The following is an 812126-nucleotide window of genomic DNA, read 5'->3' as shown; positions in this document are numbered from 1 at the left end:
TTTTCCGTCTTTCTTCACTGAAGTTTATTTATTTGTTCCCAAGAAACTACAATAGTTTATACAGAGGATAATTCATACAAAAAATTATTTTTACATAAATATTCAACTTCGAAAGGAGCTATTTCAGAATTGGTCTAAAAAACAAACAAATATGATTAATCTTCTGATTGATATGGCCGTTACTTGATGAAGAACCATAGTAATTCCATAAACTACACATTACGATTTGATCTTCACAAACTTTATTTCCATTATTTTTATATAGATAGATCAGGAGTGTACTCCAGATCACTAAGCCTAAAAAAATACCAGCGTGGTCCAAACAGAACTGGCTGGTATCTCAATCGCCATAAAAGAAATAACCAGGAAAGGAATTTCTGGCAAAAACATAACAGTTTGCACTGACAGCAGACAAGCCCTATTTACCTTGAACAGACAATATGTTAATTCGGGGCTAGTACTAGAGTGCCACTAAGATTTAGCCAAAGCCCCGGTAGATATTAACATTATCCTGAGGTGGGTTAAAGGGCACGACAGGTGTTACCTTTACACCTGTCGCATTGCCGACTCTTTAGCCAAGGAAGCGGCTGGACTAAGAATTTTAGGCCCCAGTGGCCCCAGGATCACCCTGGGCGACCCTGGGAAGCTGGCGCCGAAGAAATATCTGGCGATGACCAGGAAAAATCTACGCTTGACAGTAGGATTTCTGACTGGCCACTGTCAACTAAGGAAACACCTCCATAATATGGGGCTAGTGGACACACCTCTGAGCAGGATGTGTGAATAGGAAGATGAGACTGTCAGGCATGTCCTATGCGAGTGCCCGAGTTATCGTCAATAAGAGACTGTGTGTTCGGCGAGTCTTGGCCTACACCTACCGATATAAAAGAGATGTCTCCAAGTGACCTGTTCACCTTCCTGGGAAGGACAGGATGGACGATGACCTAGGAGGACAACTACTCGGGAGGATGTACAATGGACCTAAGTGCTGTGGGCTTACACTCATCTTCTCCACTCTACAGATACACATAAAGAGATCAGGTGTACACGAGCTGACTTGTAGTTTTTGCCCAAAACTGTATATTGGCCAAACAGGGAGAACAGTTTTCCAAAGCAATAAATATCATGGAAGTAGGCTTGTAAATAAAAAGACCAATTCCACATTTGCAAATCACTTTTTAGCAGAAGGACATGAGTTTCATCATGAATACGACATATTATATTCATAAGAGAATAGGTTGAAAGTCGATCTTCTAGAATGTTTAGAAATCAATAGATTCAAGAATTCGGGTAATTTACTGAAAGTTCAATTAGAATTGAATAACTTCCCCTTACTCAATATTTTTTCAAATATGGAAACTTGGGCATAAGCTCAGGTGATTTAATTCATCACAACTTAGGTAAAACTAAGGCACTGAGTTGAGTATATCAAGCATTGAATATGTAGAATATATAGTTAGTAAAAACGCGCCCGAAGAAGCCATTGTATGGCGAAACACGTGTTACGTTTTCGTAAAACTGTGAAAATCTCACAATGAAGTGTTTTTGAATATGTTAAAAAGTTCTTTGCAGCTAATCTGAATTTTTCCTATGCGGAAAATTGTTTACCGTAATTTGATAATTCATTATATATAATTAATAACGACCCGGCCGGGATCTCTTTATATACAACTCCCACAGCTTTTTTGTCAGTAGACAATACAAAAATATTTCCTTTAGATGTTTCTCTTTAAAGAGCGACATATAATTGGTCCGGTACCGCCGCAACCGCTATGTAAATCTGTAAATCTTCGAAAATATTCATTCAAATTACATGCTGTAAGGAGATCACATTATGAACAAATACAGTAAAATGCATATTAGAGATAATTACATAAACGCGCCTTTCCCCTTCGCGGCTAGCTCTCCAGTTGGAATATTTAATAATCTCTTCTTATTCCACATCTACAACATGGAACGAACCTACATACAACATTTCAACCTCCAAAAATATAACGGTACGGAGAAACAGTGATGAAAATTTAATTTTCATATATAAAGGCACCTTTTTACCCCCACGGGTGACTTCCCAGTTGGAATATACCATACTTATATACCAAGTTTGAGCTTCCTAGGACTTATCAGTGAGGAGAAACAGATATTTATATTTAAAATAATAAACAAACGCCAAACAGTTATGAAAAGCAGAAGAATAGTGGAATTGCATAACAAATACTTAAAACGAATAACTTAATATAGACAAGAACAACGGCAAATTTTCACGACACAGTTACGAAAGGGTGGACTGATGGTTCGAAAATGTGTACGCTTAACATGCCTGCAAACAAAGGATCGCGACTAATCATTGTGCATTGCGGAGTAAGTGAAGGATGGGTTCCGAATTCTTTGAAATTATGTAGAAAAAACTTGACGACTGCAATGTTAACTATCATAAGAACATTGAAGCTAATACTTTCGAGGAATGGTTTGAAAAAAAATTGTTCCAAATTTGGATGCGAATAGTGTGATAGTTCTTGATATCGCTTCCTATCATTCGCGGCACCTCATCAAAGTACCGAATAAAAATTCGAGGAAAGATGAAATACAAAATTTTTTGATGGCTTACAATTTGTATTTTTGAAGATTACTATATCAAAAACCAACTACTTGAGAGTATTGCTGAAAAGTATGGACACACCATACTGAGACTTCCCCCCTATTTTTGTGTTTTTAATCCCATCAAGTTGATTTGGGGAAAATTGAATCAAAGCATCAGGCGTAAAAATAATTTTCCAAAATTTGATGAGTAGGTAATAAAGCTAATTAAAGAAGAACTATCTAATATTACCGAAGAAAACTGGCAGTAAAGGATTAAAAAAGTAATTTTAATTGAAAAAGACTTTATGGAGATTGGACACTTCCATATTATTGGCGGAAATAAATTCATTATTGATTTAAATGATAGTGATAGAGATAGTGAAACAGATAATATGGAAGAGAAACTATCAGAAGCTTTCGAAGAAAGTTAGGGGAGTGTTTTTGAACAGCTAACATACTTCCAGAAGTGCAATCTGGATTCCGACAGAAACACGGTACCAACACTGCTCTGTTGAAGGTTATCAATGATATCACTACTTCTCGGGACAAATCGATGGTTTCATTTTTAGTTATGCTTGATCAAAGCAAAGCATTCGATCTGGTAAACTTCAAACTATTGCTGAGTAAACTAAAATACATTGGGTTTGAATGCAGTTCTTTAGATTGGGTGAGAAGCTATCTCACAGGAAGGGCTCAACGGGTTATACTGGATAATGGTCAATTATGCTCATCTCTTCAGGAAACTTCTTCTGGTGTACCACAAGGTAGCATTCTAGGTCCATTATTGTTCTCTCTTTTCATTTTTGACTTTCCTGCCACGTTATCCCAGTGCGACGTACATTTATATACTGATGATTTTCAATTATATCTGTCAAGTCAATCTAATAATATTTACCATGCTATCACCAGGATGAACTTGGATTTAGAAAATACATTTCTATTTTCCAAAAATCATGGCCTTCGAATTAATCCAAATAAAACAGTAGCCCTATGTTTGGGATCTGATCTACAAAGAAATGAAGTTGAAACAAATTTTCATCTTTTTCTTGACAATGAACCGATTGACTGGGTGAGTTCAGCAAAAAATTTAGGGGTATATATTGATAACAATCTCTCGTTCAACGAGCACGTTAAACACATTTACAAAACTTGTTTTTTTAAACTGAAATCCTTATACAAGTTTAAGTTCCAGCTTTCTCAAGAAACAAAGCTGAAATTAGTTCAATCATTGATTTATCCCCATATTGAATATTGCAGCTCAGTGTATTACAACTTCTTACCAGACTATAATAAACACAAACTTCAACGTATACAAAATGCTTGTATGAGATTTGTGTGCTGCATAAACTACCGTAATCTGAAGCTTTATAACTCCTATTTAATTATATGCGAGCGCGAGTTTGATTGGAGCACGACCAGCTGTCGAAAGCGCTCGCATATTATTAAATAGGAGAATTATTATTGAATAGCGAAATTAGTTAGCTCCCTAACTATATTATTGAAGGGAAGCTGTTGGAAGGTAGGTTGCACTATATAGTTTACTTGAACTATACATTAGTCTTTTATTTAGCTGTTCGGATTGATTTCATATAGACTATACCTACTAGCTTCTCATGGTTTTCATGAATTAGACTTTTGGTTCAATAATCCACACAAGCAGAGTTATGAACTGATTCTGTTCAATGTTCTTTTATCTATACTAGGAAAATTCAAACAAATAATGTGGTATTTACAGTTTTATTTACAAGATTTACATTCCTTTATTTCATTCTTGTATTTGCACAACGTACATGCTCTTTAGTCTTTGGGAATGATTGTATAATGTATGTAAACAACATAATTTACGTTTTTACTGATGAACACTTCGGAGTTGATGATTGTTTGAAACTTGGTCCAGGATTATGTAATCCATTCAGTGATGAATATCAGTACCTACTTAAGGAGTATTTTCTAAATACTAAATATTTTATTGAAATGAACAAAAACTAATAACTTTTCCACTCAACATATCGAATCGAAGGCAAACTCATTCTTCTAGATATTTGTATAACTATATTAATGAAATATGGGAAATTATGTACGCCACCAACTAAGCTGAAAATTCTTTTCAATTCACGTTTATAAGAAACGATCTACAAAGTTATACTGAAAAGGAAACAAGTATGGCATTCATTCTTCTTTGATAGTAAAATTTCTGGACAAACTTCATATTTATTGAGGAAATAAATACACAAAAATGGAAAAATATTTCTGCCGTACAGAAATGTCTGAATTCAAAAATCTTTCGAAAAGAGAATCTTAGACTTGAAATCATAAATTTCACAATGGCAGAACAAAAACTGAAAGTCCAGCATATGGGAGAATTGTTTTACATTGAGTTGACAATAATTAAAATTAACATTAACTGATTGAGTATGAATATTCTAAAAGTTATTTTTAATTCACAGTTTCACCTCTGGGGTTCCACTATCACGAGTGATCAAGGAACTATGAGAATCCTTATAGTGAAATGAATATATTTCGGATCTCATTTTTAGTTACAGTCAATATTTAGTTATTGTCAACATCGTCTTATCCCTGATGATGGTGCTAATATGCCTCCACGAGAAGGGAGTGTCTCATTTTGGAAATTGTTTCTAATCATTAACTCTGCTTCGTATGCGTCACAACTGTGGTCGTTGGTGTAGTTTTGAAGCATTGAAGTAGGAACGCCGTGTATATGATAAATGCGACAATAATTGCCATAAGGGCATACATAAAGAGGTTGAGTTCCGGTTGGCGGAAACGGTTTTTTCTCAACCATTCCAATACGTCGGCCTCGGAATGTAGATCTCCTCTGTATATACTCGGGAATCGTCGTCTGAAATAAACTATCGCGGGTAGATTGGTAACGCCCCATTTTCTTGCGTATCTTGCGTCCGCCATCTTGACGAAAGTAATGTCGAAGTTGTCTGTTTCACTGTCTATGTTCTCCAGCTTTTCCAGTATGGATTTGCTGTCTTCTGAATTGATTTCATCTGCGAATCAATATATGTAATAATAATAGATAATAGATCTGCAAAGTACAGTTTCAAAAAATAATAGAAACTTTTGGTAAAATGTCTGGTGGAGAATAGAACTGGACAAGATAAACTCGAAGTAGTTGATTGTGCTGAAAACCTAGGAGTCACTATGGCTGAGAACCTTCGTTTTGAAAAACATGTGAATGAACTAATTCGCAGAGCATATGTATGTTTGAGGCTGGACAGAAGTGCTCACTTCAATGCAAGGTAGCTGGGGATGAACAAAAATGTCCATCGTGATGTAATACAAAGGCCAAAGCGCAAGCGCATTTGCGGCGTCGAGGCCAAATGGAGAAAAAGAGCTAAAGAGGCAGGAGTAGCAGCAACTATAATAAGTGCACCCTCCTCCCACACTCCACCTCCAACAGCAAGGGCACTTCCTGCGACAGGCGCCAATAGCTCCGCCTTGAATAAAGGCAAGGAACCGGCTTTCCCTGCAGGAAGGCGCCCTCACTTGTGCACCTCCACGGAGGGAACCCCAAGAAAGTTGAAGAAGCCGCGCTACGACAGTAATGTCGCTGCACCAAAACCTCCGCAGAGGCCGCTGTGAGCCACCTCAAGGTTGCCAAAGGGAGTGAGTGTTCGGCGAGTCTTGGCCTACTTATGAAGGAGACATCTCCTAGTGACCTGGAAAGGACAGGATGGACGATGATCTAGGAGGACAACTCCTCGGGAGGATGTACAAAGGGTCACATGTGGCTTAAGTGCTGTGGGCTTACATTCACCCTTCCTACTCTACAGATACAGATGACAACTCGATCACGTGAAGAATCTGTGAAGAATTTTCGTCTTTTTCCAACATTGTACTTAGATCCATTCTACATAGATTGAAAATATCATGTTTTTTCATAAATGGATCATTTTCTAATGGCCGAAAAGTTATTTTAGGTCGTATAGATGGTATGTATATGAGGTAGGTTAGCGAAATCAAAATCTTAATAAGCTGTTCTTTTCATATTGAGATCGATGTATAATAGTATCAACTGTGGAATATGCTACAATTCACACCCTGATGAAACTAACCCCATATAGTATGAAGTACCTACTGTAACTGTGGGAGAAAAATCAACTACATACTTAAAGATCTGAGCGAAAAATTCAACTTGATTATTTTTGCCCATGACATCACAAAATGATGTATGCAACATTGTTTTAATTATTTCGAAGCAGCCTGTGGTATTGCCACAAGTTTTTAGTTTCTCAAGAGCTGTTTCTATTGAAGAAAGTACGTGATACTCACAAAAGAATACTGTAACATATTCATTTTCTTCCAGAAGCTTCTCCAACATCTTCTTATTGACTTCTTCAATTTCGTTTTTGATTTCGAACACGTCTTGAGATGTTAACCAGTCAAGCACTCTATCTGCCTGTGTCAAATCTCCGTCATACACCATTGGTTTCTTCTTTCGGAAGTACATCAGAGCTGGGAGAGTATGCAAACCTTGTTCAGCCGCTGCGTTCGCGCTACAAATCTTAACGAAGTCGATTCCAAATAAATCTGCTTCACCGTCTATTTCTTCCAGATTTTCTAGGATGTTATCGCATTCTGGACAATCTTCATCGTCTGGAATTTAAAAGTCACTTGTGAATTTTAGGTGTCCGTTCTAAAAACTTGTAAAACAAACTTCTGGAAAGGAGTTAATTCCCAGATAACACTGGATATCTTATGGATATCCAATTTATGTCCAAATCAAGTCGGAATATCCTTGGACCTATTTTGGATATCCATAAGATATCCAAAAACTGGATATTCTCCCGGGAACCTATTTTGGACATCCATAAGATATTCAAAACAGATAACCATAAGATATCCAAAATTGAATATCCATAAGATATCCAAAAACTGGATATTCTCCCGAGGACATATTTTGGACATCCATAAGATATTCAAAACAGATAACCATAAGATATCCAAAATTGAATATCCATAAGATATCCAAAAACTGGATATTCTCCCGAGGACATATTTTGGACATCCATAAGATATTCAAAACAGATAACCATAAGATATCCAAAGTTGAATATCCATAAGATATCCAAAAACTGGATATTCTCCCGGAACCTATTTTGGACATCCATAAGATATTCAAAACAGATAGCCATAAGATATCCAAAATTGAATATCCATAAGATATCCAAAAACTGGATATTCTCCCGAGGACATATTTTGGACATCCATAAGATATTCAAAACAGATAACCATAAGATATCCAAAATTGAATATCCATAAGATATCCAAAAACTGGATATTCTCCCGAGGACATATTTTGGACATCCATAAGATATTCAAAACAGATAACCATAAGATATCCAAAGTTGAATATCCATAAGATATCCAAAAACTGGATATTCTCCCGGGAACCTATTTTGGACATCCATAAGATATTCAAAACAGATAACCATAAGATATCCAAAATTGAATATCCATAAGATATCCAAAAACTGGATATTCTCCCGAGGACATATTTTGGACATCCATAAGATATTCAAAACAGATAACCATAAGATATCCAAAATTGAATATCCATAAGATATCCAAAAACTGAATATTCTCCCGGGAACCTATTTTGGACATCCATAAGATATTCAAAACAGATAACCATAAGATATTCAAAATTGAATATTCAAAAAACTGGATATTCTCCCGAGGACATATTTTTGACATCCATAAGATATCCAAAACAGATAACCATAAGATATCCAAAATTGAATATCCATAAGATATTGAAAAACTGGATATCCTCCCAGACATGACTGGATATTATCTAAAGGACTTATTATTATTTTTCTGATATGTACTTTTCACCAATATTTACCAATTCTCTGCTCAAAAACCACTGATCTACCATGCAGTTCTTGTCAAACAGCTGTAGCAACACTGTAAGTGCAACTGAGCATGCCGTTTGACGTTTCATGTTGCATGTTGAATTGCCTGGTCAAACGTCAAAGGCTGGGAAAGAAAAGAGACACGTGAGGTCCGTAGGTAGTTTGTGAAGTACCTAGTGTTTTTATTAGTTGTTATGATCCCATTTAGATGTTTATTTGAATCGGTGTTTGATTGGTAAATCTTATTAAAAGCAGTCCAAGCAGGTAAATATTCCATTAAATATTTTATAACCTGACATAGCTATATAATCAAATTTTTATAGGAAAACGCATTTTGAATAGTGTTGAAAGATGGAAAAACAAAATGTTAAAAGAAAAAAAAATGCTCCATAAAATATACAAGAGAACAAGAAAGGAGTTAAAATCATTACAAGGCAGTGGAGGATCATCCACCTGTTTGGAGACTACCGACACCAATGATTCATCATTTTCCAATATAAGACCTCGTGAATATTCCAGTTCAGTTTCCTCCACTTCGAGTAGTGATGATATCACTGATGCCCAACCTAGTGATGATGTCTTGTCTGTCAGAATTGATGAGGCAAATACCCAAGGCATTATAATTACCCCTTCTAACTTCTAACTGACTGTTTGTGGATGGTGTACACATCATCAAAGGTTTTGTCTATGTTTTTGGTAATTCTTCTTTTATGGAATCGGTATTTTTTTGTTTGAAGTTGAGGGAATGTTCAATTGAGCATATTTAAATATGCTGTTTCCTTTTTTTTATTGGGAAATATTTTTTTTGCAGAAGCTGCTGGCATTTGTTGCGTATCAGAAAACAAAAAATCTACAGAAGATGCTATCAAAGCATGGTTGAGAAGAGCTAAGGAGAGACATATTTCATCACTGAAGAAAAATGTTAGTGTAGAAGAAACCCAAAACAGTGTTTTATTCTACCCATAACAAAAATATAATGAGTTTCTAAAGTTATTTCAGTGATACTGTTTACCAAAGTTTTATTAGGTTCTTAAATTATTTTTCGTCATTTTCTTTTCAATGTTCTTTATTATATAGGATAATTTCTTCATTTCCATGCTACTGTTTTCAAAACGAGTTTTTGTTAGTATATCATTTTTCTAATGGATTTTGTTTGTGCTGAATAATATGCAGACTAATATTATTTTGTACTGAAGAATATAGACTGATATTTTTGGATAGGTTTTTTTTGAGAAACTTGAACCTTCATATAAAAGATGGTTTATAATGTTGAAAATCATAAAATGATTTCTTAGGCAGCTACAGCTCCTTAAAAATTTAGTTGAATAGTTAAATTTTTTATATTAGGAATCATTGAATATGTTCATTACAAATTATTTACACTAATTCTTTTCTATTCAGTTGCTCTACAAATTATGGTATACTAGGTCCTCGAAAAACAAATGAACCATTATATTTTTTTAACTATTTTATATCTCCAATATTGAAGTAATATGTTTGCGTTATTCAATACTATATAGAATACTGAGCTTGTTGAACTGACAGTTCAAATGAAATGTTAACACAAATACACTTGAATCAACATTATATTTTGTTCTTTTTAACTGCTGCTGATAGCAGATATTTATATATGAGCTTTTCGTACTAAAATTTACTATCGAATAACATCCCAAAATGTTTTAATTTACTATTAGGAAACACTCATCACCTATTGTCCCACACATGTCGACCAAAATCAATTATAACAATATAAAATATACACGTCCATGAAAGATATCTTATAAATGTCCACGGAGAACATCTCATGGACGTCCGTAATGGATATCTTATGGACTTAACTCACGAATACTCTATGGATGTCCATGGCAGATATCTTAAAGACGTCCTTTGCGGATATATTATGGACGTCTTTCACGGATATATTATGGACGTCTTTCACGGATATCTTATGGACGTCTAAGTTGGTGGACTGAGGATATCTTATGGATGTCCATGAGATATCCTTTGGATATAAATTGGATATATAATGGATATCCATCGTACATCCATAAGATATCCGTTGTTGTATGGGTTAAAACTCCTGCATACCTAGATTCATTGACCTAATTTTTAACGAAGAAAAGAGAAATCAAACTTTCTTTATTTCTATGTAGAAAGGTTCATTCCTCTTTTCTTCATTATGATTTCCTACCACGTTACAACGGCTACATCCATCAATTTACTGATTTTTAACATTTATATGTATTCAGTCTAATGAACTCGAAGAGAATTTTGATGAAACTAATTATGCAGGACAGATTATTGAATTTGCTGACATACAACTAATAAGGGTTCTAACTGGCTGCAAATGTCTTTTTTCATATCAAAACCTCAATATTTACCTATTTCAATAACAGTAATGAATTTTTCATAATTTCTACTGATAATACAACCAAACCTCTGTCGTGCGAATATTTTTCCAAATACTCGTAATATAAGGTGGCTTAGGCTAAGACGTTGAAAAAATTATTATTGTTCCTACGAACATGGCAAGCAGAATTTATTACCAGTTTCGCCTCTGACTTTAAAACGGAAAACCAATAAGGCTTTCGCAATATTCTCTGCAAAAAAAGAGTAACATGACAAGCGTAATAGTCTTCTGATTGGTTGTTTTGACGTAAACATGTGGCCATGCCGTATCACTCAAATACAAGAAGTTAGAGTACGCACGTGGTCGGTTTTCCACATGACAAGTTTGCAAAAATTCAACGTAATTTTTCGTGTAACCCGTCGAAACTACAATGCAAGTGTTTGAAAATTTAAAAAGTGTTCGTAGTGATGTTGAACCACATATTTCATGTGTATATTTTCGAATGAATTTATTTTAAATTACCTATTCTAATAACCTAAAACCATTCTTTTTGAGTAAGTCATCAAAGGGGTGAGTCATTCATTTCATCCGTCTTGTAATATAAATTCACAGAAATTGCTTATTATATTGTGAGGTTATGATTTTTTTTCAATGCACAAAAAGCTTCTACTGGTTCTACCTATACCAATTTGTTTTTTTTTTCAAATGATATAACCTATTGTACACATATCTATACCTGTATGAAATATTCATGATTGAGGGCATAAAATAGAAAACTAAAATTTGTGTTTCTAATAGTGTTCACATGTCTATTTATTAACGATTGCTTCTAACTCTAATAAAGTTCTGGTTTTCATCTGGAATTGCAAGTGATGGTAAACACGGTTATGCACATGCAACAATTATTTATTCGATATTTAACTATACTACAGAAAATAATTCCATACAAACAAAACTCTTCCATTAAATACATATTTTAATTATACAAGATACAAATTTGAAACAATCGTTTTGAAATTTCTCGAATCAATGACAGCTGTAGGTGAATATTTCAACTTGGCACATGCTCATTTAGTTTCGACCTACGCTCTTACTTAATTTTTAGTTGAATGTGTGTGCCATTGTGCCAATTTTCTAGGTAGGCATAGTTCTTAGTTCTTAATCTTTGTCAAGTTTCCATAAACGTTCTTACTGATTTGTTATAAACGAACTCTCAGTTCTTAGTCTTAGTCTTAGGAGATATGTTGCATTAAACCACTTTGAGTCATTGAAATAATCTCTCATTTTTAACACTTTACGAATAAATCAAGTACTTGAATGAAGTAACGAGTAGGTAGGTATATGCATATTGTGAAAATCAAATGGATTTGTGGTTTGTGATTGTACAAAGTGAAATATTTCTGGAAGTCACACGGAGCTAGATCTGGTGAGTAGGGTGGATGTTACAACACAGAGATCCCATGATCGGGTAACAAATTACGTTTATGCCTTTCGTGTACACGACAAACAGTTATATCCTTACACTCGTGAGGGAGAATAGGTTTTTGCTACCAGAAATATTAAATTAATACCTAATAGTTTCTTAGACAAAAAATTCCGATCATATTCATAAGTTACTAATTCTTTCTATTCCGGATCTCTGTATGCCTGACATTTGATAATAGAAAAATAAAAAGTTCAAATTTCTTCCTTGTTTTAAATAGAAAGTTTATTTCAATCTCGAAAAATGTGATATGAGCGGATTTAAATCTGCTGTGGTAAAATTTTTTCCAGATTATAAATTACACCAGTGTTATATTCAATAAATATCTCAGAAACGATAAGAATACTAATCGTTTTCTGCGGAAAGTATAAAACCATTCTGAATTTTGAGATGTATGAATTTTTGTTGAGCCATGCTGAGCCTCTTCATATGTCAAGAACAAGAGAGCTAGCAATTGTTTCCGGTGTTCTACGAATCAGTATACAGCTTATTTCAAAAAGTCACAAATTTCATCCTTACAAAAATAAATTGACACACTGAACGGTATAGTTATTCACCCCAATTGTCGTTATTGGACTGATTTGAATTGCCACATATTCCATGTTCATGTTGGCCCTTCATTATTAGAAGGGAAACTGTATCTGAAACTGGTTAAAGATACAGTTGAACTCATTGGTGGGCGAGGTTCTATAGAATGGCATCCACGATCACCAGACCTGTCTCCCCTAGATGTATTCCTGAGGGAGCCTCTGAGAAGCAGAATTCAAGCAACTCAAATTTTCAAGGTGGCTCTTAACCCCACTGCTCGTTGGTTGAATTGACGGTGCTGCATGTAGAAAAACAAAAAATCCCCCTTCAATCTGTAATCGATCTGCCCGAGCGTTCATTCACATCAATGATACTTTTACCCAAAACTCCAATATTAGGTTTTCGATTACCACCCTGTATATCTCATCCTAAGATGTAGATATTAAAACTTATTTGAAATATTTTTAATTCATATACTATATAAATGATATTACTAGGCCTCCCTGCCTTGATCATTTCTTAATAAAAACAGATGTCAATACCCACGATAATCTAAAATCATACCTTTTTCTATAAAAATAACTGATCATCATGCCATTGCATTGATTAGGATCCTAGTTACCACTGAATGCAAAATAACACTATGGAAAACGAAAAAATATGTTAACTATGACAAATTGAGATTATATTTGAAAAATGAAATATGGTTTTATATTGATCAATTATAAGACAATAATGTTATTTCAGACATTTTCATTAAAAAACTCGAATTATGAATTCTCAAAAATATAACTGAAATGAAGATTCGAAAAAAAATTCAAAGTGAAAAGAAATAGACATCCAAAGATTTGTTGAAATTAAAAATTAAATCAATAATCTTTATGAAAAAAAAAAGTACTGTATCCCGAAGACCTTCAATTCGAACAATATAATAGTTACAAAAATAATCAAGAAAAACTCATTCCGATAGCCAAGAACGGTGAGTATAGATCACAACATCAAGAAAAAGTATTTGATTATGAACCCTTTCGAACGTAGATAACAAACACGTACATATTGCTTCTTAATGATGCCTGTTTTAAGTGTTAATTCTTATTTATACCTTGCAAACACATCTCCGTTTGTAGGCAACTAAAAATACACCGTCGATGCACCGCGCAACTCGTTATTTATAAGGCGACTCGTCGCGAATAACTTTCGACTGGGAGCGTGGCGTCTCCTGTAATCCAAGCTACTTGGAGGTCGGATTCAGCGGATGGTTTGAGGTCGGGAGTCCTGGTGCAGGGTTTCTCACGTCGACCGGGTGTCCACACTAAGCATGGCGTCGATATGGGTGTCCTGGAGGAGTCCGGGACAGCCAGGTCGGCTAAGGAGAGGCGAACCGGGCCAGGGGGGAAACCCAGCAGCCAAAAGTCTCCGCGTCGTGCAGTAGTGGGATCGCGCCTGGGAGTGTGAACCTTGTGTCAGCCCGATCAAAATAGCTAGACCTGGATCTTTTTTAATTTTTTTTCTAGATTTCTTGATTATTATCAGTGATATTTGGATTAGTTTCATATTTTTTGAAGATATTTTTGAATAGATTCATGGATGACACACATCCACAATCGTTTTTCATTTAGCTAGTAGTTTTTATGTGAGGTCGATGTATAGGTAATCAATCCATTGATTCATTAGACGATTGGATTAAGTACTAAAACTTTTCTATTTTTCGCCACTGTTTTTATATGTAAGAGCGTTATTTGAATATTTGCTCTTCAAATAACAAACAAGATGACGCGTACCTACATATAGGCATTGTCCAAGTAAATCTATAGACAATGATATAAGCATATAGGTCGGTAAATAAGATAGTAGAATACATTTTTCATTCATATAATGGACTGGAACGATTTGTAGCTTTTCACGGATAGATGGCGCTAGTAAGAAAGCGGATTATGTATGTATTCATTCTTTTGAAAATATTTTTTTAATTGTGATTTTGACTAGTTTAATATTTGTTTAAACGATGCATACTTTTGTTGGAATAATGTATGATGATTTGGTTCATGTTGCTACAAATGGCCCCTCCGTGTTATGTACTAACTGTACATATATTTGTTTTGGGGTGGATTCATCAATTTTAAATTGTTTATTGTGATTTTTCTCTGATAGATATTACTTGTGGGTTATATTGAATGGATAATAATGCAAACCGGCATCGGTAGAATGATACTAATCAGTTACTGTCAGGAATAACATTGAGAGTATTAACAATTTTGTCAAATGTTTGATCTGTGTCAGAGTTGACCTACTTTAAATTATTTCTTTTTTGGTATTTCTTTTTTATTGCACTGATTTTGTCACTTTCAGGTTTCAATTGCCCATTTTAAGAAAGGTCAAGCATCTTGTTATTCTGATGAAGGAGATTTTTATAAATGAATATTTGTGTTACTGCTTGAAGAAACTCTAGCATCAGTAGAACAATAAATCAGTTACTGCCAGGAATGAAATTGAAAGTATAAACAATTTAGACAATTTTTTTTATCTGTGTCAGAGTTAATCTACTTTGAATTTTTTCTTTTTTGGTATTTCTCTTTTATTGCACTGATTTTGTCACTTTCTTTCAGATTTCAATTGCTTATTTTTAGTCCGAGCATCTTGTTATTCTGATGAAAGAGAGTTTCATAAATGAATTTTTTTGCTTGAAAAAACTCTGATAACTGTTTAGCCTTAAAGAATTTTATGAAATTATATGGAAATTGAGCTTCTTTTCATGTATTATGGTTTTTAAAATTTTATACCTGTTTGCGTGTTGAGGCATCAATATCGAAGGTCATTATCTTTTTCTCCTTTCCTTGTAGATTAAAACGTGAGACTCGTTCATATTAGTTTATTTAATTTGTTGTCTTTCAGAAATTGTAGTGCATACCGACAAATTGGTGTTTTTAGTATCTACTCAACATGTTTTTAAGTTATCAGCTACTCTCGCATAAAATATATTAATTATGACAAATTGAGATTAGATGCGAAAAAACAAACATGGTTTTATATCGACCAATTAAATAAAAATAATGTTATTTCAGACAGTTTCATTGAAAAACTAAGTTTTAAATTCTTAAAAATACAACTGAAATGAAGTTTCTAAAAAATAAACGAAGTAAAAAGACATGGATATCAAAAGATTTGTTGAAATCCATAAATATAAATAATAATATCTATGAGAAAAACATTACTGTATACTGGAGACCTTCAATTTAAGCAATATAATAGTTACAAAAAATGACTCATTCGGATAGCCAAGAAAGAATATGTTCTGGAGAGAACGATTTTCAGCTTTGTAGATGATACTGTGTAATTCTTTTATCAGGTAGACACGTGGTCACAGTTGAAAAAAAATCCCAGAGTATACGTGATTATATACCTGACTATACCTTTTTTGCCTTTTTGACACTAGCCCGATGATGAAAATATTCATTTGATTGAGTATTGATCATTACTCCTCTTTTTGATGAAAATATTCATACTTTGAAAATATTTACAACAACAATTATTCAGGCTGAACAACACACCAGCACAGTAGGACTTGGCAACAAACTCCCGGGCTATTCTGCCCTAGCTGGTGAATCATACAAACATTGCGTCAAGAATATGATGTATGCCAGATATCAAGAGTTGACCGAGAAAGAAGACAGTAACTAACTTGTCGACACGTTTTCCGTCTTATTATGTTTTTTTCACTGACAATTATGAGGTTTCATTTGAGGCAACAAACTTTAATTCTTTCTAAAAAGCTTTGCTTGCACTTTCGTATTATTTCAAATCATGACGGAATTTTGGGTATAACTATTTTCCAGGTCTGCAGGTCAGCAAATTGTTCTCAGTAGACATTTCTCTCGTAATCTTGTAGGACAGATATTCTTGCAGGTCAGATCTGCCAGACATAAATCACGACCAGGTTAATTCTTTTCGACAGATAAATTTTCCAACCCCCACCCAAAAGTTTCACAATTCTTAAAAAATTGGAAATACATTTTACAGGTCGGAGAAAATGTTTGCAGGTCGGGTCCCCCAGACATAAATCTCGACCAGGATGATCATTTTCGACAAAAAAAACTCCAATCCTCACCCTTTGAGTATTGAAAAATTCCCCATTCTTCATTAAATTGAAAATAAACCGGCAGAAATTCTGGCAGGTCGGGTCTTCCAGATATGAATCTCGACTAGGTTAATCATTTTCGAATGAAAAAATTTCAACCGCCACCCTTTTAACATGGAAACATTCCACATTCCGTATTAAATTGAAAATAAACCTTGCAGGTCGGCAGAAATTCTTGCAGGTCGTGTCTCCCAGATATGAAAAATGATTAACCTGGTCGAGGTTCATGTCTGGGAGACCCGACCTGCAAGAATTTCTGCCAACCTGCAAGGTTTATTTTCAATTTAATGGGGAATGTGGAATTTTTCCATACTCAATGGGTGGGGGTTGTAATTTTTTTTTGTTGAAAATGATCAACCTGGTCGAAATTCATGTCTGGGAGACCCAACCTGCTAGAATTTCCGTAGACCTGCAAAATTTGTTTCTAATTTTTTGAGAATTGTGACATTTTTGGGTGTGAGTTCTAAATTTTTTCTGTCGAAAATGATTAACCTGGTCGAGATTTATGTCTGGCAGATCCGACCTGCAAGAATTTCTGCCGACCTGTAAGGTTTATTTTCAATTTAATGAGGAATGTGGAATTTTTTTTCCATACTAAAATGGTGGGGGTTGGAATTTTTTTTGTCGAAAATGATCAATCTCTGGGCGAGATTCATGTCTGGGAGCAATAATTTCCTACGACCTGCAAAATGTATTTTCAATTTTTTGAGAATTGTGAAATTATCGAGTGGGGGTTGGAATTTTTTTTGTCGAATATAAATAATCCTGTCAAGATCCATAACTGGCAGACCCGACCTGCAAAAATTTCTGCCGACCTGCAAGGTTTATTTTCAATTTAATGAGGAATGTGGAATTTTTCCATACTCAAAGGGTGGGGGTTGTAATGTTTTTTGTTGAAAATGATTAACCTGGTCGAGATTTCTGTCTGGGGGACTCGACCTGCAAGAATTTCCGCCGACCTGCAAAATGTATTTCCAATTTTTTAAGAATTGTGAAACTTTTGGGTGGGGGTTGGAAATAGGTGACTTCGTAAAAAACTCTAGTTTCTTTATTTTATTCAATATTACGACATAATTTTGATAATTTCTGAACATGATAAACAGACATTTTTTCTGTAAGTTTCCGACTTTGTTGTAATATTTGAAAGCGTTTTGAGTTGAATGATTTGATTTCAGTTGGTTTCGGATTGATAGTTGCAATTTGGTTCACTTTTTTGTGGTAACGCGGTTCAGAACAGTGAGATGTAACCCCCCTTTTCTGTAATAAGAGAGAATGTGTGTTTGTACGTATTATGGGTCCATATGTATATATATTTAGATATAAATGTATGCATAATTAAATAAGGCAAGTGGTGTATGAGTACTTATAGTAGAAAGCATAATTGCTTTTCTGGGTGTTGATCCCTTCATTATTTTTGCGAAATTGATATTTCGACACCTTCTTGGCTAGTATTCTTGAGATATATCTCCGTTTATAGGCAACTAAAAATACATCGGTGACGCACATATTATTGTTTCTTGATGATGCTTGTTTGAAGTGTTCATTCTTACTTATACCTTGCAAACACATCTCCGTTTGTAGGCAACTACAAATACACCGTCGACGCAACGCGCAACTCGTTATTTATAACGCAACACATCGCAGATTACTTTCGACTGGGAGTGTGGCGTCTCCTGTAATCCAAGCTACTTGGAGGTCGGATTCAGCGGATGGTTTGAGGTCGGGAGTCCTGGTGCAGGGTTTCTCACGTCGACCGGGTGTCCACACTAAGCATGGCGTCGATATGGGTGTCCTGGAGGAGTCCGGGACAGCCAGGTCGGCTAAGGAGAGGCGAACCGGGCCAGGGGGGAAACCCAGCAGCCAAAAGTCTCCGCGTCGTGCAGTAGTGGGATCGCGCCTGGGAGTGTGAACCTTGTGTCAGCCCGATCAAAATAGCTAGACCTGGATCTTTTTTGATTTTTTTTCTAGATTGCTTGATAATTTTCAGTGATATTTGGATTACTTTCATATTTTTTGAAGATATTTTTGAATAGATTTATGGATGACACACATATTGAAGTCCACAATCGTTTTTCATTTAGCAGTTTCCATGTGACGTCGATGTATAGTCAGTCCATTAGTTCATGAAACATTTGAAATGATTAATAGGTATAACTTTTTCATTTTCCGGCACTGTTTTTATTATTAATGGCGTTGCTTGAACAATTTCTCTTCAACCAATAAAAGACAAGATGACGCTTACATATAGGTCGGTAAATAGGATGGTAGAATACTTTTACTTTCAAATAGACTGGGATAATTTGTAGTTTCTCACGGATAGATGACGCTAGTGAAAAAAACTGATTATGTACGTATCTAACCATTCAAGAATGTTTTAAAATCATGATTCTGAACCGTGAAGGCCGGTACTGATGTCTGAGGACTTCATACCGCCAATATCTCCTTAGTCATGAACCCATTTGTCCTTCTATGACAAAAATCAGCTAAAAGGGTAAGGGAGCTGGGCTCCAACCTGAATGAAATGAAGACAGTTGGTCAGGAAAGTCAGGTTATCCCATTTGTCCTGACAAACACATGTCAAAAGGATCAGGGAGCTGATCAGGGAACCTGTCTAAACTCAATACGTCAATCGGTGTTTCAATTGTGATAAAACCGACATTGTTCATTGGTTTGAAAAATTTTGGATAGGTAATTCACGATGAAACCAGATTTCAAAAGTGAAGCTAAACTGTAAGTACTTTACTGTTATGTATTGACTGTACAGACTTTGTATATAGTATAAAGGTACATTACAAAGGTACATATAGTTGATTTGAAGTGGATTTATCATTTTCAAACGTTAACTATTGTTTTTATCTTGTAGATGGCACTCATAGGCAAAAATGCGCCAGTAATAACATTGTGAGTGTTTATGATTTTGACAAATTTTTGGTGTGTGAAGGAGTCAACCGACTGAATTTTTACGGTATTTTAATCATCTTTAGGTCATCACCCGAAGATTGTGGATACCAACAATCGAAACGTCGTGAAGTAACTTGGTTTGAAGCCTATTTTAGTTTTTTGATTTATTTTTTTAGTATTTGCTTATTTTATTCTTTTTCATTTCTATTTACTCTGTGGTCATTTTCATTTCGTATATTGTTTATTTTTTTTTTCATTTCAGGTTTTATTGCTTTATATAATTGATATTTTAAGTATTCATTTTAATTGTATTTATTCTTTCATAGATTTGAAATCATAGAAGTATCATATTAGACAATCTCCGGGCTGATAAAAGTCACCATGAAATACTGTCAACCACTTTCAAACAAACGTTAAAACTGCAATTAGTCAATAATGGAAAAATAATTTTATACAGTAAGCGTTTCTTTATAAATGTGTAATGTTTCGAGAAGCTGCGTTTTTTCGTTCTAATTTCACTGCGAAATTTGCATTAATTATAAAGTTGTTGTTTTTTTAACAAGTTTTGAGAACGGAAAGAAGAAGAGCTTTTCGAAAGTAAATCAATCATCGAAATAAGCCGAGTATATAGACAACATTTATCAGTACGACGAAGTTACTGAATGATTGCTTTTTTTTCAGTAGTTTATATTGCAACTTTTATATTGCAACGTTTCAGTTTACCTTTCTCATAGATATTTGCATAATTTTCGGATTGTAGAAAGTTGAGATCCACAAAAAAATCATGAAAACTTTGTTGTGTAGGAGTGCAAAGACACTCTTTGTTCTTCTGAAAATGGCAACCACATTTCTTGGAGATACGTTGAGAAGTGAACTCAAAATGAATACGTCAAATGGAAACAATGGAAAATAAAATAAAATAAACGTACAATACTCACAAAAGAAAACTGCCAGAAACGGAGACTCGTTCAAGAGCCTACTCAACATCCTCTCGTTGACCGACTCGATCTGATCCTCCAGCTCCCTGTTGTCATCGTCTATCAACCATTCCAACACCGACTGCTCATTCTGCAAGTCCCCCTCGAACAACAACGGATTCCCGTTCCGGAAATACACCAGAGCGGGGAACGTTTTGATGCTGTATCTCTTGGCCAGCTGCGGATCTTGTATCCGCACCAGGTGGATCCCGTACACGTCGCATTCGTCGTCCACCTGCTCCAATTCCTCGAGAATCTCCTCGCAGATGTGGCAGTTCTGCTTGTAGAAGTAGACGGCCAGGTACTGCGTGTCTTCCACCATCTTCTCCAGCATGACGCGCGTGATCAGTTCTATCCTGTCTTCGGTCCTCTGTTGGATCAGCCACTGAAGTACCTCCTCCTCTTCTTCGAGATCGCCTTCGAAAACTCCCCCGATGCCGTTTTCGAAGTACATCAGCACCGGGTAGTCTGTCGCTCCGTACTGCTCGGCTATCCTGAGATCTTGAGTTTTGACGAATTTGATGCCGTGTCTTTCGCAATCGTCGTCGATGTTTTCTAGTTCTTCGAGGATTGTGACACACTGCTCGCAGGTGTCGTCATCTGTAGGGAAGAAGTTTGTATCGTTAGAATTTAAGGGTGGAGAAAATGTAGTGAGAGCTACTTGGTATTGCTCGGTATTAAAGCAAGAGGGGCAGTGCGGTGAGAATGCTGGTAGAAATGAAAGAGATTTTTAGTGATTTAATATTTAATTTTGAAGGAAAGGTCAAGTTGAATGATTTCAGATCGACTCGAATCTTTGTTTTATTTCAATGGAAACGAAACCAGACCTGTGTGAACACAGAAACAGTCTAACAGATAGAAATGGTCCTGTCGATAAAGTCGCAACATTGAACTAAACTCGAACATGAGGTTGTAACTATGAACAGTAAAATTATACGCTGAGACTTTTATCACACTTTTGTAATCGAATGGTATTTAAATGGTTCATTTTTATGAACAAAATATATTGTATAGGGTTGCAATTTATTTCTATATATCTATATTGAAGTCTTACGTTTCTGTCATTTCTTCGTGCATATCGGAAAACTTTTTTTGTATTGAGAATGAAGAAAAGTTATATTTTTTCCCCAGAAAAAATTGTCCCATTTTGTAGCTCACAGTACATGAACCGTGTCGATTTCCACTTCTCACAACTTCTAGAAATTTTAAATAAACTTGAACTCCCCATAATTCAATTGTTGTTGACCTCATCTGGTGCCTTTATCCCTTTTGAATCGAAAAATAACGATCTACTGAAAAGATTCATAAAGACCAAAATCGTAGAAAATTTGATTTCATTCAATTTTGTTCATTACAATTTTTGTCGTAAAATTGAAAATAGAGACGACTAATACAATGATTAAATTTTACCCCCTCTTTTCTCGGGTATATATGGAAAAATATCGATTCTAGAAAAAATTTATGAGTGACAAAATGTAGGAAATTTGATTTTAGGTAACTTTGTTTCTACTATTCTTCTCGTAAAATTGAAAATACACGTGATAATACAATGATTAAATTTTACCCCCTCTTTTCTCGGGTATGAATCGGAAAATTCCGATTCTACAAAAAAATCGATGAAAACCAAAATTGTAGAAAATTTGATTAAATAGACAATTTTGTTCATTACAATTTTTTTTCGTAAAATCAAAAATAAACGAGTTCTTTACAAAAAAATCACCCCCCTCTTTTCAAATATTAATCGAAAAATATCGATCATAGGAAAGAAATTGATTGAAACCAAGATTGTAGGATATTAAATTGTGAACTACTTTTGTAATAACTAATTTTGTTTGAAATTTAAAACAAACGAATTATTCAATGAACAAAAATCAACCCTTAATTTCTAGATGGTGAATGATTGACTCGTCAGGTAACCCGGGAACTCAAATTTAGACTACCAGTGCCTCCTCTAAAGAATTTCGAAAAAAAATTGCCTGTGTTGTCAAATCCTAATTTGACTGGGCTATGTCGCCGATTGTCGTTCTGTGATGCCATTGTTTATATACTATTTTTTCATATTCGAGAATTATGTATAACTTTTATCTAAATTTGGTGTATATACATTACTATTACTATATAGACGTCATAGTCGATAATGTTCATTCCGTGAGAGCCGAAATGAACATAAAATTTCATGTTTTTCTCAAATTTCTGAAGGATTTATAGTGTGGGACAGTCTCACAAAATCAAAGTTTGGCATACTAATTTAACTCATTGGAGCTTTGTTTATTCGAATGATACGAGTTTCAAGGAGTATTTTGAGAATTATGTAGACAAAAATATTATTAAACTTTTCTATTTTTCTGCACACAAAAATCTTTTCATTTCTCACTGCCATCAGCTAAAGGTCAAAATATACTCAAACAAATCAGATAATGAAATATAATGAAAAAAGAAACAAGTGATTTTTAAAACACGAGTCCTTCTTCGCTCAGTGGTTCCTATTCACATAAAAGTATCATGCGTAAGGGAGTATGGGAACTTCATAGCAAGCAATTTTGGGATAACATGAATTTTTTTCCAGTGAAAACAGAAAATACAAAGGAAACAACGTAGTTTTTACTAATTGTAAAAGTGGTGTACCACAAAGTTCGGTTTTGGTTCCACTTTTCTATTTACTTTATGTTGACAACATTGATATGTGATCACTTATCATTCGCAGATAATCTTAAAATATTGTATTAAGGAAAAAATAAAATGTAATAGAAAAATATACAAATGGTGATATGAAAATGGTTAAATGACCTCAATGGGACGGTAACCTGGTGGGTTATGTGGTTGATGTGGATGGTTTGCTCCACTCACTCAATCAACCTATGTGTAAACCGGTGGTGTGAACCGCAAGGCCGGACGATCGATTTTCACTTTCTATCGTCCAACCCATGTTAGGAATCACACGTTTATAGGTTCGATCTTGTTAGTCCTCAGCTCGCACAAGTTTCGATTGTTAAGAGTTGTCGTTCGTAGGAGGGCGACAGCTGGTTGAAAGAAAAACAGATTTTAACAGAATTCAACTCAGAAAAAACATTGAAAAAAATATACAAACTGATTATTAAAATTATGAATAGATCAATCAACCAAGTTGAAAATTATAAATATTCGGGCCTGATGATTGACAAAGATTTAAATTATGGAAGTTATTTAAATGAAATCAAATACTCAATTATAAAGGCTGGTGGGGGCAATCAAAAGATGAAGTAATGAAGAAGTAAATGGAGAAAGAAAGGCATGAGTAAAAGATATCGTCGACCCTACATACTTAGGCTTGTCCTTCAAGGACAGATGAGTCCAGCAACGCATTTGTGGTTCAGATTAGCAGCACTGATGAGACATATGACGGCTCGAAACAGTGCTGTATGGTGTTGAATCATGAATGCGTTGCGTTTGGGCTCTAATTTTCAAAGAATGTCTTATCAGAAATGACCTAACCATATGGATTATCAGAATCTCATGATGTAATCGTTCGTGAAATATTCATATTCATATTATTTTATATTGTTTTGTTTCAACATTGTTTAGTGTCTTTATGTTTGCAAGGAGCTCAATTGCCTCATATTTCAGTGCCCTTATATTAAAAAACCTAATTGTCGTTTAGGTTCTTCAATTTTCAAAATTTTCCCAAAATTGCTTGTCAATTAGGTGGAGTAGTTTCAACATACATGTACTAAAAATATTTCCACACATGCTTCGTAATATTAATATTAAAATCGAATTCAATTAATAGATACTTCAGAAAGGACGATTGAAAATTCGGATGATATAATCACGTCGATCGTTGATCTTACAAAAGTCATGAAAACTTTCTCACAGAATGTTTGAAGCGAAGTCTTTTGACATGAAATATTTAAAAAGTTTATGTGTTTCATATTTTTTTTCTTATAGTGTTCGACACATGTATGTTAGTACCACCTACTAAACTACCACTACGGGGTCACTAGGTAGTACCGTCGACTCTCGTCTCGTTATCTTCCTCGGACCCTTTCTTCGGAACCTTCCTAGTACGCTGTTGTTGATCCTGTTGTTCACTGCACATTTCGCACAATGTCTTGTTCCCTGAGTACATCGATAGAGTTTCTCGAATAAATCAGTATGTTAGCTAGGCTGAGCTGCGAGTTTGACTGTTAGATTTTGGAAATATATTTGTTGAACCTCAAAATATTGAACTATTTGTCTATTTCGTCGACTATCATGCAATAACATTTTACCTATTTTTAGACAGTCTTACAGTCTAAGATCCCGACTCGAGTCCACCATCTCATACCAAGTTTTCCAATAAAATTAGCATTTTACTCAATATAACGCATTAATAGGCAAGTCCTGATTGAGAACGCAGGTCTATATTCTTCCATAATCATTTTTAGTTGAGAATTATTGTGTCAAATTTCTTCGATAGTACACCCATCAAGTATCCGGATAGATTAGATATCTTTTCAACACGATTTGATCTACACTCTACACAAACTTTATTTGATAAATATAATCACATGTTTCGCTAGCACAGTAGCTTTCTCAAGTGTATGAATACTTCATATTGTTCTTACATTAATATTTATATACTACACGTACCGTAATTGAGACTACCTGAACCTCTACCTAAGGTACCTGTTGAATTATGATTACCTAAAACATATAACCTCACATCTACATCAATAATAATTCTTTCTCGGATTTTAAGAAAACAAGTTCAATAATGGTGATCTATTCAAATCTAGTTGATCATTTATTAGAATGTTTGAATTTTTGAGTTTATTATTTTCCATTGCTTCCAAATGATTCAGTTTCAAACTTTTATTTTCTATGTGCAAAATTTCGAACGCTTTGTCAAAGGAATGATTTTCTTCTAGGAGAAGATTTGAATATGTTGAATTTGTTTTCTTATTTACATAGCTCCTATGATGTTCCTGGATTCGATTCCTAAATGTTCTGCCAGTTTGACCAATATATACCTTAGGGCACGTTCCACACTTCAATTTATATACTCCTGATTTCTTCTTATACAGGCACGTGGCACGAATACAATGGTTCACAAGTGTCACTAATTTCACCAAAATCGCTTGTGAGTGGAGATGCATACATCCTCTTCTATGAAGAGGAGGAAATGATTTCGCACCTTTGAGCATTTTGAAAAGTTATTTTTGAACTGTTGATTTTAATGTTATAATGAATTATATGTTATTGTACTTTATGTAAAAAAAATATTAGCTGATGAAAAAAACAATAAAACTGATATGTGAAGAAGCTACTACAGGAATTTGTACATCTTCACAACAGAAAAATTTACAGTGTCCATTAACTGGTTTCATTACTATTATTTTCTATAGTTATTGTTAAAAAGCAAATTCATGGCAAGAAAATTTGTTTCTTTGAAGTATTCACTACTATAATTGTAAATTATGTCATTATCAATATTATTTACACCAAAACAGGTTCTAGAAGTCATTGTGGATTTGTTATTTTCATCACACATATATATCTTTTATAACTGTAACAGATATCTCCAAATTTCATATGTTCCTTTGTATCGCCATGATCTTTTTTGCAGTTTTTGATACTTTGGATCGCGACAACCTTAAAACTTGTATACTTTTACTGAGGCAACCCTGTACTGTGTGTTCGTAATAAATTCACCCAAATTTTGATGCTAGAAAAGTTAATGAGGTTAAATGTAGAAATATTGTAAATGGATGATATTAATTTAAGAAATAGCTCTTTTTTACATGCTTTATGTTAGCTTCACCTGTATGTACGTATGTATGTTTTTTTGCTTGTAAATCCCAAGCTCGGGATCTGTATTGACAGAATTATCGACATCATTATTGCTTGATCTATTCGCGGGCAGGTGGCGCTGTACGTAACCTTGATATTTATTGATCTATTCGCGAACAGATGGCGCTGTACGCAACCTGCTTGATCTATTCGCGGGCAGATGGCGCTGTACGTAACTTCCTTGATAGGTTGTTCAAAAAAAATCAAAGTGAAAGATGGATTTTTAGAATAATAAGTGTTAGCGAAATTTTGTACTACAAAAAATATTTTTAACATTTCAGTTTGATGTTCTTTAAAAGCGTGTTTTTTAGCTTTTTAAAACTATATTCATTTCATTTAAACATTATTCTGTATGAAAGTCGGGATCTCACACTATTATAAATTATGTATAAAGAAACGGTTTAGTAAGATATATAATGTTTTTTTTTTTGTTGACGGAATCAATTGAAGTTGTTGGTAGTGATGGGATAACAACTCAAACCCAACATTGAATTTAGCGTAGACAAAAAGACACAATCGTTAAAACGTCATAAGAAGGATTGAATCGAGTCACAGCTCACGAAACCACTGAGGTTGAGAATGTTTTTAGCACTCATGATAAATTTAATCGAAACTTAAAAAATATTTTAAGGTTCTGAAATTGAGATCGACTGAGAGCGATTTTGGGTTCTCACTGTTTTGTTTAGCATGTCGTAGTCTAACAGAAAATATGTTTCAATGTTTCTAAAATTAAAATTTGCATGTAAAATATTTCATACTATTTGGAACACAAAATGGAATGTAACAAGGTTTGGAAGTTTTATGCAATTTATATTTTTTTGTATTCACAAATTCACAAAGAATTTTCACAAAAAGTTCCCGAACACCCTCAAAATTGAATATTATCTTTGAAATTTGGGAAAAAATAAGGCAAAACTATTGAAATATTAAAGAATGCTTGAACAATTTTGTGGTTCATTGGAGCAAATTTTTCGTGTATTTGTGAAAAATTGAAGTGGTTACCTCGGTTACCACTGTGGATTTTTGTATGTCCCGTTTTCAAATATTGAGGAAAAGCAGATTTTACCTAATACCTCCGAATGGAAATACTGGAAATATTTATTTACTGATTTTCTTCAACAATTATTACAAATATCTCATGTGTAAACTGAAAGTTGATTTCAGTACATTGTAAATATCATCACCAAAATGTATTTAGTACTAGATCTCTATCATTCGATAACTTGACTTTCATGCAGTATTTGAAAAAAATATCCTTTTGAATATTTCGGAATGAAATGGAAATCATAATCCACCTTCGAACACGGAGAATTCTATGGAGAGTTCGTTGAATTGAAGAGAAACAAAAATGAATTAAAGTATCAAAATTACCTAAAATATAATTTTAGTGAACTTTATAAAATTGATGATACCGATGATTTTTCACATAGTTGCTAGTCGTATAGAGCTAGTCTGGCGTGGAACTATACAACACCCAGTTGGTTGGCAGCAACGGTGGTATACATACCTTAAGTGGGTCGGAAAGACCCACACCCTAAATCAGTACGACAAATCAGCCTTACATCCTTCCTGTTGAAAGGACTTGAGAGGATACTGGACGGACACATCAGGAGGGTGGCATTATATGCTTCCCCAATGAATAACCACCAGTATGCTTATCAAACCGGCAAATCGACAGATTTAGCATGAAACAGGCTTGAAGAGAAAACTCTCCCAATCCCTTGACAACAAGGAGATTGCGGCGGTTGCTGTATTTCTCGATATTGAAGGAGCATTTTACAATGAACTACCTAAATCAATAGGATCGTCTCTGGCTAGGAACGGTATAGAATCGACCATAACTGGATCTATGCCATGCTGGTAAACAGAATTGCATCTACGACTCTTTAAGGCGAGGTCATTAGGTTCAGGGTCACCAAGGGCTGCCCTCAAAGTGGAGTACTATCTTCCCTTCTGTGTTCGCTCCTTATGGATAGTCTGCTTGATGCCCTCAACAGAAGAAAAGTAGATCTGCAAGCTTATGCATATGACCGTGTCATCTTGGCAAGGTCCACGCCGGGAAGCGTTGGTGTCTGAGGGAGCAGATGTCTATCAACCCCAGAAAAACTGTGATAATCCAGGAGGAGAAAATTGGACGATCTAACGCCACTTTCCTTCAACGGTAAGGTCATTCCATTTGGAACGGAGGTTGAATATCTTGGCATTGTCCTTGGCCCAGGCGAAGCTCTCTGGCTTACAGAGACAGGCTTGTCTGGCCATCAGAGGTGACATCAGTACCACACCGTCAGCGGTCATGGAGATCCTACTAGATATACCTCCTCTCTACATTTTTCTCGAGAGAGGCTAGATGGACTTCATACAGACTTGTGCACATTGCCAATTGCACAAATCAATTTAATGCAGAGTGCAACAGACTGTTGGTTGACAGTGGAAGTCACAGCGTTCTGGAATAGATCTCTGACTTCATGCTCCAACTGTCAACTACGAACTGCCTTATAAAGTACTGTTCCCGAGTAGAGAGGATTGGTTCCTCCGGGAGAAGGAAATATTAAGAGCAGATAGTTGTTGGTTTACAGATGGATCAAAAACACCTTCCGGTTCTGGTGCAGGTGTTTTTAGTCGCAGACCCAGGACAGAGATATCTATTTGCCTATGCGACTGTATTTCAAGCGGAAATTTACGCTATTGAATTGTGTAGGGAGAGATTGGAAGAATCCAACCTCATACACAAGTTAATAAAAATATTCTCGGACAGTCAAGCGGCGTTGGAAGCTCTTGGCTCTAGCGACTCTCCTCGATAGAAAGACTTAACAGATTGTCTCTGGTTTGGATTCCTGGCCATACTGGCCTGAAAAGCAATGAGGTTGCTGACTCCCTTGCAAAGAAGGGTGCTGCAAGCAGCTTCATCGGACCAGAACCTGTCATTGGCATCGCTTCAGGCTTTGCCAAACAAAGATTGAACACCTTGATGACAAGAAGATGTATGTACTTCTTAGCAGAGTCTTCCAGCATTGGATCACTCCAAGGTGTTTATTCACCTTTCAAAGCTTGATACCAAACAGTTGATGAACTACGGTATGGATGAACTACGATTTGTAACAAGCCTTCTTATAGGTTCACTGTCATTTGAATCATCACATGCAGAGGCTCGCACTGTCGGAAAACAGTGTGTGTCTGTCGCCTCTGTTCGGAAAATGATGAAACAGCAGAGCATATACCTTTTGCCTGCCCCGCTGGGGACCGAATCAGGTTTACCACTGACCATACAAACTAACCGGCTTCGTTAAGGAGCGGGGTTTATTTGGTCGAATGTGAATAGGCGTGTGCCACAATAAACCCTTGCGGGCTGCGGGAAAGGGTCGAATAGATCCACTCACTTTGGACCTAACCTAACCTAACCTAGTCGTGAAGGGTTGAACACATCCTAAAGATGATATAAATCGATTTTGTTGATTTTTATCAATGTACCACAAAACGTTTTCAATATTTCTCATTTGATTATGATAATACGAGTAATTCTGACAGAGACGAAAATAATCCACGACTTGACAAGCCTGGTCTTAGTATTCATGGTATTAGTTATCATTAATTTACTATCGAAAATAAACTAACCCGGTCTTCGTTCGGTTGTACCCATTTTATAATTTTTACCCAATGATAATTTATACAAATCACCATTTTAGACATTCAGAACGTCTTCAACTTCGTACTAGCTCTTCAACGAATTACAAAGCATTTCAATCGAGATAGTGGAGTGAGAATTTCGAAAACGAGTGAGAAAACTTCGTCGCCCAGCCCATCTCAGATATTATTTTGATTTTTCCGCGATACTCACAAAAATACACGGCCAAAGCTTCTTCGTTATCTATCAACGTGATCAATTCACTCCCCTCTCTGGCTTCTATAACGTCTCCAGAAGGATCCTTCTGCGTTAGTAACCACTGGAGTATCTGATGTTCGTCAAACAAATCTCCGGCATAAATTACCGGCTCCTTCGACCCGATCTTGAAAAAGAGAATGGCCGGCAGAGCGAATACTCCCAGTTCTTTCGCCATCTGCTTGTCTTCGATCTTGACGAAGTTGATGCCGGCCGAATCCGCCTCGTCGTCGATGTGTTCCACTTCGGCCAGGACCCTGGGGCATTGTTTGCAGTCGCTGCTGTCTGAAACAAATCATTTGGAGGAGATGTCTCATATTTGTTTATGGATTATTGACAGGCATGGAAGTGATGTATGATGATGTACGAATGATTTTTTCATATTTGTTGATAGAATTGTCCATAGTATCACCTGGATTGAATCATCAGTTATGAATAGTTATGAAGCAAGACAGTGAAGTTCGCGATAAGCAACGACCTAACTTAGATTATAAACGAGTCAACAAGCAATTTTGACCAGACTGGGCTGAACAACCATACCGAAACTTATTCAATTTCTATAATATTAGGAGCAAGTTTGAGAAGAATAAAAAAATTGAACAGAATTTGGTGAATTTCATGATATTCGGTTTATTTGTGTAAATTATGCTAGATATAGGTGATTCCACTCTAGTTTCTGTGTTTCTGAAATATTTGTATCAAATTTGAGAACATTACAGAATTGAAGAAAATTTCGAATACTTGTTTTATCCTGTGTATAATCGTGTTGATTATATGAGAATTGTACAGCTTCTTTGAATTATTTAAAACAAATTTGGTATGAGGGTCACAAAATTGGAAACAATTGAGAAAATTCATAACTTTGGCTTTAATACTGTGAATGATAAGAGAAAAACGATATTATACTCTAGTAGAAACGAATTTTAGAAGAATATCGTGGAATATCGTGGAATATAGTGTGGTAAAATAGATTAACAGGGTTTCTCAGTCAAAAAATCTGCTTTACTTAGCCAAGCTTTCGCTTCTAATGGGAAGCTTCTTCAGGGCAGTAAAACTGAGCGAAAAACAATAAATTGAACATATAAATTGACGAGAAAGTTATACATGTATAGGAATTTTTATAACTTTCTCGTCAATTTATATGTTCAATTTATTGTTTTTCGCTCATTTTTACTGTAAGTATGATTTGTAATGTTATTCAATGGCTCAACTCATTAAATTATAGGCCCTGAAGAAGCTTCCCATTAGAAGTGAAAGCTTTATAAAGGCTAAGTAAAGCAGAGTTTGATTTTTGATTTACCGTACATTTCTCCAGTCGCTAAGATTATCCACTTTTATCCACTTTATATATATATATATATATATATATATATATATATATATATATATATATATATATATACATATATATATATATATATATATATATATATATATATATATATATATATATATATATATATATATATATATACATATATATATATATATATATATATATATATATATATATATATATATATATATATATATATATATATATATATATATATATATATATATATATATATATATATATATATATATATATATATAAAATAAATAGATATGTACTTTTTGATCACTCCCACATTGATTTCAATTCAAGAGCCACCGGTAGACAGCTGTTTCAGCCTATTGGGCATAGTCAGTACCGGGCAGGCGGTCCTCGATTGAAGACAAAATGAGAAAAATCGAGAAAGTACTTGATAAAAATAGCTGCGTAAACGCCAGCGAAACATAAGTGGAACCACCTATTTCTGCTACCGCAGTTGTCTGTTGATTGGTCAAACCACCAACACTGACATAAAAACTTGACAAGTTGACTTGGGTGTCACACCAATAGGTGGTTCCACTTATGTTTCGCTTGCGTTTACGCAGCTATTTTTATCAAGTACTTTCTTGGTTTTCCTCATTTTGTCTTCAATCGAGGACCGCCTGCCCGGTACTGACGATGCCCAATAGGCTGAAACAGCTGTATACCGGTGGCTATTAAATTGAAATCAATGTGGGAGTGATCAAAAAGTACTTATCTATTAATTTTTTGATTTTTATGGAATTATTTTCCAGCAGCCTTGCTGGATGGCATTTCAGGTTAGCTTCCCAAATTTCTGCTACCGCAGTTGTCGGTTGATTGGTCAAACCACCAACACTGACATACAAACTTGGCAAGTTGACTTGGGTATCACACCAATAGTTGGTTCCACTTATGTTTCACTTGCGTGAATTAATATTGTTTATATATATATATATATATATATATATATATATATATATATATATATATATATATATATATATATATATATATATATATATATATATATATATATATATATATATATATATATATATATATATATATATATAACAATATTAATTGTTTCCAAAAAAGATTTATAGCCCTAATAACTTTACTTATTATATACGAGCGCTTTCGATAGCAGGCTGTACTATCATCTTCATGGCTCTATTCAAACTGAACGTTTTATCTTCCTATTTGTTCGTTTTTATGATTAGCATGCCTAAAGAGACATCCAGAAGACAGGAGAGAACAAATACCTGCGCTAAGGCGTTCTAACCGTATAAAATAACAAACAAGAAGATGAAACGTTCAGTTTGAGTAGAGCCATGAAGATGCTACTCCAGCCTGCCATCGAAAGCGCTCGCATATAATAAGCAAAAGTTTTTAAAGCTTCAAATCCTTTTTGTAAACAAATGTTAATATTGAAATGTTACATTTTCAAGTTACATTCCTGTGCTATGTGAGGATATTTTCTTCAGAAATTTTAATTTTAAACGAAATCTTTAACATGAGAACGACAACTTTTTGACATTGAACAGTGTGAAATTCTTTTTTTTTTGTTTCATTGTTTCAATATTACAAGATGTATTCAGGTTTTTTTGTCAGCCATAGACCCCCAGGTCAATGCTGGTGCGGAGCCTGGAGTCGACCGTTCCCCCCTTCGGTAAATATATCAGGTAAATATGAACCTGTAGGTAAGTTTGGTTATATTATATAATTAGTTTCTATGAATATCAAACAGCTATAAGAGCTTGTAGGTAAAGTTCAATATGTTTTGCGGAGCAAATGATCAGCCATAATGCCACTTCTTCAGATTCAAATTTCAATGAACTACGAATAGATGTTACCAAACTACAAATTTCAGATTTTATTTCATGTAAGTGTATGTATGTATTACAGGCGAGAACAGAAAATCAACTTACATAAAAATACTGCTACGTAATCCGACCTTTGTCGGATTTTTTCGAACATCTTCCTGTTCACTCTCTCGATATGATCCGTCAGCTCCATATTTTCCGGATCGGTCAGCCAGTCCAAAATTTCTTCTTCGTCGTCTATATCTCCGTCGTAGTTGATGGGTTTGCCTTTCCGGAAATATGTTATACCTGGCGGTACTCGGAATCCATATTTTTTGGCCATCAGTCGATCTTTCATTTTGACTATTTTTATACCGTATTCCGTGGCTTCGTCGTCAATCAGTTCGACGTGTCTTAGAATTCGTGGACTGTCGGGGTCTTCCTCTTTATCTGCAATAGAGTCCCTATTAACTGTTAACGAGATGTGACGAGGCGATTTGTTAAAAATTCGAATCAACTGGACTGTCTAGTTTTTCTCCTGATAGCATCAGCTTGGTTGATGAAACGTGTATCAGGAATAGTGTTGCAGTTCTGGTTCAGGGAGTGTTTTGTTACTCGATTGACACCCGGATGATATCCATCAGTAATGGATTGAATCACAAATTATGATAACTAAATAAATGAAAATGATTATAGTCTTACTCATGGAAAAATGTGTGATTGATGTACCAAATTTTTATATTGATTAAGCTGCCTGTCATTTACTTCTAAGAAGGAAATAAGTAACAATATTTAGTGCACGAGTTACTACTGAATTTATCAGTGATTGATTTATTTTCACTTATATTTGGTAAGTAGAATTTAATCTGATGTCATGCAAATCTGAAGGAACTGATGTATAAGGATTGTTCTGGTTCTTAAATCTCAGAAATGTTTGAAACTGCACAACAGGATATGCGATAATAATAAATCCCTGATAGTTCAGGACAGTGCCATCTACAAAGCAGAGAAGAAGAACTGGACCGTGTTAGTGAGGTTACGCGGGAAATTTGAATTGCAGTCCATCGCTGGATCTGAGTTTTTCACCAATTTTTTTTTCAACATGTTTTTGTCGTTCTAAGGAAACTTCTCATGTTTCTCATGGCCGGACTTGGCTTCTCTGGCAATTTCACTATCCATCAGATGAAAAGTTAATCAATGAAGCGGGGTGTAACATTTCTTGAACTATGTCGTAACTTTCGAACTGTATATTTGAAATAGTATATTTAATATATACATATGGCAGTAAAAATACATGATTTTGCCCCAGGTTGCAATCACAGATTTCCAAGCAAACAATATATTTTTTGAAGCCTACAGAAGAATTATAATAAAATGTTTTTCTAATCGAGAAAATAAATATAGTCCTTGAAACATGTTATCATAATTAGGCTTCTTTTATTCGATTGGTTTGTAAAGCTATTAGGACTAGCAGAGATAATCCCCTTCACCAGGAGGAGAAAATTGGACGATCTAACGCCACTTTCCTTCAACGGTAAGGTCATTCCATTTGGAACGGAGGTTGAATATCTTGGCATTGTCCTTGGCCCAGGCGAAGCTCTCTGGCTCACAGAGACAGGCTTGTCTGGCCATCAGAGGTGCCATCAGTACCACACCGTCAGCGGCCATGGAGATCCTACTAGATATACCTCCTCTCCACATTTTTCTCGAGAGAGAGGCTAGATGGACTTCATACAGACTTGTGCACATTGCCAATTGCACAAATCAATTTAATGCAGAGTGCAACAGACTGTTGGTTGACAGTGGAAGTCACAGCGTTCTGAAATAGATCTCTTCATGCTCCAACTGTCAACTACGAACTGCCTTATAAAGTACTGTTCCCGAGTAGAGAGGATTGGCTCCTCCAGGAGAAGGAAATATTGAGAGCAGATAGTTGTTGGTTTACAGATGGATCAAAAACACCTTCCGGTTCTGGTGCAGGTGTTTTTAGTCGCATACCCAGGACAGAGATATCTATTTGCCTATGCGACTGTATTTCAAGCGGAAATTTACGCTATTGAATTGTGTAGGGAGAGATTGGAAGAATCCAACTTCATACACAAGTTAATGAAAATATTCTCGGACAGTCAAGCGGCGTTGGAAGCTCTTGGCTCTAGCGACTCTCCTCGATAGAAAGACTTAACAGATTTTCTCTAGTTTGGATTCCTGGCCATACTGGCCTGAAAAGCAATGAGGTTGCTGACTCCCTTGCAAAGAAGGGTGCTGCAAGCAGCTTCATCGGACCAGAACCTGTCATTGGCATCGCTTCAGGCTTTGCCAAACAAAGATTGAACACCTGGATGGCAAGAAGATTTATGTACTTCTTAGCAGAGTCTTCCAGGATTGGCTCACTCCAAGGTGTTTATTCACCTTTCAAAGCTTGATACCAAACAGTTGATGAACTACGGTATGGATGAACTACGATTTGTAAGAGGCCTTCTTATAGGTTCACTGTCATTTGAATCATCACATGCAGAGGCTCGCACTGTCGGAAAACAGTGTGTGTCTGTCGCCTTTGTTTGGAAAATGATGAAACAGCAGAGCATATACCTTGTGCCTGCCCCGCTGGGGACCGAATCAGGTTTACCACTGACCATACAAACTAACCGGCTTCGTTAAGAAGCGGGGTTTATTTGGTCAAGTGTGAAGAGGCGTGTGTCACAATAAACCCTTGCGGGTTGCGGGAAAGGGTCGAATCAGTGATTGATTTTTTTTTGACTTATATTTGGTAAGTAGAATTTAATCTGGTGTCATGCAAATCTGAAGGAACTGATGTATAAGGATTGTTCTGGTTCTTAAATATCAGAAATGTTTGAAACTGCACAACAGAATATGCGATAATAATAAATCCCTGATAGTTCAGGACAGTGCCATCTACAAAGCAGAGAAGAAGAACTGGACCGTGTTAGTGAGGTTACGCGGGAAATTTGAATTGCAGTCCATCGCTGGATCTGAGTTTTTCCAATTTTTTTTTCAACATGTTTTTGTCGTTCTAAGGAAACTTCTCATGTTTCTCATGGCCGGACTTGGCTTCTCTGGCAATTTCACTATCCATCAGATGAAAAGTTAATCAATGAAGCGGGGTGTAACATTTCTTGAACTATGTCGTAACTTTCGAACTGTATATTTGAAATAGTATATTCAATATATACATATGGCAGTAAAAATACATGATTTTGCCCCAGGTTGCAATCACAGATACCCAAGCAAACAATATATTTTTTGAAGCCTACAGAAGAATTATAATAAAATGTTTTTCTATTCGAGAAAAAAAATATAGTCCTTGAAACATGTTATCATAATTAGGCTTTTTTCATTCGATTGGTTCGTAAAGCTATTAGGACTAGCAGAGTTTGCAATTGGCATTTCAAAGGCGACCTATGAAAGAATGGACTCCATTTTCTTACAGCATTGAAAAAAAAAGGTTCATTTCAAAATGGCAGTGAACTCCTCATAGTTGAAATCTTTATTTCAATTATTGATTTCCACCATTATCTAACAGAGACATGATTTCAAATAATTTCATAAAGAATATCGAAACATTGAAAGGGATATATTTTCTGGAGAGATACTTTTTGGGAAAGAAAGGTTTCGGCTTTTCAGTTCTCCATCTTCATACAAAAACATGTAGGAATCTTCCAAAGTAAAGAAGAAAGCTAATAATTCCTAAATAAACTCTTTGAATATCATTTTGAATATGATTTTACTAAGTTTTACTAGAACTAAATTAGTTGAATTTTGTAATTTACTCACCAATTTACTCAACCCTCAAGCAAAATTTGTCTCTCAAAATTTTTCAAGATTTTGAATGTATAAATAATCCCTCATTCAGATGTAAACTAATAACAAGAAACACCTTCTGATAAATCTATGATTTTTTGAAGGAAATCTCTCTCCAATAGACGAATGGATAGTAAAGGTATTATGTCAGAATAAAAAACATTCTTCAATCGCGATATTTGAGTTGAAAGCAAACTACCATCTTTGAACATTACTATGGCTAATGAGAGTATTTCTTCAGAACATCCGCTAGAAATATGGGTTTGATATAAGTGACAATAAACTTAAATTCACTTCAAAGTTGACAATTGGCCATGTATTTTGAAAATGATCTACCCCAGAGAAAATTTCTAAATCAAAGCACAAAGAAAGAACTATGTGATTCAATTGTTCTCTCACACATGAACTTCTGTGAATTATTTTTTGAAGTTGATATTTGGTATAAGGCGAAGACAGAGAGTGTCGCTTAAACTGAAGGAAATAAACTGGATGAATATGTATAATTGAAGACTACTACTACTACAACCTGTTTCTTCTATACTGCAATTTGCTTAATGATACTGAGTTCTCTATTAAAATTATCAGCACTATTTACCCAGTCTATATGAATCTAAATAAGTTAAAATTAGTATCAAAGTGAAGTTAGTGAAGTGCTTTGTGTAACTGTGCTACATATAAATTCAAAAAGTTACGTGAATAGTAAATATAACGCTCAGATGATTGTAAATTTCCAGTGACAAGTTATAGAAATCAACAAAAACACCTGGTCCACAAAAAGCAACGTCTCCTTATCTGTGTATCAGCTATTTGTTTTTATTTTCATCTGTAGTTTTTTCTTTTCTTTGGGTGATTTCTCTGAACTTTTTTACTTCGAACATGGCAAACAGTTGTTTCAAATGCAATGTGGAATTTGAGGAAAATGAATCATATTTTGAATGTGACTCATGTAAGAGACCCATTCATACCAGCTCAGCTTGCTCTGAATTATGCCCCAGCGAATTGAAATGTATGCAGTTGAAAAGGAGATCACTACAGTTTCTTTGTGAAGAATGTAAATCCGGTCTTCGTCAAGTTCCAGCTCTTATTAAAGCTATTTCCGACCTGAGAAAGGAAGTTGAAGAAATGAAAATGTGTAAGCCACCTATGCCTCTGAATAGCGTTAGTGAAATAGATAGAGAAGAAGTGATTTCTGAAATGCTTGAGCGTCAAAATCGTGCATCAAACCTCATCATGTTGAACATTAATGAATCGCAATTAAAGACTCAGGCTGAAAGAATCTCACAAGATACAGAAGCTGTTAAAAAAGTTCTTGAAAATTTCAATGTAAATAAAAATAATTTTAAACTGTTCAGATTAGGGAAAGCATTAGCAAACAGAACCCGTCCTATCAAAGTTATATTACAATCGCCAGACGATGCAAAATATGTCCTTAAAAATAAGCAACTCTTAACAGTCCCAAGTATTAAAATATTTAGCGATCAGACTAGAGCTCAGCGAGAGTACTATCAAAGGTTGAAATCAGAATTGCAAAACTTGATTGAAAATGGTGACAACTCAAAAACAATAAAATATATGAATAACAAACCCATGATTGTCAACAAAATTTGGAATAATCCTTCAAAAAAGTAGAAAATAATTCTAATATACAATTAAACACTGACATTATATACCTAAATATTCAAAGTCTTCTTAAAAACAAAGATCAATTACAAGGAAGTCTAGTTTGCTACAACCCAAAAATTATATTACTAAGTGAATCCCGAATAACCAATGATATTGAAGAAAGTGAACTGAAAATTCCTAATTACAATATAGTACGCTGTGACTCAAAAATTCGACATACAGGTGGTGTCTTAATATATATAAAAAGTGACATTGTGAACTCTGTATATAAAACATATATATTAGAAGGTAATTACTGGTGTAAAATTCTGAAAATTAGACTCAAACGCCCTATTCTAGTGGGATGTCTTTATCATTCACCCTCAGGATCTGATGCAAAATTCTTAGAGGATTTTGAAAATATCTGTGATAGTTTATTTTCGACGAAATTTCATTGTATTTTAGTGGGCGACTTCAATCTGAACTACTCTGATAATAGTTTTTATGTTTCTAGATTAAAAAACCTTCTCAATACGTATGGCATATCACAAATAATCAATGAACCAACTAGAGTTACTAACCACAGCGAATCGCTTATAGATTATGTATTAACGAACGTAAATAGATGTCAAGCGTCGGTGCACTCATATCCAATAATAACAGACCATTCAACAATCACTGTCAACTTTACTAATATTCATAATAACGAAAATCAAACTATGAAAAAATATAGAAACTTAAGTGAAAGCAATTTGGACCTTATAAAAATTAACTTAATATCATGTAAATGGTCTTTAAATTCTACTGATGTTGAAGTTATTTATAAAGAAATACTGAATAATTGCAAAGCAGTTATTGATGATATTTCTCCAATACAAAATTGTAGTATTAACAGTCATTTGCCATGGTTTGATAACGAAGTTCACTGTAAAATTAAGAATCGTGATAGGGCATACAGAGCTTTCAGAAACTGTTCAAATCTAGAAAAACAAAATAACTGGGAAACTTTCAAGAAATTGAGAAATGATGTTGTCAATGTGTTGAAAAGAAAAAAAGATCAATATTATTTTGAAAAAATTGATCGGTATAGAAACAACTCTAAACAAATGTGGAAAACTCTCAAAAAACTAGTAAAAGGAGATGACATTGACTTTCCAAATTGTATTCAGTTTGAGAAAACTGGTGAACTTATATTACTAAAAGATGTTATTGAAATATCAGATAACTTCAACAGTTATTTTGTTGAAAGCATAAATGAAATTGTGGCGAGCATTGACTATTCAGAGTCATGGTGCAATAAAAACTTCAATTTATACAAAACTTTCTCAGAATTCAGATTGCTTTCGTTAAATGACCTACGTAAAATTATAATTTCCTTGGATAATAAGTGCAGTATACATGAAATCCTCAACTTCAAAATATTGAAACAAGTTTTTGAGACTATCGGTCACGTTATATTGCACCTTATCAACACCTCTCTTGAAACTGGCGAAATACCAGAAAGATATGTGGAAAAAAACGACATTTTAATCAACAATCAATCGGGTTTTCGCAAATTGCATTCGTGTGAGTCATCAGTGCAACTATCTCTAAACAAATTTAAATCTGAGCTGGATAATAATAAGTTTGTTGTAGTCGTGTTCCTTGACCTCAAAAGAGCATTTGAGACCATTGATAGGTCTATACTACTAGCCAAATTGAATATATATGGAATTGAGGGCAAAGTGTATAATTGGTTATCTAATTACTTGACCAACAGAAAACAACGGGTAAGAGTTAAAGACATGTTTTCTTGTGAAATTGACAATTACGTTGGAGTTCCCCAGGGTAGTGTTCTGGGACCCCTTCTATTCATACTATATTTAAACGACATGCCATTGTTTGTCGACTGTGAATTTATGAACTTTTTTGCTGATGATACTCTATTGGCATGTAGCGATGTAAACCTTACGATGGCTATACAAAAAATGAATAATACTCTAGCAAGTGTCAACAAATATTTAAAAATTAATAAACTCAAGCTGAATGTGATGAAAACTAAAGCGATGATAATCACCACCAAGTTTAAATACAGCCAAATAGACTCTAAAACTATTAATCTCAACATTGATGATGACAAAATTGAAATAGTGAATTCAACTAAATATCTGGGATTCCAGATAGATAACACTCTATCGTTTGATGAACATTTTGAGTATATTCATAAAAAAATTTCAAAGAAATTATTCTTTTTTTCTAGAATTGTCAATAATCTTTCAACGGAGTCAAGTATCACAGTTTACAAGTCAATTGTTCAGCCACACTTTGACTATTGTTCCTCTATCCTATATCTATTCAATCAGAATAAATTGTCTCAACTCGCAAAAACTTCAGAATCGTGGTATGAGAATCATTTTGAAGTGCCGTAGAGATACTCCTATCAATATTATGCTCAATGTTTTAAATTGGCAATCCATTTCCCAAAGACTGCTATACTTCACAATGATCTTCGTATACAAAATATTGAACAATTTAGGACCATCTTATTTTAATCAGTATATTGTCTTTCATCACGATATTCACCACCACTTCACTCGAAATAATAATAACTTATATATTAACAGAACAAAAAACAAAAATACTATGAACTCATTGTTTTTCAAGGGTTTTGATCGGTTCAACAAATTACCTAATGCAATTAAAAATAGCCCATCTCTGAACATGTTCAAAAATGAACTGAAGAAATTTGTTTTAAATGAACAAATATGATATGTATTATGTCTTTGTTACCTATAGCTGTAATTTGTATAATTCCATTCATCTAATGTTCGTTATATATTTCAAATAATTATGTAATTTATCTTTCTACATGTTGCATTGAAATTTTTCGAATGTATAATGTTGCTGTTTTTGTAGTACTGTCTTTAAAAATATTTTATTGAACTTATGTTTGTCATACATTTGAGTCATTTCTAGATGTAACACATACCTTTTTTTTTATTTCTACCATTCTAGTTGATTTGTATATTATTAGGATATCCTATTTAAATAAAGATCTATCTATCTATCTATCTATCTATCTATCTATCTATCTATCTATCTATCTATGAAGATCTATCTATAAAACTTCAAAAAACGAAAAAACTGCTCCTATACCCTCCCATAAGAAAGAGATATTCAAATGTTCTTTCACATATGCGTTACTTTATTAGCACACACACAACTACTGTATTTTTGTCCACCCTGTACCAATTGGAATCAAGATGTGATACATTTTTGGAGCTCAGCTAGAGTAATCCGAAAATTGAGACAAAATGGGGGTGTTCCATTAAAAAAAAATGACGGTGACGTCATTACTCGAACGTAATTCACCCTGTATATTAGATTATTATTTTAAAATAAGGTAAATTAACATCAAAAATCGACGTGTTTCAGGATTATTTCTTAAAATGACCTGTTTAGCTAAAAATGAATTTGTTCCATACTTTACGGACACAGTGTATGTCATGGAATTGTGAATTCGGATTAATAAACGTCTTATTATTATTCGAAAAATCCATCCGGTATTGTATTATTGAGACGGATTTTTCGGTTTTATTTCATGTCCTAGAGAATATAATTTTTCTCAGCAGATGCTCAGTAATACTCACAGAACACAACCGCCAAAAATTCCTTGGTGTCAATGTAAGTGAATAGTTTGTCACGATTGATTTCTTCGATACTCTGATCATTTTTTTGATCTACCATCCATTCCAGCACTTCTGTCTCGTCCAGTAGATTTCCTGTAAAATATCTCACAATCACTCTGTACACCCTTCGTATGTTGTCTCTTTTGTTAAATTGTTAATTTTTGGAAGTATGTAGATGTCTGAGGCTATAAAAATAACATTGCGAATTCATTGCGAGCCTTGAAACATTTTGCATGAGAAAATTTTCAAAGAAGTATTCTTCATATGATGTTTTTTCATCTCGACAGATCTGTCACTTTCATTCAACTACGGATTATTTAAATCAAATTTGAATCTTTGATGCAATGAAATACAGTATCATTATTTATCGTGTTTGGAAACCGTCGATTTTTAAAATTTATTCCTGACGTGGTTGGCAAAAGTGGATCTTCTTCAGAGAATTATACACCCTGAGTAATCTCCGATGACTGTGCTCCAATGTCTGCTAATACCTGTACCTTGATTAGGTGAATTGTCAATAACCCTTTTCTATTCACCGTCATTCTGTTTGCTATTCTTGAACTTCTTAGAATGGATTTCCATATTTGATTGAGATTTATAGATTCTTTTCTGTTGAAATTATCCGCGTGTTTGTGTGATCATTGAGTTCCGTGTTTTCAAACAAAATCCTGTGGTGTTCTTTACCGAGTGCGTGTTCCGGCACAGCCGACTTCTCTGCAGCCTAGTCTGTGGTTTCTTTCACGCACCTTCATACCAAATAACATGGACACGCTTTACGCAACTTACCTAATCCAGGTACAGGTATTAGCATACCAAACTACCTGAGTGTACATAAATACGCGTTATGCAGCCGTAATTAATATCCAGTCATTATGAACTCTGGAGAAGCCACCCACTCACGCCAGCGAAACGTCAGGAAGAAATTCCAAAAATCGAAGGCCATCAAACCCGTAAAATAGTGATACTGAAAACGTCGCGTCGGCCGCGAAAGCCTTAACCATTTTGTCAAAAACTGGATATGTTTGAATCCCTAATCAATTGTTCATTTTATCATAGAAGTTATAATTATTACTACTTGACCAAGAGCATGTGGCCTTATCAATAGGATCATAAGTGAAGTTGACAACTCAAGCTACAGACAAATCATCAGTGTAATTCATTGAACACTTCATAGCTCTATTCACAAATATAACCAGCGGAATAATGAAGAACAAAAGGTATCACATTATTAATTACTGGAGGCTCATTTACATTACCACCAGTGGTTGAGTAGGGATAAATCATATATTACTTAAAATTTAACGTCAATTTCATTCATTATTTTGTAGAATAGTTTACCTAATATTCAATATATTTTCAGATGAAAAATCAAAATATTTTTTAATTTTCATGAACTCCTGTATCTTCTATTGGAAATAGTAGAATGAAGGTGATATCACTAAACCAGAATTCTTAGGGAGTGTTTCCATTGTAAGTCAGAGAAGGTTTCATTTTTATAACAATTTCAATTCAATATTGATATGTAGTTGTTTGTGTAATTTTGCATCTTGATTTTAATTTCAGCTAATATCTGTAATTCCATTCTGCTGTTTTACTGTATCTTTCATTTATGGACGTTTGCCAATACTCTTCCTTGTGTTACTATCTTCATTCGGGTTTGAAGGCCGTCGTAGTTTGGAACTGCGTACTGACAAAACGTTAGTTTTGCCAGCAGTTAGTTGACTGCAGGGGTCTTTCACCCCGTGTGGTCACCTGGATCTATACTGCAATAATAAGACCTATGTTACCGGACGGAGCCATTGCATGGGGACCGAAAGTTCTACAAGCACCGGCTTTCCAAAACTTTTATCAAACACAGCGGTCAGATACCAAGGCAATGGAATTATTTACTGGTCTGACCCCTCTGGACCTGTACGTTGAAGAGGTTACGTTAATAGCCATGTTACGATTGCGCACGGCTGGTGTAAACCTCGAAGTAGGAATGAGTCAATTGAGGCTAGGCCTATGGCGAGAAGCGCTTACTACGCAACTTCTGCTGCAGGCAGCCGGTGATGCAATTGAAACCAGGTTTGACTTTAATAAACCCTACAAAATACAAATAAAACAGAACACAGAGTCAGATGCTTCAAATGCAATACGCATATATACAGACGGCTCAAAAACCAAAGAAGGCTGAGTGGAGTTTACTCCAGATCATTGAGCCTAAGGATTAGGTAGGGAATGGGAAAAAATACCAGCGTGGTTCGAACAGAACTGGCTAGTATCTCAGTTGCCACAAAAGAAACAACCTGGAAAGAAATTTCTTGCAAAACAATCTGTACTGATAGTAGATAAGCCCTATTAGCTTTGAATAGACAACGTGTTACCTCAGGGCTAGAACTAGAGCACCACCAAGATTTAGCCAAAGCCTCGGTAGATAATAACATTATCCTGAGTTGGGTGAAAAAGCACGACAGGAGTAAAGGTAATTAAAGAGATGGGATGGAATCAAAGGATGCAGTCTTGCCAGGATTACTCTGGGCGACCCTGGGAAGCTGGCACCGAAGAAATATCTCGCGATGACCAGGAAAAACATACGCTTAACAGTAGGATTTTTGACTGACACACCTTTATGCAGGATGTATTACCAGGAAGATGAAACTGTCAAGCATGACTTATGCGAGTGTCCGGAGTTATCTTCAATAGGAGAGTGTGTGTTTGGCGAGACTTGGCCTACACCTGCCGATATAAAGAAGATGTTTCCTAGTGACCTGTCCACCTTCCTGGAAAGGACAGGATGGAGACGTAGGACAATTCCTCAGGAGGATGTACAATGGGTCACATCTGGCCTGTGCTGTGGGCCTACACTCACCCTTCCTATTCTACAGAACAGATCTCTTGTATTTACTCTGTGAGTTTTTTCAAAATTATACATTTTAACTTATGTGTACTGTTTGGAACCTTTGGTGTAGTAATGAATATTACTGGAGTTTTTTCCCAACACCAAATCGTTATTTTTACACCTCGACACGTGTTTCGATCACCAAGTGATCATCTTCAAGAGGAAGATGATCTAGAACTAGAACTAGAAACTACTCAAAACTGAAGCTATTTATGCTATTCAGGTTCTTCATACAGGTAGGTAATCAGTAATACCACCCATACAAGTGTACCACCCCAAAATAATTTTACAATTGGCCTTTCTATTATTTTACAATATGTCCTTATGTATGTTTAAATGTTACAGCTATATATAGAACAATTTTCAGCTATATAAAATTTTTTTCACAATATTGCCTATCTAAATATACTTGCAATGTGTCTTTTTGTAGTAATCAGTAAAACCAACAATATTATTTCAACAAGCTATATAGTATGCTACTTGGTATTGGTCCGTTATCGTTATTCATAATATTATTATAATATATTTATATTATTATTATATTATTATTATTATGAATAACGATAACGGACCAATACCAAATAGCATACTATATAGCTTGTTGAAATAATATTGTTGGGTTTACTGATTACTACAAAAAGACAATGTAAATATATTTAGATAGGTAATATTGTGAAATTAATTTTATATAGCTGAAAATTGTTCTATATATAGCTGTAACATTTAAACATACATAAGGACATATTGTAAAATAATAGAAAGGCCAAATGTAAAATTAATTTAGGGTGGTACACTTGTATGGGTGGTATTACTGATTACCTACCTGTATTATGTACCTGAATAGCATAAGTAGCTTTAGTTTTGAGTAGTTTCTAGTTTTATCTTCCTCTTGAAGATGATCACTTGGTGATCGAAACACGTGTCGAGGTGTAAAAATAACGATTCGGTGTTGGGAAAAAACTCCAGTAATATTTATGCATTTTAAGTTGTTCAAACTTCTGGATCCCTCTGCTGGTGCCTATACAAAGTGAAATGTAGTTGGACAACTTCCAATTGCAATTGGGATTGCACTATCAAGGGTAGCGTGCTTTGTTGTTTAAAAAATAAAAATCGACCTCATTTGGGTAATAACTCCCTCAATTCACAGGCTAGAGAGTTCCACAAAGTCTCATTTCGATTCTTTTTTCAAGTTTTAATTTAAAAAAGATTCCACAATTTTTTTCTGTAAATTGATGTTTTTTTTATATTCTGTTACATTTTCAAAATTGTTCTTTCAATACATTTTATATACATTTCATATATCCACAGTATTTTTGGTACAATTTAACGTTTTGAGTTATTCGAGAGAAATCGATTAAAAACAAAATAAAATTTGAAGTTTTCAATCGCGAATAAGACTAAAAGTATTGATATTTCAAAAAAACTATAATTTTTTGCTTTGAATATATTTTTCTATAGATTCTTGAGGTAATTTTCAATATGAAGATTTCCACCTCACCCAGTTGGGGTGGTTTTCATCCCCAGGGTAAAAGCACACATCGGGATAGAATAGATTTTTCTTTTCAAGGCGAAACAAAAAGTAATGTTTCATCAAAATGTCACATTGTTATGTGAAAAAAAGAAATGCTTCATTGGAAGTATTTCCCTATAAAATTTGAAATATTCATTCGATCAACTGATACCAGATTTTGATTTTTGTTTACTTTTTTGATCAACTTCACACATTTCATTTCTATAGTACGTAGGCATACCCAAAGACAGGCTTTTAATCAAATTTTCTAAAGGAACAATTCATTCAGGCCAGGCTTCCCTCACCTACACAGTAGATTTATAGACTCACACCTATCAGAAAACAACAATTCCCTTGGCTAATACCACGAAGGGCGTTGGAATATATCCGACAGGTGTCAGTTGAAGATACTTGACAAGTAATTCCTGCATATGCTGTTGGAGATACAACTGTCGGAATCGATTTTTAATTATTGGAACACACTAGCAGACATGTTGCGGGCTATTTGACTACTCTTCAATGCAAGGTAGTGTCCATCATCAACATGAAGTCGATGATTTTCGATAATTGAAAATCGAATTTCTTTCAGAATATCCTTCCTCGAAGTAGGCTGAACCGAACGACAAACAACATATTTGTCATCGCCCCCTCCGCCTGTCAAGGTACTAACCAACTGCATATCCACGTGGCCCAAATCCTCGTATAAGGACAAAAAACTCTCATGCCAATAGTACCTGGGCCTATTTGAAGACTGGTTTTGAATCAAATTATCTAAAATCTAAAGGAACGATTTGGTCAGTATATTTATGGACTGACACCTATCAGAAAACAACTGCTCCCCCGGCTAATACCACGAAGGGCGTTATATTATATCCGACAGGTGCAGGATTCTTTACAGAAGTAATTCCGCTAAGTGAATTCGATTTTTAATTATCAGAAATCATGGACTTCATGTTGATGATGGACACTAAATTGTACTGACAGGTGGTCAAATAGTCCGAAACCTGTATGCAATCGATTCCGGCAGGAATAACTTCTGTGAAAAATTCTGCACTGACACCTGTCAGAACTAATCCAACGCCCTTCGTGGTATCAGCCAGGGAAGTAGTTGTTTTCTGATGGGTCTCAGTGAATAACCCTACTGTGTAGGTAAAAGAAGGCTGGCCTGAACGAATTTTTCCATCAGATGATTCAACGTCATACATGAGAATGTTGATTCTAATTTGAATAAGTTTTTTAGATGCGTTCTTCGTATTTACTTGGGGTTCAATGAATACCTAATACAAAAAAATACTATTTTGGGTATCAAGTCAGTGATTTTGAAACATTATTTAGGAGATATGTAGACTACTATTTTATTGAAACTTCACTGGTAGAAGACCGTGTAAAGTATAACCTTAACCTTCTTTCACCTGTGGTATTCAGTTTTGAAGTATGAATTTCTTCAAGTTCATTGTAATAGTTTGAAAATGTCCTTATAGGATGAAACTGAAGTAACGTTAGTTACAAATATAAGTGGTAAAAACATTTTTCATGATTATCTCCTACCACGTATAACGGCTACATCCGTCAATTTACTTCAGAAAATTGTTTCATGAATGTGAAAATTTGATTTCGAAATAGCAAAAATTGAAAATTTTCCACATTGAATGTTTAAATATACACCTTACAAATTTTTCAAAAATAATTTTGTTTGTAGTTTGATATATAAACATGCAATGTTTGTTCACCGGCGGTTTATATTGATAATGATACCTACTTTTTCACCAGTAGAGATACTTATTAATTTTTTTATTGGTCTTTACAATTGCTGACATAACTTTTTGAGGTTCCATTTTTGTATTTACCCTTCAGATGAGAATAACAATCATCTACATACTCTCTAGAATACAAAGTTCTGGAATGAAGTCATAGTATAATTTGTACCATCTTCCACATCTGTGATTAGACAAAAATAAGAGAAATAAACAGTAGATAACAATTTATTTGTTCAAGAAAATGTACAGTGTTGTTGATTTTGAACATGCGAGGTGTGCGGCAGTGTTCATCGTACCCGAATACAACTAAATCAGAAAAATAAGGTGGAAAAAAGATCAACCGTAAAACGGATCATGCAAACACGTAAAGCCATCTGTGATGTAGGTGAATTCGGGGCGACAATTTTTTTAGTTACTTTTATTTACATATATAATACATGCTATCAAAAAGCTACATATCCAATAGGCAATAACAATATTATCAACAATATTTACAAGTTCAAGCTAGTCTAAAACAATAAAAAAGCTAGGACCTAGACTATGATTCAAGAGGCCGTTTTACCAACCAAAATTTATTTGATCGAGTTTGATTTTTTCTCTTACGCCCTTCAAATTCAACCAACAATAAATCTTCTACATATGAAATGAGTTTGTATGAAAATGAGTTTGCGTGATTTTGCTGAAAAGTGATTGAATTCAATTTGGTAGGTACGAGTGAAATATGGTTGGTGTAAATCATGTTTGGAGGCATATACTGAGAATATTAAGAACTGATATATCAGCTAAATGAGGACGATAGGGGTTATTTGATTTTCTGTCATTTACATGAATACTTTTCAGTATTGAATATAGTTATTTTGCACAAACCAAAGTTTTATTCAATTCAATGCCCGTGATGGTATTAGCTAGAGGAGTATGTTTTTGATATGCATTGAGAAATGTATCTGCTTGGAATAGCGATGAAAATATTATTATTATCTTCTTCGCTAATTTTCATTTGTTAATTTCATCGTTATTCTGTTAGTTTATTTGTTTATCAGTAACTGGTGTCAGTTGGTGACAGTTTACAATGGTGAATGGTTTTATTACACCGATGCATTTTTCCATGAATATTATAGGACTGCCGGAAAAGAGTGTTTGGTAATTGTGAAACACAGAATTGAATAAGAAAGAATTGTGTATGATTATAGTAACTTTTGAATAGTTAAAGAAAATATTGAGAAAATCTGTAATCTTAAAAAAAAACTTTCGGAAATGATGAACAAAACAGAGCTTCAAACGAAAAAATTATATGAATTTCCTATTAGGCGAACCTTCATTTTGTTATTCCAACTGAATTTTTTGTGGTTACAACTGAATGCTTTGTAGTTCCAACTCAATGCTTTTTTTGTCATACTCGTGATACATTTGTTTGAATAGTGTCATCATATAACTTTATTTTGCCTTGAGGATCTGACAATGACTTCGTTAAAAAAATTATTTTCAGGAGAACAAAATAATTCTGTGTTGTTCGAATGATAAGAGATATCGTTAGAATAGCTGCGATACTTTGCGATCGAGAGGTTGAAAATGGTTTTCAATTCGATGTGGGTAGAATCGAGGGGCAAATCTTTGGATTTGAAAACTGTGTACAGCACTCAATACTATCGCTGATAAATTTATTCTATTAGATATCTACTGTGAGCTTTGAGAGCTTTGGTAATATTCTTATTTTCATCACATCATTCCAAGGATAGATCACATTGGAAGATTTATGGATAAAGTTGGGCGTAACCTGATGTCTAGAAAAAATGACAATCATTTGGAGCACATGTATTTTTTCTATGTTGGCTACTCTGTGTATTTGTCATCAGTGTCAGTAGGATTGAAGAGAAGATGTGCTGCATTGCTGATGATCAATGGATACTCCAATGAATTTCTGAATACTGCATCTTAATGATCTTGACCTCCCTCAATATTTATGAAGGTTTATACATATTTGACAATATGTAGATGATGTTTTATTTGCTGTATAGCCATTTTACTCTGTGTATTTATCGTCAGTATCAACTGTTATATGTAGTTGATGTTCATATTGTTTTTTGAGTTTTATTTGCTGTTTTCATTTTATTCATTTTCTATTTAGTACTCTCAATATTCTATAGAAGTAATGGTGTGAACAGTTATCATGACAACTGACACTGGTGACAAAAACAATGTAGCCAACCCAGAATAAATACATGTGTTACAAATGGAATCGTATTCGATATGGTCTTTCATGGTAGATTGTAACATTGGCAGATCTAGATCTTCAGATGATGTGGTGCTGCAGGTTTTTCCGGGTTTTCCTGCAGCTGAAAAAGCAAATGCGCCACTGGAAGCAATGGAGTCGCCCCGGAGCGCCAATTAATTTCTATTGTTGTTTTTATTTTTATCATTGTTTTATAATTTCACAGATGAAAATAATTGAACATTGAAAAAAAAAACAATTAAAATCGAAACGAATTTGAAGAATAACATAAAGCCTTTTCCACCCTGTAAGTGAATAAATCTAAGTGAGAGAAATTCAAATTAGAAATTAGATATCCTTTTGAAGAATTCATCAAAAGAAAGTCAAGCTCAATGGTTCAAAACATGACGTTAAAAATAGTATGAGTTAAGTTCTCTTTCCATTATAATGAGAGATAATCAAATAGTAACCCGTTTGAAAACTCTGATTGTATTGAAGTATATGCCTCTCGAAAAAATATTGAGTCAACAGTGAAATGAAAATGTAGTCAGTTATCCAATATATGATTAAGTCACTCAAAAGCCATAACAACAGCAGTTTGTAGTCGAAGAGTAGGTTACACTTGGATTGCCAGAGGTCATATACAACCCTCACCATCGAGTTCACGCTTCGCCATGGAAAATTTCAGGATTAGTGTCCGTTACCTATTACCACCACCAGATATATTTACCAGTCCCGAAAAATCCCTTCTTGCCTTTCCCTTTCTCTCCCTTGGGCACGGGCGCCGGGTTCTTTTCCCTTCCCTCCTTGGTCTTGATGGGGTGGTTGGCTTTCGAAACCATTTTCAGCGGCGCCGGTTCAGATTTTTTAGAGGGGTTCGGCGTGGACGGTTTCGATGTCACCTGCTTGGCGGTCAGCTTCGGCTGGAGTTTGGCAATTTTGCTGGCCTTCATTGGTGGTTTTGGGCAGCACTGGTACGGTTGGTAGGACGGGTTCGGGAGCTGTCCCTTGCCCCCCATGCCGATGTAGAAACAGCCATCCCCTGCAGCAGGAAACATAATGTCAGAATCCACTTGGTATAAATCGGAAAATATATATAATACAAGGCGAATAGCTGTTAGTATGCGATGATAAAATACGAGACTACAGTGAAGTGAGAGTCTGACACTATGTCCTGCATGCAGTGCGATAAAATCATGCATATTTATACGAGGCCTACTCCAGAAGCTGGCTACCGTCCAGGACTGCCGGACTCTCGGACTAACAGCGAGGGGAGGGGCGGTTTCTCGAAGTGTCGAATAATTTACGATTAGGACTAGTCAAATTGAGCTTGATATCAAAATTATTATTTCACTAAATGCACTTTTTAGTTCAAGACTATTACACTTTTCCTGTAGACTGATGAAATTCTAACTGCGCGATGAAATGACTGATTACCTTATTTTTTAATAATAAAATTATTTGAAGGAAGCTCGTATTCTTTTTTTCTATGGGTCATTTTAAAAAAATATGCCATTCTAATTCAAAATGTTCATATGTAAATGTTATACAGAGTTTTCACAAACATACTGTATAATTTGAGGATGAAACAAATCATGTATTTCTGAACGAATAATCTCAATTCCATTTCGTTGTTTCATTTCATAGTTCCAACATTTTACAGAAAGATTTCTCAGTTATTTATAAAGTTAAAAGTTCATATAAGCATGGGTCCGCAAAGCCTTAATTTTTAGTCTTACTTTGGCACTTAATTGTAGGGGCGCTACCTACAGGTCTTGGTATCTTGCTTCTCTATTATTTTTACGTGAAAAAGGTATGCTTGTCAAAAGTCGCTACAAGCGCCTTTCACAATCAAGTGCCAAACTGAAACATTATTCGAATTTCTTCTATTGAAAAGTCCCCAAATACTAATTTTCTTCCAAATATCGACATTATTTCAAAATTCATTAGCGAAAACCCAAAATAAAAATAAATTTTCTCAAAAATGAAGGCCTTGTGGACCCATGCTTAGATGAAATTTTTACCTTATAAATAACTGAGGAATCTCCGTCTAAAATATTGGTTACTCATTACACATCACCGTGTATATGTCCTTCCACTACATGCACTTTTATTTAGGTCATTCGATCGATTTCCAAATTCCTCCTGTTGATTAACTTTTGAACGTTAGTGTTTGTTGTTAGGCTTTTATTATATTGGAATCATTTGTCGGGTTTGGATGCTACCGAAATGCGAAATTTCTTTCGCTAGAAAAGTAGTCAATTGGACTTGTTTTCTATCTACAAGCTAAGTAGTTCAGTTGAATACTTATCAATATTAGCTCTTGCAACATAATTATAAACTCGTTTTCTCATTAACATTACAATTAATGGTTTAAAAATTGTTACTAATCGTTCATAATCTTATCAACAGTGAAATATATGCACTTTTTCATCGAAAATATTGTTCTTTGTAACGCAATTATTTTCATTTATCATAAATAATGTTCCTGAAACAGATGAGATATTTCTTGAAAAGTCTATATTCGTACTATCAAAACAAATCTCAATCGACATGTAAATGGATAAGTATTAAAATTATTCAATTACCCGTGTTAAGACATTAGTGATTTTCGATTACATCATCTTGTAAATTCCTGTAATATCAGTGGACATTTTTATTGTGAGCTCTTCATATTGTAATTTCAACATTTTACCTACGTATAGTTTTTTCACCCTTTAAAATGTATCTACTTTTAAACGTATAATAATTATTTCTACTAAACCAATCTTCAACTCGGCCAATGTTTTCAGTTTTTACTTGAATCATTTTTTGCTTCTCATCATAGAAGCGACTCGCAGATATTTTGAAGGACATATACGGTATGAAAATCAAATACTTCTATCTCTATCGTTTATTACGAAATTATTCACGAAAAAAGTTGAGAAAGACTTGATTCGATCCAAATTGGTAGCCACGGTTTCTAATCTTAATTGCTCTCAAAAGTTTCTTGAAAACTGGATCATTTAAGTTGAATTTTAGAAAGTATTATTGATAGTTTTCATCAAAACCGAAAATAATTTACAAGAAAATCATCATAAAATCCTATCCACCGGCATTTGACATGTATTGCATTCGGATCTTTACTTTGGTTGAGTTTTTTCGAAAACTGTGTCACCCATCTCCTAACTAGTTGAATTAACTTTGCTTGAAGCAACCCAAATATGTTCAAACAATGGTAGATATATCAAGTCTCATTCAAAGTCAAGACTTGCCCTTTTAGATAATATATGAACGTAAAGATCCAACGTTTGATGAAAATACTATGAAAGATCTGTGGTAATCAGAGACAAACTCACTAGAGATGTTTTCCCAGAATTCTAACGCCAACTTAGAGATATGACAGAGTTCTATCTGATTGTATTGGTGATCACAAATAGTCGGTTGCTATTATTATTACAGAATGACTCTTCATACATATGCATTAATGTCTAAGATTCGTATGTCTTGAGTCTTTAGAAGAAGTGAGACAGGAATAGCAGCATTTGAATATCGATTGTCATTCCAAGCCAAGGTTATAGACCACAGGTCTTCTACGAAATTGTTTCAATCGATGCTTTCTTCAATGGTGGAACTACTACAGAGATGCAGACTTTTATGGTGAATCTTCTAATTCTACTTCTGTTTTACGAAAAATAGAATTACGTTGAAACGGTAACATATTGTTCGCTTCCCTATTTAAATTGAATATTTTTATCACAGCCTGAGAGGGCTACTCGAAGTCTACAATGTTCTTGTCAATTTATTCTGGCAGTAGCTGAATACTAGAGATGATTCATTTCCATTTTAACACATATTTTTGTGGAAGGAAATCGAGTGAAAACCACCGATGCTCAACCGTTGGTCTGCAAAAGCTGTTCTCATCGAATAAAGTGAAAAAAGTAACTTTGTCACTTGCAAGTTTTATAATAATAATAAATTATGGCTATTGACTTTGTTTTACTATTTGGGTGCTCAATTTCTTTCTGCTGCCATTGAAGCAAATGTTATTCTAATGCAGATGTTGTTTATTCTATATTTTTGTCTTAGTCGCAAGTTATTCGACACATCTCCACCGTTTTACCACCAAACACGATCCACTTTTACCTGGAACAAATCCCTTAACCAACTCATCGAAATTTTGCAGTCCGCTGCCAACGTCCTTGTTGTTTTTCTCCAAATCGTTAGGGTTATTGTTATGGTCTTCATCCTCGTCATCGTCATCGTTATCATCTTCATTCGCGCTAACATCACCTAAGAAATTACAGCAACATGCAGCCCCACATGCAACACACCTCGCAAACCTCGCATTTGAAGCCATTTATAAAATTTTATATTCGAATAATTTTTCGTGAAAAATGCGATAGTTACTATTGAAATCAGATGTTAAGATAGTGAAAGTTTGGTATCCTTACTTTTTTGTTCAACTAGCCATTCCAAAACTCTGTCCTCATTTTTAAGGTTCCCTATAACATTTCATTGAGATAATTAATTACCTGACCTGAGAATATTTTCGAAAAACCTATGAAAAACTCGGTCCCAAAACAAGGCTTACCGTCATACATGATTGGCACTCCCGTTTCGTAGTAGACCAAAGCCGGAAAGCTGAAAATTCCTATTTCGGAGGCCAGTTTGGCATCCATAGATTTCACGAATTGTATACCGTGTTTGTCCGTATCGTCGTCGATAGTTTCTAATTCTTCCAGAATTTCACTGCATTCTTCGCATTCATTGCTGTAGAAGAGAACGGCTAAGTGTTCGACGTCGTTTATGAGTACCTGCGAAATATTAAAGATGTAACGTTGTTATCAAAACTCACATTTCGAAACTCCTTTGACATCTGTCGAAAAAGTTGAGAAATAAATAATCAAGAAAGGAAAAACTGCAAATAGCTTTGAATTTTTTGTTCATTTTTGATGGGCAAAATTGTTAAATACGACAAGTTACTGGTAAGTTAACATTTTTCATTGTGAAAAATACTTTGATTTTACACAGTAACTTATCGGGGTAAACTAATAGTTTGCCCTTTCTACATTTGCATAAAGTTCTCCATTATAATTTTCATATTTTTCAGATTGTGGAAGGTAAAAATACGCAAAAATGGTCGATAAAAAACTGATTTTCCTCTACAAAAAATGACTTTCATTGAATATTTGACTGCAACTGTTTTGTAGTTCTGAAAAAATATGTTGAACTCCGAGATGATATTACAAGATGATTGTTATACTCGTTGAATGTTGAAAAAAAATTCAGCGACTAAGAACAAATCGCATATTTAACGATTTATTTTCCAAAGAAACATACAATATTTATAGCAGAAAACAATCAATAATTCATAAACTATACTCTGTCCAGCAAGGGGCTGTCCTCAGGGGGGGGTTCTATCCCCTATGATGTGGAACTTTGTAATGGACGAGCTACTATGTCTCTTGGACCTTAATGGGTATAAAGCACTGGGTTATGCAGACGACTTAGTCATCTTAGTCCAGGGTAAATACAATGATGTAGTGAAGTGATGCATGCAGCATCCCTTCACTATATTACAAGATGGACCGAAGAAGAAGGGCTTAACATAAGCCCATCCAAATCGACCATAGTAGCATTCACCAAGAGGGCTAAAACGGAGGGTCTCGGACCTCTAAAACTTCGAGGTGAAGAAATACAAGTGTCTGGGGACGTTAAATATCTGGGAGTAATCCTAGATTCCAAAGTGACCTGGAACCAACACTTGGACAGGATAAAGAAAAAACCGGAGATAGCACTGATGCTCGCCAGATGCATCTATGGAAAAACATGAGGGCTAAAACCAGACATGGTATATTGGCTATACACGATGGTGGTTAAACCCATAATAACATATGCATCTCTGGTTTGGTGGCCAAAGATGAAGCAGGCGACCACCATCAACAAACTAGGCAAGGTGCAAAGATTTGCATGTTTGGGAATGACGGGAGCAATGAGAACTACCCCAACAGCTGCATTGGAGACACTCCTGAATCTACCTCCTTTACACATTGTGATAATGGGGGAGGCCAGGATGGGCCAATTCAGACTGGAAAACTCACCGAACTACAAAAGTTCGGACCGAACAGAAATTTCGGAACAAGTGGAGGAGCACATATTGAATATGTGCACGGACCACATGACACCGAAGTACACCTTTAACACAAACTTCATGGCCAAAATTATAAGCCGGGAAGAGTGGAAGACCATTAGTCATCCCGAAAACATGTTTGAAAAAAACACCTGGTGTACAGATGGGCCGAAGACCAAACATGGAACGGGAGCTGGAATATACCGAGCGGATAGAAATTTAAACTACAGCTATCCGCTAGGACTATACACATCTGTCGTTCAGGCGGAAGTGAATGCTATCTTGCAGTGTGCAAGGCTTATTAAATTGAGACCTCAAAGAAATGAGCGCATCAATATTTTTGCAAGAGCGCACTAGGGGCTCTGACAAAGCCGAAGGTGACATCAAAACTGGTCTGGGAATGCCATGAAGAACTGAATGAACTTGCAAACAGGAACAAATCAACTTTGTACTGGGTGCCAGGGCATTCAGGAATCACAGGTAATGATAAAGCATGAATGAGCTAGACGCGAATCATCAACTTCATATATAGGTCCTGAACCAGCTCTGGGGGTACCAAAATCATTGGTACGAAACCAGATTAGAATATGGACCAATAAGAAGCACACAGAGTATTGGACAAAAGTACCTGGCAACAAACACAGTAGAACCTCCATTAGGGAACCGTCCGAGAAAAGAACCGAAGAACTACTTCAATATAGTAGGGATCGGCTCAGAATAATTACAGGGTTACTAACCGGTCATTGTCCGCTTAGAGGACACCTGAATAAAATTGGGCTGTATAAAGGAGACCTCAGCTGAAGATTATGCAACGAAGGAATAGAAACAGCTCTACACATCTTATGCGAATGTGAGGCACTGAATTACAGGAGACAGGTAATATATGGACGTATAAAATTACGCCCAGAAGAATATGACGAACATCCAACAGGAACGAGACTGGTGGAATGGGTGTCATGAGAAGATGGGAGAATAAACGCAATAAGCCCAAGAGGCTGCAGTGTTTTCTGGAGACTTGGACTAAATGGACAAGTCAGACAGCTCCCAAGGTACAAAAAAATACTTTGTCCAACTAAGCAACAAACTGCTCCCAAACATTACCATGCCTAGTGCACGTGGTCTCCCAGACGAAGCTACTTGTACAGAGTCGCATTAAGGAAGGATCGAAGTTTTATTTTGGTAGAGTGAAGGAACACAAATTAGCAGTTTTTTTCAGCCATATCAGTACTTGACATTTCGAAAATTTTTGAAAGTTCAAAATACCGTTTATGTAAACATCACAGGCGTTAAAACGTAACTGTCCACTCTGACACTGTAACAATGAATTCCGCCAGCCGATTGCAGTTAAATCTGATTGGCCAGCGTAAGGAGGTTTGTTTATTTTACCCAATAGATGCAAATATGCTTGATGATCAGGCTTTGATCACGCCTCTATCTTTGGGTTACTTTGTTTGTTGGATGGATATAGTTTAACTATAACATAATTGAGTACGAAAAGAACACTAAAAAAGATAAATTAGAACCGAAACTTGAAAAAGACATTGAATGGTTTTAAGCATTCCGTAGCTTATTGTAAAATTTGATACCTTTACAGTAAATCGAAGTTTGATCAACATTTGTTTTCTCCAATTTTAGATTGCCTGAATATCTTATTGAATAGTTTTGTTGGTCACCATTGATTTTGATTTTTGAGCTCATTTTCGACCAATCGAATGAAGGTAATTTGAATTCATGTAAGGATGACAAATCTAGTAGTGTTTTTGGTTTATACAAGTTGACTGTTGGCTCCTCGTAGTTTAACTTGAATATACACCCTATAATTTTGTTCTTAAGATTTTCAATTAGTTTCAATGAGGAATTTGTTGCCATTCCTCATACTGATATGAGATAATGAATGAAAAATGAATCAATTTAAGGTATTTTAGTTGTAAAACATTTCTCAATATGTTGTCTCCATGATACACTTTCATCTAGAATGAAACCAAAAAATTTAGCACTAGGAGAGTATTTGATATTTTCATTATGGAATTTGATTGGATTTTTCAAATCAATTTATAAAGACCTTTTTGATACAAACATATACGAAGATAACTGAAAATTTATTGGTATTTTACGGCATTGAAGTCATGAAGATATTTGATGAAGGTCTTTTAAAATAATAATTTTGATTTCTTGTACCCTATTTCCATTGTGAGTTGAATTGATGTCATCATCAGACATTTACCAAATAAATTAAGTGTAGCCAAAGAACTGAAATATATAATGAACAAAACAGGTCCAAATATTGATCCTTGCGGTACCCCAAATATTATTTTTTTGTAACAAATTATGTCGCTCATATAGACATCACGGATATCTATATTATGCATTATTTCCAGCACAATTTTATAGTTCACAGTGAACTATAAAACTCCACATTTTTGGTTATGGCAATTGGGTTATGGCATCTAATACTGCGGACTCACAGTTTTTTCGAAATCCGTGTTGCCCATCATATAATAATTTTGTCTTTTCAAGATATTCAAACAATCTAGAATGTTCCGATTTCTGAATAATTTTAGATAAAACTAGTAAAACTGAAATTGGTCTATAATTTGGCATTCAGTCTCTTCTTTTTACCTGCTTCAAATAATGGTTTTACTTTGTCAATTTTAGCATTATTAGTTACCAAACCTGTTGAAAAAATAGTTTATCAATTTACTCATCAGAGGTGTAAATTTTATTAAACTTTTTTAAATAATTTTTATGGTAATTCCGTCGAATCCTGAAGGTTTTCTAGAATCTAATATTTAATTCTTCTATCTCTTCTGAGTGATTTTGATTGAACTGCTGGACTATTTTGAGTAGGAATACTAGATGATACATTAGTACCAACAGTAACAAAATAATTGTTTAAACTCTCATAAATATCTTGTATATTTTCAATTTCATTTTCATCAACGGATATAAATTTAATTTAACCATTTCCATGATTTGTCTTATTACAAAGAATTTTGTTTATTGATTTCCATACGCACTTTGGAGCAGGGTTACCGAATTTTTTTTCATAATATTAATTTTTGGCAATTCAAACACTTTTTTACTAAATAAATGTTCATTGTCAGAATAACGTGTATCTTTTGGGGTGGAATTTGTCACGTTATTATTCTTGAAAGATCTTTACTGAACCAGGGTTTGGAATTTCCTATGCACTGATTTCTCTGACGAATAATTTTTGAAAATTTCTAATATTTGATCAATCTTTTTCTATTGTTTTTCACACTTTTTCGGTGCACTATACTCAATGACTTTCTATAGTTTAATAGTTGTGGTGTTACTCATATCAGATTCATTTTTATCTGAAAATATTTCAACCGAGTGTAGCTCAGCTTCTTAATAAAGCATTATACTATCAAAGAAAAGTTTTATCCGCAAGTAACTGCTGCTGCTGGAACATTCAACATTAGAAACATACCTACCTACCTGTAAAGTTTTTCTGTCAACGTTCTCTATGATGTCTGGATCGGATTCTCGTAGTTTCAGAATCCAATCTAGAATAGCTTCTTCGTGCATCAGATCTCCAGTGTATATTTCTCTGAATCTATTTCTGTAGAACACTACCGCAGGCAGAGATGGCAAATCGTACTCTTTCTGTATTCCTTCGTCGGATATTTTGACGAAATCGATATCTTTATCTTCACATTCGTCGTCGATGTTTTCGAGCTCTTGTAAGATTTTTTGGGATCGCTTGTCACCCTCTTTGTCTGGAAACAGAAAAATGGAAAAAGGTGAGAAATATGTTTTATCCCAACAAAGGTGTGCTTGTATCTGTATCTGTAGAGTAGGGAGGGGGAGTTTAGACCCACAGCACTTAGGCCACATGTGATCCATTGTACATCCTCCCTCACAGTGGAAAATTCAGCAGTTTCTTTTGTAAACATTTTTTCCACTTCAACGGAAAATATTTTCCTCGGTTCACCAATGACGTTGGTATCTACTAAATGATATTGTCCACCATATGAAAGATTTCACCTATTCGATGATTGGTATTCACAAAATTTTCAATACTCGAACAGCAATTTTTCCATCATGAAGAAAAGTTAAATGAAACTTTCTATGTTTTTTACCACTTTCACTTGTGACTAACGTTACTGAAAATGTTCTATACACGCATTCCTGTTTCACTTGTGAGTGAGGTTTCAACTTTGAAAGATCTGTAAATTCCCATATTTTCGATAAATCCTGGCTTCATTACGATAATGATAACTACAGTGTCACATATAAAGTTCGCGACATATGGAAGTTTTTTATTAATAGATATAATGAAAATATGACTTCGCAGTTAGTTTGAGCTTGAAAAGTGAGTGAAATTCAGCCACTTTCATTTTGTCAAACTGATTTTTTCGGGAAAAAAATGTCAAATTTGACATTTTTTCCCGAAAAAATCAGTTTTTTTTCAAATTTCAAAAAATGCTAAAGAAAAAAAAAGTTGTTCAGTTTTCAATTTAATATCCTTGCTCAAAATTTGGACTCTCCACTGTCACTTAGACTTTTTTTTATTTTTTTTAATTTTTCGTATCTTTCACTCTATCCATTCGAACGAAACATGATTGAAATTCCATAATTTTGATGAATACATGACTTCAATGTAATATCTTGCCCAGAAAATACCCGCATTAGCCTGTTACCAGAAAAAAAAATGAATACACCTCCAGAAATTCGTCTTTGTTGTAGAAAAGTTCACCTAGTTCTTTCATTTCATTGTATGAGAGAGCTACTGTGCTAGCGAAACATGTGATTATATGTTTGTAGAGATCAAATCGTGAGGCGTAGTTTTTGAAAAGTTCTTTTATGTGGTGAGAATATACCATATCGAGATGTTGCTTCTATTTTCAATCACCGGTATCTAGGAAGAAATATTCACTTTAGTACCGCGGGAAAGATATTGAAAACATTCAAAGAAACTGGCTGTGTGGACAATGGTTTCAAGAAATCACATAATCCAATAAAGTAAAATGAAGAAGAACAACTTAATATTTGTTCGAGTGTTGTCGAAAACGGAAAAACTAATATCAGTAGTAGCAGTGAAGATATAGGGGTTGTCAGAGAAATAGACTCTTGAAGAAAGATATTTCTATATTCGAGAAGAACTTTCATTGTCGCTGGTGATCCAACAATAATAATTTGTGGTATCAGCTTGATGGGGCACCGATCCACCAAACTGTAGAAGTGAAATAGTGTCACAGTCAAATTATATCTATTAATAAAAAAAACTCCATATGTCGGGAACTTTATGTGTGATACTGTAGATTTAGAAAATATGTTTCGCAATCTCTTACTGTTCCTTGATGACCAAAATGGCCTGTTGAAGATGACACGGACCACGGTTTTGTAAATGTCTTTGTCGATAACACAGTTTGTTTCGATTCGTTCTTAAAATTAAGTCTACCTCAGATTGACCTGCTTATTTTTCTGTAATGCTGACAAATAATTCATGAATCATGAGTAGTAGTAGTTAGAAAATTAAAATTCTATTGTTTCCATAGTCATCAGATTTAATGATTTCTATAACGGAATCGGCAACCTCTAGAGCGTGAACATGTTCACTAACCAGGAAATATCAATCGCGCTGTATCATATCGAAATTCAACTGTACTTTGTCCAATGTTTCTAGAACCATATTTTGTTTTGCCTTTTCCCTAGGTTTTTGCGTTGAATATGACTTTTTTTAAATTTTTTCTCAAAAATATTTATTTTTCATCAATTTATATTTTGTTTCCTTCAAAGTAGTCTTCCTCAGATATAATACACCAATAATACACCAATACCCGAAGCATATTCACTTTTCGCTGAGCTCTCTCAGCGACTCGGTTTTTATATCTTCAATGATCGAAAAAAGCGGTCCTTTCATGAGTCTTTTCAATTTCGGGAATAGGAAAAAATCACAGGGTGCCACAACTTGTGAATACGGTGGCTGAGGAATGATTACAGTGTTGTTTTTGGCGAAAAAATCACGAAGAAGCAATGACGATTGAGCAGCTGCATTATCGTGATGAAAAAAGCTTGAATTGTTTTTCCACAATACTGGACGTTTTCTTCATATTGCTTCTCGTAAAAGGTGTATAATTTCAAGATAATACTCTTTACTGACCGTACGACAATTTGATAAGAACTCCTGATCCAATAAGTTACAATAATCGAAAAAAACAGTGAGCAAAACCTTGACATTTGGTCAAACTTATGGTGCTTTTTCTGGTCTTGGCTCTCCTGAGCTATTCCATTGGGACGATTGGGCTTTGGTTTTGATGTCATAACTGAATACCCATGATTCGTCACTGATTCTGTAACTGTATCTGTAGAGTAGGGAGGGTGAGTGTAAGCCCACAGCACTTAGGCCACATGTGACCCAGTGTACATCATCCCGAGAAGTTGTCCTAGGTCATCGTCCATCCTGTCCTTTCCAGGAAGAATGACAGGTTACTGGGAGACATCTCCTTTATATTGGCTGGTGTAGGACAAGACTCGCCGAACACACACTCTCTTATTGACGATAAATCCGGGCACTTGCATAGGACATGCTTGACAGTCTCATAGTCTCACAGTCTCTATGCAGTCTCTGCATAGAGGTGTGTCCACTAGCCCCATATTATGGAGGTGTTTCCTTAGTTGACAGTGGCCAGTCAGAAATCCTACTGTTAAGCGTAGATTTTTTCTGGTCATCGCCAGATATTTCTTCGGCGCCAGCTTTCCAGGTCCGCCAAGGGTGATTCTGGCAAGATTGCATCTTTTGATTCCATCCCATCTCTTTAGTGATTGAGCATGGGTGTAACATTTGGCCGTAGGTGCCACTGGGTCCTAAAATTCTTTGTCCAGCCGCTTCCTTGGCTAAAGAGTTGGCAATCGATCACCTTTACTCCTGTCGTACCGTTCAACCCACCTCAGGATAATGTTATTATCTACCGAGGCTTTGGCTAAATCTTGGTGGCAATCTAGTACTAGCCCTGATGTAACACGTTGTCTGTTCAAGGTTAATAGGGCTTGTCTGCTGTCAGTGAAGAATGTTGTTTTTTCCAGTCACTAGTTATGACCTGGATTGTCGTTAATGTCATTAAACATTCTCTGAGCGATGCTGATGCGACGTGTTTTTTGGTCAAAATTCAGCAATTTCGGAACGAATTTGCTGCCACACGCCCAAAATTCAGGAAAAAATTGCATGAAATGAGCCAACGAACATGCCGACATCCTCAGTAACTTCCATAATAGTGATTTGACGATTCTCCATTACAAATTTCTTCGATTTCTCAACATTTTCATCGGTTGTTGATATGCTGAGGCGTCCAGGTCGAGCGTCGTTATTCACATCTGTGGAAAGCTTGTACGGCTTATAAACATTTTCTTTACTCAAAGTACAGTCACATATGCTATTGTCAACATTTAAAAGTGTTGATGCAAATTCTTTGATCCATTTTTTTTTTTCGATAACAGAAAAACTGAATACGCAACACACTACTAATTTTTATGTCTCTCACCACAAACTAAACAGAAACTGAGAACATATTTTGGAGACGAGTGTGGCTAAAAAATTGCTAATCGAATATGCGTAGCCCGCGAAATTTGAACATTCACTTGATTTTTTTAAAAGTCCATGTACGTTTGTGATGTTCTGGATGCATTTAAAATATTTCAATAGTTTCAGTTCTCTTGTTTTGGTCGTGAATTTTGATGAAGATGATCAACTTTTTCAATAGTGTCTCTATTGGTTCTTTCGATATGGGTGTTAGAATTTTCCGGAAGTTCCAAGAACTGCGCCAATAATTTTACTGTTAGATCTACTGAAGAGCTAATTCCAAGCCTAATGAATCTTTATACGTCAGTTTCGAATTCTTTCGAATTCGTTCCGTCAAGCTTTTAGACTATAATTTTTTTGCCGGTCTCATTATTAAGAGTATGTTAAGTTATCGAAGGTGGATGCTTCGAAGCGTTTGTTTAAGGACAAAACACAAGTACTACAGGAAAATCCTTGAGGCGCTCTTAGAGTGGTGCCTGTGCGAAAGTAGCGATTCACATTGGATTTGAATTGCTGGAGATTAAATCCATTTGGAAAAACGTTCCCAGGAAATTCATTCCACATAAACGCAGTTCTCCAGATGAAATATTTTTCAAACAGTGAAGTTTGAGGTGTACTGAGTTAAACCTCAAAACGATGAGCAGCCACAGTCCATTGCTTGTTTCTAATGGTGAAATCAAATGTGCCAAGTCACTTGAACACCTCGCGTGAAATTATCTATAAAAAAAAAAAAATCTCCAACCTTTCTTCCGTGTTCCAGGCTATCAAGGTTGCACGTGATGTTCGCGTCTCTGGATGGAATCCAGCAGCTTCAGGTTATGTTTGGGGACGGAGCTCCATACATAAAAACAATATTCCAAAGAAGGTCTGATCTGAGCTTTATGAAGCTGAGGTGTGTACAGTTTTCTGGTTCGGAACAGTGTTCCAAGCTTTTGAGAAGCAGCCTTTGCGTTTCACCAACATTGGACACCAATATGTCCAAGACATATTGGTGTCCATTTTAACCCACAACAAACGAATTAGAAAGTGGAATCCCTAATTCTCTGATTGTGAAGTTCTTCGCTTTCATTTATCCTAAGTTTGCAGCTGTTGCAAGCATTAACAAACCTAGTTCGGTTTTTAGCACTGGGATTTTTGTGCCACTGCCTGAAGGAATTACCGGAATTTGTTGAAAGTTCATTACTGTTACATGGTATTCTTTTTTTATGGTATCAGTGCCTCTTCAGCTCTATCACTTTTCAGTCTTCCTTAAGGAAAACTATAAATGTATAAAATTTTTATAAATGATAACGTTTCAATACATTCGAATATATTCTAGGTAGTTTTTGAATCTTTTTAAATCCATAAAGAGGAATAGTAGCATTTTGAAAAAAATGATTTTTACATAATTCAAAATAGATTATAAAAAAGGAATATACTTACAGAAGTAAACGACGACATGCTCATTTTCGCTCAGTATTTTATCCAACATCTTCGAATTAACTTCCTCTATTCGGTCAGGTATTTCCAAAGTGTTCTCGTCTGTCAACCAAGCTAGAACCTCATCTTCATCCTCTAAGTCTCCGGTGTAAACAAGCGGATCTTTGTTCCTGAAGAAAACCAATTTCGGGAAACTCTTGATTCCGTACTTTTTAGCAACGACCAAGTCCTCCGTGGTTACGAAGATGATACCGTTTTCATCTAGTTCATCGTCGATGTTTTCCAGATCGCGTAAGATGTCATCACATTCTTGTCCTTCCTCACAGTTACCGCTGAAGTAGACAACGACGTATTCGTGCTCTTGAATGAGGTCTTCGAGGATTTCGTCTGTGACCTCTTCGATCGTCGCCGTTTGTTTTTGTTCTATGAGCCATTTGAGAACTTCCTCTTCGTTCATTAGGTCGCCTTCGTAGATGGACGGGATCTTATCTTCGAAATAAACCAGGGTAGGTAGATGATCTATACCGAATTCTTTAGCTTCAGCATCGTTGTCTATCCTCACTATGACTATTCCTTCTTTTTCCAAATCATCGTCAATGTTTTCGAGCTCATTCAGGACTCTGATGTCTTGTTTGTCGTCTTTGTCATCTTTAATCAGAACAAAATTAAATTTAAGGGTTTGCTCTTCTGGATTTCTGAACAATATAGAAGACAGTTATGAACATATTTCTTGACAAAGAGCTTGATGAACAACAAAATGATAAAGTTAATATCGAATATATTAACTTTAATATATTTGGTCAGATAACTGAAAAGCTCATTATTTTTTTATGTGAATAATTAAAAAGTATGATTCTGGTTACTGGAATGAATAAATGTATGGTGGGACGGTAACCTGGTGGGTTGACGTGGGTGATTTGCTTCATTCACTCAATCAACCGATGTGTGAACCGGTGGTTTGAACCGCAAGGCCAGACGATCGATTTTCATTTTATATCGTCCAACCCGTGTTAGGGATCACACGTTAATATGTAAGACCTCTTTAGTCTTCAGCTCGCACAAGTTTCGACTTCTGAGGGCAGCGACAGTTGGTTAACCCGACCCGGCTTTCTAATGGTAGCAGAACATATGTGCCTATATTTTTTTACTGTCATAGTATAACAACATTCGAGAGTATTCGAAACCATTTGGGAATAGTTTGGAACATTCGTTTCTGTGTGCAGGCGGAGCTACCGATTAGTAAGAGTATATAAAGTAAGATACGTCGACTTCTCATAATTTAAAGTCTTTTTATTCCAACCACCACACCATCTTTCATCTTATATTTTCTACCTGAGCAGAGATGGGTAACTCGCCTATCAAATAATAATAATAATTGATAAAATTCACTTAAAAAAGTATATTGACAAATATCAATTTTGTATTAGGTAGGTACCTATCTATCTAAAAACAACAAATTAAAAACTTTTGTAGCTTGAATTCATTTTCTCTCGTGATAGGTCTGATTTTGGAATAACGCCCAAGATATAATTTCTAACTGGCACCTGGAAAATGAGATCACAGATAGCTAGAGATATAATGAAACATCGATATCAGTACTCTGGAAGGTGTCGGATTTTGGTTTCCCAAGACCCAGAATTTTCATCTTCCCATCATAAGGATGATGAGGAACATGTCTTCACAATTGACATAGTAGCCTTCGAACCAGTTTTCTGATCAAATGTGAATCCATGATCTGTTGCAGAAAATCTGGCGCTGAATCAATTCCTGGATTAGGGTTTTGTTCAATTAAGATGGTTTCAACAATCAGCGAACATTCCTCATAGAGAAGTGTCCATAATTGCGTCCCGAAATTATTGAAGGAACCAATTTGTTTATGAATACAAGGAAAAAAGCATTGGCAGAAGAAAAAGTTCAATAAAAGTGAATCGATTTTATAGGACTATGCGAACTAGATAGAGAACAAAAAGTCGTGATCTGTTCACTAACGGAATATATACAAGATGAACAGATCGGAAACTTTGTGAAGAACTTGATAGATAAAACTGAAAGCTCTGGAATGACATTAATCTATTCACAACACCAGAACGAAACTAGAAGCGTGTTTTGCTGAGTTAGCATCATCAGTAGTTGAATAAAGCTGGTTGACTAGGCATTTCCTGATGATGCTAACTAGGTTAGCAAAAAGTGGGTCGATAGACAGTATTTTTGTTCTGGTGTGTGAAAAGGGTTTTCAATATATATTTACTCTGTAAAAATACCGAAGATTCTTCATTACAGTTCTATAATGTACTTTTATATTTCTAATAATCACATACTCAAAAGCAAGACAGCTTTTTTCTAGTTCCTGTAGTGTATCGAAAACTTCCAAACGGTTACCCAAAGCTAAGTGACAATTTCATCCAAAGACGATTGTGGCTACTTTAGATCGGAACAAAATGAAATATCTCGGTTATGAATCTGTTTTTGTACTCTTTCATCATTATATTTTCCTATTTTTATTTATTTCACCTTGATACGTATCACCATCCACATGCTAAGTATAGTTGAAGAAGTTGAGAAAGTCTCCAATAAAATCTTGTAATGAAATTGCTGATCACTATCATCACAGCTTATTTAACTCAAGCTTTATCACTAGTCACTTCATTTTTCAAGAAAAGATACTTACAGAATAGTACTGCTAGATACTTCTGCGAATCAATAAGTAAGTCCATCATTTCATCAGTGATGTCTGGTATTTCACTATGTCTTTTTTGGTGTAGGAGCCATCCGAGCAACTCTTCCTCTTTCGTCAAATCTCCCTCATACAAATGAGGAATTTTTTTCTCGAATAATACCAAACTAGGGATGACGTCGATTCCGTATTCTTTGGCTTCGTCTGGATTATCGATTTTCACAAAAACTATGTTGTTCTGGTCACATTCGTCATCAATATTCTCCAATTCCACCAAAACTTTTTGACTCTTCTTCTGGTTCTTGTCATCTGCAAAGATTCAAAATTGTGATGTTCTGATGAATTGAAGGAAATTACTTACAGAATAAAACAGCAACGAATTGTCTTTTGTTGAGTATGATATCCAGCATTTCGTCGGTGACATCTTCAATTTCGTCGCTCTTCACTTGATGTTCAAACCACTTCAGTACTTTATCTTCATCTTCCAGGTTACCTTCGTATAGCGTAGGAATTCCATTCTCGAAGTACACCATAGAAGGAATTTTCTCGATACCGTATTCTTTAGCTTCGTCATCGTTGTCAATTTTAACGAAAACGATTCCGAGCTTGTCGCATTCGTCGTCGATATTTTCTAGTTCGTTGAGGACCTTCTGGGATTTTCTGTCATCGCTGTCATCTGAAATATAACCAATCCTTCAGTTTCTATGGATATGTTTGAATTTCTAAATTTTTTCGTGATATGTACGGTAATGTCTGTTTATGAGGGTTTTGAGACAACTGAATATTGTAAAATTTTTGTATTAGTAGATTATTATTTCACCTGCAGAAGTAAAATAGAAACTTTTTACCATTATTTTGAATAGAGGTAGAGCTGGAACTTTTGGTGTAGAAATTGTCCAAAACAAGCTCCCTTTCCAAATACCAGAACCGTAACGCTTTTCTGCACGCGCGTTTCACCAATCAAGTTGACGGCTTCAGAAAACGGAGTAGATAGTCTACTTCATCCTTCGAAGACTCCAATTTCGTTGATGAAACACGCATTGAGGAGAGTGTTGCAGTTTTGGTGTTGAATATATTGCGATGAAACCTACTTCCACAGTTCCCATATGATACTAAAGACTTGGGACGATGGTAAAAATGAAAGCTCCAGTGTCCAAAGAAATACTTCAAGAAAATGCGACTTAGTTGTCCATATTGCTTCCTACCACAATGCTCAGGTGGATCCTACTTCATATTTTCAATGGAAAAAAGCAGCGATGCAGCTATTACTAATAGAACGAGGTATTTCATATGAAGTCAAAGTCTTGAAAGCTGAAGTTTATGGGTTATTTGAAAAGCGTAAACCAGCTTATAAAAATATAGTGTCGACACGGTTCTAGCGGAATAAGACATTTCAACACTGCACCTACCACCATACCATCCGGAGTTCACCCCATAAAAAATAGAGGCACTAGTGAAGAATAAATTAGTAGCTCGTTATGTATCATTCAAACCAGCTGCAAACTAGCAAGAAGTGACAACTCAGAAGTGGCAAAACTTTTGCAAATACCTAAAGAGGATTAAAGAAGAATATATTATGGATGAGCTGCAATGAGAGTGAATGAGAACCATCCGACAAGGAAATAGAATACGATGAGTTGGATTGTCAATTATAACAATCATTTTATTATGATAACACCACAATAATAATTCAGTCCTTTCATATCAGATACAGCTTGATATAGGATAAAAATAAAAATTATGAGATGGTAGACACATCGACATATTTAAAATGTCACTATTTAACAGATTTGTACTCATATACATAGAAACATTCATTCAACACAGAAAAAAACATCTTCATTTTGCATCAAGACAATCTTTGATACCATAAAAATATTTATTATGCAAATATCCTTTCAATTTTAATTTGAAGTTTTCATTCTCTCAGGTTTGCCGGAAGATGAATTAAAAATTATATAGGTACCTCTATTAGTGTCCGACCGAAACTGGTTTTTACGACCGAAAACGGATTTCGGCAACGGTCTCAGTTTCGGCCGAAATCGAAACTTCCTTACAAGAATTATGTTTTGAGGGAAAAATAAAGAAGGTTATTTTAATCAGTTAGTCTTTATTTTTTTATCTTCAAATCACAACGTTATGCAGTCTTCGACATTTTTACTTATTAATAATCAACATAAAAACCCCTTATTTAAAAAATATCAATTGCACCTTAAAAATACTTAAAATAGGTGAGGTGTTTATTGGAGTAGGTGTAAATCCTTCTTTTGAATATTATTGATGGGTTTTCAAAAATATTGAACATAAAATTACTTATTTGAGTTGTTACCTAATATCACTTGTATGAAATTTAATGAGCCGAACATGACCGTTTCGGCCGTTTCGGTTTCGTTCGTAGTTTCGGCGGGTTTGTCGCCGAAACCGAAACTAAACCTAAACCCGTTTTTTGCCGAAACTCGACCGAAACGGAAACCGAACTTTCGGTCGGACACTAATCTCTATACGATGGTCTTTATTCATAAAATAATAAGCAGTGGGCAGGAATTCCGATAAGGTTTCCATTTTTAGTGGGGTAACTGTTTGATACATGTCGGTATGTTGCATAAATAACATTATAGATTTGACAATATATACACATGAAATTGTTGAAATTTTATATTTTTGAAAATATATTCGACACAGATGTTGATTTTATATGATAATGTGGTAGTAGATTAGAGCATAATATACATTGATGAGTTTGTTAGACCAATGGTCACTTATGGTGCAATTGCCTGGTGGCCGAAGGCTTTACAGAAAACGGCTCAGGCGAATATCTCTGGCTTACAGATACAGACTTATCTGGCCATCAGTGGTGCCATCAGTACACACCGTCAGCGGCCATGAAGATCCTTCTAGATCTACCTCCTCTCCAAAATTTTTTGGAGAAAGAGACTAGATGGAATGTATATAGAATTGTGCACATTACCATTTGCACAAATCAATTTGATGCAGAGTGCAACAGACTGTTGGTTGACGCTGGAAGTCACAGCATTCTGTAAATGACCTCTGACTTCACGCTCATAACGTCAACTACGAACTGCCGCACAAAGAACTGTTCCCAAGTAGAGAGGACTGGATCCTCCGAGAGAAGGCAATATCAAGAGCAGATAGTTGTTGGTTCACATATGGATCAAAAACACCTTCCGGTTCCGCTGCAGTTGTTTTCAGTCGCAGAGCCAGGACAGAGATATCAACCTGCCTAGGAACCTGTGCGACTGTATTTCAAGCGGAAATGTACGCTATTGTATTGTGTGCGGAGAGATTGGAAGAATCCAACCCCATACACAAGTAATAAAAATATTCTCGGATAGTCAAGCGGTGTTGGAAGCTCTTGGTTCCTACTCAACAACGTCTAAATTGGTATCAAATTTTCCTCGATAGGAAAACTTTCAACAGATTATCTCTAATCTGGATTCTTGGCCATACTGTCCTAGAAAACAATGAGGCTGCTGACTCCCTTACAAAGGAGGGTGCTGCAAGCAGCTTCATCGGTCCAGAACCTGTCATTGGCATTGCTTTAGGCTTAGCCAAAGAAAGATTGAACACCTGGATGGCAAGAAAATGTATGGACTTCTGGCAGAATCTTCCAGTATTGGCTCACTCCAAGGTGTTTATTCACCATTCTTACAGGTCAGTGTCATTTGAATATTCATATACAGGGACTCGGACTGTCGGAAGAAGACAGTGTATGTCGCCTCTGTTTGTCAATGTAAATGATGAAACAACAGAGCACATACTTTGTGTCTGCCCCGCTGGGGACCGAATCAGGTTTTGAGAGTTCGGCAGAGCCGTACTCTTACCATCTGACCTGAAAGACTACTCACCATACAAACTAATCGGCTTCGTTGAGAAGCTGGGTTCATTTGGTAGAGCGTGAATAGGTCTGATCCACAATAAACCTTGGGGGTTGCGGTGGAGGTTCGAATAGACCCACTCACTTCGGACCTAACCTAACCTAACATTGATGAGTTGATTTTCATTGAACATAGTTTTTAATTGCAATATAGCTTATGTTCCAGGAAATTTCGTAACTTCAGAAAGATGAATAGTACTATTTCTGATACTCACTTGAATACCAGTCACATATTTTCACCTAGAATAGAAATACAAACTGTTTTCTTACATTCACTTTCAAGCAATTTCTTTCACACCAATTCATGAAATTCTTTGGTAGATTATCCAGGTTTATTCGTAAGTCTTCAAAAGTATCTGAATCAGTTGTCAATCTCCATAGAGAACTACAAGATCTCAACAGATATGGTCAGGAGATCGTTTATGAATAACAAAAAAATAAGGGACCCAGAATAAATCTCTGAGGAACTCCCAGGTCCATCTCATAATATTCAGATTTATGCTCTCTGATTTTGAATGATATTTTTCTGAAGAACATGTACGACTTCAACTTTTCATGTTAGTGCTCACGTGTAGTTTTACCATCTACCTATTGAACATTTATTTATAATAATAATAATTTCTACTAAAGCAATCTATATCTTGGCCAGTGTGAACTGGACTATTACAGGTCTTTTAAAAGAAAAGTCGAGTCGATATTTTCAGTTATAACACGAATATTTTTGTGCTTCTTACCGTAGAAGCGACGCGCAGATATCTTTAACGTCATAAACGGTGAGATCAATTAACTTTAATCCAGTATTATGTAGAGAAAATCTCCACTGGAAGAACGTTGGTTCTTGATCAACTACGAAAGAATTGAAAGAATAATACAATACTTACAAAACAGCACAGCCAGAGTTTTTCCTTCCGCTATTAGTTTGTCCAGCATTTCGTCAGTAACGTCCTCGATTTCGTCTTTTTCGAGTTGTTCGACCAACCAATCGAGGATGTCTTGTTCCTCTTCCAAATCGCCGTCGTACACGTTCGGTATTCCCTTTTCGAAATAAACAACGCACGGCAAAGAATCCAAACCGAATTCCCGTGCCGCATGCGGATCATCTATTTTGACGAACTGAATGCCGTATTTATCGCAGTCATCATCAATGTGTTCCAGATCGTCTAAGACCTGGATGGAATCTTCGTCTCCATGGTCGTCTAGAATATTCGATAATTAATTAATGCATCCAAAATCAATTCTTTTAAGTAAAGTGCATCAACTACTGAGATTATTAGCGTTAAGGTGGGTTTACACGATGTGACAAAACATAACGATTTGTCTGCAACTAGAACTTTGCCGACATGTCGTAACGTGTGAACAGGAAACCGTTAAGACCTTTCGGGGTTGGAGTCAGGTTGAAGGTTGATGCAAATTTCCATAATTTTCTGGAAATCGTAGCGACAAGTCGTTGCGTCTAGATGGTCACTCCGATATATCGTTGCGATGTAGACGCCAGTTGTGTCGTAGGGCGCATCTACCTGTCTACTTTGTATACTTTTCCTCATATGTTTTTGAATGAAAATAAGCACAAATTGTTTAGTCGATGCCACTCAGCGACATCATAAATCGTAGAAACTCATACAAATCAGTATATTTATTCGATGCCATTCAACGACATCATAAATCGTAGAAAATCATAAAAATCAGTATGAGTTTCTACGATTATTTGTAGAATACATATTATTATTATTTGGTTCTGAATTATACTCACAGAACAAAACAGCCAAATGATCGACACTAGAAATCAAGGTAGTAAGAGTTTTCAAAGTAACATCTTCAATGATATCATCTTCATCTCCTGTACTCTTATGTTGGACCAGCCATTCCAATACATCTTCTTCTTTGGTTAGTTCTCCTGAAAAAAATGAAGGTTTTTTCGTTGCGTTCAGTGAATGAATATTTTATATGTATAATATAATTTTAGTCCTATTTTGTTAACAAATCAGTGAAGAGAGCTTATTTTTCTTTCATCAAGATTCACTGAAAACCATCTTCTCTGACATCAAGTAGGACGATGCTGCACGAATCACTCAGAGTACCATCTTTTTCACATCCACTGATGCAGCTGCTAAATATATGAGCGAAATATTTATTTTGTATAAGCTCTTCAAAACTTAAAGGATTTCAATAGCAAATATGCTTAAAACAAATGTTAATAATTTCTGCCCAAATTCTTGGAGTACTTTAACGCACACAATCAAATTTTCTGGGAAAACTCAGAATCTGAATGAAGGAGGCACATCATGATAATTCAATCGGACAAGTACGCAGAGAAAGAGTCATTGGAGAGATTGTAACAACTTTTTCTTGTCGTAGTACAAATAATATATCTAGTTTGTTGAAATTAATCGGGAAGAATACGATATACTATATAATTCATTATTATCTCCACCTTTTTTTATTGTACATTAACGATCTCAATGCGTCGATTATTACGAGTATGTTGACTGTACCATTGAATAGAAATTTGCCTTGATACAATCACTTCGCTGGACCAATAGTGAAAACTCTGTATAAAATATCATGCAAAGAAAATAATTGTGCACAATTCACCTTGCTTTGGAAAAACCTAATTACACCTTTGTATTTTTTCTCACATTTATGAAGTTATGCCTTCCTCCCAGCTTACTTAGAAGTCGAGAAATATTACTGGAGTTTTTTCCCAACACCAAATCGTTATTTTTAACACCTCGACACGTGTTTCGATCACCAAGTGATCATCTTCAAAGAGGAAGATTAATAGTAATATTCATTACTACACCACAGGTTCCAAATACTGCATCATGATTACTTAGAAGTTATTGATTTATATCCTGATGTTAACCTCATTAATGACTCAAACAGTACAAACTACCTTAAATGTCTAAAATATTGAAACAGACTTGCAATAGGTTTTTCTGGATCTACGAGTGGGGCGCCAGGATCATTTGCAGTTGATATAGTACGTTTCTGGTTTATTGAGGATAATTTCAGACTGATGAATCTTCTGTTCTGGTTTCGAGTGCGAAATGATACGAAACTGAATTGAACCATCACGAATCATTTGTTTTTTCTCTAGAGGCTGAACTGATGAGAACTGTTCTGTTGTGCATGCGTATTCGTATGAAAATATGTTTGGGTTGGTTTCTATGATGTTTTTTCCAATTTATTCAGTTACGTTAGTTGATGATTGGGGATACACTACATAATAAAATGAACGCGATCAACAGTGTTTTATCCTCTTCATCGTCATCCTCATCTTCTGACACAATTCGTCAAATTCTAAATGCTGCGGAACTTTTGGCTTGTATACTTTATTGAATTCTAAAAATGCGACATTTTTTTTCTACTGAAGAAGTTATCTACATCTTTATTTTCACTGTTGGGGATCAAAAATTCCTAGAGTTGATGATGTGAACTACCAAGAAACTTTTTAATGACAGTTACTTCATAATATGAATATATTTCAAAGTTGCCTGCTTGCTTGCCAAATGAAAACTCTCCATATATACGATAGATGGCGCAGCTGTCGCCTCAAAATACGTCATGGTTCAACCATAAACAAACCTTGAATGATAAAAATTGAAGTTCAACAAAGAAACATAATTAAACGTGATATTCAGGAGCCGAGGTAGCAGGTAAATTATATTCAGACGTATGACACTTATTTGACTTGACACCTTACTATTTGCTAAAGAAATTGAAAAAAATCTGTTTTACAAAGTATATACTTTTCACATCAACAAAGTCAGTTTAGAGCCTGATTTTTTAGTTTTGATCGAAGTTGATTCCAATATAGGAATTTTGTTTGAGAGTCTTATGACGGGTGTACTGTACAGCATGCCAATTATAGGAAGCGACTTCAAAGTCTCGGCTTAGACCTCCCCTAAGATGCGCGTGGTAGAAAACGATCGTAGATCAGTCTTAACGACAATCTTATGTCTATTTGAAGTATAGTAAGTGATAGTAGTCAACGTGCAACGAGAAGCTGATAATGGCATAAGCACGGACCTGCACAAAGTTTAAGAGCGTTGTGCAAAAGCGGCGGGTGTAAGTTTGGGTAGCATCATGAGAATAGTTCGTGAAATGAAAACAATTGAAAATGGTGAGTTGTCCTCTTTTTCAACGACTAATAAAAAAGACATGGAAAAGCATTAAAATCAGATTCTAACGAGTTCGACACGGGTCTTCTTCGTCGATATATAATCAATTATTACATTACTGAGAACAAAATTCCTTTACACCACATACATAAAAAATTCGTTAGTGAAAATGGTTACAAGGGATCTTATGAGTTTCTAAGGAAAATCATGAAAGAAATAGGGTTTAGATGGAGAAAAAAGAAAGAATAAACAGAAAACTGCTTTTGGAAAAAACCGGCGATTCAGCAGTTGCGAAGAAATTTTCTCAGAGACATGAAGAAATACCGTGAAGAATGTCGAACAATTATTTTTATGGATGAAACATATATCCATGTTTCACATGCACACAAGAAGAGTTGGAATGATGATTTGAATGAAAGGTTGCTTGCACCAATTTCAAAAGGGCCGACACTTATAATTGTGAATGCTGGAAGAGAAAATATATTTGTGAAACATTTATATCCAAAATTCAAATCCAACACAAAATCGGGCGACTATCATAGCGAAAAGAATTACAACAATTACAAAAAGTGGTTGCAATCTTTCAGAAAAAAGCGTTTTGGTTATAGACAATGCCCCTTGCCACAATTCAGTATGAAATGTGCCCGGACATGTTCTCGAGGAAACATGAGATGAGGGAATGGTTGAGCCGATGGAACATTCATTTCACGGATGATATGCTGAAAATTGCTCTCTACTGCATTATTAAAATAAAAAACCCACGGTTCAAGTTGTATGAAACTGATAGTGTTATGGAATATCAGAGACATACTGTTTTCAGATTGCCTCTTATCATTCAGATTCGACCCCTACAGAATTAGTATGGGTATCACTGAAACAATATGTAGCTGATAAAAATCTGGATTTCAATTTCAAATCCGTTGAAATTTTACATGACGTATTCTTCACTTCGTTTTCTTCTCAAGAGCAGTGGAACAAAAGCCGCGAAGACGCTAAACGTTTCGAAGAATATTATGTTTCGAAGGAAGCTGTTATTGATTGTGCAATAGACATAATTATTATAAATGTACAAGATGATAGTGACAACGATAGTACCAGTGAGGCTAGTGATAACTTTTCAAGCGATTCTTATCTGTCAGGAGCTGAACCTTTGTGATTTTTTGATCATAACTTCAATTATTTTTTTGGTTGGATTCATTCATCTTAATAAATATAATGTTTCCTAAGAAATTTTCATTTTGAAACCCAAATAAATTACATTTTTAGAACAAGTCTTTCTACCTTTCCTTAATAAACCTTAAATTGAATGCAATACAGACTGCTGAAAAACAAACTCATTTAATTTCAATTACGTAAATACCGCATTTTCATACTAAACTTATAATTGACCATTAATTAAAAACCATCAGCCTCTATTGCTACTTGCGGCGAGGACTGTACTCTCAGGCTACTCTAAAACCCAAATAGGCGCATCAAGTCGCACGGTAGATTTCATCCTTTTCTATTCTAATACGTTTTCTGTCAGTAGTCGCTTCCTAGATTCGACAAGCTGTACTACACTCTCGATTCAAGGTTATTAGTCAACTTACAATAAGAACCGAATGAGTAGACTTTATTGTTCACACACATACCTTCGTAGATAATTGGAATTTGATGCCTGTAGTAGACGAGCGCTGGCAGTGTTCCCAGATTATATTCATCAGCTAGAGTCTCGTCGTTGATTTTCACGAATCCAATTCCAAGTTGGTCCGCTTCGTCATCGATGTTCTCAAGTTCGAGTAATACTTTGGAACACTTCTTACAATCGGGTTTGTCTGCGACAAAAAAACTAAGTTATTGACGGATATATTCTCAGTATGCTTTGTTAATGATCCACCGTACTTCGCAAAAATCAGTATATCCCAATTACTACTGAATATAATGGAAGAATGTTCACTCAATTAGTATCGACCGATTGTGAAATCCAGTTATGTAGTGGTTCAAATATTGAAGGAAATAATTTTTGTATGTTTCTCGAATAAATATAAATATTATCACAAAAATTAATCAGGTCAATTCGGCTCATTCAGAGCAGAAAACTCCAAAATGAATATCGTGTTAATCTGATGATCGAGAAGAATTGCATCATGCTTATTAGCTTTTTCAGCATGTAATTCCATCCTTCACAGATGGTATCACATCCGTTCCTCTTTGATACAGATTGAGACCTCGGCGTGGTTATGGTTTCAAAGGCGAAGCGGAAACGTCGAAACACAGAAGTCTTTGGATGCAGTTCAACCTGAACTTCAAATTCTCAGATTGCTGACCGTGGAAACCTATCTGAACATATGAATTACTACATACCGTGAGGTAGAAGCTTCCCTTGATGAATCATGGGTCGCAATACATTCACTGGTTCATTTTTATTTATAAGCGATTGAAATATGTTTTTGAATGTGCAGTAGCCTTTTTGTTTTTTGTGATGTAATAATGATTTCCTCTAAAAATACTCTGGAAAATGACTTGGTATTTATGAGCATCGTACACATTTACGAATATATTCATTGGAAAGTCAAGAACTAGGTCTAGGTGACATGTTGAACTGGGAACTGCAGATTCCATATGCAATTATCTTACAGGTGACAAAAAGTGATTATGCACTGAAACTCACGAAAGTCCCACAAGAAAATTATTGCGATTTATCGCCTCCTAGTGTTGTGGTATTACTTTCCGTAATGAAGAAACTAGGTAACCCAGTGTTCTTTATGAAGGCTTGAAAATATATTACTTTCCTTCATTTCTATCAATATTCTAACCACCCTTTGTACTCAATCATTCACCAAAATAAAAATTCAAATACTACTGGATTCGACAATGGAAGAAAATGCGAAGCATTTATTTGAGTTGCAATAAAATCAGCTGTGTTGTCAGAGATCTCCAAACTGCAAACATTATTCTGGTTATTCTCAAGTGATCCGCGGCCAATGGTTGGATGAAAAGCTGTAGAAATAACGTCAGAAGTCGGAAAAGGAAATGTTACTTACTGCCTCCGGATTTAGCACACTTGTCCGCATCTGGACCTGAAGTGGTAAGTTATAAACACGATTTAAATGAATACATTGATGCACGAATTGAACTATCAAACAATGCTGTTATTCAAATCGAAGTGAATTCATTAGTGATACTGAAAGATTTTTTGTTTATTTACACAATGAAAATCGATTTTATTTTCTATTCCAGCTATTCGTCGTTGAAAAAAGGATTTTCAGTTATCAAACAAAATAATTTTCATCTCAATTTGAAATCGGTATATTTTTCGGGAGAGATTAGTTTTGGGAAAAAAAACTTTTAGACACTATCGTTATATTGAAAATGTGGAAACTTCCGAAAGAAAGAAATTAAGAAAGAAATTAGGTTCATAATGAACTCCTGACGAGATGTGTAGATCATGCATATGAGTTTCTTTCAGATAAAAACTGAAAGAATAAAATGAGAGCTTCGTCCTGTAATGTTATTTGAAAGATGCTGACGAGGTAAAATGACGTGTCTCATTCCGAAACTTCGAAGTATACCACCACTAAGGTTGATATTGTTTCAGGTAAATCAAATTTCATATCGGCATTCTTTCATATATTATACTAGTTGTTGCCCGCAGCTTCGCTCGCGTAGAATTTGGTAGTTGTAGTACTAATTAGTACTATGTTGCTGTATCGCTGCTGTTTCAATATTTTGACAGAATCAGAATCAACGAACTTAGGCGTGCGTAGCCTTATAGAACAATGCTTTCAATAAATTGTTCTACAGCGCGATCTAGTGGCGAATTACAGAAAAATTGATAGCCTAAAAACCTTCTCTATGAAAAATTACTCATACATGTCAAGTTTCATCACGATCGGTTCAGCGATGTAGAAGTTTATCACTTACCAACCAACCAACCAACCAACAAACATCCATTTTTATATATTAGATTGTGTACCGTTCATATGAAGGATATCTGTTTTGTTTGTTTTTTTTTCAGGAACATCTGTGCATGATCTACACAACTTTATTGAGAAATTACTTTGAACTTGATCGTTTTGTTTCCTTCATTTTTCCTTGATTATTTATTGAAAGATGAAGAAGTAACAAGTCAAAACGTTTTTTCACGAATTTTTCATTTCATGCTGAACACGAATTTCTTTACCAGTTGCGATTCATGTGAATTGGAATTAAATATCTTCCTAGGAATTGTATTTAAAAAGTGTACTTACAGAATAGGACGGCGACAAAATCTGTTTCTTCAACAATCTTATCTAGAATTCTGGCATTAACTTCTTCGATTCGGTCGGGTAAATCCATTGCCTCTAAGCTTGTAAGGAAATCTAGGACGTTATCTTCATCCATCAGGTCCCCTGGGAAAGATAAAATACATTATTAAAAGTTTCGAAAGCAGATCCTTCTCAATATTTTCTATATTATTAGGAAAAAATAAATTATTTTTTCATGCAATTTCGCGAATAGCGATTGAAGTTATCTTGAATTTTTGCATGAATTTTTGGATCAGGAAAACTTCATGAGTTTTTATTCTGAATTCAAAATAGCAATTCGTAAAAGCATAATATACTACTCAAAGCTCCTCCTGACATGCACTTTTTATTAGGTTATGCAGGAGTCTCTCAGCGATTCAGTTTTTATCTCACAATCGTCGCGAAACACTGTTTTTTTATGGGTTTCTTCAACCTTGACAATAGAAAAAACTCGCAGTGAGCACAATCTGGTGAATACGGTGGCTGAGACATGTGTTATTTTTGGTCAAAAAATTACGAACAAGCAATGATGATTCCATGATTCCGGATGTTTTTTTTCGTATTGATTCTCGCAAGCGTCGCATAAGTTCAAGATAATAATATATAATAATAATATTTATTTGTAGTTCCTTATTACATATAGACACAATAATTATTCAATCTATGAAAGTTATAATAAAAATACAAATGAGGCTAGAAACAATATGTACAGGAAGGGTACTGTTGATCTTAGTTCTAGCCTGGAAGGAAAAAAAAGCTAGAGAAAAAACAAAAAAAAAAGAAGAGAAAAAAAGGGAGGAGAGAAAAAAGAGGAAGAGAAAACATGAAGAAAGTTTATACTGAAAAGTTTATACAGAAGTATAAAATCTATGAAATCAATGACTTGTAACAAACAGCACTTAAATAAGGAAACTTTACTAACTTTATATTTTTGTGGAATATTAGTATACAAACTATATATGATATAACTGAATGATCGTCGATATAGAGTGGTTCGATGCTACTATATCTATTTATAGTTAACCTTTTCTATTCCTTAAGTTTAAATGAAATTCGGTCATATTTTCTAATACCCTATATACAGGGTCCTGCAACAGTGGCGCGGTGTTCCATATCTCTATATAGGAAGCAGATAGGAATCTAATTTTCTATAATATTACCTTATTGCTCGAGCTCGACAAAATAAAAATATTGGCGGTCACACAGGGTGTTCGATTTTTTCTGGGCGGATCCCAACTGTGTCTTTTTAAATGGCAACCTATATTTTTTATCGCTTTTTCGGTTTCTTCATAGAAAATAAAATAAACTTTATGTATATCTGCACTTCGAAAATATTGATGGTTTTCGAGATATCTAGCATGACAGGTTTTTTTTTCCAATATTCGTCACTCAGAATATTTGAAATTATAAAGTGGTGCCAAGTCCAGTTGAAATTTTTTTTTGGTCGAATATTCTACATTGGTAACTCTCTCAAACGATATATCTGAAATCGACCTGTGATATACAGGGTATGAAAAACCGCTTGCCAAATATTGTAAATGAAAATTTGCAAAATCTTCCTTATATTAAATGGAACACCCTGTATATTATTGATCCATAAGAAGCGCCAACGAAACCTCTACAAATTTCATTAAGTATTTCCTATGGCTAAGTTCAATAGTTTTTCTTAAATGAGCATTTCTTTCGAAAAATGGTCATTTTTTCAAAGCGAAATCCATTTGACGACTGATAAGAATATACAAAAAATACCCTTTCCTTAAAATATCGCCCATTCCTAAAATTACCTGTTGCTAGATGAACAAGTTGCGAATTACACCACAAAATGGACGTTCTTGAATAGTTACAATAATTTCAAAAATCTCGGAATTTGTGCCATATTCTTTCGGTCTAAAACAACCTTTCACCGAATGAAATATTTATTGGAAATCAAGTAGTCTGGCAAATGACAGAACAAAATATTTGGCTGCAAATGAATATTGAAATTTTTAGTCAATCGTGAAGTTGAACTGTCGGTATAATTTCATCAGAATGTTGTTATCAAAAAGTGATTTGATTGATATGATTTTCATATTAGGTGAATCAGACAGGAATTGTTTATTGGCAAGTAGAATTTATTCTCAACGGTATCCAGATAGAAGGCATCCAGATGAAAGATTTTTCCGAAAGGTCTTGGGACAATTCGTTGAAACTGGATCTATTAATTATTCCAAACATGAGCGCATCAAGCCAGCTACTAATGAAGATAATGAATTGCAAGTTCTTCTTGCTGTTGAAGAAGATCCTAGTAGGAGTCAACGACAAATTGGGGAAATAGTGGATATAAGTGAGAGATCAGTGCAACGAGTATTGAAGAAACATCGCTTGCATCCATACCACGTTCAGTTACATCAAGAACTACTGTATGCTGATTTCGAGAAAAGAGTGAGATTTTGCATTTGGGCCATGAACAAAATTCGTCGAAACGAATATTTTTTCAATAATATTTTATGGTCGGATGAATCGACATTCCATAAAAATGGATTTGTAAATCGACATAATTACCATTATTATGCGACAGAAAATCCTCACTTATTGAGACAGGTGGATTATCAACATAGGTGGTCGATAAATGTCTGGGGAGGCATCATTGGAGAATATGTAATTGGTCCATACTTGAGGGACATATGAATGGTGCAATGTATCTCAATTTCTTACGAAATGATTTACCAGGTTTGTTAGATGATATTCCTCTTGACCTCCGCAATAGAATGTGGTTACAACATGATGGTGCACCTGCTCACTATTCGGCAGAAGTGAGAGATCATCTAAATGAAGTATTTCCCAATAAATGGATAGGACGGAATGGGCTTGTACGGTGGCCCGCTAGATCACCAGATTTAACGAAACTAGATTTTTTCTTATGGGGATACATAAAAAATATGGTTTACGTTGAGCCACCAACTTCTCCCGAAAATATGCGACTTAGAATAACGAATGCTTTTCGCAGCATTACACCAGCTGTCTTGCGCAGGGTAGAACAGTCTTTCAAACATAGACTTCAGCTCTGCATTCAAGAAAATGGAAGACATGTTGAACATATTTTATAAAAGTTTCATTATCAACCTTAATTAAACTCTCCCTTTTGTAGTTTTGTAATTTGCCAGTTGACAAATTTGAATATCTAGAACTCAAGCTCTGAATGAATATAATAACATGAAAAAAATAGTTATTTATAATGTTTCTTTCTTTTAACTTGTTTGGTTTGATATTGCACGATTTATGAGTGAAATTCTGCATCCAATGAAAAAATAATTTTCCATTTAGCAAAAAGTGATAGGTATATACATTTATTTCGTTAAAAAATATTCGTTTGGACACCTTCTAATGTACAAAATTGAAACAAGATATCTTTCGTATATTTTTATCAGTCGTCAAATGGATTTCGCTTTGAAAAAATGACCATTTTTCGAAAGAAATGCTCATTTAAGAAAAACTATTGAACTTAGCCATAGGGAATACTTCATGAAATTTGTAGAGGTTTCGTTGGCGCTTCTTATGGATCAATAATATACAGGGTGTTCCATTTAATCTAAGGAAGATTTTGCAAATTTTCATTTACAATATTTGGCAAGCGGTTTTTCATACCCTGTATATCACAGGTCGATTTCAGATATATCGTTTGAGAGAGTTACCAATGTAGAATATTCGACCAAAAAAAAATTTCAACTGGACTTGGCACCACTTTATAATTTTAAATATTCTGAGTGACGAATATTGGAAAAAAAAACCTGTCATGCTAGATATCTCGAAAACCGTCAATATTTTCGAAGTGCAGATATACATAAAGTTTATTTTATTTTCTATGAAGAAACCGAAAAAGCGATAAAAAATATAGGTTGCCATTTAAAAGGACACAGTTGGGATCCGCCCAGAAAAAATCGAACACCCTGTGTGACCGCCAATATTTTTATTTTGTCGAGCTCGAGCAATAAGGTAATATTATAGAAAATTAGATTCCTATCTGCTTCCTATATAGAGATATGGAACACCGCGCCACTGTTGCAGGACCCTGTATACAGGGTGTCCCTGGACTTCCTCTTCTCCTCTCGGGAATGTATAGATGGGGTCAAAATATCACCAGTACTTCATATAACTTTTTTTCCTAAAATCCTTCGTTACCAAGTAACGGGCCCTCGAAGTTACAAAATGAAAAATGTTTTTCTTTGATAACTTTTCAAGTGAATATTCAAAATCATCCAAATTTTGGTAATTGACTAAACAAATGAATTCCTTCGATGAGCTTTCATGCAGGAGTCAGTTGTTTTGCTACAAAGTCAGGAACGGACTACCCCCGATGGTCCACACCCCAAAACTTTGAAATGACAGATATTTTTTAATATTTTTCAACAAATTAAGGTTACTTGGACAATTTTATGAATAAAAGTACTCGTGTGGAAAGTCGATCGGAGCAACGAGTCTTGATAAAAATGGAGTTTCACTCGACGACATCAAACCCGCTCGTCCACCATTATTTGAAATGAATAATTATCAAAGCAGAAATAATAATGATAACGTTAATTCAATAACATTCCCGAGAGAAAAAGAGGAAGTCCAGGGACACCCTGTATACCATAGATATGATTTTTGAACTCTTTCAATTCTAGAAATGTCTTTTTTATCCGTTCACGACATGACAACATGCAAAATAACTCAACACAAGAGAATTTGTTAATTTCATTTTCAAACTTATTGATAATGAATGCCGATGAGGATAAAGCATTTTCAAACTCATGTAACTTCTTTGAACACATTTTGTGACATGTTTTGTAAACCTTAAATTCACGTCCATTTCGAAACTTAAATTTTTTGCCACGTTCGTGGGGCATATTACTGTGACACCACTGTCCACCAAGCTACGATTAGTACCAAAACAAAAACAAGCAGATTAGTTTTGTTTTGATACTCATTCTTGACCCAATCACCATGCGGCAAGAACTCCTCTCAGACTTTGGAGTGCTATATGCTTTATGCCCAAAATTAAAAAAAAAAAATCCTGTCATGAGCCAACCGATATGTCGATATCTTCAGCAACTTTTCTAATAGTGATTCGACGATTCTTCGTTACAATTTTCTTTAACTTTCTCAACATTCTCATCGGTTATTGATGTGCTGGGGTGTCCAGCGTGAGCGTCGTCATTAACATCTTCTCAACCTTCCGTGAAAAGCTTTCAAACATTTTTCTGATTCAGAGCACAATCACCGTATGCTACTGTCAACATTTCAAGTGTTTTTGAGCGCTCAATTCCACCGATTATCCAAACAGTTAAAAGTCGTTGTATAGAGAAAGGGTGACATTCCTTTCCCATTTGAAACAGAAAGGTTTTGGCACCAATTTTATTATCGGAACGTACTGAAAATGATCAGCTTTTATAAAAAATTTATCCGACTTTGATATCTTGCCCCATTCAAAACTCAAGAGGGCGGGGGACTACTTAGGTCCACACTGTATACACAACGAAATAAAATATTAAATTCTCAAAGTGATCTGCTGTGATTCATTGATTCGTAAAAAAAAGCAGCATGATAGACGGCTTCTCTGTAGTATTCCTATGTGAACATACGTACATCATTTACTTAAGATTATCCAGAAACTTTTCTTTCGCTAAATGTTAATGCTGGTGCTACTAGAAAAAGGACCCGCGAATGCCTGGCATTTGTTATTTCATGAAAGCTGAAAGTTTTCAGTGTATGGCCCTAAGATAGGTGGGAACTATGGGCTCTCATGAGATAGTATCGTGATTTCAACAATAAGTAAACACGTAGCAAAGTTTTGGAAACCCTTCGCTGGATATATTTGTTAGTAACAATGTATTTGTAGTGTAACTATTTTTCGGGTTTGAAGGCCGTGGATTGGATAGAGTGTACCTGAGGTCAACAAATTCATGAAATTTAAGAGTTTTACTGCTCAAAACGGAGTTGCACAGACACAATTGGAAAACTCTTGGAAAAACATAACTTTTAAACGGATTTCAAACCCACCAAGAAATTAAAACAAAGCCTCAGGTCGGCTAAAGACAAAAGGGACCCACTATCATTAGCAGGGGTTTATCACATACCATATACTTGTGGCTGAAGGAACATGAAAGAAACTGCAGACTAGGCCAAACAGACGAATCAGCTGTGACAGAACACGCACATAGTAAAGGAAACCACAGGATTCTATTGCGAAACACGAAAGTAAATGCCCCCAACCAGGAATACCATATCCGACTGGTACGGAAGGTAATAGGAATCCACAAAAACACGGAGGATTTCAACAGAAAAGAAGAAACTGTGCACCTCAATAGAATATAGAATCCCATTCCAAGAAGTTCAAAAATAGCAAACAGCATGACGGCAGGTGGGAAAGGGTCATCGAATGTTATTGTCAATTTACCAAATCCAGGTACAGGAATTAATACACCAGACAACCTGGTGTGGTGTAATGTAAAGTAAGTCAGATATAGGTATTAGCTCACCAAACTACCCGAGGAGTCAACATTAATACTCGTTTCGCAGCCTTGATTTTCAATCACCGGAAATATTAACTCAGGGTATATAAAACTTTAAGGAAGCTAACTACTCGTGCCAGCGAAACGTCAGGAAGAAATTCCAAAAATCCACGGCCTTCAAACCCGGAAAATAGTTCTGAAAACCTCGGCTGCGAAAGCCCTAACAATGTTGTCAATGTATTTGTACCGAGAAGAAACACTGTCAATTCCCTTGCAAGGGAGTAGGCTTTAAGCTGTTTCAATGGATCAGACTGTGTCATTGATATCATTTCATCTCTTACCAAACAAACTATGAATACTTGGATTGCAAAACAAGTTTCAGAAGTATTTAATCATATATCCAATTGTCGGATTACAGCAGGAACAACCTATGTTGTCGCTATCATCTTATCCGTCATACGAATATAGTCGTTGTATTATGTATGTATTATGTTGAACATATATGTGGCCGTCATTCCAACAAATATTTCCACCAGATATATACGTATATACACACATCGGAAAAGTCTAGGGATATTTTTAAAAATAGAAATATTTTTTTTAGATCGCTTTAGGGAAAAAAAATTGACGGGTGATTATTAAACGAATTTAACTTACAACAAAATTTATTAAATGGTCAAAAATACTGAGTGCGCATATAAGCAAAACTAAAAAAAAAATATGGCTCTTCTTTGGCACCTCGAAAAAAAATCATAATACAAAAAAAATTGGAATCAGTACAAAGTATGGCCTCCACGCTGGTTTATTACGGCCCTACATCTATCGTGCATCGACAAAATGAGATTGTCAATGTCTTGTTGAGGTACATTTGCCCATTCAGCGATTAAAAGCTCTCTCAATTGAAACGTTGTGTAAATGTTCCCCACATGCGGAGTAATTCTTCGTTGAAGCATGTCCCATACATGCTCGATGGGATTCAGGTCCGGTGATTGTGCTGGCCATGGCAATACATCAACTCCTTCGTTGGTGAACCAGTCAGTCACTAGACGAGCGACATGTGGACGAGCATTATCGTGCATTAGGTGGAAGTTTTCACCAACAGCACCAGCAAACGGACGGACGATAGGTAGAAGAATGGTGTCGAGGTACTGTCGAGCTGTGAGGAAGCGATTTGGAAAAACGAGATCGGTTCTGCCGCCGATCATGATTCCGCCCCATAGCATTACTGTACCACCTCTGTATGTGTGGACTTCCTGGACGTGTCTCAAACGTTCATCATTTCCAGGTCGTCTCCACAGTCTTACTCGACGAGAATCTGGATGAAATCCAAATCTGGATTCGTCTGTAAACAAAACTGTGGCCCAATCATTTGCATCCCAGTTTTGATGTTCTTGACACCACTCTAATCTTCTACCGCGATTGCCTCTCGACAAAGGTGGACATCTAAGTGGCCTTCTGTTGTGGAGATCTGCTTCATGCAGTCGATTTCTGACAGTATCACGACCAATGGTTACCTGGTGCGTCTGCTGCAACACGTTAACCAACTCAGGTGCTGTGATTGTCGGTTGTCTTCTTGCGCTTAAGACCAAAAATCGGTCTTGAACTGCAGTTGTAGCGCGTCCTCGCCGTCACAATCGACTGACAACACTTTGGGAGACCCCCAAACAAAGAGCTACATCATTTTGTCGCATGCCACCTTGAAGAAGCCCTACAGCTCTATTCATCTCAGCCAATGGTAAGTGATGGCGTTCTATATTAAAGCACAATATTTCCAGTTTAATTGCTGAGCAAGAACTGCATAGAATGTACAAACTCGACACTTCCAGATTATTCATTTTAGCCGAAAACCTAAAGTTTGTAAAAAACTTGATAAAAGATTAGTTACCGTTTTTGCAGGCTTTGTTCAACCCATAGAAATCTACAGGGTGGTCGAGTGTACCAATTTAATCGAAATTAAACGACCTCATGCATTTATTTTTATGATATTTAGTATGTTATAAAAATATCCCTAGACTTTTCCGATGTGTGTAGATTCTTTCATAACATGATAGCGGTACTTGTGTGAGGACTAGTTGATGCTAAATTTAATCCGTTCTTACCTTCGTAGATGATCGGTTGTTTCTCCCTAAAGTATGTGAGTGCCGGAAACTTGGTGATGCCATACTGTTTGGCCAGTCGTTTATCGTTGATTTTGACAAAATCAACTCCAAAGGAATCGGTGTCGTCGTCGATTTGCTCTAACTCCTGCAGCACCTTGTCGCATGTGGTGCAGCTACGGGCATCTGAATGAAAATGAAAGATAAGAAATATATCAATTTTATATAATGGCATACTGTTTGTGTGTCGTATAAAATAGCTTCTTAAGTATATTCTGCCGTACAATATATAGCTCCTAGTACTCATTGAATATTAATCTTGAAAATTAATCTTGTACTGTGCTGTTCAAATGTTTTTACCACTGTCATTATCGTGTGACCAATTGAAATCCTATGTGCAAATTACGCTAACACCATAATTTGAATGACCACTGTACAAGAAGAAAATCAAAACTCGATTAATTAGTTGAGATACCAAAATTAACTATCAGGTAAACTTATCAACACATTTTTTTTTAATTTGTGCCAACATGGGACACCACTGAAAACACTTGGACGGTTTTGAAATAAAAACGGAGATGATATCTCCTTTTACAAAGACGAAATCGATAAAAGCTTCAATCAACGAATACTGAAGATGAACATTTTCGTTGAATATAATGGTCTTCGCTAACCAAGTTTTTGATGATTTATAAAGCTCAGATTAGACCTTCTTTGGAGTGTTGTTCTCATGTATGGAGCTCCGTCCCTAAACATATCCCGAAGAGGCCATCTGCCTGATTGGTGACGCGAACATCACTTGCAACCTAGATAGTTTGGAACATCGAAGAAAGGAACCTATGCGACAATATTTCAAGAGGAAATTTACGCTATTGAATTGTGTGCGAAGAGATAGGAAGAATCCAACTTCATACACAAGTCAATAAAAATATTCTCTGACAGTCAAGCGGCGTTGGAAGCTCTTGGCTTCTATCGAGCAACGTCTAAATTGGTAGCAAATTGCCAAAAACGACTCTCCCCAATAGGAAGACTTAACAGATTGTCTCTGGTCAGGATTCCTGGCCATACTGGCCTGAAAGGCAATGGGGCTGCAGACTCCATTGCAGAAGAGGGTGCTGCAAGCAGCTTCATCGGCATCTGTTTAAAAAAAAAAATCTGTTTTTCCGTTAACCAGCTGTCGCACCCCTACGAACGACAACCCTCAGAAGTCGAAACTTGTGCGAGCTAAGGATTAACGAGGTCTTACCTTTTAACGTGTGATTCCTAACACGAGGTTCGCTTTAGGCTTTGCCAAACGAAGACTGAACACCTGGATGTCAAGAAGATTTATGGACTTCTGGCAGAATCTTCCAGGATTGGCTTAGTCCAAGGCGTTTATCCACCCTTCAGAACTTGATACCAAATAGTTGTTGGGCTACAGTAGGGATGAACTACGATGTACGATGTCTAACAGGCTTCTTACAGGTCACTGTCAGTTGAATAATCATATGCAGAGACTCGGACTGTCGGAAGACAGTGTGTGTCGCCTCTGTTTGGAATATGATGAAACAGCAGAGCACATACTTTGTGCCTGCCAAATTGGGTTTTTAGAGTTCGTCACAGCCGTACTATTACCATCTGTTCTGAAAGACCACTCACCATATAAATTAATCTGCTTCGTTAAGAAGCTGGGTTTATTTGGTGTGTGAATAGGTGTGATCCACAATAAATCATGGCGGGTTGCGGTGGAGGGTCGAATAGACCTACTCACTTTGGACCTAACCTAATGTTACTACCTGTTATTGATCCTATGCTAAACTATCTGTTTTTTAATACCTCTAATTTGTTAGGTTTTTTCTCTATGTTAGTGACTATCCCCAATATTCCCTAGAGAAAAATTGTAGGGGATGTTTTTTTAATACCTCTAAACGTCCCTTTGATGAACCATGTGTTTTTAGCATAGTAGTTCAGCATAGGAACAATAAATAAGTAATAGGCCGGTAATAATAACCGGTAATAGTTAAGTACTACTAATAGATAGTAGTTAGGAAATTAGCATATAAAAACACTAACATAGTAGTACAATTCAGTCATAATGATCTCCTGAGGATGCTAACTTGGTTAGCGAAACGCGCGTCGAGAGACCGTAATTTTGTTCTAGTGTTGGTAAGGTGTTTCCAATAGACTTTCGTTGAAGCTTTCTCTGTAAGACAACTAGTTGAAACTAGATCCCAAAAACAAAACATTAGTGATTCAATACCAGACAGCGCTGTTTCGACCCACCATAGATCTCAACAGTGGTCCTAGGCTGAACAATGGATGCAGTTAGCAGTTTGTAAATTGCTGCAGTCGACTCTACTCTAATCTACTCAACTCTCCATTATTCAACAGTATTCTACGACCAGAATTATTACCGTTAACTAGTTGGACTTTATAGGAATGGTAAATTTGGTTTTCCCGAACACTCAGTAATGATCCTTTACTTTCTTACTTTGTTTATGATGGCAATTTTTTTCATCGCATGTACGCATTCTCTTTGTCCCCAAATATCTTTTCATTTTATGGAACCAATCTATTGTCGATTGTGACGTTAGAGAATCAGAATATTTTCTATCGATTTGTTCCCACACTGCACAGAAACCCTAAAAACATTTTGTAGGTTTTTCAGCCTGCACCTAAAGTCTTCGTTAGGCAGCCCAATTTTGCTGAGGTGTCCTCTTTGTAACCAAGGGTTCGTGAAATTGTTCGAAACCGATACCTGCTGATTTAGAGTATTTTGCAATTTCCACAGCTAGTCCATGACCAGCGTAAGGAGCTAATGGTCCATGCCTAGCATATCTATCAATTTTTTCGTTGTATATGGAGCTTCAGTGTTAAGTCATTTCATCACGTTCAATTTTATTAACTCCATATTGTCGGTTTTCTCTTTACTTGCTTTGTTTTCATTAACAATAAGCAGGCTACAAAACAATACAACTTTTTGTGACCCTCCCTGAAGACGTCTTGGTGAAACACAACCTGGATATGTCTATTAAACAACGATAAAAATAAAAACAACAATAAAAATCAATTGGCGCTCCGGGGCGACTTCATTGATTCCAGTGGCGCATTTGCTTTTTCAGCTGCAGGAAAACCCGGAAAAACCTGCAGCACCACATCATCTGTAGATTTTGATCTGCCAAAGTCCTCTCTCTCTCATAAAACAAAATGTAGGGTGTCTCCAGAGGCTCCAATAGATTTAATACTTTGCCAGAACACTTCGTGACACGACTATCGTCAAACTAACCAGTCCGTTTCGTCTTTCACCAAGGCGTAATAATGACCAAATTCAACGCCAGAACCACAGTGAACAATGACTGCATAAATATTATAACAGTGGTCTGCTAGATTGAAATGTTATCTATTTCGAACCTTCGAAAGAGTTTCTTGCTTCAGTCAGAGGTTGAGTTGAGATGGTTAAATTGACTGGTGCCTCAGTTATACTTGTTTTCTTATAATAGTCAGTTAGTTTGGCGCATGTTTGGCAATACAGTCGATCATCACCTGTCCATTTTCAGATGATTAACAATAATCTTTGCACGGACTGGTTATTAGTCATATTAGGGAACACTAGATGGAGTTCCAGAAATTCACATGATTTTTCGCTACCTCTGGAACATTTACTACAAAGTAAACGCTCCATTTGAATGGCGCGTAAAACGTCTCATCTGAACTAGATCTTACCTAGCCAGCGATCGAAACAATTACGCTGCTGTATGAGCAGATCATTTGCCAAAGTATGAGTACGTATTTCTCTTTGATGTTGATTCATCCCTGAAATTATTATCTATTCTCTAATGAGCCACTTCAATCATCTATTCGTAGTATTCGTAGGTTTCAGTAGTTTTATTATCGATAGTCGTTACCTTTCTGTAGTTAAACTTATATTGTCTGACTTTTTGTAGTCATTTCTAGCGTCTTATTAAAATATAAATAGGTCGAAATGCCAACTAAAAATACACTTTTATATATTATTCCGTTGTGATACGAACGCTTCGTGCTTTTAATAAGTTTGTCGAATTGTTCGAAATTTACGACTAGATAGGTTGAATGACGAAAGTTTGGAAGCAATAATAAGTTTGAAATGATATAAATATCACGAACTAATAGACATGAAATCGGATACTTTAAGAGTTGACGCAGTTATGCCATCATCAAACTCATAAATTTCGTATCTTTCTATTATAAAAACCATTTACAAAGTAGTTTTTTTCACGAAAAAATACAAATTGTAAAGTGTACTCAAGTACAAAAATGGTACGAGAGAACAGTTCCGTTTGTTCTGGATTTATTCGTCACAGAGGGATTATATATATTATATAATTGATTTTCAGTCTAAAACGATGGCTAATCCAAAACTATTGAAAATATTAGTCAATGGATAATACGTAATTAAAAAGCCAGCTCTTTTCCTGCGTTAACAATTATTCGTTATTCGTCGAATATTTCGTTGATGAATATATGTGAGCAAGGATAAAGAATCCTATAGTAGCGCCGTGAGATTTTTTAATGTATGTTATTACAATCTCCTGAATAGTTGAAAGAGAAACCTATGACACGAAAATGTTGAATGACATCTTTGCATCACACCAGAAATCTGAAAGTTATTTAAAACAAAAAGAAAAAACCTTAAATATAGGGTCTTTCAACAGGAAATTTCGAACTTTGACAATTATTGTTGAAGCTACATTGGTAAAATTATTTGTCATCTATTCAGTATGTTTTGCCAAATCACCATGGACGGATATAGCATTCAACAACACGTGCAAACAATAATGTTATTTTATCAAAATGGGTGTCCTGTTCGGCCAACATACCGCGCGCTTTGCCCATTTTACAGTCGCCATAATCGTCCTACCGAAAGGACTATTCGCAATGTGATGGATACATTTGAGTCCAGTGATTCAGTAAATGATCGACCAACACCCGTACATCGACTCAATGCAAAATCTGCCGAAAACATCGCCGCTGTCTGTGAGAGTGTGCAGAAAATCCAAGGCAGTCGATTTCGCGTCGCTCAAAAAAACTCGCCCTTTCGCAGACCACAGCTTAGAGAATTTTGCGTGGTGATTCAAGCATGCACCCTTACAAAATTCAACTGATACAGGAACTGAAAGTGAATGACCATTGACAATGACGTGTGTTCGCTGAAAGGCCTCTGGAGCAGTTAGAAACTGACCCTAATTTTCATCAAAAAATCATATTCAGCGATGAGGTCCATTTCTGGATGAACGGGTACGTGAACAAACAAAATTGTCGAATTTGGAAGGATACCAATCCACATGAGATCCAAGAGCGTCCATTGCATCCCGAAAAGTCACTGTTTGGTGTGGATTTTGGCCTAGCGGCGTCATCGATCCATATTCTTCTGAGAACGACGTTAGTTAGCCTATCACTGTCAATGGCGAGCAATATAGGTCGATGAATACCAACTTCTTTTACTGCACGTCGTCTTGGTTTTGTTCAGGTTGGAGCCCAGCTCCCTTACCCTTTGGACTGATTTTTGTCGAAGAAGGACAAATGGATTTATGACTGAGATGTTGGCGGCATTGAGTCCTCAGACATCAGTGCCGCCCTTCACGGTGTACCCCTACCTGGCTGGGGTGGGATGGATGAAAAAAATTATTTTTAACGGAGGACATAGCGGCCTCATTCGACAGAGTGTCGGGGCCTTCTATATCGAGAGGGGTCGTCTACAGCGTAATCTATAGCTTACCTAACTAACCTGAGTTTTCGCACAATCAAAAAGTCGCTGATTCCTCGACTAAATGGACTGCTTGATGAAAGGCAGCTGCAAATCTCTGCGGATGGCTTCATTCCGCACGAACCAAGGAGCATTCACAATCATCCTCATTAGCTCATTTTGCAATACCTCCAGAATGGATATATTATATTTCGCCGCTTGTCCCCAGACACTTGAAGCATACATGATGACAGGCTTGAACATCGTGTTGTAGATAGTGATCTTGTTTCTCAAACTCATTTTTGATCTTCTTTTGATCAGAGTGTACAGACTTGCGATCCGACCCTCGATCTTTGATTTGACGCACATAATGTGCGGGTTCCAAGTGAGCCTACGGTCTATTAGAAGGCCGAGGTACTTTACTCGCGCTTGCCAGTCAATCTCCCTTCCAGAGATTCTCACTTTTCTGGCCGGAGAAGATAGCAATCTTCCCATGGTTATCGCCTGAGTTTTGTCCGGATTCACTTGGATCTTCCAATCGAGGTACCAGCGCTCGAGGTCGTCCAATGCACGTTGCATATAGACGACGCCGAGCTCTCGACCCATGGAAGATGAGAGAAGAGCCGTGTCATCAGCGTATAGAGATATCTTCACACTCTCGGGCCTCGGACGGTCACTGGTGTAAAGAGAATACAGCGTCGGAGAGAGCACAGCCCCTTGTGGCACTCTAGCGGATTAGGCCCCGAGGCAGGTCGAACGCGTCCAATTTGTGCAGAAAGCCTCCGTGTCATACTCGGTCGAAGGCCTTCGAGATGTCTAATAGTACAATGTGTACTTTCTTTTTGTATTTAGCTCATGGATGGTGTTTTCGACCAGCCTTAGAGCCTGTCACTCAGTGGAGTGTTCTCTCCTGAAGCCAAATTGTATATCAGGCAGAACATTTCAGTCCTCAACTTCTTCGTTGAGCCTTTGGAGAACAACTCTTTCAGCCAGCTTAGCCGCCGACGAGAGTAGACTGATCGGGAGATAGTTCTGTAGGAACAGCGGGTTCTGACCCTGTTTTGACGACGATCGCATGCTTCCATCTTCTGGGTAAGTATCTGAGGGCCAACGAACTGTTTATAATGAACAGTAAGTTCTCGACGCAATTTTCCGGGAGCCTCTTCAACAACTTATTGGTTATTGAATCGATCCCCGGAGCTTTCTTGGCCTTTGCGGCCCTGATGTATCCCTTCAGCTCTTCCACAGAAGCTGGACGGATGTCATCATCGTCATCCTCCCTGAGGATTCGGTGAACCCGGTCTTCCAACAGCATATCGCGGTCGATGTTGTCATCGTCGTCAACGTTAAGCTGAAACTGACGTTTCATCGTGTCAGCAAAGGCTAACGCTTTGTCGGCGGGCGAGTAGCACACTCCGCGCTCTCCCTGAATGGGTGACTGGCCATCCTGTTTGCCGCAATTTTGTCCCCTGGAAAAAGGGTTCTTTGATAGAGCCTTCTCAAGCGATTTCTCTCTCGTATCAAGGCTTTGACAGATCCACGATCTGTGCTTGGCATTGAAGTGACCAGCAGCAATTGTCGGAATGTTGCTTCCCATCAGCAGTTCATCCAGAGATTCTAGGAGTAAATGATTGTTCTGTGACAACCCCTGCTCAGTTGAATTTCGATCCACACAGCCTCAGTTACGTGTAATCGGGCACTGACAATGCCGTACTGGACGCACTGGAGGGTTCGTTTGACAAAAATGCCAACTCCCCCAGCCAACTTCTTTTGGCCTGGTCATCTCACTTGGAGGTGATGTGAACTGGCCACCGAGATCGTGCGATTTGACCCCATTAGACTTTTTTGTGTGGTTTTCTAAGTCACAGATGTATGCGAATAAGCCGCCAACCATAGCGGTCCAAAAAGCTAACAGAGCCCATGCAATCGGTCAAATTCAGCCTGATTTATGCGCCCTCGAAAAATTGCATTAATTTATCGTTGCTCCATTCCATTGTAGTATTCATTTCGCTGGAATGATTACAGATTCAAAATAAATCATGTGGATGACTGACCTAAGGCAATTATTTAGATATGTACATATCCTATGATGTGTATTGATTGACCAACTTGAAACCGAAAACATTCCTGTCAAAAAACTTGAAAACATATTTTTTAAGGGTTGCACACACACAGCGACTCACATACGTGTTATAGTTTGCGCATAAAGACGAAACAAAAATTAGGTTGCCTACACGATACAGGTAAGTCCATATAAAAACCATTGTTTTGAAGTTGTTAATTCCGAAGAAATTGGTAAAAAATATGAATGATAACAACAACCAAAGTATTATTTCTGTTACGAAGTTTTTTCACTGTGTGCTTATTGAAAAAAAGGAAAATAAACGCCCTCAATTGAAATGGGGTGATAAAAATTATTCTCATATGAATTTCTTAGAAGAATTCACCTACAGCGAGAGGGCATCCTTGAAGACTAACTTCAAATCAAATTATCTAAAGGAACAATTCGTTTAGATCAGTCTTTACTTACCTACACAGTATGTTTATGGACTGACACCTATAAGAAAAAAACTACTACCCTAGTTAATACCCCGAAGGGCGTGGGTTTACATCCGACACGGGTCATGGTAGGATTCTTCACATAAGTTATTTCTGCATATGCTGATGATACCACCATCTTGTGGCACGGAAAAAATTCTTCAACATCAAAGGAAACAATTCAGAATGACTTAGTAAAGATAAAGGAATGATGCGACTGTAATTCGCACAATAAAGTGTTTTTAGAATACGTCAGTTATGGATTTTCATCAAGTATCGGCCGATTCCATCATAGATCACATCTTCGTTCTTAGTAAAAAATTGGCCTCGGGGTGTCATGCCGTAAAAATGGCTACATTTTCATTTTACAGAAGAGGGCAATACGATATTAATGTAAGGTATCTTCCAAACATTCATGTAGGCCGTTTTTCTTCTCTCAGAAAATACTCACTATATTTTCTTTACTAGTACTAGTGTTTAGTCTTTGAAAATTGCGAAAACTTGAATAATCCCCAGTTATATCACAGAACATGTAGGACATTTAATCTCAATCTACCTCTACATATAGCTTCCTCGAACCTGACCAGAAAATCAATTATATACGAAAGCATAACAATATATAATCATCTGCTCTTATGCCTGAAGACTATCAACTTCAAAAAATTTTGAAAATGTGTTAAAGAAGCACTACTTGATGGAGCTTACTAAAGTATGGAGGAGTACTATTCTGAGACGCACAATATATATCTATATATCACTATAATCTGTAGAAAGAACTATGCCATCTCAGAATCGGGATACAAGCATGGATCTCCCACCCAAGTCATGATTTTGTATCGTGTTGAGGACTATGTGGCGTTAGGGTGGCTAAAACTGATACGTTGTCAGCGATACACCACACAAGTTGAGGTAAAAGTTTGGAACGTGCCGAGACCTGTGTAGCATTAGGGTGGATAAGAATGATATGTCGTTAGCGTTTTCCCTTCAAGACTCAGGCACATTTTGTTGTATGTAATGTCTTGCCCTTCAATTAGACCTCTGGGGGGGTCGAGTGTTATAATGTCTAGTACTCGTGGGAACAACATAGGTTAATGATAATTAAACTAAAACAAACAACAAAATTAGAAACTGAAAATGAGTAAACTAAGTGAAAAAAATATTTTAAACGGTTTTATTGAATTTACAGCAATCTACAGTATTGATCAGATAGGAAAGTGGTGTACTGACTTCTACCTAGGACCTCCCAAATTATTTTTCAGTTTTTTCAATAAAACCGTTTAAAATGAAAACTATTTTACTTATTTTATTATAGTAATGAGAAAGACACAAATGGAAACATTTTCATTTTTCCAAAGCCAAATATCGTCAAATCATCAGGAAACACTCAGTTATGTTCTATAATAATAACTTCAAGTTCTCCCATTGGATATAAAGGGAAAACTGAAAAAGTTACTGGATAGAACTAAAAGAAATAAGGGAAATATAAATTCTTTATCATTATTATTATTGATCTATAGTTATTCTATTCGTTATTTAATTTTTTTTTATTTTCCTCTCGAAAATGTAATTGATTTATATCGAGAAACCATTTCGAAAAGAGTAACTCTTTTTATTGTTCTGTATATCAATCATTGAACAGTTTTATGAATAATTGACCTAATATAACATTTCAGAGGTGAAGTTAACGGAAGATTCAGTGAATTCGAAATGAGTATACCTGCTTAAATATTCCTATATAGACGAATTTTAGCTTCTGAACACATACAAGTAAACTGATACGTCAGTAGGCAGTGGGAATCGAAATTACGCCAGCTGTTATCATTGTAGAAAAAATAACTATATAAGCGATTTTGTTTTCCGTCTATCTTCATAATTTCGAAAGGAGATACTGTTTTGTCGTTTTTCACAACAGAAAGCCTGAAATATCTTGTTTTTCATTTATAAATTTATTTTCACTTGGCATTTCAGCATATTAAACGTGAACAAATATTCGTAGGTGGGAGTATGAAAATTTGTTTTTCATGCACAGGGAATATATTTCATACCTTTCAAGTATTTCGATTATTAGCATAAAGAGTGAATCGTTTGCCGTGTATTCACTTTTTTTGAAATTGAATTTTGGTAATTCTGAAAATCATCTGCTTTTTTTATTGTACCTGTTCCATCACTTCAACAATAATATTCGTTATTTTTGAATCTTACGAATAACTTTTTTACCAAACGTCGAAAATATTCATGATTTTCAATAACATTTATCGAGTTTTCTTTTATCAAATTCAAATCATTATACCCTGCTTTAAAATAGAGTAGTCAGACAGTTGTAATATATTATAAACTAAATTTAGGACAGATATTTGGTGCGCACTGAATCATGATATTTTTTAATACATTCGAAACCAAAAGTTTCAAATTCTCGCTGACGGTTATTTTATGGAATTCGAAGAAGAGAAAGAATATCATATATACTGAAAGATATTGGCTGGTTGAGCATGACTGATAGGAGAGAGTTACATACTGCGTTTCATGAGATAATTAATACATTTACACCCAAAAATAGTTTTTCGAACTCATGTACATAACCTCAATATAATTTATAAAATTCGACCAACTCCGCCCTTCCACACAGTGTTTTTCCGACAGAGTTGTAGATCTGTGCAAAATACTAGTATAATGAATTACCCTAACATATAAAACGTGACGAACTGAATACACTATACACTGAATACACTATAGTAATGTAATTTCGTCTAAAATGTATTTGAATATAATAAAGACGATTTTATCATCATTATTAATATTAAGCTGGTCGGGGCCCCTTCTCGAAGCTCGTGACACATTCGAGAGGGCACGCCAGCATCATCCACCATTGACGATTCATGATCTTTGGGTCAGAGAATCATGTCAAGATTTGGTAAAGATTTTTGCCTTAGGGTGGCAAACCGTCATGACCTTGAGATTCGAGATTATTATCATTATTGACCTCAATTTTATGGAATCGTGTATGTGAAGAAGCAAAACATTTCACGATTTTCTAACTTATTGAATACTCCACGTTTGAAGAAAACCCAGCAGTTGCCATTCTGAGAGAAATTTTTGCTTTCTGACTGGCACGTGCGGTACGTGAATCTCCACTTACAAAATATACAAACCATTTATGATTACCTACAAAATTTTCCATTGACGATTGATATAAAGTATATGATCTAATTTGTTTGAACCTGGCTATAGGTACAGATCACACTGAAGATCACAATATCATAACACTAACGAGGCATCAAGCAATAATTTTCAATCCAAGAGTTGAAGACAGAATAAAATATCTTCGTGAACTGTTGTGCGTGATACTGATTGTAAGATGACAAAGAAAATTAATCCCTAATCAAATAATGAACTACAACTTTTCAACATACATGAATAAAATTGGATGCCACAGAAAGATAAAACAGATTTATCGCATTAATAGATCGATGCTTGAAAGAACTTTGGTTTTCAATCCTGAGGTATGCTAAGGGATACGCCTTAAAATCTTTCCCTTATAGAAGACGCTTGCCTTCCCTTATAGAAGACCTTTGCCTTCCCGTTGGAACCTTTGGATCCTACATCAACAGTAAAGTAATTCCTGTATGAAATGATAAATACCTACATGTATTTTATGTATCCCTGTCTGGCGCAAAGAACATCATAACATTGTGACAATAGATATTGAAGAATGAACATAAAATTAGTGGACTCTATTGGACACTATTCCTGAAGGTATAGAACATGTGGAATAACGATGTGGCCAACAACAAATACCTAATAGAAAAAATAGAAGGATAACAAGGTATTTTTTAACAAATAAAAGTTCATATTTCTCCTTATAAGTGCAGATGAGGTTCATTGCTTCAACATTCATTCAGAGTAATAATTTTTATTTGTCAGCGGTTGATGAGATAAAAATGAGCTGAGTTCCAGATTAGTTGTTTCAACTTTCAAATTCAATTAGCTGAGATTCAGGAGTCATCAACCTTTTTCGAAAACTAATTGTTGAGTTTTCCCAACATTTAATACAAAATTGAAACATGATCAAGGCGAACTAGTTTAACACCTGAATGGTTCCGAGATAAAATTCGCACACTGAAGGTATGACATTTAGCTCGTGAATTTTTCGACTTTGAGAATTTTCGGTCTAAGGGGTTAGAGCTGGTTAACAGAAAAATGCATTTTAACAAACGCGGTGGAAGTATTGACATAAGTCAACCATATTTGAGGTAGCTACCAAGGTCAACCAAAAATATTTATACAGAAAGTTAGACAAATCTTACAGAAGATTTTGTGAAGCTACTGTTCAATGTCAATTAGTATTTAAGTAGTTCATAATACCGACTTAACGAATACAGATTCGATCTAATGATCAAAATTCAGAACAATCAAAAGGCTCTGAACCGAAAATATACAGGAGAAACTATTGTAGTCTTAGGTTCATATTATTTCAACCGATAGTTTTAGGAGTGGAGCTCATAGTTCATAATTTCAAGAGTAAAATTGAATGAAGTGAAAATACTATCATTATGAGGGTTGTTGCTCTGATTGACGAAATAAAAAAGTGGGCGAGGGGACGCGAAGCTCTGATTTCTCACTGATTATTGCCCTTATAAATGCCGGCTCAAATATGGGTTAGATAACAAAGTTAACAATTATATACATGGAATATGCACTCAAACTCCTCACTTTATTTACCAGTATATTATTTTATCGACGAGAGTTGTTTTCTTCAAAAAAGTCATATTTATACTATACACTCCAATTCGAGATTAGGTTAGATGAGGCTTTGAATACGAAAATAAATCCTCTACAAAAATAGGTTAGGAATTGAAAGTTAATATGTGTGTTGTCGAATGTATTTCGACAATACACACGAAGTATACATTGAGAAACTATATCAATACATGTATTTACAATTCTGGAAAATGTTGCGTCATTAATGATTAAATGGTTTTTATAATTGAATGATGAAATCGAAATTAGATACGACTTTTAGTGTTTCAAAACCAAGAATGGGCAGGCTTGAGTTTTGCCTGAATGCCTCTTACTCAATAAGTGGTATCTCAGACCGCACAAGGTTAGAAAGCTCATGATTAGTATGTTTTCTGTATCACTATTTGTTTAGTGTCCTAATATATGTTTTAAATATAGTTTCAAAAATGTTTTGCGAAAATTTCAGTAATATTGCCAGATTTTCGAATTACTCGAAGGTTTTCTAGAACACTAACGAAATGGAGTTGGAATATTCTTGTGCAACATTTATAGAAACAGGGATAGTGAGGTTAGGTTATCTATTTTTGACGAGCCAACAAACAAAAGCGTTTCAATCGACTAATGGACTATTTCCGACCACAAATCGAAGCCTTCTTCTCGAATGATGCATACGAAATATGTATACGATGAAAAACAACGGGTATCCAATTGATATCAACTGCTTAGACGAGAACTATTTTTAACGTCTTCATTATACTTGATCGGAATGGGACACAAGGTTTATTTTTACGTAACGGCAAACTTGCACGGCCAAATCTATTTACGAATGTGTGCGGCCTACATTCGCATTCCGTCAAAAGCCAAAGAAAAAGAGTAGTCCTGTGTCTGGACGGTGCCGATGAATATCTGGCACTGTTGCATCATTGTGCGGGAGGAGTATCCACAAGTGAGATCGGGGAGCAAGCCAAATTCGGATATGGCCCGGCTGGGACACTTAATACACTCGCGGATCCGCGTCTCTCGTCGCATTCAACACACCACACTCGAGAGCTACTTACACCAGAACACGGCCACGTAGTCCTTGTCGGTGAGGATGCGTTCCAGTTGTTTGGCCGTGACCTCTTCGATGACGGGTTCTTGGGTCGACGGAGCCCGTTTCGCCGTCGCCAGCGTCACTAGCAGCAGCCACCACCACATGCTGCCTTCCACTAAGTGAAGGCAAAGGCGTCGTGGCGCTCTCTCCCACTCCCACCACTGCGCTGGTCGCTCAGCTTTCGTGGCTCCCACATAGCGCGATTTCGGAACCGTAGATTGCTAATGTTGTTCTTTCTTCGGTTTTCTTGCGTTTCATCTATCCACCGCGGTGTTTATAATGGCATACCAGGTCGACACCTGTTGTGGGGTCTGGCGGACGTTTATAATTACACGTTGGAAAGAAAAAATCATAAATGTATTTTGAAATACTATCCTACTCCAAGTATTTATATTCCCCTGCAGAACGTTCTGAATTCAAGCAATAACTTGTCTTTTAGGCCCTTTTGAAGTATAGGTCCTCTTGAAATATTACCAACTGGAAAAACGTAAGCAGTGTAACATTTCATATGACATATATACATAAGAATCACAATCGCAGTCATTATTTTAATAATTGAATTATGTGTGTCATTTGAAAATAAGACTTTCTGATGAGGTTAATGAATAACACCATTTTGTGATATAAGGAAAACTTTTATTCATGTTATTGAAAAAATCAATTTGAATTTTAATACTAATCTAATGTGAAGGATGAATTTGATGATTTTTAGGTTAGGTGTTAGGAATCACACGTTAAAAGGTAAGACCTCGTTAGTCCTTAGCTCGCACAAGTTTTTCAACTTCTGAGAGTTATCGTTCGTATGGGGGCGACAGCTGATTAACGGAAAAACAGATTTTAAAACAGATTTTCAACAAGTTTGTTAATATCAGGCTCGTATTTATTCAAAAACAGCCGTAAGTCACCGCTTCGGTAATCTGCAACCGATTTCTCTTTTTAGTTAGGAACGTTGCCACAGCACTGAATCCACGTTCACACAAATACGATATGATGGGAATGCTATCAAAAATCGTTGAACGATGGACCAAAATCCAGGGTAAAATTGCGGGATTGGCTTTTGTAGCCGAAATTCTTGGTATCCATTTTTGAATTAAAATTTTATTTCCTTGTTCGTTATCAGTTCCATGAGTTCTTCTTCCAGCTGGGGTAATACTGCTGTGTTGACATTTGAAAAAGGATCCAACACCCAGTCCGGTATTTCCAATTTTATAATGTCCTGGAATCGTTCTGCGAAATTACTGTGGAGGTTCTCTAGATGTTGGCAGTAAACAAGCAAGTCGTCGTTGTTGAAGCATACTGCTGACAAATTAGGGAAATTGCGAAAGTCACATCTGCCGATGTTATTCTTGTGTAAGAGAAAAAGCTACAAAAGCACCAACGACATTTTTCGTTTTAACCAAATTCCAAAGTGAAGAATCGAGTATTAAAAAACTAGCTAATGACACCACTCACAGTATTCACCACCACGCGTACAACACTTTACCTAACTAGTCGCAAACTGAATTCACTTGTTTTCGTAATATCGTAGAATTACATTATTGGCTGGATGGCACGCGAGTTTTTATATGAGGCAGCGGGCGGGCCTAGTACTTTCGAGAATGGAGACTAGAAACTTCTCGCTTCGCATTGAAGCTTACCGCCATCTATTGTACAGTTTGACAACTATCGGACAGGAAATAGTTACTGTCTAGTCCCCTAGATGGCGTTACACGAGGAATCGCGCGTTAAGCGTAAAGGAGCGGTGAAATTTGTGTTGAGAACAAAAAACCATTTTGAAATTAGCCATCGCCCTCTAAACCGCTTCAATGCCGCTCAATCTTCTCTGTGTCCTTGCAGTCTGTTTACAAAAATTTGTTTAAAATCTGTTTTTCCGTTAATCAGCTGTCGCCCCCATACGAACGACAACTCTCAGAAGTTGAGAAACTTGTGCGAGCTAAGAACTAACGAGGTCTTACCTTTTAACGTGTGATTCCTAACACGGTTGCAGAATCATCCCAGCCTCAACCAGATAAATTCTCTCGAGAAAAATATCTGGTCGAGGCAGGAATCGAACCCACGGTCTTCCGATCGTGAGTCGGGCGCACTACCACCGCGGCCAATAAATCTATCGAATAATTTTCGGCTGAAAAAGGTATACATGTAATTGACCAAACTGACTGTATCAACGACATTTTCTTGAATGAAATAGCTAATTTAGCTTTTCAAGATGAAGCCATTGGTCACTAGGTCACTAGGGGTCACCATTGGTCACCAGGGGTCACCATTGGTCACCAGGGGCTGCCCTCAGGGTAGATTCCTTTGCCCCTTCTGTTAGCCTGTTCGATATCCTTGACAGAGGTGAGGTAGATCTCTGATATTTTTGCTTCAAAGTGACAGATCCAGGACAGAGATATCAAACAATCTGGGGAGCTTGGAACCGTAGGTGTGGAGAGACTGGTGGAAACCAAACTCACACATCGATCAAACGGCTTCGAAAGTATCAGCCTTGGCTTGACTTGAGTGGATTACGAAAAAAGGCTGTTCTCAATGGGAAGTCTCAAAAAATCTTCTCTGGTCTGAACTTTCGGCTTAGAAGGTAATGAAGTTCCTGACTCTTTTGCAAGGAAGGGTGCTGCGAGTCATTTTTCTGTCCAGAAACTGTAATTGGTCCCTTCTGAGCTACGCTTGGCTTATTTCAAGGCATTCAATAATCATAATATAATAAAAATGAATGGTCTTTAATTTTATCTTGGCGGAGTTTAGCTTACGCTATTCCACCACTCATTCAAATTATGTTACCAAAAAATTGTTAGATTACAGTTGGGATGACGTCTAACCACTTACAGGTCGTCTTAATTTGCAGAGACTTGGACTGTTGAAAGATAATGTGTGCCATCTCTGTTTGATGAAATAAAATCACACATATTCATACTCGTGGAAAAGCTGGACTCATTTGGATGAGTTTTAATAGGTGAGAGACTCAGTAAATCCCCGCGTAGAGGTTTAAATTTGGATTTACCTATCATTCTTTGTTACGTAACCTATATGTTACTTATAAAAAGCACGGCTTTATCGTTTGGTAAAGTTTATGGTTACTCCCCTTGTACATGATATTTTCACTCATTTTTATGGTTTACGGTTCTTGGACCTACTCGGTTCAATCTGTACATAAATGACTTATTCTTTCTAGAAAGTTGAGGAAACACTTTAGGATTTACAGACGACACAACAATATTATATAAGGCAAATAATTGGCAAAAATTAAGATATACCGTAGAATCAGATTTTGATACAACAAAAAACTGGCTTGAATACAAGCTATTAACCATAAATTTGGAGATAACCCAGTATATATCATTCAGCTGTAATATCATGAACAAACCACCCTTTTTTTGTATAGACCTAGGCAATCAACACTTGATTCGTCCTGAAAATAAGATGAAGTATTTAGGGGTAATTATTGATTCACATCTTGAATGGAATGAGCACATAAACTTCATTTGCAAAATGCTGCGAAAAATTCTACACAAATTTAAAACACCGCCTGAAAATTCTTTACCTCGCACTAGTAGAAAGTCATTTGTATGCTGGATAGCATGCTGAGGCGGGGCATTCCAAACACACCTTCGTTCTCTTGAAGTACTACAAAACAAATTTCTGAAACTGATACATTCGAAAATTTCACGCTTTCTTACAGACAATTTGATTTGTGAAGCCGGTTTTTGACATTCGTCAACTGTTTTATTTCAATGTAATTTTATCGTACCAAAAGAAGAAAAGTTATCTCTTACCGTTCACACAATTATAACACCCAAAAAAAAACCATGTAATTCCATCAACACAAAAATCACTTTTACAGCATACATATACTTACCTAGCTCCAAAATTATTCAATACTCTTCCCAATACAATAAAGACATTAATATATTTCATCACTTCAAAAAGTCATCGAGGCAATTTATATGCAGACTGCCAAGACAGATGATTTCTGATTTTGTTGACAAAAAAAAAATTAGAAATGAAGATTGATACTAATTGGAATTTTTCATATTTCCTCAATTGTCAGTCAGTATGTTTGTTATTTATAAGTTTTATAGCATTCTATTTTCTTGAAACAAGTGTGAAAAACACTTATCGAGTACTCATTCATTCATCATTATCTTCTTACTACATGTTTCTGTATTCTTCTTCACTACGTGAATACATTTTTTTTTTCACCGTGTTGTGCGCTGGTCAGGCCCTATCCCCCGAAGCCCCGATACATTCGGGAGGGCGCGCCAGCATTATCAACCAATGACCAATGACCAATGACCAATGATCATTGGGTCCGAGAATCATGTGCCCTGAGCAAGCACAGTGAGCCAAGAATGACACTCTTTTGCAGCTGTGCGGCTAATATTTCTGCCTTAGTGCGGCAAGCCGGTATGATTTTGAGATTCGAGAGTAGAGAAGAGATCATTCCACCAAGGACTCCAATAATCAGAACAACCATCTTGACAGAGTGATCTGGATAGTCTGCGGAGTTCGAAGAGAAAATCTCGATATTTTATCAGTTTTTCCTCCTCTTTTCTGACGATATTCGTCTCGCCAGGAGCTGAAAACTCCACGACAAATATCGTTTTGGTCTGGTAGTCAAGAAGGACTACATCAGGCCTACTAGCTTGTATGAGCCTGAGGGTGGGGAACGAATAGTTCCAATAAATTCGGCACTTCTCGTTCCCCATAACGAATTCAATATCCCCCGAAGAGTAGGGCAACACCGGTGTCTTAATTGAGTGGCTGCGGGTGTTCATAGATATCCTTCCAGAAGGATTCCACCTGACGGGCGGTCGACGGATTATCCACAACACGTGGAGGCTCTTGGAATAAGCGGGAAGGTTTCTCGCGGAACCTAAGGTTATTATTATTATTTTTAATGAATAACGAAATCTCTTCAAGCGTCTTTTTCCCTTGCAACTGAGATACAGAAAACGCTTTCTCATTCGGCATTCGATGCCGGAAAGAACTTTTCTCTGTAACACCACCATAAGGACCTTTTTTAATGTAGGTTGAGCAAAGTTTTGATTTTCTGTCGATTCCATAGTTGGTGTTTTCATATGAAGAAATATATTTGTTCATTTATTCTTTTCCTCAGATGCTTCAAGAGAATGGGGGCATATCAGATTTGAGAGATTCATTTATTTAAAATTACAGTTGATAGCTAGCGTGGGTGTCAAATTGTATATGTCTCAGTATAATCACACCCAACGACTCAATAATGTGAACCAACAAACGTCACAAATTGAATTGAATGCCCTTTACTCACTGAAGCTGTCTACTTTTGTTAGCGAAACGATATACTTTTTTTCATTATCGCATTCGACTTCTCATGTCGAATCTTCTGCAGAGATCCCTGGTGGGTAAATGTGCCTAAAAGTTGAGAAAAATTCCATGAAATTCATTGGTCATTTTTATTAATCTCATCAGTTCCCAAAGGCATTTCCAATAATCTACAATTTACAGTTTAACAGATAACAGATCATAGTTTTGAGGTGTTGAAAGACACCATTGAAGTTATTTTCACATAATAATGATAAATACATCACTTTGAGAGAGAAAATCGAGTTATTGACATCAAAATTTTTTATTTTGTCTGCATTATACTGGGGTCACATCAAAATGATCGTTTTGAATTATAATGCAACATCTATGGATCTTCGAAAACAATGTGTCTAATTAACTGAAAATTGATGAAAACGGCTCCATGATGTTGACATTGCAATTCAATTCCAATGTGGGTTTTGCAAATATATTGAACTCAATATCTTTAGGTACAAAACGATAAGCTCGACGATGGAAATTATTATCTCTTAGACTAGTCAATACAATCATTTTGTTGTACATACATGTATTAATGAAAATTATTCTAAATTATTCTAGCCTGGTTTCAATTTTACACACTTCTCAATTTTTAATGACGAATATTTTTGTACATCATTAACCTTTATCGCAATCCAAAATTTAGGTAACATAGAGGTCAGTTAGAAAAGGAAAAGAGATTTGTGCATAAAAAACATTGCAAAAATAATCGCCACATTGTATTGAAAAAACTTGAATCGAATATGTTAACAATTTTTTCATTATCTCTTGATATGTACACTCAATAAACCTTTTCTATCGTTTAACAAACCTTTCTCAACAGCTGGTAACAATATCTTTAATTTTAATTTGAAATAAAACGTAACAAGAAGCACCCGAAAGAACAACAAATAAAGAAATGCTGGCCCCTTTCAACATGAATTGATGTAAGGATGATATATGTATATTTTACTTGAATACAAATGCAACTGATATATTTTGTTCAAGAATTCACGAACATTTTTTGAATTTAATCGGAAATCGGATTTTCATTAGAATCTCGAAAGAGATTGTTTTTTGAAATTTTCACATGGTTGGTTCATTTAATGGAATCAATTCAATCATTTACAAATTTTTGTTATCCTTTCAACTCATGAGAATGATATATGACAAACTGTGGAAAAAAATTCTGGTTCCTGGAATTCCCAGAAACTTCCCCCTACATATTTGTTTCATTCTGTTTCTATGATAATATTGGAAACTGGATTCACTGTTTTCCAAAATATTTGATAATAATAATCTTCTGTCATATTTTGATAATAAAGTAGGTATAAAATATTAGTTTAGTGAACAGATGGAAGTTTAACAGATGAAAATTCGTTTCAAGTATGCAAAACATATTTTCAGATATACTTTTTCCCCGAATTTTCATTTTTGTAATATTTTAATTATTTATATACCGAAGAAGAATGTCAAAAAATAAATTTTCTTGTCAATATTCTCTCTACTGTTTAAGAAACCCGTTAGAACAATAGAGCTATTAGGTTTATATGTATTTTCCGATGTTCTATTTTCCTGGTTAGGATACCTCCCCAAACATCATTATGGAGGTATATCCGTATATCTCCTTTATTGAAAAAATGTTTTTGAAGTTTTTCATCAAGATGGTGTTCACTCAAAAACTTCGTCAAAAAAGACAGGGGTTTATTTATAATTCACAAAAGTCAATCACATTTGTCGTATTTAACGATCCTCTTTCAATATTTAGTTTCTTCTGTGGAAAATCTGGATATATCTCAAGACTTTTTCATCAAACAATGAAAATCTTCTGCTGATATTGGCTGAGGTAACTTCAACTTCAACAATTGAATAGGGCCTTATTTTTTTCAATGAATTGATACCATTTGTTTGAAGGTGATTGACAATGTTTCATGATGAATTTCACTAGTTCGGACTTCCATTGTCTAATATATTAAATTATTTGAAATCCCTGAAACAACTAAAAAAGGATAATTGAAAACGAATAGCTGAAAATAACAATTATATTGAGCAAAAATAACCTAAAATGAAAGAATAGTGAAATAAAATACAAGTAACATTAGAACGATTGAACAAAAAAATCATCACCCGAATCGAAACGTTGAGAACCAACGTGGCTTGGAATCTCTTAACTCTTTATTTTTATTTTCATTTTTTTTCTTTATAATTTTTATACTTCATTTTTTAATTTTTGTCAATCGTTCTATGGTTACTTGTATTTTATTTCACTATTCTTTCATTTCAGGTTATTTTTGCTTAATATAATTGTTATTTTCAGCTATTCATTTTCAATTATCCTTATTAAGTTGTTTCAGGGATTTCAAATCATTTTATATATTAGACAATGGAAGTCCGAACTAGTGAAATTCAATTGATACCATCTCCATTATATCATCTATCAATCTTCTCTTGAATTCTTGAAAACAACTACATGATCCTTAGAATTTGACAGTATGCTTTTCGTTTGTTACCAATAAGGAGGGGCTAGAATAGATTGTTGATAGGTATCTATGTTTATCTTTCGCATCAGAAAGGACAACACCGTTTGTTAACAAAAAAGTGATATGATGCGATTATTTTTGAAGAAGGAAAAAAAAGTGATATGAAATCAGACTGCAAGTTAGCTAGTACTCGTATACACATCTTCTCAGTTTTGTCTGTATTTACTGTACATTTATTATGTAGTGTAGCAGAAAACAAATGCCAATCTTGCAAATAATTTGATCGTGATATGTGGAATTATCAAATTTAAGTGATTCTGAAATTGAAACCATCAGTACTGATAGATTATTTTCAAAAAATATATCTGATATTGAAATACCAACATTATCACTAAGCTAACACTAATTTTTTGCAGCGAACTTATTCTATACCCTTTTGGGGATGGCTGAAACGCAAAATAAAAAAATCATAACCGTTTGATCTCATTTCAATCTACTATCCAGTAAATAATTTTACCAATACAGAGTTTAAGTTAATCTACTTGACCATTTAAGACTTATCACCAAGAAAACTATTCTTCATTGAAAAACAGAGAAAGTGGTCATTTCCATAAATTCATCTAATGAGTCTATATTCGTATGTCAACACAAAAATTTAGCCGTACGGATTATTTTTATAGGCTGAGTCATTGTTGCTCTCTCACGAAGGATTTTTTTAAATATATAAGTATAAATAGTTGGTGAGTGTTGAAGATTTAAACTTCCATCGTTCAAAAGTAACCAAAAACTACATGTGGACGAAAAAATTAAACGATTAAAGACAAAGTTTTATGGTAGATTAGAGAAATGGACAAATGTGGAAAGATATCAAACGATGAAAGATCGAATTGGAAAGCAAATAAAAAAAATACAAATTATCATGAATTGACGAAGGAATGCATTATTGAAAAAACAATGGTAACATCACCAATTACTTGTTTTGATATCTTGATATATTATTTTCAACCCAGTTTGTTATTAACTAATTGAAAATTGTAGATATATTTGATACATTTTTTCGAATAAAAAGGTGTTTTAATGAAAGGAAGAAGTGGAATTCTCAGCGTAGACTAAATCCAAAGCAAGCACTTTTTCCAATCACCAGAAATGCATTACTTTTTTCGACAAGCGTTTCATTAAACAATTTGGCTTCTTTAGGAGATGGACAAAGTTGGAGATTGGGAAAAGTGTTTCTTTTGAAAAGTCGTTCAGATTAGACATGATTCATCGATAACATCACAAGTTTTGTGAATAATTCAACAGTTGAAGTTAAGGTACCAACCATGTGGAAAACTCAAACAACTTTTTGAGATCCAACAAACAAATAAATCCGAAGCTCTCCCAGAATCTAATACCACAATTTTGGGAACAGTTCTGATGTATTGATGAATGTTGGGGTTATCGTATTAACAGTTCCTATAATATCCTCTCTTTGTTTTTATGAAAAAAATTTTGATGAATATAATCAAACAACAATCCAAAATTCTCATGTGTTTTTTATAAAATAACTCAAAATATTGATGTTTTGAGAGCTGAAAGAAATTATTTTTACTAAACTGGAACTGTTGACAAGGTTGTGGTAGGTTGAAATAAAACAAGTGTTACTTGAAAGTTATACAGTTCCTTCAAATATTTTTTCAACACTAAGAAAGCCTTGAAGTGAATTTTATAGGAAGCTGAGACGCTGCGTATTCAATTTGTTTTTGGAGTAGAATTTATTGAGAAAATAGGTAATATTCAAAGCGAAAGTATTTGCCCCCTCCCCTTCATCTGTACCAATGATCTTCGATGCTGAACTGAATCGAATAAACTTTGTAAAAATTATTACTTTTTCATTTTTACGTAATTCATAAGTGAGACAAATTAATGTGAGGGAAGTTTTGGCAACCGAAAATATGTTTGATGTAATCAATAAATCAATTATTTTTTTATTCAATAAATTGATGGTTGTAGCCGTTACTACGTGGTAGGAAATCATGACGAAGAGAAGAGATTACATTGATGTATAAGTTTGAAAATGTCCTTATAGGACGAAACTGCAGTAACGTTAGTTACAAAGTTTCAATTTTCTTTTCTTTATTTTTTTATTTTTAGAAAAATCAAGATGTACTGGGCAAAGTATTCGGGAAAAACGTCAATTTTAAGTTTCATCATCGAATTAGTTTGTTGTATTCTGCTTTAATTTTAAATATGGTAACAATATTGAAGCAATTATGTTTCGCTTTTGGGTCGAATTGCATTTCATTTAATTTTTTTAAATATAGAACATGGAGTCTTAGTCTCTATATCAAGCCCAAAATCGGACGATTATTTAAGTTATAGGAGTCATAATAACTCTGTATTATCAGTATATTGATTGAATTATATTCATTTGTTTACCTACAAAATTTTTTTGTAACTGTCACGTTGCTATGGCTGTTTCAACAACGCCAAATATATCAATTGAACTATGTCAAGGAATACTTTGTCACTTGAATTTCAAAATTGGCAGTGCCAGGTTATTGGAAATCATTTCCCCAAATAGCAACTGAAAATATTTGTATTCTAAAATTCATTTGGAATATTTTTCTACCATTGTAAATTTTCACGACCGGAGACAACTGTTGAAGCTATTTTTTGGGTTCGTTGACGGTATATATCATCAACGGCGATTAGGCAACCGATGAAGTGGTTTAGTCTCACAGCACATACTACATTATTGGTTTTTGTGTCTCCAGTTTTATCGGTGGAAGGCATGGTTTCGTTCCTATTGTTTGAAATAAGTAAACTGTGTGATTTAGTGCAGGTAACCTAAATTTATGTTAATTTCCTCTTCTTTTCAGTTGTTATTATTTTCGGGTCTCTAAATTTCTTTCATTTTACCATAGCTGCTAATAGCTGGGTGCTTCTCTTACTGCATATTCTGCTCCTGTTGATCAGTTTATATGTCGTAACCGATAATTCCTATTGCCTTTAGAGAGCCGAGTAATAACACTCATCTTCGTGGTTCCAATGTAGAGCAATTCATAGCTATATGAAATCCAACGTTGTCAAAATCCCTTCAGGGTCCTTAGCTCTCTTTCTCTGATAGTTTTTGTTAGCCTGAATTCGATTGAATGGTATGATCCTTCAGAATTGTCTCAATCCAATCCGTTAAATACTTCACATAATGCAGGAAAGCTTTAGCATTCTCTTTCTTGGCTCATATCGCCTGCTCGAATTTGGCTTCGCTATACTCATTCCCTGTGAATGCATTTTCCAGATGATTGGGTTCCTCAGATCCACAGATTTGTCTAACTGACTCAACCAAAGTTTATAATTATACCTGTGCCTGGGGATTGGATTTTCTATCCAGACAACTCTGTCGACTTGGTTTCGTGTACACTCTATTTGCGATTGTTTCTTGTGTTTCTCGTTCCATTATGAAATGGATTTTAAGGTTATGGCAGCGCAGACATTGAAGAAACTGGTTTAGTTACTCTTCTCCGTGCCGCCATATAACGAAAGGGACAAAACTAGAGACCCAAACTATAGCTTTGACATATATTGTGAAGAATGTATCTGTTACTTTTTGAAGCACTGTCATTGGTTTGAACAATAATTGATTATTCTTGTGACGAGTGATGTTATTACTTTTGATCGATTGCTGCAACAAGTGTTTTTTGTATAATTATAAAACTTTACAAATTCAATTAGAGTTTTTGGGAAAGAAATGTTTTTGGCTTTCTATTTCTTCATGTTCATTAAAAAACAGTGAAAAAAAATGTGGGAATCTTTCAAAGAAAGAAAGAAGGCAATTAATTTCAAAATAAACTCTTCACAAAGATGTGTAGATCATGCAAAGAAGTAACTTTGGGACACAAAACTGAAAGAAATAAAGTTTTATGAGACTACAGATCATTGGTCGATATTATGAACAGTCATTCAAAAATTTCCTCAGTTTGAATGTCAGCTACTATAGAGGAGAAGGAGCAGAGCTACTTTCGCTTCTCTTGAAGGGAATATAAATAGACTTTTCAGCATATGAGTGAAAGTACAACACAGACGACACGATACACACTGTACTATTATCACAGCGAAAAATGCGATACGGATATTATAGTTATAATTATTTAAGTAAAGCGAGAGTTTAGTTTTACGAATGAATAAGTATATAAGGCTCAATTTTAGATATTCTTCAGACTAGCACTGTGTTGTAGGTCATTTCTTATAAGAATAAACAAAAATAATTGGAATCGGTTATAGCTATTATTGTGCATAGAGTGGAAGATATAGAAAATTATGACGAAATATACGGTCCATGCATGAGTCCGCAAACTGAAAATTTCCTACATGCATAAAAATATCTGATATAATTTCACCTATCCAATACCTTAAACTATCTGAATCACATTTTAAGTTATATATATGAGAGGAATGTAAAAATTTGCCCTTTATTGCGATTTTTACAGTTCAATGTTGAATGATGATTATGGGTGAAGGATGATACACGTCATAAAGTGGTTATTTACTTATTGTTTGAATGTACAAGTTGGGAGGCACATTAAATATTATTATTAGAATGTGATGATGCGTGGATTTTTTGTCATCAGTCTGTTGGGACGGTCCATAAAACAATTAATATTTTACACGTAGAAGCCTATACACAGCTGTCTGTATATAAAGTCACACGGCGGCTGAACCTGGAGGAGATGCCTTATTGATTTGGAAGCGGATTTTCCTGTCTGATATCAGATTTTAGTTTGACGAATTCCTTCGCCACCTCGTCGTTTGTGCGTTGCGACAAAATCCTTAGGATCGTCCACCCTGTTTCGTCCATTTGAATTCTTTTGCCTAGGGATAACCAACATGCACAAGACCCCTGAAAAAGAAAAAAGTATTCAACTTCAGAAGGAGTTAATATGCATATGCGAAGCTTGGTCAAAACCACAACCTAAAAATAAAGCATTCATGATGGCAGCGCAGTTTCGACCCGTCATTGGTTCCATCAGGCAGAACTATGAGTGCATTGATGGATTCATTTTAACTCGAACATTACCTTTCTTGCCATAATAAATATTTCAGGTTTGTCAATGCAGAAATCGATAAGAAAGCTAATCTATACAAATCATGCAATGAAGACAATACTAGTAAATACAAAATTACAATATACACACTATACAGTGTGGTCCATTTGTATGGAATAAATTCATTTTGAGCGTTATTATGTACTATGTGGAAAAAACCTGAAACAGGTAGATTTTTATTCTTGAATTGACAATTTACAGTATGAAAATATCATTCCCCTCCAGCACCCCTTCTGAATTATAAGCACCCCCTCGAAAATTTTAAATAGCAAAGGTCGTGTAGCACCTTGTTGGAAAGGGATTTTAGTCCTCTGTTCAGCAATATGAAGTTTTTTGAGTTTGGTGCAATCATAACAGAGAATATTGATTTTTAGGTTGTACAATTTTGATAATGTCTCTAGGTATCACAAAACTTTACGTAGAATGAAGATAATACTGCCACATAATATTTAGAATGTGTTTTTCAATGTACTTTAAAATTAAATTAAATGTTCAAAATGACCACCATCAACTTCTTGACAATAACCGAGGCAATTTTGGAATTCCCGTACATTTTGTATGACTTTGGGGGTTATTTTGTATGGTCTGTTAAAATATACTTTAAATTTTACATAACCTCATAAGAAGTAATCGAGAGGAGTCAAATTGGGGGATCTAACCGGCCATTCGATCGTTCCACTTCTTCCAATCCACCTATTGGGAAAAACCTCGTTTAAATAATTTCTAACTGTACGTGCAAAATGCGGTGGTGCTCCGTCTTGTTGGTAGTAAATAGTTCGATCTATCTCACTTGGATGATTGACATCAGCAAAATGTATTTGTAATGTAGGCACTAAAAAGTTAATCAAAAAATCTAGATAAACCTCACCATTAACAGTGCCCTCAGAAAAATAAGGGCCAACAATTTCATTGTTAATGATACCAGCCCAAACGTTAACTTTTTTAGGATATTGAGTGTGAGACGCACAGATCCAGTGAGGATTTTCTCTGCTCCAATATCTACAGTTCTGTTTGTTAACTGTTCCGTTTAAATGAAACGTCGCTTCATTGGAAAACACTATTTTGTTTATGAACTGTAAATCGGCATTCATTCTGTCCATCATCAATTCACATAATTCTTGCCTTCTATCAGGATCATCTTCATTCAACTCCTGAACCAACTGAACTCTGTGAGGGTGGTATTTTTCTTTATGCAAAACTCTCAAAATAGATGATTTACTTACATCATTGTTGGCGGCAAGTTCTCGAGTTGTCTCGTGCGGATTTTCCTCAATCTCTACAAGTACATCTAAGTTTTTTTCATCAGTAAATTGAACATTTCTACCTGGTTTTTAAAAATTTTTTACATGTCCAGTTTCACGAAACTATTTTCCAATTTTGCTAACTGTAGACTGCGACACGTGTTGACCAGGGTATTTATTATTAAAAATTTCACAAACCTCCTTTTGAGTTCTTGTTTTATTACCACAACCAATTATAATATTCTTTGAGTCTCCGACAAATTTGATACGCCCACAAATATTATACTGGCATCTTTTAGTAACTTCAAAAACCTAAATGACAGCAGCATACTAGATTCATATCAATTGTTTATTTGGCTTTTTGTCTAATATTTTAGTATCTTCAAAGATTTTTTCCAGGGTTCAAGGTTAGTGAGGTGCATGTTACAGGAATGGTCTGTTTAATAGATCAGCTTATTGTCAAGAAGTGAATAATGGTGGTCATTTCGAACATTTCATTCAATTGTGAAAATTAATTGTCTCAGTTATGATTGCACCAAACTTGAAAAACTTTATTTTGCTGAACAGAGAACTAAAATCCCTTTCTAACAAGGTGCCACACGACCCCCTTTGGAGGTGGAGGTGGAGGAGGGGTGTTGGAGGGGGATAATATTTTCTTACTGTAAATTGTCAAAGTAAGAATAAAAATCGACCTGTTTCAGGATTTTTCCACATAGTACCTAATAACGCTAAAAATGAATTCATTCCATACATATGGACCGCACTGTATAAATATCCACACATATGACCGAATAGAATTGAATTCTTCCCCTCTTTTGAATCTTTTTGCTGATGTGTTGATTAATAATCAGTTTACTACATGTTCAATTTTTTTCATTTTATTCAATTTCTTTCATGATGTTCAATTTTTCTTTTAGTTCATACATAAACTCTGGTAAAATTATTAGTCATCGAGTAGGTAGGTCATGTGATTCAAATTGTTATATAAAGCACTAAATAGGTAGAATGTATTCAATATGAAAACGCCTGGGGAAGCTATTGTATAGCGAAACACGTGTTGCTGTTTTGTAAACTGTTCTTTTGAACTGTTATATCTCCTGGGATACTTAATCAATTTAATCGAAATCAACGCCATTTGAAGCAGTACACTTTTGCCAACGTAACACAAGTCGATTGATTCTGTCAGCAAGAAAATTCGAGATTCGATGAAGTTGAAGAACGCCGTTTCTGTATGGTCTTGATTGGCAAAGGTTTTACCGGTGAGGAAGTTATCGAAGTGCTTGAAAAGATGGCAGTTGGTTGGCGAGAGGTCTGGGGCGTATGTTGGGTGAAGCAGAATTTCGACACTCAATTCGTTTAATTGCTGGAAGGTAATTTGTATAACGTTCGGATGGGCGTTGTCATGGAGCACTCTTCTGTTGACCAGTGCCTGCTGGTATTGGCGCAATATTTGGTACATTTCGTCGATTTCCTAACAATATAACTCTGCTGTGATGAATTAGACCAGCTGCTGACCACCATATAGTGACCATGGTCTTTTTTGGTTGGTTTTCGTTTTTGGGAAGTGCATGGGTGGCTCATCGGTGTCCAATCACTGTCCTGAATGTCTCGTTCTGTCGTATGGGATCCACTTTTCATCACGTGTGACGATCCGGTCAAAAATAAATCGTTTTGGTTGCAAAGAAGATCAGACTTCGAAACATGACAGTTTCTGTCGATCGTTCAAATCGTAGAGCACCCATTTCTCGAGCTGACGCCCAGTTCCGTCGCAATTGCACGCACCGTTTGTGATTGGTCAGTCTCCACCAGGATCCTCGAATCTTCGTCCTGGATTACTGTAGGTCGACGACTTTGAGGCTCATCTTCGAGACTGAAATCTCCTGAATTGAATTTCTCAAACCAACGTAGAACAGTGCATTCATTAACATTATTATTGCCATATGATATTGCCATATGCGCTTTGGTTCATTTGAAGGTGGTTGACAATGTTTCGTGGTGCATTTCATCAATTCGAACTTCCATTGTCTAATATGATATAAATTGATCTGAAATCCTTGGTTGCGATACGTTGACGACACCATAATATTGAACCATGGGAATACTGAACGAGACGCCTTTCTCAAAGACAACAACAATGAATAAGGAAGTCTACAACGAATTGCCATTCTTAGACGTATTGGTGAACTAAATGGGAAACACACTGTATATGGAAAACCCACGAGACAGTATCTGAACCAGGAATCCAACCACCATCGATCGACTAAGAGAGGAATCATCAAGACTCTACTAGACCGTGCTTTCGTTCTCTGCAATACAAAAAAAGGTCTCGAAAAGGAACTAGGCGTCATCAAAAATTACCTTCAACGAAATGGTTACTCCAAAGTGATGGTGTAACAGGTTTTAGCTAGAAGACAGCAAGAACTCCATAAGGAAGAGAAGCCGCCACAACCAGTACTTGTACTTCCCTACATCAGAGGATTGTCGGAAAGGATAAGAAGGATTGGGTCCAAGTATAATATCAGAATCTGCTTCAAATCTGGAAACACTATTCGTAGCAGTCTCACGAAAAGCAGGCCACCAAACGCGGACAGCGATTCCAAGAATTGCATTTACCGGATACCCTGCGATTTCGGAAAATCATACATCGGTGAAACTAAGAGGCCATTGAAATTTTGTATTGCCGAGTACAAGATATTTCAAAGAAGCCGCATATATGTTGTCCAACAACGCGTTTAGCCAAGCTAGCGTAGAGATACGTAACGTATGGAAACCTCTAATCAAGCGGAACACGACCAACTCCCGCCAAACGGTGAGCTCCCGCTAAAAACCAATGAAGCGGAAAAAGGGGATACGTGAAAACAGTCCAATGACCTATAAATACTCAGATCTCGAAGGAATGAGTCCCAGTAATCATCCGAAGACGAATGTGGATACTAACAATCGAAACGTTGTGAAGTAACTTGGTATGGAATGTTTAAATTTTATATTTTTAATTTTCATTTCTTGGTAATAATTTTTTAATTTTTTCAGCTCGTGTTAATAGTTAATTTTTTTTGTTTTTTTTTAGCTATCAGTTTTATGTTATTTTATTTTAATTTCAGTTTTTTGCCTGATAAAATTGTTTTTCAGCTAATCTTTTTATTTTTTTACAGATTTTTTTAGGGATTTCGAATCAATCTAAATCATATTAGACAATGGAAGTCCGAACTGATGAAACGCTTTGATTCAATTTGAATTCGTGGACAAAACTCGCTCAACGACATCATATACTAATAAGATGAAAATAGTTAAAATTTAGGAAAACAATTGTCAGCATCAATGCATAGAGTTATATATGGAGCTATAAAAACACATGCCATTGAAGCGGACAAAACTTTTGAAAAAACCTTATATAAAATAAACATTAATGGATGTTGAATATTGAAAATTTTGAGAAATAATTTAGTAGAAAAAAGTCACTACGACCAATATCTTCAGGAGAAATAAGAAACTAAGGACGATATCTCACTTTTTCTACAATATCCTTGAGCTGCATAACTGCCACACCAACCAAGCGATCTTCTCTTGCGAAGTAATAATCCTTAACGCAAATGTGAAGTTCGAAGCAGTCGAGTTGCTCCTCATTTCCGATAATGCTACAAAAAATAAAGGCTAGTGAAATTCATGATGGAGATATGTTATAGTGCAGTTTGAATAATCTGTTTATGAAACTGGCCGTGTTGAAAGTGTACATTGTGTATATACTATGTTCATTTGCTGTTACTTACAAATGAAAAGTTTCATTATACTTCGGAGACCAGTTGTTCGCTTTCGATTTCGTAGTGTGTTTCCTTTTCTTATCCGCTAAATGTGGTCCTATGAGATTTATTTCTACAAATGGCCTGAACATGCCCGTAACAACGTTCCATTTCAAGTCATTTGCTGCTACCACTGAAAACAATCGAGACGTGAACCAGTTGTACAGAGTTTGAAAAAATAAGTCAGTTATGATGACAATGATCGAAGTCTCTCAGTTAGTTAAGCAATGGCATTCGTGTAGATGGAAAGCTGAATGGAACAATTATTGTAAAACCCCCCGAGGTGGGTTAAAGAGCACGAAACAAAGCACAAGTACTACATTGAAATCCTTAAGGCACTCTAAGAGCGGTGCCTTTACGAAAATAGTGATTCACGTTGAATTTGAAACGCTCTCAGGAAGTTTATTCCACATAAACGCAGTCCTCCAAATAGAAGAGTCCTTGAACAGTGAAGTTCGAGGTGTACTGAGTTGAACCCCAACCACAGTCCATTACGTATTTCTGATATGTACCGTTCTTGGTGGAATCAAATGTGCCAAGTCACTCGAATACTTCCCGTGAAAGTATCTATAGAAGAGAGACAAATCTCCAACCTTTCTTCGATGTCCCAGATTGTGCCAAGACATATTGGTGTCCATTTTAAACCTCAACAATGAAAGTATCTATAGAAGAGAAACAAATCTCCAACCTTTCTTGTATGTTCCAGACTATCAAGGTTGCAAGTGATGTTTTCGTCTTCAATTAAGCTGATGGAAACCACCAGCTATAGGGTATGCTTAGAGTCATTTGGTGTATCATGTTTACAACGGTTTTATCAAGCAGATTCATTTTAGAGTTCATGGGTGCAATCTTTGAATGTCCTACAAAAAGGATTGATTGGATTCATACATGCTTCGTATCTCAGATGTATTGTACATGTCCTTTCTAGTAATGGCTTCAAGAAGCACAAATATCTGTTGAAACAGAGGTAAAGTAAGCCATCAGTTTCAGCAATCTCATCCTATAGATGGTGTTTTCTCCTAAATGAACAGTCCGAAAGAAATAATGTTTATTTACAGTTTTTCTAAATCGTCGTCATCAAATCATACAAAAGACCAAATATGCGATGCGTAGAAGCATGAAGAAGGACATACCTGCAAAAGATCATTTTCAGTGAAACTGCCATGAAATATTAAAGATTCATTCATTATATAACAATTATTGTATTGTAAACTGTGACCAGAAGTTAGCGAAGACTTCAAGAGAGTACCACCTCACCAATCAGGGTCTGCTTCCAAGAACTGAGACGTTATTTATCACTTCCCTTCTGCAAATTAGGGAGCAACCATGAAGTATCAGTTGTTCCTATTAGAAGTATGTCTCAAGAGTATCTGAACCAAGTAAGATTTACGTTCCACTTCACAGTCGACTATCTGAGAAAGGCACCAACTACTATTACCCTACTAGAATATACGATGCCGTAAATTACTTTTCAACACGTCAAGTCAGGCGAATTTTGGAACAGCTCAATATCAACAAGACGTCTGGTCCCGATGAAGTGGCCCATCATCAAACCTAAAAAGTGCGCAAATGAACTCGTACCAGTACTTTGCAGACTTCCCATCTTGTCTTACAAGGAAGGGGTTTTCCCCTTCAGTCTTTTTCCAGAAAAGACAAGAAAAATCTTTCAAATAATCAGTCGCTTTGATATCAGTGATATCAAAAGTCATGGCGAAGGCCGTAAACCACCATATTCTCAAATATTTGGAAGGCTTCAACATCTCGAGCAATCATTGATATGGCTTTTGGAAACAAAAATCAACAGGCGACCTTTTGTCGTATGTCATCCATATTTGGAATAACGAAATCGGGAATCATGGAGAGTTGAGAGCTGTTGGGCATGATATTTTTGAGGCCTTCAGCCGTGTGTGAAATGAGGATTTGCTGGTCGAACTTTGATGATATGGCTTGCAAGTGGCTGTCGATGGATATCTCTCGAATACTAATACCATCAACGTTGGTGTTCCTCCATATTGTCTCCAACGCTCTTTTCATTGTACATCAACGAAATATTGGAAAAAAACAACAATCTAATATATTGCTTTTCTGGCGACAGCACACTTGTCTCGTCATTCCCCTTGGATTCCAGGATATCTGCTGCGTATGCACATCTTCACCGGCAGCAGGAGGTTGCATATCTCAATGAGGATCTAGAGGCATCGAAAATACAGGCATCGGTTTTCTCCTAAAAGATAAATGTCTCCGTACCGGATATAATAACTTCAGGTCAAATGATTCCGCTTCGATTAATTTGTTGCGGGCTTTAATATACACCAAAGTATGTATTGGTACAATCATGTCACTGGAATTGAAAAGGCTGCTTCTCAAAAGCTTGAAACATTGTTCCGAACCAGAAAATGGTACACACCTCAGCAACTCTTTATGCTCTATAATGCTGAGATCAGACATACTTTGGAGTATTGTTCTCATATATGCATAATCTGAAGCTGCTGGATTCCACCCAGGAAAGAGTCATCCACCTGATTGGAGACACGAACCTCGGTTGCAACCTTGATAGCCTGGAACATCGAAGAAAGGAGATTTGTCTCTCTTATATAGATACTTTCACGGGAGGTGTTCAAGTGACTTGGTACATTTAATTACACCAAGAGCGGTACATATCAGAAATACGAAACGGGCTGTGGTTGCTCATTGTTTCGAAGTTCAACTCAGTACGCCTCGAAGTTCACTGTTCAAAAACTCATTTGGATGACAGCGTTTATGTGGAATAAACTTCCTGATAATGTTTTTCCAAACTGATTTGATCTTCAGCGATTCAGATCCAACAAAAATCTCTACTTTCGCACAGGAACCGCGCTTGAAGCGGCCGAAGGTTTTCCTGCAGTGTTTGTGTTTTGTCTTCGAGAAAAAACACAAACTTAAAAAACGAACAAAATTTTGCTATTGGAGACTGAGAAGGAAAATATAGACTTTGAGTAGTACTAACAGAGAAGTTCATGTTAAAACATTCTATTTTTGAAGAAGTGTAACAAAAGTTGAACCATTGATATCGAATAATACTGTGAAATATTTGCGTATGAATATAATTGTTCAATATGCACTGTTCTATATTGTGCTCAAATTATAATACAATTACGACTAACCTTTTACAGTAACCTTGTGCTCGCCTGTTCCTGGATGAGTGAAGAGGTCTACTTGGATCGAAACTTCTCCCACGCTTCCTTCTGGTCCATCCACGTTATCTGGAAATATTTGTATGTTTATAGTCGGTAATTTATTGTGTTATTGATATACGATTGAGTTTATAATAACTGAAGCATTATAGAGCTGGACGGACTGCATAAAAATTTGAGCCATTGTATTTTGTCTTCGAATTATTATTGAAGTTTCGTTTGAAGACTCAAGTGAATTTTATGTAGGAACGCTCAGCTCTATGTTGGTGTTAAAAAAAACATGCTATCTAGAATTTCAAGAACTGATAATCTAATGGTGATTTTTTCGATAGTAGGTGAAAATGGTGGTACGAAATTGATAGTACATTCATTTCTGAAAATTTCGCATTCTCGTGTATGTGAGTGATTAATTCGAATCATACGTGATATTTTACAGTTGAGAAAGTACTATTAATGTATAGTATAGTGTATAGTAGATTCATATTACGACTCGAAGAACAATTTGAATTCATGGGAGCACCCTTTGAGATACAGATTCTGTGATCAAAAATACTTTTTAAGTGCTGGTTCAAAATAATCACGACTACGTAGTGCTCATATATATCAAACAGGACTTCGAACAAGTCTGGTTTGAAGGTCTTCTTCATATATTGCTTAGTTTTGACAAGCTTCGAGGTCTGGTTCGTAGAATGAGTTCTCGCAGAAAGGTGGAATATGAAATGTACGAATCTCTGTTCAATAAATTGATGGATGTAGCCATTACTACGTGGTAGGAAATCATAATGAAGAAAAGAGAAATGAAACTTTCTGTTTTGTCCTATACGGACATTTTCAAACTTATACAATAAACTCTCTGTTCAGTAATAAGGAGATTTCGTCTGTGTCAGTGTTGTTTCCCACTGTTTACGGCTCTTTCTCTTCGTCTTTCTTCGAGTTAATCTTTGTATCTAGACTTGGAGATAGGAGTACTGATGACCACATTCACGAGAATAAATGAAAGGAAGTTCGAACAGTCGCGTGTCAAAAATTTGGATACACCGAAAAATAACTTTCGATTGCAAGATGCATGACAGGATAGCTCATCTGTCATCAACAGGCTTAGATTTAAGGCTGCCATACCAAATGTCCGAGCCTATCATCATGTATGCTTCTGACGTCATCCTACATTCAATACCAGAAGAGATTATTCACGGTGAGTGTGGCAGAAGAATCTACCATTGCATCAAACACCTCTGAATTTTTACTCATCGACTGTCTCAAGTCTCAAGTCTTTGGATGTTGTTCGTCTGAAGACAGAATATATATTTCATGAAGAAAAATCTTCTTGGATTTTAATATAATCCAAAACTATTCATGCGACTCTTCTCTCAACTTTGTAAATATATTTACCGACTCGATTGAAAATGTCAACTTCAGTTTTTCCATTTTGAATTCTGGACAAATTTGCCTTGGTATTTTGTACAGAACCAGTTGTTTTAAAATTTGACACATAAAGTTGCGCGTGAATTTCACTTACATTTTTGTACAAATCTATTACCATGATCGCCATAGATTTTCACTTGCATACGGAAAGGTTGTTTAAATCAGTCGTGATTGACAAAAATTCGTTGGAAATAAAATTTACCATAAAAATAACTATACAAGTTTATTGAATTTTCAATGAAAAATACACTTTTGATTCAACGAAATTTAATTAAACAGATAAAATCTTGGTGGTAGAGTCATGGTCGAATGGAATTTGCAGCAACAACGTTTCGTTTGCTACTGCGGCAGAATCATCAGTGATGTGCGTTGACTGCTAGCACGAAGGTTATATCTTGAAGTCTCAGCAACGATTGACTGGTGAGCTTCGTGTTTACTCATATTTATAATTTTGGCGGATGGTGGGGGTAATGGAGGGAGTAGTGGCGCGGTGTCCATGCGAATGCTCACTTCTATTTGGTCTTCACGTTTGCAGGGCGGTTCTGACTGGTTCGCACTGTTTCTAGGTTGTTCTGATTGGTCAACGTTGTTGACAGTTATGTTGCTAGTGAGATGCCAATCGAAATTGTATTCTAGTACATTTCTAGCTCTCTTGAGTACTGGATACCACGTTTTGTTGACACGTAAACTTTTTCCTGAATCCAAGGGCCTCTTTATAAAGTCATGGGCGTTAATGCGTTGAATCAAACAGGACGATAGTGTCTGTCTTTTTCTGATAGCACTTGTTCTAAAATTGTGGATTTTTCCGGATGCATGAGGTGGCAGTAAGGGTTCAGCTTTTGTATCCTTCTGCTGATGATGCGTTCAGTAGTTCTGATGTTACAGGGAATTATGTATACCCAGTATATGTCGAAGGCTTTTTTTGTCCTTGGCCGATCTTTTCTCAGTTTCACTTTTCCATTGTGAACTGAGTGCGAGGTTGAACGGAGGAAAAAACCAATTATTCAGGTTTTTGATGAAAACCCTTGTATTATACAAGCGAATCACAATACTTTGAACATTAATATTTGGGCTGGCACTCTAATAGGGTGACTATTTCACTCCCCGAATAGTATTTCATGTCTTGAGGCGAATTTCAATATTGCGAGCCAGTGTTTATAGTTCTTTAATAACCACAAACAGTGATATTTCCAGATAACACCAACATACTAGTTAATGTTTCAGAAAATAGTTCCACTATAATTGTATTTGCTTTTTTGATGATAAAACCCAATAGGGATGAAAAAAGCATATTGCGCTCAATTTCAACCGGCTAACTTCAGCCAAATAAGATCATTTTCAATCATGTGATGACTCACGAACAAAGCGGGGTTAATATCCAATCAGGAACATAGCTTAATTAGGCACTTTAGGTATTCATTATCTATAATGTTTGGATTTGACAGAAGTGTTCGATCACAATTCTACGTAATACTTTGAATCGCAATTTTGATTCGACGCCTGATTCAATTTCATTTCAGCTCGAAGCCAATTTATCTTGCCGATTGAGCTTTGATTAGAGTCTTCCGACAGAAAAATTCTAATGGTCCTTTCACTTTTATCTTGCTCAAAGTGGGAAATAGATCAGTGAAAGGCGAAATGATTTCATTTTGATTCACAAATGGAGTTACAGAACAGTAGATACAGGGGACCTGAATTTTCAACATATGAAATTAGTATTATTTCACTGGCATGGGTTATCGATATTGTCATATTCGTATGTCATATTCGTATTCGGAAAGTAACCTGATTTGAAAATATTTCATTGTTTTTTCTCATTTTATCACTCATCTTGATTATTTTTCATTTTATTTTTATTGTTCATTTGTAATTGAAATTTCACTTCTGTATCTGTAGAGTAGAGAGTGAGTGTAGGCCACATGTGACCCATTGTACATCCCTCAAAGGAGTTGTCCTCCTAGGTCACCGTCCATCCTGTTCTGTCCAGGAAGGTGGACAGGTCTCTGGGATACATCTCCTTTATATGGGCAGGTGTAGGCCAAGACTCACCGAACACACACTCTCTTATTGACGATAAATCCAGACACATCCTGCAAAGAGGTGTGTCCACTAGCCCCATATTGTGGAGGTGTTTCCTTAGTTGACAGTGGACAGTCACATATACTACTGCTGAGCGTAGATTTTTCCTGGTCATCGCCAGACATTTCTTAGGCGCCAGCTTTCCAGGGTGGCCCAGGGTGATCCTGTCAAAATTGCATACTTTATTTTCAGTCCATCTCTTTAGGGATTGAGCATGGGTGTGACATTTGGTTACTTCCACAATTGTCCAAGTCATCAAGCCGTAGGTGCCACTGGGTCCTAAAATTCTTAGTCCAGCCGCTTTCTTGGCTGAAGAGTCAGCAATGCGATTACAGTGCAGATTGTTATGTTCTTGCCAGAAATTCCTCATCTGGTTATTTATTCTGTGATGGTTGAGATACCAGCCAGTTCTGTTTGGACCACGCAGGTAATTTTTCGAATTCCCTACTTAGGCTTAGTGATCTGGAGTACACTCCACATCCTGAGCCTTCTTTGGTTTTTGAACCGTCTGTATAAATGCGTATTGCATTTGTAGTATCTGACTCAGTGTTCTGTTTCATTTGTATTTTGTAGGGTTCATTAAACACAAACCTGGGTTCTGCCTGCAGCAGAGGTTGCGCAGTGAGCGCTTCTCAGCATAGGCTCAGTCTCAATTGACACATTCCTACTTCGAGGTTTACACCAGCCGTGCGCAATCTTTTCATGGCCATTAACGCAACCTCCTTAACGTACAGGTCCAGAGGGCTCAGACCAGTAATTAATTCCATTGCCGCGGTTGGTGTGTGTCTCATGGCTCCTGTGAGGTTTATGCAAGCCAGTCGCTGTATTTGATATAATTTTTGGATGGCCGTTGCCTGTAGAACTTTCGGTCCCCATGCAATGGCTCCGTACGTTATCATAGGTCTTATTATTGCAGTGTAGATCCAGGTGACCACCCGGGGTGAAAGACCCCATGCGCGTCCCACTGTCCTCTGACATTACTCAAGAGCCACATATGCTCTCTATGCTCTATTCTATATGTGAGAGGTCCATGTTAGCTTTCTGTCGAGGATAGTACAAAGGTATTTCTCTTCAGAGAAATTTAGTATGTTTTTGAAGTGAGGAGGTTTTAAGCCCGATAAACTTTTTTCTGGTGAAAAGAACCATCTGAGTCTTCTTGGGGTTGAACGACACTTAGTGTTCCTTACACCATGTTTCTATTATTTTGAGCCCATCCTGCGCTCTATCGCACAGTGTGTTCACAATTTTGCCGGTCTGCAAGATAACTATGTCATCTGCATATGCAATTTTGTAGAATACATTATTGTTGAAGTGATTAATCAGGTTATCCATAAAATTTCACTTTGTAGGACAGAACAATCTTTAAATGATCTAATAACATCATTCTGTTGAAAATATATTCGTCAAAATCTGTTATTTTGTTAATAACGTGTCTCTCTTCCACAGCAACAACTCTCGAGAGTCGTAACTTGTGTGATCTGAGGCTTAATAATATTTTTCATTAACGTTCGATTCCTAGTACGGATTCCTAGCATTGGATTTTGAAATTTCAAAATTTTATTCAGAATCTGAAAATGAACCGTTCGAAAAAGTTTAAATTCCAGAAATTCTAACTATACTCTCAAAACTGATATATCATCAGTCATTAAGTAATTTGTGTTCCATTCGAATATCCCTTAAATAACATGATTATGCGTCAAGATTACATATCTTCATATACAGAAACCACAAAAGCGACTGAACAATCATTATTTTCGTTTTATTTCATTATTCATCCAAACAAAAAACTCAATTTGAGTATATATAGCCTAGTAATTGTTATTTATCCACAAATATATCATGTTCGCACATGTCAAAAGGCCTCAAACACCCGGTATACGTTGCTATTGAGAAAATCGTCAGTAATATATAGGTTACGACCGAGTTCAGTGCTTTCTCTGCTCGTCACGCTTTTATTTTCATCTTTTTCACAAAAACCTCCCGCTTTTACAAAATCACCACGGTGCAATATCTCGTCAACAAATACAGTCCACTTTTCAGTAAATTGTAAAATCGACATCTAAGGAAAACTTGCCATAGCAGACGTGAGACAAGTTAAATACTGTGGTATTTGATGAATAATACAACTGAAACCTCTGGCGTTGAAAATTGATAATTTTTCTTTATCTTTTGAAGACGCTAACTTGATTGGTGAACCGTTGACGTATTGCAGTTCTATTGATTGGGAGAATTGCTTGTTTTTAAATTGTGTTACTTATTCATGACTTTCTGTTTCAGAAACTATCATATGAAAGATTTCCATCATAACATACTCATATAATGCATACTGGCAAAAAACAGAAATATTGAATCCTAGACATGCCTTAGTAGCAGTTCGAGTACCAAGTTCCAGTACGTTCATGCTGAAAAACTTGTATTGTTACCCGAACTTTGCCGAGGGTATCTAAGAAATACTGAGGTAAATTATCGTCAAAACTTGAATAAGTAAGGAAACCCATAATTGGAATTAATTGCGTGAAGTACCTGTAGAAATTCATTCAAGACCAAGGTCTCAACTTCCAGTCGGGTGTCTAGAAATAGTTAATGACACTGTTGGGCATTTGGAAAACTAGAACGAAAGCTTTCCGCTCTGTCTGATCAAAGTGACTATGGCCAATGTTCTCTTGTTTGTTGACAACAAAGTTGACGAAAAATCCTTCTCGATAATGTTTACAATTTGAAGGAAAATGTGGGTATCTTTCAATTCCAGGTTATAACTCACAAACAATAGGATTGCAGAGATTGTATAGGCACCAAGATGGTACCATGGCACCAAGATGAACTACTTCTTTCCGATTCGAAACAAGTAATGTTTTTTAGACAATAGAAAGAAGAAGGTCACTAAAACATTTCTGGAGCAGTGAAACGATACATTAGGAAGTATCAAATTTGCATTTACGTGCCACGTTAGACTTTAGTCGCAATGAATGATTTGCTTATGAGAGTGATAATCAAAATAGTATCTCATATTGAAGGATTTGTCCTAATACTGGTTTTATTTAATGATCGTTGCAGTAATTGAATACTATATCATTTAAAATAAAATTCTCGGAGATGGAGATGGTAAAAATTGAATAACTTACACATTCTTCACTATGATTCATGACTTGAACAGTTTGGACTACTTTTTATTTCTGTTTCGTAATCCTAAAAATAACGGCAAAGCTGCTTGGGGGCAAATTAGCGAACCGATTCAATCGATCTATCAAAAAACTAATCAAAGAAATCTATTGCTAGTAGCTACCAATTTCAAACTAAATGCTATATTATAAAGAGCAGATGTTGCAGTCGTAGGTTAACCATCGGATTTCGATATTCTCGTATTGACACGAATAATAATAATAAAAATGATAGTGAAAATTCAACAGAATACATTTAATTCGGAAACTTCGAAACAAGGATCATAAAAAGTGAGATTTACTGGACTTTTTAGTCATATATTATATACGAGAATATCTAAACTGATTGGAAAACGTAATCGATAAAATTCTGGCGCAATGCTTCAAACTAGCAGAAGTCGATTGTCATAAAATGTCTACCTTGTTGGATATCACTTTCCCTTCTCTTTTTTGCCTTCAAAGGCTCCTCTAGCGCTTCTAGTCCTGTTTCTGTGTCTGTTTCGTCTCTTATCGATATTTGTCTTTGCAGCATCGTTTGCTTATTATTTAGCGGCACTTGAGTAGGAACAGCAATTGTTTTAATTCGAAACGACTGTAGAAGAGTTTCTAAAGAGTTTTCTTTAAAGTATGAACTGACAAAAACTACAATTACCATTCGTTTTCATTGTATCGAACAGATTGAAAGCGCTCTGATTTTGTCTCCCACATAAAGAAATAAACTTTTGGTGGTGGTGAATGATATTAATCTCTTGGCTAATTTCATCATACTTATAAGTAGATGGACAAAAATCGTTCTATGGTAGCATGCGCAGTGGCTACCTGGCATTCAACGTGTAAGGAAAAGTGCATTCAACGTGTTAGAAAGAGCGCATCGGTCAGGAGAGCACCGACTTAGATGGAGCTGATCCGTTTCAAAGATAAGGAAGATGTAACGGGCGTCTCAAAAACTCAATATACAAGGTGAATAACAAACGGATCAGTTCCATCCAAGTCGGCGCTCTCCTGACCGATGCGCTCTTTCTTACACGTTGAATGTCAATATGCGCTCTTTCTTATCTGTCGAATGCCAGATAGTTACTGCGCACGCTGCCCATGTGCTCCTATATTTTCAAAAATGATCTACATTATCGTTTTGCACGTTTCCCAGATTGGGTTATTAGATTCAGATTCTTTATTAACCATTTGTAGTCAAGCTGTGCTTGGATATGGCAAGTCATATTACACTAAGTAGCACAAATTTACAAATTTGGTAATTCGGATAGGGACTTTCCCAAATTTTTTGAACAATGAACTGTACAGATGCCACAGTATGTGAATACTTTGATTATTAGCTCGTTATTCTCGTTCTGATTTTTTGATGAATTGTGTCACAATTGACCTTCAAAAAGCTACGAAACTGAGCGACTGCCTATGCCCATTTGAGACAAAAGCCACTCCTCTCTAGACATGTGAGTATTCACAACTACCCCGTCAATGGCAGTGTTAAAGGATCCAAAGCGCAAACGGAAACTAAGTCACTAGACTTCTGGTATTCACTGTAATAAATGACAGCAAACCGAGACCGTTAATCACATTTTTAGATACTTCTGAGCACCAAGCAACACTGCATTGCTAGAACATGAATGTTAATACCTGCACAGATGACAGTTATGAGGCAACGAAGTTGCATCACATAAAATTTTGATTACGACGAAAAACATCCTTTTTTTGATAGAGCATCGAATTGTGGATAATCTACCGGTCGCTGATCTGTTTTGATCCTATTGGAAAAGTGTTTGTGAGCAAACAAAACACTGCAGTCCTTACGAACTTCGACAGCCTGAACACAATAAATTGCGGTTAAAGTTTGAAGAGTTCTTGCCCTTGTCTTGGCAACAACGCCAATTGAACAGAATGTTCAACTGTATGGGGAGCATACATGTCTGAATATAACTCATATATACTGGTAGGGACAGAGAAGGAGGAAGCTGGCTGTAAGTCATAACAGATATACTTCGCAGGAGTATGTGATTGATTCAGTTCGATTTCCACAAGGCATTTAAAGCTCCTTTCCATTAGGTCACTGCACATTTGGATATATGAACCATATATATATTTCAAGAGGACTGCTCCCCATAATAGTAGGAGATTTGAGCCGGTTCTAAGCCTCCCCCCACCACTATGACGTATTAATTGCTTTTTTATTGGTTGTTGTTTGGTGAAGTTAATGTGATGTGACCTTGAAGGGTGTGGTGTATGGATCGTTCAGAAATTTTTTCCCGGTTCTAATCCTCCCCCCACCAATATGACGTGTTATTTGCTTTTTTTTTGTTGTGCAGTGAAGTCAAGGCGTTGTGACCTTGAAGTGTCTGGTGCATGGATCGTTCAGATTTTTTTTTCATATGAGATTTTGTGTGTGTATGTGTGTATGTGTGTGTGTGTGTGTGTGTGTGTGTGTGTGTGTGTAAGAGAATGCACGGTACAGGGTTTCATCATGTGCTTGTTTGTCTATGTACAAACATACGTCTGCATACTTCGAAGATCCTCCAAGTAATGAATGCTCCATCGGTGTGAGGGCACCAAGTTAGTAGTGGAGTGACCTCACAGCAATAACCGTTCAACGGCTAGAGAGCGACATGTTCACTCCACGACGTGTGGCAGAGTAATACGTATTCATCGGTCTGCTCTCACCTCCCTCGATGTAGTGAAGGATGTGACGTAACGCCCCAGACTCGCCATCAATGGTGACACGCAGGCGGGCGAGGACTGTGCTAACGTCTGTCTTCTCCGAGAGCGCAACGACAATTGCTTGTTCGGCTATCGCTCTCGAAGCAGTGAATGATGTGACGTAACGCATCACCCTACCCTCGCTATTGATGGTGACACGCAGGCGGGCGAGGACTGTGCAAACGTCTGCCCTCTCTGAGAGCGCAACGACCACTGCTTGCTCGTGCCGGCAACTGTTATCGCATCAAATTGGGAGATGGGCTTGGCTGTGACGTCAGGCATCTCTAGTGGATAGCAACTAGCAATGTGAACCTGTCACAGTTTCATGGTGGGGGTGACTCGCACTGTTTAATATAAAAGAAATGCCTGGCACACTATGAAATCAGTAGACGAATATATCTGCAGCAGTTAGCAATTGGTAGAGTGTTATTCAGTTCGTAATAGAAGGAAGACGGTGAGTGTATTTATCTGTTGGAAATTGTTTATATTTTCATATATATTATCATCATGTCCGTTTCAAAAGTAGACTTGAATAAAATTAATAATTTGATTGTACAGGAGGTTGAAATACTAGAGCAAAAGGCCTTATCATCATTGCCAATTGATGAAGTGTACGTAATTAAAAATATGTCAACTTATTCTACACGATTTGGTAAATCAATTTTATTAACTTTGCAAGATGTGAGCAATGATAAATTATTTAAAACATGGCTACCAAAACGTATTTCGTTGCAATTCAGTGATGACGATATATCTTGTATCAACTCATCAGGTGGTAAATATACGATGGTGTATTTAGGACAGAGCCAACAAAGTTTTGCTGGCATGAAAACGCGATCTCTAGTTAAATTCAATATGATTGAATAATAATTGTAATAATTTATAGCGAATTTCTTTAGGTCATAGCTTACAAAGTTTTTTGGTGTGAAAACGCTAACTCTAGTCAAATTCAATATGATTGAATAATAATAGTAATTATAATGAATTTCTTATTGTTTTATTAATATTCATATATTAGATGATAATTATATGGAAATATAAACATTACTAACTTAGTTGAATACACCCACTTTGTAACTACAAGTAAAATGGGAATGTGAGTATTATATCACTGAAAAATTGGAGGTTGCTTATTGTTTTTTTTTATTCGATTTCAGTTCCACCATTTAAAGATGTGGATGCAGTACGCAAGTCAAGATTGGGTCGATGTTGTAGATCTCAAATCATCGGTTCAACATTTGTCGTCTAAATTGAAGGTGTTGGGTGATGGAGCCGAACATGCAAGCAATTATGATATGAGTGTATGCTATGATGAAAAACAAATCGAATTATGCCTTCGTGATGCTGAGAAGTATTGGAGTGGTGCAGAAGTTTGTAACAAATTTTTGGATAATGAATTGGAATTGTGGCAACTTTGTGAGGTTATGATTGAACTGAACCTAAGAAGATTCCTGTATAGCCTCCAACCATACTTGCCAGAATGGATTATTCATCACTTTGAATTGAATGATGAAAATCGAGAGGAAATTGAAGATGGTCGCGAAAATGATGATTATGAGGAAGAAGTTATTTTAGATAGTCTGTATGTTCCTGTAAATCATAAATAATGTCAAATAAAAAACTTTGTATTATTTTCATGTTTTATTTATTTAAATCTCATGAAATACAATAGAAAATGATTACAAAACAATAAATATGATATAAAATACAATACATGATATAAGTCAGTTACAAATAAAAAAAAGATCATAAAAATAGTATATGATAGAGTGAAAAAAAGTGTCAATATCTGCTATGAACTGAACCATCCAATGCATTGTATGTTAAAACTGTATCATGCAAAATTAATGCATATACTTTAGTGTTGTCTGGAAACTTGGTCTTCCTCGTCTCAAACTCAATCTTTATATCAATAGTTGATGATTTTGTTGCATTCGGTTGATGGGAACAATCGATGACGAATAGTGGATTCTCTCTAAATTGCCCAATGTCCATCAGAGGTTCACTCATATCTTTATCATAATAACTTCGCTGGAAACTCTCAAAAGCATAATAAGCAGGAGCATCAAGTTTTTTATCGAAATTCAAATTCCAACGCTCATATGGATAAACTTCAGAATTCAAGTATACTCGAATACTATTGATATCAGCAGTTGTGAATTTTGTAATATCCTGTGTTCTATCTTCAGATGTGGTAGTACTTTGGAATGCGATGATGACAAAACGAGGAGTTTCCAATGCATTAGTTGTTTTGATGGCCCATATGTCTGAAGAAGTCCCACGTAATGATGGTAGTTCATAGAGGTCCCACATACGATACGCCAACTTGATTTTGGCATTCAGACCGCTTTTGTTTATTCTACTCAAAAGTTTGAGCTTGTGTTTATCATCTGGTACAATATGTCTTATTTTCCATTCGATTTTATTTATTTCCAAATCAGCATCAACCTCACCTATATACGAGTTTTTGAATGATCGAGCGATAATCAAAATCAATTCCTGTTTGGCATTCAAGATACTTTTGTTGTAATCTTCAGCAAAACCCATCAAATATTTCAGTGGTAGTTTTCCACTAAAAACATGACTGTTTGTATCCAAGATATCTTGCTTCAATTGTGAAAGTCCCCAACCAGATGTCAATAATGTGTTAGCATGAGATTGTCCAAATGATATCATGGTTTTCATTGTAGATGTTATCCCAGGTTTTCTAACAACAGCCACTTGTTCACCACCCATTTCATAACGAATTTCGTCAAAGAGAAATGCAATTGCATTATTCGAGAGATAGCATGTTTTCGCTACATCTTTGGGGGTGAATTTACCTTCTATGTAAATGAAGCTGTCGGCAATATCTAGTATAACATCTTGATTATTGATTGCAATTCTGATTTCATCCGAATTTCTGAATAGCGGTGATCCATAGGGCTTATATGTGTGCTCATGTAAACTTATGAGAGAATGATCGAGCACTGGTTCATTGAATATATTCAACTTTTCACTGTTTGTTTCGAGCACCATTGTTATTTTCTCACTTTCAATCCAATTGATTTCAAAAATTTAAGATCACTCACAGACAGAGCGTTATGTGCTAACTGTTTAGCATACACTTGTGGAATGAGCTTCTTTTTATGCACACTTTTCTTTTTATGCACACCTTTCTTTTTGATAGTGCAACTCGTTTGGGATTGTTCAATGCGATTTTGTCTATTGTAAATGAAACCCATAACAACAGTTATTCGATTTTCTTCAATTCCAAAATAATGAAAATCTCTTCTTCACTTCCAAAATCGATAAGGTTATTTTTTTCATCCAAAATACGCACTGTAATGTTGTGAATCAATTGACGACCTTCTGGACTGACAGGCATATATATAATACTGTGTGGTTCTTTAGTAAGATTGTAGCCAGGTTCAACATCAATATCGAATGAGAAAAGAATGTGAGATTCTTCACCATTTATATATGAACCTGATATTATATTGCAATCTAAGCGGATAAGTCTCACAGTTGTAATGTTTATTGGTAATGATGATTCATGTATCTGATTTGGTGGAAATATTCCATGAGCGAACCCCATCATTTCTGCTATAGAATTTGGATGTGTCAGATCAATTTCATATTTGGATCGCATTTCACATTTGAATGTATTATTATTGGCGTGTAGATAGAAAATATCATCTGCAACGACATCATTTGGTTTTTTATCATGAAACAATCTGAACATGATATGTTTCTGTATGACGGCATTGATCTCTTCTATTTCGTAAGCACCACATGGAATTTCAATTGTCAACTTTTGGGGTATCGATGAGTTGTCATTACTGATTCTAAAACTAACTAAGTTATTAGCTTCAGTTATATTATTGATTGTATTGCATCCATAGAATCCCAAAAGTCCTAATCCATAACGACTGTTCCTATCCAATTCAATTGGTGGAAAAAAATCCGCACTCAAGACACTTGTCCCGACAGCTTGTAGCTCGAACTTTCGTGACATGACTGATGAATATTTTGAAACACATTTCAATTTATTATTGTACACAGCAACAGCACATTTGAGACAATTTACACTTTTTGGAAGGTGTTGTATTGTAATAAGTATCATTTTTATTGATACCAATATTCACATCCTCTATATTACAAATACAACACATAGATTTTCGAGGTATAGGACCATCATTAACATCCGAATCTGAATTTTGATCGTGGTGGTGCTCATAACAATATCTATGTTTCATTATATCGATGTCATCTTGCAGATGCTTAGGCAACTTTTCCCAAACATATGCAATCTCATGTGCAACACATGCAAGTATCACTTCCTTAGGCATATTTGCAAGCATCACTTTATCCATTTTTTTCAAGGTACCATATTTTGAAAACATTCTAAGTGAAAACCCCATTCCCTTGATAGCCTCCCGATCCAGTTTTGGTGTTGAATCCATTTTTATTTGGAAAATTATTTAGAGAGAAACTGCAAGCACAAGTGACCACAGAGAACTGTATTAAATTTCTGTTGTCGATCATAGTTATATTTGATTTTTACATTCGAACATTTTCGAAAGAATCGAGTCAATTCCAATGGTGGGGGTAGATCTCCAAAACTATCAAAATATGTGACTTCTTTCCCACATTTTTTATATGCCACCCAATGTGTTCCTGGTCCACTTATTCCATCTAAATTAACAATAGCTGTCTCGTTTTGTTTTGGACCTGAAGATGGTAATCTATCACGCATAAAAACACCACGAAAATGTGGAATTTTCATTTTTTGTGCATAATAACTGAGATCGAGATCAGTAAGAGGCCTCTGAGGTAGGGGTTCAATCAGTTTTTTGTTTTGTTTGTGGCTTTGTATGGTTTTAAATATAGTCCTAAACCTTTACGGTATGGTTTGAGATATATTCCACTTCCGCGTTTGCCTAATGCTACAGCCTCCATGGTTTTATTGTGACGATTGGCTTCCATTAAAGCCGCTCTGCTGGCTTTTGCCGAATTCACGGCCTTGGTAATACCAGCAGCGGCTCCCGCCAAACTTCCTAGTGCGGATAGTCCAGCAAAAATTGGTATCAATGGTAAAAGTCCACCGATCTTGGGAACAGGAATTATGCGTGGTGTGCGGATTTTCTTCTTTCCACCGGCAGCTTTAAGGTATTTACGTGCCGCCTGCAATGCCACAGTGATAGCTTTTTTGCTATTATTCGTCACAAATTGATTCCCACCAGCTTTCTTCAATACATTTCGCACTTTATGGACTATCCCAGCACCAAATGCAACTTTTTTAATATTATTTTTCTTCGATTGTTTCCTCTTACATTTTTTCTTATTGGTACTACAACCCATGCCCATATGTCTTTTCGCTTTCATAATGTTGGTGACAAGTAATGCAGCTGCTCTTTCCCCAATACTCGCGTCCTTTGATTTAACCCTATCCCAAGCGCTGTATTCAAGTTCTTTGTCGGCTAAATGTCTTGCTGCAAGATCAGATGGATGCTTAGAATATTGAATATCGTGTTTTTTGCATTCAATATCTAATTTATTGATTCCAGGATCGTTACGAGCTAAACGTTGTTTCAATTTTGTACCCGGTCCACAGTATTGATATCCTCCAGGTAGATGTAATTCGAAAGGAAGTTTGTTTATTAAATCATTAACAAAACCACAACCTCTTTTAATTTTACGATCACTTTCAATACGTCCGTATCGTTTGATGGTACACATTGAAATGAATAAGCTAATAACATTTATATAGTCTCCAACCACGGCACGATGCGCATTGTAAAACAGAAAGAAAAGTTTGCTGTAGATAATCTAGATGAGAAATTTGGGTGTGGATTGAATGGACAAAGAGTATTCAGACATGGTCCACTACTTCCATCATCAGTTCGAGGACTCATTATAGGACCTTCAAATTGTGGAAAGACGAATGCAATGATATCACTATTAACACATCCACAAGGATTGAGATTTAGAAATGTGTATCTCTATTCGAAGTCACTCAATCAACCTAAATATCAGTACTTGCGAAGTGTTTTGGAACCTATAAAAGGATTAGGTTTTTATACATTCAGCAATAATGCAGAAATAGTGGAACCCTCCGACGCTAAGCCTAATTCTGTTTTCATTTTCGATGATGTGATATGTGAAAAGCAAGATATTATTAGATCATATTTCTGTATGGGACGTCATAAGGATGTTGATTGTTTTTATCTAGCACAGACATATTCACGGGTACCCAAACAGTTAGTGCGTGACAATACCAATTTCATTATAATGTTCAAACAAGATGAGACGAATTTACATCACATTTATTCAGATCATGTTTCACCCGATGTAACATTCAAACAATTCCAATTGATGTGTGTTAAATGCTGGGAGGATCAATATGGATTTCTAGTAATTGATAAGGATAGAAAAATAGATGAAGGTAGATATCGCAAAGGATTCGATAGTTTTATATACCCATGATCTTGTTTTTGAAACTTATTCGATCACTGAATATTGTAGAGGTCACTTCATCAACGAATTGAGCTATAATTTAAAAAGGGCATTATGAATACAAAAAACGATTCTGAACATAAAAACAATGAAATGAATTTGAAACGTCAACTAGTAGAGACAACAGAAGCTGTCAGACAGAAATTCAACTCTATCAAGAATGATAATATTGAAAATCGTTCGACACTTGAAAGATTGTATGAGCCCATAATGAAACCATTGAATGTTTTATCATCAAACGCTACTTCTAAATCAGCAGTGTTATCACCAAATCGTGGATCTGTTCAATCTACTTCAAATTATCCCATGAGTACTCCAATAGGAAGAAAACAATCTTTTGATGGTGTATCATCTGTGAATAGTGACACGAGCACACTTCAAGACGATATGAGAACAACTCTATTCGAAACACCATCATCGTCCCACATCGATTCCTCGGATCCTGACATCTCACCTGTTATGAATGAAAGTGGTGAAGATGTTTTGATGAAACATTTGAATAATGTAAAATCTAGAAATCCAGCATATGATGGAACATTTGGCGTACGTATGGATCCAATTACACAAAAGCTGAAAATGGGAAGTCTAGTGGTACATTTCAAAGATGGAAACATTTCATTTTGGGATGCTAATAAAGTGAAAAAATATGAATGCGCAGGTAGTCCAGAATTATATGATATGATCTTTTTGAAGAATCCACAAGATGTTGATAATGAAGAAACTCGTCAAGTATATTCCAAAATATTGAAAATAACGAATGCTCCATATAAACAATATCATCTGAAGAATGGTTTTAAAAATACAAATTCTAAAAAATTTCGTGAAGTCATCAAACCACTATTAGACTCACGACAATATCCAATTAGGAGTAGAAGTAAAATTGGTGGAGCACTCAAACGAGTGAAAATGGAGAAAACATATAATTCTAAACCTGCGAATTATGTGTACTGGAATTCACCGAAAGAGTTAGTTGCTCGCCTACGACTATTGGTAGCATCAAAGTCAGCTGGACATACCGGACATGATAATGAAATAATTTCAATAATTGAAGAATTACGTGAAGAAGGTATAATATATTAATATATATCCATAAGTAATGATCACTGTCACATCATCATTCAATGCAGTAACATTATCACTTTTTTTCTCTTTAATCATATTGAAATAGAATGACTAATGAAGTAAGTGATATCAAACGACAAGTTGTTAATGAATTACATAGACCTGCAAGACGTAATTTTCGTAGAAGAATAACTACCATCAAAGGTTTTGCAGATCTATGGCAAATAGATCTAGCTGAACTACAACCTTATGCAAAAAGTAATGAAGGATACCGATATATACTTGTAGTAATTGATTGTTACTCAAAATATCTATGGACTGTGCCAGTTAAAGATAAAACAGGTAGTACAATAACTAATGCAATGAAATATGTACTGAAGAAAGCCAAATTTTCCCCTAAACATATACAAAGCGATCAAGGGAAAGAATTTTTTAATAGAAGCTTCTCATCTCTCATGCGAGAATATAATATCAATCATTATTCAACATTCAGCACAAAGAAGGCAGCTATAGCAGAAAGAGTGATTCGTACAATAAAGGCATGGCTCTACAAGGAATTTTCGATGAGAGGTCACCACAAATGGCTTGATATTCTTCCAATTATAACTAGTAGATATAATAATAAAGTTCATCGTACAATAGGTATGGCACCCATCAATGTTGATTCAACAACAAAATTGAAATTCAAGGGTATCAATGGAATTGGAGGAAGACAAAGTAAACCCAAATTCCAATTGAATGATATTGTACGTATAAGTAAATACAAAAATATTTTTGAAAAGTCTTACACTGCGAATTTTACCACGGAGCTATTCAAGATTGTTAAAATTAATAAAACCATCCCAACGACTTATAATCTTGAAGATATGAATGAACAGCCGATTAGAGGATGTTTTTACGAAGAAGAGTTATTACGAACCGAGAATCCTGACGTATATCTGATTGAGAAGGTGTTGAAGAGAAGAAAAAATAAAGTATATGTAAAGTGGTTAGGTCTTCCTAGCGAACAAAATTCTTGGATTGATGAATCAAATATGGTTTAAATGTATCTAATAGTGACTTTTATGAATAAAGTAATATTAAAGTTCATTATTGTTTTCATTTCAATTATAAGTATGTGAATTGAAAAATATTGCAGCGGTAAACATTGCCCCAGCCATTCGCAATGTTCTGTGTATACCAAACCAAATTAATTGTATACTCCATTCCCGCTTATATTTTTCAACTCACGATATTGAAAACACATTATCATTCCCAAAACTAATCGCCGTCACTTTGAAATGCAGTATCCAACTCTTTTTGCCAATTATCTCTCACTGATAATGCCGTCTCATAAAGCTTAGTCGACTGCTCAAGCTCAGCCTGAGCTTGCATTCTCGAACGTTGATGGAATTGCTTATCTTTACCTATTTTTGAACGGAGTTCATCAGCATCTTTAGACATTCTAGCCAATTCAACCTTCGCTAATGCAATCTTGGCATCTAATGCTTCAAGAGTTTCATTATTAGCATTAATAGCTCGCTCACTCTTTTCGAGTTCAGCAATAGTCATCTGTGCCTTTACAAGACGGTATTTTGCTTTCCTTTTCATTTCCCCAAATCGATGGAGGGGACTGAAAGAAGATAGCGGTTCAGCTTTCAAATCACTCTTCATTTCTTTAGGAGTACCTTTTGGCTTCCTCTTCGATCTGTCACTTTTCGTTGCGGGTTTTTTCTGTCGCACAACACTTTTGGATTCTTTCTTTTCTTTAAAGTCAGTGACAATCGATGAAGCTGCCTTAGTAACCTTCCTCTTGATTGTTCTAGATTTCTTATCAACACCAAGAGGAAGGGTAGATGAAGAGTGTTTGAGTGATGATAATTGCGAAACGATCGGATTTTCAATAATAATTTGCTCATTTGGTTCTGGCACATCAGCAAAGTTAACGAAGTCGTTAATATCAAAATCATTTATCGAATCTTGACTGGATAAATGTAATACTGGAATATTTTCAAAATCAGTCTGATCGATATCAACAAGTGGTGAACCATCTTCAGCAATCAATAGCGGCATAGAGCTCATGATTATTAAGGTCTGAGGAATGATATGTGATAGCAATAGAATGTGGATAGGAAAGGTGATGATGTTACTGAGACCTCACCATTTATAGAAGAAAATAAACTAGCGCATGCGCTCTTTCATCAACTGGCACATGCGCTCTCTCACTAAACTATTCACGCATGTAACAATCTTTGTCATTTAAGAGGAAAACTTTGTGTTGCATGCATGTATTTTTAAATGTTGGAAAATAATACAAATAAATTCAAAATATATATATATATATATTTATTAATAATAGAGGACAATAACGATAATAAAAAATATAAAATGAAAAATGTTAATATGTCTCTGTGGATGTGGAACGTTCTTTGACTCTATTCCTCAATAGTTGTTGCTCGTGCGTCAAACACCAACATTGAAAAAAATGGATTCTCCTATTGGGGTAGAGTTGACCAACCTTCTCACACAGATCCCAAGTACTTCTACATGCATTGCATACATGATTCCAACAATTCATGGAATATGTATCACAACGCAAACAACGTTGCAGTGGAGTTGGAACGGCAGCACAGGTACCGCAAATATTTCTACAGATACCTATATTGTTAAATATTATAGGTTCGGAACACTTCAGACACTGTAACTGTTGTTGACGATAATCCGATTTTGTTCGCTTCGGTGGATGAGAAGGAGGCGATAGTTGAATCCGCAACACGCAATCACTACACATACCAGTACATGGATTGATTGAATCCTTAGGTCTACTTATTTGACAAAAGTAGCACACAATAGCCCCTGCAATCATCATTGGGTAGACACACACTTTTGGTTTTTCATTCCACTCTTTTGGAAACGGCATTTTACTAATTCGATTAGAAATATTAAGAGATGACTTACAGAAACTCTGAATGCTCTCTCCTACACCTACGATTCCTATTTATACAAATCAACATCATGTGAAAGTATAGTGGGATAACTTCTCCTACTATTCCACTCTAAACGAGTCAAGTGGGAGTCGCATCACCTCCTATATAAGTCGACTTGCAAACCTAGAGTTCATTCATTCACTCTCTACAACTGTGATCAAACAACAACAAGATGAATTCTGCAAAAATAAATGCTGCATTAAATAGAATATCTGCTGTTGATGAAAACAATTGGATAGACGAATCAGATGATGAGGATGTCAATGTTCCGCTAGAGGAAGTGATAGTTGAAGCAGAAGATGTTGGAGTCGATGAAGATGAGATAGACGAAGTTGAAAACGAGGCCAACCAAAGCGACGAAGATGATGACGTGATGGAGTTTGAGAGGGTCATGGATGAAGAAGGAGATGATGAAGGGATAGAAGCTGACACAACTGAAGGCGATGGTGCTTTGAGGATCGGTATGCGAACGCTCAATGTCAGTGAGACACTGGAAGATCCCTTGGATTTGTATTGTGCAATGGATGCATACGTATTGATCAGCACAATAGATGGAGAGAACAAAAAACTATGTTGGTGCTGCTTTCGGTTTTATTCGCATAGAAACAATAATGGAGGGTGGTATGCCCATGTCAACACCCACAACACTGTCTCAATTATGGAAATGGGGCAGAATTGGTGTGAAGCTTGCGAGAGGCCACTAACAAACTTCACCCGAGTATCTACATGTATTATATGTAATAATGTCCAACCTGTGGCACAATAACCGTGGACCTACTGGTCAAAAAAAAAACAACAGCCCTTTTCAGGGCTACATTATTCACACAAACAGTAGTTAGTTGTATGAGTATTCATAGATTATATGACAAATGAATACTTTGACTAATAAAAGTCTAAGTAATTTGTTAGTCTTTGAATATCTATACATTATATGACAAATAAATTACTACTTTGACTGAAAAGTCGATATTTGGAATTTGATAGTCATTGAATATCTATGCATATGATGAGTACTACTTTAAATGAAAGTTGAAGTTGGCATTTTGTCAATCATTGTATGCATATAATGATGAATACTTTTACATACATACATTTTGTTTGAGACTATAATGTTAACAATGGTATGAACCTGTTTCTGTTTGAAAGTATAATGATAGCTCTGAAAAGAGCTATTTTTTTTTATTGTTTCAGTCTTCAATTGTAGCCCTGAAAAGGGCTGTTTTTTTATTAATCCATGCAATGGTATGGACTAACGCTCCTCATCATCATCAGAAACAATGATGATTGTATCATCATCTGTATCTGATGATATACTGATGATGTCATCCTCATAATCATCTGAATCAGACGATATACTAATGGCATCATCATTAGCATAATTATCTAGCTCGTTATCCTCTAGATCGTCTAACTCATTGACATCCATCTCTAACTCTGCCTCTACTTCCTCTTGCATACCTTCTTCCATACGTGCCGGGAAATCATCAGGTAGATCATAGATACGTTGCAGCATTTGTGCAAAATTTGTACTGAAATGATCGAACGTTGAATCTATTCCATGTACCTGGATGGGGCCTGTACTCGTCATAGAACACTCTGGTACACTCATCGGTTCGGTGGTGGAATCAGCACTCGACATTGTGGAAGAATGATATAGAACTGGGATTGATGCTTTATTTATATTGGAAAAAAAAGGAGGGGGTGAAGTGTAAATGTAGAACAATTCAGTGTTTGAAATTCGAAAGCAATAAGAATGACAATTTTCTTGAAATTCTAAGTGATTATTATTATGAGAAACTCTGAGTGATTATTATAAAAAAAACTAATAAGGGAGAGGGAAAAAGACACTGCCCCAACCTCGCAGTGCCTCGTGTACACCAACCAAAAAGTGTGTACTCCGTGGAAGGAAAGGAAAGGAATAGAAAGGATGGGAGAAATGAGGAAACGATTACATATCATCGTCTGAATTCAGGACTTCATCAATCAGGATAGGGGATGGTGGAGGACTATCATCGGACTCATTGTCAGCGTCACCGTCATCATCGTCATCGCTGTCGTCGTCGTCTGTGTTTCCGGACTGTGTATCCCATTCGTAATCATTCCGCCAATCATAGGGATCTGGATAATCCCCATCAGACAGGTCCGCTTGATCGGTTCCAGTAACGTGAAGCACTTGTATCCGATCATCATAAATTATGTCATCATAATTCATCGAGTGAGGTGCCGTCGTGGAGGTAACGAAACCTTCATGGATAGAAGCCCAGTAAGGATGTTGATGCGCTGGGTCACTGTACGGCTCAGTAGTTGAATCAGGTTCCATGTTGAAGGTGGCTGATCAACTGAATATTCCAACAGATAATTCCTACTTTTATACTTTTGAAAGGGAGTGGGGGAGGAGTGGGGAGGAGAGGGGATTAAGTGGGAATGAATTTCAAAAATGACATGAGCTATATTCCATGAAAGAGAAAATTGAAAATACTATATGAATTATATGAAATATACTTATTGATTTCATTATGAAACATATTTTCTTCCCAAGAGATTATTTACAATAGATTAGAGAACACAAAAATTGATGTGAGGTATTTGCATAGAAGAACTTGTAATTGAAATAAAAAAAGGAAATAATAATGAGACGAAGTGAAGAAAAATGCTCCAACCATCGCATTGTTCAATGTGTACCAAACCAAAACAATGTACACCCTTAATTTCACTTCTTTTTTCTTTATTTTATTTTTATTTCCTAAAATTACAAACATAAACTTAAAACTATCTTAATTAAATATTCCTAACTAACCTAAAACTAATCTTACTACACTTACACTTAATCTATGGGAAAGTTTTTATAAAAGTCACTAACTTTTTATAAGTCTCTATCGAAGAGGTATCTGCTTCACACTTTTTCTCCAGAGATGCATACTTCCGATCTAGTTCGGCTATTACTTTTTCTGCTTCCCTCCGTCGGTTAACAATTTCAGCCATTTCGCGCTTCCTTTTAACCAACGCGGCCTCACTAGCTCGAGAAGCATGTTCTGCTTCCTTACATCTCTGTAGAAAACTGTCCAACATTTCACTAACCTCTCCGATAGGCTGTCGCACTTGTGGCACTAACACTTCAGGATTCGTCACCGGTGTTGCCAGCATCGGCGAAAGCGGCACCACCGACGGAGTGAATACGATGGGAGCCTCCTCCGATGGGGACAATACAACTGGTGGCTCCTCCGGAGAAGGCGCCCTAGGTTGTTCCACTACTGCTGCGGGTGGTGTGGAGGGCCTTAAGCTGTTTGGAGCGGTCGACCAACTACCTGCATAAGGATTAGTCCTATTGCAAGTAGCTCGGTACTTAGAAATAGGACCAACCTTCGCTGCAGGTCGTTGGCAAACCTTCTTTACAGGCCTGACTTCCTCCTCCTCCTCGAATAAGTCAGGGCTGGTGGATCTGCACCTAACTCGCGAAGTGGATGCCTTCTCCTGCTCTGTCATAGGCATGATGGATGCCACAGCGTTATTTAATTCCTGAGTGTTGGATGCCATTCTGAAAATGTAAAATAATACAAAGTTAGTAGATGTAAAAAATTAAAGTACATTGTTAACTTACTCAAACTTAGCTCCTCGTCGTATAGTACACTGCTTCTGGTTGAGTATGGCTGGACTGCTCTGGATGACTGGAGTTGTCGTACTGAATGTAGAAGAACGTGCTCCTCGGGGTATCAACATCATTGGGAGTGGAGGGAATGAGGTGGGGGCGTGCATGCGCAATGGTTGGAATATGGTGGGGCGAGAAATGGTAGGAAGTGGGCGGGGTGAGCAATGGTGGGAAGAAAGCGGGCCGCGCTCCGCGCGGCTTACGCCCCAATTCGCTACGCTCGCGCCGGCGCGCTTTGCGCGCCGGCGCGAGCGTAATGGGGCCACCGCGCCGGCGCGCTTCGCGCGCCGGCGCGGTGGCCCCCCACCCACCACCCCGGGGGAGGAGGGGGGGTGGGGGTGGGGTGGGGTGGGGTGGGGGGGGGGGTGGGGGTGGGGGTGGGGGTGGGGGTGGGGGTGGGGGTGGGGGTGGGGGTGGGGGTGGGGGGGGGGTGGGGGTGGGGGTGGGGGTGGGGGTGGGGTGGGGGTGGGGGTGGGGGGTGGGTGGGGGTGGGGTGGGGGTGGGGGTGGGGGTGGGGTGGGGGTGGGGGTGGGGGTGGGGTGGGGTGGGGGTGGGGGTGGGGGTGGGGGTGGGGGTGGGGGTGGGGGTGGGGGTGGGGGTGGGGGTGGGGGTGGGGGGGGTGGGGGGGGGGGGGGGGGGGGGGGGTGGGGGGCGGCGGGGCCGCGCTACGCGCGGCCCCGCCGCCCCCCACCCCCACCCGCGCGCTTCGCGCGCCGTGAAACCTAACCTAACCTAACACCTATGACCCTAACCTACAGTATGTATTAATCTAATCTAACCTAACGCGGGAGTAAATTCACCATGTTGGTTCAATTAATACGTCATCTGTTGGTTTTGGTTTTGGTTCTATTATTCTAACATTTGGATCAATGTCCAGTCCTGGATATCCCAGTCCACCTGATGGCCTGACTTTATGGCTTTTCTCCAAAACTTCAACTCTCTCTTCTAGTACATCATACTTTTTCATTGTAGTCCCTGTTATGTTTGACATAGCATCAAATTTTTTATTTGTAGACGCTGTTATGTCAGACATTTTTATGTCCACATCATTTGTAAGTTTGTCAAATTTACGAGTGAAAGTTATCCGAGCCTCTGCAATTTTATCGTCAAATGCTTGACGGGCATCGCGAGCAATATTACCTATTGTGGATTGTATTGCAGCTTGTAGGGCTAGAAGTATAACCTCCTTTGTTCCGTTAATTTCCCCCTCAAGATATGATACAGTTACACAATCACTCTTGTCAATTGGTTCGCTTATATTTTTCAATATTTTTCTTTGCATGTCATAATGACCATCTTTTGTTAATTTAAAACCAATCCCGGGAGGACCTCGAATGACATTACCACCCAATTTTCTTTTTCTACCAAACTTATCGATTGTTTTAGACATTGTGCACTCTACGATGATTCTTTTCAAACTGATATTTCTTTCATTTACATTATGCTATATACAGTAATTGGTTAGGAAAATAGAAATGAAACAAATAATATTTTTATCATTTTTTATTCATCTAAGTAACTTGGTAAAAGTGATACATATACAATACATAATACAATAATCACAAATAATCACAAATAAGAATGTTCCGGTTTGAAGGAATAAGCAATAATACTTCGAATTATAATTCAATTATTCATCTCTACAGTCAACAAATTGATTAGTTGGTCTAAGGCGCTCTCTTGAGAAAAAGAATGAACGATTTCAGACACCCAACGAATGTTATCATTAGGATCATTTCGATAAAATTCTATATCGCTATGACCCCATGGAAGAGTTCGAGTGGTATTCGGAATGATGAATCTCTTGTCGTCATGATACGATAAAGCGACTTTATTTTTCAATTCAGTGTAAATATCATGCAATACGCTTCTGAACGAGTTCATCTTCCTGAATATCATACCTCCCTCTTCAATGATTTTTTCATAGTCTTCACATGTCAATTCATTCTTTATAACAGATCGTTTCACACCTTTGGCCTTCTTCAGTTCACCATCAACAGATTTCACGTAATACGCTTTAGCACCTGTACCGTAAAAGCTGATTATTGGATCATTTGGGAATTCATCTTTGAAATTACCCAGAACTGACTTTGTCACTGGAATATTGAATTGGTTTCCTATTTTATAATTAGATGTATCGAACTTATTTATATTATTTTTGATAAATTCATAGAAATTGTCTGTATTTATTTTGAGAATAAGGGAGTCGGTATCAGTGTAGAGTAAGGACGCATCTTCTCCAAACTGTTGTTTGATACATCCATAGAAAAAATCATACATAACTGTTTTAGATAATTCTAGAATGGAAAATCCTAAATATAGTGGTTTATCATAATGAACTTTTACTCTAGCCAATTGAATGGCAACAAAATTTTCTGTGAAAATAGATCATTTTTTAAAATTTGGTCGAGATATGAGACAACTAGCACCTATAGTTCTTTTTATATTTTCCCAATGTGTAATGAGTCTAACATCAATTCTATTGTCTACGTTTTCCATTGTTTTTCCATAGACTGCATTATTCATTAGTTTGTAGAAATCTTTTTCAGATTTGTTATTAGACCTATTACGCATTTCAGTATTCAAATCTATATAAGGCTTCATCCAACATGATTGCTTAAACCTCAATACTCTATGTGTGTTCATCACTATCAAACCATGATTGACAGCTTGCTGTAAGTTTCTATAGTGAACAATATATTTTCTTTTGTCGTTTAAATTTGGAATTAATTTGGGAACTTTCGATTTTGCATATGGAGGTATCAAACGTTCAACTAAGAATGGTAAATCGGAATGTTTATCATGAAGTTCTTGGGGATAATGTATATCCACTTCCAATACATATCCATAAGGACTATCGATATCCACATTCATTATATCAAGATTGAGAATTTCATGAGGTGCTAACCATGAAAATTCACCTGTTGGTAATGGTTGCGACATGCTGTGACCATATAGATTTGTTGCATCCAAATATGAAATGAATGAAGATGGTTCATTTGGATTATAATCCGGTAAAAATGTATTGTTTGCTTTATGTTTCCTTTCACTACATTGACTTATTCCACCACGAATACCTTTTTGAAAGAAGTGAACCATATCAATATCAGTTAGTAATTCCAATTCAATATTAGTATATTTCAACATGGCATCCCACGATAATCCGGGTGCAGTGAAGTATTGTGCCGGATCCAATTTATATTTATCAACAGATATATTTCTAAAGTTTTCAAAAATGTCACATAATAGTAACACATCTGACTTTAAATATAAATCAGAGTATTCACCCAAATCCTGACATTCGAATAAATTCCAAACAAGTTGTGCTCTCCCATAATCATTATCTGATATATGTTCACAATTGAGTTTATCATAAAATTGATTTTTGGTTGGAAGTCTTGGATGATTCAGTTTTTCGATGTCATCAACAAAACTATAGGGAAATACACCTTTCTTTCTCATCAAATTGAAATTTTCAATTTGTGGGAAATGTTTGCGCATCTCGATACACTGATCAGATGTTAAATTTGCACCTAAATTCTCCAAAGAACTAGGCATGAATCTGAAACTATCAATGAATCTCATTTTCAAATAATTCTTCTTCACCCTACCATCTTTATCCGTATAGGAGTGTGTAAAGAGATGTTTTGTGAAAGATATATATTTTTCATTAGTTTGTGGGATGACATCCACTTTATCTTTGTTTTTATACAATTCCTTTATGAATAAATGACAATCATATCCACTGAGATTGTGAAAAATTATAGGAATGAAATTTGGCAATTTAAAATTCAAATTACAAGATGAATGAGCAGCAGGGGACCTTTTTTTTCCTGTGAGGTGACAATGATCCCTCACTTTGACTTCGCCATCAATAAATTGTTTGGAACAAATGCCACAATTTGTGGCAGAAGCAAACTGTTCCTCTTCCTCAGGAGTTTGTACATCCATAGGAATAGGAAACCTGAGATGATTTTCATAAATATTTTTCAAATCATCTTCGATTTTGCTAACGAATTTTTGGGCTGCATCCACACCCCTATACGAAACAAATTTTGATAAATCATCATTGTATGAACATTTAATCAAATAAGCAAATGAATAAGGCTCATGTTTGAATGTCTTGATCGAATACGAGTATTCAGGATTTGGTTTAGTGGTTTGAATCGGCTTCAGTACTGATTCAAAATCTGCATACACTACAAATGGTACCTTCATTTGTTTTTCAAAGTTTTCAAAAGTTAGTATATTTTCAGGTACCGTTTTCCCATATTTATTGACTTTGAAATTGGTTGATGGTGTTGTAGTACTCAAGTGATTACAATCATTTATCTTATGACGTAATAGTAATTGTTCATTAGAAAAATATAATAAACAGCCATCACAAAAATATTTCTTATGTTCATGAGCCGATAATTGGCTTGAAACTAATCTTGAAAGATCTTTGATCCAACAATAATGATTATTACCGAAATCATCTGTGATAAGTAACAAATTGACATGTCTTCTAAGTCTTCTCTGAGAGTAACGTAATGGTCCAATTATTTCATACATTATTTTACCCTTCTCGAATTTACTTTCTAAACCGTACACATTAACTGAAATATCATTCTTGTCTTCAAATTTCACAATATCTTTCAACTTTACCGGAAAATTCATACCTGTTACATCTATGACTGTACTGAAATGTGGATACGATGAAATTTCTGATGTTCTATCGATTGCAGGATGTAGTGCTGAAGTGATAGCCCATGCAAAACAATGCTGATCTTCATTACGGACATTAACCACGGCCTTCCTACGCTCAATACATTCAGGCAGCTTCACATATGAACATCCACTGAGCGGGCTGTATTTATTAATGTTCAACTCCAGAAACATGATTTTTTCACAAGTCCAACCTTAAATACAGAACAATATTACTAATCCATCCAATTAAAACTTGGTAGAAATGTTTACCTGAATCACGTTCCTGGAATTCTGTAGTTTGAGCGATAATCCCATTTCGAAATCCATCAAATAAGGAATTCAAATCAGTAGATTGATCAACTGTTCTATTCTGTGAATTAAATGATTTCGTTTCCTTCAGGTCTTGTGTTTGTAGAATATAACTCCCAAATACTTCCATATTCACTTTGATGATTTTGTGAACCCTGATGGCCGATTCCAATAATTCTATAACTTTCTGCCTGATTTCATTAAAGAATAACATGTAATCGGTGGAAACAATGGAACTCTGCACCCTGTATGTCGCAATCCGACGTTTGAAGGCGCTCTTTATAATTTGAACACCATCACTGAATTGAACACATGTATTATTCTTATGTTGTAGAGTTCTATTGTGAGAATTCACTTGAGTCAATGGAATCATCACATTACAACAATTACATGTGTACATAGGTGCTGCAGCGTCATCTAATCTCACTCGTTTCACTGATGGCCCTCCTTGGCAACTCTGGAGCTGATGACGACGAAGGTTGTCACTACGGGTAAAAGATTTACCACATTCACAAGAATACATTTTCTATGATATGTTCTCACTAACTCACTCGATGGAAACTGACATAACCAACACTCGCCCGCTTCTTAAATACCATAATCCACGTCGCCTGCGCGTCACCGTAGAGAGTGAGGGTAGGTAAGGACACATCGATGCATCCGCTAGAGATGCCTGACGTCACAGCCAAGCCCATCTCCCAATTTGATGCGATAACAGTTGCCGGCACGAGCAAGCAGTGATCGTTGTGCTCTCGGAGAGGGCAGACGTTTGCACAGTCCTCGCCCGCCTGCGTGTCACCATCAATAGCGAGGGTAGGGTGATGCGTTACGTCACATCATTCACTGCTTCGAGAGCGATAGCCGAACAAGCAATTGTCGTTGCGCTCTCGGAGAAGACAGACGTTAGCACAGTCCTCGCCCGCCTGCGTGTCACCATTGATGGCGAGTCTGGGGCGTTACGTCACATCCTTCACTACATCGAGGGAGGTGAGAGCAGACCGATGAATACGCATTACTCTGCCACACGTCGTGGAGTGAACATGTCGCTCTCTAGCCGTTGAACGGTTATTGCTGTGACGTCACTCCACTACTAACTTGGTGCCCTCACACCGATGGAGCATTCATTACTTGGAGGATCTTCGAAGTATGCAGACGTATGTTTGTACATAGACAAACAAGCACATGATGAAACCCTGTACCGTGCATTCTCTAACACACACACACATACACACACAAAATCTCATATGAAAAAAAAAATCTGAACGATCCATGCACCAGACACTTCAAGGTCACAACGCCTTGACTTCACTGCACAACAAAAAAAAGCAAATAACACGTCATATTGGTGGGGGGAGGATTAGAACCGGGAAAAAATTTCTGAACGATCCATACACCACACCCTTCAAGGTCACATCACATTAACTTCACCAAACAACAACCAATAAAAAAGCAATTAATACGTCATAGTGGTGGGGGGAGGCTTAGAACCGGCTCAAATCCCCTACTCATAATATTTGGTCGTACTACAATTCAAACAGAGCATGTTACTTGTGGTCGGTGAAAGAAGGTTTTTCTACTTAAACTCTAGTCATTTCGTGTGGACCAAAATTTACAGAAGTCTCATTCTTCACTTATTGTGAACATCCAATCATTATCATACTACTGGAGTGGTAGATCATCAAACAACTGGAATGGTAGATTATTGAGTAGTTCAGACACTTGATAGGCTCAGTGTCTGAGCGACCAGATGAATGACTTGACTGCTAAATTTGTCTAGTGAAAAAAAAAATGTGGTGTCATTATCTTAGGTAAAAAATCTGATCACGACTTTCTTCAGAACACATGCACTGAAGTCCTACCGGAATAAAAGAGAAGCGGTAATGTTGAATATTGATTCTAGATGTACGTATTGTGCCTTTGAAGCCTGACCTCTTTAGAAACTCTTCTTGAAATTTGTGTGGGACCTGTGATATTGATGTCGACAACAACAAATTCTACGATGGAAAAAAATCACTCACCTTCATTTATTTGCGTAGTGACAAAAGTTTTGATGAGCGTGTCCGTAGTTTGTGTGTAGAGTGATAAGGCGTAACGCAAACTCTGGAGCTCGGGACTCTTGTCAAGGAAGGCTTTCTTTAGTCCATTTCCCCCGGCATGGAAATACTGCTTGATGGTGTCCAACGCTACGTCCAGTACGGCGCACTGCTTAGGAGAAAGGTTCTTTTCCACCTCCTTGGAAATATCCATGACCCCGCTCAAAGCGTTTTTCACGTCCTGTTTGCCGGTCATGTGGTTCTTGAATAGTTTGGACATATCTTCTATTTTAGTATTCGCTGCCAGGTTTTTGGCGTTGTCCGTTAAACTTTTGAACATCATCTGAAACGAACAGTGGATTGTGAAACTGATTTCTGAAGTTGAATATTTTTATTGCTGCCGATCAGGTACTGAATCAGGGGAATTATTGATAGTCCGGACATTTTTCAACTCCCTATCACTGATTAACTACTGATTCAACTTGAGCTTGGGCTGAATAAAGTTGCAGGAATTTTTTAATAGAACTGGCCGATACTTGATGAAAATCCATATTAAAACTAATTAATACACTTTATTGTATAATTTTCACTATAAAGGGTTTTACAAAAACCACTACACGTGTTTCGCTATACAATAGCTTTCTCAAGCGAAACACTGTTTTTGTAAAACCCTCTGCAATGAAAATCATTCAATAAAGTGTATCAATAATTGTTTTTGCAGGAATTTACTAGAAGGTAGTTTTAAGAACACTGTGTACTTAATAAAGACTTTGTAGAACCTGTGTTTATAGTGAATAAGTATTAATGTTTCAACCAATCATATTGGCATTTTCAATGCCTCTTAATCATCTGTTTAGGGAAAATCCAAAAGAATTCAATAACAACCCTAACAAAACAATGTGCATTTCTTTACTGTCCCCCCCTTTTTTTTTTGCACGGGTGAACTCAAAAAATTGAAATTAAGGATAATGAAATTAACACATGAATACTTTATTTTTGAGTGAAATTGACAGATGAAACTTTCAAGATGGCGACTGGGCGCCATCTGGGACAAAAATAAATGGAAACGGGGAGTCTTGAAGCTCCTGACGAATGCTTTACAACCATGGCGGAATTTTCAATATTTGCCTGAATACATTGACATTCAACTACATAATATGAGGTAATAAGCTTGAGGTCAGTTCAGAAGATGCTCGAAATGGTTGCCTTGAACTTCTTGACATATGAACAGCGTATCTGATATTTCACGTCGAACATCTTCGAACTCAGTATCTCTACAAATATTTATTATTCTCTGCCGTATATCCAATATTGAAGCGGATTCAGTTTTGAAGACCTTTTGCTTCAAATAGCCCCATAGAAAAAAGTCCAAAGGTATCAGATCTGGCGATCGGGCTGTCCATTCTGTAGGACCTCGACGACCAATCCAACGACCGGGAAAAGTAGTATCCAAATAGTTTTTCCCTCGTTCAAAGTGATGTGGTGGTGATGAATACAATATAGAATATAGCATTCATTAGGATTCGCTGCGACGATTTCAGTGATGAGAGGGCAACAGTAGTCTCCAGCATATTCAAATACAGTTCCCCTGTTTAATTTTGATCAATAAATAGAGGTCCAACAATATGGTTTCCCTATATTTCTGCCCAAACGTTAATTTTTTCTGGATATTGGGTATGTACTTCCCGGAATACGTGGGGGTTGGTGAGTTGACCCGTTCGAAAAAAAGGGGTGGGACATTAAAAAAATGCACTGTATACATTCTAACAGTAGTTAGTGATCGATCATTATTTCTCGGGCGAAGTGGCATACGATAACGGCTTTCCTTTGAATATCACTATGGATATATATTCAATACATTAAAATAAAAACATGAGAGTGTTTTATATAATAGACAATAAATATAACATATACTGCGTGGTTTTTAGTGGCCAGGTTTCAGATTTTCAATTCACTTTTTCGTAAGGAGAAAAAGAGCGAAGACAGGAGAGAACCGGTAACTTGCAAAAAATGTGATATTTGTTATTTGATTTGATTGTTACGAATCAATGAACTGAAATTCAATAAAGTTTCAATCGAAATTTAGGCTGATATTTCTTGACGTTTTTCACTCCACCAACAGAGGGTAAATTCAGTATACAGAATCAGGGCAATGATACATTTTTTGTTTACTTGAATTCGTTAAGTTTCAAATCAATGATATGAGCTTATTTCAATTAACGTTCTATGAATTTCCCAACGATTATTGTTTGGCCATTCGAATCGTATTTCTGGATATTTTTCACACTACAATTATCACTAAAACTCTTCAAGAAATGTTTTCATTAATATTTGTTTTTATTTCTCTTGAGAGTTTTTCATACTTTCATAATTTTTTCGTAAATTTGAAATTTAATTTCCTCATTTTAAAGATTTGGCATTACTGATTATTGCGAGAACAATAATGTTATACGCAATCCGCATGCTAGGAATTTGATTATTTTCATTATCAAAACAGTAAGAAGAGAAATTTGGGAGATTGCTTTTTATGGATTCAAAAAATGAAAATTGGAACTCTCAACGAATTTTGAAACTTCTGTGCGTTTCAATAATCATCATATTATCATTTAAAAAAATTAATGTCATTGTTTGCTTACCGTCTTATCAGTCATAGGAGGAAGAACAACGGTTTTTTCGAGTATCCTCATCACTATCTTCCACAGTTCCTTCAGCAGTCTCTTCAATACAGTTTTCTCGCATGATTGCGCGTATAATGATAAAGAACCATCCAATAAATCCATTAACGGCCTGAGAACTTCATCCGCTTCTACTGCTACGGCATTCCTCTGAGCAGGTTGATTGAGTTGACCAGGCTGGCCACCTCCCTTGATTGCTAGCAGAAGATCCGCGAGTTCTTTCACGCTGACTGTTATCCGATTTTCTAAACTGCAGGCGAAATGTTGGGCCAGTTCGTCAAGGCTTCCATTCAGTGTCTGTTGAAGTTCTTTTAGAATATTCGCAGCATCTTCTTCCAGCTTATCGCCTCCCATAGACTCGAACATTTTCTCTAGCTGAACCCTCAGTTGCTGAATGTTATTCATCAAAATACATGCCTGTGAAAGTAATGATTGGGTGATGAATTGAAACAAGCAGGGTGGCAAAACTTACTATCCTTTCTTCCTTGAGATGTTCGGGGAATTCTTTTTTGACTATGTCTGCATAAGCTATGAGGACTTTGACAATGGTTTTTGCGAACCTTTTCATGTAACGTTTCCATATTTCAGGATCAGGGCATTCTAGTTTAGAAACTACATCGAAACATTGCGTCAGCTGCGTGAAAACGTCAACGACAGAATTCGAGAACAGAGCGTGTTCGCTGCTCTTCTGAAACTGTAACAGAAGAGGTACATGATCGATCTTTCCATCAGAGGAAACAAAAATTTTGCTGAGTCTGATCCAAAATTTTAAATTTACTCTAGAATAGTTTCAAACCTTCCAGGTTATGTAATCAGATTATCTAAAAGAACAATTCGTTCAGCCCAGTCTTCCCTTACTTACGCAGTAGGTTCATGGACTAACACCTATCAGAAAACAGTTACTCTTCTGGCTGATAACACGAAAGGCGTTGGAAATATCCGACAGGTGTCAGTGCAGGATTCTTCACAGAAGAAATTCCTGCATATGCTTTTGGCGATACAACTGCCGAAATCGATTTTCAATCATTGGAGCAGGCTCACTTGCAGACCGGTTTCGGGCTATTTGACCTCTCGTCATTACAACACGAAGTCGATAATTTCCTACAATTAAAAATCGAATTCTTTCAGAGTATCACACATCGAACAAATCTGAAGCGAACGACAAGCAACACATTTGCCATCGCCCCCTCTGCTTGTAGACGAGGTACTAACCAATCGCATATCCAAATGGCCCAAACCTCGTATAAAGAAATTATTCAAAGGAACGATTTGATCAGGCCAGTCTTCCCCTACCTACAAAGTGGGTGTATGAACTGACACCTATCAAACTACTCTCCTGGCTAATACCACGAAGGTCGTTGGATATTATCCGACGGATAGGATCAGTATGCTTCCACTGAGGGGAAATTATATTTGGACTTTCGTCTGATCAGATGATAGTGAGAAGTAAGTGAATTTTCAGATTAAAACAAAAAGCTAACGGCAGTCTTCAAATATAAAGGCGAGCTTGGTTGCCAAATTACTGTCGAAATGACTGAATTACTGTAATAAATTTCTCAAATGATGATTTTAATGAAAATGGCTACTTCGTAGTCCAAGGAATATTCAATTATGAGGTACAAGGCCAGGAAATTGTATGCTAAATATAGCTCTTTATGAATTTAGGTGAGCTAGACTTTTTAAAGTGATTGCATACAGAAAATCTTTTTTGGAACCATACATGTACTACAAAATTATTGGCAAAAGTGTAGTCATGGTAGCTTTCATTGACGACTATATTACAACGATTGCAAATACAAAGATTTCGAAAAAGCTAAGAAAAAGAGGAAACGGAATAAGTATGAGTGAAGAAAGCTCTGCCAGAAATGTTCTTGAGAAATTTAATTTGACTGATTGTAAACCAGCCCAAATTTATATAGATGCTAAAAAAATGATTCGTCCAGAAGTTAATAAAAAATAATTGAAATGATTTCAATACGGGTTTTCTACCTTGGTACTTTCAATAAAACTAGATAGTACATAGGTACCTAGTACCTAGAACTTCAATCCAATACAGGTATCTGCAAAAGAACCTAGGTACTAGGAAGGTACTCTAAATAAGTGCTTGGTTTTCTCAAGAATAATGATGAAGTAGCAGAATTATTTGACTAGTTAATCTGATCGTATAGATATGAAGAACAGACGATTGAATACGGTGGAGTAGTTATCAAGAAAGCAGTAAACTGCAGCGATGTTTAGCTCTGAAACGGAGTATATGAGACTCACTGAAGCTGCTAAAGAAGCTACCTATAATCATTTGTTGATCGAAACACGTGTCGAAGTGTTAAAAATAACGGTTTGGTGTTGGGAAAAAAACCCAGTAATAGTCATTACTACACCAAAGGTTTGAGATAGGTAGCATCACAAGCTACCTATCTCAAAACAAGCTGAAATGAAACGATTGTTAACTACAGAAGACTCAACATTTCGAGATATAGCACCACTTTGTACAAGATAAAAGGAAAAGTCGTCAAGTTTCAATATTTGATAGCGGACATCACAACGAAGGGATCTAGAGCTTCGAAGTATTCAACTTGAAGGCTACGTATCGGGAAAATGTATCGAACCTTCAAGCTAGAATTTTCTCATTCCATTCGTTTCATATGTATTATATTTCATCCGCTGTTATGGAATCACTTATATCAAATGAAGTTGATTATCTGTGGAACGAAACTTTTTTTTGATCCTGAGTCAAATATTGATTTGCAGTATAACTGTTTCATCGCGTTATAACACTTACACCATCCTTTTTATCTCTATTGAAGGCACCATGTAAATACTCTAAGGAGACGTCATCGTTTTCGTTCAACCATTGCATTACGAAGGGTTCGAACCACGCTGGATATTCTGGAACTGCTCCCTTATGAGGAGGTACGTCTTTGACGTAATTGGAGTACAGCCATTTAACTTTGAAGTGCAAGTTCATATACGCTGACGATTTACACAGCCTGTGCTGTTCGTGTTCTTCTAATGCATACTTCATGTCCACTGCGAATAGGCTCCACATTGTAGCAGCTGACAACTGGAAAAAAAAACTCGAAATTTTCAGTTTTTCACAATATGCAGGGTGGTATAGGATAATCTATTATTTTTCAAAGGCAATACGTGATATGATACGTATTGATCCACGATCAATCTAGGTCCATGTTGAGCACAGTGAAACGTTACAAATTATCAACTTCAATATAAGACCATTGACTTTCATAACCGGAGTCACGATTAAAGAGAATATAATAAAGTTGCCGTGGTCGAATGAAACCGAATGTAACGTTCGTTACTGAGACTTTGCAGTAAACGCACATACCACTGATGATGCAGCAGCAGACGAAATGTTTGGTTCCTTTCAACCACGGCCTGGTAGCCTGGATTTTTATTTTTTTCAATTATTTACGTCAAGTATATAATTTTGAAAGGGTTTCTTATGAACTACATGACTCAAGGGATCTGAGACAATGAATACAATTATATCTCATATGATTATATAATCATCAAAAGAATATTTTTTGACTTTGAAGTATTCAGTAATACACGAATATTATGTAAATCTCCACCCATCATCATAGTGAAATGAAATGAATAGCCCGGAACTGCACAATCACATAAAGGGCCCTGTCTGATAAGGTAACAATAGTTAATTTTATCATTATTAGTGGCTTGAACGTTTAATAAATTCCAAACAATCTCAAGTATTTGAGATTTATCAAAAAAATATACTGTTACTTGCCTGTCCTATATTGAGCTCCTGGGGGAACTGGTTCAGAACAGGTCCATAGCTGTTTTTATCTTCTTCTATGACGGACACTATGAGTGCTATCAATTTATGCCAGAAGTCCACACTATCCAGGCGCGGACCGTGGTCCTCCGTATCCCTCTTGGGCTCATTGGGGTCACTCTGGAACTCCCTGTTGTAGAGTTCGTATGTGTTCTCGAACAGAAATTGATATGTCGATCGCAAACAGGCCTTGACGCAATCCTTGACTACGGTACTAGCCCGTGGAGGACACGCCAATTCTTGAACTTTCATACGGAAGAAGGTGATGCTGGTAAGAAGATCCACAGTTGACTTGAGATCTTTCAGTTTGTCTGGACTGGACGCGGGGAAGTTGTTTCTGTACATGGAGAGGTCTATTCGCAGGGAGTTGTGCAACTGGTCCAGGAGTCTGACGAATTTTTCTTTCTGAAATTTACATCCATTGTTTCAATGACAATGACAATGAACAATTCTAGTACATGCCTGAGTTGAATAATAATCTAGAATGAGAATTTATGATATATTCAACCATGGAATATCATCAACGCTGGTATTCCCCAGGGAGCCATATTGTCGCCATCCCTCGAATTGGGATGAAAGTAACCAGACTCAATTGAATGGCCACAAAAACCGGATATAATAATGTTAGGGCAGACAATGCCGCTTTCTGGCTTCAATAAGTTTGTTTGGGGTTAAAATGGACACTAATATGTTCTGGCAAAATCATGTTGCTTGAACTGCAAAGGCTGCTTCTCAAAAGCTTGAAACATTGTTCCGAACCGAAAAACTGTACAAACCCCAGCAACTTTTGATTCTTTATGAAGCTCAGCTCAGACCCTCCTTGGAGTATATTTCACATGTATAGACGTCCGTCCCTAAGCATACCCTGAAGCTGCTGGATTCCATCCAGAAAAAAAGCCATTCCACTGATTGGAGACACTAACATCACTTGTAACCTTGATAGTCTAGAACATCGAAGAAATGTTTGGAGATTTATCTCTTCTTCATAGATACTTTCACGAGAGGTGTTTACGTAACTTGGCACATTTGATTTCAACAAGAGTAGTACTGTGGCTGCTATTGTTTCAAGATTCAACTCAGTACATCTCGAACTTTCCTGTTTGAAAACTCGTTTATTTGGAGAACAGCGTTCATGTGGAATAAACTTTCTCAGAACTTTTTCTCAAATTAATCTAATCTCTGGCGATTCAAATCCAACGTGAACGCACAGACACCGCTCTTAGAGAACCTTCAGCATTTTTCTGTAGTGCTCGTGTATTGTTCTTGAAACATAGGAATGCATAAAGTACAAGTTTGTACGTCAAATTAACTAAAAATATGTCCGTTGGAATCGATTAATTTCGTTCAATACTTTTTCTATTATTACAACAATACAAAGAATTTGTCGGGAATAAAAATGTGAGGAATCAATAATGTAAAGAATTTAGAAGGAAAGAAACAGAAGTCACTTCTACTCTGTTTCCAATTAATATATATGTATAAAGCCACAAACCGTGTCTGTCTGTCTGACTGTCTGAACTCATAACTACGGAACGGATTTTCATACAGTTTTTACCAATGACGGAAGAGGAAGAGGAAGATTTATGTGTATAATTCAAGAATGATTTGTGTGAAGTGTTTGAAATATGACGTGAGAAATCATAGCGATGGCTCATCGAGATATGAAAAAACAAATGACTACATTATATTATTTTTCATAGGTCTTCAAACAAGTCCGCGATGTCATATGTCTATCTTTTGAGGATAGCTCACTATACCCATTTCAATGTTTGAAATAACGGTCTCATATAATGTGGCAATTGTAAAACTGATGATGAATAAGATGTTAACCATTGAGAAATGAATAAACTAGTTATCTTAAGCATTTCATGCGCATTATTCCTCTCGCCATACGAGTGAAATCAGTATTATAGAAGTTATCGCAAAAATTGAAACTATCGCGCGAGAAAATGAATTCAAACGGCCTGACAAACCGAGGAGCCAAGGTTGTATTTTTGTTTAATGTTGTCTTTAGGTAGATAGGTATTCATCGGTCATGGTTTGATAATTCAGGTATTTGAATTATTATAGTGGGTTACGTTACGTGACATTACAATTTTATTAGACGGCTGACAAGATCACAATAACTATAAAATTATTTAGGTGGCTTGGGAAATTATTAACGTGACGTACATAGAACACTATCGTATTGAAAATGAGGTAAAATAACTTACGCCAAAATTGGATGCAGCAAATCTGTCACTAGCTGAGACCGCTGACAGGGCCGTTGTATGAGCATAGTAAGCATTTATATTCGCCAGTAGTGTACTCATAACGGCAGGAACTCCAGGGCATAGGTACTTTGTAGAAAGGCAGTGAAAATGCCTGGAAAATTCAATATCTAATGAATATTTTCAGAACTGACACCATGCTCTTCATTTGTATTTATAACTTTTTGATCTATTTATTAATAATGTATTAGTAGCACAGGTATTGTTTCTATACCTGTTAATAATGGAGGTGACAAATTAAAACCAGAGATATTCTATTAGTTTGACTCAGTAGCTCATTTGGTTGTAATTGAAACACTTCATTCATGGGGTCGATGTGATGTACAGTGCTTCAATTTGAGAGCTTACCATCGCCTATGTTTCGGCACATAAAGAAAATCTGAATTGGTCGAAGAGGAGCAATAAAATGGTCGACTTATAGGCCACCACAATCACCCGATGCATCACCTCTAGATTTTTTCCTATGGAGGTATCTAAAATCAATTGTTCATCAAACACGGCCTCGAGATTCGGAGTATTTGAAGAGGAGAATAACAGCTGCGTGTAGAGAACTTCAGGAAGACGATTTTCGAAATATTAGAAAGGATTCTGTGCGCAGACTTTATCACCGTTTAGAAGATGATGGACAACATTTCAACATTCCATAAGTCAAATTACCTTTTACTAACATTTTGGCCAAAATATCACCATGATTCCACTTGCTTTCTCCAAAAGTACTACAAAGAAAGGTGGTACTACGAAGATTTTAGGGGTTGTGTTCGCCCCTATCAGGGGATTGATGTAACTCAGTTGAAAACCAGTTTACGAAGTGTCCCTCTTGAATATAACTCTCAAATATAATTCAAGTTTTTCTATATGGGCTGAAATATAGGGGATGGTACGTTTTCAATATGTCATCCTGTGAACAAACGAAGATCTCATCATTGTATTCAAGTGAATGTTATTCCAAATGCGTCGTATATTTCATTTGTACATTTTGACAAAATGATTCGCTCAGCAAGTTCAGCGCCTATTCCCAATTGTTGAAGAAAATCATATTTTTTCAAGCATACAGTTTTTTGTTGTGGAATTGGCCGCGGTGGTAGTGCGCATGACTCACGATCGGAAGGCCGTGGGTTCGATTCCCGCCCCGACCAGATATTTTTCTCGAGAAAATTCATCCGGTCGAAGCTGGAATGATTTTGCAACCGTGTTAGGAATCACACGTTAAAAGGTAAGACCTTGTTAGTCCTTAGCTCGCACAAGTTTCTCAACTTCTGAGAGTTGTCGTTCGTATGGGAGCGACAGCTGATTAACACAGATTTTAAACAGATTTTCAAACAGATGCTTCCATCTGTGTGGGAAATCCTTTTTCACATTACATGCAACTATCAACCCATTTTTTTTTCACGCAAATATTTTTTTAACCATCGGTTTTGTGTTGATTGGGATCATCGAGGTATGTCCACTTCATGTCTATGCTTCCCGTCCCTATCTAGTCATATAGGGACACCTAACGTATGCTGGTTGTATCTATCTTTCCAAAGTAGATCCATCCCTATTAGAAACCATGTCTACTAAGGCCTTGAGTTGTCTTCACCATCAACTCTATCTAGGTATTAGACATGGATCAATATTCCAAATTTCGTCTTGATGTCGAGCCACATAATTTAAAATTGAAATGACTTCCTCAGGCAATGATGTTCAGACACAATGTTTACTATCGTAGTTCACAAAAAGCCACTCCATTTTTTGAAAATTGTTCCTCCAAATATTTACACGCTGCGCTGTTCGATTCTTCCTGTCATATTAGGTACTGTTTAAAATACTGATACTGCCTAGCCCAGAAATATGTACAATACTGAGTACCAGCTACGAGTAACGAAAATGAAATTATTGTTCTGGACTATGCTGGAGTCTGTTGAAATCTATTCATTTCAATCCATGTTTTAGCAGCAGAACTTGGTGTCAGCACCGTTTGAGAATTTTCAAAAATAGTTATATCACTTTTTCAAAGTTCATTTGGTGCACGGTTTGCGACTAACAGATTTGAAATGGATGCAAAAAATTATTGAATTTATATCCCGATAATTCAGGATTCCCAATCTGTTGAAACGATGAAACCAAGTTTTATAATTATTGTTACCCATTACTGGTCCAATAGTACCTAATCCCCGTTGGATAGAGGAAACGCATTCTCAAGATATATGAAGTGTAAACATTTTCTGTGGACTATACAATGGAAACCTTATTGGTCCATGTTTTCAAACGGCCATTTCCAATGGGACAATGATACTCAGATTCTCTGCAGAACAACTGATACGAATGGTGATGATAATGATATAACGCTTCTCCCAATAATTCACACATTTCTATTCAATAACTCAATGATACATTCGAATGGATCGGCATCTGTGGTAATTAGTTGGAAAGGTGGTTCATCTGATATGACTTACGGTCTCAAAATTTTTTTCCGAAATGTTCTTCGGTGTCCTTTGTCCCAATTTTCCATTTTTTTTATACATCAGTTAACTGCATTCATATATCTCCATGTATATAGAATTGAGTAGCTCTAGGCCTCTCCTTATCGTCAGTTGGTTCGTTTTCCAATATTTCTCAACTATATGTATGAGTTCATGTCAATTTAATTGTTGCTTTAGGAGTAAACCTAGTTTGTTTTTTATATTTCCAGTTGAAAAGCTAGCTCTAGGCCTCTCCTTATCGCTAGTTGGTTAATTTTCCAATATTTTTAAACTTCATGCATGTCAATTTATTCTTGCTTCAAGAGTAAACCTCGTTTGTTTTTCCTATTGAAACGCTAGCTCCAGGCCTTTCCTCATCGTCAAATAGTTCATTTTCTTATTGGTTTTCCCTGGTCCACAGTCCAGGTTCGAGACCCAGTAGTAGAATATGTCTAAAAATGTTCCCTAAGCTACACATGTCTGTATCTTTAAATTACCTTTACTGTATCTAATGGATGTACCCTGAAAATTTCGTGTATGTCATAACAAAACTCAATGAATGCTAACCCAATCTAACTGAACTTTCAGTTTTTACCTGAAGTAGCACTACAGGTAACTTCTTGATCAAGCTATTTTACATTCACTCTTATATTAAATTTGAAATCTAAGATGTTTCGGTACTCTTCAGTAAGCATTACATCAACTAATCATGTTGAAATTATTGAACAGGAAAACGGAAATTATAAGAGTCGCGCAGATCATAAAAAAATTATGTTTATGAATATATTCAAAACGGAAAATATAAGAGTCGCGCAGATCATAAAAAAATTATGTTTATGAATATATTCAAAATTACTGGCAAAAATTCATAATACTGGTTGATATGTAACAATTTGTTCATCAGAAGTCAATGATGCAGTCACAAATAGCTTATCAAACATCGGAATATTCACAGTAGATTTACTCTATTTGTAATAAGGGAGCCCAAGCGGGGATTTCAGGATTTACTGAAGCGCGGCAGATTAATATACTGGGGGATACCTTATACCCGGTTAAGTACCTCCACCAAATATGAGCCCCATATATAAGGCCGCCCGTGAAACATAAAGGATCAAATTAGTAGAAAAAAATTGATCATCAGAAATTCTCTAGCGCGTCAGATTAAGGTAGAGTGAGTTACATGCTAAAAAGTGTATATTCCAGTAATCTGACAATTTGAGAGTGACGTAAAGAAAAGGAAGGGCAGCAAAGTTGTAAAAAAACGTCATCTTGACATTCTCGAGCGTAGCTAATTTTTTTTTTAAGAAAATAATTCAATTCGTCGAGAAAGTTTAATGCGTGCAGCTGCGTGATGCCTATATTTACCTCTCCGCGTTTCTATTCCTTTTTCACTTTTTCTCTATATACTACTCGCTCACTCCGTCCCCACTCTGAATTCTGTTGCCATGACGCCATCACAGCTGATCACAGACTAGTTCGTGATGAAGATGATGATTAATTAATGAATTAATGGATGGATGTAGCCGTTTCTACGTGGTAGAAAATCATAATGAAGAAAAGAGGAATGAAACTTTCTATGTTCTTTTACCACTTTTATTTGTAACTAACGTTACTGCAGTTTCTTCCTATAAGGACATTTTCAAACTTATATATTGTATAAGTAACTGCAGTAACGTTAGTTACAAATAAAAGTGGTGAAGAACATAGAACATTTCATTTCTTTTTTCTTCATCAATTAATTATTCGATTATAAAAAATTACATTTTTTGAGCATTTTTTTATTATTTTTTTTATAGTATTTCAAGTATTCTACTTGAAAACATACACTAATTCATTTGCATGCTATTTCCTGAGCTTTCCAATTAATTAAGTTCAATGATAATTTTTTTTTTGTCAAATTAGGCGAATCCCTCTAGATAATCGTCAGATTATGAGACAGCACGTCTAAAACAGAAAGATGAACCATATATATCTTAATCTGACGCGCTAGATTACCTTTTTTTTTTTTTCATTTTTAACCCTTACGTTCAACCACCCACCTCATGCAAACGATCAGATTAACATACCAACATTATTACAAATACGTAGGACATTGATTGTATCAATATCTGACGCGCTCGAGTATGTCCATGCAACAGTTTTTTTTTACATATTTAATAATCTATAGCAGCTTCCCCCACCGATGAAAAGGTATATATTATACAGTGTGACCCATTTAAAATGGAACCACCCCTGTAGAATGTGCATTTTTCAATCAATCTCAATTTTTTTTATTGAAATATTGAGCATGAAAAACTGTATCTTGACACTAACTTTCACAATTTTAGTTTCATTTCCAAGGCACTCTATGGTTTTTTTTGTTTGTCAAAAACGGCAAAAGTTTATTAGGCAATTTTTGTTTTCAAATTTGACTACACCACTGGATTCGTAGTCGTTATAAATCAAAACTATCAAATTTTCATTAAAAAATATTTGTTAACAACGAAGTTACAACAACTTCAATTTTGGAAACAAAGTATTTGTTTGTAATTTTTATTCAGATTATAGACATATTTGAGATCTGACAACACTGTCAACACCAAGTAGAACACCAGTGAATTTGTACAGTGAAAATCCGAAGTCAACAGCTCAATGCGTTCTACAGTTATAACTCCTGAAAATATGGTAATGTGAGAGATTTATGGTGCAAGCGTTTTGTAATAAAAATCTGACTACGCCACTGGATTTGTGGATAATATTCCCTTAAAATCATTCATTTGAGTGTAGGTTACGAGAAGTGTATTCTAGAATAACAGAAAATTAAAAATTCATTTTCAAGTTATGCAGTACTTAGTACATTCTTCCGCATAGCCGCTAAAATCAAATTGATTTAAAGCATGGAAATCATTTATTCAATAATAAAACAGAGAGCAGGACAAAAATTGTTCCCTGTAAATTCTTCATAACTCAGCTAAAACAATCTTTTAGAGGAGATATCAATAATTTGAGGAAGCTGAACTCATTATGCAAAGGTTTTATAATAAATCAACAGTAGGCTGTGATTTTGACAGTTAATCATAAATAAAATAATAGTTGTTAGTTACGTGCATTTAATAATGGCTTTGCAAATATCATTAGAAGAAAGAATTGAAATTGTGAGAATTTCTGGGGACAATTATCATAGTGAAAGAGAAGCAGCTAGGATATTTAATCACAGACATCCAAATCGACTTCCCATTGACAGAAGCACCGTCAGTAAAATTAACAAAACATTTAAAGAAACCGGTGCAGTCAGCAAATATATTTTAAAAAATAATCACCGAAGAAGAAATTTAAACGAAGGTGCTGTTTTAGATTATTTTAGAAACCACCCAAACAGAAGTTTACGAGTCGGCAGTTTGGATTTAAACTTACCGAGAGAGACTATTCGACGATGTCTTAAACAAAACAAAATGAGAGCATTTAAACCTAAATTTCTTCACTCTTTAAAGGCAGGTGATGAAGTGAAACGTATGGAATTTTGTTTGTGGGCACAAGGCGAGTACCTGAATACAAGAAATTTTTTAAACTGCATAATGTTTAGTGATGAAGCTTCTTTCAGCACCAATGGGGTAGTTTCATCGCAAAATGCTTGGTATTGGGCTACGGAAAATCCGCACTGGATCGTAAATTGTAAAAGTCAATATTCCGAAAAAGTTAACGTTTGGTGTGGTATAGTACAAAATAGAATAATAGGTCCATATTTTTTTGATGGAAACATAAACGGGCAACATTTTTTGGAATTTCTAAATAACCAATTATCGGACGAAATAGATGAAATGCCTCTTGCGGAACAAGTAAATTTATATTTTCAGCTCGACGGCTGTTCCGTGCACAATTCGAGGATTGTTAAAGAGTGGCTAAATAACCAGTTTCCAAATCATTGGATAGGACGAGGTAGTGACTTAATTGAATGGCCACCTAGATCGCCTGATCTTACAATATTAGACTTTTTTCTGTGGGGTATTCTGACACAAAAAGTATACAGAACAAGACCAATGAATCGAGCTGAACTCATGCAAAGGATACGACAAGCTTGTGCCGAAATTACAGTTCAACAAATAAGAAATAGTGTAAACAATATTCGGAAGAGATACGATAAATGTATTGAACTCAATGGAGGTTTGGTAGAAGCCACAAAAATTTGAATGTTTACTTTTAAATCAATGTTTATTTTAGTATCAGTTTTTTCTTAATGGCAATTAATTGTTGAATAAATACTTTGAAACTTGTTTGTATACATTTTGTTTTCATCAGCTATAGAAGAAGGTAGAGTAAGTTCAGAATCTCATAAAATGTGATTTTCCAGGTGCGCTGTTACAAAAGTACCATTATTTATTATTGGGAAACTTCCAAAAAGCTTACAAGTATGACCATTAATACTTCAAGATTCTATCAAGATTTGGTAAAAGCGCAATTGGGAGATCCCATGACATGAGATTCTGAACTTGGTCTACTACTGCGTAACTTGAAAATGAACTTTTAATTTTCTGTTATTCAATTATTCAATTTTTATTTTAATTTTCACTTCTCGTAACCTACACTCAAATGAATGATTTTAAGGAAATATTATCCACAAATCCAGTGGCGTAGTCAGATTTTTATTACAAAACGCTTGCACCACAAATCTCTCACATTACCATATTTTCAGGAGTTATAACTGTAGAACGCATTGAGCTGTTGACTTCGGATTTTCACTGTACAAATTCACTGGTGTTCTACTTGGTGATGACAGTGTTGTCAGATCTCAAATATGTCTATAATCTGAATAAAAATTACGAACAAATACTTTGTTTCCAAAATTGAAGTTATTGTAACTTCGTTGTTAACAAATATTTTTTAATGAAAATTTGACATTTTTGATTTATAACGACTACGAATCCAGTGGTGTAGTGACATTTGAAAACAAAAATTGCCTAATAAACTTTTGCCGTTTTTGACAAACAAAAAAAACCATAGAGTGCCTTGGAAATGAAACTAAAATTGTGAAAGTTAGTGTCAAGATACAGTTTTTCATGCTTAATATTTCAATAAAAAAAAAATTGAGATTGATTGAAAAATGCACATTCTACAGGGGTGGTTCCATTTTAAATGGGTCACACTGTATAACATTCTTTTATTCTTATTATCTAAGCTTTGCAACCTAATAGGTCTCTATGACGCTCGAGTAAATCCCCATTTTGCATCGTGGGCTCCCCTGCTATTGTACTTATTCCCTTTTGAAATATTAATTTTTGAGGAACGACTTCGAAGTAAAAGCAACGCGTTAAAAATTGTATCAAAACGAAATATTTTCAAACACAGGAAATCTATTATTTATTCTGCTTCTTTTTTTTGAAGTAAATTTCCTTTCAGTCATGAATTGTAATATTGGACACTACTCACGTCATAGCTTGATATATGGATTCTATTCCGTATCGCATGGCGAATTCGTCGACGATTTCTTCGGCGGCGTCGTGAAAATACACCTTCCAAGCGTCGTCACCCTTATTCTCCGGCAGAGTCACCACCCCATTATTTTGTTCGCATAAATAATGGAATAGGTTTTCGTGGAGACAGGTATACTGGACGTGGTAGGGCGCCACCTTTTCCTCTCCCTTTATTTCTACCGATATGTGGAGACGGATGGCTCCCGATACCGCCGACTTATCTGTTCTTTTTTCCAAGTTGTACCAGACGTCCATTTCACCGGATAATGTGCGTACCTGTAAATATGTGAAAAAGAGATAAATTTCAATTTTCTCTATTTCTTATTTCATATATAAAGTAAGTTGTAGCCAAAATTTGATGAATTTAGGAGAGGTAATTGTGAGCACCTTAGAGACTGATGAACATATTTAAGTAGGAGAAAACAGCCGTTTCTGGGCATCCCCCTACCAATATGACATCATTGATAGCATTGTCCTTGAGTGACGTCACACGACCTTGAGCTATTGCAAGGTCATATGAACTCGTATATGGCGGATTTGAGATTTGAGTCTGTCTTAGATGAGTGACCTTGAGTTGTGACCTTGAAGGATTTCTGATATGTGATCTTGAAGGAAGTCTTTCAGCTGTGTGAATGAAACTTGACCTTTAACGTGAAATTCGACTTCGAACATGGAATTCGACCTTGAGATTAGAGTATGCATGGTAAAGTCGGGATTCGACATTGTCCTTTGTGTGTACTCTTTACAAAGATGTACAGAGTAAACAAACTTCTGTATAAGACAAAATATTTCTGAAATATTTTCTGAATGCATTTGACATTGGTAATTTCACATGTTAGGAAAGATATCAAATGAGTTCTTCATATTCGAGCTTGCGTATAGTGAAGGGAAATCATTGTTTCTACTCAATGAAATTCTTTGACTTGTCTTACCAAGAAACTATACATCCCTACGGAATAATTGTGATTCATTTATTCCGTTCTAGAGAAATTCCTTGAAGAAAAATATTGTGGAACAATCAGTGATTTTGAGATGAGGGTGATTCGCACAACATCGATTGAAACCTTCTGTAATATATTTCTGCAATGTTAAAAAAAATTCTTCGAATTGATAGACAATAAAATCCTTCAGATCGTCAGCATATAATAATTTGGGAGACTTCATGAGCCGTTGAAGGTAATTAAAAAATAGCAGGAATAGACATGATAATGTCTATCACAGTAGTAGTCGAAATGTCAGGCATAAAAACTGTCACACAACGACCAGAAAATTCGTAAATTAGCTCTGACATAGGTTAGCATCATCAGGAGATAGTTAAGCCTACAACACTACTAGCCTTTATTATCTGATGATATTCTAGTGAGGAAGAAGTGCTTTCAATAGATCACGTAAATCACAATTCTGTGGTGTCCACCATACTGGATTTGAAATGGCGACATTCAGTCATTCATGCATTGGGTGTAAACTTCAGGTCAGTGTATCGAGATTAACTAGTTCAAAACCAGGTTTGGAGATTTGCCCTATACTAACCAACAAATCAGAATAAATATAAGCTTGTAACTTTCCTGCTCATGAAAATTTTAAAAATGAAGAAATAAGGTGATTGAGGTATTGCAAAAATGAACTCTCACTATTGAAAATGATAAATTCTTCAACATCTAATTTTTTTCATCATTTTCATATGTTGAGTGTTTGTATGATTTTCAATTCTTTCCTGTTCAAATAACTGATATGAACAGTTTTTTCGTTGTGATATATAAAAGAAGTAGTATAATAGTAAAAGAAGTAGTATAGTACTGTCAATCTGGTCAAATACATTATATATTTTACCTCAATAATTGTTTGTCCCAAGAAATCGTCCGACTCTCTTGTTAGTTTCTGCCGTAGTTTACTTTTCAAATCATTGTCTTCATCCCACACTCGGACCTTGATTCTATCTGACGAATTATGGCATTCACTGCAACGATTGAAATTATCAAAGAGACGGGTAGTTCTCAGTAGTCTTGTATCAAATGTATTACATCAATTTGGGTCCATACAATATACATTCTCTCAATGTTTGTTATTTTTGATGACTTTTTTACATTCATAAACTATTCATTAATGAATTCCTTAGAAAAATACAATGATGTATCACACTTTGTACTTCCCCTATTATTGAAGAGAATTATAAAGTGTGAACCAATCAATTTCATCTCATAGAATCTATACTTGTATACTGAAAGTCCTACTATTTGTCAAAAAATACCCAGAGAAGTTCAGAGGAACATGCTATAAATCATAGTAACTTGACGAGGAGAAAAATTCACTCTAATTTCATCATACACATTCTGAACTCCACTGAAAAGGGCTGTCATTACTCGGCCAATAAATTACATGATGAATTACCATAAATTTTACTGGCAATTGAAAATGTACTGCTATTTAAAAATACAGCTTTTGATTGTATTCGTTGAATTGAACCTTATGCCTTAACTGCTTCCGTTAATCAGTTCGTTGACACGCATATAATTAATCTATTCACGCAAATGTGTGAGTCGGTGGTTCAAGCCGCAGGCTGAACGATCGATTTTCACTTGTTATCGTCCAACCAGTGTTAGGAATCACACGTTAAAAGGTGAGCAAGCGCTTAATAAAATATCTCTATACATTCAATAGTGGTGTTTCTCACCTATTTTATGTGATAACACATAATACATGTGTAGTCACATGTAATATGTTTTTTGTTGAATAAATGATTTTATTATTATGCGAATTCTAGAAGTGTAGGTCTTCACGGGACGGGGAAGGAAGTATGACAGTTGAGGTAGTAGTAGAAATATGTGTTCCATGAATTGGAAATCGACCTGTTATTGAATTTTTTGCTCAATAAATGTATTTTGAAGATAGTCACTCTGTTTAATGTTTGGTGACACACACTGTATAATAATAATGACCAACGTAATAACGGACATTTTGGTAGAGGTACCTATTATATACTTACAAATAAAATTTTTCATCCCACACAGGATTCAACTCTTGGGGCATTGTTCTTGTGCGTTTCTTAACTTTCCCGACCTGCACAGTTACATACGGATCCGAAGTTCCACTTTTATCCTTGGCAATCAAACCTTGTGCGGATTTTACTAAAGGAAAAATGGAAATTAGTCTCAGATACTATACTGAAGATACTTTTTTAATCAAATCAATTCTTTCGATGTCATGATGGAAATAATTGATTTCGATTCTATATTGGCGAATGCTTCATTGAATATTTTCATCACAACTCAATTTTGTATATCTCAGTGAAACTCAATGAAACAATCGATGAGTATTGCTCATTTATCATATGCTCATTGCCCAAGAAGTACTATCTTTTATAACTTATTTACATAATGCAACACATCCAACACATTCAAGTCCTGAACATCACGATACTTTCCGAAGACACGAATAAGACATGCATGCTTAGAGCAGGCGAAGAAAAGAAAATAGAATCACAAGTAAGCTGTTGAATTTTATTTCAACAGGGTGATTCAGAGTAACGGGAACAATTACAATATAATTTCATTTTTTTCAACTGTCCCCGATCACAAAACGGCATAAAGCAGACTGTGACATCATAAATAATATTTACGAACTAATTATTCAACCATATACCTATAACGTAGATAAAACATTATAAATCAATTTTGCCTAGTTGTTTATTTCTTATACCATTGGCAGTGTCATATATTTCACTTTAGAATGATTCAATTTTCGTATGATATTATTTCAGAATGACTAGTTGCTGATAACATCAGGATGTGAGAACAGAATCACACGAAAACTACTTTTATGTCTCTCTTGAATCTGAGTAATTTTACATACGTGTTACAGATTTTTCGCAAGTCGCCGTTTTTTCATAAAACAAAAAACTCAACAAGAAGCACTTTTTCACATATGAGATTTTTCACAATGTACTAAAGCTAATCTCTCGTATTTTAGAAAGTATTTGCAGTTTTCAAACTCAATTCGTATTTCCATTTGAAATTCTTGTTTGACATATAGTCAGTGGGCTTACTTGAAGACTGGCTATAAATCAAATTATCTAAGAACAATTCGTTCAGGCCAGTCTCCACTCCCTACACAGTAGGTTAATGGACTGACACCTATCAGAAAACAACTTGTTGTTTTCTGGCCTGAACGAATTGTTCTTAGATAATTTGATTTATGGCCAGTCTTCAAGTATGCCCACTGACTGTATGTGAAAGTTTTCTTTTCTTATACGAGGAATTGGGCACATTTCGGATATGCAGTTGGTTACCTCGTTCACAGGCAGATGGGGCGACGACAAACCTGTTGTTTGTTGTATGCTTCAGCTTAGTTCGAAAAATGATTCTCTGACGAAATTCGATTTTCAATTATTGGAAATCATCGACTTTATGTTGATGATATACACTACCTTGCACTGACGAGTGGCCAAACAGCCCGAAACCGGTCTGCAAGTGTGTTCCAATAATTGAAAATCTATTGCGGCAGTTGTATCGCCAACAGCATATGCAGGAATAACTTCTGTGAAGAATCCTGCACTGACACCTGTCGGATATAATCCAACGCCCTTCGTGGTATTAGCCAGGGGAGTAGTTGTTTTCTGATAGTGTCAGTCCATTAACCTACTGTGTAGGGAGTGGAGATTGGCCTGAACGAATTGTTCTTAGATAATTTAATTCTTGTTTGTACTGAGTGGGCCAAATTAGACACTTTCAACGGAAAACTCCTGTTTTCAAATTAGATAGATGAAAACTGATGGCTGTGTCTGCGGGTCAAATTGAATGACAAACTTAATGGTAAAAACCGTATTTCTGAGTTACAGTTCGAAAATTTACTGTAACTTTTTTTCTGTCAAAAATTCCTTTTTTTTATGGAAACATTATCGAAGCACTTTTTTGCGTAGAATTCAATGTTGCGAAAAACTATTTTTTCAAATGAGATATCTATGGTTAATGATGGAAAACTATTTTTTTCTTTGAGATATTCTGTATATTCCTGTATATTTCTGTATATTTCAATAGAGCTTAAAATTACCTTTTCAAATAAGTAGCACACTTGATGTTTTGCTAGAGTCATCTTTGGAATACATAGCTTTTAGGTTTTTCCATGAAAACTTTGAAACGCAAACTTTGATCGAGTAGGCTTTGGACGACGCGGCGAAAAAACAGAAAAAATTGTTAAGTGGTAACTATTCATTATATAGAAATATTTCCACAGCAGTAATTGAAACGCATAGCTTCAATAAAATCGATAACAATTTGAACTATATTTACTATTTATAAATGAAACTTCAACAACAATAATAATAAAAGGCAAACAATGAAATATATTTCAGGCATTCGAAATGTCTACCAGCTTCTCCTACACACAGGCGACACCTTTTCTAAACGTTTATTGCTGTATTAATTAGTCCAATAGGAAGCAAAACTTTTCATCACTACCGCTTCACATTCCTATTTAGAATTGGTTGACAATTCAAACATAAGATCTTTCAACATCCTCCAGAGGAAAAAGTCCCTAAGCGTTAGGTCCGGTGACCTGGCCGGCCAACGGATGGGTCCTTGGTTGGCTAGCCTATAATCACCAAAATTTACAGCCAAATAATTGGTGACAACTGCAGTGTTGTGAGGCAAAGCCCCGCCTTTTTGAAAATATATTTTTCTGAGCTCCCTTAGTGACAATTTATCAACAAGGGGTTCAAAATTCAGCCTTAAAATGTCTAAATATCTTTGAGGTGAGAGAGTGTCATTATAAAAGAACGGACCGATAATTCTACCCCTGAAAACTCTTGCTCACACACTATATCCAAATCTTTTTTTGACTTTTCTGCTCCACATTAAAACGAGGATTTTGTTATACCCAAGTATAATAATTGTAGGGATTGAAGAAGCCGGCTCACATAAGCTCCGTCTATCCAAATACAATTTAACGAAAAATCACGCACTTGGTTACAACTTTCCAGGAACCATTGGCAAAAAGCCATGCGCTATTCAAAATCCCCTGGTATAAGTTAATGAACCTTTTTGATCCTGTATGGCTTGAATGTGTGTTTTTTTAAAATCCTCCTCATGTTAGTTCTTGGTAGGCCTGTTGATATTATCAAATTTCGCGTTTATGTTTTGGGATTATTTTCAACAGCTCCTAAAACGACTATTTCTTCCAACTTCTTATCCCCATTTGATTCATATAATATATACCTTTCCTTTTTAAATTGACCACCATTGATTAGGTTGTGTCGCAGTCTTGCGAAACTGTCTCAAAAAGGTTGTCTTCTCTCTGGATGCCCCTCGTGATACAAATTGCTTGCTGCTTCTGCATCTCCCCCGGTTTGTATAAAACCGGGGGAGATGCAGAGATGTCATAATTCTCATACTTCATTGCGAGTGTTTTTGAAAATTGATCAAATACCACTAATTGAAGAGAATCTTCACTGCTTAAATTAAAATTGGACAGCTACCAGTGAAAATTTATATTTTGTTTTATCGCAGCAAAGATTGCTTTTCAAAGTCCACATGAAAAAATCTAAAAGCTCCCTATTTAAAAGATTACTCTAGCAAAACATCAAATGTGCTACATTTTTGGAAAGATAATTTAAAACTCTATCGAAATATGCAGGAATATACAGGAGGTCTCACGAAAAAAAAATTGTTTTATATCAAAACTATTGATATCTCATTTGAAAAATTAAATTTTTTACACCAATAAGTTCTACGTTAAAAGTGCTTCGAAAATGCTCATTTTCGAAAAACATGCTGTAACTCAGAAACGATGATAGATATCGATATGCGGTTTTCACCACTGAGTTTGTTATAAAATCTGACCCTCAGATATAGCCATTAGTTTTCATCCATCCAGTTTGAAAACCGAAGTTTTCCTTTGAAAGTGTCCAATTTGGCCCACTCTGTACAGAATCCCGATATAATACCCCTCACAAAATGGACTATAAATGTCGTATTTTGAAATACTTGCAGGAAAGTACACCCAAACTTTTTACTATATACTCCTCTTCCTGGTATTTTGAAGTTAGTGTGAAATTATTTGAATTTATCAAAGTAAAAGAACTTCAATATAGTAGGGATCGGCTCAGAATAATTAAAGGGGTTACTAACCGGTCATTGTCCGCTTAGAGGACACATGAATAAAATGGGGCTGTACAACGGATACCTTAGCTGCAGATTATGCAACGAAGGGACAGAAACAGCTCTGCACATCTTATGCGAATGTGAGGCACTGAATCACAGGAAGCAGGCAATATATGGACGTACAAAATTACGCTCAAAAGAATATGACGAACATCCAACATGGAACCTGTACAAACTAGTACAGGGAACGAGACTGATGGAATGGGTGTCATGAAAAGATGGGAGAATGAACGCAATGAGCCCAAGAGGCTGTAGTGCTTTCTGGATACTTGGAGTAAATGGACAAGTCAGGCTGCTGGCAAAGGCTATGACATCGCCCCCTACGAAGACATCATCTATTGGATCTATAGAAGACGTGATCACCCCAACTGTCATGATTGTTCATTTCAGGACAGTTCAGGGGTTCAGCCTAGTACCACTGATGAGACCTGGGTAGGTTGAAACAGCGCGTCTGGTGTTGAAGTTGATATCGTGTTTGTCGTTTATGATGGAGTATAAATGGATATACAATTTTTTTAAGACATATCATTTGAGATAAAATATTGATAAAATCTTTTATTATGTTGAAAAGTGCTTTCGCAAAGTAATTCAATGGTTTGGAAATGTAAATTCGAAGAAATAAAGGAGACAGAAAGGGTGTACTTAAAACCTGTAATACACATTATATGTAATGATACTCAGAACAAAAGACATTCATCTTCTGAACGTATGCATAGATTTTTTCTGTTTAAAATTTTATTATGTCGTTTTTTTGCATCTGAATAACCCTGTTTTTGTACAGCCGACAGTATTTAGGGCACTGTGTTTCGGAGAATCTGTATATGTTTGTTTACCTGCATTTTTTCCATGTACTTGAAACACATAGTTTAGGCTTCCAGTCAACCGAACATTACGAATTCGTAGTAATCAATGAGGCGTACCTATAATCTCATCTTTTGGAATTGGAAGACAATGCGACATTGTGGGTTCGTGGATGACGGAAGAATCCTTCTGTCTATTATTATTAACATATTCATGACTTGAAACGAAGGTTTTCCTTTTCAGTTCCACAGGCTTGGAAGTTCAATATACGTGTCTTGATTATATTTGTTCAATGAAATGTGTGAACAGAAAAAGACGTGAGCTTGAATAGGGTGTTCCAACTAAAAATGGTATTGAAGATGTCGACTTTTCGAAAAAAAAAACGAAATGTCAAGTGGAATGTTTTTGATGTATCAGTTGAACACGTGTCTGCAATTTCTATGTATATCTACATCTTCATGTTGTCAAATGTATTGTTCAAACAAATATTATACAGTGTTATTATCTTCATTCTGGTTTGAAGGCCGTCGTAGTTTGGAACTGCATCCTAACGTTTCGTCAGCAAGAGTGGCTGGCTTCTTCAGATGTTTATTCATCTTGATGATTTACAGATGACTAGTGATTTCTAGTTCGTAGATTGTATTTATGTTGACTCAGGCAGTCCGCATCTCTTGTTGGTGCGTTGCTATTGGCCGAAGTGTTATTACCTGTTAATGACGTAACATTGCATTGCGCTTCAAACCCGAATGAAGATAGTAACACTGAAAATCACGGCCGCTAAAGCCTTAACCAATTCATTAAATATAATCTACTCTAATTCAATCTTTTTCGGTGTCTCCGGATTTAAAATCTATGGTAATTAGCCTCGCGTTTGTTATTGTTATTGTTAAATACGACAAGTTACTGATAAATAGAAGATTTTTCTTTGTGAAAAATACTTCGATTTTCACGCAGTAATATATCGGGGTAAACTAAAAACTTTGCCCTCCTACACTTGTATAAAGTTTTCCATTATAATTTTCATATTTTTCAGATTGTGGAAGGTAACATGAAAATCTTGATAATTTTTGAAACTCAAGCTCAATTTCACACTTTTTAAAGCTATCGTTGAATTCTAAGAAAATAATTCATAATACTTTTTTGTTTTTTGATTTTTCGGTGAGCTCATTCAATAAAATATTTATCATTAACAAATAAATTTACACACTCAGTTCATCCTTAATAGTGAAAAATTGAATAAAAATGATCGTGTATCAATTTATAGACATTTTTTCTATTCTACTTATTTTATTTCCTTACAGCATAATACTTAGTTATTTTCGATGCATTTCATTCACTGCTTGAAAAAATCATGTTTTAAATTTCCATCATTTATAGCGAATTGTTAACTGAATAATCAAATAGAGAATTGAAACAAAATCCTGAATCCGTCAGTAAGAATGAAAGAAATTGTTATTCCATGAAAAATGCACAATTTTTTCAAACAACAAAAATGAAAAAATATCCATGAACCTTTTATCAATTAAAACAAAACAATTGGGATATTTGAAAAGGAATTTTTCAATGCTCATTCAGATATGTTTGGCATCTTTGACTTTTCGAAGCTTCAATTTCGGAAATCAATCAAGGTATTTGTGTAACGCTTGAATTTGACAAAAAATGATCAACAAAAGCATAATAAGGAGACAAATTGCCATAAAAATTAGTTTATTAATTTATCCATCATATACCCAATTTTTAATTCTTCACTATTCATATTCAATCAGTTGAAATGGTGTTTGAAACGCCTGAACCGGGCTCGAGTTGAAACACCGTAATCTCACCGTTGAATTGGGAATTCAGTCGCAAGAGGCCAGACTTTTTGTTAAATGTTCTGCTCTTGATACCTCAGTCATAATTTACTGTTCAAATTTTGCGAAATGTCACATGACATCTGTCAATGTTCATCTGTTCATTAACCGTAAATTTTTTGAATTTATTTGTAGTCATGGAATGAAATCCATTATGGTGAGATCTGGTGATTTTGGTGGCTACTATAAAGGGTCACGATCTGTCCATCTCTTCATTAATTTGAAAAACTGACCTGACAAGTTTATTGGTTGACATCGATCCAACTAATTCTGACCCAAGTGATGGACAAAAACCGATAAAATCAGCCCTTGAAAACATATATAGATGATCAACTAGAAGATCTTCATGAAAATATTAATTGTTGGAACACCCTGAAAATTAATTGACAGTGATGTGTTTGAATTGAAATTCAGTAGAACTTGAGAGAAGTAATTCAACCTTTCAGTTTGATTACAATTTTGGAAACTATTAGATCAACTTCTCGAGTTGAGTGTTATATTCAACAAATAAATTCACCTGGGGCTGGGAATACATTTTGGTGGTTTTGTCATATATTTTCCACGAAGACATTTACTTCCAAACCAATCCAGAAGAATCATTATTTTTTAATATTGATGTTTAGTATATTGGCTTTGAAATGATACTGATGTTTAAGAAGTATTATGGGTGTTTATTGGGGTACGAGTAAGTTTGTGGTGTAATTGAAAAAAGCTTGAGCAAAAGGATAATACAACCCTTTGCTGTTATTGTACCTACACATCAACTAACTATTGTGCTTGTTTTTCTCAAATTCGGCATCTCCTGTTGGAATTGATTCGTACCACAAAACCACACAAATTGACAACTTCTGTATTTGATGAAAGCCTGAAATAAAAATCCTTTACCTGAACTAGCACATGTATCCTTTTGCTCAGTTTTGAGTATTCTCGAATGTCAAGAAGTGTTGCATTGTGAAATGTGATTGTTTAATTCGAAGTCAACAAAGTAAGCGGCATAAATGATGCAAATTTATTAATCTTCTACCTAAACAGGCCTGTAGCTACATTTTACGGGCAAGCAAAATGAAGAATTTCAGAGATGAAGAGGTCATTCTTAGTAAACTTGTCAATTTTGCAAGAAGTTGGTTAGCGACTGAAAAAACTGATTCGTTCAGTTTTTCAAAACATGCTCTTTGTTGTAGACACACTTGTTGTGCAAAAATATTGTTTGAAGCTCAGCACTTTGCAAACATTAGTGTAAATTTTTGTTTGTGTGAAAGTGCGTTAAGCAAAATTGAAAGTTGAAAGGTTAGAGAGATAGATTTAGAGTGAAGTCATATGGTTGTTAGTCAGACTAGATTGAGGAGTATCACAAGGATTCGCTATTTTGCTCAGTGATTTTAGTTCCCCAAAATAACAGATTCATTGGAGATAACGTGAGAGTAGGATGAGTAAAACCATTGTAGTACTCCTCTGAAATCAATCTAACTACTCTGAAGAATAATTCTTGTTATGTTAAGAAAGTTGAAACATTTCGAATTGGAAATTTACCTTCATAAACGGGTTAACTTTCGCTGTGTGGAGGTAGTTACTGTTTTATTTCAATCAATTCGTATGGAATCGGCGAAAAAAGGGGTACCTTCTGCCCTTAAATCTTCATAATATTTTTAAGTTTGTATTCCGAAGAAAGAAAGATATCCTAATGAATATTTGAATTCCAATTAGCATTACATGAAATGAGAAAGATCTAACTCTGAAGAACTGTAGCAGTTCAGACGAGTGAGAAAATCCCCAGTAGCTTGGAATACACAGCCAACGAAATAATCATCACACATCGACTGTTCAAAGGCTTTGAAGAGAACTTCAACCGGGCAACAATATCATCAACATAGTTGATCGCGCTGGGTAGATATGTAGATCCACAGACAGTGGGTCACTGCAACTCGACCCCAAAAAGTTGAGCTTCTAAAGAAGCTACTGTTCTTTCGGACAAGCTGTGTTTTGACAGTCCAAGGATTATTCAAGGACTTCCTTGGTAACTCAGAAGAATGTATGAATGCTTTGAAATGGACTAATTCTGGTAGATTTTGCCAGGAGTCATTTGTGGAAGACAGGTTCCCCAAATCCACTGTTTTTATCACGGATCCTTGAGGTACACTACTGGAAACCTTTTAGATTCTCACAATATAGGGGTAACATTACCTACCTATTTTGAGAACTCCCATCGCATCGAATTTGTAAAAGAAATCTCCCTTGAGGTCTAATATGTAAAAATTATGAACATTCTGAAATATATAATTCGCCGTGTTGGTCGCAGGTTCAAGCCCCAGGCTGAACGATCGATTTTCACTTGATATCGTCCAACCCGTGTTAGGAATCACACGTCAAAAGGTGAACCTCGTTAGTCCTTAGCTCGTACAAGTTTCGACTTTTGAAAGTTGTCGTTCGTAGGGATGCGACAGCTGGTTAACGGAAAAACAGATTGCAAACAGATTTTTTGATGGACCAACTGCTAAACTCCTTTATTTGGTGATGACTAAAGTTACATATGGCGAAGAATTTCATGTTTCATCGCTCATAACTCGAAGTGCGATTCACTAAAGTTTGCTTGGAGTTTTTTAAGTTCAGGTACCTATTTATTCGTGTGTTCAGTAACATTTTAATAATTTTGTTTTCAAAAATATTTTTTCATAGGTTGTTACAATTTTGTTACTTCATCAGTTCCACATTATTGACGATATAGGAGTTCATTTCATTCGCATGAAATTTAATCTTCTCGGAAGAGAGAGTTGATGTGGGCTGTGTATCCAGGTTTGATTCTGTTCATGTGGTAGTAACCTTCTATTTATCTGAATTATTGCTTTTTCAAATCCGAAGTTTGCTTGGAGTAGTTGCTTAACTTTCAGTTTTATACACTAGTATACCAAAGGAGAATGTACAATCTTATTTCCTTATTTAAAACTATGTTTTGCTTATTTAAATCATCCGAATAACTTTTTTTCAGAGATAACAACGAATTGTTCCATCTTATTCAGAAGGTAATTTGATTTTCCCATATTATTAAGAAAGGGTTTCAGTATTGATATATTTTTCTATCAATGCAAAATGTTCCATGGAATGAGTAAATTATTTTCATTCCACTGTATATACTGACTGCAGTAAAGTGAATCACACGTTCAATTGTTGGAAAATATATCTGTTTATATTCGAAGGAAAAGTTAAACTGAAAAGCAGAACTGAAAATTAGGCAACTTGACGGATCCAAGACATAATTTTTCAGATAAAACAGGTATACAGCCACTGTTTGGTTATAGTTGTTTCTAATATATAGTTCTTCCATTTATATGAAAATGTGAAGCAAACAACTTGTTGATTTCATTGACGATGCACCAAGAGGAGCGAAAAAATTACGTTCAACGTCACAAATAAATCAAACGAAAGTGCCAACGAAGATTTTATCGAATATAAGAGTCATTATCATTTTTTTGTGTTTCGTATCAGTAATACTTTTGTTTAGACCATCGCCCTCTAGAAAAGTTCACAAGTTGAAAAAATTGTTAATTATCGCTATTTAAAATTAAAATGCGAGCAAGTACTCTAGGAAAATGTGTGAAATTCACAAACCCTCACAACAGACGAAGTCCTTCGATGTTTCATAATATCAAGGTTGCTTGTGATAATAGGGAAATATGGGCTACATAAGAATTCCGTTACTTTTGCCCAAATACCCATAAAACCTTTCTATTTGGCATCATAGAGGTACCGGTTCACTTGTTTTTTCAAACAGAAGGTTATACACTGAGATATTATGGCAGAGAGTCCAACAGATTCAACGTCACATCGAAACGATTTTGCAGAGGTTATTAACGACATAAGTAAACTGCATCATTATCTGTCATAATCAGTTGTCATTGGTAATGACCAATTTTATATAATCATGTCAAATCTGACGTGTTTTGATCAAGAGTACAACAAATTTGGCAAAATATTGTATATTTCATGTGACAGATAACTTATCTGTTTTTATTTCTTCAGGAATAAATCTTGAAATATAATCAATGAATATTCAATGAAAAAAAAAAGAAATGTCCACTGAAACCAACAAAAACCATAAAAATTCGACCCAGACGGTGAAAAAGGACTCCTTTATTAGTGTCAGGTCACATCGCTGTCCCTGTAGAACAACAAATAAGGAATTCGCGATCCCTGGGACTTCAACACGTATTATTTCTGCAGTGTATTGACAAAGGAATCGTCATACCTCAAACAAAAGTTGTAGCCGACGCGACGTGAAAGGCATATGTTACGTGGTGTTCCATGTTGGCCTCTTTGCGTCGTGGTACACGACGGCGAATAGCTTGTACTGCTTTTCGTCTGCAACTGTGTTTTCAACGAAACCACTATCGAATCAATTTTCAAGTCGGAATTCAAATTCCAAAGCCTTGGTGATCTTCTTGCAACCGTAGTGGCTGTAGTCGAAAAATTTCAAATGCAATATGAGGTTAACGGGAGGTTCGCAGAGTATTACTTACTTCCACGTTTCGACCTGGCCATTAGTTTTCGACGAAATCATCCCCTCTGATCTGTTTTTGGTGAGGAATTTCAACAGTTCGTTGGCCCTCAGACACTTCCCTAGAAGGTGGAAGCATGCGATCGTCGTCATGCTCCCAAAACAGGGTCAGAATCTGCTGTTCCCGCAGAACTATCGCCTGATCAGTCTACTCTCGTCGGCGGCTAAGCTGGCTGAAAGAGTTGTACTGCAAAGACTCAACGAAGAAGTTGAGGACCGAAATGTTCTGCCTAACGAACAATTCGGCTTCAGGAGAGATCACTCCACTGAGTTACAGGCTCTAAGGTTGGTCGAAAACACCATCAGCGAGCTAAACACTAACAAAAAAGTACATATTGTGCTGTTAGACATTTCGAAGGCCTTCGACCGAGTATGGCACGAAGGTCTTCTGCACAAGCTAAACGCGTTCGACCTACCTCGGGGCCTGATCCGGTGGATCGGGTCTTTCCTGAAAGACAGAACTTTTCAGGTCAGAGTAGAGGGCTCTCTGTCTGACAGCAGAGAGATCCTCGCTGGAGTACCACAGGGGGGCGTGCTCTCTCCGACGCTGTATCCACTCTATACCAGCGACCTGCCTAGGTCCGAACGAGTGAAGATATCCCTGTACGCCGATGACACGGCTCTTCTCTCATCTTCCATGGATCGAGAGCTCGGCGTCGTCTACATGCAATGTGCATTGGACGACCTCGAGCCCTGGTACCTCGATTGGAAGATCCGAGTAAACCCGGAAAAGACTCAGGCGATAACCATGGGAAGATTACTATTTTCTCCGGCTAGAAAAGTGAGAATCTCTGGAAGGGAGATTGACTGGCAAGCGCGGGTAAAGTACCTCGGCCTTTTGATAGACCGTAGGCTCACTTGGAACCCGCACATTATGTACGTCAAATCTAAGATCGGGGGTCGGATAGCCAGTCTGTACCCTCTGATCAATAGAAAATCAAAGATGAGTTTAAAAAACAAAATTACGATCTATAACACGATGTTCAAGCCTGTCATCATGTACGCTTCAGGCGTCTGGGGACAAGCGGCTCCGTCCAACATTTCCATTTTGGAAAGGTTGCAAAATAAGTTTTAATTAGGATGATTGTGCGGAATGAAGCCATCCGCAGAGATTTGCAGCTGCCTTCCATTCGGCAGTCCATTCAGTCGAGGAATGAGAGAGTTTTCGAAAAAATGGAAACTCATGAAAACCCGTTAGTTAGGGAAGCCACAGATTGTGCTGTAGATATAGAAGGCCCCGACACTCTGTCGAATGAGGCCCTCATGTCCCCGTTAACGGATGAATAACTTTTTCATCCATCCCACCCCAGCTAGGTAGGGGTATCCCGTGAAGGGCGGCACTGATGTCTAAGGACTTCATGCCGTCACCAATTCAGTTATGAACCCATTGGTCCGTCTCAAGACCAACAATCAGCCAAAAGGGTAGGGAAGCTGATCTCCAAACCTGGATGATATCATGATGACATTCTGTGGTGAGGAATATTTCAAGTGGTTCCCTGACGGTCTACTCTTTCCCAACGTTGAGAGGCAGCGTGAGGAAAGGCTGGATATTCTCAGTAATGTGATATCCGGCACGATATATGTTCGACTTGACAGTTGCCCCCCCAAAGATGTCGCTAATTGTTGTACTGGCGAAGTTGGTCCTTCTGTTAACATATCCATTCTTTTATCCCATCTGCTGTCTACGCTGGATCCAGTCTGTCTATATGCTTTGCCACATTTTATAAATCCACATCGGACCGAATAGGCTGGGTGCTCGTGTTGATGATAACTGCTTGGTCGTTTTTGGAATGTTCACCCACTCTCATGTCTTTCGTGCTAATGTTGTGAGTTTAGTGGTCAAACTGCCTCACAAAACGACACATTCCAACTATAACCGGGGTGGACTTCCTTCTCACGTTCGAAGAGATGTTTTTGCTCAGGCTGTTCAGCAAGTTCTAAAGTGGTGAACATGCGATCAGGGCTTGCAAAATTGAGTTGATGTAGTGGTAACTGCAGACCCTTTGGCTGCAAACTTATTGCCTTACAGTCGATTGTGTATGTAGATAGAAACTCGCACGTATGACAACAGTCAGGATCCACAAACTGGTCGAATCTTCTGGAGTGTTTGAAAGGACGCATGGCTAAATTGTTGTTGTACGGCGGCCTAGTCAGAAGCGACTTTGTCGAATCTGCTGATGGATTCGGACGAAACATCGGCTTTATCGGATTATTTCAACTCCGTTGGGAATTAGTTCTTTTGGGTACTGTGCGGGACGAAAGGCCGAACTTGCAAAGAAACGACCGCATATTGCAAAGATAAACATTTTGTTTCATCAAGACAACGCACTGTGTCACAAGTTAATCAAAACAATGGCAAAACTACATGCATTGAATTTCGAATTGCTCTCACATTCAACGTATTAGCCATATTTCACTCCCAGCGAATAGTGGCTATTCACAGACCTCAAAAAATGCTCACCGGTAAGAAATTTTGTTAAAATGAAGATAATATTGCTAAAACTTAGGCGTATTTTGAGGCAAAAGATAAATCGCACAACAAAAGTGGTATTGAAATGTCAGAGCGGCGCTGGGATGATTGTGTGGTCAATATTGAACAAAAAAAAAATTTTTTTTCTAGGTTAGGGATTTTTCAGCCCATGTCTCACAACCCACAGACTCTCGCGCCATGTGTTTACTTTAATTTTCAAGTCATTCCAAGTTTGAATGTATTAACACTTGGCAACAAGCCAACGACACCGACACATACATCTATTCTGACGTCACAATGTTATTTTGTCGCGTTTTATGTTATTTCTGTAGTTTTTATCACCTTTCAAATTTGTCGAATTTGAAAAATATTTTACATACGCGATAATCAAATATGAAGAGTTATTTTTCGCAAAAAATATATGCAAGTGCCTCGTTGTGAGTTCTGACATTACTAGGTACTAGGTATATCCGATGCTGCCAAATTCACTTTCCCAGAGAAAACCTTTGCTTAGTTAAATTTCACTAGTTCGGACTTCCATTGTCTACTATATAAAATGATTTGAATTACCTGAAATAACTAAAAAAGAAGAATTAAAACGCGGATTGCGATTCCAAGAATTGCATTTACCGGATACCCTGTGAGTGCGGAAAATCCTATATTGGTGAAACTAAGAGGCCATTGAATGTTCGCATTGCCGAGCACAAGAACACACACAGCGAGCGAGGGAAACCAGCAAATCAGGAATAGCAGACCATGTTCGGACCCATCAACACAACATCGAGTGGTCCCAAGCTGAGATCTTGCACAGAGAGGAACATTGGTTTAGGAGAAAATTCAAGGAATCCGCATACATGTTGTCTAACAACGTATTCAGCCGAGCCAGCGTAGAAATACGCAACATATGGAAACCCATCATCAAGCGAAAAATGGCCAACTCCCGCCAAAACGGTCATCTCACACGGAACCAGTGAAGCGGAAAATGGAAAGCGGGGATAAGTGAAAGTACTCGAACGACCTATAAATAGTCATCTCTCGGAGGAATCAGTCCAGTCATCACCCGAAGACGATTGTAGATACTAACAATCGAAACGTCGTGAACTAACGTGACTTGGAATCTCTTCACTTTTTATTTTCTTTCTTTTTTCATTTATTTATTTTTATTTATTCAATTGTTCTATTTTCACTTGTATTTTATTCCACTTTTATTTCATTTCAGGTTTATTTTGGTTGATATAATCATTATTTTCAGCCATCTCATTTTTAATTCTTCTTTTATAGTTGTTTCAGGGATTTCAAATCATTTTATATAGTAGACAATGGAAGTCCGAACTAATGAAATTCATCATGAAACATTGTCAATCACCTTCAAACAAACCTTTGCTTAGGTTCTTGTCTCATTGACTTCTACTAGGTTATTGTAATCCAAGCCAAAATTTCCATCAGATATAAAATTTCTTGTTGTCATCGAAGACGTGCAGTAGCACAGGATGGTCATGAATCTAAATATAGAGAAGAAGTTTTATATTCTGAATATGATATCTTTCAATAAATCATTGATGTATATTGAAAAAAAGGTTAGAGGGTAGAGAATATGGATATATGTGTAATTGGGAGAAAGAATGAACAGTTTTGAAGAGAGCTGTTTAATAAGTGAATCCTCATGCCAGATCCGGTCTGGAAAACAACAAGCAGACCAGCTCAAAACCTTTTGTTCTTCACGGGTGCATTGTTCGAAAGTTTGCCTGTTAATCTTCTCTTGTGGAAACCATATTGATGATCGTTTGAAATGATAAAACGTTCCAAATATCGAAGAAAGTGTTGATCAACAGTTTCCGCTTTGATTTTTGAAATCATGGGTATTGAACAACTGGCATATAGTTACTTGTATTGAAGTTGTTTCGTCGAGAGACAGCTTTAGACACTGATCACAAAAATCTAGAATCGTTGGAACTGTCGACTAGATTATTTTCTTATTCTCTTATTCTTTGTTTCCGTTTACAAACATTGTATATTTTTTGAAAAAAATAAATTGTTTTTATTATTTAGTGAAGCTGTTGGAATAAATTTAGAAGCTTTCGTTCAACATAAGGTATGTTGACTATGAGTATGTTGAAAATGTAATGTATGGTATGTTGAAAATGAGGTCAGGCTTTGCCGTCACGTGTTCCCAAGCACTGTTGAACTGATAGGTTTTTTTGTAATTGTGTCTTGTGCGATGTTTCAGTGTTCAAGTACTGTAGTTAGAACACCTCTTCTGTGTACACAATCCGAAATTTATTGTAAAGATTACTTAAATGTAAAAGTTAATTATATTCGAATATATTCATATACCAAAAGTCATTATTTAACAAATTTTTGAATTTTAAAAATAGAAGTTACGATAATTGAGTTCAGAAAATTTCTCTTCTTGAAAAGAAGTTTTTTGTTAAAAATATATCTTCAACAGTTTTTTGATATAATTTGGTTTTTACACCTACAAGATATTTACTGGCAATTGGACATCAAACACATATTCATTTCTATACAATTCAATTACCTACGTTTCGGCGACATTTGTCGCCATTTTCAGGGTTACGAGATAGTTGACATTGCTGTTCTTTGGTACTACTCACCCAAAGTGTATATGTTATATGTGCACGAAATAATCATTCACCCCTAGAAATAGATCAGAAAATATAGTGCAAACTTCTCTGTAATGAATCGATTCAACAGAAATGTTTTTACATTTGCGGTACAAAATCTTCAAAGTCTACGATACAAAATCAATCGCATTACAAACAACTCCATTCATTTATCCAAAAAAATAATTTATAAACGTCATACTTGCTTTCCCAATGAAAAATGTATATTTCCTCATGGAATAACAGTTTTAAAAATACTTGGTATTATATTATTAAATTGAGTATTGTTTTATGCAGTTGTATGTTGATATCAATTAATATAAATATTTGTTGTTGGCTTGGATAATTATGTGAATGGGTTGGTATGTAAAAGTTAAATTATGTTTTGGTACACCATGTATATAGTGAATACTGAATAAAATTAGACCGCCCATGCTCCCCCCTGTGGTTGTTATCCACTAGGCATGTTTGTAATGTTTACCGTAAACCTGAAGATGGCGACAGACATTGGTAATTGTTGATAAATGGATATGTGTTCGGTGTCCAATTGTCAGAGCAGTTTTTGATCAATACGAAAAAGTAGATTTTTGCAGAAATTTTCAATTGTTCACGTTATTCGTTGATTAACAACAGCTAAATGTCTAATTGTCAGTGCAGTGCAGTTTTTGAATAATAAAAGGAATTTTCAATTGTTCATAACTTTTGCAACTGTTCACGTGTAGATTTGAAAGTTCCAAACAGATTTTTAGATGCCATCATAAATCCAATGAGCCCTTGGTTGTATTTTGATTCACAATAGCAAAACGGCCAATTAACAGTGCAGTTTTTGGATAATTAAAACAATGTAGTTTTCTGCAGGAATTTTCATTTGTTCATTACTTTTGCAAAAGTTAACGTGTAGATTTGAAAGTTTCACACATTTTTGAGGTGCCATCATAAATTCTATGAGCCCTTGGTCGCATTTTGACTAACAATTGCAAAATATCCAATTGTCAGTGCAGTTTTTGAATAATCAAATAAATGTAGTTTTCTGCAGGAATTTTCAGTTGTTCATAACTTTTACAAAAGTTACCGTGTAGATTTGAAAGTTTCACACATTTTTTAGGTGCCATCATAAACCCAATGAGCCCTTAGTGGCATTTTGATTTACAATAGCAAAATATACAATTATCAGTGCAGTTTTTGTATAATCAAATAAATGTAGTTTTTTGCAAGAATTTTCAATTGTTCATAACTTTTGCGAAAGTTGACGTGTAGACATTTTTTGGAGCCATCATAAATCCAATGAGCTCTGCTTGGTGGCATTTTGATTTACAATAGCAAAATATCCAATTGTCAGTGCAGTTTTGAATAATCAAATAAATGTAGTTTTCTGCAGGAATTTTCAATTGTTCATAACTTTTGCAAAAGACGTGTAGATTTGAAAGTTTCACACATTTTTAGGTGTCATCATAAATCCAATAAGCCCTTGGTCACATTTTGATTTACAATAGCAAAATATCCAATTGTCAGTGCACTTTTTGAATAATCAAATAAATGTAGTTTTTTGCAAGAGTTTTCAATTGTTCATAACTTTTGCGAAAGTTGACGTGTAAATTTGAAAGTTTCACACATTTTTTAGGTGCCATCATAAATACAATCAGCTCTTAGTGGCATTTTGATTTACAATAGCAAAATGAAGTTTTCTCCAAGAATTTTCGATTCAATCAAATAAATGTAGTTTTTTGCAAGAGTTTTCAATTGTTCATAACTTTTGCAAAAGTTAACGTGTAGATTTGAAAGTTCCACACATTTTTTTGGAGCCATCATAAATCCAATGAGCCCTGCTTGGTGGCATTTTGATTTAAAATAACAAAATATCCAATTGTCAGTGCAGTTTTAAATAATCAAATAAATGTAGTTTTCTGCAAGAATTTTCAATTGTTCATAACTTTTGCAAAAGTTAACGTGTAGATTTGAAAGTTTCACACATTTTTTAGGTGCCATCATAAACCCAATGAGCCCTTGGTCGCATTTTGATCTACAATAGAAAAATATCCAATTGCCAGTGCAGTTTTTGCATAATCAAATGAATGTAGTTTTCTGCAGGAATTTTCGATTATTCATAACTTTTGCAAAAGTTAACGTGTAGATTTAAAAGTTTCACACATTTTTTAGGTGCCATCATAAATTCAATGAGCTCTTGGTCGCATTTTGATTTACAATAGAAAAATATCCAATTGCCAGTGCAGTTTTTGCATAATCAAATAAATGTAGTTTTCTGCAGGAATTTTCAATTGTTCATAACTTTTGCAGATTTAAAATTTTCTCGTATTCTTCTACTTGCCAATAGCAATAATTGCCACGATTTTCAACTTGTGAACTAGTCTACCCCAGTGAACTACTCTCCACACGGCCAAATTCGAAACGTTCATGAAGAGCATTCGGAAATAACCAGCAGGTGAACGGAAAGAGTAGAAGATTCTCATTTCAAAGTGCGTCCCGATAGAATGCAGCTGCCAATACCTGTGATTGCTATCTTGCACGACCACTTCGAAGTGCCTTCGATTGTCATTTGTTCCGCTTGCTCAATTGAATCAATGTGTGTGTCTGGGTCCACTGAAAATGTTGTTCTGCGCAACGCCACCGGAAACAAAACATTATTATTATTACGTTAAAGTCAGGATTGTTTCGGAAAATTTCCTTCGGTTGGCACCACCTAGAATGTTGCTGTGTAGGAGGACGGCTACTCTTGATTTTGTCGATCAACTCGATATATGTTCTTCTGTTTTTTTCTCAGTCGAAAATCTGCTAGTAGTAATCGAACCGACTATAGCACAGTCATGCAATTCGAAATTTTGATAAATCTGTCGTTCGCTATATGGTATCATGAAAATTTCAAAATGGATAATTTATAATATACAACATTTAAAAAGTCACCCCAAGTATTAGGTTGTTTGGGTATCTTATGAAAACAAACGATAATTGGGAAATTAAATTCTTGAAATAATTAATCAACTTGAAAAAGTAGAAACTATCTATGTTTGATCAAATAGATTGGGAAAAACCCTTTAAAGAAACCTGGTCGAAATTAACCAAATTCACTTAGGTAACAATCATGAAAAATTTCGGAGAAATCAATGGATGATGTATCGTAATTTACATTTTTGAGTTTTGATAGCTGTCAATGCTAAGGTAAAGTAATGTTAGTAAACACAGCTCCTTGACAAAAATTAGTTTGTATGGTGACTTGTCTTCCAGGTCAGATGGTAAGAGTACGGCTCTGCCAAACTCTGAAAACCTACTTCGTTCCCCAGCGAGGCAGGCACAAAGGCCCAAAGTATGTTCTCTGATGTTTCATATTTTCCAAACAGAGGCGATATACACTGTCATCCGACAGTCCGAGTGTCTGCATATGAGGGTTCAGATGACAGTGGCCTGTTCATCCCTACTATAGTAACTGTTTGCTATCAAGCTTCGAAGGGTGAATAAACGCCTTGGAGTGAGTCAATCCCAAAAGATTCTGCCAGAAGTCCATAAATCTTCTTGCCATCCAGGTTTCAAAGTTTGTTTGGCAAAGCCTAAAGCGATGTTGTGGAATTGGCTGCGGTGGTAGTACGCCCGAATCAGTATCGGAAGGCCGTGGATTCGATTCCCGCTTTGACCAGATATTTTTCTCGAGAGAATTTATCTGGTTGAAGCTGGGTGATTCTGTAACCGTGTTAGGAAGTACACGTTGAAAGGTGAAACCTCGTTAGTCGTTAGCTCGCACAAGTTTATCAACTTCTGAGAGTTGTCATTCGTATGGGGGCTACAGCTGACTAACGTAAAAACAGATTTTGAACAGACAGATGCCAATGCTAGGTTCTGGTCCGATGAAGCTGCTTGCAGCACCCTCCTTTGCAAAGGAGTCATCAGCCTCATTGCCTTTTAGGCTAGTATGGCCAGGAATCCAAACCAGAGATAATCTGTAAAGTCTTTCCATCGAGGAGACTTGTTTTTGGCAATTTGGTAGCAATTTAGACGTTGCTTGGTAGGAGCCAAGAGCTTTCAACGCCGCTTGACTGTCCGAGAATATTTTTATTGACTTGTGTATAAATTTGGATTCTTTCAATTCCCCCACACACAATTCAAAAGCATACATTTCCGCTTGAAATACAGTCGAGGTAACCCGTGGGTTGGGTTACCTATCAGGCGCTTTCCTAGGTAGCGGATAGGGAACGGCCAGGGGACTGAAGGCCCTGTCCGGGAAGCCAATGTGGCTTTACAGACGGAGTCGCCTGACTCCTGATGAGTGGCAGAAATGAGTAGGGTGAGGGGAACTAAAGCTCCCCAAAAGCCTTTGCAAAACATGCCACCTTGGACCATCCTACCCAAGCTAGTGTATTCGGCGAGTCTTGGCATACACCTGCCAATCTAAAGGAGATATCTCCTAGTGACCTGTCCATCTTCCTGAAAAGGACAGGATGGAAGATTAACTAGGAGGACAACTCCTCGGGAGGATGCACAAGGAGTCACATGTGGCCTAAGTGCTGTGCTGCTTTACAGATACAGATACAATCGAGGCTAGGGACTGAAGCCTTTTTTGAAATTTTTGTATTTCAGATACAAGTTTTCTGTGCAACAATGAACCTACACCATTTTAGTGAGAAAATTTTGGGGCAATAACAAAAATCCATTTCTGCCCAGCAACAAATCATGGAACAGTTCTGAATTTTGAAATATTACAACAAATAATATTTCAATTAGTATCGTTAGATTCGTAAAAACACTTTTTTCGAAAAGTGCTTCTCAAAAAATGGTCGCCATTTGGAAAGTAATAGTTAGACACAAAAATGTTACTTTTCCAACTTGTTTTATTCAAATATAACACACTAGTCAGTAACACTCCGCGATTGTAATTTTCTGATATCACCTCATGTTTATGTCCGATTATGCAATTTCAAAAGTGGCTCTGAAAGAATCAGGTAGGCGTAAAAACTTTCGAAAATGTCACATTCTGATCCAGAATTGTCTCAGAAATAAAAATGTTACAATGTTACAGTTTCATTCATAAATTTAGAAACGGAGCCATTTCCGGTGAAACAGTAAGTGACCGGAAAGTGAAAAATATGTGAAAACTCTCCTCTTGACATACCATTTATCTATACCAAATCTCATTTTGATACACCTAATACTCAAGAAGTTATGACTTGTCTAATAAATTTGTTGACACCTGGTATGTTCAAACTTTCATGATACTATTTAACTAACAACAGATAAAACATATGTTGACTGTGCTAGCAGGTCGATCATAACTAATGAAATTGGGGGTAGCTCTCGATTAGACCGGCATCTGGGACTGATTTGATCTACAAACCCTTAATTTCATTAGTTCCGATTATCCTACTTATTGTTTAAATCACTAGCCCCTGTGGTGAAAGAAGTGTGTAAAGAGTATGGAGAAGAGAAATAATATGCGAGTTTACCAATTTCAACAGGCAGGCCATTAATCCACACAACATGTTTTTTTTGAGAAATGCCTTATATTTTTGGCACACATTCAAATAACGTAGAAACGGCTTCATACGTAGACGGACTGAGAATTGCACAATTATTTTAATTAGAGTGCATCATTCGTTTTTCATTCGTTAGAATTCACCGTGGAATTGAAGTAAAGAAATAAAAAACTTTCCGGAGAGATTTCTGCTCTTGTCGAACATTTCAATGCGAAAGTTGTAGTGCCCTTGAGTTCTGCCTATTAATATAATTCTGTGGTGGTCGAGTAATGGAACGATGGTAGTTTTTTCGTCCATGATTACACGTATATGCTTGATAGTAAGTTATAGTAGGTGGGGCAATATATAGGCCGATATTTGACTGCGATGGACATTATCAAAGGCGTTCGTTGCCTTTGTATGCGAAAAATGAGGCATTCAAATATATAGACTATGCCAATGAACACGCAAACTAGCTATGCCACGTTGGTGACTTTATTATTATAGATTCGAATGAATTAAATAAAAAAAAACAATAGAATGAAGTAGGTATTCTCATTTTTTTGTGCTGAATGTCTAATGGAATGTCTATGAATGTCTTATGGAAAACCCTATATCTCATATTTTCTCCATCTCATACATAAAAAATGAAATTTTCATGTAGATTCCAATACAAAAAGATTAACGGAAACATCAAAATAAGATATTAACAAATAAAAATAATCTGGTGTATTTTCACTATATACCTAAATGATTAACAAATAGAACTGCTAGATACAAGTCCTAAGTCGCCTTGGATTTTGTCTGTTCATGAACTGAGCAGCACACCATATGGAGGCAATAGGCTTCAGAGTCAAACATCAGAAGTAACAGTATCATCATTATTTTTCCGCCATGTATATTGCGCCTGTTATAGGGTTTTTTTCCTGAAGCTCCAGAAATGCTAATAACCACTACTCACACAGTGATCATTGGGTCCGAGAATCATGTGCCCTAGGTAGAAGCAACGAACTAGGAAAGACAGCTTTCTCCATTTGTCTGGACAAGACTGTATGTAGCCTTGATGCGGCCAGCTGGTGTGATATTGAGACTTGAGAGTAGATATAGTGATATTCCACCAAAGTCTTCAATAATCCGAGTAACAATCTGAACAAAGTCTGTTAAGTTTCATCTGTTTTTCCTACCCTTCTCGGACGATATTCGCCTCAACTTCTTGTTGAATATAGACATACTGTGATGGTCAAGGAGGACTACATCAGGCTTATTCGTTGGTGTCAGCCTATAGCAATCCCAGGGCCGAGTTATGTCAGTGAATATCAACTTAGACCGCATGTGGTGAGTGGACAGCAAATGCATATGGATCTCAAGTACACTTGGTGTCAGGAACCTCTTCAGCACAACCAACTTCAGCCCACTCGACCTGGGGAAAGCAAAAGTCAGGTGCTTCAGTGAGCTGAGGTTTTCAGTATTCTTGAAGAAGACCCATGCATCGACTTTTCTTTATGACGATTGCTAGTCAAGCCAAGCACCAATCCATCAAGCCCGAAGCACCAACCCATCATTATATTTTCCCTGTATTATATTAGTAATAGTTAAGTTTCATTATTTCTTTTATACCCCCCATCCGAATCCAGAAAATGTGATAGGCTTATCTATAAACAGAATACGATTTTATAGAGCTATAGAATACTATGCTGTATCGACTTCTATGAGATATCGTATCTTTGTATCTGAAAAATTAGATTGTTTTTGCTAGAACGTAACTAGAAAGAATTTCATAAATAGCTAGTCCATTTAAATTGATGTTCTGGATAATTTTGAAACTTACAACTCCATTCAGGACAAGGAATGAACAAGAACACAAATTTGTTACTTATAAATGTTAAGCAATTCAGTCTTTAGCGGCAGGAAATCCAGTTTTCATCATTGTTATAACACTAACTGTCGATAGACAGTTTTGTGACCCGACTTTCCCGATTCTAAAATGTGAGATGAAAAAACCATCACTTATAGTAAGAAGAAAATATTCCTCGAGTAAATTTCCGTTTTTAAGGATAACTCTTCAAATCGTGAAAGAGACATCCATTAGTAGAAAATGTATTTACTCTCTGGATGAACTCGACCTCATAAATAGGTACAATTTGTTTTTACTGCAGCATAGAGTTACTAGACTGTAAAAGGAAGTGTCAATTCAAAGTAGTATTACTCGGTTTCATTCAATGGCCTCCCAGATTTCTTGATTCAACTTCCCTTGATTTTTTTCCGAGCAGTTATTCGAAAATTTAATTTTGAAGGTGAAGTTGATGTGATCAACTTACAACAGAAAATTATGAAAGAAATACTGAAAAGAAATCATTCATTTTTTTTACTATCGATTTGAATCATTAAGTTGAATTCCATTGAACAAAAATACAACATACACTCTTATAATTCAAATATCAACAGTTTTCATCAGAAAAATATATTTCACCCAGAAAGTTCGTTTTTTGCATCTATGACTGTATAAAATACTACTGTAACTCTAGTAATAACAAAGTCGCCAATGGTGTGCATTTAATTTAAATCAGCCTATATATTTGTCTAGAAAATATGAATATACTAAGACTACTATTTCAAAATGCTTCACTCTTCAGGATACAAAAGTTTTTGGTACACTGAGAAATGGACTACTTCAAATATTTTGAATATCAAATGATTTTCAATATATCTTTCTTAGTGTATTCGATTCTTCTCAGTCGTCTACAGTATTTTACAATAAAGAATGTTTCTTTGATGGTGGGGTATTACATACGATCTACATTTACATAGTTTCATGCTCAGACAGAGGTTATTTAGGAACAGAAATTCGATGAACTTGCAGCACGTCAAATTTTCTTCGATCCGCCCTATACTGATGAGGAGCACACACTCCGAAACAATTCTGTAGGTAATCATTTCATCAAGTCAATTGTAGATATTATTTCTCTGAGAAATTCTATGCACCGATATTGGCTATTGATTGCTTTTCTACAGTTAATTTTTTTGAAATTGATTTTTCGAACCTAAAGAATTACAGAATTTGAATATGAGATTTTTTCCATTAAACTACGTAAGTTCTGACGAAACACCATTCTTAGATGGTTAGGGTTAGGATAAGTCCAAAGCGAGTTGGTCTATTCGACTCTCCACCACAACTCGCAAGGGTTCATTGTGGCTCACACCTATTCACGCTGCTGTCACACACACTGTCTTTCAGCAGTATGAGTCTCTGCATATGATGAGATTCAGATGACATTGACCTGCGAGAAGGCCTCTTAGACATCGTAGTTCATCCCTACTGTAGTCCAACAACTGTTAAGTATCAAGCTTCGAAGGGTGGATAAACGCCTTGAAGTGAGCCTTAATAAAGCTGATTAGTTTGTATGCGGAGTGGTCTTTCAGGTTAGATGGTAAGAGTACGGCTCTGCAGAACTTTAAAAACCTGTTTCGGTCCTCAGCGGGGCAGGCACAAAGTATCTGCCCTGCTATTTCATCATTTTCCGAACAGTGCCGACACACAATGTCTTCCGACAGTCCAAGTCCCTGCATATGATGATTTAAATGACAGTGACCTGTAAGAAGGCCTGTTAGACATCGTAGTCCATCCCTACTGTAGTCCAACAACGGTTTGGTTTCAAGCTTCGAAGGGTGAATAAACGCCGTGGACTGATCCAATCCTGGAAGATTCTGCCAGAAGTCTATAAATCTTCTTACCATGCAGGTGCCAGGTGCGATGCCAATGACAGGTTCTGGTCCGATGAAGCTACTTGCAACTCCCCCCTTTGCAAGGGAGTCAGCAGCCGCATTGCCTTCCAGGCCGGTATGGCTAGGAATCCAAACCAGAAACAATCTGTTAAGTCTTCCTACCAAGGAGAGTCGTTTTAGGCAATTTGCTACCAATTTAGACGTGGCTCGATAGAAGCTAAGAGCTTCCAACGCCGCTTAACTGCTTGACTGTGTATGAGGTTGGATTCTTCCAATCTCTCCGCACACAATTCTTGGACAACAAGGAAGTAATATGCAAAAAATATGCATCCAGTTATCACGATTACTCTTAAGACCAACTTTTTTGTTCATATTCATTCATATTCGACAGACGGCTCTACAATTTCAGTCAAGGAATTCAAGGTTTTGCATTGAGAGTTTCAAAAATAAGATTTGTCTTTTATTAATCCAAAAAGATTGATTTTGGATCATCACTTCTCCCATATCCTCATATCACTAATATGGTGCCTTTTTGTCAAAAAAGAGGAAATGATTGAAATACTTTTTGCTAAACAATATTGGTATTCATTGTGACTGTAATATTCACCGATATACTAGTACATAATATTTGAACAATATCATTTGATTGGCTTTTAGAAACTTTGACCTATTTGAAGGAACCGTGTGAGTTGATTTTTGTATAGAGCTTTTAATAAATAAAGTCAACTCTTTGTATCCAAAACTTTCAGGAATATTGAAAAAAATTTACTTCGAAAAACCGAATGCTCTGCTTGAAATGTACTGTAAAAATTCGCATCGATTTCATAAGCAGCAGAAGTCTAATTATATACAGAGTGTGTTTGCATCGATATCTGACTACTGGCACAAATTTTTATGCCTGAAATTTGCTTTCATACTACTAATCATTTTAATATCACTGTGTCGTGAGATTTAGCACTTGGGTGATATGTTTCTCTATTTTCAATAATCTACTCTATTTATAATCGCACACAGACTGACAGGTGACTATTTTCTATTCTTGGTAGTGATACCAAACTATAATAGCCATCTAGGGAATCTATGATATCTTCATGCATATACTTCATAATGACATATTATTTACAGCATTTATAAAAAATATAAGTAATTGAATCGATATTTGATAAACGTTGTGTGTGATGAAAGGCCATTTGTTGAAACTGTTATTTTTTGCAAGTGAGGAAAGCAGAAGCGGTTGCCATTTGTATCATTCAGCATCTAATTACAAGTGACAATATACGAGAAAGCGATTTGTACAGATCTTCCGATACGTTTTACGAAATATTCGCTACTCAATTTCATAAACATAATACCGTTTATGAAACTACAGGAAAAACTCAAACCCCTTGTTTAATAGTGATTGTAATAGTGAATAGTAGTGATAGTAGTGATTGTTTGATATTCTGTAGCTATTGTTATCATTTCTCTGTAGTTCAATTAGACTTCGTATTGATTTTGGTGGTTGATGAATTCGATGGGGTTCGTATGTTTAAACTACTCGAAACCTAGTTATGGACACGGCTCAATCTTAATAAAATAATAAGTTGCAGTTTTCACTGGAAAGTCAAAAAAGATTTCTTATAAAGGAAAAAAAATTCTCATTATGCTTTTCTGAACTGACTTTATGAAAAACAAAGGCCAAGAATAACCTAAAGAGAGAGAGAGAGACTTTATGAAAATAATATTTGAGAATATCAGAACAACTTTCAGCACGAAAAACAGGATCATTGCGAAAACTTTTATCAATCCCGTCACTTGCAAAAACGTGGGTTTTAGTGACTCGAAATGATTGTTTTTTTAAAGTGCATATTGCACAAGTCAAGCCTGTGCAATTATTCATTCAATTCTGTAATTACTTACAAGAAACAATAGTAGGCGCCGTAAAAACACTGTCTCATGGTGATCACTCACATAAATTATAACTATTGGAAACAATAAAGACATTACTTCAATAATGGATGAACCAGGAGTGAATTAGTTTGTTATTCTTGTCCCATACCTTCTATTGGTCAAATAGGGAGAAGTTTCTCAAAATGAACCAAAGAGCATGGAAGTAGTTTTTTTGAATGAGAAGACCAACTCAAAGCATATTTTGGTAGAGAAACATGAGTTCAATCATGACTATGACGTATTACATTTAAAAGAGGGAGGTTTGAAACTCTATCTTTTGGAATATTCAGAAATCAATAAACACAACAACTAGCATCATTTGCTCTATGATAGAATAGGATTGAGTTTTTCTCCTTTGTTGAACTGGTTTTCTGGTGATGAAGAAATTAGTAATTAAATGGATATTTTATGTAAGATTTGTACATTTCATATACAAACTCATTTAACACGTGTAGAAACATGTTTTGTGAAATATTTAGTGACATTTCATTGATTTGGACTTCCATTGTCTAATAACATTGATATAAATTGATTTGAAATCCCTGAAAAAACCTATAAAAAATCAAAAAGTTCAGCTGAAAAATAACTATTGCATTAAGCAAAAAAACGGAAATTACAATGGAATAAAATACAAGTAATAGTTGAAAATTCAAAAACACGAGAGGAAAATTAAATATTATTAACCAGAAATGAGAATGAAAAATTGAAAGATTCCAAGCCAAGTTACTTCACGACGTTTCGATTGTTAAAATCCACAATCGTCTTCGGGTGATAACGTCCTTCTCTCCGTTTCATCGGTTTTAGCGGGAGCTGACTGTTTGGTTGGAGTTGGTCATGTTCTGCTTGATTATAGGTTTCCATATATTGCGTATCTCTACGCTAGCTTGGCTGAATGCATTGTTGGACAACATATATGTGGTTTTTTAGAATTTTCTCCCAAACCAGTGTTCCTCCTTGTGGGCGATTTCAGTTTTGAGAACACTTAATGTTATGTTGATGAGTCCAAACATGCTTTGCTATTCCTGATTTGCTGGTTTCTCCTCGCTGTGTGTGTTTCTTGTGCTCGGCAAAGCAAACTTTTAATGGCCTCTTAGTTTCACCGATGTATGATTCTCCGCACTCGCAGGATATCCGGTAAAAGCAATTCTTGGAATCGCAGTTCGCGTTTGGTGACCTGGCTTTCGTGAGGCTACTACGGATGGTCTTCCCAGATCTGCAGCAGGTTCTGATGTTATACTTGGACCCACTTCTTCTTATGCTTTCCGACAATCTTCTGATGTAGGTAAGTACAAGTACTGGTTGTGGCGGCTTCTTTTTCTTGTGAGGCTCTTGCTGTCTTCTAGCCAAAGTCTGTTCCACTATCCTTTGGAGTAACCATTCCGTTGAAAGTCATTTTTGATGATGCCTAGTTCCATTTTGAGACCCTCCTTTGTATTACAGACCCGAAAGCACGGTCTAGTAGAGTCTTGATGATTCCTCTCTCAGTCGATTGATGGTGGTTGGATTCCTAGTTCAGATACTTCCCTGTGTGAGTGTGTTTTCGGTAAACAGCTGTTTCCCATTTAGTGTCGGTCCTCTTCACCAAAACATCCAAAAATGCATTTCGTTGAGGACTTCTTTCTCCATTGTGAAAGGGATGAAAGGACTCACGTTGTTGATGTGCTTCTTAACCAGACTCAGGGCTTCTTATGAGCTTTTTCAATGGTCAGAGTTTCAAACCACTCCATATATATGTTGGCTATAACCGGTGAAAGTGGTGATCCCATTGGCAGTCCCTGCTTTTTTTTTTATTGTTACTTGTATTTTATTTCATTGTAATTTCCTTTTGTTTTGATTGATATAATTGTTATTTTTCAGCTAATCTTCTTAATTTTTCATAGATTTTTTCAGGGATTTCAAATCAATTTATATCATATCAAACAATGGAAGTCCGAACCATGAAATGCACCATGAAACATTGTCAACCACCTTCATACAAATGTTTAGTGACAATTTCACGAATCACATGTACATAATGGAGTCTGAAAAAAAGTCGTAAAACATTTTAAGTGTGTGGTAGACCAAATATACTGATTATCACACAAGATATTAATTGATGAAACTGCACGGAAAGTGCTATGTGGATGTAGGACACAATATATTAAAATATTTTCAATCTTCATTTGCGAAATTAGTATGCAATAAATAGAGATAACCTAATTCCATTCCAATTATTCCATTAGAACATGGTAATTTTTTATTCCCTCAGTTGATTAGCCGTCGAACGCGTTTCATACACTTCATCAGTGAAAAAAAATATCTACCTGTTTTCATAACGAATGGGAATCTGTTCAACTAGTATATAATTGCTTCCATCCCATATTCCGCGATGAAAATCAAAGAACACATTGTTCATTACATTGTTTATTCACCCATATCGGAATTGAAGTATGTCAATAAATAAATGAACTTCAATGAACTTAATGTCGAACATTTCAAAAATGTTATACATAATGAATGAACAGTTTTTTCTAGTGTATTACTAACTGGATATAATTATAAGTATTGCTCGCCTAATGAGAAAAAAATGGTCGTTTCATTAATGAATTGAAAATATCGGAGAATTTTAAATTGAGATAAACATCAACTATCCAAAGAGATATTAACCGATTCTTATAAACTATTCAGAAATTAGAAAGCCATAATTACATGGAATACGAAATAACACAAATGAAATGAAAAGAACGAAAACTTCATTCTATTATGAAGAAATATTTTGCTTTCAGGAGTTAATGAGAATTCCTCTTCGAAGTGAGTATAATCACAAAAGATTTCAGAAATTTTTCGTTTCTGCCGAAGGAATAATTTCAGTTTAATTACAGTTTTCAGGATAGCTTGTAGCCTACGCCAGTAACAACTTCAATAAAGTTGCTCCGTTACGAATCTTTTATCAGTCAGGTTCTCAACTTACGTATTCAAAAAATACTTTATTGTGAGATTTCCACTGAACAGTTTCACCAAAACGCAACACGTGTTTTGACATACAATGGCTCCTTCGGGCGTGTCTTTAGTGTAAAGAACAGAATATTCAGTAAGAGAACTGATCAATGCAAAATCTTCTGAGAACCTAATTTTGCCGACAAAATGATATTAATAGATCAGAACTTCAGTTGTAGTCTGTTTGATACTGCTTATAAATCGTAAATGCCATAATGGAGTCCCTGTAAGGAAATATAATGAACAGAATAAACAGTGAGAGAATATATCAATGTAAAATCTTCTATGAAATAAATTTTGCTGACAAAATGATATGAAAAAATCTGGAATTATGCATTCCTCATGCTCTGAAGCCAACATAACCTTTAACGAAGACCCAATCTATAATGTAGGTAGAAGACTCGAATGACGAATATCAATGAGGCTCCCCAAAGCGGTGAGTTGAAAAGCCAAGTTTTTATGTCGACCGCTGAATGGGAATCTCTTTCTGTCCTTATCTGCAGATTTCATTGCCAGCATGCAATTGGATGATGATGATGATCGGAGTGGGTTAAACCTTATTTTGTCTGGAGATTGTTGAGATCACTCAGATCAAGAAAACAAGAATGGATATTAAAATGTAAGGCACTACTGTCGATCAAAAACATGTAAATTTGCATTTTGTAATTAATTAGTAATCTTTAAATTGTTATACTCGATCATTGATAGTTTTTTTCCAAATGAGTAAACTAACAAGTCCGCAGTTAGTGAAAAAGTATTTTGTTTCATAACGTCATTGAAATTCCAAAATCAGGTACTGAATAGAACATAATTATTTTTATCCGAAATAAACCGATAGAGGTGCCTTTTGGTAGCACTTTGAAATTTCCAGAATATTTTGCTTATGTAATAGTTTTGTTGAGGATATTCGGTTTTTAATTTCACTGAAGTCTAGTCATTTGAAAATTACTTCAGAGGCATTGGAAAACGACTGTCAAACATTCAAAGATATCTGATTTATATATTTGATACACTTCATTGTGGAATTTTCTCTGAACAGTTTACAAAAACGCAACACGTGTTTTTTTATATAACAGATTCTTCAAGTTTGGTTAGTATTGTGTCAAATCAACAGTGTTAAAAAATTGTGGTACCACTAACTGTAAATTTAAGAAAATAGGGGAACATTTTCAAAATATTCCATATGTCCAGAGAGAACTCATTTTTCAACCTTTTCAATGTATGCTATTCGATTTTCATTTGAAAAATCCGAACATTCACTTCTGTGGGATTCTATTGAATTCTCATAATGGAAGGTGGGTCAAAAAGTTGTCATAATCAAATCAAATTTCTGCATACAAAATCTATGAGAGTCATTAAGATTTAATTTTTTTTTAGATTGGTATACTCTGTTATAAATAAACGCCTAACTATTACCCTTCTGCTATTTGAAATCATCAAGTAATTGTTTTTCTTTTTTTTTTTCAATTTTTCCTGGGTTTTCAATGAAGAGCAATCTTCAAAGTTGTAATATTACCGACTGAAATGTTCAATTAGTCAGTAACTTGTATTTACAAGTTTTGCATACAAACCAAATGATTATTTATATATGCAGTTCTAATTGAAATTTTTCTTTTCATTTAGGATTCTCAACATGAATTCAATTAACCTCCAATTTCAAACAAGTCAGAAATTAGGTATCATCGGAACTAGATAATATCAAATATTAGAACAGGCATGTATTTATAAAAAGTGGCGTCTTGAGGGTTTCTCGCATGAGAAAGAAATAAAAGCTTTCGTGATGTATGAAAATATCAACCACACAAATTCAACAGAAGGTCACCGTGTATAATTTTTTAAAATATTGAACTTTCCGGTGTTGTCTTACAACAAACAGTAAATACAAAGGTTTGAGTTTTTCTTTGATGTAAAATAACATTCCACATAATATAGACCCGAAACATACGAAATACCGATGACAACAGCAGTCGATAGGACAAACCTGTGATGTTAATTTTGGCGGACCATTTAGAAGTACCATCTAGTACGGACTGGTTTACAGCTTTCATATGGCCCGCGTGGTTTTTTTCTTCGACGCCGAAAACGGCCCTGTATATATCAATACGTGTATCATAGAAAAATAGTAAAAGGAATGAGTTAACCAACATTTCTAATGAGAATTATTCAATGGTGCATGAGAACAAATTCCGGTGATATTATTCTATGGCACTAATAGATTGTTAATTTCAACCTGGAAATTGGGCAATGAAGAAGATGAGTGACACTGAAGTGATTATGAAAGAAAAAACATGCACAAACGTTTACAAAAACAGTAGCATGCTCGAAGTTGATCGCAATGGAAACCTGAAAAAGAATGAGTGGTTTTGGTAATAGTATTGTTGCTTTTCTGAATATTTCACATCTCGGATCCTCAGACTTTCTGTCGAATTTTTTTTTCTCTGAGATCAGAATTAACTTCAAATTGAATAGAATAACTCTGGGACTCAGTTTCGATATAACTTCTTCGATAAATTCACCACGGGACAATAAACCCCTTCATAAAAGCTTTATTCTTCATTTGAATTTTCTCCCATTCAATATAATTTTGTTGAAATTATAGTGAATTATTTCATTTGGAACCTTCATAAGAAAACAATTTGGTACATGAACAACATTTCTCCATCCTATGGATAAAAATGAATTCAATAGAAAGTGTTATTGTCCATCTTTCTTTATATATTTTTAAAGATATATTTCCTCACAATTTTGAAAGTATGAGGAAGTTGAATTAGATTAGATGAACTGACAGTCAAGAATTCTATCATTTGGAATTTTAATGTAATAGAAATATTCATCTATAAAAATATAACTTCAAAGGGAGCTACTTCGAAATTGGTCCAATCAATAAAAAAAACAAAAACCAAACAAATATCATAAAGTGAATCAATAAAACAAATAGTTTTTTAATACTGTTTTAAATTTTACTGTGTTGGAAAATTGTTTATCATTTGGTGATTCGTTATATGCAATTATTCCTTCGTGAAATATAGATTTTCTGCAAAATGTAGATTTGAAATTTTTATTAACAGATTATTGAGCTGCCTTGTTTGATGATCATATACATTTCTTTGTTCTATAAATTTCATAGTAGAATGTTTATTTCTCTTGACATTTCATCCCGAAGCCTGAATAACATTTTATATCTAATCGTTGTCCAACTGTTATATTCTTTATACATGGTGTTTCCTAACTATGGTACAAAACTTCAGAGGGTGATTCGTTGATGAACATATGTCCGGAGTTGCTTCGTTTCTAATATACAGTACGTTGAAGTCAAAAAAGCGGTATTTATAAAATATTCGAATTGGTTGAAAATTGCTAGTTTTTTTTCTAGCCCTAGCTAGATTGAAAACCACAACCACTGACCATGCCACTGACTTGTACTTTTTTATTTTTTGAGAATAATCAACTGAAATATACAACTTGTGTTTTCTTCATATCTAACTTCGTTTTCGGGAAAAGAAAACTGAAGCCCATTTGCGCATCATAAACACCTACACTTTGGAAACTAGCTGGCATTGTTGTCATATCAGTGAAAGTCAGAGTTGCCAATTAGCAGTGATTCCATCATGAATAATATTGAATCTCATGAGTGATATTACTAACGCTGAAATGGCTGACATGCACTTCATTTATGGATTTGCAAATGAAAATGCGGAAGAAGCAGGGATAATTCATCAGGACAGATATCTCAACAGAGTAAAATATGTAAAACTGGGAGTTTTAATTCAGGTGGTGGAAGACCAGAAACTATAACAACGCGATAGAAGAAAATTCATCGGTAAGCACCAGGAAGATTGCACTGCAGCTGGAAGTTAGTCCAAAAATTGTATGGACAGTTTTAAAAATAAACCTTCTATAGCCATATCACATACAGCGGATCCAAGCTCTACTACCTCGAGATTTTCACCCAAGATTGATGTTTTGCAGGTGTTTGTTTCATACGATGGTATACAATAATAATTTTTAACCAAATATTTTATTTGGCAAAAACAAAGAAAATTTTTCACGGGATGCTATTATGAACTTTCTCAATGACCATTTTTGGCCGACGAAAATCCCCACGTTATTAGAAAAAGTCATTTTCAGCACGAATTTTTCCTTAACGTTTGAGAAGGAATAACTGGTGACAACCTAACAAAGCTAATTTTTCTGCCAGCGAGATCAACAGGTTAGGACGTGTCGGACGTTTTGCGAAATCATGTACGTATTTCGTTAGAAGAAATGACGGAACTTGTAAGAGGCAACAAGTAATTATTGCACGACAGGGCTTCAGCTCATTTCAGTGTTCTTACTCGTCAGCATCTCGGCATCATTTACCGCTGGATTGGACGTGCAGGAGCTCAAAATTGACCAGCTCGCAGTCGAGATACAAATCATCTAGATTTCTATTTATGTGGTCGTATGAAGGCTCTTGATGTGAATGTGAAGAACTTGAGGAATCAAATAATTTACAATTGCGATGCCATGAGGAATACTCCAGGTATTTTTGAACGTGTCAGACAATCAATTACAATGATTTCAACGCCCTGTAGCTCAGAAACGAAGTATTAAACTGCGGACGTGATTCTTTTACGCCTTTTCGTGTTTTGTATTTTCTGAGACCCCAATCATGTAATATCATGTAATACTTACTCCCGTCTTCGAGAAAACTTTTCGGAAGTTGGTAATGGTGTTTCTTATTGAGTAGCAATCGTGTTGGATTTCAGCGATGTTCTCAAAGAGCGGAAACAGAGGTTTGGTGTTCATTCTGAATCAATACTATTTTGGAGAATCGAACGTCTATATGTTTTATCTATTCCACAAAAAAACATGTCCATTCCATAACTTCGAAAATGAGTAACAAAAAAAATTAAAGGAACGATTGTAAATACAGAAAGACTATAATTTATCCTTAGGATTGAGAAATGTATGTTGATTCACATGTGCTGTGGGGTTTGGATAAAATGACATAAGAGGTCAAAAATATCACCCCTTTATTTCCCATTAGATATATTCATTGATGAAAAACTTTTATAACGAAATTGGATTTTTGTTACATTTTTTTGAAACATTTTATTGTTTGCGTCAAAAAGTTCTTTAATTTGTTTGCCTTTTGAAATCAAGTTGATTTTTTTGCGAATGAGATTTTGGATTCTCACCACTGAATAATTTCTCTTATAAGAAACACTCATTTATTACGATTTTTCCCAATTCGAGTGAAATTAGTACAATCAATCATGAATATGTAATCTGGGATGAAATGGCGTATTTTATTCACATCCTCTGCATTGTCAGGAAAAAATTTGTCTGACTCGTCTCAGAAGGCTTCAATAATTTCATATCTCATTTTTTTCTCAAATTACACTTTACTGTGAAATTTTCACTGAATAGTTTACAAAACCGCAATTTTACTTTTGGCCAATATAAAGTTTTTGAAAAAAAAAAGAAGACTTGGTGGTAAATTACAGAACAAATACTTATTTGAGCAAATTCAATAAAAACAATGAAGACAAAACTTTAGTGTCGAATAGTTCAGGAATAAATGAGTTGATTTGTGTTTTTTTCCAAAAAATTTACATCTGCCAAACAAGGAGATTTTTTCCGAAAGAATAAAATAGCATTTGCAAACCATTTCGTGGCAGCGGAGCATGAGTTCAATCAAGACTATGACGTATTACATCTGGAAGAGAAAATGTTGAAACTCTTGGATATCAATGTGAAAGTTTGAAAATTTACTGAATGATAGAGTAGAATTGAATACTACTTCAATATATACTACTTCAATAAATCATTTTTCTAATTGAAAATTAGTTGATACGTAAATTATTGCAATTTTTATTCATCACATGTCTATTTGAATGAGCTTGTGAAATTTCTTTCCCAATATTTAAATTTATAATTATTTTATTCCTGAACTCACATAAAATCATGGAGTACGTAGAAAGTCATATGATTCTATTGTTAATTCATGTAAAGAACTATTTAGGTGAAATTGAGCTAGTATGAATACGCCTGACGAAGCTATTGTATAGCGAAACACGTGTTGCGGTTTTGTGGAATGTTTAGTGAAAATCTCATAATGAAGTGTTAATTGACTATGGTAGGCGAATTCCATCACGAATCTATATTGCTATATCAGGTGGAAAAAAATTTCGAAAGAAAATATATGATTCGTTTCTGGTGAACGAGGCGACCAGTGGTGTTTTTATGGTTAAAATCATCTCAGCTGAAATTTTTACTACAAAAACACAAAAATATATTGTTGTTTATTCACTTTTTTTTAACTTTTCATTCTTTTTTAGATATTCTGAGAAGCTTTGACTTCAATTACAGGTTTGAGTTCACCTAGTCATTGATAAACCGACCCAAAGGCAATCATTTATTCTTTCTTGTTCCTTTATAGCTATGTCATATCAATAATTACGATATAGGTATCTATTTGCAAGATGGAAATGCAATTTGACAATTTTTGCTATCCTTTTTTTCTGTTAATTGGTTTTTCAGTTTATTTAAAAGTAGAGAAATATCAATAAATGGTGATTTGTTGCATGAGACATTATTCAGAAGCGAAATCCAAAAAAATCAGCAAAATGAACTCGTAGCATTTATTTCGAAAATAATTAAAAATGGGAACAGTGGCTCCTCCTATCCTTCTTTTTATTCGAACCGAAACTATTAAGATATAATTTCAGATAAACTTTTATTCATCTGCCTGAAAAAGAGCATGAAATGATAGTTTCTGTAATATGTCAAAATATGTCAAAAAATAAGGATGATTAAATTGTTGGAAAAAAAACGTACCTGATGAGTTCGAAGATTTCCGGTTTCTCTCTTTCTCTCTGTTTCATTCGATCTTTCATAGCAGTGATGATGCTGTTGGCTTTATCTTCGGCACCATGTTTTGAGCTTTTTTCAGCCGCCCCTGTGGAGAAATTATAATGATTATTCCCCACAATGTCTATAAGTGATGAAACAGTTTGACAACGTTTACAGAGTTTTACAGTGTTTGAATGCTCGACATATCGAATCAATTGAAAATGAACATATTATAGGGTCCTTTTTCTGGAAATAATCTAAACAAATAATCTATACAAATCAAACTTACTTCAACGAAATGCGTGTAATTCCAAAATTACATGTAAAATAATTTAAGATTAAATTCATCATATCAAATTATTTGCTTAGCAAAATTACTAAATTAGAGGAAACGAAATCTGAACTGGAGGACCGTAATCGAAGAGAATGCAATTTCAAACGTTTCATCTGCTACTGCGGCAGACATCATCAGTGTTATGTACGTTAACTACGAAGACGAATGTTATATTTCAAAGTGTTTTGTTTTCTGAGCGGCATACAAATGACTGCTTCTGATAAACTCGTAAAATCGTTCCAGAATTTTAAAATCGCATAGGCTTAAAACGGTTTCTTTTATATCTATTGAAACCACTTCTCCCTCACAAGAACTAAATTGCTGTCTCGCGTTTCGCTAACCAAGTCAGCATCATCAGGAGATGACTGAGACTGTTTTTTAAACGGTTTCATTCAGCTTGTTCCGGTTTGGTACAAACATTTAGTTTTCATGACAAAACAATTGAGTAAATTATGTATCATTGTGAATCCAAGATAGCCGCAGCTACGAACTGGCAGCTACAACTACCTAAATATGGGTATCAATTGACTGTAGTACACTTTGAAAAAGATACAAATTCACGATGGCCACAGCTACAAAATGGCGGATTACCTATTTTTTCACAACTACTTCAATATGGGTATCGAATGACTAGTACAATAGTAGTACACTATGAAAAAGATGCAAATCCAATATAATCTATAGAAATGAACTTGTCAACTAAGCCCGTGGGTTGGGCTACTTCCAACGCTAGAAAAAGTACTGGAACTGGCAGTATATGAACAACTAGTTACATACTTTAATGAAAATAATTTATTAATCAAAAATCAGTCTGGTTTTCGTAAGAATCACTCATGCGAAACAGCATTACAACTATCAGTCACAGAGTGGAAAAAAAGTATTGATAAGAAAGAATATATTGTTGCTATATTTCTAGATTTCAAGCGTGCCTTTGAAACAATTAATAGGAAAACTTTAATCAATAAACTGAAGTATCATGGTGTAACTGGAAAAGCTTTAAACTGGTTAGATAGTTATCTTGAGCAAAGAAGTCAAAGGACTAAAATTTGTGATATAATGTCCGATCAAATTATAAATGACAGGTGTACCACAAGGTAGTGTTTTGGGACCACTGCTATTCATTATTTATATAAATGATTTCAACTATGTACCTGGTTCACACTATATTAATTTATTTGCTGATGATACCCTTGTATATACGAATAAACTCAAATTGAATATCAATAAATCTGAGGCAATGTTTGTTACAACAAGTTGAGAAAACCGCGCAACGACAGTAATGTCGCTGCACCTTCCAAAACCTTCGCGAAGGTGAGACACCTCAAGGTTGCCAAAGAGATTGTGTGTTCGGCGAGTCTTGGCCTACACCTGTCAATATAAAGGATATGCCTCCTAGTGACCTGTCCACTTTTCTGGAAGGGACAGGATGGACGATGACTTCCCCTCCCCTCCTACACTCAAAATCACATGTATTTTTCAGTACCTACAAATAATCTCAAAAATTGTTCCTTTCTTATACTCTGCAAATAGGTACAGATCACCTTCCTTAGATATTGTTTTGTTGAGATACGTACGCGGTAACGGTGTTTGCATGAATTCAGCGCGTAAGTAACAGAATATAGCTTGTCGCCTACTTGTCCGGCACACCACAGCACTGCGCTCTCCGTCGCTTAATGGCGACGGGTAGTAGCATCGCCCACTTGTCCAGCTACAACCAGCATACTGAAGGTGTTGTTTGTTCGATTTCAACGAAATTTCAGTTGACATCGAGCGGTGTAGTTTTGACGAAGAAGTCGTCATAATAGTGGCCGCATTTTTGAATGTAGAAGAAAATAGTCACAAAAAGGAAGGATGTGGGTCCATCCCGTTAATCAAAAGAGAGCAAATCTTGGAGAGTTCCAGCATCTTTTCAATGACCTGAAAGAAGACGCGGATAAATTTATCCAGTATGATCGAATGATTCCCGGCAAACTTCTGGATACTCTAGACTCTAGAGCCTGCCTCAACAAACAACTCAATTTTTCCTCGTCCATTTTTATGAGTACCGTCTGACACCGTGCTGTCAACTGATGGAATAGCAAAACAGACAGACAGAAACTTCCCAGGTACGTTTGGACAAGTTGATGCTGGCAGGCACTGGCGACGCTCACTTGGCCAGTCCGTCACAGCACGTACCATTATTTGCCGGACAGGATCGGAGAGCTGGAATCTTTTCTGGCGGCGGACGCTCTTGGCTTTGCTGTGCCAGGCTAGTAGGCGGTTGTCCATTTATTTTCATTGTTTCAATCTTATAATAATAATAATGATATCGTCTTTATTATCTTCTAATACATTTAAAGCAAATTAATCATGTACAGTTCATGTATTATAAGAAGATAAAAGGCGAAGTTCAATTTACATGATGACAAGTCATCATTCAATTGCTCTTCCACTTAACCCACTTCCACTTATCCGTATTTGGGCGGGACGGGCCGTGCTGTGCTGTGTCGCACAAGTGGACGACAAGCTTATAACTGGCAAGCCAAGCCGGGTGGTCGTCGTTGCCTTGCAACGGCGAGTCAAAGTCACATCACACGCCGCTTCTCGGCTTAGAAATCGCGCGTTTGACGAAAAAATAAATACACGTGATATCTTACTACAACTCCCATCCCTTTCCCCTTTGTGATATTTCGTGATTTTTACTAAACCCTCCCCCTTTCAAGCCTCACGTGATTAATGGACGGCTCCTTTGAGGTAAAAGGTTGAAACGTGCCGAGAACTGTGGCATTAGGGTGGATAAAAATTAGAAACTAAAAACTTGAAAATGAAATAAGTAAGTAAACGGCTTTATAGAAAAAAATAATAATAATGCAGGTGATATACTGAAAACTGAAAAATAATTTGAAAGTTCCTAGGTAGCAGTCATCACACGACTATCCTCAGCAATTTACAGTATTGATCAGATAAAAAATTATAAAATAGTTGGGCGTAGCATAACCTGAGTGAATATGTAAATACAACTTTCAATACATTATCTTCATCATTATTATCTTTAACATAAAAAAAAGAAATTTTTTCACTTATTTTATTTTTATATTTTTTCAGAAGCCCCTGCACAAGCTCTATTCTGATTATACCTACTGTGATGATTATAAACGGTCATGAGGATGTGTTTTTACTCTTTGGCCGCAGTTTACTTTCCTTCCAAACACTTATAGATGAACATCTCCTTTATTCTTCTACCCTAACACGACCCTTCCTCTCCTCCTGTGGCAGGAGAGTTTATATATTATTTATATATCAAATGAATAGATTAGGCTGAGATATTTCTCACAGTGAAGCAACAAATATTTTAAAGTTTTGTTCATATTGGCTTCGTAACAGGTAGATTGCAGGTCCGAAGCACAGTAGAAATTATTTTTCAGATAATCGTTTCCCCAACAGCAGAACAAAGTTGTGAATGTCGTGTGACCTCAATGTAACGATGTTCACCTTAAGCAAAATTTACATTTTATTCTGTATGTACTTCCTATACGTAAATATGTTTCAGGCCTTGCTATGTTCATAACAACGCCAAAAATCTGGATTTATCACCCCAAGAGAAACCTATTATGGATACATCATTATGATGTCCTCCAGATTCATAACCTCCATCAAATGTTTTTATGTTCTTTGAACGACGTAAATATGATTCAGAATTCAGATATTTTTCTACATATTTTCAATGCCCTTGATGTGACGATGTTCATCATACCCAAAATCAACATTAAATTGTTTATGTACTTACTTTCCTATACGTGAATAGTTCAGGGCTCACTATGAGAAAAATCTCGATTTATAGCTTCAAGAGAAACGTACACGAGAGTGGTATCAGAAGTAACCGGCCCAACAAAAAAACCCAAATATTTTGGAGAAAATATATTCAATCTTAACATGATCTCCTTACAGCTCTATACACATTTCCCAGCGACGTTACAGTTTTTATAATAAGAATTTTCTTGCTCCTCAAAATAGCCATTAACTGCATTGTTTTTTCAAGTTTGAGAACAGAAAATAATCCGAGGGGACTGAATCTGGCGAATAGGGTGCTTGAAGAAGCAATTCAACTTCAATTCGTTGATTTTGGTCATTGCGATAATGGATTTTTGAGCTGTTGCATTGTCTTGATGAAATAACATTTTTTTATTAGCAAAATGCGGCCGTTTTTGAAATTATCCCGCGCATCCCAAAAAACCGAAGACATGACCTTGCCTATAGACGAAACGTAGTTTGCTAGTTCGCCTCCTTCGGAGCCGGTTTTCCTCTTTGAGTCCACTATTTTCATTGTTTTTTTGTCTTGAGTGGACCCATCTTTCATCTATGGATACGAACGATGCGATAATTCTGCTTTGTTGGTGTGGATTTTCTTCACCGTTTCTGGAGTTGACACCTCATTTGGTCGACCATTGGAATGCTCGTCTTGGCAGCTAGTATGACCTCGTTTAAACCCTGCTACCCGATATTTTACTGTTGTAAACGAAGGAGCAGACTCACCAAGAGTACAATCCGGTTCAGCTTTTATATTGGTTCGGCTGAGGCCTTTCAAATGAAAATATTGTACCACAACGAGTACCAATTTTCTCCATTTTCACAAATTCACCGAAAACGTTCGCTATTTTTGGCTGCAAACGAATACTAAACAAACATCGTCTTCAAACTTGAAACATATGCTTTGAAGATTATGTACTTCCTTATATACTGATATTTTTCAAACAACTACCGCCATCTCTAGGTCAGGCCGGGTTCTCCTGAAACCACTCTGGTATTATGAATGTATCCTCATAATCTCCATTAAATATTTGTATGTTATTTGAACGATGTGAATATGATTCAGGTTATTTTACGTTTATACAACACTGGAATTGGAACTTATCACTCCAAAAACAGTGTTTTGATACTATTTCCGAACCGAAAATTAGACGTTTTTTCATGTATTTAGAAAAACCAGGAAGTTACCCACCATCCAGTTTTCAACTGCAATTCAATTAACGGTGAAAATGGCGAAATAAAAATCACGTCACTAATCCCTTGTACACGGAATGCGCTTCTGTTGAATTAAAGGTTCATATTCACTTAACAGAGCGGCGTTATGCTCTCCTCTCTAATCTAATCCTTTGTATTCGCACATCAAGCTCGTCGCTGCCATGAAATCCCCTCGGATGCCGCAATGCTCATGCAGAATATTCGCACTAAGTACCTCGCAAAATGTTGTTGATTCGACCGTGAAATGCATACGAAGTTTTGCTGTGATGGATAACAAACGGCAAGGGGTTTCAGGAAATTTTAGGAACGTGAAGAACTCAACTTCGGGCATCGTGAATGTTTGGATGGAAGTGGATGTCGACATGTCCATTCATCCTTGGAGCCATACTAGTTTGACAGAATCTGTCCAAAGTTATGCGAGCTTTGGAAACAAGGACAAGATGTGGCTAGAATATAACAGGATTTTTGATGTAACACTTTTTTTCCTTTACAACTATCACCTTATTCCCTTCGATATACTACCGCAAGCTATCCATACATTTTTTCATTCCATTTTCTACTGTACAAAACACTATTTCAGGTCCGTTTCTGAAAACTTGTTACTAGTTACTACTATTAAATCTTTTACTGGTTAAATCATCTGAAATCTAAAAGAACCATTTGTTTAGGCCAGTCTCTGTAGGTTAAAGGTTTGACACCCATCATAAAACAATTACTTTCCTGGCTAATACCACGTTGGATTATACCCTACAGATGTCAGTGCACTGCAGTTATTCCTGCATATGAGGTTGGCGATACAACTGTCGCAATAGATTTTTAATTATTGGAACACACTTGCAGATCAGTTTCGAACTGTTTAGCCACTCGACAGTGCATCAACATAAAGTCGATGATTTCCGATAGTTGAAATTCAGATTCCTTCAGAGTATAATTCCTCGAACTAGGTTGAAGCAGACAACAATCAACAGATATGTCATCGCTCCATCTGCCTGTGAACGAGGTAACCAACCGCATATCCGAAATTTGCCAATTCCATGTATACGGAAAAAACTTCACATAGAATGGTCAGTGGGCGGTCGGTAGCCGAGCGGTTCGACGTGGGTGCTTTGTTTACTTACTCGAATCGACTGCCGTGTTGGTCGGTGGTTCAAGCCCTAATCTGAAAGATCGATTTTCACTTGCTATCGTCCAACCTGTGTTAGGAATCACACGTTAAAAGGTAAGACCTCATTAATCCTTAGCTCGCAGAAGTTTCGACATCTGAGGGCTGTCGTTCGTAGGGGTGCGACAGCTGGTTAAAGAAAAAACATATTTTTTTAAAACAATTTGTTCCTTTAGATGATTTCATTTATAGCCAGTCTTCAAGTTTGCCCACTGACAATATGTGATATTTTGCTAATATTAAATTAGGCCCCTTTCTTGCGAAAGGGGCCATATTCAATACAGCGAAGATTTGCGAGTAATTACTGGATTTGCAAGTATTTTCATCGACCATAATTATACAATTTTTACAATTGATTGCATTTAAAATGCGTTTTAGTACACGGTAGCTTCATTATGTGCTTTGGTTGATGATTACAAAAATAACAAGAAAAAAATATAAACTTGGTGAGGGAAACTAAAAGAAACTATTATCAAGAGAGAATACGAATGTATGAAAATAGTTCAAGGGTTTTGTAGAATGTCGTATCTGAACTCTCAAGTGGAGTTGAACATACACCAGGAGATATGATTATCAAAAAGGATGGTGAGTTGATAGAAGATCCTGCAAAGATTGTGACTGAATTATACAATGTTTTTATTGAGGCCCCTCAAGCACCGATGGAGAACATTCTGAAAAAATGGTATGTAGACAATCCGACTAATTTCACAGATTTATATCCACATACTTTATTTGAGTAACAAAAGGTCATCATGAATCGACGAGGTAGCTGTCTTCTTGGTGAAAAAAAATAATAAATACTATGATAGAACCGTTAATCTTTTTGGTAAATCTATCATATTCAAACGGCATCTTCCCATCGCAGCGAAAAAATAAAAAATTATCAATATTAGAAAATTTGAAACCAGTTACTATTCCTTCAACTTTCTCGAAGATTTTTGAGTATGCAATTTAGACCGCCTGAACGATTTTATCGGCTCACACAGTATACTGACTCCAATACAGTATGGTTTCCGGTTTGATTAATCTACTCAAAGTGCCCTACTATCTTTCTACGATGATTTGATGAGATTAATTGACTCAGGCGAGTGTCCGCTGTAGTTCTGTATGACTTGAGCAGGGCTTTTGACTGTTGATTATACCAAGCTATTAGACATTTTAGATCGTTATGGAATAAGGGTAAATTCATATTCATGGGTCCCATTTTTTTTCAGCAAAAGAATGCAGTGTGTCTCACTCAAATATGACAAAGATAATGTTAAATCGTTTTCAACATCAGAAATGGGGTCGGTCCAGTTGGGAGTAACCCAGGGATCTATACTTGGGCCACTCTTAATTTCTATTACATATCAATAATATAGATAGAAAAATAACATATTCTGCAGTTGCTGCCTATGCAAATGATATTAGTTTGACGATATCTGCCAAAGCGACGAATGAATTAACACGAAAATGCGAATACAGTGTGGATGTAGTTTCAAACTATTTCTATAGTCACGACCTGTTTTTTAATGTGGAAAAAACTCAGTTGATTCAGTTAATCCGCTTTCACTTGAAATGTTGACAGTGGCATATGGTGATTGTACCCTGAGTGAGGAAATTTTTTACAAGTGGTACAAGCTTTTCACAGAAGGTGGAGAAGATGTAAATGACGACGCTCGCCCAGGAAGCTCCAGCAAATGAACAACTGATGAAAATATGGAGAAAGTGAGGAAAGTTGTTATGAAGGATAGTCCAACCATTATTATAGAAGTTGCTTAGGATATCGGCATATCGGTTGGCTCATGCCATGTAATTTTTTCGGAAATTTTGTACAAAAAGTCTGTGGCAGCGAAAATTTCGACAAAAAAACCGTGGCCGGAGAATCGCTAATGATTTACTTGAGAGAGTCATAATTGGTGACGAATCATTGGTTTATGGTTATGAAACCAAAGTCCAATCGTCCCAATATAACTGTACTATCTAGTACAGGAAATAAGATTGCTTGAAACATGTATAAAAAGATGGCATAATGAATATTGGCAGTTCATGATTTGCTGGAAATGAAAAAAAAAGATATAACCAATGTATAACCAATTTCATTAGGAAAAATAAATTTTTAAGATAATATTGAGTATTTACGTTAATATGTAATCTCTTTTCTCAGTCACATCTCACTAAATCAAAATAGTTTGTGTTGGTATACAATTCAAACTGAACTCAATAACTTCACCCATAAAATTTGTGGGAAGTTTCAACAAAATATTATTATATTCAGTGGGTTAATGGAACGAGAATGATAATCTTTCTAGAATTCGGTTATTATTTCCGATAAAAAAACTGCTTGTCATGCTGCTTGCCAGGCTGGCCAAATGCCCAAAATCATAAACAATATTTCAACTATTCTATATGGTTTGAATATTCCGATATTTCGTTATCAGCAGATCAGTACCGTCATTATCATTCCTACAGATTGCTTGCTGACTTTGTTTATTTCATGTCACATTCACAAACGGGCTTTCATAAATAATGTATGCCTTGCATTGCCACATAAAGTTTCTCGACATTACCTATTTACCGGATGAAGGATCTTTACTTTCATTTATTCGTTCACATCATCGAGTAATGATTTTTTTGCCTAAAACTGAATCAAAACAGATACTGGTGAAAATTCCAAAACTTGCAATCGGTTGAAATGGGATGTGACATTGAAACTTTTCGCAACGTACTAGGTAACGCACGTTGACACGTGAGGTCTCGGTAACCTATATCTTGCACAATATTGGACTTTTGAGGGTTGTTCTAGGGGAGTTCTAGGGAGTGAAGAATATTTAAAACAATTTTTTTTTATATGACTTCAATTGATAATTTCTTTTCATATTTTTTAATATAGTCAAATATAGAAAATAATCATGAAATAATTCAAATTCGTACATGAATTGAAATATGTTCCAACCTGAACTTCAATATTTTAGCACAAAAACACCCAGTATTCAGAATTCCATCTTTTAATATTTCAATATTCATAGACATCGAAATTGATCCGATCACAGGATATAGAATATAAAACAATCTCCTCCAAATAGGCAAACTTTGCACATGCTTGCTGAGTATTTTACCTTAGTACAGTGGCCGGATCAAAGTTGCAATGTCAGCGTATACACCTTCATAAAAATTGAGGGAGGTCAAGATCATTAAGATGCAGTATTCAGAAATTCATTTGATTATCTATTGCTCATCAGCAATGCAGCACATCTCCTTCTCTTAAATCCTGCCGGGTGGCAGTATAATGTAAGTTTTTGGTGTTTTAATGTATTTTTTTATTAACATTTAAGTATCTTCATACATTCATGGTCAGTCGGTAGCCAAGCGGTTCGGCGTGGGTGCTTTGTTCACTCACTCGAATTGACTGCCGTGTTGGTCGGTGGTTCAAGCCCTAGTCTGAACGATCGATCTGCACTTGCTACCGTCCAACCCGTGTTAGGAATCACACGTTAAAAAGTAAGACCTCGTTAATCCTTAACTCGCACAAGTTTCGACTTCTGAGGGTTGTCGTTCGTAGGGGTGCGACAGCTGGTTAACGGAAAAACAGATTTTTTGTTTTTTAAACATTATTTTGGATGAATGATGAATGGGTGAAACAGCGTTAATAGCCAAGCAAGTACTGAGTTGCGACAATATCATTTTCACTTCTGACTAATCCGAATATTCTACTTTTCTTTGTATTCATACTTGTGAATTAACTTAGTTTCCACTTTGAGACCTTGCAACTACATTTCTATGGCTTTACATGAAATGGATTTCCACTTGAGAAGGCTACCCTACCATTTAAAATATGTAATTATCTGTAATTATCTCTATATGTGAGGTAATTTTCACACTTTGCACTTGTTTATCCAAACAACGGATGGTATTATTTCGCTTCAGAATATTGCAGTTGATGAATATATTTTCAAATGATGTTGTGGCTGTCAATAGTCTTGTTTTCCATGCGGATCTACTTTGTAGCATACGATATGTCACGTACGCCTATGATACGTGACATTTCCCTTTCCGTCGGGGTCAAAACATTCAATTCGTTAGATAGTTCATGTGAAACACAAAATTATTTATCCCAAATAAGGAAATTAAGTGATCCACACGAAAAATGAATTTTTGCATATACCTTTTTTCAAGGACGAAACACAAGCACTATAGGAAAATCCTAAAGGCGCTTAAGGCGCGGTACCTGTGCGATTTGAATCGCTTGAAATTAAATCCATTTGGAAAAACGTTCTCAGGAAGTGTATTCCACATAAACGCAGTTCTCCAGATGAAAGAGTTCCTAAACAGTGAAGTTCGAGTTGTACTGAGTTGAACCTCAAAACGATGAGCAGCCACAGTTCGTCGCGTATTTCTGATATGTACCGCTCTTGGTAGAATCAAATCTGCCAAGTCACTTGAACACCTCTAGTGAAAGTATCTATAGAAGAGAGACAAATCTATAGAAGAGAGAGACAAATCTCTAACCTTCCTTTTCTGAATGGAATCTGATCTGAGCTTTATAAAGCGCCAAAGGTTGCGGAGGTGTGTACAGTTTTCTGGTTCGAAACGGTGTTCCAAGCTTTTAAGAAGCAGTATTTGCAATTCCAGAGACATGATTGTGCCAATGACATGATTGTTGAAAACTTCTATGGAAAAGATAAGAATGGAACAATTGTATCAGGTTCATCCAGTCTGAAGCGTTCTGTTTATCCATACAAATTGTAGCACAAAGTGACACGAAATATTTATGTAAGGAAGTTTAGTAAATTTATCTATTTATAATATAATAACACAATAACACCCACTTAGCCTCTCATTTGGAATGTATCTTACAACTTTCAGTGTAAATTCATCTCAATTGAATTGGCAGGGTGAAAATAATACTCTACAATTTACACTTCTTAGCGAGTTATAAACTAACTATATGATGATATATTTCATCAGTTTGGACTTCCATTGTTTAATATAATATAAATTAATTTGATAACTCGGAAAAAAAAACAAAAATATTAACCGAAAATAACAATTTCATTAAACAAAAAACTGAAATTACAAAGAAATAACACAACAACAACCAAACAAATAAAAATTGAAATATTAATAATCACTATGTTAGTGACATAACTTGGTTTGAAATCTTTCAATTTCTATTGTTTCATTTTTTGTTAATAATATTTTCAATTTTTTTCAATGTTTTTCAGCTTTTATTAATATTTCAATTTTTATTTGTTTGGTTGTTGTTGTATGTTATTACTTAGTAATTTCAGTTTTTTGTTTAATAAAATTGTTATTTTCGGTTAATCTTTTTGATTTTTTTTTCAGGGTTATCAAATCAATTTATATTATATCAGACAATGGAAGTCCGAACTGATGAAAAACACCACGAAACATTGTCAACCACTTTCAAACAAATATATGATGATACTAAAAGTTGCATTGGTAGGTAGAGACAGGGCATTTAGTAAATTACATTATTGATAATTGATATTTATAATTCTCCAATTATCAATAATAGTGGTATGACTTGTTTAGTATTATTCCAACCCTTCCCATTCAAGTTTGTAGAACATAATATTCAAGTGATAAAATATTGTGTAGAAACAGCTGAATGAATATCTCAAATAACTTCGCGAAATTATATTTTATTGACCGTGTATATCTTAACCCTGGTTCTTTTCCACGATTGTATAATTAAGTAGAAACAATATGAGGCTTCAATTAAGTCGAACGCTCACTTATTCATACATATTGTGCGCAGTTATTGGAGCATCCTGTATGTCGGATGAGAAAAAAAAGTGGCCCTCAAAAAACTTGAAGTAACTTTCATCAGCCAATCACTGAGCTTTCAACAAGTGCCTTATTATATTGCCTAGCAGACCACTATTATAATATTTATGCAGTCATTGTTCACTGTGATTCTGGCGTTGAATCTGGTCATTATTACGCCTTGGTCAAAGATGAAACGAACTTGTTTAAGTTTGACGATAGTCGTGTCACTAAGTGTTCTGGCGATGTATTGAATTTATTGGAGCCTCTGGAGACACCCTACATTTTGTTTTATGAGAGGGGGTACATTGGCAGATCAAGATCTTCAGATGATGTGGTGCTGCAGGTTTTTCCGGGTTTTCCTGCAGCTGAAAAAGCAAATGCGCCATTGGTATCAATAAAGTTGCCCCGGAGCGCCAATTAATTATTGTTGTTGTCTGATTCAAAAATCTATATGAAATAACATCTACCTGGACTCTTATCTAAAGAATTTCATACAACTTTCCCCAGATATAATGAGTTTGTGGAACATGATTCTATAACGTTGACAACCATAAATAAACAGGTAAATGATCATCCTGAATAATTTTATAGGGAATTTATCCACTTGAAGTTGGGATGATTCTTCAATCTTACAATAGTCATGATGCTCTTCAGGTGGCTCGTGGAGTTATTAACATGGCATATCCAGAACACTTGGAAGAGTAGTTGATGCCGTTGACATCAAAGAATCAAAAACAAATTATGTCTTCAAATCCTGCCTAATACAAATTTTGTACTATTAGTGAAATACTATGTAACATTTGAAACATCCTCCGAAGTTTTCACCAACCAAAAACAGAGCTTTGTACAAGAGATTCCTCTGGAAAACAAATCACGTTCATCCCTTTCATAAAGTACCTCTCGCAACCCTTACGTATTCAATGATGGAATAATATCAAACCGCGACTATTTTCCGAGGGATGAAAAAAAGCTTTTGATACTTACTCTGCAAGCAATCGGCGTTAAGTAGATCTTTGCACTTCTCGTGGCACTTGACACCGCACTCGGTGCATCTCATTCCCTGCCTGGCGATGCCCCACAAAAGCCCCTCGCACTCGTAGCAGTAAGTGGGGGCGGTCGCCGTCCACGAGACGAAGTTGTGAGGGGTCGTGCTGCTGATGGGATAGATTAGAGCTTGGAGGGTCTTTTTGTAGACGTGCATTTTCTGAAATTGAATTTGATTTATTGATTCCATTTTATGAGCTGTGATATATCAGTCCAGTCAAAACGGTCATTTCAACAGAGATGAAAATAGGCCACCTACACGGATTTTTTTATTAGCTGAAAAAAATCCTTTTTACTTGATATTCTCAAATTCGAAATTATCAGACAGATGCCTATTTCTAGTAAAGACATTACACACATTATAACAGTGATGACTTAACAAGATATATTTTCATTTTACAGGTGAGTTGAACAAAATGGCGCATGGAAAGGTTCGTAAAGTGTTTTATTAAATACAAGATGTTCCAAATGAAACTTCTAAGTATTTTTTGATATTGTAAGAAACATGATTGTGTTGCAATTTTTTAAGAAATACTTTGAATTTTTGATTAGGCACCTACTTGAAATGATTATTATTGGGTATCCTGAATACGTTACCACATACGCATATATACGTCAGAAGAATTATCAAAATATTTCTTTTTTTTGTATCAAAAAACAGGTTATATTGAAGGGGTTATATTTTTAGGAGTGAATAATTTGTGGGAAAGAAATTTTTTGGCATTCTACTACTCCATCTTGATACAAAAAAATGTGGGAATCTTCCAAAGAAAGGAAGGGAGTAATGAATTTTAAAATAAGTAACTCTATAAATTGATGTGTAGATCATGACACTGAATTTTTCATGCAATATTTTTCTATCTCAATTCGTTTTCATGAATAATGTCAACTGGTTCATCATATCTTCCGTGGTTTGGGGCTATCCATAAATTACATCACACGTTAAGGGGGAGGGAGGGGGCCACAAAGTGTGATATTGTGTGACAAGGGTGTGGAAGGGTCCTTAATTTGGTGACGTCACATTTCAAAATCTGTTGTAATCTATGTATTAAAACACGAACCTCAAACTATTAACGAAAAATTCAAAAACATTTGCAGTGATGGAACTACTGATTTGGATTTAGAAAAACGAAACGTATTACTGGATAGCTTGGATAACACCATAGTCTGGAGAAGGGCCCCATCTCATAATCAAGAAGTGATTGGGAATTTGGGGAAGTCCATAAGTAATTTTCTTCACTTTCTCGATGCTATTTTTTTGATACAGTTCATATTTTGAGCTGATACAAAACAGTTATCATTTTGCAATTCATTGTAACTTATGGCATATTTGTCACCTGCAACATTTGATTATTTTCAAGTTGCCATTTCTCTTCTCATTGATTTTAAGTTCTAGTGGAAATTTTATCGCTACTGTTAGTGCAAAAAGTTTGTAAAAATTCGTGATTTTTACCGGAGAGCATCAAAATTGATAATTTCCATATAATTCATTTTGTAAAATTTCTTTTTCATTCCCTTGCTGCTGCTTCTATGGAATAATATATTCTCATCATTCACTACAGTGCAGTGCAGGCATTATGCTGCATTATATTTGGAGCCAATTGGTCATTGATGATTTTCCTGTGGTTGTCGAATACATTGATATAACTGAATACGCAAATCATGTGGTAATCACAATATTTATTACAACTAGTAGAATGCGAGGCTGTCTCATGTCGTGGTGGGCGAAGATCTAGTCTGTTTCAGTTAATCAGACGTTAAGTGAGTATATTACCATAGAGAAAGATGACTTCGAAGCCTAATTCGCTGCACTGTTACTTCAGCTAGCTTTGGATCTCCGAGCGTCATCATTTTCGAAGCCAGTTCCGTATGATAGCTATTGCACCAATGTCGTGGCATACCTGCGATCATGTGGCATCTATAATCTAATTAACACAAACAATTACATAAGAAACAACAAGAAGTTTTGTCCACCGCGAAGATTCGTCCCTAAAGAATTACTGCTAAACGTGCCAGAGAAATTGTTTGTTTGGATGATGACGATGATGCTGTATGGTTAGATGAAAACGAATGTTCCAAACGAGAACTTAGTCGCTGCTATGCCAGTTATAAATACCTCAAAGGAGTGGGTTCAAAGTCCATGAACTCAAGATGTTCAGGTTTGATCATTAATTATTTCAATTAATCTTCTGTATCTGTAAAGTAGGGAGGATGAGTGTAAACCCACAGCACTTAGGCCTCATGTGACCCATTGTACATCCTCCCGAGGAGTTGTCCTCCTAGGTCATCGCCCATCCTGTCTTTTTCAGGAAGGTGGACAGGTCACTGGGAGACATCTCCTTCATATCGACAGGTGTAGGCCAAGACTCGCCGAACACACACTCTCTTATTGACGTTAACTCCGGGCACTCGTATAGGACACCAGCCAAATAATATGAAGGTGTTTCCTTAGTTGGCTTAGTTGGCCAGTCAGAAATCCGACTGTTAAGCGTAGATTTTTCCTGGTCATCGCCAGATATTTCTTCGGCGCCAGCTTCTCAGGGTCGCCCAGGGTGATCCTGGCAAGATTGCATCCTTTGATTCCATGCCATCTTTTTAGGGATTGAGCATGGGTGTAACATTTGGCTAGTTCCGCAATTGTCGAAGTCATCAGGCCGTAGGTGTCACTGAGTCCTAAAATTTTTAGTCCAACCGCTTCCTTGGCCGACTCTATAGAGTCGGTAATGCGATTACCTTTACTCCTGTCGTGCTCTTTCACCCACCTCAGGATAATGTTATTATCTACCGAGGCTTTGGCTAAATCTTGGTGGCACTCTATAATTATTCTTTTTCGTTTTGTTAATTTCTTGAAATGTTTGATTTGATGTTCATTTTATCAACAAATTCTGAAACTGCTGTTTCAATTCAATAATTATTTCTAGATGTAAAATTGTAAAATATGTGACGTCATACTAGGGAGGGTAGTCCGACAAATATGACCAGCTATGACGAGGCAGGGGGATCAAAAATTATTAAATTCGTGTGACGTAATTTATGGATGCCCCCTTTTCACAGTGTCTTTTATTATTCAATATTTGTGAGGAAATAACTTTGAATTGAAATGCTGTCAACGCTTCAAAAATGTTGTGAATTAAATCTGAAAGCAAAATTAAGAATTTCAGAAAAAAAAATCATTTTGTGCAGAATATGAAAGAGTCCGCAATGACATTACTCAAAATTCTGTATTCTTTGTGTGATTGTTCTAAAATAAGGTATCTACTCACCAGCTCTTCATCATTCAGGGTAGCCCTGGGCACTGCTGACGTCAATCCGGCATTCCTCTTGGTAGCGGCCATTGTCTGCACAAAAAACGAGGCTTAGTACAATCAGAGGGGTTTAATTATTTCTGCGTAAGCTTTCTATATTGCGAATATCACCTAAATTGTGCATAAAAACCTACCGTTTCATTCCGTAATGCTTTGTTTGCTAGAGCCAAGCCGTAATTGCAGGAGCTGTGTTTTTTTTTTTCATCCTGAATTACGCCAATCTCTTCAGTTATTCTAAACTGTGTTATAAAGCCAGAGCATGGTATCAGTTCTCTTGTTTACTGTGGAGCTTAAGGGAAATGAAACGAGTGCTTTATGGTTATGGGAGCGGTATTCGATTCGAAGGCAATTCATATTAATGGGACGTCGAAGATAGGGATAATTTGTGCCTATTGATGGGGCGTGTTTGCTCAGAAAACTCTTTTCTTGATACATTTGTTGATTCAACATTTTCAATACTGAATATTTTCGGCATTGTTCATTTTCTGAAAATTTTCAATTCTCAGAGTTTGAGTCTGAATGATCTTTGCATGGCATTCGAACACATAAATTTAAAAAAATGGGATTCAATTAAAAAATAGCTCTGAAAGTTATTGTCAAAGTTCATTAGATTTTTCCTCAAAAGTTGCATCATGTATGACCTTCATATAATATACATTGCTAGATGTTTTCTGAACTTACTTGCATGCAAAGTATTTCAAATAAAATTTGCTCGAATCAAAATATTTCTAAGAAAGAAATCTTGACAAAAATGATAATTCAATAAATTTCAAATGACTCCGCAAGACTGTATTTCACAATATCTCAATCGATGATGAAAAACTGATGTGACCAATGATCAATTTTATCAGTGTGTAATGGACCTTCAACTGTTGTCTTTCAACTATGCATGAATTTCATCAACATTTTCTCACCATTCTAAGGGCCTTTACGATTTGAATCTGACAGTTTTAGTCGCCCTTCAAGAGTCTCGAATTGACTCCGAACAGTTATGGCGGGTGGAAATTCAAAAAGTCATTCAATTTTTCCTTCATCTGATTTTTCAACAAGGTTTCATTTGAGTTTCAATGTTTGTAAGTTAGTTCGAATTGAATTTTGCAACTGAATTCTGAAACATTTGTTTTCCACCGATTAAGCTGCAATGACGATGACGAAATGTCGTGAAGTAACTTGGCTTGTAATCTTTTGATTTTTCATTTCATTTTCAATTGTTCAATTTTTCCTTTAATTTTTATTTTATTGTAATTTCATTTGAGGATTTTTGCTTAATATAATTGTTATTTTCAGCTATTCAAAATAAAAGGTTCAAATCAAAGCGCTTTCAGATGAATTGGCAGAGATTTTTTTTCACTTTTTGAAAGATTGGCCAATGTTGGCGAAGCATAGTTACTTTTTTTGGTTCTGATATTCTAACATCGGGTTGCTCAGAAGCCAACCTTTATATACAGTATAATTTTCCCTTTTTTTTTTGGAAGTTTTTTTCAATCTTCGCGAAGCTGATAGTACATTTATATTAACACATCTTTCCGAAGCTACAATAAATAATAATAATAATGATAATATTTCTATAAATAATTCTCGAATGTTCTCCTTTGAGAATTTTGTCCACAGTTTTGAATCAATCATGATTTAGGAAAGTGCAACAGGTTTTCTCACATTATACAATCTATTAAACAGACCTTTTTTCTACAGTTTCTTCTCAACGGTTGATGATAGAAACAGTTTGCGGTGAAACTTGACTCAATTTCTCTGATAATAATTTGCTCAAATGTTCCAAAAAGGGCAATAAGAGCACACGAATTATTTGAGAACAAACTGTTCACAAAACTTTCCTCTATATCGATGCGTTAAATGGGGTAATATTCTTGCAAAATACTTCGATATTTTCAATACATCGTTGCTTACGGCCAAAAAATATTGAAAACCAACTTTTATAAATTATAATTCATTAATACATTTAGTCAATAACTATTAATCAGTTTTCATTGTTATTGTATTTAATTCTGACTCATCCTTTGTTTTAGACACTATGTATATGTGTATTACAGGTTACTTTTGATTTATTGATAATTCAATCGTGTGGCTACTGTAGTGGATTTTTTGTTTGTACCCCGAATTCATTAACAAATAATAAAACACTGGAAACGTTTAAGTTTCATGAATTTCTCATGAATTGCATTTTTTTTGACGTCTCCAGTAGTTTTTAATGAACAACAAATGTTTATTGAATGACCTGAATTTTTTTTCACATTTAAATTTCCAGTACCCCTTCAGTTTTTGTTTTCACTGGCATACCGTATCTATGAATGAAATTTCGTTTTCACGTAATTCCTTGCAACAAACTAACGAGTAAGAAATTTCAGGAATTTCAAAGTTTGCTTGGAGATCATTTCCTAATAAGTGGTTGATGATAGTCTCGTGGAACATTTTAGACATCTCGGGAGAATTTTCGTCGAGGTAAATGAAGAAATTTGGCACCACTAATTAATATGAAATTCAGGTGCATTCCTTGACTAGCTGAGTGAAACTTTATTGAAATATTCAGCAGGCGAACTTTATTACTTTCACTTCTAATTCACTATTGCAAGTGAGATTTTTCCAGCTGAAATGAATTTTAGATCGTTGATGATGGTTCGAATAATGGCGGATTGGTTCAAAAGTTTTTTCATCTCTATACTTTCACAGCATCACAGTAGAAATGCTGTTTGATATTATAGGTTATCTTTGTCAAACTCAAAGTTTCTCATTATTATTAACCTCAATATTGATATTGGCTGCCATATTATTGAATATACAATGAACTAAACCTGCAAAATCAATTAAGGAAACTATTCATTTGAATTTTCTCAGGATCTGAAGTGATTTTAGGTTTCTGAAAATTCCATTTTCTAATGTCAAACTTGAATGCTTGTTCTTGTTACTTATTCTTATAAAATTCAATGGTATTACCATTGTGTACAAATTGAACTGTGGAAGCTGTCACAAATGATATGTTGGTCAAACCGGACGGTATCTTAAAACACGAGTTTCAGATAACATGAGAGACTCTAAGAAACTGAATATAAAAAACCGCACAGCTCTCATTGAGCATGAAAAAGAATATGGACACATTTTTTATTTTGATCATTCCACAATTCTAGATGTTTAACCATAATTATCTAAAAGACTTTTGAGCGTTATCCTCAAATGCGTTAGTGTTAACACTAGAAGAGATGTCGATGGCCTCAATACTGCATATTTCAATTCGATACGTGAAATACCTGAATAATTACCCGTCCATCCTGTTACCAACTGAACTAGTTAACTGTGTATTACCGTCATTCGGAATATCTTCACGAATCACGATGCTCACCTTTGACTTTCACGAGTTATGGCCACATTTCTCGTTCGTTGATTAATATATTAATTATGGAATCACACGTTAAAAGGTAAGACCTCGTTAGTCCTTAGCTCGCACAAGTTTCTCAACTTCTGAGAGTTGACGTTCGTATGCGGGCGACAGCTGATTAACGGAAAAACAGATTTTAAACAGATTTTTTTGAACAGATGAAAATATTTTATTTCACAGCAATATACGTAATATTTTAGTCTGAAGCTGGGTAATAGTTCTTCATTGATGTTGGGTGAGTATTTTGTGAATATAAGTAAATACTTGATGATAAGCAAATTGCCAATTTTTTTTCCAGTGTTTAAAATCATTTGTTTGAAATTATTGTATGTGCTCGTTTCATTTCCCTTTCACTTTCAGTGAACTAGATAAAATGTCATTTTGGTATTCCCCTGATATTGTCACCTTATAAAAAGATGTTTCAAAGAAATATATCTTGTCCATTGGTACAAGGCGGGAAATAGGAATTGGCAGGTATGTCGTGTAACTACTTCTGAAGAAGAAAAAAAGAAATGGAAGACTGGTCCTACAACATGCATCTGGTTAGTTAAACTCGTGCTTCGAAATCGTACCGTCGATTTTATTTAAGTGTCTCCCTGTAGAAATAATATTTTGAATAGGTGGAATTTCAATCATTTTCATTAGGAATAATCATGCTGGGAAATATACGTGCAGCTCATGCGTTCATAGCTATTTTCAGTGTTCACTGGGTAAGTCAAATAGGCCGTTTTCTCTCAACTAGAATATAGGCGATTTTTTCAGTGTCTCACACAACTCACTATGGTGAAAATTTCAGTTCTCAAAGTTATGAGGCCATTTTTCTATGTATGAAAAGAAAGTATTTTTATTGTCATTTTCACTACAAACTATTCTAACGACTTCCATTGTCTAATAAGATTTCTAATAAGATTCTAATATGATTTGAAGTCTATGAAAGAACAAATAAAATTAGAATCAATTGTTCAAATATCAATTATTCATTGTAATTTTATTTGTTCTTTAATAGATTTCGAATTATAGGAAAATCATATTAGACAATGAGAGTCCCAACTGATAGTCATTAGAAAACTTCGTCAGGTTTGCTTTATATTATATGAGTTGTAGAGGGTCTTCCAATAAGAGGTTTCGAAAGTTTTTATTCGCTACTTTTCTTATCTTGATTTTTTTCATTCGATGCATTGAGAAATTCAGTACAATTTGTACAGTGGTGCGCTTTACAGTAGAACAACTTGTTTACATCATCAAAACATATTTTCAAAATAGGTCTTTTGTGAGAGCCACATATCGAATTCGTGATTACTTTGTTCTATTCAATCATTCTTCAGAAGCTGGGATGATTGTCTGGGGTGAACACGGATGGTTTGCTCTACTCACTCAGTCGACCGCTGTGTGAAGCGGTGGTTCGAAACGCAGGGCCGGACGATCAATTTTCACTTCCTTTCGTTCAACCCGTGTAAGCAATCACACTTTAAAAGGTAAGACCTCATTAGTCCTTCGCTTGCACAAGTTTCGACTTTTGAGGGTTGGGTGCCGACAGCTGGTTAACGGAAATACATTATTTTTAACAGAACAACTCGCAAAATAGTGCATAAATTCGAAACTACCGTATAAAAACACAAGTACGGGAACGTGACCATAATCAACAGCCCAATCGCTCTCAGTTACTGCTGTGCTCAACGGCTAAGCTGGCTGAACGTGTCGTGCTGCAAAGGCAACCAGAAGAAGTTAACATTCGAAATGTTCTGTCTGATGAACAATTTGGCTTCAGAAGGGCACGCCCCACCGAACTGAAGGCTCTGAGACTGGTTGAAAACTCCATCTCAGAGCTAAGCAACAGAGAGACATTCCACCTTTTCTATTTGATATTTCAAAAACCTTCAACCGTGTCTGGTACGAAGGCCTTGTTTTCGACCTGACTCGGGGCCTAGTCTGGTGGATTAGGTCCTTTCTGAAAGGCAAAATATTTCAAGTCCGAGTCGAAGGAACTATGTCCCCCATCAGGGAAATCCAAACTGGAGTGCCTCAGGGAACTGTGCTGTCTCCATTACTATACAGCCTTTACGTGAGCGACCTTCCGAGTTTAAACGACGTGAAGGTTTTCCTTCACGCCAATGACACGGCTCTCCTCGACTCTTCCATGGGTCGTGAGTTGGAAGATCTGAGTGAATCCATACAAAACAAATGGACAAGACGTAACGATTCTTCGAATGTAAGGGTAACGATCTCAGGCAGGGAGATCGAATGGCAGTCTCGAGTCAAGTACTTGGGTCTTATGATAGATCGTGGTCTCACCTGGAAACACCACGTCGAATCCAACAAGAGCAAAATTCAAATGAGGATGAGAACAATGTTTTGTTGTACAGACCATGGTCTTATCTGGAAACGATACGTTGAGTCTAAGTCCACCAAGAGCAAAATACAGATGATGATAAGAACAAGGTTTTAGTGTACAATACGATGTTCAAGCTTGTCATCATGAATGCTTCAGGCCCTTGGAAACAAACCGCCCCGAATAATATTTCCATTTCTGAAAGATTGCATAATAAGATACTACGGATGCAGGTGGATGCTCCATGTTGAAGAATCAGGGAGTTTTCGAATCAGCGGAAACTCATGAAAACCCATTAGTTAGAGAAGCCGTAGATTATGCTACAGACAACCCCTTATGATGTAGAAGGCCCCACGATGTCTGTAAAAAGTTTGTTCATCAAATACCTCTGTCAGAAAGGTGTGAACAGGGCCAGAACGGCTTAGGGGTCATGTCCCTTCATTCCGCAACCAACCACTCTCAGTCATAAAACATTTGTCGTCCTGACATACAGGGTAAGGAAGCCAGTTTCCATCTGAGTTAAACGAAGATGAGCAATTGTCCATCTCGTTCGTTTGAGAGCGTTCAGGTTGTTCGGGAAATTCAGGCTGAAAATCCACAATTATCTGTTGAAAGGCGTTCACAACATCAGGACGTCAGCAAAACTTCGATATGGCGAATTTTCAAAAAGATTTAGGTCTACATCCTCACAAGATTCAACTTAAACAGGAGCTAAAGCCAGCAGATCATGGACAATGTCCTGCATTTAGGAATTGGATCCTATAGAGGAAGGCAGAGGACCATCATTCTTACCATAAAATCATTTTCAGTGACGACGCTCATTTCCACTTGAACGGTTACGCAAGCAAGGAAAATCTTTGCATCTGGCGCAATGCAATTCACGAAAAGCTAATGGACGCTCATCGTGTGACAGTTTGGTGCCGTTTTCCGACTAGGAGAAGACGAACGAGCTGTTACAGTAAACGGATAGCGAAACCGATTGATGATTGATGTTTTTATAGGATGGGATGATGGACATGAATGTAGAAAATACATGGTTTCAACAAGATGCTGCGACATGCCATACAGTACGAAAACAATGAATTTATTGCGTAGAAGGTTTCTCAAGGAATAAGGACATACATTGGCCACCAAGATCATGACACTTAATGCTGCTGAATTATTTTTGTGGGACTGTGTGAACAGCAAAGCTTACGAAAACGATTCTCTAACCATTCAACAATTGAAACAAGAAATTTCACAAATGATTCGTGACATAACTCCATAAATGTGTTTAGAAGTAATGGGAAATTTCAACAAAAGAATTGTGTGCTGCCAGAGAAATGGTGGTTTGCCAGATATTGTATTTCACATATAATTGTGCTCTGTCTAGCCGTACTAGGTACAATAAATACATTTCAGGTATGTGATAAAACTTTCATTTTATTCGTTACCAAACATCGAAAACCTCTGAGTGGAAGTACCTACCATAACATGAAAAATTATTAAAAAAAATGCAAAAGGATCGCAGTCGGTAGGATTCGAACCTACGCTCCCAGAGGGAATCTGATTTCTAGTCAGACGCCTTAACCGCTCGGCCACGACTGTTCACACAAAAAGAAACAATAATTTCCTCAATTTTTACATTGAATATTACTGACTCACAATGTTAGTTGCCATATCATTCTTTTTTCACTTATCTTTATTGCTCTATGCATTATATTTAATCTTTTTTTGGTGATGAACCCTTAAATTCTTTCTCATATAAACAAACAATGTTATACAATTTGAAGAGTTTACCGTTATCCAGGTATGAGTTGTTTATACCAGAAAAGCAAGATTGCTTATAAAATTCATTCTTCAACCGGACCATAGAAAAAAGTCGAAAGGAATTGTTCTACTCATTCATGTATGAACAATGTCTCTAGAAGTTTGATGATATAATTCGACACTTTGTAATGCAGAGAAACGAAAACGAAGAAGTTCCGAATTAATCGATGTAATGGAATTGATGTTCAGGCTCTGTTTAATCCTCATACCCACTATAGTTTTCACTTCACAAAAAATTATCAAATACTTTTAAAATTGGAATATTAGAAAAAATAGGTACATTTGAAAATAAATTCCACTGAAAAATTCAAAAGGGCGCTACCTATTCTATTTATTTCATCAGTTTAAATGATGTATTTCATTTTTCTGATTGATTCGGCCGTTACCTGATGAAGATCCATAGTAGTTTCAAAAACTACACCTTACGATTTGATCTTCACAAACTTTATTTTCAAAAAATATATCACATGTTTCCTTATCACAGTAGCTTTTTCGTAGCTTTTCACTACGAAACATGTCGTGAAAATGAAATTTGTGAAGATCAAATGGTAAGGTGTACCTAGTTTATGAAAAAAATTGATGTATTTCATTTTGGAATGTATGTACCTACATACATGTATGAAAATCTACGAAGAAAATAAGAAGATAAAAAAGTCGCAGTCGGTAGGATTCGAACCTACGCTCCCAGAGGGAATCTGATTTCTAGTCAGACGCCTTAACCGCTCGGCCACGACTGCTGTAAATATTGGATCAAAAATCAGAATTCCAAATTGAGATCATAATTCCGAATCGAAAAACAGAATTACAAGTCTAACATCAGAATTTCGAGGGCAAATTGGAAATTATGAAGAAATCAAATTTTATAGTGTAACGACCCTTTTACGCCTTGTGTTTAATGGTTACTGATGACCATGAAACGTTAATTTTTGCCCCAATTTATTAATTTGTCTTTCAATGTATAACTAATAATTTTTGGACTTCAGTTAATATTTTATTATGGACGAAATAGGGCATTTCGCCGTTCAGGTATTTCAATAGACACTATGAGAACTTGTGTAATTTCAATCAAAAGAACCTTTTCTTAAAATTTGGTACTCCTATATACCTACTTTGCAGATAGTACCTTACTTCCTAGATACCTTGTATTAGAAAAAATCACCTTGTTCTAAATTTGTCAATTATGATCTCACCCAGTTCACACGACATGCTGACCAAATGATGTAACTAGTCTACAGGGAAATTCGATGAAATTTCATTTCGGAACATTACTCAGTCCTAACTGATGTTAAAATTTGTTCGTAAGTTTCAGTTGGTTGGGTGTACTTGCTCCCTTCTTTCAGGCTATTTCTTTGGGCATGTGCCTGGATTAAATGAGGATATGTATTTATTTAGATTGTTGATTTGTCAAAATAATATATTCCCAGATAATCTCCAGATTTTCAGAATTCTTCCAAATACATGACCAGAGTTATGACCTACCAATCAGTTGAAAGATGTGTCGCTGGAATTGAATTGATTTTTCTGTTCAAAATATTATATTTATATATTTTTTATGTTAGGGAAAGTTAGATAGGCATATATTCAATACTTATTTATCGATGACTTTAAATTCATCTGATACTGAACTTTCAATATTTTTCCACGCTCTGCTCATTATTGGTTTCTTAATGGATGTTATGCGATGAAAATGGTTTCTAAAGAGTAGGATTTCAGTATTGCAGAAACTGTCGCTTTATTCGATTTGACACAGTAAGTTTGATTACAGACTCTTCTTCTCCACCTCGATATTTTATAATGTGACCAAAATGAATAATATGCCAATCGACGTAAGGTCTGCTAACGTGTATTTTGCAGGGCCGTATAAAATTTACACTGTATTTAATTTGTTTCAGACGATAAATTATCAAATCACTTTGATAAATAATTTACATTTTTCATGTTCATCATTCAGCTGTATTTTAAAATTTGAACCCTACAGATCACGTTCCGTCAACAAGTTAATATTATGAGAATAAATTACATTTTCCAAGATTTCATCAATGTAATATTATCATTCCTTCTATCTAGGTATGTTTTCTTCTGAATATTATAGATATTTCTTTGACTTTTATTTTGCGAAGCTTTCATTTCTCTGGTTGATCTACCAACATAACTTGTAGAGGTTGGACCTAAGCCTCCTCATCTCGGAGCTTTATTGAAAATTTTTGTTCATGATCGCAACAACTCATGTTGAGATATTTTGAAAATTCAGTTAGACGATATACTTCCCCTTCAATTAATGTTATCTTAGAGGTCCAAATGATAACTGAATCTGGTTTTATCAGGAGAATCTGAATTCCAACTCCATTTCAGTTGGACGGTGTTGAAAAACTTGAAATCGCAAAATCTTCAAAGTCTGTGAACATATCCACATCTTCTTTTTATAAAACATCCTCAACAATCCTTTTCTAGGCAAAAACATTCTCAAAGATGTCAAAGAAGTTGCAAGCACACCCAGCCGCATATTGTGTTAGTAAGCCGATGTGAAAAACTTCAGAAAAATGCTTGTTAGTTTTCTATTGCAAATGATTGTGGACCAATACCTTGAGCACCTGGAGAAGTGAAGCGTCGCACAGGACAAACCATCAAACAGAGAACAAACAACACAAACAGATTAGTAATAGCTGAAGGAGAAGATCATAGTTTTACACATCACATTTAACACTCAGGGGAAATGGGACACTATGTGACGGTAGCGCCAACGACTCTATTATTATTGTCATCGTGTTGCTCCAATTATTCGTTACGTGTAGCCCCAAACGAATCACTATTCCACATAATGTCGCAACAATATCATTATGAGACGTCTGTTTGGTATTGCCCTCGGTGAAAGGGAGTCTGGCAGAGCTAATTTCTCGCCGAAGGGTGATGAGATGGGTATTTTGCACCCTCTGAAGTGTTCGAGATTGCCGGTGTTAGCTAAATAATTGTGGTTCAATAAGTGATGGCAAGAATAAATTTGACGGTTTTTTGCAGAACAGACAACGGAGAAGTTTTCAATTTTTCACTACAGAATAATTATGAAAGTTAAAGTGAAATAGAACAAAACTGTGAACGAATTATCAAACTATCTTTACAATTAAGAAAGTTATATGTAATTGAGGTTGCGTCTGCAAGAATAATTTCATCCGGCGTGTGACGTCTAACGTTTTGTTTCATATTTCAAAATCAACTGAGTTAATTTAGCACTGAAGTGGTCTTGAAACTTCTCCATTCTGCGTTGAAAAGGCGTTGGTATTCGTCCATTTTAAAATACATTTTTATCATGAAAATTATAGCTTTCGAGGGTCCTAAATCAAGTCGATCTCACAAATGTTTGGGAAATATGGAGAATTATATGTTCAAAACATGAGATGAAAATAATAATTTTCGAAAGTCAATAAACATTTTTTTATGTTCGAAAACAATGGGTTGAAATTTAGCGACACTTATGAGATTTTCATTATATAGTATTGAACACTGTCAAGTGAAATTCCCACAATGAAATATTATTTAAATATGCTATTATGGATTTCCAACAAGTCGTGCTGTCCAAAGTGTCTAGGTAAATACAAAACAGGAACTTTTCTTAACCACCAGAAATGCGAAGCGCATTTCACCAACTAATTTGGCTCTTCAGAAGTTCTCTGGTTGGCTCTTTGTATGAGTATGATATCAAACAATTCTTTGATTACAGTATGGACAAGGTACGTTGTTCAACATGCCTACTAATACTGTCATCTGAATCACCATATGAAGAGATTTGAACACTCGGAACAGATTGTATGCTGTGAACGGTCAAATAGATCCGGAAGTTTTGGTCCCTTCACAATTTTGTCCTAGATGAAATTTGGAACGGCCATGAGTTGCTTACCTCCTGTGGCAAAATGCCTATGTCCCTTCGTTACATTGCCCGTAGGTAAAGTCTACGTATGTTGAAGCAGGTCTTCAGTTTGTTTTCTAGATAGATCCTTCATGAAGGGTTTTTTGTGACCACGTTCCCAGGTGACTATACTTTTTCTGAAATGGTTTCATGCCATTGAGATTCAGTGATCAAAAATCATGAAGAAAGCTGATCCACCATATCCTCAAATATTTGGAAGGCTTCAACATCATGAGGCATCAATAAGACTTTCGGAAGCGAATATCAACAGGCGACTTTCTATCGTATGTCACCCTCATTTGGAAAAACTCAATCGATAAACATGGAGAGTGAAGAGCTCTTCTTATTGTATATCAATCACTCATTGAAAAAAAAACAAGAATCCAGTTTATTGCTCTGCTGACGACAGCACACTTATCTCGTCATGCCATTTGGATTCCAGGACATCTACATCGGATGCACATGTTCACCGGCAGCAGAAGATTGCATATCTCAATGAGGATCTAGATGTGGTTTTGAATTGGTGTAAAAGTAACCAGGTTAAATTCAATGCCAGGAAAACCCAAGAATCGGTTTTCTCCAAAAAAGATAAATGTCCCTGAACCGGATATGATAATCTCAGCTTCGATAAGTTTCTTGGGGGTTGAAATGAACAGCAATATGTCTTGGCACAAGTTTGTTGATGGATTTCCAAAGGCTGCTCCTCAAAAGCTTGGAACACTGTTCCGAACCAGAAAACTGTACACACTTCAACAACTTTTCATGCTTCTTAAAGCTCAGACTAGACCTTCATTGGAGTATTATTCTCATGTATGGAGCTCCGCCCCTAAGCATACCCCCAAGCCGCAGGACTCCTTCCTGAGAAGAGCTATCCGCCTGATCATTTTCAAGTGATCAACTTCGAAAGGAATATGTTCACTTGGTGATTTGAAATACGTATCGAGGTTATACGTATAATGAGTTTGTATTAGGATAAAATTCCAGTAATATTCATTACTACACCAAAGGTTACAAACAGTGCATTGAAAGTTTCTGAATGCAGGTGGTCCTAATTATGTTTATGGTATGTATTCCATAGCTTTTTGTTTCGAGGATCACATACAATTTTTGAAGTTTGAAGTTTTTTTTTTCAGTGTTTCTGAATAAATGCTATCTGGTCACACTAAAAGTTTCAAACCAGATTGATGATGTTCCATGCCTTGGGACACCTTCCAAATAGCGTCATACAGGACGGTGCTAGTTCAATTTCATCTGCTTCTGAAAAAACATTTCACTGAAGTCGTTCCAGAAAGTTAATGAGATTAATTTTGAATTGTATCATTATGTTGGAAGAGTGTCACTTCCCTTACCAACTGAGCAAGAGCCAATGGCAGCAAAACTCCACTATATCGAGAGTGTTCAAACAATCAAATGTATATTTTCTACTTTTTTATTTCTCTTCGGGTACATTCACCATGTTCATGTTTCAAGCAGCAGCTAAAGAGAGACAGAAAACGGTCCATCATTCAGTGATCAAAGTCGAAGTTTGCAACAGTTTGTCGTAGGGAATCTTGATTGATTTTCAATATTCGTAGTTTGAGTTCCCTGTAAATCCCATACATGACTTGTTCATAAGAAGGAATTGTTGTTTCCACTTTCCAATAGATACTATTTGAAATGCAAATAATGATAATAATGAAGTGTCCATCACACTTTGAGTCAAAGAGTGCTGTTGACCACCAAGTAGCATTGCCTTAATAGAATAGGAAGGCTAGTAGCAACCATAAGGTTACTAATGAGGCAAGAAGAAAGTATCAATGAATACCTTATGTTTCGATAAAAATATTGCTTATTTCAATGACCACCACGTATCGTGGATAATCTGCCGACTGCTCATCAGATTGAATCCTTCTGGAAGAATATTTCTGAACATCCGCAGTCAGACAACTCTCCATTCCTAGTGAAGTTCGAAGCCAGAGAGCTTCTACAGGCTCTGTATATTAAACTGACCACCTAGATAATCTCGAATGATTTGCGAAGAGTCTTTGTTCTTCTGGAAACTTTGCTGCTCCTAGCCCAGATAAGCTATTTGGTGGCAAGTATCAACACAAGCATTGACAGATCTTGTCGAGGAGAAACAAAGTCGCTGCTACAAATATGATTATTTTTCCGATCTTACTCTAACCCTTAAAGTCAAGAAGCGTTACATCAACACGACATAAAGACCCAAGAAGACAGGTGATGAACTTTGGAGTTTAGAGTGTGACGTTACACCAGAATTTGCTTTTTCTTCGGATGATACTGAATTTGTTGTGGAGAATGGGTTGTTTCGAATTAATTGAGACTCGTCAGTCCTCACTCCCAGGCAAGTACAAGTTACTAAGCCTGATGTAGTCCTCCTTGGCCATCAAAGTGAGACAAAATTCGTCGTGGAGTTTTCCCTCCGATTGAAGCGAGTATCAGTCGAAAATTGAAGGAAAAGCAGATGAAATTTCAAGATTCGACCCAGAACACTCTATTCAAATAGTTGTTCTGATTATAGAAGTCTCAGGTGAATTTATGTCTTCACTACTGTCTGATCTTAAGACCAGACGGGCTGGCCTCAAGACATCAGAAATCTCAGACGGCTGGATCACTACGTCTCCTCAATGCACAAGATGGTCATGTGGAAAGTGGTTATTGATTGATGAATCAGCTGAAGCTTTGGGTCCAGGGCCTGACCAACAACCACTTTTTAGGTTGAAAATGATAATGGTAGAAAATATGATAAACTTTCAAAGGGCATATTGAAAATTTCTAATTCGCAGTTAATCTCCATGATAAAATTTGCTCTGATAAAGAATTCATGGTATCGTCACCTGTAAATTAACAAATTTGTTATCCTTTATGTGGTCGAAATATAATTCGAAATGCCAATGGGGATAATCAAACAAATTTCAATTACCAATTCGTTGAAGGGTACATTCGAATAAATGAATCCATTACCGTGAAGTCCTTTTAGCGCTACCGTCAGTTAGGATTAACAATTGCTGAAAACAATAACGGTCTGGTAGGTTGCACATGGATTTATACAGATTTATGGGATAATGAATATTAACTGTGGATCGGAAACGTTCAGTGGAAAAAGTACAAAACACAGGTATTAATGAATGTTTACAAGATTTCTAATTGGAGGGATATTATGGTATCGTCGGCGCTTAGTCCTCAGAACGATGATTGCCGTAAAGCCGCATTTGAAATGTTGTTATTGGTATTCTTTCGAGAAGATTTTATCTCTATAGTAATAGTATCGACATTAAATTTTTTTTCATGTAGGCAAATGACGAAGGTTGAATAAATTCATTCGATTGAATCATAAATCTCCAAAGTTTTTTCATTTTGATTTTTAGTCTGCAGCTTTATCTGGATGAAATGAGTGGTACTAGTTTACATAAAAAGAAAGCATGCCAATTTCTCGTCGAAGTGATTTGAAATATTCAGAATGTGTAGGTTAGTTTACGTCATATCATTGTTTTTCAACTAAATGAGTTAAAGTCATTTATATTTCACCTCAAAGATATGTTATTTTTGAGTTTTGCACTGAAAATTATTTTTATTTAGATGAAAATTGTTGTCGGAAAATTCAATGACTGTGTGTTTGGGCAGAATTTTGATATCTACAGTGTCATCTCCAAAGTATGCACCATATGGAAAACTTATTTATTAAGGGCTTTTCGACAAGAAGTTATTCCTGATAAAAGTTTGTGCATCCCCTAAAACTGAACATGCACCAACAAAATACAGTACAACACACGTAATATACGAGGAACCTTCAAATATTTGATTTTGTGACGAGAGTAAAGTACTGTTATTTTGAAAAATTTCGGGAAATGTTATGTAGATAAGTTGTTCATCATTGAAAAATACATCTAGATTTGAAGTCATGGCCATCCAAGTGGATTTTTATTTTTTACCCATTATTTTTAAATGGAGACTACAAAAAACAATTTTTTGGTCAAACGGTAAATAAACAGCATCCTGTATACGACGGTCCATTTTAAAAGCGTGTAATACTACAAATTACACAACTGTCGTGTTAACCACGGTCAATTTTTTTGAAAAGTAAATTGAATTTCAAAGTTTTTGGTGTAAACTTATTTTTATTTTTTGTTATCACCAAAAATTACTCAAAATTATACAGTATTGTAACAAAAACTTGATATTCAATAATATCAAATCACAAAACATCAAAATAAAATAGGTATTTCTGAACAAACTCAATTGAATTCCTGGAGATTTTCATGTCCAAAATAAGTGTTTTAAGTTGAATCTCCAGAAAATCAATGAGTTTCTTCCGAAATGCCTATTTTATTTTAATGTTTTGTGATTTGATATTATCGAATATTAAGTTCTTGTTACAATACTGTATAATTTTGAGTAATTTTCAGTGTTAACAAAAAATAAAAATAACTTTGCAGCAAAAACTTTGAAAATTAATTTACTTTTCAAAACAATTGACCGTGGTTAACACCATAGTTGCGTAATTTGTAATATTACAGGTTTTTAAAATGAACCGTCGTATACTGTCTATATATCGTTTTAGCAAAATTTATTTTCGTAGTCCCCATTGAACAACTTTTTCAAATAACATTTTCCGAAATTTTTCAAAATAAGAGTACTCTACTCCTGTCACAAAATCAAATATTTAAAGGCTCCTCGTATATTATGTGTGTTGTACTGTATTTTGTTGGTGCATGTTCAGTTTTAGGGGATGCACAAACTTTTATCAAGAATAACTTTTTGTCGAAAAACCCTTAATAAATAAGTTTCGCATATGGTGCATACTTTGGGGATGACACTGTATATGATCTTTGATGTACGAGGAAATATTGATACAATTGATCTAATTAGTAGTAATCACTTTTTGCAGGTAGGAATAGATTATTTATATTCGAGTAATTTTGATTTTTTTGGTGAAAATTTTGTTTGAGTAGGAAGAATAACAAGATGTAATGCGATCCTATAATAAAAGTTATCTAACAGTGTTTTTAGATATTGGTCATCGATTTGTCTCCACCTTCAGCTGTAAGGGTGACTTCAGTACGTGAAGAGTTGTCAAAAGGCTCAAATATATCCCCGAGAACAATATATTGATTAAGTTCTTGATCACCCTTGTTAGTTTTCGTAGAGGAGATCGTCAATGACCAGAAGGGTGGTCGCCGACAAAGAGAAGTGTCAAAAGGACCATTATGCGCCCCTGAGAAGTTGAGAGTACAATGGAATGACGTGGTTTTGCTAAAAGAACGCATTTTCCGAATTTTACGAAAAACAACGAAAAAAAATTCATAAGAAATGTTGATCAATTACGTATTTTATTTTTCTACTCTGTTCATAAATACGATAATTATTCAAATTACAATCTTGAAAATCGTTGTCGACTCAAAAATCAGCTCATTTAGTCGTTCATTACAAGTAAAATGAAACAAAGTTAGCGATTATATTAACAAATTGCGATCCCAAAGATCAAATTGTTTTTCAATCAACCACCACAACACACCGTCACAACAAACCAAATATTACGTTGTCGAGGCGTGACTAGGCTGGCCTCCATCGGACCACTTGCGCCCTTTTAGTAAAACCACCCTGTCTGATCGTCAAAACACACACCCCAAAGGGGTTACCTATTATATTAGGGCAGGTCTTTGACCCCTTCTGGTCATTGACAATCTACACTAACAGGGTTGCTTGAAAAGTTATATCATTCCATTGTATTTCCACTTCTCAGTGGTGTATTACCTTTCTGGTCATTGACGATCTCCTCTACAAGAATTAACAGAACTTACGTAAATCCATCGTTCTCGGATATACATTTGAGCCTTTTTGCCAACACTTCACGTAGCGACGTCACCCCTACAGCTAGGGGTGGAGAGAACCGAATGACCATATCTAGAAACGCTGATAGATAACTACTCGTATTGTACATAAGTCTGATTACTAGGATGAAATCCTAAAACTTATTTATGTATTGGTATTTATTATATTGGTGTCAGCTGCAAGAAACTCTTCGTAGTTACCGAGATAAACCCTTTGATACCCTTCTGAAAGTATAATTGTCAATATACTCGTTATCATGTGACCGTATAGAGAATATTTCTTAACTTACAAACAAACAGTACAAATTTTCAAAAAGTGATTCGTCAGGTCATTTCGAGAATAAAAGTCTCCATGAACATATGTTTGGAGTTGCTTCATTCCTGCTATACAGGGCGTTGAAGTTGAAAAAAAAAACAGTATACATAAAATTTCATAAATATCACTGATTTGATTTGGTTATTTGCAGTAATAAGGCTTTTGGTCAGATCTGACTAGATTGAAATTATCAGGTCCCTCAGTGGGTACATGAAACTTCATAAATATCCAGGATTTGATTTGGTTATTTGAAGTAATAAGGCTTCAATTCAGATCTGACTAGATTGGAATTATCAGGTCTCTCAGTGGGTACCGAAGTCAATAATATTGAGGGAAAAAGACACCATCAGTGTTTTAGCTCATCAGCATCAACTGTCTTAATTGCTGAATTGGACGTGCAAGACCTCAAAATGGGCCAGCTATCAGTCCTGATACGAATCCGCTAGATGTCTATGTATGTGTCATGTGAAGGTTTTTGTTTATGAAACTCCTGTACTGCTATTAATTTCCAATTTGTACAACAGTTTGTTGAGTTATGCACGTAACTTGATGGAAATTTTTTTTTTTCATTCTTTCAATTTCAATCAATCTTTTGATTTATAGAGGATGAAGACAAAGCCTAGCCATTGAATGAAAAAATGACTATTATTGCTTCATGCCGCATTGCAAGTATCAGAATATGTTGCAATATAGAAGATGTTTCATTTGAAATAAACAGATTGGCATGGATTTTGAATATAGGGGAATTATACCATACGAGGTACTGGTAATTCTTGTTCAATACTTTCCATTCCTTTACAATTCGTGAGAAGGAAATATCAAAAGCAGATAGTTGATGGTTCACAGATGGATCAAAATAACCTTCCGGTTCTGGTGCAGGTGTTTTCAGTCGCAGACCCAGAACAGAGGTATCAACCTGCCTAGGAACTTTAACAGATTGTCTCTGGTCTGGATTCCTGGCCATACTGGCCTGGAGGGAATGACGCTGCTGACGCTTGAAAAGGAGGGTGCTACAAGCAGCTTCATCGGACCAGAACCTGTCATTGGCATCACTTTAGGCTTTGCCAAACAAAGATTGAATACCTGAATGAAGATTTATGGACTTCTGATAAGAACAGATACTACACTTTGATCTTAGCCAAGGGCCGAGAAGCGACACCGTGTTACTTCAGGGCTAGCACTAGAGTGCCACCAAGATTTAGCCAAAGCCTCGGTAGATAATAACATTATCCTGAGGTGGGTTAAAGGGCACGACAGGAGTAAAGGTAATCGCATTGCCGACTCTTTAGCCAAGGAAGCGGCTGGACTAAGAATTTTAGGACCCAGTGGCACCCACGGCCTGATGACTTCGACAATTGTGGAACTAGTCAAATGTTGCACCCATGCTCAATCTTTAAAGAGATGGGATGAAATCAAAGGATGTAATCTTGCCAGGATCACCTTGGGCGACCCTGGGAAGCTGGCGCCGAAGAAATATCTGGCGATGACCAGGAAAAATCTACGCCTTACAGTAGGATTTCTGACTGGCCACTGTCAGCTAAGGAAACACCTACATAATATGGGGCTAGTGGACACACCTCTATGCAGGATGTGTGAACAGGAAGATGAGACTGTCAGGCATGTCCTGTGCGAGTGCCCGGAGTTATCGTCAATAAGAGAGTGTGTGTTCGGCGAGTCTTGGTCTACACCTGCCGATATAAACCACCTGCCGACCTGTCCACCTTCCTGGAAAGGACAGGATGGACGACGACCTAGGAGGACAACTCCTCGGGAGGATGTACAATGGGTCACATGTGGCCTAAGTGCGTGGACTTACACTCACCCTCCCTACTCTACAGATACAGATTATGGACTTCTGGCAGAATCTTTCAGGATTGGCTCACTCCAAGGCGTTTATTCACCCTTCGAAGCAGCTTGATACCAAACCGTTGTTGAACTACAGTAGGGATGAACTACGATGTGTAACAGGCTTTCTTATAGATCACTGTTATTTGAATCATCATATGCAGTGACTCGGACTGTCAGAAGACAGGTTTTAAGAGTTCGGCAGAGCCGTACTCTTACCATCTGATCTGAAAGATCACTCACCATTCAAACTAAGCTTCGTTAAGAATCTGGGTTCATTTGGTCGAGTGTGAATAGGTGTGAGCCACAATAAACCCTTGCGGGTTGCGGTGGAGGGTCGAATATACCCACTCACTTTGGACCTTACCTTTATAATTTGACACAAGAGATTCTGGACATAATTATAAAACTATCAGTTGTCACAGTTATGATCCACTTTTTACGTTGATGATACATTCAAGAAATGAAACTTCAATATTTTAGTAATCAGTTTCAATCTTCTTCCGGAGTTATTCAAATGAATGTTCTCGGAATATTTTAAGGTATTCAAATGAAGGAGTTCTATTTTGAGCGGAGAAGACAAAGAACCTGCAATGAAATGTAAATAATGAATTTCTTTCTTGAAGATTTAGTTTCTCTGCAAACTCTCGGAGGGTATTTAAATCGGTCAGACAACAGGTAGTTTCATCGATTATCCCAAAAGCCTAGAGCAAGTTATTTGAAAGAAAGCTATAGTATTCAAACGATGCGAGGAAGATCGGCTATAAGAATTGATTCTCAATGAAATGCACCTGATGACGGTATTTATTGGTTTTTCCGTTGAATGTCGATATTTTTCATTGCTGACTTAATTGTCTGGATAACTTGTGACACATGTAGAAGTAGCGAAGTCGTAGAAGAGCGGATTATCGAGACCCTTTCGTAAAGTATTGAGGTCATTCCTTGGTTACATAAATATGAACAGTTTACATATCGCTTTGAAATACCGCAAAAACAGTTGGAAATGGAAAGTGTGAAATATTTTCAATTAAGTATTTGTTTTGAATAATTCACAAATACACAATTTATCTGATTTAGACCCCCCTCAATATAATGGGGATGTTGAACTATACAGAGTGTATCAGCCAAATGGGAAAACGTTCCTAATAAATGAACAGGGACATGTTTGAAAAATAATCGAATACACAGATTGATCTTCTGAATTGCGCATTTTTTGAAAATTTATAAATGTTTGCCGTGTGTCAATAACAAAGATATACTTTATTATTTCTTTATCATTTTGAACATTCTATGCTTCCTACTGTTTGGGGTATATAACCTTCTACAAATAAAAAAAAAACTATATACTAAAAAAAACAGTGGAAAGTATTGAATCCTCTACAAAAAATGTCTTTCAAAAGTGTTTAAATTTTTGGATTCTTCAAAACATTCTAGACATTTTTGCAAGCTTGAACATAAGATCAACACAACAACGTTAGTTATTAGCAATTGATCGGTTATTCGAACATTACAAAAAAAAACGATTTCCATATACTCGTACTTTCGTGAGAAAATGATGACATTGTTTGATAAAAGTGTGACCAATTATAACATGTTTTGTTTTCCGATATATACGCCTGCATTTATTAAGAATCGATTTTTTCCATTTGGCTGTCTAGAAGGTGGGTCGAATATTGTGATTCTCACTGAAATATGAAATATACCAAAGTTGATGCGTACTATATTCCATTGGGTCATAGCAAAGTTATCAAAAAAAATTATAAGCTAATTACTGTTCCCTCTAGTACAAAAAAAACTTTTTTCTCCAGAAATGGTCAAAAATAGCCTTACTAAATATCAGCATTCCATTAAGAACACCCTGTATGATAATGCCGTGGAAAGCAAGAAAAGTATTTTCAAAAACACACTGTTTTGCCAATTCAGGATCAACACTTTCAGTGCTAGATGCTTTACAGTCGAGACAATGAAAGAATACACATGCGTCTTCAATAGAATGCGCGACAAAACCCGTAATCTTATATGTTATCCTTTTCTTTCACAAGTGGAAAAGAAAGAAAACGTTTGGGGTAATCAGGGAAAGCACTTGTTTGATTCGAAGAGAGATAGCTATACAAATGTGAGTCGTAGGCAATTCCTCAGGTTTTGAGACCAATTGGATTTCTATTGTGTGATAGTGTATATTGTTAACATTTTGTTTATTGAAAACATTCGACAGTGTCGATGAGTAAATTTTATATCGAATTTATAAAGTTTGACCAAAGAAGGAAAATGACTATCTATTCTAGTCTTTTTCAAAATGGAAAGATAACGCCCCCTTGTGGGTGCTGGAGGCCTCTAGGGGGCCTATAAAGAGAAACCATATATAATACACGGGAAAAATTTTGTGATGAGAAAGAAATTCCACTGAAGAATATCATAAGCTGCTACGCATGGCGCTCTAGCTATGACAGGACGTCACAAAGGCTTCATAGTGTACTTGAAAAATAAAATTCCAGATGTGCTCGCTGTACATTGCGTCATTCATAGGCAACATTTGATTGCGAAAAATTTGAGTGAGCGCCTCTCTCAATCACTGCAATATATCATCAAATCAGTCAATAAAATCCGAAACAGCTCTTAGAATGACAGAGTATTTTATCAGCTTTGTGTTGCTAATGATGAAGATTTCAACTGATTGCTATTTCACACAGAAGTGCGTTGGTTATCAAGAGGTAACTGTCTGACTCGATTTTACAATCTATTCTACCAATAGAGTTCTCGGAAAACAAAGACAAAGAATTGCACGACAACCTCATCACTTCAATATAATGATATTGCGTACTTGACAGATCTGTATTAATTATACAATGAAGTCAATCTCCAACTTCAAGGTGACGACTTGAATTTGATTAAAACAAAAATGTCATTGCTGCTTTTGTTGCCAAATTTCTCTTATACAAGAATAACATCGGCAGACGTGAGTTTCGCAATTTCCCTAATTTTTCAGCAGTACCCTTCAACAACGACGACTTGCTTGTTTACTGCTAACATTTAGAGAACCTCCACAGTGATTTCGCAGAACTAATCCAGGACATTTTAAAATTGGAAATACTGGACTGGGTGTTGAATCCTTTTTCAAATGTCAAAACAGCAGGATGACCACAGCTGGTAGAAGAATTTAGAAGAACTCATAGAACTGATAACGAACGAGGAAATGAAAATAAAATTAAAAAATGGATACCAAGAATTTTGACTATAAAAGAGAAATCGGTTGCAGATTACCGAACGCGGTGATTTATGGCTGTTTTTGAGTAAATTCGAGCCTGATATTAACAAACTTGTTAAAAATCATTCATTCACATTAGATTAGTTTTGAAATTCAAATTGAAATGTTTGTTTTAATAACCTGAATAAAAGTTTTCCTAATATTACCAAAAGGTTTTTCACATTAGCCTCTACAGTAAGTCTGATTTTCACATGACACACATGTTTTAATTATTAAAATAATGACTGCGATTGTGATTCTTAAGATGTAGTAAAGTAAAAAAGTTTAGGGGGTGGTAGACGATATAAAAATAAATTTGAGAAACTCTGATCTATTCAAATTGTCAGAAATATGAAAACTGATGTTTCGCAGATTATAAAAGTGACAAAGAATTTTATGAAATAGGCCCAAAATCATAACATGGAATTTTCAGCAAAAGATTAAGTTCATCGGAGCAATAACGACACTATTTCGTTTTCATTACTTTGCCGACTTATATCAGAAGCACAAATTGATGGAGCAGGTGTAGGTATTGTTTCATTGTCTCGAGTGTATATTCAATTCATCTGTTTTTCAATAGCAATCTAACTCTAACACAGAATAAATCTATTCCGGCACGAATTTCCTGGAATGTTCAGAGGTTAACCGCTTTTTAATGGGTGTTTCGCTTGACGTTCAAATGAAATTGAACTGTGGAAAACTTGTCTGAAACACCCGCTTACGCGTCTGAAAGCTGTCGAAGTTGATTTATTGAAATAGAATATCACGTTTGGCAAACTTCGTTTTTCAACTTCTCTCCATTATCTTTGACCAACAAAATAAATTTTTTGTCAGTTAATAATCTGATCGTGAATTGCAGAGTTAACTTTGAAAGGTGTTCAACTATTGAATTCTTTCCTTGAGGATTTAGTTTGTTTGTCAACAATGGGAGCATTGAAATCGGTCCTCCAAAAGTAGTTTTATCGATAACCTCTCATACACAGCACTGAACATTCCCACATTTCTGCATTCAGTTGCAAGCTGACATTCATTTTTATGAACTTCTGTAAAAATTATGAATATTTTTAATTCAAATTCTGCATCCCAAAAACAGCTTTGTATAAATTAATTCAGAAAACAAATCGAACAGTATGCGCAGAAGGTATATTTTTTCACAAATAAACATTCTAGTAACTCCTAAACATATTTCATCTTTCAGAAAAATTCTGTTTCATTTTTTTTTCAATCTGCCTCTTTTATCTGCAGTTGAAGAATACTCATCTTGAGGTTTTCAGACAATGAAATTGGATGTGGTTCAAATTTTGATATTTGGAAATCAGAACCAACTTAAATATTATCTAACAAAATAATAAAAAAATTGACAGAACAATGACCACTGACAATCCGGACTCCGGCCGGAGTCTGGATTATCAGGCCGTGGCTGAATGGGACCTGAATTACCAAAAGTTTCGTCTTCTACTGCAGCAGACATCATTAGTGGTATGAGCGTTGATTATAAGGGTGAAGGTTATATTTCAAAGTCTCAGCGACAACTGAGTCAGGTACTTGATGTTCTTATCGACCACTGCTTTCCAGACCGGATTTTGTTATCTTTAATAAAGATATTTCAATCAGACACAAGGGGTGATTCGGTGACAGAAATGAACAATCAAATTTTCTGATGAAATATTCGATTCAGGCGTTATTATTATTATAAACCTTGTATTTCAAAAGTAGGTTCAATAATTAGTTTTGAAGATTTTTCAAAAATTTTTTGTACGAAGAGGTTGCTGGAGATACTCAATTTACATATGAAATTTATTTCAATTTATACGGAGGTTCAATATATATTTTTCTGAAAACGAACCTCCCTGCGAAATTTTGACATGCCCACCAAGCCTCAGATGTTGATATAAGGGTAACCAAGCTCTCATTATTGAGACTCGGAAAATCATTTCATTTCTACTGCGGCTTTTTACATTAAATATCAAATAGCTGATGAAAGAAGTAAAAACATATTTTCCCGCCAATTAAAATATTGTAAACATTCAGAATTTCATCACGGATGAAAAATCTCAGAACCGATTATTGTGTACTCTCCTCAAAAATTTCACCGGAAAATAGATGTTTGAAAAAAACGACGAAGGCACAAATCCCTGATATCATTGACTGTTTTGAAGTTCAATACAATCCTCATATACTTCAAAATTTTCACCTATTAACGAAACTAGATATTAAGGTCGTACAGAGTTATGTGAAAAGGCAAAACTTCATTGTATTTTTTACTGGGTAATATAGTATGACGCCACTGGGAAAGTGCTATTATTTATTTTTCCAAATGAAAAGGGATCTGGTGATACTCTAATGAGTTTCTCAATCATCTAACGCTTTGGGAAATCTTCATGCCGTTACTGAGTAATCAACAGTTTTATATTACTTTCAAAATAACAATAACTGAACTGAAAGTTTATTTTAAACTTACTGTAGTTTATCAAAGAATGTTACGCATCCTATTCATGGCAATCAAGTGTCTCGGGTAATTTCATAAGTCCTTTTTTAGAGCAAAACGCAAGCACTATAGAAAATCCTCAAGGCGCTCTTAGAGCGGTGCCTGTGCAAAAATAGTGATTCACATTGGATTTGAATGGCTGGAGATCAAATCCATTTGAAAAATGGATGGTATGTTAGGAGGCAGAGCTCCATACATGAGAACAATACTCCAAAGAAGCTCTGATTTGAGATTTACAAAGCATCACTAGTTGCTGAGTTGTGTACAGTTTTCTGATTCAGAACAATGTTTCAAGCTTTTGAGAAGCAGTCACCCAACAAACTTATCGAAGCGGAAAGCGGAATTGTCTGACCTGACATTATTATAGTCGGTTCGGGAACATTACTGTTTTAGGAGAAAACCGATGCCTGGGTTTTTGTGACATTGAATTGAACCTGGTTACTTGCACCAAAATTTGAAATTACTTCTAGATCCTCATCAAGATCTTATGATGCACTGTTTGAAATCTTTAGTGTAGTAATGAATATTACTGGAGTTTTTTCTCAACACCAAATCGTTATTTTTAACACCTCAACACGTGTTTCGATCACCAAGTGATCATCTTCAAGAGGATGATTAAACTAGAAACTAACGCGAAGCTAACGCTATTTATAGTATATAGATATACCATACAGGTGTACCACCCATACAGATATACCACCCTAAATTAATCTCACAATTTTGCCTTATCTTATGAATGACTAGAGAAAAATAATTTCAATAATAACGAAATCGATGAATTCGTTTCTCTTACTAATTTGTGTATGAAACAAAATCGGTTCCAGGTAGAAGGTTGCTTTTATGAACAACAGGAAGGAACGGCCATGGAAATCCCTTTTCCCCCTACCTAGCAGACCTGTTCATGAGCAGATTCGAAATGGAAATCAAAGAAAAGTCGAAGTATTTTCCTAGGATTTGGCTAAGGTATGTGGATGATATTTTCGCGATATTCGATACCAAAAAATCGAATATTGACGACTTTGTTTCCTTTTTAAATAATAGATGTCCATCAATAAAATTCACGTATGAGTTAGAAAATGAGGGACAACTACCATTTTTTGACGTTTTGGTAATAAGGAGCCAATATGGAAGGTTAGAATACGATATATTTAGAAGAGAAACAAGCACGTACAGGTATATTCCTGACAGTTCACATCACTGTGGACAACACAAAAGTGCTGGGTTGAATTTATCAGTGCATCGTCTTTTGACTATCCCTCTAACACATGAAACGTTCACAAAAGAAAGACGTACAGTACAGGATATTGCAGCCACTAACGGTTTCTCGAGGAGTATTGTAGATGACATAATAAGGAAGAAGAAGTTTAGGTTAAGAATGAACGAAATCTCGACTTTCAGAAAGGACAAAAACCAAGATAAATACATCTCAGTTCCATTCCACCAATATACGAAGAACTTTGGAAAGATTTTTAAGGAACCAGGTATGAAGGTGGTTTTTAAAACAAGTCATACACTACAGAGCCTTTTAGAAAGTCCAAAAGACAATGTCGAGAATTCGAAAAAGTATGGAATTTACAAAATTGAATGTAAGGACTGCGATGCAAAATATTATGGACAGACAAAAAGATCTATTAATGTAAGATATATGGAACACATAGCATACTTAAAATATGGAAGACCTAAAAATCAGCAGTCGCCCATCATATTTTGCAACAAAACCATTCCGTTCATTAAGATCAGTTAGACAAATTAACAACAACAGGCAACTAGATGCCTATGAGAGTGTAGAAATGGGTAAACATAATAATATTATGAATAACGATAACGGACCAATACCGGACTATATAGCTTGTTAAAATAATAGTGTTGGGTTTACTGATTACTACATAAGGACACATGCAAAAATAAATTTAGATAGGCAATATTGTGAAATTAAGTTTTTTTTATATAGCTGAAAATTGTTTTATATACAGCTATAACATTTGAACAGATATTGTAAAATGATAGATAAGGCAAAATTGTAAAATTAACTTAGGGTGGTATACCTGTATGGGTGGTACACCTGTATGGTTTACCTATATGGTATATCTAAATAGTATAAATAGCCTCAGATTTTTTGTGAGGATATGTAAAATCAAAAGTGTATATTACACAAATGCAGTACACTCTAAAAGTACGTGTAACATAAGGTTATGCACCTTATTTTTCTTATTTTCTGAAAATAGGCCTCGTAATTGCCAGGGGGGGAATGATGAACATTTCCAGTTTTTTGCAGAGAGTTTTGGATGAATTTTTTTTTAAGGAATTTGCATTATAATTGTTCGTTTGAAAGTAACAAATGAATAAAATAACCGCTGATAACTCAGGGACGGTTAGTCCGATTCCAAAATATGAATCAGTTCTGGATAGAATATCGAAAGATCTATAAAAAAAGGTATCACAAGATCATATTTCCATTCAGCGATATGAGATCCCTTTCCTCTCAGCGACAACTATCGTTTTTCTTATTTGAACGTACAAAAATGACGCATACTTGTCCGACCTCAATAACGTATCCTGTCTAAAAATCAATTGGTGTGGAATTTTTGAATTTGTACTATATTGAAAGCAAGAAATAGTCAATAATAGCCCCTTATTCCTCATTACACGTTTACGTGTAAAATGCGTCCGCTCCCACTTCTGACACCAATATTTCAACTCCGAAATGCCGCAAGCCCTTTACATTGGCGCACTTTCATTTGTTCGAAAGTATTCTATTTATTACTGCGCCGCCACGATCAATTGATCATCGCTCATTTTGCGGCAGAGAAGACGCTGTAATTATATTGTCCTCATCTATCAAGTGGAATCCCATAATACTTGTTTGAACTAATTACCGGCGAACTAGTTATTACACGACGGCAATTCTGGAGAATGTACAATTAATCGGTTCTGAATCGAAGGAACACATTTAGAGATGATTATTAATTAGTCTTCGATATGATTAGACCAGCGTGTGGTGAAGCAGCCGTTCTGAGGAATATTTCTGTCTTGTTTGAGGAACTGGTAGAACGTAGAAATTTTCTATGATATTTTCAGTTTCATTCGATATTATATTCTTTCATATTTATTCGTACTTCCAACAAAATATCCCAATATCGATAATGTATCGTCAATCAGTATCAGAACACGCAATTTGTTTTACATTATTCAGACGATCGTTCATTCAAAATTCAGTTTGTAATTCCGAAGACGGGATCGACAGGTATTGTATTTTTCATGAACACGCACTTCATGTTACCTCCATTCTCTCACCGAATAACTAATAATTGAAATAGGAAAATTTGGTCTCTAAAAATGTTTCAAATCAATTTTTAATCCTCTACCAGCTAGATTTTTTTTGTTGAAGAACTGTGACACTTATTTGGATTAACTGAAATCACCTCAGTGCAGACTTCTTCGAGACTGTAGGTTAGTTGAGTTATTCTATAACTCAACAGAGATGATGAACGCAGTTGCCAGAATAATTTTCTCCATATTGAGGTCATTGTTGATTTGGATCCTCAATATATATATATATATATATATATATATATATATATATATATATATATATATATATATATATACGTTCAACCCTTGTTAGCATGTGATGGCATCTACAGTGGATCAGATTTGATATGATTCAATAAATCAAATATGACTTTCAAATATTACGAAATGTCAAAAGATATGGGATGGAATCAAATAATGCAGTTTTTCCAGGATCATCCTAGGCGACCCTGGGAAGCTGGCGCCGAAGAAATATCTGGCGATGACCAGGAAAAACCTACACTTAACAGTAGGATTTTTGACTGGCCACTGTCAACTAAGAAAACACTTCCATATTACGGGGCTAGTGGACACGCCTCTATGCAGGATGTGTGAACAGAAAGATGAAACTCAGGCATGTCTAATGCGTGTCCGGAGTAATCGTCAATGAGAGAGTGTGTATTCGGCGAGTCTTGGCCTACACCTGCCGATATAAAGGAGATGTCTCCTAGTGACCTGTCCACGTTTCTGGAAAGGACAGGATGGATGATGACCTAGAAGGACAACTCTTCGGAAGGATGTACAATGGGCCACATGTGGCCTAAGTACTATGGACCTCACCATCCCTACTCTACCGATACAGATATTACGAAATAAAATTCACAATATAGAAACCAGAACCAGAAAGATTACGCAGACACACAAGAAACGGAATTATAGAATAACAACCATGATATCCCGGAGTATTTTGACATGGGAAAAAGACTACGGCATCGACACCAACATGCATACAGGGCAGGTATATCAGGTCAAGAAAAAAACACAATATGCCTACAGAACAAGAGAGTACTAGTAACTTTTTCGAATATGGAGGGCACATTTGATGATATGTCCTCAGAAATGATAATCCAAGGGTCGAGGGGGCGAAATATTGCAGGCTACAGACGGATAGACTCCATTCTTAGAGGAGGATTGGTATACATGACTATTATGCAGAAAACAGTACAGGCATGGATAGCAGGGGGAATCCGCAGCGTTAGTCTTGTATTCCAACTTTCAGGGAACTTCGTAATAGATGGTCTTCGTATGGTCTTCTGGACCATAATCAATATTTGTCACATGACTAAGTCAACCTAACTAAGGTTCTGAACATTTGAACAAGATGAACGGAAAGACATGTGGGCATTGATCATAAACCATGGTAGTGGAACCTATGATAACACATTGGAAGATAAATATCAAACAAACCACCGCTATTGACGAACTGATCAGGATGACGAGACTGTGTACGGGAGAGGTAAAAGTGGGATGACCAATTCATCCTGAAACATGTTTCAAGCTTCCAGCGATGAGGCATATAGAAATTTTGGAGTATTTGGAGGAAAGAAAACCAAGCAACGCCTCATATGTTACCGAAGTAAATTTTCCACTCAAATTTCTCAGTTGAAATCCCAAACCATGAAGAATAGATGACGAATTATTCCAAAAACATGTCTGGCTGAAACCTCCTTGGTATATAGACGGGTTGAAAATTGAACATGGGACGGAATTTGGAAATCAATGTGCATGACTGGTATGGGAATTGATATACTGAATTAACTGTTCGATACAAATATATATTGATTCAAAATGGAATAAGATGAAACAGAAACTTGATGAATGAGAAAGACACTGACTTTCAAATCTACACATGGGTCATGAACAAGTTTTGGGGTTACCGTACCAGCTCTGACTGGGATCAGATCGGAAAACGGGTCAGGGAGATCAGCTACGAATCATTCCCTGCAGAACAAGAAATTGAAAAATTGACAGTTGGACCACAGGAGGTAAACAATTCATAGACAATCATAATTATTGTCAAAGTAATGTCAAGAAAATATATGGGGGAGATGTAGCGATCCCAAGTGTTTCTGTTATAACTAATAAGGTGGATGAGATGTCAGCTGTCATATGGTTGACATAAAAGGGCTACACTCAGTTATTTCAAAAAATAATATTGTAATTCGATGTAATTCGATATTTCTAATGTTGATAAAGAATTCAACATTTGATAATTCCGAAATGTCATTTTTTATGTTTTCTGGGTCTCTATTCTCTCCCAACCACAAAAAATTAATAGATATCGATCAACGGAGATCCTGCTCAAGTGTGATAAAGTCACCGCGTTATAAAATCATTCTGAAGAGTTGTGGATTTGGCCGCGGTGGTAGTGCGCCCGACTCACGATCGGAAGACCGTGGGTTCGATTCCCGCCTCGACCATATATTTTTCTCGAGAGAATTTATCTAGTTGAAGCAGGGGATGATTCTGATACCGTGTTAGGAATCACACGTTAAAAGGTAAGACCTCGTTAGTGCTAGCTCGCACAAGTTTCTCAACTTCTGAGAGTAGTCGTTCGTATAGGGGCGACAGCTGATTAACGGAAAAACAGATTATGAACAGATTTCAAACAGTTCAATCATTTATCAACTTTTACTCATAAAAATTCTGTTTATGAATAAAATTAATGATTAAAAAAATTATTACTTACTCAGATTTTTCAAAACGGCTAAAGTTTGGGAAATTGCTAGCCGATTTGAAATAGCTACCTACTGAAGAAATATTTTTTCAGTCATTGATTTTATTTATGAGCAATATTATGAATACGGAAAGTTACTATCAAACTTGATAGTTTTTATTAAGCAGTTTTCGAAGATCCACATACATATTTACTTTGAATCTGTTTAATCTTGATTTTGTCTGGAAAGGAAAAATATTATGTTTTGTTTAAAATTCGTGCAAAATTATAAAATAATTTTTTGCTGGTAATTTCAAAAAAATTGATCAATTCAGTAGTCATACAGTTCTACTTTCGATGCACTGTTTGGAACCTTTGATGTAGTAATGAATATTACTGGATCATCTTCCAGAGGAAGATCGAAACACGTGTCGAGGTGTTGAAAATAACAGTTTTAGTGTTGGGAAAAAACTCCAGTAATATTCATATACCTAGTTCTATGTTATCGAATTGAACCTTCTGTATTCTAACGCGGTTTTTTCGATATTGATTATTGGAATACATGTCGAATGAAACTGACGATAACATTAGTTGCAAACATCATAATATTCTTGATATCTCTTCGAAAAAGAAATAACTAAGTTAGTTTTCTGAACGACCGCTTCACATTTTGGAAACCTATTTAGATTTCCCCTTCATCAATGGTACTGTGGAAACGAACGAAATAACTCACCAGGTCTGATACAAGCGGTATTGACTTCCTTCGGATGGGTCTGATATCGGGCATGCTATCGATGTTGCTGTAGAACGGATTGTCGCCTGGATGTCTGCAAAGAACAGTTGTTTAAGTTTCTAAAAAACATCAGTTGAATATGTGTTTCGTTTGTTACAGGGTGTGGCATCGAACAGGTGAGACTTCCTCAATTCTTAGTTCGCCAATTGTTTCGACTGTATATACATGATAGGTAGATAACGGAAAAACTTACTTTGAACTCATTCAAAACACATCTCGTGCGGAATTGCTAGTACATATATTTTATAACCCTTATCGCATAAAATGAAAACGAACCATTAAATCACAATGATTTGTGAATAATATTCAAGCATTAGTGGTAGAATCCATGAAAATGGGTAAACTTTATATGTCCTGAAATAAAAATTTTGAACTGTTCCATAGTTCCCCTCAGAGTAAATTTCATCAAGGAGGTTTAGATACATTTACCGTTAGATGATTTAATTCGGACCACTCCATTACTTTATTGTATATAATTTCTGATGTTATCACAAGTTCACAAGTATCTTGACCAGTTATGAGTAAATTTGTATCATCAGCATATGATATTACTTGGACTTCACAGATGTCAAGGAGGAAATTAATGAGATCATTAGCATAGATTAAAAATAACAAAGGTCCAAGAATTGAGCCTTGGGGAACTCCCTGCTTAACAATGAGAGATTGGCTCTGAGTTGTATTGATGATACACTCTGGGATCGATCAGTTAAGTATGATTTTATTAAATTCAATGCTACACCCCTTTTACCATATCGCTGAAGCTTAATTAATAAGAGGTCATGATTAACACAATCAAAGGCCCGAGAAAAGTCAATAAATAGCCCACAAATTTGGACTATTCCATCCAAGGCTATTATTACATTTTCTTGAAAATTATATAAAGCAGTTTCAGTACTTCTGCCTTTTGTGAAACCATACTGACTTGAAGATAGCAACTTATTCATAGTTAAAAATGAAAGCAGTTGATTTCTTATCTTCAATTCATAAAGCTTGCTAAAACGTGTATGTTTCAATCATTATTTTCATATCACGAATGCATTTCCAATATTTTGACAAAGCAACTGTTTCAATTTTAATGTTTCTATAGATTTCATCGATTGTAATGGAGTTTCTAGAGATAGAAATGGATTTCAATCACATATAGTGTTTCAAGATATACCCGAAAATAGTTCTTAAAATACTAATTTAACTAAAAATATTTACTGTCAGGGACGAATTCTGCTGGTCTCATCAAATTCCACTGTAATGTATATTATATAGCTATGAAAAAATAATTACCACCAGTCGGTTGAATTTTGTTTAATTTTTTTATCAACTTTCTCTAATACGCATTTTGAGGTTCTGAAAATCTAAAACGAGGAAGTGATCAAAGTTATACAAATCAGTAACGTACAGATATCATACGGAAAAATATTCACCGAATTTGGTCACAAACATTTCTTAAGTTGTTAATCAGTGATTTTTGAACCAGTGAATTGTGAGTTATGAATAATAAATGTATACTTGACTTACCCATTTGCTCGGGCGGATGGATCACCTACTATACCAGATTCTTTCTGAAAAAAAAAATTCATAGTTGAGTTTACCTGCAGTAAAATATTTCAAAGGTTGAGTTATCTCACTGCATCTCACTATTGCACCAGATACATAATTTATTGTTCGGAACAAGCAGCATGAGTTAGGTATTTTAAGAAGCTCATCATCAGTGGGATTTTTCATTTTCAGAATTATCAAATAATCATAAACAATATAATCTATGATTTTGTTCAAGATGCGTTTTTCGAAAAAATAATCTCTTCGTCCTACTTGACTGCCTTCAGTATGATGTAGTCAAGTGTCTGGATGGCAATACCTGGTTTCATGGAACGCATTTCTTATCCTTTGAAGAAATAAAGAAGGCAATTTTAGCTCCCTACGTGGCATACGGTTCGATAAAGAGGGTTCAAAAAGGCATAGTGAAGAATAAAAAAAAATATCGAACATACCATTTGAAAAAAACGAATTTGGTCCAGACTATCCATCAGAACGTTTGTATATTAGTACAAATATTATCCCTTATCCCGTGAGCTTCAAGTAGGTATGTCCAATATAACTTATCAAGACAGACAGTATCGAAGGCTGTAGATAGATCGATGAAAATGCAGAGTGATGTATTTTTTTATCTAGAGCAATGTATAATTGCATCTTCCGTCTATCTTTGTTCCCCGAATACGAACTACCTCCCAGACAATACGTTGAATTTTGTTAGAAAGTTTGATATGCATTTTTTTAAAAGTTCTTTCTATAATTTGGTAATGTTTGATATGACGTTGATTGGTCTGTAGTTAATAATTTCAAGTCATCGACACATAGTATGTCTAATTTTGTATAATAATAAACCTCACTAAAAAAGTGAACAGACTTCTTGTTTTGAGTATTTGATATGTTTGTTTACTCTAACTAGATATGATATTTTTCTAAAAAACATTCAACATTCACTTATAGTGTCACTCACATCAGCTTTTCCATATATTTTGAAAGAACTAATGACGTATGCCAGCAACAAAAAACAAATGATTCCGTACTGCGACTTAATAATCATTTCATTTTATCACAGCAATACTGTCTTTTTTGTGGCGCATCAAATATCGATGTTGAATAGAAATGAATTTGTGTCTGGAAAATTGAAGGCAGAGATGAAGAAAAATCAATAGAAAAGTATCCAAATGAAGTATCAAGAATTTCACTTTATTATCTTAATTGGAAGTATAGGCATGCCTGTTGAAACAAGACGTAACTAATTGAATAAAATTCCATTCTATTATTGAATTGGACTCACTTTTAAAGAATAAAAAATTAACATTTCTCCAGTCTAGTACGAAATAATATACAGTTATTGACTTCTCTTTAATTCATCGTAGTAGTTCATTAGTAATTCACTCAATAACATCGAAATCACTGCCAGAAAGAATTTTTCAAAGTAAATAATGAACGATCTTGTGAAATATTTTTTTCAGAAGGCATTCTGCTGGGACATTTTGTTTGAAAGATCAATTATATAATAGTGTAAATTAGTTGAAAATTCAATTCAAAACACTGAGCTCATACGTTTATAAACAATCAATATGTAACGCAAATTAACATATAATTACCATACAGTTCAAATTTCTAACAAGTTTCTAACATTGTGACACTCGGCTCAATACTCACTTTACTCTTCTCTACAGGAGGCTGCGCTGGCGTCTTTGCCTGATTACTTTTTTCTTCAGCCTTCCTTTCCTTCAATGTTTTTAACAGTTTCCACCTACTACCTAACTGAGCTCCTTCCTTATCTTCTTTTCCTTCTTTTGCTGGTGTGGTCGATTCAAGTTGTATTTTTGGTATTAAAACTTCATCACTTTTAGAAATCCTGGTCTCGGCAACCTTACTCCTCTCCTCTTCTGCTTCTTTATTTATATGAGAAAGAGCAAATTCGTCATTCAAAGCCATTTCCGCTTCATCGTATTCGTCCGTACTGTGTGGACTATCAGGCCCAGATGTAGCACCCGAAGAAAGATCCTCCCGGTCATGCGGACTGAGCAGTTCCAGTTTGACTTGAGTTTTATTTTCACCTTCATCCTGGCTTTCTTCATGATGATAGTGTTTAATCTTTTCGAACAAAGCGGCTGCGTTATCTAATTGAAAGGAAGACCTTTTGGTCTCTCGATTCTTTCGAGATTGTACTACCAACAGGTTATTATCTTTCTCGTCTAATACTCCTTCCACAACTTTGGCTTTCATCCTCAACTCTCTCAAAACGAACGTCATCATCTCCCTCACCTCCTCGTTGGGCTCGAACTGTTCTTCCTCCAAAGGTTCTGGTTCTTCTAGCAATGTTGTACCCATTTCCTGTTCCAATTGAGTTTGCCTTTCCATTTCCTCCAACTTACGCAGCTCGTAGCAGTACCACTCGTCTTCACTATCTATACTGTCTTCTGTACTTTGTCTTCTTGATGAAATTCTTGAATTGCTTCTCCACGAATGAGTGCTTCTACAGTCATCATCATCGCGACCTCCGGGAATTTCTAAACTTTGCTGTTGTTTAGGTAAATAACGGTTGGTGTGTGACTTGATGCTTATTGTCGATGGACTGTCTTCTGATACGGCCGGTTCTTCAGCCAAGTCTGTAGCGGATGGTCTGTTATTGTCGGAACTGTTTTGACTGTCGCTAGACTTTTGCTCTGGTAAGACTTTGTTACAAATTTGTGGCACTGACTGGGACGGTTCCTCTTTTTCTTCAGTGATCTCCTCTATAATGATCTCATCTTCTTCATTGAACTGATCGTCAGAGAAAGAGTTTGATTGTCTTTGTCTGAATCTTCCGAGAGCTCTAGAAACAGCAAACTCCATGGAAGCCCCTGCACCAACTACCACCATCATTTTACTTTCGATGGTTGCTATATCATCGACATTGTCTGAGGGAATTGAATTTTGTTTTGGGGCTCCAATAGTCTGGAAAGTTTTATTACAATCATTTCTATCGCTGTCTTCTCTTTCCTCTTCGATGTGATTCTCTACTTCACCTTCGTCGCTATGATTCGACTCACTTTCGAAAACAGGTTGTAGCGCATACTTTTCGTTTGGTTTTTGTTCAGAAGAACAAGGTCTTTTCATCTTAATATGTTCTATCGTCGGGAAATCACTATCGGTCTCGTTGTTTTCCGAAAAAATACTGGAGCTATCTTCGCTTCTTTCGTCTTCAGACTTCACGGATTTGCTTCTGTCAATAGACCATTCGTTTTCAGACTGTTCTGGGTCCGATAACGAGGAGGAATACTGTGGTGCTAAACTACCTTTTCTCTTGGCTTTCTGAATAATGTCAGAGACTGTGGAAACGATGCTGTTTTTCTTTTTCTTTCGGCCAGTGCTGGGTTTTATACTTTTAATCCCTGGTAATGAATGGGATCGGTTTCTTTTGGGTAAATGTAGAGTTGGTAACCAGTGAGTCACGGAACTCATGGCTGATTTTAAAGTGTTGGCTCGCTTAATTTTTTTAGGTGCTTCAGTGAACTGTTGGGTTCGTTGGTCAGTATTCGAAGAGATTGTGATGTAACCTGACTGAGTCATGATGATACCACCGGTATCGTAATATAGGTTTTGACCGTGTTGTTGTTGGACGACGTATTCAGGTAAGTTTTTATTCCGCAAGTCCAAGTCTAAGTAGGGTATTTCCTGTCGTTGATTCCATTGTCTGTTTGGTTGTTCCGGATGCTGTTGATTCTCATAAATTGGTTGTGAATGGTTGTTGCGACTCCTGTCTGGTCGAGGGGAATGGGAAAAATTTTGATCTTGTAATTCTTCTAGTTGCACTTGCCTATCAGGTAACCTATTATCAGCTGTGTATTCTAGCCACATTCGTTGTTCATCGTAGCTGGTTTCTGAAGTGTCGTTTCTAGATGAGGTGGGGTAATAACTCAGTGCGTCCGTAATGTTGCCAGAAGGAAACATTGTGCGGTACATTGCTGTCCGATACCCCTCATGGTTAGTTATATCTTCAGTCTCTCTGTTTGTATTCGGTTTGTATCGACCTTGTACTCCATCTGTATTAGGTGTTGAGAAAGGCATATATGCTGGAGAACTATAGTAATTCTTCTGATGGGCGTTGAAAAATTCGTTGTTTTCGTAAGGCTCGATCAAATCTGGATAGTTATTTGTTTGGGAGATATATTCGGCGTGGCTGCCAGTATATACTGAAGTGTAAGAGTCTCTGTTACTACCGGCCACCGAGTATATTGCTGGTTGATCAAAATTATACAAACATGTCCCTGAAAATTCCTCATCGCTTGTGGTTACATTGGTTTTGTCAGATTTTTTCGTGTTGGGGCTAACGTTGATGTCTGATGCTGGAGCAGGAGCTGGAACGAAGTTTCCATACCCCTCTAACGAATCGATACCACAGGGTGACTTGACAGTTGTGAATGCTGACAGATGATGCCCGCCTGGCAGCAGATTGCTTGGTAACCCTTGAGAATCTGATAATTTAGAATCAACGGAAGATTCTGTGAATGGTCGGGGATTGTTAGAACTGTATTGCATCGGTATTGGTGAAACTAGCCTACTATTAGCAATTCTGGTTTCCCCGTATGGATTGATTTTGGATGTTTTAGGAGATCCTGGGGACTTTTCTAGACTGGACCACCCACTCATAGATGATAAACCTGAATCTGATTTTGCAGCTGTCAGAGAGTGACTCTTACTCCTTCTCGGTGATGTTTTGTTGGATTTTGGAGAATGGGGTTTTGGACTGAGTTGGTCGCAATTCTGAATAATTGACGAATTGTCGACATCCAAGAACACATTCCTAGCACTGGAGGCTTTGTTTGCTGATGGAAAGGCAGCTCCCAGCATGTCAGGTGCTGGGGGCGGTGGACTTTGGGTTTGTTTCATATTCTGAGATGTATTTATATCAACATAGCCATCCTGTCTAGTACGCATGCTACAGATCGAAAGAGTAGGAGATCCTGTCTTTTCGGATCTCACATTAAATATACTGGGCGTGGAACACAATTCTGTTTCGTAAGGAGCTGCTATCAGTGAATTGAGCTCCAAGTTATCTGAGAAAAAAGGATTTTTCGAATTGTGGGCTGCCATGGCTGCAACTGCTGCCTCTACCTCTTCGACATGCTGGACAGCTGCGCTGTAAGCTAACCTTCCAGTAACTGTGGTGAATGGGGCATTACAGGTTGGTATGTCTGTTTGCCTTCTACGAGGAGAAGTGGGACTTCTGCTTCCACTGCATAAAGTCTCAGCGACTTCCTTGTCGGTATCGGTGAGGGAGAAACGAGAGCTAGATTTGGAGGGATACGAAGCGTTGGATAACAAGCCAGACAAATCAGATTTGGCTAACATCAAGAATTCGTTCTTGTCTTTGATATCGCTAGTAAAAGTCCACTTTTCGTCGGCATACATTTTCTGCAATGTTTCGTCAATATTTGATAGATCTGTAACATTCTTCACATCCAGCTGTTCCTCTTCTATTTCACTGATAGAAATCGGAGATTCCAACAGTTTTCTACGAAGTTGTTTAATGTTAACAGAGTCTTGGTGTAATTTGTTGCTCAGTCGATCCAGTTCATCCAACTTTTCTATAGCTAAATGGTCTATGGAGTCGATTTTGCTGAGTTGGGCTATATCCTGCTCGCTGATACAGGGCGAGTTACCTCGGTAGTCTTTGTAGTCGAGGGCGCTATAAATTTCCTGAGAGTCATCCAGTCGTCCAGACGTGTCCATTGGTTTCCTTTCTCCATTCTCGCTTCCCTCTTCTCTCTCCTCCCATATCATACCCAACTGGCTGATTCTGTAGGAGGCATCATCTCCTACGAGGTCATCTCTGTAGGCTTGATTCAAGCTCTTGTAGAAAGCTTCGTCAGGTATGTGAATTTCATCCAGAGCGGTATCCAGTTCGAGCTCGTGGATATCCGCCGACTGATCGTGGGATATAGTGACATCCAGTCCTTCCTCGAGGCCGTCTTCAACAGTTCCATTTCCAAGGATCTCTCTAATGACCTCCAGTTCACCCAGTTTGCCTTCTAGAGAGGCGACAGCGGCTTGAGCTGCCGTACCTCCACCGGAAGTGTAGAAGTCTAGGAGTTGGGAGATGACGCTTTGTTGCTCGTATAAGAGACCTTCCAGTTTCTCTAGGCGTTCCCACATCTTCACGTATTCTTGAGAAAGGAGATCCAGAGCACGCCATGCGTATTTCAGTTCGGTTTCAAGGATGTTTAGGCGGGTGCCTAGGCGTTCCATATATTCGTTGATAACGTAATCTGCGTTTGCATCGTACTTCTGTTGTTGTACTATGGCTGGAGCCATTTGATCAGGATCACTATTCATAACACTGCAATCCTGTTCCATCTTCTAGAACCGTCACATTCCACGTTCACTTCAGTGACTTGATGGCTTCTGTCCATGGCACGCTTGAAGAGGTTCATACTTTCGTTGTTCGATAACATTCTTCTCTGATTGGATGGCATTTTGGTGTTGGTTTTGTTCAATAGTATTCATTGTAGACCGCTACTGAAACGGGATTCTGATTTGAGATGTTGAAAAGTTTTTAGCTCTTAGGGTCCTGGTACTTATTCCCATCCTGGATTTGGTTCTATGCGAATTTTTGCTGGACTGGAAAGTGGTTATTGTCATTGCCTCCTGAAGTTGTCTGTCTGCAGTCTGAAAAAGATATTGAAATAATGAGCTACGGTTGCTTGGTTATTACTTGGTTATTTGTAGGTCAGTGCTGATGTAGTGTTGGATCATGACATTTGAATAAGATCATAGTTCACTGGAACACACTAGAAGTGAAATCAAAACTTGTATGTTTTCTAAATTCAATTCAGTGCAGTAGCTCTATCATCTATTGGCTTTCGAGTGTTTAATACATTTGCCTGTCTTCAATTTATGGAGAAAATCTTTCATAAACTATAAATGAGTGAGTTTTCTCCAACAGATTATGAAATGTTGAGTGCAACTGCAACCAAATAGGTCGATTCGTATTTCAGATTAACGTACACAGGCAGAAGTTTTGTGTTCTATTGCGTTGAACAGAAATACCCTATAATAGTGTTTCTATGTATACGTTCTTCGTCAACCCGAAACATTCAAAAATTTGGGAACTCTTTAAAGAGCCTATCACGGTCCCCACCTGTGTTCATAAATTATGACTTCATGCTCTGGGGAGCAGTTACGATTTATAGAAAAATATTCATAATTCAAAATTTGACTTGAAGAATGATTGAATTACGATTGAATTCAACAAATATAGAGTACTACCAATACCCACTTCATAAATATACTAAACCGTTTCACATACATGTTAATGAAAACACGAATACCTACTTCAATAATTTGAAGTTTCATGTTAACAACTTCAAAAAAAAACTAATTAATACAATTTATTGTATGATTTTCACTATGAAGAGTTTTACAAAAACCGCGACACGTATTTCACTATAAAATTGCTATTGCTATTGTATAGCAAAACACGTGTTGTGGTTTTTGTAAAACCCTTTATAGTGAAAATCATACAATAAACTGTATTAATTAGTTTTTTCAATATGGATTTTCATCAAGTATCGGTCAGTTCTATTCAATTAATAACTTCAGGCATCTATTGTAAATAACCTAGTCAATGAATATCTGTCTATTTATCGTCAGCAAAGAATGCAAATATTTCATGTTGAGTAACTCCTCCTCATCCTGAGAAAGTCATTCTTGTATGTCCTTGGCACATTATATTGAGTCACGAAACACAAACGGTTTGATGAAGGAACTGCCTGAAAGATTAGATCAGGTGAATTGGAAAAGCTGGATCCTTTCTCTCACGCAACATTTGAGATATTGAGACTTTTATATATCTAATAACGGTAATGGAAGTGTAATATCATCTTCCAATTGGACGGATTCTTTGAGATATCTCATGCTCAATTAAGACTAGATCGAACTCATTCTGGAGCGTATAAAGCAATACGAAGTTCCTCATAATTCGTAACGAATTGTCCTCAGAACGAGGTATGATAAGGTAATGTGCCTCTAGATACAAACGTTTGTGCTTGTGTGCTTTCGAAAGCTGCCGTCAAATCGATAATTCAATTAGAAGTGATATGTGGACTTGATATTTTGTAATGAAGTTGGCCGAATGTGGACTCAATGTTTTTAATGAATTTGATCGAATTAATTATTTGGACATGATTATTCAAACACTGAGAATGGCGATAGTTTTTCTCCCACTTCAGAAGGCTGTATGACTTGGGTAAAAGTTTATTTGGCAACAATGTTCATGAATCAAATGAAAAATTACTCTTTATATTCCGATACGAAGATATTTGAATTGGGGCATAGTTGGAATTATGTGGCCATAAAAATTCCGTTCAGAAAATTTTGAATTTTGGAGTTATTCCTGAACTATTCGGAAAATCGCTTTCATTTTTCTTCTAAAGAAATGAACATTAAACGCTCAAGCCAGTCTCGGATATACCTACACAGTAGGTTGAATGGACTGACGTCTATCAGAAAACAACTACTCCCCTGGATAATACCACGAAGGGCGTTGGATTATTTCCGACAGGCGTCAGTGCAGGAATCTTCACAGAAAATTTCCTGCATATGCAACTGGCAATACATTAGCCACTCGTCAGTGCAAGATAGTGACCATCATCGAACTAAAGTTAATGATATTCCATAATTGAAAATCCACTAGATGGAGTGACATTTTGTTATTCGCTCCAACTTAACCCTGCGTCCGACATGTGGACTTTTGTTACATTTGTAGACACGTGGGGTGTGTGAGACCTTAATATGATTTTTCTGTTAAAATTAATATTTTTTTGATTTTTAACACAGTTGTTATGAGAATTCTATCCTGTAATATCTCTTTTTGCAATAAAATAATTTATGATTTACCAAAACGAGCAATAAATCGTTATATTCCGTCTTTACCAGAACAATGGGTTCTTTTAATGGAAAAAATATAGATTTACTCGAAGAAGTCTTTTGCACATAAAACGACCAAATAAAAATCAAATTGCTGGTTCAAACAGATAGTAAAACATAATAAAATAGAAAAAAAAAAGATTATTGAAAATCATAAAGTTACAGGTCATCAAAATTTGCCATTTCTACGCAAGATTTGCAGTACATTTCTGCATGGTCCAGACATATGAATTTATTGCATTTGTTACAAATGTATTTTGTATTTCGATCACGGGCACGATGACAATCCTGACACCTTTCTTGACCATTTTGTTAAAGTCTTTTGGATGGACATTATCGTTCGTTTCATCACAATCACATTCGTCATTTTCATCATCACTTCCTATTTCATCCCATAATTACTGAAGACGGGCCATTTCTCGATCATAATCACCTATTTTCATCGAATAATTGAAAAAACTACTTGATTTAGTTTTCTTTGTATGCGCACTATTTTGGAACGTATAGAGACACGTGGGGTTTCGTGCACCCCAGTCGCTTTATAACAGGTGTCATTGAAACATACTTCGAACGACGACTGATTTGAGATGTGAATATGATAGTGGAGGCTATATGCGGAAGCTACTAAATATATCCGACGCTGGGGCGCCAATTTCGAAAAGTTATATGGAATTCTCTACGGCTGGGGTATGTCACACCCCACGTGTCGGACGCAGGGTTAAGAATAGGAATGAAATACTCTGAAAGAATTCCTATTTTCAATTATGGAATATCATTGACTTCAGGTCGATGATGGCCACTATCTTGCACTGACGAGTGGCTAATGAGCCCGAAACCGGTCTGCAAGTGTGCCCGTTCAAAAATTGAAGGTCCACTCTTTCAGTTGTATTGCCAATTCCATATGCAGGAAATTATCTGTGAAGATTCCTGCACCGTTGCAGTTGTTTTCTGATAGGCGTCAGTCAATTCAACCTAGATCCATTCCATTAGGCGTTTCATCTGACGGTCACAATTTCAAATTTATTCCAATTTATGAGCACCACATACGATTTTCATAAAATTTGAAAGCCTTTCAAGTTAGCTTTATTTTTCCAAACTTCTGAATTGTTAATGTAATAATAGGCATTTATTTTTCGATTTCTTACATTCAAACGACATTTTCGAACATATCGCTATTGTCGACCAAAATGGACTTCACCAAGGAACAAAAAAACCATATGATAAAACCAAAGAAGTAGTGTGAAAACATCGGAAATGTATGTTCGTATATATCCTTTATCGAACTTCGTTTGAACCATTGGAGAGAAATTTTGACGGGAATAACGACAAAGAATCTTGTAGAATTAATGACGAAATTGAAGTGAATGAAATCGATGAGGTTAAATTGATGTTGAATTATCATTGCTATGAACATTTTTGTAGAAGTTTATATATTGCAGATGATTAGGAATCCGAGTAGATTAAAACGTCAAATTTTCATCTATATAAATGCTTTTTTTTGGAACTAGTGATTGGAGAGACCTTAGAAGAAATAGTTTCAGATGTTACAGAATTCACATTCCAAAAACTATAAGCAGGTGTTACGGAAAGACGATTTCGCAATATTGTAGAGACCCGATTTTCCATATTTGTTACAAAATGTACAGATGACAGAAACACACCAGTGGAAAGCTGAGATTCTTTTTCTGTTACAATAAATTTTTAATGATTTTATGTATATCATGTTTTCTATTGATTTTTTTCATGTTTTCCTGTATGACCTGGAAAGGGAGTAAGTTTTCCAATGGCATATTGAAAATATTTTCATTTTCATACTGATTACATTTCGATGAGAATAAATTCATGATTATTGTGCAACAATCACGAAGAAGTTGTTAATCACTCTTTGAAGTTTCGTACCGTAGTTAGAAATCACTCTGTATAGTTGTTTCCAAGATTATGTTTTGGTTAACGAAATGATATCTTTCGAATATTGATGAAGCATTATTCTTTGAAAGCGAGAAAGTAGTAATTTCTTCACTAATTAGTGTGCTTATAGTGTGTTTATATTTCATATTCAAAGTTCATTTTTCTCATTTTCTGATATTATTATAATACCTGATACTCGGAATATCTTTGTGCCAATAATTTGTCTTCTCTTAGATTTCAAATCTGTTGAGAAGATCTTTCGGTTCGATTGCGAAACTTTCAACAATACCTCTGGAAATCTATCAGACTTTTCTCTCCAACAAACCCAAACTGTTGATGTTTATCGCGTATTTCAGCAGTGACCTACATTTTCATGCATTTTTAGAAAGAGTAGATATTCTAGTGAATGTCGATGGAAATACATACCTGTATCAACAATTCCAGCTCACATCAGAAACGAATATGCATAGGAAAATCCATAAATATCCAATTTCCGATGGCAGGTTGCTATCACTTCACATTTTCAGTCGATGTTAAATCACTGATGGGCAAATATCCACACTTTTTTATGGAATAATGTTCTGTATAAACATAAGGCACATGTTTGTTAACGAATTTGTCACCGGATATACGAACAAACAAAAATATGTATGATGAAAAATGGTATTTTGTTGTGTGAATCTGGCATGGATGTGTGGTTAGGTGCATATTGTGCGCTGGAAGGAAAATAGATGAACAGTTTATAGTGCATTTGTCATAATTTAATTTATGGTTAGTATAAAATGTTTGGCTTTTGGTCGATTTCAAATAACAAATGTGTCTACTTTTTTTTTGTCTTCAATTTAAAATATTTGAATATGATTTATTTTTCATTATAGTGACAAAATGTAAGATATTTTCTATTTCATTTTTGTTGAATACAATTCATAACTTCATGCTGTGGAATCCTTATATCAGAAAAGTTGGTAGTTTCTTATTTATTTCTGTTCGCTATTTTTATCAGAATAAATGTGAGAAAAATTGGGTAACTTGAAAAAGAAGAATCCACATTTCGGGGAATTCACATGTATGATATTTTTTGAGGATAAATAAAAAATCTGTTGATTCAAATCTGGAGACATTCTCAATATAACTTTTTTCAAATAAAAATAGTAATATTAATAATAATAATCACCAATCTAGGTAATTCAGTCTGTTATATAATATATTTTACCATATTCATTAGTTTGGTGTTAGGGCAATTGATCTCGAAAAAAGTTATGTATTTCTTCATTTGAAAAAAGTGTTTATATTTATTAATAGTTGGTTTTGTACTCGTATTGCTCCTGTTTGTTTTTGACATACTATTTTGATTTCTACTAAGGAAGGGCCTCGTGACATATAAAATGTTATAATCAATTAGTTTTGAGAACGTAACTACTCAGTATAGGAGTGATAATAATAATTTATGAGGTCGGAACCGTATCAGTGTTGAAATTGTGATTAGTTGATCAGAATCGATGAATTTATCGTGTTTGATTACCAAAAGTCCATACTTTATGACAATATAACATTACTGTATATTTTTTTATGAATTGAAGGGGTTATATTTTTAGGAGTGATTAATTTTTGGGAAAGAAAGTTCTTTACTTCTTTGCATGATCTACACATCCAAGTATAGAGTTACTACTTTTAAAATTGATTACTTCCTTCCTTTACGTGGAAGATTCCCTCATCCTTGTTTTTTGTATCAAGATGGAGTAGTAGAAAGCCAAAAACTTTCTTTCCCAAAAATTTTTTAATGATTATATAAATAATCTCATTGAAGACGGTGATCAAGAAATAATAGATTTTATAGAAAAACAGAGAACATTGGTAAATAAATAGTATCAAATATATTTAACTGACAATATATCATGCCGTTAAATTGAACCTAAATACGTCCATTTGAATTTTCATCAAATGATGAAGTCGAAGAAATCTCGATTAAAAGATAATCGCTAATGAATTGATTAGAATAAGGTCGTAAAGTACCGGCTCTAGAACTAACAGATTTTTGATAGTGATAAAGAGACATTCGGTTGAATTTTTCAATTGATTTTTATGTTATAGAGAAGAATCTTTAACGAATCTTTACATGACACTAAGTTTTTAGATCCTTTTGAGAGTATATTGCTAGTGAACAGTAGTAAACAATAGTAAAGGTTCCAATCCAAATAGACAGAAACTTTCGGGGAAATCTTTCCGTTTTTAGTACTTGAGGTGGTTCATCTTTCCACGGTGTCAACTTGTTTAGTTATAAAAGAGTTGAGAAGAGTGTTGCAGTTCTGGTCTATGGAAGCAGTGTTTGTTTCAGATTTCAACATAGAAATACCTTGTGATTGAAGTATGAATTCGGAACCACAAATATTCGACAGTATAAAAAAGCAAAATTTCTTCTGAAACTGTCATTTCGCACGAATATTTCGGAACGAATACTATAAATACATTCAAAACCCATCACCAGTCTTTACATTCACTTCCCACGCCATATTAGCACAATAAAAGAACATTTTCGAATCGTTTCCAATTCCTGCTAAAGCTCCTACTCGAAAGCATGCGGGAGTTGAAAGCCAGCGCACTTTTTCTTCTAGGGACTCTTGTGAATTGTTTATTCATAGCGTCGAGCGACGAACAAGTCAATATCATGAATGTATCGGCAGCGACTACCCACAAATATGCAATATCCATAAAATTCTATACTTCAATTTATCTCGTTTGTGCATTCTACGCTTGAATTCCTGAAACTTGGATTATCTATTATCGTTTCGAAACACTAGCGCTTTCTATCGGGAAAACATTTCAGTTCACCTTTCGATATTGCGTATGGTAATGATACGCTAAGAAAATTTCTTCCCGAATCCAACTGCTCATCTTGAAGATTCATTCTAGATGAAATCAATAACATTCGAAATATTAGAAGTTTTGGTTGTTTCAAAAGTTGTAAAAGTGTAAATTCAGATATTTCTGATTTGGACTTATTGTTGAATCGAGTTTTGAGGGATTAAAAAAACTACACTCTACTACTGGTAAAAGTCCCGCGGAGATAATGACTGGTTGTAAAATTCGTACTAAGCTAGATTTGTTATTGCCAGAAACGAAAAAGGGGAAAGACGAAAAGAAGTTTTCTAGATAAGTGATTGTTCGGTCTCAAAATCTCACTATAGAAATTATTATGTTTTTCAAGTAAATCTTAATTTTTTAGTATTTAGCCTAGAAAATTTCTTCCCGAATCCAACTGCTCATCTTGAAGATTCATTCTAGATGAAATCAATAACATTCGAAATATTAGAAGTTTTGGTTGTTTCAAAAGTTGTAAAAGTGTAAATTCAGATATTTCTGATTTGGACTTATTGTTGAATCGATTTTTGATGGATTAAAAAACTACACTCTACTACTGGTAAAAGTCCCGCGGAGATAATGATTGGTTGTAAAATTCGTACTAAGCTAGATTTGTTATTACCAGAAACGAAAAAGGGGAAAGACGAAAAGAAGTTTACTAGAAAAGTGGTTGTTCGGTCTCAAAATCTCACTATAGAAATCATTATGTTTTTCAAGTGAATCTTAATTTTTTAGTATTTAGCCTAGAGTTGCCAGCTCTAAAATTTGTACAACAAAACAACATGGCATTATTTTTATTTTATTTATTGTTAACTAATCTTGTTCAAGTTATTTAATTTTTCATTATTCATAATCGGGGTTTTCCAGTTGGTCTCAAATTTACGGGTCTTTCTAATCCACTTATGCTCCTAAAATTCAATATTCCCAAATATCTTTTCTCAAGCAACCCGTACATTTTTAATTCCTTAATTATTCCTTGTATTCCTTATGTTGGAAATTACCCGCTATTATGATCTCTCCTACCTTTGTTAATCCAAACCTTCGTTTATCCCTCCAAAAACCAATCTGAAAACCCTTCTCTTAAATACCTACCGATGTGAAACATTGCATTTGTGTAAAATTCATTCATTACGTTTCAAACCTTGTAAGAGTACAGTTAGAATTAAATCTTGTCTTGTCTACAGCTAGTTATTTTTCTTATCCTATCTTTTCATAAGAGTTATTGTAATTCTTGTGTGCATTGATCATTCATACTCACGATAAAACAATCGTGGGTCAAAACAGTGGTTAAAAGTTTGAAACGTCAAAAAAGTATTATGGGGAAAAAGAGTAAAAACTTTCTGTAGAGAAGATATAGTATTAGTTAAAGATTATAAGGAAGTGAAAACAAAATGGATTGTAGGAAATATTGAGAAGAAAATTGGTCCCCGAACATATTTAGTTTTTATACCAGATATAAAGGAAAAACATGGCACCGGCATTTGAATCAAATTCTAGAGTATGGTGGAATGATTAGTGAGAGTGAACATTTAGAAACTAATCATAATAACGAACATCCGCAAAGTGATGAAAATGAACAATTAGATTTATCAGATTTGTTTAGACCAACTGAAACCCAACTTGAAACTGAAAATAAAACACCAGAAACTTTGATCCGTAGGGGTACTCGTAGATGTAAACCTCCAGAAAGTTTGAAATATTAGTTTTATCATTTTCAAGACCAAAAAGGGAGAGAAACGAAATGTATATGTATATACCTTGTAAATATTCCTATATGAAAGTCATGCGCATGTATTGGTTAAGTGCGAGTTTTCACACTCGGACATGGAACGAGTGGCGTTTTGATTTTGTATCGAGACAGTTGACTTTTATATATGTTTAATATTCAATAAACGGGTTATTCGGGCTACTTTATTTATTGTTATACTGAACTCACGACAGAAAGTTCCGCACATCACACAATGTCATGTATTTTTGTAGCTCCATATCTTATTAAATATTTATTCTACTGTATCACTATATATATTGATTGGTAGAGAATTATGTACTTTATACTTTTTTCTGCTCAACACGATATATATAATAATACAATAATAATAATTTTATTTGCTTACTTAAATTACACATTATACATAATATTATGTTACAAATGTATAAATAGATATAGATTAAGAATATATGAATTGACAATGGATTAAAATGATATAATGATATAATATGATGTCGATAAGACATTTTCGGCCAATGTTTCCCTAAAAACTGAAATTGAACCGAAGCGCTACGATACGGCTCAAAACACTAACTAGGCATTTGATAACGTTAATTTACGCACTGTTGGACGTTGGTTTGCGGAATTTCGTTCCGGAGATTTCAGCTTAGAAGATGAGCCTTGAAAGGATCTACCTACAGTAATGCAGGACGAGGATTTGAGGTCCTTGGTGGAGACTGACCCATCACAAACGGTGCGTGGAATAGCGCAAGAACCGGTATTCAGCTCCCATGCGGTTTTTGATGGTTTGAAACGTTTTGGAAAGGTCATAAAGCTCGATTTAAATGATTGTCACGGTTCGAAGTATGTTTATCTTTGATTTGGGCAACCAAAACGATTATTTTTTGGATTGGATCATCACGTGTGACGAAAAGTGGATCCTCTACAGCAGGAGAAGTTCAGTCCAGTGGTTGGACATCGATGAGCCAATGAAACAAGCATTATTTAAAGGATTGTTATCTTATTCTCCTGAGGTTATGTGATCCAGTGAAGTGTGCCAAAATTGTGAGTTTATCTGAAAGCATTATTGCAAAGTTTCAATATTCACTCACTATCATAATTGAACATTCGATTTCATTGGTTCAATTTGATTAGTATAGTGACAGTGATTGAAATTCTGAGAATGATGCATAATTAGGCTCTGCGAGTTACGTGTGATCCAAGAACATCTAGATGTTAGTTTGACAGCTGTCTGGTAAGAAGCATTTTATTGTTGTTAAACTCTGTTTCAATAGCCTAACCATCACTTTTTCCATCATTTTATCGGTTTGAAGGAAATAGTCTCTAAAAAATCGTGTTTTGGCGGCCTTGTCTTCAATATTTCAATCAATTTATTGCTTTGAATGAATACAGAATATACTCCATTTAATACTCTGAAATGTGTTTTCAGAATCTGAATAAAAAATAAACTGAAAACGTAATTCAATATCCAGCGTGGTATTAGCCAGAAAAGTGGTTGTTTTCCGGGATTTACCAATATGTAGTTGAAATAGATGAATGTTTTCAAACTCCATTTCCAAATATTTATTACCTTTTACATTATTCCAGAGTATAAATGGATATTAGCTCAGGATTGTTTAAGGAAGCTATTGTATAGCGGTTTTGCAAGCCATTCATGATTAAAAGCAGCCCGACTAACCGCTGCGGGTAACAGAAAAGTTTCAATTGCATTTTCACATATTGAATCATCCTGAAGATTAATTAGGCTTGTATTTCTGTTCTCTTGCTTTGGGTAGATGGGTACTCAACCATGGTTGTGAACATACTTTCATTTGAGTGATGTTCATTGAACGTGACTATTTATTAGTTACTAGCGGAGGTACTACTCGGCTTGGTTCTGGAAGTTGATATTGGATTGTGTAATGGTTGGAATGGAAGGATAAACATCAATGTTCCGGAACATTCCACTGCATTCGATACTGTTCTGCACAATGATCTGGGATATTTCTGAAAGTAACAGACTCTTCCAAATAGTTAACAACTCCCTCGTGAAAACGAAAACTTTTATTAGCTGGGGGATTTCGGGATATCACACCATATTACTTCTGTGATCGATCCACAATGATTTGGAATGTTCAGACTTATGAATCCGAGATTAGAGACCTACATAAGTCGAGTTCCTCGTTCAGGGGTATACATTTCTGGTTTTTAATGGATTTGTTAATTTCCATGGCTTTCAGAAAATTTATTTTTTACCTTTATTACATATGTGTAGGATGAACTCAAAATCCTACACACATTTCATTCACCAAGTAAAATCAGGCAGTTTCGACTCATAGACGTACTTATATCTACGTTCGTAAATTTCAATATGGATGAACGAAGAAATGAAGCAAGTGAAATAGAAGAGCCCAATTCAAATTTCAATAACATAAAACGAAGTCACTGATGAAATATGCTCCATTTCTCATAGTAAGGATATGAATAAAACAACAAGGACTCATTTCGCAATTGCTGATTCTCCTGTTTATTAAATATTCCCCCTGAGAATTTCAATCTCCTCGAAGGAATGTTAACTTCATTACATAATAAAGCAGTAATAATCCCAGCGTGAATACATCACGACTTCTAGAGTTTTTTGTAGTCTCCACTTCACAGGAAAATTGCATTTTTCCACGCGGATCACCGCGTCAATTAAATTTCCTCTCCAGCCGGTCCTGGAATGCGAAATATTTTCAATTTCGTATTCCGACACATTTCTCGGGTCGAACAAGTTCTCCGTGAGAGACGGACAAGTATGCCATCGAAATGCAGAGTTAGGAAAAAAGCCGCACTAATTAGAGCAATGTTAAAATGGACGTTAATGTGAAATGTTAATGAGGCATTTCAAAAACAGACGTGAGTCTAGAAAATTAGAAATGAAAATAAAGGAACTGAGTATTTGTAAATTCTTCCGGAAATAATCCTGGAACTATTATACCGGGTGTCGCAGCAGTAACGCAGCAGCTATTTCCAGGAAATTCTGAATCTCTAATATGTTCACAAAGAGGCATTTTTTGACGTAATGAGAGATTATGTCCAAAAGTGCCGTAGGAGTCTTAATTCTGATACGGGGAAAGAATTTTCAAAAAAATGTTAAAAAAATGTTACATGACAATACAAATTACCCCACACAGGAGTACTTTTGAAGATGGGAGATTTTTTGGAAGTCACACGTTGTCTTCGTTTTTTAACACGCTTTTTTTAGCTTCACCTGTATGAATGTATGTATGTTTGTTTGTAACTCTCAAGCTCGGGATCTGTATTTGACAGAATTATCGATATTATTGCTTGATCTATTCGTGGGCAGATGGCGCTGTATGTAACCTCCTTGATATATCGACATTATTGGTTGATCAATTCGCGGGCAGATGGCGCTGTACGTAATCGCCTTCATATATCGACATTATTGCTTGATCTATTTGCGGGCAGATGGCGCTGTATGTAATCTCCTTGATATAATTCGAACTCACTTTACATAATTTCTTCATTTGAAAGAGTATTTTTTTATTAACACGCGCGCCTGCTGCCTTATTTGTAACCCTCCTTTGTGTGCCTGCTGCCTTGGGCTTGGTAGCTGATTTTCTCCGGAATCTTAATATACGACTGATTGATCCCAAAGTTTAGATAAAATGAATATAGTTTAGAAAGACTAAAAAACACGCTTTTATAGCATACGAAACTAAAAAATGAAAAATGAAAATAGTTTAAAAAACTAAAAAACACGCTTTTGAAGAACATCGAACTAAAAAGTTAAAAATATATATTTTTTAAAATAAGCTCAAAACAGTAACGAACGAAAAAGATTAGTATTATTGTGAAAAAAGCGTGGGCGCTTTGTGCAAAATTTTTTGTATATCAAGCGCCCGTGGCTTTGTTATTGTTTTAACCTTATTTAAAAAAAAAATCAACTTTTCAGTTCGATGTTCTTTGAAGGCGTGTTTTTAAGTTTTTCAAACTATATTTATTAGGAAGACCTGGTTAAAAACATGACTTTCTAAATCAAAACTTTTAACGCGCTGATTTCGAAAACCGTATCCTAAGATTTTAATATTCGTTTCCAGCAAAAACTGTTCCTTCTACGGACCCTGAGAAAGAGTGGTGGAATGATCAATACCTGTCTGAAATGAGATTAAACTCAAACAGGTACGACAAAAGGTATATTTAAAAAATAAGACGGCAACTTATTATTTGTTTCGACACAGAATTTCATTTCCTGGCACAATATAATTATGAAGAAAAGCATGAGCGGTTTACTCACAGAAGGAGAAGCTTCACTCGTTGAAATTGAATTTTTTCTCGTAACGAAATTTTAATCACTAATGTTTTTAAACGGGCTCAAGATGAACGAGTATAACCACAAGATATGAAATTTGAGATGAATTTTTCCGGTATAATGTTAATCGCATTTTTATGACTGATGAAATGGGTCTGAATGTTGATGTTTGGATTTATTTTCGCGATTATTGTTTTCAATATCATTTTATAGCCTAGTCTTTGAGACTTGAGAGGGTGATGATTGAACTTTTGTTTGTACATACTAGATGGATCAGTTGAAACGGGACAATTTAATATGATGCAGTGAATATCAAGGAACGATGTGCGTCAATTAAAAAAATAGGTTTTGAAAGTTTTCAAACCAACTCGTTTTACTTTTTTGTGAATTGAATGGTTATTCCTTCTAACAGATTTTGAATCTTTGATATTCAATTTTATTGAAATGTTAACTCAATCCCATTGTAATATCGTAACAATATCTGTCAATATAAATTTTATGAATGTCAATAAATGAAAGATTCACCATAAGTACCCTCAGAAGAAGATAACAAAAACTGCTTTCACTTTTTTGTTATTAGAAACATCGAATTTCAAAATAGACCCAGTGCTATCACTAAAATGCACACTCAGGCCCAAAAGTGAAAAAAATAAGATATTCAACTGTTTATCTTCTTTTTTTACGATCTGGAAATAAAATATCCTCTTTCTTACGTTCAAATGTATAAGTGAAAGTACAGATTTTCATTGATCAAAAAATACGTATGTTTGAAGGTGGTTGACAATGTTTCGTGGTGTATTTCATCAGTTTGGACTTCTATTGTCTAATATAATATAAATTGATTTGATAACCCTGAAAAATCAAAAAGATCAACCAAAAATAACAATTTTATTAAACAAAAAACTGAAATTACAAGGAAATAACATACATCAACCAAACAAATAAAAATCGAAATATCAATAAAAGCTGAAAAAATTGAAAAAACTAAAAATATGATTAACAAAAAATTCAAAAATAAAAAGGTTGATAATTGGACTTATTCCTCCGAGATCTGACTATTTATATGTTATTCGAGTGCTTTCACCTATCCCCCCTTCCCTCTTTCCGCTTCATTGGTTTTGGCGAGAGATGACCGTTTGGCGGGAGTTGGTCGTTTTTCGCTTGATTAGAGGTTACCATATGTTACGTATCAAGCGATAAACGACCAACTTCCGCCAAACGGTCATCTCCCGCCAAAACCAATGAAGCGGAAAGAGGGAAGGGGGGATAAGTGAAAGCACTCGAATAACATATAAATAGTTAGATCTCGGAGGAGAAGTCCAGTTATCCGAGTAAACCCGGAAAAGACTCAGGTGATAATCATGGGAAGATTAATATCTTCTCCGGCCAGAAAAGTGAGAATCTCTGGAAGGGAGATTGATTGGCAAGCGCGGGTAAAGTACCTCGGTCTTCTAATAGACCGTAGGCTCACTTGGAACCCGCACATCATGTGTGTTAAGTCTAAGATCGAGGGTCGGATAGCCAGCCTGTACCCTCTGATCAACAGAAAATCAAAAATGAGCACGAAGAACAAAATCATGATCTAAAACACGATGTTCAAGCCTGTCATCATGTATGCTTCAGGCGTCTGGGGACAAGCGGCTCTGTCCAACATTTCCATTTTGGAAAAGTTGCAAAATAAGTTAATTAGGATGATTGTGAATGCTCCTTGATTCGTGCGGAATGAAGCCATCCGCAGAGATTTGCAGCTGCCTTCCATTCGGCAGTCCATCCAGTCGAGGATGTCCTGATGTCTAAGGACTTCGTGCCGTCATACCATCAGTCATCAACCCGTTGGTCCTTCTTGAGACCAACAATCAGCCGAAAGGCTAGGGGAGCTGGACTCCAAACCTGAAGGAAACGAGGATGACCTTCTGAGAAGTCCAGTTATCACACGAAGACGATTGTGGATACTAACAATCGAAACGTTGTGACATAATTTGGTTTGAAATCTTTTAATTTTGATTTTTTCATTCTTTGTTAATAATATTTTGAATTTTTTCAGCTTTAAATTATATTTAAATTTTTATTTGGTTAGTTGTTTTAGTTGTTGTTGTATGTTATTTCTTTGTAATTTCAGTTTTTTGTTTAATAAAATTGTTATCTTCGGTTGATCTTTTTGATTTTTTCAGGGTTATCAAATCAATTTATATTATATAGACAATGGAAGTCCGAACTGATGAAATAAAAAATACGTATTCCAATCAGCTAGAAGAAAATGATTCAAATATAAGACATATTAATGACGTTCGAAATATTACCAAATATTTCAGTCAGGGAAAAAATGTATATTTATTCATTATGCCACCATATTTACATTATTGATAAATCATTTTTGTGATCACCTCACTTCGAACTCAATTATTAGAACAATTTTGGTCTATTTGCATAAAGTTCACCGGGTAAATATTGAAAAAAAAAACATTATGACAATTCAACTTCAATATCGTTAAACTTTATCAACTTTCTCTAAACGTCAACTACGAGAATTTGGTCCTTGCTCAGGCCCAACCTGTAGATTGCTAGTTGCCTTCGATTAGGGCCGAGAACTTAATATTTTATCGAAAAGAAAATAATTATAGGTGTCTCCATTTTTAGGTTGGAGCTGTATGAACGGTTTGCGGTCTAGTTTCTAATGTGATTTAGGTGATCTCATAACACCGCGTCGTGATACTGAACCTCCATTTGCACCGTCGAGAATATCGGCCAAATTTGCAATAAATTACATCCTTAACGGCAAAATTCAGGAAGGCAGCATAATATACGATCGTAAATAGTGGGAGCAAATTGGATGAGTCGCGCAATTCAATTTCAGTACAAAATCTGATGTGGTTCATGCTTCATCGTCTATTCGGTTACACCACGTTATCCTAGAAAGAAGTGGTGATGATAAGAGACTCCTGACTAATTCTACTTTCCAAGAGTATTTTCTTTCACAATATACTCTGGGGGATTTTGTTGGCTCACAACTCTTCCATTTTGTTATAAACGAGGGAATTTCCAGAAGAAAAAAGCTCCTGATATTTTCAGTAAGATGGAAGTTTTTTCATAAGTACAATGAAGTATCGTAACCACAAATACATATTCTGAAAGTTATATGCTAGACGTTAATCTCAAAAACATCTTCGAAAGCTCGTACGGTTTGTAAAATTCGTTGAAATTTCTTTTTGACAGAATGAATGACATCTCGACTTTCAGAAAGGACAAAAAATTAATTTTTATATAGTTTAAAATTGTTTTATATAAACATATATTGTAAAATAATAGATAAGGCAAAATTGTAAAATTAATTTAGGTTGGTATAGCTGTATGGGTGGTACGCCTGTATGGTTTACCTGTATGGGATACCTATATAGCATAAATAGGGTTAGCTTCGCATAGTTTCTAGTTTTGATCTTCCCCTTTGAAGATGATCACTTGGTGATCGAAACAACGTGTCGAGGTGTTGAAAATAACGATTTGGTGTTAGGAAAAAACTCCAGTAATATGCATTACTACACCAAAGGTTCCAAACAGTGCATCATAAGTAACAGAAGTGATTAATATAGAAATCCAGAAACTCATAAATGTTTCATTTCAACTTTTTCGAAGGTAAACATTTTGAAAATCAAAAAAGGTCTCTGGAATCTCTATGAATCATCTGATTACCGAAAAAATAAACAATTCACCAAAGTTTTTTGTGAAATCATGACCAAGATAACAGATAGTATCTCCGGGATCAAAATTCATAATGCATGAAGAGTGGGAAATTGAATTCCCTATGTTTTTACACCACTTGTATTTGTAACTAACGTTACTGCAGTGTCATCCTATAACGACATTTTCAAACGAACCTGTTGAAAAATCTGTTTTTCCGTTAACCAGCTGTCGCTCCCCTACGAAAGGCAATTCTCAAAAGTCGAAACTTGTGCGAGCTAAGGACTAACGAGGTCTTACTTTCTAACGTGTGATAGTTTATATGTACCTAGCTTATTCAATAGGTAGAAATTTGTCAGATAGTAATAATCATTAAAATTCAAATTACTACACAACATGAAACCACGATATAGAAATTATGTCATGAAATTGACGAAGAATTAAATTTTTATCTAATAAACGTAAGAGATATTTGACGAAAGACAACTCCAAGTCTTGTCAACAGTTTCGTCGGTTAGTTGAAATCTATACACCCATACACACCCGATAACACAAAAAAATGTCATCTGAGGTTATCACAGTGCTTGAATTCCTTCAAAAAATAAGAATTTCTGGATAGAGAGGAAAAACCAACATGTTCGAAGTGCAAAGAAAGAAGAAAGTGCACAAAATTCCCATCAATACAAATTTACCCGAATTGTAGTAGAACATTTGAAGATATTTTCTCCCATATATAGATTCAGAGACGAATTAAAAATTTCAACCGATTTTCTTCTGTTTATTTGTAACTCAGTACGCAGCAGACAGTCTAGAAACTTTTCGTTACAACCTTTCTGTACTGGAATCACAATGGGACAATAGGACCACCACCGCGAACATCACACAACATACTGTAGATAACCATACCTATATAGGCAAATGGTATGAATACAACTGTAGTATTATCTTTCCTAGGTCTTGAATTCCATTTTTATCTTCATATATAACTATAACTATGATGTGACGTTTATTATCACAATTATTGAACATATCGACTATTAGTATAGAAAGTGATATTGCAATCAGCTCAACCATACTACAACGATTTACGAGTGTCATCTAAATCTCTTGTGAGTATAGAGGTGTATATTTTTTCTATTGACAGGAGGGACGTATATTGCAGCTTTGAGGAATAATAAACACACACAGTGATTTTTCTTGCATTGGACTCATTAGGAGTCGCCTGTTTACTCACTTAGGAGCTTGTTCTCGAAGTGACAGTGCACTCGTGATTCAGTCTAACACAACTGATGAGACATATGACAAGTTGAAAAAGCACCTTAGGCTTCTGCTAGTAAAATACGTGCCCACAATAGAGGATACATGTTGATCTGATGTAACAGGTCGGTCGGTAGCCGGGCGGTTGGACGTGGGTGCTTTGTTCACTCAGCCAATCGGCCGATGTGTTGAGTCGATGGTTCACGCCCCAGGCTGAACGCTCGATATTCACTTGCTATCGTCCAACCCGTGTTAGGAATCACACGTAAAAAGGTTAGACTTCGTTAGTCCTTAGCTCTGACAAGTTTCGACTTCTGAGGATTGTCGTTCGTAGGGGTGCGATAGCTGGTTAACGGGAAAAACATATTACGAACATACAACAGGACTGTCGGAAGACACACAGTAAAAAGTATTTCTTCAAGAGAAGATCATAGGTTGCTTTGAAATTTTTATCTCTATTGGAAAAAAAATTACTTTATGCCAACATCGCCATGTTCCACCAGAAAATCACACTTTTTTCAACAAAGAAATCAAATTTCTTGGCCTTTCAACGACATCATTCGTTTGATTATATCATTGCGAAGATGAACTATTTTGAATCAAGGAAATATAATATCATCTCAAAATCCACCACCTATTTAAAGGGAAAAATATACTGTTTCAAATGAAGAGCAATATCAATTTGATCTGAACACATAGTGTTTGTTTGAATTTAATAATGTATCCCTTCAAATAACTCTATTCGTTTATAACAATAGTTTTGTGAATCTACATACAAAACTATATTAAGATCGACTGAAAATAACAGGAATTTTGTATAGAATGAACAGGGTTTCTTTTGAAGAAGTATTTCTATCATTTCAGTTTGAAAAAACATGTGGTACTCTTGTCTTTCTATGACCCTCTTAAGTGAGAGGAGAGCGGGGAATTCCGTTGTAAGCATCGCGTACGCGCCAGTATGTGTTGGAGAGTGATGTTGATGTGTTGCGATTTTGAGGAGGAAGTGTTTTATGTGTCTGTAGGCAGTGCAATTTCTTTCCGATTATTTTGTATCTACCATAATGGAACAGATTTTACAAGACTGGGGTCTTGCACAGTTGAAAGATATTTTCATGGGTAAGTATTATAATTGGATAAAACTCTGCTATATCAATAAGTATCGCGTTGTATACGTAGTACCGAAGAGAAAGTGGTAAACTTTGACGGCAACTCTTAATTTTTCCTTCATTTTGCGAAAATTATACCAATGCTCCGTAATTTTTCACACATGCATTATTATATTTGCCGAGCTCTGCAAGTGTATAAAAATTTAAACTGAAAAATCTTCCACGTTGATTCAAATTTTCCAATCTCTTGTTTTGAACATACATTTTATCGTGTTTCAAATAAGAGCATTTTCTCTAAATAAAATTTGATTTTCTCTTAGACCGAATTCATTTTTTAATGAAAGAGGTACTTATAGTTTCGACAATAAATTATAATACAAAAAATACCAAAAAAGGCACCAGTAGGTATAAAAAGCTTTTATATGTGACAGCTAACTTCTGATTTCAACATGTAAATGTTTGTTGAATTCCGAAACGTCTTTGCTTTGTGTAATCACTTCAGAAATGTTTTTATGTTATTCATTGGGAACACATTGAATATATCCTACTCAGTTTGAGATTATTCGATAGATTTCCTTTAGGAATGTAAGAAATAGGTAGAAATATTACCAAACTCACTAGAGATGAAACATGAATTTCCAAAAACATGAAAATAGTGAATACTGTTATTTAAATAGCGTATCATATTCCTTTAAGTATGTTTGTATGATCATGAGTTACATTTTTTTTAATAAACATTTTATATTTTTCATTGATCCTCTTATAATACTCACACGACACTTTGAATTCCTATAACGGTTCCAAAATTAATATTTTGAAAGGCAGTTTTTCTGTATAGACTTCTGTCCACTTCAAAGGGATTTGAGGTACGTCTTTTGAATTGATTATTTATTTCTGATCAAATTTTAGCACCTTTTAACTTGCTAGGAATCGTATGTTAAATAATAAGACCTCAGACAAGTTTAATATTTTGAGGGTTGTCATTCGCATGCGAACAACAATTGGGTTGGTTGACGGAATCAACCCACTTAAACAGTGTTTTATTGAAAAGAAAAACAATTTTGTTTATCAAGTGGCTGCTGTTTTCATATTTTTATCTTTCTATATGTTTGAAATAGTGGCTAAGGATGATGTGCTGATTTCTTCTTTCGTTTCAAAATCCAAGTGATGTTCCGGCAATTGTGGATAAACAAAAGCAGAATGCAGAACTTGATCGACGATAGTGATTTTTTTAATGTTATTTACCAGAATAGCATCTAGTTTCAAAAACTTCATTTATGTAAAAGTACTAATAAATCAATTAATTTTCTTGTCTGTAATGTTGTTTATAGGCTTCGATTTAATTTTATTTTGTTAATTTGCAGTTTGTCAAGAATATGATCCTTTTTTGTATATGTTTTCTCATTGAATATTTATTCATGTTATTTGTATAACGTGTGCGGTTGGAATATGATATTTAAACAAAGATTAGCAAAGAAAATTTAGTTCTCTATTAAGTTTTGTTTTTCATCACATGCTTTTTCAGGATAATATTTATAATTTGCAATTGCTTCAGATAAACCAATCATAATATGTAATGTATTATTTAGTTTCTTTCCTTACCACTTATAGCTGTTCATATTACAGATGATATACTTTGGATTCAAGTAACCAAATACATCCAAATGAGAGGGACGGTTTATAAACAGAAGCATAAGTTTATCTTTGATGAAGTAAATGATTTTATTTCATTTGTACAAATAGAAGCTTTTTAATGAAAAATGCTTCTCTTCAAAGGAAAACAATTATTTTCTCATACGGAGACATTTAAATAATGTTCCAAGTAAACATATCATTCTTTCAAAACCCAAAACAGTTTTGCTTCGAGATCAATTTTGCTGAGACAAAAAAATGCATACCTACTTCTCTTGAGCTAATGTGATTATTTCTATTGAAATGTATGCACAAATATGGAATATTTTTTTTTACTTGAAAGAAGCGTTTATTCAGTCCATTTGAAATAATGATTCAAATTCAACTTGAGAGAATATGTTTCTCAGTTTAAAAAAATATTTCATCATGAATATAGGAGAGCAAGATTTCTTTAAATCGAGATAATGTTCTTCACTTTGAGATTTTTATTTTTACTGTGCAGTGTGTGTCGCCTCTGTTTGGAAAGGATGAAACAGCAGAGCACATACTTTGTGCTTGCCCCGCTGGCGACCGAGTCAGGTTTTTAGAGTCCGGCAGAGCCGTACTCTTAGCATCTGAGCTTCGTTAAGAAGCTGGGTTTATTTGGTCGAGTGTGAATAGGTGTGAGCCATAATAAACCTTTGCGGGTTGCGGTGGAGAGTCGAATAGACCTACTCACTTTGGACTTAACCTAACCTAATCTACAATATACTTAACAATAAAAAACCTTCTGGAAAAAAATATTTCTTTGGTTTCTCTTTCGATATAATAGTAATACTTTCGAATAAAATAGTCTGTACTTGAAAAAATCTTTGATTCAATGCATGGAATCAAAGTGTGATCCAAATGAACAATAATGACATCCGAATCAAACAAACAAATCTTTTTTTTTTCTCCACTGTTGAAACCGATCAATCGCATGTAAATGAATTTTGATAAAAATACTTGGTTAGAGAACTGTCCATTCATAAGATTTTCCTACCTGGACTGTCCGGTTTCCGGTCGTGGAAATCTGTAGCGGCAGTCGCAAATAACACAGTTTTGGTGGAGATGAATCAATAATTCATGAAGAGGAGATTGAGGTGCTGTATCGAAGATCCTTCAGCTTTAGTAATAATTTGTTACCTGGCCCGCCAATGAATAAATCAGATTCTATCACAGAGTGCTTTTCACGTCAAACAGTTGAAGTAGACGACGGACGATACCTCAAAAAATATAAAACGTGACCTACAGGGGAAGTAATGGAGACTGTTCGTGTTGAATTATGTAATAAGATCAACTTATTTATTGATCCAGATATTTTTGACATCATCATCATCGTTGTCAGCTGTATCCACGTCACTGGAGTCAACAACAAGTTTTCATTTGCTACTTCTTATGCAGAAATGAGATCACTGGAAAGTTTTGCAGCTTGCCTTTCAGGTTCAAAAACTGGGCACTTCTGGATTATGTGCTTGACACTATCGTTCACATCGAGTGTAGGATAATCCTTACTTTCATTTATATTTCAACAATTATCGGATAATTTATAGAAATACCATTTGACTTGCTCAAGAAATTTACTTCAATAATAGAATTGACAATTCACACAACAAAATGAAAGAAAGTTGGTCTATCATGAATGATTTGAGAGATAGTACCAAAAAGAGCAGAGATATTGAAATACCAATCAGCATGGACGATATAAATGAATTCTTTTGTTCGGTTGGACAGAAGCTCAGTCAGAATATTGTGGTATCATATGTCCCACTGATTAATTTAGAAAATGTTGCAATCAATGAATCTCTTCAATTGGATGATACGAATATTGATGAAATGTTTGAAGTTTTTAGTGATATAAGGAATAAATCAACATCTGGTTATGATGAAATTTCAATCAAAATTATTGAAAATCTTCCGATAGAAGCGCTCAGACCTCTTGTATCACTAACAAGTCTTTCATTCAGAAATGGCAGGTTTCCATCCTTTCTAAAATTGTCGATAGTGATTCCTTGATAAAAAGGTAACTCTGTAGATGATCCTTCAAATTATCGACCAATATCTCTCATTCCTACTATTGCAAAAATAATTGAAAAACTAGTTAAGAAAGGACTCAATGAATTTATCCTTCGCCATAACATTATAAGGAAAAATCAATTTGGATTCCAGAACAACAAGAGCCACACATGATGCAATATTATCTTTCTTGTTTGAGGTGTATTCCAATATGAATGATGGAGATGCTGCTGCAGCAGTATTTTGTGACCTTAAAGCGTTTGACTGCGTTGATCAAAAAATACTGCTACGAAAGCTGAATATCTATGGATGTAGAGGGATAACACTGCGTGGTTTGAGTCGTATCTCAATGGTCGCAGTCAGATTGTGAAAACGATTATATGTTCAAACAGTATTGAAATAAATACTGGTGTACCACAGGGATCGTTTCTCGGTCCCATATTGTTCCTGTTGTATATTAACGATTTGATGAACATAAGTATATTCGAAACACTCACTCTTTTCGCTGACGACACAACTATATTGTGGCATAGTAAAGGTATAGATATACTCAATGAAACAATAGCTCATGATATACAAAAAATCAAGTCTTGGTGTGATTCCAATCTACTCTCCCTCAATATTTCGAAAACAAATATGAGTTTCAAATGTTCATTTCAGAATTTATGTGTAGCGAGCGGTATCATTGAGAACATAGAGTGTACAAAATTTATGGGACTGTATATAGACGGTGGACTGAAATTTGACGCTCACATCAGAAAAATGAAAAGTAGAATTTTCACCGGCTGTTATGCAGTGAGAGTTATTGCTAGAGAACTGGGAGTTTATACTGCAAATATAGCATATCACGCTTTGGTAGAGTCTCACTTAAGGTACAGTATACCTTTTTGACGTTGTAGCCTTAATTTGCTGGAGTCTGTATTTGTATTACAGATGAGAGCAATACGATACTAGTGCAAAGCTAAACCTCCTGACTCATGCAAGCAACTGTTTATAGATAAACAGTTGTTGACGGTTGTAGCTCTTTTTATTCTGGAGACAGTGTGTTTAATTAAGAAACATCTTGTAAAACTGGAGGTTACCACCCATCACTATACAACTCGTCAGAGCGTGCAAAAACAATTCAAAATTACCTATTCCTTGCAACTCTCTGGTCAAGGACTCCTTATTTTACAATGGTGTGAAGATGTATAACCATCTGCCGAGTTACACTTAAGAGTAAAGAGTACTACAGTACAGAAAAATGATTAGAGAAATTTTGAGTAGTGGACCCTATTACAGTTTGGCTGAGTTTTATACCGATCATTTTCAACTTAGCATGTTTTATGTGTATGTATGTTTCAACCATTGTTTGTGGTTTTTCATACAGTGTTTTCATACTTAAGTTTACATTATATTTTATCTATATTTTTATATTCATAGGACATTTATGTATTCTTTTATATTAATTCACTAACTTTGTCAACAAGATTTTTTCTTTGGTCAATAAAGTATATATAAATAAAAAAAAAGAATAATTTCTGAAATAATACCATAGCACCAGAAGACTGTTCTACAGAGGTCTTCGTTTTCATTGCAGACTAATTTTTCTTCAATGAAAAAGTATCGATACTATAAATCTCAAATAGCTTCATGTATATATGTGTATGTGTGTATATGTGTGTATGTATGTATATGTATGTGTATGTATATGTATATGTTAATTGATCTTTCATCAACATCCTTTATTATTTACTATCATTTCATTTCATTGTTCAACGACAAGCATATGTTTTTGTGGATTATCACTCATATTTATTTATTCATATCTCATTTCATGATATAATACTATGTAAATTATTTATTATATAATATGTATTATATAACTAACTCTGTCGTTTGTTGAATAAATATATTATTTTTTTTTTCCACCGTAGTGTGCGCTGGTCAGGCCCTATCCCCCGAAGCCCCGATACATTCGGGAGGGCGCGCCAGCATAATCAACCAACGACCACTCCCCACACCGTGGGGTAAGTGATCATTGGGTCCGAGAATCATGTGCCCTGAGAAAACGCAGTGAGCCAAGAATGACAGCCTTCTGCATCTGTGCGGCTAAGATTTATGCCTTAGTGCGACAAGCCGGTATGATTTTGAGATTCGAGAGTAGAGATACTTGCCGCGGAGAGAGTTTTTCACTGCAGTTACCTCTTGTGAGTGGCGTTGTTCCACCCCGAGGTAAGTATACGTCTCTCCGGCATCCAGATGGTGTAGGATGCTTCCATCTACGAGCTGCACATCCTCTCCGTAGTCCCCGCATCGTCCTTTTTTGAGATGAACCATTGCACATTTGTCTATCCCGAATTTCATACCGATAGCATGCGTGTACTCTTCCACCACCCTCAAGGACTGATGGAGATCCTTCTCTCCAGAGGCATAAAGTTTAAGATCATCCATATAAAACAGATGGGTGACCTTGTGCCTCCGGTTTCCGGGGGTGCCACAGTTATACCCTCGAGTGTTTCTGAGCGCAACGGATAATGGCAATAGTGCCATTATTATTATTATTATTATATTATTTTAATGATTATTGAGATATATCACTGACTATTAGATTGTCAAGATTAGAGTTTCGGTAAAATTATCAAAATATTAAAAATAATCTTCTTCTACATGAACTGTTTCTATAATTGTAGCAATTATAGAAACAGTTCATGTTGAACTGTGCTACAATGAATACATTGTAGCAATTTTGCTGCTATTGCATTCTTCAAACACTACTGACAATTTGTGGTAGCACAATAATGCTTCAGTCGTTTCAAAACGAAAGTAATCCTTGTATTTTTCAAATAAAACGTTCTTCAGTTGTTTGAAATCTACTCCAAAGCAAAGCCAGTAGTAAATCAAGAGGTCGTTTCAATGGGTTCTGTGAAATATAACCGTTCCTGTCCGTTCTGAAAAATCGACGACCACTTGATGTTTGCTGAAGTAGACGACGGAGCCTTCCTTTTTCAAGTCGACTATTCGCTCGTTACTTTTAGAATGATTACGAGGGACATCGAGAACACATTTGGATCTGGTGTAACAGGGAATGATTTACAGACATAGTGATTGATTAACACCTTACTGCAAGTCCTGTGATCATGATCATTGCGGGTTCGTGCATCGCTGGATTTGTAATTGATTCACCAGGATATTCCTATATCCTTCAGACCTTCGATTGCGATTAATGGAGGTTCACAAATACACTATGAAGCAGTGATTTTTCATAGGCGTCAACTTTAGTTGCATCCATGGATCTGTTAAGAACTCTATCTGTTTTTCCGTTAACTCGCTCCCCCGCTCCACTACGAACGACAACTCGCAAAAGTCAAAACTTGTGTGAGCTAAGGATGAACGAGGTCTTACCTTTCAACATGTGATTCTTAGGACGGGTTGAACGATGGAAGTGAAAATAGATTGTTCGGTTTTTTTTTTGGAGGACGTAAGTTGTAGATGTGCAATAAGAAAGGATGTCTGAATATTTCAACTGGCGCGTGGAAAAAAGGTGCGTCCATTAAATAAAATTACCTTTTCGTCACTGCTTCTCCATGCCCTCAAATTTCCGGTGATTTATATTTAGTATCAGCATTGCACTCGTGCCGAGCCAGGAAGGCTTGCTAGTTACGTTTAGAGGAAAGACTACGCTAGTTGCTGATTTTTGAATATTTTGTGGAATCCTTATAGTTTAATAGTAACGAAGCAATATTACTAAATTGGACATATTACCCCCGTCCTGCCCTACACCCGAGGCAATATTTGCATTACTTGATGATTTTTGTGTTCAGATCGATAACAGTGAAGCTGCAACTGCAGTGTTCTGCGATCTGACTGAGCCGTTTGACTGTGCCAATTACAAAATGTATGGTTCTCAAGAAAACATTTCAATGTGATTTGTTTAATATGTATCAGGTCAAATACAGAGACTATACTTCAACGGCATTTCTTCTCATTTAATGAATTCGAATTGTGGGGTACCACAGGGTTCCGGTCTCGGCCCATTGCTCTCAACCCAATTACCCAAGGAACTCAACCAAGGTGTCAAACAATGGTGTGATGTCGATTCATCATCTTTCAATGTATCTTAGACCAAAATCACGATTTTCAAATGTGATTTAGGTGATATTTTTTCTGTTAGAATGATGTATCAAAATGAAAATATTTTTTATTTGTTACTGGTAACACCATCTCTTGTGTAAAATATACACTTTATTGTTAATGTATGTATCTGTTTAAAAAAATCTGTATAACTAATGTTATAAAAAGTATCAATATGTTAGTGACATTCACGTGTTTCTTTACAAGTTATGGGCTTACCCCGAAATTATCAGTTATTTTTTCTAAAATAGATAATTTGTGGAAGTTGTATCGCGAAAACATGACTACGAACTATATTGCCAGTGTTCCTTAACTGAAAGGAAGAGAGAACTATGATGAGTGGAGCTTCGCGGCTGAAAATTTGTTGGTGCTCGAAGGGATGGACAAATACATCAGGACGACGACAGATTTTGAAGTTAAGCCAGTGGACGATGCAAAAACGAAGGCAAAACTAATATTGACTGTAGACCCGCCATTGAACGTGCATATTGAGAATACCAAGAGCTCAGCAGAATTATGAACCACATTGCAGACCATGTTTGATGATTCAGGTTTCTCAAGAATAATAACATTGCTGCAACATTTGATATCCATAAAACAAGAAAACTGTGATTATATGGCGACATATGTGACTCAAATAGTCGAGACAGCACAGCGGTTGAATGGCACGGGTTTTACAATGAAATCAGTGCCCGTTATTGAAGAAAACTAATAGCAAATATGTATTAAATGTCGTTTTCCTGAATGGATAATTTAACAAAACAGAGTGGTACGTAGATTCCGGGGCAAGCACACATATGACGGAGAACGAAACTTAGATGTAACTACAGCCTTTTTAAATGGTTTTTTGAAAAGAAATTATATTATTTACATGTCATTACCTGAGGGTTTTGTGAACAAAAGTGGGGGAAAAGTTTTGAAATTATGAATTATGGATTAAAACAATCTTCTCTTGCGTGGTATGCCAAAGTTAAAAAATTACTTAATAATTTGGATTTCAAAAATAGTCAGTACGAGCCTTGTTTGTTTACAAAAACAAAGGGTGAAATAAAAATTATTGTGGCCCTATATGTTGATGATTTTTAAATTTTTTTTGATAATTCTGTTGAAACTGTTAATTTGAAACGCATTTTGGGTGCGGAATTTGAATTAAAAGATTTGAGACCTGTAAGACAATATCTAGGTATGAGAATAAATGTAGACAAAAATAAAAATGTAATAACTGTAGATCAACCACAGTATATTGAGCATTTAGCTTCTAGATTCAATATGTCAGATTGTGAAACATATAAAACCCTGATAGAATGTAAATTAAATGTTGAGAAAGCTGATGAATGTGTATCTGATCTCCCGTATCAAAAGTTAATTGGATCATTAATGTATTTGGCAGTACTAACTAGACCAGACATTTCCTATTCTGTCAGTTATCTGAGCCAATTTAATAGTTGTTACAACTATACACATTGGCATTATGCTAAACGCATTTTAAAATATTTGTTATATTCAAAAATATATTGTTTAAGATTTTGTAAGGATGATAGCAAGCTACAGGGTTTTGTAGATAGTGACTGGGCTAGTGATGATTTAGACAGAAAGTTGTATACAGGCTTTGGCTTCACACTGTCTGGATCAGTCATTTCATGGCAAAGCAGGAAGCAAAATACTGTATCCCGAGAAGCAGTGTATCTTAGAAACCTTCTTCATGAAATTATAGGTAGTTTTTATATGATTGAGATATATTGTGACAATCAAAGTGCATTAAAATTGGCAGTAAGCAATCAAAGTCACAATAGATCGAAATATATTGATGTTATTGAGATGTTATTGAATATGAATATATAAAACTTCTATATTTATGTACTGAAGAAATGACAGCTGATATCCTCACTAAAGGTTTATGCCCTGCTGAACATCATAAGTTTTTACGTAAATTAGGAATTGTACCAAGTTAATGTTATTTGTTCATTTTGATAAGTGGGGGTCTTAGAATGATGTATCAAAATGAAAATATTTTTTATTTGTTACTGGTAACACCATCTCTTGTGCAAAATATACACTTTATTGTTAATGCATGTATCTGTTTAAAAAAATCTGTATACCTATTGTAATAAAAAGTATCAGTATGTTAGCGACATTCACGTGTTTCTTTACAGTTTCAAATAAGCAAGTGATTGTGGATATCATGTATCCATGAATGTGGATATTATTTGAAATTCTGCGTATATGAATTTTTTTATAAACTTTGTTTTAGCATTTACTTTTATACATTTCTAAATTCCATTATTTTTAATATTTATTTCATATAAGTATACTCCTGTAACTGGGTACTCCTGTTGGAAATAAATCGCTTTTTTTTTATTGATTCCAAACACGAGTATGCATGTTTAGGTCTGCTTGAAATTTTAATTGAAATTTGCAGATTATATCAACAAATTATGTCAACTAAAATCATAATTCTGTTTTCGTTCTCCAGAAAAAGATCGCTAACATTTTTCATTCGTATTGTATTGCACCCCTAGATAACAATAAATACAAAAATTCTCATTACAAATACAGTGTTCGAAAAGGAAATTAAGAATGAATGAGAATTCAGCAGGAAAGCGATGATTATCAAATCAATGTCGTTCACTTTTTCAGATTCATCGTGAGCTTCTATCCGAATACGTACAGTGTTTTAAACCGAAATAAAAGCTACCTGTGGAATATTTCTCACCTTCCTGCCTCCTTTCGTTCCTGAACTTTCGACAAAGCAAATGAGTCGCTTTGAAACGGTTTGATGCGGCCGCGGCCGCTGCGAAAAATAATATTTACTCATTCAAACCGATTTTTCACAGTGAAGTGGATTTCTAAATTTCAAGCGCAGCAATCAACATCAAATTGGCTTCAACTAATTTAATTGGGAGATTGCGATCATTTGCCATGATTGTGAATAGTAAAATTTTAACTTAATTTCCATATCCGATAATTCAAATCGTTTGTTGATGAATACTGTACCTATACAATCGATAAACCGTAATAGAAATTGAAAACATGCACTCGGGATTGTATTTATTCAAACTGTTTTGGATTTTCATTATCTGGAAAATGCCGGCTAGCCTTCATTTAATTTGGGGTCGATATTGACGTAGTATATACATAAAGGACATTGCTTCATTTTTCACATTTGTTTCTGTTCGAAAATTCATCTATCGAACAATGAGCTCCTTTCATGAATTTTTTTTCCTACTCATTAGGAAGAAAATTCAAATTCATGTGTAGCTACATATACGTGACGTTACGGACTTATTAGCGCTTCTTATCCGATTGATCATTAGGAAGTCTGCAAAATTTCAGCGTTGCCGGTTTGATTGAAATACCAAGAACATGAATAATAAAGGGTGTAGGTATACATTTCTGGTAACGTGTATCTACAGTCATTCCATTTGGATTTCAGGACATCGACTACGGAGGCACATCTTCACTGGCAGCATGAGGTTGCATATCTTAATGAGGATCTAGAAGTGATGTCGAATTGAAGTGACAGTAACCAGGTTCGAATCAATGTCACACAAACCCAGGCATCGGTTTTCTCCAAAAAGGTAAATGTTTCCCAATCGAATATATTAATGTCAGGACGGAAAATTCCGCTTTCTGCTTCGATAAGTTTGTTGAGGGTTGAAATAGACACCAGTATGGACACCACCCCAGCAACTTTTAATGCTTAATAAAGCTCAGATCAGACTTTCTCTGGAGTATTGTTCTCATGTAAAGTGCTCCACCCCTAAGCATACCTTGAAACTGCTGGATTCCATCCAGAAAAGAGCCATCAGTCTGATTGGATACGCGAACATCACTTGCAATATTAATAGTCTGGAATATCGAAGAAAGATCTAGAAAGATACTTTCACGGAAGGTGATCAAGTGACTTATTCCAAATCTAATGAAATGAACTCAAAACGTTCAAGCCAGTCTCGGATATTCCTACACAGTAGGTTGAATGGACTGACGCCTATCAAAAACAACTACTCCACTGGCTAATACCACGAATAGTGTTGGATTATATCCGACAGGCGTCAGTGCAAGAATCCTCACAGAAAACTTCCGGCATATGCAATTGACAATACAACTGAAAGAGTAGACCTTCAGTTCTGGAAACGGCACACTTGCAATACCGGTTTCGGACTTATTAGCCACTCATCAGTGCAAGATAGTTGCCATCATCGACCTGAAGTCAATGATATTCCATAATAGAAAATCGGAATTATTTCAGTGTATTTCATTCCTCTTCCTAAGTTGAAGCGAACAACAAAATGTCCCCACAGAACTTGAAATCAAAAGGTGCATTTAGATAGAAGGATAAATAAATAATAAAGAATTCCTTTTCGGGAAAGAAAAGTTTTGGCTTTCAACTTCTCCATCTTCATACAAAAAATATGGAAAATTTAAAAAGTAACTTCTGTACATGATTTACATATCTCCGTAAAGTTTATTTTGAAATCAACTGTTTTTTTTCACTTTTTGGAAGCTTTCCATATGTTTTGTATAAAAACGCAGTATTAAGCCAAATCTGCTCTCCCCAAAAACTGATCTCTTCCAAAAATATCCTCACTTTCAATTCGAAGAATACCTCCTATTCAATTTTCAGATTTCTCTAATCCAAAATGACAAATATCGATGATATGAATTTCACGTTTACCATTGAAGTAAAATTTTACAGAGGGACCAAACATTTTCTTCGTCAACATATTGTAAATGTTCATCCTTTGAAGTGAATCTTGTAATCTACTGTTTGATGTATAGCATCAATTATTGGTATATGTACATATATTATTATACATATTGACGGAAATTTCTGACAACTGAAAATAATTGCATAAACTTTCCTTTTTATTGAGCGCAATGTCTTCAAAAAAGCGTAGGCAACAATTTCTTAATTTTGTATAATTACCGCACCAAGAATTGACTCACTAACAGTTACTGACAGAAACATTGACAGAACGATTGACGTCAAAATATGCAAGAACTGGAACCTTACTTATTAACTGCGGTGAAAAGCTTTTTTCTCACTGCGGGATGAAAAGTTCGCTTTTCGTCACCTGTACGCGGGACAAAAGTGCCTCGTTCTCTCCCGATTAGACAACACTATAGCGCATGCACATAAGTTACTTTTTCCCTCGGTAACCTAGCATTTTGTGTCCTTTTTTCGTAGACGCATGCGTCGACTTGGTTGTCTCCACGTTATTCTCGGGCTTACTTGTCTCCGTTAGTCTGTGAGCACTGATCAAACATAATGAGGTAGGTAGTTAGTTACAAAAGGTACCTACCTAACTCCCTATACATCAAAATTATGCTATTTAAGCAAGAATTTTCAGGAGATAATTAGTTTTGAGAATCCATCGTGAGAGAAACAGTAGGAAATTCATCAATATTTAAGGCACTTGAAATTAAAATTAAAACAATGCTCGAACAGGTCAAGCGATGTGTGATATCTATAGATGGGATGGCTTTAAAATTCAATCTTTTTTCTGATTCAGGATGTGATGAAATTATTGGTTTCGAAGATATTGGAGAGGCAAATAAATTCCATATGTAGAAATGTTCTCGTTATTATGGCTAGAGGACTTTATTCTCTCTGGAAAAAACCGATTGCTTTTTTTTCAGTGATTCACAGCTACCAGCAAAAAATCTACGTGATTCTTTGGATAAGTGCATTTCTAAACTATCCAATATAGGTCTGCATGTTGTTGGCATTGTGAGTGAGATGGGCTCTAACTTTTATGAATTGTCAAAGTTATTAGGGGTCACTTTAGAATAATCTGAATTTGAGCTCGGTGGTGAAAAACTTGTTTATATTTTTGATACATGTCATTTGATAAAAGCCACTAGAAACAATTTTTTAAAACATTCATTTCATTTTGAAGGCAAAAGTACATCTTGGTCCCTTGTGGGCTCTTTTTATGAGCAAATAGGGCAATTTTATAGATTCGCACCAAATCTTATAAATATTTAAAAACAAGACGACCCAATTCAGATTGTCTTGAACATTTTTTTGGTGCTGTAACACAACAATGCGGAATTAATGTTAATCCGACCCCCATACAATTTCAAAGGGCATTCCGGAAGTTGTTTTGCCAAAATTATTTTCATTCCAATAATATAAATTGTAAGAATGATTTAGATGATTTATTAATCAGTATACAATCCACAAACGTAAATGATATATTTATATCAGATGAGAAACATTTTTCTCCAGCCCTTGCCCTTCCGGATTATGATTATAAAAGTGAAGATGTAGGTACTCAGAATTCTTTCATTTACGTTTGTGGATACATTTTAAAAAAAGCTCTTCAAGTTTATACATGTTATGTGTGTCACTCTTTCAGCACAAAGTGCAAGACTTTGGATGTAAATCGTCTGTTAAGCTCTTTTACAGCTTATACTACGGAAAAAAACATGTTTGGAAATTTGCGCTCACCACCAGATGAATTCATTAATTTTATATCAGTTGGAATGTTTATTTTACAATCGATTTACAGAAATTTCTACTGGGGGAGCAGTTTCGGATATATTATTCATCCTAATGAAGGATGTAGATTTTCTTCATCATTGTGAAAATTTTCCAAAAATGTATATAATTAAGCTATTCATAAGAATGAATTTTTTTATAGTGTCAAATATACTAATAGAGATATCAGTAATACCAAAGGTAAAACTGTAAAAAGGAAACTTAAGATTCTGTCACATTTTTAAATTGAGAGGTTTTGGTAAAATATCTTGTTTCATTATTTTTTCCATTCGGAACCTTACTTAATTAGAACCCTGAGATTGTATTGATGTTATTGATGAAAGTTTAAGTCAAGATTACATAAAATAACAAAAGTCACTTCTATTCATCCTTAGTGGACTTATTTATTTTAGAGGACATAAAATGATTATATAATATAAGCGTTATTCTATTATCGTAACTTTATTTCAATTTTCTATCTAATGAATTGGATTTACAAAATAGAGTAATTTAATTTATTTCTTAAAAGCCAATTCATCATAAATAATAATAAATTGGCAACATAATTGAATATTCTCTATTGTTATTGCGAAAGTTGTTCAATCAGCAATATAAAAATTGAATGGAGTAAGATTCCCTTCACACTATAATTTTATATTTCACAGTGAGCCCACGTACTATACTAGAACGTAAGAGTATGAATTTTTATTAGTGTATATCGCTGAGAGGTCATTTTTCTCAGTGAACTAGGTTGTTTATCACTCACAATCTTCGGTTCGGAGTTGGGACACCGAACATCAAAGGATCCGACGTTAATGTCGCTTCTCTGTGGTAGGTATTCTCGGACACTGTCAAGAAGACTCAAGAATTCACCGTTATAGTCATTGGCTTCGGTACTTTAAAACCTTATTATTCGAAAGGTTGATCATAGAGAAATAACTCCATCTGAAAATAATCATCTACCACCAAAATAATATTCGCCCTACCGAAATCTGTATAATTTCGAACATACCTATGTGAATATCAAAACAGTTCCTAATTAGACCATAAACAATTGTTTTCATATCTTCCGGTCCAAAGTTAATTGTGCGTAAGAGAAATAGAGGCTTGCCAAAACAGAAATCCGACATAACATTTTCCTCAAAATGGCCGAGTTAATTCAATATGGATTGGAAATTATCACATGAAAACTCGCCAACCAATTCCATTATCCAAATATTCAACCGCTCTGTTAGCCGCAACAAAATCGAAACCTTATTTTTAAAATAACAAAAAGGTATAACGGCCCAAATACGTTGAAACTGAAATAACTGCTCTGTCAGTGCGCTAACCTTTCACGATATTCAATTAATCTATTGAAGTTATGGAGAAGCGACGTTACTAATATTCCATCAGGAGGTTTAGCATATCTTAAGAATGGAAAGTTCAAAATACAATTCGGTCGAAAGTCGGACGAAATTTCTATGAAAAGAGTTATTTTAAGAAATCTTCAATGAAAATGCCAATGGTGTGACATCATTTCACCGCAGAGAGGACGCTAATAACTTTTTTCTCAAATAGGAAGGGGATAACTCTTCGAAAGGTATTTCAATACTCTATACAACGATCTCTACTGTTTTGAATTTGTATAGCTGGCTGCGGAGTCATTGGTGTTTGAATTGAAGACTGGGAAAAGTGATAATTCGTAAATTTACAACCAAAAGCGGATTAGAACAGATTCAAAGTTAGTTATCACATGTTTCACGAAGTTTATAATGTATAAGAACGTGAAATTGCGAAAGTAAATGTTTCGTATTCAGAATGAAATTCAGCCAAAATAATAAAATAAGCTCATTTCTGCTTTCAATCCGATCGACTGTGTCCACATCTTGTTACCCTAGTAACAGAGGGTATTGTGTTAGCCTAACAGCTGGCACCGTAACACTGAGAATTCGTTTAAGGCTCAAACAGTGTTCAATGCAAGATTTCTTGATAATTCCATCTGCCATTTCCATTCTCGGGAAATCGGTTGGAAAATATCAAACAACTCAAACTCAAAAATTTCTTCATCCGTGTTAGGAATCACACGTTGAAAAACATATTTTAACAGATTGTTTTTGAACAGAAAAGTTGAAATATCACATCCACATTGCAAGTTCCACACCTGAAAGGTGAAGTGTAAAGGGCTTCCTCTCCGTTATAGACGTGCCCTCACGACCACAGTTAAACGAGGCATGCATAACGCAACGGGGGGTTGTGTTATGCACACCATCACATGCATTTGATGTTAATGTTGTTCGAAGATTATTGCCGCTATGGTTGTCAGAACTGGCCAAATACTCCTGGAAAAAGTCCTTGAAAAAACCATGACAGAACTATCAAAGAACTGAGGAGTTAGAGGAGCTGAAAGTAAGTCTATATCGAACGAAAAAACGAAAAACAGGTAAAAATCCTTGCATATGCATTGAATAACTTTCTGCAGCCGACCACATCAGTTGCTCGTGAGAATAATGTTTCAACAACCATTGTCAAGAAAGTTCAACCCATATAAACCGAAGACGTTACATGAATGAGATGAAGATGGCCATGATAGAAGAATGGGAGTTGAACTGTCATCGTTTGATTGTTAATCGAAACTGCATACAAAAATAATATGTTTTGTGACAAAGGTACTTTTACACCACCAAAATGCGCTATACCGGTTGGACATGAACTCACATATTGTTGAGATCATACTGGAACTCCTGAGAAAGTAAATGTTCTGGCAGGAATATTGGGAAGTTATATTGTCGTTCCCATGTTCCCATATGCCTAGAGGAAATCCTGACTAACTATTCATATTTGTAAATTTTTCAAAATTTAATTTATACACGCCAACAATCAAGATAAATTTAATAATCCAGTACGCCCCGCTATAAGAGATTGATTGGAGCAGACATTGTTGTGGAATTGGCCGCGGTGGTGGTGCGCACGACTCACGATCGGAAGATCGTGGGTTCGATTCCCGCCTCGACCAGATATTTTTCTCGAGAGAATTTATCTGGTTGAAGCGGGGATGATTCTGCAACCGTAATAGGAATCACACGTTGAAAGATAATACCTCATTAGTCGTTAGCTCGCACAAGTTTATCAACTTCTGAGAGTTGTCGTTCGTATGGGGGCGACAGCTGATTAACGGAAAAACATATTTCAAAACAGATTTTCAGACATACTCAGACACTGTCCATTGGTAGGCGCGTTCTTTTGGAATGGCCTGCTCGTTCATCGGATTCAACTCCTCTCGATTTTCCTCTTTGGAGCTATATCAAATCGAAAGTTTATTTTACGCAATCTGGGACGAGACGGGAACTTAGAGACAGAATTACCAAGGCTTGTGCAATTGTGAGGAATTGTTTGCAATTGATAGCGACAAACAAGATGAATTCGATAATCCAGTCGTTCTCCCATTAGGTAGTGCGTTCCTTATTGTAAAGGTCTATTAGAGATTATTTGGAACAGACTTACACAGCCACTGTGCGTTGGTAGGCGCGTTTTTTTGGAATGGCCTGCTCGTTCACCGAATTCAATTCCTCTCGATTTTCCTCTTTGGAGCTATATAAAATCGAAAGTTTATGTTATGCAACCTGGAACGATACGGGAATTTACAGACAAAATTACTAAGGATTGTGCAATGGTCTGCAATTGGTCAGAATGAATTCGATAATCCAGTCGTTCTCCCATTAGGTTGTGCGTTCCTTATTGTAAGATTATTTGGAACAGACATACCCAGCCACTGTGAATTGGTAGGCGCGGTCCTTTGGAATGGCCTGCTCGTTCACCGGAGTTGACTTATCTTGATTTTTTCCTATATAAAATCGAAAGTTTATGTCATCCGAACATTTGCTCAGATGATTTTTTATGTATAAAATGAATAATAACGAGGTTGAAATAAAATGATATCGTTTCGTGCCCTTGGAATTAATGTAGATTGTGTCTATTTGTCTATAGACGCAGATCTTGTTAATAAGACTTCAAATATGTGTAATAAATTATTCAGTATTTCACGAAACGTTCTGCATCATAGCAACCACCAACACCTTTAGTCATCAATCATTTTCTCGTGAAATATATTTAAATACGATTAGGACATGCACACGTTCTCTGATGTCAAGTCATAAATTAGGTCAAATGAAAGCTTTGTAAAATCTCGGCTTCCAGGTGAAGCACGGCGAAATTTCCGAGTGAAGTATAAACCAAGCCGTGGAGAGAAAAATAATTTTGAGGTCGTAGAGAATCCAACAAATAGGATTACTGGAGTTTATATATTATTGTGTCGTCCTGAGAGCGTGCTACAAGAAATCGGTGGGTAACAATATGTTAGGCGACAAGAAACAAAATTTTACATATTCGTTTCAAAAATATACTAGTAGAAACATGTTTGACTCACAATTAGTTCATCGCTAGTTTCTTAAGCTACTAACGAAATTAATGATTATATTCAATTCCTAACAAGGGTCGTGTTAGGAATCACCTTGTTAAAAGGTAGGACCTCGTTAATCGTTACCTTGCACAAGTTTCGACTTCTGAGGATTTTAAACAGATTTTTTGAACAGAATTCCAAAATTGACATTTGTGCGTAAGATTTTTGAAGTTACTGCTTACGTACGAGACTACAACCAAATTGAAAATACGAGTAATTAACACACTCTTAGAATATTTGTTCGCTACAATGGTTGCTCAAGGTTATGTAAGGTATGATAAGTGGGAAAAGTTGAAGAAGTTTTGGAATGGGACGATTTTGTCAATGAAAATCAGTCGATCAGGAAAGTAGAAGGCGGAGTCAATGCGGTACAAAATTTAGAGTGGCAGGAGAAGCCAAGCGTCTGGCTGGGCCTGCACCTTTCATAATTTATGAATGCATAAACAGGGTTTCATAACATTCGGGTAGAAGGACCAGGCCCGTATACTTTCGAAAAAAAAGATTGAAATTCAACATTATAAAAATGTTTTTCTTGTCGTTCAAAGAGGCATTACAACAAGTTATTGAAGTGAATAATTATAAGAGATATTGTCTAATAGTTACTAGCATTTAGGACAGAAAAAAATTAAATTCTCAAAAGTTTTGGATAAAAGAGCCTGCAGTTTCATCCCTTTTTAGTCTGAAAAGAGAAATGGAAATTTCTATGTTTTTCACCACTTTCAATTGTAACTAACGTTACTGCAGTTTCGTCCTATATGAACATTTTCAAACTGATACTTATAATACATATAATAATATAATTCTATCTTTTTCACCACTTTTAATTGTAACTAACGTTACTGCAGTTTCGTCCTATATGGACATTCTCAAACTAATACTTATAATACATATAATAGTTTGAGAATGTCCATATAGGACGAAACTGCAGTAACGTTAGTTACAATTAAAAGTGGTAAAAAACATAGAAATTTTCATTTCTCTTTTCATTATGATCTCCTACCACGCAGTAACGGCTACATCCATCCTTTTCAGTCTATCTGGACAATTTTAGAATTTTATCAAAGTGACGGCCAAAGTGGAGGCCCACAAGCCGCGGAATTTCCAAAGTAAGTTCCATTGAAAGCTTATCAAATAAAATCTTACTTCATGATTATTTTTAATGACGCAATAAAACGCTCCAGTTTATTCCACAAGTATTCTGTTCTTGGAGAAGAGTTGAATCCTACAGCGAATGGTAGGTACAGGTATGTTGATGCATGTTTCTGCCATATAGTGCTCTCGATGGTGTCAAGAGTACTGAGTCAGTCGAACACTTCCCATCAATGTATTTGAAGTTTTCTTCGATGCATCAGGAGAACAATCGATACAATCTAACAAACTAAGATATGCTTCACCGGCAGCAGAAGGTGGCGTATTTTAACGAGGATATGGAAGTGCTTTCGAATTGGGTTGAAAGTAACCAGGTTTAATTCAATGCCACAAAAACCCAGGCATTATGTTTTTGTGCTTCGATAAGTTTGTTGGGGCTGAAAATTGAAAGCAATATGCCTTGGCATAATCATGTCTTTGGGACTGCAAAGGCTGCTCCTCAAAGGCTTGGAAAACTTCCGAATCAGAAAACTCTACACACCTCAGCAACTTTTGATGCTTCATAAAGCTCAGATCAGACCTTCTTTGGAGTATTGTCCCCAAACATTCCCTGAAGTTGCTGGATTCCATCCAGAAAAGAGCCATCTGCGAAGAAGAGTTGGGGGTTTGTCTCTCTTCTAAATGTACCTTCACGGGAAGTGGTCAAGTGACTTGGCACATTTGATTCCACCAAGAGCAGTACATGTCAGAAATACGCGACGGACTGTGGCTGCTAATCGTTGTGAGATTCAACTCAGTAAGTACATCAAGAACTTCACTCTTCAAGAACTCCTTCATTTGGAGAACTGCGTTTATGTGGAATGAACTTCCTGAATGAATTTAATCTCCAGCGATTCAAATCCAATGTGGATCGTTACTTTCGCACAGGCACTGCTCTGAGAGCGCCTTGAGGATTTTCCTGTAGTGCTTGTGTTTTGTTCTTAAAAAAATCGTAATAAGCCAGATAGGTATGCAAGAGGATATGAAACCTCTAGTTGTCAGCAGAAACGTGCTTACTGCTACAATCCCGGCATCCGAATGGGAAGAAGAGACATGTTCAACCTTTCCAATACGTTTCATACCATCAGATACCGCTTGGGAACTGACTCCCAGTTCTTTCGTCATTCCACTTACCGTTCATGATGGCTCTTCAGTTTCCAACAGGGTACTCAAATCCTTGTCGACCTATAGGTCGATCACTTAGGCTCATCTTCGAGGATCAAATTTCCGGAACGAAATTTCGTAAACCAAAACTATCATTTCCAAATGCCTGGGTAATTTTTCAGGCTATTTCGGCAGCGCTTTGGCTCAATTTAAAAAAAAATTGGCCCTTATTGATATCATATATCAATAAGGGCCACGACACAGTAGAATTAATATCAATTGAGATATGGAGCTACAAAATCACATGCTATTAAAACGAGAAAAACGTTTGAAACAACCCAATATATTCAATTATTTACCATCAGAAGAAAAAAACTTGCGTATTTTTGATCATAACGAGTACGTTCAGCGAATACTTCCGGAACTGATTCGAAGAAACATTTCGTATGAGTACTGTTCTAAAACATAGTAAATTTTTGATTTGATGGAGTATCTTTGATTGGAAATTGATTACTAAATGAATAATTTAATACATGAACTTCTACTCTCTTTTCAGTTTCTAATGGATATGATTGGAGTGAAAGCATTTCGAATAATGCAATTTTAAAATGTAAAAACTTTTTATCTCCTCTTGTTTTCTGGCAACAACCATTCTGCTAAAATGCCAATTATTGTTACTTTCTTCTATCCCCTCATTTCCGGAATTTGATATAAACAGACTCTTCTCAGGCGAGCAAAAAAATATCCTCCGTGATTCGCCCAAATAACCTACAGTCATATCTTTTCGGGATTTATACGTTTCAATGTTTCCAACAAGTGTTTTTTTCGCCAGACGTGCATATTCCAATTTCCATCTTATTCGTTGTAATCCGAGGAGGACCCTTCTCATTCAAATTTTGTTTCCCCAGAGTGCTAAGTGACCTAAATTCGACTTTTCTCCGCATGGAAATCCATATTCGGTGTTTATGGAGCAATATAGCAAACGCAAAAAGTCTGCTGCTAGTGAGACTATGTCTCAATTTTTGTTATCATCTGCATCAATCTCTAATGCCGTTGGTTCAATGTTCTAGTGGATTTTAAAATAATTGGATGTACTCAGGAAAATAGTTCTATATAGGAGAAACCCAATCAATACAGAGTCGGCTCAAGTTTTATTTCAAGGACAAAACACAAGAACTGCAGGAAAATCCTTGAAGCGATCTCAGAGCGGTGCCTGTGCGAAAGTAGCAATTCACATTGGATTTGAATCGCTGTAGATTGAATCCATTTGGAAATTTTTTTTCAGGAAGCTCATTCCACATAAACGCAATTCTCCAGATGAGTTCTCAAGCAGTGGAGTTCGAAGTGTACTGAGTTGAATCTCAAAACGATGAGCAGCCACAGCCCGTTGCGTGTTTCTGATACGTACCGCCCTTGGTGGAATCAAATATGCCAAGTCACTCGAACACCTTCCGTGAAAGTATATATAGAAGAGAGACAAATCTCCAACCTTTCTTCGATGTTCCAGGCTATCAAGGTAGCACGTGATGTTCGCGTCTCCAATCAGGCGAAAGGCTCTTTTCTGGATGGAATCCAGAAAGTTTCTGTTGGATGACGAGACTGCACCTAAGCATTTTGTATGCTTGAGTCGTGCTTGTCTGCTGTCCTCCAGAAACATTGTAATGGTACAGTAATTCATTGCATAGTGAAAGTGTAACTATTCAGTATATTATTCAATTGGAGGGAGAGTGAGACTTTCTTGAAGAATGATATATTTTCGTGAACGAAGGATTTTAGTATTAGGAAATACCGAGATTACATCAAATAGTTTATTATTTTGTAAATTCCTTTTGGATTTTTCAGAGTAAAATATTTTGTTCGTGTTTTGTAATTATGGAGGTTTGTTGTTAAATTCAGTTCATGAGGTCAGATTCGGTCCAAAAAATTGATCGCGTATTTATGGCTCAGGCTCAGGGATCGTAGGATCTGTAAAGTAGGGAGGGTGAGTGTAAGCCCACGCCTTTAGGCCACATGTGACCCATTGTACATCCTCCCGAAGAGTTGTCCTCCTAGGTCATCGTCCATCCTATCCTTTCCAGGAAGGTGGACAGGTCGCTGGAAGAACATCTCCTTTATATCGGCAGGTGTAGGCCAAGACTCGCCTAACATACAGTTTCTTATTGACGATAACTCTAGGCACTCGGACAGGACATACCTGACAGTCTCATCATCCTGTTCACACATCCCGCATAGAGGTGTGTCCACTAGCCCCATATTATGGAGGTGTTTCCTTAGTTGACAGTGGCCAGTCAGAAATCCTACTGTGAGGCGTAGATTTTTCCTGGTCATCGCCAGATATTTCTCCGGCGCTAACTTCCCAGGGTCGCCCAAGGTGATCCTGGCAAGAAAAAATCCTTTGATTCCATCCCATCTCTTTAAGGATTGAGCATGGGTGTAACATTTGACTAGTTCCGCAATTTTCGAAGTCATCAGGCCGTGGGTGCCACTGGGTCCTAAGATTTTTTTAATTCTTTTTTCAACAATAACTCATGAAATAGATTATCACTTGTATTGTATTATAAAGTTTCGCAGCAGTGAAAGAGTATGCTCTTTGTGATATCGCCTTTCTCACGATAACTGGGTAAGTGAGTTTTTCACGATCTCGAGTGTTATACTTTTGATTTCGAGCTAGGGCTTCATTTATAATGAATTTAAATGTACCCGCAAAACTGAGCCTCTCACTGTAATACCGTATCTCAGGTAACTTTCCACTAAGGCGAAATATAGTTTTTCTACTCCTTATCTGGTAAACATGTTTTGAGTAGAATATTAAATTTCTTTCACAGAGTGAACTTCAATTATACAGTGTCACCATTAAAGTGCGCACCATATGGGAAACTTTTTTGTCGAAAAGTTTCAATGAAGTTTAACTTCGGCACTTGTTTGTGCTTTAAATTTAACTTAAAATGATGCGGCCAACTGCGACCCACTGACGTTCACTGTTTGTCAAATTCAATTTTTTTTTTTGAAAAAAAATTGAAAAAGTGCATTTCTAGATCGAATTTAACAAAAAGTTACTTGAAAAAGTTGTGTCTACGGTAATTTTATATCCATATGCCAAATTTCATACAACTAGGATACAGTTAACGGTTTGCTTATTTTTGACAGATAACTCCTTTATTTTAAAAAACAAGTTCGGTTAATTGTCATCAATTCATATATACATAACAAACTCATCATGGAGTTTAACTTTTCTGATACATTTTTACAAATACGGACATTTTTAGAGAGAGATTAAAAATTTGCTATGAAAATTTAACCATGACTGGTGCAAAGTTTAAATCACTTGGCTATTTTCTTAAACAAACCTTTGATTTCAAAAAATCAGAGGCAACTAAAAAAAATGCAAATAATTTCGATAGAACTATTATTATTATTATAAATTTTAAACAATAATAATATTATAGAAAATTCAAATGGGTACAAAAAATTACCTATTGATCTAAATGAGGTTGTCAAACACGTTCAATACAAATTATGGTCCTTCTACTGACATCTGTAACTGCATTTTTAATAAATCAGGGATTTATATTTGCACAGCACACGCGAATGTTATTTTCCAGATATTGTATGTCAGTAAATGATCCACTTCGGTACACTTTTTGTTTCAGGAAAAAGTCTAAAGGCGTCGAGTCGGGTGATCTAGGTGGCCAATAATGTTCCCAGTTACGTCCAATAACTTTGCCTCTGAACATTTGTTGGAGGGACTGTTTTACAGCAACCGTGTGATGTATTGGTGCGCCATCAAGCTGATATCATAGGTCGTATTTAATATTTGAAGGCATATCATCTAAAACTTCACTAACATCATTATTCAAAAGGTTGAGATAACCGACGGATGATAAATTTTCCCTAAAGAAAAATGGCCCAATTATTTGGTCGTTAAGTATCCCACACCATACATTAGTTTTAAAGGAAAACTGATCATCACATTCAACTGTGAAATTGGGATTTAATTGGGCCCACCATCGAAAATTTTGAGAACTTACTGTTCCATTTGAAGAGAACGTTGCCTCATCTGTCCATAAAATTTAAAATTTTTTTCTCTCTCTCCTTGAAACCAGAATGAAAATCCCAAACGGATATCAAAATCTCGTTCTTTTAATGTGTTAATGAATTTTGGCTTGTAAGGCCAAAATTCATTCTTTGATAAAAATTTTCTAACACTTTCTCTCTTGTAATCCGTATTTTTTATAATATCGGTTATGCTCATTTGCCCGTGTTCAATAACTTTTGAACAAATGTTAAGTTGGGCCTCCTCATCATATTTACTTGGAGTGTGCTTTTTCTTAAACTGATTTGCTACGGGTCCTGTTTCTCTGAATTTCGACATTATCCTTGACACAGTAGTATGTTGAACATTTTTTCCTGGATGCCGTTCATTGAAAATGTTAGCTACTTGCCGGTATGGTGTATTCTCACCACCTATTAAAACTATTTCTAATCTTTCCTGAAGAGACAACATTATTGCAACAATAACTGTTAAAAATTTGACAAGTAAATCAACAACTTGACACTACCATAGCATGCATTTTGTTTGTCAAGACCTACTTAAAAATTTTATTCAACGTGATTAAGCATCCTTACCGCCGTAATTAGTGTTTATAAATAATCTGTAAATACTGAATATTGAAATTTTAATGTAATTTCAACTCTAGTAATTTTATCAATACTCATTGCAGTTTTTGAGCTGTGTCTGCTTTTTCAAAATTGAAGGTACTGACGTTTGTTCAAGAAAATAGCCAAGTGATTGAAACTTTGCACAAGTCATGTTAAAATTTTCATAGCACATTTTTAATTTCTCCCTAAAAATGTCCGTATAAGTAAAAATTTTTCAGAAAAGTTAAACTCCATTATGATTTTGTTATGTATACATGAATTGATGACAATTAACCGAACTTGTTTTTTAAAATAAAGGGGATATCTGTCAAAAATAAGCAAAACGTTAACTTTATCCTAGTTGCATAAAATTTGGCACATGGATATAAAATTGCCGTAGACACAACTTTTTCAAGTAACTTTTTGTTAAATTCGATCTAGAAATGCACGTTTTCAATTTTTTTTCAAAAAAAAAGTTGAATTTGACGAACACTGAACGTCAGGGGGTCGCAGTTGGCCGCATCATTTTAAGTTAAATTTGAAGCACAAACAAGTGCCGAAGTTAAACTTCATTGAAACTTCTCGAAAAAAAGTTTCCCATATGGTGCGCACTTTAATGGTGACACTGTATAATCTTGAGTGTTGATTATTTTAATACTCCCATGTGGACAGTTATTCGATATATTGCAGGTCAAAGGCAAATAGTTGTTTTTTTCTAGATATACTGTTAGAAGACGGTGGCCAAACCATTTTTTCACTAGTTTAGAGTCTTTTTCAACTTTTTTTTTTAAAGCAAACTCCAGGTTCCCACCGTGTCATAAGCATATCCAATAATCTCAGTCTCACTGTGCAATTTAAATAAATCATCAATATAAATGATGAACAATAAAGTACCCAATACTGTGCCTTGAGGAACACCACAATTAACTTGCTTTTGATCACCAATGGGTGTCGTTCACTCTTACAGCGTGCTTCGTTTTCGAGGTAACATTTAAAAAGCAAGTCCCTCTAATGCCTTTATTTTCTAGTGTTCGTAAGAGCAGACGATAAATGCATTGAAAAAAAACTTCCCTATGCATTTCTCTTTTTTCATAACTCTCCAAAAAATCTGGCGAAAGGGAGCTCAACCCTTTTATGTGTATGTGTCACAGTTTACCTCGAGCATACGGAAACTTTTTTTAATCAGTTCAACCAGCAAGGACACGTTACATCAGGCAATATATTCAGTGATTAATTATTCATGAGGTGTTCTCCAAAATGAATGGGACGTATCTCGACGCAGATCACTGCGTTGAATTCGAATGAAATAATTACGCGACAAACAATCCGGAGATCTCGAATTCTGAAAGCGTCTCCCATCGGCATGAGGTGGTGAGTTCGTCTAAGACAATGAAGATACCTGTCAATATGTAATTTTAATCTGGAACGTCATAACGAGGAGAGGGTGATTTTGACGCGATCGTTGGGGTGGAAATGTAGGCGGCAGGAGGAGGGCTATTGTTTTTAACGGTACCGTGTGGGAGGAGTATTTGAATATTGATGAGGCGTTAATAGCAAGCAAGTTGATCATCGAAAATCTCAAGAGAAAAACATGTCAGGTTTGTAACGGGGATAGGTTTTGACCTGAAAATCATTTGATAGGTCGAAATGTTGGAATTGATCTACTGAAAACAAGTTTCCCAACAAAAATACCGTCTTTTGACAAGGATTTCGCTAATCGAATCAGCCTCATCAGAAAATAACTTGACCTAAATCGTAGGGCGAAAATAATATTTTCATTAACATCTATGAGAAACTATCACACTGCATAATCTGTTCTATTCTGTTTTTCCGTTAACCAGCTGTCGCACCCCTACGAACGATAACCCTCAGAAGTCAAAACTTGTGCGAGCTAAGGACTAACGAGGTCTTACCTTTTAACGTGTGAGGGACAATAAATGATTTCCTAGTATAACTTAGTGTTTTCATTGTTATTGTTCGTAATATTAATCATTACCTATTTTAATACCTAAGTACGGAAGTATATGAGGAAGTAAATTATAAATTGAAAGGGGTATATTTTTGGGAAAGGAAAGAGAGTGAAATTTAACCTCTTTCATATACGATATTGTGTAGGAATCCTTTGAATATCTGATTCACTTCCATAAAAAATGGTAAGAGTACAAACAGAATAGAAATAAGTTTTTTTATTCCATTCAATGTTCATATAAAAGTAGTTTGTTTCTAAAGTATTTTTTCTTTAGTATAATTCAATGTTTATATGAAAGTAGCTGGCTGAAAGGAATGGCATTTTCTTCCAATTTGTATCTGAAAGCTATATTGCTTCTTTGCATGATCTTCACATCTTCCTAAAGAGTTTATTCTGAAATCAATCGTTTCCTTCCTTTCTTTGATAGATTTTGAAATTTTTTTGTATAAAGGTGCAGAAGTAGAAAGCCAAAACCTTTTCTTTCTCAAAAAATAAACAATCAAAAAACTCTTTGTCGCTCTTGATACATCTCATTTCATATTTTTCGATATCTAAATTATCGAAGGCATCTGAAACCTTCTGTCGTGTATCGGTACCTACAATTGCAAGCATTTCTCACAAGGAGGAACACTGGTTAAGGAGAAAATTCAACGAAGCCACGTATATGTTGTCCAACAATGCATTTAGCCAAGCTAGCGTAGAGATACGTAACATATGGAAACCTCTAATCAAGCGGAAAACGACCAATTCCCGCCAAACGGTCATCTCCCGCTGAAACCAATAAAGCGGTGAGAGGGAAGAGAGGATAGGTGAAAGCACTCGAATGACCTATAAATAGTCAGATCTCGGAGAAATAAGTCCAGTTATCACCCGAAGACGATTGTGGATACCAAAAATCGAAACGTCGTGACATAACTTGGTTTGGAATCTTTTAACTTTTATTTCTTGTTGATATTTTTTATTTTTTTTTTATTTTTTAATTTTCAGCTTGTATTGATATTCCAATTTTTTTGGTTGTTGCTTGTATGTTATTTCTCTGCAATTTCAGTTATCACCCGAAGACGATTGTGAATACTAACAATCGAAACGTTGTGAAGTAACTTGGTTTGGAATCTTTTAATTTTTAATTTTCGTTTCTTGTTGATAATTTTTTGAATTTTCATCTCCTGTTAATAATTAAATTTTTAAATTTTTTGGTTGTGGTTTGTATTTCATTTCATTGTAATTTCAGTTTTCTTGCTTAATATAATTGTAATTTTTTCAGCTAATCACTTTTTTAATTTTTTACAGATTATTTCAGGAATTTCAAATCAATTTATGAGACAATTGAAGTCCGAACTGATGAAATACACGACGAAACATTGTCAACCATCTTCAAACACACATTCCTCTTTTATTCTGTGACTATTCCCTGAGTCATGTTGAGCGACACTAGACTTCTATGTTCTATGAATTCGATTATTCGAAACGTGTTCCTTGTAGCGAGCTATTAATGTCCGCATTGTTTGACTAACATACTTTTGACGCGATCGTCACAGCTTATTTCGTAAATTCCATACTTTTTCTTTTCCAAATACCCTTTGATTTGCCCAAAATTCAACTGAAAAAAATTGGACCAATTTGTTAGTCCAAAAAACTACGAGGGTAGTCTGAAAAGTTTCCGACCTAACAAAGATACAAAATATTTTTTCAATTTTCTTCTCATTTTTTAACATAGTCCAACGATGTGCCCATCTCTATAACCCCTCCAAATAGAACTCGACGTTTTTCTCTGCAAAATAAATGTTCACGAAGGTGATTGCTTCTTCATTCAATGAAAATCTCTGTCCTCCGAGCGCAATTTCTAGATGAGGGAACAAAAAAAATTCGCTTGGGGCTAGATCTGGTGAGTACGGCGGATGGTCAAGCAGTTCAAACCGTAATTCGTGGATTTTCGCCATGGCAACCGCTGAGGTTTGAGACGGTGTCTTGGTGAAATAGAACTTTTTTTTCTGCAAATGTGGCCGTTTTTCTGCCTTGAGTTTGTCAAGTAATGATGCATTGTATGCTTGTGTAATGAGTTTTGAGGATAATCGATTGAAATAACTTCATTACTATCCCAAAAAAACAGTCGCTATTACTTTACGAACCGAAAAATAAGTGTTTGCTTTTTTAGGCCGGTTCCTCCTCTGCAGTCCACTGTTTGGACTGTATTTTTGCTTCGGGTGTATAATGGTGTATCCAAGGTTCATCTACATCTACAGTAATTAATCGGCGCCAAAATTCGAATTCATTGCGTTGGAAATGTTCATTCGAACACGTTGGTTTAACGTGAGCAAACGCGGCACCCAACGCGCGGGCCGCTTTCTCATGGGTGAATGTTAATTCAATATGTGACAAACACATTCTTTTGACATATTCATTACCTCCGCTATCTCTCTCACTTCAATTCGGCGCCGGTCTAGCACCATTCGATGAACAAATATTCAATGACAGCTCGATACTCAGTTTTGTTCATTTTCTTAAAAACACTCACATTAAGTCACTCAAACGTACTGTTACATAACAACTGCGCATCCAAAATGGCTGAAACTTTGGTGAGTAACTGTAAACAGATGAACTACGGAATTCACTAGCTTTTATTTACGAGTGCCATGTTGAGGTCGGAAACTTTTTGGAAACTTTTTGCCATATTAGGAGACGAGTTACTCATTTACGTATTCTCATGATGTTTTCAAAAACGAAGAAGTAGTTGCAATTCTTCTGTTTGTTTTCTGGATAATTTTCATGGCTCTAGTAGTCTCAATATTAGATTAGGGCCCATGAGAGATTATCAAGATTTTGTGACTAATAGCCATATTCAAGCTACTGAATGATCAAATTATTGTTTCAAATTAAGTTCCATACTTACATAACCCTATTGGCTTACATAACCCTATTGATCGGATACTTCAACTAATGAATGAATGAATTTTAGGTATAGCAGAGGTATCTCTGAATGAATTCAAAAATAGTCTCAAGTGGATCTACATCAAATGTTGATTTTTTCAGACTTATTCTCAACTGCATACTGTATGTATTTTATCGTAACATGAGTTGATGTAATGTGTCACATTCCAGTTTTGAAAATAAGTTTATTTTTTAGTCATCTCCCACAGAACCAGTGAAGCGGAAAATGGAAAGCAGGGATAAGTGAAAGTATTTGAACGATCTATAAATAGTCATCTCTCGGAGGAATCAGTCCAGTCACCACCCGAAGACGATTGTAGATACTAACAATCGAAACGTCGTGAACTAACGTGACTTGAAATCTCTACACGTTTTATTTTTTTTCATTCCTTTATTTTTATTTTGTTTTTATTTATTCAATTGTTATATTTTTACTTGTAGTTTATTTCACTATTATTTCATTTCAGGTTTATTTTGCTTAATATAATTATTATTTTCAGCTATTCATTTTTAATTATTCTTTTTCAGTTGTTTCAGGGATTTCAAATCATTTAATATAGTAGACAATGGATGTCCGAACTAGTGAAATTCATCATGAAACATTGTCAATCATCTTCAAACAAAAGTTTATTTTTGTTCTAATGAATAATTTATTGTCAATCAGTTTTGACTAGGATAGTCAAGACGTTTCGTCTTCCGGCTTTCGTCTTCGACTTTCGATTTGTTACACTCAATGACATTTTCTTATTGAACAAGTTTTTTGGCGAATTTTTGGCGAAAAATGGCATTCACGAATGAAGAAAAAAGATATATGATACAAATGTATTACAAATACGATAGAAATAGTGTTAAGACATCGGAAATGTATTTAAAATTGTATTCTGAAAGACGACAATCACATTGAACTATGATCAAGTTATTGGATTAGAATCTCACCGAGGTTTCTTTTTTCTTCATTCGTGAAAGTCATTTTTGATCAAAAATGCAATGACTTGTACAGTAAGGAAATATCATTAAGTGTTACAAATTGAAAGTCAAATTTAAAAACATAAAAGTCAAAGCCTATTATGATTAGAATACATTTTTTTTCAATATCTCAAATTTTTCGAAAAAGAATGATATTTTATGATACATCAGTGAAAAGGTAAACACTGGTTTCATTCGAAACAAGAAGAATCCAATATAGCGCCCATAAAAAAAAATAAAGTTAATGATGGTGGCCGGAAGACGAAACGTCGGATAGCAAATCTGAAAACACTATTTTGTATCAGGGAAAAAGTGGCATTGTGGAAGTGCATTTTATTTTCGGATCCTTCGAAAAGTAAAGCCAGAAAAAAATAAAAACCATTTCCCGAAATTTCTGTTTTTTCCGGATATCTCCGGATATACTCGGAGTTTCACAACTTTCTCAACGGCATATTGTTGATCAGGTACATGCACAACTTTGTCCCAATTCAACCATCTTCACATTTCTCATATTTTCCGAGATCCTAATGGTGGGGATCGAATTTGAAACACCCTGTATATCAATTTAGGAAATGATAACCTATTGAGTTATCAAATGTTCATTTGGATAATCTATTATCAGATTTCTTACTTCAATTCTTCCCACTATGCCTACGCCACTGATGTTTCTGCTTTCCACTGAAGCACCTGTTACCTATTTCTCAAATGTGTTTCTACAGCGAATAGAGCGGGGAGAGTGTGAAAAAATGAGCTATAAAGCGACTTTCGTGACAGTTGGCAATATATGTTTCTGTACTATATATAAGTTTTTACACGACAAAATTAGCTGGAGTTTTATATTGTCAGAAAAGTGGTCAAGAAAGAAGATACGTGAAGATTTAATGATTTTCTCTGACTGTCACGTCTTTAGATAGTTTGTGATGTTTTGTGTGAATAAAAAAATCTCTACGATTCTGGAATACTTAGTAGCATTTTATAACGAACTAGTTCATCGTTGTGTTTTTGATGCTCAGTTAACACAATTTTGAATATTTTACAATGTCACAGAATCGTCTCAGTTACACCATTTGTAACTCAAAAATGGCTGGACCGATTTTTAGGGTTTTCAATTTGTTGGATTCGTCCCCGCTCACATTTTCACAATGATAATCATAACATTTGAAATATCAAGAAAAAAAAATTAGAGATTGAGCAAATTGACACCTTTCAGTTAGCTTGGTTGTAACAGTGATTGTGTCCTCGAACGAGGACAAGAACAATATTAAGAAAAAAATTAGAGATTGAGCAAATTGACACTTTTCAGTTAGCTAGGTTGTTATAGTGATTGTGTCCTCGAACGAGTACATCGAATGTTTCACAATGAAGCCACAATGCAATTAGGTTACGGAATATTGCCAATCAATCCACTGCAGATGAAGAAAAAATCTCACGAGGAAAGCGTCTAATAGGTGTGTTCAGGTCTACTCTTTTTACTTCTGATTTGACTCTTGAATTGACACATCTATTGAAAAATGTAAACTTTCACCGTAGTTTCGTCTATGGCTGCGACTAAGTCATCTTTTGATAACTTGGTTACCGAAACGCGTGTCAAAATAACAGTATTATCCATCATAATAATTACACAATTATTACAAACATTTCAATTTCTAGGCCTGTTTCGCTAATACCGTAGCTTCACCGGTAGGAAGCTACAATAGGAATCTGCTGTGATGGTTTCTCACGCAGTGAGAAATAATTTCTCACTATTATCACGATAACCCAAGTCAGTCATGAATTGTTACATGTCAGATTGATATGACACGTTCTGCATGTTGACAACGCTATGCCGACGATTCGCGTGCAATATCGAAGTAGCCCATTGTCGGCGTTTCCATAATAACAAAACCGAAGCACTGCATAATTATTGCCGTCAACCCACCCAACGAAAATGATTTTAAATATTGAACATAATGGAATACGAAGATTTGCAGCTGGAAAATACACCTCCAGAAATTGTTCACAAAGCAATAGATGTTTGCAATAATTTACTACAAAGCACATCAAGAGAAAAATATGAAATCGCTTACAGAAATTTGATGGACTGGAAAATAAAAGCTAAGATAAATTCTTGTTCCGAAAATACCTTGTTAGTTTGTTTTGAAGAGTTGTCAAGAAGATTGAAATCATCAACATTATGGTATCAGTACTCAATGCTCAGGAGTACCTTAAGTATTAAAAACTGTGTTGATATATCAAAATACATAAAACTACGTGCATTTTTAAAACGTAAATCTGAAAAATATGCTCCAAAACAGTCAAAAACATTAACTTCTGAAGAAATATAACAATTTTTAAAAGATGCGCCTGATGAAAAGTATGAATTGAAATTTTTTTAATTGTTATCGAAAAATGAATGTTTGGTTTTGATTTAAGGCTGCTTTAGCTATTGGCCTTACAGGGGCATGCCGTTGTGATGAATTTCGAAAATTAAAAATTGATGATATGGAAGATCTTAATTCGGCCCTTTTAATAAAATTACCCGATACTTAAACCAAGGTTTCTAGAAATTTCATAGTCACAGGAGAATTCTACCAAATTTACAAAAAATATGTGAAGCTTCGACCATGCACAAATGAAACACGTTTTTTTCAAGTTACAAAAATAGCAAATGTACGAAACATCCTGTGGAGATAAATGAATTTGGCACCATGGCGAAAGGAATAGCGAAATTTTTGCAATTACCGGACTGAATTATGTACTGGCCACTGTTTTCGAAGGTTATCTGCGACTATTTCAGTTAATGCAGGGGCAGATCTTCCAAATTTAAAACGCCATGGGGGTCGGAAATCCAGCAATGTTGCCGAGTCTTATATCGACAACTCCATAACTTACAAAATGAAAATTTCAAAAAGTTTAGTAGAATCCATTCAGCCTCCAGCGCCATTAGAACCTGAACACATCAGTGCTGTGGAAGCTCAGTACGTTTCCCCTTCAACTTCGACCGCAGCGAATATTTCAATTACCGAAAACACGTTGAAACAAATCGACCCACCAGGAATTAATTTACAAAATTGTTCAAATATAACTGTTGATAACTGTTTTGAATAAAATATAAAAAGGAGTTAATGACATACAAGTATTATTATATATGTATTTTAATTTTCAATTCTTGAAAACAACGCAACCGTAGAAAAAGTTCTTTGGCTCGTGCCAACAAACTTCTGTGCTCGTGAGAAATATGTCATTTTCTCACTTGTTGTACACTATTCTATTTTTTTGGGGGTTTTCGCCTTTGGAACGTCCCTAGGTGGCGTATCGGTATCCAACCACTGTACGAAAGTAGCGATTTGCATTGGATTTGAATCGCTGGAGATTGAATCCATTTGGAAAAACTTTCTCAGTAAGTTTATTTCACATTAACGCAGTTCTCCAGATGTTCTTAAACAGTGATGTTCGAGGTGTCCTGAGTTGAACCTCAAAACGATGAGCAACCACAGTCCGTCGCGTATTTCTGATATGTACCTCTCTGGGTGGAATCAAATGTGTCAAGTCACTTGAACACTTCCCGCGAAAGTATTTAGAGAAAAGAGACAAATCTCCAACCCTTCTTCGATGTTCCAGGCTAATTTTTGACTATCGTTCAGCCACTTTTTCAGCTTTTTTTACCTTTTCGTTACGTTTCAAACCATCAAATATCGCATGGGAGCTGACGCCCAGTTATTCCGCAATCCCACGCACCGTTTATGATGTGTTAGTCTCCAGCAGGGTCCTCAAATCCTGGTCCTGGATTACTATACCGTTGTGCCCGTTGTACTTGATCAAACTCTTCCTCTATTCGAAGCATTCAGTTTTCAGTTCAAATATATAGCACTACATCCTCAGCAAATCGCGAATGGCAAAATGACACCAATAATGAATAATTCATGTACAAAACATCTATTCTACCATCAACAGGAATTCATTAACCGAAAAGCCATCTAAAGCGAGTATAGTTTTTAGCAGTTATCAAATATCTCGAGCGTACTCATTAGTCACGAAACCCAGATCAGTTGAGTGGACACGCACGTTGGTCAAAAGCTGCTTTCCGCTACTGTGAAACTTGGACAAGAGATTGAACGGGAGATTTGATTCAACAACAAAGCAAACGGCCCAACCGTAATTATAGTATAACCAGTGAGGTTTATTTCTCCCTTTATAACACGCCATAGCTCCTGCAGCATAGCAATCCAATTGCTCATTCAGCCTTGTTTTTGCAAAGATGCACAGAAACCCTAGTGTTTTGTCAAAAACTCTCGACGCGACGCGAGAAGGGAGATTAATCCTACTTTGTACACATGCTGATAGATGGCGCAAGAATCGAAATCTGCCGCGCGTATTTTGGTCAGATCTTTGATTTATTCGTTTATTTATTCATTATCTCTTTATTATTTGTTTATCAAGAGTGCTGTAGGACGAGAGTATTTGACAAAATAGTTTAGATGAGAAACGGGGCCAAGTAAACACAACAAGGACATGAAATTGATTCGAATGAATGTACTGAGCAACTGAATATTTTCAGCTGCTGCTTAGGAGACGTCTGACTTGCCCATTTCTTCAAATTTTTTGTAAAACTCTACACCCTATTGCGTTTTTCTTCTTTGTTAGATATTCATTGTACTCTTTTTGAAATAATTTGTGCTGCCACTAAATAGCTTGCCTCCTGCAATCTGAGGCATCAGCAACTAAAATCTCCATTTTACAGCCCAAATTATTTCAGGTGTTCTCTAGATGATTAATGTTCAGTAAGTAGCCCTGAAACCATTCTCAGCCGATATCTGATGTGTTGAATCAGTTCTATAATCAAACTGTCACTTTATATCAACGTTTTTCTGTGTATGTTTTATGCCCCTCGTGTTCTTATTGCCACATTTCCTGATTTCGTCTTCTGCTCCTACAACTGGTTCAGAGCCTATCCAGATGTATGTCTAGCAGAGTCATCAGCTTTTTCTTCACTCGTTTCCCCTCCATCCATTCCTGCCTGAGTTGCTTCATTTCTGTACAGCATTCCGTGCGCTAGAGATCGCACGTTGAAAGGTAAAACCTCGTTAAATACTAGCTCGCACATTTTCTACTTTCGAGGATTGTCCTTTGTAGGGGGCGATAGTTGGTTAACGGAAAAACAGATTCCAAGATATCACTTTTGAATTCATCAAAGCTGGTATCAATCAATCAATCAATCAATCAAACATTTATTGAATCAGTTTTCATTTACAATCACATTAGGCAAACATCATCATAAAATACTGGCTGATACAACAGGTCAAACTATTATAGACAAACAAATACAAAGCATAACTTTGTATTTGTTTTTCTAAAAATAAAATTACTAAGCTACCATCAAATTATGACTCAAGGAGAAACTCATCCACAGAGTAGTACGCTTTCTGCAATAGAAAAACCTTAAGCTTCCTTTTAAAGACATTGATGTTTGAGGACTTAATGTCATTACTAAGCTTTTTATATAGTTTAATCCCACAGCACATGGGGTGATTCTTAGATACTGTCAATCTACTATAAGGCTGATAAAGTTGAAGGTTATTTCTGATGAAATGTCCATGGATTTGCTCATTTCTAGGAATAATTGAAATATTGTTTCTTATATATATATCAGAGTTTGGTAGATATACAAAATAGGCATTGTTAATACACTATAACGAATGAATAATGGCCTGCAGTTTGCACTTGGAGATGCCCCAGCCAGAATTCTGATTACCTTTTTCTGAATAACAAACACTTCAGCAGCTTTAGCTGATAAGCCTCACTGTTCAAGACCATAGGAAATCACTGAATTAAACTGTGGTATAAAAGCATGAGAACATCAAAAGAGACTGTTTGTTTCAGCCTACGAAGTAAATATATATGTTTACTGAGCTTCAGTTTGACACTATCAACATGGAAACTCCAGGTAAGTTTATTATCAATATCAACACCCAAGAATTTAGTACAATTAACTTGATGTAAAGTTTCATTATTTAATCTTACCAAATAGCTTTTATCAATAGTTATATTTTTAGTAACAAAGTTGAGCATTTGAGATTTGGCAGAATTTAACAGCAGACCATTTGTAGAACACCACTCCTCAATTTGATCAGTTACTTCATTAGCTTTGACAATTACTTCGGACATAGTTTCCGCAGATACCAAGATATTAGTGTCATCCGCAAAAATCATAATAATGGAAGCTTTCGAACAAAATTTCGGAAGATCGTTAATAAAAACCAAAAATAAAAGAGGTCCTAAAACAGAGCCTTGAGGTACCCCTCTTACTATACATTTACTTACAGAGTTAATTCCATTCACACAGACCAGCTGACTACGGCCAGTCAGGTAAGATCTAACCCAATTCAATGCAGGACCACGTATACCATAAAACTGCAATTTGTGTAGCAGTATGTCATGGTCAACGAGGTCAAAAGCTTTGCTCAAATCAAAAAATAACCCCAGAGTCTGCTGTTTGTTTTCCAAGATTTCCAACACATGTTTAATGAGTTGATCAATTGCGCCAACAGTGGATTTATTTCTTCTATAAGCATTCTGACTAGAAGAAAATAATCTAAATGATTCAAAGTAATCATATAATCTTTGATAGAAACAGTATTCAATAATCTTAGAAAACTGCCTGTAAGATGCACAGTCAGATCTCGAGCCCTTATTTTTATATATTGGCAAAACCTTTGACATTTTCAGTATATCAGGAAACCTCCCCTCTATGAAAGTGGAGTTAACTATATGAGTCAAAGGCTCAGAAATTATATTGGCAACGTTTTTTATAACAAGACCAGGAATTTCATCAATACCGGACGATTTTTTCTTACAAACTTTTTTGATAACTTGTTCAATTTCCATCTTAGTTGCTGGATATAAAAAAATACTTTGATGTGAAGATGACATATAATCAATATTTTCAGTATCAGGTTTGGATATGCTACTGCTAACAGTTGAAAAATACTCACTATTAATGATGTATATGATGTACTTATCCAAATAAGTACATCAAATACATCGTGCATTCAATAGATATCAATATGGCTCTACACATGAATATTTTTGGAGATATTACAGATTAAAAATGCAGGACATGGCGGTTGCGATGGTAGTGACCGGGGGTCCGGCGACGCGTGCCCTATACCACTCCATGATTAGCAGCGATCGCACGCGTTTATATTTATATTTAGTATCAGCATTGCACTCGTGTCGAGCCGGGGCGGATCATAAATCAAATGAAGGTATTTTGATGATTCCACAATACACAAAAATTAAGATTATTATCAACAAATTGAGTTGAAAAAAAAGGACTTTTACAATATTAAATTTTTTTTGTCTTCATCCATTTTGATCTTTCATGATTGATTCTTCCTGAAATGCTTTACTTCTATTATTCATCTTCAGCAATGTGAATTCGGAGTGTACTTCGTGTGTAGTACTAAAGGGCCGAAAAGTCCTGTAGGGACTTTTTTTGAAACTCTCACGATGAAATGTTACTTCAATAAGGACTTAGTAACTCGAAATTGTAAAAAGTATTTCCAAACTTCTCAATGAAGAGTAATACTACGGAACCGGTCTGTATATCATCACTCGATAGCCTACTGCATTCGAATTTCATTTAAAAGTAATCATTTCCTTAATTCGGTTCTCTCAACAGGGAACGATGAAAAGTTTGCGAGGTAACTTCTAGGAAACCCAGCGATTTGAACGTTTTTCTACTAACTCCATCCGTATATTCTCCCTGTTCGGAAAAACAATTGTCATGCAACAAACTTTTTCAATGAAAGCGACTTGTCGCCATATCCAATTGGCGTAATAGTTGAACGGTGCTAATAATAATTGATTTCCTCAGCTCTGTTGTCCACCCAAACAATTACATCGTAATCCAGGCGGATAATCTCATGCATAATAAAACGGCGTGATGTCAACATTGCTTTGCAAATCCCTGACATAGCTGGTCGAACAGGATTTTCTATAACGGCAACAAGCCACTTTTTGTTGCACCTTTTATATGTTCCGATAAGAAATCGATCCAGCCTTTGCAGTCGTTCCCATAAATTTGTGGGTCATAAATAATAATGTCGGCATCCTCTGAGGACTTTTTTCCAAAAAATTAAAGAGTGGTTGGAGAAAAATAGCCCGCAGCTTTTAAATCAACATTTTCATTGAGCTCCACTATTTCATTCTGAATATTCTCTTTGATGAAATCTTTTTACCACACTTCTTAAATGTGCTTCAGGTTATATTCCTTACTATTTTTTACCGATATGGAATCTTCTATAGTATGAATAATGCAATTTATGAAAATTGGTGAAACGCAGAAAGTTATTAAAAATTTATACTTTGAGTTTCTAACTCATCTCTAGTTGTATTTTCTGACTTTATAAAACATCTTTTAAGGTTTCTTGTAGTTTTAGATAGTAGTGTTGGCAGCTTTTATGCAACGGTAAAATCTTTTCGTTAGCTGACCGACGATGGCAATACAAAGTAGGACAGAATCTCTCCACCAGGAGATTTGTGGAAGCAAGAGTGACACAAGGCGCAGTTGTTCCTCCACATCTCTTCTCGGTGAATAAGGCAGAGGTGTCTGAATCAATTTCAACAACTTGACTCACTACGCGGACAACAGAGTTTTGCTGGCAAGATCCACCAACCACGCGCTAGTTACAGAATACCTGCAACAACAAGCGGACATATTAGAGGAATGGACCAATCTCTGGAAGATTGGTATCAACCCTGACAAGAGTCAGGTGAGACTATTCACCAGAAGAAAGGTACATTCGAAAAGACACGCCGACTTCAACAGACAGGAGATTTCTTGGACAAATGGAGAAGTTACCTGGAAGTCACGTATTGGTGAAAAGGACCGACACTAAATGGGAAACATCTGTATATCGGAAACCCACTCACACAGGACAGAATCTGAACCAGAAATTCAACCACCATCAATCGACTAAGAGAGGAATCATCAAGACTCTACTAGACCGTACTTTCGAGCTCTGTAATACAAAGGAAGGTCTCGAAAAGGAAATAGGCATCTTCAAAAATGACCTTCAACGGAATGGTTCCTCCAGAGAAAGAGAAGCCGCCACAACCAGTACTTGTACTTCCCTACATCAGAGGATTATCGGAAAGGATAAGAAGGATTGGGTCCAAGTATAACATCAGGTCCTGCTTCAGATCTGGGAACACTATCCGTAGTAGCCTCACAAAAACCAGGCCACCAAACACGGACTGCGATTCCAAGAATTGCATTTACCGGATACTCTGCGAGTGCGGGGAATAATACATCGGTGAAACTAAGAGGCCATTGAAAGTTCGCATTCCTGAGCACAAAAACACACACACAGCAAGGAAAAACCATCAAATTCGGAATAGCAGATCATGTATGGACTCATCAACAGAATATCAAGCTGAAATCATCCACAAAGAGGAACACTGGTTCAGGAGAAAATTCAAGGAAGCCGCGTATATGTTGTCCAACAACGCATTTAGTCAAGCTAGCGTAGAGATACGTAACATATGAAAACCTTCAACGAAAGTCATTTTTTGTGAAGGAAAAAATCAGTTTTTCATCGACCTTTTTTGGGTATTTGTTACCTTCAACAATCTGAAAAATATAAAAATTAGAATGGAGAACTTTATACAAGTGTAGAAGGGCAAACTTTTAAGTTTAAGTCATTATTGAATGTGGTTAATGTGATTTAAAATTTTATTTTGATCTTTCTAGGGCACTTAAATAAAAGCTCGTTTTAAAAGTTTTTTCATCATTATTTCATTTTATATTTTTTAGTTTCAATCGATAGTTATCGATCAATACGGAAGTCCATCTATAAAACGGAGAGTCCTTCAACAGAAAAACTTAAGAAACGGAGAAAACTATTATTTAGGATAAACTATATTCTATAGAAGTAGGTAGGTACCTACTCCTCCGGCATACCTTATAGAAGAATTAGCTTGTTATATTTCTCAGTCTATTCATTTCGTTGATGGCGTCATTATTACATGGCCGAGTCCCAGTTAATTCCGAACAATCTAATTCTTCTATCAGGAGGCCTTTGGCGTTTTAAGTTAACGCTTTCATTGGCAAGTTTTTTATTTCGTTTCAATTTCTCTTTCTCTAACCTTCTTTTCCTTTATGTTGATGTTTCTTTGTTTCCTTATGGAAACAAAGAAATATTTGTCAACCCTCCCAGAGCTTCGTTTAGCAGGGTAAGAGCTAATATACAACAGGGTGCCCTCCGTTGCCCTGAGGTGGTACGTTCACGACATCATTTTACACCTTGATGCCACTCAGTCCACGGCACGGCCTGACCTTGACTTGGGTGGTAATTTGGTGAAAGATGCGCCACTTTTTTCCGCTTAGAGCATACTCGTGCCTGACGAAACACCGTTCCGGATTTGATTTTGGAGTTTTCCTTCTCCTAGACGGGTTGCAGCCAAGTCACTTGGCTGTCTAAGAATATGAATGGCGTAGATTTTCTCTTGAAATACTTTCGGATAGGTCGCTAGGTAGGTTGATGTCTCTGTTCTGAGTCTACATCTGTATACACCTGTACCAGACACTGGAGGTGTTTTTGATCCATCTGTGAATCAATAGCTATCTTTTTTCAGTATTTCCTTCTTCGGGGGAATCCAATCCTTTCCACCAGGGATTGGGGCTGTATTAGGCAAGCCACAATTGACAGGGCATTAAGTTGGAGGTCATTCCAAGAATGATGAGACTTTCTGGGTCAACCAGTAGTTTGATAGGCTCCGCATAAGCCTACTTTGCGAAATTGGCAGAATGCACAATTATGTATATTGTCCATATATCCTCTCTCTCCAGGCATATATTGAGAGAAAATGGGTCTAGATTTTCATGACAGCTATCGGTATGGCTGGCACCACAGCAAACCTAACTCTATCCATCAGAGAGCGTTTGCTGTTGAGATTTGGTCACCAAACCATTACTGCGTTCATGATCATTGATCTGGCAATCATAACATATAACTTATGTATTCGTTCAGACCCTGAATGGCAAGATTTTTCGAAAATCCTTCTTCATGTCCATATAAACTGTCTGGTTTTGTCCAAAACGTTATCCAAAATCAAGTGAACTTTTTTTTGAAGAAAAAACGCCTGGACATTTCACCTCCTCTGCAGGTGAAATAACTTCACCATTGAAGGAAAGTGGAGTTATATCACCCAGATTCTTCTTTCCGGTGAAGGGTATCGTGAAAAAATTATATTCCATGCAGTAAACTTTTCGATGGAATCTACTTGTCACCTCTGACTGAATAGTTGTATAGTGCTAATGTTGATTGATTTCCACAGCTCTATTGTCCTTCCAAACAATTACATCGTAAGCTAGGCGGATAATCTTATGCATAATAAAACGGCATGCTGTCAACATTGCTTTACAAATCGTGGCTCGAACAGGGCTTTTTATCACGGGAAACAAGACAGTTTTTGTTGCACCCTTCATACGTTCCGATGAGAAATCGATCGAGCTCAAGCAGTCATTCTCGCACAAATTTACGGGTCATAAATAAAGTCGACATCCTCTGTATTCGGTCCAGGCTTCGGGGACTCTTACTCAAAAAAGGAAAGAGTGGCTGGAAATAAATAGCCCGCAGCGCTAAGGTGAAAATTTTCATGAAACCCTTCTGTTTCATGCAGAATATCCTCATTAATGAAATATTTCTGCTGCACTTGCAGGCCATATTGCTTTCTATTTTAACGATATTGAATCTTCTATAGAATGAGTAATGCAATTAATGAGAATACTGTGGAAACGCAGATAGTAACTGAAAATTTATGCTAGTTGTAGTTTCTGACTTTTAGTTATGAATAGTGTTGATTATATTCACAGTTTCAATGAAATATTTCATCAGGACAATCATCACACATAACTGAGATATTTCTTCAAGCTCTAAATACCAAGATTTTACGTAAATACTTGAATGCTATTCAAGGAATCTTGAATGCAATTTTTATATTCAATTTTTCCAAAATTCGGATCAACCCACAATTTTCTAATTATCATATTTTCTGCACCTGGGCTGAGAAAGAAAAAGCTTTTTTTTTTCAAAAATAGCTTTATTCATCAAGCTCCACTTCAGTACCACTTTTGTACAACGATTAATCTTTTGCCTCAAAATAGGCCTCAGTTGCAGTGAGCATTTATTTGTCTTGATAAGGCAGCACTTGGGGTTGTTTTTTCGTAATTTCGGCCTTCAAACGCTCCAATAATGCACCATGCACATTCCACAATACCGAGGCCATAATTTTTCCAGCCGATTGTTGTGCTTTCAAGTGCTTTGGACAAGGTTCACCAGTTGCTCTCCACTCAGATGACGATCGTTTTTTGATTCCGGTGTGAAGTTTTCGGATTTTTCATGGTAGAAAAGCTTCAAATACTACTCAGAATCATAAAGACATTCTTGTGTTTGGTCGACGACCACTGCGTTCTGCATCATTGGTGTCACTACAACCACGTTTGTAGTCAACAAACCAATGTTTAACTTTTGTTTCTGATGCAACGGAGTCCTTATGACACTTTTCAAACCGTTGCTTCGCTTGAACGCCATTTTTTTTATCAAGAAGCAGAGTAAAATTAAAACACGAAATTGTTTTGAATATAACAAAAGTAGTGTCACTCTCAGCACAACTACTCACAAACTTAGATTGGGTCTAAAGTGGATGGGTCTTTTCGACCCTCCACCGCAACCCGCAAGGGTTTATTGTGGCTCACACCTATTCACTGTTGGAATTGTTTATTATAATATATCGATGTTAATATTTTATCTCCCTATAGGAATAATTTTGTTTTATGTTTTTGGTAACTATTGTATAGAGTAGAGTTCAGTTGTTAAAAATTAATTAAAAGTCATTACGAGAAAAGTCAAAGTCTATTTTAAAACCGATAAAATAATAAGAATCCATCCCATTTACAACATTCACACTCGACCAAATAAACCCAGCTTCTTGACGAAGCCAATTAGTTTGTATAGATGGTGGTGTTTCAGATCAGATGGTAAGAGTACGGCTCTGCCAAACTCTTAAAACCTGGTTCGGTCCCCAGCGGGGCAGGCACAAAGTATGTGATCTGCTGTTTCATCATTTTACAATCAAAGGCGACACATACTGTCTTCCGACAGTCCGAGTCTCTGCATATGATGATTCAAATGACAGTGACCTGTGAGAAGACCTGAACGCCTTAAAGTGAGCCAATCCTGGAAAATTCTGCCAGGAGTCCATAAATCTTCTTGCCATCCAGGTGTTCAATCTTTGTTTGGTAAAGCCTAAAGCGATGCCAATGACATGTTCTGGATCGATGAAGCTGCTTGCAGCACCCTCCTTCGCAAGGAAGTCAGCAGTCACATTGCCTTCCAGGCCAATATGGTCAGGAATCCAGACCAGAGACAATCTGTTGAGTCTTCCTATCGAGGAGAGTCGTTTTGGGCAATATGCTACCAATTTAGACGTTGCTCGGTAGGAATCAAGAGCGTCTAACGCCGCTTGACTGTCCGAAAATATTTTAATTGATTTGTGTATGACATTGGATTCTTCCAATCTCTCCGCATACAATTCAAGAGCATAAATTTCCGCTTGAAATACAGTCGCATAGGTTCCTAGGCTGGGTGATATCTCTGCTCTAGGTCTGCGACTGAAAACACCTGCACAAGAACCGGAAGGTGTTTTTGATCCATCTGTGAACCAACAACTATCTGCTCTTAATAGTTCCTTCTCCCGGAGGATCCAGTCCTCTCTACTCGGGAACAATACTTGATAAGGCAGTTCATAGTTGACAGTTGGAGGCATAAAGTTAGAGATCATTTCCAGAATTCTGTGACTTCCAGTGTCTCCCAACAGTCTGTTGTACTCTGCATCAAATTGATTTGTGCAAGTGTCAATGTACACAAGTCTGTGAGCAGTCCATCTAGCCTCTCTCTTCAAAAATTGTGGGCAGGAGATAGCCAGAGAGCTTCGCCTGGGCCGTTTTCTGTAAAGCCTTCGGCCACCAGGCAATTGCACCATAAGTGATCATTGCACCAATGGATTTGTTTGGGACCTAAACCCAAAGTTTCACCACAAATCCTCTACGTATAAAATCACCAAATAACATATCAATCACTAATTAGAATTCACTTAGGTATAACACAAAGTGATACTTTTGAATTTTTCATATACATTTTATATTCCACAAAAACAGATAGTCAAAAATTATGTTTTCTTCTCTACTATGTTATCTTTCTTCAGGACTTTAGGAGTTATTGAACTGAAAATGAAGGGGATATGTATTCTCAATCAGTGGAAGTAATTTCATGGTTGAATCTTCACATGAACTTTTGTATACGTTACTTATACTTGTATTCTTCGACAGGGAAGATTGAACTTCCATTTAAAGAACTATCAAATTATTCTTCCAAATTATACTTCAAGTTCAAGTTTGTCATTTATGTCATCTTTAACTTTACCAGGATATAATTTTTCCACGCGGGGTTTTCAATAAGGAATGTTCCTCAATTTGAGTTATTACAGCAGATGCAAGTTTAAACAAAATAAAGTTGAGTTTAATTCATGAGTTTTTCAAATTCACTTCGGAAGGTATTCAAATTGATGTTTCAAATGTTGGGTTTTAAGTTTCAAAGGGATTTGTTTCTAATTCACATATTGGCAACACCGCCTATCAAGTTGGAATAATTTATACATACCTAGATATTCTACTTTAAAAAAGGAAAATTATATTTATAAATCAACAATTAAGGCAAAATATTTATAGTTCAATACCACCTCCACAAGCCACATGAATGACAGTTGTTTTGTTATTTATTTTTATAGAGGAAGATAGGTTAGGTGCACAAAATATCATATGCCACAGAATGTCTCGAAACATAAGTAAACAGAACAGCACGTCTCTGAAATATGTCATCTTTGTTTGTCTCATACAGGTAACAAATTTATTGCCCTTTATTAGCTATAACCGATTCTGCCAAATGGTGAAATAGAAACGAATCCCTTTAAATGTTGAATGCATTATTTCATTCATCTTTTTCAAGTATTTAAACAATTTTTTCAAAGAAAAAGGTTGAAATGATGAGTTTAAAATGCGTTGTTTTAGAGCTCTTTTATGAAAACTACTTGATTTTCGTCAGGAGGAACATTCCCCATTGGATTATTCTCAAGTACGGAAATATCGAATCAAAAAAAATGTTGATAGAATCATTTAATTATTCTGAAGCAACTGTAATTTTTTTGAAATTAAATTACAGCTTATTTCGTGAAAAACTGATCTATTTTCAAAAAATCACACTCATAATCCATGACAGATATCCATTCGGCATATTTCAGACTTGGAAGATTTTAGTAACACCTAGTTGCGGATCATACAACAGAAACTTGCCACACGTTATGGATTAAGCCAGCACACCTTATTATTTTGAAGTTCAACTGACACTGTTTCACATTCCTCGGGTAGGTACTAGTGTTAAATAAATATCGTCACCATTTGAGATGAATAAAATGAGTTTTTGAACGAGTGAAAAAATGTATAAAATTTACAAATAAAATAACTTTTGATGCTTTAGGAGCGAAAACTGCCTCCGGTTTTCTTATGAAAAAAGTTTTTTATCACTTTGCTTTGACATCACTATCTTCAAAAATGAAAGAATCTAATTATTTTATGTTATGGATTTTGCAGATACTTGATGAAAATCCATAACGTACCTCTTCAAGCAGCCCTTTATTTCACGAAAGTTTTCATATAAACTAATTGAAAATTGAAACATTATTAAATTGATTTTACCAACTTGATATATGGACATGTATTAAACGAATCATAAATCTCCACATTAGAAAATATATTGAATTCTATATATTCTATTTGGTAATTCAGCGAATTTTCGAAATCAATCATCTTCATGAATTTCTAAACATATGAAAAGATCAAATTTCAAATTTTACTCTACCTAGAGATGGTTTGCAACTGTTGAATTGGTCTTCATATTCAGGAAACTATTCATATGTGTTCTTTCAGTCTTCGGAAAAATGTTCCCCCCGTTTAGGCTGTGTAAGGATTCAAGTAAGAACCACAAATACTCAACTACTTTTTCCAATTTACAGGCAAGGTTGCTTCATTTCAAAACAGTTGAAAAACATATATTTGGGAAAATCCAGTTCATATCTGAAACCAGAAAAGTTTACAGATCACGGTGTGCACCTAACATCCACAACTCTTTTGTTAGAGACTGCAACCAGTGTGATCACGTTAAAAAGCCATGGTGGATGAAAGAGTACCTCCGTTGCTGAAGGATATTTGACAGTGTATCTCAAATGAGATTTCATGGATGCAGGCAGGCATCTGGATTTAGCATTGTCTTACAGAAATCTGATGACTAAATTGCTACACGCAATCTATCGCCGAATCCTTCCAGAATAGCCAGTTTTTTTATAAATTCGATCGACTAATGTCGAGAGGATATTTGAATGATGATGATCTGATTCCATATTTCTTAATTTCACTGATGACGGTTATTAGTGGGTAAATCAGAAACCATTCCAGCACAGGTATGTAGTACTATTATATGAATAGTAACCGTGCAATGAAGTTACAATAAAATGATATCAATAGAGAGGTTTCAATGAAAAGTGCTTTTTTGAAATATTTCAGTGCACCTGGAAGATTTGAATCATTTCAGGAATTGAGAAGGATATTCCACTCGAAAGGATATTTCGTTACTTGCGCTTCCACCACGTGCGTGCTTGGCAGGAATCGATCCAGCCAGCACATGCAGTTGTTCACTCACATACTGTGTTCACGCTTCGCAAACACCATAATATAGGCGGCAGTCGACATAATGCTCGGTTCTCTACAGAATTGTTCGTATTCGGATAACGCAAGGGCAATTTCCGAAGAATTTATTGACAAAAAAGCTACAAGTGACGTTGTTATGAAACACGAAAGTATACTGAATTTACTGGATGAGTGGAAGATAACACATTAGATAATGGTATTATGTACAGTATACGAGTATAATGTGTTGTTATAGTTTGTGAGACATGTTTTATATGTCGCTCTTGGTAAGGTTCTTTGAAAACGTCTTCCTGTGTGTTCATTGTGGTTTGAATCAGCAGCTGCAATATCAAAATAATCAAAAATATTTGTTCACCTTGAGTTAATAATAATAATGATGTTTATTTTCGATGAAACACAAATTTTAACACGTTTATGAATTACAACAATTTTTGAAAACAAACTACTAATCACTAAAGCAAAAAATGCTTCTGCGTGATGCACAAATTAGAGTAAATGTATCGATTCCGTGATTCTAAGTCTATATTGGGTGAGTGCGTCAATATCGGGACGATTCAGCAGAAACAATCATAAGTTATTTCAAAAATTTCAGGTCGATAATATTATTGAATATTGTTCTACCAGTTCTGTCTATCCCTGGTTTTACATGACGCTTGAGAGAAAAATAATTTTTGAAAAGTTTTATTTTATATGGTAGCAAATTGAATATTTTCGGTGCCAAGAATTCTACGGAACATTGCCCAATATTTTTTTCACGGCACGGAACATTTTTATAATTCATCTTAGTTCTTGTATTATATGTGTGCTCAATGAATTGGAGAGAAATTTTGTTTTTATTTACAGAAGTTAATATTCTTTTGCAGAATATTTGTCTTAAATCAAATATATGGTTTTTGGAATAAAGTACATCTGAGGAATACCTCATGTTTTTTCTAAATATTATTCCCAATATCCACCTCTGTAGTACACTCAAATTGCTCAAGTTATTTTCTGTCACTCCACCCCATCCCAGGATGCCCTGGGATAGCTAAGACTGAACCAGTGCAAAATACAATATTTTGAGGTTTTTCATGTTCAAATAATCGACCAGATATCTGAATTTGCTTAGCAATACTCTCAATTCATTCTTCACGCTGGTAATATGCAAATCCCATCTCAGGTGCATATCTTTAATGATTCCGAGATATTTCGTTTAATTTTTTTCCACTATCACCGTATCTTTGTCTATTTCCAAAGGTCCTAGATTAGGTAAGTGATTGGAGTAAATTGTGAATGGTAAGTAATGATTTTTTTCTACACCCGTACTCTAACAATACACTTATATGACCATAATCCGTTTCATAATGATATCCATTATGATACAGATTTTTCATAACGATACAGATTATCAACCAATAGAAACCCATAATTTTTCAAAGAATCCTATTCCTTTGTTTGTCCTAGATTCTAACCTAAGTAACTAATTGCTTTATTTGTCAAAATCAGTTTTCATATTACCTAGCTATATTATCAAAATGTCTGAAAACAGGGATATAGAAGGAATACCATCGACTCCAATATTTTTAAAAGATCAGATTAATTACAGTTGTTATATTCAATATAAATATAATTAGAATCTTTATAGTTTTCATATATCCATGATAATACCATTAAGTTTGTGTTTTTTTAAAAAAATATGAGTTAATCACTGTAAATGTGTTCAATACAAATATAATATATATAGTTTTTCATTATTTATCGGGTTTAGAAAAAATAGCGTATGCAACTCTCATGTAATGGTTATTAATACACTCGCATATACCATACAAAACTCGCCTTCGGCTCGTTTCGTATCCCGGTTAATGCTCGTGTCTTAATAACCATCATCACATGATCGTTGCATAATATACTATTTTCGCTATTTAATGTTAGTTTGTTACATTCAAACTAATCACATATTTTTTGAAAGTCAATTTGGGCGTCAATTTTCAGGTCGGACCAGGATTCTCCCTTGTACATAATGGCCGTATCATCCGCAAAACTGAAGAGACTTCCCGTCGATCGGATTTTCATCAAGGTATTCATATAAACGATAAACAGAAGTGGTCCTAGAACGGTACCATGCGGCACTCCATACGTTACGACTCTCGGGAAGCTAAAAACCCCATCAATACTCACCATTTGTTCCCGATCAGACAGATAATCCTTCAACAATGACCAATGACCCAAAGAATGTTGGACCTCTTATTCCATACGACTCGATCTTTTTAGTACTCTTTTGTGACATACGGTGTCAAAAGCTTTCGATAAATCTACGAAAATACATAATAGGGGTATTTTCTGTCCAGAGAACTATAGATTTCATGAGTCAACCGATAAATCGCATCCTCTGTAGAGCGAGCCAAATTGATTCTCGGAGAGACTGTTGAATTTTTCAAAGAACTTTGAGATTCTGAATTGAAGGGGTTATATTTTTCAGAAGTGATAATTTTTTGCGAGAGAAAGTTTTTTGGCTTTCTACTACCACATTTTGATACAAAAATAGATGAGGAAATCTTCAAAAAAAGGAAGAAAGTAATCAATTTGAAAATAAGTAACTTCATACATGGATGTGTAGATCATGCAAATAAGTAACTTTCAGACACAAACTGAAAGAAAGTCCTCGTGAAACAGCTACTTTCATATAAACATTGAATTACACGAAAGAAAAAAATTCTTTCGAAACAAATACTTCTACATGAATACTGAATTATACAGAAGATACTTTTTTCTACTCAGTTTGTATTTCAAACATTCGTTGTGGAATAAAAATCAGATATCATTCACATGAGTTCTATACTTTAAATGAATTGTAACAAATTGCACTTACATGGAACACTGTCATCCTCACTGGTATACGTCGATGTTTCGCCTTAAGACATTTGCCTTAAGGCTCTTCAGTACCAAATTGGATAACATTATAGAAAATACACACAATTCATTCATGAATTACGATTTTTAATGTCACGGAATAAGCTTGATCTGCTTATGTCATCTATGACATCGTAATGACATTATTTCACCTATTTGATTTAATCCCAGCCAAAAGGAATCTTATTTGAATTGAAGGGGTTATATTTTTCCGGATTGATTAATTTTTGGGAAAGAAAGTTTTTGGCTTTCTACTACTCATTTTGATACAGAAAAAGATGAGGGAATCTTCCAAAGAAAGGAAGGAAGTAATCAATTCGAAAATAAGTAATTTTATACATGGATGTGTAGATCATGATAAGAAGTAACCTCTAAGATTCCCTCATCTTTTTTTGTATAAAAATGGAGTAGTAGAAAGCCAAAAACTTCCTTTGAGATTCTATTATTCAAGACTTTTTCAAAAATCTTTGAGAAACGGATAATAATGAAATTTGTCTAAAGTTTTCAACACTTTGTTTATTTCCACTTCTGAATAGTGGTTTGATGATGCCAATCTTCAAACAATTAGTAAATTTTCCTTTTGTAAAACATCTCTTTAGTTCAGGTGCTTGACAGTTTCAGTTCTAATATCATTCCAGCATGATGTATAAGTCGATTTTCAGCTGAAATCATTATTGTTTTTGTTTAAACAATATTTGAGAATATTTTTTGGTGAATGTTACAGATACAGTCTTCTGTTTTTTGAAAAAAGAAACTTTGGATTTCAAAGAAGAAAATGTGACTGAAATTAAGGTCAAAATATTCGTCAGTTGAACAATTATATCAAGAATAATAAAAAAAATACCATGTGCTTTAGACCACACCACTTAAGTACAACTTCTTCAGGTCCATCTATATGTAAGTATAATAATAATATTATACACATGCATATACATATACATAAAGTGTGACAATTTGAAAACTTACAAATGCCTATATCTGAACAATCAAATAAAATATAAGAAATCTCTGAAAACAACTTGTTTTCACTCAACTATTAGCCCCCAGCCACCCCAACTTTATAGTCTTGAATGGCAACCCCCTACATGTGATGCCATTCAAAAACATGGTATTATTTCTGGATGTTGATCTTGGTACAAGAAAATCTATTGCAGAAAGTAATTCCGAAGAATCAATTCTACCATTTAACAAATTATGAAAAAAAATACAGATGCTTGTTCTCTTTTTTCAAGAGATACAAGATCAAATGTTCGCAATAGTTCGACATAATTGCAATTTCTTCAAAGATACACGTTAGCTGTTATTGAAAAACACCCAGAGTATGTTTCCGATATTTGTGATGCGACTGTTATTTATTGAATTTTGCCATTCAATCAATATAGAATGATTTCCACAGTGCCATGAAAAAAGAACCTTGACCCTATTTCTTGTGAATTTCGGTCGAGTCAAAGCTAATTGGTCTTTTCGTATATCCATTTTAACGAGACTGGTGGGAGTTTTATACATCACAACCAAGAATTCTTCCATAATGATGCCTTTCATTTGCCACGAGTTCAATACGTATATTATAATTTGGCGTAATGAGCAACAATGAGGCAGTAGTCTAGTTTCATCGCCTGAGGTCCGTTATGTGAAGTGAATTGTCATATTTAGAGAACGATTCTGAAGAGCGAATCAGAATATCAATTGCTTGTTGTCTTCAAGAGATATGGGCCCATTGATGATAATAATAATCTTCGAATTTAAACGTGTTCCAAAAATATCGCAGAGTGTTCCTGAATGTCATGTACAGGAGGTAGTTTTGTGAATCATTCGGAGAGAAAAATTCTCATTGGGTTGTTTCAAAACTGATGTCCGTTTGAATGTCATCTGTTTTTGTAGCCCCATAATCAATAAGTTTTTATTCTACTATGTCGTGGTGTATAATGATGGACAGATCATTTTGTACTCTATACATTGATGCTGTTTATATTTGGAAATATCCAAATATTACAAAAGCAAACCATGTACCAGGTCTACCAATTCAAGGTGCGATAACATCAGTTATAGGACATTGTCGTATTTGAGTGAATCCACCAATAATATTGCCCGTTTTTTGAAGGAAGAATGCGTGAACGAAGCTAACAGAACGAATGATACCTTTCACAAAACTTTTACGATTATTATCGATTCAATTTCACAAGAAATATTGAGTTCTTAATAAATTACTCACCGGAAAGTAGTTTTTTCATGTTGATAATATTACTATTTTAGAAACCATCAGACATATAAGATACATATAAAAAAAATAAAAACATCGCAAACAACCAAAATTTCCTAGACAACACCAACACAAAACGACATAAAACAAACGAATGGTTTTATCTGTGATTCTGATAAGGTGGTGTCTGTTTTTTAATCAATGGTAGAAAGAAAAAGAATGAAAAAGGTGTAAATTTCTCCGGTATTTTACTTATCAAATTGAAATATGCACTATTGAGACCATCGACATCTCTTCTAGTGTTAACACTTTCGCATTTGAGCATTTCGCTCAAAAGTATTTTGGATAAATATGGTTGAACATCTAGAATAGTTGGATTAGCAAAATAAAAAATGTTTCTATATTCTTCTTCATGTTCGAAGAGAGCTGTGGGGGTTTTTTATATTCAGTTTCTTAGAGTCTCTCCTGTGTTCTGAAACTCGTGTTTTAAGACACCTTCCGGTTTGAGCAACATAGCATTTGTGACAGCTTTCACAGTTCAGTTTTTACACTATATTGGACTGTATTTCTTGTGGTGTTTTTGTTTTTTGTTTCGAGAAAACATGCTTTCCAACTGCATTTTCATTTGAGAGGGTCACTTCAATTTATAGCATTCCGAGTTCATCAGATACATTTTCTACAAATGGAATTTTGTGATATTTAGGTTTCACCCCTGTATTTTGGGAGGAGAAAATTCTTTCTTTAATTATTTCTCTGATAAGGGCTCTAGGAAAATTATTTTTAACTCAAAGCCATTTTCAACCCCTAAATCTTATAGTTATCATATCAAACTGAGTAAAAAACATGATCTTTGTGTTCAAATATCTACCATTTTTCCATTTGATGCTTTTATGTACACACCCTTCCTGCAATGAACGTTTTTCCTGAAGTACGAAAAATCACTCACTTGCAGCACTTGTAGTTCGGTAGGGACAAACACTGCCTAATCCTCATCTAAACATATGGTAAAGAACAATTAAAAAAGAATGTTTTCAACAGAAGAAAATATTTCTGGAGCAAAACTAAAATTTGTAACAGTAAAGGATAACAATGTTGTAACATTATAACGTTGGCTTGCATGCCGTAATTTAAAAGTAACTGATAATGAATATAATTTAATGAACGATTGAGGTTATATCTCATTCTAATCAATGGTAATTAACTATAAAAAATTTACTATTCATTTCATGTTTAGAGCATACATATGAATATTTATTTATTTTTTGCACTGTTAAATTCATTCTCCTCGAAGCATGTATCCATTTCTTACATCTAACCTCATCATTATGAGGTTTTATAAATAGTATAAAAAACACGTTTTCTTCCGGATATCGATTATCCGACGAACAATTTGCAAAACAGCAATGTTTGTTGGCATTATACTAGGACAAAATAATTTTTTATATCAGATTTATATTCTTGAATAATACATTAATATTACGTAAATAACACTGTTTTACATATGAATAGTTTATTGTTTGTCCCTACTAATAGTGCTGCCTCTCGTGATACGTTTGCTGTACTAGTCTCATGAAAAAGGCTCATTGAGCATCCTCATCTTTCAGGAACGTTAATTAGCACGAAACTGAATCAACTCATCAAAAACCTATTCCTTTTAATGTCAGCAACAAAATTTGTGATAATGAATTGGTTGGCTGATGAGGGTTGGCTCGTGGTGGGAATGGTTTGTGTGTATGTGACAGATCAATCGAAACTCGAAAGCGTCTGGATCAACGCTTATAAGACGGAGGTTAGTTTCATTTCGAACTTGTCATTTTAAAATATATTTATAATTGTTCTTTTAGGCCACTGTTATTCTAAAGTCGCATTTGAAACATGTAACAACGTATGTCATGAATTCTATGGCTTCTTCAAAGATATTTTCCATCACGAGAATTGTTTCATTTCGATGTGAATGATAATCGTTGCCAAGTAATGAAGTTTTGTTCATGCTTCGAAAGTTCTACCCATGGCAATTGGTTAATATTCAACTTCCATGAGTCAATGCTAGGTTCATTGTAATGTAATGTAATGTAATGTTCATTCACCAAATACAAATAGAATTTATACGTATTTCTCAGATATAGTATACATATACATATGAATGAATAAACAGCTTAATCACTGACGCTGAATTGGATACAGCTTGTGCGTGATGATAATGTAGAGAATTTTCTCTATATATAAACTAATTGCAGATATTGATGTTATGTGTGAAGAAATAACTTGGGAGGTAAATAGGATTAGTGAAAAAGTAGAAGTTAAACGAATATAAATTAAAATATTAATATAAAATATTGTAAAAGTTGAATGGAAATAAAATCTACGTATTACATAATAACATAACACAGCTCTGGTTATTTTTGCAAATTTTTATGTTTTCGAGTGCCTAAATCACGAATATATTCATGAAAGTACTAAATATGCTCTATTTTTTATGATTTTTACGTATCTTGTATTTTTAATAATAATCGGCTTGTTAGTAAAAAAAATTATTTTCTCAGTCATGATTAAGTTTCTGCGCAACTTCTTTGCGCGTACAAACATCACGTGATCCCCACTTCTCGGGCTCCTTGCTCTGCAAAACAGCTGAGAACTCAGTTATTTGATAATATTGAAGTACTATCACGGAAATCTGGATAAGTTGTTATATGTTGATATTTTGTTTCAATTGTTGAGTGTCCGTTCTGAAAATCATATGGATTTGATACTAGTAGCGACATCTGTGTGTTAGCTACCTACTAAAAGTAGTAGCAGACATGCTACGTGTAGCAAACGAAATACATTTTATGATGAAAATGCAATAACGATTAGTAGCTTTTCACTTTTGAAGATTGATTGGCAAATGTCTTGCCATTTCGGATGAAAAATAGATTACATTTTTTTTTTCAGTGCACTGAAACGCTGATGAAGACTGCTCTAGTTCTGCTTCAAAACATGTCAAAACTGAGGTGGATGTAATATGAGTTCTTCATCGCCGTATCAACCAAACTCGATTTCAATTCTGTTGCATGTGCCTCATTCAGACCGAAAAAAATTCATTTTATTTGGATGGTTGAAACTAAAAGTATGTGCTTAGGAATATTACAAGTTTTCACTTTAATGAAATGAATAAAAACACTTTTGTGTTTTCATGTGAGCCAGAAGAAGAGGTAGTTGAATGAACAAGGGTGCCGACTTTAAAATTCAACACTGAAGTTTATAGGAGTTGTTAAACTTATAAATTCAAGAGAGGAGACCTACATAAATCGAGTTGCTCGTTTAGGGGTATATATTTTTGGTTTTTAATTTCCATGGCTTCCAACAAATTCCTTTTTTTCCATTATTACATGTGTGTAGGATTCTGAGGTAATCTTTACTTACCTTGTAGATTTTCTGTCCAAACAGACGTGTTCACAGAACCTTACGTGAAAATTTCTACCGGTTTGGCCTGTATATTCTGCAGAGCAATCCCCACACTATATTGTATATATTTTTTGAATTGAACATAATTCTGCCTGAATTATTATCACTTATGGAAGCTGTTGTTATTTTGTATTTAAAGAAGTATTTTGAATATCTTCTGCAAGTTCACCTGAGTAACTAATGCTATTATATTTACATGTATTATAATCAATTACACAGGTAAACTTTCAGAAGATATTAAATTCAACTAAATACAAAATAACAACAGCTTTGAGTAATAATAATTTAGGCAGAACTCTGTTCAATGCAAAACCCAAACAAGATATAATGAAAAAGTTAGGTATATATAAAACAGAGTGTGGCGACTGTTCTGCAGTGAATACAGGCCGAACCGGTAAAAATTTTGACGTTAGATTCCGTGAACACATCTGTTTGGACAAAAAATCTACAATCAAAACACAAGATTAATAAAGATAATCTCAAAATCCTAGACGTATGTAATAAAGGGGAGAAACTGAATTTGTTGGAAGCCATGGAAATTAATAAATCAATTTAAAACCCAAAATATATACCTCCAAAAGAACAACTGGATTTATGTAGGTCTCCACTCTTGAATTTATAAGTTCAACAACCCCTATAATCTTCAGTGTTGAATTTTATACTTGGCATCCTTGTTCATTCAACTACCTCTCCTTCTAGCTTACCTAAAAACTTCCGATTTAACCAAGTTTTCAGATTTCACATGTTAGTTTTATACTTGACAATGGGGTAAAACCTGAAACCGATCGTAAAAATAAAATAACTAGTGGATATTGGATAAAAGTGTTGTTATTAATTTCATTAATCATGAATTTCCACAAAATAAACAAGTCATCAATCTCACAGAATACTACAAGGTTTCAATTTTATCAGTAACTAGTACTATGTTTCTGTATCGCTGCTGTTCCAATGTTTTGACAGAATCAGAATCAACGAACTTAGGCGTGCGCATCGTTATAGAACAATGCTTTCAAAAAATTGTTCTACAGCGCCATCTTGTGGCGAGTTACAAAAAAATTGATAGCCAAAAACCTTCTCTATAAAAAACAACAAACATCCATTTTTATATATTAGATGCATAATTGATCTTTCTGAATGAAAATTCACAGATAGTGGTTAGTTTTGTCAGACATATCTAGTCAGATCAGATATACGTTCTGCAAACATTGTCCTATTTTAAGCCACTATTAAAAAGACATAACATACACTGAGAACAGTACCAGAATCAATCATTCATCTAATTAGGTTCTTCAACTACCTACTGGAATCTCACGTTAAAAGGTGAGACCTCATTAAACCTTAGCCCACACAAGGCTTTTGAGAGTTATCGTAGGTAGAAGGGTAAAAGCTGGTTAACGGTAAAAATATTTTTTTCAAACAGACTTCTTAGAATATACCTGTTCAACTGATGAAACTACCCTGTAGTAAAACGCGTAGTGAATGAAATTCATAGTTCGAGAATTGTGTAATTATTACTTACGATTCGCCCCAGCTCCGCACGGGTGCAATGCTGATACTAAATGTAAATTAACCTACTGGAAATTTAAGGACATGGAGAAATAGTGATGAAAAGGTAATTTTGTTTTATGGACGCGCCTTTTTTTCCCCGCTGCTGGCGCCCCAGTTGGAATACTCGAAAAGCCTTTCTTATTGCACATCTACAATATGAAACATACCTACATACAAAATTCACCTCCCGCCTCCCAAGGGGAGGCGCCTCAGTTGGAATGTTAAAAATTCCTTTCTTATTGCACATCTACAACATGAAAGGAACCCACATACAAAAGTTCCGATTCCAGAAATATAGCGTTACGGGGAAACAGTGATTAAAAGGTTGTTTTCATAAATGCAAATTTTTTCTTAGTGCGCATCTAAAACCTAAGAATCATCTATATACCAAATTTTAGCTTCCTAAGACGTGTCAGTACGGAGAAATAGAGATGAATGTTAGTTTCGTGATTTTTGCATTTATAGGTAGGTATAGATAATGGATAGGTACTGTTATTATTTTTCATCAAGTAATGGGTCAGCATATTCATGATTTCATGATTTCATGATTTCGTCTCTCTCGAAGTATAGACATTTGATTCACAGCTGTATTTAAAGGAAAGAAAACGACAAAAGCAACGTTAGTTTGGACATCGTAACACATTTTACCTCCAAAACCAAATCAATTAATCACCTCCTGAAGTCTCTGAACGACTTTCACAACGCTTCAGTTGAAGCAGGTCGTGTCTCAATTCCGATGCCGGTATCATATGGTCCGCAGTAAACGAAGCAATTTACTAAAATAACGGGTAGACCAGAGGATCAAATTGATGAAGTACACGTCAAGTTATAGAAGATTGATTCGAAGTTTACACTGTATTTTGTTTGGTCAATCCGAACGACTCTCGTTGACCTGACGAGCCCCAAAAGATGTCTGGGGATCGAATAAGGGTAAACCGTCATGGGTGGAAGAATTCGGATAGGCAGTTCAGGAAATCAGAGAGTCAAGGGAGTTTTTAATTCTTGCTTTATACGAACTGTGAGTTTCCTATCGGAGTCGGGTTCATTTAATTCCTGGATTAGGTAATGGGGTGCGATTCGGAACATTACTTTGTTTCATTTGGGTTTTATAGTAATGGGTTGGAAGGCTATCTCAAAGGAAAATGGAATGGTAATGAAACGCATGGTCCCACTCAACGTTTGACCTATCAATTACAATAAGGGTTTGCAATCACTTTTATATCATTTGGGTTATTTACCAAAGACCAGAATATCGTTTTAGCTGCGCGTTCTGTCAAAGTTGCGTTATTAGTAGATTATTTTTTCTGAAAAGTAATCAAATGTATAATCATTTCATCATTAATAATTCAATTGCTGCTCGAAATCATTGATGATGAAAAAATACATCGATCACTTCACCTAGAAATTTAGCAACAATAGTTTAGTAATAATGAATCATTGTCTGTTTGGAGAGAGACGATTTTTGTCGTTGTCCAAAAAGCCACTATCTGATCCCTCCAAAAATGCAATGTTACACACTAATCTTATCAATTTTAGGCAATGCTGAGTTTTTCACTTCGACACGTGTTTCAATCACCAAGTGTAGAGGTGTAAAATTTAACGGTTTGGTAGTAATATTCATTACTACACCAAAGGTTCCAAAATCTCAAGTTTCAGGAAGTCGGGCGTATACTGATTTTTCTTTGTTCTCATGTATACTTGTTTCAGTCTTACAGCATTTGCTGTATTATGATTATATGTATCTCCTACTGTTTCCATGGTGGTATTACATAAAATGTATTCATTCAAGATTCCATGTATAAATATAACTTGTTCAAGTTTAATGATTTATTCTATTTTCAGGAATCCCGTTGTTTCATAAACAATGTTTGTGAAAGCTGTAATATATTGTTTTTTTGACATTGTGGTTTATATATTTTGCACAGCGTTTCAATGATCCTGTCATTGAAACAATTTTTGTTTTCACTTTGTTGATATGCTGTGTCCACTGGAGTTTATTATCGATCAACAGTCCTTAGTATTTGTAAACTTCGAGTTCTTTCAGTAAGTTATGGTTTATATATAATTGTATTATCCGATCTGGTTTGTTTTCGTGTTTTAGCACCATATATACAGTTTTCTCAACAATCAATGCTAGCTTATTTATCAGTAGCTATTGATAGTATTTGATTAGGTCATTATTCACTGTTTGTTCTAATGTTTCATATACTAGTGCGGTATCATCAGAAAAGGTGAAGTATCTTGCACTCAAACCAGCCATTTTCAGTGAGTGGACATATGAAAGATATAGTATTTAAGTTAAAAATGTCAATTTGGTATTGAAAGTTACACCTTTGAGAAGTTCTGTATAATTTAGATGTTTCTTGATAGTTGGTCAGATTTTTCATTGATTCATCTACGTTTAAACTTTTCATTAAATCGATTATAAATATGTGGACCGGCAACACTATCAATTAATGAAGTGATAGCAAGTATGGCATTGATGTTTTTTATAATAGTAGTAAATTTATCATCATACAAGATTAAGGACCAAGAAGTGGTCAGCCTGATGAAAAACATATTGAACACAAAGGACTCGCGTCGGAAAAACTTCAGAGGCTGCGATGAAGGGATATAATTAATTGAAAACGTTGGAGGATATAAAAGATACAATCACGAGATTCCATCGAGATACCAACTCCCGTTCGAAGTTTTCTATAGAAAGTGGAAGACGTCGGGTTTACAAAGAAAAACGAAATGAGGGCGTTGATACGAAGGAGTAGAATATAATTTTTCCAATGAACTAATCATGGTTTTCCATAAATCGTTCGTGTTTGGGAAATAACACCATCATGTGATGTTCAACGGTCAGGTTAATTACAAAATCAAACGAAAATATTAGAGATAGGATATGTAACAAATCGATCTCATACATGTTGACTATCTTGTCTAACAGATCATTCATTGAAGCAATATCAATTCAGTTTGAATGAGGGAATTGAATAGACGTCATACGTAATAAACGACTGAAATAAATCTACTCTGAGAGGATTCTAAAAAGATTTGAAATTCGATATACTGTAACGAATCTGAAGCCGGCCCTGATCGATATCTCAGCCAGCGAATAAACATGACATCACCATGAAAGAAGCAGTCTGACTCGCCAAGAAAATACTAGGCGAGTACAGAGACCACTAGATAAATCTAGAACGATCGTTACTGATATTAAAGCGCTGCTTCCCGTCCAGAAAGGAAGTCGATATTCAGAAAGCGAATCGAGCGGTTAAACAAAGAATTCGAACAGTGAAGATAAATTAAGCGTTATGCTAAGTGTTGCATATATATATATATATATATATATATATATATATATATATATATATATATATCGAGCATGATTTAAAAAACTGGTACGGGATGGTGCGATTATCTTGGTTTTAGTTTATAATGAATCCACTACTAATTTATGTTTTATGTTATGAAGATGTTAGAACGTCTCATTTTTCAAAATGGCCCTTAGACACGGTCAAAATTGAACTCAAGAGGAATTCAACAGTTGTTGATTCGAAGAGAAGAACTAATGGGGTATATAAAAATATTATTTTCGAAATCTCAGAATATTACAAATTATTTTCTCTCGCAATTAGGCGCCTTAAAGTTTTCCCTGTAGTGCTTGTGTTCTGCCCTTAAAAAAATCAATATTAATAATAATAGATTTCATTGATGGTTCCACACAATTACAACCAATCAAATGGCAGGATTCAATATCTGCCTATGATAAATCATCGCAGAGATTACTCATTCATCCAACCGTAACAACAAAAGATGCTATCAAGAACAGTACAACAGTATATACAGCGAAATTGAAATACAAAATGTATATTTTTTTCAAGCTTGGAGAAAGGTTAATTGATTTCGACATAATTCGATTAGTTGGATCTATTCATTGTGAGAAGATATTTTTTTATCTTTCATATGAAGCTTCCTAATGGCAAAGGTTTATATACAATGGGTATCCGATTATATGAGTAGACAATATTGCATCACGCGATACAGAAAAGTTTCATGTTTTCGTTTGTTAAATGCGTTTTGAATGTAAAGTAGAGATGGTGTACGTCAGTTCCAAAATATATTTTTTCGAAAAGATAAGAGGTTTTTTTGTTTTAAGGAGTTACTGAAAAAATGTTACAGAATGAAATGTTCGTGTGGATTCCATATGCAACCAACCCACATCCTCGAACAGATAGGAAATGTGTTCTCATTTCCTCGTACCCGTAAGGAGCCTAATGCATGCATTCTGGAGCTTTTGGATTCTGTCACTCTTCAAAATTCTCGGACCATACACCACGTCTGCGTAGTTGGCATGTGAAAGAACTAAAACATCGCAGAGTATAATTTTACTTTTTTCATCCAGAAATGCTCTATTGGAATATATCATTTTCAAATTTGCATAACCCCGTTTCAGAATTTGCGAAATGTGTGTTTCATAACGAAGACTTTTGACAAGATATAGGCCCAAGTTTTATATAACTCCTTTCAAGGGAAGTTCTGTTTTATCTATTACAATATTTATAAGGCCAGAACGATTTCTCGCCACTGTTCTACCAAAGAGCATAACATTAGATTTAGATGCATTAGCAGATAGGCAATATTTAGTTAACAAGCATAATAACATATCGAGATCGGTATTATTTTGCCATAGGGCCTCGTTATTTGAATTATCGTCGAATGCCATGTACAGCTGAGTATCGTCGGCATAACAATGCATGGTTGCAAATTGGAGTGACCTATGGAATTAAAATGTGAACAAAACGAACAAGAGAGGACCCAGTATTGAACCTTGAGAACCACCGTTTTTAATTTGTATCACATCAGATTCTTCGTAATTACACAAAAGTCTTTGACAACGATTGCAAAGGTGACTTTTTAGTAGTGCTACAGCATGTGTTGAAAACTCTAGGTAGCTCAAAATAGCAAATAGGAGTTCATGGGGTATGCGACCATCAGAATACAGAGTTTGTTATTATCAATAGATCTGTGCACATCATTCACAACTTTCACGAAGGCTGTCATACTACTGTGCTGTGCAGAATTCTGAGAAATTGCAAACAAGCAATAAAAGCCAAATGAGAATTCAGTTCGAGGACTGTACAAAATGACCCATAGCAGTAGTCGTTACCAAGAGAAACTTGTTTAGGTATGTTGTCATGAATGGTTCATGAAGTGGCAATTCATACTTAGGAAACTAAGTAAATTCAACAAAAAAAATGTTATACACAGCGTACAAGATGAGGAGTCACCATTATCAAAATTGGATACCGCAAGAAATATTAGGTGGTTTCAAAAGTTTTGTCCATTTTAATGAAATGTGTTTTGGTACTTCCATATTTCAATAAATATTTATTCTGCTGTGTTGTGGTATATACAGATCGATAGAGACTTTTGTACGATATACATTTTTTCCAATTTTCAATTTTTGGCCCTTTTCAGCTCATTACTATATGATGTTCAGTCAATTTTCCTTTACGAATTCAAATTGAACCAAAGCGTTGCAGAAACAGACAGAAAAATCAACGAAGCATTTGGCAAGGACAGTGTTAATGAGAGCACTATTCGACGTGGGTTTGCGAAATTTCGTTCCGGAAATTTTATCCTCAAAGATGAGCCTCAAAGTAATCGACGTACAGTATTCCAGGACGACGATTTGAGGGTCCTAATGGAGACTGACCCATCACAAACGATGCGTGGGATAGCGAAAGAACTGGGCGTCACCTCCCATGCTTGGTCGAAAAGCTTGAAAAGCTCGAAAATATTAAAAGTGGATCCTCTACGACAAAATGAGACGTTCAGAACAGCACTCGGACACCGACGAGTCATCAAGGCACTTTCCAAAGGCGAAAACCCATCACAAAATGACCATGGTTACTGTATGGTTGACAGCGGCTAGTGGAATTCACTATAACGTTCTGCCACCGGGCAAATTCATCACAGCAGAGTCCTATTGTGAGGAAATCGACGAAATGTACCGAGAATGGCGTCGGAAGCAGTCGGCACCTGTCAATAGGAGAAGTCCGACGACATCGCCTGTTTGCACGTTTCACAAATTACCGTCTGAAAATCAAACCAATTGAGCGTCGAAAATCTGCCTCGCCCACCATACTTCCTAAACCTCTCGCCAAGCGACTACTATCTTTTCAAGCAATTCGCCAATCAGGACAAGCGGAAGCAGCCTTCGTCTACTTCATCGAATCCCGAGTACTCAATTTTCTGACGAAATCAATCGACTTGTGTTACGTTGGCAAACATGCACTGATTCAAATGAAGCTTATTTCGAATGAATTGAGTAAGGTAAGAATTGGATATTACATTTTGAAGTCAATGCATCGCAATTTTTTCAATAAATAGCTAATATGTTGATCCCACCAAAGATGTGAATCTATGATGATTCCTGAATATTTAATTTTTTCTTTTGGTTTTATTGTACATTTTGTTAAAGTAATATCAAACGTAGGAAGAAATGCATCTTGACAGTTGAATGGTAGGTAGTGTGTTTGATAAGAGGTTATAGCCGAACTACATTTTCAATTTATTGAGGTCTGTTTGAATTTTATTTTTCAGGTCATACCAGTTGTTATCTGTATAAAAAAGGTTAGTATCATCAGCAAAGCTTGTGATTTTTCCACTTTTTTCCACACATAGTACGTCGTTGACGTATATTCTGAATAATATTGGTCCCAGTACCGTTCCTTGGGGTACTCCACATGTAATGAATTTTTTCCGACTCATTTTCCCTTTGAATTCCAATATTTGCCCTCAGTCTGTTAGACAATTCTTTGAAAATTCTTATGATGAACCTCTTATAACTATGTCCTCAAGTTTTCGTGGAAGAATGGAATGGTCAACGGTATCAAAAGCCTCCGTTAGATTGATGGAATACCTTTATCTAATGCATTGTATATGTCTCCAGTTAAGACCTGAATTGCGTCCTGGGTAGGCTATGCTATGGCTTGTCAGATCATTTTTGTGTATGGCTCTTCAGCTTCCTGGAGGAACGTTTCCTGCAAGTGGCTGTCGATGGATATCTCTCGAATACTTTCACCACCAACGCTGGTGTTCCCCAGGGATCCATATTGTCTCTAACCCTCTTTTTATTGAATATCAACGACTTATTGGAAAAAAAACAAGAATCCATTTATTGTTTTACTGACGACAGCACACTTGTCTCGTCATTTCATGTGGATTCCAGGACATCGGCTACGGAGGCACATCTTCACCGGCAGCAGGAGGTTGCATACGTTATTAAGGATCTAGAAGTGATTTCGAATTGAAGTGAAAGTAGCCAGGTTCCATTCAATGCCACAAAAACGCAGGCATCGGTTTTCTCCAAGAAGATAAATGTCTCCGAACCGGATATAATAATGTCAGGTCAGACTTTCTGCTTCGATAAGTTTGTTGAGGGTTGAAATGGACACCAATATGTCTTGGAACAATTATGTCGCTGGAATTGCAAAGGCTGCTTTTCAAAAGCTTGGAACACTGTTCCAAACCAGAAAACTACACATCCCTGCAATTTTTGATGCTTTATGAAGCTCATATCAGACCTTCTTTGACTTATTGTTCTCATGTATGGAGTTCTGCCTCTAAACATACCCTGAAGTTGCTGAATTCCATCCAGAAATGACCCATCTGCCTGACTGGAGACGGGAATATCACGTGCAACTTTGAGCGCCTTAAGGATTTTACTGAAGTGCTTTTGTTTTGTCCTCAAGAAAAAGCTTTCGGGTAACTTCATGACTATCAGTGAAGTTGTTTTGACTATCACAATACAAAGATCTGGGAATCCATATCTCTTGTACTTCAGTCATGTATCTTTTCATAGATTTCAAATATCTTGCAACTATGGAACAAATACCATTCGAACAATGCCCTGATTTCAAACCAATGCAATATTCTCAAAGTAACAAATGGATTCGCCTCCTTTATATTCAGTTCAAAAAATAATGCCCCCAAAGGATGTTGCAATCAAAAGCGCAATGCACTTTACGTTCTTGCATGATGCTAGAACCTAATCCGATTGCATTTCCTTCTTTCGCCCCTTCCTGTCCTCTACCCGCACATCATCCATCTTTCTGTCCCGTTCCATTTCCTGGCAAATATTTGTATTGCCTATATCGCATCGAATGCCGGGTCCGTTGAAGGTAATTACCGATTTTGTGGCATTGTAGTTCTATAAATGTTCCGAAGTCAATTCACTCTCCAACAAGTGTGTTCTGGATGGGAGTCGCTTGGAGTCTTTGGCAGAACTCCATAACGGGGTTTTTGACGTGGAATCACTGCACTGTCTCGGGCACAAAGTTAAGAACTCGGGAGATTCTATGAGCGGAAAATTTCGTAAGTGTCAATTGAATTAAATTTGCCGCGACAACAATATACGGGGTCTGTTCAAAAAGTAAGCTGAATTTTTATTTTTCCCATTCATCTATTTCAACAATGTGTCTCAATATCAACAAATCATTCTAAAAACGAATAAAGTTTGATGTAATCGGATTGCTACGTTGAGAGTTATGAAGCTCCAAATATTAGTAAAATTATAGTTACACCGGTTTCTTTACCCTCAGTGTATGTAATCTAATTTCATTTCTGATCTCAATGTCACCATTTAATGAACATTCATTTAGAATATTCTAGCTTGATGATATTCTGGCTTTCTACTTCTCTATTTCCCTACAAAAAATGTAGTAATTTTTCAAAGGAAGGAAGGAAATAACTAACTTCAAACTGAACTCTTCACAAAGGTTTGTAGTTCAAACTGGAAGGAAAAAGCGTTTTAGAAACAGCTAATTTCATATAAACAATGAAATTATACGAAAGAAAAAACAGTGAATCATACAAAAAACACTTTTCTCTATTCAGTTTATTTCCTAAACATTCGTTATGGAATTAAATCAGATATCATCAGCATTCTGTGATTTCTCAAAAGCGTTCGACTGCGTGAAGCATGAAACACTGTTATTTAAACTTCAGTGCTATGGCTGTAGAGGATTTTCATATAACTGGCTTTACAGTGATCTAACAGGCAGGAAGCAGTTAGTAAAACTCCAAGGAAATACATCGCATATTGAGAATAATTCATCAGGTGTACCACAAGGTTTGGTTCTGGGTCCTATCTTTTTTCGGCTTTATCTGAATGATCTGGTAATTATTGACACTAAAGGAAAGTTCACACTTTTTGCGGATGACACCACGAACCTTTGGCGTGGAACAGATGAAGATAATCTCAGAGACATCATAACCCTGGATCTCTATAGGGTTAAGCAATGGTGCGATTGAATCTCCTTATGTTTCAACACAAATAAAATAAACATAGTTAACTTCAAACTCAATTTTGACGACTTACTTATAGAAAATCACGCTATAGTTAACCAAACTCACACCAAATTTTTAGGGGTATTTGTAGATGACAAATTAAAATATGATGAGCATATAACAAAGTTATACAAAAAATAGCATCTGGCTGCTATGCAGTTCGAGTTGTTTTTAACGAACTCAATCAATCCTCAGCCAGAACTGTGTATTTTTCCTTGGTAGAGTCGCACTTGAGATATGAAATTGCCCTTTTGGGGCTTTTGTAGCCCCAAAAATACTAAATTCAGTATTCGTTCTACAAAAACGGGCTGTCAGATACATATCTAGAGCAAAATCACAAGACCACTGCAAACCACTTTTCATCAGTCAGAAAACTTTTAATGTACCTTGTTTATTCTTTTTATAAACCGTTTACTTAATTCACAAAAAATACTCCAACTCAGCAGTAACTAATGACAGACGTTAGTTACCACGCGAGAGGAAGTCGGAATTTGCCCTTGCCAATCCTAAAATCAGCAATTACAAAATTTTCTTTGATATATGAGAGCAAGAAGATATATAACCACCTTCCAATGTGCTATAGGGCAATAGCAAATTTAAAAACATTCAGAAAATTGGTTAAAGGAGTACTTCTGCAAAAAGACTACTATGACTTAAAGGAATATTACGATGATGTATTTCAACTCTTAGTATTTCAGATGCTTACATATCTGTAATGATTTATTTCTATATTATCTGTAATGATTTATATATTGTTTTATTTGTGTGTTTTCGTATATATTCATTTTTCAAACTTATAATGATTGTTCACTGTACATCATAATTTTAATATTTTTTTAAAAAACTTCAACAATGTTGACTTCATAAAGTTTCACTAGCTTTGTCAATTAGGATTTCTTGGTTAATTGATTGATTGATAGACTTGTGTCTGACTTTCAATACAGTTCATGTAATCAATATTGGAAATTTTTAAAATACATTTACTGCCTATTTTCCTGAAGTGTTGTATTGTGCTTATAAAATACAAACTGTTTCTGTTACCTTTTTATTTCCTTTTTTTGTTATATTTACATATTATCAGTATCTACTTGAAATTGTATATCATTTTATAGTTTTATATGACCAAGTAGCGATAGCTAATATGTAAAATTTTGTTTGTTTGTTTTTTATTTAATTGTTTTAACCAAGCTTTGTCAATAAGATATGAATCTTCAGACAATAAAGCATATTTTGGCTTGACTTGAGGATTGTTACACAATATAGCAAATGAAATAGGTCAATATTTTCTTTACATGGAACGCTGTCATCCTCACTGGTAGACATTCGATGTTTCGGAATAAGTCACCTGCCTTATTGCCTCTTCAGCACCAAAAACTTTCTTTCCCGAAAATTAATCACTTTTAAAATATACCATGTCCAATTTAGGCTTGATAATATTTTTTGATAACTAACATGAATCAAATAACTTAAGCCAGCCGAAGCTTGTTCTGCGGACCAAGGTGGCTTCATTAATTTTTCCAGATGAAAATTACTGTGAAGTATTGAAATATCGATATATTGTGATGACCGAACTTGGATATAAATGCATATCATGCGAATTATGACTTAGAACCTTTGGTCTTCGAAAACACTTGAATTCTTTCATTATAGAATAGCGAGCCAGAAAAAACGTGATAAAGAAATTTCAGTGTTATATTCCATAGCAGTGATCCATCCGAAGTGAGATATGCGAAATGTAATACAACTGAATACTTTGCAGTGGCTGACTTTTAGGGGCAAAAGGCATAAAGTAGCAAATACTCTGAAGTAATAATTGACAGACATCTAAAATAGAACAAAGAAATTAAAGTAGAGTCAGTTTAACAGGTCTTTTGTCACAAGCAAAATATTCTTATGAATAATAATTTTTTTTTATTTTTAGGTTGATGAAATTGATTTTATTAAAACAACGATAAAAATAAAAATAAAAACAACAATAAAAATTTATTGGCGCTCCGGGGCGACTTCATTGATTCCAGTGGCGAATTTGTTTTTTCAGCTGCAGAAAAACCTGAAAAAACCTGCAGCACTACATCATCTGAAAATCTTGATCTACTAATGTCCTCTTTTTTATAAAACAAAATGTGTGGTGTCTCCAGAGGCTCCAATAGATTGAATGCATCGCCAGAACATATTATAATAGTGGTCTGCTAGATTGAAATGCTCATCTATTTCAAACCATCCAAAAAGTTTCTTGCTTCCGTCAGAGGTTGAGTCTTATTTGAAGATCATCAGTGTTATTATTAGATTGACTGGTGCCTCAGATATACTTATTTCCTTATAACAGTCAGTTAGTTTGACGCATGTTTGGCAATACAGTCGATCATCACCTGTTGAAAATTCCATTTTCAGATGATTTAATAATAAGCTTTGCATGGACTGGTCATTAGTCATATTAGGAAAAGCTGGATGAAGTTCCAGAAATTCACATAAGTTTTCGCTACCTCTTGAAAATTTACTACAAAGTAAACAAGTGAGAATATTTCCAGCAAAAGATTTACAAACACAAGACGAGATGGACTGTACAGAATCATTAAATCCAGAGCGGTTAGGAGCATAGATTTTGCTATTGTTTTGCTCATGAAGAGTATTCAACAAGAACCCAAGAATTCGGAATAATCCTCTTGTCCTAACGAGTATCTAGTATCTATTCATGTTGCAAGTGTTTCCTAAATTATCCAATGCAATTTTCTTCTCTAGATTTGCAGGACAACTCTCTACTGATTCGTAAGGAAGAACACGTTCCACAGAATCTCCATAAGAACCATTTCTCAAGATGCAATCGATCCTTTCAAGTGAAGAAGGGTTTCGTAGAGGGATGGATTCGGCTCTTGCTTCATGAAGCTCTTCCACTAAAAGGGAATCAGAACTACGAGGACTGCAACTCATATTTGGGGGGCAAGAATGACCTGAGTCCCCTGACCGCACTGAAAAAGAAGAAGGTGGATCAATCACTTGTGAATCAACCTTGATAGGAGACTGATGAATATCCACATATCTCGGCTTGTTTCGAAGAGATTTCAGTTCCGTACTGAAGTTAGGGCAATGCATGATCTCATAAAAATTATGTGAAGGAGGAACATTTCCAAGAACCGAAGCAGCGTTGCCACGTTGAATAGCAATACTAATTATTTCTATCAAAAAAGAGGTAGAACGGTGATCTTTCGTTGCTTGGTCTATTCTCCTTCCGAGTTCATGAACGAATAACAGAGACTCTGGGCCATAAACACCAAAGTTTCAACGGTTACTGGGTGGAACAGATAGTTGTTACCAAGATTTTGGTATTTTTTTCTTTTCAATTTCTCCCCAGACAATGCTGCAGTTCCAGCAGACTTCGAACTTTCGGCTAGATGGGAAGCCGCGACCGTGTCAACGCAAATGAAGTCCCATACCACAGGTTTACCGTATTTCCATGGTATGACACACATACCATCTGGTCGTTTACCATCATCTCAACTGGTACCTAAGGATTCTAGAATTGCAGGAACATCCGCTGACAACATAACTCGTTTCAATATGTAGTTCACTTGGTGATGTCGAGATGTACGTCCTGCACTTCTTCTGCAACGAATATGATGAGAAAGGTACATATGTAACCATGTGTACCTTTCTCATCAACTATGCTACCGCAAACACAAGTATAAGGCACACAAATAGATGAACCCATCCTGAGTCCTACTGCTATTCTGAAGGATTCATCGTCTAATAGTGTTCCAAGAGATGCCAAGCCAAGAGGTAAAGCATTCAGCCAAGCACCCGATTCATTAGTTACCAGTATCAAGTTTTCATATTTTCTGTATCAACCATTTTCTTACTTCTATAACTTTTCGAATATATTCACTTCTATTCGTGATGATGACTTTATTTTCGATATTATTCACCTGCTTTATGATGCCGAATCAGCAGTCGAGATATATTTGATGTAATTCCTGCATAGCGTGGTCGTAACTTTTTACGATTCTCAGGAACTGCTGACTTATGATTATTGTTGAATTTCCCATCCCAAATGAAACTCCACAGCAAAGTGTCAAAAGATTCGCAAGAAGTATATTTATGAAACACGACGGACTTTATCGTTGAAATTTATCATTTCCTCTGTCTTCGATAAATATAGAGACCAAATAAGGAGGGACATAAAATGTATTTTCTCGTGTGGGAATTCGTGCACAACTTCTGTGATATACAATATAAAATTAACGTATATCACCTTTTTATATGTTTACATGATGAAGGGTATAGAAAAATGAAGAGTTCCGAAAAAAGGCCATTTCATTTATTCTGGTATATTATTATTACTACTTCACTTCTAACTGTACTATCAATAGTTTTTACTGTTCTCCAAACAAGGCTGTTCAAATGCAGCCTTTCCAGTGAACTCATATTTGCCAAATATCGGTCATATAACGGTTTTCCTAAGACTTTTTCTAAGCAATTACATTCGAATTGAGATGGTCATATAAATGATTCGTAAATTATCTATAAATGCTTATCGCCTTAATGATGTTAGTTATTAATAGTCATGTATACATTTTTCATTATTACATTACACCTATCAGAAAACAACAACGTCTCTGGCTAATATCACGAAGGGCGTTGGATTATATCCGACAGGTGTCAGTGCAGGATTCTTCACAGAAGTAATTCCTGCATTTGCTGTGTACCTACATTTTTTTTATTTCTTGGAAATATTACCACGTTATTTTGTATAGAGATTTAGAAGTAGGAAACCAGAACCTTTCTTTCGCAACTCATAAATTATAAAATATACTGATGACCGTTGTAAACAGGATGTTTCATTTCCGTCGTATCACAAACCGAAAATAGGGACAGCATTTCAAATGTACAAAAAAAACAATTACATATTTCGTTTTCTTATGAAAAAGCATATCTATAATGTATTCATACAGAGACAGCTGTTTTTTATAAATATTACTGTTGTACAGCATAAAAATAATGGAGAATTAACAACTCATCCCCATGAATATGCTACACGTCGGAATCATAGTATCGTCATACCATTGATACTCAAATCTTTACAGTTTTCTTCCCGAAAATTTAAGAGGTGAATCAAATCTCAAAAAATTAGTGGCAAAAATCTAATTATCTGTTAAAAATATACCACGAACAGAGATACATAGACAAATATAAATTTAAATTCTTACTTCCTCGATTGTAGATATATATATTGTGTATTAATTTTAGTCTGGAACCATTTAGATTAAAATCACCTTCATTTTATAATTCAACTTCATTTTACAACGGTTTACTTCTGCCATGGATCCCTATATTCATTGATTGTTTTCATTCATTAATATTCTGTTTGAATGTGTCCAGTTCAAACGTATGTTTTTATCCGTACTTAGTAGCATTGTGGAATTCATTCCACAACGAATGTTTGAAATACAAACTTAGTAAAGACAAGTATCTTCTGTATAATTCAGTGTTCATATAGAAGTATTTGTTTCGAAAGAATTATTTTCTTTCGTGTAATTCAATGTTTATATGAAAGTAGCTGTTTCAGGAGGACTTTCTTTCAGTTTGTGTCTGAAATTTACTTCTTTGCATGATCTACACATCCATGTATAGAGTTACTTATTTCCTTCCTTTCTTTGGAAGATTCCCTCATCCCCTTTTTTTATATCAAGATGGAGTAGTAGAAAGCCAAAAACTTTCTTTCCCAAAAATTAATCACTCCTAAAAATATAACCCCTTCAATTCATATTATATATATACCTCAAATATTCAGTATTACATATTGCATCGCAAACACATCTTATATGAGACACTCCTGATAAAGAAAAGCATTTCTCAATTTAAAAAATTCAATTTTCATAATGTCATTGAAATAGAATAGATATTGGATGATCAACGTTACAACCCAATGCATTTCATAAAACATTTTATATTTTCGGTTTTGTAGACCAGAGGATTCTAGTGTAGCTCAACATGCCTAAGAAAAGGACAGTGGTGGCAGAAACGAGGTGAATATAAGATACATAACAGGTACTCGAAATCAGGGATTGTGGCATCACAAACTAATACATTACTATGAATTATTTCAATGAACATCATTAGATGACATTCATCATGTGAAGTAATGATATATAAATAGGCTTTAGTTGTAAAATTTAGGCTGATTCATCTCCTGATGATGTCTACTTGGCAAGCGAAACACTTTTCGGAAGCCTATTTTGTTCTTGTTTGAGAAAAGTGTTTTCAATTTTACATAGCAAAATTCAGAATGTTAGTTCTATTTTTTGTCAATCTCTCATCAACCGAAATATTATTTTCCTCATTACTGTATAAGATATTCCAAAGTTGTGTTTAACTTTACCCCCGGAAATTTTCCTCGAAAGGGTATAATTGAAATTGTTTCGCAGTAAAATTTCTGGGGTTCTCAGACGCACAAACAATAATGTTTATTTTCTCTAACGAAACAGTTGGTGGTAATTGAGAATAATTAATTCGCATATAGTGTCCTAACCCACATTGAATAAGATATTTGGGAAGCCTTTGAAACGGCATCCTGTGTGCAGAAAAGCCCATTTTTCCGAATATCACAGTCCACAGATACATTTCAGAAGTTTTTATTTGTGAACTTTCCTAGAATGTTTATCAAACCAATATTGACAGTTGTGAGAAATGACTGTTTTGCGAATATTAAAACATTTGAAGAGTTGAGGAAAATAATTTTCTAATATACATATAAAACTCTATAAATAAGAATGGATGACCGGTTTTCATGATATTATATCTGTTGGGTTTTCTTCCTCTGAAATGGCACAAAAACTATGGAAGCATATGAAAAATCGAGAAAATAATGTAGATTGAACAAATTGTCGACGTTCGGTTTGTTATGTTATGACAGTTGTCATGGTGCGCGTAAAGAAAATTGAGTTTATGACGTTTGTGATTGTGCACGCATGAGTTATTGTTATGGCATAATAAAAACAAAGTCAGATATAGTCATCACAGTGTTATATTAACAATGCCGCGAGCAGCAAGATTGAATCTTTTACAACGAAGTCGTTAAACATCTATACTACGGAAGATTGCGAATCAATCTACTGCAGACGGAGAAGGAATCGCACGAGAGGAGTGCCATGTTCAGTGATGCCAGTGTTGCCAGTGTTTTTGCAGTAGATCTATTTCCAGTTAGTTTTCCATCATTTAAGTATTAAATCTATTGATGAATCAGTTAACCTTCTAGAACGATCATCAAATGACTGTAAATAGTGAAAATGACCATGTATGTTGTATGTATTTATAAAATATATATAGAACTGTTTTTATATTGATATACTGTTTTTCGGATACATAATCTACACCTGACCATAAAAATGCTCATGTGTAGTTCAAATAAGTTCATGCTGAATTGAATTTTTTTTTAAAAAAAAGCTTTGTGAATTTCTGTTCCCCGTCATTGTACAAAAATGAGAAAAAGTCAATAGAGAAGCGTAAAGGCTTCAAACGTTCACGCTTGAAGAAGCTATTTTATAGCGAAACACGTGTCGCGGTTTTTATAAAACCCTTATAGTGAAAATCATACTGTATTGATTAGTTGTTTAATATGGATTTTCATAAGGTATCGGCCAGTTCTATTCAATTAATGAATGAGAAAAAGTGATTTCTGTGTAATTATAACTTTATGTAATTGAGAGTAGTTGTTTCGATTGGATTTTTTAGGGCAATTTGTATCTGAAAATTATTTTTGTGTATGATCGACATACCAAGAGTTTCATTGATATCAATCACCCTATTTTTTTTTCTCAGATTTTTGTATAATGGTAGAGATGTATGAAACCAGATAGTATTTGTACTTTCAAGTTTTAGCGCAAAATTGACATTTATTAGTCATCACTTCTTACTTTGTTCTTTAGAGCAAAGGATGTATCTTAACGATCATAAATTATAGTTGAAATTTCAACATATGGGTAGAATGTTTTGAGAATCGTGCAGAAGTAGCATAGTATCCGATTCAATGATGCTCATTACATTTTTCTCTCACTGTTTTTTCATTATAGAAAAAATTATTTTCAATTCGAGCACAAACTACAAGTTAAAACGAAGTCCTGTTTCGTTTTTGTTGAGTCACCCTGCATGATGGCTTTGCAAAGGTCCCGACCTCCTCTCACATTCCGCTGAAGCCATTATTCAATATTTTATAAAGTCGAAGTATCGTATGTCTCTTTAGCGACATTTTTTTCCTGACAACCAATTTGCCGTAAAGCTTTTCATTCAATAACACATAATCTCCTGTATCAAATTTCCTACGGTATCGATCAATTAGTGGGATCGGACAAAATACTGTACTTTGGAATACGGTTCAGATGTCGAGAAAATGATCTAAATATACAAGGCCTCATAAGTGCCTATGCTTTTAACAGTATGTAGTTATCTGTATCTCTGTAGAGTAGGGAGGGTGAGTGTAAGCCCAGAGCACTTAGGCCACATGTGACCCATTGTACATCCTCCCGAGGTGTTGTCCTCCTAGATCATCGTCCATCCTGTCCTTTCCAGGAAGGTGGACAGGTTTCCTTTATAACGGCAGGTGTAGGCCATACTCTCTTATTGACGATAACTCCGGGCACTTGCACAGGACATGCCTGACAGTCTCATCTTCCTGTTCACACATCCTGCATCCTGCACACATCCTGTCCACACTAGCCCCATATTATGGAGGTATTTCCTTAGTTGACAGTGGCCAGTCAGAAATCCTACTGTTAGACGTAGATATTTCCTGGTCATCGCCAGATATTTCTTCGGCGCCAGCTTTCCAGGGTCCAAGGTGATCCTGGCAAGACTACATCCTTCCATTTCATCCCATCTCTTTAAGGATCGAGCATGGCTGTAACATTTGACTAGTTCCGCAATTGTCGAAGTCATCAGGCCGTAGGTGCCACTGGGTCCTAAAATTCTTAGTCCAGCCGCTTCTTTGGCTAAAGAATCGGCAATGTGATTACCTTCTCTCCTGTCGTGCCCTTTAACTCACCTCAGGATAATGTTATGATCTACCGAGGCTTTGGCTAAATTTTGCTGGCACTCTAGTACCAGCCCTGTGGTTAAACGTTGTCTGTTCAAGGCTAAAAACGCTTGTCTACTGTCAGTGCAGATTGTTATGTTTTTGCCAGAAATTCCTTTCTTGATCATTTCTTTTGTGGCGATTGAGATACCAGCCAGTATGTAGTTATGTACTAACAACGGTTATAGAAATGACATTTACTCATCGAAAGTAATTGAATGGAATACTGCACTTCTATCAAATACTTACTTCGTATAACAAGTGCGTGAAACTCAACTTCAGTCGAAGACAAATGTTGAAAACTCTAATAGATAAAAGATCAGATCTCAAGCATATGTTTTACACTTTCAAAATATAAATTGAATAGGTGCCAATTTTTCCTAAATCATGAATTACTTTTCCGGAAATGATTTTCCTTTGATCTCGTACTCATATCAATTTTTGAGTATTGTACCTGATGATTTACTTTAAATTTGATTTGTGATATTACGCAGAGAACAAAGTTCCAATAGTTAGAGTCTATCTATCTATCATCTATCAAAAATATCCCTGTGTTGCTGAGGGTTAATAAATCTGCTCCAGTCTCAACAAGGAGGAAGCAGATGACCGTCGAAACAAGTGCCCTGTATTTCTTGCGGAATCGGCAGCTTGAGAAATTTGTCAATTTCATATGAAGGGGACGTTCAAAATTATCATTTCATGATTCTTACATGAATCTCTAATTGTTCTGTAATGTTGGATTTCCATGTTAATTTGGCTGTTTTTCCATTAACCAGCTGTCGCACCCCTACGAACGGCAAATAAATGGCATATGATTCCAAATCATATGCCATTTATTTCTAATACACGAAATTCATCTGTTTTATGTAAGATTACTCGGTATTGTGATTTCAACTATCTACTTTGAATAACTATAAGTGCAAGATTGTTGACATGTTGACATGAAATCAATCCTGCGCCGGACTATTAGACACCGTCTATGTAGGTAAATGCAACAGTTAGTTTTCAGTTTTAATCTCTAGAGGAGTGTTACTCATTTCAATATCTCCCAATAATCCCCCAGTTGTCACCTATTGTCTTTATTAGCAACCAAATATTGAAAATTCACTACTTTTTTCAAAGTTAGTGCTTTATGCCTAACTTATCTTTCCAACGCATTTTTATTACCAATTGCAATTCTAAATACAACTTATTTCGCAAAAATTTAAAACACCAGAAAAAATTATACCAAAAATGATGCAAAGTTGATACAGTTTTTAAAAACAGATAAATATTTCACTTTATTTCTACTTTTTGTGAAATAGCTTGATACATAAGCATAATTAAAAAACAATATCAATGAAAAGTCAATAATTTATTCTTTACTGCACTTTTCAAACAGTTAAACTTTGATTTACTAATTACGAAAAATTACAACGAAATTAAACTAAGGGTACTGTGGAAACAATTGAACTGAACTGAATAAGCAAAATATTTTATTGTCATATGACATTTGTTGAATAACTCAAAATAGTGTTTATCAGTTTTAGATTTAAAATAGTTAAAAATGCTGAATCTTCAAGAGAAAATTTAAATCGTTTTAAAATGCGGCGAGAATACCGGTCACCGACAAGTAGGTGATATTTTCAATGCCAGACATCCTGCAAGAAATATTCATCAGTCAACAGTTAGTAGGATAATATCTAAGTTTAAATCTACTGACTCGGTTGAGAGTAATTTTAGAAAAGCACATCAGCCTTCTAGACATACTGAAGAAGTGGAATTTGAAATATGTTTGGATGTCGTAGAACATAAAAAAACAAGTATTCAAGATATTGCAGATAGAACAGATGTTAACCGAGAGAGTGTATTTTACACAAAAATAAATTAACGCCTTATAAACCGAAATTTATCAATACATTGAAAGAAAGGGACTTCGATATGCGCTTGTATTTTTCTTTTTGGTTTCAAGGGGAAAAAGAAGAAAAGAAGAAAATCATTTTCCTCATCAAATTTTATGGACAGATGAAGCGACCTTCTCTTCAAATGGCATTGTGAGCTCGCAAAACTGCAGGTGGTAGGCAAAAGAAAACCCACATTTCGTAATCGAATGTCGAGATCAATATTCGTTTAAGACGAATGTATGGTGTGGCATATTAAACGATCAAATTATAGGACCATACTTTTTTAGACATAATTTAAATTGCAATTGATTGCATTGAACGTGGTGGAAGGCACACCGAAATGGGACTTTTTATTTTGTATTTCTATTGGTATTTACATGGTTTAGGCATATGTTTCGATTTGATTTAGTGTTCTTAATTTAAATTATAACTTTATTTTAACAGATGTTTGTTAGAATTTTTAACGGTTTAGTTTTCTAGGCAACAAAATCTAAATTGATTTCTGAAGTAATTTTGTTCATTCATACCTCATAAAAGATATTTAGTAAATGTGAAATTACTTTCGTATAATTTCTTCCCTTAGTTTAATTGCGTTGTAATTTTTCGTAATTAGTAAATCAAAGTTTAACTGTTTGAAAAGTGCAGTAAAGAATAAATTATTGACTTTTCATTGATATTGTTTTTTAATTATGCTTATGTATCAAGCTATTTCGCAAAAAATAAAGTGAAATATTTATCTGTTTTTAAAAACTGTATCAACTTTGCATAATTTTTGGCATAATTTTTTCTGGTGTTTTAAATTTTTGCGAAATAAGTTGAATTCAGAATTGCAATTGGTAATAAAAATGCGTTGGAAAGATAAGTTAGGCATAAAGCACTAACTTTGTTGAGGTTTGGCTAAATTTGAGAAATCGGCAAATGTCAAATTTTCGAAAAACTGTAAAAAAACTATATTTGTACTAGAGAGCTAAAAATTGGTATATGGGTAAAGAATGAAAAAACAATCATCTTTTCTCCTTACCGATTTTCGAAATTTCGAGCAATAACTACTTTTCTGAACATTTTTTGGAAAAAATGTCATTTGGCATCATTTTTAAAGCACAACCTAATGGAGATATCAAAAGTTGCTTGAAAAGATGAACAAAAAAAATCCCATTTGATGCGGACTTTATGTGTGACACTGTATATGATAGAATCGGCCGATACTTGATGAAAATCCATAACTAACGTATTCTAAAAACACTTTATTGTGTGATTTTCACTAGACAGTTTTACAAAAACGCAACACGTGTTTCGCCATACAATGACTTCCTCGGGCGTGTCTAGTGAAAATCACACAATGAAGTATTTTTAGAACACGTTACTCACTCTCAATCTGGATGTAAAAATACACAGTCTTTTATTTGTACTTCACGTACAAATATTGGGTCGTTAAAGATTTTGAAAACAATATTCGAATGCTCAAAAACCGTCTTAAGTTATGATAATCATGTTTCATGAATTTTAATTGTGTTATTTTTCTAACACATCAGCGCATTTCATTTTTCTACCGTCATCATATTCGTTCAATAATCTTGTGTGATAATTTTAACAACTCGCGAATCCAGCGATTCGCGAGTTTTCCAAAAATAAAATACAATTCTGAGGAGGAAACACGAGTCACACGAAAATTTACAAATTTTTCAAAATGTTTTTTATTGCGTATTTCCCAAAAAGGATTTTTTCCATGAATTTTTACCAATACAATAAAAAAAATAGATATCGTTGAAGATGAATTGACAATAAAGAGTCACTTGTTCTGTGAGTCACACTATAACAGAAGTTCAAACAACGAACAAAAATTATTTGGGAAAACAAAGAACTGAAAAGACATTTTTAACAAGTAGTGATGGTATATGTTTATCTCTTACGAAGTAACCATTTTTTATCCTCTGCAGGAACCATGGACAGGAAATGCAAGTAACCGAACTAAGCAATATTCCTGGAGGAATATTGTGTGCCCTGGGGTTAACTCCCAGAGCTTCTCTGGTCATCAGGAATGACAATAATTATTTTTTGCTTACAGGCTTCTGCACCCAAGACGTGGTAGCGATCCAAATTTCCCTATCGGGCAAGAACAATATGACGAATATTATAGCCTGCCCGCCTACTTTCCGGGAGATTCGGATGCCGTACCTCCCCTAGCTGTAAGACGACTCATCGACTACAGCAAAAGGAACAAACTTCAAATCGTAATGGGATGTGACGCCAATTCAAACCATACAGCGTGGGGCAGCACGAATATAAACTACAGAAGTGAGTTACTCTTTGATTATATACTAGGGGAAGGACTGTCTGTAATCAATGAGGGCTCGAAACCAACTTTTGTCACTAATAATAGGCAACATGTATTAGACTTAACAATCAGCTCACATTCTCTGAGCAACAAGTATCTACTGAACCTTCTTGTTCAGGCCAGCCAGGGCTGGACACTAGTGTTTTTTAAAAGGTGAAGTTAATCCAAAACAAGCATCACAACACCGGAACTGCAACAAAGTTGGCGTCTTCAGAAAATGAAGAAAACTGAAGGTAATAATACAAACAGGTTTGGATTATTACCATGTTACTCGGAGTAGGTGAACAAAAAAGAATTTTGAGGTTCAATTCCAAAACAGGAATATTTCAAATTCCAATGATGGTTGGAAAAACCACGAGACATAGCTGGACTCAATTTCCTTCAAGGACAAACTTACGAAGAAATTATTTATAGGATCGAAAGAAGACAACTCACGAAAATCAAAGTAATTCAAGGCAGTCAGATGCAAAAGCAAGCTTTGACATCGACAGCCAAACGACATTCTTGCTCTCGCTTTGACTGTAGATGTCACTGCTAGTCAACAGTTGAAACCACCTCACCACCGGTGAGACATATACTTTGTTTTCGGGCTGTGGTTCCAATTAGTGTTTTTGCATTGACAGCTGCAGTGGTTAGGTTAAGGCCGAAGTGAATAGGTCTATTCGACCCTCCACCGCTACTCGCGAGGGTTTATTGTGGCTCAAACCTATTCACACTCGACCAAACGAACCCAGCTCCTCAACGAAGCCGATTAGTTTGTTTGGTGAGTGTCTTTCAGGTCAGATGGTAAGAGTGCGGCTCTGCCGAACTCTAAAAACCTGATTTGGTCCCCAGCAAGGCAGGCACTGAGTATTCGCTCTGCTGTTCCATCATGTTCCAAACAGAGGCGACACACAGTCTTGCGACAGTTCGAGTCTCTGCATATGATGATTCAAATGACAGTGACCCGTAAGAAGACCTGTTAGACATCGTAGTTCATCCATACTGTAGTCCAACAACTGTTTGGTATCAAGCTTCGAAGGGCGAATACACGCCTTGGAGTGAGCCAATCCTGGAAAATTCTGCCAGAGGTTCATAAATCTTCTTGCAATTCGGGTGTTCAATCTTTGTTTGGTAAAGCCTGAAGTGATGCCAATGACAGGTTTTGGTCCGATGAAACAGCTTTGCAAGGAAATCATCAGCCTCCTTGCCTTCCAGGCCAGTATGGTCAGGAATCCAGACCAGAGACAATCTGTTAAGTCTTTCTTTCGAAGAAAGTCGTTTTTGCTTCTAATTTAGACGTCGCTCTTTAGGAGCCAAGAGCTTCCAACGACGCTTGACTGTCCAAGAATATTTTTGACTAGTGTTTAGTATCGGTATTCATGAATTGTGTCTTTTGTCGATCCCATGGTTGACGTCTTTTCCAGAAGAGATATTATCGCCCCCACTAAAGGTTTTCAAGTGTTGGGTTCTGAAAGAGGAGACTGTCATTATCTTCAACAATTGAATCAGGTTATTTGGGGCTATGAGTCTTCCGCTGATGAAAATTAAAAAAAGTTTGTTGAAACTACCCTTCTCACCACTAAGTAGATGAGATCATTAAGTCTTCTTGAGCATAAGTTGGATTTTGGCTTCCGGTGAAATATGTATCGTTGACAAATCAATTATTCAACTATGAACTGGTCATGATTTATGATTCACAGTTGTATTGATCCCAATATATTGGAACAGTAATGATAATATAATATTTTTATACTGATAGACTAGGCATCTGATAATCATCATTAGACATCGATTATCAATTATTACCGCAGCTGCTCTAAATTCATGATTATTGACGGTATCATGGAAAATGAAAACTTGTCACTAATGTATCCGTTATAATGAAAGTTTTATGAGTCGAAGAAGGTGGTTTTGAACCTTTGACGTTTATTTTCACATTACTTATTCTTTCGTGACTTTTGACACTCTGAATGGATGCGATGCCGGCATAATATTTTTTGGAAGTGTCTCCATAAATTTTCCTGTCATTCACTTTCGAAATGATATTGTGATACTTACAACTTGAATAAAGGGTTGATAAAGCACGTTTTTCGTATCTTGAAAACATGTTATTGTTTAACTTATCACTCATGAAACATTAAACAGAGTTTTCACTCGAATGAATGAAAGTATTTTCATTTCGGAGACTCACGAGCACCAAGTGAACTTTCAACAGGTCCATTTATTCACACATTTTTAAGAAATTATCCGACAGGCTTTTTATTATGAATTTCTACACATATTAAAAAAAAAAACGAAAAATCTTGATTTGAGAGCACCATGTAAAAAATGAGCCTATAAGATGGCTATATTTACAAATTCATAATTATATTATAATTTTTTGGGAAAGAAAGTTTTTGGCTTTCTACTACTCCATCTGATACCTTTCAAATCATATATTATAATATTCATAAAAAATATGTCATCTCATAACTGTAATTGAGACCTTCATTTATTTTCCCAAACAGGGTAATTTTGTTAAAAATCAAGAACAATCTATCACTTCCTTCGAAAACTACTCTTCTTACATATCATCATTAAAACCATAATTATCATTATCATTCTTATACATTTAAAAATGGTTTGATGGTCATGTTCTGTAGATACCCGAAACTCCGACCCATTCAGAGGGCATGCCAGATTCTTTACTAGTAAACACTTTCCCAAATAGGGCCATTGGGTTCGGGAATTGTGTGTCCTGAGCAGACATCTTCCTGTTTTTGTCTGGCTGAGATTTCTGGTATGATCTTGAAATTAGAGAGTATTGTAGACATTATTATTATCGATAATTTCATAATTGAATTATTGTTATTATTATTACATCCCTCAGGAGTTGTTGAATGACGTCAACGGCGACCCAGATTTGTTTGAAAGGATCATAACTGGTGACGAATTATGGGTATAATAATAATAATAATATTAATATTTATTTGACTACGTTACATAATACAATATGTTTGTAGCAAGTCATATTTGGCTTTACATTTAAAATTTACAAGTTGAAATTCACACAACATTTACAAGTTAAAATTGACACAACAATCACATTTGTAAAAAGTTTTAAAATCAAAAAGAAGTAGTGACTTGTATGTTACCACAAAAATGTGTTCTGAAATCATCGACAGAATAGAAGCAATGTCTCAACGAATAATTTTTCAATTTTCTCTTTTATGTGTTCAGATTGAGTTCTTTGAAATCTTGGGACGAAATATTGTACAGAAAGTAATCTATTTAATTTTTTTGCGATAAGTGAAGACGAAATCGATTTATTCTAATATGGTGAGCGTTTCGTCTGTTATGTTCGTGGGTATGACATTGTTTCGCCAAGAATGGTTTCTTCTTATCATGATCTCAATCAAAACGTAATAAAGAAATAAAGTTGGCAATGGCATAATTCTGAGTTTTCTGAAATATTCTTGACACTGATCCCTGTATCCAATATTAGCCAGCACTCTCAAGGTCTTCTTTTGAATATTTGAATATTTGAATGGACTGTAACATATCATTATTTTCATACGACAGAATGAAAGTGGTGTCGTCCGCAAAGAGAACCGATTTGAACGGTATCATATGTTTGCACAAGTCATTTACATAAATGACAAATAAGAGCGGGCCCAATATAGACCCTTGCGGAACGCCATGCTTGATAGTTTGATAAGGTACCGTTGAGCATCACTGCTTGTTGACGATTAGTAAGATAGGTTCTTATTAAGTGAAGCGGAATACCTGTAACTCCATAATAGTTTAATTTTTCCAATAGAATTTCATGTGAGAGTCGAACGCTTTCGACAGGTCACAAAGCATCAACGCAGTGTGATTGCCCTGCTCAAGTTCCTCAATCACGCCAGACACGACGTCGAACACTACATCTATTGTTGAGCGCGACCTTCGGAAACCATATTGTGAGTTGCTGAAAAATTTATTATTTTCAAAGTAGGCTGAATCTTAATTATAATTTCAACCACTTTGCTGAATGTTGAAATAATACTTATTGGTATGTAGTTATCAATGGCTTTTTCATCACTTTTTTTAAAAAGGTTCACTACTTTAGAAGACTTGAAGATATCTGGAAAGATACCAGTACATAAAATTGAATTGATCAGTATAGTAAGAGATTGGATTATTATAGACGAGGTTTCCTTTATTATTCGAACATTGAGGTCATGGATATCTGAATACTTGGAGACCTTCAGTAAATTAATCGCTTCCAACTCTCTTCCAACTTTCTTCCAAATCTCATGCACGAGTTGGAAGAAAATGACTTACACGGGACAGGAAATTTTTTAAAACTTAAAAGCTCCTCGTTTACAACATGCGGGAGAGAACTAATGATATTATCAGCAATGTTACTGAAAAGGTTGTTCATCTCATCAGATGATAGTTCGATTGTTGTCTTTGAATCGTATTTATTTCTATCGAAATTTATTATTTTCCAGCACGGACGGAGAAATGTATTCATCATTCGCCATTTTTTAGCGGATATCAGTTTATTGCCATATTCTCCCTTGACCTGTTTGTACGCTATGAAACCATTTGGGTTCTAAGTTTTATCTGCTATTTGTTTGAGGCTGGGTATATTATTTCATATGGTTATGACATCGAAACCAAAGTCAATCGTCCCAAAAGAGTCAGGAGAGCGAAGACCAAAAAACAGCACACCAAGTTCGAATAAAAGTTGAGGTTTTACTCACTGTTTTCTTCGATTACCATGGCGTAGTGCATCAGTAGTTTTTGCCACATGGTTATACGGTCAATTAGGATTATTATCTTGAAGTTATGCGCAGCTTGCGAAAAGCAATATGAAGGAAACGTCCGGTATTGTGGAAAAACAGTTTATGGCTTTTGAGTCACGATAATGCACCCGCTCACTAGTCATTGCTTGTTGGTAACTTTCTGGTTAAAAACAATACCGTAATCATACCTCAGCCACGGTATTCACCAGATTTGATCCCTGAGACTTTTTCCTGATTGAAGAGACACGTGAAAAGACGGTGTTTTGCGACGATTGAGGTTCTAAAAACCGAATCGCCGAGAGAACTCAAGGTCATACTAAAAAGTGCATCAAAATTGCTTAGAAGATTGAAAAAATCGCTGGCACAAGTGTATTATATACGAGGAGAAATATTTTGAAGGGGATAAATTGTTGAATAAAAAATATTTTTTGAGAAAAATGAAAATTTACCTAATTTTTTGAACAGACCTTGTATATAGTTATCATTTTAATCTCAGTTTCAGTTGATATAGCAAAAATAATCTACACAGTTTGTTTAATTTTCTCGATTTTCAGTGGAACTTCCAATAATCATTTTTGAGTAAAAACCGGTCAAAAGTCGAAAATAGAACGTCATTGCTTTCAAAAATCAAAAGCGTCGCTAAGCAACATAGCCTGGGTCACAAGATCCTTTTTTTGGAACTTCTGTTTCAAAAATATTAATAAATTGGTAAAAAATAGTGGACAATTGTTCACAATTAAATTGTTTAGAAGAAATTGTTCATCAAATAAGTGAAGAAAATATAACTTGAAATTTTTTTTTCAGAATATCAAAGAGAAATAGAAATTATGATTTGGAAACAATCGTTCCTTAATATTCATATTAAGTAACAAAAAAATTGTTAATCAACTAATGTGTTTTTAAGCAATAAAAACTTTTTTTGAAAATCGATTTGGTTTTTGAAAATCTTAATATTTATCACTGATAAAAATCCCTCTAAAATATTCCAAATATCTTATAAACGAAACATTTGTTTATAACAATTTTTTAAACAAATAGAGCTAAAAATTATAGAAAATCATTTTTATGTAACTTCAAATAATGAGAATACGAATAAATTGGAATAATTTAAAAAAAATCCATTGCTTTAGTTGGGTTTTTCACTTTTTAACGTCTTTGTGACGTAAAGTGAAAAATAAAAATTTTTTAATTTTCCCAACATGAATCTTTTTTGGAGGCTTTCAAGGAAAGTTTCAAAAAGTGAACAAAGTTTGAGGTTTTTAGTTCAAAAAGTATCAGGGTTTTGATGTAATTTTGAAACTTGTAAAAATTAGTTAATTAACTAAGGTATATCTAATGAAATAATCACGGAAAAAAATTTTTTCCATGGATTTTCGTTTATTCAAATGTCTATAAGGTATGTGAATTTTTTTTCTTAATAATTTTCATCGTTCAAAAGCCCGTATCTTTCAGCGCGTGCGAGACGTGCATCGCCAACTTTTAGCGATATTTTCGCCTCTAAATTAAAATTAATAATATTGGTGATATGCTTTCCGGGAGGTAGGACTTTTTCTAGGAAATTTCCTCCTCTTCAAGGATCTATTTTCAAATTTCGGACATCCTCGGAAATTTTTCAAAAAGTTGCTAGAGGTCATTCCGAATCGAAAGAGCCCTGGATCATAATATTCGGTGCCTTTGAAAAGGGCAAGGGAATTTTGACAAGATCCACCACATACTTAGTTTTTGTAATGTTCTCAACAACTTCACTTAGCGCCCTAGGAGCTAAGTAATTTGCATCGATATAGAAAATTTTAAATATCTTGAAAACGATCACCTTTTTTACCTTTTTTACTTGGGAAAGGTTTTTTCATGAAAAGTATCAAAAGTTTACTGTCAATTTCAACACTCCGTATCTCCGAAACGAAGCATTTTCGGACACAAGTTCATATAGCTTTTTTTAAAATTCTCTCAGGAATACGTCACTTGAATATTTTAACGTACTTATGTTACACCCTGTATATTCACTTGATATATTCAACGCTTGTATTAAAATTTTAAAGTAAATAATTCCATTATTTGTAGATAATCGAACAGATTCTTAAGAATCAATATATGCTTGGCTTCCTATAGATACGGTTATCCCTGCATGGCATGTATGTATGCCATCGAAAGGGTTTTCCTCCACATTAAATTAGAAACCGTTTCGCCTCGTGTGCCCTTCTCTGGGCAAACTAATCCGAGCAAGTGTGCATAATGAATCGAAAATATATAATTTTAATTAAAATCCCCGCATACAAAATGAAGATAATCCCTACCACAAAACACGGTACAGCATAACTAAGCTTATTGGGAGTAACAAATGAGGGTTCACCAAATTGGTGTGGCAAGATTCTCCGGCTATCTTTGAATATTGATCTAAGTCTAGGATAGAGGAAGTGAAGAGAGGTCAAGTTTTGGAAGTCGTTTGAAACAGCCCTAATTTTGGTATTTTTTTTAATATTTGAAATCAGAAAACTTTTTTTGAAGTGGATACAAAAAGGTTCTGTTTCAATCAACAATATATTCATGACAATTATTTGAAAAATTCGAATTTGTCTGTTTTAAGTTTGGGTTTTGAAACAGGAAGTTTTTAGCTTCTGACTCTTCATCTTAATTCTAAAAAGGAAGAGAGCAAAAAATTTCAAAATAAACTGTTTACTTAGATGTGTAGATCATGCAAAGAACTAACCTTCAGGCATGAAACTGAAGAAATCCTTTTATATGAACATTGAATTACACAAAAAAATAGTTATTAATGATTTGGATGTTGAAAATAAGGTTTTATTTTTTTACTGAAAACTCAATTCGCTACGCTCGTTTCGCAATTTCACGAACAAAACAAAACTTACTTTTAACACAAATATCATACAACTATTCTGTTTTCATAATAAAATAGATAAATGTGATATTTCTATAAAAACACATTTTGAGATCTCTTGTCAGTTAACTATATTTATGTTATCGCATTTGCGAAGTGGCCGTGTCAGGTGACATCGAATTTCTTGGTTACCAACGAACAGTATTGTTTACAGCTCACGCGTTTTATTTGACGTCATATTTGAAAATTTTGCTGGTGTTTAATGTCTTGCATAATGAAGAAGAATAGTGAGGAACTGTATGTTCCTGACGATATTGAAGAGGCTGCAAAAAGAGCTTCAATTGAATTTTTACCAAAAAAGTGGCTCAGCAGTGCGACATTGCATATTCTAATTTTCTTAGCTGGTGTAGACTTAAATACGTCGAAGACAATTTCAGCTAAACCGTCTTCTTAGCCTATCTAGAAGAGAAAACAAAAATATGGAACTCGTCAACTTTGTGGAGCAAGTTTTCAATGAAAAAATCGAGTGCGCTCGTTGAAGATGGTGTTAATACAAGTAAATATATCAAAATAATAGCGTTCTTAAAGCAAAAAAATGAAAGTTATAGGCCCAAAAAATCAAAAAGTATCAAGACTGATCAAGTCCAGAGGCGCCAGATGAAAAATATAAATGACAAAAGTTGCCACTATTTTCGGAATATATGGAGCCTGGTGGCGTGAAAAGCTGTGCCATTTATTATTAAAAGACATTAAATTAATAGATAAATCATTGATTGTACAAATTCCAAATACAAAAAAAAATAGGTCGTTCTTTTTGCATTGTTGGAAAAAACATTGACTATTTTAATAAATACGTTGCATCACGCCCTTCTGTTATCAATCATCAAGTTTCTGAACCTCCCGGAACCAAAGGAATATACAGGTCACTCTTCAGAAGATCTTCTGCTCCTTTGCTAGCAGAATTAGGAGCAAATAAAACGGATATTGAGAAGTACGGAGGATGGAAGTCTACAACAGTAGCTGAGGGTAACATCGATCTATCTATTTCTCATTAAAAGGCTATTGCTGAAAGAATAATCCCAACAGCTCCAGCGTTACAGGATCGTCCTCCTTACTTCGAAAATTAAATGGTAATGCTCATGAAATTGTCAACTCAGATAGTTCAAATATATTACAAGGTTCTTCAATATCGCAAGGTATTAATATCAGCAGTTGTTCTGATCGTACTTTTCATATAATTGTTCATAAATAATAATGATAATTATAATGTAATTAGTGACCATAATACATTTGTAACAGAATTTAATTGTATCTATATCTATTGTTCATAATAAAACTTCCTTGAAAATCGAATAATTTTGTTTTGTTTATTGCTATTTGGAAGAAAAAATCGTATTGAAAATACTTTTGATGTTAGGGTTAACAATATTTTCAACACGCTTCTTTGTGAACTTCTTCTTTCAATACTCTTGATAACCATTTGAAATGTCATTTTCAATGACAGTTGTCAAAGAATACTTTCAAAACAACAAGTTTTATATGAACATTGAATTATACAAAAAAAACACTTTTCCCATTCAATTTGTACTCTAAATATTGGTAATGGAATTGAATCAGATATCATTCTGTAACGTTACTCAATCGAGAGCAACATAACGGTACATTTATCCAGTTGGAACGACTAGCTTTGGATCTACGAAGGCAAGAGCGCAGATCAGTTTTTGGCGCCCAACATGGGGCCAATTTTATAAAGTTAGTGTTTCTCTACTATATCATGCATGTTATATACATTTGAAACCTTCTTCTTGAATCACTGTATCTATTGAGAAAACCCGCTTCAAAATCCGTTGCGTAGTTTTGAAGATTTAACCATACATAAGTACAAACAGCAGAAAGCAAATTTGTTTTGTACTATGTAGAGGATAGCTATAAATTTTTGGCACAGAACTGTTTTGGCTTCCTACTTCTTCATCTCTATGCAAAAAAAGAGTGAATCTTCGAAAGAAAGGTAGAAAGCAAAACATTTCAAAATAAATTGTTCACAAAGATGTGCAGATCATGCAAAAAAGGAACTTCTGATACGAAACTAGAATTTTTGGTCTTTGCAAGAATGAATGTTCCCCCTTTGGATGGAAAACTTCTTTGCATGATGTAGGTACACGTGTTTGTAAACAGTTCATTTTGATATTATTTGTTCTCTTCCTTTCTTTGGTAGATTCCCAGATGTTTTTGTGTGAAGATTGAGAAGTAGAAAGCCAAAAATAAATATTGAGTTTTTTTAAGTCCAGATTGTATGATTTGAAGGTATTCACTGGTGATTGGACACAAAACACGTGAATTTTACAATTCACAATTGTCAACGTTTCGGTGACGTTCATCGCCAAATTCAGGGCCAAACTGAATACATTAGTTGCAATGAATATTGTATGAAAAACTTTTTTCTACATGAACAGCATACAGAAAGGTTTCTGATTTTGAACAACATGAAAAAAACTAAAAATAATAAACACCATATCACTTCTGAAGTGTGCCCTTTGACACGACTATAAATCCAAAACGGAGAAGGTGAAAGAGGTCCAGTGTTGCGTTCATCGATCTCTAAGCAAGTACGTAAAGGTAAAGCCGAGTGACTATGGTAATTGCCAAAGATTGTTAGATGCAAATTCTTGATGAATGTAAATTGGGTGAAACATCCCTAGTCTGCAAGACAACGTGGTCAAATGTAAATGAGAATTGAAAGCCAACTGATGGCTCAGAAAGGGAAATAGAATGCTGCTAGAAATTATTAAATATCAGGTGAGAAAAGTCATCTAATCTTCATAGTACTGAATCGTTCAATTGGAAATAATTCCTTGCAATATTGGACAACGGATTTTTATTGACAACGCCATTGGATACAAATTATAATTTGGATTGTAGTGCTCGAAATAATGATGCAGTTTCAAAACTTGAGCCCCTTGTGGCTTAACCATCCTCACTAGAAGTGTTTGGATCGGCCTCAATAGAAACAGTCCTCATTTATGGAATTCATGCTGGAATTATTTCACTGGAAAGTGTTCGGTGAGGAGTCCAATTATAAATATCATTTCTTTTCATTCAAGTCCAGTTTCTAGTGATCCAATTCCCATAATCCAAATTCATCATTCTTATAAGTTTTACAAAAATAAATCGAAACTCATTAATACAGTTTATTGTATGATTTGTATGTATTGTATGATTGTATTATACAATAAACTGTATTATTAAGTTTCAATATAGATTTTCATCAAGTATCGGCCAGTTCCATTCAAATAAAAATAAATGGCTTCTTTATTGGTATGGATTTTGAATTTCTCATTGCTTATGATTTCTTTATAGATATCAAAGTTACTTCTTGTTTTCTCTCCTGGTTTTCTCAAAAAGCTTTCGCAGTCAGAAGTAAATTTAGGCTCAGAAACATAAGACTTCAGAGCTTCTAATGTTATTTGTGAATTTGATGAATTATAGATTTCTGGGCCTTTATTGAATGCATTTTTGTTCAAATGTTGTGATTACAGGAGTTTGGAGAACTTGAATCTTGTGAATTATTCAGCCTTTATCTGTCAACCACACCCGAACAATGTGGGTTTGTGTTATTTCTGAAGTTGAAGGTACACTAGAGGTACTCAGAAATTTGACATTTTTTGACTACTTTTTTCAGTGTTCATTGAAATAGGATGAATCAAAGTTCTACAAAAAAGGTGCTTCATGAACACTTTTTTGGTCATTTTGATAATTTGGAAAATATCAAGAAAATGAACTGATTTTTTAAAATGTTTTTGATAATTCATGAATGACTGGAAAAATCAGGGATTGTCAGGAGGTCAATTCCATTCCTTTCGTGGAAACTTGGACTGTTTCAGTTTGAGTAAAATCTAATAACTGAAAAAGAATTTCTCCGGAAACTGTCAGAAAGTTTCAAATCATTGAATAATTCAGGAACTACTAGAAAAATCAAAAATGACCAAAAAATTAATTTCATTCTTCCAGTGAAATCTTGAGAAACTTTCAAGTCAGAGTTCTACAAAAAAATGTACACAAATTTGAAAATACAGGATATATAGCAAAAAGAGATTTTCCTAAATTTTTCTGATAATAATTAGAAACGTCTGAAAAAACTGAAAATTATCCAAGAGAGAAATTTTATTTTTGACTTATCACTATAGTTCGTGAACAATTTGATGATTGGTGGACTTGTTGATGAGGGTCAAGTTGGACCTTGAAACTGAAAATGTCGGAAATCTACATAGAACTATTTCTTCTACGTTTGTTTGAATGTGGCTAACGATGTTTCATAGGGAATTTCATTAATTCGAACTTCCATTGTCCAACATTATGTAATATAATTTGAAATCCCTGAAAGAATCAAATTCGAAATTAAAATGAATAGCTAAAAATAACAATTTTTATCAGGCACAAAACCCTGAATTAAAATTACAATAAGTTAAAAATTAAGCAAGAAATTTAAAATTGAAAAAAACTAAAAATTAAAGTTGCTTATCATTTCAATTTTCAATATCATTCTTTCGAAGATTTCAAATCATATTACATCAGATGAGACAATGGAAATACTGTCTCTTCTGTTGCAGCTACAATACTATCCATAGCAATGTACAGTTGTAGTATTCACATCATTGGCAACCAATGACAGATTTAAAGAATCTTGAAGTTCAAAATTCAAATCAGTACTATTCGGTTAAAGTTTTTTCTCAGTATTTACACATGAAAAAATCACCTACCAAACTCTTCAACGTATACTTATTGCTTGTTCAATAAATGTTCTGCTGAAAACATAACTGTGATTCTGATTCAATAATTGTCATTACTAATTTCTCTCATCCAGGTATGTCATCAACTCTATTGATTATTTGCTTTCACCTCTTCATTGATAAAAATTTGTAATATATCATGTATTTAAGGGGGCTTTACACGCAACGATAAGTTGTAGCAATTTATCGTATCGATCATATTATTACAATTTATCGTTGTGTGTAAACGGGAGATTGTAGCGATTTATTGGGATTGGAATTGGAGTGGATGGTTGAAGTCGACCGGCATCAATTTCTGGGAATCGTAACGATATGTTGGAACGTGTAACGGTAGTTGCACACACACCGATTTTGGACGGCCGACTTTGTACCGGTCGTCCAAATATCAATAGTGAACCGGTTTTTTACCGACCATTCCAGTCTCGAATGCTCGATGAAATTGTAGTTACTACGCATTAACTTCGTTTTGGTAGTGCGTGCTAATTACGACAACAAAGCAACTGATTGTTTGACCAATAAAAATCCGGTGAGTGTGCAAGCACCCGCTACCAATAAAATATCGGCCGATTTTATACGGGCCGTCCAAAATCGGTGAGTGTGCACACACGCTAGTTGCACACACACCGATTTTGGACGGCCGACTTTGTACCGGTCGTCCGAATTCCAATAGTGAACCACATGTGGGAACGGGACCTTGCACACACGCCGACCGGTGATCGTCGCCGGTAAAATACCGTTGAGCAGCCGTCCACTGCCACTGTATCGCCGGCAGTACCGGAAAGTAGTGGCGTACATGACTATATACACTCTTGCATACTCACCGGTTTTTTACCGACCATTCCAGTCTCGAATGCTCGATGAAATTGTAGTTACTACGCATTAACTTCGTTTTGGTATTGTGTGCTAATTACGACAACAAAGCAACTGATTGTTTGACCGATCAAAATCCGGTGAGTGTGCAAGCACCCGCTACCAATAAAATATCGGCCGATTTTATACTGGCCGTCCAAAATCGGTGTGTGTGAAACTATAGCGTAACAGTTGCACCAATTTATCGCTACGATTTCACTCAGTATCCGTTTTTGCACTGTAAGGTTTTTTTGTTACATAGTGTTGAAGGTAAACATGGCGGAAAATGCAAGTAAACAAACACCTCGTGAGTTTTTAATTGAATTTATAGAACTTTATAGAAGTTTTACGTGTTTGTGGCTCGTTGAGAGCAAAGAATACTCCGACAGGAACAAAAAAGACCTAGCTTATATTGAGCTAGTTAAAAAGTTTAAGGAGTTTGATCCGTCTGTAGATAGGAACACTGTCGTAAAAAAAATCAACACGTTGCGTACGGTTTATAAGAAAGAACTTTTGAAAGTTAAGAGTTCGGAGAAATCCGGGGCTCGTGCGGATGACATCTACAAACCTAGTTTGTGGTATTTCGACCGTCTTCATTTCTTGAACTACCAGGACTTTGCAAGACCAAGTAAGTGACATTTGACAAGAAATCGTTACAATTTATCGTAGCATGTAAACAGTGCTCTTCTGATTCAATTTGTTGGAGTCAGAAATCGTTCAATCAATTATTACGATTTATCTAAGCGTGTAAAGACCCCTTCAGAAGTTTCAAGAATTCTTCATAAATAAGCCACCTATAGGTTGACAGAAAACTTGAACCTGGATCACAGATGACTCACATAGCGTCTCTGTGAAAGAAATCACCATGCACACTTTTTATTTATAGAACATTTTTCTATAGGGACAATTAGGATTTAAAACACATTCATTTTCCAGCAGATTTTCACTAAAGACAGATGGAAAAGTACTGGTTGATCTAGAAAGTTGTTTGAAAAACATTTGCGCTTCAGTTTTATCCATAGCAAAAGTTGAGGTTAGGTACACTCAGGGTAGAATGATTTACAGAATGAATATAGAGTGCCTGAATTTGGATTGTACCATATCTTGAGTTTGCGTGGTGTGGACAGGTGGAGCAGTGGAGGGGTGCGCTTTTTTCACAATCGCAAGCAATGGGAAATATTCCTCAATTTGGGTTATTACAGCAAATGCAAGTTTGAACGAAATAAAGTTGAGTTTAATTCATGAGTTTTTCAAATTCACTTCGAAAAGTATTCAAATTGATGTTTCAAATGTTGGGTTTTGATTTTCAAAGGGATTTGTTTCTAATTCACATATTGGCAATAGTGCCTATATCAAGTTGAAATAATTTTTCTAGATATTCCTAGATATTCTACTTTAAAAAGGAAAATCATCTTCATAAATCAACATTTAAGGCAAAATATAAATTATAGTTCAATACCACCTCCACAAGCCACATAAACAACAGTTGTTTTGTTATTTATTCATATAGAGGAATATAGGTTAGATGCACAAAATGTCATATGTCACAGAATATCTCGGAAATCGGAAAAATAAACAGAACAGCACGCCTTGTCCTTTATTAGCTATAACCGATGTTGCCAAATGGTGAAATAGAAATGAATCCCTTTAAATGTTGAATGCATTATTTCATTCCTCTTTTTCAAGTATTTAAATATTTTTTTAAAGAAAAAGGTTGAAATGATAAATTCAAAATGTGTTGTTTTAGAGCTCTTTTATGAAAACTACTTGATTTTCGTCAGGAGGAACATTCCCCATTGCAAGCGATTGCACTAGCAAACAAGGAGACTGTATAAAACAAGTTTGAAGGTAAATTTTGGAGATTGCAAAAATTCCCAACTGAGTTCGAAATATTTTTATGTAAAACCATTGCAAGTGTTTGCAATATAAGAAAGGCAGATCAAGAAATACTCGGGCTCTGGTGGAGATCAAATTTGTAATAAAAGGAGAAGCTTCGATGGCATTTTTGGTGATTGAATGTAATATATTAACAAAATTACTTCATAACAACAAAATACTCAACCGAGCGTTTCAACTCGATTTCGCCGAGGTGTTCCAGATCAGGTATGCGTGGAGACAGCAACCATACATAAATAAATCGAACTTTTTAGCTCGACCCGACTTGGATCTATCCAGTTTTACTATTACAAAGAAAGTCCTTCTCGGGGCTTAGATCCAGCACGGCCCATCGGCTGAAGTGTTCCAAAGAAGAGGCCCCCTTCAACATATTCGCCTACACCATCTGTTCAATACATCTGTAGGTACACCAACCTGGCAACCTCCCATAAGTGGAAGGTAGCATTACCTGGAACGCCAGCGGCTTTACATGCCCTTGAACCTCCGAGGGTTAGTAGTATATTCGAGAGTTAGAACCGTAGATAGGTCAGTACGCGTTGAAGTATGTCGTAGGGCTAGGGATCGTAGGGATACTTCCAGTCTGATCTTGTGTCATTATGGAGGGGGATCAAACCCCAACGTGTTAACAAACCTTATCACTTCACCATATCACAGTACTAGCTTCATCCTAAACTTGCTAATAATGAATCATTGATTTTTCTGGCGAAGAAAAAAATAGGTGTTGGAACCCTGGGAGTCTCGTTAGAGTTCAAGCTCAAGTCCTTGCGGCAAACGGTGACAACAACTGAAACCATTCGCCTAGCTGGAATGTCTCCTCGGAAATGACGGAACGCAGAACTAATTGTTCTACTATGCAGTTTCATCAACAACAAGAGGCATGAGTCCCCTCTGTCTTTGCTTGAGAGTAGGCAGATTGATACCCTTGAGGAGCCAGTGAAGAGGACTGGGAAGTAGGTAGATTGAGACCCTAGTGTAACCATGCTTTCTAGTTATCGAAAATGGCTGGTTCAATGGAGTTCACGAAGAACATACACAAAGACATCACACCTTGTGTGTGCCAGGAGGGAAATGGGATGTTTCAGGAAAATCCAATCCAGAAAACATGTCATGGCACGACGTAAATCACAAATGATTTATCGCTAAACACCACCTCTTTTTGCTGCCATTTCAGCACACAACCTCGGGGGCCACACACAAGCGGCACAGATTGCGATAGTAAGGATAATAGGCGGAGATAAACATATATGAGAAAACCCTTCAAAGTGTCGTCCGTAACAAAGCGAACTAGGGTAGGAAACGGAGCGAAAACGAAAGAATGTTTTCGAGATACTCAGAGAAGTAGTCGGTTATCTTATTTATTGTAACACGAAAAGTAGGTTTTCAAAGTAAATGTTGAGGAACAAATAAAACATAAATGTATATCAAGAGTTAACTCTTGAGAGCTTTCCCTTGCATGAATATACTAATAGTAACAGTCAGCCTGGCGGCGTCATCGGAAACTTTTTTGGGATGCATTGGACGTTCTTGGATCTCATATGGATTAGTGTCGTCCCAAATGCGACAACTATGCTTGTTTCAATCTCAAAGTAATGAGAAAACATATACTTGCCATTCCTATACCAATACAATACATTTATTTTGAAACGGGTATCGGACTATCCTTTTCTGTACAAATTATTGGCGTGTGGAGGTGGCGGGTAATGAGAGGTTATGAAGAGTTTGTTTACATTTGAACTAAGTTGGACCATAAAACAGTGGCGGTTGGTTTAGTTGATAATCGGAGGGATATTATATATCTATAAAATAAATCAGTTCGTATTACAGGAAATCTGATTTATTAATAATGATTATGGAAATGAGGCCAGTTTTTCTACCACATACTAGATTTTCATTTATGTATGGCTTTATAATAAAGCGCCTGGTTTACTGGGTTAAAATTAAATTATTTCAAATGAACCAATTCATAACAATGATAAATATTAATTAAATTTCAAAAGTAACGAACTTTGCTTCATAGAATCATATGAAGAAATTTGTGATTCATTTTTAGATTTGATGAACAAGCGGTATGGTTTGTGAGGTTATAAAGAATTTTCGATTAGAAATCATGAATATTTATAATTACGATTGAGGTTTGATATTATTATGTTATTCAATTCAAAATTGGTATCCAGGAGTCTTTGTGGGCCGACATTATGTTTTTTTCTTCAAAAATTCATGCTGACGAATCCTATAATTACGGAAAATCAATAACGTAAATGAAAAAAATGTAAATGAATTGATGGATGTAGCCGTTACTACGTGGTAGGAGATCATAATGAAGAAAGGAGAATTGGAACATTCTATGTTTTTTACCATTTTTATGTATAATGTATTTGTTTGAAAATGACCTCATAGGACGAAACTGCAGTAACGTTAGTTACAAGTAAAAGTGGTAAAAAACATACACAGTTTCAATTCTCTTTTCTTCATTATGAAAAAAACTGTACTTCAAAAATGAAAAATATGTTTTTTATATGTGTGCCATAGGTCATATTCATTCTGTGATCAACAGATTAAAACGCTTTCTGCTCAATGTTCAGTTTGTATACTAAATAGTTATTCTTGTGGAACCGGTGTTATTGCTCACTTAACAACTTACTTACGTCACACAAAGAATATGATTTCCATCTTGGTTTTTCTTTCTTTGCACGAGGCTCTCGAGTTGCATACAGATAGTATTCAATAAGAAATGACGGTTGTCATTTTTTTAAACCTTTTTTTTGTTGCGATATGTCAAATAATGAAATAATATGAACCTAGTTGAAAAAACTTTATTTATAAGAATAAGATCAAAAAAGTTATCATTAAAAAGATCAAAAATATCCTCTTTCATAATGTCGGCCCACAAAGACCCCTAGATACCAACTTTGAATAAAATCTCATAATAATATAAAACCTCAATCGTAATAATAATAAATATTCATGATTTCTAATCGAAAATTCTTTATATCGGACCTCACAAACCGTACCGCTTGTGTATCAAATCTGAAAATGAAACACAAATTTCTTCATCTGATTTTATGAAGCAAAGCTCATTAATTTTGAAATTAACATTTATCATTGTTATGAATTAGTTCATTTGAAATAATTTAACTTTAACCCAGTAAACCACGTGCTTTATTATAAAGCCATACATAAATAAAAATGTAGTAGATGGTAGAAAAACTGGCCTCATTTCCATAATCATTAATAATAAATCAGATTTCCTGTAGGAACTATTTGAACAGAATACATTTTCACCTGAAATTATTCATTTTATAAATATACAGGGTGTAACTGAATAAGTGTAAAACATTCAACGAGGTGATTACTCATCGAAAAAAAGATAGGATCTTTCATATTAGGAAACTTCATTGGAGCATCCCTTTTTAAGATACAGCCTCTTAAAGGAGATACATAAAATTTGTACAACAATTTTTTTCACAAGCACTGAATAAGTTACAATATTGAAACTGATTGTAAGGGGTGGAAAACGCAACCCCTAAAGTTTATTTCTGATGTTACTTTTTGTCTTATCATTTGTTTATTTCCAATAGCCTGTTTCATTCTAAACAAAAAATGTATCTTGGGTTTTTTTGCCCATAATAAACCAGTTCACAGCAAAAAATTATTTTACGAACAACTACAGAGATACATCTTCAGTCAAAACAGACTGAATGAATGACAACTAATTTGACAGATATCGCTTCAACAATTGTCAAAGTTCGGAAGTCCTTGTTGAGACCTGAAAAAATATTCCTTTCACACACTTCCGCTTGAAACGATACTTTCAAAAGGACGTTTGATGGTCGAAGTTCAAGAAAAAATATGTGAAATGAAAGAAAATTCAGGTATAGTTCAACTAGTTGCAATAAAATGGAGCTGAGAGAACTTTCTCACCTTTTGAAATTGTGTTTCCGGAATCCTTTCCTGATATCAGAAAACTATGATATCGTGTTATGTATGAATCATCCTATACTGATGCATTTACACAAATTTTCCCAACCGTTCGTTCAAAATGCATTTGCTGTTTGGAGATAACCTTTGAAGCTGATTCCCAAACATGTACACATTGGATTAACCCAATTTATGATTCAAAACATCAATCACTAAGTGTGTTTCGACCCGTTCATCTATTAGAATTATGTCATATGAATGATTCCCAGTCGTATCTGTCGAATCCGGTAATTAATTTATCATTCGGAAACGTTTTCCTTCGCAACAGAATTAGAGTCGGATCATTAATATAATGCCAATAATGCTATTAATGTCATAATCCAATAGTTTGGCAACGGAGGTTTTTTTCAAGATTTCAGAAAGCAGCCAAGTCAATTTTATCGAAAAAAAAACCTGAAGCAAACGAGTTGATGGATGAGATTCTTGAGGAACATCTGGCGTGGCGTTTTTGTGTTTCCACGAAGATTTTCAGCGACTGTTTTGAGAAATGAGGATGAGTGAGGAGTGAAAACAGGTTTCATAATTTTTTTGATGGTTACAAAATTAAACACATTACACAGAATGTTTGTTAATAACATTGTAACATGATAAATTTTCGTTTTGTGGACACCCGGCGATTTTGAAAAAATTTTTCACTGTACTTACGTATTTTGATGCGTAGATTACGAAACCGAAAGAAAGAAGCGGCGCCCTCCCTTATTTAAAAAGTAACGGCCCCTTCAAAGTTCAGAAAAGGGCAACTTTTCAGCCTTCTTTTTCACCAACTAAAATATTTGAAAACACAAGAATTTCCTCACTAGGTCGCCTTTACACCTTGTTCCTCCTTTTTAACACTTTTCAGTTCAGTAATCAACATTTTTTTTATAAAAATGTTATAAAATGTACGGATCTGCTTTTTGGTTACATATGTAACCAAAAAGCAAAGTTACGTTTTTAAGGTTAATGATATGGTTGGTACGACTGATGCAGTCAATATTCCTAAAGTAATTCAAATGTTTTTTGCTTTCATTCTTCAGCTCGTAAATTGGTTTTTGGTAGTCTATTAAGGTAAGATGGATTTAAGAAATAAACTGACAGAAGCTTATATTCCGCAAAATAATCCTAGTGAGTATGAGTTGTAGGTAAATTTTGAAATTATAATTTTTTGATCAATTTTATAGGTGATGCGTTATGGTTGATGCAAGATGTGGTTGGACATCAAAGTGAATGGCCAAACTATATTATTGAGGTTTTATCCACAAAGACATTCAAATATGACGAAAGAGTGAAAATTTGCTCCTTTTTCTTTCTAAACGATGCTCTTATATAATTTTTTAGTCAGGACCAAAGGAATGCGACTTATGTATAACTATTGTAAAACAATAAAAAATCTGTATAGTTATTGGTTCGATGGGGAAAATGGCTTCGCCAGGAGGAAAAACTATTTCAGTAAATGTAATTTACATCACATTTATGAGGATCTAAATGGGGAACCAAGAAAAACATAAATAAAATTTTTATACACATATATGCCGATGAATAAAACATAACCATAATATATATTATTTATTTCAGTCATTTAAATTCTTCATTCAGTTCAAGTAGGAGTGTTTGCAGCAACAATACGTTTTACTAATTGCAATGAAGAGTGCAAATTGAATTATGACACTTTACGGTATAGATGCAATAAAAAACGGAAAATCAAAATATCGGAGGAAATTGCTAAAGTCATTTGAAAAACGATATTCATTATTTGCTTTTGAACATATATATATATATATATATATATATATATATATATATATATATATATATATATATATATATATATGATGAGCTGTTTTCTCGGGTTTCGCTCCGTGTTCTGTGTATTTTCTCCCCATAAGGATTATTTTCACAACGTTTCGGCAAAGTCTCATTTGCCATCTTCTGGTGATGTCTGGTTTTTTCAACTAGACTGATTACTTCGAACTCTGTTCTCAATTTATAGGGATGGATGTTTCCCTTTACCTGCGTTGCTGCCACTACCTGTGTTTGTTCGACTACCTGTTTTGGTCTTATTACCTGAGCTGCCTCTCCTGTCTCTGTTATTGTACCTGTATTGTCATGTACCGAGTTTTGCCTCTGAAGTTGAGCGGTCTGATTGCTTGTGCGAAGTGATAAAACGGATCTCCATGTTGATGGTAATCTTTGCGCATCATCCCTCTTGTTCATATTATTAGGTCGTTTTTCAATTTCGATTGCCTCTCTGATTGTTCGTGAGTAAAAGTTTTCGTATATATATATATATATATATATATATATATATATATATATATATATATATATATATATATACAAATATGAAAGTTATTGAGTGTCTTGATATAAAAACAAAAGTTAATATCGGACATAGCACTCATGAAAGTGGCAAACCATAGACACGTGTTTCGGGCTTTTGGCCCATCATCAGTATGGTGCAGCCAAGTGTAAGAATGGGCAACACTTGGTTACCAAAAGATAGAAATATAGAAATACAAATGCACGGAGCCACCAACAGGAGCCAACCGCACATTTGTGGTTTCAGTTGATACATCTCGTGTTCACAAGAAAACTATCAAGACACTCAATAACTTTCATATTTGTATAATTTCCTGGACCCGGATGTCACGCAGGTAGCTATAGCTGCCTCCGTGGTGATTTTGTTGTCGGTTGATTGGTCAAACCACCAACACTGACATAAAATCTATTTATTTTTTGATTTTCATGGAATTATTTTCCAGCAGCTTGACTGCATTAACCTTTCTAGATTATATATATATATATATATATATATATATAAAATGATAGTGAATGTAATAATACACAATACTTCAAGAAAAACCAAATGTTTTACTTCTCTGCAATAATTACTCCAATCGATTATAGCTTCAAAGCTCATTTTCAGTTCGTTCTTAATAAATTTAAATCTAGGGTGTGGAATAAACAAAAAGTATGCTATGAACAATACAATTTTTTCCAACTCCAATTTGCATTTGAAGAAGGTTTCCCTTCTGGCACTTTTCTTAAAATTACAACAAATGTACTGAGCTTTTTTCTTCAGTATTTTCATAATCCGCTTTCTATTGCATCTATACCATAAAGTTTCATAATTTAATTTGCACTCTTCATTGCAATTAGTACAATGTATTGTTGCTGCAAACACTCCTACTTGAACCAAACATAGAATTAGATTATTTCTTACTTTCACTAAATTATGAATTTCGTTCAAATTCATTTTGTATTTTTCTCTCACGTCAAACTAAAAATTCAAATCTACGAATTTAAAATAGCAGGTGACGACAAATACCAATCACTTTTTTCTGAAATGTCACTAGTATCTAACCTACAAATATAAGAGTGTCACCAGGAGAAGCATTCGTTTTTGAATTAAGTTTTTTATAAGAAAAATGTTGATTATTGAAGTGAAAAGTGTCAAAGAAGGAGGGATAAGGTGTAAAGGTGACCCAGTGAATAAATGCTTGTGTTTTTAAATAGTTTAATTTGGTGAAAAAGAAGGCTGAAAAGTTGCCCTTTTCTGAACTTTGAAGGGCCGTAACTTTTTAAATAAGGGAGAGCGCCGCGTAATCTACGCATCAAAATACGTAAGTACAGTCAAAAATTTTTTCAAAATCGCTGGGTATCCACAACACGAAAATTTACCTTTCTGAACAGTTTACAGTAGCGCATTCAAAAGCAATATTGTTTGTTTTGATTATTTTTATCCATGTCACGGTTAGGTATGCAACAATTCGTCAACTAATATTATTGTTCAGTCATGGAATTCATATCCACAATATTGTGTAAAGTCAAGTTAGAAGCGAGGCACAGAGAGAGATATCTACTTTCATGACATTCTTAGAATCTGTAGGATTTGTTTATATGTCTATTTTATTAGATGAGAGGATAGTTTGAACTTGGAACCGATACCGATTCTGTGTATGAAAAATAAAGTTTTGAAACGGTTTCTTTTGTGCTTGGCTTCAAAGAGAGAACAAGTGATAGTGATTGAAATTATTATTGATTTTGAAAAATCATCAATCCAAGTTAATTCCAACTTTGGAGTTCTATCAAGAAAAACAAAGCGAAACATTGTAAAACAAAGCAAAACATAGTTAAACAGAGAGAGAGAGAGAGAGAGAAATATAATAAATCATGCAATAATAACCATAGTCGATAGTAAAATTTGTCAAAGGTATCGAAGGTCATCGATTTTTGAGGCATATATACTATAAAAACTCGTAAAAGGCATACAACAATAAAATAGTATGGAAACCAAATATTAAATATTCCTATACAGGCCATCATCGGGAAAGAATTCAATATTCAGCCATTGACACACTGATTCGTTCATTCAAGAACGAGTCCAATTGTTAAAAATTAAGTCAAATAAAAACTTTCTGAACTGAACCGTTTTTCTTGTTTTAAAGATAGTATGGAAGTGTCTCCTATCACTGTGTAACAAAGTTGATTCACAGTGATGGGTGTTGAAAAGGGGTACATCATTTCTATAAACTTCTGTAGATGGCGTCCAACTGAGAACTTGAAGTCAGTGACCCTTTTCAGCACTTATTGTTGAGCTCCTATAAAAGATCAAAAATCGACTTGCGCCCTTGCCTCTGCAGATCCGCGGCTAGTCGTTCCAATTGGGCAAATATACCTCACACTGGATTAACGAAAGGTATTTTAACAAAAAAATTCTCACTCTCCTTTTCCAATCATGTTACACATATCAATGGGATATGTAAACCGCAGTATTCTGAACAAGTCCTCTGAAACCGTTCTTTGTGATTCATTGGTTATGTCCCAACCAAACTACGCAGAGGTTGTTTATGGATCTACTCTCCGCCAATACGACAAACGACAAATTCAATGAATTCCCAACTAGTGTGTGAGGCTCATTTGTAACTTTGAAAAACATATCATTGCACATTCGACTAATGGGCTGGTTGAATATGGCCGAGAAGAGATTTCTATACAGTTGAGCGTTTTATATTGAACTGCCAAAATTCTACACCTTGAACCAAAATTCTAGACCTCTCAGTATCGATAAAGCGTCTCCTTCAGTTTCGAAAGTATTTTCAATTCAATTCCAGATGGCTTCAAAAATCTACCGAACACTTCTTTCAGAAAAAATGTAATGTTCCATGTCGAATGTTCAGAAAACTTATTTATTTATTTATTTATTCTCATACAGGTGTAACCTAATTACATGAGAAAATCGTTATACAAGTATCATTAATTCATAGCCAGTATACAATGAAATGAAGTAGAGATACCCAACATATGGAAACCCATCATCATGCGAAAAATGGCCAACTCCCGCCAAACGGTCAACTCCCGCCAAACGATCATCTCCCACTGAACCAGTGAAGCGGAAAAAATGGAAAGCGGAGATAAGTGAAAGTACTCGAACGACCCATAAATAGTCATCTCTCGGAGGAATCACTCCAGTCATCACCCGAAGACGATTGTAGATATACTAACAATCGAAACGTCGTGAACTAACGTGGCTTGGAATCTCTTAACTTTTTATTTTATTTATATTTTTTTATTTTTTGTTATTTTTGCTTAATATAATTGTTATTTTCAGCTATTCATTTTTAATTCTTCTTTCAGTTGTTTCGGGGATTCCAAATCATTTTATATATTAGACAATGGAAGTCCGAACTAGTGAAATTCATCATGAAACATTGTCAATCACCTCCAAATTGAAGATAGCTATGTTATAAGAAAGAATAAATAACTAATCCAAAAATATAACAGATAAGCTAATGATTGATACTCAATATGTAATTTTTCAAACCAGTGAGAAATTCTCTTGGAGGTTGGACAAAGCTGAGTTCAGACATCAATAATATATTATTTGTGACTCTCAACATCGTTACGATTGGGGTACCTCGAATCGTGGTGACTAATGGAATTACGAAAATAGGGGTTGATCTTGTAATTTTAATAGGGTTTCTCCATCAAAATACGTTGAGATAGTAATTATAAATTTTGTTACATATTGCGATTATTACGGATTATTATAACCTTCTATTCTCCAAACTCAAAATTTCAAATTCAATCCTGAGATCATTAGTTCTCACACAATAATGATTTGGATAGACTCCATATTTCCTAGAATATAAATGCCGTGGTAGTCTATTTTGAATTTTTTCCAAATTATTTTTATATATGAAATGATACGGGTGCCAAACGGCTGCACACTATTCAAGTTTGGGTCTCACCAAAGCGTTATATATCCTAACAACTGTTTGGTGATTTCTAAGATATTTACTTTGCCTCAAAACAAAACCCAAACTCCGTAAACCCTGCGAGACTACTATTTCAATGCGGTTTTTGAACGGCAGGGTTGAGTCATATCTTACCAACAAATCTTTAACATTAATTACTCGTGCCAACGTGATATTTTCTATTTCATACGCATATTCAATTTCTTCTTCTTTCTCATGCAACTCATTACAACACATTTTGACTTATTTTTTACACTCCATTGGTAAACGTTTTCAGTATCTTTTTGCAGGTTACTACAATCTATTACTACTACTACAATCTATTTTTTTATAAAATTCAGGGTCATCTGAAAAAAAAGTAAACAATTTGAATATTCAGTATCTGCTGGTAGATCATTACTAAAATAAGAAACAGTAGAGGCCCAAGATTTGATCCTTGGAGCACTCCTGATTCTTGGAGAACCTCCGAGCAACCTTTCATAATATAAGGTGGAATATTATCCATAGCAGCACATTTTTTGGGCTCAAGTTTTTTCAATGCTATAAAATAGTCAGTTCCTGTTACTTCGTCTAATCAGAAATAGGGTTTCTTCAGTAACAATGTTAACGTTGTATTGGGCTGTTTGCTTGCAATATGGAGATTCAAAATATTCACCAAAGCAATTTGGAATATCAGCGCCGCTGAATTTCATATTGTTGTATTGAAAGACCGAAGGTGGTGAAGAATTTTTTGGTTATTTTTTGTATATGTCCAAAATGTGCTGATGTCAGTTTTGATAGCGTTTTCAATACCATTGATGTAGTTATTAAAACCCGTGCTCAATTTTTATTGGATTGGGATATCCATTAAATATGTGTTTAATAAACCCTGCAAAATACAAATTAAGCAGAACACAGAGTCAGATGCTACAAATGCAATACGGATTTATACAGATGGCTCAAAAACCAAAGAAGGCTCAGGATGTGGAGTTTACTCCAGATCACTAAGCCTAAGGCTTAAGTGGGGAATGGGAAGAAATACCAGCGTGGTCCAAACAGAACTGGCTGGTATCTCAATCGCCACAAAAGAAATAACCAAGAAAAAAATTTCTGGCCAAAACATAACAATCTGCACTGATAGCAGACAAGCACTATTAGCCTTGAACAGACAGCGTGTTACTTCAGAGCTAGCACTAGAGTGCCACCAAGATTTAGCCTAAGCCTCGGTAGATAATAGCATTATCCTGAGGTGGGTAAAAGGGCACGACAGGAGTAAAGGTAATCGCATTGCCGACTCTTTAGCCAAGGAAGCGGCTGGACTAAGAATTTTAGGACCCAGTGGCACCCACGGCCTGATGATTTCGACAATTGTGGAACTAGTCAAATGTTACACCCATGCTCAATCTTTAAAGAGATGGGATGAAATCAAAGGATGTAATCTTGCCAGGATCACCTTGGGCGACCCTGGGAAGCTAGCGCCGAAGAAATATCTGGCGATGACCAGGAAAAATCTACGCCTCACAGTAGGATTTCTGACTGGCCACTGTCAGCTAAGGAAACACCTACATAATATGGGGCTAGTGGACACACCTCTATGCAGGATGTGTGAACAGGAAGATGAGACTGTCAGGCATGTCCTGTGCCCGGAGTTATCGTCAATAAGAGAGTGTGTGTTCGGCGAGTCTTGGCCTACACCTGCCGATATAAAGGAGATGTCTCCCAGCGACCTGTCCAGCTTCCTGGAAAGGACAGGATGGACGACCTAGGAGGACAACTCCTCGGGAAAATGTACAATGGGTCACATGTGGCCTAAGTGCGTGGGCTCACACTCACCCTCCCTACTCTACAGATACAGATATCCATGAATATGGAAGTATTCGTCTTCAAAGGTTTTTAAAATATTTTTCAGTAATTTTGTCAGAAGTATAATTTTTGTCATATAACCTTCCGCAACAAGCTACCATCTAAAATCTGAAAAAGGTTCACAAGGTGATATATTTTGAGATTTCTTCCATAAACTCAGTTTGAGTACAATTTGACAAATTTTCATCTGAATCGAGTAATTTTGCGTAAAATCTACAGTTTATCCTAGGTCGTCAAGCTTGGCTCCAAATCGGAAAAATTCATTCTCAACACCTAAACACCACCCCCATTTCACCATTTTCAGTTATTTCATTATTACTTATAGTCCATTACTTATAGTCCAAACCAAGTTCTTTAATACTTCTTGCTTGTTGAATTTTTTTTTCATCATAATTTGGTATCTGCATCAGCCTCATCAACTCAGAGGAGAATATAATTTTCAAAAATTGTTACTTCAAGAAAATGCGTGTGTATCACTTCACTCTTCAAAATGAATCAGTTCATATTTCTTATTGATAACAACGACAAAAATTACAAATTGTGAAGCACAGAGGATGCCACATCCTTAGGTGTGTGCATCTGTGACGAAAAGAAGCACGGTTCTGGAACCTTACGGAACCTTCCAGCACCCTACCTTCGTATGAAGCACCTTTTGTAAACCGTGAAATAACCAGACTATCCGATTCCAGGTCTATAATGGAGATAGGCGTCGACTAAATGACCCAAACTGCCTCCTGTAATATCAGATCAAGAAAAAGAGCATCTAAGCTCTCCTGCGCTTGACCTTTGACTATTCAGTGCTGCTAGGAAGTGATCTATATGCTCTTCAAGAGCGGCATGAATCTACCCTGCACAAAATTCTTGAACAGCAGAACCAGAATTGGCATCAAGGGAGGGAACAAGCTCTCCCTGGACAGGTCATCCTGAGCCTGAACACTGGTTCACCCAGTCACTTTAGATCAACCTAATCCAATACTACAGGTATATGAATCTGAAATGGAAAGTTTTTTCGAGTGAGCAATTCAAAACCACAACCGAAACCATATCGCAAATCATATGTATTTGCTGTACAGATAGTCTAGAGTTTATGTTTTGCTAAGTAATAGAGGACATGACCAATAAACCGTTCTATTAGAGATTTGAATTTGAAAATTATTGCAAAACAACAATTTATTTTCTCAAGTACAGACTTCAAACAAGATTCCAACTGAAACCTTTGCACATATATTTACCAATTAACATTGACGCATTTGTAGAAAAAGTTGAAACAACACTTTTGGTTCCCCCAATAAGTGCCATTATTGAACAATGAAAAAATTCAATCATTTCTGCCTCATTGTCCAGAGCTTCTACTAGATTCATGTAAAATATAGTTGCCCGAAATAATAACTTCCATTTTTCAATTCGAATGAATATTATGGAATGGCCCCCGGACTAACTTTACTCTTACTCTCCCAACGGACATAAATATTCATGTGAACCGTTCTGCGCCCATTCATTGGTCGGTGGTGTTAGTATTCCCAAATTTTCCTCACATTGATTCTTCACACATCAAATGGTACTTAAGTCATTCTGGAAATTATTACCATGATCTTAGTTCTACACATGCACTTACAGATAATATTAGTATGGTAAATATTTTGTCCCTACCAAAAAAATAACGTTACCATACCAAAATCTGAGGTGATTAGCAGAATGAGTCTGAAAAATGGTGATGAATGTGTGTGATATGTGTTACAAGATGACATGCTGATTAAAATGAAAAAAATAAGTGTGGATGAAACCAGACCGAAAGAAGTCAATCAGCGAAGGATCCTAAATTGAATAGCCAGATCAATTCGAACTTTAGGCGATAAGTTGGCACTTGCAACGCAACACACGTGGTTAGAACACCTCTCGAATCTGAGTGGATTTTTTAAGGAGAGTCAATGTTCCCAATTGAGGCGGTTTGGAGCTTTTTAGAGACGGATTGACAAACGCGACAGTCTAAAACTAACGCACGTTTGAAATGATGTACGTTTCGATAGAAATGGCGTTCGTTGAGAAGTACGCGCAGAAACCAACGAAGGCAAACTGGTGTTCTGTAGCTGACTGGGAGCCGCAGACCTGCGCCCCTTAAGCCGTCCCTCATATTGATTTCCTCTGCCCCGCGCGCGCTTTTTCCACATTACGACAGAGCCTCCGTTTGTTGCTTTGCTTAGCGTTAATATACAAACTTGTGGCGTTACTATATTTTTCATTAGGACTATGTATTACCGCCTGGCTTCAACAATACCCGATGGCTTCGATTCGAAGTGTTCCTTTTTTGTGGCCCACTTTGGGGGGCGCCCGAGTGTATCGCTGTTGGATTTCTATGTCTATAGGACACTGAAAACGGAGTCATTGACATCCATGAATAATTTCTTGTTACTTCGTCTGGAGCGAAACTACCCGGTGGGTGAATAATGGTTGTTCTGTAGGTCAGAATATGGCTTGATTCCATTCAAGTCGCCTGGAGTTTTGAAGATTGGATATCTGATAAATACTTCTCATTTTTTTATGCAATCTGTGCAAGAAATAACGCAAGTTGAAAATATGCATAACCATACTACTTCTCAGGCTGATCACGTTCACAAGTGAATCTTTTATGAATGTCTGAGAAGATTTTGGAATATTATTAGTGAACTGATACATTTCGCAGCCAGTCGCACAAACTTCAATGAAACTCAAAATTTATTTTTGAAATGTTATAAATATCCCAAACTAAAAGATAGCTCGAATGTTCTCTGTTTTATAGGTACACATCGTGAGGTAGATACATTTCTACCTGTTGATTTGTTTATCCTTCATGTTTAAAATATGTTTTTAACGTTAACCAGCTATCGAACACCTACGAACGACATCCCTCAGAAGTCGAAACTTGTGCGAGCTAAGGATTCACGAGGTCTTACCTTTTAACGAGTGATTCCTAACAAGGGTTGGACGATAGCAAGTGAAAATCGAGCGTTCAGCCTGCGGCTTGCACCATCGACTCACACATTGGCCGATTGACTGAACAAAGCACCCATGTCGAACCGCCCTGCTACCGACCGTAGGTATCTGAATGTATAAGTGGCAGAAATATAAGTGAAATATACAGAACGAGTCAATGAAAGTGAAACTAGTGCAATTCCTCATGATTCGTGTTCAGATTTTCATTTTGAAGTATTTCCAACCATTTTACTTCCACCTTAATCGGATTGTAAGATACTTTTTTTGAAAGGTCATGGATTTATCTTTGAAATCTACTTCTTTGTATTTGATGGTAAGACCTCATTTAATACTCATTTAATTGCCTTATAAAGTACTGTTCCCGAGTAGAGAAGACTGGTTCCTCCGGGAGACGGAAATATTAAGAGCAGATAGTTGTTGGTCCACAGATGAATCAAAAATACCTTCCGGTTCTAGTGCAGGTGTTTTCAGTCGTAGACCCAGTACAAAGATATCAACCTGCCTAGGAGCCTAAGCGACTGTATTTCAAGCGGAAATATATGCGACTGAATTGCGTGCGGCGAGATTGGAAGAATCCAACCTCAATAAAAATATTCTCGGACAGTCAAGCGGCGTTGGAATCTCGTGACTCCTACCGAGCAACGTCTAAATTGGTAGCAAATTGTCAAAAACGCCTCTCCTCGGTAGGAAGACTTAACAGATTGTCTCAGTTGTTGGACTACATTAGGGATGAACTACGATGTCTAAAGGTGCGTATTCACCAAAAAAGCGAGCACGAGCGAACAAGAGTGAATGAGCATTCTGCATCAATAATATTCTGGTGAGTACGGGCTAGCGAACGAGCGAACGTATGCTTCTTCGCGTTCAGAAAAGATCGAGAAGAAGGCGGTACATCAAAAGGTGCTTGCACAAAGTAGATGGATCAACTACGACTACGAACTTGAAGACATTCACTCTGGTGCGGACGAGACATCAATACGTCGAGGAAACGGCAGAGCCTTACTTTTACCATCTGACCTGAAATATCACTCACCATACAAACTAATCGGCATCGTTGAAAAGCTGGGTTCATTTGGTCGAGTGTGAATAGTTGTGAGCCACAATAAAACCTTGCGGGCTACGGTGAAGGGTCGAATCGACCCACTCACTTCGGACCTAACCTCAATATGCTTGCAATGCGGAAAATTGCAATTGTTATTTATGTGTGTTTCAGTATATTACACACTTTCATCAGGAAAAATTCAATAATAATATGAAGAACTCACTAATTCACGAAACAGAAGTTTATCTAATTTCAATAAAATTTTTATCTAAAATTCTCAGTAAATACTCTTATTCTGTGAAAAACTGAACTCTCAAAATAATGAAGAAGTTGAACATGACTTCATATCTTCATTTATTTATAAATCGCTTCCATATATTTCCGAATCAACAGTAAATTCAATCACTGTTTTTCAAAATAATATTCATGAAATGTTCAAAACATACTGAAATATGAAAGATCTAGTACTATTCAGAATTTTTCCACTTGACATTGTCAGTCAAATTTTGATCGGTCCAATTTATTCTCGGTCCAATTTATTCTCAGGTTAGAAAGTTCCCAAATCTATATTTTCACAAGATATTCAATCTTATTATTGTAGTTGTCCTGATGAAGGTTTGAAGGTTTGACACATAACAAAGAGTTTTCTTTGTAACAATTCAGCGATTGAGTGCAACTTCACAAACAGTACCGATTTATAATTCATCCAGTCACTAATTCTTTTGCTATATCAAGCATTTCAGCTATTTTTTTGTGAATAGATTCCACTGAAAAAAAATATCATTATTATTTCCATCAGTATTAGTACATGCTTCTCAAAAATTTGGAACACAAATCCGTTTGTGAATGCCATCCGACATTTCCTAATGATGAAGACAGAACACAATGAACTGTAAGCTCCGGCTGCATTCTCCTCTCGAGTTCATAAAAAAACCTCTTTGAATCCCGTCGGCTCCGTCGGTGACATGATATTGTCGGAAAGGTTAAAGTGTAATCGTTGCTCGAACATCAAACGCAAAATATCTTACCTCTTAGTGAACGCTCATTAGTTCTGGTTCAGAGGATTTTTTCAAAGAGAATCATATCAGCCCAACACAAAAATGTTTACGTTTTTTCTCAATGAGAATACACAAACAGGAATTATCCGAGATGGGTCCAATTATGAAGAAGGCGAAAAAAAAATTTGTTCACCTTCATAGAGATGAAGTAAACAATGTAAATATATTTAATCATTCTTATTTCATTTGAACAGCATTATGAAAAAATCGAAACGTAAAAGTTCGAAATATTTTCTTGAAAAACCTGAAAAAATACGTAACCAAAAAAAAAAGGAAGACGATCACCACTATAATCCATCATCCCAAGGATCTATATTGTCTCCAACCCCCTCTTTGGAAAAAACCACGACTTATTGGATGAAAACAAAAATCCCAATATATTGCTTTGCTGACGACAGCACACTTGTCTCGTCATTCCATTTGGATTCCAGGACATCGGCTGTGAATGCACATCCTCACCAGCAGTATTAGGTTGCATATCTTAATGAGGATCTAAAAGTGATTTCGAATTGGGGTGAAACTAACCAGGTTCAATTCAATCACACAAAAACCCAAGCATCGGTTTTCTCCAAGAAGATAAATGTCTGCGAACCGGATATAATAATGTCAGATCAGACAATTCCGCTCTGCTTCAATAAGTTTGTTGGGGGTTGAAATGGACATCAATATTGTTTTGGCAGAATCATGTAGCTGGAATTGCAAAAGTCGCTTCTCAAAAGTTTGGAGCGCTGTTTCGAACCAGAAAACTGTACACGCCTCAGCAACTTTAGATGCTTCATACAGCTTAGATCAAACCTTCTTTGGAGTATTGTTCACATGTATGGAGCTCCGCTCCTAAGCATACTCTGAAGCTGCTAGATTTTATCCAGAAAAGAGCCATCAGCCTGATTGGAGAAACGAACATAACTAGCAACTTTGATAGTCTGGAACATCGAAGGAAGGTTGGGGGATTGTCTCTCTTCTATAGATACTTTCACGAGAGGTGTTCAAGTGACTTGGCACATTTGATTCCACCAAGAGCGGTACATCTCAGAAATACGTGACGCAGTGTTGCTGCTCATCATTTTGAGGTACACCTCAAACTTCACTGTTGAAGAACTGTTTTATGTGGAACAAACTTCCAGAGAACAGTTTTTCAAATGGACTTAATTTCCAGCGAATAGTGTCCAGTATGAATAGCTACTTTCGCACAGGCACCGCTCTTAGAGCGCCTTAAGGATTTTTTCCTTAAGGCGCACAATGATTAATGGGCTCACTCTGAAAAAAAAAGAGATGTGAGGTAATGAGTCCCAGGAAACACGTAATTTTTGATCTGCGGAAATGAAGTCCAAAAGGATTTGATCAACCCGACACTGTAGTTTTGTCCTTATTGGTCTTAATAAAGTTGGTCAAATTATTTTTTCTGTGAGGCAAGTCCAAGCATTCATTAAAAAAAAACGAGCGATATTATTAGCGGGTTCACTGAGATATGACAATATATGATGGACGCCATCGTTTTTTGAAGTTGGATAGACCTGGTGCATGGATTGTTTTTTGGAAATGAGGGAGTTTACAATACCTACTTTGTAATCGTTGTTGACAGCGATTTATTTGATGAAACTCAGCTCTTTCTAAAAATTACTTTCCGACAGTGGAATTTTCAATAGTATGTGAAGCACACTATTGAATGCAGCTACTTTATGCTGTTATAGATATGTGGAAGAATTATGTATGACAATGTCTGTATTGAATGGCAAAATCATGTTCATTATTAATTTCCGGAATAATCAAGTCAGAATTGAATTACTCACCTCCCTTTCAGTGGTGAATTTTATTGGCGGGTGAATGGAATTGACATATTCGATAAACTTGCCTAATTGCCTAGCTATAGGTACCAGTTAAACAGGCAAAGATATCATCTGCGTATCTATACCAGTACAAGAAGACGTTAATCATCTGCTTATTATGGATTTCATTCTCTATATTATTCATGAATATTTCGGCCAGCAAACTCAACTGGTTTTTCATTTTCAGTTCTCAGCTGAATCAATTTTTTTTGTCGAAAATAATTTTGAGATAGACTAATAGTATGTGAATCTGAAATGTCCTGTTTATTTACAGGATTTACATGATTTTCGTCTCAGAGACGCTCAACCAGTTCTATTATATCAATTGGCGATATTGATTTAGCGTTATCAGGAAGAATTACTGTTTTAGTATAATTCACTTGTTGCATTTCTGTGAAACTGTGTAGTGGAAATATCACAGAAAAGTGTTTGTTGAATACGTTATGGATTTCAATCAATGGCTAATTCTATTCAAGAATTAGTTATCAACATCAAAGAAAATATTAGTTTCAATGAGTTTCAGGATACAATGGATGCAAAAACACCCTTTTCAAATAACGCACCAACTTTTATTCGGATTTGTTTCTGATTTTCACAGTTTATTGAGTGAGTTACTGGCTAGTCCATTGTTTCTGACCCATATTCCAAAGAAAACATCCGTTAAAACCGAACCTCTAATAACATATCCTTCGAAAATAAACTGTTTCTTGTTTATGTTTCCTCAACCTCCGCGTTGCTGACTAGGCGTCCGATGTCTTAATTTGTCTTTATTGTTCTAAATCTTTAAACTTTCCTACTTATCGATTCTGACCGATCAGAAAGCACTGTGAAAAGCTTCGAAAATAAAATTAAATATCCGTCATATGGATCGTAACTAAGGGAGATTTTTGTAAATTTTGTCAAAACGTTATATCATTTTCAAGACCAACCGTACTATGCCGGGTAATAGTAAATTCGAGCACCCTTACAAGAAAGTCGAAATACAGGTTTTCATAATCTACTTTTGATTTTATATCAATTCTTGAAACATGGGGATTCTTTTTTGCAACGGCATTCCAGAATAGCTTCACAAATTTCTGCTAACGCAGTTGGTGGTTTCAAACAATGGTCAAACCACCAACGCCGACATAAAAAACTTGGCACACAATAGGTGGTTCTTTTGCCAGCTTTTACGTAGTGATGTTTATCAAGTACTCATCTTGGTTTTTCACAGTTCATATTTAATCGAGGCATGCCTTTCCGGTACTGATGATTTCCAACAAGCTGAAACAGCTGCGTACCGGTGGCTCTTGAATTTTAATCAAGTTGTGAATTGTGGAAAGAGTGCTCATCTATTTATCCTTCAATTTTCACGCAATTATTTCCCAGCTACTTAACTGCGTTAACCTTTCTTGATTTTATTACAAAAAAAGTGAATCACAAAAATCAATTAATATTTTGTAATCTTTATTTATCAGGCCAATCAATTATAAATCTGAAGGAAAACTCAGTGGAATAGAACATATGTTATAGGTAGATGAAGTGGTAGTTTTATCCTTAGTTTGGAAACAATATTCTCCATAGCCACACTTTTTCTACTACGAACATATCGATATAAGGGTTATTTGAAAAGTCACGCGATGAAATAATTATTTAAGCTGCCATGATGGCAAAATAAATGAAAATTCCACCAAAAAGCGATAACCCGAGTGAACTTCATTGTACACAATATTTAAAAAATAGCCATTTGCATAAACAAGTCTTTCGTCGTCCGGATTTAACACGTCGAGTCCTTGTTGAAAATTCCCTTCGACCGGCACAATAATAGGATTTAAAAAGTTTAAGCAAATTAACATATAGCAACTCTAGTCTGATTATTTCGAGAGGAGGGAAATAAAATTTCATTCGGTGAATCGATTTGGCTGAGACCCCCATTTATGAAACGAATTTTTTTCAGACAAATCGCTGGATTCAATGTTAGATGTTCACGAGGTTACCAAGTTATTTTTTGACTACATTCAATTTACGGTAACTGAGTTGAAGAGCAAACATTTTTTTGTCATTCCTAAAGGAAATTTCATTTTTCACTTGTTTTATAAATAATATCAGTTGATTCTGAAAAATGTCGAGAAATTTCGTCTTCCAAGAAACAACTTTTGGACTCAGCAAAGCTGTAAGATATTTGGGTATATTCCTAGAAACACAGCTAACTTTGATTTCTCCAGAAAGAAGAGGTGGTCAAAATTCACCTCTACGGATCGACCGTAGTCTTTTGAAGATTTCCTCATCTTTATTTCTATATTTCATTTTCATTCTTTTATTCATTTATTTCTGCATTTTCTATAGTGCTGAGGTATCATGGGAGACTAAAATATTTGAGAATATTAAAAATTACTTGTCAAGAACTATGCCAGATCTCCAGAATGGGTACTTCAGAAAGCTGGTGGAACTGACTTTGACTAGAAGACAACAAGAACCTCGCAAGGCTATCCCTTCCTTACGTCAGGAGGGCTGTCGGAGGTGATAAGAAGAATTTTATGCAAGTGAGTAAATACGTGTAAACCATGAATATTCAACAACGATATAATAAAGATACTTCTTCAAATATCGTTTCTTCATTTTCGTTATAGTATTTTGTGAGACTTGTGGGTATTATAGAGAGCACTTCCCCATGCTGAGATGCAAGATACATTCAGCTGAACAGTATTATAACATAATTGATTTTTTAACATATCTCTTAGAGCAGGGGTTTCCAAATTACGGCCTGCGGGCCAAATTCGGCCCGCCAGTGTCATCAATCCGGCCCGCGACAGCCAATGATTTACTGTCATCAATCTGGCCCGCGACAGCCAATGATTACCTAACTGTTGTTACTATTGCTGTGATGAGTTGAAGAAGAAAACACAGAATGATAATTACTCGGTTTTATTTACTTGCAAGGTAAAACTTAACGATAGAAATGATGACAAAGAAAACTTAACTCAAGTATCTAAGTTTAAGCATATTAATAACTAACAAATAATTGAAATGAATCACAGTAAAACAAAAACACTAATGAGATTTATGTACTTGTGATTTTCCACCGACAATACTTTTGTAGTTGTGGATCAATTTTACTTGTACCAATTATAAAAGAGATTTAAGATGCTCATCGGTTAATTGAGATCTGTAAACATTCTTTGTGTACTTCATCTTGGAAAACGTTTTCTCACACGAGTAAGTAGTACCAAAAACAGAAAACAACCCACGAGCAAATTTCTGCAAATTATCAAATTGTTCCAGTGGAAGACTCTTATAAAATTCTAACAAAGATGAATTTTGATATTTGTTTTTAAGCATATCACTGCACCGTACACCAATAATTTCCATTTGGACTTCCGGAGCCAGGGTTTCAATGTCAGAATCAAAAGGATTTTGAAAAAGCTTAATTTAATTCGCAATAACATCAAAATCTGAAAAACGAGTATCAAAATTTATCTTCAAAGTACTTAAAGTTTCGATTGCAAAATTGACGGGAAATTCAGTCTCTGTAGTGTGGCTGAATATGTCACATGTTTCAAAATGTGTGAAACATTTTTTACGTAATTGCGATTGAAATAGTATTATTTTCTGCCTGAAGGATTTGATATTGGTGTTTAAATCAGGGAGAAGCCGATTTTCTCCTTGCAATCTCAAATTCAGTTCATTCATATGATTTGTCGAATCGACATAGAAGGCTAACTTCCACATCCATTCACTATTTTCTAAATCGGCAAAAGAGCGCTGCTTCTCATTTAAAAAAATTTCGATCTCTGCTCGAAGTTCAAAAAAGCGCTTAAGGACTTTTCCGCAACTAAGCCAGCCTACGGCAGTATGAAATGATAAATCATTCTTTTATCATTTCTCCATCGGTGAATGGTTTGCCACGTTTTCCGATTTCAAGAGCCACACGAAAGCTGGCGCGAGTTGCAGACTCTTGTTCAGTATTCGCTTTGGTAAACAAAGATTGCTGCGATTTGAGTCCGCGTTTCAAAGCTTCAAATTTTTCTTTCCGCAAACTTCCTGTATATTTGAAGTAACTTTGAAGATGTTTCGATTCATAATGTCGTTTGATGTTATAGTCTTTGAGAACAGCTATGGTTTCATTACAAATTAAACATAGCGCCTTATTACTGGACTCAATCACAAAATACTGAAAGTTCCATTTTTCTTGGAACGTTCTGCATTCACTGTCGATTTTTCGCTTCTTTTCCATACTAACAAATCACACATAAAAACAATAAGTCAAATCAAAATACTTTTATTGACGGGTGTTACTTTATTTCACAATAGACAGTTTCGCTTCATTCGCCTTTCCTACGCAGACTAACTCGCAGTTGCGCCGCTAGCCTTTTTATATGCAATTATTACTGCCATCTCGAGGTGATCGGAATACACTAGCTAGAACCAGAACTTTCTCGAACCAACGCGGTAATTCCAAAAATTCAATTACGCCTAATGCCACCTAGCGGGTAGCTGAAAAAGATAGTACATAGTACCACTACTCGACACTAGATGTCGTTAAGTGTCACAATAATAATTGAAATGCAAAAAAAGCGTAAGTTTGCTTAGGTCACGCACTTTGCGACTATCCTAGTCTAGAAATATAGTTGAGGGCAGAAATTGGCCCTTGGAACAAACTGAAAAAATCATTATGGCCCGAAGGCTTCAAAGTTTGGAGATCCCTATCTTAGAGTATAAAATTTGTTCATTAGCACTTATTCTTTTCGGTCATTTGTGGTCATTTCATCTCATATAGTGATCAGTAAAAATTCTCAGATATTCACCAGAAGAGTTTCAAATATTTCCGGACACTGACAACTTTGTCGTGGACAATGAGGTTCATGATTTCTTATTGTTTTTAGAATTGGTTGATCTTGTAAGTTATTTGAAAGATTTTCCTTGCTCCTTTCAGGAATAGGTTGAACGCGAGATATTTGGCTAAGAGAAAAGTCACTTCTCATGTGTTGCTTTGAAATATTATGATATTGGTCATGATTCATTTTGCAAATACTATTTATTCACACTAGGAACAGTATTAGTTATTATACCGTACCTTGTGGTACACTAATATTTATTTTCAGAGGAGAACTTTGAGTTTGACCAATTTTCACTCGCTAGTTTCTACTTGTCATATAATTTTCATATAACTTATAAACATCCTCAGACACAGTGTCAAATGGTTCAGCCAAAGTTTTGCAAAATTTGAAATGATTGATATTATTCTATAATCACCGTGTTGCTTTAGATCACCTGCTTTGAAATCTTTAAAATCTTCAGCATCAGATAAAATCTGAACCTGCACCAGCACGCTTGTAATTTTCAGAGTTCAACTAGCATAGGGATCGATTCATTAGTCGTCGAATGGATCATAGATAATGTCCTGTACCTTATATTCATCTGCTCTTCGAAAGCACACATAGATTAAACGACAGAGAATTACACTAGGGATCTCGTGGAAATATGGAAGTAGAATAAACCTTATGAATATTACATCAGAGTGCAACACTAATAAAAACTTGAAGCAAGTATTAAAGTTTTGTTGAATATGCTCTCGCTCCGAGTAATTGGTTTGTAGTGTCGGGAGAATTGATTTTTAGATTGTGTAAACCAATTTTCATCCCGTATTACCGGTGTTGTGTTTTTTTATTTGAAAATAACCGCAACAACCTCATGGTTATTAGCGGCGGAAGATGTATTTACAAGCAGTAACTATATTGATTACAACATTATAACATGGATCAATAAGTCCCGAGACTAACAATGAAAACAACATTTTTTTTACAAATTTTTTTTTTATTCATCAACATAATCTCCTTTTAGGGTGATACAATGGTTCCAACGCTTTTCCAATTTTTCAATACCATGTTTATAAAAAAATGTATCTTTCGCTTCAGAATAAGTTTCAGTTTCAGCGATGACCTCCTCATTTGAGCCAAATCTTTTTCCCTGGAGCATTTTTTTAAGATCAGCAAAGAGCCAGTAGTCACTGGGGGCTAAATCTGGTGAGTATGGGGGGTGGGGAAGCAGATCAAAGCCCAATTCGTTTAATTTTGCCATTGTTTTCATCGACCTGTGGCAAGGTGCATTGTCTTGGTGAAAAAGGATTTTTTTTCTCTGCATGTGCGGTCGTTTTTTTGCGATTTCCTCCTTCAAACGTACCAGTAAGTCAATATAATAATCACTGTTGATCGATTTACCTTTTTCGAGGTAGTCAATGAAAATCACGCCATGCGCATCCCAAAAAACTGACGCCATCACTTTGCCAGCTGACTGCTGCGTTTTCGGACGTTTCGGACGGCTTTCGCCAGCTGTGCGCCACTCAGATGACTGCCGCTTTGACTCTGGAGTGTAGTGATGTATCCATGTTTCGTCCATGGTCACGTAACGACGCAAGATTTTTTTTTTGTTGCGAGTAAATAGCGATAAACAGCTTTCTGAATCATCGACTCGTTGCTGTTTTTGTTCCATCGAAAGCAATCGCGGCACCCACTTAGAAAAAACCTTTTTCATGCTCAATTTTTCATGAAGGATAGTAAATACACTTCCATATGATATCTGTGTCATCTCAGCAATCTCAGGGAGCTTCACTTTACGATCTTTCATTACAATTTTTGTCACTTCACTCACATTTTCCGGTGTAACAGCTTCCACAGGTCTACCCGAGCGTTCTGCGTCATTTGTGTCGGTACGACCACGTTTAAACTCGGCAAACCACCGACAAATCGTTGCTTTTGATGGACAAGAGTCCGGGTAACATTTTTCAATCCATTCTTTCGCTTGCACGGTGTTTTTACCCATTAAAAAACAATGTTTTATAAGAACACGAAACTCGGTTTTTTCCATTTTTTAAACAAACTACAAAACGACTTTACTCTAACCTCGATAACTCAGCTGTTTCTGGTCCGATCGACTTAAAATTTCGACACGTTTCAAGCAAAGGTTAGTACTCTAGAAAGACGTGGTTACTGGTTTACTAAGAGCGCCATCTCTGGGTTAGTCTCGGGACTTATTGATCCATGTAGTATTTTGTGTTCTCCCAGAAATGTCACTTGTGGAATATTTTTATATAGTAAAATTATCTCTGAAAAAATGCGAGAAACATGTCAAATGGCAGGTCAGGATTCAACAAATGATATCATGGTAAGCTCACTCACTTTAATTTCAAGTGTTCAGGTGTAAAAACATGCTAATGTTTCGGAAGAATATTTTTGAGACTTTTATAGAAATACTTGATATGAACAGAGAATAAAATGATACACCAGTGCTTTTTCTTGAAGTGAAAATCACTTTTGAAATTACCATTCCTCTATGAGCGAATTTGGATTGGTTTTTTTTTAGTTCAATTTACGATTTTACGTTGAAATTGAGTTCATTCTTTTGCACTTTATGCTCGTATGATTAGTATGTCAAATAACACTAATATTCATGAGAATTTTTATTTAGGTTCTACTTATCTTTTATTTCGGAGTTTATCCTGTACTGGGAGTGCTTTTACTCTGGGGGGCCTACGTCAGGTTTAAACAATGTTTCAATTGGAACGGTCGGTAGCCGGTTCCTTTGACGTGGAGGATTTTTTCACTCACTCAAGTGACCGCCGGGTTGGTCGGTGGTTAGAGCCACAGGCTGAAAGATCGATTTTCATTTGCTATCGTCCAACCCGTGTTAGGAAGCACACGTTGAAATGTGAGACCTCGTTAATCCTTAGCTCGCACAAGTTTAGACTTCTGAGGGTTGTCGTCCGTAGAGGTGCGACAGCTGGTTAACGGAGAAACATATGTTTTTTTAATTTTTAAGTAAGTCCAGAACTGAATGTCAATTAACACACGTATTCAGAAGGTTTTTCACGAAAAGTAAGTATCTAATCGGATAATCATTATCTGTGAAAATATATAAGAAACAAAAAGAAATGTGAGTTTATGGACAATAGCTTCTTGAAGGGTGATTCTTTCGAATAAAATGACAGAACTGAAAGTTCAAACGTGAAGTAACCAAAAAACAATGCATTTTCAGAAAGAAACTCATAGAATATTTTGAGAAGAGCTTTTTTTTGTTTTTGAAAAGTGTCCATCACCAAAATCAGACGAAATATGATAAAAAACATTCTCTGTGTTTTTCGACGATATAAAAAGTGAAAATCACCATAATTTAACCCTTTGTGGCTCAGTGGTTCCACTTTTGGACCACCATTTTATAAATTTCCGGCGGAGTGATCGAGCGCTGGAACCACCTGGTTCAAAACGATGCTTACATCGTATATTTCATCGGCTGAACATTTTGCGGAATTGAAGTGGGGATTCAGAATTAGTAAACAACAGATATTTGGCGCGTTTGCTGATGTGCAAGTGTAACGTTTTTCAATGCGAATTATGCAAACTGTCTGAGGTTATTATAAGGTATGTAAAATTTTTATTTGTTCATAAATAAGTACTTCTTTGTGTTGCCTAATGCATTGTTGTGAAATATGTGAATAACTGAGTTATATTTGGTATTTTGATTGGTGGTTCCGTTTGGTGCCACTACGCCGATAGATGGGTAATGATGATTATTTTTTGCAGGTTCTCAAGATGAATAGAAATTTCGATTTGAGTGGAATAACTAGTGATGATGCTTACAATTTGCTGGAGAATATTCCATCGGAGGGATCTGATGTTTCAGAGTATGGGGATTTAGTTATTGAGTTGGACATGGTACTCGATTCAGATGAAGTAGATCATATTTTAGAAGATCAGGACGATATTTTTGATGGCCAAGAAGATATTCGTGATGAAAATGATGATTTTCACAGTGAAGATGATTTACCCCTCATATATGCCCATGAAACCCATAAAGAGGGGGTACAAAGTATGGGTATGTGCTGAACAGTCAGGCTACGTCTGCCAATTTCAAATCTATACTGGAAAAGTCAATGATTTGAGGGAGCAGAATCTTGGAACGAGAGTTATAAATGACCTCACGAGAGATTTGGTCGGAAAAAATTATTGAGTTTATTTTCTTAATTATTTTAATTCTGTAGAATTACAACGTGACTTGCTGCAAGACAAGATCTACGCATGTGGAACAGCTAGAAAAGACAGAAAAGATATTCCGGGTGATCTCAAAACGAAGAAAAAAATGAATAGAGGTGATTCAAATTGGAGAATGAGTGCTAGCTCTGCAATGGATGGATAGAAAGCCCATACTTTTTCTAAGTAACTTTCATAGTCCTGAAGATGTAGAAACTGTAAAAAGGAAACAAAAAGATGGAACGACCACAGAAGTGAAGTGTGAAAAATTAGTGAAAGATTGGTTTGATTGGAGCTGACCCAAAAATGCCGCAATTAGGGAGAAGAAGCACGGATAAGCCAAGTACCAGCAACAAGTTCAAAGTACGAGTTCCTATAGAAATAAGAACTGATAAAGCTGCTCATATACCTAAGCATGGAACTGAACTACGTTGTTCACATTGCAGTACCAAAGCAGTACCTCATCGCACAAAATGGCACTGTACTGCATGTAATGTAGGTTTGTCTTTCTGAAGGGAGGAACTGTTTCATTCCATTTCATGTTATTTAACAATTTGTTTGTGGCCTAGTGGTTCCATAGGGTAACCACCTGTTTTTTCGAAAAATATTCAAAATATAACAAAAATTCATCAGTTTTTTTTTTCTTAAGATTATTCAATTTTTATTAAGATTATTCAATTTCGGAATAATTCGAAAAAAAATAATTCCGTCCACAAAGGGTTAAAATAAGCGTTACCACTTTATTACCTACTCAAATTTGTATTTGAAATATGTTCTGGAAATTTAACCTGTTCAAAGTGCCCATTTTTGAAAAAGATTTAGCTTGAAGTGGAAGAAGCATTTTTGTTATTTCACCAAGAATTGCCTTTCGTTCAAAATGACTCAAAGTCTTCCAATAATGAGCATATCATAGTTATAATGTCTATTCATTCATCAATGCCCCAATAAGAAGTTTCCAAGTTATATTGAAGGCAATTCTTTGCAAAATCACAAAAATGCTTTTTTCACTGCAAACTCTTTCTTTTTCAAAATTGAGCGGTTCAAACTATGAAACTAGAGCATATTAAAAGTATATGAATGAAATGAATTCTGAAGTGAATATGATCATTTTCAATAGGAGTAACAATTAGAGACTGTTTTTCTGATTGATTTGGCCGTTACTTGATGAAAATCCATAATTATTTCATAAACTACACCTCACGATTTGATCTCCACAAACTTCATCTGAAAAATAGTTTTCGGAATTAGAGACTGATTTTTACATTTTTTGTGACCGACAAAATGGGAACCAACATTATTTCTGTCATAACTCGCTTAGTTTTATTGTTAGGGTTTTAACAAAAAAATTAAAATTTCAATTCTTTCAACCTCTTCAAAAAATGGTCCATAATTTCAAAAAAATTTATTTTTTTGATTACTTTACATTGAAACTTTCAATTTTGGCGTGCGGAGTAATTGCAGCACACGCATGCTGAATTCTTGTACACAGTTCCGCTCGTTGCCTTGGTCGTGATTTGTAGACATTTTGTGTGGCATAGCTCCGTAGGAAATAATCTAGTATAGTAGCGTCAGGCGATCTAGGTGCCCATCCAATTAATCTACTCCCCACTCCTATCCAATGATTAGGGTAGTTTTGATACAGCCAAATCTTCACGATTCCCTCATTATGAACAGAATAGCCATCTAACTGAAAATATAAATTCCTCGGTTCTGTAAGAGGAAGTTCATCTACTGCGTCCGACAATTCATTTCTTGAAAATGTAAGACATTTGTGGCATTGATGTTGCTGTGAAAAATGTATTTTTTTGATTACTTTACATTGAAACTTTCAATTTTGGTGTGCGGAGTAATTGCAGCACACGCTTGCTGAATTCTTGTACACAGTTCCGCTGGTTGCCTTGGTCGTGATTTGTAGACATTTTGTGTGGCATAGCTCCGTAGGAAATAATCCAGTATAGTAACGTCAGGCGATCTAGGTGCTCATCCAATTAATCTACTCCCCACTCCTATCCAATGATTAGGGTAGTTTTGATACAGCCAACTCTTCACGATTCCCGCATTATGAACAGAATAGCCATCTAACTGAAAATATAAATTCCTTGGTTCTGTAAGAGGAAGTTCATCTACTGCGTCCGACAATTCATTTCTTGAAAATGTAAGACATTTGTGGCATTGATGTTGCTGTCAAAAATGTATTTTTTTGATTACTTTACATTGAAACTTTCAATTTTGGCGTGCGGTGTAATTGCAGCACACGCTTGCTGAATTCTTGTACACAGTTCCGCTCGTTGCCTTGGTCGTGATTTGTAGACATTTTGTGTGGCATAGCTCCGTAGGAAATAATCCAGTATAGTAACGTCAGGCGATCTAGGTACCCATCCAATTAATCTACTTCCCAGTCCTATCCAATGATTAGGGTAGTTTTGATACAGCCAACTCTTCACGATTCCCCCATTATGAACAGAATATCCATCTAATTGAAAATATAAATTCCTTTATTCTGCAAGAGAAAGTTCATCTACTGCATCCGACAATTCATTTCTTAAAAATTGTAAGACATTTGTGGCATTGATATTGCTGTCAAAAAAGGAATGGTCCAATTATTCCCTCATTCAATATTCCACACCAAACATTTTCTTTTGCTGAATACTGCTTTTTACAGTTATTCACCCAGTTTGGATCATCAGTGGACCAATATAAAAAATTTGGTGATGAATCCACTCCATTTGTTGTGAAACTAGCTTCCTCACTGAACATAATATTCTGTAAAATATGTCTAGCGTTGAGGTATCCGTCCGTTTGATCACCTGGTTCTGGAGTGTGCAAAAATTTTGGTGCAAATGCCTTCAATTTAATTAAATCTAAGCTGACCACCCTTTAACTCTTATTTGGATTATTTCTGAAATATATAGTCTGATTATTTCCATTCCTTCTTCGTATATTATTCTTCAAAATATACGTGGATACTGCTCCAGTCCGATTGAATGCTTGGTTAGTTTTATGTTCCGTGCTGGACGATTTGGGTAATAAATGTGAATTACGAAATAACAATTCCTGAATAAATAGATGATAAACTAGTCGCAGCCTACTTGCTCATACCATTGACCCATACGCAACAGCATATTTCGTGAAATAAATTAATCATAAAGTAAAAAAAATGGGGGTAAATAAAGATTTTAGGAGGGTGCTTCCATCTTAAATGGGTCACACTGTATATATAGATGAACGAATAAATGTGCCATATCAAGGTTGAACACCAGCATTCATCAGCACATCTCTTTGAAGTCACAATTTGTCAAAGATTTTGAGCTTCCAGGATTTCTTTGTTATATTGAGAGGTTCCGTCTTATCCGGATTTAGTTCCATCCCATTACTGCCCTGATACAATAAGATTGAGCGGTCCACATGAGTTCAGTTGTGATGCACAATCTACTTGACCACCGGAAAATGAATGCGAACATATCGCGAAGGTATTAATATATGACACAGAAAAGCTCAGGTGAAATTGGAAACTTTCTGAACTTGGCATTATTCATATTGAATTTGGGAAGAGGAGAAATTGATTTTATTGATTCCACAACCATGATGAGGATGGATTCTATTTTATAGAGTGCAAAATGATATTATACGCAAAACAATAATTTTCAAAGAGTAGTTATGGTAGATGTATGATCTATAATTGAAAAGCGAGAAAGTCATTTCAGTGTTGATACCAGCTTCCCAGCAGTTCACCAATAGGTGCTAAATATTTGCATATCCGAAGACAAGAATCTGCGAGCCAGAACAAGGCCCCAATAGTAATTATGGAATTGGGACGATTTCTTAACGCAAGACAAGTGACGTGGAAACCTTTCAGAAAAGAAAGTACCTAAATAACAAATCAAACTACTGCGAAAGAACTGATAGGAAATCGTTACGACTCTAGTTGGGGCCTTCATTAGTAGAGATGGCATAGTCCATTGCTGGACAGATGAGTCCAGCAATGCACTATGCATTTGTGGTTCAGCCTAGCACCACTGATGACACCAATGTGCTGTCTGATGCTGGATCACAAATGCGTTGTGATTGGCATATGTTTATTTGCCTTGCAGTGGAAGTTGCAGTGAAATACAGAAAACGAATCTCGTCAGCGGTTGCTGTCCCAGCTTTGCTTTGCAACAGGGGAGTTGCCATCGCCCTTGCTCACTGAATCGTAACTAATTCCTGAGATGAAAAGTCTATATCGCTGTTTGAACTGAAAAATGTCAAATTATATTCTGTGGAAGAAGCTCTCAGTTTTTGTAAACGATCAATCTAGATAAACAAGACAAAGTTAACTTCTCTGAAGAGGTGAAATACCTTGGTACTATCCTCGACAGGAAGTTAACATGGAATTCTCACCTACAGAGTAGATAAAAAAAAAGCATATGTGGCTTATGAGCAATGTCGGAGGACAGTGGGGCGCGCATGGGGTCTTTCACCACGTGTAGTCACCTGGATCTACACTGCAATGATAAGACCTATGTTAACGTATGGAGCCATTGCATGGGGACCGAAAGTTCTACAAGCAACAGCCATCTAAAAAGTATATCAAATACATCGACTGGCTTGTTTAAACATCACAGGAGTCATGAGAACAACACCAACCGCGGCAATGGAATTGATTACTGGTCTGGCCCCTCTGGACCTGCAAGTTAAGAAGGTTGCGTTAATGGCCATGTTACGATTGCACACGGCTGGTGTAAACCTCGAAGTAGGAATGGGTCAATGGAGGCTGAGCCTATGGCGAGAAGCGCTTACTGCGCAACCTCTGATACAGGCAACCAGTGATGCAACTGAACCCAGGTTTGTGTTTAACAAACCCTACAGAATATAAATAAATGGGGAATGAGAAAAAATACCAGCGTGTTCCAAATAGAACTGCCTGGTATCTCAATCGCCACAAAAGAAATAACCAGGAAAATAATTTCTGGAAAAACAACAATCTGCACTGATAGCAAACAAGCTCTATTAGCCTTGAACAGACATCGTGTTACCTCAGGGCTAGTACTAGAGTGCTACCAAGATTTAGCCAAAGCCTCGGTAGATAATAACATTATCCTGATGTGGGTTAAAGGGCACGACAGGAGTGAAGGTAATCGCATGGCCGATTCTTCAGCCAAGGAAGCGACTGGGCTAAGAATTTTAGGACCCAGTGGCACCTACGGCCTGATGACTTCGACAATTGCGAAACTAGCCAAACGTCACAGCCATGCTCAATCCCTAAAGAGATGGGATGAAATCAAAGGATGCAATCTTACCAGGACCACTTTGGGCGGCCCTGGAAAGCTAGCGCCGAAGAAATATCTGGCAATGACCAGGAAAAATCTACGCTTAATAGTAGGATATCTGACTGACCACTGTCAACTAAGGAAACATCTCTACAATACGTGGCTAGTAGAAACACCTCTATGCAGGATGTGTGAACAGAAAAATGAAACTGTTAGGCATGTTCTATGTGAATGTCCGGAGTTATCGTCAATGAAAGAGTGTGTGTTCGGCGAGTCTTGGCCTACACCTGCCGATATAAAGGAGACGTCTCCCAGATACCTGTTCACCTTCCTGGAAGGGACAGGATGGACGATGACCTAGGAGGACAACTCCTTGGGAGGATGTACAATGGGTCACATGTTGCCTAAGTGCTGTGGGCCTACACTTACTCTCCGTACTCTACTGATACAGGTGTCTGGGGTTCACTAGAAATTTTAATTCTGACAGAAAGATATTGAATCGCGTGGTTAGAGAATAGTGGACCAAATAAAACTAATCGGAAAGATGTTTTTATTCAAATTGGTGATAATATTGTATGAGTAACCAGTTTTTGATGCCGTTTCCATGTAAATCAATCTATTGATATTGAGAGACCATATTTATGCACTCGGAAAACTTTTCAACTCGGCCATTGAAGAAAAACGTGTCTCCGGAACAAAATGGAAATTGACATCACCAATACATTAAAATATCGGCTAAAAATGTGATAGAAACATCTAGACGGTTTTCAAAATCTTCTCATTACATTTAGACTGTGAACAAGGCAAGTTTCAACGGTGGCAGGAAAAGCCCACATAATTCAGAGTGCTTCTTCACTTTGCATTTGTCAAGATTTGGAATTTTTGTTTCATTGTTGTTCTTCAAAAATATAATACACCGTGTTCAATATTAAATAGCATGTTTCTACTATATGATATACTGGTATATGATATAAAGGCAATTCATAAAAAATTGGAATGTTGAGGATTATCGAAATGAAAAATTTATTTCTGATGCTTCGAGCGATATTTCCAATGAAATTGCCAATTCATTTCGATCAATTGATAAAAGTCACCCTGACAAGTTCAATTCGAATAATTTATTGGGTAAAATCTCCCCCGCCAGTCCGTTATTCATTAGTTTTATTTATGTGGTGCATTTTATGGACCGTCTTTCTGTCCACTTACGTTAAGTGATGGTCTAATTCATCACAAGAGAATATAGACGAGTTCGTGCATGATGGCTGGCCAAAGGTATTATAATTATATTGATTTCTGGTTCGAGGAATTATGTTTTCACTCGTAATACCACCAGTGCTTGAATTATTTTCGATATTGACGAATAATTTTAAATTTATTCAAGCCAAGGGCGTTCGAGTTGAGTAGCAATTAAATGAAATTAACATTTTTTTCCTACCATGATATTAGCATATAACGTTTTGAATCTCAACGATCCGTTTACCTATAAAAATAAAAGTCGCTAATTAGTCATAAAACTCCTTTGCACGCAATTCAAGTTGATCAATGGCTAGTGTTATCGTTCTTATGGGGGCTCTAGCCACAATTACGAGTTTGACCCAGAAACCTGATATCTTAGACCAAAATCGACCAGGAAAAAATTTATCAAGAAATATGGAAAGGAAATGCACATCGAACCGATTCATATACTTTTTTGTTCAACTGATCTCGTATGTCGTTATTTTCTGATAAAAAAATGCGTTCGCGATAGGTTCGTTCCAACCAGCGTCAGAAACAGTTTCTTACAGTCAGGATTCTGCGCAGTAATGTGATTGCGTTCCAACGTGAGTTTCCAACCATTAATAAACTATCAGTTTTCTGTTCCATCCAAGATTCAAACCTGTTCGAAATCTATCAGAATGGTTTGAGGATTATCTTCTAACCATCAATCTGACGCATGCATATTCCGTATTACTGTTTCTGTTTTATGTTCATGCAACTTACAAACAACATAATCTGCAAAAATTGTTATAAAATAAATTATGTATTTGCTGGCGCAGGAAAAATTGGGAATTCTTTAAGTGAACCTATAATATGAACATCTTTAATTACACAAATTAATTATTGCGGTGACCTCCCAGTTCCATGTTGATAAGTAAATAGAATAGAGATATAAAATACTGCAACCTTCTTTTACTCTCCAGATATACACTTGATTAGATTTATTTTTAAAGAATTGAAGGGGTTATATTTTTGGGAGTGACATTCGTTGTGGAATGTTTGAAATACAAACTGAGTAGAGAAAAGTATCTTCTGTATATTTCAGTGTTCATATAGAAGTATTTGTTTCGAAAGAATTTTTTTTCTTTCGTGTAATTCAATGTTTATATGAAAGTAGCTGTTTCAGGAGGACATTCTTTCCGTTTGTGTCTGAAAGTTACTTCTTTGCATGATCTACACATCCATGATCTACACATTCAAATTGATTACTTCCTTCCTTTCTTTGGAAGATTCCCTCATCCCCTTTTTTGTATTAAGATGGAGTAGTAGAAAGCCAAAAACTTTCTTTCCCAAATTATTTTTGAAGGTTATGTTGAAATTCCATGCCAAACTTCAGTTGAACTATCTGCTGTTCCAATCAGAAATTTCAAATTAATCAGAAACCAATATTTACCAGACATGCGCGTTGTCAACGATTTACAAACAGTTGGAAATCTGTTTGTGACTCAAGGTTGGAACGAACCTGATAACAAACGAAAATGAGATTTCACAAAAATTGGTTTATAGGTACTTGATTCCTAACTATATATTGTGATGGGGTGACAAGAATCATTTATAATGTGAGTACTTTTCAAATGTTATACAGAGTATTTTTTAAGTACGGTACGAAACTTCAGAGGATGATTCGTTAGGTCGTTTTAAGAAAAAAAGGTTTTTACGAACATATGTCAGGGGTTGCTCCGTTCCTGAGCTATTGGGTGTTGAAGTTGAAAAAAAAACGGTATTTATAAAATATCTCAAACGTCCTTACACCGATTTGGTTGAAATTTGCTAGTTATATAAGGCGCTTATTCATCCCTAACTAGATTGAAATTATTATGTATAAGAGAGGGTACTTTTCCAGATAAATTCCAGTTTTTGAAAATAGCGATATGAACCTCCTTGAAAATCATCGACCCAAATTTTTGAAATTATTCATATAAAAGACTGCCCAAGGCCAACAAAACATGACATGAATTAGAGGCGCTGATAAATCTCAATGCAGATATTAATTTATTGATATTGCCGGCTGACAAAGGAAACACCACTATCGAGATGAACACCAAGGATCATAATGAGAAAATTGTCGCCTTACTCAGTCCAGGGACATACGAAAGACTCAGTCGGGACCCGACCTCCGGGATTTGGAGAAAAACGAATGTGCCACTACGTGAACCTACCATGAATGCGATGTGTTCACCAGTTTATGAGCTGGCCAAATACTTTACTACCCTAATGCAGCCATTTATAGGAAATACAGAGTTATTCAGTGAGAACTCGGGACACGTGATTCAAAATAGTAGAGATATGAAGTTAGGTCCTGGAGACATACTAGTGAGCTTTGACGTGATCTCCTTACACACAATGGTTTCGATCAAGGACACGAAACGGGTAATTAGCGAAGTATTCCCAGCAGATATAACCGTCTTCTTCGCTCGTTGTTTATCATCAACTTATTTTCAGTGGGATGTTGTTCCTTACGAACGAACGAATGGTACCGCAATGGGCAGTCCATTGAGTCCGGCAGTGGCAAACTTCTTCATGGGAAATTCCAAACAACGGGCCTCAGAGCAAGCGATCGTGAAACCATATTATTAGCTGCATTATGTTGATGACACGTTCGTGATATGGGAAGATAGGGAAGAGAGAGTTAACTCATAATATATAATAGTTAATATATATAAATATGAAAGTTATTGAGTGTCTTGATATAGAAACAGATATATATATATATATATATATATATATATATATATATATATATATATATATATATATATATATATATATATATATATATATATATATAAAAATAGCACGGGGATTGAAACGGGTGTGCAGTCGGAGACAGAGAAAAATGAGAACTCTTTTTTCTGTTCAAGCTTTCGAGACTTTATTGACTCTTCTTCAGGAACTCTAGATGATAAGATGAAAATTAACAATTGTCAAAATTTGTTGTACTTTACTTACGAAAGTTGAGGTTATGTATATGAAGCAAGCATGGGAAGAATTATTTTCTTAAAACACTATGAAACTGTGATGATTTATGAAACACTCATGATACTGGATAACAGGTTAAAATTGAGAACATTATAATAAAATGTGGATGGCACTAATAACATTAGATTGTTGTAAAATAAAATTTTTTAAATTTTTTTGTATACATCTTGTGAAAGGAACATGTCCAAGTCAACTGTCAATTGTCTTGTCAAAAATTATTGGAAAAGGAGAAAAAATCCATGTCTGTGGTATGGAATGCAAAAGTGACTAAGTTTATCATCAGACAGGAATAAAGTGCTAATTGAAATTTGTGATGAATTTTTAAAAATAAATTGAATAGAATTTTGTTTTGGTTAACATCTTGGAGGAATGAACAGTTGTCTTGTCATTTACAGCAAATATTGAAAATTGATAGATGAATGGTTGAATGTGAATTTATTTTTTGATTGAGTTAAAAGAGGGTTTATTGACTGATATTTCCAATCATTATGATGTGCAGATTGACTTTTATTGTATTGGATTGGTAGCAGGATGGTTGGTGCGTCTGTTTTGATTGTCTAAGTGAAGTAGGTAAGTATAGATTATACTAAGTCCTTCTATGTCTCTTCTAGAATTCATACTGAGAGGATTTTTGAAAATGTTTGTCATTTCTAGGAACATTCTTTTGTGTACGTTGTTGGATTGGTCTAATATTTTGACATTGTCATATGCAATTTTATGGTCATGGTTGATGGAATGTTGTGCTAAAGTGCAGCTATTTTTGTTGTTTTTTATATCACTTTTGTGGGCTGTGATTCCATCTTTGAGGAGTCTGCCAGTTTGGCCTATGTATATTTGGTTGCATTCTGCACAAGGAATTCCATAAACTATGCCTGAGTTGTGTAGAGTTGGAGTTTTATCTTTTAATTTAGAAAAAATGTTTTTTACTATCACTGTATTTTTTAATGAAATTGTAATGTTTTGGAAAGGTTTGAAAATTTTTTTAATTTTATACGATAATCCTTCGATGTGAGGAATGGAGAAATATTTGGAAGTCACAGCATTGTGTATGGGAAGGGGAGCATCAACCCTACTGGGTTCAGTAAGAGTGGTGGAACGACTGAAGATTAAACTGTTGATTAATTTGGGTGGATATCCACTTGCGATGAATAAGTTTGTAAGTTTTTTGAGATTCTGGTTCCGAAGGGTGGAGTGGCTTGTGAGGATCACTCTGTTTTTCATTCCTAAGACCAAGAAAAAAAAAATCAATCTGGTCTGGCTTGTGGAGTGGCTTGTGAGGATCACTCTGTTTTTCATTCCTAAGACCAGATTGATTTTTTTTTTCTTGGTCTTAGGAATGAAAAACAGAGTGATCCTCACAAGCCACTCCACCCTTCGGAACCAGAATCTCAAAAAACTTACAAACTTATTCATCGCAAGTGGATATCCACCCAAATTAATCAACAGTTTAATCTTCAGTCGTTCCACCACTCTTACTGAACCCAGTAGGGTTGATGCTCCCCTTCCCATACACAATGCTGTGACTTCCAAATATTTCTCCATTCCTCACATCGAAGGATTATCGTATAAAATTAAAAAAATTTTCAAACCTTTCCAAAACATTACAATTTCATTAAAAAATACAGTGATAGTAAAAAACATTTTTTCTAAATTAAAAGATAAAACTCCAACTCTACACAACTCAGGCATAGTTTATGGAATTCCTTGTGCAGAATGCAACCAAATATACATAGGCCAAACTGGCAGACTCCTCAAAGATAGAATCACAGCCCACAAAAGTGATATAAAAAACAACAAAAATAGCTGCACTTTAGCACAACATTCCATCAACCATGACCATAAAATTGCATATGACAATGTCAAAATATTAGACCAATCCAACAACGTACACAAAAGAATGTTCCTAGAAATGACAAACATTTTCAAAAATCCTCTCAGTATGAATTCTAGAAGAGACATAGAAGGACTTAGTATAATCTATACTTACCTACTTCACTTAGACAATCAAAACAGACGCACCAACCATCCTGCTACCAATCCAATACAATAAAAGTCAATCTGCACATCATAATGATTGGAAATATCAGTCAATAAACCCTCTTTTAACTCAATCAAAAAATAAATTCACATTCAACCATTCATCTATCAATTTTCAATATTTGCTGTAAATGACAAGACAACTGTTCATTCCTCCAAGATGTTAACCAAAACAAAATTCTATTCAATTTATTTTTAAAAATTCATCACAAATTTCAATTAGCACTTTATTCCTGTCTGATGATAAACTTAGTCACTTTTGCATTCCATACCACAGACATGGATTTTTTCTCCTTTTCCAATAATTTTTGACAAGACAATTGACAGTTGACTTGGACATGTTCCTTTCACAAGATGTATACAAAAAAATTTAAAAAATTTTATTTTACAACAATCTAATGTTATTAGTGCCATCCACATTTTATTATAATGTTCTCAATTTTAACCTGTTATCCAGTATCATGAGTGTTTCATAAATCATCACAGTTTCATAGTGTTTTAAGAAAATAATTCTTCCCATGCTTGCTTCATATACATAACCTCAACTTTCGTAAGTAAAGTACAACAAATTTTGACAATTGTTAATTTTCATCTTATCATCTAGAGTTCCTGAAGAAGAGTCAATAAAGTCTCGAAAGCTTGAACAGAAAAAAGAGTTCTCATTTTTCTCTGTCTCCGACTGCACACCCGTTTCAATCCCCGTGCTATTTCTTAACTTAGCCAGTCGTGCTAACCTTCAACCTCTATATATATATATATATATATATATATATATATATATATATATATAACAGAATAATTAGTGACTGGATTAACTATGAATCGATTTAATTCGTGAGGAATTAAATCGATTTATATATATATATATATATATATATATATATATATATATATATATATATATATATATATATATATATATATATATATATATATATATATATGTTTTCACGGACAGGAATATATTGAAATTATTCTTCGGGTTTATTCCGTGTGGTGTATTGTCATCATCTGGCGATTATTGTTAAATGTTCGGAAGTCCTCTGACCCTACTCGGATGACTTCCTACTGTGCAGGTACAATGTTGTCGTTCCATAAATACCGTTCTTGATTACCTAAGTTTGGTACCTGTATGTTTTGGTACCTGAGTTCTTCTTCTTCTCGATATGACCTCATCTCCCCGTAAAGGTTTTGAAATGTTAATCGAAGGTTTTCACGGACAGGAATATGTTGAAATTATTCTTCGGGTTTATTCCGTGTGGTGTATTGTCATCCCCGATGGGAATGAATTTCGCAACGTTTCGACAAAATCACATTTGTCATCATCTGGCGATTATTGTTAAGTGTTCGGAAGTCCTCTGACCCTACTCGGATGACTTCTTACTGTGCAGGTACAATGTTGTCGTTCCATAAATACCGTTCTTGATTACCTAAGTTTGGTACCTGTATGTTTTGGTACCTGAGTTCTTCTTCTTCTCGATATGACCTCATCTCCCCGTAAAGGTTTTGAAATGTTAATCGAAGGTTTTCACGGACAGGTACCAAACTTAGGTAATCAAGAACGGTATTTATGGAACGACAACATTGTACCTGCACAGTAAGAAGTCATCCGAGTAGGGTCAGAGGACTTCCGAACACTTAACAATAATCGCCAGATGATGACAAATGTGATTTTGTCGAAACGTTGCGAAATTCATTCCCATCGGGGATGACAATACACCACACGGAATAAACCCGAAGAATAATTTCAACATATATATATATATATATATATATATATATATATATATATATATATATATATAGAGGGAAGAGAGAGAGAGAGAGAAAACATGTCAAATTTATTACTGAACATTTTTCAGAAGTATAAAATCTATGAAATCAATGGCTTTATAATTGAGCAGCGAAGAGATATTTTTTGTAACAGCACTTAAATGAAGAAACTTTACTAACTTTATATTTTTGTGGAAAATTATTGTACAAACTATATATATTATAACTGAAGGATCGTCGATATAGAGTGGTTCGATGGGGCGGCGGAGAAAGTAACCCTTTAAACCTCAAATTTAGAGTGTGTACATCGCTACGAAATCTTATTTTGTTATACAAATATGATGGACATTTGTTAATCAATATTTTATAAAAGAGCAAGCTTCTATGTTCTTATGATAGTCAACATTGCAGTCCTCAAGTTTTTCCCACATAATTTCCAAGAATTTGGAACCCATCCTTCACTTCCTCCGCAATGCATAATGATTAGTCACTATCCTTCATTTACAGGCATGTTAGGCGTACACATTCTCGAAACATCAGTCCATCCTTTCGTAACTGTATCGTGAATGTCATTCCATGTTTCGTCCAAATAGAAAATTTGCCATTGTTCTTGTCTATATTTAGTTATTTGTTATAAGTATTTCTTACGCAATTTCATCGGTCATGTTATGACCGAAAGTATTCAATTTCTTCCTTATGATTTCACTTGTAGGAATCTCATTGCTTTTGTAACAGTCGTATATTGTTTTTTTTTCAATTACCAAAACCTTTATATGAACATCTAAAGGTTATGGTAATCCTGTATCACAGTTGAGAGAGGAATTTCGGTCAAATTTGATGTTGCTTGTAATAGTTTGTTTCCCTCGAAACCAAACTTGTGATGTAGATTCTTATATAGATTGAAACATACTCTCTGTGTTTCAATATTCAAATTCATGCGAATCTTATTCACTGGAATCTCTTATTAGCCATCGCTATTGAAATCACTACACTGGAAAGTCTGCATTTTTATCACACTCGTTATTACTATCAGTACTTGTCCAAGGGCGCCACATTTCAAACACATAACAAAAATTTTAAGTTATTATAACTGCACCAATTTCGAATTTCAACACTCGAATCGCGATCAGTTCCTGGACTCAACACGACGGCGATAACCATTCCTGCATTTCCCGATTTTTATTCGTAATGTAACTTCAAATTCAATTTTATAACTCTTCAGCCAATCATAAAACTCGGTTAGTAAAAATTATCCAATACGAACCACCACTTCTACAGTCCACGTGGACTAGTTCGCAGCCGTTTCATTTCTATGTATTGGTTTTTTGGCCTTTGAGAGTACCGCCAACTGTAAGTGTTCACAATATCATTTACTTCGACTATACCTGAACGAAAAGTCTAACCACTAACTACAACAGAAGAGAGGAGTAATTAAAACATTGGTTGAGAAAGCATGACGTATCTGTGAACCCGAGAGTCTTCCTGAGTAACTCAATCACCTAAAGGATGCTGTAAAAGGAAATGGATACAGCGAAGGAGAATTCGAGAAGGCCCTACAACCTAGAAAAGTGAACGTCAAAGTAACTCCTGCAAGGCAGGTCAAGGGAAAAGATGTTCTTCCCTATGTTAAAAATGGTACAGACCATTCTGGAAAAACATGACGTGAAACCAATGTTTATGCCAACAAAAACTATCAGGCAAAATCTAAGATTTTCTTATTAGTCAGTGGGCTATGCCTGTAGACTGGCAGACTAATAAGAAAGTTTTTCTTCCTTATTCAGAGGAATCGGGCAAATTACGGATATGCATTTGGTTGGTACCTCGTCCACTAGATGGAGTGACATTTTGTGATGTTCGCTCCAACTTTGGAAGAGAAATGAAATACTCTGAAAGAATTCCGATTTTCAATTGTGGAATATCATTGACTTTAGGTCGATGATGGTCACTATCTTGCACTGATGAGTGGCTAATAAGCCCGAAACCGGTCTGCAAGTGTGCCCGTTCCATAATTGAAGATCGACTCTTTCAGTTGTATTGCCAATTGCATATGCAGGAAATTTTCTGTGAAGATTCCTGCACTGACGCCTGTCGGATATAATCCAACGCCCTTCGTGGTATTAGCCAGGGGAGTAGTTGTTTTCTAATAGGCGTCAGTCCATTAAACCTACTGTGTAGGTATATAGAGACTGGCTTGAACGTTTGAAGTTCATTTGCTTTAGATTAAAATCTAAGATTAAAATCTAAAGACCTCAGATCTCAGTTATTATGGTCATTTTTATTGATCCAACTTCCATAAATCATCAAAACTCAAAACTTTACCTTACTCTAGCTACAGAAAATGCAAACAAAACTGAAGAAAACAACATTTTCAATATTTGATCAAGCAATATGTAATTCGGACACCCAAACCAATTCAACTCTCAATTCATCTCTCAGGACAATCAGAACACCTCCTCCGCTGCCTCATCGTCATTGATGATGTCACCCGCAGTCGTAGATGAAACGTCAGGCATAAAAACCTGCACGACAAACCCGGCATAATATCCTGACTGTTATAATAATTATATTTGTCGTTTTTGGGATTACTGACTCTTTTCATAGTTGTTTCATTATGTAGACTCCGAGGATGTATGTTTATTTTCAGTTTTACTGCAGGAAATAAAAACAATAATTTTCCCATATCCTGTGTGGAACCAAGGATTCGCTTCATTTCCATGATTTTCAACGATGGAAAGAATCGCCTTAACTCGCAGTCGCAGCAATAAAAATAAATTGCGCGAAAAATTCAACATTTATCACGAGCTTGAATAGAGTTTCCGCTTTTTGACAAAGGTGATACCATAAAACAGTTGGCTGTCAACCTGCAACCGGTTTGAAAAGAAATTGTAAAGAATTCATACCGAAGTATTTGTCGGATACCTTCTATCCTCGAATACTGGCTTTGAAGCAATCATCGAAAGTTGAAGTTTTGATGAAACAGTTGCGAGGCGAAGTTTGTTTTTGAAGATGCTATTCAAGTTTAATGAGTTATTAGGTCGACTTTATCTGAAAGTGGGATATATTGTTACTTTTTGAGATAAAATTTGGTTGAAATGAAACCTTGGGAAGTTTAATAATTGATTCTTCAAGTGTTCATTTTAGTTTGAAGACGTTTATGAGATTACTCATATTTATTAATAAATGATACGATAGACGGAAAAAGTTTCTAAATAATTTTTAAAATTGCAAATTGCATGATTTCGATCCGAGGGAGCAAATCAGAATATTTATTTCATGTATAGAATCTACACAGATATTAATCATTTCAGACTTGTCTAAAACTGGAATTATGATTCGTTCAGTATTATCTGAGAGTAAAATAATTTCAAGAATGCAAACACGTCTCTACATCAAAGAAAGCAACATAGTCGTCTCGAGCAAATATCACTGCAATTTACCCACAAAATCATTAAGATATATCTACCCTCTATATCCCTTGAGGACGCCGCTAACGAGCCATTGAAATAGGGATATGAAATAGGGAAAACACCGATAAAGAATACGAAAATACCGCCAAAAGAACCGTTAGATGTTTTTTCTGATATTACGTTTAAGATACTATTAATAGCCGTCGGACTGGGAATATTGATATAAATTTTCCATTGATATATTCTGTATGCTGAGAAGATAATTAAAATATGGTGAAAACTAATTTTGTTTTAATATTTTATTTTGGGAAGGACAATTTATATTTGAAGTAGTTTGTTATTATTTAGAATTGTTACCTATAAAATAATCAGATTATTAAATTTACAAATAAATACAAATGTAGAAAGGGCAAAAAGTTACTGCATTTGATGAATTAGCTTTTTGGAAAAAAAATCAAATTTGTCATTTAATTTCATTGTGAAACAGTTGATTCCAATATTTTCAGAAGAACTTTCAGACATTCATATCCTTGAGAATTATTCATATGAATCTGCACAAACTAATCGGTATCTCCACTAAAACTAAAAAATCCATCCAGGATGGAAACCTGTCAAGGAAAACCTTCGTCATTAGGATCAAGCTCTATATTTGGCCAATAGGTTTGCACTGCAAAAAATTCAAAGTGCTCTACATCCTAGAAGGATAAATACTTCGAATTCGATCACAATCCTACCGATAGTAGCAAACAAAGTCTACTTGACTCATATAAACGAAGCCAAGGATCGCATTGAAAACTGTTGAAACGTAATAACATTAAGACAATGACGAAACACTATCAGATCAGCCAAGGACAAAAGAGGGCCTATAACATCTGCCATGATTTTAGGTTCCAGTTGCTCAGTTTGCATCATCAGCATCAACACCAGGATACAAGAACACAAGCGTAGCTGCCGCCTTATGCAACCAAAGAAACCCGCAACTGCAGAAACTGCAGGACACGTAGTCGAATAAGGAGAAACTGCTGTCCTGTCTAGTTCAACGCGTTAACACACTCGAGAAAAAAGTTCAAGGATAGACAGAACATGGTATGCAGTACCCAAGAATTCCACAATTGGAACAGAATGGAATTCCTATCGACGAATGGATCCGATGCAGGATAAAAATGCCGGAGATTTGTTTGTCTATATCATGAAACGGATTCGCCATCTGTGGCCTAGCCACAGTTGCTCAAATATGATTTTCTTTTGAAATGTAAATAATGAAAAAAATTTTTTGATTGACAATTAAAATACATTGAATGTAAATGGTAATTATAGTTCCTGCCTCCTTTTCAAAGTTGAATGAATCTGCTAAGAGGTTACGGAATTGTTTTGGTTCTACTGCATAAAACTTGGACATTTGAAAAAAAAATACTGTTTTCCAGAAGAAATTTATCAAAATAAATGTTTCGTTCAATGTTTTATGTTCAATGTTAAAATAATAAATGATATGTGAATCATTGGTTCAGAAACAACATCCCACATGCCGAATGATATCACTATTAGAGGGAACAAAAGTTCGGACTCTCAAGTCGTGGTCAAAGGGAACTTGTAGTGCCAAAAATTTCGTCTGCTACTGCGATAGACATCTTCAGTGGGGTATGCGTCACTTGTAAAGACGAAGGTAGAATCTGTGTTAGTGAATAAGAAATGTTTGTGAAAATGGTGGAGTACATTGAATATTCAAAGATACATTTGTCCGAGGTGGCTACTGCTAGATACTGCCGGAGTCCCAGATCTCAAAAATCAGAGGAGGCATGTGGAACCAAAAGCCTTGATGGTTTCTGAAAATATGATTCCGATCAGGAGTTGTGAGGTTCTTGCATCTTGTATTCTGTTACTATTCCTATTGAAGCAACTACTGAAAAGAGTAGAAAGTTTCAGGACACTATGATTTTTTCTTATGGTGACAGTTTGAATCCAATATTGATTGTTTATCATTTTCATTCATTAATTTCAAGATTAGGGATGCAAACTCTTATATTTATGTAAAGAAGCAACCTGCGCCCTTGCCTCCGCAATGCAAGAGCTAGTCATTCCAACTAGGCAAAAGTACTGCTTTCTTCTCCAAACTTTGAAGCCTTCGGGCCATAATGATTTTTTCAGTTTGTTCCAAGGGCCAATTTCTGCCCTCAACTATATTTCTAGACTAGGATAGTCGCAAAGTGCGTGACCTAAGCAAACTTACGCTTTTTCTGCATTTCAATTATTATTGTGTATTGTAACACTTAACGACATCTAGTGGCGAATAGTGGTACTATGTACTATCTTTTTCAGCTACCCGCTAGGTGGCATTAGGCGTAATTGAATATTTGGAATTACCGCGTTGGTTCAAGAAAGTTCTGGTTCTAGCTAGTGTATTCCGATCACCTCGAAATGGCAGTAATAATTGCATATAAAAAGGCTAGCGGCGCAACTGCGAGTTAGTCTGCGTAGGAAAGGCGAAGGAAGCGGAACTGTCTATTGTGAAATAAAGTAACACCCGTCAATAAAAGTATTTTGATTTGACTTATTGTTTTTATGTGTGATTTGTTAGTATGGAAAAGAAGCGAAAAATCGACAGTGAATGCAGAACGTTCCAAGAAAAATGAAACTTTCAGTATTTTGTGATTGAGTCCAGTAATAAGGCGCTATGTTTGATTTGTAATGAAACCATAGCTATTCTCAAAGACTATAACATTAAACGACACTATGAATCGAAACATCTTCAAAGTTACTCCAAGTATACGGGAAGTTTGCGGAAGGAAAAATTTGAAACTTTGAAACGCGCACTCAAATCGCAACAATCTTTGTTTACCAAAGCGAATACTGAACAAGTGTCTGCAACTCGCGCCAGCTTTCGTGTGGCTCTTGGAATCGGAATACGTGGCAAACCTTTCACCGATGGAGAAATGATAAAAGAATGCTTGATTGCAGTAGCCGAAGAAATATGCCCCGAAAAGGTAAATTTATTTAAAAGTGTCAGTTTGTCAGCAAACACCGTGGCTCGGAGGGTGCAAGACATCGCAGAAAATATATCATCTCAACCGGCTGACAAAAGTGGACATCATGAGTGGTTTTCTCTAGCATTGGATGAGTCAACGGATGTGTCAGATACTGCTCAGGTGTTGATTTTTACTCGCGGAGTAGATAAAAGCTATGGAATGTATGAAGAACTTCTTGATATTGATAGTATTCACGGCACGACAACTGGGGCAGATATTTTTAAGGGAGTCGAAAATGCCATTAATAATAGGAAACTTCGATGGAGAAATTTTAAATCTATAACAACTGATGGAGGCAAAAATATGTATGGTAAAAATAAAGGAGTGGTTGTACTTGTGTCAAAGGCTGTAGAAAATAATGGTGGTTCAAAACCATTAGTCTTAAATTGTATCATTCATCAACAGTCCTTGTGCGGAAAATGTTTGGATATGTCTGAAGTTCTAAAACCAGCCATATCAGTTGTTAACTTCATCAGTTCCACTGGGCTGAATCACCGACAATTCCGCGAGTTCATTCAACAGATTGGAGAAAATGATTTACCATATCATACTGCCGTACGCTGGCTTAGTTGCGGAAAAGTCCTTAAGCGCTTTTTTGAACTTCGAGCAGAGATCGAAATTTTTTTAAATGAGAAGCAGCGCCCTTTTGCCGATTTAGAAAATAGTGAATGGATGTGGAAGTTAGCCTTCTATGTCGGTTTGACAAATCATATGAACGAACTGAATTTGAGATTGCAAGGAGAATATCAGCTTCTCCCTGATTTATACACCAATATCAAATCCTTCAAGCAGAAAATAATACTATTTTAATCGCAATTACGTAAAAAATGTTTCACACATTTTGAAACATGTGAAATACTCAGCCACACTGCAGAGACTGAATTTCCCGTCAATTTTGCAATCGAAACTTTGAGTGCTTTGAAGATAAATTTTGATACTCGTTTTTCAGGTTTTGATGTCATTGCGAATGAAATTAAAAGCTTTTTCAAAATCCTTTTGATTCTGACATTGAAATCCTGGCTCCGGAAGTCCAAATGTAAATTATTGATTTACGGTGCAGTGATATGCTTAAGAACAAATATCAAAATTCATCTTTGTTGGAATTCTATAAAAGTCTTCCACTGGAACAATTTGATAATTTGCATAAATTTGTTCGTGAGTTGTTTTTTGTTTTTGGTACTACTTACTTGTGTGAGAAAACGTTTTCCAAGATGAAGTACACAAAGAATGTTTACAGATCTCAATTAACCGATGAGCATCTTAAATCTCTTTTGATAATTGGTACAAGTAAAATTGATCCACAACTACAAAGTATTGTCGGTGGAAAATCACAATTACCTAAATCTCATTAGTGTTTTTGTTTTACTGTGATTCATTACAATCATTTGTTAGTTATTAATATGCTCAAACTTAGATACTTAAGTTAAGTTTTCTTTGTCGTGATTTCTGTCGTTGTTTTACCTTGCAAGTAAATAAAACCGAGTAATTATCATTCTGCGTTTTCTTCTTCAACTTATTACAGCAATACTAACAACAATTAGGTAATCATTGGCTGTCGCGGGCCAGATTGATGACAGTAAATCATTGGCTGTCGCGGGCCGGATTGATGACACTGGCGGGCCGGATTTGGCCCGCGGGCCGTAGTAATGAGTAAGGAAATAGTACAAGTAAGAAGTCATGAAATTTACTGCCTCGTTTATTGAAAGTTCAATAAATCCGCTTACGAAAATGAGTTATAACCACGAAACCTAAATCGGTTTCTCTAACGAAACCTTCTTTATATCAGGCGCTCTCTCGTCGTAAAAATCCCTAACAGAATAATGCTGGGATGTGTCGTAATATATCAAGAAACATGGAGCGTCAAGAGCTGTTGCGCTTGATCTTTCCAAGGCTGGCCAAACTTCGATACTATGGCTTGTCGGATCATTTTTGTATATAGCTCTCCGGCTTCCTGGAATAAATGCAAGTGACCTTCTGAGAATATCTCTCGAATACGTTCACTATCAACGCTGTTGTTTCTTAGGGATCCACATTGTCTCTAACACTCTCTTTTTTGTATATTAACGACTTGGAAATAACAATAATTTGTTTCTTTGCTAATGACAGCACATTTTTCTCGTCATTCCATTTGGAATGGCTGTGGCTGTGGATGCACATCTTCACCAGCAGCAGGAGGAGCATATTTTAATGGTGATTTCGATTTGAGGTGACCGGGTTCAATTCAGTGCCATGAAAACCCAGGCATTGGTATTCTACAAAAAGATAAATGTCTCCGAATCGGATATATCAATGTCAGGACAGTCAATTTCGCTTTCTGCTTCGATGACTTGTTGGGGGTTAAAATGGACACCAATATGTCTTGGCACAACCACGTGCTGGAATTGCAAAGGCTGCTTCTCGAAAGCTTGGAACACTGTCCCGAACGAGAAACCTGGACACACCTCAGCAACTTTTAATGTTTTATAAAGCTCAAATCAGACCTTTTTTGGAGTATTGTTCTCATATATGTACCTCCGCCCCTAAGTATGTAGCTTCTTCAGACGTGGTAATACTCCTAGAGAGACTATTTTTAATTGAAATACGTATTTCCCTAATTTCGAAGAAATTATACCTCTATGGCTTTCATTGTCTAACTTATTACATCTTTCATTTTTCTTATATTTTTTCTGGTTTCATATTTCCACAATACTCTGTTTGACTTCGAAAGATTCATTTTCCAAGCTCCACGTATGGAGTCCCAGAAGAATGAAGTTTTTGTCTGGGAAAAATATAATTCTGTGCCGAAGTTGATTATATCCTCCAGCGAACGAAACAAACAATTGTGAAATGGTCTTGCATTTCAAGAACGCGTTCCGTCGCAAAAAGCCTCTTCCATTATATTTCAGCAGCTGTTGTGAAATTAACCGTCATTCTCGACTGGCGTATAACTCTGTCTCGGAACGTTTTTCCGCGCGGTTAATGTGTCGTGGTTAAGATCGAGCTTTTGTCTTAAGAACACAAGGTTTACTGAGCCTATTACGTTGTTCATTTCATGAATATGCAGGTTTTCTCTTATCAACACGTGGCTTCATCGATTTATATTGTGTAATGAGCGGTTTTTTGTAGGCGATTCATTTCAACGGATACACAATGAAAATTGAAGACAAAATCAATCGATTGTGAATTGCTGCTTTCCCCATTTCGACCTTCAAGTAAGAAATGATCAAAGATAGGGTAAAACTCGTCTGCCACAGGAAAAAAAGACTGTCTAATCTCAGTATTGAATCGAAATATCAAAAATATTTAGGCCACATAATAGAGAAAAAGGTATATATTTTGAGTATCAACGAAATTATTGAGTGAATGCTTCTAATGATAATGATGATTATAATAATAAGGTCCATATAAAAGTCGCACAGATCACTTCACTTCTGCGGCAACACAAGAAGAAGCCAATGCATGGGGTCTTCTCCAACATCAAAAACTTCGACTTATCAAAGATCCTGACCACCGCTTTACTAAGATCGATTAAGCTGAAGTCGGAAACTGAAGTGTTAGTCTTAGTCTACCGCATTTCGTCTGCTCATGATATGTGATTCTCGGACCCAATGATCACTTACCCCACGATCTAGTAGACTCTACTAGATCGTGCTTTCGGGCTCTGTAATATGAAGGAAGGCCTCGAAAAGGAACTAGGCATCATCAAAAATGACCTTCAACGAAATGGTTACTCCAAAGTGATGGTGGAACAAGCTTTAGCTAGAAGACAGCAAGAGCTCCACAAGGAAGATAAGCCGCCACAACCAGTACTTGTACTTCCCTACATCATAGGAGTATCGAAAAGGATAAGAAGGATTGAGTCCAAGTATGATATCAGAACCTGCTTCAGATCTAGGAACACCATCCGTAGCAGCCTCACGAAAACCAGGCCACCAAACGCGGACTGCGATTCCAAGAATTGCATTTACCGGATACCTTGCGAGTGCGGAGAATCATACATCGGTGAAACTGAGAGGCCATTAAAAGTTTGCATTGCCGAGTATAAGAAACAAACACAGCGAGGAGAAACCAGCAAATCCGGAATAGCGGAGCACGTTTGGACTCATCAACATAACATCAAGTGGGCTCAAGCTGAAATCATCCACAAAGAAGAACACTGGTTCAGGAGAAAATTCAAAGAAGCCGCATTTATGTTGTCCAATAACGCATTCAGCCAAGCTAGCGTAGATATACGCCACATATGGAAATCTCTAATCAAACGGAACACGATCAACTCCCGCCAAACGGTCAGCTCCTGCTAAAACCGATGAAGCGGAGAAAGGGAAGAGGGGATAGGTAAAATCACTCGAATGACCTATAAATAGTCAAATCTCGGAGGAATGAGTCCATAATCAGTCGAAAGGGTAGGGGAGCTGGTCTCCAAACCTGAAAGAATTCAAGATGACATTCTGAATGAGTCCAGTTATCACCCGAAGATGATTGTGAATACTAACAATCGAAACGTTGTGAATTAACTTGGTTTGGAATCTTTTAATTTTCATTTCTTGTTGATGATTTTTCAAATTTTCATCCCTGTTAATGGTTAAATTTTTTAATGTTTTGTTTGTTGTTTGTATTTTATTTCATTGTAATTTCAGTTTTTTTGCTCAAAATAAATGTAATTTTTTCAGATAATCACCTTTTTAATTTTTTACAGATTCTTTTAGGTGTTTCAAATCAATTTATATCATATTAGACAATGGAAATCCGAACTAATGAATTATCTAAATTGGTAGTAAATTGCCAAAAACGAGTCTTCTCGAGAGAAAGATCTAGCAGATTGTATCTGGTCTGAATTCCTGGCCATACTGGCCTGGAAGGCAATGAGGCTGCTGACTCCCTTACAAAGGAGGGTGCTGCAAGCAGCTTCATCGGACCAGAATCTGTCATTGGCATCGCTTTAGGCTTTGGCAAACAAACATTGAACACCTGGATAGCAAGAAGATTTATGGACTTCTGGCAGAATCTTCCTGGATTGGCTCACTCCAAGGCGTTTATTCACCCTTTGAAGCTTGATACCAAACAGTTGTTGGACTACAGTAGGGATGAACTACGATGTCTAACAGGTCTTCTTACAGGTCACTGTTATTTGAAGCATCATGCGCAGGGACTCGGACTTTCGGAATGCAGTGTGTGTCGTCTCTGTTTGGAAAATGATGAAACAACAGAACACTTACTTACACTGCCCCGCTGGAGACCAAATCAGGTTTTTAGAGTTCGACAGAGTCGTACTTTTACCATCTAACATGAAAGACCACTCACCATATAAACTGATCGGCTTTATTTGGTTGAGTGTGAATAGGTGTAAGCCATAATAAACCCGTGTGTGATGTGGTCGAGGATCAAATAGACTCCCTCACTTTAGACCTAACGTATGCATGAGAGGGAAGGGGGTGAAAACTCTGCTCCTGCTTCCGCTGACAAGGATGATAAACACGCTTACGTAATATTGAACGGCCCCTTATTGGGGTGAACTAAAAAGTTTGCCCTTTTTTCACCTGTAAATACAAAGTTCTCTAGTTTAATTTTTTCAGATTGTCGATAAAAGTTTATGGTCTGAAGATTGAGGTTTCTACACAATCTCATTTATTGAAATAGTTGATCCATCTCATATCTAGGAGTGAATTAGTAGTACACTCTGTATTACTAGTATACTTATTCATAAATTCTGAACGAAAGTCAATTTTTAACGACATACGTTTTCACCTTCCACAATATGAAAAAAATAATAAAATTATGATGAGAACTTCATACAAGTATAGGAACGCAATTTTATTGTTCCACTTCGATAAGTTATCGGATAAATTCAGATATTTCTCACAAAGAAAAATATTCTATTCATCAGTGACTTATATTCAATAATTCTGCCTATCAAAATAGGCCACCATTTAATCACGTTTTTCATTTTTAATTTTTTTATCTTCCATAGTAATATAAATTTTTGATACCATTTGAAAGTAGACATCAGGTTGGCATGGATCTATGGGTGACTCCTGTAGCTATCTCTACACTTAACAGTTCATAACCTAGTTTCGTATCCGACTTGATGGAATTTGAAATGACATATTACAGCGGTTGCTGCGTTTAATGAAATTTTCATTTCCAAACCAGCCAGTCAGCCAAATTAACGGATTTATGTGTTGACGAAGGTCAGCGTAGGCAATTCGAAGTAACGGCCCGAAAGTTTGCCGTTCGGATTATCAGGTGGGAGCTAATTTTCTCCTAGAGAATGGGAGAGAATTTGGGAAACGACTTCTTTGGGAATTTGAATTATGTCCATTATCGGTGATTATTGAAGGGTTGGTATTTGATTGATTACTAACAACAAAATTATCCGAATTTGCCGATTCAGATCCTGATTCGTTCAAATTTTCAACCCTCATTCTATTCAAATACGAGTCTGTGCATGAATATTTTGTTAACGGTAAGAGATAGAGACTTGGGAAAATTGTGACAAAGTTGCCATCTTATTGTCAAATTAACTGTAGCTTTTTTGATTCCAAATATGAGAAAACCAAAAATTCAATGCATCTTCTTCATTCACAGAGAAAAATGTTTTATACTTTGAATTTTCAATAAGATATCAGATCTCCATCATTGAAAAAATATGGGGAATTTTTATAGAAATGCAGTTACCACAATGAAAAATCTTTATAAAGATGTGTAGATGATACACAAAACCCTTTAGAAACAACTACTTTCATGTGAATGTTGAATTACACGGAAAAAACTTTCAACCATTCGTTTTGTACTACAAATATCCGTTATGAAATTGAAACAGATAACATCCATATAAACGCTACACAATGTGGTATATGGAATCACTTACAAGCAACACTATCGTAAGATAATGGCCGTTTCCACCATAAAATCCAGAATAATGATCTAGGAGTTACAGCGAAGTTGAAACTATCACGCGAAAAGTTCAAGCGGTCTGACAAACCGATACGATACACATGATGAAGAGAGGTTGCAATGGTGTTAGTTTTTTCTACGCAGTGAATCATTTCGACGGATGATGTTACATTGTTGTTTTGTGTTGTTTTCACGTAGATAGGTTTTGGAGTAGGTGAGAACTATTCCATAATTGAAATTGGGAATTTTTCAAGTTCAATATCACTAGTAACTAACTGGAATACCCAGCTTTTTCAGAAAGGAGTTATAGCGAAGTTAAAACTATCGCACAAAAAAATAAGTTCAAGTTGTCTGACAAACCGATACGATACACATGATGAAGTGGGATTGCAATGGCGTTAGTTTTTTTACACGCAGGGAATCATTTCTATGGATGATATTACATTGTTGTTTTGTGTTGTTTTTACATAGATTGGTTTGGATTTGGTGAGAACTATTCCATAATTGAAATTGGGAATTAGTCAAGGTCAATATGACTGGTAACTAGCTGGAATACCCAGCTTTTTCAGAAAGTAGTTATATGTAGCGAAGTTAACACTATCGCACAAAAAAATAAGTTCAAGTTGTCTGACAAACCGATACGATACACATGATGAAGAGAGGTTGGCGTTACTTTTTTTCTACGCAGGGAATCATTTCGACGGATGATGTTACATTGTTGTTTTGTGTTGTTTTTACGTAGATTGGTTTGGAGTTGGTGAGAACTATTCTATAATTGAAATTGGGAATTAGTTACGGTCAATATCGCTAGTAACTAACTGGAATACCCAGCTTTTTCAGAAAGGAGTTACATCGAAGTTAAAACTATCGCACGAAAAAATAAGTTCAAGTTGTCTGACAACCCGATACGATACACATGATGAAAAAAGGTTGCAATGACATTAGTTTTTTTTCTACGCAGGGAATCATTTCGACGGATGATGTTACATTGTTGTTTTGTGTTGTTTTTACGTAGATAGGTTTTAGAGTGGGTGGGAACTATTCCATAATTGAAATTGGGAATTAGTCAAGGTCAATATGACTAGTAACTAGCTGGAATACCCAGCTTTTTCAGAAAGGAGTTATAGCTGAGTTTAAACTTTCTCGCGAAAAAACAAGTTCGAGCGGTCTGACAAACCTATACGACACACATGATGAAGAGAGGTTGTAATGGCGTTAGTTTTTTCTACGCAGTGGATCATTTTGACGGATGATGTTGCATTGTTGTTTTATGTTGTTTTTACGTAGACAGGTTTTGGAGTAGGTGAGAACTATTCCAAAATTAGAAGTGGGAATTATTCAAGGTCAATATCACTAGTAACTAGCTGGAATGCCCAGCTTTTTCAAAAAGTTGATAGGAAATCTTTTCATAATTTAAAAAAAAGAGACGAGGAACAATGAGGGAAATTTATCAGTTGAAGAGAAAGTATTGACAAGAGAAATATAAAGAATGTTTTCAAACACTCAATTCATTTTAAACATGATTTTGTTCAATTTGAAAACATGTAACTATTCAAAATAAGCAAAATTTCGAAAAAGTTAAGTTGTCATCACACTTAATAATTTCATTGAAATAGTATTGATTTCCATTAAAGATCGTACTTAGGTAAAATATGTGCAAACGGTGGATTCCTTAAACTATTCTATGAATATTTTATCTTTTGATAGGGCGCTTTTTTCCAAAGTACGAGGCGAAACAAATTTCGACAATAACAATTTTTGGTAATTTTAAAATTATTAACGCAGCCAAAATAAAAGTATAACGTACTACACTGGACCTACCAAGTAACAAAAAATCTAGCAAGTCATTAATTTATACTACTCCACTGGAAGATGTGGAAGATTTGAGGAATCGAATAATTGCTGGGTGTAACGCAATCAGAAACGATCCTGGTGTTTTTGAAAAAGTTCGGGAGTCTATGAGGAGATGATTGGATTCTTGCACTCTTGAAAATGACTACCACCCGAGTGGATGGTAGTACTGTATATCCTTATGGAGTATAGACTTCAAATCATAAAATAAAATTTGTTCTCAAACTACAATCGATGGAGTTGATTGTAGCTGAAATTAGATGTTTGTAGTTACACATCAAAAATGAATGAAATGAAATCGAGTATTTTTCAACTAAACTAACCTAATTCAACCTATCCTAACCATCATATGTAACCTGAAATCTGAAGTAAAAACTAAAGTATTTTAGAATGCTTCATTTGGAAAAAAGCATTCACCCTCAACATCTAACCTGACTTTCGAATTCAAAAACGAACTCATGTTAGTATGTTGGAAATAATTTTTGATCCTGAAATCTAACATGAGTTCGTTTTTGAATTTGGAAGTCAGGTTAGATGTTGAGGGTAGATGTTTTTTTCCAAATGAAGCATTCTAAAATACATTAGTTTTTATTTCAGATTTCAGGTTACATATGTTGGTTAGGAAAGGTTATGTTAGTTTAGTTGAAAAATACCTTTTATTCCATTCATTTTTGATGTGTTTAATGGTAACTACATACATCTAATTTCAGCTACAATCAACCCCATCGTTTGTAGTTTGAGGACAATTTTTTTTTGATTTTTATGATTTGAAGTCTTGTTATCGTAGCTTTTTCGCCATACTTCAAAAGAATATAAAATATAGTAATATTTCAATGTAAGTACAATAAACTACAATCCATTTAGAACCTATTTTAGAACTTTTTGGCACATTTTTATTCGTCCTTCGTAGTTAAAATAATATCAATAGTGCTTTCTCAGTAACCGACAAGAATTCAAAAAAATTAACATTACTACATTTATTAGTATCGTTTGTAGGTAAAGTAGGCTAAAAATAAGGTAAATTTTTTTCAAAGCGGGTTCCAGCGTGACGGAGCTCAATATTGCTCCATGGCTAACAAAAAATTTTCTTCATAGACATTAATCATCAACAAAACCTGTTGAAACAATAATTGAATTCACTAGAATTTATTGAGTTCCTAGAACCGTCACTCGCCATGTTTTGGATCACAAATGTAAATAATTCATGCAGAAGATTAATCGAGGTGGAAAATCTGTCTCGGCTGGAAATATTTCTATATTCCTTTATTCGCAGACTGAAAGTTACGTTACGAAAATAATCTGCACATTTATACCAACACTCAAGTAATTACCACCGAACAGAACCCCACAAAGGCGCTCTTTGTGTTAAAATGAGCTGTACAGTTTTCATGGAAATTCACCATCACGAACTTTCTGCGTATAATGGGTTAAATTAAGAGAATAACAGATTTATTGCCGTCACTTTTCATCTTCCTGGCAACTAGAGTGGTAGTGAGGAAAATAGAGCCCAAGGGACAGGCTCTATTGGGAGACAGTCAGGAAGTTAGATGATACAAAAACAAACTTTTTACTTGAATTGGCACTGAATTATTTCCCTTGTATTTCATCTCTCATTTTCAAACAGTTTGAGTGCATTCAAATTCAAGATGTTGATGAATAACTAAAATAGTATAGAAATAGACTGCGGCTCCTTTACGAATTGGTTGTAAATGTTGATCAGCAGAATAATTCTACTGCCAATCTTTCTTTTAGATCCGACATATTTCTAATGCACTTGTATATTTCATAATATATGTCTTTCCATCTAGAAACCATGTTTCACGTCACTGAAAACCTTTACAGCAACCGATTTATTCTCAATGTAAATTTGCGCAAAACTGTATGTGTATGATCCTTGTCTTGATAACGAATTACGTCGGTATGATCAAGTATCTGAAAAGTCAAGAGAGTTAGAATGGGTCAATATGGAAAGTCGTAGACGACTTCATGCATCCATGTATGATAGGAAATGAAGATGAGGTTAATCAGATTTCAGATTAATCAGATTTCATACACATTCTATTAATGTAAGGGATACGGGACAAAGTTTCTAAAAGTCCTTAATATCTGCACAGTAAACAATGTAAGCAGATATTGGTCGAAAAAACATAGTAATGTAATTTTTTCCTTATTATTTTTTTAATATTGTAATTTATAGGGCCATATAATTTCATCAACTCTAGATGAGTATCAGAGGGTTAGATGTAAAAGTAGCCGAGGGCTAAATCTAACCTCGTAATGGTCAAGCAACAACGAGATTATCTATATTATTCATTTGAATTATGTGATGAATTATAATCTCCCTCCACATAATAAAGACGATATTGTTACTATTCTTATTATTTTTTACCGAAGTATGTGCTGGTCAGGCCCTATCCTCCGAAGCCCCGATACATTCGGGAGGGCGCGCCAGCATTATCAACCAACGACCACTCCCCACATTGTTGGGTAAATGATCATTGGGTCCAAGAATCGTGTGTCCTGAGCAAGCGCAGTGAGGAAAAAATCACAGCCTTCTGCATCTGTGCTGCTAAGAGTTCTGCCTTAGTGTGGCAGGCCGGTATAATTTCAAGATTCGAGAGTAGAGAGGGAATCATTCCACCAAGGACTCCAAAAAGCAGTACAATCATCTTGACAGAGTGGTCTGGATAGAGGCTGCGGAGTTTGAAGACGAAATATCAATATTTTATCAATTTTTCCTCGTCTTTCCGGACGACGGACCCGGTGGTAGTACGCCCGACTCACGATCAGAAGATCGCCTCGACCAGATATATTTCTCGAGAGAATTTATCTGGTTGAAGCTGGAATGATTCTGCAAACGTGTTAGGAATCACACGTTGAAAGGTAAGACCTCGGTAATCCTTAGCTCGCACAAGTTTCTCAACTTCTGAGAGATGTCGTTCGTATGGGGGAGACAACTGATTACTGGAAAAACAGACAGATTTTAAAAGGATAAAAGGATTTGGAAAAGCTGAATACACTTATTTGAATTAATGAATCGAAGAGGTTTTGTATTAAAGTGTATAATATTTTAAAATTCTTGCAAAGCGCTTTCGACTTTCGTCATCATCAGTGCTCACTTGTCAGGCAACTTCATAAGATACTTTGACTGAACCACATGGCCTGAATCCAAAAATGTATTTTCTTGGCTATAAGCCTATTTTGTTTTATATAATTTAAATATTACAATGTACAATTCACTTATCTTGATACTTCCTGTTGCCTGACAAGTGAGCACTGATGATGACGAAAGTCGAAAGCGCTTCGCAAGAATTTTAAAATATTTAACACTTCAATACACAACCTCTTCGATTCATTAAGACAGATTTTAAACGGATATTCGCCTCGCCAAATGCTGAAAACTCCACGACAAATATCGACTTGCTCTGGTGGTCGAGAAGGACTACATCAGGCTTATTAGCCTGCGGATGGGAAACGAATAGTTCCAGTAAATTCGGTACTTCTCGTTCCCCACAACGGATTCAATATCCTCCGGAGCGTAGGGCAACCCCGGTGTAACGTCATTACCGTTAGATGGTAATATACCGTAGATGGTAATATAGCACTCTTGTGGCCGCGTTGTGTCGATGGGTATAGGCTGTGACCGCATATGCTGGACATGCTGATAGCAAGTGCATTAGAATCTCGGGGGCCTCACGGCAGGCCCTGAACCTTGTGTCACGAACCTCTATACCCATCACGCGACTACGGTAGACTAAGGTGATGAAGACACCATTCTGGCAAGCTATGATGAACCCCTCAGTTTCCGACTTCAGCCCACTCGACCTGAGGAAAGCGAAAGTCAGAAGAGGAATCTGTTTCTGTTTAAAATCCGTTTTCCGTTAATCAGCTGTGCCCCCATACGAACGACAACTCTCAGAAGTTGAGAAACTTGTGCGAGCTAAGGACTAACGAGGTCTTACCTTTTAACATGTGATTCCTAACACGGTTGCAGAATCATTCCAGCTTCAACCAGATTAATTATCTCTAGAAAAATATCTAGTCGAGGCGGGATTCAAGCCCACGGCCCTACGATCGTGAGTCGGGCGCACTACCACCGCGGCCAATGCTCCAATTCCTGCTCTCTCATGGTCACGGACCATGCAGACAAGGGGATCCGAACTCCTGACGACTTTAGAGGCTATATCCAGGCTGTTATTATTATTATTATCATCATGTTATTTCTCTAGTATTGTTTTTTTTAATTATATACGGAATCATATACATAAGTCGATGAAAAAAAAATTACTATTTTCTACTTGAAGTTTATTGCAAGATTGTATACAAAAGCAAAGTAAAAGGTAAAAGCGTTGTATTTCTCTTCATCTTTCATTTCTAACGATATTCTTTTTTACTCTTACTGAAGTTCCAGATTAGAGAGCTATCCTGAAAATAACCTCTTTCGATTAAAACAAGAATTATATGGCTGAGATTGAATTAACTAATTGTATGACTGGAAAATTGAGTGATTCACCCTGTAACGTGAAAGGTTCTGATGTGGTAATAAGATAAGTGTCTTATTCCCAAACTTTGAAGTCCATCATCCAGGATAATAATGTTCCATGTAAGTGATTTTTATCTCGTAATTCGTTCATGTATTTCATTGTGTAGCGTTCCTATGAAAGTCCATAATGAATGTATGGGGTACAAACTAAATAAGAATAAGTGACTTTTGTATAATTGAATGTTCATAGTGGATACGACAGTATTTTTTCATTCCTGTAATTGATTGTTCATGTGAAAGTAGTTGTTTCTAAATGACCTTTTTTTTTCAGTTTGTATCTGAAAGTAACTTTTGTGCATGATATACAGTGCATTCCATTCAAAACGTGCCACCCTGAATAACTTTCAGGAAGAATAAAAAAAAAACAAGTTGACTATAGTATACAGGAGGACATATTTTGACTTATTCACATTTGATGTTTATTCCCGTATCGCACCCCCAGGGCATGTCACTTTTTTTTTAATGGATCACCCTATATTGTTTCGCATTATCAGATGCTCCATGATGAGCAGATTTCAACAAAGTATAAAACATATGGTCTGAAGCTTATGGTTCGGAAGCTAAAAAGTCACCCTGAATAACTTTTGAAACAATGATTTGCAGGAAAATTAAAAAAACAGGTCAACAATTATATAGGTAGTCACATTTCAAAATATTCGTTCTAGAGACAAATATGGAAGCAATAAATCAGAAAAAGAGATTTGTTATTAATTTTCGAATCAAAATCTGATGACTGGACAATGAGAAGAGAAAAAAATGTGTTTAGTAAATGTTTAAAAACGTTAACACCTACTTCCATACAATGGTACAAACGAGCTTCCATTTCCGCCCTCACATGGTTAAGAATCTCGGGAGTTATTCATCTGAAGTGCCTCATGATATTCTCTCTCAAATCTTCTAATGTTGTTGATTCTATCTCATACACTTTAGACTTCAAATTACCTCCATAGAAAGTGAAACCTACAAGAGTGAGAACCGGAGACTTCGGTGGTCATTCTGTAGGACCTCTCTGCTAATCCAGCGACCAGGAAAATGTTCATCCAAAAACTCTTTCGTTTTCAAATAAATTTATATCCTCCTCAATTGCTCTACTGATGTACGGTATTATTCGATTCTCCAATATATTCAAATATTTATCACTTGTCACATTATCATCGATAAAAAAAGTACTATGATGTGGTCACCTAAAATTCCTGCCCAAACATTCAGTTTTTGAGGTCGTTAGGTATGAACTTAATAGTATAAATGAGGATTCATGTTACTCCAATATCGACAATTTTACCGATTGACCTCTTATTTCAAACTGAACGTACATTCATCCGAAAAACAAATTTTATACAAGACATTCTGATGCAAGTTGATTTGTTCAGTGAGACTTTCACAAATCTCGATAAGTTTTTCGAAATCATCTTCGTTCAATTCATGAACTACTCTAATCTTATATGGATGAAATTTATAACATTTGTACGACTGATTCCTGATTTTCGAAATAACTGTAATTTTAGGGCACCTGAAATTGCAGTACAAATAGCTTCATCGTTGACAACCCCTGAACAGTTATGTTTTTTATTGTTAACAGATCCAGTTTCCTTAAATTTGTTCAATAATTCCGAAACGAGCAGTAGCTCTAGAACTATTTCCATTCTGGTAGTACAAACTCACTATTTCAATCCGTTATCGAAGCGTATAAACCATTGCTTCTTCAGAATTCACAAAAACAGAAACACGAATTGTAACTACACCTGTTAGGTAATCGTTATTGTAGAATAAGACAAATACAAAATGAGGAGAATATCGAATTCAAAATTAACTAGGCAAAATAATTTTTTGAAGTATAGTCTACAGAAACACCTATGAAACCTAGGTAAGAGATTGTACAGAAGTTCATTGAACGTGACTCGTTTTCGACTCAAATAATTTTTAGCTTCCAAACTATGAGCTTCAGGCCATATGTTTTATACTTTTTGAAATATGCTCATCAAAGAGCATCTGCCAATGCGAAACAATATAGGGTGTGATCCATTTAAAAAACTTGGTGACATGCTCAGGGAATGCGATAGGGGAAGTAACATCACAAGTGAATATGTCAAAATGTGTCACCATGTACACTATGGTTGGCGTGTTTCATAATTTTTTCTGCAAATTATTGTACCTAAAGTTATTCAGGGAGGCTCGTTTTGAATGGAATGCACTGTATACATATTCATAAAAAGATTATTTTGAGCGCAATTGATTTTTTTTCGGTTTACTCTCTTCTATCTGCAGTTTCCCACAATTTTTTGAATAAAGATGAAGGAGTGAAAACTGAAAAGCTTTTTCATCGTCACAAATGAATCTCATTTTATAATACTCCTGAAAAGTATAAGTCATAGAAGAAATATAGTATTCAACACGCGAGATTGATCATCACTATCAGAATTTATGACCACATTTCTTGGTCGTTGAATGATATACTATGAATATATCACACAAAATGTTGAGAAAATGCAACGAATCCAGGATGGTTGGGATTTTCTTCACATAATTTCAACCAATAAGGCTACATATATACAAATGTCTGAGAAAATCTTCGAACCCTTCACCAAACATATAAAGCTACTCACCATTCCACTTCTGTGATTCCTGCTGGTCCTGTGTTGCTCCAGTAATTTGGAAAGCCTCAAAGTCCTCTGGGCCCCTGTCAATGAGCCACTTAAATCCTCGAAAACGGGGTCCTTGAACGCGCTGAAAGAACTTTTGTGAGTGACTGTTGACAGGGGCACTGTCTTCGCTATAAGGCTTTCGCTGCGCAGGCTCCATTGGCTACTACCAAATTGTTTCATGTTCATCAGATCTCCGAAGCTACCTGAGGAGTTGAGTTAGGAATTTGTAGGAGGTTTGCTGAGGTGTTCGATTCACCAGCCATGAATTTCAACTTTTGAGAGGCAGAAATGAAAGTTGTTGGTACTATTATTCTCATACAAAGTGATATTGAGGGTTGGTTGTAAAATTTCTTGTTGGATGTACAAGCTTTGAAAGTGTCTTGTTCAAAATGTGCTATCAGAATGCAGAATACAATCTCATTTCCTTTCATTCAAGGAAACTCGTTTTGGCGATGAACATACCGTTTTTCAAGTGATTCCACAGTTGTCATCTTGGTATTGGCAGGCAAGACTTACAAGGTTGGTTAAATAACCCAAAATATGCCTGTTTGGGGTTACGATAAAACCTTTCTTTCGGATCGCGACTATTCGAAATATTTGCAAAAAACTGTCTTGTTGCATGGGTATTCACATCTACCTGCAAATTTGCAAGATATCCTTGAAATTGATGTATATTCTGAACACAAAGCCTTTACTTTTCTCAGACATATCTGTCAGGAAATTGTATGTAGCCCTATCGATATTTTGTGCCGAGAAATGTTGGGAAATACATTTGTACATAGTGGCTACGGATATTGGTGAAAAATATGCCCGAATTGGAAAGAGTTAATGGAGTTAAATTAACGAAATTCAGTGAACATTGTTCATACAAGAACATGAAACAACATAAAAAGTTCCTTGGTATTATTTTAATGTATTTCATATAACCCATTTTCTGGAATAATACAATAGATATATACGAATTGTCAAATGCACCAGACTAAGGAAGCAACGACCATTCTACTGGAAGCAGAAATAGAAATGCAAAGAGTATGTGACTCCTGCCTTCGATATTTTTAGGATTTTTATTTTTATGGTATGAGAATTCACAACTTCGATGTTGCATCTTGACAGATCGTATACTGATGTTTTCCAGAGGTCCATTTTGGTTTCAATCCTTTTTTATTATTACATCAACGATCTTCTGGGAGATACCATAAAATTGCAAACAACAGCACAATGGCTTCATCAACTGTCAATGCATAAATTAATTACCAATAACTGAATGAGCCTTAGATGTTTCGCGAAGGCGTTAAGACTTAAGACAAGTTAAAAAACAAATATTTCGAATCAAGAAAACTCCTTGAATAGATATCTGAACTTTCTGCTAAAATTTGTTAAACACTTCGAAGGCAGAAATAGGGTAATAAACAGCTTAGGAATGATAGTCTCAGAGTACAAAATTCTACCTGACTTGGCTAAACACCTGTTACACATGTAAACTAAAATACTTCACATTTTAATGACATTTCTGTTTGATGAACTTATTTACTAACGAGTGAATTATTACAGAATAATTGACAGTTTGAGATAACTACAAACAGGAAGTTCATCACACAAGTCTGCAAAAAAAAATATTGAGAGCTGTTTTTTGCGTAATTCTCATGTTTTTGGGTGTGCTGAATCTGAAAATAACTTTTTTTTTGTCATAGATCGTCACGTTTTTTAACAATGTATCTATGTTGAACAAGTTATCATCTTAAAATAAAAGATGCAAAAATACAATACATTCAGTAGTAAGCACTAAACACATTCCTTTTTTCTTGTAAGGCTCCTTTTGGTACATTTTCGTTTGTAGGAAGCATCTAGAAGATCTCTCTAAAGCGTTCCAACAGTAGTCTGTCATTATTGAGATGCTCCATCTCCCCTGTCATCTTTTTTTCATCTCCTCAATATCTTGGTGAAATCATTCACCCCCCTCTTTACTCACATCTCAATAATTTTCTGGAAAGTAGTCGGGGTGGGAATGAAGAAATTGTACTCAAAAAGTCATTAGGCAACCTGGAACTTGAAATGCTTTCATCATTCTTCTGACGATTTATTAGTAATTGGGGTCTTTTTCATTATCTATTTCTCTATGACCTTTTTGAAGGCAATCCAACCTCCTCTTTGGGGATCCGTCATGGTTGTCATGAACTGTGGATCAGCCACAAGTCGTCTGATGTCTTACCAAACGGAAACACCTTTCTTCAACTTTGCCTCTGAGAAACCTGGAAACTTTGATATCAAGTATTTGAAGCACTATTCATCTGTTGGAAGTGACTTCACAAATTACTTTATCAATCCCAGTTTCATGTGGAGGTACCAAAGTTTCACACAGGATGTTCTTTTCGGTAACGTTAAGCTCCCTCAAAGGCTCTTTGGTCCAGTGATTTGCTCGATCTCTACTATCACATAGACACAAAAAGCAAGAGAATTTGGTAGATCCACACTTGCCAACTGCAGTCTTTTTCTGGAGGACAGAACAAAAGCAGTTCTCCAGATGAAAGAGTTTTCAAACAGTGAAGTTCGAGGTGTACGGAGTTGAACCTCAAAATGATGAGCAGCCACAGTCCGTCGCCTATTTCTGACATTTACCGCTCTTGGTGAAATCAAATATGCCAAGTCACTTCTCGTGATAGTATCTATATAAGAGAGACAAATCCCCAACCTTTCTTCGATATTCCAAGCTATCAAGGTTGCACGTGATGTTAGTCTCTAATCAGGCGGATGGAATCCAGCAACTTCTGGGTTTGTTTGGGGGCAGAGCTTCATACATGAGAACAATACTCCAAAGAAGGTCTAATCTGAGCTTTATAAAGCATCAAAAGTTGCTGAGGTTTGTACAGTTTTCTGGTTCGGAACAGTGTTCTAAGCTTTTGAAAAGCAGCCTTTGCAACTCCAGCATATGATTGTGCCAAAATATATTTGTGTCTATTTCAACCCCCAACAAAATTATCGAACCTGTTTACTTTCACCCCAATTCGAAATCATTTCTAGATCCTCATGAAGATATGCAACCTCCTGCTGCCAGTGAAGATGTGCCTCCGTAGCAGATGTCCTGGAATCCAAATGGAATGAAGATACAAGTGTGATGTCGTCAGCAAAGCATTATATTGGATTCCCGGTTTTTTCCAATAATTTGTAAAAAATTTATTCCAGGTTCTTGTACATTTCCTTGACGTGTACGGAATGACTTATAGAAATGGAGGCATAAAAACCGCCATTGTGAAGCAGAACTGTTTGAGGCTTCTTTTTGAAGCATCTATAAAAATACGCCACTGTGCTGAGTCATATGAGATATTAAATGAATGTATCAAACCTTCAATAATGGTACAATGAACCAACTCGTTCTCTTGGTCAAAGTAGAGTATAGGACGTTCTTTATTTAGAAAATAATAATAGTTATGACCTGTATACATTCAAAAACAGTAATAATAAAATAAATTGATGGATGTACCCGTTACTACGTGGTAGGAAATCATAATTGAAACTTTCTGTTTTTACCACTTTCACTTTGTTATCTGTGACAATGTGGATACGGCAATTCAAAAACCGGTGAGATTTGATTATTTAACAGGTTGCACCCGCAACGTTTATTGCCAAGGATTCCAAATAAATGAGATTGCAACCCTTCCTTGCATAGTGCAAAATTTCCGCAAACATAGAAAGTTTCAATTCTCTTTTCTTCATCGTAATAATAGAATAATACCAATCATTTATGATTTCAAGTTAGCCCAGAAAACACTTGTTTTATAATACAATTTTGCTTTTTGCCTGACGTTCTGAAATTTGAGTTTTCAGGACACCTAAATACATAGAAATCAGTTCGAAACATCCAGATAAATTTTTTGTTGCAGACTTGTGATCGACCACTGAAATTTAATAATGAGAATATGAAACACTCACAATAATGATGTAGATATGTGATGAAAATGTTGATAATTTTCTAGTACGAATTCCATTTTGCAAATGATTTCAAGCATTTCTAACAAGAAGTTAATACTATCCTCGAAAATGAAATTGTATCAATATTCTCCAAGGGAAATATAATGAGAATGTCCCTCGAGTTATTGGCTCCAAAAAAAACCATTTCATGATATAGGGGTGATTAAAACTATAAGAAAATGAAAAGTTGAAATTCATAGCCATCTCCAACACTCTATACTAACCCCCGATGCTCAGGGTATTACTACTAGCCAGAAAAGACCTCGACATATTCGGACTACTCGACTGGAGATAGTCGTCGGAACCGACGCAAAGTTGCTGATCCGCGGTGGTGCATCTAACCAAATCCGGAAGAGCTTGCGAAATTTGATCCAGATTCGAAAGGCTGGAACCACGTCGCATGCGATGGCGGTCATTTTGGACGTTTTTCTTGATGCCGCTCGCGCCCCTCTTTTTCTTGATGATGCACGCGAACCGTGGGAAACTAGGGGAATCCATCGCGGTGTCGGCAGATGTTTTCCGATGCGCCGATTGTCACTTTTTATATCACGTTCGTGCGGCGGCGGTTTTTGCAGAAGTTTTTCGCGATGTTCCTTTTTAAAAGTTCGTTTGTTCTGTGAAGAGGGAACGGTTCTTAGGTGGCTGGCGTATTAGAAAACGATGAGTATACAGAGTTCTCCTGGAAGTTACTATTTCCTTAAAGGTAATCTAGAAGATAATATTATAGTGTTAGCGAAACACCTATGTTTTTTTACCTACACCTTCAAGTGGAATATGAGTCTCACCAACATTCACTAACATAATCTATACTGATGAATAGATGTGAACTTTCTTTCAAATATTCAAATAACGTCCCCCACCCAATTTGAATAAATGACCCATTTATTTTGAAAAATATTCAGTTCATATTTACGTCTTGAAAAGTAACATGTTATACGGTTTAGTTTTTGTCAGTTATTAATATTTGGAATCTTTATTTGGATTACAATATAAAAACTTGAGCAAATGTTGCAAAGTCAAAATAGTTTTACGGTATATTGAAAAAATACCAAGATTTTTCACCCAGTGAATACCTACAACTGAAAAACTCAAAACAATTCGAATAAAAATCACCAGTCGTATATTGTGCGTACTTTTTTTTTATATGCTATCGAGGAGAATTTTTTGGAAATAATTCAGGGAAAAAATCTACTAGGTTAAATTATTACGGTTCAATGGATTTTGATAGCATATCTATAATAATAAATATCTGTTTCAATCGAATACAACCACCCATTGCGATAGAACTCGGACTAAGCGTTTTCCTTCTGTCAAACCTGAATTTTTCAGGTGGTGAAATTGTGGTGAAAAGACACCACACCGATAAGAAACTTTAAATTATGTGCTGTGTCAGAAATAATAACAAAATTTGAGCAGTGATACCGTAGAAAATCATTCAAAAAAAAACACTTAGCCAGTGAATATAGTTGAATGGGGACAACCACTATAGTTAATATCATAAAAAATCAGTTATGGAAGGAAAAAATTCATTTAGGGCTTATAAATACACATTCATCAATACTCTGAAAGAATATGATTCTTTTTCATATATGTTACGGATTAGAACTCAGAACGACATGATTTAAGAAACGACCTGTATACTGGCGACTCCGCCAAATATTATATAATTTACTTGCAAGTCGTACTGAAATAGTTGTACTAGAATATGTCATTGTCGTATCTATTAATATTTGTTAAGGAGTTGTTCCAACACTGTTGCTTATCGAATAGTGTTCAGGTATATATTTCACAAGTGCATTTTTTTCTCAATTTTTTATAAGGATATGAAAAAATGTTTGAGTGTACTTACGTATTTTGATGAATTCGAAAGAAAACAGCGGCATTCTCCTTTATTTAAAAAGTTACGGCTCTTCAAAGTTCAGATAAGAGCAACTTTTCAGCCTTCTTTTTCACAGAATAAACTATTTAAAAAGACAATAATTTATTCACTAGGTCACCTTTACACCTTATTCCTCCGTAATTGATACTCTCCAATTCAATAATTAACATTTTTCTCATAAAAAACTTAATTTGAAAACGAATGCTTCTTTTAGTGACATTCTTCTATTTTCATTTCTAGTGACATTTCAGAAAAAAGCGGTTGGTATTTGCCGCCTTCTGTTCAAAATTCATAGATTTGGATTCTCAGTTTGACGTGAGTAATTAGAAAAACACAAAATGAACTTGAACGAAATTAATAATTTAGTGAAAGTAAGGGAAAAGTTAACTCTTTATTTAGTTCAAATAAGAGTGTTTGCAGCAATAATACGTTGTACCATTTTTGAAAGAAGTGCTAGAATGGAAACTTCCTTCTAATGTAAATTGGAATTGGAAAAATTGTACTGCACAAAATTTGCGTACAAAATTTACTCACTAGGATTATTTTGCGGAATATAAGCTGCTGTTAGTTTACTTCTTGAATCCATCTTATCTTATTACACCACCAAAAACTAATTTACGATCCGAAGAATGAAGGCAAAAAACATTTGAATTACTTCAGGAATATTGACAGCATCAGTTGTACCAACTATGCCATTAACCATAAAAACGTAAACTACAGAGATATATAACCAAAAAGCAGCTTTGTAACATTTTTAATGAAAAAATTTAGATTTTTGAAGTGAAAAGTGTTAAGGAAGGAGGAATACGGTGTGAAGGTGACCTTGTGAATAAATGCTTGTGTTTTTATATAGTTCATCTTGTGAAAAAGAAGGCACGAATATTTACCAAAACTGATTACCACATAGATAAAACAGACAATCTATACTATTTGGTAACATCTGATTATTTAAACCAGAAACGCTTTTATAACAAAATGGGAGTTGGATTTGAGTTTTCGATTGAAATCGGTATCCTGGACTGATTGCCTTTTCCAAAACTGTCTCGAATTCATCCCAACACCTATTACCTGTTGAAAAATGTATTCCATGAATTACTTTTATCTTCAAATCACTTTCATCTTCAAATCTACTGAAGTCTTCAAATAAATATTCAACTACATAAGTTTTACTTTCTTGCATCTATCAATATCTGCACCTATCCGCTGAAATTAAGAATCACTCTGTATACTCAACTATAATCCGCACTTTTGCGTAGCTTTTTTATTCCACCTGCCGCCACCTGTGTACCGAAAAATCGACCTTTTCTAAGGTTTTTCTCACAACAGCAAACGGTAAGGTCGCACTTGTTGAATCGCACCGCAATAACTATGCTACCAGCAGGGTTTTGTTATTGTCTGATAAGGATGTCTAATTGAGGTTATGGTCGAATTACTTTCCTTCGAACTGATACGAGCCGAATTCATTAATGGTAATGAGGACCCGAGTGGATTGCTACAGGTGTCGGAGCAGTTTTTTGTATATGTATGCATCGACCTTTTCATTCGATAGGTAATTCAATCAATATCGCATTGCTTTCATTTCAAATTGACTCGTGAGTCGTGTTGTGATAGCATTTAGAAATAAACCTTTGTAGTTCTGGGGAAGGATCATAATTTATCGAGCCTCATTGCATTTAACGTATTCAAGCAACACTTCATTATGAGATTCTCGCTGGATAGTTTACAAAACTCCAACTCGAGTTTCGCTATACAATAATTTCCTGGAGTGTATTCATACGGACTGAATTCTGTTTAATTTGTTTTTTATATAATATTAAAATTTGAATCATTCGACCTTCCACCTACTTAATGACTCATTAGTTCACTGAAGTTTAGATATGAATTAATTGTGTGTGACTCTCCAGTTTCCTGAAAGAATGTTTCCTGCGAGTGGCCGTCGATGGATATTTCTCGAATACTTTTACTATCAACGCTGGTGTTCTCCAGGGGTCCATATTGTTTCCAACCCTCTTTTCATCGTATATCAACGACTTATTTGAGAAGTCTTTCATTTGGAGAACTGACCTAACCTAACCTAACCTTTCAAAGTAGCAACGAAATAAGAAACCACTGAGTAAACCAGTTACACAAGATGAAATAGCTACATTTGGGTAACTAAAAGGTGAAGTCATATATTATGACGTAGAAAGTCAAATTGTTTTTTTTCTACAAATTAATCACTGAAAAAATATTTCTTGTTTACATCAATGAAAGACGGACCTGGCATGCTACGGGATGGCTTCGCTTTTTGTATTTTCAAAATATATCGTACTGGCTATTCCGCAAAAAATATATTCTGAACAATTGTTGCATTACATTCGGTTGCCAATTGAGATATACTGATATGAATATAGGAGCTTATTGGATTTCAATAAATATGTCATTTGAAAATTGCATTATATATGAATACTGATGAAATGTTGGTAGTGAAGCTGTCACTGTTTCGATTTACATTCATTTGGTTTGGTTAACACTTGTTTTAAATTCAAGGTCGACAAGTATATATGATAAGAAACGATATAACTATGAAAATCTACGCACTCATATAAGTGAAAATATATAAAATAAGAACATGAACTTATTGAGAAAAAAAATAATTTGCCCCTAGAGAAAAGTTCAAAACTTTTTCACGAATGTGAAAATCCTTCAACAAATTTATTCAAACTGATGATCAGTGTTGTGACAAACAATTCTATTCAAAACACTTTTTCCCCAACAGAACAAAAATCCTGTCTCTCGACGAGCGTTTCGCAAACCAAGTTAGCATAATCAGGAAATGACTAAAACTACTTTTTACATCGATGGTTATATTTTTCATGCATCTAGATGAATCATTACCCTGCCTAATGGAGGTCATTGAATTAATTTCTAGTATTTTTATTGCTCCTATTTTTATTCACTATCTAATTAATAACTATTCTTCACCTGTTTTGTACGTGTAATTACGTTTTACAAACATTGGGTTATTAGGAATGGGACATTCATCACAGTTCATAGATTTCGGCCCACATTTTTTGATTTCTTAACTTTTGAAGAGATCTTGAAACCGGTCACTTATTATGTGGCCAAAAATAAGGTTTTGGCTTACTGCTTCTCCTTTATACCAAAAATATTGGAAACTTCTAAAGAAAAGAAGAAAGCAGTTACTTTAAAAAACAACTCTCTACAGAAATGTATATATCATGCAAACAATCAACTTTCGGGCATAAACTGAAAGAAAAAGCCCTCTAGAAACAACTACTTTTATATAAACATTGAATAACACAAAAGGAGAAATACTTCTGAAACAACCACTTTTATATAAAATGTATACAAAAATGTATTCAATATTCAAAATACATTATGGGGGTATATTTGTAAATAGAGTAGTATTGTCCTACGTATTTTCGAACGTCTAATCGGGTAGTCATGTTATTTTGACTATACGAGAAAAGTTGTTTCTAGTTCAGGTGTGTGAGAAAGCACACCCTTCAAAATAAATTCAGAACTGACAAAATTGAAATTCCTTGCTATGCACAACTTCGCAAATAGAATTTGAGATACGCTTGGAAAATGTCAGTCTTCAGAAGATTCAACATCCCAAAGAAGATCCGATACCTCACGTCGTACAAAGGCAAAACGTAACGTCAGCGAAAAGAGAGTGTTCAATATACATTCCGGAAAAGCGACGACACCTAACCGGAAAGCGAGTTTCAGACAATATATAGAGTGGCTCATAGAAAATAGTCCTGCAAATTTCACGACTTTGTATGTGAAAATTGAAAATCCTCGGACTCGTTTTTTTCTGTTTTCAAGGGGAAATATTTACACATTAATTTCATCACGCGTTAAGGCGAATTTGGAGCCTATGGTGTTGAATGAATCTGTTGAGATCCATTTTCCATCAACAGAACAGAAATACCCAGTTTCAATAATATTCTGATGATGCTAATTTGGTAAGCGAAACGCATATTGAGAGACAAATCAGTCGACAAATCAAGTTTATGTCCAGTAACGTAGATCATGTGAATGATTTGCTGTTTCTGTGCTTTTTTTTCGATTCAATCAAAAATTGTATATTCTGCTACGGACTGACTGTGAATCATAGAATTGTATGTGGACAAACAATCAATGTGCAATAATTACGAAAATTTTGTTTGATGAGAGTCATGCATATATCACAGAATAAATATCAAAATTCTGGCAAACTGGATCATTAAGAAATGAAAAACGATTTACTGAAAGTCCGGTAGCTGGCCTGGATCAAATTGCAATGAAGTACTGGAAACATGTCTAATGTGACGGGAGTTTTGCGGACCACTATACGGATAATTCCAAAGCACAATATAAAGCACTTATATAAAAATTAACTCCTTCGAGAATTGTATGGAAATGACCTTCACTTCGACATTCATCGAAATCATAAAAAACGACCAACGTTATCATTGAGAAAATTCGATATTCCAGCAAAACTTCATCTACACAGTGTGAGACAGTTGAAATAAAAAATGTATGCAACCCAGCTTAAATCCTCAGAAGATTTACTGCATCAACAGAGATTCCTTGGTGGTCTTCAGCTCAAATTTCAAACAACAATAATGTCTTCTGAAAGCATCATACCGCTTTCCATAAGTTCAAATTCGTATGCGGATGATAGAAGTTTTTATTATTCCACTAAAATGGAACATGTTCTTCCTTAAGAAAATATACTAGGTGAACACACTGAAAATCTACTTGAAATTCCTGAAAGACACCGACAGAAACTGCCACATATTAAAGGCCTCAACTTGGATTTTGACCTCAAATTTATTGTCCATATTAATACACTTAGGTATACAGAAATCTTATAGTTTGCTGAACACTTTATTCTTATAGGCACTGCCATCAAACTGAATCATCAAAAACTCTATAATGTGAATCTTCAATTTTGCGTTTTTCCAAATTTTGTGATATTGTAAATACGATGGGGTAATAGGTAAAATGTGGCAACACTATAATGAAGTTTGACATTTAAAACCTCCCGAAATCTTCAAAAGCAAACTGAACTTTTCGGAAGAGGTGATATACCTTGATACTATCCTCGACAGGAAGCTAACATGGAACTCTCACCTACAGAGTAGAGCAGAAGGAGCATATGTGGCTTATGAGCAATGTCGGAGGACAGTGGGATGCGCATGGTGCCACCTGGATCTACACTGCAATAATAAGACCTATGTTTACGTTCGGAGCCATTGCATGGGGACCGAGAGTTCTACAAGCAACGACCATCCAAAAATTATATCGATTACAGCGACTGACTTATTTGAACATCACAGGAGCCATGAAAACAACACCAACCGCGGCATAGAATTAATTACGGGTCTGACTCCTCTGGACTTGTACGTTAAGGAGGTTGCGCTAATGGCCATGTTACGATTGCGCATGGCAGGTGAAAAAGAAATGTGTCAATTGAGGCTGAGCCTATGTCGAGAAGCGCTTACTGAGCAACCTCTACTGCAGGCAGCCAGTGATGCAATTGAACCCAGATTTGCGTTTAATAAACCCTTCAAAATACAAGTAAAACAGAACACTACAAATTCAATACGCATATATACAGACGTCTCAAAAACCAAAGAAGGTTCAGGATGTGGAGTGTACTCCAAATCACTGAGCCTATGGATTGAGTAGGGAATGGGAAAAAATACCAGCGCAGTCCAAACAGAACTGGCTGGTATCTCAGTCGCCACAAAAATCTACGCATAACAGTAGGATTTCTGACTGGCCACTGTCAACTAAGGAAACACCTCCATAATATGGGGCTAGTGGACACACCTCTATGCAGGATGTGTGAACAGGAAGATGAGACGGTCAAGCATGTCCTATGCGAGTGCCCGGAGTTATCGACAATAAGATAGTGTGTGTTCGGCTAGTCTTGGCCTACACCTGCCGATATAAAAGAGATGCCTCCTAGTGACCTGTCCATCTTCCTGGAAAAGACAGGATGGACGATGACCTCCTCCTCATTGTACTCCTCAGGAGGTTGTACAATGGGTCACATGTGACCTAAGTGCTGTGGGCTTACCCTCACCCTCCCTACTCTACAGATACAGACACTCTATAATTTATCAATCGCTCAAAAAAAGGCTCGCGTCAAGCGGTGTAAGGAAATGAATGAAAATTTCGAACGTGCTGTTTCAAAAAACGTGTACAAAATCTTGACAGGTGACGAATCATAAATATATGCGTATAAGCCGGAAACAAAACAACAATCAGTTATTCCAAGACGAGCTAAATCCAACAAAATTTGTTCGAGAAAGAAGCACAGCGAAGCCTGTTGCCTGTTTCTTCGGCCGAATGGGTCATGTGGCCACTGTTCCGCTTGAGCAACGTAGACTGGTGAATTCTGAGTGGTACACGACCATGTTTTCCGGAAGTCTTCCGAGAAATTTGTAAAACTAACCGCCGAAGACGAATCATTCTCTCTCTCTCACATATCTCGTTAAACAGGTGACTTTTTGAGCAGTCAAAACATCGAATCGATTACTCATCCTCCGTACAATCCTGATTTGACACCCAATAACTTCTTCTTGTTCCCGAATATCAGAGGTAAACTGCATGGTCAACGATTTACGAGCGCCGAAGAAGCGGTTGAGGAATGGAAAAACTGCTTTGGCAAATGGTTTGAACGAATGCGAAAATGTATTGGTCATCAAAGGAAATATTTCAAAAACAATACAGCAATTTTTTATTTACTATAACCGAAATATAAATAGTACCCCGTAATAGTCCAAAGACTTCAAAAAATCCAGGATGCATGTGTTAGATTCATTTTACATCTGAAATTCCGGAACCACCAACCGTCAATGATTGGAATGCCTGAAAATGCACAACAGAATGGAATTCCACTTGTTTCAATAATCAGTTGATGAAAAATCCATCACCCATTTTCAATGTCATCAAAAAAATCTCAGAAATATAATAAAAATCATCATTATAGTTCCATTTTCAAAAGATTCTTCACCTATCATGCCGTTACCACGTGATGGAGAACGCATGTAAATATATCTCCTGAAAACAAAAGTATACGGCCCTGAGGATTTTTTCATTCCCACATTCAAAACGGTAAATCTTGCTGAACTGTTTTCTAAAGCCACTCTATATAGGTCGGTCTCAATTTTTTCTCTTTCGAAGACGTCTAATACAATAATTTGAATTACTTTATCTCTTTCATTCGTGCCACGCTTGACAAAGAGCCGTAAACGCTCTCTTGCTAACCGGAGGCATTTCCAAAATTCCGATCACGTTTTTATTGTCTTCCGCTCCATTTTCATATGGTAGTGTATAATGTCGGATAAGCCAGCTATTAGGGTACCAAAGGTTTGTCGAAACACATACGTTACATTCGTTATCTAGAATATGCCGGGAGACAACCTAATCGCGCGTATGGGCTAATGGCTTTTTCTTTGGAACCGGTCATCGACGAAATCTGGATACAGTGAATTATCGAAATGGTTTCGAGCGTATTTCATATCAGAAGTGTTATTTTCAAATAAAATGGAAATCCATTAAAATAACCTGTGGTGAAAATGAAAACTGCATCAATTCTTTCCTCCATGAACGTATCACTAACACAAAGGGCGTGTTCGATATCAACTCAGCATTTGCTCCAAAATCAAGTGCTTGCCTGGCTTGGCTACCTCTGGTATCATCAGCACCACACAGTCAGCTGCCATGGATATCTATCTCTGGAGAAAGAGGCACAACATTCAGAATTGTGCATATTGCCAGTCCATACGGACGGTAGCAGATATTGGGTGGAAACAACATTCTGGAAATGACCTCCAACATAATGCTTCCAACTATCAACTATGTACTACCTTTCACAGTCCTCATTCGAAATGAAAAGGATTGATTTTGAGGAAATAATATCGAGAGCAAATATCTGTTAAGTAACAGATGTGAAAACTCACAAATTATATCTGATCTGGCTTCCTGACCATACTGCATGTTGATCTCTTAATGATAAACTTATGCTCAGCATAGTAGAAGTAGAAATTTCTGGTCCATCCGGGAGAAAGAAAACAGTAAAAGTAAATGACTTTTTGATCACAAATGAATTAGAAACACCTTGGTGTTGTGGTGCAGATGCATATAGTCGTAGACTTAGAACAGAGATATCAACCTGCCTAGGGGCTTGTGAGACAATATTTCTAGTGGAAATCTACGCCATCAATTCACAGGTGAAAAGAACGGTAAAAATCAACGTCATACAATAGTCACACAAAATTCTCAGACAAAGAGTCGGCGTACTTGGCTCCCACCAAACAATATCCAAGTTGGTATTGGACTCAACAAAACTACCCAATAGAATGGTTTAATAAATTGGTCTGGATTACTAGCCACACGGACGTGGAATGCAATGGAGATGCTGACTCTCTTGCACGAAAGGGCAGTACAAGCAGTTTGATTGGACCAGTACCTATCATTGGCATCGCTTAGGCCAAAAAAAAACACTGAACTTCTGGGCTGACTGCAAGAAAAATTTCAGACTTCAGGCAAAATTTACCATAGATTGTCATATTCTAAGGAAGAATGTTACTGAACAATTGTTAGATAGTTGTCTACCTACACACTCAGGTCACTGTAGTCAGAATCATCGTTAGAAGTGACCTGGGCCGTCGGAAGATGAAACAGTTTCGCAGAGTCACTCTTGTCATTTGACCAGAAAAATAACTAATCTAATCTGCTTCCTTCTGAAGCTGGCTGAGTTTGGATAGGTATGAGCCACAATGAAATCTCGCGGATTTCAGTGAAGAGATGAACGGACCAACTCAGTTTGTATCTACCTGCCCACTAGCAGATGTATCAGATAAAATGAATTCATATCATTCTGAACAATGGAAGTCCGAACTAATGAAAGATGATTCGTGACTCTGGAGCTAAATATATTTCCCATTGGCTAATTCATGAGAAAATGAAAGAAATGCTTTACAAAAATCATAGACAGATTCTCCTTCCAATTTCTTCAAAATGAAGGAGCTAGACATCAACATTGGAGTTGTTGAACATCTATAATGGTACAGAATAGCGTAACCCACTGACTAATGAGAAAGTTTTTCTTCGTCCACTAGATGGAGCGACATTTTGTTGTTTCGCTCCAGCTTGGGAAGAGGAATGAAATACTCTGAAAGAATTCCGAATTCCAATTATGGAATATCATTGACTTTAGGTCGATGATGGCCTCTATCTTGCACTGATGAGTGGTTAATGAGCCCGAAACCGGTCTGCAAGTGTGCCTGTTCCGAAATTGAAAGTCGACTCTTTCAGTTGTATTGCCAATTGCATATGCAGGAAATTTTCTGTGAAGATTCCTGCACTGACGCCTGTCGGATGTAATTCAACGCCCTTCGTGGTATTAGCCAGGGAAGAAGTTGTTTTCTGATAGGGGTCAGTTCATTCAACCTACTATGTAGGTATATCTGAAACTGGCTTGAACGTTTAAAGTTCATTTCTTTAGATTTGTTTACTGCCAATCTTCAAGCATAGCCCACTGACTAATAAGAAATTGTTTCTTTCTTATTCAGAGGAATCGGGCAAATTTAGAATATGCAGTTGTTTAGTACCTCGTCCACTAGATGGAGCGACATTTTGTTGTTTCCCTCCAGCTTAGGAAGATGAATGAAATACTCTGAAAGAATTTCGATTCCCAATTATGGAATATCATTGACTTTAGGTCGATGATGGCCACTATCTTGCACTGATGAATGGTTAATGAGACCGAAACCGGTCTGCAAGTGTGCCCGTTCCAAAATTGAAAGTCGACTCTTTCAGTTGTATTGCCAATTGCATATGCAGGAAATTTTCTTTGAAGATTCCTGCACTGACGCCTATCGAATATAATCCAACGCCCTTCGTGGTATTAGCCAAGGTAGCAGTTGTTTTCTGATAGGCGTCAGTCCATTCAACCTGGTAGGTATATCTGAGACTGGCTTGAACGTTCAAAGTTCATTTTTCTTCAGATTAGAATAGAAAATGATTGCTAATGTAGATGTCGTCTATTGAAATCAAAACATTATATTCAGAATCATATCACACGTCTTCTGATTCAGCTCTACACAGGGATTAATTAGTAGTCACTTTGGGCATGACAAGAAATCTTAAAATTGAAAATTCAAAAAAATATTCATATTTCTCGTAGGTACCAGCGATATTATGTAGAATCAGTGGATCAGTCTGTAGCTATTTATTGAAATAATACTCAAACTAAATTGTTTCAATCAACATTCTAACTCAATTATTATGAACTTGAACTGAAATGCCGGATAATTACACTTACTGGTGGAAAATTTTCGTTGGGAATGAACATTCCTGTACATGATCCACTCACAACAACGAAAGTTAGAACAACAAGGAAAAATATCAGAAAGACGCATCACTAACTGCTACTATATGTTGTGCATTACAAGTTACTATTCTTAATGTTTCATTCGAATATTTTCTGCTTCCTATCAGAATTTTAATGAGCATGTGATAAGCTTTTACATAAATATTTTCCATCCTCAGTTCTATTTGATATTATGCGAATGTTCAAGTATCTATTGGACAAAACCTGTATGTATGTTGTAAAACAAATTTAAAAAAAACTTCTATTAACGAATTTGAAAACTCTCTTGGCCAATAATCCTATACATGCTATTGATGAATTTCTAGATTTGGTTAAAACTTGATGTACATCTGTGTATGTATACACAGGGCTATTCAAATTAATTTCTGTACATGGGGATCTCGTAAAAGATTAGAGACAGAGTGTCGGTTGAATTGTGGCAAAGTTATGTATTTTAGAGACCTATTCAATAGTGTGAAAAAATCGAATATAGCTATTTTGATTCTGGAGATATACAGGAAAAACAAAAAAATCCCAAATTATGTTTTTGCCTATATCTTCTTTATTCGCAGACATATTGAAAATCTGTCCACATTTTGCTATTGGCACTTGATGTGTGCTCTCAGAATATATCCATGAATTTTTATACAGTGTGTCATCTGACTTGGGCCACCCCCATCTTTGAATTTTTAAATACGGACCTGTATTTTTTGTTGTAGTTTTTGGATCGTAGACGTTCACTTCATACTGAGAAATTGAATTCAATTTTATATTTCGAGGTATTTCGGTAATATTCGATTATAATTGTGTGAATTATTCCCTATTGCTTTTCACTATTAATTCACTTATGTGAAAGCTATATGAATACCGTACATTTAGGAAGAAATAAAAAAGTATTATGAACATTAATGTTGTCGCAACTTCCAGGTGAAAATTCAAAAACTAAATGCAACATGAAATTGAAAAATATTCCAATTGTCTGTGATGGTCATAATTCACAACAATTGAAAAAAAGGCTTTCGCAGTGCCACTATTTTCCAGGTTCGAAGGTCGAGGATTTTTGAAATTTTGTCCTGACGTTTCGATGACGCGAGTGGCCAGCTTCTTCAGATATCTATACATTCTGATTTAATATCTACGATGACTAGATATTATGACTGCTCAACGTGTATTTATACAGACTCCTCAGGTAGTTTGGTGTTCTAATACCTGTATCTGACTTAGGTTGATTTCGTAAAACGTGTTTATATTGATTTAGGCAGTCTGGTGTGATAATACCTGCACCTGGATTTGGTAAATTTTCAATAACGACCGATGAACATTTTCTACCTGCCGTCATGCGGTTTGCTGTTCTTGAACTTCTCAGAATGGGGTTCAATATTCTATTGAGATTCACAGCTTGTTCTTTTCTGTTGAAATGTTCTATTTATGAATTTCTATTGCTTCCCGTACCAGTCGAATTTGGTATCCCTGGTCGGGGGCATTGAGGTCCAGGTTTTCAAACAGAATCATGTGGCTTCCTTCACTGAGTGCGTGTTCTGCCACAGCTGATTCGTCTGTTTGGCCTAGTCTGCAATTGCTTTCATGCTCCTTCAACCTTGTTTTCATGGATATTTTGATAGTTCCCATGTATACCATGTATACCATGCAATTAGTGCATGGTATACGACAAACCTCTGCTGCTGATAGTGGGTGTTTTTTTTGTCTTTAGCCGACATGAGAGTTTGTTGAATCTTCTTGGTGGATTTGAAAATGGTTTTGTTGCTGTGTTTCCCCAAAAATTTTCCAATTCTTTCTGTTACCCTAAGGATATAAGGTAGATACGGGGCGCAACCACCTGAGCCCTCTCCCCGTCTTGAGCCGTAGACCTCTTTCATGGCTTCGTTGACCTCGGGTACACTGTATCCACTTGTGGTTAATCATGGGGTTTTGGTCCCAAACAAATCCATTGGATTTATGTGATGATTATCAGACCAATGATCACTTATGTTGCAATTGCCTGGTGGTCAAAGGCTTTACAGAAAACGGCCCAGGTGAAGTTCTCTGGCTCACAGAGACAGGCTTGCCTGGCCATCATTGGTGCCATCAGTACCACATCGTCAGCGGCTTTGAAGATCCTTCTAGATCTCTACATTTTTTTTAAGAGAGAGGCTAGATGGACTGCAAATAGACTTGTGCATATTGCCAATCACACGAATCAATTTAATGCAGAGTGCAACAGACCGTGGGTTGACATTGGAAGTTACAGCATTCTGGAAATGACCTCTGACTTTATGCCTCCAACTGTCAACTACGAATTGCCTTATAAAGTACTGTTCCCGAGTAGAGAGGGCTGGATCCTCCGGTAGAAGGAAATATAAAGAGCAGATAGTTGTTGGTTCACAGATGGATCAAAAACACCTTCCGGTTCCGGTGTTTTCAGTCGCAGACCCAAGACAGAGATATCAACCTGCTTAGGAACCTATACGATTGTATTTCAAGCGGAAATTTACGCTATTGAATTGTGTGCAGAGAGTTTGGAAGAATCCAACCTCATACACAAGTCAATGAAAATATTCTCGGACAGTCAAGCGGTGTTGAAAGTTCTTGGCTCCTACCAAGCAATGTCTAAATTGCCAAAAATTACTCTCCTCAATAGGAAGACTCAACAGATTGTCTCTGGTCTGGATTCCTGGCCATACTAGTCTGGAAGGCAATGAGGCTGCTGACTCCTTTGCAAAGGAGGGTGCTGCAAACAGCTTCATCGGACCAGAACCTGTCATTGGCATAGCTAAAGATTTTGTTGAACAAAGATTGAACACCTGGATGGCCAGAAGATTTATGGACTTCTGGCACAATCTTCCAGGATTGGCTCACTCCAAGGCGTTTATTCACCCTTCGAAGCTTGATACCAAAGCTGTTGAGACTACAGTAGAATTGAACTACGATGTCTAACAGGCCTTCCTACAGGTAATTGTCATTTGAATAATCATATGCAGATACTCGGACTGTCGGAAGACAGTGTGTGCCGCCTCTGCTTGGGAAATAATTAAAAAACAGAGCGCATACTTTGTGCCTGCCCCACTGGGGACCAAATCAAATTTCTCAAGTTCGGCAGAGCCGTACTCTTACCATCCGACCTGAAATATCACTCACCATACAAACTAATCGGCTTTGTTAAGAAGCTGGGTTCATTTGTGTGAATATGTGTGGGCCACAATAAACCCTTGAGGGTTGCGGTGGAGGATCGAATAGACCCACTCACTTGGACCTAACCTAACCTAACTTGGAGATGTTACAGTTCTTCCTCTAGATGCTCTGGTTCACATATTCCTCAAGCTCGTTCCGTTAGAGTGGAGATGACTTCTCTTTTTTGACTAGGATGGTGACCTTGAGATCAACAACACCATTAAACTGAATAGTTCTACGGGTAAAAACGGGGAGAAGGTTCAGATAGTTGCACACGCGTATCTACTTTATATCCCTAGGGTCACAGACATATTTGGGAAACTCTTGAGGAAACACAACATCAAAACGATTTCCAAACCTACCAGTAGGGGTTTATCGCATACCGTTCACTTGTGGGAAGGTATATTTTGGAACCACCTAAAGATCCATGGGCACAAGACTGAAGAACAGAATAGGCCAAGACAGAATAGGTCAAACAGACAATTCAGCTGTGGCAGAACACGCACTCAGTGAAGGAAACCACAAGATTCTGTTTGAAAACACGGAACTCATTGCTCCAACCAAGGATACTATAGCCGACTGGTACGGGAAAAAAAAAGAAGCTGTGAATCTCAATCGACTATGGAATCATATTCTAAGAAGTTCAAGAATACCAAACAAATAGCATGACGGCAAATTGAAAAGGGTCAACGAACGTTATTGACGATTTAACAAGTCCAGATACAGATATTAGCACACCAAACTACCTGGAGAATCAACATAAATACGTGTTACGCAGCCGTCATATCCAGTCATCGGAGATATTAACTGAGGATGTATAAACCTCTGAGAAAAACGTCAGGAAGAAATTCCAAAAATCCAGGGCATTCAAACCTGGAAAATAGTGACACTGCACAACAATTGAATTTGGTATTCAAAAGCCAAAAGCTTCGAAAAAAATTATCCTTATCGGGAAATAAGTTTTTCTCTGCCCGTCCGTCTGTTTCTTAAATTCGATTACATATGAAATGGTGCATCGATTCTATTCATATATAGAATCTCGCCTAGCTTACATTCTAATTGTTTAACTACATTCCCTTCGATTTTTCTCAATATGGCAAAAAAGCGTTGTAGACTTTTTTATTTCTCTGAAAAAAGTAGACAAAGGGGTTGATAAATTTGAAAAAAAAACTCATTAAGTTTTTTCTACCCTCCCGGTAGTTCAAGATTATAAAAATAAAAAAATCCCAAAGCGATTTTGTTACTTTAATTGAATTATGTGAAATAACTTGGGTTTTTCCGCTGATACTTTAGGAACATTCTAGAGTTAGAATTTACGAATTGACTTAAGATATTTTTACGACTTGTGCCACTTAACACTTGAATTCGGTATTCAAGAGCCAATATCATTGTCAATATAACGATTTCTCGTGTTTGTCTTCGAACGAGAAATATATGGATGTTTGTAAACAATAATTCTAAAACAGTGCTTTGACAAGGAAACTCGTACCATAGAAGTTCGAATATGGAGCGTCGGTTAAACGGAAAACCGTATTTCAGCAAGCAAATTGTATGCAAATACCGACTTCAAATTTAAATAAATTATGCTATAACGCTGGAAATGTCGCGGTACAACATCATTATTCAAATGTTTGAATCTGCTTATTGACTTCAATTCTGATATTTATCAATATTATGCTTCGGTTAACATATTCAGAAATGTAATATCAGTATAGGTGGCAGTCGAAAAGGGATGGCTGTAGCTAATGAGAAAATTTTTATATCCAACTAAACAAAATCACTTCAAGTAAATACGCTTCAAACCTGTTGCATTCAACATATTCAAAGAGAGGAAAAGAATATTGTATATATTTGTGTCCAAAATGAAGCGACTATCGATTGTTTACGTGATTCAATGTAGTTTTCAGTTATTTTCGTGACGAATATACATATACTAGCTGACCCTTCAAACTTCGTACCGACTTAAATTTGATAAATATTATGTTGAGTTATCAGCTGAATCATATTTACTTTTTTAAATTGCGTTTGTGAAGCACGAAGTCGTGCTTCACCGCTTAGCCGTAGATGTTGTATCAGGAAAACAATAGATTGATACAAAAACCAGTAGAAAATGTATCTTACAGAAACATACCTACTCACTATGTGATAATTTTCACTATTCACAGTTAGGGAATGATTATTATAGAAAATGAACTGTGTTATGACTGGCTTTTGAATCTGAATCAGTATAACAGTAATTCGAGAATTAAAACAGAATAATTACTGCAAAAAAAGTAGACCTAACAACACTGAACAGGACGCTCCTCACGTACGATTTCTTCACCATCGTCATAATCTGATAAACCGAACGTCTTCAATATATTTTTTCGATTTTTCAAAATTTTCAATAGCTACTCTGCTGTTTCGAATTAGGATAAATCCAGCTAATGAAAATAATGAAAATTGGCCCAGCAGTATTATGAGATTTCAGATTTCCACCAAACAAACTCGCTTACGACTAGTTTCGTTTTCAATAACAAAAACGAACAACTTGTTTTGGTTTCGAAAACAAACTCGAAACTTGAGTGCCACCAAACAGACAAAATTTAGTCCGAGTCGCATGTTTTATTGTGAAATGTTGTCTGTCGTTTTCACTACACGAACAGTTTTAATCACTTCTTCTCTAGAAGATATTTTTAATGATTGCGGATTTTTTTGTAGTCGAAACTCTTGAGCAAAAGGCCAAAAAAACAAGATAATGTAAGAGGTCATTGTTAATAAGACGAGTAGGTTATGGAAGACATTAAATTTCGAAGAACTGAGACCATCAAAATTCATATCCACCACGGATTAAAACTTTGAATAAAGTTATAATGTCACATGAACCGTTTCCACATAGCGAACTCTGTTTACAAAAACACAGACAAAAACACCGAAACCTTTTGATCTTTCCTGCCGATTGGACATTTCATTTTTGACAAAAATAGTCGCCCGCTACACAAAGTTTTCAAGTTTGTTAATATGACACCTCAAGTTTTTGCGAAATAATTTTATATATTAGATATCAAAAGGATCAGGTTCAACATTGTTAAATAAATACATCAGAAGGACTTTCAGGATCATTATCATTCCTCCACACACCTTTACCAGAATACAGTTGCTGCATTCAATAGACTATTGCATATTTCATTAATTTCCAGAGAGAGTCGAGTTTGGTCGAACAAATGGCGGTTAACATTGGTTATAAGTTAGATATTATAGACTCCATTCTTTCCAAAAAAACTACAGAAGCAAGCCACGGACCTGGTCTACCAAAATTCAAGATGCGATAACGCCAGTTATAGGACATTGTCATATTTGGGTGAACCAACCAATAATATTGCCCGTTTTTTGAAGAAATAATACGTAAACCTAGCTTACAGAAGGAATAATTGTCTAAGTAAATTTATTAAAAATAATAAAGACCAAACTTCGGTGTCGGATAGATCAGGAGTATATAAGCTGACTTGTCCAAAACTGTATATTGTCCAAACAGGTAGAACATTTTCACGAAGAATTAAAGAGCATAGAAGTAGTTTTTTGAATAGAAAGATCAATTCCACATTTGCAAACCACCTTTCAGCAGGAGGACGAAAGTTCAATCATGAATATGATGTGTTACATTTAGAAAAGAAGAGTTTGAAACTCAATCTTCTAGAATGTTCAGAAATCAATAGATTCGAAAATTCGGGTGATTTGCTGAGTGATCAATTGGAATTGAATAACTTCCCGTTACTAAATATTTTTTCAAATGTGGAAACTGGGGTATAGGCTCAGGTAATTTAATTCATTACAAACATAGGTAAAAATCAGGTACTTGAAATGTAGGTACTTCAAATTGTAAAATATGGTATATTAAGCATTAAATATGTAGAATTAGTAGGTAAAGACACGCCCAAAGAAGACATTGTTTGGCGAAACACGTGTTGCGTTTTTGTAAAATCGTTTAGTGAAAATCTCGCAATAAAGTGTTTTTTGAATGCGTTAGAGTTTAATTACTTCTGATATTTGCTCTATTTTTTCATTCATTGATCAAACAGACAAATAACTTTGAAAACTGTTTTGCAAAAGTGAACTAAACGACGCTTATACATTTTAAATGGTAGCAGTCATGGTGAAGCGTGATATAAGTTGTTTACATAAACTGACTTTGTTGGGTCTTAGCCAGAAAAACTTCGATCGTTTGAAGTGTTGTTCTCGACCAATACTCAGTAAATTCTATTTTATTTGGCACCAAATAGTGTCTCAATCCTTATTAGACAATAAAACGACCTACTTGTTACCGCACTCACTCTCGGATCCTAAGCAAAACACTTCTTCGCCGCGCTCTGAACACTTCTACCACGAAAAAGTTCACTGAAATTTGCGACCGCGTCGAATTTTCCGTTATACGTGTATCCTCCACGACCACTTACTGACTTTATCAGCAAAAACAATGTCATGATCGTGATAAATGCGAAAAAGAAGTGGTGGGTCGTGGAAAAGACCTCCGACATTGCTCCTCATTGATTTAACTCGCTCAGTTGGAAACTAATGCTGCCGGCATTAGCCATGGGCTACAGACACATATACAGGCCTCATACAAGGTTCATATTGTGAGAGAGCGAGCACTCTAAGCTTGCGTTGAGAGAGAATAAAAAAGTTACACGGGCTCGTACAGGGTTACCGTCTGAAATCGTCTTTTGTTTGTTCATAGATCAAAATCAATATCCAATAGAAATGAAAATGAGTCTGACGAAACATATTCTGGAATTTGTGTTTTGCCCGATTACTTGTAGGTCGGTCTGAATTGGCCCACTCTTTCGTAGCAAATGAATCGATAAATAGTAATTTGTTAATTTTCAGTAAAAACGCCTATGACACTTCAGAAAGTATAATACAACTTGATACGATTTTCGCAAAGCCTTTGACAAAGTAGATCATGGCAGTCTTTTACAAAAATTGAATTAATATGGATTTACAAAACATTCATTGGAATTGTTCGAAAGTTAGTTGGAAAATTGATTTCTCATAGTGAGACGTTATGATAACACATCTGATAATTCATTGATGATGTTATTTGTTAATACCTGACCTGACATTATGAGATCAATGGCATCGAGGACTGTCTTCAACTCTCCCTCAATCTGAAACGTGTTGAGCAATGGTTTTTTCGCAATAATCTTCCTTTAAACGCTAGTAAATGTAATGTAATGCCATACATGCTAAAACATCGTCCATTTCCATATCAATATTTAATAAACGATATTTCACCTTAACGTTCTCTCACATTCACCAACCTAGGTGTTACTTTCTACATAAAACTTCCCTTCGTACCACACATTGAAGCCATTATGTCTGCTGCAAACAGAATTTATAGATTTATTGGAGTAATCTCCAGAGATTTTGCGGATCCATCCACATCGAAAATCTCGTACTATGCGTTCGTCAGATCAAAATTAGAATATGCATCCATAATCTGGAATCCATCTCATCAGTTGTATGCAGGGTAAGTTAAATCAGTACAATGTCGTTTCCTAAAACTTCTCTCCTATAGAACAGGCAATATCTATCCACCAATTGGATTTTCCCATGATGCATTGTTAGCTAGACATGCTATGAATAGCTTGAGTTGCCGTCGTGATTTTCACTTCACAATTTTTTTAAACTGAATAATAATTTAATAATTGACCTGCATATTCTGCAAAAACTGAATTTCAATGTACCTAGACCAACCTCTAGAGTAGGTAATCCTTTTTATCTGCCAACACCATGTACAAATATTCTGTAATGTTCACGTCTGCACCTATAGGATCTAACTATAATTTTAATGTTCCCCACCATATATTGACGAAAGCAACAAACTGCCCTCTAATTATGCCCATCAAGTTATACAACAAACTACCTATCTCTCTTAAACAGCTATCAAACCTGCATTCCTTCAAAAAAAAATTTTAAAAAACTGTTACATGATAATACATTTTGTTCCCTCAATGAATACTTCCAGGCTGATTTGGAAATATTAATAACTTGATTGCAACAGTTTAGACTGTACCTCAATGAATACTTCCAGGCTGATTTGGAAATATTAATAACTTGATTGCAACAGTTTAGACTGTACTATTTTCAATTGTCATATTTTTCTGGCTATTGGCCTATTCATTTACTGATCCATTTCTGAGATTGTGTCTTCTTACTTCAGCTGAATCTACATGTATTGTTTTTATCTTATCACTTATTGTAATTGTATTGTATTGTGATTTAACTTGTTCTGTAGTTGGGTGTAACCTGTACAACAATGTATAAATGAATAAAAATTAATAAATCAATAAATGAATCAATAAATAAACGATATTATGAATAATGAAATCAAGTGACCATTGATGTTATCTTGGATATCATTTCATGTTCCTGTTCGTCGTACTTGTTCGTCTACTATGTTCAATATACCTTTGGTATTACTTATTAGGAATCCCTTTGTAGCCATGTTTCAACTAACAACATATCAACACCAAACTGTTTTAGCAGTTTGAGTAGAGAACAAACTCATCATGGAGTTCAACTTTTCTGATACATTTTTAATTATACGGACATTTTTAGAGAGAAATTAAAAATTTGCTATGAAAATTTTAACATGACTGGTGCAAAGTTTCAATCACTTGGCTATTTTCTTAAACAAACCTTTGATTTCGAAAAAGCAGAGGTAACTAAAAAAATGCAAATAATGTCGATAGAACTATTACTATTATTATAAATTTTAAATAACAATAATATTATAGAAAATACAAATGGGTACAAAAAATTACTTATTGATTCTAAATGAGGTTGTCAAACACTTATAGCCTACATTTCGTATGTCGTTCTCCACGTTCAATACAAATTATGGTCCTTCTACTGACATCTGTAACTGCATTTTTAATGAATCGGGGATTTATATTTGCACAGCACTCGCGAATGGTATTTTCCAGATGTTGTATGTCAGTAAATGGTCTATTTCCGTACACTCTTTGTTTTAGGTAACCCCACAAGAAAAAGTCTAAAGGCGTCAAGTCGGGTGATCTAGGTGGCCAATAATGTTCCCAGTTACGTCCAATAACTTTGCCTCTGAACATTTGTTGGAGGGACTATTTTACAGCAACCGTGTGATGTATTGGTGCGCCATCAAGCTGATACCATAGGTCATATTTAATATTTAAAGGCATATTATCTGAAACTCCACTAACCTCATTATTTAAAAGGTTGAGATAACCGAAGGATAATAAATTTTTCCCTGAAGAAAAATGACCCAATTATTTGGTCGTTAAGTATCACACACCCTAAATTAGTTTTGAAGAATACTGATCACCACATTCAACTGTGAAATTGGGATTTTCTTGGGCCCACCATCGGCAATTTTGAGAACTAACCGTTCCATTTGAAGAGAACGTTGCCTCATCTGTCCATAAAATTTTATACGGAAACTTTACATTTTCTTCTCTCTCGCCTTGAAACCAGAATGAAAACCCCAACGGACATCAAAATCTCGTTCCTTCAATGTGTTAATAAATTTTGGCTTGTAAGGCCAAAATTTATTCTTTGATAACATTTTTCTAAAACTTTCTCTCTTGTAATCGGTATTATATCGGTTATGCTCGTTCCTCCTCATCATATTTACTTGGAGTGTGCTCTTTCTTAAATTGATTTGCTACGGATCCTGTTTCTCTGAGTTTCGACATTATCCTTGACACAGTAGTATTTTGAATATTTTTTCCTGAATGCCGTTCATTGAAAATGTTAGCTAAATGCCCGTATTATGTATTCTCACCACATATTAAAACTATTTCTATTCTTTCCTGAAGAGACAACATTATTGCAACAATAACTGTTAAAACTTTGACAAGTAAATCAACAACTTGACACTACCATAGCATGCATTTTGTTTGTCAAGACCTACTTAAAATTTTCATTCAACGTGATTAAGCATCCTCACCGTCCTAGTTAGTGTTCATAAATAATCTGTAAATACTGAAATATTAAAATTTCAATGTAATTTCAACTCTAGTAATTTTATTACTACTTATTGCAGTTTTTGAGTTGTGTCTGCTTTTTCAAAATTGAAGGTGCTGACGTTTTAAGAAAATAGCCAAGTGATTGAAACTTTGCACCAATCATGTTAAAAATTTTATAGCACATTTTTAATTTCTGTCTAAAAATTTCCGTATAAGTAAAAATTTATCAGAAAAGTTAAACTCCATGATGAGTTTGTTATGTATACATGAATTGATGACAATTAACCGAACTTGTTTTTTAAAATAAAGGGATATCTGTCAAAAATAAGCAAAACGTTAACTTTATCCTAGTTGCATAAAATTTGGCATATGGATATAAAATTACCGTAATCACAACTTTTTCAAGTAACTTTTTGTTAAATTCGAAATGCACTTTTTCAATTTTTTTCAAAAAAAAAGAGTTGAATTTGACAAACACTGAACGTCAATGGGTCGCAGTTGGCCGCATCATTTTAAGTTAAATTTAAAGCACAAACAAGTGCCGAAGTTAAACTTCATTGAAACTTTTCGAAAAAAAGTTTCCCATATGGTGCGCACTTTAATGGTGACACTGTATATGTATATATATATATATATATATATATATATATATATATATATATATATATATATATATATATACATATATATATATATATATATATATATATATATATATATATATATATATATATATATATATATATTTATATATATATATATTTATATATATATATTTATATATATATATTTATATATATATATTTATATATATATATATATATATATATATATATATATATATATATATATATATATTTATATATATATATATATATATATATATTTATATATATATATATATATATATATATATATATATATATATATAATCTTTTGTTTGATCCCGTACAATAATGTATATATAAATTGAGACAATATTGAATACATATTATGATGATATCAATATTATTTTACGTAAAATATTGACCTCAGTTACTTTGGCAATAAAGTTCAGCAATATTTCGTATTTTCTATTCTCTTTCCCGAAACAGTGAAAAATGTATTTTGAAGGCATCATGAATATTTGAAATGACGGAAACTATAGAAAATAGTGAAAACTGAACGAGTAGGGGGCGGTATACTTCTGTCAACATTTTAATCAGACACCCTGCCACCTTCATATTTTGTTTTAGTGTTAACAAAAGGAAACGAAGAAATATAGCAGTGACGAAATCAAAAAACCGGCCGTCGGAGGCGGTACAAATTTACCAATATTTTTAATAGAGTCTCTGCCACTTTCATATTTCGTTATAGTGGTGACAACTGGAAATAAAAAAATATGTCAGCAGTGAAATCAAAAAACCGACCGTCGGGGGCGGTACAGATCCAGCAATATCTTTATTAGAGATTCTGCCTCCTTCATATTTTGGTATAGTGTTAAGAAATGGAAATAAAGAAATAAGTCAGAGGTGAAATAAAAAAACCGACCGTCGGGGGCGGTACAGATCCAGCAAAATCTTCATTAGAGATTCTGCCACCTTCATATTTTGGTGAAGTGTTAAGAAATGGAAATAAAGAAATATGTCAGAGGTGAAATCAAAAAACCGGCCGTCGGGGGCGGTACAGACCCAGCAATATTTTTATTAGAGACTCTGCCACCTTCATATTTTGGTATAGGGTTAAGAAATGGAAATGAAGAAATATGTCAGGTGTGAAATCAAAAAACCGGCCGTCGGGGGCGGTACAGTTCCAGCAATATTTTTATTAGAGAACCTGCCACCTTCATATTTTGGAATGGTGTTAAGAAATGGAAATGAAGATATATGGCCGAGGTGAAATAAAAAAACCGGCCGTCGGGGGCGGTACAGATCCAGCAATATTTTTATTAGAGAGCCTTCCACTTTCATATTTTGGAATGGTGTTAAGAAATGGAAATAAAGATATATGGCCGAGGTGAAATAAAAAAACCGGTTGTCGGGGGCGGTACAGACCCAGCAATATTTTTATTAGAGACTCTACCACCTTCATATTTTGATATAGAGTTAAGAAATGGAAATGAAGAAATATGTCGGGTGTGAAATCAAAAAACCGGCCGTCGGGGGCGGTACAGATCCAGCAATATTTTTATTAGAGACTCTGCCACCTTCATTATTTGGTATAGTATTAAGAAATGGAAATGAAGAAATATGTCAGAGGTGAAATCAAAAAATCGGCCGTCGGGGGCGGTACAGATCCAGCAATATTTTTATTAGAGACTCTGCCACCTTCATATTTTGGAATGGTGTTGAGAAATGGAAATAAAGATATATGGCCGAGGTGAAATAAAAAAAACCGGCCGTCGGAGGCGGTACAGATCCATTTGATTGAATATAAAATTTATTTTTCAATAATTAACACGTGTGGACATCTTTACCGCCCCCGAAGACCGGTTTTTTATTTCACCTCTGACGAATTTCTATATTTCCAGTTGTGACCACTATAACGAAATATGGAGGTAGCAGAGTGTCTAATGAAAAAAATGCTTCATCTGTGCCGCCACCGATGGCCGGTTTTTTGATTTCACACCTGACATATTTCTTCATTTCCATTTTTTAGCACTATACCAAAATATGAAGGTGGCAGAGTCTCTAATAAAAATATTGCTGGATCTGTACCGCCCCCGACGGCCGGTTTTTTTATTTCATTTCTGACATATTTTTTTATTTCCAGTTGTCACCACTATAACAAAATATGAAGGTGGCAGATTGTCTGATTAAAATCAGACAGACAGGCAGACAGAGAGTATACCGCCCCCTGCTTGGATTTTTCGTTTAGTTTTCACTATTTTCTATAGTTTCCGTCATTTCAAATATTCATGATGCCTTCAAAATACATTTTTCACTGGTTCGGGAAAGAGAATAGAAAATACGAAATATTGCTGAACTTTATTGCCAAAGTAACCGAGGTAAAATATTGCATATATTTCATCTGTGTGATTAGACCATATTGGTCTGTTAGGAAACAAAATATTAAATAAATAAATGAAAATATTCTGAACATTTCATTCATTTTTATTGTTTCATCATACTGATGATTTTATATTTTTATATTTTAGATTATCAGCTCATATAATTCGACAAATTTATTTTCTCATGCGTAAGAAGTTTTCATAATTTTCCAAAATATGGATATATCTAAAATATACTAGGCAACACTTCGAGAATCCTATTTTCTGTGCAAAATTTCACCACCACAAATAAAACTCACTTGTGAAAATCATGATTTCACTGTCACATCCCGAATGTTTTCACCCATGTCTGATATTTTATAATGGAAAATGTTGACATCCCTCCGTGATCCGAGGATTTATTTCATCCATTCCCTTACTTCTCCTCTACCTGTGTGACGCAGGTGGTGTTGAGAGTTCTTCAAATCAAATAACTTCGATGTTGATATACTTTATTTTTTATTGGTTTCATTTTGTGGTTTTCACGGTTGGACACGAAAAAATGTACCATGCAATAATTCATGGATTACTTCGAAGTAATTTACTTGGACACGTGGCAGAAAAAGGTAAGTATGTGCGTGTGGTTAATTATATAATTAGATTCTGTCACTGTTAGGTTACTAATACTTTGTCATTATTGAATTGGAGGCAAAGTTTCAAATAAAAAACGGAGCAGAAGTTACATGGCAATTCGATTTCATTAATAAAAGCGATACAGAATCCGCTGTATTGAATTTACTTTCTCGATTAACAGAGACCCTAGATAATTTAAATACATTTCTACCTGTTTTTGAAGACCTAGCCAAGGCCTTTGACAGGGTTCTCACGAAAAATTGATGAATAAACTCTATACTCATATGAGTTCGACACCCGGCAATTAAAATCTTCTGAAATTACCTATCACACAGAAAACAAACTGTTAAAGTTGCCAACAGCATCAGTTTTCACCGCGAAATCTCTATTGGGGTACCTCAGGGCACAGTTTTGGGACCCAAAATATTTCCAGTGTATATCAACAGCATAGCCAAAATTAAAAACTTCAAAGGCCATTTCGTCTATTTTTCAAGGACAAAATATAAGCGCTACAGGAAAATACGTAAGGCTCTCTAAGAGCGGTGCCTGTGCGAAAGTAATGATTCAAGTTGGATTTGAATCGCTGTAGATTGAATCCATTTGGAAAAACGTTCTCAGGAAGTTTATTCCACATGAATGTAGTTCTCCAAATGAAAGAGTTCTTAAACAGTGAAGGTCGAGGTGTACTGAGTTGAACCTCAAAACGATGAGCAGCCACAGTGCGCCGCGTATTTCTGATATGTACAACAAGCCGAAGAAAGTTTGAAAGAAATACATATATAGCTAAATGACAATCTACTCAACCTCAATGTCTTAAAATCATAATTCACATATTTCTAAAAAATAACCAACAATCCGATATGCAAATGATTCACATTCATAAGCCTACTTGCCCAAAAACATTATGTATAGTTGTCCAAGTATTGAAAAGGTTAAGGAAATTAAATACCTCGTACTGGTTTCCAACCAGCATATCAGAGTTGGGTAGTATCCGATTAATTCTATATTCGGATACAGTATCCGGATACTTTATATGTATTCGAAAGCTGTATTCGGATGTTTTTCAAATTTTGTAGTCAGTATCCGTATTCGTGGCCAAATTTGTAAGTATCCGAATACCGAATATTTTTTTCGATCTTCGGATACTTTTAAATTATTCGATGAATGAGAACCAGACCAAACAGCCCCATTTTATGCAGGCGTATCTCGTCGCATTTTGTCGGGCATCTTCGATAACGGTGAAATACAATTTTAGCACATTGCCACCTCGAAAAATGAGTTATTAGAGTGCCTCATATATCAAAAATGTGCACTTGGGGCTTATTTTCTTCCGTTTATGGGGTTGGGACACCCAAACTCAAAGTTCAGCATCCTCGAAAACGGGGTGAGGTAAGGCGGTAAAATCTTTTACCTCCTGAACAATTTCATTCATGTTTCAATGTCAAAACCAAAAAAAAAATCTACTTCAATTATTACGGAAGATACGGGAGTGTTTCCATAAGAAGTGAGACAAATTTGGGTTTTTCAGGACTGAAATTTTTCCAGGAAAAAAGTGTATTCGTAGTAAGTTGGTAGTCCTGATCACGAATCTGAAGGAATTTTGAGCCTATTTCGCCCCCTAATATTGTTTACCGTAAAAATGGGGTGTTCCATCGCGAGTGGCGAACAGTGTATATCACTTTGACCAACCCCATTCAGGTGGTAGGTGCATTTTGAGCATTTCCATCAGTCCCGAGAGTTTCATCGTTCTACCTCGAATATTACGGAAGATACGGGGGTGTTTCCATGAGAAGTGAGACACCCTGTATTTCTGAAGGTTCAACATCTTGTTAGTTCATAAAGTTTGAAGGGTTCTCTAAGTGTAATGCATTCGTTGATAAAAGGTAGAATTGAAACTTCTAGCATAGTCAACTCCTGAGGATGATAACTTCTTGTCGAAACTCATAAGATGATATTCGGAGAAGAAATGGGCAATGGAAATAAGCATCAATAAAATTCCTTGAAGCGTTCACTTGATACTGAATTGCAGGTTTCCTTGAGATTCCTTTGTTAATCTTGCATCTAGGAAAAAATCCTCCAATGTAGTAATAAAAACAAAGGTAGCAGTTTAGGTGACTACATTCTTTTTATACTTTTACAACAAATAAAAGTATCGTAAAGTCGGAAGGTAACTGGGTCATTTCAAACGGGTAATCAAAGTGAGTAATGCAGAATGAATTTACGAATGCTAGTACGTTTTATCGTGGATGTGACGTAGCGAACAACTTGTTGGTATTTCTGTAGACTCTTTCCATGTAGGAAAGACCACGTTCAATTTCTGGATTCACTTGCCATGTTGTCTAGTGCCATTTTTGTTGAATTACACTTTTTGTATTATTTGGATTCTCATGCAAATATACTACGAATACTAATTTCACACATGTATCACCCATACAGGCTGATGAAAATTACTAAAAACAGGTTTCAGGATATTAATTGATGTTTATGCTGTCTTTTTACACCGTCATCCAATTCTAACTGTTATAATTCGTAAAAAATCAATAAACTAAGGATTTAACGAGATATTTTACAAATTCAAGACCCTGATACGTCAATATATTCCTCAATGTTATAAACACATTTAAAACTATGAATGTAGTTTTAAATTTTCCAAGGCTCAGTGACTTCAGAGACGAGTAAAGATGAATATACAAATGCGAGTTTAGTGAATTTATCTTACTAATTATTAATTTATGTGCAGGTTCAATAACTTGCAGATCTCGTTCCAAATGCATGATTATCACGTTGTAGTCAAATATATTGACGTTTTCATGAATCTGTATTGAAACTTTATAGATATATGAAATAAGACGACAGTGCCCTTTGTTACTTGCTTGCTATTCTCATGGGCTTTTTTGACATTAAAAAATACTGATAGAGTTACCTGAATGTTCCCAAATCAGAATACCATATGACATAACTGAGTGGAATAATCCATAGAAGGCTCTTTTGTGCTTCAATGAGCTGACCACATTATTCAATCGTCTTAGAACTAATAAAACAGTAGAAAGTGTGCTAGTCACGAATCGTAAAACTATACTTTTAGTTGGAGCTTTGCTAGAGCATAACAGCATTATAAAGGCTCATCATCTGCAAACAAGGTATAATTTTCTGGTTTTTTGAAACCATTGATATAGGTCAACAACAATAGTGGACCTAAAACGGAACCCTGAGTAATGTTATGCTTCATTTCTGGTTTTACAAAACTGAATAGATCATTGAAGAATAGTGGACGTGAAATGGAGCACTGAGTAACACCATGCTTCATTTCTGGTTTTACAAAACTGCATAGATCAAAAACAATGCCGGACCTAAAACGAAGCCCTGAGTCACGCCATGGTTCATTTCTTTGAGGTCTGACTTTATGTTGTTCATTTCAACATATTGGTACCCATTGGTGAGATAAGACTGAACAAGCTTGAAAGCTATGCTTGTACACCATAGCATCAATCAAATAGCATACGATACACAGTTTTCTTCGAAAACCATATTGTGAACTGTTGGAGTAGAACCGTTTTTCAAAGTAAGAAAAAAAACGATTTTTCAAAATTATCTCAATTACTTTCCTAATTGTACATATGCGAATTAGGCGGAAATTATACGGTGAAGATTAAATTTTTTTTTTTTTAAATAAAGGTATCACTTCAGAGACAACATATCTTTGAGAAGTGTTTTTATTGTAGTTATTTTTTCTTCCTTTCTTTGGAAGTTTCCCACATTTTTTATTTATTGATGGTGAAGTAGAAAAACAGCTTGTTTTCATAAAACAAATAGCAAAGATTATGAACCAATATCTTTTGAAATTTCATTAATTGAGCACATATATACTCAATCTTATAGCGAAAAGTTTTGGCTTCATACATTTCAATATCAGAACCACTTTTGATGTGATCCTGATGAATATTTGAGAAACTTTGGGAAAGTTACTGAAATACGTATTTCTTCTTTGTTTTTCTTTCTTAGTTTCTTAACAACGTGGACACATCTTCAGTATTCCATTACCAAAATATACTATAATGGTACAATTGACTAAGGCACAGAGAATCGAAATATTGACGATGATTGATTATAGAAATCATGCCACATAACAAAATTGATTTTGAGCAAAATGAAGGAGTTTTGAAATTTCATTGTCCTGGAATTTCAGAAGACAAACAGTTGGATGTTTTACTGACTAACAAAAAAGCCCCATAAACTAGATCGCAGTTGAACATTCACTCACTCAATCGTTTATTTTTTTAATATTTAAAAATCAATAAATGGTATCCATACGATAATAGTATATTATGCAACGATCATGTAATGATGGTTATTAAGACACGAGCATTAACCGGGATACGAAACGAGCCAAAGGCGAGTTTTGTATGGTATATGCGAGTGTATTAATAACCATTACATGAGAGTTGCATACGCTATTTTTTCTAAACCCGATAAATAATGAAAGACTATAAATATTATATTTGTATTGAACACATTTACAGTAATTAACTCATATTTTTTTTTAAACACAAACTTAATGGTATTATCATGGATATATGAAAACTATAAAGATTCTAATTATATTTATATTGAATATAACAACTGTAATTAATCTGATCTTTTAAAAATATAGGAGTCGATGGTATTCTATATCGCTGTTTTCAGACATTTTGATAATATAGGTAGGTAATATGAAAACTGATTTTGACAAATAAAGCAATTAGTTACTTAGGTTAGAATCTAAGGAACAGGATTCTTGATTGAAAAATTATGGGTTTCTATTGGTTGATAATCTGTATCGTTATGAAAAATCTGTATCATAATGGATATCATTATGAAACGGATTATGGTCATATAAGTGTATTGTTAGAGTACGGGTGTAGAAAAAGATAATTACGACCACGGACAGGAATCTGAGATATAATAATGGAACAAGCAATAACGCATTTTTTTCAACCAAGTGATACTCTTCAATGACACCACCTTCTGTTTGAATGGTATTGTGACTAGCCAAAATTGTGGATATTGAACTACTGACAATCCACGTTGGAGAAAGGAGTCTCGTCTTAAAAATCCACAGGCAATCAACGTGTGGGCTTGGGAATCTGAATACTGAGTACCTGAATATTGGGACTATTTTTCAACGAAAATTAATTGACTGGTGAAAATTATCAGTAGTTGCTACAACAACATATTATTGTAACAATTTCTGCATTATATTCGAACAAGTCGTTGCTGTGATTTGACATATTACCTTCGTCCTCGCAGTCAACGCATGTACCACAGATGTTTACCGCACTGGCAGGCGAAACGATGGGTACTACAATTTTCATTCGATCACGGCCTGCCAGCTCGGATTTTGTTCTCTCTAATAATGACTCCGGCTGTGAAAGCATCTTTTCTTCCACATTGGTTGATTGGTGGACGCGGAATAATAAAACGGCCTATAAAATCTCCGGAGCTTACTCCGTCCAAAGTTTTGAAAGACCGATGAATGGAGGTCACAATAGAATCTCTGATGCAATGAGGAAAGTTACAATATGACTTTTGGAAACAAAGATCGACAGGCGACCTTCTATCGTATGTCACCCATAATTTGAATAATGCAATAGAAAAACATGGAGAATGAAGAGCTATTGCGCTTGATATTTCTGAGGCCTTTGACCTGTGTGACATGAGGGTTTGCTGGCCAAACTACGATGCTATGGCTTGTCGAAACATTTTTGTGTGTGGCTCTACAGCTTCCTGAAAGAACGTTTCCTGCAAGTGGCCCTCGATGGATATCTCTCGAACACTTTCACCATCAACGCTGGTGTTCCCCAGGGATCCAAATTGTCTCCAACCCTCTTTTTATTATATATCAACGACCTATTGGAACAAACCAAGAATCCAATATATTGCTTTGCTTACGACAGCACATTTGTCTCGTCATTCCATTTGGATTCCAGGACGTCGGCTACGGAGGCACATCTTCACCGGCAGCAGGAGGTTGCAAATCTTAATGAGGATCTATAAGTGATTTCGAATTGCGGTTGAAGTAACCAGGTTCAATTCAATGCCACAAAAACCCAAGCATCGGTTTTCTCCATGAAGACGAATGTCACCGAACCGGATATAATAATGTCAGGTCAGACAATTCCGCTTTTTGCTTCGATAAGTTTGTTGGGGGTTAAAATGGACACCAATGTATCTTGGCACAATCATATCACTGGAATTGCAAAGGCTGCTTCTCAAAAGCTTGGACCATTGTTCCGAACCAGAAAACTGTTGATGCTTTTGATGCTTTATAAAGCTCAGATCAGATCTTCTTTGGAGTATTGTTCTCATGTATGGAGCTCTACCCCCAAACATAACCTGAAGTTGCTGGATTCCATCCGGAAAGGATGCAACTTTGATAGCCTGGAACATCGAAGAAAGGTTGGAGATTTGTCTCTCTTCTATAGATACTTTCACGAGAGGTGTTCAAGTGACTTAACACATTTTATTCCACCAAGAGCGGTGTTTTATCCTTAGAAAAAGAAATTTTTTGTGATATTTCAAGCGACGCCTCGTGAATAATTTGAGCAATTGATAATTTTCAAGTGTTTTTACAGATTTAGTAGCAGAAGATGCATTATTTGTTCTTGAAATAGTTCATTTAGAATGATACTGTATGATTTACAGAAAGTACTTATATTCAACTATATAATTTGGTAACGAAAAAGAACGAAAGATTGTTCGTGACCGTTGGGAGGAATTCATTCCGCTTGTTTCATGAAAAATAATAAGAGGACAGTCATTTGTGATTATGAACTTGTTCTCTTTCAACTCTTTCCATATATAACAATTCAGACATTCAAAACTCCTGGAAGTTATTTTCCCAAAAAAAACCAACGAGAGTTTTTACTGAACGTACTGCACAGAATTCATAAAATGACTAAAGAATACCTGGATTAAAAGCGAGTATTTTCCAAAACTTACGGAAGAAAATCTCTCTCTACTTGATAAATCGAAAAAGTTTTTAATTCCACGCTATATAATGTTTCCGTAATAATATTCAGTGGCAATAATTCAGTAGCCGGACGAAAATGAATTAATATTCCATGCAGACGAGCTTAATCCGCAGTCCGCATTGAATCGCAATAAATTTACCTTTCTGGATTCGGGCAGTTTTTGAAATACAGACGCATTAACAAAAAAGACGAGCCAGATGATCAGTTCAGACTACCGGTGTGTTTTCTTTCCCGGGATGTTTTCTTAATGAGGTTAAAGTCTTGAGAAAGATATTGAAACTTCATCCACATCATTTCGCAATAAGCAGCGGTTTTATGTCAGGCCGCAAGCCCGAAGGTTGCAGTCAATTCTAGGGACACATTTTCAATAAATCGAAAGCAATTTACTGTGATAAAGGGTAGTTTGTCAGTCTCATAATATGAGTGTAGGTCACGGAGCCCCGCAAGATTCAGTTCTCGCCCCGCTACTCATTACCATCTACACATCTGACTTCTCCTAAGTTTTTCAACATTCATACATATACAGACGACACTTGTACTACTCCGATAAAGTAAATCATCTTATTAATCACGAATAATCGCTTGATAGTGATATAAAAAAATCTTTTTGGGAAAGATAGTTTTTGGCTTTCTACTACTCCATCTGATACAAAAAAAAAGGGATGTATCAGATGGAGTAGTAGAAAGCCAAAAACTTTCTTTCCAAAAAAAATTAATCACTCCTAAAAATATAACCCCTTCAATTCAAAAAAAATCTTATTCAGATTTGCCAACAACACTGTCTAGGCCTAAATCCTAGTTAATCCTCTCTAATAATTGTGAAATTTACTAAGAGAATGAAATGTTTAGGACTTCATATAGATTACAAACTCAAATTTGTTCAAGTCAATACTCTCATTCAGAGGTCGTACGGTACACTGAAACATCTATATTCAAATAGACACTTTCTTTGTGGGTCACTCAAAATTGCCCTTTCTTAACGTACCTATTGATTCTATTTATGTTCAATTATTGCGATATCACCTATGGCCCTTCTCTCGATTCCAAAACTTCTGCACAAATTCATAAAGAATAATATGTAGCCTGAATTACATTATGTGAATCCTTCAATCAATCATGTGAATTGGTTAAAAATGCAAAGCAGAAAAAAATTGCATTTCGCCTGTTCAATTCACAAACTGATATAAAAACAACAACCCACTCATTTAATGAACAATTTTTTTCCCAGACATCAGATGCATTCAGTGTATATTATGACATTTTTTGTAATTTTTCATATCTGAAACGTCGTTGAGCGGAACAATAGCGCTCTGCTGAACTAAGTCACGTAAAATAAAGATAATTTACGAGTAGTAGATATTATTATTTCCAAGCAAAATCAAATCCTTGTCAGCCACCCAATTCTCACAACAACCCATATATGTTGAGAATTTCAACGGAAAATAATAGTTTGGTAACAACTACAAGTAATTTGAAACATCATTAACATTAAAACGACAAGTAATGCCAGAAAAAATCAAATATTTTTTTGAGATTTCATTCAATTCGAAAGAAGAAGGTCAATCTGAAAACAGAATATCATTATTTGAAATTATCAAACATTATGAATGGACTGACCCGTTACTTGATGAAAATTAGTTACACTGTCCATAATAATTGTTACACAATTTTCCCAAATATTTCAGTTCAAGTAGCTGCAAAATAGGGTATTTTTTCAAAAAGATTAATACCTAATAACTTTACGAGTCCATAAACGGAGAGGTTCTCCAGAATAGCCACCCAAATTCCCCGATATGAATCCAATGAAGAAGTTACAGGTGTTGGTACCTGATATTCTTCAGAATGTAAAGGAGGAAATCAAAATTCATTATACCACTATATGGTGCTCAGTTTGAACTCTTGATAAAGTAATTTTTTCTGTTCAGTTCCACTTTCTGGAATGTTGTGGAATTATCTCGAATACTCCAGAATGTTCTAGCCTGTTCTAGAAATTTCTAAAGGGTGCAACTTCCAGCACTCAAATCTTGAAACGCGCACCCTTCAGGTGAAAACGAAATGAGATTTAGAGGGCTACCACACCATGTCACTCCCTTGATCGTTCCACACTGATCTGGGATGTTTCAGAATATTACATTCCAGACTATTCCCGAAGATTCAAGAATGTTCTAAGGTATTCTGGAATGTTGTGTGATGCTCTCGAATACCGTAGATTGTTCTGGACTGTACTAGAAATATCGAGAAGGCAAACATTTTAGCCCACACATCTTTCAAATCACACCTTTCTGATGAAAACGTAAACTTTTTGCATAGATGAGGAATAGAGGGCTACCACAACATAAAACTTCCTTGATCATTCCCCAGTCATCAACCGAAGATGAGTGTAGATACTAACAATTGAAACGTCGTGAACTAACGTGGCTTGGAATCTCTTGACTTTTTATTTTTATTATTTCTTTATTTTTTGTTCAATCGTTCTATTTTTACTTGTATTTTATTTCAATATTATTTCATTTCAGGTTATTTTTGCTTAATATAATTGTTATTTTGAGTTATTCACTTTTAATTCTTCTTTGTTTTAGTTGTTTCAGGGATTTCAAGTCATTTTATATATTAGACAATGGAAGTCCGAACTAGTGAAATTCCGTAATGATCTGGGATATGCGGGGCTACTTTTAAATGTTCCAGATTATTTCCGATAATTTCACCATGTAAGAATGACGCATAAAATGATCCGAGTATGGAAAATGAAACACTACTTGATATTACCGTTAATTACATTATACAATTTATATGATTTCGAAGCTTGTCATGAGATTTGCCTGTGCAGAACTTAAACGTTTGCAGTTTACATGGATCTCTCTATTACCTGTTGGCAGTCTCAAATTTCAATGTAGGTAAGAATTGAATAAATCAATAAAATTACCGAGAACTCCGTACAACTGTCTCTTTAAAATATAGTCCTTTTCTAATAACATATCTTATTCTACAGTAAATGCTTTTTTTCTACCAATGTTTCAGAAACACGTTAGGCTATATTCTTCCGAAGTCTTTCGTTACCTGTGTATTATGCTAAACGTACTTTACGTGACAGAAGTCAATCACGATGGAAATATATTTAGTAAAATTAACATACCTTCCTCACTCCTATGAAATCAGTCACGCACTTACCTTTCATTTTGTTCCGATTATTTGCAGATCGTAAACTGATCACTACACTTCCGTCATCCCCTTTGTCCAGAAAGAAATAGGAATATGTGAATTACTCTCTCTAAAATTGTATTGAATGCATCATTTTGGTTTCTCTACAGTCAAGAATCCAACTTTCCTAGGCTAGTAATATTCATTTTTGAATTTATGTCGCATTGTTGAACTACGTTACAAACAGGAAATGCTTTCAAAGCATCACAGATAGATAATTCTGGAAACAGTAATCGATTTATTCGAAACATCCCTCATCCCAATTGGTTTCAGGAATATTTCCATTTTATTATAGAACTCTACATTTTAACTTATGGATTGCAGTGTTTCTCCAAACTTGTTCTATCAATAATCTCATCTCGAATCATGTTTATGTTCAAAACCCTTCCACTTGACATCAATAAAGAAACTCAATACAACCAATAGAAATTAAGCTACTGATATTGCAAAACAATAATGGGCAGTCTTTAATAACAAAGTTCCAACCACAGTGAAAGGGAAGATTGAAACAAAATCTCAAATGACTCAAATACTGTTCCAAAAGTATAGTGAAATACTTGACATGACATGTTACTTAATAATAATCATTTTGCAATTCTGATTCACGATCTACTTATTACTTAGTGTTTTGCAACACCTTTTTCTGCATATACCAACCCAAAATGAGAGTTTCAACGAGATAGCTTCGGCGTACAAATACTATTTTAGAATGATTAACTCACAAGCTCCTCTGGCAAATCTTTCAGTATTTGCGAACCACTCTGCATTAACTTTGTACTCTCTGAATAAATCAACAACTTCTTGCACGTTGTGCTTTGTTGAGTAATTAATCAGAAAAGCAGACTAGAAGATGATGTGAGAAGTAATAACTTAGAAATGTATGAATAATATATATTCAAAAGATAAATTTCGCGACTTCTTCGAATGGTTTTTATTTTGGAACATCTATTCATTTTATTTATTCATATTATATATTTTGGAAAGACTTTCAACTTCTCTCTTCGAAAACATTAAAACTTTCATGTTTTTTAATATCGAATTGAGTATTTTATTTTCGTTAACAGAATTTTTTCAATTCGTTCTTCTAGGTGTTTTCTAATTTATTATTCATATTTATAATGTACAGAATCCCAACTGCTGATGAACTTCTACATTTGCTATTATAATTTATGAGAATAAAGAAAGTATCGAGAACTAGAGAATTCCATAATTCATAATTGTCTTCATATACGGCTAGTACCAAACTTCTGGATCCCATATTTCAATTTTAAACAAGTTTTATTTGAAACTATCTATCTCGTATATAAAAATTTGCATCAAGACACACACGGGAAGTAATAGAAATCATAGTCTCTTGATTATGCTATTTTCACTTTTTGTTTACCTAATGGAAGTTTTCAAATTGAAACCATCTACTAAACGATGTTGTTCACATCATGAATGATATTTGATGATTAGCATAAATGCAACTTCCTTAAAATTTCCTACCTTAATATTTCAAATAATGTCACCAATATTCTCCAATGAGGATTTCATTTTTGATAATGCTAGTATACTGTTTTTTTTAATTCCAACCAATTGAACCCAAATTCATAGTTTTTTAGTATATTTTATGAAAAAGTGAAACTGCAACCTTTGCATATGAATGAATTCAACGAACATACCAGAACTGCAACCAAGTAACAAGCATACCAAATGTTTGCGTGAGAAAAGGAATGCTATCACTGAGCTATCTCTGTATCTGTATCTGTGATCCATTTTACATCCTCATGAGGAGTTGTCATCATCCATCCTCGCGGAACACACATTCTCTTATTGACGATAACTCCGGGCACTCGCATAGGACATGCCTGACGGTTTCATCTCCCTGTTCACACATCCTGCATAGAGGTGTGTCCACTAGCCCCATATTATGAAGGTATTTCCTTTGTTGACAGTGGCCAGTCAGAAATCCTACTGTTAAGCGTTGATTTTTCCTACTCATCGCTAGATATTTCTTCGGCGCCACTTCCAGGGTCGTCCAAGGTGATCCTGGCAAGATTGCATCTTTGATTCCATCCCATCTCTTTAGCTGGCTTTTTGGCTAGTTCCGCAATTGTCGAAGCCATCAGGCCGTAGGCGCCACTGGGTTCTAAAATTCTTAGTCCAGCCGCTTCCTTGGTATTGCCTAAGAGCCTGACGTGCCCTTGAACCCACCTCACGCTTTGGCTAAATCTTGGTGAAAATCTACTACTAGCCTTGAGCTAATACTAATATCAACATCAACAGATAAAAATTTGTTGACTCTCAACAAACAAGCAAGCAAAAAAATCGAAATGATTGGATCTGCCACAGCCAGAACTGGCCTGATACTCCTGATGGGCAGAAGAGACGCAGATCCACAAGCTAACGCAGACGTTCCTGTCACCATGAGACACACCACGTTGGAAAATATAACCCTCAATATCCTCCAAACAACATCGGACGATTTGAGAGAAGAAAATCCGGGCCAAAAGACCGTGGTGGGATGTAACCTGGAGTACCAATCAATTTGTCTGCTACTGCAACAGACATCATTCGCGGTACGCACGTTGACTACGAGGACGACAGTTATATTTCGAAGTATTGGTTGCGGATTTTCTTTTCTTCAATCGTGACTCTAGCCGTGAACGTTTATGTTTCAACATTGAACAATATTCGAAGCTGATACCACCACAATTTTGCTGTTAACCACAGCAAAATTGTGACAGTCTCCATTACCAGGAAGAAGAATCTGAATAATGCCACTCTGGTGGTGAGGTTATTACATTCACATTGGAGATGAACTATCCAGGTATTATCTTCGATGAAAAATTCACTTGGAACGCTTATTTGGAAAAGGTTTCGCACGAAGTCCGACTATTCTAATGGATTTGTTGAAGAATCTGTGAAATATATTGGGGCACAGGACTCAAACAAATTAATTGATATATGTGATGTTTGTAAGACTGATAATTATAAGCTATCCCTCGCCACATCTTTCTGGAGAGACGAGCTAGTTAAACTGGTATTCTAACTTTTGACTCATCTATTTTCATTTTCATTCATATTCAACCAACTGCGTTCAAAATCGAAGATTTCAAGTATGTTGTTGGGAAAGGTTCAACTGGAACCTTTGACGTAAAAAATGAATCCTCAAACCCTCCTCCTGCACAGCAGAAATGCAGCCTCAAGTATAATACATTTTTCTGCATAGGAGAATGGTATAACATACACTGACAATAATATTAATCCAGAAAAACATTGCTGACAGCTAACAAAGCAGTCAAAAACATTTACATCTGCCAATTTGAGGCAGATTCATTTCTGAGCAGCACAGCACTCAAGCAGAGCTGTGTGGGATCACGAAGTATAATTTTGTTCCCCTAGAAGCGTTGGCTTTCAATGCGCTGTTCTGTTCATTGAAGGATATAATAAAGCCAAGAAAAATTGATGTAATGCCTAAAGTTTCACGCCAAAAAATTGAACCACAGTCACGAGTGTTGAACATGATTATAAAAATTGAATTCATATATTTTAAAGAAGAAAATAATACAATTCATGAAATTATGAAACAATAAAAATTAATTGGCGCTCCGGGAAGACTTAATTGTTTCGAGTGGCGCATTTGTTTTTTCAGCTGCAAGAAAACCCCGAAAAACCTGCAGCACCACATCATTTGAAGTTCTTGATCTACCAATGTCCTCTCTTTCATAAAACAGAGGTGTAAGGTGTCTCCAGAGGTTCCAATAAATTCAAAACATCGCCAGAACACTTCGTGACACGACTATCGTCAAACTTAAACCAGTCCTTTTCGTCCTTGACCAAGGCGTAATAATGACCAGATTCAACGCCAGAACCACAGTGAATAATGACTGCATGAAGATTATAATAGTGGTCTGCTATTTCGAGTTTAAGTGAGAGTTTGATGCATCCGTCAGAGGTTGAGTCATATTTGAAGATCATCAGTGTCATTATTAGATTGACTGGTGTCTCAGCTATACTTGGTTTCTTATAAAAGTCAGTTAGTTTGGCGCATGTTTGGCAATACAGTTGATCATCACTCATTAAAAGTTACATTTTCAGATGATTTGATAATAAGCTTTACACGGACTGGTTATCGGTCATATTAGGAAACGCTAGTTGAAGTTCCAGAAAATCGAATACGTTTTTGCTATCTCTTAAACATTTACGACAAAGTATAGAAGTGGGGAGTTTTCCAGCAAAATATCTACAATCACAAGACGAGATAGACTGTAAGAGAGCAGTCAGGATTATTGATTCTACTTTTTTTTTTCTCACGAAGAGTATTCAACAAGAACCCAAAAAATTTGGAGCAATCCTCTTGTCATCCTAACGAGTATCTAGTGGACTTCAAAAACTCCAGAAAATCGATTGGTGGAAATAATAATATGAAAAATTAGATTACAAGCTACAAAAAACATGAATTTTCCATTAGAGATGAAGGGAACGCAGGTCTCTGTATCCACCTAGTAAATATCGATTCAGTTCATGACATGACATTTCTGGTTTTCTTGAGTACTGGTTACTACGTTATGTTTACCCGTATACTTTTATTTCTGACGAAATTATTGGGATGCTCATAGATCTCAATGGCCTTCATATGGAGCCGTACATTAATGCGTTGAATAAGACAGAACAGTAGTTTCCAAAATTGATTCCCAAATGTCTAAATATTGACCAGATACGTGGAAAAGTACATAAATCCCATTCGAAATGTACTCGGTTTGAAAAAGAAGAACTTTCAAAGCCGTGTTGTTACTGGGATGAAACTCAACACTTTCAACATCTAGAAACGAAGCAGCAATTGATGGAATGGTGACAGATCAATCCTCTGAGGTCTAGAAAATTTTATGTTTAGAAATATGCTGAGTTTTTGGCTCAGTTTTTTGGGAATCATAAGGACAAAAATAGAAGTGCGTGCCTGTTTTGCAGAGCAAGATGAGGATAAAAATCAACGAACCTTAATTACGATGAGCAATTTGTGATTTGTCGATTTGATATAATATTTTCAATATCTGCGATACGAAAATCACTGCACACGATCTGATAACAATTTACTAATTGTATTGATATACTGTTCTCATCTCGAAAACACTTTTATTGCATTTAATATTTTACTCAACATGGAATAATGATTCTCAATAAATATCGATATTGGACTACATCAAAAAGCTATTAAGAAAGTGAATCGATAGATTATGAATAAACAATGTTTCTGTTGCAGTGAGAGAATGGAAAGAACCCACGTAAAGGCAATTCTGCAGCGAACTTGAATATACTTCTTTCAAATGCATCAATTCATGTTGTTTTGAATATAAAATTTCAATGAATTTCAAAACAAATTCATCAGTGGAAATTCAGTAATGAAAGTTTGAAGTTTGAAATGGAATAGGATTTTTTCTTTGAATTGGTCGGAAGATACATTCTTCTTCACTATCGTGATAGTTCATAGAAGAAATACTTAATTTTTCTGGTGATACTAAAGAAATTTACCTTAATTATGATAATATGATTATCATAAATTGGGTGTGAAATAATGAGGAAAACTTTCTGTTTTTTGACACTTCTATTTGTAACTAACGATACTACAGTTTCGTCAAACTTATACATAAAACCAACAATGGTTTCTTTGATTTTTCAAATGGAACACCCCGTATATAATATCATATTATGATTAATTATCACTTTGTCAACAAATTCATATACTATTTCCCTATACCTATCTAGTACCGTTTAGAAGATATAAATTAATTTCGATATTTTTTTTACCAAACATGAACTTTTATAAATGCTGATAATCTTGAACTCTCTTGCACTAAAACGATCAAATTTGAAATGGAGTGGAGTGATACTATGAGGATCTTCACTCCGAGTCATATTTTCATTTGCCTCATACAGGGTCTTCAAAAAATGCAGATACTTTGATCTCATGAAAAAAGAGTGGAACTCAATTTTTTCAAATGGAACACCCTGTATATTTCAACATTTTTGAGCTCTACATCCAATTTTAGATCAACTTTGTTCAGATAATACTATTTCTATTTTGAACCGTTTTCGAGATGCACTGTTTCAAACGAGAACTGACGTGGTTTTCTTGCTCGTTTTTTTGAATTCATCACTTATTTTGGATATTCAACATTTTTATTATACTTAGTAATATTTCTTTTTTATCCAGTTTTTTAACTGTCTCAGATCAGTCAATTCGAAATTGGTATGTACCTACCTTAGAAGAAGTTACAATTTGTATACATTGAGGTATTGGTCTCTAACGTACAACAGTACACATTAATATTTTTTAATAGTGTGCTTTGGAAAAATAAATAAACCAATTATTTAACGTCAGACTTTCGTTGGTGGTTTTGACAGATTGTGATAGCTACCAATTATAATAGAATAATGTCAAGATTAGGTTACAGTAATGAAGATTTCTTGAATTTAATTTATGGTGAGTGCAAAATAGAATTGCAAGTAGAACATGCCGAGTATTTCATGAAAGATATCCACAACTTCCAAAGCCGAATAATAATGTCATAAATCGACTACTGAAAAACTGTAGGTTGAATGGAACCTTCCGTCCAAAAATCATTCGTAAGAAGGCTAAAGTGGATGATGATGACAATGGTATAACAGTTTTGGGATACATTCATGCATTTCCAAATGCTTCTCTGCACGAGGCTGAAAGTGAGATAGGTATACCCTAAGTGACAATTTGTCGAACTCTTAATAAGCATAAATGGCATAAATTTTTTGAAGAGAATACATGTTTGTTTAAGTAGAGGTGGAGATGTGTTTGAACATATTCTGAAATACACTGACGATTAAATTAACTCATTAATTTATGGGTTTATTATTCTCAGTTCGTGTTTCAGCGTTAATAAAACTATTGTTTGAAGAGAAGTTTAATTCGATGGTTGAGGAGTATTTTAATAATTATCTTTTCATTGTATTATCTGTGACTAATTGAGAAAGATCAAACGAAATCTGTTTTACAAAAATGAGTGATGAACAAGGAGACCATGTCAATTTCCGTTTGAAACAGTTCATCTTGAAAACGGTTCAAAATAGATATTGTATTATCTGAACAGCGTTGAAAAAAATTGAGTTCCACTAATTTTTTCATGAAATGAAAAATGACTCGGAGAGAAGATCCTCATAGTATCACTCCACTCCATTTCAAATTTGATCGTTTTAGTGCAAGAGAGTTCAAGATTATCAGCATTTATAAAAGTTCATGTTTGGTAAAAAAATATCGAAAATAATTTATATCTTCTAAACGGTAATAGATAGGTATAGGGAAATAGTATATGAATTTGTTGACAAAGTGATAATGAATCATAATATGAAAATATATACGGGGTGTTCTATTTGAAAAATCAAAGAAGCCGATACTTTATAGTAGAAGCGACAACGCCTCCTCGTCTAAAATATTTTAGGCGTGTAAGTCATATTGACTTATGCATACTGTGGAATTTTCAGGTTAATCCGTTGAATAGTTTGCCAGAAACGGCTAATTAACGCTCATCATGAAAAGCCCTGTATAGCACCCCTGTAGGTAATAATACAGGTACTTGCCTTGATTGAGTACCTGAATTTACAATTCACAATGCAGATGTACTAATTTGAAAACCGGTGACTTACAAAACTCGCCGTATCACAATTTTGGATTCACTTGCATCGAAATAAGTAGTAATTTTCTTTGCATTTCAACTTGACTACAATAACGTATTCAAATGTTTTATCCCCGATTATTAACGAATATACCTTCTCTAGTTCTCCTACTTTCTCCATTTTGTCAAAACTTCTCATATGAATCAAAGAGTCACTCACGTCCAGCTGCATTATAATCTTGTTGTAGGCCCACAACCATCTCTGTTGTGCGGTTATCTGCGGCCTCTGCTCCTTCTGCTCGTCCTCTTTCTGCAGAATCGTCTCTGGTATCTCGGGAATGGTTGCCTGTAGATCTGCTGCAGCTTCTGCGCTCTTGTCGGGGGTGCTAGGCGATTGCCTGACTGATAGACGCCTCGCAGAGATGGAGTCCGACCCGTTTTTGAGTGAATAGTTCAGGAACTGGTCTTCGTAGTTCTGGTACGCCGTTTCGGCTCCAGAAGACCTTCTGGAGGAAACGCTCGGTGGTTGCGTGGAACGCTGCAAAGCTGGGTGATAAGGATCGACTACGCTGACGAGGGATGACTCTCTACTACGCGTCTTCTGGTCATCCTCTCGATTTTCTACGTGTATCACAGATAATGGGGAATCGTGTTTTATTGCTTGGTTACCGCAACCTGCGTTTGGACCTGTAACATATTAAAATTGCCTGTAAGAATGAATTTTGCTGGAGAAATATGGGATCGATATTACAATGAATAGAAAAATAGAACAACAGTTTGAGAAGTTAAAAAATACTTCACAAAATATGCCTTTGCAAAGCACATGTTACATTGTGGCATGAAATTGGAAAAAGGATATTTATGCTCTGTTTCCAGATAGTTGAGAGTAATAAATGCTCATCATAAATGCAAAACGCTAGACTGATCAAACAGAAATTTGTGATTTCGTTATGAATTGTGACAGCACGTATAGACGGATTTATAATACGTTACCGCGACAACCTTATTTTTGTAACGCCAACAGGTCGCAGAGAAAACATTGTATGATCGTTCAGGCTGTTTCATGACCTGCAGTAGCGTGCGTTTGGGTATTTGATCAAAAATACCCAAAAATGAAATATGTTCATTTGGTTATACATAACCAATATTGTCATGATCATATTCACATAATAATAAATAAGTATGCTTATTTAAGAAGAAATTAAATATTTGACTATCGGTCATCAATTAATGAAATCAGAGTTTTCCAATGTCCTAAATATATCTTTATGAATTTTCAGTATGTTCAATATCTGTTTAGAAAAATTCAATCCCACACAACCGAACTTGGTATTGGAGAATCCTGTTTTCCACATTTTTCACCTATTACAAACTAACAATAATGAAGGTTCATTCCATCTCACAGATCAAAAAAATAGAATAAAACTTCAAGTGGTAGGCTATTCCATATTTAAATGTCTATGGTTTTCTGTAATGATCCAATTGGCACCTGGTTTATGGTGAAAAAGTTGCTTCATTTTTCCTTTTCTGTAATTTGTTCAATCGCTTTCACGAGTCCTCTTCCTATAATTCAATTCTGAACTGAAAATGTTTCAAATATATCAGACTTTGCTTGACGTAGTGTTACAGGTTTCAAATGAAAATATCTTCCTCAGTTTTCGCCATTACTACTTTTGAAAATGTTCAGACTAGATTCCACAATATAAAAAAAAAACTAATTCACCTTGACAAGTTACTTCACGAATTCAATAAAATATTCACGGAAAAAATATCAGTAACTTGCCATATTTGACAATTTTGTCAAGCACAAAGAGCTAGGCATTTTAGATATCTTAACATGTCGAAGATCAAAACCTGCCACCGTCTTCAGGATAGAAAAAGTAAATGATAGTTTTCCTTCCCAAATTCGTTTCATTTTTGAACTTTCACGACAGTATCTAAAAAGATTTGAAATATGAATATTGTTAATGGGCGATGAGTTTAATATATCGCTGAACCAAGTGCCAATAACGCTAAATGAAATTTATTTATATTATTTATTTATTTATGCACTGTTATAGAGGTTATATCCAACTACAGAACAAGGATATAAGTCAAATCACAATACAATACAATTACAATAGGTTGTAAGATGAAAGCAATACACATAGAATAAGCTGAAGTAAAAAAGACCTAATCTCAGAGATGGAAAAGCAAAAAATGTCGAGTTGATAACTTGCTCGCTCTAGAGGTTGGTATAGGTACATTGAAATTTAGTTTTTGCAGAATATGTGGGTCAATAATTAAATTATTAATCAGTTTAAAAAGAAAAATTGTGGAGTTACATTCACAACGGTAACTCAAGCTAATCATAGCATATCTAGCTAACAATGCATCATAGGTAAATCCAATTGGTGGATCTTTATTGTCTGATCTATAGGAGAGAAGTTTTAGGAAACGACGTTGTACTGATTCAACATTCTCTGTATACAACTGATGAGATGGATTCCAGATTATGGATGCATATTCTAATTTTGATCCTACGAAAGCATAGTACAAGGTTTTCGATGTAGATGAATCCTCGAAATATCTGAAGATTTGTGCAATAAATCCATACATTTTGTTTGCAGCAGACAGAATGGCTTCAATGTGTGGTACGAAGGAAAGTTTTGTGTCGAAGGTAACACCTAGATCGATGAATGTGAGAGGCCGTTGAAGTGGAATATCGTTTATTAAATATTGATAAGAAAATGGACAAATTTTTACTGTGTACGTCATTACATTACATACTTTCGCGTTTAAAGGTAGATTTCTGTACGTCAAATCCAATTTAATGATCCAGTGAGAATCGAAGAAATATTTGGAAAATGTTTAACTAGATAATCTAATCCATATCAGTGTACCGAGGTTCCAACAGATAGCGCTTCTAATGAATGGGGTTATCTACTTTCTTGTTCTGAATGGAGTATGAAGCTTTCCTTTCTATATTGTATGATAGATGGCGAGAGTGAAGAGAAAATCCAAGCAATGAGCTTTTGTTTTTTCGAAATCTTTCGACACGAGAAATGAGATTGACCCATTTTTGGAGATAGGTTGATGAATGGCGCAAGAAACAAAATTTTTCATGTTTTGTCCAGATCTTCAATTTATGGACCATAATGTAAAAAAATATCTCAGTTAATATCAATTTACTCCCAAATGCAAATTGAAAATTGAAAGGAAGCTTGACATTGTCAAGCAATATCACTTGAGTTGTACACAGCACCTCTGTGAACAGAATGTTGAAATTAATTGGATCTCTTTATTATTACTTTTTGAATCCTTCAAAAAATAAAACCCGAAAAAAATAAAAACCATTTTCCGAAATTTTTGTTTTTTTCGGATATCTCCGAATTTCAGAACTTTCTCAACGGCATATTGTTAGTCAGGTAAATGCGCAACTTTGCCCCAATTTCTTCGTATCTGGAAACCACCAGTTTCCAAGATCCCACTGGTGGTTTCCAGTCTCCCGCCAATAGTGAAACTTTTTGTACCCACCTTGCCACCGTATCCATAATTCATGGGAAGTTCTTGCTGATTACCAAACAAGCTCTCTATTGAGTTTGCATGAAATCAAAGAGAGTCCATCAATTTTGCCTTCAATGGTGACGACTAGAATATTGGATCAAGCTAGAGCTTGTTTGATGTTATGAACCTTTACTATGGTAAAGGTGGTAGTTCACCTTGCTGTCGACAGCAAAGGTGACAATGACCTTTGCTGACCTTTTCCACAGTCGTTTCTATGAAAAAAGATTCTCTATTTGGGATCTAATAGAATTATATTTCTGAGCATTGATCACATCCCAAGCGGTTGATGAGATATATCGCTCCTGTAGTGATTCAACTATGGTTTTATCTGGTAGGTTGATAAAGAAATCACCTATGTAAATGGAAGCACAATAGTCATTTCTACTGAAGCGGTGATTGTGGCTTTGCTCTCCTATAAGGTAATTTTTTTCTTTCAAAAAAAAGAGGTGAGATTAAGAAGCGGTAAATCTTCAGTTTGTCACTTTAGTTGGACACCAAAGTAGCTCTCCTCCTCAACTTCAAAATGTATTTTTTCATTCATGAATATGCACAGGCCTGCAGAAAAGCCAGTTGAACGCCGAGAGCGGTTCCTGTGTAAAAACTGCTATTTTTGTTGGAGTTAAGTCTTTGAAAATTAATTCCACAAAGAGTGAAAGAGTTCTTGTATGAGTCCAATGAGAAGGTAGTCAAAATCGACCTCGAAGCAATGGCATTTGACGGTGTCTCGTTTATCATTGTTTATCGAGGATTGAGTTTTCTGTTGATCAGATGTTTGGGTCTCCAATCTGGTCAAAGGTTTTTTCTGGATGAAATCTAGTATCTCTGGATATTTTCCGGTATGGGGTTCCATATGTGTAAACAGTATTCCAGAAAAAAATTATTATAAGCTTTATAAAGCATTAAAAATCGCGGGAATTCAAATACTTTTAGAAAAGAGTAGCTTTTTGATTGAGGACAGTTCTTGAATATGGAAATCGTTATTGTGGATTATTGGTCGCTGAATATACGGGGTATATAAAAATCAACGGAGTATCTACAAACTTCAATAGTTGGAGCTGGATTAAGGCCGAAAACAACTTGCGTATAGGAAAAAATGAACCTCTGGGATGTTTGTGATTTTTTATGCTATTTCATTCTTGTAATTATATTATAGTTATTTTATATCAATCAAAAAATTTCACTGAAAAAAATTGTAAAGGTCTCAATGACGTCATCATACTTACCGTAGGCAACACTTCCTTCAGTCTCTTCCTCTACATAACTTTCTACAGACTCTTGAATTTCCAAGTAAGCCTCTTCCGGAACGGTGCCATTATATTCGACAGCTTTTATGTCTGTCTGGCTCTCCAACTGATTCTGTACATAATAGCTGGTGTCAACGCAATTCTGCTGCTTCAAAAACCCTTTGCTCTGTCCGTTTTCCGCTAAACTATTATGATTGTGCACTTGAGCTACTGTAAGGCTAGGCAGCGATGTAATATCTATTGCTCTGAATTGGTGCTGGTCCCCTGTGTGTGGTATTGAATTCAGAATGTTTTTCTGTGCTATGTCCACGTTGTGTGCATCGCCGGTACCCTCCTGGTACTGTGTCGACTTGATTTGCTGCAACGAGCTGCTCATCGATGAAACGGGAGTTTCGAAAGAGTCCTTCAACTCGTCGTCGCGAGATTCTAAACTATCCGTGTTTTGTTGAACGAGTTGACTTACGTCGTGATCGCCTAATGGTTTTTTTCGCTGCGGAACCACCGGCACGTCTACGTTGTAATACTTGTGATTGTAATCGTTACTTTGAGCACTTCTATAGTAATCGTCCTGCAACGGATAACTGTTTCTTTGCAAGTAGTTGGCGTTGACGGTGCCAATCTCGTTGATGACGCTCGCCATCGAGTAGATATCTGTCTCCTGTTCTGCCTGAAAAAAAATGATAGCGTTGAATAATATTATTCATAATAATAACGTGCATGGCTCATTTGAACTTCCATTTTTTCAGTTTTGATAAACAAGGAAGTGTTCGTTTTGTCAGGCGTGTTTTGCAAATCTTTCACAGTAAGATTATTTTCAACGTGAGTTACATTCAAACTCCATCTGTCCACACAAAACCAGCTGATGTCTCAATCGCCACAAAAGAAATAATCAGGAAAGGAATTTCTGGCAAAAACATAACAATCTGCACTGATAGCAGACAAGTCCTATTAGCCTTGAACAGACAACTTGTTACCTCAGGGCTAGTACTAGAGTGCCACCAAGATTTAGCCAAAACCTCGGTAGATAATAACATCTTCCTGAGTGTTAGGAGATCGACTTCGTGTTTCTACCCTTTGGAAGAGTTGCCTGTTACGCTAATGTATATCAAAGGATAAAAAGTAGCTGATTCACGAGTACGAATTGATAACTGGAAAAAAAGGCTACGAGGCGACAAGTGGAATTGAAGAGTGTTGTATGGTCGATCGTACAGAATACGTTTAATATACAGGGTGATTCAGAAGTACTTTGACAAACTTCAGGAGGTGATTCCTCACAATATTCTAATATAAATTGTCCAAATAAATAAATGTCCGGAAACGCTTCGTTTCCAAGATACAGGATGTTGAAGTTTTATTTTTATTTTCGTTTTTTCTCAAATAACTTTTGAAATACTGAACTTAATTAAACGAAACTTGGTAATAGGGGGTTTTTGAGGTGTCGAATTCGAACCTGATGTTCTTATTGCTCTTACTCGTAGGGAGCGCCACCTACACGTCTTTCTCTTTTTTAAAGATTCATAACTTTTTTTGGGCGTACTTCTAGCACATTTTTCAGTAAAAAATCGATTCCTCTATCATATCTACGTAAATAAGCTACCCTTGTTACTAGTCGCTTTAAGCAACTGTTTTCTAAATATTTGGACTTGAAAACTTCAAGTCGATTATTTGATAATCGATGCATGTTGAAGTTATTACGAATATTTTGCTTTTTTCACAAGAATGCTTTGGAAATAAATTTGACGTTTTACTCGTTTGAAGAGGTCATTACTGTTGGGTACGTTCCTTCATGACATCCTTAAGCGAAATAGTTATTTTTGTATCAAGGGTGCATAATCAGTATTTGTTTTAATGAAATATGCAAGAAATGTCAACATTTTATTTCAGGAAATTTTGAATATGTAGAATAAACTAAAATAAACGAAACTAAATTGTATTCAAATAAAGTGTTGGAAGTGTCCACCTTCAGCGAAGATACAGGCAGTCAGTCGTCTAGTCATTGAATCTCGTACCCGCTCAAAAATTATTGGTGTGTTTCTTATTATTTCACAGGCGTCTACTATTCGGTTTCTTAGATCTTCCTCGTTCACTACTGGAGTCTTATAAACTAGTGACTTCAAATGTCCCTAAAAATAAAAATCTATCGGGTTTAGATCTGGGGACCTTGGTGCCCAGGCCTGGTTAGGTTCTTCTACACCCCTACCGATCCATCGATTTGGATAGACTGTGTTGAGGAATTCCCTGGCTACAACGCTAAAATGGACCAGAGCCCCATTATGCATAAACCACATGCGGATACGAATTTCTAATGGTACATTCTGAAGTAGTCCCGGGCAATTCATTTTCTAAAAAGTGTCTGTAAGTTGCGCCATTCAGTCGGAGCGAAAAAAAGAAAGAACCTATCAAGTAATTATCAATTATATTGCCGCCCATATATTTACAGAAAATTGATACTGATAATGCCTTTCACTAACTGCTTGCGGATTTTCGCGAGCCCAAACATGGTTGTTATGAAAGTTTGTGATAGTATTTCGGGAGAAGTTTGCCTCGTCCGTGAAGAGTACATATCTTAAATATTGAGGATTTCCAGCCAATTTTCTCAAAAACCATTGACAGCTTCAGCCATCACTCTTGTGCTTGTTTCTGGATTCTCCTCGAGAGCGTTCAAAACAGCTTCTTCCAATTCTGGGGTTCGGACTGCTCGTGGTCTTCCAATAATATCAGCTGCCCTCTTAAAACTACCTGTTTCTGCCAAACGACGGTGGAGACTAGCAAATGTTGGAGCTGAAGGCAGTACTCGATTAGGAAATCGCTCCTGGTAAATACGTCTTGCTTCGCGCGCATTGCCATCCGCAAGGCCATAAACGAAATGCATATCGGCTAAATGAGCATTATTGTTCAAATAATCCATTTTTTCAAAATAAGTGTTTTCTACATCTACTTACGGAAACTTCAACAAAACGTCTAACTGTCACAAAATATGTAATTACCAAAACTACTCACAAACGTCAAATTTATTTCCAAAGCATTCTTGTGAAAAATGCAAAATATTCGCAATAACTTCAACATGCATCCATTATCAAATAATCGACTTGAAGTTTTCAAGTCCAAATATTTAGAAAACGGTTGCTTACAGCGACTAGTAACAAGGGTAGCTTATTTACGTAGATATGATACAGGAATCGATTTTTTTACTGAAAAATGTGCTAGAAGTACGCCCAAAAAAGTTATGAATCTTTAAAAAAGAAAAAGACGTGTAGGTGACGCCTCCTAACGGTAAGAGCAAGATATTTCTATTAAAATATTATAGTAAATAGCTTACTGTTATTTTTATTATTACTACAAGTCAGAAGTAGGATAGTGATCTACTTGAGAGAAGGTAGTAAAGCTGTTAGAGGCCGAAAATTTACAGTGCCGAAAGAAAAATCGAAAAAAAGGAACCGACGTATTTCCACATCATCATCCAGTGATTCTTCGTCGGAAGTAAGGAGGTTGAGAACAAAGTTAAAAACAACTCACAGAAAAACTGTGAGTAGAAACATTTATAGTAGTCTTGAGTATTGATGAATCGTTGATTCCCGAATTCGATCCGGCATGCCAAGTCATTGACTCTGTGAGTTGGGTAGAAAAAGTTGATAAACTGAAAAATATATATCGGTGGGACAATATGTTAACTGTGAAATTAGCAACTAACAGATTACGTGGGAATGCGCGAAAATGGTACGATTCTTTAATACAAGAGTTTTCTTTGTGAGAGAATATGAAAACATCTCTTATCGAAACTTTTCCTAGTGATGTTAAATTCGGAAAATTGTTTATTGAAGCTGCAAACTATTCTCATGAGAAAGGACAAAAACTGAGTGATTATTGTTTCGAAAAACTTGCCAAAAATTAAAAAACTGAATTTAGATATCAACGAGACGAATATTTTTTATTCGATTATTGAAGGTATAGGAAATGAACACATCAAACTTTCCGCTAGGGCAGCTAAGTTCACATCTATAAGACATCTGGCTAACTACCTAGACCATTCAAATAGTATACGTATGTGTGACTGTTGAGATGGGTACAATATATGTACAAGGCTCAATCACATATGAGAATGTGTGACTGTTGAGATAGGTACAATATATGTACAAGTCTCATTCACAGACGAGTATGTGTGACTGTTGAGATGTGTACAATATATGTACTAGGCTCAATCACATATGAGAATGTGTGACTGTTGGAATGGGTACAATATATGTACAAGGCTCAATCACATATGAGAATGTGTGACTGTTGAGATGAGTACAATATATGTACAAGTCTCATTGACAGACGAGTATGTGTGACTGTTGAGATGGGTACAGTATATGTACAAGGCTCAATCACATATGAGAATGTGTGAGTGTTGAGATGGGTACAATATATGTACAAGTCTCATTCACAGACGAGTATGTGTGACTGTTGAGATGGGTACAATATATGTACAAGTCTCATTCACAGACGAGTATGTGTGACTGTTGAGATGGGTACAATATATGTACAAGGCTCAATCACAAATGGGAATATGTGACTGTTGAGATAGATAAAATATATGTACTAGGCTCATTCACACACGAATATGTGTGACTGTTTGGATGGACACTAGTACAAGGCTCAATCACGATAAATAAAAAGAAGTAATTTGCATCGCAGTCCTTACATTCAATTTCGTGAATTCCAGACTTTTCAGAATACTCTACTTTGTCTTTTGGACTTCCCAAAAGGCTCTGTAGGCTACAGAGCCTTCTGGGAGCCTATAGGCTGCAAAATATTATGAACAGACAAAAAGATCTATTAAAGTAAGATATAAGGAACACATAGCCCACTTAAAATATGGAAGACCTGACAAATCAGCAGTCGCCCATCGTATTTTGCAACAAAACCATTCCATAGACTTCAGTTCATTAAGATTAGTTAGACAAGTTAACAACAACAACAAATAATATTGTTGGGTTTACTGATTACTACATAAGGACAAATTACAAAAATAAATTTAGATGGACAATGTTGTGAAATTAATTTTAAATAGCTGAAAATTGTTTTATATACAGCTATAACAGTTAAACATATATTGTAAAATAATAGATAAGGAAAAATTGTGAAATTTATTTAGTTTGGTATACCTGTATGGGTGGTACACCTGGATGGTTTACCTGTATGAAATATCTATATATCATAAATAGGGTTAGCTTCGAGTTAGTTTCTAGTTTTAATCTTCCTCTTTGAAGATGATCACTTGGTGATCGAAACACGTGTCGAGGTGTTGAAAATAACGATTTGGTGTTGGGAAAAAACTCGAGTAATATTCATTACGGCACCAAAGGTTCCAAACAGTGCATCATAAATGATCATTGAGTCTATCGAGGGTGAAGGACTGAAATTTTTGGATACCTTTGATTAATCGGAGAAACAATCTGTGGTTCTCTGAACCAAAAACTGACTAATGCCGGAAAACTTTTTCCATTCCATTCCAAGAAGAGTTTTCTTTCTTCTCAGGAAATCTGAACTTCACATTTCACAGGTGTTGAATTTTTGAACTATCCAGACAGTTGGTATCTGAATCATGATATTTGTTAGCGCTTTTCACCTACCAAGTTATCTTCTGAAGATGAGGTTTTCGTTATAAACGCGCTGAGAGTATAGTATTGCAGTTATGGTATTCGGAAAAAGTGCTTGTTTTGGATCTAGGCTACACCAAAGGTTTCAGTAGTGAGTGCTTAGTAAGCTTAGTACCTACCAGTAGATTATCGTTACTTTGATATGCATAATTATAGTCTTCATTGTAGTTCTCCATTGCGCTGAGGGTGCCGAGCTGAGCGTAATAATTTTCCGCAGCATCATCTGCGTAATCTGCGGAACTTGTCCTCTTCATGAGCTTGTTTCTTTTCGTTCTCGGGCTGGAAAGGTCATTATTTGGCCTGGGGAGCTGACGACCGGGGGTGGCCGATCTGAAGTTTCCTAGTATGTTCTGAGAAAAACGCCCCACCGCCTTAGCGTTCTTAGTGGGCGTTGGAGGAAGGCTGGCCCCTCTGTGGGAATAGGATTCGGGAGTTCGGATCCCGTCGGAAATTTCGTGGCTAGGTTGGGGAAGTTGTCGCCATGACGCCTTCTTTGTCGGTATCTGCGGCATCATTCTGCGTCCCTTCGACATTGGCCGAACGGGTTCGTCGTATACGGAGCTGACATTATTGCAAAGGCGTGGTTTGTTCGTGAGATTTTTCAGTGCTGGTATCGAAGGGAGTTTCTTGGGGGTTTTCGGTTTCGGTGGTGGAGGGTATGGTTCGAACCCTCCGCTGTCCCATTGACGGTCTTCTTCTTCCTGGTCGAATCTCTCGTTCTGGAAGGAATATGGTAGGACGTCGTAGTATTCATCGATGCTGGGTTTTTGGTCGAGAGAGTGGTACCTAAAAACGAGTTACTCGTTAAATAATGTGGAATAGAGGATACTTATAGAAATTTTGATTTGTTTCGAAATTTTTTTGGTTGGTTTCCGGGTTTTGCTGTGGTTTTCTTTGGTTATACTCTCCAAACGTTTCAGCTGCAACTGCGGCAGTCATCTTCGGTTGCAATTGAAATATTTGGAAATTATAACCAACAGAAACCACGGCAAAATTCGAAAATCAACCAAAACATTGACGCCAGCCGTGAAAGTCTACATTCCTATGTTTCAAAATTATTATCCCCATTGACGGAAATACCAGATTTTTTAAATATAATGTATTAGGTAGGGGAAGTAGGAGCACAATGTTATACAGGTTACAGTGTAACTTTCGGTTCTGCCAACTTATACGATGTAGTAAGGCACTGGAATAAAACTCACTCGAATATGTTGAAAGTAAGTTTTTATATTTTTTCAAGTCAAAAGTAATTTTTATGGGTACTTTGAAAATTGTATATTACTGCTTTCATAATAAAATATCATAAAAATTAGAGTTTATAGCTCAAAAGGCATATTTATAGGTTAGTGTGACTTATGAAACATAACCGAAAATATTTTTGCTTGCTTACAAATCAGCATTTGATGACGAAATTTCGATTGGGGTACGAGTTACATTTTACTTGGCGGCACATCTCAATTTAAATCTGACGTTAATGTTCAGTATGTCAAAAGACTGTTTCCCACATTTAAGTTTATTCACACAAATGAAAAATTCACTTACGAAATGACAAAATTATTGCCAAATTACCTGTTCCAAAGCCATCAGGGGAAACAAATGGAAGGTGAGAAATGTTAATTTTTTCTGTTGATCTACACATTAACCATAATGAACTTAAGTAATGTGGGCGTATCTTTATACATATGTTTATAAAACCTGATATTTTGCTTCTAGAATTCAGTTTTATTTTGTAGTTATTTTTAAGATTTCATTTTTTGTAGTTTCCTGTTTCAACTTGCTTTGATGGTTTTGCCATTTCAACGGATATTTATATGGAAGACTTGTATGTCCAGTAAATTGATGCTAAGGATTGGTAGAGCACTAATAATTGGGTTAAAACTAATTTATTGGCAGTGTCAAACTCTTTCCCAACTTATGAAACAGAGTGCCTCGCTAGCGGAGTAAAGTGTTACAACCGTCATTCGTCGAGATAATATTTTTTTATGAAGGAAATATAAATATTTCAAGAAACAAACATTTATGAAGTATGATGCCAATGTTAAAGGACTAGATACAAAATAGAATCGTTATTTTGAATCTATAAACAAAAAAAAATATTGGCCGATATGTTCCTCTATATATTCGTAAAAATTCATTGAGAAAACTCCTACTTTCTGATATGTAGTTTGATTTGAAATGTAAATCTGTGGTGGTTATCAATTCCTATTATCGGCTCTGGGCAGGCTATCTTTATTGATTTGTTGTATTGTTCTCCATTTCGAACAAAAATAAGATTTAATTTTCCTCTGTTGAACACGAGCAAAAAAAGGAATGGACAGTTGCAGCAATTCATTTGCTGTTCGTGTAGTGGGAAGGATAGAAAACAGTTAACAAAAAAACACGCGACTCACACTAGTTTTTGTCTGTTTGGTGAAATTCGAGTTTTGACTTTATTTTCGAAAGTAAAACAAGTTGTTGTATCTGTTTTTAGTTAGTCGCAAGCGAGTCCGTTTGATGGAAATCCGTTTTAACGTGTATGAAGTTGTTTATATGGATGATTTCCAGCCTTTGAGGAAACACGATTTGCTTAAGGTTTCTGTATAACTTCGACTGGACTTCCTCTTTTCCTCTCGGGAATGTAAAGACGGAGTCGAAATATCACCAGTACTACATATAACCTTTTTTCCTAAAATCCAAGTTACCAAGTTACTAAGTTACCGGCCCTCAAAGTTACAAAATGAAAAATGTAATTCTTTGGTAACTTTTCATATGAATATTCAAAACCACCCAAATTTTGGTGATTGACTAAACAAATGAATTGCTTTGATGATCTTTCATGCAGGAATCGATTGTTTTGTTACAAAGTTAGGAACGACTACCCCCGATGGTCCACACCCCAAAACTGAAATGACAGATATTTTTCAACAAAATCAGGTGAGCTAGATGTTTTTCTGAATGAAAAAAAGTACTTGTGTGGAAAATCGATCGAAGCAAAGATTTTTTATGAAAATACACTTTTGTTAGACGACATCCAACCTGAAATGTATACCATTATTTGAAATGAAAAATTTTCACAGCAGAAATAATTATGATTACGTTAATGCAACAACATAAGAAGAATAAGAAGAAATATAAAGTTCTGTAGATTCTTGGTGTTTTTGAACTACGCGAAGGAAGCGAATATCGAATTCAGTCCATATTTTGTATGTACGTGTGGAATAACCACATTTCGTGTTTCGTTATCTGAATCTCATGAAAATCAACATTTGAATGTTTCAAATTTTCATTCACAGCTGAAATGTTGAGGAGTTTCACTGATAATTCAATTCGATGGGAGGAAATCTTCAATCCTATAAGTTTATCTGAAAAAACGCATATTTACCAATACTTATAAAGAGCAAACGGATGGACTAAAAAAAAGACAGCACATGAATAGGTGAAAAATATCCGGTGAATAATTATGCTTCATTTTTTCAACAGATGTTAACGAAAAACCTTTTTAGAAAGAAAAAAAATTGTTGTGATAAAAAACTACCAAACTATAATGCGATTGTGTTTTTTTGAGTAGTGCATTGTTATTTCATTGTCAATATTCCAATATTTCAATATTCTACATAGATGTAACGGTAGAGGGGGGCCATATGCATGACCACCGCGGTCCCCGGATTCGAATCCATTGGATTTCTTTTTGTGGGAGCATCTGAAAAGCCTTGTTAACGCTATTTACACAAGAGATGATATGTCGAATAGAATAATATTACATAGTGAAGCCATACGAAACGACCCTGGAATGCTATTTCAAGTACAGAGGAAGTGTCCTCGCAGACAACGAAAATCTATTGAGAGAGAATGGGGACATATCAATCAGATTTTTTTAGTGCATTTTCCGTTGCTGTTTGCTGTTGAGGCTTGCAATTGATATTTACACCATGAGTTTTGTTAAGTTAACGTGTTTGCATTATAAAAATTCGTTCATTCAAAATTAATCTTTTCGAATAATGGTAGGCATCGCAGGTTGGATGTCGTCGAACAAAAGTGCATTTTCATCAAAAATCATGCTCCTATCTATTTTTTAGACGACTAATTCCATTCAGAAAATTTTCTAAGCAACCTGATTTTGTTGAAAAATATCTGTCATTTCAAAGATTTTGGGTGTGGACCATCGGGGGTAGTCCGTTCCTGACTTTGTAGCACAACAACTAGCTAGGTAGGTAGGTCTAAAGTGGGTGGGTCTATTCAACCCTCCACCGCAACCCACAAGGATTTATTGTGGCTCACACCTATTCACACTCGGCCAAATAAACCCAGCTTCTTAACGAAGCTGATTAGTTTGTATGGTGAGTGGTCTTTCAGGTCAGATGGTGAAAGTACGGATCTGCCGAACTCAAAGTACCTGATTTGGTCCCCAGCGGGGCAGGCGCAAAGTATATGCTCTGCTGTTTCATCATTTTCCAGACAGAAGTGACAAACACTGTCTCCGACAGTCCAAGTCTCTGCATATGATGATTCAAATGACAGTGACCTGTAAGAAGGCCTGTAAGACATCGTAGTTCATCCCTACTGTAGTCCAACAACTGTTTGGAATCAAGCTTCGAAGGGTGAATAAACGCCTTGGAGTCATCCAATCCTGGAAGATCCTACCAGAAGTCCATAAATCTTCTTGCTATCCAGGTGTTCAGTGTTTGTTTGGCAAAGCCCAAAGCGATGCCAATGACAGGTTCTGATCCAATAAAGCCGCTTGCAGCACCCTCCTTTGCAAGAGACTCAGCAGCTTCATTGCCTTCCAGGCCAGCATGGCCAGGAATCCAGACCAGAGACAATTTGAGCACAACAACTAACTCCTGCATGAAAGCTCATCAAAGCAGTTTATTTGTTTAGTCAATCACCAAAATTTGGTTGATTTTGAATATTCACTCGAGAAGTTATCAAGGAAAAATGTTTTTTATTTTGTAACTTTAACGGACCGTAACTTGGTAACGTACTGGTATTACAGGAACAACAGTAATATGAAGTACTGGTGATATTTTCACCCCATCTATACATTTCCGAGAGAAAACGAGGAAGTCCAGGAACATCCTGTACAAGCTAACTTAGGCTTGATAATATAGATAGATGCAGTCAAAGTTCAACTGGAATGTGAATTCAAAATTGAAAATGTCCTTTTAGGACGAAACTGCGAAAACATTAGTTGATAATACGAGTGGTAGAGAAGTTTTAATTCTCATTTGTCTTAACAGTTTTTATTTTTGCCACATGTGAATAACCTTCTTCATTATAAAGAAACCCGAACAAACTATTGCACTGCTGTCGTTCACAGAAAAACAATTATCAATTTGAACGGAAAAACTGAAACAACATACAACATGAAATCATACATACATACAACATGTAATTGATAATTTTACCTGCTAAGTTCTGAATTCATCTGATAACTGGGATATTCGCAAAAACTGTAATCGTCATACAACGTTGACTGCCTTTCTAAACTAGGTCTGCGACCAGCTGAAACAAAACGACTGTGAAGACAAATTCACAATGATAATGAATATTTACCTTTAGGATATTTTGTCGTCTGGGGTGGTATGTCATTAGGGTCCATGAAATAACCGGCATCAAAACTATCACCGCTTTTGTTGAAAGTTCCACTTTCACAACTGGCCCATATCTGGCGACTGAAAAATGAAATTAAATATTTTTATGAAATTCTATTATTATTTTTCAGACCAGAAATCAGTGAATGTTTTTGCGATATGATGAAAGAAATTTGAAACAGAACTTTCAACTTTTGGTCATCGACTAGAAATGTTTTATCAGTGTTTTGCCATTTCAGAGCCAATTCTGCCAAAATGACATTAAGGGAAGTGGTTTTTATTATATCATCATTAATCGGCCCTCCTTAAGCGGGCTGTTTATTGGTTATGTCGTTTATGGGCTACAATATTGTTTGCTTCATCAATTTCATATTGATAATCATTTTCAGTTTATTTACTCAAATACGATAATTTTTACATTCTAGTTTCTGTTCAATTAATTTGGATTTTATTGACTCTTGCCATTAGGTCTCGATATCTGATGGAATTCAGAATGCGCGGTTTTAATTTCATATGTTGATCGTTCTTGGTTTTTTAAGCTGAGTGTTTTGTTTTGACAGTGTTCATAATTTTTATGATACACCCTGTTGTCGATCAATAAAACCCAGAAGATCTTCAGATCTTCCTATGTTCCACCTGAAAATATTTTATGTAAGTTAGTATAATTCATAAAAGTATTTTTATTTTTCAATGTTTGTTTTTGTTTTGATAATGTCATTCAATCGTTTTTCTGTTGATGATAAGAGCATATAGTTGCCGATTAGATAGATTTTGCATTTTATATTTTTCAAAAAAGTGTAAATGTCAAAGTACGAGGTATTGATCTACCCTCATTTCTATTCGAAAAAATATTTCCCAAAGGGAACTTGCAGATTTTGTTTACATCATAAATGTGTTCTGCTATGATAACTCTTGAATACTGCAGAATATGAGCAGTAAAATATCAATAGTCGGTTTATAAAAAATTTTTGCGTTGAAAAACCAAATCAAACAAGCGTTTAAAGGCGCGAACTATCATGACGTGATACGGTATTAATCCGGCCGCAGGCATATGTCACAGGCGTTCAAATGCGTGAACTGTCATGACGTCATACTGTATTAATTCGGGTGTATGCATGTGACGCAGGCTGTGACTGCCGTTTAAATCTACTTATTTAGGCAGCTGCAACCAAACGCTTTTGTATAAAATATGATGAGTTCCTATTTTTTAGTAGATTTGTATTATTTAGTTGTATAGTTTTGTGATTTTTGTTTAAAGTTGATTCAGCTTTGTTTGTGTGTTGTTGAATTGATAAATCTAATAAGGACTTTCAATTTCAAAAGCAATGGAACACAAATAATATCACAAATATTGCATTGTTCCTTTGTGCACAAATACTTCCATTATATCACCCAATAAAATACCTGAAAATGATCATAATCGTCGAAAAAACTGTTAAATAGATGCGGAAAAACTTACAGAAATACATATAATTTATACATAGTGATTAAACTTACAACAAATAATAGTTGTACTAACTTGTCTCCTTTATGTACTTTTTAACAAGCGAAATAAATGCATTATTATTATTATTATCATTTAACTCCGCGTACCTCAAGAGAAAAATGTTCAGCTTCTTTAATGAATTTTGCTACAATAAACATATCAACAACTGGCAGATTATCGAATTGACCTTTGGTAAATCCGTCGTCGGTTATGTTTGTTCGAATTTACACACTTAATATTAAATAATACTGTGTAAAATTAACTAAATAAAGTAAAAACCACAGATTTGGACAAAAATATCACAATAATCAACAGAAACTTTGAACTAGCAAACGCAAACAGTTCAACATAAATGGAATGGCGACTGGCGAAACAATGTATGACGTCACATCCAATGGCTGGGCGTTTTTGGTCACGTGACGAAATTTAAATTTTTAGTGAACTTTATTTATTTCTATAAGAACGACTAGCATTTAATTTTTTTTTGTGTAATAAAGGCTTTATTACAATGATATATTTTAATTCTCAATGTAATTTTTGTGAATAAATGTTTATGCATGTTCCTTATTGTGCTGGCAGTTTTGGGAAATATATATAAAAAATAAATCACGACTTTCCATGAAGTTTCATTAAAATGCACACAACACTACCGTAACGGTGAACTGAAAACTTGCTTTCCTGGAATCTTTCAAGCACGACGCAAATCGAATGGAAGTTTCAAGTGATAAAAACTGAAATACGTAATCTAGGACATGTCTGATTCAAATAAGTTTGGAGGTGTTGAAAAACTTTAGACGGAAGTGGTCCAGTTTTTGAAAACTTTCTGCATTTCGGATTGACGACGAATGTTCTGTTCAGAGAGATGGCTGAGTAGAATATTTACCTTGAGTAATTGGACTTGTTCGGCGGTCGACTGTTATAGAACAAAGGTTCAGGATCCGTGTTGTTTTCTTGGTACTGTCGTGACGACGGTCCTCGGTATGTTGATTTATAAGGACTGCTATTATCCACGTTCGAAGATTGCTGAAAATTTAATGTAGGTAATTAAAATCTTGGCGTAACCTGAAACATATCCCTGCCTAATCAATAACCAATTGGAAACACTTCCAGAGCAGATCACTAAGCCTAAGGATGAAGTGGGGAATGGGAAAAAATACCAGCGTGGTCCAAACAGAACTGGCTGTTATCTCAATCGCCACAAAAGAAATAACCAGGGAAGAAATTTCTGGCAAAAACATAACAATCTGCACTGATAGCAGACAAGCCCTATTAACCTTGAACAGACAACGTATCATTAGTACTAGAGTGCCACCAAGATTTAGCCAAAGCCTCGGTAGATGATAACATTATCCTGAGGTATATTAAAGGGCACGATAGGAGTAAAGGTAATCGCATTGCCGACTCTTTAGCCAAGGAAGCGGCTGGACTAAGAATTTTAGGACCCAGCGGCACCTACGGCCTGATGACTTCGACAATTGCGGAACTAGTCAAACGTTAAACCCATGCTCAATCCCTAAAGAGATGGGATGAAATCAATCTTGCCAGAATTACCCTGGGTGACCCTGCGAAGCTGGCACCTATGCGAATGTCCGCAGTTATCGTTAATAAGAGAGTGTGTGTCCGGCGAGTCTTGGCCTACACCTGCCGATATGAAGGAGATGTCTCCTAGTGACCCGTCCACCTTCCTGAAAAGGACAGAATGGACGATGACCTAGGAGGACAACTCCTTGGGAAGATGTACAATGAGTCACATGTGGCCTAAGTGCTTTGGGCCTACACTAACCCTCCCTACTCTACAGATACAGATCACTCCCAGAGACTCAACTAACTTCACTCTTAAGAAAGTATTGCAATTCCTCAACATAAATACTATGTTCAAGAAAAAGAGAGTCCGTATAGAAAAATTGAAAAACGTGAAAGATACAAAGGCGATTGAATTAGAAAGAAACTGTCAAGTTTAGAGCTTCATTAAATGATGTTAGAACTTCTCGATTAGTTTTGCAACGTTTCAAGAAAGTTTTCACAAGCTTTCAATGCGACATTTCGTCTCTGAGAAAGCATCACCAATTTAAATTTTTTATAAGGACGGTATCAGTTATTCTTTTTGATGACATCTTCACTGATGTCTCAACTCAGTCAAAATTGTCTAAATTTCAAACATCATCTGAATGAGCTCCAGAATGAACAACTTTTTCGCATCTTAACCATTTTTGTATCTCTTACGATTTCTGATTTTCCCATACTGGCGTTTCTTATATAGAACACAGTGTATACAGACAACAACTTTCAAATACGGTGTATTCATAAGTGAAGCGAGCTGTTTTAGATATAGGGACCCTAAATTGATAGAGATTATTTTTCGAAAATTCAAACCGTGTTGACGATTATTTTTAAATATACCGTAATCGAAACTCAAAAAGTTGAAATTCAAATTCATTTTCAGAATTCTGGAATATTTATTATGTCATGGAATCCTAGGATTCGATATAAAGCACTAGAAACATTTGTTGGTTTGCAGTAGAGAAAGCTGATTCCATTTATACCCCAATGTAGTCTAAGGTCTAATCTAAGGTCTAGTCTAAGGTCAAATTATTACACATTTTCAGAGTCTTTGTTCAGTCCCTGTTCAAGGAAAATATCGATTTTTTTGAAACGTTTATTTGTCACTAAATTTTGGACTGGATCTGGTCGTATTTGGAATTTCCAACAAATTTAAATCGACTGCAAACTGTTTTTCATCAAATTGTTGCATAACACCTTGTATATATTTCATAATAGATTTTGTTAATATTTGCAATGCTGGACAACATGAAATAATAATTCGAATTTGATCAATAATCAATAAAATACATTGCGACTCCTTCAGCGAGTATCCAACGTCCAACCACCTCATCATTTTCAAATTTGGCATCTTGCATGAGACACTATTTCTATTCTGGGGATTAATTATATCATTGATAGACCGTTCATAGACCCTAATATTCAAATATTGTTACAGAGGTCATGTCACGTGATTTTGCTGGCCATTTTAGTAACCCATTTCCAATTCACTAATTGGGAAAAACTATAACCAAATACTCCATGATGAGTATCCGAGAAATATCCATCGACGACCACTTGCAGGGAACGTTCTTTCAGGAATCTGGAGAATCATACACAAAAATGATCCGACAAACCATAGCATCGAAGTTTTGCCAGCAAACCCTCATGCCACACCCGGTCAAAAGTCTAAAAATATCAAGCGCAACAGCTCTTGACTTTCCATGTTTCTCTATTGCATTATTCAAAATATGGGTGACATAAGATAGAAGGTCGCCTCTTGATCTCTGTTTCCGAAAGTCATATTGATGATCGCTCAAAATGTTAAAGCCTTCCAAATATTCAAGAATATGGTGGTTTACAGCTTTCTCCATGATTTTCAATACCACTGATAGCAAAGCGACTAGTCTACAGTTATTAGGAATTTTTTTCCGGTTTTCAAATAAGGTTTGTCTTCTTCAGCAGAGTTAAAATAACTTTTCTTTTCTTTTCCTCGAATGGTGGTTGGAACCCCTGTTCAAATATCAGTCTGGAAGGTTGGCTTTCTATTTATATTATGTTCCAGTCTGCCATTCCCTCGAATTTCCACCGATATATCTAGGAAAGTTATTCTTTCTATGTCTTTTTTCTCCACCGTAAGTTGGATTTTTGGTTACAGTAGGGTTTTTCTGCTAGACAGCTACAAATATGGCTTTGGCTGTTGTCAACTATAACAGTTTCAGTAGAAGCGGTGACATCACCAAACAAAACGCCATGTATGGGATTGATAAAGGACTCAATCCTCGAATATCAAGGATAAACAAGTCTTTCCATGCCAGTTAGTTTCGAAACCGAGCTTCAACATCGTGCGCCAAATGAGATTCGTTCTCTGTCTTTCACTGCAGTTTTCACTACAAGGCAAATGTGATGTTGGATAACAAATCCAACACCGGATAGCGATGTTTCGACCCGCTTATGTAGAATCAGTGGTGCTGGACTGAACACCTGAACTGTTCTAACGAAATGAAGCCTAAAAGTCAAGGCGATGGCATCTTCCTCTACTACAGGGTCGATAATCAATCAGTTTCTTCATGGTCAATCAGTTTCTTATGATTTGACATACTTCAATTGTTGCAATAAACTTGAAAAATGTCAAATTATAATTTACATTTGACCTGTTTCGGTTTTTTCTCTTTAATATATACAGTAACCGAAATAATGAATTTATTCCATTTGGCTGTGTAGATACAATTCTTATGGTGTCATATATACAAATTTTATGTAGTCCAAATAACGGCTCTGAACAGGTCTACAGAATAACTTCGCAGGAATCGAGATATTCTATATATTTTAATAGTATTTCGCTGATGATTCTAGAGCTTGTCGTTCAAATTCTTCCATATAGAAATTGATCACAACTGAACTCTGTGCAACTGCTATTTTTCCACAGAATCCCCAACCTAATGAAAATATGTTAACATAAGGTAATGTTCAGAAAAGGTGAACAAATAAGCGAACGTCCAATTTTCCGTACTATTATGAATGCGAACACGTCAAGACTTCCAGTTTGCATGTCGCAGCAAGGTAAATCAATACAATATGCTACAAATTTATTCATTCGCAAGTCCACAAATTTTATTTTTAGTGATATAAATCATAATAAAAATATTTTTTCGTTTTTATATATAAATGGATACGTCAGCTATAAACCATCTGGAGGACATTACCTAAGCAGAGCTTGTGATTAAATTGTCACCTGATGAGCAATTTTCCCTTAGAACACTTGCAGAATTGAATTGAATTGATATCCTGGAGAGAGGGAGAGAGGAGAGAGGGAGAGAGAAACATGCTGAAACAAGTGTAGAATATTCATGAATACCATCACAATTATCAATACAGTAACCTATATGTATTATTTCGGTCATTGCCACATCACAGCAAATGATGACGGAACTTTAAAACCATTGGCAAAGAAGCAAATAATCTCTTAGACACCGCTCGTGATGGTCTACATACAATTACCCATTCTATGAGTTGATAACCTGTTAAAGACACCAAATGAAGATATGAATACGTGCGAGCTCACCTGGTGGTACCTCCTATAAACATCGGGACTAAGGTGCTGCTGGTGGTTCTGAGATAAACTCAACATTTGTTGGTTGTGGGCATTGGGAGTGTCTGCACGCTCAGAAGAATTTTCTCTGGATGTTTCCAGAGACCGTTGTGGAGTGTTGATCTGATAGGCTGCCGATCGGAACTGTGAAGCTGAAGAATTGGCGTGCTGACCTACGGGGTAGTTGAGATCGGACGTGTAGTCGCTGTCCTCCGAGTACCCCGCTGAAATGTCATTTTCAAAGTGATTATCATGCGCTGGAAAAGAAGGTGGACCATGAAGAAGATTGATCGTTTTCAGTTGGATCGATTGTGGAGAGTAGCTTTCCCAGTGTTTCTTCTAATGTATTCATTTTTATTTGATAATAATTTACATCTAGATTATATATAACTGAGAGGAAGTTAGCAAAAATGTTTAACTGAAAATGAATAACAACTTTTCAATAATACGAAAATATAAGCCTTCAATTATAATTTGATGACCATCATTAGACTTCAAAATTTCTCTGATGTCAGGAAATGAATGAACTGTTTGGTTCTTCATTTTTTCAATCAAATCTTCAAAAATTTCTGAACGATTTGAAATCGGAATATTTTTTTCTGTTAGTATGTACATATTATATCGAAATGAAAAATATTGGAACTTTTTGTATTATCATCATGCAATTAAGAACTTTTGTAGAAATGAAAATACTTCTCCGAAGATTTATTGTCAAATTATAAAAAGAATCAGTCATATTTTCACTAATCTCATGTTTTTTTTAAATATACCCTTTGAAGGTCAATTATAATTTCTTTGTCTTTAATTCAGAACGTACCAAATTGTGATAAGGTATATAATTCGAGTAAATAATTGAGCAACTCTCTTGATAGAGAATAATCTAGCAGATCGTATCCAGCCACTCAAAATACGAGGTAAATATCCCGTACCTCTGTATCTCACGTGTGGTATCCCCTAAGGGTCTATTTTGTAGCCTTTACTCTTTATAATATATGCTGCAAACTTATCTACTTGTCAGTCTCATTATTATGCAGATGACACACAAATTAATGAATCATTCAATTCTGGACATGTACGTAATTGCTGCACTGCTTTTAATGAAGATCTGATATATCAAAAGATCATTGTTTAGTAATTCATTCCAAAAAATCTGAATTGTTAATTTTTGGGACAACAAATAACAAAATCAAACCGATCAAGTCATTTGTTTGAAGATGAATGACAATGTTCAATAATGAATTTCACTAGTTCGGACTTCCATTTTCTAACATATAAAATGATTTAAAATTCCCTGAAACAACTAAAAAAGAAGAATTACAAATTATTAGCTGTAAATAACAATCATATTAAGCATATGGAGTGGTTTAAAATTCTGGTCATTGAAGAAGCCCACAAGAAACCTCGAATCTGGTTGAAATATTTTGACGACACCTACATAATATAGAGCCATGGGAATACTGAACTAGACGCCTTCCTGGAAACACATCAACAGCGTGAGACCTTCCATCACTTTCATAATGGAGAAAGAAATCCACAACGAATTGCCATTCTTAGACGTTTTGGTGAAGAGGACCGACACTAAGTGGGAAACATCTGTATACCGAAAATCCACTCACACGGGACAATACCTGAACCACGAATCCAACCACCTTCAATCAACTGAAAGGGGAATCATCAAGACTCTATTAGACCGTGCTTTCGGGCTCTGTAACTCGAAGGAACTAGACATCATCAAAAATGATCTTCAACGGAATGGCTACTCCAAAGCGATGGTAGAAAAGATTTTGGCTAAGAGACAACAGGAGCCTAGCAAGGAAGAGAAGCCGTCACAACCAGTGCTTGCACTTCCCTACATCAGAGGATTATCGGAGAGGATAAGCAGAATTGGTTTCAAGTACAACATCAGAACCTGTTTCAGATCCGGTAACACTATCCGTAGCAGCCTCACGATACCCGGATACCCTGTGAGTGTGGAAAATTATATATTGGTGAAACTAAGAGGCCATTGAATGTTCGCATTGCAGAGAACAAAAAAACACACACAACGAGGGGAAACCAGCAAATCAGGAATAGCAGACCATGTTTGGACCCATCAACACAACATCGAATAGTCCCAAGCTGAAATCTTACACAGAAAGGAACATTGGTTTAGGAGAAAATTCAAGGAAGCCGCATACATGTTGTCCAACAACGTATTCAGCCAAGCCAACGTTGAAATATTTCCCACGGAACCAGTGAAGCGGAAAATGGAAAGCGGGGATAAGTGAAAGTACTCGAACGACCCATAAAGAGTCATCTCTCGGAGGAATCAGTCCAGTCATCACCCGAAGACGATTGTGAATACTAACAATCGAAACGTCGTGAACTTACTTGGCTTGAAATCTCTTAACTTTTTTACCTTTTTTATTTTTATCTTTATTTTCATTTTGTATATCCTCATTTTTATTTTTTTATTCAATTGTTTTATTTTTACTTGTATTTTATTTCACTATTATTTCATTTCAGGATTTTGGGCTTAATATAATTGTTATTTAAAGCTATTTATTTCCAATTCTTCTTTTTTAGTTGTTTGAGGGATTTCAAATCATTTTATATATTAGACAATGGAAGTCCGAACTAATCGGTGCGGAACCCATTGAAGCTGTAAATTCTTCAAAAAACTTAGGATCAATTATGAATACGGAGTTGCGGTTGAGCGACATATAACAAAATATACCAGAAATGCATACTGTACCTCAAATTGATTTCTAACGTTTCTAAAATTCTAGACATCAAGACGAAAAAAATATTGGGTGCATCTTCAGTACCGAGTAGCTTCAACTTTGGAAATAGAGTATGCTATCCTTGCCTAACGAACCACGACTAAAATCGTATCCAGATAGAGAAGAACTAATGTACCCAAATCATTTATGGAACAAAAAAATGCAACTCAATTCAACTTAATTTCCCATAAAATCAAAGAGTCGAATTAGTTAACAATGAGACCAATATGATTACTAAATATTTATACGAAAAACTCCAATTCAGGTACGATGTTCACGAATTTTTCACCAGATTTAAATACCAACTCACTATTCCAAAATACCCTACTTCACTTTACTGAAGATCCTTTCTTCATAAGATATATAACACCATTCCAGACTCACAAAAGACCATGAGTAGCTCTACGTTCAGATGAACATTGAAAAAATGTTACTCCAGGAAAAATGGCATGACATTTTTCAGTGATATTATTACACCATCAAAAGTAGGTGTTCATACGAAACAGTAAACCTGGTTCTGTAACATTTTGGTTGTGCTGTTCAAGAATATGGTGCGAGGCAGATTCATGAATTATACCTTTTTTGAGGTGGGGATGAGATGCTTCCTGGCTGCACCAATAACAGGATCAAGAGCTGATGAACTGAAAATTGCTGGATTTTGATTCGATGTTACAGGAAAGTCAGTTAGAGTCTTTTTTATAACCTCCATCTTTTCTGTAGGGTTATGGTCGAATTATTTGGTCAGTTCATAGTCCATAAAGGGTCCCACGAGCAGCTAAGTAAAAGAAGTATATCAAGGCAAAGCCCCAAATTACAGTGACAAGGCTATCTACGACAAAAGGGCGTCCACTATTTTTAAGGTTCCGTTAGTGACACTCAGGACCATACATGCTTTCGGCTTGTATACACTAACCCTAGGATGAGGCTACAGATTAAAAAAAAAACAGTGATCAAAAGGTTAGTTGAAAAGTCTCGATTGTCTTCCCGAGAACTCACTTATCGGAAAAATGAAGGGAATGAGTATAGCGAAGTCAAATTCGAGCGATAGATCATGTCAAGGTTACAGCAGATAAACATGTCAATGGAAACGTTTTTCATCCTGAGTTGAAAATATCACAGACCGTATTAGAAGCTTTCTTAGAAATTGCAATGTAAAATCAAGCACCAGTGGATCTCAAGTCAGTAAGGACCTCCGAAAAAAAGCTTTCAGCTACACCGGATACCGGACCCTTATCTACATTGACATCACAAAAAGAATAGTCAAAACCCGGCTTTCTGAACATTAGAGGATTTATTGGCTCGGGAATACCGACAAATCAGGACTGGAGATTTGAGGAGTTACTTAGAGAAGGTACTCCTGTTATTTCATTGAAAGATACCCAAGTTCTTGATAGTACTCGGGGCTACTATCTAAGATCATATAAAGAGGTCATATGAATTTAGAAACATACAATTTCATCCGAAAAATAGATGATATTAATACAAATGGAGTATAACAACCCGCACTCAACATTACACTAATCAGATTAATCAAACCAGTCGATAGAAAACATCACCTTAGATGGAAAAACCTGGCAGCCGAACCCCAAAAAACATAGTATGCTCTGGAAATAACTAGAGCAAGAAATTTGTTTTAGTTTTTTTTCATAATATGAAAAATCGAAGAGATAAAGTCCCACATCGCACCTTTCATAATTGTTCCACCAGAGAAATCTTGCTCCAGTTGGTGATACAACTTTTTGCGTTATACTAGTGAATTAGTTGATCATTTGACACTAATAGATATAGTATGTCCTAATCTGCTGTATTATTTCACAAGGATTTTCTGGCAGCCAAACGATATCCAGAATCGCCTGAATCATTTCTATCGAAGTACGTTCTTCCAGTTCACAAGTATATCGCTCCACCGTATTTTCGGTCAGAAATCTTGGGGAGTTCGATAAATTTGTGGAAGTCATCGAAGTGTATATGTTTTATCGACGTGACAATCTGGCCCCAGGAAAGATTAGAGAGCCAATGAACATGTAATCGAATTAACCTCGTTCCGGAAGGGAAAATGCTTGTAACTCAGATTTCCCTCAAGGCGGACTGCTCTGGACCTCCAAGATTCCCAGTCCAACATTTTTTATCGGATTATATTCAATGTTCGGTTCAAGAAGCTTCGATTGGTTTCTCCAGGCTGTATTTTCAGTTCACCAGTGTTTCAGTTCCTGAATCGATTTCAAATGATTTGCTATTTTTCACACAGGGAGACCAGCAGAAACGAACTGTTAACGGTCACGAAATAAGTGAATGATGACTGTGGGATTATTGTAGTTCATACTTGATATGAAGAAAACCATGAATTTGAAACATACAAAACAAATGAAAAGTAAACCTAACTTCACATTCGTTCTCGCCAGGTTATCCAAATATCACTTTTCATTAGGACGCGAAATAATTGGAAATAGTTGGTAGATCTTGTGATGCGAGAATGAGCCGGCAACACTGAGAAAATGAGCCAGCCGTTCTGAGTTTTTTAATTTTTTGATAGATGATTTTTCATTGTTCTTATGTTTGTTGTTTGTAGGTACCTGAATAACATGCCATGAAATTCATCATGAAACATTGTCAATCAAATACATATATATTTATATACGTATTACAACGTATACGTTGACCGTGTAATACTGGCGGGTTGGCTTTCCTTGTTCATCTTTCACTGCCTGAACCACTGTGCATGCTGTTTTTGGCGAGTGGGGGTTGAGCCTTCGGATGCCTGCTTCCACGTAGCCCCTAACTGAATGGCATCCCAACGATGGCTTAATCCTAAGGTGTGTGTATCAGAGGATGAATGACACTGAGCCTATCAGCTGTCTCTACCTTCGAGATACCGGGCGCCCTCTCGTCGTAGCATCGCCTTGTCACGGTAATGCGGGGATCTGCCGTGATCGACCTTTTTTCCCTAGCTACTCGTGGGACTTTTATGGACAGAGTAAACTTTAAAATTCGTTCTGACGCTGAGACTACAGAGGAGATGGATGTCGAACTTACGACTCCAACTGACCTCCCTGTAATTTCAGATCAGGAGCGAAAGTTTCTCAACTCTCCAACTGAGTCGTCTCCTCAAGAGCGGGGTACCTTATGGAACCGCCTTGCACCAAATTCTTGAGCGGCGTACGCAGAATCTGTCTGAGGTGGAGGAACAAACCCCCCATGCGCAAGTAAGCAAACATTTGCGCTCAAGTGATGATTCACCAAAACCAGAGGCGAAAAATCCCTGCACGGTTGAATCTAAGGCATCGTCAGGTGTAGCTGACGTGCGAAAACCCTCATGTGGGAAGGTTGCCGTGGGTATCAAGGTGGGAATCTTGCACCTTGACTATCCGACTACCTCATTAATGATGAAACAGCAGAGCATATACTTTGTGCGTGCCCCGCTGGGGACCGAATCAGGTTTTTGGAGTTCGGCAGAGCCATACTCTTACCATCTGACCTGAAAGATCACTCACCATACAAACTAATCGGCTTCGTTGAGAAGCTGGGTTTATTTGGTCCTAACCTAACCGTGTAATACTCACATTATATTTATAATCATCTGTAAACGTCATTTTGAATAAATTAACAGATTGAAAATGAAAGCAATCAAGCACGGCACTTTACTCGATGCCATTGTTATATTTCTTGTATGAATAATACGATCATTTTGTACAATATTTTTTACAATTACGGTCTGAGCTAAATAAGTCGATAGGCATATGGGATTTGTGAATAGATCGAAAGAACTTACAGATTTTGTGTCTGAAAGTTACTTCTTTGCATAATCTACACATCTTTGTACAGAGTTAATCTTTGAAATTGATTACTTCCTTCCTTTCTTTGGGAAATTCAAATATTTTCTTCATCAAGACGGGGAAGTAGAAGGCCAAAAACTGTCTTACCCAAGAATACATTATGAATTTTGCAAATGACAATTTATTCTTGAAGGAATTTCGAACACAATACAGACATAGTGTTTAGTGATTCATTGAAAACAATCTCTGAACAAATGATATTTGAAACAATCACTTTTTACAGCTTTTTTGTGTGAATAATATTCAGCAGACCCGACATCTAACCTCTGGAATTCGTTTTTATCTGAGTTTGATCAAAGTATTGGAAAAATTTTCTCATTTCGAAAAAGAATCATCTCAATTCCAATAATTCATCTCAAATTCAGCAACGATATTCAAAAACACAATTGGAAGAAATGAAACAACAAAATTGTTTTGTTCCAAGAGCTATCATTTCATTTTATCATGTTCAATCTTAATTTTTTCTGTATTGAACTCAATAAATCCATATGAAATCATTACTGACGAATATATTTTCGAAACTTATATACTTACAATGTCCAAGGTATTGTATTTGTCTACGATAATTATCTATTCTTCCCTCTTGGTCCATGATATTGTTCAGCATTTCCAATTTTCTTTGTAAATCCATGGCCTCGATATTTTCCGGATCTACAAATTCAAATAATATTCTGTTATAATCTGACTTCCAATTCAAAGTGTGCATCCTGCATCACACAACAAATATCAGATTTTTAATCTAGAGGTGAACATTTTTTTAAAACAAGATTGAGAAAAGTTCTCTTTGGGAACATTGTTCACACCTGATAAATTTTAATGATTTTCTTCAATTATTCTTCACCACGATTATCATAACTATGTGACAGTGATAGTCTTCTCTCTCTCCCTTTAACTTTCTTATTTTAAATAATTTCCACCTGATCTGGTTTTATAATTTGATAAATGAATATAATAAATTGAATATCTATGCATAATTTTATGCATGTATTTATTTTTTATATTTATTCAGATTATTAATGCTATTCCTCAACAATAATTCCATCCTATAATATAATTATGTCTATTCCTAACTATTTTCATTATCAATATACATATTTAAATATTGTTATTCTACGTTTGTTTGAAGGTGATTGACAATGTTTCATGATGAATTTCACTAGTTCGGACTTCCATTGTCTACTATATAAATTGATTTGAAATCTCTGAAACAACTGAAAAAGAAGAATTAAAAATGAGATAGCTGAAAATAATAATTATATTAACCAAACTAAACCTGAAATGAAATAATAGTGAAATGAAATACAAGTAAAAATAGAACAATTGAATAAATGAAAAAAAAGAAGTTTTATTTCTTTTTTCATTTCTTCATTTTTATTTATTCAATTGTTCTATTTTTACTTGTATTTTTCTTTCTTTTTTCATTTCTTTATTTTTATTTATTCAATTGTTCTATTTTCACTTGTATTTTTTTTCACTATTATTTCATTTCAGGTTTATTTTGGTTAATATAATTATTATTTTCAGCTATCTCATTTTAAAATCTTCTTTTTTAGTTGTTTCAGGGATTTCAAATCATTTTATATAGTAGACAATGGAAGTCCGAACTAGTGAAATTCATTGTTATTCTAATTCCTTATGAGGAATAAAGTCATAATTCTCATTGAAATGAAAATTACAAAGTGTAAATATTTCCTGATTTGAAATAATGATAAAATTTACGTGGTGAATCAATAGTTAGTCCGATTAAGCCGTTGTTTTCAATGAAACAAAAACAAAATTATCTTTTCAATCTAGTGTTTTCCCTTTTTGAATGCCTTCCTTTGGAGCAATTACTTACTTCATCGAAACATAATTCTAACTTATAAATACTCACCAAATGGTAATTCGAATCGACAGTCAACAAGGAGGTTATGACCAGTTGCCATTTTAGTACCTACTACTTCTCCATCTCTCATAACCAGCTCAGCATCCAGAGACCTCCATTGACCATTTCCTTCCTACATAAAAAAAATTCAAATTGTGATCTTATTATTCGCTGCTATTATTATATAATCCCAAGTATATTCGTACATTCGATTAGTACACGGTTATAATAAATTTTTGAACAGGTTATGAATCGAAATCGGGAAAATTCTCAATTTCACATGTTCAGAAACAAAATGGAATACGAAAGTTTGTTGCTTGCACTTGAGGAAAATGGCAAACAAGACATTGAATATTGTTTCCAAGGAAATAAAATTTTCGAAACAACTGCTACTAGTATGATGAAAAAACAGAAGATTTTCTTGCTCATGCTCTTCATCAGGGAAGAACAAGAACCAAGAAAAAGTATCATCTGGAATTTCAAGTAGTTTGTATAACCTACAATATTTGCCTAGGTCATCGTTATGTTCGTTGAACGAACAGTAAATTTCTCTCAAGAAATTGATATCGCCTTTGGCAACTATGAAAATGTGAATCAACTCTGATATTTCGTTGAAGATTTTCACACTCTGCCACTGCAAACAAGTTGACTATCATCAAAATTGAATAAAAAATATATATTTCACTTCTGAACCACCTGATATTAACCCAAATAACCTGTTATATTTTAAAATAACTCTTTGCAGAGAAATCAATCGAGTTGAAGTTTATATTAATTTGAAAAAAAACACACGTTTATCAAAAACCCTTCATGTTGTTAGTTATTTTTACACGCATCATATTAGCTTCACCTGTATGTATGTATGTATGTTTGTCTGTAACTCTCAAACTCGGGATCTGTATTGACAGAATTATCGGCATTATTGCTTGATCGATTCGCGGGCAGATTGCGCTGTACGTAACCTCATTGACATTTCTTGATCTATTCGCGGGCAGATGGCGCTGTACGTAATATCAATTATTGCTTGAGCTATTCGCGGGCAGATGCCGCTATACGAAACCTCCTTGATAGGTTGTTCAAAAGAAAATCAAAATAAAAAACATATTTTAAGAATTATAAGTGTTAGCGAAATTTTGTACTACAGATGAAATATTTAAATATTTACAATTACCCGTGATTCAGTACAGAAAAAAGTTTTGAACGAAACGGAAGATACATTTCAAAATCTAATTCGATTTTTTGAAAGACAACCAGAATATGGATTTCAACAATGAAAACTTTATCGTAAATTGTGCACCTGAAAAATTCAGTTACTCAAATATTTCAAAAAATCCAAAAATTAGAATTAAGGTGCTTGACATACATTTCAAATCAAAAGATTGATTTGAAAAATAAAATTATTCACTGAAAAAATATTTTTAGTCCATTAATATTTTGAATGAAACTTCAAATCAAAAATCGAATCAAATTTCACAACTGTCCGTCCTCTGTTGGAAACTTACTGCATCTCAGTATTACTATAGAATTTGAGACCTCAAACTTCATTATGTTCTTTGAGAGGAGTTTTACATTCGTGCACCATCTGTTAAAGATTTACAATACTAGTGACTAGAACTTAAAAGAAAATTATTTTTGACAATAAATCGGACTGAAAAGTGAAAAATGAATATAGATTGAAAAACTAAAAAACATGCTTTTGAAGAAATCGAACTAAAAAGTTAAAAATATTTTTTTAAATAAGCTTAAAACAATAACGAACGAAAAATACTAGTATTATTTTGAAAAAAGCGTGGGCGCTTTGTGCCATATTTTTGTATATCAGGCGCCCGTCGCTTTTTTCAAGTATTTTCCGTTCGTTATTGTTTTAAGATTATTTAAAAAAATTATTTTTAACTTTTCAGTTCGATGTTCTTTGAAAACGTGTTTTTCAGTTTTTTTAAACTATATTTATTGTAACATAGCTTTCAATAATGTCCACAACTTTTCTTCGAAATACTTCTTTCTATTCTAAATAAGTAAGACACTATTGTCTACCCACACATCGTTGATGCACCCTGTATAATTCATTAACGTTTTATGTAAATTGATTGAATTATGACGAGGGTACCTATGCAAAATTATAAAAGTTAACTAGTGGAAATATTTCATATAATATGAAGAAATAATGAAGTGACAAATGGTTTTAAATGATTTTTTCAGGATAAACTAATTTATACTGGCTCTTAGGACGCCACTGCTCTAAAGCGAATGATTTATTGGAAAATCTTGAATCATAATAGAGCATATCACTGACCTATTTCGAAAGGTCAATTTCTTGGTGTGAATAGACTAGTTTAGCATATAAGAATAGAAAGATGATTCGCCTGCTGCATTGAATTCGATATCAGCCACTTTTCATCGCCGAGGAAACTCATTGTTTGGAGTACAATTCAATTCAAATCTTTGATCAGCTGAATCGTAGTGAAAGCTTTTCAATTCCCGGTGGTATTATTCAATCCCGGAAGAAAAAAAATTTAATATGAGTTTTCATCAATTCAAAATTAAACCAATTTATGAATTCCTTTCTTCATAATTTTCTCTTTTGAAAATACTTCTTTCAATTTTAAGATAAGTGTATTTTCACAGCTGAACCGTTATTCAAAGAAATTTTAATACGGCGGTCGTAAAGAAATGCCATTGTTTGTCCTATGTTGTTTCTATGGTATTTTCAGGCTGCATTTCCTATATCCACAATAAACAAAAGATACCAAGAGCAAAACAATGGAATCACCCTTTCCACTTCACTAAAGAATAAAATTGATGATCTCAAGCACTTGAATCACTTGAGGAAAAAAACGCTGAAAATAGTAACATCGGTTACAGCATAACCAAGAAGAGTGTAGAAAATTAAATACGTCAGGAAAAACAAATGATTTCATGAAGAAGGTTCAGGATTCTAGCAATGAAACCAAAATTCTCTGGAGAATCATAAAACAACCACAAAAAAATTAATATAAATATACATACGAGGTGATTCAAAAGTACTTTGACAAACTTCAGGAGGTGATTCCTCACAATATTCTAATATGAATTGTCCAAATAAATAAATGTCTGGAAACGCTTCGTTTCCAAGATACAGGATGTTGAAGTTTTATTTTTATTTTCGTTTTTTTCAAATAACTTTTGAAACAATGAACTTAATTAAACGAAACTTGGTAATAGGAGGTTTTTGAGGTATCGAATTCCAACCTGATGTTCTTATTGCTCTTACTCGTAGGGGGCGCCACCTACACGTCTTTTTCTTTTTTAAAGATTCATAACTTTTTTGGGCGTACTTCTAGCACATTTTTCAATAAAAAAATTGATTCTTCTATCATATCTACGTAAATAAGCTACCCTTGTAACTAGTCGCTGTAAGCAACCGTTTTCTAAATATTTGGACTTGAAAACTTCAAGTCGATTATTTGATAATCGATGCATGTTGAAATTATTACGAATATTTTGCTTTTTTCATAAGAATGCTTTGGAAATGAATTTGACGTTTTACTCGTTTGAAGAGGTAATTACTGTTGGGTACGTTCCTTTATGACATCCTTAAGCGAAATAGTTATTTTTGTATCAAGGGTACATAATCAGTATTTGTTTTAATGAAATTTGCAAGAAATGTCAACATTTTATTTCAGGAAATTTTGAATATGTAGAATAAACTAAAATAAAACTGAATTGTTTTCAAATAAATTGTTGGAAGTGTCCACCTTCAGCGAAGATACAGGCAGTCAGTCGTCTAGTCATTGAATCTCGTACCCGCTCAAAAATTATTGGTGTGTTTCTTATTGTTTCACAGGCGTCTACTATTTGGTTTCTTAGATCTTCCTCGTTCACTAATGGAGTCCTTTGAACTAGTGACTTCGAATGTCCCCAAAAATAGAAATCTATCGGGTTTAGATCTGGGGACCTTGGTGTCCACGCCTGGTTAGGTTCTTCTACACCCCTACCGATCCATCGATTTGGATAGACTGTGTTAAGGAATTCCCTGGCTACAACGCTAAAATGGGCCGGAGCCCCATCATGCATCATGCATAAACTACATGCGGTTACGAATTTTTAATGGTACATTCTGAAGTAGTCCCGGCAATTCAGTTTCTAAAAAGTGTCTGTAAGTTGCGTCATTCAGTCGGAGCGGAAGAAAGAAAGGACCTATCAAGTAATTATCAATTATTGCCGCCCATACATTTACAGAAAATTGATACTGATAATGCCTTTCACTAACTGCGTGCGGATTTTCGAGAGCCCAGACATGGTTGTTATGAAAGTTTGTGATAGCATTTCGGGAGAAGTTTGCCTCGTCCGTGAAGAGTACATATGTTAAATATTGAGGATTTCCAGCCAATTTTCTCAAAAACCATTGACACATAGTAATGCGTTGGGGAAAGTTTCGTGGCAAAAGAGCTTGTACCCTTTGAATATGGTATGGATAAAACTGTTGATCGTGGATAATTCTCCAAACTGTGGACTGAGTAGAATTGACAGCTTCAGCAATTACTCTTGTGCTTGTTTCTGGATTCTCCTCGAGAGCGTTCAAAACAGCTTCTTCCAATTCTGGGGTTCGGACTGCTCGTGGTCTTCCAATAATATCAGCTGCCCTCTTAAAGCTACCTGTTTCTGCCAAACGACGGTGGAGCTGAAGGCAGTACTCGGTTAGGAAATCGCTCCTGGTAAATACGTCTTGCTTCGCGCGCATTGACTTGAAGTTTTCAAGTCCAAATATTTAGAAAACGGTTACAGCGACTAGTAACAAGGGTAGCTTATTTACGTAGATATGATAGAGGAATCGATTTTTTACTGAAAAATGTGCTAGAAGTACGCCCAAAAATATTATGAATCTTTAAAAAAGAAAAACACGTGTAGGTGGCGCCCCCTACGAGTAAGAGCAATAAGAGTATCAGGTTTGAATTCGACACATCAAAAACATCCTATTACCAAGTTTCGTTTAATTAAGTTCAGTATTTCAAAAGTTATTTGAGAAAAACGAAAATAAAAATAAAACTTCAACATCCTGTATCTTGGAAACGAAGCGTTTCCGGACATTTATTTATTCGGACAATTCATATTAGAATATTGTGAGGAATCACCTCCTGAAGTTTGTCAAAGTACTTTTGAATCACCCTGTATAGTAGTAATAAGTCAAAATGAAAAGTTATTCAGTAGCGAAAAAGAAGTCGTAGAAATATTAGGGAAGTATAACAATAATTGCCTATAGATGGAGCAGTAAAATGCCAAAATCTTTCTTTTCTTCAATGATTTCATTTCACGCTAATTTGTAACCTCCTCCTTGGAGTGGTTGTTAAAACGATATTCAAACTATTTGAAATTGAATAAAGTAGCAAGAATGGAAAATATTCTCGGATGTTTTTTTAGGTTGCTTCTCTCATTATCAAATATTTCTCTTATAAGTCATAGAGAACGTTTAGTGTTCTAATCGTGAAAAATTTCTCGCTCGTTGGATAATATACCATTATTAATGTTATTTTTATACTTACCTCGTTTGAATAGGTTATTGTTTGAAGCGGTATCCAATGGTATCCTATAGCTCGGTCCCAAATCATTCCTTTATTCCACACTTCTATCAGCAAACCTGTATCAAGATTGTTGGTTTCACTGGAAAATCAAAATCGAACATTAATAACTGAAGTACATTTTCAACCTTAGAAGATAATTTATGATACGGACACTCTATTCCATTGATTACATTATCTATTCATGAAGACAATAGGGCCATTGTCATTTTTTATAGGGCATTATCTTCACGGCATTTTCGATGCTCAAAACAACTCTGAACATTAAACACAATATCAGTATTTCCCACTGACTGGAACTGCAGAGCGAAAAATCAGAAAATTTTACGCCAAAGAAATCAAAAATTCTCATCAAGTATGATTTTTTTACCTTTCTAAATACGAAACCGGGCGAGAAATTCCGATGAGAACGAAATAAATAGTAATAATAATAAGTTCAGATCCTCCTCTCTGCATGGTCCGCGACCATGAGAGAGCAGGAACTGAAGCATTTCTCCTCAGGGCAGCTGCCCCAGCAGCTGATGACGTACCTACGTCATCCTTACAGCTAAGGGTTGAGAGAACTTGATGGATTGTATCCAGCTCAGCGGTAAGATAACTACTCGTCTGTTTGAATTATTTATGTCCACAAAAATTCAAATCTCCCGCTACGATGTTATGAGATGCAGAAGTGTGCGCTCTGAATAAATGGCGAGCTGCGTGACGGTTTGAGGACGCTATATGATAATTTGGTACACTCTGGTTGGTTCACCGCTGGGTAACAGGACACCACGTGACAATTTGATGCATTCTGGTCGACTGGGCAAGCTGAGGACAACCTTACTGGTGTGATGACGTCACAATCTGCCTGAATTAGGGCTAGATCTACTCAGTTTAGTTTTCGATACTGAACGAGGTGATCACAAATCTATCACCGAATTGTAACCCATCCAGCAAAAGGCCCATGCAAAAGCCGCATAGATTACTTCACACAACTTCAACAACATTGAAGACCTCGGCTTATCAAAGCGCCTGACCTTCGCTGATTATGGAATTTTTGAGTAGGAAATCCAATAATGTAACGTTGTATATCCGAGGTAGGTCTGTGAAGTGAAGGTTGAGTCCAGGAATGTCTAGGTAGAAAGTAGGTAGGTCCAAAGTTAGTGGACCTACTAGAATCTCATCTGCATTCCGTCAAAAGAATTTTGCTCTTCAATGGAGCCGATCAGATTATCTTTCAGGTCGGATGGCAAGAAAAAAACTCTGCCAAACGCTGAAAATCTGATTAGGTCCATTGCGGGCAGGCACATAGTTTGTGATCTGCTATTTCATTTTCTTTCGAACGGAGATAGTTATCAGTCCGGCCTGAAATCTGAACCAGAGATGATTTTTCCAAACTTTCTATTGAGTAAGGTTTTGTGTGTTTTTGGCAGATCGCTATCAACTTGGTCGTGGTTCGATGAAAGCCAAATGCTTAGCTTTCCGAAAAAAAATTCTTGATGTATGTGTCAGATTTATTTCTGTGCGAGGTTGATTTCTTCCAATCTTTCCAAACATAAATCGATGGCGTTAATTTCCACTTAAAATATAGTAGCATAGCTCCACAATCAGGTGGATATCTCAGTCCAAGGTCCTTCATCAGAAACTGACGGTATTTTTGTGATTTCGAATTGGGGTGAAAAAAACCAGGTTCAATTCAATGCCACGACAACTCAGGCAACGTTTTCTCCAAAAAGATGAATGTCTCGGAACCGAATATAATAATATCAGGACAGACAATTCCGCTATCTCCTTCGATAAGTTTGTTAAAATGGACACCAATATGTCTTGTCACAATCATGTCGCTGAAATTGTAAAGACTGCTTCTCAAACGCTTGAAACACTGTTCCGAACCAGAAAACTATACACATCTCAGCAACTTTTGATGCTTTATAAAGCTCAGATCAGACCTTGTGTAGAGTATTGTTCTCATGCATGGAGCTGCACCACTACACATATCCAGAAACTGCTGGGTTTCATCCAGAATAGGGCCATCCGCCTGATTGGAGACAAGAACATCACTTGCAACCTTCATTGTCTAGAACACCAAAGGAAGGTTGATATCTGTCTCCCTCTTCTAGATACTTTTTCGGGAGGTGTTCAAGTTACTTGGCACATTTGATTCCACCAAGATCGGTACGTATCAGAAATGCGCAACTGACTATGGCTGCTCGTTTTGAGGTTCAACTCAGTATAGCTCAAACTTCACTATTTTATTTGGATAACTGTGTTTATGTGGAAAGAACTTTCTGAGAACATTTTTCCAAATGGGTTCAATCTCCAGAGATTCAAATCCAATGTGAATTGCTACTTTCGCACAAGCAGCGCTCTTAAAGCGCCTTAAGGATTTTCCTGTAGTGCTTGTGTTTTGTCACTCAGTAGAAGGAATGTATAAGATAAATCGTAGTTGACTGAGGCATTGAGTCTGAGATTATGCTCAGAATGCTGTGACTTTCAGTAGTGTGCTACACTCCACATAAGCCTGTCTTGTGCAGTTTTCAGTATGTACAATTCTGTACCTTGTCCATCTCTCCCCCCTCTCCACAAAAATGTTAGGAGTAGATCTAGAAGGATTTACATGGCCACTAACGGAGTGATACTGATGGCATCGAAGATAGCCAGGCAAGCATGTCTCTGTACAACAGAGAGGTGTGTGTATCTGTAACAACAATAAATTTGTAATTATCCAAATCCCAAGGCTTCATCAATTATCGACCACTGCTCAACAAAAACTTCAGTGATTGAGTTTGTGTACATCAGCTCCAATTATTTTCCCGTCAATGTGATTTTCACCCACTCGTATTTGAATTCGCTCATAATTTGATTTTGGTAGTTGTTCATAATACGATTTCCAGAACTCCATTGGAAATGATTTGTTGCCTGAACAGTGGTCTCCTCAGTGAGTTCAATTAGTTCAGATGGCCTCGCATGGAAATAACTGCATTATAATGAAGCAACAACACGTTCAGCCTGCTGAAACAGCAGTGAAACTTTTTTCAGATTGATGATAATTTTCCATTGTTTGTGGCAATGGATTTTAATGCCGTATGAAATAATGGAATTATTTCATGAAATGAAGTATTCGTATATCGTGATTATGAAAAATGATCAACCACAATTTGAAAGTTCACAACAAAATATGATATACAATTATTCACAAAATCGTATCAAATCAAATATATGTTTTTCCTATAGGTACGATGCGTATGTTATGTCATTTTTGAGATTGTCTAGAGATTTCTTTCTTAAAATTTCATGATTTCAATCAACGAGGTCCCTGAATACATGAAGCTTTCTTATTTTACCACCCAGGAAGAAGATATAGTTGGCCACTGTCACCTCTTCACGAATTATTATTCAGTCATCCTTGTTCACTGTGTTCCAACATGATTTATTCTACTGAAGAAAAAATAGAAATTGTTGCAACCTATCATCGAAATAATGAATGTGCTAAAGCTGCTGCAAGAATTTATAATACGAATCATCCAGACCACAACGTGAGCCATCAATATGTTAAACAGTTAATGGATAAGTTTCAAATTTCAGGTTCTGTTCACAACAGAAAACATGAAGTATCCCGTCCTATCACAAATGACGGAATTGAAGTTGCAGTTTTAAGACATGTACAAATGAATAATGGACTATATAATCAGACAAGTAGTTAGAGCGTCCGGTGTATCACCTTCTAGTGTTTTTCGGATTTTGAGAGCCTACAAATTCCATCCTTTCGAAATGAGGCTAGTTAAGGAATTAAACGAAGATGATCCTGATCGCCGACTTCAGTTTTGTGAGGTGTTCAGCGAGAAATTGATCCATAACCCAAACCTATTATACAAAAAATGTTTTTCAGACGAAAGTTCATTCATGTTGAATGGTGATAGACATAATTGTCGTTACTGGAGAAATTCAAGACACATACTTGAATCTATTACAAGACTGTGTAGATCCTATGATTACACAACTTTTAAAAAATGTTGATAATTAAGTAGAAAATGAAATAACATTCAAGCAGGATGGTGCACCCCTACATTTTGATGTTCGGGTGAGACAGTTTTTGGACGAACGTTTTCCAATATGTTGGATTGGCAGAAGGGATCTAGTGAAGTGGCCGGCTAGATCACCTGATCTCACACCTATGAACTTGAACACTATGAACGCTTTCGAGAGTAGACTGTATTATTGTATGGAACTGGATGGAGGTCATTTTGAACACTTTATCTGTTGATTGAGTTGCCATTAATATTACTTTTGTTGAATTCCTCAATAAAATAAGCGACAGCAAATTTTCTGTTTTTTTTTTTAATAAAACGTTCAACATTCAATTTCAAAATAACGAATGAATCAATCTCGAAAAAAATTACAGGGGCAATAAAGGGATGAGAGACCTTTCAAATGATGTATCACTCGACCCCTCATGCCATTGAAAAAAATAGGGGTGGTAGTTGTTGACCGCAGGGGATGAAGTTTCGGATATGATTTCCATATCAGAATTAGTCCCCCTAGAAATAGAAATTAACGTGTTCTTTGAATTCGACTACACGTCCGTTCCTGAGTTACAGGGGTGTCAAGTTTTCGTTGGAACGCCCTATATATTTACCTGAGGTGTTTACCTTGTATGCTGTTATTCTGTTTAGTCAATAGTCTTTTCATTTTTTCTGATACTTCGCCGGTATATATGTGTGTTTTGTCAGTTTCAATATTTTCAATGTATACTCAGTTAACAATTTTGATTGTTTTCAAACAAGCCGAGTTCATATTCAATAGCTGTCCATTGTCTCCACTGTCAGATGACCCAAATGATCAACAAGTATTACCCCCAATGACATATTCATATTCATGGCATCTGAAATTTTTATCGCTCATAATCTAGTACTCAGAGAACAGTAGAGGATGTCACTTTGCAGATTTATTTTGAAAGCAATGGTTACGTAAATATCTTCCAACGCTTATCAGGCGTTCTGAACGTACAAAGAATGAATCGAATATCAAGGAGGATGAAGTTGTTGTAATCAATGAACTATGGGGTTGATTTCAATGAACACCAGGAATCATTGAAAAAATTCACAAAGGTCCTGATTATGAAGTCAAAATTGCAAATGTGAGAACATCCCAGAAAATCCATAAGAAATCTTCTAGATGAATTCATCGTCTCAAGTTTTGATACTGACGAAGGTCAGTAGTCGTCAAAATAGTTTCACAGTTGTCACAATAGAGTTTTGAGTAAGATCTTGAAATATATCCAGTTTTTATTACGACCTCCATATATAGGCTCTGATCCAGCTTCGGTATTGATTCAATTCTATTGTACTGACACTTATTTAATGACATATCAAATATTTTTTAATCGTGATAACACTTATTTTTTATCATTTCGTCGAGTGGCCGTATTCTTTCGAACTTTTCATTATATAAGGATACTCACAAAAGAAAATCTTGCTCCCAACATGGTGTCGCTCCTTTAACAGTTACTGTGGTCGATTTAACGTTTTGTAGTTTCAATGTAGCATATGTGTTGAATTGTTGTGCTGTAAAGGAAAAAAGTTGATGATTACTTTGAAAGCAAAATTAAAAATTTTACACATGGCGATTAAAAATGTATGTAACTTCAGAAACTGATTGTGTAGAAAAGTTCAAGAATTATAACAGAAGCATAGTCAAAATCATGTTGAAAATGCTTCATTTCAAAAGAAAGTAAAGAAAAATTCAAGAACTGTAAATAGTCTATTTTTTTAGGATTATGGCAGTTCAGCATTTTTGACTCACCTTGAATTCCAACATAACGGGCTTTCTTAACTGAAACAAAAAAGAATATCAATATTTGAAACTCTTGAAGTTACTTCAGATACTATCATGGTATCTGAAGTAAAAATCAATGATAACTAAGCAAAATATGGTAACATTTATATTGATATTTGTAGATAGAATTCGCAAATAACTGAATAAGTCAATGTTTTTATGCACAAAAATATTTTGCAGGAAAATAATTCAAACCAATATAATTTCCGACAATCAACACAATTATCTTGGTTGGTTTCCGGGTTTTGCCACAGCCTACTTTGGTTACAATCTCCAAACGTTTCAACTGCAACTGCAGCAGTCATCTTCAGTGGTGTGGTTAAAATACTCTTCTTGACTTATCAACTGGAACTGTTTCAGGTTTTGATATCCACCGTACTCAGCAAAGTGCTTGTCCAAAATACCGGATAATGTTCTATCCGGCTGTTGTCTTTCCGGAAATAATTCGAAATGAATTTGTGCTATTTTCGTACTATTCCTATCAAATTCATAATAAAGGTTCGAAATATCTCGTTATTCTTCATTTCGACTGAAGTATTTGTGCAAACGTAAGATTATCTAAAAGAACAATTCGTTCGTTCGTGCAAACTCAAGATGTTTGATGAGTTCTGACAACTATAGTGTTCATCAAACAAAATTTTTCGATGGAGTCATGATCATCTCAGATGAAGTTACCTGTGGTTTCAGAACAGCAAATCATATTTGTTCTTTTTCAAAATAGTTCTGGTGGATTTTACAGAAATCTCCATTTCGTAGACAATTTCTCGTAAAGAACAATCTTGATTAGCAAAATTTTTGTAACTGGCCAATTCTAAATTAACAAAAAAGATGTTTTCACTGTGTAGATTTGTATGTGCTAATATTTGCTCACCCATCACATTTATTTGATTCCTCTCACTTCCAGTAACGACACGTTTTCTTGTTTTCCTTCTGTCAAGTGCTCCATAGTCTCTCAAATTTCTTTCTAATCGTCTAAACATTCGGGTATAGCTTAACATACGTATTCCTTGCCAAAAGAGGATGTCTATTTGATTTTTCATAACTAAATAGCATATCAGTCTTTTCATCATTTGAATACATCTTTGATATATTCATAAACGTCTGACAGTTCTCAGCAGAACGCATTCATTTTTCCTGCCACAGAAACCAAACAAAGCCTACGCGTTAAAGATGGTAAATGAATTAAGATGCTATTTGATCCTAGCAAATTATACAACAATCGAATTTTGACCAAAAACTAATATTTTCGTTACTTTCAGGATTGAGAATTATAAAAATATTACGAATTATAATTGATTAAGGAGAAATTAGCCTTGAAAGGAGGATTACGGTAATACAAAAATTTACAAAACAAAAATGTACGAATTTTCATTGTATTAGGGTACCTACCTGTCGAATTTATTGGGTTGTCTGAATTATATTTTGAAGAAATCAAAACAATTTACAAAAGAGGTAACGACAGGACCGTAATTTGAAATTGTTATCACCGATGATGATAGTTATTTCAAATGAAACGCTATAAAAATGTCAAATGTAATATACCCTTGGATTGTGAATTTATTGCTTCATCAATATCTATAATAAAAAAGTCAGATCCGTATTTAAAAAAAAAATCACGGTAGCCATGTTGACACGAAACGATTTATCGAGAGTCCCCGTAAATTTTCTTCAACCATTGTATTGTTCCCGATGGCAGTTACCTTTTTTCCCATTTAATCGTCTTCGTATGTGTTACAGTTTAGAATGTAGTAATATTACCAAATGAAAAAACGGCCTATATAAAAAACACTGTTAGTTCTCAAATCAGCCAGGTGATTAAGTAGATTTTCCTGAAAACCCCAACTTGAATGACAATTCATTACCTGAATATCTGTAAATTCAAAGACGCTAACTTGGTTGGTGAAACACGTGTCAATGACAGTGGTGCACTTCTGGTGTTTGAAAACCATGCTTGTTTTGGATTTATTGTACACCAGAAGTTCCAGTTCCACCTTTAACCACTATATGAAGTTTTCCCATATTCAATAAACTCAAATTAGTGTTTAGTCGATTTCCAGGAATAGCAGTGATCAATTTCTTGCTCAGACCCTTATTAGAAATTAGTTAATCATATATTATCCGATAATTCTAGACGGAAATCTACGGCTTGCCTAGAGCACGTGAAAATCCTTTTGCGAGTCCGGGAGATCAAAGCAACCAATTACCTGATTTGTAAGCATGGAAGCTGAATAAATGGTTCGTTGATGATTCACATTTAATCTTGGAAGAGATAACAGAAATGGAAATAAACAATCTGATTAATTAGATCCTTCCTGCGGTTATACTAACTGAAAAGGAGGTTGTGTTCATGAAACTGACAAAGTCAGAATAACAGAGGATTTAAGAAATGGGGCTGATTATTTCTCAATGAGAACAATATGATGCGGTGATCTAAATCAAAACACTGAACATTTCCTTTATAATGTAGGATTATCTTTATGAAATGAGTGACTTGTAGAATTCGTAATCCAGATCCCATTATTTTTCATTACAATGCGAATATATCTTAATAATGATAACACGAGACAAAGTACGATCAATGCTATGATAAAGGACTCTATCATCTATAACGAGGAAAATATATGATCATCTACCCACTGCACCATACTTTTCAGACAATTGAGAAAAAACTTTTGCTTTAGAACTAGTCATATGATCTCAGTGCATAATTCTGCTCTAACTGTCAATACTTCTAATGCAGATAATACGCAGTCTTTGACTAATTTGTCCCAAGCATCAGGAGTGAGTCGTACAAACGTTTTTTGTATTCTTCTTCGACAAAAGAGTTGAGTTTTGTAAGTTTTTTTTTTGGAACGCATCAGCTATAATCCAGCTTTGTTAAACTTCCGATAACTGAAGTGGTTCATATAACATGCCAAATTCACATCCAATATGCCCAAAAACTGAGTGTTTTGAAAGAAATGTTCATAGCCTAATGCAGAACTATTCTCTTCGGAACAAAATGGTGAAGAATTTTTCAATTTGGATAACCAGGTTATGCCAAGTATTAACAACGTCATCCAGTTACATCTTCTATTGTGGAACGGGATACTTTTTCAACAGGATGCAGTCTATCCCCGTTACATAATACCAGGGCAACAACTCCTAGATGATAATTTCCCGAGTAGATGGCTCGGAAAGCATGATTTCACTGTTTTCAAGCCATATGTGAACCAAGAGCTATCTGTTCTTAATATTTCTTACTACCGCAGAATACAACTTATCTATTCGAAAACAGTTCTACGTAAGGCACTTCGTAGTTGACATTTGAAGACATCAAGCCAGATGTCATTTCCCGAATGCTGCGATGTTTACTTTCAGTCACACACAAGCATATTTTGTGCAATTGATAACATTTACAATTCTGTATGTTCTCCATCTAGCCTCTCTCTCCATGAATCTATAAAGATGACATCCATTGCCGCGTACGGAGAGAAGATTGACCCTACACTGGGTGCCAGTATTCAAAGTAAACCAAAAAGACTGGGAGAGTCACAGATTCCATAGAGGAACAAATTGTAAAGGAACATATTAGGAAATTATTCATTAATAAACGTTAAGAACATGTACCCAATAATACACACGAGACTGTTTAGGTGAGTTCCTAAATTCAACAGAAAAATTCCGATGGATTACTTCAACTAACAGAATCGCGCAAACTTTCCCAATCAACCAATAAATGAATCCAACAGATCATTCGATAAATATTATAAGTTGCCTTGTCAGAAGAAAATCAAAAAAGTGCACCAGCAAAACATTATTCGGCTCAGAATAATTACAGGGCTATTCGCTGAGTACCATTTGTTTTGAGGATGTTTCTTCTGGAAATGCCATGAAGAACTAAGAAAATTGTCAAATTGAAAGGGATTGACTCTATACTTGGTATCAAGACATTTAGGAATCACAGCAATAAATGGTAAGGAGTGCGCTAGATATGGATCATCAACTTCATACATTGCTGTTAACCAGCTGTACAGGTATCAAATTTGAGCTATAGGACTGAACCAGATAAGGAGTCCAAAAGAAACATAACAAATCTGGAAGCACACTCGAAAAATGTTTATGAAGTGACCAAACCGAATAACTGCTTTGGGATATCAGGAATCAAACATAATAAATACAGAACTACTTACTGGGTCCGATTTGTTCAAATAACACAGTTGTTATGCTCTGTTTGAAACCTCGGGTGTAGTAATGAATATTCCTGGAGTTCTATCTCAACACCAAACCATTATTTTTAACACCTCGACACGTGTTTCGATCACCAAGTGATCATCTTCAAAACGGAAGATTAAAACTGGTTTCAATTAAAGAGGAAGATTAAAACTGGTTTCAATCTTTCTCTTTGAAGATGATCACTTGGTGATCGAAACACATGTCGAGGTGTTAAAAATAATGATTTGGTGTTCTTTAAAAAGGAAGATTAAAACTGGTTTCAATTAAAGAGGAAGATTAAAACTGGTTTCAATCTTCCTCTTTGAAGATGATTACTTGGTGATCGAAACACGTGTCGAGGTGTTAAAAATAACGATTTGGTGTTGGGGGAAAAACTCCAGTAATATTCATATACATAGTTCTATGTTATCGAATTGAACCTTCTGTATTCAATCACCAAGTGATCATCTTCAAGAGGAATAATAAACTAAATCTAACCTTACTTCTAACCCTTCTAGATTTAGTTTAATCTTCCTTTTAAAGATCACTTGGTGATTGAATTGTGTCGAATTGTTAAAAACAACGGTTTAGTCTTGGGATAAGCCTCCAGTAATATTCAAATAACATTGGGCTGGCGATCTTGGTTGGAGATCTTAGTTACAGACAACCCAACAAAGAAATAGGTCCATGTAGCTTCAGTATGTTCAGAAGACTTGGAAGAATATGAGTAGGATAGCTTCCGGTAAGGTACGTTTCGATCCACAATATATCTTTTGTATATGAGTTTAACGTTCCAAGTTTACCAATAATGTTTTTGAGTTACCTGAGTGTTGACTATTCTTGGAACTAACAGTAGAGCTCAAAGTTCGTAGGCTAACGTTGAAAAAACATTTTTTGCTTCGCCTTCGGAGGCGAAATAACGAATATAGCGGTCATACAATTCTTCGATCATTTTTATGGGTAAATTTGTTTTTAGTCTCAGTTTCCATGATTACCTCTCCATCAGTGCTAAACTTCTTCCCAGTGAGTATTCTCTTGGGACCTGAGAACAGAAATGAATCAATGGGGGCCAGATCTTGAGAATAAAGTAGATGTGGAAAGAATTCATGCAATTTTGCCATCGTTTTCATTGATTTGTGACATTGTCTTGATGAAGCAGCACTTTCTTTTTCTTCAAATGAGGACTTTTTTGCGATTTCATCCTTCAAATGCTTGAGAGCCGATATCGACGATATGATGTTGAGATATTATAACACAACATAATGATGATAATAATGAAAAGGGATCTCGTTTCACCAACAAGACCAATACCCAAGCTAAGGGCTGAGTCCAAGTAGATCGCAGCGGGGAAACTGCTCTACCAGGTACAACACTCTGACAGGTACGTAAGTCGTCTACAGACAATTCCGAGTGATCGGACATGACAAGGATCGATCCCGCCGCCGATCGTTCCTTTCACGGCAAATAGGGCTAGTGAGACAAACGTAGCTAACTACGATTGTCTATTGAAATCACATTATTTTGAGCCTTTCGACTTTCGGAACTCAAAAAGATATTGTTGCTACCTTTGACTAGAAATGAGGCGTTCAGGCATAATCCCACGGTTCCTCTCGTACTGTTCCTTGCACGCTTTCGATCGTTTTGAAACGGATGTGAAAAATGTTTCATTCATTGTCACATATCAACGCATAAGTTGGGTTTTTTATGCTGGAATAGTTTCAAACAAGGCTAAAAGTCATCAATCGTTGTTGTTTTTGGTTGATTTTGAGCTCGCGCGGAACCCACTTTTAACAGAACTTTCGCATATATGTTTGCACGTATTATTCAACACGGTAACAACTTCTCCGTTGTCTGTGTCACAAGATCCTCCTTTTGGAACTTCTGTCCAAGGGCACCGAAAATTATGATCCAGGGCTCATTCGATTCGGAATGACCTCTAGCAACTTTTTGAAAAATGTCAAGAGGGGCTCGAAAAATTTGCAGAAGTTATAAACAATTTAGTGAAAATAAGGGGGAGGGTTGGTTTTTTGCAAATATCTCGGAAAATATTGGAAATTTGAAAAAAAAGTCCTCAAAGAGGAGGAAATTTACTGAAAAAAAAGTTCCACCTCGCGGAACTTTATCACCAATTTTAATAATTGATATTTTTTTATTTAGAGGCAGAAATAGCGCTAAAAGCATACCCTTGAAAAATGAAATTCATTTTAACTCATTAAATATCAAGAAAAAAAAATCACATACCTTCTAGACACTTGAATGAACGAAAATCCATGGAAAAAATGTTTCCCGTGATTGTTTATTTTATTAGATATACTTTAAGCAATTAATTTTTACAAGTTTCAAATTTACATATACAACCTGTTATAAACGAATGTATTGTTAATAAGATATTTGAAATTTTTTTGGAGTAATTTTTATCAGTGATGAATATTATGATTTTCAAAAACAAAATCGTTTTTCAAAAAAGAATTTTTATTGCTTCAAAACGCATTTGTTGACTAACAATTTTTTTGCTACTAAATATGAATATTGAGGAACCATTTTTTTTATATCATAATTTTTATTTCTCTTGGATATTCTAAAAGAAAACCTTTTTTTAGTTATATTGTCTTTATTTATTTAATAAAAAAATTGTTTTAAACAAATTAATTTTTACGATATATTTTTCTAATACTACAAAAAAAATCCTAATTTTTTTACAATTTTTCAAATATTTTTCTTTTTTCACACAAAAAGTGGCACATGGTAGTTTTTGTTTTTTTAGTAGTATTTCAGCGCTATTTTCGCCTCTAAATTAAAATTATAAATATTGGTGATAGAGTTCCGGGAGGTGGGACTTTTTTTAGAAAACTTCCTCATCTTCAAGGATCTTTTTCAAATTTTGAATATCTCCCGAGATATAAGCAAAAAACCAAACCCACCTCCTTTCTTTACTAAACTGTTTACCACTTTTGCAATTTTTTCGAGACCCTCTTGAAATTTTTCAAAAAGTGGCTAGAGGTCATTCCGAATCGAATGAGTCCTAGTTCATAATTTGTGGTGCCCTTGGACAGAACTTTCAAAAAATGGATCTTGTGATCCAGACTATTGGGACGTCCCCTGCATGCATCCTCCTGGGTAGGTACTCATTTCACCTCGTTTGAACTTAGCAAACCACTTATCAACGGTTGATTTTCCTGATACAAAGTCCGAATAATCAAGCCGAGCCTCAGCTTCAACAGTATTTTTTACGTCAAAAAGCAATGCTTTATTAACACACAAAATTCCCTTCTACCGATTTTCTTCAAACCAACAAAAGTAGCTTCACTCTATCCCACAAACTAATAGTCTGACAGCTGTGAAATTTGTACATGTGTCTTTTAAAGGTTAGGATTAACTGAAAATCGTATGTAACTGATACTACTCACGTTAGCCTACGAATTTCTCAGCCCATCTGAAATTTCCATTCTAACCTTACTTTCAAACCAACTCCCCGCCAAGCATCTCGTTTGAATTATGCCATCACTACGTCCGTTATTGAAATTCATTTATCAGTTGTTCGCTGTTCATTTTCATTCACAAGCAGTGTTTGGCGTCTGCAGGAGGCGTGTAAAGTGTGGGCGCGAATGCCTAGACAATCAACAATCGTAACGTTATCCGCCAATCAATCTCCATTACGTCGTTTATTGTTCTATTTACAAATTCGATACAAACGAGCCGATAAGACGACGTTCCATTTGAACTATTTATCCGTAGCGTGTTCCGTTTGATAGTTGATACGACGAGGTGTTTTGTAGTCTAGTTGACAAGTGTTTTGTCGAAAACAGGTCCTCAAAGAGGCCCAAAAATACGATGAAGGGGTCATTGGATTCCGAGTTCCTTTCAAAAACTTTCAATAATATTAATATTTTTTTCACATTCGTTTCTACATGATAATTTTTCGAGGAATGTAAACTTTCACGGCCGGAGATTCGTTGTGCTCTCTCAAACAACTTTTCAATTACCCCTCTCTTTTGTTGTGGCTGATGGTTCAAATTTTTGTTCAGGTATCTGTCTGGTGGTGGCCAACGCACACAGATACCTGAATAAAAACTTGAACCACCAGCCACAACAAAAGAGAGGGGTAATTAAAACGTTGGATGAGAAAGCATGACCTATCTGTGAACCACGTTGGATGAGAAAGCATGACCTATCTGTGAACCCTAGAGTCTTCCTGAGGAACTTAATCACCTAAAGGGTCAAAGGGAATGAATACAGCGAAGGATAATTCGAGCGGGCCATACAACCCAGAAGAGTGAACGCAAAGGTAACCTCAGCAAGGCTGGTCAAGAGAAAAGCTTATCTTCCCTATGTCAAAAATGACACAGACCGCTTTGGTAGAATCTTAGTGAAACACGACGTGAAACCAATATTTAAGCCAACAAAAACCATCAAGCAAAGTATCAGGTCAGCGAAGAACCTTGAGAACCTCTAGGAACACCAGGGGTATACCGGATTCCGTGTAGCTGCGGGTCTGCCTACATCGGAATCACTTAAGGAAGTATAGGGACCCGTCTCTCCGAACACAAGAGAAAGTGTAACCTCTGATAAGCCGACAAGTCGGCTGAGGCCGCACACAAAGGTAGAAGGTACCCACTTCATGATATTTTTCATTCAACTAGCTGTTGATGAAACACTCTCAGTACTCAGTATTTCACGAAATTCTAGATCAAGATACCCGACTTCATATTCATGAGTTAGGTCATTCTTGCCCCCCAAATATGAGTTGCAGTCCTCGTGGTTCTGGTTCTCTTTCAGCTTCATGAAGCAAGAGCCGAATCGATCGCTCTACGAAACCCTTCATCCTTTGGAAGGATCGACTGCAGCTTGAGAAATGATTCTTATGCAGTTTCTGTGAAACATGTTCTTTCTTACGAATCAGTAGAGAGTCGTCCTGAAAATCTTCTGAAGAAAATTGAATTAGGTAATTTAAGAAACACTTGCTACATTCAATGAATAACTGCTTACAAAAATCACCATATTTTTTGAAACACATGGTTCTTAGTATCTTTTTTTTGAGCAATCAATACATCATCCAATCTGCTGCTGTTACCGTAGCAGACTAAGCAATAATTTAGACTTGAGTGAACATAGGCATAGTAGTAGCTTAATAAACTATAGATTTAGTATTAGCTCTAACTGCAGTCCATTTCTCTAAGCGAGAACACAATGGTATTAGATTCATTGCTATTTATTACGAGGCCGTTTCTGGCGCAGTAATTAGGCATATTAGCAACTGCAATATCAGCCTGGTCAGATAACCCTTCACAACCTTGCAATAAGAAGGACGTGTCACCAGCAAACTGTACAGTACAACGTTGTTGATTAATATTAGAGATGTAGTTGACGAATAAGAGAAAGAGAGTAGGACCCAGGACACTACCTTGGGGAACACCTGTTAATATGTTACGATTTTCAGAATGATATATTTGAGCCTAACCTTAACAGATTGTGATCTGCCAGTCAGATAAGTCTTAATAAATTTTAGTCTTTGGCCGCGAACTCCAATGTCATAAAGTTTATCGGAGAGAAGTTGATGGTATCAAATGCACGTGACAAATTAAATAGAGTACTGATCGATTTTTCGCTATTTTCAAATTTGGATAAAACATGATTGACCAGAGAAAGAGCAGTTGATAAACTAGTTTGGAGTCCATATTGGCTCTTTGCGAGTAGGTTATGTTTTTTACAGAAGGAACAAGTCTGTTGAGATAGGATTTTTAGAAAAATTTTTAAAACGAAGGAAGGCCTCGAAAAAAAACTAGGCATTACGAACAAGCAATGACGAGTGAGCAGGTGCATTATCGTGACGCAAAAGCCATGGATTTTTTTCCACAGTATCGGACGTTTTCTCCGTATCACTTCTCACAAGCGGCGCATAACTTCAAGATAATAGTCCTTATTGACCGTACGACCATGTGGCAAACAGTCGTGATGCACTACGCCACAGTAATCGAAGAAAATTGTGAACAAAACCTTGACATTTAATCGAACTTGACGTGCATTTTTTATCTTGGCTCTCTTAGGCTCTTTCCGACGGGACTTTGGTTTTGATATCACTACCACATACCTATGATTTGTCATAGTTATAACTTTTCCAAGCAAATCTTGACGCCGTTGACGTAATTTAACAACTCCTGAGCGATGCTAATGGGATGTTTGTTTTGGTCGAAATTTAGCAATTCTAGAACTGTCTTCGCTGCCACACGCTCTATGCTCAAAATTTCCGAAAAAATTGCATGACATGAGCCAATCGATATGCCGACATCCTCAAAAACTTCTCTAATAGTGATTGGATGATTCCCCATAACAATTTTCTTCACTTCCTCAACATTCTCATCGGTTGTTGGTGTGCTGGGGCGTTCAGGGTGAGCTTCGTCATTCACATTTTCTCGACAATCTGTAGAAAGCTTGTAACATTCGTAAACATTTTTCTGACTCAGAGTACAATCACCGTATGCCACTGTGAACATTTCAAGTATTTTTGAGCACTTTATTCCATTTTTACATGAAATTGATGAAATTTTTTTTCCATTTTCTTCGATAGCGGAAAATCGCCAAGCAAGCAAAACACTGACTGGTATGCCTCTCACCAACGAACTGAACATGCTAAATATCTGAAACTGTGAACATATGTTCGAAACGAGTGTACCAACATAAAAAATCGCTACTCAAATGTACGCAGTCCGCGAAATTTGAACATTCTCCTTCTTTTTTGAACATTCACCATAATTTTGAACTTTTCTTCCCATTGGTTGTTGCATATTTTTCTAACTCATCTGAATATTAGTAATTTCCAAAAATTTCAACATTTCATTTTATTTCTGAGAAACAATGTCAACCATTCGAACAGACATCAAAATAGTTAAAAAAACACACATAATTAGTTTCGATCAAATGATTTTATTCATCCGTGGCGTGTTCCGTTTGATATTTGATGCGACGACGTGTATTGTTAGTCTAGAGACATTTCGAAAACACTTGAATAAAACACGTGCTCGGTACACGCCATAAAAGAGACAATAAAGTCCCACGTTCCACTCAGCGGAATTGGTGTGGCGGGAAACTGTTCGATATTCAACGTTTAATCGTTCTTGACTGGATTGTGGAAATGGAAATGTTCGTCCGTTTGAATGTTGGAAAATGGTTATGAGAGAACTGTTTTAGCTAGGCAATATGAGAGCATTTATTCGCGATATTGGTCAGAACAATATACGAGAAATATTAGACCAAAAATATTGTCTCAAGCACTATAAATAGTTTCTCCAATTGGATCTTTGGGTGGATACTCTTTTTTGTCGCTTCATAGATCTTCGACAATATTGGTGATCAAATAAATTCAATTTACTGGTTTGGATTCATAACCTTAAAACATTATCAGATTGTCCATATCGAACGAAAATCTCTGTTGTTTGCTTTCTTTTGCTCTCCGCATCAAATCTCAATCACAGAATCACAATTTACTGGAAAACAGTAAGAAACTTTCTCATGCTGACATCCAAACTACACACAATTTTCTGATTGATTCGGCTGTTACTTGATTATACGATTTGACACCCACAAACTTTATTTGGAAAATATATCACATGTTTCGCTAGCACAATAACTTTGTCAAGGGTCAAGACTCAAATCACTTGATAAAGCTACTGTGCTAGCGAAACATATTGTGATATATTTTTCAAATAAAGTTTGGGGAGATCAAATTATGTGGTGTAGTTTTTGAAATTGCACACAATTCAGGGCATTAAAGTATTTTCTATGAAAACCATTCTGGGGCCAAACTTTCACATTGGATAATTTTAGTATACAAGAGCGACGAAATCTTCTCGTATGAACACGCCATCTATGGCATCGACAGAGAACTCAATCTTCGAATATCAAAGATGAAATAGGTCAGCTGCAAAGCCAAGCTAGGACATCGACGCCGTCGGTCTTTCAGTGCAGCTTTTACTGCAAAGCAACTGGTTGGAATACACATCCCAAACAAAATATATTTGTTATTCGCTACTAGACAGCGTTTCGACCCGCCAAATATCAAAGAACAAGCCTGAGGGAATATGAGACATCTATCTTTACTATGACGCCATCTATGAGATCGACAAAGAACTCAATCCCCGCATATCAAAGATTCGGCTTTGCTTTGCAGTGAAATCTGACAGGAGTAAGGCGATATTCACCTGGAGAAAGGTACATCCGGAAGAACACGTCGTCTCCAACGGACAAGAGATTCCTTGGACAAAAGAAGCAATATAAGTGAGAGTCACCCTTGATAGGAAGCTAATGTTCAGGTCCCATAACCAACAGATGTTGGGGCTGGCAAAAGCCGCTCGAAACAACCTCTACCCGATCATCGGACCGATGGATGGATCTCCAAGTGAAACTGCTCCTAATGAACACAATCCTAGTCCTCACCATTCTGTAAGCCTCCATTGACTGGGGGCAGTGCGCAGACACATAGAGACGCCAAATCCAAACGGTTATGAACACCTGCTTGCAGGCGAACCTAAACGATCCCAGATATATACCAAACCGATTCATCTATCAAAACCTGTATCTTAGCACTCAATACGTGAATGCGCTTATGAGAAACCACGCCGAAAACAACTTCTAGCGAATCCGAGCATACACCAACCCAGCGCTGCGTGATTTTCACGACGCAGTGAACAGGGACAACCTCAGATTCCGTGAGAGGAACAAATACATTAGCCCGAGTTTCTGCATATGATGATTCAAATGACAGTGACCTGTAAAAAGACCTGTTAGACATCGTAGTTCATCCCTACTGTAGTCCAACAACTGTTTGGAATCAAGCTTCGAAGGGTGAATAAACGCCTTGGAGTGAGCCAATCCTGTAAGATTCTGCCAGAAGTCCATAACTCTTCTTGCCATCCAGGTGTTGAGTGTTTGTTTGGCAAGCCTTAAGCGATGCCAATGACACGTTCTGGTCCGATGAAGCTGCTTGCAGCATCCTCCTTTGCAAGGGAATCAGCAACCTCATTGCCTTTCAGGCCAATATGGCTAGGAATCCAGACAAGATACAATATGTTAAGTTTTCCTACCGAGTAGAGTCGTTTTTGGCAATTTGCTACCAATTTAGACGTTGCTCGGTTAGATCCAAGAGCTTCCAATGCCGCTTGACTATCTCAGAATATTTTTATTGACTTGTGTATGAGGTTGGATTCTTCGAAACTCTTCGCACACAATTCAATAGCGTAAATTTCCGCTTTAAATACAGTCGCATAGGTTCCTAGGCAGGTTGATATCTCTGTCCTGGGTCTGCGACTGAAAATACCTGCACCAGTAGAGCCAGGTTTTATAATAATCAAATAGGGAAGTAGAAGCACTAGAGGCTGACTTGCGACCAAAAGAGGTCACATTTCAATCTGGATGAAGTGCCAAGGAGCAGGTTAAGCACATAGTAACACTCAACCCCGGAGTGGGGGAGGGGGTAAGGTGAATGCAGACTAGCACAATAATGGGAGCTATGGAGGATCGAATCAGCGCGGTATAGTGTTGGATCACAAATGCATTTCGTTTGAGCTTTGTTCAGTTGGCTTATTCAAATTTTCAATAATTAGTGATGTCCAAGGTCTCGAAGAAGCAGAATCCTTTTCACTTTCCCATATACAATATAGTATATATCGAATCAAAAGTAAAAGGCACTCTGTTAAGTAAATCCTAACCGATTCCTAAAATTACCAGTTTGAATAAATAACTAGTGATTCTGTGCGCATAGGAAAGCAGCTCACAGGGTTTTCCGTCCCAGATGGAAAATTTGCCAATCTCATAGACTCAACAACAAACTACGAACTATGTAGTTACCGTTAAACCTCCATAAAGATATGTTCTTCTGAACTCGATGTGCCGTTACTACGTGGTAGTAACGGCTATATCAATGAAAAATGAAAAATAACAAATAAAACTTTTTCTGTATTTTTACCACTTGTATACAAGTGGTAAAAACCATAGAAAGTTTTATTTCTCTTTTTTCATGATAATTTATTAGGCATAGATGTGACAGTGAGTTCTGAATGAAAAAATTCTGACTTAACAAAAAATGCGAGCAAGCTGTAACATCTGAAAAAAGTTTGAATTTCATTAATTCTTGCAAATGTTCTTATTGTTACGAGAATCTTCTTGATAACTATACATCATCATTGTAATTAAAACTCAAAGATAATATCATGAATAAATATGTTTGTAACTAGTTGGAATGCTATTACCTTTCACAATCTAGACTTGATCCGAGTTGTACATGAGTTGCTTGCTTGACGATCCATCTCTATCCATTTGTTGTATTGTATTATGCAACCCTGTATTATTCAGGTGTCCTCTATGTGATTAGGATCCTATGACTAATCCTGGATTCATGAACTTATTCTTGTTCTGTTGGGGTAATTCTTCAATTCTTGAACCATGGTTTTTGTTCTCCCACAGCTGATTCGGAGCCTAGATATTATTTGATGTGCCATGTCTAGCACACTCATTAGCTTTTTAGTTGCCTGTGATTCATTAGTAAACAGGCACCCAGCATGAAAGCGAAATATTTCAATTCGCTAGCTCTCTCAATTCTTTCCTTTTGGGTTCATTAATACCTCAAGAACATCATGGTTGTCTGTGACAATATTGTTTCTCTCATTTCGTTAAGGCCTCAAATTGATGTTTTCTGCACTTTGCATGATCGTATACACTTCATCCTAGAAGACTGTTTTATATTGACCAATCGATAGCTGTAATGTAAATTTATTCGCAGTATATTCCAGCTAGCGTCTCATAATCAGTTTACGACGTAAGTATTATCCGTCTCTTTGGAACGGGATGAGACATTGAGAAAAGAACAGAGAAAATTTGCATAAAAATATACCGTTTGTAACACTTTTGGATAAAAAAAAAGTTTTCAAAAAGGTTGGTTGTTTAACACAATCTTAGAAAACTAACCTGTTCTGAGAGATTTTTAAATGATTTCCCAAAACACAATTTTTAGGGGAGATTAGTTTTGTTGAGAGGGAAAGAAGCTTTGTGAAGTTTTCCATATTGTTTGTTCGATGATAGATAAGTAGAAAACCAAGAAGCTTTTTTTCAAATTTCCGATTTCATAATCAACAGAATGGCACCGTGTACAATGAATACGTTGTCACCTGGTATACTGATTCGATGATAAAGTATCGTGATTATTTGTCTTGGAACGTTATATGAATTTTGGCAAGAGTAACTCAAGTGCTTTGAGAATCTCAAGTCTTCGTCGAAGCATACACCCAGGTTTTTGGTTTCCTTGACCAAGGTAAGAGAAGTACCTATCAGAAGTGGAGGTTTATGGTATATACTTCAGGAATTTCGACTCAAAACTAAAAAGCATGGCTACTGATTTGGATAGAATCATGGTGGGATTATGTCTTCCATAATACAGTTGGGTATCGTCAGCAGTGGTGGGTTGTACAGTTATGAATATATCTACCCATGGAGATTGGATATATAAATAGAAAAAGAAGTGGTCCCAAAATTGAACCTTATGTTACTCCGTATTCAGCTGTCTCTAGATGTAGCAAGTACGACAGATTGGTTCCATTCTGTTGAATAATTATAAATTAAAGCTGCTGCAGCATAAGAGAAACCAAGATGCAGTAGGTTCTTGTATAAGACGTTACGATTTACGATCTACAGTGTACAAACACTGTAGTCTAAAAAAAAATTAGGTAAAATAACATGTCTGTATCGCGGAATACACTGATCCGTCGTTATGTTGTGAGAAACTGATTCTTAAAAAAACTCACATTCTTTGTAAATCTTCATAAAAAAAAATCTGGGAATCTTCCAAACAAAGGAAAAAAGTAAATAATTCCAAAAAAAAACTTTTCAACAAGATGTGTAGATCATACAAAGAATTAACTTTCAGGCAAGAACTGCAAAAAAAAGCCCTTTCGAAATAACTACTTTCATATAAACATTGAATTTCAATAAAGAAAAAATACTTTCGAAACAACTACTAAAGTACTACTAAACCAAAAGTGTTTCTTGTAAAACTCAATGTTCATATAAAAGTAGTTCTTTCGAGCGTATTTTTTCTTTGATGCAATTCAATGTTTATGTGAGAGTAGTTGTTTCGAGAGGGCTTTTTCTTCCAACTTGTGGCTGAAAGTTACTTTTTTGTATGATCTACACATCTTTGTGAAGAGTTTAATCTATAATTATTTCCTTTCTTCCTTTCATTGGAAGATTCACACAATTTTTTTGTATGAATATGGACAAGTAGAAAGCCAAAACTTTTCTTGAAAAAATTACTGCGTAGCAGAATACGAGTTTCGTAAATTGTTCATGTGAAGCTATGTTGATAATTCAATTCATTATGCTTGATTGGTTTGCTAATTTATTGAGTATGCTTTATATTTTCAATTAAGCTCTCTTCAGAATCGAATAGTCAGCCCACACAATTTTCTCGGTCTATTTTCAATTCCTATAAACGAATATGATCTCATTTTCCCAATTCGAAAGACTCCATACGACGTCAGTAAATAGAGGACCCACGTCATTTGATGTATTTATGATGGATGTCCTCTGGGAAAGTAAGTATTACGAGATATTGTATTTTCAGCTTGTTCCAGACATCCCATCTAATAAAGATGTATTATCTTGCTTCACGTCGCCTAGTGACGAAGGCAATAAATTTTCTTTCTCTTGTGTTCGAGTATGAAAACATGACTCGAAAGAAGTAAATCAACCATTTATGTTCATTATACAAATGATACTTTTTGAGTGATTATGTAAAGTGTAACTTATGTGACAACATTTTTTATTAAAATAACGCCATGACGATAAAATTTTCAACGAGTCGCAGACAGAGCCGTAGCGAAAAGAAAAACCAGGGGGGAGGGAATCCAAATTTACTCAACCCCACTAGCAAAATTTCCCAACTTCCGAAAAAATGGAAGCCGAGGGATTAGTTACTACTATAATATATTAATTTTCTTACTTAGCTATCCAAATATTGGGTGAATACTTATGCCCATAAGGGTATGCACAAACAAGAATAAATTTTGGTAATTATAAAAATAATAATGGGAATTATTCCACTTTGCACCAAAGTCCTTGGTCTTTCACCATATCCGCCATGTATAGGAATATTCAATACAAATGAAAGGAAACAACACTTATTGTGCTCATTGTTTTCTACTATTATTATTTCTATCTCCACGGCCTGAAATTTCCCAACTTTTCCAAGTCAAAAAAAACAGCGAAAAGTTATGAATTTTGTAAAATTGTCACTTCAAAAAAATTTGTGGACTGTTCAGGACTGTTCTCTCACTTGGGAGAAATTAAACTTTTTTGAAGTTTTCAAACAACTCAGAATTTCAAAGTATAGGATCTCCAAGTTATGCATGTTGAGAAATCTCAACCTTCTCATGCTTCTTTCCTTTTTCTTATTACCTCTCCTTTTTTTCTCTCATTTTTATTTTAATTTTTTTATTTTTATTAATTTTTTTTACTAGCATTTTTTTCTATCTTCACGGCCCAAAATTTTCCAACTTTTTCCCGAGTCGAAACTCGGGATGGGGGAAGGCTCCCCCATCCCCCCCATGGCGACGGCCCTGGTCGCAGGGTTTTGGACAATGAAGGCTAACATTATCGCGTCTTCAAAGCTCATTATGATGGTTTTTGTAAGACATCTGCAGATAGATAGGAATAGTTCTAAGCAATTACGTTCGTAATCAAATGATCGCAGACATAATTCATAAATCCTTTCCAATGTAAATGTGAAAGTTTGTGAGGATGGATAAATGTGTGTACAGTGCATTTCTTTAATGTCTCCCACTTTATTTTTTGAACGGGTCAATTCAAAAAACTGAAATTTGGGATAATGAAGTTTGAAATGAACTGGCGCTGACGTCGGGCGTATTTCTGTGAAACTACTCAACTGCATATATGTATTGGTCATAGTACGGTAATAATCCGTTCCACCTCAGCGACGAATAAAAATTATCAACAATCAATTTAATTCATGTATCACCTAAATGCAACAGTCAAAACAATTCATTTTTAGAAAATACCAATTATTAATATTCCTTTGAAATGAGCTGAATTATTTTGTTTGTTGAATTTCAGTGATACATGAATTAAATGGATTATTGATAATTTTTATTCGGCGCTGCGGTCGGACGAAATATTGTGTTATTATCACTAGACTATCATGTTGCCAGATTTACTATAAATGAACTATCATGTTGCCATATATAACACTTCTCGATAAATCCGCTCAACACCAGCGCCGAATTAAAATCATCAACAATCATTTTAAATGTATCTTTCAAATACAACAAACTTTTTAAATCATCAAAAAAATTAATTCTTCGTCAGAAATTAGCTTTTCTATAGATTGATGAAATAAAATGATACTTACTTGAGAATGTTTTGCACAAAAGTTGTAACCAAATTTTAAATTGAATGCATTGAAGTGAATGTTGGAAATATTCAACACTTGCAATAAAAATGCAATATAACAATCTTTATTATTCATAGAAAAATACTTAGTATGGAAAGTTAATTTTTGTTATATTGTCAGACAAACGAAAGTTTTATTACCAACAATGTTTCCTGGGAAAACTTTGACAGTCATTCAAATATATTCATTGAAGTGTTATGCCCAAACTTACTTTTAGAAAGTCAATTTAAAGTTTCATTATAATTCAACAGTCATATAAATAACTAACATTTTATTCAAAGGTCAAAATTATATACGAAATTGAAATGTTTGTTGAATTTACTCGAATAATACATTCCATTGACTGTTGAATAATGTATGTATAAAGATTATTTTTCAGCATAATATATAGTAAATTGGAGTTCCATTTTCCAATACTCTGAAACAATATTTTCCTTCGGAATCAATAAAAGCTTCAAGTTATTTCATTAGTCTTTTTTATTCAAATAACAATTTTAATCATGTAACATTTAAAATCAAGTGTCATTTAAAATAGAACAAATTTTGCGAACAATTTTTTAATGTGTCCAACAAATGCATGAATCAATTAATTTCAAACAAATAAATTGTTAGGTGAATAAATTGAGGAATGAATATTTGTGATAATAAAAAGTAAAACGGCGTTCCATAAAAAACACATGACATGAAAACGGACAAAACTTTTGAAATAACCTTATACAAAGCTGTAGTTGTGTGAGACAGTCATTTGGGTATTCAGTGTGGATACATACTTGACATTTGAGTTATACTGCTGCAAACTTTGATTTAGCCAACAGAAATCCTTTGTGAATTCACAATTCTGACTGTTATGCGAATGCGTTCGTCGCTTTTGTTTTAACTTATTCAAATCCGACAATTTCTATGCTTTCGAGAAGTGAGACTGAAAAGACAAATATTCTTTACCTTCCACTGAGTGGATGTATACATGTCTGAAATTCAGCCAACTAGAAGCGATCCATTATCCATGAATATTTCAATAGAATGAAAAACTGTTTTACCAGCAGTAGCAGTTGCTCTTTCTAGAACAATTCATTCTTGTTGCGAAACTTGCCAAGAGTTTTCTGCAATTTTCCAGAATAGTGAAGTTGATACTTGAAGTTTGTAGGTAATCTCACAACCTGCAACGTCTTTTAAATTAGTTTCTACAGTTCCACTACCTGGAAAACATTGACAAGGACTGGTGCGGAAAATTTTTTGAGGTGATTGATTGAGTGTGATTTTGCAGTTATTTTTCGTAATGTTAAATGAAGAGGAATATATTCGAAAGTAGGTACAAGAACTGGCTTTTCCTCGATTTTAAAACTACTTCAGCCTTCTTTTTCATATGGTTTAGCCAATCTTTCCGTGGTTCCAATGTGCATAATCCCACAGTTGCAGGACATGCTATTGATCCCAATTGAAGAAACGGTTCCTTGTATTTTTTTTGAGGAAAAAACGCCACAGGAAAATCTTTAAGGTGCTCTTAGAGCGGTGCTTGTGCGAAAGTAACGATTTAAGTTGGATGAAATGTATGAATGCCTTGAAATAGACAGATCCTGTTGGGTTTTTTTTCGACTCAACGTTATTCTAACAATATACAGTTCAACTCAACTTCATTTCACTACTACACTGTCAATACAAAACAAAAACTCTAGCTACTAACAACTGAACTTCTGACTGATTTTCAAACATCTTTCGCCTTATTAGCTCAATTCGCACTGCACTTTCCGAACTAGACTGTCTCTCCTACGGCGCTATAATGCTTATATAAAAGACACAGCTTCTAGAAGTTTCACGTTAGACTTAAATGGGGCCTTGACTAAGTTGCAATCGATCGTAGGAGACCAGCGATGACCGGCGTTATTTTTTTTTTTTTTAATAATTCACAACAATAATTTCTCTCGGAGTTGGCACCTGTAATATATCGTTTTCTGGTTTCAATATGCAAGTTACCATCATTTTTGGGGTGAAAACATTTCATATTTTCTATAAGTCAAATTGAGTAGCTTTTCAATTTATCGAAAATCAATTTTTTTTAATTCACATTGGTCGTATAAAAAATATAAAGTTGTTACAAGATGATCGAAGGATGTAAACATTCACGGCCTGGTACAAAAACCTACAAACTACGGCCAGAATACCCGGAAAATAGCCATTTGAGATCTTATAACCTCAATACAAAATTTTGGAAACATGAATTTAAAATGTTGGATTGAAATGAAGGTGTGTCGATCCTGATTTCCGGGTTTGTTGGTCGTGGTCTGTCGGTTTTTTGCCTGACGTTTCGTCTTCTACTGCGGTAGACATTATCAAACCGATGAGACAAAAAACGAAGTTTATGGGAATTATCCTCACGTATACAATATTCGAAATTTTAAAGTCTGTTTTTTTTTCATTGATGGTGGGTGTGGCTTACTTTCCATCGGTCGAATTTGATGATATCTTTCTGCTACTACGAGTGTAATTCAGTACAGGTAGCCAGACCATAATAATGTTAATTTCCTTCTGTCTCCGATTCAAATGGTTTTGAAGTTTTTGAATTGTTAACGCCTTCCAATATAGTCTCGGGTAGTACGTCTTAGTTCTACCAAGAGTTTGAGTTGACAGACACAGTTGACACAGCTACTTAGAATCCAGTATACCTCCGGTGTTGCTGAACGGTGTTGCTGAAGACCCTCTGGGTCGTTCTGGGCATCTAAGACTCTCTCTGATGATTTTTGTAGAACTGAATACCGATTTCATGTTGTGTTTCTGCACATCAACCACCAGCTAATACATAAGGGGCGAGTAATTGAACCTTCAGTTGAGAGAGCTCGGACAATACGACCCAGGAAAGGGAGTGCTGAAGCAAGTCCACATGAGCTTGTCAATGGAAAATGTTTCTTTCCAATGAACAATCAAAAAGAGTCTAAAGTCAGCTAAGGATCCCAGAGAGCCTTTTGCAACTCCATGAGTATACCAGATTCCTTTCAGCTGCGAATCGATCTGCAATGGAAAAAAGAAGAAAAGTGTAATTATCCTTCTTTCTGAACACGAGAAATAGTCGCCTGAGCATACCGACAAATCATCAGTGGCGGAACATGCATTCGAAGATGGTCATCGCGTTCGAAAAGGTCCAAAAGCTCGACAGAACTAAGTGCAACTACCCTAAACTCTATAGGGAGGTGAAAGAAATTAAAAATCACGGAAACAATTTCAGTCGAGAAGAGGGAATCAACATCAATGATATCTGGCAACCCACATTGAACAACACTTGGAAAAATATATAATTAATTTCAACCAATATAAACGAAGCCTTGGCCAGCAACCAATGGAATAAAATCGGAGTTTCAAACCTTCAGTGTGAGCACTTCCTCTATTGCTTCATCGCTTTTGATAATATCTACCGCATTTTATACAAAACGTCAGACAAAATCCTGAAATATCCTATTGATGTGTTAATTTGAATGTGAGTAATGAATATTCATATATTTCTTAAATCTTCATTATAGTTTTGGGTAATGAAATTGAACTGCCTCTTTGATATGAGACGCCCTGTAAATTCAATAATACTAAATGAATGAAAAAAAGAATGAAAAAAAAAAAGAATAATGTTCCCAGTGGAACTTCTACAAAAAAAATTAGTCTTTTTAATACACACTTCAACACATTGAGTTCTCTGAAATAGATGACTTCGCAGAACATCAAAGGTTTTCATAAGAATATATATCAAAGGCCATGGCTAGGTCCAAAAATACTACTAAACAGTTCTTAGAGTTTTTCGAAGCCCTTGTTTCTTTAAAGAATACCAAAACTGATTCTGTGCTACTGTTGTTAATGTTCTCTTACAACCATGGGGTAAACCAAATAAATTTCTGGCTAAGTGTCTTTTTGGTAGTAGAAAACGTCAGGTTAATTTCAATATTGTAACTTTAGTGCTTGTGAAAAAATTGTTATACAAATTTTATGTACCCCCTTTAAGGGGCTGTATCTCAACAAGGGATGCTCCAATGAAATTTCTTCATAGGAAAGATCCTATCTTTTTTTCGATGAGGAATCACCTCCTTAAATGTTTTACACTCATTCAGTTACACCCTGTATATTCTGAAGTATATTTTCATGAATAGTTTCCACTAGTCGCAAATAACGTTGAAGTTATTTGAAGATGTACTTCATTGAACTTCGGTTGCTTCAACATCAAAGGAGAAAATGCCTGCTACGGAAAGTCCCAAGTTACATTTGTATCCAATTCCCAAGAATCGTAAAGCGATTAATTGTGTTCCCTGGGAGAATTCATTTTAATCAATTACAGGCAGTCAATTCAGAAACTCGAGCAATCAGTATTTCTTCGGAAATTTTAAGCCATTGGACATCTTTACAAAGTCGTCTGGAACGAGGCGACTATTCGTATCTTACTGTTTTTTTGTGTTTTTCATTTAGAACAATGTTTCCAAGAATTACATGAATTACAGCTTTTCTCAAAGAGCCAAAAAACTGATTGGTCAAAACTGATGCCGGAGTAGATATGTCAAATCATCTTATATCCTGAATATATATTTGGAATTTTTGGATTGGGTTGTATGGAAAAATGAAGCAGATGTTTTTGGCGATATTCTACAAAACTAAAAGTAATTAAAAAGAGCTTCACAAATGAAATGACATACTACTGAATGTACTAACTCTCAATTTCAATCTACGATCATATTTTTAGATCATTTATAACGAATACATTTCATAATTGTTATAATTTTCATTTTTAGTTTCACTCAATGTCTTAGATTTGTAATTCAGCTTCAGTTGAACGTAATATCTATTGAGTTTTTTGCAAGATGACTCCGATTTAAGGTCCGATTCTTCAGCATTCTTGCGTAACTTCTAATTTCGTTTGAATTGAAAGATGTATATTTTTATAAGAAGGAGTTTTTGGAAAAAAAATAGTTGGCTTCCACTTCTCCATTTTCATACAAAAATTTTTTTAACGTTATGAATGTTATGAATGAAATATGTGCTTCGTCTTGTAATATCCAAAATTGTACTGATGAGGTGATAACGCCAGTGTCTTATTCCGAAACGGCGAAATGCATGTAAGTAGACTTTTATATCATAACTATTTCATATATTATATTTAATAGCGTTCCTATGAATGAAAGAATAACTGTTATAAAGTAGGTAATGGAAGGCGATGTGACACCAACTGGAGTCACATCAAGCAAATGGAGCAAATGGAAAGTGACTTCCATTACCTGAGTGCTGAATCAGGTAAATGGCTGTCATTAATATTCTGCCAAATTTTCTGTGTATAACTTTTCCCAGGATGTGGAACTCCCTGTATTTCCCAGCAAATACGATGATCTTGATTCATATTGATACGTTAAACAATGATTATGTGCTTATGTACTGTAGTTGCGGTTTTATTTTATGAAAAACTAAAGATTCAAAAGTATGCCAGTAAAAGAAAAACTGTTATAAAGTGGTAAATTATCACTTAGGCCGCGAAACGCGTTATAATAAAATATACATTAAATATTACCTCCACTTTATGATGAATTTCACATTTAGTTGAATTTGAGATCAAACGGTGGAAACCAAATAACTCTTTCAGTCTCAAAAAAAGAAACACTACTACAGAAAGGATTTCAAGGAATCGCGTGCATTACTGAGAAACCAAGAATGTCCAGTCAACCGGGCGTGTGAATGGGAAGCTTTTGGAATCCACTTATTGGAAGCATAACCAATGCTAACATAGCTTTTGGCTTCCTTATACGTAATTGCAAGGAATTTGCAAATATGTGGCCATCATATTCCGTGACTTCTGTTTACTTCTGTTTACTACGTAGCAAAATGAAATATATTTTTACTAGTTCGGACTTACATTGTCTAATATGATTCTAATATGATTTGAAATATCTGAAATAATAATAATAATAACTTCACTCAGAGTAAAGGAAAATAATTTTGATTGAAAGGTTACATGATTGTTCTGAATAAAACAGTGTGGAGATAAGTGCAAGCACTTGTTTCTCATATACACAGTACAGGTAAAATAACGATGAGGAAAATTTAATAATAATGATAAAATAAAAATAAGTATGATAAAATAGTAAAAAAGTATAATAAAATGTGGTGAAATTATACACACATACACATATACACAAATACACCTACACATTTATACACATATACACATAGGTATACATATATAGGAAATGCATGAGGAATACAGTGCAAAAAATTGAGAAAATGTAAAAATGTTTCGTGTAAAATGAAAAATAAAGAGTGTCAAATGTAAGATGTGATATGAATATGTAAAATGTAAAGAATGTAGCAAAAACAGATATACTTAGTAAATACTACAATAAAACCAATTTTAACAAATAAAATTGAAATGAATGGCAGAAAATATCAATTATATTGAGCACTGAAAATAAGCAAAAAATTAAAAATTGAACTATTAAAAAACTAACAAAAAACTTTAAAAAAAATCAAACCAAGTTACTTCACGATATTTCGATTGTTAGTATCCATAATCGTCTTCAAACAAAAAATGAATTATTTTAGTCCACTTTGGAATACTATATCTATAAGCCAAAGGACAAAATTGTTTATATTATGTATGTGGAACTTCATATGTGATGATTTATTGAATTCTATTGGTTTGAGTCGCCTTCGAGATTTCTTACGTGTTCGCAATACTGACCTTTATCAAAACTTACTTATAAAATTTATTATAAAAGGTTTACAAAATCGTAATACGTATTTCGACATACAACGGTTTTTTATATACAGTGCCTTCATTTCAAAACTTCCCGCTGTTGATGTGTTTAAGGAAGGCATCTAGTTCAGTATTCCCATGGTTTCATATTATGAAGGAACCTAAAAGAAAGAACGAATCTACCTATAGAAGTAATCATGGAATTACTAGGATGCTGTGTACGTAACTGTTATTGCCAACTGAAGGACGAATTCTTTACACAAGATGAGGGACTGCCAATGGGTTCGCCACTTTCACCAGTCATAGCCAACATATATATGGAGTGGTTTGAAACTCTAGCCATTGAAGAAGCCCACAAGAAACCGCGAGTCTGATTGAGATATGTTGACGACACCGGAAGTCCGAACTAGTGAAATTCATCATGAAACATTGTCAATCAACTTCAAACAAAAGCAACTTTATATCGCACGTCACCCATATTTGGAATAACACAATCGAGAAACATGGAGAATCAAGCGCTGTTGCGTTTAATATTTGTAAGGCCCCATACCGTGTGTGGCATGAGGGTTTGCTGGTCAAACTTCGATGCTATGGATAATTTTTGTGTATGGCTCTTCAGCTTCCTGAAAGATCATTTCCTGCAAGTGGCCGTCGATGGATATCTCTCGAATATTCTCACCATCAACGCTGGTGTTCCCCAGGGATCAAAATTGTCGTCTCCAACCCCTTTTTTATTGTATATCGACGACCTATTGGAAAAAAAACAAGAACCCAATATATTGCTTGTGTCAGGTCAGACAATTTCGCTTTGTGCTTCGATAAGTTTGTTGGGCGTTAAAATGGACACCAATATGTCTTGGCACAATCATGTCGCTGGAATTGCAAGAGCTGCTTCTCAAAAGCTTGGAACACTGTTCCGAAATAGAAAACTGTACACATGTCAGCAACCTTTGATGCTTTATAGAGCTCATATAAAATCTTCTTTGGAGTATTGTCCTCATGTATGGAGCTCTGCTCCAATATAAACCTCAAGGTGGTGGATTCCATCCAGAAAAGAGCCATCCGCTTGATCATAGACGCAACCATCACGTTCAACCTTGACAGTCTGGAACATCAAAGAAAGGTTGGGGATTTGTTATTCTTCTATGGTTACTTTCACCAGAAGTGTTCAAATGACTTGGCACGTTCGATTTCACTTAGAGTGGTACATATCAGAAATACGCGACAGACTGTCGCTGCTCAACGTTATGAGGTTCAACTCAGTACACCTCGAACTTCACTGTTTAAGAACTCTTTCATCTGGAGAACTGCCTTTATGTGGAATAAACTTCCTGAGAACGTTTTCCCAAATGGATTTAATCTCCAGCGATTCGAATCCAATATGAATCGCTACTTTCGCACAGGCACCACTCTGAAAGCGCTTTGAAAATGTAATGCTTGTGTTGTGTCCTTAAAAAAAAAGGTGATAAATTTCTACCTACTTTATTCAATTCTATTGTTAAGAACGAGAAGCATCTACAAGATTAACCTCTGTGAGGTTTCTTACATAAATGTCTGTCGGATACAAATGTCCAGCATGGTAGTAGCCGGGGAAGTAGTTGTTTTCCCTTAGGTATTTACTAGAACCTAATGTGTAGGTACGTTTGGAGAGGTAAATGTTTCGAGACCCCATTTCGAAATATTTATTTTCTCATTCGAATTCATCTCTCCCCGATACAGATTTAGAAATGTACGTTTCAGAACGCAACTGAAATTAATTACGCGAAACTGAATCTTATCGAGGTGAATACGGGAGAATTCATTTAATCCAATGATCTTTTACTCTCGACTTGATGAAAGCTTTCGGTATAACGGCGGTAGAAATTAATTGAAATAAGATCCACGCTCCAGCGAATGCCGCATCCAGGAAGACGATCCGAATAGATAGAAAACAGTTCAGATAATTCAGGAAAGAAATTAATGTTCTCGATTCATTATCCGTCATGAAAATTTCAATTACGTTGTTCGCTGCTTCAGATGTTGTGGGTTTACTGAGAGATTCAAAGGAGATGCAACAGCTGTAAACTCATTCCAGATTTTAGATATTCGAAGGGATATGGAAACGAGTAAATATAATTATAGTATACAAGGTCTGTTTAAAAATTAAATTTTATCAAAAAGTAGTTATTCATTCATCAATTTCTATTCTATCCCCTTCCAAGTAGTGTACCGCAGATAATACACGTGTGCAAACGAATCAGTTCTGATATAATAATAATATACTTTATTGTCATTAAGAATAAGTCTTGTGAATATCACTGGAGTTTTTTCCCAACATCAAATCGTTATTTGGTCTGTTTTAAAACAGTTTCAGTATTCCTCTTTGAAGATGATCACTTGGTGATCGAAACACGTGTCGAGGTGTTAAAAATAATGATTTGGTGTTGGGAAATAACTCCAGTAATATTCATTACTACACCAAAGGTTCCAAACAGTTCATCATTAGTATAAATCTTGTGGACAAAGCTTGTGAAAAGTACATACAAATGTAACTATAGAAATATAAAATGTGAATATAAAAACACCTGTAAAAAAGTAAAGTTAGAACATACACTATAGTTCAATATCGAAATTTTGGCCCAACATGGTTGTGTACAGACTTGTTCAAAACTATTGTCAATACTTATATAATAGATTTATAAACATATATATACTTATATATAATATAACATAAATAAACACACCCATTGATCTAGACAAACAAACATTTATATCCAAACAAGAATATAAACAAAAATCTTATATAACCTGAATTCAAATATGCACATTTTGTCACGAAAATTTATCATTATAGAACTCTTGCAAATTATAATAGGGTCTATCAGCCAGAAATGTTTTTACTTTTATTCTAAACATTTTGTTTATCAAATGTGCCTGTCTTACATCTGAGGGCAAGTTATAAGCTTCTTAACCCCATTGTAATAAATAGAATTCCTAACCAAATTTGTTAAAGGAATTGGCAATTTCAACGCGGTAGAACGGGTGCTATAAGAATGGAATGGAATCCTATAAGAATAGGGACATATTTTTGTAAATGAGGCAAACCGTTTCTAAAATGAACAAAGCAATCACTGTTAAAATCTTTTGTTCAGCGAATTTGTCTGCATGAATCACGAGGTTTGATTTTTTTACACATATATCTGATAGCCCGTTTCTGTAGTACTAATACAGACAGAAGTGCTGATGAATTGCATATTCCCCAAAACTTTATTCCATAACGTAGGTGGGATTCAACGAGGGCGTAATACACCGTCTGGCAGTTTTGATTTCCAAATTTATTGAAATTACTCTCACTGCATAACATCCAGAACACATTTCACTTTTGAGGTGTTCAATATGCTCAATAAATTTGAGCTTGTTGTCAATGTGAATACCTAGAAATTTAGATTGAGTCTCGTCCCTGATCACTAAGTTATCACCGAATGACAGGTCATCAAGAGCACATCCAAATGATAAAATGTGTGTTTTAGTCATATTGAAGAACAGCAAATCAGCATCACATCACTCCTTGATTTTTTTCAGTAGATATTGCATTGTGTAAATCATTTGAGTTTTTGTTCTTTCACAATATCGTCGTTTCATCAGCGAAAAGAGTCAAATTTCCAGAAATGCTCAAATTTGCAATGTCATTGACATATAATAAGACTGAGATGGGTCCCAAAACTGATCCTTGTGGAACACCACACAAAATTTCCTTCTTTTCTTTTTCTGAAAGTCCTGTTGTTCTTACAATTTGATTTCTTCCTGAAAGGTAAGATTCAAACCATTTGAGCGTTATTTCTCTGCAGCCGTATTGGTGAATTTTTCTTAGCAAGATCTTATGATCAACGGATTCAAACGCCTTAGAAAGATCACAATAGACCTCAGCTGCTACACTTCCAGAATTAAACTTGGGGTAAATATCATAAAGAAACGAAAAGATGGCATCGTGCGTGTTTTTATTGCTTTGAAAACCAAACTGGCTTTCACTTAAAATAGTGTGGTGTTGTAGGAAATTTGTCACACGTATTGTCACAAGTTTTTCGATAACTTTGGCTATAGTTGGAATGAGAGAGATCGGACGAAGATTCGCGGAATCATCTGAATCTCCACCTTTATATAATGGAAGGACAACGGATGTTTTCAGAAAATCAGGAAAAATTTCATTGTGGAAAGAGGTGTTGATTAGAGATACCAATGTTTGCAGTGCCTCAATTGGAAAATTTTGAATAATTTTTATGGAGATTCCATCATGTCCAGTTGCATTTTTATTCTTTATATTCCTCAAAATTTCTACTAACTCACTAATACTTGTATCGTACAATGTTAGGTTATTCTCAATTCTGACATCTTCAAGATTTTTTAAGGGATCGTAAGGTACCACTATATCCTCACTAAGATTTTTTGCGAACGAACAATAATAATCATTGATTTTATCAGGACTAAGTGATATTCCCACATGTTTTTTTATCTTTCCGTAATATCACTGATAGCAGACCACGCTTCTTTCATTTTATTAGTCGATTCACCGATTTGGTTATCATAATGGATTTCCTTCGCTCTCTCAATAGTGGATCTATATATTCTGCGGTAGTTATTGAAGAAGTCGTGAAAGTAAAGATAGTCAGTAAATTTTCGTATGTTATGCAGTGTACGTGAATTTTTCGAAGAAATTTTCAGTCCTGTTGTAATCCATAGTTGTCTTTTTTTGACTTTGATATTTTGCATGGGGAATGATTTATTGAATACATTCAATAGCGCGTTGTGAAATACCAGGAAAGGTTCACTTTGGGACAGCATACCTTCCCAGTTAATCTTTAGTCAATTCTGATCAAACCTATTGTAATTTGTTCTACTGTAAATTCTCCCAAACTTAAGTTTACGTTGTGTACTTAATGAGTCAAAACGTACAGAACAAGTAATTTCTTCGTGATCTGATAAACCTGATGGTATCACTGAGCATGATACGTTCTGTACATCAAAATTGCTACAAACATAGTCAATACAAGAGCTAGAGAATCGGGATACACGAGTATCTGAATCAACGTGCATATTCAAGTCAAAAGTTAGAAATAAATTTCTGAGTGAGTCTGTGTCTGTCCAATCCACATTGTTATAATTTATGTTAAAATCACCAGTCAATAATATAGATGAGTTGACAGATAACTCAGATAATAAATAGCTCAGGTTATTAAAAAATATATCTACATCAGCAGAAGGTGAACAGCAGACGGAAAACTCAAACGATTTGTCTTCGGACAAGTCTTGGAACTTATCAACTTGAACGAAAGTCAATTTACCAAGAGCCGAATTCCTAATCAATATTACAGTTCCTCCATGATTAGAACAGTTTCAGGAGTATCTAGATATTACAGTGTAATCAGGAATGCTTATTGGTTCGAGCTTATTACACCAATGTTCCGTAAGCAAGACTATTGTAGGAAAATTCAAGTCACTTAAAAATATAAAAAGTTCGTCTAATTTGTTCCGAAGGGACTGAATGTTGAGCAAGACTAAAGTAATAGAGTTAAAATTAGAGAAATGATTACAACTGTTATGTTCTTCAAATGATCTTTTTGGATCATAGGAACTCTTAGAACATAGTTTTCTTTCATCATCAAAACTTTTTTTAGTGTCTTCATGGAGGGGTCTAAAAAACCTTGAATGGTTTCATTCGTGATGGTGAGGAATTTCAAATTTTTCGTTTGTTTATTTCTGAATATGAGATCTGAGATACTCTTCTTGGTATGTCTTTGAACTCTCTCAGCGAATCAATTTTCATCTCTTCAATCATCGTGAAACGCCGTCCTTCAATGGTTCTCTTCAATCGTGGGAACAGTAAAGAGTCGCAGGGGCTAAATCTGGTGAATACAGTAGCTGAGGCATGATTACGGTGTTGTTTTTGGCCAAAAAATTACGAACAAGCGATGACGAGTGAGAGGGTGCATTATCGGGACGCCAAAAGTCATGAATTGTTTTTCCAATAATCCTTATTGACCGTATGACCACGTGGCAAGAACTCCTGGTGCACTACGACAAGGTAATCGAAAAAAAAGGTGAGTAAAACCTTGATATTTGATTAAACTTGAAGTGCTTCTTTTGGTCTTGGTTCCATTGGGCTCTTCCATTGGGTCGATTAGACTTTGGTTTCGTATCATAACCAAATACTCATGGAAGGTATGATCTTTCTAAATGAATTTGTGATGATTTGAATCAGAAAAAAAGTTTTTCATTCATTTTATTTTTTTTTATTTTAATAGGCACTTGCAAAATATCAAATACAAAGTTTTGCATCGACCTTCTTTGGGTATTTTCAACTTCCACAATCATAAAGGAAATGAAACTTGTAATGGAGAAAGAAAAAAAGGCAAACTTTTTAGTTCCCCCCAATAAATTACTGCGTATTTTTCACAAAGAAAAATATTTCAATCAATAGTGACTTGTCGTATTAATAATTTTGCCTATCAACAAAAAAGTTAAAAATTCTACAGATACTTATCTTAATGTTTCGGAGGCCGCCTCCGTCTTCAGAAAGGGAAAAATTCAAGATTATTCATAGTTTTTTCTTCGTTGGTTCGCTTTATTTCCAAACGTTATCGACAGATGTCAAAGAAGTTTCAAAATGTGAAATATGTCGATGTTGTTGATTGATTTACGTGTCTTAGAGTGGGGTTCATTGACAAAAATTCCCGTCATGTTCCTATCAACTGGATGTTCGTTGTCTGAGTTCAAAATTCATTCTGACAATTGTCTTGTTAATTGTCTATTCTCGAAGTATAATATCTATATTCATTCTCGCGCATTTTCAAGGGTCTAAAAGTTTCACCAACATACCTTTTACCACAAGAACAAGGTATTCTCATAAATTCCATTTTTGTTCTCTTCTTATATGCTGTTGGGTTTTGTATGTGTGAGTATAGATCCCAGTGTATTTTTTGTTTTAAAGGTCGATGAAAAACTCTGATTTCCTAAAGAAAAAATTACTTTCGGTAAAGGTTCTATGCTGGTTCTGGGACCAAATCCCATGCTTGTTCTCATGATGTTCCGTTTCAGTTATTTCTGGATCTCCGAATGGAACCTTGTGGAACACTCGATCTAATTTATGATACACGGTGACGTCGGTCAGCCAATGAGGATGGAGGGAACAACTATTGGTTGGGTGATTGTTTGAGATGAAATTGAACACGAGGATGAGGGTTGAATAATAATAATAATGATAATAATAGTAATGATGATAAAACATAAAAAACGTTTAGGGATACATCGTCGGCGTGGCAGCTGGTGGCCTGATTTGTGAAAATGAATGAGTTGTAACAAAGGAAAAACAGAGATAACGCAATATGTAAGAAGGGCACTGAGTCACATGTTCATTAATAATAATGGGATCGACAGGTGCAGTATGTTGAATGAAAAGAGAAGGAATACAGAATGTATAAAACAAAGATTACGTGGCATGTCAGAAGGGCACTAAGCCGCATCTTCGTTGATAATAATGGACTGTACGGGTGCTGCACGTCAAATGAAAGGGAAGTGAATGCAGAATTCATCGACAGAGAAAAAATAAAGATGCCACAACATGTCAGATGGGCACTAAGTTGTATCTTCGCTGATAATACTCACATCATCAGTGCAGCACATCGAATGAAAAAGAAAAAGTGAAGTTGAATTTATTGACCAGGAAAAAACGAAGATGGCAAGCAATGTACATTTCACAAGGGCACTGAGTTGTATCTTCGTTAATAATAGTTAGATTGACGGGTGCAGCACATGAAATGAAAGGGGGAGGTAACGTTATGTAGAATCTATCGACCGAAAAAAACAGAAATTGCGGCATGCCAAAAGGGCACTAAGCCGTATCTGCAGCACATCGAATGAAAATAGGAGGGTTGTAGAATTCATTGTAAAAAAACTGAGGTTGTGACATGCCAAAAGGGCACTAAGCCGTATCTTTGTGAATAATAGATCGCTACGTGCAGCACATCAAATAAAAGGGAGAAGGGTGCCGGTGTAGTTCTTGAATAGGTACACTAATTGGTCCTTGTCCATGATTTGGTCATTGAATCGGTCAGGGAGAGGATACTGAATTCATTGACAAAGAAAAAACAAACTTGACGAGGTTGTTAAAAAGACGGTAAGTCATATTTTTGTTACTAATAGACGCAGACATCCGCAGATAGATCGTGATGTGCATAAATGAAAGGAAGATGGCTAGTAGATCACTATAAAGTGAGAGGTGGTTAAAAGTTGAAACTAAAACGTCATTGCAAAGCGCGCTTGTCACTGCATCGATAACGAACTACCGATAAATCACTCGATCATAACACAGTTTTTCAGTGCTGCTTGTACGCGAGACCGAAAATGACAAAAAAAACAGGCTATTCCACTTAAAACTTCAAATGGAGAAATAATGAATCGTTTTCTGATACCACCCGGGGCACTTTTGAAGTAACTCCAAGCTTGTCATGAAAATCGACCTGTTTTGCTAATATTCTTCGCTGAAAGGGAGGTCGCGTGTAAATATTGCGATCCGAGTGGAAAACTGTGATAAACGTTCACGGACAAATTTTCTCGTGAACCGTGAAATCTGCTTTCGCGCTTTTTTTATAGAATGTCAAGGTAGGTAAATCATCAAAACCCCAATTTCAGCTTGAATACAGGATAATAATTGTAATTGATTTTTGAACTCTCTGCGTGAATATAAATTTGAACTATTGAAATAATGGACAACTTCCTCGTCAATGATAACTGGAAAAATTCATATATCAGGATCTACTTTCAAGTATAACTACCTATGTGAAATATTCAAACGAATTAACGTTTTTTTTTTAAATCGATTAAACATATTTAGACGCCAAGTATCTCGTAAGTTGATGAAGCACTACTTAGAATGTTACACAGATAACAGCAATGAAAATTCACATTGGTAAGTAAGTCAGGCTGTTCCACCCATTTTCTAAAACTTTCGAAATCATCCGAGATGGCGCTGCTGTCTGAATTTTGTTTCCTTGAGCGGTAACTAGATGACAGCCCAATCGGATAGATGCCAAAAATTTTGATAAATTTGATGAGGCGTGTTCAACAATTCAACATATGATCTGGTTTGATTATTTACTGACTTGATCGAGTCAATAATTCAGTACTGAAATATACTATGAAAATACCAAAAATGTACTGTTTTTGAAACTTGAGTAATTGTATTAGCAGGAATAATTCTTAGCTTGATTGAGTTAGGAATTCAGCTGTTTTTTGTGTATCTTCAACACGATAATTTCTTCATTGGAAGTTACCTTCACGTCTCGAGTATCTCTGTGAGCAATAACGAAAATATTGATGGTTTCTGAAATATTTAAAGACACCAACTTTAAGACACCAAGGTAATAATTCAGTTTCAAGTAACTTGAAAAAAATTCTAGAAGTCACTTTTGTGTGAAAATTCAACTGATTATTATATACCTTCATGATTTGTCCTGCAGCTGTACCCGGAGAACTTCACCAAGGATAACTTAACCCATACACAAGAACAACAATTCCCAAGGAACGAGAGAAGGCCCACTAATCCGACCAACACAGGATAAAAGCATTGTAACCAAACATAAACACCCAATAGTCTTAGTCAGAAGATCCTTTTTTTGGAACTTCCGTCCAAGAGCACCGAGAATTATGATCCAGGGCTCATTCGAATCGGAATGACCTTTAGCAACTTCTTGATGAATTTCAAGAGGCGCTCGAAAAAAAATGCTAAAGATATAAACAATTTAGTGAAAAAAAGAGGAGTTGAGTTTTTGCAAATGTCTCGGAAAATATTGAAGATATCCGAAATTTGAAAAGAGATCCTTAAAGAGGAGGAAATTTCCTGAAAAAAGTTCCACCTCACGAAACTCTACCACCAATATTTATAATTTTAATTTGATAGCGAAAATAGCGCTAAAAGCGGGCGATGCACGTCCCGCACGAGTTGACTGATACGGACCTTTGAACAATTAAAATTATTTTAACCCATTAAATATAATTATTGAGAGAAAAAAAATTCACAGACCTTCTAGACAGTTGAATAAACGAAAATCCATAGAAAACATGTTTTCCAGTGATTATTTCATTAGATATAGGTACGTTAGTGAATTAACTAATTTTTACAATTTTTAAATTTACATTAAAACCCTGATAATGTTTAAACTGAAAACCTCAAATTTTGTTCACTTCTTGAAGCTTTTTTTGAAAGCCTTCAAAAGAAATTCCCGTTGCAAAAATTGAAAAATTTTGATTTTCTACTTTGTTATTAATAATCAAAGACGTTGAAAAGTGAAATATTTAATTGAAGCGATTAAAAAAAATTTTTTTCACAATATTCAAATTTATTCGTATTTTTATTATTTCAATTCACATAAAAATGAATTTTCATAATTTTTAGCTCTATTTGTTTGAAAAATTGTTATAAACAAATGTATTGTTTATAAGAAACAAATAGAGCTAAAAATTATAAAAATAATTTTTATGTTACTTCAAATATTAAAAATACCAATTAATTAGAATATTAAAGAAAAAAATTCCATTGATTCAACTGAATTTTTCAGTATTATTAATAACAAAGTGGAAAATCTATGTAAATTTATAACTTGTGAAAATTAAATAATTAACTTAAGTATATCTAATAAAATAATCACGCGAATTTTTTCTCCATGGATTTTCGTTTATTCAAGTGTCTAGAAGGTATGTGAATTTTTTTTCTTAATAATAATATTCAATGGGTTGAAATAATTTTTACTGTTCAAAAGTTCGCTATTGTTCAAAGGCGCTATTTTCGCCTCTAAATTGAAATTATAAATATTTATTTCCAAATTTCTGATCTTTTTTCAAATTTCGGATATCTTCAATATTTTCCAAGATACCAAACCCCCCTGTTTTACTAAATTCTTTATAACTTTTGCAATTTTCTTGAGCCCTCTTGAATTTTTTCAAAAAGTTGAAAGAGATCATTCCGGATCGAACGAGCCCTAGATTATAATTTTCGGTGCCAAAAAAATGGTCTTGTGACCCAGAAACAGCAAGAACTCGATTGACCTGCACATAAAAACAATTTTTTTTTCAATCAACACAGCCCCTGAAGAGGAACAAGCCTACAGCAGGGCACTACATAAAACGCATGTAATACTAACCTACCAACATTAAGAGAAAATAAACGTATTCGATGGATCTGGCAAAAAAACTGAAAGAATATATAAATCTATTTTGAGGCCATTTACCATTTGGAAATATTGGCAAAAGTCCCAATATCGATAGTTCTCCAGCCTACGGCGCCTGAATTCTGGCTTGATTTCAGAATGAGTGTGACTCGAAGAACACTCTATGTCTTGTTGAAAATTACAAAAACTACTTCGATGGGGAATATTTCCAACATATTTTTTATTTATAATGCAGTCAGTATAATTCCAGCCAGTTTCAAACTTTGTAGTAAATATATCGTCTTTAATGATATCCAGAATATACAAGTGGAGGGATTCGACAATTCAGTTGTTATAATTCAAAAGATATAGATTATAGCATCGCAAAAAAAGTATTACTTCTTCGACCTAAAAAAAAATGTTTTTCCGTTAATCAGCTGTCGCCCCCATACGAATGACAACTCTCAGAAGTTAAAAAACTTGTGCGAACTAAGGACTAACGAGGTGTTACCTTTTAACGTGTGATTCCTACCACAGTTGCAGAATCATCCCAGCTTCAACCTTCCTATCGTGAGTCGGGCGCACTACCACCGCGGCCAATTCCAGTAATTACATTTCGCGTATGTACATAGATATACAGGGTAGGGCACCGAAAATTAAACAATTGGAATATCTTCAAAACCCATGTGTTCTGAAAAAAATGCAAAAGCACGTCGATCTTTATTCCAAGGAGGACATCTTCCTATCATAACCTCAACTGTCATACCTCTTCCCCCACCACTCGGTGACTATCACCCAAACAATTTGAATAGGGAAAGTAGTAAGTGTGACACATCGTTAAAAAGGTAATTTCATAAGGAATTCAGCCATGTCAATTTTAGCTACCTAACTTTCGATTTTGGAGCCTTCTTGCGGGAAAAAAACTATTCCGTATTCCAAATTATGATACTTCATTCGCAAGCTAATTTGACATACATTCGGTGAAAATGCATTATGGAGTTTTTCTAGGGGAAAAAAAGATGGCGGCTTCACAATGGTGGACAAGATTTGCAATTATGGTCCGATTTGATTCAAGTCTTGTTCGGGTGATAGTCACCGAGGGGTGGGGGAAGAGGTATGACAGTTGAGGTTATGATAGGAAGATGTCCCCCTTGGATTACAAATCGACGTGTTTTTGCATTTTTTTCAGAACACATGTGTTTTTGGAAGATATTCGATCTGTATATTTTCTTTTTCTAAACATCATATGAACCCATTTAACTAATCGAGATTTTCGAAAGAGATTTTACTGAGAAGTTTTCCTACTGAAGTTTTCGCTATATTGGGTTCTGAACTGTCTTGTTCTAATTCCTCAATCCTAACTTGTTCCTATTCTCTGAACCTGACGCCTCCAGTAGATTTCCAAATTCTTATAACAAAAAAAACACATCTGGTATATTGATATCGATAGAAAGGTGATCCCGGCTCCTTCACCAAATACTTGTAAGACTGAACCATCAAAGAGGCAAATACTCCGACCTTGAAGCTACAGAGAAGATGTACGTCAACTGAACCACCCACAACTGATCCACCCACAGCAGATGCGAAAAAACCCTGCATAGCTGAACCTATTGTATCAACTCATTCATAACTGACTAACAGATGCCCTCATTGGGATTCTTGCACCTTGAACATCTGACAACCTGAGTCTTAACCAATACCCTGGAATCTATTCAGTGTGCCATTATGGCTGGTGAGATTCCATTTCAGTCTGGTTGGCTACAAATTACCAGAGTATCCAGGCAGAGGGTCCTGAAGTCGTGGGAGGTCGTTTCTCAAGGAGACCAATTTTTCAAGAGACCTTCCTAATGCATATAGTCGCAGACTAACTGCTGATCCGATCTTCACTTTGGACCTATCTACCTACCTACCTATCGTTTTGTTGCCGTCTTTGTATTCAGTATTTACGTTCGAGAAATTCCCATGATGCCCGTAAACTTCTACTTATCTCGGTTCTGAAATGTATAACTGAAAAAATGAAAGTATCAAATGTACCCTACCACCGACATAGTGTCGGTGGGTGATAGTGACCTAGGAGTGGGGGGAGATGTATGACAGTTGAGGTTATGATAGAAAGATGTCCCTCTTGGATTACAAATCGACGTGTTTTCGCATTATTTTTTTTCAGAAAACATGTGTTTTGAATATATTCGATCTGTTTCGTTTTCGGTGCCCCACCCTGTATACTGGATTTCAGGAAAATCCAGTAGCGGAAAACTGATGCCAGACTGAACCAGCTGTGTATCTCTGCTATGAAACTAGATCAGAAAGTGGGTCTATAAAAAATATAGGGAGTACTGGAAAAACATACCAGGGAAAATACACGGGAAATCTTCATGAAGGGACCGTCCAATGGAGAAGAGACCTTCAACAGAGAACCAAGACCGATGGTCATGTTTTATACGAATGTAAAGCGATAGATTACAGAACAAACCAAATTATGTCCAGAAGAGTATGATAACCATCCAGCAAAAAGCACGAAATTGTAGGAATGAGTGACATAGAAAGATGGGAGTAAAACGCAATAAGCCCATGAGACTACAGTGTTTTCCAAAGACTTCTGAGAAAAGAAAAAGTTAGACGACTCACGAGTGGTAGAGAAAAAAACTGTATATTGTCTTGATTCGATCAGTCTTGTACTGATGAGAAGTAATACTCCAAAACAGGTGTGAAAGTGATCATTTGATTGATTTTGGCAAAACCCTGAGGCTGGATAAAGAAAATCGTTCACAAAAATTTTCTAAACAAGGAAGTTGCGTAAATATCTGTCGCTGTTTTTTGACAGACATTTTCCAAACGCTATATCGTAAAGTAAAACCGATAGAAAATAATATACAGAATCAGACTAGAATTTTCTATTTTCAAAACAGTTCAGTGACATTCATATCGAAACAAAATTAGACTTAGGCATACCAGTATTCTTGTTCAAATTTAAAAAATCGAGTCGAATATAAAACTTTGTTTCGTGACCTTATCAGTAGAAATTATGCGATGCATATTATTAAATGGAAATTAAGTCTGGCCACGGTTGTAATGGAGAAAACTATTGTTGTGCCTCACGAAGGAAAATTCATATTCTGATATCCATAAAAATAAAGAAGTGGGCAAATGCGATACCATTCGGTTTCACAAGATTAATGTTTCGTGTTGAACCAACGAATATCAAAATCAAATGGAATTTCAGGTTAAAGACTGCGAGTAAGAAAAATGATGGGGACACTTTTTATGGGAGTTGAAAAAATCTCAATAAGTAGAAAATAGGTCAAGGAAATTTATATCGAAGGGACTGAAGAAGGGGGACAAAGAGTAAAGTAGACTATCATAGGTCACAAGGCTTTCCAGTGTCACAACACGATAACCTACAAGTTCACTTCATTCATCTTAAAATTATCAATAGTAATGGGACACCTCAAGGCAGTGCCCTCGGTCCACTAATTTTTTTATTATATATGAATGATCTACCTAATAATATAAGTAATGGTGCGATATACCTTTACGCAGACGACACTTCCATTATTATTTCAAGTAAAACAACGGAAGAAATGCATAACCTTGTAAACTCAGTCCTACACGAAGTTGATGACTGGTGTTACAGGAATAGACTTATAGTTAACCTGAGAAAAACTGTCTGCATGGAATTTGCAAATTCATCTCGAAGCCTACATGATTTCAATTTCATTTTCCGGAATGAATCCTTGGCATTAACAAGCTCAACAAAATTCTTAGGAACAATAATGGACAATAACAATAATAAACGTTCACATCCAAGAAATTGAACCAATCGTATTGTCTCATTAAATCCCTCAAGAATAAATTAGATACTAAGGCACTGATATCAGTTTATTTCGCTAAGTTTCAGTATATTATTTACAATAACATTGCTGTCTGGGGTTTAGCAACAGAATTTTCATAAAACAGAAAGCATTTATGAGGCTAATTTTCAATCTATATTACAGAACCTTATGTAAAGAGATTTTTCGTCAAAATAAAATACTAACTGTTGCCTGTTTGTTCATTCTGAAAACATTGACGTATGTCCATAAAAATAGAAGACAACTAGAGTCGAAATCGGAAGTCCATAATTATCATACTAGGAATAACCATATGCTCATCACCCAAAAACACCATCACGCAAAGTATAAAAAGTATCATATGTTTGCTGGTATCCGTCTGTTTAATATAATACTATGCGATATGAAGACCTCAAGTTTTTAAAAAAACAGTTGTAAGTGTTTCTATCAGAAAAAGGGTTCTACACAGTAGATGAATTTATACTTGAAGTTGGTAATGTCAGATCACTGTCATTGTGACGTATGTATCGTAACATTTTGTTTATTTATCTATTTCTATTTTTTACTCATATTTTAATATGTATGTGTTTGTTTTACAATGTGTGTCACATTATTTTATATTCAAATGACATCTTATAATATTACACATTCATATTATACCTGAGAAATATGACCTGTTTATCTACATAATGTAGCACAAAGGACTAATAAATCTATCTATGTCATCGATGAATTGCAACGAAAACTTTCTTATTTAGCAATACCAAATCCATCAATCTATCAAGTATTTCACTTTTCTGGAAAGCCTTCGTGACCAACTTGTTCCCAAGATTGTGACATATTGTCAAAACATCCTTTATATCAATGAGGGTGAAAATCCATAATTTATTTTACAAAATTATAATAGATTCCTCCACTGGGACACTGTGGGACAATAGTTGTAGATTTTCTTGCTTTGTAGACAAATTGCTCTATGCAAGCACTTCCGGTCTTTGGTATGAATACTATAACACCTTTTAGAATAAGAATCTTTGAAAAATGGAGAGGTCCAATAGGCTCAAATTGGACACCGGGGAATTTATCATGGTCTTAGGCCCGCAAAGAATGGGGTCCTCACAAGCTGGTTACCTAGAGGTCCGGAATTCGTTTTCCAGACAAATACAATGAGCTAGATTCAGCCCTCCTCGACAACCAAAGCTAGTCGAGATATGATTCAGAAAAGATGGTTATAATCCAGAAATTGAAGAAAAATGAAGAAGATACCAAGATTTCTTCATTGAACAATGCAAACTCTCTCTGTATTTGTAGAGTAGGGAGGGTGAGTGTAGACCCACATGTGACCCATTGTACATCCTCCCGAGGAGTTGTCCTCCTAGGTCATCATTCAGTCTCTCTTTTCCTGGAAGGTGGATAGGCCTACATATCGGCAGCTGAAGGCCAAGACTCGTCGAACACACACTCTCTTTGGCAACCTTGAGGTGTCTCAGGGCGGCCTTCGTGAAGGTTTTGGAAAGTGCAGCGACATTATTGTTTTTGCGCGGCTTCTTCAACCTTCCCAAGTAAGGGCGCTTTCCTGCTGGGGCAGGTTCCTTGTCTTTATTTAAGGCGGAGCTCTTGGCGCCCGCCGCAGTAAGTGCCCTTGCTGTTGGAAGTGGAGTGGAGGAGGAGGAGGGTGCACTTATAGTTGCTGCCTCTTCCGCTCTTTTTCTCCTTTTGGCCCCAGCGCCACAAATGCGCTTACGCCTTGGCCCATGTATTATATCACGAGGTGATCTGCCATGTCCAGCCTTATTCCGAGCGGTAGATTGGGAATGCAAACTCTACTCAGGCCACTCTATCAAAATTGTTGTTCGGATTATATGCGTTCTTGGTGGAATGATGCCTTTCCTACTGTCTTAGCATCATATAAGTTTGATCTGAAATTCACATCAATGGAGAAGAGTTCAATTCCCAACCCCGGTAATTTGATATGTTAGTCAGTCTGGGTGCAGAGTCGAATAGAACGTCTCACTTCTGACCTAACCTAATCTAATTAATAAGTGTTTGAATTTCCTCTCCCTCTACCCCTGCAGCGATTTCGAAAAGACCGAAAAATTCGACACTTTCTTCTTCTTCTTATGTTTCCTTTTAGGTACATTGTAGCTACAAAAAGGTTGTGCTTGATATTGTATAGAATAAAACAATGTATGTTTCTAATTTTTTTGCAGATATGATCGTTTTAGATCCTGCAGTCTTCAGTAAATTTAGGACACCAGGGAAACGAGTATCAGAAAATACTTGTAAGGAAATTGATCACCTACATAACGCATGTATTTTCTTATTTAATCTACAGAGAAGGTGATAAAAATGTGAGTTTCGCTATTGTGACACCAATGATAAAAAACAATGATTCCTCCCCAGTTTTGGCTTCAATTTGGAATGTTTAGCAATATTTCTCTGGTGTCTCACATATTTCACTTTTTATAGAGCAATTTTTATGAGGCAGGTACCTACTATTTATTTCACTTGCATACATACATAGCAAATCCTTTCATTCAATTAAACCACGAACAAAAGCAGGGAGAGTCAAACTGATGATTGAGCTGAAAACTGGAAGAAAACAAATATACATGCGCTTTACTTCCTTCGAAGAGGGGGAGTTAATGAAGTCGAATGGTGGCTCTACATCTACATTGGTGTTGATCTCACTGCTATTATCATATTCATGTCCAACCTAGAATTTGAAAAGGACGACAAATACACCCAGTTGTACATCTACTTGAGAAGGTATTGGGAAAGTTGGGTAAGCGGCGTCTCTACTCTCCCTGATAGGTTCCCAGTTATCGTGCTCTTTACTCCCATCCCCACTCGAGTTAGTAAAGACAATCTCCATCTATTCCATAACCTGATGGAGTGGAGATGTATTGCATCAATGGTGGAAGTTAGTTTAGCCAGATTGAGCTTGGTGGTATTGGACTAGAATTTTCTGTATCGAAGGAAGCACAACTATTGTTGTCTACTGCCATCAAACAGGATACCAAGATTTTCTCTCAGCTAGTGAAATTTCTTGGGGAACCTCAAATTTCTGCGTCTGCTCCAGCAAGTTGGATATTTTTTGAAAAGTTTGCATAATTCACTCTTTCCAAACCCAAAAGTGGTGTCGCAATCCAATATTGCGCGCGGAATCGAGTCTTTGGAATTATACTCGTAATGAGAATGAGTAAAAGTATATATTTCAAAGTAAATCTGATTTTTAGATATAATGTTCCATCACAATAGAAAAAAAACAATTATCCGTTGTTTTTGAATTTTTTGTTAATTGAAGAGTACATTTGTTTTATCCTGATTTTTGTTTCCCAAAATTGGATATGACTGAAGTCCTAAAGTTAGCAATTTGACAAATTTTCTGAAAATGCGATTTTTTCATTTTTTTAATGTGCAATCTCCGAAACTATCAGTCCTTAGAGAAGAGTTGAGAAACATAAAATGTAGGAAATGTATAGGAAAGAAAGTTTTCGGCTTTCTACTACTCCATCTTGATACAAAAAAAATGTGGAAATCTTCCAAAGAAAGGAAGTAATCAATTTGAAAATAAGTAACTCTATACATGGATGTGTAGATCATGGAAAGAAGCAACTTTTAGACACAAACTGTAGGAAAGCCCTCCTGAAACAGCTACTTTCATATAAACATCGAATTACACGAAAGAAAAAAAATTCTTTTGAAACAAATACTTTTATATGAACACTGAATTATACAGAAGATACTTTTCTCCACTCAGTTTGTATTCCAAACATTCGTTATGGAATAAAATTAGATATCATTCACAGGAATTCTACTTTAAATGAATGATAACAAATTGCACTTACATGTAACACTGTCATCCTCAAAAAAATATTTGTTTCGAAAGAATTTTTTTCGTGTAATTCAATGTTTATATGAAAGTAGCTGTTTCAGGAGGGGTTTCTTACAGTTTGTATCTGAAAGTTGCTTCTTTGCATAATCTACACATCTATGTATAGAGTTACTAATTTTCCAATTGATTACTTCCTTTCCTTGGAAGATTCCCACATTTTTGTATCAAGATGGAGTAGTAGAAAGCCAAAAACTTTCTTTCCCAAAAATTAATCACTCCTAAAAATATAACCCCTTCAATTCAAATAGGAAATTTAATTCTTCACAGCAGTGAGTGGAACTCAAAATGTACCAAGAAGAAGATATAAGCGAAAGCTTGACTACACCGAATAGAATATATAATCGAAAGTTCGAAAACATGCTGATTTTTCTTTCAGTTTTTTCAAATGGCGGTGGGCGCGGAGAAGGGGCAATTGTGCGTTCTGTTTTTTTTTTAATGAATGAGTTCTTTTATTTTTCTACATTTTATTGAACTAGATGCGTGTGTAATAAAAAGAATCCTTGAAATCAAAAATTTTGCTCAAAAACACCAATATTGATGGTAAAGGTAAGTCTTTGAGGAAGCTGGATAGCCATCAAGAGCGACGATTTGTGAAGCCATATAATATCAAAGTTCAACTAGAAAACATCCATGCCGCACACGACCAATGGCTTTGAAAACTCTCGATTACATTGTAACAAACGTGGATTACATATGTTTAGAAGGTCGGCTGTCGATCTTTGATTATTTAAACCATTTTGATAGTCACCTAAGATGTTGAAGCACTTCGAATATCAGTATTGTATTAATTACCAGCTTTCATCATCATTTTTGGTATCCCAATTGAGTAACTATTCATAGTTATCTAAAAGATTTTTATCACATTTTTGGGTGCAGACCAAGCTTGATGACTTTCAGCAAGAAAGCAAAACCCTTGCATAAAAATAGGTTAAAAAACATATAATTAACCGGTACAACTTCGGGTGCATTGTTCATACTGGGGTCTTTGAAATAATCCGTTTCCACAAGCAAAAATTAGGAAGCTGGAAAGACGCTAACTTTCATCTCCACTCACTACACTTTCAAGGTACAATTCTGAAAATTGGGCCTACTTTTTTGATTTCAGAACACGACAAAAGTATCGAATGTCGTGTATTTGCATTTTTCAAAATATGCTCTGATCTAAAAAAAATTAACACTAGTTTTATATTTGTAAATTTTTGTTCTTCTTCAGGAATTGTTCTGAAGTATTCTCTCATATCAACAGGAATAGGCTGATAGGGTTAGATATTGTTTTTTATCACGCTTTTATCAGCTTCACCTGTATGTATGTTTGTTTATTTGTTTCAATCTCGAGATTTGTATTCGAAAGAATTATCGACATTATTGCTTGATCTATTGGCGGGCAGATGGCGCTGTAGGTAACCTCATTATTATAATTCGAACTCACTCGAAATGTATTTCTTCATTTGAAAAACAGGTTTTTTTTATTAACACCGTATTTGCCTTATTTGTAACTCTCCTTTGCGCGCCTGCTGCCTTCCTTGGGCTTGGTAGCTGATTTTTAGGCTTCCTCTCTGGAATCGGAAGATATCAATGGTCATTTTTCTAAACAATATACGGCTGATTGATCCCAAAGTTCAAATAAAATAAATAGAGTTTAAAAAAACTTGAAAACACGCTTTCAAAGAACATGGAAGTAAAAATTTGAAAATACTTTTTTATAAGCTTAAAACCATAACGAACGAAAAATACTAGTATTATTGTAAAAAAGCGTGGGCGCCTTGTGCCATATTTTTTTAATATCAAGCGCCCGTCAATTTTTTTCTCAATGATACTAGTATTTTTCGTTTGTTATTGTTTCAAGCTTATAAAAAAAAATTTTTAACTTTTTAGTTCGATGTGCCTTAAAAGCATGTTTTTTAGTTTTTTTTACTATATTTATTATGATATATATTGTTGCTTGTGTGTATGTTTTTGCTTGTGAATATAAATATATAAACTCTCATTTCTTGACAAAAAGGAAATTAGTTATGAGGCAGACATCAGTGGACATACCAAATAAATAAATCAAGAATAATTAGACAATGAAATCGTCTTAATGCTGAAAGTAATTATTTCGAAATAACCGAAATAACTAGAAATTCACCAAGTCTGTGGAACAGACTGGGTCTTCTTCTAGATTTTTTCTGTCAGTACAGTTTGTAATTGAAATAATTAAAATTTTTGTAGAAAAATTATCTGTGTTAATACTAGATATCAGCAGCTCAAATGAAAGACAGTTTTCACTAAAAGATTCTGAATAAATTATAAGCATCACATGGTTTCGTATTCATTTTTACCGCATGGTCATTAAATTAATCAACATTTCGTGAACATTCAAAAAAGTTGAAATCGTTTACATTTCAATTGTCAGTTCCTTGGCAAAATACTCTGGAGCATGTTTTCACAAGCGAGAATACATGTCCAGATATGGACCAGTAGGACTAGACAGGTGAATCTCTAATTGGAGATCTAAAAATAGCACTGGCGAATTTGAGGTCGGTAACCTAGAGTGTCCTGAAAACGCTAGTTTCTGTCATCTGGCGAAAGCGGCAGCTTTCGCAGCAAGTATTCGATTTATACACTCTCCATCAATCATTTTCTCAATACATAACCAGGAATATATCTCAGACAAGCACTGGCGACGGCAAAAACCGCAAATGCCACAGCGATAATAATATTGATCCGTCACCGAGAAAAACAAAACCTAATCTAATCGTAGTAGCCAGGATTGATGCAATTGTTCGCTGAATGGAGGAGAGCAGCCTGCTCTGATTGCAGATGAAAATAAATCACCGGCCCTTACCTGTCACACTTAGAAGTGACATCATGTGGTGATGCGATCCCCGGAGAATTGTAGGATTATCCTGGTGTAATCGTTCGCGCACTTTCACTCAAACTACGATTCGGACAGGAGGCCATTTTTCATCGCGGATTTTGGTGACTGTTCGTGATACTCATGGAAGGTTTCACACGGCTTCATGGTCGGACTCTGACACTCGCCTAGGAGTTACTACTAGCTCGGGACCCGTGCGGACGCCATCATAACTCCGGTGATAACGTTATCCTGGAACGTGCGCACAATTCCGTTCCCATTTTCAGGGGCGGCGGGACCGCCGAAGGCTGAAAACGGCGGACAAACGGGATCCCGCTAGGCCGTGCTACCCACAATGGACTTTTGACATTTTACGAGAGAGGAACAAGTTGGCGTGGGTTGTGAGAATACAGAGGCGAAGTATTTGAAATATTTCTTGTAAATGACATTCAATTCAATTTATTATTTTCCAATTTACATTACACAGGAGTGATCAGAAAGTAAGTATTTCAAGTCAGATAATAAAGTTGTAGAGATAGTAAACATCGAAAACTGAGAATACATTTAAATATTCTACAACACCAGAGGCAAACTTATTGTTATCAAATCACGAAGACGTTTTCCAAAAACGTTCAAACTCTATATTTTTCTCGTATCGATTGGCAATTTTTCGAATATTCTGGAAGCTATAGGTTAAGTGGAAAAACAATTTAGTAGTTATTTGTATAGCTACGAAAATTGAACTTCGCATTTTACTATAACTTTATTTATGTAGTTAAAACTTAATATTGTTATTTTTTGTTTATCATTCTTATTATTATTTTTTTAACCGTAGTTTGCGCTGGTCAGTCCCCATCCCCCGAAGCCCCGATACATTCGGGAGGGCGCGCCAGCATTATCAACCAACGGCCACTTCCCACACCGTGGGGTAAGTGATCATTGGGCACGAGAATCATGTGCCCTGAGCAAGCGCAGTGAGCCAAGAATTACAGCCTTCTGCATCTGTGTGGCTAAGATTTCTGCCTTAGTGCGGCAAGTCGGTATTATTTTAAGATTCGAGAGTAGAGAGGACATCATTCCACCAAGGACTCCAATAATCAGAACAACCATCGTGACAGAGTGATCTGGATAGAGTCTGCGGAGTTCGAAGAGAAAATCTCGATATTTAATTCGTTTTTTCTCCTCTTTTCTGACGATATTCGTCTCGCTAGGAGCTGAAAACTCCACGACAAATATCGTTTTGCCCTGGTAGTCGAGAAGGACTACATCAGGCTTATTAGCTTCGGCACTTCTCGTTCCCCACAATGGATTCAATATCCCCCGGAGCGTAAGTCAATACCGTAAGAGTGCCGTAGACGGTAATATAGTACTCTTAGGGCTGCGTTATGTCGATGGATATAGGCCGAGACCGCATATGCTGGACATGCTGATAGCAAGTGCATTAGGGTCTCGGGCGCTTCGCGACAGGCCCTGCACCTTGTGTCAGGAATCTCTATACCCATCACGCGACTGCGGTAGACTAAGGTGTTAAAGACACCATCCTGGCAAGCCATGATGAACCCCTCAGTTTCCGACTTCAGCCCACTCGACCTGAGAAAAGCGAACGTCAGGCGCTTTGATAAGCCAAGGTCTCCAATGTTATTGAAGAAGACCCCATGCATTGGCTTATCCTTGTGTTTCCGCAGGAGTAAGGTGATCTCTGTGGCTTCTATCTGAGCTTTTTGCTGAACGGGTTCCAACTTGGTGACAGAGTTGTGATCACTTTCAATGTCGAAAACTATACCGAGTTCATCAGACTCCTATAGAGAAGCATCATTTTTCGGGTCTTTACGTCGAGTTGATTTCATCGGTAGGCATATCATCGTTATGGGCCACACCACCTTACTTCTGACCCCTCCGAGCGGGTGGGGCCCTTCCTTGATTATTGGGAACCAAGTGTTGGGTCCACCGGGTGGTTAACCCTGTGGACCCACGGCCGGCACCGGTGGGAGAATCGAGTTCTTCCCGGGTGCGCCTGGGCTGCCGGTCCGGTTTTGCACCAGTTGCTCGGGTAAGTGGTGTCGCAACTCACCAAAGGCCAAGGGTGTTAGTGACCATCCCTGCTTATTATTATTATTATAAATATACTAATTTGAGTCTATCAAAAGGTGCTTGTACGAGATCTGCTCAAAAAATAAAGTGAATGTTCGATGTTCGCGGTGTACGTGCATTCGATAAGCGATGTTTCTATTTTTTTATGTTGGTACACACGTATCGAACACATGTTCACAGTTTCAGCTGTTTAGCATGTTCAGTTTGCTCGAAAAAACTGAATCAAAGAATTTACGTCAAATTTTGTGTAAAAAATGGAATTGAGTGCTCAACTTGAAATGTTCACAGTGGCATACGGTGATTATACTCTGACTCAGAAAAATGTTTACTTACAAATGGTAGGTACAGGCTTTTCACAGAAGGTTGGGCGACACTCGCCCTGGACGCCCGAGCACATCAAGAATCGATGAGAATGTTGAGAAAGTGAAAAATTGTTATGGAGAATTAGAGAAGTTGCTGAGGATGTCAGCATATCGGTTGGCTCATGACATGCAATTTTTTCGTTAATTTTTGGCATGAAGCGTGTGGCAGCAAAGTTCGTTCCAAAATTGCTGGATTCTAACCAAAAAACCGTCACATGGGCATCGCTTAGGAATGAACTCATTCAGGCTAATTTAGTTTTTTTATTGAAAATTATCTGAGCAAAATTATCTGAGCAAGAGCAATTGAAAATGTGAGATCGCTCGCGGTACATCATGACGTCACACCAGGCAAACGAGCTTCGAGCGGTGGCAACCAGGCCTGTAATTGGAGATTATGAATCGCTGCTATCGTCAATTCAATTTAATTTTCTTCAAAGTAATGTTTATATCAATCCTGGGTAACTGGCATTTTTGAGACAAAAGTTTTATAATAAATGAAGAGTACCTTGTTGTGGAATTGGCCGCGGTGGTAGTGCGTCCGACTCACGATCGGAAGGTCGTGTGTTCGATTCCCGCCTCGACCAGATATTTTTCTCGAGAGAATTTATCTGGTTGAAGCTGGAATGATTCTGTAACCGTGTTAGGAATCACACGTTAAAAGGTAAGACCTCGTTAGTCCTTAGCTCGCACAAGTTTCTCAACTTCTGAGAGTTGTCGTTCGTATGGGGGCGGCAGCTGATCAACGGAAAAACAGATTTTAAAACAGATTTTTTTTAAAACAGATTCCAAGACATGATTTTGGATTTTTCTCTATGACGTAAATAGATCTTCGCTCAATATTATTTTTCGAATTTCAGTTTTCAACTAATATTCCAGACAAAGTAGAATCTGATGATGTACCAACAGAAGTCATGTATGATGTACTTAAACTCTTACTGTCCTCGTGGGAACTTAGTAGTGATTTTTTCCAATACTATCTGCATTTTCTATTTCTTTACAACGATTTCTTTTTTGGTGGTATATATTAATATTTACGGTCTGTTTAGCTTTTGATCTTAGAAAAACCTGTTTATTAACTTGAATTCCAACATCAAAGATATTTTCCTGTGTACGTGCTCCATCATAAATGATTTGATTTTTAGCGATATCTTCGTTACAAGTATTCAAAAAAAATGTTTTTCCTTTTTTTGAACAAACGATGGAGCTTTAGATGTATGTACCTACCTCGCTTCGGTCTATCAATCTAGCAATAAAATATATGCGGAATTACGCCTGGTTTCAATATAATTTTTCCTTTCATAGTTTTGATATACATGTAATTTTCCAAGTCTGTTTCGACCTAAAACTCAAAGTAGTGCTCAGAGTGAACTATAATTTTTTTATCAATCATTATCATTCATACTTACATTAAAATGATCTTCGCAACAAAAATGCGTCCCCTTGGCAGATACAAAGTCGGCCCTCCGCATGGCGCGCTGTCATAACTTTCGTAACAGTGAAATAAAAATTTTGTCTGGTGCAGCTAATAAAGAATTCTTGCATTTAGGAAAGATGCAATACTTGTAACGTAATTTTTATCATTATTCATATTCACGCAGTTGACACACAACACACAACTTGCTTTCTACAGCTTCAGCACATGTATTTTGCTTATCCGGCAGCACTCCCTTGTCGCCGAGTCGACTGATGTGACGTCAAGCTTGACCACGCCCCGTTTCGGTGAACGCCACATTCAACAATTAATTTGAGGGGGAAGATAAAGAGTAAAAATTCAGATTTTTTTGCAGTTGTACTATTTGAAACATAAACTTTCAAATTATGAAATAAAAAAGAATTGTTAAATGAGCCCATTGTTTAATGTCGTCAACGGCGATCCAGATTTGCTCAATAGGGTCATAACTGGGAACGAATCATGAGTATATGGTTATGACATCGAAACCAAAGTCCAATCGTCCCAAGGGAAGAACTCGGCAGAGCCAATACCAAAAAACGCACGCACGCCAAGTTTGATCAAATGTCGGGGTTTTTCACACTGTTTTTTTCGATCACCATGGCGTAGTGCATCATTTTGGAAAGTACCAAACTACGCAACTTTGCCTTACTTTAATCGACCCTGTATCTTTTACGGTTTCCGTGATCCCAATAGTCATCCTCGTATTTGGGACACCCTGTACGTACAGTCATTCATACCCTCATTTGATTTGATCACAGACATAAGAATCTAGTTAGGATCGAAAGGTGTATATTTTTTCAAGATAGATAAGTTTCACTCAGATACGAACTAATCTCTCCTAAAAAATGAGAGATTAAAAAATTGTCACTATTCTAGAAAACATTTATCACAGAATCCTATAAGGATCTAGAAAATTCTTCAATCTACCGGCGATGTTTTTGTCATTATCCTCAGACCTGTAATGATTTTTTTCAACGACGATCCCTTCCTAAACTTACTTTTCAATTATATTGGCAATTTTCACATCTATTACTTTTTAATTTCTAACTTATAAATGTCATTTTATAGCAAACTTTTGTCATAAAAACCTGAAGGTGGCAGTAAATTCATTAAATGTTACCGAAACATTGTCATCACGAGATGAGAATTCATCTCCCCTCGAGACCCGTGTGTAATCGAGTTACTGAAACTGCAATTTTTGCAGAGACCAATTAAACATAAAAGTTTGAATTATTATCTCGAAGTGAGAAAACACAAATGAAGTTATATATAATTTCTGTTTTTGCTTGGAAAACGCATTGGATTGGAAGTATTTTGGGCAATGTCTAATTGATTTGTAGTTTTTGAGTATTGTCTTAGTTTTTCCGAAGTTTTGAGTTCGAATTCACTGTACTGTGGGACGGTAGCCGGTTGGGTTGACGTGAACCGACGACGACGACCGCTGTGTGAACCGGTGATTTGAACTGCAAGGCCGGACGATCGATTTTACTCCCTATCGTCCAACCCGTGTTAGGAATCACACGTTAGTCCTCAGCTCGCACAAGTTTCAACTTTTGAGAGTTGTCGTTCGTAGGGGTGTGACAGCTGGTTAAGGGAAAAACAGATTTCAACAGATTTTTCAACAAACCTGTAGAACACCTAGATCTGACATCCAGAATATATTTTTTAAAAACAATTGTGTGTTGTCTTTGAGTTCGGGTTGAACCGCATCTGGAGTTTTGTATTCGACGTTTCGGCTCCCATTTTGGAGCCATTTTTGAACCATTTTCAAGAATTTTATGTGACTCGACACCGGGGCCTCAATCTGCCTACTTCACAGGTCTTGTCGGGAATTCTCTCTAAGGTCTCATTCTGCCTACTCCTTAGATTGAACTGAGGTGTCGATGGGTGTTCGGTGATATTTATATCGACGGAAGCTACTGATGCGGAAAGGTGGGGGCAGGGCTTTGGGTGATTACTATCACCGGACGTCTTGGTGGGGAGTGAGCATCGGGAAATTAGGGCTTTTCAAGCAGTTGGAAGTCTTTGACCATCGTCACGTTTTTTCAGGCAGGAAGGTCGCTTTTCGATTTCGATGGCCTCGCGAATTATCCGAGCTTGGAGTGTTTTCGCTGTGGCGATGGTCTTTGTGTTCGCAAAGTCTATGTTGTGTCCTGTCTCTTGATGATGTTTTGATAAGGCTGAGGATGGGTCTGACTTTCGGACAGCAAGTTGATGTTCGTATACACTACTCGTCACATGTCTGTTGGTCTGGCCTACATGTTCTATCGCAATCGGAGCATGGAATTTCATATATACCCTGGGATTCATTGATAATTTTGTCCTTAGGAGAACGAAGGAATGTGGAAATTTGATTGTTGGTGGTGAATATCGTTTTTATGTCCTGTTTTTTGAGAATTCGACCAATTTTGTCAGTTACAAAACTCGAATACAAAACTTGGTTTTTCGGGTATTTGATCCGTGTATGTGATATTATCTTTAATTTCACCAACGTTTCGACAAAATCTCATTTGTCATTATCTAGGTGTGCTGTAACGTGTTCGGAAGTCGGTCGACCCTGCTCGAACCTATACTGGTAAAATGGTATTTGTTACGTGTTCGGAGGTAGAATGTCCATAAACGCTCTACTACCTACTACTTAAATGTTATTGAATTTTACCTGAGTTCTTCTTCTTAGTTAACCTTATCTCCCCGTTAAGGTATCGAATGTTAAATCTGATGTTCTCACGGATAGGACTATGCTGGACTGGTTTTTCGGGTATTTATATGTACGAAATGTACCGAAAATTGCTTCAGCAGCAGCCGCCACAGAGGAGGTCTGATCTCCCTCCACGACAACGCCCGTTCACACGTTTCACAAATCTCCCTCTGAATCTCTGCCTCACCCATTATACTTCCCAAACCTCTCGCCAACCAACTACCATCACTACCGACACCAACACTTCGATAACTTTCTCACCGGTAGAATATCAGCTAATCAGGCAAAAACGGCCTTCGTCGACATCATCGAATTCCAAGCACCCAATTGTTATGGTGACGAAATTAATCGACTTATGTTACTTTGGCAAAAATGAGCTGATTCTGAAGGCGTTTATTTGAATTGAATTGCATGAATATCCTATGGAATATTACTGACAAAACTTTTGAAACTAACCAATAAGTAATGTGTTTTCTATTAGTATCAATCAATCAATATATGCTTTATTGTCGGAAGATCAGTATCTTATTGACAAAGTCTTGTAAAAAAAATAAAATGCCTGTCATAAAATATAAAAAATACATACATCGCAATTTCACACATAAAACATGAGTGCTTTTGATTAAAAGATCTTTAAGTGTACTTCGGAACTTTTTGATATCTGTGCTATTTTTTAGAATGTTAGGAAGGTGATGATATACTTTAGTACTTTCATAAATCAGAGAATGCGGAGTCAAGGCGAATTTTGGAATAGGTAAGTAAAGCATATGGTTCTGTCTGGTGTTGTGACAATTTGTCCTGGGAGTGTACATGCTAATTTATTTTTTATAAACCAAGCATACTGTTTCAATACCATTTCAATTCATTCAAATGAAAATGAAACCTGCGTGTTTTATTATCATTATTATATCACACTACTTCAGCCTTTTCTTGCTAAGTATCATCCCAAGTTGCTGATTTCATTCTACAATATTCTAAATTCTCCTGATTTTTTTATATATTCATGAGAATATCTACAACTACGAATTTGTCAACAAGATGAAAATACAATGATATTTACGGAAGAATTTAACCTTCACCTCGAAACATCCTTCGAAATTAATATCGTCACAAAGCGCATGCATATATACCAGATAAAAATGTTTCGCAAACTTCCAAAGCTGGAGCAGAGCTTTACACTGCACATAGTGGGAAGGGATCAAAAACAAACGCCTCCACTATGTAGTCTGCATTCACTCAACAGATCGTGCTCTCGGTCATGATTGATATCAACACCACCCACTACATAAACCCACCTGAACGCACCAACTAATTGAATTTGTTCCATCGAATTTAGACAGTAAGATGATAATGGAGTGAATGTACATCTCGAATACAGATACTTCATTCCCTCTTTGGAAATGAAAGAAACTTATACTTATAAAAGTGGAAAATCAATTTGCGACTCCCACGCATTGTGAGTAATACAGAAACATTTGGGAATTTTGTCTCTTATCTTTATATATTGATTGAATAGTCACATCCACTTTATGAACCAGCAGTAATCTAAAAACAATGTTTCTAATGCGTAGGGTTGTATATTAACGCAGGGTTGAAAGTCATATGTTGGTTCAATCTATAATTATTATTTTCTCTGCAACGATGATCATATACATTTTTTCTTTTAGATCGGTTGATGGCCAGATATGTTAACTAGTTAGCCTCCCACACGCCGGGTTGGCTGTCCTTGTTCATCTTTCACTGCCTGAACCACTGTGCATGCTGTTTTTGGCGAGATCATTGGCTTGGGATGTGGGGGTTGAGCAAACCGGCCATCAGATGCCTGCTTCCACATAGCTTCCCCCCTGGATACGGGAATGATAGAATCACTTGTGGTTTTGTTATTCCCTAACTGAATGGCATCCCAACGATAGCTTAATCCTAAGGTGTGTGTATCCGTGCCGAGAGGATGAATGACACTGAGCCTATCAGCTGTATCTACGGAACCTTCGAGATACCTTCGCCATCTCCTTGGAGCATCGCCTTGTCACTATAATGCGGGGCTCTGCCGTGATTGACCTTCTTTCCCTAGCTACTCGTGGGACTTTTATGGACAGAGTAAACTTAAAAATTATTTCCGACGCTGAGTCTACTGGGAAGATGGATGTCGAGCTCACGACTCCAACTGACCTCCCTGTAAATTTAGTTCACGAGCGAGAGCTTCTCAACTCTCCAACTCCTGATCCAATAACTGAACCTGAAAAAAAAGTTTGGTGGTGCAGTCAGGAAACGACTGATTCGTCTCCTCAAGAGCGGTGTACCTTATGATACCGCCTTGTACCAAATTCTTGAGCGGCGTACGCAGAATCTGTCTCAGGTGGAAGAACAAACCCCCCATGAGCAGGCTAGCAAACGTTTGCGCTCGAGTGATGATTCGCCAAAACTAGAGGTGAAAAACCCTGCACGGTTGAATCTCAGACATGGTCAGGTGTAGCTGACGTGCAAAAACCCTCATATGGAAAGGTTGTCGCGGGTATCAAGGTGGGAATCTTGCACTTCGACTATCCAACTACCCCATTAACGATGAAACAGCAGAGCATATACTTTGTGCCTGCCCCGCTGGGAACCGAGTCAGGTTTGAGTTCGGCAGAGTCTTACTCTCACCATCTGACCTGAAAGACCACTCACCATACAAACTGATCAGCTTCGTTTAGAAGCCGAGTGTGAATAAACCCTTGCAGGTTGCGGTGAAGTTTTCAGTTACTAAAATGAAGACCATTATTACCAATGACAGACCACTGACTTCTACGAGGTTGGGCTTACATCTTTCACTTCATCTCCTTCAATGTACTCCTCTCCATTATTATCACACTTTTCCACTCGAATTTTTCACTGTATCGTATTGAGTTAGTCATTTTCTAGAAGCAAGTTCATAGTTTTTGTCGCTTTTTCATTCACAGCTTCCACTGTATCAAATCTGGTTTCTATAAACGCTTCTGTCACTTTCTTGGACCTGTAAAAGTGACACGGAACTGGAACTAGTGAGTAGGGTAGATTGTCCAACACAGGGTTCTCATACTTGATCAAAAATAACTCAACAATCAGTGCACTGGGCTGGAGCATTGTCCTGATGAAGCATACACGTCGCTTTCTTCTTCGTCGCTCACGGTGAGTGGCTAGCACCTTCAGATGATATTTTTTAAATCCTGCAGGAACCCAATTTACATATAAACATCCGTGTTTTTCAAGTTGAAGAACATCCTGGGTATGGATCATTTTCGATGTGTTCTCGCTCTTCTTTGAAACGTTCATACAACTCAAAAATCGGCAAACTTAGCTTACATTGATCCTTATTCAACTGTTGTGAGGGAAAATAGATGCCTGTTGTGGATTTACAGAGCAGTTATTTAATAACTATATCTGCTAAAGTTTAACCTAAACCCAAAATTAACGAGAGAACTATATTATTGTTTATTCATCTCAAACTTACAAAAATACAGAACGCCAACTACACAAAATAAGAACAACTTTATAAAAACGTAGCCCTCTAGACCAGTTGATTAACTATCAGTGGTACCAAAAACAATGAGGAATACAATACAATACATACATAAAAATTTGAGATATTTCTTCATTTCCAGCCATCATCAATATGGTTTTCGAAAGATTTATCAACAGATGCTTTCCTTATATACGTCTCTCACCTTTGGACCAAAGCAATTGAGAAACATAGTCAGTCTTCGGCTATTATAATTGATATTTTCAACGTCTTTGACCGTATCTGGCATGGAGGTTTACTAATTAAATTTCTATGTTGTGGCTTGTCATATCGTCAATCACCCGAAAAGCAATACCCGCCTTGACTTCCGAACTGATCTCTATTTATATCTAACAGGGTCTGTTTCTGTTTAAAATCTGTTTTTCCGTTAACCAGCTGTCGCACCCCTACGAACGACAACCCTCAGAAGTCGAAACTTGTGCGAGCTAAGGATTAACGAGGTCTTACCTTTTAACGTGTGATTCCTAACACGGGTTGGACGGTAGCAAGTGAAGATCGATCGTTCAGACTAGGGCTTGAACCACCGACCAACACGGCAGTCAATTCGAGTGAGTGAACAAAGCACCCACGCCGAACCGCTTGGCTACCGGGTACAATTTCACTTTTAGTTTTCGACAGACATCAATGATTTCTGGTAGAAATTGTTGGAGAATTTTATCATTATTGACTTTTGTCATAACCTTACCCATGACCTTTGGTATTGCTCAATAGCAACACTTTGCTGTTTAAAGATTTTTGAAAGCACGCAAAAATTTAGTTGCATGTACCGATCTCACCAATTTTAGACAGTTTTCGTTCAGTCTATGACCGTTCTCCAAGACGACACTAGATTTTTCTGGTCTCTAAAATCGGATAAGTGCTGCATGTTCTTTGAAACGACTCTTAATAACAGCCTTAGTCTGATCGACATATTTTTGTCACAGTACTCCTTATTTTATATATCCCCTATTTTTCATTTTACATTTCCTTTTCTTTTTCTTCAGGCTAACATTTGTTAAAGAGAGCAAGAAGTTTTTCTAGTAACATTCATCAAAAAATATTTTTTGAGAAAAAAACTCGATCAAGAAATTCAAACTATTGATTAACTTTTGAGCATCATACAAATTATTTTCATACATTCATTGCTAATCAACAATTTCCCATAATCTTTACGTTCCTTGTAAGATATACCCGTACTCTTTTTGTATACCGGTCCACGCCGCTGGACCCAACTTCCCACACAGTTGCTTATCAGGCAAAATGTCGCAAACCTATACACCATTTGATCTCACTTTTAAACAATTTAAGTTTTCATTTAGGAAGCGAATACTAGAGCTTCAAATTATAATAACCAGCATAAGTGAATATGCTTACGAGAAATGTTTTTTTACTGGGAAATTTCTATTAAAACTGAACTGCATAGCATATAATTCACCATTCCGTGTTCCCAACAACCATAAACTCTACCAAAGAAACGAACTAAGGCAATATCATAGTGATTTATGTATTCGTGATGTTTGGATAAAATACTTTTTTATGTTAAGGGAGTTTTTGCGATGATTTTGTCCACTTTTGGGATACCATATAAAGAAAATGTGTTTGATATTAATTTTAGGAACGTTTTCATATTATTTCAAATATCAATTACAAATATATTGGTTGTTTCAAAAGTTTGTGCGTTTTTATCAGTCTACTTTAAACTGTAATATCTCATTAAATCGAAATAAGCGTAATTTGAATCAGCGCACTTTTGCCAACGTAACACAAGTCGATTAACTTAGTCAGCATAAAAACTGTGTACTCGGGATTCGATGAAGTCGGTGAGAAAATTATCGAAGTGCTTGAAAAAATGGACCCTCCTGTGATGGTTTGGTTCGGTTGCTGAAAGTAATAGTAAATAACACTAGCTGCTGACCACCATAAAGTAACCATAGTGTTTTTGTTGGGTTTTCGCCTTTGGGAAAAGCATGGGTGGTTCATCAGTGTCCAACCACTGTCCTGAACGAGTCCTGTCGTAGAGGATCCACTTTTCATCACATGTGACAATCCGATTAAAAAAAGATCTCGTTTTGGTTGTGAAAAGCAAAGAAGGACAGACCTTGAAATCTTGGAAGACCCACTTTTCAAGCTAATTGACATTTCCAATATGTTTTAGACCATCAAAAAACACATGGGGGCTATTTTCTTTGGTAGACATCTCGGTATTCGGGCCATTCAAAAATTATTTTAAAGTTGCCCAAAATGATTGGATGGTATCAAATCCGGGTAAAACCATATCAATCTATCATTTACCAAAATTAGCCAATTCTGCTTTTATCAGTGCTTTCACAGCCAAGAATATTTGCTCCGGATTTTCAAAGGCTGGTATTTATCCGTTTGATAAAAATATATTTGCGTAACAAGATTTCCTATACGCATCTGTAACAGACCACGAAGATCCAAATAAACAAGTTGAACCAGAAGGGCCCAATCTAGAAGGTGTACCCTCTGGTGAACCGCGTCCGTCCTGCTCCACTGACCAATCTATAATTATATCACCTGCTTCTGTAAAACCATTTCCAAAGGCACCTCCGAGACAACTCAATCGAAGAGGAAGAAAAAGAGGAACTAGTCGCATAATCACTGCCGCACCAGAGAAAAATGAAATAGAGGAAGCCTGTACATTAAAAAAAATTAAACTAAGCAAGATCAACACGGATGATAAAAAAAAGCAATAAAAAGGAAAGTATTGCAAAGTAGTAGCAGTGAAAGTAGCAACGAAGAGGATGTTGTCTATGCCGAAAGTGACACTTCTTTGGATTGGGAGGTTGAGGAAGAAACGAGGTTCGCCGAAAATGATTCTTTCAACGTGGATGATTTTATCGTCGTTAAATTTGCGAAAAAGAAAATAATCAGACATTTTATTGGGCAAATAAATGAATTCATGGAAAATGGCAAAGTCAGTGTTAAGTTTTTAAAAAAAGTTAATGACAGTTCCTACGACAGTTCCTAAGATTGATGACGTGGCTGATGTCAAAAAAGGGGATATACTACTCAAACTACCTCCACCTCTTGATAATGCCGGGACTGCAAGAGTGAAAGCTTTTTTTTCATTTAATATTGATTCATCACACCTACTTTAAATGTTTTTGTATGTGTCCCTTTCAGCCCCAAATGTGCCCCTTTCAATCCAGTGAGATGTGTTGAAAGGGGCAAATACAGTGGTTCATATTTTTCTAATTTTTTCAATAACAACTAATTTTTTTATGTTTTTCATACTCAAAATCCTTTTCCAAATGTTGTACCAATTATAATATCAGATTCAATAAATGTAAAATACATTGATATTGCTTATATACATATTTACCCTAAAAATGCCCCTTTCATGCCACCTCTCCCCTACATCTACCCCTCAGAGCAAATAATAAAACTTCTTGAAATAAACAGCAAAATGATGACTTTCATAATGTTTTTCTTATCAGAGGAATGGAGGAAGTGGCTTCTATCAGAGCGAAAATTTCAAAAGTTCACTAAATACTCTGTCCTTTCGTTGCTTGTACGGCTTCCTCATTAATTTGAAATGCATATATCTGCGCTTGTCTCTAGCTCAACTTGTTTACATTTCTCATGCACTTCAACTATTCCGAAGCTGCAATTAGAAATTTCCGACTCTAATGCAGCTATTTCACCAGCTCCCAATTACAACTAATGATATCGTGATATCTCGTTTTCTTTCGAGCCACCGGTATTTTCAAAATTTGTCTTAAAAAGTCTTTTGGAGCTGAACCAAATTCTTTCAGCATTCTTACCCGTAGAATTTGGTGAATGTCTGCCTGAAAACTACTTCCCTGGCTAGTTTCGGCAGCGCTTTGGTTCTATTAGAATTCGTGTAGAGAAATTAGCCGAAAACAGCTAATCTGAATCATAAAGTAATAAGCTGAAGAGAGTCAAAAAATTAAAATAAAAAAAATTAACAGCATTAATGTATAGAGTACAAAATTCTACACCGATCATTATAAATCACGACATAGTTGAATAAATATTTATCGCGATATGGAGCTATAAAAACACATTACATTAAAACGGACAAAACTTTGGAAACAACCTAAATTTATTGTTGAATGTCAGGCTTTCGTATAAAAAAAAACGGACCCTTTGAAAAAACATAACTAAAAAAACAACAAAAATACTTCTTCCTCACACCATAACTTTATCATAAAAAATAAAGTTCTCTTACTGTGTAAAGTTCAAATCGTTCAAAAAGACAATTGGTACAATGTGTACCTACCATTAGACTGGAGGATTTCAGTAAATTACTCATTTTGTACATCAAAATTGAAAAGGAGTATATTATTACCAGTATGTTATTATAACAGCGACAAAAATACATACCCATCAATGACTACCAAGGTAACCAATGTACTTGTCTCTTGTTCACAACATCGACACCAGAGGGAATATTGCTTATTTTGAATTCTCTATCAAAAGAATATGTTTCGAAAGTTTGAGAATATGTAATTACAGCCCAAATATTCTCCTTACCATGAAATTAAGTTTGTTTGAAAGTGAAATCAAGTCTTAGCTTCCATGATCAAATATGAATTTTCTGTATAACAGTATCTAAAGTTCTGTTTGTTGGCATCTTGGCTTCTATTTGGCATAATTTTGGAAAATTCCTGTCAACGATCAGTGTTATGTTCATTAAGTTCTTGAGCCACGTGAATTGTACATGAATAGAAGTTTTCTTTTTTTTTTGTAGAAAGATTATATACATTTTACTATCAGCGGTAAATGGTCTTGTAATTTCGATGTATTACGTTGAGATGACGAGGCGAGGGAAGAGTTTTTTCAATGGAGTTTTTCAGCATTTTACCCATAAAAAGATATAGTGATATTGTGGCCTGATGAAAAAAACATGAACTTGAAAGAATTCATATTGAAGATGACTCACACAAATCCTATTATAATTACTGAACTTTACCGCTATGACATTAAAACAAACAATTATGCTATATATCAAAGTAATTTAAAACTGAAAAAAGAATTATTTAATTTGAATTTACATAGTACATGTATCTTTGAATGCAACAACTTTCTGAGGGAATCCAATTATAATCAAAACGGACAAAGCTTAACAGGAAAAGGAAAACAGTTTGTATGCAGAGCCATCTGGAAGTTTATGTCAAATTTAGGAGTAGCCGACAATAACGGTGACTCTAAACCATCAAACAAAGATGAACGCGAAGCAACTCTTGTTACGTACCAAATTAAACCATTAGCTGAGGAACTTCAAGAAAGTCAGGTGGAGACGAATAAACAAAATTTTTTATACCCTCGTCTATCACAACTAACTACAATAATGAGTCACTAACCAACATTTCTAATGTATCGAATACATCATATATGGGAAAATTGGATATGAAAGGTAATAAATCTGACGTAAAGATGTTTTATATAAACATCCAAAGTATTGGTAATAAAATAACACAAATAGAATATTTCTTAACAAAATATGAGGTTGACATTATACTATTCACTGAAATATGGTTGAAGGAAGGTGAGTTAAAAAATGTTAATATTCCAAATTATGAATTATTGTCTTATTATTGTAGAGAAACAGTTGGGCATGGTGGAGTATGTATATTAGGGAGAAAAAACTCCAACTTGAAAATAAAACCTTTAGATATGTCTAAATATTGTTTGGAACAAACTGCTGAATTTGCGGGTATCGAATTAGTTACAGAGAAGACGGTAGTGATTTGTACATATAGATCTAGTTTAGGTCTTGGGGTGAATGCATATTTGAACGCGATAGATGAAGTATTGGGAAATATTTCTATAAATAAACAAATAATTGTTGTGGGGGATTACAATATCGACTTCAATATAAATGACTGTCACTCAAACAATTGTAGAAATACTATGTCGTCCCATAACCTAACAGAGAAAGTAAATGAAGATACCAGAGTTACTCCGAAGAGCAGTTCAAAAATAGATAATATTTTTACCAATATTAAGGAAACATACAATGTACAAGTTGTAGAACCACATTTATCTGATCATCGAGGTATATTTTTTAATTTTGATATAGGAAAAATAAAAGATGAATACATTATATGCAGACCTATGACAGAAAACAATAAACAGGAGTTTGTAAATAGCGTTAACTACTTTAATAACGAAGAGTATTACAATTTGACTTGTGCGAACTCAAAGGCTAATTATCTTACACATTTTCTATCATATTGCTATGAATCATGCTTCAAGGAAAAAACAGTAAAGAAACAAAAATTTAAAAAAATAAATTTTAAATTTGATTCAGAACTGGTTCAATTACAAAACTCTTTAGCGGCAACACAAGTCATTGCAAACTCGACTCAAAATAAAGAAGATTTGGAAGCATACAGAAAACTGAAATGCATATATAAAAATAAAATAAGACAGTCTAAACTTGAAAGTAATTCGGAGTATATCAATCAATCTAAAAATAAACAGAAGGCTGCGTGGAATATAATAAATGCCAACAGAGCGACTAAAAGGACTAGCAACTACAAATCGGACGTGACTTCGGATGAATTTTCAGAATATTTTGTTAATATTATTGAAGAACTCTTAACAGATTTCGTTGGGGTAAATGATCAAGATTTTCAAAATTTCTTGAAGTTTGCCCCATCCACACAAAAATCTTTTTTCCTATTTCCTGTTACTGTCAGTGAAACTAGAGATATTATTAGTAACCTCAAAAAATCACCAGCAATGGATGTATTTAATTTGAACAGCATATTATTAAATCTGATAAGGGATTTTCTGATCGAGCCACTGACAAACCTGATGAATTCCTGTATAGAACAGGGTTTATTTCCAGAAATTTTCAAACTTTCTCAAATAACACCTATACATAAAAAGGGAAACTTTGAGGACACAAGCAGCTATAGACCAGTCTCAATAATTCCAATATTAGCAAAAATTTTTGAAATTATTTTAAAAAACAGACTAACAAATTATTTTGAAACAAATAGCTTGCTAACAAAATTCCAACACGGTTATAGGTCAAACAGATCGACAATTACTGCTTTGTGCGAAGCCTATGAAAAAATATTAGACTCATTCGAGAATCAACAATGTTGTATGGCAAATCTCTATGACCTTTCCCGCGCATTTGATACTGTAAATCATAAAATTTTGATAAATAAAATGGAGTACTATGGAGTGCGGGGAAACGAACTGGAATTATTTAAATCCTATCTTATAGATAGGAAATCAAGAGTCAAGTGGCAAGACAATATCTCGGATTTTGTTGTAATGAAACATGGAGTTCCGCAGGGCTCTGTTTTAGGTCCTCTACTTTTTATAATCTATGTTAATGATATGATGTTCAATTTGTCCAAACCAACTAATATACATGTAACTAGTTATGCTGACGATGTCTCCATCATACATTGTAACAGGGATAAATGTATTGTCGAACAAAATATAATGGAATCTGAAGAATTACTGAAAATATGGAACAAAAGCAACTATCTGACATTAAATCTGGACAAAACACAAAGAATCTCTTTCACACTGAACAATACGATAGCTAATAATGATATTAAGTTATTAGGAGTGCATCTAGACGTCAGTTTAAATTTTTTGTCACATATAAGCCATTTATCCAAACGGTTATCGACGGCAACTTTTATTATTAGACAATTGAAGGGCAAGCTAACTGAAGAATTCATCAGGGTATCTTACTTTTCAATATTTCACGCAGCAATGACGTATGCTATAGTTGTTTGGGGTGCATCAAGTCATACAGCCAAAATTTTTGTCTTGCAGAAAAGAGTTCTAAGAATTATGGCAGGGGTTGATTATAATGATCATTGCAAACCACTATTTAAAAAATTTAAGATACTTACACTTCCCTCTTGTTTCATATATGAATGTTTGATTTATATAAAAAATAAAAATATTCGTGGTGATACCGTCAAATATGAGCAGGTACATGAATATTTCACAAGAGGAAAAAGTGATATAAGACTGCCAAAGCCTAGAACAACTAAGATCAAACAATCATCTCTGTATCTATCGATAAAATTTTTTAACGCTCTTCCTAAGAATCTGAAAAACGAAACGTTGAGTTTGAGCAACTTCAAAAAGAAAGTAAAGAGTATTCTGATCGAGGAATGTTTCTACTCCTTTGAAGAGTATTTCAATTACTTTTCATATCCGATACCCTATTTGTAATCAAGTAACTGAATTTATGTATTTATGAAGTATACAAAGCTATACATATTTGTGTTTGAATATGTTTTATTGTCTGACAAATGGTGTTGATTGTAATGGATTTTAAATAACATAATTATTCGCTGTAATTTTCACATTTTTACTTTCTGTTGTAACTGTTTTATGTGACGTATGTATAAACACTTTTGTGTAACAACATGAATAAAGTATCTATCTATCTATCTATCTATCTATAAGTTACGTATTAGTTAAGGACCTCACTGTATAAGTTACTGACTTTTCCAGATTGCTGATCTCATTTCCTACCGGATATCGTTATTTATTTGCGAACCAACGTAAAAATGCGCCAAAGATATTCATCTTCAAATTGTTTTTCCGTTATTCAATATTTGTTTCTCCTTTACTGTTGTAACCTATACGGGTATCCACATCTGTGTAATTTTAAATAAACATTGAATACGATTTGCGCTTATTGCACTTTTTCAGTATAAACACTTCGAGGTGGACAATTTATTATTGAAGAATGGTACTTTTGTCAGCAACGTCTTTGTTTTGTTCGAGTATTGAACTGTGTTGTCAAGTTTCCATATTAGAAGAGATATTCCCACTACAAGAAAATTCATCATCCAAATACGATGTTCGGAAATATAAGAACTACTCAAGTCAAATTGTGAAATGAAACTAGTCCCGTAGTTGTCTTTCATAATACAAATCGTTGTGGTTTGGAATGCTTCACGTTTGAGAAAGTATTTTATTTCACATATTCATCAGTTTCTCCGGTGTAGGTATATTCCCATAAATTCATAATCAAAAAACTCAAAAAACATCCCAAAACAATAAATATAACCTTGTTTTTTATTCAACTGTAAAAATCGGCTGTTAACTGTTTTATGTTTCATTTGTTGAACACACTAGCGCCCTCTTCGTTGAACTTTTTCCCATTGGCAAATCGACCGCGGTACAATTTCTTTACAAATGGTGACATCAAGCAAGAAGTCAGCAGCTGATGTGAGTGGACTTAGCAGAGACACCGCGCGGCCGAGCTTTTTCGGGTTTGAAGGCCGTCGATATTTGGAATTTCTTCCTGACGTTTCGCTGGCGCGAGTAGCTAACTTCTTCAGAAGTTTATACATCTTGAGTTATCTCTGATGAATGGATATTACGGTTGGGTAAAGCGTATTTATGCTGACTCAGGTAGTTTGGTATGCTAATACTTTTATCTGGATTAGGTTAACTGCGTGACACGTGTTTATGTTGACTCAGGTAGTTTGGTGTGCTAATACCTGTACCTAGATTAGATAAATTGCGTAAAGCATGTTCGTGTTGACTCAGGTAGTTTGGCGTGCTATTACCTTATATGGATTAGGTAAATTGCGTAAACGGTGTTTATGTTGACTCACGTAGTTTGCCGGGCTATTACCTTTATCTGGATTAGGTTAACTGCGTGAAACGTGTTTATTTTGACCCAGGTAGTTTGGTGTGCTAATACCTGTACCTGGATAAGGTAAATTGTGTAAAGCATGTTCGTGTCGACTCAAGTAGTTTGGTGTGCTAATACCTGTACCTGGATAAGGTAAATTGTGTAAAGTATGTTCGTGTTGACTCAGGTAGTTTGTTGTGCTAATACCTTTAACTGGAATAGGTTAATAGCGTGAAGCGTGTTTATGTTGACTCACGTAGTTTGCCAGGCTATTACCTTTATCTGGATTAGGTTAACTGCGTGAAACGTGTTTATGTTGACTCAGGTAGTTTGGTGTGCTAATACCTGTACCTGGATTAAGTAAATTGTGTAACGCATGTTCGTGTTGACTCGGGTAGTTTGGTGTGCTAATACCTGTACCTGGATAAGGTAAATTGTGTAAAGCACTTTCGTGTTGACTCAGGTAGTTTGTTGTGCCAATACCTTTATCTGGAATAGGTTGATAGCGTGAAGCGTGTATATGTTGACTCAGGTAGTTTGGTGTGTTGTATTTCCAAATTTCATTTGGAAATATTCATTTTCTTAAATAATTGGTAATCAATCAATGAAACACGATATAACTCAAAACAATTTTTGATCGTTTTCCTCAAACCGAGATAATATTTGGTTAGTAAATTTAATACTTGTCATGCACTGTTTGGAACCTTTGATGTAGTAATGAATATTACTGGAGTTGTATCCCAACAACAAACCATTATTTTCAACACCTCGACACGTGTTTCGATCACCAAGTGTTTTTTTTTCAAGAGGAAGATTAAGCGATTCAAGCGATTGAATGTGTGTAGTATATACCAGATAAGACAACCATATTATAAATGGGATCTAACAAATGAATAGTAAATTCAAATTAATGATAGGAGTTCGCTAACGAGATACAAGTAGTTCCGATAAGAAGAAACTATCCCCAACTATTTTTTGGCAATCTAAAAATGTTTCTCTCAACTTCTACGTAAAATAATTTTAGGAATCCAAATATCCCATAAAAATCTCTAATTCTACTTAAAAAAATCACAATTGTACTTGAAGAACATGCTCTTAGAAACGAGTTATTCACAGAAAAAATAAATTTTTGAAATTAGAAAGAAAAAAAGTATTATATTGTTGCAAAATGGATTTTGTTAATAAATTTCATTTGAATATTTTGATGGGAATATAACCATTATATGTTCTTTAGATCTTATATGAGATCAAAAGTTGCAATTTTTTAATCTAGAAATAGTTGAAGATAACCTCAACTTGGCAACCGCGCAATGAATTCAAATGTGTTTACACCTTCTGGGGATCCCAAACTGAGATGAATATTCAAGCACTAACTTTGCGCGAACACTTTCAAATAAAGTGACAAACGGTTTTCTCTTTATCGTATAGGTGCATCTTTTTTATGTGACAAATATATCGTTAATGAATTAAAAATGAAATATATCCTTGTAACTGGTGGTGTTATAAGCGGTGTTGGCAAAGGTGTTATAGCCAGTTCCATTGGAGCGATATTAAAATGTTGCGGAATTGAAGTTACCGCTATTAAAATTGATCCCTACCTCAACATTGATGCAGGAACTTTTTCTCCATATGAACATGGTGAGAAATGAAATATTACTATCATTTTTTATTGTGGGTAATTTTAAAATACTAAAATCTTATTTAAACAATAACTTATTCGTATTTAGTGATGAGTACATTTTCCACAAAAGATCTTCAGCGCACTCAAAATAGACTTCACTATTTTGTTGCGAGTTCAGTCCTAGAAAGTGTTATAGCCTGAGAAAATTGATTATGGATTCTAGACTACTATCATTTTGAATTTCAAAGGTCGATTTTAAATAAAATGTTACAATAACAGGAGCTGCCGGCAGTTAATCTGATGTCCGGCCTTTTCCCACCATGTTAAATATTTTTTTCTTTTTTTCGTAATTCATTTCAGTTAATTATGATGGGAAATGAAGACCTCCATTATTATAACTATTATTATTAGCCGGTAGCCGTTCGGTTCGACGTGGGTGCTTTGTTCGCTCACTCGCCGTCGTGTTAGTCGGTGGTTCAAGCCCCAGGCTGAACGATCGATTTTCACTTGCTATCGTTCCACCCGTGTTAGGAATCACATGTTTAAAGGTAAGACCTAGTTAGTCCTTAGCTCGCTCAAGTTTAGACTCCTGAAGGTTGTCGTTCGTGGGGTGCAACAGCTGGTTAACGGAAAAACAGATTTTCAAATAGATTATCATTTTTTTACTGTAGTATGCGCTGGTCAGGCCCTATTCCCCGAAGCTGGGGATCTGATCATTGGGTCTGAGAAGCATGTGCCCTGAGCAAGCGCAGTAAGCCAAGAATGACAGCCTTCTGCATCTATCTGGCTGATATTTCTGCCTTAGTGTGGCAAGCCGGTATGATTTTAAGATTCGAGTGTAGAAAGGGCATCATTCCACCCAGGACCCCAATAATCAGAATAACCATCTTGACAAAGTGGTCTGGATAGAGTCTGCGGAGTTCAAAGAGAAAATCTCGATATTTTATCCATTTTTTCTCCTCTTTTCGGACGATATTCGTGTCGCCAAGAGTGAAAACTCCACGACATATATCGTCTTGCTCTGGTGGTCGAGAAGGACTATATTAGACTTATTATTATTATTATAAAAATATCAGGACCGAAATATTCGCATGAGTTAGGTAAAAAAAGGAATTGATCTTGGAAGTGAGAATAAACAATGAGTGAAATTATTGTGATAAAAATAAAAATCAATAATAATTGGATTTAACAATAAGTGAAATGTCAATGATATACCAATAATTTAAAAAAATTAATATCAATACACCAAATTAAAGTATAACTGATCGCTGGTTGTACTTGAAAATATTTGGGAATAAATATTTGGGCGTATTCATCAACACAAAAGAACCCAAAAAAATAATTTTTAGAATTTTGTCTGTTTGTCTGTACGTTTATGCGGAGTAATGACAAAAATTAAATTTCCGATTTCGGTGTAGTTTTTACCAATGGATCATGGTAAGTTTCAGTTGATATTTAGTGTTGATTTGTTACAATCATTTCATAAATAAAAAAAACAATTCCGTACGTCAAACATCTGTCGGGGGAAAACAATCATTAAACGGTTTGTCTCAAACTTTGGTTTCTATACTTCCTAAAAAGATTTTTTGTAAGTCAAAGATAAGCAGATTCATGAGAACATTTTGCTGTTAGAAAATCTGGAAAACCCAAAAACTGATATCAACGCAATGCGAAGTAATGAATATAAATGTTGAAAAAGAACAAAAATTGATTGTAAAAAAATAGGTATTTAAAACCTAGCTACTTCACGACGTTACGATTCCACTATAATTTTTGTACTACAATCTATATTAATCAATTTGGGTTTTTTATCAAATCAATAGTGAAATTTCTTTTTTCTTATTCTCATACGAACGTTTCAACTTCAGGTGAAGTCTACGTCTTGGATGATGGAGGAGAAGTTGATTTAGATTTAGGAAATTACGAACGCTTCTTGAACGTAACCCTACATAGAGAAAACAATATCACCACAGGAAAGATATATCAACAAGTTATTGATCGTGAAAGACACGGTGACTTCATGGGAAAAACTGTACAAGGTAGGTAATGAAATATCCTTTATTGAAAATTCTGAAATTGTTAAACCAGAAAAATGGTGTATTGTCTGATAATGATTGAACTATGAGATGCGCAAATGTTTGTCTACAGAGTGTTACAATACAATAGTACAGTTAGCATATGTGATAAAATTCAAATTTTGAAAATAATGTCAGTTAGCCTAGTGTAAAGTATTTCTGACCATTTCCAAAAACTTAAAATTTTTGTTTGCGAAAGATTACGTAACTAAGGTTTGAAAATAATACAAAATATACCACTCACAATAATTTATATGAAGTCAAATAAATTATTAATGATTTATGATCATTTATTCACTGAAGTAGACTGATTTCTGTATTCTATACATCGTATTTTCATTCTAAAAAAGTGAAATTGAATACATTATTTTGCTTGGTAGTAGCTAATCTTTCAACTGTTGCACAAAAAGTTAGAAAAAATGAGCAAAGCTATTGGAGGAACTCAAAAATAACATACAGAAAACAACCTCAGAAGTCGAAACCTGTGCAAGCTAAGGAGGTCTTACCTTTCAACGTGCGATTCCTAGCACGGTATGTAATTGAATAAAATATTTTACCACAAGTAATTTCTGGAACAAAAATGGTTCAGTTATGTAAAAACTAATGTATTGAGAGAAATGTCATCTAGGCAACCCAAAAAAGCATTCAAAAATATTTCCTATTTTCCTATGAGAAATTGGTATGACATAAAGCTATTTAAGTTTTCAATTACTTCCATTTCGTTATAGTTTTGATAACTTGTTTTCAATAGATTACAAACATCTGGTGGGATACATTCGTTTCCACCAAGTTTCTCCTACGTGTCGGTAGAAACTACATTAATATTTTTAGAGCATAATTTTCGATTCTCAATTTACTTTTATTTGAATTCTTACATTTGTTTTCAATAATTTAAATTTTATTCTGCGTAGGTAATATGCCAAACCTACACTAAGGTTTATTTTCAAAATTGGAAAGATATATTTTCATATTCAAGTCCAATTTTCAATTTCTTTCTTAAGAAGATACGAAAATACAAATGGTCCGCTGAGCGTTCTAATACATTTTTCAATTCTTTTTCTGATATTATTGCCCACTCTCTAGAATACTTATTTCACGGCAGGCTTGCCGTGTTCTCTCACAAAGTTCTCGTCGATTTCCATTGTAGTTAGGAGAGCGAGGAGACCATTATTCATATGGACTATTTCTACCTATCGAACGTTATGGAAAATGTTCGTTTAACCACTCTCGAACCATCCAGGAATTATGAACGGAAGCTCCGTCTACCCGAAAGTACATCTCTTGTCGCAAATTGAAGGATAGATTTTCAATTATTTCCCACAATTGATTATCAAAAAAGTTCAATAGTCGTTCAGCATTAATGGTATTACCGAAGAAAAACGGCCCAATTATTTTGTCGCCTGAAATACCACACTAGTCCAGTCATTTTAGGGGGTTTGCCTAAGAAAGTGGACATACCCAGCTGTAAATTCGTCTTAACTTTGTAGTTTGGCATCATAAAAGTATTCTCAAAATTCACATATGTTTCAACGGCCGCAACTTCAAAAATTTGGGGTCAAAAGTCAAAAAAAAACGACTTTTTGCAGGTTTTTTGCCAATATCTCGTTTCCAATAGGTTTTATGCTAATTATATTCATTATCAATAGAATCAGAATCATGTTCTAATGTTCTGCTGATAATTTTGTCACACTGTCCAAAAATAGTAAACAAATTCATAAGAACTTCGTTTGAATAGTTTTGTTTCATCGTTTTGAAGGTATTTGCAACTTCTGAAGTGACGAAAATGTCGATATTATTAGGAGAATGTCACAACGCTACTGTCAAATAGTAATCATGGCCTGCTTACCAAATACCGAATGGAAATACCATTCTGAAGGGACATTTTCACAAATAAATGTTCATAAGTCCGAAACTTGACTAGTTAGGTATAGGTATGATATACATAGAAAGAAAGCAAATTTCAGCAGCTTCCCGAATTTTCAATAATATACAGGGTGTTCCATTTAAAATAATCAAATTTCAGCAACTTTTTCAAGCAAACGAAAAACTGTATTTTTTTACCACCCTGTATTGAAGTAACGGAGATTAGGCTGACGTGTGGGAAGTGTCCAAGTATCACCTAACTCCAAACCAAATTTCGATGTCATAGTACTTCTTAACTAAAAGATATCGGCATTTTTAGAAGTCATGATTGGTATAAGACGAAAATTTTTCAAACAACAACAAATCAAAGTAGTTTAATTAAAGTAAATATTCAAATCTAACTTTGATTTGCATTAGAAAGGTGTCCAATATTTCATTATAAATCTATTTATAATTTTGTTTCAAATCGGGTAAGTCTAAATTGATTTTTCTTTTTGTCGGCGTCGGCGGTTCGAGAGTTAAATCAATTGATTCGAAAATATTATTAAAAAATGTATCGTTATTTCTAAAATTCATCAAAATTTCTGTTGAATTGTTTAACCGTTGTTTTGAGTAATTAATATCTGTTGATTTATTTTGAAGAATAGAAAAAACAACATCGGTATGTTCAAATATTAATTTAAATATTTCTAACAAGAAACAAAACTTCTGATCATTAAAAATATATTTGAAACCTCTCGCTTCCCTAAGACTTTGGTCGTCGGTTTTAAAATCGTCACTGTTTAGGATAAAATCAAAGACATCAATCAATTTGTCTTTGTTTGAATGCTCTGAAATTACTGCACATTTATTTGTGAAAATGTCCCTTCAGAATGGTATTTCCATTCGGTATTTGGTAAGCAGGCCATGATTACTATTTGACAGTAGCGTTGATTTGTTGTTGTTTGAAAAATTTTCGTCTTATACCAAAGATTTTCCCAAAAAACTTTACAACGACTTAATAGCTCAGAATCCATTTTTCGATGTTATTCAACTGAAAAATGAATTAATCGTAATGTACAGCGACCTTCAAATGTTTCAAAATTGCAAGTCTCCTTCAGCTTTATTAAATTTTATGTTTAAAAATAAAAAATTAAAAATAATTTATATCAAATAACTCAAAGACAACCCTTTTTCTTTGTTTTTGTTTTTTTAATGGTCAGTTTTATACGTATAATTTTTGGCAATACACGATTTTTGTATATTACGTATTTTGCTTTAAATAGGTACGGTAACCCATTCACACCGGAAGCCTTTTTAGTTCCTGGTAAAGACTCTTTCACACGGGGAGCATTTATCACTCCTGGTAGAGACGTCTCACACTGGGAGCTTCACGTCTCTCGATTATATACGGGAGCGTTCATCACTCCTACCTACCACCCATGGAGCTCCTTGAGCTCAGTCGAGCTGTTACCATATACCTCCTCTAGCTTCGACACAAACCTGGACGACAGAAACATCAACGATCAAGAATGGCTCTCGTGCTCGAGGTGCAGCTCCCGCTCTTCGTCTGAAAGCTTCATTGGACTCGTTGCATTTTAGCGCCAAGAGCCTTCCTCTCTTTCGGGAGCGAGAGACGCGGAGCTTCCCGTATGAAAGAGTCCTAAGTGTGATGGATACGGCTCAGTTTAGCGGCTGTTCGATGCAAAAAGGCCCATTGGCCATCTTATAATCCATCACGCATTGGATACGACCCGTCAACTTCAACTTAACTCTCGAGTTGTGTATCCTGTTCAATCTTTCCAACTGCTAGATCGGAATTCCGCGATTGACACGGCGTAGTCATTTTGTCAGATGGTAGAACTTCACTTCTATCACTTAATTAGCGGGCTGGAGATATAATATATTCCGTCAAGTTTTGTGTGGAGCAGGCAGCATGCTCTGGGTGTATGTCACATCACAAAGCATGCATTCTCGTCATGTACCCTCTCCGCTTATTCACTACTCTCGTGATAACGTATGACGCTATCCCTTATCACATGCTTTCTTTCAAAGCTTCCGATATCATTACAGCTGTCAAATTCATTGTTTATATTCGTTATTATTGTATAAGCTTATAGATCCTGATACCAACTCCACAATAAAACACAAATGAATTTCTAAATTAATCTGAAGACTATCGAGTACATATATCTGTGCCTACACAGATTCCATTCAGGCTAATTTTAATTTCTGTTAGAGTATTGGTACATGGGATGTTTCTTCCCCATTTGGTGCTTTTTTCACGAGATGTAGTTTAAAATATTTTTCCTCGAGTCCCGGACCATTGTGTTTGAGTCGGATTTCTCCTGCACTCGAAACCGGTTTGTAGGTGATCTACACGATTGATTTCAGCCTATTCCTGCTGCTCAATAAACGATAAACATCTGCAAGACTTATCCCAGTGAAGTATCTTCCTTAAATAATTCATTGTTCATCGTGATATTAGCTCGAGGGGTAGTTGTTTTTCGGAAGACATTTACTTACTGGAACCTACTTTGTAGATACATTGCGGGAGATAAATGTTTCGGTAACCATTTCGAATCAATAATTTTTTTATACAAATGAGTTTGTCGATTTTTTTTGTTTTTTCATATTTTCATTTTCAGTCGTACCACACATAACCGATGCCATTCAAGAATGGGTTGAAAGAGTTGCTGAAAAGCCAGTTTCTGATACTGGCAAAACTCCTGAAGTGTGTATCATCGAGCTGGGTGGAACTGTAAGCGATATTGAGAGCGTAGCATTTCTCGAGGCCTTCAGGCAATTTCAGTATCGAATCAAAAGAGAGAATTTTTGTGTAACCCACGTTTCACCTGTTCTCCAACCGAAGACTACCGGGGACCACAAAACAAAACCAACTCAGGCGTCGATACAAGAATTGAGACGTTTGGGACTAAACCCGGATATAATAATTTGCAGATCGGAGAAACCGATAAGAAATAGCACCAAACAAAAGATATCCAACTTTTGCAATGTTGCTTCTGCTCAGGTACTTGAAAGGTGTTTCAGTTTTTGTACAATTTCTTTTACATACCATATATTCTTTTCAATTATTATTATTATTAATTCCTTTATTTAGTATAAGCTAATATACAATATGTTCGATCCTAACTATCGTTAGGCTAATGTCAAAATATTCAAACAATGAATTACAAATATATACAATCACAAATAATAAACTTCAACCACTCTTATGAAATATCTACACATAGATGGGCAACAATGGTAAGAGAAAAGTATTGATACAGATACAATGCAACAAACACAACACTTTAAAACCTTGGAATAGTAATGAAGTTATTGAACTCAAGAAATAACAATAAATCAAAATCACTCGCCCATTATATGCATTTTCAGCCTTCCCTTAAATTGACTTATCGAATTACTATCTTTGATACCATGATCTAAATTACTGAATGCCAACATTCTTGCATGATAAATAGATTTTTCAGTGCACCTCTTAATTTTTGGTTCGGTTGATTCTGGTATTATAATTATGCTGTTATTGTTATATGTTATTATTTGTTATTTTTCTGCTCAAGTAGTTCGGAGATAGATGGTGATGCATCTTATATATCAGTACCATTGTTTGATAGTACACATAGTCTTTTAATGACATCCATTTCAATTATCTCAACATGTTGATTATTGGCGTGTCTCTTGGTTCACCTAGTATGATCCTCATGGCTCAATTTTGTTACTTTTGAACCCGTAAATAGTATTGAAGAACAGAAAGTAAGTGTTAAAACTAATGTATATGTATATGTAATGTATAAATTGTAATTTTTGATAATCTAGATAGGCTAGGCGATACTCTCACCAGAAAATTTACCTTATTGGTGATAGTTTTTATCACTTTCAATACATGTTCTTTGAATGTTAGTTTTTGGTCAATCAATACTCCCAAATACTTCACCACTGTTACACTTCAGAAATCCTCATTAGCAATCTTTATACTAATTCCTCTATTTTTGATTTCGTCATAACCTGTTTTATTACTCAGTAAGAGAAATTTCGTCTTTTCACTATTCAGTTTAAGAGTGTTGAGATTACACCATAGACTAATTCTGCACAGCTCACTATTTAGATTATCGACCAGCTCATTAACGTTATAAGGACAGTAGTATATTGAGGTGTCATCTGCAAACAAACTAATTTTGCACTCAGAGATCTCGGAAACAAGTTAGTTTAGATACAGAAGGAAGAGTAAGGGTCCAAGTGTACTACCCTGTGGCACTTCATTATCATTAATAATTTCGGAATTATTGACCTTTGTTAATCGTTTTCTATCACTCAAATAGTTTCTGAACCATTTCAGTACTGTGCCGGTTATTCCATAGTATTGTAGTTTTAAAAGTAATATATTTCTGAATTTCACTAGTTCGGACTTCCATTGTCCAGTATATAAAATGATTTGAAATTCCTGAAACAACTAAAAAAGAAGAATTGAAAATGAATAGCTGAAACTAGATGCCTTCCTGAAACACATCAACAGCGTGAGACCTTTCATCAATTTCACAATGGAGAAGGAAATCCACAACGAATTGCCATTCTTAGACGTTTTGGTGAAGAGGACCGACACTAAGTGGGAAACATCTGTATACCGAAAACCCACTCATACGGGACAGTATCTGAACCACGAATCCAACCACCATCAATCGACTAAAAGAGGAATCATCAAGACTCTATTAGACCGTGCTTTTGGGCTTTGTAATACGAAGGAAGGTCTCGAGAAGGAACTAGACATCATCAAAAATGATCTTCAACGGAATGGCTACTCCAAAGCGATGGTAGAAAAGACTTTGGCTAGAAGACAGCAGGAGCCTCGCAAGGAAGAGAAGCCGTCACAACCAGTGCTTGCACTTCCCTACATCAGAGGATTATCGGAGAGGATAAGAAGAATTGGTTCCAAGTACAACATCAGAACCTGCTTCAGATCCGGTAACACTATCCGTAGCAGCCTCACGAAAACCAGGCCACCAAACGCGGACTGCGATTTCAAGAATTGCATTCATCGGATACCCTGTGAGTGCGGAAAATCCTATATTGGTGAAACTAAGAGGCCATTGAATGTTCGCATTGCCGAGCACACAGCACACACAAAGAAACACACACAGCGAGGGGAAACCAGCAAATCAGAAATAGCAGACCATGTTTGGACCCATCAACACAACATCGAGTGGTCCCAAGCTGAGATCTTGCACAGAGAGGAACATTGGTTTAGGAGAAAATTCAAGGAAGCCGCATACATGTTGTCCAACAACGTATTCAGCCAAGCCAGCGTAGACATACGCAACATATGGAAACCCATCATCAAGCGAAAAATGGCCAACTCCCGCCAAAACGGTCATCTCCCACGGAACCAGTGAAGCGGAAAATGGAAAGCGGGGATAAGTGAAAGTACTTGAATGACCTATAAATAGTCATCTCTCGGAGGAATCAGTCCAGTCATCACCCGAAGACGATTGTAGATACTAACAATCGGAACGTCGTGAACTAACGTGACTTGGAATCTCTCCACTTTTTATTATCATTTTTATTTTCTTTTTTCATTTCTTCATCTTTATTTATTCAATTGTTCTATTTTTACTTGTATTTTATTTCACTATTATTTCATTTCAGGTTTATTTTGGTTAATATAATTGTTATTTTCAGCTATTCATTTTCAATTCTTCTTTTTTAGTTGTTTCAGGGATTTCAAATCATTTTATATAGTAGACAATGGAAGTCCCAACTAGTGAAATTCATCATGAAACATTGTCAATCACCTTCAAACTAATATCTTTCTATCAACTGCCTTGAAGGCGCGTCGCAAATCTAAGAATATGGCTCCAATTGATTTGTTTTCGTTAATCCACATTTACCAGTCAAATAAGATACAAAATATCATTATCATTTACATACTGGATCAATTGTTCATAAACAACTCTTTTTAACAACTTTTCCACGGCAGTTATTATTATCATATTATCGTTTAAAATCAATTTTATCCCAATTATTTTTTATGCATGACCATTAGAGAAAATTTACACGAGTTAACAAAGGCTAGGGTTTGAACTCTCTCGTGCAGAATATAAGTTTCTTTTGGCAGTTCAAAATAATACTACCAATTTTAGTTAGGCAAAATATATAAAAAATTGACCGTTGAAAAAATCTTGATGCCTCTCTATCAATTACTTATTTGTGATGCACTGTTTGGAACCTTTGGTGTAGTAATGACTATTACCGGAGTTTTTTCCCAACATTAAACCGTTATTTTAACACCTCGACACGTGTTTCGATTACCAAGTGATCATCTTCAAGATGAATATTAAACAGTTTGATCTTTAGTGTTGGGATAAAACTCCAGTAATATTCAACATAAGTTACTAAAGGTTAATTATAAAAATTAAATGAGCCCATAGTAAAAGTAGAAGAACAAACCTTATAATTATTAAAACATTCTGCTAGTCTAACAGATATGCTTTCATTGTTTGTTTAAAGTTATATAGTGGCTTTGAATCCGCCCCCTCCACAAACTCTGGAAGATTATTGTAAATTTTTGGACCAATGTAGTCTGACATAGAATAAGCCACTTGTAATTTCGCAATGGATACATGTAACTGGTTTTTGATTCTCGTATAGTTGTAGTGAATACTCTTATTTAATGTAAAATTGGGGATTTTCATCAAGTACCGGCTAATTTCATCGCAGAAATATATTTAATACAAATTTATGCGAACGCCCTGCGCTGAAATGATTGTCTTTTGGAAACGAAGTTATTTGGAATTGCTTATGAATATGTCTTACATCAAGATTTAGAAAGCTGAATTTCCAGGTTATTTGTGTTCCCGATTTGGAGTCGATTTACGAAGTGCCCGTTCACATGGAAAAATACGGAATAGCCAAGTATCTGATTGAGCGATTAGAACTAGGAATATTTCCCTTACTACCGATAGAGAAATATATGAAACCGTGGATAGATCTCGGAAAAATCATGACTCAACCGAAGTATGAAACAACAGTGGCTATCGTTGGGAAGTATACAAAACTGGAAGATGCCTATACATCCATTTTGAAAGCTTTGACTCACGCAGGAAATGAGGTTGGATGTAGGGTTAATGTTAAATTCATCGACTCATCGAACTTGGAACAACATATGCGACTGATGGAACCAGCAATGTATCATAATGCATGGTACAACTTGAGTATTTCAGAGTAAGTATAGTTGATGTAGGTGGGTTGTTTTTTAACCAAACCAGAAATTTGTAATAATAGAATGTGGCTGCCCTGGCAGATGTCAATGGTCTCTCCCAGACAAGGATAATAATTGTTGAAAGCGATAAAAATCCAGTAGACGTGTAGTATGATTTCATTGAAAGTATAGAAACACTGCTCATTTTACAAAATATCCAAAGTGACTTCTAGAGCAGATACAAAATCGTAAATCAAATATCTACCAAATGTGGGTATACTTTGCAAATGGGTTATAAATTAGAGCCAGATAATATTATTTTTTATTTAAATCTGTTTAACAACGACAACCCTCAGAATTTGAAACTTGTGCGAGCTAAGAATTAACGAGATCTTACCTTTAAACATGTGATTCCTAACACGGGTTGGATGATAGCAAGTGAAAATCGATCGTTCAGACTAGGGCTATGATAATATCATTATGATTATTTGATTATTGGGAAAGAAAGGTTTAGGCTTTCTACTTCTCCATCTTTATACAAAAAATGTGGGGCTCATTCAAAGAAAGGAAAAAAGCAGTCACTTTCAAAAAATTAACTCCACATGTGTAGATCACGCAAATGAGTAACGTAGCAGACACAAATTGGAAGAAAAACTCTCTTGAAACAGCTACTTTCAAATAAAAATTAAATTACACGAATGAAAGATACTTTGGAAAAACACTTATGTCTATTCAGTTTGTATTTCAAACATTCGTTATGGAATTGAATCAGACATCATTCACAGGATTGCTACACAATATTCTTAATGAAAGAGGTAAAATTTCACTTATATGGAACACTGTCACCCTTACTGGTGGACATCTGATGTTTCGGCTTAAAACACTCGCCTTATCGGGTCTTCTGCACCAAATACATTTTTTTAATAAAGATCTAGAAGTAGAAAGTCAAAACCTTACTTTACCAAAAATTATTCTCTCCTAAAAATATACCACTTTCAATTCAAATATTTGATTACGTTTCGTTCACATCCCAATCAGAATTCACTGTAATGCTCATTTTTTGTTTGCTGTGATGCTCATTTTTCTTCTTTTTTTTCCAAAAAGCTCGACTTGATGATTTTATTTTGCGATTGGCCACCATGTATTTTTCACGAAATGTGCTGCTCCCAATGTGTCTACACTTCCTGTAAAAGATCATTAGTGAAGTATTGTTTCAGCTATTCACAGTATCTATCTTCAGGCATTTATTGTTGGAGCATGGTCACAACATTTTGAACCATTTCATCATGTCTTCAGGACAATTTACCTAGTCTAAAACCTTTCTCACTTTTTTTACCCAAGTTTTATAGACAAAAAATCCTCAGGCACGACCATTGGGGACTTTTGTTTCCATTTCTCCATTGTCAGTCCATTATTTTCAAAACCAGATTGTTTGTGTGTTGTACTGACATTGTTGCCCCGTCGAGTTGGATCATTATCAGTGATATTTGCAGTAAATGAGAAATATGTAGGAATTATACTCGATAAAAAACTCATCTTCGCAAAGCCAGATATGTCGGTAACTCTGTGGAAAATCTTAGAGGCTTGGGACCTAAACAAATCCATTGGATATATGTAATGATTGTCAGATCAATGATCATATACGTAACAATTGCTTTACAGCTCTGGTGACAATCTCTTGTGTTTAGAGACATGCTTTCCTGGCTATCTCTGGTGCACCACATTGTCAGATGACATAGAAATTCTTCTGGACGTACCTCCTCTCCTAGGTGGAGAGAACTAGTTCCTTTGGGAGGAGGAAATTCTAAGGGCAGATACATTTTTCAGCGATGAGCACCTGCTTAGAGTCCAAAGCGACCGCATTACAGGCAGAAGTCTACACCATTGATTTGTGTGTAGATATTAACATATATAAGCTGACATTAACCAACAAAACTATGAAAGCCTGTGGCTCTTACAGAACAATTTCCAAGTTGTTACTGAACTGTCAAAAGACTCTACTCACTCAATAGGAAGACTCAACAAAATTTCTCTGGCCTAGATTCTTCTCCACTGAAACTAGTGGCCTTGCAATGGAATTTTTCAGCATTGAGTTGCTTTCTTCAATCAGCGCCCAAGAGTACTATTTATAAATATATATAAATTACCCAAATAACAATGGGTATTTTGGTCAAACTACTCTTCTGAGCAGTGGTTCAAGATTAAAAGAAAAACTACATTGGTTTATATGAATTGCAGGACCCCTCCAACTCTATACTTCCCTAGTTTTGTTCAAAAAATCTCTGAAATTCGTGCCTGAAGCTAAAGGCAGGTCTTCAGAAATCTGGTCACCTGGTAACTCCTTTGTTTTGTTCTCACTTCCCCTAATATGAATTTTTGCTTCTTCGGCAACTATTTTCCTGTTTTCATTTAGCTCCATTGTTTTGGTATATTTTCTCTTACTTTGAAAGGAACTTATTTTCCCAAATTGAAGAGTTAAAGGTAATGACCTAGGTAGCACGCCTCTAATTCGGTTATTAAAACAATAACGACTGAGTTTCTCAAATATTTATCAGCCTAAGAATCATAGTAATAACCTACTTAGTACAAATTATAATATATAATCTCTGCCTTACCATACCGATGTCACTCTACCAGTTTTTGACTCTAGCAAGGACAAAACTCGTGTAAATACAATGAAGACGAGAGCGGTGTATTCTCTCAGGTCTGAACTTATTCTAATCCCGTTTAATTCCCTTTAATATGGTTATTCGTGTTAGTACTTAACTACTCGACAAAACATGAAATGAAATCAAAGAAAGTCCAAAGAAGAATGTGAATTCAATGTGAACTCTTTCCGACATGTATTGAGGTTATTATAAGTTATTATAACTCAAAGAATCCTTATCGCTCCTGCTTCTTTTCCTTGTACGTCCCTTCATTAATTTTCAATAATCCCATAGGTCCGCTTTTGCAACTTCAGTGTTGAAACTCTGAAGTTGCCCAACTGAGACCTCCACTCTGTTGACTCTCTCCGTTTGGAGATCTCTGATCCGGAGACAGAGTTTCTCTCTTATTTTCATCACCCACCAAACAAAAGGACGTAATCGTTTTCATTAAATAACTGTAATTATTTGGTCTAGTCTGAATAGATGAGCCACAAAAATCCTCGGTACCATCCATGGTACCATCAGTAATAAAAGGTAGAACTGGTACCCCATTCTCTTATAAAGATCTATTTGTTCCCTGAAATTTCTCACTAGTTGGTAGATTTTATACACCAAAATTTCTCTTCTAGCTGTGTTGTAGTTCCTGGAGGTTTTGGAATACGAGGCGTGAGCGGCAAAATAGACGCCTGCAAATGGTGTCGAGAAAGCAAAACACCTTTTTTGGGTATCTGCTTAGGCTTCCAGGTTGCCGTCATCGAATTCGGCAGGAACGTATTGGGTTTGACTGAAGCCAATTCGACTGAACTGTGTAAAACAAGTAACCATCCCGTAATTATAGAAATGTCAGAACATAATAATGGGCAGATGGGAGGTACAATGAGGTTAGGAAGACGTTTAACAGTCTTCAAAGATAGTACAGAAGGCAGCAAAATAAGTGAGACATCTATAGTTGTAATCCCTTCCTGAAATAATATATCTATTCCCTAGGACGCTTGTATGGAGACAAAAGAAATATCTATGAGCGGTACAGACACAGATTCGAAGTCAATCCTGATTATGTTGAAGAGTATGAAAAGAATGGGATGTACTTCGTAGGTAGGAAATCACACCTCTATACATTTCACATGTTTTATACAAATATTCCACAGGTGTTGATAGTGACCAAAAAAGAATGGAAATTTTTGAGTTAGAGGATCATCCATACTATATAGGTGTTCAGTACCATCCAGAGTACCTCTCCAGGCCAATGAATCCTTCACCGCCATTCGTGGGGTTACTTTCAGCAGCTGAAAACAGACTTGAATCATACTTGAGCCAAGAATGTAAAGTGTTATCTGCAGAGCAGTTGGATTCAGGTTGAATATTTATGATAACCTGTATTTATTATTTCTTGAAAATTAGTGGAAATATTAGGTTGTTGTTTCAAAAGTTTTGTCAGTTTCAATGTCATGTGTTTTTGTAGCTGCATAGCTCAATTGTTATATATTCTACTGTTCATGGTATATATTGATCGATAGAGAATGTTGTACTCTGTACATTGATCGTCTCGTGCAATGTAAAGTGGACCCACCCAGGCACTTCTCAAAGGCAAAAAATCTTCCAAAAAAACATGCTATAATTTTCTGCAACCGGGCCAAACAGTAGAGTCTTATCGTGAGCAAATCGACGAAATGTACGGAAAATTGCGTCAGCAGCAGCCGGCACTGGTCAACAATAGAGTTTCGATCCTGCCCCATGACAACGCTCGTCCGCACGTTACACAAATCACGGTCCGAAAATTAAACGAATTGGATGTCAAAGTTTTGCCTGACCCACCATACTCACTAACCAACTACCATCTTTTCAAGCACTTCAAAAACTTTCTCTCCGGAAGAACTTTTACCAATCAGGACCAGGCGAAACGGCCTTCGTCGACGTCATCGAATCCCGAGCACACAATTCTCATACTGACGAAATTAATTAACTTGTCTATATTGGCGAGAGAGCATATTTCAATTAAATTTAATGAGTTTTCTTGATATTACAGTTTGAAGTAGAGCAATAAAAACGGACAAAACTTTTGAAACGACCTGATACTATAACCATAACCCAAAGAGCATACCCTGTGGATGTCTTTACTAATAGGAGGCTGAAAATATCATTCTATGGATTTAAACGGCACTTTATTGTTGATATTGAAGGAGCATGTACTTTAATTCGACACTGATATCTCCGTTCTTTTTCTTTGTCACAAACAAAAATTCAATGATTGCTGAATATTCGAATTCATTCATTTTTATAACAATGCAAAATTTTTTCATTTTCAATGACTCTCAAACACAGACTAACTAAACTTAAGCTATATGAAAATCGACCAGCAGTCTTCTTAAAGTAGTGGTGTTACAAGGGTCTTCCTTTTTTGCCTAGCCTTGTATTTACAGGTAGTTGGTTTTTTCATTTTTGGTTTTACCGGGATCTAAAATAAGAATAATCTAGTCTTGTATATTCTTATATGAAATGGACAACTGAATCCTTCATCCGAAAAACTTGAATTTTTTATCAATTGTTTTCAAAAGAAAATTGACAAGCAGTCACCTCAACATTTATATTGAAAAATTATATAATGTTCAGTTCAGGCTCGTATTTTAGGACGTAGGTCTTTTTATTTTCCCATGATCTGAAATATAAATAATAGTCTTATATAATCTCAAAAATGAAATCTTCATCCATTGTTATAACAGATATTACAAGATCCTGTATATGCACTTGTCGAAATGTAAATTTCACTTTTTTAGATGAAGAATACCTGGACACTAAACAAACGAGTTCAACCAATCATTGTGAAGATAGCAGCAGTGCATACAGCAGTTCCAGCTTGTCCTAAGACGAAACGTTCAACAACATTAATTTATGGTGAATTTTCGAAATTGATTTTGCTTTTCAACTTGTATGTTAATACCATTTCTATGTTAATAAAATATTTTTTCATACACTGGTTTCTCTCTTGATATGCAAAATATTCTAAAAGTAGTGGTTATTACTTGCTTTCCTAGTGTATTTTCCAACGTTAAAGGTCAAATGAAATTTAGAATTCAGCTCATTGAACAGGTTTGTCAGGCAACTGAACAAAGATTAAAACAACTTCAAACAAAAACACAAATTTGACAAAAGGTTTTAATATTGCATTGTAATCAATTCCAAACATAACTTCTGTTTATAGAAGCACAGAAAAATCCCTGTAATAAATACTGTTGATTTTTTAATAAAAGCGAATTGAATAATACTTAATAATTTTTTTAAAGCAAAACAGAAAGCTCATTTTCTGTCAGCTGGACGAACATATGCTGCCCCGGCATTTCTTTCCCATTCTCGATTGAATTCATTTTCTAGAATCTCTGCACCGCGTTTTCTAGTCAGTCCCGTTTCTTCCAAGGACAGCTCACACATTTGCATATCGTCTTTTCCTGAAAGCAAATCAATGTATAAACATAAATTTTTCTCAGAAATTTATTGATGACAATGGGAGATGAGGAGATAGTGAATAAAAGGAAGGATGATTGAAGAAGGAGATAGCTGAAAAGAGAACATATAAAAAATAAAAGGAAGAAAGCATCAAAAAGAAAACAGAAATGATAAAAAAGGGGTGGAAGAGGAAGAAAGGGAAGAATGAGAGAAGTGAAACAGGACAATGAAAGAGGAAATCTGTATAATAGGGAGAGAGACTGAAGAGAAAGTGATGATGAGAACAATTTTGAAAGATGAAAACCGAGAAGATAGAAGTACGGAAGAAAAGAAAGTAAGAGAGGAGAAAGATGAGCAAAATAAAGTAAAATGAAGATGTGAAAGAAGAAAGAGACGTTAAGTGTGTTATACGAGAGTAACCAAAAGATAAAATCATGAGACATTTTAGTCTCAATCATGTTCACTATATCATGCTTTTTCTCTTGAATCATACCAACAACGATAAATAATCTAGATTGAATATGTATCAATAATCATGTAACAATTCATTACAATGTGTTAACCTGCATTTTCATAAAATTTAAGTTTGGTTATTTATTATTTGTAAAATCACATACAATCAACTGCTGACTCATTTTTGTTATGTTCACTCACACCTACTTCCCTGCTGGTTTCTCATCTTAACCTCCTTCTCTCTTACGTCACACACTTGTCTCTTTTTTACTCACTCCCTCTATTTCACCTAACTCTCCCACTGTGTCTAGTCCCTATCTCTATATCCCATCTCTCTCCTCCTTCGCTCTCCGTATATCTACTCATCTTTCCCACTAAATCCCATTGCCTTTTATTATCTCTCTCCCATCCCTGTTCAATCTTTCATCTTCCTTTCCCTCTTCAACTCCATTTTCTCATACCTTTCTCATCTTGTATATTGCTTATTCTATCTAATCTCTTTGTTTGTACCTCTCATCATCTGTCTCGTTCTTGTTTTTCCATCTCTCTGTCTCCTTTTCACTCGTATTTTTCACTTTGGCTCTCTTATCTCCTATTTATCTGTTTTATCTCAGTTTTTCTCTATCTTCTTCCCATTACCCTGTACCTGTAATTCTCATCTTTCATCTCTCTCACATTCACTTCTCTCTTTCCGCTCTCAGTCTTATTTGTTTTGTCTTCCTCTCATATTCGCTGTCTCACCTCTTTTCATTGTGGTTTATCTATTTCATTATTTTCAATTTCACTGTGCTCCCTCTTTGTGCATTTCTTTTATCATTCCCTTTCTTTCAACACGCCCTCTCTTTCATCATACTTTCTCAATTCTCACATCTTTTATATTTGGTGAGACTTGTTTAAAATTAAAGAAAATTTCTACTGAATGTCATTATCACATTTTGAACTTCAGAAGTGATATGTTCTAAAAAAATTAATTTTCATAAGTTGCCAAAAGTAACTTTTCTCTCGTATTTTATAATGACTATAGAGATTGTAATAATATATATCTTAAAACTCCTTGACTAATCTGAATTTGGATGACACCCAATTATCTGAATCTTTTTACAAGTGGTGGTAAAAACCCGGATCAAACAAAAAATTCTTACCGGCTACCAACAAAATTGGAGGCTTGTCAGGATGCAGTTCCATCTGTCTTGCCACATACTGCCCATCGAAATGTGCGTACCACCAACCCCTCCTATTTGGATCGCCCCCTGGTCGCTGAAACGGAATACGAAAATAGCGTTGGCTGTTGTTATCCAGCACGGTCTTTTGCGTCATCTTAGTAGTCCTAGATGCCGATTCCATGACGGATCTGGGAGCGCGTTCGTTTTCGTCCATCACGGTACGCTTGCGGTTCTTCGCCTTCCAAGCGTGGTAAACCTTGAGGCGACGATGGAACTCGTGACGGCAGGCTTCCAAAAGCTCGATGTCGCATGACGTATTGATCGTATCTCGCAGCTCAGAGTATTTCCATTTTGAAAGGTCGTATTTGCTCGAAGCTAGTGCTGCCTGCTGATTTTTCATCGCTTCTGATCTGTATTGCATCAAATTTAATAATAAGGTTTGAAAATTCTGTGAATTCTTTGTTTTTTTAAAAATGTAATAGCAAAAACAGGAAATATCATCTGATGAAAATCATGTTTTCACTACTGGAAGAGTAATGTGATTCTGACCGGCGCACAATTATTTCTCAATTTTATATCATGAAATAGCTAGCAGCTATTTTTATTGTCTCTCAATTGACGCAATAGAGGTCTGGAAAGCCCAAAAGATAAGATATATCTTTGAAAGTTGAGGAATCAAAAAGTTTAAAAGCAATGAAGTTTGAACTAGGATCAGATGAAGACTGAATATAATTCAATTTGTTTTTTGCGCTTATTCATATCAAAGAATGAATTTAAATCTATATCAGAGATCAGTATCACACATAATAATACATGTATACTCAAATATGATACCACGAGAAAATTATGATTCATCAGTAACGAAAAAACCTTTTTTTAAATATTGCAGATACAGTGCATTTCTTCAAGGTACCCCCCTTTTATTTTTTAAACGGGTAAACTCAAAAATTGAAATTTGGGATAATGAAATTAACGCAAAAATACTTTATTTTGAAGTGAAATTGACAGATGAAACTTTCAAGATAGCGACTGGGCGCCATCTGGAAAAAAAATTAAATGGAAAAGGAGGTCTTGTGACACACCATTTTGAAGCTCCTGACGAATACTACACAACCCTGGAATATGAAGTCAATATCTTCACCCACGACAAAATGGCGGAACATTTAATAATTTCCTTAAGACAAACACATTAATATCAATATTTCTAGAAATATTCCTTTTTATCTGCCATATAGCAATTCCAAAAACCCGATAAGGTTTGTTAAGTAAGTTTTTTATACAAAAACGACAAAAAATGTCAGTACTACAATGAACATAATTGTTACAATATTCTCATTTAGTTTTCGGTTTTACTAGCAGAAAGATACCACGTCAACAATCTCTAAAATGGTCAATTCTCGCTGTGGAAGAAAAAATTGAAGCGATTTTTATTTACGGTACAACGCGTAACTTTCACGAGACCGGAAGAATTTTCAATGAACGTTTTCCGAATCGTCCTATCTGTAGAAAACATTTGAGGGAAATTGTATCCAAATTCACAACTACCAGTAGTGTACCTACATAACAAAAAGCCCTCATGTCATCCGTCCATTCCGGAAGAACAGCAAGTGCAAATAATTGGTGAGATGGTAGTAAATCCTGAACAGTCTACTTATTCCATCGTGAATGTTTGTGAGGTGTCTTCTTCTACTGTGCTGATACTTTTAAAGAGGAATAGGTATCATCCATACAAAATTGAAATGGTACACCAATTAACTGAAGATGACCCTGATCGGAAAACAGAAACCATTCCAAGGCATCCTACCTATCTCCACATTATTTGTTTTAGTGACGAATGTAAATTTTTTTAAACGGCAATGTTCACAGGCAAAATTGCCGTTATTGGAGTGACACCAACCCTCACGTTTTCCGGGAAACACATACCCAATTAACGTTTCGGCAGGAATATTGGGAAACCATATTGTAGGGCCTCTATTTATTGATCAAAATTTTTAACAGGGGAACTATATTTGAATATGCTGGAAACTACTGTTGACCCTCTCATCACTGAAATCGTCGAAGCGAATCATAATAAATTCGATATGGATATTGTATTCCAACATGATGGAGCACCACCACATTACTCCAGACAAGTAAGACACCATTTAGATACTGATGAAAAGAGAAATGAAAATTTCTATGTTCTTAACCACTTCTATTTGTAACTAACGTTACTGCAGTTTGGTCCTATATGGACATTTTCAAGCTTGTTCAAGTTTGAAAATGTCCATATAGGATGAAACTGCAGTAACGTTAGTTACAAATAGAAGTGGTAAAACACATAGAAATTTTCATTTCTCTTTTCATCATGATCTCCTACCACGTAGTAACGGCTACATCCATCAATTCATTTGGATACTACTTTTCCCGGTCGTTGGATTGGCCGTCGAGGTCCTACAGAATGGCCAGCCCGCTCACCAGATTTGACATCTTTGGACTTTTTTTATGGAGCTATTTGAAGCAAAAGATGTATGAAACTGAACCTGCTTTCAATATTGGATATACGGCAGAGAATAATAAATATTTGTAGAGATATATTGACGTTACTGTGTTCGAAAATGTTCGGCGTGAAATATCGGATAGACTGTTCATATGTCAACAAGTTCAAGGTAACCATTTCGAGCATCTTCTGAACTAACCTCAACCTTATTACCTCATATTATGTAGTTGAATGGCAATTATTGAAAGTTCCGCCATTTTGTAATAGTTGAAGATATTGACTTCATATTCTAGGGTTGTGAAGTATTCGTCAGGAGCTTCAAAATGATGTGTCACAAGACCCCCCTTTCCATTTAATTTTCTTCCCAGATGGCGCCCAGTAAGTAATTAATCATGCATTAATTTCATTATCCCAAATTTCAATTTTTTGAGTTGACCCGTTCAAAAAATCAAAGGGGAGGGGGGCATTAAAAGAAATGCACTGTATGTACGGAGGCCGATAAGGATACACTCTGAGGCTGCTAAATTAATTCCAGAAAAATATCACCAGCAATCTTAATCATCTGGAAAATCACAGAAGGTTGGGGACTTTTCTCTATCATATGGATACTTTCACAAGTCTTAGCCCACTTATTATTTTAGTAGGATCATTACAGTTCATTTAATCAGTTAGAATAAAAGGATATACTACCACTGTCTTCTATCACATGATCAAGAGGTCACTGCATGTCACATAATGAGCAGGTTTTTTTGGAATTGTAGTATTCGAAAACACGATTTTCATCTGATTAATTCTTGCTAGAAGTGGTTAATACTAGTTTACAACAAAGAAAGTTCAATAAATTAAAAATGAATTACTCAAACAGTAGAATATTAGGTTGATACTGATACCAAACGATACATTATAGAGATAATGTACTCATGTATGAAATTTCTACGAAATAGTTCACATGGCTATATGAGATAAATGAGATTCCCCACGGCAGTCTGTAGCTCTGAATGTAATGGAATTAGATGAAACAAGAGCCTAAAAACAAACAACACCAAACAGCACAGTTTCAACTTGCCATCAGTGGTGCTAGGCTTAACCACGAATACATTGTTATACTCAGTCAAGCTTAGTAGTCAATGCTGAGTAAAAGTAAGCATGGACATATTTATCTATGAAGATGCCTTGGATAAAACAGGTTTGAGTTCTCTGCAAACCAAATAGATGCCATCTTCATAGGGGAAGGTGCCTAACAGTATTCAAAAACGTTTGAGAAGTTACTGGATATTGTTATAGGCCTATATTTTTCCAAGTTTCCGGGGCATTTTTTTATATACAGGTATAACTTTCCCAATTTTGAGATCAGAAGGAAATTAACCAAAAATGTTAAAGGCTCAATCACAATGCCAATTATTCTTCTCAAAATGAATACGGGAACTTCATCAGGCCCTGAAGATGATTTATTTTTGAGCTTGTTCCAATACACGTTTTTCTCAAAAGCACAATAGTCCCATCACCAATGATACAACTGATGCGTACCATTTATAACTGGTACACCATTAATGAGACCTATTACGGTCAAAACGGCGCGGTTTGGTGTTGAATCGCCATTTTTTATTTATGAGATATGATTTTTTCCCATAAATGCTGCATATCACAATTTTATGAAATACAGAAATTCAATAAGATGAAAATAAATTCAAGCAACCTAGGATAGCTCAGAAATTCAAGAACTAATTGTTGAGAGTTGAATTTGAAAAAAAAAAGGCATGTTTCGACACATAAAGAGTATGATAGAAGCCAAGAAGTCTCAAACTGTTAGAAAATATAAGAACAAGAATTCAAGTTAGCAAAAAATCAAACAAAATTATAATAATCATATTAAACACATTGAATCAATATTATCTCAAGTTTAGCAAAATATGTATCTGAAACATTCGTTGTTCAATATTTCACACCAGAAGTAACTCCTGGAAGGAACATCTAACGACCTTGAATTTCTCATCAATTTTTTTCCACCTGAGTCACTTTTGGTATTAGTTACGAGAGAAGAGAAGTATAAATGAAAAGATAGAAAATATTTCAAAACACATTTTACTTTACTGAATGCAAATCTCTCGAAGGGTAAAGTGACTTGTCTGGAAATGTAATTGGCCATATGTTAAATATGTGATGAATTTTTTAACACGTGACACTTTTGGTATGAGTTTTTGGTATGAATTCTATTACATATACTATTCAGCTCAAATGTTACGATTCATGAAGGGGTGACTTCTACAATACTGAAAGGGTTATAAGATAGATAGTCAACTTTTCATAGCACCAAGTAGTATGACAATGATACACCCAGCATTATCATTTAATGTTGATGATATTGTTAGCATAGCCCCTGGTGTTAGTTACAAATCAATCTAACAATACTAGATCTAACAACCAAATTAGTACCAACTCTACCAATCGAATAATGTCAAATACCTGTTCAATTTGAAGGGCTTTTCCACTTCTACTCCACCACTGCATCATGAAAATAAGAACAACTCTATAAATAAATAACCTATTCATTACCTTCTAGGGATAATTTTTACCAATAATTGTTTTTCCAATGTTTAACAAAGTATGAGAGAACCATAGATATGTAATAATGAACTAGAGTTTGATTTAATTTTTTATGGAAATGAAAGATTTTATTATAAACATTTTTCGCAAACCTCACAATAACACAGAAATCAATAAAAACACAGTAGTACTTGCTTTATATAAAATATAAAGGAGTCAGAAACCACATATTAATCCATACCACACAGAATATGGATTTTGGTGAATTACTGCCTGTTCAGTTACATTGGTTCACAACTGAATGCGAGGACGAAAATAATGTCTCGAAATCCCAGCAACAACAAACTGACAAGTCTCCGCAATGACTGACCGACAAGTCTCAGCAAAGACTGACCGACAAGTCTCAGCAACGACTGACCAACAAGTCTCAGCAACAACTGACTGACAAGTCTCAGCAACAACTGACTGACAAGTCTCAGCAACGACTCACGGTCATACATTATACAACCGCAGTCAATTTGAAAACTCATAAATGGAATAATTCAAGTGCTTACACCAAAATTACCCCAGAAACTCCAAAACATGTTTTTTATTTCAGCCCATCTTTTCTATACTCTTACTTTTATATTTATAAATGACTTTGTCAATAAGATAATATCTTCAGTCAATACAGTTTATTTTTGATTGATTGAATTATTTAAACAACATTTTCCGATATCCGCTGCATATAATTTTAAAAATTATGTAGTATTGAAAGAAGGAATCTGTCTTTCAAAAGAGGTATCACTCAACCCCTGAATCCATCCCACCCGAGAGGATGGAATTAACAAAGTTGAAAATAAACGAAGAAGTTTTTCTCTCCAGAATAAAAAACGACAGGACCGATTGATATTCTTTTTTTAAACGACAACTTTTTTCGTTTTCAATTCACTTCATATAATTAACGAGGCAATTTTCATAGTCGCAACAGTAGCCCATTCAACTATCTAGAATTATATATTTTTTTTGTTTATGACCCTGTTCAACGATATTGTACTTATTTCACCTCTCCACATTTGTCCTACTAGAAAGTTTTTCATGATTGAAATTTTGCAATTAATTTGTAATAAAATCTGTCCATCTCCATTTTTGTCATTTTGTACTGGAAAGAAATGAACTGTAATATAGTAAGTTGAGGTCAACCACACGGTAAATTTCATTCCAGAAAATTGTTTAAGATTTTTCGAAATATCTGAATGAAAATATTATAAATATTTCAAGTGAACCTACTTGCGAACAACTGGTGGGCTTTCCTCAATCTGATCGTTGCTCTCATTAGCCAGACGAAGAGCCAGCTCTCGATCTTGTTTTTCCTGTTCAAGATGCTGCTGATAAACACGTTCTTCTTGTTCCTCTTTCTCATGTTGCTTCTGCAGATCTAGGGCTAATTTCCTGTCTGCCTCTTCCTACGAAACATGAAACAAATTGATGTAAAGAACATTAAAAGTCGAATTTTGAAATAATAACCTGTTTCAAACGTTCTTCCTCTTCTCGTTTCCTCCTTGCTTCCATTTCGGCTTTTAGTCTTCTATTTTCCTCTTCCTCTTTCAACCTACGCTCTTCCTCTTCTTTGAGTTTTCGCTGTCTTTCCATTTCTTCTTGTATCTTCCTCAACCTCTCTTGTTCTTCAGCGATCTTCTGATCTTGAAGTTTTTTCTGTAGAGCTGCCATTTGCAAATTCACTTTCTCTAGTAACTTTACATAAAGGTTTCCAACTGAAGCTTTGTCTAATTTATCATCACTCTAAAAAATATATTTATTAGTCCTAGATAATGTTTTACGGACAACTAACTATACCTTAATCTTATCAACAGCAGCAGCAAATTGTGTTTTCAAATTATTGATTTCATTGGCGACACTATCTTTGTCTTTCTTCAGCTGTTTGGAACTCTGTTCTATTTTCTTCAAATTTCCGTCCAAATTTCTGATATTTCTCAAAGTCTGAATTCGGATACCATGCCGCTTCCTAACTAGATATCCTCTAACGACCTTTTGCATTTTGATGAGGTTTTGTCTCCTCCAAGCAATTTGATTTTTCACTATAATAAGATATTATCTTTTGTTAAAGGCATTGAGTGTGTTATGAAATAACATATTTGATTTGATATATATTAGGTTATTTAAAAAGTTTTGTTCATTTTAATGTCATGTGTTTCTGTAGCTCCATATCTCAATGAATATTTATTCTACTATATCGTGATTTACACTGTGAAATTTGGTGACAGATTTGCAATACTCTTGGTCGTGTTAGGAATTGCTCGTTTAAAGGTAAGACCTCGTTAATCCTTAGCACATAGATGCATCAAAAATATTCCAAAAGCGATGATAACATATGCATGTTGGACATAAGACAGCAAAAAAATCCATAACGTACTCATAAGCAAATGTGCGGTTAGAAATACTTTCATGAACTCAAATGGTTCCTTTTTTCTAGGTAAATATGATCCAAAATTAATGAATATTAATAGTCAAAAAATTTCAGTACAATAATTATTTGGGATACATTTTGAAATATCTAAGTACCATAATGCTCAAGTAATTCAGACACAGAGAAGAGCAACTATCAACTAGTGCAGTGTTTCTCAACTTGTGGTTCGCGGACCCCTGGGGGTCCGCAGGTATATGTATTGAGGTCCGCTGAGCTGAGAGATAAGATCAGATGTTTTTTTTTTTTTATTAATTCTGTAAGCCTCGCCAGTAAACATGTTGATCACTTCAATAACTTTGAATGACTCACAATGATGGCATATTTGGCTCATATCTTCAGAAGAAGCACTGAAATGCATTTCATTAGTTCGGACTTCCATTGTCTAAAATAATATACCTGATGAGTGTTCAGTTTGGTCTATAATTTAACCATGAATCGACATACGAATGAACAACACTTGCAAATTATTGAATTTTATTATCAAAATTCATGCTCGGTGAAGAAAGTGCATCGTGCACTTCTTCCAATTTATGGGCAGTTTCGTCGGCCGACTGAGGGAGCTATTCGGAAGCTTGTGACTAAATTTCGAACCCAGTTTACATTATTGGACATTAAACCACCAACACGCATACGTAAAGTGAGGACCAAAGAAAATATTGCGGCTGTATCCGCCAGTGTTCGTGTTGACCGTGAAATGTCGATTCGCCACCGTTCGCAGCAATTGGGCCTCTTTTACTCCCCTACGTGGAAAATTTTGCGGAATGATTTGGGTGTAAAACCGTATAAGATACAGCTGGTGCAAGAATTGAAGCCACACGACCTCCCACAACGTCTAACATTTGGTGAATGGGCGCTGGCAAAGTTGAATGAAGATCAACATTTTTATCGAAAAATTGTGTTCAGCGACGAGGCTCATTTCTGGTTGAAATGAGCCTCGTCGCCCCAAGCATTGCAAGAGCTACCAATGCATCCCGAAAAAGTCACTGTTTGGTGTGGATTATGGGTCGGTGGCATCATCGGGCCTGGCCGGAACGTTACTGTGAATGGCAAGCGCTACCGTGTGATGATTAACGACTTTTTGTTGTCCAAAATGAAAGAATTGGACATACCTGACATGTGGTTTCAACAAGACGGTGCCACATGCCACACGGCACGCGAAACAATGGCCGAATTAAGAGCCGCCTTCGGTGAACAGTTTATCTCTCGTTTGGGGCCCGTCAATTGGCCGCCTAGATCGTGTGATTCAACTCTTTTGGATAATAATCCAATCCAATCCAAGGAATATCTTGTGGTGTCATGTTGAGACTCATGTCTACAGGGATAAACCAGCAACGACTGACGCTCTTGAAGCCAATATTGAAGCATTTATACGTGAATCTGTATCTGTAGAGTAGGGAGGGTGAGTGTAAGCCCACGCACTTAGGCCACATGTGACCCATTGTACATCCTCCCAAGGAGTTGTCCTCCTAGGTCGTCGTCCATCCTATCCTTTCCAGGAAGGTGGACAGGTCGCTGGGAGACATCTCCTTTATATCGGCAGGTGTAGGCCAAGACTCGCCGAACACACACTCTGATTTGAAATCCTTGAAAGACTCAATAAAATTATAAAGATTAGCTAAAAAAATAACAATTATATTACGAAATTACAATGAAATAAAATACAAGCAACAATTGAAAATTGAACAATTTACAAAAAATGAAAATTAAAATATTTCAAGTCAAGTTAGGTACTCCACTTCACTAGTAAAGTAACATGACTTGATATATTTTGATTTTTAATTTTCATTTCTTGTTAATTGTTCAATTTTCAATTATTGCTTGTATTTCATTTCATTGTAATTTCAGTTTTTTGCTTAATATAATTGTTATTTTTTTTTAGCTAACCTTTTAATTTTATTGATTCTTTCAGGGATTTCAAATAATTTCATATCATATTAGACAATGGAAGTCCGAACTAATGAAATGCACCATGAAACATTGTCAACCACCTTCAAACAAAAGCACTGAGATATTCTCTGCTTTCCTCATCCACATAAATCTGTGAAGAAGCATTCTCTGCTCTTGTATATATCAAAAATGAATACAGCAACAGATCACGATTGGAATCCGATTTTAGCTGCCTGAAATTTATTCCTGTATTTTTATTAAGGGGGGGTTATTGAAATTATGCTTGATTTTCTAGTGGTCCGTGGGCTGAAAAAGGTTAAGAAACGTTAAACTAGTATAAAAGATGATAGGCTTTTTCTCCATAAGATTGCAGAGCTGTACTTTACCTCAATACAAATGGTGATATTTGAGCTCCATGATATTTAGGCCTACAAGAACTTCACTAAATCTGGATAAAAATAAAATACCGAGGAAGAAAGTCTGGGAGCTGAGCTGTACATTCTTATTCGGTGTGGCATTTGACATAAGCCGGTGAACTCAAACAAAACAGAAAAAATAGAAGCTCCTCAGCATTGGGCATAACCAAACAAACACAAAAATCAAAGGCGACACCCAATAACTTTCAACTTTAAATACCTAACTGAACAACATAATAAAGCCTCCATTTACTTTTTATCACAGTTAAAGCACAGAACTGTGCTTTGATCCATCTTGATGAAACCAGCCACCGCTTTATATTGGTTACAATGGACTGCAGGTTTTCTGGATCCGACTTCATTATTTTATCGAATTCTGCAAACTTTCCTGGTCTAAAGAATACTTTCGTCACTCCAAATTTGAAGTCTCTCTCTCTAAGTTTCAAACTATGCAGCATCGCCTAAAGAAAGTAATTTTTGGTTAATGTGGCATATCTAGTTGTTCATGTTGAACTCAAAGATATGAAAATCAAAATCAGTTATTCACATTAATAACTTGTGGAGTTTTGTACTAATGTGGAACATATAAATAAATATAACCTTAGAATGTTAACTATTTTTTTAAAGGTTCTTATTAAGAAAATATCAGTATACATTTTTATTTGATTTGTTTAAATGTTAACAACAGGTATTTACAAGAAGTTTTCAGTATTACCTGTACCATCTCTGTACTTTCAGTCTTTAGTTTTACCAGATAGCATAACGTAATTTTTCAACTGAGTATGCCTAGACATGACATCACATTTTATAAACAAAAAATACATTATGCTTATATCAAAGCATACATGTGGACATTAAACACATAAAAAAATTATAAATTCCAAGAAGGCAGTTTCTGAATGAAAAATATTACAATTATAATGGGTGGTGATTATTATTATCATGCAAACATTTTTATTGTACTTATTTGTATTAGATTTATTAATGAGATAATCGTTATATACTTTATTCTCTGTGAGATGTGACAATCTTCTTTCTTTATTAAGTATATAATAAGTATAAAGCATATGAAATTAATACCATAATAATTCATAAAATAATAAAAAAATATATGAAATAAATTAAAAATTCAGTAAATATAATCGTTAAGCTCAAATGGTTAAATATATTGAGTATATTGATAACAATATGCTTGAATCAACCAAACTGTGAATTAATTTAAAAATAAATTATGGCATCACTGATTTCTCAAACATTTTGGATAGAATCCATACCAAATTCGTTGAAGAGATTTTGTTCTTAGGAGTATTCGCCTCACTGTATTACTTGATAAGAGTAATGTTTCTATTAACATTCTTTGAATTTTTTTTAATAGTAAACACTAATCTGATGGAATCTAGATATTTACATCAGTGAAATATTTTCACACCTTATATCTTTCATATCTTTTTCTTAATTAATTTGAAATATCATTTTTCAATTATCAATGAATGATCAAAATAATTGAAAGTTTCAAATTATAAATTTCTCTTTTTGGGAAACAACATTTAAGGATTTCCACTTTCCCAGTAATTATAGATACAAAGAGTGGGGAACTTCCAAAAGGAATCACACGTTAAAAGGTAAGACCTCGTTAGTCCTTAGCTCGCACAAGTTTATCAAATTCTGAGAGTTGTCGTTCGTATGGGGGCGACAGCTGATTAACGGAAAAACAGATTTTAAACAGATTTAAACACAAAAGTAGAGGACGGAGAAGGTTTCCAAGTACTAATTTAAAGAAAATATCGTTCCCAACAAACTACTGTCAATTACTAACATTGACCAACATGGAAATCTCTTTTTCTTATTTAGTTTTTACAGCAAATATTCGTGATAAAATCACTTGTTCCTAATTAAAAGTATTTTTTTCATATAGATTTGTTTCTTTTGGTTTGCACTACAAAGAAAGAACTGAGTATGATCTACACATCTTTCTAAAAAGTTTTGATATTTTTCCGTTTTTAGAAGTCCACAACTTTTTATACAGGGCTATTCAAATTCGTTTCTGTACATGGGGATCTCGTAAACGATAAGAGATAGAGTGTCGGTTAAATTGTGACAAAGTTGCGTATTTTAGAGACCTATTCAATGATGTAAAAAAATCGAATATAGCTCTTTTGGTTCTGGAGATATACAGGAAAAACCAAAAAATCCCAAATTATTTTTTGCCTATATCTTCTTTATTCGCAGATATATTGAAAATCTGTCCACATGTTGCTATTGGCACTTGATGTGGGCTATCAGAATATGTCATGGAATATTTTATACAGGGTGTCATCTGGCTTGGGTCACACCCATCTTTGAATTTTTAAATACGGACCTGTATTTTTTGTTGAAGTTTATGTATCGCAGACATTCACTTCATACTGAGAAATTAAATTCAATTTTATATTTTAGGATGTTTCGGTAATATTTGATTATAATTGTGTGAATTATTCCCTTTTAAATTACTGCCCTGGAAATTGGTTGGCCTGGTTGAATAAAAACAAAATAGCAACTTTAACGTCTCCCTATTCATATTTTTCCCATTGCTCCTTGCTTTTTCTACAATGAACTTCGAATAAGAAAACCTTTTATGATTATTTGAAACATATCTGTAACAAAAATATATTATATGTGTTTTGATGAGCAGAAAAAGAAATTATGGCAATAATAACATCCGAAACGAACACTATAATTGTAATGAAAATTGAAATGAAGTAATTTATACACACACAAAAATCAATGGCGCAATAAATGTTCGAATTGGAGTCCTTCCATTTCGAAACAAATAATGGGTCAATAAGATGGCCTGCACGATCACCAGATCTTACTATTTTGGACTATCTCCTATGGGGGACAGTGAAACATACGATTTACGCTGGCAGAGAGATAGAAAATGTGGAAGATTCGAGATTGAGGATTTTGAATGATTTCGCAACAATGCATCAAATTAGTGTATTAACGGCAATAAATAGTATGAAAAAACCGAGTTCAAAAATGGCTCGAAATGGAAGAGCTCCAATTCGAACATTTATTGCGCAATTAATTTTTTTGTGTATATGAATTACTTTATTTCAATTTTCATTACAATTATAGTGTTCGTTTCGGATGTTATTATTGCTCTCATTTTTTTTTCTGCTCATCAAAACACATATATTTTTGTTATAGATATGTTTCAGATAATCATAAAAGGTTTTCTTATTCGAAGTTCATTGTAGAAAAAGCTCGGAGCAATGGAAAAAATATGAATAGGTACCTAAGACTGAAAAAAAAACTCTAGAAAAACTCTACGGTACATAGGGAGACGTACCATGCCAACCAATTTCCAGGGCCGTAATTTGAAAGGGAATAATTCACACAATTATAATCAAATATTACCGAAACATAAAAAAAATATAAAATTTAATTTAATTTCTCAGTATGAAGTGAATGTCGGCGATACAAAAACTACAACAAAAAATATAGGTCCGTATTTAAAAATTCAAAGATGGGGGTGGCCCAAGTCAGATGACACCCTGTATAAAAGATTCAATGACATATTCTGTCCACATTTTGCCATTGGCATCAAGTGCCAATGGCAAAATGTGGACAGATTTTCAATATGTCTGCGAATAAAGAAGATATAGGCAAAAAAAGTATTTGAGATTTTTTGGTTTTTCCTGTATATCTCCAGAACCAAAAGAGCTATATTCGATTTTTTTACATCATTGAATAGGTCTCTAAAATACTCAACTTTGCCACAATTTAACCGACACTCTATCTCTTATCGTTTATGTACAGAAAACGAATGTACAGAAACGAATTTGAATAGCCCTGTATATAAATGGAGAAGGAAGCCAAAAAAGTGTTTTCTTAAAAATTCCCTATTATATCAACAGTTAATAGTTAGTCATCTCAGGAGATTATGTGGGTATCTTGGCAATTGTTTAGTGTACTTATAATAAACCATCAAAGTTTCATTCAACAGAACCTGAATTATTTTCATGTTCATTGAACTGTATTTAAACTTCCTTACCTCGCAAAACATTCTAGGGCCCAACATCTTCAACTCTTTTGGAAGATACTCTTTGTACATGGAATGCAATTCAGCAAAAGAAGTTCTGCTCGGATAACCATATTCCATAAGCTCCAACACATTTGTCATACCGGAACATTTCAGTTGCATCAAACTCAAATTACCATCGAACTGCTGGTCCACCATTTTATTGTTAGGCTTGATGCAACGTATAAAGTTTGTACCCTACAATGAAAATTTATTTTGTGTGAAAGCTGTTTTACTTTTCTGAAAATGTTACTCACGTTACTTCTCAGTTTCTCCATCAGTTCCCCCAACTGAATTTTGAATTTGTTACTGACACTTGTAAAACCAAGTTTGCCCTTCAATGTATTAGACGTGGAAAACAAATTTTGAATGAACTTGATTTTACTCTCTTGAATGATTCCTTCCAGAGATGCATGAAGTGCATCGTTATTTTTGTCGATGAAATATTTCTGAAAATAACAAAAGACTTGTAAAAACAAATGATTTCCTGAAAAGGTACATCCACACTAACCGTTTGGTAACAAACAGCTCCAGCAAAATGTCTGATCAAAAATCCTTCACTCTCCCTGAGGCTCCTATGTGCCTTCAACTTGGAAGAACGGGTAAACCTAGCCTATATTCCTTGGACCAAATCTTGTGAACTTCTTCAGTGAAATGAGCTGGGGATGGTTTGGGGAGTTTAGACTCTTCATCGAGTAGAGTTAAAATGCCCTTATTTTTGGTTTCAATGAGATCTGTAAGGAAGAAGTCATTGATATTTTGCTTTCCTCATGAGAAAAAACCTCGACTTACCGATGCAGTCTTGATTATCAACAAATTTGATTTCTGGTATATTCAGGCCTTCCTTTTGGTACAGTTCTTGTTCGGATTTGAGAATTCTATCGTTAAAAAATTGTTGGAGTTTTTCATTGCAGTAATTGATGCAGAACTGTTCGAAACTATTAACGGTGAAGAATTCTGAAAAAACGTTTTCGCCACTAAGTACAGATGGTAAATAAATCTTGTTTCGAGTCATTTTACTATAATTGCCTTGAACATCTTGTAGACATTTTATTTCAAAAGCAGACTTTATTATAAGGAAGTATTCGAAAAAAAACTTAAAGGAGTCTTATGTGATTACTTATATGTAGTCTGAACCCAAATTAATTTCTCGCAATTTTCGATATACTGAAGAACTTTGCAACAGAAAAATTTAAAATTCTCATTGACAGAGCCATATTGAAAAAATATAAAAGGAACAAATATAATAGGTACATCAGACAAAGGTAATCACCCTAGGACAACTTTTATAAAAAACTTTAGAACTGGTAATTAATCACATTTGAAATATATCATGAAAAATCAGTAAAACGATGGCTATTTTTGGGTGACGTTTTCATTGTTTCTTTTATTATTTTCACTGGTGGATGCTTTAATATTTTACAATCATTGTATATCAGAGAATCTTTGTGACAAGATTAGATTTTCAGAAACTACACCTGACGATTCTCCACAAACTTTTTTGAAAAATATATCACATGTTTCACTAAATCATTAGCTTCTTCAAGCAAATCACTTGAAAAAGCTAATGTTTTAACGAAACATGTTGTGATATATATTTTTCAAATAAAGTTTGTGGAGATCAAATCATCAGGTGTAGTTTTTGAAATTACTATGGATCTTCATCAAGTAACGGCCGAATCAATCAGAAAAAAAAGACAAGATTAGATAGAGGCTGGAATTGCTAATAAAATATTTTTCTATATGAACAGAGCTACTGGTGTCAGTGTCAGGATTTTATATTTAACGAATAATGGTCGACACAAATTTCTTTTTTTTTGCTTTGTTATCCACTGTTTTGTTTTCAACAAGCGAAGCGAAATGAATGAATTACTATTATTATTATTATTGGCATTTCAGTGGTTGAGCCTCATTACCCATGCATCGAAATTTCGCACTTTTTTTAATTTTTTTAAATTTGTTCGTTTTTAAATGCAGAATATAGACCACTCTGAAAGAATTTTGGAGGAGAATGCGAATATTTGGTGAATGAATTATTGAGGTCTGAGGTCAACTAGATTCAGTACTAGCACTACTAGGGCCATAGAATTACCATATTATTTAGCAAACAATTTGTTTGCTAAATTATCTCGTGATTATCAGTGTACTTAGCTTACCTACAAATAAATCGTTACAAAATATAACCATTCAACCTTAATCAGATGGTTTTTCCAATATCAAATCACTTATGTAATCAATTTTGACAATCTCTATTTTTCAATTATTGATAAATTTCATATCTTATCAGTTACATGTTTACTTGGTTATTTTATACATTTCAAATTCTGAAACATTGATAGATATAATAAAGTTTTTTCATTCATATTTAATGTAAATGAATTTTCATACTTTTTATTATCAGTTCAGCATTATTACCTTCATGGTATCTACTTATTTATATTGCTCGTTTCATTGTTTATTCATCGGAGTCTCCTCATCTTCTATTTTTTGTTCATAATTTTGTTTTCTCTTCATAAATACAATATTAATATTTTCAATGAAAATATTCTGGAATTAAATGATTTTAACAGTACCTAACACAAATTAAATACAATTATAATATCAAAGATCTCCAAACGATTCAGAAATTATCTACAATGAAAGAGTTTTATGTGTATATAAGATTAATAAATAAGTAACATTCTGATCATTCCCATATTGATTTCAATTTAAGAGCCAACGGTAGACAGCTGTTTCAGCCTATTGGGCATCGTCAGTACCGGGCAGGCGGTCCTCGACAAAAGACAAAATGTGAAAAACCAAGAAAAGTAAAGTAATTGTCTTCAATCGAGGACCGCCTGCCCAGTACTGATGATGCCTAATAGGCTGAAACAGCTGTCTACCGGTGGCTCTTAAATTGAAATCAATATGGGAATGATCGGAATGTTACTTATTTATTAATCTTTTGATTTTCATGGAATAATTTTCCAGCAGCTTGACTGCATTAACCTTTCTCTACTCTTATTCCTTTATATCTTTTTTCTCGCCTCATACCGGAAGACCCAAAGCGTAAACTCAGGGGCAATTCATTTTTAAATGGATTAAAAAAATGTAAAAATGTTAAAAAAATAAACTAAAAAAAATAATTTTGGTAAAATAACATTTTTTATCATATAGATAACGTCAAAAGTGATTACGGATGATTTCATAGAAATTTTGAATCCCTACATTTTTTGTTTCGACCTTTTTGCATACCTATTTATGTTTTTGAGATATTTTCAATTTTTAATCAACTTATAGTGACTATGAGACTATTAAAGTTTGCTGAATCAAAGAACAAGGCTTCCTAAGCTTATGCAAAAAAGGAAGATGCACCGCCAGAGAACCGCGATTTATTTTCTCAATTTCTCAATTAATGGTTGCTACAAACTTCAAAGTCAAAGTCGCAAACCATGAAGAGTGAATGATGAAGACATGTTTAAAGACGGATTTCCACCAAATCGATAAAATTACAACAAAACAGCAACGGTGTCGATTTTGACAAAACAAAAACTTGAGTTGTCAAAATCAGAAACATTTTGAAGACCCTGTCGCGGGCGACTGTTTCTGTCAACATTGAAATGTCCCATAGGCAGACGGAAAGATCAAAATGTTTCTGTGTAGGCGGTCGGCGGCAACAACAAGCAACTATTCAGATAAAACATATCTGTGATTTGTACTGTTTGAAAATTTTTGGTCCCAGTACATTTAACAAGTTCTCAAATTCGTGACTGAACATTCTTAGAAAATTAGGATGATGGATCTGACCATCGATTCCTATGTCATAATTTATTCAATGTGCCATCATTTTATTCGTTCGCTACTACGCTACTACGCGACTATGGCTGATTTTTGTCTGTTTGGTGGAATTCGAGTTTGTTTTCGAAAGTGAAACAAGTTTTCAGTTTCTGATTTTGAAAACGAAACTAGTCGCAAGGGAGACCGTTTGGTGTAAACCCGTCTTAATTAAAAAACTGAATGAAGTTTACATTAGCCATTTGATAACATAAGTAAAAAAATTGCTTACCAAAACCAGCGATATCCAATACACCGATATAGTAACTAGAAGACTGGAATGGTATGCTCTTATTGATACGGTTAACAATATAATCAAAGAGGTTGCTATATACAGCTTTGGCAAGAGCATCTCTAGCGTTATTGGCTTCGTATTTCTTCAAAGGCACCATTATAACAGTGCCTTTAACCCCTCCTCTGCTGCTCTGCATAACCCTCGATACCAAAGCTTGCTTCAGTTCACTTGGATCAATTTCGAGCAACTTGGAAGCGATCAAGAGTGATTTTTCTCTGGAAGCAACCACTCTACAGCCACCCCTGGTATCTTCTGGGTTTTCTTCGAATTCAATGTTGCCAAGATGGAGGACAGCTGCCACAGTTGTGTAGATTTGCAGTCTTTCAGTGTCAGTCATACCCAAGCGGACTAATGCTTGATCCAATTCAGTGAAGCCATCTAGATCATCTAGAATTATATCCCTCAGTGGTCCGCCTTTTTTGTGGGCAGCACTCTTCTGTGCAGGATTTAGCTTTTTTTCATTTGCATTCGAAGCGAAGTATTTTGTACAGCCCATTTTCAAATACTGTGAACAAATTTTAAAGTTATGTATACCTATTATTCACAAAATATTATATTACCTGTAAATTATTTTCAAAACCAAATTACGGATTTTGAAAATGCAAAGTAGAATGTAAAATAGTGTAACAACCAGAGCCGACACAGTTCCAAAAATTGAGGAAACATGAATATAACAAAAATTTACCACTGAATTGTCTAGCAAGTTTAAAAATATCCACAATAAAAATGAATATATAAACGAAATCATGTAGAAAATCGAATTAAAACAAAATGCATATTTCAAAAAACAATTTTGAAACATTCATATCTGCACTATACCTGCACCAAAGGTTTTGGCCTGCCTGAAAACACTACTTTCCCGGCTAATGCCACGCTAGAGATTGAATTATATCCGACAGACATGTATGCAAGATATCTCAGAGGTTAGTCTCGCAGATGTATCTCTTTCATCTAGCAGCAGGAACTTGCTGAAATTATTCGAGTAGATCACCTACAGACCGGTTTCGAGGTATTACCTCTCGCCAGTGCAGGAAAGATCCGAGCCAAACAGGAAAGTGCCTCAGACTCAATTGATTTTAACGCGGCTCGATTGCATAAAAAGCTTCGTCTAAGAGAAAGATTGTTAACTAGTTACAGCTCCATCTCGTGTACAAAACATTAACTTTTTTTTCTGGACTTTTCTTCTGTTAATCTGAAAACTCTGATGATCTATTCCAGGGGTCTCCAAACTTTGAAGCCTTCGGGCCATAATGATTTTTTCAGTTTGTTCCAAGGGCCACTTTCTGCCCTTAACTATATTTCTAGACTAGGATAGTCCAAAGTGCGTTACCTAAGCAAACTTACGCTTTTTTGCATTTCAATTATTATTGTGTATTGTGACACTCGACGACATCTAGTGGCGAGTAGTGGTACTATGTACTATCTTTTTCAGCTACCCGCTAGGTGGCATTAGGCGTAATTAAATATTTGGAATTACCGCGTTGGTTCGAGAAAGTTCTGGTTCTAGCTAGTGTATTCCGATCACCTCGAGATGGCAGTAATAACTGCATATAAAAAGGATAGCGGCGCAACTGCGAGTTAGTCTGCGTAGGAAAGGCGAAGGAAGCGAAACTGTCTATTGTGAAATAAAGTAACACCCGTCAATAAAAGTATTTTGATTTGACTTATTGTTTTTATATGTGATTTGTTAGTATGGAAAAGAAGCGAAAAATCGACAGTGAATGCAAGAAGTTCCAAGAAAAATGGAACTTTCAGTATTTTGTGATTGAGTCCAGTAATAAGGCGCTATGTTTAATTTGTAATAAAACCATAGCTGTTCTCAAAGATTATAACATTAAACGACACTATGAATCGAAACATCTTCAAAGTTACTCCAAGTATACAGGAAGTTTGCGGAAGGAAAAATTCGAAGCTTTGAAACGCGGACTCAAATCGCAGCAATCTTTGTTTACCAAAGCGAATACTGAACAAGAGTCTGCAACTCGCGTCAGCTTTCGTGTGGCTCTTGAAATCGGGAAACGTGGCAAAACATTCACCGATGGAGAAATGATAAAAGAATGCTTGATTGCAGTAGCCGAAGAAATATGCCCCGAAAAGGTAAATTTATTTAAAAGTATCAGTTTATCAGCAAACACCGTGGCTCGGAGGGTGCAAGACATTGCAGAAAATATCTCATCTCAACTGTCTGACAAAAATGGACATCATGAGTGGTTTTCTCTAGCATTGGATGAGTCAACGGATGTGTCAGATACTGCTCAGGTGTTGATTTTTATTTGCGGAGTAGATAAAAGCTATGAAGTGTATGAAGAACTTCTTGATATTGATAGTATTCACGGCCCCACAACTGGGGCAGATATTTTTAAGGGAGTTGAAAATGTCATTAATAAAAAGAACCTTCGATGCAGAAATTTGAAATCTATAACAACTGATGGAAGCAAAAATATGTATGGTAAAAATAAAGGAGTGGTTGCACTTGTGTCAAAGGCTGTAGAAAATGATGGTGGTTCAAAACCATTAGTCTTACATTGTATCATTCATCAACAGTCTTTGTGCGGAAAATGTTTGGATATGTCTGAAGTTCTAAAACCAGTCATATCAGTTGTTAACTTCATCAGATCCACTGGGCTGAATCACCGACAATTCCGCGAGTTTATTCAACAGATTGGAGAAAATGATTTACCATATCATACTGCCGTACGCTGGCTTAGTTGCGGAAAAGTCTATAGTTTTTGAACTTCGAGCAGAGATCGATTTTTTTTTAAATGAGAAGCAGCGCCCTTTTGCCGATTTAGAAAATAGTGAATGGATGTGGAAGTTAGCCTTCTATGTCGATTTGACAAATCATATGAACGAACTGAATTTGAGATTGCAAGGAGAAAATCAGCTTCTCCCTGATTTATACACCAATATCAAATCCTTCAGGCAGAAAATAATAATATTTCAATCGCAATTACGTAAAAAGTTTTACCTTGCAAGTAAATAAAACCGAGTAATTATCATTATGTGTTTTCTTCTTCAACTTATCACAGCAATAGTAACAACAATTAGGTAATCATTGGCTGTTGCGGGCCAGATTGATGACAGTAAATCATTGGCTGTCGCGGGCCGGATTGATGACACTGGCGGGCCGGATTTTGCCCGCGGGCCGTAGTTTGGAGACCCCTGATCCATTCAGTCACGTAATGCGGAAATTTGTTAAATAATTTAAGATCCAGAGAATTTATTATCCATATATCAAGTCTGAACTTCGGCTATCTGAAACTTCTCGTACTTTTAGTTTCATAATTATGATAATTCAAGTGTTTGGAGAGCATAGACAAAAGTCTATGATGGCGTAAGTAGATCAACCCCAGATGAGTATCCCTCCCATATAAAAGGTGACAGAGGAGGAATAACAGAAAGTGAGAAAGTGTTTCATGGCTCAATGATTTTTTCAACTGACAAAGCAAAATGAACTATGTGGAATGTTTTCCCCATTGTCATTATCACGCTCTATTTCATTAAACCTATAATCACGTGAGTTTTTTTTTTTTAATCGAAAAGTTTTTCTTCTACAATATTTTCCCCCTCTTTTTCAACCTTGAAGGAAGTGACTACTTTAGCAAATTCAATAATTTGTGCTGGTTTCCATATATGATTTTCTTACAACACCGCATTTTGACCTGACAAATTCAACTTCTTTCATTCTGGCATCATTATCCTACTGCGCCATGTTATAACATGGCGCAGTAGGATAATGCTGCCAGAATATATCATATAACATTATCCTACTGCGCCATGTTATAACATATGGCGGATAATGATATATAGGATAATGATATATATGATACTTTTTATTTTTTACAACTTTCTCACATTATTACTAAATCTCCAAGTGTCGAACCTCAGGAACTACATAGAGTAATGTTAATTAACAATGATACAATATATGGAAAGGAGTACAACTGAATACTAAGTTCTGGAGTTCTATCCCAACACCAAACAGTGATATCAGAATTTGAATTTAACACTGTGGCAAAGCAAATTTATATAGTAAATAGATGATAAAACACGATTTATATAGATAACAAAGAGAAATTGGCCCATGATGGATCCTTGAGGTGTTTCATGATGCATAGGCCTTTGATCTGATAAATTACTCTTTACGAATACTACCTGTTCAGACACATACAACCTTTCTACAATAGAAGACGTCAAAGAAGATGACCATCAGACCTACGAGGAAACTGAGGAAGCTGGATATTTATTTCTCGAATTTACCACAAATATAATATGAATTAATCAGTTGTAAATATAACAGCTAACCAAGATTTCAAATACTTACATTGAAGTCGTCTGGTTGCGTCAAGCTCAGCTGATTCCTCAACCCTTCCGGAGCCCCTGCCATCAGCATGTAAAATATGTGGTAGCTTCTTTCGTCTCCTTCGGTAGAACAAATCCTAGATTTTTCCAAGAGATAGTGGGATATATATCCTCCAGCCACTTTGAACTTATCATCGAAATGGAGTTCGATGAACTTTCCAAACCTAGAACTGTTATTATTCCTGGTAGTTTTAGCGTTTCCGAACGCCTCCAAGACCGGATTGGCATCAAGGATTTTCTTCTCCAGAGTGCCAACTGCAGCTCCCCAGTTATCGCAGAGGAACTTCAGCAGATGCTTGGTCGATTCGGTTTTTCCGGCTCCGGATTCTCCACTGACTATTATAGATTGTGATTGTTTCAGTACATACATGTCACGGTAGGCTTTGTCAGCTATAGCGAATATATGAGGAGGTTTTTGTCCGAGGGATTTTCCTTTGTACGTTTTGATTGTTTCAGGTGAGTAGAGAGATGAAATGTCTTTGTAAGGGTTGACTGCTATCAAAATGTTGGCTACGTATGACTGAAAAATTCAAAGAAAGGAGTTTGGAGAGCTTTGCAAATTCGAGTTATGGAAAGTCATTGGAATTGTCGCAGAGTTGACCGTTTTAGAGTACTACTGAATGATACCAGTAGATCGACTCGTTAACATTAGTGTTAGTTCACTAATGACAAACTTAAAATAAAATATTGGAACATTTGAGCATCTATAACTAATGAAAATATGTCTGTCATTTTGATTTGTCATTTTATGAAATCTTTCATGTTATTCATCGATTCACTTCATATTCATTTCATGTTTACAAGTACATATTTATATCTTATGTTTTTATACAATTACCATCTTGTATTTTATAGAAAGTCTTGATGAAGAAAATGAACAATTTTGAAAGCTCGACTGAATCGAATTTATTTTATTTCTTCATTTGAAAGAGAATAAAGATGAATAAAAAAATAATATACTGAAAATATGTACGTTTTTTTTTTTCAAAGAAAATATTCAACACCGAATTTCTCGATAACAAACGTACCAATTTTGAAAAAAAAAACAGAGATGCTTTATTGGATACCCTTCGTTTCTTAATAACGGAAGAGGAAGTTTTTGTAGGAATGCTCTGTATAAATATGTCTTATTTTGCATTTTTGGTAAGCCTCTCCTCCAAGGGGAACGCTAGATTGGATAATGTGTAAGAAGAACGCCTTTAAGCGTTTTTTTTTCCAACACAATGAAAAAATTGTTATTATCAATATCGACGCATTGTTTATTGTTTCCCAGTTATAAACCATACCACAGTATACTATGACAAGACTATACATATTGTCATTGAATGATTGGCCGAAACCGAAAATTCCTATTTTCATTCACATCAGCAATTAAATTTGATTTACGAGTATGTTATATTTGTCTTATGGAATCTCAGAATACTTACATATATTTTGTCAGCATAATACCGAGTACGTATATTGTTGAGTAAAGTCCCTTCATTCAGATACATCATTTCACCTAAAATGATTATCATTTATTAAAATTGTTCTTGAAGATTTTTCAACATGTTTTTTAAAAAATATAGTTTGTATTACAGGGCGGGTACTCACAATTGTCCTCATAGTCCTTGTCCTTATCTGGGTTGGCAGTGAAAATTTCATTGAATGGAAGCACCCTTTTAGGAAATTTAGAACTTAAAGGTATTACTTCGGCTCCATCTGCAAGGATTTCTGTGATTCTACCCAAGACGTAACCTTCGGTATGGTCACGAGCCCACACAGTTTCCTGCATGTTTTATTCTGAAACAAAAAAAAATATTGATGATGCCATCAGTGAAGTAGCTAGTGAAATTTGTATAATTTCAAATGAAGCATTACTGTGGCCCCATTTTCCGGTAGAAAACATGATTTCAGAACAACAAAATTGTCTTCATCATTATCAAACAGTGAAGTCAAAATTTATGATTTTTGAGATTCAGAGTAATTTTGTGAAACTTGTCGTTAATACTGATCACAAAGTATATTGAAATATTCGATTTTCAAAAAATTGGGGCACTAAAAAACAATACGAGTAATAGTTATCGAAAAGTATGTTTTGAAATTGTCAAAGTTTAGTCGGAATTACGTAATTATTTATTTTTCTTCAACGAAGTCTCCTTTGGAAAAAATGAATCTCAAGAAATTGTAGTAATGTAAACAATGTAAGCTGTCAAACGATAAAGGCTACGTCATCAATTTGTGGGACAGAATTTTGTTTTTATTTTTTTATGTGGTATTATAAAAAATTCAACCCTCAATTAACCCTTGTATAACCAATCCCTATTTTTCACAGCCATTTTAGAAATTTTATCATTTTTAACCTTGATCATAGATCAGTTATTTCCGCCAGGAGTATACCGGTGTCACTTCTCACTCAGTAAACAGAAAGGAGTAGGGATGAGAACGAAGCCGGTCTCATTTCTCGGTCACACAATAATCCTTCTCTCACTCCCTACACAGTTTTCGGCCACTATTATTGTTTATCCATCGGACGTAGATACAGTTTGCATTGCCACTGAAGCTGTGAATTATCCAATTGTGTTTGCCAGGCATGCCAACGCATAATTTAAAACTGAAGGTTGGATTGTTCCGTAATTTGAATCCACCACGGCTGTGCAACGACTCGCGATTAGTCATTACAAGATTAATGAACAACGTTGTCGAAGCCAGTATTTTGAATATCAAGTTCCGAGGTCAAAACCTAATAATACCATTAATTCCTATTATACCTACAGATGTGCCAATTTATTTTGAACGTGTGCGATTTACAATTAGATTGACATTTGCGATGACTTCAATCAGTCCCAAGGCCAAATAATATCTGTTAGTGGCTTGGATTTGAGCATCATGTTTTTCGCACGGACATTGTACCATTGAAAAATATTGTACACACTATAGCATGAAGGCGTTAATATTATTTGTAAGTGTTATTGTTCTGATAGAAATGCTTTTTGTGGCAAAATAACGTTTGCCGGGTCGCTAGTGAAAGTATATATTTTATCGCATGTACATTCTCTCGCCGGACCAAATGTATAGCTCTTTCGTCACTTCCGACATTTTTATGTTTAGTATTCCAGGAATTTATTGTTTCAAAGTTCACCATGATTTAAGAATTTCAGTTTTGATAGAGATTGAATAAAACATACTTTCAGCAAGTTGTAAGAAACGTCATTGACATTTTCGATAAATGAATTATGCTCCTACGAAATATCCCTGTTGACATCTGCCAATCTGCCTTTTCAATAATTACTATTAATTAATAATATGTATTTTCTTTTGATTCAGTAAGTTTCATTATTTTTTTCCATCGTACAATCGAATCGAGTATATGTATTATATGAAGTAGCGGACATCGATGTTTCGGAAAGAGACACTTGTCTTATTACCTCTTCAGCACCAATTTGGACGACATTACAAGATGAAGCACTCAATTCATTCAAATTGATGCTAAAGAGGCAATAAAAATAGTGTCTTATTTCGAAAAATTGATGTCCGCAATTGAAATAGCAGTGTTCCAAGTAAGTGAAGTTTTACCTCTTTCATTTATTATATTGTGTAGCAATCCTGTGAATAATATCTGATTCAATTCCATAACGAATGTTTGGAGTTCAAACTGAATGAGAAAAATGGTTTTTTGTATAATTCAATGTTCATATGAAAGTAGTTGTTTCCACAGAGTTTTTTCTTCCAGTTTGTGTCTGAAAGTTACTTCTTTGCAAGATCTACACATCTATATAAAGGGCTTATTTTGAAATTAATTGCTTTCTTATTTTTTATTAAGTTTCCCGCATTTTTTGTAAAGAGTAATAAGATGATAAAGTAATAAGAGTGAAAGCGTCTGTTTTAGAATTGAAGATGAGAAAGAAACGGAAATTCAAAGTTAGAAATTATGCATCAGAAAATATAATGCCTCAAGTCACAATGGAACACACAAAACACGGCATATTGTGATAAGCATTCATTCACCAAGCACCTGACATGAGAACAATGAATAATACTCACGTAGCCACAATAACTTCCAGCTTATTGATAGGACGTATGTTCTACTTCATCAAGGAAGACAATAAATTGTGGCTAGACCTCAAACATGTTAGTTTGTTAATTCTTAATATATGCGGCAAAATCGAATAACAGAATTTCCTCCTGTGAAAAAGACATGAACTGAAAAACTTCAAATTTTTTCTTTAGATTATCCTGTCTAAAGACATCTGAAGGTCAGCCTTTACAAAAAACTCCCAAATAAGTATCAACAAATAACTTCAGTTCTTGATATTTGACAAAAACTGAATTTCTCATGGATGGGGTGCTTTTACGATGATGTATACACATTGCCAAAATTCTTGGACCCCCCTCGTAAATTGTAAAACAAAATATTTATCATGGCTGGTTTTTTGTACATTTCATCTTTATTTCTTTCACCTGTGCTAAGCATGCCTTACAAAAACAATTCCCTCTAATGTTAAATATCAATGTTTAAAAAGTGGTTCGATTGTTGATTTCCTCCTTTTCAAAACTCTATGAGAAAATAATAGGTAATAGAATTTTGATGTATATTGAACAAAATGACCTATTCTGCAATAATCAACATGGTTTTAGGAAGAGTAAATCAATTGAATCTGCATCTTATCAACTATTGAACTATATTTATGCACAAGTGGATAATAATAACCTAGTTTTTTCACATTTTTTAGATCTATCAAAAGCATTCGATACTGTTTCTTCCAAATTTCTATTGAAAAATTACTAGTAATGGGTTTTCCCAATATTATGTTGTGTTGGATAGAATCGTACATGGAAAACCGTAGTTTGGTGGTTAAATGTAATGGAATTACATCAGTTCCTTATGATGTGAAACTAGGTGTTCCACAAGGGTCTGTTCTAGGTCCATTGTTATTCTTGACTTTTATCAATGACTTGCCTGAATTCATATCAGATTGTCACATAACTATGTACGCTGACGATACTACAATCACTGTTTCGGGAAAAAATGAGAATGAATTATCGATGAAAATTAATTTAGTTATTGACGAATTCAGTAGTTGGTGTCAACGTAACAAACTGATTTTAAATGAATCTAAGTCAGTGCTGATGAAAACATTTGTTAGGAGGGATTTCTGTTGTAATTTAGTCACTTTGAATGCCATAAAAATATCAAAAGAAGTTGATTTTCTTGGAACTATTTTAGATGAGAATCTCACCTGGAGAAGTCACATACAAAAAGTGTGCAGTAAACTCAATTTTGCTCATTATTCGATTAAACAGTTAAAACATTGTTTATATAGGTTTGGTTTACTAAATGTTTACTTTGCGAATGCATACTCCCACATTAGTTTCAACACAATGGCTTGGGGATGTGCAAAGGAATTTTCTAGAGTTTTCATCTCTCAAAAACGACTGATATTCAACCTGGGGTACCAAGAAAGTTGTAGACCCGTTTTCAAAAGAGAACGCTTGTTGACTGCACCCGCAATTTATATAATGAAATGTGTCATTTTTGTGCACAGGAACCTTGACTTGTACATAACGAACTTGAACATTCACGGTCGTGATACTCGCCATGCTACTGCTCTGAGGGTCCTTTCACATAAGAGTGATCATTTCAAAAAATCTCCATCATATAATGCCATAAATTTTTATACCAGACTGCCACTGTCTATAAAGAGGTTGAATTCTGCAAATTTGTTCAGTAAGAAAGTTAAAACTTATTACTGGACAAATGTTACTACAGGCATAAGGAATATTTAGAGGATTCTTTCACAGAAGAATAATAAGATATATAATCTTTCTAAATTTTCACTTGCCATTTTGCTTTAGTTTCAGTGTTCTGACTGGCGATTTTATCTTTTTTTTTAATATATGTGTGTACATGTTTGTAAATATATATGTGAATATATATATATATATATATATATATATATATATATATATATATGTATATATATATATATATATATATATATATATATATATATATATTGCAATTATGCCTGGGAATATAATTTCAGTGTTCCAAAGAGCAAGAATAGTGGCTTTGCATGATGAGGATGTGCCGAATCATAAAATCGCGGATAGACTAAGAATTCCCCGCGCTTCAGTTATCCGAATAATACATTCGTACCAGGAAGCTAACAGCGTTGACTGAAGACGTGGGACTGGGCGTCCTAGGGTAACTAATGCAAGAGAAGATCTGTATCTAGCAGGATATTTACGAAAAAATCGAACCATAACAGTCTCAGCAGTCCGAACTCATTTGAGAAGAACGTTTGGTCGATTAATTTTCAGTACCACAATACGACGGAGACTTGCTAAGAGCCAATTTGCAATCCAGGAGGCTATTAAGAGTACCCAGGCTACTTCCCAGACACACAGCCGCTCGTCTACAGTGTGCACAGAAACACAGAGACTGGCTTTTAGCTCAGTGGCGAAATGTCCTTTTATCGGACGAAACCAGATTTGGTTTAGTTAGTGATATTCGGCGACACAGAGTTTGGAGAGGGCCAGGGCGACAAGAAAAACTATATTTTGCTATAGAAGTCGTTCCATACCAAGGAGGATCAGTAATATTTTGGAGAGGCATCATGCATGGTCGTCGTACGCAGCTTATTCCCATTCCGGATACTATGACAAGGGTTAGATATGTTCGAAACATTATCGAACCAATTGTTTATCCTCTCCGGAATAAAATTGGAGCCAATTTCATTTTCATGGATGACAATGCTAGATCACATCGCACAAGAATTGTACAAAATTCACTAGAGATTGAGAATATTCAAAGATTACCTTGGCCAGCAAATTCACCAGATATGAATCCCATTGAGCACATGTGGGATTCCGTTAAATGAGCAATCTCAAACAGAATTAATCCTCCTAGCACCCTCCCGGAGCTCACAATCGCGGCCCAAGGAGAATGGAACGACATCCCAGCAACGCCCTTATTGTTTCCATGTACAAGCTAGTTGATACCTTACTACAGAACAGAGGAGGACACATCGAATATTAATGCATTTTTAATTTTACTCTAAAATGGTTTTCTTCTACATTTCAGATTCTGGTAATCATTTTATTATGCGCTATTTTTCGTTTGTATTTTTTTCTTGTACAGTTAAAATTAAATTCAGCCAATTTGCATTGGTTACATAACCAAATTGAATGTACTTTGTAAAACACTTCTCAACTCATGATAATAGTATCTCACTTAGACAAACATAAGGAGGTCCAAGAATTTTGGCGAATCTTTAATATGAGTTGGGGTTATGAAAACATTATTTGAGATTTGATTTGAGATTTGAGACATTGAGATATTGTGTATAATATTCTGTAAGATATTTTTTTATTGTATATAATTCTTCATTAACGGGGCCAATTAAAAGTTTGCATCCCATATCTTCCGACAAACATGAAAATTTACCTAATTATTATTATATCCGACAGGCATTTATGCAAGTTACCGTATAATTCAATGTCCATCGTGGTGCTAGCTGGAAAAGTAGTGTTTTCCGTCAGGCATTCATAAGATTCTACTATGTAAGAACGTTGGGAAAGATTATTGTTTCGAAATTTCATGTCGAAATATTAATTTTTCAAATACAATCATTTGTTTGATTTGATACTTTGACTTTTAAATCACACCACTCAATTTTTTGTTAAATAAATTCTCAAAATTATTCAAAAACTGAATGTTAAAGCGGGGCACCATAAACTCCTTTTAAAAATTTACATAAATTGGTAGAATTTCAAAAGTCCTCTTCCTAATAGTCATATATAATTTCAGTCAACATACAAATAAAATTCAGTTCCAGTGTCAACTTAGAAATTATGCCCATGTCTGTCCTTCCCGTAAATTAGATGAATTGCATGATTGTAGCGGAAATTACTTCAGAAAGGGTAGCATACTTTCCCGGTCGAGATAGACGTGTAGTTCCGGTTATCAAAATCAGATCTAGCGGATGTACGAGAGCTAGTCACAATGATTCAGTCGGAGTCATGGTCATTTAAGTATTGAGTTCATCAAAGAGCACAAATATAGCATGAGATTCGAACAACACTACTGGACAATACAAAAAGGAAATTATTAGTATTTTTACTTGAAAAAGAGGATTCAGAGTACCGGTTATTACTTGGAAATATGAAACACAATTTAGTTATATTTTGTTCTGTATATCGCTTGTTCTCCAGAAACATCGAGATTTCAATTCAGTAAAAACATAAAGTTGAAACAGGTGGTCCAGTGATTATTGAAATTCCCAAATCTGTGATGAAAAAAAAACCATACATACAATATTCATGTAACATCAATAATTTCCTACACGAATGTAACATTTTCAGTAATAACCACGAATATATATGATGGAGATCAACCCACAGTGTAATTATTCTTTTTACTCAAAATATTACAGACTCAAAGAGAAAATACTTAGCACTCGGTATGTTATTAGAGCTAGTAAAAGTATTTGACTGTGGCAAATAGTAGTAAGCATGGGAATTCATATACAGTGAGTCCCAAATTGTTCCCTTCTAATGTAAAACTCATCCCATCTCAATCCTGGATAACACAGACCAAATTCGAAAAAAATCTCGTAGGGAAAGTAGTTCAGAATGACATCATTCACTCGAATATAAATGTATGCCCTTCTATCGCTCAAATTACTATTATTCACTCTTGAGGCTAATTTTCCCATTTTTACTTCATATAGATCAAAATAATGAGTGAACCAAATAATTCAAGTTATTCCGACGTAAAACGTGAGTCATTCGAGAATTCAACGAATGATTTCTGCTGTTTTCAAATCAAGTTTCAAAACCTGTTTTTATTAGCGCCCTCTAAATATTTTGTGTTCTAACTGAAGAGCAAAATGCAGACAAACCAGTTTCTTTTCCAATTTCTACTGTGATTCTACTGTGTCATGGTATATACAATACAATACTTTATTTTTCCTGAGACTTTTTTACAAGCATGGAAATCGTCAGATACACAGTAAAGATTGGAGTTGAAAAATACAAGTGATAAAATATGGAACATACATAAAAAAAATTAAATCAATAGTAGATGTAGGAGATAATTATATAAAACAATTAAAAAATACATAGTATAAACAATAGAATATTAACAAGCAAACAATCGTGATGTCAAGCAGCCAGATCAGTTTGAAAATATTCATCAAGTGAATAAAAGGCATTTTTGTAGAGAATATTTTTAACGCTATTTTTGAAATTAATGGGATTTGAAATTTTCTTAATGAATGTTGGCAGTTTATTGAATATTTTTATAGACATAACATGAGGTCCGTTTGATACAGATGTTAATTTGTATACTGGAACTATCAGATTATAATTTTGCCTGAGAGTATAACCAGCAGCTATGCGAATAGTATCCCTTTGCTGAAACTCATGGTAATGATTCTTAATGTGACACAATTTAAAATATACATGGATATCACAGTTAAAATTTGTAACTCAGTAAATAACTGCTTACAAGAATCGCCATATTTTTTAAAACACATGGTTCTTAGTATCTTTTTTTGAGCAATCAACAGATCATTCAATTTGCTGCTGTTACCGTAGCAGACTAAGCAATAATTTAGACTTGAGTGAGCATAGTCATAGTAGTAACTTAATAAAATATTTATTTGGACAGAATTTTTGAGATTCCAAATGACGAAACAATGCTTGGATAATTTTATAGAAATAGAGTCAATATGATCATTCCAGGATAATTGGGAGTCAATGTTCAACCCTAAGAATTTGACTGATTTTTTCTGCACAATAGATTTAGTATTAGCTCTAACTAATATACTGCAGTCCATTTCTCTAAGCGAGAAAGCGATTGTATTAAATTTATTGCTATTTAGTACGAGGCCGTTTCTGGCGCAGTAATTAAGCATATTAGCAACTGCAATATCAGCCTGGTCAGATAACCCTTCACAAGAAGAACTCAATAAGAAGGACGTATCATTAGCAAACTGTACAGTACAATGTTGTTGATTAATATTAGAGATGTCGTTGACGAATAAGAGAGAGAAAGAGTAGGACCCAGGACACTTCCTTGGGGAACACCTGTTAATATGTTACGATTTTCAGAATGATATATTCCAGATTTGAGCCTAACCGTAACAGATTGTGATCTGCCAGTCAGATAAGTCTTAATCCATTTTAGACTTTGGCCGTGAATTCCAGTATCATAAAGTTTATCGAGGAGAAGTTGATGGTTGATGGTATCAAATGCACGTGACAAATCAAATAGAATACTGATCGATTTTTCGCAATTTTCAAATTTGGATAAAACATGATTGGCCAGAGAAAGAGTAGCATCTTGGGTGGATAAACCAGATTGGAATCCATATTGGCTTTTGCGAGTAGGTTAATACTTTTTACAGAAGGATACAAGTCTGATGATGAAAATGAAGGCAGTAATGCAATACCTCTGTAGTCTAGCGACTGAAATGAACGCATAGCAATGTACTTACGAAGCCACGCGCAACGGCGACCGGCGAAATGTACCGAGCGAACCGCGTGGGCGACTTGCGACGCGGCGGGCGAGCAAAACAAATGCATGCATTAGTACGGCGCGAGCCACGGAGTCGAGCGGCAGTCGTGGCGAATAGTGCAGTGATCAAACGAGTTTAGTTGTTTTCGCCGCGAAAAATGAACACCGAGACTTTATATCTATAGAATAAATTCATTGTTAGCGTTATGTACTATGTGAAAAAAACCTGAAACAGGTCGATTTTTATTCTTAAATTGACAATTTACAGTATGAAAATATTATCCCCCTCCAGCACCGCTTCTGAATTATAAGCACCCCCTCAAAAATTTTAAATAGCAAAGGGGGTCGTGTGGCACCTTGTTGGAAAGGGATTTTAGTTCTATGTTCAGCAATATGAAGTTTTTTAAGTTTAGTGCAATCATAACTGAGAAAATTAATTTTTACAATTAAATTAAATGTTCAGAATGACCACCATTATTCACTTCTTGACATTAACCTGATCTATTAAACAGACCATCCCTGTAACACGCTCCTTACTAACCTTGAATCCTGGAAAAAATCTTTGAAGATACTAAAATATTAGACAAAAAGCCAAATAAACAATTGATATGAATCTAGTAGGCTGCTGTCATTTAGGTATTTGAAGTTACTAAAAGACGTCAGTAAAATAGTTGTATGGCTCATTTGTCCGAGACTCAAAGAATAGACATTTTAATCATGATTGGTCGTGGTAACAAAACAAGAACTCAAAAGGAGGTTTGTGAAATTTTTAATAATAAATACCCTGGTCAACACGTGTCGCAGTCTACAGTTAGCAAAATTGAAAAAAAAAATCGTGCAACTGGACATGTAAAAAATGTTGGAAAACCAGGTAGAAATGTTGAATTTACTGATGAAAAAAAGTTAGATGTTCTTCTAGAGATTGACGAAAATCCGCATAAGACAACTCGAGAACTTGCCGCCGACAATGATGTAAGTAAATCATCTATTTTGAGAGTTTTGCATAAAGAAAAAGTTCAGTTGGTTTAGGAGTTAAATGAAGATGATCCTGATAGAAGGCAAGAATTCTGTGAATTGATGATGGACAGAATGAACGCAGATTTGCAGTTCATAAACAAAATAGTGTTTTCTGATGAAGCGACGTTTCATTTAAACGGAACGGTTAACAGACAGAACTGTAGATATTGGAGCAGAGAAAATCCTCACTGGATGTGTGCGACCCACACTCAATATTCTAAAAAAGTTAACGTTTGGGCTGGTATCATTAACAATAAAATTATTGGCCCTTATTTTTTTGAGGGCACTGTTAATGGTGAGGTTTATGTAGATTTTTTTATTAATTTTAAGTGCCTACATCACAAATACATTTTCCTGATGGTAATCATCCAAATGAGATAGATCGAACTATTTACTACCAACAAGACGGAGCTCCACCGCATTTTGCACGTATAGTTAGAAATTATTCAACCGAGGTTTTTTCCAATAGGTGGATTTGAAGACGTGGAACGATCCAATGGCCGGCTAGATCCCCCGATTTGACTCCTCTCGATTACTTCTTATGGGGTTATTTAAAATCTAAAGTAGTAAGAAATTAACAAAATAACCCCCGAGGTCATACAAAATGTTGTACGAGAATTCCAAAATCGCCTCGGTTATTGTCAAGAAGTTAATGGTGGTCATTTTGAACATTTAATTGAATTGTAAAGTACATTGAAAAATACATTCTAAATATTATGTGGCATTATTATCTTCAATCTACGTAATGTTTTGTGATACCTAGAGACATTATCAAAATTTTACATCCTAAAAATCAATTTTCTCAGTTATGATTGCACCAAACTTAAAAAACTTTATAGTGCTGAACAGAGGACTAAAATCCCTTATAATTCTTATAATGCTTATAATTCAGAAGGGGTGCTGGAGGGGGATAATATTTTCATACTGTAAATTGTCAATTTGAGAATAAAAATCGACTTGTTTCAGGTTTTTTTCACATAGTACATAATAACAATTAAAATGAATTTATTCCATACATATGGACCGCACTGTATATAGTAACGAATAGAATACCTACATATAAGTACCATCGAAAAGACTGTCTGATTATTATGCTTCAAAATGATTGAAAAGAACAAAAAAGACTGATAAAAAAGTTAGAAATTCATTTTTCATTCTACCGTCAATTACAAGTTAGATGTTTTTTGTTTTAGTTGTACAAAAAACTACTGTCATATAATTTAGATTTTTGCAATAAATAACATAATTTTCATGAAATATTAATATTCAGGGTAACATTTAATTAGCTGGTAATATTTTGGGCAAAGATAGTTCCAAATAAATTTAGTTATAAAAAATCCGTTTGCGACCATTACTTTCTTGGAAAAAGTTGTTCATACTGATGGATACTGTAGGTAATTATACATAGGTATATAGATAAATACGTGATGTAGATTAATATAGATGGATATGTTTAGATAGGTAAGTACATATCTGTCAAAAACAAATTTTCAGCGGCATTTAAAATTCTTTTTGCATCAACTTCTTTATCCAATTCTGGTTGAATATTCATGAGAATATAATCGAAGGTTTCAATACTCATTCTGGTATACTCAAAAAAAATTTCTGGATATAATCTGTATTTCTCGTATTTCTTGTGGAGTTCTCCATCTATACCCCGATCTTTATTCAAATCATGTACTCGACAATCTCTTCCAAATATTAGGTCTTCAACCAAAAAACTATTACTTTCTAAGCAATATCGAGATAATTTCGATAGACATTTCGCTGTCGGACTACTGGTCGCGGCGGCAAACGTGACTGCCCGTGGCCTGCAAACGGTGCCGCGCGAATGGTCGCCTCGCTTCGATCCCCGTGGCCAATTTTATTATTTGCACGTGCTGTTGAATGCTATATCATCCGTCCGTGGTGATTTGGCAAAAGAGACTGAATAAATGACAACTAATTTTACAGATATAGTTTCAACATGACGGCCGTTATTAATTGTTAAAGTTCGGAACCATTCCGGTGCCTTATCATTTTTATATAGACTTTTTTTCAAATATGTCAGTATTATCGATGTCAGGTGTAAGCACACCTGGTATTTATTTCTTTATTTCAGTAGAGCAGGATGATAGACAACCTGTTAAATATTTTGTCATGAATATCGTTACAACTATCCTAAAAAAACATACATAATTACGTGAAGATAAAACTCCAATATTTTCTTGAACCTTGCACTAATTCATACACAGGTTACACTCTGGCACTACGTGTACTAAACCATTAATATGTTCGCCTCCGACGATAAAGATTAGTTATTATAAAAGTGCAGATAAAATGCTGATAACATTTTATCGAATCTAATTCCAGTTATTGGTCTTAATGAAAAAAACATTCCATTTGTAACTAATAATAGATACGACAGAATACAGTAATAGATTCAATCGAGTAAATCAGTAAAGATAATTACAATTATTGCAATCAAACTATCGATAAACGTCCTACTAACAATTGAGATTGATAAAGTTGTACAGTAGTTGAAATCGATGTTCAAACCAACACAAATAAAAGCTCAAATCTGAGAAATATTTATGTGATGGAATTGGCCGATACTTGATGATACAAAACCGCAACACGTGTTTCGTGTCAGAAGAAGTTATTGTATAGCGAAACACGTGTTGCAATTTTGTAAACTGTTCAGTGAATATCTCACAATAAAGTGTTACTTCAATATAAAAAATATTTGTCAAAAGCTCTCAACATATAACACATCCTTTTTTAATTCAACGGTCCTGTGTAATACTCATTATACAGGGATGACGATGTCTCAAGGAGGTGCAGAGATAAACCTTATACAGAGTGGACCAACGAAAACATCTTGATGTTAAAACCGAATTTCCTCGGAACAATTTGCATTTCTGTCGCGAATCGCAAAATAACTGTTGCATTGAGCATTGATACAGGGTCTTCCATTAGGCGTTTTGTATAGGTATTTAAATTTAAAAAAACAAAGCTTGTGAGATATCATCGAATTTTTTTATTCGTTAGAAAGACCTATTGATGCAATTATGCGTAGATCAAAACATCATTCAAATATTCACCACGGCTTTTCTAGGTGGAGCGTGCAGAATATCCAATGTGGTATGAGCTGTGTGGACGTAGCGCCATTCTGTTGAAATTTGTTTCGGGAAACCTAAGCCTTCAGAAGCACGTCATCAAAAATAAGACGTGAACCAAATTCTTGGGATTATGGATTGATAATACCCTGAAGTTTGATGAACACGCAAAACATGTCACCAAAAACTTGCATATGGCTGCTACGCTATCAGTGTCACCACCAAGGAGTTGGAAATAGGAGCCGGAAAAACATCTTACTTTTCATTAGTAGAGTCTCTTCTGAGGTATGGTATCGCTTTCTGGGGTTTATGTTGATTCAATCAGTATTTGTTCTACAAAAAAGGTCGATAAGATATATATGTAGAGCCAAGCGTTTGGACCACTGTAGATCACTCTTCATCAAGAGTAGAATAGTAACAATCTACTACATCTTCATTCTAGAAACAGTATGTCTAATTCAAATGAGAAAAAATACTTTTCCTTCCGAAAGAATATACAGGGCTTTTCATGATGAGCGGTAATTAGCCGTTTCTGACAAACTATTCAACGGATCAACCTGAAAATTTCACAGTATGTATAAATCAATATGACCTGCACGCCTAAAATATTTCAGATGAAGCGGCATTGTCGCTTCTACTATAAAGTAGCGGCTTCTTTGATTTTTCAAATGGAACACCCCGTATATAATATCATATTATGATTCATTATCACTTTGTCAACAAATTCATATACTATTTCCCTATACCTATCTATTACCGTTTAGAAGATATAAATTAATTTCGATATTTTCTATACCAAACATGAACTTTTATAAATGCTGATAATCTTGAACTCTCTTGCACTAAAACGATCAAATTTGAAATAGAGTGGAGTGATACTATGAGGATCTTCACTCCGAGTCATATTTTCATTTGCCTCATACAGGGTCTTCAAAAAATGCAGATACTTTGATCTCATGAAAAAGTGAGTGGAACTCAATTTTTTCAAATGGAACACCCTGTATATTTCAATATTTTTAAGCTCTACATCCAATTGGTATGTACCTACTTTAGAAAAAGTTACAATTTGTATACATTGAGGTATTGGTCCCTAACATACAACAGTACACATTGATATTTTTTAATAGTGTGCTTTGGAAAAATGAATAAACCAATTATTTAACGTCAGACTTTCGTTGGTGGTTTTGACTGATTGTGATAGCTACCAATTATAATACAATAATGTCAAGATTAGGTTACAGTAATGAAGATTTCTTGTCATTCATAAGAAGACTAAAGTGGATGATGATGACAATGGTATAACAGTTTTGGGATACTTTCATGCATTTCCAAATGCTTCTCTGCACGAAGCTGAAAGAGAGATAGGTATACCCTACGTGACAATTTGTCGAATTCTTAATAAGCTTAAATGGCATCCCTATAAGTTCTACTGTGTCCAACATTTGAAAGAGGCTGATTTACCTCGTAGAGTGAAATTCTTTGAATGGTTACTTGTCAAGACTCAAGAAGATGAACATTTCCTTGACAATATCATATGGACAGATGAGGCCAAGTTCACAAATAATGGAGTTCTCAATAGACACAACAGTCATTATTGGGCGCCAGAAAATCCCCATGTTGTCCGCCAAAGGCGTTTTCGAAAAAGATGGCAATTCAATGTATTTTGTGCCATAAAGAATGAGTCAATTTTTTATATCGAGTTTTATGAATTTGAATGCATCAAAATATGAAGATTTACTGAGGAATGGAATTCAAATGATTTTAAATAATAGACCAGGAAGAGAACGTGTATGGTACCAAATGAATGGTGTTCCACCCCATAATTCTCATTCAGTCAGCGAAGCTTTAACCGCAATCTTCGAAGACAGATGGATTGGTAATAATGGACCTTTTCGTTGGCCTCCTAGAACACCAGATGGCAATCCATTAGATTATTTCGTGTGGGGTTTCATTAAAAATATGGTTTACTCTACTCCAATAACAACAATGGAAGATATGAAATCGAGCATTACAACTGCTTTCAATAGTTTGACTCCAGACTTGATCAGAAGTGCTACACATGACAATCTTTTGAAGAGATTACATGTTTGTTTAAGTAGAGGTGGAATGTGTTTGAACATATTCTGAAATACACTGACGATTAAATTAACTCATTAATTTATGGGTTTATTATTTTCAGTTCGTGTTTCAGCGTTAATAAAACTATTGTTTGAAGAGAAGTTTCATTCTATGGTTGAGGAGTATTTTAATAATTATCTTTTCATTGTATTATCTGTGATATTGAGAAACATCAAACGAAATCTGTTTTACAAAAATGAGTGATGAACAAGGAAACCATGTCAATTTCCGTTTGAAACAGATTATCTCGAAAACGGTTCAAAATAGAAATAGTATTATCTGAACAAAGTTAATCTAAAATTGGATGTAGAGCTCAAAAATGTTGAAATATACAAGGTGTTCCATTTGAAAAAATTGAGTTCCACTCATTTTTTCATGAGATCAAAGTATCTGCATTTTTTGAAGACCCTGTATGAGACAAATGAAAATATGACTCGGCGTGAAGATTCTCATAGTATCACTCCACTCCATTTCAAATTTGATCGTTTTAGTGCAAGAGAGTTCAAGATTATCAGCATTTATAAAAGTTCATGTTTGGTAAAAAAAATATCGAAATAAATTTATATCTTCTAAACGGTACTAGATAGGTATAGGGAAATAGTATATGAATTTGTTGACAAAGTGATAGTGAATCATAATATGATATTATATACGGGGTGTTCCATTTGAAAAATCAAAGAAGCCGCTACTTTATAGTAGAAGCGACAACGCCGCTTCGTCTAAAATATTTTAGGCGTGTAGGTCATATTGACTTATGCATACTGTGGAATTTTCAGGTTGATCCGTTAAATAGTTTGCCAGAAACGGCTAATTAACGCTCATCATGAAAAGCCCTGTATAACACCCCGCAAAATGTCAATATACCTCTGCCAAAGCCAACTTCAACATTAACAAAAAATTCCATATTATTTGAGAGTAGGAAGATATTCAATCATCTACCATTTGAAATGAAAAGTATAATTGAGTCAAAAACATTCCGAAAACGTGTGAAGGAACTTTTACTCGGGAAAGCATATTATAGCTTGGAAGAATATCTTGAAGACAGATTTTGAGTAGGTACTTGAACATTTCAGGTCGAACCGACTGATTTATTTATTTCATCTATACATGTAAATCATTTCTTAACTGCTTTGTAGAATCTTATGGCATGTCTACATGTAGCGTTAGAATCTATATTGTTCCATTGTCACTGTGAATTGTCTGTTTTTTTATTTTGTAGCGTTTATAAAAACCTACTGTAATTTTCATTTAATCTTTATTTCACCGAAGGTAATCCTAGTTGATTTTAAAGAAAGTTTCCTGAGAAGTAGGCAATCCAATTTACACCTTTTGCCTCGCTAAGATTTTCACTTCCCTATACACATATGATAATTAGTTTCTGGTACAGATTGATACATTTTCTTTCCAATAGTACCGATTCATTCGGATCCCTTCGAGGTAGATTTTCTATTTTCGTTAAACCGAAAGTCAGGAATGAAGTGTTGCCAAAATTATTTGGGTGAATTCCTCAGAATAGACTTGCGTGGTAGGTGATCCTTGATCATGAGAACGGCAAGGAACTGTGCCATTTTAGAAAGGAGAGTGATGGACGAGATTCTTGAGAAGGGATTTGTTTAGTGGTGAGCCGTGTGATCCAATTTCAAGAATTTGAACGATATTGTTTCGGATATAGTTTCATATATAGATTTTGAGAGTTCCATTAAAGGTTGCACTTCCTGAAGATTCTACTGGGTCACAACCACTTTTCCATAACGAGCGACGCCATTTCTTTGAAAACGTTATTCGTGATTTTTTTGGTTAACGGAACCCTTCGTTAGGAAGGTATGAAAATTCATTTCGATCCTTTCAATTGCATATGAGATTCACCTTTTAGTGAATCGAACTTTTGAATGAATTTCCATTATGGAAATTGTTTTTTCAGGGTTTTAGTATTGGAGACTTTTCACAATAGTTTTTCTGCAGAAGAACTTCTACAGAACTTGTTTAGAATCATTAAAGGGGGAAGAACAAGGGTTTCTATCCCTGATTCTAAGTCCATTTCATCAATTAGTAAAGTACGTGCTCCAAGTCTGTCCCGTTTCTGGTCGAAGAAAACTGCAACTACAGCTCGACGAGAAACTAACAGGCAAATATTACTTACACTTGACTCATTTTTCCGAAAATAACTACTTTTTGCATTAGAAATACTGATTTATTGACATGATACAATTATTGAATTTTGAGTTGATCCATTCATAATGTAAACCTGAACTGAGTATACTCTGGTGAGGTAATTTCTAACACCATTCCTAATAATTATTTTTTTCTATGACATGAATCTTATAAGTAATACTTTTCGTGATATTTTTACCTGGACTATCCTTAGGTAAATGAAAGCGTACGATCATTACTGAGTTATTACAATTTGTTTTACACATGATTAAATGACAAATATGGAGCACTGTCAGATTTTGATTTCTACCCTTATTCAATTTACCACCTATTATTTTGTGAAGATCAATTATCTTCAGAATATCTGATTTTTATAGATTCACTTCATTGCTGTGATTTAAAGAACTCAATTTGGCTGGATTTGGTTTCACAGTTGGCCAGGTCATGTGTCATTTATTTTATAGGCTGTGTGGCGCCCAACTTAGATTTTTTAAAAGAAATTATTCAATTGCTGAAATTTCAGGAGACTGAAAAGTTTTTTGAACGAAACCCATAGTGCATACCGACGAAGAGCTGCCGTACGCATTGTGCCTATCTTTTGAGTAAATCTATTATAATTTTTGTATTACACACGATACACTCATAGTATCGTGGTATTACATGAAAGATAAGGTCACAATTTATTTAAGCTTTGTTAATAAGAATTTTTTTCTTTGACAATAAAGTACATTTTTGATTGATTGATTGATTGACCACTTGTCGTTGGTGTTCAGATCAGCCAATTTAGGCCACAAGAAGTTGATAATCATCGACCTCTAGTGCTCGCCGTTGAAAGTGATGGCCCGACCAACGTCGTTCTCAAAGAAATATGGACCGATGAAATATGGCCAGCCCAAAATCCATACCAAACAGTGACTTTTTCAGGATACGTTGGACGCTCTTAGATCTCATGTGGATTGGTATGATCCCAAATTCTACAATTTTGTTTGTTCACATACCCATTCATCCAGAAATGAGCCTCATCGCTGAGAATGATTGTTTGATGAAAATTATGGTAAGTTGCCAACTGCTCCAGAGCTCATTCAGCGAACACACGTCGTTGTCTATAGTCTATCACCTTCAGTTTCTGAGTCTAGTGAATTTTGTACAGGTGCAGGCCCAGGTCACAACGCAAAGTTCACTAAGCAGGGGTCTGCGAAAGATCGAGTTCTTATGAGCGATGGAAAATCGACTGCCTCGGATTCACCTGCACACTCTCACAGACAGCGACGATGTTTTCGATGTTGGTCGATCGTTTGTGGACTCAAATTTATCCGCTTCGTTGCGAATAGTCTCTAGGACGATATCGCTAGGACGACTATGGCGACCGTAACATTGGCGAAGCGCGCCGTACGTTGCTCGGAACGAAACACACATTTTGATAAAACAATTTAATTACCAAACAAACTAATAGTCCGACAGCTGTGAAATTTGTACACGCGTCTGTTTGAGGTTAGGGTTGAGTAAAAATCATATGGATGTCGTACTAGTAGCGTTATCTATGTGTCAGCCTACGAACTTTTCAGGCCACCTAATAAGTTGTGAAGTTCGGACAAACATGGTTGAGCCTTAAGATTTCGTTAGAGCAATAACTGAATAAATACAACTTCATTCGTCTCATACAAATTTGCAAATTATGAGTAAACGGGCGATGGGTAATGGTGATTTCCATTTAGTGTTTCTTTCTAACGTGTGCCCTCCCTGTATGTTGCAATCGATATGTTTATGTTAAAGTGACTGCGCCACTAATAAGCTCAGAGCACACCCTTATATTTCATGAAATAGAATAGACGCGGAAATGTCCCACGAATGACCTGATAAGTTCTTAATAAACCCTGAAATGTCAGAAATAATCAATACTGAACATCCTAGTTTAGATCGACGGAAAATAAAAGGGGGAGTCATTTAACTGCCGATATAAGAGATAATTTATTACCGCGATACCAGGTCACTTTTCGTAACCAAAAGAAAAGTCAACTGAACTTCTACATAAAATCTTGAAAATCATTTCCAGGATACTTGATTTCCGTTGTTAGAGTTTCACGACAATACAAAATATCCCTTCACACATTTTTTTAAATGTTCATGAGAACATAAAACCTACACGAGGAGCTAAATACAGCAGTGTAATTAGTGAATGGTATCAGACAGGGCTCAAAAGAAAATCAGCAACAGTCAATCGATAATAATTGTTCAAGCCAGATAAAACTCGACTTCTAAACAAAAATGAAGAATGCACTTTAAGGACTCTCACAAATCTGACAAGTATCACTCCAACTGCTTATGATCCTCTCATACATCTGAGGAACATATATGTAAACGATGTATCCAGGAGATGACAGAGAATTAAAAAAGACAATAATAACCATTTGATGAAATAACAAGAAAAATATTTGATAATTTTTCAGAATAACTATTTCAGCAATAATTATAAATAATTCCTTCCTACCTTCTACAAAACTTCTGTGGTCATACAAGAGGGATGATCATGAAGAATTTTTAAATTTTAGTCCAAGGTGTCTTATCCCTTCATTAGCCAAACTAATAGAAAAAAATATATAAAATCGTCCGACTGATTTCTTAATACTGCATAATATAATTGTAGACAATTTGGATTCCAACCCAAAGTGTATATGGTCCCTTCTGTACGAAGTTTGTATATAATTGCTACATAACTTATAATTGCCTTGTTTATATCGGATGAAAAAACGATAATGACAGGAATATGTGAAGTACTAAAAGATGCAAATAGTTTATATAACTACAAGAATGTACCGTAATATCAATCTTTATTATGGATTTTGTGAGTTGCCGTTAATATCCCTGTTCATGTGACGGTACAATGAAAGAGTATAACTGCTACAGTGTTACGTGTTTTACAACGTGACTGAGATTGAGACGTAGATGATAACATTACTGACATAAAATATTATTTCAGGTTATGTATGCAAATTCATGAACCTTTCCCGATTTCTTTGGATAACTTTACTGAATCTATAAGAATCTAGAACCATGTCGATCCCATAGATGGCGTTTTCGTAAGGGAAGATGTCATCGCCCACACTTACTTTGGCTTGTCATTCAAGAACAGTTGAGTCCAGCTTAACCGAGCACCAGTCAGGCGATAACCATGGGAAGATTGCTCTCTTCTTGACTGGCAAGCGCGGGTAAAGTACCTCGGCCTTCTAATAGACCGTAGGCTCACTTGGAACCCGCACATGATGTGCGTCAAATCAAAGATCGAGGGTCTCTGTACCCTCTGATCAACAGAAAATCTAAATTGAGTTTGAAGAACAAGATTACCATCTACAATACGATGTTCAAGCCTGTCATCATGTATGCTTCAGGCGTCTGGGGACAAGCGGCGAAATATAATATCTCCATTCTGGAGGTATTGCAAAATAAGCTAATGAGGATGATTGGGAATGCTCCTTGGTTCGTGCAGAATGAAGCCTTCCGCAGAGATTTGCATCTGCCTTTCATTCGGCAGTCCATTCAGTCGAGGAATCGGCGAGTTTTTGAAGATGCGGAAACTCACGAAAATCCGTTAGTTAGCGAAGCTCTAGAAGACCCTTCCCGATATAGAGGGCTCCGACACTCTGTCCCCCGTCAACGGATGAACAATTTCCTCATCCATCTCACCCCAGCCAGGTAGGGGTACCCCGTAAAGGGCGGTACTGATGTCTGAGGACTTCATACCGCCAACATCCCCTCAGTCATGAACCCAGTTGTCCTTCTTCGACAAAAATCAGCCAAAAGGTTAAGGGAGCTGGGCTCCAACCTGAATGAAGTCAAGACGACGTGCAGGTTAACCGAGCACCACTGATGACACCTATGGCGGGTCGAAACAACCACTTCCTGATGTTGAATCATGAATGCGTTGTAACTTTTCATTTTATACTGTTTGCGAGGCAATATGAACACAAAGAAACCATTTTTGGCAATTTTACCAAATATTAAACAAATGTCAGTTTGGATTCCAGAGTAGAAAAAACACATGATGCCATTTTTTCATTACTGTACAGTCTATATAACAAATTATAACAAATTAAATGATTGAGATACTGCAGCTGCTGTGTTCTGTGACGTATCTAAGGCGTTCGACTGTGTTAATCATAAAACACTGCTTCGGAAACTACAACAGTATGGATTAAGAGGTGTAAGTTTCAATTGGTTTGAATTCTATTTATCTGAGCGTAGTCAAATTGTTAAAACGACTAATCAATCTGAGGATGTAAAAACAAACTGTGGAGTTCCTCAAGGCTCGGTCATAGGTCCAATAGTATTTCTTCAGTATATAATGATCCCACATCTATTGGTATTGAAGGTGAGTTCGCACTTTTCGCTGACAACACTACAATTTTATGGCATGATCAATATTCCTCTGAACTGAAACAATAATGAATTGAGATACTAGATAAAAAGATGGTTTGACGCAAATCTTCTTAGTTTTAATATATCCAAAACGAACGTAATTTGCTTCAAATGTTCCATTAGCAATTTACAAGTTGACAACATCTTTGTTGTGAATATACCATCAACTAAATTTCTGGAACGCTGTGAGGCTGACATCTTGTGAGTTAGTATTTGCTGCTGCCAAAGTTACATATCACTCTCCCATAGAATCTCACCTACAATATGGAATCCTTTTCTGGGGTGCATGTACTATGACAGCATTGCAAATAAATTTTAGTTTTACAGAAAAGAGTGGTACGTAGTAATACATCAAAATCGGTTTTCTATTAACGCAGACGCCACTCGCACCATCTTGCGGCAACGTTGGAACTATCCCATTTGCTCTACAAAAAAATGCATAGCAACCCTAGTGTTTAAACCGATTCGCTTTTGTTTTGAGATTGGCCTAATTTTGTAAACATGTTGATAAATAGAACAAGAATAGTTTCCAAATGTCAAATGTAAACATGTGTGTGCCTTCAGCGCCTCTACGAATGGAATGCCGAATTACGTTGGATCTCTTCATTTTATGAAGAATCAAGAGTGCCGTAGATCGAGTGTTTTCATTAAATAATTCAACACAGTAGTTTAAGTAGTTACACCAAGGTAATTCTAACCATTTCGGTTTACAACAAATTCTGAAACAAAAGCGCATTCAAGCATCAACCACTGTACAGACATCCCAAAGGAAACAGTAGTCAGAACATGTCCCAGTCCCGTCTTTTTTTGAGAGCTTCCTCTTGCATAAAATCATGAAGCATCTAAAATGAAATTATTACAATATGTACATACATAAAAACATAAAACTGGATAAGATCGCATTGTGGAAGAACGTCTTTATCAGCTTCTTCTACACCTCTATTGATTAGATCATTCCAACAAATTGATGAATTTATAAAACAGTTTAAATTTTTATGATTTCATTTCTAATCCCTGGCTTCATTGTTTATAACTCTCACTCACGACCAGTAGAAATTATTCAGAAATACGGTACTGCAAAATCACTTCCCATTTTTGACACTTTCTACTCCCTGAACCTCAAGAATAGCAGGCCAAATATTTTTCAATGTTGCACGCCTACCAATATTGAAGCAAATTCATTATTATTTCGAAGAATCTCGGTAATATAAAAATAATTAGACCAAGACGACAGAATGTTTTCACTTTCTGATTTAACATCTTCATGCTTCAAAGGCTCAGCCAAACGCCCATAATTACTATCTTTTATTCAACATATCTAGATAGCAATCTTGGGAATTTGTTATTCATGCTAGAGTGACCAATTGCATAAAACGGAAGAAATCTTCATAGAAATATTTGTTTTGATTGTTTATTTTTGTTTGTACCGTATATTCTATTGATTTAACGTTTAGGTAGTTTTCCCTTTCAATTTCTCAATAGCTGTTATTAAAAGATAACTAGATACAGGTACGGTTCAAATAAAAAATCATATTAGGAGGTGGCACTTCTGGAATCTGTCGGGTCTTTCAACAGGAACTTCCAAACTTTGACAATTGATAACAACCTTCTTGTCGAAGCTCCATCTGTCAAGACAGTTGTCATTTATTCAGTCTGTTTTGCCAAATCAACACGGACTGAAACAATTATTTTATCAAAATGGGTGTTCTGTTTGAGCAACGTACCGCGCGATTCGCCCATTTTATACGGTCGCCATAATCGTCCTATCGAGAGAACGAGTGAACGATAGACCAAAAACCCCTATGTCAACGAAACATCGCCGATATCTGTGAGAGTGGGCAGTTGAATCCGAGGCAGTCTATTTCTCGTCGCTCACAAAAACTTGGGCCTGCACCCATACAAAATTAAAATGACCCAGGAACTGAAGATAAACGACCATAGACAACGACGTGTGTTCGCTTATTGATTAATAATAATAACAATATTTCTTTATTTTCACAAATTAGTTTGCACATCAACTGTGTGATAATGCAAAATAGAGAAAAACGTCAATGAATTCAAGTAGAGAAATGATATAAGAAAATGTATATACATATGAAATGACTAGAATGATTAAATATCTTTGGATGTGAATAGGACATCCACGTCACAAACCATTATTACAAATAATAAAAAGTATAAATATAAAATATATTGAAGTTACTAATTCTATGTGTGTATAAATAAAAAAGTGTATATTAAATAAACCGTATACTTCACATGGAAATAAAGTTACGGCTGAAACTACAATGATTAAATATCTCTGGATGTGTATAGGACATCCACGTCACAAACAAGTATTACAAATAATGAAAAGTATAAATATAAAATATATTAAAGTTACTAATTCTATGCGTGTGTAAATAAAAAAGGTGTATATTAAATAAACCGTACACTTCACATGGAAATAAAGTTACGGCTGAAACTCCTCAACAGTGTTGCAGTTTTTGATAATAAGAGTTGCTTAACTTTCCTCTTGACCGACATCATCAGTCCATATTCATTTATTTATTTATTTGTAATACAATACTCTACAGAACATAGCCCAAATACAGAGCAGGAAATAACAGAGTATAATAAATACATCATAAACAAGTGACTGTAAAGTCTACAAACACTACAAACAATACAAACAAGTGACTATAAAGACTACACATTTTATATTTATTATAGGTAACAAAACAATTATTTTAGGAAATGGGATTTTATATTTGACAATTTGCAACTAAATATATTTGAATTATCGCTAACAGAGTTTGTCACTTTACACATGGTATGGATCGGATAATTCTCCAGAACATTTGTGCGAGAAGTTTTTATATAGAAAGTACTCGGGTATCTGGAACAGATTCTAGGAATGCAAATATTAAACTTTTCCAGTAATGTTGGGCAGTCAGCTATACTTTTAATAATTTTATAGGTTAGTACAATACTATAATATTCACGACTTTTTTCGAGACTGAATAAGTTATGCCTTTGTAGTAATTCAGAGTGGGTTGTTCCTTTTGGAGGATAAATGCCATCGGTTTTTAGGCTTATCAGTTTATCGTCGTTGAAATGCTTCCATTCTATCAATATGATATTGATAAAAGGGGCTCCACACAACTGACGCGTATTCTAACTTTGATCTTATGAAAGCATAGAAACAGTTTTTAAGGTCAAAGTTTCTTTGAAATCACTACTGTTACGTGCAATTAATCCGTACAAACGACAAGAGGAGGTTACAACATTATCGATATGCCTATTAAATGATAGTGCAGTGTCAAATGTGACGCCAAGATAAGTAAATGTTTCTGGTCGCACCAGGGAAACGGTTTCTATTCAATAATCAAAGATCAAGATGTCCGTTTTAAACTGTAGGGCATGACCTTACCGGGTTTAGCGACAAATTATTTCGATAACACCATTCTACAACCCGTCCTACGTTTACTGAGAGGTTCACACAATCATCTATGTTAAAAAGTAAGACCTCGTTAGTCCTTAGCTCGCACAAGTTTCTCAACTTCTGAGAGCTGATTAAGGGAAAAACAAATTTTAAACAGAACAGAATGAAAAGACCCTTTACTTTCCTTGATAGCTGAGAACCAGAGCCCCAATGTGGCTATGTGAATAAAGTGGACTATCTTGTCTTGACCAAGATGACCCAATATCCTGTATTGTCGAGAGTCGATTTTTCATGAAACATTTACTGTTGTCTTGTTCGAGACAAGACAAGGCAATAGAAGAGATGAGAATCTTTTGTCTCCACGGCCAAACTACACACATCGGAAAAGTCTAGGGATATTTTATAACATACTAAATATCATAAAAATAAATGCATGAGGTCGTTTAATTTCGATTGAATTGGTACCCTCGACCACCCTGTAGATTTCTATGGGTTGAACAAAGCCTGCAAAAACGGCAACTAATCTTTTATCAAGTTTTTTACAAACTGTAGGTTTTCGGCTAAAATGAATAATCTGAAAGTGTCGAGTTTGTACATTCTATGCAGTTCTTGCTCAGCAATTAAACTGGAAATATTGTGCTTTAACACGGAACGCCATCACTTACCATTGGCTGAAATGAATAGAGCTCTAGGGCTTCTTCAAGGTGGCATGCGACAAAATGATGTAGCTCTTCGTTTGGGGGTCTACCAAAGTGTTATCAGCCGATTGTGGCGGCGTTTCCGTGAAACTAGCAGTCCAGCCGAACAACATCCAGGGCGAGGACGCGCTACAACTGCAGTTCAAGACCGATTTTTGGTCTTAACCGCAAGAAGACAACCGACAATCACAGCACCTGAGTTGGTTAACGTGTTGCAGCAGACGCACCAGGTAACCATTGGTCGTGATACTGTCAGAAATCGACTGCATGAAGCAGATCTCCACAACAGAAGGCCACTTAGATGTCCACCTTTGTCGAGAGGCAATCGCGGTAGAAGATTAGAGTGGTGTCAAGAACATCAAAACTGGGATTCAAATGATTGGGCCACAGTTTTGTTTACAGACGAATCCAGATTTGGATTTCATCCAGATTCTCGTCGAGTAAGACTGTGGAGACGACCTGGAAATAATGAACGTTTGAAACACGTCCAGGAAGTCCACACATACAGAGGTGGTACAGCAATGCTATGGGGCGGAATCATGATCGGCGGCAGAACCGATCTCGTTTTTCCAAATCGCTCCCTCACAGCTCGACAGTATCTCGACACCATTCTTCTACCTATCGTCCGTCCGTTTGCTGGTGCTGTTGGTGAAAACTTCCACCTAATGCACGATAATGCTCGTCCACATGTCGCGCGTCTAGTGACTGACTGGCTCACCAACGAAGGAGTTGATGTATTGCCATGGCCAGCACAATCACCGGACCTGAATCCCATCGAGCATGTGTGGGACATGCTTCAACGAAGAATTACTCCGCATATGGAAACATTCACACAACGTTTCAATTGAGAGAGCTTTTAATCGCTGAATGGGCAAATGTACCTCAACAAGACATTGACAATCTCATTTTGTCGATGCACGATAGATGTAGGGCCGTAATAAAACCAGCGTGGAGGCCATACTTTGTACTGATTCCAATTTTTTTTGTATTATGATTTTTTTTCGGGGTGCCAAAGAAGAGCCATATTTTTTTTAGTTTTGCTTATATGCGCACACAGTATTTTTGACCATTTAATAAATTTTGTTGTAAGTTACATTCGTTTAATAATCACCCGTCAACTTTTTTCCTCTAAAGCGATCTAAAAAAAAATTATTGCCATTTTTAAAAATATCCCTAGACTTTTCCGATGTGTGTAGTTTGGGTCCATTGTCTGGACTATTGCAGATATCTTTTAAAGACAAAATGCATGAAAAATCAGCACCTCAACTTTTTTGCGGAAATGAACCAAAATAAAATTGTTATTACTTTCATTTGTTGTAGTTGTTCATTTCATACACTTGCAGTCGATCATTTTATTTGAAACCAAACTTTATCACTGCAGAACTAACACAATAATTGTCCCCTCTGGTATGGTGTGGTATATTATTAGTTTTATTTAATACTAGTACTATGTTGCTGTCTCGCTGCTGTTCCAATGTTTTTGACGGAATCACAATCAACGAATTTAGGCGTGCGCAGCGTTATAGAACAGTGCTTTCAAAAAATTGTTCTACAGCGCCATCTAGTGGCGAGTTACAGAAAAATGTATAGCCTAAAAACCTTCCCTATGAAAAATTACTTATACATGTCAAGTTTCATCACGATCGGTTGAGCGATGTAGAAGTTTATCACCTACCAACCAATCAACCAACCAACCAACCAACAAACATCCATTTTTATATATTAGATTTTCAATCATTCAATATTTTCACACACTCATCGTTAGTAATCGACCCCAATGTCGTTCGCCATATGTTAACGAGAGAATGGTAGGTCAAGTTTACAAGGTGCATTTTGCGGTACTTTCTAACAGAAATTTATTTTTAATGAGCAATACATGCAGTGTAAATACCCGTTCCATTACCAATGTTGTCAATATTAATTCAGAAACGAAAATTCAATAACAAATAATTAATAAATTACAGGCAGTTAATCGGTGTTGATGACATTCGTCATCACCAACAGTGTCTTCAACGATTATTCTGCATATTCATAACTATAAACTTTCATTCGATAAAAACGCTGATGCTACGAGAGATGTAGACATTTCTAGCCATCATTTCCTACATTGCCACATATCATAATTGTATTATTTAAGTCGAATATGTGAATGACGACGCTCGCCCTGGACGTCTCGTCACATCAACAACCGTGGACGTCTCAGCACATCAACAACCGATGAAAATGTTGATGAAATGAAGAAAATTGTAATAGAGAATCATCGAATCACAATTACAGAAGATTCTGAGGATCGGCATATCGGTTGGCTCGAAAATTTTGGCCATGAAGCGTGTGACAACGAAATTAGTTCCAAAATTGCTGAATTTTGACCAAAAAACCGTGGAAAAACATCTTTTGCATCACGATAATGCCCTGCTAACTCGCCATTACTTGTTCGTTATTTTTTCGACAAAAATAACACCGTTATCACGCCTTGGCCGTTGTATTCACCAGATTTGGCCCTTTGCAATTGTTCCTGTTTAGAAAATTGGAGACATCCATGAAAGAACGGCGTTTTGCGACTTGCGATGTTTGAGAAGATAAAAACTGAATCGCTAAGGGACGTCGAGGATATACCAAAGCATATCAGTCAGTTGCCAACTGCCCCACGAATGAAGAATGAACGGGGTAAAGTAGACTGAGAACAGAGTGAAAGGGATGGACAGGATATTCCCTTTGATGCACGGCAGGTTGCCGGAGGGGGAGGAAGGACGAAAGAGTGACCGAGGTATATGTGAATGCCGGAGCGAGATTGGAGGAAGGAAAAATTTCAATAGGCTGGGCGTTTAAATGTGGGGAGAATAAGTGAATAACAAGGGATGTGTGTGAATGAGGCAGAGTTGATTTCCATCGAAAGAGTGGTTAGCATATGGAGTATGGAAGGGAGCATGATTGTGGTTAGTGACTCTGCTATGGATGTGTATAGAATCAAAGCAGGGCGAGTGAAGAATAAAAGGATAGCGAAGATTCAACGGATGATTGAGGAAAGAATCGAATGGAGGGCACGTACCCAGATAGTCTGGAGGAGAGGACATCAGGAAGAGAATACAGGTAACAAGAAAGCCACGCACTCACGAGAGTTTGAGAGTGGTATGACTGGACGGCTGTTTTACAGTTTCTGTAGAACAGTTGGGTATGAATCGTTGGATCTGTCGCGGAAGGATATTCAACTGCTTACGGGGTAATTTTCCGGGATACCTAGCTAGATTTAACCTGGGTCCTGAGGTGCCGTGTCCTTGTGGCTATGGAGAGCCTGAAACGGCAGAGTATGTGATTCAGAGATGTATGAATGTATGGACGGAGATAGGTCTGGATCGCGGGAGTGGAAGGAAAACATGGAGCGTACTAATGGAGAACTGCTCAGGATAATGCTCCATTGTGCCACATGAGTTGACGTGAAATAAAGGTCGAAATTCGGCACACATTTGCTGCATATTTTCATTTCTGTATGGATAAAGTATTATTTATAAATACTTGTTTGCTATTTTCCCAGCCAAATCCTCTCATTAGGTGAAAAAGAAACGAAAATATATGAGGAAATGGTGCTACTGTGTTCACTACCTGTGAATGTATCACCTGCTCGTCGTTCATTAACCATGAAAAATCTTATCTTTCGCAAAATGAAATATTATATTTTGCTTTCCAAATACTGTGATATCAACCATATTATCGGTACTTGAAAATTCATTTCTCGACTTGGTAATTACAATAGTTAAGATAATTTCAAATGAAACTTCGAAATTTCAACCTCGTCCATTGTTCCTACACAGTAGGATTTGGTGAATGCATGCCGGAAAACAACTACTTTCCCGACTAATACCACGATGTTGGATATAATTCGGGATTATAGAGTGTCTAGGTGGAGTGTCTGGAAGGACATAAATGTCCTTCCAGAAGGAGTCCACCCGATTGGCAATTGGCCGGTTATTTACAATACGTGAATGTCCTTGAAATAAACGAAGTTCGCATTTTCCACAATAGATCTCGCTCGCCTCACTAATGACTTTTTAACAGCCACTAGCATTCGCATTTGATCAAGGCAATGCTGCTTGGTGGTAATCGACACTCCCTGATTCGAATTGTTATTGGCAGGTCTTAGTTTAGCGCCTATTCGCAGCACGGCAGGCATGAAATGCATATCAGCCGCCCTGTGGTCCACCACACATTGGATACAAGAAGCGTGCTATCTCCAACTTCATCACACCTTCCATTTTGTATATTTCCGAACCGAAGAGGATTAATTTCACCTCTCCAGCTGAGAAAGGGTTTGAACGGCGTTGTTAACTTGCCAGATGTCAGCCTCTTCTGTAAGAACATTACGAACCTCGAGTCTCTACAGTCGAGTCTTTACAGAAAATGGCCCAGGCGAAGCTCTCTGGCTTACAGAGACAGGCTTGTCCGACCATCAGTGGCGCCATCAGTACCACACCGTCAGCGGCCATGGATATCCTTCTAGATCTACCTCCTCTCCACATTTTCCTGGAGAAAGGACTGCATATAGACTTGTGCACATTGCAAATTGCACAAATCAATTTAATGCAGAGTGCAACAGACTGTTGGTTGACTCTGGAAGTCACAGCATTCTGGAAATGACCTCTAATTTCATGCCTCCAACTTTCAACTACGAACTGCCTTATAAAGTACTGTTCCCGAGTAGAGAGGACGGATCTTCCGGGAGCAGGTAGTTGTTGGTTCACAGATGGATCAAAAACACCTTCCAGTTCTGGTGCAGGTTTTTTCAGTGTCAGACCCAGGACAAAGATATCAACTTTCTATTGAATTATGTGCGGAGAGATTGAAAGAATCCAACCTCATACACAAGTCAATTAAAATATTCTCGGACAGTCAAGCGGCGTTGGAAGCTCTTGGCTTCTGCCAAGCAATGTCTAAATTGGTAGCAAATTGCCAAAGACGACTCTCCTCGATAGAAAGACATAACAGATTGTCTCTGGTCTGGATTCCTGGCCAAACTGGCCTGAAAGGCAATGAGGCTGCTGACTCCCTTGCAAAGGAGGGTGCTGCATGCAGTTTTATCGGACCAGAACCTGTCATTGGCATCGCTTTAGGCTTTGCCAAACAAACATTGAACACCTGGATGACAAGAAGATTTATGGACTTCTGGCAGCAGAATCTTCCAGGATTGGCTCACTCCAAGGCGTTTATTCACCCTTTGAAGCTTGGTACCAAATAGTTGTTAGGACTACAGTAGGGATGAACTACGATGTGTAACAGGCCTTCTTACAAGTCATTCGGACTGTCAGGACTGTCAGAAGACAGTGTGTGTCGCCTCTGTTTGGAAAATGAAACAGCAGAGTAAATACTTTGTGCCTGCCCCGCTGGGGACTGAATCAGGTTTTTAGAGTTCGGCAGAGCCGTACTCTTACCATCTGACCTGTAAGACCACTCACCATACAAACTAGTCGGTTTCGTTGAGAAGCTGGGTTTATTTGGTCGAGTGTGAATATGTGTGAGCCACAATAAACTCTTACGGGTTGTGGTGGAACAGACTAACTCACTTTGGACATAACCTAACCTCTATCATGATTTCAGGAGCCTTATCTTGTGAAGCGCCCTGCTTGTTCCAATTAGCAAAACTTCTGTTCAACCAAGCAGGAGGTACAACTGCCACTTCTACCACTGAGGATGAGCAACATAACCTCGCCGACAAAGATGAGATAATTATTCCCTCAGATTTTGGGTGACAAGATTATATGCTTCGATATTAGTTCATAGTGCAGAGAAAGATCCACCGGCAGCATGATGCGAAACGCTTGTTCAACCAAGATGACAGGAGATACAACTGCCAGATCAAGCACTTCGTTAGCAGGCTAACCTCGCCGATGAAGATGGGATACTTATTCCTCCAGATTTTGGGCGAAAAGTTGGCATGTTCCGATAATATTTCACACTAGAGAGCATGCATCAGACTACCTTTCAGTTCACTTGTCCATGAAAGGATCCAGGGGCATCGCGGTCGTCATCTATAGGCAAAACATTGGCACCACCTTGCCTCTCACAATAATTCTTATCATTATTGTGAAGGGGTTTTAGGGCTACAGGGTTTGGTTTTCAGATGTTTTGGGTTTTGGAGTCTGGAATGGGTTTGGGAAATGAAGCTTGTGGTTAATAGTTAGTGCGTTTGGTTTATTAGGAAAAATAGTGAGGGGTCTTGAGGTTCGTGGTTATGAGTTATAAGGTTGTGAGTATTCAGGTGAAGAGGTTTGGAATGTCTGCTTTAAAAATATAGGTTTCATAAATTGATGGATTTGGGATTTTACCTTACGTTGTTAACGAAAACCCTAATATAATAAATATCGATTTAAGAAATCTCAAAAACGAAATTAAATAACCAAATGGTTAAAAATGCTATTTGAAGAGGAGAAGTTGTACTTTCAGATTTCAAAAAAAATTGGTGAAAAAATCAATTTTTGAATATAGTGTGAAGGAGTGACTCTGAGGCATGTCAAATAGAATATTATGTTAAATTGCACCCTGCCAGATCAATGATATATTTTGAAAGTGTACTAAAAATGTGCGAGAGTGGAGAAAAAATAAAGAGTGTTTTCGTAAGAACATAACTGAAAAAGAATTTAATAATTAGCGAAGGCACTGAATTTGTCGTTTTGTGCTATTTATACCTAGTCTCGTATCCTACCTTATCTATTTTTTTCTTGTAATCAAAAGTTATGTAATTTACCAAGTATACACTTCCTCTATCAGACCACATGATGATATATTTTTTCACTGATGATGAAAGCCGGTACAGAGGGCGAATGAGTTATCTCAAGTATCGTAAAATTTTTCAAACCGATAACAATTCTCCCATATGGATAATAAATGATACCACGAGCACCTCATCTAGAGGTGGAATTGTATTTTCATAAAACGATTCAGAAGTGAATTCAATTGAACAAATCGATTCACAAAAATCGAATGAACGGTTTTCAGACTTTTAAACGAAATCATTTATAATAAGTTGATGGATGTAGCCGTTACTACGTGGTAGGATATTATAGTGAAAAGAGAAATGAAAATTTCTATGTTTTTTACCACTTTTATTTGTAACTAACGTTATTGCAGTTACTGTATGGCCTGATAAAAACACATAAAGAGGATAACCCCATAAGACCGGTAGTTTCGTATACAAATAGTCCGGTAAGAGAACTAGGAATACGTCTTAACAAGTTGTTCAAAAATATTACCAATTTCGTCCCACCTCACAGCATTAAAAATTCACTGACTTTAGTAGAAAACATAAGGAACCAAACCACGCCACATAATTCAATTTTAGTTTCATTCGATGTAAAGAGTATGTTCTCCAACATACCGTATAAAGAGTGTAAACCCCTCATTTAGACATATTAGATAAAGCCAAAGTGGACCATATCACTTCCTTTGAAGTTTCAACAGCTCGATGTGTGCCTGAATCAGAGTTACCTACAGTTCAACAACAAATTCTATAAACAGGATTCAGGTTTACCAATGGGCTCACCCCTTAGTCCACTTTTAGCAGACATATTTATGAACAACTTGGAGACCAAGATAGTAAACTCCGACCTGGTTAAAAAAAATATTCATTTTTGGTACAGATATGTAGACGATATTCTTGGCTGTTTCAGAAGTACTACACGACAGCTGAACCAATTTATGACATTCATGAACAATCTCAATAGCAACATTCAGTTCACACTCGAAACAGAGATAGAGAAACAAATACATTTCTTAGACCTGGCCATTACACACAATCAGAATAAATTCGAGTTCAATGTTTTCAGAAAACCTAGCTATACAGGCATCACCATCCCAAGCGATTCTTTCCATCCAAACCGTCATAAATTAGCAGCCTACAATTCAATGCTGCACAGAGCATTCTCACTGCCTTTGTATGCAGACAATCTAGCTAGGGAAATTGATACAATTACACAGATAGGTCATAATAACGGTTTCAACGCAGATACTATCCAGAAGTTAGTCAGGAAACAAAGCCGGAAATTCACTTGCAGATTAATATATCCTCAGGTCAAACAACCAGAAATCAAGAAATGGATAACGCTAACATATTTTGGAAAAAGAACAGAAATTATCGCAGGTTTCTTCAGAAAAAACAATGTGGAAGTAGCACTCAGACCACATGCCAGGTTATCTCATTTTCTTTTCAATGCCAAAGATAAGGTCGACAAGTTGGAAAAATCTGGAGTTTATAAGCTTAAGTGTCCGGAGTGTAATAGTGTTTATGTAGGACAATGCGGACGAAATTTCCAAAAACGGTATGCTGAACAAGAAAGGTCCTTCAGATTGGGAAAAAATGATTCGACGTTTTCAAACCATTCCTTGGCATGCAACCACAAGTTTCCGAATCTAAACGATACGGAAATTCTGCACTATGCAAGGAAGGGTTGCAAACTCAATCATTCAGAATCCTTGGAAATTCACAAGCATAAACATTGCAGGTGCAACCTGTTAAATGGCCAAATCGATTCAATTTACTCTCCGGTTTTTAAATTGGCACATGCGCATTGTGAACTGTAAATTCAGGTACTCAATCAAGTACCTGAATGATATATATTAGCGAATGTAATAAATCATTCTTAGTTTATTGTTTAAGTTTGAAAATGTCCATATAGGACAAAACTGCAGTAACGTTAGTTACAAATAAAAGTGGTAAAAAACATAGAAATTTTCATTTCTCTTTTCATCGTCTACATATCTGTACCAAAAATGAATATTTTTTTTAGCCAGGTCGGAGTTTACTATACTGGTCTCCAAGTTATTCATAAATATGTCTGCTAAAAGTGGACTAAGTGGTGAGCCCATTGGTGAACCTGAATCCTGTTTATAGAATTTGTTGTTGAACTGCAGGTAGCTCTGATTCAGGCACAGCTGTTGAAGTTTCAACAGCTTTCGATGTGTTCCATCATTATTATATCCATCAAAAACAACTTGGAGTCACAGTTATTGGAAAAATATTTAGTATACTGTTACCATACTAATTAATATGGCAATAAGAATGATAAATTATTTAGAGTACACAAATATCTTGACAGGAAAGAAGCACGTCGACTGCGTGTCTACTGACATTTCATTAGAAAAACTGAGATACTATGGATTTGTAGGCATATCACACAATCTGCTAGCATCATATATAAATGAGAGAAAGCAATGTGTATCTTATAATGAAGAACTCAGTAGCTTACAAACGACATTGAATGGTGTTCCACAAGGTAGTGTGCTTGGGCCACTACTTTTCTTGATTTATATTAATGACCTGCCAAATTCAATGACAATGTTTAAAATGCTATTTGCCGATGACACTTCCTTCGCCATTCGAAAAAAAAAATATTGAAGTCATCAGAATTAAAAAAGCGAGTTATTCAAGAAGCTACGGACGGGTTTAATGCGAATAGCCTATATGTGAATAAAAGCAAGACACAAACAGTTATGTTCTCGCTGTCTCATAATCTCTCAAATAATGTGAAATGTCTTGGTATAACCATTGATTTAAAGTTAACTTGGAAACCCCATATTGACGTACTAGCAAAAAATCTATCATACCAGGTCTATGCAATCAGGCAGATAAAAAATAAAGTCGGTAATGAAGCTGCCCATACCGCTTATCATGCAATGTTTCATAGTTCCTTAATTTATGGATTGATAAACTGGGGCACATCTGTTCATTTCTTGAGAATATTTGAAATTCAAAAAAGAGCAATCAGAGCTTTAGCTGGAATAGGTCAAATGGAGAGCTGTAAGAATTGGTTTAGTAAGTTCAATATATTAACTCTGCCATCATGAGTAATATACTGCAATTTGATACACAATCAAGAAAATTTACAAAAGTTTACTACAAACGGTAACAACCATTCGTTTAATACTAGGAACAAGGATAATATTAGAGCACCAAACCAAAGACTAGAAATAACAAGGAGATAGCCATTGTACAACTCACTCCCCCAATAAATGAAAAATGCAACCCTCGCTAATTTCAAACGGAGACTGAAAAAACATCTCTCAGAGAATGCCTCTATGATGCATCTGACTTCAGCTTTACAGAGTAACTATCGTCAATGTAGGTACTGTCACTATGTATCTTTTTTTTATTTTTACATTTATATATTTATTCACTTTGTTTTATGCTTGTATACTATACAATTTTTATGTACTACCTACTCCTTTTCGGTAATTTTAATTGTAATTTACATTTATTTTATACATTATTGACTTGTCATAGCACTAAGGTGTAATAACTTGACCAATAAAAAATCTAATCTAATCTATACCAAAAATTTTTTCAAAGAAAATAAACGCATTACTCACTTTTTATAAAAATAAACATATTTTTAGATTTCAAATGATATAATGGAACAAAAATATTCAAAATCGATACTTTTTCTAACAACTTCCCGACAAAAATCCTTCGTTGATTCGACTCAAATTTTATGAAAAATATAACCTTCCTATATCCTTCACAAAACAATTATTTGTTCTTTTATAAGCCCGTTGAAAATAACTGTTATTCTTGTTCAATGACTGAAGTGCCGTGCAGATAAAAAGTTATTACATGCGTGTGTACGTAAGACTACCGTATTTTCAGAGAGTGATGCATTTACCTTTGTAGGTAATTGTGCTTTACCGTTTTGTACCGCGACCATCAAGGTAGGTGAATACTGTTCAAGTTCATTTTCTCGAAGATCGATTTGTACAAGATGGATACCAGTATACTGAATACATGAATGTCCAAAATTTTTAGATTATTGATATTGAGCTTTTAGAAGTAGGTACGCGCTCAAAATATTGTCAACCATATTTCATGTATACAATATACTCGTATTTACAATTTACCATATTATTCTACAAGGTGATTCTACACGAGTGTTAGACGTATTTTGGAAGCACACATATTTCAAATATATTCGGTACTGATTTATTAGTTTGACATATTTTCATTTCACTTTCACTTCTAGTTATTAAAGAAATAATTCTCTTATTTCAAATGAAATACCCATATTCATGATTTTTGAAATATTATTCAAATTCTGAAGTAAGTTTATCCATGATTCTTCAATTCACTTTATCTAAATTCAAAAAAGAAGTTGATAACAATTAATTTGTAGTAGCTGTTTTTCTTGATCTGAAGAGGGCGTTTGAAACAATTGATCGTAATATTCTTCTAATAAAATTAAGAGGTTGTGGCATTAATGGTGATGTTTACCAATAGTTATCTATTTGTCCCATAGAAAGCATAAAGTCAGAGTTCAAGATAATATCTCACAGGAATTGGATATACATATAGGTGTGCCTCAGGGTAGCGTTTTAGGACCTCTGCTTTTTATCTTATACTTAATGACATACACTTGTTTATAAATGTTCATTTTATAAATTTATTTGCAGATGATACACTATTGGCATGCTATGATACAAGCTTAGATAAAGTCATTGATAAAATGAATGCCGCATTGAAGGATGTAAATGAGTACCTCATAGCAAATAAATTAAAACTGAATGAAATGAAAACTAAAGGAATGATTATTACAACAAAATATAAATGGAACAACCTTGATTTAAATGAAATAAATCTACAAATTGATAATGAAAACATTGAAATTGTATCATGTATCAAATATCTTAGATTCCAGTTAGATAATTTATTACTTTTTGGCAATCATCTCGATTATATATGTAAAAAAATATCTAAAAAACTATATTTTTGCAAGAATTTCTGGCAATTTATCCACTCGGTCTAAAATTACTGTGTACAATGCGATTATCCAACCACATTTTGATTACTGTGCTTCTATTATTTTCTTGTTTAGTCTAAATCAAACATCTCAATTACAAAAACTGCAAAATCGTGGTATGCGAATTGTTCTAAAAGTGAATAGATTCACTGAAATCGGAATTATGTTACAAACTTTGCGGTGGCTACTAATTTCTTTACGGTTGTATTACTTAACTATGACATTTATATATAAAATTCTGAACAACTTATCATCATCATATTTTTCCGAATTTGTTAGTTTGAATTCAGAAGTGCACAAATATGCCACAAGAAATCATACTAATTTGCATTTATGCAGAACAAATAGCAGAAGTGCCATGAATTCTTTATTTTTCAAAGGATTTGATGCATACAATAAATTACCAAATGAGATTAAATCGAGTCCATCATTAAGTATTTAAAAAAAAAACAGTTATTCGAGATTCAAGTCGAAATTTCGAAATTGAAGTCGAAATTTCGAGAATAAAGTCGAAATTTCGAGATTGGAGTCAAAATTTCGAGATTAAAGTCGAAATTTCGAGATTGAGTCAAAATTTCGAGATTAAAGTCAAAATTTCGAGAATAAAGTCCATATTTCGAGATGGAAGTCGAAATTTCTAGTTTGACGTCGTAATTTCGAAATAACGAGATTGAAGTAGAGCCTAAATCCAAATTTTTATTAACATCGGCGCTGTTTGGCAAAATTAGGTATACAGGAAAATGGTACGGAAGCGCAGAAGGGCCACATATTTTCATTGTTTGTTTCTTGGAAATTACGACTTTGAATCGAAATTTCGACTTTTATCTCGAAATTTCGAGAATAAAGTCGAAATTTCGAGATTAAGTCGAAATTTCGAGATTAAGTCGAAATTTCGAGATTAAAGTCAAAATTTCGAGATTAAAGTCCATCTTTCGAGATTGAAGTCGAAATTTCTAGTTTAACGTCGTAATTTCGAAATAACGAGATTAAAGTCGAAATTTCGAGATTCAAAGTCGTAATTTCCAAGAAACAAATAATAAAAATATGTGGCATTTCTGCGCTTCCGTAAAAAGGTCATTCAATGGAGAACTATATGCCAATTGTCATTTTTTAAGTACTTGCACGGTTATCTGAACAGTGTAGTGTACTCAGCGATATGTTTGATGAATCAAGCATTGTTATATGAACCAATTATAGTCTATTTCAAAAGAGTGTAGAGTAATAAATCATGAAGTGTCATAAAATTTGCCTGAATTTCGTTGTCGTCCATGGGCGTAGGCAAATCTTAGGATTATTAAACTTAATAATTAAAGTAAATTAAAAATTACAGACATAGATAATAATAAAAGGCCATTTTTGGGAAGTAATTTGGTCTAAAACTAAGTACCTACATGTATTTAGGTAAGTAAAATTTCTTAAAAAAAGATTAAGATTAATTTTAGTGGTTCTTGTAAACTTATTTAATATGCAATTTGGGTTCATATACTTGAGCATGATTTCTCAAAAAAGGGTTAACACTTAGTTCCGAGCTGCCATGTCATTATAATAATCCCTTTTTGACCCTGCCCACCAATCATGCAATACCTATTAAACCCAGGTAATTAAGAAAAAGGGTTTAAATATATTGTAATGGTGTCTTAAACATTCGAGTTATAATAGTATTTGTTACTACATCAATTAAACGTACAGTGATATTGTGATATAGAAATAGTGAAAAAGTTATAAAATGGGGACATTTACTCCAAAGAAAAGAAGTGTAAAAAATTCTCCGCTATCTGTATGCGAAAAAGTTATAATTTTAAATGTATATGATTGCATAAAACACGATCACCCTAGTTTGTCTGTGCAAGAAAGTGTTGAGCGATGTGCCCGAATGACTGGAATTGGACAGTCCACGATTTTTAAATTATTGCGAGAAAGAAAGATATCAGGCCAGGTAAGTCCATGCAAGAGAAAATCAGGAAGACCAATAAAAATCTTAGATGAAGACACCAAATGTGACATTCGAAGAAAAGTTCATTCGTTTTATTTTAAAAAGGAAATACCCACTCTTGAAAAACTATTTATCGAGATAAGCCAAGATAACGATATTCCTTTGATATCCAGAAAACTTTTATGGAAAACTTTAAAAAGTATGAATTTTGCCTGGGAAAAGCACAATCGAAAGGCACTATTACTGGAAAGTGATGAAATTGTTTGCTGGAGACGAAAATATTTGACAACTATAAAGCAGTACCGCAGAGAGCAAAAGAAAATTTTTTATCTTGATGAGACGTGGATAAACGAAGGTTATATAGTCAAAAAAATGTGGCAAGATAAAAATATAACAAGTTCTCGCCAAGCTTTCATAGAAGGCCTTTCGACGGGTATTAAAGTGCCTTCGGGAAAAGGGAAGAGGCTTATAATTGCTCACATTGGAAGCGAAGACGGATTTTTAAAAGAAGGTTTGTTAAGTTTTGAGTCGTGCTGGACGGGAGATTATCATGAGGACATGAATTCGGATGTCTTCGAAGACTACTTCGGGGAAATGTTAAAATTTCTTTCAGCTGATTCGGTCGTGGTTATGGATAATGCAAGCTACCATTCAAGGCGCTTAGAGAAGGTACCAACTTCAGCTTGGAGAAAGCAAGAAATTATTAACTGGCTGTCAAATAAAGGTATTCAGTTTGAGACGAATTCAGTAAAGAAGGAACTACTAGCCATAGTAAAACAACATAAATCTCGCTTCATGAAATATGCCGTAGAAGATGTAGCAGAAAAGTATAAAGTAACTGTGCTGCGCCTACCGCCATATCATTGCGAATTAAATCCTATAGAACTCATATGGGCACAAGTTAAAGGATATGTTGCAAGGCACAATACCACATTTAAAATGAAAGATGTCAAGGTATTGTTTGATCAAGCCATTATGGAAATCACATCAGAAAACTGGCAAAAAGCAATCCAGCATGTTTTAAAAGAGGAAGATAAAATGTGGGAACTGGACAACTTGGTCGATCAGGTGGTTGACCCTATAATTATAACACCAGGGGATGATGACAGTTCTTCGGATGAAGACTATACTGATGTAGAATAATTTAATTGAATTGTAAATATACTGTAGCGGGATAAGCAATCTGGACAGAGACCAGTGTATCAGTGACAGTGACACTTTTGCTTAGGTTAGGGTTTAGAATTAAGGGTAGTCTGAATAATTATTTTCTCGGAAGGTTCTCGAAAATTGTACCTAGTAATCTCTAGAACATTCAATTAGGGTATAAATAGAGTGTTGTTAAACGTTAAGGGAAGTTCACAGTTTTAGTATTGTTCAAGTGTCAAATTGTAATAACGTATCCAGTAAAGTTCTTGTCGTTTTTGTGAATAAATTGATTTAAAGTCCCCACAAGTGTTTCAATACGTAAAGTTCGTTCGTGTGTGTTTGTGAGTATTTCCCGATTTCGGTTCGTATATATTTTATTGTTACATTTTATATTTTTTTAATAACACTGTTCTGCTGTATTAAATTTTTATTTCCTTTAATATAATTTTTATGAATGCATATTCTTTTGGCAATTATCCCACTAGCGCGCCTCTGGCTCAGTATTTATCCGTCGATAACAATGGACAAATCCCTTAAAACAGGGTGATACCTACCTGCTCTTTATGAAACGACATAATTTTGCAATGCGGACTAGGGAAGTGACAGAATTTATTGACGGATCACCCTGTAGCGCTTTTGAATACTTAATGAGATTTTATTACTCTACACTCTTTTGAAATAGACTATAGTTAAAATAGCTGACGTACGTCCATACCGACAGTATAGTCTCATTCCTAACAATGAAGAGTAATGAATGATCATTTCAAATGCAAACCGCTCTCAAGAATGCTCAATTTTTTTTATTTCGTTATGATTTGCTACAGATGAGTAGATGCGGTTTCATAATACTTTATCGGGCCCACCCTAATTTTGTATCGAACACATGTCGTTTTATCACCCGCAGTGGCGTGCGTTTTGGTATTCAATTAATAAGTCTTGTTAAAACTAATAACCATATTTATTTATTCATATACAAGTAATCATATATATATTATAACTTTAATTCGAAATATTCACGAAATGATAAATAGGTGTGTTTATTTAAGAAGATATTAGGTATAAGCAAAAAAAATCCGATGAATCTTTGTCGAATATTATGATTACCGATTCTACAATTTAAACATTTTATAACATGTTCGATACATTTTCACTATTTATCGGAATCACATCTTTTAAGGACTGTTGAAGTTCTGAAAGAGCATTCTAACATATTATATTTAAAATGTCGGGTTTCTTTTTGCAAGGAGCCACTTCACTTGAGCCCAAAGGAGTTCAATAGGATTAAGTTCAGAATGACGAGGAAGCAGACGCAGGATGATATTTCGTTTGTGTGCCCTCTTGTCGACTACATATTTTTTGAAATAAAATTGGCTCAGACATTAAAGAACCTCAGAGATTTATACTTTTGAATGTAAAACAGGTCCGCATTTGAAAAGTTTAACTTGAAGATGATATCTCAGCACTGAAACATCGTATCAAGAAGTGATGTTGCCAGTATTTTGAAAAAGTACGTTACTTTCCGTTACTTTCAAATTTAACATTTCCGAAGTCCCTGTAGTGGTTCGTAGAATAACATAGAAACAAACATTTTATAAAATTTTATTTTATTATTCAATATAGTTACCGTCGAAGACAATACAACGATTATGGCGCTCATACGATTTTTCTATGCCATTTTTGTAGTCCGATTTGTCTTCAGCTTCAAAATAACGGGTGTGAAGTTATCCACATCCACAAAGTACACTGTGAAAAAAATACCTATCGAATTGTAATTTTTTTCATTTGCCGACTCTGTACACCAACCATTTTTCAATATGTTACGCTTGTTGACTGATTTAGTGAAAAAAAGAACCGTCCTAGTTTAATAATCAATCAATCAATCAATCAATCAATTTTATTGGTAATAATACACATCGTGCTTTTACAAGTCAAGAATACAATTCAAGAATACCATTTACAAGAATACATACAATTATAAAATTACAGTTTAAAAAATAAAATGAGTAAAATAACATTTTTTTTCTCCATTGAGTTGAATACAATTTAAACAATCATATTAGGTCATCGAAGTTATTATCCAAAAATTCCTGAATTGAATAAAAGGCTTTCTTCACCAAATAATCTTTGATTTTTTTAAAAAATAATCTCTCCTCAAGGAGTCTTATGGTCACTGGCAAGCAATTAAAGAAGTGTATACCATAGTAGTCAGTTCCTTTTCTGGTTCTATGCAGTCTGTGATATTCAGGAATAAAGTCCTGGTTACGCCGTGTTTCATAATTATGGAGTTGGCTGTGTGTTAAATATTTTTGTTTATTATTATAGACATATTTAATGCAGTTCAGTATATATGCACAAGGAAATGTTAGTGTTTTAAGCTCAGCAAAACAATGCATCCGTATTATTGAGATTCATTATAATACGGATGCATCTCCTCTGTAGCCCAAAAATTTTTTCCGAATGGAAAGAGTGACCCCAACTCAGCACAGCATATGTCATGTTTGAATAAAAGTAACCATAATAAGGTGACATTATAGTTTCTCTAGATACAGTTTTAACAAGTGATCTTATCATATATGTAATTTTTGAGAGCTTAGACGATAGTTGAATAATGTTTTTTTCCCATATTAGACCTTTATCAATAATTATTCCAAGAAGATTAACCCCTTCACTTCTTGGCAGATCTGAATACAGAGGTCTGAGGGTAAAATTGATATTTTGGGTCTTGTTTTAGTTAAGAGAAAGTTTGTTCGCTAAGAACCATTCTTTTATCTGATTCTGTCCCTCAGCCACAATTTCTTGAAACGGGTGATATACTTGCAGATGAGTGGTGTCATCCGCAAATAGTATGTGTTTTGAGCCAGCTATATTTGACTTTTAAGTCATTTATATAGATCAAGAAGAGTAGAGGCCCCAAAACTGAGCCCTGTGGGACTCCATGATGCAAGTGCATAATATCTGAAGAGACACCATCATATAAAACATACTGAGAACGTTCTGTCAGGTAGGACCTGAGAAAGGCTATACTATCAGAATAAACGTTGTAAAACTTTAGTTTTTTAATCAATTTATCAGTTGAGACACAATCAAAAGCCTTTGTCAGGTCAAATAGAGAAGTATATGTATCAAGTCCTTGCTCCCAGCCGTTCAATACAATATCTGACAACTCATCAATGACAGCCACAGTAGATCTATTGGACCTAAATCCATATTGATCATCCACAAACAAACCATTAACCTCAAAATAGTTTATAATTTGATCCCTCATTAGCGACTCTAGTAGCTTTGAAAATATCGTTATAAGAGAAATAGATCTATAGTTATTTCTGTCATGAATTGAACCTATTTTTTTATAAACAGGAATCACTTTTGCAATTTTTAAGGAGGATGGAAATATACTTTCTATTATACAGAGATTAAAGAGTTGGGTCAATGGATAAACAATAAGATTTTTTAAGGTTTTTTTAATACAAGTGGTGAATTCATAATTATCTTTGCTGTTTTTGTTTTTCAAACAACTTATTTTATCTCTCACTTGGATAAAAGTTACCTCTTTAAATTTAAAGGATATATTTTGCTGAGTATGTTGCATGTAGTCCTTAAAAGTTCTCCCCGCAGGATCTAGATCATTAATTACATTTTGTGCAATGTTTACAAAGAAATTGTTGAAGATATATGAGTTTAGCTCATCAGACTTTGCTGGTTTTTTGCTCACAGATGATTTTGAGTTTATTATAGACCACATTGCTGCTTGCTTGTTGGTAGATTTCTTGACGAAGTTATCAAAATATTGTATTTTAGCTTTTGAAATTTCAAGTCTACATTTTTTTCGATATTCAGATACTATTTGTCTTGGGATCAAATTAGGATCTTGATTGTGCATTATATTAATTATCTGGAGTCGTTATCTCATTTCCCTTAAGTTTTCACTGAACCAATTCATTTGAATTGGGATGGCATTTTTTACATTTATTCTTGTCTGAAGGGGTGAAAATCGGGTGGAAATATTTTAAAAAATCGTAGCATGAAAAATCGACTATGTACACCCACAAAATTGAGACATGTAATTCCTGATGATCTATTCGACAGAAAAAACTTCGCGTCATAGTTTTCCAGGCCGTCTGAAGGGGTGAAAATAGGATGGAAATACATACCATTGTGACAACGCCGAGAGTTCATGATTCTTTTTTAGCAAAATTACGCAATTTTTTTCAGAATGTTAAATCAGTCGAAGTGAACTCTTAAATATTGCGAGTATAAATGAATTCCATGACAGTGAACATGTTTCACCGAAGTACGAATAAGACATTTTCACCTCCTCAGACGGCCTGGAAAACTATGACGTGAAGTTGTTTTCTGTAGAATAGATCATCATGGATAACATATCTCAATTTTGTACGTGAACAAAGTCGAGTTTTCATATTACGAAATTTTTTAATATTTTCACCTCATTTTCACCCCCTCAGACGGCCTGGAAAACCATGACGTGTAGTTTTTTTGTCGAATAGATCATCAGGAATAGTATGTCTTAATATTGTAGGTGTGCAATGTCGATTTTTCATGTTACATTCATTTCCATCCTATTTTCACCCCTTCAGACAGTTTAATAAACTAGGACGGTTCTTTTTTTTCACCAAATCAGTGAATGAGCATATTATATTGAAAAATAGTAGGTGTACAGAGTCGGTAAATGAAAAAACAATAAGTCGATATTTTTTTCTCAGTGTACTTTGTGAATGTGGATAACTTCACACTCTTCCCAAAATAGGCCTATTTCGACGAGTATCTCTTCAACGGCGCTAAATTTGAACTCTATTGAAGTCTAAAGACAGGAAAAAGTCGCTGGAGGCCAGATCTGGTAAATACGGTGCATACGGAAGCAAATCGAAGCCCAATTCATGCAATTTCGCCATTGATTTGTGACTCGGTGCCATTGTCTTGAAAGAAGCACTTCTTCCTCAAATGGGGTCGTTTTTCCGCGATTTCGTCCATCACACGCTCCAATAACGCTATGTAATAGTCGCTGTTGGTGGTTTTTCCCTTTCCAAGATAGTCGATGAATATTATACCGTGCACATCCCAAAATACTGATACCTCAACCTTTCCAACCTACTGCTGCGCCTTTGCACGCTTTGGAGTTGGTTCCCAACGTTCAGTCCACTCAGATGACGATCGTTTTGAGTCTGGTATGAAATGATGCAGCCATGTTTCATCCATTGTCACATATCGATGCATAAATTGGAGTTTTTATGGTGGAACAGTTTCAAACACTGCTCAGATTCATCAATTCATTGTTGTTTTTGGTCGATTGTGAACTCTCAGGGCACCCACTTTGAACAGAGCTTTCACGGTCATCATTATTTTGTGGACTTTTTAATGTTTTCATCGGTAACAGCCTCTTTGGGGCCTTCACTGCATGCATCGTCCTTGGTGCTCATTTCACTTCATTTTAACTTAGCAAACCACTTCTCAACGGTTGATTTTCCTGGTGCAAAGTCTGAATAACGTTTATCAAGCCAATCTTCGGCTTCAACGTTATTTTTTTCGCCAAAAAGCAATGCTTCATTTACACACGTAATTACTTTTTACCCATTTTCTTCAAACTAACAAAAGTTGCTTTACTCAAAATGTTTTATCCCACAAACTAATAGTCCGACAGCTGTGAAATTTTTTACATGCCTACGAAATATTCAGCCCATCCTGCTAGTTGGGCTGGGTACAAGATACTTCTTGTACCCAGTGTATATCTAACGCACTATGAAATTTCATTTATTCGACACGACAACTTTTTATTCTTATAACCATTATTTTTCCAATATTTCTATAATAACTCGGATGATAAAAATAATTATTAAGACTCGATATGAGACCTCTTGGCCGAACACTTTCCAAACCTCTATACTTGGTGTGACAATCTTAAACCAATCTGAATGGCATTCCAAATCACTGTTGAGGCCATGAACTTTTATTTACGAAAATCAGCGGACATCCTGTAACTATATTACATCAATTGTATGTAAAATAGGCAAAATGAAGTCCGCCCACACATACATCCCAAGTTAGATTAGGTACCGATATAAAACAAGAATTAATTATCTCAATTTGTATGTTTGGTCAACATTCGCCTACCGAGTCATAAAAATAAATATCTTGGAAAGGTGATACATTTTTTATCAACTTTGAACAATTGTTTGCTGAACCCGAACGTCAATGTTTGATAAAACGAATTGAGCAATCTTGTATATCTCAAAAATGACTCACTCATAATTTAAGATAAAACCAAATTGTATGCTGGAAAATGAACAAAAATACACCACCTAGATGGATGAATAAAGTGTATCATATTCTATAATGCATCATTAGGAGCACAATTACTAATCAATGATTATATATTGATTATAATTCAACTATAAACAAGCCAGTAACAAAGAAAATAATTACTCCAATTTGCTGGGATGGTGTTAAGAATCAGTTAAACGGTAATTCTTTGATCTATTGCTCATACAAGTCTCCAGAAGCCTTCCGAGGATTTCTGTCCGTGGAGATACAACAGCTGTTCAAAGGGAAGTCTTATTCGACTCCTCAATACCAGATTGCAGTACTAAAGAAAAACGTATGAATATATTCCTCATAACCCGAGCTAAATTTTCCAGAATATTCAGTTATCCTTATCATTTATTATGTTGTTTAATGAAAAAGATTTACATGAACAGGGCTGTTTGTGACAATAATGGTTTCTTCCGCTGATTTCATTACGAATCAACTTTTTAGTAAATAGTTTCAGTTGAAAATGAGAAGATTTGAGGTGAGATTTGGAATAAATTAGCACCTACATATATTAATATTTAAAAATCATTTAAAAGTACAACTTACCAACCTAATGATGATACTTATTCCAATTAGCTAATGAAATTTTAAAAAAATAACAAACAAACAAAACTAGAATAAACATTCAAACCTTCAAAATTCACAAGATTTCTGCAATTTTCGAACTGCATGAAAGAGGATCTAACAGGCTTCTTTGAACAATACGTTTCTTGCACTTCATCCGGTGCAAAATCGAAAATGTTTTGGCGATTGACAGTACAATTTTTTTTAATTTTGAGGTATTTGGCTTTTGTGCGAAAATAAGTTTTTTTTAATATTCATTTATGCATTTATTGAGTACCACACATTTTTTGATAGGACCATCATAAATAAGGAAGGTCCAATTTTAGTTTACTATCAAGATTGCCAGATGTTTTGCCTCAGGTGGGACAGACCCGTTTTTTTGTGATTATCCCATTTATGTATCAATAATTGCTGGTTTTTCCCGAATTTTCTTGATTTTCACTTCCTTATTCAAACATTCGTTTTTTATTATAAATGTTACAAAACTACGGAGAAGTTTTTGTCTAATTTGTCCATTAGAAAAAGTACACTTTCTATTTTCACTTTTTTTTCAAAACCATGACATAACATACTCGATTTTTTTTTCAAGATAACGCCTGAGGAGCACCTAATTTGTTTTGCTGTTTGTGCTGGCCCCAATTTATGGCTCTAGGCAATTAACCAGCTCCTCCCCTGTAAACGGCATGACATTTTTGATCCGTCAGTATTATATTCAAATTACACAAGAAATTACCGTTTTTTGTTCAATGATTCAACGATTATATATTTTCTAATTAAATGTCAATATAAACTCTCAGGATTTGACAAAACAATAGTTTTGAACACCAGACACAGTTATTTTTTCAAACAACCTTGTATATTTCACAGAACCTCATCCACTTGAAAAACATAATTACTCTGACATTGTATATTGTATTCATCCCGTGCAAACCGTAGCAGCGGTAACAATAATTATGATCACGAAAAGTAATCAGAATCATGAAAAATTTGAAAAACTTTCGAAGTATTGTATGAAAAAAATCGAACAGGTAATTTCAACACCTGTTCTAACACTCGTTTGCAATTACCTGTTGATTATTATCTAATTTCGAGATAACACGCCTAAACACATCGTGTAATGTTTTTATACATAAAATATAAATCCTACCTATCTCTGAAATATTTGCTCAATGGAAACAAAAAAATATCGGCATAAAAACTTTTTTTTAACCGACACCAGCATTTCAATGTTTTCACCATCTGTCAAAGTAAAGTGAATACGGCACGCTACGCTTACAAACCCTCGAAATAAAATCAATTGTTATTGGTACTTACTGCATTAATTCAATTTGAGGGAATACGATTTCGGGTTTCTGAACAAAGCACTTTTAAAAATTACACAACCACCTGCACGAGCACCTGAAACACGTATGAACATTTGTATTCCTAATTAATGCGCATGAGCTAATACATGAATGCATTCAGGGTTGCCAGTTGTCGCGAATGTAGCAGTTTAACTTTTGTATATGGACTGTTTAACTATAGACAATGAAGAGTAATTTGAATACAAATTTGTATGCGGAAGATGTTTCAAAAGAAAAAAAGAAAAAATATCATATCAGTATATCATTCAAGTATTACATAGGGTTTTTCAAAAACAATTTTCTGTTAAATCTAATACAGTTCGTTAATGTTTAAATTTAAAACAAGGAACGTGATGATAATGTCTCAAATATGAAGTGATATGTCAAATACGAAAAAAGAAATCACCGAAAGTTTATTAAACCAGTACTGGGAAAAAGTTACGTTAGCTGATTAACGTGCTCACGAAAACTCAAACACTGGAGTCAAGGAAATTATCATGAATTTTAAACAAAAAAATCACCTGGGCATAATAATTAAGGTGTAGAAACTTTGAAAAATATACCTATTCGATGAAATAGAAACACCCTTGAAATATTTGTTCAACTGCTGTTTTGATTTTGATAAGAGGTTATTCCCCAGAAGCGCATAATGGAGATAAACTGCAAATGGAAAACTAGACCAATTTCGCTCATTCCTAACATTGCGGAAATTTTAGAGAAAATTAATGAAATCGAAATATCTAGCTTTTCGGAAAAATATAAGACAAATATTCGATTATCAATATGGCTTCAGAATAGCAAAATCAGGGGATGAGTGAAGCAATGACTTTCAGATAACGGAGTACCTCAAGGAACGGTACTGGGGGCCCTCTCTTGTTCTCCCTACAGCTCTTGTCTACAGCTCCTTAAAATTAAAAGTGGAAAATAATAAGAAAATTGTAGAGAAAAGGTTCGATTATAATACTCTGACACTTGCTGACACAAAATACTTGCTATTTCTTTTATATTCGAATAATGATCAGACCAAACTCTTTGATACCTGAGGCTGAATAAATTAATCACTTAGTCATTATAATTGAACAACATCTAAAATCGAAACTGCAAATATTAGTTGACAAGTTGAGAGACGTATCTCAAAAATACTCTATTGCGTATTTATCCAAACACAGCTGAACTGCGAAAGAGGTGGTATGAATAACAATCACGACACGCCACTGCAAAACAATAGGTCAGTTCCATTTAATTATGTGGCACTAATACTACATTCTTCATTTCCTGTCAATATTAATCTCGTCAACAAAGTGCAATAAAAGTAAAACATTATTTTGTCAACCAAACGAACAAATACTGAATTCCTTAAGCCTACCTTACACGATCAATTTTATTGTGCCAATATCGATATTGATCAATACATATTGAACGTGTACGGAGTATATTGATAGCAATATGATAGTATATAATGATAGCAATAATATTGAAGCATACAAAATCAGTCCGATTTCAATTGAAGGTCCGTCAACAGACTGAGGTGGCGTCAATATTATATTGACACATGTGAAGGGTTTATTGTCATGGATCAATAAACCCTTTCACTCCTCTGGACATAGGAACATCTGAAACAAAAATATTCAACAAATTGTAAAGAGCACTATTTTATTAGATTTTCTCAAAAGTTTTGTCCTATTGATGAGTCTACTGTAATATCTCAGTGAATCGAAATAAGCACCATTTGAATCAGTGGACTTTTGCCAACGTAACACAAGTCGATTAATTCCGTCAACATAAAAATTGGGTGCTCGGGATTCGATAAAGTTAACGAAGGCCGTTTTTGCCTGACCCTGATTGGCGAAGGTTCTACCGGTGAGGAAATTATAAAAGTGCTTGAAAAGATTTTAGTCGATTGGCGGGTCTGAGGAGTATGATGGGTGAGGCTGAACTTCGATGCTTAATTCGTTTAATGCAACACGTGCGGACGAGTGTTGTCGTGGAGCAAGATCGGACTTCTTCTGTTGACCTCAATAGAGGGCTCTGCTGTGATGGTTTGGTCCAGTTGCAGAAATGTATAGTGAATCACACCAACCGCTGACCATCATACAGTAACCATAACCGTGGTTATTTTTTGGTGGGTGTTCGCCTTTGGCAAGTGCCTGGGTTATTCGTCAGTGTCCAACCACCGCACCGTCCTGAACGTCTCCTGTTTTCCTAGAGGACCCACTTTTCATCACGCGTGACGATCCGATCCCAATTAGGATCGTCGATCCGATGCCAATAAGGATCGTTTTGGTTGCACTAAAGCAAAGAAGAACAGACTCCGAAAGGTGACAATTTCTGTCGATAATTCAAATCGTGGCGCACCCACTTTTCGAGCTTGTGATTTTTCAATTACAGAAAGGAAGGAAAATACGGTGATAGTGTATCATTTTACCCAAGAGCATCAAATTGCACAAAAATTTTGTTTTAGATTTCTACTTACCCTCCATATATGTTATGGAATCGGCCGATACTTGATGAAACGCCATAACGTATTCAAGAAACACTTCATTGTGAGATTTTCACTGAACAGTTTTACAAAATCGCAACACGTGTTTCGCTAGGTATATGATATTCTTCGGGCATAGACTCCTGAAGAAGCTATTGCATCCGATTGTCTTAAAGCAGGTCTATAAATACTGCTGCAATAATGAATTTTTGACATGATCAGTAACTCGCTTAGTCTAAGTATTAATTTCGTGTTGAGCAAATCACGATTTGGAAATAACTGCCTGAGAACATTATAAGAAGTTTGATTTAGATAGCTGACATGTTTAGTGAAGCGAAGTTCTGGATCAAACCACTATCCTATATTTTTTATATTGGTCACGGAAGGAAGTATTTCATTTTCGAAGTGGATTTGAAAAATGAAGTTCGTGAGCTCTCTGTCCAAACATCATTATTGCAGATTGATTAGAATTGAACTTGAGTTTATGGACTGTAGAAATGTTAAAGATGAAATGAAGATCGTTATTAACAAATGACTGGGAAGATGTTCAATCACGAGGCGAAAAAGAGAAATATAACTGCGTGTCATCTGCACAATGATATATATTGCATTTTTTACAGCAGACAAAAATCACAGATATACAAGCTTAAAAGCAAGGGCCCAAGAATAGATCCTTGTGATATTCCCTTTGATACCGGTAGAGCATCCGATACAACTCCATCGACAAAATCTTTTTGAGTACTCTTTGTTATATTTCACTGTTTTTTTCTCTCTTCAGGATAATAATACTTTTAGTGCACCTGTTTTGTGCATTCCCATCATGAATCTAGGTTCAAATTTTATACATGCGATGAACCAAGGCAAAATAGTTGTCTTGGCATCGGCGCCTAACGTCACTTCATTAGGGTTCGGTTGATACATAAGATAAACTTTATGATTTATGCTCTCATATGTGTTATATTTCACTCATGGACATATAACATATTTAATCATTTTAAGATAAGATAAGAAAGTATCAGATGAGAAGTCTAGTACAATTGACTAATTCTTGCAACAAAATTTATAAATTAGAGGAATTGTCTCTAATCATACAATTTCTCGAGCATCAGATAACAAAGATGTAAAGTTTGTATGCTAGCAAAATCTTGTGAATTTTGGTAACATTTCAAAATACAGTCTTCGAACATATTTTGATTTCTGTCGGAGTATTGATAAATGGGATGTTTTTCCCGCTTGGGACTTCGTTCACGAGATGGAGGAAAGTTTCGTACATGTAGTCCTCGTGGATTTTGATCCAGTCCTAAGCACACTGCTGTTTGGATCGAATCTTTCCTGGACTGATGAGAGGTAATACCTCGAAACTGATCTGTAGGTGATCTACTTGACCGACTTCAGCATAGTCCTGCTGCTGGATGAACTAGAACTAGAAACATCTGCAAGACTGACCTCTGTGAGGTATCTTGCATACATGTATGTCGGATATAATTCAATGTAGAGCGTGGTATTAGCCGGAGAAGTAGTTGTTTTCCAGCAGGCATTTACCAGAACTTACGGCGCAGGTACTTTGGGCGAGATTAATGTTTCAAGATTTTGTTTGGAAATATTCATTTTTTCATATTCATGTCATTCACTACTATTTATAGTATTTTATATTTGAAATATTTTTGGGGTCTTTCTCATATCAGCTAAACTCAATTAGTGATAACTGATAGCCATATCGATAATGATGTGATAATAACCTTACCTAACTTTTTCTTCAAAAACTTTTTGACAATGAAAATCAATGGGAGTGTTTATATACCACACTCTAAAGTAAAAGTGTGGTGTATGAAAGCTTCCATTGATATACATTGTGACAACTTCCTTAAAGTGAAAATAAAAAAGTATGAACCAAGCAATACAAAAGTGAAGGTTGTTAACAAGTAGATGTTTTTCACTTTCCAAATAAAACTAATTAGTTTTACAAATTGTTTCATAACCCTTCCCTTATCCAATTCATCACTATATGCCACTATCTGCTCACCAGGTATATTCACTGTTATGGTTACTATACTTACTATCAAATAATTACTATCACTACTTCACTATTTTCAGTTTTTGACGCCCGACCTGTCAAATAATACCGCATCTTTCGAGATACGTATCTTCTGGACCATTCTGGAAAGAATTCAAAGTGAGGTTGATCAGAGATGGGGTCTGGATTTTATATTAAATCATAACATTTGTTATATCATATTGAAAGTCGCCCATGCAATGTTTTTTGGGTGTTAAAATAGTCGAGATATGTGACATTGCCAAAATGTTTAGAAACGATTTAGAATACCCTTAAAAGGGCTGAAACCCGTTGTCAGAAACAAACAAGAATTCAGTATTTTACTCATTTTTCAAGGTAACAATTTGCCTGCTGTTACATATTCAAGTGACCAGAGACCTCTCTACAATCTGTGGGAACGATGCCAGCAATCATGACGGTCCCCCTTTACTGCTGATTTGAAAAACGATTGTTTAATGACCACATAAGTGAAATCATAACTGATATACAGTCCATTTCTTTAATGCCCCCCCTTTTATTTTTTTGAACGGATCAACTCAAAAAATTGAAATTTGGGATAATGAAATTAATGCATGAATACTTTATTTTGAAGTGAAATTGACAGATGAAACTTTCAAGATGGTGACTAGGCGCTATCTGGGAAAAAAATTGAATGGAAAGGGGGGTCTTGTGACATCATTTTGAAGTTCCTGATATTTCACAACCTTAGAATATGAAGTCAATAATAAACCAAATTGAAGCTGCACAAAACACTTTCCTGAGGATCTGTGCATACAAATTAGGTCTAAGAAGGGGAGAATATGCATACAACAACATTAGAGATCAGATGAGTCTATTATATTTAAAGAATAGAAGAATTATTTTAGATGTATGTTTTTTAAGCAAAATTTCAACTGGCAACATCAACTGTGAGAAGATTTTATCTTTAATTAATTTGAATGTCAACAGACAGACCAGAGCCAGTACCGAAACATTTAAAATACCGTTCTACTCCACAAATTATGGTTTTTTTCTCTCATGTCACTCGAATGCTCAGAAATGGAAATATGTATCAACAGGTTTTATATCTTTAGCAGCTCCACAAATACCATCAAAATTGAACTGAGTCACATTATTTCCTGAAACATTTCCTTTGAATATTCTATACTATTTCATCATTACATTGCTTTCTTTTTATACCATATATCATATTATTATTATTGCGATATGTATTTATTATCTTTAGTTCAGTTTGAGATTTTACAAACTTTTTTTTTCATTTTTTTCCATGACAAAATTGTAATGTGATTTTTATCACTATATTATTGTATTGCTTTTTTATATTGTATTATGTATTTATTTAATTTATTATCTTTAATTTAGTTAAGATTTTACAAATTGTAATTGAGACTACCCGTTGAATAAATAAATAAATGAATAAATAAATATCTTCACCTATTACAAAATGGCGGAACATTTGATAATTTCCTGAAGACAAACACATTAAGATCGATATTTCTAGAAATATTCCTTTTTATCTGGCATATGGCAATTCCAACAACCCGATAAGGTTTGTTGAGTTACTTTTTGTTTATAAAAACAACAAAAAATGTCAGTACGACAATCAACATCATTGTTCAGTTAGAATATTCCCATTTATATAAATATTACTGGAGTTTATTTCCAAATCGCCATTTTCAACACCTCGACACGTGTTTCGATCACCAAGTGATCATCTCCAAGAGGAAAATTAAACGTGTCAAGGTGTTAAAAATAACGATTTGGTGTTGGGAAAAAACTCCAGTAATATTCATTACTACACCATAGGTTCCAAACAGTGCGTCACAAGTAATCTCATTTAGTTTTCGGTTTTACTTGTAGAAAGGTACCACGTCAACAATCTCTAAAATGTCAATTCTCATCCATTGATAAAAAAATTAAATCGATTTTTATTTACGGTGCGACGCGTAACTTTCACGAGACCAAAAGGATTTTCAATTAACGTTTTCCGAATCTGTAGAAAATATTTGAGAGAACTTGTATCCAAATTCACAACTACCGGTAGTGTACATAACGAAAAGCCCCTAAGTGCAAGTATCATCCATACAAAAATAAAATGGTACACCAGTTAACTGAAGATGACCCTGATCCAAGAATAGAATTTTGCGAAATCGTGACGGAAACCATTGCGAGGCATTCTACCTATCTCTACAATATTTGTTTCAGTGACGAATGTACATTTTTTCAAACGACAATGTTCACAGACAAAATTTCCGTTATTGAAGTGACACCAACCCTCACGTTTTCTAGGAAACACATACCCAATATCCAAAAAAAATTAACGTTTGGGCAGAAATATTGGAAAACCCTATCGTAGGACCTCTATTGATCAAAATTCAACAATAGTAGGAAACTACTATTGACCCTCTCATCATTGAAATCGTCGAAGCGAATCCTAATGAATTCGATATGGATATTGTATTACAACAAGATGGAGCACCACCACATTACTCCAGACAACTAAGAAACTATTTGGATACTACTTTTCCCGGTCGTTGGATTGATCATCGAGGTCCTACAGAATGGCCAGCTCGCTCGAAAGATTTGACACCTTTAGACTTGTTTGAGGCTTTTTGAAGCAAAAGGAGTACGAAACTGAACCTGCCTCAATATTGGATATACAGCAGAGAATAATAAATATTTGTAGAGATATTGACGTTACTGTGAAAATGTTCAGCGAATAGGCTGTTCATATGTCAAGAAGTTCAAGGCAACCTTTTCGAGCATCTTCTGAACTGACCTCAAGCTTATTAACTCATATTATGTAGTTGAATGTCAATGTATTCAGGCAATTATTGAAAGTTCCGCCATTTTGTAGTAGTTGAAGATACTGACATTACATTCTAAGGCTATGAAGCATTTGTCAGGAGCTTCAAAAAAGATGTGGCGCAAGACCCCCCTTTCCATTTAATGGTTTTTTTCAGATGGCGCCCAGTCGCCATCTTGAAAGTTTCATCTATCAATTTCACTTCAAAATGAAGTTTTCATGCATTAATTTTATTATCCCAAATTTCAATTTTTAGAGTTGACCAGTTCAAAAAAAAATGGGGGACATCTTCAAAATACCGTATACGTACACACCACAGGCGTTGAAAAACAACTGACCATTCCAACAATAAATTCCGCCAGCCGACTGCAGTTAAATCTGATTGGCCAGCATAAGGAGGCTTGTTTATTTTAACCAATTGTTGCAGATATGCGTGGTGATCATGAGTTGCTTTTTTTGTTGGATGGATATAGTTTAGTTGAATTAATTAGCTACAATATACGACTAGCAGTGGCCAGACGACAAAACTATAAAGTAATCTCCAATGATTTCTAGTGAAAGGTTACAAAATTTTCATTTTGGAGACCTTTGGCTCGCTTCATGAATATAGAAATAAAGAGAACAAAATAAAGAACTTCCAGCAAGGTTGCTTGGATGATAGATACCTGTTAGAGATTAATGGTTTATTATTACTTATTATTATTTGTGATGCACTGTACAACGGTTTGGTGTTTTGTATGCTGACATATGTTCCTATCAGGAAAGAGCTGAACGTATACTTCTCAGAAAGGATGAAAATGAAATTTAAAAAATCCATTCTCTCAAGCATCAGCTCAAGATGATTTGTATCCGATGATAAGGATTTTATGGTGGAAATGGGAAATGGTCAAAACAGAGGTTCAATTGCACAATATCATATAATGTTCAGGCATAATATATATTAATATTCATACTCAATTCCAAAAATTTTACATCACTACTTTGAATTGTATTGCTATGGATTTAAAAAGTATTTCAAGCAAAATGCATGAGCCGCAGAAAATTTCAATTAAAAAAAATTAACATGTTATACTAGCATTTCGCTTCTGTGGAGAAGTTTCACAAAAAAATTAAATGTCAACCGAAAATATACAGTATGTACAAACTAAAACTCAATAATCAATAAAACATTATTTAAAAAAGTCCAATAGCCATAGCGGCACACCAAATAGAGTGCCGTCAAATTTAATAACTAACAATTATCAACAAAAAAATAAGGGATTACAACATTTTTTCAATTCATAACGATTTGGGCGAAACTTCAACTGATATAACTTCAACATAAATTTTTCAGTTACCTTGATGATTGTGACAGTTTTTGCGCTCGAATACTGAAAGATTCACTACAGAGACGGTAGCTGGTAATGTGAAATGTTATTTAGTACATTGCAGGTGCTTTGAAACTGAAACTATTGCACTTTCGATATGACAGAAGTGATAAATTGATTACACCAGAAACGAGAATATTTGGGAGAGAGGACAACGTTTACTCATACACTTAAAAAAATATCTTGAGAAAAAAACAAGAATGCGATTAATAATCAGTCTAAAAGTTGGTCGTTGGAGGAATTGATTTTGCGAAGACTTATTTTTTATTTTTCACTTTCATCGTTATGTATGCAGTTTCAAATCCTAACACAGAAATTTCAATTTTTCTAGAATAGGTCAAAGGAGCCAACAATACAGGAAAATAATTACAGAAAAATGAAACTATACATTAGTGGTGATGTAAATCTTAGGTCAATCCGATTCCAATATAATCCAAGAGCTCCCGACAAATTTGGAGAAGGTAATAAACTGAGAGTTCCATTATATTTATCGCCTCACGGCACTGGCCAATCGTTTATTTCCAGTGAATTTCTCAACATTTAACTGACACGAGTGGTTGGGATCTTCACGAGTACAAAAACTCTTGAATTGTTCAAGATTTTCAGTAGACGCAACACGTGTTTCGCTATACAATAGCTATACTAACTAGGAAGGAATCAATCACGGAAGAACGAAATGGATAAAGACTCTTGAGGATCTGATCACTTTCATTCAACGTTGAGATATTCACTCAAAATACAAGATGATCAATAATCTCAGAAAGATGAATTATTTTGGAGAAGGTAGTCACCAAGACTTTAAAATAAAAAGAAAATATTTAGATTTAACGGCATGCCATAACATATTTCCCTCCTCAATTGAAGTATATTGTATCGAGTCTTTCGGCTCCAAAATTAGAAATATGTGCGTCTCTTGTACACATTTTTAAAATTTACGATTTTTTCAAGGATTCATCTGTATAAAAATAATATTTTAAGCTTTTGCTACATTTAAGGTCTTTATTGCCTTTTAATGAAATGAAATGTAACCCATAATATAACACAGCAAATGGAACAAAAACTTAAAATATATATTAATAATATACATACAAGTCATCTATTTAGTTTATTATAAATATATGATGAGCAGAAACAAAATAACCACGTTAAAGTATTTATTTTTTCGATCTGAATTTTCTTAGAATATATTCTCCAAATTTGTCATTTGGTCTCAGGCTAATAGTATCAAGATATGAACTGGTGATGATTTCAAAATGGTTGAAAATACCGCAATGATTTTTTAAACATTGAATTAGATACTGATATTCGTTTTTTCAATCTTCATCTAGTTACAAATTGTACACACCTTGTACCTTATATATTTATGCCTGAAATAATGAGGACCAAAAAGTTTTGCCAACCTCATGACTTTCGAGGGCCATTACTGAAAACTGAATAACTCTCATTTGAAACTAACAAGATTTGTATTTGAAATTTATTCTTCTCATCTATTTACATTTGAGTTTTTCAATCGGTGTATAATCAATTTCAAAAGTTTGCCTTCAAAAAAATATTCAAAATTGATAACAAATCAAAATCGTTTCTACATCAAATCAAGTTGTAAAGTTTTTTCAATATATTTTCTGAAAATAATTTCCTTACAACGTTCTGAAACTATGAAATGGAAATAAAAAACTTCGTGACAAAAATAAATATTATTTCAATACTGGTAAGATTCCATGTGATAAAAATACTCTAGTAACTGTTGTGTAACATTCAATACTTCGTGGTTCATTGCAATACAACCTATTGCAGAATAATTTATAACAACATTATCTACACTTTCCCTTTATTTCAGTTTTTTACCTCTATTAGTATTTCTGCATTTCTAAGGAATGTTGAACTCTAGGATTCGTCGCCGATTTGAGACATATTGAAGCAAAATGTTAGCTCGAATATTCAAATTGAAACAGCTTCCGGTTGTCTTCCACAAAAATTAATTATAATTGACCATAATACTGTGAAGCTATCATCAGACCTAATATTATTCAAATGTAAGCCTAAATTTATTTGGCAGTGTTTTACTGCAACATTAATAAAAAATAAGCCAGGACTAGGTTCTACAACCCAATAATACTTCCACATACAAACTGGAAGAAAAAAACATTCCCGAAACTTGAACAGAAAATGGGCCTTTTTCCAGTTTGTATCTGGAAGTAACTACTATGCATGATCTGCACATCTTTTAGAGTCCATTTTAAATCTTATGGTGAAGTAGAAAGCCAATGACCTTTCTTTCCCAAATACTGATCTGTCTTGCAAATATACCCCTTTTGTTTCAATCATAAGATATCTACAAATTTTATGTTTCTCACTTTTCTGGTACTTCGATACACATTTTTTATGAACTACAAACAGCATTTGCTCTAGTACACATGTATATTTGGATTGTTTCTATCTATAGGGTTTCAAGTGATTTTTTTGAGATTTTCATTAAACAGTTCACAAAACCGCAAGAAGTGTTTCACTGTACAATGGACACTGTCATCATAATAAAATAAAGATAGTAAAAGTTGATTACAAAAATTAAATGAGGCGATATTGAAATAAGAAGAATAGATCTAATGATTAGTAAAAAATTCTGATAGTGTATGATAAAAATTTTCCAACAGACATGTTTTCAGTGTTTCGTTTTAAATTATACAATTGCTTTGAAGCCTCTACACATTCTGAAAGATTATTGTAAATTTTTAGACCAATGTAGTCTGGCCCAGAAAAAAGCCTCTTTTAATTTAGCAATCGGCACATGGAACTAGTTTTTGATTCTCGTATCGTTGTGATGAATGTGGAATTGTGGATTTTCATCAAGTATCGGCCAATTTCACCACATAAATATTTTTAATATAAATTCATGTAAACGCCCTGCGTTAAAATGATTGTGTTTCAAAAACGAAGTTATTCGGGATTGCTTACGAATTTTTTTGTGCATCAAAATTTAGAAGGTTGAATTTCCAGGTTATTGGTGTTCCCGATTTGGAGTCGATATACAAAGTGCCCGTTCACATGGAAAACCACGAAATAGCAAGTGACTAAGTGAGCAATTAAAACGCTCACTTAGATACTTCTATCCGGGGTTTCATATATTTCTCTATCGATAGTAAGGGAACATTTCCCTGACTACCGATATAGAATATATGGATAGATGTATTTAAGTGAGCATTCACTAACTTAACTACTTGGCTATTGCGTGATTTTTCATAAAGGGCACTTTGTATATCGATTCCAAATTGGGAACACAAATAACCTGAAAATTCAACCTACTAAATTTTGATGTACAAAAAAATTCATAAGGGAATATTTCCCCTACCAACGATAGAGAAATATATGAAACCATGGATAGATCTAGAAAAAATAATAACTCAATCGAAGTATGGAATAACGGTGGCTATCGTTGGAAAGTATAAAAAACTGGAAGATACCTATACATCCATTTTGAAAGCTTTGACACACGCGAGAAATGAAGTTGGATGTAGAGTTAATATTAAATTAATGGACTCATCGAACTTAAACAACATATGCAACTGATGGAACCAGTAGTGTATCATAATGCATGGTACAACTTGAGTATTTCAGAGTAAGTTGATGTAGGTTGGTTGTCTTTTGACTAAACCAGAAAATTGTAATAGAATGTGCTGTCCTGAAAGTCTTGCCCATCAAGGACGAGTGAAAAACAAACGAACTTAAAAGATCTGTGACATAGCTTGTATAAGTGCGGATGTCAATGGTCTCTCCCAGTCAAGAATAAAAATTGTTAATAGCAATAAAAATCCAGTAGACGTTTAGTATGAAACAGTGCCCGTTTTACAAAATACCTAAAATGATTTCTAGAGCAGATACAAACTCAGAAATTGAATATCTTCAAAATTTATGCTTCGAAAATGGGCTATAATTTGGAGCAACATAATATTTTTGTATGTTGCTATGACTAGTAATATTATTATAAGTTATTGATTATTGGAAAAAAATGTTTTGGCTTTTTACTTCTCCATCTTTATAAAAAAATTACAAACTCTGACAACAAAAAAGTATATTTTACAAATATATTAGTATATAAAATAGAATCGCTGTACTAATCAGCATTTAAAATTTTTATTGGCGAGACTTCCGACCTTCATAATATATTCCAAACTGATGATTCGATTTTTTGAGCATCATTTTTTCAAAAGAGTACAGACAGAAATAAGATCAATTGGGAATAATCATCGACTTTTAAAAAGAGTGCATTTACTTACGTTATATTTGACTTCAAAGTAAGAAAATTTCAATCACTATAAAGTAGTAAATAACCCGATTTCAAATATTTTTTTAATATTGAAAAATTTCAGTTATGGTTTTATATACCTTGTTTTTTATCTATATTGAAATAACTTTTTTCATTAGAGTACATGAATGCTTTTATTAAAAAAATAGGTGTTGTTAGAATGAGTTGAAGGGCTACAAAGTACTTTTTTATAATCAACAGTTTGAACTGCTGACAACCTATAATTGACAGTTCAACTATGAATTATGGTTGATTTCATTTAAAAACATACTTTTTGGCGCTTCAGCACCTCCCTAGTTTTATATATTTTTAAATTAGAATCATTTTCTCAATCTCTCATACTTAATCTCACACACTGATAATATTGAATTCTTGGTAAGGAATGAAAATGAAAAAGGTTTGTTTTCAAATGAGATTGAAGAAACTGTCATGCTGTTCAAAATGGGTCTAAATTTGAAAAGCCTACTGATATTAAAATAAACAACTCTGTAATGGATGGAAAATGGATGGAAAACTGTAAAATTTTAAAAAATTCAAGTGTATAACTATTCATGTCTTGATACAAATTATCTATAGTCTAGTACTTTTAAGTCTTCCAATCATAATAAGGTATAATTTTCATAAATTCATAAATCCACAGTTACAGAAATTGAATCTTACTTGATGACAAATATTTGTGACTACGATCAACCAATGATCGTACAGTGTGCGATATTTTTTGTGATACATTTCACTTGATATAAAGGGCCTCAGACTATTTTTATAATTATCAACAGTAGTTGGAATTGTCATTTATATTAGACAATTTAAACTGTCAATTGTCTGATCTAACTGACAATTATCCATTGCCTTCACTTGCTCAAAAACTATGAAAAAATTCCCTCCACAAAAAACAACCTCCGAACTACCGCCCACAGCTAAAAACGAATTTCAATAATATGTATGCTGCCCCTGCAGCACATCTCTCAACTCATCATACTATATATGAAATTATATTGGGAATCTGATCAAAGCTTCACGTCCAGTCAACAAACTGAACGAAAAATTAATTATGTCTGACATTTTCAGCTATTTCATTTTGAATTTCTTTCGCTTCGCAACATTTCGTTCTTAATCGGCTTCTACATTGCAACACGATAACCTATCACAGATAGCCATTTCAATTACCATTCTACGCAGATTCACACTATGAGATTTTGGACGCGTCGAGGGGCTCATCGAAAGCAACAAAAACTGCCAGACTTTCTCAAATATACATCAGTAAACTCGACTTTCTTCACCGTAAATTAGACAAGGGAAAAATTTTCTTTATACATTTCGTGATGTCCTGATGGCATATGTCCGTCGAAAGGCAGTAGGGCTGTGGCCGCCGGCCTTTGCCCAGCGTCAGTACTGCAAGTCCACCATTTCCTGATCGAAATCCGAAACTAGTTTTTTGATATGAGACAGCTTAGCGTGCAGGTAATAGAACCTGCGTTTTGCTTTTTGATGTTCAAAGTCCTTTTTCTTCTCCCGGTATTCTTTCACTATCTGTTTTTTTATGGCCTGCAAAAAATTGAGTACTGGTTGATGAAAACAGTAAAGAAGATATTTAAATTGTCGGCCAGAATTGCCATGAACTGCTAAAATATCCTAGCTCAACCCGGAACCAATTAATAGACAATTTGAAATATATTTTTCAGGGTCATTATCAACAAATAATTAATTCAGTCGCTCTATAAAAATATATTACATAAACCATTTTCAACTCCGATATCTACCACAATTTAAATATTCCATTTTGCGAAACATTACACAGAGCCATTTTTAATTTGAGATTGAAATTTACATTCCTTTTAATGTCATGTGCTTTTGTAGCTTCATATCTCAATAAATATTTATTCTGCTGTGTCGTGATATATACTTGTGAATATAGAGCAACATTAATAGAAGTTGAAAGCAAAATAGAACATCACTGAAAGAAAAACCATATTTTTGCAATACTATGTGACCTTCAAAGGCTTTAACTATGACTCTCATTCACTGGGAAAATCCAATACTACAATATTTGATAATTGGCTTGGAACTTCTTTGATTATACTCACAGTAGAAGTGAGTGTTTTTATTGATCATAAAATGTCTAGTTGAAAAAAAAGTAAAACATAATCTGTGTGTTTATTCTATACTGAAGATGAAAAGAAAAAATTCTTCAAGTCGACCTAATAAAACGTTTACAAACATTGAATAACTGAAATTATTAGAGACGAATTTACTGAAGGTGAAGAAAAATATACGGATCTTTTAAATAAACAAAAAATCCGAGTATTTGGAAGGTCAACATTGAAAACTAAAAGAATAGCAATCTAATGCAACAAAAAATCCAATGAGGTGAAATAAATTGAAATGGAAGGAACAGAAAAATAAATAAAATATAATAATTAAATATAGTGCAATAAAGGTATAATATCCTGTCATCTTCAACGAAAGATTCTTAATTGGCAGTAAATAGTGTAGAAATGTTTACTCACTTTATATTTAGAACTCTTCTCATTTTCTTTTTTCAGGAGTTCTCCTAAATGACAAAATATGTCAGAAACCTTTTCCAACCCTGCGTGCAAAACTCGATATTCATTGTAGTCTGCAATGTAATCGTTTTTATACTTCCTTCGCTGTTCAAGGTCTCTAATGGTAACATATTGCCTAGAATTGAATAAAACCTGGGTTATCAATTGTTATCACATTCAAAAAATATTGTATAAAATTATAAAATAGTGTAAAGTAATAACAACTGAATTCTACATTGGGTATCACAAACAAAATATGTTTTATAAAGTACTGTTTGCATAATATTGAACAAGTTCAGCTTGTACTTAAATTGTTGGCTGTAATCAACATATATATATATATATATATGTTAAAATTAGTTTCAGACATTCTTTCAATTGTGTGATGCAAGAAACATGTATGTATGTTGGAATTGGTTTTCAGAATTTCAAATTCAGCTGTATTTTCAATTGTTTTTGTATTCCAATACTGTTTTCATATTTAAAGATTTTGTACTGTAGCTTAACTCCTGCCAGAAAACAACTACTTTCCCGGCTAGTACCTCTGTGAGGAAGCTTGCACGAATGTCTATCGAATAAATTTCAATGTCAATCGTGGCATTAGCAGAGGAAGTAGTTTTCTAGCAGATCTGAACATTGAGAGAGGTGAATGTTTCAAATTTATTTGAAATATCATTTTCTCAGTACATTGCATTTCTTCTTCATTCAATCTTCAGACTCATTTTGATTTCACTGAAGTAATTGATGAAATTATTTTTCAATATCATGAAAAAATTCAATCCAAGTAACCAACAATCCAACAGACTTCTATGAAAAGTTCAATAAGTAAAACAAACCCAAGTTCTTTTTCTTATCACTTTCTTAGAAACAATATCATGTCAATGTAAGAATATGAATTCTAAAATCGTACAGGAAATCATTTCAGCATTGTGATCTCATATTTTCATTCAGTTTTCACCTTTTATGTTCCAAAAATGTTTTGTTATTCAATAAATAATTAATTTTTACTTATTAGGTTGTTTCGAAAGTTTTGTCCGTTTCAATGTCATGTGTTTTTTGTAGCTCAATAAATATTAATTCTACGGGGGGTCGTCGTATATAATGATTGATGCTGTTCAATAGTAATAATGATTGTAATTTATTGAACAAAATTACAATTTTACTCATCTGGCTATCGACCGAAGTCCTTCCGCCCATGTAACAAAACTGCTTTGAAATAACAAAGCAGTTTTGTTACAATAACAACATAAAAAAATACTCTATGGATATAAAAATGAACAAACAAAACAATTTCATTGATAACTTTAACTTTTCTAACAGTGTTGGGTGTCGATGTACTCTTGCATGGGGGTTTCTTGTCACAGCATACATGTCACACATGATTTCTATATTGTCATCTTTTTTATCAAACTTCTGAGTGAGTGACGGTAGTCTTTCCTTGATAGGGATAATACCAGTGAGCTAGTACAGCAGAGGGTTTGGAGGGTTGTGTTTGGGGTTATTAGGATGCCTTAATCTTGTTATTTTCCTTATAGCCGTTGTTTCCAATACTTTTCAAGGCACTTTGTTTGATATTGAGAAACAGTGGGTGCGAGTATTCAATAAGTGGACGACAGATTAGACGGTGTGTGGGATAGCGGAAGAACTGATGGTTTAAAAGGTATTGGAAAGATCAGAAAGTTCGAAAAACGGGAAACTAACATAAAAAGCAGGTCCGCGAGTGTAAACAAAAAAAAGGCTAACTGTATCTAAGGGTGTTCATTCAAGAAAAGAGAAATGAAAATTTCTGTTTTTTACCACTTTTATTTGTAACTAACGTTACGGCAGTTTTGTCCTATACGGACATTTTCAAACTTATACAATAAACTATGTTTAAGTTTGAAAATGTCCGTATAGGATTAAACTGCAGTAACGTTAGTCACAAATAAAAGTTGTAATTATGATTTCCTACCACATAGAACGGCTACATCCATCAATTCATTGGTGTTCATCCACGTCGCAACAGCAAATTTAATTTACCTTTTGGGAACACCTGTCCACTGGTGATCACAGATAAAAAAATATCGAAAAAACACAGTTTTCACTGGAAAACAACAATAATAAAATTGAATAATCAGGAGAATAAAATTTCAACAAGAATACTGAAAAAGAAAGGTCTCTGGGGAAAAATTCGGCATTGTCCACTGGTGAACATCGGCGCTAAACGTGTTAGAGACAGCTAACCGCTGATCATAAAAATGACTTTCGCTTTCAGAATTAAAAAAAACACTTACTTCTCGTAATCAGGAAACTCTTCGTTCTCCTTCTCGGTGCTGAGAGGCGGATCCAAATCCGCAGGTGGTATACTATCAGTTTGACTATCTGGGCTAACCCTAACTATCCTATTCTCAGTAGAAGAAGTGACTTTATTATATATTACATTCCTCTCCTTCTCTACTTCCTTTTCGACAGCTTGTCGCCTCACTCTGTTGGTGGCTATTTGATTCATATATCCGTTCTGCCGCTCAGTAGACCTCTCTCTCTGCTGCTCCTGGCTCGACTTGTTGACGACTGGAGCGCCGGGAGAAATACTACGTCTATCGACAATTGTCTTTTCTTGGCTTAGTTCAGAACTATGACTATCACATGTAGATTTTTTGCCGGCGATATCGTCGTCATCATCGTCGTCGTCGTCATCACTAGAATTGGGCTTGTCGTTGAGCATTCCGTTCGAGTAGCTATTCACAGGGGCATACACTGAAAGAAGGAAACTTCATCATCCAAAGAACGGTACATTCTTTATTCAAAAGTATCGAATTATATAATTCGGTGTTTGTGTGTGTATTAAACGTGAATCAAGATGGCCGCGAGTGGCAACTATAGTTCTAATAAACGTGTTCTACCACATGCCTTCAATCAGTAATACTGATACAAAAACGCCCAATACGATGCATATGCAAATCCAAGCCTAGGGACTCTTGTCAGCCTCTTTTTGCCTCTAACAGAATCCTAACTGTGGTCTCTTTATTTATACATGAGACAATCTGCCTTCTCTTCAAAAATAGGAACTTGTTTAACAACTTGGACGAGCCAATGTATCAAACTCACTGAAATGTATTGAATCTTACCTAACAGATAGCCAACAAATAGTAACTATTAACAAACATGGTCGAACATACAAATCTGAGAATGCGGCAGTGAAAGTAGGAATACCCCAAGGAAGCATTGCGGGCCCCTTGTTATTTATTATCTACATAAACGATTTATGTTATCATTCAAACACACATAATTCAATTACAGTCTTTGCTGATGACCCTAATTCATTAATAGGCCGTGAAACATACCCTGAAGTAGTAAAAACAAGTATGGAAACGTTTAATGATACAAAAGAATAGTTCACTAGGAATAAGTTAATTTTGAATGAATCTAAAACTATTCTTATACTTTTTACAACTAATCAATTACAGATAGAACGACCTCAAACTTTGAATATTGAAAACAACTATAAAATATTCAGAAGACACCAAACAGATTGATTATACAGCTAACAAATTGAGCAAAATTTCGTATGGACTAAGGGTGGTTCACAAATATCTCAACAAAGAATCGGTAAAAATTTTATATTTCTCCAATTTTGAGTCTGTAACTAGATATGGAATCATATTTTGGGGAAGCAATAGTAATAAAAATAAAATATTTATAATTCAGAAAAGAGCAATCAGAATGATGAGTAATTTGAAGTATAATCAATCGTGTAGAAATGTCTTCAAGAATAACGGGATAATGACGATATATGCTCTTTATATTTACGAATGCTTAATGTTTGTATTAAAAAATAGGCATTTGTTCGTTAACAATATTAATCAACATTCCTATGGAACAAGAAGAAATGATTTCGTGCTCCCTATACATAGGTTAACCATAACAGAAAAAACTCCTCATTACATGTCAATGAAGCAATACAATAAATTTCCTAATCGAATCAAAGATTTGAGGAGCATAAAAAATCTAAGAATGAAATAAAAAAATACTTAATAGATTTAGAACCATATAGTGTTAGTGACTTTTTAGACCAAATCGAATTATAGAAATGTATATATTTATGAGTATATGTAGTCTTTTTTTTTTTTTGACATTATTTCATTCTACGTTGTCTGTGTACAAGCTGTAATAGTCGGCATATTTTTTAAATAAAGATTATTATTATTATTATTATCAAAGATTCAGCTTCAAATTACCGCTGCTTTCTTCAACCCTAGTTAAAGATTCCATTGATTTCAACGGTCTCAAAGAGTTGAAAGACTTGCTTTCTGTGAGACCTTATTATAGCTTAGCAGAATTCTACGACGATAATTTTAATTGAGTAGGACTAACTGTAATATCTACGGTATTTTATTGATTTGATTCAATTTAGTTTCAAGTTGATTTATTTAATTTTATTGACCATGTTCTTATATCCTGAACGTTTGTATTAGTAAGTGATATTACTTTTGTGATACTTTTGTGATTTCATTTATATGTTATTTATATTTCGCACAAGGCTTTGTCAAAAAGAATTTATTCTTCAGACAATAAAGTATATTTTGAATTGAATTGAAAAATATAGTGTACTTATGGAATGTGATGCAGTTTACCATAATGCTTGTGCACTTAGAGCAAAAACTTGCTGTGAAGAGAAACTTAAATAAAAATATCTGATGACTGATGAAGTTTACTTGATTGAGAAAATATTACTCCGCAAAAAAAAGTTTTATAGACACAAATTCACTGTCCCCTCATCAACAAGCAGTTAAATGTCTGAAATCAGTGTATTCAGTGATGACGTTGAATCCACAAAGAAATGGGACAGATACAAAAAAAAATAAAGACTATGCTACCCAAACCAAAATAATGACTGGACAAGAAACTAAATATTGATATAGGGATAATTCCAAACATCTCTAATTTACAGGGTGTATTCAAGTAGTTAAATACGTAAGTATTTAAGTACGACTCAATCCACTGATGTCAAAGTCTCTTAAAGCCATAGTAGTTCAGCTTCCACAACAGTATTCCACAATTAACACAATCAAGTATTTGGAGAATCATAAAACACTGCCTCACCATCATTGATTTCAGTATAAACATCAAATAGTAGATTGAATATGGCCTCATCAGTATTTTTGTATATTACGGGCTGTTGCAAATGATGAAACCTGTATGGGTGCCTATATTAGGCACCCTTAGAATAATAAATGGCCTTAGTTGTAGAACAGATTTCAAGATTTACCCCTCTTTATATATTTTTCAATGATTATTATGGATGCATGATAGGCAACACATATTTGAAATGTATAGTGACATTCACCATTCACATTCACACAAAAAATGCACGATTAACGAAAGTCATTATTCTGTAAATTATTAGGCACCTAGATACTATAAGCTCCATTTACATTTGGAGAGGTTATTTTATAATAAATACAAAACCAAAATTAAACAGGAAAGTTATTACTCAATCGATTTTTAATGCTGATCTGGGTTGTTACTGAACGGAATTTGATTTTTTTTATTTTGACAATTTGACCATAATTTGTTTATATTCCGTACTTCTGTCTTGTTTGATTTATTTTAATTGAAATGTACGTAACCACATTCTGGACGTGTGCAAAATCTTTACGATTAGAAGCTATCTATCTATCTAAATATCTATCCATGATATACTCTCGTATTAACTTCAATATTATAGCATGGGGTTGGATCAAAGGTAAAGAGTCCGGCTCCATTGAATATAATTGGAAATATAATTTTAAAAAGGTAATAGATGGAAAAGTTACAGAAGTGTATCTAGATAAGTTGTACCATTTTTAAACAAAACATTACTTTTCTTGTACACTCACCTCCTGCAGGAGATTCCCTACTCCTCGGATTCATGTTGCTCGCATCGCGTGAATCTGTGACGGGCCTTCGTTGACTGTTGTTTTCGAAGGGCGACTGGTACGTCTGGTCGACTTGTTTGTTAGTGTGGGCGATTCGCTGGCGTTTGTATGGAAAACCGTCCGGTCCATCGTGGAAACCCGGACGTTTGGAAGAAGTTATCAAAGGCGGTGAGCCGGGATGGGTGCTTGTAGGCGACTGGCCGCTACCTGAGCTGCCATCGCTACCTCCCGGCGGAGTTAACGTTTGGGGTTGTGGTTTACGCCTAAAAATAAATGAAATTACGTGAATGCCGGAAACAGTTCCAACTGGCTTGAAAACAGTGAAATTTCAAGATCTCAAATTTGTTATGTATATTTCTCTCGGCGGAAAGACCATGAAAAATAGTTCTCCTAATCGTGAAAATGCATACAGCATACAAAGAGAAAAAAACGCTACTCAACAGTTTTTTGTTGTTCTCCGCTTTGAAATAACAGATTTAAGTAAAATAAATTCACAATTCAGGAAAATACTCTGCGGTTAAAAGAGTTCATTCAAATTACAGCACAAAACATTAGTCATTCTATTCCTAGTAGAACAACAGTTTTGATAATAGTTCGGATCGTATACATGCACATTAAACTTGAAATTTTTAAAATTTGAATGGTAATCTCATGTGAATAAGGGCGATGACATCTCCCCTCACGAAGACGCCATCTATGGGATCGACAAAGACTCAATCCCCGAATATCAAAGATAAATGTAGCCAGAGTCAGAAATGCTTTGTTGTCATAAAAGTTTAGGTTTTGTTGACAAAGCAGGCTTAAGAACTAAAACAATCTGAAACATTAAAACACAGGTCAAGAATTAAAACAAGATATCAATATTGCTCAAGCACACTTCAAAAAGTCTATGGTATAAGTCCGTAATAAAATTTTTTATAAGTTGCAAAGTCAACCGAAAGAAATTCCTCAGTACTATAATAAGCTTTATCTAGCGAAGTTTTTACTCTTTTTCGAAACTGTTAGCAGGTTAACTTTCTGATTGAAAGGGGGAGATGATTGAAATATTTTTTCCTATTATAATTTGTGCTGTTGACAGGATAGGAAGAGGAATATTGAAAGCTGTCAGCTATTGAATTAGGATTGTTCTTTAAATACAGTAGAGTCCAGCAAAGCATTTGTGGTTCAACCTAACACCACTGATGAAACTTATGGCGGGTCGAAACAACAGTGTTTGGTGTTGGTGCTGTTAACAAGGCATGGAATTTTAATCGTGACTTAATTGTTTGTTCTTGAATCACTATGCCTTATAAAAAATAACAAAGGTACCTTTAATTCTCAGCCTCACCACAATACTAGACAGGCTTGCCAATTAGAAGTTCCTATCCCAACAAGTAGTCAAATCAAGAATTCAATTATATATAATGGACTAAAAATGTACAAGTAATAGTCTATACCTATACAAAGTCAATTCGAATGGCATAACAACTAAATAGTTACCGAACGTCGGCAGTTTCTTTGTATGGCACGGGCGCACTGTATAATTTACGAGGTCTAATCATTATTTTTATGTGGGAGGTTTTACATGGTATTAAGTAGTAAATGTATCAGACCGGGTACAAAAGTCTTTTATTTAGCTGTTTGGATTGACTTTGTATAGACTATACCTAAAAGTTGAACAGAATGTCACATTACTATCTTTCAGAAGAAACTTGAAGGCCATTCTTGTCAAAAAGGCTTACTATACATTAGACGAATTTTTTGAGTATAATTTTGACACATAATCTGCATATATGTATTTTTTTCTCTTTGTAGTATTTTTCATACATGTCACTTACTTACTCAATTTTATTTTTACTCCAGTACAAGCTTACCTTTTATCAAACATATGTATGTAATATTTCTCAATATTATATAGTTATACATTACATTTCAGAAGAAAAATGTTTGTCAATAAGATGTATTTGCTTATGACATTGAAAGCATATCTATCTAAACATGTTGTGTTTGGATAATCAAAAGGTAATCTTATGAATGAAATGAATTATTAAGCTAAAAAATATGGCTATTGTAAGTAATTGAATGGATCTAACCTTATCTCTATGGCTGACCTTTCAGATTCCTTATAAAGATTTTTTTAATACACCCAGGTACTCAAAACGGAGCTCGAACATTTGGAAAGTTTGTTAATGGGAGGTTCATCCTTTAACCCAAATATGACTATGATAAAGAAGACTGCAATCCTTGAGTACTCTTGAAGAGAATTTTTTCAGATCTGATCCAACTTGAAAAAAGAACGCTAAAAAACAGTTCAACAAATTTGCTTCAGCGGACTCTGGATCTCTAACGTGGAATGTTCTTCTATATGACACATCAACTTTTAAAATGTCATTCTAGCCAACGTACTGTATAAGTTGATTATTCTCGAAACATGACAGACCTACAATATCTGATCTGAATAGTTAATTACAAGACATTTGCTAACTGTCATGAAAGTTATTTCCCTCCTTGATCCATACAGGTAGTTTTATGAATGGTGTTATACAAAGTGTTCTTGCATTTGTAAATAAACAAAATAAAATTGTGTAAATTTGGATGAATTACCATTTGGAAGAAATGTTTAAAACAATAGTGCAATAACTTTTTTTTCGAAATCAATTACCCTAACACCAAACTGATATTTTTGCACTCGACGCGCGTTTCGCCAACAAAGTTAGCATCCTCAGGAGAAAAAAATTGATAGTCTAGTCTGGTTAATCCTTATATACTAAAATTTGTTACCTGAGGTTGTATACCTGCCGTTTTTAGATGTATTAGTCATAAAGAATGAACAGAACGAAATTTAATTTGACATTTACAGGAAAGACACGGGCACTTTCAGATACATTCCTAATGACTCGAATCATTGTCCACAACACAAAATGGCGGCACTGCAATTTCTGGTACACAGGTTAATAACTTTTCCTTTAAAGAAAGATAAGTACGACAAAAAATAAGAAATCCTCTGGAGCAGATGATATTCCCATCTACATTTGGAAAAGAATTCTTCCAACCATAATAAAACCATTAACATATCTGATTAATCTGTCATTTGTAAAAGGTGTCTTTCCGCATGAAATGAAAATCGGAAAAGTAACTCCCATTTTCAAGAAAAACAACCCGAACTTAATGGAAAATTATCGTCCAGTAACAGTACCATATGGACTATCAAAGATATTCGAATATGCATTTTTGGATCGACTTACTTCATTTTTGATTCTACACAAAATATTAACAAACACGCAGCATGGTTTTCGTGCAGAAAACTCAACTAATACTGCCATTTTTTCATTATATAATGAGGTAATTAGATACATTGAGGCAGGTGAATGCCCGGCAGCGATATTCTGTGATTTGAGTCGGGCATTCGATTGCGTCAATCATCAAAAACTTTTACTGAAATTGGAAAGATATGGACTAAGAGGTGCATCTCTCAACTGGATATCCTTATTCCTTGAAGGTAGGAGACAATATGTATCTCTCCAGTGTACGGTCAAAAATGAAATCCAGAGAATAAATTCTGAGCCTTTCAGTGTAGATATGGGAGTACCTCAAGGGTCCATTCTGGGCCCAATCCTTTTTATTCTATATGTAAACAATATAGGCTCTGTTGTTTCTGAAGTTCATTATACAGCTTATGCCGACGACATTTCTATGATCATCTGGGCATCAGATGATGAAATATTGAAAGACAAATGTGCTTCTGCAGTTGAACATATATCAGAATTTTTCAATTATCATGATTTATTTTTTAATTCGGATAAAACAAATATTATTCGTTTTCATAATAGACAAAATAGGATGGAAGACTTCAGTTTCAGTGCTGATAATGTGACATACTCAAAATCGAATAAAAGTGTTAAATTCCGGGGTATTCTTCTTGATGAAAACTTGAACTGAAATGCTCATTGCCAGCATCTAATTTCTAAGCTTAATTCAATGAAATTTCTATTTATGAATCTGCAGACAGTTTTTTAACTACCACTCAACTAATGAGCATTTATTATGCTCAAGTTGATTCAAGACTGAGGTATGGTGTCTGGTTCTGGGGTGGGTCATCTATGACTCATAACGTATTCATTGCTCAAAAACGCATTATACGGTGTATTGCGAATGTCTCAAGGAGAGAATCTTGCAGACAAATTTTCAAAAATTATCACATCGTAACACTCACATCTGTTTATATATTTGAAATATGCAGCTACATATTTAAAAACAAAACACATTTCAAAATGAATAAAAATGTTCATCACTATGACACTAGAACAAAAAATAGATTTCATGTGCCATATGCAAGACTAAGAATAACTTCATTTGCACCAGAATACATTGGAATAAAAATATTCGACAAACTGCCCGATCATTTAAGGGAAGAACATAATTATGTGATGTTTGAGAGAAATTTAAAGAGTTTTCTAATTGAACAATGTTTTTATTCATTGAATGAATTTTTTAGATCAGATAAGTAGGGTATTATTTTAGTTTTAAGGTGTTGTTTCAACTTATATGTTTCTTATACTCTGTTCCTATACAATGTACATTGTCTACACGGAAATAAAGTATTATTATTATTATTAATGAAAAGAGAGTGATTCGGTATGTAGCTGAAGCAAACGGTTTTAACCCAGATATAGTTGACAAGATAATTAGAAAATGCAAGTTTAGGGAAGCACTTCGTAAATCTTCGACTTTTCAAAAAGAGGAGAGTAATAACAAGTTTATAGTAATCCCGTATGAACCCCAATACACGAGAGGGCTTCAACAGATATTCGATAAAGTAAATATGAAAGTTGCATATAAAACTTCTTTTAAATTGCAACAGCTTCTTGGTAATCCAAAAGATAGACTAGAAAACACAGAAAGGTCGGGGATTAAGGAAATCAGTTGTCAAGATTGCATCAGCAAATACATCGGCCAGAGCCGACGAGCGATTAAAACCCGCTTCAAGGAGCATTGTGCACACATGAAATACGGAAGGATAGAGAAATCCAGTGTCGTCCAACATGCTCTAGACAAGGACCACTAAATTGGTGAAAACAATCTGAAACTGATTAAGCATGTGCATGACACCAGGCTACTCGATGCATGTGAGAGTCTAGAAATAGCAAAATGTAAGAACAGCATGAATGGCGATAAGGGACCCATCCCGTTTGGCCCGCTTTTTAATCTTCTGTTAGGAAGATAATAATCACTAAGAACTTGCAGGTAGTTAATTACCGAGAAATTCCACATTGGACTTCAGGTATAAAACCTCAGGTAACAAATTTTAGTATATAAGGATTAACCAGACTAGACTAGGTATCAATTTTCTCCTCCTGAGGATGCTAACTTTGTTGGCGAAACGCGCGTCGAGTGCAAAAATATCAGTTTGGTGTTAGGGCAATTGATCTCGAAAAAAGTTATTCAACTTTCACAAAGGTTCCAATCTCATCGTTAATAGTGCACTAAATAAACTTTGAACGATTTTTTTATGGCCCTCATATATATATGGTTGAGGTACTTTGTAAAGATCTCTCAAGTTGAAGAGAGTAACTTTAGATTTAACTTGCACTTACGTCGGCGGTCGCCTGGGAATTTCAGGAATAGAGGGCTTCCTGTTGAGTTGTGGTCGTGAGCTACTGACATGGTTACTGCCTAGGCCGTTGGATAATCCGTTAGTGGAAGAATGGACAATTGGAGGGATGGGCTTGGAGGGTGCGTTCGAATGATAAGACGGCTGCTTCAGAAGGCTTTCACGCATCGAGGGCATCTCTTTGCGGGCTGGATGGACCGGCGCTCTGTTGGTGTGTTTCACTTTCACTTTCCTTCCAATGTCTGTTTGGTTGGGCTTGATTTCTCTTGTGCTGAAAGCAATATTACTTCAATAGCGCAAAAAATTATGCAAAATAGTAAAATTAAATAAATATATTTGGGGCAACGAATCTTCACGCATGCTCATCAATACACGTGAAAGAAAACGAAACAGGAAACATTTATGTTTAATCAAGGAAGGTTGATAGCTTGCATTAGATACATCAAACAAAGAGAGTCGAAGCCCAAATTCGGCAATTGATGACGTTTCACGATCATTTGACAGTTTAATGCTATTTATTGTGAAGTTTCCATGAAACAGGCGAGCTCCTTCCTGTTGCGTTCGGATTTTATCTCCGTAACCAATCATTTGTAAAACTGTTATTTTATGCACTTCCGTTAATCTAACCATTTGTCAGACTTGAAGTTAACGAACTTTAAACTTAAATTAGATTTCCAAAAAGCGTTCGACAAAGTAAATCACGATGTATTATTAAATAAAGTTTCTCTGTGTGGAGCTACTAAAGGAACTATGAACTTTTTAGCATCATATTTAAATGAGAGAACGTTCAGAGTGAAATTTGGTACCAACTATTCAGATGAGTACCAGTCAAAATCAGGAGTGCCCCAAGGATCAAATCTGGGGCCTCTATTGTTTCTCATTTTTATTAATGATCTATCAGCGGAAATTAAATATTCAAATTGTTTACTCTTTGCAGGTGACCTTAAATTTTATAGAAAAATAGATTGTGTTCAAGATTGGAGTAAATTGCAAAAGGATATTGAAAATGTTTACCAATGGAGTGTGAAAAATAAGTTACCATTTGATACGTCAAAATGTATTGTAATGACTTGCACAAGAAAGACAGATAAAATAGAGTATGCATATGAAATGGAAAATATCACGTTGGTACGAGTAAGTAATGTTAAAGATTTGGGGGTACGATATGACTCAACCCTGTCATTCAAAAATCACATTGAAATAGTAGTCCCTCAGGGTTTACGGAGTTTAAGTTTTGTTTTGAGGCAAAGTAAACATTTTAGAAATTACCAAACAGTCATTAGGATATATAACGCTCTGGTGAGACCCAAACTCGAATATTGTGCAGCCGTTTGGCATCGGTATCATTTTATATATAAAAATAACTTGGAAAAAATTCAAAATAGATTACTACGGCATTTAAAGTCTACCCAGATTATAATTCTGTGAGAACTAATGATCTCAGGAAAGAATTTGAAATCTCGAGTTTAGAGAATAGGTTATACATAATAATCGCAATATGTTACAAAATTTATAATAATTATCTTAACTGTCCCAAGTTACGTAGTTTGATGAACCGAAGAAACCCTATCAAAATTATCAGATCAACCCCTTTTTTCAAAATACCATTAGTCACCACGACTCAAGGTACCCCAATCGTAACGATGCTGAAAGTCACAAATATTACACTATTAATGTCCGAACTCAGCTTTGTCCAACCCCCTAGAGAATATTTTACTGGTCACAAGCCTATACTTCCTATTTAAAAAATTACGGGTTGTACCTGACATTTGACGGGGGTTAAATAACGTATTCACACAACAAGTAGTAAAGTCAGAGAAATTTTATGAATTCAAAATCGTAAAGGGTTATTTTCTTGTGAATTACATAAATAAAAGCCGTTTTTCAATTATTGGTTGGATTGTTCGAAACAATATTCACGTCGTATCAAGTTTCATTACTTCGTCAGAGACCAAAACAACAAGAGAAGATAGGAAAATACTTATTTCGGATATACCAGTTGATGTCGCATACCCTGTCCCTGTATTGTAACTTCAATCTTTGACGACGATGTATTTTTTGTAGCTTTTTACCAACATGCTGAATCACCACTGTATTGAAGGCGAGTGATCCGACCGGCTTCACGTTGATTGCAGTTTAGATAGATAGATAGATATATTTAGATACATAGATAGATAGATATATTTAGAGTTGTAATAACATAATTTCACGTTAAAAATATCAACAAATTTAGGTATTTTCGGCTGTCACTATAAAAGTCTCATCATTACTGCAATTACTACAGAATTTCTTATATTTACAATAGATTTCGCCATAGAATAATTAATTAAGCCGAGTAGATTCCGATCCGGGGGATATCTTGATAAAAAGTAGCGTGTAGTTAATTCTGGATAATATAGCTTTCCAATAGTATTTTTCTTACTTCTAGCATTTTTATACCCGTCGAAACGTTCGATTCGAATAACTCAAAGAGAAATTTACATCTACATAATCATTGATTATGTGATTATGAAACTATTTAGTTGGAAAAGGATTGATATCGTGATATGAATGTCGTCATCTTTTTAACAGTGTTTTGATCGAATAATTTAAACAAAAAGCGACTCGACTCGAATAGCCTTGAGGAATTTTTACTATAAACATATAGAACATTATTTAATATATCATCAAGAGTTTTCGCAGCGCACGCAGGAAGTAGTTTTTGAGTTCATCCATTACTTACAAGTAAAAAATCAAATCTTTACTTTTTATAATATTAGTTAAAAAAATGTTATCATTTTTGTTTCCTATTACGGCATCTCTTCAAGAGAGCATGACTGGTTATGAAGCAAAGAAAACAGTAGTCAATTTTCAGTAGAGAACAAGTCAATAAGTCTTTTACGAAAGCAGACAACGACACCTAATTAATGACGGAATTAATCTGAATAATTCTAGTTCGAATTGCACTGTCAACCAAGTGAAAGGCTTTGAGAGTCTTGTTTATCATTGATATTTGTGGTCGGATCGAAGTTCTCTGTAGGTCCCACAGATGGCGTTTACATAAGGAAGGATGTCGTCGCCTGTTCTCCAACAATATAACAATAATAACCAATTTTTGAATACATTCGATACTATTTTAAAGATGTTATCCAAGTTTATGTATGATTAATATGGGTGTGGGTTTTTACAGAGATCTGTAAATAGTCCAGATATTTTTTTTAAATACTTCTAACCTTCCACAACTCGCGTTTACTCTCACAGACCTGCTCAATAGTAGTTCTTGGATATTTCAGTGGTAGAGTACTCTTTTCACCTTTTGGAAACCAAATAGCGGTACACTTTTCGAGTTATTAAACGTTTGGATCTGATTTGTTTGATTTGTACTTTTGAATTGTAATTTCCATTGATTTCAAAGGTAATATTTTGTATTAGTTAACAGAAAGAACAATATATATTTCAATAAAGTTTAGATATATTATGAGAAAGAATAAGAACATCTTCGGCGTCTTTTCGATGAAGTTGAAGGTGCCGATGCCCCCAGTGACGACGGATCAAATTTCGAGGAGGAATTTCTGGAGGAATAAGCTATAGCAATGTTATTATAGTCTATTTCAAAAGAGTGTAGAGTAATAAAATCTCATTAAGTATTCAAAAGCGCTACAGGGTGATCCGTCAATAAATTCTGTCACTTCCCTAGTCCGCATTGCAAAATTATGTCGTTTCATAAAGAGCAGGTAGGTATCACCCTGTTTTAAGGGATTTGTCCATTGTTATCGACGGATAAATACTGAGCCAGAGGCGCGCTAGTGGGATAATTGCCAAAAGAATATGCATTCATAAAAATTATATTAAAGGAAATAAAAATTTAATACAGCAGAACAGTGTTATTAAAAAAATATAAAATGTAACAATAAAATATATACGAACCGAAATCGGGAAATACTCACAAACACACACGAACGAACTTTACGTATTGAAACACTTGTGGGGACTTTAAATCAATTTATTCACAAAAACGACAAGAACTTTACTGGATACGTTATTACAATTTGACACTTGAACAATACTAAAACTGTGAACTTCCCTTAACGTTTAACAACACTCTATTTATACCCTAATTGAATGTTCTAGAGATTACTAGGTACAATTTTCGAGAACCTTCCGAGAAAATAATTATTCAGACTACCCTTAATTCTAAACCCTAACCTAAGCAAAAGTGTCATTGTCACTGATACACTGGTCTCTGTCCAGATTGCTTATCCCGCTACAGTATAGGTATTTACAATTCAATTAAATTATTCTACATCAGTATAGTCTTCATCCGAAGAACTGTCATCATCCCCTGGTGTTATAATTATAGGGTCAACCACCTGATCGACCAAGTTGTCCAGTTCCCACATTTTATCTTCCTCTTTTAAAACATGCTGGATTGCTTTTTGCCAGTTTTCTGATGTGATTTCCATAATGGCTTGATCAAACAATACCTTGACATCTTTCATTTTAAATGTGGTATTGTGCCTTGCAACATATCCTTTAACTTGTGCCCATATAAGTTCTATAGGATTTAATTCGCAATGATATGGCGGTAGGCGCAGCACAGTTACTTTATACTTTTCTGCTACATCTTCTACGGCATATTTCATGAAGCGAGATTTATGTTGTTTTACTATGGCTAGTAGTTCCTTCTTTACTGAATTCGTCTCAAACTGAATACCTTTATTTGACAGCCAGTTAATAATTTCTTGCTTTCTCCAAGCTGAAGTTGGTACCTTCTCTAAGCGCCTTGAATGGTAGCTTGCATTATCCATAACCACGACCGAATCAGCTGAAAGAAATTTTAACATTTCCCCGAAGTAGTCTTCGAAGACATCCGAATTCATGTCCTCATGATAATCTCCCGTCCGGCACGACTCAAAGCTTAACAAACCTTCTTTTAAAAATCCGTCTTCGCTTCCAATGTGAGCAATTATAAGCCTCTTCCCTTTTCCCGAAGGCACTTTAATACCCGTCGAAAGGCCTTCTATGAAAGCTTGGCGAGAACTTGTTATATTTTTATCTTGCCACATTTTTTTGACTATATAACCTTCGTTTATCCACGTCTCATCAAGATAAAAAATTTTCTTTTGCTCTCTGCGGTACTGCTTTATAGTTGTCAAATATTTTCGTCTCCAGCAAACAATTTCATCACTTTCCAGTAATAGTGCCTTTCGATTGTGCTTTTCCCAGGCAAAATTCATACTTTTTAAAGTTTTCTATAAAAGTTTTCTGGATATCAAAGGAATATCGTTATCTTGGCTTATCTCGATAAATATTTTTTCAAGAGTGGGTATTTCCTTTTTAAAATAAAACGAATGAACTTTTCTTCGAATGTCACATTTGGTGTCTTCATCTAAGATTTTTATTGGTCTTCCTGATTTTCTCTTGCATGGACTTACCTGGCCTGATATCTTTCTTTCTCGCAATAATTTAAAAATCGTGGACTGTCCAATTCCAGTCATTCGGGCACATCGCTCAACACTTTCTTGCACAGACAAACTAGGGTGATCGTGTTTTATGCAATCATATACATTTAAAATTATAACTTTTTCGCAAACAGATAGCGGAGAATTTTTTACACTTCTTTTCTTTGGAGTAAATGTCCCCATTTTATAACTTTTTCACTATTTCTATATCACAATATCACTGTACGTTTAATTGGTGTAGTAACAATTACTATTATAACTCGAATGTTTAAGACACCATTACAATATATTTAAACCCTTTTTTTTAATTACCTGGGTTTAATAGGTATTGCATGATTGGTGGGCAGGGTCAAAAAGGGATTATTATAATGACATGGCACCTCGGAACTAAGTGTTAACCCTTTTTTGAGAAATCATGCTCAAGTATATGAACCCAAATTGCATATTAAATAAGTTTACAAGAACCACTAAAATTAATCTTAATCTTTTTTTAAGAAATTTTACTTACCTAAATACATGTAGGTACTTAGTTTTAGACCAAATTACTTCCCAAAAATGGCCTTTTATTATTATCTATGTCTGTAATTTTTAATTTACTTTAATTATTAAGTTTAATAATCCTAAGATTTGCCTACGCCCATGGACGACAACGAAATTCAGGCAAATTTTATGACACTTCATGATTTATTACTCTACACTCTTTTGAAATAGACTATAGTGATAGGGAACAAGATGGGGATATGTCTGATGATGAAACTATCGAGCAATCCCAACAGTATGGTGAAACACAATTCGGAAAAACAGATGAAAAGTAAAAGTCCTGAAGGCGCAAATTCAGTAGGTGAAACGAGCATCGAGAAGAGGTTTGAAGTTCTTGTGATTGAGAAAAGTACATGTTTTGGAAGAAACAGATATTGAACAACTTTTTGTCTACATACGATGTAGGAAAAAAAACACCGACATCGGCCAATGATGATTTTTTTTTCATTCGACAAATTTAGCTTGAAGCAATAGCTAAATGCATCCAACAGTTGAAATACCTGGTTTCTATAAGAATGCTGTTGAAAGAACTTGCGTCTATGTTTACCAAAGAAGCATAGAATCCAATTAAAAAATATGACAAGCAGGTTTCAAAATAGGAGGTAGATGTTAGCAAACATAAATACAATAGTTGAGATATTACGAAAATGTACCAAATTAATATGTTAAAACTTTGTCATTTTATAGACGACCATGAAATTAATAAAGATTCCTGTAGCTGAGAAATGAATGTATGGGCAGCATTTGAAGGCCTTCCAAGTTGGTTTCCAGAACTTGATGAGACATAAGATACATTTTGAAGAAAATGCATGGTATTCCGAACATATTCTGAGAAACAAGTTGAGGTATTTATTAGAAATCGTGTTACGAATCACACGTTAAAAGGTAAGACCTCGTTAATACTTAGCTCGCACAAGGGTAGACTTCTGAGGGTTGTCGTTCGTAGGGGTGCGACAGCTGGTTAACGAAAAACCGATTTTAAACAGAAACAGAACATATCTATACTTCTACCAAAGAATAAAGAACGAAATGCTTTCATATTTGAAGTTATTGGTGTAGATTTCTATGAAATTAAAATAAATATGGTTCTTTTTGTAATAAAATTCATTTTCCATTCATTTTCCCTATAAAAATTTCGAAAAAATCATTCAGTTTTCAAGATGATATGGGTTTTGTCTCTTCTAGTTATCACACAAAGACGACTGTGGATACTATATAACAATCGAAACGTCGTGAAGTAACATTGTTTGAAATCTTTTCTTATTTTTTGTTCACCATTTATCTTGATTACTTCATTTTATTGTACCCTTATACAACATTTTTGTTGTTTATACAGGGCTATTCAAATTCGTTTCTATACATGGGGATCTCGTAAACGATAAGAGATAGAGTGTCTGTTAAATTGTGGCAAAGTTGCGTATTTCAGAGACCCATTCAATGATGTGAAAAAATCGAATATAGCTCTTTTGGTTCTGGAGATATACAGGAAAAACCAGAAAATCCCAAATTATTTTTTGCCTATATCTTCTTTATTCGCAGACATATTGAAAACCTGTTCACATTTTGCTATTGGCACTTGATGTGGGCTATCAGAATATGTCCATGAATCTTTTATACAAGGTGTCATTTGACTTGGGCCACCCCCATCTTTGAATTTTTAAATTTATTTTCATTTCAGGTCATTATTTGTTTTCTTCACAAAGTAGCGTCCTCACAATTTTTGAAGTTCATTTTTGGTAATTTCTTTGACATTACCTCTGATTCACCTAATTGAATCGATTATTTCGGTTCGATTTTTTTCAGTATTTTCAAGAATTTCAAAACTAACAATTATAATTGTTTATTGCTACAAATGTAAACTTAAAATTTTTCAATTAACATATACTCTATCCCATTTGGGGATAGTTCTGAGACAACCAGCACAAATTAAGTACTGCCATGAATTTGACGCCGAGGCGTCTATAAAAAATTATGATGAATTTCTTATTCGTCTCACAGAACCGATCAAATGTAGCTAACTATCTCTGCTACTTTCACTGATAAGATAGGCATCCGAACCGGATGATTTATTATTTTTAAAATTCAAATCAGGTGTTTTTCAGAAGAAAGGCGTAAGTACCTAAGAAAATACACAACCTTATCTACGAATGATTTCATTAGATAAGAAATGTTTGTTCAGGTCAAATACAAAAACATATTACCTGCTTTCTACTAACTCGAAAATAGCATCCCGTATTCCTCAAAAACTATATTTCGATGGCGATAAACAAAATAAGAAAATCATGTTACGACCAAACACAAATGAGTATTTCCAGAAAACCCACGATAATTCATCAGCCAATTATCCTAAAAACACTACCTTTGATTTACAAAAATGTTTATGATATACAGTGCATTTCTTTAATGCCCCCCTCCTTTTATTTTTTGAACGGGTCAACTGAAAAAATTGAAATTTGGGATAATGAAATTAATGCATCAATCCTTTATTTTGAAGTGAAATTGACAGATGAAACTTTCAAGATGGCGACTAGGCGCTATCTGGGAAAAAATTAGATGGAAAGGGGGCTATTGTGACACATCATTTTGAAGCTCCTGACGGAAATTTTAGGGCATGAAGCGTGTGGCAGCGAAGGTTCCAAAATTGCTGAATTTTGACCAAAAAACCCGTTACAACTGGTGACCATAGGTATATGGTTATGACATCGAAACCAAAGTCCAATCGTCCCAATGGAAGGGCTCAGGAGAGCCAAGACCAAAAAAGCACGCCAAGTTTGATCAAATTTCAAGGTTTTGCTCAGTGTTTTCTTCGATTACCGTGGCTTAGTGCATCAGTGCATCAGTTCTTGCCACATGATCTTACGGTTAATATATTGAAGTTATGCGCCGCTTAAGAGAAGCAATACGAAGAAAACTCCGGCATTATTGAAAAAGAATTCATATTTTTTGGTCAAAAACAACACCGTAATTGTGCCTCAGCCACCGTACTCGCCAGATTTGCCTCCTGCGAAATTTTCCCGTTCCCAAGACTGAAGAGACCAATGAAAGGACGGCGTTTCGCGACGATTGAGGAGATAAAAACCGAATCGTTGGGAGAGTTCATGAACAACTGCTTCGAGGATTGGAAAAAACGATGGCACAAGTGTATTTATTATGAATTCGTTTGTTTCATGTCGTTTTGTGTTGGTGTTGTCTCATAAATTTGTTGTTGCAATGTTTTTTATTTTTATTTTTCAAATACGTATATGATCGTTTTTAAAATAGTATTATCATCAACACGAAAAAACTGTTTTTCGAGCCCTGAAGAAGAATTTAATTAAATTCGAAACGTCGGCAAGAATACAATTGTTTTTTGTTTCAACAAAAAATTGATCCCGTTACCCAATCAACCCTTTTTTCAGAAAAATTATTGAATCACTAAACTAGTTAACTGTATTTATTATATCTGAGGGGGATTATCTTGAAAGGGACAAAATAGAAATTAATGAATGAATTAATATTTTTCGAGAAAAATAAAAATTCACCTTATTTTTTTCAACGAACAGTGTAGATTGGATATTACAAGTGAAAAATTATAAATCTTAAAATAATCTCCGACGAAGAATTTTGCATAAAATATGAGAGATAGCAATGAATAATTTAATTGATAAATTTAATATGTTCTTGAAATATACAGTAGGCGATTTGCATATTTCACTGTAGCAATATTTGCTTTACACTCAATGACGAGCAATGATTATTCTTATACCCGTATCAGATTCTCGATCAGTCTCAGTCTTATCATAACAGATAAGTTTATTTTTTTCAAACGAGTGTCGTCATCCTCTAATTTGATCAATATAAACGAAAGAAAACTGTAGTTTTGTGCGATATTTTTCAGAAGATGCTTAATCCAAATTTCCAGCTCGGTTGTTAGATAAAGAAAATAAGAAAAACATCAACGTTCTTTCTAAACTTGCTTCTTGGAATTTCATTTTCGAATTGTTGTCATCTTCACAAGTGAATTTTCTTGTTTCCCTAAATTATTCATAAAAATTATCAATATTTTGAAGCTAATACTTCGTTTAGCGGGGAGAATTTGCCGTAGGGAAAAAACATGTCGATTTAGATAGCGAGGGGGAAGTTTAAAACCAGTGCGTGATATTCTAGGTTTAACCCCCTTACCCCTAGCTACCACCACTTAATAATTTTAAATGGGACCCCCTATCTTGTAACACATTATTTTAAAGATCTTAAAAACCTCACTCAACCCCATTTAGAAAACTGAAATCGGTTGATCCGTTCTCGTAAAATAGAACAAAAAGAAAACTAATTATAATAAATAATAAAATAATAGCTATTGCAATTAAATAAATGTACCTTACTTTATTAGGTGTTCAAAATGTTCACCATTGGTAGCTAAGCAAAAGTACAATCTATTCTCGAATTCCTGTCGGACTTTTGTAAATGATTTGTTATTAATTTGTCTGCATGTCTCAGTTATCCTGTGTCTTAGATCCTGAATGTGCTGCGGGGGAATTTTGTATACCATTGTCTTCAAATAACCCCAGAGAAAAAATCCAATGGCGTTAAATCCGGAGATCTCGCCGGCCATTCCAGAGCACCTCTTCTGCCAACCCATTTGTCAGGATACCGTTGATCGAGCCACTGTCAGACATGCAATGTGTAGTGTGGCGGTGCGCCGTCCTGTTGAAAATGTAAATTTTGTTCATCCAAGAGCGGGTTGTCTTCTTCATCAACGTGGCGTTCTAAGGACTGTGTTATGAGTGGATCGATTACATTTTCCAATAAGTTAAAATACAATTGACCAGTTGAATTTTCTTTAATAAAAATAGGGTCAATTATTTCGTTTCCCAGAATTCCAGCCCAGACGTTTATTTTTTGTGGATATTGAATATGATTCCCTCGAAACAAGTGTAGATTTTCATTATCCCAGTATCTACAGTTATGCTTATTTACAAAACCTTTAAGAAAAATAGTTGGTTCATCACTGAAGCAAATATTTTTTATTAAATTCGGGTCATTTTGAATTCTCGCAGTCATTATTTCACAAAATTCAATTCTCCTATCATAGTCATTCTAACTGAGTTGCTGAATAATACTTATTTTGTAAAGAAAGAACTTGTTTAGTTTTAAAACTTTGTGTATAGAACCAACTGAAATATTTACTAACTTAGCGACTTTCGAAATTGAAGTAGTAGGCTCAACGGCGAATTGGCCTAAAATCTCAATCTGTGCGGTTTCGTAAAAACTTTCAGCTGCTTTACTGCTTTGTTGCATACAGAACCGGTCTCTTCAAATTTTTGAACAAGGTCTAGAACATATCGGTGACTCACATTATGGCCTGCATGCCTTTCATTAAAAAACCCGGGCTGTCCTACGAGCACACCTATCTTCAGCACCATAAATAAAAATAATTTCAATACTTTCTTGTAAAGTGTACACCATTACGATTTGTATTACTGTCAGTGCAACTGACACCACTTGACAAACAGTTTAAAATCAGGAGTAACTAATTCTGATAAATGTTTTCACCATTTAATTGTAACTGACGCCAAGAAGCAACTGTGTGCCCTTATCTCACTTTTAGGTAAAACAAAAAAACTCTGTGTAAAAAAGAGACACGAACATACCATTATTGAGTCAGTGGTAGCGGTTCCATACATTTTTGCATTTTGTTATAATTCATTTTCTTTTTGCCCTATTTTACGAGAACGGATCAACCAATTTCAGTTTTCTAAACGGGGTTGAGTGAGAATTTTTAAGATCTTTAAAATGATGTGTTACAAGATAGGGGGTGCCATTTAAAATCATTAAGTGGCGGTAGCTAGGGGTAAGGGGGTTAAACCTAAAATACCACTAGCACACGTTTTAAATTTCCCCCTCGATATCTGAATTGATGTGTTTTTTGGCTACGGCAAATTCTCCCTGCTAAACGAAATACTAGGGGTGGGCAGTTTTGAAATGAAGGCACTGTATATTCTATTTTCCAATTTTACTTTCAACTCTCGATGTTTTCTATATGCTTAACATTTTTTTAGTTTACCGAACGTGAAATGATAATTTTGAAAATGTATGTTAGGTCGAAGGAGGAAATACATCCTGCGATCAAAACATTCGTCTAAAATTTTAATTTTGACCAACTAATCTACATTTTGTTCGTAAAGTAATTTCATGTTTGAACTAAAGTGATTCTTAACAAATTTCATGTGTTTTCAACTCCCTGCTTCGTACATCGTTATTCATATGTAAAACCTGTTCATCGTTTTTTCTAATAAAATACCTACAAGGTGCCAAGAAGAACCGTTTGAAATATTTGACATTTTTTTATAAAGACTCGATTATATTCCGGCTAGACTTGAAGGATGTTAAAACTAATGAATCGTCCTGAAATAGAAGTTATCGTCGAATAAAAACTAGGTAAGTAGCACTGTTGAACGAAGAAGTATCACAGTCTGATTATTCAGTATGGTATGGACAGGACCGGCGCTAACTCTTTGTGCAATCTACTGGAAAATATAGCTACATGTTTTCAACTCTCGATGGATTTATTTTTTGTTTTCTTTCCTATTTGACATCAGACATACTTCTCTTCGATAGTACTACAAGTTGGAGTATAAGACAAATATCTGAGAAACGAGATCCATAACAAAGACTTAATAAATGTTGCAAGATTTTTTCTACGGAATAATTTATTGAAACTGTCTTATTAACTTCTTACAAAACCTTTTTTTCTACATTAATGTTGAAGACGTTTGAATATCATTTCCCATGCAAAAACCAGCGATCAATTGGACCTCTAAACTTTGCGGACGGCCCTGTGCAATAGCATACTCGAATCATTTTAACCGCACCCAATTGTATTTATTACTTTATCGAATTGCAAACGGAATGAAATTGCATCCTAATTGCAAAATATCATTCCATTGTTAAATGAGGCTCCATATTTCAATCAATACGGATCTAATTATGACGTAGAGAGTCGCAACATGGCTCCGTCATGGATGTAGTTTCTTCAGAATATTTTCCCAACACTGAGGTGTAGAGAATGTTTATTAGTGATGAATATCCATCTAATTACAATAATAGTACGCACTAAATTCTCACAAATATCACATTTTACTTTATAGTACAATTTCCGTACGCCACCGCAAAAGACAGATTAAGGCGAAAACGTCAGTCATTCCTGAGAATTCAGTGCCTACTATTTCGGAATTACGGTATGGAAGTATGACAAATAATAGTAATCCATCCCTACGAATATTATAAATGCGCATGTAACTTTGTTTGCTACGGTTTCACGCGAAAACTATTAAACTGATCACTATAAAATTTTGTACACATGTTCTTGGAGGTATAAGAAGTAACATAGGATACTTTTCATATAAAATAAAAATTAATGTTAGATAAAAAAATTGTTTGTCAAAAAATCTTGAAATCTAGCTACTTTGTCATTTAGCATTCCAATAGAACATCCCTTAGAACCGTATAATACCATCGCACTGTACTATTTATAGTCACGACAATATCCAATCCAATCCAATTGACTATAGTTTCAACTGTTTGGAATTTTTCTATATTCATTGTTATTTTCTTCTGTCATTTTTATTTTTAGGTTAGGTGTCATTTTTGTGGTTAGATGTCACTTAATTATTGTAACATTTGTTGTTGCAATTCAATAAAACATATTTTAAATTTTCGAAACTTCATTGTATGTAATAATTTTAAAAAATTGATAATCCCAGCCAAGCATCAAAATATAGTTATATTGATTCATTTCTATTGTACTGACACTTATTTAATGTCGTAAATGCCAGCGAAGCCGCGGGTAAAAGCTATAGTTATGAATAAATTGAAAAGAACTCAGGATATCGCTGTGTTATAAAAAAGACTCAATAGTTCCGACTTTCTGTTGATTTTTCAATGATTAATTTATCATTTTATTCTTAATTTAGTTCAGTTAAACTCTTACGAAGCTGTTAATGCAGTACTCTGAAGTTTCGAGTAACTTCTTTCTCTCAATCTTTGAGAGACAGATAATGGACAAATCAAAGGCTTTCGATTTCATCAATCTTAACTCTTTCAAAACAATCTGTATTCAGAGTGTATTCTCAGGACTGGTGAACCGCAAGGTTATATTCTTTGGCCGCTACCATTCTATATTTATACATACATGCATTGATAACAATAAAAAAAAAGTGTTTCAGAATCTCGATCTGATCAATTTGAGTATAAACTCAACAAAAACGAGAATTTATAATTTTTACAACAATTCTGATGCAGACTGTTTGAGAAGAGATGCATACCTTTAACTTGTTACGAAATAACACGACTTCGCTTTGGAATGAGTCAAAATAATCATGTATTTATTCTATTCATTATGGACCTAAATGAAACAGGTAATATAAAGATAAAAGCTAGAAAATCCTTCAATTTGAAACAAACCGTGTGTATCATAACGAATTATCGAATAATTGTGCTCTTTATTAGAATTGTGTTGTAGGTACTTGAAGACAGTGCTTATGCTAGCGAAATGTTGAGAAACTTAAAAACTACGAATATAATGACAACATACTAGGCCACTAATGAGGAGCTGAGCACTTTAATGAAACATGAAATTACTAACGCATCACTCGTATCAGTAAAGTATAACCTGAAAACTAAAAAACCATTCAAGTCTTCGGAATTAGTCAAATGTTACACCTATGCTCAATCCCTAAAGAGATGGGATGGAATCAAAGGATGCATCTTGCCAGGATCACCCTGGGCGAAATATTTGGCGATGACCAGGAAAAATCTATCCTAAACAGTAGGATTTCTGTCAACTAAACCTCCATAATATGGGGCTAGTGCACACCTCTATGCAGGATGTGTGAACAGGAAGATGAGATTGTCAGGTATGTCTTATGCGAGTGCCCGGAGTTATCGTCAATAAGAGAGTGTGTGTTCGGCGAGTCTTGGCCTACACCTGCCGATATAAAGGAGATGTCTCCCAGCGACCTGTCCACCTTCCTGGGAAGGACACGATGGACGATAACCTAGGAGGACAAATCCTCGGGAGGATGTACAATGGGTCACATGTGACCTAAGTGCTGAGGGCTTACACTCACCACCCCTACTCTACAGATACAGAAGTCTTCGGGTGATAGATGTGGTGTCGTCACACTAAGGCGATTGTAGATTCTAATCAATAGATAGATTGAATCGAAAAGTTGCTGTCGTGACGTAACTCAATTCCAAAACGATTAATCTGTTAAAAAGGTGAGGAACGGGAGTCCGGAATCTTTAACTTCCTACAAGAAACATTGTCAACCTATTTCAAACAAACATTGCATACTTCAAGTTGTAGACTGAGATTGATGACTAACTTATAGTCCTTGTCCCAGCCATTGAAATGTTTATAGAGTTTTCCCTCTGCCCTCTAATGGAGGATAATTGAGGACACTCTCGTATGACTGTTCGACTCGAAAAATATTCACCAAAAAGCATAAGGTTTCAGAAAGTAACCAGAATGGAGCTCGTCTGCTGGTGTGAAAATGGTAGTTGTATCATTTTATTCTGGTACTGTAACACTATCAACGTTCTCCAAATAACTAGTATTTCCTTCCTATTAGAAGTTATTCCCAAACAAGCGGTCGTTTATTTCAGACACCATTTGTGGGATCGACGGAACACTCATGCCGCGAGTATCAAAGATAAACTAGGCTTTCCAAGGCGGTCCTTTGCAAAGCCTAACTTCAACATCGACCGCCAAACTAGATTCGTCCTCTACCTTTGTTTGGATGTGGCATAACTTAAATGTGTTAGCTCAGCATAGTTCTAATGAAATACACCTACATATGTATGTGTATGCAATATTCAGCACGCAGAGAGATTAGAAAAAAAAAATAGATCGAACAAGGATGACGCTTACCATTTGTTTTTGTATTTATCTTCTGCTTCAGTCATGCGGGTGCGGGTAACTTCGTAAACGTCGTCGTTGGCATGGATACGTATTTTGTGGGGAATCGAACCTAAAGCTTCCAAAGGGCCACGCGGAGGTCCTACCTGTTTGATGCATTCGAAGCTACCCCCTGGCCCCTCCATGTCCGCTGTACTCGACATGGAGAAGCTGAATGACGTGCTGCCCATTTGATGGTGCATCGACGGAAATGACAGTTCCTGAAATTGAAAAAAAATATTTAGGACGTTCAGATATCGAAGAAGTTGCGCACTTCATTAGTTCTAGAATGTTTCATGAACTATTCGAGAAAGAAAAAGTTTTGATATTCTCGAATACACATACTGAACTCGTATGTTTGGACTCCAAACTTCGGAGAACAAAATTAATAAGAATTCAATGCTCATAATTGTGAAAGTAGTAATTTCAAATCGATTTTTCTTTCAGTCTGTATCTGAAAGAATTTTTGTGCGTGATCTCTAGAAAGAGTTTGTTTATTACTTTTTTCTTCTTTTTATTTGGAACTTCCCCACTATTTATATGTTGATAGAGAAATAGAATGTAAACAAGTTTTTTTCCAAACACTAATATATCCTAAAAATTATTCCTTTTTCAATAATCGAACAAAAACTGTTAATGACTACAATAACATGATGCATATATTTTGTATATATTATCTGAATGTTATTTTTTTCCCAATATTGCCGAAGCATGGAAAATTACATTATTTACTTTTGAGATATAATAATGATTCTATCTGGTTGTTCAATAATTACAGAACAGATACAAATAATAATTTGGTACTCAACGATCCAAGATCGAAAATGTTATTGAACTGCCAAAAACCCCTACTCAATATAGATGCATACACCTGGTTTTTGACTGAATTCGGTAAAGTGATTAAGCAGCGTGAAAGGAAACCGTAAAGCAAAATTTTGCTTTCTGGGAGATACTTTAACGAATCTTAAATATGACAGCTGCGCTATCAACTTTAAAATATTCCAGATATAAAAACCCTTCATATAACAAATTGTTCTCATAAAAATTAATAACATTTGGAGTTAATGGACTATACTTTTTTTGTGTTCAATATCCTTAATATAAATATAATATGAAAGAATAATTCGAAAACTTATTTGTGTATATTCCGTGTGAAAGTTTATAATATATAAGATGTTTCGGAGATCGACTGTTGACAGAAGTAAGCAACTCTATGGAAGACTGCTAGTAAAAACAGTTTATTTTTCCTTCAATTCATTTAATTTTAAAGTGGAAAATCTAAAATAATGTCAAAATTCACAATTAAACTGCGTATATGTGAAATAACCTTCCTGAGAACGTCTTTCCAAATGGATTTGGTCTACAGCGATTCAAATCCAATGTGCATCGCTACTTTCGTACAGGCACCGCTCTTAGAGCGTCTCAAGAATTTTGCTGTAGTGATTGTGTTTTGTCCTTTAAAACAAATTACGAACTGAAGGTTTCTTGCCATTTCGATTTGGCACTTGATTAAACAAGTGAAATAATGTGTTTCTTTTGGAAACACAACTGAATTGTTACTCCAACAATTCGGTTTCTCCCAAATCTTTTAAATAAAGTATGATGAACCTAAACTACCAACAAATTATCATTCGTTGGCAACAACCTTGTTATTGTAAGTATTTACGTATGATATATGTCTGTCAATAAAAAATGAAGCTCACAAACTTATCCTCAGATGCCGATAACGACGAAACATCATAAATAATTGAAATTTCTCCGATATTCTACATCATAAAGAAACCATTTCTTATTCATCGATTGGATTGTACAAAAAACTTGAAATGAAAAATGTAAAAATTTTCAATATACAGGGTGTAACTAAATAAGTGTAAAACATTTAAGGAGGTGATTCCTCATCGAAAAAAAGATAGGATCTTTCTTTAAAGAAATTTCATTGGAGCATCCCTTGTTAAGATACAGCCCCTTAAAGGGGGTACATAAATTTTGTATAACAATTTTTTTCACAAGCACTAAAAAAGTTACAATATTGAAATTAACCTGACGTTTTGTACTACCAAAAAGACACTTAGCCAGAAATTTATTTGGTTTACCCCATGGTTGTAAGGGGCGGAAAACGCAACCCCTAAAATTTATTTCCGATAGCCTGTTTCATTCTAAACAAAAAATGTCTCTTGGGTTTTTTGCCCAAGATAAACCAGTTCGCAGCAAAAAATTATTTTACGAACAACTACAGAGATACATCGTCATAAATGCGAAAATACGAAACTAATCTATCTAGTAGGTCGCTATTAGCGATAGTGACAATTAAATTGGTATGACGCTGTCGGTTTATGAATTTTCGAAAATGAATTGATACTAATTGTGTATTGTTGTTCTGTTCTTAATTTGTTACTTCAATAATTCACTTGTTATTAAAATGGCATACACAAATGAGGAAATGGCTGAAATGCACTACGTTTACGGTCTGTCGCAGGGGAATGGGTCAGAAGCTTCTAGAAGATATGCTGAAATGTATCCTCAACGGCAGCATCCTTCACGTAGAATATTTGCTTGACTTCATCAACGATTACTAGAATATGGTTCATTTGACAAAAGAACGCAGGATTGTGGTCGCCATCGAGAAGTACGAACACCACAACTTGAGGAAGCAGTACTTAATTTGTTTGAAGAACAACCTATTACCAGTACTAGAAAGATTGCTTTCCAGCTAAATGTTGATCGGTATTTCGAATTTTGAAGGAAAAACTCTTATACCCTTTCCATCTGCAACGAATACAGGCACTGGTACCGCGAGACTTTCCGAACCGTCTTGAATTTTGCAACTGGATGCTGGAAATGATTAAAAGAAATTGTGACTTTCTGAAGACGATAGAATTCACAGACGAATGTAGTTTTTCTCGGGACAAGATTATTAATTTTCATAATTACCACATATGGGCTGATGAAAACCCTTACGCTATTGTCGAAACTAACCATCAAGAACAGTTTTCTATTAACGTGTGGCTCGGAGTTATTGGGGATGATTTAATGTGGCTTCATTTTCTACCTTCTCCATCAAATGGTGAGGCAAACGTTCAATTTTTAAGAGAAGTGCATCCAGTACTGCTGGAGGAAGTTCCTTTGGGCTTCAGAAGGGATATGTGTTTTATGAATGATGGGGCTCCCGCCCATTTTAGTCAAGTAGCACGTCAGCATTTAACTAAAACATATGCAAATCAGTGGATAGGTCGAGGAGGACCACAGAACTGGCCCGCTCGATCCCCGGATCTCAATCTTCTCCATTTCTCTATTTGTGGCTATTTACAGCATTTTGTTTATCGTACTCCTGTTCGCGATGTAGAGGACTTAAGAAACCGCATCATCAATGCGCGCAGGGTAATCAGAGAGACTCCAGGAATATTTGAGCGAATACGTGGCTCAATGCGCCGACGTCTAGACACATGCTTAATGTCTGAAGGTAGACATATTGAACATTTACTATAATTTCTACATGTTGTGTGATTTGTTATTAATAAATTAGTTTTATTTATTACCCTTGAATAGTTTAATGCAGGTACTAACTACAAAATAACAATAAATCCATTTCACATTTATGACGATGTATCTCTGTAGTTATTCGTAAAATAATTTTTTGCTGCGAACTGATTTATTTTGGGCAAAAAACCCAAGAGACATTTTTTGTTTAGAATGAAACAGGCTATCGGAAATAAATTTTAGGGGTTGCGTTTTCCACCCCTTACAACCATGGGGTAAACCAAATAAATTACTGGCTAAGTATCTTTTTGGTAGTACAAAACGTCAGGTTGATTTCAATATTGTAACTTTTTCAGTGCTTGTGAAAAAAATTGTTATACAAATTTTATGAACCCCCTTTAAGGGGATGTATCTTAACAAGAGATGCAAGTTTCTTTATATGAAAGAAGATCCTATCTTTTTTTCGATGAGGAATCACCTCCTTAAATGTTTTACACTTATTCAGTTTCACCCTGTATATCCAATCACACCAAGAACGGCTGGATCGATTATCATGATAATGGTCCGCTGCTGGATGGACCAAAACATTTGCGAGACTTATCCCTCTGAGGTATCTTGCATACATGTCTGTCGGATATAATTCATTATCCAGCGTGGTATTAGCCGGGAAAATAGTTGTTTACCCGTAGGCATTCACCAGAACAACGGTGTATGTAGTTGGGAAAGATAAATATTTCCAGATTTCATTTGGATATATTCATTTTTTAGTATGATAATAATCATTGAAACATTTGAAAAATTAAGAAAATAAATCGAATATCCAACAAATTAACATTTCTGAATGTGCACTCATGAATAATTGTTGTCACAATAAAGGTGAAGTCGACAACATCCAATACAGTATTATCTACAATGCAGCGAGCGAGAAGATGGAATCTTTCACAACGAAGCCATAATGAAATCAGACTGCGGAATATTGCGAATCAATCCACTGCAGAAGAAGGGGAAATCGCACGAATAGAACGCCGTGTTCAGTGCTGCCGTATCTACTGTTTTTGCAGTAAATTTCCCCTTTTGACTCAATTTACTCTATGTAATTTATTAAATGACTGTAAATAGTGAAAACTACCATGTTTGTAGTAAGTATATATAAATGTATTTTCTACTGTTTTTTGTATCAGTCTACTGCCTTTCCGAGTAAAAGCAGGTTTAATTTGAACTTACAAATTAATCGAAAAAGCTAGAAATGTTTGCCTGATATAATGTCCGGTTTCAACACAATCACTCTTTTAGAGAAAAATTGTGCTGGAGTTTTCATCCACAACTTTTGTTCTTGGGCAGCAATGTGCTGAGCAAAGCAAAATATCAGATTTTTAGCATTTTCCAGTAGATCGTTGATGTATAATCGAAAAAAGATTGAAGACAATATGAATCCCTGTGGAACACCACCTTTGATAGCGAAGGTATCCGAAAGAGAACCATCGATGGTCACTTGAAAGAAAAGGCTTGGAAAGCCACGAACAAAGACGAACTGACATAACATCGAAATTTAATTAGTAAACTCTTGTGTCAGGCACGGTTAAACGCTCTGAAAATATCGGGAGGTAAAACACTCTTCTGTTGATCTTTCCTTGGGGAAAGCATATTGATGATCGCTTAAGATGTTAAAGCATTCCAAATATTTAATTACCTTTGCTCGGCTGATCAATTCGTTATTGGTTACAATGGTTGCTTAGCCCGAGACCGTTGCTGTCAAATATACTCAAGCTTAGCAAAATTTCAAAAATCATGGTTTTGCAGCACAAATTTTTCTGATTAAACTTGAAATCCTTGAATAAATTTCAGTAGCTGGAGTAACTTATGTTTGTTTAATATTGTCAGTCAGTTTTTTCTAGCATTTTTCTATTTTAATACCTTCATCTATTTCTTATTTAATCAATGACGAAAACTGACTGAATTATTGGTGACGATTTGTGTTACAATATTCTTTTTATGATGTAAAAGTCTGAAATATTCAAATACCAATTCACTATCAAAAACTCAAGTTCTTCCAAAGCTACTATAAAATCACGTACTGATATAAAACTATATTTATTAGATGCTTCGTAAAAAAGACCAACAATAATCTTATATCATCGACGACCTAGATTTCAAGAACACCGAGGCCTACCAATCGATCTATATCATTACAAATGATGTCGGGTTTGCAGTACTTCTCAAGAAGTGCATGATTCACCAGAACTACAAGGTTCACATGGGTAAGAAAAGAATATTCCAAAAATTCTCAGTCTTTTTGTGACTTGACTTTGAACATGGTCAACTCCCCCTCCTCTCGGTGGAGTATTTTTCAATGCAACTTTCTGAATACTTCACCGAAAAATATGTCCGATCTAAGCCGACACCAAATAATTTGGCCGACGAGGTCGATTGCCAGATTTGTCACGAGCGACTCCTTACAACAAAATATTGGAACGAGGCCCCCATATAGCGATGCCACTGTCAAGGCGAACGTGTTGGCTAACTAAATCGTTAAATTATTTATTTCTATACGACGCGAGTCATCCTACGAAAAACGAATTTCCTGTGTGTGTCTGCAACTACTTTCTAATTATTCGAGAAAATACCGTTTTTTTTTTTACTTTCATGTTGGACTATCTGTATGTGATGCGAGACGCAAATAGTTTTTGAATCTATAGCCGTAATCGTAACAACGAATTCGATTAATTTCGTAAGTGGGACTCGTCCTAAATGTTAAGCAAACTATAGAACAATTACATTAACTGTATGCTGCTTGTTAACGCATATTGCAAGAGAAATTTCCTAAAAATGACGCATTATAATGTGAAATGAATTTCCTCTTCAATCATTTCACAGATGTTTTGATAGACTGACCTGGTGAGATCAGTTTTGATATCATGTGTTTCTAACTTGAGATGTTATGCTTTTCCTTTAGATACTATATTTCTTTATTTCTTTCATCATTGCAATCCCTTCAAATCTTCTTTCTTTGGCTTCTTCTTTCATTCCACTATCCTATGTTTTGCTATTTTTTCAGTAGCCGTTTGTCAAGCAATGTTTGTCTCATAGACTCTGGCAAGACTTTTGACTGACAATTTGTTATCAGTTTCAACTGATGTTTAAATGTTACATATTTTTTTAGACATTTCTTCTGTCTCATCACCATGCATTTATTATTCATTTGCGCTTCTATTAGTTTGTTTACTAACTTGACTTCCATATTTCCTTCAACTTTATCCGTTTGTCTTTGGTTTTTATCAACCACAGATGGCTTTATAAAATATAGCAAATGATAACAGCCATAAAATTAAGCATGGTAGAAAAACTGGCTTTCTTTCGCAATAACCCAACTACAGTCGTAGAAGCCATAATCTATCTGTCTCCCAAATATTTATCTAAATGGAGGCTGGATCAAAATTCTCAGAAATATGGACATGACAAAAGACAAATTACGAATTTATAGAACGACAATGGGGCAATGGGGCCTGTGGACAAAAGAAATATCTTCATTCCTGTCCAAACGTGTCAGTTTAATTCTGGTATTAATTCAACATTTTTTTTTCGTAAGCAGGTTTCTGCTTACGTATCCAGTTCCTCGCCCCTAATGATGTTATTTCTTCTTTCGCCCACCCTAGATGGATGACAAAAGAAATAATCAGTGATTCCAAATTTGATTTTTATTATTCAAAAACCTGCGTAGCAATGTATGAAGCAGAAACACATATCAAATGCAACTACAGTCCAAAAATATGTACATCTTCTTCGAAACCCCTAAAATTCTTGAACTTTCGTAGAATCACACCAAGGATTATAATGGAGTGCCTACCCAGCCAAGCCTTACTGGGAGCACCTGGTTGCTCTGGCAAAAGAATGAGATACAGTAGGTAGATACTAAATTCATCTTGAAATCAATCAATTAAATGTAAATATTAATAGGTTAATTTCTACTTCCTTCTTATTAGGAAAAAATGCTTTCGAGAAAGTGGGGGCGATGGTGAGGGAAGTATTTATATAGAGAAAGAATTTGTGGGAAGAAATGCGAAGGGATAGATATGGTAAATTAGAGTAGCAGAGGTAGAGAAGAGAGATAGCTGGTAAAAGAAAAAGAGAGAAAAAATTCTGTGAATTCACATAATTCTAAAATGTGTAGAACTTTGATAGAGCAATGACAGTATATACCAATACAATGTTCAATCTCAGTCGATAGCCAGGCGGTTCGACGTGGGTGCTTTGTCCACTCCCTCGAGTTGACTGCCGTGTTGGTCGGTGGTTCAAGCCCTAGTCTGAACGATCGATTTTCACTTGCTATCGTCCAACCCATGTTAGTAATCACACGTTAAAAGGTAAGACCTCGTTAATTCATAGCTCGCGCAAGTTTCGACTACTGAGGGTTGTCGTTCGTAGGGGTGCGACAGTTGGTTAACGGAAAAACAGATTTTTAAACAGAATGTAGTTCCATTTGAATTTTGGCTCTGTCAAAAAATTGTGACATAGAAAAATGCTCTATAAATATAAAGCAATTATAGGCCAGATTAAATATCGTCAAGTATTACGAATGTCGACGTAATTTCTCGCTAGAAACTGTAGCAATCGAGAAACACCTTGTATCCAAAGAGGTGCGTTGAAATAAAAAAAGTAGTATTGAATCTTTGAATGCTAATTGGGAGATGATAATGGGATAAAAGTGGCTTGAACGAGAGCAATTAAGTTTCTCACAAGCATAAAACTACAATCTCAGTCATCCTTGAAAGTAGTCGGAGTTGAAAAAAATTGCATTTCGATCGAAGGTCGCCACAAATGACGAAATTGGTAATTATTTCAAGATCGAATGATGGGGAATGTTCCTCAATTTGGGTTATTACATCAAATGCAAGTTTGAGCAAAATAAAGTTGAGTTTGATTCATGAGTGTTTCAAATTCACTTCGAAAAGTATTCAAATTGATGTTTGAAATGTTGGGTTTTAATTTTTAAAGGGATTTGTTTCACATATTGGCAACAGCGCCTATATCAAGTTGAAATAATGTATACATACCTAGATAGTATACTTTAAAAAGGGGAAATTATCTTTATAAATCAACAATTAAGGCAAAATATAAATTATAGTTCAATACCACCTCCACAAGCCACATAAACAACAGTTGTTTTGTTATTTATAGAGGAAGATAGGTTAGGTGCACAAAATGTCATGTCACCGAATGTCTCGGAACTCGGAACATAAGTAAACAGAACAGCACGCCTCTGAAATATGTCATCTTTGTTTGTCTCATTTATTAGCTATAACCGATGTTGCCAAATGGTGAAATAGAAACGAATCCCTTCAAATGTTGAATGCATTAATTCATTCCACTTTTTCAAGTATTTAAATAATTTTTTAAAGAAAAAGGTTGAAATGATTTTATAATGCTTTGTTTTAGAAATCTTTTATGAAAACTACTTGATTTTCGTCAGGAGAAACATTCCCCATTATTTTAGGTAACTATCAAGGATGCAATGTATAGTGTTACATGTAAAAACATTAGTGATAAAAATTTTCAACTGTTATTACAAAAAACACAGTAAGTAACATGACGTAAATGCCACTGAAAATTAAATATACTTACAGAGACTCGTATGGCTTCGTTTTTATATTTTCTAAAATTTCTACGTATTCTTATTCGATGACCAACACCAATTTAGCAAAATCATGACTTTGATGAAGTCTTTCAATATAAAAAATAATGAAAAATTTTTATATTAAAAACAAAAATCAGACAATTTACAAATTTATTCGTAAAACAAAACCTTAAAATTTTCAATATACTCTCATATTTTATATAATTTATTAATTAATAAAGATATTTTCATCGGAAGTGAACGCCAGTGAAGAATTTGTATAATCGAATGCAGAATGTAAATGAGCTCATACATATATATTCAAACGGAGAAGACATTTTAAAAATATTCTGTGAACAACAGTAGGAAACAATTAATCTATAAATCAGCTTTTTTGGTCCACATTCGTAAAGACAACTAACATTTCAAACAAGCCCCCTATTCTTGTATTACTTGGTCCATGAGGGATTGAAAATACTGATTTTGAATAACTCACATGAAGTTTTATTAAAAATGTTCATTATGTAAAATATAAATATAGTTAAAAAAACTAAAAAACACGCTTTAAAGAACATCGAACTAAAAAGTTAAAAATATTTTTTTTAAATAAGCTTAAAAACAATAACGGTCGAAAAATACTAGCATTATTGTGGAAAAATCGTGGACGCTTGTGTTATATTTTTTCACACATAATACTAGTATTTTTCGATCATTATTGTTTTAAGCTTATTTTAAAAAGATATTTTTAACTTTTTAGTTCGATGTTCTTTAAAGCGTGTTATTCGGTTTTTTTAAACTATATTCATTTTTAACGTTTTAGTTCGATATTTTTTAAAAGCATGTTTTTTAGTTTTTTTAAACTATATTTATTTTGATTTTCTTCAGAACAACCTATCAACGAGGTTACATACAGCGCCACCTGCCCGCGAATAGATCAAGAAATATCAAGGAGGTTGCGTACAGCGCCACATGCCAAATACAGATCCCGAGCTTGAGAGTTACAAACAAATATACATGCATACAAGCATACATACAAACAAACATACATACATACATACATACAAACAAACATACATACATACATACAAACAAACATACATACATACATACAGGTGAAGCTAATATAAAGCGTGTATAATAAGTTACAAAATAGGGAGCAAATTCGGAAATTTGAGGTGGTAACAAAGTAAGCGCACTTTCAAATTGGAGCGTTTTTTGACAATTTTGCAATCCAAAAATGGGACTTCAAAAAATCAATTAATAACCTGAGTGCAACACATGGGCTGAAAAGTCACGGACCTAAGAGAGAAAACGCGTTTTTTTTTTGTCAAAATTGGCTTTATTCGTCATTGTAACCTCCATCAAGAACCACACAGTCATTCCAGCACCGCTCGAAAACAGCCAGTAGTAGCTGGGAGCTAAATCTGGCGAATACGGTGGCTGTGGGAGCAATTCGTAGTTCAATTCATGTAGTTTTGCCATTGTTTTCATTGACTTGTGACACGTAGCGTTGTCTTGATGCCATATGCGGTAGTTTCTTTGCAATTTCGGCCTTCAACCGCTCCAATAACGCTTTACAGTGCACTTCTTTAATGTTCCCCCCTTTTATTTTTTGAACGGGCAATCTGGGAAAAAAATTAAATGGAAAGAGGGGTCTTGTGACACATCTTTTTGAAGCTCATGACAAATGCTTCACAACCCTAAAATATAATGTCAATATCTTCAACTACTACGAAATGGCGGAACTTTAAATACAATTGCCTGAATACATTGACATTTAACTACATAATATGAGGTAATAAGCTTGAGGTCAGTTCAGAAGATGCTCGAAATGGTTGCCTTGAACTTCTTCTTGACATATGAACAGCCTAACCGAAATTTCAAGCCGAACATTTTTGAACACAGTAACTAACGTCAATATCTATACAAATATTTATTATTCTCTGTTGTATATCCAATATTAAAGCAGGTTCAGTTTCGTACACCTTCTGCTTCCCAGAAAAAAAGGTCCAGAGGTGTCAAATCTGGCGAGCGGGTTGGCCATTCTGTAGGACCTCGACGGCCAATCCAACGACCGGGAAAAGTAGAATCCAAATAGTTTTTTACTTGTTTGGAGTAATGTGGTGGTGCTGCATCTTATTGGAATACAATATCCAAATCGAATTCATTAGGATTCGCTTCGACGATTTCAGTGATGAGAGAGTCAACAGTAGTTTCCAGCATACTCAAAATACACTTCCCCTGTTGAATTTTGATCAATAAATGGAGGTCCTACAGTATAGTTCCCCAATATTCCTGCCCGAACGTTAATTTTTTCTGGATATTGGGTATGTATTTTCCGGAAAACGTGAAGGTTGGTGTCACTCCAATAACGGCAATTTTGTCTGTGAACATTACCGTTTGAAAAAATGTACATTCGTCACTAAAACAAAAATTGTGAAGATAGGTAGGATGCCTTGCAAGGGTTTCCGTCATGATTTCGCAGAATTTTATTCCGGAGAACAGATCCGGATCGAAATCAGGAATATCTTCAGTTAATTGGTGTACCATTTTAATTTTGTATGGATGATACCTATTCCTCTTCAAAAGTATCCACATAGTAGAAGGAAACACCTCACAAAGATTCGCGACGGAATAAGTAGACCGTTCAGGATTTACTACCATCTCACCATTACTTGTCCTTGCTGTTCTTCCGGAATGAACGGATGACCTGGGGGCTTTTTGTTATGTACACTACCGGTAGTTGTGAATTTGGATACAAGTTCCCTCAAATATTTTCTATAGGTAGGAGGATTCCGAAAACGTTCACTGAAAGTTACGCGTCGCACCGTAAATAAAAATCGCTTCAATTTTTTCTTCCAATGGAAGAGAATTGACCATTTTAGAGATTGTCGACGTGGTACCTTTCTGCTAGTAGTGAAATTTTTTGTCGTTTTTATAGACAAAAAATAACTAAACAAACCTTATCGGGTTGTTGGAATTGCCATATGGCAGATAAAAAGGAATATTTCTAGAAATATCGATATTAATGTGTTTGTCTTCAGGAAATTATTAAAAGTTCCGCCATTTTGTAGTAGGTGAAGATACTGACTTCATATTCTAGGGTTGTGAAGTATTCGTCAGGAGCTTCAAAATGATGTTACACAATAACCCCCTTTCCAGCCGCCATCTTGAAAGTTTCATCTGTCAATTTCACTTCAAAATAGAGTACTCATGCATCAATTTCGTTATCCAAAATTTCAATTTTTTGAGTTGATCCGTTCAAAAAATAAAAGGGGGGCATTAAATAAATGCGCTGTATAAAACATATAAACTACGAGTACACACACCTAAATAACAAATATGGGTAAATTTGAGTTCATAACAAATCTCAACTAATTCCCGCATTAGTATCTCATTTGCATATCTTAATCATTGGGCGCAAAACTTGTTCCTAGTTATTCTCGATTTCCAATGCTCATTTATGTTACGTACATGCATTACTATAACATACATCGAAATAATGGAATAAGTTTAATATAATTACAGCATTTTATTCCAATCTCAAAAAATATATTCAGAAAAGTGTGGTCATAAAACTTTCGAATAGTCGATAACGCGGGCATGTTGAATACGAATTGAAATTGAAATTCATGAATCGGAATTGTTTAAAATGCACTGTTTGACACGAAAGATATCACAAATAAGCATTAACATCGGGTCGAAAATTTACTATATCACATTATTCGGAAAAACAATCAATCCAAACATGGGAAAGTGTTTTGATTTGCACATTTTAGAAATTATCAATTCAGAAAAGCTCAAATACTGAATAATAAAAGTGAAAGCTACTCTAAAATTTTTTGTTTCACCTCTCTGTAACAGTAAATGGTTCTGTGGTGTTTTGTAGACATTTTGTTGAAACGGATCATGAATTAAAATATAATTATTGCAAGAATTGTGAATTATTGGACGTGGCCTTGACGTTTAATATGTGCTAAGGACATTTTTAATAGTGTATTTGAAACCGTAATCAAGTATCTCATCGAACACATGACCTAAAATCATTTCATGATTGCTACATATAAACGTCCTAGAAAAAACAAATCGAGTGGTTAAATGATTTGCGATGAGGAAAAAATCCAAAGCAGACTCCATTTCTAAAACATAAACCTGACAAAACAGGTCTTTGGAGAACGATGAATAATCAATCAATCAATCAAAACTGTGCTTTATTGTCCAAGAATTAGTCCTTACTGACAAAGCGATGAGTGCAATAACTTGTGGTACAATCCATAGTGTCATATATATAAAAATCATATGTATAGGTAACATTTAAGTATATAATCCAAAATATAAAATATAAAATAAAATTTATATATTAAAATAATATTGTAATATAATTTTTATAAAATAAAAGTTGAATAAAGGGAAACAATTAATTCAGTACATTACAACTCAGTAAGGTTGGGTTAGATCGATATGACACATATAAAATAATAACACAGTAGGAGTGTTTTATTGAGATCAGAAATAGTATATAGTATTCCTGCAGGTCGTAGTGTGCTTTTGGAACCGTTCCAAAAGCTTGAATAAAACAAACATATTTCTGATTTGAAATTTTTCTACATTCAAGTTTATCGACAACTATTTTCGTTCTAGGCGGACACATGGTTGTTTTTGTTTTTTTGGTACTATTAAAAAAATATATATCGTAAAAATTAATTTGTTTAAAACAAATTGTTCATTGAATAAATAAAGAAAATGTAAATTAAAAAAGTGTTTTTTTTCAGAATATCAAAGAGAAATACAAATTATGATTTAAAAAAATATTTCTAAATATTCATATTTAGTAGCAAAAAAATTGTTAATCAACAAATGCGTTTTTAAGCAATAAAAAAATGTGTTTAAGAAACGATTTTGTTTTTAAAAATCCTAATATTCATTACTGATGAAAATCCCCAAAAAAAATTTCAAATATATTATAAACACTACATTTGTTTATAACAATTTTTTAAACAAATAGAGTAAAAAAATTATGAAAAATCATTTTTATGTAACTTTGAATAATAAGAAAAGGAATAAATTTGAACATAAAAAAAATTTTTCATTGTTTTAATTGAATTTTCAACTTTTTAACGTCTTTGATTATCAAAGTGGAAAATAAAAATTTCTTAATTTTTCCAACGGGAATCTTTTTTGAAGGCTTTCAAGAAAAGCTCCAAGAAGTTAACAAAATTTGAGGTTATGTGATTTTTTTTCTCAATAATGATATTTAATGGGTTAAAATAATGTTTATTGTTCAAATTATAAATATTGGTGAGATAGGACTTTATTTTAGGATATTTCCTCTTCTTTAAGGATCCTTTTTCAGAATTTGGATTTTTAATATTTTCCGAGATATTTGCAAAAAACCAAACCCCTTTTTTTTACTAAATTGTTTAACCACGTTGTAAATGTTAGATCCATCAATTTATTATAAGTATACGAATGCGTATCTTACCGGTGATTTTAAACATATTGGTATTATTTTATTTGCAGAATGATAGTCAAAATATGCAATTTCTTGACTTATTTCATTTCAGCAAACTAATGATTTCACAGGCCAAGCGAAATTGTAATTTTAGCAACTATGTAGCGATTGCAATAGCATTGACCTGTTTAAACAAGTTCACCAACCTTGATGAGAATACCGGATGTTCAACGATTTTTTTTAACGTCGGCGATGGTCTTTCCAACTAATTACGGCTTATTATCATGTTCGGTTCATATTCATCGAACAGTCCATGTATAATTGCTCTCGAATATGTATTACGAATTTAATCTTCTACGATAGGAGGAAATAAGTCGAAATTGATATCGCAGATGACGAGCGAAAGAATCTTACAGCATTTTAAATAATTTGTTCTAATCGTTTTATTTTTCGAAGGAAATCATGGTTTGAACTCGAAAAAGTCGAAGGTTGGCAATTTAGTGGAGATGATAAATTATTTTTATTATTTCTAGACGATGATACACTGACTTGTTTTGAAATTTTCTATTTGATTCAAGTTGATTATTAAAAATGAATTCTATATGACTTTGAATATCAAATTGTAAATACAGTCTTCAGGTGTGTTTTGATTTCTCTCGTTGAAATGTGTATTCAGGTTGAATCATTAGTCTGTGGATGCTTTCAAAATTGTTGTACATTTTCCAAATTGGTCGATTGTGGTGTGCTTTCTAGTGTTTTTACCATAAAAAACAACCCACATGAAAACGTTGCCGTGCTTGTATAGTTTACTCCAATCAATCCAAAACTCTCCTGCACAATTGGCAAAAATTATGCGAATCAACGTGACATTTCAAAATTTCGACACAACACCTAGGCTTAGAACGAAAACGCGTTATTTTATACCACGTTTGTAAAATGATTTATCTTCTGCCTCAAAATAGGCCTCAGTTTTAGCAATCACCTCTTCATTCGAGGGAAATTTTTTACTGGTAAGCATTTTTTTGAGGTCAGTAGTCGCTGGGAGCCAAATCTGGCGAATACGGTGGATGTGGGAGCAATTCAAAACTCCGTTCATGTAGTTTTGCCATCGTTTTGATTTGACTTGTGACACGATGCGTTGTCTTGATGAAACACTTTATTTTTCTTTGCCATATGTGGTAGTTTCTTTGCAATTTCGCCATAAAAACGCTCAAATGATGCTACATAATATTCACTATTGATGGTATTTCCCTTCTCAAGATAATCGACGCATACCACGGCCATAACCTTTCAAGCCGATGGTTGTGGTTTTGAACGAGGTTCACCAGTTGTTTTTCACACAGATGACAATTAGTCTGGGTCACAAAAACCTTTTTTTGGAACTTCTGTCCAAGAGCACCGAAAATTATGATCCAGGGCTCATTCGATTTGGAATGACCTCTAGCAATTTTTTGAAAAATTCCAAGAGGGACTCGAAAAAATTGCAAAAGTTATAAACAATAAAAATATCCTTAAAGAGGAGGAAATTTACTAAAAAAATTCTCACGTCCCGGAACTCTGTCACCAATATTTATAATTTTAATTTAGAAGCGAAAATAGCGCTAAAAGCGGGCGATGCGCATTCAGCACATGCTGACCGATACGGACCTTAGAAAAATAAAAATTATTTTAACCCATTAAATATTATTATTCATAAAAAAAAATTAACATACCTTCTAAACACTTGAATAAACTAAAATCCATGGAAAAAAATGTTCCCGTGATTATTTTATTAGATATACTTCAGTTAATTAACTAATTTCAAATTTACATAAAAACCCTGATAATTTTTTTAACTAAAAACCTCAAATTTTGTTCACTTCCAGGAGCTTTTCTTGAAAGCCTTCAAAAAAGATTCCCGTTGGAAAAACTAAAACTTTTGATTTTCCACTATATTTATAATCAAAGGCGTTCAAAAGTGAAAAATTCAATGAAAGCAATGAATTTTTTTATTATTCAAATTTATTGATATTCGTATTATTTGAAGTTACATAAAAATGATTTTTCATAATTTTGTTTCGTTTCATAATTATCGTTTGTAAGATATTTGAAATTTTTTGGGGGATTTTTATCAGTGATAAATATTATGATTTTTAAAAACAAAATCGTTTCTTGAAAAAAATGTCATTACTTAAAAACGCATTTGTTGATTAACAATTTTTTTTGCCACTAAATATGAATATTGAGGAACAATTTTTTTAAATCATAATTTCTATTTCTCTTCGATATTCTGATATTTATATTTTCTTTATTCATTCAATAAACAATTTGTTATGAACAAATACATTTTGACGATATGTTTTTATAATACTACCAAAAAACCATGTGTCACTTTTTGTTTAAAAAAGAAGAATATTAAAAAATTGTAAAAAATAGAGAAACATTTTTTACACAAAAGGTGACACGTGGTTTTTTTGTTTGGTAGTATATATCATAAAAATTTATTATTGTTTATTAAATAAATAAAGAAAATATAAATTGAAAAAAGTTTCTATTTTCAGAATATCAAAGAGAAATAAAAATAATGATTTAAAATAAACGTTCCTTAATACTCATATTTAGTAGCAAAAAAAATTATTAATCAACAAATGCGTTTTTAAGCAATACATTTTTTTTTCATTGCTTCAATTCAATTTTTCACTTCTGAACGTCTTTGATTATTAATAACAAAGTGGAAAATCAAAAAAATTTTATTTTTCCAACGGGAATCTTTTTTGAAGGCTTTCAAAAAAAGCTCCAAGAAGTGAACAAAATTTGAGGTTTTTTATTTGAAAATTATCAGGGTTTTTATATAAATTTAAAACGAATTAACAAGTTGAAAAAACAATGATGTGATCTAAAAAACTAACTGAAAAACAATAATACAATGATGACACATAATAACACAAAAATAAATCTGAACAGAACTTTTAGGCCAAGAAGGCTTCTATATGATCAAATAACAGTTCAGGTACCCAAGGGTAAGTATTACATTTTGAAGTTTTACGACTGGCAAGTACATTCTCAGAAAGTTTGCACAAATTACTGCAATAAAATAAGTTTCTTAATGGTTGGGTATTAGCTCAAATTGAATTAAGTAAATTTCCTATTGTTGGGCAGCACAGACCATCCTCTGGACGATGGTCATTTTATGATTCATTATCAACTTTTCTATGTGACTCCTTAAGTGGTAATTCTTATCTTGAGACTATCTATTTTTGAAAATTTCATCATAATAAATATAGTTTTTAAAACTAAAGAACACGCTTTTGAAAAACATCTTACTCACAATAATACTAGTATTTTTTGTTTGTTATTGTTTTAAGCTTATTTAAAAAAAAATATTTTAAACTTTTTAGTTCGATATTCTTTAAAAGCGTGTTTTTTAGTTTTTTAAACTCTATTCATTTTTCATTTTTTAGTTTCGTATGCTTTAAAAACGTGTTTTTTTTAGTCTTTTTAAACTATATTCATTTTATCTAAACTTTGGGATCAATCAGCCGTAAACAGACTTGAGACTACATAAAAACGTAGACTTTCACGTCCGGAGTCGAATGGACCCTGTAGTACCAAACGTTTCGTCTGATATTGCGACATACTTCATCAGTGGTACCTGCGTTGATTGCGAAGACATAGGTAATATCTCGAAGACTCAGCAATTGAGTCATTCTCGTTTTTTCTGACTGTTCTCTAAGGCGCAAATGGCGACACAAGGTTTTTCTGGTCCACGAAATTTGAATGTGTGTCGGTGTTCTCTGAAATGAATTTCAATAGTTCGTCTTGTCTGGCCAATATGCCAATGAGAAGAAAAGAAGAGAAAAATTCAAGTATATAGTCCTGCCTTCTAAAGTAATCTTCTATGTTGTCGATGAAGTGTAATATAATAAAATCATCTCTTATCGATTATCCAAAAATAAACGAACCACAAATAATCACTTCACTGCACGACTGATAAAACTCATTGTTTCTAATCGATCATCATAAACATGAACACGAGTTATATTTCAAGATTGGTACAAATAATTGTCTTAATGATCCCGTAAAGGGTTATATTGTTCAGGTGAATTTTACTTTATATGTTTGCGAAATTTGACAGTTGAGCTCCAAATCTACAGCAAATGTCGGATAATGAAAGTAGGGTTTTCTTTAAATTAAAAAATGAAAATAATTTAAAACATTATATAAAATCAACTTACCCCATTTTCGTTCCCTAAAAATTTGATGGTCGGTTTGTGATTGAATTTGTTCTGAAACAAAAAATTGTGTTATTTACCAAAAAAATATAAAATTTCACTGATGATAATATAATAATAAATGTCACATAATAATAATTCATTGAAACTTCATTATCTAAAAATATTAAAATTCAAAAAACACTGTTTTTTATCCAAATAGGGATTTCATCTTAGTCGTCTTCTTAATAAATTCGAAGTGTAAAAACTTTCGAACGGGACAAAATTTACGTTAAATGGTAAACAATCGACTCATCGGAGTTATTTCAAACCATATAATGATTTGAAAAATTAGCAAACAATTTGCAGAATGTGTATGATTGCAGTAAATGAATAATTTTGTTTCATCCTCTGTCATGTACAAATGAGTAGTGTTTTCAGAAATATAGTACCTTAACCATTTAATCCTGTATGATAAAACAAAACAGGGACTAAAGGTAATTATTACCTGCATAACAGATATAATTCGACTTTGTTTGCAAATAGTCTAACAAAAATCCACTTTAATCCCTTTCGAGTATCTGCCTGGTGGTGTTATCATTCAGGATCAAATTTCCAATTCGGTATATCTGTTAAAACACTCAATGGCTCTTTGGATCCAATGCTATGCAACGGTTGTATCGCAGCTCATTCAAGTTTTTAGCAGTTATGGCACCAAACATTGTGAGAATATAATTGAAATCTTCAATAAAAAAAGCATATTCACTTCGTTCCCCGATCATAAAAGTTTCAGTTAATGCACGTAACTTTCTAATAATTATTGAATATTTCATGAAATCATTTTCCTTTTACTATAAAAAGCTGAAAGTGTTGCATTCACTGAATGAAGAAGAGATGATCTTGTAAAGAATCTGAAACCGTCCCTGACCGATATGTCGGCCAGCGAAAAAACACTTGAGATCACCGCAAAAGGAATGCAGTCGGCAACCGCCGATTGAACTCTAGTTCAGTACCGAAACGACTATAGAATTTTAGAATGATCGTTACCGATATATAAGGCCGGCTTCTCGTCCAGAGAGGGCAGTTGAGTTCAGAAAGCGAATCGAGCGGTTAAACAAAGAATTCAAATAGTGGAGATAAATTAAGCGTTAGTTGCTAAGTGTTGAATATAAATTATTAGTGTGTGATTAGTGAAATATTGTTAGAAATGAATCTGTTTGAGATAGTTAATTCTTTAATTTGTTGGAAATTTCATTTCATAGTTCCTCCCGAATAAACTTGTTGTAAGGCAATATTTTTGAGTGGTTTGTCAAAGTATTTCTTTTATCATCGAGTGCTAAATGGATACCACTTACACATCCTCAGCTACAATTACATCAGGGAAGCTGATCGTATAATTGAATAATCCGCATCACTTTCTGCTTGACTCCAATCAAGTTTGCAGATAAAACTAATATAGCTATTTTTATTTTTACCGTTTCCTAACAATTTCTCTTTACTTATTTTTCGAGACGCGATTTCTCTCAGATGATTCAGTTTCTTCTAGCATTATTATATCCATCAAAAACAACTTTAATGTTGGTGTACTAATTATTACATAAATATATGATGTAGGTTCTGTTGCTACACTAATTGATCTATTTTTTTTTTTTCAAAAAAGGCCACTCAAAACTGGATTATATAAGTATCATACATATTGTTTGAACAATATAAAAAATTTTACCTCCGATTTAAAAGGTTTCAAAAACATGAAATCCAACGTGTTTCTAATAGGACAAAAACACTTTGTTGATTAGACCATATTATCCATAGTGTCCGACCGAAAGTTCGGTTTCGGTCGAGTTTCGGCAAAAAAACCGGTTCGGTTTCGGCGGCAAACCTGTCCAAACTACGACCGAAACCGAAACTGAATTCGGGAGTTCTCGCGCTGTGATCGGTCATTTTCGGCGCGTTGAATTTCATACGTCATACAAGTGACGAAGACATTTTGCCGCGTCCACATGCCTAATCATGTCGTGACTTACTTTGATTTACTTTGTTTATTACATAACTAACTATTAAGTACCTATTGTGATATTAGGTAACAACGTAAATAAGTATTTTATAAATCTAAAGTAGGTTGAATGGACTGACGTCTATCAGAAACTACTCCCCTGGCTAATACCACGACGGGCGTTGGATTATATCCGACAGGCGTCAAGTGCAGGAATCTTCGCAGAAAATTTCCTGCATATGTAATTGGCAATAAAACTGAAAGAGTTGACCTTCAATTTTGGAACGGGCACACTTGCAGACCGGTTTCGGGCTCATTAGCCACTTGTCAATTCGAGATAGTGGCCATCATCGACCTAAAGTCAATGATATTACATAATTGAAAATCGGAATTCTTTTAGAGTATTTCATTTCTCTTCTGCCAGGGGAGTAGTTGTTTTCTGATAGGCGTTAGTCCATTCAACCTACTGTGTAGATATATCCGAGACTGCCTTGAACGTTTAAAGTTCATTTCTTTAGATGTGTTTACTACCAGTCTTCAAGCATAACCCACTGACTAATAAGGAAGTAATTAACCATTAATAATATTCAAAAGAAGAATCTACACCTACTCAAATAAACACCTCACCTATTTTAAGTATCTTTAAGGTGCAATTAATGTTTTTTTCTTAAATAAGGGTTTGTTATGTTGATTATCAATAAATAAAAATACATAACGTTGTGATTTAAAGATAAAAAAATAAAGACTGACTGATTATAATAACGTTTTCTTTATTTTTCCCTCAAAACATAATTCTTGCAAGGAAGTTTCGGTTTCGGTCGTAAAAATCAGTTTCGGTCGGACACAAGACCATAATGTAGGAATTTGGTTTTCTATGTCACTGAAAACACTTTTTTCTATATGGTACAAACTTTCTGGGGACACTGTATAATACAGTTCGTCCTTCCTTTTCAAAAGAGTGATCAGTAGAGAAACAAAAAAATGCAGCCAGTGAATGCAAACTTCATTAAAAATAAAATGAACCTCTTTCAACACGACAACAAATCGACTTAAAAATGGCATACGTCAAAAAGAAAATCCGGATGATTAATTATCAGGAAAATCCAAACATTTGCTACGTTTATAACCACTTGTAGACTAAGGAAAGAATTAAAACTAAATTGACGTCATATGCTTTATATTCCGTGTAAACTACTGGCTGTGATTCCAAATAAAGAACCGCAAACAGGATTTCAAGTTTCCAGTGCTCGTAAGATTGATAATCGTTCGTTTACTCTGCGATACAGGGGATTCTAAAAGCCCCCACATTTGTCTTGAAGTAGAATATGAGGCTCGGGCTCAAGTGAGGATTTTTTTGCATTCAATTTTCAAAGTATTCAATATTAGGTAAAAATATTTCAAATGCTTCCTTAGGTTTCATAGAAAAAGTATATTATTCTACTTGCGATAAATGGCCATTACCCGCTCGATATGGTCGTTACTCATTGAAAAAATTAATGACATTTCTCTAATTAGAGATATATTCCAAAAATGAATCTTATTTTAAAATATATTACTTTAAAGTCACAGAAAAAGTATAGCTTTCTACTCACGAGAAATTCTTCATTTTTATGAGTAATGGCGCATTTCTCGATAATTGAATAATATACTTATCAAAGCAGTTCAAATATTTGAAGATATGTTGATTCTGTTTTTTCATCGGCATTTATTTCTTAATTCTAGTTAAACTGATCACACACATAACACAGTAGAATAATACAACCAGTAGGCTCTATTACCACGTGAGTTGCCGGGGACCGTCAACCGCTCTTAGGATGAGATTCTCATACAACGCGTTCATGCTGTAGTATCGACGGATTCGACGGTACCACGGGCATCGGATTAGTTATAATAAACGATCGGAAATTGATATTGTGTTTAGTTTATTAGCTTTAGCTTTGGTTATTATTGTTTTTAGTTTCTGTAGTTGGTTATAAGTAACTTACCACAAAAGCTTCTATAATATCCTTGAATTTCTTTTTTATATGAGCGCACGCCTATGGTAAAAGAACTAAATTGGCTCCGCACTTCGTTTCGAGGTCACCGAGAACTTTGTGAACTTATGAATGAAAGTAGTGGGAGTGGACTTACTGGTTGATTTTTACTATGCACATATAGTTAGACATTTTTGAAGAGACCAGTTCACAAGTTTAAATTCACACAATTTCAGTTCGCCTTCTATGAAAATTATGATTAAGGTGTAATTTGATTTGTTATTACCCAAAAAGCAATTAATGATTTGAGCCAAGTTGCCCAACAAATCCTTTCAATTTTTCCATCGAGGATCCTAATTTCTGAAGTCTTCAAAGAATAGTTCCAAAAAAGAAAAAATCTGGCTTCAATTTCAATAATAAATAAGGTTTTCAGGCAAACCTTGGAAGAACATTGTAATTAACAAAAGCATCATTCAGAGCAAAATTGCGATAACATTTTTTTTCCAGCCAGGAAACTAAACTATCAATAACCCTATTACCTTTTTTATCAAAAGATTGTCACCTTTGAAAGAAATTCAAAGAGATGTGGTGTCTGCATACCTGACGCATTTAGTGTCAGCACTTGTACTATTCATGTCATTGCATAAACAGTATGGGTCCCAATTTCGATACTTGGGGTACAACGACATGTGACACTTGTCTATCGAAAATACATTTTGAGTAACTTTCATTAGGTCTGTGGTTCATCTATATAAATCTTCAATAGAATTTGAGATATTTGCAAAAAACGCATACCTCATTTCTTATAACTTTCAACTATTTCTTGAAATCGCAAATTACTCTGTATGAAATTACAAATCGAAATGCAATTTTTCATGAAGGCGCACTAAACTTATGTAAAGTGGCACTTGTGTTGTTAAGAGTTAACAGACATAAATTCAGAATCAAATATAGAAGGAAAATTATTTCTTCTATTTTTTTAGCAGGAAAACCCTTGGCGTTTTTGGTGGTAACCGAAATTTCAGAGAAGAAATTAATCAATAAATCAGTAATCAGTGCTTCAAATACTACAGTGATAATGACCAACAGACTAACTTGAAGAATTTTACTAGTTGTGACTTCCATTGTCTAATATGATATGAAATCTCTGAAAGAACAAATAAACTTTGGCTATTAAAGAAGCCCACAAGAAGCCCCGAGCCTGGTTGAGATACGTTGACGACACCTTCATAATATGGAACCATGGGAATACTGAACTAGACGCCTTTCTGAAGCAACAGCGTAAAACCTTCCATTGCCTTCACAATGGAAAAAGAAAACCACAACGATTTGCCATTCTTAGACGTACTGGTGAAGAGAACCGACACTAAATGGAAAACATCTGTATACCGAAAACCTACTCACACGGGACAGTATCTGAACCACGAATCCAACCACCATCACTCTACCAAAAGAGGAATCATCAAGACTGAATCGTACTTTCGGGCTCTGTAATATGAAGGAAGATCTCGAGAAGGAACTAGACATCATAAAAAAGATCTTCAGCAGAATGTTTACCCCAAAGTGATGGTGCAATATATTTTGGCTAGAAGACAGCACGATCCTCACAAGGAAGAAAAACCGTCACAATCAGTGCTTGCCCTTCCTTACGACAGAGGATTGTCGGAAATGATCACAACCTGCTTCAGATCCGAAAACACCATCTGTAGCAGCCTCACGAAAACCAGGCCACCAAACGCGGACTGCGATTCCGGATACCCTGTGAGTGCGGCAAATCTAAGACTAAGAGGACAAAACTAAGAGTACATTGAGGTCCGCATTGTCAAGCACAAGGGAAACACACAGCGTGACACCAGCAAATCGGGAATAGCAGAGAATGTTTGGACTCATCAACAAGCTGAGCTCATCCACAGGGAGGAACACTGATTCAAGAGAAAATTCAAAGAAGCTGCATACATTTTGCCCAACGACACATTCAGCCAAGCTAGCGTAAAGATACGCAACTTATGGAAACCTTTAATCAAGTGGAAAACGGTCAACTACCACTAAACCGATGAAGCGGAGAGAGGGACGAAGGGATAGGTGAAAGCGATCAAATGACACGTCATCTCTCGGAGGAATAGTCCAGTCATCACCTAAAGACGATTGTGGATACTAAAAATCGAAACGTCGTGAAGTAACTCGGTTTGAAATCTTTTTAATCTTTATTTCATTTTTGATTGTTCAATTTTTTATTTTTTGTTTATTTTCATTTTATTGTATTTATTGCTCAATATTATTGTTATTTTCAGTTATTCATTTTAATTTGTACTTTATTTGTTCTTTCAGAGATTTCAAATCATATTATATCATATTAGACAATGGTTATCATTTTTTTTACATCATCTAGCTCATTAAATATTTTCGATCTTTTCTTGGTAAAGATAATACTATTAATAAATTAGTTTTCTATAACGAGATGGATAGTGGTGTGGCTAGAAGGATATATTGAGTTTGTAATATGAACAAAATTCTTGAATACAAAAATCTACATTTATCTCTCCACCCTATACCGGTTATGGTTCTTATTACATTCTTTTATACTTCAATTAGAAATTTCATACCTATCGTAAGTAATGGCTTATGGTTGCATATCTCTTTGCTACAGAAATTTGTCATGAACCCCTCATAATATCAGTCTTTTTCTAATCTACTACAGAATGTTTTTCTTATTTGAGGAGGACAATTGTGAATACTAACAATCGAAACGACGTGAAGTTACTTACTTCAAATCTTTCAATTTTCATTTCCCTTTTTTGTTCACTTGTTCAAATTTTCAATTTTTTGCTTGTATTTTATTTCATTGTAATTTTATTTCAGGGTTCTTCATTTTAATTTTCAATTGTAATGATTCTTATAATAATAATATTTATTTTCCAAAAAAGACATAGTACAATATGTATAGGAATAGTCGGGACAACAAAAGGTAAAAAAGTAAAAAGTAAAAAGATTAATAAGCTAGACAGTAACAGGCCACCAACTACATATTAAAATATTCATCCAATGAATAAAAACAATTTTCAATTAAAAATTTTTTCAGTATCTTGTTGAATTTCCTACATTCATTGAAATTTTTTATATCGTGGGGTAGTCTGTTATAGATTCTCAGCCCCATATGATCAGGTGAGTTGTAATTGATTTTATATTTGCAAAATGGAATGTGAAAATGATTTTTTTGACGAGTGTTAACGTCATGCAGGTTTGCATTTCTGTTGAATTTAGTTTTGTTTTCATGAACATAATTACAAAGTTCATATATGTAGAGTGAAAATAATGTCAATATGTTATATTTAACAAACAGTCCTCTAGCAGAGATCGTGGAGGAAACGCCGGCCACAATTCTTACAACTCTTTTTTGCATGATAAAAAACGTCATTTATTGAAGTGGAGTTTGCATACAAATTCCATACCTGATTCGAGATGCTACTTGGGAGTGATATAAGGATAGTAGTTGAGGCTCCTCCAGGACCTGCTTGAGACTTCTGAACATATAGCATAAAGAATTCAATCATTTATTCAAATAAGTGCAGTGACTTTTCCAGTTCATATTTTCATCGACAACTAGTCCGAGAAATGTTACTTCGTTATGTTACATATTAGTGTGTCACTAACGCAAACATTTAATGAAAGACAATTTTTTTGCCAATTATGAAATTTGACGATTTGGGTTTTCGTTGCATTCAGATATAAAGAATTTAGGCTACACCCCTCGTTTATAGAACTGAGAACTTGTTCGCATTTCTGTTGTGCTGCAATTTCATCCTTGTCCGATATTATCACAGAAGTATCATCAGCGTACGTGGTAGCAGGGATCCCTGTAAGGTATTTCTCAAGATCATTGGTATACAATAAAAATAAAATTGGCCCCAATATAGCCCCTTGTGGAACTCCCATGTTAACCACTTTAGTTTCAGAATTAACGAATGTGTTTGCTCCGGAAATACGTTCCGAAATTTGTACATACTGAGTATGTTCAGTTAAGAAGGAAGAAATCCAATTAAAAGCAGAGCCTCTGATTCCATAGTTATACAACTTCGATAATAAAAGCTGATGATTAACACAGTCGAATGCCTTTCAGGGATTTATATCATATTAGACAATGGAAGTCCGAACTAGTAAAATTCGCCTTGAAACATTGTCAACCGCTTTCAAACAAGACTAACTTGAAATAAAATAATTACAGATTGTGCTAACCCAACTCAATTCCAAAAAAATTGAGTCCGATTTAAACTAGAGTTACAGTCTTGTAGCGATTTTAATAACTTTCATTATTAAAGATTTAAACCGAATCAAAATATTTTCAATTTCATCCGTTTTCTTGACTGTCCACCGATTCCAGCTATATCAAGTCAATATTTTCAAAAAGTTACAAAAACCGTTTCCAATAACAGTAAACATTCCAAAATATCACACATACAAGTATTATTATTGCCAAGTCTCACATTTCCAAAACAAATAAACATTACCACAACCTTGATAACCGAGTATTTAGATTCGCGGCAATCATGAACCAAGGGTAATAATAATCCACAGGTCAAACGTGTTCTTCTAACTGCAAATTCGGTGACAATGTCCTACCGCCTGTTGTCGTCATCCCACCAACCTAAACAATCAATATTCCGAATCTTTTGTCGGATAAGAACCACTCCCTGCATGAGGTGCAGGCTGCACCACAAGTGTAAGGATTCAGAGTAGATGTCCAGCGACGTTGCCACGTCTATATTTTATCACGAAATCTCATACATTTTAAAAGACGGGATAAAACCTCACAACACAGTATTGTCAAAGCATCATCAATTTGTGCATCAAAATAAAAATGAAATAGAAAAGGCGCGGCTGCTGCTACGAACCCCCCAATCATTCAATGAATAACTGTTTTTATTTCAAAAAATCGCTAAAAAGTAACCCATATTATACTTTAGGCCAATTTAAAAATACTATCTGACTTTATAAATTACTCTGTGTATAATTACATTTCATATTCCATACTGCAACTCCCATATCTGCCCATTTGAATATTCTACTACGCAAAGCAATAGACAAAGCCATTTCCAATTAAAGGTAACATTTATTATGACGGTATAAAATTATATTACTATGAAATGTGTAATACACGCAGTTTATACGTTGCGAAAAAAACTATTTGTGTGATATGGAAAACTTCAAAATCTTACTAATTTTGCCGTAAACTGTCAACGATAGTGACACGTCATCAATTATCAAATTTAGGCTCACAATCTTCAACTGTTTTCCACTTGTAGAAGAAACAAATAAGTATAGTTTAAAAATACTAAAAAATCACGCTTTCAAAGAACATCGAACTAAAAACTTAAACCAAAGAATAATATTAGTATTATTGTGAAAAAAGCGACTAGCGCTTGATATACAAAAAATATGGCAGAAAGCGCCCGCGCCTTTTTCACAATAATACTGGTATTTTTCGTTCGTTATTGTTTAAAGCTTATTTGAAAAAATGTTTTAAACTTTTTAGTTCGATGTCCTTTAAAAGCGTCTTTTTGAGTTTTTCAAACTATAATCATTTTTTAGTTTCGTATGCTATAAAATCGTGTTTTTTAGTCTTTTTAAACTATATTTATTTCATCTAAACTTTGGGAACAATCAGCCGTATATTGTTTAAAAAAAATGACCATTGATATTTTCCGATTCCGGAGAGGAAGCCTGAAAATTAGCTATCAAGGTCAAGGAAGGCAGAAGACACGCAAGGAAAAAGGGATACAAATAAGGCAGCACGTGTTAATAAAAAAAATACTTTTTTCCAATGAAGAAATACCGACAATGATGTCGATAATGGGGAATGTTCCTCAATTTGGGTCATTACTAGTTGAACAAAATAAAGTTGAGTTTAACTCATGAGTTTTTCAAATTCACTTCGAAAAGTATTCAAATTGATGTTTCAAATGTTGGGTTTAAATTTTTAAAGGGATTTGTTTCAAATTCACATATTAGCAACAGCGCCTAGAATGCTACATCGGAGTTCAGGTTACCTAGATATTCTACTTTAAAAAAGGAAAATTATCTTTATAAATCAACAATTAAGGCAAAATATAAATTACAGTTCAATACCACCTCCACAAGCCACATAAACATTTGTTTTGTTATTTATTTATATAGAGGAAGATAGGTTAGGTGCACAAAATGTCATATGTCACAGAATGTCTCGGAACTCGGAACATAAGTAAACAGAACAGCACGCCTCTCAAATATGTCATTTTTGTTTGTCTCATTCAAGTATTTAAATAATTAAAAAAAAAAAAGGTTGAAATGATAAGTTTAAAATGCGTTGTTTTAGAGCTCTTTTATGAAAACTACTTGATTTTCGTCAGGAGGAACATTCCCCATTCTGTCAAATACAGATCCCGAGCTTGAGAGTAAAAAAAAAACAAACATTCATACATACAGGTGAAGCTAATAAAAGCGTGTTAATAATAATTTATTAATAAAATTTTAAAAAAAGGACTATGTAGAAGTACATGTTTCATCGCGTCACATATTGAGAACGCATTCGTGGTCCGAAGTGTCCACTCGTTTGAAGTGGTGGTACATGATAACTTGATATAAAATGCAATGCTGCTTGTTTGATTGTACATGAATAATCAGAAAACAGATGGTCCACAGATGGATATCGTAATTTCTCTATGAAATTTCTCCACCATTACTCCTCAAGCACTTTTTTAAACGTTTTCATAATTTAATTTTTACAATTCAGAGTTCAATTTGTCAATTTGCCAGTTGCTTCATAAATTGAGTGTCTTGAGTAAGAGAAGGGGCTATGCCACTTAAGTTTTTTTTGTTTTAATAGTTCTGGACCGTGCTGCTACCTGTTGATCCCTCCCAGTACGTTATCACAGATATTTCGCGAATCAATTGATAAAATTGATAAAAATTTTTCAAGAATTATCCAAAAACAACGATGTCTCAACTAAAATAACGCAAACATCTCAAAATCACGGACAAAGTAGATAAACTGAAGGGCACGTGCAACATCGTCCACCTGTTTACCTGAAACTGGGTGAAAGCAGGTAAATATTCTTTGTCATGTCCATCTGGTAGGTCATGAGAATGGACGTACGCCGAAACGAACAATAAGAGAAGAAAATGAGGTATATTTCGCTAGAAAGTAGGATGCATAGTATATGGATAAACAGATCCCAGAAAACATTTTCGGTATTTGAAAATAAGACATAAATTTAAAAATTTGCTACCCATGACGTATTGCCATTTTGCTGATAAGGAGAAAGTAACAATAACTTACGAGTGAAATCATCGACAAAATTCAATTGAAATGGATAAAAGGGCCAAAAATATTAGAAATATCTTAAATTTGAAAGAATTAATGGTATAATGGTATTACACTTTATTGTGGTACGTGAGTTAATCGGTTGAACACGTATTCCAAAAATCATTGTTTTAGATTTTATAGCGTTAATATCGATCCCCAAACATAGTTTTTCTTCCACGTTCATTATCTTTATATAGATTACATCGTCACATAGTATTGTACTGTTAAGAGACAGTAAACGTCAACACTACTAAATAAACTGTTTGTGATAAGATTTATTGAAATGAATAACAGTGATAATAACGAAGAGGATTCTCAATTCTATGGTTGAAAATTAACTAAGACATCATAAAATTTGTTATAGTGATTGTTGATGTGAAGAAAACTTCTCATCTGGTAATATTTGATATCTGTAGCCGCTTTGGATATAATATTTTGTTGTACATCATTATTTCCTAATAAACTAAAACGTTATTTTTTTCCATATTTTCAGTTTTTAGTTGCATCTTGTTCCGGTTAACGGACGTCGATTTATCAGTCTTCATGTTTTGATGAAATTTTTACCAAAAGATGTTCAGAGGAAAACACTAATCATATTTTCATATTATTTTTTTGGCTTCAACAAAAACTTCTCCTAGATCTTTTTTGAAATTGTTAGTTGTTTTTGAATATTCTGAGAAAAGTCATATTTTTCCATACATTCAGTGAACTATAACAATTACAGATATCAATCAATCATGCTTTATTGCCCAAGAAATCCTTATTGACAAAGTTAGTGAAAGTTTATGAAGTCAACAATGTTAAAGTTTTTTAAAAAAATATTAAAATTAGGATATACAGTGATAAATCATTATAGGGTTAAAAAATGTACATATAGGAATACACATAAAAAAACAATATATACACCATTACAGATAATAAATAAATCATTACAGATATGTAAGCATCTGAAAAACTATAAGTTAAAATACATTATCGTAATATTCCTTTAAGTCGTATTAGGCTTTTTGCAGAAGTACTCCTTTAACTAATTTTCTGAATTTTTTAAAAATTGCTATTGCCCTATAGCACATTGGAAGGTCGTTTTATATTTTCTGGCGCTCATATATCAAAGAAAATTGTGTAATTGCTGATTTTGGGATTGCCCAACATATGTATCTGACAGCCCTTTTTTGTAGAACGAATACTGTATTTAGTAATTGCTGACTACAAAAGCTCCAAAAGGCAATTCCATATCCCAAGTGCGACTCTATCAATGAAAAATACAGTTCTGGCTGAGGATTGATTGAGTTCGTTAGAAACAACTCGAAATGCATACCACCCAGATGCTATTTTTTTGCAAGACATTGTTATATGCTCATCAAATTTTAATTTATCATCTATGAATACCCCTAAAAATTTTGTGTGAGTTTTATTAACTATAGCGTGATTTTCTATAAGTCGTCAAAATTGAGTTTAAAGCAAACTATGTTTGTTTTATTTGTGTTGAAACACAAGGAGTTTGAATTGCACCACTGTTTAACCCTATAGATATCCAGAGATTATCTTCATTTGACCCACGCCAAGGGATCGTGGTATCATCCGCAAAAAGGGTGAACTTCCCTTTAATGTCAATTGTTACCAGATCATTCAGATAAAGCAGAAAAAGGATAGGACCCAGAACGGAACCTTGTGGTACACCTGGTGTATTATTCTCAATATGCGATGTATTTCCTTGGAGTTATACTAACTGCATCCTGCCTGTTAGATAACTGTAAAGCCAGTTATATGACAATCCTCTAAAGCCATAGCACTGAAGTCTAAATAATGGTGTTTCATGGTTCAGTCGAACGCTTTTGAGAAATCACAGAATACTGCCCCAATAGGTTAGTTTTTATTTAAACCAATATATACATCTTCTGAGAAGATTGCATCGACTGTATTTTTATGGCTTTGAAATCCATATTGAGATTCGCATAGTATGTTGTTATTACTTAAGAAGTTGAGCATTCTCTTTTTAACCAGTTTTTCAATTAGTTTTGGGACTGTCGGAAGCAATAATATAGGTCGGAAGTTTGATGGATCATTCATTTTACCATCTTTATGAAGCGGAATGACTATTGCTAGTTTCAGACATGTAGGAAATATACCAGAATAAAATAATTTATTAATGGCCTCAACAAAAATATTTCAAGCGTATTCTGGGAGATTTTCTGAAATTTTAACTGATATCTCATCATAAATAAAACAAGTCTGAAGACTGTACCAAAAAGTGATATATACTTATTACACGGAAAAAAAAGATTTGTTACTTCAAAGAAATTTATTTAGTCTAATTTATTTCATCACTTTGATTAAATATCATTCATTCCAAACGACGTGTGTATTGTATCGATTAGATGATAATTTTGCGGAGAGACAAAATGAAATTCTCATTTTAATTTCTCTAATATTTCAATTCAAGAGGTATTTTACTTAGTCGAATGAATTGTGGATCATTTCAAGAATAACATTTATTGAGTTCTCAAAATAATTCGGTTGAGTCAAACAATATAATTTCATAAAATCAAAAGTACGTCTGTTGAATGAAAACTTTCCAATTCAGTTTAACACTATGGGGTGCTGTTTTGACACTAATATATAATTGAATCAACTGAATATTTATTTTCACTTCAACAATACATATCAATACCTTTAACTAATTTTGGAAATAATTTCAAGACTATGGATAATTTCATTTCAATATTTTTATTATTTGTTGGTTTGAAAAATTAAATTGTTTCCTTGAAAGAAATGATATAGTTGAAATACTTCTAAGGAATAGAGTGCAGGTCGGCACCATTTGCGTTTTCGCAAGAACCGTAAACTAATCACGAGTGGAATAAGAATTAAAAATGTGTTTTGTGTTTTTCAAGAAAATGACGAAGAGGTTTACAGTTTCTTTTTGATTATACGTGGATTGAAGTTTTTCAGTGTTTTCACAGGTATGTTGATAATATACTTTCTTTCATTCCATATTTTGAAATATTTATGAATAGCATGTATTGGATAAATGGACATCGTTTTTTTAAGCACGTGCCGATACATTTTTCTCGACAGCTATCTATAAAAGTAGCTTGAAGTTCGTATTGTTTAATGTAATGACTGAAAGAAAGAATGTTTTCAATTCTGTTTTTAAGAAAGTAGAAGTTGTCGAGTGAAATGATCATTGAGAGGTAGGTAGGTATGCATACACTGGGTACCTAGTTGACCTTTGATCTTTGGATACAGAGGAATTGGACATTTTCAGAGTAAATACAATTAAAGTGTTTTCCACAGAAATAGGTGTAGGTATACAATGTCAGCGAAGAGCTGTACCTTTAGTTCGAATTCTAAATTTCTTACATCATAAATAATTGAATGGTGCCGTAAACAATAATTTCATTTTCATCATGATAGTATATACTGAACCCTTGAAGGAACCTCTTTTTAAGATTTTCCTTTCAAAGAATATTGTGAAATAATCACAGTTTTCTCTTGTATTACTTTATTAAAATCAGTAATACCGAAAAAGAAAAGTTATTTGTAACATATTTACAGAAATGATGACATCCAACAAAACTGCACGAACTCAAAACATGCAATATAATCTCTTTTATTTTTAGACATGGAGGAATTTCTTAATAACTTGGGATTAAATGACCTGATTGGCATTTTTAAAGGTAAAAAAATACATATATTATTTATCCCCTAATAATATACTTAAAACACATACTTTTCAGACAGAAAATGATGTAACCTTATTAGACATAGCTAAAAGGCTCACTGATGAAGAAATGAAAAAAATGACTCCCCCAATTGGCAAAAGAAAAATATTCAATCAAAGAAGCAATTGATGGAATAAATTAAGAATCATATATAACAGAGGTATGTCTTTCATTCATAACTTTAATAATAAATATGTATACCATTACAATTAAAAACATATATTCTGAAATAACTATATATTTTTGCGATTTGCTGTAGATACTTATTATTATTCAGGTCTATACCTAAGTAATTAAATGCCAGAATTCTTAAATTTAATAGATTTGAAGGTCTGAAAGTTATGATTGGAGACACTTTTATTTCTTTGAAGGAAGTGAATTTTATTTCATTCAATAAATCTTTTTTTTCCGTGTAGAAAATAAATTTTTCGAAAGAGAATCGCGAGACATTCGTCTCTCCGAACGTACCTATAGAGTAGGTTCTGGTTAATGCCTGCCAGAAAACAACTACTTCCCCGGCTAGTACCACGATGGAAATTGAATTATATCCGACAGACTTACGCAAGATAGATAAATCTTTCTCTCAGACGAATGTCTCCTACATGCGTTGAATTCAATCGAGCCCCAGGCTGTTTGGGTCGTTCCTGCGCTGATTTTTTACTTTTTACATTAGATAAAACTGCTGAAAATATCAAAAAAATTGGGAAAAAAACTTTCTATTTTTCCATCTCAACACAAACAATGTATGAAGATGCAAAAGTATAAAGATGAAGACGTACAAAGATGGAGAAGTCAAAAGACAAATAGCTTCAAGTATTCGAATTAGTATAAAGCTCGAACACTCTCAACTATATTGTACATAACTCGTTCTTTTACATCTCAGAGACAAATCCCTGATGATCTAACCTGTATCTTCTTATGATTCATGATTACTAAAATTGGTACAGAGTTCACTCAATACCAACAAAGAATGATATTTAGAAATTGTTATTCACTGAAATACTCATCAAAAACTATCATTTATTCAATTATTCAGATTCAATTTACGAATTCGTTCAGAAACAAATCGACAAGGGACACCGAATGGTTTTTAAATTTAAAGTATCTTTAGCCAACGGTTCTTTCTCAATACCATCGCATTCAGTTTCATTTCAGGGCGACTCATCCTGAACAAGAATTGAAACAAGTCACATACTCGCTAGAAGTACGGTCGAGGTTACTCATAAATTTAAAAAAACATAAATTAGAAAAAGGTGGCAGTCAGATCCTTATAAAATTCTTTTATCTGAGATTAAAATATTCACTATTATAAAAACGTGTTTGGGTCAGACGCAGCTGAAGCACTGTAGAATAAATTATTATTTCTTTCGGCTTTAAGAACATCTAGTTTATTGTATAAAGTTTATACCTGTAGAAACGATCACTACAAAGAATATTACTATTATCATTTTTTTATCAGAGCTGTATTGTATACAGAGTATGTATAATTCCATTTTAGCCCAGTCAATAAATGTTTATATTATTCGATTATTATAAGGCAAATTGAAATTTGAGGATCTATATTTTCAACAAAATTATACCTTTCAGAATTAACGGTAGAAATAACATGGACCCATCATGTTTTCCATTAATATACCGTAACAAATTGATCTTCAAAACGCAGCTACCTGTAACAGCTGCGAGTTTTTCTTCCCTCTAAACGGCCGGTGGGTTTTTCCAATTAAGTTATTCACTAAAACACAGAATTTTCCACGTATTTTTGAATAACCTGTGTCAACTGCTCAGATACAAGGTATTCATATGAACAGCCAAATATTTATCATGTAAACAAATTACGGAATTTGGGGACAGAAGCAGGGTTTTCAAAAATCTGCATTCTATTAATTTTCACTAAAGAACGAATCAAGTTTTTGAAGAACAAAAATTACCAGAAAAATGTAGAAACCGTACAGATATTCAAATTTGATAATTTTGAATCGTATTTCTATGTTATAATTAACACCATAATATAGTTATAACTAATTATATTTTCCTACCAAAATTTGAAAAATATTTCGTTACATTAGTAGCTTCAATGATAATTTATCAAAACTTGAAAATATAATTCAAAGTATTTTTATGTTGACAGTCATGGAATCTGCACATTAGAGACGAATTCATAATTTACTGGACAGCAGGTCACTGTCAAATAAACATAAAAAATGTTAAATTTAAAAGGTTAATTATGTTTATTCGTCCGTTCATATAAATCAGCGCATCTCATGGGACCGGTAAAACCAAACTGGTTTGTACAAAACAACATCATCCTAATTAATTTTCCAATAATGTGCAACATTATGTGCGAAATAATATTTCATAACTGTTATGATTTCGTAATCTTTCACTTCAATTCTAAACGTTTTTCTACATAATAAGCGTTTTTCATGGATAAAAAATATATATTTTCATATATAACGATAACGATTAATCCGAATTGCCTCATAATTCAACAAAATTAATATACTTTTTATATTCCATACTTCTATCGAGATCTAACCAAATCTATTTACCTATCTATGATAGATCTAGATATATGCTGTAGTCTCACAAAGTATTTTTGTTGGAAATGCAGTACTTAATGTTTAAAGAGAAGAAGTTCATATTTAGATATTTTATATAGTTGAAGTAAACGAAATATCGTTTACTTTAACTTTAAGTCTGCACAATAGTGCAGACTTAAAGTTGGCGGCACTCTTAAACGCCAAAAAAACCAATACATGAAAATGAACCGGCTGCGAAGTAGTCCACGTGGACTGTAGAATTGGCGGTTTGTATTGGATTATTTTTACTGACCGAGTTTTATGATTGGCTGAAAAGAGTCATAAAACAAAATTTGAAGTCATGTTACGGTGACGACTAGAAATCGGGGAATGCAAGGATGGTTATCGCCGTCGTGTTCAGTTCAGGAACTGATCGCGATTTGGGTGTTAAACTTCGATATCGGTGCAGTTATAATTATTTGAAATTTTTGTTGTCTGCTTGAAATGTGACGTCCTTGGACAAGTACTAATAGTAATAACGAATGTGATAACAACGCAGGCTTTTTTCAGTGTAGTGATTACAATAGCGATGATGAACAATGCGAAAAAGAGATACCAGTGAATACGATTCAGATGCATTTGAATATTGAAACACAGAGTGTTTCAATGTATATAAGAATCTACATCTCAAGTTTGGTTTCGAGGAAACCAAACTATTACAAACAACATTTGACCGAAATTCCTTTCTCAAAACTTTAGATGATCTGATAAAATCATTGAAAAAAACAAAGAGATTCCTACAACTGAAATCATAAGAAAGAAATTGGATATTTCCGGTCATAACGTGAGCTGCTGTGACAAAACTCTTCAGAATTGGATAAGAAACTAGGATTTAGATTTAAAATAATATACAAACGTCAAGCAGTTATGGAAAGCAGAACAAATAACTAAATATAGACAAGAACAACGGCAAATTGTTTAATTGGACGAAACTTGGTATGACATTCACGACACAGTAACGAAAGGGTGGACTGATGGTTCGAGAATGTGTACGCTCAACATACCTGCAAACAAAGGATCGCGACTAATCATTGTGCATTGCAGCCCCATGACACAACCCTGGGACATGCCAAAACTGTTACTGATTCGAGAAGATACAGAGGTTCTTGTTCAATCAGATGAATATCCATCCTCGCCGCACTAGCCATGTCCGGCTAAATTCTTACAACATTCCGAGACGCAATTAAAATTCATATAATCCGCATTTCCAATCTCATTTCCCCCAGCATGTTTACGGCGAGACGTAATAAATACCCCGTTAGAGATTAGTTGCTGTCGCGTACGGTGAGTTTCTAACGTAGCTTTCACGTCACAGTATAATTGGCGAGAATTACTGAGTCTAATATAAAGAGAATAACTTCATTGTCGATTGTCATCAGAGAGTTTCGTTGACGATGACATGCGTATACACATGTCAATATAATTATTAGTTAGATAATCAAATATGCAACAAGCAGCGGAATCAAAAAAGAGAAAATATGTGCAAACAATTAAATAATATGTTAAACTGTTAAAAATGCATTACATATATTAACAGACATCGTCAATTTGGGTCCTCATGAAAGTGAGCGGTTCGACATTCATATGTGACAGTATGAATAGGCTGACTTTATACTGGGTATCTGAGCACTCAGAAATCACAAACAGCATAAAGCTGCTGAGTGTGCATCTGTTCTGTTTTAAAATCTGTTTTTCCGTTAACCAGCTGTCGCACCCCTACGAACGACAACCCTCAGAAGTCGAAACTTGTGCGAGCTAAGGACTGACGAGGTCTTACCTTTAAACGTGTGATTCTTAGCATACCACGGACCATCAGCTCCACATATCAGCTCTGAACCAGCTGTGGAAGTATCATTATCAATAGTACCAGACTACTAGATCAGAAATGAGTCAGTGAAAAGCATAAAGAGTACAAGGAATATACGGGAAAAACTCTATATAGGTTCGAATAGAAAAAGACCTGGGGAACTGATCTAACACAGCCGGAATCGGCTAAAAATAATAACAGGGTTGCTCACTGCTCAAAGCAGAGGTTCCCAAACTTTTTTTAAAAACATAGACCACTTTCAAAATTTCACTGATTCCGGTGAAATGTGAAGATGAATGAAATATTAGTATTTATATTGGTGAAAAATCAAACAAGTTAATGCAAGATTGCAAGCACACACACAAGTTGTATTTCGTTCCCTTTGCACGTCTGTACAAGCGTTGCGGACGACAGCGGCGGCGCTTTGCAAGTCTCGACACGTTGGTACCGAATATAGAATTTGCAAGTTTTTACATGTAACAGCCTCTGAGTTTCTTAAAATATTTTCTGCCTACATTGATAGGTGAAGTCGAAACCAACATTTTAGTTCTTCACTATCGAAACCAAATAAATCTTCGCTGACCCCCGCTTACGAATTGTGAACCCCCATTTTTCCAACGTAGACCCCCGTCGAGTCTCTCGTAGACCCCTGGGGGTCCATCTGGACCACTTTGGGAATCATTGATTTAAAGGAAACCTTGACAGAATACAACGTAGACCTACTGCCAAAGTAAATAACAGTTTTTTAGATCCGCTTTAGAAAACCCGAGAAGTGCTTGATGTTATCCTCAAAGGCAATAAATAACTGTCTCTAGTCGCCTTAGTTGACACACAAACGGGTTGGTCTACGTTTTTTCACAGTAGTACAACTGAGAGTGACGTATACTCGTTTCCAGTGGGATGGTGTTTTTTACAAACAAACGGATGGTACCGCCATGGCAGTCCATTAAAAGTCCGGCGGTGGCGAACTTTCTCATGGAAAATTTTGAACAACGGGTCTTAGATCAAACGGCCGTGAAACCATATCATTGGCCGCGTTATGTTGATGACACGTTCGTGATATGACAAGATGGTGGAAGAGACACTAAACAATTTTCTATTACATATATCTAAAATCTCTCAACCCAAAAATCCAACTCACAATGAAACGAGAAACCCAAGGGACTCTAGTCTTCCTGAATGTTCTTGTGACAGACGTGAAGATGGTACATTGGGCCACAGAGTGTACATGAAACCAACACACATAGACAGGTACCTGAACAAAAACTCTAATCACCAGCCACAACAAAGAAAGGGGTAATTAAAACGTTGGCTGAGAGAGTGCTAAGTATATGTGAACTAGAGAGTCTTCCTAAGGACCTCAATCACCTAAAAAATGCCTTCAAAGGGAATGGGTAGAGCGAAGTAGAATTCGAGAGACAACGTCAAAGTGACCCCAGCTAGGTCCGTTTAGGGAAAGCTCTTCCTTCCGTATGTTCAAAATGTTACAAACCGGATTAGAAGAATTTTAGAGAAACACGACGTGATACCTATATTCAAACCAACGAAAACTATCAGCGCTGTCTTAAGGTCAGCTAAGCACCCCAGAGAACCTTTAGCAACACCTGGGGCATCCGAATTCTTTGTAACTGCGGGTCAGTCTACATTCGGACCACGAAAAGAAGTATAGGTACCGGTCTCTCTACACACAGAAATTGTCGCCTAGGACAAACCGACAAAGATAATTTCAATGGAAAGTAGAGGCAATGAACATTAGTAAAATCTGGCTACCTGTCCCTAATTATACACAAAGTGAGGTAATAATATCTTCTTAAACAATAGTCTCTGGTTAATTTTTGGGAACCCCATGCAAAAATTCAGTTAGGAAAGTCAAAATAAAACAAAACATTAGACTAGAAAGTAAAAGCGCCTAAAGGCTGACTTTCGACCGAAGGTCAGATGTCAATCTTGCTAAAGTGCCTATCAGGAAGGATTGAGGACCGCTCACGTAAGAGCGGGTGTGGAAGTAATGGGATATTAAGTTTTCCTCACAAAATTCCTTTTGTGGGGCGAAGTTTTTATCCCAGGGCACTCAACCCGGGAGGGGGAATGGGGGAGGGGCATTTTAGTTTCTGCGTTGGAAACAACTCGAGCACTTCGACCCGTTAACTCATCGCTTGGAACAATTTTAACCGCAGTAGCAAACGAAACGTCAGGCATAAAAACTTGCAGACCACGGCCAAAAAACCCAAAAAATAGCTTCGACACAATCGATCTGAATTATTAATATATACATCTCCTGAATAAAGGTAAAATTGAAATATATTTACTTTTATTTCTACTTAAATTCTATTTTCAATAAACTAATAGACTGACGTCTATCAGAAAACAACTACTCCCCTGGCTAATACCACGAAGGGCGTTGGATTATATCCGTTAGGCGTCAGTGCAGGAATCTTCACAGAAAATGTTCTGCATATGCAATTGGCAATACAACTGAAAGAGTCGACCTTCAATTATGGAACGGGCACACTTGCAGACCGGTTTCGGGCTTATTAGCCAACCATCAGTGCAAGATAGTGACCATCAAGTTTCATTCAACTTCGGAAGAGGAATGAAATACTCTGAGAGAATTCCGATTTTCAATTGTGGAATATCATTGACTTTAGGTCGATGATGGTCACTATCTTGCACTGATGAGTGGCTAATAAGCCCGAAACCGGTCTGCAAGTGTGCCCGTTCCATAATTGAAGGTCGACTCTTTCAGTTGTATTGCCAATTGCATATGCAGGACATTTTCTGTGAAGATTCCTGCACTGACGCCTGTCGGATATAATCCAACGCCCTTCGTGGTATTAGCCAGGGGAGTAGCTGTTTTCTGATAGGCGTCAGTCCATTAAACCTACTGTGTAGGTATATAGAGACTGGCTTGAACGTTTGAAGTTCCATTTGCTTTAGATTTAACTAATATATGACTGAGATATGCAATGAGTATTTCATTTATTCGTCGAGTTTTGAATCACACAAAATAGGTAATTATTATTTAATGAATATTAGATAGGTGTAGACTATTATTAAATATAAGTATCAACTGATTCATTGTTAATATTTTAATGGGTAATTAACTTTATACTTAAAGTACATTAAAGTATTATTGGCTGAGCATTGCGTATTCTCCGCCCTTCATCTCAAAAACTGTAGAGCGCACCATAAAAGTTTGAAACAAAATCCGTCGCTTATTTTATGTTCCACAATTTTTATAACAGATATTAGCAACAAAGAAGTTGTAGCAACCTAGAGAATCACGAAAAAACGATTTTTGTAACTTTCGACGATGAATGAGACCGCGTAAGACCTCGTTAATCCTTACGCTCGAGCTAGGACTTCTGAAAGTTGTTCGTAAGGAGGTGATAGCTGATTACGCATTTCACACGCACACATTTTCAACACCTTAGAATTCCCTTAACAAACTATTATAAGTCAGTTAACATGAAATTAAAATGTAAAAATCAAATTGAATGTTTGGTTTTTCAAATATTCAAATATGTATTGTGAATGCAATAATGGACATGTTTGAATGCACCGCGGACTGATAATTGTTGCCGACCTCCACATATTAATTCGATACAAAATACCCCAACTCGATTTTCCATATAAGTTCCCTGGTTTTCATCAATCGTAAAAAATGTGTCATTAGAAATGGCTGGCCGAGCGAATGGCACTTTTACTACTCCTAATGTACCATTCTCGGTCATTTCAGATCCATAAAACCGATGTAAAAATGTTGTGGCCGCCTATATTGTGCATTCTGTTTGATGCAAGAGTGAAAGTTCACAGACAAATGAAGCTTGAATACTGCGCTTAGATTTATAATATGAAACAATATTTTCGATTTCTGTGAGGAAATCGACGTGATGAAATACTCTCGAATCTTCAGTTACACTGTGTGTCCCACACAAAATGATTTATCTAATTCAATAGGCCACTTGCGCGTATTTTTTATTGGCGAAAAATAACCATTCATACTTCTTAATTATCGTAAGTATGAATAATTATCGTATGCAAAGGAGGGTGCTGCAAGCAGCTTAATCGGACCAGAACATGTCACTATCACCGCTTTAGGCTTTGCCAAACAAAGATTGAACACCTCGATGGCAAGAAGATTTATGGACTTCTTCACCCTTCGGAGCTTGATACCAAACAGTTGTTGGACTACAGTAGGGATGAACAATGATGTCTAAAAGGCCTTCTTACAGGTCACTGTCATTTGAATCATCATATGCAGAGACTCGGACTGTCGGAAGACGGGTTGTGTCGCCTCTGTTTGGAAAATGATGAAACAGCAGAGCACATACTTTGTGCCTGCCCCGCAGATGACCTTGTCATCTTGGACGTTGTTCACAGTTGGTGCCTGAGGGAGCAGATATCAGTCAACCCCAGCAAAACTGTGATAATCTCCTCCACCAGGAGGAGGAAATTGGACGATCTAACGCCACTTTTCCTCAATGGTGAGGTCATTCCATTTGGAACGGAGGTGAAATATCTTGGCATTGAACTTGATAAAAAACTCACCTGCAACACTCACTTGGAAAAAGTTTTACACAAAACCAGACTATTCCTGTGGACATGTCGAAGGATTTGTGGTAAAACTTGGGGTTTCGGTTCAAACAAATCCATTGGATTTATGTGATGATTGTCAGACCAATGATCACTTATGGTGCAATTGCTTGGTGGCCGAAGGCTTCACAGAAACGGCCCAGACAAAGCTCTCTGGCTTACAGAGACAGGCTTGCCTGTCCATCAGTGGTGCTATCAGTATCACACCGTCAGCGGCCATGGAGATCCTTCTAGATATACCTCCTCTCCACATTTTCTGGAGAGAGAGGCTAGATGGGCTGCATACAGACTTGTGCACATTGCCAATGGCACAAATCAATTTAATGAGTGCAAGTGTTGGTTGACACTGGAAGTCACAGCATTTATGCCTACAACTGTCAACTACGAACTGCCTTAAAAAGTACTGTTCTCGAGTAGAGAGAACTGGATCCTCCGGGAGAAGGAAATATTACGAGCAGATAGTTGTTGGTTCACAGATGGATAAAAAACACCTTCCGGTTCTGGTGCAGGTGTTTTTAGTCGCAGACCCAGGACAGAGATATCTACCTGTCTAGGAACCGAGAGAGATTGGAAGAATTCAACCTCATACACAAGTCAATAAAAATATTCTCGGACAGTCAAGCGGTGTTGGAAGCTCTTGGCTCCTACCGAGCAACGTCTAAATATAGAGCAAATTGCCAAAAACAACTCTACTCGATAGGAAGACTCAACAGATTGTCTCTGGTCTGGAATCCTGTCCATACTGGCCTGGAAGACAATGAGGCTGCTGACTCCCTTGCAAAGGAGGGTGCTGCAAGCAGCTTCATCGGACCAGAACCTGTCATTGACATGGCTCTGTTTGGAAAATGATGAAATAGCAGAGCACATACTTTGTGCCTGCCCCGCTGGGGACCGAATCAGGATCTGACCACTCACCATACAAACTAATCGGCTTCGTTAAGAAGTTGGGCTTATTTGGTAGAGTGTGAGGTGTGAGCCACAATAAACCCTTGCGGGTTGCGGTGGAGGATCGAATGGACCCACTCACTTTGTACCTAACCTAATTATCTTATATGCTAAATATTTCCCGAATACAATTTTAGAAAGTGATACAAACGGCAGAAATTTAAACAGACAAAAAAGCAACAGTTAAACCTGATGAGGCATCAAAATCTAAGTGACCATGCTGCGTTAATTTATGTGGGTCGTATTCGCCACAAGCCTGGCAACATTTGACCCAATTTGAAATTATGTTATTCCACTTTCATTTTGAGTAACATAGAATTGTGTCTACGCCAAAAAAAGCTTTCATAAAAGTGCTACTTGAAAAACTAGGTTCGAAGCAAGACATGATTCTGCAGAAATTTGAAAAATCGATGGCATTCAAACCCAAACAATGGAAATTCTGGAGCAATGGTGCGTCTATCTTGTTGCATAGCACCAAATCGAAAAAAATATACCACAATCAATATCAAAACGGTTAGACTGATAATTGGGGTTGAAATATACCTCATAGACAATACCTATTTCGTCTCCTCACTCCCTTCAAAATATCAAAATAGTGCAGATTTGACGTGATGACTGTTGAACTTCAAGTAATAATTTTGCAGTACATACATTTTCGTATGGAGGTGCAAAGAAATATGTATCTTCATATCGATAAATACAAAGGATTTTTCACAATTGAAATGAAAATTAAATTAGAAATTAGACTGGAAAACCATGTCGAATTCAGGAATTCGATGAATCCTAACATTTATAAATTCATAAGGTGCTCTTTGATCTGATATAAAACATTATATAACATTTATCATTTATCCAAATATTTTTTCAAGACAAACACAAGCACTACTGAAAAATCCGTAAGGCGTTCTAAGAGTGGTGCCTGTGCAGTAGTAGCGATTCACATTGGATTTGAATCGCTGTAGACCATTTGGAAAGACGTTCTCAGGAAGTTTATTTGACATAAACGCAGTTCTCCAAATGAAAGTTCGAGGTGTACTGCGTTGAAACTCAACCGCTCTTGGTGGGATCAAATGTGCCAGGTCACTTGAACACTTCCCAGGCTATCAAATTTGCATGTGATTTTCGCGTCTCCAATCAGGCGGATGGCTCTTTTCTAGATGGAATCCAGCAACTCCAGGGTATGTTTGGGATGTGAACAATACTCCAAAGAAGGTTTGATCTAAGCTTTATAAAGCATCAACAGTTGCTGAGGTGTGTACAGTTTTCTGTAACAGTGTTCCAAGCTATTCAGAAGCAGCCTTTGAAATTTCAGCGACATGATTATGCCAAGACATATTGGTGTCCATTTTAACCCCCAACAAACTTATCGAAGCAGAAAGCGTAATTGTCTAACCTGACATTGTTACACCCTGTTCGGAGAAATTAATGTTTTGGGAGAAAACCGAGTCCTGAGTTTTATGGCAATGACTTGAACCTGGTTACTTTCAGCCTAATTCGAAATCACTTCTAGATCCTTATTAAAATATACAACCTCCTGCTGCTGGTGGCTCCGTAGCCGATGTCCTGGAATTCAAATGGAATGACGAGACAATTGTGCTGTCGTCAGCAAAGCAATATATTGGATTCTTGTTTTTTTTTTAATAAGTCGTTGATATACAATAAAAAGAGAGTTGGAGACAATATGGATCCCTGGGGAACACCAGCGTTGATGGTGAAAGTATTCCAGAGATATCCATCTACGGCCACTTGCGGGGAACGTTCTTTCAGGAAGTTGAAGAGCCATACACAGAAATGATCCGACAAGTCATAGCATCGAAGTTTGGCCAGCTAACCCTCATGCCCACACACAGGCAAAGGCCATAGAAATATCAAGCACAAAAAAATGTAATTTGTTAGTAGAGGACCATTTCGGAACTCCATTGATATAATTTTGTAAAGAGAGGAAGTCGTTTATGCCCTCAATTTCGGCAATGAGTTTGAAATCATCCCCATGAAGTAGGCATGAACTTTCGACTTTCGAGACGATATCGTTGATGAATAATCAAAAGGGAAGAGGGCCCAAGTCGAATCCCCGTGGTACTACAGACTCCGTCAAAAAGCCAAGTGAATTTTCTTCACGGTAGCACCCGAATTGAGACCTATCTCGAAGATATGATGTGACTGATAACAAGTGAATACTAAACCTATGGGGAATATCTAATTATGCGGAAAAGCATCATTACGAATTGAAAATTTGTAATAATTCCTTTTGTAAACTTCATCCGAAATTATTTAACTTAACCCCTGCCGGTTTCATCATTCAGGTTTGAATCGTCAATTCGGTATATCTCTTCGGTATATCTCAAACTGCAAAGTAAAGCCATTTATGACCACTCCGGAGTAGATAAAACGGGTTCAACTTGATTCTGTCACAGCGTTGATGATTTTTATGAGAAATTAATAGTTATTGAATCGAGTTAAAGGTCACTTATAAAGTTATTAATCAACATTCGCCAATTTGTAATATTATAACAGAAAATGATTCATAATAAACAAGACATTTCAGTAGGCATGTAATGGCTTGCCAAACGTTATTCAGAGAAAAAATGATAATACGTTAAATATAAAAATTCAAAGACGTTGAAAAAACTTTGACCTGTGACTTTTATAAAGAGGTTTAAAAAATGATAAGGACTCAAACTGGCAAACCGCTTCCTAATTTCTAAATTAAAATTTAGGAGTAGGTCGATTATTTCAAATCAAACCAGGCTATCGGTATGTACCTGAAATTTACCCACATACTTATATATTTTCTATGTGCACATAGGACGTTGAAGTTATGATTTGAGATTTAAAGAGAACTCTACGATTTTTTTGGGCTTTTTATTACTTGAGAATCAATAATTGTTTTCTAGAGGCTTGTCTGCTTATTTCACAAACATGAAGACAAGTTTGAAAGCCATACATAAAGGTCTACACGTAGCGATAAAAAACTTGCCCTTCCACTACCCACATCATCTTTGACCAGGCAGTCTCAAATCTATAGAAGTAGACAAATATATAATCATCTATCAAAACATATTACATCAAATTATGAACTTAAAAAATTTAGAAAATCAGTCTTTCCAGTCTTTCGGTATACCACGATGTATATTACGATTTATGTCAAGTAATTTCAAATTGTGTTGTTTTATGATAACATATTTGTACATTTTTTCTTATCTTTGATATTTTTTTATTATTTTTTGTCTGTTTTTTAATCTTCACTGTATTTTTGTGAACACTATATAGTCTTTAAAAAACATTTTATATATTTTTAACATTTGATGTATTTATAAACATGACATCCTTTGTCGACAAATTGTATTACACCATATAATCCCAATGAAAGGTTGCACTCTATATCAACTTATGCAAAAAGTTATTCCAATGTCATTAATTTGTGATGAACTATGTGTGTTTCTATATATTCCAACACTCATTTGAAATATATTTTGAATGTTGGTGTCAGATTGACCCTCATTTATATTCCTTTACACAAATTAAAAAGTGACCTCATGAGTGATTGAATTTTAATTTAATCCCATTGTCTGGATTTGAGGTGGAATTAGACTCAATAGATAAGAATTGTTAAATGGGGCCATTTTATTATCTGTTTCTTTGAAATACATTCTTAGGAACAATTCTTAAAAGTAATTCTATAAAAGCTAAAAATAGAACATTTCTGAATTATCATTAATAGCCTCAAGTTCTGCATTTCTGTCTAGACTGCAGACAGTTAATCCTCTATTTCAATAGATAATTGTGTTGATACAAGGACACGAGAATGATTTAAAAAAACGGGATGCAACAAATCATTCTTAGGTCTGATAACCCTGTTTATACCAAGGATTTAGCATATTCCATGGAATGTTTAATAATTCAAAAGTCGACAAATACATTATAAATTATAATTATTAATATATTTGTAGTTTCATTATCAATTGTAATATTCTTTTACAGAAAGCTGAAAATTAGCTTTTCATAATGGCTAGTTGATCCAAATGATTGTTCATTTGAGTATTATGATTTAGTAAATGTGCCAGCCATTTCGAACGTTTTCACAAAATAATAATTCTATTTCACCAAAATAACCCTTTTCGCAATCATACTTAAATTGATATGATAAATGATTATACAGTCAAATGACGTGGCTGACATGATGCTCACAAGGTGGGACAAGGAGTTATTAACATAGCTTACCCAGAACACGAGGCTAATGATCAAGTAGTCGATGCCGTTGAAACCAAAAAAATAATAGTTTACCTTAAAAGGTAATATATATATATATAATATATATATAATAAATATCAAATGTGGTAGGTGACTATGAATTTTAACTAGGATCTATACTTACGCAGTAATTTGTAATAAATAGTACATTCATCAGTGAATAGACACATGTGGAAATCCAATAGATATAAGGAATTTTTGAAGAAGAGATTTTAATTCCTGGATGTTACAACTAATTAAATGGTGATAAAGTTCAATGAATATTGGAATTGGTGTCATATTCAATCCTGGTTATACCTCTAGTATTATTTATTGCCCATATAAGATAACATATCTTGTTAACAAGCATGTTATGTATTGATAAAAGAAAACATTTTAAATAATACACTGCATTATATAGTTTTGCAGGCAATTTTGAACAGAATGTTATCTTTACAGATATATTAAGGAAACTGCAAACAAACTCAACTTTATGCCATATATTTTGATAATAATATATAAGTATTTTTTGTTTCCTAAAGGAGGTTTTGGAAGAAACATATATATTATCTACTGCATTTACTCTCACTTATCTGTCCACTTATATTTTATCAATCTATGTGAAATACCAAATCAAACAAACATTTACTGGATATAAACACCCATAGGAAAAATCAAGTCCATATACTCCTTCCTAGTAAAATTTAAAGTAGTTTTTTCTAGTTTCTAGTTTTAGCCAGTAACACATGTAAACACACTCAACTTCTTATTCTACTGACTGTAAAAACAAACGTCAATACAATGTACTTAGGTGATTTTTGGAGGAGCAAAGACATCAGGATGTTCAACTTGTTTTCTACATCAAGCAGGGACAGTACGAATGAAAGCAATCAGACTTTTAACACAGAAAAACTAAAATACACACATTAAATATTTCAACACAAAATGCTTGCGTTTTATTTGTGAAATATTTTCTAGATAATGAACATTCATTGTTTCTTGGGACAATAAACTGAATTCAATTGGAAAAAACTGATATAAATGTTCTTGCTAAACCACATACAGAATATTGCATTTATTGCACTTTCAAATATAATTATCTGTTTTAAACAAATTAGAAGTTTACTATGTATAAGCAAGATTATGTTTGTGGACTCACTACATTACTCCCAATCTAATAATATCGTAAATTCTTAGCTGATCTGTAACTACTAGATCATAATTTTAAGCTTTAGTTTTTAGCTATCGACATTTTTTTAACTGTTGCTGCTTGCCAATCAGTGGATTGTGCTATATTAGCATTAGCTCCACAACCAAATTAAAATTCTTGACCTATGGAAAAATTTAAGAATTGGATGTAATTTTAGACAATGCACATCGTCCTTTCAGTTTTCTTCATTGTGTGTAAACCTGTAAAATTTAAATAAAAGCTGATGGTGCAATATTAAGCCCTAACTGCAAAGAAATTGGGAATAAAAAACATCCTCAATTCCAAAGTGGTTCTGCTTGCCTAGAAGGATGATTCATCTTCCCGCAAATCTGTTCCATGAAATTGATCCAAAAATAAAACTGCGAAAATGTCTATCCCGAAAGTGTTTTTGCCTTTCTACTTTTTCATCACTGAACAAAAAATGTGAGAAACTATAAATGATATCTGTATTAATTCTATAACAAAGGTTAATAGTACTAATTGAATAGACAAATGTTTCACAAGTAATTCACGTTCATATGGATGTAGTAGTTTCAAAAGGATGTTCTCCTTCCGTGTAATTCAATGTTCATATGGAGGTAATTGTTTCGAATGGGGATTTTTCTTTCAGTTTGTATCCGAAGAAAAATTCCACGTATGATCTACATATATCTTTATAATGAGTTTTTAATGCAGTTACTTTTTCCTATCTTTCGTTGGAAATTTTCCCCATTGTCAATTCAATGATGAAGAAGTAGTTAAACAAAAAACTAATATGCTAATAAAAAAGATTCCCTTTTCAATTAAAAAAGTCTACAGCCGGTACTTCAAAGAGGTACTGTCTACCTCTACAAGATTTCTATTTGACAAATTCAATAGGATAAGTAGGTACATTGGTAAAATATACTATACTGTTATATTTTGAAAAGTATTTCTGAGGGTAGCAAAGGTATAAGAAAATTAAATTCATCACACGAAATTGAATTATTTCAGTCAAAACCTCTACTTCAGATTCCCCACGAGAATCTGCTACTTCCAAAAATTCAAAGTATGATAACTGGTAACTATTACATATCCACTATTAATTTTTCATTCAGTTTTCACCCAACTGATTCTTAAGGGATGCAAGATGGTCTCGGCCCCCAGCTGATTGCATTGTTGTCATGGACATTTTTTTAATTTTGAATTCTATATCAACAGGCATTATGTAGACAAGATTCAACTTTAAAAAACAGTTTGGTTTTCAACAACACTTTGAAACAGAGTATTACTTTACATCATAACCATTTTTAACCAAATTCTGCATCTAGAATGAAATTCTTTGCACCCACATCATTAGCTTCATTTCTACCTTTGAATCTAATTTTAGATGCTACACAAAAATCTGGCAACCCTAGACACTATCTTGAGTATAGAATTAGAGTGAATATGGAATCCAAATAACAAATATACACAAAGTAACTACACAAGACAATTAAGAACATTCAAACTGGTTTGGAAACTTGTTAGACATATCAAAGAAATTATTACTTAAATGTGTACAGAAATACCTTCATAATTTATTCAATGAACAATATATATATCTGAAAGATCTGGTATTAGGTTTCCTCGACAAACGAATCAATTATTTTAAATGTTTAAAAAATTCAGTTATTTGATTTGGTAATAGAAACTTGAAATAATTGAGAAAGTATTTGAAATTTAAAGTACATGGTCATTTTCTAGAAAATGATGCAGTGGCAACTGCAAACCCATAGGTAACAAAAGTATTCACAATAATCATTACCTTCCTTTCTCCTAAGATAACAAAAAAATACTTTATTATAATTGGAATTTTTAAACTTGAAAATCCTTTTTCAATATGTTGACGTGGCTGGGCCGTATTAGCAAAAACTGAATTCCAATTTGGAAAACGTACACTCTAACATATGTTTTCCAACTTTCAAATCTCTCATAGAAACAGTAGGAGAAAAGAGCCTTATTATGGAAACAAAATAATAGGTTAATAAGTCATCTGAATATGGCGACTAATCAAAAGTGGAAGGCAACAGATTGTATTACTTATCAGATTAACATTAAGAATTTCAAAAACTCACCTGGTTTTTTATATACTCCTCTATTGCACGTAAAGCCGAATCCGTTAATTTCACAAATATTAAGTCATTATTTTCACCACAATTTTGTTGTGAAGATAAACCATACTGTACACCTGGACAGAGCGCCGCCATTTCTGGCGATAGGAATCCATCTCTTTCTCTCTTGAGAGTTTTGGAGTTTCGGGCGCTGTTGTCAGTCATTCCAAACCAAGGTTTTTAGAATTGTACAGGGTAATTCTAGGAGTCTTGCACTGAACTGATGGTACATGCACAGTTTAGAAGAACGTACGAGCATGCACTTAACTATCAAATGATTCTTCGACACTGCGTACTTATGAAATAACCGATGACTTTACAGGCATCTCAGTTATTACTACTGTAGGTACCTGTCAGCCAGACTAAAACTACCTGAAATCAAGAAATAGGTACTTACTTGGGAAGGATTATCTTTAACAGTATCCGAACAATGTATAGATAAGCAGAAGAGTAACTCTTCTTGACCATCTGTCATAAAAGTATCAAGTTTAGTTAGAATGTTTCCACTATCTAACCATAACATATTACAATCCCTATCTATAATTTATTTGTAAATTATCGATCTGTGTTTCAAATCACATAAATAGTTCCAAATTAAATGAAGATTCACGAGAAGATATAAACATTTTTGGAGAAATGAAGTACATACCGCCTTTCATACAAAAAATGTTGAGTGAAGTGTTTTCTGCTTGACCATTATTTTGATGATGCCATGATTTTTTTATAATGACGCCTGCTAACCAGACCCATACTACTCTTCAGCAAGCAATATTAATAGTAATTAAACAATATTATAATCAATGAGCAATAAAAAAAAATAAAATTTTCTTGACAGTCTGTCTGAAAGAGTATGTTAGTTTCACTTAGTTCTTGTTAGAACAATTGTAGTTCAAATCAACAATTTAGACGAAAATGAAGTACTTGCATTCTATATCGTTGCGGTTTCATTTACAAAAAATAATAACATGGACCTGTACCTGAAAATTAGAATTATTCTGAAGTCATATTAGTCATATCATTGAATTGTATTGTTATATTTTCAAATTATTCACTTCCAATAGAGTAAGTAACTTTATATTATAATATGCATTTATGGTCGACAGTGGTAACTCTATATGAATGTTTCAAATGGACCAATCAGTAAATTTACTGCTGAATGCTCCTCTATAACATCACTAAATGAATTCACCTGTAATTTTGATATTCATGAATGAATTTTCAATATACAATGCAATCTTTGTCATTCAAAGCTGGATAAAATTGAGCTACATTTCATTGAGTATGGAGTTTAGAAATGTTCCATTAACGATTCTTCTCATATGTATATTCAACGTTTTCCCTTTCATCTCAATGTACTTTTTAACACACATATTTGATAATACATCAACAGATATTCATTCCATAATGTAATTGAAATTGATATTTAATTGTTGATGTTATTATGGAATATACTCATATTTTGAAAATTCAATAATTCTTCAGCTAACAATTAGTGAAATATTGTAGTCTCTTAAGGGATGCAACATGCATCAATCTTTTCGATGTTCCCAGATTTTTCATCATGTCCAGAGAATGATTCAGATTTTAGTTACTTTTATATCGTACCTATACGGTATAAAAATATACGGTATAAGTGAATAATTATAGATATTGGATACACTACCTCTCATTTATTTTTCATCTTATCAACTTGATTGAAATAGTGCAATTATCCTAAAAATATGCCTAAGAAACACTTCCTTACGTAGATGATACTTGACGTTTAAGGAATTTTTATTTCAGCTGAATTCATTTGAATCTGAATCTTTCAGCTGAATCTTTAGAAATACATAATTCTACTGAAAAAAATTATGTTTGAATTATACCGCAATACGATGTAAATTTTTGTTAAGTAAATTTTTAACAAATTCACTAAGAAGCATTCAATAATTGTTCAATTTAAATTAACTTTTTCAGTTCTTTTTTTTATTCATCAATGATACGAACGAAAACTGAAAAGTACGGAATTTTATTCGATTTCCCAATATTTATCAACTGTAGTAGCTATTGATCTAAATCCCTTCTATTTTACAATTTGTAAACGACGATAGTCGTGTCACGAAGTGTTCTGGCAATAAATTGAATCTATTGGAGCCTCTGGAGACACCCTACATTTTGTTTTATGAGAGCGAGAATATTGAAAGATCAAGATCTTCAGATGATGTGATGCTGCAGGTTTTTCAGGGTTTTCCTTCAGCTAAAAAAGCAAATGTGCCACTGGAATCAATAAAGTCGCCCCGGAGCGCCAATTAATTTTTATTGTTGTTTTTATTTTTATCGTTGTTTTATAATTTCACAAACAAAAAAGTATTTGTTTGAAGTTCTCTCTATTTTTGAGTCCATTCCTGTTCATGATTGATAAACCGCCACAAAACAGATTTTATGTTCTATGAAGTTGTTGACAAGGTTGCTATACTTCTCATTTGGATATATTCTCGATCTTGATCGAGCAGGCATGGCAATGTCCGGTTATTCTAGGGACCTCTATTCATAAATCACGTGGAATATTGAAAGCGTTATTTGAAATTTGACATTTTTCACACTTGTAGGAATGGTTTATACCAAAAATTCGTGCAACAGATGCAATCGACCAGAGTCCGACCTGAGATCAGTTCTAGAACTGAGCCAAAGAAATATAATTCATAGTTACATTATATTATTCTTTGCTCTTTCATTATCCACAGCTATGTGTTTACATCATTTTATTCAGTCAATATTTCCCATAATCTTCTATGCATATAAGTGACAAGGTTATCATGTATACCTTTATCACTAATTCAGTTTAATGAAATCAATCTTCATTAGGAGTCCATATATATGTTCATTCACTGCTTGCAAAAATTAAAAGTTCGCAATCCAATATAGTACATCTGAAAATATTTCTTCAATGAATCAGTGGGAAAAATATGTCTGTCGATTTATTTCGTGAGGTTACAGTCGGATTGATAGGGCTGTTAAAAAAAATTATTGCAACTATGTCCACAACTTCATAGAACATCTTATCTGTTTTGTGACAGGTAACGAATCACGAACAGGGATGGACTCAAAAATAGAAAATACTAAAATCTAGAATTAAAATTTGACCAATTTCAAATTCTGTCGAAGTCGATGGTTTCTAATTTTTTTAATTATGGGAAATCATCTACTTCGTGTTGATATAGGACTCTACCTTCCACTGACGAGATGCAAACAGCTCGAAACCGGTATGCAAGTGTGTTCCAATAATTAAAAATCGATTCTGGCGGTTGTATCGCCAACAGCATAATATGCAGGAATAACTTCAGTGAAGAACTCTGCACTGACATCTGTCGGATATAATCCGACGTCCTTCGTGGTACTAGCCAAGGGAGTAGTTGTTTTCTGATCATGAACCTACTGTGTAGGTAATGGAACACTGGCCTGAACGAGATGTTTCTTTAGATAATTTAATATTATTGTGTTTCATGAACTGATTCAGTTATCTCAAAGTAATCAAGTAATGAACAACCTCCTCTATTTTTATTCTCGACAATATCACATGATTGAAAACCGTTTCGCCTTAGGTTGTCAAACTGGTAGTATCTGTCAAATATTGAATTATTTTCGCTAATGATTCTTCTTTCTACAACTGCTTTTTTGAGGGGTTGTTTTAGTCTGCTAAATATAAATTGATGATAACTTTTCAATTGTCACATTAATTCAAAACTTATGGGACATGTAATTTTATGGCAGTTGAGAAATTATCACAATGTCATCTCAGCAGCCTGTTGAGCCAATATTTCAATCAGCTTTATTTCAACATGTTCGCATTCACTCGAGTAAATAGGGCAATACCTAACTAATTGCCAACCTTGAAATCACATAAGACTTTTCTGCCTACCAAACTCCAATTACTTGACTTCTTTCGGATGAAGCATGCCGTAATCTATATGTATCCTTAGTTTTTCACATTCTGCTTTATATCACAAGTGTATCAAAATTTGGAGCAACTGTATTTTTTCTTAGTTGGCTACTCTGTTTATCGGTGTCAGTTTTTAACTAATGGAAACTAAATACAAAGAAAACTGCAAATAAAAGATTCACATATAATCAGGAATAAAAAAAACTATTGTCACATATGGAATGAGCCATGCTCTAAACAACTAAGTCAAATATTCGAAAATTAAACAGGTAGTAATTTCTTATGTGATGTTGTTGAGGTTGTTAATTGGTACAATTCTTCCCTTTTATTATCATTCTCAAGTTATTAAGTTCCGCACTGATGAGACTACCAATTGATCTGTAATATTAAGGAACTTGCCTAGATTGTAATCTGTGAGTAATACTTTATACTTTCTGTTTTGTGCTGAATGTCTGCTGTTTGATTGATGTGTTTTGTTGTTTTTATAATACAAGTTCCATATTTTGACTTTGAGTATCATGTACTATTGTAAAGTACGCTACGCTGCGCTGATTCTACAATAATTTCGAGAGTACTAATTTTTAAATCAACTTCTACTTCTCGTATTGGCAGAAAAAAAATCAATATGTGTTATATGTAGTTATCTCATAATATAAACTGGCCATTGAAGAGAAAACATTGACTCCAACAACTAAAGAAAGATGAAGAGATTCACATTTTGGCATTACGACACCCATTCACTTAACGTCAGATAGAGTCACAACGTCATATTTTCATTGTGATTTGATTTGTCACATGGCGCTGTGATGCACAGACCACAGGTGAAATATATGTAAAAGTGAGGTCATGGCTAGTCTATGTTATCATGTATATTAGTTAGGTCTATTCAAAAAAACACTTTATTATGAAATTTTCACTAAGCAGGTCTTTTGCCATATAATGGATTCTTGAGGCGTATCTTTACAGTTAGTACTGGAACCGGATGTAACGTTGACCTATTTAGTATGTTTTTATTGGTGGTATTTTTTCACAGTTTGGTTGAAAAAATTGACTATTTCGAAGCAGCAACGTAGGTCGCGTGCACAATTGATTCCGAAATAATAAAAAAGTTCTAAACAATCAAAATTACATATTGAAAAAATGTCTAACATACTGAGAATGAAGAATCCTGCAATTTCGATGATAATTAGCAAAAAATGACTGGAGATTCTCACTGAGCAGTTTACAAAACTGCAACACGTGTTTCGCTATGCAATATCATTTTCAAACGTTTCCATACACTAGATAAAGCTATTGTATAGCGAAGCATGTGTTGCGGTTTTGTAAACTGTGCAGTGAAAATTTCAAAATGAAGTGTTACTTGAATGAGTTATGGATTTTTATCAAGTATCGACCAATTCCATCACATATAATCGTTTCAAACAATATATTCAACACGAATCATTCAAGGTCAAATACGTTTTGGAATAGGCAGGCGCTTTAATTGACACACCTACATAAATCCATGTGCCTCTTTTCAGTTCGAACACTTCATTTTCATACATTGTACAAATACTCATAGGAACCCTGGTTCGATTTGTTTTGTCAAGTCAAAATCTCTCGAAGCGAGAAATGAGATTGACCCAAATGTAAACATTGGTGTGAGCTTAGCGCCTCTGTGAATGGAATACCAAAGTACGTTGGACCTCTTCATTTTATGGAGAATCAAGAGTGGCTTAGATCTAGTGTTTTCTTCAAAATATTTTACATAAGGAGCGGACTAATTACTTGCACCATAATATTTTTATGCATCTTGCCTTGTACCATAATTTTTGATATGTTGGTACAATAAAATTAACTAGCGGCGTTGACAACGCTGGCTGTTGGCAAACCTGCTCGTGATATGTTTGTAAAAAGTACATGAAGAATTGATAGAACAAATAAAAGAAGTAAATCGGCCTCTTTTTAACAGTATTTATAACATTTTATCTTGTTTCTGCAACATGTATATCTGAAAGACAATATTCAAATCTTGAACAACCTCAACCCACTAAAGTATCCTTATACATATTTTGGAGTACTTTTCTTATTCCTGCTGGGGATTATTGTCAAAGTGACGTCTATCAGAACTCAACAACCATTTGCTCAATTTGGAATCTAAAAAACTATCAAAATGACCCTTCAGTTCCACCCACTAGTTTTTGGCGTTATGTTAGTGGTAGCGGCTGGAACTGTAGCTTACACATTGTGGACGTCGAGTCGTCAGTATCAGAGATATGAAGGTCACCAGAGTACACCCTCGAACTATTGTGTTGGTTACGACACAAACAAGAGTAAAGAGTAAGTATGGGAGTTGTTTTGTTGCCTTATATTTAAAAATAAATAGCTGGAAGTAGCCATTCTTCAGAAGATTTTTGACTCCTGACAATATTTACTTGATTGTTTCAAAAAGAAAATAATAATTAGAAATGAGAACATATAACCATATATTTTGCATTTTTTAAGTAACTGAAGTCATTAAAGTTAACCAAAGCCTCTAAATTTATGACAGAATCTACTGTATACACTTAATATCAACAAATGTATTCCACAGGAAATTTCATTTTAGCAGCTGAACGAAAGTTTGTTTTTGTGGAGTAAAATCATTTTTCATTGATGTTCTTTTGGTATTTTCACCTTCCAAAATCTAAAAATAGGAAAATTGTAATAATGGATAACTTTATACACGTGTAGTGTATCAGAAAAGCTGAGAAATTATATGGATACTTATCTTAACGTTTCCGAGGCTAAAATCTGCCTCCATCTTCATAATTCAAAGAAATCTAAGTTCATAAGCAGTTTTTTCTTCACTAATTCTCCTTTATCTCTAAAGTTCCCGATGAATGCCTCAGTAACTCATCAGGGTGAACTAGAAAGTTTGCCCTTTCAATACTGTATAAAGTTCCCCATTGCAATTTTTATATTTTTCAGATTGTGAAAGGTGAAAATAATCGAAGAAAGTCGATACAAAATGCATAGGGCTTTTAACAAAACCATATTTATTCAGTAGTATCTTGAACTACCTACTTATTGTAAGAAGGAATAGCGTTCTTTTTCACATAAAATGTTATTCAATAAAATCTTAACATTGAATATAAAATATTTGCATGTGATAGCTGGTTCAATCACCAAGCTTCAACTAGGGAGAGGTTGGTTTTGAAACAGAATTTGACGTTATGTTACATCAGTAATCAGTTTCTGCTATATTTTGATGAAAGTGCTGAAAACTTTTTATCAAATATGTTGTAAGGATGTACAAAATAAAGCTGGAAAGTTATTAATCAAGTTTTATCATTTATTAGACCATATAACACTTTGATAATGTAATTGGTTTCTTCATATTGTTGGTGGACTTGATGAAGAATAGCTACTTGTTGGTTCATATTTTTTTTTAGAAAAAAATGTTGGGTCTCTTGTTTCAAAAATGCAGCTATATTTGTAACAATTATGCAAAAATTGAATGTGCAAATCTGATTCTAATTGAGGTTAGAAAAAATTGTAAAGTTTGTTTTTATTTTTGAATTTGACATCTGACACAAATGAATCTTTCCATTCTAGCAAGTATTATTAATGACGTCACTACAAATCGATTTTGAATACATGCTCCATAAGATTAAACGCCAGAAAACACCTCAATCAATTTAAAATATGTAACATAATGATTTTTTATAATTTATTGTTCTCCTTAATGATAATGAGAAAATGTCATGAGGTTTTAAATAATCTTTGAAGGTCATCAAAACCACATGAGAAGTGATAACTACTATATAGTTGAAATGCCTAATACGAAACTTTACAGTGAATATTGTGAGTCGATGAGTGTTCATACACCTCACATTCACTTTTAAGCGTTCACACCTATATTTTAAAGTAAAAGTGTGGTGTATGAACGATCTCATATGGATTTGGTGAGAAAACATTCATCTGGGTTTCTGTTCATTATGAATTTATTCCTGAAATCAAGGTTTCACTCTATTCAGAATGGGTATTTTTGAAAGATGAAGAAAATTTTCCCAAAAAGTATATATAATAGCTTAGGCTGGGTGCAGTTTCTCTCACTGTTAAATTGTTCAATACAAATTAATTTTCTATAGTACATGGGGAAGAGAGTTTATATCAAGTCAAAATAGTATACTAAGTTCAAAATATTAAGAATTACTACGCTAATATTTTATCTTTTGAATTTCAGACCCCCAAGAAAAAGAAAGAACATTGATCAGTGCTGCATCTGTTTAGGAAAATTGGTCGGCGATTTGAGAATATTACCCTGCAAGCATGAATTTCATTCTAATTGTATCTCACAGTGGCTTGTTGGCAATGACACTTGTCCGTTGTGCAGAAAAACCGAACGATTATAAAACAATGCTTTACTTTTATAATTATCATGAGGGTCAATAGTTGATTTCAATTTAACCATTGAATTATAGGGATATATTTTCTAACTTAGACGTTAATTAGGGGGAATAAATCAGGTATAGAACTAAAAAAATGTAGTAACTTCACGAAATAATAAATACCCTAATTCTTCACATTGAAATACGAATAATTAACGAGAAAAATGAGAAAATAGTATATCAAAGCCCTGGTATAAGATTGATTACTGAACTGAACAATACTTATATGACCTAAAGTTTTCACAAATATATGTAAAGTTTGGTTTTGAAACAAAAAGGCTCTCGATTTTTGGACATAGTACAAAATTTTTCACACATTTATTATATGAGGTTTGACAATTGAAATTTTGATGAATCTGATAGTTCGTATGTAGGACCAACCCTGAGATTTCACAAGGATATTTTAGTGAAGAAGAAAATGCACTGTTCACTTCAAGGAACACCTTCTACATATTGAACCTCAAAGAAATATTTTTACAAATTAAACATATGCAAAGATATTTTGCAAAAGTGACGTGTACAATCGATTATTCGCTTTTATGCTGTGTGTTTACTAACTTTGCACACTTAGCGTGTATTTGTTATAGCACATAAAACATACAAATGAAGTGAGTGTTTATTGTTTCATTTATTGAATAGTTTGTTTTGAAGAAATGAACATTTGTGTACCATTAAACTAAAAACTATTTTCTAATTAAAAAAAGGAAATGAAAGTGGTATTAATATATGTTGGGTGTTTGGTGGAAATAAAGCCAATATTAAATAATTTTTTATCAAAATGAATATGAATATTGAAAACGCAATCCCTTAGGTGACCTAGACAAGGTGGACAAACATGTTCTATATTTTGTTTTGTTTGCTAATGAATATAACCGTACTTGCATACTTTTTTTGTCAGATATCTTCATTTTGTGTTCAATTGTTGTTTCCGTTTCAACATGTATTTGTGGATTGTCTTCATTTTGCGGTGACTGAAAAGAAAGGGCTTCTTTAAATTTTATAGGTTAATTGTCATTGTTGACTGTATTGTATAGGATATATTTGTTTACAATATATGTTCCTGTTACTGCCTCCACAGTAGTTTTCTGAACCATTTCATGGTCTTGCATACCACAATAGACTACAAAGACATTTTGTTGTAACAGCATACTGCTGAGGGCTTATTTCATACACTACCGTCTCTGGCGTTCACTTCTGTCATTTTGTCAACCGGTTCATTATTTACAAATGTTTTGTGTTTTGCAATCACTATTCCAATCTTCTCTTGCCCATACTTTTTGAATTTTTTAGAAACAGCTGCTTTTGAAATTTCCCATCTGTCTCTTCTCAACCAAGTGTGGCATGTATTCTATAATTCCTGTTTTACCAGTTATCAGTAAATAATCTTCCATTGGTTCAATCAGTCACCCCCATTAGCTCAAAAACAACTCTGTAAACTAATAGACTTCTTTTGATTTTCTTCATCCCACAATGAATATATATGTATAGGCACCCTTTGAACATATCTTGAAAACTTTGAAGCCAAATTAATGTCCTTTTCCCTAGATTGGCGGAATAAAATTCTTCCATGAAAAAGAATAATGCATTTTGAAAGTTATATTCAGTGTATTTATTAGGGGCTAAACTTCCCCGGAAGACTTTTCTCATTGTCTGACAATTACTACATTTGTAAATGCAATTAAAATCGATTTCGACTCATGAACTTTGAGACTGAAATTGTGTAGAGAGTAGACCGCCGCCAATTATCTTTGAGAAAAAGTGTATGATCATGTTCCATACATATAACTTCTAAAATGTCTTCATTTCAACTGAAGTAGTGGGAGTCCATTCACTTATTCTTGACATTGAAGCAATAGTTTAATTAGTAGTAAGGTTGTTTCAAAAGTTTTCTTCGTTTCAATGTCATGTGTTCTCGTAGTTACATATCTCAATAAATATTTATTCTACTGTGTCGTAGTGTATACTGATTGATAGAAAATTTTATATTCTATATATTGATACTATTCATTTTATCCAAATTTTATGTTTTTTTGCTTTTTTTCAGCTTATTACTATATGATGTCGTTAAGCGAATTTTGAACAATTTTTCTCTATGAATTCAGGAGTTTCTCAATGATAGTGGTATTGAACGATTGTTCGACGCTTTTTTGCGAAATTCCGTTCCAGTGATTTTAACCTTGATGATGAGCCCCAAAGTGGTCGACCTACAGTAATCCAGGACGATGATTTGAGAACCCTGGTGGTAAAAAAAAGGTCAGAGAGCTCGAAAAGTGGATGCTCGACGATTTGAACGATTTACAGAAATGTTCACATTTCAAGGTTTACTCTTCACTGATTTTGCGCAACCAAAACGATCCTTCTTTGGATCGGATCGTTAGTGTGATGAAAAGTGGATCCTCTACGACAACAGGAGACGTTCAGGACGGTGGTTGAACACCAATGAGCCTCCCAGGAACTTTCGTAAGGGAAAAATCCACCAAAAAAGACCATGGTTACTGTATGGTGGTCAGCGGCTGGTATAACTCACTATAACTTTCCGCAACCAGGTCAAACGATCACATCAGAGTGAGAAAATCGACGGATCCTGCTCCACGACAACGCCTGTCCCCTCATTTCACAAATCACCGTCCGAAAATTGAATAAATTAAGCGTCGAATTTCTGCCTCACCCACTATACTCCCCAGACCTATCGTCAACTGACTACCTTCGTTTCAAGCACTTCGATAACTTTCTCACCTGTAGAACCTTTGCCAATCAGGGCCAGACAAAAACGGCCTTCATCGAATTCCGAGTGAGACATTTTTTTGCTGACGGATTTAATCGACTTGTGTTACGTTGGCAAAAGTACACTGATTTAAATAGCGCTTATTTCGATTAAATTGAATAAACATTCACTGAGATATTACAGTTTAAAGTAGACTCATGAAAAACGAACGAAACTTTTGAAACTGCTCGATAAGTTGAACTTGATGTACAATTTGATCAGTAAAGATAAACTCATTCATTTAATATATAATGTACTAGGAATCGCAAGTTATAAGATAAGACCACGTTAATCCTTGGCTCGCACCTGTTATCGACTTTTGAAGGTTGTCGTTTCTAGTAGGGCGACAGCTGGTGAACGGAAAAACAACTTTTAACAGAATAAGCAATATTGAAAAAAAAGGCATCTGAGATCCGACTGAAAAAATTAACGACGTTGACGTTGGAAATACATTAAGAATTCATACTCCATTACATATGACACAATGAGCCTTTTTCCTGAAAATAGTACAGCGAACGTGTCATGAGAGGCAGCACTAGTAGTAGGGACAAGCATAAACTATTCACATGTAAAACAGTTTTATTTACGTAATAATGATTAATTATTTAAACATATAAATCTGATATAAAAATCATTTTGTGCTAGTATAATGCCAACAAAGCATTGCAGCTTTGCGAATTGTACGTCGGATAATCGATATCCGGAAGAAAACGTGTTTTTTTATACCATTTATAAAACCTCATATTAATGAGGTTAAATGTAAAAAATGGATACATGCTTCGGGAAGAGTGGATTTAACAGTGCAAAAAATAAATAAATATTCATTTGTATGCTCTAAACATGAAATGAATAGTAAACTTTTTGTACTGGTATAGCAAATAATGTGGAACAATAACAAATTGAGAAATAAACAATATTCTAATTAGAACACCTAATACGTGCCAGGACAGCTCTTTTCGATGTATGCCGATCTTATGTTATTAAAACATTATGTAACATTGAGATAGGGAAGGATTACGACGAGGATCATGTAATTGAAACAGGGTAGATCAATTTGAGTTATTCTGAATAGAGGAAGTTTTTCTACGAAGTCGTTTCATTCCGTTCCTTATAAATGAACCTGAAGTGAGTTTATTACATGGCGATCCTGCCAGGATGATTCCAGGATTACCACGTATGTTATTAACGGGTAGATACTGAGAAATAGAGACGAGTTGCATTTGACATCTTCCAACATGGGATCCACAGAGAGTAAAGAAGAAGTAATCATAAGCCAAGCCGGGAACAGTGGTGGAGTTTCAGCTAGCAATGGGTTCTCCGTTTCCGAAGTACTAGGCATAGTAGCTTTCGCCTGTTTCATTTTGGCACTCGGCGCATTTCTAATAAAGAGGTGCCAGAAATCATTAGAAAAGAAGATAAGAAGAGAGATAACGAGGAGTCAGGAGTTGGTATAGGCGTAAGGAGTGAGAAGAAAACGAATTTCATGGGTGGTTCACGCATTCCAAAGTGAAAACCAACAACAAGTAGAGTGGAAATTGGATGACACATGGAAAGACATTTTAAGGTCGTATTTATTTAGTATAAGTTTGTGTATCAATATATCGATTTATTTTCGTCTTTAGCGTAGCAAATGAGCATCATAGACTTATTTAGATACTCGTTTGAAGAACTCAAAGTTTTTAATAGGAATTTAAATAAAGATAGCAAAGAGAGGCGAGTCGATCTAAAAGCTATAAATCGCAAGTTTGAAGAATTAAATAGGATTGAATCAGAGTTAAATGAAGTGAAAAATAAATTCAATGCGGGCCCTAAAGATGCAGATATAATTCAAAAAGTTAAGTTATATGTTGAATCTTCAAACAAATTATTAGTCGATATTCGAAATACCTTAGAGACTAGATTAGCTAATATTACAGAAATTACTAGAAGTTTTACAATAATGGGTGAAAAATTTGATCTCAGAATAGCGTCAAGCTTATTGCCTATAACCGACAATTCGGAGGAATCTGTAAAACAGTTAATAGATGCCATTGAATTATACGATAGTCTTTTAGACGATAATGGAAAAATAACACTAACAAACTATGTCCTTAAAACTAGATTGTCACAAAGTGCAAAGATGAGATTAGAGTCGTCATATCCGTCTAATACTGATTTAATTAAAGACATCAAAACACACTTGTTGACAAAGCATTCTGCCGCAAGTTTATCAGTTGAATTACATAACGCAAAACAAAAACATAAATCAGTGAATGAATTTGGTAAATCAATCGAGGAATTACTGGTCGATTTGACAATAGCGCAAGCCGATGGAAATGTCGAGGCAATGAACATTCTTAAAGTTGCGAACGAAAAACTGGCAATTCATGCTTTCGCGAACGGACTGCGAAGTCACGATCTGGGAACTGTCATAAAAGCTAGGAACTATAGCGCTTTGAAAGATGCTATAACGGGAGCTGTAGATGAGGAATGTACGGGAGGTGCAACCTCTTCTTCGCAGGTGTTTCACATGCGAGGGAACTCAAAACTTAATAATTTCAACCGTACGAGTCGAGGATTTCAGCAGAATTATAGGGGAAGACCAAATTTCAGTACCGGACAATTCAATAACTCACAATCGAATAAGATCAGAGGAAGTAGTTTGCATAGTAAAAATAATTTTAGGGGTCGAAACCAGGGACATTTTCGCGGAAATTTTAGAGGGCGTTGGAATAATCACAACAACCAAACTTTCAGTCCATCTCGAAGAGGGTTTTTTATGGAAAACGCTCAGGATGCTGAATTAAACAACCCTTCCCCGCAAGCTAATCAGTTTTTTCGGTCGAGTCAGTGAGAATGTAGGTGATTATAAGGTTTTAAGTATGAATGGTCTTAATTATGTATGTATGAAAAACGGAAAAAGTGAGTTGAAATTTTTATTGGATACGGGTGCTTCGGTAAGCGTAATTTTTACATCATGTATAAATAAAAATCAGTTTGTTGATACGACAAATAGAATCAAAATAAACGGCATAGCGGGTTTTGTCTTCACGCAAGGCTCGGCTAATATTACATTAGAACTATCTGACGTTAAGATAGGTCACGAATTTCATGTGGTGAATGACTTTGGTAGTGATATGAATGGTGTTATTGGGTCAGATTTCTTTGTCAAGCACTCTGCAATATTAAACTACGAATTATGCACATTCTCTATATATATAAACAATCGGAAACTGTCGATTCCACTGCAATCCAAGTATGAAAATTATATAACGATTCCACCAAGGTGCGAAATTATTAAATATTTGCAAGTACATAACTCAGATGATTGTATTATCATACCAGAAGAAATTTCAGAAGGTGTTTATACGGCGGGAATTATCGCAAAGCCTCACAACCACATTATACCTGTTAAAATTCTGAATATTACGGATAAAGAGGTACACTTGAAAAATTTTAGGCCCAAAACTGAAAATATTTCAGAATTTGATGTTCATACTTTTGGAAACACACACTTTTCAGTTGAGCGTATAGATAAGTTACTCAACTCCATAAATACCAAAGGTCTTAATAAGCAGGAAAAAATAGCTATTGATAAAATCTGTGCAAAATATGCTGACGTATTTCGCTTTGAAAATGACCCACTGACGGTGACAAATGTCTGTAAACAGACCATACATTTAAAAAAGGATGCCATTCCGGTATACGTAAAACCATACCGGTTACCGCATTCGCAGAAAGCGGAAATAAATAAACAAATTGACAACATGCTGTCAGAAGGAATTATAGAGGAAACAAGGTCCGAATGGTCGGCACCATTGTTAATAGTACCGAAAAAAGAGGATAGTAAGGGTAATAAACAATGGAGGATAGTTATCGATTACCGTCTGTTGAATAAACGCATTGAGGATGACAAATTTCCATTACCTTGCATAGATGAAATTTTAGACTCACTCTCCGGAGCGATGTACTTCTCACATCTTGACTTATCTCAGGGCTATTATCAGGTTGAATTGGATGCAACATCTAGAGCTTACACAAGTTTCACAACCGATAAAGGTCAGTATCAAATGACGAGATTACCGATGGGGTTGAAACTGAGTCCAAGTGCTTTATCTCGAGCGATGACCATAGCAATGTCAGGGTTAAATTATGAGAGATGTTTCATTTATTTGGACGATTTGATAGTTTTCGGGAATAATTTGGAAGTTCATAATCGGAATTTGGTAAAAACTTTGCAGCGATTGAGACAGGTCAATTTAAAACTAAATCCTTACAAATGCGAATTCTTGAAAAAACAGATATTGTATCTGGGTCACGTGATTTCATCTGAAGGAATATCTCCAGATTTTGAAAAAATACGTGTTATACAGCAATTTCCGGTTCCAAAAGACTCGAATGAAACTAAACGGTTTGTAGCATTTGCGAACTATTATAGGAAGTTCATTCAGAATTTCGCGGATATCGCAGCACCGCTTAACAGATTGTCAAAAAAGGGTGTAGTATTCGCTTGGAGCGAAGAATGTCAAAAAGCATTCGAAACGCTAAAGCAGGCGCTGGTACAACCACCAATTCTCGCATATCCTGATTTTTCGGAATCAAACGTTTTTAAATTACGTACCGATGCCTCAAATTTGGCTATCGGAGCAGTTCTGTCAAATTCAGATGATAAGCCGGTGGCGTTCGCCAGCAGATCGCTGAATAAAGCTGAAGTCAACTATTGTGTGATAGAGAAAGAATTACTTGCTATTTGTTGGAGTGTGAAAAAATTTCGTCCTTATCTTTACGGGAAAAAGTTCATTATCCTTACAGACCATAAACCATTATTATATCTTTTCGGTATGACGAATCCTTCAAGTAGACTAACGAAATTTAGGTTAACACTAGAAGAATATGATTTTACAATAAGTTATGTTAAAGGAAAAGATAATGTAACGGCTGATGCATTAAGTCGTATAAAAATTGACTCCGACGAACTGAAAGAAATGTCAGTTAATTCCTGTCAAGTCATGAATGTCGTGACAAGGGCACAAACGAAGAAATTGGGCAACAATTCACGGGAAAAGTCCAATATCTCTTTCGATAACAGGCCTGATCATCCTGGTGTCGTAGAATTATTGAAACCACCTAAAGAATTTGTTCAGTTGTATCCTTTGTCGAAAGTTGAGTTTCAAAGAAAAAAACGTTCTGAGTGTAAAATAAAAGGGAATATATTATATGATGAAAAGGCAAATACTATTTATATGAATCAGGATGAATCTCGATCAGCGACTGCATTCGGTGCATCGTTGAGAGACCTGAAGGAAATTTGCCAAGAATATGGAATTCCAGAATTAGTTATAGTAAAAGAAGATAGATGCGCATCGTTATTAAAAAACATTTTGGAAATTCCCAATGAAATTCGAAAGGCAGGTATAAAAATAAATATAATAAAAGCTCAGCAACACATAACTAGGAAGGAAACCCAGCAATTAATTTTGAACGATTACCACATGTTACCAACGGGAGGGCATGCTGGAATTAATCGCATGTATAACAATATTAGAAAACTTTACTTTTGGTCTGGTCTCCGAAAGGATATCGAAAATTTTGTAAAACGTTGTGATGACTGTCAGAGATATAAGTACTCAAGACCGCATCGGCAACCAATGAAAATAACCACAACGGCTACCTCAGCGTTTCAGAAAGTTTTTCTTGACTTGGTGGGCCCTTTAGACCAAGACAGGGAAAATAACCGATACATTTTGACGTTGCAATGTGAGTTAACAAAATTCGTAGAAGGGTATCCATTAGAAAATAAAGAGACAGTAACAGTCGCGAAATCATTCGTAGAAAATTTTATTTTACGATTTGGTATTCCAGAACAAGTTGTGACAGACAGAGGCACTGAATTTCTAGCGTCGACCTTCAAAGAGTCGTGCAAACTGCTAAAAATCGAACAGCTGAATTCAACGGCGTATCATCACGAAACCATTGGAGCATTGGAAAACACACATAAAAATCTAGGTGATTATTTACGCATACATGCATCAGAGCATCCAGACACCTGGAGCTCATGGATACCATATTGGTGTTTTGCATATAATAATACAGTGCATACGGAAACTCGGTATAGTCCATACGAATTGGTTTTCGGCAAAATGAGTCGAGTACCATCGAGCATTGCTACACAAGTCGACCCTGTATATAATTTCGATGATTACCCAATTCAGTTAAAATTTAGATTGCAAACAGCTTGGAATGACGCGAGAAATAATTTAATGGTATCAAAATCGTTACGAAAACAAAAACTAGATATTAAAATTAATCCTGTTAATGTTAGGATAGGTGATAAGATATTAGTAAGGAACACATCTGCAAATAAGTATGATCCTATCTTCAAAGGTCCTTATATTATAGTAGAAGATAAAGATCCAAATGTTGTAGTTAGAATAGATAATAAGCTGGTAGAAATACACAAAAATAGGACAAAATTGTTTATTGAATGAAAAAAAAATATTGTTTAAAATTTTTTTTTTCGTCATCGGGGGAGATGTACTGGTATAGCAAATAATGTGGAACAATAACAAATTGAGAAATAAACAATATTCTAATTAGAACACCTAATACGTGCCAGGACAGCTCTTTTCGATGTATGCCGATCTTATGTTATTAAAACATTATGTAACATTGAGATAGGGAAGGATTACGACGAGGATCATGTAATTGAAACAGGGTAGATCAATTTGAGTTATTCTGAATAGAGGAAGTTTTTCTACGAAGTCGTTTCATTCCGTTCCTTATAAATGAACCTGAAGTGAGTTTATTACATTTTCATAGTTAATTACCATTGGTTAGAATGAGATATAACCTCAATCTTTTATTAAACTATATTCATTTACTATATTTAATTAAATTTATTTCATTACCATCTATATTATATTCATATTTCACTCGGAAATAAATATGAAATTCATAATTATTTTAAATTTCTTTTATTTCAGTTTGAATCTACCTTTACTCTTTTACTAGAGTCTTTATACTAACCTGTCTATTAATTAACTTTTTTTCCAGTTACTTTTAAATTACGGCATGCAAGCCAACGTTTTGAAGTTACAACATTGTTTTCCTTTACAGTTGCAAATTTTAGTTTTGCTCCAGGAACATCTTGTGTTGAAAACATTCTTTTTTAATTGTAATTTGTACTTAATTAATTGTTTATATGAGGATAAGGCAGTACCGAACTACTAGCGCTGCTAGTGAATAATTTTTCATACTTCAGGAAAAAGGGTCACTCCATTTGAGCATGCGTATTCGCTTTGACACGTGATATTGATGCACAATTTTTGACAATAATTTGAATCTCTAATATTGTTTTCAAAATTGAAGTATCCGTACTTTCTAAAAATTGTTTTTTATTCAATTGTTAATAGCCGAAAGCTGTTTGAATTAAGTTTTCTATTGTTATTAATAATTCATCACTAGTTCATTGTAATTGTATCATAATTGATAATTAGTTACGATAGTACCTAGTAGGGCTTTTCTCAT

General features: G+C 35.3%; 6 protein-coding genes, 3 long non-coding RNA genes, 2 other non-coding genes and 1 pseudogene across 27 annotated transcripts; 2 read left to right on the top strand and 10 right to left on the bottom strand.

The window, feature by feature from the left end:
• Positions 1–3163: 3163 nt before the first annotated feature.
• LOC141483081 (uncharacterized) lies at positions 3164–3929 on the bottom strand. The gene is made up of 2 exons (XR_012465896.1): positions 3262–3929; positions 3164–3205 (listed from the first exon to the last, which is right to left on the bottom strand). It is a non-coding gene; the product is annotated as an uncharacterized lncRNA (long non-coding RNA).
• A 369-nt stretch (positions 3930–4298) lies between these two features.
• Positions 4299–103923, bottom strand: hlk (hulk). 6 transcript variants are annotated; one of them, XR_012465895.1, is made up of 20 exons: positions 103744–103923; positions 89713–89895; positions 81108–81248; positions 79902–79937; positions 78510–78692; positions 74508–74651; positions 73639–73953; positions 69224–69538; positions 68857–69171; positions 66192–66836; positions 60686–60966; positions 55685–55907; positions 42716–42847; positions 33792–34115; positions 30483–30809; positions 24827–24934; positions 20801–21439; positions 6880–7203; positions 5111–5594; positions 4299–5078 (listed from the first exon to the last, which is right to left on the bottom strand). XR_012465895.1 is itself a non-coding variant. In XM_074177330.1 (19 exons), exons 1-19 carry the CDS (start codon positions 103880–103882, stop codon positions 5221–5223), a joined length of 5148 nt encoding a protein of 1715 aa, XP_074033431.1. In that variant the 5' UTR covers positions 103883–103923; the 3' UTR covers positions 4299–5220. The 6 variants fall into 6 exon arrangements, 5 of the variants coding, with proteins under 5 accessions (XP_074033431.1, XP_074033433.1, XP_074033435.1 ...); XM_074177330.1 differs by having other exon boundaries at positions 4299–5594; XM_074177332.1 differs by lacking the exon at positions 24827–24934 and having other exon boundaries at positions 4299–5594.
• Positions 103924–109193: 5270 nt separating this feature from the next.
• unc-13 lies at positions 109194–586440 on the bottom strand. Of its 11 annotated transcripts, none has more exons than XM_074177326.1 (33): positions 586288–586440; positions 539171–539200; positions 538830–538932; positions 533354–533471; positions 527844–527967; positions 526505–526621; positions 519349–519632; positions 515128–515267; positions 512721–512839; positions 512573–512669; positions 507308–507974; positions 501526–502213; positions 496977–497443; positions 262532–262575; positions 260960–261053; positions 229027–229101; positions 225704–225923; positions 212436–212556; positions 194035–194141; positions 175065–175206; positions 173912–174041; positions 172038–172357; positions 164137–164287; positions 161876–162328; positions 160892–161173; positions 158585–158806; positions 158074–158529; positions 155423–155780; positions 131949–132083; positions 124840–124938; positions 121667–121829; positions 121408–121534; positions 109194–116453 (listed from the first exon to the last, which is right to left on the bottom strand). In XM_074177326.1, exons 1-33 carry the CDS (start codon positions 586310–586312, stop codon positions 116289–116291), a joined length of 6843 nt encoding a protein of 2280 aa, XP_074033427.1. In that variant the 5' UTR covers positions 586313–586440; the 3' UTR covers positions 109194–116288. The 11 variants fall into 11 exon arrangements, with proteins under 11 accessions (XP_074033427.1, XP_074033425.1, XP_074033426.1 ...); XM_074177324.1 differs by lacking the exon at positions 586288–586440 and adding an exon at positions 540075–540293; XM_074177325.1 differs by lacking the exon at positions 586288–586440 and adding an exon at positions 540075–540293 and having other exon boundaries at positions 519349–519599.
• Positions 150292–154946, bottom strand: LOC141483080 (uncharacterized). Its single transcript, XR_012465894.1, has 2 exons — positions 153366–154946; positions 150292–153307 (listed from the first exon to the last, which is right to left on the bottom strand). It is a non-coding gene; the product is annotated as an uncharacterized lncRNA (long non-coding RNA).
• On the bottom strand, positions 236291–236372 carry TRNAS-AGA (transfer RNA serine (anticodon AGA)). The gene has a single exon. It is a non-coding gene; the product is annotated as a tRNA-Ser (tRNA).
• On the bottom strand, positions 237250–237331 carry TRNAS-AGA (transfer RNA serine (anticodon AGA)). Its single transcript has one exon. It is a non-coding gene; the product is annotated as a tRNA-Ser (tRNA).
• On the bottom strand, positions 247697–247799 carry LOC141483153 (U2 spliceosomal RNA; annotated as a pseudogene).
• Positions 586441–586523: 83 nt separating the features above from the next.
• Positions 586524–624413, top strand: LOC111503252 (CTP synthase 1). Of its 2 annotated transcripts, none has more exons than XM_074177329.1 (8): positions 586524–586796; positions 609532–609702; positions 614229–614611; positions 618440–618819; positions 622074–622378; positions 622432–622539; positions 622593–622799; positions 624219–624413. In XM_074177329.1, the coding sequence occupies exons 2-8, from the start codon at positions 609684–609686 to the stop codon at positions 624305–624307; spliced, it is 1491 nt and encodes a 496-aa protein (XP_074033430.1). In that variant the 5' UTR covers positions 586524–586796; positions 609532–609683; the 3' UTR covers positions 624308–624413. The 2 variants fall into 2 exon arrangements, with proteins under 2 accessions (XP_074033430.1, XP_023013288.2); XM_023157520.2 differs by lacking the exon at positions 586524–586796 and adding an exon at positions 607383–607680.
• A 170-nt stretch (positions 624414–624583) lies between these two features.
• Positions 624584–699452, bottom strand: jar (Myosin heavy chain 95F jaguar). The gene is given in 17 exon segments (XM_074177328.1): positions 624584–624887; positions 626481–626911; positions 631444–631482; positions 632794–632969; positions 633031–633306; positions 633361–633602; positions 636548–636755; positions 640331–640555; positions 640615–640806; positions 640869–640957; positions 640960–641091; positions 641150–641314; positions 644403–644970; positions 648790–649347; positions 650255–650328; positions 650421–650609; positions 699306–699452. Coding segments are annotated over 16 exon segments (3705 nt in total). The 5' UTR covers positions 650602–650609; positions 699306–699452; the 3' UTR covers positions 624584–624738.
• An 8118-nt stretch (positions 699453–707570) lies between these two features.
• On the bottom strand, positions 707571–793705 carry Su(Tpl) (Suppressor of Triplolethal). Its single transcript, XM_023156533.2, has 8 exons — positions 793490–793705; positions 761042–761092; positions 742261–742508; positions 726353–726640; positions 720741–721042; positions 717156–717618; positions 714847–715018; positions 707571–713884 (listed from the first exon to the last, which is right to left on the bottom strand). Exons 1-8 carry the CDS (start codon positions 793688–793690, stop codon positions 713726–713728), a joined length of 1884 nt encoding a protein of 627 aa, XP_023012301.2. The 5' UTR covers positions 793691–793705; the 3' UTR covers positions 707571–713725.
• A 5593-nt stretch (positions 793706–799298) lies between these two features.
• LOC111502446 (E3 ubiquitin-protein ligase goliath-like) lies at positions 799299–802469 on the top strand. Its single transcript, XM_074177315.1, has 2 exons — positions 799299–799763; positions 801652–802469. The coding sequence occupies exons 1-2, from the start codon at positions 799597–799599 to the stop codon at positions 801818–801820; spliced, it is 336 nt and encodes a 111-aa protein (XP_074033416.1). The 5' UTR covers positions 799299–799596; the 3' UTR covers positions 801821–802469.
• On the bottom strand, positions 802320–811580 carry LOC141483078 (uncharacterized). The gene is made up of 2 exons (XR_012465892.1): positions 811409–811580; positions 802320–805477 (listed from the first exon to the last, which is right to left on the bottom strand). It is a non-coding gene; the product is annotated as an uncharacterized lncRNA (long non-coding RNA).
• Positions 811581–812126: the final 546 nt, after the last annotated feature.

This window comes from Leptinotarsa decemlineata, unplaced genomic scaffold (assembly GCF_025532065.1).
Source record: "Leptinotarsa decemlineata unplaced genomic scaffold, Ldec_3_MD MMD2_tig00002974_RagTag_RagTag, whole genome shotgun sequence".
In the NCBI taxonomy this organism is placed as follows: domain Eukaryota; kingdom Metazoa; phylum Arthropoda; class Insecta; order Coleoptera; family Chrysomelidae; genus Leptinotarsa; species Leptinotarsa decemlineata.
This window is presented reverse-complemented; position numbering and strand designations above follow the sequence as displayed.

Coding starts and splice junctions, on each gene's coding strand:
- unc-13 (XM_074177318.1), bottom strand. CDS start 268,891: ATGGAACAGGATTGCAGTGTTATGAATAGTGATCCTGATCAAATGGCT. Junction 225,924..229,026: donor CCCTGAATGATGAAGAGCTG/GTGAGTAGATAC, acceptor ATTCAATTTCAG/AAAATGCACGTCTACAAAAA. Junction 121,830..124,839: donor GCACAAGGTTACTGTAAAAG/GTTAGTCGTAAT, acceptor GATTGTTTTCAG/TGGTAGCAGCAAATGACTTG.
- LOC111503252 (XM_023157520.2), top strand. CDS start 607,515: ATGAAATATATCCTTGTAACTGGTGGTGTTATAAGCGGTGTTGGCAAA. Junction 607,681..609,531: donor TTTTTCTCCATATGAACATG/GTGAGAAATGAA, acceptor TTTCAACTTCAG/GTGAAGTCTACGTCTTGGAT. Junction 622,800..624,218: donor TGCAGAGCAGTTGGATTCAG/GTTGAATATTTA, acceptor TCACTTTTTTAG/ATGAAGAATACCTGGACACT.
- LOC111502446 (XM_074177315.1), top strand. CDS start 799,597: ATGACCCTTCAGTTCCACCCACTAGTTTTTGGCGTTATGTTAGTGGTA. Junction 799,764..801,651: donor GACACAAACAAGAGTAAAGA/GTAAGTATGGGA, acceptor TTTGAATTTCAG/ACCCCCAAGAAAAAGAAAGA.
- hlk (XM_074177330.1), bottom strand. CDS start 103,882: ATGTGGTGGTGGCTGCTGCTAGTGACGCTGGCGACGGCGAAACGGGCT. Junction 78,693..79,901: donor GTGTGCTAAATCCGGAGGCA/GTAAGTAACATT, acceptor TTTTTGTCGCAG/ACAAACCCGATTGTAAGAAG. Junction 5,595..6,879: donor ATATGTTACAGTATTCTTTT/GTGAGTATCACG, acceptor ATTGATTCGCAG/ATGAAATCAATTCAGAAGAC.